At 39.8% G+C, this 1,153,433-nt stretch overlaps 1 protein-coding gene and 1 non-coding gene across 2 annotated transcripts; both read left to right on the top strand.

Annotated features, from left to right (window-relative positions):
- The first annotated feature begins 56,269 nt into the window (after positions 1-56,269).
- Positions 56,270-56,341, top strand: trnav-uac. Its single transcript has one exon. It is a non-coding gene; the product is annotated as a tRNA-Val (tRNA).
- Positions 56,342-182,837: 126,496 nt separating this feature from the next.
- csmd3b (CUB and Sushi multiple domains 3b) lies at positions 182,838-956,337 on the top strand. Its single transcript, XM_042331884.1, has 70 exons — positions 182,838-182,863; positions 268,076-268,298; positions 317,793-317,905; positions 473,662-473,856; positions 526,652-526,859; positions 615,751-615,863; positions 627,375-627,452; positions 660,818-660,905; positions 665,082-665,206; positions 688,004-688,125; positions 708,751-708,854; positions 711,931-712,043; positions 754,053-754,235; positions 761,054-761,380; positions 764,086-764,280; positions 765,572-765,710; positions 766,217-766,404; positions 766,936-767,124; positions 782,116-782,232; positions 787,446-787,661; positions 787,861-788,049; positions 791,888-792,057; positions 804,220-804,376; positions 807,408-807,599; positions 809,760-809,886; positions 810,673-810,875; positions 814,858-815,049; positions 817,512-817,650; positions 829,175-829,362; positions 830,711-830,905; positions 849,955-850,071; positions 858,968-859,081; positions 861,220-861,315; positions 862,115-862,318; positions 868,602-868,726; positions 869,440-869,536; positions 870,007-870,111; positions 870,607-870,725; positions 872,434-872,503; positions 873,355-873,471; positions 874,271-874,480; positions 880,014-880,202; positions 880,702-880,879; positions 887,356-887,501; positions 890,700-890,780; positions 894,494-894,607; positions 897,037-897,225; positions 902,128-902,274; positions 902,365-902,553; positions 903,536-903,721; positions 905,026-905,220; positions 906,364-906,537; positions 906,745-906,918; positions 912,173-912,346; positions 913,565-913,750; positions 913,990-914,163; positions 918,981-919,163; positions 928,747-928,923; positions 929,973-930,152; positions 930,851-931,024; positions 933,855-934,028; positions 934,941-935,014; positions 940,953-941,064; positions 942,891-943,070; positions 944,695-944,760; positions 946,937-947,095; positions 948,244-948,353; positions 950,551-950,638; positions 954,619-954,754; positions 956,021-956,337. The coding sequence occupies exons 1-70, from the start codon at positions 182,845-182,847 to the stop codon at positions 956,178-956,180; spliced, it is 10,650 nt and encodes a 3,549-aa protein (XP_042187818.1). The 5' UTR covers positions 182,838-182,844; the 3' UTR covers positions 956,181-956,337.
- The last annotated feature ends 197,096 nt before the right edge of the window (positions 956,338-1,153,433 follow it).

Genomic DNA, 1,153,433 nt, shown 5'->3' with positions numbered 1-1,153,433 from the left:
GTAAATCAGGGCATTGCTGATGACAGAACAGCCAGCCTGGCTCATTGGGAGGACCTGGAAGGGCAGACCATTCATTGGGAGCAGGTAATCATCCCACTCAGCTTCTGTTAACACTGCAAGCCAAAGCATTACAATTGTCAGCTTGGTTTGGATACTCTTAAGCATGGTGATGGGTTTCTGCATATGTCAGAAACCCAGCTATACTCCTAAGCTCTAACAGGTAGGTGGGCCTAACAGGGTATTCAAGGCTGACCAAACCAAAACAATTCTGATCATCGAGAATGGAGCTTCAATGCTGCTTCGCAGAATGCGTGGAGTTCTGTAGCTCAGTGATTAGAGCACTCGCCTCACAACCGAGACACTTGGGTTAGGTTCCCGGCAGGGCGAAATGTTGGGCAAGTTACCTTACTCCACATGCCTCTGTTTACCTAGCAGTAAGTAGAAATCTGTTTGTTAGTCAGTTGGCGGATCGCTTTTCCCGGTGTAATAATTCCAAATGCAAGGAATATCATTATAATACCAGCTCAACTCGATCATTTGTTGTGGCCTTCAAAGCGTAATGCACCATTAGTCAGAAAACATTTATTTCAAAGAGCAGTAACCTGGGTAAGTCTGAGTGTTGGACTTTTGCTGTTTGTTCCACAAGCCTCACTATTAGCATTGGGAATGTTTTTCTGAAATTGCATGATACACTGCAGGCAACAGATACCTCCAGCTTCACTCCATGCAATTTACAACACTGCTACCCACAATATGCATCATTGTTGCTGGAACCAACACAGAGGCTGAGGTGGAATTATGCAATAGGAATGATAGTGTAGGAGGTTTTTTGGCTCAACAGGCTTAAACTGATGCCAGCTCCTCCACCAGATTAGCCACTCAAATTCAAATTCCCTATTTTTTTCCCCTTGCCCTTTTATATCTTCAAATATGTATCAAAGTCGCTTGAAACTTTCTGGTCTTAGCTTCAGTGGCCACTTAGAGCAAAACGTTCTATGTTCCAAACACACTCTGAAGGTGGAAACAACATCAATTATCTTCAGATTTCTGAAATATGTCTGAGTCAGATGAAACACAATTAGAAACAGAGTAAACTTGCACTGTGTATTCTTGGTGTTGCCACAATGTGTTTCAAGCGAAAATCTGTGAAGTATCCCCACTGTAGCAGACAAGATTTTAACTTTCTCACAACAGCCAATATCATGGCGCATGCAAATACGCAGTCACTATATTTCACATGTATACAGATGACACCCGCCACTCTCTCTCTCTGCCTCAAGGATCACTGCTATTGTGACTGATTGCTTGTCAGATATGAAGTCCTTGATGAGAGCTAACTTTCTTAATTTGAATGTCAACAAGACAGTCAAGGTTTTCCTGCTTGGCTCCTCACTCAGGCACTGACAGCGTTAATCTACATGGATACACACTCCACCTCATGGAGCCAGTGAGGAACCTTGGTGTCCTGTTCAACTCTCAACTGTGATTTAAACTCCACATCTGTGAGTTTAGAAAAAGTATTTTCTTTCAAAACTGAGACCATGGGGTGTTATAATTGGTAACAATGTGGTAAAGTTCTGTAGCAAATGCAAGGATTAAGAAATATTAATATTGGTAGCACAAATAGATATTTCGTGAATCGATTCAGACTATGCTAAAATATCGACCAGTTAAATATTTGAGGTGGGAGGTAATGTATGTGGGCCCATTTCTGATGTTTTTAAAGATTTGGTGATTTGGTGATATTTTTCAGGCATACTTGAATAACATTACAACAACAACAACAACAACAACAAGATTCCATTTATAAAGCGCCTTTCACGTCAGGAGGACGTCCCAAGGTGCTGCACAGTTGGGTCATGACCCGAGCAGGGGGGAAATGGTCAGGGTGAGGGGAGGGAAGGGAGGGAGCGAGGAGGGGGGAAATGGTCAGGGTGAGGGGAGGGAAGGGAGGGAGCGAGGAGGGGGAAGAGAGTCGAGAGGGGAGCTGAAGGCTAACCTTAAAAGCTAACCAGCCGGTTCGATGAATGTAGGGCTCTCCCCAATCATATATAGAAGATACTCACTGCTCCAGATCACTTTAATGCTGGAACCGATTTTAAATCACTATCAGCGTGAATTGAACCCAAATCCCAGAGGTGAAATGATCATATGCAACACATGGTGCCAACCAACCACAGGTTTCCTGAACTGTAATGTATTTTCCTTGCACATTATAATGAATGCAGTGTTTTGAATTATGTTAGACATATAGACACAGACAGGCTAATTGATTTTAAATAATTAAAGAGACAAGAGGACATGCTACAACACGCTCTTGAAACAGACATGTAAAGCATTTCCCCTGAAAAATATCTGGGAGGATGGGGGTGGGGCTGAAATTACTTAGGCTTAAGATCATTGCCTTAAAATTTAAGATTATGTGGAATTTTGGAAAATAGTCTTATATTAGTTTTAATTTAGAAGCTGATTTTTCAGTGTGTTTACTGCACTGTGGTAAATCACCTACAAAGTAAGACCTGAATTTAAAAATGATTTACAAAATTTCCAAATTCCATATAATCTTTATATGTAGGATAATGTCTTTGGCCTAAACACATAAGACAAATATGGGAAATCACTGCTGACATTTTTAAAAAGAGGTGAAAAGTAGGAATTACTGACAGATTTATTTTTAATATCGTGAAATTGTATCACCCTAAGCAACGCAGTTTAAAATGTGCAAGCTCATGCCATCAGTCTTACAGAGGTGCAGCAATCTGAATGCATCCTGGACCTCCAAAACCATGAGATGGATCATAAATGTCAAGGTTAATGTCATTGTATTTGAGAATTGAATGCCATTTAACTCTGGTGTAATATTATCATCATTGCCTTGTGAGCAATAATCATTTAGAAGTTACCTCATTTGTGATTAATCGAGGCCAGAACACTTTTAGAAGTAAGGTATTCCGTATGCACTTCACCTTGAATTATATTAATCACAGATAATGTTAATCTTTACCAACTAGTATTGCCACCATGCAACACTTTACATCAGTTTTTACAAAGAAATGGCATCAACTTTATGACATGTAGTGATCCATTATTGTTGCTCAATCAAATTTCAGAAAATATCAGCTGGCATCACATAATATGTCACAGCTGTGTCTATCTCTGCCTGGTACACTTTGAGGCACTACCGACTCTTTTATCTGCCTGCTATTACATAATCTTGCATAGAATTTTCAGCATTCAGCCATTCGGCCAAACTAATCTTTGCCAGTATTTGTACTCCACATGTACTCCTTTTTCCACAAACTTCTTATTCCTTCCCATACCCTTCTATCCTCTCTCCCTCTGTGTATATCTATTAAGACTATGAATAATGAAAGAAATGCAATGATGAATCACAACACATATTTCTTTATTTGTTCAGTGTACACATAACATGCAAAGCCAGGTACACATTGATATGATATTAATACAGGTAATAATTATTTCATAGTGTCTACCCTTTGGGGAGTGGCAGAGGGTAAGCTGGGTTTCCTTGGAATCAAATCAACCCTCTGTAGCGGTCTTGGTATTCCAGTTTCTGATCCACGTGGGCACTCCACGGCACTGCCGCTGACAGACCAGCCAACCAAGATCATCAGCAAAATCTTGGAGAGGCAACAACAACAAGATTCCATTTATAGAGCGCCTTTCATGTCGGGAGGACGTCCCAAGGCGCTGTACAGTTGGGTCAGGACCCGAGCAGGGGGGAAATGGTGAGGGGAGGGAAGGGAGGGAGCGAGGAGGGGGTAGAGAGTCGAGAGGGGAGCTGAAGGCACGGTCAAAGAGAAAGGTCTTGAGATCGGCCTTGAAGGAGCAAAGGGAGGATGCAAGGCGAAGGCACTGGGGGATAAGCAGACTGATCACTGAGAACAGGAATACTTTCCACTCAGCTCCCATTAACCTGCAAGTCAAGCCCTAATGGTGGGAAAGCTTGCTCCAGGAACAGAATAAACATTCCATTCCAAAGAAAGGGAAATTTCCTGTAGCTGACAAACAAATGCGGAACTCTCAGTTTGGTTTGCATACTCTTTCGCTTAAACCTGGCTGGCACCCATCTGGCAAAAAATAATTAACGATCAAAAATGCAGGCAAAAGCAGTCAGTGATTATCACTAAAATCAGTAATACCTAATATTACATGCTCCTGTTTACCCCATATATTATAATTTTCTCCAGCTACCCACATGTGCATCTGTATCCAATCACACAAACACATACATATGTCTACTGGCCATTGGGACTGTTCTACTTCCTTGTTTATGATCCACAAATACTCCACTGTACAGCTGGATTAGTAGATCTACCACCATTATTACAGTCAATTGGCTCATTCAAGTAACTTAGTATTCTGACACCTTTATTGGTCAGCCGGGTGTTTGACACATGCGGAAACCATGCTTAAAAGTATCAAAACCTTACTGGGTTCCACATATGCCACTTACACATGAAATTCCTGCGGCTTGAAATGGAATGCACGCTCTCTGATTGGCTTCTGCTTTGTTGAGACCAGTGATTTTGAAAATCACACGGACGACACAAAGAACGACAACTTGCATTTATGTAGCGCCTTTCAAGCAGGTTAATGTCTTCAAGCACTGGAAGAGTCTGGAAGAGATTAAAAGTGAATCTGGCAGAGAATAAGATTCTCTTCCAGACTCAATTTATATTCAAAGACTCATTACTGACTCAGAGACAGGAGCACTACTAAATTAGCCAAGCTGGCTCTGTGGGGTCAGGTATGCCTGTGCCACCAGTGATGATGTTACAAGCAAGTGGGATTCTCTGGTTCTCTGGTGATCCAATGAAGCTAGAAAAAAAAATGTCACCAAGTGTCTTCAAACTCAGTACTTTTAATAATCAAAAAGCAATGCATAGGTGAGTTAGATTTAACATATATGCCACTTGAAGGCAAATAATGTCCAGTGAACCTTATCCATTGCACTACCATGGGCTCTGAAGGTGATATCTGTCCTTTAATTTTTCAGTCACTGAGAGCTTCCAAATACCACCTGGGAAGATCATGGGGAAGATTCACTGGGAATAAATCAGATTAGAAGGATTAATTAAGGCAAATAGAATGCACTCACTCCCCTGAGCCCCATTCAAAGCCCAGAAATGCTGAATGGAACACTTTTAAGGTTATTAATGAAGCAAGGAGTGCAATGTACTGAATGTTAAAACTGTATGTTTGTTTTCCAGCCTGACTGAAAGCAATGTGGAGTGAGCAGTGTAAGTAGTCCACATCACTACCCGAAACAAAGCTGCTTCATTCCTAGCAGTGTAACTGTACCATTAAATTGCATTATTCTGTCTTGAATCCAGGAAAATATGCTGAAGAAAAAATGCATTCGGGAATATTTATACGATGAAATTAATTCAAAAATTCTGTAGTTGCAAACACTGTGATAATGAACGCAGTAACCAGAAAAGGGATGGGCACCATAAAAAACACACTATAAATGTTAACGAAATACAAAATACTGCAGATGCTGGAAATCTGAAACCAAAGCAGAGAGAGCTGGGAAAACTCAGCAGGTTAGGCGGCATCTATGGAGAAAGGAAAGTGAGTCAATGTTTCGGGTCCACGACCCTTCGTCAGAATGCAAGGGTCGAAGAGTCGTGGACCCGAAACGTTGACCCACTTTCCTTTCTCCATAGATGGTAAATTTCCGCAGCTCTCTCTGTTTTTATTACACTGCAAATGTTCATGTGATCCAACGAGAATCTAAATAACTTTTACAATGGTCCTTATTGGGTGGACAGAAGAAACCTTGACAGAAATCAAATCGCAGATCCTTAAATCTTTGCTTGCATGACCGTGTTTAATTTGCAATGTCAGAATGAAACAGTAATTGCGTTATTTTGTCTCATTTAAATGTCAGTGCTCTGCATGAATAAGATTCCATATACCATTTTTGGAGAAGGAGGGGGTGGAAGGGATGTGTCTGTGAGAAAACTAGGATTATTTTTTATGGTTCATGGTAATGTGACCGTGAGCTGTCAGCACACATGATTCAAATAAAGAGGTAGTTTGACTTCATCTGACTCAGCAACAGTTATAACAGCCAATAAAACTGGATTCCCCGCTAGAAGTCTTTTTGTCTTGCACAACAAACCTAGCAACACCACAGGAAGCACAGGGACAAAGAAACAAAGAAAGAACTTTTTTTTTTAACTCAGGTAAATTATAGTCAGCAGTTGGGATTGTATTTAACTGTTCGAAACACGAAAGGCATTTGCAAATGCTGCAGTACATTTGCACCCTGCGCGTTTTGCACAGAGCAGCAAAAGGAATTCTGCATCTGAAAAGAAATCCTCTAGTCAGCAACCGCACCAAACACATGCAAGTTTTTTTTAAACTGCAGGCTCATTTTAGATATCTTGGAATTCAAATTGATGATGACATTTGTAATTGAATGAAATCAGCCTCTTTGTATTTCCTTTGTATATTTATGACAGTTTTTTTTAAGTCATTGAATTTTCTTGCAGTATCTCTGACAGTCTGGCTGCTTCTTCAGTCTGAATGCATCATTGGTACTGCCTAGTGGACAAGTGGGAAACCGATAGGGAGGTCAAGCTAACTTCACTATAATATTCATATTCCTTTTTTTATAAATTTATATTTATTTTATTCAGTTACTTTCAAGCAGCTAGCAAGAAGGGGATTTCTGGGCAACAATGACCAGATAAAAATGGTCAATCATTTCATGGCCATCTATGGAACATTGCTGTGTGTAAATTGACTACTGTGTTCAACTAGATGTACACAGTTATATACAAATTCACAGTCACTACATTTCACAGTAAATTTATGAAGTGCTTTGAGATCTACTCCAGATGCCGTATATAAATACAAAGATTATTTTGCTTTTGGGCCTTCTATAGCTGTCTTTCAGTCACCTCCCCACCTCACCCCCACTCCTCCTTAGCTCCCCCTCCACCCCCACCATCAAGTTCAAGTTCTTGGTCAGTCGTGTGAAGAGCTTTGAGATATTTTGATTTGAAAAGTGCTGTATAAATGTAAATTGTTGTACCCCATTCACAAGGTCTATTGTAATTATGTATCATGCCTGAGAATGATAAGGAATTCTACTGCCTCTGGGGACTGTGTCTGTCTCCATAAACTGTGACTGAATTGTGTACCTTGTTATAGGTTAACAGGGTAGCCATATTCCCTCCTTATAATTCCAGTGCCTAACATAATCACCATCACCTGAATGTTTAAATGATGGAGAGCTGTCAAGGAACCACAAGAACAGCTGTGTCCCAGATACTGGCCTTCATTGTTACCATATTATTACTAATAAGCAATTCATCATTTGTTCCATTGAACATTGACATTTATTTTATTTGATAAAACCTGACAACAACAACTAGAGTGACTTGGACAAGTACCTAGTTTCTGAGAGTACATTAAGCGATGTACTGCACCCATAAAGCCAAAAACATTATTGCTTTTTTTTATATCAGGAAAAGATTCCATTCCATCAATATGCAGATAATTGCTGCCTGTAATAAAACCTAATGCACATTATCCAAGTTCTTTATGTGACTCATTTAACCTATGGACATCTGAAATTTATGTACTGCGCAGTAAACACTACAGAACAATCTATCGGCTGACTCAAGGTTTGGAATCCTATAATGATGAAGTCTCCCGAATTCCTTCTCGATAGCCCCCACTATAAGTTTAAAATCCTGGCGTGAGCTTGAACTCACATATTTCTGACTCAGCGGCGATAGTGCAACCAACTGAGCCAGGCTGACGTCTTCCGTATCTCCTTAACCTTCTGATTCATTGACTCTCTTTCCCCATTCACTGTGCTGACTTGCCCCTGTGCTTTCACAAGCAAAACTACATTACCTAAATTGTTGTTGTGTTGGTACCTGAAAATGCAGTCACTTCAATTCATAAATTTGCCCATTCTCTATTTCTATTGTATTAAGACAAACATACTCATTATGGATTTCAGCTTCAGTAGGATGGTTATACAATTAGCGGAGAGTGATGCCTGCTTTCAACCTATTTACTCTTTGCAGATAGATCTGTTTAATGCAACGGGGTGCAAAATCATCTATGGTCTTTACTTGTTACGCAATTTCAAGATTTGGGCCAACTTAACACAAACCTTAAGCTCTAAGACAGGTGGCAGATGCTGTTCCATACTAAAAGATACATCATCAACAAGACAGCAAATTAAAAATACTGTTGTGTTCATTTTTAATGCTACGCTGGCGATATATTAAAAAACAAGGATAGACCCTTGTATTGAGTCAGAATTAGTTCAGTGTATTTTCATTGTTAATAAGAATATATGGAATTAATTTGTCAATTAAATCCATTTTTGAAATGTGATAATAGAGAAATTGATAGGACAACTAATGCCTAGAGACTAAAATATAATTTATTTCAATACAATTGTTCTCACCTCATTCTCTCACCTTATTCAATTCCATCTCTTTGACCACACTTTTAGTCATCTTTCCTCTGCCTTCCCTCAGCTTTCCTCCTCATCTAGGATGCACAGCCAGTTCTATTAAGCACTTTGGGAAGTCCTCTCAACTGTGAAAGGTGCTATATAAACGTCAATTTGTATTGTATTTTATAATACAGTATTGAACTCAACAGCCCTCCCTTGGTAATTGGTTCCATAAGTTATTGAACAAAAGAATTGTACCCACCAATTTCTCTGAGAAGAAATTTAAATCAGCTGTGGATGTGGGTAGAAATTCCTCACAAGTGTAGATTTACACTGTTTACATAGCATTTCAAAGGGTTTAGAAGTTGGCAAATTGTTTAGTTCAGTATCAACAGCATCTCAAACAATGTAGCCCATCCCCAGCAATGTATTGGAGTTTCAGCCTACCAGGGTGGTCCATTGCTTTAGCTGCTGAAAGTCGGATGCCCTATTTGGGAAACATTGCATAAGCAATATTTTTGTGTTTCCTTTTTAGAAACGTAACATAACATTTACGGGTAATGGAAGGAGTGGGTGTGCCAGATGAGATGGAGGTCGGGGAGGGGAGGGCGCCCACGAGCTGCCAATTGGACGATGTGAGTTCAAATTCCCAATGTACAACCTTATGACTCAGAGGGAAGAGCACTACCGGCTGAGCCAGGCTGACATTTATAATATAGAATCATAAAATATTTCAGCACAGGAGGTTATTCAGCCTAGTTGTTGAGTGGATGCTCGCTCCCCATTGAATCTATAATCCCTACTCTTTCCTCATCCCCTTAGATTTTTGTTCTTTAAGAGTTGATCTAATTTCCCTTTTAAATGTAATTTCCAAGCTTCAGCAGCCACTTGTGCTAGCAAGTTGGCCATCAGAATGAACCTCAGTACAAAAAATTCTTCAAAAAACTGCTCGGTTAAAGTTATCAATTCATCAATCAGTGAAAATGATCTGTCACTATTTATCCTCTGATACGCATGTCATAATTTTTTAAAATCTCTCTTAGATTTCCCCTCTTAATCTTGTCTCCTCCAGTGAATAAAGCCTTCATATTTAAGCCTTTCCTCATAATCATTATCCTCTCATTCCAGGTATCTTCCCAGGGAATCTATACTAGGCTCTGACATTCATCTTATGGAGCTCAAAAAGTGTTGACACTGCAAAACTGCTGGAAAAAAAACCTGCAGACAAATCTCTAAGATTCCACGAGCTCTTCGATAAAAGCATTTCAGTGCTATGTTGGGGCTCATGAACAAACCTGCATTGAAATGTGAGGATGTTCCCAGTACACACAAAAAAAAACCTTTAATTCCAAACAAGATACAAGGTCAATAAAACACAATGCAGATGGCAAACTGATTTGAATTTAATGAAGCTGTGCCTGCTCCACAATTTTTATCCTGAAAATATTCCAATATCAAAAGTAAGCCCTTGAGTTCCGTGATCAGTTTTGAAGCAGTGAATTCCTACAAAAATAATTATGGAGCGTTGCATTTGAAAAGAGCGTAAACACTTTAAACCTGAGGTTGATAAACAGTGCATATCTGCTTTCAATAAAACTGCAGCTACAAAGATTACAGATTTGGCATCAATATCTGAGGAACTTTGGGGGTGGGGAGGTGAATCCTCATTAGAAATACCCACCACTGAAGATGGAGCAGTACATCAGCCACCATGCCACCAGATGGTGCCCCAGTATTCCCTGAAGATAGCATACAGCTGACTATGGAAGTGTGACTGAGGATATTCCAGTGTGATAAGGAGGAACACTACTGAAGCCTCATAGGTTTGAGCTTAACATTGAAAAGAAATATAATATATGAACAAATGCAACAATTTACATTTACACAATAGTGCCTTTTACACAGGGAGGGAGTCTTGAATTAGCTGGATTTTGTGAATGGTGGGCTGTGGGGGGGAAGGAGGGAGAGACCAGTGAGGAGGGCATTGTAGAAATCAAGGCAAGAGCTGTTGAAAACATGGATGAGGTTTCAGCAGTACTAGGTGTGAGGTATGGTTGGGGGTGGTGGGGGTGGGGTGGTGAAGGAAGGGTGCTGTGACAGAGGTGGAGAAAAATAAGTGGTTAGGTATCCCATCTGGCGTAGGAAGGACAGCTGTGGATTAAACCGGAATGTTGTGCGCAAGTTTGGTGAGTCTGAGACTTAATAGGGCGATTAAGGAGGTTGGAGCAGCAGATGAGAAGACATCGACAGAAACCAAAGAGGATGGCTTCCATCTTGTCCAGGTTCAGGCACTCATCCAGACCTTGATATCTGCCAAGCAAGTGAACAGAATATCGACTAGTGGCGGAAACATAGATTTGGGTGTCATCTATCATTAAGAATGAGCATGTAAATGAGAGAGTGAAGTGGGCCGAGGATAAAGCCTTGGGGTACATCACAGGTGACCAGGCCAAGTGGGAGGAGAAACCTTTGGAGGAGATAAAATAATGGTGGTGGGCCAAGTAGGACTTGAACACGAGAGTGTGGTCCCATTGAGATGGATGAGGGAGGAAAGATAGTCAAGGAGTATGGCATGGTCAACTGTTCTAAAGGCAGTGGAGAGATCCAGAAGGACAGGGAGGCAGAGGGAGACCTGGCCACACAGAGAGAGATTGTCATATGTGGCGGATGAAGGCTGTCTCAGTGCTGTCAGAAGGGAAGAAACCAGACTGGAGGGACTCGATTAGGGAGTGGAGTGAAACATGTGAGTGAAGTTGGGTGACAGCAACGTGTTTCAGGCCTCTCAAGAGGAAGGGCAAGTTTGAGATGGGTGTTAGTTTGCCCTGCCACAGATAGTTGGCTGATAAACCTTTTCCATCACAATTCTGTAATTCACAAAAAAAAGAACTCGCAGAAAAACAATACATCTTGGAAATTCACAGCAAGTCAATTGGTCTCTGAAAGAGGAAAATATTTCAGCACTTTGGGGCTCCATAGCTTTAATACTCTAACATTAGACGAGCATCAAATCCATAAATTGTGGAGGCTCCCAACTAAATTTGACCTGAAAGTAAAACATGAAATAAGATTTTCAGAATTAATTGTAGCTCAGCACATTTTATTTGCTCAGCTTCTTGCCAAATCAGATCAAAGAGGGAATGCAGACAACCCCATCTTGATTGGTGCTCTTTGAAATAGCTTTCCCTGTACATTTATGAGTATATTGAACAGTGTGGTAAAGTGGAGAAGCAGACACTAGTTTGTTAGATTAAGACATCTTTCAGCATAAAAAAGCTTTCACAACTTTATGGTCTAACTCTTGTTGATGAAGTTGAAGTCAAACTCTTTTAATCTGACAAGCGGCATGACTTTATGGCTCATCTGTATTTTATTCATGGTTTTATCTGTCATTCCAGTTAGAGACGGAGAGGTTTGATTAAAATTCTTTTGTATATAGGCATAGTTAAATGTAAAGTAGTTAGGCCCTATACTGTATGGGACATCCTCCCTATGTGAAAGGTGCTATACAAATGTAATTTTGTTGTTGTTGTTGTATAGATGTATCTATATATGTCATTATTAAAATAAAATTCATTCTCCCCTTCTTCTAGTTTTCTTATCTTCTCTCCTGACACCTCTGTTATATCCTGGGTACAGCTCCAGGCTTCCCAGATCCTTGCCCAGGTGACTATAGTTCATAGCTGAGTTTTAACATTCATTAGAATGTTAGTAGAACTCTTTCGTTTTATTTCCAAATCATTTTCCAACATTGGAGGAGAAAAACCCAATAAAACTCCGAAAGTGTGGAAGCAGAAGGTCTAGGGACTATAATCTTGTAGTATCATCTGCTTATAGCTATTTATCTGTATGAAAATGTGTGCTATGTGATGTGAATGGGATGCTCCACTACAGGAGATGGTCCCAGTTGATAATAGCCCTGGGGCAACAGCCATTACCCTTGACTTTGTTAAAATTGTTGTGCCCAATAACTACTGAGTTTGCAAGCAGCCATTCTGCCTTCATTTGGATCCTTACATTTCAGTGGTAATGTGGGAAAACTGGATTAACTCAACTTCAAAACCTGGTACTATCTAGTCTGTACATTTTATTCTCACGTTGCTCAGCGCATTTCCTAACCAGTCGCTTTTAAAATTGCATCACTTCTCTGGTGTAGTTGGAATGACCTGTGGTATGAGAATTAATAGATATAAAGTGACATTGGGACTAAAAATGTGCTGAAAACAACAACCACAATCTGCACTTATCTTTCAAAATTCAGTCACAAAACTTCACAGAATATCCTGTGAAACTGTTTGAGATCTTTTGATAATGTAATGATAACATAGGGAGGATGTCCCAAAGTGCTTCACAGGATACACTGGAAAGAGTAAGGAATGTGTGTTTTGTGGGCAAATGCGGCAGTCAATTTGCACACAAATATCCCACAAACTGTTATGAAGTGAATGAGCAATTATATCTGGAATATTGTTGGCCAGGAAACTGGGGAAAAACTCCCTTCTCTTTTTAAATAGTGCCATAAGATGTTAACTATTCACCTGAACAGGCAAACAAGACTTTGGTTTATCATGTCATCTGAAGGACAGTACCTTTGTCAAAGCTGTCCTCTTTAGCACTGGAACAATAACCGTTTGGTTATTTATCTCATATTTATTTATCTGCAACCTCATAGTCCAAATGTGAGGCTAGAATCAGTTTGGGAAGTACCATTTTTTTATAAAGATCGCCATGCAGGTGACCTGCAATCCCTACAGTAAAGTAGTTAACACTTTAGTGATAAAGCATGTTTTAAATTATATACAGTAGTCACAATGAAGCTTGCTGTTACTTCAATATCTCTTATGGCTGAGTGGACGATTAATCTATTAGGAGCTGACCCTCCTAAAGTGTAGCTGATATCTTCAAAATCTTGATGTGCTTTCCAGGATTTGATGCCAAATAAATTTAGGCTGAATAAGCTTTATGCTAAGGAAGTATAAAACAATCCATTTAAAAACAACAAGAATAACAACAACTTACATTTATATAACAACCTTCACACAGGATAGCATCTCAGAGACCTGAGTGCACTGATTTAAAGCTATTGTTTATCAATAACTGATAAGAATAATCTGAAAATCAATCTAACAGTAGGAATCTAAGCGCTCTGAGATGCTACCCTCCGTGAAGGGTGCTATATAAATGCAAGTTGTTGTTGTTGAATCTGAAATCACACAGTAAGCAATAAAGTTTTGAAACTGCAAAAGCTATACAATGATCAAAAATGACAGGTTTGAAAATCAACAGTTTTAAATCATATCTTGCCTTTTGAAACAATGGCATCAATCGGTTAAATAATGCTATTTGGAATTGATTGAATTTTAGCACCGAGGGACATTTCTGAAAATATTCTCAAAAGTACCGCAGGCAAATAAGCTCCAGTAAGCTATAAATGCTATTATCTTATTGTTCTATGCATTCCCTTTTCATTAAAGAAACTCAGGACAATTGAAACATTTATGCTTCAAGACCTGTCATTTCCGTTGAGATTTTGTTGAAGTGAAACTAACTTGAGAACACGTAAGCAGACAGTGCCCTTGCAATGAATCAAATGTTGATTTTTGGCATCAGAACAAAATAGAAAACATAGCATGAAGTTGATGGAGCATGTTGAGATGGTTTTCACTTGTTCATGATATTACAAATTACTGCCAACCTGAGCATAAATTTCCTGTGTTTTCAATTGTATTTTTAATAGCAGAGTGAAAGATCTACATTTGTTCTGGAGAGTGTTCAATGAAGAGTCCATTACCATCAGATGGCTCTGTGCACTGAATGCATGAAAATGCAGATCATGCAATTTTACAACCCCTTGTCCTTCAGAGCATCAAGGAAAATTACATTTATTTTCCCAAAGAAATAATAGAATTCAATTTGCTTTGCCAATAAGAGGAACGCGTTTAAATATTTAAAATTTAATAAATTCTGTGGATGTTAGCACTTAAAGGAATGTGCATCAAATGCTCTCCTCAACTTTATGTCTTATGACTTCTGCACCAATCTATATGTATGAAACATTTAACATATTTCGGCAGTTTTATTATTCAACTTCTTTACCCACACCGAATTTCAAACAAGATTTCACTGAATCTGACCCTATTTACTTGTACAATGATGGCTAATTCGGGTCTATTGATCAAGCAAATTATCATAATTTGTTCCATTCAGCTCCTGATTTAAATCCAAATAATCCTTGCATTTGATATAGAGTTTCACACTGGGAGAATGTTTCAAAGTGCTTCACAGGATTTACTGTAAAGTGCAATGACTGTATACAGCAGCCAATTTGAACACAGCAGCCAAGTTAAACACAACAATGTCCCACAAACAGTCATGATATGAATGATCAATTTTATCTGGGGATTATTGGACAGGATGCAAGTACAAATTCTCCTCTTTTTGAACTGTGCCACGCAATTATGTTGATGAATACAGTACAATGATTTTGATAAGGATTTGTTGATTACTTTTATAGGCTACAACTTGCATTTCTATAGTGGCCTTCACATGGGGTAGCATCCCGTGGCACTTGCCAGTGGTGGAGTCTGAACCCGAGCCAGGGGGAGAGGGATGGGAGAGGTGACCATAAACATGATCAAAAAGGGAGGGCTTTAGACAGGATTTGAAAGTGGGGAGGGAGGGTGCAAGGCGGAGGGATTAAGGGAGAGAGTTCTAGAGTTTTGGGGCGTAGTGGCTAAAGGCACGGCCACCGATGGTGGAGCGAAGGGACGAACAGGAGGGACGAACAGGAGGTCAGAGCCAGCCGAGTGGAGGCAGCAGGTGGGGGAGTGGGGGGTAAGCAAATCAGATAAGTAGTGAGGTGCAAGAGCATGAAGGGATTTGAAAACGAATGAGACGATCTTGAAGTCGATCCATTCGGTAATTGGGAGACAGTGCAGCCTGGCAAGGACTGGTGAGATGGGGGTACAGATTTCTGTGCGGGTTAGTATCCGGGCAGAGGAGTCCTGAATTAGTTATGTTTTGTGAATTGTGGAGCTGGGAAGACCAGCGAAAAGGAATATATGTCAGGAAAGCTGATGACAATGAACAAAGATATTTGCTTCTCATCTGAATTATTTATTCAGAAATTTATCAGACGTTCAGTGATGGAGAGCCAGTGGAGCCTGGCCAGAACTGGTGAGATCGGGGTACGGAGTTTGGTCCGGGTAAGTATGTGGGCAGCAGAGTTCTGAATGAGCTGGATTTTTTGAATAGTGGAGCTGGGAAGACTGGCGAGGTCCTTATTAGTACAAGCTCAATGGTTAGAGCACTCGCCTTGCAAGCGAGAGACCTGGGTTTGATTATGGTCAGGATGAAACCTTGGGCAAGTTTCCTTACTCCACATGCCTGAAAATAATCCCTCAAGAAAAAAAATAATAATAAATTGGTCACTTCAATCCATGACTGTTTGTGGGACACTGCTGCGCGCAATTGGCTGCCGCGTTTCGCCCACAAATATACAGTCAATTACCTTTACAGTATATTCTGTGAAGTGGTTTGAGACGTCTAGAAGATGTGAAAAGCGCTATACCAAATGCAAGGATAATAATAATAATAATTTATTTATCTAAAAACAAAGCCAGCGATCCCAGTGGATAACTTAAACAAATCAAACTTTCATTAGGTTACACCACGCAGTAAGTATGGAAACAATAAATATTAAAGTGAAAATGAGGCAAAAATCAATAAAGAAAGCAATGGCACAATTTTATCTTAAGAAGCAGATTCTTGCTGTTTTATAGCTCTGCTGATAGTCTCATTTGAGTTGTATTTTCAAAAGGTGAGAGTGCTCAAAGGGATGTATGCATATTTGTAATGTGTGTCTGGCTTTGTAACAAACCGTACCTTGTGCTGGGGCTTTAAGTGGACTTTCAAACAAGAATAAAAATGATTTAATTGCTCTATATTCTTTCACACAATGCTAAAGGGATTTAAGGGAGAGGTTCTGAATTGACATTCAGGACAAAATTGAGATTCTGAATTAATTCCTTACTTTAATAAATTTGTTTGTGTTGAGAGTGGGTGTTCATGGGAAAGCGGGAGGTGATACTGTCTTGAATAGTAATTTCATGGTATCCATTTGGTGCTGCTGACTCCAACAATTCATAAACATCTCCTGGCTCCTACTAACACTAACACTACTTGCTAACATTACCTACAAGGGGGCATAACCTTCAAATGAGAGTTAGGCCATTTAGGAGTGAAATCAGGAATCAATTTTTCGAGCAAAGAGTAGTGGAAATCTAAAATTCTCTACCCCAAGGGTTGTGAATGCTGGACCCATTTTAAGACTGAGGTAGGTAGATAGATATTTGTCAGGTCAGGGTATCAAGAGATATGAGGCAAGGGTGGATAATTGGAGTTGATGCACAGATATTTTGCATATTTTGGAGGCGAAACATGTCCGCCAATTGTGCACAGCAGTGTCCCACAAACATGGATTGAGTGGATTGAGTGACCAATTTTTTTTAAAAGGAATTATTACCCCCAGAAAAGCAATCCACCAATCAACTAACAACTGGGTTCCTACTTACTGCTAGGTAAACAGAGATGTGTGGAGTAAGGAAACTTGCCCAACATTTGCTCTGCTGGGAATCTAACTCAGGTCTCTTGCTTGCGAGGTGAGTGCTCTGACCACTGAGTACAAGACTCTAGAATGGCAGAACGGGCTCAAGGGGCTGAAATGCCTTCTCTTGTTTCTATGTTTCAATCTCTCCTTGGCTGTCCAACTCATCCTCAGCTCATTTCTACTTAGAATCTAACATCTAATCACAGCTACATGAGTGGGCTGTCCAGGCGCTAGGGGCAGTGCAGAAGAGAGCAACGAGGAGAATCAGCTATGAGGAAACTAAAAGAGCTCTTCAATCTTGAGAGAAGGCATCTCAAAGTGAACTGTACAGAGGTGTTAAATGGATTGATAAAGTAAACCCAGAACAATGCTATAGAATGTACTAAGAGAGTGGAAAAAAAGGACATAGGTTTAGAGCTGTAAAGGGCAATTTCAGGACAGATGCCAGAAAGTTTTTCTTTACCCAAAGGTTCAGTAATGCTTAGAATTGTCAGTGTAGACAGATGCATAGAAGTTGCCAGGAAGATTAGCAGAGATCTGGACTCTGGACTCATTTAAAACTCAGTATGATGTGGGTATGTGGGTATTCCGGAAGGATTAGATCAGATGGGCCGAAGGATAATAATAATAATCCTTGCATTTAATATAGCGCTTTTCACGTCTTCTAGACATCCCAAAGCGCTTCACAGAATATATTGTAATGTGAATTGACTGTATATTTATGGGTGAACGCGGCAGCCAATTGCGCACAGCAATGTCCCACAAACAGTCGTAGATTGAAAATGACCAATTTATTATTGTTTTTTGTTTTGGAGGGATTATTATTAGGCGTGTGGAGTAAGGAAACTTGCCCAAGGTTTCGCCCTGCCTGGAATTGAACTCAGGTCTCTCACTTGCAAAGCGAGTGCTCTAACCACTGAGCTACAGGACTCCGTACAGGATCTTCTTCATCCAAATTAAGCTTGCAATCTTGTGCAGTTTTCCTCTCTACCCAGACATTAACACTGCTGAACTATTCAAAGCCTTTAAGACTCTCCAAAAGCTTGTCCCCATCCCTGGCGTTTCTAAGGTTCCTCTACCATCAGCTTTAAGATCATTGTATTCTCCAGCACAGTCCTATAGATGTAGTCCTGGTGGAGCCCTGTAGCTCAGTGGTTAGGAGCACTCACCTCTCAAGCGAGAGACCTGGGTTCAATTCCCGGCAAGGTGAAACCTTGGGCAAGTTTCCTTATTCCACATGCCTAATAATAATCCTTCAAGAAAAAAACACAATAATAAATTGGTCACTTCAATCCACGACTGTTTGTGGGACACTGCTGCGTGCAATTTGGCTGCCGCATTTCGCCCACAAATAAACAGTCAATTCACTTTACAGTATATTCTGTGAAGTGGATTGAGATTTCTAGAAGACGTGAAAAGCGCTATATCAAATGCAAGGATTATTATTATTATTTACTGTAAAGTGACTGCTTATTTGTGGGCGAATGGGCCTATAACATTACTTGCTTGTGAATATCAGAATCTATGTAATTCGCAAGAATTCTGAAACAGCAAATTCTGGATCCCAAAAGCCAGCAATTTGCTTTAGCTTTCTTTAATTTTCCAAATTATAATATTTCCTTCAATTTTCTCTCTGTAGCCTACACATTCTAGTATTTAACTTTTCCCTCCCTCCAGTCAGTATTGAGCAGTCTGGAACAATTTATTCAAGTGGAACTTGCTCCCAATATTTAATATTAAGGATATCCTTATTTAAGCCTTTATGTACTCCATTGTTTGCTTATGTATTGCTGTTAAGCTGAACTGTTTTTATGAATTAGTCTTCCCAAAACTTTTAAAGTTTCAGGCTTGTTATTCAGTTGTCTTTTTCTTCTGAAACTCAAAACACTCGAATAAATGTCATTGTCCATAAATGTTACAATATTGCCCAGATGATATTCCCTTTTGAAAAGGTTTTGAGTTTGTTTTTTTCAATGTCGATTCTATTTTGAAAATCATGCCCATTTTCCATTATTGGATAAAGAGGGCATCTGAACAGAAAAGTGCCAATGAGATAAAACAAACATGTAGGATAATGTTAGCCTTCAGAGAAATAAGTCTTAAGCTATTCTCATCACACAAACATTTTGTTCAAGGCAAAATGAATCGAAGAAGATGCAGGAGTAAAACTTGCAGAATTCCTTAAATCTATGACAGTGTTTAGCCCATTTACCATTGCTGTTCTCTAGAAACACTATGGGTGCTACAATCCAATTCAAATTTTTTTGACCAAGGATCAACCATCCAAAAACAAGAAGTTACAATAATATAACTATTTTCACATTGGGAGGATGTCTCAAAAAGCTTCACAAAAGTGAGGAGTGGGGGGAGGTGAGAATGTGAATGGGGTTGGGGGTGGGGTGGGGGGAGGGGGGTGGAAAAGTGGATGAAGCCGCAGTTCAAGACATATGTCTTAAGGTGGCGGAGTGTCTTTGGGATTGATTTCCTGAGGGTGGGACAGAATGACTGAAAGCTTACCCACGAAGAGCAATACAAACTTGTGGTTCAAATACTAAACATTAACACGGTAATAATCTTTACTCAAATTAGATCAACAACTTAATTTTGCTCCAAATTAATGAGCCTCTTTGTACATGAAATCTGAGGTAAGATTGTCAGAGGTGCCGTCGTTCAGATATAAGACCAATTTGATATTAGATGTTTGCCTATTTAGGTGGACACTAAAATTCCCATGGCACTATTCGAAAATAGAACAGAGTTTCTCCCAGTATCCTGGCCAACACTTTCCCAAATAAACATTGGTCATTCAGTTCATAGCTGTTTGTGGGACATTGCTGTGTCCAAATTGGCTGCTGCTTTCATCTTCAAATCCACAGTCACTACACTTTACAAAAAAAAACTGCTGTGTCAGTCTGGCTCAATTGGTAGCACTCTTGCCTCTGAGTCAGAGAGTGGGACATTGCTGTGCGCAAATTGGCTGCTGTGTTTGCTTCCAAAATACACTTTACAGTAAATCTTGTGAAGCGCTTTGATACATACTCCAGATGTGAAAGGCACTGTATCAAATGTAAGGATTAATATTATAAATAAACAGTTGCTTCGATCTACTTCATTCAAAATGGAAAGTTACATGAGAAACTTTATTGAAATGTAAAAAACATAGGAAGTATAAGAAATGGAAAGTGTGCATGACTTACATATACTGTATTATATTTCAGAGCCTTTCTCATTCAGTTTTTATAGCAAATCTAAAAGACAATGTTAAGATTTACGTTGATTGAATGGCTACAAGCAATACATTTTTGCACCGTGCATCCATTATAATCAAGCTTTGACTTTGTTGAAATAAAAAAGGGACAAATCAATGAAGAGAAAACCCAATGAAAAAAATCTTGTGCATTATCCAGAATGATTTTGCAATAAAGTCCTACTTTTGTATCACTGTGAAGTAATTCATTGATTTCTGTATGTCTTTTTGACAACCTTTACAGACACTCTGAATCCCTTCGCTGTAGCTCCTTTCTCATTTCATTTAACAATAATCCTTGCATTTGATATAGCGCCTTTCACATCAAGAGGATGTCTAAAACTGTTTCATAGGATTTACTGTAAAGTTTAGTGCCCGTGTATTTTGTAGGTGATTGTGGCAGCCAATTTGCAAACATCAATGTCCCTCAAACAGCCATGAAGTGAAATGACCAATTTTATCTGGAGCCTTGTTGGCCAAGACATGGAGAGAAACTACCTTCTGTTTATGGAATCTTTTAACATTCACCTGAACAGACAGACAGTATTTCAGTTGAATGTCTCATCAATAACATCTCACTACACTTAACAGATATATTTTGTAATAATTTTATCGAGGTTTGAGACAATTAACATTGAGACAATTAATTGTTCCTCAATTAACAGGTGAACTGATAGTCTAGGTTGACACTCCCATGATTTATCTGCTCAAAAGATAGTTATGTGGAAGTTCATTGCTAAAGAAAAACTTCACTGAGATATTTTAATTTTGGTGACAACAAGTTACATTTCACAATAAGCAGAGGTATTTGAAACCTGAAAAAATTATGTTGACAAATCAATGCTCTTTAACAAAAAATCTTGAATAGAGAATTAGCAGCTAGGCGAATGCACATAAAAGTACCAGATTTCAAATGTCAGCCAATTAACATTGGTGTTTTTTTCAATAGAAAATATGGTTTAAATTGCAAAAATCTCTGCAGTTACACACCTTTTCAGAGCAGAAGTTCCACAAATTGACTCACATGAGACCAGTTACCGGAAAGCAACCTCACTCTGACTCTTTAATTACATAATTACATTCGAGAGTCGAGATCACATTCACAGGTTAGATTCCAACATCTCCACCTTGGGACTTTGAGCTCACAGTCCAAACTGATACTCAAGCGCAGTATTGAAGGAAGCACTGAACTGGTGGGTAAGATGTTAAACTGAGGTCCCATCTGCTTGATCAGAGCGACGTTAAAGATTTCATTTCACTGTTTGAAAAGAAAAGGGAATTTCTTCTTGTGTTCTTGGTCAACACTTCCCCCAGATAACATTGGTCATTCACTTCACATTGTTTATGATGCAATGTGCAAAATGTATTTTTCATATCCTGTTACCACACCAGCCTTAATAGCAAAAACCTGTGAATCACTTTGATTCACTTCAATATTATAGGTGACATATTGAATGCGACAATTATTATTATGTTATTCTCTCCCCTTCTCAAGTTCCAGGCGAAATCATGTTCTTAAGGAATCCATTTTTTAAATGAGTTTATCATGTGAAGCAGCATAAATTGGTTTTGTTGAAGTCTGTTGCACACATGTGTAATAATGTGAGAAAAAAATCTAATTCCTAGTACCGCTTGAGGCTTTTTAATTTGAAACATATGTTCTTATGTTTTAAGTCAAATACCCTGCTAGCACTTGGAATAAAGCAATGTTCCTGCTAACCAGCAGTCAAAATCTATACTCTGAAAGATGGAAGACAAATGCTTGACCTAGCTTTAGGACGTTTGTTTTGAGACTCCCATCGGTTTGTATATACCACTACCAAATTCTAATAATTCAGACCTCAATTCTTAAGAAATCATAATTTATACCATAATGTCTCAGATGAGACATTAAACATGTGCCTGTCCAGGTGAACATTAACGATCCCATGACTCTCGAAAAGAGAAGTGAGTTTCTCCTTGGTATCCTAGCCAACAGTCTTCCAGAAAAAAATGATCATTCAATTCATGCCTGTGGGACATTCCTGGGCACTTTGAGAAGATTTGATATGATGCTTTTACAAATCCAAGGAATAATGATGATGGTGATTATTCTTATGTTATTGAGATTTAGATCACTCCAGAGGGGCAATTTCTAAGTGAATTTCAGTAATGGTTCAGTAGACCAATAACACTGCCACGTTACACTTGAATGGATGTAACTTTTCTTATTATATATGAACTTCCGAAAACTAGATTCTGCAGGAAGTGGATATTTTGTACACCAGGTATCCTGTCAAGCCATTTTTGAATTGTCTTATTAACCGTCCCAGTTGCACCAATGATTATAGGAACTATGCTGGTCTTGTACTGCCACATGGGTCTGCATTCAATTTGTTGGTTAACATACTTCCTCCTCATTATTATTAACAATTATTAATAATAACTGAATATCATCATTTTTATTATTTTGTCTGTGACCTTTGCAAAGACTTGGGTCATGTTCGTGTTCACTCAATCTTTCTAAAGCAAGCATGTGCACTGGGAACCTTTCCATATATCTTGGAGCTCTGCACTCCTCAGTCACATAGTTGCACATCCCTGAACCTACTTTTAATGCCTAGGATAAATTATAAGAATGGTTTCAAAAATGTTTAACCTTTCAATAAAACTGAGCTTGAGAGTTGCCATGGAAATAGAACAGCATTTGCAAGAAAGCACACCAGGCAGTTTTCAGCTAATTGAGAGAGTTTCCTGATAATAAAGGAGCTTGAATCAGAATGCCCCTGACATCTGCTTTACATCATGACTGAACACAAGTGTGTGCTATTTTCTTTGGACTATTCTTAGAATCGTTCTCAGTCTGGTTTGAATACTCTTCAGCATAGTGACGGGTTTCCGCATGTGTCAGACACCCAGCTAACTAAAAAAATTAGAATCATTGTGATGTTCAGAAATATTAACTTTGGGGTTGAATTTGCTGCATTTCTTAATAAGATTTATTATTAACAAAGAAAGCAAGTTCTGGAAGTATCATGCTGGCCTGATCTCTAACTCCTGAATAGATTTCTCATGGCTCAACAGGAATTCTCACTGTCAATTAAATACTACAGTTACCACCCCACCACCCGCAATTGATTTATTTTTATGATTTCGGCTGCATTGATCCCTTACATCAATTAATTTTGATTTAAATTATTTTTTGTAAATTTTAGCGAGTCCAATTATTGGTATTCTAATTCTCTCTCTCACTGGAATAAACCTCTCTGCTCCTGGTCTGGCTTCCTCTTGTTGGCGTAATGTTCAAAGGGTACTGTTTTCCCTCCAGTACCTTACCCGAGTGCCCATTGTTGACGTGTGAGTCTTGGCAATGAGTGTCAGCAGTCCACTCAACTGTAAAGGGCGTCACAGCCGATCCTGACTTCTCCCTATCCACCTGTCACACACATGCACTTACCAGAAAAGGGTGCTGTAGAGGGACCAGCAATTGGACCTCTGCTTGGTTTTCCACTCCCTAACCCTGAAAAAACTGGAAACAATTAGCCTCTATTCAGTCCTGATTGAGGCCAGCAAATATAGTTTGAACCGAGATCTGAACAAGTGAGCTCCTAGTCAATTATGCTGCTGCCCCCTTATTCCAATTAAAGTTACCAGGAATCTTCATAACAGTTTCTGTAATGATCAAGTGCAACGTGTGCTTCTAAAGTGTTGGTTTGAACAAACTAAAGACAAGATGCGATAACTATACAAACCTTGCGTTTTCCATTCTTATAGACATACCCTCCACCTTGACTTGGATACAGTTGTTTGATTAAAAACATTTCTCAAATTTTCAATGCAATCAATGATCCATTTAACAGGGCCTTGTTTTTATTTCTAACCAGAGCCAGTGTTTGAGAGCGACCTCCCAGGATATTGAAGAAATAATTCAGGGCCTGGCATGGAGGGCGCTATATAAATCCAAGTTGTTGTTGTTTATTTTTAGCTGCACTGAAATCACAATCTCTGTGATTGGGAGCAAGAGAATTGCAAAAATCTTCAGGCTCAACCATTGTGCAAAAGCCATGTGGGAAGGTGGGGGTGGTTGTAAGCCCAAAGTTACCTTCTCGTAGGCTCAAAGTCCAGCTGCTAAAACTGACCATTGCTTTTTTTTTACTGTAATTGTGGAGTTTGGCTACCATTGTTATCAATTGATGAGCACTATTTTCCAGTGCAGCTTTATGAGATGCTGGCTTAATTTTAGAGTCAGGGTGTTAGCCTAGCTCAGTTGGTAGCAATTTTGCTGCGAAGCATACTCACCCATACTAAATTCTGTACCTCCATGTACCTACGGTCACCCCAACTCTCCCCATGGCTTAGCGTCATGCTTCACCACTGTCAAGTGCTCTGGGACGCTAGCCTGTGTGAAGGGCACTATATAAGTGAAAGTTGTTGTTGTTTCTTTGAGTCATAAGGTTGTTGGTTCAAGTCCCACATCAGAATTTTTAACTCACTGTCCTGGCTGACAAAGTTTTGTTGGAGGTACCATCCTTCAGATGACATGTCAAACTGAGTTCCTGTCTCCCTGTTTGGTGGATATTAAAAATCTCACGGCACGATTTGAAAAGAGACACTCTGTAGTAAATCATGTGAAGCTCTTTGAGACATCCTTCCAATATGAAAGGCATTATATCAAATGCAAGATAATTGTCACATCAGAAGTAGCATTTCTCATTCTCCAGTATTTAAGTAATTGTGACAGGCCTTCATTTTAAAAATGGAACAATTTCTAGATTGTTCCAAAGAGAATTTCAGTAAAAACAAATACATGTTAAAATTATTTTTCCAAGTTTCAAAAAACTTTGCCTTGCGTCTGCTCTCTCTAATTTCAAACCTCTTTTTTAAAAAAAAATCCATTTGATTGTGCTTTGGTCAACATGCTTAAATCTCTGCTTAAGGGTTTATTATCTGTGAAGTACATCCAGATGTTCATCCTAAATGAAAGGCGCTATACAAGTGCAAATTGTTGATGGGAGAATTGATAGTTATTAAGGAGTAGGATTAACATACGCTCCAGATCCAGACATGAGAGAGGGATAACACTGCGACAAAGAATTGCTTAACATGAAAAGACTACTTAACCGTGAAAAAGCAAGAAAAAGGCACTTTGCTTGAGCTTGGCTGACAATGCCCAGACATTACTATCTAGGAATCAATGGAACACTCTGAGTGAGTATTACATTATTATGACAACCGAGTTCCTTTTTTACAGGATTATTTTACTTGGCCATATTAGGAATGAAGAAACATTCTGTGAATTCTGTAGGTTTCTGTGAATTTGCTTCGTAACATGCATCAGTAGAAATTTGCATAAGTAATGCCTGCATAAATGACACAAAGAAAGGGATGCATATTTAGGAAACTAAAAATGTCAGGACGGGCTGGATTCATTTCTTATTGGGATTTAATATTTATAACTGATTTATAACTTCGAAAATAATATGAAAACTTTTTCATTCTTGTTTTAATTGAAGAGTACCCTGAAATGACGAATACAGGATTCCACCCTTGGCCCTCTTCTTTTCCTTATCTATTTGCTCCCTCTGGACAATATCATCCGCAGACATGGGGTAAACTTCCACATATATGCGGATGACACACAAATCTACTTTGCCTCCTCCAGTACCAACGCCAGGTCTGCTGATGTTCTATCAGCTTGTCTGACAGACATCAGGGCTTGGATGAGTGCAAACTTCTTGCAGCTGAATGTGTACAAGATGGAAGTCATACTCCTTGGCTCCCGTCAACATCTTCACTCCTGCGGATCTGAACTCCTCAACCACCCTGGGCTCTCCCTCACACTCACCGAAACAGTGCACTATCTAGGCATCCTGTTCGACCCCCAGCTGTCCTTCTCCCCCACATCCAGTCGGATGGCCTTCTTCCACCTCTACTACATTGCCCGCCTCTGACCGTACCTTACCTCAAATGCAGCCGACACCCTCATGCATGCGTTTGTCACCTCCCACCTGGATTACTCAAACATACTCCTCGCTCCACTGGCTCCCCATTACCAAGCAGATAGACTTCAAGATCCTCATGCTCGTATTCAAATCCTTTCACTCTCTGGCATGTCCTTACCTCTCCGATCTCCTCACTCCCCAATCCACTACCCGGCACCTCCGTTCGACTGGCACCAGCATCCTGCTAGTCCCTTACACCCTTTGCCCCACCATCGGAGGTCGCGCTTTCAACCACTACCATGAAACTCTGGAACACTCTACCTCAATCCCTCCGCCTTGCCCCCTCTCTCCCCTTTTTCAATCCCCACCTGAAAACCTTCCTTTTCGACCGTGCTCACAGTCACCTCCCCACCCTGGCTTGGAGTCGGGCTCCACCACCGTTAAGCGCTCTGAGACGCTACCGTGGGTGGAGGTGCTATATAAATACAAGTTGTTTATTATTATTTATTATTATTATTATTAAGTTGTTGTTGTGTAGTGATTGGTATTTAAAAGTAAAGTTGACATCAGTGATCAGATAACATTTTGAGACACAACCCAGAGAACAAGAGGTTCGAAATCGCTGTGGGTCACAAGCTTTTTTCTATTATTAAGTCTGTTATGAAACATTAGATTTTGGAAGTTTGAAAGCTAAAGAGATTTTGTACCACTAATGCTGCGCATTGGCTGCTCTATAACTGCAACCCCTGTGCTGAGTGAGATTTGAAACTGCTTTCAAAGGGCCTAGTGGGAAAGACGCCTAGTGAACCGTATAGAACAGAAAGTCCCAGGTCCTAATCACGAGTTAATTGATCTCAGCTAGGGCAACATTTGGGGTGTTACAATTGGCTTCAGCACCACTGGGTTAGGAAAGGGAAATCAGCCCAGTGTTCTGATACCTATCCAGAGTCCCTGGCTGGCAGATGTACATGTATTGATATTAGGTAAAGACAAATCTGCTAGGCTCCATGTGGTTGATTAGTTGGCCAACACTCACTCAAAACTCACTCATTATCAAAGTTCATACTGTACCTCAGTAATGCAGGTCTCATTTAGTGGCACTCTTGTCTCTAAGTACATTGATACATTTACTTCATAGATTTGCTGGGACCTTGCTGTGTGCATATTAACTTCTGCATATGAGTACAAATACATAGACAGTACACCCGATACGCTTGGGCACATTAAGATATTTTGATGTTACAGGCACTCCAATAATCCAAAGATTATTCTAAGGATAAAGGAATCAGATGCCTTATGGAGAGAAGGAGAGGAGGGAAAAGCAACAAAAACAACAATTTGCATTGATAATTGTGCCTTTCACTTTGGGAGGACATCTCAAAGTACTTCACACAGTTGTCTGAGAGCCTGAGCTGGTGCAGGTTGGGGAAAGTTGAATTTCTAATGATCAAGAAGAATTGATAATTCCATCAATTTATTTTAAGACCAGAAATGGTTCCTAGCCCATATCGAGTGCTTCACACAAGGTTTTGAGCACTCTCCCCAGACCTCTTCTCTGATTGCTTGTGTCCAAGACTGAAATATGAGAGGAAAAAGAACGAGTAAGTAGTATTTCACTGGAATTTAGTTTCTAAGAAAAGGCAATACTGAAACAAATGAATAAGTGAGGAATCACAATCTGAACTGTTTCTGCACCATGGATGGGAAAGGTAAAATAGGATGTCACAGTTGAAAAAGATTGTTGGGTATCAGTCTGGCTTAACTGGTAGCACTCACGCCTCTGAGGCAGAAATACATGGATTCAAGGTCTGCTTGTTCATTGGATATCAAAGATCCCAAGGCACTATGTGGAGTCCTGCAGCTCAGTGGTTAGAGCACTCACCTTGCATGCAGACACCTGGGTTCGATTCCAGGCAGGGCGAAACCTTGGGCAAGTTTCCTTAGTCCACACGCATAATAATAATATTATTACGCCTCCAAAAAACAAAAATAATAATAAATTGATCATTTTCAATCCACGACTGTTTGTGGGACACTGCTGTGTGCAATTGGCTGCCGTGTTTCGCCCACAAATATATGGTCAATTACTTTACAGTCTATTCTGTGAAGCACTTTGATACATCGAGAAGACGTGAAAAGCACTATATCAAATGCAAGGATTATTATTATTACTATTAAGTGCTCTGGGATGCTACTCTGTGTGAGGGACACTATATTAAATGCAAGTTGTTGCTGCTATTCGAAAAGAACAGCGAGTTTCTCCTGGTGTCCTGGCCCTAGAACCCCAGATAAAATTGTTGATTCACTCTGCTGCTATTTGTGGGAAATTGCTGTGTGCAAATACATTGTCACTGCACTATACAATAAAACCTGTGAAGCACTTTTGAGACATCCCTTCGGATGCTGTATCAAATGGAAGCATTACTATTGAAAGAAAAACATTAAAATAAAGGAAATATGAGGAAAAGAGGAGCAGGAGAGAATTAGGGAAAAGGAGGAAGGCAGAATGAGAGGAAATAATATGTTTGACAATTCATTTGTTTGCTATTAGGTTTAGTTTTGTAAAGTTAAAATTTTAGTAATAAAGCTACATCTGACTTTCGAATAGCTTTGTTATTGGAATATTAATTTTGTTTCAATAACTCAGTGTGTAAGCTAAATTCTTTTGCTTTCTTTAAAAAAAAGAAATTGGTTTGCCCAGGGCATGGAATATGCCAGGACCTGCCAGCAAAGCAAGAGGATCTTTGTGGGATGAATAACTACAATTGCACAAATTCCATGGCTATTTTCAGCCTGTAACAATGAATTTTGATCATTAGATTGAACTCGACATATTTTACAGGAGCAGCACCATAAAATGGCTAAAAGGATCCAGTATAAAACTGGAAAATAGTGCAGTGAGACAGAATTGCTGGCAGGAAAACTGAGCCTTAAATAAAAGATCCATTCAATAGGTGTTGACAGATTGAAATCTGGTGCATTGCAATACCAGAGGGAGCTGGAAGTACTGATCCAGGATCCTTCATATCAATCTTCATTCCCCAGTGTTTGTATGTTCAGTTTAAATCACCACTAAAGCTGGAGAGAGCTAATGTTTCAAGTATCCGGTTTCTTTAAATAATGGCGATTTAGTTGTTGCAATTCCCTCCCCCCAAAGAAACACATTTCAAAATCAGTAAAAGAGAAAGACCCTAATAATGCTGGAACAATAAGGTATAATTTTACCTGGATTTCACGGAGAAATTGATTATCATGAGACATCGATTCAACCATCTGAAAACAAAATCCTTGAGGGGAGCTGGCATTACATTTGGCTAAATTTCAAAATTACTCACAAGAAAAATATTCATACACTGTGTTCACTGTTCCAAAAGAAGCTAGGCACTTTGTGAACCAACTGATACAAGAGCTTGAAAGAGGAAACTCTGATCAGACACCGTAAAGGATTAACAATTGCCTCAAGCTGCTCTGCTTTGTATTTATTTTAACCACTGGAACAGGCCTCTTACAGAATCCACCAGTTAAAACAAGGATAACAATAACGATGCTAAGAAATATCTGAACTCAGTACTGTGGGGAACATTCCACCTAGTTGGTTCCAATTGAATATCCCTGCCTGTGCTTACTGTAGGTAAACTTAACCCCACACTGGAACTGAATTATGCAAACATGACACAATTGGTTATGGTAATTTTCTATTATGTTAAAGATGATAAATGGGAACTATTATTCCTTACAATGCCAGTAGCTCCAGGATATTCTGTGCTTCCTGGGACAGACAGTTTTTTACGAGATTTCATCTCACGCACCGTGACACTGAAAAAGTCTTTAATATTACTGGAACAATAGGGTTTAATGTAACTAACGCTGAAAGCTAAAAATAGCCATCTTTTCCGCTAAATCTTTACAACAGGAAATTCTATTATAAAGACTATTTTACTATTATAAAGACTTTTTTTTTGCCATTGGACCCCTACCTGCTTTGTTTTTAGAAGTATATTTATTGATCTGGCATTAGTATTACATCACATTACTAAAAATTAAACACTTTGTGAAAATGTTGAGTAAAAACTGTGAAATCCTTTGCTTCTTTGCACCTCGTTTTTTCTCCTCCTTTTCTCTACCTTTTCTGTTTTGTAAACAAGAAATAATAGACTCTTTTAAAGTCTATTATTTTTTGTTTAGAATCAACAGTATTTACTTTGCTTTATTTCTAATTTGTCTTCAAGAAATCGTTCTTTATTTGCTTCCCCGTGATTCCATGGGTACAATTTCAATTCCTGCGCTGGGACCCACATCGGTAGAATTTGGGCTCAATAAGAAAATAATAATAAATAATAATAATCCTTGCATTTTATATACACGTCTCATTGTGTATATCATGCCTTATCTTGTTGAGATGTCTCAAAGAGCTTCATAGAATATACTGTAAAAAGTGAATTGACTGTATACTTTGTGGGTGAAACCCGGCAGCCAATTGCGCAGTGCAACATTATAGAGCGCTTTGCCAGCCAAGCAATTTAGGACCATGCTGGTAGAATGGCTTACAGGGATCTTCTGTTCAACAATCCCCTAGAGTAATGAACATTGCAACATCGTAGTTTGAATCAAGGTACAAAAATTACAAGACAAGGATGTTCTTATGTAACACGTTTCAAGATATTCACTGTCTTCTTATTTGATCAAATAGAATGGGAAATAACTTAGATTGCTTTCTCATGTAATGACAATATTCCAGATGTGTGCTAAATGCTACCCGAGGAAAAAAAAAAGATAATAAAAGATAAAATAAAGACAATCGTACCAGTTGCTCTGCGTCAGTTTATTCCTGAAGTGTGAACAATTAGTCAGATATAAATAAATTATTTATGAGGTCTTCTAATGAATGAAATAAGCCCAATATACCACAAAAGGAGTTTGATGCTGTGATTGGGGTGATAGGAGGGTGGATGTTCTGGAAGGATGAGATTGGATGGGTTGAATGAGTCTTCATCCAAACCAATCTTGTAAAATCGTTTTTACAGGGACTTCAGATTACTTTGCAGATAAATGTAACAAATAAAATAATTATGTTACATCCTCACATTTGGTATAGTGCCTTTCATGTCAGGAGGATGCCTCAAAATGCTTCACACGATATACTGTAAAGTGTATTGAATATACATTTTGTAGGAAAATTACAACAACAACAAATTCCATTTATATAGTGTCTTTTACATTGGTAGGATATCCCAAGGCACTGGACAGCTGAGGTTTGCACATGAGCTGGGGACCGGATTTGGGAAGGATGGGGGCCAAGAGAGGTGTGGATGGGAAAGGCATGATGAAAGATGAAGGTCTTGAGATGGATCTTGAAGGATGAGAGGGAAGGGCAAGGCGAAGGGACTCTGGGATGGAGTTCCAGAGAGTGGGGGCAGAAAGGCTGAAGTCCTTTCTGCTGATGGGGGGAGGGTCAGGCGCGGGACGTGAAGCAGGCTAGGGAGCAGGCAGGTTAGTAGGGTTTTAGAAGGTCACAGGGGTAAGAATACTGGCCCAAGCAGAGAAGTAGTGGCTGAGGCAGACAATGTCTTGGAGGTGGAGTAAAGCTCAACAGGTCAAGGGATATTGGGTTCAAAGCACAGTTGAGAATTGAGTAAGACAGCAAGGTTCCATACTGGCTCTGTGAGGTGGTGTGTGCATCCATGTAGATTGATGTTGTCAAGGCCTGACACAAGCTAATGTTGTAATACTAACTCGTGTAAACCAGGATTGTTCCTGATTAAATCACTGGTCTATGCTTGGTTACCTGATCTCATTTGGGACAGAAATGGAGGCACCATTGGCTGAATGGTCGGCCAGCTTTCGCTGACTAAGCTGACAGATGAACAATGCTCAATTGAATGAGGTACTAGCAAGGAGCCAGTGTATGCAGGGCTTTCCCACCAACATGAGTCACTGACCTCAGGAGAGGGAAAAATGTAGGGAGAGGAAACATATTTTATGGAATTGAACTTTGTGATTGTATAGGAAGAAATAACCAACAGATGTTGTTATTTGAGACAATATTGTTGTTATGTGAGGCAATCGTAGCTTCCGACTCTTCCCATCCAGTCATTGGAGGTTCATTCAAACACACACAGACACATATATGCACACATACGCACACACACCAGTTTATGCCAAGTATGTGATAGTGCCTTTATTTTCCCTGATGTGAAATATCAATGCGGGTGGGAAATCAGAGTAGGTATGAAACTCAGTGACATTGATATTTTGAAGTGAAGAGACCTCACTGGTGGTTATGGGGCTACTCATTTCTTTAAAAAGTTTAAACAATCTATAGCCTAGTAGTTATGATAGTCTTTCACATAAATGATAAACACCTGGAACTGGTAAGATCTACTTATTCCATGGGCATTGACTCCTGCCAGAACAGTATTAGTTTTGAACACCTCACTTGGTTGCCAACCATTAAGTGTTATTTCAAATGCATGAATTAATGATTTTGATTTTCACACATAGACTCGCCAATGATTTTGGCAGTCAAGTTACCAATTAAATTGCCAATCAGGGCCCCAGAATAAACACAGATTCCGACTGATAGAATGGAACACTTTCTCATCCATATAAAACCTTGGCAAAATGTTGGCTTAAGAAGACGGAAAATGTTCTGAATAACATTTTTAGTTCAGATGAGGTAGTTTTTTTAAAATTAAAAACAGATGACAACTCAAGGAAATTCTGTAAGCTTTTGATAGAGTGGAATGAAAGTACCTTCTTCCTAGGCTTCAATAATTTGGCTGTGATCCAGCACTCATCAGCTGGATTTTATTTTAACGTCTTCCACTTCTGTCCAAGCGTAATGTCCATTGAACGTTAAAATGTCTGGGCTTCAAAATTGGTGCTAAATTGTTTTCAGATTTATCAGTAGGATACTACTGTCTACAATGCTGAATCAAACTTTCTGTGTCCTAATTTATGAAACTGGAATCATAAGTAATAATAATAATAGTCCTGCATTTGATATAGCGCCTTATTACGTCTTTGAGATATCTCAAGGCGCTTCACAGAATGTATGGTAAAGTGAATTGACTGTATATTTTGTGGGTGAAATGCAGCAGCCAATTGCGCACAGCAATGTCCTACAAACAGTTTTGGATTGAGTGACCAATTGATTTTTTTTGTAATGATATGAAAAATATCTAAATTGAATAATACAAACCTTACATTTGTTGCAACGCCATCTAAGTCAGGAGGATGGCTGAAAGTGCAAGATGGTATTTCGCAAGATTTAGCGTAAATGATTTGTACATTTATAGGTGAATGTGGCAGCTAATTTGCACACTGCAACGTCCCACAATCATTCATGAAATGCATATTTTGCATTGATGAAAATCACAGACTTTAGCAGCGAAATAATAATAATACATTCGAGGTTTGGCTTCTCTTTACATCGGTGAACTGTTTTTCAGCCTTATCAATGTACAATGTGTGGCTTCTCATTCGTATCATCTGCTGTTTCTGAATGCAAATGGTAAACCGTCTTTTCTTACTTAAAATCACTTAAGTGAAACCACTGAGAGTGATATTAATGAACTTAACATTGATTCATTTTCTGATTACTTTTTAGTCTCCATAACTGCCTGCTTAGTTTCTTAGCTTTCATTTATTTTTCTCCAACGTTCTTCCTTCAGGTGTCAGCCTGGTTCAGTTGGTATCACCGCTGAGTCAGAAGCTGTGGGATTTTGGATTCACACAGTCTAGGTTGACACTCCAATATAATGCTGGGGAGGGCTACATTGTACTTCAGCTGAGACATTAAACTGAGGTCCTATCTGTCTATACAAGTGAACATAAGAGATCCTATGGCACATTTAAAAAATAGAATGGAGGATGTTCTGCTCAATAACCCCCCAAATAAAACTGGTCACTCACTTCATGGCTATTTGTAGGACAATGCTGTACATAGATTGCCTGCTGATGGAACTATCGCTCAATGGGAAGGGATTTGTGTTCGAGCTACAGACAGGAAGATGGTGGCAATGCTCTCAAGCATTTCATACTGAGCTATATGGCCCACCAGGAAGCTTGTAGAGAGTTCCTGTTATCTACCGTCCACCTAGTGAGGGCTGAAACCCACGCTTGTCGGATGTCAAATAACCAATGAGTGACTATCTTCCTGGGAGGAGGGAGGTAAATGGGTTCTCCTTGGAGCTGAACTGGCTCCAAGGTGACATGTTTGGCAACAGAGTGTCACAATTGAACCAGCCCTCTGCGGCAGACTTGGTCACCCAGTTCCTGAGCCAGGCTGGTCTGCAGTATTCCAGGGCACTGCTGGTGACAGCACAGCCAGTCTGGCTCATCAGCGGGACTTGGAAGGACAGACCATTCACTGGGGGCAGGGAATCCTCCACTCAGCTTCTGTTAACCCTACAAGCCAAAGCCCTAATGAGTAGGGTGGTCCTAGCTGTTGAATAATAATAATAATAATAATCCCTGGAATTTATATAGTGCTTTTCACGTCATCTAGACGTCTCAAAGAGCTTCACAGAGTATACTGTAAAGTGAATTGACTATATATTTATAGCAAAACTCTGCAGCCAATTGCACACATCAGTGCCCCACAAACAGTCGTGGATTGAAGCAACCAATTTTATTATTGTTCTTTTTTCCTTGAGGGTTTATTAATACTCAATTAATTGGACAATTGACAAGGAGACAGTGAAAGGAAGTATAAAAGGATACTGGGAGTGGGATAAAGGTGTACGATGTAGAGTGGTGCTTTATGGAGAGTTTGGAAATACAAAATAAAGAAGCTGCTAGCACACCTGTGACTTTGATTGAGTTATATTAAACTGTCAAGACAAACAGCGGGAAAGCTTGTCAGAGTGTGCTATCAATGCCAAGCTATGTGGTTTTAGCTAGATTCTAGCAGTACTCCAACCCACACTGTAGGGTCCCCAAGCCTTGGCTTTTGCCAACCTGCATCTAATACTTTCCAAAATTAGGTAAGCAGGATATGTCTTTCCAGTGAGAGAGTGCTCATTCCATTGCAACAATCTATCTATGCATTCTCAGTTTGGTTTGGATACGCGTAAGCATGGTGATGAGTTTCTGCCTGTGTCAGACTGACCCCAAAAAACAGATTGGCTGCTGCATTTATCCATAAACACCCAGTCATTGCAGTGTACAATAAATCATGTGAAGCACTTGGAGACACATCCTCCTGAAAGGCTCTATATCAATTGCAAGGTTTAGGATTATTATTATTGCTTCTCCTGAAGATAATTCATTCTTTTATTCCTTCTGCTGAATATATGATTCCAGAAATGCCAGTTACCTTCAGGAACATCACCAAACAGCTAATATTCATATATGAGCCTTGACAGTGAATGTTGACAGTCTATTTGATCGTGGAGGTATTGCTGCTGGGTTTAGCCCTTTCCTCAACCAACATCCACACAAACCACCAACAGGTGTCGCTGGATAAAAATCAGGCTGATTTTTCATTCCCAAACCTGAGTAGCTGAAGCCACTTGCTGCACCCCAACACCATCCTGTGATCGAGGAATTAAACTGGTTCGCTCCCAGACTGTACGTCTCAGCAATAGACCGTGTAAATTTATCGAATCATCAGGGGAGTTTCAATTTCATACTCATTGAACCTGGTGGTATTCGTCTGCACATTATCAGGATATAAATCAAATTAAAGCAAATGTCTAAAGCGATTTCTAATCAGTTTCACATGCATACTAGCTGTAGTAAAACTCTTCCACATTAAATGAGAAGCAGAAGCATTGGAAGATCTTGGATTATATTTGATAGACACAGACAGCACTAAAATACTTAGAGAAACCTTACGGCACAGCAATAATCAACACTTCCAGTGCCAACATAATAAACAATAAGACTAAAGAATAATTGTTATCATTGACGACGCATCATAATGTGAAACTTCCACAATATTAAACATTTGTGAAGTTTATATAAGCGAAGAACCTGCTGGATAAATTTTAGCATTAGACACAGCTACAAGCAGATACAAGTGACTAAGGCCTCCAAGTTGTTTAACTTGTAAAACACGTTCTGTTCACAATTTCTCAAATCAGAACTCCTCTGTCTGAACACTTTTCACAGAGACAGATGGTCTCCCCACCACACTGAGCTAAGAGGCTACTTACAATTTAATTGATCTTTTAAACAACTCCCCTGCAGCTTTGTGCAAAAATAATTAACTAAAATCAAACGCCAATCCATAATAATACACTTATCAAGAATAATAGCAACTCTTATTTTTTACATTTACCTTACATTCCCTTTTTTACATTTAACTTAAACATAGTCATAAAGGTACTCGAACAGAGACACACAGGGGCATTTATGAATGGAGGAGAGTAAACCTCCCCACCTTAACCATATCCTGTACAAACAAAATCACCGACACCAAAATCCTGCAAACATATGTTTGTTGGCTGGTTAATGAGAACCTTCAGACTTCACCTTCAGAATGTTCCACTTACTTCCCATCAGAAATGTTGATAGGCTTTCTGCCCATTCTGCCCATGCTTTTTGCAACTCCATCCTGGAGTCCTTCTGACTCGCTCCCTCCCTGCCTTCTTAGAAGGCACATCTCAAAAAGTATCTCTCTGACCATGTTTTTGGTCATTTTTCCCCTCTCCATCCCTCCACTCTGGGCTCTCATCCCCAGTTTGGTTGCCTATCCAGCATTATGAATGCACTTTGGAATATCCTCTCTACATGAAAGACACAGTGTAAATGTAAATTGTATAGTATTGTAAAGGTAGAGCTATAGAGCTATTGTAGAGCTCTATAATGTTATAAATCTATAAAATAATTTTACAATGCCATATGATAACTGGCTGCCTCAATCCCTCCACCTTTCCTTGTTTTTATCTATCTTTAAATCCCACTTTAAGATTTACTTCTACAACTGCTTATGCTTACCTCCCTCTCCCCCTTCTCCTTTGCTTAGCATCAACACTGTACGGCGCTGGAGACGCTATCCTGCATTCAAAGGTTGCAGGTTGGTTATGTTATTATAGTGCCATCTGTATTATAATGGTATAGTGCGTTACAGTAATGTTATAGTACCTTGTAATAAAGTTGTAGTATCATACAATAATGTTATCATCTCATGTAATAATGTTATACAGTTAAATAATAATATTATGGTGCCTTATAATAATGTTATAGTGTCACATAATAATGTTATATTGCCTTAGAATAATGTTATGGTTCTTTGTACTAGTAGTCTCTTCAATAGGTGCCTGCAGCAAATTTTGTTCTTATCCTTGGCTGCATCACTGGATAAAAGAGTCATATTATTGTGAGTTGATGTGGTGTTTCCTGTACAAAATTCACTTTACATCTTGAGGAATTTTCTGATTTACATTGACAATTTCCCAATCAATGTTTTTCCACACCCACTATTTTACATAAATCCTCCTGTACGTCCAAAATAGTAAAGAATAGTGATCTTTGCATCTGACATGACACATTATCACATTGTTGAAATGTCACAAAAGATTTTCATAAGCTATACTATAAATTGTAGTGATTGTATTTGTAGGCAAAATACAGTTTAATCATAAGAACTTTCTTATCAGGATTATATTTTGAAAGCAATCACATCTGCAGTTCATTGAATGCTACGGTCTGTAACTGCAGGATTCAATCAATGGAAGAGACATTCACTGCCTCATACACCTCTGATAAATGGAGGGTTTGCTTAGGCACACCTCTGTTCAACCAATGTCAGAACAGAAAGTCAACAGTCTCTTCAACACATGATGTTTACCTTAATAATTGTGCTGCAGTAGTCTGATTTTATTTTTGATTCCTCATCTGTCCTTGAACCACAGAACCATAGAAATTTACAGCACAGCTTATTGTTCACATTCAATTTATTGTGTCTGTGCTGGATCCTTTTTTTAAAAAGAGCAATCCTTTCAGTTCCTTTTACTTACCTTCTCTCCATACCCCAGTAGTTTATTTCTTTTTAGATAACTATTTGCTTCCCTATTGAAGGCTAATATGAATTCTGCCTCAACCATCCATCGCTCCTGGCAGGGCATTCCATATTCTAACTATTCTTTGTGTGAAAATAAATCTGCTTACCTCACTATTTGCTCATCATCTTAAATTGATGCCCTCTAGCCATTGACTCACTGACTAGTGGAAATAATGTGTCCCTATTGACTCTATCAAAACCCCTCAAAATTTGAAAGACTTCTATCAGATCACCCTTCTTTGTTCCCCTTATCCTTCTTTGTTCCAAAAGAAAAAGTTAATCCTTTCTAAGTATAGTGAGCAGTTGTTGCACAAAGATAATTCCACTCTAGATATATTCTATATCCTTCTGGCTTTGTGGCTTTCAAGATGGAGGTTTACAAAGATTTACAAAGAATATACAGCATAGAAATGGACTACTCGACCCAACCAGTCTGTGCCGGTGTTTATATTCCACACGAGTCAACACCTATTCCTTACTCTCTCCTATATTCTTTTATTCTCCTCTACCTCAATGTGTCAGAAAAGTTACCACGCAGATAAAACCAAGCGTTCATAGCAACATCACTGTTTGATCCTTCAATACATGCTTTTCCTATCATTATAAAGCAGGTTTCGATAAGCGTTAGATCTTTCACCCACTGATATGGAATGTGAGCTTGGTTTAGACTGCGAGACAGGTTAGTTTTACCCTACTGATGATGTGTTGTTGTAATAGCAATTTTATAATCTGCGGAATAAATACATTGAGGAACAGTTCATTATATAAATGAAAAATACCTATGCATTTAATTACTGTCTAAATAAACTGGCAAGTCTGATCAATATTGAATAACAATGTTACAGGATGAATATTCTAATACTTCATTACATTGTGACATATTCTGATATGACATTACATTGTGTTGGTTTGCAACTCATTACATTTCCTGTTAGTCTTAGGTTTTTTTTGTGTCCATCTCCTTCTTTGATCCCTGAGCTCTCATTTTGTTGTTCTACCAACTTTTCTGCCTGATATTTCACCACCAATGATATTTCACCACCAATTCATCCTCATTTAGCTGGGATTTAAAGGTCTACAGGTGAATTTCTCTCATATGATCAAAACAATGATGGAATTATTAGTCTATTAATTGGCATTAGCTCCAGTCATTGGGTAACTGAGGCAGGGCATATATACAACCTGTAAGATCTGTGCTTACTAGGAAGTATCATTTGTTAGCAATAAAATGTATAGAAAAAACCAAATCCAAATGCAGGAATTATTGCTTCCTTATTACCTTAGATGAGCTCTTGGTTCTGACATGTTAAATATCAGGCAATTTCTAATTAAAACCCCATAAACTCAGTATTCATTTTGGAGCTGGCTTAGTTTCTTTTAGGAATAACAGGAAATTGACTTCAAAGTTAAAATGATAAATTCTTGCATTTGATTTAGCGATTTTTAAGTGCTCCGAGTTGCTACTCCACCTGAAGGGCATTATATAAACGCAAGTTATTGTTGTATGTAATAATAATAATATATGTATTTGATATCGCGGCTTATCACATTTTGGAGACGTCTCAAAGCATTTCACAGAATGTACTGTAAAGTGAATTGAATGTATATTTTGTGGGCAAAACTCAGCAGCCAATTGCACACAGCAGTGTCCCACAAACAGTTGTGGATTGAGGGAACAATTTTTTTTTTGAAGGATTTATTACCCCCGGAAACGCAATCCGCCAATCGACTAACAACTGGGTTCCTACTTACTGCTAGGTAAACAGAGGCGTGTGGAATAAAGAAATTTGACCAACGCTTCGCCCTGCCGGGAATCGAACCCAGTGCTCATCATGTCATCTAGACATTAGTTCTTTACAGCAGTTATTATATAGTGACTATATTTTTGTAGGTGGTGTTGAGACTGATTTGAACAACTGGTGAAATTCTGGACACTGAAAATAGAGAATAGAGTAAATCTAGACCCAGGTTAAATTGATTCTCATGAGTGTTTAAAAATGTTACCTACCATTTTTACTGTGTGGTTTATTTACTCTCAGGCACCTTCAGCACATACTTCAACTATTTTCATCTACATCCAAGATTGTTCATTGTTTTGCTCGGGCAAAGTAGGAGTACACGGAAATTTAGTGTGTGAACACATTTGCACACAGACAACAAACTGTGCCTTATGTTTCAGATTTGAATAGATTTAAGATTTGAGAAATACCAGATGCAATGATTATTATTTGAGCCATTCAAAGTTGAATTGAATTACAGTATGTTACAGCACAGACATGGGACGTTCAGTCTATCTAATCTATTCTGGTGTTTATAGTCCTCAGGAGTCTTGACCCTTCCGAATCCCATCTCCGAAAGCCCTAATGTTCTCATGTGGAGGAAGGAATCAAATAAAATGTAAAAAATGTGTCCTCATCCATATGTATACAACATTCCATATTCATATCTGTGTGCAAAGGGAAGAAAAAGTTGTGTGCAGACATAATTGGATGGTTCTATAGGCTGTGTTTCCATTGCTGTATCCAGATAAGGTGGATTTTAATTGACTTTTTCCACTTTTTGGCAAGTCCAAAACAAGGGGTCATCAATATAAGATAATAATACTAATCCTTGCATTTGATATAGCACCTTATCACGTCTGTGAGATGTCTCAAAGTGCTTCACAGTATATGCTATAAAGTATACTGTAAAGTTTTTGGGTGAAACGTGTCAGACAGTCAGTAGCGTATCTAAAAGGGAGTTTAGGAGGAACGTCTTCAAACAGAAGATGGTAACACTGTCTGAAACTGTGGTTGAGGCCAAAAGCATGAACATATTTAAGAGGAAATATGATGTATACATGAGGGAATAGGAAAAAGAGAGGTTTAGAAGAGAGGATTAGGAGAAGCAGAGGCTTTGTTTGGATTATAAACTCTGGCACAGACTAGAGGAGTTAAATGGCCTGTTTCTATGCTATACCATTCTGATATAATTCTATGTAGTTCAAACTGTTGAAAATATCCCAGACAATGCCTTCAGTTATCTGCCTTGTTCAGTTTTTCTAGTCCCTAAGACTTTTTAAATTTTAAAAGGAGTGTCAAATCCTGTACTTAACTGGTTGTCATTTCCTTCGGATCTTTTCCGGGATTCTCTTTTGTAGCTTTGTATCTATAATTATATTATCTCTTAACTCACCAACTCCCAATTACTCTACATCAATGCAAAGCTGTGAGTTTAGTTACTTAATTATGATTTTGAGCTGTTAGGAGTACTGCATGGACTGAGCTTTTTTTTATCTCAAACCAACACGATAAGCAAACTCTCATAATGCTATCCAAAGGAACTTAATTTACAGGTACACGTTTATTACTACATATGAGTGTCTTATACAAAAATAACCTTTTCTTTCACATGTACATAAAGTTTCAGCTTGGCTCAATTGGAAATACTCCTCTCTAAGTCAGATGGTTGTGGGTTCAAGCCCCATGTCGGGACTTTAAAATCACTGAGCAGTTGACAGTCCAGTACAACCTTCAGATGAGATGTTAAACTGAGGTCCCGTCTGCCTATTCAGGTGGACGTTAAAGATTCTATGGCACTATTCAAAAAGTGAAGGGAGTTTCTTCTGGTGTCCTAACCAACAATCCTCCAAGTAAACTAGTCATTGTTTTATGGCTGTTTGAGGGAGATTGCTGTCTACAAATTGTATTATTGTGTTTGTCTACACAGACACAGTCACCATACTTTACGGTAAAATTAGGTGAAGCACTTTGAGATGTTCAATAATGGGTAAAAGTACTGTATCAACTGCAAGGATTATTATTATATTTTAACTCATATATTTTGTTCCATTAGTTTATTGCTGGTTTGCTCCTTTATTTCAGGAACAATTAACAAAATATTCTGAAGTAAAAATCAGTTTACTAATTTCACAGTGTGATAATGAGCATGTCTAAACTGGTTTGTTTTTCTTCTCTGTGTCAGAAACATTACCTTTCAGGCTGTGAATGCATCCTAACACTTCTCTATTTGATGAAGTTGCAATCATGAACAGCTACATAGCCAAATTCAGTATTTTGGGACTTGTAAGGCCTGTTGTTTGTGTATAGTTACCAGTTGGTCTTGTCATCTCTTTTGGTTTCAATGCTCTTAGAGTGGACACCTTCTGTGATGTGTTCAGGACATGTCGTGACATTGAATAACCATTGACATAAATGCTAAGTGAATGCTCAGTGCACTACACCACAAATGCCACGCTGGAGGTCATCTCCTCAGGTACTGTGTAAGCTTCAAACAGTGTCATTGGGTACCAAGACAGTCTCGTTAATTGTTTTGTGACATCCTCTTCCAGTGAAAGGCGCTATATAAAAGCCAATTTATATTCTTTTGTGAGGTTTCAGGATCAGCCGTGACCCCATCTTGAACCTTTGACTGAATCCCTCCATTGCTGTGGAGCAGTGGTCAAAGCTCCAATCAGATATTTGCTCCTTAGTCTTTAATAGCATACTGCAGCATGGATAACCAGTTGGAAATGGCACCACATATATAAAGGCTGGAATCCTCCACAACACCAAGATCACTTTTGTTTCAGGCCATCTTGCTTTTGACTCACAAATCTGACAAATGGCAGGAAATAAAATGTTGGGTGCAAAACATTCTGTTATAAAATCATACAAATTCAGTTTGAAAGCATTTAGTCCAACTGGATACCAATATTAATATTGTACCTGGCATTTTTCTTCAAGATGTGCAGTTTCTTGCAGATCTCCTGTACAGTCTGATGTTGCTGAGATGACATTCACATTGTCTGTCATTACTATACGGTCACGCTTGGTGATTCTTTGGCATTTTGGAGGCTGCCCTCCACTACCAAAAATAGTATTGGCAGTTCTATAAATGTGTACGTATTTAGGATCTCCTTAAGGACTAAATAAACAAATAAATAAATGGTTCTGAGCAAATATGCATCGAGCCATTGCCTATAAAAAATTCCATGGATCATTGTGTTAGATGCATTTGTTTTTTCCATCAGACCATTGAAATACTTTACCAGCAGAAAAACTCATTACTCCAGGTGTCTTTTTCTACAATTTTATTAGTGGAACTGCTTTTCCCACGCTTGGTATGCAGGAATGTCAGGTGCTCATGCAGTTTCTATTCTTAATGATTAGAGGAATGTCGGCCCCTGTCTTTGAAAAAGGAGTTTACTATTACGGTTGCGTATACCCTCAGGCTGGGAGACATACCAATGGTGTATCATGTCACCCTTACTTAAAAGGTATGAGTTACAATGGATGAGAATGACTTGGTTTTGAATAGCATAAATATTTGAATTCCAAAGTAAGGGAAAGATTGAAGAGTTACTTAAGTTTTTAAGTTTTCGCCTGGGATCCAAAATATGGATGGGAAAGGGGGAGAAATCAACCTGTGATAATTATCTCCTGTGATGTGACGGGGATGTGGGGTTGTGAATAGCTATTGTTAGGTTCGGACTTCTTTTAAATCAATGTGATAATTTTCACTGATGATAATTATCACATACCACATTTATTGCTCATCAGCAGAACCTAAAAGGGTACACAAGTCACTGGAGGCAGGGAATCCTTCCAACAACAACAACAACAACTTAGATTTATATAGCGCCCTCCACGCCAGACCATGTCTCAGAGTGCTTCACAATAATGGATCCCGGGGCCGAACCACGAGGAGGGCGAAGAAAGTGACCAAAGGCATAGTCGATAAAAAAGGTCTCAGCTGAGAAAGCAGCAGAGAAAGCTTGCTAAATCATAGCTTGCAATATCAATGGCAAGCTATGGAGTTTTAGTTGGTTAGACTCCACACTCTGGGGTCCAAAACCTTGGTTCTTGCTAACCTGCACCTAATACTTTCTGGAATTAGGTAAGAATGATGAGACCCTCTGGGGATGGACTGCACATTCATTCCAACAATCCATCTCTGTAATTTCAGTGTCAGACACCCGGCTCACCCCCAAAAAACAACAAAGATATGAATGAATGAAGAAAGATTAAGAGTGGAGACATCAAAGAAAATAACTGATCAAATGTCTAGCTCTTGATTATCCTCCTGGGGGGTGTGAAGGAGTTAGTGAGATCTCTTTGGAGCTGAGTGGGTTCAAGTTGATGAGCTCAGGTCAGCAATGTTCCAGGGTACTGGAGATGACAGCCCAGGGTATGACATTTTAGTGTCTTAGATAAAACAATGTAAATGAATGAAAATTAATAAATGAATAAACTCAATCTGACAGTTTCTACACCATAGATGGGAAAGGTAGAATAGGATGTTATAGTTAAAAAAAGATTGTTAGGTACCAGTTTGGCTCAACTGGTAGCACTCTCACTTCTGAGGCCAAAATCAAACCCTTCATCAGGTATCCTTGTTCAGGTTGATGTTATAGATCCCATAGTGCTATTCAAAAACAGAAGGAATTTTCTCCCTGGGGTCCTGGCCAAAGATCCCTAAATATAACTGGTCACTCACTCCATGGCTGTTTTGGGGATATTGCTCAATGCAACTTGCTGCCCACAAAATACACAGTCAATCCACTTTACAGTATATCCTTTTCAAGTCTCAACCCTTCATGGATCCTTTACACCTCACGGAGCCCATTTAGACCCTTGGCATCCTGTTCGACCCTCAACTCTTCTTCATTCCCCATATCCGTGCCATGACCCGCTCCGTCTTTCCTCACCTCCACAACATTGCCCGACTCCACCACTGTCTCTCACCATAGGTCACCAAGACTCTCATCCACCCATTCATCACATCCAGGCAAACTACGCAAATTCCCTGCTTGTCGGCCTCCCCAATTCCTCCCTCTGCAGGCTGCAAATCATCTAGAACTCTGCAGCCCTCTCCTGCACCAGGCTCCACAACCCTATCACCCCCATCCTCTCCCAGCTCCACTGGTTTCCCATCACTCAGAAGATACAGTTCAAGATCCTGCTCCTCACCTTCAAAGCTCTTCATGGCCTTGCTCCTGCCTACCTCTGTGATCTCCTAACCTCGCTCCCTCCGGTCAGTGGGCTCTAGCCTGCTTCATGTCCCCCGTCTTACCCGCCCCACCATTGGCAGGCAGGTCTTTAGCCTCTCTGCCGCTACCCTCTGGAACTCCATACTACAGCACCTCCATCTCGCCCCTTCCCTTGCCTCCTTCAAGACTCATCTCAAGAACCTCCTCTTTGACCATGCCTTTGGTCACCCTCCTATCCTACCCTCCCCGCCCTCCACCCCTCCTGATCCCAACCACCAGCTAGGGTGCAGTTCCCTAACTGTCCAGCACCTTGGGGCATACTCCTGTTGTGAAAGGCGCTATACAAATGTAATTTGTTTGTTTGTTTGCTGATAAGGTGCTATAATAAAGGCACAGATTATTATTAATATATTCAGGGATTCCATTCCTCTTTTGTTAACAGTACTGAATTATTTCTCTACTCTCTCGGACACATCCAGGCCAACTTGCAAAGTGTTTCAGTATGCTTGTCGTGCATGACTAACAGAGCTCATTGCCTATATCTGCTTGCCTGAGAAGCAGCAATGCAATCTGAGTAAAAAACATTATCTCTTTCAGAAATGGAATACTTTTTGTTAGTCTTTGAAGCGTCGCAATGAAGAAAACCAACAGATGGTTTAAAGCAGATCAAAGAATGTTTAACAATACAGGCAAGGATCAAAGAATGCAGCACAGATTCCCTGTTGTTACAACTTCCAGCTCAGATAGATGTATTCCATATCAAAGGGGATAATTGATAGTGAGCCATAAGAATAGTAAACAAGATTTTGGAGGTCAAACAACTTCAACATAAATGACCTTAACTGTACAATATTGTCCAAATGGGTTTCATTGTTGTCATTGGCCTTAAGGTCTAAAAAATATGCCTCTTACACATTCCGGCAGTTCAGCATTGACGAAGCTTCTTCCAAGGAAAAATGGCCAGTGGTCAGCTTGACATGTCATTTTGACTCAAAATGTCAAAAAGCCTTAAAGAGAACACTGAATGTGGGGTTGACAGAACAGTCACAATCTGACCACAGAAGTCAAAAGGGCATCCTAGGCACTATACTAAACAGCTAAAAGAACGGGTCACAGCAGTCAGATACACCTTGAAGGCACATGGAATAGTGGATGACACTACAATCACTTGACAAAACCAACACTGCGGTCCGTGCAACCGCTTGTCCTTATTGATCATACATAATAAGTCCCAAAGGTAATTATTAGAAACATAGTTTAGTTTTTATGTCAAACTGAAAATTATTTAAGATTTTAACAAATTCTCCTATGTGATATTTGACATTTAATTCATGTAGATAACAATCTGAAAAATTGATCCTTTTGTATGTCAAATTCACCCAAATCAAAACATGCTTTGACTATGTAAACTTCAACAAAAGATTCTATTTATAATAATGATAATCCTTGCATTTGGTATACCATCTTTCATGTCAGGTTGTTGTCCCAAAGTGATTCACAAGACGTGCCAGCCAGTTTTGCCCACAGCAATGTCCCGCAAACACACACAGCTGAATAGGAACATGAGTTGGGAGGAGGGAGGTGGTATTGGGGGGGTTGGTCGAGCTAAAGTGGCCAAAAGTGAAGTTGAAAAGATAGGTTTCAAGGCAGGAGTTAATGGTAAGGAGGAAAGTGGTGAGTCAGAGAAACTCTGGGGTAAAGTTCCACAGTGTGGAGGCAGAATGGCTGAAAGCTCGCCCCAGATGTTGGGGCTGTTCAGGCGGGAAACATGAGGCAACCCAATGTTAGCTGAGCAGAGGGAGTTTTACCCTAAGTTTTGAAATCAGAACAGTAGTGTTTGTCATTTCATTCGTGGCATTCTGCGTCTGTTCACTGGAACTCCATCCTGGAGTCCCTCTGACTTGCCACCTCTCTCCCCAAGTTCAAAGCCCATTTCAACTTACTTCTTGGCATCATTCCCCTCTCCCCCCTCTTCGGCTCCCACCCCCAAGCTCAGATGCCTAGCTATTTTTTTGGTCAGCCTACACATGGAAATCCCAGAGATAGGTTGTTGGAATGGAATGTGCAGTCCATCCCTCTCCCTCAGCAAATAGACGTACTTGCTGTGAAGCCGCCTCAGCCTCCAGGCTGCTCAGCAACAGGTCAGTGTAGGCAGGAGTCCTCCCACCCTATAGCCACTTCCATTATTGTTCTTGAGTTCGCTCTCCTTTGAATGGATTGCTCATATCTCTTCTTCTGCTACAGCTACTTTAGAGAAATTATTTTTTACTATATTTGTGGCACATATTTTCCTCCCAGCAAATTTTACTTTTCTATGAGGTTCATGACCTGGATAGTGTTTTTATATCTAGTAATATCTTGACGTGAAAGGTGCTATACAAATGTAATTTTGATGTTGTTCTCTTGCACTCCTAGATAAAGTACAAGAAAACAAATACATTTCAATGTAGAAAAGTGTGAGGTGGTACATTTTGGTAGAAGGAATAAAGAAGTCACATACATCCTGGAAAATAAAATCCTAAATGGGGTAGAGGGATCTAGGGGTACCAATTCATTAAAAGTAGCAATGCAATAAGGCCATAAAAAGTGCAAACCAGGCATTGGGGTTCATTTCTAGAGGGCTAGAAATGAAAAGCAGGGAAGTTATGGTAAACTTCTATAGAATCTTGGTTAGACCACACTTAGAACACTGTGTACGGTTCTGGTCTCCACATTATAGAAGGGATGTAGAGGCACTGGAGAGGGTGCAAACGAGATGCACATAGATTATCCCAGAACTAAGAGGTTATATCTACGCTTGGACTTGTTTCTCTTGAAGAGAGGAGGGTAAGGAGTGACCTGATAGAGGTCTTTAAAATGATGAAAGGTTTTGATAGGGTAGACATAGGGAAAATGTTCCCATTTGTGGGGGAGACCAAAACCAAAACCAGGGACCATCAATATAAAATAGTCACAAGTAGATCAAATAGGGAAGTTAGAAGAAATTTCTTCACACAGAGAATAGTAGGAATGTGGAACATGCTACCACAAGGAGTTGTTGAGGCAAATAGCATAGATGTATTTAAGGGAAAGCTAGATAGGTACATGAGGTAGAAAGGAATAGAAGGTTATGCTTGAAGGCTTAGTTGAGGAAGGCAGGTGGAGGCTCATGTGGAGCATAAACACAGCATAGACCAGTTGGGCCGAACAGCCTGTTTCTGTGCTGTATATTCTAATGTGTTCTAAAATGTTTGTAATCTGAGTGTGAACCTTTTGCCATCTCTTGCTCCATTGCACTCTATCTTGTTTTTCTCTAGTTTACCAACAAATGTTGGTGAATTTGTGATCATTGCTGCTGGAAAATACCCTATCTTGCTCCTCCCTACATATATGTTAAACATTCTTTCTCCTCCCTTTATTATCACCTCCAAAATACAGTAACTATATTTTACAGTAAATCCTGTGAAGCAGTTTGAGATATTCTCCTGACATGAAAGATGCTACATCAACTGAAATTAACACACACTTCAGTGCCTACAATATATATATCCAAGACAAGCCTAGATCCAGCACTGCAGGCTGGTCTCCTGAGAGAGATGTACTACTGAACCGTCCCAGGAGCTTACTCTACCAAACTAACAACAGTGACTTATAATGGTGGGAACAACTTGTTCAGATGGAAGAGAAAAAGTAGGGAATGGGGAGAGCAAGTTTTCTGGTAACAGTAAGTTTACTCAGCAAAGTAACCAATAGGCTGATATCAGCATGAACCAGCAGGCAAGTTTGCAACTGCAGCAGTCAGCAATCTTTGAGAATCTGCCAGATGGACCAGTAAGGAAGGGACATAAACATCGAATTGTTCCTACTGAGATTAAAAGAAAGCAAGAACTTGCAATTTTATAGCATTTTATCATGTTGAACCATCTTAAAGCACTTCAAAGGTAATTACCGTCAAGTGTATTGACTGTTTGTGTACGTAATTGCGACAGCCATTTTGCACACGCAAAGTCCCACAAAGAGCGATGAGTTGAACGAACAATTAATCTGGAGAGTTGTTGGACAGGGCTGTAGAATCTCTTCTTATTCCAGTTAGATGTTTAACATCCAAGAGATCACAAGATCTCATCTTTAATGTCTACTTGAAAAGGCAAACAAAGCCTCAATACCCATAGAAACGAAGCACTTGTAATAATTGCATTTGATATAGAGGCAATAACAACAACAACTTTTAAGTACATAAGAAATGCTAGATGAAAAAAGACCAAAGTTCATCTAGTTTGCCTTCCACCTTCCTGGCGGTCGCATGCACATATGTCCTGAACTACAGCATCACCATCCAAAGATGCACATTCCACCTTACTAAACCAGTCTGGAACCTTGGCATCTTGTTTGACCCACAACTCTCCTTCCTACCCCACATCTGTGCATGTCCCGCTCTGCCTTCCCCCACCTCCGCAACATCACCCGACTCCGCCATTGTCTCACACCGTAGACTGCCGAGACTCTCATACACGCATTCATAATATCCAGGCTCAACAACGCAAACTCCTGTTTGTTGTCCTCCCCAACTCCTCCCTCCATAGGCTACAGATCATCCAGAACTCAGCAGCCCACGTCCTCTCCTGCATCAGGCACCTAGACCCTATCAACCCCATCCTCACCTGACCCCTCTGACTTCCCATCATACATAGAATACAGTTCAAGATCTTGATCCTCACCTTTAAAGCCCTCCATGGCCTTGCTCCCCCTACCTCTGCAACCTTCTAATCCTCTATCAACCTGCTGCTCCCTCCACTCAGAGGGCTCCGGCCTGCTTCACATCCCCATCTTGCCTGCCCCACCAGTGGCCTTCTGCCACTCTATCCCCACTTTCTCGAACTCCATTCCATAGTTCCTCTGCCTCAACCCCTCTCTTGCCTCCTTCAAGACCCGTCTCAAGACCCTCCTCTTCGACAGTGACTTTGGTCAACTTCCTTCCCCCCCTGTCCTTTACCTTCCCCAATTCTGACCCCTAGCTCAGGCTTGAAACATTAATTGTCCAGCGCCTTGGGACGTCCTCCCGATGTGAAGGCGCTATACAAATGTAAATTTGTTGTTTTTCTTGTTTCTAAGCATATTAAAGTATTATTCTGGGTTTGATTTCCCAATACTATTTAAAATCGTATATACCTGTATGAAATCCCCTCTAGCATGTCTCCTTTCAAGACTGAGGAGCCCAATCTGATCTGATCAATATTGCCAATAGCAAATTTAAAGTGATCTTTAACTTTTTACTCAGTTCATAGTACTTTATAGATATATTAACTGGAATTATATCGTCTGTTATTGTCTACTCTAACAAATTAATATTGATCCTCCAACCCAATCACAGCAGAGCAGGTTTGCTCCTTAATCTCATACAGTCTCCTGTGGTAGGTATAGATCTTACCCAATTGATAGCATTAGTATAGTACCAGTACTAAGAAATTATATTTATGTGAGACTTGCCAAGTTAGAGTGGCTTTCTTTCGAGTAGAGAACTTTAAAGATGGATCTAGGTGTCAGTCTCGTTCAGTTGATAGCTCGCTCATCTCTGATTCAGAAAAGTTTTAGGTTCAAGCCACATGTAGGTCTTTGAAGATGCAGTTCAATTCAAAGAAGCTGACATCCCAATAATCATCCAGATAAACTATCAAATGTCAGGATTAATATTAATAGATGTTTTCAAAATTAGGAAGAGGGTTGATAGCATAAATGGAGAAAGACTATTTCCACTGATGAGCAAGACATTAACAAAAGTACATAAACTGTCACTAACATTAAAACAGATGGAAATTGGAAGAAATTATTTTTACATAGAGAGAAACAATAAATTTCTTCTGACTCAACCCTGGCTTAACATGTCACTACTGCTTAAGTCTTCATGCTGTCAATATCCCGGCTGCATTTATTCATGTATTTATATATACATATATGTATATATGTATATGCCTAACAAGCCATTCCGGGTAACTTGTCACTGAGCCCTTTTCCCTTGGAGTGATGAGTTATGAGGAGTTTACTGTATTAACAGGTATGAAGATAGAGCAGTGGAACAGCAAATAGAGTCATAATGGGCCAAATAACTTGCTTTGTGCCATAAATTTTCTGTGATTCTAATATATTGAACACCAAAGAGGTATCTTGCTCCCGTCCATGAGTGAAACAAATTTATTGCTACATATTTAGAAAAAATTGTAATTGAATTATAAAATTGCACGTATACATATTTTAATTGTACATATAGTACTGCGATACAGTTATGGGGAGCTAGCTCTGGCATTCACAATGGGCTGAGCCACCTACTTCTATGCTGTAAACTCTCTAAGATTCTATATAACAACATGCACAAGCCAAGCAGCCTGGCTTAGTTGATTGTACCCTAGTCTCCAAGTCAGAAGATTGTGAGTTCAAGAACCACTTTGAGACTTTGAGATAAAAGTCTAGGCTGACTCTGCAGTGCAGTGCTGCAGGTGTGCTGCAGTTTCAGAGGTGTTGTTGTTCAGAGGAGACATTTAACCAAACTTGTGTCTGCCTATCTAGTGCTAAAAATCCAATGGCACTATTTGAAAAGAGAGGGAAGTTTATACGTTTATCCAAGCCCAAATCCTCCAAATCTTCACTTCATAACTTTGTGGGACATTGCTGTGAAAATCAGCTGTGTTTGCCTACAAATTCAGTCTGAAATAAATATACCTTTATAGTAAATCCAGTGAAGTGCTGTGAGACTTTTCAATAATATGATAAGACACAATATCAAATGCAAGGAATATTATTAAACATTCACTCCTGCAAGCTTTCAATGCACATCTGCCATCTGCCATTGGTTGCATAAGAGTTCCCTTATTCAAGAGCAAATTAAAAAGCATCTTACCTTGGTAAAAAATGGAATATAATGTAATTAATTGCAACACATGACACAAACGTTTCTTCTCTTGGTGAAGAATCACTCAGTTCTATTCATATCGGGGCCAATCATTCAATCTTGGTGGGAATGGACCTATAGCTTATGCAGAGACTGAAATTGAGAATTGAATATCAGATAGATAATAAACACGTTGGAATGATTAACTCATTTTTCTGTTGCTGTAAATTGCTTGTCACGTTCGCCTACAAATACACAGTCACTACACTTCAAATATATCCTGTGAAACGCTTTAAGTTGTTTCAATAATGTAATAAACTGCAATATCAAATGCAACGTTTATTATTCTTATTATTGTTGAAACATGTATAATGCACAAAATACAGGCTGCAAATAAGCTTTCATTTTTCATGGAAACAGAAGAGTAGAAAATAAATACTTCACTACTGTATTTCGGTCTCTATTCTCGATATTGGCTGCTGTTCCAGTCACAACACAATAGTTTGATTGGCACTGGTGATTTTTGGTTCACTGAAAAACATTGCCCTGAATTGTCAAAATTGATTTTAGTATGCAAATGTTTTCTTTGGAAGAGAAATATTGACTCATAAGGTTCACTTCTACAGCATGATGCTAAGAATTCTGTTCTTATCAATGTGCAGTGTGGCCAGAATAGGCAGCCAACTCCCAGGTAAAACACCCAGAGCCATAAGTTATTTTACTTGGCGGGGGTTGCAAATTTGTTTCTATCATTACCTTTGTTATTTCAGTTCCCAATACAGCCATCATAATAAGTGGCAGATACATTCTGGCATCTAAGAAACTTTTCCGTTTGTAGTAGGCCTTCCTTAAGGCTGGGGAAACATCTCGTTGACCTTTTTAAGTAAGATAAATATATTTGCAGTCTAGTATCCCAAAACATTTATGACTTTCATATTATCATTTGTTTCCTTCAAGATCCTCCTCTTCGACCGGGCCTTCAGTCATCCTCCTTCCCCCCCTGCTCTCTACCCTTCCTGATCCCGACCCCCAGCTCGGGTCCGAAACATTGATTGTCCAACACCTTGGGACATCCTCCCAATGTGAAAGGCGCTGTACAAATGTAATTTTGTTGTTGTGTTTGTTGTTTATGTTCTAAAAATCTTACAGGAGTTGCAAATGACCACAGCCCTTAGAATAGCACAGAATTACACAGAATAATAGGACACAGAGTGAGGCCATTCTATGCTGGAGCTTATACTCTACACAAACCTCCCCTCCTAATCTCTGCTCTCTCATGTATGCATGAAGTATCCTGTAAATACATTGATGACTTGATCCACATCTTCCGGTGGTGAGTTTCCCGTTCTCACCGTACTCTGCATAAAGAAGTTCCTCTAAACTCTCTTTCATGTGTACTACTGGGTGTCTTATATTTATTTACTTATTTTGGACCAACCAACAAATGGAAACAACCTATTAAACCCCATCTTATCGAATTCTTTCATCATCTTAAACAGCTCCGCCACGTTTACTCTCAATTGTCTCATCTCTAGACAGAGACTTCTAATGCACAAAAACCATGTACTTGATAGAGTACTCTTTTTACTCCTACTCAGAAGAGTATTTAAATGCCACCCCTTCCTGTCAATCTTATTTGACAAGATGCTAAACGGCACTCTGCAGTCTCGGAAAACCCCAGACACTGAATTATGTGCAGAATTCTATCAAGCACTGCTCCCTGCTGTCATTCATATCTGCAAATCACACAATTAAGTCGATCTGTGACAATGTGGGGAGCGTAAAACAACTAATTTGGGCCATGTGAGAGGTTTGAAAATGAGATGGGTATATTTTTAAAGATCAGCAATCTCCTTGCCATCATACAGGTGTTTCATTGGAGGTACTAAAAGAGTGCAGTTAATTGGTGTGTTTTTGATGAGTGCCTTATAATCCACAAGGACCTAAAACTATAAGTGTTGTGTCTGATACAATAAAAATAACTCCTGAGGAATCCCAGCTGTTGGTATCAAAAGAGGCATTGACCTTGTGAATGAATGCTTGGCTTCTTGTTAGCCATTGGCACCTAAGCCCAGGTGCATTCCCTTTTATAAGATGTGGTAAGCCGTTCTGTGTGTGAGTGGGACCATTGATCCACAAAAATAACTGCAGCTGCACTGAGATTATTTCAGACTTTGCTGACAGCTTTGTGATGTTAACTGGGTCTGCCTCCCTCATTAAAGAATGTTTTACAGGTTGATTTTGTGGCCTGACAAGTGATTATGGATTATGTGCTGAATTCTAATGGTCTTGAGAGGTCTGGAAAATGAAAAGGCATGTGGGAAGATTCATGTAAAAATATGTGCTTTGCTGTCACATCTAATCAGGAGCTCCTTAAAGACAGCCCCAAATAAAGTTGGTCATTCACTTCATGGCTGTTTGTGAGTCGTTGCTTTGTGCAAATTGTCTGCCACATTCACCTACAAAATACACAGTGACAACACTTTACAGCAAATCCTGTGAACATAGGAACATAGGAACAGGAGGCGGTCTTTCAGCCCTTCGAGCCTGTTCCACCACTTAATTAGATCATGGCTGATCTGTACCTCAACTAATCCTTTCAATTCCAATTTCCCGCTTTCTCCCCATATCCCTTAATACCCTGACCGTCCAAAAATCCATCAACCTCACTCTTGAAGGTGTGGATGGATCCAGCATCATCCGCCTTTTGGGGGAGAGAATTCCAGATTTGTACCACCCTCTGAGTGAAATTCTTTTTCCTGATTTCACTCTTAAATGGCCTGGTTCTAATTTTAAGACTATGTCCCCTTGTTTTGGATTCCCCCACCAGAGGAAGTAGCTTCGCTGTATCTACCCTATCAAATCACTTTATCATCTTAAATATCTCAATCAAATCACCCCTCAACCTTCTAAACTCAAGGGAATACAAATCAAGTTTACGCAGCCTTTCCTTGTAACTTAACTCTTTTAGGCCTGGTAACATTTGGTGAACCTACGCTGCACCCCCTCCAGGCCAATATATCTTTCCTGAGGTGTGGTGCCCAAAACTGAACACAGGTCTGCAGATGGAGATCTGACTAATGCTCTATACAGCTGAAGCATCATTTCTTCCCCTTTTGTATTCCAGGCCCCTTGAGATAAGGGCCAACATTCCATTCGCCTTTTTGATTACTTTTTGCAACTGGGAACTAGTTTTTAGTGATTCGTGAATATAGACACCCAAATCTCTTTGCTCCTCCACAGTTTTTAATTTCTCCCCATTAAGAAAATATTAGGTCCATGGTGGATGATCTCACACTTCCCTGAAGAGCTTTAAGATGGCCTCCTTACATGAAATAATAATAATCCTTGCATTTGATGCAGCTGCTTATTACCTTGTTGAAACGTCTCAAAGCGCTTCACAGAATATAATGTAAAGTGAATTTTGTGGGTGAAATGTGGCAATTGTGCCCAGTAGTGCCCCACAAACAGTTTCAGATTGAGTGACCACATTATCAATATTATGTTTTGCAGATATATCACATGCAAGAATTATTAATAATTCAATACCTTTTTATCACTATGGACAGACATTAATTGATAGACTGATAACAAGCAGCTGCTGGTAGCTGATCAGCATGCCCTTGCTGTGTTGTCAGAGGTAATCATGTTTGCAGTTTCAGGCTGCTACATTTATAGAATCCGTACAATCCTTCAAAAGGTTATTAAAGAAATTCAAAAAAAATTCAGAGTACTGTTAAGAAATATAGGCATAATTTTCTCTGAAGAATGTCATTTCTAGATTTGATCATGATAAAATAGATGAAATAAATTTAGTTCCAAAATAAAATTGCCAAGTACATTAAGACTGAAATATAACCAATGCATGTACTTGCTGTTCACTGTGTTTATCTTGGCCAATCTGTTTGGTTTTAGAAAGCAGATGAAATTATTTCACCCAGTTAGTTATGTTGCATGAAATGAATTTCATGTTAAAATTATTTGCAGTCACTTTATGATTGTGAATAGTTCCTTAGTTACAAAAAAGTGAAACTTTAATATTTCTTACTTTATATAGTTGACACTGATTCCCAGGCAAGCAATCTTTTACAATGTTTGGAAAAGATAATTACAAGTAATTTTTGGTGGATTTGCTTTTAATGTTCTTTCATAATTGGTGACAAAATTTATATTTTCCTTCTTCTCGGAGATCTTTGTGGAGTCCTGTAGCTCAGTGGTTGGAGCACTCGTCTTACAAGCGAGAGACCTGGGTTTGATTCCCAGCAGGGCAAAACCTTGGACAAGTTTCCTTATTCCACACACCTGATAATAATCCCTCAAGAAAACAAAAAGCAATAATAAATTGGTCACTTCAATCCACGTTTGTTTGGGGGACACTGTTGTGCACAATTGGCTGCCACGTTTCACCCACAAATATAGAGTCAATTCACTTTACAGTATATTCTGTGAAGTGCTTTGAGCCATCTAGAAAACGTGAAAAGCATTATATCAAATGCAAGGATTATTATTATCTGTAGCTCATTAATGGAGCGGAGCTCCTGTTGAGAGATCCCACACAGTACAGTATACCAAGAGTGGCACAGGGGAATGTGACTGAATCTCCAGAATGAAATGTCAATGTTTGCTCTTGATCCTGTACAAAATTAGCAACTCAATAATCTAACAAAAACAATGATCATCCTTGCAATTAATATTCTGCCTTTCATCCTGGAAGGACATTTCAGAGTGCTTCACAAAACTTAGTGTAAAGTGTAGTGACTGTGCATTATGTCGTTGAAATTTAGGATATGATTGACTGCATATCTCTGCTTGATTTTGTCCAGGTGGATCTTACGAAATCCTTGTCAATATACGTAGAGAAAAGCAAGTTTTTTGCTGCACAATTCTAATAATAACAATAATCATTGCATTCAATATGGTACCTTATCATGTTTTGAGATGTCTCAATGAACTTTAGATGAATTACACAGGAATTGTAAAGTGCAGTGATTATGTATTTATAGGTGAACACAACAACATGAACACGCACAGCAATATCCCCCAAATAACTAGGAAGTGAAATGTCTAATTTCATCTGGAAGATTGTTGATCAGGACACTGGGAGAAATTCCCTTTTCTATTTTTGAATAGTACCACAGGATATTTAATGTCCATCTAAACAGACAGATGGGGCGTCAGTTTAATATCTCTTTTGAAGGATGGCACGTCCGACAGCACCCTGGGTAATGTATTGCAATATTAGCTGAGACTGTAATTGGAAAGTCCCACTGTTTGTTAAACCCTCTGACTCAGTTGCCCCATTTCCTATCAATCGTATGTCTATTAATAGGGCTACCAGTTCTTGCTCTTACAAGAAACCCTTCCAAATGAAAAGTAATACTCCATTTTCAGAAATGGGATTGTGTGGTGCTTTTTCACTATTCCATTCCACTGACAACAGGATGTGATATACAGTTAGCTTTGCAGAACCCCTGGAAAGAAATATTGGTTCCATGATGGATCATCGAAGAGTTTGTTCCAATGTGGATGCTCTTATAATAGGCCTGAGCGGACCTGTAAAATAACTAGTTACAAAAAGGGGAGAATTTGTCATCTTTAATCAATTGTATTCTATATTTGATGTGTACTGACAGCACATTTGCTGGAGAGATTGAATGTGGATGCAAAAACTACAAGCAGCCCTGGCCAGGATTTCCCAGCCCATCTATAACTGGTTCATTTGGGTGTCTGGAATGTTGTCAAACACACTTCAGGAAGTGGAAAGTTGGCTGATTAAGAAAAGGAATTGCGCTTTTGCTGCTCAGTTTCCCTTTCAATTGTGCTTTGAAGTTTTAAGCCAATATGTAGGGCTGGGAAGAAAGAGCCGCGTCCAACAGTTTTCACCAAGTTAAATCTTGATCAAGTTTGATGCAGCAACATTGTTAATAATAATCCTTACAATTTGATATAGGGCCTTTCACGTCAGGAGGATGTCCCAAGGCCCTTCAGAGGATATACTGTAAAGTGCAGTGACTGTAAGCAAATACAGCCGTCAATTTTGCACATAGGCAATGCCCCACAAACAACCATGACCAATTTTATTTGGAGGATTTGTTGACCGGGCAATAACGGGAGAAACTCCCTTCTTTTTCCAAATAGTACCAAGGGATCTTTAACATCCACCTGCAATGATCCATCAATGCAACCCCATCCCCCCACTCCACCCCCAAAAGCAGCCTTGCATTGGAGTGTCAGCTTGAACTGTATGAGTTCTAAGTCCCAATGCGGGGCTTGAACCCAAAACCTTCTTAGCTCAGAGGCAAGCTTGTTACCAGATGAACGAGGCTGACACACAAACAATGTCCCAGTTTAACATTGTGAGGAGGCTTTTAAATATTTTGCTTCACTCCACACAATAAACATAACAGCAAGCTCTAAATATCTACACAGATCCTGAAAATTCCTTCAACTGGCGATAACCATTTCTACATTTCCTGAAAATTTGGCTTCAGTGATCAATTTTCTGTGAGACTTACATTAATTGACAAATCCAAAGTGTCATTAGACCATGAGAGCAGTAGTCCACCCCTATTATTGTAGAGCTATTTCTTCATTGTTTTGTGTTTAGAAAGAAGGAACATACAATACAGTACAAAATTATATTTGTATAGTGCCTTTCATGTCGAAAGGATGTCTCAAGGTTCTGTACAGCCAGGTATTTGGACACGAGCAGCAGTTTTGGGATAAGCGAAGGTGGAGGGCAGGACGGGGAGGAGGGAGGCTGAAGGCAAGGTTGAAGAAGCTGGTCTTGAGCCTTGCCTTGAAGGAAGCAAAGGAGGAAGTGAGGCAAAAGGAATGTGGGATGGAGTTCCAAAGGGTGGGGCAAAGAGACTGAAGGCACACCCCCCGACGTGTCTCAACAGCTCCTCCTACATTTCACTCTAATGGTAGAATGCATAGAAGTTAAACCAAACCCAGTAATTCTAATTCTCATGTCAATAATCAAGTGCACTAGATATTGCTTTATATAAATAACTTCCAGTATATTAGCAAGCCACTGAACCCTCTCTTTGATCTGCTGAGAGTGATTGAAATGATCAGCATGTATTCGGGGTATATGATTAACTTGGATATGAAGTAAAGCAATCTGATACCTATCCATTCCAACTATTTATCCAAATGCATGCTGTGAGGGTGGAGGGGAATTCCTGTCTTTCATTTGATGGGCAAATGAGGATTTCCAAACATTAGATATTAATATTACCAACATCATAACAGGGGCTAACAGGGGCTCAACCTCTACTCTCTCCTCAAAAAAATGTGGATTTAATTAAAAATGATTCATCCTCATCTCTCCTGGGCTGATATTGTTAACTTACAAAATAAATATCCTTCCATAACTAGCCTGAATATTCAATTTTGTTTTGGTCAGTTGGGTGTCTGACACATGCGGAAACCCATCACCATGCTTAAGAGTATCCAAACCAAACTGAGAATTCCATGCATCCAACCTACACATGGAGGTTCCAGAGGTAAGTTATTGGAATGAATGTGCATTCTCTCCCAGGAGGAACGCATTCTACTTATCTATTCTGGAAGGTATTAGGCGTAGGTTGGCAAGAGCCAAGGCTTGGGGACCCCAGAGAATGCACTGAGGGATTGCTGGAGTCCAACCAGCTAAAGCTGCATAGCTTGCCATTGATAGCAGTGTCTGGCAAGCTTTCCTGCTGCTTGTCCAGCTCGGACAACACTACCCATTAGGGCTTTGGCTTGCAGGGTTAACAGAGCTGAGTGGGAGGATTCCTTGCCCCCAGTAACTGGTCTGCACTTCCAAGTCCTGCTGATGAGCAAGGTGGCTGTGCTGAATATTCCAGATGTTGACAGTTTCTGCTAAAGTATCTGAAAACCCAATACTATATTTAATACATTTTGTTTGGCAGGCTCTGTCTTTCCTTACTCCAGTTCCAAGTAATACAGGATGCCCAACCGTTCCAAGTCTGGAATTTTAGTTCATTGAAGTCTGGAGTTCAAATGAGTGGGACTTGAAGCATAGCAATGTTGTGTTATGTTTTTGTAGTGTTGGAGGCTGTTTAAAATTAAAATAACAATTATCCTTGTATTTGGTATAGGGCCTTATCATGCCATTGCTCTTCACAAGATGTACAATATCATAAAGTGGATTGACTTTGTCTTTTGTGGGCAAAATGCAGCAGCCAGTTTGCACACAGCAGTATCCCACCAACAACCGTGGAGTGAGTGACCAATTTTATTAGAGGGATTTGTTGGCCAGGACCCCAGGATAAACTCTATTCTCCATCCAAATAGTGCATTGGGATCTTTAACATCCACCTGAACAGGCAGATAGGACTTCAATTTAACTTCATCTCGGTCAATGCAACTCACCCCCAGCACTTTATTGTATTGTTATCTTAGACAATATGATTGCAAGTCCTGATGTGGGGCCTGAACCTTTTGCCTCAGAAGCGAGAATGCTACTCTTAGCCAGGTTGACACACAAAGCTCTTCACAGAATTTACTATAAATGACTGTTTTTTTTTAGGCTATCTGCCAATTTGGTATGACAATGTCCTAGAAACAGCGAAGTAAATTACCAATTTTGTTGGCCAGGACACTGGGAGGAACTCCCTTCTCCTTTTTGAGTGCTCCATGGAATTTCTAAATCTATCTGAGAAGGCAGATGGGATCTTGGTTGAACATTTCAATTGGAAGATGCACGTCCAGAATGAAATAGTGCTCTCCAAGCTTCACTACGGTTTCAGGTATTTGAGTTCAAAGTCCCAACGTGGGGTTTGAACCCACAACTTTCTGCCTCAAAGGCAATAGGGCTACAACAACAACAACAAAATTACATTTGTAAAGCGCCTTTCACGTCACTAGGACATCCCAAGGCGCTGGACAGACAGAGTTATGGCCTAAGCTGGGGTTCGGGATCAGGGAGGGTGGAGGGCAGGGGGGGAAGCAGGGAGATCAAAAGCACGGTCGAAGAGGAGGGTCTTGAGATGGGTCTTGAAGGTGGCAAGGGAAGGGGCAAGGTGGAGGATCTGCGGGATGCAGTTCCAGAGGGTGGGGTCAGAAGGCCCGCCCACCAATAGTGGAGTGAGCGAGGCGGGGACGTGAAGCAGGCCGGAGACCGCTACCAACTTTTGTCTCACAGATAAGATCTTTGAAATGCTTTGATACGTCCTCCTTGTATGAAAGGCACAATATCAAATGCAAGGATTATTATCATTACTGCCACACTCTTTAGCAATGATTAAAACAGTACGGTATCTTGAGGAGCAAAACAAATCCAAAAAAACTAATAAATGCTCATATTCCAGTGGATGAAACTGCTCACAAATATTAAACTTCAGAGATATTAGGAAAGCATGGTGAAAATATAATGATAATATGGAAATGCAAAAACAACAACAACAACAAGAACTTGCACTTTTATATCGCCCTTCACGCAAGGCAGCATCCCAGACCACTTGACTTCAGAAATAGTCAAAGGAACAACAGCACACAAGTGATTCCAAAGATCTAAGAGCAAAACACAAATGGTTTCAGACATCTTACAAATAACACACGCCAATAAACAAAATACTGCCTGCCAAATCCATTCAACCAACATTTTGGCACTGTTTTATTGCTGGGTAAGATCAATTAAAAAAAACTAACAAACTGAAGAAATAAGGGACTTGAATGTTTGGTGTCAGTTTGCTTCAGAGCATGTTACCTCATGCATTAAAACTATCAAAGCAAAAGATAAAAGAAAGAGGCTTTCCAAAGAAAAAATAAGCGAAAGGTTCAAAAGTACAAATCTTCATTTCACAAGGAATTACCTCCGCAAAGCAAACACAGCTGGGGAAAAGGCAGGTAGAGAACAAAATTGGTCAAATTGGAAAAAATTATACCTTAATCTGGTCATGCATAGAATATGATATTTCCTGGGTCCGAACTTTGTCCTGCTCAATACTCTGTCATAGACCAATTGCATCCGTGGATGGCTTTGGGCCAAACCGTTATGATAGAATTGGGTGGGGGAAGGGAAGTAGGCATCGACAAGGTGAAATATTCTATGATGTTATAATTGTAGTGATAATTAGCACATCACCAGGGAGAAACTCCATTTGGGTCTAGATTAAATTCTGTTCAGTATTTTGAAGATTCTTAAACATAGCCTTGGTTTTGAGATTGGCCTTCTGAAAGTTCTTTTAAGAAATAATAATCAAGGCTTTCCAAAAATATGGCTTTACATATATTATAAAATGGCTGACTTCTGGGTCATCAGATTGCTGCCAATGTCACTTCCTGTGTAGTGCGATGTGCAATAGTGCACAGAGTGCAGGAAGTTACATTGTCAGGGACCTGATAACCTGGAAGTCAGCTTAAAGTAGCTGTGATGCCAACTCTAGCTGCACCGCACAGGAAATGATGTCACAGCAATCATTTAGCTTTGTGCCCTGTTATAATACTGTTTAATGTTTGGGCTTATGGCCCAAAAGAATGTGTTGGAATGGGATTCTTCTGTATATCAGCAATTATTCAAAAGTAGCTCATATGTTTTTCATGATCACCACTCTGGGAACTCAACTGATTCAACATAGCATCTGGGTTTTTGTGTTGGGTGGGCAGCTGGAAGCTCAGAGCCAAAACTTGCATTAATTATGAGATTGGTACAAAACCAGTGACTGTATCATAAACAAGCCTCATATCACAATCCTAGCAGTTCATTCAGTAACTGAATTTAGTCAGTTATCAAGTAAAATTCCTTTGATATGCACATGCTCCTATTTTCCACTTAAATTTTACCTGCAGATGCTACATGGCACAATATGGTCTGACATAAGTAAAGCTGAAGAAAAATCAACAGCAGGTTGAATTTGCTACCAGATAATAAATCCTTTAATTTATTATAGGATCTTATCATGTCATGGAAACTCCTCAAAGCGATTCACGTGATGCACTGATATGGAATGTAGACGCCGTCCGGTGTGGAGGGTGCTATATAAATCCAAGTTGTTGTTGTTGTGTATTTGTAGACAAATGTAACAGCCACTTTTTGCACAGCAATGTCCCACGAGCAGGCATGAAGTGAATGATCGATTGTATCTGGGAGAAATGATTATCATGAGAAAATGCCTTCTATTTTTAGACAGTGCTATGAGATCTTTAACGTCCACCTGATCAAGCTGAACAGTTCATGGTGATTAATCCTCAGTCCGCCTTAACATTCCCTTTGAACAAGTACTCATTGTTGTCAGATAATTATCAGCATGTTTCTTTTTACCTTGTATTGCCTTGGTAATGATCCCTGAACATTTTACTGCCAATGCACCCAAAAATGAACAGCACCAATAATAATAATGCTTGCATTTGCTCTTGTTACCTTTCACATTGGGAGGATGTCTCAAAGCACTTCACAGAATTTACTGTAAAGTGTAGTGACTGTGCATTTTGTGACTGTTTGAATATTTGTACGAAGTGAGTAGTGTATCAGAAAGGCAAATTACTCTTAAACTGAGCCAGAATTTTGTAGTCAGATAAGTAATTTTGATTTAAATTTTGATTTTTTGATCATTTAAATTTACCTACTGTCTCTGTCACTCTCTTTGCCCCTGCTGTTCTTTTTCTCATCCCTTCACACAGTCTCTTGTCCCAGCTTGCTGATCAAATTCAAGCTGGAACAGTAATGCATTGCCTAACACAAAGATATTTCCACATTCTGACTCTGCGACAAAATCCAGGACTCAGTTAAGCTGGACACACATAAATAATTCCTTGAAAATGGCAACAATTCCTCTTATCTGAAAAGCAAGTATTACTTTCTCTGTGGTTTCAAGGAAAATGAGAGGATGAAAGCTCACAGAATGGGACTCTTTGCCACATCCCTACCAGCAAAGAATATAGACAGGAAGCAAATTCCTGTCATAAACAACATTTTTTTTGTCAGGTAAATGATAATTATCCTTGCATTTGATATAATAATAATAATAATAATCCTTGCATTTGATATAGCGCATTTCACTTCTTCTAGATGTCCCAAAGCGCTTCACAGAATATACTGTAAAGTGAATTGACTGTATATTTGTGGGTGAACGCGGCAGCCAATTGCGCACAGCAATGTCCCACAAACAGTCGTGGATTGAAAATGACCAATTTATTATTGTTTTGTTTTTTGGAGGGATTATTATTAGGCGTGTGGAGTAAGGAAACTTGCCCAAGGTTTCGCCCTGACCTGCCTGGAATTGAACTCAGGTCTCTCACTTGCAAAGCGAGTGCTCTAACCACTGAGCTACAGGACTACAGGATATAATTCCTTTTCATGTTGAAATGTCTCAATGCACTTCACACCAATTATTCTTACATGCAGCAACTCTGTTTTACGATAACAATTAGTCTTGCATTGATATAGCGCCTTATCATGTCATTGAAACATCTCAAAATGCTTTACAGGATTTGCAGTGAAGTAACTTCCCCCACCTCCATAACATTGTCCAGCTCCACCACTTCCTTGCCACTCAGGCTGCTGAAACCCTCATCCATGCATTTATTGTATCCAGGCTCGACTACTCCAAATCCCTGCTTGTTGGCCTTCCCAACTTTTCCTTACACAAGCTGCAGATCATCCTGAACTCACCCAGCTCCACTGGCTTCCCATCTCCCAGAGGATAGAGTTCAAAATCCTCATCCTCGCCTTCAAAGCCCTCCACAGCCTTGCTCCCTACCTTTGTGACCCATTCCACATCCCCCGCCCAGCCCGCCCCACCATTGGCGGTCGGGCCTTCAACCTTTTTGTCCCCACCCTTTGGAACTCCATCCCAGAGTTCCTTTGCCTTGCTCCTCCCTTGCCTCCTATCAAGGCATGTCTCAAGACCCTCTTCTTCGACCAATCTTTTCGCCACTCTCCTACCCCTACCCTCCCGGCCCTCCGCTCCTCCTGATCCCAAACCCCTGCTCGGGTCCAAATCCCTGACTGTCCAGCGCCTTGGGACGTCCTCCTGATGTGAAAGTCAGTATGCAAATATAATTTATTGTTGTTGTGTATTTTGTAGGTGAACACAACAAATAATTTACACACAGCAATGTCCCACAAACAGTCATGAAGTGAAAGCCATTTTTTCTAAATGTGGAATTGTTAGTCAGGGCACTGAGAGAAACCCCCTTTTCTTTCAAATTGTACCATGTGATCTTTAACATGGACCTGAATAGGCAGATGGGACCTCAGTTTAATATCTCAAGCAAATCTATAGGCAGATGTAAGGAATAGAAAAGGCACGCTGTCCATCAAGCCCATTTCTTCTGTACACCACACATATATTTATATATAAAAATACATTATATTATTGTATTTATATACTATAATAATCCTTGCATTTGGTCTTATCACGTCTTCACGACGTCTCAAAGCGCTTCCCAGAATATACTGTAAAGTGAATTAACTGTATATTTTTATCTATATTTATCATATATAATACATATTGTAGTTCATCTCCTCCCCCAGAAAATCAATTTATATTCAGTGGCTAAAAAGTGAATGTTTGTGTGTGTATTTGGAGGTAAACTGATTTCTTGTTGGGCAACAGCTGTAGTAACTATATTCTACCACTAGATGTTGATAGTGAGGTTTAGGAATACAAACATGAGGAAGACGTCTAGTGGTGATCCAGAAGTACTACACACAGACACATTGCACATTAATAATAATAATCCTTGCATTTGATATAGCGCTTTTCAAGTCTTTTAGACGTCCCAAAGCGCTTCACAGAATATACTGTAAAGTGAATTGACTGTATATTTGTGGGCGAACGCGGCAGCCAATTGCGCACAGCAATGACCCACAAACATTTTGTGGATTGAAATTGACCAATTTATTATTGTTTTGTTTATTTGGAGGGATTATTATTAGGCGTGTGGAGTAAGGAAACTTGCCCAAGGTTTCGCCCTGCCTGGAATTGAACTCAGGTCTCTCACTTGCAAAGCGAGTACTCTAACCACTGAGCTACAGGACTCTACTTAATTAATTGTGTTCACCAAAGTGTTGGACAGTTTTTTGTTTGCTGATGTTAAAGGTAATTTATGTGCAGAAAACCTAATGCTACATATCTCTTGAAGTGGCTTTTTGTATTCCCTACCTTGTTATGCTAGTATCAAAGTAGCCAGTAAATTGTGTGGAACAAGGGCATCAAATTAAGATAATAAATGAACAAACAAGCACATTTGTTTCACACACAGTGTAGTTAGGATACAGAATGCCCTGCCACTTCAACTCTCCCTCCCACTCGCACTCTGATCTCTCCATCCATGGTGTCCTACACTAGTGAGCCACAGCGCAAGCTCGAGGAACAGGACTTCATTTATCTGTTAGGGACCGTACAGTCCTCTGGCCTCAATATTGATTTCAACAGTTTCAGACCATAACAACTCATCTTCTCCCTCCCCCTCTTCTGTGACCATTACCACATAATCTGGGTCCCAGACACACCTTTTCTCTCTCTGGTCTGTTCCCTATTTTGATTGCAATTCCCTCTCCTCTCCCCCACTTTGTTCTGCAGTATTAACACCACTATTCCCCTATTTTGTTGCAATCCCTCCCCCTTTGTTTTGTACCATTAACACCTCTTTAACCGATCATTTCCTGTCTGGCCTGCTCCATTTCTCCCACCCGACCTGCTCTACCATCGGTGGCCGGGCTTTCAGCCTCTCTGCCCCCACACTCTGGAACTCCATCCCACAGTCCCTTCGCCTCGCTTCCTCCCTTGACTCCTTCAAGGCCTGACTCAAGACCCTCCTCTTCTATCGTGCTTTCAGTCGCCCTCCCACCTCCCTGCTTTCCCTCACCCCTACCCCATGCCTCCCCCGTGCTCGGATCCTGACCCCTGACTCTCCAGCGCCTTGGGATATCCTCTCGATGTGAAAGGCGCTCTATAAATGTAATTTTGTTGTTGTCCTCTACCCCATTTTCTCACTTGTCTTCCTTGCCCTGCCTCCCCATCTCTGATAGCCCTTAAAAGCCTCTCCCTTCCAAAATGCCCCATGTCCTATGGTCTTGGACCCGAAACGTTGACTCACTAAACAAGTATAAATTGGTTACGTCAATTAACGCTGATAAGAAGGAAGAATATAAGTCACCTGATCATTTAAAAAAATATATTTTTTAACTAAACCTTTATTTATTTGTTTGTTTATTTCAGTAAAGCTGCAAGGTTATCTTCAGTGTATATGTTTCATGCTGAGCAAATACAATGCCTACTTAATCCCCAGATTAGGTAATTATTAGCATTATCTTCACATATCACACATCGGTCAAGTGAGTTGACTTTTTAGTGTCAACCCAGACAATGAGCTCAATGTCCTGATCTGGGGCTTGAACCCACAACTTGTTGACTGAGAAGCAAGAGTGCTGCTAACTGAGGTAGAGTGACACCTAGTAATATTTTTCTATCGTTGAGTGATGTCCTACTTTTATTTACAATAATGAATAATAATTTGACTAAAAGTGGATTATTATTATGGAGATTAGAGTCACTAAATTTGGTAGATTTTGAAACAAGCAAATACTGTAATAAATGACTGGAAAATATATTATATGGATGTAACAAAATTATATAAATTTTCATAAAAACAATGTCTAAATAGGTTTTCATTCAAAATCCTTTCAAATCATTAAATACTTAAAAGTCTTTAATATTGATATCTAAATGCTGCAGTGCAGCCATTATATAGTATGAATGCACGGTGCAAAAAGAAATGAAAAGAAATGAGGAGGCTTAACATTAAATTAGCTAAAACATTACACAATTAATTAGCAAGTTAGTCTTAAAATATATTCTAGTTAGAATGAATACTGCCCAATAAAGGGATATAAATCCAGTGAAATACCAGAAGTATTTCAGGCTATCGATGAGAGTAAATGCAGCTTTTTCAATTTGTAACCTTAAAGATCAGAGTATATGTGTCCACTGGGAAATGCTGAGCTTGTACAAAATTTCCATTTCCATAAAATAATCTTCTCAACTATAAAAATTAGGCAATGAGGGCACTATCAAGGAAAATAAAGTAGTGTAAATTTGCAAGCCAAATTAAATCAAATTTATTGTGCTTCTCCTGCAGGTTTTAAGTCACCAGAAATACAATATTATACAAGCGGAGATACAATATGCAGGGAAGAAGAGAATTTATAATTGTAATTAAATTGCCTGGTCAATCCTGTAATTATGAGAAGTGATTATCCTTTTACATTCAATCCTAATATTAAGAATATGTTTTTAGTACATTCTATTCCGTGGGTGTGAGTATCAGTATATAAAAGCTAACTGGGAATAAAAATGTAGCCATGTAAAGAAGACAGATGGGAATAATGCGAAATCCATCATTTGAGAAACGAGTGTAAGGTATGTTTAAAATAATTAGTTCCCAATGCTGTAAAATTAACTGCATGAAAAAAATCTGGATCTCGGAAGTGGAAGCTTATGTGCCTGTTTTGTGAAGAAAAATGAGGTTGTCTTTATGGCCGTAGTTTCAAATTACTCTAAAATGAGGCAAGTGAGCATAGGTGAGGAATCATGTTTCTTTGTGACATTATTTGATGATGTCCAAGAAGGGCTACCAGCGTCTTTATAGCTTGTAAAATGTTTAAGTGTCAGCAGGCGAAGAAAAATGAGCATTTCAAAGAAACTGCAGGTTGAAATTCACAGCCGATTTGGCAGGCAGGTATTTAATTTTTTTTAGGGTTTAGGGAGGGCACAATTCTGGTAAATAGTCTATTGGCCACTAAGCATCAAGTTACAGTAGTTAATATCCCATGGTCGCAAAGGTCATGAATCAATGGCATTGGTGGATTCGTCTGTTTGAACAACAAAATTATTTTGCCTGCTGGACACTATTACAGTTCTACTTTGGATGTTCTTTCTGTTATAGGCTTAGATGGGAAGAGACAAAAAAGGACATTTCTTAGAGATGCAATTTCTATCTTACAAAGCTGTTTCTAATAACCTTCAGGAACCCAACATTCACACAATGTATTGAAAACCTCAACACATTCCTATTTATACACATTATATAATCCCAGGATTATAGTCATCCATCTTCTGGACCTACAGCCATGCCTACCAGACTTAAATGCTGACCAGATAGAAGCTGCAAAACTCTGGACAGTATCTCACATGTACACTCTGAGGAGAGAGAGAAAAGGAAGACACAATTGAATTTGAAACTGGATCCTAAATATATTCTTGCACTTCCCAAGAGGTTTTGACTTATGAGCAAAAGCCATGATCCATGTGTGCAATTTGCCAATAAAGCTTTGCATTGGGACCCAAGCCAATGGCTGCATTTTTCAAATCCCATCACATGACAACAGAATTGCATGGAGGCTCGCTTCAGAAATCAGACCAGCAACTTAGTTGCAGGCAGATTTAGCCTGAAACACTTTGCAATGACCTCTTGACAGTAAAATTGCTTGATAAATGTAAATTGTTGTTGCTGTTTTGCATTGAGGATCAGGGCACATGAAGTGTGGTGTTATACAGGAGATATTACCATATTCCAGCATTTACCGTTTTAACATTCTCCCTTGCTGGCACTTTTAGCAGATGTCATCGTGAGCATCTTGATGTCAGGCTGTAACTATGGCGCTGACATCAGACTTTCATGTGAAGCGTTGTTAGAAATTCATTTTTGCCATCTCTGGAAATACATCACAGTAATAGTGGCAGGAAAAAATGCTTGAATAGTAGGAGACTTTAATCTCAGATGCTTTTTGTGGTTACGCTGCTGTTATTATAGGTGACGGAGATTGTGAAAAATAATCTTTTAACAATGTTTTGTCCCTGTGCAAAAATTTAAGGCTTTGCAATATTTAAATGGGACATCAGCATGTGTGGTCACTCTACCACTGTGACTTTTAATTGCAGGAATGAATCTCCTACATCCCGAGGCAACCAGAGATATGAGTCTGAGTAAAGTTTATCGAAATTCTGACTCTAGGAAAACTGCTGTTTTACAATATGAGTTGCCTCAGGGGACAAACTCATAGAATTACATAGAACTTTATAGCATGCAAACAGGGTATTTGGCCCAACTAGATTGTGACAGTGTTTACACTCTAAATAAATCTCGACATCTCCTAATCACTTCTCCTATACTCCTCTATTCCTTTCTCTTTCATTTATTCATCAAGTTTTCTGTTAAATACATCAATATTTTTTGTTTGAACCAAAGCTTCCAAGAACAAGTTCTACATTTTCACCCTCTGTGTAAGGGTGATCCTCATAAACTCCATTTTTAATCGCTATTACTCTCTTATATTTATGACCCTTTGTCTTGGACTTGCTAACAAGTGGAAACATCTTATTAATATGCACTTCATAAAAATAATCTGATGTGAAGGGAATGCAGTTGTTGCGATTGTTGATTAGGTTTTCAGTAAAGATTATCAGGTCCTGATGCAATTTAAACATTCATATTGGATTTTCTAAGGAAAACAGAAGTTCAATATCTGCAGTGATGATACCTGGTGGTGACATGAATTATATCTACAAAGACGGGGGAAGTGTAAGGTTCAGTAAGTCTGAAGATGATCAAAGTTTGACTTTAAGAGTTGTGGAGAAGGTCAAATTTTAAGCATTGCGTTAGAAAATAAAATCAGCCAAATCTGTAAGGAAATAACGCTAATTCCTCTAACCAGATATCAGACTGTTTTATTATTATTCGTTCGTTATTCCCCAATATCCCGATGGGTCAGACCAAAGGCCGGTACAATCAATAGATCTTATAACAGAATAACACCACTATAGATATCTTGAGTTCAAGAGTTCAACACTGTGTCTTTACAGCACACAAGCTTGATTCTTCATGCTTTCAGTCTTCTTGCTTACAGCTTTCAATCTTCCATCTGATATCCTCAGTCTTAGTGTTTCCAGCTCTCAGCCTTCCATCTCCGTACCCTTGTCTCCGCAGCCCAGGATGGCCCCATCTCCTGTACCCTTGTCTCCGCAGCCCGGGATGGCCCCATCTCCCGTATCCTTGTCTCCGCGACCCGGGACGGCCCCGTACACAAAGTTATCGGAATTCTTATACCGACGTTCGTCCAATCATGGTGCGGACATTAGATCACCCGGTCGAAATCATGCTGGGTGTACGTGAGTGCCTCATGGGGTGTACGTGCCTCACACACATACACATTGTCCTTAATTGTCTAAGATAGAGGATTGATCAGTTTAGGGCTGTATCTGATGCTCATTATTTTGTGGTGTGTGATCATTAGTACATTCCTTTTAAGTGACTGGTTATTTCTTATCAGTATCCCGGGATGGTACCAGGGTCCTCTAGTTTAAGCAACTTGCTCATTAGTTGCTATTCTTGAGGGTTGCCTTCTGTCGCTTGGCAGGCCCTGTCAGAATCTAGCGACTTACTGCTCAGTCGAGATCCTGTGTTGACTGGTACCTTGGACCGTTACCTCTGTGGCTTGTTGTCATTTACTGATAAGAGGTGACCCCCTGCCCCTGTCCGTTATTCTTTCAAAAACAGAGAAAACCAGATGTGTCCTATCCCATGACTGTCAGTCCAGTTGTCCCCCACACTTAACTTAAAAGTTAACCCGTTCGCAACATCTATTGTGATTCTAACATTATGCAATAAGTGTAAATTCTAACAATAGGATATCTTTACCTTCAAATTATAGCTGTATGAATCCATTCAAGCTAATTGTAATTTCACTCCATGGCTGTTTGTGATGTGTCAAATTGGCTGTCGCGTTCACCAACAAAAAACAGAGTCACACCATTTTCCAGTACATCCTGTGAAGCACTTTGAGACGTGTTGAGGCAGTGATGTGAGATGCTATATCAAATGCAAGGAATATTATTGTGAAAATAAGCCTTAAAAAATATTTTTATGTCATTGAAAAGGACACACTGAGCACGTGACTTAAAATGAAATTACGTTTTATTTCACTCGTGGAAAATTGAATAAACTCAAAAATATAAATGTCAAAGAATCTAGTTATTAAGTGCAGCAGTTTTATTTAATATTAGTCTTATTATCTCCTCCAAGTTGCTTGATTTATACCAGATTTCTGAGATGATAGCTGGATGAATAAATCTCTTCATTCCAGGGCTAAAGTATAGTCCCTGTGTGGGGTTGCTGTCTGCTGAAACTGAGTACAGACTGATCCCACTGGAAAACACCAATGCACAATTATTATGCGTTGTTACCAAATGGATTCAAGTGACATGACTGTATTCCTCATGCCACACCATCAATTATTAAGATATTTGACCTATTTTTCTTTCCTCCCTAATTTTCTATCCCTTTCTCCTGGATTTTGTTTGACAAATGTTTTCTTCCCCCTGGAGGTAGTGATTTTACATTTGCCAGCCATGCTCTGGTACTTTGCTCAAGTGGCCATTATTCATATGTGAGCATTGACAGGGTATGTTAGCAATTGATTCTACCATGAGGAGTACTGCATCTCAGCCTGTTCCTGTCCTCACTCAATGTCCGCATGTTAGGGATAGGAACACTGGCTGACTTTCCTTTATCTTAACTGGAGCTGCAAATCCAATTGTATAGGCCCTACTACCATCATGCCTAAGACCAACTAACTCATCATAAGTCTTGGTTGAAGGGTAAAAACATGGATGGAATTGGAATACATGACAAGTTCTGGGAATAAAGGATTGATTATGAGGCTGTTTTCCCCAGATAAATTTATAGAGCCAACTATGCTGACCTATGGCCATCTCCCCATCTTCCTCCCCTGCTCAGCATCTGACCCAGTCTTTCTGAAGCTCTCCTGTAAAGCTCATTTTCCTATGCTCTCTTGTAAATCTCATTATCCTATGTGAAGACACTATAAAAATGAAAGTTATTGACAACAATAATAATCCTTACATCTGGTATAGCATTAGGAGGATGTCCCAAAGCACTTCAGAGGATATACAGTAAAGTGGAACGATTTCGTGGATGCACGCGGTAGCCAATTTGCTCACAGCAATGTCATGCAAACAGCCATGGAGTGAGTGACAAATTTTATTTTTACAATGTTTGCAATTATTGTTGTTGTTCAAGGGAAGTGTACATCTTGACACTTGATCCGTGAAAAGATTTGGACTTGACAGACCCAAAGGCTTTTGCTATCCATACTTGTCTTGTTTTGTTTTTATTGCCCAAAGAGTTCACTCTTTATCAGGGTGAGCAACATTTTCACTAAGTTGTTTTTTTTGGCTCCCGCCTATCTGGGCAATCTGTAATCACAGGACACGAAAGCTTCATGTTATAGTATATGAAAACCCAGCCATTTTATCTGTCAGGGACTTTGGCACAGCAGCCACACTATTAAAATGAAGGTGTAATTCTTAACATCCACTGGAAAGTTGTTAAAGAGATAGAGTGGTGGAGCTGGATTCCAACCTATTTTCAACCTGTTCGATTACGAGCGGATCAATTGCACACAGTAAGTCTTGAGCAGTAATGGATTATGGTTCAGCTCTCTTCCTATTGGAGAAGGGGCAGATTTCTTCAGGAATATAGGGTAATATTGTATAAACTTTAACTATTCAGCTGTTACCTCCATTTCGTATGGTTTTATAAGGGCAGCTGAAAAGAATTACCTCTGCTTTGATAACATATTCTCGAGGGTCTGTCCCACTGTGTGCAGGAAGCAGACTTGTGCAATGACTAATGAGTTTAAAAAATGTCCAAAAGAATGCAGAGTTTGGAGTAATCTCTGGCTTTGCAATCTTCAAGGCCTGAGCACATGATGTTTTTCCATTCAAAGTCATTATATAATCCATCAATAATGAAACCATTTTTGATTACATGCTATTAACTAACACACAGCATCCAATTACAGTGCAGTGTTTTTCAAAGGCCTTGGGAACTGATTGTCCACCTGTTATCTGGCAGACACCTAAAATAAAAGGGAAAAATAACTGTCAAGTTCAGGGAAAGTAAATCAGGTGAAAATATAAATCATTTCTTTATCATTTCTTTTCATAGGCTCTGCATGACAAGTGGCTTTAACTTACTCACTTTCATTAAGCAGGTTGTAAATCTGGGACTGCTGCTATAAAACACCTGAATGAGACACATTTACAAGACTCCCTCATGTTTTGTGAGAAAAAGAGAATCCACCTCAGCCAGCTATTATCTCATGTGGAATGAATTCTGTATTTCCTGCATAATGTAATAATGTACTCATAATCCTTGCAATTTATATAACAACTTTCACATCAGGAGGATGTCTCAAAGTGCCTTGCAGTATGTATAATGGAAAGTGTAAGACCGTAATGTAAGAGACCATGAATTTATTCCCTGCATTTATTGAACACAAATATTGTGTAAATGTCATTGAAATGTGTATGATCTTTAAAAACATTCCACCTTTCTTCTTGGTGGATTGTTCCAGTTGTCTGTTTCCCACAGAATGTACACTAAGCGGGGCTTCTAAGAACAAATTACATTCAGTCTCCTAGGACTTAAAATACTAGTATTTGTGCAACCACATGCTTAAACTGGTTGGTTAACACTGAATATGATTTATAAAGCCTACAATCATTGTAATTTTTAACTGCTTCCTTATTAATGTTTTTAGCAACAAATGAAACCACACAATTTAAAAAAAAGGCACGTAAGCAAAGATTCAGAAGTGGATTATTGCTGTCAGTGAGCAATTTTAATTGAAGATAATAATCCTTGCGTTTGATATAGTACCTAATTTCGCCCACAAAAATTCACTTTACAGTATATTCTGTGAAGCATTTTCAGACATCTCAATGACACGATAAAGCGCTATATCAAATGCAAGGATTATTATTATTGTCATCACATCATCAAGGTATCTCAAGGCGCTTCACAGGATTTTTGTGCTTTTAATTCTAGGATTTTACAGCTCGTATACAAAAAAGTATAATGACTGTTACGAGGATAGGCTGACCAATTTGGACCTATATTCTCTAGAATAAAGAAGAATTAGAGGGGATCTTATAGAAACCTATAAGATCATCAAAGGGCATGATAGAGTAGATAACGGGAGATTGTTTCTCCTGGTTGGAGAAACTAAAACCAGGGGTCACAATCTTAAAATCAGAGGCCAGCCCTTTCACACTGAGTTGAGGAAGAACTTCTTCACTCAAAGGGTGGTGAATGTATGGAACTCACTACCCCAAAGGGCTGTTGACGCTCAGTCCTTGAACATATTCAAGACTGAGATAGATAGATTTCTTACTGCAAAAGGGATTAAGGGATATGGGGATAAGGCAGGGTCAGGTTATTAGCTGGAGTTAGATTAGAAGATCAGCCATGATTAAATGGCGGGGCAGGCTCGAAGGGCCGAATGGCCTACTCCTGCTCCTACATGTTATGTTATGTTATGACTATGTTTCATAGGCAAACATGGCAGCCAATTTGCACACAGCAATGTCCTACAAAGAGCCATTACGTGAATGACCAATTGTATATGGGTGATTATTGGCCTGGACACTAGGAGAGACTGTCTCTCTTTTTCAATAGTGCAATGGGATCTTTACCGTTTACCTCAACAAGCAGATGAGATTTCAGTTCAATATCCCATTTGAAAGATGGCATCTCCAACAATGGAGCACACCCAAGCAATGCATTGGAATGTCAGGTTTGGACTGTGTGCTCAAAGTCCTGACATGAAACTAAATATACCTGAGAAAGTAATTAACTGAGCTAGGCTGACACCTGATCAAGAACAATTGCAGGACATCAATCTTCAGCATCAATAATGACTCATTTATTAGGTTGTCAGAGGTTATGTAACAAGTGATCTGCAAGGGTATATAAAGTATATAAACCTACTACATAATTCAACAGTATACATGTTAAGAAAATCCTACCAGTGCAATATTATTATGACAACTTTATTTGTATTGTACAACTTGGAGATTAAAAATATTCACAGGTACATTTTTTTAATCTATCCGATCAGTCTTTCGTATTTGCTTGATATGACAGTGCTCTCTCCTGAACATTTACCCAGAAGCCATCTTACCTGTGCAGTTCCTCAATCACTGTTAGCTTGACTTGCACAAAAACAGTCTGCCTCCCACTTGTAGTCATGGTTAGTCAGCCACAGGTCTGAGCCACTGACTCACCCATTCATCTCCACTACCCATTCATCCATCTTGTGTCTGCAGTGAACACAGGTTTTGAATCTTTATAGAATCAGTCTATAAACTGCATATATCTACATTTCAATAACAGGATTTTATTATATTTTCTAACAGTCTATGAAATGACCCTTAAACTCTGAAAGCAAAATTGGCAAAAAATAAATTATATATGAAATGTCAACATGTCATATATCCACATTTCACATTTTGTCCATTTGACCTGGTTTTCTGAGGTGTTCCTTTCAGCAGGCTAGTCTCAGTAAAAAGATCTCCAATCGCACTCTATGGGGTGTGTTTTTATTAATTTAGTGCTACTACTGATTAATATTAATATTGTAATTCAATTGCTGTGAATATAGAGGTATAATATAACACTATTGCATTTGATACAGCACTTAATCACTTTGAAACATCTCAAAGCTCTTCAAAGGATTTTACTGTAAATTGGAGGGATTGTATTTGTAGTTAAACATAGCAGCCAATTAGTGCACAGCAATGTCCCACAAAAGGCCATTAACTAACAAACCGATTTTATTTGGAGGATTATTGGCTGGCACGTGGGGAGAAATTCCGTCTCATTTGAATAGAGCTTTGCTTTGATCATTCATCATTGTAGTTTTCTAATATGATACCATACATGAAGGACATTATATAAATGCAAGTTGCTGTTGTTGATGATGCTACCATTCCTACAAAGGAGTCATGTAGAAATAGAAATTTTGAACAAAATTGTTCCAATGGATTTTACTTAAGAAAATTAAATTAAATTTTTGAGTATATACAATAAAGAGTGTTCTGTTTTTAGTATTTTCTTCCCCATATCAAATTGATTTTGGTGATGGTAATGAAAATTTGAGGCTGTCCAGCTTGTCCTATCTTGTAGTGGAACTGGATTGACTACAGAAATATTAGCTATCGGTTAATGTAAGACTTTCAACAACTAATCTGAGGATTAATTGTGGTCAAGCAGACAGAGAAAATGGATAATGTCTGTTTTTCCGGCATGAGGTTATGGTTGAGAGATTGATTGTTGGAGGTGTCGTTCTTTGGCTGACGCATTAAACCAAGGCTTTGTCTGCCTGTTCAGGTAGACGCTAAAACCCATGGCACTACTGAAAAAGAGAAGGGAGTTTCTCCTGGTGTCCTGGCCAACCATCTTGCGAATAAAAAAAATCATTTATTTCATGGCTGTTTGTGACTACACTGGACGGTACAAATTGTGTTTTGACGATGTGATATGGTGTGATATTCAATCTAAGGATAATAAAAGTCAGAGCACACCATTCTGGCTCTAGTGATGCTATTATCTGGCAGTACTTGGAAGGGGTCATCTCCTTAGAAAGTTAATGGCTGCTAAGTGCATTTGATAAACAGAAACCAGACCCCAAATATCATGGCAAGAATGTACAATGTCAAGCTATTATTAATGTAACAGGTAAATGAAAACATGACTTTTTGTGAAGCTGTTTGGAACAATCAAAATAACAATCTATTACACTGTAAAATATCTACGACAAAAGATTAATATTGGTAAGCAGTAAGTGAATATCGTTGAACAAATACTTTTAAAATTTTGTTTTGACACATACAGACGGGCAGGGAAAATGCAGAATGCAAATTACCACTAATAATTTCCATTTGTTGTAATAATTTGCAGTTGTTTTAAGGAAACTGGGGATAATGAGAGTATTCTATTTAATTGTAGGAGCATCTTATGAAAGGCAGAGAATATGAGATGCTAAGCACTGTATAACATACCTTTTATAGTCAGCATTATATTCAATTCATAATAATTGAATATAGTGTTTCTTCTTCCATGAAAATGACTCATTAGGAAGCCCTATGAAAAACTTTATAGGCGTAATATTTGAGCTGCAGTTGTGTCTTCAAAATGCAAGCTTTGATGTACAAGAAACTGTGTTACTATGGTTTGATTAAATGTTGCATTTAAACAAGTTAAAACTAGCTTTTAATCAAATGTGCAAAAAAGATAACAGCATTGCTAAATTTTACAGGGACATTTGATTCTTTCTCTTCAAAATATAATCAGTGATAATAAATGCCCTTGGTGAATTGAAGCAGTTTGATAAGATACATTTCTTCTTATTAGGAGAGTTCAGTTTTGTAGTGGCTTTAGTAATCTTAATCCCGTAAATGAAATTTCACAATTGCAATTGAATTTATCAATGACAATTCAATGCAGATGCTCATGCATAATAAATCATTTTATAAAATAAATTATTAAGCAACAACCATATTTGCTAAATATTATATTTAGGAAACTTGGCTTGATTACAAGTAGATGACTTGTATAAATCTTGTGTCAGTAAAATAATGATCATGCAATTTAAAAACGTTAACATTGAAACATTCTGTCTTCCCTAACGGGATCGTTTTGAGTTGTATAAAATATGACTGGGTATATACTTTTTAGGCAAATATGCCAACTATTTTGTGCGAGCAAGATCCCACTAACATTACGAGGTGAATTGACACAATTTTGAACTCACATACCCTAGACCTACACTGCGATGCAGTGCTGGGTGTGTGCTGTATTGTTGGGGGTGCTGTATTGTTGACTTTAAACTATCATCTTGTCGACCTGTTCAGGTGGATATTAAAGATCTCATGCCATTTTTCAAAAAGGGAAGGGAGTTTCTTACAGTGTCCTGACAAATAGCTCCTTAGATAAGATTGATCTTTCATTTCAAGCCTGTTTGTGGGACACTGGTGTGTACAAATTAGCTGCTGTGTTCATCTACAACTACACTAACTACTCTTTACATTAAATCCGCTGAAGTGCATTGAGATGTCCTCCTGACATGAAAGGCATTATATCAAATACAAAGATTATTATTATTGGAATTGTGAGGCAGGAATACTCACTTCTCTTTTTGTATAGTAACAAAGATGTGACCATAGGCATGGTCAAATTGAAAGGTCTTCAGATGCAAGATGTGTGGTAGGGATCAAAGCTGGGTATCGAACCTGATGCTTAGGTTGTGTGCAGGTTCAATGAGCCCAGGGCAATAGGTTGGGGAGTTTAAGGAGGTTGGAGCCGCGGGAGAGAAAATGTTGACAGGAGCCAAGAAACATAGTTTTTGTCTTGACAATATTCAGCTGCATAAAGTTGGCGCTCATCCAGAGCTTGATGTCTGACAAGCAAAAGGACAGAACATGGATGGAGGAAAAAAAGTATATTTCGATGTTGTCCATATACATCGGATGACATCGCCGAGAGGAAGCATGTAAATAAAGAAAAGGAGGGGCCAAAGTATAGAGCCTTTGAGTACACCATACTCAAATTCCAGCGGGTGATCTAGTGGGATCGGGAGGAGAAACCATTTGTGTTGATGAAAAATTATGGTGGTGGGTTAAGTAGGACTCTAAATAGGAGAGTGCGGTCCCATTCAGGTGGATGAGGGAGGAGAGGCAGGTGAAGAAGGCTAGCGTGGTTGACTGTGACAAAAGTAGCAGAGAGGTCTAGGAGGATGAGGAAGCAGAGGGAGCCTGGTCACACAATGACACAAGACAAGGAAGAAATCTTACCGTTGTGTAATAACACTGATTTTCTTTTGGACAGCCGAATGTCTGGCACACGTAGACACTCATCACCATGCCTACGATTATATTAGTCAAACTACTTACCATTTGTTTGGCTTGGAGTGTGCAATCTTTCCTCCATCTGATTCCCCTAAGGGTTGCACCTTGTTCACCTAATCCTTTTGGCCAAGGTTTGGGGATCTATGGACATGTATTGAGACACTGTTGCTGTAATTTCACCAGATAAAGTTGCATAGCTTGCCATTGAGGGCACTGTCTGGCAAGCTTCCTGCTACTTCCAGTTAAGACCATCCTGTCCATTAGAGCTTTGACTTGCAGGGTTAACAGGAGCTGAATGGGAAGAATGATTGATGATGGGAGAAATTCACTTGAAAGTTCACATCATCAAACTCAATGCACTTAGCACCAAGAGGCATTTCTCACCTAAATTCTCGGAGGAGCTACACCTTCTGAGTGGCTTTGAAGACCCTGGCACCAAAATGTTTATCCTCCCAAGCAGAAAGTTCAAGAGTGTAATGGTTTCAGAAAGCATGGAGGCAGCCCTAGATACTCGCTTTACAGGGGTCCTGCATGTTCATTGTTGTCTACAGAGTAGGTCATGTACAAATGGAGTGCTCTGTAACTTTTTCAGGTGGCTTTTGTTTTTCAGAAAATAACTTTACAACCTTATTTTCCTAGAATACAACAATTTCTGGAACAAACCCATTCGCATAAATAGATCTCAGACACCCCCAGTCAACAACAATTTCCACTTATTTACTTAAGACAATGTCACAAAGCACCTCTTGATTGCCTCACAAAGGCAATGAGCTTTTATTACTGGACTTTTTGGGGGCAGCCAGCTTGCACACAATAATTTCACCCCCAAAATATACAGTCAACTCATTTTACAGTATATTCTGTGAAGCACTTTGAGAAGTGATAAGGCGCTATATCAAATGTAAGAATTATTATTATTAGTAGTAGTAATGTCTCACATAAGGCGAATGAACATTTTTCTGGGGGATTGTTGACCAGGACACCAGGAGAATCTCTCTTTTCTTTTCAAATAGTGCCGTGGGATCTTTAACGTCCAACTGAATAGGCAGAGGGGACCACTGTTTAATTCCAGATCTGAAGGATGGCAGCTCTAAAAGTCTGCAATTATGATTATTATTCACCAGCGAATCTAAAAGAAATAACTTACAATCCTCTTGTGCGTTATCACATTGAAAAGTCTCAGAAGGTTGAACCGACAACCTTCTGACTCAGAAGCAAGAGGATGTCCTATTGAATGAGGCTGATAGAATGAAACCAGAGCAGGATTAGCTCCAATAGTGCAAGAGCAAACCAGAAGAAAGCTCCAGCAAAATATTATAAATCTTATTTTGAATAAACATAGCCAAACAGACTCATTTCATATGGACTCAACAGCATTCAAGAGTAATGGCTCTCCTCCTTTGCTACATATGTTTTTCTGTGAAAGGCATTATTTCATCTTGGTTAATGGTCACAGCTTTATAACTGGGTTACAAAGATGAAAATAATTTACGTTCCAGGAAATTGTGCAAAATCAGCATTGATTTATTTAAAATTGCAGATTTTACTATCGTTAAAAACAGTCACTAAACTTTATAGTAAATGTTTGTCAAACACTTATGAGACTTTCCAATGTGATAATGCACAATGGGATTGTAAGTTATTTCCTTTAGATTCACTGGTGAATAATAATCATAATAATCCTTGCATTTGGATGTAGTGCCTTATCCTATCATCAAGATATGTCAAAGTGCTTCAGGATTTTACTGTAAAGTGTATATTTATAGATGAATGTGTGTATTTATAGATGAATGCAGCAGCCAATTTATACACAGTAATGCAAATGACCAATGTTTTGGGTGGAAGATTTGGCCAGGATACCAGGATACATTCCCTTTGCATAAAAAATTTCTTTTTGAATAGTTCCATGGGATTCTTAACATCAGAACAGGCAGACAGAACTTCGATTTAATATCTCATTTGAACGAACAGCACCTCCAACAATGAAATACACTCCCCGCACTGCAAGAATTATTAGCCTGCTTGAACCCACTACTGACTCGGAGGTGAGAGAGCTAACAAATGAGCCAGGCTGACAATAGAATGCTTTTATTGTTGTGATTTTCTTTTTTTGCATGAACTTTTATGTGTGCCTTGAGTGATTGCTGAACTATGTGCTTCTCCAATTGAAAATGAAGCATGGCTGGACAGCTTCTTTGCTAGCTGAGAAGCTTTGAAATACAATCAATGTGTGCATCTGTCATTCTCTCAGATTGTCCTGCAGGCATGCTTGAAGTCCTCGTGTTATGTTCACTGGGGGTACAGAGGTGGTAAATACTGGGATGTATTTTATACCTGCTGTTATTGAATCTTTTGTTGAGCGTTAACAGATGTGTGTGTTAGGACGTTGGGAACTTGTTAGAGATTAGAGAAGCCATCAAATATTACACATCGGAACAATAGGTTTGTAGAACTGTATTAAAATAGACATTAGAACAACAACAATTCAACACTTTATGTTTATATAGTACTCTTCACATTGTGAAGAGATCTTCAAGTACTTAGACACCTGAAAGGAAGCCTGAGCTGGAGATGGAGGGTGGGGGTAGGGGTGGGCAAAGGTGACCAAAAGAACAGTAAAAAAATAGGTTTTGAAGGCGAGAAGTGCAGAGTAAAGTATAGGGATTCCAGAACGTTCTAGGCAGTGGAGACAGATGGCTGAAAATTTGCCCACCAAGGGTGAGAAACATTGGTGAGGTTGCTAAGAATTTTACTTTGGTTACTTTCATTTCATTGAGTTCTACATAATTTATGTTGGTAGACATGGGTACATTGACTATTGGTGTGATCTTGATATCATAGGTGCTGTATCACATGCAAGGATTATTGTTATGTACCCAGACTTGGAGTTGAGGTTCTTACAATAACAACAACAACAACAAAATTACGTTTATAGAGCGCTTTTCATGTCGGGAGGATGTCCCAATAAGGCAAGTGATTGAGGTAAACTGCAGTTGCTATGTTTGAAAAAGTGATGCTTATATTGTTTAGTCGAGAGCTTCCTCTACTACACTTAAATCTCTTGCAGTGGATGTTTCAATACTGGTATTTATCATTAAGTGGCGATGGTGGCAACAGTTGCTTAGCTGTGAGCAGCTCTTGTGATGCAGCAGAGACTCACTCCACTGTGTTCTCCTTGTTCTAAGAAGAGAGCACAAAGCCCATCATCCATGGAAACGAATACACATCCACTTGGATACTGCAAAGCATTGCTGTGATCCATGACACAAATGGAGTGATGCTATTGCAGGTGTGATAAAAAAATCTGCGTACAATCACATGTTGCAAGCAGATGATATAATAACACCTACTGTATTTCAAATCACGCATTGTCACGCTGATGAAATGTCTTACCACTCTGCCACAGCGACAATCTTCTCCCTGCCAAATATCTATAATTACCTCCTCAAGAGTGTCAGCATTTACAGCAATGTGTGTCCAACAATTTTTGCTCTCCATGCCTTTTGATTAAATGCCACTTTTGCCTTGGATCATAGGACTTCAGGAAAATTAATACTTTCCTGCAACAATGGCATTTTTAAGGCCCACTACGAGCATAATTATTACTATTCATAAAGCATTTTTAAAGTGATTGCCCAATTAAATGTACAAATACAATTTCCGACAGTATACATTATATATTACGTGTATGTCTGTATGCTCCGGACTTAATTTATGAATTTAATAAAACTGTAGCTAAGCATGTCTTTTGAATTTATTCAGTTTTTTCTGAACGTCCCAGAAGATCTGTCAAGACTCACAGACTCAAGAGGTCATGTCTTGCCACACCACATGCCTCCTCCACATTGTGATGTGCTTTCCCCACACCGAAAGAGGTGATCACCTTGCTCCAGTGCTTCCTCCACTGGACCTTGCTGCACCTGCTGTGAACAACACTCTTCACGACCTTGGTGCTCCTCCATTATGCAGCACGTTCCCACCCTCCACAGCTGGACTGCCATCCTTGAGAACATTTCAATGCTTAACTGGCTCATTAAATTAATTGATAAGTGTAAAAATCTAGTAACTGAAAGTGGCTCAGTGACAAATTACATTCACAAGCAATAATATCTTCACTTTAGACTTCTTCCACCAGCCAGAATTTTGGTCACTAATGCTGGATTGCATAGGTTTCTTTACACAGGGAGGTTTGAATATGGAATTCTCTGCACTAACCCTTAATTGAAGTAGAGTACCAAGCGTTCCTTTCAAGCAAGTATTGGAGAGTATTGGGAGGGAGCAGGAGAGTGAGGTTACATTAGTTCATGTGGACAATAACACTAGAGCACAAAACCTGATTCTGCCTTGTAATAAAAAAAGTAATAATCCTTGCTTCTGACATACAGTACTGCCTTTCACATTGGGAGGACATCTAATTGTGCTTCACCAAATTTACTGTAATGTGTAGTGATTGGGTATTTGTAAACAAATTTGGCAGACAATTAGTACACAGCAATATTCCACAATTTTATTGGGTGGGGGTGGGGGTGGGGGATGGAATTAACCAGGGCACCAGAAGAAACTCCCTTAACTTTTTGAGTAGTACCTTGGGATCATAAATGTATACCTGAACAGGTAGATGGGTCCTCAGTTCAACAACTCATCTGACGTATGGCACCTCCACAATGCAGCACACCCCCAGCACAGTCAACTTTAATCATGTTGGTTCAATGTCTCGATGAGGGGCTTCAAGCCACATCTTCTGATTCAAAGGTGAGAGTGCTACCAACTCTACCAACGAGCTACCAACGAGCCAGGCTTAAAACTCCATGACCTATGATACCATGATTCGCTACACATGAGCATATCAAATCCTTTGCACACATATTGGTACCACTCTGGGAATATAACCCCTCCCCCATGTTTGACCCAAAGCAGTTGGCAAGGAATCTAATTCAAGCACTGCATCCAGATTCAGACATCGAGGACATCTGTCGAAACACAGATCAGGTCTATTCCTCTGATTGATTTGATATCCTCTAGTTGAATGGTTGATATAAATTTGGCATTCTGAGATCAAACCTACACCTTTTATAAGGGAGGATAATAATAATCCTTGCATTTGATATAGCGCTTTTCAAGTCTTCTAGATGTCTCAAAGTGCTTCACAGAGCATACTGTAAAGTAAAACAAAAACAAAAGTTGCTCGGAACACTCTGAATGTTCCCAGCGACTTCTGTTTCTGCTTTCAGATATCCAGCATCTGCAGCATTTTGTGTTTTATTTTATACTGTAAAGTGTATTGACTGTATATTTATGGGTGAAAGCAGCAGCCAATTGCACACAGCAGTGAATTCCACGGTTGTAAACTGACAAAGGTCAACTGTAACAATGAAAGGTTTTTATGATAAATCAACCTCACCAAATCCTACTTGTTAGCATCTACTGGATACCTTCAAAACAATAAAGAGAGTCTGCAAGGGCATTGAGATAATCATGATTTAAGAAAAGGAGTTTCTCTCAGTCCTGGCCAATAAATCCCCCGAAATAAAATTGTTTACTCACACCATGGTTGTTTGTGGGACATAGGAGTGTCAGCCTGAACTATGCGAGTTCAATCATGAGGAGGCCATCATTTTTCTTCCAAGAATATGGGGGTTGTCAAAGGATTTGTTGATGATTTACTGGTCTAGGATTTACTGAAACCATTTTGCTTCTTTTCAGTGTTGTCGATGTGGCATTCTTGACGCATCTGTTTATCTTTTTTAGATTACCTTCCAGTAATTTCAAAGAAATATGTTTGGTGGTACACTGGCAAGATCAGATAAGATTCAAATAAAGAATTGCTTAACTATCTAATTAAGTATGAGATTGAAGGTTTCAGCGACAATTATAGCAATGAGAAAGTAAACTGCCAACAACAACAACAACAAGATTACATTTGTATAGCGCCTTTCACGTCGGGAGGACGTCCCAAGGTGCTGGACAGAGTACAGCATTTCAGACCCGAGCTGGGGTCATGGGGGAGGGGGGGGGGAAGGGAGGGGAAGGGGGATGGCCGATGGCATGGTTGAAGAGGAGGGTCTTGAGGCGGGACTTGAAGGAGGCGGGTTGGTAGGAGATTAGGAGGTCGCAGAGGTAGGGTGAGGCGAGGCCATGGATGGCTTTGTATGTGAGGACCAGGATCTTGAACTGGATCCTCTGAAGGATAGGGAGCCAGTGGTGTCAGGCAAGAGTGGGAGAAATGGGGTCACGGAGTTTGGTGCTGGAGAGGACACGGGCTGCAGAGTTCTGGATTATCTGCAGCCTGTGGAGGGAGGAGTTGGGAAGGCCGACAAGCAGGGCATTTGCATAGTCAAGCCTGGAGGTGAAGGCATGAACAAGAGTTTCAACGGCCTGAGGGGTGAGGTAGTGGCAGAGTCGAGCGATGTTACGGAGGTGAGGGAAGGCAGAGCGGGTCATGGCTTGAATGTCGGAGAGAAAAGACAGTTGAGAGTCGAACAAGACACCTGGGTTCCTGACTGGCTTGGTGATTTTGGATGCATACTTTGGATGCATTGAGATAGCAGAACAAGAGGACACAGGTTTAATGTAAGCAAAGGGCAATTTTAGAACAGATACCAGGAAGTATTTCTTTACCTGGATGTTAACTAATGACTAGAACAGTTTACCAGGAAGTGTGGTTGATGTCAAGACACTGGACTTGTTAAAAAAAAAGCTTTATGTTGTGATCTGTGTTGCCCATCATGAAGCTCGCAGGGAGTTTCTGGTACCTACCATCCACCTGGTGAGGGCTAAAACCCACGTTTGTTGGATGTCAAATAATCAACCAGTGACTATCCTCTTTGGGAGATGAGTAGTGTCTCCTTGGAGCTGAACTGGATCCAAAGTGACATGTTGGCAGCGGAGTGTTGGAGTTGAGCCAACCCTCTGTCTGGGTCGACCAGTTCCTGAGCCAGGCGGATCCGGAGTCCTTCAGGGCACTGCTGATGACAGCACAGTCGGGCTGGCTCATCATCAGGATTTGGAAAGCAGACCCATCACTTGCGGTAGGGAATCCTCCCATTCAGCTACTGATAATCCTACATGCCAAAGCCCTAACGGGTAAGGTGGTCCAAACCAGTCAAGCAGCGGGAAAGGTTGCCAGACAGTGTTATCACTCGTGCGGATTAATTCCTGCTTTTGCCTGAATAACATGTTTTGTTGTAAAAGTCAATCAGGGTGAAAATGCAATATCAGTGTTAATTATTACATCACCAGGTTGTATTTTCAGCCCAGTATTTAATTTTGAGTCTCACGGTAAAACATGTAAATCTGTGTAATTATCATGAAGTTGTAATGGATTATATTTTGAAGTAAAAAGTGAATGTCCCTCAGGTAATTAAAAAAATGGGTTGTCTATGATTGCCCAGACTACACATTGTTTGATGAATGAATTGGTATTGTGAGGAAAAAGTCATTTTCTTCTATTCCCGCTGAACCGTGTTTCTGATGGCCAAACATCATGAGATCCTTGAAGCCCATTGATAATACAGTATAAGAAAATCATCAAGAATTCTGTAATGTTGCCTCTTTCATTGCACAATTGAAGTATTGTATTTGCAAACTGGGGGCAACACATCTCCCAAATTGAAGTGTGTGTGTATGTCTACGGGGTGGGGGGGGGGGGAACGTGCAAAACCAAATCTGTTGGATTTCAGGTTTCCGGCTGACAAAGTATTTCTTGTTTGTTGTTAGGGGTAATGAATGAATGGATGGAATGTGTTTCGTAAGAGCTGCAATTTTGACCCTGAAGTATGATTTCATACACGGAGAATTGTGTAATAAATTCTGTGTCCCACTGCTTTGTCATGTAGCACATTGCAGTCCAAGTAGTTAATTCACTATTCTTCACATTTAAAGTAAGAAACTTTCAATTTTATAGTGCCTTTTCATGTCAACATATTTCAAGGTGCTTCATAGATAATTATTCTCATGTATAGTGACTATTTGTAGGTAAAAGAAACAGCTATTTGAGCCAGGTGATCCCACAATAGTCATAGGGTGGATGGCCAAGTAATTTAGAGGACCTTTGGACAGCACACTGTCTTTTTTTCATTTATTTCATTTAATTTAACATCTACCTGAACATCTTTGCAACTTAAATCTCAATCCAGATTCTGAAGGAGTGTGTCGTTTTGATTGGAAACTGAAACCTTAGATGTAGTTTGAAATGTGCCTTGATCAATAGAGACAGCAGGCAAGAGAGGATGTGATCCCCATACTAAACACGTTTCTTGCTCACCTGCCATGATTACATAAGCTTAACTACTATTTGTGCCAGAAGGAAAACTTTTGAAATTTTAAAATGTATACCAGTCATGACCTATCTAAAAATTTGCATCTCTGAAAGCTTCTTTGTTTTGCTTGTGATCAGACAAGTCAGATCCTGAGTTTACAAAACTGTCCTGTTGCAAAACTTTCATGTTCTTAATGCTAATGCTCATTTTGCCTCACTTGTTCAAGGGAATAAAAACACTGATGCTTGCAAAGTTGTTATAAAGATGTTAGGCGAGTACCAAAACAAATTGTGTTCAGTTTACGTTGTGGACTTCAGTACATGTAAAGGATAGCTCTCTAATTTGGGAAAAAGAAACTGTACAATGGAAATCACAGGGTGGAGAACATTCCCAGGGATTTTCCTTAGTCTGTGGTACAGACATTTACTGGTCACCTAGTAAACAATAGTGAGATAAAGAGATAAATGCCATGCCTTGTGCGTGGCTGGATTTTGTAATCTACATGTAAGTAATACATTTCCCCTCATTGATCAATTTTTCAAAATCTGGCATATTGTTCTGCATTGTAGGCTAGTTTTCTTCCATCTGGCAATGGTCACAGGGGTAGCGCACAGCAGATAGTGCTGAGAACAGTGTAGCTGACGGAGGCAGAGACTGTAACCAGGAAAAGTCAATGGTGGCCTCTGGTGGTAATAATCGGTGCAATAGAGTATAGAAAACAGATGACTAAGCATGAATTTATCGTTCCTTTGTTCGAGAAATTGAATTGTTGTTGACAAGAAAGCAAGCAACTCTAATTGTGTTTGGTGCCTGCCAACACATTGTCTGAAATGTCCATATGTTTCCAATATCATTTGTATTTAAAGATTTTAGACATTTTTGAGGGTATTTGGCTTTTAAGCATGTGTAATACATTGCTATTAGTTACCAGCAATGCAAAGCAATTTCCTATTACTTGTAAACATTTCAGATAGAATACTGAATGGAATTATGGAGTTTGTTTGCCTATTTTGGTACGGCCTAATAAATCATGACTGGCATTTCTTCCATATTAAACAATGGTAGTGTGGCCGTAACATTGTTAAGCAGTAAAAATGATTGATCTTTTGTTTGTGCAGTATTTGAGATAGACTATTAATTGCTTAAATATTGAGGTGATATAACTTGTTCTTAATTTGACAACTTTAATTGGTAGACACCAGTACCACGACTGTGAGATTAATCCTTGCATTTGTTATAGTGCCTTATTGCATCGTCCAAACACCTCAAATGCTTCATAGCATTTAATTGTTGAGGGTAGTGGCTGTGTATTTTTTAGAAAAAGTTGGCAGCCAATTTGCATACAGCAGTGTCACCCAAATAGCCACAGAGAAATAACTCATTTTATCTGGAGAATTGTTGGCCATGTCATCAGGAGAAACTCCCTTATCTTTTTGAATAGTGTCACAGGATCGTACAACTACCTAAACAGACAGGACCTTAATCTAATGTTGCATCATGAAGGATTGCAGCTTGGACAATGTAATGCACCCCCATAATAATAATATAATAATAATCCTTGCATTTGATATAGCGCTTTTCACATCGGGAGGACGTCCCAAAGCGCTTCACAGAATATACTGTAAAGTGAATTGACCGTATATTTGTGGGCGAACGCGGCCGCCAATTGCGCACAGCAATGTCCCACAAACAGTCGTCGATTGAAAATTACCAATTTATTATTGTTTTTGGTTTTGGTGGGATTATTATTAGGCGTGTGGAGTAAGGAAACTTGCCCAAGGTTTCGCCCTGCCTGGAATTGAAGTCAGGTCTCTCGCTTGCAAAGCGAGTGCTCTAACCACTGAGCTACAGGACTCCATATGTGTCATCTTAGGTAATGGGCCCAAAGTCCTGATGTACAACAATAACAACAACTTGGATTTATATAGTGCCCTCCACGCCAGACGGCGTCTCAGAGCGCTTCACAGTAACAGATCCCGGGGCCGAGCCAGGGGGAGGTGGAGGAAAGTGACCAAAGGCGCAGTCGAAAAGAAAGGTCTTCAGCAGAGACCTGAAAATAGGAAGAGAGGAAGCGAGGTGAAGGGAGTGAGGAAGGGAGTGCCAGAGCCTCGGGGCATAGTGGCTGAAGGCACGGCCGCCGAAGGTGGAGCGGAGGTCTCGGGGGACAAGGAGGAGGCCAGACCCGGAGGAATGAAGGCAACGGGCACTGTTTTGAGGAGAGAGGAGGTCAGAGAGGTAGGGGGGTGCAGAGGAGTGGAGGGATTTGAATACAAGGGTGAGGATCTTGAAGTCGATCCTCTCTGGGATAGGCAGCCAGTGCAGTCTGGCAAGGACTGGGGTAATCGGGGAATGTAGGGCTTGAACCTACATTCTATTAACTCAGGGGCAAGAGTGCTACCAACTGAGCCATTAATTCTGAAGAAAGAGCATATTGCAACTATCATTCACCACAGCAGACTTGGGAGAACGGTATTTTGTGGAACAGCATTACCGACCAAATTATTTGAAGATATTCCACTTCAGTCTTTTCCAGATTGAGGATAGGAACATAAATCAGAGGATGGAAATTGCCTTCTGTTCATCCAACCTGACTATTTATGTTAATGTGAAACGAGCATACAACATTTACATCTCCCTTCTGCCTCACAAATACTGTATTCTTCTACAGTCGAACAGGAAATCTGTCCAATTCTAATTAAATGTCTCAATTGAGGCATCAAGTGAAATTGATTGCTTTTACTCAGTGGCAGTCGGCTCTTTAAATTAACTTTCATTGTGAAAAAGTTATTCCTTAATGCGCAATTAATGCACAATTTTCCCCCAAATACCATTTTTTAAGTTGCTTAACTTTCCAGCTAGGATAGGGATGGAAGGGGTCATCAAGCAGGCTGGTGTTAGTTGGTTGTAAAAGGTTGAGGAGGAAGGGAGGGTCAATGGCGAGGAGGGATTTGAACATGAGAATGAGAGACTTGATCCACTGGGGGATAGGGAACCAGTACCTGGTGCGGGAGAGGACATGGGCTGCAGAGTCCCAGTCGCTATATTAAAAACAAATATGGTGACCAATTCTGCGTGAGCAGGAAAGAGAAACCAATAATTCTGAAAAGGGAGAGTGTTCAGTCACAAAACTGTCATTAAGGACAGATATTTAAGGACATTATTGCGCCTTGAACGTCCCCTCTATATTAAACACCAACAATAACCCTATGATTTAAGAAGCAGTAATGTTTCAGGTTGATAAGAAGGGATTATTCTGTTCTGTTTTCTTTAGGAAGCAAGTCTGTTGAATTTTCACAGTGCTATTCTGCTGCGTTTTCCATGCAATTACTTTGCTGTTGCATTTATAAGTATCTATAGAAATACATGCAACATGCAATTCTGCATATGAGAGGCCCCAAATTTCACCATAAGACCAATTTGGCTTAAAAAAACTTTAATCAGTCAGAATTTTGGAAAAGATCTTAAGCTCAGTCTCAATTTAGATGTTATTTTTCAGCAGTTCTTAAAAAGAGCTTCTAAATTAAGACTGAATTTAATTTTTAAAACAAAATTGTCTTACATACTAAAGCTAGGTAAGATGCCAATCCTTTATTTATACAGTTACTAAACTCTCACAAATCATATTCGCATAAAAATACACTATCCAGGAAATCCAGTGAATCGATTTGATTTGTTTAAATGATGTGACCAGGTGCTATATAAAATCCAAGGATTCTTATATAAAATACACAGTCACTATACTTTGCATTGAAACTTGTGAAGAGTTGAGACATCCTCCCTATATTAAATGAAAATATTCTTATCATTGTACTTGCTAAATTGAAATAAAATACACGTAGCCCACATAAACACACCTAATAATTATAAAATCATTCAATACAATACAAAATTACATTTGAATAGCACCTTTCGTGTTGGTAGGACGTCCCAAGGCGCTGGACAGTCAATGATTTGAACCCAAGCTGGGGGATGGGATCGGGGAGGGTGGAGGGCAGGGAGGGTAGGAGGCTGGCCAAAGGCTTGGTCGGAGAAGAGAGTTTTGAGACACACCGTGAAGGAGGCAAGGGAGGAATTGAGGCAAAGGGAATATGAGATGGAGTTCCATAAGGTAGGGGCAGAAAGGCTGAAGATCCGACCGCCAATATATAGTCCTTTCACTATATGTAAGATGTCTCAAAGTGCTTCACCGGATTTACAGTAATATGTATTTTGTACTCAATCTACCCTCAGTGTTGCTACCCCCAGTGTAATGCTTAGTTTAACTGAAGCAAAATTAATGTATCTTGATTCATGAAATACTTATGGAATTAGCATGCAAAGTAGACTTTAAAATAAATGTTAAGGTGTAATGACTGTTACAAGGGGGATGAACAATTAAATAAGTGGTAATGGATGCTATGGGCTCTACCCTGGGAAACTGTAGATAAGTAATTGGACAAGCAGGTCATGATGTGAGACTGTTAATCAATCTGCCTTATCTCAACTCTTTGGTATTCTATGTGCAGGAGTCCATGACTTCTATTCAATCAAACCTTAAACCAAAGTGAAGAAATTATAATTTTGCTTGTAGGTATCTTCCATTTCTTCATGTTATTGTTTGATTGTACTGCCACTGGCATGATAAAGACCTGATGCTATTCAGACCGATAGTTTTACTAACCTTAGCACTGTATTTTATAACCATGTTGAGGGAACAGACTAACAAATGAATTGGTTACTTCCACCAGAATACCCACTGCTTCTAAACCAGTATAACAAAAACATTAACAACTTAATGGAAAGTGACCAATTTTCTTTGTTAAGAACATTCTAACATTCTGCATTTGGAAAAACGCATCAACAAGATTAGTAACTCAAGTCAGAGCTTGTATTTGTGAGTTTATCAATAGCAATTCTAGCTAGAAGTGGATTACTACTGTCATAGCATATATGTGTAGCAGAGTTATTGGGTAAGTATATATCACAATACATCTATTTTTAATATTGCTAGGACTGGGTCACCTCATATTTAATTTTTTGACCATAATTTAGACAATTTAAATCAAGATTATTTCTGGTAACTAATTAATTCTCCTTTTCAGTTGCTTTCCAGTGAGTTCAATTATTTTTAAGTATTGCTCTTCATGGTTCCAATGTTGTTAAAATGCAAATTAGAGAACTCAAGGTGTGTAATTAAAGTTTTTATTACACACAAGGTGAGTTGCAACAATCTACCTTATTTTCCTTATTTAAATCCACCTTATTTTCAAGCTTAGTTTCAAGGCCCTAATCTTTGGAATTCCCTGCCTCAATCCCCCCACCTCATCCCCACTTTATCTATCTACAAATCTCTTGAAGCATGCCTATCTCCTCCCACTCCTCCTTCTCCGCTCCTCATCTTCCAACCCTGCCACTATACAGTGCTCTGAGATGTTATCCAATGTGAAGGAGCCTATATTAAGCTTAATAACCAGGTATTGAGAGATAGACTTCTTAGGCTGAGAGTTTGATGAGAACATAAGAATATAAGAATTTGCTAGGCGAAAGATGAGCAATGTCCATCTAGTTCGCCTTCTACCATCCTGACAGTTGCTTGACATGTTGTGTCCCAAACTATACACTGTATCCCAAGATATTATTTTCGAGCAAACATTTGTCTAATTTGTTCTTGAAACAAACAATATTTCCTGCTTCCACTGTTTCCCTAGGGAGCCTGTTCCATAAGTTTGCTACTTGCTCATTGAAGTAGTGTTTCTGCAGATTTGTTCTGAATTTATTCCCGTTTAATCACAGGCCGTGTCCCCTGGTTCTAATGTTCAGTGCAAGATGAAACAACTCATCATGGTCTACATTATCTATTCCCTTCAGAATCTTAAAGATTGTAATCATATCGCCCCTCAACCTTCTTTTCTCCAGTGTGAACATTCTCAGTTTATCTAGTTGCTCCTCGTAGTCCAGTCCCTCCACCCTCTCTATTATTTTGGTTGCTCTCCTCTGTATCCTCTCAATCGCTGCAATATCTTTTTTTTAATATTGCAGTGACCAAAACTGCACACAGTATTCCAAGTATGGTCGCACCAGTGATTCATAAAGTGGCATTATTCAGCTCAATATTGGCCTTCTGATATAGGCCAGCATCTGGTTTGCCTTACTCACTGCAACCAAACTCTGTTATGATAGCTTCAAAATATTATTGATCAGGATCCCCATTTTCCATACATATTATTGTCTTACCATTTAAATTATAGTCACTTCCTGGATTTTTGTCCTCACATGAAGCACTTTGCATTTCTCTATATTAAATTTCATCTGCCATTGATGTCCAACAATTCCCAAGAATGTTCAAGTCCTCCTGTAAACTATCCTGTTCATCTTTGCAATCTACCACCTTGATTAGCTTTGTATTATCTTCAAATGTAGCCAACGTGCTTGTGACTCCTAGCTCCAGATCGTTTATGAAGATGTTAAATAAAACAAACCCTTGTGGAACTCCACCAGTAATATTCCCCCAATCTGATGACATTCCCTGTACCATCACCTTCTGGGTTCTATCTATCAGCCAATTACGAATCTGTTGGACGATACTTCCTCTGATTCACGCTTTCTTTATTTTCAGTAACAACAACAACAACAAGATTCCATTTATAGAGCGCCTTTCACGTCGGGAGCACGTCCCAAGGCACTGAAAAACAGCCTTTCATAAGGATCTGTATCAAAGGCCTTACTGAAATCCAGATATACAACATCCACTGCCTTAGCCTTATCAACCAACCGCGATTTATTTACCTTAAGTTTGCACAGTTGTTCGACAACTATGCTGGCAGTGGTATGTATAGTGTCACACCTTGCCTCTGCAACACCACTAAGTTCTCTTTCCAGTCATTAATGTATAAATGCATTTTAATATAAAATCATGTGAAGCACTTGGATGTTTGAATGATTTGATAAAGCACAGATGCAACTGTTTTTTTTGTTAATAAACTACAATAGCATTTATACTTGAACCATTCCAATAATAAAAGTTTGGTTTCTTTTCTGTATGTAAGACACTTGATATTTGGATAAATTCACTGCTTAATATTAGCTCACCGCAATATGAATTAATGAAGACAAAATTTCCATCATCATTTTCTTATCTGAGCCATTTGATACCCCTGAGCGGCATCCAGCGGAAGACTAGCTACTGCTGGCAGAGAGACATTGGGTCTCATTGTTCAGTTGTCTCAGTGAACTTTGTAAGTTGCGGTCACCTACAAATTACATGGTCACTACGCTTTACAGTAGATCCAGTGAAGTGCTTCAAGACATCCATCTAACATGAAATATGCTATATCAAATGCAATTAGTATTTGTTTGTACTTTCCAATGAGTGCTTGAAATGCACATTAGGTCATTGAGCACCTAAAAGAGAAACATGGATTAAAATCTTGTGTGTGACTAATAGTGAAATATCCAATGCAAAATGTTAACCTATTTATCTCTTTCAGATTCTTATAGATTTCCAGCATTTTCTCTTTATTATTTTCAAAAATTTAATATTTACAGTTCACCATTTGACCAGTTTTTTTTTGCAACTGACCTTCACATGAGATAATCAAAATAATGTTTTGAGCTTCCATGTTTCTTCTTTGCCGAATATATCCCAGAATTATTAGATGTAGTAGTTGAAAGAATAGCACTGCAGTAGTGGCTGACTCCATAACCGTACCCTAAAGAGCAAGGATTACAAAAGGCCTATGTTAGCTTAGTACAGCTGCTAGCACTCTTGCCTTTGGTTTAGAAAGCTATAAATTTAAGACTCAACTATGGACTTACGGTTATAATCTAAGTTAATTCTCCAGGGAAGTATTTAGGGAACCCTACATTGTTGAAGGTGCCATCGTTTAGATGAGATGTTAAACCAGGATCCCATCTATCTATTCAGCTGGATGCTAAAGATCCCATGGCACCTTTCATCATCATTGCTTACCTGGGGGACACAAACTTTTTTTAGCACAGGGCTTCACCATCTGTCATACTGTTCACTCTCCACTGAGTACTTTTATCATGTGCTTTGTTGTTTCTCTCCCAGTTGTATGGTATTTTACACATCACCTGGAGAATCTTTAAGCCTTGCAGACTCTGTTGATAGTCACCTATTGCCAAGCTGTCATCTTCTCTGCAAGTTAAATTGACCATCCTGCCCAACCAGCACTGCTCTAGTACTAACTGCACCAGGACATCCACAGCCTCACGTGAAAATAATGACTTGCAACTTGCTCTCCTACAATTATCCACTCCATATTTTCTTTAATGGACTTTTCAGTTCAACCTAAAGGGGATAATTAAAGCACTTTGGCTGTGTGAGATATTCATCTTTGAAGGTGTCTCCACACTGACTGGCATGTTAAGGTTAACAGCATCTTATTTCTCACTTTCGGCATTTCACAATCTGCGAACACCATTAGCACAACAGTTCTAGTTTTATGTTGCACTTTGACATCCAAGATGTCACAGCAGATCAGTCCAGATGAAGGATTGTGCATAACTTTAAGCAGAGATACAATGAACAAGAATATCCACCAGAATGAAAAACAAAATCAAGGAATGGCAGATATCCAAATAGCACTTGTGAAAATCAAACCACAAGCTTTGTAAAAGAAGCCAGAAATATCAAACACAGCTTACCTGCCAACAGAATGGAACAAAACTCTTAATCTTTCTTTACCTACATAAGGGATTCAATAAAATCAGTAAACTGATGAAAACAAGGATATGGTGGAATGCAAACAAACAAAGAAAATCATGTAAGTACCTCACAAAAGCCTGAAACATGAATCGTTTGTCAGCCTGGTTCAGCTGATAGCACTCTTGCCTCTGAGTCAAAGGTTGTGGGTTCAAGGCCCCACGTTGGGTCTAAGCTGGGAGTGCTGGGAGAGTGCAGTGCTGGGAGAGTGGTGTATTGCTGAAGGTGCTGTTCTTTGGATGAGACATTAAACCAAGGTAACACCTGCCTGTTTGGTTGGATGTAAAGATCCTATGGTACTATTTGAAAAGAGAAGGAAGTTTCTCCCAGTTTCTTGACTAGCAATCCCCAGATAAAATTGGTCATTTACATCATGATTGTTTGTGGGAGATTGCTATGTATAGTTGGGCTCATCTTCTAGCCATGCTCGTCTTCAAAATATATGGTCACCAAACTTCTACACTTTACAGTGAAAATGAAAGGCACTATTTCAAAGCCGAGGATTATAATGTCCTTAAGAATGGGCAGAAATTTAGAAGCTAATTTTCCACAGTTCACATAGTTAATATCTATGGAATTCAGTCAAAGACTTACTTTAAGACATTTCCAAAATTCTGCATGATCCTACATTTTTGGCCTCTGAAAACTTTATGACAGTGAAATTCCTCCAAATCAGAATTATACCTATGACTGGATGCAAATATTTGCAGAGCATCAATGCACACAGCTAAATGAGTAAAGCAAGAAAATCAATGACAAACTTTCAAGGATGTAGAACATTATTATTATTAGACACTGCAAAATAGTACAAAGGACAAAAACAAGCATCGAACCAAACGAAAAGATAATTGTGTGGTAAATTGACAACTAGGAAGCACCTGTTCAGGATTGTCATTCGAGTTAAGGCAAATGTTTTTTTGGCATGCAGAGAATTTTTGGAACATTAAATGCATCTTAAAAGTGACAATAGAAGCTACAAATCTGGGAAGGAGTTCCAGAGAGAAGGAGCAGAATAGCTAATAACTCATCCACCAATGATGGTGCGGTGGATTGGGTGGAAGGCATGAATAAGTCATTGTTTACTGAGTGAAGAGGGCAGCTGGAACAATAAAGTTGCAGGAAGTCACAAAACATGGAGATCGCATGAAGGAATTGAGAGTGCGGACAAAGATCTTGAGCCAGTCAAGCCAAGCAAGGAAAAGGGCAATGGGTTTATGGAGAAGAGGAAATGGGCTGCGTAGTTCTGGATGATCTGCCGCTTGTTTAAGGAGGAGCTGGATATGCTGGCTAGCAAGGCATTTCTCTTAGCACCAGAAGAACATTGAAAGGGAATTGTAACACATTTTATTAATATTATTATAATTTTTTGAAGGAATTATTACCCCTGGAAAAGCGATCCATCAAGCAACTCACAACCGGGTTCCTATCTACTGCTAGGTAAGCAGAGGCATGTGGAGTAAGGAAACGTGCTCAACATTTCGCCTTGCCAGGAATAAAACCCAGGTCTCTCACTTGCGAACAAGTGCTTGAACCATTGATTTATTTGTGAAATGATCTTATAAATATCTAAATGTCTTCTAAATAGATAATGCACTTGGAACACACATGCTCAATAAAGACAATCATAATGTCTAAATCCTTCGTTATTGGATGATGATGAACATGTACCAAAACGAATTACTCAGGGCTCTCCGTACTGAAACACAAACAAACACACTCACTGAAAGGGAAGAATTGTTTTTAAAAAGTTCCCTGGCTTGACATTTCACCCTTCAGTGAACATACTGTTCTTTGAAATTACACAAATATATCCAACATAATGACAGCAATTTGCTTTGTCCCATTCCCTCAATAATGACACCAAATTATAATTATATAGCGCCTTTCATGTCTGGAAGATGTCCCAAAGCACTGGACAGTCAGGGATTTGGGCCCAAGCAGGGGATTGGGATCAGAGGGCGTGGAGGACAGGGAGTGTAGGGGTAGGAGGGTGGCTGAAGGCGCAGTCACAGAGGAAGATCTTGAGACTTGCCTTGAAGGAGGCAAAGGAGGGAGCAAGGCGAAGGGATTCTGGGATTGAGTTCCAAATGGTGAGGGAAGACAAGCTGAAGGCCCGACCACCGATGGTGGGGCAGGCAAAGAGGGGACGTGGAGCAGACCGGTGCCTGCTGAGCAGATGGAGTGGACAGGTTGATACGGAGTTAGCAGCTCATAGAGGTAGGAAGAGCAAGGCCTTGAAAGCAAGGAGAGGATTTTGAACTCACCTTCTTGGAGATGGGGAGCCAGTGGAGCCGAGTGAGGGTGGGGTTGATGGGGCACGGAGCCTGGTGCAGGAGAGGACACAAGCTGCAGAGTTTTGGATGATCTGCAGCTTGCGGAGTTGGTGTAGTCGAGCCTAGATGTAATAAATATGTGGATGAAGTTCTCGGCGGACTGAGGGTAGAAGCAGTGGCAGATCTGGGCGATGTTGCGGAGGTGCGGGAAGGCAGAGCAGGTCATGGCATGGATATGGGATAGAAAGGATATTGAGTGTCGAATAAAATGCCAAGGTGGAGTATACATCCATGGACAACCTCACCTATCAAAAACCACCCTGCAATCAATGTCAGGAACAAAGTGCAATGTTACCTGAGCTCACAAAATGTAGCACTTCAGGTCAAATTCTTATAACACCTCACTAACAATTACGTTCTCAAATGGTCATAAACTCAAACTGCAGCTCCTGTCTCAAAGTGTATAACTGGGAAAGTGAAGGCTGAACTCTTGATCGCTGTAGCACATGTGCCATTGCTGGTTTTCAGCTATGATATATGTAAAATAATATAACAAGTTGATATATTGATATGCTCTTTAGAAGCTGAAGTATTCTATAATTAAAGTGATAGCTTACATCCGCCTACAGTGGAATCCTTTAGGTAACAGTTAACTCACTCGCCTTGCAAGCAAGACAACCTGGGCAAGTTTCCTTGCTCCACACACACACAAGCCTCTGTTTACCTAGCAGTAAGTAGGAAACTGCTTGTTAGTCGATTGGTGGGTCGCTTTTCAGTAGGTATAATCCCACCGAAATAATAATAATAATGTGGTCACTCAATCCACTCAATTGTGGAACACTGCTGTGCACAATTGGCTGCCGTGTTTCACCCACAAAATACACCAGTCACTGTACTTTACAGTATTTCCTGTGAAACGCTTTGAGATGTCTCGAAGATGTGATAAAGCGCAATATCAAATGTAAGGATTATTATTAATATTATTATACCCTGAGGGCTTTGTCTTTTGCTGATTCTCCTCTATTAGTTGTGTTCTAATAAGAATAATTATAAATATAGCACAATAATAGCACATGATATATACAATGGGCACAAGCAATAGAAAAGAGAACATCTCAAAGCACTTCTAGGATTTACTGTGAAGTGCAGCCAATTTGGACGCAGTAACATCTCACAAACAGCCATGAAATGAATGATCAATTTTATCTGTGGGATTGTCGGCCAGGATACTGGGATAACCTACTTTCACATTTCAAGTTGTGCCGTGGGATCTTGAACGTCTGTCTGAACAGGCAGATGGGACCTCAATTTAACATCTCATCTGAAGGATAGCACCTCCCACAGTGGGGGAGCACAGAGCCAGCCAGCACGGCTGGGAGTGTCATCTTAAACTACGAGTTCAATGTCCTCAGTATTCTGCCTTAGAGGCAAGAATGCTACCAACTGAGTCAGGTATCAGTGATTATCAGATTCTCTCCTTCACCCTTTCAAATGCAATTATATGATTATTATTACTATTATTATTATGACTTGTTTATGATTATTATTTCCTACCCTCTCCCCATCTAAATTTTGTTCCCAAGAAACAAGATGATTAATTTTGGTCAAGGTATATACCAATTAATGTGAATATGAATGGAAAAGTTCAATTCAATAAGATCCTTCGACTCTGCTGGGAATTGTAACAATACAATACAAGTTTACTGATGTAATTATAATGTAATTAATAATAACTAGGTGACATTTTAATATTTGTAATTATAATTCAAAATAAATCAAGTTTGTATACAGGGTGATAATACAGGGTGCTTCAAAAGTTTTGATACCATTACAGTTTCTAATAAATCTTAAAGAAATGATAATTTTTAAAAAATAAATAATAGGGTAGTTGGAAAATAAGACGTGTTGGTCACCCTGTAGAATATAATGCCTCACAAACACTCATGAATGTCGCTCACTTCATGGTTGTTTGTGGGTGATTGCTGTGTACATATGGGCTGCCAAGTTCACCTACAAATACAGTGATTCCACTTTACAATACATTTTGTAAAGCACTTTAGAAACTCCTATGTCCTAATTGACCAACCATCATCATTTTGTCACCTCAAATGGTTTCTTCTCCTGCCCCTGTTGGGTCACCTGCAGTGTACCCCAAGACTCTATCATTAGCCCCCTCATCCTTTGCCCCCTTTATCATTGACATGTTCCTTCTCAGTGATATTATCCACAGACAGCTTCATATGTATGTCAGTGATACCAAAACTACATTTCCTCTTCTAACTGCAATCCTAGGTCCACTGATATTCTGTCTGCCTGCTTGCCAGATATTAAGGCCTAGATGAATACCAACTTTCTGCAGTTGAATAAGATGGAACCCGTCCTGCTTGGCTCTCTCAGAGTCCAGTAGCTCTCTGCACTGCACTGGGACTGCACTGGAGGGTCAGCCTAGACTCTGAGTTCAAATTCCCACATGGGTCTTGAACTAACAAACCTTCTGACTCAGCGGCAAGAATGCAACCAATGCAACCTGGCTGACACCTTGTTGATGTGTATTCCTTTGTATGCACTATTGTAAACAAGGACAACCCACTGCTCCCAATCCTTTCTTGTCATTAATTTTCTTGTGCGTGGTTAGCATGACTCCTAATGTATGAGGTCTTATTTTTATGGCTATTCTTATGAGTTTTTGATCTCTTATCCAATATCATGAATTGTTTTGCAAAATATGAAGTTCCAACTCCTTCAATTTGGCTCTTTCCTTATTGCTGTACATTCACCACTGGCAAAACTGAAATAAGATTCTATTTCCAAAGGTTGAGTTTCCCATTAATGTGATTAAATTCCAGGAATCCATCCAATTTTCAATTAGATGGTTTAACCTACCGCAAGCAGTTAAACATTCTCCAATAGTAATAAATCAAATGTTGTCCCTTTATTAGATTTGCAAATAATCATAACACCTTCACAGATGATGATTCCTTCCTATCTCTATAATAAGATTAATTCAGTTTCTTCAAAGTATTGAGCTTCAATGTAGCCAGTTCATCCAATAATGTTATAAATTCTCACTGCTTAGAGGAAATATAAATAAAACTAACCATGTCAAAATTGCGTGTGTTTTTTCTTCTTCAATGAGTCCTGTTCGTGCTATTTTTTCTTTATTTGTTTTACATAACATATTTTTCTTTTCTGAAAGTGTTTGAATCCTAACAACTGGAGCATCTTAGAAATTTACAGCACAGAAGAAAACCGATGGTATTGGCTCCTATTTCTTTTTAAAGGTGAACAGTTTCACAGACACTCTCTAATACACAGGTAATCATTATTTCTGTCAATGTTTTAAAGAGATTATTCAATCACAGAGGCATCACAACTTAACCCAATCCTATCCTTAGCCAGCTTCCACCATGACCTCACAAGATAGATTCAGATGAAAGGCCCTTGGACTCATTTGATGTCCCATTCTCCTTCCCTGCATCAAGTTGATTTTAAATGAGTCCATATCCTGGCCTCAGCCACCACTTCCTAATATATTGTTGTAATCATTGATTACCCTTAAGTTAAATAAATACTTCCTGTCGTATGTCCTGAAATTGCTGTTAAAAACTGTAAGTCTATAGCATCTTAGTCTGCTGTCTGAGTGCATCAAAAAAATTGTTTGGAGTTTCCTTTTTCAATCATATTTAAAATCCTGTGTATGTCTACAAGGTCTCTTCTGAGACATCTCCTGAGACAAGCCTTGTGTTTTTGCTCACAGCACATTCCTCTAACACTGGGGATCATTCTTGTTGCCCTCATCCTCATTGACTCCAGTGGCTCCACTGACCAGCCCCATCATTTTGCAGCAGTGAGAATATTATATAATTCTCTGCCTTGAGCAGAGCTTGAGTATGATTTCTGGGATCTGAACCTACTGATCTGACAATTTAACCCAGCAGCAGAAGGGTGGGGGTGGGGGGGGGGGGGGAGGATGGGGTAGGAGGGTGACCTAAGGCACTGTCAAAAGGGAGGGTCTTGAGACAGGTCTTGAAGGAGGGGGCGAGGTGGAGGGTCTGGGGGATGGAGTTCCAGAGGGTGGGGGCAGAGTGCCTGAAGGCCCACCTGCCAATGGTGTGGTACACAAGACATCGGACATGAAGCAGGCCGGACCCTGTTGAGCAGAGGGAGTGGACAGGTTTGTAGGGGTCAGGATGTCACTGAGGTAGGGAAGAGCAAAGCCATGGAGGGCTTTGAAGGTGAGGATCAGGATCTGGAACTGTATCCTCTGAGTAATTGGGAGCCAGTGGAGTTGGATGAGGATGGGGGTGATAGGGTAGCGTAGCCTGATGCGGGAGAGGATGCAGGCTGCAGAATTCTGGATGATCTGCAGCCTGTGGAGGGAGGAGTTGGGGAGGCCGAAAAGTAGGGAGTTTGTGTAGTTGATCCTCGATGTGATGATCGCGTGGATGAGGGTCTCGGTGGACATCTTGAAACTCTTCACAAGATACGCTGTACGTGGATTGACTGCATGTTTCATGGATGAAACGTGGTGGCGGTTTGTACACAGCAATGACCTACAAAAAGCCATGGAGTGACTGACCAATTTTATTTGGGGAATTTGCTGGCCAGGACATCAGGAGAAATTTGCTTCTCTTGTCAAATATTGCCATTGGATCTTTAATGTCCAACAGACAGAAGGGACCGCGGTTTAACATCTCATCTGAAGGAAGGCACCTCCGACAATGCAACAGACCCCCAACACTGAATCAAAGTGCCATCTTAGACTATGTAATCCAAATCCCAATGTAAGGCTTGAAACTACAAAATATTCAATCAGTATGAGTTTCTTTGACTCAACTTAATATCTTGGTTAATACCACTGCTTTAAACAATTATTGTTTCTCCTCAATCACATAGGTAATGGAATAAAAAAGTGCAGTTCAACAACAATTTATATAGCACCCTTCACATTGGGAGGACGTCTCAAAGCATGTTACACAACACACAACCGAATTGGAGATGGGAAGGGAAGCAATTCATCAAGTCACATCTGATCCATTGACATCTGAAACCGATTTTGACATTTTGGAGCAAGGATTCCATGACTACAAGATAATATTAGTGAAACCCATTGCCATCTGCCACTTATCACACTCGAGTAGGTCTGTTTTCTTACTGTAATAGTCTCCTTTATTAGATAAAAGACTCAAGCAGGTTTTAGTCCATCAATAACAGATGGCTAGAAAGTGACATACTGTTTAAAGTTTGAATTTTGAAAGAGGATATTGCAGTCCTTATTCTTATGTATATTTTTTCCCACCTGGAAAATTCAATATTTTATTTTAGAAGGAATAAATAAATAAGTGCACTAAACCAATTCCACGCTTGATAGAATTTTTCTTTAACTGTAATTGCTCCTGTTTCATAATCACTGGCTCCTTACTGTCACTAAAACAAATGATTCAATATTGACTGTGTAAATGCTAATAATAATCTATGCATTTGATATAGCGTCTTTCATATACTCAGGATGTCTCAGAGTGCTCTCCTGGATTCACTATAAGGTGAAATGACTGTATTTTGTTGGTGAACACAGCAGGCAATTTTTGCACAGTAATGTCCTACAAACAGCTATGAAGTGAATGATCAACCTTATCTGGGGGATTGTTGACCAGGATACTGAAAGAAACTCTCTTTCTGAATATTCTGAAAATCAGATGTTTAATATCCACCTGAACAGGCAGACGTGACCTCAGTTTAAGGTCTCATCCAAATATATAGCTGTGAGTGAAACTTATTATATATTAAAAAAACTTCTGAATCAATAATAATATTATAATAATCCTTGTATTTGATATAGCCCTTACCACATCTTCCAGACGCCACAAAGGGCTTCACAGAATATACTGTAAAGTCACTTGACTATATTTTGTGGGCGAAATGCAGCAGCCAATTGCACATAGCAGTGTCCCACAAACAGTTGTGGATTGAGTGACCAAATTATTATTGTTACTAACAACCGAGTTCCTAGTTACTGCTCGGTAAACAGAGGCATGTGGAGTAAGGAAACTTGCCCAACATTTCGGAGTTTGGTCCAGGTAAATACGTGGGTGGCAGAGTTCTGAATGAACTGGATCTTTTGAATGAAGTTATTGATTTTGCCAATATGTTCTTCCAATAAGGAAATGCCATCATTTCTTTATAAACCAAGCCTGTGCCAAGTCCTCAACTTGAAATTCTCCCTCAGCCTCACCCCACCATAACTTTGCGAGACCCACCACCGTCAGTTCAGGCTATCAGACAGCTGCGTGAACTCCTCCCAACATGAAAGCCATTAAAAATGAAAATATAAATTGTTATAAAGCTTGTAACTTTACCAAACCTCAGAATTCACCTGACAAACACACACTACCAACACATTGTGATCACTTATCCAAGGAAGAAAAGGAACAATTCAAGCAAAGATGATAATTAATTTAAACAAGAGAAAATAAAGTCTTCAGTAACTGATTAAAACCTTATTCTTATACACTTCATAAACTTCCTTTGATGGTACAATGCGTAAAGGACCTTCCAAAGCAACCACACAGATAATAAAAGCGGCAGGTTCAAACGCCTAACTTAGCTGATTTGTACTCGGCAGCAGCTGAGGTTGTAACTACCCCCTGGGTTAGTAAATGGAAACTCAGCCAAGCTTCCTATTCCTGATTATTATCCAGGGATACCTAATGCATTGTATTCACAATGACCTTAACTTTTAATGAAAAGTTATTGCCTACAGATACTCCAATAATATCTACAAACTTAAAGCATAATGGCAATATCACTTCAACAACAGCAACAAAATTACATTTATAGAGCGCCTTTCACGTCGGGAGGACGTCCCAAAGTGCTGAACAGTCAGATGTCAGGGCCCAAGGATCGGGGAGAGGTGGTGTAGGGGTGAGAGAAGGCAGAGAGGTGGAAGGGAGACCAAAGGCACGGTCGAAGAGAAGGGTCTTGAGACCGGCCTTGAATGATGCAAGGGAGGAAGCGAGGCAAAGGGACTGTGGGATGGAGTTCCAGAGTGTGGGGGCAGGGAGGCTGAAGGCCCGGCCACCTTTGAGCTGATCAATTGTTATCTCTCATAGATGGTTCTTATTATTTGACTGGAATAACAATCCACAAATTAGTTTTACCTGCTTTGTACAAAATCTGCTCTTATGATTCAATTGAGTACAGTGAACTTTTACTCAGTATTGCATTTACACTGATTCTGATTTATAAAATACTCTCTTAATACATAAGAGATGAAGGTTTAAACTAGTTTTGAGGGGGGGAAGGAAATGCAAAAAACAAAGGGCAAGAAAATGGAGAAATAAAGTGGGGCAGAAGTGCAGAACAGGTCAAGTCGGTCTTGGAGTGCATGTGCCTACAAGAGTGGTGAGCTGCAGGCTCAAGTGGTCATAGGGGGAATATGATGTAGTAGCAGTAACAGAGACTTGGCTCAAACAAGGACAGGAATGGGAATATTCCTGGCTATAATGTATTCAGCAAGGATAGGGAAGGAAAAAAAAAAGGAGGGGGTGTGGCAATTTTAATCAAGGATACGATTATAGCCGTGGAAAGGGTCAAGGTGCTGGAGGGCCCCCAAACAGAATCTATCTGGTTAGAGTTAAGGAACAAAAAGGAGCTGTTATGCTGGTAGGGGCATACTATAGACCACCAAATAGTGAGAAGAAAATATGCAGATCTCAGACAGATGCAAGGCTAATAGAGTTGTGATAATGGGGATATCCCAACATAGACTGGCAAAACAACAGCGTAAAGGGCAACAAGGGGGAAAGATTCCTAAAATGCATACAGGACAATTTTCTTGATTAGTACGTTTCCAGCCCAATGAGGAAGGAAGCAGTGCTGGATCTAGTTCTGGGGAATAAAGTAGGGCAAGTGGAGTAGGTTTCAGTGGGAGAGCATCTGGACAATAGTGATCACAACATCATTAGATTCAGAGTGCATATGGAAAGGGACAAGGAACCACCAAAGGTGAAGATACTCAACTGGAAAAGGGCTAATTTCAGTGAGTTAAGGGGGGACCTGGCCAAGGTTGACTGGAAAGAATGATCGGCAGGTTAAACAACTAAAGAGCAGTGGGAAGTCTTCAAGGATGAGACAGCTCGGGGACAGAACAAATGCATTCCCACAAAAGAGAAAAGTAGGACATCCAAACCTCCCTGGATGACAAAGGTAATTGTGACTAGAATGAAGCAGAAAAAGGAGGCGTATGACAAATGTCAAACCCAAGATACAGAAGACAACCAAATACAGCAACAACAACTTGGATTTATATAGCGCCCTCCACGCCAGACAGCATCTCAGAGCGCTTTACAGTTTAGGATCCCGGGACTGAGCCAGGGGGAAGGGAGGGAAGGTGACCAAAGGCGCGGTCGAAAAGAAAGGTATTCAGCAGAGACCTAAAAATGGAAAGGGAGGGAGCGAGGCGAAGAGAGTGAGGAAGGCAGTTCCAGAGCCTCGGGGCATAGTGGCTGAAGGCACGGCCACCGAGGGTGGAGTGGAGGACTCGAGGGACAAGGAGGAGGCCAGACCTGGAGGAATGAAGGCAACAGGTACTGTGCTGAGGAGAGAGGAGGTCAGAGAGGTAAGGGGGTGCAGAGGAGTGCAGGGACTTGAATATGAGGGTGAGGATCTTGAAATCGAATATAGGAGGTAGAAGCCTCCTCCTATATAGGAGAGAACTGGAAAAGGAAATAAGAGGGACAAAAAGATTATACGAAAAAAGGTTAGCAGGTAACATTAAAGGGAATCCTAAAATATTTTACAAACGTATCAAGAAAAAAAGTTAGTCAAAGGTAGGGTGGGGCCAATTAAGGACCAAGGTGGAAATCTTATTGTGGAGGCAGAGGGCATGGCTGATGTACTGAATGAGTACTTTGCATCTGTTTTCACAAAAGGAGTGGATGCACCAAAATGCTGCAGTATTGGAGGAGAGGGTAGAGGAAATGGATAAGATAAGTATAAACAGAGAGGAAGTACTGAAAAGGCTGACTGGACTCAAGGTAGATAAGTCACCCGGTCCAGACGGGATGCAGCCAAGGTTACTATGGGAGGCACGGGTACAAATAGCGGAGGCTTTGGCTACAATTTTTCAATCTTCGTTGGACACAGTGGTGATGCCAGAGGAGTGGAGTGTGGCTAATGTCACTCCCCTGTACAAAAAGGGACAGAAGAACAAACCTGGGAACTACAGGCTAGTCAGCCTAACATCAATAGTGGGGAAGCTCCTGGAGACTATAATCCGGGACAGAATAAATCTTCACTTAGAAGAATATGGGTTAATTAAGGACAGCCAGCACAGATTTGTTAAAGGCAGATCTTGTCTAACAAATCTAATGGAATTTTTTGATGAGGTAACGGAGAGGGTGGATGAAGATAGTGCAGTAGGTGTAGTTTATATGGACTTTCAAAAGGCATTTGACAAAGTGCCACATAAGAGACTTGTAAAAAAAATAGAAGACCATGGTATAAAAGGGATAGTGGCAGCATGGATCCAGAACTGGCTGGAAGACAGAAAGCAGGGAGTTGTGGTGAACAGCTGCTTTTCTGACTGGAGGGAAGTGTAAAGTGGCATCCCCCAGGGATCGGTATTAGGAACACTGCTCTTCTTAATATACACAAATGATCTGGACTTGGGTATAGCAAGTACCATTTCCAAGTTTGCAGACAACACAAAGTTAGGTAGGGTAGTAAACAATGAGAAGGATAGTAGTCAATTGCAGGAAGACATAGACAGAATGGTAAAATGGGAGACACATGCCAGATGAATTTCAATGTGGAGAAATGCAAGGAATGCATTTTGGAAGAAAGAATGAGGGGAGGCAATACAGGATAGATAATACAATCTTAAGGGGGGTGAAGGAACAGAGAGACCTGGGGGTGCAGGTAAATGAATCATTGAAGGTGGCAGGACAGGTAGACAAAGCTGTAAAAAGGGCATATGGGATACTAAGCTTTATAAATAGGGGCATAGAGTACAGGAATCAGAAGGTTATGATTAACCTATATAAAACACTGGTTAGGGCTCAGTTAGAATACTGCGCCCAGTTCTGGGCACCACACTACAGGAAGGATGTTAAAGCATTGGAAAGGGTGCAGAGGAGATTTACGAGGATGGTACCAGGAATGAGGACCTTGATTATGAGGAAAGGCTAGAGAGGCTGGGATTATTCTCATTGGAGCAGGGAAGGTTACAAGGAGACCTAATAGAGGTTTTCAAAATCATGAGGGGATTTGATAGGTTAGAAAGGAAAAAACTGTTTCCACTGGTGGGTGTGTCGGTGACTCGAGGTCACAGATTCAAAATAGTCTCTAAAAGAAGCAGAGGGAAGGTGAGAAGAAATGTTTTCATGCAGCGAGTTGTTTGAATCTGGAACGCATTGCCTGAAAGGGTGGTAGAGGCCAATTCGATAACAACTTTTAAAAACGCGGTCGTTGGGTATTTGAGGAGGACGGGTTTGCAGGGCTATGGGGAAAGGGCTGGAGAGTGGGATTGACATTACATTGCTCTTTTTAAAGAGTCGGCACAGACTTGATGGGCCAAATGGCCTCTTTTTGTGCTGTACGATTCTATGATTCACAACTTGCCCTTACATAGCATATTTCATGTAGAATAATGCTTCAAAGTGCTTTACAGGATGGAATGGCAGCCAAAGGCTTTTAGAAAGGCTATGAAGATAAGGAGGGAAGGTATAAATCTATGAGAGTGAGAGGAATAGTGACTGAAATTGTGGCCACTTTTGGTATAAACTGACTGTGATATTCGGTTATATATACATAGTATATTGGAATTTCAGTTGCAGCCATTCACCCACACACATTTCAGATTTCTCCCTTGAATTCTCAGACGCTCGACAAAATTATAGTAAAATATGATAATTTAGGCAACGACAAACTATCTTATAAGGACTTAGACCCATTGGAGAAAACAATGTCGCTGAAATTTCTACAGAAACCCACCCCCGAATAACTCCTGTCAATTAAAAAAACGAAACTTTGTGAAGTACTTTGAGATATTGTCAACATTATAGGTGCTGTATCAAATGCAGGGGTTAATTTTATTAAACTTGTCCTGTGATAGCCTCCTACCCAATAACAGCTAATTTACATTTGCACTCTAAAAATTAAACAGAGTAAACAGAAACTGAAATAGCCTCTGCTCTCCACAACCTATTTTCGACAATACAGTTAGTTCTCTCAGTTGTTTGGTTTAGACACTCTTAAGGTATGGGTTTCTGTGTGTGTCAGATACACCCACAAAGATATACAGCCAATTCACTTTACAATAAATTCTGTGAAGCGCTTTGAGACATCTCAAAGATGTGATAAGGTGCTATATCAAATGCAAGGATTATTATTATTGTTATTATTATACCAGGTTGACTAACCAAAATCCAGTATTTGTTGACGTCTGTGCAGTAGTGCAGGAAAACCTGGTTGTAGCATGTTTGGCTGCCTCCAATGTCTCAATGACCACTTTAGAAGTGAAGCAGGACAAGATGATTGGCTGATGTCACTTCCTCCAATCTCCTGGATCAAGGATGCCTGTGAGCAATGTGCAGGAACTGATGTCAGCAGTGAGCTGATGACCTGGATATTAGCCATCTTTTAGGACTGTAAACCAGCCAATCAACACTGAAATCTGAATGTACTCCTGGTTAGTGTGGGTTCACTGTACACCCAAGCGCTGAGCAGGTTGTCATATATTAAAATCTGCTACAATGGGATTCCACTATATCATCCAATTGCACCTTAACTATCAAAACCTCGCAAAATACTTCACAGTTGATTATAGTGACTGTGTATTTGCAGGCAATGCTTTATTAAGCATCTTTATTTGGAATTGCCTTTTTGTGTCTTATGTGTTTTCAGTACTACTATTGTAATAAACTGCCAAATGACATGTTTCATTGTGTCCTCTTGGCATTAGTTTATATAGCATTGAAATGAATGAAATGATTCCTGTGGTACATTGCTCAGTTTCCTCTCCAATCGATGACTGTGATGCATGATTTTCCATTTTGCACCTCAGCATTCCTTGTGACTTCCTGGAAGGAGATTATCATTTTAATGCCAAGATAATGCTGGATTAAGCGCTGCATTGGCCAGTATTTTGCACTGTAGATTCATACAGGCTGGGAACAGAATTGAGACTGATCTATCTTGCATCTCGTAGGAACCTGACAGCCGAAGCTAGGGGAAACTGTCATGCCATTCGCCAGGACTGTATTCAAATTGTACTCCTTTGTCTCTTTTGCACCTAAATTTTTACACAGAGGATTGTTGAAATGCAAAATTCTCTGCCATTGTTGAAGCAGAGTCTACAGTTTATTTGGTTAGAAGCTTGAAAAAAAAGCTTGAGCAAGCAGGAATGTGGGATTAAATGATTTGGTTAATGTGAAAATAATCATCATCATAGATTTGATGGGCCAAATGGCCTGTTTCATTACTGTAACTTTGAATGATTCTATGATTTGTAAAGGAATGTGAGTAGACATGTGTTTAACATACAAGCAACAGTTCAGCTGCAAGATTTTGTCCTTCATGTGTCTTTTTTTAAACCAGTTAAAGTTTTAATAATTGCATGCTGTGAATAGTGCAGAGTATAAAGCAAGCTTATTAACTCAGCAGCTTCAGCAGCAGCAAAAGCAACAACAGCTCTGTTCTTGTAGGAGAACATCTCAGAATGCTTCAAAGACAGAGGAGATATTGAGCTGGCTAGGAAACGTGTGGAGGAAAGTGCAGTCAAAGATATTTCAGATGGATTTTGAAAGCAGACTGGAGGGAGCCACAGAGGAATATTGGAAGAATTATTTTTTTTTATTTTTGAGGGATTATTGTCCCCAGAAAAGTGATCCACCAATCGTACTTACTGCTAGGTAAACAGAGGCATGTGGAGTAAGGAAACTTGCCCAATGTTTCGCCCTGCCGAGAATCAAACCCAGGTCTCTCACTTACGAGGTGAGTGCTCTAACCACTGAGCTACTGGATTCCTTTCAGTGGCTGTGCAGTCGGTCCAAACAGTGTTGGTCCTGGAGCTGAGGATGGAGTCTAGATCTAGAGTTGAAGAACATCAAATGTGGCAATTCTCATTCCAAAGTCATGAACTTCTGTGAACCAGATAATGACCAAAACAATAACGCTTATGGCACATGGCCATGGGTTCTTGAAACTTTTCAAAACAGCCAATGTTTTCTGTAGAACCTGGAGAAAACTATTTTGCCAACAATTGTAAAATTCAAATAGTAGTGTCCCACAAACAGTCATGGATTGAAGTAACCGATTTTATTATTTTTTTCTCAAAGGATTATTATCAGGCGAGTGGAGGAAGGAAACTTGCCCAAGGTTTTGCCCTGCCGGGAATCAAACCCAGGTTCTAAAGCTTAAATGTATCTTTTATATCACTCTACCCACTGAAATTTTCCAACCACCATTCCTTAGGATCACAGGACCATGACATTTACAGGATAAAGGAAGACCATTTTGTAACTTGTGCCTGTGCTGACTCTCTGAATGAGCTACGTATTCAGTCCACAGTCCAATTCTATCCTTTCCACCTTACCCTTTTCTATTCTCCTTTTCAAATATATATAGAATTTCCACTTAAAAGCCAATAGCAATTCTCCCTGAACTATCGTTCTAGGTAGAGCATTTCTTGAACCAACAATTGAATGACAAAAGAATGGCCTGTGGAGAACTGAACTCAGCAGATTTTGCAATAAAACCCAGCATCTTGTTTGTCTTGCTTATTTCTGTCTTACATTATTTTGACATGATCAGTGCTTCATCAACTGACACCCCTAGATCTCTTGCAACACCACCTAAGCAAGTTCTATTCCATCCACAAAGTATATATGTGCCATGTTTGCCTGTAAATACAGTCATTATACTTTACAGAAAAAAATCATATGAATTGCTATGAGGTGTGATGAGGCACTATATGAAATGCAAGGATTATTATCAGCTTCTTTAATTTATCAGCATAGGTAGTTTATAAAATTGTGCAAGCATCTTGAGCAATTATAGAGAAAGGAATGTAGAGCTAGGTTGTAATTAAGGATCACCAGCTTGATTAAAGACAAGACCACATAAGTGTATTCTCAGTTACCAGCTGAAGCATTCGTGCTTGTCTATTACTGCTTAATTATAAATCATGAACCCAAACTGAATAAGTAGAAAATAGCTGCTCTAAATATATGCAGAGGAAAAAGCAGTATGGAAAATGTTTGGAAGGAAAGATTAAGTTGATCCGTTCATTAAACAAGCTCTATTACACAGAGCACTTTGTCCAAAATGACATGAGAGGGTAAATCATCAGTGTTCATGGAAAGTACAAGAGAACAGAATAATCAGAATGTGCATACTTGAATTGAGTGATCTTTTAATGTAATAGGACTTAATCCAAAACGTAGACAAACGTGCTTGGATTAACCATGTGCAAACCCATATAAATGATCTTAATTATGCAATTAAAAAGCACTGTAATCACAACAGCAATGTAAAAGAATATCTTCAGATGCACTGAGACAGTAGAACAAGAAGGCACATGTTTAGATATGCAATGCTCAAAGGACAGACACCAAGATGTATTTCTTTACGTAAAGGGTGGTTAAGGAAAGATGGTTGACTCCTTCAAAATAAACAGTATACTGGACTCATTCAAAATAAATATTGATGCTGTGATGAGAAGACAGTAGAATGGGTATTCTGGAGGATGAGATCAGATGGCCCAAAGAAGGTTTTACATCTGAACCGAATTTGTGATTACAGAATTATTTGTAATTCTTTTCATTAGCAGTTAATTATACAATGAAGAGTATCTACCATTTCATGTTACCACAATTTACATTACAATTTATATTTACATAGTGTCTTTCACGTGGGAAGTGCCCATGTATTTGCATATGACTAGCAAAACCCAACTTTATTGTATATTGGTTCTTAACTAAATTTGGAAATTTTCACTCACAGTTAAATGAAGCGATTGTTCCCTATAAAGTACACTTTTATCATGTACCTTTCAACAATCCAGGAAGTCAAACATCCGAATACAAAGGTGCGTGGTCGCCCTGCATTTCATGAGTTACGATTTGATTAAAACATATGATTTGTGTTAAATCAGATGATTAGTTGAGATATTCTAATGTGATAAGATACTACAAAAATACAAGTGCTTCAAATCTTTATGTATAAAGAAGAAGAGGTAAATAAAATCCTTGAAGGTCAAGAAGAACTATTTAAAACACTGGTTGGAGCCAAGTTGTTGGACTGTGTGCAATTGTGAATGTGTGTGTCAGCCTGGCTCACTTGGGAGCACTCTTTCCTCTGAGTCAGAAAGATGTGGGGTCAAGCCCTATGTTGGGACTTTTGAATTTATGATATGAGTTGACACTTCAATGCATTGTTGGAGGTGTTGTCCTTTGAATGAGACATTAAACGGAGGTCCCACCTGTCTGTGCAGGTAGATGTTAAAGATCCCATGGCACTATTTGAAATTGGAAGGAAGTTTGTGCTGGTGTCCTGGCTTACAATATCCCAAATAAAATAGGTCATTCATTTCATGACTGTTTGTGGGATGCCCCTGGGCAAAAATAAAGTCAATACACTTTACAGTAAATCCTGTGAAGCACTTCAAGACAGCCTCACAACAAAAAAGACATTATCAAATGCAAAGCTTATTTTTTGCACTATTACACTCAATGGGTTTTCTTTGGCTATAAAATACTCAGCCTGTATTATTGACATTATATAACATGTACTGGGAGTTAATCGCATATACTTTTTAGTAACCTAAACTGTTCAAGTACAGGTAGTTCAAAAATCCTACCAATACTGTAATTAAACAACGAAGAGTAAACCATGTAAATGTTTTGACCTCATTTTATTTACTGATAAATTTAGAAGCCTAAATGTGTGCGGCCATGAAAGTGAAGCATTTAAGTGCTATTGAATGCAACATTCCTCTTTGGGGCAGTCAGTGTCAGTATTAAGCCCTCCAAGCTCAATACATTGCAGAGCCACTTTGAATTTATTTTACTTCCCACATCAACTATCCTTTTAGCCTCCCTGACTGAAATCACCATATTCGTGCTAATTCAAAGTTGGTATTTTTATGCTAGGTACTAAATTGTCAATCGCAATCAATGCAGGATCTTTGAATTCATGTCATCAGTCAGGACTGCATTCCAATTAAGTTCCCAAAGGGAACCACACAGTTTGTGTTATGTTATCCTACAATACCACCCAATCTTCTGAACAATGTACAATTAATGTCCGAGGAGAATTCCTCATTAGAAAATGGCAAACCCAAATCCACATTATGGAACTATAGGGATTCATTATGACCTCTACACTGTAAAAACATTTGGAGAAACTCTGTTCTCTTTTAACAGATACAATAGGATAATTATCACACTGAATTTATTTGTTACATTTTTCACCATACTATTTACTAAAACTATTGTGAGGAGGGTGGGGGAGGGGGCTAGATTTTAGATCGGGTCAATGTCTCGGTAAAGATGAGAAACAGTCATCTTGGAAACAATCATGGCCACTTTATGAGTTAAATTGCAAACTTGGTGCCAATTTGTGCTGAAAAACTCCAACGTAAATTTCACTTAATAATAATAATAATAATGCTTGCATTTGATATAGCGCTTTTCACGTCGGGAGGACGTCCTAAAGCGATTCATAGAACACACTGTAAATTGAATTGACTATATATGTGGGCGAGTGCGGCAGCCAATTGCGCACAGCAATGTCCCACAAACAGTCGTAGATTGAAAATGACCAATTTATTATTGTTTTGTTTTGGAGGGATTATTATTAGGTGTGTGGAGTAAGGAAACTTGCCTAAGGTTTCGCCCTGCCTGGAATTGAACTCAGGTCTTTCGCTTGCAAAGCGAGTGCCCTAACCACTGAGCTACAGGACTCCACTTCAAAGCCTACTTTATATTATTTTACCACTTTATTCCAAGCATGGCATACGTAAGATGAAACAAGCCGGAATAACAATATAACCTTTAAAATCATCAATTAAAATGTCGTTCGGAGAAAAGCAAGGAATGGAGTGAAAAATTCAGGTATATAATAATTATATCTTTTTACTGAATTCCATCACAGTGCCTCTTCACTTCTTAGTTCTGTCTTTAAGTTTGACACAATGAAAGTTTTCTTTCTCTGCTTGCTGTAAGAGTCAAATAGATTAAATACATTTGGGAAGGCCTCACACCATTAGGCAAGAGATTACAGTACAAAGTAATTCAACCAGAACTAGATTCAATTGGTTACATTATCACTTTTGAGTCAGAAGGCTATGGGTTCAAGTCTCTTGTCAGGAACTTGACACTCCAATGTTGTTCTGGGGAGTGTTGCATTGTTGGAAGTGCTGTCTTTCAGATGAGATGTTAAACTGTATTCAGTTTGCCTGCTCAAGTGGACGTTAAAGATCTCATGGCACTATTTGAAAATGAGAAGGGATTTTGTCCTGATCAACAACCCCCGATGAAATTGGTCATTCGCTTCATGACTGTTTACTGTGTGGAAATTAACTGCTGGTGTTTGCAGCCACAATTCAATTATTGCATTTTACCGTAAATTGTGTGAAATACTTTGAAATATTTTTATGATATTTGAAGATCTATATTATTAAATAGACACTAGTTAGCGTGGAATTAATACACTCATTAAAAGAGGTCACAGTGGTTTCCCCTCATGTCTTGGCAAGTAAATACATTGAGGTCATACTAAGTGAAATAAGCAAAGAAAGATTTTCATTTGAACCAGTATATATGCTGAATTAGGTGGTTTTGGACACGACATGGAAGTGAAAATAGATTTGAGGTCTGCTGCCTTGAGCTACAAAAAGATAGATAATAATAATAATCCTTACCTCAAAGTGCTTCACAGAATATACTGTAAAGTGAATTGACTATATATTTTGTGGGCGAAACAAGGCAGCCAATTGCGGACAGCAATGTCTCACAAACAGTTCTGGATTGAGTGACCAAATTCTTTATTTAAGGGATTATTAACCCCAGAAAAGTGATCTGCTAATCGACTAACAACCTGGTTCCTACTTACTGCTAGGTAAGCAGAGGTGTATGGAGTAAAGAAACTTGCCCAATGTTTTGTCCTGCCTGGGAATCGAATCCAGGTCCTCTTGCTTGCGAGGTGAGTGCTCTAACCACTAAGTTACAGGACTCCACGTTAAAACCTTTTGCATGTGGCATACCACTGTTTCAATTTATATGTTGACAGGCGTTGGAAGGCTTGATGTGGCTGGAAGTCAGATGGCCTTATGGCACTCATAATTTTTGGCTGCTGCTTTCTTGCCCCCGGTAGTAAAACTGCCCCACAGCGCAAAAATAAGAAATTATTTCTGTGGCTTACAGTACATAATGTTTTGTTCAAAATACAGATAATCACATCACTTTATACTATGATAAAGCACTATATCAAACACAAGCATGATTATTAGACACTGTATGTCTAATACATCAGCAAGGATTTGATCTGAAAGTTGTCATCCTTGGAGGGGAACTAAGCAGGGTGTCTTTGGATTAGGAGCTTGGTAATGGAATGTCAATATCAAATCAACCTACGACTGTTTTGGTTAGTCTGCTGTCTGACACATGCAGAAACCCATCACCATGCTTAAGTGTCCAAACCAAACTGAGAGTTCCATGCATCACACCTACACATGGAAATTCAAGAGATGTTTGTTGGAATGGAATGTGCATGCTCTCCCTGGAGAGACACATCCTGCTAACCTAATTCTGGAACGTATTAGGTGCAACTTGGCAAGAGCCAAGGCATAGGGACTGAACAACAACAACAGCAACAAGATTACAGTGGGTGCTGCTCGAACCTCACTAACTAAAACCACCAAACATGTCATTGAGAGCCTTGCCTGGGAAGCTTTCCCTCTGCTTGTCTGGCTAGCACTACCCTATCTTTTAAGGCTTTGGTTATCACGGGTTGACAGGAGCTGAGTGGGAAGAGTCCCTGTCCCAGTGTCTAGTTTGCCCTTCCAAGTCCTGCCGATTAGTCAACTGGCTGTGCTGTCATCAGCAGTGCCCTGAAATACTGTGGATCTGCCTGGCTCAGCAACAACAACAACAAAACTACATTTGTACAGCGCCTTTCACATTGGGAGGACATCCTAAGGTATTCAGGAACTGGACTACTGAGACTGACATAGAGAACATAAGAACATAAGAATTAGGAGCAGGAGTAGGCCATTCGGCCCCTTGAGCCTGCCCTGCCATTCGATAAGATCATGGCTGATCTTCAGACCTCACTCTAATTACCTGCCCTATCCTTATATCCCCTAATCCCTCTATTTTTAAAAAATCTATCAGTCTCAGCCTTGAAGATGTTCAAGGACTGAGCATCTACAGCCTTTTGAGGTAATGAATTCCATAAGAAGAAATGTTTCCTCAACTCTGTTCTAAAAGGCTGATCCTTAATTTTAAGACTGTGAACCCTGGTTATAGATTCTCCTACCAGGGGAAACAGTCCCTCAGTGTCTACTTTATCCAGCCCTTTAAAAATCTTATATGTTTCAATAAGATCTCCCCTAATTCTTCTGTATTCTAGAGAATATAGCCCTAGTTTATTCAGCCTATCCACATAGGTCAGTCCCTTCATCCCAGGAACTAACCTAGTGAATATACGCTGCCCCCCCTAGGGCAAGTATGTCCTTTTTTAAATAAGGAGACTAAAACTGCACACAATACTCCAGGTGTGGTCTCACCAAGATCCTATACAATTGCGGCAATTGACTGCAATTGCAGCAAGACTTCCCTACTCTTGTACTCTAAACCTTTTGCAATGAATGCTAATACGCCTTCTTAGTTGCTTGCTGCACCTGCAAACTAACTTTTTGAGACTGGTGTACAAGGACACCCAAATCCCTCTGAACACTAACACTATCTAATCTCTCCCCCTCTAGAAAATAATCTGTTTTTCTATTTTTACTACCTAGGTGAATAACTTCCCCTATTCGCTCCCCTCCCCTAGCCTTTCTGTATCCCGTTGCAATCTTTTTGCATCATCCTCAGAGCTTACTCTCCCAACTAGTTTAGTATTATCTGCGAATTTAGATACGTTACATTCAATGTCCTCATCTAGATCATTGATGTAAATTGTAAATAGCTGAGGCCCAAGCACTGATCCTTGTGGCACTCCACTGGTCACATCCTGCCAATTCGAGAATGACCCGATTATCCCTACTCTCTGTTTTCTACCTGTTAGCCACTCTTCAATCCATACTAATATGGTCTCATTAATCCCGTGGGCCTTAACCTTTTGCAATAGCCTTTTGTGTGGCACTTTGTCAAATGCCTTCTTAAAATCTAAATATACTACATCTACTGGTTCCCCCCTATCTAACCTGCTAGATACATCTTAAAAAAATCTCTAAAAGATTAGTTAAGCATGACTTCCCTTTTGTAAAGCCATGTTGACTCTGCCTAATCTTGTTATGGTCTTCCAGGAATCCCATAACGACATCTTTAGTTAAAGACTCAAAAATTTTCCCTACGACTGATGTCAGACTAACTGGTCTATAGTTCCTCATCTTTTCTCTCCCACCCTTCTTAAATAGTGGTGTTACGTTTGCAATCTTCCAATCAATGGGAACCGTTCCAGAATCCAGAGAATTTTGGAAGATCAAAAACAAGCCATCCACTATCTCAGTAGCCACCTCTTTCAAAACCCTAGGATATAGGCCATCAGGTCCAGGGGATTTATCAGTTTTAAGACCTGACAATTTACCTAAAACCATTTCTTTACTAATATTAATTTCCCCAAGTTGCTCGCTAACATTGTCTTCTTGGTTCCCCTCTATTCTTGGTAGCTTTTCAGTGTCTTCTAAGGTGTTGTTTAATGTTTAATGACTTGTTTAATGACTCTGCCATGTCTTTGTCCCCTACTATAATTTCCCCCGTCTCTGCCTGTAGCGGACCCACATTTACATACCACATAGAGAATGGGCTTGATTCCAACATTCCATTGCCAAACATGTCACCTTGAGGCAGTTCAGCTCCAAAGTGACCCCATTGACCTTCCCCCAAGGAGGATTGTTGCTAGTTGTGATGACAGTCATAATAGTCTGGTTCCTGAGCCATTTGGGTCCACAATACTCCAGGGCAATGCTGATGACAACCCAGCCAGCCTGGCTCATTGTGGGGACATGGAGGGGCAAAGTGGTCACTGAAAGCAGGGATATTTCCCAATTAGTTAATCCTGCAAGTGAAAGCCCTTGCAGATAATGCCCTGGTTGGACAAGCAGTGAGAAACTTGCCAGACAGTGCTCTCAACAGCAAGGTGTGGGGTTTTAACAAGTTAAATTCCAGCATTATCTGAACTATAAGAACAAATTTACATTTATATGGCATCTTTCATGTTGGAAAGATGTCCACAGGCGCTAGATAGTCCAGAGGATACACACACACTCTCAGATCCCCAAGCCTTGGCTCCCTCCAACCTACATCTCATACTCTCTGGAATTAGGTAACCAGGGACAGAGTGCAGATCCCATTCCAGATACAAGGAAATTTCCACTTGAAGGTGGTATATATATATATATATATATATATATATAGTGTGAAACTCCCAGTCTGGTTTGGATAGTCTTAAGGTTTAAGTATGGTGATTTGTCTCTGCATGTGTCAGACACTCAGCTGACTTAAAACAAAGATCTAAACGTTAGCCTCCAAATAAAGGATAAGTTTTGGTATACCTTAGTGCTAGCGTGGTGTTGATTGTTCATTAATTATAGTGTGATGCTGAAATGACTGTGCCATGTTTTGTTGTGGAGCCTAACTTTACTACAATGTATATTTTTGTCTCTGCTGGAATTAAAGTCAGCATGTGTCATGGAAAAGACTGTTCCAGCATATAACTATAAACACTATAAAGTGCAAAGGCAATTTAATTCTTATCACACACCCGTTCAGATTCATCAAGAATTGGCTCAGTTCGAAAAGCCCTGGAGTGCTCATTCTTCTTAAAGTAAGCGAAGTTTCCAGCAACATCCTTGTTGAAAGACAAAATATTGAACCTCTTTACATTTTTGATGGATAGGGCTGTACACCTTTAGTCTTGAACTTAGGGAGAAAATATATGAAAGATGACTTTATACGTACTGAGTCACAAAAGAAGACAGAACACTCCTCCAGCTGAGTCATCTTACTGTCAGGCAAGAAACACTTCATGTTGTTATTAGTTATGAAGAGGGAGCAGCATAAGTTCATGAGGATAATACCAGAAAGAATCATAATAATCCCTTCAAGTTCCTCATCACATTGCTAAAATGTCTCAAAGTGCTTCACAGGATTTACTGTAAAGTCTAATGGCTATGCATTTGTTGTAGGTGAGCAAGTCTGCCAATTTATGCATAAATCGCATGGGAGTACTTTCTCCCAAGCAGTCATAAACTGAATGACCATTCTTTTTCTTCTGGGTGATTGTTATCAGATATCAGGAGAAATTCCTTTCTCTTTTCAAATAGAGCAATGGAATCTTCAATGTTCACTCGAACAGACAATTGGGACCTTACTGCTTAGTCAAAAAGTTATGGATTCAAGCCCCATGTAGCGAGTTGAGTTCATAATCCAGACTGATACTTATGAACAGCTGGACATTATATTGAGATCCAATTTGTTCTGGTGGATATTAATGATCCCATGGCACTATTCAACAACAATAACAGCACTTGTATTTATACATCGCCCTTCATCCGGAGTAGTGGTGCGCTTATTCAAAAAGAGAAAGTTTCTCTCAGCTGAACATAAAAAATGGTCAATGGGATCCATTCCAACAAACATCTCCTAAATTTCCATAAAAAATGGTCATCTTTCCCCTCAACACTTTCCTCGATTCTCACAGCCAGCTTGGGTGCCTTGGGTGCAAAGACAATATCATTAAGCACCTTGGAATGTCCTACCAAAGTGAAGGCACTAATAAATGTAAATTTGTATTGCATTGTATTTGTGTTCATTCAGAACTCTGCCGCCTGCATACTGACCAAACTCTGTACCCACATTTCAGCAGTTCTGGCCAGGCTCCACTGGCTCCCCATCACAGAACGGATCGATTTCAAGATCCTCGCACTCGTGTTCAAATCCATTCACGCCCTGGCACCTCCCTACCTCTCTGATTTCCTCAGGCACAGGCCTCATGCTCGTCCTTCACACCCTCCACCCCACAATTGGAGAACACGCTTTTAGCCACTCCCTTAATCCCTCCGCCTTGCCCCCTTTCCCTTTTTCAAGCCCTGCCTGACAACTTTCTTCTTCGACCATGCTCATGGCCACCACCCCCCACCCAAACGCCACCCCAGCTTGGAGTCAGGTTCTACCACTGTCAAGAGTTCTGAGACGCTAGCCTGCATGGAGGGCACTATTTAAGTGCAAGTTGTTGTTTTTATTTCTGGGACAATGCTGTGTGCAAATTGGCTGCCGCATTCGCCTACGAAATACACAGTGACTACACTTCTTAGTAAAAATTCTGCAAAGTACTTTGAGATCTCAACAACAAGATAAGGTGCAATATCATTACCAGCAACAAATTATATTTGTATAGCGCCTTTCACTTTGGGAAGACATCCCAAGGTGCTGAAATACAATATCAAATATCAAATGCAAGGATTTTATATCATTGTATTTTTAGAGCTCAATCCAAAGCAAAAAGACGTTTCCTTGGCCTGCTGATACTCAGAAATGCAACAGGTTGAATGTACTGTAATCAGCATGTGGAGTGGAAAACTGGGTCAGAAAGCATCAATTTTTTTAATGTTTCACTTATAAAATTATGTTCATTTATTGTGTAAAACAGCACATTCATGGTTTATTCATTTTGGTTAAACAGATACAAAGAATTGGAGGCTCATTGTACTGAACAATAGATTACTACGTTTATAAGTAACGCTTCAGAAAGCCTCAGTGAAAATAACCTCCTCGCGGATCACAAATCATTTTTACGATTAATACCAGATACATGTAAAACAACACAAGGCATAGTCAGATTGCTATCGTGTGACTTAGAGTCTAGCTGCTAGCAGACAGCGGTAAACACATACTGAAGCACTTCTGCAATGATTGATGTAAGTAGTGATTCAAATAGGCTGTAAAATAATGCATTCTAACAACATTTGTGATACTTCAGACATTTACCATCAGGTGAAATAATGATTAATGCTATCAGGAAACTTTTTTTTAAGTGTTTTATCCCTTAATTATAAACATTAGTTTAAGGTAATGTTCTGAGAGAGATTGCTTTCTAAATGGGTGAAGAAAAGCAAAGTTCCTTAATACCACTGTGTCCTTCATAAATTTTAAAAAGAAGTCCAATAAATTTCCATAAACTTAATAACAGTTCTCAACCCTATATTGTGTATACTGTGCTGAGACATCAAATTGTCATTGACCCATGATGTAGTCTGAAGGAATCCTTGTCCTGAAACACTGGCCCCAATGCCAACAATTTGCTTTTGAGTGTAGTAGAATTGGATAGGCTGATGTTAGCCTGGCTTAGTGGGTAGCACTCTGAGTCAGAAGAAGCTTGTATGTTCAAGACCCAGGTTGGACTTTGAACTCACAGCCTAGGCTGACACTCCAAAACAATGCTAATGCAGTGCTTCATTATTGGATAGCAGCAAAGGTAGTAGAGGCCAATGACTTCATTTAAACAGCATCTTGATAAAATGATGGGAGGATGGTAGAGCGTGTGTTCTGGAAGGATGAGATTTGATGGGTCAAAAGGCCTTCTTTATCCAGACCAGTCTTGTGATCGTGCCGTCCTTCGGATCAGATGTTAAACCAAGGTCCTATCTGGCTGTCCAGGTGTACGTTAACGATCCCATGGCACTATTCAAAAAGTGAAACACAGACCCTGGTAGATTGCTCATGGTTAGAGGAGAACATATAGATGTAAATACTAATCATAATAATCCTTGCATTTGATATAGCACTTTATTACGTCTTCAAGACATCTGAAAGCGCTGCACAGAATATATCGTGAAGTGAATTGACTGTATATTTGGGGGCGAACATGGTAAATACAATTGAAAAAGTATACCTTGAACAATCCTTTAAGATGCATCAAGGCAAAAGTACAAGTGGACATACGTTTAGAGATGCAGAGGGCAATTTGAGGATAAACACCACAAGGTATTTCTTTGCCCCAATTATAAATAATGGCTGGAACAGGAAGGGTGGTTGAGATGGTGGACTCACTTTTAAAAAAATGCTGTGATAGGAAGATGGTAGGGCAGTTTATCTGGAAGGATGAGATCAAATAGACTGAAGGGTCTTCTTCATCTGGACCAATGTTGTGATCTTGTAATGCTCTATCAGGAAAATTATGTATATAGATTGGACTCTCCAGACTAATGGTTAAAGAAAGGAAGGGAACCAAGTTGAGAGTCAATTGAATTCATACCTCAGAGAGAATCATTTCTTTTCCAAGTGCATTATTGATCAGGAAGATAAAATATCGATTTTCTTGTGACCACATTGTCCAATTTAGTGCGAAAAAAATAATGATGCATTGTGCTACTTTATCAACATGTCATTACACCCAGGTTTAGTTTGTATGTTTTAATGTTGCACTTGTCAAGAAAGAAATGGTTTATTTTCGACAAACTGATCAATAATTTACAATCCATGGAGAGAAGACTATAAAAAGTAAACGATAAGAGACAAATTAGAGCTTTCTATACCTTATTCGCTTTTGTTTGAGGTAAATTAATTTTATTCTGCACAAAAATGTGACGAATGATTTTATGCTCTTATATATGAGCTTCTTTTACGTAACATAAGCAATTTGTTTTGATTCTTATGCGCAGTTAATTGCTGAAAGGAAAGCAATACAATTTCAAGCTGTAAAGTGATGAGAAGCATGGAGTCTGATTTATGTTTTCCCGTTGCTAATCACATCTTAATCATGGTCTGTGACTGACTCTTTAATAACATTAACAAATGGTCCACTGAAAGTTTGTTGTCTTTGCAAAAGGACCATTTCTCAATAATGTTCAAATCAATTTGCACTGCAGCAATTAGATTGCGGAACAGGGTGGCGGGCTGTGAGTATCTATTGACACAATGTAACTCCAAGTATTACTACTCTAACCAGCAGGAGAACAGTATGAAAAATGTAAAAACTTAGTGAACTAGATTCTGGATCAACCTAATGTGAGACAGAAAGATTCTGGATTCGATGTTCAGTCAATTGAGCTCAATAGGGGTCTGGATTTTCTTATTCAATGCTCATTGCTCCCCTCTGCAAAGACTTATATTTCTTATTCAATGCTCATTGCTCCCCTCTGCAAAGCCAATTGCACATAGTGGTGTCCCACAAACAGTCGTGGATTGAATGACCACATTATATCTGCAATCAGACCCAATTTATTTACTAATATAGCCGAAATCGTGTGTCTTGCTGCCTCACACTATTTTGACATAGTGAGCACTAAGTTAACTGCCACCCTTAGATCTCTTTCAGCTTCCCCTCGGCAAGTTGTATTCCATCCATTCAGTAGATGTGTTTCCTACTTTTACTTATATAAAGAACCTTGCATTTATCTGTATTAGACATCATTTGCCATTCATCAGCCCAAGTACATATCAGAACAAGATCGCCTATGATGACCCTTATAATCAATTACCATTCTTATTGTCTAGGCTCACATATGAAATAACTATTGCTATTTTATCAGAGAGCAACAGACATTTGTGAAATTGTACAGCATACAAAGTTGTATTTCTTATAAAAGATAATGGCTTCCTTAAATCTTCTGAGAGCTGCAGTATGCTCTCACATAACTTTATCGACTGCTCAAGCTTGACTTGGACAATTCATGATGCTCTTCAAATCAGTTATTGGCCCAAAACACACGCATAGCCAGTTATTCATATTCTTCCAGTCTTCTATTTCGTAGCAGAAATGTTATTACTGTCCTTGAATTGACTAATACCTATTCACAGCTGGTGTCTAATATTTACATGATCTGATTCATATCTAAATGAACAGCAATACACCACAGCGTCCTGCATTTCAAGAATTCCATTTGGATTTTGTAAGATGTTAAAAAGGCCGCACGCTCAATTTTTTTGTATATGCCAATGGCTATAGTCTATGAGCACATAGGTTCTGTTCTGCAATCAAGGCCCTCGAGGTAGTGAAATCACTCAGCTATGGAAGAAGGCTTTAATCAGCCTTGCCTCCTATTCCCCTACAGAACCTCTGCTTTGCTGTATAATGGCCATAGCATGTATACTATTCTGAATTGTGTTCATTAGTGATGGAGCAGTAAATTCTAATGAAAAAGAGCGTACATTTCAGTTATGCTTAATTTCTTTTGTCAGCATAAATTTACATGTTGGTGTGAACAAATTGCACTCAGTGCATCATTAGACTTTTCAGTACCTTTCTTTGGATGCTATTCATGTAATGTATCACAAAATAAATACCTGCCATGCCTTCAGCATTACTGTGCAACTGAAATCTGCCTGAGAAATTGCTTTCCTACTTAGCTGGAGTTTCACCGTATTTGCAACTAATTGCTTTATATTTTTATTGCTGCTTTTGTTTTGTGTCAGCTGGTCTCAATTGGTAGCACTCTTGCCTTTGAGTCAGAAGTTTATGGTTCAAGCCCCACATCAGGACTTTGAACTCACAATCTAGGCTGACACTCCAATAGAGTGCTGGGGTGTGATGCATTGTTGCAGGTACTGCATAATAATAATACTCCTTGCAATTGATCCAGATCTCAACCCAAGTCCCCTGTCTGCCTTTTCAAGTAGTCAGTAAAGATCCTATAACACTGTTGGAAAAGGGGACGGGATTTCTGCTGGTGTCTTGGTCAATAATCCCCCAAATAAAATTAGTTATTCACTTCAAAGGCTGTTTATGGGACATTGTTGTGTGCAAATTAGCTTCTGACAGCTTTAACCAACCCAAAGGACAATGAGGGCCACAACAAGAGTAAGGTCTACTGACCTTAGGGATGTTTTTCATGTTGTTAAATAAATAACCAAATAAACTAGTATCTGATGTAGGCATCTAGTACTCTTATACTGTGTATTCATTACATCTGTATGGATTAGCTGCTGCCCAGATCCCCTGCCGGCTTTTAATTTTATTCCCCAATCTTTATTTTTCTTCTTCCTTTATTTTAATGTAACTTGTTTGTGAGTGAGCTTCTGTGATGGCCTACAAAACAGCATTTCTATATTTTATCTGTTTTCAATATTTACTTCCAGATCTTTGCCTAGAATTATACTATGCAAATATACTATGTCTGGATTATACTAGTAATTTTATGTTCCGTCTGTCTTGTGATTCAATCAATGTAATGCACTGCCATGGTTATTTCAAAGTTATGTTAAGGAAGTCTCTCCTTGTGTTTCCTGGCTCATATTCTCCTCCAAATCCAAATTTACCTCCAAATATTTCATATTAATTAGCTTCTTATCTCTTGTGGTTTTCTGGGATGTTGTTGGCATAGATTGCTTGCGATGCTTGCCTATTTAATAATATTTGCTTTATTTATAATTGATTATATTTTGTAAGGTTTTTTGAAACTGTGATGTGAAAGTCACTACATAAGTATTTAAAGTTATTAATATTAATTGTGGTATGGTGGCAATGGTTATTTTCAGTGTTATAGTTTAGAAACTCCACATGTCTACACTATTGGTCACTCTACTGATAAGTAGAACAATACCTATCAGTCACAATATTCATGGGGTCACTGATCTCACTGTCTTTTGAATGAGACAGTTACTTGGATGAATTGTTACTGTGCATCTGACTATCCACTGCCTGAGTAATTGATTCCCTAGCACAACTTTGTGTGATGTTGTGCTATGACATTGGGGGAAATATTTTTTGTCTCAATTGTCGATATTTCAGTCAAGTCACGTTTCCATTTTCTACCTAGATGACTTTGCTTGGTCTATGTGCAACCATTTTTATGAACACAGAAAGAATGGAATGGGAAATAGGCTGTTGACCCTGTCAAACCTATTCCCTCAAAGAGCCTTCAAGATTTAGCACTTTGTATATTTTCCTGTTTTGTGCCAAGAAATATCCACCTGACTGAAGGCTGTAGAATAAAAACTGCACGATATCAATCTGTAGTTGTTCAACCCCTTGTCTTACTTCAGAAATCTTCTAACCTCTAGAGATTATTGTTAAGACACCTTCAATTGTAGTTTTCTCTGGAATTGATACCAGAGTTTCTGTGAACTACACAGAAATACAAAATATGGTTCAAGCATGGAATTCAAAAGTGCAAAAAACAATTTATTCCCTCCTATTGTTACAAATTCCTCAACCGAGCAGAACCATTAAAAACTAAACCCTGATCCAAGCAAAAATGTTGCCTCATTTCCATTCCTTTTTAACTGCTCAGCACAGACTATACAGTCAATTTCATTGTTAACATAAATTTGGAGACAAAGGCACAATTTAGCAATCTATCCACGTTGGTGTAAAGCAGACCGTTTTAATGCTTTGCTTCTTTTTAAAATTCAGAATGAGTGAACTATAGTTCAAATATGTACCTTTGTTTGTATTTATATATTATATATATATCTAGATGCAATATGTCATATATATATGTTGCATTGTATATAAAATCCCGATTCATACCCATGCATTACTTAGGATTCAAGTACCTAATTGTTTTCTACAAATAATGCCTTGGACCCTGCATATAACTGATAGTTACTAGCTTTGTTGAATCAGCCTAAAAGTATTATAGAGGAATGTATCTGTGAAATTCACGTTATATTTGGCAATTCTGGAAAGGCTGCAATTCAGCATTAAGCAGTTCCTGGGAGAATTCCCCTTGGCGAGAATCTAACCAATGAATGATAAATATTTAGTTAAAAGTTGGGAAATGTAAAACCACTTACACATGACCATCAGTATCTATTGCAGACCTGTTTGTTAAAACTGATAAATCACATTGAATTAATATGACTATCACTGAATAGGTGGTGGAAAGGATCAAACTGCTTACTGGAAAAATATATGAGGTGTTAGCCTGGCTCATTGGTAGCACTCTTGCCTCTGAAAAAGAAGGTTGTGTGTTCAAGCCCCACATCAGGACTTTGAACTTACAGTCTAGTCTAATACTTCAATATAATTCTGTGGGGTGTGCTGCATTGTTGCAGGTGCCATCCTTTGCATAAAACTAAACTGAGACCCTATCTGCCTGTTCAAGTGGACATTAAAGATCCTATGGCACTGACAAGACAGAAGCCATACTCCTTGGCTCTTGTCAATGTCTTCTCACCTGTGGCTCAGGACCTCCTTAACCTCCCCGCCTCTTAGATTTACCAAACATGTGCTTAACCTATGCATCAGGTTCAATCCCCAGCTGACCTTCCAACTCCACATTCAATCCCTGACCAGGACCTCTTTCCTCTACCTCTACCACACTGCCTACCTCTGACTGTACCCCAGTGCAGCTGACAATCTTATCCGTGCATTTGTCACCTCCTGGCTTGATTATTCCAAAGCTCTCCTCGTCAGTCTCTCCAGTTCCACCATTCATAAAATCCAATTAATTAAAAACTCCACAGCTCATATCCTCACCGACACCAAACCCTTACTCCCATTAATCCAGTTCTTGCCAGGCTCCACTGGCTCCATATGGCAGAACAGATCGATTTCAAGATCCTCATACTGGGGTACAAATCACTTCAAGCCATGGAACCTCCCAACCTCTCCGAACTTCTTACTCTGCACTCCACTATCCGTTGCCTTCACTTAGATGGCTCTGGCCTCCTGCTTGCCTCTCGTCCCCTCCACTCCACCATCAGCGGTCATGCTTTCAGCCACTACACCCCAAAACTATGGAACTCTCTGCCTCAATCCCTTTGCTTTGTCTCCTCCTTGCCCGTTTTCAGATCACATCTTCTTCTTCGCCCATACTTACAGCCACCTCTCCTGACTCGGTGTCAAGCTCTACCCCGTTAAGCATTCTGAGACACTGCCCCATGTGAAGGGCATTATATAAATGCAAGTTGTTATTCAGAAAGAAGAGTTTCTCCCTGTTCCTGGGCCAACAATGCCCCGGGTATAATTGATCAATCACTTTGTAGCAAATTATGGTCAAATTAGCTGCCGTTTTCATATATAAAGCACACAGTCAATATGCTTGTGAAGCATTTTGAGACACCTACCATATTTTCACATACCTCTCCAAGGACTTGGAATGAATCGTCATGTCTCAGCTTCGCTCTTTCCTCTTCCGCCATTCCCTCTCTGAACCCCTCCAATCAGGTTTCTGTGCTGCCCACAGCACGGAATCAGCCCTGGTCAAAGTTACTTGTGACATTTTAAACATCTGTGACCTGGGCTCTCTCTGCCTCCTTGTCCTCCTTGACCTCTCTGCTGCCTTTGACACTGTCGAACATTCTATCCTCCTCCACCGCCTCTCCTCTCAATCTTTGCAGACCTGCCCTTGCCTGGTTCAAATCCTATCTCTCCCACCATCTCCACTTTGTCGCCATGAATGGCTTCTTCTCCAGCCCCCGCACCATCACGCATGGTATCCTTCAGGGTTCTGTCCTTGGCCCTCTCTTTTTCAATATCTATATATTTCCCCTTGGTGACTTCATCCGCAGACATGGGGTCAACTTCCACATGTATGCAGATGACACCCAACTCTACCTCTCTGCCTCCACCCTCGATTCCAGGACGTTTGCTGTCCTCACAGACATCAAGCCCTGGATGAGAGCTAACCTTGTGCAGTTGAATGCCAATAAGAATCAAAAGCCCTCCTGTTTGGCTCCAGTCAGCGCCTCCATATCTCATAAGAAATAGGAGCAGGAGTGGGTCATTTGGCCCCTTGAGTCTGCCCCGCCATTTAATAAGATCATGGCTGATCTTCTAACTTAATTCCAGATTCTCTCTGCATGGACGTACTCTGTATCTCACGGAGCCAATCCGGAATCTCGGTGTCTTGTTTGAACCTCAATTATCCTTCATATCCCACATCTGTACCATTATCCGCTCTGCCTTTCCCCACCTCCGCAACATTGCCTCGCTCTGCCATTGTTTCACACTGCAGGCCGCCGAGACCCTTACACAAGCATTCATAACATCCAAGCTCGACTACGCAAACTCCCTGCTTGTCGGCTTCCCCAACTCCTCCCTTCATAGGCTGCAGATCATCCAGAACTCTGCAGCCCGTGTCCTCTTCAGCACCAGACTTTATCACCACCACCCTTGCCCGACTCTACTAGCTTCCCATCACTCAGAGGATACGGTTCAAGATCCTGGTCCTCACTTTCAAAGCCCTCCATGGCTTTGCTCCTCCTACCTCTGCGACCCCCTACCAATTTCCCTGCTCCCTCCACTCAGGGGGCTCCAGCCTGCTTCACATCCCCCACCCTACCCACTCCACCCTTGGCAGGCAGGCCTTCAGCCACTCTGCCCCCACCTTCCTGAACTCCATTCCGCAGTCCCTCTGCCTCGCCTCCTCCCTTGCCTCCTTCAAGACCAGTCTCAAGACTCGCATCTCCGACCGTACCTTCTATCACCCTCCTTCCCCGCCTGCCCCCCACCCTCCCTGATCCTGACCCCCAGCTCAGGTCCAAAACAGTGATTGTCCAGCACCTTGGGACATCTGCCCGACGTGAAAGGCACTATACAAATGTAATTTTGTTGTTGTTATTGACATCAAATGAAAGGATTATTATTTCAGTTACCTTGTAAGCAGAAGCAGATTTTCTTTCTGACAAGCATTGATAGCTAGTGATATAAAAAGAACAACATTGGGTTCCCCTTAGCAATCACATTTGTTTATGCAATATAATTTTACTGCATATGAGCACTTAGAATTGAAATGTTCCAGAGGCCACTTTATGCGGCTGGAAAGGACTTGGAAAGCATCCTCTTGTTATAAGCATTAACAACCTCATTGACCATACTGCTCAGTACTGGATATATGCTATGTGTACTTTCAAATCCCTCCAAGCTTTGCCTCAATCAACCGCTCTAATCACCTGTGACTCTACTCCCCCGGCTGCCCACTTTGCACATAAATACAACTTGCTTCCTGTCCCTTGCCTGAATCTTCATTATCTGCCCCCACTCTCTGGAACTCCATCCTGGATTCCTCTAGCCTTCAAAACCTGACTTATGATTCATCTTTCTGACCATGTCCCAACTGAGGCTTGCAGTGAGTTGTGTGAAGCACTTTGAGATGTCTTCCCAGAATGAAATGTACGATATATATGTACATTGTTGTATAAGTACTATCAAAGCTGTCATTATATCTTCCGTTACATGATTCGTAACACCCTTAAAAAGGGATTTTACCAATCTTGCAAGAAAATTCCCAGGTTAGAAAATAGAAGAGAGCACAATATCATTGGGTAACAAATAAAATATTACATCTGGATGAACATCTGCTGTATCATCTACAAGTACACTGTCACAACACTTTACAGTGAATCCTGTGAAGCGCCGTGAGATGTCGCCCCGACATGAAAGGCTCTGTATCACATGTAAGGATTATTCCAGTAAAACTTGCATAAATCTTATTTTATAAGTCTCACCATTGGCGGTCAGGCCGTCAGCCTCTCTGCCCCCATCCTTTGGAACTCTATCCCAGAGTCCCTTTGCTTTTCTCCCTCCCTTGCCTCCTTCAAGGCACGTCTCAAGACCTTCCTCTTCGACCGCAGCTTCGACCAACCTCCGAAACTCCCTGTCCTCCACCCCTCCTGATCCCAACCCCCAGCTCGGATCCAAATTCCTGATTGTTCAGCACCTTGGGACGTCCTCTCGATGTGAAAAGCACTGTAATTGTAAAACAATGTAATTTGTTGTTGTTATCTTTATAAATTGTATAATCACCTAAATCATACATTTACCAAGCCCATTCAGGTTCTATCAAAACCACTTAGATTTATTTGCACTACATCGTAGAAAACGTAGTCTTGATCCGTTAATGCACGCGCAGAAGAAATCATTTCCTGCAATTCAATGCAATTCGAATGCTTACCGGTACACGCACATGTGGCAATAGGTCAAGATGATTGAATGGAATGGAGTCTTGACCCATCATTGCATGTGCACTTACTGGCTGTAGTGACAAACTACCACATGCACACATAATAATAATAATCTTTGCATTTGATTTCAGGCCTTATCATGTCTTCCACGAAACATACCAGCTGCATTGAATTATCCATGCACAGTGTAGATTATTGAATAAATCATATTTTATATGATTTATACAATTTGTCTGCAACTTGGACTTTGCGTAAGGCATATTAAATGTTATGGGCTCGACCGAGATGACTTATGTAAGTTTTACTGTAAATACATGCAAGTTATTGATGGTGTAACATGGCAAATTTACCTGTCTACTGTTAAATTACATTGATAAACAACAATATACACTTATAATAAAATGTTCCCTTTGGGAGAACATCTCAAAGCACTTTACAAAGACTGAGCAGGGTCATTCTCATGGTGTCTTGCCATATGGAAACATTTCGAATTACAGTCACTGCACTTAACAGTATACGCTTTAACTAAAGGCAAAGTACTGCTGATGCTGGAAATCTGGTATAAACACAGAAATTGCTGGGACCACACAACAGGTCAGACAGCATCTAGGGAGAGAGGAAAACTAGTTAACATTTAAGGTCAATGAACTTTCGTCAGTATATCCTTTGAAATTCTTTGAGACATCTCAAGGATATGATAAGGCTCTACACCAAATGCAAGAATCATTATTATTATCAACACAGGTGGTGCTGTAATAGTATGGTTTGAATTGCTGAATGGCCCGATAAAAGCCCTCCAATTACATGATAATGTCTATCCCGCTCATTTGCATCACAAGTGAGTGGATACTTGAATGCTTGTGTGTATGAGTGGAATACAACTAAGAGCTCCTGAGATTTCTAATTTCTGATCCCGTCTTGTAACCCAAATTTTAGCCTTTATGCAATAATTGTCTTAAAAAATCACATTGTGTAGAATTTTGGCAGATTCGTAAATTCAATCTCAATTTTGACACTAGTTTTTGCACAGCTATTTATAAGAACCACAGAAAGCTGACTAACAAATTAAGATACAGGTGAAGAATCTGTCTGTTAAGACAATAGATTTTCAGACTAAAACCAGATGGAATTTTGAGCCCCAAAGCTAATGCACCATGGGGAGCTTATGATAATCTAGATGCCTAGATATTTAAGCATCATGCAATCATTGGGAACTTGCTAAAGTGTCTAAATTCTCTGTGTCTGAGCGAGCATCAGTGATATAATCAATTGTGAGACACCACAGTTAAGTTTGCTCTTATCACCCTTAATCACCACACACTTTCCAAGAGTCACTGGATAGTAATCAGGAGACTGAATCTCAATTCAATTTTTTTCCCTTATCTCAAAGCACTGAGTTCAACAATATGGGCCCTATTAATACATTTTCAATCATTGATAAAAAAAAGGTAGTGCTACATTTTTTAAAATTTAAACTAGATTATAAAAATTGTCTTTTTATCGAGTAGGTTTATGTGGTCTTTAGGGCTCATAGGAGTAGACAGACTGGACCTCGGTTCCACATTTCATCTAAAGAACAGCGACTCTATCAATACAGTACAGTACTCCAGCACTGTTCTTTGATTATGTCATTGGCGCTCAGGACTGGTGTGTTAACAGTCCTGATGTGGGACTAGAATCTACACACATCTCACTCAGAATCCAGAGTGCTAACAACTGAGGCAGGGATAAGCATGTAGAAAACAGAAACTTTGGATTATTAGGTTAGAAAATGATCTTCAAAGAAACTCAGTTCAGTTTTTCAATAACTTCAGAGAGTGATCAGATGAACAGAAAGGTCTTGATAGAACTGGAAATATGCATTTGACTGTATTTGGCCTTCTCTGTATGTGCAATTTACTGTATTTGTAAGGTGTATAAGATTACTGGGTGAACATTTAACAGCAAAAATGGTGAAATGTATTTAAAATCACAAGTGGTTTCTAGTCAAGTGGAAACTAAAATATCTTGTGCAGTGAGAGGTATTGAAATTATGAGCATCCATCGTCTTTTCCATGGTTACATGAAGACATTATACTGAATTTGATTACCGTGCAGGTCCATTGAAACAGCATAAAGAGAAGTTGGTAGACAGGTTTCAGACAATTATTCACTAGAAAATCTACCTGGAAAATGCATGCTGCAGAATCTTTCATAACCTCCACATAAAGTGTCATAATAAGGTTCATGTTTAGCAAGTCTCTGGCGTATTTTAAAGAGATAAGAAACAAACTCAATCCTCAAACAATTGAGCTGCTGATCTTAACTGCACTACCATGGGGAGCTAATAATAATAATAATAATCCTTGTATTTGATAAAACATATTTTGTAGGCAAATGTGGCAGCCAATTTGTATACAGTAATGTTGCACAAACAACTATGAATTAAATGACAATATTTTCAGATATGCCAAGTCACAGAACAAGAGGGCTCAGATTCAGTGTAGCAGAGGGCAGTGTCGGGTCAAATGCCAGGAAGTGTTTCTTTACCTAGAGAGTGATTAACAACTGGAACAGGATTACAGGAAATGTTATTGCCAGGACACTGGACTCCTTTAAGAAATAGTACAGTGCTGTGATCAGAGGACTGTGAGGTGGGAATTTTGGAAGGATGAGATCAGATGGTCTGAAAGAACGACTTCATGTGAACCAAACTTGTTAAATTATGAGCATGAGTCAGCTTTACAAACACAGAATTCTTTACAGAAAAAACAATGAACCACATTTTACCAGCTGTTGGTCTGAGAAGCACTTTTCCCTCATCATGAAATCAGATACACTTATGTCCTTATGTCCAGAAGTAGCTGTTGAGGGGAAATGTGTGTGGTTACTGAGTGTCAGCTTTTTAAATACCCATATTTTATATCTTTTGATGTGTTAATTTCACCCCTAAAAAGAAAATCATTCATTCTCACTCCGAAAGTAATTAACTGTAGCAAAATCTTTTCAGTTGAAACAAAAATAATCAAATCAACACCTTGTGAATTGCTATTTGATTCCAACAAAACTGAAATAAAAAACATATTCAGCATTTTATTAACAATTAAAAATATAAAAATAAGATATTATTTGTAATGTCTTTTGTTTCATAAATTGAACTTATTTGTAATTCAAGCAAATGCTAAATAAAGTCCAGCTACGAATTAATCACATCTTTTAGCTTACAAATGACAAAAGTATTGACATCAGAAAATAGCAGAATAAAGTATTTAATAATGTCAAAGCCATTATTAAAAGCAAGAATTCTCCTTAAGCATGTTTCAAGATGCATTCAAGAGAGTTTCAAAATGCAGATCACAAGATTACAAAATCCAAAGATTAGTTCAGATGAAGAAGTCCCTTGGGTCCATCTGATTTCATCCTTTCAGGAATCCACCCCACAAGCTGTTGTGTAAAAGACAGTAGATTAATTGAGCTGACTATTCGAATAGCAACATTGGTGGATAAATACAATGTAACATTACAATTACATAGCGCTTTTCATGCTGGGAGGACGACCCAAGGCAATAAAGATATCGTCTCAATTCATGTCATTTTTAGACAGCCCTGTGTCAGCTTATGCATGAAAGGCAACAGAGATCGGAAATTATAGGGTAGAATTCTCACCCAATTCTAAATCATTTTGGAACAATAACCTCTCCATTGCCAAAAATTGTGGATATAATTTTAAGCCACATCCCCCAACCAATAAAAAGGCATTTTGCTTGTTTGTCTTGTATCCCCAGAGGATCGATTTCAAGATCCTCATCCTCACCTACAAGGCCATTCACGGCCTTGCTCCCTCCTACCTCTCTGACCTACTATCCCCCTACCTACCTGCCTGTACCCTCCGCTCCTCTGGCTCCGGTCTGCTCCACATCCCCCGTCCCAACTGCCCTACCATCGATGGCTGGGCCTTCAGCCTCTCAGCCCCTAGGCTTTGGAACTCTATCCCCCAGTGCCTTCGCCGCCTCCTCCCTTTCCTCCTTCAAGGCCGGTCTCAAGACCTTTCTCTTTGACCGAGCCTTCGGCTCCCCTCTCGGCTCTCTACCCCCTCCTCGCTCCCTCCCTTCCCTCCCCTCACCCTGACCATTTCCCCCCTGCTCGGGTCCTGACCCAACTGTGCAGCGCCTTGGGACGTCCTCCTGACGTGAAATGCGCTCTATGAATGGAATCTTGTTGTTGTATGTTTTTCAAACGAAATCCAGCTTCTTATGGAAGTTGTGGAAATACAACATTACATTTGTATAGTGCCTTTCACGTCAGAAGGACATCCTAAGACAACATTAAGTTCAACATTAATCCATGGTGTTTTGTAGATTTTACAGGGATGGAGTTTGATGATCAGAATCATTGCGCTCACAGCTTTTACCTGGGAAAACCGACTACTCCATCATTGAAGTGCTGAACTATTTATCCACCAATGTTGCTATTCGAATAGTTCAACCTTGACCTCCAGTCAACTTCCAGCCACATTCAAGACTGAAGCACCAGATAATGCCGTGCTGGCCTCTGTTAAGTCTTGGGACCTTGGATCCAGAAGTTGATTCATTTCTGAATAAGATTCAGTGTCATTTTTTGGGAGTCAATATTTCTGCTCAATCCCAGCCTTGTTAGAGGAAATGGTCTTCAAAGTGCTTCCCTTCTCAAATTTTTATTCTTGTGGTCAGGGATATTTTTTCCACAAACCATTCAGCACTTCAAAATGATTCAACCAATCTTTGTATAGATTGTATAGACCAACCAGTCTATAGCAATTTTACAAAATTGATAGTGTGTTGTGGAGATGCACTTCTATTGTGCTTTGCAGTGGAGCCAGCCATAAACTTCATAGCATGTACAATTCTACATGACTCTGGCCTTAGCATGTCCCAACTCTCCACAACATTTTCTTTATGTTCAGTTAAAATAATCATCAATGGTGCCAAATTGCTTTTCTGCCATTTTGCAAATGTTGTCAACTGAATGCCATTCATTGAAAATTAATAATTTTTACCTTGATGTCAATTTACACAACTTAATTGCCTTGATGTGTCTGTAACTACAAAGATATACGAGGCTCGATACCATCAAATTATAGCCCATAAACATATTTTGTCTTAAGATTGTGCAAAATAATGGAAAATAGTGTAAAATTCATTAATCCAGTACTAAATTCACTCAGCAAGCATCAGTCTGTTTCATTTACCCCGTCTTATGTGCCCCACTCTCTGGAACTTTATCTCCCTCGCTCAACTGATTTAAAGACTGTCTCAAGAGCTACCTCTTTGACCACACGTCGGTTATCTTTTCCCCTTGGTTCCAACCCCAAGCTCCCACCCCAGCACAACCTTTAGGACAACTTCCTAACATGAAAGGTGCTATGTAAATGTAAATTTGTATTGCAGTGTATTGTAAATTGTACTGTAGTGTAGTGTAAATTGGGAACTGGTTTCAAATTAAATTTGTATTTCCTCATAATCTTAAAATTCACAACATATAACCAGGTGGAGTTTTGTGTCCATAGTGCAGGTATAAAATGATATGTATATGTATCAAAGAGGGGTTACATCTGTGACGGCATTAAAAGGTTTGTAAATAACAATTCCCAAAGGAGGAATTTCTCATGGGACTAGATTTACTCCATTTATATAGCATTTTAGAAAGTTTGGCAATTTCTTGAACACAACCTTAATTTTGAAATTGTTTTCTGTAAGTTTACTTAAGAGCCACAGAAACCCAATTTAAAGGCACAAATAAATTCAACTATTTACCAAATTTTGGATGCTCTAAAATTCTGCAAAAATAGAGTAAATCTAAACCCAGGTGGAATTTCTCATAACCCACAGGTATCTGGACGTACAGCATGATAACCCATTGGAATTCTGTTCAGATCCAAATCTCAGCTCTGACTTGTGATGCTCATCTATGGCCAAGAAAACTCGTGTAACCAGGCAGTAGGAGACCATTCCAAGAGCAATTCTAGCAGGTCAGACTCCAACACATGCAGATATCTACAGCTTCATTAATTGCAAAGTCTTTGGGAGAATTTTGCAAGCTAGACCCTCATAACAATTTCAGACAGGAGTCCAATGTCATCACTTAATGAGGTTTTTAATTAAGAGGAAATAATCTAGTTCCTTTTAGAAACCTTTTGGAGTTTTTTGTTTCATTCTGTGTGGTGCTTGTTTGCTCCACGTGCCCATCATCTTTTTACTAAAAGTTGGGCTCTGCATTTCTTATCCTGTTTGGTTGTACTTGCTTTGAAGTTCTGATCCTTGTTCTTAACTTTTGTTCACTGCGGAAAAAAAAGTATCTTTACCCAAACCTTCCAAATCCTTAAACAGTTTTAATTATTTCTAAATGCTCCATTAACGTTCTCCATCCCATTCAAAAACTTTTCCCCAAAGTTTTGTAAATAATCATGTATCCCTTTGCTGTTCTTCCTCCAGCAATTTTTTAAAAAAATAAGGATATTTCAGAACAGATTCTATAATGATTGAATGTGTTACTGGAGTTGTTATTAAATAATCCACTTTTCTAACCATTCCTGAAGAATGAAAGTGAAACGCTCCTAACTTTGGCACAATGGCACAGCTCAAAGATTTTTTAGCTGCCATTATTGTTTCCATCTGTCATTCATATAATTTCAGTGAAGTTTCTTGAGATAGCGGCTTAGTTAGCTACAAAGAATTACATAGAATTAAAGAAGTATGAAAACAGGACATTTGGCCCAAGTAGTCCATTTATACTGCACATCCTGTTCCAGTTTCCTGCACCTTTCTATTCTCTTCTCCTTCATGTACTCATCCAGTGTTCTCTTAAATACATTGATGCCTTTTCCTTCAACCACAGTTTCCGGCACTGAGTTCCACATTCTCACGAGCTTCTGCGTAAAGAAGTTTCAATTGAATTGGTGTCAGATTAATCAAAACCCTAAATGTGGGCTCAGGATTGGAAACAACAATTGGATTCCACTATCAGGAATCCAAGATGGCCTTCAAGAAATCTTGAAACTTGCTTTAGAACATTGTACCAAAATCAAGTTGTGTTCGTTGCAACGTCACATTTTGATCCTTTATTGTCGGCTCTTCCTGTGATTGTAAAGCAGAATTCACTAAGCGTTAGATCACTCACTCACTAATGGGGAACCTGAGCTACATTTAGACCATTGTTTTGCCTACAAAATATTGTCGAATCACTTTACTGTATATTCTGTGAAGTGCTTTGAGATGTCTTAAAGACGTGATAAGGCGCTATATCAAATGCAAGAATTATTATTATTATCATCGGAAGACAGGTTAGATTTCCCCTACTCGTGATGTGTTGTTGCAGTAGTAATCCCACAATAACAATGAGGTGAGAGTTATGCCTGTGGACAATCTATAGGAATAAGAGGAAATACTTAATAAATGTCTTTGGCATGATTCCAGCCTCCATGTTATTTGTACAAAATGTAAACACCATTAGGCCCCAAACCAAAGCAGTTGGCTATCTCTTGGCTGGATACTGCTTCATACCTTACTGCTAATGTCAGCCTATGATTAATCTCTGTCACCAAAGTCAGTAAATTTAGCTATCAGTGTAGGCAAGTGCTCGCTCATCATGGTTGGTAAGTTTATTGATGATCAAATAATAATAATAATAATCCTTACATTTGATATTTCGCTTTTCATGTCTTTTAGACATCTCAAAGCGCTTAACAGAATATACTGTAAAGTGAATTCACTGTATATTTGTGAGCGAAACGCCACAGCCAATTGCGCGCAGCAGTGTCCCACAAACAGAAGTGACCAATTTTATTAATGCCCAAGGTTTCATCCTGCCGGGAATCGAACTAGGTCTCTCGCTTGTGAGGCGAGTCCTCTAACCACTGAGTCTAAATCACCTTCCAGATTGACCTGATGAAAAATTAAATATTTAATTTTATACACAGGGGCAGCCTTACGTTTATTGCTTAAGTAATGATCTTTTTACTATTTCTTTATCAAGAGAAATAGACAAAAGAATGCTACTTTAACAACCTATGTTAAATCACATTGCTATAATTTTTATCATCCAAATTGGAACAAGCTGCTGATCAAAAATTCCATTCAAATCTATAAATTTAACAAAAGGAACTTACTTTTTTCCATGTCAATGACTGTGTGTCTGTTACTTAAATGATATGAGATTGAGAAAACTGGGAAAGGAATAACAACCTGCAGTTATATAGCACCCTTCACACAGATCGCACCTCAGAGTACTTTTAACAATGGTACCGAGCTGGAAAAAGAAGGGTGGTAACAGAAGGCATGGTCAAAGAAGAAAGTCTTCAGGTGTAGGAAGGTGCCAGAGCCCGAAGTGATTTGAAAGTGACAGTTGAATTTGAACCATTCTGCAACAGGGAGCCATTGAAGTCTGGCAAGAATTGGGGTGATGGGGCTGTGGGGCCTGGTATGGGAGAGGATATGGGTGACAGAGTTTTGCACCTTTGGGCCTCGCTTATAGTGGAGTTGGGGAGATCAGTGAGGATAGCTGGTACCTTATCAGATTCTGTCTATAGTACAGAGTGAAAAAGGTGCTAGTAACCTAACATTGTTTACAACAACAACAACAACAACAAGATTCCATTTATAGAGTGCCTTTCACGTCGGGAGGACGTCCCAAGGCACTGTACAGTTGGGTCAAGACCCGAGCAGGGGGGAAATGGTCAGGGTGAGGGGAGGGAAGGGAGGGAGCAAGGAGGGGGTAGAGAGTCGAGAGGGGAGCTGAAGGCACGGTCAAAGAGAAAGGTCTTGAGACCGGCCTTGAAGGAGGAAAGGGAGGAGGCGGCGAAGGCACTGGGGGATAGAGTTCCGGAACCTAGAGGCTGAGAGGCTGAAGGCCCGGCCACCGATGGTAAGGCGGTTGGGGCGGGGAATGTGGAGCAGACCGGAGACAGAGGAACGGAGGGTACGGGCAGGTAGATAGGGGGATAGTAGGTCAGAGAGGTAGGAGGGAGCAAGGCCGGGAATGGCCTTGTAGGTGAGGATGAGGATCTTGAAATCAATCCTCTGGGTGATGGGAAGCCAGTGGAGGCGAGCGAGGGTGGGAGTGATGTGGTCCTGGTGCGGGACAGTACACGAGCTGCAGAGTTCTGAATGACCTGCAGCTTGTGGAGGGAGGTGCCGGGAAGGCCGGCGAGGAGAGAGTTCCCATAGTCCAGTCTTGAGGTGATAAAGGCGTGGACCAGAGTTTCAGCAGCGTGAGGGGTGAGGTAGTGCCGTAGTCTGGCGATATTCCGGAGGTGATGGAAGGTGGTGCCAGTTGTGGCGCGGATATGAGGGAGAAAGGACAACTCAGGGTCGAACAGAACACCGAGATTCCTGACTGGCTTTGAGAGGTGGAGAGTGCAGCCTTGGATGCTGATGCTGTCAGTGCCTGAGGTGCGGAGGCGCTGACGTGAGCCAATCAGGAGGGCCTCAGTTTTATGCACGTTGAGCTGAAGAAAGTTGTCTCTCGTCCAGGACTCGATGTCGGACAGGCAGGCTGTCAGGACATCGGTGGTCGTGGAGTTGAGGGTAGAGGAGGAAAGGTAGAGTTGGGTGTCATCCGCATACATGTGGAAGTTAACCCCATGTCTGCAGATGATGTCACCAAGGGGGAGCATATAGAGGGTGAAGAGGAGGGGACCAAGGACAGAGCCCTGAGGGACACCGCACGAGACAGTGCGGGGGCTGGAGGAAAAGCCATTCGTGGAAACAAAGTGAAGACGGTGGAAGAGGTACGACCTAAACCACTCAAGGACAGGGCCTTGAAGGTTGAGGTGGGAGGACAAGCGGTGGAGAAGGATAGCATGGTCGACCGTTTCGAATGCTGCCGATAGGTCGAGGAGGACGAGGAGGCAGAGGGAGCCCTGGTCACAGATGGTCAGGATATCATTGGTGACCTTGACCAGGGCAGTTTCTGTGCTATGGGCAGCACGGAAACCCGACTGAAGGGGTTCGAATAATGAATGGGTGGAGAGGAAAGAGCGCAGCTGGGAGGCGACAACTCGTTCCAGGACCTTGGACAGGAAGGGGAGGTTGGAGATGGGCCGATAGTTTGATAGCTGCGACGCATCAAGGGAGGGTTTTTTCGAAGTGGGAGTGATGGTGGCAATTTTTAAGTGAATGGGAACAGACCCAGAGGAGAGGGACAGGTTGACGATGTCTGTGATATGTGGGGCAAGGAGGTGGAGATAAGGAGTGGAGTGGGGATGGGGTCAAGGGAGCAGCTGGTGGGGTTCAGGGACAGGATGAGTTTGGTGACAGAGGGTGGGGCAATACCATTGTATTTCTCAAGCAATCCTCGCTGCAGAACTTTGTGCAGTGTCGCATAGAGTAGACAGGTTCTACAAAGCAAATTATTTCAAAATAACTTACAAAGGTAATTAACAGGAATTCCTCTAATGATCTCATGGTTAAATGCATCATCTGATGTAGCATTACATTACATGATAGAGTGAACAGGGAGAAACTGTTTCTCAGTAACCAGAGGACACAGATGTAAGATGGTTGTTAAAAGAACCAAAGGAGATGAGGAGACATTTTTTCACACAGCGAGTTGTTCGGATCTGGAATGCAGTACCTGAAAAGGTGGTGGGAGTAGATTCAATAACAACTTTCAAGAGAGAAGTGAATAGAAATTTGGGGAAGACAAATTTGCAAGGGCATGGGGAGAAAGCGGGGGAGTGGGATTAATTTGGACAGCTCTTTCAAAGAGCCGGTACAGGCACGATGAGCCGAATGGTCTCCTTCTGTGCTGTATAATTCTATGATTCTATGATTAAACCATACAGTGTATGTAGATTACGTATGTATTCTCTGCTCTGTACAATAAGTTGTGACCTTGCTAAACCTGTGCTGGGGAGTTTTCTACTTTTCACTACTATCTAATGATATCTAGTGAAAGTACTGTTGCCAACCCTTCAAGGTTGAATAGACTGCAGAGAACAAGATAAACAGTTTGTCTATGAAATCATATCCTGAAAACTCAATGCATTTAAGAGAGGAACAGAGCAAAAACTGCTTTAAAATGTCATATACAATAACCAATATGCCAGACACAATACACAATAAAAGTCAGACTAATACAAGGAGGTCTGTGTACATTTTTCACCTCCTCCACCCACTGGAGAGCCATATGCATGATTCCTCAAACTTTCATGACACTCAGTGGCATTTTGAGGCTTGCTTTATGAAAGAAAGTAATTCACATTGATGAGGATCATAAACTTACATAAGTAAGCATTTACATAAAGGTTGTGAGCATTTGCACACATATGGATGAATTATGACTTCAAAGCCAAATGATTATGAGGATCTTTGTTTTCAAAAACAATGAATGCATGCATGACACTAAACCAGTAAAATGTGATGTACACCAGATAATAAAAATACAATGAGAACTATATATTTTGCATTGCAGAACCTGTCCACTCTACACTGCACACGTGTCTGCATTGAGGATTAGCTGCGAAATACAATGGTAAAAGAATAACCGGCCAGCAGCACCTTTTCGCAATGACCATAAACAGAATCTGATAAGATAATGCTAGCATTACTACCACCACTACTACTAAAATAATAATAATAATAACCATCACAAGGACTTGGGCATGCTCCAATGTCTCTCTGTCTCCCAACATATCAATTTCAAGGTTCTCAGCCACACCTATAGATCCCTTTCCTAGCATCTCCCTATCTTTGTGATGATGTTTTCCTCTTCTACTCTTCTCACCTCTCTCTGCTTAGATAATGTGGGTCTGCTGTAAGTCCCCCGTTCCCTCTATGTCACCATCAGTGACCGTGCCTTCAGCTTGTATATCCCCCAACCTCTGGAATTCCTTCCCATTACCCTTATGTTTCACCCCCTCTCTATCTGTCTTTAAATTCCACCTGATAACTTCTCTCTCTTCTCCCTTGCTCAGTCTTCAACACATTGTTGTGAAGTGCTCTGAGATGTTATTCTGCAAAAAGGACACTATAAATATATAAGTTGCTCTTGTTATAAATAATGATAATCTTGCATTTGATATAGGATCTTTGTTTTCAAAAACAATGAATGCATGCATGACACCAAACCAGTAAAACATGTGATGTACACCAGATAATAAAAGTATTTCAACATCAACAACAACAACAACGTGCATTTATATAGCATCTCTCATGCAGGATAGGTTCCCAGAGCACTTTCACATCAGGGGGGATTGAAAGCGATTCAGTATATTGTACACTAAAGTGAAGTGACTGTATTTTATATCAACACCAAATAAAAATTAGACTTTTTAAAACAATGTCAATTAAGAATAAGAAAGATAAAGATTGTTCATAAAATATACTAAACATAAACCTCATTATTAAATCTGCTGTTCTCTTGTCTCTCAATTCCCTTTACTTCTACATGATCAATGGATTAATATCTTTTCTAGTAATTTTCCTTACTTTTGTCTGTGCTTTTTTTCAAAAATTTTTTTTGAAATTCTTAAGTTGTTTTTTTTCCTATTTCTATTCCATCTAATTGGGCAATAATAAGGTACTAATTTCTCATGGGTCTGGATTTATTTTATTAATGTATCATTTCAGAAAATGTCAAATTTGGAAACACTGTCTCATACAGAGAAACTCTGATCACATTCTAACATTGATAGTCCTTGCATTTGATAAAATGCTTTTCACCTCTCATGGAGGAGGACACTCAATGCACTTCACCAGATTTACTGTTAAGTGAAACAACTGTGTATTTGTAGGCACGTTCTGAGGAATATTCCAATGCAGGCCTTTTGGAAAGAAAATTGTCCATAAATTATCCAAAATGCTTCAGGTTGCTCTTAGTCTTCTAGACCAATAAACATTTCAAATAACTGGTTTCAGCTTGTAATCAATAACGTGCATGTGTAAAGCGGGGTACGTCTCGGAGACTTAACAACTTGATGTCAATTTGGGGAGAGAGGAAATGTGACCATATAGGAAGGTCTTCAAGTGCAAACTAAAGATAGGCAAGAGGGGGACAAGCTGAAGCGATCAAGGCAGGTAGTTCAAGAATTTTGGAGAATGTGGATGAAGGCGTGGCTTACGTCGTTGGAGCAGAGGGGTTAAGGGATGTGCAGAACACCTGACATGAAGTAATTTGTACATGATTGTGAGGATCTTGAAATCGATTTGTTTTGCAATAGGGAGTCAGTGGAGCCTGGCAATGAACTGGGATGACAGGGGTATGGAGTTTAGCGTGATTGAGGATATGTTGTTATATACTATGGAATATGGAGATCGATCCATTCAAAACCCAGTCTTCCAGCCTATTTGGAAAGTTGATTTGAACTGGCGGTGAACTGATTAATAACAGAACCAAAACAGCATGTATCAAGGATAAGCACAATAATCATGACATTGCATTTGGTATAGCACCATATCACATTGTTAAGATGTCTCAAAGTACTTGAACGGATTTTACTGTGATGTGTTGTGACTATGTATTTGCAGGTGAATGCAACAGCCAATTTGTGCATAGCATTGTCCTACAAACAGCCATGAACTGAATGATCAATGTTATGTGAAGGGTTGTTATCCAGGTTACTGGGAGAAACTCCATTCATGTAATTAATACAACAGATGCTCAATGAAGCTAAGACCAACATTGTTAGTGGCCACACCAACATTGGCTACGATAAAATATTATATCGGGGGCAGCCCAATGGTGTGATAGACAGAAAATGAAAACAATCAGAGATCCTACAGTAATATAATAATAATAATAATAATAATCCTTGCATTTGATATAGCGCTTTTCACGTCTGGAGGACGTCCCAAAGCACTTCACAGAACACACTGTAAAGTGAATTGACTGTATATTTGTGGGCGAACGCGGCAGCCAATTGCGCACAGCAATGTCCCACAAACAGTCGTAGATTGAAAATGACCAATTTTTTATTATTGTTTTTGGTTTTGGAGGGATTATTATTAGGCGTGTGGAGTAAGGAAAGTTGCCCAAGGTTTCGCCCTGCCTGGAATTGAACTCAGGTCTCTCGCTTACAAAGTGAGTGCTCTAACCACTGAGCTACAGGACTCCACAAAATGCAGTCCAGGGTACAGGAGTACAGTAAATGATCCAGGGAAGGAAAAGCTTATTTTGCTTTCATATACGTTGACTTGAAAGTGTTACCACCTCAGTTGGTCATGCTTCTTGTTACTGTGCAGCAGTTGGAATCTCCTGTTCTATTCTGAAATTATTGTTGGCATTTTCACTCACAAAACGCTGTTGGGTCATTATGGCTCAATCAGTATCAATGTTCATTGATGAAATGAACACTTTTAAAATTTTCAAGAAATCAGGATTCTTCAGCTCTGAAAAGATTGAGAATAATAATAATCTTGGCATTTGATATAGCATTTTACACATCAGAAGGATGTCTCAAAGTGCTTCACAGAAATTACTGTAAAATGTAGTGATTGTATTTTGTAGGCAAATATAGCAAAGTCCCACAAACAACCATGAAATGAATGACCATTTTTTATCTAGGAATTGTTGGCCAGGACACCAGGAGAAATTTCCTTCTCTTTTGAAACAGTGCCTTCAAACAGCCTCACCTCCAGGATTGCAATGGAGTGTCAGCCATATGAATTCAGAGTCGTAGCATAGGCTTGAACCCACAACCTTCTGACTCAGAGGCAAGAACCAAGTGAGCCACGCTGACACTTTGTAGGCAGCATGAACTATATCTTATGAATCTTTTTGAATAACTGAAACAGTGTTCTAGGAAATGACAGCATTAGCATCAGACTGGAAAAGCACTTAGGCACATGTAAAGATATCCCCAGGAAGAAAATATATAGTAAAGATCATATAATCCATTTCAGCCCTAACTTTATTTGAAAAAACAACAGATGATGACCTAGAAAGCTCAGAAAGCTTCATAAATCTTTGAGAAAAGGACTTTGAAATGAAACGTATTTCAATGAATGAGGAGAAGGGATGCCTTAAAGGAAGCTTTTTAAAAAATTTGCATTTGTTTCAGAATTGTCTGTTCTCCTCGACACAGTGATATCAAACACATCATATAGTTGGAAAGCAATGCACAGAGATTGTTTAAAGTATTTATGCTGCTCAGATTTTAAAAAAAAGCAACATAAAAGAGAGCGGCATGCTTCTGTTAAACAAGTTAGTTTTTTTTAGGATTTTGAATTGCCTGTCCTGAAAGAGGAATCAACACACTGGACTTGTGCCAGACCAAACTGAGACTGGTATGTTACTTCAGAAGAATGCACTATTTTCAAAAGTTATGCACGCACAATGTATCTGCATCTGGCTTTTTATTCATCGTGATTTTTAAAGGACTAGTATTTCTGAATTGTTCACAAGAGTGGTTTAAATAACAAAAGGCCTTGTAACTATTTGATCTCATCCTTCTGGAATACTAAGCATGCCACATCTCGGTATGAGGCTGTTTCTTAAATGAAACATTGCAACAGCCTTCCTGGTACTGGTACATCTTTTCAGGATGACAATCCCTATCTAACTTAATCATTCCTCATAGCTTATTCTGTTAACACAGGGCATTAAGCCTTATTACTCTCTTCCACATTGGTCTGTAGAGCCTGACGCACTTCAGGTAGAGCCCTGATTGAGTACTCGGAGGGGTGCCTGTGCTCTCTGAACATGACTTCTGGGGATGTGAACTCAATTGATATGATAATATACCCCATAATCCAATTTACCATGTTTATTGCTGCCTCACACTATGATAATAATCCTTGCATTTAATATAGTGCCTTATCACATCTCTGAGATGCCTCAAAGTGCTTCACAGAATAGACATAAAGTGAATTGACTGTATATTTTGTGGGCAAAATGCGGTAGCCAATTGTACACAGCAGTGTCCCACAAACAGTCCCTGGATTGAGTGACCAAATTATTACTATTATGTTTTTATCATGGTGAGCGATAAGTCAACTGGATCTCCTTCAGCTTCCCACTTTGATTAGATATAGAACCATTCATATCATTAATTTATTGCCAATAATCAGATGGATTTAAGGAATGCCTTTTTTTTACACATTAAACTTGTGCTATCACAAAGTGAATCAATCTGTATTCTCCCCCCCTACCTCCTTCGGTGGGGTGCATTGGGTAGTCTGCTGTGAAACAATGATAGATGCAATAGACTCATTAAGTCTGCCGCTTCAGCAAATCTAGAGGGATGCAAACCAGCTGCATAGAATTCCATGTCAATAACTCCAGCCAAAAAATAAACCAATCCAAAATGCTCATTTTCAAAAAGGAACATACTTTGCTCCATTGCAATCATCCAGTATAATATTATATTGCACATTATGGCACAAGTTGAAGAAAAATACTCTTTTTTAATATTTCTGGTATTACTTGGCAACAGTTGCGGTTTCATGGGTGCAAGACACACATTGTAAAAGTGAGATCTTATAGGATTCATTAACAAGAGCAAGAGCAATGTTGACAAATATTAAGGGGGACACACTTCACCAGGGCAGACGTAAATAATGTAGGAATATTAAAGGAACAAACCTCTTGCTATTGTGGGGAATTTAAATTTGGACACGAATGGAAATCAATGCTGAAAACAACAAAGGAAAAAACTGCATAAACATGTAAATAAAATTAATAAAACAATGGCACAAAAAAGACAAGTTCAGCATGGTAAGATCATTCTCACAAGGAGTGCAGCATGATCTCTCTGAGATTTTTGCAAGATTCCTCCAGGCAGTTTTATAATTCACAGCAACCTTAAACACTATCCCACTACAAGCCTGTGTGAATTTGTGGTAAGCTGAAGTGCCTATCTTTATCCTTTGAGAAATTAGTCACTATAAATTGCAAACTATTATTCGGAATCTTCGCATACCTAAGTGTTCATTAAAAGTAAATCTTAAAGTATGAGGGCAGCAGAGCTAATCTGAACAATCTATGCTTCCTAATTCTGCCTTACAAAGCAGCAATTGAGCTGTAACACATGAACGAATACACTAAAAGAAATAAGTAATTACAAATACAATTAGAGGGACAATATTAATACAACGCTCTGATAAATAAACTGAAGCATAAACCTATAGCTCTTTACACTAAAATTAATTAGCATTGTAAGATGAAAAATTATTTCATGTAGCCTCATGATTATAGCTCCTAATAACATTATTGAGGGCCCTCCAGGCAATTTGAGATTTATTCACTCTATCATTCAGTCGCGCAGTACAGACACTCTAATTCACAGCAGCCCTTATATCCCAGACCCGGTTGATGGATGATGGAGGGATCTCTGCTTTCTGTTTATACAACAACTGCTCATTTCACAAGAAGTAGCAAGATCAAAATGTTTCCTGCAGCTCATTTTAGAGTTGCAAGCTGTGGAAGTCTCCTTTTTGAGATGGACAACCCATTTGAATGAATTTGATTGTGAATAGTTTGATGCTGTCCCATAAGATACATAGAAAATGACCAAGTTCCTCACGCATTTATAATAATTGATTTAAATTTTTATGCAAGATGTACAGTATTTCAATACAAAATTACAATTCAAAATTACGTTTGTTTAGCACCTTTCACGTCGGGAGGACATCCCAAGGCACTGAATGTATTAAAGACGTGTGCAGTGCATTAAAATCCATTGCACACCAATTGTATTCGTACTCTTTAACAGGTATAAGTTGTCTTCAATACACAGTTCTGTGTAATTTTCAAGTGATCTGTAAATGCTTCTCTGTGCTTAGAAGGTTTGAAAGTAAACATGAGATAGATTCAGGCTGGATTAGGGGGATGCCAATAGGGACATATATCTATGGCCATTGTGTATTAGAGGGTAGAATAAGGTTTAAAAAATATTATAATATTTGCATTTTGTGTAGCACCTTATCACGTGATCATTTCAAAATACTTCATACTTCACAGGATTTAAAGTTCCAAAATCACTGAAGGATCGGGAGGGTAGGGGGAGTGGGGTTGTTCAGCCTGTAACCTGCTGTTAAGGACATAAAAGAAAACTACCCCATGTTCTATCCTTGTGATAATTACCAGAAGTGATGTTGTGCTGTATATTTGCCCCTGTAGCATGATACTATCTGCTATTTATCTTCTCCCTTCTTAGAGGTCCTGCCATATACCATTTCCCAGAAGATCTGTTCACCAGCCCTCTGCCAATGAACCACTCTAAATAAACTGCAGGGAAGTTTAAAAAATCAGTGACTTGCCTTCTGATTTTTCCATAATTTCCTGGGGAAACTGTTTAATCTTCACTCAGCAGTATACCCAATGGCCACATTGAGATTGAAAGCTTGCCATCTCAACAGATGCAAATCAATGTCCTATTACAATAGAGTTCTGTTTCTTAGAAGTTATAGAACCCATGTGTTTTCCATTCCAGTTGTTTTAATGTTGAGCATTTATTTATATATGTTTCAAATCAGTGCATCAATGTATGGTGCCTTGCCCGCTAGCTTTCATGGCAATAACATTTTCTGTGTATGAACAGTCATGAATTAAATGATAGTGTAACTGCTACACGAGATTAAGGAGCTCAAAATTGCAGTATTTCTGTTCTAAAAGCAACCCTGGCTTTGGAACAATTTCTGCCTCCAGGCCTTTCACAATTGAAATGCGCCATCATTGTTTTGCTGTGCTGAGCGAGATAATATTTTAATTCATAGCTGCTGGAACTTTTACTTTTGACATTAGTTTTAGGTTCAGAACAACAACAAGTGAAGACGTATGAAATCCAGGCTCTCTGTGACCTGAATAAATACTTCAACACAACAACAATAATAATAATAATAATAATAGCACACGTCTCAAAACATAATTCTTTGACCATGCTTTCTATTGTCTTTTCTCTCCCTGCTCGAGAGACATGTAGAAGGCTGGAGCCAATCAAACGGAGGCAGCAGGTCGTGGGTTGTGGGGTAAGCAGGTCGGAGAGGTAGGGAGGTGCCAGGGCATAAAGGATTGTAAAAGAGTGTGAGGAGCTTGAAATCGATCCATTCGGCAATAGGGAGCCAGAGGAGCCTAGCAAGAACTAGTTTAATGGAGGTATGGAGTTTAGTACGGGTGAGCATGTTTGCGGCAGAGTTTGGGATTAGCTGGACCTTGTGCATGGTGGAGCTGGTAGATCGGAGAAGAGGATATTTGAAAAAAATTGTGTCGTATTGATTATTTTCAGTGCTGCAGTTGTAAAATCCCATGTATATATACTCAGAACAATTTTGCACTCTTGGGCACTGTGCTGATAGATACATTGTATGGGTCACTAAGCTCAATGCTGTTGATTGAGACCGTTATTTGGAAGAATTATGATTGTGTATCTTACTATTTGCTGCCAGAGTAATTGATTCCCCAACAAAGCTTTGTGTGATGTTGTGCTATGGCATAGATTGGGGAAAATATTTTTTTCTCAATTGTCAATTGTCAAAACTCGAAACTAACCACTTTTCCTTTTGCTATCTAGACAATAAAAATCGGTTTAACTACAACCAATATTTAAGAACATAAGAAAGAATGGAATGAAAAAGACTGGTTGACCTATTGGGCCAATTTGTTTCAACAAGTCTTTTCAGTTTTATGCTCCCAGTGACTTTTCCTCCATATTTATTCTCATGGAGAGGAAAAAAAACTGAAGTGAGGCTTGTATTGCAGAGAAAACTGAAATGTCTACTTGACTCTGAAAGTCGTAGAGTAAAACAGCAATATATCAATCTGTAATTGTTCAACTCCTTGGCTTGCTTCACTTTACAGTTGACAATCAGAACACGACTGAAGCTTGCTGTAATTTGAGTGTCTGTGCTAAACTCAATATGCTTCATTCCCATACCTACCCAGATAAGTGTTCAATTTTTATAAAGGAATTAGTGAAATAACATTAATTAGTGTTGAAAGTTTGCTCCATATATCTACTGCTCTGTGGGGAAAATAATTTCTAATCTCTAGGTTTGAGATTTGTCAGTTTTGTACTCCAGCAGCATAATTTCCTATTTATACTATGCTTCCCATTGAATCAAAGCCAAAACATAGTCTTAATTAGAGGTGAGCACCTTTAGGGCAAAGCGAATTGTGATGGAACCCACCTACAAAGCACTTTGAGGAAATGGTTTGCAAAGAATGCAATTTGGAGCATTGCTACTTGTATCTGCAAATGGCATTCTTCAATGTTCACTAAAAAAATTACTCTTAAAATTTATTTGATTACCACTATATTACTGTTTCTGAGCTATTTCATGTTATTCAAGAGCAAATTGTATTGCATGATAGTGCCATTAAGAAGAGCCTTCCTCAGCCTCCATTACAGCACTTCAAAAATGACTCGTTAAAATTTCCAACAGTCCAATGCAACACATAAACTGTTTTTTTTTGTCCTGCTCCGAAATGATTTATTGTTGGAAATTATTTCAAATCACTTGCAACAGTATAAACGAGAAGTCAGTCTCATTTGAAGCAGGTTCTATTTCTATTGAGAGACTGTCAATATGTGTCCTGACACTTTTTTTTAATGCTTGACAGAAATTCCAATATAAATAACCATCCTCATGCATTGTGAACCATTGTGAAGCTATAATAATGGTTTTGCTCAAGCACAACTGCTTGGTCCAGCAGATCACATGCAATGAAACCTTTTCACATCACATGATATAACTATATTGTTCTGAATGGACACAGTGGAAAATAATGTATACAATTTTATAGAGAGAAACAACAATATCCTTTCCAACTATCTTAACCCACCCCATCCTAGCAAAAGAGATTAATAACAGTAATACCTGCAAGGTAAAACAAAAGCACACCACATGTGATGGAAGATTCCAGAAACTGGAATAATAAAATTAATCCTTACATTGAGTACAGCACCTTATCATTTCATTGAGATGTCTCCAAGCACCTCACAAGATTTTACTATAAAGTGTAGAGAATGTGTAGGAGTACTTGGCAGCCAATTTGCACACTGCAGTGTCCCACAAACATTTATAAAGTAAACAAAAAAATTTACCTGGGGATTGTTAGCCAGGACACTAGGAGAAACTCCCTTCTTCTTTCAGATAGTGCCAGCGGATCTTTAACATCCACCTAAGCAGGTAGCCAGGGCCTTGGATTAATGTCTCATCTGAAAGACAGCATCTCCAACAATGTAGTGCACCCTCAATGCTGTATTGGTTTATCAGCCTAGACTGATCTCAGATCCCTGATGCTGAGCTTGAACTCGTAGCCTTCTGACTCAGAGGTGAGAGTGCTACCAACGGAACCAGGCTGACACCCACATGTATGTATCTTATTCATAGTGAATGATTCTAGCCATATTATGCTCTCCCTTTGATTAGCAAGACATTAATAAATGATATAAGCAGGCACATTACAAGTTTATTTTTCATGAGCCTTTTTCAACATGGTGATATTCCAAAAATGTGTTGGTTCTCTTTACCCAGCAGATTAAAGCGTTCAATTTATTTTCTTTGGCAAACTGTGCATATTCCTCCAGCACTTTGGGCTGAATCTGTCCCGAAGGACTGTTTTTAATGGGTGCTATTTGATTTGTGCATATACAACAAAAATTGGGGTGGGGAGAAGTGAGAAGAAGGTGGCTAAAAAGGCAAATCAAAATACAACTCAACAATTAAAAACAGTCTCTATTATCTGGTCTAAATGTAAATATCCCAATTTAAATACTGTCTTAAGAACATATATCAAAATCCAAAATGCAAGTGTTAAGTTTTACTTTACAAATTCTAGTAGATTTCACTAAACTGAAACGCTGCTGGGTGAGAGGACCAAAATGTATCCTCTTGAATAATGGAAGATAATGAGGCAAATGAGCTAACAGTTAACCACTTGTCTCTCGATTTGCTGCCCCATCATACCTATGGTTAGTGCAATGTAGGGAAATTCAACATCAGCGGTCAATAACTTATTGAGTCTGAGCTTATCAAGATTAAGATCACAAAGTAATGTCCTATCCACATACTATATGTGTGGGCATTCCAATTCATTATCCAAGTCCATTAAGTCTGATATCCTTTTTGGCCTCTCCCTTTTACGGGCTGAGGCATTGCTAATATTGCAAACTTTCAGCAAGGTTTTAACAGTCTCACAAATGGTCAAAAGGGTCAAAACATCTGAGAGTACTGAATCCTTTAAAGATTAAAAACATTTCCTTCACTGAACACTAATTCTGCAAAGCTCCATTTCTCTTCGGTAGTCAATGAAAAATCACTGTTTATCCATGTGAGTATATACTTTGTCTTTCACACAAGAATAGTATTGATTTGCAAAGGAAGTTGCAATTTTGTCCATTTGCATTTGTACTTAAGTATTTGTACTACTTTTATGTCTAATTGATTCATTAAGTTGTAGCAAAACCAGAAACTTAATTGAACTACCTTGTCCACCAGGTGCAATAGAGGCAAAGAATAATAAAATAAATTACAGTCTTCCAACTTACATTCAATTTAGGTATCAGCCTTGCTCATACTTAGCAAAAGGCAAAATCCTGCAAATGCTGGAAATCTGAAATGAAAACAGAAGTCACAGGGAGCTCTCTCTCTAGATGCTACCCGAGTTGCTGAGTGTTCCCAGTGACTTCTGTTTTTATTTCAGATTAGCTGTACTTGTTGCAGCTTCGATGGCAACCAAAGAAACCAATATGGAATGTAGATTGACTACCAATAGATACACAGACATACATTTCGTCTTTATCTATACTCAGCTGGGAGGATTCTTGTGGGAGGACTCCTTTAGGGAGGTCTCAGTGGGAGGACTCCTGTGGGAGGACTCCTATCAAAGCTATTCTAATCAAAGGGGTTTACGGTGTGATCCGGCAGGTACTTGAGCTATTGCAAGGCTTCTGTGTAGATGACATTTGCAGTTTTTCCTCCTTCGGCCATGATGTACAGGTTTTGAGTTGAACCCACACGTGAGCATCCAACATAGAATTGTCGAAAAGCAGGCTGTATTCAAGAAAAGACCAGCATCCTTTAAGCTCTGCCGCATGCCCTGTTGATTGACATGGCGAAGCACATTCGAACAGGGAATTAAAGTCTTTTGAACTTGGGAGCAGTGAGATGTGAGGAATAAATACATCTTCTTTGAACTGACCAGACAGAATAATTGCTTCTATAACATGAAGCATCAATTGCTTTACCACCAAACTTGTGCCATTGTATAGCTTTGGTGCATCTAGATTCCTCAGCAGCATGATTATGCATCCAACCTTTGCTATGAGTTTGTGCAGAGGCATACTGGGTGGTTCCAAAGAGTTTAAACGCTCAGTTGGGTAGTTGACAGCATTTTCGATGTCAGGAACAGTATCTATGGACTTGTACACAATTTCTTGGCCAGGGATGTCAATGACTGAATGACTGAAGGCCAGTGATTAATAATAATAATAATAATAATAATAATAATAAAGGCCAGTGATGTCAATGAGATTCTTGGCCAGGGATGTCATTGAATAACTGGGAATTGATCTCACTGGCAGACTATATTTTTGGAGCAAGGATTGCTCATTCACACAGCCATTTATGATTTGTGTTGTTATGGCTGAGCTACAGAAAACTTTGGTTTTGAGCTCTCTTATCTCTTGTACAATGGTTCCACAACCTTTGGGGATCTGAATTTGGCCATCCATTGGATCCATTGGGATTTTGCCATCCCCAATTTCAAGAAGGAGGTTGATCCACTGGAATTTTGCCATCCCTGATTTCCAGAAGGAGGTCGGCAAATGCCCCAGTTGTGGAACTGAATTCATTTGGCTTTGTTCTTGAATGCCTTTTTGCGTTAAAGTCCAGCCATGCAGTTCTTTGAGCAGGCAATTCATTTTGCCTTGCTCTTGCAGTCCTTTCAGCACTGAAGTCCAGCCATGGTGTTCTTTGTTCTTTAGTTTCATTTAATCAGCCTTTTCTCTTTTGTCTGGCATTTTTATTTGGCCTTGAACGGCTTGATCTTCGCTTCTTCGGCATCTTCCCTTAAGAAGAAGAAAATATGCTATTGAGAGAACTCCTGTGGGAGATCCCTGAAAAAAAATGCCCATGATACTCCCGCATTGAAGACTTTTCCGATGAGGCATAAATCATGTCTCTACGTCAATTGGTTATTGCATTATTGGCCAAAACACAGGCACGCACACAGATACTTTGTCTTTATTAGTATAGATGGTAGCACTCTCACCTTGGAGTTAGAAGGTTATTGGGTTCAAACTCCACTTTGAACTCATATAGTCTTGATGAATGCTGGCAAAACTCTAACACTAACCTCCACCACTCTGAACATTCGCACTAATTCAGTCTAGTTCGATTGGTTGTATGTTTCCAAGTTCTTCGTGATTGAATATTTCTAGATTTATTGCATAAATTAAGAAATATTCAATCAAAAACACATTGTTGGGCGACCAAAAAGATTGGCCACCACTGATCCTGTTTGACGCACCAAGGAGTGTTGGAGGTGCTGCCTTTCAGATGAGGCATTAAACCAAGGTCCTGTCTGCCTGTTCAGATGGATGATAAAGATCTTGTGGAACTATCCTATGGCCTCATCTCCTGGCAAACAATCCCCAAATAAAATTCACTTTGTGTCTGTTTGGGGAGGTTGTTTTGTTCAAATTTGCTACTGAGTTTGCCTACAAAATACACAGTACACTCTGAAGTGCTTTGAGACATCTTCCCTTTCATCCATAAAACACACAATCAATTCCCTTTACAGTATATTTTGTGAAGTGCTTTGAGATGTCTCGAAGATGTGATAAGGCGCTCTATCAAATGCAAGGATTATTATCCTTATTACTTGAAATGCACAATATCAAACCAATGATTATTATAATTCCATTACCATTGGTATCACCCTTATTCCTGACTACCAGAGATGTACATCACCTGCAGCATCCAGAACACATGCCATGTTTGTGGGTCGAACATCCACACAGGTCTGGGTAGCTGGTGAATCATAACTATGGAAAATACATTCAATCATCAGCTGCATTGGCTCTGTTGGAAAAAAGCCAAAGCTATTATTAAAATATGTAGATATAGATTTAGTACTTACAAATACTGTGGCATAAATAGGTTTATTACCTATTTTGTGTTGAGTCCTGAAGTTCAGTGGTTACAGCACTCCCCTCGCAAGCGAGAGACCTGGGTTCAATTCCTGGCAGGGCGATACCTTGGGCAAGTTTCCTTGCTCCACATGCCTGATAATAGCAGTGTGAAACTATTTACTTTGTTTGTTATTCTGGTAAATTTACAAATCACAATGGGACTTTGAGCGCACAGTCTAAGTTGACACTCCAATGCAGTGTTAGGCAAGTGCTGGATTGTTGAAGGTGCCATCCTTCAAGATAAAAAGTTAGACCAAAATCCTGTCTGTTGTTCAGGTTGATGTTCACAATCCCAAGATCCCAAGAAATTCAACATGAGAAGGGATTCAAAGCAAATGCTGTTATTATATGCTTTTCATTAATTTGCCATCATTAGAAATCTAATCTATTGATGAGAAATTCCCATTGGTGGTCAGGGCTTCAGCCTCTATGCGCCCACCCTTTGGAACTCCATCCCTCATTGCTTTTGCCTTGCACCCTCCCTAGCCTCCTTCAAGGCATGTATCAAGACCCTTCTCTGTGGAAGTGCCTTTGGTCACCCTCCTAGCCTCCCTGCCCTCCACTCTCCCTTAACCCGACACCCCAACCCTTGCTAGGGTCCAAATCCCTGACTGTCCAGTGCCTTGGGACATCCTCCCAACATAAAAGGAGCTTTACAAATGTAATTTTGTATTCTATTGTATTGCTGATCAAGCCACCAAGGTCAGTAAATTTCCAACCAGAGAAACACTTCAACACAAAATGTACTATGAGGTGAAAAACTATCTATGACACTTCAGAATAGAATTTATTAGCTGCTGTTAAGATGTGGTTAAGATTGGAAGTAGTCAAAGAGAACATTTCAACCAGCTGAGCTAAAGGAAATTAAAAATGAACGATCTGCTTCTGTATGTGTGATTGTGGCTATAGGCTAACTGCAGGAAGGCATTGAACAGTCAGTTGTGCCAATAGGAATATAAAATGTAAAACATGCAGCAAGAAACATTGTAGAAATTGATCATGCAAAGTGTAAATTTAATGCAGAGAAATGCGAATTGATGCATTTTAGGAGGAAGAATGAAGAGAGGCAATATCAGCTAGATGGTACAATCTTAAAGTGGGTGCAAGAACAGAGAGACTTGGGGGTTCATAAAAGCAAATCTTTGAAGGTGGCAGGACAGGTCGATAAAGCTGTTAAAAAATCATATGGGATATTCAGCTTTATAAATAGGGGCATAGAATACAAAAGTAAGGAGATTATGATGAACCGTTATGAAACATTGGTTAGACCTTAGCTAGAGTACTGTGTTCAGTTCTGGGCACCACACTTTGGGAAGGATGTCAAGCCTTGGAGAAGGTACAAAGGAGATTTACCAGGAATGAGAGACTTCAGTTATGAGAAGAGGCTAGAGAAGCTAGGATTATTCTTCTTAGAGCAGAGAAGGTTAGGGGGAGATTAAATAGAGGTGTTGAAAATTATGAGTAGATTCGATAGGATGAACAGAGAGAAACTGATTCCACTAGTGGGTGGGTTGGTAACCAGACGACACAGATTTAAAATAGTTGCCAACAGAACCAAAGGGGAGGTGAGGAGAATTTTTTTCACACAGCGAGTTGTTTGGATCTGGAATGCACTGCCTGAAAGGGTGGTGGAAGCTGATTCAATAACAACTTTCAAGAGAGAAGTAGTTAGATATTTGGGGAGGACAAATTTGCAGGGCTATGGGGAGAGAGTGGGGGAGTGAGATTAATTTGGATAGCTTTTTCAAAGAGCCAGCATGGACATGATGGGCCGAATGACTTCCTTCTGTGCTGTATAATTCTATGATTCATGATTCTGTGAATCTATGATTAAAATAACATTGATACCTAATACAATAAAATAGCTACACAATTGTCATAAGCAATTTTATTCCTGTAATGAGTTCCAAACAACAAAATTAACACTAGATGGTATTTTGAACTAAAAGTAATAGAAATGTAAACAAAAAAAATGTTCCTAATGCTGTGTTAATTTCTTTTCTTTCTATTTTCTCTTGTTTCTCAATAGGAACACAGGAACAAAGGAATTAAGAGCAGGAGTAGGCCATTCGGCCCCTCGAGCCTACCCCGCCCTTCAATTAGATCATGGCTGATCTTCTAACCTAACTCCATCTACCCGCCTTATCGCCATATTCCTTAATCCCTCTATCCTTTAGAAATCTATCAATCTCAGTCTTGAATATGTTCAAGGACTGAGCATCTACAGCCTTTTGGGATAGAGAATTCCATAAATTCACTACTCTCTGAGTGAAGAAGTGTTTCCTTCTAAAAATCTAAATGCACTACATCTACTGGTTCCCCCCATCTAACCTACTAGTTACATCCTCAAATCCTCAAAAAACTCTAAACGATTTGTTAAGCATGACTTCCCTTTTGTAAAGCTATGTTGACTCTGCCTGATCATGTTATGGTCTTCTAACCCACTACGACGTCCCTAATTAAGGATTCTAGAATTTTCCCTACCACCGATGTCAGACTGACTGGTCTATAGTTCCCATCTTCTCTGTCCCACCCTTCTTAAATAGTGGTGCTACATTTGCAATCTTCCAATCAATGAGAACCGTTCCAGAATCCATGGAATTTTGGAAGATCTAAAACAAGGCATCCACTATCTCAGCAGCCACCTCTTCCAAAACCCTAGGATGCAGGCCATCAGATCCAAGGGATTTGTTATTTTTCAATCCCAACAGTTTCCCTAGTACTAATTCAACAACAAGAACAACAACCAGATTTCATTTATAGAGCGCCTTTCATGTTGGGAAGACGTCCCAAAGTGCTGGATAGTTGGGTTGGGACCCGAGAAGGGGGGGAAATGGTCAAGATGAGGGGAGGGAAGGGAGAGAGCGAGGAGGGGGTAGAGAGTAGAGAGGGGAGCTGAAGGCATGGTTGAAGAGAAAGGTCTTGAGACTGGCCTTGAAGGAGGAAAGGGAGAAAGCAAGGCGATGGCACTGGGGGTTGGAGTTCCAGAGCCTAGGGGCTGAGAGGCTGAAGGCCCGGCCACTGATGGTAGGACGGTTAGGGCGGGGGATGTGGAGCAGACCAGAGCCAGAGAAACGGAGGGGGATAGTAGGTCGGAGAGGTAGGAGGGTGCAAAGCCGTGAATGGCCTTGTAGGTGAGGATAAGGATCTTGAATTCGATCCTCTGGGGGATGGGGAGCCAATGGAGGCGAGCGAGGGTGGGAGTGAAGTGGTCGCGAAGCCTGGTGTGGAACAGCACACGAGCTGCAGAGTTCTGAATGACCTGCAGCTTGTGGAGCGAGGTGCCAGGAAGGCCGGTGAGGAGAGTTCTTGTAGTCCAGCCTTGAGGTGATAAAGGCGTGGACCAGTGTTTCAGCAGCGTGAGGGGTGAGGTAGTGGCGTAGTTTGGCAATATTCTGGAGGTGGTGGAAGGCGGTGCCAGTTGTGGCGCGGATGTGGGGAAGAAAGGACAGCTCAGGGTCGAACAGAGCACCGAGGTTCCTGACTGGCTTTGAGAGGTGGAGAGTGCAGCCTTGGATGCTGATGCTGTCAGCGCCTGAGGTGCGGAGGCACTGACGTGAGTCAATCAGGAGGGCCTCAGTTTTGTGCACATTGAGCTGAAGAAAGTTGTCTCTCGTCCAGGACTCAATGTCAGACAGGCAGGTAGGAAATAATTCATTACTGATGTTAATTTCCCTAAGTTGCTCACTAGCATTAGCTTCTTGGTTCCCCTCTATTTTTGGTAAGTTTTCAGTGACTTCTAACGTGAAGACAGAAGAAAAGTATTTGTTTAATGACTATGCCATATCTTTATCCCCCATTATAATTCCTCCTGTCTCTGCCTGTAATGGACCCACAATCACTTTTGATAGTCTCTTCCTCTTTATGTATTTGTAAAAACTCTTGCAGTCTGTCTTTATGTTCCTAGCTAGTTTGCCCTCATAATCCATTTTCTCCCTCCTAATCAGTTTCTTAGTTTTCCTTTGTTGGTCTCTGAAGCCCTCCCAATCCTCGGGTGTATTGCTCTTTTTGGCAGTGTTATGGGTCTCTTCTTTTAATTTTATACTTTCCCTAACTGTTCTAGTTAGCCATGGTTGAACCACTTTTCCCGTGGTATTTTTATTCCTCAAGGGAATATGTGATCGCTGAGAATTATGTACTATATATTTAAAGGTTTGCCATTGCTGCTCTACTGTCATATCCTTTAATCTAATTCCCCAGTCTATCTTAGCTAAATCCTCTCTCATACCTGCAAAGTTGGCTCATTTAAATATAAGACCCTTGTTTCGGACTTAACTACATCACTCTCTAACTTAATGCTAAATTCCATCATGTTACACTCACTCTGCCCTAGAGGAGTTTAACTTCCAGATTGCTGATTAGCTCTCTTTCATTACTCAAAACAAGATCTAGGATAGCCTGTTCCCTGGTTGGTTCCTCAGCATACTGTTCTGGAAAACTATCTCTAATGCATTCTATAACCTCATCCTCTAATTTACCTTTGCCAATTTGTTTTTTCCAATCTATGTGAAGATTAAAATCACCCACTATTAATGTATTACCCTTGCTACATGCTCCTCTAATTTCATGGTTAATACTCTGCGCAATACTGTGACTGCTGTTTGGGGGTCTATAAACTACTCCCACTAGGGTTTTCTGTCCCTTGTTATTTCGGAATTCTACCCATATTGACACTACATCCTGATTTTCTGATTTAAATTCCTTCCTCTCTAGTGTTCTTATCCCATCCTTTATTAGCAGGGCTACCCCCCCATCTAGTTTTCTGTGGAGTCCTGTAGCTCAGTGGTTAGAGCTCTCGCTTTGCAAGCGAGAGACCTGAGTTCAATTCCAGGCAGGGCGAAACCTCGGGCAAGTTTCCTTACTCCACACACCTAATAATAATCCCTCCAAACAACCAAAAACAATAATTAAATTGGTCATTTTCAATCTATGACTGTTTGTGGGACATTGCTGTGTGCAATTGGCTGCCGCGTTCGCCCACAAATATACAGTCAATTCACTTTATAATGTGTTCTGTGAAGCGCTTTGGGACATCCTCCCGACGTGAAAAGCGCTATATCAAATGCAAGGATTATTATTATTATTGTTATATGCCGAATACCTGGAATATTTAGCTCCCATCCTTGAACTCCCTGTAACCACATCTTAGTAATGGCTATTAGATCATACCCATTTGTTTCTTTTTGTGTCATTAATTTGTCTACCTTATTACGAATGCTTCGTGCATTCAGATATAGCTCCTTTAATTTTGACTTCTTGCTATTTGCCCTACTCGCTAATGCCCTATTTTCTTTGCTGAGCTTCTTGCCCCTCCTTGACACACTCTGTTTATCTCCCTCGCTTATCTGCTCTAGCACCTTCATCGTTCTTAGTTTTGCTGGTCTACTTCTAACTGTAACTGTAACCTTCCCACCCTCCAATTTTTCTCCAATTTTTGTTTTAACTTTAATTTTTATTTTTTTCTAACTAATATAATCAATGCTACTCATGCTTTTTTTTGTCGTATTGAGTTGGTCACTGAGAACAGGAATACTTCCCACTCAGCTCTTCTAAACCCAGTGGGTAGAGTGGTTCTAGCTAGACAAACAGTGGAAAGCTTCCCAGATAGTATTCTCAATAGCAAACTACCGTATGCAGTTTTAGCTGGTTAAACACCAGCAGTACCCAACTCACATTCTGGGGAACCCTGATTGGGTTCTGTCAATTTGTGCCTAGATACACTCTGCAATTATGTAAGCATGGTTTGTCCCTCCAGGAAGACTATACATATTCCAGACACAGGAATTTCTATTAGGTAGCATGCATGGAACTCTATCTGGTTTAGACACTCTTAAGCATGCAGATGGGTTTCTTCTTGTGTCGAAGCACCCAACTGACCCGCCAAAAAAGTTCTATTGAATTTTAAAATCATTGATTTTATTCATCTACCAATCTAATTCCATTATATGTTTTGGAGGCAGGACAATTATAAAAAATGTAAGCGGCAAAAAAAAAAGCACCAAAGATTACATTTTCAGTTCATTAAATAGGAATGGTAACAAAACTGACCTAATTCAACCAGGTCAATTTTTCATACATTTCTTCTACATTTAAAACAAGATGGACTCTGACAGACGAGCATTAGTTTTTGCTGGTCTCCAAAAGAATAATGTCCTTGGATGAAGAAACATCAACAGTGTGCTGAAGATTAATGGAAGCTATCAGACTAAAGTCAATATGACTGACATCATTGCTTTTAAATACTTTTTAGAATTCTGACACATCTGGAGACAGCATGCAAATGGATTTTGCCCACATTGAATTCTGAGCGCACAATTGTACGTGGATGTAAACAAAATATTTCTCTCTTGCATTCAACATAAGTTTAAAGTATACCACATGTAAGAAAGAACAAAGGAACAGAACACGAAAATTGAATTTAGCCCATCAAACTGCTCCTTCCATTGAAAGCACAACTTATCATTAGCTTGATTCACCCATTCAACCTCTTGGGTATCTGTGTGGGAACTCGATAAGAAACTGACCATAACCCAAACCAGCCAACATTCTACAACATTTATCTATTCTTATGTCGCAAATACAGAACCCTAGAGTACCTCTCATCTCGGACAATACTCCCAAGAACCAAAGCACAGAAATAGTACATTCACCTCGGTCTGAATCTATGTTTATAACTTCCTCGCAATTATTTACCCAGTTCTGTTTGGGATTAATCAGCAGAATTGTATGTATTGAGAGTTTGTCCCGCACATCCACTACTCCTAAAAATATCTCATTTAATAAGTCTTATTTATAAATAGAGTCTTATTTATTAATTTACCAATTTATTATTTTTTTACCTTTTTCCTCCAGAGTTGACATCTTAGAGTGGATTAGATAGCCATGCTTACATCTACAATTTACTGCATTTAAACACATTTATTATTTTCTTCTCAATCTAGTCTCCTGAGTTAACGGTTCAGCTCTGCAAGCTTCTCATCACAAATGTTCACCCCATACACCAGAATAATCTTGTTGCTTTTCTTTAAATCCTCTTTGATGTGTCAAAGTGGGCAAATAATATAATATTCCAATGTTCTTTATTTAAGAAATAGGATCAACAATTAATTTCATACTTATTCGTAACAGGATTCCAGCACCAATATTTGTAAAATACTCATGTTTCTGTCAGTATGAGACTACTTGACCTGAAGTATTTTGTCAACTAATCAACAGTAAAATAAAACATACAAACGCATCGGTGGTTCAGCATGCAGTAATACAGCACAGGGCATACCACCTATACAGTGAAAGTCCTCATCCTTTAACAACAAGAAGATTACATTTATATAGTGCCATGTGTGATTACCCTTTGTTAACCATTTGTCGACAAAATGGACAGTCATTATACTTTACAGTAAATCCTATGAAGTGCTTTGAAATGTCCTCTCAAAAAGAAAGGTGCTAAATCAGATGCAAGGATTATTAATTATTATTATTTCATATGTACAATTGAACATTAAAACTACATACATGCATTTTTTCCAGCATTATATTTTTGTAAGTGAACACAACAGACAATTTGCACACTGCAATATCCTACAAATGGCCATAAAATTACCAATTGTATTTGAGAGACTGTTTGCCAGGACACTAGAGAAACTCCCTTCTCTTTTTGAATAGTGCCACAGAACTATAACATCCACCTGAACAGGCAGATGGAACCTTGGTTTAATGTCTCATCCAAAGAACATCACCTCAAACAATACAACACTCTCTCTCACTGTATTTGAATATCAAACTAGACTGCAAGTTCAAAGTCTGGACATGGGGTCTGAACCTTCACCAATTGAAAATCTGGTTAATGTTCACCAGTCTCTGGATTAACTTCAAACCACACTGCTGTTAAATGTTCCAAGGTACTACCTGCGTAGAGGGTGCTATATAAATGCAAGTTGTGTTGTTGTTGGATCATCATTGTAACTTGTTTGTTTGGACGGTCAATAACCCTGCAAGCTAAAATCCTAGCTGATAGGATGGTTTTAAATAAAAATAATAATAATGCTTGTATTTGGTCTTGCGCCATTCACATCAGGAGATGTCTCAAAGTGCTTCACGGGTTTTTACTGTAAATTGTAGTGACTATGTATATGGAGGCAAATGTGGCCCCCCGTTTGCACACAGCGATAGCTCATAAACATCTAAGAAGTGAATGACACATTTCATTTGGGGGCTTGTTGGCCAGGATAGCATAGAAATACTCTTCTGTATTCAGATTGTACTTTGGGATCTTTAAGTCCACCTGAACAGACAGAGAGGACCTTGGTTTGATGTGTCATCTGAGAGATAGAGCCTTCAACAATGCAATGCACCCCAGCATTCCTTTCAAGTGTCAGCCTACAGACTATTTAAGTTCAAAGGCTGATGTGAGGGGACTTTGTTCAAGCGTAACTTTTTTTAAGCCGATGTGGGGCTTCATCCCACGAACTTTCTGACTCAGAGGTGAGAGTGCTAGCAATCGAGCCAGGCTGACAACAAATGATGTGATGGTGCAACAGTTTGTTACAGACTTGCAGCAACTCAAGTCTTATCTATTCTGGAGCACAGAATTACTGTTGCGCAAATTATGTACAAGAATATATGACCTCCTCAACAATGCCCTGAAACTAATATATGAGAACAACTGAAGTAATGTTGAACTTCAAATAAAAATGATCTTAATCGACAGAATGGGATGTTTAATTAGACGCTACTAGGTTTGAGCAATCGTCTAATTCTGGTCACTGAGATTTTCATTCAAAGACAAATTTCTGGTGCAATCTTTCATTAGTTCCTTCATTGGAAATTAATGTAATTTTTTCAAATTGGTTAAAAATTTACAAGCTTTAAAGAAACATAATGGCAAAAAATGATCAAATCTGAGTAATTTACCAAGTATTAAAATACTATAAATGTGAGATATCTGAATATTACATATTTTACACTCGGTTCAACTAGTCCATGTTGTTGATGTTACTCCACAAAATCCTCCACCCCTCCCAAACTCTTTCTATTCCTTTCTCCTTCATATATTCAGCAAGTTTTCTCTTAATTACTGCAACACAGATTACTACTACTACTAATAATAATCATCCTTGCATTTGATACAGCACTTTTCACGTCGGGAGGACGTCCCAAAGCGCTTCACAGAACACACTGTTAAGTGAATTGACTGTATATTTGTGGGCGAACGCAGCAGCCAATTGCACACAGCAATGTCCCACAAACAGTCGTAGATTGAAAATGACCAATTTATTATTGTTTTTGGTTTTGGAGGGATTATTATTAGGCGTGTGGAGTAAGGAAACTTGCCCAAGGTTTCGTCCTGCCTGGAATTGAACTCAGGTCTCTCGCTTGCAAAGCGAGTGCTCTAACCACTGAGCTACACGACTCCAGATTACGGTCAGACAGAGCCTAATGTGCACACGTAGCCACAATTCCATCACAGAGTTTTATCAAAACATGAAGAAGGCCTCAGTGGCATAATTTGTCTCTTTCGTACACAAACTGACTAATAGTTTTTGATGTCTCTTGTCTTCTCCTCTAGTGTGGTTGTCCTGTATTATGCAGCTTGGCTCTTCGCTGAGGTTCCTCAATTTAAACAAACGAATGGAAATTTAACTGAATGGTAATCGAGATACAATTAAAGTTAGAACTGAGATCTTGTTATCAAAGTGGGTCTTTTCTGAGATCTCATAGTCAAAATCCATACACCATCGACAAAATATCTGGGAAAATATTTCTTGTTGAAAACAACCTAGGAACAAAGTATTACTGGAATAATAAGAATATTGATTTATTTCACGCATAATGGCAACCCATATTCTTATTCTCATGTTATAGGAAAGAAACATTTAAAAAGAGTTTTAAAACTTCAATGCGTTTTATGTTCTGAGTCTCTAAGGAGCTGAAGCAAATAAAATTTCTAAAATGTTTCAGAATCTAATTGTTGTGCAGCTACAGGATACTAAAGATCTACAACCAGATAAGTTACTTTGGTGAGTCAGCACGTCTGGCGGTAGATGTAGAACTCAAATATTCTTTACTCAGAGATTTACATCAAAGATTTAATCCAGAATTAATTGTATTTAGTCTAGCTAGACAGCAACAACAACTTGCACTGATGTAGCACCCCCTTCTCGCAGCATGATGTCTTGGAGCACGTTACAGGGTAGGACAACGAGCAAGGGAGAGGGGAGTGGCGAGTGGGGAAGGGTAGCGTGACCATAAGTGCGGTTGAAAACGTAAATTTTCTGATGGAACCTAAAGACAGATAGAGAGAGGACAAGAGGGTAGAGGGAAGAAGTTTCAAGATGCGAAGACAGTAGAGAGGGTATAGTGGAAGGATGGGATCAAATGGGCCAAGGGGTCTTCTTCATCCAAACCAATGTGGTTAACTGAGACATTGCTGATGTGGTGCTAAAGTTTTCCAGGTGATTTTCCAATTATAGTGCTAATTATTTTATGTTAAACTGCATAACATTTGGAAATCTCAATTGATTAGCAAAGTTATGTTTAAAATAAAAGCATTTTCACAGAGTTAAAAAGATGTTTATTTGATTCAGTGTTTTTNAAGTGTATCTGTAATAATAATCCTTGCATTTGATTTAGCACCTTAGTGTTTTGTTGAAAGCTGCTTCATAGGATTTTCTGTAAAATCAAGTAACTGTAGTTATAGGTGAACACATCAGCCAAATAGTCTACAGCAATGTCCCACAAACAGCCATGAAGCAAAAGACTAATTTTATCTGGAGAGAATGGGGAAAAATGAAATGTTTCATTAACAATTACCACATTGAATTGGTTAGGAAATATCAAATTTTCACCTCTGTGATGACAGACCTGCATATTGGAGTTTTATCTGGTCCAGAATTAATTGACAATTAAAAATGATCTTGTGTATAAACAGAATAATAATAATAATGATCCTTGCATTTGATATAGAGCTTTTCACGTCTTTTAGATGTCTCAAAGCACTTCACAGAATATACTGTAAAATGTAGTGACTGTATAATTTGTGGGTGAAACATGGCAGCTATTTGTGCAGCAGTGTCTTACAAATATCATGGATTGAATAAACATGATATTAATAATAATTCTTGTATTTGATATAGCGCTTTTCCAAGCTTCTAGACATTTCAAAGCACTCCAAAGAATATACTGTAAAGTGTAGCGACTGTATATTTTGTGGGTAAAACGCAGCAGCCAAGAATAATGACTAAACGGACACCAAAAGTTAATCCCTCTCTCTATAATTTGGGTGATATGAAGCTTATCATTTTAGAGCAACTCTGTATAGACCAAAGAAGAAAGGAGCTATTTTATTGTTTTAATATATTTAAGTTGTTAGAATGCCAATGGCAAGATGATGATAAATCTTATCTGGTCTTCCCATGGCATATTCCATCCTGAGTATTTTTGTCACGTTTACATTGGAAAAAAGTATACAACGTATTTAACCTGTCACTTTTCACTACAATCACACTAATTATTGCAAATCTAATTTGCCAACATTACTGTGCTGCAAGTTCAAATGATTCTGACCAGTAGATTGTAAAAGCCTTCTGAAGCTTTATCTCTGTCTGCAATTCATATAAGTGGATCAAGTCCCTTATGATCATGAACAGCTCCCTATTTCAGATGCCACATCTGCTAAAAGTAGGGAAGTTCTTATCCATATCTAATAATAAGGTTGATGCTGAATAAAATATATTAATAAAAAATGGGTTTGTTAAAACAATGTTTACTCATAAAAATAGAAAATGTTATTTCAATGACTCAGGCTATAGTCAATTGAAGAAAATCTAAATATATTCAACAGAAATAGCATGAAATATATCATTTAGAGGAACTAAGCAATACAATAACACTGCTTTTGTAATTAATTTAATATGGAATGCATATTTTAAAGGATTCTCGTATAAATCTAAATTGATTTATACCAAGAAAAAAGTTGTTGGGTGTAAAAGTGAATTTTTACATTGATCTTTGTTGACCAGGTTTTATCCCCAATAATGGAAATTATCATGTTGCTTCAGATGAGCTTAATCCTTGAGTTGGCAATTGCCAGCAGGCAATTGCCTTTCGTTCTTGAGAACACACAATTGTAGACTGATCTCGCTGTAATTTTGAACAGTTCATACTCAAGAGACAACTGCCAGAATACTCAAATCATTTGATAAGTGTGTTTGCATTAGGAAATAATTAATCACATTGAATCACATCACATAGTACTGCCTACAGGATATAACATATTTATCCTTATAAATCCCAAATTGTGAGAAATAATATTAGCCAATGCACATACAAATTTTAATTTGGTCACTAGTGTTTTGAATCAAATTAGTATTCATCTTAATGATCCTTGCCTTTGATACAGAGCCTTATCATGTCATCGAGATGTCTCAAAGCGCTTCACAGAATTTTACTATGAAGTGTAATGACGAAATATTCATAGGCAATTGATACACAACAAACATATATCAAATGTATGGATCTGCTGCAGGAATCTAATGATGTGGAGTGGGTCAGCAAGAATTAGTAGTTAAGGTCTTTGGAAGGAAGAAATGAATGCTGATGTTCTAAGTAAGTCAATTAAAAATCTAATCTATTTGGTGTTCTTGCCAGTAATGACTCAATGCCTTGTTATTTGTTGGCATATGCATCCATATAATATTTGGTTATTTGCTTCTTCATTTACAACTAGAATAAACTATACCAGCACTATTATTACTGTATTATCTCTTATATCAGTTTGTGTTAGAAAGGAAGAGCTTGCATTCTTAAATACAATTTAATTTCAAAATACTTCATAGTAATTTCTCTCAATTGTAACAATTGTGTTTGTAGGAAGATATAACAACCATTTTGGGCACAGTAATACCCCACAAACAGTCAGATGAATGATCTATTTATCTGGGGGCTTATTGACCAAGAAACCAGGATGAATTCCTTTCTCTTTTTGATTTGTAACATGGGATCTTTAACATCGACCCGAACAGGCAACTTAACATCTCATCCACAGGAAGGCACATCTAATAATGCAACTCGTTGCTATCTTTGCATTGGAGTGTCAGCCCAGATTATGAGCTGAAAGGCTAACGTGGGGCTTGAATCTACAATGTTTTGATTTGGTGCTACAGAATGAGGTAGGCTGACACTAGCCCAGAAAGTGTCAGCATTTACTATAATCTCAAATCTTGCTGAAGGACTTGAACCCATATCCTTCTGATCCAGAGGCTAGAATGCTATCAACTGAGGTGAAGCTGATACCTTGAAGTATTGTACATTGGTACATGTAACTATATTTGAGGATAGTTCAAATCACTTGCTTGTCTGGTACTGTGCAATACACAGACAGACAAAAAATAATCAGTCTATTGATTTTATTAGTGATACACAAAGATAAATTGTGTTACGTTTTTCAAACATCATCTGTTTTGTATCATCCTTGATATCGCACCTTTGATATAGATTTGGAACACAATAAATATCTAATTATAGTGCTCTCAATGTATGGCAAGGTATGGAGATTTAGCTGGTTAAATTGCAGCAGTACCCCAATGTTAACTCTGGGGGCCCAAATCCTTGGCTCTCGCAATTAATACTCTCTGGATTTAGGTAAGCAAAATGCATCCCTTCGGGTGGGGGGGAAGTGTGCATGCTATTCAAAAAGGAGGGAAATTTTCTTGTTTAGGTGGCATCGATCTCAGTGTAGCTTGGATACTCTTAAACAGTATAATGGGTTTCCATCAATTTGTGTCAGACAACCAGCTGTCCAAAATAAAGGGTTGTTTTTCTATCTTTTGGACATATTTTGTTTATCAATATGCTACCTAACTTCAGTATGACACTCAATAATGTAATTGGATACACTCAACTGTATGTCTTTCAGAGACAGCATTCAGCATGCATTTTCTTCCACACACCTTCTAACGAGTGTCTGCTTCACTTCACTGAACAAAGAGACAATGAAAAATACAAGAACAATTCAAGAGACTTTAGTTGCACTGTTTGCCAGACAGGCTAACAAAGCTGTGTTGTAGGAGCCAAAAAATCAGTTTTTTTTTAAGATTTGGAGCACTATGTTTTCCTTTTCACTTCTGGTCAGTGCAGGATCGCAAGGACACAACGTTCAGTCACCTACACATTTTTGTAAACATGATAAAGGTCTTAAACAATGGCAAAGCCTTAGCTACAGCTAATACCTGACTCTTACGCTGCATCTTACGCTGGTGAGTGGGTTGGTAACCCAAGGACACTGATTTAAAATAGTTGTTAAAAGAAACACAGGGGAGAGGAGGAGAAATTTTTTCACACAGCCAGTTGTTTGGATCTGGAATGCATTGCCTGAAAGGGTGGTGAAAGCCGATTCAATAACAACTTTTAAGAAAGAAGTAGATAATTATTTGAGGAGGACAAGTTTGCAGGGCTATGGGGAGAGTGCGGGGGAGTGGGATTGCATTGGATAACTCTTTTCAAAGAGCCAGCACAGACAAGATGGGCTGAATGACCTCCTTCTGTGCTGTATAATTCTATGATTCGATGATCTTGATATGGAACTAACCTCATAGCAGGCTGTTACTTCTCTTTGCCAAAACCACTTGTAATCAAAATTAAACAGTTGGTGTCAAGCCACATGGAATTTGGACCTCAAGAATATAAAAGCAACTGTCACACTGTAGGTCATCCTGCATAGTTCTCTCCACCACGCTGAGGTAAAGCGCATCAATCTGGCTCACTTAATAGAGCTCCTGCCTCTGAGTTAGATGTTGTAGGTTCCAGCCCCATGTTGGGACTTTGTGTGTGTGAGTAGTCCAATATAGATCTAGGGAGCATTGTGTTGTTGGGAGTTGCAGTCCTTCAAATGTCTGTCTGCCTTTCAGATGGATGTTTAAAGAGAAGGGAGTTTCTGCTGGTGTCCTGGCCAGAAATTCCCTAGGTAAAAATATTAATTGTTCACTTCATAGTTTTTGGGGAACACTGGTGTTCACAAATTGGCTGTCTGCAAATACACAATTTCTAACTTTATGGACACTTTAGAAAGTGTTTTTCAATTTTATAAAGGCTTTAATCCAATCCAAGCGTTATTATTAAGTTATGTTCATCAAAAGACTGACCTAGGAACTGTGAAACCTGAGACGAAAGCAAATGGAAGATTTGGTCTGGTATATTGGTTAGCAAACACAAACTCTGGGATTCTATGCCCTAATTGGTATGTAGTTTGATAATTCTGATGTTACAGATTAGGCTGACATCCCAATGCAGTGCTGGTGGATTCACCATTAAATGCATTACTGTATTTATCCTGGTTGTGATAAGAATGGTGGCAATACAATTGCATACTTTATGTGCTGCTCTGTGCCTCCCCATATTGCACAGAAAGAGTTACTCTTGCTATTGCTTTTATCCAGGAAAAGCTTGAATCCATGCTTATCAGGTGTTTAATAATGAATTATGATTATGTGGATATACGCAGATGACACACAAGTATACTTCTCCTTCAGCTGCGACTCCACGTCTGGCGATGTTCTTGCTGCTTGTCTGGCAGACATAAGATCCTGGATGAGCGAAAACTTCATACAGCTCAATGTTGACTAGTCAGAAGCCAGAACTCATTGGCTCCCATCAACGTTTTCTATCCCTCCGCCTTGCCCCTTCTTTCCCCATTTTCAGGTCGCGCCTGAAGACCTTCCTGCTCGACCGTGCCTACAGTCACCTGCCCCCGGCTCTGAGTCATGCTTCGTCACTGTCAAGCTCTCTGGAATACTACCCTGCATGAGTATAAAGCACCTGCATGAGAGGTGCTTTATAAGTGCAAGTTGTTGTGGTTATTATTATAGGTATCCCTGGAGGGTTGGTATGTGGACTTTCTCTGGGTTGTGCTAGCTCCAAGATAATATCCATGTCCAAGTGTGAGTGCACCTGAGTTACGTCTCTGTGGTGGATTCCGTCATCTGATCGTTGAGACAGGCAGGCCCTCCGTAGTTCATGCTACTGTTGAGGCGTGACCAGCCTGCCTGTCTTATCAACAAACCTTTGAGAGGTCAACATGACACTGATGGATGAGATCCTTCCCACTTAGATCATGATAACCCCAAAAGTCAGTAGTTGGTTGGTCAAACTGGATAATCAGTGGGAAGTTTACCAATGCCTAATTTGGTTGATAACATTAGAACATTGAAGCAGTACTCCAATATATATTCTGAGATCTAAAATGCTATGTTTTTGGCAATCTAATAACATGTTCTCTGCCCATGGTGAAAAGGGCGTGTCCCTGAAGTTTTTCACAAATGACAAAGCTGGAACTGAAGAAGGTAATCATGGCAACTGGCTTTAACATGTATCAGACACCCAGGTGACAAACAAAGCCTCAGAGTAGGGTTGAATGTATGTTTCCTACAAATTATAGGTAACTGATTCAATTATAGATTAAGCTTTTTTTTTATCTTGTGTACAAGATCATAAACTCTAACGTGTATTTAGTTAAAGAGGAACTTCCCTCAAGAAAAAGTGTGGCAAAATCTATTCCACAATGGGGTCTAATATGGGAAATTTGCAGAGGAATGTAAAAATAATGAATCCTGGACATGTCCTTGCTCACATTCAGAAGTCCCTTTGTTATGTTGAAACCCATTCTGATTTAACCTGCACAAATATGCCCACACACAAAACAGTGCACAGCTTGTTCAAATTGTTTCCCTCTCAAACAGTAAAAAAATGGCATTAGACTCAATCCCTTTATTGGTTAAAAGGCTGACGAGCAACAGCACAGTGGTAAGAGGTAATAAAAAAAAGCATCGTCTTAGCAGCATTAAAAGCATGGAAGGTTTGAGCATATTGAATTCTGTAGAGCTATTGATAGGAATTCTACTTTGGTTTCACTATACACTGACCTGCATGTTATTGTTGTTTATGTTTAATATGTATATTTTTTACAGAACGCTTACATCAATCATAACAGGTGATATCTAGTTTCCTTACTCCACACGCCTAATAATAATCCATCCAAAACAAAACAATAATAAATTGGTCACTTTCAATCTACGACTGTTTGTGGGACACTGCTGTGCGCAATTGGCTGCCGCCTTTCGCCCACAAATATACAGTCAATTCACTTTACAGTATATTCTGTGAAGCACTTTGAGACATCTAGGAGATGTGAAAAGTGCTATATCAAATGCAAGGATTATTATTATTATTATTACAGTGAAGTGACCTCGGCAAGATAGCTTTTCCTCAATCTAGCTGGATGTCTATCTTGATCTGACTGTAATCTTTTGTAGGGTGGAATGTGCCAGAACTGTCAGTCCTCTGTATCTTTCCAATCATATCTGTTTGTACCAATTATCAGCAAAATGTGAACCACCATGAACGTCTCTTCCATGCTTGCCCTTTAAAGCACCCACTATATTATTGGCTCAATACAGCCATGCGTTTATAAATTACAATGAAGGAGATGCCCTTCACTTTGTTCAGTGCAGTTGTCTAATTACTGTACAATACAAGGTGTCCTACCAACATGCTGATAATCTGTACACTTCCTGATCTTATTTAGTTTATTGAACATAGAATTATTTAACCCATAAACTGAAAACTAAATTTGCTAAATTTGGATTTTTCTGGTTTTATTGCACCACGTATAATGTTTTAATCCTCAAAGATTAAAACAAATGTTATCAGTTTTTCTGTGTCCTACTTTTACATTTGGTCTAAATCTTACCTCTTCGAATAAAGATGTAGTCGTAAGTAGAATAAGTAATGGTTTAATTAAACACGTAAATATATAAGAGTGGTGCTTGTCACATTGAGGTAACTATTGCTTTCTCTCTGTGTTATAGTTCAACAAACACATTTCAGTTACAAAAGGTATCCAGGTTTCCTTTAAGCACGCCACCACAGCAACCCTTTGGGTGTCTGACATCAATATGAATTAAATTGCTATTAAAACTCACTGCTTCCTGATTGTTCAATTTCAAGTGTATTGGAGGCGAGTTCCTTCCAAAAGGCAAAATGCTGATTGTTGCTGGTTTACAATCCGACATTTGGAAATAAACTCATTCCAAATGTAATGAATTGAAACACACCGCCATAAATCTCAGGAGAACTTTGCACCATCAATAGTACAATGCAGTGTGGAAGAGGTGTTCAAGTTTGCAATGTAAGTGCTGGAATGTGGTAATACTCAAGAAGCAAGAGAACAACTGACAAGACATCTGTTGGATATCTGATCCAGTTTCCAGCCATCCCCTTTACCTAGTGGGAACCACACTGCAAATGATAATACATATGAAATTACCGTCAGAAATTGACTTAAACAACCAATATCCTTAGCTGAGTGAAAATGGGTGGCAATCGTCTCATGAACACTAACCCTTGAAAAGTGGTCTGTCGCATCCAAACTTGAGGGTAGTATTTCCCCATCACATAACCACACGTCTCTATGATCGAACTGCAACGAGGCTCTCATGTTAGATGATGTGGGGAAATCAACGTTAAGATCTTGAACTGAATCATATATGTAATGTTATTGGCAGAGAGAGGGGTTGAGGCTGGTACTTGGGTTCAAGGCTCAAAATGATCGTAACTAGCGTTTTTCTTTTCTTTCAAAACCCCACAAATTGCGTTGCTTTATTAGCACATTAAGTGGCTGTTAGACACAGAATACCTGACACAATAGAATGAAAAGTAACCTTGATTATAACTGCAAAAGTGGTCCTTCAAATTGTGAGTATAATGGCAGTGTAGAATATTCTGCAGTGCTACTACTTTCACTTTGCCTAACTATTTGGTTACAAGGGAAATTAAGTTGCATGCATTGTGGACTTGCAATTAAAAACATGATAGTAAAAGTCTCAAACGTCTGAATTCACCGGTACCTAAATAAAGCAGTTGATCCCATACAACACATCAAGGGTATTCCATCACAGCAATAAAATAGGGATCAGGAACGTCTTTCATAAAGACTTTTTAAACTTGCATCATCTGCACTAAATGTTCATCAAAATGTTTTGAAACAATGCAACATAATAATACAACATTGATATCTTTATCGCTCCAATGCTATTGCCTTTTTGTTACACCTATACCTCATATTGACATTGAGCATAATCTCAGAGGCAGATAAACCTTGATCAAATCTCAACAAGCATGTCTGATCATATTCTCCAATGTTTCCTTATCCAATGTAATAATAATAATCCTTGAATTTGATATAGCACCTTAACATGTCTTTGAGACGTCTCAAAGAGACCCTTCGCAGAATATACTGTAAAATGAATTGACTGTATATTTTGTGGGCAAAACACAGCAGCCAATTCTGCACAACAGTGTCCCACAAACAGTCGTGGATTGAGAGACCAATTTTTTTTTAAAAGGGATGATTAGCCCCTGGAAAAGCAACAACAACAACAACAACAACAAAATTACACTTATAGAGCGCCTTTCACGTTGGGAGGGCAATCTGCCAATCAACTAACAATCGGATCCCTGCTTACTGTTAGGTAAAACAGAGGTGTTGGAGTAAGGAAACTTGCCCAACTTTTTCTCTCGCCTGGAAATCGAACTCGGGTCCTCTCGTTTGCGAGGCGAGTGCTCTAACTACTAAGATACAAGATTCCGGTGTAGACTTTGTATCACAATAGTGTGTCTTCCTATTCAACTTTTTCTCATTAAACCAAGGTCCTCCTTGCTTGTTCAGGGGGACATTAAAGAACTGATGACACTCTTGGAAAAGAGAAAAGAGAAGGACATCAAATGCTTTTTCAGGTCCTGGCCAACAATCCCCCAGATATGATTGGTTATTTTTAGAAGCTGTTTGTTGCACATTGCTGTGCACAAATTGGCTGCAGTGTTCCCCTACAAAGCACAATATATTTTACAGTCTTGCAGTCACTACACAATACAGTATATCATGAGAAACACTTTGAGATTACCTTCTGACCTGAAAAGCCCTATATCAAATTTAAGGATTATTTATTATTACCATTCACTTCATGGCTTTTTGTGGCACATTGCTGTGTGTGAATTGGTTCGCAGATTATGTAAGCACTGAACGTTTCAAAGATGTAATAGAGCACTATATAAAATGCAAGCATTATTATTATACTGAATAATATGGTATTTGGTATAGCATCTTTTACTTCAGGGGGCTGTCTCAAAATACTTCACATGATACACTGTAAAGTGCAGAACTGTGTGCTTTGTGGGTAAATGTGGCAGCCCATTTTTTGCACAGCAATAGCCCACAAACAGCCATGATGTGAATGACCAATTTCATTTGGGGGATTGTTGAATAGGGAGAATGGGAAAAAACATCTCTACTCTTTTCATGGGAGCCTGAACAGAAGGGACCTAGGTCTAACATCTCATCCTAAGGGCAGCACTAACTTGTTTGCAATCAACATGGTGATGTGGGAATAACAGTAATAATAATCCTTGCATTTGACATAGCGCTTTCCACATCTTCTAGACGTCTCAAAGCGCTTCACAGAATAGACTGTAAAGTGAATTGACTGTATATTTGTGGGTGAAATGCAACAGCCAATTGCGTACAGCAGTGTCCCACAAACTGTCGTGGATTGAAATGACCAATTTATTATTGCTTTTTTTCTTGAGGGATTATTATCAGATTGTGGAGTAAGAAAACTTACCCAGGTTTCACCCTGTGGGGTATTGAACCCAGATTTCTTGCTTGCAAAGCGAGTGTTTTAACCACTGAGCTACAGGACTCTGTATAGATTTTACACAGCTAATGTGTCCAAGTGCAGTGGCGGTGTACAAAGATAATACATTAGCTTTTGAAAATAAAAATATTTCATATATTTGCTATGAGATTTATATGATTTTCAAAAATACAAACCTACTGGAGACAGTACGGTTTTGGTGGTTCTCTAAGGAGACACTCTAGTTTGTGAGGAGCCACAGTAAGTTGTCATCCATCCTCAGGGCGTAAAAGAATAAAACAAAACTAATGTAAAATGACTGTTTGGTGTAAGGGGGAGCAATGTTCAGTAGTTGTGGTGGTGGTGGGGGTTGCGTGTTGCATAGACTTTGCAATAGGAATTTGTTACGTAAATTGCTCGTTGTTGTGTTCAGCAGCAGCATTTCCGATTAGTAATTGAACTGCTGCAGAACCACTGGGGAAAGCACTCACTCAACTGCTTACACATTGACCCACACCATTTTACACTAACATTGCAAACACAACCCATTTTTTTTGGAAAAAAAAGCAGTAACAACATTAAAAATATAAGAACAAGTAATTTACTCGGTGGCACTATTTATTTTGGGCAAATATCAGCATTTTTAAACCATTGCAACGTGACACCCTCGGGCTTATTTTCACTGTGGGCAATTTCACATCACCAGGAATGTTACGCTTCAATTACAACTGACTGCTTAAATCACAGCCCTTCAATTGCGAAAGCCCGACGTGGTTTTTTTCTGATAACTTTTCGGGTGCGTGTTCAGTTGGTGTGAACTGGACACTTTGCACAACGCTTTCTTCAGCCCGATCTGTTTTGGTAATGACAGGGGTTTCGAAACGTTTTCAAGTGATGTGTGTATATGTGGTGTGAGTGAGTGTGTGTGTGTGTGAGAGAGAGAGAGAGAGAGAGAGAGAGAGAGAGAGGGATGCACACAAGAGCGATGACAAGAGTATTAGGTTTTTTTTCCCTGTATGTGTTCGAGAAAGAGACACCCAGACAGATAAATTATATCACCACCCGCGATGTATTTGTGTTGAGATCAGTGGAAAACGTAGCTTAAGACAAGCATTTGATGTGCGTACAATACGCGACAGTGGGGAAATCATATTTTAACAGCAGTGAATTTTTATAAGAGTCTTTTTTTTTTGGCTGATTGCAAACCCAGTCAGTTTGTTTGCTCGATGCAAATTTTCGGGCAAAGCAGCTCACACGTTAACTGGAGAATCTTTTCTGTCAGAATGACGGTTCTTTACTCATCGTTTATTTGGCCCAAATATTTGACGCACATTCATTAACATGGGTGTGGGGCATGTGAGAAAGCTAATTTGTTTTAATATATGATCGGTATCGTGAACGAAGAGTGGAAGTATAGAGAAAATGATGAGTGCAATAAGATTTACTGTTACACACAACTTACCTTCATACCAATGTTCAGCTGGAAATCTTATGAATGCCCACTATTACATCCAGTGTAACCTGCTGACATGTGCCTTTGATGGGAAATCCTAGGGTTAAATTAGCGATTCACTTCGTGTCTCTTTGTGGGACATGATTTGTACGCAAATAGGCTGCTGTGTTCATCTACTAAATACACTGTCACTACACTTTACAGTGAAATCATTTGAAGTGCTTTGAGACATACTTCCAAAAGTGCAGGGCGCATGTAATAAAAAAAACATACTTTTTTTAAAAAATCTGTTACACTCTGACCCGCAAATGTGGGTACAATTTGGGTTTTCATATTTTCTTGTGACCAGTCTGTCATACTGCCCCCCCCCCCCCCCCCCCCCCGCTGCACACATCAGCCACGACCTGAGAGGATGGCAGAACAGGCTCGAGGGGCTGAATGGCCTATTCCCGTTTCCATGTTCCCTCTCAGACGCAGTCAGTGAGTTAAGGTTAAGACGCTATTTGTCAGTATCAGGGCACAGAGTTTTGTTAAAAAAAAGGAGAGAGAGAGAGAGAAAGAGAGGTCTGAAAGGAAAGTGAATCAGGTCTGGGACTGGAGGCAGCAGTTGAACACTCATCGCTGCTCAGCCAGTAGGTGGCACACGCGCTCTTTGACTGAACCCCTTTAACCCATTGCTGGAAATGCAAAATGTATTCGGAACCACAGCTCTGGCTCTTTTTATTGGGTTTTTATTCTCCAGCTGCAATATCCGCAGGGACTGAACACCGTGATGTTATTCTTGTTCACGCCAGCGCTGACTGTAGAGCTGAGCAGAAACAGCCAGCGTGACACCCGGACGTATTTTAACGCTATGTTGTTTTAATGCAGATTTCCTGCCAACACAGTGCAACTCAGGGACCATCTCCCAAGACAGTGGGAACGTATAAAACGCGGTGTAGTGTTTTGCGTGTGTGTGCATTTCGGGGCTGTTCGGATGAACGACATAATACATTTCACATTTCATTTGCAAGTCATTTCGTGACAGGAACTCCCCAGTAGCTTTGAGCGTGACATTGTTATTGCAAATTAAAGTGGTCTCTCGCCCCTTCACCTCCACCCACCCCCCATCCCCATAAATCTAAACCGTCCAGTTCTCGCCCTGATGGTGAAATCCTATCTGCGTATGATTTCTTGGGTTCGCTGTCACACGGTGTGTGGGCAATATCGATCTGCAGAGCATGAATTTAAACTGATAGCAATTTCTGACACTGTGGCTTTGAAGTTTAAACGCTTGATTACGCGCTACTGTTCCCTTCTCTTGGATTGCCTGAGCTGGGCTGGGCTGAGCTGGGTTGGGCTGAGCTGGGCTGGGTTGGCCTGAGCTGAGCTGGGCTGAGCTAGGCTGGGCTGAGCTGGGTTGGGGTGAGCTGGGTTGGGCTGAGCTGGGTTGGGCTGAGCTAGGCTGGGCTGAGCTGGGTTGGGCTGAGCTGAGCTAGGCTGGGCTGAGCTGGGTTGGGCTGAGCTGGGTTGGGCTGAGCTGGGCTGAGCTGGGCTGGGCTGGGTTGGGCTGGGTTGGGCTGAGCTAGGCTGGGCTGAGCTGGGTTGGGTTGGGCTGGGCTGGGCTGGGCTGAGCTGGGTTGGGTTGGGCTGAGCTGGGCTGGGCTGAGCTGGGTTGGGCTGAGCTGGGTTGGGCTGGCTGGGCTGAGCTGGGCTGAGCTGGGTTGGGCTGAGCTGGGCTGGGCTGAGCTGGGTTGGGCTGAGCTGGGCTGAGCTGGGTTGGGCTGAGCTGGGTTGGGCTGGGCTGAGCTGGGTTGGGCTGAGCTGGGTTGGGCTGAGCTGGGCTGAGCTGGGCTGGGCTGAGCTGGGCTGGGCTGAGCTGGGCTGGGCTGGGCTGGGCTGAGCTGGGCTGAGCTGGGCTGAGCTGGGCTGGGCTGAGCTGGGTTGGGCTGGGCTGAGCTGGGCTGGGCTGAGCTGGGTTGGGCTGAGCTGGGCTGGGTTGGGCTGAGCTGGGCTGGGCTGAGCTGGGTTGGGCTGAGCTGGGCTGGGCTGGGCTGGGCTGGGCTGGGCTGGGCTGGGTTGGGTTGGGCTGGGCTGAGCTGAGCTGGGTTGGGCTGAGCTGAGCTGCTGGCTGGCACCCAGCAAAAAAAAAAACGTGCAGCGGGGTTTTATTTTGCCTTCTTTCGTGCAGTTTAGGATTAGACAGGAAGGCGATGAGAGAAGCCGTCTGGAGTTTGTGCCCCCGTTGGTGAGATGGTTGAGTCCTGGTTCAAGGTTGCTGTGGTATCGCAGAAACACACTCACTCGCGGTAGTGTCGAGCGCCGCGGAGCCAACAAACCGAACCGATCGGCGGCACAGCACACACACGGCGCTGCAGCATGAAGCCAAACTGCAAAAAACACGGGATTTCCACCCAAGATTCGTCGACACCCATTTTCCGGACGGGATGCGTTAAATGCCGCGGGAGCGGGGATCCTCTCCCCGGGAAGGCGATGGGGACGAAAAGTGGAGTTATATTTTCATACCTTGTCTTTTTATTGATGGTCACATGTGTGAAAGGTAGGTTCTGGGGCTGCCCTGATCCCGCTGTCCCTCACGTACAAGGGGGAGGGAGGGGGGGGGGTTGGGGGTGGGGGGCTAAGAGAGCACCTGCACTGGCTGATATAAGGGGGAAAAGGGGAGACATTTTCACAGTAAAGGGCTGTTTGGGGAGGCTGGGAAATTGCATTGGAGATGCCTGGACTGGCGTTCAATGCAGTAATTCAGCTTCGGCTCAATAAATATTCTTGCAGAATGCTCAAACAGATACGTGAGTTGCCTCATACATCCCTTAACTATTTGAATTTCGCCCAGGCTGTGTTGTCACGTTAGTCCTGTTAACATGGGGTTTGGGGAGGGGTCTGGGGGGTGGTGGGTTCCTGGGTTTAAAAGATAATAGTTAACGATGGTTTGTTGTTAAGATGCTTAATTTACTCCCAGTTTAATTTCTGACGTGAATAGCATCCGATTCAAGAACTAGAGGGGGTGGTGTGTTTGGGTGAAGATTGCACAAAGCTTCACTTTCACGTCTGAAGATCCAGCATTAGGATGGACGAGGTGCTGTAGGACATATACACAGAGGCTCTATTATACCGGGGCTATCAGGATTCATACACATTTTTAATGAGACGTGTTTAGATCTTCTTTCAGTCTGTAGAACGGTATTGATACGGTACTATGTCACGTATTAATGGAACAGGATTAAGAATCACCGAATCCAGTCTTACAAAGTCTAGTCCTTAAACAGAGGCAGCGCTCAGGGAGTTGGAAACGCTGTGTACCTGTGCAGACTCTAGAAGATAACACCCCGAATCGTTTAATATCGCGGCGTGGATGGGTTATGTTTCATTCCCTGTCATGTTATCATGGCAGTATTAAACTGCAGCAGTCTTGCAAAAAAAAAATAAGCTATGTTATTTGTCTCAAAATGTATTTTTTTTAAAAAAAGATACCAGCGACCGCTTGGCAAGCTTTGCAAATCATACAGCGAATTTAATACATTTATTCAACCTGTTTATGTCATTTAAGAAAAAAAAACGACAGGAACAGTGGCAGAAATGATTAATGGATTGCTTGATATGGATTGAATTTCTTGCAGCAGTCCAGAACGGCTGGCGGGTATTAATTTTATCTGGAATATATTCTGTAATGCCCGTTACTTTCCATTGCCTTATCGCCTGGACTCATTGGGGGATCGCTTTCCTTTCAATTCTATGCACTTGGTTTTCTCTCTCTCTCTCTCTTTCTCGCTGTTGGCAACAAGGGGTGTCGTCTTGAACTGAATTCAAGTTGCTTCTGTATAAAGTGGGTTATTGTAGGGCTTGCAGCTGGTTCTCTCGATGAATAAAGCAACGTATTTGCCTTTCATTGCTGTCAGTCCGGGTTTCATGCATCCCGAGGGGAGGGGGAAAGAGAGTCTATCACATTGCTGGTAGATAGTCTGACACCATTTCTTGTTGATGACTGGTTCTGTGACACTGAACTTTCAAACTGAGAGGTTTTAGGGGATAGGCAAACACCCCTACGTCCCTTTGGGGCTATATTCCGTATTGTACATAGCTTGATGCTATTAACGAAAACCTTCTGATAATAAGTATTATGGCAAATACATCGTTTTGGAGGCCTGCCTGATGCACTTGGCCTCGGTGATTTATTGGCAGCAAAAAGAACGCTTCAAGCCGTGCAATGCAGTCACAAATTTCAAAGCTACAGTGGAAACCTGTTCAATTTCCAGATGCAGAGAGGGATTTCGGATTGTAAGGGTTAGCATTCTGGTTCCCTGCTTCTTTTACAAACTCAGACATATTAGTGGATCGCTTAGCTCGCTGATGGCGAGCAAAATACAGTGCATTTTTAAAATGTACTCCCTGAAGCGCTTTGAGACGTCTCCAGGACGTATAACAAGGCGTTATACCAAACGCCAGGATCGTTATTCATTACGGTTAAACTATCACAAGCGCCTGGAATGAATACCATACGTCTGTGAGCAACTGGAGAGCCGAAATCTGACCGACTTTCCCTCTTGTTCGCTTTGGGGAATGTGCAATTCTAGTTCTGGACCACTTGCCACTTGTATCCTTCATAAGTTTTCTTGTTCCAAATAACGGGCTGCAGGCTGTGTGGGGGAGGGAGAGAGGGGGGGAGGGAGAGAGGGGGGGAGGGAGGTGCTGGGTCAGAACTGTTCGCTTGGAGGCAGCATTCCGGTGAGTTGATGCAGAGCACTGGGCAAAGGGAGCCTTATCCAGGTGACTAACCTCATCTTTTGGTTAACACTCCCACTTACACCCGCTATCTACAGTAATTCGGCACAATTTTGAGTCAGTGCTTTGTCACATTTCACTTGAAATCAGCTTTCCACAGCAATTACGCCCCCCCCCCCCCCCCCCCCCACACACACACCCTCTATTACCCTCAAACAGCAACTCAAAGATCTGTAGGGATCGAAACCCGTGTATAACCGACGGATGGTGTAAAAAGTTGGCTGGGGGGTGGGGGGGGGGGGGGTGAGGGATAGAAAAAAAAAAGTTGGTGTGAAAATGAGCAGATGCCACGCACGCAGACGGGACGCGTTTCCGTGCGGTGGTGCTCTTTTGCAGAGTGCAAGCGGTTTGCAGGCGGCTGCTCGACACGTGAACACCCAGTGCGCGTTGGTCTGCGTGATGCATTCACTCAATGCATCAATGTCGCCGCCTCCCGCAGACAGGTCAGCCACGGGGATTGATCTGCTTTAAATCCCAACTCATTTCACGCCAAAAGTGATGGGGATTCGCGCCGCCGGGTCGAGCTTTCAGGACTTGGACAGCGACGTTTTTTGCCTCCACGTCCCCGAAGCTTGGACGGAAATATTCACACTCACACACACTCACACACGCACACACACATGCATCCCCCCCCCCCCCCCCCCCCACACACACACACAGACACACAGACCCCCTCACGCACATCACACCTTACACGCTCGTGTACACAAACCCACACACACACACACACACTGTGGATATGGATAAACACGTCTCTTGGATTGGGAGGGAGAAAGGGAATGGAAGGAGCAAATCAAAGCCCCCCCCCCAAAAAAAAAGGGCGGTGAATGAATAATACTGAAGTGGCACAGTCTTTTGTTAGGACCGGTGAAACAGGAGAGAGTGGGGTACAGGGTAAAGCCCTCGTTTGGTGTTGGCTGTACTGTCACCGACATTCACCCGCTTGTGGTTTTGCAGTCTGCCATCAAACATCAAATCGAGCCACTTGCGAGTTTATTCTGGATTGAAGTTGCCTGTGGGTTGTGCAGGGGGGGGGGGTGTGGTGTGTGTGTGTGTGGGGGGGGGGGGAACCTGTTTCCTGACCAGTGGGTGTGTTACAGCCTCAGGAAAAAAAATGCTCATTAATCCAACAGCATTAAAGCCAGTTCTGATTCATCAGCAAGTGACGCATTCACAGTTATTGGGGACTGTTTGATCTCTTTATGTTTAGCAGCGAGCGAGCGAGGGAGGGCGACAGTGCAATTTTGCAAAACAATTCATTTGCGGCTGGATCGAAGGCTTTTGCACAAGGCAACACTGTGGATATTGGTCATTTTCCTTTTTTTTGTATTCTGGATCTGACGATGGCTTTGGCACCCGCCTAGTTTGGAAGTAGCTTCCCCACCTGTATTGGGCACTTACGAAAAGCGCACAGTCAATATAGGAGAGGAGAGAACATAGCTTGAGAGCAGGGGAGAGGGAGAGAGAGAGAGAAGAGGAGAAAGAGGGGGTGTTTTGCTTCAAGTGAAAATCCTGGCAGAGACAGGGAAGAGGCGGAATCGAATCATTTCGCAACGCTTGAAACCTGTAATACTTTTTAGAAAAAATCCTGGGGCAGATGTGATCTCACTGAGACACACAGAGGTGCAGAGGCGACAAGGGAGGATTTGTCCCCACGTTGTGATGATGGCGGTGTGGTGTCTGTGTGTGTGTGGGGGGGGGGGGGGGGGGGTGGGGGGGGTGGGCACTGAACAAGCAAGTCAGTGGGCAATAATCCTCAGGCTCCTGGAAAGCGGGGTGTGGGTGGTGGTGGTGGTGGTGGGTGGTGGGGGGGGGTTTAATTCCGCTCGATGTGGCCAAGACAAAAATCGCCCAGTCCCCACTGCAGTCATTGGCAATGAGATGAGATTAATACGTTCAAAGGTCTATCGCCTGCTCCAGCCATCACGAACGTGGCGTGTTGTAAGGAAAAAAAAATCATGTCAATTACAAGCTGCTAACTGACTGCTCGGCTGTGCCTTTCATAATTCATCAGCAACGCACAAGCCCCAGACAGGGCTGCACAGCCTCTGCCAACAGACTTACAATTGCTGCAGGTTTTCTGTAGCTCAGCGAAGACTGGTCGCCCGGTGCTCCTCACACCAACTCCTGAAGGCGTAAATGCTGTCCATAGTTACCCAGAAAGAATAACGAACGGGTGGGGGGTGGCAGCACTCAAACAGCGGCCAGGACTTCATTGCATTTGTTGCAACGCGCACTTCAACTCGAGCAGTTTGGAAATTCAGCTCTGTCCTGCAAGTCCATGCTATCGCCATTGTGCAGGTTGTGAGCGCCGTGGACTTGTATTATTATTCATCTGGGAGTCCCGAGGAGAGGAAGGACTACAGTTAAGGGTTGGGGAGATCAAGGATTTTGTAGTGGAGGGAGACACACTGTCATACAAACAAATGTGTAAAACGTTCCACCCTTAACAAATGTGGTTGCTGATATGTACAGTGAAAGACGTTCAGGGCAATGGATTATCCAAATAACAGGGATCATGTGCTAAACGTATTAATTAGTGTTTATTTGAATTTTTTTTTTGAGGTCAAGTTGCAATTATCCATCTCCAGAGTAATTCATCCAACAGGTTTGTATTTTCCACTCCAAATTTTCACGCTGCCAACTTCTACTTCTGCTGGATTGTCAGGAGTAAATCATTAATATATGGTGGGGTGATCCTTTAAATAGAAAACTAGTCTAATTCAATCGGTTTCATATATATATATATAGGATATGGTTTTCATTTTCAAGACTGCTATCAATGCAACTGAAAATGCTTTAGGAATTAATTAACACATTCATATGTCTCTTGTAACCACTTTATTTCGGAATTTGTAAACTTTGTTTGTAGTCTTCCAATTAACAGCTGAAATGGGTCTTTGAAGCCAGAACACTGGATTCATTAAAGAAAGGCTATTCAGCTCTTGTAGCGAACGCTGATATTTTATTACTCAATTAAGGCACCATTTTCTTGCCTATTCTTCAAAACTCATAATAATAAATTTGCTTCCCAAGCCAATACAAATTCAATGTCTCAATAGTTTGACAATATGCAAATTTAGGCTTGCCTATAAAATACACTATCTCCACACCTATAATAAATCTTGTAAAGCATTTTTGTAGTGCTCCCAAAGTGAAAAGTGCTATATCAAATGCTAGGATTATTATCATTATTATATACAATAACTTTGATATAAAGCTACTTCATGGATAATTGCTATAAATTAAGAAAATGCAGTCACCATTGTGTACATGCAGCAGTTCTTACATCTAGGAAGAGAATGATCAATTTATCTGGAGGATGTTGGCCACAAGACCAGAAGCTTACATTTCTTTTTGAACAGTGTCATGGGATCTTTTGCATTTACTTAAACAACCAGACTTTGGTTTAAGCCCTCACACAGAGCAGGAGACCTCAGACAATTACCATATTCATTGTGCTGGAGTGTTTGACTGGATGAAGTGCTCAAATCTTGATATAATAACAACAACAATTATATTTGTATAGCGTCCTTCGCGTGGAGAAGCATCCTGGGCACTTAAGTGGTCTAAATTCACAATCTCCCAACAAGGGCCAACTGCGCCAGGCTTTTAAGGTGATTAAAATATATGAAGAAAATGCAGGAAATGGGATTAAAAAGATAAAGAGCCAAAATTGCAGAGCTGGCTCATGGGCTGAAACGCCCAATTTGGGTGCTGCAATGAAAAGGACAGCAGGGTTGGTTTTGTCGAAAATTGAAAGGAAATGAACCAACAGCATTCCACATCTGAATCCCTCTGAACCTTTGTTGTGAAAAAAAAACTAACTGTCTGTTGGAGACTATTTTCTCCAGTTACTCATAACTATTACTTTTTTGGAGAAATTCTACTATGAATCATAGTAGAAAGGGGCAAGCTCGAAGGGCCGAATGGCCTACTCCTGCTCCTACATATTATGTTCTGTTATGTTAATCATGGATGTTTCCTTATGATGGTGTGTCTTTTAGACTGAATCGGTCAGTACTCTTCTATGAATGATTGAAAGAACTGTACTTCTACTGTGAAGCAGGCAAATGCTGAAGCTATTTTCTACCCACAGCAGACCTTACAACCATGAAGAGAATGATCAATGTATTTGGAGGATGTTGGCTAGCACACTAGGAGTGGATTGGTTAGAATTTTTCCTTTCTCCCCTTTCTTCCCCAAAGGGATATCCCTGCTGTTGTACAATGTTGCAGTTAAAGTTATTTCTCGGAATTAGCACAATTTGACCTGTGAGAACAGATGAGTTATGATGTAAGTCAAGATTGGTATTCAGACTTATTGACCCTGTGAATTTGGAATTTAATTCCTCATTACCTAAGATATCAGGCTTCATGATTAACTGACTGCAAATCCAGTCACTATCAACTTACTCTTCTTGGCTTTTTGGGGGTCAACTTGAGTTAACATGGTGTTTCGTGAACATGCTCTGAAACACTAATGTGTGTGAAGCAACATGTTAGTAGGCATATGGGCTGACCGAATGGATGATTCAAGTGACTTTGGACCCAACACATTTTATGAAGGCAGGAGGGAAGGAGGAATGGGGAAATTGGAGACTCGGAAAACTGCAAGGTCAGAAAGCCTGACAATCTGTTAATTATAACTGGTGATAGCTATGGCAGTCAATGTTTCAATACTACAAATCTACTGGCTGTTAACCACAGGCTAGTTATGAATTTATATGGTGTTTGGTAAAATTACTATCAGTTTGCCTGCAGCATTCACTGAGTTACGATTTTCATGATGCAGAGAGCTCTGGAAATGTTTGCACAAAAGGTATTGTTTTGATGGTGTGCTGTGCTTATTGTCTGTCTTTTGGGATTATTTCTGTGTCGCTGTGGAAGGAGTGACAGGAAATATGTTAAGTGCCAGGCTATGTTCCCTGAGCTTGTGTGGATAGTTCAGAGATATGTCAACTCATTCTGATAGCATGACACTAGATGTATATAAATGTTCAGTGTAATACAGATGAAAATCCTTAGATAATTCATCCAATGTGTTTACTGTTTGAAATGTGACAAAAAAAGGATAGACTAATTACCTGCTGCAAATTATTCAAGGAGGTTAGATAACAAACATAACTGCTAGTGTTAAGATTAAACTCCATTTTCAATCCATTAGATTCCATCTTGAATTCCAATACCAAAGGAGTTTCATGTCCTGTCTAATGTAATTCACTTGCCTGTTTGAATAATAGAATACCTGGATCAATTTTAGTTTTCGTTGACAAACAAGAGTAACATTACTGTGCAAAGCAATTTGTATGATAATTACTGTTTTTCCCATAATTTACATAAATGTTTCCTTAAAATTGCAACAATAATACTTTAGAAACCCATGACCCTTGCTGCTCTGGTATTTATTGCAAGTTGCATACGATTAGTTTCATGACCATTGGTGTTTCAGCACCAGCAATTTTCTGCTTCTAATTTGTATTCATCCTCATTGTTTAAAAGTATGTTGATTCTGAAGAAATTTACCTATCTTCACAACTCAGTTTTGACATACTCCAATGGTAGCATTTTATGGATTTTTGTAGAGAATCTGGCAGATTGAAATGTTACAGTTCAACACTCAAGGAAGAATACTAAAGATGTTGATGCGTTATTATTGCAGAATTACTGACTTAAAAATAATCTGCAGCTGGATGCTGGAATGCTGTGTGTTCAGTATGTATTAGATTGAGAAAACAACACAATATTTATGGGCATTCAGTAATTTACAAGGGAGAAACGTCACACTGAGATAATTTAGTTTTTCCTCCTTAAAAAAGGGAAAATCAGTAGGTCAATAAAATGTTTGCAGTACTTGTCTATTGTTTAAATCACAGAGAGCTTAGTGTATTTTCATGTAAGTTATAGTTGGCAGGCATTTAAGTACAGCCAGGGGGAAACATATACATGTACAGAAGGACTTTCATACATATATAGACCTGTTAGCTATCCTGTAGGGTGCTTGAGGGACATTTAACATTATTCATGTCTTATAGCAAAAGGCTGTTAAGAAGGGATAAGCCTATCAGTTTGGTTATACTTTGTAAAACATTCTGATATTTCAGCAGTCTGCATCTTGAGCTATGTTTGGTGAGCTGCTCGTCTAGCTTGGACTGCCCTACCTCTCAGTGCTTTGGATTGTAGGGTTAACAAGAGCTGAATGGGAAAATTACATGTTCTCAGTTAACTGTCTTCAAGTCATGCCAATGAACCAGCCTAGCTGATCTGCCATCTGTGATCTGTGTAGACCTGCCACACTCATGAACTAGACTACCGAGACCGCCACAGAGGGCAGACTTGATTCTGACATTCCGTTGCCAAGCACATTACCTTGGAGTCAGCTCAACTCCAAGGAGACCTTCGTGAGCCTGGCGGGTTCCAAGAAGGATAGTGACAAGTTGGTCATTTGCCATCTGATAAATTATGAGGTATCATAAGGTACCTATGCATTTTTTGATGAGCAGCAAAGCTGAGCATGAAAAGCAAGAGAGCATTTTCACTATTCTCTAGCCCATAATTTGCACACACATTCCTACCCATTGAGTGATGATTCCACCTGTTGGAAGTGTGGAGTTTCAGCAGCAAATGCTTCCCTCTCTGTACCTCAATCAGGGTGGATTCCAAGCTCTGAATACATGAACATTATGGCACAAATAATAATAATAATAATAATCCTTGCATTTGATATAGCGCTTTTCACGTCGGGAGGATGTCCCAAAGCGCTTCACAGAACACATTGTAAAGTGAATTGACTGTATATTTGTGGGCGAACTCAGCAGCCAATTGCGCACAGCAATGTCCCACAAACAGTCGTAGATTGAAAATGAACAATTTTTTATTATTGTTTTTGGTTGTTTGGAGGGATTATTATTAGGCGTGTGGAGTAAGGAAACTTGCCAAGGTTTCGCCCTGCCTGGAATTGAACTCAGGTCTCTCGCTTGCAAAGCGAGTGCTCTAACCACTGAGCTACAGGACTCCACAATTTGTGAATAATCAATATGAGTGAATTGTGATTAGTTGCATTGTATCCAGTCATGTTAAATCCTGAAGTCCTAGAATTATATTATGAAGCTTCTCTTCATAATTGGACTTACTGTATTGTGTCAATCTATAGGTATGTACTTTGATAGAGATATGTGCTTCATACAAGAGGCCTTTTATTTGTTAGCGAATGTAAAACAACTGTAGTAATTTCTGTATTGGAAGTCCTGTACTTGATATTGATCTTGATTTTCAATTTTTTTTCACCCTTTAGGGTCTTAATGTGGTCACAATTAATCAATGCTGAATGGAAGTATTTAGGAAGTAGACCAAGAAACAAAAAACTTAATAAGTAACCACACTTTGTTTATTTAAATCCTTTGAAAGAGAGTATGTCATGCTGGGCAGTGATTTGACATTTTTATTGTTCCAGTGATAATGATAGTGGAACAGAGAGAAAATATACGTTCAGGGACTGGATTAAAATAGCTAAATGGTTTTCAGGATGCATTTGTATTGTTTGTATTTTCTATTGTACAATAAATTGCATGAAATTACATGCAACATTACGGCATGGAGCTGGGCTATTCGACCCAACTAGTCTGTGCCTGTGTTTCTACTTCACACACACCACCAGCCTTCATTATATACACAGTCAAACCGGTTTCCATTATATCCTGTGAAGCACTTTGAGACGTCTTGATGACATGGTAAAGTGCTATATCAAATTCAAGGATTATTATTACATCTCAAAAACTCCTCTATTTTTGCTCTCTGTCATGTATGCATCAAGTTTCCTCTTAAATGCATTGATACTTTCTTCTTCAGTCACAGCCTCCCCCAATGAGTTCCACATTCTCCCCCTTCTCCCTGCTTAAGAAGTTTTACAACTTGTCCAATCTTTCTTGAAAGCTGCATCTACTCATCCCTAATAACATATTTGTAAATCTACATTGACTTTCTCCATTGCTGCAGTATTCTTCCTACAGTATCGTGACCAGAACTGTGTACTGAATTCCCATTTTGGTCTAACCAATGTTTTATATAAATTAACATTACTTTTCTACTTTTGAACTCCTTATATTCCTCTAGACATAAAGCTAAGGACCTTATTTGCAGTCTTTATTTAAAATTAAATAATACATTCCAATCTCATTTAAAAAAATATACTCTTGCTCACCTTAGCAATTCCCCAATTAAATGTTGCCATTATTGATGAGCTGGGTCTCAACTATTCCCATTCTGAGTGGTGTCACTTTTATTTATTATAGCTGCATAAGTCTAGACCTATGTGAAATCTGGACTCCTTTCACTACAAATAGATATTGGATGTTTTCCCATATTTCCAGATTAACACCCTCATTCATTCAAGCTTGGATATGTACAGTAGAAACAATAAATCTGAGTTTTTAATAATGTTTGCTTTTAATGTAGAGACTCAACATTTTTTTCATGGTTATTTTTTCCCAAATATCTGTAAAACAACACTGTCTGATGCAGCTCGGAAGAAGAGACAATATTTCCACATTAAAAAAAATGAAATTTGAATAATTTTATTTATCTGCTCTGAATTTTAATGTTACTCAAAGAGCCCCCAAATACTCATCCTGTATTGTAATTGAGACAAAATATATTTTGCAACAAACAGAATCTAGATTGAGAGCTCAAATATTGCAGATTTAATGGTTCATATGCTGCTTTGATCTATGTCAGGGCAGAAGTATCTCAGGACCATAACTTTCCATGGCTAATTAAAGGACATATGAGGAGGAATGTTATTGATTTTATATCTATTTTATTATAATTGGACATGGTCTATGGAAGGAGAAGACTTAATGGACTGAATAGTCTTTTCTCACTCTATGCTTTCTAATGTTCTTCAGACCCAGTATGGGTCCTTTGGTAAGTAGTGCAAATAGCCTAAACTACACCATTTCATCTGGCCAATAAACATCTAGATAAAATTATTTGTTTTTGCTTTATGGCTGTTTGTGGGACCTCGCTGTGCAAACATTATCTGCCACATTTGCTTACAACAACAACATCTTGCACTTATATAGCGCTCTCCACCCAAGGAAGCGTTTCAGAGTGCTTAACAGTGGCAGAGCCTGACTCCGATCCGAGGGAAGGGGCGAGGTAGCCATAAGCATGGTCGAACAGGACTTAATTTTAAATTAAATACTTAATTTTACTTAATACTTACTTTAATGAACTGCTTAATTTTACAACTAAGTAGTCACTACACTTGACAACAATTTGCAGTGAAGCACTTTGAGACATTTTGACAATATAGTTGCTATGTCAAATGCAAGGATTATTACTTATCTGTTCACTTTCATTCTCAATTGGATAGGATAACATGAGACAAATTGAACTGCCAAATCAAATCTTAGTACTTAATATAAACAAAATAAGTTCACATTAATTCTGGGGGACACATCATTTCCAGACTCTAAAAGGAAAGTATTAATTGCCCTAGAGATGACAATAATAATAACAATCCTTGCATTTGATATAGCACCTTTTATATCATGAGGACGTACCCAGGGTGTTTCACAGGATATACCGTAAAGTGGAGTGACTGGGTATTTTGTGAGAAAGTTTGTACAGCAATGTCCCGCAAACAGCCAAGGATTGAGTGACGAATTTCATTTGGGGAATCATTGGCCAGGACACTGGGAGAGAAACTCCCTTCTCTTTTAAAATAGTGCCATGAAACCTTAACATCACCTTTGCAAGAGAGAAACCTGGGTTCGATTCCAGGCAGGATGAAACTTTGGGCAAGTTTCCTTACTCCACGCCTGATAATAATCCCTAAAAAAAACAATAATAAATTGGTCATTTCAATCCATGACTGTTTGTGGGGCACTGTTGTACACAATTGGCTGCCGCATTTCTCCCACAAAAAAAATACACAGTCAATTCACTTTACAGTCTATTCTGTGAAGCGCTTTGAGACATCTAGAAGATGTGAAAAGTGCTATATCAAATGCAAGGATTATTATTTATTATTAACATCCACCTGAACAGGCAGACAGGACCTCGGGTTAACATCCCATTTGAAGTACTAGCGGCATTATATTATTTCAGCTGGGCTACTGTCACATAAGCAGTCAATCCAGCCTCTCACATGATTGTGCTTGGATAGCTGTTAAATCTAATTCATGTTGTTTACCATTAAGGAACTTGACCAAGTTTTCATCACTATTACTTTAAAAAATTCAGATTTTGAACACTGAGCACTTGTGTGCAGAATATACTGTACATAGAAATAAATGGTAATGATTTTCAAGGCTATTCACATGACATGTGTTTGGCAAGCGCTGTTATACATGCATTTTATGCTGAATTATAGCATATTGCCAACATCAGCATTCTTCATGCAAATGATTGTACATGAGATTCTAAATGGGACTGAAAAGCTGGACCCAGAATACCATTTTTGCCTATGTCAAGCAGGAGAGCAAGAGAGCACAGGTCAAGGTTGCAAAAGGCAATTTTACAAATAGGAAGTTTTTTTTTTACCCTGAGGATAATGAATGACTGGAGCAAGTTGTCACATTTTATGATCGAGTCGATTGAGGAGAGGACATTGGATTCAGTCATAATACAGCATGATGCTGTGATGGGAGGATGCTAGATGGGTATTCTGGAAGGATAAAAATAATGATAATTGTAAGAAAAACTCTTGGATTTAGAATAGCACCTTTCATGTTGGGAAGATGTCTCAAAGTGCTGCACAAACGTCTGCTCTAAATTGTAGTGATTGTTTATTTGTAGGTGTAAACAGCAGCCCAGTTATGCACAGTAATGTCTCACAGACAGCCTAGATGTGAATAATCATCTTTTATTTGGGGATTGTTGGCAAGGATACTGGGAGAAATTCCTTTCTCTTTTCAATTAGTGCCATGAGACCTTTAGTAGGGATCTCAGTTTAACGTCTCATCTCATCTAACGCCACCTCCAACAATGCAACACTCCACCCCTCCCAGCACTGCATTTTGTCAGTTACATGAATTAAAAGTCTTAATATGAAACATGGGATCAAATAGGCCAAAGTGTCTTCTTCATCTGAATCTCGCTTGTGTATGTGATATCATTGAAACTGGCGTGACCCGACTGGCTTTCTTCTTGCCTCCCCAGACTTAAATTACTTTTGTGTTTCTTGCAAGAACACAGGCATCTGTCTCTTGTGAATATATTGCTAGAGATATCTTATAAGTGTTTTCTTTTTCATATACAATTCAATGGAATTAAAAATATGATTTTTCTTATTTGATATTGAAACTGTTGTCAATTCTTCATAAAACATAATACATTACCAGCAAATGTTTTCTAGAAGATTGGTCCAAAAACTGAGGTATAAACCCCCTGACTTGGCCAGGATGGTCAGGGCTCAAACACAACAGCAGCTTTTGATAAGTGTTTTAGCTGCTCTACCTTTCTCTCTGAATTCCTCCTGAGTACCCATTACTTTGCCTGTGTCTTTGTTCTCCTCTCATTCTTACATGCGATCCAGTTTTCCTCATTTATTAATAGCTTTGAAAAATGTTTTTGTACGAGGATCTACGTAAATGCAAGTTGTTTAAGCAATACAACTTGGCTTAAGAAAAGGAATGAGCGCTCTGAGATGCTACCCTGCTTGGAGGGAGCTATATAAGTGCAAGTTGTTGTGTTGAAGTCATTCATATCTCATATCCATATTTCTACAAGTTGTAATTTAACACAACTTTCAATTTAAAGTTTGGAGGTGATCTGTTGGATCACTTTCATTTTTAATGTTAGTGAAGAGCTGATAGTGTGGGATTTAAACACTCATCCCCCAATAGAGGGGGATAGGAATGCAAGATCTCCAAGAGCAGAAGAGGAGGAGAGGGGAGATAATAGTAGAACATTCGGTATGGAAAAGGAGCATTAGTTTTTAATGGCAATTTAACTATAAATGTAATAGAGACTAGAGAAATATGTTGGTTGAAATGATGAATTGTTTAATCTCAATAAGAAAGAAATAATTTGTAATCCATAATTTTGAAAAGAACAAATTGTATGAGAACTTGAGTAGATATTTATGGTGGGCTGTGAATGAAGACTTAAATATTTCAGAGAATAAAGGGAAATTTCTGCAGGTATCTTGCTTGATAAAGAGCAATGATGTCAAATCCACTTATGTGTAGTTTTAATGTATGGACATTTTTAAAGCCAAGACTTTATCTTATTCATTTCAATAATATTCTAGTCCATTTTAATTCACAACTAGAGAGTTTTGGGATTTTTATTGAAATAAAAAATGTTGAGCATATTAAGGTATTACAGATTAATTTTAGATGAATAAAATATTTCCATGAATTATGAGTCATATTGAATGTATATGTAGCAAAATCACAGTATCCATATTCTGACATTTTAATATCAACCTTTTATACCATTGCAGCTATGGTAATGCAGTTACATTACTTTATCTATCTAAATGCAAAGGTTATTCCTTTGAATAATATCCAGAAGCACATTTTGTTCCCATGGGTTGTAGTTATAGTTGCAAGCAAGCCAGTTGATGTTCTAACCAGCAATAAGTTCCAAATAGAAAAGCAAGCACAAAATAGCTCAAAAAATAACAACAAAATTACATTTATAGAGCGCCTTTCACGTCGCTCCGCTCACTGAAGAGCCAGGTGCGGGCCGCTGAACGCACCTGCCTCAAATCTGGCCTAACGGTCCACCGACAAATCTGGCTGGACCTCCTCAAAATCTACCGCTCCACTCTAGCCTCGGCCAAGTTGTCCTTCTACTCCAGGGTAATCCTGGAGGCGAAGAACAACCCCAGGCTTCTGTTCTCTACCACATCCCGACTCCTCTGTCCCCCCCGCAACCCCGCGCAGGTCATCTTCTCCAAACTTCACTGCAAGGAGATGCTGGATTTCCTTGAATCCAAAATCAAGGGAATCCGCTCTGCGGTCACTCCCCCTCCAACTTCCACCAACTGCCCACCCCTTCCCTCCCACACTCCGACTCCTACCCATCCTCCTCTACACAACTTCGATATGTTATATTGACTGCGTAGTTGTTAGCCACCACAGCAGCCAATATGTGCACAGCAATGTCCCACAGCCGGCCATGAAGTGAATGATATAATACAAAATTATATTGTAAAGCGCCTTTCACGTTGGGAGGATGTCCCTGGGCACTGAACAGTCAGGGATTGGGGATTAGGACCCAAGCGGGACTGGGGGAGGGGGTGGGTTTGGGATCAGGGAGGGTGGAGGGCAGAGAGGGTAAAAGGTTAGCTGAAAGCACGGTCGAAGAGGAGGGTCTTAAGGTATGCCTTGAAAGAGGCAAGGAATGGAGTGAGGCAAAGGGAATGTGGGATGGAGTTTCAGAGGGTGAGGATGGGGCAGGGAGGCTGAAGATCTAGGGCAGACCGGGCGGGGAAGATGGAGCAGGCCGGAGCCTGCTGAGCGGAGGGAGAGGCCAGTTTGATAAGGGGTTAGCAGGTCAAAGAGGTAGGAAGGGACAGTGCCATGGAGGGCCTTGAAAGCGAGAATGAGGATTTTGAACTCGATCCTCTGAGGGATGGGGAGCCAGTGGAGCTGGGCGAGGGTGGGTGTGATGGGGTCACGGAGCTTGGTGCGGGAGAGGACACGAGCTGCAGAGCTCTGGATGATCTGCAGCTTGTGAAGGAAAAAGTTGGGAAGGATGACAAGTAGGGCATTTGGCATATTCGAGCCAGCATGTAATGAAAGCACATATGAGGGTTTTAGCGGCCTGAGGGGTGAGGTACTGGTGTAATTGGGCAATGTTGCAGAGGTGGGGAAGGCAGAGCAAGTCATGGCACAAACAGTTGAGGGTCAAACAAGATGCCTATAATAATAATAATAATCCTTGCATTTGATATAGCGCTTTTCACATCGGGAGGATGTCCCAAAGCGCTTCACAGAACAGACTGTAAAGTGAATTGTCTGTATATTTGTGGGCGAACGCGGCAGCCAATTGCACACAGCAATGTCCCACAAACAGTCGTGGATTGAAAATGACCAATATTGTTTTGGTTTTGTAGGGATTATTATTAGGCGTGTGGAGTAAGGAAACTTGCCCAAGGTTTCGCCCTGCCTGGAATTGAACTCAGGTCTCTCGCTTGCAAAGCGAGTGCCCTAACCACTGAGCTACAGGACTCCACGGATGGATCTTTAACAGAGAAATGGGATCTTGTTTAATGTCACATCTGAAGGACAATTCATCCTTTCAGGATATCATGGAGTCTTGTAGTTTAGTGGTTAGGGCAATCGCATCGCAAGCGAGAGGACCTGGGTTCGATTCCTGGGCAGGGCGATATGTCAGGCATGTTTCCTTATTCCACACGCCTTTGTTTACCTAGCAGAAAGTAAGAACTCGGTTGTTAAGTCGATTGGTGAGTCGCTTTTCCAGTGGTAATAATCCTTTAAAATAACAGTAATAATAATATGGTCACTCAATTCAGGGCTGTTTGTGGGACATGGCTATGTGCAATTGGCTGCCACATTTCACCCACAAAATATAAGTCAATTCACTTTGCAGAATATTCTGTGTTGTGATTTGAGATGTCTCGAAGACGTGATAAGGCACTATATCAAAAGCAGTCCTGTAGCTCAGTGGTTAGAGCATTCGCTTTGCAAGCGAGAGACCTGAATTCAATTCCCGGTAGGGTACTGGGCAAGTTTCCTTACTCCACACGCCTAATAATAATCCCTCCAAAACAAAAAACAATAATAAATTGGTCATTTTCAATCTACGACTGTTTGTGGGACACTGCTGTGCGCAATTAGCTGCCGTGTTCGCCCAAAAATATACAGTCAATTCACTTTACAGTATATTCTGTGAAGAGCTTTGGGACGTCTAGAAGTCGTGAAAAGCGCTATATCAAATGCAAGGATTATTATTATTATCCCATAATTCAGCATTAGCCAGCACTGCATTGGAGTCTTTTACTCATGACTACAAGCTCAAGGGCATAGCACGAGGCATATGGCTTGAACTCACAACCTTCTGACTCAGAGGTGGGAGAGTTTTCCCCCCTGCTCGGGTCCTAACCCAACTGTCCAGAGCCTTGGGACGTCCTCCCGACGTGAAAGGCGCTCTATAAATGGAATCTTGTTGTTGTTGTTGTTGTTTTATCAACTGAGCCAGTTTAAGATGTTAAATTCCAGTTTTACCTGAAGGACCACAACTCCAGGAAAATTGTGTTATAGTGTCGTCCAAGACCTTGAGACTGTAATTCTAAAGTTATCACATGGAGCTTGAACCCACAACCTTCTGACTCAGAGGTGAGAATGCTAGCAACTGAGCCAGACTGACAGCGTAAGCTCTGATACAAGGCTTGAATCCATTATCTACAAACCCAGAGGTGGAACTCCTACTAACTGAGATAAGTTGACACTTTTGTATATGAAGTGTTGGGTATAATTCCATTTTCATATTTTATTTTCTCTTCCAATATCGCAATTACATAAAAGAATAACCATTTGGCAAAATTTATTGCCAAATACTCTATTTTGAACCAGGAGCTACAAAAGCTTTTAGCTCATATAACTGCCCGCATGTTATTTGCAAATTAATGTACCATTTATATTTAATATTTGTGTGAAAACAAGCCATCCAAGTTGATTTCAATACATTTATCATTCATAAAGATACTCTTGTCTATGATCCCAGATAAAATTGATCTGAACAGAACAATATACTGTAATATTTAACAATTTGCATGTAATAAGATGCTTTTTTGCAAGGGTCATTAAACATGAATGCATTTCTATTGTAAAAAAGAATACTTTTTGTTTAATAGAAATGGGAGATTACCAGCATGAAAATTCATTTATAAGAATAACAACAAAATTAACTGGAGCAAAATTAAACATTTCACCCCTGCCCTCCCCCCTTCCCAATCCCGACCCCCAGCTCGGGTCCGAAACATTGATTGTCCAGTGCCTTAGGATGTCCTCCCGAGGTGAAAAGCGCTATTGAAGTGGAATTTTGTTGTTGTTATTGGCACTTGCATTTTTATTTTTTCAGTCTAAAATATCAGTCAGTGAATAATTGGGGTTATTGGGGTTGTAGAGCTCAGATAACTTAAAAAATACATTTTTGTAAGCATAAATATCTGTAAATCTTGCCTAATAATATGGTGTTGTGTCTGACTGAACCATACAGACTGCCTCGTGCTGAGTTATCTGATTTCTGCTGGGCAGTAATAATAATAGGTGTTAGCCAGACTCAGTTGTTAGCAATCTTGCCTTTGAGTCAGAAGGTTGTGGGTTCAAGCCCCACATCTAGACTTTGAATTCACTGACTAGGCTGACACTCTGATACTGGGGTTACTGAAGGTACCACTGCATTATTTGAAGTGCTGTTCTTTGGATGAGATGTTAATCTGAAGTCTTGTCTGGTTGTTCAAGTGGATGTTAAAATCCCATGGCATTATTTGAAAAGAGAATAGAGTGTCTTCCAGTGTCAACGATCCCCAGATAGAATTTGTCATTCACTGCATAGCTGTTTGTGGGATATTTGTGCTCAAATTGACTGCTGCACTTGCACTAAGTCAATTGCAAGGATTATTATTTTGGGAGGAAAATAATCAGCCAGGTTTCTACTTCATATTGTTATCCAACCATTCCCTGCAGGAAGGTGTGGATGAAGACAGGATCAGTATCAGTTATAATGTTGCTATGACCGAAAGATCTTCCAGCACTCACCAACTTGCCCCAAATATGAAGAAAGCCAAACAGTTTTCCATGTGTAAGTGGGATACATGGAATTCTCAGTTTGGTTTGGATACTCTTAAGCATGGTGATGGGTTTTTGCATGTGTTAGTCATCAGCTGATTAAAGAGAGTCATCATGTATTTGTGAAGAGTAGGTCATGTTTGACTTGTCTAGTCTTTTTGGAAGAGGTTACTTGCATGGTGGATAAGGGAGTGTCTAGGGATGCTGTCTACATGGTCTCTCAGAAGATATTTGATAAAGTTCTGTAACTAGAGATCATAAGCAAAAATTAAAACACATGGAATTCAAGGTAACATCATGATAATTAGTTGGGAGGTAGGAAACAGAGAATAGGGATAAAAGGAACATTTTATGATTGGCAGGATGTAATAAGTGGTGTTCCCCAGGGATCTATACAAGAGCCTCAGCTTTACACCATATATATCAATGAGTTGGATGAAGAAATAGAGGCTGTATATCCAGGTTTACAGATGACACTGAGTCATAGTCAAGAGGCATGGCAAGTTGTGTCAATAGGAGCAGGAAGATACAAAGGGATAATAATAACAATAATCTTTGCATTTGATATAGCGCCTTATCATGTCATTGAGACGTCTCAAAGTGTATCAAAGAATATATTGTAAAGTGAATTGACTGTATATTTTGTGGACGAAACACGGCAGCCAATTGCGCACAGTTGGATATAGACAGATTAAGCGAGTGGGTAGAACTATGGCAAAATATAGCACATCCCCAGCATTGCATTGGAATGTCAAACTAGACTGTTATCACCTCCATGTCCCAGAATGGAGCTTGAACCCACACTCTTAGAGGCGAGAGTGTTACCAGCTGACCCAGGCTTCAATAGTTCTTAACCATGAGAATTTCCAACTGCAAACCAATATTCCTTTATTATTTGACTCAGGAAGTAATCCAATTCTCTTTTGAAAGGTTTAGTGGAATCGGGTGTTTACTGCACTAGGTGGCAGTCTACCATAAGTTGACAAACCAAAGTATACAGTGATTTCTCATTTTAAATTTAACTTGTGGTTCCCTCTGTTTTTTTTATATTTCTTTTACTTGTTTGTTCTGAAACTGTAATCTCTCCAATGCTGTTTGTAGCAATGGACTTTAAAGAAATATATTTACACTAACGAGGAGATTGCATAACAATCTTTCGGTATTTACTTTGCCTTCTGTGCCATGAAGTAAATATAACTATTCAAGGCAACAAAACAGGGGAAACATCAAAATCTCAATGTCTCAAAATCATCAACATTTAAAATTAAATCACCGAATGGCATTATGCTAATTGTTCTACAACTGCACACAATCACTACACTTTACAGTGAATTCCATGAAGTGCCTTGAAGCAGCCAATGATGTGATAAGTTGTGATATAAAAAAAGATTATAGAATTACTTAGTATTATTGTAAAACCACAGCAAATTATTGACTAGGATAATTGTTTTTCCAGATATAAATTGGGAAAGAAACAATTCCAGACAGCTCTACTTAAAGTGTTGCAATAAAATGTTTGATAATACGATGACTTGTAGTATTTCTAATGTGAGTATTTCTAATGTGATACTTACAAAAATTTGTTCGGGCAACATTTTTTTAATGGTGTAAAAGAGAAGATTTTCACCTAAATAAATAACTGCAACAGTTTGAATTGAATCATACTTTATTATAATAATATAATAATAATATTAAATTATACTTTAAATATTATACAACCACTACAAACTGTGGTGAATAATATCACTGGCCAGTAACAGGTCTACCATCCCCATTAAACCACAAGTGTTCCCACCTATACTGACCATTACCTATGTCCCTATCCCTATCTGACCATTCCCCAGTTGTCACCTCCCCTTCTGATGATTCCCAGGTGTCCCGCCCCCTCTGACCCCTCACCAGGTGTCCCGCCCCCTCTGACCCCTCACCAGGTGTCCCGCCCCCTCTGACCCCTCACCAGGTGTCCCGCCCCCTCTGACCCCTCACCAGGTGTCCCGCCCACTCTGACCTCCCACCAGGTGTCCCACCCCCTCTGACCTCACACTAGGTGTCTCCGCCTTCTTATGAATACCAGGGGACACCCCTCTTATCAGCACGATGTGTACCCCCACACTTCCCAAACCCTATCTAGTGCCAGATATAAGTTGTATTTGGCTCTTCTCTGCTCGCTGTGCTCCCGGAGGTATGGACCCTATAATATTTTGCTAATTTCTTTTCTTGTTTTTGTCATATTAAATACTACACATTGGAGTATTACAATCCAGCACAGGAGCAGAGATGGAGGGACAATGACAGGTTCCAAACAGTGAACCGCTTATAATTAAGCATTTAACAATCAGCTTGGGTGAAGGCAAACTGTGTGTGAATATATATATATATATATACTTTTTTTTATTAGGTTTGCAAAATGGTCTTGTGTAAAAAAAAGTTCTCTTCCTTTATTCCTTCATCTGACACCTCTGATTTTGAGTTTTCTTATTTTACGTCATCTTAGTTGGACTACAATTCTTGTAGGGATTTTGTTGCACTAAGAAAGGCTTGCACACTGTGGTAGGCGATGTTGAGACATTTTAATACCACTGAATAGTTCATTTTTCCAGGCCTTATTGACAGTCTGGCTTAGTTGCCAGCACTCTCACATCTGAGTCAGAAGGTTGTGGGTTCAAGCTCCTTGGCAACACTTTGAGCTGATAATCTAGTAGGGGTTGTCCAACTAGCGTCTGGCCTGGTGGGGGGTGATTTCATCTGGCCCACAAACACAGTCACACTGTGTGTTAGGAACCCAGGCTTGGTCTGACCTGGTGGGAAAAACAGCAGTGCAATTCACTGGTTAGTAGCAAAAACTGTCAATCACTTTCAAACCGGTAACAGAAGAGAGAAACACAGAGACAGAGCAAGAAATACACATAGATATTAGAGGCACACACACAAAGAAACACCAGGGATAGAGAGATACACGGAGAGAGAGACAGATACAGAGACACAAAGACAGAGAGAGAGACACAGACAGAAACGCACACAGTTGAAGAGAGAAATACAGAATCACGTACAGATGCAGAGAGAGAGAGATAGGGAGACACGCAAAGACACACAGACACCTTATCGCTGGCTGTACTATTGTTTTAAAAATTGTATGAAGTTTTACGTTGCCTATCTAAAGTTTGCATTGTAACTAAAATTTTGTGAAATTAAGTTATACAGTTATAGAATTTAAAACACAGGATTTTCAAATGATTCTTATGGTTTCTGTTTCTGGAAGGGAAACACAAAATTGGTTTGGATGAAGAAGGCCCCTCGACCCATTAAACCTCATCCTTCCAGAACGCCCACCTTATCGATCCCCCTTCACAGCAGCAAGCTGCTTTTTACATGAGTCTAGTGTGGTGACCTCAACCTCCCTTCCTGTCAACTGTGTGGAGTCCTGTAGCTCAGTGGTTAGAGCACTCGCTTTGCAAGTGAGAGATCTGAGTTCAATTCCAGGCAGGGCGAAACCTTGGGCAAGTTTCCTTACTCCACAATGTTTGTGGGACATTGCTGTGCGCAATTGGCTGCCGCGTTCGCCCACAAATATACAGTCAATTCACTTTGCAGTATGTTCTGTGAAACGCTTTGGGACGTCCTCCCGACGTGAAAAGCGCTATATCAAATGCAAGGATTATTATTATTATTATTATTATTATTATTATAACCTGCTCCAGTTGTTAATTACTTTCTGAGTTTGAAAAAAAGCACAAGAGCATTGCCACCATCTTCTTGCCCACAGCTCGGACACCTGTAGGGTAATATGTCAAAATACTTTACAGAGACAATGTGGATCAATTAGCAAGTTAGGAAAGGAGCATTTTGAAATATCGACTCTAGGCATCATCAAAGAAATAGTTATTGTACAGGAGGTCTTTGAAAGCAGAGAGAGACAATGCAAGGTGAAAGGATTTTTAAGAAAGTTGCGCAGAAGAAAGTGGCTGAAAGATGGGCCGCTGATGATGGAGAAGAGGGCCCAAGGAATGAAGAACAGAAGATGGAGGAAACTGGGTGAACTTGATTGCAGAGGTACAAAAACTGTGATTCAGCATACCTCTAATGTGAGGTATCAGTATCCTATTCTAAATGAAAATTTGGGGTATGGAAATTGTTATTGTCATTTTCACCAACACAATACAGTGACTATACTTTACAGTACAGTAAATCCTGGGAAACTCTTTGCGATGCCCTCCCAAGGTAAAAAGTGCTGTATCAGATTCAAGCATTATTAAATGCAAAACTGCACGGATATTATAAATCCCAAAGCCCCAAATTTTCAAGGCGATTCCGACCATGACCCTGACCAAAATGATTCTTGTTGAAAAATGCTTGACTGGATTTCAGATTCTCACGTTCAATGAGTTCTATCAACAACTCAGAGTGCTTGCCAAGAGCTCAGCTCATCCATTTTGCACTCAGTTATCTGTACACCTACTGCTGATACAACATCATAAACGTTGATGCTTTAGAAGCATCTGCCTCAGTTTCATACCTACAATGTGCATTAGTACCTATGCTTATTATTATTATTATTATATATGCTTGTTATATATGCTTGCCTGTGACTCCCCTGTACAAAAAGGACAGAAGGACAAACCTGGGAACTACAGGCCAGTGAGCCTAACATCAGTAGTGGGGAAACTTCTGGAGACTATAACATCCAGGACAGAATAAATCTTCACTTAGAAGAATATGGGTTAATTAGGGACAGCCAGCACGGATTTGTTAAAGGCAGATCTTGTCTAACCAATCTATTAGAATTTTTCGTTGAGGTAATGGAGAAGGTGGATAAAGTTGTGCAGTTGATGTAGTTTATATGGACTTTCAAAAGGCATTTGACAAAGTGCCACATGAAAGACTTGTAAGAAAGATAGAAGCCCATGGTATAAAAGGGACAGTGGCAGCATGGATCCAGGACTGGCTGGGAGACAGAAAGCAGAGAGTTGTGGTGAACGGCTGCTTTTTTGACTGGAGGGAAGTGTACAGTGGCGTCGCCCAGGGATCGGTATTAGGACCACTGCTCTTCTTAATATATATAAATGATCTGGACTTGGGTATAGCAAGTACCATTTCCAAGTTTGCGGACGACACAAAGTTAGGTAAGGTGGTGAACAGTGAGAAGGATAGTAGCCAACTGCAGGAAGACATAGACAGAATAGTAAAATGGGCAGACACATGGCAGATGAGTTTCAATGTGGAGAAATGTGAGGTAATGCAATTTGGTAGAAAGAATGAGGGGAGGCAATATAGGATAGATAATACAATCTTAAGGGGGTAAAAGAACAGAGAGACCTGGGGGTGCAGGTAAATGAATTCTTGAAGGTGGCAGGACAGATAGATAAAGCTGTTAAAAGGGCATATGGGATACTAAGCTTTATAAATAGGGGCATAGAGTACAAGAGTCAGGAGGTTATGATTAACCTTTATTAAAACACTGGTTAGGCCTCAGTTAGAATACTGCGCCCAGTTCTGGGCACCACACTCTAGGAAGGATGCAGAGGAGAGGGTGCAGAGGAGATTTACGAGGATGGTACCAGGAATGAGGGACCTTGATTATGAGGAAAGGCAAGAGAGCCTGGGATTATTCTCTTTGGAGCGGAGAAGGTTACGAGGCGACCTAATAGAGGTCTTCAAAATCATGAGGGGATTTGATAGGTTAGAAAGGGAAAAACTGTTTCCACTGGTGGGTGTGTCGTTGACTCAAGGTCACAAATTCAAAATAGTCTCTGAAAGAAGCAGAGGGGAGGTGAGAAGAATTTTTTTCATGCAGCGAGTTGTTTGAATCTGGAACGCTTTGCCTGAAAGGGTGGTGGAGGCCGATTCGATCACTACTTTTAAAAATGCGGTGGACGGGTATTTGAGGAGGACGGATTTGTACGGTTATGGGGAAAGGGCTGGGAAGTGGGACTGACATTAATTGGTCTATTCAAAGAGCCAGCACAAACTCGATGGGCCGAATGGCCTCTTTTTGTGCTGTACATGAAGGATGGAATGTCAAATGCAAGGATTATCATTACGTATTCTTAAATTAACGAGAACAATCATTGATGAATTAAATTGCCATAATACAGTTTGCTGCGTAACACGCATGTGGAAGTTTGTTATACGCTTTTGAAATAAATCGGGCAATGAGGTAAAAATGCAATTTAATAACAGATTGAATAATTCTCACCTGCATTATCAACATCGTATTTTCTCACAATATTACAGAAATATATATTTCTATTTATTTTTTTCAAATTATTGAAAATAAATGAAGATGAATAATAAATATGCTAAAAATTTGTAGCGTTGCTCAGTGAAGCTTACAAGGAATATCAATGCACACTTTACCCAAGGCACTGCAAGTGAGAAATTCATCTTTGGTTTATAAGCTTCAGTGAGCAGAATAACCATCATTTGATTAATTCCCTTCACTGTTGCTTACCTCTTTCCCATTGGTTTTCACATGTTAAACTCACAAAGGAGATGTCAGCTACATCACACATATTTTGTTTCTGTGTGTAAAATGTCATGACCAATATGGTAAGTAATTGTAAGATATTTTAATGTCATATCCAGATTTTGACATTGAGGAGACAAAGGGATTTATTACGGTTGTCAGAAGTTATGTAACCTTTGAAAGATTTTTAGCAAGCTTCTGTTGAGTTGAATATGCTTCATTATTAGTTTCTGCGTATCGTAGCTTATTGGCCGTATGAAATTACTCCCTCCAGTTGGACACCTGAAATTTCGTTTCAGGCTATAGTTTTAAAATTTAATTTGGAGCAGGATTTTGGAAAATTCCTAAATTCCTAGATTAAAGATTTATCACACAGAGGATACAGATCCTGGTCCTCACCTTCAAGGCCCTCCATGGCCTTGCTCCTCCCTACCTCTGCGACCTGCTAACTCCCTACCAATCTGCCCGCTCTCTCTGCTCAATGGGCTCAGGCCTGCCTCACCCTCCCCATCATTGATGGGCGGGCCTTCAGCCACTCTCTGGAACTCCATCCCACAGTCCCTCCACCTCGCCCCCTCCCTTACCTCCTTCAAGACCCATTTCAAAACCCTCCTCTTCGACTGTGCCTTTGATCACCCTCCTTCCCCGCCTGGCCTCCACCCTCCCTGATCCCAACTTCCAGCTCAGGTCTGAAACACTCATTGTCCAGTGCCTTGGGACGTCCTCCCGATGTGAAAGGCTCTATACATATGTAATTTTGTTGTTGTAAAGTGTTTATTTAGGAAAATGAACCACTCTGACCTTTGCAACCCTGTATCTTACTAGACTTTTGTAGTGGTAACTTAAACACGAAGGTTTTGCTTCTCTGAAATTGAACACTTCTCTCTATTAATATAAAACTAATAAGAAAGTCACAGGAGGTCAGTTGGGTTTAGCGATGACAAAACTATTCTCGTTAAAGTTGACTGCTATCAAAATTACACAACTTTATCTTCTGAAAATGGTTGGTAGCCTTAGCATAATACAAATAGAACAACAAGAATAGCCAAAGGCTAAGATTAATATCATATGGACCTAAGACAATGATTGTTCGGTTGTTTAGAGGGGTGAAAAGAATGATACCAAGTTCCCGTTAGAATCTGCTGTTAAAACTGATAAGTAGGAACAGCAATATTCTTGTATATTCTTAATATAGTACTTCATATATCAAATGCTTTCAAAATTGTTTCTAATATGGATGCCAACCTTCAGTAATAACATTACAGAAATTCTCAGCTTTACAAAATATCCTGTGAAGTGATTTGAGACAACCTCCAGACATGAATGTCACTATAACAATGTACGGATTATTAATAAATAATTTTGAAGTAATTTTATCCCCTCCCACCTCACTTGCTTGCTTGCTCGCTCACTCACTCACTCACTCACTCACTCACTCACTCACTCACTCACTCACTCACTCACTCACTCACTCACTCACTCACTCACTCACTCACTCACTCACTCACTCACTCACTACACTCACCACACACACACCTCTGCTTCCCTTGCAGTAAGTACGAATACGCTTGTCAGTCGATTTATGGATTTGTCAGTCAGTCGATTGGTCAGTCATTTTCCAAGTGTAATAATCCCTCCAAAATAATAATAATAATTGATCACTAAATCCACGACTGTTTGTGGGACAATGCTGTTGGCAATTGGCTGCTGTGTATAGCCTACAAAACACACAGTTACTGCACTTTACAGTCTATTCTGTGAAGCGCTTTGAGACTCTTCGAAGATGTGATAGGCGTTGTATCAAATGCAAGGATTATTATTATTGGAGACATGATATTGAGAGACACGGGTTGGCAGGTAGTCAAAATTAATTATTTGTGTCCTTATTGACAAAAGAAACTTCAGACAGCTTTCTGAAAGAAGAAATAGAATTTCCAAAATAGAAAGATGTTAACAATAGATATTGGGGATCAAGTTACAGTATTTATCAAGAGAATCTTTGATAAGTCACATATTTGGGACTCTTTCAGTAACTGAATCAATCTCAGGACACTCAATTGGTTCCTTTTTAATACTTTCATAATAATAATAATCCTTGCATTTGATATAATGCCTGATCATATCTTTGACATGTCTCATTGTATCATCGGAACATAATAGGTTAGACAGAGTCAACATGGCTTTACAAAAGAGAAGTCATGCTTAACAAATCTTTTAGATTTTTTTGAGGACATGTTAAGTAGATTAGATAGGGGGGATTCAGTGGATGTAGTGTATTTAGATTTCCAAAAGGCATTCGATAAGGTGCCGCATAAAAGGTTGATCCACAAGATTAGGGCCCACGGAATTAAGGGGAATATATTAGCATGGATTGAACAGTGGCTAACGGGAAGAAAACATAGTAGGGATAAAGGGGTCCTTCTCAGATGGCGGGATGTGACTCGTGGAGTGCCACAAGGATCAGTGCTTGGGCCTCAACTATTTACAATCTACATCAACGATCTAGATGAGGCCATCGAACTTAATATATCCAAATTCGCGGATGACACTAAACTAGGAGGGAGAGTAAACACCAAGGATGACATTAAAAAAATGCAACGAGATATAGATAGGCTCGGTGAGTGGGCAAATAGGTGGCAGATGAAGCATAATGTAGGGAAGTGTGAGGTCATCCACCTAGGTGGCAAAAACAGTAGAGCAGACTATTTTTTAGAAGGGGAAAGACTAGATCGTGTTAGCATTCAGAGGGACTTGGGTGTCCTTGTACAGGTTGCAGGTACAGCAAGCAATTAGAAAGGCTAACGGTATGTTGGCATTTGTTACAAAAGGGATAGACTATAAGAGTAGGGAAGTCTTGCTGCAAGTGTATAGGGCCCTGGTGAGACCGCACCTAGAGTATTGTGTGCAGTTTTGGTCTCCTTATTTAAGAAAGGATGTACTTGCCTTGGAGGGTGTACAACGTAGATTCACTAGGTTGGTACCAGGGATGAGGGGGTTGAGTTATGAGGATAGGTTGAGCAATTTAGGTCTATATTCTCTAGAACATAGAAGAATGAGAGGTGATCTTATAGAAAACTATAAGATTATTAAGGGGCACAACAGAATAGATAGTGGGAGACTTTTTCCCATGGTTGGAGAAACTATAACCAGTGGTCAGTCTTAAAATTTGGGGTAAGTCTTTTCGCACTGTGTTGAGGAATAACTTCTTCACCCAGAATTTACGGAATTCTCTACCTCAAATGGCTGTAGATGCTCAGTCCTTGAACATATTCAAGACTGAGATTGATAGATTTCTTGTGGATAAAAGGATTAAGGGATATGGGGATAAGGCGGGTAGGTGGAGTTAGAATAGATCAGCCATGATCTTATTGAATGGCGGGGCAGGCTCGAGGGGCCGAATGGCCTACTTCTGCTCCTAATTCTTATGTTCTAGGTAGTGGAAGGTCTTACTGATTATAGCTACTCCTGCCGAAGTGAATTATAACACCTCTTCAGTTTCCCCAGCAGTGATAAGTTAACCCAACAAGGCTAGCGGTGAAATCTGGACCATCTGTGTATGTACGGCTCATTTTAACATTACCTGTGTAGCTTTACCAATTGAACCACTGGGGAAAGCCCATTTATTAGAAAGCCATGCATCATTTCTGGTACTAATAGTGTTTCTTGTCATCTGCTGCACTGGGCTTGGCGGCTCCAACATGGTAAGCATACCTCAGTGGCTTGCTGTTTGCAAATGTTGGAAACCCTGTAATTCCATTTTCATGTTTCTGACAATGTTAATAAATCACTCAAGCTCCAGTCTTGTAGATTGTGATTTCATCTCAACTGCTTGGATGAACTACATCTAGATTAATGGGTAAATGATTGAAAGCCAATATCCTAATCGAGGGGTTCTGAGACAACTTAACCAATGTGGAACAATTTCTGGCTAAATTTAACAGTAGACTTGCTTTATTTAATAACTTTTCCACAACATCAGTCAGCATATTTTCTGTTAGTTGGATGTTTAAATAAACTTCACTTTATTTTTGGAACCTTACGATTTACCCATTGATGTAAATCTGTTTTATTTACTACCTTCGTTTTGATGGAAAAATGCAAGAACACAGTGGTGCCAAGATCTGGAAAAAAATATATAATTACATTAAATTGATGGTATCGTGAATAACCTACTCATTGCTGGATGTAATCTAAATGCCTCAAGATAATATTGGATAGAAATTCCACTCGATTTACTCCAATAAAATTCGTACTGTGCAGCAACTGACAAACTATTGAATTGATTTTTAACTTTAAAATTGTTTTTCTGCAGTGTTTAAAAGAAACTTACAGAAAAATTGATTCGGTATTAACATCAGCAACAATTTGCATTTATATAGCGCCCCCCCCCACAGAGGGTAGGGGCCCAGAGCATATGACATTGGTGGAGCACGACGCCAAGCCAGGTGGAGGGGTGGATGACTGTAGGCACAGTCGAATAGGAAGGTCTTCAGGCGCGATGTAAAGATGGGGAAGGAAGGGGCAAGGCGGAAGGATAGAGGAAAAGTGTTACAGAGTTTCGGGGCATAGTGGCTGAAAGCACGGCCACCAATGGTGGAACGGAGGGCACGAGGGACATGCAGAAGGCCGGAGCCTTCTCTGGCTGTGTTTAAGAATTTGACACTCCAGAATATTACATTAATAGAGTAAATCTAGACCAGGTGGAATTTTATCTGTAAGTCATTTTGCATCACAATTTGTTTCAGCACCAGCATTGCAGGAACAATGTTGCCTGTTTAGTTTTTGTGGAACTGTTGTTTTCACTGTGAATTTGAAGTACAGAGTTGGTCTCCAGGTACTGAAGAAAACATGAGAATAACTATGAGGATGAATGATTCAAATTATGAGCTAGCAAAATAGAAAGAAAATTCTTCTTCTAATTCATGGTTGCATTGCATACATTTTCTGTACATGATTTATTCTCAATATATTTAGACATAATAAAATTGTTGTGTGTGACATTGAGACAGGGATGGTCATTTTATAGACCTAATCACATTTGTCAACAAGTCACACATGACCGTAATAACCTGTGATGTACTTTGAAATGTTTCAGTGTTATAGGCTCTTTATCAAATGCAAGAATGATGTGTAGAATGTTGGATTATTCAATTATTGGGACATAAATGGTGCTTATCTGATATTGTTTTGAGTTGGTTTTGCTTTAACCCAGTCATTTTTGCTTTAATCAAGACACCACTTTAACCTCATTTTATCATCTAATACAAATATATCATGAATGAGATAATTATGAGATAATGGTCTCATTATAAATGGCAGCAATGTAAAAGACGTATTTGAAAGGATTTGCATGTGCAGTGCTAATTTAGAATTTGAACTGACAGCTCTGAATAATTGTAAAACTGATTTTGAAGCTTTCCCTAGGTCAATTTTTCATGGTGATATTACCTAAAAATAACAACAACAAAATTACATTTATAGAGCGTCTTTCACGTTAGGAGGACATCCCAAGGCGCTGGACAGTCAGGGGTCAGGACCCGAGTGTGGGGAGGGGTGGAGTAGGGGTGAGGGAAGGCAGAGAGGTAGGAGGGCAACTAAAGGTACGATTGAAGAGGAGGGACTTGAGACCGGCCTTGAAGGAGGCGAGGGAGGAAGTGAGGCGAAGGGACTGTGGGATAGAGTTCCAGAGTGTGGCTGCAGTGAGGCTGAAAGCCCAGCCACCGATGGTAGGGCAGGTCGGGCGGGAGTCATGGAGTAGGCCGGAGCCCGCTGAATGGAGGGCAGGTTGGTAGGAAGTCAGCAGGTCAGAGAGGTAGGAGGGGCAAGGCCATTGATGGCCTTGAAAGTGAGGACGAGGATCTTGAACTCGATCTTCTGAGGGATGGGGAGCCAGTGGAGTCGGGTGAGGGTGGGAGTGATGGGGTCGCAGAGCTCGGTGCGCAAGAGTACACGAGCTGCAGAGTTATGGATGAAGAGTTGGGAAGGCCGATGAGGTGGGAGTTTCCATAATCGAGTCTTGATGTGGCGAATGCGTGGGTGAGGGTTTCGGCAGCCTGAGGGGTGAGGCAGTAGCGGAGTCTGGCGTTGCTCGGAGATGGTGTTAGGCAGTGCCGGTCATAGTGCGGATGTGTGGGAGAAAGGACAGTTCAGGGTCAAACAAGACACCCAGATTCCTGACTGGCTTAGTGAGGTTGAGTGCAGCCACGGAGACTGATGCTGCCAGCGCCCGAGATGCAGAGTTGTTGGCGTGAGCCAATTAGGAGGGCCTCGATCTTGCTGACGTTCAGTTGGAGAAAGTTGTCCCTCGTTCAGGACTTGATGTCAAACAGGCAGTCGGTCAGGATGCCAGGAGTCCTGGAGTTGAGGGTGTAGGCTGAGAGATACCGTTGGGTGTCATTCGCATAGATGTGGAAATTTACCCCGTGTTTGCGGATAATGTCACCAAGGGGAGCATGTAGAGGGTGAAGAGGAGGGGACTGAGGACAGAGCATGAGACGGTGTGGGGGCTGGAGGAGAAGCCGTTTGCAGAGACAAAGTGGAGGCAGTGTGAGAGTAAGACCTGAACCAGTCAACGACCAAACCTTGAAGGCTGAGGTGGGAGGAGAGGCGGTGGAAGAGGATTGAGCGATCCACAGTATCAAAGGTGGCGGAGAGGACGAGGAGGCAGAGAGAGTCCTGGTCACACATGGTCAGGATATCATTTGTGATCTTGACCAGAGCAGTTTCTGTGCTGTGGGCAGCACGGAAACCCGATTGGAGGGTCTTATGGCGGGAGTGGGAGGAGAGGAAATAGCGAAGCTGGGAGGCGACAGCTCTCTCAAGGACCTTAGACAGTAAAGGGAGATGGGAGATGGGCCAGTAGCTGGATAGCTGTGATGGATCAAGGGAAGGTTTCTTCAAGGTGGCTGTTTTGAGGGGGGGTAGGAACAGTGCCAGATGACAGGGAGAGGTTGATGATGTTGGCGAGTAGTGGGGCAAAGAGGTGGAGCTGGGATTTAAGAAGAGGAGTGGGAATGGGGTCCAGGGAGCAGCTGGTGAGCTTCATGGAGGATATGGTGGTGATAACAGAGGAGGGGGTGACAGGTTCAAAGGTGTGGAAGGAGGGATGGGGAGTGGTCCGAGTTTGGTAGTGGGGATAAGGAAGGGGTGGAATTTGGGAGGGCAGTGGCAGCTGGGTGGATTCCCTCAATTTTGGACTCGAGAAAGCCCAGCATTTCCTCGCAATGGGAGTCGGAGGAAAGAATCTGCGAGGTGTGGCAGGGAGGGTGAAGGAGTAGGTTGGTAGTGGAGCATAGGAGTGTGGGGTTGCCCTTCGTCTCCAGGATTAACCTGGAGTAGAGGACGATTTGGCTGAGGTATGTTTTGATGTGGTCTAGCCAGATGTGTTGGTGGACCGTCAGACCAGATTTGAACCATGTGCATTCAGGAGCCAGCACCTGGCCCTTGAGCAAGCAGCGGTGGCTGGTGAACCAGGGTGAGAATCGGGAATAGGAGGCAGTTCGGGAGGTGAGGGGGGCAAGGGCGTCAATTGTGGTGGAGAGGGTGCTGTGGAGGAGAGTAAACGCAGAGGATGGGTTAGTGAGGGAGGTGGGCCAGAGGGGGAGGAGTTCAGAGGACTCCAGGGCAGCGGAGAGGGATCGCAGGGAAATCTTCGCCCACAAGTATACGGTCAATTCACTTTACACTCTATTCTGTGAAGCGCTTTGAAACGTCGAGAAGACGTGAAAAGCGCTATATCAAATCAAGGATTATTATTATTGTATTATTATATTCTTCCACTGGTGGTAGAAGATGGCGGTAGGTTTGAAGGCAGTGGGGAGAGGGATATAGGAGTTGAGGGAGATGAAATGCTGGTCAGAGGTGGCCTTGTCGGTGATGGTGTGCCCCGGGTGATCACCAGGTCGAGTGGGTGGCCGTGAATGTGGGTAGCAGAGTGGATGTGGAGGGAGAGGTTGAGAGAGGAGAAAGGAGAAGTCTGAGGACAAAAANACAAAGAATAAGAACAAAAAATAACAAATGGAGCCTGATCTTTCAGCCACAATATAGAGATTGAGAATGTTTTTCACTTATGATTCCAGGACTTGGTGTGAGTTTCTTTATTAAGAAACAGTGTAATTGATTTTAATAAGGAGAAGAGCTATCAGGCTTGGCTTCTTTTCTTTTAATTGCCTTTTACTATGCTTTGTTGCCTGGCAACCTTTGTATGGGCATAATAAAAATTTCAGTTTTCTGCTTTGTGGAAATACATCTTGTGAATTTTTAAATGAATGTCAGCCTGGCTCAATTCGCAGCACTCTTGCCTCTGAGGCCGAGGTTGAAGTTTCAAGCCCCGCATTCGGACTTTGAATTGATAGTCTAGGGCTCTCAGCTAACACTCCAGTGCATTGCTGGAGGTGTGCTTCATTGCTGGAAGTGTATCCTTTAGATGAGTATTAAATTGAGGTCCTGTCTTCTTGTTTGCATGGATATTAACACAATTCCATGGCACAATTCAAAAAGAAGAGGGATTTACTCCTGATGTCCTAGCAAACAATTCCCTTCATAAAATTAGTCATTCACTTTATGGCTGATTTTGAATATTACTGTGCGGAAAATTGGCTGCTGGGTTCACCTATAAAATTCACAGTCACTACACTTTGTAGTAAATCCTTCTATAATCCTATTATAGAAGGGAGTTACTCCTGGTGCCCAAGCATTCAATCCCAAATAAAAATATGTTTATTCACTTCATAACTGTTTGTAGGATATTGCTATGTGCAAATTGATTGTTGCATTGCTTACAAAATAGAGTTGCTATAATTTACATTATATTCTGTGAAGAGCCTTTAGATATCCTCCCAATATTATAGGTCCTATATCAAATTTAAGGGTCATTAATATATTATTAAATTTATTTTAAGAAATAGAAAAAACAATTTCAAAGTTAAGACTGAGTTCAATAATTTGCCAAATTTTGGCACAATCTGAAATGCTGCATAAATAGAGTAGATGTACACCTGGACAGAATTTAACCCCAGTAATCTTTTGAAGGCGAAAATTAACTGGATGCATCTCTCTCATTGAAACAAATTGGCTGTAATTTGAAGTGTGGTAACTGCAAATCATGTAGGCTAACCCCACAGCCAATTTGTGCATAGTAATGTCTCGCAAACATACATGAAGTAAATAATTAATTTTATTGAGGGGATTAACTAGCCAGGAGAAACTCCCTTCTCATTTTGAATAGTGTGACAAAATCTTTACCTTGCACCCGATCAGACAAACAGGACCGAGGTTTAAGGCCTCTGACTGAGTCAGATTAAACACTTGGCTGTAGCATGGGGAGAATGCTTGATGTAGTAATTATCACTGGTCTTTGATGAGGTAAGATTGAATAACTGATCTCACAGCTGGAAATAATTTCAGGACTCTATCCTGTCTTGCTAAAACTATTTTGGCATTGATCTTGAATCTGCATGATACAGATTTCCTGAAGTCATGGGGAGGGAAGGAGGGGGAATTCACAAACTTGTCATGAAGGACAGGTTTTAAAGACACATTTGAACTGTGTTTTTTCTCTGTGTGAAAATCACATAGAATGTTACATTTTTCCCACTCTGTCTTAAAATAAATAATTTACTGTAAACACAATATAGTGTCTGGTTCCTTGAAAAGCAAGTCTCTGTTTACTTGCATGAGTAAGCTAGGAAAAGGGAGAACTGGACATGAGTCACAAAACCTCAATTTAGGGCTTCAGCAACTTATAAAAACAATCACTTTTTGTCATTCTATTTTGATAGTTTACTTATTTCTGTTATTTCTGACAAATGTTACCATTTGTGTCTTCTGATGTGGCAACAAGATAAAGCCAATACAGTATTTACCTTTTTGACTTGTCTTTTGTCAGTGTACTGAAATAAAGGAACAACAAATTCCTACCCTAGTTTGTTCTGCTATCAAACATCAGAGCTGCTGGTGTGCACCTTGCTCATTTCCTAGTACAGATCCACTGGAATTGGCATTGAGCGTAGAGTACACATATTCTATATGGCAATTGGACATTAATAGGCTGTTTCCAATTATTGGTGAGTCCCAAACAAGGGGGCATAAATTTGACAGCCAGGAAAAGATCTAAAAGTAAGTTTGGGAGGAACTTATTTACACAGAGAATGTGGAACTAACAGTCAGAAGCTGTGGTTGAAACCCAAAAAAATCAGCTTATTTAAGAAGAATCTTGATGCATCAGGGGTTTGGAGAGAGGAATAGAGGGGTCAAGGAAAAGGGAATAGAAGGAATGGAAGCCATGGTTCTTGCAAACTTGTGCCTATCGTTTTCCAGAATTAGTTAGAGAGAGTGCATTCCATTCCAGATCCAGCGAAATTTCAATGTGTAAGGTGGCATAAATGCAACTCTGTCTGGTTTGGATAATCTTAAGTACGGTGATAGGTTTTCACATGTGTCAGACACTCAGCTGACAAAAAAAAGAGCTTCTATGTTCAGCTTATTTAATTGTTGTTATACACCCATGAAGATATATAACACAAGTTACATTTATATAGCACCATGTTTGAATAAGGGAGGGTGTCACAAAGTGCTTTACAGAGCCTTCTGCTACACATGTGATCACAGTTTATGCATTTTATCTACTTTGTGAATAAGCTCAGTTGTGTGTTGATTATCTGTCCACAGAATAATTGATTTTGTGCATACCATTGAGCCTCCCCTGTTATGGCATTACGTTTTTCTGGTGCCATGATTTTGTAAACGAGTATTCTGTGAATTGATTTGGAAGTTACACAACCGTACTGGTTGCAGATGCCACCTGCAAGTTGTCACAAATCATATGCTCTTCACGGTTCAATTCTATTGGGAAGACATGCTTTACACATTTCATTAATGTAATGTAATAAAAGTGTCGATATTCATAAAAATAAAAATCATTAAAGCAAGAGAGGCTGCTCACAAAAAGGGTGACAATTGATGGTGGTGTGTCTAATCAAGTGCATTGTTACTTTAATATAAAACCAGTTGCAGCAGTACTGTTGATGGAAATACAATGAACAATATTTCATTGGTAACCTTTTACAGATGAACGAACATATTTGTGTTTTAACTGCCTTCTATTGGTATTCTGGTGAGTCAGTGCAGACATCCTAGTTTCTATTTTGGAAGTTCATTACAAACAAAATTATGATTAAGAAAAAACAACTCGAACAAGACCTCACAGTTGTTTAAATGGTCAGGCATTTAGCACCCAGTCAGAAGGTTGTGAGATGAGTTCCTGGGCTGTCAATCATTGTAGCTTGCTTGTCTGAATTAATGAGACTCATTATTTGTATTTTATTTGTGCAGTTAGCCAGAATCTAGAAGGGAACAACAGTCTCCACTTCTGGGAGGAAAGAGGAAGAAATTACATTGATTGATTGACGTGACTTGGTTGAATCATGACTCCTGTTGACTTCAGTGATTAAGTGGCATTGACAGCAGATGTGGATAAAGTTGTTTTTTAATCTCCTGACAAAGGTCAATGTGTTACGATAAATAGCCTGCAATACGAAGGGGGAATGTCAAATGTTATTTAGGAGATGCAATTCAATTATATTATCTGTTCTTTTGAAAAAGTAGAACTGTTAATGATTTTTAAGATTAAGATAGGATTTGATAAAGTAGACATAAACTGGGTGTTTGCGCTTTTTGCTGAGATCAACACAAGGGGCATAATTGTTAAATAACCAGAAGCACATCTAAAAAGAGTGTAGGATGATTGTCTTTACTCAGAGGGTGGTGGGAATGTGGTACTCACTGCCAGAAGCAAATAGTATCAACATATTTAAGTTGAAATTTAATGCATAAATGAGGGAGAAGAGAATAGAGCGTGTTAGGATGGGTTACACCGCTTGTGCGGTGTATAAACATACCATGGACTAGTTGGGCCAAATGGCCTGTTTCTGTTGTATAATTCTCTGTAATCTTGCTGAACAAGCTTAAATTCTGTAGATTATCATAAAGTAAGAAACTGGATAGCTTATTCTGCCCGTTAATTTTTTTAAATTGAATTTGAATCCAATTGTAGGTTATTGAGATGAAATTCTATAGGTTCATACCTGGCTGATGCTAATGAAGTGAAACTTGACTCTGCGACATCCATAGGTCATCTGTGAAATTTTGTTTGGGGAATATTACCTATTTTCCTAGTGGGTTCACTACACAAGACTTGCATTATAGTACACTTATTCATTATAACATATTGACAAACAGCTGTGTAATCATTAAGGTGTACACACAGTTGTCTAGCCATTAATGTGTGCGCACACAGTTGTGTAGCTATTAATGGGTCTAGCACTAATAGCATTAATAGCATAGCTGTCTAGCTATTAATGTGTACTTGCACAACTATCTATCCATTAATCATTGCCCAGCCTTCCTCGGGCAATGCAGAGGAAAAATCACTCAGGATTTGTGCTCCTTGTTGTTTGCATTCCTTGTTGCTTGCCGGTGATATCTACTTGAGAATGTACATGTGGATATTTAAAGGATGTGGTGCCCTCAACGGACAACCCATTCTCCAGTGACATTCCTCACATATGAATACCATAAAGATGCAAAATTTAAAAGAAAAAGGTTACTTAAAAGCAGTCGTTCTAATCTTTCGGAAGTCAAAATCAGTAACTGACAGAATGATATTTAGTTCATATACTTTTTAAGCATAATATTCTTTTCAAAGTTGGTTAATGACAACCTGCCCTTGTACAGCACTTTTCATGCAGGCAAATTTCTTAAAAGTACTTTAAAGAGATAAAGGTGTGGGTCCGAGCAGGATAGGATATAATAATAATAATAATAATAATCCTTGCATTTGATATAGCGCTTTTCACGTCGGGAGGACGTCCCAAAGCGCTTCACAGAACACACTGTTAAGTGAATGGACTGTATATTTGTGGGCGAACGCGGCAGCCAATTGCGCACAGCAATGTCCCACAAACAGTCGTAGATTGAAAATGACCAATTTATTATTGTTTTGGGTTTTGGAGGGATTATTATTAGACGTGTGGAGTAAGGAAACTTGCCCAAGGTTTCGCCCTGCCTGGAATTGAACTCAGGTCTCTCACTTGCAAAGCGAGTGCTCTAACCACTGAGTTACAGGACTCCAGGATATAGTGGGGAGGGGGAATAGAGAGGTGGCTATCAAAGGAAGAGTTTTTCAGATGGGATTTGAAAACAGAGAGGGAGGTTCAGAGATGGAGGGATTTAAGGAGAGAATTCCAAAGAGAGGGGCTAAACAACAACAACAAAGTTACATTTGTATGATGCCTTTCATGTCGGGGGGAATGTGAATAAACGCTTGACCACTCACTACAACAACAACAACAACAAGATTCCATTTATTGAGCGCCTTTCACGTCGGGAGGACGTCCCAAGGCACTGTACAGTTGGGTCAGGACCCGAGCAAGGGGGAAATGGTTAGGGTGAGGGGAGGGAAGGGAGGGAGCGAGGAGGGGGTAGAGAGTCGAGAGGGGAGCTGAAGGCACGGTCAAAGAGAAAGGTCTTGAGACCGGCCTTGAAGGAGGAAAGGGAGGAGGCAAGGCGAAGGCACTGGGGGATGGAGTTCCAGAGCCTAATAATGGGGTGAATCTGATAGGGACATGAAATAACAACAATAACAACAACTTGCATTTATATAGCCCCCTCATGCAGGGTAGCACCCTAAAATGCTTGGGATGCTAAAACATGACGTTAAAAAAAGCCTGGTGACATCATCTGCAGACATGGGGTCAACTTCCACATGTATGTGGATGACAGCCAACTCTCTGCCTCCACCCTCAACTCCAGGACCACTGTTGTCCTGACAGACTGCCTATCGGACATCAAGTCCTGGATGAGAGCAAATTTCCTACAGCTGAATGTGAACAAGACTGAGGCCCTCCTGATTGGCTCGCGCCAGCGCCTCAGCACCTCAGGCTGTGGCAGCATCAACCTTCATGGTTGCACATTGTAACTCACCAGCCAGTCAGGAACCCAGGTTTCTTGTTCGACCCTCAACTGTCCTTTCTCCCCCACATCCAAGCCATGACCCGCTCTGCCTTCCCTCACCTCCGTAACATCGCCCGACTCCGCCATTACTTCACTGCTCAGGCGCTGAAACTCTTGCTCATGCCTTCATCATCTCCAGGCTTGACTATGCAAATGCCCTGCTTGTTGGCCTTCCCAACTCCTCCCTCCGCAGGCTGCAGATAATCCAGAACTCTGCAGCCCGTGTCCTCTGCCACACCAAACCCCGTGATCCCATCTCCCCCACTATTGCTTGACTCCATTGGCTCCCTATCCTTCAGAGGATCCAGTTCAAGATCCTGGTCCTCACATACAAAGCCCTCCATGGCCTTGCCCCACCCTACCTCTGCAACCTCCTATTTAAACTAGATTTGGAGAGGAAAAGGCGAATGTTGTGGTAGATGAAAAAGACTCAGAGACGTTCTCTTCCTGATGACCACCATTGGCGGGAGAGCCTTCAGCCATTCTGCCCCCAACCTCTGGAACTCCATCCCCCAGTCACTCCGCCTTGCCTCGTCCTTAGCCTCTTTCAAGACCCTCCTCTTCGACCATGCCATTGGCCACCCCCCTTCCGCTCCCTTCCCCCCCCAACCCCAGCTCGGGTCTGAAATGCTATACTCTGTCCAGTGTTTTGGGATGTCCTCCCGAGGTGAAAGGTGCTATACAAATGTAATCTTGTTGTTGTTGTAATAATAACAGACAAGATTAGATTGAAGGTTATGAAATAGTGTTGCTATTTGAAGCTTTATGGGATCCTTGTGTTCGTAGCAGCGTTCCAAAATGCTATCCTGAATGAAGGGCAGTAAATAAACGCATCTTATTGTTGTTCTAGATATTTCCCCTATTTGTTTTCTATTTCTTTTCAACCTTTCTCATCTCTTCCTGATGACCAGCAGGTCATCAGGAAGAGGACGTCCCTGAGTCTTTTTCATCTACCACAACATTCAGCTTTTCCTCTCCAAATCTAGTTTAAATGAAACTCAATTGTTTTATGTTTTTTATCAACAGAAACTCTCCATTTAGTTAAGTGACCTCTGTGCCCTGCTAACCCTTCTCTTCAAACCTGCCTCCGGACACCTTCCTAACCTTCCTGCCCTCCACCCTCCCTGCTCCTAACCCCCTACTCGGGTCCAAGTTCCTGACTCTCCATGGACGTGAAAGACGCTTAACAAATTTAATTTTGTAAGTGAAAGTAACCTTCCTATTGACATTTTGTCTAGTTATTACAAACTAAATTTTCTCCTCCAGATCCAATTTCTCTAACCAGTCCCTGAAGTTAATTATTTTTCTCTGAGAGATTGTTAGAAAGAAAATGGAGGAGATCAATTTCTAATTTTAAAACGAGAAAGATCACCGCAGAAATTAGTGCAATGGTTGTGAGAACACAAGAAGTTTGTTGGAGGATTAAAAAAATGTGTGTGATACAACAATTATCGCATCACTAAAAAATGTTCAAACCTGTCTATATTTTTGGGCTGGTCTGCTACTCAGCCATGATTGGGCCAGAAGGGGCTGCCATTGTTAGCACTGTCCATGAAGAGCAGTGATTCAATGTTCGTTCAAAAGATGTTGACTTATTCAAAACTCAACCACATCCTTTATTCTTTATTGGCAGTGATTATAATGGTATTTGCAGGAAGCTTCAGGCTGGCTTTGGGCCCAAGCATTTTGTGAAAGTTGAGGGTGGAAAGCATTTTATCCGGCTTCCCTTCAAAGTTCTACATAATGAAAGATTTCACCAAAATTTTCGGTGATATAATTCATGAAACATAATAATCATCATATTACACGTATTTTTATTTTGACCGCATGAGTATGAAAGAGATTGATTAGGTCTGGGAAATGGGAGAGTAGGAGAAGGAGATGGATAAGACGAGGAATGTAAAAATAGAGGTAGGCATTATGATTTTCTTTTCACTGCTCACTGTCTCTATTCCAGTTTTCAAATCGTTCTTGGATGCACATGAAAAAGAGTTTGCTTGTTGTTTAAAAGTAAAATGTTATCTTCGGAATAACAGATTGTTGAGACTTACCAGTCATACCATAATTTTCTCTTAGGTATCTGCAATGCGTATTTAATATTATTTTTTTTCACAACTAGAACCCAAACCACCTGGCTATGAAAGTGAAAGCTGAGTCTTCTTTTAAATTCAATATCTACGGCTGTACGGTAAAGATGTAATTCTAAGCCTTGGAATGTACAATACTGATAATGCAGAACAACATTTGTGAATTGTATAACCATCAGCAAAACAGCACGTCTTAAACAAATACTGTAACTAAAGTCTTTGTATCAACAAATAGAATTTGAACAGTTGAACAATAGGATGAAAAATAGGATATTTCAAACAGTTATGAAACCATAGAAATTTACACAAGAAGAAAGCCATGTGGAGTCCTGTAGCTCAGTGGTTAGAGCACTCGCTTTGCAAGTGAGAGACCTGAGTTCAATTCCAGGCAGGGCGAAACCTTGGGCAAGTTTCCTTACTCCACACGCCTAATAATAATCCCTTCAAAAACCAAAAACAATAATTAATTGGTCATTTTCAATCTATGACTGTTTGTGGGACATTGCTGTGCGCAATTGGCTGCCGCGTTCGCCCACAAATATACAGTCAATTCACTTTGCAGTATGTTCTGTGAAGCGCTTTGGGACGTCCTCCCGACGTGAAAAGCGCTATATCAAATGCAAGGATTATTATTATTATTATTATTATTCTACCCATCGTGCCGGTGCTGGCCCTTTGAAAGAGCAATCCATTCAATCCCATTTGCCTACCTTTATCCCTCATCCTGCAAATTACTCCTTTTCAGATATCTATTGAGTTCCCTCTTGGAAACTAATACAGATTCTGAAGGTTTCAACACCACCTTTGCTGTTTCCAATCATCAATTGGAATATACCATCTTAACTCAAATTGAATTATACCAGTATCACATAGAGTTGCCAAAGGTGCCAAAGTTGGGAGAGCAAAGGTTCATGTCAGAGGCCTGTTTTTAGGAATAAAATTGTGATATTTCATTATATAACCCATGAAATCTGTCACAAAACATTACATTGTTTACCCTGATATTAAATAATGTTTGCAGGTTGGAAATGTTTCATGATCGCTAGTTTAATTGATTATCTTGGATACTTGGACTTCATTTTGGTATAATGTTTATAAAATTAGATTGAAACATATTTATGCTGATATTACTTACAGAGTACTGTACTAGACAAAATGATCTCCTGATTACATTCATTCTGGTGTAAATCTATGTTAGAAATAGCTTTTATCTTTTTGTGAAGATTCCTGTAAATGCTATCGGGGGAATATTTGTAAATCTGTTTAAGTTAACTTTATGGTAATGCTTCACTGATTCTACCTAGAAGGATTGAAAATATATACTAAATGACTGATTTTCAGCTTTATTTTCGTCCTGGTGAAATACCACCCGAGTCTAGATTTACTCAGTAAGACTGGTACTCCAGTGCAATGATGGTGAATGCTGCATTGTCTGAGGTGCCGAAAATCAGATGAGGTGTAGCATTCAGTGGATTCCAGGTGGACCTTAAAGATTTCTGAGCACAATTCAAAATGAGAAAGGAGTTTCTCCTGGAGTCATGGCTAACAATCCTCTGGATAAAATGGGTCATTCATTTATTGACTTTACAGTGTCAACACTTTGAGACGTCTTCCCAATATAAGAGCTTCTATATCAAATAGAATGATTATTATTTTATTAAACACTGTAGAGACCTACTTGTAAGTTAAGATTGAATTCAACAATTTGCTGAATTCTGGACATTGTAAAATGCTTAGAATACAGAGTAAATATAGACCAGATGGAATGTCTCCCTGTTCTATATAGTCTATTAGCTTCATTATACATTGCATGCAATATCCATGTTTTATCTTGAGAATTGCTGTTAATTTAAACTGCTGGTTACTGATTTTATCTTATACATAATTGAATGATCAGTGTACTACTACTATGTTTAAATGTGCAAATTTCACATCCTAAAAATTAGATTATTACAGGCTCTGGTGGCATCATATTTCTTGAACACAAATTCTAATAAATCTGTTTTCCTTGTTGACAGAATTGCATTTCGGTTAAGTCGACTCCTGTGAGTAAAATGATACTAAGTACTAAATACCCTGTACTAAAAATTACATGTTTTATTCCACATACTGATCACCATATCAACTTGTCACTGGTGAATTATTTTTAAAAAATACACAGTGCTACATTTTACAGTAAATCTTGTGAAGCACTTTGAGATATCTCGACAATGAGATAAAGCGCAAGGATTAAATACTAGGATTTTTATTATTTTTATATGCTTACTAACATTGTGTTTTTGAGGGATTGGAAAGGCAAAACAAATAAGATAAGACCATTTATTTCAATTACTTTATCATTGTTGCTTTACTAACCAGGACCAAATGTCTAGAATTCTACCCTTTAAGGATTGTTATATTGTCCTGAAAACATTCTAAGGTCTGGCTGTAAAGCAAAATGATGCCACATGAAATTTAAATTTGGGCTTTTATTGGTAAGAATTACTGATCCTGTGCCAATGTTAACATGTTGTTGTGGTACTCTCAATTTATGGAAAGAGTTGTCTCACATACTGAAGAAATCTAGCTAGTTTACAGTTTAAACTTGAGGAGAGCAGTTTGACAAAGAAACAAACTGAACCATTTTGCATTCAGTGACTTCTGCTGAAACCATATCTAAAATCATAATTTGCATTTGATATAGTACCTTTCATGCTGGGAGGATATCTCAAGGCAGTTTGCAGGATTAATGTAAAGTGTAGTGACTAAATTTGCAGGTACACCCAACATACATTTTGCACATAGCAGTGTCTCACAAACGACCATGAATTGAATGACTAATTTTATCTGCAGGATTGATGGCCAGGATATGTTTGTGTTTGTAAGCGGCTGTCAATGGATGGATGGATCATGTTCAAATATGATGCTCTCTATGGTTAAATAGCTTCTTCGCACTTACTATTGATACACATACTTAAATATCTGCAATATGAACAGGGTACTGGTGAGGATTTGGTTCCTGCAAAGCTGTAATGGAAATGTGATTGGAATGAGAAAAAGCATAGAAAAGGGTGGTTGGTGGGGTGGTGGGAGGAAGGAAATGGAGGAAACAAATGGTAGAAAAAATGTTAAGAGTAATCTGACAGTGGGCTATAATTACTGTATACTGTCTCAGTTTAAATATATTTGTAATATCTTAAATAAGAATTGGGAAGTTTTCCAGTAAATATAAATCAATAATTGAAGCTCCCAATCCTCTGCAAAGGTTTTATTAATTAAACAAAAATAAAAAAAGGATTTATTTTCTAGAAACCAACAGCACGGATAAAATAGATTATTGTTCCATTTTGATGAGCATGAAAATCACTTTGGAAGTCTTTTGAGCCTAACAGAGTATGAATGATGGTCAGAACTGGAACTTAATCCACATAAAATATTGTTTAATAACATAGGAAAAAAGCTGTGCTTCATCTAACCATTGCCATATATTTCACTAATATCACTGCATCATGATCTATAAAGCCCAGCAATTGCCCATTTTATTGAGTTGAATTGTAAGTCATTGATGTGTATGTTGTAAATTTGAGGAATGGACAAAAGCAACAAAGTAGAAAAAATGACACCATACATGGTCTCTTTGCCAGTAGTATATTGAAAACCCAGTCAGTGAAACATGACCAACTAATATAGCATAAACAACAACAAAATTACATTTATATAGCGCTTTTCACATTCATAAATGGGGGCGTACCACAACCCCCATTCCATATCCCTCAACCCCCTACCTTCAGTTCCTACCACAGCCCCCATTCTACATTAATTTGCTTCCATCTCTCCTTCCTCCCTCTCATCCACCATCACCACAATGAAACCCACCACCTGCTATCTCAAGGCCCTCCCCACCCAACTACTCAGCTCCCCCTCCTCTGCCCACTGCAGGCAGACACTATTAACCAGTCCCTCACCTCAGGATCAGTCCCACTCCCCCTCAAAACCGCAGTCATCACCCTCCTCCTTAAAAAAAACTACCCTTGATCCCTCCAACCTCGGCCACTACCGCCCTATCTCAAACCTGCCCTTCCTTGCCAAAGCTCTGGAAAGCATTGTTGCCAACCAACTTCGCGCACACCTCTCCCTCCACACCTTACTCGAACCCCCCCCAGTCCGGTTGCCGCCGTGCCCACAGTACAGAGACAGTGCTTGTGAAGGTCACAAACGATATCCTCTCTATCTGTGACCAGGGCTCCCTCTGCCTCCTCGTCAGCCTGGACTTCTCCCCCAAAGTTTGACACTGTCGATCACATCTCTTCCTCCACTGCCTGTCCTCCATTATCCACCTCAGTGGGATCGCACTCGCTTAGCTTGAGTCCTACCTTACAAACCGCCAGCATTACATTTCTGCCAATGGCTTTTCTTCTCTACCCGGTCACCTGCGGGGTACCCCAAGGATCCATCTTTGGCCCCCTTCAGTTCCTCATCTATAAGCTCTCTCTCAGTGATGTCATTCACAGACACAGGGTTAACTTCCACATGCATGTGGATGGCACTCAACTCTACTTTTCCATCTCCAGTTGCGACCCCCAGTCCCCTGATGTCCTGTCAGCTTGTCTGTTGGACATCAAGAGCTGGATGAGTGCTAATTTCCTGCAGTTAAATGGCAACAATATGGAAGCCATACACTTTGGCTCCAGTTAACGTCTTCTGTCCCACGATTGCGATCTCCTCAACCTTCCCGACCTGTCATTAAAACTATTCAAACCCGTGCACAACTTAAGCATTAGGTTCGATCCCCAGTTATCCTTCCTCCCCCACATCCGGTTCCTGACCAGCACCATTTTCTTCCACCTCCGCCATATTGCCCGGCTCCGACAATACCTCACCCCAAAAGCTGCCGAAATCCTTGTCCATGCTTTGTCACCTCTCGGCTGGACTATAGCGCCCTCCTCACCAGTCTCCCCTCCTCCACTGTTCACAAAATTCAGCTGATTCAAAACTCTGCTGCCCACATTCTCACCCGCACCAAACTCCGTACACAGATTACTCCAGTCCTTGCCAAACTCCACGGACTCCCTGTCACAGAGCGGATCGACTTCAAGATCTTCACTCTAGTGTTTAAATCCCTCCATTCCTTGGCTCCCCCCTATCTCTCTAACCTCCTCACTCCCCACAGCAGTACCTGCTGCCTCCGCTCTACTGGGTCCGACCTCCTCCGTGTCCCCCTAATCCTCTGCTCCACCATCAACGGCCCTGTCTTCAGCTACTACGCCCGAAACTTTGGAACTCCCTCCCTCAACCCCTTCGCCTCATCCTCTCCTGCCCCATCTTCAGGTCGTACCTGAAGATCTTGCTCTTCAACTGCACCTATGGTCACCTTCCCCCTCCCCCTGGCTTGGCCTCGGGCTCCACCATTGATAAGTGCTCTGAGATGCCGCCCGGCCTAGAGGGCGCTATATAAATGCATGTTGTTCTTGTTGACCAACAAGTATACAAAAAAAAGAACAAAATTACATTTATATAGCGCCTTTCATGACAGGAGGATGTCCCATATGCTGTTATTAGATCATAGCTCAGTCTAAATGAGGATCCTTATCGTCTGATAACTTGACTAATGCAGAGATTCAGATTGAATTAAAATTATTATCTCAATTCTGCGGGTTGAAAATCAGATAGATTTGTCAGAAATAAGCAAAATAAAAGAATTAAAAATAAACAGCTGAAGAAAACATGCTATACCCAATTAGAAAATAAATCGAGCAAATGATCAGCAGCTTTACAAGTTCACATTTATTTTGGAATGTGCTCTTGTTATTAAAACTTGATGATAAACAAATCTCACAAGTTATGACAACAATATGATGCAATTTACATTTGTGTGGATTTTAAAAAAAAAGCCACTCTCTGTCTGAAAATTGCCTACAATGCATTAAATGCTAAATAATAATCCTTGCAATTGGTATAGAGAAGTATACGTCAAAGCAATTGACAGGATTTTACTGTAAAGTGGAGTGACTGTGTATTTATAGGTGTATGATCCAGTCCATTTGAAGTTGCAAAGTGAATGACCAACTTTATTTGGGGAATTGTTGTCCGGATACTGGGAGAAACTCCCTTCACGTTTTGAGTTGTGCCATGGGATCTTTTGATGTCCACCTGAACAAGTAGGCTGAACTTAGGTTTGATTCAAAGATTGCACCTCCAACAATGCCATCCCCAGTTTTGTGTTGGATTGTTGGTCAAGACCATGTGAGTTCAAGTCCTAATGTGGAGCTTGAATCTTGAACCTTGAGATTCAGAGGTGAGAGTGCTACGAACTGAGCCAGCCTGACACCATGAACATATCCATCCATCTGTGGAGTCCTGTAGCTCAGTGGTTAGAGCACTCGCTTTGCAAGCGAGAGACCTGAGTTCATTTCCAGGCAGGGCGAAACCTTGGGCAAGTTTCCTTACTCCACACGCCTAATAATAATCCCTCCAAAACCAAAAACAATAATAAATTGGTCATTTTCAATCTACGACTGTTTGTGGGACATTGCTGTGCGCAATTGGCTGCCGCGTTCGCCCACAAAAAATACAGTCAATTCACTTTACAGTGTGTTCTGTGAAGCGCTTTGGGACGTCCTCCCGACGTAAAAAGCGCTATATCAAATGCAAGGATTATTATTATTATTATTATTATTATCTTGAATTAGCAGTGTTGCTTTAACACGTACCTCAGTAGAATTTTTTGCAGATTCTCATTGGGGTGCTTAGGTAGCTTAACCATATCTTCTGCACGTTTTAGTGGCCAGATGTCTCAAAGCACTTCACTTCATATACTGTAAAGCAGATTGACTGTTTTTTGTGGGTGAATGCCAAACTTATTTGTCCATTTTAAAAAAAACATATCTGGACTTGGAATTTCTAACCATCACTGAGGAAGAAGGATACATTTATCTTTCAGATGTGTTTGTGCTTCTATTCTTTGCTACATAAAGCAGGACAATAGTGCATAAATCCAAACTAATGAAAGCATTTATCAAAGAAATAAATGTCCAGCAAAACTTAACTGGAAAGGGGCTATTTTACACTGATTATTTTTTCCTTTGTCTTTATTATGGGATCTTTGCTTTCAAAATGGAGCAAAATGTTTGATTTTAGTGATCAGCGAAAGATAGACCTCACAGAGTGATCCATGTTTAATAATCCATCAAGGTAATAGAGGCAAAAACATTGGGGTTATTGAAAATATAGACAGTAGATGAATCTTCCCATCACATTGCCTGGCTGTAAATTTCCAATGTTACAATCTAGGGCATTTTTCATCTATGTCTATTTTTGCTTCATCATGTTTTCTGTAAGTGAACTTTCCTGTTTACTACACACAGTGAGCAATTGATCAACATCTTGGCGAATTCTGCTGTGAGATTATTTCTGTGCAGAGTCCCAGGCACTGCAATTTATCACAATATTAGAAAATGATGAATGGAAATTGTGACTTATTTGGGGTTTTCACAGCATCATTTGTTGATGGAAGCTGAAAACCAGTACAAAAGATGAGGTTTAATATATGGGCAACATTAAACAGTTAGGATATTATGATAAGGTTATACTGAAAATACTTGTGATTGGGATGTCTGCAGAGTAATCACTCCTTGCTAACAACATCAGAAGATCACTGGCATATTTTATGATACCGCATTTTATATTTAAGGTCACGCTGTGAAAAAAAATAATTTCCCAAATGTTTGGATGTCGTTTGTGGTTTGAACTTTGCATCCCTTATAAAACACTGGAGGGATGCAAAGTTTCATAATACATTTTTCTGTAATAATTATCATATCAAATCTGTTACAATATAAGAACAAAAACAACTGACATTTATATAGTGCCCTTCGTGCTGGGTAGAGTGGCTAACAGGCACGATGTGAGCTGGGGAGAAAGGAGAAATGCCCAGAGGCATGGTTGAAGGGGAATAATCTTCAAATGTGATCAGAAGACAAGCAAAGAAACATCACCTTTTGCTTTTGCTGTTATATCATCTGATTCCATTGTAATGTAAGGCAACAATGAGCATCAGATATATTCAATAAGCCCATTCACTACTTATGCCAAATCCTTTTTTGTGTCTTCCTGGTACAATAAGGATCGATTTGCCTTAAATGTTGTATTGGTTTTAAGCCGGTGAAAGCATGGAATAAATGCCAGGGAATTAGGATTAGGAGTTTATTTGGTCAGTTGGATGTCTGATACATGCAGGAACCCCATCATTATGCTTGAGAGTATCCAAACCAGAATGAGTTCCATGTATGCATGGAAAACTCCCTTTCCATGGAGGGAATGTGGACTGGAATGTGAACTCTCTATCCCTGGAAGGACACACTCTGCTTACCAAATTCCAGCAAATTTTACACACAGGTTGGCATGAGCTAAGGCTTGGAGAACCCAGAGTATGTGTTGGAATACTGATGTAGTTTAAGAGTTTAAACTGTTAAATTCACGTAGCATGTCATATGAGCTCAGTCTGAGTCTCAGCTTCTTGCTGCTTGTCTGGCTAAAACCACCCTATCCATTGGTCTTTGGCTTGCAAGGCTAATAGGAGCAGAAAGGGAAGAATTTGTGCCCCATTCCCCCCCCCCCTTTAGAAGTCTTACCTTCCAAGTCCTGCCAATGAATTAGGTTGGCTGGTCACATGCACTGGTACAAGAAGTGAACCACTTAGACTGCTACAGACTAACACAATTCATTTCTGATAATCCATTGTGAAGTATGCTAGCTCAGCCCCAAATAGGGTCGTCGTAGGGATTAGGTCAGATGGATTCATTGGAGGGGCAGACATACACATTAATACAGAATGTTCGCCTGTTCACCTATTGTGTCACAGATTTCCATGGTTCCATGTTTGTAGTGTATACATTGCAATGATTCTGACAGCAAACCCAATTGGAAATAAACGTTCAGTCTGAGTTGAAGCATTCCAAATATCTGTACATTCATATATACTTGACAGCAAATGCTGGAAGTTTTACATTTGTAATGATATTCCAGATATATCAGTTTATGGTGTGATATTCAACATTTGAAAGTCTCAATCAAAGCAAACTGCTGATTGGGATCCATATTGTTTTGAAATTGTGGACATTCTCCTACTCACAAGATTGGTTTGAATGAAAATGGTCTTTTGGCCCATCTGATTTCATCCCTCAAAAATACCCACCCTGCCATCCCCACAACATAACATCGAGTTGCTTTTTAAATATGTACAGTGTTCTGACTTCAACTTCCCTTCCTGGCTACCTGTTCCAGTCAATGATAACCCTCTGTTTTTTTTTAATTCCTAGTATCTCTATCATGAAATTGCCCTTTGCAACTCTAAACCTATGTCTCTTCACCTACTTTCTTGGTGCAACCTAAAACGTTGTTCTGGGTTTACTTTTTAAATCCCATTTCAAATGTTATTCATCTATGATATGTCCTCTAACTTGTCTTCTCTCAAGATTGAAGAGCCCTAGCTTGTGTAATTGTTCATAGCTCATTCCCTTTACACTGTGGAATGATTGCTGATCCTCTGCACTCCCTCTAGGGCTTGTGCTGCCTCCTTGTGTCCCTGTGATCATAGCTGTATTGTAGTACTTGTGGTGTAGTCTGACGAGAGCCTGAGTATTACATTTTGGATTGAAACTCAATTTATTCACAATCTTCACAAAAATCAGGAGAATTTGGCTATTTCATTCTTCTGGGAGTGTGGGACTATTTAAATAGAGAGATCGAGTTATCCATTGTGCAATTTTAATACCTAGATTGAATTAAGGAAATTATATTTTCTTTTGCATTTAAAGTCCCCAGTTCTCATGAATGTCTCGTCTTCATTTACTTTGCAATGATGTATGACTGGCACAAAGAGTACTGGCAGCATCTGACAGTCTTGTCCAAAGTTCAGTCCAGCATGAAGGAAGGATTACTTGCAGCCAACAAACAGAAGGAAGGAAACAGATGCTAAGTGCCACATAAAGTTACTGTTAAAAAACGATTTTTTTTATATTAATAGATATGGCAGTCAGCTGAACACTTTATGTAGAGAAAGGCACTCACTGGGAACAGTGAAGTTATCTGCAATTTTTGTTAATACTTGCTACAGTGGTAGGTTGGTTGCAACAAAGATTAGGATGTAACATCAATGCAATTTTAATTATTGTACATTATGCCATCCCATGGGCTAGCATGCAAGGAGTGTAGGAAGCTAAGGATTTTTATTATTCAGAACTGTGACTGGCGATGCATCTGTTAGGAACGTTTTGCCTGGAGAAGTGTTGACAACTGGATTTGAAAAATAGTGGCAAGAAACACAATGCTGCATTCTGCTGTGAATCAGGGAGGGCTCCTGTGGGATAAAGGACATGAGTTAGCATCTGACCCTAATATTGAATAATAATAACAATGAATACACAGACCGTAGTGGAAAGAAAATACAATGAGGCAAACTTTGCAATAATGAACATCAATGAGCTCACATTTGGTATTTTAAAGTTGAGATCAGATAATGATTTGTAAGGAGCACTCTTACATGACCCAAGAATCAAGGATTTTAAAAGTTTTTAAATTTGCACAAGATCAATCAATCCATGCCTGTTTGTGGGACACTGCTGTGCTTAATTGGCTGCCACGATTTGCCCACAAAATACAATCTACTCTACAATATATTCTGTGAAGCGCTTTGAGATGACTCAACTACTTGATAAAGCGCTGAATCAAAAGCAAGGATTATTATTATATTTGACGTTCATATAGATGGGGATTTCAGCACTGAAACACATTAAAGAAGCAGTGTCATCTCACAATGGTTAGTCTAATTGATTACATTTTATTTTCAGTAATATATCTGTCCTCATCGTTTTCATGCTAATCTTGTGTTGCCATGGCAATTTTAACTTGGATAACTGCAACATGCGGACTAAATTGTGTATTTCCTCCAAACAATCTGTAATTAGAGAATAACTAATGTCATGGTCCATCTTCTGAAGCTTTGATAACCGTTCTCAGTTACAACTTTAATGACTTTAATGAGCTTGGCATCTATGCCGAGTGTCAGAAAATCTGGGTCTGGATTCTCTGGCCATGAAACATTTTGTAATTCATGATTACTAAAATCTACCTCCAAGATCTACAGAATGCAACATACAGTGTTTGCTCAGGGTCCTGCATTAAACTGATAGCTCCAGTTTCCTGTCTGCTACTTCAGAATATCCATAGCAACTATTCAAAAACTAATTCAGTGAGCACACGGTTCCACTCTTCAAATATACAACAAAAAGCACATACACATAGACATAAAATCATTTGTAATACTAAATAAAGACTTGTGTGTTCTTAATGTGTGTGTCATCCCTCCTCTCCAGCTATCGCCCGATCTCTAACCTCCCATTCCTCTCCAAAGTCCTGGAACGAGACGTCGCGTCCCAGCTCCGCTCATTTCTCTCCCGCCATTCCTTCTTTGAAACCCTCCAATCTGGCTTCCACGCTGCCCATAGCACGGAAACAGCCCTGGTCAAAGTCACTAATGACATTCTGAACATCTGTGATCAGGGCTCCCTCTGCCTTCTTGTCCTCCTCGACCTCTCTGCTGCCTTCGACACTGTCGACCACTCCATCCTTATACACCGTCTCCACTTTGTTGCCTCTCACAGTTTCACCTCCAGCCCCCACACTTTCACGTCTGGCGTCCCCCAGGGCTCCGTCCTTGGCACTCTCCTCTTTAATATCTACATGCTCCCCCTTGGTGACATTATCCGCAGACAAAGGTTCAGCTTCCCTATGTATGCGGATGATACCCAACTCTACCTTTCTGCCTCCACCCTCAATTCCAGGATCACTGCTATCCTGACAGACTGCCTATTCAAGATCCTGGATGAGGGTAAATTTCCTACAGTTGAATGTGAACCAGATTGAGGCCCTCCTGATTGGCTCGCGCCAGTGCCTCTGCACTTCAGGCTCTGGCAGCATCAACCTCCATGATTGCACACTGCAACTCACCAGTCAGTCAGGAACCCAGGTTTCTTGTTCGACCCTCAACTGTCTTTTCTTCTCCACATCCAAGCCATGACCCGCTCTGCCTTACATCACCTCTGTAACATCGCCAGATTCTGCCACTACTTCACCCCTCAGGCCACTGAAACTTTTGTTCATGCCTTCATCACCTCTAGGCTCGGCTATGCAAATGCCCTGCTTGTCGGCCTTCTCAACTCCTCCCTCCACAGGCTGCAGATAATCCAAAACTCTGCAGCCCGTGTCCTCTCCTGCACCAAACTCCATGACCCCATCTCCTCCATTCTTGCCTGACTCCACTGGTTCCCTATCCTTTAGAGGATTCAGTTCAAGATCCTGGTCCTCACCTACAAAGCCCTCCATGGCCTCGCCCCACCTTACTTCTGCAACCTCCTAATCCCCTACCAACCCGTCCACTCCCTCCGCTCAGCCGGCTTTGACCTGCTCCACGTCCCCCGACCCACCCGCCCACCATTGGCGGGAGAGCCTTCAGCCACTCTGCCCCCAACCTCTGGAATTCCATCCGCCAATCACTCCGCCTCGTCCCCTGCTTAGCCTCCTTCAAGTCCCACCTCAAAACTCTCCTCTTCGACCATGCCATCGGTCACCCCTCTTCCCATCCCCTCACTTCTCCCTCCCTGACCCCAACTCGGATCTGTAATACTGCATATTGTCCAGCGCCTTGGGACGTCCTCCTGACGTGAAATGCACTATACAATTGTAATCTTGTTGTTGGTGGTGTGCCCATTGAAACCTGCTGATTTCTCTCCCTGTGCATGACTTTATCATTACTTTGTGTACCACTATCTGACAGTGTTTTCTTTAACAGGAGAGATTCACTTGACTCAGTCTGTTGGAAAAAAAATATAAGGGGCAGCTCCATGTGGATGCATCCACTCCCTTTTTGCTCCGATATTCTCCTACCCTATTCTCCCACTTATTTCCTCTTCTCAGCTAACTCAGGCTTGCGGTATGCCCCTTCTCCCTCCCCCCACCACAATCGACAGCTAAACGTTCAGTTCCTACACCCCTAACCTCTGTTTTTTTTGTTCGACCCTGAGCTGTCCTTTCTCCCTCACATCCGCACCACAACTGGCACCGCCTTCCATCACCTCCGGAACATCGCCAGACTACGCCATTACCTCACCCCTCACGCTGCTGAAACCCTGGTTCACGCCTTTGTCACCTCAAGGCTGGACTATGGGAACTCTCTCCTCGCCGGCCTTCCCGCACCTCCCTCCACAAGCTGCAGGTCATTCAGAACTCTGCAGCTCGTGTACTGTCCCGCACCAGGCTTCGCGACCACATCACTCCCACCCTCGCTCGCCTCCACTGGCTCCCCATCCCCCAGAGGATTGATTTCAAGATCCTCATCCTCACCTACAAGGCCATTCACGGCCTTGCTCCCTCCTACCTCTCCAACCTACTATCCCCCTACCTACCTGGCCGTACCCTCCGTTCCTCTGGCTCCGGTCTGCTCCACGTCCCCCGCCCCAACCGCCCTACCATCGGTGGTCGGGCCTTCAGCCTCTCAGCCCCGAGGCTCTGGAACTCTATCCCCCAGTGCCTTCGCCTTGCTTCCTCCCTTTCCTCCTTCAAGGCCGGTCTCAAAACCTTTCTCTTTAACCGTGCCTTCAGCTCCCCTCTCGACTCTCTACCCCCTCCTCGCTCAGTCCCATCCCTCCCCTCACCCTGACATTTTCCCCCCTCCTCGCTCCCTCCCTTCCCTCCCCTCACCCTGACCATTTCCCCCCTGCTCGGGTCATGACCCAACTGTGCAGCGCCTTGGGACGTCCTCCTGACGTGAAAGGCGCTTTATAAATGGAATCTTGTTGTTGTTGTTGTTGTTGTGGCACCCTCCTTCTACTATTGTGTCTCCCTCCTACTATTGTGTCTCGTCTCTCTTTATAGCTTTAAGCCCTACCTCAAATCCTACCTCTTTTAATACACTCCCTCATCTCCCTCTCTTTTACTCGGTCTAAACCCATCCCTGTGAAGTGCTCTGAGACATTGCTCTACATGAAGAACACCATATCAATGTAAATTGCTGTTGTTGTTGATGCTGTAAAAAAAGCATGTGAAAATTTTACAATTTATGGGATAGATACATATAGTAATAATAATCATAATAATAATAGTCCTTGCATTTGATATAATGCTTTATCACGTCTTTGAAATTTCTCAAAGCACTTCACAGAACATACATACCATAAACTGAATTGACTGTATATTTTGTGGGTGAAATGCAGAAGCCAATTGCACACAGTAGTGTCCCACAAAGAATTGTGGATTGAGTGCCAAATTATTATTTATTATTTTTTNGAAGGGAAAAGCAACCAAGTCTATGCTTCAATAGCTATGTTGTGACTTGTCATTTGCTACTTGTGTTTACCCTCAGCTGTTGGAGATGGGGAACGCATTGTACTGGAAATGAGCTCATGTGCAGGTGGTAAGTCAATGTGCAGGAAGAGAAGGCATTCTCTGTTGTTTCCTGGAAATGAGGGGCTGGGTCTAGTGCGTGAAGCTGGTACTACTGTAAGTAGTGCTATTCCCCACATGCTTCTTTAATTTTAAAAGAAAAAAAGAAACAACAACAAAATTACATTTATAGAGCGCCTTTCACATCGGGAGGACGTCCCAAAGCACTGAACAGTTAGCTGTTGGGGCCCGAACATGGGGGAGGGGTGGTGTAGGGGTGAGGGAAGGCAGAGAGGTGGGAGCGAGACCAAAGGCACAGTCGAATAGAAGGGTCTTGAGATTGGCCTTGAAGGATGCAAGGAAGGAAGCGAGGTGAAGGGATCGTGGATGGAGTTCTAGAGTGTGGGGGCAGAGAGGCTGAAAGCCCGGCCACCGATGGTAGGGCGGGTCGGGCGGGTTACATGGCGCAGGCCGGAGCCCGGTGAGCAGAGGGAGCGGGCAGGTTGGTAGGGAGTCAGTAGGTCAGAGAAGTAGGAGGGGGCGAGGCCATGGATGGCCTTAAAGGTGAGGACGAGGATCTTGAACTCGATCCTTTGGGGGATGGGGAGCCAGTGGAGTTGGGCGAGAGTGGAAGTGATATTAGCCACAAACGACTTTCATTTATATTTATACACTAATAATAATATTTCAATAATAATAATAAGTTGTTCACTCAATCCACAGCTGTTTGTGGGACACTGCTGTGTACAATTGGCTGCGACGTTTCACCCACAAAACACACAGTCAATTCACTTTACAGTATATTCTGTGAAGCGCTTTGAGGCATTTATTATTGACACCTTTATTATTCTGTGTCTTTTCCACATTCAATATTGTGCTTCAAAATGAATTTTAAAAATCCTATCCGCCTACACTTTGATTTGACAGTAAAAGCACGAGCAGTGACATTGAGGCCTGAAAGCACTCCATGTTTGTGTGTATGTGTGTGTGTGTCTAACATCCTAAAGTAGAAATAACATCAGGCACAGATTTTATGATTATTATTAAGCATGACACTGCATCAGCATTATAAGTATCAGTAAAAAAAAATCCACTTTAGTTAATACATTTGCAGTGCTTTAGTCAGACATTAAAACAAATTCTGCAGGTAAAGGGTGTACACACAAACTACAGTGTACTCACAGTGAGATTCATCATGTTGCTATTATATCCGCAGCAAAGGAGACACACATTCTAACAATGCAGATTTTGCCCATTATTGCAGAGTAGGAATTTAAACAAAATGTTTGATATGGTACCTTAAATGAACAAATAGTTGAAATCATTTCAATTGTGAGGTGAGTTATGAAATGGTTTTATGATATTTGTCTTTTTTTTAGCAATTCATAACAGAGATAATTTTATAGTATTCTTAAACATTTTTTTCTCTGATTATTGCCAAGGATAATAAAAAAAACATGTTGAACTAGAAACTATCTTTAAGGAAGGTTTGGGATTGAGCACCCCTGACTTTGGGAGAATGGTTTCTGCCTTAGGCTTCTCACAGTTAATTTGGTGATTCGTTATTTGCATCTAGGAACCCGGTTGTTAGTCAATTGGTGGATAGCTTTTACAGGGGTAATAATTCCTTCAAAAAAAATAATAACTTGGTCACTTCAATCCACGACTGTTTGTGAGACATTGCTGTGAGAAATTGGCTGCCACATTTTGCCCACAAAGTATACAGTTAATTCACTTGACAGTATATTCTGTGAAGCGCTTTGAGATGTCTCAAAGACGTAGTAAAGCGCTATATCAAATGCAAGGATTATTATTATTAATATCTGACTGCAGAGAATCCAAATACACTGATCCTTTTAAGAGATTTACATTATTGATTCTGCTTTAGTTGCCAAGCTGCTTCCTCATTGCATTATAACTAATCAAAACTTGGTGTGTTGAGCATAGAGTAGGGTAACCATTGTAGACTGGACAATTGCTGCCTCTACCTCCTCAAGGTTTCTTTACAGTAGGAGGTTTGTTAAATTAAGAGCAAATACAGGAAGAATATCCCAAGAGCAATCTTATTTTATCTCAATCAGAATTTACAGTTTATAACTTCCTGCAACAAGTGGTCGACTGATTTAGTCTCTGCAGTGCGGTGTTGACATTTACTATTGTGCAATGCTGTTAGTACTATAAATAAGCTCCAAGGAATTCTCTGGCCTAAAAAAATACAATTTATACATACTTCAATATCTAACAAACTGTTCTAGTCGTAATGCAGATACACCAATATTTTTAACTTCACTCAAGACAAAGATGCAGGGTCCAATATTAATATTGACACAAACCTAATAATACACAGCATAGCCTATTCTATCTGTTTTTTCTAATCTGCTTTATGCATGATGAGGAAACTACTGTGCTCCCTCATTTTGTTCTCCCACATTTACATGCACACCAGGCTTTCATGTCATACAAGATCAAGTGGCAGTCTTATTAAACACATTGATACATCTACATCTACAATTATTAATTGCCTAAATGGAGCCTACTTTCTCTTTGCATGCCCGGCTTTGCCCTAGGCATGCTGATTCAATTATGGTATGGACACACTCCTCCATATGGTCAGCTGTCTTCTCTGTATAGATGTTCTTTAGCACCATGCCTGCAGGAATATTATATGCAGATTAGATGCATTTTCTTTGGCTCTACAGTCTTCATAGCAGATGACTCAGAGGGAACTTTATAAAACTATTATAAAAAAAGATTGAAAATTTAAACCTAGAACCATATTTCAGAATGCAGCAAGACAGTAGAATACGGTTAGAGTTGCAAAGGACTACTTCAGGGTATTTACTTATCCAGAGGATAAGCAACGACTGGAGCATGTTTCCAAGAAGGATGGTTGAGACCAAGACACTTGACTCATTAATAAAACAGAGATTGATGGGAAGTTAGTAGGGTGGATTTTCTGAAAGTATGAGATCAAGCTGAAGGGCCTTCTTCATCCTGATCAATCTTCTGAAAACCTTCCTTTTCGACTGTGCTGACGACCACCTCCCCCGGCCTCCAGCTCGGAGTAAGACGATGCCACTGTTAAGCACTCTGAGAGGCTACACTGTGTGGAGGGCACTATATAAGTGCAAGTTGTTGTTTTTGTTGTTGATTCTGATCTTTGCTCTTCCAAATAGCATACAAGACTGCAGCCATATGGCTGCCATCTTTCAACTTTCATCTTTCATCCCTTGCTCAAAGATGAGAAACTATCAGGTGGTGCCCATATATATATATATATGCCTCTTAACTTACCTTCTCAGAGTTACTCCATCCATGCTACAATCTTCCCTACATGAGGTGGAGCATAATCCGCATACCAGTGGATTTGGGGGGAAATAATTTTTTTAACTGCATCATGTTTAACATATTTTATTTTTGGAAGGTTAAAAAAAAGTTTGATTTGGGTAAATTCTGCCCATTTTAAATCAGTATTTGACTCTCAAATTGAGAGTCATTGGTTAATTCTTACTTTGTTGCAAGCGTGGCTAATGACAGCCTTGTTGAAACCATAAATTTTCAATCCATTAATGTTTGGGCAACAAATCTCTATGTATTGGTCTTTTGCTTCCTAACCATAGGCACCATAGTAGCAGTTGTGGAGTCCTGTAGCTCAGTGGTTAGAGCACTCGCTTTGCAAGTGAGAGACTTGAGTTCAATTCCAGGCAGGTCAGGGCGAAACCTTGGGCAAGTTTCCTTACTCCACACGCCTAATAATAATCCCTCCAAAAACCAAAAACAATAATTAAAAAATTGGTCATTTTCAATCTACGACTGTTTGTGGGACATTGCTGTGCGCAATTGGCTGCTGCGTTCGCCCACAAATATACAGTCAATTCACTTTACAGTGTCTTCTGTGAAGCGCTTTGGGACGTCCTCCCGACGTGAAAAGCGCTATATCAAATGCAAGGATTATTATTATTATTATGTTATTTCAGCATTTGCTGCCAAGAGCACATGGCTTTAGGTGTCAGCCTGTTTCAGTTGGTAGGACTCTCACCTCTGTAGGCACTTTGCTACGTTTACTTATAAAATACTCATTCGCTACACTTTACAGGAAATCAACTGAAGCGCTTTTAGAAGTCCTGCCACGATGAAAGGCGATATATCAATTGCAAGGATGATTAGTATTATGGCTTTCATCAGTTGTAGTGTTAATTCAATATGCAAAACCCAATTGCATGGTGTACCAATTAGCACACACCCACTCATGGTGCTGCTCAAACATATCGAGTAAGTTGGGTAAGCTCTCTACAGCCTGCCTGTCTATTTTCCTGAGGTGGTGCAACCGTAGGTGGCTAATCGGATGCCGGTGTGAACACACTAATTTAGCACCTGACTAACCGAGACATCAGGCAATAATTGTCTGTAATTTCAGCTAAGTTCCAGCTGTGCGGAAGCTGTGCAGAAGCCTCCAGGAAAATCTCACTCTGCCAGCAAATTGTTTTCTTGGTAGCTGGTTGCTGAGGGTTTCTCTTGAGAACTTGGAGGAACTGCCCTGGGTGAGCTAGATTCCCAGAGGTCTCCTTAATGCTGAGTGCAGCTCGGAATTACCTGCAGGTCTACCCGTCACTATAAGTATGTATTCGGTGTGAGGCACATCGCAGTTAACAGAGCTTCCACAAACCATGGAAAGTAATGTTTATCTTACATTACAATAAAGCAGCTGGCTTAGTTAGTAGCACTCTTGCCCAGGCTGTGAATTCAATGTTACAATAGAGTGCTTGGGGAATTATTGCAGGTTAGTACCTACTACAGTGTTATGGCACACAATAAGTACAATTATAACATTAATGTGACAGCAGTCTGAAACCACTGGAGTACAATAATTGCATAATGAAAATTCTGCGCTGACCCTTCAAGCTGAAGAGGACACTTTGCATCTCTTACCTGAAGTTTCTTCAAGGGTTGTAGGTTAGGAAATGGATCAAGGTAAGGGTTTATAGTGCATCCCCTTTAACCAAGCAAGAATCTTCAATGAAGCTGGGACCCCAGTTAAGACTGATAGCAGATGTCACAAAGAATAAAGATGGGGAGAAAGGTTCTAGCACAATAGCAATAACATTACCTATTTATTTTGCTGGGACACAATATCTGGACATTGAGCGAATTGAAATCCTTGATAATCAAAATGTTAGTACAGGGAGCTCTTACACCAATATATATCAATGGGGGTTAATGATGATATAGGTGATGTTCTCTATGTTCCAAATGTATGGGCTTGCCAGCTGCTATGTCTACTTATTTCGAATGTATATTTGATGGGAGGATGAATGGAACTGATTATATGCTGTAATACATATGGTCAAGAATGGCTGATTCATTCTGCAGATATCTGCAGATGGTGCCTCGAAGAGCACAGGAAATTCAGTGCAGTTGGCATCCCAGCCCCACTGGGACAACAGTGAACATGGAATTGCTGAAGAATGCACTGGAACCACCACGTGACAACTGTGTCAAAAGACGTTCTTAATCTTTGACCTCATTTTTCTCCAATAATGTCTAGGAAAGATAGTCTTAGTCTAGACATTCATGCCCTCTGCATTTGATTGGCTCATCTTTAATACTCATATCTAAGCCTGACCCTATTTGACAAGATATAAATCAAAGTTGCCAGATGCTTTCAGTAAACTGCTCTACACGCCATTATTTGTCAGTTATTATTTTTATTGTGAAACGTGATAGCCATTCACGTGCAGCAAGATCCCACAAAAAGCCATGAGCTAAATGATTAATTAATCTAGTAGATTGTTTGCCAGGCTACTGGCTGAAACTCTTTACCCTTTTCAACTAGTGGCTAGAAGAGACACCCCTAGCATTTCACCTCCATGGTCTCCTGCAAGGGTCTGTGACATTTTAGTTTTCTTAGTCTACGCCAAAGCTCCATCTTTCAGCCCATGGCAATCAAGCACCTCTCAAGGAATATTAACAAAATCCAAATCATGTGGTGATTGTCAAACCTTGCTTTATTCAAACTTCTCAAAGGTTGAAGAATAGTACCCCAAATCTCCTTGCTAAGGGGTCCCTGTTGTTTTAGTTTTGCCTGAAACCATGTCAGTGTCCACAGGATGCTTCAAACTCATCCTACATTGCCTTTTTATAGGTGACATATGATATAGCGAGTCTAACCAAAACCAATAATAAATTGGTCATTTTCAATCTACGACTGTTTGTGGAACATTGTTGTGCGCAATTGGCTGCCGCGTTCGCCCACAAATATACAGTCAATTCACTTTACAGTGTGTTCTGTGAAGGCCTTTGGGACGTCCTCCCGACGTGAAAAGCGCTATATCAAATGCAAGGATTATTATTATTATCCATCACAGCTGCCAGTGCGCAACATGCTGCTTTCAGAATGGGGTCAGGTTACAACTATGTAGAAACAGGCCACTTCTGTGTTTAGAGTTCACACACTGGACGGGAGCACTCCTGGTAGAGTTGGAAGAATGAAGAGAGATTCAGATGAAAAAGATGTTTAGATTAATTTGATCTCATTCTTCCAGAATACCAACTTTCCCCTTACAGCGTTATTGCTTGTTAGTGTGTCTAGCGTGCTTGTCTCAATCACCCTTACTGGCAATCTGTTATATCCCCGGATTACCCTGTGCGTAAAGAATACTTCCTGGTTTCTGTTAAAGGGTTACTCTTGACAACCCTGTGTACTCTTGTTCTCCCACTCTGGCATATCTGAATCATTGTCCTGGGTTGTTGACTTTAGTGGTATCCTCATAACCAGGATCCCATTGCAATCTGTGTATCAAATTGCGTAAACTGTGGGCTGCCTTTTTGACTGGGTTGGCTGTATTCTTCAATGATGCAATTTTTAATAGCAGTGTTAACGCATCACAGGTAACAATTTTCACCCCATTAATACTGCAGATATTTGAATCTCAAATTCTGGTATGTACAATCTATGCCATTGCTTTAATATTAATACTTTCCATTGAGCTAATTAGAAACTCGTGTTTGATGACTTTTGCAATCAAATAAGTTACTACAGTAGTACGTTTAAAGTAAAATATTTTTTACTTTTAATAACTGATTTTGATAGCGGCTTTAATATCACATAGCCACATTAATTTGTGCTACTTTGCATCTCCATGTTGTTTCTGAATACAAATGACATTCCTGTCTTACCTGCCTGAAAATGTTATTTTACAGCACAGGACAGTATCATTATATTCTTATCAAGAAATGAAAGAATGTCATTATAGGTTGATAAACAGCAGCTCTATAATTTCATTTACAATTTGCTTAATGAACAAAAGGAAAGTCACAATGATACTTTGTTTCTGAGGGAAACAATGTGAAGTGAAATATTAATCCTGAAATATATTGCAATAAAACATATTCATTTTTGACATTGATATGAATATCTATTCACCTGCAAAATATAATTGCCACTCTTTAGAGAGAATCCTGAGGAGCGCTTTGAGCCGTCCTCACAACATAAAAGCCACTGTATCAAATGCAAGGATTATTATTACATATTTATGACAGTCACTTGGCAATACATAAAGATTCAATTGTAAAAAGAATGGGTCTGGTTTCAAAATATGCTTTGCCTTTGTTGTGCAGTCAAGACAACTACTTTCAGCATCTGTTGCAAATTTTCAAAGAGCCACAGAATGTACAACACAGACATGAAAACAAAGGGAACACGACACGAACATCACATGAGCAACATTTATGCCACTCTCTCTGCCATCAGGACACAATTAATGTGCGAGCTGCAGACAGACACAACTACTTGAAAAACATTGGAACATTTTTTCTTTTAACTCATTTTTGGGGCCATTCTTCACTCCTGAGACTTGACGATGAGTGCCGGCAGGCTATTTGATTGTGGGGAAAATCACAGCCAAGCTTCAATGCTGCTCTCAGCCATCTCCTGCAAGTTGTACCTTCACCAGGGTCCTGGATATCAATCCGGATCTAAAACAATAATATTTTTTCTTGTTTAATTATATAAATTGTTCCCCTCCCTACAGCCTTTCGAACAATGTTTGCTCCCACCCAAGGATTTCTTCGCTCTGTTACTGCTCCTGATTACGGAGATCAGCATTTCAAATGCAGTTAAAATCAAGTCAATATCCTACGAATGAACATTCAATTTATGTTTCCAGGATTTAATAACAAACTTAAACCAAATTACCAATTTTCATGATGGTATTTTTTTTCAAAGGAGGAAAAGGAATGAATAGAAAAAATGTAATATGTGTGGGAAGCGATGGGAAGGATTGCAGTTTCTCAGCCTGTCTTTGAAATATCAAGAAATATGTAGCTTTTCATAACAGTTTTGATTTGGTAATTAAAACAGGGAATCTGTGATGAAATGTGACATTTTAGGGAGTAGCTCAGTAGCTCAGTGGTTAGAGCACTCGCCTCGCAAGCAAGAGACCTGGGTTCGATTCCCAGCAGGGTGAAATCTTGTGCAAGTTTCCTTACTCCACATGCCTTACAACAATCCTTAAAAAAAATAACAATGATAAAATTGGTCACTTCAATCCATGACTGTTTGTGGGACACTGCTATGCGCAATTGGCTGCCATATTTTGCCCACAAATATACAGTCAATTCACTTTACAGCCTATTCACTTTACAGAGTTTTGTCGTGAAAAGCACTATATCAAATGCAAGGATTATTATTATTATTACTTTACACCACATTATTGATTCCTGTGGATTTATTCACTCGTTTGTTTGGTGGCACTTTTTTGCATTTGCTTGTCTTTGTCTCTCTGTGACACAATTCTTCACATCTTGACATTTGTATTCCTCCATCATGGTAGTTGCTTTTCATTGCAGGAGAACTGGAGCCACAGCGGCATAGCTACTTGTAGGACATTACTGTGTACAAATTAACTGCCACATTCACCTACAAAAACACAGTTGTTACACTTTCAGTGAATCCTGTGAGACACTGCTGTGCACAATTGGCTGCTGTGTTTCACCAATTCTCTTTACAGTATATTTTGTGAAGTGCTTTGAGACATCTCAAAGATGTGATAAGGAGTTATATCAAATACAAGGATTATTATTAAGTGCTTTGAGAAGTTTCAATGACACGACAAGGCATTATATTAATGCAAGGATTATTATTATAAGGATTACATTTAGCCGCTTGAAAAGCATTTCTATAAACTTCTATAGAACTCGATTTACTCTATTTTGTATAGCATTTCAGATTGTCCAGAATTTAACAAATTCTTAAACAAAGCCTTCATTTTGAAGACAACTTTCCCCAAGCTCTTTTGCGGACAATAGAAACTAATGTAAAAAAGCTAAACCTGAATTAAACAATGCTGGATGCTCTGAAATGTTACATAAAAAGAAAAAAAATCTAGACCCGTTTGTCATTTTTCCCCATGGTTTTGTTTGGGCTTCAGGGAGAATGCCATTCCTCAATTTCCATTGAGTTGATTTTCTGGACTTGTGATTTGGTTTTCACCTGATAAATGTTATTAACTTGTTTATTTCTCAGCCAACACAGCCTTGCTTCATGTTCCTTAACTGATCTGCCTTACTGTCATTGCATGAGCTTTTAGCTCTCTCTATCCTGGAGTTACTGTACCTCACCCTTCTTTAATAATTCTTTAAGACATATCTTTTCAACCACAGTTTCCATTTCTTCCCCCAGTCCCCACCCTGCACCAACTCATGTCCAGTCAGTTGTGAAAAGTACTTTGAGATGTTCTCTTGGAAGGGAGATAGGTACTATGTTAATGTGAATTGTTGTTTGTTAGTTCGTTGAAGACTGAAGAAAACGTTAAGTGAAATTGTGGAGCTGGTGTATTTGTAAACATTACCTTTGATGAGTGTGCTCTAATCTGCTGGCTGCCTGGTTATGGTTGTGCATCCAATTACTGGAATTCTTACGTTGGGTTGTGCATATACTTCCACCATGGAGATTATTTATTTTGATCCTATTGATTATGAATTCTACATCCAAAAACTTACATAAGCTGACGATATTTTTAACCTTTTGATATCAAGCTCAGTCTATGTTATTACCAGCAGATAAATGCTTTCTATTTGCTGGGGAACTTTCCTCTGACTCCTACTCTCGTTTTCATCTCTTTTTATAATGATTTCTGAGCTTGGGGAGCTGAATTATTCATAGTTATTTCTCAGTAAACCCATAACTTCAAATTATAACTTCAAATCTCATGAATAAAGAGACATGCAAATCAGTACTTTCGTCCAGAACTGTGCTTGATTTAAAAAAAAGACTATCATGGACCAGTTAACAAATTCATCCAAATCCCTATCTCCTTACCAGTGAACAAGGATGGAAACAATGTTTGTTCCAGACTATCTATTGCTTATATTAAATACTGTTCGCTTCACCTTTGATTCTATGCATATTTCTCCAGTCGTTTGAAAACCCTGGGTGAGAAATTTATTTTGGTGCACAAAATACACTGTACAGTAAAATAAGTAAAGCATTTCATGACATGAAAGTCGCTATATCATTTGCATGGCTAATTTTTTTTAAAAAATCCATCATTTTACTGTGAAGTCCAATATTTTGACATCATGCACTACGATGCTCCAACACAATCTGCTTTAGAGCAATGCTCAGCATGACATACTTTCTGTTACCAGAATCAGTCACTATTTATAATAACAGTCCTTGTTAATCCCCTTTGAAATTGCCCAATGTCTGTATATATTAGGGAGAAAACTGCAATGTTACTTTTTGTTTAGCAGGGCCCTTGGTTTTTAAACTAGTTAATAAATTTGATAAAAATCCCTTTCTCTTTGCAAAATTCTATCTCAGGAACGAACACTGACACAGATCACTTGGCCCAGACTCTACCTCAGGTTCCACCACACTGATAGATATTCATTGCTATAGTTGCAAGCTGCAATATGGAAACAAAGGAACAGGGCAAGGAGTTTCTGGTGGCATAGGCATGATGTTAATGTGTATCCATTGTTATTTTCACTCACGGATAGCATAAAGTGTGCACTTCTGCTTTCATCAAGGGTGTACAAGATCACAAGATTAGTTTGGATGAAGAAGTCCTTTGGCCCATTTGATTTCATCTTTCGAGAATATCCACCCTCCTGTCTTCCCATTGCAGCATCAAGCCGTTTTCAAATGAGTTCAGCATCTTTGGACTTAATCACCCATCCTGGCAACCTATTCCAGTCATTACCTGTATCCATGTTTCGCCAGATTACAAAACTGGGAATTTTTGGGTGTGAAGTCTGCATAATTACCACTAAACTAGGGAAGCTTCACTAGTTCATAAACACCCTACGTAGAGTCATAAAACATGCTTGTAGAATGAGAAGTGATGTGACATGCATACTTCCAATTATCCTCGCATCCCTGTTCTCCCCTCCTCTGTTGCTTACTGTCCAGCTCCATCATTGTGCAGATCTCTGAAATGTTATCCTATGTGACGGGATCAATTTAAATGAAAATTAATATTGTTTGTTGTATTGTCCCTTAAAACTAAACAAATCATTTGTTTCTTTTAAAATAATACTTGTAACTGCACCCATTGTAAGCAGCATATTCAATTGTTAGACATTTTTATTGTGTTATTGTAGTTATCCTATGTATGACTACTGAGCTCACCATTTCTTTCATGTTTGGAAGAATTCTGCACTCTAACTAAACAATGAGACTAATAAACAATAAATGCTGCATGCATTTAACCTTGGCATGTATGTTTGTATTAAAGATTTTGAACTTCTAATGTGCATTATATATGCAATAAATACAGTCATTACATATTATTGTAAAGTACTTTGAGTCATTCTCCTGAGATGCTTTGGTAAATGCAAGGATTATTTTTATAATAATTTTTATAGGAGAGTGACTGAAGGCATAGTTGAAGAGGAGGGTCTTGAGATGGGACTGGAAGGAGGCAAGGGAAAGGGCGGGGCAGAGGGACTGTGGGATGGAGTTCCAGAGTGTGAGAGCAGAGAGGCTGAAGGTCCGACTGCCAATGGTGGGGCGGGCAAGACAGGCAACGTGAAGCAGGCCGGAGTCCGCTGAGCGGAAGGAGCGGACCAGTTGCTAGGGGGTTCGGAGGTCACAGAGGTAGGGAGGAGCAAGGGCATGGAGGGGCTTGAAGGTGAGGACTAGGATCTTGAACTGTATCCTCTGGGTGATGGGAAACCAGAGGAGCCAGACGAGAATGATGCGATAGGGTCATGGAGCCTGGTGCGGGAGAGGACATGGGTTGCGAGTTCTGTGTTAAAGCCCCTTATTTGCTTTAATCAGATATTGATCTGATCCAGCCACTTGGGATGTCCTCCCGACATGAAAGGCGCTATACAAATGTAATCTTGTTGTTGTTGTTGATCCTGCAATTCTTAATTCTAGATCATTTATATATAAAGTAAGTAAGACCAATTAGAATACCTATTCTTGTGGAACACTAAATCTTTTCATTCCGAGAAACCCTTTCACTTTTCCCCTTTGCTTTCTGACCCCAAAACATCTCTCTTTTCATCCAACTTATTTTTCAAATAGTTCCTTTGAACAAATATATATTGCCTTGTGGCTGGCTATATACAAAAGATGAAAGAAAAATCTGCAGTGGTCTCTGCTGTACTATGACAAAAGCTGAACAGCATTTCACAGCACAGAATTTTAGCAACTCATTTGTTCATTGTGATAAAATCTGTGTTTTCTGAGGAAGTTTGTGGCAGTTTATGCATTGCAAATAAGTAAGGTTCAGGTGGGTGCATGTGTAAGCTGCTTTAATCAGGTGAACAAGTGCATTTGGATGTACGATTGTATTATTCATGATTCAATGTCCACAGCAATCTTCAGTGCCCATAGACTTCAAGACTGATTCTTCCTTTGGTTTGTTTACTGTACTCAAACCTTGGAATGAAATCCTTGAGGGAGTATGAACAAATTTTATTCCTCAATTATTGTTGGTGATAATTAAGGTATGATACCAAAATTGCAGTTGAAAACATGCTTTTTATACATATCCTTAATGAACAATTAGGAACTGGTCTGTCCACTGATTTTGGGAGAAGTGTTTCTCTCTTTGGACCTTTCAGAATTGAAATGTAGGTTGTTTTTGCTTTGATCGTGAGAATGAGGAAAATCTGCACACATTGCGCAGCTCTTCACCAGATGGTAGCCTAAAAGTGTCTTACATATTTTGAATATTAGACATTTTAAGGAAAAAAGTCAGTTCCAGGGGTGGCATATCAAAATGTTATTTGCTATTTTAAAAACAAAATTGACTTATTACTTTGATTCATATAATCTTAATTTATTTGACTATTTCTTGACACTTGTATCACCTGCACATTGGGTTAATTAAGTAACTCAACTGGAGAACGTTAATTCATCTGTTTTACTAGGTAATAGCGATAACAAGAAAGTCTTGCTCATGCAAGACTCTGCAATTACAGCTTACGTTTCACTATGGTAATATTTTCCTATTGAGTCTCTCAAAGAAAATCTAATAAGTTTTCAGCAGTGTATTATCATGTGCAGACATCACAGTCAATGCTTGGATCAGAATTACAAGTTTTAATTAATAATTGATTTCATCTGCACTTTCGGAGTTTATTTTCGGATCGTAACTTGTTATGTAATACTGAAGTGAAATGTGATATTCTAATTATGAAACAACCTGATCTTTCAGCATGCTTTGCACTTTGTTGCTACAAGTGAAATTAATAGGAAATTAATAATAAACTGATATGAACATGCTTTTCAAAAGAGTAAAATTGATTAAATTGTTAGGTATTCTGTACTTTATATGTAAGAACAAGTTAATGTGAAGATCTAGAGATACCTTACTTAAATATTATATAAAATATTTCTAAAGCTATATTTTTTAGTTCCCCAAGACATTTCTCACAATTGAAATTGGTTCAAACAGCTAAATGTTCAAACAACTATCAGATAAATAATAATCCTAATAATTCTTGCATTCGATATAGCACTTTCACGCCAGGAAGCAGTCTGAAAGTGCTTCACAAGATTTACTGTGAAGTCTAGTAGTGTATTTTGTGTGCGAATGCTGCAGCCAATTTTGTGCACAGGAATGTCCCACTACCAACCTTGAAGTGAATGATAGGCTTACCTGGGGAGTGTTCACCGGGAGAAATTCATTTCCGTTTTCAAATAGTACCAGGGCATCTTTAAAGTCGACCTGAACAAGAAGTCGGGACTTTTGTTTAACATCACCTCCAAAAGTTCGTACCTCCAACAATGGAGTTGGTAACGTGCACTCTGGTATTGCAGTATTGGGACAGTATTGCTGAGGATTTAATGAACAAGAGACTTGACACGCTATAAGGTGTAGCACAGAATTTGAAGCCCAGAGATGATTGGTGATATTGATTCTGAGTCATCACACTGCCTAGCATATGCAACTAGAAATAGCAACCTCACAAATTTCAGAGCAGAAGAAAAATAAAGCTGCCTTTCAGGGAAGTAAACATGACGACCTAAACAACAACAACAACAACAAGATTCCATTTATAGAGCGCCTTTTACGTCGGGAGGATGTCCCAAGGCGCTGTACAGTTGGGTAAGGACCCGAGCAGGGGGTAAATGGTCAGGGTGAGGGGAGGGAAGGGAGGGAGCGAGGAGGGGGGAAATGGTCAGGGTGAGGGGAGGGAAGGGAGAGAGCAAGGAGGGGGGAAATGGTCAGGGTGAGGGGAGGGAAGGGAGGGAGCGAGGAGGGGGAAGAGAGTCGAGAGGGGAGCTGAAGGCACGGTCAAAGACAAAGGTTTTGAGACCGGCCTTGAAGGAGGAAAGGGAGGAAGCAAGGCGAAGGCACTGGGGGATGGAGTTCCAGAGCCTTGGGGCTGAGAGGCTGAAGGCCCGGCCATTGATGGTAGGGCAGTTGGGGTGGGGGATGTGGAGCAGACCGGAGCCAGAGAAACGGAGGGTACGGGCAGGTAGGTAGGGGGATAGTAGGTCAGAGAGGTAGGAGGGAGCAAGGCCGTGAATGGCCTTGCAGGTGAGGATGAGGATCTTGAATTCGATCCTCTGGGGGATGGGGAGCCAGTGGAGGCGAGCGAGGGTGGGAGTGATGTGGTCCGAAGCCTGGTGCGGGACAGTACACGAGCTGCAGAGTTCTGAATGACCTGCAGCTTGTGGAGGGAGGTGGCGGGAAGGCCGACGAGGAGAGAGTTCCCATAGTCCAGCCTTGAGGTAATAAAGGCGTGGACCAGAGTTTCAACAGCGTGAGGGGTGAGGTAGTGCCGTAGTCTGGCGACATTCCGGAGGTGATGGAAGGCGGTGCCAGTTGTGGCGCGGATATGAGGGAGAAAGGACAGCTCAGGGTCGAACAGAACACCGAGGTTCCTGACTGGCTTTGAGAGGTGGAGAGTGCAGCCTTGGATGCTGATGCTGTCAGCGCCTGAGGTGCGGAGGCGCTGACGTGAGCCAATCAGGAGGGCCTCGGTTTTGTGCACGTTGAGCTGAAGAAAGTTGTCTCTCATCCAGGACTCAATGTCGGACAGGCAGGCTGTCAGGACATCGGTGGTCATGGAGTTGAGGGTAGAGGAGGAAAGGTAGAGTTGGGTGTCATCCGCATACATGTGGAAGTTAACCCCATGTCTGCGGATGATGTCACCAAGGGGGAGCATATAGAGGGTGAAGAGGAGGGGACCGAGGACAGAGCCTTGAGGGACACCGCACGAGACAGTGAGGGGGCCGGAGGAAAAAACATTCGTGGAAACAAAGTGAAGACGGTGGGAGAGATATCACCTAAACCACTCAAGGACAGGGCCTTGAAGGTTTAGGTGGGAGGACAAGCGGTGGAGGAGGATAGCATGGTTGACCGTATTGAATGCTGCCGATAGGTCGAGGAGGACGAGGAGGCAGAGGGAGCCCTGGTCACAGATGGTCAGGATGTCATTGGTGACCTTGACCAGGGCAGTTTCTGTGCTTTGAGCAGCACGGAAACCCGACTGAAGGGGTTCGAATAATGAATGGGTGGAGAGGAAAGAGCGCAGCTGGGAGGCGACAACTCGTTCCAAGACCTTGGATAGCAAGGGAAGGTTGGAGATGGGCCGGTAGCTTGATAGCTGCGACGCATCAAGGGAGGGTTTTTTCAAGGTGGGAGTGATGGTGGCAGTTTTTAAGTGAATGGGAACAGACCCAGAGGAGGGGGACAGGTTGACGATGTTTGTGATATGTGGGGCAAGGAGGTGGAGCTGGGAGATAAGGAGTGGAGTGGGGATGGGGTCAAGGGAGCAGGTGGTGGGTTTCAGGGATAGGATGAGTTTGGTGACAGAGGGTGGGGAAACGGGTACGAAAGTGCATAGGGGAGGATGGGTAGGCGTTGGAGTGTGGGAGGGAGGGGGTGGGGGGTGGGTGGATGTTGGAGGGGAAGTGACCTCGGAGCGAATTCCCTTGATTTTGGATTCAAGGAAATCCAGCATCTTCTCGCAGTGAAGGTTGGAGGAGATGACCTGCGCGGGGTGGCGGGGGGGGGAACGGAGGAGTCGGGATGTGCTCTCAACACCTGCCATTTTTAAACAATTGGACAGAAAGAATTAATCTTGGAATTTTATACTTGCTGGAGGGTGTTTAGGGATCAGATATGATCAGTTTCTTACAGAAGTAATTGCCCTTTATCTTAGATATACATTTGAGCCTTGCAGTTGTAGAAATAGTAAGATCCCATCATGTAGTTTAGCAGATGCTTGCACCTGGTGGCTGTACCTAGTGGTTGTCCTAGACTCATCGTTCTTAGATAATTGTATTTGACAATAAGGCATATTTCTATTTATATTACAGTTGGGAATGTTCTTTATTATGGAAATAGTAGTTTTAATTTTTGTGGGAAGAGAATCAAGTCTATTTCCACAGTATACTGATTGAAAGATGCTCACCTGAATTACAATCATTTGTATTAAATTTTTCTGTGGTAGAAAATTATGGTGGTAATTTTAAACTCCCAGATTTAATCTTGAAGGGCACACTAGCAATCTTCATAGATCAAAGAAAAAGATCAGATAAGTTTCAGTCAACCAAATGATATACAGTCTACCCATCCACAAAGCTACTGACACACTGAAATTACTTTTGAACCAATTGGTGAAAGCCAGGATACTGTTGGACTAATGTGAAGCATGCATGTCATGGATTTTTCAGGCAAGTAGAATTCTCCTGAAACATCCATCAGGCTCCATCAGAAACGTCTGAATCACCTGAAATTAATATTACAGTTAATGGAGTAACATTTGCTGTATTCCTTAAGTGTTATCGGTTGCTCACCAGATGGCAGCAGGCTCTCTTGTTTATTGACTTCTTTTCCAGCTCTCAACACCTGCCATTTTTAAAAAAATCTGAGACAGTGATTTTTATTTTATATATTTTAGATTCTATAGAGACCCCTATTGTTTTATTTGCTGAATGTATATTTTGCAGCTTGATCTGCTGAGTAGGGGCAAAAGCCTACAGCAAACAATAACTTTTACCGATTGCTTGGTTAACCTCTCAGTAAGATTTAACTTCTGTTTTAAAGTAACAGTTTACAACATCAGAAATTTTACCCAACAGTTTTATCGAAAAATAACTCAGCTCTCTTGTAGTGTGGTGACATATCACCAGCATTTTGAAGAGATTGTGGAAACTCAAATCATTATTATGCTAAAAATCTCTAATCACATCGAAGCTAGTTCCAACAACAATAATAACTTGCACTTATTTAAATCTGCAACAATCTAATAAACTAGTCTAAACAGGCTTGGTGGGCTGAATGGCCTCTCTCTTGTTTTTGTTTTCCTATGTTCCTAAGAGTTAGGATGTCTGGTCTAGTTAGTATCTCTTTTTGAAAACCACTATTTTTGATGAAGGAGAATGATGTGTTTTCTATACTGAGTTAATTTAGATTTAGAAAATAGGTGTTCCTGCCAAATTCAGATATTTTACTGTTCTTTACATATCAGCTACCAATGGCTGATATGTATATTCTTTTGTATTCTGATTTCCAAAGAATATTTCAACACTAGGAAAGTGTAAAATGACACCAGTGTTCATAAGTTCTTCCATAAGTAACCTTTTGTTCTGTTTTTCTGCTGGAATCCAAATATCATCTCATTAAAACTTGCTTATATGAAAGTTTCTGCAGGTTTTCGGTAAATTCCCAGGAAATGACAAGTTTCATGTTAGCTCCCAGCATTAAGTAACACAGCGTTTGATAGTAAGTTGGTAGTTATTTGGCTATCTGGGTCACAAAGATTTGCTGTTACAGAACATCTAAAAAAATTGCTGATGCATCAAAGGGTGTTCTCTGTGGATGATGTTAAGGCAGGTTTTTGGAGCAGTGGAGAACACTTTATTCAACATGCAACTATAATTAAGACTGCAATGAATTTGTGTGATTTTTTGACCAAATGTTGCGGCCACAATTTGTTAAATTTGTAGATTTTGTGCAATCAGTTCAATTTCAATACAGTGAGTACGCATTCCTATTGGACCATCCGCCCATGACCATCCAACAGTTGGATGATACAATGAGAGTGCAGGATGGGTTGATGGACAGGTGGATTGTGCAATGGAGTATGCGGCAGGTGCTGCACACACAGATGGTCCAAAGGGTTCTCACTGCAGTCATTAAAAGTTGCAGCAAGTATAAAAACCTGAGGTGTGTGTTTAAAGTTTCGGTTTCCGCAACAAAATCACATCCTACAATTTTCTTCTAGGCTGAATTGTAATATACTTGGCATGTGCGTATTTAATAGTAGCGTCCAAAACAAAAAGAGCATTGTCTCCTCAGTATTGATATCATCAACGTTTGAAATATGAAATCACCAGAATGGTGATGAATTCCCTTTAACACATTTAATTTAACAATCTATTTCATTTTGCAGTTATTCTGAGCAAAACGCGTGGTCTAAATTATATTATTTCTGAACAGTGCATTGGAGATTCTGCCAATCCTTGAAACTTTGTTCTGGAAGTAGAATTTGATGGAATGGACTTACCATGAGTTGATGCAATGCAGTAGAATCCTGTTAAGATACACCATAAGTTTGACTCCTTTATATGAATGAATTAATTCCAGTACAATCTTTCTATATCTAACATAGATCTTCTGAAATTTGCCTGTGAATTGAAATATATAAGATCACATTGAAATGCCCTCTTCTTGTCGCAAGATTTGTTACCATCCATGCTTTGTTGAGCTAATGGCATCCATCCTTGCTGTCAGATGATGAAATGAGTCCAGGTATCTTCAAACACTGCTCAGTAATGTTTGCCATCAAAGAGATTTTCAATCATTTGATAAGCAATGAAACTGTGACTGAAACACGGTGTTCTCTGCATCCCTAGAGTATGCACAGCCTTGCAACATGCTCCAACTTATGTTTCATTCGATAGGTGGCATTTCAAGGAATTTATATAAATGACTGATATTTCATATGTCAGAATTGGAGATAATACAGGATGAAATTGGCTGGAATGTAGAAAAGGGGGGGAATGTTTCCTAGCTTTTTTTGGAGGGTGCGGGGGATTTTCAGTGTATTCAGGATTTTGAAATTGGATTACAGAGTTACATAGAACATTACAGCACAGAAAATGACATTCAGCCCAACTAATCCATTGTGGTCTTTATACTTAACCGTGAGCCCCCCACCCCTCCTAATCCCCTCTTCTATATCACTGCATTCCCTCTCCCTCCTGTATGCATTGTTTCCTCTTAAATACATTGATGCTGTTTTCTTCAGTTTACAGTGAGTTGCACATTCTCACCATGCTTGTACACTTGTCTTGCATTCACCAATATGTGAAAACAGTCTGTTAACATCCACCTTATTGAATCCTTTTATAATCTTAAACATATCTTATCAGGTACCATTTTAATTGTCTCAACTGCAGAGGGAAAAAGCTCCAACCTATCTTGTCTTTCTTGAAAGCTGTATCCACTCATCTCTAATTCTCAAACCACAACCTTCCGAGAGAGAGACTGGGGTCATACCAACTGTGCCACAGAACCACCTATATTATCATTTCCTCTTTAGCTACTGAACAGAATTCATGCTTCCCTGCAGTTTCTTTCCAATTTTCATTTGTTTTGAGTTTAAATTGTTTGAAATGTCCAAGTTATCTGAAAGAACCTGACTTCATAAATATTTTGTAGCATGATTTTCACAACTTTTATGCAGAATTATCACAAGGTATGTTGGAGCAAAATGAATAAAACATTATTTTGAAAATACTCAGCTACCTGAAATTGTTTTATCCTCAAATATTGAAAATGCAAATTATGCAGTCAATTGCACAAGAACACAATGTGTGATCTCTCGTATGTCCCTCAGGAGTGTAAAATGGAAAATGCATTAGGTACTCACCTTCTAGATTTTGTTTCCTTCCTATCTAGCTTTCCTTTTGAGATACAGACAATACAGAAACTTGACTAGGCAAGAAGCAGTTTGTTTAGTACATAAACCCTTACAACAACTTTCATTTATATAGCACCCTTTATGCAGGATAGCATCTTGGAACGATGCACAATGGTGAGGTTGAACACTGACCATCGGAAATGGGGAATGTCAGATTTGTGGGAGGACAAAAGGAGAGGGGGAGAATCCTGTAAAAAAAAAATTCAGTTCATTAACTTTTTTTCTTCCCATAAGCATCTGATTTAATTAAATATGTTGAGTTGTAGCACTCAATTGCTATGTCTGTGATCTCAAATTAGAGCTGTATTGAGTGTCCACCAACAACAAAATTACATTTATAGAGTATCTTTCACGTCACGAAGACATCCCAAAGACCTGAACATTCAGGTGTTGGGGCAGAAATCAGAAACCAAAGAAATGTGTAGCACTAAAAGGCCAATTCAACTCATGGGAATTGGGGGTGAAGATGTTTTACTGACAAGAAAGTAACAGGAATATACTGTTTCGTGATAATTATCCTTGCATTTGAACACTGGGTCAATAACAACAACTTGGATTTATATAGCGCCCTCCACGCCAGACGGCATCTCAGAGCGCTTCACAATAATGGATCCCAGGGCTGAGCCAGGGGGAGGAGGAAGAAGATGACCAAAGGTGTGGTCGAAAAGAAAGGTCTTTAGCCGAGACCTGAAAGTAGGAAGAGAGGGGACGAGGCGAAGGGAGTGAGGAAGGTCACGCAAACACAACATTAGTTTGGATGAAGAAAGCACTTTGGCCCTTCTGATCTCATCCCTTCACAATACCCGTCCTATCATCCTCACATCATAGTATCAAGCTGCTTTTTAAATGAGTCTAGTGTCCCGGCCTCAACCACCCTTCCGTGCAACCTGTTAGAATTGTTAATTATCATCTGGGTAAAAAAAGAAAACTTCCTTGTGCCTGTCCTGCGATAGACATGTGAAATTCTAAACCTCTGTCCTCTTGTTCTGCTGTCCTGGTGTATAACAAAATATTGGGTTTACTTCCTCAATCCTATTTAATACTTTACACAGCTCTATAAGGACCCCTTAAGGATATCTTCTCTGAAGACTGAAACCCTAGCTTGTCTTATTGTTCATAACTCATTCTTCTAATACTAGAGATCATCCTCTGCACAGTTAGACCTAGGCAGCCCCTCTAATGTTGTGGTGAACAGAACTGTGTGTAAAACTCTAGATGTGGACTGAATAGAGCATGAGACAACTTGAGTATGACATTTGGGGATCAAAACTCAACTGATTTAGTAATCTAGCCCACCACTATGTTTACTTTGTTAACTGTTGCCCCACACAAGTCAGCAGAATGTCTCAAAGCACTTCACAGGATTTATTGTAAAATATAGTGATGATATGTTGTAGGTGAATCTGACAGCCTATTTGCATAGTTACGTCTCACAAACAGAAATGAAGTGAATGACTACTTTTATCTACAGAAGATTATTGGACAGTATTTTTGAATAGAGCCATGGGATCTTTAATGTCCATCTGAAGAGACAACTGGGTCCTTGGTTTAACATTTCATTTAAAGCGCAGCACCTCCAACAATGCAGCACTGCCCCAGCACTACATTGGAGTGTCAGCTTGCACTCTGAGCTCAAAATCCTAACATGGGACTTGAACCAACAGCCTTCTGATTCAGAGGTGAGAGTGTGTGTACCAACTGAGATAGGCTTACACATGATGCATTCAATATTATTATATTATCACATTGAACGCACGCTGTGCTTGAAGTCAGAAAATAATGTTGGAAATCCACAGGAGGCCAGACTCAGTAACTGAACATTAAAGGTTGATTCCATTATAGTCTGAAGCTCATTGATTGCTACAGGATTACTCTTTATCTGACCTCATGATTTTTCAAACTCAATTCTTGCTCACAGTAGGACAATGAATCTGATTCCACCTTTCTCAGTAGCTGTCTTTTCTTTGCTGACAATTTTCTCCCTTCCCTTCCTGAAGTGATCAGTGTTCACAGGTGAGCTTAAATAAGAATGGTGAGCAATGTAATTGAAGTCTGATCCCGCTTCACCAAATGCCACAAATGTTATCCACTTCATTCCCCTCCCACCTTCTTTTGCTGAAGACTGTTCATACCTTCATATAAGGTATGATAGGGTTCTATATCAAATGCAAGGATTATTATTATGATAAGCTGATATAATAATACACATTTGATATAGTGCCTTATCACATCATTGAGACGTCTCAAAGCGCTTCTGAGAATATACTGAAAAGTGAATTGACTGTCCATTTTGCGGATGAAAATCGTGGCTCTATTGCTATATGAGGTGTGATATAATAACTAGGAGACTATAATAACTAACACACAGACTAGGAGTTAAACACAGAATCGCCCTGTGCAGGGCTCAGTTCTGCTTTGCTAATAGCAGGATCATTGAGCCTAAGACCTTCATCCTTGCTCAGCTCCATTGGCTCCCCATCACCCGGTGGATCAAATTCATGTTCATATCTCATCCACAGCCTCTGCTACCTCAGGCAATCCTGCTGATCGTTGCTCCCTCCACTCAAAAATTTACCAGGACATGTTCATGCTGTTAACACATTAACCATGTGAACCATGTTACCAAGATACCGTTCCTTGCTTTGGTGAGAAAGCAAAACTTTGGATCTGATTTTTCAGTCACGTCTAAGTCATTTTTGTTCATGTGGGTTCCAACTTCAAAAGGGATAGTTGTTTCAGGTAGTAAGAAATCAGATAAAAAGTGTTTAAAATGGCTTTCTAATGAAAAACTATTATGGAATATTTAGAATAAAGCAAATTAGATAGAAATAAGCAAAAGTGCCTTTAAAACTCATGTTTCAAGGACAAGTTATTTTTAATAATATATAAATGCAATTTGTTGTCGATCTTTAAGGTTATTATGAAAGTTATGAAAGAGTTTTGAACATTCATGTAGGTTTATTACTAGAATATGAGTGGTGGTCTCAGCATAACAGTATGTGAATTTAATACTGGAAAAAAAATTGCAGTCCTAAGGAGTAACTCTCTGGTCTTGTGAGTGCTTTAAGGAATGGGAAATAGGTTGATGCATTCGATTACGCAGCAGCCCTGATAATGTCACTTTAAAACGTATTTCTTTTCCCCGGTCCTGTCTTCTCAATGGTGATGATGCCCTCTCTATAAAAAACAAAATACTTTATGAAATTGCCCATGTCACCTGCGGTGTAAAATCGTATAATGTCTGCTCACAAGCAAAAATTAAATTGGCGCCTTTCATCGCACTGTTCGTTGACAACTTGAACTTAAATCTTGCCAATGCAACCTTCTGATGAAAAATGTTTATACATCTGCATCCTCTCTTGTAGCTGACAGAGATAAATGTACAACGATTACTCACACGACCCAAACTACTCTGTGATTGCTTGTCAAGTTCATCTGGAGCGAAGATTGCAATTGATATCTTAACAGTCTTGGGTTGAGAATTAATAGGATGGAACTACAAGGTCATATTGGCTCAATATTTATTTGTTGTTTTAGCTAAACATTCATCAGGAGGATTCAACAATTAGATTTAACATTTAATTCTTTGAACTGTTGTATTGTTTTAGCTGAATATTCATCAGGAGTAAAATTATGGCTTATCTGTTTTCTACCTAAACAAATTTGTTGGAAAATTCCAGTTTCCACCATCAACATATTTAAGAGGAAAGTTGATGTACACATGAGGGAGAAGGAAATAGAGGAGTCTAATAGATAGGATTGGGAAGGGTGAAGGCTTGTGTGGGGTATAAACACTGGCATAAACAAGTTGGGCCAAATGGACTGTTTCTGTGCAGTTATGATCCATGAAAATCTATGTAAATCATTTTTGATGAATTTGGAAGTGATCAGAAGGCATCTATGTAGTCACATGAGATGTATGAGAAGTCTTTAGAATGAAAATGAAAGCATTTTTTCTTTGCAATTGTTCTGGAACCAGAAACGGAAACAATGCACATTGGAACAAGATTGATGGATTATGTCGCTTTTGTATTGAAAAAAGATTACTTTAGTAAATAAGCCTGACATCAGTAAAAATACTGCATTAACATTTTTCACTACTTCTATTGAGATCTTTGTTTTTTTTTGCTTTATTCAGTCAGTGTTACATTTGTTGGCACACAATCTGCGTAAATCAGCAAATCTTTCACGTACAATGAGTTTAAAAAAAAATTGTGTTAACTTTAGCGCCTAGCCTAGTTGACTTCTTCACATCAGAACAGATGTAGAATTCTGCCCAAGAGTGGCATTGCAGTGCTTCAGTGTGTCAGAGCACCAACTGTGCAATGCTTGCAAAGTGGAAGATGCTAAATTCTACTGAACCTTAGTGGAGAATGCTGAACGGAGGCCAATCATTTTCCCATGGGGGCAGAGGGAGGAATATGAACAGATGGGAACTCGTAATCAAGTCCATCTTCTGCACCTACTGGCAGATCGCTAAGAGGAATATTGGCACGGAGAGGTTCTGGCTGAGGGCAACAACCAGAGAAAAAAAAAATCGTGTGATCTTGTTTGCTCACTCTCTTGTGGCTAACAGACTTCATCAGAGTGAATATATCATGCATAATGGGAGGCAACATCATTTTGTGAATAATGTTTTGGGAGTCAGCTGGGTATCTGATGCATGCGGAAACCTATCACCTTGCTCCATACATCCTTCCCAAACATGAAAATTCCAGGGATATTTATTGGAAGGGAATGCACACTCTTTCCTTGGAGGATGCATCCTACTTAATTAATTCTGGAGTATTAGGCACAAGTTGGCAAGAGCCATGACTTAAGCACCGCAGAATGTGAGTTTGGATTTATTTGCTAGAGTCCATTCACTATCTGTTAGGTTTTCCTGTTGCTTGTCCAGTTAGGACTACCCTACATATTAAATCTTTGGTTTGCAAGGTTAACAGGAGCTGAGTGAGAAGAGTGCACCCATTGATTGGTCTGCTTTTCCAAGTCTCCTGCCCGACCTGCCCTCCGATCAGTGGCCGGGCTTTCACCCTCTCTGCCCCCACACTCTGGAACTCCATCCCACGGTTCCTTCGCTTCGCTTCCTCCCTTGCCTTCATCAAGGCGGTCTCAAGATCCTTCTCTTCGACCATGCCTTTGGTCTCCTTCCCACCTCTCTGCCTTCCTTCACCCCTACACCACCCCTCCCCCATGCTCGAGCCCCGACACCTGACTGTTCAGCGCTTTGGGACGTCCTCCCGATGTGAAAGGCGCTCTATAAATTGTAATTTTGTTGTTGTTGTTGTTCTGCTGATGAGCCGGGATGGCTGGCTTTTCAACAGCAATGCTCTGGAGTTTTGTGGTCATGCCTGGCTCAGAAATGGTCTACCGAGACCACCACATGCAGTTGGCTTGATACTGACATTCTGTGGCTAACCATCTCACCTTGGAACCAGTTCAGCTCCAAGGGGAGCCCATTTACCTCCCCACAAGGGGCATAATTACTAGTTGGTCATTTGACATCCAAATGCATGTGTTGAGCCCTCACTAGATGGATGGTAGGTAACAGGAATTGTTTGCACCCCATTTTTATTATTAATAATTTTATTATTAATAATTGTGGAGTCCTGCAGCTCAGTGGTTAAAGCACTCTCTTCGCAAGTGAGAGACCTGGGTTTGATTCCCAGCAGGGCAAAATGTTGGGCATGTCTCCTTACTCCACACGCCTCTGCTTACCTAGCAGTAAGTAGGAACCTGGTTGTTAGTCATTTGGCAGATCGCTTTTCCGGGGATAATAACTTGTTCAAAAAAATGAGTCGATCACTTCAATCCATGACTGTTTGTGGGACACTGCTGTGAGTAATTGGCTACCATGTTTCACCCACAAAATATAGTCAATTCATTTTACAATATATTCTGTGAAGGACTTTGAGATGTCTCGAAGACATGATAAGGTGCTATGTTAAATGTAAGTATTATTAATATTATTAATAATCTTTTCATTTGATATAGCCTCTTATCAAGATGTCAAAACAACTCCAATGCTTCACAGGATTTTCTGTAAAGTGTATTGTCGGTGAATGATATCGAGGATGCTTCAGTCTATAAATTTAAACAACAGATACAGTGGTCAGTTCTGGTCCTCCAGTGGGGAGGATGCATTAGTAAACTACAGTTTTCTTAAAAAAAACAATTTGGAACCATTTAAATCAATAGATTACTTTCTCTCTAATGATATCCTTTTCTCTAGCTTTCAGTACAAGTGCAAAATAAACTCCATGTTGTGAGTTTCTTGATAAAATGGTGTAAAAGTGATTGGCAGCGACAAATAGAGCTGCAGTTAAATAAAGAAGTAATTAGCTACAGTACTAAGTTTGTTTTATTTTCCATGTATCCATTTTGACACTGTAATCTATAAAGATCATAACTGCAGGGAACAGAAAGGGTCAGTTCATGTAATTATTAATAAGGCTTGCATTTGGTATTGCACCTTTCATGTTGATATCATGTCGAATACACAAATACCCTCCTTACTGATCTCCTCTGGTTCACTATTCACAAGATTCAACTAAATGAAAACTCCGTCGCCCATGTTTTCATCCGCACTAAACTCTGTACCTCCATTATCCCGATCCTTGTCAAACTCTATTGGCTCCCTGTCACAGAGCAGATCGATTTCAAGATCCTCACTCTTGTATTTAAATCCCTTCACGCCCTGGCACCATCCCACTATCTCTGCAACCTGCTCTCTCCCTACACTATTGCCCAGTGTCTCCGCTCGACTGGCTGTGGCCTCCTCCTTGTGCCCTGGAGCCCCTGCCCTACCATCAGCGCCATGCTTTCAGCCACTCCGCCCCAAAGCTGTGGAATTCTCTCCCTTTTTCTTCCTCTTTGACTGTGCCTACGGTCATGTTCCCCCTCCCCCTGGCCAGACTCTGCTACTGTTAAGCACTCCAAGACTCCATTCAGCATGAGGGTTGCGATATAAATGCAAATTGTTGTTGTCTCAAAGTGCTACGCGGGATTTTACTGTAAAATTTTGAGACTGTGAATTTTGTAGTGAATATGGCAGTCTCACAAACAGCCATGAAGTGAATGACTAATTTTATCTGGTGGACTGGGAAACCAGGAGAAATGTTCTTCTATTTCCAAATAATGCTATGGGATCATTCACCCACAAATACACAGTCACTCAACATCACAGTAAATCCTGTGAAGCGCTTTGAAAAGTCCTCCCGGCATGAAAGGCACAATACCAAATGCAAGGATTATTATTATTATTATTATTATTATTATTATTATTATATTATTATTATTATACCTTCATATCAAAGCAAATAAGCAATATAACAATATTGTTTAATGTGAAGTAATTTGAAAGATAACCATCCAAGAATCAACATTAATTAAACACAATTCAGCAACAAGTATTACTAAAAGTTTACCCACACAGCCAATGTAACCTTTCTGGAAGGAAGAAAAGAACAGGGTTATCACAAATCCCTTAAAACACTGTTTGTCAAGGGAACATTGGGAATCAAATCCAACTTATCTGCATTTTTGAAAGAACTTCAAATGAAAATCTCAGCAGTTTAAAATTAAATCTATAAATCTGCTGCTGCTCATCATAGTGTCATTCCTTTCATGCTGCTCTGTTGTTCATAGAGCTAGAGTATCATTAAAAATGTTGATAATAATATGATTTGGGTATGATTCAGAGGAATGCTGGTGAAGGTTTCAATTATGCATTGTCAGTGATTTATTACTCCCTTAATAAGTATGATTTGTCATTTCCTGACTCAGGAGAGTAACCGCACTGTGATGTGATAATGAACAATAAAGTTCAGGATGGTAGTGGGAATGATACAATGTGCCACAGGTTCTCAGATGAAGGAGAAGAATAATTAGCCAGGGATCCTCTACTCATCAACGTTTAGCATGTGTGTGGATACCAGTGAAGACAGAATTGGGTTGTGATATTTTGCCTAGCCAAACAGCCTTTTGACAATCAGTGTTTAGTTCAAACTTGATAATAGACTTATACTTTGCACGTTGTGCTAAGGATTTCTAAGTGCTTATAATAAAGTAATCCTCCTGATTCTATAATCGTTTTCATTGATTATAATCATTGATGGAACATCTTTCACATCAGGAGAACATCTCATAGTGCTTCACAGGATTTTATTGTGAAGTGTAGTGAGTGTATATTTTGGAGACAAATTTGCACACAACTATGTTTTACAAACAGCCATGAAATGAAATGATCAATTTTGATCTGGGGGATTGTTTGTCAGGAGTCTGGGAGAAACTCCCTTCTATTTTTGAGTAGTGCCTGGGATCTTTAACATCCACCTTAACAGGTTTAAAATCTTCAATTTAACATCTCATCCGAAGTGCCCTACCTCCAATAATGCAACATGCCCTAGCACTGCAATGGAGTGCTGGCGGCAATGATGCTGTGTTACCGCACTAAGAGTAAACAGCTTAATTGTGTTTTTAGTAAAAAGAAACCCTGCAATGATTGTATATGGAATATGTTACACAGACATGTCTTTATGATATTCAAGATGCATATCAAATAATATGCAAATGGGGTGCTTGAACAATATCCCATTTATGATCTTATGATGATTTAACCTTCATTTGCGTATATGAACATGAGCTAATTTGAAATTGGAACTTGTAGTTATCTGCATCTATTTGCCCATTACAGGGAATATTTATCACTGGCATTTTAAAACATAAGAATGGTTTGCTCTTATGATGGACGTTTAACTTTCAATATTATAAATTAAGATCTGTTATACATTATGGATATATATTTTTTTCTCTTTGTTTTCATTGCAGGGTTTATTTATACCTGTGGAGGAACATTACAAGGACTAAATGGCACCATAGAAAGTCCTGGTTTCCCCTACGGATATCCAAATGGTGCGAACTGTACATGGATCATTGTAGCAGAAGAACCAAACAGAATACAGATTGTATTCCAGTCATTTGCTTTAGAGGAAGAGTATGATTATTTGTCATTGTATGATGGGCAGCCTCATCCTGCAAACTTTAGGACTAGGTAAGTAATGTTTTACCTATCTACTTCGTAATATTTTCATGAGAGTGAAATTTGTAAAATTTTGTAAAATTGAATAATCAACCACAACTATGAAATGCAGCATATTTCTCCAGATTCAACCCGACTTAGACCCTATTTAAGAGTATAATTTGCTTTGGTTTCTTGCTATGTGAGTACAGTTTCTGTGTGAGAAAGAGCTTCATTAGAATTTTTGCAACACAATGGGCTGGTTGCACAATAATAATAATCCTTGCATTTGATATAGCGCTTTTCACGTCGGGAGGATGTCGCAAAGCGCTTCACAGAACACACTGTAAAGTGAATTGACTGTACATTTGTGGGCGAACGCGGCAGCCAATTGCACACAGCAATGTCCCACAAACAGTCGTAGATTGAAAATGACCAATTTATTATTGTTTTTTTTGATTTTGGAGGGATTATTATTAGGCGTGTGGAGTAAGGAAACTTGCCCAAGGTTTCGCCCTGACCTGCCTGGGATTGAACTCAGGTCTCTCGCTTGCAAAGCGAGTGCTCTAACCACTGAGCTACAGGACTCCACATAATTGCATCTTTCAATGTTAACAGTTCACATACTAAAATACTATATATTCTTTATGCAACAACAGCTTGCATTTAAAAAGTGCCCCTCATGCAGGGTAGCATCCCAGAGTGCTTGACAATGGTAGAGGACAGCGCTGAACTGGGGGGAGGGAGAGTTGACTGTAGGCACAGTCAAATAGGAAGGTCTTCAGGCGTGATCTGAAGAAGGGGGAGGAAGGGACAAGGTGGAGGGATAGAGGAAGATATTCCAGAGTTTCAGGACATAGTGGCTGAAAGTGAACTACGCTTCAGCTGAAGGCTGAAATGCCTTTGGATTGCGTAGGTATAAAGTCAGAGAAAGAGATACACATCAACATAGGGACAGAAAAATCATAGTGATAGAATATCAGAGAGACTTAAAGAAAAATGCTCAACAACAACTTGCATTTATATAGCACCCCTCATGCAGAGAAGCATCTTAGAGTCCTTGAGAGAAAGAACGAATGACAACTGTGGTTGATACATTAGACAGGATTACATTTTTTAGCTTATCCGCATATTTAAATCAGAAACAACCATTGGCACTTCAGATGCAAATATTTTGGAGGAGAAAATTGCATTTGATCTGTAACATATTTTCAAGCTCTCTGAAGCACTACCCATGTGAAGGGTGCTCTATGATTGCAAGTTGTTGTTGCATTTTCATTTCAGCAACATTTGCTTACACCATAGATGGTTCATGTAGTTTGTGAATGTTTTCTAAAAATGAAACTGAACAGTTTAAAGTGATTGAAGTACAATTACAGTCCTATTATAATGTGTCTCTTTATATTGTATATACAGTTTAATGTGGTTATAGTATGGACCTATCCACACAGCCAGTCGCCACACTTTCATGCCAAAATGGCTGATTTCTTGGTCATGAGGTCAATAACACCTCTTTCTACGCTCTGTACACATGCAGCGAACAGGAAGGGATGCCAGCAGTAAACTTATGACCTGAAATTTTGTCCATTTGCGTGAGAGTGAAAACGGTCACCTTGCAAGGAATGGGTTAGCCAGCTGCCCATACATGCAGCGAAACTGGCTACTGTGTCTTGTTATAGCATGTGTTGTGATTTTATAGATCCGAACCACTGTTCTCCACTATATTCCTTGGTTTTCATCTTGAAATCACAGGCATTGTGAAACATCAGGCAAATTTATGTATAACCTGTTTTTGCAGTGATACCGGGAATGGGTCACATGAATAGCTTTAATTCACAATTACCACTATACAGAGTAATGCAACTTGCGGTTCTCATCAAGGTTTTTTTTCCTGTTCAATGTGGTTGCAGAGTTAGTCTTGCATATTGGAACTGACAGTCTATATAAAATTTTTATATCTCCACACTCTTTAAACAGGTGCATTGGCTAAATGTATTTAATTTTATATGACAGACTCAATGTACGCCTGAGACATCGGAATTGGTGGTGTAATTAAACCTCCAGCAATCATAAGACCATAAAAACCATAAGACGTGGGAGCAGGAGTAGGCCATTCGGCCCCTCGAGCCTGCCCCTCCATTTAATTAGATCATGGCTGATCTTCTAACCTAATTCCATTAACCCGCCCTATCCCCATATCCTCTAATCCCTCTATCCTTTAGAAATCTATCAACCTCAGTCTTGAATATGTTCAATAACTGAGCATCCATAGGCTTCTGGGGTAGACAATTCCACAAATTCACTACCCTCTGAGTGAAGAAATGTTTCCTCAACTCATTTTGAAAGGCTGACCCTTAATCTTGAGACTATGACCCCGAGTTTTAGATTCTTCAACCAGGGGAATCTTATAGGTTTCTATAAGATCACCTCTAATTCTTCTACATTCTAGAGAATATAGGCCTAGTTTATTCAACCTATCCTCATAGGTCAACCCTCTCATCCCAGGAACCAACCTAGTGAATCTACGCTGAACCTTCTCTAAGGCGAATATGTCCTTTCTTAAATAAAGAGACCAAAACTGCACACAATATTCTAGTTGCGGTCTCACCAAGGCCTTATGCAACTGCAGCAAGACTCCCCTACTCTTGTACTCTAACCCTTTTGCAACAAATGCCAACACGGCATTAGCCTTCTTAGTTACTTGCTGTACCTGCATACTAACCTTTTGTGACTGGTGTACAAGGACACCCAAATCCCTCTGAATACTAACACTACCCAGTCTCTCCCCCTCTAGAAAATAATCCGCTTTTCTATTTTTACTACCTAGGTGAATAACTTCACGCTTCCCCACGTTATACACTATCTGCCACTTCTTGCCCATTCACCTAGCCTGTCTATTTCCCATTGCATCCTTTGTGTGTCATCCTCACAGCTTACTCTCCCACCTATCTTTATATTGTTCACGAATTTAAATACATTAAGTTCTATTTTCTCATCTAAATCATTGATATATACTATAAATAATTGAGGTCCAAGCACTGATCCTTCTGGCACTCCACTAGTCACATCCTGCCAATCTGAGAAGGACCCGTTTATCTCTACTCTCTGTTTTCTTCCTGTTAGCCACTCTCCAATCCATGCTAATATATTGCCTTTAATTCCATCGGCTTAATCTTATGCAGCAGCCTTTTATGTGGCACCTTGTCGAATGCCTTCCGGAAATCTAATACACCACATCTGCTGGTTCCCCCCTAACTAACCTACATCCTCAAAGAACTCTAAAATTTTGTTAAACATGATTTCCTTTTCATAAAGCCATGTTGACTCTGCCTAAACATGTTATGATTTTCTAAATAATTCCCGACGACATCCCTAATTAAGGACTCCAGAATTTTCTCTACCACCGATGTCAGACTAACTGGTCTATAGCTCCACATTTTTTTTTCTCACCCTTCTTAAATATATTTTGCGATCTTCCAATCACTGGGAACCATTCCAGAATCCAGGGAATTTTGGAAGATCAAAAACAAAGCATCCACTATCTCTGCAGCCACCTCTTTTAAAACTCTAAGATGCAGGCCATCAGGTCCAGGGGATTTATCGGTTTTAATCCTATCAATTTCTCTAGTACTCTAGTACAATTGCTGATGTTCATTCCTTTAAGTTCCTCACCAACATTAGCTTCCAGTTCCCCTCTATTTTCGGTAAGTTTTCATTGTCCTCTTACGTGAAGACAGAAGCAAAATAATTATTTAATGATTCTGCTATTTCTTTATTTCCTATTATAATTTCTCCTTTCTCTGCCTGCAATGGACCCACATTCACTTTTGATAGTCTCTTCTTCTTTATGTACTTGTAAAAACTTACAATCTGTCTTTATGTTCCTAGCTAGTTTACCCTCATATTCCATTTTCTCCCTCTTAATCAGTGTCTTGGTTTTCCTTTGCTGATCTCTAAAGTCCTCTCAATCCTCAGGTTTACTGCTATTTTAGGCAGTATTATAGGCCTCTTCTTTTAATGTTATACTTTTTCTAACTTCTCTAGTTAGCCAAGGTTGAACCACTTTACCTATGGTATTTTTATTTTTCAAGGGAATATGTGATCGCTGGGAATTATGTACTATATCTTTAAACGTTTGCCATTGATGGTCTACCATGATATTTTTAAATCTGATTTCCCAGTCTATTTTAGCCAAATCTTCTCTCATACCTGCAAAGTTGGCTTTATTTATATATGAAGATTGAAATCATCCACTATTAGTGTATTCCTCTTGCTACATGCTCCTCTAATTTCCTGATTAATACCTTGCCCAATACTGTAACTGCTGTTTGGGGGTTTATAACCTACTCCCATTGGTGTTTTCTGCCCCTTGTTGTTTCTTACCTCCACCCATACTGACTCTCCATCCTGATTTTCTGATTTAAAATCCTTCCACTCTACTGTTTTTATCTCATCCTTTATTAGCAGGGCTACCCCTCCAACCTCATTTTCCACATTGCCTATTTTTCCGACATGTCGAATACCCCGGAATGTTTAGCTCCCACCCTTGGTCTCCCTGTAATAACGTCTCAGTAATAGCCACTGAATCGTACCCATTTATGTATATTTGTGCACTCAACAAGAACAACAAGATTACATTTGTATAGCGCCTTTCACTTCAGGAGGACGTCTCAAGGCGCTGGACAGAGTACAGCATTTCAGACTCGAGCTGGGTTTGGGGGAGTAAGGGAGCGGAGGGGAAGCGGGATGGCCGATGGCATGGTTGAAGAGGAGGATCTTGAGGTGGGACTTGAAGGAGGCTAAGGAGGGGGCGAATAATTTGTCTATCTTGTTACGAATGCTTCGTGCATTCAGATATAGCACCTTTAATTTTGACCTCTTACTATTTCTCCTACTCGTTAATGAACTATTTCCTTTGTTGAGCTTTTTGTCCCTACTTGACACACTCTGTTCTTTATCTCCCAAGTCGCTACTCTGCTCTACAGCCATGACTGTTCCTTGCAATGCCGGGTTACGTTTAACTGTAGCTTTGAGCCTCCCTCCCCCCACCTCTTAATAGTTTGAAGCTCTGCCTATCTCCCTATTTAATCATTTTGCCAGGACATTGGTCCCAGCCCAGTTAAGGTAGAGTCCATCTCGATGGAACAGCTCCCTTTTCCCCCAATACTGGTGCCAGTGGCCCATAAAACAAAACCTCTGTCTCCCGCACCACTCTTTCAGCCACGAGTTTAACTCTTTCATTTGTTTGTCCCTGTACCAATTTGCGCGTGGCTTAGGCAGTAATCCGGAGATTATCACCTTAGAAGTTCTTCCTTTTAATTTCATTCCCAGTTCATTGAACTCACTCCTCAAGTCGTCACTGCTACTCTTACCTATACTGTTGGTTCCTATGTGGATCACCACAATTGGATCATCCTCTTCCTGATTCAAATTCTTCTCCAGTCCAAAAGAGACGACCTTAACCCTGGCCCCAGGAAGGTAACAGAGCCTTTGTGACTCCTGGTTGCAGCTGCAGAGAAGAGTGTCTGTCTGCCTGACTGTCTCGTCCCTTATCACAACTACATTCTGTTTAACTCCCCCCACTTGTGTGGCCTCCTGTATAGAGGTGATGGGGTCAGTTTGCCCATCCTCCTCCTTACAGACTTCCTTGTCCACACAGGTTGCAAGTACCTCGTACCTGTTGGACAAGGTTAAGACCTGAGGCTTCTCCACCACTCTCTCTGGGGTCCCCTTACCTGCCTGACTGTCAGTCACACTGTCCTGTCCCTGACTAGTAGCAGGATCTATACATTTGCTGAGCCTCAGGGGAGTGATTGTCTCCTGGATGAAACTATTCAGGAAGCGCACACCTTCCTTAATGCTGTGGAATGTCTGCACCTCGGATTCCAGCTCAGCTACTCTAAGCTGGAGCTTCCTCAGTTGTAGACACTTGCTACAGATGTAGTCTCCCAGGCTCAGGCTGCCCTCCATTAACTCCCACATACTGCAGTGATCGCACAACACCAGCCATGCCATTCTCGCCTTTCTCTCTCACTCTGGATTATGGTTTTTATTTAAGTTTTTTTTTTAGTTTTAGGGGCAGTGTGTTCCAAATACTCTCTTTGGGAAGAAGGCATCCTATCATAGTTCTAACTTTTACGGCATTCTGTTTCCAACGTGTGTGTCATTCATATCACACACTTTTCATTAAAGATAATTGTGAAGTAGGAACAGGATATAAATGCGTTTCTTTCCTTTTTTTCTATGACATCTCATTATGAGGCATGTACACCAAAAGCAATCTGAAAAACAAGCTGCACTTGGCACTGAACTGGAGCTGCCAGGAAAAAAATCATCCTTGCATTTGTTATATAACACCTTTCACATCACCAAGATATATCAACATATCTTACAGTATATCCTGTAGAGTATAGTGAATTTGTATTTTTGTAGATTAGCACAAACTGCTACTAAAGTGAATGACCAATTTTATTGTGGGTGGACTGTTGGAAGGACAGGGAAAAACACCTTTCTCTTTTCGAATAGTGCAATGGAAACTTTAACATAACATAAAATGTAGAAGCAGGAGTAGGCCATTCGGCCCTTCGAGCCTGCCCCACCATTGAATCATGGCTGATTTTCTAATCTAACTCCAGCTAATAACCTAACCCTGCCTTATCCCCATATCCCTTAATCCCTTTTGCAATAAGAAATTTATCTATACCCCTAAACGGACAGATGTTTCCTCAATTTAACATTTCATCCAGAGCACAGCACCTCAAACAATGCAGCACACCTGCAACACTGCATTGGAGAGTTAGACTGGGAGTTCAAAGTCCCAAAATTGGGCTTGAATCCATAATCTTATGATCCAGAAATGATAGTGCTATCAGCTGAGCCAGGCTGATTTAAGGTGGAAAGGTAAAAGGTGATTCATGTTGAAAACAAATATTACCTTCCAGTGATTACATGAATGTACCAAAAAAACTCAACGAGGGAATCAGTGAGGTATAAATTGAGAAAATTAATTTTAAGTAGTTTGGTAAATGAGCCTTGAGATGAGATTATTTTAATTGCAATTGCTCATGTAGCCCTGCACAATTATTAAATATTTTGTAGTGAGGTGAACCATGTAACACTCATCTCTGTGATCTTCTACCCCATATTTCTGTGTGCTCTCTCTTCTTGTTTACCTCAAGCTTGCTGACCATCCTTGTAGCCCAATGAGCTATTATTGGTGGCTCAGACTTCATTTTCTATACCCCTAAACTTTGGAACTTCCTTTCTCTAATTCCATCTCTACCTCTCTTGAAGTCCTTTTCTCTTTAAGTTTATTTGACCATATCAAGCACTCTGAGACACTACCCTGCGTGGAGGGTGCTATATAAGTGCAAGTTGCTGTTGTTATGATAACCTTCCCCTTCCCCCTTGCTCAGTGTCTGACCCCACCTTTGTAAAGCTCTCTGAGAGTGAACAATAATATTAATAATAATCCTTGCATTTGATATAGTGCTTTTCACGTCTTCTAGACGTCTCAAAGCGCTTCACAGAATATGCTGTAAAGTGAATTGACTGTATATTTGTGGGCGAACGCGGCAGCCAATTGTGCACAGCAATGTCCCACAAACAGTCGTGGATTGAAAATGACCAATTTATTGTGAAGGATGTTGTATAAATGCAAGTTGTTGTTGGTATTGATTTTGGCACAATGGCTTAGTCCCAAGTCCAAAGATGTCATTGCTTGATAGAAAAAAGATCCCTCCTCTCATCAAACTCGATCCTTATTCACACCAGGTACAAGTTCCATTCATCATTATACTCTGCTAAAACCATACAGCTTGCCCACTTCATAGCATGCTTCAAAAGCCATTCCTATGCCTTGCATTACAATTTATTTCAATGTGCTATTGAAATGTATTTTTTTTATATGAAGGCAGAAAATTTCTTTACTATTCACTGGAGCTCCATTTATTGTCAACACAATTTACCCTCCTAGCTATATGGTTTAGTTGGTTAGACTCCAGCCGTGACCCAATGCACACTTTAAAGTCCCCAACCTTGTCTCTTACCTGTCTGTACCTATTCTCTGGAATGAGGTAACCAGGATTATCCCTCCAGAGATAGCGTGCATATTCCATTCTAATTCATGTAAATATCCATGTATTGTTTTTGAAATGAAGCAACAAAGTTCCGTTATTTTAAAAAAAATATGCATCAGAAGATTTAACAATGAATTCGGAATTCACAGTTTGGGTTTGGACTCCTTGGTGCGAGATTGATTCTGTTATTGCAGACTGCATGTAAAACAGCAGAGTATCTTGAAGTAGAATCCAAGAACCAGCACAACATTTTGAATTTCATGCGTTTCATTTTTTATATTTCATCCCCTCCTTCTGCTTCAGCCAGAATGCCAAAATCATCTGCGACTGAGAATTCTACAGTTCACTACCGTGTGTCACATCTAAACATAAAGCATACAATTACAGGAAGTAGCAACTTCAAACTGCACTTCTGTATTTAACCTTTAAGAGGTGTATTCAGAGAATACTCCAAGAACATAGCTAGTACTGAAAGCAGAAAAACAGTGTTAAATAGTAAGTAGATTATTTGAGGTTTTTATTAAGGTGTAGAGCAGATATCACTGAGTAATTGATATAAAATAATAATAAAGTCATGAAATCACAGGAAAGGATAAGGAGGAAAAGACAGAAAGGGGAAATAGAAAAAGGGGAAATTATATAGTCATAAAAGTGTTTCACTTTTTTGTATGTCTATAGTACATGAATAATAATAATAATAATAATAATAATAAAGCTGCTCATGAAATCTAATAACAACAACTTGCATTTATATAGAGTTGCTCACCCAGGTTAGCATTGCACAGCACTTGACAGCAGCGGAGGGGGACGGGGGAGTTGACTATAGGCACGGTCAAAGAGGAAGGTCTTCAGGCGTAATAATAAGGTTTAACTCATGGTCTGTTTCAATATTGTGGCCTGAAATCTGGACTGGACTACTGGTATTTTAAGAGTTAAAACAGCTTGAAAAACTGGTCTTATATGAACATCTTAATAGACTGAAACTGCTTCACTGATTTCTCTGAGAAGTGGAGGAGAGTGCAGTGAAGACTGAGGCTATTATTTCCAAAGCTAGACACTGAACACTCCAGCCTTGGAAATAACAACACCTGTCTGCTGGAAGGGTAGCTAGCATTCACCAATGGGAAAAAAATTGCATTTTCACTTCAATTGTTTCAATAAATAACAGATTTGAAAGCAACAATCCAAAACGCATAGTTATCATTTGGACTCTGAGCGGGAAGTTTAGAGTTTTCACCGTCATTGGTGATTGCTGCGGGAACAAACTGAGCTGAGTAAACCTGCGGAGGAGGAAAGCAATCTGAACACAAATCACAATTAGAAATGATAGAATATCTCAACACAGAAGGAGGCTATTTTGCCCATAATAAAACAGCTTTTTTTTAAGTCTCACTCCTTTGCCTTTTCCCCATGCCCTTTTCTATTCTCCCTAATCACATATACATGGTTTGATTCTCAGCATAAAACATTCTCTTCAGTCTTTCTCAAAGGAACAGGCATGGGGCAATATCTGTATTGATATAAAATATGTGTTCTGCTCCATACTACTTTGAATCTGATTCACTGTTGCATGTATTCAGACATTAGACAAGGGCTGATGGGCCTGTTCTGTGGTTCTACAGGTTCTGTATGTAGCCTCTTTATTCTCTCTGTAATCATGAAGGGTTTTAAATACAAGAGTGAGGATCTTGAAATCGATCCACTCTATGGCAGGAAGAAAATGGAGTTTGACAAGAGGCCATATATATGTTACAGTAAATTTCACGAAATCCCTGAAATTATTTTAATTGGCGAATTTCGTGAACGTATACACCCCATGGAATAGATGGGGAGAATGACCTGTTTCCGTATTGTAATGCCAGAGACAAAACTTTATGTAATCGGTGGAATTTCTCTCAAATATTCAAATCTATTTCTGATTAATTTGGTGGAGGGAAGAATATTATAATAGCTGGAATGTTTTATTGTTCAGTTCATGAAAAATGAATCTGGACTTCCCCATAGTGTTTACAAAAGATTTTTGTTATATTTTTGTGTTAAAAAATGATTGTAATAATAATAATAATCTATGCATCTTATCACGTCTTCTAGATGTATCAGAATACACTGTAAAGCAAATTCACTGTACATTTTATGGTCGAAACGCAGCAGCCAATTGCGCACTGCAGTGTCCAGGAAACACTCATGGATTGAATAACCAAATTATTCTTTTTTACAGGATTATTATCCTGGAAAAGCGATTCATACTCACTGCTGGTAAACAGAGGCTTGTGGAGTAAGGAAAGTTGCCCATCGTTTCGCCATGCCTGGGAATCAAACCCAGATCCTCTCGTTTGTGAGGCGAATGCTCTAACCACAAATCTATTGCCCAGGACATTGGGAGAATTCCTTACAATTTTTCTTATGAGATCTTTAACATCCTCCTGAACCATCAGAACAGGCCAGGGCTAGAACACAAAGCTTCATTATAATTTTGAATAACGTGAATACCATAGGGCACAGGGCAGACTTCTGCAGAATCCCACTGGTCACTCTCCCCAGCAGGAACATTGGTATTCATCATTTTCTTGAAACTCACTTGAATCTCACTTGAAGAACGCCATCTTTGTTTTTCATCTCTGGCCTAAATGCTCTGCATGGGTTATCATTTCAAATGTGTCACTTTGAATCTTTTGGAAGTTTGCATTGAGCTATTGATAAATAAGTGTGCGCATTTAGCAACCGAGGAGAATAAGGTCCACATTCTAAATTCAGTAATCTGGCAGGGTGTCTATTCATCCTCCAGTCTCCGAGCCAACCTCTTCCATAATTTTACAGCTTGAAAACTGTCTGGCCTGAGCTGAATGAGCTGGTCTCAGCTGGAGTAGCATTTGGGGTACTACAATCAGCTTGGTTTAAGGAGAGAAAGAACAGTCAGGATTACTAATCACTGTACTCAGACCCCTGCTGAATGATTCATGTGTGTTGACATTAGCTGAGCTCACACACTGTGACATTGAAATGAAAAAAAACTAACAAAGGGTCTCAAATGTCAAAAATAGTTTTAATAATGGAATATGATCTCTAGAGAAAAGGCTTTTAACAGAATTCTACATTTTACTGGTAGAGTGATACAAACCAAAAAATGTCATCATTTTAAAAATGAGTGCATGGATGGTTAACATTGAGATCAGGAAATGTTTCTTCACACAGAGAGTTGTGAAAATGTAGAATCATTTAGCCTTAAAAAGGCACAGAGACAGAACTGGGATGCTTAAAGGAAATAAAGATACTTGGGAGGTGAGAGTATAAATGAGTATGGAGAAAAGATAGGAATTGGGTTAACGTATTTCTCATAATCTAATAAACAATCTTGACTGACACTTCAACAACAACAAATTATATTTGTATAGCGCCTTTCATATCAGGAGGACGTCCCAAGGTACTGGACAGTCAGGGATCTGCACCCAAGCTGGTGGTTGGGGTCAGGAGGGGTGGAGGGCCTGGAGGGTAGGGATAGGAGGATGACCGAAAGCATGGTCAAAGAGGTGCAGTGCTGGGGGAGTGCTGGACTGTTGGAGTTGCCATTCTTCAATGGCAACTTTTTGCCAATGCCAGACTTTTCTGTTGGCCCAACTGGTGACCAATTATCCACACTGTCTGCTCATCCACAATTGGGCTGGTTGCAATTAGTGAACATAATCAATTCTCTGTCATAGTTTCCTTTGGTTCTGATACATTTTGACTTGTGGTTTGAGAATATTGTTGTCATCACCAAATATTTAGAATTTTAAAAAAAATAAAACCCCAGGGAGTAAATTGGAGACATTTCGTAACTGATTTAATGTCATAGCATTGAATTTGTTATGAAATGTTAAAAAATTTACTTCACAGTTCTGACCCAGAGAAGATTTAATTATAGTCCATGTAGAAATAAAAGTGCAATATGAAAATAATTAAACATTATTAGAACGTAAATTCTATAACAAGTATATTTTGGGATAATTAGATGCATCTCCCTCAGTACTTATCAAAGCTCCAAGGTTATTGATGCCATTACATTATGTGAAGTTAATTATTTCTTGGTGATTGCTTTCATGGCCTCAGCATTGTACATATATATCATTTCATTAGTAAAATAAATGACAGTTTAGTAATTCTTTTATATAATCATCTCCCAATCATTTTGTGATTACCACCTTGCCAGTTCTCATTTTAATTCTGCCAGCTGTGTCCCTACTGTGCAAATAAAATAATTTCCTACTGTTATCACTAGAGTATAATCCACATAACAGCCTAGTTGCTATTTAAATGTATCTATATACTTTGGTTATCATATTCTTTCTATAAAAGAATTAGGACAGCTTCACAGACATGTAAGTGTTTCAAGCTATGTTCAAGAGAAATTCTTGAAGACAGCGAAGTAGCTAACATCACTTCATAATTTTTTCCCTAAAAAGAAAAGGTTAAGAGTCGTAATTGAAAATTATACACCATTACCAATAAATCTAAAATGTGCAGCAGAAGAAATAATGCTTGCATTTGATAATAATAATAATAACAATAATAATAATCCTTACATTTGATATAATGTTTTTTCATGTTATTGAGGTGTCTCAAGGCACTTCAAAGAATATACTGTAAAGTGAATTGACTGTATGTTTTGTGCGCAAAACAGGACAGCCAAATGCGCACAGCAGTGTCCTACTCAGTCGTGGGTTGATTGACTTATTTATTTTTTTGAAGGGATTATTACCCCCAGAAAGCGATCTGCCAAATGACTAACAACTGGGTTCCTACTAACTGCTAGGTAAATAGAGGTGTGTAGAGTAAGGAAACTTGCCTAAGATTTCACCTTGCCCAGAAATTGAACCCCAGTCATCTCACTTGTGAGGCGAGTGCTCTAACCAATATGCTCCAGGACTCCATGCGCTTTTCCCTTTGGGATATTTTCAGGGGCAATAAAGAACTTGTTACAGGACAAAATTGTAAAGGGTGAGGTAATGCTTAACCCTACTATTTTTGTAGATGTTGGGATCAAAAAAGTGTCAGTTAGATCACAAAGGACTGGATATTCAGAGCTTCACAATTGAATTCACTACTGGCTACTCAGATCCACAAATGGAGAATCCCAAGGAATGGGGAAATAGTGATTAGATTGTTTACAAGCCATGATAATATGCCTGAATCTATATAATCGCACAACTACTTGATCGCTGTCTCAGTTTCCTGTTCCCAAGTGGCACTTTACATCTGAGAGTGAGCTCCTGTCATCTTTGCTCATTCATCAACAGGATTCTGTGACAAAGGTGTCATCTGCACAAACCTTTTGTTTGACATCAGTGTCCCATGTGATCTGCACAACAAGCCACATTTCCTTCAAGCTTCCTCTCTTTTCTCACCTCTATATCAGAGGTACAGTCTCATTTGCATTTACGTAAATTATCATAGATCAAATCTGAGCAATTACAAAAGTTACTTTCATCTGTACAGAGCTAACCCACATCTGCTGAAGATTGGTCTGTCAGCGGTTTGACAGTTTGATGTGCTTTACTTTATACTTCACCTATGTCATCCAGAAGTGTCATCAAAATTTGATTTGATAAAGGCAGGCTACCTTCATAGTCTTTCTCTCAGAATCCCTTCTGTCACTTTATACATTATACTACTAACATTTTTCATGTTTCTTGACCGATTTTACAGCTATTCAAGTTTGGATCCGACCCAGTTTCTTACTTATAAATTTTGTGGCGTTAGCCATCCCCATTAATCAAAAGCTTTTGCTTTAGGCAGCAGTCTTGCTCGCTTGGTATAGCACTCTTACCCCTGAATCAGAAAGCTGTGGATTAGAGCCCGAGTCACAATTTCAAACTCTGATCAAGCTGACACTGCAATGCAGTGCTTAGACAATGCAATTCCCAGTCCTAATGTGGGGGGTAAACCCACTTCTGCCCCGGAGGTGAAAGTACTACCACTGAGCCAGGCTGACACACACTATTTCAGTGGAGTCCTGTAGCTCAGTGGTTAGAGCACTCGCTTTGCAAGCGAGAGACCTGAGTTCAATTCCAGGCAGGGTGAAACCTTGGGCAAGTTTTCTTACTCCACACCCCTAATAATATTCCTCCAAAACCAAAAACAATAATAAATTGGTCATTTTCAATCTACGACTGTTTGTGGGACATTGCTGTGCGCAATTGGCTGCCGCGTTCGCCCACAAATATACAGTCAATTCACTTTACAGTGTGTTCTGTCAAGCGCTTTGGGACGTCCTCCCGACGTGAAAAGCGCTATATCAAATGCAAGGATTATTATTATTATATTATTATTATACTGGAGTGTCACAATCAATCTATACTGTGTGAATTCAAAGACTAGATGTTGCGCTATAACCCTTCTGACTCAGAGGTGAGACTGCAACCAATTGAACCAGGCTGACATACAAAATGGACTGTGGTGGATAAATCTGAGTGACCCATTTCTGTGCATTTACAGTTTGTATCAGGGTATACTTGAACAGTAGTGTCCCTCCGCAGTTAATTTAAATATTCAACTTTCAATCCAATTAACCTGCAATCTAACCAAAATAAACCATGCAATAGTCAATAAATATATTTTAATATCTTATCTAATTAAACTATAGACATGGACAGAATGCTTATCAGTATAAAACATAATTTACATTTAAAATCACACTTGAATTTACCTCACATGCAGAAATCACTTAATTTAATGTGTGAGTCAATCTACAGGGTCAGAAAACTATGAAGCTTCGAATAAAAGAGCCAGTAAGACAATGTTTACAGGACACTAAATGCTGCATTAAGGAGTTGGAAGAGATACGTTCCATGATTACCTGAGATTTTTATCAACCTGGCTTAGTTGTTAGCATTTTGACCACTGAGTCGAAAGGTTGTGGGTTCAAACCACAGTGGAGTGCTGGGGATGTGCTGCATTGATGAAGATAGGTATCGTATTTGGAATGGAACATCAAACTGAGGTTCCATTTACCTTTACTTGTTAAAGATGCCATGGCATGATTCAAAAAGATAAGGGAATTTCTCCCGATGTCCTGGCCATCAATCCCCCAGACAAAATTACTCACTTACTTCATCAATGGTTCTAGGACATTGTTATTTCCAAATTGTTAATAATAATAAAACACAAGAATTATTATTTTAAATCCTGAAGCCAATTAATCGATTCCAGTTTGTCAGGATGTAATCTTGGGATTTTCCATCATTTAAAAAATTGCAAGGACTTGTTTAATTGTTTCTGGCATTAATTCAAAGCTTTACCCAATTTACCAGAGTGTTTTGTTTTATTTCTAAGATTTATTTTGTAAAAATTCTCGGACGTTCAAATTCGATTCAGTTTTCACGCATAGAGGTTTGACCTAGAAGAAAGTGACTATTTGATCGTTTCCTTGGTGGCTCATTAAATGATTTGTGTGCACTTGAGTTGAATAGTTTGAATAGTGTCATGGGATCTTTAATGTCCACCTAAGTATGCAGGCGGAGCCTTGGTTTAATGTCTCATCTGAAAGATGGTAACTTCAACAATGCAACATAACCCCAACACTGCATTGGAGTGTCATCTTAGACTATGCAATTCCAAGTCCCGATGTGGAGCATGAACCCACTTTTGACCCAGAGGTGGGAGTGCTACCACTGTGCCATCCCCCATGATTTCCTTTTCTACATTCCAAGTTCCGAGGCAATCTAATTCATTTTTCCTTATCCCGGTCTTGAACATTTATTTATTTTATACATTCGTCTATTTTATAAAACCGCTGCAGATTTTATTTATCAAGTCAGAATTTTGAAAGCTGTTGCTTACAATGTTCTTCACTGTGAGTTACATCACTATTTTGTATGATCAGGAAACTTAGAAACTGTGACCATTCTAGCACAATTCAGGTCATCGGTATATATAGAGAAAAACAGTGATCCTAATATGGATCTAAAGCTTGTTCCTGAACTTTTACAAGCAAGGAGCAATTACTGCAGAGCTAGGAGGATGATGTATCTGTTGTGCCAACTGTGGAATTCTGTTTCTGATGACCAGGTAATAGATAAAACATATCAGTCCACGTTTATAGGTCCTGAACATGCAATCTTGGCAATGTGAAGGAAGCATTTTAATTAACCTCTCCATCCACTCTGTCAACTCCCAAACAAAGGGCTCCCATCCTGTACATATTTTCTGCTCATGTCAACACTGCCAAATATGATCATCATCAACATATTCCATATGGAGACAGGCATATATGTTCTAGCCCTGCACTTGTTAGAACATAAACTTACAGCTATTTTAAGGACGATGCTCATTAATACTTTTCTAATTTGCTTTATTTGAGTGCTCATTAAAACCTGCAACTAAACTGCTTCAGTGGAAAGAGCTCTCTATGAATATTTTACTTTGGAGATTGGTTTCACCTGATTGGAAAACAGACTTAGAATGTTGGTAACATAAAGAATCAATGCAGTTTCCAGCTGCAAATTCTTGAGTTTAATGATATAATTTTTATCCAATCTGAGGTGGAAAAGTTAACATCAAGCAGATGTTAGAAAATTTCTTTGGAATTACAGAAGAAAACAAAAAAAATGTTGTATCTAATCTCACATTTGTGAATTGGGAATAATTTGTTGTTTTATCAAATTTAACTCTGAGCCTTGATTTTATTTTTTAAATTATTTAAATTTTTGATGCATTGTCGTGATCATCACAATCATTAAAGTTATAATGTAAAACTCCTCTTCCCCTCTCATTCATGTTTAATGAGACCGTCAAGAACAGGATAGGCAAAGTAAAGATTAAAGCTGTGTCTAAACTCTGAAAAGGATGCTTCACTGCACCAATTAAATATATTATTCTGGTTCCCACATAAACCATATTTGTGCCCTCTTTCATTGAGACAAGAAATGTGTATCAGTTGATGGGCAGTTTTGTGATATGGATTTGTGCTCATTCAGAAAAAGATTAAGGGTCAAAACCCATTTCATTTAGGGCCTTTAAACAACAACAACAGCAACAAGATTACATTTGTATAGCGCCTTTCACATCAGGAGGACGTTCCAAGACACTGGGTAAACATAGCCCGTAAATGTAGATATTCATCCCATAAATTTGGAACAGATTGAAACTCAGTTCCCACAAATGAAAGGGGTTGTGTTTTAACTCACTCTCCTGCCAAGAGCCCATCTTCCATCTGTCTTGTTCTATAAAGCTTCTGATATATTTTTTTCCCCCACAGTTAGATCCATCGCTTCCAATAGCTGGCTGATTCATCTAACATTGATTGCAAAAAGTAGCAATCTTTCAATATGTCTTCATAGTGCAAAATTCATTTTTAAAATATAGCAAGAAGATTTTTTTTTAATATTTAGCATTTAGCATAATTCAATGTTGTTTTCCATCAACCATTTGTTGTAGTACAAATTTGGAAATGTTTTACTGGTCTTTCTAATGCAGGTTTAATTATTTTCTATTTTGCTTGCATGTATGTCTTTGCTAGTATGTCCTCCTCCTTAGCTATTGATGAACAGTCTTAGGTACTTTGGCAAAACATCATTTTACCAGGAGCAAAAATGTTCTTTTCCCACCCATTCACTTTTGTCATTGTCATTTAGTCTAATTTTCATAGACAGCAATAGAAGAATGCGCATTTTTAAAGCAGTCATAACATTAAAATACCTCAAAGCGCTTGACACTCAGTAATGTAATGATTGTTTTGATATATAATAGCGGCAACTAGCAAAGTCCAACAAAAAGCAATGTGTGAAGAAACAATTAATCTGGAGGATTGTTGGTCGAGTAATACCTTCAAAGAATCTATTTGTTAAAGAATCTGTCTCAAAAATGTGATAAGGACTACATCAAATGTAAGGCTTATTATATTATTATCTGCAGTATCTCCCTTTTAAACATCTCAAATGAATCTACATTGATGACCCTCTGGATTAATGTATTTACAATACAATACAAAGTTACATTTGTATAGCGCCTTTCATGTCGGGATAGCGCCTTTCATGTCGGGAGGACGTCCCAAGGCTCTGCACAGTCAGGGATTTGGACCCGAGCTGGGGATTGGGGAGGGTGGAGGGCAGGGAGGATAGGAGAGTTGCCGAAGGCTCAGTCGAAGGGGAGGGTTTTGAGATGCAAAGAAGGCAAGGGAGGCAGCGAGGCAAAGGGAATGTGGGATGAAATTCCATAGGGTGGGGGCAGAAAGGCTGAAGGCCTGACCGCCTGCTGAACGGAGGGAGCGGACAAGTTTCATTCTTTCGACCCTTAGTGAGGTCTCACAAAGAGAGTTTAATAGCAAATGCACATTTGATACAAACTTGCAACATTCAGCTTGAACATGACCAAATGCCATTTTTTGTTGAACTGGATTCACCTCTGAACAACACCTCTATATTCATACTCTAGATGTTATTCAAATTACTTTAGGTTGAAGTATGTATTTTATAACAAATCCTGCACTAAATGCATTCTGAGTGGATATTTGTAACTTCTAAACAACAAACATAGTTGAGCCAACACTAATTTCACTACAAGAGGACAAATGGAGAGCATATAATTTACTTGTTTCAAAAAAAGTGAGAGATCTCATATGCTATAAGATTTTATCTACAGTATTTTTGTAATGATCCCACATTTCATAACACAAAATGGAGAGTGTCCTAATAGCCAGATAATTTGGGCAAACATTATATGGCCACCACTGTATTTAATATTTGATATTACTACATAGGCTTTTCAGTCAACTGTACCATCTGCTACAAGTAGCAAATAACGACAGCTCTTGTAACCAATACTATGAGAGTGGTACTAAGATTCATCAACCTTTAAACATTTAACATTGTCACAATTTGCACATTTCTCCAAACAATTTTATGAATTTTCATCTTTGTGGTCTTTTTACTGGCAACAGGAATATTGTGCAAACAAATGTCGCCACCTAAAACAAATGAATAAAACAATCCAACTACAAATGCAACTTCAATCACTGCAACATGTAGGATGACATTCAGGCTGTGTTGGCAGTACCTCTGATTCAAAAGTTATGGGTTCAAGCTTCCCGGTGTCCTGAGCAACAAACCTCCAGATAAAATTGGTCATTCATTTCATTGCTGTCTCTGGGACATTGCTGCATGCAAATTAGTTGCGTTGGATTTGTTTACAAATACAAGCAATCACTTGACAGTAAATATTGTGAAGTATTTTGAGGCGTTTCGATGACGTGATATAGAATTATAATGTAACACAGCAGTGGCCAACCTGTGACCTGCGGACCAGAATTAGCTCACGAGGCAGTCAGGAAGCGGTTCTGGAACATTCGCACAAGTCTAGTTATATCCGTCTTTGATCAGTAGTGTGTTTTCAGTTTTCTCTTGATTGAATATTTCTTGATTCATGGCATAATGAAAATTCAGAAATTCAGAAACAGGAATTGGGCATTTAACCCATTTTGCCTCCTCCACCATTCTACTGGTTAATGGCAACTCTTTACTATTTTATTCCTATTTCCTCATTTTTGCCAGTATCCTTAATACCTTCCAATAATCTAACTACAGTATCTCCCTTTCAAATATCTCAAATGAATCTGCATCTATGGTCCTCTAAGGTAATGTATTTCACCTTTTTCCAATCCTTTGTGACATCTTACAAAGAAAGCTTGATAGGATATGCATATAGGCTGGTCATTGCAAGTTAAATGTACAACAGATAAATGGAAGGCAAAATGGTATTCTGGGCAGCTGAGATCAAATGTGCTGAAGAGCCTTCATCTTCTGGACTCTTGTGAACTGTAAAACATTGCTGAGAAATTCTTAAAAAGAAATTTGCAAAGGGAGTTGCCTATTTCACAACTTAATTGCTGCTTTGCAATGCAAAGTACGACAGTCCAGCACAATCCATCCTTTGCACTGACTGTCTGTCTTGGTTAAACCTGGGGCCAGTCATTAGGAATATTTGGAAAAATGTGTCGACTTTCAGAATAGATTTGACAATATAATCGAAACCTTTTATGAACCATTTTATTTTTCACCATATCAAGTGCTATATCAAGTGGCTTCTGCTCCCCTCTCGACTCTCTACCCCATTCTCGCTCCCTCCCTTCCCTCCCCTCACCATTTCCCCCCTGCTCGGGTCCCGATTCAACTGTCCAGCGCCTTGGGACGTGAAAGGCGCTCTATAAATGCAATCTTGTTGTTGTTGTTGTTATATATGTGTTGTGATTCATTAGTTTAGTTCTTGTATGGAATTCTAACCTTATATGCACGCCTATCGTCACCATGCTGTCCTTCTGTTATGCAATTATGGCATAAATGTGGGGATGGTTCTTTAATAGAGCAGAAATTTTCTCACATATGTAAGGAATCAAATTATTTACCACACAAGCGTTTGCATTGTTTTCAGGCCTCAGCACTATGATTACCACTTATGATCGTGATGAGTAGAGGGCATGTCAGGGTCACTAAAGTGATTTGATAAATATCTCAACAATGAGGTTGACTGGATGACATGAATGGATTGTGGTCAGCTCCACACAAGCCCTAAAATGTATCATCTCATATTACTGGCTCTGACATATTCTCATTTTCAAAATTTATAATTAATTAGCAATAAAAAACACATGAATTTTATTATGTATTTTTCAAACTCCAAAAAACTGCTTGGCTTGTGACTTGGCCATTGGAATGTCAAACCAGCAAGAATATGAATTTTTATTTCTGTTTTGTCGAGCATGACAGCAGCACAACCCAAGAGAGAGGCGTTCAAACAGTTTGTAAATGTCATCAGAGACCTGCAAATGAATTGCTGTTTTAAACTCACTGCTAGCTATGCAATTTACCTTTTGATGCATCAATGTGTTTGACTTGTTATTTTACTAATCATTAAGTTAATAGAGTATGTTTGTGGTGTCAGGATGCAGATGAAAAGATCTATAACAAATAAGATACAGAATCTAAAAAGATTGTGACAGAACACTACAACTATTATAAAATCAAAATGGTCAGTAGGGGGCAGGTAACCAGGGTCCCCTTCCAGCTGAGCTGGCTCCAAACTGAAGTGTTTGCACAGAATGTTGAAATTGAGTTCATCCTCAATTTCAGTAGTTCAGTTCCTGAGTGAGGTGGGCCTGCAGTACCCTGAAGCAGTGTTGATCGGGTGCTGACCAAAGACGGATACCAGATGTCTCAAGGCACTTCTGATCAAAGATGGATCAGGAAGAACTTGGAGTGGTAGACTGGTTACTGGAAGGGGGCAGGTGGGGGTGGGGGGGGTGGGGTGTGGGCGTGATAAGGATTGTCCCACGAGGCCCCATTTTATTCATGCAAGCGAAACAAAAGCTTGCCTGATAGTACACTTAATGGCAGGCTAGATGGTTTCATCTGGTTAACCTCCAGCAGTACCCCAACATATACTCTAGGGTTCTCAAACCTTGGCTTTCCCTAGTCTGTGCCTAATACTGTCCAGAATTAGATAAGCAGACAGCATTCCTCCAGGGAGACAGTGTTCATTCCAGTCCAGACACCGAGAAATTTCTATGTAAAGTTAGCAGACATTTATCAAAGTCTGGTATAAATACTCTTCAGCATGTTGATGTTTCCGCATGTGGCAGACTGGCTGACTAAAATAACATAATTCTAGCTGATATCTATTAGTTTTATACACCATCTTCCATGATTCCATATTTCTAGACTTTCCCATTCATACATTGAAGTGAAATTGTGTGTCAACCTGGCTTTGTGGTAGCACTCTCATCTCTGAATGTTGAAGGTTTTGCATTCAAGCCCCAAATTGGAAATTAGAATCATGTTGTCTAAACTGGCATTTCAATGCAGTGCTGGGGGTGTATTGCATTGTTGCTGGTGCTGTCCTTTGGATGAAACGTTAAACCGAGGTCTGCCTGTCAGGTGGGTAATAAAAGGTCACATGGCCCTTTTCAAAAGAGAAAGGAGTTTCTCCTGGCGTCCTGACCAATAAATCCCCAACTAAAATTGGTCACTCATTCTATGGCTGTTTGTGGCCACTGCCGTAAGCGAACTGGCTGCCAAATTTTAATCACAATATAATAATATTAATCCTTGCATTTGATATAGTGCCTTATCACATCTTCGAGATGTCTCAAAGCGCTTCACAGAATATACTGTAAAGTGAATTGACTGTATATTTTGTGGGCAAAATGAAATACGCAGTCAGTCCACTTTACAGTATATCCTGTGAAGCACTTTGAGACATCTCAATGAGGTGATAAGGCGCCCAATCAGATGCAAGGATTTTATTATTATTATTGTTAAATTTGCATTTTCTGTGAACACCATATCTGTTTTCCTGCCACGAAGTGGATCTTGACTAGATTATCATTGCTCTAGAATGTATTGTCTATTTATCGAATAAGAGTTGCCTAGCAAGTTAACAAGACAAATAACTTGCCCAAGGAGTTTAAATGATGTCATAAACTATGAGAGAAAGGTTTCAGCACTTTATCAGAAATCTTTCTCAGATTTGGTTACAGAATGGACAGAACCCACAAATTAATCATTGTATCCTGGCCAACCGTCCCCAGATAACCTCTTGGCTGTATGTGGGACATAGTTGTGTGCAAATTGGTTGCAGCATTTGCCTACAAATATAGTCACTACATTCCAAACTAAAATCCTGTAAAGTAGATTGGACACCGTAACGACATGATAAAGCAATATATCAAATTCATAGATTATATTATTGATAATACTGCTCTCACAGATAAGTATCACTATCTTTGAAGAAATCAATTGGCACAACACCAATTGCTTTTGTTGGCCGTCTGTTCTACACATTCACTCACTAGTGACTGGTTCTGCTTGACGTTTTTTAAAATTTAATTTTAAACCTGAACCCTCACGTACTCTTCCCATGGTAAAACTCAGATACCCTGGTAATGCTTTCATTCTTTGTGCCTCGACATTTTAAAAACCTTCAGCGCATTTCCAACCTCTCAAGCTTTCACTACTCCAATTAACGTTTTCTCGTAAGTTAGAGATCCTATATTAGTCATCTTCTCATCTTGTATTCTTGGTATTGTATATATATTGCTAGTCATTATCTCATCTGCAGAACTTTATTTACCTTTTATCGTCAATGTTAATTGTTAAGACAGGTTTTAATTTCAAATGCCTAAATTACATTAATCTCATAAGTTTTAATGGAACCTATTTAAATGTTACAGATGCCAAACAGTATTAAATGTTTTCTGAAAATCCAGGTGCATTATTTCCGTTGGAAATTCTCTGGTTTAGTAATCCCCTCATTCTCTAGCAATCTCCTCAAAGAATTATATTAGATTCATGAGACATGACATATTGCTTCTAAATTCTCATTGGTGACTCTTTTGAGCACCTGTGCTCCTCATCTGAGCATTGATGGCATCCTGCATAATACTTTAAAGAACATTCCTCTCTCTAGATGTGAAGTCAATCATTTTGGGCTCGTACCTCACTCCTGTTTTGAATAATAGGCTAATATTTGCTATCCTTCCACATTGATGAAGCCACTAAATGACACTCCTCCATCAAATCCCAGTCATTGTCTCTGGCATTTTCTCCATTAATTTAATTTAATTTTAGTGTTCAGGCTGAGTACTCTTTTTAGGCTGGCCAGTAATTGTGGTTGGGCACAATCACAAATTCTGTAAAAGCTATAGGGGCATAGAGGTAATTTGCGTGTAGTCCTTTCGTGAGGAAATTTACTGTAGGCCCGTGAAATGTAATTATTTTTCTGTATAGTAACTGTCCTTGTGGCTTTCCATTTATTAGAAGTGGGGATTATTGTGGTAACAATATGACAGCTCAAGAGAGGCTGAAGCAGAAAATTATGGCCGGGTCACTGGGAACAACCAACTGGTTGCAGTTAACAAAGTCCTTCTGAGGGATGAGTTACACAATTATAAATTCAATAATAAATTCAGTCTATGAAGCGTGGGTTAGGGCTTTTATTGTGATGGATAATGTGGAGGCAGCATAGAGACACTTTAAACAGACATTCAATACCTCACGTTGCATGAAAATATGAGATGAGAATTTTTTATTTCTGCCTTGGATATTGTAAGTAATAACAATAGTACTAACTCCCATATCTAACATTTCACCTTTCATGTTGGATGTCTCAAAGCCCTGCCAAGGATATTCTACAGAATACAACAACACCAACTTGCAATTATATAGCGTCCTTCACACGGGGCAGGCCCCTGGAGAGCTTGAAAGGATAAAGAATAACAACAACAAAATAGATGTTTATAGCATCTTTCATGTCGGGAAGACTTTCGAAGGCGCTGGACAGTCAGGGATTTGGACCAGAGCAGGGGGAGGGGATCAGGAGGGGTGGAGGGCAGGGAGGGAAGGGGTAGGAGGGTGACCAATTGAAGAGTAGAGTCTTGAGTCATGCCTTGAAGGAGAGAAGGGAGGGAGAAATGCAAAGGGACTGTGGGATGGAGTTCGAAAGAGTGGGGGCAGAGAGTCTGAAGGCCTGACCTCTGATGGTGAAGTGGACTAGGAGGGGGACTTTGAGCAGGTCGGAGCCTGCTGAGCGGAGGGAGCAGACAGATCATATGGTGTTAGCAGGTCACAGAGGCAGGAAGTAGCAAGGCCACAGAGGACTTTGAAGGTCAGGATGAGGATTTTCAATTCTATCCTCTGGAGGATGGGGAGCCATTGGAGCTGGGTGAGGGTGGGGGTGATAGGGTTACGGATCCTAGTGAGGGAGACGACATAATGTGCAGAGTTTTGGATGCTCTGCATTTTGTGGAGGGAAGAGTTAGGAAGGTCGACAAGCAGGGTCCCACAAACAGCCAATTTGTTTTAATCTGGGGAAATTGTTGGACAGGACACCATGAACAAATCACTTCTCTTTTCAAATAGTGCCATGAGATCTTTAACATCCATCTGAACAGGTAGATGAGTCCTCAGTTTCACATTTCACAAAAGGACGGAATTTCTAATTATAATAATAATAAAAATCCTTGCATTTGATTTCATTGCTGAGATATTATGTTTAGAAAATAATGAAGCATTGCCCAACACAACATTTGGATATCAATTGAGTCTATGTGAATCAAAGTCAGAACTTGAGGCTTGAACCCACATCATTCTGCATCATTTAAGTGCAATTAAATGAGTCAACACACACATTAATACCAATAGCTTTGTTGACATGGATTGTGGATGGTCCTCTAGGTGCTTATTAAAGAAGACATTGTAGTCCAGAAGAAAATATGGTAAAAATTGACAGTTATGCAGATCTGAAACAAAGCTAATTCTTATATTATTATTATTAAGTTCTGCATTGGCCTTCTGCAGCAGTGAATTTATTTGAGTTGTTAACAGATGAGCACTGGTAAAAACATCAGAATGTTTGAAATTGAATATTGATTAGTCTGTTTAGATTTTCAGTCCTTATCATGTTTAAAAATATCTTCCTACATGAGCGAATTGGGGGAGAGAGGTGAATGAAACTGTTGAACTGTTTCTATTGGAAATAATGTGTAAATATGGAAAATCTTGTTTTGCATTTTGCCCAAAAAACATACAATTAATTCACTTTACATTATATTCTGTGAAGCACTTTGAGATGTTGAAGAAGTGATAAGGTGCTATATCAAATGCAAGGATTATTATTATTATTCTACTTGATTTTAATAATCGTTCAATCACATTCCACAATTTTTACCTGACTATTTTCATGTCTTATTCCAGAAGGATCAGAAGTGAATTAAGCTAATAATGAGGTATTGGAGGAAGGAAAATACTTTATTTTAATATGTTCCAATATTCTACTTGTGTGGGACAATAGACTGCAATGTGTGAGATCTCGAACCAGCTAATTAGCTACAGTACTTCTCAACTTTTACTTATGTATTGGGAGTGAAAGGGAAATTCATGAGCAAATAACCTTTACTTGCCACTGTGAATATTATTGTTTGATCTCATCCCTCCTGGCATTCAATTCATGCCCTCAGTAGCTGAATTAATTGATTTAGTACTTGTATGTTTTTCTTCACACAGTGCTACCACACTGTTTTGCCTGTGTGCACTTATGAAAGTACCCATTACCAAAGTGAAACAAGGAGGTTAGTCATGTCTAAGTGAGAAAAATAGATTGAGAAGGAACTTGCCAAGTGATGTGTATGGCTATTGAAGGTGCACTGTCTTTATGAAGAAAAGTGTATTAAAAACTGTGGAATCATTGATTTCAAAATAATTTTGTGCATAATTGTGATTGCAACATGATAATTTTCATCTTCCGGCACCGCCAGTGTTAAGCTACCCCGCATGAAGGGCACTATATAAATGCAAGTTATTGTTGCTGTGCTACTCTTGTTGTAAATATTATATTGATAAATGCAGTGGAGACTAGTGAATCCTCCCAACTTAATCACAATGGTTGGGTACAGAGCTGGCCTGCAGCATTGTGGTTCTTGTGATTCTGCTAATTGTACCAATTGAATGCAGGCCTCCAGGACACTGGCTTAACTTAATAAAGAAAGTCAGTTTTGCTGTGAACCAGCAATTCAGTGCCATGATCCACTGCTGCTAACTGATATAACAATAGAGTGTATGTGATGCCAACCTGCATCAACTCCAGTCTGGCAGGATCCATTTCCAGAGTGGAGTTCCCATAGGTTGGCGTGACATGTTTCTGGTTACTATGAGTTCCCAATTATTACTGAGAGTTGTTATTAAGGGATCCCATTGGAAATTCCTGCAATTTAGACCTCAGTGCAAGCTTCAGTTTTAAACCATCACCACACATCGCAGACGTCTCTATATTGAAAAGTTAAGTGAAACAATTTAGGATTTTAGAAGCCGAAAAAATTGTTGGTTTGATTTTTGTGGAAGAGCAATTAATTTTTTAATTAATCACCATTGACAGCATAATTATCGAAAAAGTTTATTTGGGAAAGTAATGTGAATCTGGGTGCTTTCATTGTGAAACTATACATAAAAATGGCATTTGTATAATTAACGTACATTTGTACACTGATTACCACGTACTGTAAGAATATAATTTCAGTGCATTTGAAAATGGGTTCTCTCGTGCAACTGTGATATATAAGTGCCATTATACATCAATGGGATATGAACAAGGATGTGATCTTGAAATAAAGACCTAAACTAGTTAAAAGTGATTCCAAAAAACATTTCCTCACAACATAAAAGGTTGTAAAAATATTAAATGCACTCCTGCAGAAGGCCATAAATGCAGAATTGGTTGACGTGTTCTAAGTGAGATATATAGATACTTCACAAATAATTATATTGTGGGATATGGAGAAAAGTTCAGGAAATGGGATTTTAAAAAGATAAAGAGCTGCCATAACCTAACAAAATGATAGAGCAGGTTCAATGAGCTAAATAGCTTACTTCTGTTCCCGTGAACACTCCAAACTATTTCAGTTGTTCTGAAAAGTTACTCATTCTATACAGCTGGTCTAAACTAGCCAGTACACAACCTTGACAGTTTGCTTGACTCTCAGCTTTACTTCAAACCCTTGTATTGAGGCTTTGAACAAAGGCACCTTCTTTCAGCGTGGAAAATATTATTCTCCCTTAAATCGCTATCCTACCTCAACATGTAAAAACCACCATCCAAAACCAAGATGTCTCCAAATCCTAGTCTCCACTTCTGTAAACTCCAAATAATCCAGAATTAAATATTTTCTTGCCTTATTTATTGTTTATTTACTTCCTGGCTGTTTGTGACACGTGTATTTTATAGAAACTTCTCTGAAGCATTTTGAGATGCCCTCCAAATATAAAGGTGCGGTATCAAATGCAATACCACATTCTGTGTATTCATAACTCCATAGATGACATGCATGGAACTCTGTTTGGTTTTGAATGCTCTGAAACTTGATGATAGTTTTCTACGTGTATCACCCAGCTGAACAAAAAAAAGTGTACTTCCCAAATCCAACAACAAAAACAAAAACGCAATTACTTCTGTATAGCGCCTTTCACATCGGGAGGACGTCCCAAGGCACTGGACAGACAGAGTTATAGACCCGAGCTGGAGGTCGGGGTGGGGGAGGGTGGAGTGCAGGGGGGGAAGCAGAGAGATCGAAAGCACGGTCGAACAGGAGGGTCTTGAGATGGGTCTTGAAGGTGGCGAGGGAGCAGGCGAGACGGAGGGACTGCGGGATGGAGTTCCAGAGGGTGGGGGCAGAGTGGCGGAAGACCCGCCCACCAATAGTGGGGCGAGCAAGGCGGGGGATGTGAAGCAGGCCAGAGCCCGCTGAGTGGAGGGAACAAACAGAATGGTAGGGGGTTAGGAGGTCAGAGAGGTGGGGGGGGGGGGGGGGGGCAAGACCGTGGAGGGCTTTGAAGGTGAAGACCAGGATCTTGAAATATATCCTCTGTGTGATGGTTAGCCAATGGACTTGGGCGAGGATGGGGTAATAGGGTCACGGAGCCTAGTGCGGGAAAGGACACGGGCTGCAGAGTTCTGGATGATCTGCAGCCTGTGGAGGGAGGAGTTGGGGAGACCGACACGCAATGAGTTTGCATAGTCAAGCTTCGATGTAATGAAAGCATGTGTGAGGGTTTCGGCAGCCTGCGGTGTTAGACAGTGTCGGAGCTTGGCGACAATGCGGCGGTGGGGGAAGGCAAAGCGATTAATGGCGCAGATGTGGGGTAGAAAGGATAGTTGAGGGTCAAACAAGACCCCATGGTTCCGGACTGGCTTAGCAAGGTGGAGAGTGCCACCAATGGATGGTGATGCTGTCAGCTTCTGAGGTGAGGAGGCGCTGACGGGAGCCAATCAGGAGAGTCTCGGTCTTATTGACGTTCAACTACAGAAAGTTAGGTCTCATCCAGGAATTCATGTCTGACAGACATTCTGTCAGGACAGCAGTGGTCCTGGAGTCAAGGGTGGAGGCAGAGAGCTAGAGTTGGGTGTCATCCGCATACATGTGGAAGTTGACCCCCATGTCTGCGCCATGATGTCACCAAGAGGAAGCATATAGATATTGAAGAGGAGGGGACCAAGGACAGAGCCCTGAGGAATGCTGCACCAGACGTTCCGAGGACTAAAGGCGAAGTCCAATGGCACATCTTTTCCTTTCTCCATCGTAAGTCTTTGTTTGACCCTCTCTTGCCTTCTTGTGGAAAAGGCCTTGGAACATTTTTACATTGTTTTTATGGCAAGTGACGTGAATTCTCAGAAACTATCAGTTAAGAGCAGCATATGTGATGATCAACCAGTGAATATTATATTATTATGATAAAGAAATGATAGGCAAATAATCAAAAATCACAATGAAAATAATGTAAGCATTAACATGAAGCAAATATATATGGTTCACATAATTACATCTTATTCAAGCCCTGAAATCACAACTAACCAATAGCATGTAGGAGCTTTTATCTTACAATTAAGATAATAATAATAATAATAATAATAATAATAATCCTTGTATTTGATATAGCGCCTTATCATGTCTTCGCGACGTCTCAAAGCGCTTCACAGAATATAGTGAATCGACTGTATATTTTGTGGACGAAACGCGGCAGCCAATTGTACACAGCAATGTCCCGCAAACAGTCGTGGATTGAAGTGACCAATTTTTTTTAAAATAAATTATTACCACTGGAAAAGCGATCTGCTGATTGACTAACAGCTGGGTTCCTACTTACTGCTTGGTAAACAGAAGCGTGTGGAGTAAGGAAGCTTTCCCAAAGTTTCCCACTGCCGGGGATCACTTGCGAGGCGAGTGCTCTAACCACTGAGCTGCAGAACTCCATTGGGGAGCTCCAGGACTCGAAATGTTAAATTAGAAAATTTGGAATCTTACAACTGGAGATAAGGAAACCATGGTCCAATTGTTGATACGTTTGGATCACATAGAATTGTGGAAAATTCTTTAATTTCTATTAATTTTTTGGGAAGCTGTTTGTCTGCAGTTTTTAAAAATAACAGGCCTTGAAATTAAGAGTGAATTTAAGAATTTTGTACAAAATAATCTGCTCTATTTAGGCAAAATAATCTTCCAGGTTATTACTAGGTAATGTTGGAATTTCAGGCCTCCAGGTTGTAAAATGAAGCATGTTTTATTAAAATACTGATAACTCCTGAATTAAGAATAGGAAAGGCTGTGTTGTTCAAACTGAGCAAATTTAGTATTTTTTTATAAACATGTGGCCATTTGTCAAAATCAGAGGCTTTATTTTTACTGTGAAAGTCAAGCTGACACATGCTGCAGGGAATACAGAACCTAAGTAACATTCTGTACTAACACCACAATAACTTGCATTTATATAGCACCTATCTTGCAGTGAGTGTCTTGGATTACTAGATGGAGCGCTGAACAATAACAGAGTTTGATGCAGAGACGGTACCTTGTATAATTGCACTGCTCAGTTTTTGTAGCATCCAGGAATCCTTTAACATCAGCATATGGGAAAGGACAGAGAATCAATCATGGAAAAAATTATTGTTTACATAACGCTAAATCATATTAACACTGCACACTGCTAATCAAATTTGGCGCTCACATTTTGTTACCTGTTAGAAATAAAAGACAGTGATAAGTAAATACATAGCTCTATGAGTTATCTTTGTGCAAACTGGCAACAAGGTGTCAGAAATTGCACTAAGTTGGAGTCTGTTGGTGTCAAAAGTATGAAGATTTACAAGGGTTTCAGATGTTAAAATATATTATAATCTTTCAGCCTTCTCATGTTAAACCATCTAATTGTCACTTTGTTTTAGTTCTGATGTAACAGCCACTGTGAAAAGAGCCAAGAAGTGCCACAAAAGGGCTGTTTTCACAACTTTTGTGTGTATGTTGAAGCTTTTACAGATTTTTGGAAGGCTGAGCTAAGTGTCTCAACCTCATTGCATTTCCACTTGTCTCCTTTACATAAAAATGTGACATTTTGCTTGAACAAAATAAACTCTTAAGTTCTAATAAAAAATAAAGCTATTCTGTCAAACAACTTCCAAAACAAGTTGCTTTCAAAATCTTGGAATTGCCAAAAGTAGTAATGTGGGGCAAAATATATTGCACTTTCCTTAAAATAGTGGAAAATATAACGTTGCCAAACATAGCATAGAAGGCCATTCGGTCCACTGTGTCTGTACCACAGAAACCTGTAAGTTTTAAAACTTCCTATTTAACGAGACCGGCTGCCGTGTGATAGCAAATCCGCCCGCCACCTTTGAGTTTCTCAGCCTGGACTCACTGGGAATAAAAGATTGTCCCCCTCTCTCCATTATGATCCACGCCAGTGAGCTAACCATGCCTCACTAAACCCCCAACCCCAAGTTTGCTCTAAGTCTCGGCGTGCACATTTTGACTGCTGCCACAGACCCGAGCTGCTTCCCTACTCGCCGCTCAGTCCTCCTGTCCCACCGCCCTCCCCGACTCCTATCCCTGCTCGACCGTCCCATAGCCTCCCTCTGCTCCAGCCTGCGAATCCTCCATCGGATCCACCTTGGCAGACGCCGCTGGCTGTCCATCAGCAGCCATTCTGACTGCAATATCTCCCATTCTCGCCGCAAGGCCCATCGGTCCCTGACCACGGGAGCCAACCTCTCCTCCCTCATCCACATTCCCACCCTCCCTGTCAATCCTCTCCACACCACCCAGCCCGTCCCCCACATTCTGCCACCAACTGTCCCCTCCGCATCGGCCTACAAAATGTCCGTTCCCTCACATAGACATTCTCGCCCTCACTGAAACCTGGATCACTCCAGGCAACACCTTCCCCCTGACAGAGGCCACACCACCTGGCTACACCTTCCATCCTACCACACAACCTAACCACCATGGCGGTGGTGTGGCTCTCATCTCCCGGTCCCCGCTCGGCCTATCCCCTTACTCCTCTGGAACCTTCCCCTTCTTTGAGTACCGTACCCTTTATCAACCCTCCATTCTTTCCCTCAAAATTCTCCTTATCCATCGCCCCTCCAAGCCCTCCCTCACCTTCCTCCCTGATATCTCCGCCCTCCTATCTTCCCTCTCCCTCTGCTCCGAACGCCTCCTCATCCTAGGCGACTTCAACCTTCACTTCACACCCTCCTGCTCTACTTCTGCTGACTTCTCCTCCCTTATCTCCTCCCTCAACCTCTCCCTCCATATTCCACTCCACCACTGAGGTCGCAGTCCCCCCCTTAACCTGGTGATCATTTGGCACCTCACCATCTCGGACCTCACCATCATCGACAAAGCGATCTCGGACATCACTTCATCTCTCTTAGCTCCTGAATCCCTTTCCCCACCCACCCAATGTATCTCCATCTCCTACCGTTCCTGGATAAAAATCTCCAGGCTCCTCTTCTCCATCACCAACTTGACTGCGCCACCCACCCTCTCACGCCTCGCCCATCCTCACCTCCAATGCCAAATGCGAGGTGATGCTGGACCTCCTCGAATCCAAAGTCAAGGGGATCTGCTCAGCTGCTTCTGCCCTTCTGTCTACTACCACCTCCCCATTTCCCCCTCACACCCTGGCCCCTACCCATCACTTCCTCCACACCTTCAAACTTGTCTCCCACTCCTCTCTCATCACCACTATTACCTGCATCAAAACCCCCCCACCTGCTCCCTCGACCCCATCCCTAGTCCTTTCCTTACCTCCCAGCTCCACCTCCTTACCTCTCTACTCACAGACATCATAAACCTCTCCCTGTCCACTGACACCGTACCCACACCTTTAAAAATGGCCGTCATCACTCCTATCCTGAAAAAAAACCCTCCCTCGACCCGTTACTTCTCTCAAACTACCACCCTATCTCCAACCACCCTTTTCTCTCCAAGGTCCTGAACGAGTCGTTGCTTCCCACTTCACTCCCTCCTCTCCCGCCACTCCCTTCACGAACCCCTCCACTCGGGTTTCCTTGCCACCCAAAGCACAGATACAGACCTGATCAAAGTAACAAATGACATTCTGTCCATCTGCGACCAGGGCTCCCTCTGTCTCCTCGTCCTCCTTTATTTCTCTGCTGCCTTCAACACCATTGACCACTGTATACTCATCCATGGCCTCTCCTCTCACGTCAGCCTTCACAATTCTGTCCTTGACTCATTCAGATCATACCTCTCACACTGCCTCCACTTCATCTCCACAAACGATTTCTCCTCTATCCCCCACAAGGTCTCGTGCGGCGTTCCTCAGAGCTCTATCCTTGGTCCCCTCCTCTTCAATATCTATATGCTCCCTCTTGGTGACATCATCCGCAGACATGGGGTCAACTTCCATATATTTGCAGATGACACCCAACTGTATCTCTCTGCCTCCACCCTTGACTCCAGGACTACTGTTTTCCTGACAGAATGTCTGTCAGACATCAAGTCTTGGATGAGAGCAAACTTTCTTCAGTTGAACACCGGATTGTGGAAAAGTGACTGGGAAGATGGTGGAAGAGAGTGAAGTGTAAGGTTTAATTAAATGAACTAATGAATCTAAGCTTTGTTTTGGATTTAAAAACATTATAAAATCTATTATATTCAGGAAAATACTGATTCTTGCCAATGAAATTTTGCTTTCATTTTTAAATCAAATATCATTGCTGTAACATAGCAAAAGGTAATCATTATCAAAACAAAAAAAATCTCCAGTTAATGGCAGATACAGGAAAATGAATGATGGAGTTTACAGAAAATATACATTTTGCTTCCATCTATGAATGAGAAAGCCCATAAATATGAAAATATGGAAACTTGCATGATAATAAGTTTGCAGCAAGTATGATTTTATTTTGGTCAACCAGATATGGTTGTGGAGTCTTGTAGCTCAGTGGTTAGAGCACTCGTTTTGCAAGCGAGAGACCTGAGTTCAATTCCAAGCAGGGCGAAACCTTGGGCAAGTTCCTTACTCCACACACCTAATAATAATATTCCCTCCAAAACCATAAACAATAATAAATTGGTCATTTTCAATCTACGACTGTTTGTGGGACATTGCTGTGTGCAATTGGCTGCCGCGTTTGCCCACAAATACACAGTCAATTCACTTTACAGTGTGTGTTCTGTGAAGCGCTTTGGGACGTCCTCCCGATGTGAAAAGCGCTATATCAAATGCAAGGATTATTATTTGTAGGAGTCCTGTAGCTCAGTGGTTAGAGCACTCGCTTTGCAACTGAGAGACCTGAGTTCAATTCCAGGCAGAGGGTGAAACCTTGGGCAAGTTTCCTTACTCCACACAGAGCCTAATAATAATATTCCCTCCAAAACCATAAACAATAATAAATTGGTCATTTTCAATCTACGACTGTTTGTGGGACATTGCTGTGCGCAATTGGCTGCCGCGTTCGCCCACAAATATACAGTCAATTCACTTTACAGTGTGTTCTGTGAAGCGCTTTGGGACGTCCTCCCGACATGAAAAGCGCTATATCAAATGCAAGGATTATTATTATTATTATTATTATTATTATTATTATTATTATTATTATTATTATATCTGACACATGTGGAAACCCATCAACGTTTGTTCTTAAGCATATCCAAACCAGGCTGATTGTTCCACAAAAGTATACCACCAACACATGGAAATTTTCCTGTTTCCATAATGGAATGCATGTTCTCTCTATGGTCATGTGCTTTGCAACAGAATGTCAGAATCAAGCCAGATCTTGGTGGCGGTCCCGGTAGTACAGATCCTGAGCTAGGCAGGTCCACAGTATTCCAGGGCACAGCAGATGACAGACCAGCCTGCCTGCCTTATCACAGTACTTGGAGTAGCCAACTGATTACTGGGGCAGGGATTCTTCACACTCAGCTTCTGTTATCCCGGCAAGCCCAAGCTCCAATGGGTAGGTAGTCCTAGTCAGACAAGCAACGGGAAGTTTGCCAGATCAGCAATACTCTGAAGACTGTAATTGATGAATTTCAAAGGCTTCTGACAATGCTAAGGATGAAAAACAACATAAATCAGTTTTTTTATTGATTGAAATTGGATCAGGCACATTAATGGATGAAAATAGTTATAATTGCCGAAATATTTTTCAATCTCGCTATAAGATACTTGGGGGCAAATTTCCTTCTTTCAGATAAGACCACAGGAGAATTTGAATAGGCTTGTGTTAGTTTGTGTTCAAAGGGATATATGAAATAAATAGAGAAAATTAGATGAGGTTGTGCCATTGATTTTCCCCCTTATGTAGTTCTGTCTCCCACGTCCCTGTCCCTGGATCCCCTTCCCCACAATTTTCCTGCTCTCCCTGACTGCTGGCTTCTGTAAAATTATTCTAATCATTAAGTGGAGCTTGTCTGTAATACTACCTCCATGGTATGAACAAATTAGCTGGGTTTCATACTGAAGCTGCATCAAATGTGAAAATCAGGCATTGATCCCATAACCTCTCACTCCCATGTCATTCATTCCCGAGTGCATAATTACCCCCCTTCCAGCCAAACCACTGTTTTTTCTGAATAAAACTATAATTTTAGCATATATTCTTTCTGTTGTATGTGTTACTTTCAGCAGGAAATGGATTGAGACTGACCAGTCATATTTTTCTTGAGACCCTGGGAGTATTTGGCGAGAGGAGACTTTCATTCCATTAGTTTAAGTTAGATTTGAATCCAAACCTAGAGGTGATAGAATTTGTTCAAATGCACTACATCACCAAGTTTCCTTTCTCTTGTACTTTTATTTAAAAGGATGTCTTTCTAGTCCACTAGTAATCCAATAACTTGCCTTGTGTCACATTGAGCACTTGCTGTAACGATTGGAAATGGAAGCATATCACCTTGAGCCAGTTCAGCTCTGCTCCTAGGAGTCCCTGCTCGGGAAAAACTCTAATTATGCTTTTGTCAGCTCCTGCCTTGATTTTTCAAATGTACTGTTTCTAGCTCCACTATATACAAGGTCTAAATTATTACAACTCTCTGTTGTCCATCTTCTCACCTGTACCAGGCTCCCCACCCCCATCACTCCAGTTCTTGCCAAACTCCACTGGCTCCCTGTTGTAGATTGGATCGATTTCACGATCCTCACTCCCACTTTCAAATCACTTGACATCCAGGCACCTTCCTATCTCCCTGGTCTGCTCACACCCCACTCCACTACCTACCGCCTTCGCTCAGCTGGCCCAGTTCCTTGTCCCCTCCACTCCACCATTAACAGCTGTGCTTTCAGGAGCTACACCCTGAAACTTTGAAACTCCCTGCCTCAATCTCTCCATCTTGCTTGATCTTTGCCACTCTTCAAATCACCCCTAAACACGTTACTATTCGACCATGCATAACCTCCCCTGTCTTTCCAGCTCGGTATCAAACCATGCTGTTGTTAAGCACTCCAAGACGTTACTTATGTGAAGGGTGCTATATAATGGAAGTTGTTGTTGTCGCTGTTGCTTCTTACCTCATCTTTCCCCCCACCTCCTCTCGAAGGAAGATGTTGACTATTGACTAGTTGGTGAAGAAAAGAAACCCATAGTTAAAGAAGCAGAAGGAATAAAACAATGCTTACAAGATACTATTGCTGTGGATGAAGTTATTGTGAAATGAGAAATCTCGATGAATGACCAAGATTCCTAGCAAAAGGAACCACCAAGATTGGAAGAAGTTGGAGAAATGATTAGACAAATCGTGTGGTGTTACTTGAAAGCAACTGGCATGCACGAAAAAGGGAAGACTGAGCAAATTAAGGATTTTAATCATTTTGAGGACCAGGCATGCTGGGAGCCATAAAGATAGAATCATCTATCTGATAATTCGAATATTCTTTCGTATGCCGGTGCTGAAGTCCAGTTAATGAAGACAAATCCCTACTCAAACCCAATACAAGTGTCTGTGTCATCATTTGGAGAAGACATAGAAATAATTATGTCTGAAAGCTTTGCTTTTATTCAGCTTTTTTTTTAGGCAGCAAAAGATCAGCTGTAATCCAGGTCAACAGGATATACAAGATATGAATATAAGGGTATAGTGAGCAGTGGCAAAGCTATAGATATGGAAATTTGCTGTCTAGTTTTTAATCTTACAAGGTATCCATTCATCATTAAATGGCCATAAGAGTCAGGATAAACTTTAGCTTCATATTAAATTATACCCTCATAATATTGCTAAAAATTACTGGGCTTCAGCATTCTCACACATACTGGAATGAAAAATGCAGTGCTTTGTAACAGATTCAATGCAACAATTATCACATCTATTAACAAACAGCTCCAGCTCTAATTTTCACAATGAAGTTATAATATGTTAGTGTGTGTATTTGTCGCACCTCTTTCCTTACCACTGCTTCCATTTTCTTCCAGTGGAGTGTTTCTTGAACAATTTATAATAAAGATGATGATATTTATAGCACCTTTCATATCAGGAATGTGTCTCAAAGTGCTACACAGAATTTACTGTAAAGTGTAGATCGAATTTTACCAACTGAGCGAATAGAACTTGTGTGGACTGCTGGGTGGAGGAGGGTGAAGTACAATAGATTTCCAACAAAAAAATAACAGACATTCTTTTAGACACTCTGGGGAAGTCCAGATGAATTTTTCATGAATCAAACAATAAAACATTCCAACTTATTTATCATGTATGAGTAATTGAGAGGTTTGATTGCATTTAACATGGTTAAATGATTATTGTGCGTGAAATAGCAGCAGTTACAATGATTGTACTCACAATGGTAGTTTTGTTGAGTTAAATCTCAGCAACTTAATTTCTCTGGAGAGTCATGTTATCATTTTACCTGTTACCAATGAAAAGGACTTGAGCCAGTTAATAACAATTATGAAAGATTATCATGTTTCAAAATTCGGTGCTTGGTAATAGAACAACAACAACTTGCACTTATATAGCACCCTCCATGCAGGACAGCTTCTCAGAGAGCTTAACAATGGCAGAGCCTGACTTCGAGGCAATTGGGAGGGGGTGGGGAGGTGACCGTAAGTACGGTTGAAAAGGAAGGTTTTAAGGCGGACTTGATAAAGGGGAGAGAGGGTTTGAGGGAGAGTTTTCCAAAGTTTTGGGGGGTAGTGGCTGAAAGCACGACCTCCAATGGTGGAGCAGAGTGTGCGAGGGACGAGCAGGAGGCCAGTGCCAGTCGAGTGGAGGCAGAGGTGGTGGATTGGGGAATGAGGAGGTCGGAGAGGTAGGGAGGTGCCAGAAAGCGAAGCGATTTGAACACGGGTGTGAAGATCTTGAAGTCGATCCGTTCAGTGATGCAGAGCCAGTGGAGCCGGGCCAGAACTGGTTAGATGGGAGTATGGAGTTTGGTTTGGATCACGATGCGGGTGGCAGAGTTCTGAATGAGCTGGATTTTTTGAACAGTGGAGCTGGGGAGACTGGTGATGATGTGTGTTTGAGTAATCCAGGCAGAAGGTTGACAAAAGCATGTATGAAGGTTTCGGCTGCGTTTGGGATAAGGTACAGTAGGAAGCATGAGGTGGAGGAAGGCAGTCCTGGTCATGGACCGGATGTAGGGGAGGAAGGGTAGCTTGGGGTCGAACTGGATGCCTAGATTGCGCATTGGTTCGGTGAGTCTAAGGGAGAGCCCAGGGAGGTTGAGGAGTTTAGATCTGCAGCAGTGAAAACATTGACGGAGCCAAAGAGTATGGCTTCCATCTTGTCCACATTCATCTACAGAATAGAATGGAAATAAATATAAGGCCAGAAATTTCACCTCGCTTCAGCCTGTAAGACTATTTTGTCTTAAATTTTAAGATCAGTCTTAACTTAAAAGCCAGTTCTGTAAGGAGCTGCAAAAAAAAAGCTTCTAAATTAAGAATGAAAACCTTTTGCTACAATTTTGCACAATCTTAATGCCTAAATTTTAATTTTAAGCGTAAACTGTACAAATCATGATCATACAATGACTTCCAGTGAAGGACAAACAAGAACTTTTAACCTTAAATTAATGTGTCGTGGTGCAGGAGGGGGATAATTTGCATTTTATGATATGATTTTACAAATTGCCCCACTCCATATCTTCGAAGGTACATATACCAGATGAGACAATTCCATAGTATTGTGTACATGCTTCCAAGCATTTACTGACCACACATAAAATCAGTCACTTGTTCGATTCAAAGAGAAATCAAGATTCTCATCAGCATTATAAGGTACTACTGCAGTTTAAAATTTGCATCGCACTGAGTGTAACTGGGTTGGTGGCAATTTATGAATGAATGAGGCAAGGTTTGTGATGTTCCTTCAGTAATGCCCATTTTAACTCTTCCCCACCAGATGGAAGCACACTCCTCCAAGCAAGTGGTTTATTTTTTGCTTCCAGTGCCTGCCATTTTACTTTGAATCTGAGGCAGGCAAATTCTGTTTTGTAAATTTTAGGCCTTACAAATTACCACTCAACTTTTTTTTTTCCTGAACATTTATTTTCTAGTATCGATCTTCTGAGGAGGGAGGAAATCTGCTGTGTCAGCCAAAAACAATTTCTTACAAATCAAATAAAAAAATGCCTGGATGTCTCTCTTCAACAACAAATTACATTTGTATAGCGTCGTTCACGTCAGGAGGATTTCCCAAGTCACTCTCTAGAGTCTAAAACTTACCAAAAAAACACTGATCTCAGATTTTTTTAAAATAAATGACAAGTACTGGGAGCTGAAAATGTGGAAAACATTTACCCAGGAGGGTTGTGTAGCCACCTCGTGGGGGATAGTTTCTGCTTGCGTTATCCTAAACATTAATTCAGTGCAATCAATCTATAGAAGAAGAGATATAATGATTTTGCCAATGTCGTTCATGCTGAACCTATTGGGACTTTGATCTCATCGTCCAGGCGGATACTCCAATGCAGCGCTGGCAGTGAACTGTTTTGCTTGACGTGCCAAACTGTCAGATGAGATGTTAAATCAAGGTCCAATCTATTAAGGTAGATGTTAGAGAACCCACGATCCTATTTGAAAAGAGAAGGGAGTTTCTCCCAGCGTGCGTTTGGGTCAATGGGAATTCTATCGGGATTCCTTATTAAAAATTGAATGTGACCTGATTATGGAATCCCAGATAAAATTGGTCATTCATATCATGAGTGTCATACTTTAGGACTGGATAGAAAAACTGTGATGTTTTATAACAGTTTTGATAACATGATCAATAATTATTGAATCTGTTATGAAACACTACAGTTTTCATCCCTTGTTTTCTCCTCCTGCATGATGTGTATCTGTGTTAAATGTCACTGAGTCCTGCTTTTGCTCTGACAAAGTGAGAAATTTAAAGAATACTTCTGGGGCATGCTATCACAGCCTTCCTTTTGCTATCAAATCAGCTTATTATTATAGGTCCTAAAGGCAGAAGTTGGGGAATAGTGACAGTGTAAGATATTAGCTTTTTTTTCTCATTTTAATTTTCTTATACTATTGAATTTCATAGGAATATTTCATGGTGATTTGACACTGTCACAGGCAACCTATTCACATTAAACTAAATTATGCTTTATTTGATTAACTATTGGATTTAGTTCAGCAGAATTATTTATCATGGAGTTTTGCCTAGTTTGAACTCTGTGGAATGGCAGGTTTGAGGTTAGCACAATTGTCTCACTTTAAAGAGGAACTGTCACCATTTGTGCTCCCTTTTTTAAATCAAAGTTTAAAGAATTATGATGTATTTGTCTGTCGCCAAGGTTAAGCTTTAGATTGTTACACCTCTGTGCAAAATTACTCATAATATTACTATATAAACCTCATGGTCAACATGTGTGGCAGCATCAGAGAGTAGAAATTCCACCTGGGTGTAGATTTTCTTAGTAATGTTAGAATTTAGCAAATTCTTAAATAACATCTTTTCAGATATGGATGTGGGTTAGCATGAAATAATTGCACATGGAATTGTTCCTGGGATGCTGATGTTCTGCTTCCCACTAAGGCCTTTATGATGTGCACTTATAATGGGATTATAAAAGCACATCGTCAAAGTCTCCACACGTAGCAGCAAGAGAAGTCCCTTGCCCTAGAAGTTTAAAGAAGGACAAAAAATACAATGAATAAAACATTACCATTTCTTTCATAAAGCTCTGAAGATGCAGTGCAAAATTCACTTAATAATGTCTCAGTTAAAAACACTAGCTTATTTGTTCGTTGATGGAGTATTGCATTTGATAATTCTTTTCTTGTTAGTGTAGTTAGTCATAATTCATTCAATATAATTCAAACAATTTGTTATCAGTAGGCAAACATGTACACAGTATTTCCATTAGTTATATATTCTTTTTGAAAAGTAGGTAACTCGGCAAATATATTTCAATTGAAATCGAACAAAACAAACATAATTGTTTCATTATTTCATAATCTCAACTCTTTTGTATTCCAATAGCAGGTTATATTATGCCCTTCACACGGGATAATGTCTTGGAGCTTGCACAGTGGCGGGGTTGGATGCTGAGCAACGGAGAAGCAGAGAGGGAGGTGACTATAGGCAAGGTCAACCAACATGTAAATAATATTGAGATGGCAGAACAGACTTGGTTGGCCTACTCCTGATCCTATGTATCTACATGTGGATTACTTCATCTTTCTTTTGTCTAGTTCTAAGTGTGTTCCTTCATGGCAGTATGTTCTATTATAAAAAAATCCCATATTTATTTTCTCAGTATTCTTTGGGCTAAGTAAATCTCCACTACTACACATTTGTAGTATTGGACGTAACCGATTAATAGGATTTACAGTCATTGAGTGTATTTCTGAGTGGTGCTTAACTTTCCCATTAGAGACAAATGGATTACATTGTACTGATTGGTTAGAGCAAGGATAAGCTTCTACTGTATACAGTATAACAGACAGTCAATCATTTGAGCTCACAACTCGAGCTGTATTTACACATTTACACCTCTCAAAGCCAGTCAGGAACCTCGGCGTTTTGTTCGACCCTGAGCTGTCCTTTCTCCCTCACATCCGCACCACAACTGGCACCGCCTTCCATCACCTCCGGAACATCACCAGACTACGGCACTACCTCACCCCTCACGCTGCTAAAACACTGGTCCACGCCTTTGTCACCTCAAGGCTGGACTATGGGAACTCTCTCCTCGCCGGCCTTCCTGGCACCTCCCTCCACAAGCTGCAGGTCATTCAGAACTCTGCAGCTCGTGTACTGTCCCGCACCAGGCTTCGGGACCACATCACACCCACCCTCGCTCGCCTCCACTGGCTCCCCATCCCCCAGAGGATTGATTTTAAGATCCTCATCCTCACCTATAAGGCCATCCACGGCCTTGCTCCCTCCTACCTCTCCGACCTACTATCCCCCTACCTACCTGCCCGTACCCTCCGTTCCTCTGGCTCTGGTCTGCTCCACGTCCCCCGCCCCAATCGCCCTACCATCGGTGGTCGGGCCTTCAGCCTCTCAGCCCCCAGGCTCTGGAACTCCATCCCCCAGTGCCTTCGCTGCCTCCTCCCTTTCCTCCTTCAAGGCCGGTCTCAAAACCTTTCTCTTTGACCGAGCCTTCAGCTCCCCTCTAGACTCTCTTCCCCCTCCTCGCTCCCTCCCTTCCCTCCCCTCACCCTGACCATTTCCCCCCTCCTCGCTCCCTCCCTTCCCTCCCCTCACCCTGACCATTTCCCCCCTGCTCGGGTCCTGACCCAACTGTGCAGCGCCTTGGGACGTCCTCCTGACGTGAAAGGCGCTTTATAAATGGAATCTTGTTGTTGTTGTTATTTGGGATTTTTAAAGAAGATTAAATATCATAGAACTAATTGCAAATTAGCAATTTGGCTGATTTAGTAACGGCAAACATAATAATGATGATAAATGAAAATCTTCATCTGGGGGCTGGTAGTAAGCAGAGTAACACTGGGGTTTGGTCTGCGTACTGTGTTGTTCACACCATATATACATAACTTAGAGGACAGCACTTATTGCAGGTTGACACATTTGCTGATTATGGTAAGTTATTTGGCTGGGTGACTGGTATACAGATGAAAACCAGCAAACACAAGAAAATCTGGACCAGTTCAACAGATAAGGCAAGGGAGATGGATTTTAATGTACGATGAATAATAATCCTGCCATTTGTTACAACGACATCCTGCCGCCAAGGCATCATTCATCAGATTTACTGCAAAATATAGGGCACATGATTATTGTAGGCAAATGTGGCAGCTAATTGGACACAATAATATTTCACAAACAGCCATGAAATGAATGACCAAATTTATCTGGGGGATAATGAGTTAGGTTATTGTGGCTTTTCTTAGGAAATAGCTGCCCACACTGAGATCCTTGCCCTCTGCAGCACATTGTCCAAGATCAATCATAAAATCAATCTTTGATGTTGTCTCCTATGACTGCACGGGAGATGTACCGTCCTGATTTAAAACTATTTAGCATCAAAGATAGGCATTTTGTTGTTAAAGAAGAGAAAAATGATTCAATTGAGTCAATATCTCGAACTTCTATAGTGACGGAAAGCCTGAAGGATGACAGATTTGAGGCGGGTAGGAGATAGAAGTGTTAAAGGTAGGACTGGGATAGAGTGGTGATGGTCGCAAATGCAAAGGGTGAGACTGATAGTAGCCTTTTGTTAATTAAGAAATATGACAAGTTTACAGTGTTTGGTTGCATCAGAAATACATTATGAAGCATCACAAACTACCCCAAAGTATGAGAGTTTGGGAAATCTACCTTCAAAGCACAGTGATAATGATAATGATAATAATGATAATAATGATAATAATAATAATAATAATAATAATAATAATAATAATAATAATAATAATAATAATAATAATGCTTACATTTGATATAATAATCCTTGCATTTGATATATTTGATATAGTGCCTCATCACGTCTTTGAGACGTCTCAAAGCGCTTCAAAGTGAATTGATTGTATATTTTGTGGGTGAAACATGGAAGCCAATTGCGCACAGCAGTATCCCACAAACAGTTGTGGATTGAGTGACCAATTTATTACTATTATTATTATTTTTTGAAGGAATTATTACCCCCAGAAAAGCGATCCGCCAATTGACTAACAATCAGGTTCTTACATACTGCTAGGTAAACAGAGGCGTGTGGAATAAGGAATATAATATGATATGTCTGACACTTCAATCTCTGGTGCATATTTCATGGTAAATCCATCTCAAGCTATGATAAATCAGTGCCAAACACATTGTGGGTTCATGTCCCACATTGGCACTTTGAGCACCTCGTCTATACTAAAACTCCACTGCGGTTTTACTCCAGTATAATTTGCTGTATTGTCAGAAGTGCCGTCCTTCAGACTAATTGTTAAACTGAGATCCCATCTCTATTTATTCAGGAGAATGTTAAAGATCCCATAGTAATATTGCAAAAGAAGAAGGAGTTTCTCCCAGTGTTCTGGCCAACGATTCCCAAGATAAAATTGTCCTTTCACTTCATGTTTGTAGAACATTGCTGTGTGAAAACTGGCTGCTGCATTAACCGACAAGTAAGCAGTCACTACACTTTGTAGTAAAGCATGTGAAGTGATTTCAAACATTTAAATAATGTGATAAGGCACTATATCAATTGCAAGGATTATTATTATTATTATAAAATACAGTCTGCTGCTGAAAAATATTTGAGAAAAAGATATAACGATTTATCATAGAAAATGCATCACAAATTGTAATGTTTACTTTTTAATATGCAATAATGATGAATCAGGCAAACATTAACACCGTAAATGCTAACTTAGAACTTAGAACTAAGTTATGTATTACCATTGCTATCAGTATTTGCAAACAAAGTGAATTGAAAAGATAAATACTGTACTTACAAATAGTAATTTCTTATCAAACGTTTTATATTTAGGACCGGGTAATAACCTGATTACATACTGTGTTTATGAATTTATTAAGTTAAGTAATTTGTGGGATATATTTGAAAGGTTAATTCTAGCCACGAAAGAAGATTTCTTACCATTACCTAGATCTCTAAGTAATGGTTACCATTTATTTTGGATTTTTTAAAATTTAACTTTGGACCATCAAACTGACAATAAAGAGAATGAATTTACTGTAAAGCATGCAACACAACTTTAACAATACACAAAACTACAAAAACAACAATTTCTATACTGCCTTTCAAGTACTACCAACTGAAAAGGTGGACAGAGCTAATATTTGGGAACTTCTACTGGTAACCTGAGATAGTCGAGGAGAGGCACTAGGGTCTATTTGGGGCTGAGATGGCTATACAGTGACATGCTTGGCAGCAGGACTTAGAGGGGCAGACTAGTCATTGGGGGAAGACTTTCTTCCCACATGCCTCAGGTTGATCCTAGCTGAACAAGCAATGGAAAGTGGGAAGAGAATGTACATTGCATTCCAGACACTGGGAAAAGTCCATGCTTAAGTGGCACGCAAATGTGGATACTCTTAATTATAGTGATAATTTTTCCCATATGTCAGACACATAATGGACCTCTGGAAGTGCCTTATTCATTTAAATGTACATGCAGTGTTCCATCTTTTAGGGTTAGGCATCAGCCACTCATTCAGAATACTTAATTATACTTAATAATAATGTAAGGATTATTATTATTATCTAAAAAGGAAGAGGCCATTAAAGATCCAATGACACTCTTCCAAAAAAGAACATTTCTCACAGTATCCAGGCCAACAATCTTCTGGATAAAATTTATGATTCACTTCATGTTTGCTTGTGGGACACTTCACAAATTGACTGACATGTTTGCCTACAAATACAGTCACTATACTGAATTACAAAGAATGTAGATTCTTGCATAGAACATTATAGAATGGAAGCATGCTGTTCAATTTGTGTCCTTGGCTTTACGCCTAGAAGAATAAAATACATAATGAGGAAAATGTTAAACTTTAAAATGTATCTTGGTTAGATCATATTTGAAGTAATATTTGTCGTGCTACAAGAAGGATTTTGTAGGAGTGTAGATTTATAAGGATGTTCCAAGGGTTGAGTGGATACAGCTAACAGAAACAATTAGAGCTTTTGTTTCTAGAAGTGAAACAATTGAGATATTTAAGAAGATGAAAGGATTTGATAAGATGGATGTTAATAGGTTGTTTGCCCTTAATGGTCAGTCCAAAACAAGAGGGAATAAATATAACAGTAGTAGAAGTAAAAGAGAGTTTAGGAGGAACTTCTTCACACAGATTGAGGTGAGACTGTGGAACATGTGCCGGAAGGTATGGTTGAAGCCAAAAGCATCAGTGTATTTTAGAGGAAACAATGCATATGTAAGGGAGAAGGATATAGAGAAGATTAGGAAAGCAGATGAGGAGGCTGGAGGGTTATATTGAGTATGGACGCAGACATTTTTTCTTGAACAAACCTTTAGAACTCTGGGGATTATCTGACTTTCCAAAGCCATAATGTCACAAAATGTTGATTCTCCTCCATTTAAAAACATTTTTTCTTCCTTTGTACAATGTTTCTACCAATCACTGTCCCAGAATACAGAAACAAATATTGAATTTCACATTACTTTTCCCCTTTCTCCCCAATATACATCCATAAATACCATTATGTGGATGACACCTTGTACCTATTTGTTTCTAGTGGCATCCACAAGAATTATTTAGTGGCATCACTGTGCACGATAAAGGTGCAAATGTAAACTGGGTGGGGCTGTTAATAATAATAATTAATAATAATGCTCCTGGCTTTTGATATAGCATATTTCGTGTTAGGAGGCCATCTCACAGCACTTCACAAAATTTACTGTAAAATGTAGTGACTGTATTTTGTAAGTAAATGTGCCAGCCAGTTTGCACAGTGCCCCACAATCATGAAGTGAATGACAATTTATGTAAAACATTAATGTGATGCGAACCATGTACTACACAGTGCTTAAATTTATCAATTTCTAACAGTGCTGTGTTTCTAAATTAAAAAAAAAATAGAAACAATACATTAGCTTGTGAATGAAGTCTGTGATTTTGGACAATGATTTTAAATATTCAATCCTTCAGACGAAAGGGTGAGAATGGAGAGAGGAGCGAAGAATCGTATGCTTCCTGCAACATATGAGGTCTTTTGGGCATTCTGCCATAATTCCTGCTGTGCTGGTGTGAATGCATTGCACAAATACAATTAAATGAGGGCTTTAGTATTCATCCCACAGCGCTACCCTACTCTTCGTGCCATTGAATAAAATGGATTCACGGAGTTAGAAATTGGCCTTTGTCTCAGTATCAGTTCAGATGCAAACTGTGATAATGCAGGTTGGTCCTTTGTCTGACATTTATTCTGCAGCTACCAGGAGACACAAGGAAAAAAGTACTTTTCTTATAAAATCAGTGGAAATGTAGGCAACATGCAAAGGCAAATTGTGAGATAATTGATTTTGATATTTGGTAATTTTAAAATACCACCACTTAATAGAACATATGTCTTTCAGATTCTCCATGTCCCAGGTCTGTGAAGCAATTACATTCCTGCGCAGATTTGAATTGCACAAAACGATATTCCTACTTTTTAAATTATTCTTGAATTAAGAAACTTAAACCGTTTAAGTACGAATATATGGTGCTCACTTGAAAGTATGTTTATAGACATCAAATCAATAATCAAAAAGCCATAAAATGAATAATTTTATTTAAGGGATTGTTGGCCAAAACACCAAGACAAACTTTCTCTGCTGTTCTAATAGTGTCATGGGATCTTTAACATCCATCTGAACAAACAGGCTGATTTAACTTCTCATCTGCAGGATGGCACTTCCGACAAAACAGCTGCACCCTGCACTATATTGGAACATCAGCCGTAATGTCTCACCCAAAGGATGGATCTTCCAACAGTGTAGCATTGCACTGCGAGTGTCAGCCTAGATTGAGTCAAATTCCCAATGTAGGGGTTGAACCCACAGAACTGGTGCTACCAATTAAGCTAGGCAAATGTTTGTGCTTCTTTGTGGATTTGTGCATGGTACCCAAACTGCCCATGATTTGAGGGGGAAAAAAGAAATTACATTTGCAATTTCACCTAGAGACTATGAGATGGAAAATGTACAAGCTTCAGTAGTGCAACAAACTGTGACTTCCTCTACTGTTCCTGCAGCTGCCGAGACCTCTGCAAACCCTCCACCTACCCCCAGTTTAGCACTTGCCTCTGAGAGGAAACCATGTAGAGTCATTTCTTCATTCCTCCATTATCCCAGTTTTGAGGACACAATGCAATATGTGGGTGTGTTTGAAGCTATGCCTTAAACCTTATGTTCCATTAATCTTATCAAAACAATGTCCTTATGCTCAGTAAATACTGTCGTTAAGCAGGGTATCTTGGAACCATTGGCAAAACTGGCTCAGTGCATCACCTTTATCCAATCCCCTACGTGAAGGGCGTTATATAAATGCAAGTTGATGTTTATATGCAGTGAGTACAGCCAGGCCGCAAATATCACCTTATTTTATTTGTTGAATCAGGTTTCATAGTTTTTTTCTGTAAATGGCTTCTAATTACCTATGATCCCAGCTAGTGACTAACACTAAAAAAAAATTCAGTTTGGCGCAAAATAAATCTCTATGACTACGGTCCAGACCTCTATACTTCAGTACCATGTGGCTCGGAATTTGTTTTAACCCCAATAAGTTTTTCACACGTTGCTTTCATTAACTAGAACTTAAGAAAATCTTAAGGAAACTGATGGGAATGAAAGCCTTTCTTTTCTTCTATCTGTAATAATAATAATCCTTGCATTTGATATAGCACTTTTCAAGTCTGCTAGACGTCTCAAAGTACTTCATAGAATATACTGTAAAGTGAATTGAGATCTGGTGTTAATCACTTTTAAGCTATTACAAGCCATTTCCAAATGTGTGTGTTCAAAAGTGTTCATTAAGAAGAACATAAGAACATAATGTTCTTATGTTCAATAATTTGCCACTTTAGGCTTGCAATTGCTCAGAGAACAAGTATGCATGGTTTATGAAGGAAATAGAAATATAATGCATTATGCAACGCTTCACAACTTTACTTTAGTATCTTAAGGTAGAGTGCTGGTAAATCACTATGATTTTGGCTGTGAATTCCTAGCAAATGTACAATATAAATGGACACACATACACCCAATGTGAATCCTCCCTTAAAGAGGTACTTTCAGATTGCAATTTTCACCCATGCAACATAACCATACCAGGTAACAATTGCATTTAGCTTGTTCCTCTATACTTAGTTGAAAGCTAGCCTGGGAAGTTTGAATAGATTATTCTCAAATGTTGATGAAGAGTTGATCACAGTTTTACACAGGCATCTCATTTTATTCTGGGTGCCCCACAATGTGCCTTCACAGAATACATCAGCTTAGGTGACACAGTCAGCTGTCTGAAAAGCTTTGAAATGTCCTCTCGACATGAAAAAATGCTGTGTAAATGTAACTTGCTGTATTCTGGAAGTGTGAAATGAAATCAGCCCAGTTAATAATCCAAACCTGTTTTGTGATGTCCGGTATATGTGAAGAGCTGTTATTTAATGTCCATACTAGTAGTGTAAAGCATGTTCCTACTGTTAATGGAAAATGTCCATTATGTGACACATATTTTAATGGTTTGTGGTTTGTTTTGCTGCAGGTTAACTGGCTTCCAGATGCCAGCACCTGTAATGAGCACGGGATCAGTACTTGCATTGCGCCTCACAAGTGACTTTGCTGTCAGCGCACATGGATTTAAACTATTCTACCAAGGTAAGCAGATTCAGCACAAAAATGTACATAGCCATTAATCAGATCATTCTTTCACTGTGACTAGAAAGTACATTGGCCAGAAATGAACTTGCATACCTACTTTAATGAACGTTATGGAAGCCGGAGTCAATAGACTATTAATATTAAGTTTAATAGCTTTAATAGTGATTGTTTTTTTTGTCATTTGCTTTTTTATATTATGCTGGAGTTGGTGTATGATTTTATGTTCAATATGATCTCCAGATATCAGTATAATTTTTCCACTGAAATGAATGCAGCATCAACTTTGGCATAAGAGTGAAGCTTGAAGAATGTACAGTAGTGATTAAGGTGAAGATTTTGTAACTTGTGAATCACTTGTGTTGAAGAACTTGCTCAAAAGGAGAATACACAGTTTCTTGTTGTAAAATCTGCTCAGAGTAACTCTGTTAACATAATGTGCGTAAACATTGAGTTTTATGACTGGTCACAGTGTTGCTGCATTTTGCTGTTCAGTGTAATCCTCTGGAACCTTTGAGAGCATAGTTGGCCAGATTTAATTATATTCAGTGAACTACATTGGTTTCTTCTCAAACTTAAAATATCCCAAATTATTTGTTGGAAAATGTGCACTATTGTGTGTCAAGTCCTGTTTTTTTAGGCAAATCAACATGACTCCATTCATTTTTATTGAAATTGTGTTTGAAATATATAACTCTGATCTCTCTATTCTCAAACCTATAAAGAGGGATGGATAGTTATGATTTAAATACTAGGGACAACACTTGGTATTAAACTTTGGTTGGTTATTTTAAAACATAAACCATAAATCAATATACAGGTATTTGTTTTGCTGTGGGTTTCTGATTTGATTTTTTTGAGTAGCTATGCTTGGAGATTAATTTACAGACCTTATATTTAATTTTATTTTTAATCATAGATGTGCAATATGATATATATCATGATGAATCTTAGTATTTTTTTCTGACAGAGTGAAGTTCCTAAAATTCTGCGTGACCTGTGCCATATACTGCTAGCTATCAGAAAAGAAAGGAATCCTAATTGATTCCTTAACCAAGAAATCTTGTTTTGAATTTTATTTAGCCCCTAAAGGAATGAATATTAACAAGTGCATTATGTTCATATGCGGCACCATATGTTATTTGAGAACGCTGCATTAACATTGCTTGGTTCGAGGTATCCAATGGTGCATTATGGTGTACAACATGGGAAAAACATTTTTACACCTGGATGCCCTCACACAGTGAGTTACCACCTCAGCTGTACTCCTTTGGGTGGTGTCAGAAATAGGGCACATGCTCCTCTTCAAAAAGCGGAAATTATTTCAAAGCACCTCCCAGGAACAGCCTTTAGAGTAGAATAGACAAATAATAATCTTAGCATTAATTATGGTACATTATGAAGTAGTCAGAAAATCTCAAAGTGCTTCACAGGATTTACTGTATATTTGTAGGTGAACAAAGCAGCTAAGTTGTGCACAGCAGTGTCCCACAAACTTTACTTTTTCAATCCCCCATTTGAAATCACTCAATAAGATCTCCTCTGAGACATCACTTTTAACAACAAATAGGGCCAGGAATCTTTAACATACATTTCAACAGACAGATTGGATGTGGTTTCATTCAAAGGATGAACTCCAACAATCCAGCACTCCTCTAGTACTATATTGGCACAGCCTAAACAGTTAGTTTAAAGTCCCAATGTGGAGCTTTAACCCCCAATGTACGAGTCAGTTGTAAGAGCACCAGAGCTAAACTTCTCACAGGAAAGAACAGATTCATAAAATATACTTGATTCATGCAGCTTTCAGAAAATCTTTTTTTTTTCCAGATTAAACTAATTTTCCAAAAATATATACCTGGCAGTGGTTATGGCAAATTATAAAAAGTCCTATTTTGGTCAAGTTGTGACAGCTGCTGAATATGTCTGGGAAAGTGAGATTTGCCTTCCCTTGACTTTAATGTGCTCTGATGAGCCCATGCAAAATGCAGTAGAAAGGCATTAGTTGAATGAATCCTAATAGTATGTACCAGTAATGGTAGACTGTAATTCTTTTAACTGACATAAAACTGCCATTTCTCAAGAAACAAAATGTTTTTCCAAAAGCTGCAGACATCGTCTTGTAGGCTGCAAGCCTTGTGGTCTTGTCAAATGCACAGCTTTATTGGTAGAGGTGATATGCTATCACACGTAGAAGCTAGCAAATTACCTAATGAACAACTGTACTGATTGGGTCTGTAAAGAACACCACTCTAACCTGTTGAAATGAATTTGCTTTCTTGTGGAAATCTTGACTTTTTTTCTTAACTCGGTTTTCCTGTGATAATCACAGCAGAGAATTTTGCACCGTATGTCACACACAGCTGTCATGATGGCTAAGCAAGGAAGATGACAGTTTGTAGCTCACTGCAGGGTCATCAACAGAGAACTACACTTACAGCTGAAAGAGATGTGCTTGCTGTTAGCTGAATTTTCCATATTCCAGCAGGGAATAGCAGCAATTGAATTAATGAATATTGCATTTGTAGTTTTTTCCCCGATGCATTGAAAAGCAATTATACACAATTTAAAAACAAATGCAAATGTGCGTCCAGCTTCTCCTTTCTTATGCGTTTTTTATTTAAATTTATAAAAAAGGCTTGAAACATTGTGGGATAACCATTATAGTCGAGATGTGATCACATGGTGAGACATTCCATTTCTTTTTACACCTTTATACTGCTCGTAAAACATCCAGTAGTCAAATATGATTGCAAAATGTGGTCTGCGATGGTATAATTATCACTTGCTAATTTTTAATATGACAGGATAAGCGCAATCCAAACTAGCTTTTGTCATCAAATGGTTAGAGATCGAACGCACCCTGTCTTTGGCTATTTGTTAAAGCTGCAAAAGGGTAAGAAAAGACGGGCGAGCAAAATAATTAGTGTATAACTAACAGCATGTCATCCTGATCCAATGGAACTCCACTGTAACACAATTTACTTTGGGAGCAGATTTTTCAAGTACCTTGTGCTGATTTGCACGTCGTTTTTGTGGGTCATTATGCCCGGTTTCTGCTTTTAGAAGCAACATCTATAATTGCTACACGTCTTGCTCTGAAATCACTTTATATCATTCTCGGGCCATCACTTTATCTCCCTTAACTCCTCAATCCCTCTCCCCACTGCCACCTAACCCACCTCCATCTTCTACCGCCCCTGGAAAAAAATCTCACCCCCCTCCCTCCAGGCTGCTTTGGACTCCTTCCCCACTGGGCTTCCTCCCACAATGACTTATCCTCTTCGGTCACACTTTTCCAAAGCTCCCTCTCTTCCACTTTCGAATCCCTTGCTCCCCTCTCTTCCTGAACTGTCTGCTATTCACGTAAGTCACCATGGTACACCAGCCACCTCTGATCCCTTAAGCACAGTTGCATGCCGCTGAACGAATCTGGTTTAAATCAAAATTAACAGTACATCGGCAGATCTGGCTGGACCTTAACAAATCTTACCGCCCTCTCCTCCGCTATATCCTCCTTTGGAGTCCTGTAGCTCAGTGGTTAGAGCACTCGCTTTGCAAGTGAGAAACCTGAGTTCAATTCCAGGCAGGGCGAAACCTTGGGCAAGTTTCCTTACTCCACACGCCAAATAATAATCCCTCCAAAAAAACAAAACAATAATAAATTGGTCATTTTCAATCCGTGACCGTTTGTGGGACATTGCTGTGCGCAATTGGTTGCCGCGTTCGCCCACAATTATACAGTCAATTCACTTTACAGTATATTCTGTATACTTGAAAAGCGCTATATCAAATGCAAGGATTATTATTATTATTAAATTGTTGTTCTACTCCAAGACAATCTTGGAGGCAAGGACACCCCCAGGCTCCTCTTCTCCATTACCAACTGGTTCTTCCGCCCACCCTCTCATGCCTCGCCCATCCTCATCTCCATTGCCAACTGCGAGGCGATGCTGGACTTCCTTGAATCCAAAGTTGAGGGGATCTGCTCAGCTGCCTCTGCCCTTCCATCTACTACAACTTCCCGATCTCACCCCGGCCCCTACTCCATCCCTCCCTCACACCTTCGAACCTGTTTCCCACTCCTCTCTCACCACCACTATTACCTGCATGAAACCGACCACCTGGTCCCTCGACCACATCATTACCCCTCTCCTTACCTCCAAGCTTCACCTCCTTGCCCCTCTACTCACAGACATCATAAACCTCTCCCTGTCCACTGGTACTGGTACTTTTCCCATCCCATTAAAAACGGCTGTCATTACTCCTATCCTTAAAAAATCCTCCCTGGACCCATCTTCAACCTCCCTTTCCTCTCCAAGGTCTTGGAATGAGTCGTTGCTTCCCAGCTTCACTCCTTCCTCTCCCACCACTCCCTTCAAGAACGCCTCCAATCGGGTTTCCGTGTTGCCAACAGTACAGAAACAGCCCTGGTCAAAGTGACAAATGACATTCTTTCCATCTGCAACCAGGGCTTCCTCTGCCTCCTCTTCCTCCTTGAACTCTCTGCTGCCTTCAACACCATTGACCAATCTATCTTCATCCACCGCTTCTCCTCTCACCTCAACCTTCTCGGTTCTGTCCTTGAATGGTTCAGAACGTACCTCTCCCACCCCCTCCATTTCATCTCCACTAACGGTTTCTCCTCTAGCCCGCACACTGTTTTGTGTGGTATTCCTCAGGGCTTGTCCCCTCCTCTTCAATATGTATATGCTCCCTTTTGGTGACTTCATCCGCAGACATGGGGTCAACTTCCGGATGGAATGCAGATGATACCGAACTGTACCTCTTTGCCTCCAACCTTGACTCCAGGATCACTGCTGTCCTGAGAGAATGTATGTCAGATATCAACAACAACAACAACAACAACAAGATTCCATTTATAAAGTGCCTTTCACGTCAGGAGGACGTCCCAAGGCGCTGCACAGTTGGGTCATGACCCGAGCAGGGGGGAAATGGTCAGGGTGAGGGGAGGGAAGGGAGGGAGCGAGGAGGGGGGAAATGGTCAGGGTGAGGGGAGGGAAGGGAGGGAGCGAGGAGGGGGAAGAGAGTCGAGAGGGGAGCTGAAGGCACGGTCAAAGAGAAGTCCTGGATGAGAGCTAATTTTCTTCAGTTGAACGTCAACAAGACCGAGGCTCTCCTGATTATCTGCCGTTAGTGCCTCCATACCTCAGGAGCTGACAGCATCACCATCCATAGTTGCACTTTCAACCTTGCTAAGAGGATACAGTATATCACACAATACATCACCCAGAGTATACAGTTCAAGATCCTGGTCCTCACCTTCAAAGCCCTCCTTGGTTTTGCTCCACCCTACCTCTGCGACCTCCTAATCCCCTACCATCCTGCTCGCTCCCTCCTCTCAGCAGGCTGCAGCGTGCTTCATGTCCTCCTGCCTCACTCGCCTTACTAATGGTGGGTGGGCCTTCAGCCACTCTGTCCCCACCCTCTGGAACTCCATCCCGCAGTCCCTCCGCCTCGTGCCCTCCAATGCCTCCTTCAAGATCCGTCTCAAGACCCTCCTCTTTGACCATGTTTTCGATCACCCTGCTTCCCCCCCTGCTTCCCCCCCTGCTTCCCCCCCACCCCTCCAATCTCCCCGATCCTGACCCCCAGCTCGGGTCCGAAACTCTGACTGGCCAGCGCCTTGGGACGTCGTCCCAACGTGTAATGTCATTTTGTTGTTATTTTTGTTGCTGTTGTTATGGGGGCTGAAGCCATCTCTGTGCATGTGTTAACGCTGAACTAGTTTGTACCAAATACAGCTTCATTTTGATATTTGTTTGCTCGCTCTTAAATAACAAAAAAATCATCCCTAAAAATTCCAGGCTGTACCAGCATTTTTGAGTATATACTGAATCGAACATTCTGCATGAATGCAAATTCTTTTTTCTAGCTTAACCACCTCTTTATTGTTGTCTGAACAGTTGCCTTCCATTGTGAATGGTTTTGCGATCATGTGCCATGAATCTGATTGATGCCACATTCTTCACATTGATCCAGCCTGAAAATTGAGCTAAATTGATATAAAAAGGATATAAATTGAGGCAATATACTGAAGGTTGAAACACGCTCAATTATTGTGTCATCTCTTTTCAAAGAGGCAAACAGGAAAATAAAACAAAAATATCTCTATTAGAGCACTGCCAGACACAGCTGATGATTTACAGTTAATATGCATTTATCTGCAAGGACACAGGATTGGAAACCTAATAATGTTAGCCTTTCGAAAAGAGAAAGCTAAACTTCCCTTTGACCCATTTCAACTTTTGACTCTTTCAACTATTGAAAGCTTGCACAAATTGTTCTGAATGTATGCACTCTTCAATTTTAAAGACACCTAAAAAACAAAAGTTTATTTAATCAAGTGTGTAATACCCAAGCATTTAACATCATTTGTTTACTCATTTGTAAAGCATACTGTTATGCATTTCCTGTTTAGCCAAAGACACACATTTTTTGATAAACGGCGAGAAACATTTTTTTTCATAGATTCATAGAATGTTACGGCACAGAAGGAGGCCATTCGGCCCATCGAGTCTGTGCCGGCTCTTTGACAGAGCAAGTCACTTTTACTAACCCCAATCACCAGCTTTCTCCCCACAACCCTGCAAACCCGTCTTCCCCAGATTTCAATGGAAGAGATTTGTTGAATCTTCCAAACATCCAGAAGCTTCAAGCCCATAATTATGAGATTGATGCTAACCACTTCCTTTTAAGAAATAGTCATGTCAAAAATGACCAAGACTGTAGAGGTATTGCTGAATGAGTGCCCTTTGTGCAATATTCCTGCAATATTGTGACCTATCTCTCAGTGGGACATGCTGACAATCATATAGCTGTCTTGTATTACAAATGTTTCAAGTAATGTGTTTTACAACAATTTACGAACACCTTCTTAGAAGCAGCAGAAGAAATTATCAGCAATGGCTATCAAATTGCGGCAATAAAAATACATTACTTGCATCAAAAAGGTATTCCTGCAGATCTCCAAGGTGTATTTGTCACCAGTGTGGAGCTGGGTACTAGGAGAGACGGTGATCTATGCTCTCTATCTGTTAGCTTGTCACTGGGAGGAAGGTCCAGGCTATACTTATCAATGAAGTGGTGAACTTTTTCTTGCTTCTTAATGATGAAATATCCCATTATAAAGGTGTAACCATTTTTAGCAATTGACCTATAATAAAGTGTCACTGTCCCTGATTAAGATTGAGTGTGTTGTATTCACTTGTCTCTGTATTCCGCTTGACTGGCTCCATGACACATGCTACTGCTGATGCAGAACTACTCCCTTTCCATGCATTACATTATTATTTTGAAGCTATGCAATGATTACTTAAAAATTCACGATGTGCACTCTGCCACTGATTGCTGGCACAGCTGGTTAACTTTGTTATAAATGTTGGGTGTAATAATCCATCTCCTACCCACAAAGCTCAACTTTGTTTCACTATTAGCATTTCAGTGATTTGGAATCGATTCTGAACTTGATACAGATCTCTTCCTGCAGGGTTTGTGTTGTTGCCACAAGTTTGCTAATCCCATACCTTGTGCATATTATTTGCCCAGCACATATCCTTCCCATCTATTTGAGCTTGTTGCACTGATACTATTGATGCTTTCGGAATAATTTTGTAATTTAACCTTGAAAGCTTGATAGAGAGACAAACTTTTCTTTGCCTTGTCAAAAATAAGTTTAAATGTACTACTTTCCAATGATGAGGCAATTTAATCAAATAAAGTAGTTGTGGAAGGCATAAAAACAATTGAAATGAGGGTAAAACATCTGAGAGGCTAGCACTTGGAGTATGAAATCTCGTGAATTAGAGATAACGACTGGGATACGCATGTATCAACCCCACTCGGTGGTAGCACTCTCGACTTTGAGTCAGAAGATTGTGGGTTCAAGCTCCACGTCGGTACTTGAACTCCCGTAGTCTAAGATGGCACTACAGTGCAGTGCTGGGGGTGTGTTGCATTATCAGAGGTTTCGTCCTTTAGATGAAATGTTAAATTGAGATTGCATCCATCTATTCAGGTGGACAGTACAGGCACTATTTGAAAAGAGAAGGGAGTTTCTCATGGTGTCCTGGCCAGCAATCCCCCCCAAAAAAATGGTCATTTGTTTCATGGCTGTGGGACATTGCTGTGCACGATTGGTCTGCCTGGTTCAGTCATAATACAGTAAATACTGTGCACCGCTTTGGCATGCTCTCCTGATGTGGAATGTGCTATACGAAATGCAAGGATTATTATTTTACATCATTTTTTTTTTGGGTGGGGGCATTTTTTTTCCCCCCCATAGATAGTGATGTCAAACAGATCTCAGCAAATAGTATACAAGAGTACAAATGTTGATTTAAACGAATATTTGAATGTTGATAAAACTGACAAACCGAACACGTTTTTGCATTTGTTTACAACCATTTCTATTATTGATGCAAATAACGATTATGAGGCTCAACCTTTTGTATATTCTTGGGAGGAGTTGAATCAGGTTTATAAAGAAAGATGATCTATTTACCAATTCTGACAAAAATCTAACAGGAAAATCATGCAGTTATGCAATGTGTTTGTAACAAATAATTTCCATCAAAGTTGTAGATGGTATATCAATTCTTACGTGGAAAAAACGCTAGTCAGGTATTGTAAAATGTTTTGTCTCTGTGTGTTAATTTGAGATGTCCTCCTGATGTGAAAGGCCTCTATAAATGTAACTGTAATGCATTGCTACAATGAGTCCCAAGATATGGTAAGTCTCTTCAACCATGATAAGAGGACCTTATGGAGGCTTACAAGATGTTAAATGGGATCAAAATGGTAAATACAGAAATACGTGCTAAGGAGGCACCATAGTACTCCAGGGCACTGCTGTTGGCAGACCTGCCATCCTGGCTGATTGGCAGAACTTGGAGGGGCAGGCTGCTTAATAGGAGCAGGGATTCTTCTCTTGTTTTTCTTTAAACATTACTGGCTTGATATGGTCAGATTCCTGGATTAGTGTTGGTTGCGGCTGTGCTTTCAGCCACAATGCCCTGAAACTCTGAAATTCCCTGCTTCCTCCATCTTGCCACCTCTTTGCTTGTCCTCAAATCACATCTGAAGACTTTCCTCTTTGACCAGACCTTCAGTCCCTTCTCCTGTCTTTCTTACTTGGCGTCAAACTATACCGCTGTTAAGTGCTACAAGGTGCTACTTGTGTGTAGGGCACTATATAAATGCAAGTTGTTGTGTGTTGTAGGATGAGAACATTGCTGCAATTCCATATTAGGAGTTTAACCTTTGCCTATAAAGTACACAGTCACTACACTTTACAGTAAATAATGTGAAGCACTGTGAATCATTTCAACAGATAAACACAATATCAAATACAAGGATTATTTAACCTAGAGCAATAGGAGGCTTGGTGTAGTGAGGGTAATACTTATTAAGGAACAATATATTTACAGTATTCTTTGTGCTAATTAAGAAAAATAATGTATTAAGTAATACCAGAAATTCTACCCAATTATTTCATATTCCTATTTTAAGAGTGCACTTAAGCTGTGCGAATTTCATTAAAAAGTAGTGTACAAGTACAGTTTCATTGTACAAGTATTATTGCTTCATACTTGTACAATGAAATAGTGCTTGAAAGCACAGGTACAGTTGCCACTGATTTATGTTTTGTGTATTCTGTTTATCCATAGCATCATACATTAAAGCATTGAAAGGAAAGACATTGTGTAAATTAAGAGGTCAAGGTTAGACTTCAAGAAAATTAGAGCAAATACATAAAGAGATATGTTTCAGAGCTAAAGTCGGGATACAGTAAAAGCCTTTAAAGGAGCATTTGCATTTATAGTTTAGACAAATTATTTAATGGGAAATATAAATATAAAAAGGGGAATTTAGACTGAGGGAATAATTAAATGTCAAATTCATACAGAAAGTAGCTATAGGTAACTTACACTGCAATGTAGAAGTATAATCATTGCATTTGATATTTGCTTCACAGGGTTTTACTATAAAGTCTAGTGACTGGGTATTTTCAATAATAATAATCTGTGCCTAATCACGTCTTCGAGATGTCTCAAAGCACTTCACAGAATATATTGTAAAGTGAACAGAATATACTGTAAAGTGAATTGACTGTATATTTTGTGGGTGAAATGCGGCAGCCAATTGCGTACAACAGTGTCCCACAAAAAGTCATGGATTAAGTGACCAAATTATTATTATCATTTTTTTTTAAAGCGACTATTAACCCGGAAAAGTGATCCGCCAATCGACTAACAACGGGTTCCTACTTACTGCTTGGTAAACAGAGGCGTGTAGAGTAACGAAACATGTCCCAAGTTTTGCCCTGCCTTTGTCCATTGTGTTACTCTACCTTTCCGTTCATGTATATTTAATACAATTCTTTTACACTTTCCTGATAGAAATAGTTGAAATCTTTCTCACTTTCATCCAAACCCATTATTTTATATTAGCCACGCTTTTCTTCCATCCTACTGTCCTTGACTGTTGTGATTCCAGCCTATAATTTGTAGCCTTATTCTGTCACCTCAGATCTGCTCCGATCAAAAACTAATGTTCAAGATATGTAATGGTTCACTCAACAGAAGTGAAATGGCTCCTGTCACTCTGCAGAATGCTTGAAGTCATTACAATATGGCCAGTCTAATGGCATCTTTATCGCACACAATTAATTTCCCTTTGTGACTGCCTTTGCCAACAAGGTCATGTCAGGTCCACCAGCACAAAGAATGCTGATATTGAAGCTGAGCTTAATTCAACAATGCTTGGGCATTACAAAGTTATTAATCACCACTTAGCAGATTTAACAAGCAAAAATATTATACATCTATTCAATTTCTGCAACATTATTTATTAGGATTTGACTAGCTCTTTTGCCCTATATCATTGTTGTAATGTGAACCACTTCATTCCTTGTTGGATTATAATAACAAAATTGAGCCAATTGTATAGGGGACTTTGATGCAAAGACAAAGAGTGGCTTGCTGGCTTTACAATTCAGCTGCCATAACCCTATTTGTGGCAGGAATGGATCTATCAGAGGAAGATGTGGTGCCCCATAGAAGAGGAAGAGAGTTACCATCTCACCCAAAGAAAAGGATGTGCAGACTTCAAAAACATTACCTGTATATGTCAGAAGGGAAATGTGTCTGAGGAAATTTAAGCTCAACAGGGACATCATGACTGAACCCTGGCAATGATTAACACTTAATTTGGAGGTTCTTCAATGACTCCAGCTGTTCTCAGCATCCAAGGCTGCACTCTCCACCTCTCAAAGCCAGTCAGGAACCTCGGCGTTTTGTTCGACCCTGAGCTGTCCTTTCTCCCTCACATCCGCACCACAACTGGCACCGCCTTCCATCACCTCCGGAACATCGCCAGACTACGGCATTACCTCACCCCTCACGCTGCTGAAACCCTGGTTCACGCCTTTGTCACCTCAAGGCTGGACTACGGGAACTCTCTCCTCGCCGGCCTTCCCGCCACCTCCCTCCACAAGCTGCAGGTCATTCAGAACTCTGCAGCTCGTGTACTGTCCCGCACCAGGCTTCGGGACCACATCACTCCCACCCTCGCTCGCCTCCACTGGCTCCCCATCCCCCAGAGGATTGATTTCAAGATCCTCATCCTCACCTACAAGGCCATTCACGGTCTTGCTCCCTCCTACCTCTCCAACCTACTATCCCCCTACCTACCTGCCCGTACCCTCCATTCCTCTGGCTCCGGTCTGCTCCACGTCCCCCGCCTCAACCGCCCTACCATCGGTGGTCGGGCCTTCAGCCTCTCAGACCCCAGGCTCTGGAACTCCATCCCCCAGTGCCTTCGCCTTGCTTCCTCCCTTTCCTCCTTCAAGGCCGGTCTCTTTCTCTTTGACCGTGCCTTCAGCTCCCCTCTCGACTCTCTACCCCCTCCTCGCTCCCTCCCTTCCCTCCCCTCACCCTGACCATTTCCCCCCTCCTCGCTCTCTCCCTTCCCTCCCCTCACCCTGACCATTTCCCCCCTGCTCGGGTCATGACCCAACTGTGCATCGCCTTGGGACGTCCTCCTGACGTGAAAGGCGCTTTATAAATGGAATCTTGTTGTTGTTGTTGTTGTTCTGCTTGTGGCTATTAAATTGACAACCACCATGAATTTATTTGCTGTGGGGTTGTTCCAGATACCAGGGGATGATTTTACTGGCAATGGGCAGAGTACCTTGCAATCAGCACTCAGCAGGTGACTGATGAACTGATCTGGAATGCTGGCAGGTTCATTCATTTTACCATGAATGCTGAGAGACAGTTGTCCAGACGGCAATGGTTTTACATTGTTACCTGCTTTTCCAGAGTTTTGAACGTTATGCTCCATCCATGCGGTTACACAGGCACCATCAATCTATCTGATGGAGTATTTCAATCATCAGGAATTTGATTCCCTCAACATGCAGGTGGTCTGTGATGCCGAGCCATGTCTCCTCCTAGTAAATGCCAGATTATTGGGTTAGAACATAGTTCATCCATCCTGATTCCTCTTAAGCTCCCTGGTTAGTTCAGTGGAACAACTCTGCTTTTTGTAGGGCCACAAACATGTGTTCAATCACCAGCATATAACTGCACACACAAATCAACCTTCTGGTTTACTTTGTAAAATGTTTGGTGCCTAAATTGTTTTTAGATGCCAATTTGCTTTTGGTGTATTGAATGCTACACATCATAGCCATAGATTTCAGATTGGGTTGAATTGTGTCATGTTACAACTGATTCAGATCACCAGAAAGAATGGTTGGGGTCAGAACGCTGGACTCATTTTTTTAAATAAAATATACAGTGTGATGCTGTATTCAAAAGGTGGGGGGTGAGTATTCTGAAAGGATGAGATCAAAAGGGCTGAAGGGCCTTATTCATCCAAACTAATCTTGGCATCTGTGTAAACTGTCTAAATGCATGTGTTTTGCACACCCTGTGTATTGGATTCCGATGTTCACTTAGTTCAAAAATGTATTTGTCCACATGTAGAGGATGAAGAGAAATTTCAACTTCCTGATTCATTTTTTCTTGAGGGAGAAAGACTGCAACAACTTCCAGTTGAAATGCTCTCCTGATGTGAAGATCACTATATAAATTGTTGTAATTGATTGAAGAACAACAACAACTTGCACTTATATAGTTGCCTCCATGCTGAGTAGCGTCTCAGAGTGCTTAACAGTGGCGGAGTCTGACTCCAAGCCCAGGGAGGGGGGTCGAAGAGGAAAGTTTTCAGGCTGGGAAAGAGGGAAGAGAGGGGGCAAGGCAGAAGGATTGAGGGAGAGTGTTCCAGAATTTGGGGATGTAGTGGCTGAAAGCGCGACATCTGATGGTGGGGCAGAGTGTGCGAGCGACGAGCAGGAGGCTGGTGCCAGTCAAGCGGTGGCACCAGGTGGTGGATTGGGGAATGAGGAGGTCGGAGAGTTAGGGAGGTGCCAGGGAGTAAATGGATTGAAGAACATTAAGTAAATCAATTGTGACAATATAACCTGCATTTTATATTTGAGATGTTGGGACACACCAGGCCAACTGCAATACTGTTTGAATTTCAGGCTACTGAATAACTTTGAGTTGCCTCCAGGAAGGTCTCGAAGTCTGCAAGGGGACTCCATTTTAAGATAGTCAAGCCATTAGTTTAGTGTCAAATTCCTGCCTGCCATGCTGCTATCTCTGTAATAGAATCATTTTTTGGAGATTGAATGTTGTTATTAACATGATGAAAACAGACTCATGACATTCCTCACTTATGTCAATCCTTCCTTACTAATGACTGCAGTTTGTCTCCAATTTCTGCCAACCAAGCTTTGAGTTGCTTGGAGCCAAACAAAATCAGAACACTTTGTAATATAGCCTCTTTGCCCCTGTATCTATGTATCATTGAAAATTTCAATCTAGGCGTCATACCGGTTCTTAATCACTGCACTGTAGACTTCAGTCCAACCATCCTATTGTTCGACAAACTCTCTGCACCTCAGAAATTGAATCTTTGTTCAAAGATATTTGGATAGTGTAACATTGCTGAGTTGCTATTTCAATAATTATTTCCTGATATGCCTTCTACCTATGTGGTTTATGTCTTTAAAAAGTGACGGTTCTCTCCAATGATTCCTATTTTACTTGGAAAGGCTGTTCCCTCTGTGTTATCTGAAGTTCTGTATAGTGGTGATGTTTACAAAACCCTTGGTACATGTACTGTCCTTGGCAATGGGGTTAATTGATGTTGTGTGTTCTTCTGATTATTAGTAATAATAATTAATATTATATAATAATAATTAATGATGATATTTGCATTTGATGTCACAAATCTGCATGAGAAGGACATCTTAAACTTCTTCACAGAGTTTACTAGAAAATTGGCAACAGTATTTGTAGGTGAATGTGGTGAGATGTAATATCAGAGAGTTATTATATTTACACAAACAATTACCAGCTATAAGTATTTTATGCATGGTCTAACGAGAGGAAATATTATTTGCGAAAATTGTACCAGAGTCTGCGAGGAGGGTCAACAATTGTTCAGTCGACAATCTTATTTTTTCATGGCTAAATGATTCATCCATGAAAGCAGGAATTTGGCCTTAATTTTAATTTGTTTTATTTCAAAACTAAGGTTGTGCAGAATTGGGTGTCAGCCTCACTCACTTGTTAGTGTTCTTGCCCCTGCCAGAATATTGTGAGTTCAAACCCCATATCGGCACTTTGAACTCACACCAGTCTTAATCATAATAATCTTTGCATTTGAAATAGCATCTTTGTGGAGTCCTGTAGCTAAGTGGTTAGAGAACTCGCCTTGCAAGCGAGAGACCTGGGTTCAATTCCAGGCAGGGCGAAACATTGGGCAAGGTTCCTTACTCCACACGCCTAATATTAATCCCTCCAAAAACAATAATAAATTGGTCATTTTCAATCCACGACTGTTTTTGTGGGACACTGCTGTGCGCAATTGGCTGCCGCGTTTCGTCCACAGATATACAGATATATAAATTCACTTTTACGGCATATTCTGTGAAGCGCTTTGAGACGTCTAGAAGATGTGAAAAGCGCTATATCAAATGCAAGGATTATTATTATAAAATCCACCTCAGTTATTATATTATCATGTCTCCCATACGTCTCAAAGTGCTTCACAGAATGTACTGAAAAGTGAATTGACTGTATATCTTGTGGGCGAAATGTGACAGCCAATTGTGCACAGCAGTATCCCACAAAGAGTTGTGGATTGAGTAACCAAATTATTATTTTTTTTTGAAGAGATTATTACCCCAGGAAAAGCGATCTACCAATCCACTGGTTTCCTACTTTCTGCTAGGCAAACAGAGGGGTGTAGAGTAAGGAGACTTGCCCAATGTTTTGCCTTGCCGAGAATCAAACCCAGGTACTCTCCCTTGCGAGGAGAGTGCTCCAATAACTAAGCTATAAGACTCCATTGCAATCCTGGGAGGCCCCTGCATTGTTGGAGGTCCTTTGGATGAGATATTAAACCAAGTTCCTGCCTGCCTTTCAGGCGGAAGTTAAAGATCCCACAGTGTAATTGAAATTGGAAAGGGACTTTGTTGGTTTCCTGGCCAATAATTCCCCAGATATAATTAGTCATTTGTTTCATGGCTGTTTATGGGTTGTTCACTGGAACTGTGGTCAATCTTCTAAATCAAGATGAAGTGTATGGTCTTTTCCTCCAAAATTAAAAGCATATGCATTTTTTTTAAAACCTCTATCAGGTCCTCTCAATATCTCCTTTCCGGAGAGAAAAGTTCTAAACAGTCCAATCTGTCTTGATAGCTGTATGTTGTTGATCTTTGTAAAATTTTTAATGGATCAAATGGTCTCCTAAGATATAATTTCTCTTATTCGAAATCTGAGCAGTTTTTCAAGGTTTTTATCTGGTGACAAAGCTGTGAATCAGATCCCATATTCAGGGATACTAGATAGCTATAACAAACAGGAGAGTAATCTGTTTCTACAACAGGTGTAGTATTTAAATGGCTTACAATTAATAATAAAATATATAAATGTACGTTGCAGGCATTAAAATGAAAAATAAAAACTATTAAAATGAAAAAGTTATCCAAACAGTTTAATAAGATTGAGGCCCAAATTATTGTGAGATCCTATTGATGGTTAATGGTGATGGAAAATCCGAAAGCTTCTTTACTGTGGAGACTGTGAAACATTAGCAATATTCTCCTGCATTATGCCCAAAGTATCTTTCAAATGAATTGACACATATGCTGTGGCAGTGAACACCATTAGGAATGTTAATTGTCTGATGCTCCCTAATGAATATATAATTGTAAGGATTCACTTCATAACCCTGAGTGCACATGCCACATATGCCAAATTGATCTAGTTTTGTAAGGTTATGCAACTAAAAATATTGTAACATGAATACCCAAGCCAGGCAGAGACCATAACAACACAACCTTAATCTCTCAGGAGGCAAACTTGTAACAACAACCACAACAGAACAATGTAACCGGAGAAGTGTAAGCACCTGGAATTTGTGGCCAGTGCCTGCGATCACTCTTATAAACCCACAATCTCCCATCCCCCCCCCCCACCTCTAAATCTTAACCAACCGTAAACCAGCCATGTAATCCAGGCATTATGCTCCCTGGCCTTGAACAATGATAGGGTCTCCACCCTCAGTCCAGCTCCTACAAGAGTGATACAAGCGCGGACACCTCCTTAAGAAAGCACAGACTTTGTCCCTCGAGCCTTCTCTCCCCTGGGGTCCTACTGCATTATATTGTCAGAGGACATTTCCATGTTTTTGTTGGTATTAGGCTAAACATTTGCCTAAAATTATTAACAACATTTTCAATTTATAAAATTCCGAATGCTAACAAAACTGGTACTTACATGACTGAAAATAGATGAGGAGGCATATTTACTCAATCAAAGGGATAGAACTTGCCAAGGGAAAAGTTAAGAGAAACCTAAGTATGCTAGCTGACTCATGGCTGTAACCAGTGTGAAGTGATTTAAAAAAAAGTACAGGATGACCAAAGAGTCATGATAAGTACCCTATTATCTAAAAAAAATCATTTCTTTAAGACTTATTAGACATTGTAATGGTATCATGGCTTTTTGGTACTATGATCTTAGTAAATTATTGGACATGTAACTCTTGTAGTGAATGTAGAAACTCACAACATATTTCCAGTTTGTAGTAACATTATGAGCATAGGTGGGGTGTGTGATAGCAATTTGTGGTAACAATTTATAAAATCAAAGATGTTGGTGTATTTTACAGCACCAATTTATATACTGTTGCAATATATACTGTTGCACTTATGCTTTCAGGTATTGGCCTGGCTCAGTTGATAGCACTCTTGTCAACGTAAAAAGGTTGTGAGTTTAAACCCTGTGTCAGGACTTTGAACTCAAAATCATGTTGTTTCAGGCTAAAATTCCAGTGCAGAGCTGGGGAAGCACGATATTGTCAGAGGTGCCATCTTTCGGATGAGATGTTAAACTGACGTCCCGTCTGCTTTTTCAGGTGGATACTAACAATTGCTTGACAGCATTTAAAAGACAAAGGAGTTTCTCCTGCTCGACAATCCCCTGCATAATATTGACCACTCACTTCACAGCTGTTTGAACGATGTAGCAGTGTAGAAATTGGCTACCTTGATTGTCTATAAAATGCATTCAATTCACCTAGTAAATCCTGTGAAGTGATTTTTTTAGATGTTTCAACAATGTAATACGATGTCATATCAAATGCTTGGATTATTTATTACCTTGCACTAGTGAAGTACTTTAAATGCTTGACAGCTACACTTGCTTCAAGAATGGGTAGAACACTGCCCACTCCAATGCAGTGTGATACAGTGAAAATACATGACATTAATCAGTATGTTATATAACTGAACATGTACAATTGGAATTTGAGTTTCAGAGGAAACTGCTTCACTGAATACGTGTGAGTTGTATGTAATCTGATTGCTCACATTATTATCGACCTACTAGAATGTGTCTCCTGGCTTAATCTGGCAGAAGTAGCTGCAGGGTGATTTCAGAGTCTCGGATGGTGAGCATTTGGTTCGCTTCAGTTGTTATAATAGAGCTCATCCACCATTGACCCATCACCTTCGCTAAGTCTCAGTGGACCATTGCATTTGAATTAGAGTGTAATTCAGCACCTCTATACTGTGAATTTGATGGCGATCTTGTACCACAAAGGACGTAAATGTGGTGTGGAAAACTCATGGATGATACACAAGGAGAAGGCCAGTTGGTTTTTTGATGCGCCAATGAAAGCAGCACATGGATTTGGGATTTTCTTAAAGTATAGTTAGCAGTGGATTTTATTTAAGTTTGTTGTTGGGATCAACACTCAACAGCTCTATTAGAGGACCTGAGGTGCTATGGAACACCAGATAACATAGTTTGTGTCGAACAACAGAAATTTCACTATGATATGATTTTCTTTAATACTGGAGTTTCCACAGGGTTGAGTGGAATTCGGAGGAATTCCATTGAGAAATACTGCAAACTAGATCTGTAATATCAGAGAAACACTGAAGACAAGAGATCTACAATTTGGGAAAATGGTAGGTACAGTTCTTGCTGTTCAGACATCATTTCAGTGACAAACACTAGGCATATGGCAAGTGAAAGTAGGAAGCTATTTATGATACTCTGTCAGTGGTCCAAACCAGCAATGGACCAACTAAAAGGTATACATTGATATCTAAACATTTAAAATTTAACTCATGCTTTAGTATCTAACCCACTACCACCAAGTGCCCAATGCTCATGAAAGAACGACAACAACAAAATTACATTTGTATAGCACCTTTCACATCGGGAGTATGTCCCAATGCTCTGGACAATCAGTGTTTCGGACCTGAGCTGGTGGTTCAGGATCGGCCAGACTAGATAGTATAGGAGAAAGGAGGGTGATGGAAGGCACGGTCAAAGAGGAGGGTCTTGAGATGGGTGTTGAAGGTGTCAAGGGAGGGGGCGAGGCAGAGGGACTGTGGGTTGGAGTTCCAGAGCTGGGGACAGAGTGGCTGAAGGCCTGCCTGCCAAATGGAACAGCTTCATGTGAGCTTAAAACATATATTTAAACCTTTAAGTCCCTGTGTGTGACCTTCATGTAATATAGAACTCTAGTGAATACAAATAATGTTGGTTTAAGCAAAAGTGCAGCACTCATGTCCATATAAAGACTACACTTCATGATCTATGAGCTTTGCAGAAGCCCAGATACATGTCCTTTGCAATCATGACAATTAACGTTACTATTTTTCCTCAAGTCCCATTGCTATATTTTTTTTGAGATAATTGTAGCTACATAGAGAAGAACTTTGTAACGGGAATGAGATCTGTGTTAATTTACAATACAACGTTGGCAATAAAATGTATTCTTGAACCATTAGAATGAAGCAGAAAAAGGAGGCATATGGCCAATGTGACTCCCCTGTACAAAAAGGGACAGAAGGACAAACCTGGGAACTACAGGCCAGTCAGCCTAACATCAGTAGTGGGGAAACTCCTGGAGACTATAATCCGGGACAGAATAAATCTTCACTTAGAAGAATATGGGTTAATTAGGGACAGCCAGCACGGATTTGTTAAAGGCAGATCTTGTCTAACCAATCTATTAGAATTTTTCGATGAGGTAACGGAGAAGGTGGATAAAGTTGTGCAGTTGATGTAGTTTATATGGACTTTCAAAAGGCATTTGACAAAGTGCCACATGAAAGACTTGTAAGAAAGATAGAAGCCCATGGTATAAAAGGGACAGTGGCAGCATGGATCCAGAACTGGCTGGGAGACAGAAAGCAGAGAGTTGTGAACGGCTGCTTTTCTGACTTCAATATTAGGACCACTGCTCTTCTTAATATACATAAATGATCTGGACTTGGGTATAGCAAGCACAATTTCCAAGTTTGCAGATGACACAAAGTTAGGTGGGTGGTGAACAGTGAGAAGGATAGTAGCCAACTGCAGGAAGACATAGACAGAATGGTAAAATGGGCAGACACATGGCAGATGAGTTTCAATGTGGAGAAATGCGAGGTAATGCATTTTGGTAGAAAGAATGAGGGGAGGCAATATAGGCTAAGTAATACAATCTTAAGGGGGGTAAAAGAACAGAGAGACCTGGGGATGCAGATAAATGCATCCTTGAAGGTGGCAGGACAGGTAGATAAAGCTGTAAAAAGGGCATATGGGATACTAGGCTTTATAAATAGGGGCATAGAGTACAAGAGTCAGGAGTATAAAACACTGGTTAGGCCTCAGTTAGATTACTGCGCCCAGTTCTGGGCACCACACTATAGGAAGGATGTTAAGGCATTGGAAAGGGTGCAGAGATTTACAAGGATGGTACCAGGAATGAGGGACCTTGATTATGAGGAAAGGCTAGAGAGGCTGGGATTATTCTCAATGGAGCAGAGAAGTTTATGAGGAGACCTAATAGAGTTCTTCAAAATCATGAGGGGATTTGATAGGTTAGAAAGGGAAAAACTGTTTCCACTGGTGGGTGTGTCGGTGACTCGAGGTCACAGATTCAAAATAGTCTCTAAAAGAAGCAGAGGGGAGGTGAGAAGAAATTTTTTCACGCAGCGAGTTGTTCGAATCTGGAACGCATTGCCTGAAAGGATGGTCAAGGCCAATTCGATAACAACTTTTAATAATGCGGTGGATGGGTATTTGAGGAGGACGGGTTTGCAGGGTTATGGGGAAAGGGCTGGGTAGTGGGATTGACATTACATTGCTCTTTTCAAAGAGCCGGCACAAACTCGATGGGCCGAATGGCCTCTTTTTATGTTGTACGATTCTGTGATTCTATGATTAATTGTGTTTCAGCTATTTAGACCCCAATAATTCTTTTTTACAGAAAACATCGTGGGATGATAAATGCAGCAGTCAGTGTGATAAGGCGATACTGTAAAATTGTCTGCTGTCTTTTCAGGATGTCCTGTTGATGTCCTAGTTGACTCTTTCCCCCCTCCTCCCACCGAATTTTGTGAAAATGTTTGGGTGCAATGCCAACCCAGTTTAAGTTATGCCTGTAAATACAATTACTACAACAACTTTGCAGTAAAGCCTGTAAAGCCCTTTGAGACATTTCAATGTCTCTAAGGTGCAGCCATTACATTAAATGTAAAGATTATTAATATTATTATAACTCACCAGAATATCTTGAGTTGAACTGGTATCCTGGAAATCAGAATCCAAATGTTACATTCCTCAACCAGCAAATAAAATAGCAGTTCTTTTTCTCTTGGCGGCTGTTCTAAGTTAGCTCCAGAATAGTTGCACCGTACATTACTTACACTGTAATATATTACATGATTTCCAAGGGAATAATTTGATTTCTAGGTTTGAATAATGCCATTCATTTACTTTTATACTTAATAATTCGTTTGGTTCTAATTCGTGTAATCAAATTTGTGAGCAATATTTTGAACAGTGAAACTGACAGCATGCCCTTGCCACTCGATAACGTTTTTTTAAAAAAAAACTCTTAATACATTGCAACTTCAATCTAATTAATTTATTGATTCCAATATTGATAACCAGGATTTAACATCAGCACATATGGTGAATATTTTTATCACAGTAAACCACAAGTGAAAGTTGATTGGAATCTAACGCAGTAAAACACAAAAGCCTTATAGCAGAATCAATTTGCACCATAAAAATGATGTGAATTTTAAAATTTGGAACTAATTGAGTACAGGTTGTCCTGTTACAACATGCCTTACATGTAGCACAGTTGTATTGTGAACTTGTGATATACCGGAAGTGCGGCACACTTCTAGCTTCCAGCGCTGATTGGATAGTTTCATGCAGGATGTGACAACAATAATGTGCACCAACAACCAGTGGTACTTTCTGTGCATAATAATAATAATAATAATAATCCTTGCATTTGATATAGCGCTTTTCACGTCGGGAGGACGTCCCAAAGCGCTTCACAGAACATACTGCAAAGTGAATTGACTGTATATTTGTGGGCGAACGCGGCAGCCAATTGCGCACAGCAATGTCCCACAAACAGTCGTAGATTGAAAATGACCAATTAATTATTGTTTTTGGTTTTTGAAGGGATTATTATTAGGCGTGTGGAGTAAGGAAACTTGCCCAAGGTTTCGCCCTGCCTGGGATTGAACTCAGGTCTCTCGCTTGCAAAGCGAGTGCTCTAACCACTGAGCTACAGGACTCCACATAGGAAGTGAAGTCAGCAGGGAACGGATAATCAAGAAATGCTGACGGCTATTAAAAGGCGCTGGAGTTTATGAACCCAATTACTATGTATGAATTAGGTTTCCTCTATAAAGCGATTTTAAAATCTGTATTTGGTCTGTACTATAATTTTATAATTATTAATACATTTCACAACGTTTCTTTGAAGTGTAGTTACTGTGTATTTTGACTATCAGCCTAGCCTCCGACACATTGGGACTTGGAACTTGACAGTTTAAACTGACACTCTATTGCAGTATTAACCTGTTGGAGGTGCTGTTCTTCTAAATCAAGTCTCTGTCTGCCTGTTCAGGTGAAACATCCCATGGCACTATAAAGGAATCCTGTTAGAATTTACTGTGGTGGACCTCAGTGAATGTATGGATAAATTTGTCCTAAGAGCTTTAAAGTGTAATTGTATTCACATGTAGTTTCCCATGTTTCCATATTTTGTTTTGAGAGCTAGGATTGGAGGCGCACATTTCTTTATTCTAAGAATCTCGCTGTCGAACCCAAACAGCAATCATGCCAACATATTTCTCTGTGTCGTTCATCTTCTGTCAGACGATGATTTATTTTTTTCAGGTCACGCAGCAAATCTGGTCCCCAGCAGATTGTGAACATTGAAATTGATGAACTGATGACTTTAGCAATGCTTCAGGTTCTGCTTCTGTCTTGTACCATTACATTGAGTGGGAGGCTGACCATAAAATGTGTGATATACCTGTGAAGTGTTCCTATTCTATCATAATCAGTGTTGGTACTTCACTAATAAGGTTTAGAATCCAATCTTCAGATGGGAGTTTCCCATAATCAGAGAATATTTACAGCACAGAAGAATGCACTTTGGCCCATCATGCCTATGCTGATGGGCTAGCTCCAACATTTGAGCTATCTGTTCTAATCCCATTCCCTCACTCTTTTCCCCTTACCTTTCATCGTTCCTCAAGTACATAGAATTACATACATAGAATATACAGCACAGAAACGGGCCATTCAGCCCAAATTGTCTATGCCAGCGTTTATGCTCCACATGAGCCTCCTCCTGCCCTTCCTCAACTAAGCCTATCAGCATAACTTTCTACTCCTTTAGCCCTCATGATGCCACCTCACAGTTTTATGATCAATCTCCCTCATACTAATGGAATTGTATGTGACAGTACTTGAAGCTTTGCTGAGCTGCTTTGAGCATCTGAAGGATCTCAGTGGGATTTAATTAATGCAGTTCCTAACATGATTTATTTCATGAAGAGAATTGAATCTTTATGCAATGGAACATATCAAAAAGTACAGAATACAGTTATCCTCATTGAGGAATCCTGTCTTAAAGATCTAGATGCAGTGTTAAACTGCTAAATTAAGCAAGTATTGTCTGGATTTGAAGCAAATAAATGGCAATGTTAATCCCGAACAACATAGAACATCACACACATTCGATGGACAGTAGACTTGTTCTGCAGTTATAGCTAACGTAGTATTATATAGTTTGAGTCGTCTAGAAGATGTGTAAAGCGCTATATCAAATGCAAGGATTATTATTATTATAATATTAACGTCAGCTCATTTCAGTATTATCATGTGTCAACCTAGTTCAGTTGGTAGCACTCTGGTCTCTTAATCAGAAGGTTGTGGGTTCAAGGCCCATGTTGGAACTTTGAGTTCAGTTGAACTTAGTCTAACTTTAATGCAGCACTGAGGGTGTCCTCCATCTCTAGAGATGCTGTCCTTTAGATCAGCCAAGATTCTAACATTCTGCTTGGTTGACATTAGAGATCCTGTGGCACACCTTACAAAGAGTGTGTTTCTCTCTGAGTCAAGCCATGTAAATGGGCTGTCATATTCCCCTCAAAATTCACTATATATAACAGTATCTCCTGTGAAGCGCTCTGGTACGTTCTCCCGATTTAAAATATATCAAATGCAAGAATTATTTCTATTTCAGGGATGCTTGTCATGTACAATAGTTACATCTATAATTCATTGGCCAATTCTGTTTGTCAATGCATCAACTTCATTAACTGAACAGATGGCAAGATTAAGGAAGCAGGATTTGAATTGAATGCAGATAAGAGGCCAATATTTAATTTTTGTTTTATTTAAAATAATTGCCAACTACAACAGTGCCTAAATGTACAGAGCCAAGATTCTATTTGTTTTCTTATGTGAAAAGAAGCCAAACTAAGTTTTGCTATCTTTTCAAATACTTGATTTTCAATGTAGCAATTGATTCAACCCCGCTAAACTGTGTTTCAATATATAAATAATGTGTGACAGATTCTGTACCTTCATTTTTGTTTTAAATGGGAATTATGTTCCTAATGTGTGAGATTAAACGGTGAGCAGGGAAAGCAGGTAATTTACAATGACAGTTTCCGTAAAGGTGTGAAGTGAAACCTTTAAACCACAACTTCTGGTCAGGTTGACTGACCTTTTCAGAATTATATGTGAAGGTTTGAGGTTAATGGGGTTCACAATTTCAGCTCTTACTAGTTTGAATAATATTTCACTGGAGTTTCTTTAATTCTTTGATCTAGTCCAAAGGATTATTAGCATTCCAAAATGACATCAAAGCATTATTTAAAGACATGAAGCTTCTACAGCAAAAGATTAACTCGAAAGATTTTTTCTTGTAAAAGCCATTTCATCTCCAGAGTGCAGTAAATACCCAGTTGTTGGGATATACCCTACTCGGTTAGAAAAAAACACAGTTGCAGGATAATGGTTGAGAGAATCATATTTCACTTCACAGGGACTATATTTAGCCTGGATATTCTGAATGTATGGCTATTTTCCATAGCTCATGTGGTAAACAGATACGAGGTCCACAATTCCACCTTGTCTTAATCCATAGGATCATTTAGTCTTTAAAATTGAAGATTGCACTGAATTGTGCAAATGTTTCTTTTCACTCATAATTTGAAAGCTGTTTTTTCTAAACAAAGAAGTAGCATGGTACCATTATCTTTTCCCATGTTTTGTGTGAGGCTATTCCTAACACTCTTACAGCAATTTTTTAAATTGACGGGTAGAGTGACAACAGGAGAACATTCATTGTCAGGATTTGTTGTAGAACTTTAAAACTAACCAAATGGGTTTATAGTGTTTTTATTGTTTTTCTTCATTGTTCAAATAAACCACAAAGTATCCCAAGTAGTTAACTGCTCACCCATCCACTTCTGGTAACTTTACAGAGGTGACAAAAGATTTCAAATGAGTTTGTAAACGTAAACCCCAAATAATAATTACAAATGCATCAAGCAAATAGAAGAGGTCATAAATGTAGAGTTGCAAAGGATTATATCAGGACAAGCACCAGGAAGTATTTCTTCACCCAGAGTTAATTAACAACTGGAACAGATTGCTAGGAAGAGTGGTTGAGGCCAAGATACTGGACTCATTTAATAAACAGCACAGTGCAGAGCTGGAAGGAAGACATTAAATGGACCGAAGGGCTTTCTTCATTTGAACTTTTCCACTCTTTTGTAAACACAGAAATGTATGTACAATCATTTCTGATTCATTGATTTACCAGCCATGTTTACCATCCAGTGAATCTGGCTAGTTTTTTTTTAAAAAACTTGCTCAAATTTGCTTTTTTCGAGTTCGGTGGGCTTAACCCTAATTTTTCAAATCATCTCTTCTTATATGAATACAATGTTATGGTCATTATTTCTTAAATATTCTCTTACATTTCGATCACCTACTTGATCTCAGGTTCATTATCCAGAAACATGTCAAACATTGGATTTTCCCTGGTCAAGACAATCTACTTGGGTCACAGATCTGCACTCAAAATCTACTTGTTATTTCAGATGAGACATTAAATTGAAGTTCTTCAAATGAAATATTATACAGGATATTAAAGTCTCAGCTTTCTATTCAAGTGGACATTAAAACTCCCGTGGCACTATTTGGAAAGAGAAGGGAGTTTCATCTGTTGTTCTGGACAATGATGTGAAATATTGCTCTGCACAAATTGGCTGCTGTTTGCCTACAAAATACAAGTACTACAATTTACAATATATCCCGTAAAGCACATTGAGATATCTTTGATGAAGTGTTAAGAGCTGTGTCAAATGCAAAAATAATTAGTACTTTGTACAAATGGGTCAATTATAAGATTATGAGGGGAAAAGAGTGAAATAGCCTCAAAATTGTATGAATAACTCAAACATTGGAATTCCTATCTGTAAATTGTGCAAGTTATGATTCTAATGTGGATAACTTTAATGAATTATGCTGGCAAATGCAAATTTTACATATGCACATTAGATTAATTAGAAACCAGACTTTGCTTCTCTCAATGGTTTAAATCCTAGCTTTAATAAACCTGAGGACATATTTAATATGCTATTTGGTATAACATTAATTTCAATAAAGCAATTTATCACATTTCTATATGTAAATTCCCTAGTAGCTTCATATGCAAAGGTATGATTTTCCCATGAGTAAATCCCACAGTGCAAATGTGCCTCAATTTGGTATTTTTGTTGTTCGCCTTGGCAGAAACTTATAATTTAGATGCTGCATTGATGGACCCTCTATTTTGTTTGTCCTGGTCTGGCTGACAGACCACATGACTGCAATGACTGCTGCACTGTTGGTTTGTAGATTATAGATGTTATAGAGCATATCCTGAGAAATTACCATCATAGCTATATGACAGTCTCTGCTGTACGTAAACCAAGCAACAATAAAATAATATCTCAGCACGTCATCAAAGGCTTTTCAATGCGCTTCACAAATTTTTACTGTGAAGTGTAATATTTGTGTATTTGTAGGTGAATGTGGCAGCCAATTTGGGCGCAAACTGCAATGAAGTGAAAGACCAATGGTAGGTGGGTGATTGTTGACCCGGATACTGGGAGAATCTCCCTTCTTTCTGAATAGTGCTATGGATATTTAAAGTATAATTTGTAAATCGATTGCCAGTATGGAATGCAAATACAAAATCCTACATCCCCCCTGGTCTATGTTGTGTTAGTTGATCTCAATTGGGATAGCAATAAGGCCAAATTCCCCAGATTAATAAGTTTATTTACCTCATGCTTCTGTGGGAACTTGCTGTGTGCAGCAAGGCTACTGTACTTGCCTACAAATACAATACAATTTACTTTTATATAGCTCCTTTCATTTTGGGAGGATGTCTTGAAGCATTTTATATTGTTAGTTGGGCACCTGAGCTGGGGGTGGGAGTCGAGGGTGGTTGAGAGAGAAAAGATGACTGAAAGCACGATCAAAGAGGAATGTTTTGAGATGTGCCTTGAAAGGAGGGAGAGCGAACAAGTTCAATGGACTTTGGGATGGAGTTTCAGTGAACGGAGCAGAACAAAAACAGTCAGCACTTAACAAAAATTACCTGTGAAGAGCTTTGAGACATTTTGAAATTAAATGGAGAAACATTAGGCAGGACACCTGGAGAAAGTCCCTTCTCTTTTTGAATATTATCATGGGATCTACCTGAAAAGGTAGACAAGTCACAATTTCATCTGAAGGAGTTTTCTGACAAAACTCCACTCTCCAATATCATGCTGGAGTGTCAGCCTAGGCTACAAACTCAAGTCCTGAAGAGGGGAATGTTGAGTTTGACACCATTTGATAGATACATAGTATGGATGTGATATATGAGTGCACCTTCTGAATAAATAGGTGTCAAAATTGATTAAAAATACACCCAGGGCACTGCTGTGCAATGTCACTATTCCTTTTGTCAGGATTTTTGTCTGGATCTGAATACACTTTCGATTGCCATGTTCCTTGAGTCTATTTTGTTACTTGGAGAAAGGCATTTTCAGTTACTGGATTGATACCTGCTCAGTTGACACCTTCAATTACACACCCAGAGTTCCTTCTCTTCACAGCAAATCCTGTGAAGAGCTTTGAGACATTTCGACATGTTAAGGTGCTGTGTCAAGATGTAAGTATTATTGTAATGCTAATGGTATATTTACCAGTTCTTCAGCATCATTTCCATCTTAATCAGAACAGGTTTATCAACCCCAATGGGTGCGTTCACATTGATAATCTGATTTAATAACAAATCATCACAAACATGTTTTATCGTACTTCACATTTCACATGGACTGAGGAAACCAATCAGTTACAGCTTCACGGTAATCTAGTATATCTGATATCTTATCAGAATTCGATTCTGGGGGCATTTTAATGTGATTCAGCTTTTAGAATTATCACTGCAGCTAATCTTAGAACATTTTCCTATATTACTGAGTATGACTCAATAACATAGGAAATCTGGAGATTTAATTAAAATCTGCAGCCCTAAATAGTGGTATTTTGAACAGTTGCACCATGGTCTGAATACTGAGTTGTTGTAGATGCTAGAAATTACATCTCTTTTCGGTGTTATTATCTGGAATAGATTGACTGAAATTGAAACTTCCCTGGTTGTCTGGTCTGTAAAGCCAATGTAGCAACTAAGCTATTACAGGCCAGAAGATTGCTGGGTGGACTTGCAATCTGTTTGGCATTCACTGATCTCAGATAAGTGAAGAGCTGTGGTTCTACAATGGGCTGACATAGTCATGGGCTGCATAGAATTTTATAAAATTACAGCACGGAAATAGACCATTGGGCCCAACTAGTCCATGCCAGTGTTTATACTCCAACCAACCTCTTACTATACTAATCCCCTCTCCCATACTCTTCTATTCCCTTCTCCATTTTGTTAAGGTGAGGCAAATTCTTCTGTGATCCTGCTCTTGTCTATTATTCCATGGGTCCTGGAGAAAAATGTAATTTTATGTGTGTAAACATTGAGTACGAATAGGATCTGGCATGATTTTTGAAGCTCTCCATGATGATAATAATCCTTGGATTTAATACAGTGCTTTTCACATCTTCTAGATGTCTCAAAGCGCTTCTCAGAATCTACTGTAAAGTGAATTGATTGTATATTTGTGGGAGAAACACGGTAACCAATTGCGCACAGCAATGTTCCACAAACAGTCATGGATTGAAGTGACCAATTTTATTATTGTTTTTTTCTTGAGTGATTATCAGGCTTGTGGTGTAAGGAAACTTGCCCAAGGTTTTGCCCTGCCGGGAAACAAACCCACGTTTCTAGCTTGCAAAGCAAATGCTCTAACCACTGACCTACAGGGCTCCCGGTAAACAGAAGATCACGTTTGTTGCTCACAGTTGAAGAATAGGCACCTATCCTATCCCAGTATGCCTTACCACGTAGGCTGAGGAAAGAGGGAGATGTGTGGAAAATGATGGCAAGAAAGGAACCTTGTAGAATCCAGTTGAAAATATTTGATAAAAGCTTCATTCTTTCAGTGAAGTAAAGTCACTGAAGATAATTGTTCCACCTAGTACTTGCATTAAGGGCCAATCCTGGCATTTCCTAAATATTTGAGGTTCAATCCAAGTCACACTGGTCTTAAATACTAACTGTAACATTGGCTTAAACTTTAGCTGTAAATATGCCTTTGATTTGTTTTGGGCTGTTTGTAATCGTTGGTTATCCCTCAATCTGTCAAGAGGAAAACTGAAAAGAAACAATTTTAGGTGTGTTGTAGAGATCATTCAGCTTAAACCCTTCGATGGATTTGTTGCCCTTCACTCAACCCTCTTTAGTGTTTTTATATCAGGCTATCAACTCTTGCCTCAAACAAGGACTAAGAATCTTATACCTTGCCGAAGGCTTTTGAAACCATTGATCGCTCTGTCTTTAACAAGGTTGTTTTCCAAAAAAGTCTTACTTGTAGACAAGTGAGTTAGAACACTCTTCTTTTAACTCTAATGCCTGGATTTACACCCAGTCCAGATGGACTGAATGACGCTGTACGACTAATGCAGTTGCTAGCTTTGACAAACATGCAGCATAAAGCTTCTCACAATTCATCATCTTTAGCAGTAAAGTGGCAAATATATTTAGAGCGAAAACCAAAGTAGAGGAAATGGACATATCATGATATAGTAGAAGAGCTGGCTGGTTCAGGTGGTAGCACTCTTGCCTCTGAGTCAGATGGTTGTGAGTTCAAGCCCCATGTCATAGTCTGGGATTGTGCTGCATTGTTGGAGGTCCTTCCTTCGGAGGTCCATCCTTCGGATGAGACATTAAACCAAGTTCCCGTTTCTCCTGGTATCCTGGCCTAAAATTGTTGACCATGGCAGTTTGTGAGACATTTCTATGCACAAATTGGCTGCCGAGTTCACCCACAAAGCAATTTACAGTATATCTTATGAAGCTCTTTAGGGCATCCTCCCAATGTGAAAGCATACCAAAATGTAACAATTAAGGATATTGATATTTTGAATGTGGTGTTAAGGCACATTGCTGAAACAAAGTAGAGTGAGCTTTGTTTTGTGATAAGTACAGTAAATGTAGAAAATGCTCAATTCACCAGCATTGATGCAACTCCCCAGAACAACCTGGAATCATTGAATCCCCCAAAATAGTTTAGGAGGTGGCCATTTGGCCCATCAAACTCAAACTAGGATTAGCTCATCTATGGTCTAATTACATACTATTGTTCCTCTTCTTATTTGTGTCTGAGACACTTTAAACACAAAAAACATTTGCCTTTTTTTTGTATTATTGTCAATAATGTTAATCATTGTGGAGAAGGCACAGGATAAGTGTCATTCAGAGCATTAAAACAAATAATTTGAAATCTTTTATTGAGAATTTAGTCTGATGTATATGGAGAATGCTACACTGTTTCTCAAGCACCACAATAGATGACTGTTAGCTATTTTGTTTTCTTCATTTCCGTTGAAGTACTAATCTCCTCCTGTCCTTTGTAAATTCCTTCAACAGTTCATTAATAAAACTTCAAATAAATCTTCATTTCGGGATTTCGATTTCTCACGCATATTTGCTGCCTAATGTTGTGCAAAACCCTGTAATCATTAATGGAAAGTTGGGAATTTTCTGCTTCTTTCATGTAAACACTGTAGCCAGGTCACTTTGTTTGTGGCCAACATATCAGAGCCTTTAAAATGGTGCTTGATATTTTTGGTCGGTAAGGTTTAACTAATTGAATGTTACACGTTTCCCCCCAAAAAGACTAGAAGAATTACATGAATAAGGAAGGAACATTTAAATGCATAGGATTTCACAGGACATCTTATTATAATTTAAAGTGAATGCAAAAAGCAGTCATGATGTTACAACACATTGTGTGTGAGCAACATCACTTTTCTAATTCAGCTAATTACCCTCAACCTTAATTAGGAAGGAATACCACAAAATTTACCCCATAGTCTCTGAAGAAAGGAACAGAGTATGTGAGGGAGGTGAGTGAAAATTCAAACAGCCACAACAGCTCAAAGCATTCACAAGAAGTAATATTATTTCAGTTTTGTTGGGGGAGGAGGAAATTATCACCAAATCTATGCAATAATATCTATAATGTACTTTGTAGGTTTTAAAGGTTTTGCACAAGCTTCTTTTCTTTTTTCTGCAAGTTACTGATGATTTCAGCAAAAGGACATAACATGCCTTTCAAGCTTCGGCTGTGAATTAATGTTATTTTAAGCAGATGTGTACTTAAAAAGAGAAAAATGCTGTCCTTTTTGTATCAATGCAATAATAATAATGATAATAATCCTTGCATTTGATATAGTGCTTTTTCATGTCTTCTAGACGTCTCAAAGTGCTTCACAGAATAGACTAAAGTGAATTAACTGTATATTTATGGGCGAAGCAGGGGTGAGAGAGTGGGAAGAAAGAGGGAAAGAGTGGGGAGAGAGCGGAAGAGGGGGTGGACAGAAGGAAAGATGGGGGAGAGAGAGGGGAACGGGGATGGGGGAGAGAGAGGGGAACAGGGGGATGGGGGAGAGAGAGGGGAACAGGGGGAAGAGAGAGGGGAGGAGGGGGAAGAGAGAGGGAATGAGGGGGGAGAGAGAGTAGAAGAAGGGAAAAGGGAGGAGAGAGAGGGGGAGAGAATGGGGAGCAGTGGGGAGAGAGAGGGCAAGAGAGGGGCGAGAAAGGGGCAAGAGTGGGGAGAGAGAGGGGAAGACTGGGGGAGAGAGAGAGAAGAGCAGGGAGAGAAAGGGGAAGATGAGAAGAAAAAGAATGAGGAGAGAGAGGGAAGGGGGGGGAGAAGGAGGAGAGAGGGAAAGAGGGAGAGAGAGGGAAAGAGGGGGGCGAGAGAGGGAAAGAGGGGGGAGAGAGAGGGAAAGAGAGAGGGAAAGAGGTGAGAGAGAGAGGGGAAGAGGGGGAGAGAGAGAGAGGAAGAGGGGGAGAGAGAGAGGGGAAGAGGGGGTTAGGGTAGAAATACTCAAGAACAATAGCTTGCATTTATATATCGCCCCTCACGCAAGGTTGGGTCCCAGAGTTCTTGTATCTAATCAACAGCACTGCTGATGCCAGATCACCCAGCCTATACACGCAGGTGCATAGTGCATAGGGGGGGCAGAGATTTTTCACCTTCAGATCCTGTTAATTTTGCTAACCAAAGCCCAAACATTAGCAGGGTAGAAGCAGGACGAACAGCAGAAAGCTTGCCAAGTCGTGCTTTTGATGGCAAAATGTACGGTTTTAGCTGGGTAAGCTCTAGCAGTACCCCATTGCATTATTTGAGGTCTCCAAGCCTTAGCTCTTAGCAAACTGCACCTTATTCTCTCTGAAATTAGGTAAGCAAGATAAGTCCCTCTTGGGAGAGAGTGCACATTCTATTCAAAACACATGGATTTCTATGTGTAGGTGGGATGCATGGAACTCTGTCTGGATTGAATACTGGTCTGGCATGGTGATGGGCTTCTGCATGCGTCAATAAAAACCTTTGAGGATATTTCTTAGCTTTCAGTTTGGAGGTAAGACTTGTTGCTGTATATATCAGATGAGCTTCCAGTATGTATTCAAAGCCTTTTGAAGATGTCTCCCTAGTTTCTACTTACGAGAACTTCAGCTTGTATTGTAGGAAATGTAAACATTTAATTTGGACCCTTCGTCAAGTTAACAGAAGCAAGTTCTTTAATTCAACAGCCTGGAGGCAGCCCTTTTATCCAAGTTATTCTTTGGCACCCTGGTTGTATTCATGTGTAAAGGAGACTGCGCAATTTACAACTGACAACCCTGAGTTGCAGGTGTCCTTCATCTTATTCAACAATTTGCAATGAGCCATTCTGTCTGTGTAATGCACATGCTTTAGTTTCAAGTCACGTAGGTTAAAAATTGGAAAAAAAACAAAATCCTGATTTTTAAGTTCTGGAGTGTGGTAGTTTCTCTCACTTTCTTGTGGAGTGCGATTGAGTAACACCACGATTGCCATGGTAACAAGATATCTGTGGGTGCTGAGAGCATACTTCATAGCTGTCAGCTTTTGTAGTGGAAGCTTGCTTTGTGGCACCTACAGCAACAGTCACCCAGTGAAGAGTCTCGATAATTGCAGCTGCTTTTCAGTATAACTGCAACTGCATACTTTTCCCATTTTTTTTACTCCTTATGGAGTGTATAACAATGCAATGATTCTCTAAAATGGTGTCAACCAGCTTTGGGCTTATCATTGTGCAGAAGTTGAAGTGGCTTTGCCCAAAATCAAATCAGAGAATGTTTGATGTTGTGCTAATTATCTCCGGTGATAATTGCTAATGGAATGTCGCCAGTGATGAGCAGCACAACACATAATACTGGTGTCAAATTGCACCTAGATTTAGCTTGTAAGACTATTTTACCTTAAAATCTAAGATTAGCCCAAACTATAGAAAATATTTAAATGCCTTCTACTTTAGAAGCTGGTTTCTTTTTAAGTACTGCAAAAAAAATGAATTCTTGAGTAAAACGTGATTGAAGATTAAGCCAAGAAGAAGATGAAATAAGCCAGTGTCTCTGCTCCTCACTGTGCACGAATCCCTACTTAATAACCTATGTGAATAGATGTTAGTGATGAAAGAGTTGGGTTAGTGTTACTGAAAACCTATTGCTATAGCTACTGAGCTGGCTGGTGGTGCTTTTGAACCTGCCCTTGCAGGGATCCTAGGCATTTCAATTCCCATTCACCGACCACCAGTTTACCTCAGCTTTCGTGAACTCAAGTTGAATTAAGGTGATACAGGAAGGTGCTCTCAACTCCCTGTTTTTTTTTGGGGGGGGTCAGACAATTGTCTGACTCATACCGAAACCATCACCATGTTTAACCATATATGGGACAGAGAGTTCCACATATAATCATCATCCTTGCATTTGATGTAGCACCTTATTGCTTCTTTGAGACGACTCACAGCACTGCACAGATTATACTGTAAAGTGAATTGACTGGATATTTTGTGGGCGAATGCACATATATATGTCACCTGCAAATGGAAATTCTCCTATGTCTGGAAAACATACTCTCTTCCTAGAGGAATACAGCTTTCCTACCTAATAACATAGTATTTGGCAAAGACTGACAAGAGCCTAGGCTTGTGGAACCACTGAGACCGTCTTCTGTTACCACTGGAATTTTACCAGATAGAAACATGTTGCTTCCCATTGAGAGCTTGACTGGCAAACTTCCTGCTGCTCATCCTGCTAGGATCACCCTACCCGTTGGGGTTTGGGCTTGCAGTGTTAACAGGAGATAAAGAGGGAAGAATCCTTGCTCCAAATCACTAGTTTTCCTTCCAGGTTCTGCTGCTGAACCAGGCTTGGCTAATCTTTCCCCAGGAGTAACCTGAAGCATTGCAGAGCTGTTTGATTCCCAAACATCAACAACAACTTGCATTTACATCACACCCTTCAGACAGGCCAGCGTCTCGGAGCACTTAAAACTGCGTTACCAGCACCTTGATTGAGGGTTGATTCTCCTGTTTTGTTGCCAAGCATGTCAGCTCAGTGATCCTACCCCCAAACCCCCCACACGTACAAGCACACACTCACACATACATACCAATTATAACATGATAGTTGGAGGGGGTCTAAGTGGGCTGTATTATATAGTGGCTACTCATTCCAAGATTGTTTGTTACATTTCTGGGTCTTACTGTTCCTAATCACCCTGCAGAGGAAGCCAGAAAGATAGTCCAACATAGTACTTCATGTTAGCATTATATCCGAGCCCACAATATACTGAAGCATGTTATGAGGATGTTCCAATGAATTTCCCCAACATTTGATGGTTATTGACAATTAATAATTTGATGCTGATAATTATCAATAATTAGCCATCTGGGACTGATAATTGATAACATTGTCAATTATCAATAGGAAGCCAGACAGCCAGATATATACACCAACATAGTACTTCAAGTTAACATGATACCTGAGCCAACAGTATATTGAACATGTTATGAAGAGATTCCATGAATTTTCCCAAAAGCCGCTGATAATTATCAATCATCAATCTGGCTCTGACAATCAAGTATTTTTCGTAAAAGATTTGGTTGTATTTTAAATCACTTTGTCTCCATACTGTCAGCACATGTATTGCAAAGGTCTTTTGTATTGCAAGCAAAATCCAGTTTAACGTTTTGATACATAGAGTTTGAGACAGTTTGGGACAATCTTGTGCGCTTTAACGACTGGCCTGCAGGTAAGTGCTGTTGTTATACTGCAGGATTTGAAGAGCTGCTGATGATATGATTTTCTATGGTTATATCCTCAAAGTAACTACAAAAGAAATCCAATTGATTTCAAAGCCCATACCTGTTCCAACTCAATGTTTTTGATTACGAAAATAAATAACACAGCAGCGTAAAAATATACCAGAGAGCAACAGATATACTTGAATCAGTATTCTGTAGTGTTGGAGTGAACAAAATGGTTTTATGCAATGCTGTTGTGTGCTTTGAGCCAGTACCAATCCTAGTGAGCCTCTTCACAAAAAAAATGGGAAAAATGGGTATTTCCTAAAGAATATGTCATCAATAACCATCCCACTTGTAAAAGTAAGTGGGACCAGTTGGAGAATGTTTTCAATTTACAGTATTGATCATTCACTTAATCCCATTTGTTGACAACGAAGCATTTCTTTGCAACAATAACCTGCTGTACATAATGTGTGCAGAAATAAAGGTTAAAGACATTTTTAAATTAAGTCAAAAAATAAAAATACAGTGGATACCTTAGTTTACAAATATTTCTTGATATCTCCTCCCGAAGCAATGATGTACACTTTTCCTGTGATTTTATTAGGAACCACTGAATAGAAGAATTAAAGATCAATTAAATCTATGATAGTGCAATAGGTCTCAGAGCAAAACATTAAGTAATTTGTTCAGGAGTGTTTCTTAACACAATATTTTTTTGACATTTTTCGCATTAAATTACATCATTATAATTCAGCACTGTACACATTGTGATGTTGTAGCATGTTACCTGAGATTGTTTTCCTGCTTTAATCCCAAACCATTTTATTCAAGTATTTATCTAATTCCCTTTTAAATTACATAATGTACTTGGCATCAAAAGCCATTTGTAGTAATGTGTTTCACATACAAATGATGCATCTAATCTATTCCATTCATATTTCCAGTCATAATCTGGAAGTATGCTTTTTTCAGACAACAAACCAGTAAAAGTAATTTTTCAACCTTCTCTTCACAAACTCTTTCATCATTGTGAATGCTTCTTTTAGATCTCCTTGCAGTATTCCCTGCTCTGTTGTTTACAGCCTTTTTTTTTAATAACTTTGTTCATCACTTAAGCCTCTCATGGCCGGGTATTGTCTCAATGAATCTAGTCTGCACCCTCTCTCCATGGCTTTGATGGCCTCCTTGGATTAAGTTGTACAAAACTACTCACAATATTCCAGCTGCAGTCTAATTTACATCTTGTGGAGTCTATCGAGAAAATAAATGTATTTGTTTGGTCACAAAGATTTTTGTTTTTTTCAGTTTCCCTACCAAATATTTAACTACTAAAATCTTAAATATTTTACAGTCATGATTTAGGGACATTTGCATTGATAGAATTAACTTATTAAACACAAGAAACTGAATAATAGTTGTTGCAATATAGCATTCAATATAGTTTATTTGCATCGGAGGATGTCTCAAAGCACTCACAAGATTTATTGTAAAAAGTGGTGACTGTGTATTGAAGGCGAACACAGCAGCCTGTTTTTTTGCACAGCAATATCCCACAAAACGCTATGAAATGGGTTTTATCGGGGGGAATTGTTATCTTTTTTCATGAAGTGCAATGGGATCTTTGAAGTCTTTGAAATTATTGCAGATTCTAATATAATTCAAATTATATTAGAATAGGTAGATGGACCTAAGATATTAGTGTCTCATCCGAAGATATGTACCTCCAACACTGCAGCACATTCCTAAGACTATTGGAGTGCTAACCTAGACTATGAGCTCAATCACGTGAAGCTTGAACTCGCAACCTTCTGACTCAGAGGTGTGAGTGCTGTCGATGGAGCCTGGCTGACACCTAAATATAGTTACTGCCAACTTGGTGACGGAGCCATTTTTATGAGAGGAATTATTGCAGATTCTAATATAATTCAAATTAAAAATCTGTTCACAAGTATATTCGGGCTATATGAAATGACATATTAGTAGCTGTTGCAGACAATTTTATTTTTGTTTTAGAGTGTTTTTTCACAGTTATGACAATATTTGTGATCTTTATGTAAAGAATGAGCATTGCTCTGATGCTGATCAGTGCTTTGATGATTTTTTTTTAGATATTTCTTTTTGATCTAAAGTTTTTAAGAGACTAAATTAGTTCTTTGTTGTAGCAGTAGTTTTAATATCTGTGCAAATGGCATTATTTTAGTTTTTTTAATCCAAAATTAACTGATCAACACAACACACTTGTTCAAAAAAATGAAATTCAAAGTCATGAGGGTCTGCTTAAAATTCTGAGAAGTTTTATTAAGCCTTTACAGACTTCTATTGAATTTTCAGTAGGCTGAAGAATAATAAATACAGACAGTGCTGAATGTCAATGCGATACTTTACGTAACACCATCTAGAAATCTGGCTCCAAAATCTGACTAGAAAACAATTCTTCATATTTTGTTTAAAGATTGCTTTGACAGGTTTATGAAAATTAATTACCATCCACAGAAGCTTGAGATTTTGGAGAGATGATCTCACTGCAGATGAGTAGACGTTTGAGAAGAGACCTGATAGACGTGTTTAATATTCTGAAAGGATTTGGTACAGCGGGCATTAATAGACTGGGTCAATTTGTTAGCAAGACTATAACGTGAAAAAAGGAAGATAGCTATAGCAGATTTTAAAGGGAGTTTTGGAGTAATTTCTTTGAGGAGAAAGAGTGGTGATAATGTGGAACTCACTTCCAGAAGCAAAAAGCATGAACATTTTCACGAGGTAACTTAACAAATAAATGAGGAAGAAGTATGTTTGATGGGATTAGGAGGGTGGAAGCTCATGTGTTTAAATGCTGGCATGGACTAGTTATAAAAAGTGGCATGTTTTTGTACTGTAACATTTTATGTAAATCTATATAATTCTTCAGAAAGACATGTCTAATCTGCATAGAATTGATACTGAAATGTTCAGTGTTCAAATAATCCTTACAATTGGTACAGCGCTTTTTAAAAAACTTATCTAACTTCACAAAATATACAGGATTTGGGGTGATTGTGATCCGAAAGAAGGTGATCAATTGTCAGCCCAAACTGAAGATTGAATTGGGGATGTTAAATCTGACGTTTTGAGGTGTAATTAAAGCATATTGGAGTCCTGTAGCTTAGTGGTTAGAACACTCACCTCGCAAGCAAGAGACGTGGGTTCAATTCCTGGCAGGGCGAAATGTGGGGTAAGTTTCCTTACTCCACACGTCTTTGTTTACCCAGCAGTAAGTAGGAACCCAGTTGTTAGTCAATTTTCCGGGATAATAACCCCTCAAAAAAATATATAATTTGTTCACTCAATCCACGATTGTTTGTGGGACATTGGCTGCCGCATTTTGCCCACAAATATACAGCGAATTCACATTACAGCATATTCTGTGAAGCGCTTTGAGATGTCTAGAATACGTGATAAGGCACTATATGAAATGCAAGGATTATTATTAGTATTATTTAAGGCATGAGCTTCTCTCCCCACCTTGTCCATCCTGCTGTGACAAACCAATCAACGACTGGAACAGATTGCCTGGAAAGGAGATAAAGGCAAAGATACTGGACTCATTTAAGAAGCAGGTTGGTTTAACAGCTTAGTGCTGTAATGGGATGGGGGGTGTCGGTGGGGTGGAATGGTGGAGTGGGTATTCTGGAAGGAAGGATCTTCTTCATCCATACCATAGTGATCTTGTGAAGTGGTTCAAGCCATTTGCTGCTATATTTCATCTGTACAATCCCTCCAACTTGCCTATCTTTAAAACCCACCTAAAGATGTACCTCTTCGACTGTACTTCTGGTCCCTTCCGCATTCTCCCTTACCCTGTATCCAACACCGCCACTTTCCAGTGATCCAAGATGTTATTATATATGAAGGACGCTATTTAAATGTACATTATTATTCAGGTAGATACAAATAAAAAGTTTAAAAGAGAATGTAAAATATTCCACTAACCTCTTCCCTCTCGACCACGAAAGAAGAATATTTCCTATAAGGATAACGTTGATAGTGTTACTAAATATCAATAGCAAGGGTTATTATTTGCAAATATTTGGATCACCTTATTTCACAATTAGATTTTTGATTTAAGATACAATAAAATATTACGCAAAAGGATACCCAGAATTATAAAATAACACTCGGACTCCACTTTACGGGAGTCAGAACCGAGAGAACAAAACAGAGTGGTTGGCGTGGGACATTTATTACAACTTGCTTAACAATTCTCCTCTGTCCGAGGCCATTGCGTTTCCAAACATCTTAGCTTAAAAGGTTCAAGACCTCTATCCCTCACTTGCACGTAGGCAGCTTTTCCATTCATTTCCCCAGTTGTATTGTGTTGTGTTATGTTGTGCTGTGTTGTGCCCACATCGAGCTATGTTCGGGTCTAGACTGTGGCTGCAGTGCGATTGTGGAGTTCACTTTGTTTATCATTCAGTCTTCAAATCACTAACATCTCTATAAATCTGCTGATATGAGTGAAGCTAACTGTGAACCTAGAATGATTGTCCCATGAGAGGAGTTAGAGGAAGTGAGAGTTGATTCAATCTTGTCTTAACAGTTCTGGCCTGCCCCTAATAATGGTTTGAAGCTCTCTGGCCCTCACATACACAGTCTCCCAGCATGTTGTCTCGGTGCTGAACTGTGCCCTGAAATACCAGCCTTTTACATCTTGTGTGTTTAACATTGTGGAGTCCTGTAGCTCAGTGTTTAGAACAAGCAAGAGACCTGGGTTTGATTCCCAGCAGGCCAAAATGTTGGCCAAGTTTCCTTACTTCACACATCTCTGTTTATCTAGCAATAAATAAGAACCCGGTTGTCAGTCGGTTGGCGAATCGCTTTACCGGGGGTAGTAATTCCATGAAAAAAATAATAATAATAAATTGGTCAGTGAATCCATGACTGTTTGCAATTGGCTGCCACATTTTGCCACAAAATACAATCAATTCACTTTACAGTATATTCTGTGAAGCACCTTGAGACATCTTGAAGACTTGATAAGGCACTATATCAAATGGAAGTATTATTATATTATTATTACATTGCGAAGAGTTGTCTCATCAAATAGAGCAAAACCATTATCTCACAAGTGTTCAGATTTTCAAAGTAGAGCAAAAATAATTTATTACTAGATAATACTGACATGCTGCATTAAAATATGAAAAAATCAAAATATGTGTTTGATCAATATAGGATCAAACAAACCTAACTGTATATGAAAAAAAGGTTTTCTTCAAATTTGTCTTCGAGGCAGTCATATAGACTATGGGGTCATGTTTTCAATGCTGCATGTTCAATTAAATATTTCCATAATAGTTAGAACATTCATCCACTGAATCTCCAGAGTTTCATATCACTTTCATCATCAAATGCTTATTGTTCATCCCTCTGCAGAGGTTTAGTCATAACAAACAGAAATTAAGTATCAGATCAGGCTGGAATAGATTCTGCAAAAGCAGGGACTGATGATTTACTGTTCCAAGCCTCAGAAGTTGTTTTTCTGAGAGCTATACAATGATTCTGCCTCTTACATAGGATCAACAAATATCTCTATAGTGTAAGGCGTTATTTTTGTTGTGTTTCAGTCAATAACACATGCTCCAACCTTCGAAGTACAACAAACGGCTAGACGTTTATATTGTTTTTGAATTCTAGGTGCTGCTAGGTTCTGCTGGAAACTGCACTTACCAGTTCAATTCTGGATCATGTTCCTCAATTGAAAGTATAAAAACAACCATGTACAAGGTGCACAAATGTAAAACAAAACTTCAGAAGTTAGACAGTTTATCATTGGATCATAGTAGTTATCTTGAGCTTAGAAACGTAGCCTAATCTTAGCCTGTGAGCCCATTTGTTTTAAATGTTTGAAAATATAAATAATGGGGTCACTTTTTCAAGGATGCATTTTTAATGAGATGATTCATTTGGAAAGAGGTTTTCCACAGCTCTTAAAAAGATTTCAAAATTAAGGCTAATTCTACAATTTTGCATGACCTTAAAATATTAAGAGGAATTTGAGGCTACAAATGGTCAGTGAATAAATGAACCAATTGTGTAATTACCAAATGAGCAAATAAAGTCCAAAATTCAATCCTTAGTTTGGCAAAAGGGAGCAGCATTGTTGCAGATGGACTAGTCAGTTCGAGCGAGGAAAAGCAAAAACAAAATCAGACAGGTTTTCAACTTCTGGTTCGTAGCAATTGACCCCTCTGTGTGACCATCAGATAAGGACAGGATCCAGATCAGCTGTCACATCCCCAACAGTAAAGCAACTTAGCCATATGAAGTATGTCCAATTGGATGGGATTTTTGAATTTGATTGGAGAACCAAACCCAAAACAGTTTGAGGGACATTGCAGTGCATACATTGGCTGCAATCGCTAGAGTCTGCAGTAGCGCCTATGAAGTGTTTTGAGACTATTTGACGATGTGATGAGGTGATCAATCAATTGCATACTTTAATTACACCTCAGGTCGAAGATGTTTCAATTACACCTCTAACCTCAAAACCTTGGGTACAAATGAGAGAAAACAATTCTTGGGCCAGGAAGAATGTAGGTTTGATTTCTCATCAGCAAATGAACACTGAAAAATAAATAACCTCCAAATAAATTAGAGGAGAAGACCGTCTTAAGTGCTGAAATGTTTGATAAAACGCACCTCGGCACAAGGGAATATCAAAGATTGTGCCAATATATAAATATACGCATGATTGCAACTTTCACTTGGTGAATGTCAGGCAAATCAGAATCGCAACATTTCTATACATGTGGTGTTCCTGCAATCGAAGTAACTCTGGTTTTCCTTCATAAAGAGTTATTCTGCCATGTTAGCTGTCAGTGACTGTTAATCAGCTATAATAACTATTGTGGTACTTCAGTCAAGTTTGATCCTGATATAGACCAATTTCCCTGCCAAATAGTCACTACATTTTACAGTATATCTTGTGAAGTATTTGGAGACGTTCTCCTGACATGAAAGGCACGATATCAAATTCAAGGATTATTATTATTACTTTTAAATGCATATTTTTTAACAGGGGTTATTGTATTTATTGGCCTACAAATAAACAGTCAGTAATTTCACAATACCAATCCTGTAGAGTACTTTGAGATATAATAGTTATGTGTTAAGGCATCATATAAAATGCAAAGATTATTATTATGATTAGTATTGTACAGTGATCAGATCAATGTCTTCCTGTCTGGCTCAATGATATTGAGATCAATTGCAGAATCCAGGCCATCACTTCAGGTGAGATCTTTCAATTCAGTGCAAACCAGGGATCGAAACTGGAACCTACCTAATCTGTTTGATTGAGTTAAGCACTAGACATTGGATCAACAGAGTCATCAAAACCAGTTTGAACTCTTTTGTTCTCCTTCCCTAATACATCAGGTGTCAACCTGCCTCAGTGGTAGCATTTTCGCCTCTGAGTCAGAAAGTTGTGGGTTTAAGACCACATCCGGACTTAAACTCACATAGTCTCTGAACTGACACTTCAATGCAATCCTGGGGATGAGTAGAAATGTTACAGGTGCCATCCTTCAGATCATGGCTAACAATTCCCCAGATAAAACTGGCCATTCGTTTCTTCACTGTTTGTGGGACACTATTGTGCATTTAGGCTGCCTCATTTGCCTACAAATACACAGTAATTCCACTTTACAGTAAATCCTGTGAAGCACTTTAGGATGTTCTTGTGACGTGAAAGATGCAATACCAAATTCATCATCATCATCATCAATTGCAACAATTCTATTTTCTATCCAATGTCTCTGTTTAGCATCAATAAATGTTTGTAACCTTCACTAGAGGATTGAAAAGGACAACCGATTGCATAGAGCAAATATTTTGCAGGTACCAACATAGCAGATTTTTGGATGGCAGACCACTCTTGTGCAGAGGTCCCTAGATTTCCTTGTATAAATCCTGCAATACTAACAGCAGAGATACTTTTGCTCTTTTTAGTATGCTTGAAATTGTAAAATACAGCACAATTCTAGATTGCAATAGTAGTATAACTGCACCATTGTAACTAATGGAATTATATAAAATAATTATGGGTTATTGTTCATTTGATTCCATTAATCGTATAAAATTGCATATTTAATATGGTCACAATGGGCCCTTATTGAAAGGAATATAATGTAAAAGTGCATCAATAGAGTGTACAGTTGACTGCTGGGATCTGAATATTGTTTAATCCTGAATTTTTCCACAACATCTGACAAACTAACATCCTATGAGGGAAAATTAAGTTCTGTGGCAGGGGACATTTATTATGTATTGCAATTGTAAAAGCCTAAAAAGAATATCTTAAAAGAGAAATGTATTCAAAAAGGAGCCATATAATTATGATTACAATCAAATCTCTCATTTTACATTATTGGATTTTTATTTCCTCACTGGAAACACTTCAATGAGGGCTAATAAAAAATGAAGGAAACATTTGTATGTATCTTATTTTTTTCATTAAGCTCACTTAGCCTTAAGGCATTTAATGGAATCAATGGAATAGTATCTTGCAAGACTGAAACTGAACTGCTGTAATTTGTGCTATCAGCAATGCCAACCAGGAAGGTCTAACCAATAAATGTAATATTTGTAGAATGAACTTTGCTTCTGGGGATGAGACCAGGAGATTGTGTCAGTAATATCTGTTGTATCTCATCACATTCTTTGGGTAGATTTTTTTTCAATCATTTCAAAGATGCATTGTATCTTTAAGTTCGTCATAATGTAATTATCATAAAGAACCGATGGCTGCTGACTCCTTGGACACCTTGAAGAGTCTCTATGCAATTTAAACCTTTGCTGTTTAAATGTGCATGCTAAATGGCTAAAATGTTCATGAAAAAGGAGAATACCTAATTAATATAATTTCTTGGTTTCTGTCTTGCGTCTGAATTTTTCCATGAGCAGCAGCATTCTTTGATCTCTACTCTTGTAAATTTACAACAAAGTTTAGATCTTTGCAATTCGATGTTTGAGGTTGAATCAATTGGCTCAGGACAAATCAATGAACTTCAGATGCAGCGGTATAGAGGTAAGAAATGTCAGAGGAATGAGCTATGAGCAATGATTAGACACACTCGGGCTCTTCAGGAGATGTGTGAAAGAGGATCTTATGGAGAGAGATGTAAAACTTTAAATGGGATTAAAAAGTAAACGCAGAATAAAACTTTAGGATGCTCGTATATAGTGCTTTTTACATCAGGAAGATGTCCTGCGGTGCTGAAGGTAAATTTAAAGTTGCAAAGGGCAATTTCAGAACAGACTCCAGCAAGTAGTTCTTTATGCAGAGAATGTTTAATGACTGGACACGTTGCAAGGAAGGGTGGTGTCGTATGCAAAAGGAAGAGGTAAGAGTTTAGAGCTGAGAGTTCAGGAATGTTGTGTGCAAAACTAGGTGAGAGCTTTGGCAAATAGATGTGATCGCTGTGAAGTTGACTCTACCTCCATGATGGTCAGCGACAGGTCATTGTAGACAGGAGCCTTGCCTCCCTGCAGTCGCATCTCATGTTTGCCACAAATCCATGAGGATTTGATTGATCCCTACCTACCTGCCCGTACCCTCCGTTCCTCTGGCTCCGGTCTGCTCCACCTCCCCCGCCCCAACCGCCCTACTATCGGTGGTCGGGCCTTCAGCCTCTCAGCCCCGAGGCTCTGGAACTCCATCCCCCAGTGCCTTCGCCTTGCTTCCTCCCTTTCCTCCTTCAAGGCCGGTCTCAAAACCTTTCTCTTTGACCGTGCCTTCAGCTCCCCTCTCGACTCTCTTCCTCCTCCTCGCTCCCTCCCTTCCCTCCCCTCACCCTGACCATTTCCCCCCCCCTCTCTCCCTCCCTTCCCTCCCCTCACCCTGACCATTTCCCCCCTGCTCGGGTCATGACCCAACTGTGCAGCGCCTTGGGACGTCCTCCTGACGTGAAAGGCGCTCTATAAATGGAATCTTGTTGTTGTTGTTGTTGTTGATCTTGGACTTTGCAAATTGGCCAGAAGAAGCTTCTCCGCTGCACTCCCAAGTGCTCAGATAAATAACTGTTTGCAAACAGGTCTTGTATGCTTGACCTGCATTGGGACCTTGCTATCCTTGAAGAGATGAATACAACCAAAATGCCGTTCGTCCCTCCATAGTCCTTCTGGACAGTGTCCAAGTAAACGTTTGTGTCCACCACCACACCCAGGTACCAATAAGAATCAGCAATTGGGACTGATGTCCCTTGTATTGTCCAATGAGTATCTTTGAAATCTTCTCTTGAGCTATGCAGAACATTAATCTGCATGGGGGCATCCACTAGTTGCCTGTGTTCAAATGGCGAGTTTAGTGCAAAAAGTTCCCAGATATGTCCGACAGTAACAAAATATTGTCCTCAAACAGAAGCAGAAAAGCCTGGAACAAATGCATCAAGTCATCCTTGTTTGTCATCCTTTTGGTGGAGTCCAGTAGCTCAGTGGTTAGAGCACTCGCTTTGCAAGCGAGAGACCTGAGTTCAATTCCAGGCAGGGCGAAGCCTTGGGTAAGTTTCCTTACTCCACACGCCTAATAATAATCCCTCCAAAACCAAAAACAATAATAAATTGGTCATTTTTAATCTACGACTGTTTGTGGGACATTGCTGTGCGCAATTGGCTGCCGCGTTCGCCCACAAATATACAGTCAATTCACTTTACAGTGTGTTCTGTGAAGCGCTTTGGGACGTCCTCCCGACGTGAAAAGCGCTATATCAAATGCAAGGATTATTATTATTATTATTATTATTATATAATGTAGGTTTGTTTTCCCATTATCCTTTCAATGTCCTCTGATCTTACATAAAACCACTACTTGTCCTAGACATTCCTCACCAGACAGAAGCTGGCTTGTTCCACTTGATCAAACCCTGAGCCTCCATGTGTTCAATACATGTGCAGTGACTATCTGAAGCACCACTTTAAGAGCCACTGAAATCAGTGAGATCTCTTTGTACTTCTTGACTTCATGAGGGTCATCCTTCTTGTGGATAGAAATCAAAATTGCACTCTGGAACACTCACTGAGTGCATGCCTCAGAGAAAATCCTGCTGACCAGTGCTTAGACTTCAAGTGAATTGGAAATTTGAACATTCTTGGCTTGAATCTGTAAGACACTTGCCATTCTCCATTCCTCTCTCCCCTCCTACCCAGAGCAGCTTTTAGGAATTCAGGATTAATGCTGCATGCACTGCAGTGAGGAGCTCACCTCCTCTCAACAGATTGGGTCGTTTGCTCAAAGAAAGCAATCTACCTTCACTTAATGAATTCACTTCTGTCATTTCATTGCAACTATATATTGTATTTGGGATAATAATAATTATCCTTGCATTTGATATAGCGCTTTTCACGTCGGGAGGACGTCCCAAAGCGCTTCACAGAACACATTGTAAAGTGAATTGACTGTATATTTGTGGGCGAACGCGGTAGCCAATTGCGCACAGCAATGTCCCACAAACAGTCGTAGATTGAAAATAGCCAATTTATTATTGTTTTTGGTTTTGGAGGGATATTGAATAGGTAAAATATACTGAATATTCTCAATGCCTGATATGACAAGTGAATAAATAGGCCAAGTGACCAGCTATTTACAGAAACAAACAACATTGGAATGGAAGTAAAAATATTCTTGAAAGACAACTTGAGGTCCTGGGCCATCCAAACAAGGATCTGCGAATGGAGCTCCATGCTACTCTTGGTAATAATGCATATAACAAGAGGAGCCAGCTGCAACATATCCTTGGTTAGGTCCCAACAGTGACCCATTACTGTTCCCTCTGTGTCACACTCAAGTCGAAAACTTTGCTTGCACAAATGTGTTTTAAGATGCATGCTGCAGATTTGTGTGGGAACAGATTGGGTATTGTTTGACATTGTGGTTCATCAACTGCTCACCAACCTCTAGAACTCACTCCCTTTACCCCTCCATCTTGCCCTCTCGCTTCGTCTCTTCCAAATCCAGCCTAAGAACCTACCTCTTCGACTGCATCAACTGTCATCTCCAGCTCCAGCTCCCTCTCCTTCCTTACTCGATGTCTGACCCCATCATTTGTGAAGCAACCTAAGACATTAGCCTACATGAAAGGCACTGTATTATTTCACGATGTTGATGTTGCTGAAGTGTGGCTATTCTGAACAGAGATCATGAACAGAATGGAAGTGTCATGTTTGATGCTAATCTGCTGCATTATTACATCAAATTTCTTTTCATCACTATCTTTACTGCATTTTACCTGGGTTTGATTCCCGGCCAGGTAGGGCAAAACTTTAGGCATGTTACCTCACTCCGCACATGCCTCTGTTTACCTAGCAGTAAGTAGGAACCCGATTGTTAGTCGATTGGTGGATCTCGCTTTTGTGGGGATAATAATTCCTTCAAAAAAAATTATAATAATAGGTTGGTCACTCAATCCAAGACTGTTTGTGGGACATTGCTGTGTGCAATTGGCTGCCCACAAAATATACAATCACTACACTTTACAGTATATCCTGTGAAGCGCTTTGAAACGTCTCGAAGATGTGATAAGGCGCTATATCAAATGCAAGGATTATTATTTATTATTATTGTTTTAACTGCACAAAGCCACTTAATTATTATTCCATGATGACATGCAGATTTAAAGTTCAATGCTTTAGTAGACAATTATTGCAACATTGACATTTCTGTAGTTTGATCATTACTGTATCAACTTTTAAATTTGATGGTTGCCTTCTACCTGTTCCTTGTGGACTGTTTTAAAAATAAAAATTGTACCTATGGGGTTGCATCAAGGCGTATAACTGTCAAGCATGGTACCCACCCGCAGGACAAAACCAAATCAATAAACTTTTGTGCAGTGATGTGAAGCATGCAATGAATTTGAAGTTTGATAACTTTGTTGACTTAATAAATAATTTGAACACAAAATGCACACAATCGCATAACTGCAGTATATCCTGTGAAGCATTTTGAAACATCTCAACAATGTGATAAGGCTTAAATCAAATGCAAGTATTACTATTATTATTTGATTTATTATTATTAATTCTAGTAGAAATTCGACTGAGAATGAGAATGAGATTCTGGTAGGTTGTATTAAGTTTACTTGGACTTCTGACGGGACGACAAACTAATTGGGTATTTCATAGTTGGCTCACAGTTAACCAATAAACATTTATGAACTGCGTATTTCAATGGTCCGAATTGCTTGCAGCTGACATGACGAGGGAGATCAAAGTGGGGAGAGCATCTTTTCCTTTTTCTCTTGTTGCTGTTTTGTTTGTCATCCTTTTGGTGGAGTCCAGTAGCTCAGTGGTTAGAGCACTCGCTTTGCAAGCGAGAGACCTGAGTTCAATTCCAGGCAGGGCGAAGCCTTGGGTAAGTTTCCTTACTCCACAAGCCTAATAATAATCCCTCCAAAACCAAAAACAATAATAAATTGGGTCATTTTCAATCTATGACTGTTTGTGGGACATTGCTCTGCGCAATTGGCTGCCGCGTTCGCCCACATATATACAGTCAATTCACTTTATGGTGTGTTCTGTGAAGCGCTTTGGGACGTCCTCCCGACGTGAAAAGCGCTATATCAAATGCAAGGATTATTATTATTATAATTATTATTATTATAAGTTCTTGCAAAACTGACTAGAAAAGAAAGAGGGAGGAAGATTGAATGAATTCGGCCACTTGCTAAAAATAATCAAAACATTGTTGCATAGATATAATTTGAAAATATGGAAGAAAAAAAGTTCTTTGCTACTATTACTTATTTATTAGTATATGGATTAATTGATTGGTAGTGGACCATCTAATAATAATCATAATCATAATACTAATAAAATATAGCTGGTTGACTTATGGGGACCTGAAAGAGCCAAAACAGAAGCTCTCATAATTTCAGCATCAGCACAATTTATTGCACCAATTTCTCTCTGGCACCAGTACACTGTATGTACTGCATCAACATTTATGTGACTTGGATGCACAGTGTTATATGAATCACAATGACACTGGGATTCGGTTCTTGAAGTCTTTTATACATGTGATTGTGCAAAATCCTGCTAGCACAAAGCCAAAATAATTGTGGTATGTTAATGTCCTGAAATAAATCAAAAAATCCTACATTTTTGGTAAAAAAAAAAGTGGGTAGAATATAATTCCACTTTCTAACGGAAATGCATATTATATAATTTAAAACAACTCACAGTTGTTTCACTATTTTTTTAAAGAAAGCTGTACAGAAACTAACTTGCACTTAGGCTACTTTGGTGGCTCAGCTAGTAAGAGACATGAGGGTCAGAATTCCAGTACACAAATGTGTTGAAAGAGTTATTAGTAATAATCCTTGCATTTGATATAATGCCTTACCACGTCTTCGAGACATTTCTAAGAGCTTCACAGAATATACTGTAAAGTGAATTGAATGTATGTTTTGCGGGCAAAACATCTGTTTGGGAGGGAGGCGGTTTGCACCTGTTTGTTTGCACTCAGATATTTTGAGTACATCTTCTCTAGCGCTATCCAGCCATCACAGCCTGCCACATCGAGGGGCCCTCTGATAGGTCGGTAGGGAGAAGACCACGTCACTTAGCAACCATGTAACTGGAAAAAGTTTCCCAAGGCTGGAGCACAAAGTCAACCACCCTACCAGGAACATGCATTTTTCTAGCTCATGTGTATGCACTGCTCCATTCTGAATTTATACTCCCAAGCCACATCTCCTTATGTTGCATCTTATGTCAACAAACAGAGGAGCAGGAGGCCATTCAACCCATCAAGCCTGATCACCCAGTTTATTAGTTCGTGGCTGATCTTTTAATTCCAATGACCTCCTATTACAATGTACCTTAATAGATCTCAATTATCCATTTATCTTCCTTTGTTTGGGGGAAATACTCATGGTCGGTGAGTTGGTGACTGGACAACATCAATTTACAATAGTTAATAAATTGGCAAATGGAATTCGGTGCCGGGAACTGTGGTTGAGGCAGAATTATTATTAGCTTTCAAAAAGAAACAAGATAAATATCTAAAAAAGGAATAAATTACAGGAGTATGGGGAAGGAGCAGGTAAATGGGACTGAAAGGATTGCTTTTAAAAGAACCAGCACACTATGGATTGAATATATTCTGTACATTTCTACGGTTTTATTTTGAAATGTGGCTCCTTTGTGTTGAGGTATTCTTTCTTTTATTTGAGGTGATAGCTACAGTCAGGAATGATTCCCTTGTGCCACACTAGGGTTACTCGTTCTTCTATTTATTCAAAGTTTTATTGAAGTACAGTGAAGCTCTCGGGCTCCCTTATTCAGGGTGCAAATGTCCACAGTGAGGCATGACTACTTCGACCTCTTTGTTGCGAATATGTGCAATGAAGCAACGCTGCTTTGGGTCTTCTCTGTCAAAATAATGTGTACAGAAAGCATGACCATTTTAGGCTGTACTGGGATACTTTCCTCTAGTCAAGGTGACACACTCGTAAATTGAAGAATAGCTTTGGCCTCTTCTATTGAAGAAACTGTTCATCAGCAGTGAAATGTAATATGCTGAAAAACATTTCAATCACATTCAATGTATTACCACATCAAATCCATTATGAAACATTGGGATAGAATTTACAGGATCCCTCCCCACCCCCCCACTGCATCCCTAAAGATGTCCAATAACGGTGTCCAAGTCCTGCCATTTCGTTTGACATTGAGGTCAGCAATCCTATTTTGTAGTACTTTTTGGGTTTGGTTCACTTGTGCTTTCTCAGGATTGATCTGCTCAGAAGAGACGAAATCCCTGCTCTTCGAGGCCCCAAAACGTATTTAGCTTTCGGATGCTCAGGAGAGTGTGAATTCCAGCACTCCTCTGCAGAAAACCCAGGAAAAGCTAAATTGAAGGAAATTAATGTTCTTTGCTCTGCCAGAATTTCTATCAATCGCGAGTATTATAACTTGAATGCAGGTTCTTCTGTTGTAAAATTTCTCAAGAGGCTTTGATTAGCATGGTTGTAGGTATCTTTCCCTCCAAGCTGGCAAACAATGAATGAAGGCCAGGAGGTACCAGTTGAGTGGAAAATTAGCCATCAAATGACCTAGTGGAGTGAGTTCCACTGCTCTGTTCAATAGGTCACGTAAAGGGAGAGGAGGCTTTTATCACCACCTTTTCTCTGCTCAAAGCAGTGCTCGCATTCCACGTGATATGGTTTCCAGGCTCCGCAGAGGCCTGACAAAACTCAGCACAACTGTGATGTCAAGTATCAGGCAATGGAGCAATCATAGACCTTGGGAGGTTTGCATTGATTGCCTAAATGATGCTGGTGTTCAGTGACTTGGGTAATTGAGGAATTAAACATCTATTACAGTAGACAGCTGTGATACGGATACAAAAGGATCAAAAGTGCATCAATTTCTAACAGGATATTTTAATAAGGAAGTACATCACCTGGTGATTCAGGGAAATCCCCTTGAATGCAATCCATGTTCGGAACAGAGTTTTGAGATGTGTAAATTATTCTTGATCCTAGAAATGGTCCTCACTCACATTCCTTAAGGAATCCATTAGAAATCACACTATTTCATGTTAAACTTCCAGAAGTTGGATAATTAACTACTTCTGTAAAAATATGGAATATACAATTGGTACGATGAGTATTTTACATAGGAAGAACAACAGAGCAACTCAGCTCCTTTTTGGGCGAGGGGAACAAGAGAAAATAACAGATTAATAACCACTAGGTACAAATTCTATCCTCAGTGATTGATGTGCAAGAGGGATATAGGTGGAATAAATTAGGTAATACCTCCAATCTAAAATTTGCAACCCCTTAAAGTTAAGACCATCATATACAACTCTAATTGTGTCTTGGATCTTGTGCTTTCTAGCCTTCATTACATCGAGGCTCGACTATGCAAACTTATTGCTTGTCGGCTTCCCCAACTCCTCCCTCCACAGGCTGCAGATCATCCAGAACTCTGCAGCCCATGTTCTCTCCCACAGTAGGCTCCGCGACCCTATCACCCCCATCCTTGCCCATATCCACTGGCTTCCCATCACACAGAGGATACAGTTCAAGATCCTGATCCTCACCTTCAAACCCCACCATGGTCTTGCTCCCCCCCCACCTCTCCAACCTCCTAATTCTCTACCACCCTGTTCACTCACTCCACTCAGCGGGCTCCGGCCTGCTTCATATCCCCCGCCTTGCTGGCCCCACTATCGGTGAACGGGCCTTCCGCTGCTCTGCACCCACCCTCTGGAAGTCCATCCTGCATTCCCTCCGTTCTTGCCCCTCCCTCACCACCTTCAAGACCCATCTTAAATCCCTCCTCTTTGACCGTGCTTTCGATCTCCCTACTTGCTCCCCTACCCTCCCCCCTTCCACATCCCGACCCTCAGCTCGGTTCCGTAACTCTGTCTGACCAGCGCCTTGGGATATCCTCCCGACAAATGTATACAAATGTAATTTTGTTGTTGTTGTTTGTTAAATAATAATAATCCTTGCATTTGATATGCCTTTTCACACCATCAAAATGTCTCCAAGTGCTTCACAGGATTTACTGTAGTGTAGTGACTGTATTTTGAAGGTGAATGTAAGAGCCGATTTGTGCACAGCAATGTCCCACGAACAGCCATGACGTGAATGCTCAATTTTAGAGATTGTTGGCCAAGACACTGGGAAAAACGCTCTTACATGATATAAAAGGGGAAATCACTTGCTTGAGTCCGTCAGCAACAGTTTTGCAGTTTCATTTTACAATCAAGTTCCATAGGGACAGATTGAAAAACACAATTCTGCAGACATGTTAGTTAGTGGACATTCTCCATGGGAATTCTTTCATCATTGGAGCATGCCTGCAGTAAAGTCTTGGGTTAAAGTGGTAGATGCACTCTTTTCTCCAACTGTCAGTTTGACCTCCCATAGGGAGTGTTAATGGAATGTCCTTGTGAATGTAAAACAGAAGTTAACTGTACAGAGATTGGACATATTTCTTCTCATTCCTTAACAATGTTTCAAAGACATAAGACATACCTTGTAATATTTAATATTTTAAGTTTGGTCTGCTAATGTCTTCCCTCCCATCAGAATCCAGGTAAATATTTCATTTTTCAATCCAACTGTACCTTTGTACTTATGTTTCTGTATTCGATTGACTCGTCTCATCACCTCAGAATTTCTCTTTCCAAACCTAAGCAACCTTTGCCTCCAATTCAAACATTTCCACTTTCCCCACCAGCACCACCACCACTCAACTCCAAGTGTGGTGAATTATAAGCATCAATCTGCATAGTAATGCTTTACTCCATAAGCAAACTCTGCATTAACACATTGGGCTGCAACTGTTTAGCAAGTTTCCTGCTGCTTGTCCAGCTAGAACTGCCCTACCTGTTAACTGCAGGGTTTATGTGAGCTGAGTGGGAAGAATTCTTGTCCCCAATGATCAGTCTACTCCTCCGAGTCCTGTCAATGAGTCAACCTGGCTTGACTGTCATCAGCAGTGCCTCTGAAGTACTACAGACCTGCTTGCTTCATGAACCAGTTGATTGAGACCGTCACAGAGGGTTGACTCGATTCTTACGTTCTGTTGCCAAGCACATCAGCCTGGTGTGACGCATGTGGAAACCTATCACCATGCTTAAGAATATCCAAACCAGAATTCCGCTCATGTGTGTGTCCTACAAATGAAAAATTCCCAGGGCCTGGAATGGAAGGTGCGGTCTCCCTGGAGGTACGCATCCTGTTTATCTATTTATGGAGTATTGGGTGCAGGATGGCAATAACCCTAAGGCTTCGGGATCTGACTGTCTGTCTAACTGGTTCCAAGAGTGGAGTCTAATGGTGTCCCTGTGATCCTACTGTTTTAATCTCCATTTCGCTCTTCAAATTTGGAGTACATTTCATGTATAACACAGATTATCTGGTTGGAGTGGTGGGGGTGAAGGAAAGGGGACATCATATTAGACTTTCGATAAATAACCGTTCCTTTGAACTTGACACAAAGTGTTTTTTTAATCTAAAAATGAAATATGTGGATGTGCAAAACATATCTTATTGGACATCCCATTTTGCAGTAAAGTACGTGTCTCCTAATACATCACTTAAAGTGATGCCTGTTATAATGTCACCTTGAACTATTGTGGAACATAAAGCCTTATAATTCATTGGAGACTCCAGTTATTAATATTTTTGTTGAAAAGACCTAAAATCTCTTGTTAAATTTGGATGATTATTCTGTAATCATAGGCACTGGTGGAACATTTTATTATTCCTATGATACTGCATTTGAAAATTATCTTTCTTGTAAACCGTATATGCTTATGCAGCCTGATCTAGTGACATGAAGATCACATTAATCATTTTAAGGCAGTCTGATCACAGTAAATGTGATATGTAATAGTATCCTCGGCTGTAAGGTGGTTGCCGATTGTGCTGTCAAGTGACAGATTTATTGAAAAATCTGTGGCAAGCATAGCTTCTCTGACATATCAAAATGCGTCTGATAAGACAAAATAAATAGTTCATGATTTACTGTACTACAATTCTAATACTATTGGAAATGGGAGCAGAGTTTTAAAAGTCACCAATGAATTGATTCACATTGATACAACAACGTCTTGCTTCAGTGAAGAATATACAATAGAGTCCTCATTTGGTTCCCTCTATTTAACCTGGTTCATTGCATTGCTCTTAAAGTAACACCCTTTACTTTGTTTGTCCTCTGGAAAAAAACATCCCGAATCTTCTGTCTTCTCAGAACTATTTGATTTTTAATCAACATCCAGCCCTTGATGGGTTGGATTTTTGCTATACGAGTTGCTCAGTGACTGACGGTCCTCTTTGATGTCAGTGGAGAAGCTCCCAGCTGTGAATAGAGATTCCAAACAGAAAGGTCTCTGAGGGAACGAAAGGCAGATTGAAAATATAAATCTCTCAATTTGGGTATGAATTCTGTGAATTTTGAGGCCACAAAAATCTTCTCTAAAAACTGTAGCTGGGGACCCAGGAATCTATGCACAAACCAAGCTGTGTGTGTTTTTTTAAGGATGGAATACTTAAAATAATTTTCAGATTCACAACTGTGTGTCCATAGAAAAGTGTTCGGGTTTATACTTTTTCCATCCCTAATACCACAGTTTGTGGCTTGTGGAACTATTTAAGTATGCAGAGTGTGTACTTTTATTTTCACTGCATTGCCACACCACTGATTCCTGTTCATAATTTCAATTGAGGGAAAACTGATCGTCTGCAAGTCTAGGAGCTATTCCCCTTGGTATTCCATATTTAAAAATAAAAGCAGCTGCCTACATTCTATGGAAGATTGTTACAGGGCAAACTAAAACAGGGCAAGCTGAACCAGACAGTGATGAAGTGGCTGAAGAGTTCTGATATTGCGAGGGAGTTCTTGACCATTTTGTTTAACCCTTTTGTTCACACCTAGTGCTTTGAGATGTTACTTTACATGAAAATCACTATTTAAATGGAAGACAGGGTAGTTACTGTTGTAATTTGTGCTGTATGAGGTAAAGAAACACATAGCTGCTTTCTTTGCTTTTGAATTTTTGAATAATGTTATATGAATTATGAAGCATTACTGAGATATTACTGTCTGCAGATAAACACCAACAAACCATAAAAAAAACTCTGCATTCCTTCTTACTGCTGAGTTTAAACATCAGTAGATGTCATTCAGACAGAATAAGCTATGCTTCCTTGCTTATGGGATTTCACTGGAGGGAATGTAGCCTGGTCCATCGCCTATCACAGTGATCGTTCTTTAATAAGTATTACTGCAGGATTGACTACTTACTGAAATTCACTTTGGTTCAATGTGACTTCTTACATGAAAATAAAGCGCATTATTAGAGCTCTGCTGTTCAGAGAGCTTTTTTGGGCTCAAAAAAATTATCACTGAGTTGTGTTTTAACCTCTTTCTCATTTATTCCTTCACACGGAGTCCACAGATTAGTGACTCAATGCTATACCTTCTCAGATTCACGAGGGTAGATCTAAACCTGCAGTAATGGATGCAGAGAGGAAATGCTATATTCCAAGTAGAAGATTTGCCTTGTACTCTAATTGTCCAGGCACCTTGAGTTTGACAATGAAAGAGGAAGTGGTGTGACTGAATAATAATGCTTGCATTTAATATAGCGACTTATCAAGTCTTTGAGATGTCTCAAAGTGTTTCACAGAATATACTGTAAAGTGAATTGACTATTTTTTTAGGCGAAACACGGCAGCCAATTGCAGACAGCAGTATCCCACAAACAGTTGTTGATTGAGGTCCTCTTGTTGTGAGGCGAGTACTCTAATTGTTAAATGGCAGGGCTTCAAAAATAATTATTTCATGATGATGCACTCGCTCACTTGAAATTGATATTCAGTATGAACTAAGATCACAGAATCCTGTTCATGATTGTTTATTCATTTTGTTTCTTCATTTCAATCTAAATAGCAACTGCATCATGAACAAAGAGTTGGTATGATCATGAAATACTCCAATGACTCAAATGCCAATTCAGAGGAGCAGTTTCATTTTGGTAGAGTTTCTGATGATATACACAGATACGTGTGTTCATAAATTAAGTGTTTGGCAAGTCCAGTCACAAAAAACTGAGTCCAAATGTTTCATCCCACTAGTATGCTTGTGATCAGCTTCCATTTCAGGCTGATTATATTTGATTTACTTTGGCAACCAGAACTGCACAAAGTACTCCACTTATGGTCAAACAAATGCTTGATATAAATTTAGCATTACTTCTTCTTCTGGATATAAAACCAATGATTGTATTTGCATTCTTTATAACCATTGTACTGCTAATTTCAGAGTTTTGTAAATCTGGTTAGAGTAATCAAATCACTAATTCATAGGTTATTACATCACTTTAATAATAATAATCATCTTTGCTTTTGGCATAGGCCTTATCATGTCATCAAAAGGTCACAACAACAACAACAAAATTACATTTGTATAGTCCTTTCACGTCGGGAGGAGGTCCCAAGTGGCTGGACAGACAGAATCATGGACCTAAGCTAAAGGGTGGGGTGGGGGAGGGGGGGGGGGGCATGGGGGGAAGCAGGGAGATCGAAAGCACGGTTGAAGAGGAGGGTCTTGAGGTGGGTCTTGAAGGTGGCAAGGGAGGGGGGCGAGACGGAGGGATTGCAGGATGGAGTTCTAGAGGGTTGGTACAGAGTGGCGGAAGGCCTGCCTGCTGATAGTGGGGTGAGCGAGGTGCAGGACGTGAAGCAGGCTGGATCCCGTTGAGCAGAGGTAGCGAACAGAAGGCAGAGCGGGTCATGGCACAGTTGTGGTGTAGAAAGGATAGTTGAGGGTGATGAGAGAGGAGGGGGAGACAGGTTCAAAGTTGTGGATGGAGGTGTGGGTAGGGTCTGGGGTGGGAGGAGAAGATGGGGGAGGGGTTAGCAGTTGCAGTGGCAGAGGCAGCTGAGTGGATTCCCTCGACTTTGGATTCGAGGAAGTTCAGCATCGCCTCGCAGTTGACATTTGAGGTAAGGATGGGTGAGGCATGACAGGGTAGGCGGAGGAGTCGGTTTGTTATGGAGAAGAGGAGCCTGGGGTTGTCCTTAGCCTCCAAGATTGTCTTGGAGTAGAACAACGATTTAGCGGAGGCGAGGGCGGAGCGGTAGAACTTGACATGGTCCAGCCAAATCTGCCAGTGGACAGTTAGGTTCGATTTAAGCCAAGTGCGCTCAGCAGAATGAGCCTGGGCTTTAAGGGAGCGGAGATGGCTGGTGTATCAAGGAGAGTTGCGTGAGTAGGAGATGATTCAGGAAGAGAGGGGAGCAAGGGAATTGAGAGTGGAGGAGAGGGAGCTTGGAGAAGGGTGACTGAGGAGGATAGGTCATTGCGGGAGGACTCCCACTGGGGAAGGAGTTCAGATGACTCTAAGGCAGCCGAGTGGGAGGGTGGGGGGGGTTTTGAGGGAAGTGTTGGAGGGGTGATAGAGGGTAAGGTGTTCAAAGGAGGGGAAGGTTCCAGAGGAGTATGGGGATAAGCCGAGTGGGTGACTGGGAGATAAGAGCCACATCTTCATCACGGCGGTTAAGTCGAGGGATGTGATGGAAAATGTAGATGGGTGGTGTGGCCTCAGTCTAGAGGAAGGTGTCACCTGGGGTGATCCAAGTTTCAGTGAGGGCAAGGATGTCGATGTGTTCATCGACGATGAGGTCTTGGATGGTGTGCGTTTTATTGGAGAGGGAATGGACGTTTTGTAGACCGATGCAGAGGGGACAGTTGGTGGTGGAAGTGGAGGGTGAGGCAGGGGAGGGAGAGTACTGATAGAGAGGGTAGGGATGTGGATCAGGGAGGATAGATTGGCCCCTGTGTTTGGGGACCAGTGAGCCTTTCGGCAAGAGCAGGGGATAGGGCAGTCAGAGTGGCTGCTGTTTGACAGCCAGTGGCGACTCCCATGGTGGGCCTGACAGGCTGGAGCAGAGGGAGGCAGTGGGACCGTCGAGCAGGGATAGGAATCGGGGAGGGCGGTGGGAGAGGAAGACTGAGTGGGAGTAAGTGTGGATAGAGGACAGAGGTGGGGCATTGTGGGGAAGCAGCTTGGGTCGGTGGTGGCAGCCATAACGCGCACCCCGAGATTAAAAGCAAGTGGTGGGGGTTGGGGGTCAGTGAGGTGTGTTTAGCCCAGAGCGTGTTTTCTTGAAGGCCATGAATTGACGGATAAATTACATCTTCAGGATTGCTGGCCAGAACACTGGGGGATAGTGCCTTTGCTATTTGATTAGTGCTATGAGAAATGTAATATTCACATGAACTTCAATTAACACTGATCTAAAGGACAATAAATCTGACAATCCGCCCCTAGCACTTGCCCTAGAGTGTCAGCTTAGTCTTTGAGCCCAAAGTTCTTTTGTTGGGCTTCTGACTCAGAGATAAGAGAGTTACCAACTGAGCCAGTATTACACCAGTCCTGAATTATGCAATCTTAAAAGAATTCTGTGAGACTTTGCCTATTTCTTCATCATGTTTGGATAACCAACTATTTATGGTTATTATTGTGAATTGAATAGATTCTAGAAATAGTGCACTCAGGCTGCAAAAGTATCGACCTACTTCCATTTTATTTGAATGAAAATAATCATCTAGGATGGTGTGTTATGCTCTTTAATGGGTTTGCTAACAATAGTTGCTGGCCTCTTGTGCAGATAATATGGAAAATGTAATAATCTTTTAAAAGCTGATAGAGGGAGATTGATTTATTCATTTTATTTGACATAGCTGTCAAAAAAGTCATAGAAATCCAATATCCTGGGAAAATAAGTTTTTGATATTTTTCATAGCTGCCAACTTTAATAACTTTGGAGAGAGAATGAAATTAGGTAAATGCCGTGTGCATAGAAGATGATATCTGCGAATTATCCTTCAGAGTTAATGTTGCCATTTGTAAATTATAGCAAAGATAATCTGTTCTGAATAATTTACAGGAACAAATCTTTGTAACATATTATCTATTTCAACAGTGTTCGGTGAATGGCATAATACGATCTTTCTTGCTGAATTACCCAAATATTAAACAATGGGGGGAAATATGACTTTATAAGTGCTAATTATCACAAGAGCAGAAAGTGTGGTTCAAATCTGTTCCTAAATTTTTTAAGCTGGTATCTGGAAAAACAAAGTTTAGACTTTGCTCCTGCAACTCTTGATCTTTTGCAGGTGCTCCAGAGCAAGTCCTCTGAGAAGTGATCCTGCATGAAGAGCACCGCATAAACCAAAATTGTTGCTAACTTAAAGATCAATAGGGCTGATAGTGAATCTTCAGCGGACTGGGTAAAACTATTCTCCTGATGTCTGGAGAATGTCTAATTTCTATTAGCGATAAATAGCACATTGCAAGTCACATTCATTTCCCCCCGCATAACTCAATTGTTGACATTCATTCAAATGGTATAAATTAATATGGTTGCATGATTTCTGTTTTTGTCCATGTTTAATACTACATTTCTTTTATGTTGTACAACTGTACTTATGGCTTACATTGTGAAGAAAAACAAATGTAACATCTCAGATGCAAAGTCCTACAATACTTACAAGACAATTTACATTTTCATAGTGCCTTTCCTGTAGGAGGTTGTCTCAAAGAATGTTTCAAGCCAACTGAGCTGTGGTTGGGGTTCGGACATTACAACTGCAATTCCTTCCCTCTACCCCTCCATCTTGTCACTATTCCAGGGTATTGCTGAAGACAAACCAGCCAGCATAGCTCAAGGCTGACTAGGCGTTATGAACAAGGATTCTTCCCACACAGCTCTTGTTCACCTTGCAAGCCTTTAAGGGTAGGGCTGTTCCTAGCGAGATGAGCAGCAGGAAGCTTGCCAGACAGTACTACACAACTGGTTTGGTTCCTGGGTTTTTATATAATTCAGAAGCCACAGGATCTGATGAAGCTCTGCTGAGATTTCATATTGAGATGTCTTGTCTTGACCTTCAAATTTCTTTCCAGGGTTGAACTTTGAAAATAAAATCTGTTAAATATTGTATCCACATATATAGAATAAACATATGTCACACACACACACATAACTGTATGTACCCAGAAATGTGGAAAGAAGTGGATGGAAATGTATCAACCCTCCTTTATATCCCAATTTTGGCCTTTTTTCAAAAGGCAGTAGAAAGTGAATAGTTCAATGAAAGTAAGTCATTGCAAAATAATATGGACCGGATTGGATTGGTAACCTAGTTTACATCAGGAAATAAGTACCCTTGTATCACTTCCAGTCACTTCTAGTTTTTTGGGGCTAATACCAAGAATTAGTGGCATATCATTAATGCACAAACTTTTTTTGAGTCAAAAACTTCTTGAGCAAATGTTGGAAAACAAGCCCAAAAGCTGAAAGTAACATTACTGCTTAATAAATTCCTTATTACTGCTGCTTTTGTTTATTTCTTTATACGTTCTTGATGTATATACAGTATATGTAATATGCACGCATTTTGGGTGTACATATTGAAAGCAGTAGACTTACTTCACTGATTTCACTTAGTCCAGCATGCCATGGTTGCAGTCATGCATTAGCTAGTGAAGCGGGTTTGAATTTAGAGAGTGCAAGTGTACTATCAGTCTTTTTTTCTACTTCACTTAATTTGCTGAGATATTTAATTATGTGCTCATATATCTTTATAGAATGTTGAATATTAATAACCCTACAAAGGTGGGAGAAAAAATAAAATTGGGATAGATAGGTACAGCAGGCACTGGTTTGGGATTTAAAGGTACGTGTAGAAGAGAGCTTCGAACCATTTGATGTTCATTTCTGAGTCAAAACGTTGTAAGTTCAAGCAAATTTCACTTTCTCACATACAGTCCCTGAGCGGAAGCAAATGTTATGTTTTCTAGGCAACATTTTGTTTCAAAGCATTTATGTGATGGGTGATTCACTGGTGCAGAAACGTCATCATTGCTTCATGTCGGTGTTTTGCTTGTGGGATGTTTCTTAGCTCAGAAAAGGCAAGAAAAGCTCAATGCAATTGTGGAGGAAAATTTCAGCACTCTCAAAACTATTTTAATAATAAACATTCTTTGCATTTAACATCGCATGTTGTAGCATCATCGAAATGTCTCATCGGGCTTCATAGAATTTATGGTAAAATGTAATGACTGTATTTGCATGCAAACTATATATAGCATGAATACTTCAGACATATACTTCAAACAATCATCAGTCTTAACTTAGAATTTTTTTTAACAACTTTAGAAATCTGGCTTGCAAAATAAGACCCAGTCTTAATTATGAGGAAAATGGTCTTATAAGGAGTTATATGCAATAAACACATGTGTAATGTTATTCCTTAAATAGCCTAGATGATCAAGGTGGTGGTGCTGATGATAAATTTGGTGTGATGCCTTTCATATCAGGAGTATGTCCTAAAATGTTTCACAGGATATATTGTAAAATGTAGTGGCTGTGTCCTTATAGGTGAATGTGGTCACCAATTGTGCACCGCAATGTCCCATGAAGGGAATGATCTGTTTATTTGAAGGATTGTTTTTCAGGACATCAGGAGAAACTCCCTTTTTATTTTGAATAGTGCCTTGGGATCTTTAATGTCCACCTGAACAGGAAGACAGAACCTCAGTTTAACATCTCATCTGAAGGCCAGCAGGTCCCACAATGTAACACACGCCCGTCACTGTATTGGAGTATCACCTTGAACTATAGACTGAGATGATTTTAATGGGAACATTTCCTGATTTATCTGGGCTGTTAAAGATAAATAATTGCATTAATAATGCAATAATTCTCCAAAGATAAAAATTAGTCATGGCTGTTTGTGGGAGATTACTGTGTGCAAATTGTCTACTGCATTTGCCACACCATACACAGTCACACTACTTTGTAATAAATTCTGTGAATCACTTTGAGATATCTCCATAACACAATGAGGTGTTGGATCAAATGCAGGGTTTATTATTATCAATATTATTAATTTAATTTACAATTAGAATAATGGGTGCAGACCTGTCTCCAAGATTTGCATTGAAGTATTTTACTTTCAGTTGTTACAAAAAAATCTATGCTGTGGAAACAGTTTGGCCACTACGAAATCGGAATTCTTCCCAGCCTCATCCTGTAACATCATGTTTTCTTAAAATTTAAATTGCATGAAATTATGGAATATTCCTAAATCCACTCTTAATTTGAAACCCACAATTTTTTCCCGTTTTGCCTACAAAATATACAGCCAATTCACTTTACAGTATATTCTATGAAACACTTTTAGACGTCTCAAAGACGTGATAAGGATTATTATTATGAAACACTATTCTTTGTAACAACTTTAGAAATCTGACTTCCAAATTAAGACTGAATTTATTATTGTTATTATTATTAAGACTGAATTTGAGAATTTTCAACAATTAAACGCAATCCTAATTTTGAGACAAAATGGTCTTGCCAGTTAAAACTAGGTGCAATTTGTATTTGGCCTCAGATCCCCTGGTTTAGGAATGGGAACAAATCAGCGAAGGTGTCTGCTCCTAACTGAGATTTAAACTACTTGCTATAAGGTGCATGTGTGTGGAAGTGAGGTAAGGAGAGTCACGGTAGGACTCGGTAAGGACTCGGTCTAGGTAGCCCAATTGAATAGCTTCTGAACACAACACTCCCATGGGAAGAAACTCCACCTTGGTCTGGATTTACTCTACCTAAGTAGCATTTTTGCAATCTTAAAATAACTTACAAAAAGGCTTCACAATTAAGGCTGCCTCGAAGAATTTAACAAATTCTGAATGCACTGGACTTCTAGAATACAGGGAAATTAGTGGCTGAAAGCTGACCTAAAATGGTGGCTTATACGCAATAAACACGAATCAGAAAAGCAAAGAGTACAAGTCGAAATGTAAGGCTGCAGAAGTTTGCACAGGGATGACACCATGGAGGGATTTCAAGAACAGAAGAATTTTGAAATTGTTTGAGATGCAAGGATGCAAGGAGCCAATAGAATATGACAAGTAGAGGATAACTAGTTACTATAATAATTCTTTCATTTAATATGGAGCCTAACATTTCATTGAGACATGTCAAAGAGATTCACAGTATTCACTGAAAAGTGATGTGACTGTGTATTTTGTGAGTAAGCTGTTCACTCACAGACCTCTTGTGCTACATGCAAGCGATAACTCAAACAGATTTCTGGATCTGTTGAAGTTTTTGGAAAATGGCACTGAGGAGGTCAGCAAGGAAGAACTTTGCAAAGGTTTATGTTCAAGATGACAGCATTGATTACATTTTCAAAAGCAGTGGAGTGAGGCAAAGGCACAGTGGTCAATGTTATGGAGGTGGAGGGAGACATTGTTGGTGACAAATCAGAACTGTGGTTTGAAACTCAACATAAGGTCAAACAAAATTCCAAGATACCTTCAAATATGAATATTGTTCTACCAGGTACCAACCGAAGATGTCTGCAAAAATAGTTTGGGAACAACTTACTCTTAAATGTGTCACAAAATACTGACCTATCTATCCTGATCTATCTACAGTCTCTTTCATTACTAACATTCAAAGTGGTCACCCAGACAGAATTGATGAAAAACTACAATCTCAGAAGGATTAAGTGACCACTCAATTGTGGCTGTTGTAAGGTTAATGAAGATCGAAACTGGTCCAAATATAAACATAAAATACAAAGCAGTATAAAAAACATGCATTCTATATGGATGTATTAAAGCTGTCATTTAAGAAATAAACAGTTGCACTCAAATATATTTATAGATATAAAAATCGGACATGCCTCATTTCAATATTGGGCTCCACCGCTAATTTTTAAATGGAGGATATTGTGTGAACCAACTAAAGAAGCTCTTCAAGTTAATTTGCAATGTAGATGAATAGATAATTAAGACTTCTCTCGTCCAAACCTCCCGCCCACCTAGCTCCAGTTTTGCTTCCTAGTAATGATCCAACTAAAGCTTGTGTACAATTCTGGAGGCGTATTCCCCAAATGAACATGAAAGTGTATTAACAATAGTTTTAATAAATTGTTTGCTGCAGTAGTACTTGAACTCACAATAGTAACTCAGCTCATCCAGGTCACAATCCTATTTGCAAACTAATTGTTATTTTTAAACATAATGAGACTGAAACCACCAATAACATATATATAATATAATAATAATTTAATTCATAAATGAAATAATTTGAAAGCTGTGGACTATGTGGGCCTTGATGTAATTTTGTAAAAGAAAAAATATCAATAAAAAAATGCAGGCAAATGGGTTATTACTCTGCTCTCAATCTATAATTCCAACAAGGCATTTTACCGACTCAGCAAAAATTTTCATAATTTGTAGGATTAAAATAGCACAAGATCAAGATTGTTTAATAGGAAAGCTGTCCTTTGATCTTAAACAGACTTTAATTAGTTAATCATATAAATTTGTTGCCATTTTATGTAATTGCTATTTTGTGCGATAAAAGGGGAAATGTACTGTATTTGACGTGATAAATATCCTGGGTCTACCGATTACAAAAATCTACAAATTATGCCCGGTGGGGGGAGGATTTTATGCTTGTGCACTGGATAGTGGACTTAAAATAATTAAAAAAATAAAATAAATGAAATTCAAAATCTATTTTTGAAGATAATACTCAAATACTAGTTTCTATGTAAAATTCCAGTGAGGTGCCAAAAATTTCTGAATAGTCTCAGGAGAAACCATTGTCCATTCTCCCAAATCTGCTGTTCAGGCTAGGACAAAAATTGTATTGTCTGTAAATTTGATAGTTATCATATCACATACTGTGACCCCACCACCACCCCCCTACCCCATATTATGTTCCTATCTTTTGCCAGCAAATGGTCACCACCCTTGATAGTAGTAATACTGAAAAATAGTCATGCTGCATGGGATATACTGTAAAGTGCTGTGAATTGTGTATTTTGTAGCCAAATGCAACACAGCAATGTCCCACAAACAGCCAGGAAGTGAATGATTTTTATTATTTGGTGGATTGTTGACCAGGACATTGGGCGAAATTTCTCTTCTCTTTTTGAATAGCGCCCTGGGATCTTTAACACCACTTGAATAGGCAGACAGAAATTTGGTTTAAGGTTTCGTGCAAAGGACGACACCTCCAACAAGACAACACATCCCCAGCACTGTATTGGAGCACCAGCGGAGACTGTATTTTAAGTCCAAATGTGGGTTTGAGTCCACAGCATGGTTCGACTCAAATCAAGAATTCTACCAACTGAGCCAGGCCTATAGTAATTAACTGCAAAGTGCTTTGAGACACTTTCATGTGATAAAACACCATAAAAATGTAAGTTTCAATTCCTCTTTTTTCTGGCAAAGTTGTAAAAAAAATTCTGCACTTAATTGAACTTGAAAAAGATTGTTAAACATTGAAGATATCTTGCCCAGATGAAAAAAATCAAAAGATCAGACTGGCCTCGGGGATCTTAACTGTAGCTGTTTTTGCTGAAAATTAATCATTTGCATTAGTGATTTCAGTGGCACTGGTGCGTAATATTATATAACAACAAATATGACTCAAATCCCTGGTGACAAACTTCCCCGAGTCTCAGCAGCTAAGTGGAAGTGACTTAACTCTTCAAAAAGCATATTTATTGTCAGTTAAAAACTGTCAATCATATTTAATACAGTGATGGTAACTCAAAGTTTAGTATCATAGACATTTCAGCAAAGAAATGTTAGGCACATTTGATCATTGTCACAACTAAAACCCTTGATGTTGAAACAAAATGATGTCTTGGGATCCATCTGGTGAAAACAGTCAAGAATTAGTGAGTGTTTAGTAAGGTTTACAAAGCTGTTTTAAACTTACTTTGTACTGAGACACATTTGCCAAATGACTTTCTTTGGATGATGTGAAGTTAGATTTCGGTCCAAAACGTAATGTTATTTAAGCTACAGATCACATCAGTAACAAAGTTTATGGGGAAGATTCATTACAACTAGACAAGTTGATCTGTCAATATCTTCTATGCATCATCTGCTCATGATTCTTAATGTTTAATATTTTCTCTTTGCAAATATTAAATTGGAAAGTTATATTAAGTAGTTTTGAGATGCTCTCCTGACACGAAACGCATTGTAAACATGTAAATTGTATTGTTACGAATTCCTAGTAGCAGATATCTGTCCCTCCAATTATTTTCCTCACTTTCCTTGGTGAAGATCTGTCTTAAGATATAGCTTTTTGACTGCAATTTGCTTATGTTTCCCTTCTATATTCCCCTCAGTTTCCATCCTGAACTCGTGTGCCCAGCCAGTGGTGGTAGGCATTTTGGCAAGTTCTCCTGATGTAAAAGGTGCTCCATAAATTAAAATTTGTATTGTATCCCAATAAAAGTAGTTGATGAGAAACCAACAGCAAAACTACCACTACAAGCAGTGAAACATCAGCAAGTTTGTTCGAGTAAGTGCTGCAACAGGCCATTATTATGTTCCAATGGATATACTTTCAGGCACAGAACATGTATTTGACATCCCGTTTAGATACTGTTGTCTACCACTTATCTCCTGTTCCATTTACTTTTGTAGCATCTTGACATTTTGCTTCAGGCATAAGTAAATATAAACAACTACATCGTGCACCATATGTTGGAACAAAAATCAGTTTGTTGAGGTGGGCAGTTTATCTGGTAATATGCTCAGTGATGTCTGCTGCTCAATTTTCTCCTTGGTGGACATGCAGTTGTCCTATTTAGCAATTTTGTAGTGTTATCACCAACTGTGACATGCAGGTTTTACAGAAGGCATGTTGCCTGTCTCTTCAACAATCCCTGATAGGCCCTCTGGGCTCTATACATTCTGCACAGGGCTGCTTGAAAGCACAGATCTGCAGCTACTATCTGCAGCTACCCAGCTGTACCTGTGCTATTTCAACCATATTGTTGATGGACACCGTCTTATTCTTAAACTTACCGACAGTTGTTAATTGGCTCAGTTGGCAGCACTCTCACCTCTGAATCAGTCGGTTGTAGGTTCAAACCCCACTTGGGATTTCCACTCGCAATCTAGGCTGACACACCAGTCAGTGCTTGCTCCTGAGGAGCACGTTGTTATTGGGGGAGTCAATCTTCCAATAGGACAAAGTCCCATCTGTGTCTGTTCAGGTGGACTTTAAAGATCCCGTGGCATTATTCAAAAGAGAAACCAATTTCTCCTGGTCAATAAGCCCCACATAAAATTGATCATTCACTTCATGGCTGTTTTTGGAACATTACTGTGCGCAAATTCGCTCCCATGTTCACCAACAAAATGCATGTGTTACACTTTTCATTATATCATGTGAAGTGCTTTGAGATGTCCTTCTGACGTGAAAGGTGCTTTATCAAATCTAAGCCTTATTATTATTTGTAGTTGTTGCATTTTCTGGTGTTCCCCACATATAACACTTTCTACCAGTGGCCTCTCCACCTCACTGCTATCTCTTCTGTATAAGTACCTCACACATATCCATTTCAGTGGTGCATTTCATTGCTACACCTGCCCTTATGTAGTACCCTGTAGATTTTCCCTCCTCTTCATGCTGGAGAAATAACTTTACAAACATTAAAAATATGCTGGTGGTAGTTCAGAAACGGAGTGTATTAGCATTCACAGTGCCTGATCACACAAATGCACTTCCAGGCTGTGTTGTTGTGTCATTCGGGATCAAAAGTTCATGTTCCACAGCTGTATTAGGCATTTTTATGTGGATATATTGCCTTGTTAAGGTGCATAGGAGCTGTTAAATTCTTGTTATTAAACAGGTGTTCAGATTGACTTCTGGTTGAAATTAACATTGCATCAAGAACAAATACAATAGGAGAGTTAGGCTAAAGTATGTCTGGAAATATCATTTCACATTTGATTTTTAATGAATTTTTCAAGCTAAATCTCATAACTACAGAGGTGATGGTGCATGAAATTTATTAAAGCAAACGTGGCCAAAATTGTAATTTTACCAATTCTGCCAACACAAACACCATATTCTGACCCTATTCTGCTCCTACTCTTCTTCTATCATACTAATAATACTAATAATAATAATACTATATAATATATATAATATAATATATAATATATATAATATATATATAATACTAATAATAATGTGTGTCAGTATATCCGACAATCACACAATAACCGATTGATGTAGAGATATGATTTATACCTCATTAGAAAGGTCTTGCAACTGGCAGTGTCATGGCCATATTTTTTGGGGGGCATCTCCTATCATTGATGAGCTATGTCAAAAAATGCCTTAATTAAGCCCCAAAATATGAAGTATGTATCGTATTCTGCAACTATGTAGCGACAGAGGAAAGCCACACCATTCAGAGAGATACATCTATATTCTGCAACAAATTTATGGCACTTTTTTCTGGTTGTCAAGAGAGCTCGAGTCATCCCATGTGGGACAGACAAAGAGAGACTGAGAGAGAGGCATAGAGTGAAACTGGGAGAAAGAGAGACTGAGAGAGAGACTGGGAGAGAGAATATAATATAAAGTGCAGTGACTGTGTGTTTTGTGGGAGACAGTGAAAGACTGAGAGAGAGACAGACTGAGCGAGAGAGTCAGAGAGACTGAGAGACAGACACTGAGAGAGACTGTGGGAGAAAATATATTAAAGGGGTGTACCCACTGAGACCTCCCACAGGAGTCCTTCCAGCTGAATATAGATAAAGAGGAAATGTTTGTCTCTCTATCTGTGTGTATCTATCTGTGAGTCAATCTACATTCCATATAGGATTCTTTGGTTGCAAGCGAAGCTGCAACAGGTACAGCTAGTCCTTGATATGCAGGAAAGAAATTAATCCATAATTTAATGAATTCCTCCCCTTTTAGCACATATTATAGATATGAGCAGTTAATTATAAAGCATCTTGCTGCGTATATTATTGATAAATCTGTCTTATTTGATTTTCTTTCTCCTCTTGCATCATCCCACAACACCCCCCCACCCCCAAATACCAAGGGCGAAAAGGAAAACAATAATAACATTAACAATCCTTGCATTTGATATACTACCTTATCAAGTCGTCAAGTCATCATAAAGCGCTTCACATGACATAGTGTGTATCTTGTGGACAAAAAGCAGCATTAATTTTGTGCAAATGACTTACAAACAGCCATGGAATGAGTGATCAATTTTATTTGGTGGATTGTTGGTCAAGACTCTCCCTTCTATTTTTGAATAGTGACATGGGATCTTTAACATCCATCTCAAAAGTCAGATGGAACCTTGGTTTTACGTCTCATCTAAAGGACGACACCTCTGACTATTCAACACCCTGCCCAGCATGGCACTGGAGTGTTACCTTATACAATGTGATTCCAAGTCCTGATGTGGGGCTCAAACCCACCAATCTTCCTGCTCAGAGGCATGCTACCACTGAGCCAGGCTTACACTAGAAGATGATTTCCAGATAGGCCTTTGTCAGGTGTGCTCTGGAACTGGTATCATGTGTCAACCTGGGTCAGTTGGTAGCACTATCACTTCTGAGTCAGATGTATTGTTGATTCAACACTCAAATGTGGCTTGTGAACTCAGTCTAGACTAAGAATCCAGTATATTTCTGGGGAAACGCTGGATTGTTAGAAATGCTGTTCTCTGGATGAAATGCAAAACTGAGGCTCTGTCTAGATGTTAAAGATACTTTTGCATGATTAGAAAAGAAAGGGGAGCTATTCTCGGTGTACTAGCCAACAACAGGTGTACCACATTATTATTATTATTATTAAAATACATAGATCCACAATCCTGCCAAGCACTTTACAATGTCCTCCTTGCATGAAAGGTGCTAAAAAATGCAAAGATGTAGAAATTATGAAGTACTCAATTTAATATGAAATTAGGCATTGTTGTTGGATGGATCACCATTCATTCCACAATGTCATGGTTACCATATTCTTGCAGTTCGTAGTAATGTGTAAATAATTTATATATATAACTGTATAATATTATTTAAAGGAAATAGGGAGGCCTGCTCCTTTAATGGATTTAGTTGCAGAAGCTGTTTGCAAAAGACTTAGCATTTCAGAGAGTAGCTGTAGACATTGGAGTTCTGGTATTGTGAGCAGACTCTGATTAGACATTCCAGTTACTGGAAATTGGAGTTAACTGGGAATACCAGTCCGAGGGACTCGCGCTGACAGAGTTAGGAGAGAACAGAGGCCACTTAGTACGAAACCATTATTAAAATTTGCACGTACATCAAGGAGTGTGAACTGTCACAACAAGGAGAAACAGGAGAAAGAACAATCCAGTTTTGGACAGGATCATTTGGATGCGAGAGAACCACCTGATTATTTCACTGGTGAAAGGCCGCTGGCAGTAATGTTGCAATGCTCATGTTTGTTACGGTCAAAAAAGGCCATTATGATAATGGAAGCATTTGTCTCCTTGTTATGTTTGAGGATAAATGGAAGCCACAGCAGCGTTCAGCACTCTGTGCAGTCAGGCTAGTAACAATCGTTTGATTTTTAAAAGACTATACCAGGGTAATAATTCTGCTGATTACTCTGCTCGTGGCTGCCAGCCAGGCAACAGAGCATGACATGACCAGATATCAAGACAGTTGACGACAAGAATGCAGTTATACATCAGATTTACCAGAGTCCTGCAGATACTTCCCTTATTAGAATTATACCAGTTGTGTCAAATCTGCAGGTTCTTCTGTGATCTTCAAACATCTCTTTCCAGTGTCACTGCACAGATTTATTTTAAAAAGAAAGTATTGCCGTATTGCCATCAAAAATGTTTGCAGAAAAGATTTCTCACATTGATGGAAGGTTTGATACTTTAAGAAAAATCTTTTTCTTTATCAAAACACAAAATACTGCAGATGCTGGAAATCTGAAACAAGAACAGAGAGAGCTGGGAAAGCTCAGCAGGTCAAGCAGCATCTATGGAGAAAGGAAAGTGAGTCAACGTTTCGGGTCCATGAACCTTTGTCAGAACTTCGCCAGTTGCTCACTTTCCTTTCTCCATAGATGCTGCCTGACCTGCTGAGTTTTCCCAGCTCTTTATCGTTTTCTTTATATTTGTTTACATTGTAAAACATATGTTTCTTTACATTGTAAAGAAACAGAACACAGGATAATTAGCTGATTAGTGTTCGAGTATCAGAAAATAATATCTATATGAAATTTACAAGCTTTGCAAGTCTGAGCAAAATTTAGCATCAGGGTTTATGTATTTTTCATGGAACATATATGAAAGACTAAATATAATGGATGGGAACAAGTATGTTACAGACAATATCATGCGAGTGATGTGAAGTTAAGCAACTAAAGTCTACAACAGGTTGGCATCATTACATTGTGGATTCAGTATTCAACACTTGCATTGTTATGCAAACCTGTCAGATTAACGTGGTCTGTATTCCTAATGACAATTGTGTTTCGCCACATGACCGTGCCTGTTTAAATATTTCCTGAATAGGGACTGAATTAGTAGCAGTGCTCAGTATTATATAGTGGATTGCATTAATTTCTAGCCATCTTGACCAGAACAGAATGTTATTTCAAAGATCTTGAAAGTAAATGGGCCTGAACACATTTCGAAAAAATGAATTGAGATGTTTGGTAGAAATGGATGGTTAAAAGCAGCAGGGATACAGCAAAATTATCAATCAAACTGTTCTATAAGCTGGAACCCTGACATCTGCGGCATGATCCATTTGCTGGATGTCATGATTCAATCCAGTAAGTATTTGTGTTTTGAAGTTACTCATGCATAGTGCTATCTAGTAATTTTTGTAATCGCAACTTTTTTGCGAAATCTGAACAGGATTTTTTGAGCTCAGATATACTATCATCAGGCTCCATAACACAATCAAATCAGACTGAAATACCACCCACACATTGAAATTTCCCTGTGTCTGCAATGGAAATAACACTCTCTCCCTGGAGGGATGCACTCTGTTTAGGTAATTCCAGAAAGTATTAGGCGTAGGTTAGCAAAGAACATGGTTTGGGGCGCTGCAGGTGTTCAACAAGCTAAAAGTGCACAGCTTTCCAATGAATGCACGGTTTGGGAAGCATCCTGCTGTTTCTTCAGCCAGGGCCATCCAATCTATGAGAGTTGTGGCTTGCAGGATTAACAGGAGCAGTGTAGGTAGGATCCCTGTGCCCAGTGACTGGTCCACCGAGTCAGTCTGTCTGATCTGTCATCAGCAGTACCCTAGAGTACTACAAACCTGCCTTGTTTGGGAACCGGATGATTGAGCTCGCTACAGAGGCTTGACTCGAATCCGACAGTTGGATGTCAGACATGTCACCTTGGAGCTGGTTTAGCTCAAAAAGACCTCACTTATAGCTCATTCCACCTAAAGGTTTCCCAATCTAATGTCTGAATCAGTCATAGTTGTACGTTCGTCCACAAATATACGGTCAATTCACTTTACAGTCTATTCTGTGAAGCGCTATGAGACATCAAGAACAACAACAACAGCAAGATTGCATTTATAGAGCGCCTTTCACGTCGGGAGGACGTCCCAAGGCGCTGGACAGTTGGGTCAGGACCCGAGCAGGGGGGAAATGGTCAGGGTGAGGGGAGGGAAGGGAGGGAGCGAGGAGGGGGTAGAGAGTCAAGAGCAGAGCTGAAGGCATGGTTGAAGAGAAAGGTCTTGAGACTGGCCATGAAGGAGGAAAGGGAGGAAGCAAGGCGAAGGCACTGGGGATGGAGTTCCAGAGCCTAGGGTCTGAGAGGCTGAAGGCCCGGCCACTGATGGTAGGGCGGTTGGGGCGAGGGATGTGGAGCAGACCGGAGCCAGAGGAATGGAGGGTACGGGCAGGTAAGTAGGGGGATAGTAGGTCGGAGAGGTAGGAGGGTGCAAGGCCGTGAATGGCCTTGTAGGTGAGGATGAAGATATTGAATTCGATCCTCTGGGGGATGGGGAGCCAGTGGAGGCGAGCGAGGGTGGGAGTGATGTGGTCGCGAAGTCTGGTGCGGGACAGTACACGAGCTGCAGAGTTCTGAATGACCTGCAGCTTGTGGAGGGAGGTGCCGGGAAGGACGGCGAGGAGAGAGTTCCCATAGTCCAGCCTTGAGGTGATAAATGCGTGGACCAGTGTTTCAGCAGCGTGAGGGGTGAGGTAGTGCGGTAGTCTGGCGATGTTCCCGAGGTGGTGGAAGGCGGTGCCAGTTGTGGCGTGGATGTGGGAAAGAAAGGACAACTCAGGGTCGAACAGAACACCGAGGTTCCTGACTGGCTTTGAGAGGTGGAGAGTGTAGCCTTGGATGCTGTCAGTGCCTGAGGTGCGGAGACGCTGATGCGAGCCAATCAGGTGGGCCTCAGTTTTGTGCACGTTGAGCTGAAGAAAGTTATCTCTCGTCCAGGACTCGATGTCAGACAGGCAGGCTATCAGGACATCGGTGGTCGTGGAGTTGAGGGTAGAAGAGGAAAGGTAGAGTTGGGTGTCATCTGCATACATGTGGAATTTAACCCCATGTCTGCAGATGATGTCACCAAGGGGGAGCATATAGAGGGTGAAGAGGAGGGGACCGAGGACAGAGCCCTGAGGGACAATGCACGAAACAGTGCGGGGGCTGGAGGAAAAACCGTTTGCAGAGACAAAATGAAGACGGTGGGAGAGGTAGGACCTAAACCACTCAAGGACAGGGCCTTGAAGGTTGAGGTGGGAGGACAAGCGGTGGAGGAGGATAGAGTGGTCGACCGTATCAAATGCAGCCGATAGGTCGAGGAGGACGAGGAGGCAGAGGGAGCCCTGGGAGCAGATGGTCAGGATATCATTGGTGACCTTGACCAGGGCGGTTTCTGTGCTATGGGCAGCACAGAAACCCGACTGGCGGGGTTCGAAAAGTAAGTGGGTGGAGAGGAAAGAGCGTAGCTTGGAGGTGACGACTCTTTTGAGAACCTTGGACAGGAAGGGGAGGTTGGAGATGGGCCGGTAGCTTGATAGCTGCGACGCATCAAGGGAGGGTTTTTTCAGTATGGGAGTGATGGTGTCAATTTTGAGGGGAATGGGAACAGAGCCAGAGGAGAGGGACAGGTTAATGGTTTCTGTGAGAATTGGGGCAAGGAGGTGGAGCTGGGAGATAAGGAGTGGAGTGGGGATGGGGTCCAGGGAGCAGGTGGTGGATTTCAAGGACAGGATGAGTTTGGTGACAGAGGGTGGGTAAACGGGTTCGAAGGTGTGTAGGGGAGGATGGGTAGGAGTCGGAGTGTTGGAGGGAAGGGGTGAGGGGTGGGTGGAAGTTGGAAGGGTAGTGATCGCGGATTCCCTTGATTTTGGATTCAAGGAAATCCAGCATCTCCTCGCAGTGAAGGTTGGAGGAGATGACCTGCACGGGGTGGCGGGGGGGATGGAGGAGTCGGGATGTGGTAGAGAATGGAAGCCTGGGGTTGTTCTTCGCCTCCAGGATTATTCTGGAGTAGAAGGATGACTTGGCCGAGGCTGGAGTGGAGCGATAGACTTTGAGGAGGTCCAGCCAGATTTGCCAGTCGACCGTTCAGCCAGATTTGAGGCAGGTGCGTTCAGCGGCCCGCACCTGGCTCTTCAGTGAGCGGAGGTGGGTGGTGAACCAGGGGGAAGAGCGAGAGTAAGAGATAGTATGGGAGGTGATGGGGCAAGAGTGTCGAGTGTGGAGGAGAGGGTGTTGTGGAGGAGGGTGAGAGCAGAAGAGGGGTCAGTGAGGGATGAAGGCCAGAGGGAGAGGAGTTCAGAGGACTCCACGGCAGCGGTTAGGGATTGTGGAGGTAACTTCTTCCAGGGGCGGTAGAAGTTGGTGGTGGATCTGGTGGAAGTAGGGAGGGGGGTGGACATGGTGAAGGAGATGAAGTGATGATCAGAGATGGCCTTATCGGTAATAGTGACATCCAAGACACTGAGGCCCCGGGTGATCACCAAATCGAGTGGGTGGCTGTGAATGCGAGTGGCGGAGTTGATGTGGAGGGAGAGGTTGAGCGAGGAGAGGAGGGAGGAAAAGTCCGAGGAGATGGAGCAGGAGGGGGTGAAGTGCAGGTTGAAGTACCCAGGATGATGAGGCGATCAGAGCTGAGGCAGAGAGATGTTAGGAGGGTAGAAATATCGGAGATGAAGGTGGGAGAGGTATTAAGGGGCCGGTAGAGGAGGAGGATGTGGAGTGAGAGATGGGAGAAGTGGGAGAGGGTGAGGTGCTCAAAAGAGCCAGAGGAGTAGGGTGATAGGGCAAGTGGTGCCCTTGAGATGATGTGAAAAGCGCTATATCAAATGCAAGGGTTATTATTATTATAATACCTATTGCTTTATAAATCATCAGACCTTTGAGGCTTAACGGGTTTTGGTAAAGTAAAATACAGCAAGTTGTGCTGCTAATTAACACCCTGACTGATTATAGGTGAGCTGCAGGTAGACCTCCCAAAAGCTGGTGAAGGAGTGGTTTGGATTTCCGTCTGGCAGCTCAAGGCATGAGACTCTGGGTTACAATCAGTTAAATGTCAGCCTGAGACAGTGATAGCACGCTCACGTCTGAGTTAGAAAGTTGTGGGATCAGACCCACATCAGGATTTGGAATCACATAGTCTGAGTTAACTCTCCAATGCATCGCTGGGGGAGGTGTTGCAATGTTGGAGGTGCCGTCCTTTCGATCAGATGTTAAACTGAGGTTCCCATCTGCCTATTCTGGTGGACGTCAAACATCCCATGGCACTATTCAAAAAGAGAAAGGAATTTCTCCCAGTGTCATGGCCAACAAATTCCCTCCCAAAAATTGATGCCTCATTCCATGGCTGTTTGTGAGATTTTTCTATGCAAACTGGCTGCTGTGTTTCACCACAAGATGCACTTTACCCTGCATACGCTGTGAAGTGCTTTGAGACTTTTCGATGACGTAAATATCAAATGCAAGGATTATTATTATTTTCATACAAACTTAGATTTAAATAGCACCTTTCACGTTGGGAAGATGTCCCAAGTTAGAGGTATGACTTCTTAATCAAATGAGTAACAAATCTGAGAATAAACTGGTTTGGATTTCAATGTGCAGGTGGTATTTAAGTCTGATTTGGATGTGTTATGGAGCCTGAAGCTACTATACCTGAGCTCACAAAATCCTGTTTAGATTTTGCAATTTTCATCCCAATGTTGTAGCATGAAGCAACATATGTCAAGAGTCTGGGTTGATGCAGGGCATAGTCATCGTCTTTCTTACAAATAATAATAATAATAATAATCCTTGCATTTGATATAGCGCTTTTCACGTCTTCTAGACGTCCCAAAGTGCTTCACAGAATATACTGTAAAGTGAATTGACTGTATATTTGTGGGCGAACGCGGCAGCCAATTACGCACAGCAGTGTCCCACAAACAGTCGTGGATTGAAAATGTCCAATTTATTATTGGTTTTGGTTTTGGAGGGATTATTATTAGGCGTGTGGAGTAAGGAAACTTGCCCAAGGTTTCGCTCTGCCTGGAATTGAACTCAGGTCTCTCGCTTGCAAAGCGAGTGCTCTAACCACTGAGCTACAGGACTCAAATAAACAAAAGCCGTCTAATATTGCATATTCTTTGCTTTAAGCAAGATAGCCGTAATATACTGAATGTAATAGTTCTTCCCTGAATTCCTGTGTGTGATCAATAGGAAGTACTATTCGACCATTGATATTTAATACTAATCACCTCAGTATGTGGCACTGTTTTAAAGAGGTGATTCAGGAAGTATAAAATGGGAGCGTGATAATTGAATGAATCAAATCAATGCTCGTGTTAAGTAAAACACTCAGAAATTTTCTGAACAGCATGGCACATAAATATTGCCACTGGACAGTAGAATTATTCTAGTTCAATATTGGAGCAATGTGCAAATACTATCTCCTTCTTAACCTGATGCAATTTGTTATCTCCATTTCAAAGCACAAAATAATCATAATAATACTTGCATTTGATATAGCGCCTTACCACGTCTTTGAGACGTCTCAAAGCGCTTCATGAATAACAGATGAATACAATCAAAAATATAAAAATAATGTGTTTCTTTTTTTAAAGTATTCAAAATATGCAATTTTCTTTTCACTCGTCTGTCAGCCTGTCCCAGTTGGTAGCACTCTCACACTCTGTGAATCAGAAAGTATTACAGTACGGAACCTTGGAATCTTCTTTGACCCTCAACTGTCTTTTCTATCACATATTCGTGTCATGACCCACTCCGCTTTCTCCCACCTCCGCAATTAGTCTTATTAACAATTCAGTAAATCATGTGATAATGCAACTGAAGATTATAAAGTTCACAATAATCTTTGTCGTCTTGTTAATAATTCATGTGACCAGGCAACTGAAGAACGAACTGTCAAATATAAATTGGGCATTCCTCTACAAAATTAAAATATGTGCTTTTTTATTATTCAGTTCACGCAAAATTAATTTTAATACTAATATCTTGTCAATGAATATCTAACCTGAGTGAAAATTACTGTCCCTCTAGCTATTAGAAAATGAATAATTAACAAAGGAACATCTGTTCAGCAAGTTAGCATATGAGTGGTTTCATAATACAATTTTGAGGCCGTCATAAAATTGGTAGTTTGAGAGTTGATTCAGTCCAATATCATAGAGAATTAAAATTTGTTCAATGTGTGTGTGGAATGGACCTTAAAGGTTACCTAGTCCATTAAAACGGAAGTAAAATAAAATGTTCCTTTGTAATGTGGAAAATGTAAACCAACTGAAACAATTATTCGATTGGAAAAGTCAAATGTGACAGAATGACACAAATATTTGCCTACAAAATAGTCACAACACTTTATAGTAAGTCTTGTGAATTGCCTTGACACGTTTCGATGACATGGTAAGGCGCTATACCAGATCTAAGTATTATTATTTATTAATGCAGAATGTACAGTGCTTTTGTCTTTTTTCCACAAAATTATTATTTTTAAGTTTTACAAAATAACAATAATAATTCTTGCATTTGATATAGAGCTTGTCATAGGACCTGGGTTTGATTCCCAGCTAAGCAAGTTTCCTTACTCCACATGCCTCTGTTAATCCAACAGTAAGTATAATAATATAATAATAATGCTTGCATTTGATATAGCGCTTTTCACGTCTTCCAGACATCTCAAAGCACTTCACAGAATATACTGTCAAGTTAATTGACTGTATATTTTGTGGGCAAAAATGTAAATAAACCAAGCAATGAAAATTGAAACAGAATGCGTACGATAGAATTATAGATATTTTGAAATTATAATTTGAAATGTTTGAATTTTTGTTGATGTATTCATTTACAGTTATATATATAAAAAAACTTACATTTGATCATATGCTGACAGTTTTGAAATGTGTCAAAGAGCTTCACACAGCATTGTTATCAAATATGCATTGATAGGAAAACGTAGCAGCTAATTTTCACACACTATGGTCCAACAAGCAGCAATGAAGCACATAACACATTTTAAGCGCTTCGAGGCACATCTGGTGTGAAGCGCTATATAAATGCAAGTTTTTGTTGACTAATTTGCCTAGAATTGTGGTGGCCAACTTTATGGCATAAATCAAGAAATATTCAATGAAGAACCACCACTGACCTAGAGGATCCTTGACCAGGACATTGAAAGTTTAAAACAAAATCATATCACAGCATCTTCACTGTGCCCCTTAGCAGACAGAATAGACTTTGGTTTAATGTTTCATCCAAAGAATGGCACCACCAACAATGAATGTCAGTTATGCCCTTATGTCGCAAAATTGGGTTGGAACCCAAATCCTTGCTTACAGCAAAATGGGAGTGGTGGGCACATAGTCTGCTTCCAAACTGCTACCAATGACCTCTTCCCACCATTTTATTCAGATGAAATATTCAAAGCTCTTGATTGATTGAAGGCAAAATTTGAGACGTATGTTGGCTGGAGGATTGTGCAGACAGACAGACAGACAATAACAAAAACAACAACAAAATTACATTTATAGAGAGCCTAACACAGATAGACAACAGACAGAGAGGTAACGATGCAAAGTGGTTTTGATGCAGAGTTCCAGAGGATGTGGGCATTGCGTTTGAAGGGCAAATGAAGGGAGTGGAGAGAAAGCCATAGACCAGAGTCTAAAGATCAGAAGATGCCTTCTGGAGATGCTTACAGAGCAGGTCAAGACTATGGAGGGATTTTAAGACTGAAATATGGATGTTAAAATGATTTGGTTAGGTACTGGAAATTGAGATAACTTTGCAAGGATGGAGATAAAGGACATGCAGTGTTTTAGTGCAGGGCAGAACCCAGGCTACAAAGTTCTGGATTAGTTGAAGCCTCTGGAGAATGGAGATATAGCATGTAAGAGGATTCAATGGTAAAACCTGATGGAGTACAGTCTCAGTAGACTCAAGATAAGGGTAGAAGAAATAAATCTAGCCTTAATGCAAACCATCTTGGTTGAATTTAAGGGAAAACACAATGTTTTGATATTTTTCACTGTAAACATGTTTCAGACAGCTCGGTCCTCTATGAAGAAACTCAAGTATAATACCTTTAGGTGATAAAGGTATCATCTCCTCAATCTATTCCGGTTTATAAATACACCATTTAGGCAGATGGATAAAGGTAGATTTATTTTGTGATAACCTTGATCTATTTGGCAGTTTTTAGTGGCTTTCCTCAATAAAAAATCCTTATTTCTTTAATTATCCCTGTAATGCAACAACAACTTATATTTATATATCACCCTTCATCTCAGAGCACTTTACAGTAATGGGTTTGGACACTGGGCAAAGGGGAGGAGAGGAAGAGGTGTCTACACATTCAAAGAGGTAGGATTTGAACTTAAAACCAGACAGAGAAAGATAATGCATAGATAATGCAAGTATTATTAGTTGATGAATGGATGTTCTAACAGAAGTAGATAATAGATATAACAGTAAAATGGTTACCTGTACCATGATAAGATTGTACAGTAAATGACAATTTTCATAAGTTTATTTTCTGCATATTAGAGAAGTAAACCTAGATACAGTAGGTTACGCTGAAAAAAAATCCTAAACAATATTCCTTATTTGGTAAAGCACCTTTCACTTCAGGACGTCTCAAACCGCTTCACAGTAAAATAGCGTGACTGTGTGTATTTTGTAGCCAAATGAAGTAGCCAACTTGCTCACGTTAATGTCCCATAAACATGTAGTGAATGACCAATTTAATTTGGGGGTTGTTGGCCAGAATGCCAGGAAGAATTCTATTCTCTTTTTGCCAAATAGTATCATGGGATCTTTAAAATCCACCTGAACAGGCAGACAGGACCTTAGTTTACCATCTCATCTGAAACAAGATCTTACTACTTATTGCTGGCTCTCTGAATGACAGAGGTCAAAAGTCTCAATCAGTTTTTCTGCAATATATGCTAAAATAATAATCCTTGCACTTTATATAGTGACTTACCAGGTTGTCAAAATGTCTCAAAGCACTTCATAGATTTACTGTTGTGACTGTGTATTAAGTAGGTGAATGCGACAGCCACATTTGCATACAGCAATGTCCCACAAACAGCCATGATGTGAATAGTAAATTTTATCAGGAGGACTGTTTGTTGGAATACTGGGAGAAATTCTCATCTTTTTCCAAGAGGAAAACTACACAATAAAAAGTAGTTCCAAGAAGATTTTTTTGTTGACATTAGTGTAAGAGCACATCCCATTTCAACCAAATAATTACCAAATAGATTTATAAGCTTATTTATTTCTTATTGAAATTAAATCACATCTAAATTTGAAATCTGTGCATAAGTATTAAACAAAGCAATGTAATTAAGATGTTAATTCTTGTTTTGACATTTGCATTTTGAGTTAGATATGTTTACCAAGTGATTATGAACTTCTGCCCAACCCACTTTAATGACATGGTTGTGCAAACAGTATGACTTTGAGTGATGATTTAAATAATGACTCAAAAGAAATAAAATAGACAAGTTCAGGTATCTATTGTGATGTTCACACTGCACTGGTTCATTGAAGCTTTCAATAGTTGAGAGTTTAATAATGGATGTGGAGCAGAGTGGGAATCTGTTGTTGAATCATTATTGTGATATAGATAATTTGGACTTTTCTATTGTGAAGATAATTTAGTTAAATCCAAATAATAAGCTTCAAAAAAGGAGCCAGCCTGGTAGCACTCCTACCTCCGCTTGAAAAGGTTTGGGGTTCAAGTCTCATGCAGGGACTTTAAACTCACCGTCTCATCTGACATTCCAACACAGTAATGTTTGCAAATCTAATTTCGATTCACTAGTTCCTTTATTTAAACCTTACACTTCCACTCTCTTCCACAATCTGCCAGTCACTTTCCCAGAATCTATTTATACTTGCTTCTTCTCATTGTCAATGTCCAATTGCCAATTAAGTCACTGAAGTAACATGCAACACACATGAGTGCAAGGTGCAACCTGATGATAAGACCATCTTGAGGGGCTAGCTCCACTGATACATCTATTTGTCGTTACTTCATCAGTATAATTACAAGGGGAGAAATTCCACCTGCATCTAGATTTACTCTTGTTGTCTTCGTATTTCAGAGCACCCATTATTTGGTGCAGGATTTCTATAGATAGATCTTCAAAGAAACTTACAGAACCATAATGCTGGATGACTAGAATGAATCTAGACCCAAGTGGAATTTCTCCCCTGCAGCGGCTACAAATTGATTTGGCCATCATTCAAAAATGATGCTTGAACATTCTTGGGTAGTTCATTCAACCTTGTTATGGAAAACATTGAAATGCTGTAAAAATGAGTTGCATAACCTGCTTTTTTATAACATTAAGAACCAATCAATGCTCAATACAACTTAATGGAACTTCATACATGTGTTTGTCAGTCCCTTGCCAATGTAATTTTTGGAGCAGGGCTTTATATAATAAATAATAATAATCCTTGCATTTGATATAGCGCTTTTCACATATTCTAGACATCTCAAAGCGCTTCACAGAATATACTGTAAAGTAAATTGACTGTATATTTGTGGGTGAAACGTGGCAGTCAATTACAGTGTTCCACAAACAGTCATGAATTGAGTGACCAAATTATTATTGTTTTTTTTTTGAAGGATTATTATTCCCAGGAAAGCGATCCACCAATTGACCTAACAACCGGGTTCCTATTTACTGCTAGGTAAACAGAGGCGTGTGGAGTAAGGAAACTTGTCCAACATTTCGCTCTGCCAGGAATCAAACTCAGGTCTCTTGCTTGCGAGGTGAGTGCTCTAACCACTGAGCTACAGGACTCCACGAGCTGGAAGTTAACCCAGCTAATTTCAGGTTAATTGAGCACAGACCAGGGTCTAAACCTGGTCCTTCACGGATCCATATGGATCAGTGCCAATTAGAGTAGAAATTCTTGACTGTGAAAATCAATGGCTTTCCACAATATATTATTGGTTCCATTTCTGGAAGGCAAAAGATTGCATTTTTAAAGCCCATTGTCGAATGGAAATGTCTTAAAGCACTTCATAGATAATTGCTGTCGGCAAACACAAGCATTTGCTCTGAGAAGCTCTATCAAATAGCCAGGGGATGCATAACCAGCTAATCTAAGGAATTGTTGGCCATGGTACGGGGAGAAACTCAATCATATGGGAGCAGGTCCAATAAAGCGTTCCTCCTGCCAGCCCAGCTAATTTCAGGTAATTGTGTACAGACCAGGGGCTAAACCTGGTCCTTTATGGATCCATATGGATCAGTGCCAAACAGAGCAGTACAGTTACCAATTACCATAGAGATTCTCGACTATAAAAATCAATGGCTTTGTGACTTTATTATGAGCTATTTATCAAACAGTTTAATCTCATGTAGGAAACTATTTCATTAAATATAATTGGAGTAGCACAAGACTACAAACATAAAGGTTCAAGGTCATTTGTATGGATTAAATGATACAAATATTAAAGTTGTTAAGCATGGATGTAAGGTGGACAAGATTATGGACACTTTCTAAGAGGAAATGCCTCATGTGGGAAATTGAATTGATTGGGATATAATTTATGCTCTCATGGGATTTACTCCATCGTTGAGCTAGTATCCTATGCAAAACCACGTGAATTCCAATTAGATTCCTTTTTTTTGCAGAATTCATTGATGCACAGAGTCATTATACTTAACTCATTGTAAGAAAAAAATGCTTGTTGCAACAACAACAGCAACAACTTGCATTTATATAGCGGCCTTCACGCCGGATGGCAACTCAGAGCGCTTAGAAGCGAGCACCCCCTGTAATATAGAGTCCAGCCTGAGAGAGAGAAAGAGTGTGAGAGAGAATGTTGCAATAAACTGCTGACAGAGATTACAATAAAGTGTACTCATTCTAATGTTGTTGTTATCCCTTTCATTTGCCTCATATGATCTTGCAAACTTCTACAACTTTAAAATCACAGTAGTGATGTTGCTTGCATAAGCTGTCTCCGATGAAAATGGGAAATTAATTTGCATAGTTTGTCTTTTAGACTTCCCTGTCTGCAGGTGATGATCAAAGTGTTTAAATGAGTGTGGTTGAGGAACATGACAGGAACACTGACAACAAAGATCCTTACGTCTACATGTCTGTAAGTCAAATTCTGGGGGTGTCAGATTTAGAATGAACTGAGTACTTTATAAATTCATTAATTATACAGGCAGTAATCAATTAATTAATTAATTACAGATGGAGATGAACTCTCATTAAAAATGACAAAAGCAATAACCAAAGACAAAACCTAATGCACTATATTTCAACAACAACAACAATTGGCTGCTGCAATTCACCTACAAATACATGTTACAGGAAATCCTGTAGATTGTTCCAAGGTGCTTCAATGAATTATAAGGCAATGTAACAAATGCAAGGATTAGGATAACCCAAAACAACAACAACAACAAAATTACATTTGTATAGCACCTTTCACATCGGAAGGATGTTCCAAGGCCTTGGACAGACAAAGTTACGGACCCGAGCTGGGGGTTGACATCCGGGATGGTGGAGGACAGGGGGAAAGCAGGGAGATTGAAATTGAAGAGGAGAGTCTTGAGATGGGTCTTGAAGGTGGCAAGGGAGGAGGTGAGGTGGAGGGATTGTGGGATGGATTTCCAGAGGGTGGGGCAGAGTGGTGGAAGGCCCGCCCGCCAATAGTAGGGCGAGCGAGGCGGGGAACGTGAAGCAGGCTGGAGCCCGCTGAGCTGAGGGAACGAGCAAGATGGTAGGGGGTTAGGAGTTTGCAGAGGTAGGGGGGAGCAAGACCGTGGGGGGCTTTGAAGGGGAAAATAAACAATGGTGGGGTGTATGATTTTAGGAATGCAAATTTTGGATCCACCCAAAAGTTTGAAAATTGAAAATTTGAAAATTCCACCCAACTTTCCTTCTTACATCAAAAGACCTTATTTGCAATGTTTGCTAAAACCACTTTCTAATTTTGAAACTTTCTGCAGCCCTAGAAAATAGGTGTTCTGACACTGCCATTAGAACAAAAATAAATACATAATTCTCGCATTTGATAAAAAAATCTTATCACGTCATCATAACATCTCTAAGCATGTAGTGGATGTCTCAGAGTGCAGTGATTGTATTTTTGTAGGCAAATGTGGCAGCCCAATTGTGCACAACATTGCCCCACAAACATGCATGAGGTAAATGATTTTATCTGGGGATTGTTGGTTAGGATGCCAGTAGAAATTCCCTTCTCTTTTTAAGTAGTGCGATGGGATCTGCGTGGAGTCCTGTAGCTCAGTGGTTAGAGCACTCGCTTTGCAAGCGAGAGAGACCTGAGTTCAATTCCAGGCAGGGCGAAACCTTGGGCAAGTTTCCTTACTCCACACGTCTAATAATAATCCCTCCAAAAGAACAAAAACAATAATAAATTGGTCATTTTCAATCTACCGACTGTTTGTGGGACATTGATGTGCGCAATTGGCTGCCGCGTTCGCCCACAAACATACAGTCAATTCACTTTACAGTTCTGTGAAGCGCTTTGGGACGTCCTCCTGACATGAAAAGCGCTATATCAAATGCAAGGATTATTATTATTATTATCTTTAATGATAACCAGAACAGATGGGATCTCAGTTTAACAACCGAAACAATTTGCATTTATTTAGCGCCCCTCGCGCAAGGCAGCATCTCAGAGTGTTTTAGCATCTTATCTGAAGGACAACATCTCTGACAATGAAACACACCCCTGGCATTGCATAGGAATGTCAGACAGACTATGTGAGATCGAAGGTAAGCATGGGGCTCGAACCCAGAAGTGAAAGTGCTTTGAACTGAGCTAGGCTAGTACCTGAATTAAGGATGCAGGAGGAATACTGTTGAAAGGTAATGCATAGTTTTTATAGAATTTGTATGAACGTCGTGATCAGACATATTGGTATTCCAACTATGAGGAGATGCTGGACCTCCTCGAATCTAAAATCGAGGGGATACATTCAGCCACCTCAGCCCCATCCACAGCCACCCCCACATCACCTCTCCCTCATGACCCAGCCCCACCCACGCCTATACTCCTTTTACCCTGTCTCTCTCTCCTCCCTCGCCACGACTGCTTGCAAACTCAAATCCACCACCTGCTCCCTCGATCCCATCCCCACCTCTCTCCTCGTCTCCCAGCTCCATCTATTGGCCCCTCTCCTGTCCAATGTCATCAACCTCTCCTTGTCCACCAGTTCAGTTCCCACCCCCCTAAAAACAGTCGTCATCACCTCCATCCTGAAGAAACGTTCCCTGGATCCATCCCTACTCTCCAGCTACCGCCCCATCTCTAAACCCCCATTCCTCTCCAAGGTCCTGGAATGAATCGTTGTGTCCCAGCTCCGCTCCTTTCTCTCTCACCATTCCCTCTTTGAACCCCTCCAATCCAGCTTCCGCGCTGCCCACAGCACGGAAACAGCTCTGGTCAAAGTCACTAATGACATTCTGAACATCTGTGATCAGGGCTCCCTCAGCCTCCTTGTCCTCCTCGACCTCTCTGCTGCCTTCCACATTGTCGACCACTCCATCCTCATACACCGCCTCTCCGCTTTATTCAGTCTTCACCGATCTGCCCTTGCCTGGTTCGATTCCTATCCCTCTCACCATCTCCACTTTGTTGCGTCTAACGGTTTCTCCTCCAGCCCCTGCATTGTCACATCTGGCGTCCCCCAGGGCTCTGTCCTTGGCCCTCTCCTCTTTAATATCTACGTGCTCCCCCTTCGTGACATCATCCACAGACATGGGGTCAACTTTCACATGTATGCGGATGACACCCAACTCTATCTTTCTGCCTCCACCCTCAACTCCAGGACCACTGCTGACCTGACAGACTGCCTGTCAAACATCAAATCCTGGATGAGGGCAAATTTCTTACAGCTGAATGTGAACAACACTGAGGCCTTCCTGATTGGCTCGTGCCACCACCTCAGTACCTCAGGCTCTGGCAACATCAACTTCCATGGTTGCACACTACAACTCACCAAGTCAGTCAGGAACCTAGGTGTCTTGTTCGACCCTCAACCATTTTTTCTTCTCCACATTCAAGCCATGACCCACTCTGCCTTCCCTCACCTCCATAACATCGCCCGACTCCGCCACTACCTCACCCCTCAGGCCGCTGAAACTCTTGTTCTTGCCTCCATCACCTCCAGGATCAACTAAGAAAACGCCCTGCTTGTCGGCCTTCCCAACTCCTCCCTCCACAGGCTGCAGATAATCCAGAAATCTGCAGCCCATGTCCTCTCCCGCACCAAACTCCGTGACCCCATCTCTCCCACTCTCGCCCGACTCTATTGGCTTGAGAGGATCCAGTTATAGAGCCTGGTCCTCACATACAAAGCCCTCCATGGCCACGCCCCACCCTACCTCTGCGACTTCCTAACCGCCTACCATCCCGCCCGCTCCCTTCGCTCATCTGACTCTGGCCTGCTCCACGTCCCCCGACCCACCCGCCCCACCATTGGCGCGAGAGCCTTTAGCCACTCTGCCTCCAACTTCTGGAATTCCATCTCCCAGTCACTCTGTCTCACCCCCTCCTTAGCCTCCTTCAAGTTCCACCTCAAGACCCTCCTCTTCGACCATGCCATCGGCCACACCCCTTCCGCTCCCCTCCCTTCTCCCCCCCTAACTCCAGTTTGGGTCTCAAATGCTGTACGCTGTCCAGCGCCTTGGGATGTCCTCCCGACGTGAAAGGCACTATACAAGTGTAATCTTGTTGTTGTTGTATTGTTCATTGAAAACTGCTTAGGATTCACTCTATCCTCATCTGTCTCACTTTAGTCCTCAGATTTCATCCCAGAAATATTTATAAAGTTATGCAAGGTGCAATGCACAACACACAACCCTTCAACAACAACAGCAACAAGATTACATTTGTATAGCGCTTTTCACGTCGGGAGGGCGTCAACTCATGCTATGATAAAATCCCCTTTCCTTTCTGGAGCCCTCCCTTCCAAAATGCAGCATATGGTTAACACTGTTTTATTAAAAGTTGTTTTTTCCGAGCGATATGGTGCTGCTTGTGGTGCAAAATAAACATTGCTGAGTACACAAGGACTCGTAGCTTTGTTTCATCAGATCAGATAGCAATATTTCTATTTTTACTTGTCATGAAGGGGAATGCCCAACTGAGGACAGGTGTTGCCCCACAAAGAGAGAGAAAATTGGAAGCAAGTTATCCCAGAACACTCTGTTTCAATCTGGTTTTGAAGTGACAATGGCAGATTCCTTCCAATAAATCATGCATTTGCAGGATTAATATGTTAAATAGTATATCAAATTATATTTGGGATGTTTACATTTTGGAGACTGATAATCAATCTCCAAAGATATGGTGGGAGCTGGTTGTGACTAGCTTCGCAGAAGATCCTTTCTCAACGGAGATCAATAAAAGACTGTTTATAAACAACAAACTGTTTTCATTCCTTATCCAGTCAAGTTTTCATGGAAAAATGGTCTGTAGCTGTTTTAACATTGGAGAGAGCTATGTTGCATTTTTTTTCACAAAGGATACCATTGCAAAATACAGTAGGTGGAAGGAGCCTTAAAAAAATTGGGAAATAATTTCTGAAAAGTAGAAATAACTATTGTTTCCTTATTAACTTTTCACCGATGCCATGTTCTTCAATGGAGATCATATTTATTACCCATTAACTTCCTAACATCCGGAAGAAATTCCATTTACACTGAACCACTGATAAGTTGGTGCTCCAAGGGAAAAAAAGCTCAATGACGACTTACCTGGAATAGCAAGTTAGGCATATGTATAAATGTATAAATAAATGACACGTGGCTGAGATGATAGCATGATGACTTAAGCGGTAGTGACAAGTTAACCCAGAGTTGAGATATCAGGAGTTTGCTGTATAGCACCCTTCACATTACAGGGAGCTGCACAATGTTGGGTTGGATACCAAGCAAGGGAGGAGGGTGACTCCCTGGTTTAATTCCACCACTTCTATATCGATCTTTAAATCCCACATTAAGACTGACCTCTTTGATCTATGGTCACCTTTCCTTTCTACCTTTTTACACTCCTCCAATGTGCAGCATTCTGTTTGGCTACTGTGCATATTGTAAAAGCTAGAATCTAAGTACAAGTATTTGTTGTTGTATCATTGTGGAAAGAAGTGAGGGAAAGCTTTATTACCAATCATGCGATGCGTAGATTTTCTGTCTCATTGGTGCTATGTCTATAAAAAGTCTGCCAAAGTATAGGCAGCTTGGCTAAGTTGGTAGCACTCTCACTTCTGAGTCAGAAGATTGTGCGTTCAAGCTCCAGGAAATATTTTCTTAACTTTTCCAACTTTTCTCAAAGGAGGAAAGTATTGGATGATCTATGCATACCAGCATTGTGTTGTAACCTCCTTTTCCATTTGGAGATTCACCTTTTAAATTGTGCTTTAAAAGATGATTGTTCTTCCAAAAGAATAAGAGCAATCTAAAGTCAGCTTTCCTTCAGATGACAGCCTGCTTGTAGAGAGGAATGGGTTGAGTGCCTAAGGATTATGATAACATTTCATTGATACTGACGTGGCCTCCAGGAAACCTGTCACATACAAGATCTATTGCAGCAAGAGGCAGAAATATCCTTTTTTGAAGTAGACCGTGGAATCTGAGCTCCAGGATCTCATGTCTATAAAATGTTGGTGAAAAATGCATGGGATAAAATTCTAACAGGTCTCGATTTACTCGATTTATGTAGCATTTTAGAACATCTAGAGTTTGGCAAGTTGTTGAATTTAGTCTCGGTTTTGATTAAAGCAAACTTACAGAAACCGACTTCAAAATTGAAGCTGTATTTAAGAATTTAGCAAAAATCTGCTTGCTCTGAAATACTACATTGCTATATATAATATATCAAGACACAATAGGAATTTTTACCCCGTGATGTTTCAAAACCGATTTGATGAGGGATTTATCACATTGACTCTCTTAAGAAATAGTGGAATTTCAATGTAATTATCTACTATTTTTGTTTCTCCCCCCCACCACAAACTTATGTAGAGTGGTTGGGTCTGAAGTACACTTTGCATAGCTTCTGTTCCTCATCCCTGAAGCCAGCATTTTACTTCTGCTTCACAGAAACATGATTGAATTAAGTCAGTGCTCCATAAGAACGATGAAATGCTACTCTCCATCATCGAGAGCAGGAATGGGAGCATTGAAACCTTCAGGGTTATTTATTGCACCAAAGCTTGGATTAAAGTTGTTCATATCTAAAAGCTGCCAACTATCATCCAATAACTGATTGCAATATTTATTAACAGACTGCATGCGACCATAATTTGTTAAGAAACTTTGTAGTTTTCTTTCTATATTCTGTTGAAAAATGTTTGAGATTTTTATAGGGTACATTATTTAATGATGTTGGTAGCAATTAACAATTAATAGCAATAATTTTTAGAATTCTTGCATTGGATATAGTATTTTTTTTATGTTGAGATAACATCTCAAAGTCCACCAAAGTATAGTGTAAAGTGAATGACTGTGCATTTTGTACGTGAACATATCAATCTTGTGAATTGTGAATATGAGTTCTATCTCCCAGCGTCGAGCCTGAACCCATAACTTTTTGACTTGGGGTTAAAGTGCTACCAAATGAGCAAGATCGATACCATTAATCTGTGTAAGGAACAAAGATCAGCATTGTTACTAAATCTCTTCTCTAACAGCTTGTCTTTTCAGCTCCGTATTTCCACTGGGCCACTTCTATATGTATCCTGATGACACCCAAACAACTCTACCTCTCTGTTTCCACCTTTGGTACCAGAAGTATTATTATTATTATGAATAATATCTTTAATGGGGCAGAGGTCTGCAGGATCTCACTTCAGGGATGGCGAAACAAAGGAGATCCAGTTAAAGACCATGTGAGGAATTGCTAAGTGGGATGCTTCAGGGGTCTGTACTGCGAACGCTTTGTGTATATTAATCTGGATTTGGAGACCCAGTTTAAGAGAGATAAATTGGTGATTTCAGGGTAAATGTGGAATCAGAGAAGGCATCAAAGGCATCAAAAAACCGCAGTGAGTTTGATTGGGTATGTGCTGAAAACTCACAAGAGAAGTTTAATACTGATAAATGCAAGATAATGCATAAAGGATCGAAGAATGGGAAATACAAGTACCCCCATGAATTCCAAGGGTGAAGCTGAAAGAGCCTTGGAGTTTTAGTTAACTCAGCACTCACTATAGCAAAAGATGTGAGGCAGCAATAAACAAGGTAAACAGGATCCTGGGCTATATTGCTAAATCAGTTGAGTTAACATCCCCAGACATCATTTTCAGCCTGTACAGTGTTCTGGTCAGACCACACCTTGAATACTACATACAGTCCTGACAGAAGAGCAATGAGTGATGAGCAATGAATAGACAAACTTTTGTACGGGAGATACCTTACCCAGGATACAAGAATAGACTTCTGAGGGGCTGCTTTTATTTTTATCCATTCAGTGATGGTTTATTTTGAATCTGCACTGTTTTAAATTCTTAAAAGTGATTCCATTGGTTGTTTCTGATCACGAGCACCACAATCTCTCACAGTGTTTGTCAGGAATGAAGTCTTAAACCTCCTTCTGTGGAATGTCAAAAAAATGTTCTTGCTTATGCCCTTTGATAACCCGAGTTGTATCTTCCTTTCATATTCTTTGCTCTGACAACTTGTTCCTCACTCCCTCTGCCCCACCATCTATGGCTGATGATTGTGCTGGTTTTTAATGACTTTCTGGAACTCTCTTTCAAAATATTATTATGATTAATACTTCCATTTTGTCTTTCCCTGCCTTCAAAACAGTGTAAAACATGAACCTTTTTGGTCAACATCCTCAAACTTCCCCTACAGACTCCCCTTTCTTCCTGCATTGATTCACATAGTCCTGGTAAAACACCTAGAATTATCCACAACAACAACATGCATTTATGTAGTGCCCTTCATGTGAGGTAATGTCCTGTAGTGCTTAACAGTGGTGGAGTCTGACCCCGAGCCAAGGAGCGAGGCAGTGGGGAGGTGACTGTAAGCACGATCAAAAAGGGAAGTTCTTTAGGTGGAATTTGAAAGTGGGGAGGGAGGGGGGCAAGCCGGAGGGATTGAGGGAGGGAGTACCAGAGCATTGTGGTGTCGTGGCTGAAAACACTCCCTACTGTGTCCAGTTGTATGGAAGAGATATGAAGATTTTTGGGGAATCCACAACCAATGGCATTTCTTAAATTGATGTTCACACATTTTCAGTTGTAGTTTGTATTAACATGAAGCTCCGTTCGGAAGATCCAGAAAACATCATTATCATCAATTTTTATATTGGAAGAGAAATGTTGTTGTCTCTGTGTCATCTCTTGAACTCAATCTATCTGAGGGTAGCAATGCAATACGAGGAGATTGTTCCATGGTCCTTCAGGAGAGATGGTAAACCCAAGTCCCATTTGGCTGTTCTTCAGGTCCCCTGGCCAATAATCCTCCAGAGAATTGGTTATACAAACTTGTGTTTTTGTTTGGCTTTACTGCGCAAAATGACTGCCATATCTGTCCATATAAGATGGTCAGTTCCTTGATAATAATTACTATGAGGTGCTTTGGAATGTTCCTATATGATAAGGCACTTTATCAAGTTCCACAAAATAAAGAACAGTACAACAACATCAACTTGCAATCATATTGCACCTTCAGGTAATAATAACATCTCAGGGTGCTTCGCAAGGATAGTGTCTCACTCCAAGCAATGGAGGTGTGGGAGGTGACTCTAGGCATGGCCAAAACGACAGCTTTCCAAGCACAGTTGTTTACAACATCCAAAGTGCAGCCAGAGGCTAAGTTTCATCTTGTGCAGAAAATCATGGCAACATTATTTTGCTACCCACAAGTATAACTGGAACTTTAGATCAGCTATGTGATATCAAAAGTGATTTGCTATCAGACAGAGTATTGGCTAGTGAACTTTTGCTTTGTTTTCGATTCAAAGGGAGACATGTGATGAGATCAATAGCCACTTCCACTGGAAACTACATTAGCTGAACTATTCATTACCTGGACCATTGCAATCTCACAGTTGTACATGCCATTAAATGGCATCTACAAAGCTGCCAAATGCAATAATCCTCAACCTTTTACCAAGCTTTGTTCTTATTTGACTCTCAAGAATGATGGGCTGTTCAGTAGGTCTATAATCACGTCTGCATTGGTTCCTCAGCAGCCGATTTCTCCTTTTATTTTGGAGGTACTTATGGCATGTGAAATATAACAGATGGAAAACTGCAAATAACTTTGGTAGAGTGGACGTTGTAGCTGTCAGCCTGGATCAGTTGGGATCAGTCTCACCTCTGACTCAGAATGTTCGATTTTGTACAACTATGAACTTTGAATTTGATGTAAATGACCAATAAATGACACTCTTCCTGGGGAGGGGAGATTTCTGGATCTCCTCGGAGTTGGACTGGCTCCAAGGCGCTGCTTTGAATGTCAACATTCTGGCAATAGAATGTCAGAATTGAGTCAACTCGGATCAATAGTCCTGAGCCGTGCTGGTCCGCAGTACTCCAGGGCAGGGGTGAAACATTATGAAAGACATTATATCAAAATCAAGAATTATTATCACTTGTTTGCTGAATGCAGTTATTCTTTATATCCTGATTTTTAACGCAGATGTATATAATGCAGATGGGGATTTAAACCATTATTGGATATTATGTGTGAATTATTTAAACATAGTGCTTTCCACTCCCATTCCGTATTTATAATGAGACTTCTGTAGCACAAACAAATACTGAAAAGGTTATTTTAAGAATGGGAACATCATAAACCAAGTGTTTGGTCATAAATGAAGAAAAGTTGATAAAGAAGACAAATACGTAGGTTTGTGAGAAAAGGGCTAGTGTAAAACAGGCCTGAAAAACGAGGGATTTAATTTTGTTATTAATAACTGGATAATAACCATATTTGAAGATTGTACACTAGTATTGCACATGTGATTTTCTCTTCTTTGCTTAGCCTAAGAAAAGCCTGGTATTTTTTCACATTAAAACCAACGGTCCATTAGAGTTCCGTAGCTTAATGTTTAGAGCACTCACCTCGCAAGCAAGATGACAACAACAACAAGAACAACAAAATTACATTTGTAAAGCACCTTTCACATCGGGAGGTTGTCCCAAGGCGCTGACTGGGATTGATTCCCAGCAGGGCGAAACATTGAACAAGTTTCCTTACTCTACACGCCTCCTTTTACCTAACATTAAGTAGGAACTCAGTTGTTAGTCGATTAGCGGATCGCTTTTCCAGTGGTAATAATCCCTTTAAAAAAATAATAATTTAGTAATTGAGTAAATCCACGACTGTTTGTGGGACACTGCTGTGTGCCATTGGCTGCTGCATTTTGCCCACAAAATATGCAGTCAGTTCACTTTACAGTATATTCTGTGAAGCGCTTTCGGGCGGCCCACAGACATGATGAGGCACTATATCAAATGCAAGGATTATTATTGTTGACAGCAAAGGATTGATTTGGGCAGGCTATGTGTGAAACTTATATAACTCACATAATCATTCTCTCAATATTTCTGTCAGTGCTACGTCTCCTGTGTTAATAAAGAGTCAAATTTTAGCATCTCATTTGAAGGTAATGCATATTAGAACATAAAAATGCAAACTTTGTTTAATAGTAATCTTTGCATGTGACATAACCCCCTTTGAGGATATCTCAAAACACTTAACAGGAAATAACTGCAAAGTGTAGTCACAGTCTATTTTGTAGGCAAAAAACAAAGGCTTCTCTATTTTTGGAGGTGGAAAAGAAGTTTAATGATTTTAGATTATTCAATTAAGGTTTTCAGTCAGTGTGAAGCTGCTTTCAACAAAGCTAATCAATATTGCATTGTTTATTGAGTCAATTGACTCCTTGTTGAAATAAATTATTGTAACTTGTATAAATCGCTGGCGAGGCAACATTTGGCGTACCATGTGTGTGTTTAGGGTAATCTACTTTCAAAAGGATGGTGAAGAATTGGAGAGTATTCAACGAGGAATGATGAGGCTGATAACGAGTCTTATAAGTTATGAAAATATGCTCTGAGTTGAACTTGTTCTCGATAGAAAGAAAAAACAATAAGGGAGGATTGATGAGAGACAAAGATAAGGAAGATGCAAGCAAGCTCTTTGACTTGGACTGTGAGAATAGAACTGTGGGGGGAAAATAATAATAATGATCCTTGCCTTTGATATAACGCCTTATTTTGTCTTTGAGACGTCTCAAAGTACTTCACAGAAGATACTATAAAGAATTGATTGTATATTTTGTTGGTGAAAAAACTGCAACACCAGGCGAGAAGAGAGATTGAATATCTTTTTTTCACAGAAGAGTGGATATTTGGAACTATCTTCTGCATTTACATCTTCAGAAAAGAACTGGAGAGATACCTGCTGCTTTCAAACAATACTGGAGGGTATGTATAGATGTGGGTGCAGTGAGATGAAGAAATGCTCATGGAGGGAAAAAGGTTAGGTTTGAACAGAGGTGATGGATGAACATACTGGTGCTTTTGCTTAATGGGTTCAGAGCGTGTCAGCAGAGAACTTCCCTCAGGAGAAAGAGTGTGTGGGATGATATTTACTCTAGGGTAGGTTTTGTGTGGCTTCTCGAAATTGTAGCCTTGTTGGGCAAATAGCATTTTCTTGTTCCTGAATTTGTTCATAGAATTACATTTCAGCGCCTTGTGACGTCCTCCCGATGTGAAAGGCGCTTTACAAATTATTGTTGTTGTTGTAGACTTTGCAGCACTGAAACAGATCATTCCACCGAACTGTCCTTATTGGTGCGTAGCACTCCAGCACACTGTTGGTAAAAGACCAGCCAGCCTAGTATATCAGCATGGGGTAAGGAGCAAAATGGTCACAGCGAACCGGGGCATTTCCGTTCAGCTCCTGTTAACCCTGCACGTCAAAGAACAACAACAAATATAGCACATTTCACATTGGAAGGGGGGGCACCCCAATGAGTAGGTTGGTCTTAATAGGACAAGCAGTGGGAAGCTTGAAAGCCAGTGTTCTCAATAACAAGATACAGTGGTCAGATGATTAAATACCTGCAGTAGCCCAATGCACATTGTAGAGTCCCTAAGCCTTGGCCCTCGCCAACTTTCATCTAACCCTCTCTGGAATTAAGTAATCAGAGTCTGTCTGGGGCAGAGAGTGCGCATCCCATTCCAAACACAGGGAAATTTAAATGTATAAGTGACAAATGTATGCAGAACTCTGTCTGGTTTGGATAATCAAAAGCATGGTGTTGGGTTTCCACATGTGTCAGACATGACCAAAATAGAAGTCCTAATCCCTTCGCATACCTCTTCATTCCATTTTCTCTTGTGTATGCAATACATCATTTAAGATGTTTTTGAGATGCCATGACTCATGAAAGTATAAACACCGACATGGACTGGTTGGGCTGAGGGGATGGAGATGTTTTTTCTTGTGTTCCATGCTGTGCAAAGAGGTCCATTTGATGTTATTCTTCCAGAAAATACATCTAACCTTCTTCCAATTACCACATCAATCTGGTTTTTAAATAAATCAAGTTGTTTTTTCAAGAAGGGACCAAAATACAAATCGGTTTCTCCATCATGCACAGTTATGCTAAACGTATATTGAACCTTGGTTGGACCACACTTGGAGTTCTGTGTACAGTTCTGGCCCCCATATTATAGATAGGATATAGAGGAACCGGAGAAGGTACAAAGGAATTTACAAGGATTATACCAGAACTGTGAGGTTATACTTATCAGGAAAAGCTGAACAAGCTTGAACTGTTTTCTCTTGAAAAGAGAAGGGTGAGGGGTTACCTAATAGAAGTCTTTAACATTATGAAAGGAGATTTTAATAGGGTAGACATAGAGAAGATGTTTCCACTTATGGGGGAGACCAAAACCAGGGGCCATTAGTATAAAATAGTCACCAATAAATCAAATAGGGAAGTCAGAAGAAACTTCTTGATCCAGAGAGTAGTGTTAATGAGGAACTTGCTCCCATAAGGAGTAGTTGAGGCAAATAGCATAGATGCATTTAAGGGGAGGCTAGATAAGTACATGCGGGAGAAAGGAATAGAAGGTTATGCTGATAGGCTTAGTTGAGGAAGAGCAGGAAGAAGTTCATGTGGAGCATAAATGCCAGCAGACCAGTTGGGCCAAATTGCCTGTTTCTATGCTGTATATTCTATGCAATTCTTGTAGTTGTTCAAACGTGGTCAATATTAAACCAAAATATGATATTGTTCAATCATTACAGTCGTTTCTGATTTTGACTTCAGACTTTCTGTTCACCTCTAGAATTAATCTGTGATAACATTTCAGATTTTTTTTTGATTCTATGCCCAATAATCAACTTTTATTCTTATATTCTGAGTTTATTAATAATATGGTTTATTAACACATTGCTGAAGTTCACTTGAGCAATCAATGCATGAGTTTGTGTGGAGTTGTATCGCACTGTCACACTATACAGTTCTGAGGGCTAGCTTCGGTTAAATGTTAAATAGCACATCACTGAGGCATATGTCAGCCTGCAAGATTTGACATGAGGGCTCATGAAAAAAAAATGCATAGTGGCTACATCTGTCAGTTAAAATTAAGCTTGTATCAAATCCTAACAGGTCGCTTGTGGGAAGCCCTCATCCTGCATTTTTTTAATCAATTTATTCTGATTTCCCGATTCAAATTCAAAAGTCTGAGGCAAAATAAATAAACTTTTAGGTGAACCTTTGGCAGTGAATTTAGAAAACTCCAGAGTCCTGCTTCAGAAGAATTAAAAACAAAACAAAATATTAACTTCTTGGTCTCTGAGGTTTGAGTTCAGTTGAATCGCTTCTATGAACAAACAAAATTTATTGCCTGCAACATTTTCTCCCAAATATGTCCCACTTGATGCTGTCCAAACAACATGAAATCAAATAGTAGGAATAGTATCACAGTTGTAGTGAACATCCAAATAATATCCTATTTTCTCTCTAGAGAATACAGTTACTGCATTTTATAATAAATCCTGTGAAGTGCTTTGAAACATTCTCCCTTCGTGAAATGCACTGTATCAAATGTAAGGGTTATTGTTCTGAAATATATTCCCATTTTGTTCAAAACATAGGCCAAAAATTTCATCTAGGCTCAGTCTAAGACCACTTTGCTTTTAAAATATGCAGTTAATTCACTTTACAGTATATTCTGTGAAGCACTTTGTGACTTCTAGAAGATGTGAAAAGTGCTATATTAAATGCAAGGATTATTATTATATTATTTATTATTAAAATGAAGGCATGCAGAATTGTGCATATTTTTTCTATTCAGTTTTATTTTGAAAAACAGTTCCTTTTATGAACCCGCAGAAAACCCAATTCCAAATCTTGAGGAATCCCTGTGAGGGTCAGAGATATGTTTTACAACAAAAAACATACAAAAAATCCCCACAAAAATGGTTTTGATTCAGTAAAAAGGACAACTGTGAAGATTCGGATGATCACTCAAGCTTTAACTGCAGAGTGCCCTCTTTGCCATTTTGCCCCAGGGGGTTGCAGATTGTAGCAGACTTGCCCATTTGCAGTGGTTCTGCTGAAATGACAGTCTGATGATGAATCCAGTCACTGATCTTGACTACTGAGCCTTGCAGAGTTCTTTGTGACTGATGAGCTGGCTTGGTCAACCTGACAGCTGTCCAGGCTCCTAGATCCATTCTGCTGGAACTCTGTGCCTTACCTTGTCAGATGGCTAACAGAGGCTTGATATATATAGTGCTTTCTGAAGTATAGTTTTAAGAATATTAAGCTTCCATTGGTAATTGCTGTTTATTTTTCGGAGATGTTTTTCTATGATTTCAAATATTTTGAGGTATTGCAATGCTGATCTTGTCCCCCAAAGTGTGTGGTCCTACTTTTTAGTGCCATATGCACAACAAATTGCGCAGTATAAGTTTGTAGATGGAAATTCATGCACTGCAAATTTCTGTTGATCTTCATCGTCGTTCTAAATTTTCAAACATCTGTTTAAAAAGTGAATTTATCATCCCTTCATGACACTATTATGAATGTGTCTTTGATATGTACATGAAGCAGGCATAATTGAGAATGTAATAATAATCCAATTTGTTATAGTGCCTATTCACGATGTTGAGATATATTTAAAGCGCTTCACAGGATTTATTGTGAAATGTAGTGACTGTCTAGTTTTGGGCAAATGAATCAGCCATGAATGAAATTAGTCATGTTACATGAATATGCAGGTACAGACTCAACTAGCGCAATTTGCTGTGTATAAGGAACTGAAAATTGGAACCGCAAACTTTGTTGGATAATACCAATATTGCAAAACCTCAAACAAAAACAGAAGTCGCTGCAAAGTTCAGCAAGTCAGGCAGCATCTTATGGAGAAAGGAAAGCGAGCCAACATTTCGGGTCCACGACCCTTCATCAGAACTTGGGCATGTTAGGAAGGAGAGGCTTTTAAAGGCTAACAAAGAGGGGAAAGGCAGGACAAGGAAGACAAAGGAGAAAATGGAGTAGAGGACAGGAGATGATGGTTTAAAGAGGTGTTAATGATGCAAAGCAAAAGTGGGGGATGAGTGGGAGGGAGAGTTGAAGTGGCGAAAAACTGGAAGCTCAGGGTTGTGCTTGCGTTCGGCAAATCAGTCACCCAAATTGTGTTTGGTCTCCCCAATGTAGGGGAGACCACATTGTGAGCAGCGAATGCACTAAATTTTTATTGCAATCCCCCCTTTGTTTTGCATTATTCACACCTCTTTAACCCATCATCTCCTATCCTCTACCCCATTTTCTCTTTGTCTTCTTTGCCCTGCCTCCGCCCTCTGTTAGCCCTTAAAAGCATCCCCATCTCAACATGCCCAAGTTCTGATGAAGGGTTGTGGACCTGAAATGTTGACACACTTTCCTTTCTTCATAGATGCTGCCTGACCTGCTGAATGTTCCCAGCGACTTCTGTTTTTGTTTCAGGTTTCCAGCATCTGCAGTATTTTTGTTTTGCAATACCTCAAATTATTTGAAATCATACAAAACAAATCCCTGAAAAATCTCTCGAACTCCTTGCCTTAATTTCCAGAACTCCTTGTCTCAATCCCTCTGTGTTCCCCCTCTCTGCCTTCAAATTACACTTGTAGACTTTCATCTTTAATTACGCCTTCGGTTCACCTCCCCTTTCCCTTTCCGGCTCTGCATCCATCTACATCGCTTTTAAGTGCTCAGTGACCCGACCCGTGTGATGGGCGCTGTATAATTGGACTATTTAAATGCCTTCCTCACCGGCCTCCCCTCCACTACCATCCACACCTCTCCCCAAAAGCCGCTGAAACACTGGTCCATGCCTTTGTCACCACTCGGCTGGACTATTCAAATGCCCTCTTCACCGGTCTACCCTCCACTACCATTCATAAAATCCAGGTCATACAAAACTCTGCCACCCGCATTCTTACCCGCACCAAACTCCGCTCCCTGATTACCCCAGTCCCTGCCAGACTGCACTGGCTGCCTGTCCCAGAGAGGATCAACTTCAAGATCCTTACCCATGTATTCAAATCCCTTCACTCCTCTGCACACCCCCTACCTCTCTGCCCTCCTCTCTCCTCAAAACAGTGCCCGTTGCCTTCGTTCCACCGGGTCTGGCCTCCTGCTTGACCCCCGAGTCCTCCGCTCCACCCTTGGTGGCCGTGCTTTAAGCCACTATGCCCCGATGCTCTGGAACTCCCTTCCTCACTCCCTTCGCCTCGCCCCCTCTCTTCTTATTTTCAGTTCTCAGTTGAAGACATTTCTTTTCGACCGTGCCTTTGGTCATCTTCCTCCCCCTCCCCCTGGCTCGGTCCTGAGATCCGTTACTGTGAAGCGATCTGAGACACCATCTGGCGTGGAGGGCGCTATATAAATCCAAGTTGTTGTTGTAGTAATTGCAATTTGTTGTTTTTGCTGCAGACAATTGCATACTGCGATGTCCCACGAATAACCACGCAGTAAACTATTGATTTTATCTGGGGTATTCTTGGCCAGAATACTTGGATAAATGCCCTTCTCTTTTTGGAAATTGACTCGTGATCTTTAATGTCTTTCTAAGCAGGCAGATGGGGTTTCGGTTTAATGTCTCATCCAAAAGATAGCATCTCCTTCAGCATTGCATTTAGCCTTTATCACTTCAAGGCTGGACTATGGAAATTCTCTCCTCGCCGGCCTTCCCGGCACCTCCCTCCACAAGCTGCAGGTCATTCAGAACTCTGCAGCTTGTGTACTGTCCCGCACCAGGCTTCGGGACCACATCACTCCCACCCTCGCTCGCCTCCACTGGCTCCCCATCCCCCAGAGGATCGAATTCAAGATCCTCATCCTCACCTACAAGGCCATTCACGGCCTTGCTCCCTCCTACCTCTCCGACCTACTATCCCCCTACCTACCTGCCCATACCCTCCGCTCCTCTGGCTCCGGTCTGCACCACATCCCCCGCCCCAACCGCCCTACTATCGGTGGTCGGGCCTTCAGCCTCTCAGCCCCGAGGCTCTGGAACTCCATCCCCCAGTGCCTTCGCCTTGCCACCTCCCTTTCCTCCTTCAAGGCCGGTCTCAAGACCTTTCTCTTTGACGGAGCCTTCAGCTCCCCTCTCGACTCTCTACCCCCTCCTCGCTCCCTCCCTTCCCTTCCCTCCCCTCACCCTGACCATTCCCCCCTTGCTCGGGTCCTGACCCAACTGTACAGCGCCTTGGGACGTCCTCCCGACGTGAAAGGCGCTCAATAAATGGAATCTTGTTGTTGTTGTTGTTGCATTGTCAGCCGAGATGGGGTGAGTTCAGAATCTTGATGTGGAACTTGAAACTGACAGCCTTCTAATTCAGAGGCTCGAGTGCTCCCGATGGAGCCAGGCTGACATCTAAAAGCTTACAGGTTAATATGCAGAATATAAATTGTAACATGACTGATATCAGCCTGTGAGATCAAGGTGTTGTCTCTGTCAGTATGTATGCAATGAATATAGATTCATACAGAATGTTCCAAATTATAGATGAAGTTGTATCTTCGAAGATAACAGTATTATTTTGGTAGTTTAATAAGTTTGATATGCAGCTTAAACTTTTCAGTGGAATGGTCAAAATTAGAAATAATTGTTTGCTTCTTGGACGTTTCTAATTCTGATTAATATTCAGCATTAAAATGTACAAAAGCCTGTTTTGCATATGATAGAAATGTGCATATTCAATAATTAAGGATTTTAATTTTCAAAACGTATCCAGCCTGTGTTACTTTGATAGCCTTGAAACTGCATGCAAAATATGATATGTGGGATATCGCACTGCATATCAATTTTTTCCACCCGGTGTAGAACACTTTGACATTACATATAGTCAGATACTCCAGAGAGCATTTAGAGCAGTATAACAACAATTTACATATGTAACACCTTTCATATTCACATCTTAAAGCACTTCACACAGCTGAAGGTGAGTCCAAGCTTGGGTGTGGGTGGAGGGAAGGCACCAAAAGTTTGGTGGAAAAGATGAGTCTAATAATAATAATAATTCTGGCATGTGGTAGGTAATAAACAGCAGTCATTCAAAACATCATTGTTCACCAGGATATGTTAACTTAATATAATATAGTAACATATGAAAGTAACATAAGTCGTAACAGTCTAGTCATAATATTTAATATGATTTATGCGAACTCCGAGTTTCAGGTAAACTTGTATAAATTGTATAAAACCTGATTTAATCAATATCTAGACTGTGCATGCGTAATTCAGTGCAACAGATAACTTCGCAAGCGGTACTTTGTCACTGCAGCCAGTACGTGCATGCTGTAGTTCGTCAGTTCCACCGATAGGTGCGTATGAGATGATGAATCAAGACTGTTTCCCGCAATTCAATGCGTCTTGACACATCGTCATATGCAGGCTTACCAGCAAGCATTGGAATCACATTGCAATTAAACTCTTCTGCGGTCTGACAACAGATCAAGACAATGTTTCCCACAGTTCAATGCAGCTGACTTCTGAGTGCGCAGGACGTCATTTCCCGCAATTCAGTGCAGCTGTTAAATTGGGGAGTAATGGAGGAAAGGGGAGCGGCATTACAAGTTAGAACTTGATTAAAACAAAATCTAAGTGTTTTTGATAGGAAACTGAATTGGATTCGGTTGTAAGTATGGCTTAATGGCTTAAGCGATCACACGATTTATAAAGACAAGACTTATGCGAATCACCCTGCTCACTTGACTTCGCATTTCTTCCCTCCACTAGCCATCCAAAATGTTGCAGCTAATTTCCCCACCCCTGGAGGATTGAGTTCAAGATCCTCAGCCTCACTTTTAAAGCCCTCCATGGAACTCTGCGACTTTCGTAAACCCTATCAATCTATCAACAGTTGCTTCCTCGACTCAGGGGGCATTGGACTTCTTCACTTCCCCGCCCTGTACACTTCACTTGCTCCACCATCAGTGGTCGAGGTTTCAGCCTTCCTTCCCCAACTCTCTGGAACTCCATTTTGGAGTCCCTTAGCCTTACCCCATTCCTTGTGTCATTCAAAGTTTGTCTCCAGACCTTCCTCTTTGTTCAAGCCTCAGAACCGTCGCCCTTTATCCCCATACCAAATTAAAGCACAAAATAACTGCTGGAAGTTTTTATAGATTCTCCAAATTAAACCTGAAGCAGAGGTAAGTCCTTAATCAGAAGTCAATTTTTCAGTTTCATTAATTCTCTTTGTTGCTGCACAATCTTTTTGCAGATGCTATTTTCTTCATTTTATTTACACATTGTACAAATGTACACCCTTTTTGCAGTTTTGGGAAGATCTAATTTTTTCTATTATAGAACACAATACAATACAAATGAACATTTATGTAGTGTGATGCTGAAGGATGTCCCAAAGCGCTTAATAGTACTGGCTGGGCACACAGACTGAAGTGGGAGACGAGGGTAGTGGAAAGATAACTGTGTAAAGTCTTATCTAAACTTAGACTTTGATACCAGTAGTTTTGAGCACTCGACACCAATGAAAAGTGTGTGTGTTCTTCAAAAAAGACTCTAGAGCAGCAGAGAGATGGCAGGATGGTGCACTTTTAACCAGAGAACATTATGTTATTCTGGCAATTCTCCATCAGTGTTTCTTTCCTTTAAAAAGCAGTTCTGGGGTTACTGTCCTAAGCTCTCTCTTGTTGCTCGAGATAACATTTGAATATTTAACTTAATTTAATTGCTTGTTTTTAAACTCCTTTATTCAGTGAATAATTTAGTGGGAAAACAGAATTAAGATTTCCAGATAAATGATTCATAGATCAGCGATTCGTAAAAATGTTAACTGCAATTGAAATACTTACCATCTTGTTTGAAAATTAGCTTTGCTTGAATTGCTCTCATGTGCCGTATCAACATAGTCAAAGTGTAACTGTTCTAGAGTGTGGGAGCCATTCACACAGCAGGCTGTTACATTCTTGAATTAAAGGCTAATGTTTTCTCGTTGCCATAGAGCTTTGGTAATGTTCAAATTGACTGAACCTGCAATGATGTGGGCAGCGATCTTCTTAGGGCTGCTTCTAAAATCTGATTCTTTTGAAGGTTGAGCTACTAACATCCGTGTCTTGTGCAGCATGTAGCTAAAGTTCAATAGGACTGAATACTATCTTTGCTGACATTACCGGTATTCAAGAATGTATAGATGCTCTCTGCTGTCCCATGTTCTGTATTATTTCCACCATGGACAATTTTCTGTGCCTTGTCAGCTGATGTTGTGCTTCTGGTTGTTGTCGTGTTGTACAATTATGCACTCAAGCTGCTTTTCTCTTGCTCTTTATTCATGCTCCTTTGGTGTGCATCAAAGCACCTTTTCATTTCCTAATGAGGCCTTTGGGGGGTAATTTCCATATTCAGTTGTGTCCGTGGTTTCCTTCATTTACGGAGTTTCTTTCGGTGTAGATACAGGATGATTTAAGATTGGAACATTCCACAATGTGTATTTTTGAAAGACAAGAGGCAGCTAACTTTACTGAAAGCTTTATTATCCAAGAATGTATAGGAGAAGCCTTTAAACTAGTTCATTATGAATAAGATTAAGCTAAAGGTTTAGGGGATTTGTGTATATATTTGGTGACTTTCATTCACCAATTCGGGAAATTTGTTCTTGGTCTAAGATGTTATCAAAGATTCATGTTTTGCATTTTATTCTCATGCTCTTTCAAGGGAACCATAGAAATTTATGGCACAGACAAAGGCCATTTGTTCCACTGTGACTGTGCCAGCTCTGATGATTGTGTCTCTCAAATAGTAAAGGCTAATAACGAAGACAAAACATTTAACATTTTCTTCTGTGTGCTAAAGAGAAAATAAATGACAGAGAAAAAAGGATGGGTTCATGTCACAATTTAGATGAACAGTTACCAAAAGGTTTAATAGTTAAAACTCTGAAAGTCAAAATATCTCTCTTAAAAAAAATTGCACATCATTATTGTGATAATTGAGATATTGTAAAATAATTTAATCAAATCAAAGCACTGAATATTATACAATAAGCCGTTTTCAAATGTGGAGTATTCCAGGGAAAAGTTCTAAAATGGGAACCTTGTTAGATTTTTGGTATGTTGGTAATCGAAGGGTTAAATTCAAAATTCACGACAGATAGAAACATCGATGATAATAATAGTCTTATTTTTATTTCATTTCCTTATTTCTTCACTTGGTGGTGCATGAAACACGTATGTAGGGATTGCTTTGCCTGCAGATTTGTTTGAGTGTAACACATGAGTGGGCCGTGTTGACATTAAACAGATTTGTCCATTGTGTGCAGCTGCTTTGTTATACTCTTGAGGAAATTCTTACAGTTTGGCCTGTACTGTCAATATAGTACTGTTCTGCAGTTGATAAACCTGACAATAAAATAAATCTCATCAAACTGTTTTAAAGTGAGAGAATGGAACCAATGCTACAATTAACTCTTATACTTTTTTGTTAATTCCAAATTGACAGGGAAAAGCATATTGTATTATACACCAAGACTTCCGAAAATTGTTAAAAATACTGCATAAGAGACTGTCACTGTTGAGGAAAATATCGACATCCTCGCCCTCACTGAAACCTAGGTCACCCAAGGCAACACCTTCCCACTAGTTGAGACCACACCTCCAGGTTACACCTTCCACAAAACCCCACGGCCTCATCGCTGTGGCAGGAGTGTGGCTTTCATCTCCCCGTCCCCCCTTGGCCTTTTCCCTTACTCCACTGGAACCTTCCCCTCCTTTGAACACTTTACCCTCTAACGCCCCTCCAGGCTTTGCTTCAAAATCCTCCTTGTTTACCATCCTCCAAAGCCTTCCCCCACCTTCCACTCAGCCATCTCCACCCTCCTATTTTCCCTCTCACTCTGCTCTGAACGCCTCCTTATCTTAGGCGACTTCAACCTCTACTTCACCCCCTCTTGCTCTTCCTCTACCGACTTCTCCTCCCTCCTCTCTTCCATCAACCACTCCCTCCTCATCCATTCCCTCACCCATGTCTGTGGCCACCCCCTTGATCTGGTGATTACCTGGGGCCTCAGAGTCTCGGACATCACCATCGTCGAAAAAGCCATCTCGGACCACCACTTCCTCTCCCTCAACACCTCAGTACCCCTTCCCCTTTCCCAATCCTCCACCATTACATACCATCCATGGAAAAAAAATTCCTCCCCTCCCTCTCCACTGCCCTGGAGTCATCTGAACTCCTACACCTCTGGGCCTCACTGACCGAACTCACCTCCTCACTCTCCTTTCTCCAAAATTCCCTCTCCTCCATTCTGGACTCCCTTGCCCTCCTCATCTCCCGTACTGCCTCCTACATCAGTAAATACCCCTTGTACACCAGCCAGCTCCGTTCCCTCAAGGCACAAGTGCGAGCTGCCGAACGCGCCTGGTCCATCGGCAGATTTGACTTCACAACACCAAGATCTACCGCTGCGCTCTTGCCTCTGCCATATTCTCCTTCTACTCCAAGATTATCTTGGAGGCAAAGGACAACCCCCGGTTTCTCTTCTCCACCACTAACCGTCTCCTCCATTCACCTTCCCATACGTCGCCCATCCTCTCCTCAAACTCCAACTTCGAGGAGATGCTGGACTTCCTCGAAGCTAAAATCGAGAGTTACGTTCAGCCACCTCAGCCCCATCCACAGCCACCCCCACATCATCTCTCCCTCATGACCCCACCCATGCCCCCCTATCAACCCTATCTCTCCCTCCTCCCTCAACACGACTGTCCGCAAACTCAAACCCACCACCTGCTCTCTCGATCCCATCCCCATCTCTCTCCTCGTCTCCCAGCTCCACCTTCTGGCCCCTCTCCTGTCCGATGTCATCAACCTCTCCCTGTCCATTGGTTCAGTTCCCACCCCACTAAAAACAGTTGTCATCACCCCCATCCTCAAAAAACCTTCCCTGGATCCATCTCTCCTCTCCAGCTACCGCCCCATCTCTAAATTCCCATTCCTCTTCAAGGTCCTGGAATGAGTCGTTGCGTCCAGGCTCCGCTTCTTTCTCTCCCACCATTTCCTCTTTGAATCCCTCCAATCCGGCTTCCGCACTGTCCACAGCATGGAAACAGCCTTGGTCAGTCACCAATGACATTCTGAACATCTGTGATCAGGGCTCCCTCAGCCTCCTTGTCCTCCTTGACCACTCCATCCTCATACACCGCCTCTCCGCCTTACTCAATCTTCACCGATCTGCCCTTGCCTGGTTCGATTCCTATCTCTCTCACTGTCTCCACTTCGTTGCCTCTAACGGTTTCTCTTCCAGCCCCCGCACTGTCACATCTGGCGTCCCCCAGGGCTCTGTCCTTGTCCCTCTCCTCTTTAACATCTACGTGCTCCCCCTTGGTGACATCATCTGCAGACATGGGGTCAACTTCCACAAGTATGCGGATGACACCCAACTCTATCTTTCTGCCTCCACCCTCAACTCCAGGACCACTGCTGTCCTGACAGACTTCCTATCGGACATCAAATCCTGGATGAGGGCAAATTTCCTACAGCTGAATGTGAACAACACTGAGGCCCTCCTGATTGGCTCGTGCTACTACCTCAGAACCTCAGGCTCTTGCAACATCAACCTCCATGGTTGCACACTGCAACTCACCAAGCCAGTCAGGAACCCAGGTGTCTTGTTCGACCCTCAACTGTTTTTTCTCCCCCACATTCAAGTCATGACCCGTTCTGCCTCCCCTCACCTCTGTAACGTCGCCCGACTCTTCCACTAGCTCACCCCTCAGGCCGCTGAAACTCTTGTTCTTGCCTCCATCACCTCCAGGATCGACTAAGAAAACGCCCTGCTTGTCGGCCTTCCCAACTCCTCCCTCCACAGGCTGCAGATAATCCAGAACTCTGCAGCCCATGTCCTCTCCCGCATCAAACTCCGTGACCCCATCTCCCCCATTCTCACCCGACTCCACTGGCTCCCTATCCTTCAGAGGATCCAGTTCAAGATCCTGGTGCTCACATACAAAGCCTTCCATGGCCTCGCCCCACCCTACCTCTGCAACCTCCTAACCCCCTACCAACCCGCCCGTTCCCTCCGCTCAGCCGGCTCTGGCCTGCTCCATGTCCCCTGACCCACCCGCCCCACCATTGGTGAGAGAGCTTTCAGCCACTCTGTCCCCAACCTCTGGAATTCCATCCCCCAGTCACTCTGCCTCGCCCCCTCCTTAGCTTCCTTCAAGTCCTGCCTCAAGACCCTCCTTTTCGACCATGCCATCGGCCACCCCCTTCCCCTCCCCTCCCTTCTCCCCCACTGACCCCAGCTCGGGTCTGAAATGCTATACCCCGGCCAGGGCCTTGGGACGTCCTCCCGACAAACATAATCTTGTTGTTGTTTAGAAACTAGGGTAACTTTAGCTGTCAGCCTGGCTTAGCTGCTGGCTTCTGTGTCAGGAAGTTATGGCTTCAAACCCCAAATTAGGACTTTGAGCTCATAGTCCAGGCTGACCCTCCAATGAGCAGAAAATGAGCATTGACAGAGGTTCCATCCTTTTGATGTTGTAGCAAAGTTCTGTTTGCTTGTTCAGGTAGATGTTATAGGTATCATGGAAAGATTTGGCTAACAGTCATCCAGATAACAAAACAAATATCATTCACTGATGGTGGGACATTGCTGTACGCACATTAACTGCTATTCCCTCGTGCTCCTAGGGTAAAAATGATCTGGATTCTTGCTTAGTGCAAGGTAGGAAATTTTGCACATGACAGCAAGCTAAGTGTTGAATCAAAGAAGGCAGGCAATATTTACTAAAATAACTCACCCGAAGTGCACTTGGGCTGAACATTGACTTTTGATGTTCAATACAATAAATGCAAGATACTACACATAGGAAGTACAACTAGGAGGCACATGTACATTAGTTTGGTGCAATTATATTCTGCTTGAACAAACGTGAGAATGTGTGACATTAGTTGTAAATCATACTTAGAACTTTTAAGGTAGATGTTGAAAGGCTCGGAGCCTCAATTGACTTGTTATTGCTGTCTTCTTGACAGTGTGAGGCCATGAAAAATGAATAGAAAGCAATACTTCTACTAAACGTTTGTCAGAGAATTGTGAGATTGTAGAATTAAAAGAACAATGTTCCCTGAGAAGATGGTTAATGCAAAAATAGTGGGAGTATCTGAGAGGGAAGTAAATACATAGCTAGTCAATATATCAGGGAGGAAGGCGAAAAGGCAGGCAGATGGTATTCAGTTATCGATCAGTCATATTCTAAGAAAAAGGTGGAACACACTCAGTGGAGCAACTTCTTTTCCTATGGTTCTCATATTCTTAAATCAGTTTCACATAAACCACATTCCGTACATTTCTGCAGTCATGCTGTATCTGCAGTATTGAGTACTGTTGTGGTTGCTATGACATAGGTGGGCCACCCAAGCCCCAAAGAGAGTGCAGAGGAAAACATTGAGGCTGATCTCCAGTGTTAGAGGAATGAGCGGTGAGGAATATCTAGAAAAACTAATTCCTTTTAAGACTTGGAAAGTTGCATCTGTCGTATCAGTCAGGACCATAACATTTATTAAAAAGAACAGAAGTCGCTGGAAACACTCAGCAGGTCAGGCAGCATCTATGGAGAAAGGAAAGTGAGTCAACGTTTTGGGTCCATGACCCTTCGCCATAATATTTATTGACTTGCATGAAGTATGAGTTACAACAAAATTGCATAAGTCGTATAATATAATCAATAATCTACACTGAGTATCCATACTTCAGTGCAGCTGATATTTGCTATGCCTGCAGTGACAGGTCAAGACTTCATTTCCCGTGTAAGTTTGTTAATGGTATTATGAGTTGGGAGATGATTTGCATAGTGTTTACGATGTATTTGGGACCAAGACGTATTGCAATTTTGCCGTTTATTCAATTTATAATATCGACCTTGGAATTGGTCATCGGATTTATAAAATACGTTGAGTGCAAAAAAACTTAAGTGTTTTTGGGTAGGAAACTGAATGGGACTCGGCTGCATGTCTGACTTAGTCGATTATACGATTTAAAAAGATAAGAATTATGCAAATTTACCTGTATATTGCGTTTCATGGAATAATAATTGATGGTACTACAATCCTTTGAGATAGATACTCCAGTACATCACAATCAGAGGACACTAGATCAAGTGTGTGAAGGGTAATTTCAGGATAAACAGCAGGAAGTGTTTCATTTACTGAGGGTAATCAACAACTGGAATGGTTTACCAGGATGGATGGTTGAGGACTGTTCATCAATCACAATCAAGAACCAGTTTGGTGCTATGATGGGAAGAATATAGGAGATTCTGGAAGGAGGCGATCAAATAGACCAAATAAATGTCTTGCTCCATCCATACCTTTGTTGTGATCTTGTTGGGACATCCTCCCGATGTGAAAGGCACTCTATAAATGTAATTTTGTTGTTGTTATTGTTAAAAAGAGAATGAGAAAGTAGCAATCAGGGTTGCTAAACTACAAATGCTATCCTGTGCGCTTATTGTAACTGATATGAAATATTATAGTTATTGTCAGTTCAGTCGATAGTTACAAACGGATAGATTATAGCCATCAATATAATTCTGTAAGTGTGTGGCATGGGGATTTATACAGTATATATAAAAATGCTGGAATCTTTTTAGTATTTAATAGAGTAAAAGTCTGAGTATCCAACATAGGTTTCTTATTTAGTTGTAATTTACTTTTGAGTAACAGACTTCAATTAATGGGAGCACAACAGTTTTATTTTACTACACGTCACATTAACATTTCAGTTATGTTGATTTTTCAGGATTGGCACAGCTAATAATTTAATTGAAAAACAGTTTTGTGCATTGATTGACTGTGACTACTGATGAGCAGAGGCAGGAGTGGGGCACTTAACCCATCCAGGGGAACCCTGCTATAATTGGTTGTTGGAATCAAGTACATTTCAACCTGTGATATCTGAGTGTGCAAAGCTTGTCAAGTCCCATTCATTGCCCACAATTAACAAGATGTATTCCTGCAAGATGTACTTGGGCATCACTGGTACTTGGAAGCATTGCACTTCAGTAAGAGGCTGAAAAATAACGACTTGTTCCCCAACAAATAAATAACAATAAATCCTTGCATTTTGTAAAGTTCTTCATTGCATCTCAAAGAGTTTCACAAGATTTACTGTAAGCGTGTGGTGCCTCTGCATTTGTAGGCGAACTCAGCAGCCAATTTACAAACATCAATGTTGCACAAACATCCACAAAGTGAATGACTCATTTTATCTGAGGGATTGTTGGCCAGGAAACCATAAGAAATTTCTTTCTCTTTTCGTGCCATTGGATCTTTAAATGGATTTTTCAGAGTTCCTTGGCAATGTGCTTCCAACAGTTGACCTTTAGGAGCACAATCAACATTCTCTCTCACCCCTTCTCTTACATTGTACTCTTTTGGCTTTGCAGTTCAATTTGGGTGTTTTCATTGGAGAATATAGTTTGACAGTAACTTTTACAAGCATTGGAAATCTAGCTTAGTGCATGTAGAAGGAAGAGTGATGTTACATCTATTTTGGCTGCTTAACTGCTGTAGACTTCCAAATCAATCTTAACGTCTTCCTCAGTGGTACTCACAGCAGTTTCGTCAAAGTATATAGGGCAAAACATCATGTCAGATGTCTTTACAAATTGCTTTGAGTGCTTGGTGGTATCCAGCATCCAAATTTGATACCATTTATTCCCAGCTATCTGTTATTCTGAGAAAACACCAGGTTTTGTTTAACTGCTGCCAAATGCAAGCTTTCTAATTGTCAAGCTTTTCCCAGAAGCTTGGTTAATTCTTTACAATGGATTCACAAATTTCACTCAGTAGTAATGTCTTCTTCACACGCTTCCACCAATTGTTTTTTGTCTGGTTTCTCATGGCTTAGGACCTTACAGGCATCAAGCAAAGTAATTGTACATGTAATTAGAAAAACTGATACAGATACAGTGCTGAAGTGAGACTGTAAAGCCATGTGCCTTTGAGAACTCTGAGAATTGATTTTAACGTCCACCCGAACGGGCGGACAGAACCGTGATTTTAACATCTCATCCGAAGGATGGCACCTCGCTCAAAGCAGCACTCCCAAACACTGCATAGGAGTTTCAGTTTAGATGATGTGAGTTCAAGTCCTGAGGTGTGGCTTGAACGTAACACCTTGTTACTCAGAGATAAGATTCCTGCTACACTGAGACAGGCTGACACATTAGGTTAAGAGAGAGGGAGGTGATCATAAATGCAGTCAAAGAGGTAAATTAAGGGAGGTTTAAAGATGGATAAAGAAGGGGCGAGGCAGAGGGAATGAGGCAAAGAGATGAAGAAAGAGTCTCTCAGAAATTCAAATCATGATTAAATTTGTGAATGAAGATAAAAAGAATTCCCTGGAGCACTTGGCAAGCCTCATGATGGAGCAGAATATTTGTTTTATCTCAGTTCACTGAGGACTTAATGATTCTTAAAACAGAAGACCAGAATGCTTTATAAAGCCCCAGACTCAACAGTGAAAATATTTATTTATTGATGAGCATAACAGATGTTTCTGGAGATCACAAATGGCTTAATGTTTCTTTGGAAATGGAATGGGAGTAATTAATTTAGGTTGAGTCATTAACTTGGCAACAGTCTGGCTCAGTTGGTAGTACGCTCGTCTGAGTCAGACGGTTATGCTTCAAAGCCTGCGTTGGGACTTTGAATTCACAGGCTCGGCTGATACTCAATTTTGGTGCTGGGGGAGTGATGCATTGCTGGTAGTGTGAGATATTAAACTGAGATACTGTCTGTCTGTTTAGGTGAACGTTAAAGATTCCATGGCACTTTTTCAAAAATAAAGGGGAAAGGAAGTTTCTCCCAATGTCGAGGCCAATAAGCCTCAGGATAAAATTAATTATTCACTTCATGGTTGTTTGTGGGACATTGCTGGGCACAAATTGGCTCCTGCCTTCATTTACTAAATACAGTTACTACGATTTGCAGTAAAATCCTGTGAAGCAATTTGAGATCTCCTCCTGACAAGGAAGCTGCAATATCATTAAATGGGATTGAAAAAGTATACCCAGATCAGTAATCTAGGATGCACTAAGATAATAAGAGGACAACATTTTTATTTTTAAGAAACTATTTTAGGGCAGGTAACAGGAAGTTTATCTTTACTCAGAGAGTAACTAATGAATAGAATAGGTAGCCAGGAACGGTTGTTGAGGCCAGGAGTTTGGATGCATTTAAAAAGCTGTTTCATACTGTTATGGTGGATATTCTGGTAGGATGAGATTGAATGGGCCAATCCAAACCAATTTTGTGAAATGTAAGGACTATTATGTTTATCTTTTGAAAGCAAATAGGATGGAGTCAAGACATCCTGTAGCGTAATGGTTAGAACACACTCACCTCGCACGTGAGAACACCTGGGGTCGATTCCTGGGCAGGGCGATACCTTAGGAAATTTTCCTTACTCCACACGCCTCTGTTTACCCAGCACTAAGCAGGATCTTGGTTGTTAGTCGATTGGAGGATCACTTTTCCGGGGATAATAATCCGTTAAAAATAAATAAATAAAAACAATAATAAATTGGTCACTCAATTCACAACTGTTTGTGGAACACTGCTGTGCACAATTGGCTGCCGCGTTTCACCCACAAAATATACAGTCAACTTCCACATGTATGCAGCTGACACTCAAATCTACTTTGCCTCCTCCAGCATTGACTCCAGGTCCGTTGATGTTCTATCAGCTTGTCTGGCAACATCAAGGCCTGGATGAGTGCAAACTTCCTGCAGCTGAATGTGGACAAGACGGAAGCCATGCTCTTTGGCTCCCATCAACGTCTTCCCTCCTGCGGATCTAAACTGCTTAACCTCCCTTGGCTCGCCCTCACATTCACCAAACCTGTGCACAAGCTAGTTGTCTGGTTTGATCCCCAGCTGTCCTTCCTCCCCACACATCCGGTCTCTGACCAGGATCTCCTTCCTCCACCTTTGCTATATTGCCTTCCTCCGATCATACCTCACTCTAAATGCAGGCGAAACCTTCGTACATGCATTTGTCACCTCCCACCTAGATTACTCAAAAGCACTTCTCACTGGTCTCCTCAGCTCCACCATTCAAAAAATCCAGCTCATTCAGAGCTCATCCAGCCCACATACTGACCTGGACCAAACTTTGTACCCCCATCCTACCAGTTCTGGCCAGGCTCCACTGGCTCCCCATCACCGAACGGATTGACTTCAAGATCCTCACACACATATTCAAATCCTTTCACTCCCTGGCACCTCACTACCTCTCCGACCTCCTCATTCCCCAATCCACCACCTGGGGCCTCCAACTTGTCTCTTGCAACCTCCACTCCACCATTGGAGGTCATGCTTTCAGCCACTATGCCCCCAAACTGTGGAACACTCTCCGTTAATCCCTCCATCTTGCCCCCTCTCTCCCCTTTTTCAAGTTCTACCTAAGTGCAAATTATTGTGGTTATTATTATCAATTCACTTTCAGTATATTCTGTTATAATATAGTGGGGTATTCTTCATTAAATAATATGAGATTCAACCCCGAATGTATGTTTTGAGTAACTATGCTGTTCTATATGGGTATCACTCTCAGGAAAACCAAATATAAAAAATTAGTGATTGAAGTACACGGGCCAAAATATGACATTTGATGTAATTGACTGTGTATTTTGTGAGCAAAACTTATGGATATGTAACATTGTACTCTTATTTTAGCTCTCAAAAGGGAACCAGATAGATATCTCTGGTATGGGGAAAAGGCAGGACTGAAAGGATTGCTCTTTAAAAGAGAGACACAGACACAATCGTCACCTCTTGAGCTGCAAATTTCCCTGAAACTATGGTAATACTTCTGATTAGCACTATCAGGAGCGGAAAAGCAGAAAGTCCAAACGATTTACTAAATTTATCATAAATGCATTGTTGTAATATACCTTGTGTGGTATATACCTATAACAATTTGCCACAGGTTAAGCAATCTCAAGCCTGAAGGATGTGGTTTGTGACAATTTACATAATTTCTCCTCCTGTCATCGATCCAGTTTCCAAGTCCCTGGTGTGCAATTTTGCCAGAAAATTGCATTTTAAGTTATTTTTCAGGGGTTATTTTGTGTGTTAAAATGACTGTGAAAAGCAAATGTAGCACATGTCATTACATGCATCATTATAGGAATGGTGAGCTTCCTCACTAACATAGAAGTAGAGCCATTCACATAAGTGTTTTCAAAAACCATTCAGAAACTAACAACATTTATAATAAGACTTATTGTCTGCTTTGAAATTCAAATTAGTTTCAGGTAAAAGTTATTCTTTTTGCACACTGTTCCTCCAGAAAAGTGATGGATAAATTCCCTGGTTGGGAACATTATTGAGGTTTTTCATAGATATTCAAGACTGATGCTGTTTTTATATTCAGTGGTTGTCTTCAGAGTTAAGTCCATCTCTGGAGACTACTTGTAGTTGAATTCAGAACTCCTATTAGTGCTGCATGATCGATAAGCAGCTGCTGGTGAGGCTCTACACCACCAACTGGTAGAACCTCTTCTGAATAGGTAAGAGATCTCTAGGCACTGGTCAGAAGAATGGTGGCAGTGTACTCGTAAATGTTATGCTGATATGCGCTGCTATCCATGTGGCTCCTTGATAGTACCTGCTATTTCGCTGGAGTGGTCTCACACCTTCACTTGTCAGGTGTCTAATGTCTCAATTAACTTGAGGAGGAATTAAGTGAAGGCTTACTTTGGATCACTGTTGGCTCCAAGGTGATATGCCTGTCCAATGGATTATTGGAATCGAGTCAGTGGTAGTCTTGGTAGTCTGGTTGCTGAGACAGGCGGATTTGCAGTACTCCATGTCCCTGTTGATGATGGACCAGCCAGCCTGAGTCAATAGCAGAGGCACTGGGCCTAGGAATTTTCCCAATATGCTTCTGTTGACCCTTCAAGACAAAGCTCTAACAGGAGAGGGGTCTCAGCTCAGAAAATTGCAGGAGGCTTGCTGGGGTTTGCATGGTTTCAATTGGTTAAACTGCAGCTGTATAGACCAATGCACACTCTGAGGTTTCCAAATCTTTGACTCTTGCTAACCTGTGCCTAAACTCTGCTCATTAGATAAGCAGAGTATGTCCCTCTGGGGAGAGTGTTTGTGCTCCATACTAGTCATACAGAAACCATATATGTGGACCCTGTCATTTGATTTGAAGACTCTTCAGCATGGAAATGTGTTTTCACATATGTTAGACATTTGGCTGACCCAAAAATATAACTGGTGGAAAACAGACAAATGAAAGGGATTGTGCCAGAGAGACCATACTCGATAATATTAGATGTCCGAACACACACAAATGCTCATTAAAAATGTATTTTTGTGTTTTCTCTTACCTAAATAATGGTATTGTAAGTAGAAACACACTAGAAGAAAAGTTACCTGATATGTGAGCACTTCTCCCAGTCTCTGATATACAGTTATTTACATAGCACAGATTGTGGAAACTTAATTTCTATTCATATTTTGTACTAGGCACAAAGCTTTGTTTTGTTCCAATGGCCTTCCTGGAGTATAGAGATGGTCAAAATGCATGTGTGGCTCTAATTTGTTCCTGTACTTCAAGTGCCTGGAACCACAATATAAAAGTTGCATGAGAGAGATGAAGCATTTTACAGGACGCAACTGTTTCTGAGCTGATGGGTTCAGTAAATTGGGGGGGGTTGGCATACAGCAACAACAATTTATATTTATGTACTGCCTTTCACATCAGGAGGATATCTCAAACCACTTCACACAATCAACTAATACCTGAGGTGGGGTACAATACTTTTTGAAGGGAATGAGCCTTGGGTTGAACGGTGGCGATGTATGAAGTTACAAAAATAATCTTCAAGTTTTGCTCGATTCCATTCAGATATCAGAGTGTCTCTAAGGAGAACTTTCAGCACAGGAGGTGGAGCAATGAGTTCACGTAAGTGAAGATTTTGCTTGGATTCGAGAAGGAATTGTCTGGAGGAGCCAATGACTAATTCCTGTTCTATATGCCTTTCTTATGTTTCAGTTATTTTCCTGCAGTCTTTTGCAATCGTGAATATAACTTTCAGATAGCTGATCACATCTCTTTTTTNATAAGCAAGACTGAAGCGATTGAATTTTGATCTTTTTGGCTCCGTAATAATTGCAGCATTTCAATAATTATTGCTTTTGTGATAAGTTGCTGCAGAAAGATCCCTATAAATTGGGTTGAAACTGAATAATATCAACACCTGGGTTCTGAGACCACCTTGAAAGAATGGTTTTGGCAGCACTTTGATTCACATTGCTGCAGTATAAATGCCGGCAGTGCAAATTGATTCAAGCTCTGCTCAGAAACGGTTCTTAAATTTCTCAGTCGGACTACCCAAGAACTTTTAAGAAATGCTATTTTTATATAATTAAGAGAGGTGGCAGGTCATGTGGAGTATAAACACCGGCAAGGTCTAGCTGGCTGAATCACTTGTTTTTGTGCAATAACATTCTTGGAGTCATGTAGCTCAGTGCACTCGCCTTGCAAGCGAGAGACCTGGGTTCGATTCCCAGCAAGGCAAAACCTTGGGCAAGTTTCCTTACTCCACATGCTTAATGATAATCCCTCAAGACAAAGAAGCAATAAAATTGGTCACTTCAATCTGTTTGTGGAATACTGCTGTAAGCAATTGGCTGCCATGTTTCGCCAACAAATATACAGTCAACTCACTTTACAGTATACTCTGTGAAGTGTTTTGAGACATCTAGAAGATGTGTAAAAGCATCATATCAAATGTAAGGATTATTCTCCTTATTATTATTATATGCAATTCTGTAATAAAATATAATTCTTGCATTTGATATTGTGCTCATCATGTTGGGAGGACACCACAAAGTACTTTACAAGATTTACTATAAAGTGTAGTGACTGCATATTTATATTTGTTGTGACTATATTAGTTAAATTGCAATGCAGCATTACAATAATAATAATAATCCTTGCATTTGATATAACAGCATATCACGTGTTCGAGATGTCTCAAAACACTTCACAGAATTTACTGTAAAGTGAATTGACTCTATTTTGTGGGAAAAATGTGGCAGCCAATTGTGTACAGCAGTGTCCCACAAACAGTTGTGGATTTTTAAAAGATTATCACCCCTTAAATCTGCCTATCCCCTAATAACCGGGTTCCTATTTACTAAACAGAAGCAACTAAGGAAACTTGCCAATGTTTCGCCCGACCCAGGCTACAGGACTCCACAAATAGCCATCAGGTGAAGACAAATTTGTCTGGAGAATTATTGGCCAGGACACCCTTCCCTTTTCAAATTATACCTTTTATTTTTTAACAACCACCTCAATAGGCAGATGGAACCTCAGTCTCAACTGCTGGGTGGCAGCTCTGATAAGGCAGCACTTCCCCAGCTCAGAATTGGAATGTCACCCTCAAATGTGAGTCCAAAAGCCCGATGTGGGGCTTTAACCCACTACCTTCGGTCCCAAAGTGAGAGTGCTATCAACTGAGCTACAACAACAACAACTTGCATTTATATAGTGACCTTCATGAGGGGTAGCGTCCCAGAGCACTTGACAGTGGCGCAGTCTGACCCCGAGCCAGGGGGAGAGGGAGGTGACTCTAAGCACGATCAAAAGGGAAGGTATTTCGGTGGGATTTGAAAGTGGGGAGGGAGGTGGCAAGGCGGAGGGATTGGTGAGGGAGCAGGTGGAGAAGTGGAAGGTAAGCAGTTCGGATAGGTAGGGAGGTGCGAGGGCATGAAGGGATTTGAAAACGAGTGAAAGGATCTTGAAATTGATCAGTTCAGTAATTTGGTGCCAGTGGAGCCTGGCAAGGACTGGTGTGATGGGGGTACGCAGTTGTGTTCGGGTGAGAATCCGGGCGGCGGAGTTCTGAATTAGTTGAATTTTGTGAATGGTGGAGGGGGCATTGGAAGAGTCGAGCCAGGAAGTGAAGAAGGCGTGGACAAGCTAGCTTATATCTGACTCTGCCTGGTGAAAGAAACTCCTATAGAGATATATTGCCACATAATTTTTTTATAATTCAAAATATGTATATTTATTTTTAAAAAATCTAACATTGCCTGAGCCCAAATGAGTTTGAGATCTGAAAGGCTTCAGTGCTATTTTCACTTTCACTTATAATTTCCCATGGTATTTGAAGTATTTCATCCATGGCGCGCACACGGAGTGTGGATGCACAATTTGCAAAATTCTCTTTGAGTATCGCCACGGCATCCTTAATATTCACCTGAACAGGCAAATGGGTTCTTAGTTTCACATCTTATCTGATGGACTGCAGCTCTGACAATTTGACCCTCCCCCAGTGCTGCATTGATCTATCAGCCTTGACCTCATTTTTTAATGGTCCTGGCACTTTGATTCCTCTGCAATCTGATTTATTTTTGCAATATTTCTAAGTCCTTACAGTGCAGGCATAAAAGTAATGGTCTGAGCTTTATGTCCAACCTTTACACATAAATATTTAATCACATTAGAAGTTTGGCCATATCCCATCAAGCATTCCAATTGAAGCAGTTATGTTTATGAAGAAGAAAAATGAATATAATAAAAGAGGACACTCCACCTAAAATAACTCAGCTTAATCAATTCATCATTATGGATCTTTTTGAGTGCCCTATTTAATGTCCTTGAATATTGAATATTAAATTTTCTGAACAATATACTCTCCTGTTTTGTTTGAATTTTATAAATACATAGATTTATATCAAATGCAAGGATTATTATTGTTATTATTATTTAAAAAAACAGGACCAGTTTGTGTTGATGCAATCCACTTCAGTGCTAAACAACAATGCTAAAGGCAATATTATAGCACCATGGCACTGCCAAGTCCGTTTTGATTCAATGAGCTGAAACAGAGGATAGTGCCTGCCAAGTGTCTATTCAGATCTTCTTTAAATATATTTCAAGCATATTTTTATCCTTTTGGCACCACCGTTTCATTGGAGTGCTAAGAAGGACTTGCTGAAAGTTAGATTAAATGTCTTTGAGTGCTATAACACATCTTATTGCCTGTTGGGAAAAATTGCCTCATTCTGGCTGGTATGGCATATACATTTATATTTAAGGACAAAGCCTTAATGGATAGGATGTTTCTAGCTGCAGAATCAGTGGGAAGCTTGTCAGGCAATGCTCTCAATCGCATGTTGTATGGCTTTAGCTGGTTAGAATCCAGCAATAACAGAACACACACACAGGTTCCGCAAGCATCAGCTCTTGCCAACCGTTCCCAATACTTGCCAAACTGTGCCTAATACTCTACAGCATTAGGTATGCAGGATGCACTCTCCAGAAACAAGTGCATTTCTCTGTGTAGGTGGCATACATATGTGGAATTCTTAGTATGGTTTGGATGCTCTTAAACATGGTGATTCAGCATGAGTCACAATCCCAGTTGAATTAATAATAATAATCTTTGCATTTGATATAGTGCTTTTCACCTCTTCTAGATGTTTCAAAGCACTTCACAGAATATACTGTAAAGTGAATTGACTGTATATTTTGTAGGCATCATTTGCAGACATTGAGTCAACAACAACAAAATTACATTTATAGAGCGCCTTTCATGTCGGGAGGACATCCCAAAGCGCTGGACAGTCAGGTGTCGGGGCCCGAGCATGGGGGAGGGGGTGGTGTAGGGGTGAGGAAAGGCAGAGAGGTGGAAGGGAGACCAAAGGCACTGTCGAAGAGAAACGTCTTGAGACCGACCTTGAAGGAGGCAAGGGAGGAAGCAAGGCGAAGGGACCATGGGATGGAGTTCCAGAGTACGAGAGCAGAGAGGCTGAAAGCCCGGCTACCGATAGTAGGGAGGGTCGGGCGGGAGACATGGAGCAGGCCGGAGCCCGATGAACGGAGGGAGCGGGCAGGTTGGTAGGGAGTCAGCAGGTCAGAGAGGTAGGAGGGGGCAAGGCCATGGATGGCCTTAAAGGTGAGGATGAGGATCTTGAACTCGATCCTCTGGGGGATGGGGAGCCAGTGGAGTCGGGCAAGAGTGGGAGTGATGGGGTCACGGAGCCTGGTGTGCGAGCTGCAGAATTTTGGAGTCAACTTTCACATGACACCCAACTCAACCTCTCTGCCCCCACCCTTGACTCCAGGACCACTGCTATCCTGACTGAATGTCTGTCAGACATCAAGTCCTGGATGAGAGCTAACTTTCTTCAGTTAAACGTCAACAAGACCGAGGCTCTCCTGTTTGGCTCCCGTCAGCGTTTCCTCACCACAGGCGCTGACAGCATCACCATCCATGGTTGCTCACTCCACCTTGCTAAGCCAGTCCGGAACCTTGGGGTTTGTTTGACCCACAACTATTCTTTCTATCCCACATCTGCGACATGACCCGCTCTGCCTTCACCCGCCTCCTCAACATCGCCCAGCTCCGCCATTGTCTCACACCGCAGGCCGCCAATACCTTCATATATGTTTTCATTGTATCAAGGCTTGACTATGCAAACTCATTGCTTGTCGGCCTTCCCAACTCCTCCCTCCATAGGCTGCAGATCATCCAGAACTCTGCGGCCTGTGTCCTCTCCCGCACTAGGCTCTGTGACCATATCATCCCCATCCTCGACTCCACTGGCTTCCCATTACACAGAGGATACAGTTCAAAATCCTGGTCCTCACCTTCAAAGCCCTCCATGGTCTTGCTCCTTTCTACCTCTGTGACCTCCTAATCCACTACCATCCTGCTCGCTCCCTCTGCTCAGCGGGCTCCGGCCTGCTTCAAATCCCCTGCTTCGCTCGCCCCACTATTGGCGAGCAGGCCTTCTGCAACTCTGCCCCCACCCTCTGCAACTCCATCCCGCTGTCCTTCCGCCTCGCCCCCTCCCTTATCACCTTCAAAACCCATCTCAAGACCCTCCTCTTCAAGTTTGCTTTCAATCTCCCTGCTTCTCCCTTGCCCTCCACCCTCCCTGATCCTGATCCCCTGCTCGGGTCTGAAGCTTTGTCTGTCCAGCACCTTGGGACATGCTCCCGACGTGAAAGGCGCTATACAAATGTAATTTTGTTGTTGTTATTGTTATTGTACTTTCCATAACTTTTGGTGAGACATTAATTCGACTGGGATGTAGTGATTTCTCTTGGGACACCAGAATGATACCATCTAGCTGCACTATTGCAAACTATCTTACAGTAGCAAGTGCTTGACTGCCATAATAATAATAATAATAATAATAATAATAATATAATAACAATCACTCCTTGCATTTGATATTGCTACTTATCAGGTTGTCAAAATGTCTCCACAACTAACATTGAAAACCGGGCCGAGAATGGACCAGGGTTTCTAACTTTTAATTAACTAACCCTTTTCCCCTTTCACATCTTTTATGGTTTCTTGTTCCTTTCAGGTTACGTGGAACAGATAGAGGTTGAGTGTGGGTTCTGTCTGAGGCAGGGATGTATGTGTATGTTTATGTGTGTGGGTGGTGGGTGCGTGGCTGTATGCAGTGCAAATCGACTGACAGTGCGGTTTCACGTATGTATTGTGGTGGGTTCCGTCCTACTTGCTTTATCAGTGTAGATAGGGAGGGGTTATCCTGTGCTGTCTGCGTCTCAAAGCACTTCAAGGGATGTTTTGCAAACTGTGGTAACTGCCTGCAGGCAAATCCAGCAGTCAATTTGTGCCTAGCAATGTCAAACAAATAGCCGTGAATGAATGACAACAACAATAATTCACATTTTACAAGACTTTGCATGTTGAAAGGATGTGTCGAACTATTTACATTGCTGAATGAGGACCAATATTATCTGCGAGTGTTGGCCAAGATACCAGGACTTTCTCTTTTCGAACAATGCCATGGGATCTTTAGTGGAGTCCTGTAGCTCAGTGGTTAGAGCACTCGCTTTGCAAGTGAGAGACCTGAGTTCAATTCCAGGCAGGGCGAAACCTTGGGCAAGTTTCCTTACTCCACACGCCTAATAATAATCCCTCCAAAAACCAAAAACAATAATTAAATTGGTCATTTTCAATCTATGACTGTTTGTGGGACATTGCTGTGCGCAATTGGCTGCCGCGTTCGCCCACAAATATACAGTCAATTCACTTTACAGTGTGTTCTGTGAAGCGCTTTGGGACGTCCTCCCGACGTGAAAAGCGCTATATCAAATGCAAGGATTATTATTATTATTATAGTGTCATCTGAACAGGCTGAGGGGATTTTGATTTAATGTCTCATCTGAAGGATGGCAGTTCCATCAATCCAACACTGCACTGACATGTTAGCCTAGACTGCGAAGTGGTTGGTTCAAGCCCCATATTGGAACTCAACCACGTTTTGCCCACCAAACAAACAATCAATCCACTTTACAATATATTCTGTGAAGCACTTTGAGACAACTCAAGGACGTAATAAGGCGCTATATCAAATGCAAGGATTATTATTATTGTGTTTTGTATTAAAGGATACAGGAGGTGTGATTCGATTAGCTCTTGTGGAGGAAAATACAACAGCAACGAACAACAAATTGTATTTATATAGTGCCTTTATGTTGGGAGGACACTGGACAGTGAACGAACAGTTTGCACCCGAGCTTCGAGCTGGAGTCAAGAGGGGTGGAGGGCAAGGGGTGATGGTGGGAAGATGACCGAAGGCATGATCTAAGAGAAAGGTCTTGAGACAGGCCTTGACGGAGGCAATGGAGGGGGAAGGTGGAGGGGCTATGGGATGGAGTTTCAGAGGATGGGTGCAGAAAGGCTGAAGGTCCGACCACCAATGGGGGAGCGGGCAGGGTGGGGGATGTGGAGCAGCCAGAGTGGAGGGGGCAGACATGTTGGTAGATTTTAAGAGGTCACAGAGGTAGCACGGAACAAGACCACGGAGGGCTTTAAAGGTGAGGACACAGATTTTAAACTCGATCCTCTGGGGGATGGGAAGCCAGTGAAGCCAGCGGATGATGAGAGCTTTCCAGTACAGATTTAAATGCAGGCCAAACTGCCTTGTTGTATTTGAGCCTATGTGATATCAGTCATTCTTACCAACGGTTTTCATAAAGTCAAGTTTTGCTCACTCTGCCGCATTGCTTTTTTATAGCACTGTTTACATCACTGAACACAATTGAATTGTGTATCAGTTAATCCTGAGTGCAGAAATATCACAAGTGTCAGAAAGGCAGACTGTTCAGCAAAGTAACAAAGTAAGGTTCCAGTCTGCCTCAGCGCCACGTCGGGACTTGAACTTGCATTCTATGCTGGCATTCCAGTCCAATGCTGGAGGAGTGCTATATTGTACATGATGCAATCTTTCAACAGAGATGTTGAAGCTTGACTGCTTGCTTAGATGTTAAAGATCCAATGACACTATTCAAAAAGTGAAGGGAGTTTCTCCCATATCCTTACTATACGTCCCCCAGGTTAAAACAAGAAGACAAGATCTTTTAATTCCTTTCTGTTTGTGCTAAATTGCTGTGAAAAATTGGCTGCAATATTCCTCCAACAAAATGCAGTCACTACACTTTGCAATAAATCATGTGAAGCACTTTGACACATCCTCTTGATGCGAAAGACACTATATCAAGTGCAAGGTTACGATCATTAAAGATTGTGACTGTTTAAATATTCACACAACACCAATTAAAGGTTTACTGTGAAAAAAGTACAGTGAAATATTTCATAAATTGCTGGATATAAAATATCATGGATGTTAGGCAGATGGAAAATTTAAAAGACTTGGACAAGTTAAAAAATATATAAATTTTGATAAACCACAGACATTTAATGATGTTTATACAATTATGTTATGATCAGATCAAGCCAAGTTGACTAAACAAGCAGGACTTTAATATCGGTCTTCATGTTACTGATGATAAAACTTGGTCAAAACAAATGAGAATGATATCTAACATTGTAATATTAATGGGCGATTCAGCCTATCAGTATTGGCCCAAGTTTCTGTAATGTATCATTTAGGTATAAATGTTTAATTTTTTTTGTTGATTTGTACTATTTGCTGCTAATTGCAAAGTTTGTTACACATGAGCAATTTAACGTGCCACTCACGCATGCAATCCAGGACTAGAAACAAGAACTCTATGATTTTGTTCCCTAGTAATGGCCAATTTAGTTTCCCTGTGGAGTCTCGACCAGCAAACTCAACACAGGCCAGGATTTGAACAATGAGTTCCTGATATGTAAGATAGCTGTAGCTCTATCCACTACACAATTTCATGCCCCAACCCCCGTCTCCATTTCATCTGTTTCATTTGCTCCCTCCATAACCAGTAAATGTTATGTTTCTGGAAAGGAAATGCAAAAATGTTGCTTATGTGGCTCACGGACATTTCTCAAATAGGGCATCCAGCCCTCAGCAGCCAAATAGTTGGACCACCATTCACTACATTTCTATAATAATAGTAATAATAATAATCCTTATATTTGATATAGTGCCTTATCACGTCTTGGTGACGTCTCAAAGTGCTTCACAGAATATACTGTAAAGTTGTATATTTTGTGGACAGAACGCAGCAGACAATTGCACACAGATATGTCCCACAAACAGTTGTGGATTGAGAGGCCAAATTATTATTTATTTTTTTGAAGGGATTATGACCCTCAAGAAAGCGATCCACCAATCGACTAACAACCAGGCTCCTATTTACTGCTAGGTAAACGGAAGCGTGTGGAGTAAGGAAGCTTCCCCAATGTGTTGCCCTGCCTGGCATTCAAACCAGGTCCTCTTGCTTGCGAGGCAAGTGCTCACACCACTAAGCTACAGGACTCTATTGGGGCTGGCTCATGAGCACATTGAAATTTCAGGTGTGGACATTATTCTCTCTGCCCCTCTCCACACTGTTGCTTCTGCCCATGGATAACTACTTCAGTATTGTATTATACTGAAATTTTGATGTTTTAACAGTCAAAGAGATTCTGAGTCAGAAGGTTGTGGGTTTAATCTCTATGTCGGGACTTTGAACTCACAGTCCAATACAGTGCTGGAGGTGCGTGGCACTGTTGGAGGTGCTGTCCTTCAGTTGGGACGTTAAACCAAGGTCCTGTTTGTCTGTTTGTGTGGGTGTTAAAGATCACACTGCTGTTATTCGAGAAGAAAAGGGAGTCTCTCTCGGTATCATGGCCAACAATCCCGCAAATAAAATTGGTCATTTATTTAATGTTTGTTTGAGGGACAATGTTGTCTGTGAATTGTCTGTCATATTTGCCTACAAATACACAGTCATTATACTTTATAGTAAATCTTGTTAAGTGCATTGAGACATTTCAATGACAAGATAAGGGACTATATCAAAAGCAAGGATTATTATTATTAGTGCAGTCATTTCTGTAATAAATTTCTTCCAGTTAATCTGTTTGAATTATTGCCAGTTCCCTTTTGGACAAGTATCCAGTGACATGATATAGGGTGATATGAATCGACTGGAGATCCAAAGAGTGAAGTACTCTGATTAACATTTTCATTGTATCTTCCTGAAAAATGGTATCATTCTGATGTGCTTGCAATTTCCAATCCACATTTGACCATGGAATAAATAAGATAAAATGCAGTCCTTGCACTTAGTCCATTTGGTGGAAGATTTATGCCACTTATAAATGATCTACTTGCCCCTGCAGATAGGTCAAATATGTCATTTCAAATACAGTCCAGAAAGATCGGAAATGATCAATCGGTTTCAATGAAAATAGTGATAAAACCTGTTATTTTATGGAATTTGAAGACAGTTCTACACATATTTGTGGTCATAAGATTTCTTATAGTTTTTTAATACATTTATAATATTAATCCATGAACTCTATAAGTAACAGTTAACCAGATAAAATTAATCATTCACTTCATGGCTGTTTGTGGAACATAGCTGTACACAAAATCCGCGGCATGGAAACCCGATTGCAGGGATTCATGAAGGGAGTGGCGGGAGAGGAAGGAACAAAGCTGGGGAGCAACTGCATTACATTTTACTGAAACTTTGTGAAGCCGTTTGGGATGTTTTGGACGTTCCAGATGCTGTCTCAAATATAAGGATCATTACTATTAAACACAAGGTTACTGAATGTCTCTATGGTCAGTCTGGTCAGTCTATTGTAATTAAACAACATTATCTGTGTAAAGTGAACATTATGTTCATCTTCCCTCTCGTGAGTTTAAACAGCCTTAGTGCTGGAGAATTAGTGCCTATTTGGGTTCAATTTATCCATATCTATTTGTAAGAAAACTTCTCCCCGCAGTCAATTTTTTGTGTAACTATTCCAAATGTATGTAGTTTCAACTTCTAGTTAAATTTTATTTTATTTATGTAGCTTTAAATTTCTAGTTGAGATACATTGCAAATGCATGTGAAATAGACAAAATCTAGTAATCTGTGCAGTTTGCTTATAATAATGACATTGTGTCAAATACTGTATAAAAGAAGTGGCACTCTCCAATTACCTGATTTCACAAAGGATTGAATGGAATGTACAGTATTTGCTGCTAAATACATTTGGAGTAAAACCTCTGAAAGTTCTGTTTATATTAAATTGGTGATGGGAGGGGGGAGAATACAATTTAAAGAGAATTTAGAATAAGATATGCAAAAATCCAGCCCTAAAAGCTCCTATATGAAACGTTTTTAACCTGTAGGCACTGAACTAACATTTCATTTTTTTACAACGCATATTATTGCCAATATTATGATTTTGTGCAAACCTCTCAAGGACTAGGTTTGAGCAAAGCAAACTGAATTTTGAATGGTGTTGAAAACTTGCAAAATCGAGTTTTATCCCCTTGAGTGTTTAAAGCCCTCTGCAGTTTTTCAGTTACCCAAATATGTGAATTTTAATTTCTTTTGCAAATTTTCAATGATGAACATTGTGTGGTGTATTTAGAAACCCATATTATTATATGGTCCAATTAATTTATATGTTGTTTGAATAAATGAAATAAAAACAATTTTGGTTACTTATGTTATGTCACTTTTTNAGTTTTCTCGCTCCTCAGGGGTTGAAAGAATACTTTAATGTTATCATGAGGTCCAGCAGACCTTGATTATTACAGAAATATTCTGGGCAAAAATAAGTGCGAATTTTGCTACTTTTATAAAGATCTAACCCGGAAAATAACATTAAAACACAAAATATATGTGCAGCAACCTCTAAGGGAGAGGAAAAAAGTTCTCACTTGCCATCTCATGAATGGAAATAAAGAGCAGAGATTTGAGTTTGAAACTCAGAGCAATGGGGGAACCCATTGTGTTGCTATTCAATATGTTAGGTTAGGTTTAATGTGAAATGAGGGCTGTTCACACTGAACACTGTAAACTGAATTGATATTTAACAGAAGTAAAATCATCAAATACTGCAAATGTTATCCCCAATGCAGCTAGACCATGTAAAGCTAGACCTTGTTAAGCACTCTGGGACACCTCCCAGCGTGGAGAGCACTGCATAAATGCAAATTGTTGTTGTAATGCTTATTTTTAATTAATATTATAAATATGTGTAATTGTAGGTGAACATGACAACTCCTCCAATGTATACCACTGAAAGAAAAAAACGTGTCCAATGCCTTCCAAGAAGGAAGAAAATTGGAGGAGAAAATATAGCAGAAAGACAAATAAAATAAAATAACTCTGACTGTGTTGCTCAAATAATGGAGTTAATTATTGGAAGATTACATAATTAGTTATTTAGGGGCTAACATTTGACATTAGGCTGGTAAAAAAGAAATATGGCAGTTAATGGATCTGATTACTGAACTTTATTTATGCAAATAGAAATGTTTTGCTTGGCATGTCTGTGGCTCATTTAAGTAACCAATCAGGAAAAGACACTGCGAAGCATTAAATGGCCTCATAAAATAACAATCAACAAGCCTAGTTGGTCTATATAATAAGTACAAATGCTTCCAGGATTGGCAAAATTCTTTTGGAAAAACTCAAACAGAAGGAAAATACAATAGTATGGAAAATGCAACTGTAAACTGTTTTTTCGTAAGCTGAATGTTATTATTCACTATTTTCATTCTTTATTCCTTTCTAAAGCTTTCTGTGTATTTGTATTTGAGTTTTTTATGTGAAAAATTTGATGTACCAATTGACGGAGTCATTAGACCTATCAATAACAATGAACTCACATGTCATCCTAAATCCTTGCTGAAGTGGTCAAGATGCATTTGCTTGGATTGGTTTCAATTGAAAACCAAGTCTTGCTGTGCAGTCCAGTGGTCAGACAAAGGTTCTGTCTCACAATCCCCCCCACCCCCGTGAGTTCTTCAATTAGGCGTGTCAGCGGTTGTTCTTCTATTTGGAGGATATGGGACATTTTGAACTTCTCCTCATGTGTGATAATTAGCTTTAGCATAGAGCTGAGAGCGGGTTTGTAGGGAGAAATTCTACTCTATTTATGTTGTATTTCTGAGCTGCAAAAGTTGGCAAATTCTTAAATTCAGCCTTGATCATTGTTCATTTTGAACCTGGTGTTCCAGACTCTGAACCCCAGACTATTTTCTATTCTCACAAGTTACTGACTCTTGAGGCAGCATTGCAGCCAACTGTGCAAATTAATATCTGAAGAAAATAGCAAGTATCATACTTTTGGTTTTGTTGAATGAGTATTCACATTTACCTTTAAATTAAATAATCTGCCTTGCAAATCTGTTGATGCTGCATAATATTTGAAAAAGTAGTTCATTAAACATTATCACAATGATTGATGGAAGCCTGATAAGAGATATGAATGCCACACTGCATATTTAGGACATGCACCATACATCACTGTTCACTAGTTGCTGATACATTTTGTATTGTTATTACACATGATTTGTTATTACACATTTGAAATGTTTTGAAAGCATTTTTAAAATATATTTTTCCAGTTAACAATGTAAATAATATTTTTTGTACTTGATATGGCACCTTTCACATCAGGAGGCTGTCTAGTGTGAAGTGTAGTAACTGTGTGTTTTGTAGGCAAACCAATCTTTTGACAGGAGGGTGGATTTAATTAAGCTTCGATAATGAAGCTTTTTAACAGTCCTCTTTTGGAGTGAAGCTTCATTTGCTGTCTGACTGCTCGGGATTTCAAATGTTTGTGAAAACAATGGGAATAGACTTGTGGGGTGTGTTCAGACAGTCGCATTCTGAGTCATTCTGTAACATGCAATATGGTTATCAGCAAATAGGACGAGTAAGAATTAAAGCCCTTTTCATGCATCAATGCACATGATCCAATTGTTACCTTGCAGAGCAGGAAATAAAAGGGTAAAGTGAAATGATCATTGAGTAGTGGGCTACATATGTCAAAACGATTGATGGTTCAGTGGATGAATCACTAACTGAGAATCTGAACAAGGGAAATTCTTCCTTATAACTCCAGCAGCTTCGCAGATTACAAGGGGGAAACCATTGCTGCAACAATAACTACAACAACAACAACAAGATTCCATTTATTGAGCGCCTTTCACGTCGGGAGGACGTCCCAAGGCGCTGAGTATTTGCATAGCACCTTTCACATGGGATAATGTCTTGGAGCACTTGACAAAGATAAGATCAGGTTACGAGCAAGGGAGAAGGGGACGGAGATGATCTTAGGTGCACCAAAGAGGTTTATATTTAGGTGGTACAGTGCAGTGCAATGTAGAGGGATAGCTTTCCACAACACTGTTGGGCAAAAAGTACAAGAAACCTTATTTGGAGTGTCAATGAGGAGAAAGCAGCCCATCATACTTCATTATCCTGTAGCTTAGTGGTTTGAGCACTCGTCTCGCAAGTGAGAGACTTGGGTTCGATTCCTGGCAGGGCAAAATGCTGAACAAGTTTCTTTACTGCACATGCCTCTGTTTACCTAGCAGTAAGTAGGAACCCGGTTGTTCGTCGACTGGTGGATCACTTTTATGGGCATAATAAATCCTTCAAAAAAATTATAATAAATAAATAAATTAGTCAATTATTCCACGACTGTTTGTGGTACACTGCTGTGCTTAATTTAGTGCCATGTTTCACCCACAAAATATACAGTCAATTCACTTTACAGTATATTCTGTGAGGCGCTTTAAGACAACAACAACAACAAGATTCCATTTATTGAGCGCCTTTCACGTCGGGAGGACGTCCCAAGGTGCTGTACAGTTGGGTCGGGACCCGAGTAAGGGGGGAATGGTCAGGGTGAGGGGAGAGAAGGGAGGGAGCGAGGAGGGGGAAGAGAGTCGAGAGGGGAGCTGAAGGCACGGTCAAAGAGAAAGGTCTTGAGACCGGCCTTGAAGGAGGAAAGGGAGGAGGCAAGGCGAAGGCACTGGGGAATAGAGTTCCAGAGCCTCGGGGCTGAGAGGCTGAAGGCCCGGCCACCGATGGTAGGGCGGTTGGGGCGGGGGATGTGGAGCAGACCGGAGCCAGAGGAACGGAGGGTACGGGCAGGCAGGTAGGGGGATAGTAGGTCGGAGAGGTAGGAGGGAGCAAGGCCGTGAATGGCCTTGTAGGTGAGAGTGAGGATCTTGAGTTCGATCCTCTGGGGGATGGGGAGCCAGTGGAGGCGAGCGAGGGTGGGTCTAGAAGATGTGATAAGGCCCTATATCAAATGCAAGGATAATTATTATTCTACTTTACCTCAATTGGGGAGAAATTTGCAGCATGCATTGCTGATAATTATCAAAGGAACAATGTGCAATCCATTGTGACCAATGCTGACCAAAGATGAGTTTGAACTGGACACCCTTCTGAAATTAGAGCTCCTGTTCCTGCTCGCTCTTCACATGTCATTAACACCACTTTGCTTTTTAAAAGCCGGGGTATTTGATTTTGAATTCTTGTCACTAGAACAGCTTTTCAACTTATACTTTTTAGTTCTGGAACTATTTTTGGAACTGTACACAGATGGGCCACCAATGAAAGCCTAGGAAAGAGCACTGCTTCTTTGCCAGGTATTTGCTGCAAACCAGTGGATTAGTTGTTGGGAGATACATTTCTTCAGAAAGCCAGAGTTGTTCAGCTGCACAAAGTGGTTAAATATGAAATGCACAGAATTACAAATTCTGTCCTTGTGCTAATTATAATGACACACATTAAATTTACCTCCAATATTTCACATACGCTTTATGGGTGATCAATACAGTTACAGTAACTAATGTTGAGTGACAGTCAATGGTCTTCAGATGCAACAAATCATTTGCTTAGCTCTGTGGATAACAGCTCACATTGACTGAAATTCCTCAGTGACAGATCGATAATCACTTCCAAGTCCAACTCATTCTTTAGCTCTGGTAGCGGACACCCCTTCATCACTACATTGCTGTTTGTAGGACATTGTTCTGCACAAATTGACTGCTGTGTTTACTTATGAATGCACAGTCACTGTAATGGACAGTAAATGAGATATGTTGATGATATGATTAGGCACTGTGTCAAATGCAAGGATTAATATTTAAAAATATTACCAGAAATGTTCTTTGAGTTATAATGAATGTTGTGAGCAGATAGTAAAATGCAGGATTGAAAATGAAAGATTGAAAACAGTAGGACACTCATAATATCCCACCAGTCACTGGCCAAACACAAGGTTGTCCATTTATCATCATCTCCTGCTTCTCATCATGCTGAGTGACTTGCAGGCCAGTTTAATATCAGCGACAAAGTGTGTTCCTTAATAGCAGCAGTACACAACTCAGTATATGCTGTGATGGGTCACCTCTCTCGAATCCAGCCCCCACCTCAGGTACAAATCCTCGACTATCCAGCACCCTTGAAATCTTCTTAGTTGCACGGTGGAGCAATCTGAAATCAGGGTCTATATATTTCTCGACTGTGGATGAAACCAATCCATTTTGGAGTGTTACATTGTTGTTGCCAAGAGATGGTATTTTTCATGAAGGAGTGAGTTTACGATGGGATTACAGGCTGATGCGCCAATTTATTCTGAATTTCATATAATGTTTCAAAACGTATTGGCATCACATTGCAATTTAAAACTCTTCACAGCCTGCCCTGCGCTTTAGGTGCTTGATGCGTGCTGAAATGGATTGCTTTCAAGAAAGAAAAATCCATTGTCTTGAAAGCAGAGTATTTGGAGATCTTTAGAGTAGTTTAATTTTTAATTACAGCCCTGGTGATTTCTAATGATCCAGTACAATAAGATTATTATGTTGTTTTTAGTTTAAATATCTATGCCAATTATACAGAAAAATTTTGAAATAAATAATTTCGAATTTTATTCTACAATGTGCCTTGGCTTACTTCCACATTCTTGGGTTCATTTTTGAGAACTGCTAAACTTTCCTTTTGTTATACCTCCTTTGAGCTTATTGTTCTATCGACTTGTAACATGAGATGAAGAGTTTATCTTTTTCATCCTTTTCAATTCAATAAGCTGAGAGAGAGACCGATGTGTTACACATTATTTGATGTAACATTTATCTGTGTGAAAGCAGAAAATATATCAACACACTTTCTGTTCTATAGAGGAATCTATCCGCTGTGAGGTGTTAATCTTCTCCAGTTATCATTATCTTAAATAACCACCTGTTCCAACTTCACAAAAATATTCTTCTTGTTTTCAATCTTTATATGGAGAAAGTTTTTTAAAAATATTTCATTTTACTGTATCCTTCTAAAAAGCTCATTACACTTGTTTCAGTGCAGACAAGGGACTGATTGGTGGTTCAAAGCTCTTATGGCCAATGCTATTTCTATTTGCTATTTGCCGATTTGATAACAACTTTTAAGGGAGAAGTAAATAATTATTTGGGGAGGACAAGTTTTCAGGGCTATGTGGCGAGAGTGGGAGAGTTGGATTGATTTGGGTATCTCTTTTCAAAGAGCCGGCACAGACACAATGGGCCGAATGGCCTCCTTCTGTGCTGTATAATTCTATGATTCTATGGTTCTTTTGTCATACTCTCTTATTTGGAGTGACTTCAGAAGTTAATTGTCTTCAATAAAATTGAGTAAGTCAAGGGGGTGACATGATAGAAGATTATGAACGGTTGTGGTAGCAACAGATTAGCAATTGGCAACAGATTGTCAACAAATAGCAACCGATTAATTCGCCTGATCTGCAAATCTGTAATGAGAGGGCACACATTTAAGATAATAAAATTAATAAAAAGGGATCTTAAAAAAAGGTCCTTGGTAGAAAGGGTGACTCAAATATGGAATACACTGCCACAGAGCAATGTTCAAGGAGAGCCTGTAACTTTAAAAGGGAATTATCTTGAAGCTTTTAAACAAGAGAGTGGATTATATTAGGTGATTTATGTGCAGAAAATAATTAATGGGGTGAATGGCTTGTTTCTGTGCTATAACATTCAGTGATGCCAGCCAGCTACCATTTTGTAGAGTCCTGTAGATCAGTGGTTGGAGCACCTGCCTTGCAAGCGAGACACCTGGGTTCAATTCCAGGCAGGGCGAAACCTTGGGCAGGTTTCCTTACTCCACACGCCTAATAATAATCCCTCTAAAAAAAAACAATAATAAATTGGTCATTTTCAATCCACGACTGTATGTGGGACACTGCTGTACGCAATTGGCTGCCATGTTTCGCCCACAAATATACGGTCAATTCACTTTACAGCATATTCTGGGAAGTGCTTTGAGATGTCCAAAAAGATGTGAAAACTGCTATATCAAATTCAAGGATTATTATTATCTATTATTATTTTCATCTGTGCTATATTTTGGATGGTTAGGGGTATTATTTTGTAACAATTTTAAGTTTACTGTATACGATGGATTGTTGGTGGTGTAGAAACTTTGCAGAACAAGAGTTAGAAAAAGACTTAACCACGATGACTGGAGTTGTATATGAAGATCTTAACTGGTTGCAGTTTTAGTTGTTTTTTAAGGGAGTAAATTGTATAATTATTAAACTTCTCTCAAAAAATCCATGCTTCTGGTCAGTGTAATTTCCAGGGCTATTGTCTTAAAATTTCCTTGTAAGAAAGGTTCTACATAATAACTTCTCAAATAGAGGTTTCAGTTTTGCCTATTCGGTTGCAATCTTGCCTGTGATTCAGAAGGTTATATAATAATAATAATAATAATCCTTGCATTTGATATAGCGCTTTTCACGTCGGGAGGACGTCCCAAAGCGCTTCACAGAACACACTGTAAAGTGAATTGACTGTACATTTGTGGGCGAACGCGGCAGCCAATTGCGCACAGCAATGTCCCACAAACAGTCGTAGATTGAAAATGACCAATTTTATTATTGTTTTTGGTTTTTGGAGGGATTATTATTAGGCGTGTGGAGTAAGGAAACTTGCCCAAGGTTTCGCCCTGCCTGGAATTGAACTCAGGTCTCTCACTTGCAAAGCGAGTGCTCTAACCACTGAGCTACAGGACTCCAGGTTATGGTTAAACCCCATGGCGAGACTTTAAACACAGTCTCTGCTGACACCATTGCACAGTGCTGGGGGAGCGCTGCCTTGTTGTAGATGCCGTCCTTTGGTTGAGACATTAAACAAGTGTCTTGTCAATCTGTCCATGTGGACTTTAAAGATCTCTCGGTATTTTCTTGAAAACAGCAAGGTGTCTGTCCTGTTATGCTGGCCACAAATTCCCCATATTAAATTTATCATTAATTCATAGATGTTTCTGTGGCATTGCTATGCACAAATTGGGTGCTACATACACTGCAAAACATACAGTCATTAGATTTTACAGTAAATCCTATGATGTGCTTTGAGAAGTCCTCCTGACATGAAAGGCAATATATCAAATGCAAGGATTGTGATATTATTATTGTAAGTCCATAACAGAAGCATTTTACTTCACATTAGCATATTTCCTCTTTCTTCAATGCTCCTTTACAAATAATCAGTTTGAAGTACATTGAAATTGTGAATGTGGAATTTACAAACTAGAATTGGCTCAGCTAAAAGCAACTTCTGTTTTAGGACTGGAATTGTGAAATTCACTGATGGCCTAAAATGGTTATCACAAACCGAAAGTACCCATTAAAGCAGTTTTCAAATACCACATTGCAATCCCTATTTATTCTCAGTTGCCTTTATTGCAGTTTACTGTCTGACCATTGCACAAAATCATACCTTGTTTAAGAGAATTCAATGCAGACTGAGTTCCACATATGCATGCCACCTACGCATGGAAATTTCTCTATGTTTGGAATAAAAACTCACCATCGAGAGATGCAACATGCTTAAGTTATGTGGACTGTTTTGGATTGTGTTTAGATGGTATGCAAATGGAAGCGTTCCATTCTATCATTGGTATATTTCACTCTATCACCACAAATCTTTGGAAGAGAAAGTATGTGTTAGATTATTATTTGATTAATTTTATATCTTATGAAAGAGTGTGCCGTGACATTTAGGATGTCTATATTACACCAACAAGCCGGTTGACAACTATCTTACTTTGTATTGTGTGAATGTTGTGTAGTATCCTCTTCCCTTTGGAAATGTGGAAATGGATTGGCAAATTTATCAAGTGGATCAGTTTGCAAAATAAAACAGAAGAAAATCTTGTGAACTGTTGCAGAGCTACCATGGAAACTGTTGTTCTCAAAATTGAATCCTGTTATCCAATGGCAGTAACCTACATTATTCTGTAATCGTATGTGCAAAGCACATCTTCTGTCCGTTGATTAAACATCTTGACCCCTGCCTTGAAGCCTTCACATCTAATCAGCACATGTCCCTGCACTGATTTTCTAACATGCAATAGGGTCAGGTTACACTTAAATACAACAACAAGATTCCATTTATAGAGCGCCTTTCACGTCGGGAGGATGTCCCAAGGCGCTGTACAGTTGGGTCAGGAACCGGGCAGGGGGGAAATGGTCAGGGTGAGGGGAGGGAAGGAAGGGAGCGAGGAGGGGGTAGAGAGTCGAGAGGGAGCTGAAGGCACGGTCAAAGAGAAAGGTCTTGAGACCGGCCTTGAAGGAGGAAAGGGAGGAAGCAAGGCGAAGGCACTGGGGAATGGAGTTCCAGAGCCTAGGGGCTGAGAGGCTGAAGGCCCGGCCACCGATGGTAGGGCGGTTGGGGCGGGGGACGTGGAGCAGACCGGAGCCAGAGGAATGGAGGGTATGGGCAGGAAGGTAGGGGGATAGTAGGTCAGAGAGGTAGGAGGGAGCAAGGCCGGGAATGGCCTTGTAGGTGAGGATGAGGATCTTGAATTCGATCCTCTGGGGAATGGGGAGCCAGTGGAGGCGAGCAAGGGTGGGAGTGATGTGGTCGCGAAGCATATCTCTGTAATGTTGAGCAAGAAAGGGAAGCGTTTAATGAACTACAAGCTCACCTGTGTGATTAAGTATTTGGTGCAGATGTCCATGTGCTTCAGTCAATAGCAAGCTTACTCCTGCTGGTTCAGTTAAAAGTGATATCCCCTCTGGAATAGACCATTTTAGTTTCATCATGCACAATCTAACATTGCAGCACAGTATACACCAGTCTCACATTGGGGTGAGAATCCTCTCCAGCCTCACATTGGTTTGAGAATCCTCCCCAGTTTCACATTGCAGTGCAGTTTTCCCAGTCTCATGTCGCAGTGGATAATAATAATAATAATCATAATAATAATAATCCTTGCATTTGATATAGCGCTTTTCACATCTTTTAGACGTCTCAAAGCGCTTCACAGAATATGCTGTAAAGTAGAATTGACCATATGCTTGTGGGCAAAACACGGCAGCCAATTGTGCACAGCAGTCCCACAAACAGTCGTGGATTGAAAATGACCAATTTATTATTGTTTTTTTTGGAGGGATTATTATTAGGAGTGTGGAGTAAGTAAACTTGCCCAAGGAGCTGCCTGTTCTTCAGATGGATGGTAAGGATCCTTGGAATGTTTATTGTTCAAAAAGTGGCATTGACTCTAAGACTTTGAGATCTAACTTGTGAGTTAAACTTATAAATGGACCTACTTTGATATACCAGGAACAAACCCTTGAAAGAATTCTCAGTGTTGATGCCTGTCAAGCTTTTCATCTTGTGTGTTCATCTTCCTGCTCACAAATTGTGCTGTATGATTCTGGTCAGCAGGGTTAATGCTGATTTTGACTAACAAAAATGTTTGGGAATTGAATGCCATGGTCTGCAAAGCTGGAAGAGTGATGTGGGACCCAGTTTCACAGATGTCAGCATTGAGAATTCATCTTTGATGCAAAGAATTTGTCAATTTAATTGGCAATAGAATGCGAGAGAAACCTTAAAAGGGAATTGACCAAATCATTTACATAGTGTTACAGCACGGAAACAGGCCAATCGGCCTAACTAGTTTGTGCTGATTTTTATATACAACAACTCAAATTTATACAGCCTCCTTCACACTTCTTGTAGTGCTTAAATAATTGCATTTATACCAGCCTGTAGCCTTCCTAATCCTCTCTCCTATACTCCTGTATTCCATTCTCCCTCATGTATGCATCACATTTCCTGCTAAATATGTTGATGCTTTCTCTTTTAACCTGAGCTTTCTGAAGTGGGTTGCACATACTCACTGCCCTCTATGTAAAGAAGCTCCTCCTAAACTTCTTTTTCAAGAGGAGCAATAGGCTTCAATTTTCAATATTCACAAAGGGAATGGGAAGCACCAATTTCAGTCTTCTTGAAGGCCTGTGGCAACGATCGTAATATGTGGTCAGCCTGGGGCAACTATTTTTGAAAGGCACTTTGGCGTCTTTCAGAAATAGCTGGAGATCAGACTGGAGATAGTGGTTCACTTTTTAGCCATTTTTGTTGACCTTCGAAAATCACAAAATAAGCTTTCCATTTCTTGTGTGAATATAGTAAACAATCTCTGCAATTGGCATTTTGGTGAATCATCATTGAAACGTCAAAGTGCTTCAGAAGGTTGGCTGTAAAGTGCAGTTACTGTGTATTTGTAGGAGAATATCAATTGAATTATAATATGATATTGTAGGCAAAAATACTGCGTATTTGTATCCAGTGAAAAATTGTACACAAGAAGAGCTAAAATGATGACACAGCTATCAAAGTGTTAAGTTATAATTGTTTACATTGTGGAATGTCAGAATGAGATATCCCAAGAATACAAATTCACAGTTGTCCTTTCATATGGTAACCGTCAGAAGTATCTCCCATTCCATTCAGTCTGCATCTAAACAATCCTCATGTTTAAGAGTTAAAACATGTATCACTGAGATTGGAACACAATTTTGTTTGATAATCAATGGTATTCCAGCTGGTTTTAGAAATGGCTTCAATTTGTGGCAATTTTACAAGCGTATGAAATGTGATGCATTAAAAAATTCATTTGCACTTTGCTGCCTGCTGAATCCACAGTTATTTGCACAAGGGCAGAATTGAATCAACCAATCACTTGGTATATGGATCCTTGATGTTTTTTTTAAAAAAAGTCTAAAGATTTAGATTTTTTTAGAGGATATTTCCTATACATTCTCCTTATCTGATTTTTCCCTCGTATCCCCAGTCATGAAGCTGTGAGAGCAGATGGCCCAGTGGACCTTTCAATACCCCTCTGCTTTATTAAGTGTGGTGAATGTGGCCATTCACCACATTTAATAAGAAATGTCAGAAACTGCACAGGAGTTATATGAACGCAGCTCACTTGCCAATTTCCCATCACTTCAGCGATCATACACCTTGGCTCTTTCTTACTCACTGACGCAGCTGGGATTAAGACCTGACCTACATATTCTGTGCTATTATTCTGATAGCATTGTATTATGTTCTCCTTCTGAGACAAATCACATGTGAAGAAGCCAAATTTTTCACTGAATGTGACTTCCTCCCTCTAGGGTGTAATTGTCTTGAATGATACTCTTTTATTATGTTCAATATCCTTTCAGATAGAAAACTGAAAGTGCCAGATGATCACACTGCAATGACTAAGCACAAAATAAAATTGGTCTATCACTTCATGGCTGTCTTTAGGTCATTGGTGTGTGCAAATTAGCTGTCTCTTTCGTCTGCAAAGTACAGTCACTACATATTACAGTAAATCCTGTGACATGCTTTGAGACGTCTTCATGAAAGGTACTCTATCAAATGCAAGGATTATTATAAGCACTTAAAAAAATTAGAAATATAATTTTAGTTGTGATATTCAAATAATAATCTTTATTTGTATTATTACAAATGACAGATATTCTATATAAGTAGCCTTGAGCTTTACCTGATTACTGTAAAAAAACAGAGTTTCTCTGCATATTCTGACCAACAACCCTTCCAGATTAATTGGCCATTCACCACGTTTAATAAGGGATGCAGCAAAAGATGATTTTAAGGGCCACTTTGTTCATAAAGTGGCACTATTTGAAAAGTGAAGGGTGTTTTTCCTGATGTTCTGGCCAACAACAATAAAAATGATTATAATAATGCTCAAATTTGCCTTTTCATGTCAGCAGGATGTGTCACAGGATATATTATAAAGTGGAGTCTGTGTGTTTGGTGGCCAAATGCGATAGCCAATGTGTGCATGTCAATATCCCACAACCAGCCATGAAGTAAATAACCTATTTTATTGGGGGATTATTGGTTAGGTTACCAGGAAAACCCCTCTTCTTTTTTTGAATAGCTCTATCGGATATTTAATCTCCACCTGAATAAGCAGATAGGACCTTGGTTTAAAATGATCTGTATCTGTAGGCTGGTGCCTCCAACAATGTAACATCCCCAGCACGGCATTAGAGGGTCAGTCTAGAGTCCCAACGTGGGGTTTGAACCCACAACCTCTGAGTCAGTTGCCAGAGGGTTACCAACTCAGACAGGTAGTCACACAATCCTCCAGATTAAAACAAATTATTCATGACTGTTTCTGAGACATTGTTGTGTACAAAATGCCTGCGTCATCCTATCTCTCATGAAATGCTGTCAAAATGCTTAACCGTGTATTTGTTGCTTCCTAACATGATTTTGTTTCAAATGGACTTGTTGCTGGTTTCCCTAGTTCCACCATTACTAAGCTCCACCTTCCCGAAACTCAAACATTCTCATCTGCAACAAACTTTGCATGCCCGTCACTTCAGTGCTTGCTGGGCTCCCTTTTTCCCAATGGATTGACATCAAGGGCCCCAGCCTCACTTATAAATCCCTTCACATTTAACACTTTCCTATTTATCTGATCTCCTGCCCATTCTGCTTGGCTACATAGGGCTTGCTGTGCACCTTCTATTCACCACCATCAGGTTCTAACCCATCAGTTACTGCCCCCCGGACCTCTGGAACTCGCACCCTCTACCACTCAATCTTCCCCTTTCTATCTGTCTTTAAATTCCACTAGGAAACCTAACTCTTCGGTCTATGTTGACTTCTTCCTCTGCCTCTCTGTTGGTCAGCAGCCAACCCTATCATTGTTAAGCACTCTGAGATATTATCCTATATCAAGGGTGCTGTATAAATGTGCTGTTGTTGTAATGACTGTGGGATCAGTTTAGGAACCACTTTTGCTAATCCTGTTCCTTCATTGAGAATATATATGCTCCTGTCTTTCCCTTGATCCTAGAGTCCAGTATATCTGTTTTGTCTAGACTCAACATAGCCATGCACTTGTGTTGTTTTGTCTATGTTTTACCTGTTATCTCATAAGCATAACAATAGAAACAAAATATGGAAGCAATGTCACATTTTGCTGAATAGAAAAGTACTGTAATTAAACTTGACTAGAACTACTGTGTCCTCGTTCAGTCTTGTGCTATTTCTAAAAGAAGTCTATCCATTATAAATTGATAGTTTAGGTAATACTTAGCTACATGAATTAAAAATAGCCTGCCTGTTTTGATTCATGTCCCCTGGAATGTGCTAGCCTACAGTCAGTACAATCTCTAAGTGGGTTAGAAAACATCATTAACCACACCTTCTTGGTACCCCTCTCATAAAGCTACAGATAGCAGATCTCCTGTTGCTCTTGGTGGATTGCCACACTTGTAAAACTTGCTGTAAAATATGATCATATTGACACATTAATTGTACTCATCTTGTTAAAAATGTTCCCTTTCAGTAGGAGTTTACCTAGTTTAACCGTATATTTTCGCCCACAAATATACGGTCAATTCACTTTCCAGTCTATTCTGTGAAGCACTTTGAGACATTGAGAAGACGTGAAAAGCGCTATATCAAATGCAAGGATTATTATTATTATTACCTGTTGGCAGGCAGTATTATTGAACAAGGTTATTCCTATTTTAATCTATATAACTCATCATTCTATTGAAAGGTGGTACACTGTTTGGATAATTGATGGACGGCTTTGTTACAAGTCACCAGATTAGCCAAACAATTCTGATGATGTCAAGTGGTTCAACGTCAACTGCCAAGCCTGAAATTAAAGTCAACTTTTGCCCCTGGTGTCAGTGTCTTGTGATTCCTTACAGTATAAAGTGCATAGTTTTAAAATAAACGACAGTAAATACCTCGTAAGCCTATGAAACACTTCAGGAGTTGGGAGAACTTTATAAACAGCTACAAGCTTAGCCTATTAAACCGAACAATTATGTTACATTCCCAAAGATCATTTACCTATTTTAAATAATAATTTGTAAATGCTTCATAACTGTGCTAATTATACTAATAATTTCCACAGTCAGCTAATCACAGTCATGAGTTATTAACATTCAACAACTATAAAACCAGTAATTAAAGGAAGGATTTGCCTACAACAGCACACTTGCCAGTATGCACATTAAATACCAGTAGAATGCTTCTCACCAAGTGGTTAAGGCAATTCAGGTCATAGCCTGGCTCAATTTGTAGCACGTTTAAGTCTGAGTCAGAATGTTGTGGGTTCAAGCTCCACGTTGGAACCATGAGCTCATAACTAAGGCTGACACCAAGTGTAGGCTGGGTTAAGTTGCATTGTTGGAGATGCCATGTGGCATCCTATGGCACCTGCATCGCATCGAAAGTCTGTCTGATCTGGTGGACATTAAAGAATTTGTGGCATTTTCTTTGAAAAGAGAAAGGAGCTTCTCCTCATGTCCTTTACAGTAAATCCTGTAAAGCATTTTGAGATGTCATCATGACAAAATATCAACTGCAAAATTTATGATCATAAACAGAAATGTGTCACATGAGTGAAGTATTTCACTCGGCTTTTATCTTGTATAAACAAAGAGAGAGAAGCAGAGAAAGGAATAGGAACCAAAGGAATTATTTTTGACAGAGTTACCAGCAGGTAACCAACAATTTAATATGTCACACTCAGGAAATGGCTAGACTTTTCCTTGCCATTTTTATCATACTTTGCCAACTTGGTATTTTGATTGGTGAATTTCTCAATCAAATTTCTGCAATCCGGAAGTGGAAATGAATGTCATAAATCTAGAATGCCTAGCAGGGGTGTCAGTGCTATTTGCTTTGAGCTGTGTTTGGTGATGTACATCATAAATTACATATAAGCACACTGGTGACAAAACCAACTACAGAATGTGCATGAAACAAAATCTGTGTATTTAAGAGGAAGTTTGATGATTACATGAGGGAGAAGGGAATATGCGAAATAGGAGAGGGGGTTGCTTAGCTTTGCCATAAAATAGGAGGTTTATAGAACAGCCATAGAAAAGACTGAATCCTTTAAAATCTATGCCCCTTAGGACATCTTCCTGACATGAAAGGCGCTATACAAATGTAATATTGTTGTTGTATGCCAATGCCAGCTTCAAGGCACCAGGAAGTACAAGAATCAGGAGGTTATGATTAACCTATATAAAACACTAGTTAGGCCTCAGTTAGAATACTGCACCCAGTTCTGGGCACCACACTATAGGAAGGATGTTAAGGCATTGGAAAGGGTGCAGAGTAGATTTACGAGGATGGTACCAGGAATGAGGGACCTTGATTATGAGGAAAGGCTAGAGAGGCTGGGATTATTCTCATTGGAGCAGAGAAGGTTACGAGGAGACCTAATAGTGGTCTTCAAAATCATGAGGGGATTTGATAGGTTAAAAAGGGAAAAACTGTTTCCACTGGTGGGTGTGTCGGTGACTCGAGGTCACAGATTCAAAATAGTCTCTAAATGAAGCAGAGGGGAGGTGAGAAGAATTTTTTTCACACAGCGAGTTGTTCGAATCTGGAACGAATTGCCTGAAAGGGTGGTGGAGGCCGATTCGATCACTACTTTTAAAAACGCGGTGGACAGGTATTTGAAGAGGACAGGTTTGCAGGGTTATGGGGAAAGGGCTGGGGAGTGGGATTGACATTAATTGCTGTATTCAAAGAGCTGGCACAAACTCGATGGGCAGAATGACCTCTTTTTGTGCTGTACGATTCTGATTCTATGATTCTACGTGATTGATCAGCCATCAGGCAGTTACCCATTCAATTACATTCAGAGGATCACGAATGAGAGCTTCACAGTACATCCGGATTCCAAAAGATGGGAAACAGTAGCACTTAGCCAAATGGTTAGTGTCTTAGCTTCCAAGGGATCGGGATGCAATTAACTGCAAACAAAAGAGTTATGTGCATCTATGCAATATGTATGAGAAATAACACACTCATTACATGGTATTATGTTGCTCAGCCAGGTTGAGTCCATGATCAGATCATTTGGCACCCACCTGCTCTGACCAGAATCATCGAAAGAGATGTGTATGATTTCTGGAGGACTGTGGATCTGCATCAAGTCACAGTTGATGATGCCATTATACAATCCATAAATTTTATTAGAACATTAAGTCTCGTAAAAAAAGCCATTGGCACATTCAGCTCACACAGTCGTTGCAGGTAAAGAACCTGTTTCTCCTATTTCTCTTTTCCCCACCTCAACCTATATAAATTAGCATTTTTCTGAATCATGATTTGATCCAATTCCCTCTTGAGTGATTCGACTGAGGTTGTGTTTAGCTTACTATAAACTGACAACTCGATGTGTGAGTTTGTTATTCCTGAAGCTCAGTTTTGTTAGTGTTTTTTTTCATTATAATTGTCTTCTAATTTTCTTGACCTATGAGGTCCCCTCTGAATTGTATTCACTTAAAATTGAAGAACATGAGCTTGACTAATTGTTGCTCAAAACTCCTTCCTATAACACTGGAAATCATCCTCATTGTTCTCCTCTATACTGTCTCTGCACAGTTCTGATTTTACTGTCTACTCTATCAAATGGAAGTGGAAGATTACTTATATAAAAATAATTTAATAAATAATGGCCAGCATGGGTTCAGAAACAACAACAACAACAACAACAACAAGATTCCATTTATAAAGCGCCTTTCACGTCAGGAGGACGTCCCAAGAAAGGATTGTTTCACCAACCTCATAGACTTTTGAGGAGTTAACCGCCCAAATTGCCTGTGGGAAGTCATATTTTGTACTCTATTTCGACTTCCAAATACCCTTTATAAAGAGACCTAGGAGTGTTACTTGACTTGTCGCTCGTTGTCAAAACAGTGCGTGGCAGCAATTAATGAGGCAAATATCTCAGCACTTTACTCAGCTTCAGCCTAAACTATGAGTTCATGGTCCCAACATGGAGCTTGGATCCATCAGAAGTAAGAGTGCTACAAATGGAGCCATGCTAACACCTGAATTCCCTTAGCCACTTGGTGAACGATGTTGCTAAACAGTTGAGTTTAGATTATGTTAGTAAATCATCCAGTCATAATAAGGCTGTACAGTGTCCCATTCAGACCACACCTTGAATATTGCTTACAGTTCTGCACATAAAGGACCTGCCCAGACACTACTGGCAGTATAGAGAAGAACGTTGAGGTTGATCCCCAGTGTTATTGGAATGAGATATGAGATATACTCGGGCTCTTAGGTCTTAAGAAAAGATGATTCAGAGGGCAGCTCACATTTCACTTGTCTGCACCAAAAGTATTCTTGAGAACACAGTTTAAATCATCTGAGACGCCATCCGGCGTAATGGGCGCTATATAAATGCAAGTTGTTGTTCTTAAACCAATCATTGACTGAAGAAGGTTCTTCAATTCATTTGATCTCATTGTTCCTGAATAGCTATCCTTTCTCAAGCTCATCCTCATGATGTAAAAGATACTATATAACTGTAAATTGTATTGTATTATTTTCTCATAACAGCATCAAACTGTTTCTTTGATATGGGAATGAGATATACACAAAAACTAAACAAGCTCAGGCTCTTCAATATTGAGATTAGACGACAAAACAAGAGTCCGGTTTCTTGGCTTTAACCATCTTTCCTGGTAACCCATTCCAGCTATTCATTACCTTTTCATTTACTAAATACTTCCTAAAATTGGCTCAAAAATCCTGGAGTTTCTCCTAGTGTGCTGGACAACAATGCAATGGATAAAACTGATCATTCACTTCATCTCTGTTTGTGGGATAATGATGTGTGCAAATTGACTATTGCGTTGACTTACAATGTACACAATCACTACATTTCACAGTAAATCCTTTGAAGTGGTTTGAAACATTTCAACAATATGATGAGCTGCTATATCAAATACGACATTACTATTATTTATAATCCTAGTTATTCTACCTCTGCACTGGCTGTAAAACATGCCCAGAGCATTGTACATAACTTGAATAGGATTCCATAGTTTCACCCAAAGTTCTCCACTTTGACCTTCTTCATCCATAACTATCTTGTTACAATTATTGTGTCAAATCTGTTACAAAGTGTCATAAGTTTTTCCAATCTGATTCTTTATAAAGGAAGTTATTTTTCAGTAAAAAAAATTCAGTTATTACATTGAAGTAACACACCGGTGACAATACCAACTAGAGAATGTGCATGAAACAAAATCTTGAGTATTTAAGAGGACGTTTGATGATGACTTGAGAGAGAAGGGAATAGTGGTGAATAGGAGAGGGGGTTAGGAAGGGTAGAAAATTGTGTGAAATATGAATACCGGCGCAGTCTAGTTACTTCTATGGAATTCTATTCTGTGAAATATCGTGACTTTGAGTAGACAAATGTAGGAGACATTTGCACTTCCTAATTCCCACAAAACAGCCAATGCAGTCAATAACAATATCTAATTGATATTGTCTTGGAAGCAATCTCTTTTTTCCACATAAATCGAGAATTTTGTCTTGGGCTTGTAAGCAGAAATTAATTTATTATGTGCAATGAAGCTCAGCCAGCCAATAATATACCTTGAAACGTACAGGATGCAAGATAGAAATTGGCTATAAGGCTGGATAATCAGGTAATTTCTTTTGCTTCTGGCGTATGTTATGTTGTGTCACCCCTTGAAATGGGAGAATGAAACCATTCACTATATTTGCAGTCGTTTGCAGCATATTTTTGCAATAATATTTCATTTTTATTTCAATGTTAATTATTTCAGTTGAATTCAGGACTTGCTTGTTCAAACCTTGAGGCATCTTAATTACAAAGTCTAGATTGCAGAAATTTCCTCAATAATATCTGAAATGTAATTAGTGAAACTTAAATAGATGAAATTAAAAGTTGGCATGAAATTTACCTATTTAGCAATAGCCTTGACTGCACAGCTGTTGAATACAACTTACGATGACATAAAAGACTCAAAAACTTTTCTTTCAGATTCACCTTAAGTGTAACTATTATAGTAATAATCCATGTATGTGATACATTGCCTTTCACGTCAGGACGACGTCTGAAGTCTGCACATGATTTACTGTAAATTGTAATGACTGCATTTTGAAGGCTAAAAGAATGGGTTCTGGGCTTGCTAACATTCAGGCCTACTAATGTTTTAATAGAAGTTGTAGCAGTAAAGTTTCCTACCAAGTCACATTGTTGATAGACTTTTACATTGCTGATAGCTTGTTACCTATACTTCTACATGTACCTGTTAAGCGCTCTGAGATGCTACCTGTGTAAAGTGCACTATATATATGCAAGTTGTTGTTGTGAACCCCAATATTTTCAAGTGAACTTTGTACTATCTACTACTTCAACTTAATATTTTTTAAAAAATCATGGGAGAGAAAAGTGCAGTACGTGATTATCACACAGATAGAAAATGCAGTTAAATTATGTCAATTCTTCTCTTCCAAATTAAATGTGCCCATGATTAAACCTCCTCTTACTCACTCACTGAACCTTTAATTGTATTATTGCAATCTAACATCCTCTGCAAGGACGCTGGATTGCAACAACACAATTAAAGGTTCAGTTAGTGAGGGAGCAGAGACACATTTTGATGATCCACTAGCCAAGTTTTGCAATGTTGAGTGTTCACTATGTTGGCTCCAGAGATTTAATGCCAGCTAATGGCAGTGATTATCAACTCAGCATGAATCGTGTTGATTCTCCAATGTTAACCAGTCAATTTTGCTTTGTGCTTTGTCAGTGAATTTCTTGCTGTTGCTTTGTTTGGAGGCTACTTTCAAACTACATTATTGATTCTCGCTGATGCTCTGAATTAATCTATTTGGACTTTTTCCCAGTGGATACACAAAGTAGTCATTGAATTACAGAGAATGATACAGCACAGAAGCAGGCCAATCGGCCTAACTATTTAAACTCCACATGATTCCCTCCTCTCCTATCCCCCTCTTCCATATCCCTCTATTCCATTCTGCTTCATGAATGTGTGAAGTTTCCTTTTACATATATTGAAGCTTTTTATTTCAAACAGTTTCTGGTCGTGAGTTTCCCTGCCTTTTGCATAAAGAAGCAGAGTAGTACCAATTAGATCTAGTACTAGCTATCATGTCATTATAGACACTTTTGTGAATTGTTTTTTTCATTGGTTTGAAGTCCTTGTCAAACCTTAGGAAACCGCACACCAAACATAATATGGTTTCAAAACCACTCTGGACTGATGAAATGGAAATTTCTAACAGTTACAGTCCTAGGTGAATGAGATTGGAATTCTAAACCCATGTCTTGGTGGTTACAACCCATGAATCTACCTGCAAGATTGGTCTTAAATTGGTATTGTGACTCATATTGGCGCTTAAGTATAAGCTTGAAGCAAATTGAATGGTGCATAATTATGCATACAACCCACACTGTACCAGATTTAGACTTATTTTACCCTCATACTTATTGTTGAAGTGATTCCAAACGTTGACAATTGCACACTGTAATACTGTTCACCATCTTTATAAAAGAAGCACATTTTCTGAAATTATACAATACAAAAATTAAAATTTAGCAGCTTTTTCAAGAAGCACAGAAATTACCTGGTCTCTTGGAAGAAAAAATATTCAAATATTTTGTTAATTTACTCAACTGTAGTTTTAATTGGACTTTAATTATGTTTCTGTGTCAGAAATATAATCAAACCCGCCTTGACCCAGGAACAATTCATTTTAACAATGTTATTTTAGGTAGAACAGCTAAGATTAAATCCAAGGAAGAATAATAAAGCAGTAATAAATTTATTTTATACCACAGCTATGCTAAACACCCAATTAGCGTAATTAGCTCACATGGATTATTAAGGTTTGTAATCCATTGCCACAAAGGTTACTAAACTACATCAATGGAATAATAAAAAAATTCTGCTAGTAAAAGCATGAGAGGGAAATAATCGTATAAAAATACTGAATAAATTACAGCCAACATGAGTTCAAAAGTGTTGGACCAACTTCATAGATTTTTTTGAGGAGGTGGCAGTCCAAATTGACTGTGGGTGGTTATATGACATAATAATAATATATAATAATAATAATCCTTGCATTTGATATAGCACCTTACTACTCCTTCGAAACGTCTCAAAGCGCTTAACTGAATATACTATAAAGTTAATTGACTGTATATTTTGTGGGCAATTGTGCACAGCGGTGTCCCACAAACAGTCGTGGATTGAAGTGACCAAACTATTACTTTTTTAAGAAATTATTACTCCCGGAAAAGCGATTTGCCATCCTATGATATAGTGTATCTTGACTTCCAAAATACATTTGACATTTGAAGTGTCACTTCAAAGACTCCTTCATAAACTGATGTCAATAGATATCAAGAGATTGACATGGACATGGATTCAAAATTGGCTGATGGAAAGTAGTAGGAGGTTATTGCTTGGGGTGCTCAGTCAAAATGAAGGGGAGAGGGGATTTTTCGTAGGTGCCTTAGTAATCTGTATTGGGACCCTCTTGTTCATTGTATATAGTAATGGCCTGAATTCATAAACCTAGTGGAAAATGATTACATTTGCAGATAAAGGGAACTGTAGAAGATCCTACAAAGATCCTACAAAGACTAGCAATTAAAGTTCATTACAAACATATGCAAGAACTGCATATAGGACATTAGAATGCACTTAGTTTAATCTATTCCCTCCCTGGTACCTCCCTACCTTTCTGACACTCCCCAAACCACCACCAGGCTCCTCCGCTCAACTGGCACCGGCCTCCTGCTCGTCCCTCGAACCTTCCGCCCCACCATCGGAGGTCACGTTTTCAGCCACTACTCCTCAAAACTCTGGAACACTTGCCCTCAATCCCTCTACCTTGCCCGCTCTCTCCCCTCTTTTAGACCCTCCTGAGGACTTTCCTGTTCAATTGTGTTTACAGCCACCACCCCCCCACCCCCAGCTCGGAATCAGGCTCCGCCACTGTTAAGTGCTCTGAGATGCTACCCTCTGTGGAGGGTGTTATATAAGTGCAAATTGTTGTTCTTGTTAATGGATGGGATAGAACTTGCTAAAGGGGAAGGTGAAAGAGGTTTAGAATGTTAGTTGACTGCTCACTACGTCAAACAACAACAACAACAAGATTGTATTTATAGAGCACCTTTCACGTCGGGAGGACATCTCAAAGCGCTGGACAGTTGGGTCGGCACCTGAGCAGGGGTCAGGGTGAGGGGAGGGAAGGGAGGGAGTGAGGAGTGGGTAGAGAGTCGAGAGGGGAGGTGAAGGCACGGTTGAAGGAACAGTGTGAGACAGCAATAAACGAGCAAACGGAAGGCTGGGCTATATTGTTAGAACAGTTGAGCTTAGATACTTGAAAGTGATATTCAAAAGATTTGGTCAGGCTGCACCTACAATACTGAGTACATAACCTTAACATAAGGGGCTGTCTGCATCCCAGAGCAGTGCAGAGAAAACCAAAGAGAATGATCCCTAGTGTTAAAAGGAATGAGTATGTTTCCTAGTTTTCAAAATTCTTGTCTTCACCTTCAAGGCCCTTCATGGCCTTGCCCCCTCCTATCTCTCCGACATGCTAACCCCTTATCAACCTGTCCACTCCCTCTGCTCAGCAGGCTCCAGTCTGCTCCATGTCCCCTGCCCAGCCAGCCCCACCATTGACAATCGGGCCTTCAGCCTCTGCGCGCACCCTCTAGAACTCTATCCCACATTCTTTTCACCTTGCTCCTTCCCTTTTCTCCTTCAAGACATGCCTCAAGACCCTCCTCTTCGACCATGCCTTCAGCCACCCTCCTAACCTCTCCACCCTCCACCCTCCCTGATGCCAACCCCCCCCCCCCCCCACTCACTTGAGTCCTGATCACTGTCTGTTCAGGCCTTGGGATGTCCTCCCGACATAAAAGGTGATTTACAAATGTAATTTTGTATTCTAATGAGCTATGAGCAACATGTAGATAATCCAGGTTGCTTCGGTCATCAAAATAGATGATTCAAAGGGGATATAGCAGAGTATAACGTTTGTGGAGTCCTGTACGTCAGTAGTTAGAGCATTCGCTCTCAAGCGAGAGACCTGGGTTTGATTCCCGGCAGGGCAAAACCTTGGGCAAGTTTCCTTACTCCACATGCCTAATAATAATCCTTCAAGAAAAAAGAATTGTTCACTTCAATCTATGACTGTTTATGGGACACTGCTGTACGCAATTTGGCTGCCGCATTTCGACCACAAATATACAGTCAATTCACTTTACGGTATATTCTGTGAAGCGTATTGAAACATTTAGAAGACGTGAAAAGCGCTATATCAAATGCAAGGATTATTATTATCATTATTATTATTTAAATGGGATTCAGAATATAAACTCAGAACAATACCTGTTCGTAAAAACCCACAGACTGAGGCTTGCTACAAAGTAGTGGATTCAGCAGTTGCAACAATGCCATCATAAACTATGAGAATGAAGCTTCAATGAGTTAGCAATGTAATTTCAGTCCTAGGATGTACAACTTTTGAAAAACGCCTTCTAGCACATATCATTCCATGAATTATATAGGAGTAGAATTTCTGTGGGTGTTTTTTTTTATTTTGCTTTTTTAGCCACTAGCGAGTTTCATTGTGGACAATGATAGATGACTGGTGTGAAAGTCAGCTCATATACATGAACTGCATTGCCACTGTACTGTAGATTGTACAGCGGGCTCTGTCCTGCTTCACGACCCCACTCGCCCGCCCCACAATTGGCAGGCGAGCCTTCCGCCACTCTGTCCCCACACTCTGGAACTCCATCCCACAGTCCCTCTTCTTCGCCCCCTCTCTTATCTCCTTTAAGACCTGCCTCAAGACCCTCTTCTTCGAACATGCCTTCGATCAGCCTCCTTTCCCCACTGTCCTCCATCCTCCCCAGTCCCAATCCCCAGCTCGAGTCCGAAACAGTGATTGTCCAGTGCCTTAGGACGTCCTCCCAACGTGAAAGGCACTTTACAAATGTAATTTTGTTGCTGTTTGTTGTTGTTATTATACTACGTAATTTGAGCTGATACAATACTGGTTTTATTTCACTGTATATCAAATAAGGACTGCATATACTTATATGCCCAGCGCCTTGGGACGTCCTCCCAACGTGAAAAACACTGATGTAATTTTGTATTGTATGCAAATTATTAATCTGGCAACATTTTGATTTCTGTACTGCCATTGTAATTAATTCTGTTTTATCCAAGTCTTGTGATGTTTCACATTAGGCCATACCAATCCACTGTATATACTTTACATTCACTTTGGGGAGATCTAATTTGCAATATTTCTAAATGGGATTTCTTAATGAGGAATTTTGTTGGATTTTCAATCGACAAACAGGAATCTTGTTTGGGAATAGATTGTGCAGGAGCAGAGTTCTCACCCATCAGTGGGACTTGCTTCTGGTTACAGGAAAAAGACCCCATTTATGTGATTGAAATCTTTATTAAGGAACTCCATTAGGAAATACTGCAAAATAAGTTACACTGAATCTGATTACTGTATGCGCTTGAAAAAGCACACAAAAAGCTTCTATTGCCCTTTCAAGTTGCCTGCACAGGCACAATGGCTGAATGTGCCTTCTTCTGCACTGTAATTGTCTCAGTTACATTTGTTCTCACTGTGACTGCAATCCTGCTAGATCTGCTTAGGAACAAAATGTTTTATTTTGCCTGTCTCCTAAACCGAGACACCTGAGATGATACATTTTGAAGGTTCCAAGGCCTCCAATAGTATGAATCTATATCCAAATCTTCAGCCTGCTCAACATTTCTGGACTGTGTGAGCACAAAATCCCGAGATGGGTCTTGAATCCAAACCTTATGACTTAGATGTGAGAGTACTACCAACTGAGCCAGGTGATGCCTAAATTGTTAACCTTAATAGTAGTTGCATTGTAACCTTCAATTTCTTTGGTTCGTTAGACAAATCATACAATACTACTTATGATCAACTGCAAATTATTTTCTGTTTATCAACATACAGTATATCAGTGTCACAAGGAATGAACTTGGTATTCTCCTCCAGAAGCGCACTGAAAAATAACAGACTCCATTTTGCATGTAATTCTCATAGATTTTATCAATACAAAAAGATGGGTCCCATTGTGTGATTTGAACAATTGGAATCTAATCTCACAATCAGTAGAAGATTGTGAACCCTTTGAGTTTTACTCCTATGGCTTAATAAAATAATAATTACTGATAATAATCAGCTTTGCATAACGCCTTCGCATTTCAAAAAGCTTTAAAGTGGCTGAAGTGTAGCCACTGTGTATTTTGTGGACGAACACGGCAGACAATTTTGCACAAGGCAGCGTCCTACAAACAGCCAGTCTCTGACACTATCTGGATATTTTGAGCAGATGACTACCCTGTAATTATTCTCAAGAATCTGCTAATCTTTACTCAACAAGTAAATTGAAAAACGTGATGAGTCAGGAAACAATGATACTTCGTCTCATAATCCCCAGGTAGTTCAGGCTAAAAATACTCACATGCTTCTCCTTCATGGTTGTTTTGGGGATATTGCATTGCACTAATTGTCAAATTTGCTACAAATACTTATTCCTGAGTCCTGACAATAATTGCCTGTGATGTGGTTTAAGGTATTTCAACAAGACCGAGGCTCTTCTGATTGGCTCCGGTCAGTGCCTCCTCACCTCAGGCACTGACAGCATCACCGTCCACTCCACCTTGCTAAGCCAGTCCGGAACCTTGGTGTCTTGATTGACCCTCAACTGTCCTTTCTACCCCATATCTGTGCCATGACCCACTCTGCCTTCACCCCTGCAACATCGCCCGACTCCACCACTGTCTCACACCGCAGACCGCTGAAATCCTCATACATGCTTTCAATATATCGAGGCTCGACTATGCAAACTCCTTGCTTGTCAGCCTCCCCAACTCCTCCCTCCATAGGCTGCAGATCATCCAGAACTCTGCAGCCCACATCCGCTCCCGCACCAGGCTCCGTAATGCTTTTACCCCCCCCTCCATCCTCGCCCGACTTCACTTGACTGTGCTTTCAATTTCCCTGCTTCCCCCCTGCCCTCTACCCTCCCCGACTCCCAGCTCTAGTCTGAAACTCGCCTTGGGATGTCCTCCCGATGTGAAAGACGCTACACACATGTAATTTTGTCGTTGTTGTTGTTTCAATGTTATAGGAGCTGTATCTACTGTAAAGTTTTTCTTTTCTATAACTGGTAGAGTCATTCTTTATTTGTTTTTTTTCCCTGCAGAGTTGCAAAGCAGTTCCTGTGGCAACCCCACTGTACCACCCAGAGGTATTCTTCATGGCACTAGCTTTGATGTTGGTGATATGGTCACCTACTCCTGCGTGAATGGATACATCCTGGATGGATATCCTCGGCTTACATGTATAGCTAACTCGGGGAATAGTGCAACGTGGGATTTTCCCATCCCCATTTGCAAAGGTGAGTCAAGTGATGATTTAATTTAGTTTATTAAATGACAAATCTATAGCAATTACTCTTTTCCTCTATCCCTCTGTCTCATCCCCTCTCTATCTGCCTTTAAATCCATCCTCTTCAAAGCTTGGGTAAGGTTACACCTTCTCCTTCCTCCCTTGCTTAGCATCTGATTCTGTCATTGTAAAGTACTTCAAAATGTTATTCCATATGGAGGATAATATATCAATGTGAGTTGTTGTTGGTTTTGTTTGTTGATACCTATTAATTTTGTGATTTTTGTGATGCCATTATGTTATGTTAATTAACCCAATCAAGCAGTGGTATATATTTCATATGGCTGTATTAGGAATTATTTCACTTTGTCATAAGATTTTATCAGAGAACATAAGGCCTGTTAAGAATCCAATCTTTAAAAGTTCAAAATCATGAATCTTAACCTTACATTATATTGCCATTATTAGTTTTCTGCTCTCTTTTTTACATGAACTGTGATGCTTTATATATTTATGAACTGAACAGATAATGTGAGAAGAGTGGCTGAGAATAAACCCATAACCTCATCAGTGTAACAAGCCATTAAGATGCAAGCAGTTGAAATATACTGAAAAAATGGATAGTGAAGCCTTTATGTATTATGATTTCAGTAAGAAAGTCATTACTTGACTAAATCTATTCTTCATTGAATTGGAGGCTTAAGAGATATTTATTGTTGATAGTTTTTTTAAGATTAGTCCACTCATTCTCATTCTATAATTAGATTGAACGTAGTACTGCTTTGCAGTATTTTTCAAAGAATTTTGCATTTTGTATTGCCAAGAGGAAGACTGACTTACATTTTGCAATATGCTATAAACATAGTATTCAGTTCAGAATAATTTTAATCTGAGTCCCATGATGAAAATATGGGCAGCAACAATTCCTCAAGAGAGCACATATTTGGTCATCAGGAGCCACAAGTCATTGGAGGGAGAAGTTTTGTAATTTGTTCTGTATGGATCCATTTGATTTGGAGAAAAAACATTATTTGTAGAGGAAATGCTCAGATGAATCATTTTTGAAATGTAATACCCTGAATGTTCCAGTATGCTTTGGTACAAGGATAGTAGAAACTAAGATGGGAAAAGCATAAGGCATGATATACCATTGAAATCATCAGTAACATGGAAGAATTCAAGTGCAACTCAGTTGCATCAGTTTAAGAATGTTTTATTGTGAACCTCCTTTGACCTGCTAACTTCATCCAGGTAATAAGGGCTTTTCTCTGTATTGACGGAGGTCCTGTAATTCAGATGATATGATGTTAAATCAAGGCTGTCTGTCTGTTCAGGTGGACATTTAAGATCCAAAGGCAATGTGCAAAAAGAGAAGAAAGTTTATGTCAGTATATGTGTCCTCACCATTCAACCCTACTAATAAAATTGGTCATTCTTTTCATGACTGTTTGTGGGACATTCCTGTATGCAAATTGGCTGCCTCAATCACCTATAAAAATGCATAGTCAGTATACTTGCACAGTGAATCTTTTGAAACACTTTGAAGTCTCCTTGCAACATGAAAGGCGTTAAATATAAGGATTTTGTAAATGAATGGCATCTCTCAAAGTCAATCCAATTTATCCTTGCCCATAATCTAACTACGAGCATGGAATAGTGATTTTGAAACCTTTATTTTAACATGTAGAGTTTGAATGAATTGGTAAAAAGGAAAAAGTATTTTACATGAAATAGACAAAATAATAGAGCACCCCTTTGGTAATTACAGTGTTTGCATGGATTTTTAAAGCTTAGTTCAAAAGAGAACTGATATTGAACTGTTTGTCATCAACAATCTCATTGAACCAATGTCACAGAAGTAACCCTCACTGGTTTATAAAGCTAATCATTGAATGATAGACTTATAAACAATAAGATTCTAAGGGAGATACCCTTACTGCCAGATATTCTGCATTTACAACAACAACTTGCACTTATATAGCACCTTCCTTTCAGGGTAGCATCTCAGAGCACTTAACGGTGGCGGAACCTGACTCCGAGCCGGGGGGAGGGGGAGAGGTGGTCTTAAGCACGGTCGATGAGGAAAGTTTTCAGGCAGGACTTAAAAGTGTGACCTTGGACAGAGGGGCAGAAGGTGTGAGAGAAATTCAGGAGGCTAGTGCCAGTCGAGCGGAGGTGCAGGGTGATGGATTGGGGAGTGAGGAGGTCAGAGTGGTAGGGAAGTGCCTTTTTCATCTGAACCAACCTTGCGATCTACATCTGAAGTGATGCTCTACAATTCAGCATGATATACTTCCGTAAAATGAAAGGAATCTCTATTTGCAACTGCTGTTAGGATTTGCCACCTAGTGCTGAACAATATAATGAGCAGGACCAACAGATCTCAGCTTGTGGATTCAACTTGAACAGGAATTCTAAGTAATGTTTATGGCAAGCCTTCCTGCTGCATTTCTGCTGATAGTCCATGTGTTGTTTGTATTTCTGCTATTAGTCCATGTGTTGACTACATTTGTGGTGAAGACCACAGATAAGTCTGCTTGTCTGAAAATATTACATTCAAAAAGATCATAGGTGACATGCCAGCATCTTGTCGTCATTTCCCATGTCACTATTAACAACCTGTAGCATGTCTGGTAGAAGATCATTTTGAGCATGTTATTTTAGAGAGATTTGATAAGTGTGCTTTTAAAATGAGTTTTTATTTTTTACTATGAAATTCAGTGACCTGCTACATTTTAACTTTAGTTTTGGTGGTGGTGATGATAATGTTCATAATAATAATAATTAATAATAATAATCCTTACATTTGGAAAGAGCACCTTACACATTACATCCCAAAGTGTTTTACGGGATATACTGTAAAATGGAGTGACTGTTTTTTGAGCAAAGGCAGCAGCCAACTTGCACATAATAGTGTCCCACGAAAACCCATTAAGTGAATGGTCGTTCTTTTTATTTGAAAAAGTTGGCCAGGACACCAGGAGAAACTCCCTTCTCTTTTGAACATCACACTGGGATCTTCAATGTCCACCTGGACATGCGGATGGGACATCAATTTAACATCTCATCTGTAGGACGATACCTCCAACAATGCAGCACACCTCCAGGACTACCCTGGAGTGTCAGCCTAACTACATGGACACCATTTCTGATATTGGGCTTGAACCCAGAACCTTCTGACTCAAAGGCAAGAGTGCTACAGCCATGCTGACGCACAATACCGCAACAAATTAATACGAGGATTAATTGTGGTTGGGAACATCAATTCATATTATGCATAAGACATGGCTAATTTAAATAGGATATTTCTCTGTAAAGGTTCCTGAGATATGACTAACATTAATAATGTGTGACAATAGCTTTGTTTTATTATTGTTTTATCTGTATACCTGCAGAGCATCAAATTAACCTGATTGACAATAATAAAATTGGTCATTTTCAATCTACGACTGTTTGTGGGACATTGCTGTGCGCAATTGGCTGCTGCGTTTGCCCACAAATATACAGTCAATTCACTTTACAGTGTGTTCTGTGAAGCGCTTTGGGACGTCCTCCCGACGTGAAAAGCGCTATATCAAATGCAAAGATTATTATTATTATTATTATTGAATAAATGACTTCTAAAGGGTACTCACAGTTGGGATTAAAAATTATTTGATTTATTTAACTTCAGAGACGTGTTTCAAAACATTTCAAGTCAAAATTCTTTCAGACAGGCATTTTGTTTATCCAATGAGGCTACATGAAATAGCATCAGAAGAGCCTTTTTTGTTTCAAAAGTATTGATTCAAGTAATACTGCATTGCACTGTAGTACAAGGATATCACATTACACAGACATATTTTGAAGTCACCAAAATGTTGTAGAAACTAGTTGCCGCAAAGTAGAATTATTTGATATAAGCAATGGTTGGATATTTTGCTTTCGACTGATCAAAATGTAAAAAAATACACTGCTTTTATATAGCACCATTCATGTGATATAATATCTCAGAGCACTTTACAGTGTGGAGTTTGAGCCTCTTTGGATGCCGAGCTAAGAGGAAGGGGAGGGAGGAAGGTGACCATAGGCACGATTGATGAGATAGGTTTTAAGATGTGATCTGAAGATGTCTCAAAGTGCTTCCAGGATTTCACTGACAATTGTAGTGACTGTATATTTTGTGGATGAATGGGGTGGCTATTTTGCACACAACAATGACCCATAAAGGTGGGAAATGGAATTACAAGTATAGTCACAAGATATTGCAGGTTAAATCCTGTGAAGTGCTTTGAGACATATTGACAAAGTGGTAAGGCACAATAGCAAATGCAAGGATTATTTTCTGTAGTACTGAAAGATTTGTTGTAGACTTATTGATAGAGCAAGCATGATGGGCCTAGTGGCCCACTTCTGTTTCTATGTTCCAATGATTGACTGATTCTGACAGAATACTCTCACTTTATCTAAATCCATTGTTCACAAAGATTGAATATGATGCACTATGAAAAGTACTTACTATTCATATTCTCCCCAGAATTGAGTATCTTTCATGATGTGCCTGGTATGAATTAGCTAAAGGCTTTCCAGAGGAAAAAAAGATCAATTAATGAATCATTTCCTCTAGGCTGATACATAATGGGACATGATCATTTCTTGGATACATTTCTGTGAAATCAACAACAGCAACCTTCAAGATGGATAGAATATTAAACTTTGTTTAGTATGGGTTCTCACTTTGTTTTGAATTTTATATGTTCTTGGAAAACGTTTGGCACGATAACCTGGAATTACCAGTTTCTTGGTCACAGTCCAGGTTTATTTTAGTCTGTTAGTCGCAGAGGCCAGGAAGATCAACTCAATATCAGATGACTTTTTCTTCTAGCCTGTTTTTTCTCTTTCCACTACCATTATTTAAGTAGCAGCAACAACGAATGAAAAATTCCCATTATTCCACGTGTGAATACCTGACACAGTTGACTGTTTAACCCCCGGCTAGAGCTAGAGGGTGAAATGTTTGTCTCTGGCCTGATTCATTATGCAATCCACGATGATATGATTAGCTACTATATCAAATGCAAAGAATTATTAATAGATCAGATACTACCCTGCATGGAGGGTGCTCTATAAGTGTAAGTTGAGTAGTGATTGTACTACATTGGTGGAGTACAATCAATTATAATACTCCAGTGAAAATAAAATGTAACTCTGTTAACTACTGGTCTATGCGAAAACTTTTCTTGCTAGACTTGACCGCCAATGTAAATTCTAATGCAAAGAATTATTAATATAGAATTAAATGGCTTCCACTTGCAATAACTGTTACCAGGCTGTTACAAGAGCTATTGGCACATAAAAAATGGAAAGTGTATGGATGGGTCTCTAATATGTTCATCAGGAATGCTAGACTTCAATGGCAAAATCAATTCCAAATGGTACACACTTGTCTCCTAATTGACTGAAGACGTCTATTCTTGTTAATGTGTCAGTGGACTGAAGGGATCTCCTCTATCACTAATGGAATTAATTAGCTCTGGAATTTGGTGTTAAGTTATTTACATGTGATTATGTAGTTACTTATTCATTACACAGTGAGTGTTGGATAGTGCATTATAAACTAAATTATTATTAACCTTCAAAAGCATTGCTCAAAATACACAGTGCATCGTGTGAAGCTCTTTGAGACATTTCACCCCGACGTGAAAGGCGCTATAATATCAGATGCAAGGATTATTATTATCTTATATGTGAAAAAGGCTTGTCATTAATTAAGTGTATAAAATCCCAGGGATCATCCTTGAACAATTATCTTAAAAGATAAGACCAAAGAATAGCTGGCTCAGTAGGATTTGTACCCATTGTGAAGATACAATACAATTTACATAAATACAAGTGACACCTTGTATAACACCTTTGACATTGAGAGGATGTGTCAAAGCAATTCATCATGCTGGATGGGCTCAAATCCCTTACTTGGCTATGGTAAAATACCATCCCTTATTTCTATTATAGGCGAAGGTGGCAGCCAATTTGTGCACAGCGGTGAATGAGAGTTGTATCTGAAGGATAGTTGGTCAGGACAATGGAAAAAAAACTGTCCTCTCTTTTTGAACAGTGCGATGGGAATCTAACACACACCTGAACAAGCAGACAGGATATTGGTTTAAAGTATTAAGTAACCAAACTAAAGTTTGTTTGGCAATAGTTGAACCTCGTCCATACGTATGTGATTGATACCTCATTTAAACACAAAGATGTATTTTGTCCTGTGGCTTTGTTTGTTTCCTATGACTGAAGCTCAGACTGCACATATAAAACAAAAGAAAACGTAATTTATTACAACAATTTTTTTTTAAGTACACAACAAATAAATGATTGGAAAGATTGAATAGTTAAATGATTCTCATTATGTGGAATAGTGAGGGTGCCTTTGGCACTTCCATCTTCCCTCAACCCACAATGTTTGGATTCCCAGTTAGTTGTCTGAAGTACTTTGAGATGTCCTCCCAACATGAAAGATAATAATAATAATAATCCTTTCATTTGATATAGTGCTTTTCACGTCTTCTAGACATCTCGGGCAAGTTTCCTTACTCCGCACGCCTAATAATAATCCCTCCAAAACAAAACAATAATAAATTGGTCATTTTCCAATCCACGACTGTTTGTGGGACACTGCTGTATGCAATTGGCTGCCGCGTTTCGCCCATAAATATACAGTCAATTCACTTTACAGCATATTCTGTGAAGTGCTTTGAAACGTTGAGAAGATGTGAAAACCGCTATATTAAATGCAAGGATTATCATTATTATTATCATTATTATTATTATTATTATCTCAAAGCGCTTCAAGAATATACTGTAAAGTGAATTGACTGTATACTTGTGGGCAAAAGATGCTTCCGCCCACAAATATATAGTCTTATATTATTGTTGTTGAAAGATGCTATATTAATGCAAATTATTGTTGTTCAAAATAAGACTGCTGTTATACAGTTTCTACCTTGTATTAAGAACTGAGCTTGATCATTACTGTAAGTATCACTGATGGCTTTTTCCAGTAATTGCCAAAGAGTTGCAATTACAACAGAATACATCAAATAATAAAGGGCAGATTAGAAATGCAAATTGTCTGAAAATGCTATGGAATTATCAGTGAGTCTGTACAGATTTTTAATCAGATGAATAGTATTTTTAATTGGAAGAAGTGATGAAAAGTTTACATAATGCAATCTTCTTTGAATGTTTGCATTAATACAGGGTTTTTCAACCAGGGATACCTTAATAATAATAATAATAATCCTTGCATTTGATATAGTGCTTTTCACGTTTTCTAGACATCTCAAAGTGCTTCACAGAATATAATGTAAAGTGAATTGATTGCATATGTGTGGGCAAAATGCGGTAGCCAATTGCGCACAGCAGTGTCTCACCCCCGGAGGGTACTTTTAAGGGGCATAGGTTGAAAATGAAGGATTATATTTTTTGTCTGAGCTGTATGTGAGCTGCAGAGAACTGATTGTCTCTGTGTATTTCACCTGACTTATGTGTGAAAGTGTCCAAGGGATGAGACAGTTCATATTCCTTTAACACAAGAGCACGGAAAAGCACTGGAATGAGAAAATATTATTAAAATATGAGAATATTTATCCAAAAACCCACTCCCACAAAAGCCTATTTGAATGTGGAATGTGGACTCCATGCACTTATTCTATCTCTATTAACAGACGTTTTCTTACACAGTAACTAAACTAAAACCAGGATTTTGGAAAGCTTTGCAAGCTTTACTTTGGAAAGAAAAGATTTTAAATTTTAAGATGAAATTGAACTAGTATGCAATGTTTTTATACAATATGTAGCAAATTATTACAACAACATCTTGCATTTATATAGTGCCCTTCATGCAAAACAACATCTCAGAGCACTTAACAGTGATGGAGCTTGATGCTGAGCCAGGGGGAGTGGGGAGGAGACCATAGGCACAGTCGAAGAGGAAGGTTTTCATTCACAGTCTGAAATGAGGAAGGAGAGGGCAATGTGGAGGGATTGAGGTGGAGAGTTTGGGGACATAGTGGCTAATGGCTGCCGATGGTAGAGTGGAGGGGATGAGGAACAAGTAGCCAGAGCCGGCCAAGGAGAGGTGACAGGTGGTAGAATGGAGAGTACAGAGTTTGGGATTACAGAGTTCCCAGGATGTGAAGAGATTTGTAGGCGAGCGTGAGGATCTTGAACTCAATTCATTCTGTGATGTGGAGTCTAGCAAGGATGGGTTGTTGGGATACGGAGTTTAGTGCGGGTGAGTGTACAAGTGGTGGAGTTTTGAATTAGTTGCATTTAATGGATAGTAGAGTCAGAGAGACGGTCGAGGAGTACATTGGAAAATTATTAAATATGTAATTTTTTGTATTCATAATAACAATAACAAAATTACATTTGTTTAGCACCTCTCACGTCAGGAGGATATCCCAAGGTGCTGGACAGTCAGGGATCCGCACCCGATCTGGTGGTTGAGATCAGGAGGGATGGAGGGCAGGGGGTTGTGGGGGTAGGAGGGTGACCAAAGGCATGGTCGACGAAGAGGATCTTGAGACGGGTCTTGAGAGAGGCAAGGGGGTGGGCAAAGTACAGAAACTGTGGGATGGAGTTCCAGAGGGTGGGGGCAAAGAGGCTGAAGGCCCACCCGCAAATGGTGGGATAGGCAAGGCCAGGGATGTGAAGGAGGCCGGAGCTCGCTGAGCGGAGGGAATGGACAGGTTGGTAGAGGGTTAAGAGTTCACAGAGGTAGGGAATAGAAGGCTACAGAAGGCTTTGAAGTGAGGATCAAAAACTTGAATTGTATCCTCTGAGTAATGGGGAGCCAGTGTAGCCAGACGAGGATAGGGTGATAGGGTCGCAGAGCCTGGTGCGGGAGAAGGCTGCAAAGTTCTGGATGATCTGCAGCCTGTGGAGGGAGGAGTTGGGAAGGCCGATAAGCATGGAGTTTGCGTAGTTGAGCCTGGATGTGATGAATACGTGGATGAAGGTTTTGGGGTGAGAGACAGTGGCGGAGCTGGACAATGTTGCAGAGATTGGGAAAGGTGGAGCAGGTCATGGGAAGGATGTGAGGGATGAAGGACAGTTGAATGTTGAACAAGATACTGAGGTTCCATATTGGCCCCGCGAGGTGTAGAGTGCATCCATGAAGGATGATGCTGCTAGCGCCCAAGGAATGGAGGCGCTGACAGGAGCCAAGCAGGAGGGCTTCGGTCTTGTTGACATGGAGGATGTTTGCTCTCATCCAGGATTTGATGTCTGACAGATACTCTGAGGACAGCCGTGGATTTGATGTCTGACAGATACTCTGAGGACAGCCGTGGTCTGGAGTTGAGGGTGGAGGCGGAGAGGTGGAGTTGGTTGTCATCTGCATACATGTGGAATTTGACCCCATGTCTACGGCTCATGCCACCAAGAGGGAGCTTGTAAATGTTGAAAAAGAGGGGGCCAAGGACAGAACACTGAGGGACGCCACACGTGACCGTGTGGGGGTTGAAGGAGAAGACGTTAGTGGAGATATAATACATCAAATATACAACAGCAACAACTTGCATTTATATAGTGTCCTTCACTATAGCCCTGGAGCATTTAACAGTCAGACCCCAAGCCAGGCGGAGAGGGAGGGGGAATCATATAATACATGTAATATAAAACATATTCAAGCCTTGTGAAAAACAAAAAGGTGTGATGGATGATCAAAGCTTTGCATTGTGTGAACAGTAACACCTTTGTGATTTAACATTTATCAACAACTAACACTGGTGTTTACCGTGACAAGGAACAAACTGTGATCATCAATCAGCCTTTAAATACAAACCAAGAATATAGACTAGAATCATAGATGCTGAAGAAAGAAGTCCATTAGGCTCAAGGAACTAAAAACTAAACTGGTGCCAGTTTTTCCACTGAAGCTAATAACTATAAATTTCTATCATGGTCTTTCCATAAGTGTCCATAAACCAGTTAATCCAAAACTCCACAAGCCCATCACCCCAGTCCCTGCCAGGCTCCACTGACTGCCTGTCACCCAACAAATTCACTTTATTGTCCTCGAACTTAGTTCATGCCCCAGCACCTCTCTATCTGTGTGATCCTCTCCTAACTCATTCCTCTGCTTGGCTGCTCTGCTCAGCTGTTGAGGCCTGCTGCATCTGCCCCCCACCACCCCACACCACCATCAATGGCTGAGCCTTCAGCTGCTATGGCCCTAACCTCTGGATCGCCCTCCCTCTACTCCTTTGTCTTGCCCCCTCTCTCTGTGTGTTTAAATACCACCTTAAAACTTACTTCTTCAGAACCCGTGGTCATCTCTCCCCTTCCTCCTCTCTGTTCTCCCCTGCTCGGTGTCTGAGCCCCTCATTGTTCAGCACTCTGACACCTTATCCTATGTGAGCGGTGTTATAAAAATGCAAGCTGTTTTAATGGTACCCTTTTGTATTCATCCTCTTCAAATGCTCAAGTATTTCCCTTTCAAATGAATGGTCTCAGGTTCAATAGTCGAGCATGATCAAGAATTCCATATTTTGATAACTCTCTGAATGAACCCTCACTTTGTCTCTTACAATGACAATTTTGATCTCATAATCACTTTCCCAAGCAAAGGGAATAATTTTCACTCTTAAAGCCTTTCAGAATTTTGAAGATTCCCCCCACATTAGATCCCCTTTAAACCTCTTCTTGGCAGAGTTAAATATCTTCCTGCATATAATATAATTAATATAGTTTCAGGTTATACAGTGCATAAGGGTTTAGTAAATCATACTCTTGTTTGTACTTTTTGTATTTTGTCTATTTTTATAGCTTGAGATGCAAGCATTGTGATGTTCTTGTAATGAACAATCGAATAAACCCCTGAGCCTGTTCATAAGGTTATGATCTTAGCAATAATAAGAATAAGAAGCCTTGCATTTGATATAGTGTCTTTCATGTCAGGAGGACATCTCAAAGCACTTCAAAAGAAAGAACAGTGTATTTTGCAGGCACACTCAGCAGCCATTTGTCACACAACAGTGTCTCATGAAGTATATGATCAAATTTGAGGATACCTAGAGAAACTCCCTCCTTATTTCAAATAGTGTCATGGAATCTTTAGCATCTACCTGGACAGGCTGATGGGACCACCAATTAACATCTCATCTGAAGTCTGGCTCTGAGGCTCTCTGGGATGCTATCTTGTGTGAGGGGTGTGATATAAATGGTTGTTGTTATGGTGCCTCCAGCAATACAGTGCACTGCCAACATTGTGTTTGGAGTGTCAGCCTGGACTGTGTGTGTACAATGATAAACCACTGTGCAGTGTAAAGGTCTCAGAAAAGAGAACAAAAGCTCTCCCATATTCTTTACATTGCTGTCTAATGACAGCATTTGCAATCTGTAAGTTAGAAGAATAGAACTATAGAAATTTACAGCACAGAAGAAAGACATGCAGCCAATCGTGTTTTTGGTAACTTTTTGAAACAATGATGTATTCAGCTCAAATTTGCTTGTTCATTGCATTTTCCTGTTTATCAACGTGGCTCACATGTTACATTTGGGATTTTTCTCAGTCAAAAAAATGCTCAAGGTTATCCAACAGAAGGTCACAAATCAAAATGTTATTTCTTAATTATTATTTCTTGATAATTAACATTATATTTTGGCAAATGTCTTGTTAAAGAATTCTACAATTTCTGCTGCTGTCTCAAAATCATAATTAAGCAGGGACAATTAAGCAGTGGTTTGCAAATCTCACATTTAATTCCTTTTTGTGAAAATAAAAATGAAGAGGCAGGTTTTAAGAGCAGGGTCGGTCATGCAGCTTACACGCTTTACTTATAATGATTTGAACTCTGATGCAATACACACTATGTCCCTTATATATAACCCTTATCCTGGGTTATTGAATGGAATTGTATTCCACTTCTCTTCATGGTCTAAGGCCATTTGAATTGTAATTAACTTTAATGCAGCTAATACCATGGCTTAATGCTGAGCCCTGCATCATGTCAGCAATTACAGTATTCATTGCCTAATATCAGAAGAGTGTGGAAAAGTCTTCAGGGGATGGTGGACAAGCTTCAGGCCAGCTAGCACTATTCATCGCCGGTACGGTGAAATAAAACGTATTAAAGTGTATTAAGCTGAAAATTGTGTATAACTCAGATGTAATTAGCTTTGCAAGTGAGGAGAGGAATAGTTATATAGCATTGTGCTGGTGGAAATACAATTTGTATTTCTGCAGCAGGGAGAAAAATTGAGCCAAATTTGGTTTGAACACCAGAGGGAAGAAAAACCTCTCTCAGGTTAATAACACATGTGCTGCTCACAAAACCAAATTGCAGCCTTTTAGTAATGAAGCCTCATTACATTTTGACAAATAATGGAAACCATCATTCAGAGATTTTCACCAAAATGGTTTGGATGAAGAAGCCCTTCAAAGCGCTTCACAGGATATATTGTAAAATATAGTAATTTGTGAGCGAACCCATTAGACAGTTAGCTCAAGGCAATGTCCTTTACTCCAAGTTTCCAAGCAATACCAGTTGCCCTCTGATACCTCATTATAATGATTGCCCTTTAATAGTGTAAATAAAGAGGGGGTAATAATTTCTTCACAACTGAATAAAAAAATGTGATCACTAAATCCACGACTGTTTGTGGGACAATGCTGTACGCAATTGATTGCCACGTTTTGCGCAGAAAATGTAGTCAATTCACTTTATACTTTATTCTGTGAAGCACTTTGAGATGTCCCGAAGACCCGATGAGATGCTATATCAAATGCAAGGATTATTATTCTTATTATTAGTTAGCATATGAGTAAATGGGGAAGTCGGGAGAATCTTTTTCACGAACCAAGTGGTTAGGATATGAAATACTCTGTGAGGAGTGATGTTTGAGGCAGAATCCATATTTGCTTTCAAAGGGAAACTAGATAGATATCCAAAAAAGAGTAAATTACAATGGTATCGGGTAAAGGCTGGATTTCTCTTTGCAAGATCCAACACAGACACCAATGGACTTCTTCTGTGCTATAAATATCTATGATTCTAGTGTTTGAGCTTTGCCCATGGATGTCAGGGATGTTATGTTTTCAACGCTCTATGTGTAGAAAACTATTTTATTCTCAGCTCAAACGTTACAATTCAAACAATCCAACCAAAACCCCTTGAGTCAGTTCTCCCTGCTTCCTCCCTCCTGATCCCCTTTCATCAGTTCTAGTTAATTGGTCCTTATTTTCTTAAAGGTTATCCAACAAGGGAAAGAACCCTCCTCCCCCGTACTATAGCAAAATAGTGAGGCCCCAAACTGGTCAGATGCTTTCACTATTATGGTTACTGAAGTTGCTATTGGTTGTCATCGTTGTTGCTGGACATCATTGATTGGCTTGACCGGTGATAATTATCGCATCAGATGTGGAATTTTTGACAGGCAAGTTTTATTCTTTGTGAGAAATAAAGCTGTGTGCACAGATACTCAAATTCAGGCATGAAACTCTACTCCTGCCGTTACCTGCTGATAAGATTTCCAGTGATTGAGAAAGAGCTAGCAGGCTTATTTTTGTCGTTCAATATGATAAGGTGATGGAGCAGGCCACCTGCATTTATTTTTAAGCGTTTAATGTCTGACTGTTCAGAGAAAAACATTAGATAACGACTACAGTATAAAGGCATTGGATGCTGATCACTATCAGCATAGGACTACCTCTACAAAAAGGTTGCTTGCTATATTAAACTCCCTTGAGTAAAATCACTTTCAGGACAGTATTATATCCAGAGTCCACCTGGGGCTCTGTAAATTCATTATATATGTACCCTATGTAGTGCTTTGTTCTCCTGAAGATGCTAACTCTTGCTTCAAAGTACTAAACATTCTTTATATCATGTAAAAGCATTACGCTATGCATGTGCAGGAAGGATGCATTCCTGGATTGGAGCCTCCATAGTCAAGAATCTGATGCCAGATTTGAAGTGGCTGTGTGTGCTGGGTAAAGCTTAAAATAAATATGTGTGCAAGAATGCAAAGTACGTACGGATTGATTTAGGTTTCAACCTGGCTCATTCGGTGGCACTTTCACCTCCTATTTAGAAGGTTATGGATTCAAGTTCTATGTCAGATCTTTGAGCTCACTAGACTGACACTCCAATACTGGGGTAATCGCTGCATGGTTGGATGTACCCCCCTTAGGATGACATACTAAACTCAGGTCCCATCTGTCTGTTCATGTGAACATTAAAGGTCCCATGTTACTATTCAAGAGGAGAAGGGAGTTTATCCTGATGTCTTGGACAGCAATCCCCCAGATACACAAAATTGTTCATTCATTTTGTGGCTGTTTGTGGAACATTACTGCATGGAAATTGGCTGCCTTATTTGCCGATTAAAATGCAGTGACGACACTTCATAGTAAATTCCTGCAAAGCTTTTGAGATGTTGTCCCGGTGTGAAATCACTGTTATTCTAGAGGCAGTATGACAAATCACTGAAGGGCCCAGTTCTTCTAAAATGGCATTTGCTTAGCCAAGCTGGAAAGTAAGGATGTGAGATCATGCTAATGTTTCCTAAGGATGTCTGTGTTATGTGTGTGATCAGCTGTATTTGACTGCTCATGCTAGGTATAGGCAATATGACATCAGGCAAATTCATTTTGACATTGTCTTCAATCACTAATGATCTTTCAGCACTTCTATGAACATCTTTGTTTGGATATTGTACGTCATGTACTCATAGAGTCATAAGAGTAATGCTGTGCTTTTTGCTTTCTGTATTATTTGGACCCTAGAAAATATGTTATTTCCGAATAAGAAATCTCTTATTCAATAGATTCCAATTGTCTCTCTCTTTTTCAAAACAATAGATTACTAGCAATTTCAGGTTTAATACTATCCTTCCTTGGGGGTGTGGGGGTACTGTTAAGCAGGGTTTCTTTGCAGCTGAACTGTCTACAAAAGATGATGCGTTTAGCAACTTTATATCAGAATCGAGTCAATTCTCAGTGGTGATTTTAGTAGACTGGATCTTGAACCAAGCGGGTCTGCAGTGCTCCAAGGCACTGGTGATGATACACCAGCCAGCCTTTGCTTATCAGCAGGACTTGGAAGCACAGACCAGTCACTGATGGCAGGAACTCTTCCCTCTCTTGTTAAGCCAAAGCCCGAATGGATAAGGTGGTTTAAATTAGTTCAAAGTTCTGATGCGGGACTTGAACGCACAAACTGTTAACTGGGAGACGAGGGTGATGACAACAACAACAACAACAACAACAAGATTCCATTTATAAAGCGCGTTTCATGTCAGGAGGACGTCCCAAGGCGCTGCACAGTTGGGTCATGACCCGAGCAGGGGGGAAATGGTCAGGGTGAGGGGAGGGAAGGGAGGGAGCGAGGAGGGGGAAGAGAGTCGAGAGGGGAGCTGAAGGCTCGGTCAAAGAGAAAGGTTTTGAGACCGGCCTTGAAGGAGGAGAGGGAGGAAGCAAGGCGAAGGCATTGGGGGATAGAGTTCCAGAGCCTCGGGGCTGAGAGGCTGAAGGCCCGACCACCGATGGTAGGGCGATTGGGGCGGGGGACGTGGAGCAGACCGGAGCCGGAGGAACGGAGGGTACGGGCAGGTAGGTAGGGGGATAGTAGGTTGGAGAGGTAGGAGGGAGCAAGGCCGTGAATGGCCTTGTAGGTGAGGATGAGGATCTTGAAATCAATCCTCTGGGGGATGGGGAGCCAGTGGAGGCGAGCGAGGGTGGGAGTGATGTGGTCCCAAAGCCTGGTGCGGGACAGTACACGAGCTGCAGAGTTCTGAATGACCTGCAGCTTGTGGAGGGAGGTGGCGGGAAGGCCGGCGAGGAGAGAGTTCCCATAGTCCAGCCTTGAGGTGACAAAGGCGTGAACCAGGGTTTCAGGAGCGTGAGGGGTGAGGTAATGCCGTAGTCTGGCGATGTTCCAGAGGTGATGACAACTGAGCCAGGCTAATGCCTGACATTATTTAATATATATTGCAGCTAAGGTGCAGTTTACATAAGAGATCTGAATCAAGCAATGTATTCTGTGCAACTAGAAACCTTGAGCAATGCTTTCAGAATAACACATTTAAGAATAGGTGGAGTCACAGATTGAAGTGGTTAGCGTGCTTGCCTTGCGAGTGGAGGATCTTGGTTCAATTCCCAGGCAGGGCAAAATCTTAGGCAAGTTTCCTTACTTTACACGACTCTGTTCACTTAGCAGTTACTTGGAACCTGGTTGTTGGCAGATCGTTTTCTGGAGGTAATAATCCCTCCAAAAATAATAATAAATTATGGTCATTCAGTGAAGTTATGATAAACTTTTATAAAACACTGGTTAAGCCTCAGCTAGAGTACTGTATTCAGTTCTGGGCATCACACTTTAGGAGGGATGTCAAGGCATTGGAGAGGGTGCAAAGGAGATTTACCAGGATGATACCAGAAATGAGGGTCCGATTTCAAATATTTGTTGAACGAAACACAGGGGAGGTGAGGAGAAATTTTTTCACACAGCGAGTTATTCGGATCTGGAATGCATTGCCTGAAAGGGTGGTTAAAGCTGATTCGATAACAACTTTTAAGAGAGAAGTAAATAATTATTTTGGGAGGACAAGTTTGTATGGCTATGGGGAGAAAGTGAGGGAGTGGGATTGAATTGGATAGCTCTTTTCAAAGAGCCGGTACAGACACAATGGGCCGAAAGGCCTTCTTCTGTGCTGTATGCTTCAATGACTCCATGACTTTTTGTGCGCAATTGCCTCTGCGTTTCAATCCATTTTACAATATATTCTGTGAAACACTTTGAGAAGTCTCAATGACGCCATAAGTCACAATATCAAATGCAAGGATTATTATTATTATTTTGGGTGCTGCCTTGTGGTCATCTTTAAAAATTGGATAATGGATTGATGTTGGAAAACCAGCAGGACCCATTGAAAGGAAAGTTTCTCTTATAGTCCTAAACAAAATGAGTTTGGCATCTAGCCTCAGATCAACTCATCCCAGTAGCAGAAAATTCCATTCAGATTCAACTTCCATAAGGCCTTTGCTGTTCTACTACATCTTGTTTTCTAAAAACAAAATGATCAATGCTAGAATTTGTGTGCAAATTTATTTCATAGAAAGATCAGAATCCCTATAAAGCCCAAAGCTTTGGAATACTTGCTGTCACGATAGAAGAGATATTTTCTAAAGAATGCTTTCAGATTTTTGGACCTTAAATATCATATGCATATGATTGCTGGAAACCATTTTTGCAATGTTATTATAATAATCATTCAATTTGATGTGGGGCGGTATAACATTATCAAGAATTCTCAAAATGCTTCACAGGAATTAAGGTAAAGTTTAATGATTTGTGTACAGCAATGCACCACAAACAGCCATGAAGTGACTAACCAATTTTATCTGTGGGATTGTTGGCCAGGATTCCATGAAATCTCTGTCATCTGCCATTCTTTCAAATGCTCCTTCCTACGAGAAGCTTCTATATATATATATATATATATATGTATATTCACAGGCAGGACGAAACGTTAGGCAAGTTTCCTTACTCTGTTTACCTAGCAGTAAATAGGAACCCAGTTGTTAGTCGATTGATAAAAATACTAATAATTTGGTCACGCAATGCACGACTGTTTGTGGGTCACTGCTGTGCGCAATTGGCAGCTGTGTTTTGCCCATAAAATATACAGTCAATTCACACTCCATATTTAATAATAATAATAATAATCCTTGCATTTGATATAGCGCTTTACACATCTTCTCACCATCTCAAAGCGCTTCACAAAATAGACTGTAAAGTGAATTGAACATATGTTTGTGGGCGAAATGCGGCAGCCAATTGCGCACAGCAGTGTCCCACAAACAGTCGTGGATTGAAAAATGACCAATTTATTATTGTTTTATATATTTGTATAGTATAATAATAATAATAATCCTTGCATTTGATATATCGCTTTTCACATCTTCTAATCGTCTCAAAACGCTTCACAGAATAGACTGTAAATAATAATAATAATAATCCTTGCATTTGATATAGCGCTTTTCACGTCGGGAGGACGTCCCAAAGCGCTTCACAGAACACACTGTAAGATGAATTGACTGTATATTTGTGGGCAAAACAACAACAAACCTTGCATTTGTATAGCGCCCTTCACACGAGGTAGCGTCCCGAAGCACATATTCTGTGAAGCGCTTTGAGACGTCTCGAAGATGTTATTAGGTGCTATATCAAATGCAATTTATTATTTATTCTATTTATTATTATTATAGTCTTAGAAAAGCATTTCACCCAGAACCAGCTAGTACATTACTTAAGAGAAATGAATCGCACAGTAAGTTATATCCGACATCTCAGTGTGTTAATGTTGGATTGATGCTCAAATTATAGATTCAAATTTGAAGTCAGGTGAATTTTTAATTTTTCTGATGGTTTTTTCAATCTAAGATTCAAACTTGTCCAAATATTTATCCGAAATAAGAGCATTTGTTATATAAATATTCACTGAAGAAAAAATGATCACACCTTACTGCTGCTATCAAGAAACTAAACATGTCAATGAATGAATATTGGTGTGACCACATTATCTTTCAGTCTTATTTCGAATTAACATGCATGCCATCTTATTTGGCTGAACCCTAAGACTGGGCTAGTTGGTACATAGCTGATTATGTAAATTTGAAACGTGTCAAGTGAGACTTACCAATAATATTTTGCAGTCATTTTTTCTTAAAGCACTAATTACTTTAAGTGTTGTTCTGTAAATCTTATTAGACTACTTGGCAGAATTCAGAAGAAGTGAAACTGAATCTCAAGCTCTAGTTTTGGCTTCTTTAAGTAGCTGAAAACTGTTACAGCCTGTCTTTTTCAGCCCTCAAAATGTTTACTGCAATAAAATCCCTTTAAAAATGGGTGCTTTATAAGGCAGGTTCACTTGTAAAGTGGGTTCCTTATGGACCCATAATTGTTTTTTGGTGTGTGTTCGCTTTCATACATGCAGAAAATGATTGCTTTTGGGTTGCCAGGTCATCAGATTGCCTTATGCATACACAATATTTTGTCTAGGTTTTAGAGTTAACTTTTAACACTGAAACCCCTTAGGCTTTTAGAGTTGTTTGAGGAAGCAATGGTGAGAAGAAAATCCATCTTAGAGCATATCTTGTTATCTAACTCAAAGACGCATTACAACACAAGATGTCTATCACCAGATATTGATTTAATTGTAAACACTTTTAAATCAAGTAAAAACAAACGCACAGACATTGTGTTTTTCAACATCTAATCTTGTATTGCTACAATTCCAAAAAGAAAGGTATCTGTCACTTGCTGTCTCCTGATATTTGCCTTGCATTCTAGCTATTTATGCTATTTATGGATTCCCGTTATTTATGATGCGTGCTGTTGTACAGAAGTTCTAATAATAATTCTTATATTTGATGTGGCACTTTAGGTTAGAGTGATTCACAGAGATTTCTGAAAAATTCAGTGTTTATTTATAAGTAAACACAGCTGCTAATTTGAATCAGCAAAACCATAGTACCTTGATGAACTGACTTTTTAAAATATATATCTGGAGGTTATTGGCTAGGAAACCAGCATTATATTGAGTTTTGAATAATACCATGAGATCTTCCATCTGAATAGACAGATGGAATCTTGTTTTAACATCTCATCCTGTGAAGAGCTTTGAGACCTCGAAGGTGTGATCAAGCGCTATCTCAAATACAAGGTATGAGTGAGGTGATGTTGTGCTTTTAAGTAATAGTAACAATGTTGATGGCAATACTAAATGAAAACATTGCTGCTTCATTAAACAATTGAAGTTGTGACTTGAGTGGATTTTCCAATCACATTCTAAAAGTTGGAACTCGGGCAATAGCCTGGAAGAAGATGGACACAAATGCATTTTTTCTATGTTTGTTTTATCTCTTTCCAGAGATGTTTAGCAAGAGGTAAAATCAGGAGGAGTTCCAGAGAGCAGGGCAAGAATGGTTGAAAATTTGAGCACATTGGGTGGAAGATAAAAAGCTGGCCTCTGCTGGCTGAACACAGGGAGGGTCTGAGTCAATATGGTTGCAGAGGGTCACAGAAGTAGGATTTCTGTGACCCTCTGCAGCTGAGGCCAGGCCATGGAGGGATTTTATCATTCGCAAATTCGCCTGAACAGAGTCACTGGGGGAAGGGAGTCATCTCACTCAGCTCCTGTTAACCCTGCAAGCCAAAGCCCTAATGGGTAGGGTTGTCCCAGCTGGACAAGCAGTGAAAAAGCTTGCTGGACAGCAATATCATTGGCAAGCTATACAATTTTAGTGGTTAGGCTCCAGCAGTACCCAAACGCACACTCTGGGGTCCTCAAGCCTTGGCTCTTGCCAACCTGTGCCTAATACTTTACAGAAAATGGGTAAGTAGAATGCATTCCTCCAGGGAGAGAGTGCGCATTCCATTCCAATAATCTCTGTCATTTCCATCTGTAGGTGGGATGCATGGAAATCTCAGCTTGGTTTGGATGCACTTAAACATGGTGATGAGTTTCCGCATGTGTTAGACACCCGGTTGACCAAAAAAAGAGGCTGTAACCATTATTAAAGAGCCAATCAAGCATTAAAATCTTCAGAAAGATGTCGGGGTTTACAGACTGTGGATAAATATTATCCTAGTGCCTGCGTTCAGTGTCATCAGAAGCACAGCTGCAGAATGAGTGTTCCATCTGTCTAAAACAGATTTCTACCCTCACTAAAAAAGGGTGATTAATGCAGAAATCAGAACGCAACATATATCACAGTCGTGCTGCTGTGTAAAACCATAAATTGAAATATTTGCAAGTGCAAACAAGGTGTGAGGCTTGTGAACTGTTTAAATAAGGGAACTATATTAGAATTATGTAACAACTAGATATGTTGTGAAGTGACTGTTTTGTAAAATATGCTGCCAGGTTGTTTTCTGATACATTTCACACATTGAAATTACTTTCTTTACCCAAATGTATGTGTTTTTCCTTGCTAGGTCTTTACTCTTACTCTTTATCGTTGAATGTCGAATTGATTCTTTAATTGTCGCTTCTCCTGTTTTACTATAACCGATTCCCATGATCTTTTAAATATTTTTTTAAAAAAGTTTTAAGTTTTTGGAAGTTAATTAATTATGAGAGTCAACTGAGCTTCCAATTCTTTAATAACTTTAAATTAACCATTGTTTATTGCAGTTTTGTATAGCTATGCACTACACTTAATTAAGCATGCTGTCTTAAGGCCCAGATGAGAAATTCAAAATAGTTAAAATAAATCTGGTTTCCTGCTTTGATTTGTTGAATTACTGGAAGCAATTTCTTCGCGTTTCTTCCATTGTCAAAAAACAACAAAATTTGCAGAATTGAAACTGATTTTCAGTGTTTAATACCAACTTGTGTGCTGTTCTTAAGGCATGACTCCAGGGGATCTAAACTCAACGTTTTTTGGCAATATAGCTCAGCTTCATGTTGCCTTGTTTATTGTTGGCTTGCACTGCTTTGATACCTTAATGGACAAGTCAAATAACACTCCAGGTCTCTTTCAACTTCCCCTTGGTAAATTCTATCACTTCCATGGAAAACTGGGGGATGAATTGGAGACAAGTGTATCTGTGTGTGTGTGTGTGGGGGGGGGGGGGGTGGGGGGTGGGGGGGGGGGTAGTGAGAGGGAGTATTGTTTCAGATTAAGGGAGAGACAGCTTTATCAGAGCCCATGTGTATTGAAGTCTAAATTTAGTCACATAGATTTTATTTAGACAGTGAAATGCTAACATGTGGTTCGCAGGTAAATGGTGCGCATTGAAATGACAGCATTCATTTACTTTATTGAACACACCCCTCAAAGGGCCTGCAACCTTCTTCTGAATGCCTTAAGGAAATGAGAGACAAGATATTTGTGACAGCTGCTACATGCAAAGAATCTTACAATTAAATTACAGGCCCAAATCTTGGAGGTTTTGACTATTTCTGAATCGTATGTTGCTGTGAGCTGCATGAGTTCACACAACCACATGAGCAGAAAAGGACAGAGTGACAATTTTTGCCTTAAAGCAATGCTATGTTTAGATTGTTCACCTCCAGTCTCGCTCTGGGTCACGACGTGATCCAGATTGACTTGTCTCTAAACTGCATTGACTGCTGGGTGGAGTCTGTTGCTAAGTGATCTAGTGGTAGTGAGCTCTGCAGTTTGGAACCGTATGCTAACTGGCATGGGAGAACTATATACTGCACAAGAAGCCTGACATTCCACGCCATCTTAGGCAGTCAGAATATTTTGTTTCATCACATAAGGTTGTGTGACATTCATAAACTAAGTTTTAATTTGGAAACTGTTTCTTTTTAACATCTGCGAACAACTGGTTTCCGGATATGAACACATTTAAGAATTTCCCTCAATTCTACAGATTTTATGATTTGCCATTTCAAATACACTTTCGGACATCTTCCCCTCTCCCAGGTTTGCTTATGGGGGTAAAAAATAACCCACTATGAACACAAATCTGTGTCAAAATAATAGCACCAAAATTGCTCCTACTAGATGAAAAACATGGGAATACGCAATATTATGAAAAGTTCAGTCAAGATGTTTATAGAGATTTAAATACATGGATTGACCAGCACAGAAACAGGCCATTCAGCTCAATTATTTCACGTGTTTAAACTCCGTACAAGTCTCCAATAATTGGTTTATGATCTACCAAAATTCGAGTTTACTTTCTGTTAAAAATTCTATTTATTTTGGGCATTACATTATTCAACCTTTGGAGGCTATTAACAAGTTGACTCATCCAGGCAATGTTTGGCAGGGTGGATGGGGCAATACTTAATACACTGATTTGCAGGCACCATTTCCTGCTTTCAATGCAAATAATTATCAGATTAACTGAATCCCCTCTGAATGCAGCCCTATCAATCCTCAATGTTTATGTTTTTCAAAGTGTGTATCGTCACAATCAACTCCGTTAATTCTACAAATCAAAGCCCTAATGGGTATTGGAAAACAAAAACAGAAGTCGCTGGGAACACTCAGCAGGTCAGGCAGCATCTATGGAGAAAAGAACTTGAGTCAATGTTTCGGTTCCACGAGCCTTCATTGTGGACCAAAAAAGTTTACTCGCTTTCCTTTCTCCATAGATGCTGCCTGACCTGCTGAGTGTTCCCAGCGACTTCTGTTTTTGCTTTCAGATTTCCAGCATCTGCAGTGTTTTGTGTTTTTTTTCATAATGGATATTGTAGTCCTAGCTGGACAAACAGCAAGAGGCTCACTGGACAACGATCTCAATGGCGAGCTATCCAGTTTTAGCAGGTCAACCATACCACAATGCAAACTCTGAGGTTTCCATTTCCAAGCTGCTCCTAATACTCTCTCAAATTAGGTACCAGGGTGCATTCCTCCAGGGGGAGAGTGCACATTCCATTCCTAACTCAGGGAAATTTCCATGTGTAGGTGAGGTACTTATGTGGAACTCTCAGTCTGGAGGGTCTTGTTGACTCCTTTTGTTGACAAAGTGGTATACGTGGAGATCAGAGAGATAGGGATGTGCTAGGGCATGAAGAGATTTGTATGTGAGAGTGAGAACCTAAAAAATCATCCATTTGGAGATAGTGAGCCAGTGGATCCTAGCTGGAGCTCAGAGATGATTGTGCATTTGCTCTATAAAGGAAAACCCATCTCTAATTCTCCTCACTATATTTGCAGGCAAGGTCAATGTGTTGTCATCTGTTCTTTGGATTGAAGGTCTGCAGCTCTGAAATGCTTGCAGACTGCTAAACCTTTGGCCTCATCAGCATTGATTGAGTCATTATAGGTGCAAATGTTTGTGGGTGTTGTGGCAGGAAATATATAAATACTTATTAAAAGCCATTATCTTCAGGTCAAAACTTACCTCCCTCAGTGTCATTAATAGAATAAGTCTTAACCAGCACTTTAAATGTGAAATACTTGATTTCTAAAGTGACCATAGCTCACTTACTGCTGTGTTACCCACAGACTAAGCTCTTGTGGCTAACCATGAGCACAAGCTCATGACACTATTCAAAATGTGAAGGGTATTTCTCCCACTGTTCTGGCCAACAAACCCCCAGATAAAATTGATCATTCACTTTGTAAATATTTGTGGGACTTGGCTGTGCACAAATTGTCTGCTTGGAAAATATATACAGTCACCACAATTTATAGTAAATCCTGTGAAGCTCTTTAAGATGTTCTCCTGATGTGAAAGGTGCTTTATCAAAATACAAGGATTACTATTATATAGTGCTTCTACCCTCTAACATTTCTGATTGAAGGTTGATGAATTTCAATGTATTGGAATATAACAGTTTCTTTCAATATGGCACCCAGTGCTTTCACTAACTTTGTCTATATCTCATGTTTAAGTCGTTTTTTTATAACACTAAAGATGGGCAAGAGAACATTATGAGTACTGGTTTCAGCCAGAGTTCTGATTCCCTCCGTGGGTGAAGTACAATTTACTTTAATCAGTAATTTAGTACTGAGAATAGTATGAAGAATTTATTTTACCTTTCTTTCCTGTGCCCACAATTCAATCTATTGTACTTTTTGTTGAACCCAAATTGTTTCTATGTCATGTTTCATTTGGTGCTGATGACAAATTCAATCAAATTCACCATTAGTACCTTATTCTCAACTAGACATCAGCTATGTCATCCTACACTAAACCTTAATGTCTCTAGATATGCACTTAATTGATTTTTTATTACTACATCAAAACGTTTCTTCAGCTTTCAAAGATTATATGCAAGCAAAAACTTCAGACTTTCAAAATTATATATGGAGCACATTTGTAAATGTAGTCAAGAGAGCAAAACATAACCCTTTGTATCTGGGGCTTGGATTTCATATCAAATACAATAGCTTGCTTTTATATAGTGCTCTTTACAGAGGGGGTGTTTTGGAGAGCTTTAAGGGATTGGGGTTGGACCTAAGTTAGGGAAAAGGGAGGGCAGAGGGCGGGGGCCATTGGCACATTCAAAGAGGTAGGATTTGAGGACATAAAGACAGAGGAGGGGGCAGCTCAGTGTGGTAGAGGGAGGTGGTTCCATAGGTTAGGAACATAGGAATTGAAGGAATATCAGCTGGTAACGTTTCATATTTGCCAATCGACATTCTGGCTGTGAGACACATTTTGCTGATGAGGATCATAACCTAATGTTGCACCATCTCCACATTCAGGTTTTATTAATATTATCTTTATCATTTGTCTATCATGACTCTGGTGCAATTTCCTAATGGAAACTGTTCACTGGTGACTGCTGCAGCCATCGACCAACTTTAGCATCTATAAAAAATAATTAAGATTACACCTCAAATGCAATACACCTATTAATCTTGTGGATTTACTACAGTCTAAATAAAATAATCCTAATAATCCTTGCATTTGATATAGCGCTTTTCACGTCGGGAGGGCGTCCCAAAGCGCTTCACAGAACACACTGTAAAGTGAACTGCCTGTATATTTGTGGGCGAACGCGGCAGCCAATTGCGCACAGCAATGTCCCACAAACAGTCGTGGATTGAAAATGACCAATTTATTATTGTTTTTGGTTTTGGAGGGATTATTATTAGGCTCTGTGTGGAGTAAGGAAACTTGCCCAAGGTTTCGCCCTGACCTGCCTGGAATTGAACTCAGGTCTCTCGCTTGCAAAGCGAGTGCTCTAACCACTGAGCTACAGGACTCCAAATGCTCCACCAGTCAACCTATCAGCATCATGGAGCCCTATAGCTTAGTTGTTAGAGCACTCGCCTTGGAAGAGAGATGACCTGGATTCGATTCCCTGCAGGTTTGGGCAAGTTTCCTTCCTCTACTTGCCTCTGTTTACCTAGCAGTAATTAGAAACCCAGCTGTTAGTTGTTTGGCGGATCGCTTTTCCGGGGGTAATAATTCCTTCTCATCTGGTATTTCAGTTTTTTCGCCCATGTAATGTACAGTCAATTCGCTTTACACTATACTCTGTGAAGGGCTTTGAGATGTCTAGAAGACGTAATAAGGTGCTATATCAAATGCAAGGATTATTATTATTATCATTGTTTAACAGTGACTGTATGTTTGTCTACAGCAGGTTCCAGCAAGATTAACAATATTCTCTTCACACTTCTATTCTTCATGAAGTAATTAAAAGTTCCTTTGGCAGATTATGTTATGGTGGCAAACAAGGTAATGATCTAATAAATATGTGGAAGGACTGCAGAGATAAAAAGACAGTGGTCTGATTGATTTTACAGAATGTACTTATTCTTTGAGATGTCTTCAGTTGTTGTAAGGTGATAAAGTCACAATTTACCTATTAATTATAACACACATCTAGCATCAGAATGTGGATTCTGAATCCTGTTTTGCTGATTCAACAGATAGTCTACATTAATCTGTGCAACATATATGCTCTATATATCTTTGTCAAGTTTGGTATTACCAAAGTTAACTGTTGATTACTATCATCAGTTAAAATGTCCAAAGGCATATTAAATAATCTGAATCTACTAATATCAACTGACAACACTTGAGCATTATTTAATATGGCTGAAACACTGGACTGATATTTTAGCTAATATTGCTATGAACTTAATTCACAAAATCTTACCTACACTGAAGAATTTAATCTTTGGGTTATAGTTGCAAAACGTTTTTAACATTGTTGGCTCAGCAATTTGTTTTAGTATATCCTGTGGTACTTTATAAACAGGATTCAACATATTTCTTAACCAATTAAAAGGGCAAAATACCCCCTGGGTTTAGATTTACTCTACAAATGTAACATTTCAAGGAGTACAACATTTGGCAAATTGTTAAATATAGTCTTAATTTAGAAACCATTTTTCTGTCAAAACTTTTTAAGAATTAATAATAATAATCCTTGCATTTGATATAGCACTTTTCATGTCTTCTCGACGTCTCAAAGCGCTTCACAGAATATGCTGTAAAGTGAATTGACCGTATATTTGTGGGCGAAATGTGGCAGCCAATTGCGCACAGCAGTGTCCCACAAAGAGTCATGGATTGAAAATGACCAATTTATTATTGTTTTGTTTTGGAGGGATTATTATTAGGAGTGTGGAGTAAAGAAACTTGCCCAAGGTTTCGCCCTGCCTGGAATTGAACCCAGCTGTCTCGCTTGCAAGGCGAGTGCTCTAACCACTGAGCTACAGGACTTATTATCTATTATTATCTATTATCTAGGTATATCTAAACCTGGGTGAATTTTAAGTTCTTAAACATGTTATTTTTTTACTACTATATAAAGTACCCACTGAAAATAAATTACCAAGTAACAAAAATTGAGAATCATACTAACTCTCTGAATTGATATTCATTAAATTTGACAAATAAATCTGAAAGAGAGCAATGAATGTGTTTAGTTTTTATTTTGGGATTGGACAGAGAGTAATCCTTGTATTTAGTCTTGTGATATAATGTCTAAACATCTCAAAGCACTTTACATGTAATTGGAGGTGAACAAGGCACAAATAGCTATAATAATAACAATGTTATGAGGATGTCTCAAACGGTTTCACAGGATTCACTGTAAAGTGTGGTGACTGTATTTTGTAAGTGGACGCAGCAGTCAATTTCCACACAGCAATGTAGCCACAAACAGCCATGAAGTAAATCATCAATTTTATCTGAGAGATTGTTGGCCAGGAAAAACTTCCTCCTCTTTTCACATAGTGCTTTGGGATCTTTAACGTTCACCTTACTAGGCAGAGAGGACCGCGGTTTAATATCTCATCTGAAGGATCGCACGTCTAATTACATTATACCCCTGCAATGTATTGAAGTGTCAGCCTAGACTGTGAGTTCAAAAGTTCAAAACCTAATGTGGGGCTTGAACCCGCAACTTTCAGACTCAGAGGTGAGAATGCTACCAACTGAACCAGACTGGCCTCTGTGAAGGCGAGGTACTGGAGAGGTTCTAGTACTTGCATAGCATAGATGAACGTTCAGTTGGAGGTGGAGGAAAGAGATTGGAGTGGAAAGAAACCTCAGTAGTTTTCAAAATCAAAACTGGGGAAAAAAGAAACTAAGTATTTAATTGCAGTACAATTTATTTTTTAACCAGCTCCATAATTTGTAAAGTTTTTATGAAACTATCAATACTTCACAATTCATTACTACTTACATTAGTAATTCAGTCAATAAACTATTAGTTGCATTTTAGTCCACAAAGGTCACATCATTGCTGGTCCAAATGACACTTGCATGATGAGATGTTGGGTTTGCTGTTAATTACCACTGGCCTTCATCTCCCACATAACAAGACATGAGTCATGCTTTAAATAGAGTTAGAGTTTCAATATTGATCCAGAGCTCCTACTTTCTACTTAATAATCATAGGCTAGGGAGATTATGGATTGCAGATCTTGAAGTTTAATTACATTAGAGTTCCAGTACTGAATGCTTCCAAGGATGTTAAAGGATATCATATTATCTTTTCTTGTGGTGCATTTGATTAAAAAGTACATTGCATACTTATACATTATGTACCTGTTTATGATGTACTGACATGAATGTGCTTTATTGAGCTAAACCCTGGGTTCTAGGTCTGGTTTACAATGTTTACTGTTTCATTTATTGCTGCCATTGTTGTCTCACGTAATCCTCTTCCTAATCTATATGCTCCCTCTTGGGGATGTCATCCGCAGACATGGGGTACACTTCCACATGTATGTGGACGACACCCAACTCTATTTTTCCACCTCACTTTGGGACCTCAAGTCCCCTGATGTTCTATCAGCCTGCCTGTCAGACATTAGGAGCTGGACAAGCGCGAATTTCCTTCAGCTAAATGTTGACAGGATAGAAGCCATACTCCTTGGCTCTCGTCAACGTCTTAATTTGCATGGTTCTCACCTCCTCCATCTACCCAACCTGCCCCTAAAACTCTCCGAACCCATACGCAACCTAGGCGTCAGGTTCGACCCCCAATTATCCTTCCTCCCCCACATCCGGTCCCTCACCAAAACCGCTTTCTTCCACCTCTGACGCATTGACCGTCTCCGCCAATACCTCTCCCCAAAAGCCACTGAAACTCTGGTCCATGCCTTTGTCACCTCTTGGCTGGACTATTCAAATGCCCTCTTCACCGGTCTACCCTCCACTACCATTCATAAAATCCAGGTCAACCAGAATTCTGCCGCCCGCATTCTTACCCGCACCAAACTCCGCTCCCAATCCTTGCCAGACTGCACTGACTGCCTGTCCCAGAGAGAATCAATTTCAAGATCCTCACTCTCGTTTTCAATTCCCTCCACTCCTCTGCACCCCCCTATCTCTCTGACCTCTCTCCTCACAACAGTGCCCATTGCCTTCGCTCCACCATGTCTGGCCTCCTTCTTGTCCCCTGAATCCTCCACTCCACCCTCAGCAGCCGTGCTTCAGCCACTATGGCCCGAGGCTCTGGAACTCCCTTCCTCACTCCCTTTGCCTCGCCCCTCTCTTCCTACTTTCAGGTCTCGGCTAAAGACTTTTCTTTTAGCTGCGCCTTTGGTCACCTTCTTCCCCCTCCCCCTGGCTCGGCCATTATTGTGAAGCGCTCTGAGACACCGTTCGGCATGGAGGGCACTATATAAATCCAAGTTGTTGTTGTTGTAATCATGACCTACAAGTTATGTTGGTACAGTGAATGGGGATAAGTTTGAGGTTTGGCTGTGATGACTTTCCTAGTTGAAAGGCCCTCTGACCTGCACCACATGGGCTCACACATAAAGAATCATCACTTGAATGAGCTACTGGAAGTGATCCGCTGGCCCAGATTCTATAGTCTCGCATGAGTCAGTAATTTCAGGAGGGGAGAGCGGGAAATACAAGTCTCCTTTGTTACTATAGTGGCAATGTTATTTTGATAAATCTTCATTTTCTTTAGATGTAGCTCAGGTTTTTTTTTCTCCGTGAGGGAGAACATCAGCAAAGTGCTTATATTGATAATCATGATGGAGCTCATTGGATTATTTTTGTTGAGCCTACACTTCACGACAGACTGAGTTCAGCCTCACTGATTGGTGTTCAATGAGCACATTTCGAGTATCTCTTTTTTTTAAAATGTTGAATATAGCTGACAAAACAAAATCTTACGGTGACACCAAAGTTGACAGTGTCTTCATGTATTACTAAGTGCTACTTTCAGTAAAATAAATGCATCTTATTTACTGCACCATAATAATTCACTGTCCTTTTCCTTAGTAGGATATAGATTGAGCTTACTTTGCTGTGTTTATTTTGCTGGGAGCAAAGTTATAAATCATCTTTTCATTTGATAAAGCACATTTCACAATGGGAGGCTGTCTCAAAACACTTCACAGGTTATGATGTAATGGCTGTAATTTGTTGGCAAACAGAGCAGCCAATTTGCACACAGAAATGTGCCACAAACAACTATGAATGGAATGGCCAGTTTTATCTGGCAGGTTGTTGGCCACGACACCCAGAGAAACTTTCTTTTCAAGTAGTGCCAGGGATCTTTAATGTCCACTTGAACAGCAAGATGGTTCCTCATCTGAAGGATGACACCTCTAACAATGGAGTGCTCCTCCAGTACTGCATTGGAATGCAACCTATGTGAGTTCAAAGTCCTGATGTGGACTTGAACCCACAACTTTCTGATTCAGAGGTGAAAGTGTTACCAACTAAGCCAGAATGACATACACAAAGCTTCACTCCCAAAAGGATTGTGATTTGTAACAGGAATTCTAGTTTATCTTGTCACCACTTCACCACATTGAATTGTGGCTGAAAAAAACAAATGCCTGATTTTGATGTTCTCAGCACGCAGTTTTGTATATATGTTAAACACCAGAATCGGATATTTCTTCTTAATAATGATAATAAATAATAGTTGCATTTGATACAGTGCCTTTTACAACGGGAGGACATCTCAAAGTACTTCACAAGATTCACTGTAACGTATCGTGATTATGTATATTTTTAAGTAAATTCCTACAAAATGATTTAATATTATTTTAGAAACAGTTGCATAATCAGCTCTTTAATAACTTTTAAATATGGTGTGGTGATGGTTCTTTGCTTAATGTTTTTTTCTACTGTGCTGCGTTGGAACAGCAGCACAGATATTTGTATCTATTAATATTCCCTTAAGAATTTATTTTTCAACAGGGTGTTAAACATTCTTTCTGCAATGAAATAATTTGCAACTAGCTTAGTAAATGTCAGCCAATTTGCTGAGTAAAAACAGCTTCATCCATTGGGAAAATTCCTGCAACAAAAATTAATAGCTCAAGAAATACTCAAGGTTAATTGGAAGTTCCCAACTCGGAGAAAGCTCTAAGGTTATATCTATTATTGAACTCCCCAAATAATAGACACAAGTAATTAATAGTATAGAGAAATTTGAAGTTTAACAGTTTTGAAAGATGAATGCAACTCATTATTATGTGGAACAAAATATATAGCTGGCAATTTTAAGACTGAATTCTAATCTCCTTTGAAAGTAGAAAGTGACAGGAATGCATTTTAAGTAAAAAAAAGTATTGTATAATCCACAGGATTTTTTTGTCTGACACATATGGAAACTCAACTTAATGCTTATATATTTTTTGGGGTATTGCTGGAGTTTAACCAGCTAAAAACTGCACATCTTGCTATTGAGTACAGTCTATCCAGCTTTCTGCTGTTTGTCCAGCGAGGACCACCCTTTCTATTAGGTATGTAGATGCAGATACTCCACAGAACTCATATCCATAGTTCTGTGGGCATGACATTATCAACCACAGGAGAAGAGGCATTACTTACTTAGCAGTTTGAGTTCCAATAGGAATTTCTACCCAACAGTTTCTTGACTGAGTTTTGGTTTATTATATCAAAATTCCTCCTGCACTCTCTAATTCTTTTTTTAATAAAACAATTGCTTTAACATCAAATAACTTTGAGTGCAGACTATTTTAATCTGTATTCTTAGCCACTGAATTAGCCCTGCAACATAGACATCATTGGTGCAACTTCTGTAAAACTGGAGATCAGAAATGCTCTATCATTGACAGCAATGGGCAGAGGCTGTGATCTGAATATGAATATTTTCGCTCAGTTACAGTATTGATTTTAGACTCTGCCAATCCACATGTTTTAACCTTGGCTCAGAGTACTTGACCCTCAGACCTCCAAAATTCTGTGAAATGATAAGCAGCCATGCATCATCAATAAATACTTTGAACTCCACTGACACTGAGGTGGAGTTACACTTCACTTCAATGGTTTTCATTTATTGGGCCATTCAGATCCACTCTCTGCAGGAATGGAGCTGAAAAGGGATAGACTTTTGAACAAATGAGGCCAGAGTAGAAGTGTTGCCATCTGCCACCTCTCTCTCACCTCCCTTTTGGTCTCATTGGACACTTTGCATTGCTAAACTTCTGAAATGAAGAAACTTCACTTCCAGCAGCGTAAATGCAGCTCCATGAAGTTCAACTCACATTTGTTATGGGGGGAGGGGGGGGGGGGGGGGGGGGGGAACTGTTAGGATTGTGAATCCACTACGAATTCATTGCTGATCAGGTGATGAAAAATACATTTTTCACCTCTTCCAACTCTTTCTCAATTTGTGCACCAAAATCACCATGTAGTTCCATCTTGAGATTTCTTCTATTGCAGTGACCATTTTATTTAATTATTTTTCGAAATGGTGTGACAAGAGCATGACATACCTGCCACATTTGCTCAGATGGGGATTTGTTCAGTCTCATGGAACCACTGCAGTGTTTTAAAGTTAGGGACCTATATTGCTGCCTTCAGAAGCATTACTTTCTTGTTGAGTACCAGTACTTAAGTGAGAATATGTAGCCTTTGGCAATGCCTTAGAAGTTAATTTGTTTTATAATAATAGATAATAATCCTTGCATATTTGACATAGCATCTTATCACATAGTTGAGATGTCTCAAAAGGTTTCACAAAATATATTGAAAAGTGGATTGACTTTGTATTTTGTGGGCGAAACGTGACAGCCAATTGCACACAGTAGTGTCCCGCAAACAGTTGTGGATTGAGTGAACTAATTTTTTGGAGCAATTATTATCCCCGGAAAGTGATCCCATAAGAGAAGAAACATTTCTCTTTGTATTATTCTAGTTTTGTTTTAATGAGTAAGGTGAGATCCAACTCCCTTAAAAGACGTAGGAACTGACTTTAATGTTGTTATATCAGGTGAGTAGTAGGGAACTTTCTGTTTGACTCCCCTCATTTTTGTTCCATGTAATTGCCCAGAAGAGTTGAATGTATTCATTCTGATTATTGTACCAAGAACATTCTACTTGATTGAAATGTAATGGCATTATATCCTGAGGAATACAGTGTAAAAGTAGGGAGGTATTGTCAAAATTATAGGACATTTTTATACAGTTCTGGTGCCACATTATGGCAAGGATTTTGTAGCACTGGAGAGTGCAGAGTAGATTTATTTGGATGTTATCAAGAATGAGTGGATACAGCTATTACAAGTGTTTAAGATTGTAAAAGGATTTCATGGGGTGGATATTGATAGGCTGTTTCCACTTGTTAGCGAATCCAGGCTGAATGGTCTATTGCTATGATGTATCATTCTATGTAGTTCTCTGTAAATGTGTCAGTTTTTGAGGAATGCTGTGAAGCTGTACAGAAGTCTTTTGTCCTTTGAACCTGTTATATTGTCACACAATAAAGGGTATGGAGAGAACATCCATAGCATGTTCTAGTGGAAGTTGACCAGTTCTAGCTAAGCTCCACTGGCTCACTATCATTGAACGGGTCAATTTTACGATCCTCACACTTGTTTTCAAATTCCTTCATGCCCTGGCACCTCCCTACCTTTCTGACCTGCTTACCCCCCAACCACAACCCGCTGCCTCCGCTTGACTGGCTTCAGCCTTCTGCATGTCTCCGTGCCCTCCGTTTCACCATTGGTGGCCGCGCTTTCAGCTAGTATGCCCTGAAACTCTGGAACACTCTTCCTCTATCTCTCTGTCTTGCCCATTCTTTTCCCATTTTCAGGTCATGCTTGAAGACCTTCCTATTGGGACATCCACCCAACGTGAAAGGAGCTATACAAGTATAATTTTGTTGTTGTTGTATTCGATCGTGCCTACGGTCACCTCCCCATCCTCCCAGCTCAGAGTAGTGCTCCGCCGTTGTCAAGCGCTCTGGGGCAGTGTGGCCTCGGTAGTCCAGGTATTTTTACTCAAAGAGTAATCAACATCTGGAACATTTTGGCATGAAAGGTGGTAAGGTCAGGCCATTGTACACATTGAAAAAGCAAGTTGATGTCACGAAAGGGAAATGTGGGTATTCTGGAAGGAACAGGTAGATGGGTCAAAAGGCTTTCTTCGTTCAAAACAATTGTGATTATAAAAAAGGTAAGCCAGGCTCTCATGAGCTGTGCTGCCATCCACATTATCCTAGAATATTGCAGACCCACCTGGCTCAGGAACCGGACTACCAAGACCGCCACAGAGAGCTGGCTCGATTCCGACATTCCATTGCCAGTTCAGCTCCAAGGAGACCCTGCTTACCTCCCCCTCACCCACCCCCTCACCCATCCCCCACTAAGGAGGATAGTCACAATTATGATCAAGGCCACTACTGATGACAGACCAGCAATCCTGGCTCATTGGCAGCACTTGATGGGGAAGAATAGTCACAAAGATGAGAGCTTCTTCCCATTCAGCTCCTGATAATGCTGTAAGCCAAAGCCCTAATGTTAAGAAACATTTCTTTTTAAAAAAAGTTTCTTGATACGATATGTGTTATCATTAGTAATTTACAATATGTGTAAAAAAATATAGAAAGCTAAGTATGCCAGGGCCAGCTGTGCAGTGTGATTAATAGCTCGGTGTTGAAGTTGATGATAAGGTCCTTGTAATATTATCACTGGTGAGATGTTCAGTCAACTTCACTTACAGTGCTATTTATCATAACTCATGCCTACCACAGGACATCTTAGAAGTGTCACACATACAGAATTGAATACAACAAGCAAACAAATGGCAGCCAGGTAGTTATACTCATTTGTTGAATTTTCAACATCATGACTTGGCGCTAAATGCCAACTTGTACATTACAATGGTTCATTATAATTATAACTATACTATAATACTAAATAATGTATATTATAATTTGTTGTACTGTATTATAACTACTATAATAATGAATAATGTATATTATAATGTGTTGTACTGTACTAGTTTTCTCAGAAATCTGCATGATCCAGAGAGAATTGTGATTCATTGATTTTTAAAAAAATCTGTCAGTTCAATGATCCATCCATATGACAAGAAGATTGACAATTTAATAGCTTGATGACCTTAAGTAACAGGCAATTGCAACCTATAACTTAATTGTTTAGTCAGATCTCCAGGCTCAGTCTGTTGCAAATGTCATACTGACTTTCCTATCTTCCTTCATTTGTCATGATACAAAATCTGTTGTGAGAGCGACCTGTGGAGAAGGTTGAGAGCAAACTGGAGGAGGCCGTTGATAGCCTGACCAGTCCATGGAGGGAAGGTGGTGATTGGCTAATTAGATGGTGCAGTGAGAGGAATAACTGAAGAGATTGGCTGATTAAATCATGGATTGAGTTGTTTTGGTGAATTGGATCATAGAGGGAGTTGATTGGATGGTGACTAAGGAGGGGATTCAATAATGTTAACTGGTTAAACTTCAACAGGTACAATGTAGGGGCCCCAAGGTTTGCCTTTTACCAACTGAGCCTATTGCTCTTGAGGATCAGGTAAACAGGGCGAGAATGCATATTCTTCATTACGGTGATGGGTTTCAGACAACCAACTGCAAAAACTGTTAATTGTGTTTGTATGAATTTAGCCTGATGCCATGTTTATATTCCAAGTGTTTGCAGAACAATTTAAATAGAATTTCAATAGAATCTGTTACAATACATTTAGTTTTTGAGCTCATATGCTCTAGATTGCTTACAAATATACAGTTACTATACTTTATTGTAAATGTTGTGAAGTATGTTGAGACATCTTAATTATGTGATACATTACAATACCAAATGCTAGGATTATTGTTTATCACTTAGTCTTATCTTTGGCTCTGTCCGTTGACCCCAGGGGGTTAATTTGGCTAAACTGCCAGAGCAGGTTGCTACAGAATTGCTCATGCAGATTAGCAGTGTGAAAACTGCAGGAATTGCTCAGCCCAGCTGCCAATAAGCATTGCTAGATGGACCTTTTAACTCCCTCTTTAGAAATACAGAGAAATAACATTTTGATGTAGATATCTGTGCCTCCAGAGGCAGAGAGAACACCACAAAATAAATACAGCTCAAGACTGGGGATGCCACATTAACCCAGAAGACCCTTGCTCTGAGTCAAGATTGAGTGAGAACCAGTGTTGATAGTGTTTGCTGGAGGAGAGAGACTTTACATCCACAGTGCTTGGTCCACTTTTGGGCACAAATTATACTGTTCCCTTTCTGACGAGAACTTGTTCAATCCTTAATGTATGTCATTAGTTCTAGTCATATCTTAGTTCACAGAGAGAAGAAATTACAACAACAATTAGATTTACATATCACTTTTGAAGTTCAGACAATGTCTCAAAGCACTTCACATAACTGACTAGGAGCCCATATTTTCTTGGGTTTGGGGCGAGATAGAGGGACTCTGCAATGAAATTCCAGAAAGTGGAGTGGAATGGCTGAAAATTCACGGGGACACTTTCGATCTGTAGCTCGATGCATTATCCAATGCACCACTTGCAGTGCTGGGTCAATCTGTCATCTAACAGATGAAGATCACAGTGCTAAAGTTTATAATCGTTCAGACAGGGAAAGAATTAAATATCTTCTTCAGAGTTGATCTAGCAATAATAAAGTGATGTATGAGATCCTTAACTTGTTTAGCAGTGATAGATAATTAAGAACATAAAGGGGTCCACTTGTTGAACAGAAACATGTGCAGTGATCTGATATAGCGTCTCACAAGTCGGGAGGATGACTCAAAGCATTGCACAGGATATGACTGTATATTTGTAGACAAAATGCTACTTGTGGGACACTGTTGTGTGCTACTGGCTGCCGTGTTTCGCACACAAAATCAATTCACTTTACAGAATATTCTATGAAGCGCTTTGAGAATACATGATAAGGCGCAATATCAAATGAAAGGATTATTATTATTATGATCAAAGTAACATTAATTCAATCAAATAGTTCAGAGATGATTATTCAGAGGTAGACCTGTCTACTACAAAGAGAATGCTTTATTTTAACATTAAAACATTAACAAGTTCTGCCTTGGGTTTCAAATCTACCTTTCTTTTGATGCTTAAACATTTGTCTCAAGCACAAAAGAAAAAAACACCTCTCCCATGCAGGAGATTTCTGACACCAAGCTCTGTTGGTGTTGAGATGACTGAAAAAAACAGTTGAGTGAGAAATTCTGTTTGAGCAGATGATTGACCCTATAATGGTATCCAGAAAGCCAACTACTGAAAATTGGAATCAAATTAAATCAATTGTTTCCTCTGGTGATATCGAAAGGATAATATCCTATGTTAAATAAATCACAATAATCCTGCTGTACTTCAAGAATCTGCTGAACAATAACTTAAAAAAAGATCTTCCTTGGAGTGGCAGCATCTACTTTTCATTCCAGGTTAGTGATTCTGCAGGGAGACTGATTGTAATGATATCAACCTTGATGTTTTGTGCCTATAATGTGGAATCCCCAAGAGCACATTGGCAAGATCAGTAAATTTACAGAACATCAGAATTTCACCCCACCCTCTGATTCCACGATACAAAGAAGGGGGTTGATAAACAAAATGTGTATTTACCTCTTGCCTTCTTCTATTGAAACTACTACTTACCAGTGCTGCAGTAAAACATTTTCAGTGTTTCACAGAAATTAGGCTCACTTGGACGCTGATGTGTACAAGATGCAATGAAATGTTACTCTAAATTTTCGATTGTCCTGTGTCTGAAGGCCATTTCCTTTAACAAACATTCTGACTAGGTATTGAAAAGTGAATTTCTTTTCAATGTTTAAATATCTTCTGTCTTCACGTTGTCAATGTTGTAGTCTCCAATTTATAAAGATTCAAATTATTACATTCTGCTCCTTGTGTAGCTGAAGTGAAAAAAACGTACAACAATGATGTAATTCAAAGACCCCTTGCTAATGTGTGGACAGAACAAACAGAGTTAAATCACTCAAACAGTCCTCACAAAACAGGAAATACCTTTCATTAGTCAATGCACTGCATTGTTCACTGCAGTCACATGGCAGGAAGAGACTTCTGCATTATGTTCAACAAGATGTACTTGTTTGCCTACAGAAAAAGTGTCATCACACATTACAGTCTATCCTGTAAAGTGCTTTGATATGTCCTTCCGATGTGAAAGGAGCCATATCAATTGGAGGAATTATTTATTATATACTTGTTTGGCATTTGTAGCACAGCTACATGAAACAATGCCCAGAGCGTCACTAAATAGCACCTCTGACAATTCAGTACTGAAGTGGAATGCCAGGCAAGCTTAAAGTCCCACTGTGGGCTTGAACACATAACCTTTTGACCCAGAGATGAGACTGCTAGCAACTGAGCCAGGCTAAGATCTAAATCTCCAAATGTTGAATCCTGGTTTCACACCTCCATAAACCTAGCATATGAACTATTATGTCCCATGGAAAAAAAAATTCTCCAAGAATTTTTTTTCCTTCAGCTTTTCTCCTAAAGTCATTGGACTCTTTTTCTCATACAATATTTTATCATGGACGTTGGCTGCCTTCCAGCATGAAATGTCTGCTATTGATGAGTAAGGTCTGGCATTGAATGCTGGTGGGATCAAAGGGGACATTGCAGCTGAGCTGAATTGTGTCCTTATCTTGCAGTTCAACATTCGTGTCATCGGTAGAGGTTGTTAGATGCTGATTCTGTGAAACGCTTATGGTTGGGCACTTATAATTTTATATCAATGCACTCTGACTAAGATAGCTGTTAACAGCAGCAGTCACCATCTCACATAAGGGATTTAATAATAATTCTTACATTTTATATAGCTCCTTGCACAATGGGAGGATGTCGCAAAGCACTTCACAGGATATACATTAAAATGTACTATGTATATGTAGGCACACTTAGTAGCCAATTTGCACACAGCAATGTATCACAAAGAACCATAAAGTGAAATTTATGTTTTTCTCTGGGAGGTAGTTCATCTCAACATTGGAGAAACTCCCTTCTCTCTCAAATAATGCCATGGGATCTTTAACATCCATCTGAACATACTGATGGGTCCTCAGTTTAACGTCTGATCTGAATGGCCTTTGACAATGAGGTGCATCCTTCAGTGTCATTTTAAACTATTTGTAGTCAAAATCCTGACGGGGGCTTGAACCTACATCCTTCTGATTCAGGCGAGAGTGTTCCCAACTGAGCCAGGCTAAAGTACAAAATATTTGAGCTTGTGCTTAGCCTCGTGTGCTCAGTTCCACTGGAATGCTTTACAGTTGGCATCAATAATGACAGCACTTGAACATTCATACCTTCCTCAAGATGGTAGAAGTTATACCTTTCCAGTCTTGCAAATTGGGATGACACATTCAGTCTGTTAAACAATACCATTTTTACCCCCTAAAGTCTGGGCTGTAAAAGATGAGCACATTTAGACTTTATTGCTGAGTAAAAATGGTTTATTAACCTAGACTTTGGCCAAAAGGTTGATCTTACTGATGATGTCCTTTGTATGGAATCAACCCTACAGTATATGTTTTTTCTTCATTACAACGTTTAACACAGGCAAACTGTGACTGTTGTTTAATGTGCAGTTCATGCAGTAGGCATTTTATACCTCATTTCTACTGAAAACGCCAACTAAATGTAATTCTTATAAAGATACATATTATGACTTGGACAGAATACTTACAGACATCCTCCTGGGTAACATGCGACAGCCTAGCCAAGAAAACTTGTGGAATGTTTTTGCCTCCCATCTCTGACAACTGATACAAAATACCCATTTTAGCAAACATAAACGTGAATCCCATAGAGCATTGCAAGGACAGTCAATTGCCAACACGGTTAGGAACAAACTCAAATCGCTTATGTGAGATGGCGACGGCTATTGTTAACAGCTGTCTTAGTCAGAGCGCATCAATATAAACAAATTAGTGAACAATGATGGATTTAGCTGTGTGCTATTATAGAGCTATATTTCTGACAATTTTTAAAAATGAATTTGATGACAATACTGTCAACCAGTAGCTGACTTAGAATTTGTAACAAGTATTGAACTTATAAATGAAAATGAAAACTGTTATTCATATTGTTTTTGACAATATGTGCACGAGAAATTTATAGAATCGTATCCAGAGAGTGGATATACTTAATGAGGACCATCAAATACAAGTCAGGAATGAAGTGCATCTCATATCGTATGCCTGTTGAATTGAATATAGGTTGGATTTTTCCAGGGGAGGAGAATGAACATAGGTAATGGAATAATGGTAACTGTCAGAAAAAAATATTGAACAGTTTTTCTATGTGATGTGCTGGAGCAAGATGGAGGGAGACTAAAAGACTGATGGATATGAACATTGTCATTTTGACATCTGCACTTATGCTTGTCTAAGCATGGACATCTGAAATGGTGCTTTGTACTTACTTTTAACAGTTAATTAATAGTATGAAACATCAGCAGATATAGTGAACAGATTGCTAGTTTCATAATCTTGTCAAAAAGTGTTATAAAATCGGCCATTGGTTTATTTTTCCTGAATGTTTGTGGGATATTGGTGTGTGCAATTCTCTTAAATTCTCTTACATAGCTTTGCCCCCCACCTTTGGATGTCCTGCTGACTTGAACGACTTGAAGTGCTCTGAGATGGTACCCTGCGTGGAGGGCAATAAGTGCAAGTTATTGTTGAAAGGTGTTGCGTGTAAATATAAATTTGGATAAGTTTCACTCTGAAGAGTTTCTTTTCCAGTCAGAAAAACCCTTGTTGGTCTAGACATTCCTCATACCTTATCTGTCAACCATTTGGAATGAACCTTGATGCTCTGCTTCACTGGACAAACATCCTATGTTACGGAAACTGGAATTATACATAGTAGCTAAATCGGAGCACTGTTACATTTGACCTAACCTCAACTACGCCAATTTGCTTTTGTTTATTGGTGCCTTACACTGTTGGACAAGGTGAACATTGTAGAACTGATACCATTTGGTCTCTTTCAAAATCCCGCTTGAAAAATGATACCCAATAGTAACAAATAAGTTATACATTATATTTAAGATAACTTATACTAAAGTAACTTAAATGTGCCTTGTATTTTGTATTGTAGAAGTCCTGTAGTTTAGTAGTTAGAGCACTCCCCTTGCTAGTGAGAGACCTGGCTTCGATTCCCAGCAGGGCGAAACCTTGGGCAAGTTTCCTTACTGCCTAAGAATAATCCTTTTTTTTAAAAGAAATTTGGTCAATTCAATCCACGACTGTTTGGGGGATAGAGTTCCAGATTTCTACCACCCTTTGAGTGAAAAAATGCTTCCTAATTTCACTCTTAAATGGTCTTGTTCTAATTTTAAGTCTATGCCCCCTTGTTTTGCATTCCCCCAACATAGGAAATAGCTTTTCTGCATCTACCCTATCAAATTCCTTTATCATCCTAAAAATCTCCATCAAATCACCCCTCAATCTTCTAAACTCGATGGAATACAATCCAAGTTTATGCAGCCTTTCCTCGTAACTTAATCCCTTTTGGCCTGGTAACATTCTGGTGAACCTGTGCTGCACCTCCTCCAAGGCCAATATATCTTTCCTGTGGTGTGGTGCCCAAAACTGAATGCAGGTGGAGTCTGACTAACGCTCTATACAGCTGAAGCATCATTTCTTCCCCTTTGTATTCTAGGCCTCTCGAGATAAAGGCCAACATACTATTTGCCTTTTTGATTATGTTTTGCACCTATGAACTAGTTTTCAGTGTTTTGTGGATATAGACACGCAAATCTTTTTGTTCTTCCACAGCTCTTAATTTCTCCCCATTAAGAAAATATTCTACCCTATCTTTTTTCAGTCCATAGTGGATGACCTCGCACTTCCTTACATTGAATTCCATCTGCCACAGCTTTACCCACTCGCTTAATCTGTCTAAGTCCCTTTGTAACTTCCTACTTCCATTTCCAGGCAGGGCGAAACCTTGGGCAAGTTTCCTTACTCCACACGCCTAATAATAATCCCTCCAAAAAAACAAAAAAATAATAAATTGGTCATTTTCAATCCATGACTGTTTGTGGGACATTGCTGTGCGCAATTGGCTGCCACGTTCGCCCACAAATATACAGTCAATTCACTTTACAGTATATTCTGTGAAGCGCTTTGGGACGTCCTCCTGACGTGAAAAGCGCTATATCAAATGCAAGGATTATTATTATTATTGTTATTATCTTCACTGTTGCTGAGCCTCCTATCTTCGTGTCATCCGCAACTTGGATATAAAACTTTCTATTTCTTTATCCAGGTCATTTATGTATGTGGCAAAAAGCTGAGGTCCCAGTACAGACTCCTGCGGGACACAACTTGTCACGTCCCCCCAATCAGAGAACGTTCCCTTAATCCCTCCCTTCTGTTTTCTGCCTTCCAACGAATTGCGAAGCTACGTCACAAGGTTACCTCAGATTCCGGGCATTTCAATTTAGGACTTTGCAGGATTTGATGATCCTTTTACAGTTTGTTGTCCTAATCTACCAAAGAAATTATGCTTTTTATGCCGATTCTTCTTCAGATGGATGTTAAATATCCACTGGTACTAGTCAAAAAGAGAAGGGAGCTTCTCCTGATATCCTGTCCAACAATCCCCCAAATAAAATTGGTTATTCACTCCATGGTTGTTTGTGGGACATTGCTGTGCACAACTGGCTACTGTGTTTCGCCCACGAAATACATAGTCAGTTCACTTTACAGTATATCATTTGCAGTGCTTTGAGATGTTTCAACAATGTGATAATGTGATCAATGTGATCAATCAAATGCAATAATTCAAATTATTTCTGAACAAAGTGTCAACAAAGTGTGCCATCCATTAAACCAAGGATGGTTGTCCGTGCCAAGGTAATAATGACATGGCACTTTACCGTACCGAATATGCTTTGCCTGAGCCCAGATGAAAGATGCAAATTTTGACAGCCAGATAGGAAGACAGTGATTGACAATGTTCTCCTGAGACTATCCCAGTTCACCTTTGTGCCTGGTGTTCCTTTTAAGATGTCAACAAAAAAACCTTTCATGCAACCTAAGTGGTAGTCGTTAAGACAGCTGGGGCTTTCTTGAATACTTTCAGGCAATCAAGAGAGTCTGTCTTAGCTGGATCTAAAGTAGACATTACTTTTAGTGGCAGAGCACACTGCATATGTTAGTCCTCAAGACTTTGAAGGTACTTGCATAACGTTAGCAATCCATGCTCGGAATATAAACCAGTGGCATCGCTATCAACATTATGGTCCCAACAATGTAAATCATAGGCAATAAGGTTAATATTTGTAGACTGATTGGTCTTTTAAGAATGATTCACAGATAATCTGTCAGAACTTCAGATGATAAAATGTGAGAGGGATGATAGGCTGACCAAAAATACAGCACCATTCATATAACATGAATCATGTGCAGAAATAATGTTTCAGTTCAATTAGTATGAGTAGCAATTTTTTAACTGGTAAAATTATCCTTACATTGACAGCAGTTGGAATGTGGATTCTCAGCCACAAACCATTGCTCAAACAGAGTCCATTGTTTTTTTTAAAAGGGAATTGGATACTTGCTAAAAGAGGATGAATATTAAAGTGTTTCGCATGAGAGTGGGATTAAATTGTTCGGTAGATTGTGTGGCGGAAAAGTGCTCAAATGCTACTTCGAAACATTCTGACATGAAAGGCGCAGTATAAATTGTATTACTATATTGTAAAACACCAGAATCGGTAAGGAGGCCTGAAATTCCAAGTTGTCAAAGCAAAGCAAGATCATTTGATTAAAGGCACCAAATCACGGAAAATTCTAAAATCCAATCTATTTTAGGAACCAATTCTTTTTGAGAATTACAGAAATCTGCTTCTGAATTAAGACTGAATTAATTTAATAATTGGTCAGATCGCATTCCCAATGCTTACTCTCTGGATTTGTGCATGATGGATGGACATTTGTTCTGCTGACACTTGCGGGTTCACAACAAAACAAGGAGAAGGAAGGGAGAACCTGGGGGAGCGGAGGGGATGATGACCAGTAGGAATCCTTTGGAATAAATCCAAAATCTCTGCTTATCAACAAGTGAAGTAGCTTACTGCAAAATTATACTGACTTGACCATGATGGCAAAGAATATAGTGTTGAACGACAATATTCAGCAGAAGCTAAAATGAAGCCCAACAGGTTGAACTAATGATTGATAAACATGGATAAATGCAAATGAGTACATGCAGGTGTGTTGACTTTGATTCTGAGATGAATATTCAAACCTTACTGAAGTTAACAAAAGCAGATTTAAAACTTGTTACAGACCTGTCATCAGAAATGTCTTCGCAGTGTGTGATCACAATGATTAAGGCAAATTCATTATTAGGTTATACTAAAGGCTACACTTCAGAAACATAAGAATCCAACGCAAAAGATGTCATTAGCTGTATATTATAAGCTAATGTGATCACCTGTTGAATGTGGCATTTACTTTTGTTCACTGTACCCACAGTGGACATTTTCAGTAAGTTTGCTGCACATCCTTTCCACCTCACCACAATGGATTAACTGTCAGTAATTGTACCTGCAATCTCTGGATTTCAGTACCTGAGTCCATCCATCTCGTCCCCTCCCTCCACATCTTCAAAACTGCGACAGAATCTGCCATTTCAACTGCACCTTTGGCCATTACCTCACCCCTCAGGCCGCTGAAACTCTTGTTCATGCCTTCATCACCCAGGCTCGACTATGCAAATGCCCTGCTTGTCGGCCTTCCCAACACCTCTCTCCACAGGCTGCAGATAATCAGATAATCCAGAACTCTGCAGCTTGTGTCCTCTCCCGCACCAAACTCCGTGACCCCATCTCCCCCACTCTTGTCCGACTCCATTGGCTCCCTATCCTTCAGAGGATCCAGTTCAAGATCCTGGTCCTCACATACAAAGCCCTCCATGGCCTCGCCCCACCCTACCTCTGCAACCTCCTAACCGCCTACCAACCCGCCCGTTCCCTCCGCTCAGCCGGCTCTGGCCTGTTCCACGTCCCCCGACCCACCCGCCCCACCATTGGCGGGAGAGCCTTCAACCACTCTGCCCCCAACCTCTGGAATTCCATCCCCCAGTCACTCCGCCTCGTTCCCTCCTTAGCCTACTTCAAGTCCCGCCTCAAGACCCTCCTCTTCAACCATGCCATCAGCCACCCGCCTTCCCCTCCCCTCTCCCCCCCTGACCCCAGCTCGGGTCTGAAATACTGTACTCTGTCCAGCGCCGTGTGACGTCTTCCCGACGATACTCTTCGATACTCTTGCCCCCATCACTTCCCGCACTGTCTCCTACTCCCGCTCCTCCCCCTGGTACACCACCCACCTCCGCTCACTGAAAAGCCAGGTGCGGGCTGCTGAACGCACCTGTGTCAAATCTGGCCTAACGGTCCACCGACAAATCTGGCTGGACCTCCTCAAAATTTACCGCTCCACTCTAGCCTCGGCCAAGTCGTCCTTCTACTCCAGGATAATCCTGGAGGCAAAGAACAACCCCAGGCTACTGTTTTCCACCACAACCCGACTCCTTCGTCCCCCCCGCCACCCCGCGCAGGTCATCTCCGCCAACCTTCACTGCGAGGAGATGCTGGATTTCCTTGAATCCAAGATCAAGGGAATCCGCTGCGCGGTCACTTCCCCTCCAACTTCCACCCACCACCCACCCCTTCCCTCCCACACTCTGACTCCTACCCATCCTCCCCTACACACCTACGTACCCGTTTCCCCACCCTCTGTCACTGAACTCATCCAATCCCTAAAACCAACCACCTGCTCCCTTGACCCCATCCCCACTCCACTCCTTATCTCCCAGCTCCACTTTCTTGCCCCACATATCACTGACATCATCAACCTGTCCCTCTCCTCTGGCTCTGTCCCCATTCCATTAAAAACTGCCATCATCACGCCCACCCTGAAAAAGCCCTCCCTTGATGCGTCGCAGCTATCAAGTTACCGGCCCATCTCCAACCTTCCCTTTCTCTCCAAGGTCTTGGAAAGAGTTGTCGCCTCCCAACTGCGCTCTTTCCTTTCCACCCATTCTCTTTTCGAACCCCTTCAGTCAGGTTTCCGTGCTGCTCATAGCACAGAAACTGCCCTGGTCAAGGTCACCAATGATATCCTGACCATCTGTGACCAGGGCTCCCTCTGTCTCCTCGTCCTCCTCGACCTATCGGCAGCATTCGATACGGTCGACCACGCTATCCTACTCCACCGCTTGTCCTCCCACCTCAACCTTCAAGGCACTGTCCTTGAATGGTTTAGGTCGTACCTTTCTCACCGTCTTCATTTTGTCTCGACGAATGGCTTCTCCTCCACCCCCCGCACTGTCTCATGTGGTGTCCCTCAGGGCTCTGTCCTTGGTCCCCTCCTCTTCACCCTCTATCTTCGCCTTGCTTCCTCCCTTTCCTCCTTCAAGGCCGGTCTCAAAACCTTTCTCTTTGACCGTGCCTTCAGCTCCCCTCTCGACACTCTTCCTCCTCCTCGCTCCCTCCCTTCCCTCCCCTCACCCTGACCATTTCCCCCCTCCTCTCTCCCTCCCTTCCCTCCCCTCACCCTGACCATTTCCCCCCTGCTCGGGTCATGACCCAACTGTGCAGCGCCTTGGGACGTCCTCCTGACGTGAAAGGCGCTCTATAAATGGAATCTTGTTGTTGTTGTTGTTGTTGTATATGCTCCCCCTTGGTGACATCATCCGCAGACATGGGGTTAACTTCCACATGTATGCGGATGACACCCAACTCTACCTTTCCTCCTCTACTCTCAACTCCACGACCACCGATGTCCTGACAGCCTGCCTGTCCGACATCGAGTCCTGGACGAGAGACAACTTTCTTCAGCTCAACGTGCGAAAAACCGAGGCCCTCCTGATTGGCTCACGTCAGCGCCTCCGCACCTCAGGCGCTGACACCATCAGCATCCAAGGCTGCACTCTCCACCTCGCAAAGCCAGTCAGGAACCTCGGCGTTTTGTTCAACCCTGAGCTGTCCTTTCTCCCTCACATCCGCACCACAACTGGCACCGCCTTCCATCACCTCCGGAACATCGCCAGACTACGGCACTACCTCACCCCTCACGCTGCTGAAACCCTGGTTCACGCCTTTGTCACCTCAAGGCTGGACTATGGGAACTCTCTCCTCGCCGGCCTTCCCGCCACCTCCCTCCACAAGCTGCAGGTCATTCAGAACTCTGCAGCTCGTGTACTGTCCCGCACCAGGCTTCGGGACCACATCACTCCCACCCTCGCTCGCCTCCACTGGCTCCCCATCCCCCAGAGGATTGATTTCAAGATCCTCATCCTCACCTACAAGGCCATTCACGGCCTTGCTCCCTCCTACCTCTCCAACCTACTATCCCCCTACCTACCTGCCCGTACCCTCCGTTCCTCTGGCTCCGGTCTGCTCCACGTCCCCCGCCCCAACCGCCCTACCATCGGTGGTCGGGCCTTCAGCCTCTCAGCCCCCAGGCTCTGGAACTCCATCCCCCAGTGCCTTCGCCTTGCTTCCTCCCTTTCCTCCTTCAAGGCCGGTCTCAAAACCTTTCTCTTTGACCGAGCCTTCAGCTCCCCTCTCGACTCTCTTCCCCCTCCTCGCTCCCTCCCTTCCCTCCCCTCACCCTGACCATTTCCCCCCTCCTCGCTCCCTCCCTTCTCTCCCCTCGCCCTGACCATTTCCCCCCTGCTCGGGTCATGACCCAACTGTGCAGCGCCTTGGGACGTCCTCCTGACGTGAAAGGCGCTTTATAAATGGAATCTTGTTGTTGTTGTTGTTGTTGTTGACGTGAAAGGCACTATACAAATGTAATCTTGTTGTTGTTGTTGGCTACCTTCTCTCTCTCTCCTCCTATTCTCCCCCTCCCAACCCCCATTACCCATGCTCAGGCTCCCAGTCAGCTGGGTGAAGTCCTTTGAGGTGCCCTCCCAATAGGAAAGCTGTTTTACAAATCTAAAATGTTGTTGATGTATTATGATGCAAAAGAGAGAATCTACATTGATTATGAAGATCTAGACTTCTAAATTCTTTTTATTAAGAAATACCATAAATTCGACTCCATTGAATCTGCAAAATGCCACTTGATATACAGAATATGAAACAGAATCCAATAATTATACAACACGACTAGCTCAAAGGGTACAAATTGCAAGCAGCAACTGATTGCATCAAGACTTCCTCAGCAGATTGATGGTGTGTAGAACTCTTGCCAAATATAAATGTGCGGTCCAAAACGTACAGTAGTGCTGAGAAACACTTTGGTCTCTGTTGACAGTGTGGAATCAGAGACTTAATTCCCAAGGTTGAATTGATCAATAGCCTTTCTCCTGCCATACATTCTATTAAAATCCTATCCCAGATAACCTCAGACCCCTCTGTTAGAAAAGCTTATTGAAGAACAGATATGGAATTTCCAATAATTTCTGAACCATAACTCCAGGAATTTCTTTGATATTTCAAATATCATTCTCAATCGGAAGACTATTAAGACAATGTTGTTCTTGCCAAATAAGATGAGGGTTTATTTCCCACACATTTTACAAAAAAATATAATCTTCATCAAATAAATCAAAGTGGAATAAGCAGAAAAAATGTTTGAAAAGGTCATGCTGTCTGAATCTATTCTACTTGTCAAGCCAAACTGAACCCACTGAAAATTAAATGCTTTGGTTAAAATTAAAGACTAATTCAATAAGTTAGAAAAAAATTCATTTCAGCAAGTAGTATTTCTCCATAAAATAACTCACTTTGGAAACAAATTTACAAGGTCGATAGAACCAATATTTTAAATATCTTTCTGAATCTAAGACCAGTGAGTGTGAATGCTACAACGCACAATTAATGAAAATACTTATCAAATTGTGTTACTGACTTTACACTAGCATGACTTTAATATGACACCAAATGTTTGGAACTGAGGAACTGTTCATGAAGAACAGGTATGCTTTACACCCACATGTTATAATCCGTTTAACATTTTAGTAATAAAGGTTAATTGAAAACAAAATCCCTGAATTTGATATAGTGCCTTCAATGTCAGAGAAAATATCAAAAGGGCTTCACAGGATTTCACTGTGAAGTCCAGTGACATGTGTATTTTATAGGCAATGCAGCAACCAATTTGCACACAGCAATATCTCAGATAATGACATGAAGGATCATTGCCCAGGACTGTGGGAGAAACTTCCTTCTCTTTTTGAAGAGTGCCACGGCATCTTTAATGTTCACTTAAATGGGAAGACGGGACCTCAGTTTAATGTCTCATCCAAAGGATGGTACCTCCAACAACACGCAGCATGTCCCCAGCACTCCCCTGTCAAGCATAAATATACACTTATAAATATAATACAATTTGTACATAACAATGTTTAATAAAATATCCAACCACCAGCTTTAGTGCAAACCCTTCACTGTTCAACACTTTGGTATGTCCTCCTAATGTGAATGGCGCTATTTAGATGCAATTTCTTGTTATTGTTAAGCATCTAAGCATCAGCTTAGACTGATCAAAGTGAACTCAAAGTTCATGACGAGGGGCTTGAACCCACCATCTAGTCTTGATTCCACTTGTGAATTAGAATTTTATCTCTCATGATTTCCATACTTCTAGGAATGATTTGTCAGTAGATCATTTTCTTCTCCTGAAGGTCAGATTATTGTGCTGTGGAGAAATGGAATTTGTACAGGATAAGCCCTGCTACTGATGTATTGCTTTTATGTCATTTAGGATAACTTGATACCTTAGTCTCGTATGTTGTGTTAGTTTGATTAATATGTGCACTTTATTTTGTCAGTAATAATATGATAATTCATTCTTTTGGCTTTGTAATAATCTGCATCACATAAAGGATTTTGATTTCAAACATAATTTATTATTAATTAAAGGAACTCCTCAGGTTCATATCTATTGAGTTGATGAATTGACATTAATTATAAAATACAGATAAAGAGAATGAAACATCATTACATGAATCGTGTTGCTTAATTAGAGAATGATGTATGGGAAGTAAAAGATAATGGTGAAACAATGGCACTGTAACTTTGAAAATGCTACAGGAACTTTCTGAATGTTATTTGTTAAATAGAATAAAACTGTGGCCGTTTGAAATCTGTATCAATAACCTTTTATTTACGTTGAGGACATTTCAAATCACGTCACTGGATATTCTGTAGTTGAACACAGTAGCTAATTTGCACAAAGCCATGTCCCCACGAACAGCCATGAAGTGAATGATCAATTTTATTTTGACTTAGGATTTATCTTAACATTTTGCAAATGTATGCTACAATTGTAACTGGGATAATAGTAAAGAAACATGAGAAAGGTGTTTAGGTATTTTGGGACATATATGCATGCGACAGCCAGGAAGGTGGAAGGCGAGATGGACCTTGGGCTTTTTCTCGTCTAGTATTTTCTTAAGTAAATAAATGGTTTTAGGTAAATTGTCAGATCTTAAAGCTGATAAATCCCCTGGATCTGATGGCCTACATCCTAGGGTTTTAAAAGAGGTGGTTACTGAGATAGTGGATGGCTTGTCTTTGATCTTCCCAAATTCTCTGGATTCTGGAACGGTTCCCATTGATTCGAAGATTGCAATCGTAACACCATTATTTAAGAAGGGTGGGAGAGAAAAGATGGGGATCTATAGACCAGTTAGTCTAACATCAGTGGTAGGGAAAATTCTTGAGTCCTTAATTAAAGATGTCGTTATGGGATTCCTGGAAGACCATAACAAGATTAGGCAGAGTCAACATGGCTTTACAAAAGGGAAGTCATGCTTAACTAATCTTTTAGAGTTTTTTGAAAATGTATCTAGCAGGTTAGATAGGGGGGAACCAGTAGATGTAGTATATTTAGATTTTAAAAAGGCATTTGACAAAGTGCCACACAAAAGGCTATTGCACAAGGTTAAGGCCCATGGGATTAATGGGAACATATTAGCATGGATTGAAGAGTGGCTAACGGGTAGAAAACAGAGAGTAGGGATAAACGGGTCATTCTCGAATTGGCAGGATGTGACTAGTGGAGTGCCACAAGGATCAGTGCTTGGGCCTCAGCTATTTACAATTTACATCAATGATCTAGATGAGGACATTGAATGTAACATATCTAAATTTGCAGATGACACTAAACTATTTGGGAGAGTAAGCTCTGAAAATGATGCAAAAAGATTGCAACGGGATACAGATAGGCTAGGGGAGTGGGCGAGTAGAGTGGCAGATGAAATTTAATGTGGGGAAGTGTGAAGTTATTCACCTAGGTAGTAAAAATAGAAAAACAGATTATTTTCTATAGGGGGAGAGATTAGATAGTGTTAGTGTTCAGAGGGATTTGGGTGTCCTTGTACACCAGTCTCAAAAAGTTAGTTTGCAGGTGCAGCAAGCAACTAAGAAGGTGAACGGCATGTTAGCGTTCATTGCAAAAGGTTTAGAGTACAAGAGTTGGGAAGTCTTGCTGCAACTGTATAGGGCCTTGGTGAGACAGCACCTAGAGTATTGTGTGCAGTTTTGGTCACCTTATTTAAAAAAGAACATACTTGCCCTAGAGGGGGTGCAGCGTAGATTCACTCGGTTAGTTCCTGGGATGAGGGGACTGACCTATGAGGATAGGTTAAATAAACTAGGGCTATATTCTCTAGAGTACAGAAGAATTAGGAGAGATCTTATTGAAACATATAAGATTCTTAAAGGGCTGGATAAAGTAGACACTGAGGGACTGTTTCCCCTGGTAGGAGAATCTATAACTAGGGTTCACAGTCTTAAAATTAAGGGTCAACCTTTTAGAACAGAGTTGAGGAAACATTTCTTCACTCAGAGGCAGAAGGCTATAGATGCTCAGTCCTTGAACATCTTCAAGGCTGAGACTGATAGATTTTTAAAAAATAGAGGGATTAGGGGATATGGGGATAGCGCAGGTAATTAGTGTTAGGTCAGAAGATCGGCCGTGATCTTATCGAATGGTGGGGCAGGCTCGAGGGGCCGAATGGCCTACTCCTGCTCCTAATTCTTATGTTCTTATATGTTCTTAAGGAGCATTAGGGACATATATAGAGATTAGACTACTTGACAGACGTCAGCCTTGGATCAAATGGCTTCTTTTTGCACTATACTTCTATAAAAATTAGATTTCATAAAAAGTTTCATACTGTATTACAGATTCAATGTAACTCATCAGTCAGTGTAGCAGAATATAAAACGTGCTGTCATCAGACATGGAGCTGCAGCTCTTCCAGTAATGGTAAAACATGGAGAATGTAAAAATGCATTGAAAGGACAACATATTGCAGTTATAAAGCAACTGTGTTCTTCCCTCACTCTGATTTCCACTCCTGTGAATAATGAGCCATTAACAACACCAATATTAATGACAATTATTTTAACCAACAAATGCTAGATGAACCGATTGAGAATCCATTAGCCAGATTGCCACAACAGCACCTAATATCATACTAATATCATCATGTTCTGGGACCAGAAAATACGACATCAGAATTTGAGCTAAAATAGAATCCTGTTGCACTTAATCTTTTATACCTAAAATGCTACCTCTTTGACTATGCCTTTGGTTACCAAATTAATAATAAATTGCTTTATTTTCCTGCAGCTGAAGATGGGTGTGGTGGAACTGTACAAGGATCCAGTGGCATTGTTTCCAGCCCAAACTTTCCCGGCGAGTACAGCAATAATGCAGACTGCACTTGGACTATTGCTGCAGAGCCTGGAGATACCATCTCCCTCATTTTTACCGATTTTCAGCTTGAAGAAAAGTATGATTACTTAGAAATTGAAGGGTCAGAGCCCCCATTAATATGGTAAGTAAATTGTTTTTCTATTTCTAAAGGATATTTTTTCCTTAATTTCAGAAGATTATTGTATATCAGTGAATATTGTTCAAATAAAAGTGAATAAGTGAATATGGAAACTATTTAGTGACTTGGCATCTCTAATTATCATGCTTGATGCTCTCTGGAATTATGGATTTACAACATCTCAGTGTGCAGAACATAGTATTTTTACTAAACTGTTGATACATCAGTTCATCAGTAAGTTGATGGACTGTAAAGTATTAATTAATCAGTAATAATTGAACCAAATACCTTGATCGAAATATTAAATCATGGATATTGCACTGGAAACTAGATTTTAATTAGCTTGTCATTCTACCAGGTCAGCATCTGATTAGCTGATCTGTATCAGCAAAACTATAATGTAAATACATTTATGTTATGCACATTTGTTCATCAGTGTTGAGTAAGAAGTGTTTTTTGTCTGTTATGCCCAGCTGCTATAGTTCATTCATAATTCTCACACATACCCTGTGTTTACTTTCTATTGGGGTCTATTTTGAAATCATACCTAATGGGATAGTTTGATAAGGAATCTAAATGAGGGAAGTACTTCATGCTGACTCGCGGGAAATTTGCTGTTCAGATAAATTGTGTAGGTGCAGAGCTCCTGCAGCTTATCATGATGCATTTCCTGTATACTTATTTTGCTGTCCCATTGGAGATTGCTAGCTATTAATCCCCAATATCTGAAATATAACTAATCCAATGTTGTTTTGTATTAAGTGATTTTTGCCATGATTATTTGTGATGTTTGAGTTTGGCACAATCTAGATCTTCCATATTTAGGCTATTGGTAACTCTAGGAAACTTCAGCTTCCATTATCTTTCCTACCACCGATGCTAAGCTGACAGGTCTATAGTTCCCTGAGCTTGTTCTATCTTCCATTTTAAATATAGGTATAATATTAGCTATCTTCCAGTCCTCTGGCACTACTGCCTTTTGTAATGAATTATATATATATATATGTGTAATAGTGGCTCTTCTATCTCTTCCTTAGATTGATTTAATATATGCGGATAGAATCCATCCGGACCAGGGGTTTAGTCCTTCCTGAGTTTGGTTAGCTTATTGATTATCTCCCCCCTTTTTATCTTAAATGTATTTATATCACTCTGATCTCTTCTTCTGCTGTCATGTCCACCTGATCCATCTCCCTGGTACAGTTTGACAAGCTGTGCACTCCTTTTGCCAATTTAGCGTTAACAAATATTTTTTATCTGACAAAGTATAGAATGTGTGCTTGCTTCATAAACAATTGAAATTTGTCATTTGGAGTTTTTTCATTTGCACAATTGTGTATTCTGTTAGAGTATAACTAAAACACGTGTTTAAACTGAGAACTGGTCATCAAATCATGGCCTGTAGTTCACTCAGCTACACACAGAGCAGCCCTGCTTAACTCCCTTCTCTACAGTACAAGTTTGCACATAATGCAGTTGCACTGTTCTCTACTGTTGCACATTAGTCCTACATGCTTCCTGTGCACTGGCTGGCTTTTTGAGCTAAATGCCTGAGTTCTGGATTATTGGTTACTTGTGAATTCCAGCTTCGTTGTGCATTCACAAAGCAGTAAGTTGTGTTGGAAGGCTCCAAACAACCAAGACGTTGGCTAATTTGGCTTCCTGCTCCGAAACTAACTAGCTGATTTCCGGTTCATAGTGTTGTCATATCCTGCTTTGCAATGCAGGAAATGAGAGTGATATCAGTGGTGTTCTGATGACCCAGAATTGGCCTTATTTTAGAGCAAGAAGCACAATAGATGCCGTCAGTCCACAATGCAACCATATCATCAGTGAATTTATGCTCTAAAGTGCGCTATAATGGGGCTGCACTTTACTTCTTGAGCACAGGAATTTTAACGCTTTTGTTATGCTGGAATCTTGCTAAGAAATACCACAAATTTGTACATCCTTATAGAATTTCATGCACACTCCATTTAACTATCAGGGCCCCTGTTACCTATTTCCTGTTTGCTGGTGAACTGATGTGAATAAATATTATTAGTAAGTATAAATACCCTGAATTATCATGTTAATTTTATATTATGATGAACAATTAACAAGCAAAAGAAGAAAAGTCATTTTTTATTTTCATTGAAAAAATGTTGGTTTTGAACTTCTCTTCCCTTTGGTTCTGCCTGATTTTAATTCCCAGCTCCTCCAGAGAAGTTATTACTCTTTACCTAGAGAGTTCATCTGATCATTAACTTCTGCCAAAAATGTGTCGGATGACCATTATTGGCAGAGGTTTACAAGAATGTTTTTGGTTAATGCAAGTTTGCTGCCTTGTCTTGAAAGAAACGTGTCCCTTCCTTGACTAACTTTGCTAAATATCCTACTGGGATCAGAGATTCATTAGGCCAGGAAATGTTTAATCAAGGAGATATCCTACTACTCTGCAGAGAAATGGCTCAATGTACCAAAATTCTCTCTAACTTAGTGACCTCTGGTGGAAAGTGTGCAAATATGTGGCTTGGGGTGAAATATAATACTTTCCTGTTAAGAACTCTTGCTGCCCAGGGACATACCTGAAGAAAGGTCACTCAGGCACTGCACTGGCGAGCTGCTGCTGCTTGTGGAACTACACTTTTGTATGAATCATACTGTTCTCAGGAAATGAGATTTAAGGGGAGATTTTTCCCCCAAAAAAACACAGCAACATTTTTTTTAAAAAACCGAGGCAGATTAAGACTAAAATGGGCTGAGTTGAAATTGGGTTCTCTTGGATCCATTGCTCATCCCTATAAGAAACATGCACATCAGCTCTGAGTATGTATTGGATTGGTTTATTATAGGTTTTAAATAGTCATCCATGTCAAACTTCATTGGCAAGGAAGAAGCTGCAAGACATCCAAGAACATGTTACATGTATGCATATTGTGATCTGAATACTGATTGGATCAAATATTTGCACATGCTAATTGCACATGAGTGAGGAAGCAATCCCAAGTAAGTTGTGTTGTTTAACATATCTCAAACCTGGAAGAGTCCTTACTCTGTCTTCGATTTAAATGTTAGCAATACAATAGAACTGTCTTTCTTTATGTGGATATATCACATTTTTTTNCACAAATGTTTCTTGATGGATTTTACAACCACTCTAAGTTTTACATGGTTTGGTGCATGGGAAATCAGGCAAAGAAACTGCAAAGAAGCATGTTTTATTCAAAGGAACATTTTAAATACTGACATTTCATTGTTGGAAATGGATTTGAAAATGTCAAATCAATATTTTGCTGCACATTAGGGCACTGTGTGTTTTCTTTTCCTTGTCACAGCTAATTCTCATGGGAGTCTCTTGGAAATAACGAGAGTTGCTTCATGACAGTTAGTTTTGTGAAGCACTTTGAGGCGTTCATCCTATGTGAAGGGCAATGTATTACTGAGTGTGGATGTTGTTGACTGTCCACAGAAAATTTCTTCTACCTCTGCAAAACAACCAATAATAACCAACACCAGAGGTTAAAATTAGCTTTTTTTTGAAGCTATGATATAGTGAATTTGTGATGTATAAATAGCTACCAGTTTACACAATTTTATAACAAAATTATATCTGGAAGCTATATAACTATTTAATCTTGAATGCCATCATGTTATGTTCTAAATTATTCATTCTAGTGCAGATTTTGACTAAGAGTGCTTAATGTGTGTGCAAAGTACCTGTTGTGGTTTGCCCATAACATACACAGTCCATCCACTTACACTATATCCTGTGAAGCACTTTGAGACATCTCAATGACTTGATTAGGCACCATATCAAATACAAAGATTATTTTATTATAAAGCATAGCAGGATTAGATCTTGAACTCTAATCTGCCATTTACTGAACAACTGTGCTAAGCAGAACTTAGTAAATGGGTCTTTGTTCCACTTGTCAGAAAACAACTGCACATTGATGCTAACATATATCCTTTAGTAAATACTCAGACTTGGGTTCTGCACATAAGGGAGAATACATTGCTGCTGAAGTTCTGAATGAATTTGTACCTAATGATAACAATAACTTCCAGGAATATCAATGTCTTACACTGACAACTGCTCAAGTGTTAGCACTTGCTGTTGGTCTCGCTCAGAGGAACTATTGAACTAGTTCAGTGGTTCCTTCTGAACTACTTCAGGAGGAGTAGTTGCTCCTGAACTAGAATGACAAACCTCAAATGAATTACCATGACAAGCCAGAAAAGGGATTGAAAACAATTTCACTTACCAGGACAGATTTGCTTTATCTCCATTGGCGTTAGCTGTAAAAATAAGTCGAGCAGTGAGATTTGACCAGCCATGTGAACATTTACATGCTGAAAGCATCCAGGTATCAGAGGGCAAAATATTCAAAATTGCAACCAAGAAAATTTATCTGTCACTCAGAGCAAAATATAAGGCATATCTGCTACAGTTGTATTACATGAACAATTCCAGCTTTTATTTTTCATTTTCTTGCTGAGATCTATATTTATTATTTTGAACCAAATGTGTGTGTTAAATGTCAATATAGTTCACCAACACTTAACAGAGAAAAATTAAGTGAATCCTGCAAAGCCCTTTGAGGATTATTATTCCTAATAATTATTATAAATATTTATTAATAATCATAACAGGCATGTGTCTCTACTTACCAGAAATTGATGGTGATATCTTTGCAGAAATTTACCAAAGCAACAACAAAACCACCCCTGCAAACAATAGTAATAAATCTGTGTTATACATTAAATCAAAGTGCAATCCATATTTACAGATAACCAGATGACTTCAGAATGACAGTGAGTTGAAGAAATATCACCAAGGAGAGTAACACACTAAATCTACAAGCACTAAAACAAATCCAGTGAGATGTCCTGTATAGCAAAAGGAAAGACAGAAGCTCTCAATATTTCACTGCTGTAAAATCTTTGCCATAAGGAATTCATAGAATTATACAGCACAGAAAGAGGCCATTCAGTCCATCGTTTCTGCATCGGCTCCTAAAAGAACAATCCAACTCAATCCCACTGGCCTGCTTTCTCTCCATAGCTCTGCAATCCTGTCCTCCCCAAATACCCATCTACTTCTCTCTTAAAAGTTGTTGTTGAATCAGCTTCCACTACCCTTTCAGGTAATGCATTCCAGATCCAAACAACTCATTGGGTGAAAACATTTTTCCTAACCTCCCCTCTGTTTCCTTTTAGCAACTATCTTAAATTGGTGTCCTCAGGTTACTGGCCCACATGCCAGTTTTTCCTGGTTCAACCTATCAAATCCTCTCATGATCTTGAAAACCTCTATTAAATCCCCTCTTAATCTTCTCTGCTCTAGGGAGAATAATCCTAGTTTCACTAATCTCTTCTCATAACTAAGGTCCTTCATTCCTGGTACCATCCTGGTAAACCTCCTTTGCACCCTCTCCAATGCTCTAACATTTTTCCTAAAGTGCGGTTCCCAGAACTGAACGCAGTACTCCAACTGAGGCCTAACCAGCATTTTATAAATATTCAACATAATCTCCTGACTTTTGAATTCTATGCCCCTATTTATAAAACCTAGTATCCCGTATGCTTTTTTAGCAGCATAATCTACCTGTCCTGCCACCTTCAGAGATTTGCTTACGTGGACCCCCAGGTCCCTCTGTTCATTTGCCCCCTTTAAGATTGTACCATCAGCTTATACTGCCTCTCCTCATTCTTCCTACCAAAATGCAACACTTCGCATTTCTCCATATTAAATCTCATCTGCCATGTTTCTGCCCATTTTACCAATCTGTCGAAGTCCTCTTGGAGTCTAGTGCTATCCTCTTCACCATTAACTACTTTTCCTAGCTTAGTATTGTCTATAAATTTGGAAATTGTGCTCCCTATATCCAGGTCCAGATCATTAATATAGATCAGAAAGAGCAGTGGTCCCAATACCAACCGCTGAGGGACACCACTACACACCTCCTTCCAGTCAGAAAAGCAACTGTTTACTACCACTCTCTGCTTTCTGTCTCCTAGTCAGTTCTGGATCCATGTTGCCACAGTCTCTTTAATACCATGGGCTTCTATTTTGTTTCTAAGTCTCTTATGTGGTACTTTGACAAATTGTTGGTTATCTATATTCACATTTAGTTTTGCAGTTCAATTATTATCTTTATATAATAATAATAATCCTTGCATTTGATATAGCGCTTTTCACGTCGGGAGGACGTCCCAAAGCGCTTCACAGAATATACTGTAAAGTGAGTTGACTGTATATTTGTGGGCGAACGAGGCAGCCAATTGCGCACAGCAATGTCCCACAAACAGTCATAGATTGAAAATGACCAATTTATTATTGTTTTTGGTTTTGGAGGGATTATTATTAGGCGTGTGGAGTAAGGAAACTTGCCCAAGGTTTCGCCCTGACCTGCCTGGAATTGAACTCAGGTCTCTCGCTTGCAAAGCGAGTGCTCTAACCACTGAGCTACAGGACTCCAATGGTGTATCTTTACACCTGTTATTCATTCAAAACTCAATCTTTAATAAAGAATTACATGGAACATTACAGAGTAGAAACAGGGCATTTGTCCCAACTAATCAACACTATGCACCACGCTAGTCTCTGCCCATCCAAAATCACCCTCCAATCTTCCCTTATCACCTTCTCCCTCATGTATGCATACTTGTGTAGGTACTGATAGGAAAAAATTTCACTTGGTTCTAAATTTCCTCTATTAACACTTTAGAGGATATAGAATTTGTCAAATTGTTAAATTCAGTCATAATTTTGAAGCCTGTTTTCTGTAGTTCTTAAAAGAAACTTACAGAAAAACAGTTTCAAAATTAAAAACTGTATTTAAGTTTTCTGACAAATTTTGAATGCTCTGAAATGTTACATTCTCAGAATAAATCTAGATTCAGGTGGACTTTCCACCCAACTGTCTTTGAAGTGATGCCTTTGTTCAGCTGTTACAAATTCCATATCAGTTTGCAACTTGTGATTGGATTCAACTTGGTTTATGTAAATACCTACATTAAAGTGGCCTTGGTAATTACAAATTGTTTCTGACATTGCTTAAAGAATACATTGTTCTGGTTTATTTTGTAATGGCCATGTTTTCAAAACCAAGTTGCGAGCGTTATTGTGCCATTGGTTTTAATAAAGCAGGGTTTCACATTACTTACACTCAGTTCTTCCACATAAAGTCACATTTATCCAGAGGCATTATAATAATAATAAAATAAATTACATTTGAATTAATATAGAGCCTGTCAGATGGGAGGAAACCACTTTGTAAGCTATACTATGAAGTAGAGTGATTGTTTTGTGGATGAATGATTATTATATTATGGTGTAAGAACAGTGTAAATGCTGGTTATTAGGTTCAACTGAAATAACTGGGGCTATTATATACCATGTATAAACTATGTTTAAATGCATGAGGGAAGTACACATGCTTTTGTAACATGTGCACATAAATGCATGAGGGAAGTACACTAGAATGCATTGCCCAAAAGGATGGTGGAAGCTGATTCCATAACAATTTTTAAGAGAGAAGTAGATAATTATTTGGGGAGGACAAGTTTGCAGGGCTATGGGGAGAGTGCGGGAAGTGGGATTGATTTGGATAGCTCTTTTCAAAGAGCTGGTACAGACATGATGAGCCGAATGGACTCCTGTGCTATATAATTCTATGATTTAGTTATATAATGAATAACAAATGAAAAGTATGGTTTATTGGTTATTATGAATAAATCATGTTAGTTTCTTGTTTATTTCATGAATGAGAGGTCCTGTAATTCCTTCTGTATAGATTTTGTTTGCAATCAGTGTTTGCACATGATTTACACATGGTGCATAACCGGAGTCCTGTAGCTTAGTGGTTACAGTACTCGCCTAGCAAGTGAGAGGAGCTGGGTTCAGTTCCCGGCAGGGCAAAACATTGGGCAAGTTTCCTTACCACACACACCTCTGTTTACGTAGCAGTAAGTAGGAACCCGGTTATTAGTTGTTTGGTGGATTGCTTTTCCAGGGCTAATAATGCCTTCAAAATAAATACAAATAATTTAGTCACTCAATCCATGACTGTTTGTGGGTCAATGTTGTGTGCAACTGGCTAATGCGTTTCGCCCACTAAATATACAGTCAATTCACTTTACACTATATTCTGTGAAGTGCTTTAGGATGGCTTGAAGATGTGATAAGGCGCTATATATATATATATATATATATATATATCGCTCCCTCCCCTCCCCCTGACCATTTCCCCCCTGCTCGGGTCATGACCCAACTGTGCAGCGCCTTGGGACGTCCTCCTGACGTGAAAGGCGCTTTATAAATGGAATCTTGTTGTTGTTGTTGTTGTTATATCAAATGCAAGGATTGTTACTATTATCATAGCAGGCTCCACTGTTAGACCCCAAAGAATCAAATGAAATGGATTTCACAAAACAATTACAACAACTCAAGATTGCACTCTGCTGTGTTTAGCATTGTGTGAAAAGAGATAGGTGGACATACAACAAAGTGTGTTACTCTACTGCAAAACACTGCTATGAAGATGAGTGAGCATTCATGTCACGTTAGCTTGTTGTCAGTATAAAACCACTACCATAAATATTTAAACAGCATGATATTAGATTAACTGGTGAACTTATAAGTAAATAATCCCATGCCTTGTGAAACAACTGGTTACCACTTTAACCATAAAAGTTTTGGAGAGAGTCTATACATAAAACATTGTAACTAAATGTTTTGGAGACAAAAGCCGTATTGGAAATCATAAATTGCCAGCCAGTATTTTTAGTTGTATTTGTACTTCTTGGATCCTCTTCTTGTGCTGCTCCTCAACCATACATTGACTCCACATTTACCAAGGTCAGCAAGTGATCTGCTCCCAGTCCACTTACAATAGTCCTGCATTTGATACAACACCTTTCACCTCAGGACCATGTTTCAAACTCCTTCACAGTATTTATTACAAAGTAAATTGGGCTGCAAACACAGTCACTAAACATTATGGTAAATCCTGTGCTATGAGACATCCCCCTGATGTGAAAGGAGCTACACCAAATCCAAGGATAATTTTTAATATTTATTATTTGTGTATGTTTGCTGTAGATTGATAAACATCTAATTTATGCACAGCAATGTCTGTGCTCAAATGGCCTTTTTTTCTGATACAATCTTGGGCAACAAGGTGGATTGAAAGTTGAAAGCATACTTTAAAAGATAATTTATTAGATGTGTACTGTAGACAAACTGGAATGGAGAGTTTTAATGCCCGATTTATGTTGCAGAAAGTGAACTGATACCATTTTGAATACTACAACAATGAAAAATAAATAGCCTGAATTCTACCTGAACAGGCAGATGGGTCCTTGGTTTAAGGACAGCACCTTCAGTAATGCAGTACACATCCACAGCACTAAATTAATAATAATAATCCTTGCATTTGATATAGCGCCTTATCACGTCTTCTAGATTCTCAATGCGCTTCACAGAATATACTGTAAAGTGAATTGAATGTATATTTGTGGGCGAAACGCGGCAGCCAATTGCGCACAGCAGTGTCCCACAAACAGTCATGGATTGAAGTGACTAATTTATTATTGTTTTTTTTCTTGAGGGATTATTATCAGCGTGTGGAGTAAGGAAACTTGCCCAAGGTTTCATCCTGCTGGGAATCGAATCCAGGTCTCTCGCTTGCAAAGTGAGTGCTCTAACCACTGAGCTACAGGACTCCACAAGGAATGTTAGCTTAGACTATATGAGTCCTGGGGTGTGGCTTGAACCCCACAACCTTCTGACTCAGAGGCAAGATTGCTACCACTGAGCCAGCCTGATGTCAACCAGTACAATGAAAAGGGCAAATAATATTTCAGTAAAAAGGTGCCCTCATGAAATCCCACTATTCTCCCCAAGTCTTATACTCATCAATGAGATGTACAGATGCTGGTTTGTCCCCAACCCTCTAAGATGAAGCCACAGTGAGTAGGGCCAGTACCATGTCACACAGATTGATTTTTACCCATCATCGCTCTCTGTCTTGCTGTTTCATTGCCAAAATTGGGCCAGGTTTCTGCTGTCAGCCCATACTGACCAGTACCAGGAGTCAGAACATCCATAAATATTTTGTGTAAGAATGTTGTGGCCAGCAGAGAGTTGAGACATTCAAACATCAGTGTGGCCTGGTTCAAATCACCTTATGTTCAGCTGCGGATGGATATCTCCCAATGCTCCTCTGAGGAAATAAAGACTGGTAATAATAATAATAATATGCTTGCATTTGATATGGGGCCTTGTCATGTCTTCTAGATATCTCAAAGTGCTTCACAGAATATACTGTAAAGTGAATTGACTGTATCATGTGGGATAAACTTGGCAACCAATTGCACACAGCAGTGTCTCACAAACAGTCATGGATTAAGTGACCAAATTCTTATTAGTTTTTTGAAGGCATTATTACCCCCGGAGAAGCAATCCACCAATCGACTAACACCCGGGTTCCTAATTACTGCTAGGTAAACAGAGGCGTGTGGAGTAAGGAAACTTGCCCAAAGTTTCGCCCTGCCTGGGAATTGATCCTAGGTCCTCTCGCTTGTGAGGTGAGTGGTCTTAACCACAAAACTACAGGACTCCACAAACTGGTAGATAATTATGAAGAAGCTCATCATTGCTCTGTAAACACCCAATATCCTAGTGATGGAGAATAATGCCATTGGCACGGAAGACCCATTTAAGGTGATGGTTGGGAGATGCCCTGTGACATGCTAAACAAATAAGAAATGATACCATGCAGTCCTGTCATGACCTGTTTCTTTACAACTTGATCTTGGATGCGGTATGGATTCCATTTTGTGCACCTGCATGTAGCTGGCCCACCTGCCTGCCAGATTTTGCCCTAAAGTATTCTGGCTCATTACGCCATCACTGACTTTACTTCCTGTTCGCTGAGCATGTGCAAAGCATGAAGTAATGACCCTGACGACCTGTTTACCAAGAAGTTGCCGTTTGTAGCATCTCCACTAAATAAAACAGCAGCAAATTTGGGACCATTGGGTGTCACTGACCACATTGCCAACTTTGTGCATCAAACAGGAAGTAACACAGCTGGAAATGAGGTGGACAGCTATGTACCTGCAAGTTGTTGTTGTTGTACCTCTGAAATTGGCTCTCATACCCTGCTATTGTACTATAGGATCTTGATTTTATGTATTCCAACCCTTGTGGTATAAAAACTTCCACTGTAGTTTTGCAGTATCATAGTAACGTTTCAAGCAGCAGTGCATCATTTGGTCAATCTGGCCTGCTCATCTAACTATAGCACCTTTCTCAGTTCAATTTGATGGAGCCTTCAGCCAGTCAATCTGAATTGCTATGATTGAATTACGAATACTAAATCACATTGTAAATTAAGTTAACTGATTTTTGACTCCATGGTACATATAACCTTCCAGCACAATCAAATATTGTCATTAAATTCTGATGCCACAACAACTTATCCCTTGTCAGTGTTATACATTCAATGCCAAATAGTTCTAATTTTAAGCAAAATCTCTATTATAAAAGTAGAGAACATTATCTTCTGCTCCAGATTCCTTTATCATTCTCGTTTATACCTGCATTACTGGTGATGTTCCCCGATTGCAGTAAATTCTTAAATTTACTGTTAATTTGGAAGCTCTTTCTTTTTGGGAACTGCAGGCTTAAAAATGAAAGCTGAATTGAAGAACTTTTCCATTTTGACATAAACGGTCTTACAAGTTAAGACAAGATGGAATTTTAGGACTCAGCTATCCACAAATTTATTGAAAAGAAGTGACTTCCAAATTATGACCATGCAAACTTATTTTTTTAAAAAAACTAAAATGGTGTTGCAGGCTAAGACTAGGTGGGATTTGGAATTTTATTTATCTATAAGCAGGAGTTGTGGGATGAATTTCATCTATATAAGGTTCTAGGCAGAAACATTCTTATTTTGACTTATGGGGAGGTGCTTCACAGACTGAAGCCTAAAGGGCTTCGAGGAGGTCAGTGTGATGGTCATACCATTTTTAATTACCTGAAAAAGATGACTTAAACCATTTACTAACCCACATCTATGTCTAACTGAAATTGATTTGCAAAGGATTGTTTTGTGTAGTTCAGTGCAGTTCGGTTATGACACTAGCGTGAATTTGGTTGCAGTTGCACCGCAGACCACATTCATAGCATGTGCGCACAGCCAGCCGAACTGGCTTTCTTACTAAAACTGCCACCTTCCAGGTCATCTGCGTATGCATTAGAGAATATATAGGCATGTGCATCGCATGAGGAGATTGCATGGACATCCTTGAGCTATGATACCTCCTGTGGTTCAATATCCTGCTGACAATCACAATTTGGTTCTTTACACGAAAGAATGAGCATGTAGGTAAAGTGTAGTCAGCATCGTTTGCATCGTACCCCTCACCTCTCATAACAAAACTTTAAAATAAAAATTCCATTTAAAGCAATCAAATATGTTAGGATTATCTACCCAACTTAAGCACTTCTCTCCTGCAACTTTGGCTCTGTTTTATGACTGATTTCCATTCGTCTATTGCGTATAACAGAGCCATTAATAATAGAAGATTGTGGAGATTTTGAATATTATGTAAGGTATTCCAGACATCATGTACATCTGATACCCCATGAGTAATGAAGCCATGAGTGAATTATTAAGAGCTTGCTCAGGAATGAAATGAAGGATGTCTTCAGATCTCCTACAAACTGTTTATACCATAGAACTGTCTCCCTGTAGTGAACTATGTCATAAATAAGAAGGCGTTTCAGGACTCTGTGGTGAATGATGCTCAATGCCTCTCAGCTCTCTCCATCAGTAAATGGATACCATCTTAACAACAGTGGTCTCTGATCAGGCTGGACCTCTCACGAGCCAGTGTAACATGCATGGAATTCCTTGCAGGATGTGTATTTTATGATAAAATTGGTCATTCACTTCACGCGACATTGCTGTATGTAAATTGGCTGATGCACTGCCTTACACAGTCATTACTTTTAAATGCCCGAAAAAGATTACTTACAACAACAACAACAACAATATTGCATGTATAGAGCGCTTTTCACATCGGGAGGACGTCTCAAGGCCCTGGACAGTTGGGTCGGGACCCGAGCAGGGGGGAAATGGTCAGGGTGAGGGGAGGGAAAGGAGGGAGCGAGGAGGGGGTAGAGAGTCGAGAGGGGAGCTGAAGGCACGGTTGAAGAGTTACTTAAACCAGTTACTAACCTGTTAATCATTTTAAGATATTCTCCTGATATGAAAGGTACTATATTAAATGTAAGGATTATTATTGAATTTTTCAGCATTGAGTCTCTGATCCTACTGCCTTTTTCAATACCGATCAGTTGCTTTGCACAAACTGTATAAGCTTGTTCTCAGTTGCACACTGTAAGTTGAATTTTGTGATATTTCATGAGAGACTCAACGTTACTTAAACTGTTGGACAATGATTTTAAACTTCTCACTCAGGCTTTATATTTTGATAAGACCTAATGTTATTTGAACAGTGATTTTTACTCTTCAAGTCCAGAAGTAAACTGAATTTTGTCTCCTTCTAAAAGTAATTTAATTTCTATGCACTTTAATTCAGTCTAATTCAAGCCACATAGTTTGTTCCCTTGCTCAGAGATCCCTTAATCTATTCAGAGTTCAAGGGGCTTTAATTATGTTATCCTGGAAATCACAAACAATTCCCCGTTGTCAACTTCATAGCCTTCCTCTCACAGATCCATGTCTTTTAAGGCTGTAACATATATTCCTCTGAGGAAACATCTGCCCTTTTGTGCACTTTATAGATCTTTATAAACAATGGAACTCCTCCTCACTTATCCTATCTCTTCTTAAGATTCTACAACTGCTGTCTGAAATTTGTGCCTATTCTCTTATATCTCTGTTAAGCCTATCACTGTTAGTTGATGTACAAAGCTTTAAATTGGCAGATATGCCAGTCTCGTGGCATATCTGCTTCTTGACCGCCAGACAAAAGTGTTTGAGACATAAAAGCAGCTTTTCTGAAGGAGTACTTTACAGATTTCCATGTCATAATTTGGTCATTCACTTTATGGCTGTTTGCAGGTCATTGCTGTACACAAATTGGCTGCTGCATTTGCCTACAAAATGCACTGCACTTCACAGTAAGTCATGTGAAGTGCTTTGAGAGGTTTCGATAATGTGATAAAGCGTTATATCAAATGCAGGGAATATTTAGAACTAATACCCTACAAACATGTCAGTTTGCAACTTTACCAAGCACTAATTTGTGTGCCGGGGATAGGGAGAGAGAAACGGAAAAGGCAAAGTTAGCCTTGATGGAGTATTCCCCCTGGGATATTTCTTTTATTTGGAAAACTGTAAAAATATTCCAGTTTCAAGAATCCTAGCTAATCTCATTACATAGCTTTTGATACATTTCTTGTACTGTTTGGCTGCACAATCATTTATACCTGACCGATTTTGAGCAGGAAATGTTTAGCGGGAATAGGACAATGACTGAGAGCAGTTGGCAGTGATGAAAGAATTTAATCTTTTCTCCAGTACAGCATTTGGATGATTGCTCTGTAAAAACAGACACAAGAGAACACAGAGCAAAGAAGAATTAATCTCCAGGGAGAGGGAGGGCAAGGATAATGGAAGACGTCAAGTAACAAACAAAAAAGTTCACTTAAAAGACTCCTGCCTGTAAATGGATTTTTGAAAACATTTTGCAGCTACCTGGAGAAATGTCAGTGTGAATCTCATGCCAATGGTTGGGGAGAAAATAAAACTATTTATAAAATAATGATAATAATCCTTACATTTGATATAGCCCTTTGTCAAGTCTTCGAGACACCTCAAAGCACATCACAGAATATACTGTAAAGTGAATTGACTGTATATTTTGAGGGCAAAATGTGTAATGTTTAATAAAAATAGATTAAATGAAAGGTACTGCTCATGTAAAATAAAAATAGGAAATACAAGCTGGGGCTGTTCATTCCTGAAATGATATGTCTCACAGAAGACATTCAGAAGCATACAATATTTTAAATTGGATTGAGAAAATAAACCTTGAATAATTATTTTGGATGTATCAAGATAGCAGAACAAAAAAGGCACATGCTTCAGATTAATTAGTGACTGGAACACTTTACAAGAAAATAAATTTTGTATTGAAAATACAAAATGATAATGATTTCTCTTTAATTTTTCCTCCACCTGCTTCTGGGCACAATTAGCCACATATGTTTACCTCAGTCCTTCTTCTAATTTCCAACCCATTCTCCATCCTGTCCACCCCATTCTCTGTGCCCAGTGGTTCACACTACATGCTGTACAGTTGCTGTTGTGAACACTATTCTCTCTTCGTATACAGCGAAAATATAAGCAAATATGAAGAGAAGATAATAATAATCCTTGCATCCTTTAATAGAACGTTTCTCATTGGGAGGGCATCAAAGTGCTTCACAGAGTTTACTTTAAATTTAGTGACTGTATTTTGTCGGTGAACATAGCAGCCAATTTGGGCGCAACAATATTCCTCATCCAGTCATGAGGTGAATGGCCAATTTATCTCAGGGATTGTTGGTTAGGACACTGGAAAAAACACCCTTCTCTTTCAAATGGTGCCATGGGATCTTTAATTTCCACCGGAACAGCACAGAGGACATTAGTTTAATGAAGTACAGCACCTCCGGCAATAAGGCATACCCCAGAACAGCACTGGAGTATCTTCTTAGCTTATGTGTTCACACATTATTGGGTGTGTACCCAAAAATTTCTGACTCGTAATCAAGAGGACTGCACATTGAGCCAGGGTGACACCTAATTCTTAATTGTATTGACTTTATTGTTTTGTCACCCACAAAATACACATGGTCACAACACTTTACAGTCAATCCTGTAAAGTGCCTTGAGATGTCTCAACAACCTGATAAAATACATTTTCAATTGTGTTTGATTACAAACCAACTTGAAGCAGATCTGTTTGTGATCACACAGAGAGAAAAATTTACAAGCATTTTATAATTAACTTTCCTCATATTTCCTCATTAATTTGTCCAACTATAGAATTTAATATTGTGTCTTTATTCCTTCAAATATAAATGTTGCTGTTTTCAAAAGCTCCAACACAAGTGAGCTGCCCTTGAGGTCTGGTGTGTTGTGGTATCTATTAATCAATCATTCAGTGCAGTACCTTTACAAAAGCCTTTGAAAATCTCAATAGCCTATTCATAAAGCTCCAGGAAATGCTGATGTTTATATCTGAACATGAGGGAGGCCATCTTATTCAACTCTTCCAACATCTTATTGCTCTGATTTTTTTCCAGCTTCCTGGTCTCTTGCTCCAACTCACTGAACCAGTGTGCAATCTTGACATTTGGTTCAACTTCAAAAATCTTTATTCCCTCATTATTGATTCCTGATTAAGACTGCCTTTCTGCATTTTCACCACATCACCTGTCATAGTCCCTATCTGAAGCCCAATGCAGTTGATGGCCTCATTCATATTTTATACTCATTCACCTCTGGATTTTGAGTTTCAAATGCCTCCTCTCAGGCATCCTTCCAGGTCTCTCTCAATCCCGCCTTCCATAACCTCCAGCTCATACAAAATACCACCACCCACATCTTTAACCACATGAAACTCTGCATGCCCATCGTCACCGGGCTAACCTGTCTTCCAGCAGATGGATTTGAGCATCCTCACCAACCCCTACAAATCACTTTATGCATTCACTCTCATCTCTTCCTAGCTCTGAGATTTTTTTCAGCCTTAATCCTGTTTGCACCCTGTCTTTGGCAAACTCGAGCCTGCTACATGTTAGCTGCCCACTCTGCCCTACCATCGGCAGGCAAGTCTTCAGAGATTATGGCCCCTCCCTCTGAAACTCCATTCCTTACCCCTCCATCTCCATTTCTGTACCTGTTTTATCTTCAAAAATCTAACTCTTGGACTTGTCTATAGTCACTACCATTGGGCACTGACTGTAAAGTGATTTAAGGTTTACTCTATGTAGAGTGTACTGCATAAATAGAAATTATTGTTGATGAACCATTCTTTCAGCATGCTTAATTGCAATGAGAGTTTCCTAATATGATGTCTCTTGGCTAATTATCTTTTTCGTGATTAATGTGTTGTAATTTGTAAATGAATTTTTTCAAACGTACCTGATTAATGTTAAGGATTGAGACTGATGTTCCAGTCTGTGGAACACTTTGGGTCGGATTAGATTTACAAAGGGCAATTTGAGGACAGATACCAGGAAATATTTATTTTACCCATAGGGTAATTAACAACTGGAGCTAGTTATAAGGAAGGATGATTAAGAACATTGGACTCATTTGAAAAACAGCTCAATACTGTATTGGTAGATTAGATATTATATAATATTATATATTAGAGATAAAATGGGCTAAAGGGCCTTCTTTGTCCAAACCAATTTTGTGATACATTGTTCCATCAACAACTCAGTACATTCGCTGAGAAGCTCATAATTACAGCTCAGCACAGCCTGTCTACATGTTCTCAATGATAAACAGAATGCATTCAACCCTTCCACTAACTGAAGCTGAAATCTGCCAAACTGTAGTACGATGTATTCTGTTTGCTACATCTAACATTTTTGGAATACATATTATCCATTATTTTAATTAATGGAAAGTGAAACAAACATAAACGTTTCATTAAAGAACAATGGACTGTTCCCCAATAGAACAATCCTGGAGAAAATACATGTAAATTAAAGTTCTATGCATAATATTTGAATTAACACTCAACAGACCGAATTTGTACAATAAAAGTGTTTTGCCCTTGATGTGGACAGTTCTTTATTTAGACACTTGGAATTCATATTAGTCAAGTTTCCTTACTCAACAGGCCTCTGTTTACTAGCACTAAATAAGAGCCTGGTTGTTAGTTGATTGCCAGATCGCTTTTCGGGAGTAGTAATCATTTAAAAAATTTTTTTTAAATGATCACTCAATCCCCCACTGTCTGTGGGACACTGCTATGCGCAATACAGTCAATTCACTTACATTATATTCTGTGAAGTGCTTTGAGATGTCTAGAAGATGTGATAAGGTGCTATATCAAATGCAAGGGTTATTATTATTATATAAACTTGTAACAAGTTTTGTTCTTAAAGTAATTGCCATTGTTCAAAGCATGTGCTACATTTCCATACAAATGCCTGTGTCTGAATTGTTCATGGAAAAATAAAATAATTTTCATTAGGTCTTTTTTCTCTCCATTTCACCAAGGCATATATTTTAAACCATCTAACTTGTATGTGTAATGAATAAATATGACAAGATTGTAGAAAGATAATTTTCATAGTAAGTTGTTGATATTCCTTTTGAAATTACTGGCATATTACATGATAGATAGAGACATATTATTCTATTTCAATTACATATGTGAATTTGAATACTAACTTTTCTCTTTGAGAAATGAATAACAACCACACCAACAAGAAGATTACATTGGTATGGCTCCTTTCACGTCGGGAGGACGTCCCAAGGCGCTGGACAGAATACAGCATTTCAGACCCGAGCTGGGTTTGGGGGGGTAAGGGAGGGGAGGGGAAGGGGGTGGCCGATGGCATGGTCGAAGAGGAGGGTCTTTAGGCGGAACTTGAAGGAGGCTAAGGAGGGGGCGAGGTGGAGTGACTGGGGGATGGAATTCCAGAGGTTGGGGGCAGAGTGGCTGAAAGCTCTCCCGCCAATGGTGGATCAGGGGACGTGGAGCAGGCCAGAGCCGGCTGAGCGGAGGGAACGGGCGGGTTGGTAGGGGGTTAGGAGGTCGCAGAGGTAGGGTGGGGCGAGGCCATGGAGGGCTTTGTATGTGAGGACCAGGATCTTGAACTGGATCCTCTGAAGGACAGGGAGCCAGTGGAGTTGACCGAGAGTGGGGGAAATGTGGTAAAGTAACAAAAAGAATACCTGGACCACTGTGTTCAGTTTGGAGCACCTATTCTCGGGAAGGATGCACTAGCTAAAAGGACTGAGCTATGATAAGAGGCTGGCTAGACTGGGGTTACATTCCTTAGAGCAGGGAATGTTATGGGTTGATTTGATTGAGGTATTTAAAAATAATGAAAGGTATTGACAAATTAGATAGTGCCTTGGTAGAGAGATTCATTATGAGGGCAGTGCCTTAAACTTAGAACAGGGAACAAAGGTCAGAAAACATTTCTTTACACAGAGACATTGTGAATACTTCAGCCTCAGCGAGCTGTAGAAGTGGAATCAATTGGGATGTTTAAAAAGGAGATAGACAGATAGACAGGGTAGTAGATGTATTAAGTGGTATAGTGAAAGGACAGGCTATTGGGATGAAAATATCTGCCAAGATCAAATTAACTGTTGGAACAAGCTTGGTGAGCTGAATGGCCTCCAGTTTCTGCTTTCTGTTTTCCTATGTTTCCTAAAATATAGAGATTTTTTTTAAAAAAGAAGGTATTTTAATAATTTATTTTTAACATTGATGAAACGAACATCAGTAGTACTGGGATCAAAATTGAACCGTCTGTTTCCAATTTAGGGAAAGAGGTGAAAATATCTTTAGAACGAGCATCTAAGTCCTGAACAACGATAGCACCCAAACCTGTCTGAAAAGTCCAGTCACTGCAGTCTTGAATTTCAGTTTATTGAGAATCATTTTTGAGTGCTACTAATTACTTTTCTGATCGTATTCATGGATCTTAAGCCTATCTCAAGGATCCTAAGTGAATCAATTCTGAGCTCTGCTTATGGCCCAGGAATATTCCTGTAAATGTGTTTTTCCATGCTCACAAATGGTAAGGAATGCCTCTCTGAGTCTTCAGGTCCAAATATTTGTATGCCATTAAGGTACATTAGATTTGTCAGTCATTAAATTGCCTTTTCAAACTTAAATATTGTCCTGGGAACCATGATGAATGAAGGGTTTCAACTACACACCACTTGTCACTAATGATTAAATTCCATATAGCACTACATAGCTACTGTAAAGAGCCTGGGGAGAATTATGACATTATTTGGATAGAGATTCAAAAAATGGTTTTAATTGTGTTGTAATAAATGTTAACCAATACACATGGTGTACACAAATATATCATAATCCTGTTTTTTTAATGATTATTTAGCCAAGTTGTGTCAATATCAGGGAAAGATGTGTTTTTTCACCCTTTTATTCTCCCCACTCACTGCTGGTGTCAAATCAGATTTTCACCAGGCTAGATGCAGTGTAAAGATCTTTCAACTCTATCCAATAACATGCCCTAATCCACAGCCTACTAAAACCATCTTTATGTGTACTACTGTGACATATGCCCTCTCCTACACCAGGCATTTTAGGTGCCTTGCTGTATGATGGGCACATTAATGGGAATCTTTTTATAATCGGAATTAAGACTGTCTAAATTAATTTCATTCAAGAAGTTTACAACCGGGAAAAGAGGAGCAGAGCATTTCATTTCAGTACTATATTCTCAGATGGATTCTAAACCCCAGTGGTGAAGCAATCCTGATGATACACCACACTGTCTACTCATTCTACTGTGGAAGGAAGATGTGGTTTTGATCCAATAGTGTTTGCATAAAGCACTGGATGCAAACGTACTTTCAAAAGTATTCACTAGCATCTGCCTGTTCTGGTGGATATTAAAAATCCCATGGCATTATTTGAAAAGCGTTTGTCCCAATGGTCCCTTAGATTTATTAGAAAAAAATTAGTCATTCAATTCACGACTGTTTGTTGGACAAGCTGTGGGCAAACTGGCTTCTATATAATATACAAAGTAACTCAAGTGCTTTCAGATATTTTGAATACTCTCTGCTGAAGACCTTTCTTTTCGACCGTGTCTTTGGTCACCTGCCCCTCCCTCTCCCCGGCTCGGTCCCGGGATCCGAAACTGTAAAGCGCTCTGAGACGCCGTCCGGCGTGGAGGGCGCTATATAAATCCAAGTTCCTGTTGTTGTTATCTTAAGAGCTGTATCACTGATTTACAGTATTCCTTAACAGGATGCATCCTCTAGAAACCCAGAAAAACAACATCCCACCAATCCCCAAGAACTTGGTTCCAACTTCCAGAGCAGAATTCCCATCTGTCGACAGGATTTCTAATAGATTCAGTTAAGAAATACCACAAATTATGCCAATATATTTCAAAACTTAAGAATGTTTTAGAATGGTTTATCATTAATGATATTAATCTTGGCATTTGATATAGCTCTGTTAACTTCATGAGGATGTCTCAAATCACAGTATTTTACTATAAAGTGGGGTGATTGTATTTTCAGGCGAACATACACCCAATTATCATCCTTAACTTTCTGTAGTCTTGACTAATTTTATCAGTGGAGCAATCAGTAAATCTGTTCACCCCAGTAAATAAGTCTAATTAATTGCTATCTTGTCACTGTAGAATCCACTGATAGCATTTAATTTCAATGCAAGTTTTGTTATCATGTTAGGCTTGCATTCTTTCTTTGATTCACAAGGATAGGAAATTTTATTCTTTTGACAAGCCTTTCTTAATCTTTGGTGCCATAGATTAATTCAAAATCTTATTATCTTCAATCAATTCACTGAAGTGCTTTAAAGTATCTTAACACACTTTTGTATCTTGGAGACATTAGGCCAATATATAGAATTGAATCTTATAAATCAGCTCTATGCTGCGATATGTCTGCTGCCTCAACATCACATCTTAAAAATTTCACCCTAATATTATCCTCTCTAACCTTTGGTGGTGAGTGTCTCTCTCTCCCCGGCTTGGCATTGTGCTCAGCCACTATGAAGCACTCAGACATTACCCACATAAAGGGTGTTGTATAATGCAAGTTGTAGTTGTTTTTAATAATTTGTTTTGTCATAAGCATTCACCTGTAGGTTTGCTGGATAGACAAAGTGTAGGTAGCTTACATAAATGGAACTCTGTTTGGATACTCTTACGTATGGCGATGGGGTTCTACACATTTTAAATATCTGTCCGACTAGTTCCCATTACCACAGGATGATAACTTTACTCTAAGGGGAGAATAATCCCTTTGCCACTATTAAGCATTCTGAAATGCCGTCCGGCGTGGAGGTCGTTATATAAATCCAAGTTGTTGTTGTTGGTGTAGAACACATTGTATAAGATACAAATGGAGACTGATGCAATGGAGTTGTTCTCAATTTTAATGGAATCTTATAATCCTTCCATTTAATATTGTGCCTTTCACCTTGGGAGGACATTTTAAGGTGCTTCATCAGATTTAATGTAAAGTGTGGTGGCTTTTGCACAAAGGCTTGGTGTGAAGCTTTTGGTAGCTATTGATTTCAGAGTAGCTCCGCATGTGTAACCACTTTCACTCACTTATAAGCTCTCAATTGTGGCTATATATCTCTACCCCCTCCTCGCTCCCTCCCTTCCCTCCCCTCACCCTGACCATTTCCCCCCTGCTTGGGTCCTGACCCAACTGTACAGCGCCTTGGGACATCCTCCCGACGTGAAAGGCACTCTATAAATGAAATCTTGTTGTTGTTGTTGTTATATATGAGTTCCTTCCCAAAATGCCCAAAGGTGATTTTACCTTACCACTACATTTACCTCACTATTTCTCCTATTCTTTTCAACTTCAACTTTTGTTACAGCATCTTGCACTATAGGGTGTGGCTTTTCACTTGGGTTTATTAAAAAAAAATCTCTCACATACACCTCATCTATCCCTCCAATCCCACACCCCATCCCATACACATACACACAACACACCTCCACCAGGTGTTTCTGCCATATCAAACAATTTTAATAAGAAATTATGGCACAGTGAGTTCTGATGGAAGGAATTTCAAGTTGGCTTCACGTCCAATATTTGAAGTTAAGTTATGGGAGGAAGCTTGACTTCAGTTTTCAGTTGTTGTCTGTCTCAACAAACCACAATTTCCACCTTGATGTTACCAGCTTTGACTCTGAAAACTGTTTGTATGTGTTCAAGCTAATTGCAAAACTATACATTGTACTATAAACAGGAGACATTACATTTACTTGTAATCCAAAGAGGAGGGAGAAAAGAAGCAAGAATGTTTAAGGATTATAATGTGCACAAATTGGTATGGAGAATCTGTGTCCTTCATTAATCTCTCACATCAATTTAGACCATTATTTTAATCATGTTTAACTTAGTTCCTCTCACAACTGTTAATTTGGATGACTTCGCAGTTCACAAATTAAAACCTTGAGCATGGGTAGATTAGAAAGTATGAAGAGAAGTTTATCACTGCTATCATTTTTCAAAGTGATTTCAAATCATTAAGCATTAATTAAAAAGGTCAACAGAACTCACCATGCCATAATTTCTTATTAAAATGGATTGATATAGCAGAAACATCATGGTTGGGGAATTTGAGAAGAAACTCAATTATTTCAAGAGCACATGCCCTGCACATTTTACACTTGTTCTCTACAAAAGAGTGGTATAAATATCACAAAGATTGATCCCCAGTATCAGTAGAATGAGCTTGAGCAATGAATAGCAAGCTAGAGCTCTTATGCTTGAAACAATATGTCTCAAAGGGGACATTTTTAACATATCTAAAATTTAAATGGGATTTTAAAAGTAAACTCCGAATAATACTTCCAGATTCACCAAGACAGCAGCACAAGAGGACACAGCTTTGGAGTTGCAAAGGGCAATTTCAGGACTAAAACGAAGAAGTATTTCTTTACCGAGAGGTAAACTAATGACTGGAACAGATTACCAGAAAGGGTAGTTGAGGTAAGGATGCTCATCTCAGAACCAAGTAAACAAAAGTTTGAAAGCTTTGAACTGTCCTAATAATAACAAAAATCCTAGTTTTCATACAATGCCTAATATCGTCAAAAATCTCAAAGCGATTTGATTTGACTGATAAGGATCTGTAGGAATTGCTGTATTAAATATAGATATAGTAACCATGTATTATTTATAACCGATAGGATATGTGATTTACTTTGCGTCAGCCTGGCTTTCTTGCTGAGACAGCAGGCTGTGGTTTCAATCCCCAAATCTGGATTTTGAACTCTTATTCTAGGCTGACACTTCAGTGCAGCGCTTGGGGTGCACTGCATTGTTGGAGGTGCAATCATTTGGATGAAACGAAAACTATTTGAAAAGACAAGGGAGGTTTTCTCAGTTCCAACTAGACGCCAGATACAATCGGTCACTCACTTCATGGCTGTTTTGTACAAAAAAAACAGTCATTAAATTTTTACTGAAAATCCTACAAAGCGTCCTTCTGACGATGAAAACCCAATATCAAAGGCAAGGATTATTCCAGGATTATTTATTGCTGAAGTTAAGTTGAACCACCAACTAGCTCTATCCTGAAGAGATAAAAGTAGCAGATGTTAGATGTCTAACATAAAAGGAGAAAAATCTAAAGATCTCTAGCAGGTCTAATGAAGTTATGTTGGAAACCGTGAATCTAATTTTCTCTTCCAAATTAACCTCTTTTGCAATTCACACATGTTGTTTTATTTCATTTTTTCATTTTAAGCACATCTGGGTGGCTAATAAAGGGGATTGGATTTTTCCCCTGATCCTACTATAGATGGCTGGGCACTAAATCCCAAAAATGATTTCAAATGTACCACAGATGATCTGGCAGATGGAATGGGAGAATAAAGTTCTCCCTAGATACACACACTCTTATTCAGCACGGTTTAAGATGCAATGCTATTTCTTTGGCTCCCAAATTTATGGTGCATCTTCCACTGTTTATTAGCATAAAAGGTCTGCAAAAGTTTGCATCATTCATTCATTCATCTAACATCATGAAAAGGATGTTTCAAAACAAAACAACAGCACCTTAGCCAGTTTTATTTGTGGTTATCCAGTGAAAGGGATTAAACCAAAGAGAATGCACACATTGCTTAGTCTGCTACAGTGTTAAGTGAAGTCTTTTATTAATCAATTGCAATGAAACAATTTGAATGAATCAATAATTTAGCTACATTGCATTGACAGACCATTTTTATACCTTATTAATTATACCCTTCCTGGTGCCTGCTCTGTATTCTATTGATCAATTTCAAAGAAGGAATACAACTACAATTGCTGATACATTTCACATCCCTTCTTATACCCCTTTTAGATGACCATCCAGTGGGAAGGGGCGAAGGAGGGGGGAAAGGTACGAGACAGCTCATTCAGGCTGAGCTGGCTCCAAGATGACAATGAATATCAAAATTGAGTTAAGACAATGATCTTGATGAGCTCAGTGGTCCGATTCCAGAGCCAGGCTTGTCCGCAGTGCTCTAGGCTACTGCTGATGACAGACCAGCCAGCCAGGTTTATCAGCCGGAACTGGAAGCAGGGATTCTTCTCATTCAATTCTTGTTGATCATTTGGGTTAAATTCCTAACAAGTAGGGTTCTTGGTGGACAAGCAGTCCGAAGCTAGCCAGATCTCAATTGGAAGCTATGTGCAGGACTCAGGCAGAATTCCAAAGCAGGCTCTGGGATATCAAAATGTTGGCTTTTGCTTATCTACTCCTAATACTCTCTGGAATTAAGTAAACAGAATGTCTCTATCCAGGGAGAGAGCGTGTATTCCAAACACATTTCATTTGCATGGATATGTGGAACTCTCTGGTTTGGATATTCTGAAGCATGGTGATAGGTCATTGCATGTGTCACACACCCAGCTGACCAAAAGATATGGAAAAGCATTCAAAGATTGAAAGTGTTCCTCTGTGCTTCAACCCACTGAACAGCAACAACAACTGCAGTCCTTGTCCCAAGCAATTGCAGTTCTGCTAAGAGAATGGAATGGATGAGATAAATGTTATTTTTACATCTAACAAAATAAATGTCCCTTTTTCTCATATGCAATGACTTGGATAAAACCATTGAAACTTTTAATGTATCATTCAACTTATGCTGTTACAGAGTACACAGTTAAATGTATTATCATGATGATTAATAACATAAATTGTGAAACAATTATGTTAACACGATCTGTGATCAGTGAAAGTTATTCCACTTGATATTCATAGGATAGATGTGTTCTAAATCTATAAGAACATCTTGTCTTTTAGAGTCAACTGAATGCAACTTGGAACAATAAGTCAATCAGACATCCATGTGCATACATAGTCATGGATTTCACAAAAAAACTTCCCCACTGAGACAACATTAGCAATTTACCTAACCATAAAATAAAATGCAAATATATTAAAAGCATTTTATGGTGCATAGTTTAACAATCAGACAGCTGTCCTAAACATTAAAGACTGAACATCACATTTGTTGTGTATTGCTCATGTCTACCAATTTTCTATCCCAACTTCATGAAGATGAGTTCTTTTCACATGTTCTGTATTCCTGAAGGCAGCGGAGTTACAAGCAGATGGTGTTCTGCTTGGTGAAGATTGTGAAAACTTTGAGCTCAGTTTTTAACTTGACACACTTTGCAAGCACCATCTCATTATTCATTTTGGTCTCTGTTGCAAGGGAGTTTTGCCAACAAATGGAGCCAGATTGTCTTCTCTTTGGTGCTCTGATGTTCAGGAGATTGCGGTTCTGCTAATGGAGTGAAATGGGTAATGGGTTTTTCTGCGTCTCAGAAAGTAAATGTCCCTTTTCCTCTTGTGTGTGTGTGTATACATATATATATGCAATGTCTTGGATAAAACCAATGAAACATTTTGTCTCTGCTTCAAAACTTGGTGTGAACTTTCATCTTTGGCAAGGATGGAGGCCAGGAAATGCACAGATTTAAAACTGGGACTACTCCATATTCTTGAGGCTTGAAGCATTTCATGGGATTGTTACACAATGCCCCCCCCCCCCCCCCCCCCCACCCAGCCAAGCAGTTAAGCAAACTGTCTTTGCATTGCTGGCAAGCATTGTTATTAATAATCATTTTTAAATGCCTCTTGGCTTCCAAGGATAAAAATAAAGTTTTTTGCTCCACATGCAAATGTTCAGGATTTCTGACATGACAATTTGGACAAGCAAGAATGTATGTATTTAGCTTTGTGCACACCAATTCGTGATTTGGTCAGTTTCTGCTCAGGAAATAACTAGAAGCACGTGAGCCAGATGTTCTGCTTGCAGAATCCCAGAAGTTAATGTCTTACCAAGCACAGGAGAGGCAAATTAGAGACTATTGGTCATCATTATAATAAATTACTTATTTTTTTACAGGAAGATAGAGATATTCAAACTGTTATTTGATAGGGGCTTTTTTCTAGGAAAATGAACATTTATTTCAAGATTTTATCCTATGTGAAGGGCACTATATAAAGGCACACTGTTATTCATTTGCTAACATTCAACTCAGTTTGTGCTGATGAATCTCATCAGACAACATATATCAGAAACAATCAAAGCCAGGCACCGCCCAATCTTTCAGCATCAAGTGAAAAAACGCAAACAAAAAACAACTACAGTGGTAAAAGCAAGATACATGTACTGTAAAAAAGTTCAGTGTTAGTTGGCTTGCATTATAAAATATTAAAATATCAGGAGATTTCTTACCAACCTTTTTTAAAATCCATGACTTTTGTGGAACAGATTATTCCATCATGTGACAAAGATCATTTCTTGTTTTTGCTTAATATTAAATGTGAGCCTGGTTCAGTTGGTAGCATGCTCACCTCTGAGTCAGATGATTGTGAGTTCAAGCCCCACTTTAGGAATTTGAACTCGCTGTCCAGGCTGACAATGCAATACAGTGCTGGTGTGTGCTGCATTGTTGGAGTTGCTGTCCTTTGGATGAGACCTTAAACCAATATCCTGTCTGCCTGTTAAGGTAAACATTAAACATTCTATTGCACCATTTAAAAAAGAGAGAATTTCTCCAGGTGTCCTGGCCAACAATCTCACAGCTTTTGTTTCAAAAAGTTCACAATATCTGTGGGATATTGCTGCGTAAATTGCTATGTTCACTTAAAAAATACACAGTCTCTATACTTCACAGTAACTCCTAAGGTTTTGAGACATTTCATTGCAGTTCAAGTATTCAGATATCAGTTGGTCTCAAAAATTTTGGTCTGAAACATGTTTATGCTGTCTTTTGTGTCGGGTCAAAATAGCACTATTCCCAATGCATTTTATTCCTTTATTATCATGGGCAATAAGAAACACTTTTGAAATTGCAATGAAAAAGGTATCCTGAAGTGTTTATTTTTCCCCATGATAATAAAAGAATAAAATGCATTGAGAATAGTGCTATTTTGATCAGTTGGTGTATAGTTTTCATTTCCCCACATTTTTATATTTTTATCTACAACTATCACACCTTCCCTACCTTGCAAATTGTTTTTAAGTAAAGGGCTAGATGTTATTCTGCTTTCACTTTAAATTGAAATGAGAAAGTGGAGGCACACTGGAAAAGATCTTACAAACATTCTTCAGAAGCACATCTTTCCTTCAATCTCAAATGATTAGACTAAATGTGTCTTGCAGCAAATGTAAACCAATATAGCTTCTAAACATATTCTAGCAGCTGGTAACTGAAATAAAACAGCTCCATTGTGTATTGATAGTACACACAGAGCGATTAAATTATTCATATTGAAGTGGAAAAACAAAGAAAAACACACAAGCTTGGTTCAGGTAACAGCATTACATGACAATGGTTTGAATCTTGGAGTGAGACAGGCTGCCAGTAAACTTTATTTCCATTTCATTACACTTTTAAAAAAGTATGTAAATGGCAAAAAGGGGACAGATTCTGTAAAGTTCCTGAGATCAACAAAAATTCAGTTAAACTTCCGAAGCAGATGCTTGAATTGGCAGGCAAGAAATAACCCTAAGAACACAATGAAATTCATGAATTTAGTTACTAAAATGTGCAAATGTATACATAAAATTACAATTTACATTCATATAGCACCTTCCACATTGGGAGGACATCTCAGTGTCTGACAAAGCTAGTGGCTTGGTATCTAAGCTGGGGGGTTGGAGCTGAAGAGAATGCAGAGAGAAAAGATGGCCAAAATTTGCCAATGAAAACAAACATTGATTTAAAACAGACTCCTCTACATTAGTGCAAATGTTCGGTGAGACTTCTTGATGGCCCTCGGGCCACTTCCGACCTGCAGGCCATGGTTCGTGAGCCTATCACCCCTATCTTGCCCAGCTCCATTGGCTCCCCATCCCCCAGAGGATAGAATTCAAAATCCTTGTCATTGCCTTCAACATCCTCCACAACCTTGCTCCTCCCTACCTCTGCGACCTGCTAACTCCACACCATTCTGTCCGCTCCCTTTGATCAGCCAACACTGGGCTGCTCCACGTCTCTGACCCTGCCCGCCCCACCATCAATGGTCAGTCCAACAGTCTTTCTGCCCTCCTCTTTTGGAACTCCATCCCACAGTCCCATCGTCTCAGCTCCTCCCTTTCCTCCTTCAAGGCCTGTTTCAAGACCTTCCTCTTAAACCGCATCTTCAGTCACCTTCCTACCCTTACCCTCTCAGCCCTCCACCCCTTCTGATCACAGCCCCCAGCTCAGGGTCCAAATCCTTGACTGTCCAGCACCTTGGGACATCCTTCCAATGTGAAAGGCATTCCAGAAATGTCATTTGTTGTTGTTTGTTGTTATTGGCCACCGCTGTTCTGGTCTGCTGACTATTTATAGGCCAATGCGGCAGCTAATTTGTGCACAGAAATGTCCTATAAGTAACCATGAAGTGACTGACCATATTTAACTAGGGGATTGTCAGCCAGTTCACCAGGATAGACTCCCTTTTCTTTTTGAAAAATGTTGTGGAATATTTAGCATCCACCTGAAGAAACAGTCAGGATCTTGATTAAAAGTCTCATCTGAAAGACAGCATCGCCAACAATACAGCACTCCCCAGCACTATACTGGTATCAGCATACACTTTGAGTTCAAAGTCCTGATGTGGGGCTTCAATCCACAACCTAAGATATGCTGACACCTATAATTATTACCAATGATAATTATCACATCACATAACACAAATTCCTCCCAATCTTGCCCCCAAATATATTGAATGTGATTACCAATTCATACGTTTAACATGCCTCCAAGATGTAAAGACCTTCACTAGGGCTGGAATCTGCAGGATTCTCTTTAATAATGAATTGCAGTAAAACCAGACATGAAAAAACAGAGCACTTAGTGCAAAGATGATTATAAATGTAAAACTAGCTACTGCACCTGTGTGACAGGCAGTAGCAACATACATTTCTTACAATGAGGCATTATTTGAAGCAATGATGACTGTGATTCCAGTTCAAGGCACCATGTTATATAAGTATTAGAAATATTGGTATTGGACAGAACATGTTAAATATTTCTGTCATCAAAAGTTTTGATGGTTTAAAACACAACCCTGATGATGGTTGAATTTAATACTTCATTGGAAAACTCATTCAAGAATTTATACAATGTACATTGCCTTACGATTTCACTTTGAAGCATTGTAGTTATTTTTGGCAGATAAAGACGTTTAATTTTTCTGAGTATTACAGGTAACAATATTAAGAGGTTTGAGTTTGCACTATTTAGATTAGAAAAATCTCAAAATGTTGAGGTCAGTAATCAAACTAGACATATCAGGCTGAAATCTTTCACCTCTTTTTAATGTGACTGCTGTTCTTCCCCAGTGACTAAATTACAAGCAATTACTGTAATGTAAGGCTAATTAAGCTATTTTGTTTTTTTTGTCGGAATCAGTCAACTGTCACTTGTAAATGTTTTAGCACCTTGTTTAGTGAGAAACTGGGAGAATTGGAGGAGATTTAAATGTAGTGCTTCTTTAAGAAACATATTAGTCACAGTGAAGAATTAATTGTACTACAACATACATAGTCGCTACACCTTACAGTATATCTTGTGAAGCACTTTGCAGTGTCCTGCTGACACGAAAGGTATTCTATCAAATGTAAGGATTACATTGCATTACATGGGAGAAGAGGCAATAGAGGTGTACAGCGGGAACATCATTGCTGGTGTCGAGGGTTTTGGATGGAGGTTCATGTGGAATACAAACACTGGAATTGTCAGGACGAATGGCTGCTTTTGGTGTTGTGCAGCCTTCGTAATTCGATGCAACACTTTGTCAAACAGTTCTTCTAACTCTCCTCTGTTATATAAAATATTAGTAGAAACAAACATTACTAAAAGGTCTCACTCATTTTGTACTTTTCAATTTATATTGCAGCCTTGCTCAGAATGCTTTGGTTCTCAACAGATCATTTCACCCTGCCCATCACGATGACATTGAAATGTTGAATTGCAACTGAAAAAGTAATTGGGTGACTAATGAACCAATTTGGCTCTTGACGACAGAAGTTAACCTCTGTCCTGGCACCAGTTCTGTAAGTGACAGAGGTAGAATGGCAGTAGGTCACAAAACTGATCGAATGGTTGTGTAAACCAGAGCAACTTTGGGAAAGTTAAGACAGTTTTATGATATCAATATGCATCTTGATGAGTTCAAGAGTGAGGACCTTCCTAATGTATAACAGATTTTCTGGCTGATGAGTTCCAAAAGAGAAGAGTTTGGATCCCAAGTCATTTAATTCCATTTCTCTCATTCACTTGTGGCAATGTGTTGGATTTCGACAAGTCAGTGAAAGGATATCAGAGTAACTATTGTTAAAGGATGATATTGATGCAGAGAGAATGTTTTTAGAAGGCTGGGAATTCAAGTCCCATACCAAGTCATAAACTAGGTTAACACTCTAGTGAAATACTTGGAGAGGTGACCAGATTTGCAGGAGATGCTAAAATAAGAGCAGTTTAATATAGAGCAAGACAAAAGGCAATATGGAATATGTAGTGAATTTTAAAGTCCTTAAAGTATCAGAATAGGAATGAGATGTCAGGGTTTTAATGGAATACCATTGATGTATTCTTCTCAGATCATTAAAAAAAAGGGAAAAATGTTGGAAAATATTGCTAAGAAGGTTACAAATTACTATTTAAAATTTTTCATTCTTACCTATTCCAACATCTCCATTTTATATTTGCAAATGGCTTCTCCTCCTGTCCCTGTACCATCATGTGCCACACTCCTCAGGGCTCTATTTTCAGTTCTCTCTTCTTAATATCTACATGGTCCCGCTCGGCGATGTCATCCGCATCTATAGGGTTACCTTTCACATGTATGCATATATAATAATAATCTAATCTTTGCATTTGATATAGTGCCTTATCATGTCTTTGAGACGTCTTAAAGAGCTTCACAGTATATAATTTAAAGTGAATTGACTGTATATTTTGTGGGCAAAACGCAGCAGCCAAATGCGCACAGCCATGTCCCACGAACAGTTGTGGATTGAAGTGATTAAATTACTATTATTTTTTTGAAGGAATAATTACTCCTGGAAAAGTGATCTGATAACCAACTAACACCTGGGTTCCTACTTACTGCTGGATAAACAGGCGTGTGGAGTAAGGAAACCTGCCCAACATTTCGCCCTGCCGGGAATTGAACCCAGGTCTCTTGCTTGCGAAGCGAGTGCCCTAACCAATGAGTTACAGGATGATATCTCTCTGCCTCCACTCTTGATTCCAAAACAACTGCTATTCTGACTGATTGCCTGTCAGTCTTCAAGTTACGAATGAAAGCTGATTTCTCTGCTCTCCTACTTGGCTCCTGTTAGCGCCTTCTCACCTCAGGCACTGACAGCATCAATCTGTATGGATGCACACTGACATGGAGCCAGTGTGAAACTGCAGTGTGTTAGAATTTACACTTTTTGTATAATGTTAGAATCATAATAGATGTTGCGAACAAGTTAACTTTTAAGTTAAGTGTGTTGTGGGCAGCTGGACTGAAACTCCCTACACGTACACGAGATAACGGACTGTCTCAAGGACAGTATGTTTGTGTGTGTGAGGCATGTACACCCCATGAGGTGTTCACGTGAACCCAGCATAATTTCGACCAGGTGATCTAATGTCCGCACCATGATTGGATGAATATTGGTATAAGAGTTCCGATAACTTTGTGTACCGGGCCGTCCCGGGTCGCGGAGACAAGGATACGGGAGATGAAGCCGTCCCGGGTCGCGGAGACAAGAATACGGGAGATGGAGCCATCCCGGGCTGCGAAGACAAGGGTACGGAGATGGAAGACTGAGAGCTGGAAACACTAAGACTGAGGATATCAGATGGAAGATTGGAAGCTGTAAGCAAGAAGACTGAAAGCATGAAGAATCAAGCTTGTGTGCTGTAAAGACACAGTGTTGAACTCTTGAACTCGAGATATCTATAGTAGTGTTATTCTGTTATAAGATCTGTTGATTGTACTGGCCTTTGGTCTGACCCATCGGGATATTGGGGAATAACGAACGAATTATAATAAAACAGTCTGATATCTGGTTAGAGGAATTAGCGTTATTTCCTTGCAGATTTGGCTGATTTTATTTTCTAACAAGTGCTTTGTTTGACTCTCCACTGTCCTTCAAAGCCCTATCCGTACTCTGACCTGCTCAGTTTTCCCCCACCTCCACAACATTCCCTGCCTCTGCCACTATTCTCCCCTCAGGACATGAGATCCTTATCCATGCATTTATTACATTTAGGCAAGAGTATGCCAACTCTCTGTTCACCAGATGTCCCAACAATTCCCTTCACAAGCTGCAGAACATCCATAACTGTGCAGCTTGTCTCTTCTCCTGCACTAGGCTCTGTGAGCCAATCACCCCCATCTTTGCCCGGTTTCACTAGCTTGCCATCCTCCAGAAAGTCGAGTTCAGGATCCTCATTCTCATTTTTAAATACCTCCAAGGGTCCCATTTAACCTCTGCAACCTTCTAAAACCATTCCAGCCCGCCTGCTCCCTTTGCTTGCCAGGCAATGGCCAGCTTTACGTTCCCCAGCTTGTTCGTCCCATCATCAGCTGTCATGCTTTCAGCCTATCTGATCCCACTTTGTGGAACGCCATACTCTTATCCTCTCCCCTTCCCTCACTTCTTCGCTTCATCCCCCATTGCAGCCCTTAGCCCCCATCCATTCTGAAACCAACCCTGAGCTCAGGTGCAAACTCTTCGCTGTCCAGCACCTTGGGACATCCTCCCCATGTGAAAGGGACTATTTAAATGCATTTTTTTTGTTGCTGTTATTGTAGCTGTGGCAAAACCACAACCGAAGTACAGCGTACAGATGTGGTCTCCCACTTTCATACTCAGCTGTTAATGGGAGGGTAGTGGAAAGTTAGCAGATTTGTTTTACAACATAATGGATGGCATTTTTAGGAATTGTTAACTACCACTGCTGTAGCGAAAATTACCATGACAAAATATGTACACCATACCTCTATCTTCGACATTTAGATCTAACTGCTAAGTGAGTATGTCATCTCCAGTAGCTTTGCGGGTCACAAACACCTGTAGAAAAGGTGTAAATTAAACATCTACATGTTTAAAGTACATCATTGATCTTGGCAAGATCTGTACAGTTATTTCACACCCTGAGTCTTCAAACACTTTGATCATGATTGTGTTAATCAACATTGAGTGAACTCTGAACAGTGAGTACAGTTGATCTATGTGGCCACTACATAAAGGGATGGAAGAAAAATATTCTCAGCTAAATCAGAATCAACCACAAATTAAATCTTCAACATTCTGGTCTGCATGATATAGTGATAGACCAACAAGCCTATGGTTCAAACTCTTCTAATGAATATTGTATTCGTCACCGAAACCCTCATACACGCTTTCATTACATCAATGCTTGACTATGCAAATTCACTGCTTGTCGGCCTCCCCAACTCCTCCCTCCATAGGCTGCAGATCATCCAGAACTCTGCAGCCTATGTCCTTTCCCGTCCCAGGCTCCACGACCCTATCACCCCCATCCTTGCCCAACTCCACTGGCTTCCCATCTCACAGAGGATACAATTCAAGATCCTGGTCCTCACCTTCAAAGCCCTCCATAGTCTTGCTACCCCCTAACTCTGTGACCTATCCCCCTATCATTTTGCTTGCTCCCTCCGCTCAGTGGGTTCCAGCCTGCTTCACGTACCCCCCTCTCTCGCCCCACTATTGGCGGATGGGCCTTCTGCCACTCTTCCCCAACCCTCTGGAACTCCATCCTGCAATCCCTCCAACTTTCCCCCTTCCTTGCCTCCTTCTAGACCAATCTCAAGACACTCCTCCTCGACCGTGCTTTCAATCACCCCAGTTCCCCACCTGCCCTTCACCCTCCCCAATCCCGACCTCCAGCTCGGGGCCGAAACTCTCACTGTCCAGTACCTTGGAACTTCCTACCAACGTTAAAGGCACTATACAAATGTAATTTGGTTGTTGTTGTATTTGTGAAACATAAAGAATTCAAAAAGGGTTTTAATCCATCCAAGTCTCACTTCATTCGTTAAGTAAGTAATTTGTATATGCTTATACTTGTTACTGTACACTAGTTTTTCACTTAAACAGTGTCTCAATTACAATGTCTGATACAAAGCCCAATGTTTGCAGTCTACTTACTCACACAAATGGCTGTTACAATTGAGTTAATGATAGTGTTTAGAAGGAATTGTATAAAATCTTGGGGAAAAATAATCATCAAAAAGTTTGGGAAATGAACAGAGGAAAAGGATTAGAATATATCTCGATAGCTCTTGTTGGGGAGCATGCATCTGCACAGTTGATTGTTACTCTTTTATGAATCATGCATAAAGCTTAACACAAGCTAGGAATACTAGGTCTAATAGAGTAAAATTCCTGCTTGGTCTAGATTTACTTTATTACCGTAGCATTACAGAGCATCGGGAATTTGTGAAAATCTTAGTCTTTAATTTTGAAGCTGGTGTTCTTTGAATTTCTTTTCAGGACTGTAACAAATGGCTTCAAAGTTAAAAACAGAATTCAACAATTTTGCCAAATTCATCATATTCTGAAACACGTTTAATTCCCAAATGGAATTTTATGCAAAAGTGTAGCAAAAAGTTTAGAATATACTCCTAGTGCTACTCATGCTAAATGATAAATTGAACACTTGGCTGTTTTACAACCTATGTCTTCATTTGTAGTTTGAATGAAAATCGACTGTCACAATTTGTTTTATGTCCAACTGCAAATGGCTGGGTTAACACTGTGGAGTGTGGAATTGTGTACTGGCTGTGCTTTAGAACGAAAGGTTATGGAGTAACCTTTCCTTCTAAACCTTCTGGGGAAAAAAAAATGTTCTGGTATTTGTCCTGAGATTAATGTTTGCAACTCTAAACCTTTTATTCCACTTGTTCAACTGCTTTGGTGCAGCTGAAATTATTATTCTGCGATTCCTCACAAACAATATTTCAGTAGCGCAATTGGGATGGTGCTGAGTAGATGGAAGGCAATTTCCTGACCGAGAGGGATAGAAGGTTGAACAACAATTAATCTCAGTCTGCTCTTGGGAGTCTCCAGCAACTGGCTGATGAAGAACATTGATGGAGTAGGTCAATTGGGGATTAATGTGTGACAAGTGCATTCTAAAGGGGAGAAGAAGGTTTCCTTTAACTTACCCTCTTCCACACACATCCATTCTAAAAAGAAGCATAAACCTACAGCTGATCCAATATTTAAATGCTTTTCTTTCCAGTAAATTATCCTCAGACATCTGTATAAGGATAACCAAATCCGTATAGGAATTCTACACAATTGCTAGTAAAACATATTGTGTGTTCTGCTCTGTTCTGCCTCCCTCAAGAAATCGCTGCTTGCAGTTATTTCTTCACGGTGCAGCAAAACTCATCTTTATTAATTACCGTCACTTAGCAGAAAGGCAGACAAATCAGTAGCACAGCAGTATACATTTAAAATGTGTGTTAAATGTTGCATTATCACCTGTAGGGCCTAGAACACTAAATGTACCACAAGTAACATGTTGCACATGTTGGCTTGTCAGTCTCACTCAATTGGTAGCTCTCACCTCTGAGTCAGTTAGTTCAAGCTCCAGGCCAGGACTTTGAATTGGGGCTTGAGCTCACAACCTTCTGTCTCAGAGCCAAGTGCCACCAACTGAGCCAGGCTGACATTACTGGTTTTGTACCTTGAAAACGTGGAACAAATTCAGTGAAAACTATGAAAGATAAGAATAATAATCATTGCATTTGACAGAGCACCTTATCATGTCATTGAGACTTCTCAAAGGCATACAGAATACACCGTAAATTGTGATGTTACTGTGTGTCTTTTGTGGGTGAAGATAATATACTGTATTACATACCCTGCTTCTACTGTATTTCCACATTGACATTCCCTTTTGAGGGAATATTTTTACTATTGGTGCTCAAAACGTGTTCTGGGTGTTTTATCCTTTCTCCCACGCTCTTCTCCATTTCAATGCCTACAGGCAAAATGGCTTATGAGATTTTCTGTTATTCATTCTTATTAACATTATAATTGTATCATAAATACGTCAGCATATTCTAAGGTCATCAATTGCTGGGAACACTCAACAGGTCAGGTAGCAGCTGTGGAGAGAGGAAATGGGTTAACGTTTCAGGTCAATGACCTTTCGTGAGAACTAGGGGATGTTGGAAGAAAACAATTTATAAGGACAAACAGTGAAGGGGGTGGGTAAAGAAAAAGGAATAAAATAGGTAGATGATGAGATGAGAGGTGTTGAAGATGCAAGACAAAAGAAAGCAATCGGAGGAGATTTTAGAAAGGAAAGATATGTCTGAGACCTAGAGTGTGTGTTAATGGTTATAGAAGATGGGAAGACAAGGCTGAGAAAAAATGGGAGCCTGTGTTTAAGATCTGAAGTGGTTAAAATCAATGTTGAGGCCCAGAGTGCTGTAAGGTGGCTAGGAGGTAGATGAGCTACTGTTCCTCGAGCTTGTGTTCTTTGTTGGAACAGTGTAGGAGGCCATGGACAGAGAGATCAGAGTGTGAAGAAGAATTAAATTGACAAACAACTGGAAGCTCAGGGTTGCACTTACTGACGGAACAGAGATGTTCAGCAAAGTGCTCACCCAATCTGCATTTGGTCTGCATTTGGTAAGCGGGGTCTCCTTGGAGTTGAATGGGCTCCGAGGTGACATGCTTGACAACAGAGTGTCAGAATCAAACCAGCCGTTTGTGGCAGTCTCATCTTGATGAGAGTAAGAAATGTACTGATAAAAAATTTTCTCTGGATCAGCTGTGTTTTCTTTCAATTTTGGATACTATATTAAGTATCTGTTTCCTGAGCTTGTCAGCTTCCTATTCAGTTCCCGTTAACCCTGCAAGGCAAAGCCCTGAAGCGTAGGGTGGTCCAAGCTGGACAAGCAATGGCAAACTGTAGTTTTAGCTAGTTAGACTCCAGCAGTATCCCAATGCACACTCTAGAGTCCCTAAGCCTTGCCAACCTGTGCTTAATACTTTCTGAGATTAGGTAAGCAGGTTGCATTCCTCCAGGGAGAGAGAGTGCATTCCTACCCAAAAAATAACTCTGGAATTTCCATTTATAGGTGGAATGCATGGAACTCTGTTTGGTTTAGATACTCTTAAGCATAGTGATGCGTTTCCCCATGTGTCAGACACATGGCTGATTCCCAAACAAACTATATGATTTTCTCTGTGTCTGTCTATTCTGTCTTCTCTGACTCCAAACTGACACCATACAAAAATAACATTTTTGTGCTATTGATAACAAAATTCCATTTAGTTGCTCATACGCTAAGGTTAAGGAAATGATGACCCATCGCAAGCAAATATATGTATAAAATATACAGTATTTATTTTCTGTTGTTGCCTATGTTAGGTAGTGAAAATATTTCTGATGGTGAGCGTAAGAAATGTACTGATAAAAATTCTTCTCTGGGTCAGCAGTGTTTTTTTTCTGTTTTCGGATACAGTATTAAGGGGGAAATGCTCTGCCAAGGGCAAAGTAAACAGTCAATGTTGACATATTCACAATAGAATGAGTTGAAGAGAATTACATCCAGTGTCCATTCATGTTCAAATGGCACAAGCGCATTGGGAACTTATTTACCAGAAGGTATGATTTTCTATGTGTTCTGTTCTGATATACCAGTCACTGGGTGTAAGGATTTTTTTCGATTCTGCTGCTGTTAACCCTTCAATTCAAAGCTCTGATGGGTAAGGTGATCCAAACTGAGCAAATTTCTCCCCAATGATGCTGTCATGGGAAGATAGTAAGGTTAGTATTCTGAAAGGATGAGATCACATAGGCTGAGGGCTTTCTTTATTCAAATCTCTCTTGTGATAACTGGTGATCTTGTGAAACTCTTCCAACTTTGAACCAAGGTTTAGGCGAACAAGGTCTGGTGATGTAAAGTACTCAGTGGGCTCCAGAGAAAATCAAAAAGATTGCAGCAGTTTGAATCGGGACATATGTACATCCAATACAGTACAATTTACATTCAAATAGTTCCTTGATAGTCTCAAAGGACTTTACACTCATGATAGCCACCAGACCCGGGGGTGGGAAGTATGTTAAAAACATACATTTTGAGATGTGCTTTGAATGAGGAGAAGGTGGAAGTTGAGGGAATTGGCATAGAGTTCCAGAAAGTGGGAACATAATGGCTGGAAGCCTAGCCGCTGATGGTGGGCAGGACGGGGCAGGAAACAGTTTAACCAACCAGTGATCCCTGAGCAAAGGGAGCATCATCAACGAGGTTAGTGTGGCAAGGAGATACTGACAATGAGAGACGGATAGAGCTGAAACTGTACTCTCAGCAAGTTGCAAGGAACTTGTGGCATTGAATTATACAGGATTCTTCGGATGGACTGGATGATTTGTCATGGTTTTCTTGTGTAACTGATGTTATAGGAAGCTACAGCTTCCTACCTTCAGGTCGTCACGGACTGAACATCTAGTTTTGCTTTTGCTAAATAATATTAGTCACACAGCCAATACGTAGCAGTTCTGAGGTCAATCCAACAGTGCTGGTGGGTCAAGGCTTGACGACTGCTTTGGGCATTGTGATGGTTGAGACTACTCTAGTTGTCATTAATGCAAGGCTTTTGCTGCCACAGAGCTGCTAATATTCTGAGTGCACTATATTTGTCACCGTGCCAAGACACTGATACCACTGCTAGATCTCTTCTGTTAATGATATTCACAACACTGAATCTCCTTACAATGGACATCTGAAACCATTTTTCAATCAAGTCAAAGGCGGCCCTTACTAACTCTTTGATAAGATTTCCCATTGCAACTAAAGCAGATTATAGAAGTTCATGGACTGCTTCGCAACCTGGCCTATGGACTGTGAATGCAGAAGATTTTCTCTGCCATATGCCTTCAAACATTGCATGTGATATCATGCCCAGGAGGTGAACTAATGCATTCTCCCCAGCCTGCAAAATGACTGCTGGAGATGATATTTCTAGGGAGCCAACATCTTATGCAAAGCAATGCTACTGAAGTCTACGTCTTCTCCTGCTCAGTGCTAAAAGCTGTCCATTACAACTTGTCCCTTAACAAGTGACTTTCCTCTGAGCTCACCTGTGCTCAATGCTTTACCCACAAAGGAAGCTCCTCTCTCTTGGCATTCCCCATTTTGTGATGCTGCATTAAATTCTTTGTGGTAGACAAGAGGAGAATGCTACTTATGCTTGTGCTGATTTCACAAGATCACCAAGAATTGTGTGAATGAAGAAGGCCTTTTGACCCATTTGATCTCATCTTTCTAGAATATCTACCCTACCGTTTTCCAGACACAGGATCAAACAGTTTTAAAAAAAATATTTCTGACATTCTAGCCCCCAACCAAAATTTGGGTAACCTGACTGATTACCTGCTGGGTAAAGAAACTGGTGTCTGTCCTGAAAATATCTTTTGCAACCCTAAACTTGTGTCTTCATGTTATATATTGTTTCTATGCATCTGAACACAAGTTATGCTCCTAAGCCTTCCAACGGGATCCTTAGCATATCTATCACATGGAGGTACAAAGTATATCATTCAACTTCAGACTTCCCTCATTTGACATAACAAACAATGCTACTTTCCCATGTGCACGAAAATGGCAATTATGTTTTAAAATTTTAAAAATGTTTTTTATATAGCAAAAATAAGATTTCGGATTTGGCCTTTGTAATTTTACTTGATCCTTTATTTGGCACCTTTCACATTGAGACAGTGTTTCAAAGAGCATCAACAGCTGACTCATCTCCAGCGCTAGAAGATAGTAAATAACTATGTTATTTATTTAGAACTGATCATTCCAAAAATCTATTACAATTCTATAAGAATGGGATACATTTGGCTAAGTCAATTAAGCTCGACTTTATTTCGAGTAAAAAAAATAGTTTTTAGCTTGCAAATTAAATAATAATTACTGTGTTATTAGCATTTTCCCATTAATGTGTGACATTTAGTAGACAACAAAACAACCTTTGAAATGCAAAAATTGGTACTCAATTAGAATCTGAATTCATTTGCAGGGAGTTTACCCAAATGTGTCTTGCAATAGTTTACAGTTAAGATTACCATTCACTGTAATCTAAGTGAATATTTCATTTTAACCCCTCAAGATCACACCATAAAATGCTCTCTATGAGCAAATGTCTCCCTGTAGAAAGCAAATATTTTATCAGAGAATCAATGCAGCATTGCTTTGTCTTCGCATATCTCTTTACTTGTGTGCAATAGATTCAGGATGTATGAATATAATAATGATAATACATACATTAGATATGACGCCTTTCATGTTGGGAGGATGTCTTAAAGTGCTTCACAGGATTTACTGTAAAATGTGAATTTTGTAGTTCAACACAGTAACCAATTCACACACAATGTCCCACAAATTGCCAGAAGTGACAAATTTTACCTGGGGGATTGTTGTCCAGGATACTGGGGAAAATCCCTTCTCTTTTCAAATAATATTGTGGCATCTGAACAGACAGACATGGCCTAAGTTTTAAATATTAATTGAAGGTCACTCACTCCATGGCTGTTTGTGGGCTTTTGCAGTGCACAAATTGGCCACAAAATACATGGTCAAAAAGTACACTTTGCAGTATATCTCAACAACGTTCTAAGGTGCTATATCAAATGCAAGGATTATTATTATGCAGGCAGCTCTGGCAATGTAGCTCTTCCCCAACACTGTACTGAATGTAAGCCTAGGCAGAGTTCAAAGTCCTGACACAGGGCTTTTAACCTACAATATTTTGACTCAGAGGTGAGAGGGCTACCAATTGAGTCAGACTGAAAATACTTACTGTCTTTACCATACCTGTTTCCCTAAAAAAAATGATTGTGTGGAATTTTTTTAGAAAAAAGTTAAACTAAATTTTAATTTGAAAGTCTGGCTTTCTTCAGAACCCAAACACTACAGGAAATAAGCACTAAATAAATAATAATTTAATAATATTAAGACTGAATTAAAGGTTTAATTCTCATGATTCTGCATGTTCTTACATTTTAAAACAATGGTCTTAACCCTAAGGACATAAGACATCAGAAACTTGAAGATATGATGACTGCTTGAAATTGTACTGCAGTTTTTATTTTGATGGTATGTTACTGTACTATTAATAAGCTCATTAACATAAATGCATTTGGCAAGTTTTTTGTAACACAAATCAACATCTAAGAAGGTCAGAGAGTTAGGGAGGTGCCAGGGCATGAAGGGATTTGAAAACTAGTGTGAGGATCATGAAATTGATCCGCTTGATGATAGGGAGCAATTGGAACCTGGTTAGTGCTGATATGATGGGCATATGGGTTTAGTATGGATGAGTATGCGGGTGGCGGAGTTTTGGATGAGAAAATAAATTATAGTAATAATTCTTCCATTTGATATGAACCCTTATCTCACCACAAAGTCTCAAGCACTTCATAGGATTTTTATTGTGATGGGGAATTGATTGTATTGTATATCGGCAAACATAGCAGCCAATTTATTCACAGCAATATTGGATACGATTCCTTAATTTACTTTACTGTTTGGGATATTTTGACAACGTGATTAGGTGAATGTCCACAAAATTAAATTATAGGACAGATTTCATGGTTTGAACAAATGGATTCTTCCCAATTTCCAAATCCAAATGCTGAAATTGTTACTGAAAATTAAAATTATGGTTCACCAAAATCACTGATAGGGGAACAATGTTCCAATTCAAATAGTGATTTCCCAACCTTTGTAGTTTTCATGCATTCTCAGAGTATTCTGTGTCAAGCATTATTCCCGAAAGTTTGAATTCAATTTCCAACATGACTTTAAATACATCACAGGCAACACTTAAAATACTTTGATTTAAAATAATCTGTAGTAAAAGACTGCAGAGAAGAAATTCCATCAGGATCTAAATTTACTCTTAGTGGCTTGGCATTTCAGGACATCTAGAATTTTGGCAAATTATTGAATCCAATCCTAACATTGTAAGATTATTTTCCGTAGTTGTTAAAATAATCACCTTCAAAATTAAGAAGTTGCCAAATTCTGGGCATTCTAAAATGCTGCATAAATAAATGTAAGTGTATTAGAGGGTTGTAACCTATTATTGCTGCTGAAGTTGTGTAAATTTACTGAGAAGTGGAGAATAATAGTCATTAATTTTGGTGATCAGTCCTTTAATTTTGAAGAATGAGTTTAGAAATTGAGGCCAATATTGGGCAGTGATTTTTACCCCCCATCATTTCTAATTTATCGACCTAGTTTAGTCGGTAATAAATCTTAAACACATGGGGTGACATTGCAACTTGTAATGTGTGACCGTCATCACATCATTGATATATCCAGTCAACAAGGCAGTTAATAAGACTAGTTCATGATCCCACCACCCAAAACTGTAATAGATATAATAATAGTAAATAATAATCATCCTTGCATTTGGTATGACTCTTTCACGTTAGTAGGACTTCTTAGTATTTCATAGCATTTACTATAAAGTGTATATTTTGTGGACGAATACGACAGCTAATTTGTGTACAGCAATATCTAATAAACAGCCATGAAGTGAATGATCAATTTTATCTGGGTGATTGTTGGCCAAGGCAACGGGAGAAACTCCATAATATTTTCAAGTTACAATGTTGGCAGTTATTGGACTCACTGAGTGAGTCTGTGGATTGCAGCATTTAAATTTAAATTTGCACAATAATGGGTTAACAATTTTGCTGTGTTGAATCAAGATGATATTCCACAAACAAGCACTCATATAAATGTCCCACAACATCAGTTCCAACAATTCACAAGATCACAAGATTGATCTGGATGAAGAAGGCTCTTCGCCCTATCTGAACCCATCCCTCCAGAATACCCACCCTACCATCCCCTCATTACTGCATTAAGCTGCTTTTAAATACAACAGCAACAACTTGCACTTATATAGTGTCCTCCACGCGTCTCGGAGCGCTTAAATGATTCTAGTGGCCTGGCCTCCACCACCCTTCTTGGAATTTATTCCAGTCATTGATCACCTACGTAAAGAAAAACCTGATCATGTCTGCCTTGAAATTGCCATTTACAATGCAAAATCTATGTCCTCTTATTCTACAACAACAAAATTACATTTGTATAACACCTTTCACGATGAGAGGATATCCCAAGACGCGCATTCTAGTGTTTTTATGCATCTTAAAGTATTGATCTGGGTTTATGTTTTTCAATCCCATTTATAATTTTGTACAACTCGATGAGAACCCCTCTGAGTCATCTTTTCACAGATGATGGATTTGGTTGGATTTCACAAGCAATTGGGCAAGCGTCTGTGATTTGCTGCTCTAAAAATTGACAGTTTGACTGCACCACTTATTGACAGACTCTACTAGCCTCTAAATGTTAGATTATATCTTCTGATGAAATAACTAACAAGGGTTAGTGGCACATTTCAATTTCTTGGTTGAATTATCACCTCCTGCCACAGAGATTGTACAAACATTCCCTTTGGTGTGTGGTGTAATATTATTTATGCAGTAGGGAAATATAAATGAATAGCAATGTATTGTGAGCTTGTATAAATCATGCAGATATTATGTTAAAAAAACTATTGTTTCTTTAATGTAATGAAAGCTATTATTTCTTTAATAAGCCAGTATAATAGATGAACAACAGAGAGGAACACAAAGTATTTATTTGATGTAGCTCTGTGCGATTTACCAGAGCTGGAATTTGTGCAGAAAGATAACCAGGCATTACGATTGATTTATAAATTACATGACAGTATTGCCAAGGTGTTCCATATGTTTCAGCACCTCATAGCACAGACAGATTACCAATGAGACAGAGCCATCTACGACCTTTCTGAGGGAACCTTTTCTAAAAGATGGCCAGATGACTTGGGTTATTTCAATATTTAATCATGTGTCAAGCTGTTCAAGAACATGTACAACATGTTGACTTGCCTTCCATGGACAAAGAATCTTCAGGAGATAAAAATGCACAGAACCACTAATGTGATTCCTTTGGAGTATATGTGTTCCAAGAGGTAAACATCAAAAGGGAGTAAAGCTCGAGGATGAATTGGGAAAACTGAAAAATTTAATGAATACCTAGCTGGAGGAAAGTGATCCATCCCACTTGATCCATCTGTTTTTATTGGAGCTGTGGTCCATTATTCAAAATGCGCTTGCTTATATGCGTGTGATTTAGTACACGTGACAGAGTGTGTTTCGACTCAGTTCTTGTGAGCAGTTGTTTTGAATTCATGGGGATTATTTAACATTGCAAGGGTCTTTCTTTAATGCATTCACATACATTTGGATTGGCACAGGAGGAGAAAAATATGTGTGAATGCATTAAATAAGTATAGGAGAAAAATGTGGCAGGGATACATTGGCAACTGAAGTGGTTTGATTCATTATTGGGGTCAAGAGTCTCATTTCCCTCTCGTTAAAGTGCTAAAGTATAATAATCACAACTCTGCTTTGACTGGTTCACTAAACACCATGCTCACCAGGTGTAATGGGCATCCTCAGAGAAAACCACAGTGTTCCTACATGATCATTAATTGTTCATGTTTATTTTACCAAAAATAAATCAAATGGCAGACATCTGCAAAATGGATCTATGCTGGCATAAAGGTGGTTCTTGAAATGAAAATTATATATTTTATTGAATTCAACAGGATCTTATTTCAAGACCTTTCATGTCAGGAGGCTGTCTGTTTATGTTTGGTGCAGGCATCCTTTGTCACAGTCTAGGCTGACACTCCAATGCTGGAAGAGAACTAAGTTGCCGCAGTTGCTGTCCTTCAAATTAGATTTTAAATCAAAGTCCAGTCTGCCTATTTCACATCTGCCTGGATGTAAAAAGATGCAGTGGCACTATTCAGAAAGAGAAAATAGTTTTTCCTAATGTCCTGGCCAATAAATTTCCCAGATAAAATTGGTCATTCACTTCATGGCTGATTGTAGGATATTGCTGCATACAAATTGGCTGTCGCTTTCTCCCACAAAATGCAAAGTCACAGTTATTTGAGTGAAGCGTTTTGAGAAGTTTCAGCAACGTGAAAGGCATGAAGTCATATGTAAGGATTATGAAATTATTTACCATAATTTGCACATTTTAGATTGTTCCTCTCATTCAGCTGCAGCTTTGGGCCTGGGACGAAAGAATTTCTCCCAATTTTTCAGAGAAGCATGTTTTGATAAGTACATTTTTTATATTAATGTCCCATCACTTCTTACATTCCATATAGGTAAAATATAATGCCTTTAGAGAGCATGTCTTTTGATTGAATCCAAAATAATATTTTCTTACAACGAATGATTGCTTACTGGCATATCAATCCAACATTGAAATGCTGAATAAGTCAATTGAAAACTGCTGACTTGCTGGAATATAGCCCAGTAGTGCCCATTTAGCCATATATTAATTATAATGTGAACAGAGTAATGGATATAATCACTGGTAGATAGATCCTAAACACTGACCATGACATATGAGTTAGATGACAATGTTAAAAGCATAGATTCATTAAATCTTCTTTAACTCTGTACAGCCTCGATTGAGATCTGGCATCCGTTCAAGAAATCAGGGGTTGGTAATTAATTTTGAACGTTCTGCAGTTCACATTCCTCTCTGAATAATGCTCCATGATTGAATGATAAAGGCTCACCTTTTTAACATTTAACTATGTGGGACATTGCTTTACACAAATTAATTGTTGTATCTGCTACAAATACATAGTCATTGCACTTTACAAAAAAAATCCTGTGAAGCACTTTCAGATGCTTTGATGACATAAGGTGATTTAAAAAGGCAAGGATTATTAATCTTTTATTATCTTTAGCAAATAATAAGCCTTGTTTTAGTTGAAGAATACGTTTATCACCTTTAAGCACTACTACGTTGTCACCGAAGACGCACAACGGCTTAAGTAAGAGCGAATAATTCTAAGATATTTCTGTGATGTTTTTTTTAACATCGTTCATTGATGTGATTTTGTTTATATCAAAATGATCCTAGTGTTGTAGATTCACAATACAAATCTGCAGCACCTTTTGCCCTCATCCTTAAGTCCAATATAGGCCATGATGTGAACGTTAAGGCAAATATTGAAACTGTCCTTCACCAGATCCTGCCATAGATCCTGCATCAGACCCCTTGGGTAGGAAGATCAATAGAAATAGCCTGTACTTTTCTAGCACATGATCATCATCAAAACATCTCAAAGGATTTCACAGAAGTCATTGTACAGGGTAGTAATAAGTAATAGTAGTGTAATGTAAAATAATGTAGTAATATTATGCACAGTAAGTTCCCACAAAAAGTCATCAGTTTAAAAGGCAATTTATCCTGAAGGTTATTGGGAGAAACTCCCTTGCCTTTTCAAATAGTGCCATTGGCAGATGGGACGTCAGGTCAATGTATCACCAAAAGGATGGCCTCACTGCCAATGCAGTACTCCCCTTGCACTCCACTTGAGTATCAGTCTAGACTAGGAGTTCAGGTCCCAATCTGGCTTGGTTTTAAACATACAACCTTCTGACCCAGAAGTGAGAGTGTCAAGCTGACACAGATGGATAGAAATTCAGTGTATCCCAACTTAAAGCAACAGTAGACAAAAATATAGATGTCACAAACCTCTCAGTGGCATTTAAAATTTCAGTGGAAATTTGCATTCAGGTTGAAGTTCGTATACTGCTGTTTCTAACAATAATACAGTAATAATTATCCTTGAATTTAATAATAATCCTTGCCTTTGATATAGCACCTTATCGTGTCTTCGAGATGTATCAAAGCACTTCACAGAATATACTGTAAAGTGAATTGACTGTATATTTTGTGAGTGAAACGCGATAGCCAATTGTGCACAGCAGTGTCCCATAAACAGTTGTGGAATGAGTGACTAAATTATTATTATATTTTTAAGGGATTATTATCCCTGGAAAAGAGATCTGCCAATTGACTAACAACTGGACTCCTACTTACTGTTAGGTAAACAGACGTGTGGCGTAAGGAAACTTGCCTAACATTTTGCCCTGTGGAAGATATTGATAACCCTCCTAGATCATTTGATACCTACCCAAACAATGTAAATAGAACAGGAAGATTACTTTGTCCCACATAAATAGAACAGCAAGATTACTTTGTCCAATGCATTTAGTTTAATGATAGACAAAGCAGATTGTATATATGTAAGATTCTGTACATCAAGATAAAACTACAAAAACAAAAATGTTGCTTCAGCGCAATTATCAGAATACAATTGGAGCTGAAATACTCTCTTACTGCAGCAATGAGGCTCCCACCAGTTCTACCCATTTCCATAATTAGTTCCACCTCGGTGGTTAATTCTGCAACCAGATTATCCAGCAGTATATGACTACAACCTGAATGCATTAAACAAATTGCTTCAGTAAATACCGTATGATAGAATCTGAATAATGCAAGCGGCATTGCCTTTGTTAATTTTTAATGCTCAGCTTACCTCAGCTCCATCGGGAATATCATGAAATTAGCACTCAGGGCAAGTAAAGAAAAGAATGACAAGGTCACTGTTCAAATATCCCAATTAAAAAAAATGGTGAAATTGTGGATTTGTGCAGTAATTGATTGGGACAGTCAGGCCTCTGGGTAAGGAGACAGAGCTGCCTTGTCTGACAATGAGTGTGCAACAAATGGGCTGAAAAATACAATGTTTTATAGTTATTTTTGTAATTATCAAATGGGATATCGAATGAAAGTTTTACAGATGCAAAGAATCACATTTCCATTGATTCTAAAAGATTGGCCCCAGGTCTAAAGCCCCCCGCTACCATTTCCCGGCTTAATAATATGCAATGAATATTTCTGAATTGTCTTTCTTGTTTGCATTCGTCCAACATGCTATTATCAAATCTACTAAGAAGCATCTCATTTTTTATCCCTCTATGTATTGATGATCCTGTGGAGCCAGCTTTTCAATGTTCTTTGGTGATTTTTGTATTATTTTTTACATTGTTTTTATTTACTGCAACTGTATCACACTGTATTTGCAGCACACAGCTGAGGAGAAATTCTGTCTGGGCCTAGATTCACTCTGTTAACATAACATTTCAGAGCGTCCAGGATTTGGCAGATTGTTCGATTCGGGTTTTCATGTCTTAGCTGTGTTTACATGTGCTTATACTTCCAGTTAAACAAGTTCAACAATAAAACTGAATTAACTAATTTGCCAAATTCTGGACTCTCTGTAATGCTAAGAAAATAGAAAAAATCTAGTCCCAGGTTCCTACTTAATGTACTCCCCATTATTTGTAAATGAGATAAGTAATGGAAGTGGATGCGGAGTATTTTGTAGCTTATTGGTTAGAGCACTCGTCTCGAAAGCGAGAGGATCTGAGTTTGATTCCTGGGCAGAGCAAAATTTTAGGCAAGTTACCTTACTCCACAGATCTTTGTTTACCTAGCAGAAAGGAGGAATTTGGTTGTTAGTTGATTGGTACATCGCTTTTCCAGGGTTAATAATCCCTTCAAAACAATAATTAAATTTTTTTAAATAACTATAATTTGGTCACTCAATCCATGACTGTTTGTGGGACACTGCTAGCAGTGTGTAATTGTCTGCTGCATTTCGCCCACAAACTACACAGTCAATTCACTTTACAGTATATTCTGTGAAGCGCTTTGATATGTCTCAAAGTGATAAGGCGCTGTATCAAATGCAGGTTTATTATTATTATCCTTAAAAAAAAATCCCTGGACCCATCCCCATCCCATCTCCAACCTCCCTTTCCTTTCCAATGTCCTAGAACAAGTCATTGCTAACCAGCTTCGCCCCTTCCTTTCCCGCCACTCCCTTCACAAACCCCTCCAATTGGGTTTCCGTGCCGCCCACAGCACAGAAACAGCTTGGGTCAAAGTGACAAATGACATTTTTTCCATCTGCAACCAGGGCTCCCTTTGCCGCCTCATCCTCCTTGACCTCTCTGCTGCCTTCTATACCGTTGACCACTCTATCCTCCTCCACTGCCTTTCCTCTCACCTCAAATTCATGGTTCTGACCTTGACTGGTTCAGATCTTACCTCTCACATTGTCTCCACTTCATCTTTATAAATGGCTTTTCTTCTAGCCCCAGCAACGTCTTGCGCGGAGTTCCTCAGGACTCTGTCCTTGGTCCTCTCCTATACAATATCTATATGTTTCCTCTTGGTGACATCATCTGCAGACATGGGGTCAATTTCCACATTATGTAGGACCACTACTGTCTTGACAGGATGTCTGTCAGACATCATCCTGGATGAGAACTAACTTTCTACAGACTCTCCTGATTGGTTCCTGTTAGTGCCTCCACACCTCAGGCACTGACAGCATCACCAACCAAGGATGCACACTCCACCTTACTAAGCCAGTCCGGAACCTTGACATCTTGTTTGACCCTCAACTATCCTTTCTACCCCACATCCATGCCATAACCAGCTCTGCCTTACCCTACTTCCACGACATCGCCCAGCTCCACCACTGTCTCACACATCAGGCTGCTGAGACCATCATACATACATTCATAACATCCAGGTTCGACTACACAAACTCCCAGCACTTCACCCTGCCCGATCCCGACCCTCGGTGCGGGTCAGAAACACTGATTGTTCAGCGCCTTCAGGCATCCTCCCACCCATTCTCTTCGCTCAGCCGGCTCTGGCCTGCTCCACGTCCCCCGAACCACCTGCCCCACCATTGATGGGAGAGCCTTCAGCCACTCTGCCCCCAACCTCTGGAATTCCATCCCACAGTCACTCCGCCTCACCCCCTCCTTAGCCTCCTTCACGTCCTGCCTCAAGATCCTCCTCTTCAATCATGCCATCGGCCACCCCCCTTCCCCTCCCCTCCCTTCCCCCCGCGCCCCAACCCCAGCTCAGGTCTGAAATGCTGTACTCTGTCCAGCACCTTGGGACGTCCTCCCGATGTGAAAGGCGCTATACAAATGTAATCTTGTTGTTGTTGTTGAAAGGAGTTGTACAAATGTAATTTTGTTGTTGTTATTATCTTTCCTGAAATTGCCCTTTGCAACACTAAAACTGCCCTCTCGTTCCATTGTCTTGGAGCATCCTAAAGTGTTAGTGTGGGTTTACTTTTTCAATTCACTTTCAAATGTTATAAACCTCTATAAGATCCTCTGTGAGCTGTCTCCTTTCAAGACTGAAAAGCCTCAGCTTGTCTAATCGCTGCTCATGACTTATTCCCCTAAGAGAATCATTGCCTTAGGTGAAGCCCTTTGAGAAATCACTGGATGTTTGCATGTCAATCCTTTGACTGAATTTTTTTATTCAGCGAAGAATTCACTGTGTAACCATTAACCATTTTTATCTCCCTAGGATGCAATCCTTCCACACGTGCTACCACACATTTCAATGGCCATAATGCATTCCATCACTCAAGATAAAGGGAACACAATCCTTCCAGAGCACAAAATGAGCTGTTATTTTTTAACACACAAATCTTCAGACATCCCACCACATGGACTTAAATGACGATAATAATATAATAATCCTTGCATTAGATATAGTGCCTTATCACGTCATTGAGACGTCTCAAAGCACTTCACAGAATATACACAATGTAAAGTGCAGTGACTGTATTTTGTTGGTGAATCGCGGCAGCTAATTGTGCACAGCAGTGTTCCAAATTGTAATCTTTTTTAAAAAAAAATTTGGAGGGATTATTATCCCCAGAAGCAATCCGCCATGTGTGGAGTAAGGAAACTTGCATAAGGTTTTGCCCTCTCTGTCTCATTCTACCTCTAGTAATCTCTCCCTCTGTCTCTCTAAGATTTTCTCTCTCTCAGTCTCTCCCAATCTCTTTCTCTCTTTCTCAGTCGCTGTCTCTCTCAGTCACTCTCTCTCTGTCTCTCTCTCCTCTCTCTCTCTCTCAGTCTTTTTTTTCTCTCACAGACCCAGGCATGATAAACCTTGCTTTTGATTTTGTGCCTTCATGTTGAATGGATATCTTAAAACACATTTGACAGGATTCATCAAAATACCGTGACTGTGTATCTTTGCAATTGAACACAATCTTTAAAGAGCAAAGATGTTCACAATTACAAATATGCAACAATGCTTTGCAAACCCCAGAGGTGAAGATCTCAATGGATCTCTGTGCAGTTTCAGATGATTCAACTCCAGCAATATTCCCAAGCCACTGGGATCCCCAAGCCAACTATTACCAACCTGCGCCTAATACTTGGAATAAGGTAGCTGAGTGCATCCCTCTGGGGAGCGAGTGTGTATTCCATTCCAGACATAGACATTTTCATGTGCAAATTGTACACATGTGGTATTCTGTTTTGAATACTCTTTAGCATAATCATTGGCTTCCATGTGTGTCAGACATCCAGCTGATTAAAAANGGGTCTTGAGTATGGTTTGTTTAGTCCATCAATATGTTAAGCTATTAAACGGTCGCAAATTAAAGTTGTCAACATATTGGGAGTGCCGATGTTTTGAAACATCCTTTGGCCCAAAAACTTAATTTAAAGGAACTCTACTTCTTCAATTGCATTATCCTGCTATGTGTCAAAGACATAACTAATCAAGTTTATGCATACTTTATTTTAAATATCACACCAATTACACTTTGCAAGTTAACAATAATTGAAACATTCTAGGTAGCTACTAATAATGCCATTTAACTGCTCTCTATTACATCCTTTAATTAGTAAGCAAATTTGACAGTATTTCAACTATTGGTGGTCGGGCCTTCAGCCTCTCAGCCCCGAGGCTCTGGAACTCTATCCCCCAGTGCCTTCGCCTTGCTTCCTCCCTCTCCTCCTTCAAGGGCGGTCTCAAAACCTTTCTCTTTGACCGAGCCTTCAGCTCCCCTCTCGACTCTCTTCCCCCTTCTCGCTCCCTCCCATCCCTCCCCTCACCCTGACCATATCCCCCTCCTCGCTCCCTCCCCTCACCCTGACCATTTCCCCCCTGCTCGGGTCATGACCCAACTGTGCAGCGCCTTGGGACGTCCTCCTGACGTGAAAGGCGCTTTATAAATGGAATCTTGTTGTTGTTGTTATTCAACTAACACAATTCTTGAGAAGGAAAGAAATTTGGACTGGGAAAGGTGGGGAAAGTACATTTTAGAGCAAGATGGTGTCCAAACAATAGCTGAACCAGTATTTATTGAAATGTTCAAATATGCGTCAGCCTTGACAACTCAATTGCTGAAGAGAGAGTTCAGATATTCCTTAAAATGATTGGAATCATTTGGCTGGAAATTGACATTTTATTATTCCTGTGCTAACTCCATACCTCGTGATATGTTGGGTTTGTGGAGTGAGCTTGAATATACCCCAAAATTGAAGCATAGAAATTTATAGCCCAGAATAAGATGATTTGCCCATTGTGTTTATGCTGACTCGTTTAAAGACATTGATTGCCTAATCAAAATACTGCCACTAGAAATGGCACCTATACCCCAGAAGCCATATTATTTTTGCCATCTGTTCAAGCTTGACAATCCTTGGGCCAGTGATGGTTGGAACAGCTTATTCTCCTCTAATAACCCACTATCCTGTCATCACCTACTTCCACCAGAAGGCTCAACATTTCTTTGTGAACAGAGGAAGTTGCAGCGTTTCCTTTACAAGTGCCAGTCAGAATGTGCAACCTTTGGACAAGTGAAAATGGAGTAGCCCAAATCGGAAGATTGTTGGTTGGTACAAGCCACAAGTGTGAGGGAGTGTTACATTGTTAAAGGTGCTATCCTTTGGATGAGACATTAAACCAAAGTCCCACCTGCCTGTTCAGGTGGACCATAGAGATCCCATGGTACTATTCGTAAACGGAAGGGAGTTTCTCCTTGTGTGCTTGATGACAAGCCCCCCAAATACAATTGGTCCTTGACTTCACAACTGTTTATGGGATATGCGCAAATTGGCTACCATATTTCTTTCATTTTGTTCATTTTGATATCTCTTCCCGCCCTCACCCCCCTATTTGTGGATCCACAGTTTCTCTCTAAGGCATGTAAGGATTAGTTGATGTGGCATCAAATGAGCAAGTAAGGTGTCACGCATTAGCATAGAGGTGCGGCAGATATTTGCTTTTGCAGCCGATGACTCAGATATCAGTAAGAACTAAAGTGTTGTGAATTGTATCACCAGTTTGCAGTCAGATATATTTGGAACAGCAGGTGGCTAACTACCATGCCAGTGTGAGATTGTCTCCGAACAGTTTGATGTGTCTGGGTTAGAGTTTCATTTTCAAAGGCAACCAACTGTGTCCATTGTAAAACCCTACATGTGTAAAATTCTTGTTTTCATCATTAAAGAAATGATTTGGTGACATGATCAATTGGCACTATTAAGAAAAGTTATTGTGGGTAGGGCACTGCACTTTTGAAGCTTTCTAGACCCAGCACTGCATTGATTTATGGAATATCCTTAGGATGAATTGCACAATATTTGGATTTTTTAAATTGTTTTTCTCAACACATTGCAAACTGCTGTATTGTGGAGTCCTGTAGCTCAGTGGTTAGAACACTCGCCTTGCAAGCGAGATACCTGGATTCAATTCAAGGCAGGGCGAAACCCTGGGCAAGTTTCCTTACTCCACACGCCTAATAATAATCTCTCCAAAAACAAAACAATAATAAGTTGGTCATTTTCAATCCACGACTGTTTGTGGGGCACTGCTGTGCGCAATTGGCTGCCGTGTTTCACCCACAAATATACGGTCAATTCACTTTACAGTATGTTCTGTAAAGCGCTTTGAGACGTCTAGAAGATGTGAAAAGGGCTATATCAAATGCAAAGATGATTATATTATTTGCAATAGTCCATATGTTAATGTGTTTATTCTGCGTTCAATGTGAGTAGCACTGGTTTTCATTTGGAAACTTGTTACAATGAGTGATGCTCTCAGTAAACAATATTGGGTAATTTTTGAAGTGCAAGGCACAAATATGTTTATTTTAGGAAAAATGACTAAAAGCACAATCCTCATAACTTCTAGCCATAAAATAAATAAAACTAAAATGAATCACGTGAATCGGGTGAGCAGGTAATATGAACTATAAATATTGGAATACACCAGATTTCTGCAAGCAGCCGGCTTAATTGGTAGCATTTTATTTACAATTATTTACAATTACTTGAAGCATGCAGTGATATTACAAATAATTAGAATTTTTGGGAGTGTCCCATTTGTCTTCCTAATTTTCTACCCATGTCTACTCCTTACCTGGCTTCCCCCTTTATTTTTTGTTATGCCCCCAACACCTTGACACAAAGAGTGTTCAACATAAATCAAACATACTGCTTCTCGTTGCTCTACTCCCAGGAGACACATTGATTTTTAACAATGTGATCTCACAATAAGATTTTCCCATTTCCATCTCAGGACTTGGAACTCATATAGTCTAGGCTGACATTCCAATGCAATGATGCGGCTGTGCTGTATTGTTGGAGCTTCCATCTTTTGTATGAGGCATTAATCTGCCCCATCTGCCTCTTCAGGTGAATGTTAAAGATCCCATTGCACTATTTGAAAAGAGAAGGGAGTTTCTCCTGGCATACATGTCATCAATCCTCCAAATAAAATTGGTCATACACTTCAGCTCTACAAAATGCACTGTCATTACACTTAACAGTACATCTTTTGAAGCACTTTGAGATATCTTCCCAACGTGAAAGATAAGTACACACATTAATAACATCCAGGCTTGACTATGCAAGCTCACTGCTTGTCGGCCTCCCCACCTCCTCCCTCCATTGGCTGCAGATCATCCAGAACTCTGCAGCCCATGTCATCTTCCTCACCAGGCTCCATGACCCTATCATCCCCATCCTCACCTGACTCCAGTGGCTTCCCATCACACAACAACAAAATTACATTTGTACGGAGGATACAGTTCAAGATTCTGGCCTTTATCTTCAAAGCCCTCCATGACCTTGCTCCCCACTACCTCTACGACGTACTAAACCCTACCAACCTGCCCGCTCCCTCCGCTCAGCGGGCTCTGGCCTGCTCCATGTCTCCCACATTGCCTGCACCACCATTGGCGAGTGAACGTTCTGCCACTTTGCCCCCACCTCCTGGAGCTCCATCCAACAGTCTCTCTGCCTCACCCCCTCCCTTTCCTCCTTCAAGACTCATTTCAAGACCCTCCTCTTCGACCGTGCCTTCGATCACCTTCCTTGCCCCCCCCACTGTCCTCCACCATCCCTGATCCTGACCCCCAGCTCGGGTCCAAAACACTGACTGCCCAGCACCTTGGGACGTTCTCCCGGTGTGAAAGGTGCTACAGAAATGTAATTTTGTTGTAAATGTAAGGATTATTTATTATTTATCTGAACCACAAAGTTTGACAGATTTTACAGTTATCAAGAAAATCATAGAGGAGCCACACTAAAAGGCAAAATAGCCTTTTCTCATTTAGATCGGTTTTTTTTTGTTTCATATTTTCATTGGGAAACTTATCACATTGCAGCCAACCCCCCTCTCCAATACACTCTAAGTACTTCTACATTGGTTATTCAAACAAATAATTTTAACTTTGCTTTAGTGCATGTTTATTGGAGAGAATGAGAAAATGCATGAACATTGTTGGCATCCTATTTACAAATAAACAACAACTCAAGTGTTAAATGCATATGACTGCTGTGCTGTACTATGTCAAATGCTTTCCTGTAAGTGGCTTGTCAGGATCACACATGGAGGCAAATTGCAGCAAATATGTATGTGGACAAAAATGTCCTTGAAAGCATGAGTCATTTCCACATGTACAATAAAAAATAGTTTTTTCTTTCCCTTTCTTTTGGTTGTTGGTTTTGCAGGACAATAGATTAACTTTCAAAGAAGTGCTTTATGCTAAAACTCATCTGGTATTTATGAGTTTTATTTTGTTACACATTGCTATGGAACTAAGGCACTCAACTGTAAAATTCAGATCTAAGATAAAATAAACCTTTTTTTGTTTAGATTTATTGATGAAGATGTATGTTAGATAAGACAAGACGAGAAGAGGAGTGAGCGAGGCGGGAGGGTTGTGAAGCAGGCCAGAGCCCTCTGAGAGGAGGGAGTGAGCCGGATGGTAGGGGTTTAGGAGGTCGCAGAGGTAGGTGGGGAGCAAGACCATGAAGGTGAGGATCAGTATCTTGAACTATATCCTCTGTGTGATGGGAAACCAGTGGAGTTGGGCAAGGATGGGGGTGATAGGGTCGCAGAGCCTAGTGCGGGAGAGGACATGGGCTGCAGAGTTCTGGATGATCTGCAGCCTGTGGAGGGAGGAGTTGGGGAGGCCGACAAGCAATAAGTTTGCATAGTCGAGCCTCATTTTAATGAAAGCATGTATGAGGGTTTCGGCGGCCTGCGGTGTGAGACAGTGGCGGAGCCAGGCAATGTTGCCGCGGTGGGGGAAGGCAGAGACATGTGGCATAAGGAAACTTGTTCAAAGTTTTGCCCTGCCCGGGAATTCAACCTGGGTCCTCTTGCTTGCAAGGAGGATGCTCTAACCAGTGGAGGAAGAAGGTGACCAAAGGCGTGGTCGAAACAAAAGTTCTTCAGCCGAGACTTGAAAATAGGAAGAGAAGGGGTGAGGTGAAGGGAGTGCGGAAGGGAGTTCCAGAGCCTCGGGGAGTAATGGCTGAAGGCACTGGAGCCGATGGTGGAGCGGAGGATTCGGGGGACAAGGCCCAATGGAGCAAAGGCAACGGGCTATTTGGTGAGGAGAGAGGAGATCAGAGAGGTAGGGGTGTGCAGAGGAGTGGAGGGAGACCTTGAAGTCGATCCTCTCTGGCACAGGCATCCAGTGCAGTGTGGCAAGGACTGGGGTAAATGAGGAGCGGCATTTGGTGCGGGTAAGAATGCGGGCGGCAGAGTTCTGGATGAACTAGATTTCATGAACGGTAGTGGAGGGGAGACCGGCGAGGAGGGCATTTGAATAGTCCAGCCGAGAGATGACAAAGGCATCGACCAGGGTTTCGGCGGCTTTTGGGTTGAGGTATTGGCGGAGACTGTCGATGCGTCAGAGGTGGAAGAAAACGGTGCTGGTGAGGGACCGAGTGTGGGGGAGGAAGGATAATTTGGGGTCGAACCTGATGCCTAGGTTGCGTATGAGTTCGGAGAGTTTTAGGGTGTGGTCGGGTAGGTGGAGGAGATGAGAACCATGCGATTTAAGATGTTGACGAGAGTCAAAGAGTATCCCCATGTTGGGACTCTCAAGTAGATTTTCTATAAAGTGCAGTAATTGTTTACTTTGAAAGCGCAGCATATTTGCACATATCAATGTCCCACACCAATGACAATTTGTTCCTGGGAAATTGCTGGCCAGGATCTTTCAAATTGGATTCTTTAATGGCCACAGAACTGACAGATGGGATCTCAGTTTAAGATCTCAGCTCAAAGATGGCATCTCCAACAATGCAGAGCTCCCCACCGCCCCCCCACCAATTCCGCTTTGGAGGGTCAGCCAAGACTGACTGTGAATTAGCCTGAAATATCGCACCAGTAGGATTAAAATGCAATCGAATATGATAATTTTCATGTTGCCTGCCACTGTTGCCATGACAGTTTTTGCCTGCAACATCGAAGCATTTGGAACAGCTTAATCGATCAATCTGTGTCAGGACAGTATCCCATGATAAAGCACTCAAATGCTATGTATTCGTTCCTTGGCTGTGCAGTCTTTTCTCACCAGCCTCAGGTGTAACCATTGTTATAAAGTCAGGAAGAGGTACACAGCGAGCAGTTGATAATTATTGATAGTTTTGATTTTTTGGGGGGCATAATGTATTCATTCTTACTGGTGTTAACTGTCACATTATCAGTGATAATCGTCACTTCACGTGTGTGTCTTTGCCTTTTGTTGTTGCTCTTGAATTTATATTTATAGCCTGGTTGTCTCTGACAGAAAGGTTAACACGAAAAAATTGTCTTGCCTTGTGTACACAATTTTACAAAAATCTTTGTAAATGATGGTTGACTTCTTCCGTTTTTAATCATCGCTTTACATGCACTCTGTAATTATTCCCTCTTCATTGCAATTGCAAATTCAATGTGAGACACCTGTCGTGCAAACAATGTTTTCTTTTCTTCCAATGCAAGAATGCAGGTATTTCATATTCTTGACAGTCAGGCTACACATTGCTGTGGGCCATTCAATTATACAATAGTTGGCATCACACATTCCCCAGGCTTTCCTATGCAGCTAGACTGCCATGCATAAGGTCAACATGTCATTCAGTATCATATATGGTTGGTGACATGGTATATATGGTGACATTTAGCGTAAGCCACAGCCCTGACTTTGATAGCAGTGCTGTAATGCAAACGGGATAGCACTCTTGCCTCCGTGGAGAGTAACCTGCCATCATTTACTTTATGTGGATGCTCACATGTACAAGCCGCTACTCTTATTACTGGGCTGTTCAGTTCAGCTCCAGACAGCGCGAGTGCCTATGCCCAAAATACGATGCTTATCATTTGTGATAACTCTGCTCGAGAGAAGTTGTGTGACTGGAGTGGCTTGACTCTTGTCGCTGATGGATCTGTCTCATAGCACAGTGCACAGATCTTGAATTCCACAATAAAGGGGGAGTAAGCACCAACACAAACTCAATGTGCCAACTACCCTATTCTGTGGTAATCTCTTTGTAATTCTATTATAATAATACATAGTTATAACAGTTACATGATAATCAAATAATCCTTGCATTTTATGTATTCCTTTCATGTTAGGGGAATGTCTCAAAGCACTTCACAGAATTTACCGAAAAGATATTCTCTTGATGTGAAAGGCGCTATGTAAATTTGTTGCTTATGTATTTTGTATTTTATAGGTAAAATTTAAAGACATTTTGACGTCATAAAGCATTGTATCAAATGCAATTATATATATATATATGCACAGTAATATCACATTTCAGTCTTTTTATGAAATTAAATAGTGGCAGCATATCTGACTAGAATCCCTTTAATAAAAGAGTATAAATAGAAGTTATTTATTAATTTCCGCTTGAGACAAACCTAAATTAAGCTATTTCATAACTTTCTTTCAGGAAGCTTCATTAATGGCTCATATGAGAGATTACAGTATTTCGCATAACAATGTACAGTTGAATTAACCCTTGTTTTATTACACACCAAGAGTCCTTCACAAGGTTCTTAGAGTCTATAATTGGTAAGGCATAGGTTAGTTTAGAAACATTCCATATTCCTTAGAATTTGTATGCGGATGACACCCAATTCTATCTCTCTGCTTTCACCATACATTCCAGGACTACTGCTGTTCTGACTGATTGCCTGTCAGAAATCAAGTACTGAATGAGAGTTAACTTTCACCAGTTGAATGTTGACAAGACGGAGGCCTTCCTGCTTGGCTCCCGTCTCACCTTCTCACCTCAGGCACTGACAACATCAATCTCGAAGTTTGCACACCACACCTCATGGGGCTAGTGTGGAACCTCAGTGTCTTGTTTAACACTTAACTGTCCTTTGAACCCTATGTCCTCAAACACGGGATCAACTTTCACATGTATGCAGATGACACCAAACTCTACCTCTGTGCCCCCACCCTTGACTCCAGGACCACTGCTGTCCTGATTGAATGTCTGTCAGACATCAAGTTCTGGATTACACCTAATTCATTTGAACGTCAACAAGAACAAGGCTCTCCTGATTGGCTCCCGTCAGCGTCTTCTCATTGTAGGCGCTGACAGCATCACTATCCATGGTTGCACACGCCACCTTCCTAAGCCAGTCCGGAACCTTGGGATCTTGTTTTAACTATCCTTTCTACCCCACATCTGTGCCATGACCTGCTCTGCCTTCCCCCACCTCAGTAACGTTGCCCGGCTCCGACATTGTCTCACACCGCAGGCCGCCGAAACCCTCATACATGCTTTCATTACATTGAGGCTCAACAATGCAAGCTCCCTGCTTGTTGTCTTCCCCAACTCCTCCCACCATAGGCTGCAGATCATCCAGAACTCTCCTGCACTAGGCTCTGCAACCCTATCACCCCCATCCTTGCCCGACTCCACTGGCTTCCCATCACACAGAGGATACAGTTCAAGATCTTGATCCTCACCTTTAAAACCCTCCACGGTCTTACTGCCCCCTAGCTCTGAGACCTCCTAACCCCCTACCATCCTGCTCACTTCTCCGCTCAGCGGGCTCTGGCCTGCTTCATGTCCCCCACCTCGCTCGCCCCACTATTGGCGGGCGAGCCTTCTGCCACATTGCCCCAACCTTCTGGAACTCCATCCCACAGTCCTTACGCCTTGCCCCTCCTCCATCACCTTCAAGATCCATCTCAAGACCTTCCTCTTCGACCATGCTTTCGTTCTTCCCTGCCTCCCTCCCTGCCCTCCACTCTCCCCGACCCTGACCCCCAGCTCAGGTCTGTTTCTGTCTGTCCAGCACCTTGAGACATCCTCCCGACGTAAAAGGCGCATTGTAAATGTAATTTTGTTGTTATTGTAGTACGTCTGTGCTCTGACCCATTCAACTTTCCCCTACCTCTGCAATATTGCCCCCCCTCCACCATTAGCGTTCCTCTCGGGTCCCCTCAATTCTTATGCTTTCATCACATCCAGACTAGACTGCACCAACTCTCTGCTCACCACACTTCCCACCTCATCCCTCCACAAGCTGCAGACCATCCAGAACTCCGCAGCTTGTGTACTCTCCCACGTAGGCTCTTCGAGCCAATCATCCCCAACATCAGCAGGCTCAACTGGCTCCCAGTCTCCCAGAGGATAGAGTTCCATATCCTCGTCCTCGCTTTTCAATTCCTCCAAGGTCTTGCCCCACCTTCTGTGACTTTCTTAAACCCTACCAACTCGACCGCTCCCTCCACTCGGGAGAACTGGCTTGCTTCACATGATCGGCAGTTGGGCTTTCAACCTATTTGTTTGTCCCGTTCTCCAGAATTCAATCCCGGAGTGCCTTCACCTCGCCCCAACCCTCACCTCCATCAAATCTGTCTCAAAACCTTCCTCTTTGATCATGCCTTCGGTCATTTCCCCCACTCCCCCCATCTCCACCTGATTGGTCCCCCCCATCTTGAATCTGACCCCCAGCTCAGGTCAAACTCTCGACTGTCCAGTGCCTTATGATATGAAAGGCTATAAAAATGGAATTTGTTGTTGTTGTAACAATACACTTCTTATGGTGTTAAAATTCATATTCCATACAGACAAGCCCTGTCATAGAGATCAATCCTGAATTTTTGGCAAATGCAAATTTCTGTTATGGGAGCTCCACTGGGTCTGATTTTGTGTTTCCAACTAAATGAATTTCACATTCCATTGAAAATGACACCATCCATTTTGTCCATTGGGCTATGGGCAAAAAGGAAGGAAATGGGGTTCAAGTGAATAGCTGCAGAGGGGGAGAATATATGGTATAGTGAATTGACTGTGTATTTTGTGAAGAGAATGCGGCAGCCAATTGCGTACAGCAAAGTCCCACAAACAGTTATGGATTGAATGACCAAAGTATTATTATTTTTTTAAATAATGTAAATACACAATCACTGCACTTTACAGAATTTTTTACTCAAACACTTTGAGATGTATTTACATGATAAGGTGCTATAGCAAATGCAACTATTTTTATGTATGTTATTCTACATTTCAACAACAACGAATTACATATATATAGCGCCTTTCACTTCAGTTCAGTCTCTTTCTTATTATTTTCATTCAATTTCAGTGATCATTTGTTGCAATTGGTGAAATATGACGTGGGGATAAACTTGTTGTCTCGAGTTACTGCAGAGAGCTCAGCAGCAGGAGGATTATAGACCAGCTCCACAGAATTTCACATGAACAAAAGGGGAAAAAAATCACTCCTCAGAGCTGAAGGGATGTTGCATAGGTCAGTTACCAGCAGTGTTTTATTTATGTGATAGATCCACTGCACTTCATTGCTTGTGAGTTATTGTTCTTTCTTATTCAGAAAATAATCCCCATTTAAACAGCCAAAACCAGTTTCAGGGAACTACTTAATGTTCACACATGGGCGCTCCCTTTGATTATTTCAACAATTGAGAATTGGCAAAAGACGATTCTGCTTTAATATAAATCTTTCATGGCGAGTACAGTTTGAACATGGACCAGAGCTCCACTGGTATTAGGAAACATGTTGAGAAATTTGATGATTAAAGATATTTCAATGAAGTCAAAGGAACTGTTGTACATATTAAAGAGGTGCACTCCTGAATTTAATAGTTTTCGTTGCTATCCTTGCAGCATTTTTACCATAAGCTTACAAAAACATAAATTAAATCAGTGCAGACTTTACATTATTTATTTTAGTGGGAAACCATCCGTGTTGCTTGGAATACAAATGAGACGGAAACTATTGAACTGATTCACCTCTGCATGGCTTACCAGTGCAAGCATGATTATGTGAAAATATAATTTTATTGCAGCTTGTCACACACATTATTTGGGTTTGTTTAAAATTCCTGCATAGGTATAATCTCCTAAGAATGCAAGGAAGGTGCAAAAAGCTTCTTTTAATCTGCATTTTCCCAGGTGTTCTGGTGTAATGCAATCCATCACAGCAGGATTTGTCAGCACAGCAGCCGCATGGTATGGCTGTGAACACAGATGCACAGCTCAGTGGGATCTCTTTCAGTGAAACTGCGGCCCATTGCACTTGGTGCATTTGAGACAGTGAGTTGAATTAGATCAGGACACCCTTAGCATGAAAATAAACTGACTGAAGGAAAATGTAGCCTTACTCACTCACTCACTCACTCACTCATAGGCAAAGAAAATTGCATATATCTTCCAACAGCTACCATTTGTTTTCTTTATTAAATATCCTTCCATTTCCTCCCTTCGTTTTAGAGTCCTCCCTTACCCTTATCCCTAGCCTTGTTCCTGGCACCATGCACCTCTATTTGGAAAGCTCCAGTCAGCTGTTATCCAGTGCCAGGTTTAGTTGGTGGGTGAGCCAGCAGCAGTGTGCTGATCTTTCACAAAGTTAAGGCGTTTCAGATTTTTTCCCCCAGGGTGGCAATGTCCCTACTAGATTTCATAAATCTACAGCGTTTGGCTATAATTTATGAAATGCATCATGCGGATGTCAGTCAGCCAGGAGATTTCCGGGGTTTGAAACTGTAGCTCCAGGGCTGTGACCGTTAGGATGCAAATTTTGTTCTTCTACTCCATTCACTGCCACATGTTCCTCTGGCATAAGTAACTGCATGCACAGAATTTAATAAAGTAGATTTACCACATTAGACATTGATCCTTGTGTGTGCTCACAATGCTTATATTTTTGTGACTCAACAAAATGAGTTGATAAGGATGAGATTGTAGAAGTTAAAGGGAAAGGTTCTAAAATCATTTTTCTGTAAGTGTTATGTGATCTTTAACATCCATTTGAACAGGGAGATGGCACCTCGGTTTAATGTCTCCACCAAAGATGGCCCCTCCAACAATGCTGCACTCCCCAGCACTATATTGCATTGTCAAATTAGACTGTTTGAATTCAAAGTCCCAACATCGGGCTTGAGTGCTGCGAATCGGGCCAGGCTGACATCCAAAAATATTCTACAAAGGATTGACCTGAGGATCTGGGTAAAGGGATGTACTGGAACTACTATTTCTGCAATGGGATCTTGTTTTATGTTATGATCTGGCTGATGGGTTGAAAACATTTCTGTACTGGTTGTAAAGATCTCATGTGATCTGAGTTTGACTAGAATAAATAATCCAGTTTCTAGTGAGCATGAGTACAAATCTATAATAATTTGGCATATAATATAATAACTTGCTATAGGAAATTAAAAAAAAATAATGTTGGTTCAGTTTTCTGGATGGAACTAAGAGGCACTATTGGAGCTTTACACTGCACCCAACTCGTGCTATGGCTGACCTGAGAGTGATCAACATTGACACTAGGTGCCAAAAGTATTCAGTTCCTTAACACTGACAACCCCATTTTGATAAGCACAAAAGTTCACAGAACAATTTATATATATTTTTTAAAAAATGACTGGCCTAAGGCTGATCTTTATTTCAGAAAGAGATTTTTTTTGTGTTGATCTTCTGCTTAGTGCAGACAGTGTGCATTGAGGTGTGGCATCTCAGCACTGACCCAGTAAGACTCATTCTGCTCAACTCAACTGAGCCAGCTCAGCTTGCTATATGTTGTAATCAATGGAGCATGTCCCAGTCACTAACTGTTTCGATTCCAAACACAATATTTACGGAATCCTCAATATAACAGTTCTCTCTATATGTATTTCTATGGCAAATACATTATCCTCTATACTCTGGCCATTCACAGTTGCATAAATACCTTCTGTTCCACCCAATAAGTTTTGAATATCGAGCAGGGAAGATAATATTTTTATTGCAAAACTGTACAGAGTAAATCCTTGGCTGGGTGTGCCATAAGTTGCACTTGAAATTTGATTTCAAAAAGGAGGTAGCATTGCAGAATGGGTAAGCTTTTCAATACCACTTAAGGGAAGATGTAATGATCCTTGTCTTTGATTTTTTGTATATGTTTTGGTCAGCTGGGTGTCTGATACATGCGGTAACCCATCACCATGCTTCAGTATCCAAACCAAGCAGAGATTTTCATGCATCCCACCTACACATGGAAATCCCAGGACAGATTGTTGGATCACACTCTCTTCCTGGAGGGATGCATCCAGCTTACCTAATTCCGGAAACTATTAGGCGCAGGTTGGCAAGAGCGAAGGCTTGGGGACCCCAGAGTGTGCGTTGGGGTATTCCGGAGTCTAACTAGCTAAATCCACAAAGTTTACTATTGATATTGCTGCCTTCCCAGCTCGGACAACCCTACACTTTTGGGCTTTGGCTGACAGAGTTAAAAGGAGCTGAGTAGGATGACTCGCAGCTCCTCATGACTGGTCTGCCCTTCTAGGTCCTGCTGCTGAGCCAGGTTGGCTGTGCCCAGGAATATTGTGGACCCGCCTGGCTTATGAACTGGACTACCGAGACCACCACAAAAGGTTGGCTAGATCCAGACATTCCATTGCTAGGCATCTCACCTTGGAGCCTTTTCAGACCCTGCTTACCTCCCTACTGACCTTCCCCCCCTTCCCCCGCCACAGGAGGATTTGACTTTGATGAAGCACATTTCACGACAGTTAAACTTCTGAAAACAGTTCAAAAGGATCTTTAATGTGCGTCTGAACAGATGGGTCCTTGATTTAACATCTCATCCAATGGACAACATCTCTGTGCCCAGCATAATTCAAAGCAAAAGTTAGAAATCACTCTATTAATCAGATTACCTGAAAGCTTAGATGCATCAAAGAAAGAAAACTTAAAATTTATAGCACCTTATTTCAAACTCTGAAGGTACTTAAGTGATAAATGCTATCAAATATAGTGAGACTTTTTATAGGTAAATACATCGGTCATTTTATGCTCAGCAAGATTCCACTAACAGCCGAATGCACAATTTCCCTGGAGGATTGTTAGGGCAGGCCATACACTCACTCGCTTCTATTTTTGAATACTATCATGGGTTCTTTGATGTCCACCTGAAGATCAGGCAGTGTGACTTTCGTTTAATGTCTGCTGGATGATACTTCTGTCATTTCAGCACTCGCTGGACTGTAAGCTTAGACTTACATGTGCTCATGACTGAATGTGAGGCTTGAACCCAGAGCCTTTTGTTAAAGGCATGAGAGTGCTACCAACTCAAACAACAGTTGTTTACAATGTTGTGAAAATAGTATTGGTACCTGAGAAAACATTATCTCGCAGGAATGTTACAATTAAACACACTCTAATAAATAGGCTCCAATCTAGGTTTTTTATGAGGTCTAATTTGTGGTATTTCTTTACAAAGTGTTCGTGATTCATGTGATGTGATGTAGGTGGTCAGCCTAGCTCACTTGGTAGCAGTCATTCGTACGAGTCAGACGATTGCGGGATCGAGCCGGACGTCAGAAGTTCTGTATTGTTGGAGGTGCCATCTTTTGGATGAGATGTTAACCCAAGATCCCGTCTACCTGTTCAATTGAAAAAGAAAAACAATCTCCCCAGCTAAATTGATCATTCACTTAATGTGTGATTGTAGAATGCTGTTTTGCACAAATTGGCTGCCACATTTGCCTACAATTTGCACAGTCACCACACTTTAAGTACATCCTTTGAAGAACTCTGAGATGTTTTGACGATGTAGTCATATCAAAAGTAAATGATTGATATTATTTATTATGTGCACTATCCAGTGTGTATTGTCTTGCTCAATGCTGGTGGGAAGTGACTTTGCTCCCAGCAGTATAAACACAGCATGAGGGACCGTTTGTGCTTAATATTCTTAGAGTGACAACTGGACAGCTCCTGGGAGCAGGCATTTTACTGTGAGATCATCCAGTTCAGCTGGAGTGACATGGTGAATGAGCAATGCTGCTCAAAATCCTCTGTCCCTGTAGGAATTCTTGCTGCAACTGCAATATTACCCTGTCCAGTGTCTACGTTTAGAAGTGCTGTCAGATTTTGTTTCATGAAAAGCCTGGAAGATGAATTTTACATTCATCCTGGGCGTGAATGAAATACAGAATGTACTGTATTTTGCTGCTTTGGGAGAATTCCCCATTACAATTTAATACATACACCCTCAGAGAAATATTACGGTTTTACCATCCTCTGTTTTACACACAGATTAAGCAGCCCAGAATCTTGATGGCCTAATAATGTGTGATTTTAATGATGTACCTACCAGCAATAGCTCACAGGAAGAGACAGCCTCCAGGCAAGATTTGAGAATCAAGCCTACTTTATTATATTGTACCCGATCAGAGAGTAGTAACTGTCATGCGCATTAAACCTTTAACCGTTTACATTAGCTTCTGATCCTAACGTTAGTGCTTCTTTACAAGTGAGGTCCTTTTTGCAGCCTACTCTTTTTCGAAGCTCAACGGCTTATCTGCAGAGAGGAACTGGAGCCTTTTTTCAAATTTTAATTTTAATAGTTTATTCATGAACAAAATCCCCTGTCGGGCATTTCAGGAACATGTGCTTCTGTGAGGTGGAGAAACCAGCTTATGACTTTGACTCTTTTCACTGTCAGGAGGATGCTATTATATCTCCTTCATGAAATGCCCTCTGGGAATGATGACATTGCTAGGGTCATTTAATACTGTGCTGCTCCACAACAATACTTTCGAGAATTTCAGCTCATAAAAAAAATCATAGCCCTCAATTTTTTTTAAGTGCCAAAATTCGCTGCGAAATTTTATTCCACAGAGACTGAACATAAACTGCTCATGATTATATCATGCTCATAATATATGGTGTTAAGGAGCATTGCAGTCCTCCCATTGTGGTCGAAAGCGTCTGCAGTGTCTAAAATGTGGGAGAAATTTCTTCTCTGGAAGTAAATGGTTTGGCAAAATGGTTCCTGTTTTCCCAAACAATTTACACAAGAAGGAGTCCCCATTTCCATCACTAAAACTGCAATCATACTCTTCCATCATACTATTAAAGCATCAAGCTGAATCAACTGTAACAAGAAGTTTCTCCCGGTGGCCTTGCCAACAAATTCCAGTTAAAATTGGTCATCCATTTTGTGGCTGTTTGGGGACATTGCTGTATGCAATTTGGCTGCTGCGTTCATCTACAATTACACAGTCACTACACTTTACATTAAAATCCTGTGAAGACTTTGAGACTTTTGACAACATGATGATGTGCTATGTATATCAAGGCAAGGATTACTACAATATTATTATTTAAAGTTTATCAATAAATTGACTGAACGTATAAGAGTGCAGACCAGCAATTTCAGTATTTTTTCTGATGGGGCGAAAATTACCTCCGCAGTTTCCCATTAAAAAATGTTTGCTAAAAATATTAATTTGAAAGATTTCTGGAATTCTCACTCACACCTCCTGTCCTCTGGTTACTTAGTCAGTTCAAGAAATTTTTCACATTATCTCTCTTTGAAGCAACTTTGATAGCATTCAAAATAAATCAATCTTGCAAATATGTCTCATGGACCATATCCAAAATTTATCTGCATTTTATTGTTTTACCCTCACAAATTTTAGGTTGTGCTCAACAAATCTGAACTTGGCACTATGTTTTTGCTGCCATCTAGAGAAGAATGCCTTTATTTACTGCTGTGGTTGTAAATCTGTGCTACCTGATCTTCATTTAAATCCTGTCACAGCAGAGCTATTACATGAATTCAAGATGTAACAGATGGAGGTTGCAGTGTATAAAACTGTGTATGAGGGTCACAATATATCATCCTTCATGTCAATGAGCACAAAATTCACCTACAAAAAAGGGGGTGGAAGGCTGGTGTTATGCAGTTAGAAAATCCTGGATTGTCCAACACACAGAGAGGTGTTCTGTATTTGTTGCTGGAGTATCTGCACCATGCCCTTCACCCAAAATAAAACTATATCCAATTGCAAGGCTTTATATCTCAAATGTATTAGCCAAGGGAGAATGAGCAATAAGTTACAAGCACTGCACTCAGTGACTTACAGCAGAGTATTGTGTTTCCATCAAAGGTGTTGTCTAACCTGATCAAGTTGTTTTCTCTTGTCTGTGCATCAGCATGCTGCATGTTTGGTGCAAGCTGTTGTGGTTTGGATTCCAATTCACAGGCCAGAGTGTCGCATAAACAGGGAACTAACTTTACACTGTGAGCACAGTGTACACAGCACACAGTCCCAATGTGAATGCATAACACCCTGACCTACAGGAGTTAAGTGAGAATAGGGCAATGGATAATTGAAGTGCCAATTGGAGTGCTTTGTTTGTATGTATGTGTGAATGGATATGCTCTTCAAATAAAAGCTGGAGTCTTTCCTCAGTGGGCAGGATTTCAACCAGGAGCAAGATTTACTTATTCTTTTTCTTCAATTGTTATATCTACTTTCCAACATAATTCCTAATTTTATTTGAATCATCAACACCATCTGGCAGATTTTAGTAACTAATTTAACAGTAGGCATGCTGACTCGTAAATAGCTAAGGTCTCATTTTGTCGGTCTCATTTTGATTTGTATTGCATCAGAACACAATGACATGTTATCGGTTTGTTGCCTCTTTTATATTAAGGTGGCTAGCAAGTCACATGCTATCCTGTAAAGGGCCTCCCACCATGCTGAAGGTTAATGTCCATGAGATAGCTGATGAAGAAACTCTGAGGCTTGAGGCAACAGCTGCCAGAAGGCGTTACCTGGAGTCTGAGTTTGTGAACACACGTTCATACATCAGTGCCTGGAATCTACTTTGATTAGCTTGTAGAGCGGCTGTGGCTTGACCACCATGCCTCCAACTGATGGAACTATCTCTCAATGGGAAGGGACAGACGCGTGCCCGAGCTGTGGACAGGAAGATGGTGAAAATGCTCTTGTGCATTTTATGCTGAGGTGTATTGCCCACTCACAGGGAGTTCCTGGTAACTACTATCCATCTAGTGAGGACTCAAATCCGCGCTTGTCAGATGTCAAATGACCAACAAGTAACACTCCTTTTTGAGGGGGAGGTAAGCAGAGCCTTCTTAGAGCTGAACTGGCTGCAAAGCCAGCCCTCAATGGTGGGCTCAATAGTCTAGTTCCTGAGCCAGGGGGGTCTGCAGCATTCCAGGGCACTGCTGATGACAACATATCCAGCCTGCTTCATTGGCAGGACTTGGAAGGGTAGACGAGTCACTGAGGGCAGGGATTCATTCCCTTTAACCTCTGTTAACCCTGCAAACCTAAGCTCTAATGGGTCGGGTGGTCCTTGCTGGACAAGCAGCAGGAAAGCTTACTAGACAGCACTACCAATGACAAGCTTTGCGGTTTTAGCTAGTTAGACTCCAAGCCTTGGCTCTTGCCAACCTGCACATAATACTTTCTGGAATTACGAAAGCAGGATGTGTCCGTCCAGGGAGCAAGTGCGCATTCCACTTCAGCAATCTATCCCTGGGATTTTCATGTGTAGGTGGGAAGAATGGAATTCTCAGTTTGATTTATGCATGGTGATAGACTTTTGCATGTGTCAAATAGCCATAATATTGAGGATTCAACCCAGCTCAGTTGATAGCATTCTCGTCTGTGAGTTAGAAGGTTGTGAGTTCAAATCCCACATCAGGACTTGAACTCACAGTCTAGGCTGACACTCCAGTGTGTTACATTATTGGAGGTGCTGTTTTTCGGATGCAACATTTACCAAGGCCTCAGCTACCTCTACATGTGGAAGTTAAAGATCCCTTGGTGTTAGTCAAGAGCTTCGCCCAGAGCCCTGGACAAAAAACAAAATAAAGTTGGTCACTCACTGCATGGGACCATTGTGAGACATTGTTGTGTGGAAATATCAAATATCAAATGCAAGGATTATAAATTGGCTGCCTCATTCACCTACAAATGAAAAGTCACTACATTTAAAGTACATTTTTCAAGTGTATGGTGGAGGGAATTGAAAGTTTATCTGAACTGGCAACATGTCCAATTAAAATAAAAGACTTCAGAACATCAATCTTATTCATTTACCTCTGGATTTTGTTCCCTTCATGCTGTGAAACATGCTGCTCTAATCACCCGATTCTACAGTTGCAGTAAGATGTCTTTCAGGTTCAGCAAAGATTTGCCATTGCTATATCAGAAGATTAAGCAAATGAATATCAAAATACTACATCAGAATACGAGTGACAGAGGTTAAACTTGATAGGAAAGAATGAACAATGTCGATAAGTTCACTGTGTTAAGAGTGACTACTCGCGGGCTCTGTTAAGAATGAACTTCTTCCTGAAAGGTCCATTATAAGACTGCATAGGTCTGAACTTTCTCATGGTTTTGTCTTTGAGACCATTGTCTTAAATGTTCTATGTTCAAATTTATGTAGTACACTGGTTTTATGCAGCTTTTTAAAAGAACAATGAAATACTGACTCCCAAAATTACTCATTGTCAAAAATTCTGTACAATCTTACACTTTGAAGCTTTGTTCTGAGGCTAAGATGATGTTTTGGGCCTCAGAGGATTGATTCCTCGAGCGTTCCGGGACACCACCCCGTGTGAAGGGCGCTACATAAATGCAGGTTGTTGTTGTTGGTGCAAGTCAAACTGCACTTTTGGACATTGAGCCCATGTTATTTATTCCCACAAGGTCATTAATTCTCATGCACGTGTTAATTAGCATCATTGGTTAATTAGCCATCTTGTGACTCTGCCACTGAACCAGGACATTTTGATATCAAAAAATGTATTTTTCAATTGTCTTGTTCCATCAATTGAGATGAAGCATCCGTCACTCCACCAGCTGTATTTGCAACATAGCTATACGTTTATTTTATTTGGATAAATTGCCTTGTTAAGCTGCTTAGAGATATTAAATTCTAGTTCCTAGACAGGTGTTCAATTTGGCTGCCTTACAAAAATGACATTGGATTGTATCTAGTTGTGGTGGAGGAATTTACTGACTGATATTATTATGTCTGAAAATCATAATTAAAAAAGTTTTAATGCATATACGTACTGATATAAGGAATTTCTTCCTCATAGTATTGCAATTGAAGGAAACCCTAAACGAAGCAGATCATATAAAGTTATTGGAAGACTAGAGGTTAGACATCCTACCATTGCATTGGGGATGCTTCAGCACACAAAAATACTGCAGCATTTGGCTCGCAAACAAATATGGCATTCTCATCACCTCAAGTAGCTTGGAGGAATACCTTCCTCTGCTTAGTTCCATATAATAAAATCTGTTGTTAAATGTTCAATAGTTGTAATTCATTGGTGTCAAATTCATCTCTTGGCAGTCTTAAAAACTGTGAAGGAGATGTACTCTGACCAGCAGGGTATGCACAATGTCAGTGCTGCTTTTGTTTATCCTTCTGGCACTAAAATCCTGCAAGCATCAAGGTCCTCCATGATTCATTCAACAGTGAGTTTACTTGTAAGGAAGAATTTAGGAGGTTTTCCTGCCAGCCTATTTGTTGCAGCAAAAAAAAAGTTTTTGTACACTTTCATTTGCAAATCTCCTCCATGTTAGGACTTAGACTCGAATTGAAGGGAGTTTCTCCTGATGTACTTGGTCAATAATCCCCCATACAATTGGTCACTCGCTGTTTGTGAGACACTGTTGTGCACAATTGACTGCTGCGTTTCTCCCACAAAATATTCAGTCATTTTGCAGTATATTCTGTGAAGCGCTTTGAGACGTCTCAACAATGTGATAAGGTGCTATATCAAATGCAAGAATTATTATATTATTATGTTTTATCCGCAAAATACACATTATATCCTGTGAAGCACTTCGAGACATCTCAATGATGTAATAAGGCGCTATATCAATTGCAAGGATTATTATTATTTAACATCTGCAGTACTTCACCAGCAGTGTCATTGTAGACTATGTGAGCGGTGTTGAACCTGCAGCCTTCTGATTCCGAGGCGAGAATGATCCTGGCAGGATGCCACCTGGCTTAATTAGTGGCTGGTTTCAGCTTTAACTCTAACCCCACTTCAGTGCAGTCCAGGTCAGTTACACCACTTATGTATTAGTCAAGGGGCTGACTGAGAAAAAAAGGTCCACTTAAAACATAGTAACACCATGAACGACAGTATAACAGAAGTGCATATGATTTGTGTCCTAGGAATCACTGGAAATTTTGGGAGAGCTGTTGTCTCGGGGTGCATTGAAGTGATGTCAGTAGCACTGTGCAAATGAGCAGCAACAACAACAACTTGCATTTATGTAGTGCCCCTCATGCAGGATAGCATCTCAGAGTACTTGACAGTGGCAGAGCCCAACGCCGAGCACAGGAACCGAGGTCAGCAGTAACCCGACGAGCTGAAACCTCTATCAGCGATCATTTTTATAACACCCACTCTAACCCAGATGTGAGTTACTAGATCTAAACCACCTGCTAATGTGTTAGAATTCATTATCACTGATATTTGGCTGATATAGCGCTTTAGAACTGGGTTAGGAAATTTGCATTCCAAGACACCTTTTCCAGTGGTTTTGTATCCTGATGAGAGCCTTTTAATCGTATCATCAGCGGGTACCCATATTCGGGTGACAGTTGCAACAAGGCACCAGCAACAGAATAAGAAAGCCTGTATTATTTCAGTTTACTGGCCTCTATTTATAATCACGGGCATCATTTTGTATTGGCTTATTATGGTAAAATTGGCAAAATACATACTGTGCAGGTTTTGGTTACTAAACAACCAATACATTTTTAATGGTTGGTAATTCATGGTTCCCATAGCAGCAAGAAGAGCTTGTACATACAAGTCAGTTGTTTCTTGACTAAAATCTCACGCTCCACCAATGTCGTTGTTTTTATGTGCATGTCTTTATTCATCAAATAGTTAATTCTATTCATGAGCCACTGAAAGGGAAATGAGGTATGAAACAAGGTTTATTTGAAGATTTATAGGAGATAGATTTTATCAGTTGCATCCATTATTTATTCGCAGATGAATGCCTTCAACTAAATATTTAAATGAACTGTTGTACATTTTGGCAAACAGTACAAAAGTAGCTTTGAAGCTTGCGACTGGTCCCTGATATCAGGTGTCAGCCTGATTCAGTTGATAGCGCTCTCATCCCTGAGACAGAAGGTTGTGGATGAAAAGCCCCATATCAGAACTTTGCACTTAGGCTCAGCTCCTACTCCCAACAATAAAAATAATATTCCTTGTATTTGGTATAGTACCTTATTATGTCATTAAGACATCTCAAAACGGTTCACAAGATTTTACTGGAAGCGTAGTGGCTGTGTATCTTCTAGTTGAATGTGAGTTAAAAATTGCAAGGCATTATTTGGAAAGAGGAGAGTGTTTCTCTTGGTGTCCTGGCCAACAAATCGGTGATAAAATTGGTGAGTTGCTTCATGCATGTTTGTGGGATACTGCTGTGCACAAATTGGCTGTTGCATTCACCTACAAAGCCACTATAGTTCACAATAATTTTTGTGGCATGCTTTGAGACAACTTGACCATGTGAAATGTGATATACCAAATTGAAGGATTATTATTATAAGAAATATTATTATCAGAGAGCCATCATGACTATTTGAACTCTCCTGCTCTCATTGAGTGGACTTGGTCAATTTGCGCTGAGCTTCTGGCTGTGGTTCTGGAAACCTCACTCTTGAGTCAAGGAGAAGAATGAATAATTATTTGAGCAGCATCCATCACTTAATCATTGTGACACATTTACTTCCGACATCAATATTTATGATCTCTCAATGGCTTTGCCAATCTAGTGACATTTGTTTTTGCTGTATGCCTTCAGTTTGGAACCAGATGAAACCTGACTAAAGTTGCTTCATTCAGTAGAATTATTGTTTCTAGAGAATAGAGATCTCACCCACCAGTCTGAACTTAATCAGAAACCAGGCGCCATGAACAAAAGGAAACGACAAAGCCCATTGCAGCGTCCCGCAGAATTCTTATTTCAATGTGAAGATTGCTCTGGTGGTTTAACTATTGAAATCCATAAAAGCAATTATGTTTCAGAGTTAGGTGGGTGCACAACATGTTTCATTATTGCATTTGTTTAAATTCTGTATCTCTGACTTTAGTACAGTTCCATTCATGCTATTGCATTTTGTAAAATTACTTTTGAAGCAAACTCTATGTAAATTTTCCAATAAAATATATTGGGAAACAATTTATTACATTCAATACATCTCCTATTTTGAACAGGTGAAAATTCCTCGACTTACTGTGTATTTCATACTGTGCTATGTTGCTCTCAAGCGAGTTCCTGGCACCAGCCACCTACCTTGTGAAGGCTCGAACCTGTGCTTGTTGGATGTCAAATGACTAACTAAGTGTCTAGCCTCCTGGGGAGGAGGTAAACAAGGTCTCTTTGAAGTTGAACTGGCTCCAAAGTGACATGTTTGCCATATCAGAATCAATTCAACCCTCTGTGTAGTCTTGGTAGTCCAGTTCCTGAGCTAGGGGACTTCACAGTATTCCAGGGCAATGCACAGTCAGCCTGGCTCATCAACAGGACTTGGAAGGGCAGACCAGTCACTTGGGGCAGGGACACTTCTTATTCATTTCCTGTTCAACTTTCAAGTAAAAGCCTTCATGGGTAGGATAATCCAAGCTGGATGAGCAGCAAGAAAGCTTGCCAGATAGTGCTTTCAATGGCAAACAATCCAGTTTTATCTGGTTACATTCCACCAGTATTTCAGTGTGCATTGCATTCCAAGAAATATTTCTGGAATTTCTAGATGCATGGAATTGTTTGGTTTGGATATTCGTAAGCATGGTGATGGAAAGGTTTCCACATGTGTCAGACACCCGACTGACCCCCACAAATTATGAATTTGTACTAATATTACACTTGTATTTGAACGTAGACTTCACGGGTATCATTGAGACCTTAATGAACCCAGATCTTGGACTTGATTTCTGTTTTTTCTACCCCATATCTGTGCCATGACTTACCCCACTTACTCCGTGACAATGCTTGTCTCCGCCATTGCTTTGCCCCTCAGGCCGCCAAAACCCTCATCGACAAATTTATTACATCTAGGCCTGGCTATGCCAATTCTCTATGTGTCAGCCTTCCCAACTCTTCCACCCACAAGCTGCAGATCATCCAGAACTCTGCAATCCATGTCCTCTCCTGCACCAAGGTGATATATCACCTCCACCTTCGACCAGCTCTATTGGCTCCCCAATCCCTCAGCGGAGGATCTGAAGGATGGTGATGGAGTTCTGTGGTATAGTGTGGGGGTGGATGCCAGATTGGAGGGATTCATAAAAAAACAAGTGGTGAAAGAGGAAGAAGCAGAATAATCCATTCCAGCATCTTGGAAAGAAAGGACAGGTTGGATATAGGGCAATACCTAAAGTTGGAAGAATCTTGTATAAATTTTGAGAAACAAGTAAAAAGAAGACATATGAAATCTATGTTTTTGCTCAGAGTTGTTTCTGATTTATGTGGACACCCATTTAAATATTTGTACCTTGTGGGAAAGTCTTTTAAGGAAGATCCTGCTTTTCATTCCTATTTAATAGGCTCATTTGTTTCAAGCATAATTTCAAGTTCTTGACAAGTGCACAGAATGAAATAATTTTGAAATCTAAAAATTGCAGGTTTTCAATGTGCCTTGAAATGTGTGTGGGGAAACTCAACTCTGTCTGGATTTACTCTATTAACATAACATTTCAGAGCATTGTTTGATAAGGTGCCACATAATAGATTAGTTAGCAAAACTGAACCCTACGGGATGAAAGGGATAGTGGCAGCATGGATACAAAATTGGCTGGGAGACAGAGGGCAGTGGTGAATTGTTGTTTTTCAGATTGGAGGGAAGTATACAATGTTGTCCCCCAGAGATTGATTGTAGGTCCACTGCTCTTTTTGATATATAAGTGACTTAAACTTGGGTATAGAAAGTAACATTTTTAAGTTTGCAGATGACACAAAACTTGGGAACGTAGTAAACCATGAGGATGATGGTAGCAGACTGCAGAAGAACATAGACAAACTGGTGAAATGGGTAGACACATGACAGATTATGTTTAATGCAGAGAAATGTGAGGTTATGCATTTTGGGAGGAAGAACAAGGAGAAGAAATATACTCTAAATTGTACAGTTTTAAAGGGGATACAGGAACAAAGAGAACCGGGGGTTCACATACACAGATCTTTGAAACGGCAAGACAGGTTGATGGATGGAGCTATTAAAAAAGGGATCATTGGCTTTATAAATAGAGGCATAGGGTACAAAAGCAAGGAAGTTCTGATCAACCTTTTTAAGTCACTCTTTAGGCTTTAGCTGGAATACTGTGTCCAATTCTGAGCACCACACTTCAGGAAGGATATTAAGTCCTTGGAGAGGGTGTAGAGGAGATTTACCAGGATGGCACTAGGGTTGAAGGACCGTAGTTATGTGGAGAGATGAGAGAAGGCTTGATAGTTCTCCCTAGAGCAAAGAAAGTTAAGGGGAGATTTAATAGAGGTGTTCAAAATTATGAGGAGTTTTGATAGACTAGATAGGGAGAATCTGTTGTCAGTTGCAGAAATTGTCAAGGTGGGAGGTGACATAAGTGTAGATGAGGGATTCAACTCCATAGATATAGCGGACCTGGAGTCACAGATGAAGGAGAATAACTAGATTTGTGTGTCATCCGCATACATGTGGGAGTTGACCCCATGCCTGTGGGATGACATTGCTGAGAGAGAGCATGCAAATAAGGCAAAGAAGAAGTACAAGGATGGAGCAAGTGATTGGTGGAAGTGGGAGGAAAAAACATTTGCAGAGTTCAGTCAGCAGAGACTGAATCTGGTCTTTGAAGGAAATTTTATTGATTGCATTATTTTCACTTTCTTAAAGATACAGAGCTCAATCATTTATTTATTTTGATGTTTAAGACAGCAGCCAGAAAATCTCACCTTGGAAAAAAACTTATTTTCTAAACCTCCTGCACGATTGAGACTATTTCCAAAATAGAGATCCATTGCTGGAATTATGGTCTGTGTACATCACTGCTCATCTTTGCGTATTCTTCACTGCTTATCTCCTCTGTCACCCTGAATTGAGAGGGTCAAGGGAGCAAAGCTCAAAGGTCTGAAGTGTGAACTCAAAGGTTCTGCTCCTGAAATTAACTGCTGCTTTAGGAAGGATATTAATGAAAATATGAACACAATCATAATGGCTGATGTTAGGATAGATTTTTTTTAAAAAATGATAGCTTCTTGAACTCACAGATATATGTCACATAGATAGTTGCAACATTCGTAAAACATTGCAGTTGTGTTGTCAATTGGATGTTTTAAAGTAGGCTGATTATATCCAGCCAGTCATCTGGTTTGAATCCCATGTAAAATCTGAAGTTGAGTGAAAGGGACTTGCCAAGCAGTCCTCTATGCTGCAGTCACCTCTCATCTTTAAAGTTGCTTCTGGGGAATAATCGTTAAAACCAACTTGATGATGCTTTTGATTTCAGTGAAGGTGGCTGTCATTTATGGTTTGGCTCCAGCATATACTTCATTAAAATTATGTTAATGAGGACTCAAAGCGACCATGCTTGATATCTGTCAATAGATGATTGGACTTATAAGACAATTAGTCAGTTCGTCAGCTATATCTGTTTCGACAGAGTGTATCAGAAATGGCACACTGTGCCTTCGTGAAATTGCTTGGCTGGCTTTTCTCATTCTGACTTGTTTTCTTTTTCTTTTTGAAACTTTGACTGCAGATGTGATTTATCTCCAGGATTCAAAAAATACTTATGAAGAAGTGACAGGAAAATCTCATATCGATCGCGCCCAATCCCTTCATAATCACAACATAAAGCATCCATGTGACCCAAATATTGTCAGGCTTTCAGGCTTAAGTTTTAAAATGTAAGGTTTGGGGAATTTTGGAAAATAGTCTTAAATCTTGACAGCAGTAAGTAAGGCAAAAGAGATGCTGGGTTGTATTAAAAGGGCAATATTGAGCCGAAATAGTGAGGTAATCCTGCCACGAGGAATAATTTGTGCAATTCTGGTTGGCGCAGTAGAAAAAGGATATTGCAGCAATTCAGAAAATACAGAAGAGGGCAACCAGAATGATTGAGGTGATGAAGGAACTGGACTAGGAGCGATTAAGTAAATTGGGCATATTCACACTGGAAAACAGAAGGTTGAGAGGCGATATGATAGCAGTTTTTTAAGATTTTAAAGGGACTGGATAATGTAGACCAAGATAAACTGTTTTATCTTGTCCAGAACAGTAGAACCAGAGAAGCAATTGAAGGGGGCAAATTCAAAACAAATCTGCGGAGAACACTACTTCAGCAGGAAATGTATGGAACAGACTCCCTAGGGAGATAGTGGAAGCAGAAAATGTTGATTATTTCAAAAGCAAATGACACAAATTTCTCTTTCTTAGAAAATAATATCATGGGATATGGATTTCAGATTGGGACATGACATGTGCATGCAACAGCCAGAATGGTGAAAGGCAAATTGAATAGACCCTGGTCTTCTTTTGTCCAGCAATTCTTATGATCTTATATTCTTAAATTCTAGCTTAATTTAAAAGTTGATTTTCCAAGATATTTTTTTTAAAAAAATTGGAAACAGATCTCCAAATGAAGACTGAATTTAAGACTGTTGAATTGAAATTCCACCCAAATATAAATTTCAACGCAGTCAACTTCAGACCAAGAACTTGATTATGTACCTTAGCTGTTGCAAATGATTGCACAGTAAGTCTCATGTGGAAAATAGGTCATTTCAACCCAAGAAGCCTCTTCCTGCCACAAAACATACTTTACCATAGATACATAGACAGGAAAGAGTGGAAAATGGCTAAAGTGCATCAAATCCACAAGTCTCTATGGAATAATGTTCCCATTTCACTTCCCACCCAACGATCCTACATTTTGAGAAGTGACAACCTTCCTTTGGGGAGATACACAGAGTCCCCTTGGGGCTGAATGGGAATGCAATTTTGGCAATGATTGACAATGGAATTTTAGAATCAAATCAGCCCTCTTTGATAGTCTTGGTTGCCTAGTGTCTGAACCAGATAGATACACAGTATGCCAGAGCAGTGCTGGTACCAGACCAGGTAGCCTGGTTTATAGGTAGAACTTGGAGGAGTAAACCATTCACTGGGCAATTCTTCCCACTTGGCTCTTATTAACCCTAACCCAAAGCCCAAGAGGGTAGTTCTAACTGGACAAGCAGAGGGTGCTTCCCAGGCAGTGTGATAGCCCAAAACACATTCTGGGGTCCAAAGCTTTAATTCTGGCCAATCTGCACCTAACACTGTCTGGAATTAGGTAAGCAGGATGTGTCACTCCAGGGTGATGGTGCACATTCCATCCCAGACACAGGGACATTTTCCTTGTGCAGGTGGTATATATATATGTATATATACAGTTGAAACCCAGTTTGTGGTCACCTCGGTAATCCAGCCGTCTCGCAAATGTGGGCACGTTTCCACAGTCTCTTTCAATGTCAATGTTCAAAGATGGTCTGTCTGCTTCAGTAAATCGGGCACCTCACTGTTCAGGTCATTGATTGCGGCCCCTACAGCGCCCTCCTCCACTTCAAACGCGGTACAAACACCCACCTCCGCTACTAACCTGTACAGTACACAGTGTGTTAGGCCTTAGGCTTCTTGCACTGTTTCCTCGACACTGCTAATGTGGGCAGAATGGGTTCCGGTAGCGCATGTGCGGCGCGTGGAGTGTTGGGATCGCGGAAGCGGAAAATGACTTTGCCCGGTACCTGCGGCCTAACCTGAGCTCCTGCCGCCAATTCTTGGTAAGTGCTATATTCAGAGCACATGGTTTGTGTGTAAATTGTTTATTTTGATTTACTGACTGTTGACAAGTGCTGTAAACATGCCACCACGGAAGGAGTTGTCCTTACGTGAGAGAGTGGACTTAATCAAAAACAGTGAGGGCAAAATTCATAGACAGTTATCTGTGATCTATTGCATTGGCAGAACACAAGTTGGATGCATTCTCAAAAGGAAGGCTGAATACATGACAGTTTTTGTTTTAAATGTGACAATGCCTTTATTTTAATGAGATTGCAAAGTATAGTTGTTGAATGTTGTTGAAGCAAACTCTCATCGTAGAATCATAGAATTATACAGCACAGAAGGAGGCCATTCGATCCATTGTGTCTGTGCCGGCTCTTTGAAAAGAGCTATCCAACTCAATCCCTCTCTCCCCCGCTTACTCCCCATAGCCCTGCAAACTTGTCCTCCCCAAATAATTATCTACTCTCTTAAAAGCTGTTATCGAATCGGCTTCCACCACCCTTTCAGGCAATGCATTCCAGATCCAAACAACTCGATGTGTGAAAAATATTTTCCTCACTTTCACTCTGTTTCTTTTAACAACTATTTTAAATCGGTGTCCTCAGGTTACTAACCCACCCGTCAGTGGAAATTACTTCTCCATTGTTAATTCTATACGTTGGTTGACAGTAAAATGCAATCTTTTTTGGAGGTAAAGTTTTTCATTCTCATCTTTAACTGCAAACTGAGAATCCAGTTATGACAGTTATGTAAGTCCTCACCATATTAACGTTGGAATTCAATCAAGAAGCTCATTGTGAATTGTGGGTACGTGTGGACCAAAATTTTCCTGGGGGATGTGATCTTTATTTGAAAAGTGTAAGAGAGAGCTGGAAGGTGGCATTAACAGTATTATTGGTGCCAGAGAGTTTGTTTTCCGTTTCCTGTGGCTAAATGCTTGGGGGAGACATTCTATCTTGAACCACACTTGCTCTATTTTCTTTGGATTTCAAAATGAGCAAAATTTAGATGATTCTTAAATTTAGTCTTCATTTTGAGACCTTAAAAGAACCGACAGAAAACTATTGTTCAGTTTCAGATCCATCATTGTTTTTAAGCATGCTGCCGCATGGCCTAATGAGCAGAATAGCCTTCTTCAGTGCTGTAAATTTCTGTTCTTGGAGCAGAATTCCTTGATGGTCTGAAATTCCACCTAGTATTAACTTTATTTGACTTAAATTATTTTAGACCACACAGAATTAAATTCAGTCTTAATTTATATAATATAGCAACTTTTACGTCAGAAAGACATCTCAAAACACTTCACAGGATTTAGTGTAAGTTTTATTGTAAGACTATGTATTTTCAGGTATGCACAACAGCCAAGTTGCACACAGCAATATCCCTCAAATAGCCGCAAAGTGAATGACCAATTTTATTTGAAGGATTGTTGGCCAGTACACCAGAAGAGATAGCCTTCTCATATTGATCTCTACCAATGGGATCTTTAATGTCCACTTGAACAGGCAGATTTGACCTCCATTTAACCTCTCATTCAAAGATTCTCATTTCTGAAAACACAGGGCATCCCCAGCAGTATATTGAACTATCTAAGGGCCGTTTTCATCCAAACCGATCTTGTGAACTTGTGAGCTGTAATGCTTAGCTGACATTTTAGGGTTAGATGGCTCCAGGCCAGGCATCATGATAATAATAGCTAAAAACATACTTACATTTAGTATAACATGTTTCATATCGGAAAGATGACTGAAAACGCTTCACAGGATTTACTGAAAAGTGGAGTGACTATGTGTTTTGTAGGAAATGCAGCAAAATGATGGGCTGAATGTCTTCCTCCTGTCCTGTAAACATTCTGTGATTCATTCTATCATTCTAAACCAGCCATAGAAATTTGGGCCATCTCATGTTTAATTTTAAACTCATTAATATAATAAACCCCTGACACAATCACAGAGAAATTCTGTTTAGTTTTGAAGATGAGAGATTTTGACTTAATTTAACTTAAGTTGAATTATTTGAACACACCTATGCTGGCTGAGCATGAGAAGCTCAATTTGCATTGGGTAAAGAGAGATGATTGAGATGAGGAAATGCTTTTGTGCTAAAGGTGACCTTTCATACAAAATCGCTATCTTCATCACACCATCATTTCCTGAGTCTCATAGAGTCTTGGAGTCAGGCTACGGTTTCTTGCACTTCAATCCACAACTATTTGTGGGACACTGCTGTGTGTAATTGGCTGCTGCGTTTCACCCACAAAATGTACAGTCACTTAACTTTATAGTATATTCTGTGAAGTGCTTTGAGATGTCTCAAAGACGTAATAAGGCTCTATATCAAATACAAGGATTATTATTATTATTCAAGTAAGAACATGACCAATCAATCTACTCTGTTTGTGTGTCAGTTTGGCTCGTTGATAGCAGTCTTGCCTCTGAGTCAGAAGGTTGTAGGTTCACATCTCACATTGGGACTTGAACTTACATTGTCTAAGCTCACACTCCAATGCAGCGCTTGAAGGGGTGTTGCCTAGTTCATTCCTTCAGATGAGATGTTAAACCAAGATCCCACCTGCCTGTTCAGGAAGACGTTTGAGACCCCATGGCACAACTTTAAAAGAGAAGTGATTTCTCCGGGTGACCTGGCCAACAATTCCCCGAATAAAATTGGTCACTCATTTCAAGACTGTTTGTGGGACATTGCTGTGCATAATTTTGCTTCCGCATTTGCCTGCAAATACACAGTCACTTTATTTCACAGTAAATCCTGTGGAAGAACTCTGAGATGTCCTTTCGACATGATAAGGCTTTGTACCAAATGTAGGAATTATCATTATATGACCAGGGTTGAGTGGATACATCTACCAAGAAAGATTGGACAGGTTGGAGTTTTCTCTGTAGCAATGTAAGCACCTGTTAGAGTTTTAAAGTTATGAAAGGATTTGATATGGTGGACGTTGATGGGTTGTTTACACTCATTGATGAGTCCTAAATAAATATAAGACAGCCAGAAGCAGATCTTAGCGAGTATGTAGAAGGATTTTTTTTTCAGAGGGTAGTGAGAATGTGCAACTGATTGCCAGAAGCTGTATTTGAAGCATATAGCAACAACATATTTAAGAGGAAATTTGATGCATACATGAGGAAGAAGGGAATGGAGTAGTATAGGAGAGAGGAATAGGAGAGGAGGGGGCTTCTGTGGAATACAAACACTGGCATGGTCAAGTTGCTTCATGTGGCCTGTTTCCATTCTGTAAGTGTTAACAGTAGGAGGCTACAATTGATGTAATGGAGTCCAAATTCCATCTTAGTTTCCTCTGTTTATTGAGCATTTGGAATATTCTGGGTTTGGTAAATTCTTAAATACAGCTCTCATTTTGAAGCAGATTTTCTCTAAGTTCCAACAAGGGAACCAATTCCTCCAAATATGTGAACAGATGTTGGCACAATGGCAGTGTTATAGTGCAGTGTGGGACGCCTGTGTAATTACATGTGCTTGGTGGGTGTATCATAAACAGGTAATAAGCTAATGTGGTTTTCTCCAGTAGGAGACCACAACCACAAGGGTCCAGATCTAGATGTTGCTGAATAGTCTGTGGTTAAGTGGTGTAGTTACGTGGAACCTTTTCAGTGAAAATACTCCATTTATTGTACCCGCGGTTGCAGGAAATATTTATCAAAATTTCTTTGTTGGTTTTATTTTCCCTAAACATCCTAGACTATCTGAAAAGTGTGAGCAACCATGAACATCTTACCTTTCTTGATCAAAGCCACTCTGTGGATGGGTGCTGAGGTGATTTGCCTAGTTTTAAGAACATAAGAATTAGGAGCAAGAGTAGGCCATTCGGCCCCTCGAGCCTGCCCCGCCATTCGATAAGATCATGGCTGATCTTCTGATCTAACTCTAATTACCTGCCCTATCCCCATATCCCCTAATCCCTCTATTTTTAAAAAATCTATCAGTCTCAGCCTTGAAGATGTTCAAGGACTGAGCATCTATAGCCTTCTGGGGTAGTGAATTCCATAAATTCACTACCCTCTGAGTGAAGAAATGTTTCCTCAACTCTGTTCCAAAAGGCTGACCATTAATTTTAAGACTGTGAACACTGGTTATAGATTCTCCTACCAGGGGAAACAATCACTCAATGTCATTCAGAACTCTGCAGCTCGTGTACTGTCCCGCACCAGGCTTCGGGACCACATCACTCCCACCCTCGCTCGCCTCCACTGGCTCCCCATCCCCCAGAGGATTGATTTCAAGATCCTCATCCTCACCTACAAGGCCATTCACGGCCTTGCTCCCTCCTACCTCTCCAACCTACTATCCCCCTACCTACCTGTCCGTACCCTCCGTTCCTCTGGCTCCGGTCTGCTCCACGTCCCCCGCCCCAACCGCCCTACCATCGGTGGTCGGGCCTTCAGCCTCTCAGCCCCGAGGCTCTGGAACTCCATCCCCCAGTGCCTTCGCCTTGCTTCCTCCCTTTCCTCCTTCAAGGCCGGTCTCAAAACCTTTCTCTTTGACCGTGCCTTCAGCTCCCCCCTCGACTCTCTTCCCCCTCCTCGCTCCCTCCCTTCCCTCCCCTCACCCTGACCATTTCCCCCCTCCTCGCTCCCTCCCTTCCCTCACCCTGACCATTCCCCCCTGCTCGGGTCATGACCCAACTGTGCAGCGCCTTGGGACGTCCTCCTGACGTGAAAGGCGCTTTATAAATGGAATCTTGTTGTTGTTGTTGTTGTTTATCCAGCCTTTTAAAAATCATATATGTTTCAATAAGATCTCCCCTAATTCTTCTGTATTCTAGAGAATATAGCCCTAGTTTATTCAGCCTATCCTCATAGGTCAGTCTCCTCATCCCAGGAACTAACCTAGTGAATTGCCCACTCCCCTAGCCTATCTATATCCCGTTGCAATCATTTTGCATCATCCTCAGAGCTTACTCTCCCACCTAGTTTAGTGTCCTCCGCAAATCTAGATGTGTTACATTCAATGTCCTCGTCTAGATCATTGATGTAAATTGTAAATAACTGAGGCCCAAGCACTGATCCTTATGGCACTCCACTGGTCACATCCTGCCAATTCGAGAATGACCTGTTTATCCCTACTCTCTGTTTCTACCCGTTAACCACTCTTCAATCCATGCTAATATGTTCCCATTAATCCCTTGGGCCTTAACCTTGTGCAATAACCTTTCGTGTGGCACTTTGTCAAATGCCTTTTTAAAATCTAAATATACTACATCTACTGGTTCCCCCCTATTTAACCTGCTTGATACATTTTCAAAAAACTCTAAAAGATTAGTTAAGCATGACTTCCCTTTTGTAAAGCCATGTTGATTCTGCCTAATCTTGTTATGGTCTTCCAGAAATCCCATAACAACATCTTTAATTAAGGACTCAAAAATTTTCCCTACCACTGATGTCAGACTAAATGGTCTATAGTTCCCCATCTTTTCTCTCCCATGCTTCTTAAATAATGGTGTTACGATTGCAATCTTCGAATCAATGGGAACCGTTCCAGAATCCAGAGAATTTGGGAAGATCAAAGACAAGCCATCCACTATCTCAGTAGACACCTCTTTTAAAACCCTAGGATGTAGGCCATCAGATCCAGGAGATTTATCAGTTTTAAGACCTGACAATTTACCTAAAACCATTTCTTTACTAATATTAATTCCCCCAAGTTGCTCGCTAACATCGTCTTCTTGGTTCCCCTCTATTCTTGGTAGGTTTTCAGTCTGTTGACAAAATGCACCAAACTTTCAGATAAGCCAAGATACCAGAAACCTGAGGTTCTGGGTTGTAAAGGATATTTCAGGACAGATATTAGGCATTATTTATTCATCCAGAGGATAATTAACAAATGGAATAGGTTTCTAGGAAGGTTAAGAGTCGAGGCAAGGATAATAAGTACAGAATACAGGCTTCAAAGTTAAGAATGATACAACAATTTGCCAAATTCTAGCCACTGAATAGTTAAACAAATAGAGTAAATCTGGACCAAAGTGGAATTTGTTTCTCACTTGGTTCCAGATTAACTGGTGCTCCTCATTGCAGTTGGTGTCTGTGTGTGTGTGTGTGTGTGTGATTTGATAGGTTTGAAGGGAATTGCCTCCTTCAAGGCCGGTCTCAAGACCCTTCTCTTCAACCGTGCCTTTGGTCTCCCTCCGCTTCTCTGCCTTCCCTCACCCCTACACCACACCTCCCCCATGCCTCGGGCCCCGACACTTGACTGTTCAGCACTTTGGGATGTCCTCCTGACGAGAAAGGCGCTCTATAAATGTATTTTTGTTGTTGTTGTGTACATAAATTGTATTGTGTATAATATAGATGCCTTTAATATAGATTTTTGTGGGCTTCATTTGCTTGCCCTCTCTGGTCAAGTAGCCTACTGATTCTTATCGCTAAGATTCACATATGAATTATGGTGCAGTCCCATGCGTGGGAGGGTGGGGGTAGGTCTGTGGCCACCAGTTGTGGAACTTTGGTCCCAATAGATTGACAAAACAAAACAAATCGGGACAGGAAATTGGTGAGCAGGGAACAACAGATAAAAAGAACCAACAGTATAAACAAAGGTACAAACAGACATATATTTACTTTTTAAAAAGTCTGATGCTTTTGGTTCATAGATCATTAAATATTGGCTGAGGCGGGGCACCATAGAACCATAGAAATTTACAGTCACAGAAGCCCATCAGCCCACTAAGGACAACATGCAGACTAACACTAGATGGAATTGCAGGCCAGTGATGTCCATTTTAAATTATGCAGTACTAGGAGGTTTTCACAGATGTACACAATTAAACATCTTGCAGGAACTGTAAGCATACAAGGTTAAAGCCTAGATTAGCATTTACTTATTGTTGGTGGTATTGACCATTGGTTTACTCCATGGGTACTCTTGTGAAACCCTGCCCAAGAAGTCAATAATTAATTCTTAAGAGTGAATTCAAAACAACAGGAATTAATGGCAATGAGTAATTTCGATCTAAGGTGCTTGTTCTTTCATTCACTTGGGTTAAACTTATGACATACAATGGATTCAATGCAAAAAAAAAATTACCACGCTCAATTGCATGCCTCAGTGCATGGGTATATAAAACACTACATTGACTGTGTTAAGCTTTCAAAGGAAACATAAATTGCCATAGATCCTTCTATTATAATGATTGAAAAAGCTGCTAAAAGCCATAAGTTAGCAGTTATTGGTGTGCTTAATGCATTTATTTTTAACAGCTGACCTCGTGCAATGATTAAGATCCCTAAGTTCCTTCCAGCTTCCCCTGGAGTCATTTTGTATCTGGTTTGATCGCCACTGATTAATTTGGATGATAAACATTAATGTAGGAAATTGAATTGATGAAATTGGTAACAAACATATTTCTATGTATTTTTTTTCTGTTGCAGGTTGTCTGGGATGAATCTGCCTCCACCTATTATCAGCAGCAAGAACTGGCTTAGGCTGCACTTTATATCAGACAACAATCACAGGCACAGGGGATACAGTGCTCAGTACCAAGGTAACTTTAAAATTCAGAAGAATATTCATCTTCAGAGAAAACCTTTGTGAGGTCACAAAATAATTGTCGATCAATAATTTCCAATTTGCTGACTCGTCTAGGAAATAATTACTGAATACTATTTCAAAGTTTAATGCCTTTGTTTAAAATGAGAGGTATGCATTTGGATTTTCCTAAATATCAGGTGTAAATCTGCATGCCACTCAGTATAAAGCACAAACACATTTCTTCCATTGTAGTTGGTGTAGAATTTGTTGCTGATATCTGAATAGAGCAGCACCTTTCTTACATCTGCCGATGTCATTGCACAAACAGAGCAGACTCATTCATGTTTTCTCTGGTGAACATATAAGTCTTCCAGCATTTAGTAATGATTCTCTGATTCTGATCACTTTTAGTGCAGTTGTGATTTCTGGTGTTACCCTGGACATCTGCGTCACATTACTGGACTATATCTACTGATGTTCCTTGGTGGGTTTAATGCCCTTTGGTTTATAAATTGCAATAGGAAATTTCCAATGCATACAAAGTTCTTATTACTTATTACTATCAATGACTCAGCCCTTTCCAAATTTTGGGCACAGAGTGCCTTACACAGTTCCATTGGTATTACACCTGACTTTTAGCATAAAGAGTGAACTGGGCATCTGTTGGTTCCTTCGGACATTCATAATTATGTTCACAAGATCACAGGAGAGGTTTATCATCCATTGTTCTTTAATGCATTGTCACCGATTGCTTTTTTTTGCAGTTACATCCAAGCAAACAATACTTCTTAAACCAATGACACTTTTACAATGATAAACTTCCATTTGAAATATTGAATGTCGTCTAATTTGAGATGTTCACAAAGTGGTTAATTAATGATTTTTGAGAGCCGACAAAGTGCAAAAAAGAACGAAGAGCAAAACATCTCTGGTTTCTTTTGTTTTCAGGCCATTTATTTTTCCTCTTAGCTGTTATTCAGCTATTTTGCAAATATCACAAATTGAACTCCTTTACACCAGCCTTCATACAACTGATCAATCATTGCTTTTCGAAACTACAAAAACTACAAGGTTCTCATTTTCATTCTCACGTGCAGTTAGGCAATCTTCGCTGTGCATCTCACCCATATAAACCTACTGGATCATTTAGAAGCTATTAAAATCAAGGACCAGAGAAAGCCAATTGGGGTTGAATGCACACAGTTTGAATATTTTGGAAAGAGAACGACAACTTTTTCCATGACTTTGCTGAAATGCCTCCTTTTAAAATATTCAGAACTATACCTCTAAGAGAATCTTTTTCAGTTCAACCTGGTTAATGCAGTTGAGGATTAAAGAAGGCCCAGTTTTCAGCTTTTATGCTTTCTGTAAGATTAGTAAAAGCTGTTTAAATGTTTATTCCTGGAAACGCTTTGACTTTTACAACAGAATTACTTTAAAAAATCTCCAGGATAAATACCAGCTGTGACATCTAAAGAGAGACTGTTGATGTCAATTGCAAAGACAGCGTTTGCAATGTATCAAAATTGCCATGCTCAAACAAATATTTGCTGAGATGCGTGTGTCAAATAACCTTGGAGGTGATCGTGAGAATCAGCTGGTAGGACATTGAAAGTAGAGCTACAGAGAGAGAGATGGGGGGGGGGGCAGTTACTACAGTTCCACTTCTTTTTTTGGTGCTGAAAAACGGTTGAACTGGATTGGAAAATGAAGGAAGCCAGGATAGAAAATCCAAGTATGGGAATCTTCAAACTATCTCGGTCCTATTTTTCACCATCTTTTTGTGATAGATTGCTCTAACCCACGATTGATAGAAAACAAAGAAAACCCATCTGTTGAGTTTGTGTTCCATGGTGTCTAAAGGAATGGAATCCAATTGACTTGGATAGGGCTTGCCTCCTCCTTTGCAGAACCCATTGTCTCCAACATAAGAGAGCTTCAACCAGGTTGTTAACTCACTGCAAGACTGCATCTGGAGAGCCAAATGGTTGACGTGGATAAGGTTATATTTATGCCAGGATGCTATAAGATCAATTCAAAAAATTCAGGATACCAGTGATCAAACTTTGCACATCATTCCTTCTGTTTGTGGGAGTTTCAGAGACAAGTCTGTTTCAGACTAGTTGTCACCTGTCTACAAGGAAAATTAAAGTGGAATTAACAAGGATTTCAGAAGTGAAAGGTCATAGATTTGATTTTGGGATAGCTGTGGCTCGATGTTTGTCCACCTCGCTGTGAGCACCCAGCCACCACTACCACGAATAACATTTATAAGCTATCTGCTATTACATTTCCTTCAAACTGAGCTTTTACTGTAAAAAGAAGCAATTCAATCAACATATAAAGATAATGACTACATCAAAGTATTAGTAGAATACTAGCAATGGAGTATAATTTCATCCATTATGTTGGAGAATGGTAGGACCATGGAATCTAAGTGAGGTGACCACATTTCTAAATGTGTTTTTCCATGTGACCTTGCATGAGACTGAGATATATAATATAGTATTATACTAATTTAGTGGTAAATATAAATAGATCTATATTTTGTGCTTTGTAGAGATTCAGAAAGAAAGTAGATATGTGACATAAAAAAATTTTAATTTCCTTTCCCTCTGCTCGACTGGCTTCCACTGCTATGATAGGATCATCTTCCAAGCACCAGTCAATGCAATGAGTGAAGGTCCTTCATGTGAACACCAGGAAGTATGGACCCCATCCTTTTCCTTACAGGAAGCGTTTGAAATTCAACTTGTTGAAAAAACCTAAATGGAAATTTCAGTCTGAAATCTTTGAAATCCCATTTGTGAAATGAACAATAATAGTTATTAAACTGGTACTTGATTATGTGTGTATTATATGGTGAACAGGATGATGAGCAGGTTACAATGAGTTGGAACAATGGGCCGAAACTTTGGGTTAAAAAGCGTTCATCAGAAAAACAAAGGTGTAAATGACATCTCACACTAAGATCCAAACTTGACTCTCACCCGAGATATCCACAGAGCCGAGATCTCGTTGGAGCCTATGAACCATAAAAGGGATCCTATAGGGAGAAGCGTCCTGAAGCGTCACTCTTTAAGGTGCCATTTACACTGGCTTTTTCTGAAGTGCCCTGCAGATGAGTTTTTTTTTTGCTGTGTTCATTGGCAATCCTACTATACTTGAATCTCCAGTAAATGTGCTCTCATTCAAGGTTGAAGTGTGGAACCATGCCTCAGTGATGATAGAACATTGGTAACATTGAAACTGTAATTGCCCACTGTAACTCCTCCATGTTCCTCAACAAAATTAAGTAAATACTCCATGTGATTTATCAGGAAGAGTCCTATGGGGACTCCATATGGGACAATGACGGACTATAGTTTAGACATGTACTACACAGATTCACTTCAAGAAAGAAACAACTGTGATTTTCTAAGTATTGCAGCTAATTTGAAGTTCTGTTTTCATCATAGAAAGAAAATAGTTTAATCGCAGAATTAGTAGAATTTTAAATTAATTTTAAAAATGACCATTTCAAATTAATAAATATATTAGTTGCACACAGATGCACCAGGACAGTAGAACAAGATGATACATATTTAGGGATGCAAAGGTCAATTTCAGGATAGACACCAGGAAGGTTTTCTTTACCCAGTGGGTAATTACTGACTGGAACAAGTTACCAGAAACGGTGGCTGAGGCCAGGACTCTGGATGCATTCTAAGAAAAGCAGCTTGATCCAGTGATGGGAAGACAGATGGGTGGTGAATATTCTGGAAGGATGAGTTCAGGTGAGCTGAAGGGCATTCTTCACCTGACCCAATCTTTTGACTTGTGTTTTGAGAGTAACCGAAGGCCAGTGGGCTAAAGCTATCACAAGAAAAGTTGCATTCCACCTGCTGCTTGTGTTGTTGCTTAGGGGAAGGACGATTTGTTTACTTTAAAAAAANCACTGTTTGTTTCTCTTTAGGTGCCCCTGTGCCACATAGCATTACTTCACCAAGACAGCAGCCAGGTAACTTTCTCCCGATGACACTCTGTAACTGGCTCCCGGAAGGAACAATGGAACAGGAGAGGCATCTGGGTTCATTTAGTTTCTGAATTGCCCCTTGTCTCCCATGCCCCTCCCCAAATGGTGGGCGAATGCCTCAACTCCGCTCAATATCCTCACTGAATGTCTTCCCCAGATTAGAAACTGGTGGCATGGCATGTTGGCAAGCCTACGCTTTGTATCACCTTCTGTCACTTGAACTTTGGTACCCTGTCATTGGCACATTGCAATTTTTAATTCTAATCTCCCCAATGCTTCCACTCTTTCTCATTCTCCCTCACCCAACAATATACTAAAAAGTGAATAGGTTTTCGTATGTTCAAGAACACATGCAGCCCTCACCATTTCCTTTAATTTTATACAATGGTAATTATATTGGTTGCCATGTTTCGCCCACAAAATATACAGTCAATTCACTTTACGGTATATTCTGTGAAGCTCTTCAAGATGTCTCAAAGACATGATAAAATATATCAAACTCAAGGATTATTATTATTACTATTATGACCTAAATTACTTTATTTATTTTACCAAAACCTATAGCTCCTTTATTTGAACCTATAAACTGCATCACATTGAACTTTCCATAGAACAGATCCATTTTCTTAACCCAGTTATGAATCCTGATTATATTTCCCCTCTGCTCCCCAAATTGCATAGATTCATCCAGAAAAGCATCGTATAAATCATATTTGAAGTGAGTGTAAATCGTGCTGGAGCCCTGCTCCTGAAATGATAAATAAAAGGTTCTGTAAGAATGCTCCAATGGATGGACAGCCCACAAATTTTCAGGATATCCTTTATAGTGTTAAGAGTTGGTTGCTTGACTGGTTCTTAAATAAATATTAGCCAATGTTTTCAGAATTATGCTTTTGATGCAATCCACTGCAGAGCATAACACATTAATAAGCCTTCTTGCTCCACGTAACTTTGCTGCTAAAAGTAAAGTTGCTCGGCTTCCAGCTGTACAAAGGTGCATTAATCGGATTAACCGCATGGTGGGATGGATCATTTCCTCTATCAGGTGGTTCCTATTAAACAAACAATGTTAAATGGATATGTAATCATTCTGATGAGTGAATCTGCAAAAACTGTTTGACAAAACAAAACAAAATACATGGAGTGAAGTTTGCAGACCCAGCCAGATTTAGATTTTATATTGTTGACACAGCATTTGAGCGCTGCTTCACAGGATACTAATTGAAGTAGGTTTGTGGCCCTTCTCCCATAGCTTTGGCACAGTGGCTACATCCAAGGACTTTATTCCACTCTGATACAACCCTCAATGCAGCAGGCAATTGTGCACTGCTAAAAACTGACTTAAAATCAGTTTGTATCCTGTAAAGTCAAATGTTGCCTCCAGAATTTAAAATCAAAGTCTGTCTTGGTTTCTGAAAAACTTGTTTAAGTTTAAAAAGACAACAAAGAACAACCAAATAAGTGGAAGATAAGCAATACAGCCTTTTAAGAATGATTTGAATTTTTTGCCTTCTTGACAAGGCATTCAATATGATAATTATAGGATTGAATTGAACATTCTTATTCCACCATTGATAATTTAGAACTAGTTACTCACTTTAATTTTTTTATATACTGTTGCTATTTCAAAGCAATAATGTGGAATTCTGGCACATATGGATGAAAATTCCACCTGGGTCTTTATTTACTTGTTTATGTTGGCTTTTTGATCATACATAATTTGCTTTTTTTATATACAGCTTTAATTTTGTAGTCATCTTTCTTTGATTTCTTTCAAGAACTACAAGAAACCAAATAGAGAGTTACAACTGCAAACTTTGAAATTCTACATACACTAAACCTACACCAAGGTGCAATCTCCACATAGAGTGCAAAATTTGACTCAAAGAAGTCCTGAAGTTTGAGTAAATTAGGACCCACTATGAAAATATGCAATTCTAGAAACATAGGATAATGTTTTTTTTAAATGGTTCACTTCTATCAACTAAGAAGGTTGAAACTTTCAAAGTGTCTCATGCATAATTCCTGACAAGTTCACTGACCTATTTTACAAGTAAACACAGCAACCATTTCCACACAGGAAGATCCAATAAAAAGCTATGAGGTGATGAATTAATTTGGTGAATTGTTGGCTAGGACTGAGAGAAACTCCCTTCTATTCTCAAAGTTTTACGGAATGTTTAATGTCAATTTGAATACGTAATGGACCTCGGTTTAATTTATCATGCAAAAGATGCCATCTCCAAAAAACAGTAGCTTCCCAAGTATTATACTGGTGTCAGTTTATATTGACATTCCAGTGGGGTACACTAGTCTTAATAAAGAATACTTTTTGAGTTTTATAAGAAACTCACTAGATTTGCATTGCTTTCAAATTGTGTCTTTCTTTCCACGTTGAAGCTAATGACCACTTTAATTAATATTAAAATTCTTGAAATTATTGTATGTTTTCTCCTATGAAATTATTTCTGACAGCTTGAATTCCAGTAAATCCTCCCTTAAGCTATTTACTTCATTTAATGTGCAGCATCACTGGGGTTTTCTTTTATTAGAAAATACCCTTGTCAAAATTAACTAATTTCAGAATTGGTGAGCTGATTTTATTTTCATTTAAAACATTCTCCTCAAAAATATTTGATTACCATGCTATTTGATGTACCCATAAATTTGCCTAAATATTTTTCAGAAATAATCTGGTATTATTAAATCAGGTGCATATAATATAAAAATACTTCTAACCTGTGTATATTCTGTATTTCTAAATACTTTATCCAAATGACTTGTGTCAATAATTGTGATAAATATCTTCTGTGTCTTAAAATTAATTTTGCATGGAACTCTAATAATAATAATCCTTGAATTTGATATAGCACTTTTCATGACTTCTTGACATCTCAAAGCGCTTCACAGAATATACTATAAAGTGAATTGATTGAATATTTGTGAGCGAAATGTGGCAGCCAATTGTGCAGAGCAGTGTCCCACAAACAGTGGTGGATTGAGTGACCAAATTATTATTGTGTTTTTTTTTATTTGTGTGATTATTATCAGGCGTGTGGAGTTAGGAAATTTGGCCAAGATTTTGCCCTGCTGGGAATCAAACTGAGGTGTCTTGCTTGCGAGGCGAGTGCTCTAATCACTGAACTACAGGACTCCGGTGTACAGGATTTGAACTCTGCACTTGATGTTAAACCAAGAGCTGCAGACTTGTTACATAGATGGTTAACATTGTGGCAACCACAAATTATATTTATATAGCCCTTTTCACGTCTGGGCACCATACTTTAGGAAGGGTATCAAGGCCTTGGATGGGGTGCCGAGGAGATTTAACAAAATGGTACCAGAGATGAGGGATTTTAGTTATGTGGAGAGACTAGAGAAGCTGGGATTGTTCTCCTTAGAGCAGAGAAGGTTAAGGAGAGATTTAATAGTGATGTTTAACATTATGAGGGGTTTTGATAGAGTTGATAGGGAGAAACTGTTTCCACTGGCCAGTGGGTCAGTAACCAAGGTTCATAGATTTAAGTTAATTGTCAAAAGAACTAGAGGGGCATGAGAATATTTTTTTTTACGCAGAGAGTTGTTACGGTCTGGAATGCACTGCCTGAAAGTGTGGTAGAAACAAATTCCCTAACAGCTTTCAAGAGGGATTGAGATAGGTACTTAAAAAGGAACAATTTGCAGTGGTATGGAGAAAGAGCTGGGGAGTGGGACTGATTGGGTTGCTCTTCCAAAGCAACTATGGGCTGAATGGTCTAACGTCTGTGCTGTAATATTCTATGACTCTATAATGTCTCAGAACACTGCACAAGGCAGCCAAAAGCCTGAGCTGGAAGGAGGTAACCAAAAGTGTGGTTGAAAAGATAAGACAAGTTGGCAACCAATGTGCTGACTTGCTGCTAATATATCCACACATTGTGCTACTTATTTAATTTGAGTAAAGGGGAGTTTATCGCCTACTATTAAATTCTTTACACCAGATTACTTAATCACAACTTCTGTTGCATTGGGGTCAGAATCTGGGCACGCAAAAAGGTTACCAATAAACAGCTCTTTAGTAAATTGCAATTGGAATTAGTTGGAATTATTTAAATCGACCATCTTGACAAGTCCTGTTATGTTGAGTACCATCCTCAGCAGCTTCCCATTGTGAGTGGTAAGGCATGTTATCTCTTTGTCATCTAAGCTGCTGGTTTTAGAGGCAATAATGGTAAAGACACACCCAGAGTTCAAAAGGAGACAGCTCTATCCATATTCATAGAACCTGAAATGTATCATCAGACATAAAGACTTTTCCCAGACACAATCGACACCATCAACTGCAAGGATTATTTATTTATTGCTACCTGCTCCAGGACATGTGCTGGCAAAAAAGTTCGCAAAAAACATTAAGAATGAACTTTGGTCAAAAGTTCATAAATTCTCAGAAGAGGCTGCAAAGAAAAGCATCTATGTAGTCAGAGGAATTAACAGCAAAACTCTTCAAGTTAAAGAAGAATGAATCCTGAAGCCCTATCAGTTTGGTAAGTGCAACAAATATATATTGGCTTTAATATGATGCCCCCCCCCACCCACAGTAAAAGTGGTTGAAAGTTATACCTGAAACATATTGGCAATGTTAGTTAGTAAAAGTTTAATGTACGTTGGGATGCAAAATGTGAAGTGTGAAATAATTGTGTGATAAATGTCACAAGTGTGAGTATTGTCAAATCACACATTACATTTTTAACCCCATGGTAGTAAGCCTTTTGAAAAAAATTTCATTTGCACTGTACCTGCATGAATTGTGTTTTGCCATTACGGGTCTACAATAATCATTCTCTATTTGCACTGCATCTTAAGTAACATAGTGCATTTTTGTTTCTGCAGAATTGTCTAAATCCAGCTTCACTGCATCCATCCAACTGCATTGTAATCATCTCTGAGAAGTGATGAAGCAAAGGATCAAAGAATCTATTGACAAAAACAGTCTTCTACAGCCACTGAGTAGCTACTGCTCTTTCAAAATCCAAATCATTGGAGGGGGTTATGTTCTTGAACAAGTAGACAATTGCTCAATGTGTGCCCCAAGTTGCAGTCTGTTATTGCCCAAATCAACAGTGACATGATAAGACTGTGATATTACACAATAGGTTGGACATTGTTGGTGGAGAGCATTGCTTTCCAATAATTGCAGCAACAATAACTTGGATCTATATAGCGCCCTCCACGCCAGACGGCGTCTCAGAGCATTTCACAGTAACGGACCCCGGGGCCAGGAATTATGTTCACTACACCATCTATCTTCCTTCAGGTTGCTTTCAAAACTCCCTCTACTTGTGCCTTCAATTTCCCACGTCAGATACTTCAGCAGTTTTAAACTCACATAATTTTCAAATGACATTATTCACTTTCATATTTTAAATATATTCTATCCTTTTGCAAAAGTTGATTTGATGGAAACATTTTGAAACAAAAGACATAAGATGAAACAAAACAAAGACCCAAAAAAGTGTTCTGTGAATGGCAATATGCATGGTATTAGCTGTTTAAACTCCACCAGTATAATACAATTCAAAATTATATTTGTATAGTGCCTTTCAGGTCGGTAGGATGTCCCATGGTGCTGATCACACTCCAGCATTACCCCTTTACAGATGGTGAGGTTCCCAAGCTTTGGCTCTTGCCAACCACAGTTTAATATTTTCAGCAATGAAGTAAGCGTGAAATAATTCATTAGTGGTTTTCAGTGTGGGTCAGATATCCATCTTAACAAAACAAATGCTAAATTTAACACAGTCATTTATATATTTATACACACCTCAGTTTACCCAGCAGTAAGTAGGAACCCAGTTGTTAGTCGATTGGTGGATCGCTTTTCCGGGGGTAATAATTCCTTCAAAAAAAAATTGGCTGCTTCAATCCATGACTGTTGGTGGGACACTGCTGTATGCAATTGGCTGCCGTGTTTCGCCCACAAAATATACAGTCAATTCACTTCACATTATATATTGTGAAGCACTTTGAGACATCTCGAAGACGTGATAAGGCGCTATATCAAATGCAAGGAATATTGTAGTATATTATTAAAAGTTATTCATTTCAAAACATTACTTAACTTTGTGTTGTCTTGGTCTTGTGAAGTTGTAACTGAACACAGTGCAAAAATATGCAAGGATTATTATTATTAAGTTTCCATAAGGAGGTACATCATACATCTTTATCTTCTAATAAAGGAAAACTTTATCTTATAATATTAGCTTTTTTTATTTTAAATATATTTTTCCTGCTTTCCTTTGATCATCCACAAAGACTCACAAAGTAGATAATGTTGTGACATGGAGTATGAACAGATGATTTCACCTGGAGCCTCTGATTAATGTTTCCCTTAGTTTGACATCTAGGTAGATATTTGGAGTATGTTGGGTAGAATCCACCACTGATCGTTCTTATTTATTGTAGGAAATGTTCTAGCTTTGATCTGGTTTCTCTCGTTTGTTGCATGGAAAGATTTGTAGCTTATTTGTAAACGTTGTGTGGGGATGGTAAAGGAGGAGGATTACAACTGTGAATCTGTTACCTACCATTCCAGGGTATTGAACATTATATTACTGGCAATCTAAAATTTTGATAGAATAATTCATGGTGACAGCACATCCAAAACTAATCCAGTGTATTATTAATATGATGAAAGCTCTCTGGTGGATAAATAAGGTAACTGTAACACAAAGAAAATTGCCAGCATCAGATAGCTAGAAATATTTCAGCATCACCACAGGAATCTTACATTTTAAAGTATCAACATGAATCAAATTAATACTGTTGAATCCATTTGAAATTGAAACATGCAGTAAATTTATTGATTTTGTTACTGCCTGATTATCATAATAAAACATTTTACTCTGTGCATGATGGTGTTCATTTTTTAAACTAGAATGTAAAAGATTTTTCCCAATACATTGTTCAATCAATTTCTATCTCTGGTTTTTAGATTATCAGACCAACTCCCAAAGGCCTTGGCAGCTTATATTCAAGAACACTTGCAAACATTATGTTATTACAATTCTAAGGCAGATGTACCCAAGGAAAACATACTACTTCACACAAAATAAACTTGATGCTCACATTGTCTATTTTATTTTGTGCATATTTAAACACTCCTTTTCAGAACTAATTGGGTCAAGTTGTAACCTCTCCTCACAAGACTAACAATTGCAAAGAGAGTTCCACACTGTAAATATTCCAGAGAATTAACAGTCTTGTTCCTGGTGTTTGCCATGCACACCACAGAGAAACAGAAGGGAAACCAAGCAACATTTTGTTTCAGTGATATTTTTACTATGGCGATCACTTGCTTAATAATCTTTATGTCAGCTGTCAATAGCATTGTGTCACTGGTTTCTCTCAATGAACTCTGAATCAAGTCAACACTGCAGCCTTTTAAATAATTTCATAAATTTTTATAAAGTACATTTGTTTTGCTTTAAGTTGTTTCTTCTGATGTGTATTTTTGTTTGTTTTTCTAACTAGTGAAAAAGGCCATAGATTTTAAATCTAGAGGAGTTAAGTTGTTCCCAGGCAAAGACAACAGCAACAAGTTTTCTATCTGTGAGTCTACCTTTTCGTTACCTTTACTAGAGGAATAGTGAAATGAGTCTGTGCCGTTTTGTGATGTGTTCTCTGTATGTGTTCATTGTGCTGTATCCTATTTGAATGTTTTCTTTCTAGTTATTGTGATGAATACAACTTTATGACAGTGTGCATGGATAACCTTACTGTTCTCGTCATTGCAACTGAAAGTCACTTAATTTGTTTGGAGCCATAGTGGTGAAAGCAGCTATTAAAAATATTCGTCAAATCCGTAACAAAATCGGGACTGACATCTTGAAACATTTTTGCATGATTATTTTGCATGTGGCTCTGGAATTAATGTGTTTTGATCAATGATTAATGCATTTGCACAGAACCCTCTTTCAGAGGCGAGAGTAAAAAACAAAGCATCACCATGAAATCTTGGAAACTCATTCTTGTGAAATCTTTTGAATTTAAAATTGTCTGAAAAGCAATTAAGATACAGACTTAAGATATCTTGATGTACTATTCCCTCTATCTTACAATCTAAACCCTCACTGATCTAAATTGTGTCGCTTTGACCCGTAATTGCAGTAATCTTTGATGGTTAAGGTGCATTTGTTTTCTCAAGTGGATTTAGAAAAAAAATGTAATGCAGCATTGAGTTTGTTGCATTTTGTGTGAGTTAAACTGCCTGACGATAAATTAATGCAGAAGAACCCTGCTGTTTTTTTTGGCAAGACATGCAGGTAGTGAATACTATAATAGGAAGAAAATGATTTGGATGATGTCTTTCTTAGTGAATGAGGAACTTATTGCAGTAAATTGTTGGTTACAAAATTTGGAGAGCCCAAATCAACAGGTATGTGTTGTTCATAATTGTCCCCCTGACCACTGTAATATTAGTGATTCAGAATTTCAGGCTTGTTTCAAGCAGAGAGATTTAACACCTGGGGAAAAATTCCACGTTGGTCCAGATTTACTAAAATCTGAGCTGTGTTTCAGTGTGTCCAGAACTTGGCAAATTTTTAAAAAAGTAGCCTTAATTTTGAAACCTTGTAAGTTCCTTTCAACAAACTACACAAATTAATATCAAACTTAAGACTAAATCCAACAGTTTGCCATATTCTGGATGGTCCAAAAAATGCTACGTAAATAGAATAAATCTAGACACAGTGAAATTTCTCCCCATTGATTGGGAAGTGGGCACTGAATTAATGCAATCTCACAACCTGAGACGTTGCTTAGATTTTTCCACAGCTAGACTGCCACTGAAACATGGATGAATTGTGACTTCACATGTTCAACAGAAAAGTAGTCGGTAGTGCTTGACAGGCAAGATAACATTCCTGTGAATTCGCACTCAAGCTTGTATCCAGTCCATAGCACCATTGGAGAACTCCTCACAGGAGGCAGACAGATAATGTCTATAAAAGTAATGCCTGATTTAGTCTGACTATCCTAAAGAGAGAGAAGAGCAATTTGGTTGCAGAGAACAAGCACTTTGATAAACCACTGTTAACAGTAAGGATAAAGAATTCCATGGCCACAGTCAAACAATGGTGAGGGCTCTGTGTGGAGTGAAACATCTTGGTAGGACTTTCAATTTGCCCACTTTGAAAGTTAAACTTCCTGTAAGTTAAATTTAAAAATCACACCAACCATTAAGACCTAATGTCAGACTTAGGCCCTATAATTAAAGCAAAGAATAATTCTTGCATTTTATATTGTGTCTTTCACGTTGGGAAGGTTTCTCAAAGCACTTCAAGGGATTTACTGCAAATTGTAGTGACTGTGCATTTCATAGCTTTTGCACGGGAGTGGCTCACAAACAGCTATCAAATTAATTATCAAATTGATTTGGAAGATTGTTGGTCAGAACACTAGGAGAAATTCACATCTCTTTTTCAGTGAAGTGAGTGCCATGGCGCCATGGGATTTTTAATATCCACCCCTCATCTCTCATCTGTTGTTATGAGTAGTTAGTAGAGTGAGTTTTACCCTTACCGAAAGGTGGTTGTACTAGTGTTGGAGCATGTTGATGCTCTTTAAGATAGCTTTCTCTGTCGATAGAGTTGTCAGCTAAATACAGGTATCTTATTATGGGCCTCTAGCCTTTTCTTTACCCCATTCTTTAAAAAAATCTATACAATACAATTTACACTTCTATATCAACTTTCACTTCAGAAGGACATCCCAAAATGGCTAGCTGTACCCCTCTCTAGTATCTACACACTGGCCCTCCTCACTATCGTGTTGGAACAAGTTGCAACATCCCGGTTCCTTTCCTTCCACTCCCACCGTTCTCTGCTAAAACCCCACCAATCTGACTTCTGCCCAGCTCACAACAGCGATGGCACAGGGCAAAGTCACAAATGGTATTCTTATGTCTGACTCCATGACTCCCTCTACCATCTCGTCTTACTTGGTCTCTCTTCCTCCTTTGACACTGTTAACCATTCCATCCTTCTCCACTGTTTCTACTCCCTGATTCATTTCCAAGAATCCACACATTCCTGATTTCACTCCCACCTCCAGGTGTCTTTACTCTGCCTTATCTGATTGTCCTATACCCATTCTAGCATATGTGGTGTTTCTCATGACTCAAAATTCAATCCTCTGCTTTTTCTAATCTACATGTTCTCCCTTGGTGACATCATCTGCATGCATGGGTTCCATTTCCCAACTTTACCTTTCTGCTTCCACCCTCAACTGCAGGATCAATGTTGTTCTGTCAGGTTGCATGTTATACATCAAGTCCTGCCTGAGCTACAACTTTCTCCAACTCCATGTCGACAAAATTCCTGCTCTGTTCTCATCAGCATCTCCTCATCTCAGGAGCTGACTGGGTCGACCTTCTTAGTTGTTCACTCCAACTCATGGAGTCTGTGCAGAACTTCAGTATTTTGTTTGACCCTCAGCTCAACTACAAGCTTAAGCTCTGACCAAATCCACATTTTTACATCTCCCCATCTTTGCTTGCCTCTGCCACTACCTCACCCCTAACATAGCCAGAAACCTCATTCTCATTCAGAAACATTTAGTTTCTAATGTCTTGCTCGCCAGCCTTCCTAGCTTCTCCCTTAAACAAACTCCAAACCCTGTAGAGCTCTGCGATCTGGATCCTCTCGCCCTTCTGGCCAATCTTTCCAACCCGCACCTGGCTCCACTGAGGTCCTGTAGCTCAGTGGTTAGAGCACTCACCTCGCAAGGGAGAGATCTGGGTTCAATTCCTGGCAGGGCGAAACCTTGAGCAGGTTTCCTTATTCCACATGCCTGATAATAATCCCACAAGAAAAACAAATAAATTGGTCACTTCAATCCACGACTGTTTGGGGGTCACTGCTGGGCGCAACTGGCTGCCGTGTTTTGCCCACAAATATAGTCAATTCACTTTACAGTATATTATTCTGTGAAGCGCTTTGAGACATCTAGAAGATGTGAAAAGCGCTATATCAAATGCAAGCATTATTATTATTATCATTATTATTATTAGCTCCATATCCCCCAGCAGATTAAAATTAAGAGCTGTGTCTCCACATACAAATGCTTCTTTGGCCCTGCACTTCCTTATTTCTGCAACCTCCTCCTTAATCCTCCATCTGCTCCACCAACTTTGGCCACCATTGGCAGACTAGCCTTCAGGCTTTTTGCTTTCTCCCTCTGGAACTCTCTGCAAATCCTTTCACAAGATCTCAAGATTGATTTGGACAAAATATGCCCTTTGGTCTATCTTATCTTGTCCTTCCAGAAAACACATCCTATCTTCCTCCCGTACAGCATCAAGCTAATTTTTAAATGTCGTGGCCTCAACCACCCCTCCTAGCAATCTGTTCCAATCAATTACTCTGATTGCCTCAGCTTTCAAATGCCAGCTGACTTGACCTATTTGACTGCACTTTCCACTACCCAAGCTCTCTCAGAGTTCAGGCTTTCATTCAGTCTTTGTAAAGCACTTTGAAATATTTTCCCAAAGGGAAAGGCACTAGAAAAATGGAAATTGTTCATGTTCTTCTCGAGAAGCACTTTCCCCAGTGGTCTCATATACATACATATGAGAAATAGATTATATTATTAGATTCAGACTAGATTACCTTATGGTGTAATGGCAATATCATCCCAATATGACCCTTTTTGCACATTGTAAGTTACCATTGAATTGCATAACTCTCAGGAGTATCCTACTTGTGTGCGAGGTCTACTTTAATTGTGTTATGTCAAAGAATAAGGTGAGCCATAAATGAATTGAAATGAACTGAAATATATATTAATCTCATGTTAATTCACTTAATACCCAAAATTTGTCTCATTCTGACACCTTAGCGATATTAATGATGTTAATGTATATAAGGGAGAGGGAATACCAATCCCAAGTGCAACACATTACCCCTGTGCACAGACATGGCATCATTGCTTATCCCTTTGTTGTCTCTCTTATCATGCTTTGATTTCTATCTGTGGTTGGGCCCACAGTACATGAGGTAGGTGCTGCTTATCTTATTACATTTTAAAATACAAGTCTTATCCATAACAGTCTATTATAAACCAAAGGGATTACAACGTCTTGTGGTGATTATGTGTCCCTCTGAATATGGGGGAAGACAGTCATTGTTGTTTGTGTCTTCCTGTTTGATACATTGGGGGAAGAGTAGCCAAACACTACTCTTAATGGTAAACTTTGTAATTTTGTTGATAAAACACATACCCTGGGGTTCCCAAGTCTTGGCTCTCACCAACCTCACCAGTCCTGTAACTCAGTGGTTAGAGCACTTGCCTTGCACACGAGAGATCTGGGTTTTATTCCCTTCAGGGCGAAACCTTGGACAAGTTTCCTTACTCCACACGCCTGATAATAATCCCTCAAGCAAAAAAATATAAATAGAATTGGTCATTTCAATCCACGACCGTTTGTGGGACACTGCTGTGCGCAATTGGCTGCCGCCCACAAATATACAGTCAATTCACTTTACAGTATATTCTGTTAAGCACTTGATACGTGTAGAAGATGTGAAAAATGCTACATCAAGTGCATAGATTATTATTATTTATTATAACCTGTATTTCAATCTCTCAAGAATTAGGTTAGCAATGTACATCCTTCCAGCGAGAGAGTTCCATTTCCGACAATTAGCGCACAGCATCATCCCACAAATAGCCATAAAGTATTGAATTTGATAAGGAAGGTATTGAAAGGTACCACATACTCCACTGCCCACTCTCCAATAATAATGTATTTTAAAACTAGGGGTGAAAAATGAGATGTAAAAACATAGATTAGCCTGACACTTTAAAATAGTTCTGGAGGCAGTGCTTAGTTTTTGGAGGTGCAGTCCTTCAGATGAGATTTTAACTGTATCTTGTTTGCTTTTTCAGAAGATGGATATTAGTGATCCCATGGCACTGGGGGGAAAAAAAAAGGAGTTTATTTTTGTGCCCTGGTCAACAATCCCTAGATAAATAAAGTCAGGTGTTCACTTCGTAACTGTTTGTGCGTAAATTGGCTACACATTCACCTACAAATATACTGTCGCTCCACTATATTGAAAAGCTCTGTGAAGCACTTTTAGATGTTTTGACATGATAAGATGTATCTCAAATACAAACAATATTTTTAATATCACTTGCGATGATTGAGCTGAAGTCAACATCATATAAAACAACACAGAAATGCTATGTTCTGTCATCAGCAACAATGGCAGCCCAGTCAGTCATCTGTGGGAAAGTTCCAAGATAATAATATGATAAAGCTTGCATTTGATATTGTGCCAAGCATGTCCCTATCTGTCTGACATGCTCATACCCCATTCATCTTCCCATCCCTTATGCTCAACTAATACAGGCATTTTGTATGTCCCCCGTCCCCATCTGACCAGGGCCGCTTTCCTCCACTTCCGCCACATTCCCTTTCTCTGAGCATACGTTACCCCAAATGCTGCCGAATCACTCATCCATGTGTTTGTCACCTCTCGCCTTGTCTATTCAAATATCCTACTCGCTGGTATCCCCAGCTCCACTATCCACAATCCACTATCACACCAGTTCTAGCCAGGCTTTACTGGTTCCCTATCATCGAATGCATCAATTTCACACAAAGGATCTTCACACTCGAATTCAAATCCCTTCATGACTTGGCATCTCCCTACCTCTCCGACCTGCTTATCCCGTAACCCACAAACCGTTACCTCTGCTCTACTGGCTATAACCTCCTGCTTGTCCCTCATGTCCTCCATTCCACTATCGGTGGACCGCTTTCGGGCACTACTCCCCGAAACTCTGAACATTTCCTGTATCCTTCCACCTCACCCCCTCCTACCCCATTTTTAGATCGCACCTGAAGACCTTCCTCTTCGACTGTGACTACAGTCAACTCCCATCTCCCCTCGGCTCGGTGTCATGCTCTGCCATTGTGAAGCATTCCAGGACGCTACCCTGTGAGAAGCACTATATAAATTGTTGGTGTCCCCTCCACACCACCATCAGTGGTTGAGCTTTCAGATGAAACTCTGATTCATTGCTAACCTCTGGTACTCTGCATTTCTATCCTCCCACTTGCATACATTTTCTCTATCTTTAAATCACATCTTAAAACCTACCTCTTGGACAGTGCCTATGTTCACTCCCTCTTCTCACTTGCTTGTCATCCAATACTTCCACTATCAAGTGCTTCAAAACGTTATCCTAAATGGGCACAATATAAATGCATTGTTGCCTTTAACATAATATATCAAAGCGCTTCACATGATTTATTGCAAAGTGTGATGACTGTATGTAGAGGTGAATATGGCAGCTAATTTGTGCACAATAGTATCCCACAAATAGCCTGAAGTGAATGACCAAATTTAACTGTGGGATTGTTCCCAGAATACCAGAAGAAATTCCCTTTTCTTTTTGAGTTGTGCCATGGGATCTTTAAGATCCATCTGAACAGGCAGACAGAATCTTGGTTTAGCATCTATTTCGGGGGAAGGCAGTTCCAACAATACTGCACTGTATTTCATCATCAGCATTGTCTGTAAGTTCAAGGTCCCGATGTGGAGCTTGAACCCACAACCTTATGGCTGACACCTAAATGTCCTTCAGGTAAGTCTTCAAACTGAGGTTTGGGTGGACATTAAAGGTCTCATGGCAGCATTTGGAAAGAAAAGAGGATTCTCTCCTTGTATCTTGGCCAACAGTCATCTGAATAAAATTGATCATTCATTTCATGGCTGTTATGGGACAATGCTGGGCCCACACATTTGCCTACAAATATACAGTTACTGTACTTCATAGTAAATCCCATGAAATGCTTTGAGACATATTGATTATATGATAATGTATCATTTCATTTGCAAAGATTATTATTATCATATCAAAGTCACAATTGTAATAACTTAAACACGGGTAGTTAACAGACGTGACTTATAGTAACTTCACTTTTAAGAAATCTACAAATCACTTGTGAATTTCAAATCAGTCAAATAGATTGCCACAATCTATTATTCATTATTTATTATTTATTCAGTGGGCATTAGCAATAATCAAAGTTCCCTTGTTGACAATAATCCCCCAAATAAAACTTCTTGTTTCCACTTAGTGGCTGTTTGTGCGACATTAGTGTGCGCAAACTGGCTGCTGTCTTCCTACAAAACACACCCTACTTTTTCATTCTAAATCTATTTATATCCCTGCTTAACTGTATTAGCCTTGTTATCTCTTCATTTTAACAATAATATGACCGACTACAATGTCTTCCTCAACTCCTGAAATCCACAAAAATCTCAAGATGCCATGTTCAACCTTAATGCTATCACTGATAGAGCAGCACTCCAACTTGTGATTGTCTTGATACTGCAGTCTGAGGTTTCTGTCTTACCGTTTCTTTTAGGTGAGGTGCTACACAGTGGCTAATCAGTTCTCTTTGCATATTTCGTGCTTGACCACTTGCACATTAACTGATTTGGGTGTCAGTGAGATGCACAGTTGGACTAGAACTCACTTAAATGCTGGCGGAAAGCAAAAACAGTCTTGAATAGATTTGAATGGCAAGCCAATGGCAAATTGGCACTAAGTAGAATTGTAACTCCCTGCTTGTTGGCCTTCCCAAATCTTTCCTCCACAAGCTGCAGTTCATCCAGAACTCTGAAGCTCGTGTCCTCTCCTGCACCAGGCTCTGTAACCTTATCACCCTCATCCTTGCCTGACTGCACTGGCTGCCCATCCCCCAAAGAATAGAGTTCTTTGGGGGATGGGCATAGAGTTCAAAATCCTCGTCCCTGCCTTCAAGGCCTTCCGTGGCCTTGCTCCTTCCTATCTTGGTGACCTGCTAGCCCCATATCAACCTGTCCACACCCTCCACTCAGCAGGCTCTGGTCTGCTCCACATCCCCTGTCTGGCCTGCCCCAACATTGGCAATCAGGCCTTCAGGCTCTCTGCCCCCATCCTTTGGATCTCCCATCCCATAGTTTCTCACTTTGCACTCCCTCCCTGCACTCCACCCTCCCTGATCCTACCCTTTCCCCTTCATTTCCTCTTTAATTGTATTAATAGATTTTTCACGGTAATGCACATGAGTGCAAAAACTGCCACGATCACTCCCACCTTGAAAAAACCCTCTCTTGATGCGTCACAGCTATCAAGCTACCAACCCATCTCCAACCTCCCCTTCCTGTCCAAGGTCCTTGAAAGAGTTGTCGCCTTCCAGCTGCGCTATTTCCTCTCCACCCATTCATTATTCGAACCCCTTCAGTCGGGTTTCCGTGCTGCCCATAGCACAGAAACTGCCCTGGTCAAGGTCACCAATGACATCCTGACCATCTGTGACCAGGACTCCCTCTGCCTCCTCGTCCTCCTCGACCTATCGGCAGCATTCGATACGGTCGACCACGCTATCCTCCTCCACCGCTTGTCGTCCCACCTCAACCTTCAAGGCCCTGTCCTTGAGTGGCTTAGGTCGTACCTCTCCCACTGTCTTCACTTTGTTTCCATGAATGGCTTTTCCTCCACCCCCCGCACTGTCTCATGTGGTGTCCCTCAGGGCTCTGTCCTCGGTCCCCTCCTCTTCACCCTCTACATGCTCCCCCTTGGTGACATCATCCGCAGACATGGGGTTAATTTCCACATGTATGCGGATGACACCCAACTCTACCTTTCCTCCTGTACCTTCAACTCCACGACCACTGATGTCCTGACAGCCTGCCTGTCTGACATTGAGTCCTGGACGAGAGACAACTTTCGTCAGCTCAACGTGCGTAAAACTGAGGCCCTCCTGATTGGCTCGCATCAGCGCCTCCGCACCTCAGGCACTGACAGAATCAGCATCCAAGGCTGTACTCTCCACCTCTCAAAGCGAGTCAGGAACCTTGGTGTTCTGTTTGATCCTGAGCTGTCCTTTCTTCCTCATATCTGCGCCACAACTGGCACCGCCTTCCATCACCTCCGGAACATCGCCAGACTGCGGCACTACCTCACCCCTCACGTTGCTGAAACTCTGGTCCACGCCTTTATCACCTCAAGGCTGGACTATGGGAACTCTCTCCTCGCCGGCCTTCCCGGCACCTCCCTCCACAAGCTGCAGGTCATTCAGAACTCTGCAGCTCATGTACTGTCCTGCACCAGGCTTCGGGACCACACCACTCCCACCCTCGCTCACCTCCACTGGCTCCCCATCCCCCAGAGGATCAAATTCAGGATCCTCATCCTCACCTACAAGGCCATTCACGGCCTTGCTCCCTCCTACCTCTCTGACCTACTATCCCCCTACTTACCTGCCCGTACCCTCCGTTCCTCTGGCTCCAGTCTGCTCCACATCCCCCGCCCCAACCGCCCTACCATTGGTGGCCGGGCCTTCAGCCTCTCAGCCCCTAGGCTCTCGAACTCTATCCCCCAGTGCCTTAGCCTTGCTTCCTCCCTTTCCTCCTTCAAGGCCAGGTTCAAGACCCTTCTCTTTGATCGTGCCTTCAGCTCCCCTCTCGACTCTCTACCCCCGCCTCGCTCCCTCCCTTCTCTCCCCTCACCCTGACTATTTCACCCCTGCTCGAGTCCTGACCCAACTGTACAGCGCCTTGGGACGTCCTCCTGACGTGAAACGCGCTCTATAAATGGAATCTTGTTGTTATTGAGTATTTCCAGACATGTTTTGACCAAAGGATCAGCAATTCCAAATGATGAGGACTTGTATCCCAATGTAAATACAACCAATACAATGTAAAATTACATTTGTATAGCACCTTTCACGTCAAGAGGACATCCCAAGACACTGGTCAGTCATGGATTTGGACCCGAGCAGGTGGTTGGGAGTAGGAGGGGGGGGCGGGCAGGGAGGATAGGGTTAGAAGGATGACCAAAGGCACGGTCAAAGAAGAGGGTCTTGAGACGAAGGAGGCAAGGAAGGGTGCAAGACAAATGGACTGTTGGATGGAGTTCCAGAGGGTGGTGGCAGAGAGGCTGAAGGCCCAACTGCTGATGGTGGGGCTGACCTGGCGGGGCATGTGGAGCAGGCTGAGCAGAGGGAGCAAACAGGTCGATATGCTGTTAGCAGGTCAGAGGTAGGAAGGAGCAAGGCCGTAGAAGTCTTTGAAGGCAAAGATGAGGATTTTGAACTTTATCCTCTGCAAAAAGTGACACAAGATTCTTGAACTCAATTCTCTGGGGGATGGGGAGCCAGTGGAGATTGGGCTAGGATGGGGGTGATAGGATTATCGAGCCTTGTGCTAGAAAGGACATGAGCTGCAGAGTTCTGAATGCTTTGAATTAGTGTCATCTAGCCTGGAAGTGATGAATTGATATTGGCCTTGGCAGCCCTAGGGAAAGGTAGGTGCAGGCAATGTTGCATGGGTAGGGAAAAACTGGATGTGGGGATGAAAGGACAGATGATAATTGATCATGACACTGAAGTTTCGTATTAGCTCCATGAGGTGGAGTGAGCGAAATGAGGTGCAATCAAAGAAGTGTGTTTTTTAGAAAAAAAAATTGAAAATGGAAAGGGTGGGAGCAGAGGAGGGATTTATGGAAAGTGTTGCAGAGAGCAGAGACAAGGTGACTGAACACTTGCCCACTGATATTGGAACTGGAGAGTGAAGTGGAGCAGAGTTGGTGGAGCGGAATAAAGCTGTGATCCACCAAATGGGTAAAAGAAAATGTGAATATTATTTCTGAATTGAAAACTTAAATTGCTATGGTTGGTGGGACAGAGCTTCTTGCTTACAATTCCCCATATGCCAAGCTCCTGATGACAAATGGGTTGTCAGTGAGAGACACTCAAAGGAGTCTGGTCTTTTATTCCAGTATATAATTCAAAATCAAAGGTTCTCAGACATCTCTGAGCATTGAATGGCTTTGCCAGAATCTAGTGACCTGGTTTCTTGCACACTTTCTGGGTCACAAATTATACCAGAAGGAAAGCTCTATAAATGTACAGGGATATCACAGGAATATTAATTTTCAAACATTTTCTTTTTAGTTTCTTTAAAATGTTTGCCTCCATTATCATGCAATGTTTTTTCCTACAATAGAATTATAGGACATTGCAGCAATGAAAGGATCAGATTGAACCGTAGATATTTACAGCACAAAAGAAGACCTTTCAGCCCATTGCATCTGTGTCAGTTCCCTCAAGAGCAATTTCCTCAGTCCCATTTACTTGCCCTTTCCCCATATTCATGTACCTGACACTTTTTAAGGTGTTTTTTGTCAAATTCCTTCTTAAAGCCCAATATGGATTCTGCCTCAACCTCTCTCCTGATAGGATATTCCATATCCTAATGACTCTGCATGATAAATATTTTACTAACATTTTCTTGTTTGATAACTATCTTAAATTGATGTTACTCTAGTTACTAACTTACTGACCAGTGGAAATAATTTCTCCTTACTGACTCTATCAAAACCACTCGTAATTTTAATGACCTCTATCAGTTCACCCCTTAACCTTCTTTGTTCCAGCAGAAAAAAATCAGTTCCTCCAGTCTCTGCTTATAGGCCAAAATCAGATCCTAGTAAATCTCCTCTGCACACCTCTCCTCTGCACATCTCTGCACACCAATCATGTCTTTTCTGAAGTAGGGTGACTAATACTTGATACAATATTATAATTGTTGTCTAACTAACAATTAATATAAGTTGAACATTACCTTTTAGCTTTTATATTATGTACCCCTATTTATAAAATTCCATTAGCTTTTCAGAACTTTGTCCACCTGCTTTCTCACCTTTAAGGATTTGTATACATTGACCGCTAAGCTATTTGCTCTTCCACCATTTTAATATGTTATCACCCACTGAACATATATTCTTCCTCCTACCTCATCTTTCAATGAGCTGATCAGATCTTTTGCTGCTTTTACTGAAGGATCATAAAAATAGGATTGGAAACTGTGTAATTTCATGACAAATTCAATGTAATATTTTCTGCAACTAATTTTTGGTATTATGGAGAAAATTAAGACCCCATGAAAGACTATTTTCCAAAATTCCGCCCAATCTTAAATTTTAAGTTAATGGTCGTAAAGCTAATGGTCTTAAGTCCAAGACCATGTGAAATTTGGTCCTCTGCTTGTTAACCAGTGAAGTCTCCCAGAAAAAAAAGCATCTGTTTAGATATCTCATGAGGTGAATGTCAGATGTGAATGGTGTAATAAAAACATAATAATAATACTCATAGTGATAATCCTTGTCTTTGATATTACACCTTTTATGTCAGGAGAATATCTCAAAGCAATTCACAGGATGTATGGTAATGAAAGTAATAAGCCTTGCATTTTGGTATAGCCTATATTATAATGAGAGGACAGTATACCAAGTTGCAGAATTTATTGTAAAATGCAGTGATTGTGTATTTTGTATGCAAACATGGCAGTCAATTGGCACAGAGCAATGTCCTACAAATTAATGACCGTTTTTGAGGGGCGTAAATTTTTGGCCAAGTCATTTGGAGAAACTCTGTTCTCTTTTCAATGGATCCACAAAATCTTTCATGTCCATCTCAACAGGCAGACATGATCTTGGTTTAATATCTCATCTGAGAAAATGACAGTTCCAATTATGCAGTACTCTCTTGAAACTGGATTGGTGGGAGCCTAGGCTATATGTGTTCAAAGTCCCAACACACAACCTTCTGACTCAGGTGATATACCTGAGCCAGGCTGACACCCAGTATACTGTTGTCTAGACATATGAGTAATGGTTATTTTGAAGATGTACTGGAGGGCTGCTGGAGCCTGTGGAACTTATCACTAATGAGATCTCTTTAATTGATGAGGATAGAAAAGAATCACATCCAATTAATTTTCATAGTTATGTAAGAATGCAGCTATCAAAGTTAACAAGGTAATATGGAAACCAAAAGATTTGCCTGAAGACCAGTAGACAAAAATCATATTAAATGCAGTATAAATTTTGAAGTTATGTTACATATTAAGAAAATTAGTTCATTTCCAACCAGGAGACAAAAAGAATCAAAATGATTTTCTCTGAAGTCTGAACAATTCGATTATTCACTTTATGGACGTTTGTGGGACTTTGCTGTGTACAAATTATCTACTGCAATCACCTATACATGCACAGTCACTTTACAGTAAATCTTTTGAAGTGTTCTGACTACATGATCAGGTGTTACGTCAAATGCAAGGATAATAATAATACTAATAATAATAATCCTTGCATTTGATATAGCGCTTTTCACGTCGGGAGGACGTCCCAAAGCGCTTCACAGAACACACTGTAAAGTGAATTGACTGTATATCTGTGGGCGAACGCGGCAGCCAATTGCGCACAGCAATGTCCCACAAACAGTCGTAGATTGAAAATGACCAATTTATTATTGTTTTGGGTTTTGGAGGGATTATTATTAGGCGTGTGGAGTAAGGAAACTTGCCCAAGGTTTCGCCCTGTCTGGAATTGAACTCAGGTCTCTCACTTGCAAAGCGAGTGCTCTAACCACTTCCATAATAAATGGAAGTTACAGATTTTAAAGAGCTGCCGTGTGCACAGACTTTATTCCTAGTGTATATATGAAAATCTGACTCAGGCTCCAACAATTTCTTTGGTGTTTTTCACATACCTTCTTTGGTGGGCATAGTTACGTCCTCCTAATGTGAAAGGTGCTATACAAATGTAATCTTGTTGTTGTTGTTGTTGTTGTTGTTGTGAGGTTAGCGGCGTCTCCTTGGACCTGAACTGGCTCCAAGGTGACATGTTTGACAATAGGATGTCAGAATTAAGTCAATTCTCTGCTGTTCTCAGTTGGTCATTTCCTGAATTAGATGGGCTCAAGGTACTTCAGGGACTGTGAAGGTCAGACGAGCCATTGTAGCTCATGGGAGGGGCAGACTGGGGGAAAGGGATTCTTCCCAATCAACTCCTGTTAATCCTGCAAGTTAATGCCCCAATTGTTAGGTTAGATCTAGCTGGCCAAGTAGTGGGAAGCTTACCAGACAGTTTTCGAAGGCAAGCTATGTGGTTTTAGCTCGTCAAAACTTACCAGTACCCCAGTGCACAAGCCTTGGCTCTTGTCAACCTGTTCTCTGGAAAGGTTACAAATATTCTCTGGAAATAGGTAAGAATGTTGGAACCCTTCAGGGAGATGGTGCACATTCCATTTCAGAAACTGAGACATTTCTGTGTCTGAAGTGTATCATACATACACGTGATATGTGGAACTCTATCTGGTTGGGTACTCAAGCATAGTATAGGTTTCCGGACGTATCGGACACCCAGTTGACCAAAAAAATCTTCCAGTCATGATCATGTTGGGGACTGCTATCCTGGTCACATCGCTCTGATATTCTACAACAACAACAACAAGATTCCATTTATTGAGCACCTTTCACGTCGGGAGGACGTCCCAAGGCGCTGTACAGTTGGGTCAAGACCCAAGCAGGGGGGAAGTGGTCAGGGTGAGGGGAGGGAAGGGAGGGAGCGAGGAGGGGGGAAATGGTCAGGGTGAGGGGAGGGAAGGGAGGGAGCGAGGAGGGGGTAGAGAGTTGAGAGGGGAGCTGAAGGCACGGTCAAAGAGAATAGTGCAGAGATAGTCAACTTATGGTCTGTGGCCTTCATTAAGCATTGTGAAATTAGTCATGCAGGCTGCAAATTGGCCATCCCTGTTCTAGAGGATGGAATTTGGTATAAAATAGGCCACCCTAATGAGGTCCAATGGTATTTGTGGCTTGGGAACATCCTAACAGAAAGTGATTTTTGCTTTGCATTCTGCCAATCAACTGTGCAATCTCTCACACTGGGCAGATTAAAGGTTGCCATGGTAACAAGTCGACAAGCTTTCTTGAGGATTCTTCCTCCTCTAGCCATTCCCGTTGCTATTTATTCATTCCATTATAGCTCAGAGGTGATTCCCAATCCAAGGACCTAAATATATGTAATTGAAGAGAGTTTGCGATACTTGACTGCTAGTTATATTTACTATTCTAGTGATGGCAACATTTTGGTAAATTTTTCACTGTGTCAATATGATATGAATATGATCGGCATTGGTTGTTTCAGCTCAGAAAACTTCAAACCGCAGTGTCATGTAACAGTCTGCAGTTGACTGCCACTGATTTTGATTTCCTCTTGTAGATTGGAATGAAGTTGCCTCCTTCAGTTTAGATATTACAAATATGCTTATTGGGAAGAGCTGAAATAAATAAGCAAAGGGGAGAAGCTAGTTCTTCAATAAGCTTTGAAAATGTGATCTTATTTTATCCTGTGAACCAGCTTTTCCACGTCTGAGTTTTTTTAAATAGACTTTAACTTGCTTGTGCCTGATCTTTGATTTGTTTGATTGGGTTCCATCACCATGATGGATTGTTGTTGCACTTTGAATTTCATATGTCTTTGAAGACTAGATCCTTTAACTAGGTTGATATCCTATACATACCTGATGAGGAAGGGAATATAGGGATATAAGAGGGGAGTAGGAGGAGGCAGTTTTTCCAGTCATAGCTCATAGCTCATTCCTTTAACACAGGGGATGATCCTTGTTACTCTCCTCTACACTGCCTCTAGGGCCACTACCCTGCCTCATCATTAAGGGGATGAAATTCTGAGGCCTAACATTTTTTGTGCAGTGCGCCTTTAGTTCAAGATTATCTTGACGTTCAAGATTTTGCAGAAATTTGGAAAATTCTTGAATTATGCCTGAATTTTCAAGGCATTCACTCACCGTTGTTCAAAAAATAACTGAAAAAACAGTTTCCTAGCTGAAAAAGGATTTATAATTTTTCCAAAGTTCTGTGCCATATTGAATTTTTAAGATAGTTGTTTTAGAGTGAAGACCACACAGCATTTCAAACCTCTAGTTATATGAGGCCTATTGCCTCTTTTAGTCCAAAAGATGTTGAATGCGTTTAATACAAAGATGTGTATGGTAGAGGTTACCAATCATTTTTGTAACAGTGGTGCTAATAACAAATTCTCTGTAAAACACAGTTCCAGTCTTGCTGAGACCATGGAAATGTCATCTCTGGAATAAAACTGGTTAGGTGTAAAAAAAAATATGACTTGTAAAGTTAGATTGCTATCCAGAACTTCTTCTCAATTACTTTTCGAGATTGGTGAGTTTTATTGGAGAATTTACCTCAGGAGATTAAATACATTGGAGCAAATCCATGATAGTGCAAATTTTTGCAAGTTCCATTCCAAACAACAGGCAGAATGGGCTGGATGTCCTTTGTTTATTTCGTACTCCCTTATGTTAATTTCATTATAATCTGAACCACAGTCTCGGTGTAAGCAATCATAGCCAGAGATGGAGGTAGCCTTGTTTCCTACACAATGGATTTACAGTATGTCAGACTGTTCAAGAGCTGTAAAACCAGCAAGAAGTAGATTTGCAGTCAACAGTAAATGCTTGGATTTTTCTAGCCTTGACTGGTTAGACTCCCCAGACTGAAAGAGGTGGAAAGTTTCAAGCGTAGAAGAGAGGTGTACAGATCCAATATGAAATGAAGGAGACAATTGGAATTCCTTTTTGTGAGCCTTGACAGTGAAGATAGGCTATTCTGGGACAGGTGTTATGTTCATTCATGCGTACCTTCCACTATGATTCTTTGGATAATGATCTCTGGCTCATGATCACCTTCTTAACTCAGGGGCACTGAGGATTTCTGCCCTGGCTGAGATCAATCAACTCAGTACAGTGATCTGAATAGTGGGTTTGATGTCTCTGAGAGACTACCTTCACACAGCTAATCTCTCGGAGTGCTTAAATATAATGAAGGTGAATAAGCGTTTAACTTTGGGTCTAAGATCAACCCAGCAAATCTCAATTTAACCCGTTCCGAAGGTGCAAAATAATCCATTCATTCTTTCATCCATTCCTAGAGTGTCACATTTGAGTCATTAGGAAAAGAAGGATCACTTCAGTAACCCTCTACTCCTTATTAGTTTTGCACTGGCCTGCCCCAGCCCAAATTCTGTATTGATCTTCCATTTACCATATTCACATCAGACAGGAATGATTTTTTCTTTCTGTCCCATGAAAGAATTCTGTCCCATTTTTCAAAACTGCTTATTTAAACCTTTCAAAAGTCTGTATGTCGTTTTTTAGCAATCATTAATTTGAAAAGATGTAATTACAAGGATCTCTTCTAGTCTATTCTATTGATCCTCAAAACTGTCCGTCATATCTACCTTCAGAGTCTTTCTGCATCTTGTATCTTGTGGCTCTGGCCTACTCCATGGCTCCCGCCCCACATCGGCGGTCGGACCGTCAACCTCTCTGTGCTCAACTTTTGGAACTCCATCCCAAAGTCTCTTCACTTTGCCTTTTTTTTTCACTTCTCCCTTGCCTCCATCAAGGCATGTTTCAAGACCCTCCTCTTCAAACGTGGTTTCAGCCACACTCCTACTCTCCCTGCCCTCCATCTCTACTGATCCCAACCCCCTGCTCGGGTCCAAATCCCTGACTGTCAAGCATCTTGGGACATCCTCCCAATGTGAAAGGCGCCATACAAATGAAAACAACAACAACAAAATTACATTTGTAAAGCGCCTTTTATGTCTAGAGGGCGTCCCAAGGCCCTGAACAGTCGGGGAATCAGGACCCAAGCAGGGTTGGGTCAAAACAGTTGAGAAAGGATGAGCTCTGCCAACAGTGTTAGGCTTATCTTCAGCATCAGCAATAGAAATTTACAGCTCAAATGTGTTTGGAAAATTCGCTCTTATCTGGATATTGTTGATTACCATTAGAAGTTCTGTATTTACAAAAAATACTACTGAGGAATAAAATATTGCTACTGCACTCTTCAACATTGTAAGACAACCTCTTGATCTTAATCTCCTAATATTTAAACATTATTTCTCATTTAGTTTTTAAAAATATATATTTTTGAGTGGACAATGCATTATAACAGGATCTTAGATGGCCAAAGAATTCAAGCAGAAATTGCATTAGTGATAAAGAACTTACAAGTCTATAGCATTTTAGCACATTGAAACACTATGTTATAACGGGCTTTAGTGCAGCTAATTTAAAATAAACATTGAAACTTAAAGTACATTGAGGGCGATTATGTTTAAACTGATTTCTTCGGAGAGAAATGCATTTCTTAATTAAGAAATCCAAGTGATAATATTAAGTACATCACACGCATCATTACAACTCATGGGATATCTGTTCCATTACGCAATAATAATCTTTGCGTTTGATATATTGCCTTATCATGTTGTTGAATGTCTCAAAGCTCTTCACATTGTAAAGTGGATTGACTGTGTATTTCGTGCTTTGAGATATTTTGATGGCATGAAAGATGCTTTATCAAATGCAAGCATTATTATTAATGTATTAGTGACAGATACATTCTCAGAGCTTAAAAATAACTTTTAAAAAGCTGCTGTGTACTACCAGCTCATAAACTGTATACATGTTCGTACACACAGAAAATGACTTTAGTCTCAGGTGAGAGCCATTAAATGCAGCAGTATAACAGCAACTTCCCTGTTGCAAATTGCAAATGAAGCAATGTCACATTCCTAGTGTTGTATAAAAGGCCATTACATGGACAAGCAATCTCTGTAATATGGAAATAAGACATTACTGCAGGTTCCATTCGTATGGTATTCATGTCCCCTTTGAGATTCTCCATGATAGGAACTGAAGCATTGCAGTTGTGGGTAAAATGTCTCTTCCAATTATTGAATTTAGATAACCCTGCTCAGCCTCAGAAAGTCAAAAGAATAAAATGAAATCAAAACACACTGGTGTGCAAATGTGTCGCCCTGGGGCACATTGGAATTAGGGTTTACATCTTGAATCCTTCAGGTGATGAATTGAAGTGAAAGTGCAAAACAGAGGCTGGGTCATATTTCCAACAGTGCTTGGTTTTGCATCATCCTTGTGCACTCTCTTGCAGCTAATGACAGAGCCACAATGGCAGATGTCTCCAGGCAAGCTTTCTTTCAACGGTGTAGGCCCTTGATGTATTCTGGAGCCTCGCCAAGGAATCTCTCAGTTGTTCTCAACCAACAGATTTCTGAGGTCACTGGCCATGGGTCCTATGGTTAAAGCAGGTGCCTCTGTCCAATAACATGTTAACTAAGGAGTTTCCATTTCTATCCCTCAGGGTCTACCATTTGATAATTGGCTCTAGGGCTCCATCTCGTGGCTAGAATTCCAACTACACCCATCACATTCTGGCATCTCCATTGGTGACATACATACATTCTTAATATATATGTGTCCGTGCTGTGGGCAGGAGGATGGTGGCATTGCTCTTCCACACTTCATGTTGAGCTGTGCTGCCCACCAGGAAGTTTGCAGGGGTTCCTGGTATCAGCCATCCACATGGTGATGGCTCGACAAAACATTAGTAAATTAATTTCAATAGAGATAAGTGTCAGGTGGTACATTTTGGTAGGAGGAATAAGGAGGTCACATACTGCCTGGAAAATAAGAATCTAAATAGAGTAGAGGAACAAAGGGATCTAGGGGTACAGATACACAAATCACTAAAAGTCGCGACGCAGATTAAGAAGGCCATAAATAATGCAAACCAGCCGTTGGGGTTTATTTCTGGAGCCATAGAAATGAAAAGCAGGGAAGTTATGTTAAACATATATCAAACTTTGGTTAGACCACACAGTTCTGTATACAGTACTGTATACAGTTCTGGTCCCCATATTATAGAGAGGATATGGAGGCCCTGGAGAAAGTGCAAAGGAGATTTACAAGGATGACACTGGAATTGCGAGGTTATACCTATCAGGAAAGGCTGAACAAGCTTGGACTATTTTCTCTTGGAAAGAGAAGGGTGAGGGGTGACCGAATAGAGGTCTTTAACTCTATGAAATGATTTGATAGAGTAGACATAGAGAACATGTTTCCACTTGTGGGGGAGACCAAAACCAGGTGCCATAATTATAAAATAGTCACCAATAAATCAAATAGGGAAGTAGGAGAAACTTCTTTACCCAGAGAATGGTGGAAATTTGGAACTTGCTCCCACAAGAAGTAATTGAGGTGAATATATGGGGAAGCTAGATAAGTACATGAGGGAGAAACAAATGGAAGATTATGATGATAGGTTTAGTTGAGGAAGGACAGGAGGAGGCTCATGTGGAGCATAAACCCTGGCATAGACTAGTTGGGCCGAATGGCCTGTTTCTGTGTTGTATATTCTGTGTAATTCCATGTAATTCAAAACTACGCTTGTCGAATGTCAAATGAGCAACTTGACTTGGGGGGAGGTAAGTAGAGTCTCCTTGGAGCTGAGCTATGATTTTGTATCCTCAGTTTATGCTTGTTTAGGGATAGTTCCTATTGGAGTCCTGTAGCTCAGTGGTTAGAGCACTCGCTTTGCAAGCGAGAGACCTGAGTTCAATTCCAGGCAGGGCGAAACCTTGGGCAAGTTTCCTTACTCCACATGCCTAATAATAATCCCTCCAAAAAAAACAAAAAACAATAATAAATTGGTCATTTTCAATCTACGACTGTTTGTGGGACATTGCTGTGGGCAATTGGCTGCCGCGTTCGCCCACAATATACAGTCAATTCACTTTACAGTGTGTTCTGTGAAGCGCTTTGGGACGTCCTCCCGACGTGAAAAGCGCTATATCAAATGCAAGGATTATTATTATTATTATTATTATTGAGGATTCCCCATTATCAAATCATCAGGAACTCTTCTCCAGCAGGATTGTTTGGAGCTAGTATCTGAAAGTCAGTTCAAGTCACCATCTTTTTCTGTTCCTTCCTTTGTGACATAAACATTAATAGTAATATTAATCCTTGTATTTGAAAATGAGCCATATCATGTTATCCACATGTCTCAAAATTCTTGACAAGATTTACTGTAAAGTTTAGTGACAAGGCAAACCCAGCACGCAATTTGTACACAGCACTGTCCCACCATGATTGTTGGTCAAGTAGTGCCATGGAATCTTTAATGTCCACCTGAACAGGTAGACAGGACCTTGGTTTAATCTCTCATCCAAAAGTTGGCACCTCCAACAATGCTGCACCAGCTTGAACAACCTTCTGACTCAGAGGTTGAAAGTGTTACCAAGTGGAGCTACAAAAATTGAGGCTTGCCCAGGCCTTGATGTCTGACAGGTAAACAGAACTGGAATCAAGAATAGAAGTGGAAAACTAGACTTGTCATCTGCATGCATGTGGAAATTCAGATAATCTCTTCAAGAGAGAAGGTAGATGAGGAAAAGGACGGTGCTGAAGATAGAGTCGAAGGAGCAGCGCTCTAAAGGTGACTGTGCAAGGATGAGAGGAGAAATTGTAGAGGAAATAAAGTGGAGGCTTTGGGTCAGGTAGGATTGGAACTACAAGAATTCGATCCCACAAAGATAGATGAGGAAGGAGAGGTGATCAAAATCAAATGTAGCAGAGACCTCAACGAGGCATAGGGAGTTCTGGCAGTGTTGTTAGTGACTTTGACAAATGATATTAATGCTGTGGGCAGGATGGAAACTGGATTGGGGATATTTCATCTGAAGAACAGCACTTCTGGCATTGAGAGCTGCCCCTACCCCCCACCGCTAGATTGGTGAACTAGCCTCGACTCTTATCAGCTTAAAGCTGAGTCAGCTGCATTGTGTAGTGCACAAAAATGATTTATATTACCGTAAGGTTTTTTAATCGGTACGTATTAGGTTGTTGATAAAACAATTTATCATTTTTTTTCTTTAACATGGCACAAAATCATTTTCTTCTACAATTCTACTGATTCTGTTGCAGTTTTTATGAAGCAGTGCAAGTGGGCATGACAGATTTGGTTTACAGTTAGAAGCAACATAAGGTTAGAAAGCATAGTTGAGATTTTCGAAGCTATTTATGTAACTCGCCACAGCATGTATTGTTGCACTGACAACTCATCAATCACATCACCTTGTCACACATAGGGTTATACAATTACTTCACTGTTTTTTTTAAATTTGAACTATTCTGATGAATCCACAACTTTCAAGATGAAATAAGAAATTGCCACAAGGTTTTGATCTGTTGCAGCTGAATCCAGAATACTGACTTCATCGCATAGGATATTGCTTTCCTCAAAAGTGGTTCCTTTCAAGAAATATTAGGATCAATTTTACACTTATACTTTAACTGGATTTCTTAAGTCTGAAAATCTGACACTGCCTCCTGAGAACACAGCTCATATTTGATGTAGTTTCAAGTGGGATTTCTTTCGAGTCGTAACACATGTGATATGGTTTTAATTATTGGAAGTTGTACTATTTCCAGATTAAGCATCATCACAGAATTAGATCATTACCTTTAAAAGTTGGGTGAAATAGCTGTACTTTGTATAAATAAGGTAATTTTTTGTAGGGGCTTGAGTCTAACTTTGTAATATATTTGATAATTGGGATATCCTGTTGTGAATATCAAAAGATGTCTAATTTGTGAATTGATTAATAGGAATTTCTGAAAGGCTGTCATAATAGGACAAAGAGGAAACAATCTAAATTTGTAAAATTAAAAGGCCTTTTAATATTAACAATTGCAAAGCAATTTGCCATATCATATCATCAAATATCTCAAAGCGTTTCACAGAATTTACTGTAAAATGTAGTTATTGTTTATTTGTAAGTCAACACTCTAACCAATTTGCACACATCATTGTCTCACAACCAACCATGAAGTGAATGATCAATTTTATCTCGTGAATTATCAGCCAGGACATCAGGAGAAACTCCCCTCTCCTTTTTAATAATGCCATGGAATTGTTCATGTCCACCTCAACAAACTGACAAAACATCAGTTTAACGTCTCATCCAAAGGATGTTTGCAAATAATACTATGTATTATGTGTTGAACATGAATCCCCTAGAAATCAGCAATAAATACTTTCACGGTAAATTTGGTGTGATATGTTGCAATAATGAATCCATTATACATGAATGATAAGAAGTGTACCAATCTGTTCTGACAGCCAGTACTGCCATATAAACTGATCCACAACTTAATAAACCCATTCCATAAAGTGAACAGCAAATATTATTAAAACATAAACACCCCAAGTGATTTGGAATAGCACTCTCCTGACATTTAGATGACCACTGTAAATCAGTGCTGTTTTTTACATGTAGTATACTATGTCAACTGAACCTTTCAGGTAGATTAATAGCTTCTGATCACTCTGATATCTATTGTCTAAGTAGAAAAAAGCGAATCCTAAACAAAACAAACTATTTTACCTTCTGATGCATGTTCTTATGACATCCTCTTTCCCTTCACAAAAACTTAAATCCCTCCTGAGCCCACTGGCCCCTGTCCCTTGCTACTCATCTACCATTCTCTGATAGGTGACCATTCCTATTTACAAAGAAACAAGGGTATAGAGATAGGGTATGCTAGGGTGACAACTTGGAGGGATTTCAACACGAGGAAGAAGAGTGAGTGAACTCACTCTCCTCAGGGATGGACAGCCACTGGAGCTGAGCGAGAATGGGGTTGATAGTCTTGCTAAGGGAGAGGACGTGGGCTGCAGACTGGAGACTTTTTGTTCTGCATAGTCCGTAGCTTGTGTAGGGAAGAGCTGGAAGTGCAACACGCAGAGCATTGCCGTAGTGAAGCCTGAATGTGCCTAACCTGTGGATGAGGGTCTCAACTGCCCAAGGGGAGAGGTAGACAATGTTTTGGAGATGAGAGAAAGCTGAGCAAGTAAAAGCACAGAAGTGGATTTTGAAGAACAGTGGGGAGTAAAACAAAAGAATTGAAGTTCCACACCAAGGTGAAATATGAAATATGAAACACGAAACATATTATAAAAATATGAAACATGAGGTAGAATACGTAAATTATGTATAATACGCCTCAGGTAATATTTGAACGTGATGTTTTTCAAATAAGATCATATTAGTCTGTGTCAAATTGAATGTAGCACTTAACTTAGTTTTTTTTTAAATTATAAAAGGAAGTGTTGTGTTGGAATAATTACCTTTTTGAATTCTATTTTTGTTCTGTCATATAATTTGCTCACTATTAGTTTTGAAGAACAGTAAATTATTACGTGTGCTGTGCTTGAACCTTGATCTTTCAGCTAATCTAGCCTACAATATTCAGAATAGAGACAGTGTGTATGTGCGTGTGTGACTGTGTGTGGGAGCTGGGGGGAAATTTTGCTTCTCAGTACAGTACAACAGAGAGACATTAATTTGCCCAACTGGTCCCAAATGAACACCTGCCAGATTTTGATGCTAGAATTTGTTCAAATGAAAGTGCAATTTTTTTTATAATTTATGAACCGTGGACCAGAATCAAACCTACAGTCAAGAAGAACATTTTTGCTTTCAGTCATTATGCCCCTGCTCTCTCGACACTAAGGTTACATCATGCTGTGGTCAGATTTCACCTAGCGTACTGCATACCGTTTTGGTGTCACCATAACATAAGAGGACTGCCCTGGTCTTAGAGGCAGTGCAGAGGAGAGCAACAAGTCGGATCCCTAGTAGATGAATTAGCTATGAGCTGGGCCGTAGAGGAATTAGCTATGAGCTGGGCCGTAGAGGAGTTAGCTATGAGCTGGGCCAATAAAAACGTGTGGAAATATTTGCCCAAAATTGCGGGGAGATTCAAAAATCCTGCGGGACATTGCGGAGGGACTTTTGGGAAATTTTGGAGAAAATAGCTGGGAATTGATTGGTGTTATTGACGTACATTTTACTGCCATCTTATATTGTTTCAATTTTTTTACAAAAACTAAACATGAGGAAATAACAAGTATTAGATTGTTGCAAAAAAAATTGCTTCTTTAACAAAAACTGGCTGGGCTTTTTTTTTGGGTGTGGTGGGCGGTCTCCAGCGAGGCTACAAGAGTTCTTAGGGCCAAATACCGCACACAGACCCAGAGAGAAAGACACACCCACACCTACCCACAGAGACACACACACACACTCAGAGGCACAGAGAGAGATATATACTCTTACGAACGCATATAGAGAGCCTTACACACAGACAATCAAATATACACACACAGACAATCACAACAGCGGGTCCTCCAAGTGAAGCCCATTTGCCATTTGCGCCACACTGCACATGCGTGTCTGGAGCCTCCCAACCCACAGTTACATCAGTGAAACAGCCAGGAGACCCAACGGCAAGAAATGACACTTATAGCAGGTTTGTAGCGGCTTTTGGTGTTTGTGGCAGATTCCGCAGAAAAAGTGTGGCAGCACTTTTCTATTGGCCCAGGCTATGAGCAATCATTCAACAAGCTAGTCTTGTCTTGAGAGGAGATCACTCAAAGGGGATCTCATAGAAGTGTATAAAGTTTTAAAAGGGTTTAAAGTTTGAAAAAAATAAACCCAAATCAATACTTTAGAATGCACCAAGACAATAGAATAATAAGAGGACATAGGTTTAGAGTTGTATCAGGCAATTTCATAAGAGGTACCAGGAATTTTATTGTTGCTCAGAGAGTAATTAATAACTGGACAGGTTGTCAGGAAAAGTGGAGAGGCCAGAAGCAGGTCTCATTTAAGCAGATTAGAGTGCGATGCAGTGCCGTTACGCTGGGTATTTAGGAAGAATGAGATTGGATGGGCCAAAGAGCCTTTTTCATAAGAACCGATCTTGTGAACTGCATCCCAGAGTCCCACAGGATTGCACCCTCTCTCCCTGCCTTTAAAAACCTGCCTTAAGGCCTACTTTTTTTACTGTGCCTTTGTCCAACCTCTGGAATTCCATCCCCCAATCACTCCGCCTCGCCCCCTCCTTAGCCTCCTTCAAGTCCCGCCTCAAAACCTTCCTCTTCGACCAAGCCATCGGTTACCCCCCTTTCCCTCTCCTCCATTCTCCTTCCTTGACCCCAGCTCAGGTCTGAAATGCTGTACACTGTCCAGCGCCTTGGGATGTCCTCCCAACGTGAAAGGTGCTATACAAATGTAATCTTGTTGTTATCTACTTTTTTTCCTCCCTGTACTCAGCTCAACTTTCTCTCCCTCCCCCACCCACCCATCTATCTAATTCAGGCTCCGAGTAAAGCTGCTTGAAGTGGATGAGACATCTTCCTGACAGCATTGTATAAATGTAAATTGTAATTGTTGTAAGATTGAACATATCCTTCAAGAATTGCTGATAATGCTGGAAACAAAAAAATAACTTAGTACTTTCAAGCTTTTCTTGTAGTGCTTGCTTTTTTTTAATAGAGATATTTTGGCTTGAGGACAGAGCAACTTAATTTCTGTAGCTGTATTAGATCTGAGATAGTTTAAAAATTCCTTTTTATACCTTGACACATGCAACAGTTGGCCCATCAGCAAATTATTCTGGCATCTGATCTGAGCAAATATATCCATGATAAAATTAGCATTTAACTCCCCAAATAGTGATATTGGGGTGAAAATTGTTATGTAATGTAACGACTTCAAGGGATAATCCACTCTTAGAGATATTCCGGTTAATGACTGCTGTGGGGAACCCTTTCCCTTCTCCATTGTTGACATTCCACTTGTGAAGTGTCCCAGAAAGTATTTTTGTAGGCAAACATGAACGCCAATTTGTGCAAGGCAATTTCCCACAAATAGTCTCAAAGCGAATGATCAATTTTATCTGGGGGATTGTTGGCCAGGACACTGAGAGGATCTCCCTTCTCTTTTTGAGTACTGCTATAGGATTGTTAATGTCCACCTGAACAGGCAGACTGAGCTGTGGTTTAACATCTCCTTTGAAGGACTGTATCCCCAAATATTTAGCACACCCCCAGCACTGCACTAAAGTGTCAGCCTAGATTATGAATTCAAAGTCCCAATGTAGTGCTTCATCACTCTTAATCCACTCTCTCAGACCTCCTCTATTGCCTTCTCCCTGTTTTATTATTGAAAGGCTCATGGTGACAGCAAAATCCAAAGAAGATTGAGGACACGCAGAAGTGGGACTAAGCATCAAGTTGTAATTTAGGATCCATTTACCTAAATATAACCAAGGGGAATGGTTCCAGATGCTTTTTGTGACCTATGAGTCTGTCCCCATGTTGTATCATCTCTTATTCGTGGACAGGGTCCAATATGAGCAATGTCCTGCTTGATGGTTTGAAGCTAACTTCAACTTTAGAAAGTTTTTTGCTATTGGAAATTTCCAGGCATTATCTAGAGGCATTGATGTATAAGTACAAAGCGGGTAGCAGCAGCTTCTTGGTGAGGAGGTCAAAGTCATTTTAATCAAAACGCCCACAAGCAAGTGCTAAGTTAACAGGTTTTGTTTGAAAATGGAGGCATCCCTGAGGCACCAGGAATCAATATCAATGACTGCAGGTCTTGTGACCAGCAAGGCTTCAATTAACAAATATGTAACTTTCAGCAACTGTAAAGGATTTCATTTATTAACATGCAGATAGTGTATGGTCACTAACAAATCTTAAAGTATGTCAATGTTATGCCCAAGTGGAATGCATGAGTACTTCTTCAGTAAACTTATTCCATTGACTCAGCATTTTGGAGTGATAGTTATTTGCTCTTATAGGTTATGGGCTGTTTCTGTGGCTTATGATGTTGCTTATTCATCATTGTTCCCAAAGGACATGGCATTTATCCAGGAACTTACAGCAACAACACTTTATAAAGAAAAACGTTTACACCTATTAAATCAGCATTTCTGGTGCCCGGGTGTGCAATATGCCCAACATACCATTGCCATTAAGAGAGAGCTGGCAATGCCATGAGCTGGTGCTGCCTGCAGGCATTATTGGTGAGGCTCAGGTACCCAGGATGGTGTAGAAGCTGAAAAGTAAATATGGCAACAAATTATGAAGGAAATCTTCCATTGAGAAAAATCGCCTTTTATAAACTAATGTATTGATTTTTAGGTTGGCAGAAGTATACGCTTCTTTTTTTTTGCATCTGATTTAATTTGGGTTTTGTTCAATATGGTTTTGCTTCCGGTAAAGAAATAGATAAAACCTTATTGCGTATCAGTGGTGATAGCAGTAGATTTGAAATGGTATGCCATACAATCTGTCAGTTTGTATTTACATATCATGTAAACTATGCTTTTGTGTGCTTTTATTTATGCTGTGGTGTGCACATTTGTAGCAGCTACTGGTCTTACCTCAAGCTCTTTCAGTAGGATATCACTGGAAAAAGGACATTTGAGGGGCTTTGGAAGCTGCAAGGCCAAGTCTTTCCCCAGTGAAGATCTTAGAAAAACACGCCACTGTTTACCTTTACCTCTGTTTAGTTGATTGACAGATCACTTTTCCGAGGATAATAATCCCTTTTTAAACAATAAATAAATTAGTTCAATTCCCAACTGTTTGTTGGACACTGCTGTGTGCAATTGGCTGCCACGTTTCACCCCAAAATACACTTTACATATATTCTGTGAAGCGCTTTGAGACATCTCGAAGATGTGATCAGGCACTTTATCAAATGCAAGGATTATTATTTTTACTAGAGAGACAGATTTCTGTTGCTTCTTGTGCTGTCTCTGCAGTTGTTGTAGGCTCAGTGTTCACAAATGGTACACCATCTGCAAATTGCAGCTATCTGCCAACCACTGCAAGCTGTGCATTCTGCAGAACCTGTGCCAATGCCTTTTGGGCCTAGTTACTGAATTACTTCTGCAGCTTCCCACAGAATTGAGCGTGAGCAGCTCCGTGTCTTTACTGTGATTGTGACTTTTGTTGGACACGGCTGCCGGCAAATGCTGACCTAAAGATGAGCCAAAGGTCTTCACCATGTGATCCATGGATTAGGGCTTGGTTGATTCCATTTGGAGAAACACCAGAAATCATATTGATCGCCACGTTGAGATTCAAGGGCTCTTTGCCCTTGCAGTCATCTCCCAAAGTGAAAAGTAATGTATAAATGTAAAATTGTATTTTATCACATTGATCTTGTGATTTAGGAGTGAAAGCAGAAATGTAAAAATAGACAGATAATGAACCTTTGTCTATCGTGTGTTTTGAGAATGCAGGACACAAAAAAATTGCTGGTTGAAATTAATTCTTAGTAGCCAATGAGATTAACAAGAACAATCTTGAAAAGCTAATGATAAAGTTACACAGCTATTAGTTTATACATGGGGTAAATATAGATGTTTTGGTTCATCTTATAAGGTGGGTGGAGTGGGAGTGCAATGTTAATTTTCAATAGTATGCGTTAATTCATCAGCTATTGTGATTTTCTCTGTATCTACTTTAATACATCCAAACAAGTGACATTATGAGAAAAAGTAATGAACAGGATAGCTACCTGTGCTGCCAAGACTGTTACTAACATCATTGGCAAGCAAAAACTGATTGCAAACTTACTGGCAAGGCGAGAGAGATAAATGATTATGTTGTTTCATTTTCCATAGTAATAAAGGACAATTAGTTTAAAATGAACAAACAGCAGTAAACATAGACCCGAAATTCTGAAGTGTGCATTCCTTTTCACTTATTAATTCCTTGACATGGTATAAGGTTAGCATTATGCTGGAGTGTTGCATATGTTTTCCAACCAATATTCAGCAATGATTTAGAGGTAGAGAACTTATAATGTTCAATGCAATACACTTGGTACTTTTTAAGGTGAATGTTGTCACTTTTCACAACATATTTGATGTGATAATCTGTCATCAAATGGTGCAAATATTAAACAATAAAGTAAAACAAAACAATGCAGGAAAGAAAGAACCACTAGATCAATACACAAAAAAGGACAGTGATACTATTATCAGCTGAAGTGATTATGTTTCCAATTTTGTTGATGTATAGATACTTGGTTATTAAAAATATAAGAGATGAGACACGGAGTTGGGATTAGCAAAGGTGTGAAATACTTACCCACGGTATGATCTGTGGTGGGCCATTCCATAGACCTAATGGCATTCAGTTCAAATTTTGCTGTGTTACTATGAATCAATCCAGAAGAGTTAACACTCCAATCATAAAAAGGATATCATACAGGGATGTAGCATAAATATTATCATGTGTGCTGAATCAATGATATTTCTTATGATCTTAGTATCATCAAACTATGATTGTTTTTGCTTTAGCTGCATGTTTGCATGCTGCAATTCCATTGATGTTTGAACAAGTATTTAGATCCTCTCTTTGTGGCTGGGTGAAGCCCTTTTTGCAGTGCCCATAGTCATTCTGGTTGTCAATTTGCCATTAGGGTGAGAGACCAGGCAAAGTTTGCTTCATTAATGGCTCATTCATTCCACTAACTTCCAATAGCTATGACAACAAAGTACATTGATCTGCGTGTTTTGGCTGTACATTATTCCTTGTAAATTCTCCTCTCATCTATTGAAGGTTCTGGCTTCTACAGTTGTAACCCGCGCTCTAGTGCTTCATCTAAGTAGCCTTCTGTCCATTAACCCGCTCTTCCTTGACAAAAAAAATGCTGAGTGTAATTTTTGCACTCCACTGCCACCCTCCTAGAATCAGTTAAATGCACAAACTGGCGATTTTCAACAGGGACAGTCAGTTGCCAAGTGCAGCTTTCGGAAATACCTTTTGTTTCTTACTGAAAATTACATTGAATTGAGCTAAGTCCACAATAATAATAGAGAATTTATGGGGAGAAATTCCACGGTTGTCTAGACATGCTCAATGTAGCATTTCAGAGCCTCCAGAATGCAACAAATTCTTAAGTACAGTCCTTAATTTTAAAAGTGTTTTTCTAAAGATTTCTGTGAACAAAATTTCCACTCCATGGTTATTTTGATTTGGTACCTACCCTAAGCAAGTCATTGATTTGGACTTGCGGACTGGTGCGGGGTTTAATGGGCCACTTCTTGATGCCCCAAAAGTGTTCTGCGAGCCATAAATGAAGAAAAATTCAAGAAAGAAAAAATATTTGGGGCCGACCAAGAAGGTTGACCTCTACTGCTCTAAAATGATGAATAAATAGAATGAATCCAGACTCATGTTGAATTTCTCCCCTAATTAGAATGCTTTAGCTAATTAGGATAATAAAGAATCCTTTAACCAGTTTCTGCATTTTACATAAATCCAATGTGAACAATCGTTTGCAGAAGTAACACTTCTCAGAATATTCCTTTAGTCTTTAATAATATAATAATCTTTCCATTTGATGTAACACCTTATCATGGCTTAGATGCATCTCCTAGCACTTCACAGGATTTACTGTAAAGCATAGTGATTGTGCATTTTGTGGCAGTTTATATGTGCACAACAATTTTCCACAAACAACCATGAAGTGAACAACCATTTTTTTTCTGGGGAACCAGAAATATGAAACTGCACTCCCTCCATAATTTAATCTAACATCGTTTTTCTCCCTACGTTTCTTTTAATTGACTGAACACATTTTTCTTCAAGATTGCCCAAGGTAATGACTCCATAGGAGTCTAACACTGAAATCACAATTTCATTGTACCCGCCAGCAACAATTCAATATTTGGATGTATCTCACATGTATTGAAAGTTAAAAGGGTTGCTTAACAATGCTCTTACAATCAATCAATCCACCAGATTTTAGAATGAAACTGTAACTCTAGCAGCATGTTATTTAGCAAAATGGACAATTTTGCATTCAGCCTGAGCTCTCAAAGTGAGCTTGCAACAGTAAGGGAGCAGCTTGAAGTATTAGAAGTCTACTGACCTCTAGTGGATCGAATTACTCAGCTGTTGTCCTCTGCCCCAGAAAGGGAGCTGCTCCAGTATACCTATCTAGTAAGTCTAACAAAGGGAAAAGTTAGGGGATGAGTGGGGTAAAGAAAAGACTGCATGAACCTCAATAACAACTTGCATTCATAATGACCCCTTGTGTAGGATAATGTCTAAGAGCATTTCATGATGACAGGGTCGAACGCCGAGCAAGGGTGTGTGTGGAGGTGAAGTGGTAGGTTTTAAGATGGGATTTAAAAACAGATACAAACAGATTGAGATGAAGGGGTAGAGGGAGAGAGTTCAAGATGTTAGGAACATAGTGGCTGATGGCTCGATCGAGTGGCTGGGGGATATGCTCCTAGCCCAAGTTAGCCAAGTGGAGGGAGTGAGCAGGAATGGGGTAGACGATCAGGGTGTGAAGACACTTATATGTGATGGTAAGCACCTTGAAGTCAATATGTTGGGAAACGGAGCTAGTGGAGACTGGTGACCACTGATGTAATATCCGCGTGGTGTTTGGTACATGTGAGCATTTGGACAGCGGAGATTTGGATAAATTGGAGCTTCTGGATGGTGAAACTAGGGAGATGGTGAGAAGTGTGTTTGATATGCCTAGACAGGAGGTAACAAAGGCATGAATAAGGGATTCAGTGGCATTTGGTGTGAGATAGGGGCGGAAGAGAGCAATGTGGCTGAGATGAAGAAAATCTGTCTTGGTCAGAGAACTAATATAGGAGAGCTGAGGGTTGTACAAGATGCTGAGATTGCACATTTGTTTGGTGAATTTGAGAGAATCAGAGTTAGAAGAGAGGAAACAGCCATAACAGGTGACATAAATTCACTGCATGGATCAATGGAACTGAAGAACGAGACAAGTCCCACATAATGCATGGGTGATTATGATGAATACATTAACTTTTATTTGTGTTCTTCAGGACAAACCAGTAACAACATATTTAGCAACTTACATACATATATTTTGATTTACTGTGTAAATCACAATCTTTGATGTTCCTCACTTTTGAAGAGAACTTTGGGAAGTTTTAATGAGCAGTTTAGAAAGCCCTGTCACGTCCCAGTACATTGTAACTCACCACAGTATAGTAAGTTTGAAGGTGATAATTATGAAGAAATCAACATATTTTGGAAGGTTTATTAGCACAATTGAAAATTGCATTGGAACAGAGCTGTAGCCTATAAATGTTTTTATGTTTGTGTTAATGCTTTGTTAAGTGCCGGATACAGTTTTGTATTGACAGATATAATGGTTACATTAAGCATTTACTTACATACCTGGCAAATTGACTCATGACTATGCATAATTTAGAATTGAAAGGTAAAATAAATGGTATTCAAGACATTTGAATTTCCGTTAAATGCAATGCCATTGTTTGTCTCTGTTTTTACTTGCAGTGAATGAGGGTGGAATAAAGCAAGCATCCAACTCCTGCCCAGATCCTGGAGAGCCAGAACATGGAGAAAGAATTGGATTGGATTTCAGGTATGTAAATGTTTCACTTGTGTAGGTTGCTTTAGCCACAGCAGTTTAAATCACAATAATACTTCAAAAATCAAAACTCCAATTAACAGCTTGTTAATTCCTACATGCCCTTCTTTAATACTTGTGTGCTTTAAACGATATGTGGATAAGGGAGGGATTGAGATTGAATTGAGCTCCTTGCTCTGTGAGCCAGTGTGGGCTCAATGGGCTGAATGTCCTCCAGAGCTTTATGTTCCTATATTTCCTATGGAATAAAATAATTGATCAGCTAAGGTCTATGGGGGGAGGGAGGCATATGAGGTTGGAACAGTTAGGTGAGTGTAGAAACAAGCACTATATTGAAATGTCTCCTTCGGTGATTATACTTCTCTTTTTCTTAATCTTTTTATTTAAAAAGCAATGAGCAAACTAAATCATTGGTAACTATATATATATATAACAACTAAAACTAGACTGTGCATTGGGATTTTGGAGAAGAGAAGGCTCTGGCACAGAAGCCCCTCTCTCCCTCTTTCCAAGTCCCGCCTGAAAACCTTCCTCTTCGACAGTGCTTACGGCCACCTCCCTCCCCCCACCCTCCCACTCTCCACCCACCACGGATCAGAGTCAGGCTCCACCATTGTTAAGCGCTCTGAGACACTATCCTGCTTGGAGGGCGCTATATAAGTGCAAGTTGTTGTTGAAAAGAAAAGGAAATTTCTCTCTGTGTCCTGAGAGACAATCCCCTCAGATGAAAATGCATTGTTCATTTCATGGCTGTTTGTGGAAGATAGCAAGTTGTCTAGTGTTCACCTACTGAATATAAACACTATATTTTACAGTAAATTCTGTGAAAAGATTTGAGCCAGAATCTGGATAGGGATGTCCACAAACAGCCATGAATTGAATAACACATTTTATCTGGGGGATTGTTGTCCAGGATACTGGTAGAAACTTCTTACTTTTCTCCAATAATGCCAGAGATCCTTAAATCTACCTGACAGGCAGACAGGACCTTGGTTTAATGACTCATCTGAATGACAGAACTTCTGACAATGTGTGTTATAATGGAATGGCAGGCTGTGAGTTCAAAATCAAAGTCAGAATGTGGGACTTGAATGCATAACCTTTGAAGGGGAGAGTGCTACCAACTGAGCCACACTAATATCTAATACTTGCCCCATGTGCTGCTAAATTAAATATACAAAGGAAATGAACAAACATATTGTTTATACCTCATTTTGGATGATTATACTTTTAACATATAGAAAGCTTAATCAAAGTCAAATTTCTGCAGTGTCCCAGCTGCGTGTACACATAAAGCTGTTTAATTTCACTATCTGTTAAATATCTCTGAGGAAAGAACAGCTTTGATTGCTTTAGTAAAGTGGAGTTAAAAAATGTAACTTATTGTTTTCTGCATTTTAAATAAAATCATTCATCTTGGAAGATAGTTAGTTTCTTTAATATTAAGACAATATAGGATTTTGTTAAGCACAAAGATAGTTTATCAAATAGAATCTATTCAACAGTAAAAATTAAGATTGGAAAACAAAAGCGTCCTTATAACATGGTTTCATAATGTAGATGCTGGTTTCTCAGTGTAATGATAACACAATGCTTAAAGCCCTTGGTCAAATGTTATGTGGGTCAGTCAACCTGATCTCAACCTTTTCTACACCCCTAAACTCTGCATTTTTCTTTTTTTACCATCCAGTCTCATCGCCCCATCTATCTGTCTTTAAGTCTCTCCTCAGAGTCCATCTGTCTGAATACACCTATGGTCACCAAACCCCTCCCTCTCCTTCTCACTTGGTGTCCAACACTATCCCCGTGGAGTGTCCCAAGACCCTACATGAAGGGCCCTATATAAAATGCAAGTTGTTGCTGTTTTGCACCATGACTCTTGCAAGCTATTCTGAAGTTTACATAAGAAAATGGCTGAGTTACACTTTATGACTAATAAAAGGTAAAGGGCGAGACATTAATTTTGTCACTAATTAATTAGCCTTTGCGTATCTGAACAAAATTAACTTATTAAATTCAATCTTAACACAATTATGCTGAGGACAGTATATTCCAGTTCAAATGTCTACTGAAAGATTTATCTCTGTTATGGAGAATTTGGTGGTGATATTGTTTCATTGTTTGTCTCAGCCATGGGGGAATAGGAATGGGTACGGGAGGGACACACTCAATTTACTAGGCATTTGATAATTCTCGTTTTCATGTATTGTGTTTGAAGAAACTAGATAAAATGTCACCAGTGGTTCTGTTGTGTTTCTGAATGGAGTCTTGAAAGATACTGCACATAAGAATATTCAAATATTATAAAGTGGAAATAAGAAAATGCATAATGCAACTTTTGTGCATGTCCATGTTGAATCTGAATACTGTACAAGTTGGTGTAGGCCTTGGCTCAGTTGAAAGTACTCTCTCCTCTGAGTTAGATGATTGTGGATTCAAGCCCCATGTTGGGATTTTAAATTTACATAGTTTAAGTTGACATTCCATGGCATTTCTAATTGAGAGGCCATGCTTCAGATGAGATGTCAAACCATGGTCTGTCTGTTCAGGAGAATGTTAAACATCCTATGACACAATTCAAAAAGAGAAGGCAGTTTCTTGTGGTTTCCTGGACGACTATACACCAGATAAAATTGGTCATTCACTTATTTGGCTTTTGTGGCTCATTTCTGTGCACAAATTGGCTGCTATGATCATCTACAAGTACACACACATTACAGTAAATCATGTGAACTGCTTTGATACATTCTCTCGACATGAAAGGTGCTATATTAAATGTGAAGAAAATTATTTTTTTGTTTTATAACTGATAAGCAGCTCAAACAGCTTTCATGCCAACACCAAGGGTAAGCATTTACAATAAAATGTACATCTATAGAGTACCTTTCATGTCTGGTGTACCTTTCCAAAATATTTAACACTACTGACTGAGCACCTGAGCTGTGGGTAGGGAAAGATGACCAAAAGTCTGGTCAATTTCCTATCCCAAATATTTAAAAATCTTGAAGCTTTCTTATCAATAAAATACTGCATTTTAATAGTTAATACTAAGTTATTAACTTAGTATCAGTGAATTAATTAATAACGATGAAAGCACTTTGAAGAGCTTTAACATATCCTCCCGATATGTGAAGGATGTTGCATAAATTGCATTGCACTGAAAATCAGAATAATTTTCTTGTCTCATGTATTACATTTTAAACCTGCAATATTTACTATTTAAAATGTTGTGCATCCTTTTTCAGCCAGGGTTCTAGTGACTAACTTGCCCTGAGTGTGATCACAATTATGAATTTGCAAAATAACATCAGAATTTGACAAGAAATTATTATTTGCACGTCAAAGTCACACAACTGTCATAAACATAATGGAGTGAAAATTGCAATTTCTGATGTAAATTATCACAAATGATAGTTATCGCAAAGTTGAAAAATGTATCCTTTGAGGCACTTGACAACAGGATGTCTGTGACTGTGAGTCTGCTACCCATCGCCCCCGCCCCCATTTCAGTTATAATGGTCGAGTCCAAAGCTGCTTGCTACAGTATTTGTGTTTTTAGTTCACATAACAGCAATTAACAAGATATTGTTGAGGAGCATAAATGATGTTAGTAATAAAATAATGATTTTTACATCTGATAAAGTGCCTTTCACGTAGGGAGGACATATCTCAAAAGAGTTTCACAGAGTATGTTATAAAATGTAGTGAATGTGTATTTTGTAGGCGAACGCAATAGTCAATTTGCGCAAAAGAATGTTGTACCAACAGCAATGAAGTGAATGACTACATTTATTTGGGCAATTGTTGGCCAGGATACCAGGAGAAACTTCCTTCTATTTTTGAATTGTGCCATGGGATCGTTACTGTGGGCAAGTTCCCATATGCAGACGGGATCTCAATTTAATGTCCAATCTGAAGGACAACTCTAAATCGGGTGAAAGGAGAAGCTGTTCTCCAGGAGCTGGAGGGATATTTACAATTATGTAATAATTCTTGCAATTTATCATGTTGTCGAGATCTCACATCTGCCATGTTGCATTCCCCCACACTCACATTTTGATTATGAACACTTCACCAGCTGTTTACTGTTTTTGTTTCATTAAATTATGCATTTTCCTAGTGTACTGAAAGAAGCAAAGTAACATTTACCTTCCTAATTTCTCTCAATAGTCTTGGAGCTACAATTCAGTTCACATGTGATGAAGATTTTGTGCTACAGGGATCCAAAAATATTACCTGCCAAAGGATTGCTGACGTGTTTGCAGCCTGGAGTGACCACAGACCAGTCTGTAAAGGTATAGTTAATTCACACCATATTCTGTATTTTGTTAACAATTTATACGATAGTTGAAATCTCTGGTGGATAAATATATTGCCGCAATAGGTGAAGCCATGTTTTCAAGAAACTACCTTTGTCCGTTGGGAGATTTATCTCACAATGTTCATTTTATCGAAACAAGGAAACAAATTTTGGAAAAAAGCTAAATACTTATAGCTTTTAAGAACACATTTCCAAAACTGTTCCATACGTCATCTATTTAAATTCTTATCTAAAAGTAAATACTCAAGCCTGGACCTGAAAACACATGCATAGAAGGGGAAACAAAGTGATCTACTTGCAGTATGCACCAACAAGGAGCCAGAAGCCTGTTTTGTGGGAACTTCCTCCGACCCAATCTATTTTAAGAGTAATATTTGGTGTAACATACATGATGTACTTAAATACCATTAAATATATGTGAATGTTGTGCAGGGTGGTGAGTAAAGGCAGTGCGTAAAGGTCAATCTTCACATTGGGACTTTGAGCTCAGAGCCCAGGCTGACACTCCAGTGCATTACTTGGGGAGCACTCTGTTGTCAAAGGTGCCAGCCATTGAATGAAACAACCCAGGTCCCTTCAGCCTGGTCAGGTGCACATTAAAGATCTCATGATACTATTTTAAAAACAAAGATAGTTTCTCCAGGAGACCTGACCAACAATCAATCCCCCAGATAAAATTTGTTAGTCACTTCAAGGCTATTGGGGGACATTGTTACATGCAATTTGGCTGTTGCTCTTGCTTACAAAAAATACGCAATCACTACACTCTGCAAAAAATCCTGTGAAGTACTTTGAGAAAGTTTGACGATGTGACAAAGTGTTATTCAAATGTGAGTATTATTATTTTAATATCTGTTTTAGTACCAGATCATACGATTGAAATTTACAGATTGGAAGCCACAGGATGCTTCAGTGCTCCCTGGGCTGCAAGGAGGCAATTTTGCTTTCTCATACTGGAAATTGTACTTGGCGGTCATCTGAAGCTCAAAGTTTTACCATGTTATCCCTTAGAGTGACGTCTTAAAATTCAAGATTATGCTGAATTTTGCAAAATCTGAAACCAGGTTCGAAATTAAGACTGAATTTACAAATTTGCACAGTCTTACATTTTAAGATGAAACTCTACATTGAGGTGAAGATAGGATCAGGCTCAACTGATGCAAACTACAACACCCTCTCCATTTGCCAGAAGACAAATTACTTGCCAGAATTCATTGTCAATGCTTGAACGGAGGAATACCTGCTCAGAATGCCACCAGTGGACACATAGTACCCGCAGTCGTAGAGCCAGCAAAGAATTGTTGCCTTCAAAAGAGAGAAATGTAACCTTATAAGAAATACCAAAACATTCACAATGGACCTGACCTCACTAAATCTGAGTTGGAATCAAAGAATTCTGTTTTGCAGTATTGATTTTAATTTTGTTTGCCAGCAAATTTTCTAGTTGAATGCTAGTTAACCATTCCGTAAATGTGAGACAGCAATGCAAAGTTTAAATAACTTGTATAGTTTACCAGATAGAATTAATTTGCAACTTCATTGTTTGCAAGTGGTTTGGGAGCATTACTTGTTTAAATGTAGCATCAGAGCATGAAAGCCGTTCTTGGTCTCTATCACTTTCTTACACTGTCAAATGCGGACATGATGTCAAATGCAGTAATAAAGACCCATTGGTGTCAATTTACATTCCAGTTAATATATAAGACATCAGTTGGATCTGAATATACCAATTCCCTGCCCCGGCAATTCTTAATTATAAAATCCTTGAACTATGCACACAGCACTGAACTTGTGAAACATAGCCTTCAATTGCTGTCCAGTGATAACACCAGGATTTCGGTGAATCTAAACTTTAAAAGGTCAGTACCCTACTAACAGTTAGGGATCCTATCACAGGCCGGTGGTGCAATGAATTTGACCTGGCTTTGCTGAGTCACTACTGAAAATCACATTGGGTCTTGGAAGGGGTAGAGACAGCCCATGGGTGTACTTGGTCTGTGGTGGGGACATCTGGGTGCAGTTAGTGAGCTACGTATCAAAAGTACTGTTAAATTAACCCCAGTGACAAAATGCAAATCTAACACCTATTGTTGTTGTTACTGTAGCATAGATACATAAAAGTAAATAGTGCAGAAGGATAGCATTTGGCACACCCAAGTCTGCACCGGCTCAAAGAACAAGGATATCTCTTCAATCCCATTGCTCCTCCTTATAATAAAAACATAAGAACATAAGAATTAAGAACAGGAGTAGGCCATTCGTCCCCTCGAGCCTGCCCCGCCGTTCAATAAGATCATGGCTGATCTATTCTTACTCCACCTACCCACCTTATCCCCATATCCCTTAATCCCTTTATCCACAAGAAATCTATCAATCTCAGTCTTGAATATGTTCAAGGACTGAGCATCTACAGCCCTTTGGGGTAGAGATTTCCATAATAAATAATAAAAATAATTCTTGCATTTCATATAGGGCCTTAGCGTGTCTTCGAGATGTCTCAAAGCACTTCACAAAATGTACTGTAAAGTGAATTGACTATATATTTTTGCGTGTGAAAATCCCAATAACCCTTCAAGTCCCTCTCTTTCATATGCCTTTCCTTTTGCTATTCTTGTGACTATCCATTGATAGCCACTGTGTCCCCTAGTCAATGACTTCCCTATCAATGGAAATAACTTCTCCCTATTTACCATAACAAAACATCTCATAGTCTTGTATACCTCAATCAGGTCTCCCTCAACTTTCTCTGCTCCAATGAAGACAGACCCAGCCTCTCCAATCTCTCCACAACGGTAGCCATTCACCCTTAGAATCATTCTAGTAAATCTCCTCTGAATCCTGTCTGAAGCCTTAACATCTTTTGAAATGAGGGGTTAGAACTAGGCACTTGTAGCTTAATGGTTAGAGAACCCGCCTCGCAAGTAAGAGGACCTGGGTTTGATTTCCAGCAGGACAAAACGTTGGGCAAGTTTCCTTACTCCATACGTCTCCATTTATCTAGCAGTAAGTTGGAACCTAGTTGTTAATCGATTGGCGGATCGCTTTTCCAGGGGTAATAATTCCTTCAACAAAAATAAAAAGAGTTTGTCACTCAATCCACGACTATTTGTGGGACACTGCTGTGCACAATTAGCTGCCACTTTTTGCCCACAAAATATTATAGTTAATTCACTTTACAGTATATTCTGTGAAGAGCTTTGAGATGTCTCAAAGACGTGATAAGATGCTATATCAAATGCAAGGATTATGATTATTATTAATACTTCAATTGCGGACTAACCAATGATTTATACACACAGCATTAATGTTTACTTTCATACTCTTTGACCGAGCATGATATCAGTTTTCTTTACATCCTTTGTCACGTGTGATGACACTTTCAATGACTTATGTACCTGCATTTTCCAAATCCATTTGCTCTTCAGCTTTTTGCAAGACACTGCAATTATATACTCTCCTCGTTTTTTCTACCAAAATGAATCACCTCACATTTCCTTTCATTGAGCTTCATTTGCCACTGATCAGTCCATTGCACTAATCTGTTTAAATCCTTTTTCAGTCTCTCTTGCCCTCCTCCATCACTATTCACTATATTTCCTAACTTGCTATAATCCACAATTTTTTATACATAGATATAGGCGATATCAAGTTTTGATACTGCCAATATCCAAGTCAAGGTCAAAATATATGTGGAAGAAAGCAGATTCAAGCTAATCAGTCAAAGAAGGGGATAAAAGGCCTGTAACTTTCCACATCATTAATCCATTTTTGCTTCACTTTTACTCTGAAATAAACATTGGTTTTGTCGATTTTAATAATAGTTTGTGTAGCTTTGCTTTTTGGCATTGATAGTGCCATTGTGTTGTATGTATTATTTGATTTGTCTTTTAAAATATCTAATTTGAGAGGTTGATCTTTTACCTCCTCTGAGCCTGTTAGGACTCCAATTAATTCTCCAATTATTAAATGATTTGGATCATATAAAGCAGATAATTATCTATGATTCAATGGAGTGTTCAGGAGAAGAGAGCTGTTTTCTGATACCTCTCCTAAACCAATGTGCTACTACAGCTTTTCTGAATAGTTTGGACATGGTATACTACAGTTCACAAAAGAGTTGGAAGGGACTGGGTTCAAATTCCATATTAGGTGTTTGAACTAACCCAGTCTAGGATAACACTAATACAATGCTGGGAGAGCACTGTATTGTCAGGTGCTGCCCTTAGAATTAATTTTGAAACCACATCCTGTCTGTTTGTTTGTGTGGAAGTTAAAGATCCAATGGCACTCTTCAAAAATAAAACAGTGTTTCTCTATTTTCCTTGCGTCCAGAAAAAAACTAGTTATTCAATTTTTATCTGTTTGTAGGACATTGTTGCATGCAAATCAGCTGCTGGGTTCACCTACAAATACTGCCCTTCACAATGAATCCTATGAAGTGCTTTGAGACGTTCTCCTAACATGAAAAGTGCTATATCAATTGTAATGATTATTATTATATAATCAGAACACTACACAACACAAATCTATTTTTGTATCACGTTTGCACATTGTTCCATGTACAGAACAAACACGGTAATACAATCATTGGGAGGGCTGTCAGGAATCTAAATTTAAAGTGTATTAAGCTTTACATAAGGCATGTGATAACATTAAGTATTATAATATGCATAAAATATCCATTTCAAAGTCATTTTTCTTTTTGTTGCCAGTAAAATTGATTTTTTTTCACAAGAAAATCTAGTCATGCTGCATATTTATCATGAACAAGCTAATGAAGGTGAAGCACATTTGAAAGACCATCTTATTCAATGGCTGCTTTCATAACAATCTTCGCTCCAGTAGTTCATGCTAATCTGCTCTGTGATAAGAATGAATGAATAATAGATTAGTTTAAAAAAAAGTCTTAGAAGTTAATCTCTACATCAAATATTGGTTACCCATCAACATCCTCCTTTAGGCGAAGCAATAATGCAATTTTGTTACTTCAATACTCTGAGCTAAATTTACCACTGGGTATGGTGATATCCTTGAAAATCGATACTGGAAATTTACAAGAATAATACTTGGGATTAGGGACTATAGATATGCAGAGGGATTGGAGAATCTGTTTTGTTTTCATTGGAGCAGAGATGGGGACCTGTTTGTTGTGTACAGAATTATGAGGGGTTTTAACAGGATACATAGGGAGGAATTATTTCCACTGGGAGGTGTCAGTGACTGGAGATATAGATATGATAGCCACAATAAGAGCAAAAGGAGATTTTAGGAAATTATTTTTTAAACAGAGTTTCAATAACCCTTGCATTTGATATAGAGCTTTTCACGTCTTCTAGACTCTCAAAGCGCTTCACAGAATATATTGTAAAGTGAATTGACTGTATATTTGTGGGCAAAACGCGGCAGCCAATTGCGCACATCAGTGTCCCACAAACAGCCGTGGATTGAAGTGACCAATTTATTATTGTTATTTTTTTCTTGAGGGATTATTGTCAGCCGTGTGGAGTAAGGAAACGTGCACAAGGTTCGCCCTGCCTGGAGTCACACCCAGGTTTCTTGCTTGCGAGGCAAGTGCTCTAACCACTAACCATATTTATTCTTTCCCAATTACATAGAATGATGTAGTTGTGCAGATATCAGATGAATTTGGAAGATATCCTTGAAACAATACTTAAACACCGTCTCTGATGTTTGAGGGAACAAAATACATTGAATGTCAACCAGGCTTGGTTGGTCGCACTCTTGCCTCTGAGTTAGAGATTGTGGGTTCAAGCCCCACACAGGGCCATTGAGCTCTAGTTTAACGTTCCAATACAGAGTATCAGGAGTGCTGCATTTTAGAACATAGAGTCCTTCAGATCAGATGTTAAACTAAACTTGTGTCTGCCTGTTCAGGTGGATGTTAAAGATCCCATGACACTATTTGAAAATACAGGAGAGTTTGTAATGGATATTTGTGGGACATTGGTATGCATAAATTGGCTGCTGCATTTGCGTATACAGTCACTACACTTTCCTGCAAATCTTATGAATCATTTTGAGACATGTTGATGATGGGAGAGTGTGCTATGTGGAATGTAAAGATTATTATTTTTTGATGCTTCTGTATCTTTTTATGGATCTCAGTGTTAGTTTGTTTTAGATGCTAAATTTAGTTTTTGGATGGTGAGAGGTGAATTCCTCTTATATATTTATTGATTGTGTCTATTGATTTCTTACCATTATTTGCTAAACTTTATGATGCCTTTATGTGTGTATTTGTTTGTATTTGGCTGTTCCTGGTACTAAATTAACCCATGAACCCAAATACAAGTGAAAGCTTGTATTTGTAAACTGGTTCATGTCTGGATTCTCATGTCCAAATGCAAGGCTTTGGTTCAAAGCAGATAAGGCTGTTAATAGTTTGTTTTATCTATCATATTAAGCATCTAATATCTCTATAAAATCCCCTCTGAGGTGACTTTTTTGAGACTAAAAAAAGAGCTTATCTAGTCAATCTATGGTCATGATCTCACTAAGACTGAAATCAGTCTTGTTTTCCTTTAGTGCCTGAGCAGCCCCTTTATGTTGCAGTGGCCAGACATGTATGCATGTAAGCTCTCGGACACCTTTTCACACCCAGCTGAGTTTACTGTGATGCCCAATGTATACTGCAAATCAGTGTCTCTTCTATTCCCTGAGTAGAGTTCCAAACGTGACTGGCTCTTTCATAACATTATCTGTCTCAAATCACAGAGATATTTCTCATAATTTGGCTCCTCTCCATCAGCTATGCTAGCCTTTGGTGGCTCTGCCTCCGGCTCTCTGGAGCTACATCGTGGAGTCTCTCAGCCTTGTCTTCTGCTCCACTATGAAAACCCGCCTTAAAACATCTCTCCTTGACTTTGCTTTTGATTACCTTCCCTCCCCTTTCAACTCCAGACTCCCAGTCAGCTGAAAGAAGTTCTTTGAATGCATCATAGTCAAGCTGAAAACACCATCAATCCAAGTCCATCACAATCACCCCAAATCGTGCCTCACCCAATGCTAATGAACCATACTGTGCAGCACAAGTCAACAGGTAGAGAGATAGACACAAAGTACATTGTTTTTTTCCCCCTCTCATCTAGGAACCCTAAACCCAATTGTAATGTTCCAACTTCTGGTTGTGATCAGTTAACAGGAATCAAACTTATAAATATTCTTGGTCTGTATGTCTTAATGCTCTATTTGCAGTGCGTCTGCAACAAAACAGCACTGATAATAGTATAATAAAATAATAATCTCTATATTTGATACAGCACTTTTCACGTTGAGTGCTTTTACAGGATGTACTCTATTGTGCTGCGACTGTGCATTTTACAGGCAAATGCAGCAGCCTATTTGGTGCATAGTATGGTCCCACAATCAGCCAGGAAGTGAATGGCCAATTTGCAATTTTTATGTTTTATCTGGGAGAATTGTTGACCAGGACACTGGATATAATATTCCCTTTTGTAATAGTGCCATGGGATCTTTATAATACATCTAGACAGGCAAAAGGACCTCATGTTAAAGTCTTGTCTGGAGTAAGGTACCTCCAATAATGCAGTACTCCTCCACCACTCCCATGAAAGGCAGCCTAGACTATGAGCTCAAATTCCCAATGCAGGGCTTGAACCCACGACCTTCCGATTAGTAGGCATGATTCCTACCAATTATCAACTGAGCCAGTCTGATACCAGAGACACAATCTCTGTGACAGGCAATGAAAGAACATTTCTAGAGCAGACCCATTATACTGAGGCTGGGGGTGGAGGGGGAAAGAGGGGAGTAGCTAATTGTGTTTTGAAATGTTGTAAATTTCACCTCAATGGGTGGTTTTGTACAATTTCTCCAATTGATTCCGACACATCACACTCAGGTCAGCAGTTGCTTGTTTCGGTTCAGCAACAGGCAGTTAACATTGGTTAATTTTCATGTTCAAATACCAGACTCAGTAAGTTGTAATTCATTTCATGGTTGCTTAATTTCCTTGTTCACTGTTGTTTTGTGCTGTCTCTGGTAGTTATTGATTTCTTAGACTGTATTTAGACTGCTCAACCAAGTCTGATTGTTTCAAACCTAATTCCAATTCAGTGTTTTGTGTTTGGTTGTTGTGCATTTTTTTTCAGTCAAAAGAAGAGTCACAGGAAGAGCAAAAGGAGAGCTTAGGTCATTTTTTTCAGGGTAATAGAGGCAATGTCCATTGTTGGTTTTAGGAGGAAAGTAGTCAGGTATATGAGGGATAGAGGCTTGAAGGATTGTGGGGTAAGGCAGAGCATTAGGATTTAATGAACACTTTTCTTTGAGAGTTAATGCAGACTCAATGGGCCAAATGGCTGCTTCCTATGCCGTAAATGTCTTTAATTCTATGAGCATTGATGGTGGGATTCCAGCCCTTTGGATCAGTTACACATTGTTGTAACCTTGGAGCTGAAACTGCTCTGTTCATTAAAAATGGGCAAAAGTTCAAAGGGATTTTCATGAGTAAGACCAATGTAGATGCATGAATCACTATCACTCCTCAGGGAAAATTGGGAGAAGTGAAATTATTAATAATAATAATAATTGCAGCTGATAAGCAAGAAATCAGAATTGTATTAACTTTATCAAAATTGTAGCAGCCACCATCAAAAATGTCAATCTTTTTAAGCATCTAAATAAGTCAATTGCCTTTGGCAACAAAACTTGTCTGGAGAGTGTGAAGCAATCACACAGATTGGTTCAGATGAAGTAGGCCCTCCAGCCCACTTGATCTCATGTTTCCACAATATCCAATCTACCACCATCATAATCAGCCGTTTCTTTTTTTTAAAAAAAAGAGTCCAAATGTCCTTTCAGGAAACCTGCTCCAGTTGTTAATTATGGTCTGGAAAAAGAAATACTTCCTGGTATCTGTCCTGAGATTGCCCTGTACAATTCCATAAATGTGCCTTGTGATCTGCTGTCCTAGGTTTAGTTCATCATCCCATTTAAAATTTGGATACTTCTCTAAGATACTTCGAGACTTTCCCTTTCAAGGCTGAAGGAACCCTAGCTTGTCTAATCTTTGCTCATACAAGTCATACAAAATGACCAGGGAGAAAAACAAATAAGGAAGTTCCAGTTACATAAGCAAAAGACAATATTGATGTTGAGCAAGAAGTTTGATTCAATCGCTATCACTTCAGAATAAAAACTTTATCTTCAGCTGATATTAGCAAAAGAGATATGTTGTCAACCTCCTTCAGCTGGAAACTAAACTTAATCTTTATCCCGCAATTATATCTGACTGTAAAGTTTAATGACTGTATGTTTGTAGGCAAACACAGTAACCAATTTGTGCACAGTGACTTTGTATTGAGTTTACCCTTATCCAACAGGCTGCCTGAAATTCTAATAGCAGCACACAAATAAAATAGAAAGCTTCATACACTGAGCTTCTTTTTTCACCATTTTTTTCCCGCCTGCTTTTTATTCTAAACTTGAAATCCTTGAAATACATCACAAAGATGTCAGTCTTGGGAGACTAGAATAAGTAGCCTTTCAGCAAGCTGAGAGTCTCTGCTTCATAGTCCTGCAACTGTCAATAGCGGTTCTGTCTACACAAGTGGTTCTCTGCTCAGCAATTTCTCTGCAGCAGTCACTTAACTTCAGTTAACTTCCATGTTCAAAGACTAAGGGAGTTGTTCATTTCATGGTTCTTTAGTTTTCATGTTCACTTTTTTTTGCCCCTGGAGCTATCTCTCAGTTATTGATTTTCAAGCCTGTACTGAGCGTCCCTGTCCGGATCGACATACAGAGAGGAAAGAGCACTTTATAATATCAAAAGTTTGGTTGTTAATTTTGTGCAAGTGTAGCAAGTTATCACTAACTCCCAATGTTATTCGACTCCCAATGTTGGAAATAGCAAAATGGTTGTAAATGGGAGTGGTGTTGGGGGGAGGGGAGAGTAAGAGATTAGAACTAGGTAGATTATATACGTATTGTTGTACGCCAATTGCTCTTTGTGTTCTCATACAAATAGTCACTATACAGTGAGGGGTTTTCATTGGTATCTGTGACTTTATTTCCGTGAGAGAGGGTCGAATATATGAAGATTGTCAACAGGTGGGGTAACATTCCATCAGGATCTTTTAATAGAGCATGTTAGAGTGCCCAGAATTTGGCAATTTGTTGAATTCACCCTTAACTTTGAAGCTGCTTTTTCTGTAATTCTTAAAAGAACTTACAATCGGTAGCACTCTGTGTGCTGCGTTAGAAGGTTGTGGGTTCAAGTCTCGCTTTGTGACCTTGGATTCATTGTTTTGGCTGACATTCCTATGCAGTGCTGGGCAGCCAGCCCTGCATTGTCAATAGTGTTCACTTTCGAAGTAAATGTTCAAACAACACATTACATTTGTAAAGCGCCTTTCACATCGGAAGGACATCCCAAGGTGATGGACAGTTGGGATTTGGACTTGATATCTTGTCTGCCTATTCAGATGAATGTTAAAGATCCTTTGGCAATATTGGAAACATGAGGAGTATCTCCTGGTGCCCTGGCCAATAATCCCCAAGATAAAATTGATCATTCACTCCATGGTTGTTTGTGGGACATTGCAGGACGCAAATTTGGTTTTGCATTCACATAAAATTGCAGTCACTACACTTAACTTCAAATCCCATGAAGATTGTAAGACACACTCCAAAAATGAAAGGCACTATATTAAATGCAAGGATTATTATTAACTTTATAAGTCTCAGTTAAGTGTTTGTAACTGTGGAAAAAGCAGCAAATCATTTGTCTCACTGCCTGTGTTCAATAACTATTGCATTGTCAAAACCGTTACCCAAATCTCAGCCACCAGTCTCCAGTATTCTTACCTTGGGTTGGTTTCTTAACATCACTTGTTAGCCTTACTCAGTTGGTAGTGTTCTTGCAACTGAGTCAGAAGGTTAAGGGAAATACAGTGCAGCCCAATTATAACATGTTTCATTAAACAATTGATTGAATCATTTATTATGTGAATGGGGTGTGGATGCCCTTCACTGCATGCATGCAGTAGGCCATCTCGCTTCCTGTATTAAAAGTGCCCTTGACATCAATTTACTGCTGCTGTTGCTTCCTGCATTGTGCATGTGCAACACCACTAAGTTATGACAGAAGGTGATGTGATAACCTAGAAGTCAAGTTTTTCTTTGCGAAGTAGCTGTCTGGGTCCTGTAAATGGGCAAATGTTCCATGAAATCAGCTATTGTGGCCTTGTTATAAAGAGGGTTGGGATCCTATTGACTCCAACCACCACCTTATGATCAGACTCTACTGCAGTGCATAGTGTAACATCTCTTTGAGATCTATGGATTGCATCTCCTTCAGTAAAACAATTGTCTTGTGAAAAAAAAGGGATTTTCCAGTGCTGTTAAAAAAAATCCAGCTTTAAATGGAATTCAATGTTACTTATCAGAAACAAAGTCTGGAGGGGATGGTGGAGTGGGAGGGGTGGTCCTTGCAATAAGACCAATTCCTTTCAGTGGAGATAAAAGACGATTGTTGGTCAGGAAAATAAATTGTTTTTGGCATCTCAAGGGGGAAAAAAAAATTTTATTTAAAGAAAAATGCTTTTCAGTAAAATCACCCATTTGCTTGCCATAAGGAAGTAACTTATCTCATGTACACTTGTATCAAGGTCAGCTCAGCATTATTCAGGTGTTTTTTTTGCCTGTAAATTATAGTATGTTAAGTATTGTCCTCCAACTTAAGATTCTGCTATTTAACATATCCTAGTGTGACACTGTATGCATTTATGATAAACAAACCCTTTACTGTTCCTGTGAGATGACTTACTTTATCAAGTGCTAGCAAATCTCTTGAACTATTCTCAGTGCTGAGAAGTTGCATAACAAGATCTTCTCAACCAAAAAGGCTATTATTATGCCTGTCAATCAGAAATTTAGGCCTTCACAGAAGCGTACAAATACCTTCTTGCAGAATCAGAAGTAGAGGTTTGGAGACAACTAATTATATTTAGAACAATCCTTGCATTTGATACAGCACCTTTCACATCAGTATGTCTCAAAATACTTCAGAATTTCTGTAATTTGCTTTGATCGTGTATTTGTGTAGTTAAATGTGGCAGTCAATCTGATAAACACCAGTGTCTCACAATCAGCCATGATGTGAATGATCAATATTATCTAGAGGATTGTTGGCGAAACTCCATCTTAAGTGCCATACAATCTTGAATATTTACCTGAACAAGCAGACTTTTGGTTGGTTTAACATCTCAATTGAAGGGCGGCATATCTAATATTGACGTGATAAGGCGGTATATACATAAGATGCCTCATTTTTCTTTACAATAAGGATCCCCACTTGCAGTGCCACATGGAGCTGAACAAGTTCTTTAAAATACCAAGACCACAGAAGGTTTGTAGGTCTGTTTTTAATGTAATATGAAAGGTTATTTGTAACTAATCCAAGTTGCATCCATTTGGATACAAGTACTGTAAGCAATAAGAGCAGTTAGAAATTTCATTCTAATGTTTAATTTATCAATCAACCTTAGGTTATAAAAGAGAAGGGAGTTTCTCCCAGTGTACTGGCCAACAGTTCCTGAGATAAAATTGATCATTCATAGATGTTTGTGGGACATTACTGTGTATAAATTGGCTGCAACATTTGCATACCAATTACAAATCACTAGACTTTAGAGTTCGTTTTGAGACATCTTCTTGACGCGAAGAACTTTGGCACTATGGATTATAATTATTATTTCTTATTACTGGAGTTGATCTGCCAGGCCACTAAGCCCCCAAGCTCTGGCGCTCGTGCCTCAATTTCTCCACCTTGCCCCTTCAGATCACACTTGAAGACTTTTGACTTTAACCGTAGTCATTGTTATCTCCCCTTCTCACCCTGGCTCAGCATCAGACTCTGCCACTGTTAATCTCACTGACGCGCTACCCCACATGAAGGGCGCTACATCAATGCAACATAGTTGTGTGATGACTCAGTTACACCTTAGGGTAAAACTGCCCACATCATTCTTTCTACTTGCTGTCCATTGAGTCCCCTCTCAGAATACCGGATTAATGTTTGTTTTTATTGTGGTATGCCACTAGCTGACATTCAATGTGTGTAGGTCAGCAAGTGAAATGCCACGATTCCTATGCCATTAAATCCAGTTTCTTTTAAAAAAATTGGTCACTTAATCTAAGACTGTTTGTGGGACACAGCTGAGCACAATTGGTGCTGTGTTTCGCCCACAAAATATACAGTAAATTTACTTTACAATATACTCTATGAAGCGCTTTGAGAAGTCTTGAAGACATGATAAGGAGTTATATCAAACCCAAGGATTATTATTATTATATTATAACGAAGCTGCTTGAATGTGAAACTCCTTCCCAGCCATTATGGAAGAGTAGGCAGAGGGGGCAGTCATGACTCATTTTAGTCATTAATTAAAGCAGAGATTTTCTATGATGTGATAATATCACCACTGATCATGCAATTACTCTAAAGATTCTGGATGAATCTACAATGAACATACTCCGCAACCCTAAAACTGATTAGTTATTCTCCACACATAAAGGACATTTTGAGGGCACGTTTATTGTTAAAAGCAAATAGTTATTATTGGGATCATAATTATTCCTTGCAGAATAAACACATGACAGAACTTAACCTATTGTATACTAATACATAAAAACATTAGTAGAACATGAGAGGTGTCAGTGATGAGCAAAGACCATTCAGACCTGCAAAGCTCATCCGTTTCACTAATGTTCAGAGCTCTTTTGTGGATCAGATTGATATACTCCTTTGTGCCTGTTACATACTTCCTGTTAAGACTTTGCTGTAAAGACTTTTCCATTTATGTTTTTTCCGATCAGCAGTTCATTCAAATGAGATCTTTTGGTCAGGGTGATGTTTTAGTTTATATACCTTACGAGGAGTAAAACTGCTAATTGCTAAAAGGTGATCATTTTGCTATTTATAATGGGAAATTCTATTATGGAGATGCAGAGGACATTAGAACAAAAGAAATGCTAGACAAAAAAAGACCAAGGTTCATCTAGTTCGACTTCCACCTTCCTGGCGGTTCCATGCACACATGTCCCAAACTACCTATGTACTATATCCCATAAGGTTATTTCCTAAAAGAAAACTATCTAATCTGTGTTTGAAAGAATCAACACTTCTTGCTTCAAGCGTCTCCCTAGGGAGCCTATTCCACAGGTTCACTATTCGCTCACTAAAATAGTGTTTGTGTAAATTTGTTCTGAATTTTCCCCCCTTCAATCGCAGGCCGTGTGCTCTGGTTTTACTATTCTGGACAAGTTGAATCAGCCTGTCATGATCTATATTGTCATGCCCCTTTAGAATCTTAAAGACAGCAATCATGTCGCCTCTCAATATTTTTTCTGGCATGAACATGCCCAATTTACTTAGTTGCTTCTCATAGTTCAGTCCTTCCATTTCCTCAATTATTTTGTTTTCCCTTCTCTGTATCTTCTTGATTTCTCCAATATCCTTTTTGTACTGCGGCGACCAGAACTGTACACAGTACTCTAAGTATGGTCTCACCATTGATTTATACCGTGGCAGGATTACCCCACTATTTTGTCTTGCTATTGATCTTTTGATATATCCAACTGTGAGATGAGGTGCTATTTACCCTTCTGTCGTACTGATGGGTGGTTTTGAACCTCTATTTCCACCATAATGAAATTTCTAAAGTTAGAATTCCATAGAAAGTTGCACCATGGAAACAGGCCATTCAGCTCAACTTGTCCATGCTGGTGTTTATACACCACGTGAGCCTCCAGCCATCCTATTCCCCTCTATTAACTTCTCCATCATGTAAGCATCAAGTTTCCTCTCAAATACATTCCTATTTTTTGCTTCAACCACAATTTCCAGCAATGAGTTCCACACTCTCTGTGAAAAGAAATACTTTCTACATCTGCTACTGGCTATCTTGTATTTATATCCCCTTGTTTTGCACTCACTGATAAGTGGAAGGAGCCGGTTAATGCCCACCTTATCAAATTCTTTCTTAATTTCAAACACAATATTACTTTTAGACAGTGTTATTTCTGTCTTCAGCATATGAGGCATGAATACATAATAATTACAATAATAATATCAAAATTGTTACATTATAGCACCTTTCACATCGGGAGAACATCTCAAAGCACTTTACTGGATATAAAGTGGAGTGACTGTGCATTTTGTAGGTAATAGCAGTATCTAATTTGTGCACATGAATAGCCATGGGATGAGTTATCTATTTGTGAGGTCAAAATGGCAAAATTGGAGTCCCGATATTGTAACCTGGTATTTACAACTAATACTTTACAAGAAATAAATGTGGGAAGTCTGTGTGGGGTATGAGGTCATTTTGTTTTTTTGTTTAGCAGGTGCCTCTTTAAAAACAATAGTTAAAGCTATACATTGGAGTCCTGTGCTTAGTGTTTAGAGCACTCGCCTCGCAAGCAGGAAACCTGGGTTTGATTCCTAGACAGAGCGAGATGTTGGCCAAGTTTCCTTACTCCACACGCCTCTGTTTACCTAGCAGCATATAGGAACCTGGTTGTTAGTCAATTGGCGGTTTGCTTTTCTGGGGGTAATAATCCCTTTAAAAAATCCACTCATTCCATGATTGTTTGTGGCACACTACCATGTGCAATTGGCTGCCACGTTTCGCCAAAAAGATAAACAGTCAATTCACTTTACAGTATATTCTATGAAGCGCTTTGAGACTCTAGAAGATGTGATAAGGTGCTATATCAAATGCTAGGATTATTATTATAGATATAGGAATATTTCACAGTACATGATGAAAATTTAACATTTCCAGATTTCAAATGCACAGATTTTTTTTTCTGAAAATGGTTAGGAGCTACATTTTCAAAGGTTAATTTAACTGATATTTGTTTCATTTCAAAGAGTGCGTTGGAATATAATAAAAAAGAGGCTTGATTGTAATCAACTCTGATGTCAATTTTGAATTCAGTTTTGGTCTACAAGATTCAAGTCTATTAACATCTGGATTCAACCAGCCAAAGTCAGTGTGATGCAGACTCTTAAAGGAAGAATCTCAGGACCAGAATTTGTTCAACTATTTTTTTCCTTCAAACCTTTTGGGATTAAAACATTTCAATATTGACACGTCATGCAACTATCTTATTATATTACTGTAAATCAGCACATTGTCACAATTTTTTAAATTTTAAATCAGGTGCCTCCCATAGCCTTTTCCAAACCATGTTTTTGAAGTCTCTATTCATAATATATGTACAAAGATTTATATTATATTAGAAAATGAAGTAAACAGGCAAAAGGATTTAGGAATTAATCATATTTCATTGCAATCCACCAGAAAGAGTAGACCACTTTGCAACATGCTTTTGCGGTGGTCATTCAGATCTCTTGCTCCACTTCTCTTATCTGAATGTCGAAAACAGCAATTGCATTTATGTAACATCTCAACGTACTTCACACAAATGACTGGGAGCCTGAGCTAATTGTAGTTAAGGGGGAGGGTGTAGGCTGGGCAAAAAGTGTCCAAATGCACAGTAAAAAGAAGGCTTGGAGGCGGGTTCTGAAGGCAAGGAGTAAAGGGGCGTGGATGTGCTCATGCTTCTTTTTTTGAATGTATCTTTAATACCCCTTGGGTTACATAATGAGTTGTAAAACATGGTGATTTCAAATAAAGCAATCCAGTAGGAAGGACATGTCTGCCACTTTGACTTGAAAGAAAACCGGTTTGAAAATGAATTATGTTGGAGGGACTTATATTTCCAGATTTCTGTGATATATTTCCAGATTCCTTAATTCTAGAATCTACGGTGAGAAATTATAGTAAATAATACTTGCAGTAAGATCCTGTGAAGCATTTGAGACGTGATAAGGTGGATTATCACGTCCCAAATGCTTCACATGATTTTACTGTCAAATGAAGTGACTGTATTTGAATGCAAAATTCGACCTGAGAATTATGGGTCAAAATTTGCTATACAGGGTATATTTAACATTTCAGAGCATATACAGTTTGGCAAATTGTTGATTCAATCATAACTTTGAACTTGCTTTTGTTTATTTCTTGAAAGAACTTGAAAGACATCATCATTAAAGCTGAGTTTAAGCATTTACTACACAAAGCCAAATGACTACACAGAGGTGGAATTTCCTTCTTTTGGACCTCAATGTTGCAATCTAATTTGAGTTGGTTTCCTACCGTTTCCATTTTAAGTAGTCCATGAAGGTTCTTATTGTTTCAAAAAGCAGAAGTGTCCACCTTCAAGTTGCTTTTTTTCTCTCTGTGAGATAACATTGACTGATATCAATCCTAATTGGAAGAGACCAAGAGCATCAGATTGGAGCTAACTGTGAGCTGAGATAGAGGTGACCAACCAGGCAGCAGAGACTGCTGGATAATCTCTCACCTTATTTTTGAAGTCTTTTACAGCAACAGTTTTTGTTTCGATTTGATATTGATGGTAAGCTTTAGCAGCGATTCCCTGAGTGACACTTTCCCCACATTCCTCTCTGACCTCAGTCAGTGGCAACAGCAGACCATTATAATATCAAACATAAAATATCTCAACAGCCTTAAGGAATCTGTTGAGAACCAGCTCTGTAATTTTTCCAAACTCAAACCTGCATGATATGAATAGGTCAGTAACACAAAGCATTGAATTGTTGGCATCAATTTTGTCGGTCAGCTTGCTCGTCCCATAGTGGAGATGGTCATGAAGAATCAAACAATTCCAAACTACTGGGGAAAATTCCCCCTTTGGGTAGCAATTTTCAATCTGGAATTTGACATATGCTTCAATGGAGCCTTAATTTTGAGGATCTGGTATAATGGTATAATGAGTTGCCAGGACTGGGATGAAGGGAGCATAAGGAGAAAGAACAATAATATTTATAGTCCTTGCTTTTGAGATAATGTCTTATCATGTCTGAATGTCTCAAAGGGCTTCAATGCCTTCTTTTTTCTGTGAAGGAAGTTTATGCTTTAGAGGTGGTGATGCATAAATTGCAAAGGGAATACCAATGGAGGATTTGGGCAGCTATATGTTCAACGATAAAGTAGTAATCCACATCTTTTCACATAATAACAATAATCCTTGGATTTTGTTTAGCAACTTTCATGTCAGAAGGATTTTGCAAGGCGCTTGACAAGATTTCATGTAAAGTGTAGTGACTGTATTTGTGGGCGATCATGACAGGCAATTTGCTCGCAGAAATGTCCTTCAAACAGCCATGAAATGAATGTCCAATTTTATCTGGGGGTCTGGTGCCCTGGACATGGAGAGAATCTCACTTTCGCATTGAATAGTGCCATGGGATTTTTAATGTTCATCTGAACGGACAGATGGGGTCTCATCACCCTCAACTTTGAGTAATATTCCCAATGTGGAGCTCAACCTCACACCTTCTGACTCAGAGGCAAGCATATTGTTGCATATAATGAGCTAACACAGTTGTAACCTCCTTCTGTGCTGTATCTCGTATAATATGTTGAAGGATCCTGTTCTTTCTGCTTCTATAGTTCACTGAACAAAATACAGAATTGTGGAAAATTCTTAAATGCAGTTTTAAATTGAAAGCTGATTATTAAAAAAAATAGAGACTGAAGCTGAAGAATTTTCCACATTTCTGTGCAGTCTTAAATTTAAGGCAAAAAGTTCTGAACAGGTTCAGACTGTGTGGAATTTTTGACCAGCAATATCTTGACTGCATTTGCTGATGGTGTGTGTGAGCACACTTTTCAGTGAAGTTTGTGTGGTAGTACAAATAACATTAATATGCTCACTAATCTGCTCAGTGGTAGAAACATAATGATAAATCATGAAAACATTGGTTTTGAGATTGCACTTTATTTTCGCCCACAAAATATACAGTTGATTCACTTTACAGTATCTTCTGTGAAACGCTTTGAGACTTCTCAATGACATGATAAGGCAAATGCAAGGATTATTATTATTATTTATTAGTACATAATAAACCCAGGTTTCAAAAGCAGCACTTTGTTGCCGTGAGAGGGGGAAAAATACATCATACGAACAACTACAAATTTAAATTTATAGGAAATGGCAAGCTTACTTTTAGAGAAAAGTTTGAAAGAATAATTAATCCAGGTACTTTATAGGTGAGCACAGGTGAAATAAAACCTAGACTGGGTAAGAGATTTCTTATCTGGCATCTTCGATTAGGTACATTTAGGATATTCGTTTGAAACTAACATTGTCCATGTCACCAATTACGCTGTAGTTGGGTGGTGGGAAAGAGAAATAAAACTATAAATAACAATCCATGCATTTGATACAGTATCTTTCATGACTGCAGGACGTCACAGGATATTGCAGTGACTGTGTAATTTGTAGGCACATGGCTCTCAATGGTGTAACAATGTAAGGGGTAAAATTCCACCCGGATCTCAATTTACTCTATTGACTTAGCATGAAAAAGTGAGCAGAATTTGGTAAACTCTTTGAATACAGTCTCAATCTTGAAACTATTTTTCTGCAAATTTCTTTTAAGAACTACAGAAAAGTGGACTCAAAGTTGAGATTTATTTCAATCATTTGCACAATCTGAAAGGCTACATCAATAGTGGGAGATGGAATATCTCCCATCGTGTGACACTGTGCACAGAAGGTTGCCCCTGAATGCCAGTGGGAGGAAGGATTGACCTATATTGTGCATGTTAGGATTTAGACTGACACTGGCACTTTGAACATAGCTTTGTTGTTTAAATTTTGGTTAGATAACGTTTTAGACCAAACAGTAAAAAATATAGAAAGTTTGTGTGCTCACGAGGTGAGAGTTTTGTTTTATTTGTGAAGTTGTCTGAAAAGCAGAAATATATGACCATCACGCTAAAATGCACACATTGATTTCCCATGGGATGAACAACAAAATCCACAGTGCTTGTTGAGCATAAATGTGGTCAAATGTTCTATTGTAATATTGGCAAATCAAAAATCATCAAAGTTGAACCATCTATAGATAGACTCTTTGCTGGTCTGACTCATTCCTGTCTCCCAAAATCCTGCATGCTTTTCGCCTTAAACCAACTGTTGTATAATTTAATCCTTTGGATGAAACATGAAGAGCATAAGAATTTGCTCAGTAAAAGAAGACCAAGTTCGAGCTACTTCACTTTCCACCATCCTGGCAATCGCTTGACATGTCATGTCCCAAACTATATACTGTATCCTGAGATATTATCTTCAAGCAGAAGTCTATCTAATTTGTTCTTAAAACAAACAACACTTTCTGCTTCCATCATCTCCCTGGGGAGTCTGTTCCATAAATTTACTACTCACTCACTGAAGTAGTGTTTCCACAGATTAGTTGTGAATTTACCCCTCTTCAATCGCAGGCATATCCTCTGGTTGGACTGTTCAGTAGAAGATAAAATAGCTTATCATGGTCTACATTATCTAGTCCCTTCAGAATCTTAAAGACCATAATCATATCGCCCATCAACCTTCTCTTCTCCAGCGTTAACATGCCCAGTTTATCTAATCACTCCTCATAGTCCATAGTCCATCACCAACTGGCTCCTCCGCCCACCCTCTCATGTCTCATCCTCACCTCCAAAGTCAACTGCGAGGCGATGCTGAACTTCCTCAAAACCGAAGTCAAAGGGATCTGCTCAGCTGCCTCTGCCCTTCCATCCGCCACCCCCTCCCATCTCCTAGTCATACCCCGGCCCCTAACCATCCCTTCCTCCACATCTTTGAATCTGTCTCCCACTCCTCCCTGACCACCACTGTAACCTGCAAGAAACCGACTACCTGCTCTTTCAAACCCATCTCTACGCCTCTCCTTGCCTCCCAGCTCCACCTCCTTGCCCCTCTACTCACAGACATCATAAACCTCTCCCTGCCCACTGGTACCATTCCCACCCCTTTAAAAATGTCCCTTATCACTCCTATCCTTAAACCCCCCCCCCCCCCCCCCGGACCCATTCCTGCTCTCAAACTACCACTCCATCTCCAACCTCCCTTTCCTCTCCAAGATCCTGGAACGAGTCATTGCTTCCCAGCTTCCTTCCTCTCCCGCCACTCCCTTCACAAACCCCTCGAATTAGGTTTCTCTGCCACCCACTGCGCAGAAACAGCCATTTGTCAAAGTGACAAATGACGTTCTGTCCATATGCGACCAGGACTCCCTCTACCTCCTCCTTGACCTTTCTGCTGCCTTCAAAACTGTTGACCACTCTACCCTCATCCACTGCCTCTCCTCTCACCTCAACCTTCACGGTTCTGTCCTTGAATGATTCAGATCATAACTCTCACACCGTCTCCATTTCACCACCACAAATGGTTTCGCCTCTAGCCCCCACATCATCTCGTGCAGCATTCCTCAGGGCTCTGTCCTTGGTCCCCTCCTCTTCAGTATCCATATGCTCCCTCTTGGTGGCATCATCCGCAGACATGGGATCAACTCCAAATGTATGCGGATGACATCCAACTGTACCTGTCTGCTTCCACCCTTGACTGCAGAACCTCTGCTGTCCTGACAGATTGTCTGTCAGTTATCAAGTCCTGGATGAGAGCTAACAATCTTCAGTTGAACATCATCAAAACTCTTGATTGGCTCCCATCAGCGCCTCCGCACCTCAGGCGCTGATAGCATCATCATTCATGGATGCAATTCTATCTTACCAAGCCAGTCCGAAACCTTGGCATCTTGTTTCAAGCTCAACTGTCCTGTCTACCCCACATGCATGCCAGACCCGCTCTGTCTTCCCCCACCTCTGCAAAATCGCCCTGCTCCGCCACTGTCTCACACCACAGGCCACCAAAACCACCTTCATTAGTTTTGTGTTATCAGTAAATTCAGCCACTGTGCTTGTGACTCCTTGCTCCAAATCATTTATGAAATTATTAAGTAAAAGACGTCCAAAAACAGATCCCTGTGGAATTCCACTGGTAACATTCTCCCAGCCTGATGACATTCCCTGTACCACCACCTTCTGGATTCTATCAGTCAGCCAATTATGTATCCATTGCAAGATACTTCCATTAAACCGAGGTGCTGCCTTTCTGATCAGGTGTCTGTTAATGATCCCACCATACAACTCAAAAAGAGAAGGGAGTTTTCCCAGTGTCTTAACCAACAATCCATCAGGTAAAAAATATGTATCATTTCATGGGTATTTGTCGGACTTTTGTGAGCTGCTGCGTTCACCTGTAAAATACTCAGTTACTATACTTTACATTAAATTCTGTGAAGCACTTTGAGACATCCTCGTGATGTGAAAAACTGCATATCAAATTCAAGAATTATGATTATTATTAATGATCAGAATTTGTTTTCAAAAATTCTGAAATTTAGTCTTGATTCGGAAGAGTTCTTAAAAAACCCTGGGAAGAACTAGTTTCCAAATATAAGAATTCTACAAAATTCTGCACAATCTTTTAAAATCTTGAATAATTTGGGGCCTTTGATTTCAGTTTGATTGCTGTGACTTGCATTTTTTTTAATGAATCAACTGAAGACATAGTAATAATAATTCTTGCATTTGATATAACTCCTTATCATGTCTTCGAGACATCCCAAAGTATTCGGTGTTATGGTGTCATGATGGTAAAAGAACAATCTACGTACTGAACTCACAGGTGGAAATTGAGGTCATGTTACGTTTCTGTTAACTCTGCAAAATCTGACACAAATAAATAAAAATCAAACTTCTCTTGATAGAAATTACTATTTTTATTGGTGGTTATTGTTCCTTCTGCTGTCAGTGCCGTACTTAAGGTTGTTGTTTTTCTCTTACAGTAAAAACCTGTGGGATTAATCTCCAAGGTCCAACTGGTAGCTTTGTGTCTCCCAACTTCCCCTTTCAATACGACAGCAATGCTCAATGCGTTTGGATAATTACAGCAACAAGCCGTAATAAGGTAAGTAAAATTCCAAAACGACATCTGTGGCTTTGCACGTCAATAAAATGAGTAATGTCAAATGCTTTCATTTTTGTAATCCAAGCATTACTCAACATCAATGTACTCTGTCAAATGACTCTGCCTAATCTGTACATGTGATACACATCGCAATGTGGATACACATATTTTGAATTATAAATGTTACAAACCACAGACATGCATTCAAGCCTGGATGCCTTCCAGGTGGTCACTGTCATCTTTTAAGATGTTATTTTACTAATTTAGCTGTGTTGTGATATGCAGAAAGTAAACTTTATCCAGGCATTGTGAGTTTATTAGATTATCTTGGAGTCCTGGAGTTCAATGGTTAGAATACTCGCCTCACAAGTGAGAAGACCTGGGTTTGATTTCAGGCAGGGAGAAACATTGGGCAATATTCCATATTCCACTCGCCTCTGTTTACCTTGCATTGAGTAGGAACCTGGGTGTTAGTTGATTGGCAGATCGTTTTTTTTGAGGTTAGTAATTCCTTCAAAATAAACAAAAAATTATCTGGTCACTCAATCCACGACTGTTTGTGGAACACTGCTATGCTCAATTGACTGCCACGTTTTGCCCACAAAATATTCACTTTATTTTCACTTTACAGTATACACTGTGATGCGCTTTGAGATGTCTCAAAGACATGATAATGTGCTGTATCAAATGCAAGGATAATTATTATTATTATTTATCAAGGAAAGCGGTAACATTCCCAAGACTATTTTAACTCTTAAACACAGTTACTGAGGAAGCTCCGGATAATTTGTCTGATCCTGTCAATTCATTTCTCTTGTAACCTTTGGATGATATAGTGAGCCTTCATGATATTTATTGTATCCAATCTTTGAAAAGGTAGTGCAAATTTTCAAACCTCATGTTGCCATCCAGAGTGCATGATTACTCAGAGACAAAGAGGTTGAAATGATGCTTTGAATGACATAACGGCTGGAAAACAGTGTCAGCCTGGCTCAGTGGTAGCACTTTCGTCACTGATTCAGAAGGTTGTGAGTTGAAGCTCCATCTCAGAACTTGGAATCACACACCAGTGCAGTCCTGGGGATGCATTGCATTGATGGATGTGTCAACCTTTGAATCAGACATTAAACCTTGGTCCTATCTGACTGATCAGGTGGGTGTTAAAGAAGGCATTGCACTAATTAAAAAGAGAAAGGAGGTTATCTGTGTGTCCTGGCCAACAAATTTCCAAAATAAAATAGGTCACTCAGTGTTTGTAGGACAATGCCATGTGCCAACTATGTGCCAATATGTGCCATATTTTGCCAAAAAATACAGTCAATCCACTTTACAGAATACCCTGTGAAGCGCATTGAGGTAAGTTGACGATGAAATAAGGCTCCATATCAACTGTAAGGATTATTATTGTAATAGAAAGCTGTTGTGATGGAAAATGTTTTGACTGAAGGAAAATCTGTGTACAAAACCAGTCAGTACTTCTGCATTCATTTATTTTGTGTTGTGAGCAATGTTGTGTTCAAATCCAAATGACCTGGACCCGATTCCAACTTACAACCCTCTGAGCAAATCCAGTGACTGGATCTCCTCTCCGTCCTGACTGGATGTCGCATTTCCAGTTTCTCTGCTTTTCTTTGAAAGGGCATATCGGTCTCTGATCTACTGATCCCAGCCAACAGAAGGCCGAAACATAGTTATCCTGACAGTGGCACCCCCGGCACGAATGAATCATGGGAAGGTATCCCTACACATCCAGTCCTCAAAGGGAGGGTAATGGCAGGCACACAGCCCAAAGTGTAACTTATAACAACAGATACTACACTTGATCTGAACCTAAAGGTTGGATGCTTCTGCATTCACATTGCGTGTCTGCAGAAAAGCAGCCTGCTTCCTGCAATAAAACTTGCTGACGTCTGGGTGATGAAGTTGCTGCCAATGTCACTTCCTGGCCCCTGTGAGTACCCAGCAGGTATGAGATGAGGTGACAGCTGCAGTTTTTTTTAGGGTATAAAAAGCTTGCTGGTTTTTGATTAGCCAATCGATGTTCCATACATCTTAGATTTTTCGGTTTGGTTAGGTAAGTGTCAGGGTTCACCCCTTAATCATGATAAAATGATTAATGAACCCATATTTGTAAAGAAGCATGCTATAATTGGGTTCCACTGTGTGTATTTGATTTGCCTATACCTATGTTACGTATGTGAATTGGGAACTGGCTTGTTACTTATACCAACCATTGATGAGACTAGAGTTTCCCACACTGACATTTGTTCAGTCAAATGAAACAAACAGAGGTACACTGCAGTCAATCCCACATGAAGTAAATGGATAACATTGCTAAAACAGGATGTGTAAGATTTGCTGAAGCAGCTGGAGCTCAAATGTTTCTCCCAGGAAGAATGGAACGCTATAATTTGTCAGCATTAAGAGGTTCTGTTGTAATCCATGTTCTCCTGATCATAACCATGAAGAAAAATTGGGAGTTTTACCCTTGAAGAATTTCACACATAGGCAGGGTAATTTTCACTGTAGCACTGTTTCTTGATGCTTGACAAAAGGCTGATTGCATAGTGTTTGTCTTTTGAGGGTATATATAATAATACTGAAGTGTTTTCACTGAGTTTCAGAATACTTTGGAGGAGTCTAGTTCCATTTGGTACAATTCTGTGAAATTGAAAGAAGAACTTTAGGATCATTTTAAAACTTTTCATAGCAGTTCATAAATATTTATCATCCAGTGCAGTGGTTGTGTTTGTTGGGAAGCATGTAGCTATTTTGCACACATCAAAGTACCCAAAACAGTCATAAGGTGAATAATCCATTTATCTGGAGAACTGTTGACTAGGACACTGGGAGAAACTCTCTTCAGTTTCAGAATAAACAACAGCAACAAATTGTATTTGGATAGGAGCTTTCACATTGGGAAGACTTCCCAAGACACTGGACAGTCAACGGTTTGCACATGAGCTTGTGGTTGGATGATCTTATAATAAAACATTTAAAGTGCACCCATTTATTGAGCAGTTTCTACTGTCAAATTGTAAAGTCTTTTACAGCAGTCTCAACACCAAAAGATAATGCAAGAAGTAAGTTTTCAACAACAACAATAACAACATGCATTTATATTGCGCCCCTCACGTAGGGTAGGCATCCTAGAGTGCTTTCCATGATAGTTAGCCAGAATAACATTTGTAGTTCACAGGAATATGTAAATTTCCAGAAATTAGAGAAATTGCCGTGTTTCCCTTAAAATAAATCAAATTAGCCTATGTGCAACATTGCATGGGGATTTCAAATTCAAGTTAGATATTCATTTCAAACCTTTCAGATTAAGAGTAGTGTACAGAAAGCACATGGAACCATGTTAATTTCCTTTGAATCATGTGGCAGTAAAATGTGGCCTCACATTTCCAGTCTAATCTAGGATTTTCCTATCAGAAAGGAGCTGTCCACAGAGGACACTTTCCTGTCAAATGTAATCAGTGAGTGGCAATGGATTGATCCTTAAATTACTCTTGTGACACATGCTTAGGGAATTAAGGATGATAAAAAAAAACTTTGGGATGCTAGGAGATAGACTGATTGTGACAGAAAAACACAATCAAGGGAAAAGGGTGGGAAGGCCATTTTCTTTGCATTAAAATGTCAATTGCTGGTTTAGGAATTGAGTTAATTCAGATATGATTTTAATTTATTTATCAATAATTTTTGCATTTTATGGAGTGCCTTTCATGTCAGGAGAATGTCTTACAGTGCTTCCCAAGATATACTGTAAAGTCTAGTGTCTGGATTTTGTATCCATCTGCACACTCCTGAATCCTACCACCAGCCATGAAGTAAGTAATTGCAATTTAATGAATTTAATGTAATTCATTAATTCACCTAGAAATTACATTGTCACTACACTTTAAAGACAGAGAAAGAGGGGTCAAGGCGGACAGATTCAGGTAGAGAGTTTTAGAGGTTAGGGGATTAGTGGCAGAAGGCACAGCCAACGATGGTGATGCAGAGGGGTTGGGAAACAGCAGCAGGGGTATCTCAACTGAGCAAAGGGGAAAGGCAGAGGAATGCGTTACAAGCAGATCAGACAGGTAGGGAGATGCTAGATCATGTTAAAACAATCCCCCTGGCCAATAATCCCCATCCCCCCCAAAAAAAATATTGGGCATTTATTTCATGGCTATTTGTGGGACATTTGCTGACTTCAAATTACCTGCTGCAATTGCCTACATATAAACACGCACTACACGTAAAAAAAAATATTAGTGATTGGTGCGGATGGCAAGGTATTTTTTTATTAGCCCAATTGATGCAACGTAGAGTGGAAAGTGAATTGTGCTAAGTGCTGTGTGGAGTTCTGTAGCTCAGTTCTGTGCGAGCACTCGCCTCGCAAGCAAGCGACCTGGGTTCGATTCCCAGCAGGGCGAAACGTTGGACAAGTTTCCTTACTCCACATGCCTCTGTTTGCCTAGCAGTAAGTAGGAACCCGGTTGTTAGTCAATTCTCGGATCGCTTTTCCGGGGGTAATAATTCCTTCAAAAAAGTGGTCAATCAATCCATGACTGCTTGTGGGACACTGCTGTGCGTAATTGTCTGTTGCATTTTGCTCACAAAATAAATAGTCAATTCACTTTACAGTATATTCTGTGAAGCGCTTTGACATCTTTGACTTGATAACGCACTCTATCAAATGCTTGGATTATTATCACTATTAGATCAGTAAAAAGGAGTGAGTTGGCTTCGATTCCTGTACTGTAAACTCTGCAATATTAGTGAGACAGGGTCTTTACACAGAGGGCTGTGAAAATGTGCACTGGAGGCCAAAACAAACTGGGTTGTTTAAAAGGCAAACAGACCAGACATACAGACTTGGGAAATTAAGATATTTAGGGGTATAGAGAAAAGTCAAAGTAGAAAGATCTGCTGCGATGTAATACAATGCAATTTACACTTAACCTTTGGAGCAGATTCAATGGCTGAATGGCCTTCCCCTGTTCTCTCAGTGGTTTGCATGGCATGAACTAACTCTCAAGCAGGCTCAGGAATGCAAAATACCGAACAGATTGCTCCTGTATTTCATGAAACACAAGTTTTGCATTTTTATCTGTGGTATAACCTAACCAGTTCTGTGGTGGGATTTTATTTTTAAAAAAAGGACTGGGGAGATAGGATTTTGTCTTGTTGGTTTGTGACTGTGTTTGGTGGGAGACTGAATAACCTCCAGATGTTTTTTCCCTTTATACACTGGAGTGTTGTATCCAAGGAGAAGCAAAAATTGTAATGTTATTATGTTTTCTTTGGAAATGATGCGAAGATCCTATAAAGTGTTTTTTTTAATAAAAGCTACATTGTAAATAATCCTTTGATGTTCTTTAGTGGCCCTCTGACCAGGAGAGGTTGCTGTCTCTTTTTAAGTGATTTCTTTCCGACTTAATTATTTTTCTACAATCAACCATTATTCTCCAGAAAAAGGATGTATAAATAGAAACTATATTATATGTAAATATATGAATAATTTAAGAATCTGGTCATTTTCACTTTTTTTTAAAAGAATTACAGAAAGATTTGGAGAACTGGGTTTTCATCCACTGTCTTTTGTCATAGGCAAAAGTGTTACTAACTTAGCCAGGATGATGCCTTATGGAACTGAATTATTTGGGTGAAGCTTGTAAGATGTGATAATTATCACTGATAATATTACGGTCCTTCAGCCTCTCAGCCCCGAGGCTCTGGAACTCCATCCCCCAGTGCCTTCGCCTTGCTTCCTCCCTTTCCTCCTTCAAGGCCGGTCTCAAGACCTTTCTCTTTGACCGTGCCTTCAGCTCCCCTCTCGACTCTCTACCCCTCCTCGCTCCCTCCCTTCCCTCCCCTCACCCTGACCATTTCCCCTCTGCTCGGGTCCTGACCCAACTGTACAGCGCCTTGGGACGTCCTCCCGACGTGAAAGGCGCTCAATAAATGGAATCTTGTTGTTGTTGTTGTTAATGCTCAGTCAAAGGTGTGCTTCTCCTACCACCTCCCCCATCCCCACCCCGCTCATACAAACACACACATATGGACACGTACTTCATCTGAACAGACTTCTCAACTCATCTCTCCCAAGCTGTAGACCACCCAGAACTCTGCAGCTCATGTCCTCTCCTGCACTATGCTCCGCAAGCCTTTCACCCCATATTTGCTCAGCATCATTGGCTCCCAATCCCCCAGCAAATGGAGTTCAGGATCCTCGTCCTCACTTTTAAAGCCCTCCATGGCCCTGCACCACTACCTCTGCGAACTTCTTAAACTCTACTCATCTGCCTGCTCCATTTGTTGTGGTTCTTGTATGAATTGAAATCATGGACTTTTAAATATATTTTAAAAATTAATCTTTGCATTTGATATAATGCTTTTACACGTCTTCTAGACGTCTCAAAGTGCTGCACAGCATAGACTGTAAAGTGGATTGACTGTATATTTGTGGGTGAAACATGGCAGCCGATTGCGCACAGCAGTGTCCCACAAACAGTGGTGGATTGAAGTGAACAATTTTATTATTGTTTTTATTTGAAGGATTATAATCAGGCGTGTGGATACAGGAAACTTGCCCAAGGTTTCGCCCTGCCAGGAAGCAAAGCCAGGTCTCTCACTTGCAAGGCGAGTGCTCTAACCACTGAGCTACAGGACTCCTAAACTTATCCCAAATATACAGAGAATACTTGTATTCAAGCTGGTTCCATCTGTCAAAATGGGTTGTTTGACTACATTTCCAAAAGAGCAGTATGAGAGTTAAAAGTGCCACAACACTGTGGTGTAAATGAATGAAAATGTACATTCTTTATATAGTATAAATGCCTTTGATTTATTATACATGTCACTAAAAAGATAAACTAATGATTTATTGGACATTTCAAGAAATAATGCAGAGTAGCAGGTTTGACAACTTTTCTGATCAACCCCTTGCCTCTTTCTTTTTCCAATTACCTCCCATTCTTCTCTGCTGAAACTGAAGTTTTTTTCTGGGTTTATGGTTTCATTGATGCCAGTTGTGAATATGTGAGCTCATTCAATCACTGCCAATGAACAATAATAATCCTTGCATTTAATATAGACCCTTTCATATCGGGAGAATGTGTCAAAATGGTTCACAGGATTTACTGCAAGGTGTAGTTTTCAGTAGCTGCACATACTCCACACAGAGTAGTGCTCCAAGATTCTATCCCGCATGAAGGGTGCTATATAAATGTAAATGTTTTTGTTGTTGTAGTGACTGAGTATTGTGTAGGTGAATACGTAGCTAATTTTGTGCCCAGCAATGAACTACAAACAGCCAGGAAATGAAAGACCAATTTTACCAAGAGGATTATTGGCCAGGATACTGGGAGGAAATTTCCTTCTCTTTTCTACTAATGTCATGAATCTTTATCGTTCACCTGAGCAGGGAGACATGACCTTGTCACCTCCAACAAAGCAGTTCTTCGGCAGCACTGTATTGGAGTGTCAACCTAGAATGTGAGTTCAAGTTAAGGCATTGGGCATGGAATTCACAGGCTTCTGACTTAGAGATGAGCGTGCAATCAACTGAGTCAGGTTGACACCCTCTGAATGACTGTGGAGGCATGCATCACAGCCAAGCCTAATATTTTTCTCACACAATGTCCACACACAGGCACTTTCTAAAAAATGTGTTGGTGGATAGTGATCAGGTGTATCAGAACTTCCATTTATATAGTGCCTTTCACATAGGATAACATCTTGGAGTATTTTCCCAAGCTACAAGTAAGATCCTGAGCCCATTTATATAGTGCCTTTCACATAGGATAACATCTTGGAGCATTTTCCCAAGCTACAAGTAAGATCCTGAGCCCTTCCCCTTATACTAGGGCATTAAATCCAACTGCAGTACACTTAACCACTGTTCTGATTGAGATCACTTAACCCGGCCGAGGTTAGAATTCCTTATGTTCCTTATGGTTTAGTGTGGGCTTATTGTTTAAGCAGTGCCTCCACTCTATATGCTGTCAGAATAACAGAATTTACTTTACTGTTATTATCTCAATTTAACCAGACTACATTTTTAATTGGAAACAGAAATGACACAGTAGGAAAATTACCAAATCATACCTAATTTAGATAGAATCTTTAATCATTTATTATAAAATATGCTAACATCAATTTATTTAAAATGACGCCTGCTTCAAAATCTGCTTACAAACACAAATGGGATTTGTAACCTCTTCTGTCAGCCGTGTTCATTGCCTGATGTCATGCAGCATAGAGAATAAGATGGCCTGACTGACAGTAAATGATTTTCAGCTGTATGATTGCAGTGAAACATCAGCATTTGATTTTAATGTCTATTATCATTGAAAGCCTTCGGGGGAGGCGGGGTGGGTGGGAAGGAGAGGGAAAATGGAACATGATACTTTACTTCATTAAAAGCAAATCTGGCCTTTTACCTCTGGGATCTGAATTTGAATCCAGCCCAAACTAATAGAATTGTAGCCTCTTCGCGCTACCCCGCTCTCTAATAATAATAATAATAATCTTCGCACATGATATGGTGCCTTATCACATTGTTGAGACATCTCAAAGCACTTTGCAGAATATTCACTGTAAAATGAATTGACATTTTGTGGGCAAACTAGTTTTACTATCAGTGAAAGTAGATGAAGCTGAGCAAACTGAAGTAATTCTTTGCTAAATGGAGACTGACAGAGAGATGAATTATTATATTTTTTATTTAGGGAATTCTTGGCCAGGACATTGGGAGAAACTCTCTTGTTTCCCCCCTTCCCCATGTGGAGCTTTGGAGTATCAGTTGAGAAACTGAGTTTGCTGATGCCCAAAGCGAGTATGAACCAACAATCTTCTGATTCAGAGGTCTGAGTGCCACCGACTCACACTTACATTTTAGAAAATGTATTCGAAAGGAAGCCCTCCTGCCACATGGACTTTCATGTCATTCTCAAGAAGCTGCTTCACAGATTGATTGCGGCACAGTTTTGTTTTAATGGAGAATTTAGTTGCATTCTCCATGAGACATCCTCCAGACATGAAAAGTGTTATATATTTGTAAATTGTATCTATTGGATCTTAGTTATAATGATAATAATGTTTGCCTTTGATGTAGCACGTTTCACATCCCAGAGCCTTTCATAGAAATTACTGTAAAGTGGACTAACTGTTTTTATAGGCATTCGCTGTAGCCCAATTTACAATAGCAGTGTTCCACAAACAGTTATGAAATGAATAACCAATTTAATTTGGCGGATTGTTTGCCAGGAATACCAGCAGAAACTCCTTTCTCTTTTTGAGTAGTGCCATGGGATCTTTAACATTAACCTGAACAGGCAGTCAGGACCTCGATTTAACACCTAATCCAAAGGATGGCACCTCTAATAATGCAACCAACTCCCCCCATACCACATTGGAGTGTTAGCTGCCTTCGTTCCTCCAGGTTTGGCCTCCTCCTCGTCCCCTGAGTCCTCCGCTCCACGCTCGGCGGTCGTGCCTTCAGCCACTATGCCCTGAAGTTCTGGAACTCCCTTCCTCACTCCCTTCGTCTCGGTCCCTCCCTTCCAATTTTCAGGTCTCTGCTGAAGACTTTTCTTTTCGACCGGGCCTTTGGTCACCTTCCTCCCCCTCCCCCGGCTCGGTCCCGGGATCCGTTACTGTAAAGCGCTCTGAGACGCCGTCCAGGGTGGAGGGTGCTATATAAATCCAAGTTGTTGTTGCTGTAGCTTAGACTCAGTGAGTTTGAAACCTAACAAGCATCTTGAATCCAGAAGATTCTGACTCAGAGGTGAGAGCGCTACCAACTAGGCCACGACTGATTGTTCCCCTCCAAATGTTCATCTCTCAGTGGAGGACCACCTCTATTTCTGACACCAATCATAGTATAAGTGCCGATTGACAATTTTCACTGGGTACACACTCACTTAAGCCAGAGTTAATACAAAGACGTTTGTTGAACATTCTCATTGCTCAGGAAAATGGAAAGAATCTGCAAAAGTTACATCTTAAGAGGTGCAATTTGAATAATGGCAAGATGTGCAATTACTGCAATCTAAAAACCTGGTTCGACATTCCTATGAATCTCCTGTTTTATTGCCTGTGTAACCCGTAACTAATTTATGTGCTGAAAGATGAATCTGTCAGAAATTATGCTCTAAGTGTTCAGACTCCTCAACTGTTTGACAAGTACCATACATGCTTGGAAAGATGATTGGACATTTTTATAATGTCAATCTGGAAATTAAGGGGGTTATTTTCCACTTGTGGTAAAAGCAGAGGATTCTAAACTCAGTAAATTTCTCAGGAATCTTCTATTAACCAAAAGATGATGCGTTGCTTTAGTTCAGAAAAAAGAATGTGGAGAAAAAAATACAGCTAACATATTATGGACAAACAATGAACTGGCTGGATAACAAGGGCATTCTTCATGCCTTACAGGACTAAGCAGTCTGGTAAATTCAGAGCTCAAATCACATTTGTCATTGACCCAGCAGTTGGCCTTTTTTTAAGTATACATGAATTTGGCAATGTATCCACAAGGCACCTGTGCCATAAATGAACCCGTGTTACAACAGAGTTCTATGACAGAGTTCTATTGCCTATACAAATCCTCCCCGGAATACATCAATATATCAGAGTGCATATATACATAACTACTTGAAAGAAAAAGAAAGATTTCCTGAGATAGTACAGACTGCAGGCCCCAACATCGGAAACTAAAATCCCACATTAACAGGTTTCTTAATGCAGCAAAAGGGAGCTGGAACTAAAGCTCTCAATGTACCTAGACTGAGAGTGGGAAGGTAATTGTGAGATGTGTGGGGAAGAGCCTATTCTAAGGCTAAGCTGAAGGCAAGGAACAGCCTTGCAGCAGTGCCTTACATAAATAATCTCAATAGAAGTTAAATGGAGATAATCTGTTCCTCGGGACTTTATGCTACTAGGATTAGATGAAGTCACTGTGCGTAGAGAAATTTCATATAATCTAAGGAACTCAATATCTAAATCCCCCTTGGTGACATCATCCCCAGGCATGTATGCAGATGACACCCAACTCCATCACTCTTGACACTATCCTCGATTCCAGGATCACTGCTTTTCTGACTGATTGTCTGTCAAACAAGTTCTGAATGAGTTCTAACTTTCTATATACCCATGTCCTGTTGATATTGAGATGTAGAAAGATGACATTAAGATGCTTGATATCCTCACTGGCCTTAATCTACCCTACCTTTGTGACTTCCTGCAACCCTCCTGCCTGCACCCTCTCTCTGCTCAGCAAACAACTTCATATCCCTGTATGACCTGTAAAAACCCTCAAAACCTGCTTAAAGACCTTTTCCACCATTCTTTAGTCATCTTCTCTCCTCCCTTCCCCCACCCCCACTCAGGCTCCCAGTCAGATGAAAAGCACTATCTTTCTTCTACCTATACTACTAAAGACATCATTTCTGTGTGTCTGTCTGTGTGTCCCCTAAGAACTTAAGAACTGATTGATGTAGAGACATGATTTATACCTCACCAGAAAGGTCTTGCAGGGTAGAGTAGCATTTTTTTTTCCCCCTGGGAATCTCCTATCATTGATGAGCTATATTAAAAAAAAGCTCATCACACATGTATGGAAGTTACATTCACGCTGCAGTTACATCTGGTGGCCGCACCGACTCCCAGTGACGCTGTGGCATCATGGGTCACAGAGCACGCATGCAGCTCGCACTCAAGCAAAGCCAAGTGGCGGGAACAAGATGGTGATGGTGAGGTGGATGTTACCTCGAGGGGCGGCGATGCCAGCCGTTCAGCTGCTTTTCCTGCTGATCCTGGGCAGCACCATGTCGGAGTTGGGCCGGTGGCGGGTGATGGTTGGCTCCGTAAGGCCGTAGGGTTTTTAGGTTCCTCCGTCCCGCGGCCTAACAGCGACTTGCCAGGGAGGGTGAAGCCTGAGGCTCGCATTGAGGCCTCACCCTGGGCTGGGGTTTAGCCCCTCCCTCTCTGGGGTTGAGCCCCTCCCTCTTTGGGGTTGAGCCCCTCCCTCTCTGGGGTTGAGTCCCTCCCTCTCTGGGGTTGAGTCCCTCCCTCTCTGGGGTTGAGTCCCTCCCTCTCTGGGGTTGAGTCCCTCCCCCTCTCCCTAATCCATACTAATGAAGATGTAATGTCTCCTGTGTGTCTGTCTGTGTGTCATCCTACATTCCATATTGGATCCTTTGGTTGCAAGCGAAGCTGCAACGGGTGGGTACAGCTCGTGTAAATATAAATTGTAACTTGGTACTTGACAATTGGTACAGCGCCTGATTACATCATCGGTGGCATCTCAAAGTGCTTCATGGGATTTTACTTGAAATGTAGTGACTATGTGTCGGCCAACACAGCAGTCAATTTGTGTGCAACAATGTGTGTCATAAACAGTCATGAAGTGAACAACCAATTTTATTTGAGGAATTTTTGGCCAGAACACCAGGAGAAACTCCTTTGTTTTTTTGAATAGTGTAAAGGGATTTCTAACGTTCACCTAAGGACAGAAGAGAGGTTAATGCTTAATGTGGAGGATAGCAATAAAGTGTGGAACTAGATGGATAACTTTCTTCAAATAGAAAACAGATGGAACTTCTCAAGTTTGAAAAGAAAGATTACAACTCAACAATGAACCACAAGAGTCAGTCTTGGAACCTTTTTATTTTCTTATGTTAATGACTTGAAGAGGAGGTCCAAATAATGGTGAACAATGGAGTAAAATATAGATCTTATAGATAATGAGGGCAAAGGTGCCCTTAAATATGACAAGCATGTGAAAAACAATTAGTTGGAAACAAATCTCAAAAGAGGAAGTCATGTAACATATTGATAGCAAAGAGATCACATAGTTCCTGTGGATAAATCTTTGAAACACAGTGGTTTAAATGCAGTAAAAAAACAAAAATAAAATATTGGATAAGACTTATACCATTTGGAGAATAGTATATACCATCAGGAGAACCAGATGTGGCTCTAGTCATTTAATTGTAGGAATAATGCTATTACCTTTGGGAAGGCACAGAAGATGGTTCCAGGTATCAGAAATGTAAGCAACAAGAAAAGGTTAAGAAGCTGGTCTTGTTTTCCTTGAAAAAGACAAGAATAATAAGTTAACACTGTACATTTGTGGGTAAATCACATTGATTTTGGGGAATATGCAATAGTGATGGAAGGTGTGGCAAGGCATTCACACTCCTGGCTTTGTCCGACTATATCCAACTGTACCTGACTTTACCTTTAAGAGTGTCTGTAAGCCACAAATCAGTCTGGACTCTCTCCCCCACAGTTTACTCAGTTTTCAGCTTCCCTTCTGTTGTCTAACCCACAATGTTTCATTGTCATTCAGTTTTAAATCAAGCTGCTCAATCCAGATTTATACTGCACCTCAAGATGCGACTCTGACAAGAAGAATGATGGTGTCCATAATGATTAGTCGCAATCATTTTGTTTTGTTGTACTTAGTGTTGGGTGGAATGATCAGTTAGTAGTGTTAGCTACTCATTTAAGTTGTTGTGAATAATAAAGGAAGGCTATATCACATGATTTGATCTGTGGGGATATCGATTAGACACAGGACATTAATTACTCAAATCTATTATTATGAATGCCTCTGTATGAGTTAGTTTTGTGAGTTGAATTAACATATCTCTGAAGAGTATAGGCAATTTGACAGCTTTCTTCATCTCATTCAGATACAATTTTTCTTCTATCAGCAGAATAAAAATTGGCATCTTGAGTAATGACAACTTGGGAGATCCCATCCTACCTTGTACCAGTAGAAGGCAAGCATCATAGTAGGATAGGGCATAATTGGGAAAACCTGATCCCTAATTTCGGAGTTCTGCACTTCAGGTTTCAAATGTAAAATTATGTGCAAATAAAAATGTTCAACGTTACATCAGCATTAGAATATGGAGTGAAACACATAAGTCAGACTGCTCAGAGCAATGATGCTTAGTGTTCTTACAAGTAAACATGTCCTTAAGTATCATTTGAGGCTTTTTAAAAAAAGATATCTCACTGTGTTTGCATTTAGTTTATCCAAGGACTATGTTCTGCTAAGTTCCAGAAGGAAATGGTTACAAATTAACCAGGTGCCATATATAGTATAATTAGATTTCATGCTTATTTGAATAATTTGAAGCAATTTTTAGATTGTTTTGCCCTGGAGAACAGTATGCACATGATTATTTCCAAATTCAGCTGGGAACAGAATTCCATCTGGATAGATACAAATTAAAAGGAAAAAAAAAACTTAATTTTACGATGTTCCTTATCATTTCAAGTCAGCCTAATACAGTGGCATGATTTGTGTTTTATGTTCTTACTACTTACTCTCTGTTCATCTGACATTTGAATGTGATGAAAACATTTGCATGCTCTATAGTGTGAGAATACCTAACCAAAAGGGCAGCAGGAAAGGAAGCGTGAAAGCAAAATCAAGCTGCTATAAAATATAGTTGCTATCCTCTGGGGGAAGAAGGAACCTGTATTGAGTGAAATATAACAATAATAATTCTATCTTGCATTTCATAAAGGACCTTATCACGCAGTCAAAATATCTCAAAGCACTTCAATGGAATTACTGTAGGCAAATGTGGCAAATAATATTGTGCACAGACTGTTTTGTGCACAGCAACGTTCCAAAACAGCCATGGAGTGAATAATAACAACCAACAACTTGCATTTATATAGCACCCCTCACTCAGGGTAGCGTCCCAGAAGCATTTGATAATATAACCATCAGATAATGATTGCATTGAAGAAAATCATGGTCCAAGACACGTGACGTCACCCCCACCCCATTCAACTACAGCACAGTTGTTTGGTCTGAAGCCAGACATACTGATCTATCTCTGTCAGCTTGACTATGAATTCCCTGGATTCAAATGCAGTGAAATGTCAATGCCACGCTTAAACAAAGTATAACTATTTCAGAAATATTTGTCTTTATTAGAGATTCTGAGAATGTGACTAAAATGAATGGCTGTATGAATGAAACATCTGAAGTCAAAGATGAGAAATATTTCCATAGAAACCATAGAAAGAATGAAGAAAGCTATTTCACTCATTGTGCAATGCGCAATTGGCTACCACGCTTTGCCCACAAAATATAGTCAATTCACTTTGCGGTTTATTCTGTGAAGCGCTTTGAGATGTCTCAAAAACGTGATAAGGCACTATATCAAATGCAAGGATTATTATTATTATTGTGTCTCTGCTGGCTGTTTGAAAGAATTCTATTTACTTGCGTTTCCCAACAACCCCTTCAGATTATTCCTCTTTAGATAACTATCTAGTTCGCTCTTGAAAGCTAGGATGAATCCTGCCTGGATCATTGGGGCACGTATCCTAATCTCCTTTACTACCTTGCTAACTATTTTAAATTGATGCCCTTAAATCACCGACTCACGTACGAGTAGAAATAATTTATCCATATGAACATTATTAAACTACTGATAATTTTCACGACCTCTGTCAGGTCTCCCCTCCACCTTCTCTTTCCTAATGAAGACATTCCTGTGCTGCACACGAAGATATCTTTCCTAATGAGTTCTTTCTCCACTTTCTGCTCATTAGTCAAGTCACTCAACCCTAATATGATCCCAGTAAATCTCCTCTGCACCATCTCTGGCCGTAACATCCTGTCTGAAGTGAGGTGACCAAACCTGGACAAAGTTTCTAAATAAGCTTTGACCAACAATCTATAGATTTATTTCAGTTGCTGTTAAAATTTGTGTGAGAAGCCAATACCATTCCCTAATGAGAATCAGAATATAACATTGATCACCTCAGACGATATGAGCCATACACAGTCACGACATTTCACAGTAAAAATCCCTGCAAACTTTTGAGATATTTTGATGATGTGTTAAGACGTTATATCAAATTTAAGAATTATTATTATTCCATGAAATCTCATCTAAATTAAATGATGTTTTAAGTATTGATAGTGAATTAAACAGGTGCCCTGCAGGAAAACTCTCACCAGTTGGAAAACAATGCATATTTAAGTTAAATTCTGATATATAATATGCAATTGAGTGTCTGAACAACGAAAGAATTATCAAGATTTGTAAAGGCTTGAAGTGAAGCATGGTGCTGAATCTACTGAGTCACCAGTGAGATTTTTCTCAGCTCAACTTTGTTTATACTGCAGTGCCTGGAATTCCTTTCTATACTGGGAGTTATGCTAAAGACACTAACTATTTCTTATATCTTGGCTCAGTGACTGCTATCCAATCAACATAAATCTTGTGCAGTACAGATTTATAGGATGACTACAGGTGGATTACAAAGTAGTCTGAATTATGCTTGTTCTCTGTTATAACTAAAAAGTAACAAAACAGACAACAGAACAGAGGACGTCCTGCCGAGGCAACTGATATAAATGAATATTTAATTCTGTTTAAGACAGTGACAAAGTGGTAAGTAAGCTGCCTGCCAGATATCAAGTCCTGGATCAGCCCTAATTTGCTTCAGTTGAATGTTAATGCTCCTTGTCCTTATCAGCTCCTTGTCACTTTTTGCGGTGACCGTATTGACCTGTACAGATGCTCACTCCACCTCATAGAACTTGTGCAAAATCTCAGTGTCTTGCTTAGCCCTAACTATTTTCTGACCCCACAACTTACTGCTTAGTTGCTCAACTTTTCTCACTTCTGCAGGTGCACCCAGCCCTCTGCTCCTAGGTGTCTTGTTCGACCCTCAACTGTCTTTTCTTCCCCACATCCAAGCCATGACTCGCTCTGCCTTCCCTCACCTCCGTAACATCGCTTGACTCCGCCACTACCTCACCCCTCAGGCCGCTGACATTCTTGTTCATGCCTTCGTCACCTCCAGGCTCGACTATGCAAACACCCTGCTTGTCAGACTTCCCAACTCCTCCCTCCACAGGCTGCAGATAATCCAGAACTCTGCAGCCCATGTCCTCTCGCGCACCAAACTCCGTGACCCTATCTCCCTCAATCTTGCCCATCTCCACTGGCTCCCTATCCTTCAGAGGATCCAGTTCAAGATCCTGGTCCTCACCTACAAAGCCTTCCACGGCCTCGCCCCACCCTACCTCTGCAACCTTCTAACCCCCTACGAACCCACCCGTTCCCTCCGCTCAGCCGGCTCTGGCCTGTGCCACGTCCCCCGACCCACCCGCCCCACCAATGGCGGGAGAGCCTTCAGTCACTCTGCCCCAACCTCTGGAACTCCATCCCTGAGTCACTCCGCCTCGCTCCCTCCTTAGCCTCCTTCAAGTCCCGCCACAAGACCCACCTTTTCGACCATGCCATCGGCCACCCCCCTTCCCCTCCCCTCCCTTCTCCCCCCCTGACCCCAGCTCAGGTCTCAAATGCTGTACTCTGTCCAGCACCTTGGGACGTCCTCCCGACGTGAAAGGTGCTATACAATTGTAATCTTGTTGTTGTTGTTGCAGCTTGTGTCCTCTCCTGCACAGCCTCTATCAACCCCTATCCTTGCTAAAACTCCACTGGCATCCCATTCCCTCGTGATTTGAATTCAAGATCGTCATTCACACTTACAAATCTCTCCGTGGACTTTCTCCACCGTAGTTCTGCAAACTCATGCTACCCCACCCATCCGACCACTTCACTTTACTCAGCTAACAGCGTCTTCTTTCATGTCTCCCACCCAATTGCCTCACCATCGGTTGTTGAGCTTACTACCTTTCTGCGCTACTCTCTAGAACTCCCATCACCTTGGTCTCTCTCTCTCCCCCTTTTAAAGTGTGCCTAAAGAACCATTTTGAAATTGTAAGCTGGTACAGGAGACAGCAGCAAATCTTGTTCAGTCTCCTGTATTAGCTTGTGATTTCAAAATCTTAAAGGGGTGCGTGTTTCTCTCTGAGAAAAATGACTCTCATCCAGCATACAGAGTATGCAATTTCCCTTCTGTTTGACATTAAATATTATGAATTTTGTTTTAAAAATTGAGTCACATGGAGTTAAATGCCCACAAAATACACAGTGTAACACCACTTTACAAGATAATGTGAAGTGCTTTGAGACATCTCAATGATGTGTTAAGAAGCTATATGAAATGCAATGTGTGGGTGACACAACTGTTTAAGAGACTGGGCTAGATTGACTGAATCCTTCCTCAGATGTAATTTGCCACCGAGGGTGGGAATTATAAAACATGTACAATGAATAGAATTACAGAGGATGGTCTCTGTAAAACTCCAAAACTAAAAACAATAATTAAATTGGTCATTTTCAATCTACGACTGTTTGTGGGACATTGCTGTGCGCAATTGGCTGCCGCGTTCGCCCACAAATATACAGTCAATTCACTTTACAGTGTGTTCTGTGAAGCGCTTTGGGACGTCCTCCCGACGTGAAAAGCGCTATATCAAATGCAAGGATTATTATTATTATTATTATTATTCCCAATGCAGTTCAGGTATTTGTCCATGACTAAATAGAGATTTTGGGTGAGCTGGATTGAATCAATTGATACTGAAATTGAGCTGAATTGATTCAGGGCAGCCTTTCCTTTACCAATAGGATTTACTTAAAGCATACCGAAATAAAGCTATGAGTCTAAGTCACTGAACTGCATCTGGGCACATGTTTGCTGGTATCATTTAATGACATTGTGGCAATATTGAAACTAATTTAAAAATGTACATATCATAGAGCCCTTGAATGTTGCAACACTGAAACAACAACAACAAAATTGAACAGCCATTAGGCCCATTTGGGGGTTAAAAATTCAATATTCCATAACAGGTCCACTGTTTATAGATTATTATTGCTAAATATGATGTGAAAGGTTGCATTTTCCTTCAACTTCTAACCCCCCGCACCATCCACCCAGCATGATTTCAGTATAATGGAGTAAAGATTTCTGCACCCACAGGATGGATCTGTGGTGTAACATCACATGTTCACCCCCCATTCCTGCTGTGTATTAAAGTCATAGTTCACTTTGGCCACTTGGGTAAAGATACAAAATCCGTCAGATATATATAAAAGAAATACGAGACTCAGAGTTTGAACTTGCCCCAATCCCTGACCTTTGTTTTTAATGAAAATAAAAAAGATTCTCAATTCAAAAAAAAACAACCCTAAACTTGACAAAACCTGGAGAGGAGCCAGGTTTTGTGCTGCTCTACTGCTCTAGGCTCAGTAACTTCATTGCTTCAGATCCATGTCCGATTTCATTGGTTTGCAGTAAATCAGTCCATTCAAAGAGATTCATGTAAATATTACACCTGAAAGGTCAGAATCCTTTAGTATTCACTTAAAGTTGTGATTCATTCCATAACCTCAGGCTGCAGAGCTGTGTTCTCAATAGCTGAAGCAGGAGTAGCAACAGTCTTTGATAATCACAAGGTTTGTCCAGGCCGGAGTTCATTAGATTGAATGACCGGACAGGACTCATTTAATCATAATCCACCACATTTGAAGGAACTGAGTCAACTCTGGTATGTGTTAGCTTTGTTCAGTTGGTAGTACTCTCAAGTTTAACCCTACTTAGGCATGCACTATCACTATCTTTATTTTGTCAGCCGAGTGTCTGACACGAGAGGAAACACATTACAATGCTGTGTATCCAAACCAGATCTAGAAATTTCCTCATCTGGAATGGAGAATGCACTCTCTCTCCAGAGGGATGCAGCACAGTGCTTACCTAATTCCAGAGAGTATTAGGCTACCTTTCACGGATCAAGTAATGTGTGTAATTTAAATGGCATGGGCTTAGGAAAGCTGTGTGGCATTTCATCTTCAGAATCATCCTCCCAAATAACCTTACACTTCAACATGTTTTTCAATGACATTCAATTGGGAGAGAGTTATATTCTCTCAGTGTGATGTTCTATGCAAATGGCATTTCTGACTTCCTGCTATCAGAGGTGTTAGAGCATGAACAAAGTCAGCACACCATCTTATTGTTGCAACTTCAGTGAGGCAGTATCCTTTCAATACTCATCACTTACACCTGCCAAACGCAAGTGCATGCACGCAAAGTGACAGTGGAGAAACGTTAGGGCAAGAGCAAAACTAACTGTGTTGCAGTCAAATTGTGTTTACGAAACCAGAAATTCGTAGAGTTTCAAAATCTTAGCAGTTTTACTTTCGATAAACTTTCAAATCAAACGATCCTGCTTCATGTTTGTAACCATAACAGCATTTGAAACCTTGAGCAAGTTTGGGCCTCACATTTTGTTTCCACATGGATATGTCTTTCAATAAAGAAGATCAACCCTTTAATTATTGGTGATTAGGGAAACTCATTGCCATTCCTTAACATCATCCAAACCAAACAACCGGAAGTTCTATATATGCATATGCATGGAAATTTGCATTAGTTTGGAATGGAAGTCACACTCGCTTCCCAGATGGACGTACTCTACTTACCTAATCCTTCGAAGTAATCAGTTGGCCGAAGGCAAGCTTGTGGGCATACAGTGTGCATTGGGTGAACTGCTGGAGTTTGACTAGGCAAAGCCATGTAACTAGTCATTGTGAACACTGTCTGGCATAAATATAATCAGTACAAGATATTTTGAGTTTCAACAAGTTATATGATAATTTGTTATCATTGAGTGTCAGTAAGTTATATGATGTTAACCACTCCTTTAATTCTTCTCTGTTTTAACACCAGGTAATTCAGATTGATTTTGAAGAATTTGACTTAGAGATCGGTTATGACACTCTCACAATCGGTGATGGCGGTGAAGTTGGTGACCCCACAACAGTACTGCATGTGTAAGTGTTTTAGTTTGTCCCTCAACCTTTTTGTCTGACTTCTCTCTATCTGTCTTCAAGACCCACCTCATAATTCTACCATATTTACAGTCACTTCCTACTCCTTCTCCCCTAGTGGATGTGCACTCTGCTATTGTAAAGACTCTGAGATGTTATTCTATGTTAAGGACGCTATATAATGCAACTTGTTGTTAAATAGATATATTTCAGATACTGTTACTTGCAATTTCTGGTTGTTTTTTGAATTTTGAATTTTAATATAATAATTTGATTAATTCTAACATTGTCTGGGAGTTTAGGCATAAGGCATCTGATTTACAGTAAAACCAATTGGGGAAATAGATTTCATTGTCACTCTCATGCTTACTTTGATCAAGGGAAAACAATAACAAGATTGAGATGGTAGAACAGAGGCTAATCACAGATTGGACGCATTCCGCCGGATAATACCAAAAGTGCACAATCTGACATACTTCCTAAAAGGCAGGTGATCTTAATAAAGTGAGCATTCAAATGCCTCCAAAAAATTAATACCTCAATATTGGCTCAAAGCACTACACAAAGTGGCACACATCCATAGCGGGAAATTATGACATTTAAAGAAGCTGACAAATCTATAGATCTATATTTTAGAATATTTTTAGACTTGGCTTGGCTACCTATATTAGGAACTTGTAAGAAGCTAAATTTCATTGAGTGAAAGGGATGAGCACAGAACATGAGGAATTCTGTAATTTTGAAACCTCTGCATCCCTATTTAGTGATTGTGTTATAAAATGCCATGTAAAAAGGCTGAGGAGAAACTTGGCTGTCAGGATGTGATGCAGAGAAGACATGCGGCTAATTAAATGTGATTGATTATCAATTAGTTTATTTCCATTGACATTTTAAGTTCAGAACCTGAAGCCTAATATACAATTTAGTCTCAATCTATAAAACTGTTTTGTTTTAAAATTTAAGATTATGGAAAATTCTTACATTTTGCCTTAACTTGGAAGCTGTATCTTTTCAAGACAGATTTTAAGAATTTCTCAATACTCTGTGATCTTAAATGTTAAGATAGAATAAGCTTACAAACTAAATCCAGTGGTATTTTGGGCACATCTATCATAGGAACATAAGAAAATAGGAGGATGAGGTCATTCAGCCCATTGAGCCTGTTCCACCAGTTTATTTGATCTTGTCAAAAATTTTAATTGCAATACCCTTTCACCATGCCCTTAAATCCCTCTACTACTCAAATCTTTGTCTTCCTCTCTCCCTCTATTACTCAAATATTTGTCTTCCTCTCTTCCTCGACCACTTTCGATACCATCGACCACTCTATTCTCCACCGTCTATCCTCTCACCTCCAACTCAACGGTTCTGTCCTTGCCTAGTTCCAATCATACCTTTCCAATCGTCTGCACTTGTAACCGCCAATAACTTCTCCTCTAGTTCCCACACTATCACGTGTGGCAGCCCTCAGGGCTTTGTCCTCGGTCCACTCTTCAATCTATATTCGTTCCTGCTCGGTGATGTCCTCCACAGGCATTGGGGTCAATTTCCACCTGTAAGCAGTTGACACCCAACTTGATATCTCCCCCTCCACCCTTGACTCCAGGACAGGTGATGATCTGGCAAATTATCTGTCTGACATCAAGTCGTGGACGAGAGCCAACTTCCTCCAACTCATTGTTGACAGAGGCCCTCCTGCTTGACTCCCAGCGGCGCCTCTTCATCTCAGCCACTGACATTATCGCTATTTATGACTGCATTCTTCACCTCACTGAGCCAATATGAAACCTCGGTGTCCTTTTCGACCCCCAGCTATCCTCCATACAGCATCTCTGCCCCCACACTCTGGAACTCTATCCCGCAATCCTCCGCCTCAAACCCTTTCTTGCCTCCTTCAAGTCCCATCTAAAGAACTTCCCCTCTGACTGTGCCTTTGGCCACCCTTCCACTCCTGCTCCCCCTGTACTTCACCCCTCCTGACCCCCAACTCCCAGCTCGGGACTAAAAATCCCTGACTGTCCAGCATCCTGCGACATCTTTCCAACATGAAGGGCATATATGAGTGTAATTTGTTGGCAGTGTTGTTAAACATCCCTGTGGATTCCTTTCTGGAACAGCAGTCCACAACATCGCAAACTTCTGTGTGAAGAAATGCTTCCTGGCCTCAGTCATAATTGTCTTAGAAGAAATAAAAAGAATGTACAGACTGAATGTACAGAAAGTCGATTTAAGACTATTTACATATTTGCCAAATTCTAGATGGTAGAATATTGGGCCCTATAAATGGCCTTTGATGACTGGGTAACAAATGGGTAGCCAGGAGTTTTTCTTGAAAAATGCCTGATTGTATCAGGTACTGAAAAGCTGCTGGTGGTGGAACAATAACCAACTTGAGTTACACTCTTAGTGAGGAAAGAGATTGGAAGACAAAATAGATGGGGAGCACATAACCTGAATAATAAATAATACAGCATGGGGTTTGAGACTTTCATCGAATCGTGGATGTTCATGTTTTTTGATAAACAAATTGTTTTTCACTTTATTGATATTATCTGAAAGTTTTGAATAGAGTTTAGGATCACTCTTTCCTTTCTGTTACATAACCAGATTCACAACTTGAGTGGAGATCAAGGCTTTTTACCATATTGCCAAAATTGAGTTGCATAGAATTACATAGAGTAACACAGCACAGAAACATACAATTTGGACCAACTAGTATTACACCACATAACTCACTAACCCCTCCTGTTCTCACCTATTTCCTTCTCTCAAATGTATGAATCAAGTTCTCTCTTAAATATATCAATACTATTTGCTTCAAACACAGCTTCTGGCAGTGAATTCCATATTACTTTCTGCATAACCAAAAGTTATTGTATCATGTCAGTGCTGTTCATCATTATTTATTCTGGTTTGGCAACAATTAGTTTCAAATACATTAAAACACTGAACTCTTGCAGCAAGGTTTTTTAAAAAATCCTTATTTTAGAGAAAAAAAACTTTAGTCATTGACTGTTTCTAATCTGACGTTCAGCCGAATTAGTTATTTATTTTTCTGTCTGTTTCTTATTGTCTGCAGCCTGACAGGCAGCTTTGTCCCAGATCTCATTGTAAGCAAGAACAGCCAGATGTGGTTACATCTGCAAACAGATGAAAGCATTGGATCAGTTGGTTTCAAGATAAACTTCAAAGGTAAAATGATGAAAAACATGATGCACAACAACAAGTGTGAATAATGCTGTTCAGATTTCATGTTTCAATGATATTCTGTATTGTGTGCACCAAAGGAGACTCCTGCTGCTTCCACCTGAACTGTGAGTACACACATTATTTGGCAAACCCGTGAATGCTTTGATATATGCTAATACATGGCCCTTGGTCTTTCTGAGGAAATCTAGGGAATCGGACGCCCTGAAAATAACAAAAGGAATCAGTACGAGCACACACATTGTAAATAACATTTGCTCAGGAGAGTGTACGATTGTGAGACAATGCTATAAATAGATGCTCACATTTTTCAAAACTGTGATAAATATGGAAAATACTAATTGTCACATTGCCATAACACATTTACATAGGTACTATACATATATGTGTATATATATACATAACTTGTATTTCTCACTCCCAAATAACATGCAAAATTCTTAGTATGCTTCAGATATTTAATTCAGCTTCCAAACTAAACAATGAATCAGCACTCCCCTCCATTCATAATGGATGAAGGCAGAAGTCATGTGGGCAAGGGGAAGTAATAACCTGGACTGCAGTAAGTTTACCAGTTTTGGTGATTGGTGCTTGGAATAGTGAAGTTCCAGCACACCCCCAAGGTTGGTAACTTTGTCCACCATCATTTTTTTAAATCCAAATATACAAGAAGTGACTTTCTCTCATCAATTGAATTACATTAAGGTTGCTGAATACTTTAGTGTATCAGTTGTCTACAATGTAACCTTGACAGTAACACCTATTGTGGCTCCTTTTTCCCCAAACCCTCCAAAATTATGTGAAGTTCAAAAAAGGGAATCATATTTCTTTCTGTAAGTCTTCATCAAATCAACAATGAATACAAAATAAATCAAACTTTATAGCATATCTATAGCAGGTGGGCTAAGTATTCTATTCCATATTCGCTCATAAAGTATTCCAGTGGAGTAAATTGTCTTTTAAGAGGAAATGTGTTGGGTCCTGATGTACCTTGCCTCCCAATGCCTTGAGGCGCTGCTTTTGTTATGTAAAGCAGTGGTATGAATCAACACTAATAAACTCATGAATATTGATTTACAACATACGGTTTGTAAGCATGCCAGAATCCGGAATTTACAAGATGTAGCAGACTGTGGTTATTTCTTACTCAGGATAAAAGTGTAAACAGATATTTTTCTAAAAAATAGATCTATTTAAATTCCTAACTGGAGTGTTAAATGAGGAATATGTACGTATATCAACAGCTGTATTGATAATGAGCACCTCACTCCAATACTTATTCCTTAAGCTTAATATATTGATTGTCCCTGAATATGGCTACATTGTATAATTTTTTTTATTTGTGGATGAATTGATTAAAAAGTTTTAGTCAAAGTTTTTTTTTAGAAAATATTTGAATGTGCTGACTGGACAGGTCATAAGACTATTTCATGCTTTGGCACCTATATGTCAAAAGTAGACTTTGTTCTTAGCCAGTTCCCTCGGGGTTATGTATTGATTTAATTCTTTAAACGTTGTCACTTTGAACATCAATAATATGAGTAAACCACTTATTGATGTCCACAAAGACAGTCTGTCAGCTAAAACAATGAAAGGTTGAAAATTGCGCAAAACTGTTCCCAAGACATTGACTATAGGAACAATATAGTGGATACCTTGGAGTGAGCTCAAGGCATTAACCTCATCTCAGGGCTCCAAATGTGATTTGGAACTTCTCAGATGATTCTCCATTGGACTATGATTTCTCCTGGACTCTTCCATGAAATGATTGCTTTTTAACAAAGCCAATCCAGACCTTGGCATCTTGTTTGACCCTCAACTATCTTTTCTACCCCACATCCATGCCACGTCCACTCTGCCTTCCCCTACCTCCGCAACATCGTTTGGCTCTGTCACTGTCCGCTTACACGCATTCATAACATCCAGGCTCGACAACGCAAACTACCAACCTGCTCACTGTCTCTGCTCAACGGGCTCCGGCCTGCTTCACGTAGTCCCCCTCGACTGCCCCACCACTGGTGGGCAGAACTCGTTCCACTCTCCTGCTCTTACCGTGCAAATTCTTCCTTTTTAAGCACCTAGTTCCCTTTTTGAAAGCTATTATTGAATCTGCTTCCACCACCCTTTCAGGTATTGCATTCCAGACCGTAATACTCTCTGGGTAAAAGTAATTCTCCTTGTTTCCTCTCTGGTTCTTTTGTCAATTATCTTAAACCTGTGTTCTCTGGCTACTGATCCACCCGATAGAGGAAATAATTTCTTCCTATCTACTCTATCAAAACCCTTCATAATTTTGAACACCTCTATTAAATCTCAACCTTCTCTGGTCTAAGGAGAATAATCCCAGCCTCTCTAGTCTCTCCACATAATTGTAGTCCCTCATCTCTGGTATCATTCTTGCAAATTTTCTCTGTACCCTCTCTAAGGCCCTGACATCCTTCCTAAAGTGTGGTGCCCGAAATGGGAAAAATACTGCAACTGAGGCTTCACCAGCGATTTGTAAAGGATCAATATAACTTCCTTGCTCTTATACTCTATGCCTCTATTTATAAAGCCAAGGAGCCTATATGCTTTTTTTTACCGCTTTGTCAACTTGCCCTACCACCTTCAAAGATTTGTGTATGTGAAAACCCAGGTCTCCCTGTTCCTGCACCCCCTTTAACATTGTAACATTAATCTTATATTGCCTCTCCTCATTTCTCCTTCCAAAATGCATCACTTCACACATCACTGCATTAAATTCCATCTGCCATGTGTCTGCCCATTTCACCAGCTATCTGTGTCCTCCTGCAGTCTGCTGCTATCCTCACTGTTTACTACATTTCCAGATTTTGTGTCACCTGTGAACTTTAACATTTTGTTCTCAATACCAGTCCAGATGATTAAGATCTATTAAAAAGAGCAGTTGTGCTTATACCGGGAATTCTGCTTCAATGCAGTGTTTCAGGCTCAGTTATGAACATAGAAAGAGGATGAGATGAAAGTCATCTCCAAATACTGCTCATTTTATCAAACCAGTAATTGAGAAAATCCCAAGTGTTTCATTATTTTCCTCAGGCCCATCACTTGTTTTGGTTTTATTTGCTGTGTGACTCAGTCCTGAGTGACGCAAAGTAAGCAAAGTCTTTTTTGTATTTACTCAGCATAATTTAGATGCAGCTATTTTTCTAGCATTCATTGAAATGAACCAGACCATCTCATTTGATGTTCAGGTCCAATAACAAGCCAGGTAGTTTACAGTGCTAACTAACTACATGTTTTTGTTGGACATACCTTTTGACACTGCTGCCACAAAAGAATTTGTTTAACTATCCCATGCCTGTAAAGATCGTACAATATAATTAAATTTGAGAGTAGGTTACACTTCAGGATGCTGTGTTCTTGGAAGTGCTTTGGAATTGAATATAAAAAAACTAGTTAATCACTGTCTGATTTCACCATTGAAGCTTTTAGTGTATCCTCTATAATGATTAAATGTTGGATTTCAGATCACACATGGTCATAATTAATCTAACATGATACAAAGCAATTTGACAATATACTTACATTTATAAAATGTAAATGTAAAATATTATGTCTGATGACATCGTTGAATCATCTCAAAGCACTTCACAAGATTTTATTGTAAAGTGCAGTGGCTACATTTGTAAGTGAGATGTGTCTGCCAATTTCACACAATGTCCCACAAACAGCTATGAAATGAGTAACCAATTTTATCTGGGGGATAAAGTCTGGCCCAGACAAAAACAGGAGAAATTCCCTTCTCTTTTTGAATAGAGCCATGGGTTCTTTAATGGTAGATGGAGCCTCAATTTAACCTCTCATCCGGAGGACATCACCTCCGACAATGCAACACTTTTCCCAACACTGTGTTAGAATGTCAGCCTGACATAGGCTTTAACCCATAACTTTCTAACCCAGAATAGGAAAATAAAAATAAATACAAATGGAAAGGTTGCTTGCAGAATCAAAATAGGTATAGGATTTGAAATACTTCATTTCAATTTAAATAACTATTATTGAATTTATTTAATCGTTTAGAGTTATTGTTGTCGCAGTGAGTTTATCCTGATTGATGAGTCACTCCGTCTCACCCCTTGCTCCCCACCGTTAAAGCCTTACTTTTCAACTCTGCTTTTAGTCACACCTCCCCCCCAGTTCCCTCCACCCCAACTTGGACTCTCGGCTCCCTGTCAGCTCCTGGAAGACCTTTGATATGGCCACCCAATGAGAAAGGCAGTCCATAAATCTAATTGTTGTTGGTTTTGAGTTCCTTTATGTTGTAATATTAATATGAGCTGAAAATGTACAGACAGTTGGCAAACAGTATGGCACTGCAACACATGGATAACCGTCCTTCATCTGTTTGCATGGCATTTTGTTCTCCACTGAACCTGAAGCACTCTGAGATGCTACCCTGCGTCCAGGGCACTATATACGTGCAAGTTGTTGTTGTTGTCGTTTGTTGTTGATGGCATTCCGTTTAATTCCTGCACAGCCTCCATTAACTTCTGCCTCCTCCTTCAAGCCAAACACTTACTTTCTGCTCAATAACCTTTAATTCTGTCGAAAACCCAAATCTTCCAAGTCCACCCAATACCTGAACTCTGCTCCAAAATTAGGGGAAGGACCTTTACTATCTCATAATAATCTTTAACAAAGTGCCACATGAAAGACTTGTAAGAAAGATAGAAGCCCATGGTATAAAAGGGACAGTGGCAGCATGGATCCAGAACTGGCTGGAAGACAGAAAGCAGAGAGTTGTGGTGAACAGCTGCTTTTCTGACTGGAGGGAAGTGTACAGTGGTGTCCCCCAGGTATTAGGACCACTGCTCTTCTTAATATACATAAATGATCTGGACTTGGGTATAGCAAGCACCATTTCCAAGTTTGCGGATGACACAAAGTTAGGTAGGGTAGTAAACAGTGTTAAGGATAATAGCCAACTGCAGGAAGACATAGGCAGAATGGTAGAATGGGCAGACACATGGCAGATGAGTTTCAATGTGGAGAAATGCGAGGTAATGCACTTTGGTAGAAAGAATGAGGGAAGGCAATATAGGCTATGTAAATACAATCTTAAGGGGGGTAAAAGAACAGAGAGGCCTGGGGATGCATGTAAATGAATCATTGAAGGTGGCAGGACAGGTAGATAAAGCTGTAAAAAGGGCATGTGGGATACTAGGCTTTATAAATAGGGGCATAGAGTACAAGAGTCAGGAGGTTATGATTAACCTATATAAAACACTGGTTAGGACTCAGTTAGAATCTCGCCCACTTCTGGGCACCACAATATAGGAAGGACGTTAAGGCATTGGAAAGAGTGCAGAGGAGATTTACGAGGATGGTACCAGGAATGAGGGACCTTGATTATGAGGAAAGGCTAGAGAGGCTGGGATTATTCTCATTGGAGCAGAGAAGGTTACGAGGAGACCTAATAGAGGTCTTCAAAATCATGAGGGGATTTGATAGGTTAGAAAGGGAAAAACTGTTTCCACTGGTGGGTATGTCGGTGACTCGAGGTCACAGATTCAAAATAGTCTCTAAAAGAAGCAGAGGGGAGGTGAGAAGAATTTTTTTCACAAAACGAGTTGTTTGAATCTGGAACGCATTGCCTGAAGGGGTGGTGGAGGCCGATTCGATAACAATTTTTAAAAACGCGGTGGACGGGAATTTGAGGAGGACGGGTTTATTTCTGGTAGACAAAATAATGTCATAATTGTTTCATAAACCATTTTGACCATACATGTGGAAATTATATATGCCATTGTGTGTGGGATTGACATTACATTGCTCTATTCAAAGAGCCGGCACAAACTCGATGGGCTGAATGGCTTCTTTTTATGCTGTACGATTCTGTGATTTTATGATTCTATAAAGCACCTGATCATGTCAAATCATCTCCAAAGTGCTTCAGAGTAATAAATGGTAAATGTAGTGACTGTGTAGTCAATCGCACCAGACAATTTGTACACAACAATATCCTGCCACACCCAGGACGTTAACAACAACAACTTGCAATTATATTGCGCCTTCCACACCAGGCAGCATCTCAGAGCGCTTAGCAATGGTGGAGCCCAAGGCCAAGATAGTGGGAGGGGGAAGGTGACTGTCAGTGAGGTCGAAAAGGAAGGTCTTCAGGCATGACCTGAAGATGGGGAAGGAGGGCGCGAGGTGAAGGGGTTGAGTGAGGGAGTTCCAAAGTTTTGGGGCGTAGTAGCTGAAGGCACGGCCGCCAATAGTGGAGTGGAGGATTTGGGGACGCGGAGGAGGTCGGACCCAGTAGAACAGAGGCAGCGGGTACTGCTGTGGGGAGAGAGGAGGTTAGAGAATATTATGGTCCAAGGAATGGAGGGATTTAAACACTGGAGTGAGGATCTTGAAATCAATCCACTCTGTGACAGTGGAGTTTGGCAAGGACTGGAGTAATCGGGATACAAAGTTTGGTGCGGGTGAGAATGTGGGCGGCGGAGGTTTGAATGAGCTGAATTTTGTGAATAGTGGAGGAGGCGAAACCTGTGAGGAGGGCGTTAGATTAGTCCAGCCGAGAGGTGACAAAGCATAGACAAGAGATTTGGCTGCTTTTGGAGTGAGGTATTGTCAGAGACGGGCAATGTAGTGGAGGTGCAAGAAAGCGATGCTGGTCAGGGACCGGATGTGGGGGAGAAAAGATAACTGGGGATCGAACCTGATGCCTAAGTTGCGCACGGGTTCAGAGAGTTTTAAGGGTAGGTCGAGATGGTCAGAACCGTGGGACAGAAGACGTGGGCGGGAGCCAAAGTTTAAGGAGTTCCATTTGGTTGACATTTAACTGCAGAAAATTTGCGCTCATCTAGCTGACAGGACATTAAGGGACTGGGGGTCGCAGCTGGAGGTGGAAAAGTAGAGTTGAGTGTCATCCGCATGCATGTGGAAGTTAACCCTGTGTCTGCAGATGAAATCACCGTGAGGCAGCTTATAGATGAGGAAGATGACGAGCATTTTTAACTGAAGGATTGATGTCTAAAATCCTGGAAGAAATTCTCTTCTTTTTTTGAATGTTCACAAGTTCTTTAAAGTCCACCTGAGTAGGCAGACAGTACCTAATTTAACATTTCATCCAAAAGGGTGGCATTTCAGGCTCTGCAGCACTGCCCTGGAGTAACAGTATGGTACAGAAGCTCAAACTCCCCGTTATATAACTTGAATCTACAACCTTCTGACCTGGAGGCGAGAGTGCTAGCAACTGAACTAGGCTGACACATTATCGCTTCCACTTTTCACAGTGTACCAGAAAATGCTTGTAATCTGACAGATCATTTTTCTCTCACCTCTGGTTTCCAAACACTCTCTCATTTTTCTTGCTTTGATATTATTTATCTTGTCATGGTCAGAGGTACTTTTCATTGTTTTTCTTTACAACTGATAATCACCTCACTGGAAATGCTTATCCTCAATGTAATTACATCCACAATTGTTTTACCGTCTCCTATTCATTCTTCCTTCACTTATTATGGGACCAGTTTCTCCAGTTCTTAAGCCAGATGGCAATATTTCACTGCTGGTTCAAGTAACATTTTTTAAAGGAGCAGAATGTTCCATCACCAGTAATAATTAGCACACAACTGGGTAGAAATTTCAACTGGGTCTAGATTTACTTTATTAACGTAATATTTCAATGTCCAGAATTTGTCAGATTCTAAAGAAACGGGCTTACTATTGAACCCAGTCTCTTCATGTATTTATTTTAAGAATTACAGGAAATATGCACTTTTTTATAGAAGATCCTTAAGAAATGGGATCACGTAACGTGAACAATGTGTCAACATATGATAAGTTATTCATATGGTATGCACACTGCAGGAGATGTCTGCCAATTTTTAGAGCTTAATAGACATTGTGAAGATGTCACTGGCTGTTATGCACCAACCTGGATGGCAAAAGTATTGTTTATTGCTGAAATCGTACAATGCTGAAGGATAGTCTCTGTTTGCCGAGAGCTTCGGTGTGATGTTCCCACTGACATGGAATTAAAACACTTTAATATCACAGTTAGCCAAGTAAAAATATGTTTGGCATATAGTGCTGGTAGTTTGCAAACTGGTAGTTTTTAAACTGGAGAGTGACTAGTGCAATCCAAGGAATGAATGGTCAAATAATTTGTTTTTATTTGGTGTATTTCAATCAGGTGGAATATTGACTAAAACAACACAATGTTTCAGTCATTTCTTCAAAGTAGTTTCTTAGAATCTCTAACAGCCACCTGATTTATTGAAGCATAAGACAAGAGCTTGTTCAAAGCTTCACCTACATGAGTGCAATACTGCAACAGAAGGCTCAGCTTGGGATCTGAGCTCAATTTTTGTGGTAAGCAAATCCGTAGCCTTCTGACCAGAGAGCTACCAACTAAGCTAATTAGAAATTTGTAATGGCATATATAATTTCCACAGGTATGGTCAAAATGGTTTATGAAACAATTATAACATTATTTTGTCTACCAGAAATAAATCAACAATGTGAACTCTTTTGTCTTCAGATTCATTCAGTGAGTTGGAGCTCTGTAGTTCATCTTGCTAAGTTTAACTCTATTCTGATGCATTTGCCTTTTTTCGGAAAAAGATAAATTAGGTGCCAGCCTGGCTCATTTGCTAGACCTCTTATCTCTGAATTAGAAGCTTATGGATTCAAGACCCTCTGTCGGGACTTTGTATTCATAGCTTAGGCTGACCCTCAGTCCAGTGCTGTGGTAGTGATATATATTTGTGGAGTCCTGTAGCTCAGTGGTTAGAGCACTCGCTTTGCAAGTGAGAGACCCGAGTTCAATTCCAGGCAGGTCAGGGCGAAACCTTGGGCAAGTTTCCTTACTCCACACGCCTAATAATAATCCCTCCAAAACCCAAAACAATAATAAATTGGTCATTTTCATTCTACGACTGTTTGTGGGACACTGCTGTGCGCAATTGGCTGCCGCGTTCGCCCACAAATACACAGTCAATTCACTTTACAGTGTGTTCTGTGAAGCGCTTTGGGACGTCCTCCCGACGTGAAAAGCGCTATATCAAATGCAAGGATTATTATTATTATTATTATTATTATTATTGGAGACAATAATAATAATAATCCTTGCATTTGATATAGCGCGTTATCACGTCTTCGAGAAATCTCAAAGCGTTTCACAGAATACACTGTAAAATGAATTGACCTGTGTATTTTATGGGTAAACACAACAGCCAATTCCGCATAGCAGTGTCCCACTAACAGTCGTGGATTGACTGAAACAAATTATTATTTTTTTTGAAGGCATTATTATTTGCGGAAAAACGATCCGCCAATAGACTTAACAACAGGGTTCCTACTTACAGCTAGGTAAACAGAAGCATGTGGAGTAAAGAAACTTGGCCAATATTTCACCCTGCCAGGAACAGAACCTAAGTCCTCTTGCTTGCAAGGTGAGTGCTCTCACCACTAAACTACAATACAGCATTGCTGCCTTTGGAAGAAACGTTAATCTGATGTCCTGTAGGTGTCTGTTCAGGTGAACATTGAAGATCTCATGGCACCATTCACCTACAAAATACACAGACACTGTCCTTTATTGTAAAAGCACTTTGAGGCATCCCTCCAATATGAAAAGTGCTATATCAAATGAAGGAGTATTATTTATATTCAGAGATTTAGGAATGCATTTGTTTGTAAATGTTTCCTATGTGTGGGTGTCAGTCTAAACTTGCAATGTCTGCCACTATGTTGACACTATTCTGTTGAAATACAGCAGGGGACAAACAATACCTTGTTCTCACCTTGGTCAGTTATGAATAAACCATAGACATCTTAGCTTGTATGCCAGAATTATCAGTAGCTGGAATAATAGCAAACGATGACAGATGTGCCTGAAGGCCACAAACATTTGCATAATGTAATGTAAATTCATGATCCGTGCACATAAACAGCTTTCACTAGGTTACAGACTTACAGACCTAGCCTCCCATATCTGAGTTCAGATCTTAAACTAGACAGTAAAATGGATTTGAGACACAAACCTGTCTGACACTATTTTTTGTGATCTTTGGTATATGAAATTTCAGACAGCGTGCACTCCACTCCTTATCTCCAATCTGAAAAGGATTCTTCCATAGTTGACTTGAGCTGTTGGGCTTTAGGCTGCCGAAGCACTCAGAGTAGGGATTCCCTCATAGTACTTCAATGATTGCCTAATACCTGCTGTCTGACTGTGATGGTGGATCCTGGGTTATGCTCCTGTTACCTCAGAAGAACCCACTTGAGCATCGGTTTCATCAATCGAGGTGCAATACACTGGATCTCTTTCGGTGTGTTTCTGCCTGAGCGGATCTGAAAAATCATAAAACAACTCAAAGGATCACACATGCTGTCCTTGTGATAGTAATCGCTGGTAAGTGATGATTATCGTTATCATGAACTGCAGTCCTTCCCTCTCCAACGCTATTAATGCTCATTTTACAACGCTTGTCTCTTGAGCCAGAAGGTTGCAGGTACAATCCCCAAGTAGGATTGGAACTCATGTAGTCTCGATTGATACTCCAATGAAGTGCTCTTTGTTGGAGGTGCCATCCTTCAGATGAGATATTAATCCGAGGCCACATCTGCTTATTCAAGTTGTCACAGTATCTTATCTCTTCTTTACATGTGGATTACAGGCTCCTTTCAGGTGCACGCTGAAAGTCACGATCCTTTACTTCTCAATTTTGTCGAAGATATAAGTGCAGTCAGAGCTATCTCACACAACACTTTATTTCTCTTGAATTATTCTCATTTATTCCGACAAGAACCAGTAAACAATAACTTTCCCGAATGCGGCACAGCCACACAAAAACAATACATATAGCACATTGGCAATACTTTAACTATGCTTTAACAATACTTTATGAACAGCATTGAGCATAAGTCAGGAAATCTCATACTTTAATACCTACTAAATCTACTGAGCCTCCATAATAATAATAATAATAATCCTTGCATTTGATATAGCACTTTTCACGTCAGGAGGACGTCCCAAAACGCTTCACAGAACACACTGTAAAGTGAAGCGTTTTGGGACGTGAAAAGCGCTATATCAAATGCAAGGATTATTATTATTATTAATTAATCAAGGTTTATTAATTCAGATTAATAATGGTTATAAGTAATTAAAAAAAATACATTGAATGCTTACGTATCCACGTATACTGTAGTTCACAACGATTTAAGTTGACCAAACCAAATGCTGCGGGAGAGATAGACAAGCAATGTCCAGTTTAATGTCCCATTTGAATCCAAATATAAGTCCTCAAAAGGTATCCAAGTATTGTTGTATGGTTCCCGGTTCGATATCACCCAAACTTATCCAGGTATTATTGTACGTTTAGTGTTGTTTAAATTGTTGTCTTGATCTTCCTTCTTTAGAAGCTGGAATATGGTTCACGACTCCAGATTCCAATTTCTTCCTACTCTCTTTCTCTTATAAATCGATCTCCATTTATACTGTTGATTAGGTGACCTTTCACCTATTGTCGTTTGCAAGATGGTTCCTTTATAAAAACAAATACAACATAGCTCTCTCCAGTTGCAGACAATGTTTCCATGAGAAAATGACTGATAAAGAATGAAAACAGTTTGTTGTTTATAAACAGTCTTTTGTTTCTCCTCCTTGAGCAAGAATCTTCTTTGAAGCTAGTCACAATCAACTCCCCTCACATGAGATTGATCATATGTCCCAAATATATAAACATTGCAACTATAATTTGAGATATTATTTAACATATTAATTACAGAAATCCTACAGAAAGAAATTTCTCCCATTGTCATTCTCAAGAAACCACCAGATAAGATTGGCCAAAATGGCTGTTTGTGGGACATAGCTGTGCATAATTTGGCTGCTATAGTAAATTCCATGGACCTTAAGATGCCCTTGCAAAATGAAATGTGCTATAATCAAACACAAGAATTATTATTACATTATTATTATTTGGATATATACAATGATGCTATGACTCCAGTCTTTAAGATAAACCAGTTCAGATGTGATTAGTTCTAAAGTGTTAAAAAAATGCTTTGCCCTATAATGTCAGTAAATTGCTTGAAGTAATATTTTATGATCAGCTATTGTGCGGGTTTAATGCAATGCTAGAAGTGCTGTTCCTGTTCAGTCAATATTTTGAATTGACACAGAAAATTACGTTGAATTGTGGAAAAAATTGCTTAGATTTTGAAAAAACAACTTTTCACATAATCGTGCACTGAAAGTAAATGATACAAATAGCAATGTTACCAAGAGCCACTCAATTTGTTCCTGATTACTCATTGCTTATCACTGAGAGATGATGAAACAAAATTTGCTTTCATAATACAGAACATAAGATTATGGTAAATCAGGTATTCAACTGTTTTTATTCATTTTCTATTAAAATAATGAATTATTATTCATAAATAATAAAAATACTTGCATTTGAGACAGCACCTATGACACAATACACATTTTTGGCCAGGATACCAGGAGAAACTGCCCTTTTTTTTGGAATGCAGCTATGGAATCTTTAAAGTCTACCTGAACAAGCAGATGGACATTGCTTTAAGGGCTCATCAACAACAACAAGATTCCATTTATAAAGCGCCTTTCACGTCAGGAGGACGTCCCAAGGCGCTGCACAGTTGGGTCATGACCCGAGCAGGGGGGAAATGGTCAGGGTGAGGGGAGGGGAGGGAGCGAGGAGGGGGGAAATGGTCAGGGTGAGGGGAGGGATGGGAGGGAGCGAGAAGGGGGAAGAGAGTCGAGAGGGGAGCTGAAGGCTCGGTCAAAGAGAAAAACCGAGCGTGAAGGATGGCACCTCTGACAATCCATTTGGACTGTCAGCCTAGATCATGAACTTGAAGCCGTATGTGGGGCTTGAACCCATAATCTCATGACTCAAAGGCAAGAGAGCTAGTAACTGAGCAACTCTGACACCTGTCTTAATGCAATAAAGGTTTTAAAGCCCTCAAAGCAAGATGGGATATTCAAAATATTCAAAGGATGAATTTATGCATTCGCAAAATGTTGTGGCATTTTGAATTTGCTTGACGATTACAAACTCTGAGTCACCCACATAAATTTAACCAGACAATAAAATAGAAATGTTATTTGACTAAACTAATGCTGAATCAATATTTTTCTTCAGTTTCCAACACCTACAGAGGGTTGTTATTTTACTGCAACTCAATATCACATTGAGCTACACGAGTATATTGTTAAGCATCAGTTCTCCAAGCCAAAGAATTTGCAGCATTTACTGTACAGCACATGTTGTGCAGCAATTTACTTTGCTTAACAGGTCCTGATGCTGTATCTATTTCAGACATGAATGTATTGATAGCAATCTGTATGAAGCCAGATTTTTGTTTGATCAGCAGGATAGTACCTGTCACCATGCTTAACATTATGATAATTCTTGCAGTTGATATAGCGCCTTTCATATTGACAAGATAAGCTATTGTCTATCTAATCATCACTCAAACAATATCCTTCAAACCGGAGGCAAATTGACACTCATTGGTAGAGTTAAATGAAAATTATTGGCAATTGGGCGAATTATTGGAAAGTAGGTTCTCCTTGTGGAATCATATTGCAACAAGACTGACACCTTTAGGAGAGAGAAAGGGGATTTAAAAGCAAAATCAAAGTAAATAAAAAAGCCGGTGATGAAAAGAGACCAATGTTACACATCTTGCTGAATAAATACTCTGCAAGGTTGCACATTGGGAAGAAATTTCACCAACAAAATATACAATCAATTCACTTTACAATATATTCTGTGAAGAGCTTTGAGGCATCTTGAAGAAGTGAAAAAGTGCTATATCAAATGTAAGGATTATTATTATAAATTGTTTGAAAATAGCAAATTGAAAGCAATAAAAATAATTTTATTTAAAAGCAAAAGCACACTTTGTTGTATAAACCCATTGTGCTGTTTTATAAAGCAAAAGATAAAGAGAGAAGCTGAAATGAAGAAGAAAGGAAGGTGTGATACAAAGATCCAGAAACAACCAGAAACACAAAGAAAAAAATTAAATAGGCCAGATACGCAAAAGTAATTGCGAGTTTCCTCTGAAAGAACAGTGAAACAGTGATGATGCATGATGACTATGAAGGAAAGAGAAGTGTTTCTGTTTAAAATATATAAAGTGTTGATCGTAATTATTGATTGGAATTGCTGTAAATTGTTGAAATTGAATTAGAAAATATAATCTTTAACAGCGGCGGTTTTTAAACCTTTACTTGTGTTCACCAGAAATAATATGAATTAATTGTCAAAGATTCTTTGAGACTGTCATTCTTTACAGCTTAGAAGGTGTATTTTTTGAAGGAACTTTAACCTTGCTTGTCTTGAATATATCAGACTGGTTTCCTCCACCATTATTGATTCAAAATGGGCCATTTTACAAATCTAGAATCCGAACCTTTAGAATGCAGATTACATGTTTCCTTATAATACTCTGTGCATTTGATATGGTTTAGTGCATCTCAATGCACTTCACAAGATACTGTACTGTAAAATGGTGTGACTGTGTGTATTTTGTTACCTTATATATCTGTAATAATAATAAGAATCTTTGCATTTGATATAGCGCTTTCCATGTCTTCTAGACATCTCAAAGCGCTTCACAGAATAGACTGTAAGTGAATTGACCATATATTTGTGGGCGAAACGCGGCAGCTAATTGCGCACAGCAGTGTCCCACAAACAGTTGTGGATTGAAAATGATCAATTTATTATTGTTTTGTTTTGGAGGGATTATCATTAGGCGTGTGGCGTAAGGAAACTTGCCCAAGGTTTCACTCTGCCTGCAATTGAACCCAGGTGTCTCGCTTGCAAGGCGAGTGCTTTAACCACTGAGCTACAGGACTCCACAATTAGATTATATTTTATCTGTAGCAGGTAAATAAAATAAATCCTAAAGCTAAAAGATTTGGATTATAACGCTCTTCAGCAGCTGGGATTCAGGATATTGTTTTTTTTCAATGAGAGGATGCAATCTAATTTTGTGCCAGGCTGGTGGAGAGTCTCTTACCTCTTCAGATGTGGGTTTGTTGAGCCCATCAAAGTAGTCAAGCAACACAGCACAAAAATAATCTCAAATGTTTCCCTCGCTTCACATTCAGCACATTTATCTCTGTTGTTGGTTTGTGAACACAGATGAACAGTTTGGCAAAACAAATTGTTCATGCTCCTCTATAATAAGGGACAAATAAACTGTCTGAATTTTAAAATCTATAGTGTTGGGCTGGAGACTAAATTTTATTTTGTGAATAAGAAGCAACTCGATACGCCTGTAACAGCAAACACTGGTGTTAGTGCTTGGAAGCAATTCCAGATTGATACAATTTTAAAAACCTTTCTGAGAAACTATACTGTGCAATGCTGACATTTGTGAACGGAGGATATTTAGAAGCAATAAGCAACATTGGGTTTACGCATACGCTGGAGGTATTCTATAATTAAACATGTTTTATATCCATTAATCTGATAAGTAATTTAATATAGAGCAAAATAATATGACATTTAATCTGGGTGTATTTTTTGAGGCAGCTTTAACCTTGCTTGTCTTGAATATATCAGACTGAGAGGAGTAATCCCCTGGCTAAAATTGTTTATTCACTTCATGGCTGCTTGTGGAACAATGCTGTGTTCAAAATTGGCTGTTGCGTTCACCCACAAATGCAATTCCTATCCTTTTTAGTAAATTCTGTGAAACATATGTTCTTTCCGCATGAAAGAGGCTTTATCAAATATAAGGACTATTATTATTATTCTTTGGAATAGCTGGTAGAGTATTGCAAAACATTTTACATCGGAAATAGAATCATTATTCTATTATGTGTTGCTAGTAGCAACAATCCTTAATGAAAGGAGATGAACTATTTCAGATAGCTTCACTGAACAGCAGCAGGTTAAGGAGGCAACCCAAAATGTCCATTTCAATGTTTTGAACAAAGGCAGCTTGAATTTTGTGTTATTAACTATATAAAATTACAAGGTCACAAGATATATTTGGATGAAAAAGACCCTTTGGCTCAATTAATCTCATCCTTGCAGAATACCCACACTTCCCCCTACCCACAATCACAGTGTCAAGATATTTTTAAATAAATCCAGTGATGCCAGGTTGCCCCTCCTGGCAACCGATTCCAGGTCAATGATGATTACCCTCTAAATGCTGAAATCACAATTTGGAAATCTAAACCTCTACTTCTGTCATGATATAACTGAAAATTTGGTTCAGGGTTTACTTTTCAATCTCATTTGAAATTGTATCTACCAAGAACCATAGAAATTTATAACACAGAAGAATGCCATTCAGCCCATTGTGTTTTGTAAAAATCAATCCTTTCTGTCCAATTTACCTGACTTTCCCCCATTGGCTTTATAAAATCTCCTCTGTGACGACTTCTTTCAAGACTGAATTGAAATGTTATGGTTGTGTTTCTTGTACCCCCACCAAAAAAAAAGTTTAAATATTCCATCTGATAGTAGCATTTGAGTCGAAATTCTGTATGCAGGTATGTGGCAATTGGTAGCACTCTTGTCTCTGAGTCAGAAGGTTGTGGGTCCAAGCCCTAATTACAGACTTGGACTAATATAGACTAAGGTGACACTCCAATGATAACAATAACTTGCATTTATATAGCCCCCCTCATGCAGTGTAGCATCCCAGAGTGCGTTATGCAGTGCTGGAAGTGTGCTGTGTTGTTGAAGATGCTGTCCTTCTGATGAGCAACAACAACAACAACAAGATTACATTTGTATAGCGCCTTTCACGTCGGGAGGATGTCCCAAGGCGCTGGACAGCGTACAGCATTTCATGAAACAATAAGCTGAGGCCTTGTCTGCCTGTTCAGGTAGACATTAAGATCTCATGGCACTATTCAAAAAAAGACGGGAATTTCCCCTGGTATCCTGACCAACAAACCCCCAAATAAAATCGGTTATTCATTTTATGGCTGCTTGTGGGACATGGCAGTGTGGAAATTGATGTCATGTTTGCCAGCAAAACATAGTCACTGCACTTTACAATGTATCCTGTGAAAGACTTTGGGATGCCCTCCCGATGTGAAAGATGCTATACCAAATATAAAGTTTATTATTAATAGGGACCTTGGCCAATGCTCAAATAAATGTAGACAGTATATATTATATCGTCAAAACTCTATTTAAGCTTGTCACTGGTAAATTCTGCACTGTGTCAGTAAATGACCATTTAACAGATGCAGTTGAAATGCCGTCAATTGATTCCTCTGTGCTGCTTTGGTGAAAAGCAATAGGAAAGTATATGCACATCACTGGGCTGCTTTCTGCTACATAACTTGATCAAGGTGAACCTATGTGTGTTGACAACTCCAGACATAAACCATGCATGACCAACCTTTAAGGCATTATTATAGCAGTCAGTGAGTGAATTAAACATTGAGCGAACTTAGTGCACATGTTTTAATAAGTACTAAGACGTGTCGTTATAAATTTTTAACATAGGCCCAGAGTATTGCTTTGAGCTGTAACTTTGTGCCAGTGAAAATAAACCATTCTAAATGGAACTCATGATAATTACTTCATGTCTGGTAAAATAATCATCGAAAAATTTGTATGCTAGAATATTATAAAATAAAATTAGGCAAACGTGCAGAATCACTTAAAATGGGTATGATTGGAATAATTATGGAATAATATTTTGCTCAAAATGTTGACCAGGAAATAAGATCACATAAACAAATGTAAGATCAAGAATAAGCCGTTTGGTGAGCAATGTCATTTCATTACAGACATAAGGAAGATATTCCACCTTGGTCAAGCCTTAGACACTTTTTATTAGCATGCAATTTTTAGCCAACAATAATAATCCTTACATTTCGTATAGTGCCTTATCATGTCTTTGAGACGTCTCAAAACGCTTCACATAATTTACTGTAAAGTATTTTGTGGGGGAAATGCAATCTATAATTTCAATCTGAAATTCAAAGCCATTTTTCTGTAATTCCTAAAATTTAAGATTTGGCTGAAATTTGCACAGTCTAAGTTGTTAATTCTTAATTATGGACCTTGGTGAAATTTTTATCGTCTGATCCTTATTCCCTTTGGCCATTACAGTTCTTAAAATATTGTTGTTGTTATAAATATGGTTACTACAAAATGGTCAATTTATAACATTATTAGAGCAATAATCCTTGATTTGATATAGGACCTTTCATGTTGGGAAGACATCTCAAAGAGCTTCACATGATTTACTGTAAAGTTCCACACTCAAAAATATACAGTCAATCCACTCTCCAGTATAACCTGTGAAGGGCTTTGAGACATCTCGATGAAGTAATAAAGCGTTTATATCAAATGCAGGAAATATTATTATTAAAGTGTAGGTGATTTTGTGTTGTTTAAAGTCGGCTAATGAGAACTAAGTTTATAAAATAACAGGAAATGGATTGTTTTTCAAGAATTAATGAAGTGTAATAGAAGCTAAAATGATTTCTAGGGATTTTTGTGGAAAGTTTGCTGTTCGCTGTAATGAGAACAAATGACAGTAATTTATTTTGGCCTGCTGAGTGTATTTGACATATATGCCAACCCATCCCTATGCTTAAAGGTTTCACAACAACGTGCATTCATATTGCGCCCCTCATACAGGGTAGGGTCACAGAGTGTTCAGCTAGGATTCATTCTAACTATACATGTCTCATTGTGCTGAGTAGATACATTACACTGGGATGTCATAGAAAGGATTCAAGCTATCCATACTAGGCAGCTCATTCATGTGACAAAGCTTGCTGCAGTATTGGCATTTTGCCACAAGATATCACCAGCACTTTAAGTATAACATATTTCACTCTATAGAATGATCTGGGGAATTAGATAGGAATTTCTGGAGCCCAATTATTCGCATGTTGCTGGATTTAAGACTATTGTTTTAAAATCCAAGTTGTGCTTTATTACATTTTTTTTAAAAAATCACTTCAAATTGCCAATTTCTGACAACTCTTCGATAGAACTGCAGAAAGTGAACTTCCATTTCAAGACTCAATTAAAAAATTTCCCACAATCTTAAATTTCTAAGAAAATGGTTTTAAGCTTAAACCCAATGGAATTTCATGCCTGTGATCCTAACTTACATTGAATTTTATAGAATGTTACAACACCAAAACAGATCATTTAGTCTATCGACTCTGTTGTTTTTTATACTGCACACAAGCCCTCAGCCCTCATATTCACATCTCCTATAGCCTTCTATTCCCTTCTCTCTCATATGTGCATCAAGTTTCCTTTTAATGCATTATTAGTTCATAGACTGTATCATGATATTGCAGGATTTAGTTCACAGGCATGATTCCAATATTTTCTAAAAAACTGACTTCGAAATTAAGACTAAATTTAAGAATTTTCCACAATTCTGCACATTATGAAACTTACTGACACAATGGTCTTCCAGTCTAAGGCTAGGTAGATTTTGAGCTCAGGCCTGAGAATCCTTACATAATCCCACTGCAGTATGCAAACAGCTATATCATACACAATAGTAAAGACATCTCTGCAGGATATATCAAACAAGACAGACCCAATAAGCTGTGCTTCATCCTAACCACCCATAACTAACACAGTAAAAAAGGTGGCAAATATATTAATAAGTTACACTAAACATGGAGTAATGCAGACAGCGGTACAAACTCGGGATCTGAGCACTTTAAGCTACTTCAATTTCACTCATGAGGAGTTATTCTGCTCCATTAACTAAATGTAGCAAATTTGTCTATAGTTGTGCCCGTTTTCCTATTTGCTAAATGTTTAGTTGTAAATAGTTGCAATTAAATGTTGTAGTTAGAATTCAATTGTATTTATCATTTAGAATGTCACATTGGTTAATAATAAGTCCACCGTAATAATTTTGCTAAAGTTAGCAAAAGGAGCAAAATTTGTCACATGACAAATACAATGAGTATCAAGGGGCAAAGGTTGACGTTTCTCCGATTTAGAATTACAGGAGAGGTTAGAAGAAATCTTTCTTCAACAGCAGGTTATTAGAACATTAGCTACCTGTCGCTGCTGAAACTGAGACCACTGATGCATTAAGAACATTTAATTTTTTTTTGTTAGTCGGATGTCTGACAAATGAGAAAACCCATCACCATGCTTACGAGTATCAAAACCAGACAGAGTTCCACATATCCAATGCACCTAAATGTGGAAATTTCCCTCTGGAATGGAATCCCGAGAGGGATGTACTCTGCATACCTAATTCCAGAGAGTATCAGGTATAGATTGGAACATAGGAATAGGAGTAGGCCATTCAGCCCTTCGAGCCTGTTCCGCCATTTAATTAGATCATGGCTGATCTGTACCTCAACTAATCCTTTCAATTCCAATTTCCTGCTTTCTCCCCATATTCCTTAATAATTCCTTAATACCCTGACCTACCAAACATCTATCAATCTCACTCTTGAAAGTGTGGATGGATCCAGCATCCACGACCTTTTGGGGGAGAGAATTCCAGATTTCTACCACAATTTGAGAGAAAAATGCTTCCTGATTTCACTCTTAAAAGGCTAGTTCTAACTTTAAGACTATAACCCCTTGTTTTGGATTCCTCCACCAGAGGACATATCTATATCTACTCTGTCTGCCATATCAAATCTCTTTATTATCTTAAATACCTCAATCAAATCACCCCTCAACTTTCTAAGGGAATATAATTTAAGTTTACGCAGCCTTTCCTCATAACTTAATCCTTTTAGGCCTGCTAACATTCTGGTGAACCTGCGCTGCATCCTCTCCAGGGCCAATATATCTTTCCTGAGGTGTGGTGCCCCAAACTGAATGCAGTACTGCAGATGGGGTCTGACTAATGGTCTATACAGCTGAAGCATCATTTCTTCCTCTTTGTATTCTTGTCACCTTGGAGCCAGGTCAACCCCAAGGAAATGCCCTGCTGGAAATTTTTTCTTGCAAAATAGGAGTTACATTTGGTTAAAATTGGTAATTTAGTTTCATCCTCCTGACCGACCTGAAAGGAACTGTACCAAAAATAATGCAAGGAGTAATCTGTGTATTGTTAAAAAGGTCGATTTAATAGAATATACCAAAGAAAAATAGCTTAAATAAATTCCTCCCCCCCCACCACCCTCACACACACACAAACCGGATTCACCATAAGGTTTAATTACATTTTGGCAGTGCTTTACTGTTTTGTTGCAGTTCATACAATAAAAGGTAAAACAAAATTGTACCTGAATATAGGTGTTTAAGATTATGAAAAAATTCAATGAGGTAGTTCTTAATAGGCTGTTTCCACTTGTTAGTTGCTCCATCAAATTAGGGTGAGTTTAGGAGGAACTATTTCATGCAGAGGGTGGTGAGAATGTGAAAATAATTTCTGGAAGATTTAATTGAAGCAGAAAGGGTCATTGTATTGATGCATGAATGAGGGAAAAGGAAATAGAGGTGTGCAGAAGGAAGGCATAGGAGAAGTGAGGGCTCGTGTGACGTTTCTGTGCTTTATCATCCTATGTAACTATGTAATACTATGTTTTAAATAATGCTAAAATACTTGAAAGGATCTGCATAATTTCTGTATTAAAATCCTAGCTGTCTGCAATACAGTAACAAACATCTTCCTAACTAACTCATTAGGATAAATATAGCCATGTGTTGGGCAATAGAACAACATGTCTTATTGCTCAATTTCGGAAACATTCTAATTAATTGAAATGTTCTGCGTGCTTCTTATTTTTGTGATGTAGTGGACAGAGCTTAATGTGGGTTGACAGCTAATATAACCTGTCACCAGTCTTCAAATGTTAAGTGGATAGCGTGTGAGTGAAAGGAAACCATCTATTGTAATAAAATGAAAAAATGTGCTGCTCACAATTAATTCAATTCCATCACCAGATGGACTTTTAGTCAAACTGATATTATTTTAAAAATGCGTAAACAAATCTGCACTCCGTGCTGTTTCTTGTGACAATCAAATTGTTCAAAAAATTATTTTTTGTGTGTGTGTGTCATCAATCAGAAAGCAGAATCATATCAATGTAAAAGTCCTTAAAATGAGTAAACCAGTCCAAAGATGATTTTTTGGAAATTTGTTTGAAATGATTGCAAAATTATAATAATAATTGTACTTAAAATAGCGCCTTTCATATCAGAAGTTCTTCATAGGATTCACTGTAAAGGGAAGGGTGTTTCTCCCACACGCGACAGCACATTCATGCACAGCCCAGCAATGTCCCACAGCCATGGAGTGAATGACCAATATTATAATAACAATAATAATAATTCTTGCATTTGATATAGCCGCTTATCACATCTTCAAGATGTCTCAAAGCGCTTATGAGTGACACGTTATTTGAGGGATTAGTGGCCAGGATACCAGGAGAAACTCCATTCACTTTTCATATAATGCTACAGGATCTTGAACATCCATTTGAACAGGAAGACAAGACCTCAATTCATTTCGCATCCAAAGTAGATCACCTCTCCCTTGGTGATCTCCTTTGGATGACCTCTATGACCACTACAGTATATTGCAACTTCACACTGGCAAGGGCAGTAAATGGACCAAGATGTGTGTGCTATGGTGATGAAATCCCGCTATGTGAAGTAAACCTCAGAAGACAAAGAAAATTATAGCTTTCCCAGCTCAATTGGCATATTAAGTGCCTTAATTGATGTTTTCCACAGTGGTTCCACTAACAACTGTGAACCACTTGGGCCGACAGCAATCTTGCTGCTTCCAATTTTAAATATACAACATTTCTTAATCACTGCAACTCTGCTTGTTGCTCTCTGTCATTATTCATGTGCTACTTTTACTGATGGCAGAAAAAGCAACCCTCTTGGACTAATTTTGTCGTAAATATTTGGGGGAAATTTTGACCTTAATTACATCACCTTCTTAAGAGAATTGAGCTAGTTTGTGACAGGCTGTATTGTATCAAACACAAGAATGACTTATTATTGGTTATCATTTTAATTATTTTAACACATTTAATTTCCACCTATTGTAAATTGTGACTATCATAGAATCGTAAAATTATAGCAATTTACAGTGCAGAGAGAGGCTATTCAGCCTATTAAGTCTACATCAGCTTTCAGAGCAAGTTGTTCATTCAGTCCCACTGCTTTTCCTTATCCCTATACAATTTCAGTCTCTATCTTTCACATAGATGTCTACTTCCCTCTTGATCCCCACACTAGACTGTCGACTGCCTCTATTACCTTACTTGTCAGGGCATTCCACATCCCAACAACTCATTGAGTGAAAAAAAATTCTCCCTAGCTCTCCATTTGTTCTTCTTGTGATTATCTTATACTTATGTTCCCTAGTCACTGATTCCACTACTAGTGGAAGTATACCTTCTCCATATTCACCTTGTCAAAACCCTCATTATTTTGTACACGTGAATTACTTGAGAATGATACACGACGTTACCTCAGTCTCATAAGTAAAAGCCTGTTGCAAGCTGATTCAAGTAGCATCAAGCCTTGAGAAGTATTAAACTTGGTGGTAGTGGTGGTGGGGTGTTGCACAATTGAGTACAGACATTGAATTTAGTGACACACATTTTTTCGTTTTCTTTCAATGTTATAAAAGAGAGTGCTGGCCCTTCAGTAACAATAGAAATCAACTAATGACATCAACACAATTCAGATGAAGTTAAAATGGGCATCAATTGAAAACAATTATTGTTGTGCACTTTTTCTGTGGAAAGAATGTGAAGCAAAAGAAAGATTTGTTTGCAAATTAGCTCTAACCGAGACTTAAAAGTTAATCAGACTATATTGATCCCTGTATTTTTTGTGTGTACTATTGATCTGTAGAACAGCAAAATTTAACATTGATTGTGCATTTTTCAAACATACTGTGCATTTTAGTAAATCTGACTATTTTCTCTGATTGTGGAATTGCTGTTAACGTGTCTCTGTTAACATTAATGATTCTTCATCAATAATCTTGTGTATTAATATCAATTTTGTTCCCACACTTGTACCAAGATTATTTAAAATTTACAGTTTGTAACTTTAAAAAATGCATGTATTGTTTCCCATTAAATACATTTATGATTTTTGCTTCAATCACATCTCCTTGCGACAAATTCTACATTCTCACCACCCTCGACATGAAGTTCCATCTAAACTCCCTTTAGGTGTGCAACTGACTATCTTATACTTATGCCCCTTCGTTTTGGAATTCAGACTTACAGTTGTGACTTTCAAATCTTATTTTCTACGCTTATATTTTACATCTATCAATTCCACTTTAAATTGCCCATCACTTGGAGCAAGGGATTGTTTATCTTCTCAATTTAAAAGAGCCTGAGGTGATGGTCCTCTAACTACCAGCAGTTAGCATGCAGCAATAGAAAATACTGTTTGTATCAAGAACTACATATCATATGCTTCAGTTTATTATTGCATTCAGCAAAATTACCTGGATAGAAAATTAAAATAAGCAACTCCAAGCCAACAACTGTTTCAATGTGCTTTCTGTTTTATGCTTTTGACCTCCCCTTTATCCGATCATCTGAAAGAATAATATATCTGGGGATCATTATCCCTGACGGAATTGTTATATTGTCAACCTTTGTGAATGTTTTTCTTTTGAAAAAGATTTTTTTGTGGCACTGTTGCTATGGGGATACCTTATATTAATTATATCCCAAATTAATATTTCCATTTAAAAAGTGTGCATTTGTATTAGCTTCTTGAGAGAGTCTCGGCTGATATAAATAAGAAAGATAAATCTCTCAAATTTGTTGCTTAACCTTTAAGGTCATCGATGGCCATGCCCCCTCTTACCTTTCTGACCTGCTGACTCCCTACCAACCTGCCCACTCGCTCCACTCATCAGGCTCTGGCCTGCTCCATGTCTCCCGCCCGATCTACCCTACCATTGGTTGCCGGGCTTTCAGCCTCTCTGCCCCCACACTCTGTAACTCCATCCCACGGTCCCTTCGCCTCGCTTCCTACCTTGCCTCCTTCAAGGCCGGTCTCAAGACCCTTCTCTTCGACTGTGCCTTTGGTCTCCCTCCCACCTCTCTGCCTTCCCTCACTCCTACACCATCCCTTCCCCATGATCGGGCCCCGACATCTGACTGTTCAGCGTTTTGGGACATCCTCCCAACATGAAAGGTGCTCTATAAATGTAATTTTGTTGTTGTTGTTAACCCTTCAATGAATTATGGTGTCTACCAATCTTGGTATTATAATCCTTGCATTTGGTACATCACCTTTTACATCAAGAGGACATCTCAAAGCGCTTGACAAGATGTAATAATAATAATCCTTTCATTTGCATCCCTGCATGTAGTGTACAGAGTAGTACTATGTATTTGTGGCAAATGTGATACATGTTCCACAAACATCCATGAAGTGAATGACTAATTTTATTTGGAGGGTGGTGGGGGGAGGTTGTTGCCCAAGACACCGGGAGAAATTCCCTTTTATTTTCAAATAGTGGGATGGGATCTTTTAATGTCCATTTGGGCAGGTGGTACTTTGATTAAATGTCTCCTCTGAAGGATGACACATCTGACAATGCAACACATCCCCAGGACTGCACTGGAGTGTCACCTTGGACTTGGTGAGTTCAAAGTTCTGGGGCTTGAACCTTTACATTCTAAATTAGAGGTGAGAATGTAACCAACGAGGTCAAGCTGACAGAGGTCTATTTGGTGCATTTTCGAATTTCCCGAGGCAATACTTGATGATACAGAAAAGTGCAAAAACTCGCCCGTATTACTGAGGTTCTATACTAAATTTAGAACAAACCTCAATCCATTGCATAACCAGTTCCTAGAATGGATAGATGGACATTTCTGAAATAGAATTATCTCAACATTCCTGTTATAGCCTTAAGTGGTTTTATCATCAGAAATCACTCATGTCAAGGTATGTGGAATCAGATTGCAAGATAGCACATCTGTATTTTTTTATAGCTGAAAGGCTACTTCTTTGAGCATATCTCAGATATGAATTGGACATTTATCAATGCTTAATGAATTTGAAGCCTTTTACATGTAAAATGTTCAGATCTGTGTCTCCCTTCGCAGTCTAGTTGTCAACATGTAGCATTTTTTTGGATTTAAAAACTTGGTACTCGTGGTTTTTGTTTATATTTATTGATTATTCACTACATTTTGTTGTGGGATTTTGCTGTGTGCATGTTGGCTGCCATATTTTGCCTACAAAAACACACAGTCAGTACAGTTTATACTGAATTCTGTGAAGTGCTTTTGAGGTCCTCCCATTGTGAAACACAGTATATCAAATACAAGAATTATTCATAGAATCATAGAATCTTGCAGCACAGAAGGAGGCCATTCTGCCCATTGTACTGGAAGAGCTACCCAATCAGGCCCCCTACCCTACTCTTTCCCCATATCCTTGCAAATTTTTCCTCTTCAAGTACCTAGCCAATTCGCTTTTGAAAGTTGTATTGAATCTGTTTTCCACCACCCTTTCAGGCAATGCATTCCAGACCATAACAACTCGTTGTGGAAAAATTTTCTACTCATCTCCCCACTGCTTTTTTTGTCAACTATCCTGAATCGATGTCTCCTGGCTACCGACCCACCTGCCAGTGGAAACAGTTTCTCCCTATATGGTCTTTCAAAACCTTTCATCATTTTGAACACCTTTATTAAATCTCCCATTAACCTTCTCTGCTCTAACGAGAATAATCCCAGCTTCTCTAGTTTCTCCATATAACTAACGTTCCTCATCATCCCTGGTACCATTCTGGTAAATCTCCTCTGCACCATCTCCAAGTCTTTGATATCCTTCCTAACGTGTGGTGCCCAGAATTGGACACAATTCTCAGCTGAGGCCTAATTATTGACTTATAAAAGTTTAGCAGAATGTCCTTGCTTTTGTATTCTATGTCTCTATTTATAAATCTAAGGATCCCATATGTTTTTTTAATAGCTCTATCAACCTGTCCTGCTACCTTCAAATACCTGTGTATGTGAACTCCCAGGACCCTGCTCCTGTACCCCCTTTAAAACTGTACCATTTATTGTATATTGCCTCTCCTCATTCTTCCTCCCAAAATGCATCACGTCACACTTCTCTGCATTAAACTTCATCTGCCATGTGTCTGCCCATTTCACTAGTTTGTCTGTGTCCTCCTGCAGTCTGCTACCATCCACCTCACTGCTTACCAAATTCTCAAGTTTTGTGTCATCTGCAAACTTTAAAATGTTGTTTTCTATACCCAAGTCCAAGTCATTTAGACATCAAAAAGAGCAGTTGACCTAATACTGACCCCTGGGGTACAGCACTGTATACTTCCCTCCAGTCTGAAAAATAAACATTCACAACTACCCTCTGTTTTCTGTTTTCCAGCCAATTTAATATCCATGCTGCCTTTATCCCTTTTAACCCTTAGGCTTCAATTTTGCCAACTAGTCTTTTATGTGGTATCGTATCAAACACATTCTGAAAGTCCATATACACTACATCAACTCCATTACCATCATCAGTCCTCTACGTTATATCATCAAATAACTCAATTAAGTTTGTCAGACACAATTTGCCTTCAACAAATCTGCATTCACTGTCATTAATTAACTTATGTTTTTCTAAGTGAAATTAAATTTTGTTCTGGATTATGGCCTCTAGAAATTTCCTCACCACCGATATTAGGTAGATTGGCCTGCAGTTACCGGATGTATCCCTCTCCCCTTTTTTGAACAGGGGTGGAACATTTGCAACCCTCTAGTCTTCAGGCACTACTCCCATATCCAAGGAGGATTGAAAGATTGTGACCAGAGCCTCTGCTATTTCCACCCTAACTTCCGTCAGCAATCTAGGATCCATCCCATCTGGACTGGGTGACTTTTCTACTATGAGCGCTGCTAACCATTTAAGTACCTCCTCTAAATATTTTTATACTATCCAATTTCTCTACCCCCTCCTACTTTACTGTGAGATTGGCAACATCCTGTTTGTGAAAAGAGATGCAAATTGCTCATTCAGTACCTCAGTCATGTCCTCTGCCTCCACAAGAAATTTTCCTTTTTGGTCCCGAATAGCCCTACCTTTTGACCATCCTTTTATTCTTTATATGTTTATTATTATTAATACTATTAATGTGCCCAGGGTATTATAATCAATTGGGTGTATGGTTTTAGCATTCAAAAACAGGCAAATTATTTTCTGTAAAATTTTAAACAATCATCAAGATTTAATATGACAAAAGCATATTTGTTTCACGAGCAAATCTACAAGTGCACAACACCACACACAGTTATGCTTATTTTTACAGGACTTAATTCCTCTCTTGTGACCATGACAACACTGCATAGTTTAAGATATGTGTAGTGTTCATTATTACTTGGCAGCATGGATCCAGAACTGGCTGGGAGACAGAAAACAGAGAGTTGTGGTGAACGGTTGCTTTTCTGACTGGAGGGAAGTGTACAGTGGCATCCCCCAGGGATTGGTATTGGGACCATTGCTCTTCTCCTTAATATATATATAGTTAGAATACTGTGCCCAGTTCTGGGCACCACACTGTCGGAAGGATGTTAAGGCATTGGAAAGGTTGCAGAGGAGATTTATGAGGATGGTACCAGGAATGAGGGATCTTGATTATGAGGAAAGGCTAGAGAGGCTGGGATTATTCTCATTGGAGCAGAGAAAGTTAAGAGGAGACCTAATAGAGGTTTTCAAAATCATGAGGGGATTTGATAGGTTAGAAAGGGAAAAACTGTTTCCACTGGTGGGTGTGTCGGTGACTCAAGGTCACAGATTTAAAATAGTTTCTAAAAGAAGCAGAGGGGAGATGAGAAGAAAATTTTTCACGCAGCGAGTTGTTCGAATCTGGAATGCATTGCCCGAAAGGGTGGTGGACGCCAATTCAATAACAACTTTTAAAAACGCGGTGGACGGCTATTTGAAGAGGACGGATTTGCAGGGTTATAGGGAAAAGGCTGGGGAGTAGGATTGATATTACATTGCTCTTTCCAAAGAGCCGGCACAGACTCGGTGGGCCGAATGACCTCTTTTTGTGATGTACGATTCTATGATTGTATGTCTTTGAGACTTCTCAAAACACTTCACAGAAGCACTTTAATTACATGATCTTGAATTAAAGGATGGGGGTTGCATATTGGGTTTCGTTCCAACACATTAAGAGTACAATATTTCTCTTTCTGAGTATTCGTCTCTGGCAGAGTCAAAATCAGATGATCAGAGTTCAGTCACTCAGAAGCTGTTCTTTTTCAGAACAAGGCTCTGACCTGAGGTGAGCAAACAAAACAAGGTGAGAATTGCCATCGAGAAACATCTGCCCTATGTAAATGGTCATTTCAAGGGGAAATAGGAGCATGAACATGGCTGGCTGAGGAGTCAAACGAGAAGCAGATTCTCCAAAAAGGAAAAGTTGTGGAGACCTGTAGCTTAGTTGTTAGAGTACTTGCCTCACAAGCGAGAGAACCCGGGATCGATTCCCAGGCAAGGCGAAACCTTGGGCAAATTTCCTAACTCCTCATGCCTCTGTTTATTAGTAAGTTGGAACCTGGTTGGTAGTAAATTGGCAGATCGTTTTCTTAGGGGTAATAATTCTCTCAAAAAAAATATTAATTTGGTTACTCATCCCCAACTGTTTGTGGGACACTGCTATGCACAAATGGCTGCCACATTTCGCCCACAAAATGTTCAGTCAATCCACTTTACAGTATATTTTGTGAAGTGCTTTGAGACATCTCAAGAACCTTCTCCAATACTCTTTTTGAGATAGAGGAAGCTGTTGAGTTGACTCTTGTCAGCTACTTATCACCTTCTGTACCCTCAGGAAGCGAGCTATTTATTAACAACAACTTGCACTTATATAGCACCCTCCACGCAGGGTAAAGTCTCAGAGAGCTTAACAGTGGTGGAGTCTGACTCCGAGCCTGCGGGCGGTGGGTGGGGTGGGGGTGGGGGGGGGTGCGTTGTGGTGGAGGTGACCGTGAGGACAGTCAAAAAGGAAGGCAGGATTTGCAAAAGAGGAGAGGGGACAAGGTGGAGGGATTGATGGAGAGTTTTCCAGAGTTATCACCATCCCTCAGTAAGTGAGCTATCATCCCCTGTACCCTCAGGAAGTGAATAATGGCTGAAGCCAAACTGCTTGTGATGTTACTCTTTACTGCTAGTTCCATACCAGATGCTTTGAACCATTGTTTATCAGCAGCAAAGGTGACTGAGTTGATATCAATATGCAGACCCACTAAACAGCTGAGGAGCTGGTCCTAGAATTTCCACATGTCAAGATTTATTATTAATAGTAGTATAATATTTGATATAGAAATGTTCAAGGCAGAAGGATGTTTCAAAGCACTTCACAGGATTCACTATGCAGTGTAGTGACTATGTATTCTGCAGGCAAAATGACAATCAATGTGTAGAGAGACAACTGTGACAGGGGCTTGTCACATCCACAGACCAGCTAATAATTAAAACGCTGGCCACATTCTTAACCCATATTTATTGGTTATCCAGTATTGACCAATATTAATTAACATGTAAAAGTTCATATTTTCACCACTATATTTTGTAACAGTAACCAGCCAGTCTGCACACCGTATTTTGAATGTGTAATTCAAGGACATGGATTCAAAGAAGCTGATTTATTTACTGTGAAACATTTAGAGTGAAATATTTTGCTTACAGCTAAATTAGCAATCCTATTCTAAGTCCATGTTAGCGAAGCAAACACAGAAATTTCTTCATATAGTTACAATAAGTTGCGCATCTTTACTATGTTGAGGGTGATTTTCGCATATATGAAACATGCTGTGCTGAAGAGAATCCGAACCAGACCAAGTGTTTCACATATGTCTGCCACCTATATGTGGAGGTTTCTCCATATCTGCAATGGAATGAGCACTCTCTCCCAGAAGAAGAATGAATGGAATGAGCATAGTCTCATACTTAATCCAAGCCCTTCCATTTCATTGAACAAGTAGAAACATTCTGAAAATCTTTCATCTTGTAGGCACTTTAATTGGGGTATTGGTGTATGTTCAACAATAAATACTAAAACTGCAAAATTTATGTCCTCGATGCAGAGCAAATGAGCTTAACTAATTTCTGCAAAGGAGCAATATTGGTGAAGCTATTATTTACTCAATAGTATTTATACTATTAGATGCTTTTGTCTAAACCTATAACAACTATTTATTTTATAAAACTTCACATTCTCACATGTCACATTCTCTGATATAGAGACCATGTTTTAGTCCAATCACCCCATGCTTGAAATTACTTTTCCCTTACTACATGTTCATTTATTTTATGTTTTTTTAAAGAGTTTTAATGCTAAAGTCTTCTATTTATGCCATCTGTGGATCCATGCATAACTAACCTAACCAATGGAAATCTTATCTCTGTCATTTGTTTCCACAGTGTAAGTATCATTTTATGTGTTAGTGACTGGTTTGGTATCACGGACATTTTCTTGGAAAACTCAGAGATTGAAATGCTAAAAGATTTAAATTAGGAATTAACATTACGCACACTTGCAGCATCAATAGAATCTCTTGAAGCTAAATGTGAAATAGCTGTTAATGGCTCACAGGACAGAGTAATTTGAACATAGTCACAATTATTACCGTATCTATGAATTATTTATGCATGTTTCGTATAACTAATTTTCTGCTTAACTGACAATTAAAAATAGTATTTTATTTAGTTATTTACTTTCAATCTCTTAATTCATTAGTTTTCAAGTTCTTTCATGTTTATTACGTTCAATGGATTTATTTTGGTCAGCCAGGTATCTGACATATGTTGGAACCCATTACCATGTTTAACAGTACCCAAACCAGAGTTCAATGTATGTCCCACTTATATAAGGAAATTGCTCTGTGTCTGAAGGGATGCACCAAGCTTACCCAGTTCTGGAAAATGTTAAGGTGAGAATAAAGGTTTTGGGACCACAGGATGTGTGTTGGGGTTCTGTGAAGTTTAATAAGCTCAAACTTCATAGCTTACCACTGTGAGCAATATCTGATAAGATTCCTGTTAATTATCCAGTTAGGATCACCTGAGGACTTTATCTTAGAAGGTTAGGAGCTGAGTGGGAAGATTCTCTGTCCCCAATCAAGAGCAGCAAATAGCTGTCACTGAGCAGAAGGCAGTAATTTAATACACTTTTTTCTGCTATTTATTGTAAACTGCTCGAGCTTCAGCTTTACACTTATAAAATCCTCAGAATAATCAAATCTCATAACTTTCTGGTAACCTCCAATCATCCTACATAATTTTGATGTTGTTTTGACACCATCTACAATTCAACTTTTAGGTTTTCTTACTGTTTCTGAACCTTTATAGTATTGTGGTTAGAGTATACACATAAAATATAACACAGCCAGATAGGCAACAACAACAACAACAACTTGGATTTTTATAGCGCCCTCCACACTGGACGGCGTCTCAAAGCGCTTCACAGTAATGGATCCCGGGGCCGAGCCAGGGGGAGGGGGAAGAAGGTGACCAAAGGTGCGGTCGAAAAGAAAGATCTTCAGCAGAGACCTGAAAATAGGAAGAGAGGGAGCGAGACGAAGGGAGTGAGGAAGGGAGTTCCAGATGGCTTTAGCACAGAATTGCAGAAGCAGATTAAAAAAACAGGTAAAACCCTGTTGTTACCTTCAGTCTATGATTTTTTTACATGGAAAGGCAGTGGACTATTGTATTTTATATCCTAATACTTTGAGGGTCGTGATGATTTTCACCGACAGCTTCACTGGTTGAAGGAAATTAAAGCAATTTCTTTTTACTGTTCCTTTAGTTCAGTATTGATAGCTGAATATTTCTTTCTGGCAAATGTGAAACAATTTCTTCCCAAGACGGAGATACACATGAGCCTATCAATAACTTGAATTAGTATTGCAGCACATACCTTGGCTGCAAAACATCGGAGGTGGTTGCCATTTACACTAGGTGTGTTGTCTATGATAATAAACAACATTCAAAACCAGAAGAAAACCATAAGCATTTTCACATCTGCTTGCCATTGAAATGTTGGGGTCAAAATTGTGAAATTCCTAAATGCATTCAGTTTCTTAATTATCAACAACAATAACTAAGGAATATTTTGCAGGCTAAGAAATGTCCTCAGTAAAAATTAGGACATGGCATTGGTAACAATCCCAGTTATGAAGGGTACATAACGTTCCTGTGTGTGTGCTCGTTTTCATGCAGCTTTCAAAACTACAATATTTGTGTTCATTCGGGTTCACTGTGGAACTTTCTTTAGTATTCATTTTGCTCAGCAAACACTGGAGCAGACAAATTACTATGGCTTCAGGCGAGGTGTTCTCCTTGGATTGTAAATGCCACATCAGTAGTTAATGAGCAGTTGTGAGCCATCTTTGATTCCTTCTCTGCTGAGTATTTGTAACTGAAATGTAACACTGGCAACAGAACAATGCTGAATAGTTATGAATCAGGTATACCCAGGGAAGCTCTGCAGAGTATTTGTTGAAGCTTGTAAGCACCACAAGTCTGTGCTGTTGCAATGTAGATGTTTGCAATATGTATATCATACTTTTTTACTTTTCTCCCTTGTCTACTCTCTACATCCCTTCGTACCCTGTTTATCAAGTATTTATCTATTTACCTTTCTAAATTTTTCAATTGACTGCCTGAGTAAATTCAACACTCTCACCACCCACTGCATGAAAGAAATATTTCCTTGAAGCAAGTAACATTGTGCAAAGCAGTGGATATGCACACTGTAGTTTCAACTTTGAGACCTAGGTTGGAATTCAGCCTGTGCTGGACTGATGGACTTAACGATTACTATTTTTCTTAGCTGTTAAGATACAGGTAAAATGACTTTGGACAGATTTAATTCAGTTTCAGTTGAGTTCCCAGCAGACATGAGTCCCTGACACAACTATCCTTAATTCAACTTGGCAAATTGGCAAAAACTGGGAAATTTCACTCAAAGATTTTCATTGAAATGCCATGCAAGGGTTTCTCTGCAGATATTCGGTTTAGGCATACTACATTATTTTTGCTTTTGGTCGGTCAGGTGTCTGACACCTGTAGAACTTGTAGAAACCCATCACCATGTTTAAGAGTATCCAAACCAGAGTAATAGCGCCACATGTGGTTGCCTCCTACACATGAAAATGTCCTTGTATCTGCAATTGAATATGTACTCTTTCCCTGCAAGGACACACTCTGTTTACTTAGTTCCAAATTGTCAAATTCAAGTTGACAAGAGTATCCCAGATTGTATGTTCAGGTTCTGCTGGAGGTCAACCATTTCTCAACAACAAATGCAGATTGAATATGTAAGGCTATGTAACAGTTGCTACTATGTCCATGGGTTTCTGCACGTGTTCCAGCAGTGGACTCATGACCTGGGTTTTTTGCTTTTTTACTATTCTGCCCCAGCAACATTGTATTCCCAAGAAATTAACACTTAATCCACACCACATATTCTGCATATGTTGTCTCAAGCTACATTCAAAGTCTCTTTGAATAGTGCAAACACAAGACAAACCAAATGTTTCCAGTCAAGGCAAAGCTAAGTTTATTTATAAAAACAGAAAGGCAAAACATAACCCAACAATACTATAAGGCAAAACTCAATTAGGCTTCCCTTAAAAATACACCGTGTTAAACATCTTTGGTCTTAGCATACAAAATGACATTTTCAACTATAGTTATGATGAGATGAGATCATATTTGTTCAGATAACTGGAAAAACAAATCTCCCTGCTCAATTTTGGTACAGTTTTATCCTGGAAGCTGAAATAAACATGCCTTTCACCTATCTCAGAAAAGGTCTTGTGTTCAGTTCAGTTACTTGTCAGTGGAACTCATGCCACTGTGGTTGTGGGTTCAAGACCCAATTTGGCTCTTTGAGCTCAAAGTAGGCTGTCATTCAATATAATATGGAGACCACTGTATTGTTGGAGGTGCTATCCTTTGGATGAGATGTTAAACCGAGGTCCGTCTCCCTGTTCAGCTAGTCGAAAAGAGAATAGTTGAGTTTTTTTTGATGCCCTGATCAACAATCCTCCAAATAAAATTGATCATTCACTTTATGGCTGTTTGTAGGACATTGCTGTGTGCAAGTTGACTGTAAAACTTATTTCAGATATATCCATTACATTTACAGTAAAATCCTGTGAAGCACTTTGAGACATTTTGACAATGTGCTAAAGTTCTATGTCGAAAGTAAGGGTTATTATTAGAAAAGTTAAAATTGTAAATATTTTAAAAACTGCAAAATCCACTACAGATGTGGAGCAAATTATAAAAGTTTCCAAAATAAAACAGCCAAGATATATTTGATGCTGTGGTTAACTTATGGACTGCAAGAATTATACCTCTGGCTAGAGTTTGGGAACTGCAGGTGAAAAGTTGTTGGCAAATACATTGCATTCCTTCTTTCATTCACTGAACTTTAGTTTGTTTTTCTTTCCCTCTGTCTTTGCGTTTTTGTCTCTATTATTTTCTTTCTGGTGGTAAGTACAATTTTTAAAGCTGTTAATATGTTTTCCTTCAACTCGCCCACCTCTCTTCCCACATATCCTTTTGTTTTCTCCAGTCAAGAGGATAACCTGCTCCCAAGATATGCCATTGCCACTCTGACTGGGCTGCAAGAGGTTCACAGGACAAACACAGTGTGACAATCTGTCTAGGAGAGACAAAGGGCATTTGGCACCCCCCTTCCCCCGACCTCAGCTCCGCCCCTGGGTGACACAATGACAACAACAAAAATGTGTGCCTTTTACATTGTACCTTTTAAGTAGGATTATATTTCAGAGCATTCCACGAGACAGGGTTGGATCATGAGCAAGGTAGGGGAAGGCGAGGTGACTGATAGCCGCAGCTGAAGAGGTAGTGTTTTGGGGTCGATTTAAGAGCTAGATACAAAGGGGTTGAGATAGAGAAGCAAAGGGAAGGTATTCCAGAGGTTAGGGAACAGTGGCTGAAGGCTTGACGACTGATGGAGTTAAAGGATAGGGAAAAGGCCAAGTTAGCCAAATGTAGGGTGTGAACAAAGGAGTGGGGTAGGAAAAGGTCACACAGATTATTATTATTACTATTTGAAGTTAGAATTAAATTCCAGATAAAAATAAGGATGTGGATGAAACAAGTTTTTAAAAAAAGTTTTATTTCACTGTGAAAGCTGGGATTCTTTGGTGAATCATGAAGGGGAGTAATAATAATAATCCTTGCATTTGATATAGCTATCACGTCTTTGAGACATCTCAAAGGGCTTCACAGAATAAACTGTAAAGTGAATTGACTATTTTTGGGGCAAAACATGGCAGCCAATTGTGCACAGCAGTGATCCGCAAACAGTCTTGGATTGAATTGACCAATTTACTATCTTTAAAATTTTGTTAAGAAATTATTACCCCCAGAAAAGCAATCCGCCAATCAACTAACAACCAGGTTCCTACTTATTGCTAGGTAAACAGAGGGGTGTGGAATAAGGAAACTTTCCCAACATTACGTCTTGCCGGGAATCAAATCCAGGTCTCTCTCTTGCGAGGCAAGTGCTCTAACCACTGAGCTACAGGACGATAGCAGGAGTAGAGCTTATGTTTTTCTTGTTCTTTCAACCCTGAGGCTGCAAAAATATTACTTTGAATATCTAAACACCATGTATTGCTTCGTAAATATTTTATTTCAATAAAAATATTCAAGAATTTAAGCACATGTGAGCCCGTCGAGGTAAGGAAGGGGCTGACTGAAATATGAAATCTTTAAGTCTTGCATATTCTTTCAGTGAATCCCTGAATTGTTGAGCTCCCCCCAAAGATGTCACTTACGTCTTCACCTGCACATTTCAGGTGTCATTCTGGTTCAGTTGGTTGCACTCTCGCCTGAGTCAGTAGGTTATGGGTTCAAGTCCCATGTTGGGACTTGGAACACACATAGTCCAGACTAGGAGTTCTCAAACTTTGTCACAGTGAGCTTCCCTAAGCTAAGGAATAAAACACAATTGCGCTTTCCCATAGTTTACAAAGACAACACAAATTACTAAAAATCCTATACTTTGCCAGAATGCGAGTAATAAAGCAAAAGGGCTTTGATCAATCTAGTTATATTAAGAGTATGAGTGTCAAAAATACTCATTTTATTTCATAATGCACCTTCTGTGTTATCTCACAGTTAACCAAATACAAAAAGAATACAAATTGCAGCAGCTAAAATAAAACTGAATAACATTTTAGGAAATTATAACACCAAACAATTATAGATTACGTCAGTATAATATCCATCAGTTCTACCTATTCAGTAGGAGGAGTGAGCTTGTTTGGAGTTTGGTTGTTATGGAAAGCATTATCTCCAGGTTTGGGAAGCATTGTCACAGGATATGGTTGTCGCGGGAAGCAATGTCATAGGTTTTGGCTGTCGGGGGTATGGCTTTGGTGAGGTACAGGACCAGTCTCGCAAACCTGGAACTGTTGGGATGTATGCAACTGGCGCCTCCCCTGGCAAATGTCCACGTCTCCCCAGATTGGTGCGCCCCATAGTTTGAGGATCTCTGATCTAGACTGACACTCCGATACAATGCTGGGCACACCAGCATTACACTGCAGCATGAGCCTAGGCTGTGAGCTCGAAGTCTTGATGTGGAGCTTGAATCCACAATGTTCTGATTCAGAAGTGAGAATACTACCATCTGAACCTTGTATTACTGCCATTTTTTGGAAACAGTTAGCTCAATATCATAATAATATTCCTTGCATTTGATATAGTGCCTTATCACGTCTTTGAGACATCTCAAAGCACTTCATAGAATATACTGTAAAGTAAATTTACTGCATATTTTGTGGGTGAAACAAAGTAGTTAGATTTATTCAATAGGTAAGTAAGTGGGTAGGATCGTAGACTACTAAGTGATTGTACTGTCATATATTAAACACGTTTATTTTGTCTTGGGATTTATTAATCTATCAATTTACCAACAATTTACTTTCATATACTGGGTTCATATTAAAAAAGTAGAAAATAAGAATATTTGAAATGAAGTGAATGTTGCTACATAGGCAAAATACTATTTTAAAAATAATAAAATCCTGTATAATAGTTTTTGCTAAGGAGCTTAGAGACCTCTGCAAAATATAATCATGGATTTTTAAACTGTTTCCTTTGTGTTTGTTTTTTTGGAAATAGAAACTTTGAAATGTTATAATGGGTATATTTTCTTACACAAAAAGTAGATTTTCAATAGGAACAAAACAGAAACAAAAACAACAAAATAAAACAGCAATTCTGGCATCTAACTGTGTATTTGTAATTACTGAGAACATATGCTGATCGCCAGAGGATTCTGCTAGATCAATAAATTACTTTTGCGCAGATGGAAAAGAAGTCTGTTTAATCAGCCTAAAGACTTAAACAAGATTTTTTTTTAGTAGTGCCATGTCAGTTGTAGCCAAGTTAATTTGAGATGCTTTTGTGGAAATTAAATTTCATTCACAAATTAAAAAAACACCCAAACACTTATATGTTACACATGGTGGGAAAATAAAAGCTGTTTCAAACAAAATCGACAATTATTGTATTCAATCTGTAGAACATTGGATTTTTCCATCTATTTCTAAAGGTGAGTCATACATATGAATCTAACAAGTCTTCCCTCCTCAAGACTTCCTTCCTCACCTCATTCCCTCGCCCCCTCCCTCACCTCACGTTGCTCCCTTCCTCACATAATTCCCTTGCTCCCTGCCTCACCTTATTCGTTCCCTCCTCACCTTGTACTCTCCCTCCCTCACCTTGGTCCCTCCCTCACCTTGTTCCCTCCTTCCTTCACCTTGTTCCATCCCTCACCTCATTTCCTCTCTCCTTCCTTCACCTCGTTCAACGACGATCATGGAGTCCTATAGCTCAGTGGTTAGAGCACTCGCGTTGCAAGTGAAAGACCTGGGTTCGATTCCCGGCAGGGCGAAACCTTGGGCAAGTTTCCTTACTCCACACGCCTGATAATAATCCCTTAAGAAAGAAAAATAAATTGACCATTTCAATTCATGACTGTTTGTGGGACACTGCTGTGCGCAATTGGCTGCTACGTTTCACCCACAAATATACAGTCAACTCACTTTACAGTATATTCTGTGAAGCGCTTTGAGTCGTCTAGAAGATGTGAAAAGCACTATATCAAATGCAAGGATTATTATTATTATTATCTCCTTGCCAAAGCTCTGAGTCATCTTTCCCCACCCTTCAGCTCCCACCCCCAGCTTGAGTCCCCAGCCAGTATTATTTTGCACATCCTCCCGATGTGAAAGGTGCTATATAAATGTAATTTTTTGTTGTTTACTAGATGGATCCAAAGCCAGTTCTAAGATTTCTGTGTCGCCAATTTGATTTTCCATTAACAGCTCCAATCATTGTTCCTATTCCAGAGCTGCTGTTCCTGTTCCTGCACAGTTTTATGGGATACTCAATGAGTTAAGTCAGAATTCCAAGAAACTATACGGAACCAGCAATTGAAATCCATGGTTGTGCAGAAATCTTTAGGCCCAACTAGCAGTCAAAAGTTGGATGAATATCAGGGTCTAGGAATAGAGGCGAAAAACGTGTGATGATTCAAAATATATTTGATAACGCATAGAATTACAAAGAATTATATAGCACAGAAACTATTAGTGTTTACTCTCAACATGAGCCCCCACTCCTCCTAATTCACTCTCCTAAAGCCCTCTATTCCCTTCTCCCTCATGAATACATCAGGTTTCCTCTTAAATACATTAATACAAAATGCTTTAACCATAGCTTTTGTTAGTGAATTCCACATTTCTGGTCAATAAATCCCCAAATAAAATTGGTCACTCACTCTATGGCTATTTGTGGGATAATGCTGTGGACAAACTGTCTGCTCCATCTTGCCCACAAAATATAGTCAATCCACTTTACAGTATATCTTGTGAAGCACTTTGAGACATCTTGGTGACTTGATAAGGCGCTTTAAGAATTATTAATATTATATTCTTTCACCACCCTCTATGTAAGAATTTCCTCATAAATCTGTTTTATATCTGCTCCTGTCCATCTTGTTTTATGCCCCCTTGTTTTGGACTCGCAAACAATAGCTTGCAAATATATTTAGCATCCTTCGCATGGGCAATGTCTCGGAGCTTTTAACAGTAGTGTGGCTGGATGCCGAGCTGGAAAGAGAAGGCACACTCAAAGAGGAAAGTTTTCTCACGTATTTTGAGCTTGCTGCACCAGCAAATAACATCCCAGCTGTGTCAGCCTGCCTCAGTTGCCCCACACTCTTGCCTCTGAGTTAAAAGATTGTAAGTTCAAGCCTCATGTCAGGATTTTGAACTCATATCATCTAGGCCAGGGGTCTCCAACCAGTTAATCGCCACTGGGTGACCTCTCGCAGATACTCAATAACAATAATCATAATAATAATAATCCTTGCATCTGATATAGCGCTTTTCATGTCTTCTAGACGTCTCAAAGTGTTTCACAGAATATACTGTAAAGTGAATTGACTGTATATTTGTGGACCAAATGTGGCAGTCAATTGCACACAGCAGTGTCCCACAAACAGTCATGGATTCAAGTGATCAATTTTTTATTGTTTTTTTCTTGAGGGATTACTATTAGTCGTGTGGAGTAAGGAAACTTGCCCAAGGTTTCGCCCTGCCGGGAATCCAACACAGGTCTGTCGCTTGCGAGGCGAGTGCTCTAACCACTGAGCTACGGACTCCACAAGTCCAGAAAATATCACTCCACAATAAAGAGGAGTGATATTTTCTGGTATTTAAACAATCAAGATTATATTTTTATTTTGAAACAAATGAAATCCTTTGTGCATCTGGCTTTGTTTACAATTAGCTCACACTCCAGTGGAGGTAGTGCTGCATTTTTGGAGGTGTTGTCCTTCAACAAATTGTGATCCTTTGGAAGTTCTCCTAGTTTCCTGGTCAACAATTCTCCAAATAATAATATTAATCTTCGCATTTGACATAGCATCTTACCACTTCATTGACATGTCTCAAAGCACTTCACAGAATATACTATAAAGTGAATTTGCTATATATTTTGTGGGCGAAATGCGGCAGACAATTGTGCACAGCAGTGTCCCACATAGAGTCATGGATTGAGTGACCAAATTATTATTCATTTATTTATTCGGGGGGGGGGCGGATTACCCCCAGAAAGCAATCCGTCAATCGACTAACCGGTTTCTTACTTACTGCTAGGTAAACAGAGGCATGTAGAGTAAGGAAACTTGCCAAGCATTTTGCCCCTCCCGGGAATTGAACCCAGGTCTCTTGCTTGCGAGGCACATGCTCTAATTAATACACTACGGGACCCCACAAATAAAATTGATCACTCACTTCATGACTGTTTGTGGGACATTGCTTTCACTACAATGTAAGGTAAATCCTCTGAAACACTTCTGTCTTTCTGAAAGGCGCTATATCAAAGGCAAGGATTATTATTATTACAGCCCAATAATAATAATTGACAACAATGCAGATCATTTCTAACTGCAGCTAACAAGTGTAAAATGTTTTGAAATCTATTGTTTTGGGAATGATATGAACTATTCCCAGATTAATTAACGGCTAGAGCACAGATTTTATCCTTTCATGTTGATGTCATCAAAGATGAATATAATTGTGGATGAGGAAGTCTCTGGAAGTAGCTCCAGGGCACAATATGAAACATGGGTCTCTGTTTTGTTGTTTATATTTATACTTCCTTCCTGCTTTTTGTTCCATTCCGTTGATCTTCTTTTCTGATTTTTCTTTTACTTCTGCGCTTATAAGTTTGTTTTTAGATCTATCTTTCCAACCCATTTTTGGTCTTTGTCTCCTTCTACCCCTCAGCTCCTCATATCCTGCAGAGAAGATGCGGCAGAGTTCTATAATTGTTTAAATTGATATATTTTTAAGAACTGTTTTTGTTATTTGGTTTCCGACTTGGGGTTTATGAGTGTTTTTCAATGCAGAAGAAATATGTTTGTTGACCTTCTCGGTTTCTTACTTCGTTCTCGCAGAGATTGATGAAGAGAGTTGCGGTGATCCAGGGATTCCACTTTATGGCATGCGTGACACAGATGGCTTCTTGAATGGGAATATTTTGAAGTTTCGGTGTTTGTCTGGATTTGAACTGATCGGAGAAAAGTCCTTACTTTGCCAAGACAACAACCAATGGTCTGCAAATATACCAATTTGCATCTGTGAGTATTAGAGTTTAACTTTTCTTTATGCTATATACAATTAACTTTCATCGAAACTGGTGAGACGATAAATAAGAATGATTACCACTCTACAACACAAAGAGGTAGCATTTGAAGTGATCATTAAAGGATTCCAAGCTGACTTCTGAACGTAGTAACTGTCCACAATTCTGCCCTATTCATTCCAAATGTTCTTGGCATTGACTTAGACAAGATGGAATTTCAAGCCATCTTTATCTTAATTAGCAGAAGGAACATATGAAGGAATGCTGCAATTTTTAACTTCATAGTTTTGGATAAACCATGAACTACCACAATGATACTAATTCAAATGGGTATCTTCATGATAGGACCATGAGTGCCTCACCACTGATTTTACTGATTTTACTGTTGAAGAGAATATTTTTTGAAGTTACTTTTCTGTCTTTTCTTCTCCACATCCAAGCCATGGTTCGCTCTGCCTTCCCTCACCTCTGTAACATCGCCCGACTCTGCCACTACCTCACCCCTCAGGCCGCTGAAACTCTTGTTCATGCCTTCATCACCTCCAGGCTGGACTATGCAAATGCCCTGCTTGTCAGCCTTCCCAACTCCTCCCTCCACAGGCTGCAGATAATCCAGAACTCTGCAGCCTGTGTCCTCTCCCGCACCAAACTCCGTGACCCCATCTCCCCCATTCTCGCTCGACTCCATTTGCTCCCTATCCTTCAGAGGATCCAGTTCAAGATCCTGGTCCTCATCTACAAAGCCCTCCATGGCCTCACCCCACCCTACCTCTGCAACCTTCTAACCACCTACCAACCCGCTTACTCCCTCCGCTCAGCCAGCTCCAGTCTGCTCCACATCCCCGACCCACCCATCCCACCATTGGCGGGAGAGCCTTCAGCCACTCTGCCCCCAACCTCGGGAATTCCATCCCCCAGTCACGCCGCCACATCCCCTCCTTAGCCTCCTCCAACCTCCCCTTCCTGTTCAAGGTCCTTGAAAGAGTCGTCGCCTCCCAGCTGCGCACTTTCCTCTCCATCCATTCATTATTCGAACCCCTTCAGTTGGGTTTCCGTGCTGCCCATAGCACGGAAACCACCCTGGTCATGGTCACTAATGACATCTTGACCATCTGCGACCAGGGCTCCCTCTGCCTCCTCATCCTCCTCGACCTATCGGCCGCATTCAATACGGTCGACCATGCTATCCTCCTCCACCACTTGTCCTCCCACCTCAACCTTCAAGGCCTTGTCCTTGAGTGGTTTAGGTCGTACCTCTCCCACCGTCTTCATTTTGTTTCCACAAACGGTTTTTCCTCCAGCCCCCGCACTGTCTCATGCGGTGTCCCTCAGGGCTCTGTCCTCGGTCCCCTCCTCTTCATCCTCTATATGCTCCTGCTTGGTGATATCATCCGCAGACATGGGGTTAACTTCCACATGTATGCGGATGACACCCAACTCTACCTTTCCTCTTCTACCCTCAACTCCACGACCACCGATGTCCTGACAGCCTGTCGTCTGACATCGAGTCCTGGACAAGAGACAACTTTCTTCAGTTCAACGTGCACAAAACTGAGGCCCTCCTGATTGGCTCACGTCAGCGCCTCCGCACCTCAGGCGCTGACAGCATCAGCATCCAAGGCTGCACTCTCCACCTCTCAAAGCCAGTCAGGAACCTCGGCGTTCTGTTCGACCCTGAGCTGTCCTTTGTTCCTCATATCCGCGCCACAACTGGAACTGCCTTCCATCACCTCCGGAACATCGCCAGACTACGGCACTACCTCACCCCTCACGTTGCTGAAACCCTGATCCACGCCTTTATCACCTCAAGGCTGGACTATGGGAACTCTCTCCTCGCCGGCCTTCCCGGCACCTCCCTCCACAAGCTGCAGGTCATTCAGAACTCTGCAGCTCGTGTACTGTCCCGCACCAGGCTTCGGGACCACATCACTCCCACCCTCGCTCGCCTCCACTGGCTCCCCATCCCCCAGAGGATCGAATTCAAGATCCTCATCCTCACCTACAAGGCCATTCACGGCCTTGCTCCCTCCTACCTCTCTGACCTACTATCCCCCTACTTACCTGCCCGTACCCTCCGTTCCTCTGGCTCCGGTCTGCTCCACATCCCCCGCCCCAACCGCCCTACCATCGGTGGCCGGGCCTTCAGCCTCTCAGCCTCTAGGCTCTGGAACTCCATCCCCCAGTGCCTTCGCCGCCTCCTCCCTTTCCTCCTTCAAGGCCGGTCTCAAGACCTTTCTCTTCGACCATGCCTTCAGCTCCCCTCTCGACTCTCTACCCCTTTCTCGCTCCCTCCTTTCCCTCCCCTCACCCTGACCATTTCCCCCCTGCTCGGGTCCCAACCCAACTGTCCAGGGCCTTGGGACGTCCTCCCGACATGAAAGGCGCTCTATAAATTAAATCTTGTTGTTGTTCAAGTCCCGCCTCAAAACCCTCCTCTTCGACCATGCAATCGGTCACCCCCCCTTTCCCTCCTCTCCCTTCTCCTTCCCTGACCCCAGCTCGAGTCTGAAGGCTGTACACTACCCAGTGCCTTGAAACGTCCTCCCGACGTGAAAGGCACTATGCAAATGTAATCTTGTTGCTGTTATTGTTACCGTATTTCAATGTTTTAAAAAAGAAAGATCTGTTCAGATGCTATACTTTCCTGGTTCAACACTAGTTAAATGGAATGGACTACTAGTTGTAGATTTGTAATTTTGATAGTTAATAGTAATGTTGACAATGCTTTCTATGGCAAGCTATGTAGTTTTAGCTGGTTAAACTCCAACAATACCCTAACACACACTCTGTGGTCCTCAAGTCTTAGTTCTCGCTACTCTGTGCCTAATACACTGTGGAATTAGGTAAGCAGAAATGCATTCCTCCAGGGAGAGAGTGAGAATTCCATTCCAGACACAGAAAAATTTCCATGTGCGACTCTCAGTCTGCTTTATATACTGATAGTAATGGGTTTCCTCTTGTATCAAGCGTTCGGCTGATCAAAAAAGTGATAATTTCAGTCGGGGCTTTAGTGCTGTTCATTTATGTTAAATGACTAAAATGTTGCTTGGTGGATGGTCATAGAGTAGCATTGGCAGAGGCATCAAAGCAGATCACGAGTCTCTCCTTTTGGACGTGATGTGCTGTGTAACACAGAAGAAGAAAAGCAAGATAAAAATGTACAATGGTGAAATTTCAAACATTCTTAGAAGCATGTCCCTGTTCTTTTATTTGTTGCTTTCTCCTGCCTTTTCTTACATGAAAGTGATGTTTCATACTGGATCTGCACGGTCTCTGGCATTCCTAGCTTAACTTAGCAAATGTGATCCTTTTTCATGAGTGAGTCCAGATAATAACTGCTAGCACACTATTCAAGCATGGATGCCTTCTCAGCTGAGCCTGTTCCTAACCTCACCTGACATTCACCCATGTACTTTCCCAGCAAAAGACCATTCAGTATCAATCAGATGCAGTGACCTCTTTGTCCTTTACCTTCCCTAGTCTGAGAACATCAAACACATTATAAGCACACTACTATTGTTCCCAGTAATAAACTAGTTTAGAGCAAATAAGGAATCATACATTATATAGAATGTTATTAACTGTACAGCACCAAAATAGGTCATTCAGCCCAACTAGTGCTTACGTTAATGCTTTACATGAACTTCCACCCCATCCTAATCACTTCTCCTATAGCCCTCTATTCCCTTCTCTATCATGTTTCCATCATGAAAATATTGAATTTCTTATTAAATATGTTAATGTTTTCCGCTTCAACCATAGATTCTGGGAATGAGTTGAATACATTTCATCACCCTTTTTCTAAAGAAGTTTCTCCTAAATTCCACTCCACTAACTATCGTAGGAGATCCTTTATGTCCCCTTATTCAAACTCACAAACAAGTGGAATCTGCCTATTAACATCCACCTTATCAAACCTTTTCAAAACTGTAAACACATCTATCTGGTCCTCTCCTAAACATGTCATCTCCAGGGAGAAAAGTTCCCATCTGTCCATTCATTCTTGGTAGTTGGTAGTTTTTCCTAGTGTCCTGACCAACAATTGCCCAAGTAAAATTGGTCATTTATTTCATGGCACTTTGTGGGACATTACTGTGAACAAATTAGTTGTTACATTTCATCCACAAAATACACACTTATGCATTTTACAGTATATCCTGTGATGTGCTTTGAGACATTTTGCTGGCTAGATCATATATAAGGCTTATATGTTTTTGTTTTGGTCAGCCAGGTGTCTTGACACATGTGAAAAACCATCACCACACTTAAGAGTATCCAAACCTGTATTATATGCATACTACCAACATAACAACATTTTTGTGTATTGGAATGAAATACACATACCCTCCCTACTCATGTAATTCTAAAGAATATTAGCCCCAGGCTGGTAAGAGCCAAGGCTTCTCGACCACCTGGGAGCTAGTTGGCTAGGATACTGGGAGAAGCTCCCTTCTCTCTCTGAATAGTGGTGTAGGATCTTCAACATCCACCTGAACAGATGGGGTTTGAGTGGGATACTGGCTTAAATCAAATGATAAATTGACAAATATCACCGGTGTAGGATTGGAAGCAGGAAACCTGGCCCCTAAGCGAAAATCTAAAATAGCAGCGCAAGATTCTGAAACCAGTTCAAAACCCAGCCGTTCTGTTGAATTCAGAGAGAGAAATGTTCACATTTAAATCCTGTGTATAATTATCACCTAAAGCTATCACGTTCTTAACAGATTCAATGAAGCCCAGCATTTTTTATTCCCGTGACCTCATGAAGTGGTTATAAATTTGCTGAGATAAATCACACTCAGTACCATTTTGTCTTGCATGCCTCATATAATAGTTAAATTCTAACTTGAAACTTCAAAGTTTAGACCCTTTGAAGTCAAAGACTGAACATTGATGTGGAAATCTCCTCTCCAAACCCCCTGGGGCTAGCTTTTATACAGACATTGCTATAAATGGGATGGATTTTCTATCAATCTTTAATTGTGAAGGCCATTTTGTATTGCAGAGTCATGCCCACTCGTAATTGGAGAAAGCCTTCCCAACTAATTTAACTTAAAACCTTTAAAAGGAGAGATGAAATGTTCTTGCCATATGTCTGGGCTGGATGCAATCCTTGGTCCCAGTGGTGAAAGGGCATTTTTCCAATTTGCTAGTACTCTTGAGATTACCAATAGCTCATGAATGAAGGAAAAAAAACAATTATTTGTCAGGACCTTACATTTACTGCTATTGTAGAACTTATTCAGAAATTTTTAAAATTTCTAATCTATGTTTCATGCTGTCTAATGTCCCTGTTATTGCATTCATATGGGGGAGCTGCAAAGCTTGTTTAGTGCATTCTATTGCGGCCAAAGGCCCTATTGTTCCTCTGTATTGTGGGGTGCTGTATTTATTGCTAAACTACAGGCAGTTATTGGTTGCCTGAATCCATTACAATGAGGAATTTAATTAAAATTGGTACAACAATTGACAGGCTGGGACAAAAATATAATATGTGGTAAAACCTTTAAGCATATTTGTTGCTTGGCACTTCCAATATATCTTTTATTGTTGTCTCCACTAAGGAACAGCTGAGTTATTCTGTATTTTTTATAGTAGATAACAAATCAGGGCATCGATAGTAGGTAACAAATTGGTGTGTAAACCTCTGAACTCATCACAATTAGTTAGGTCTGAATCTTGACTGCATAGAACTTGCTAACCATAGGACACTGTGAATAATAGAATTACAGTGTCGGCTTGTAGGGTATTGCTTTAACCCCCACCCCCAAATAAAACTGAATTAAGCCAGCATCAATTCTGCAGTCCAGTACTGTGGACGTGCCTGGCTCAGGAACTTAGTGATTGAGACCGCCACAGAGGGTGGGCTTGATTCTGATATCCCATTGGCAAACAAATCACTTTGCAGGCAGGTCAGCTTTAAGGGGTTTCCACTTACCTCCCGCTCACCGCCCCCCAGAATTACGAGTTGATCATTTGATATCCAAAAGTGGGGTTTGAGCCCTGACAAGGTAGAAATTGTATTAGTTGGTGAGACCAAATGCTGGATGAGCCTCTTCTGATCTAGTGACTGCTGTAGAGTTGGATGGTAGCCAAACCCACGGAAAGTCTTTAGTTAATTGCCGGCCCCGTCAGCCCCATTTATGAACAATGTTAATCAATTAGGAAAAATGTCAAGGGCATATATTGGCTACAAAAGAGATTCATGAGGATGGTACCAGGAATTAGAGGATTTACTTGTGAGGGGAACTGGGACTATTTTTGCTTGAACAGAGAAAGCTTAGAGTAAACTGGATTAGGGATGTTCAAAATCATGAGGGGGCTTTGATAATGTAAAAACGGGGAAGCAGTTTTCTCTGGTTGATGAGTCGGAAACTGGAGGCCTTAAATTTAATATAGGGAGAGGTTAGCAGATTTATTTTTACATATTTTTGCATTCGGAATCTATGTAAAAAATAGCTTTATCTTACAGAAATGTTTTTTTACGAATGTCAGTATAGCAGGGGTAACTAGATGATAATTAAAGGTCAGTGTGTCACGGTCATTAAACCATTTGACTCAGCTGTCTGCATGGTTTACCAGAATGACTCACCACCGACACAGTGGTGCCACGACAGAAAATTATTTTTAAGTGAGTGTTTATACAATGAAAATAATAATTGCATTTAATATAGTGCTTTATCACATCGTCGAGAAGCACTTCCAGAATTTACTGTAAAGTGCTGTGACTGTGCATTTTGTAGGATGGTGACATTGGACCTAAAATTGCTACTTTTAATGTTAACTGTTTTAAATGCATTTTTATTTTTACAGTTCCTTGTTTGTCCAACTTTACTGACCCGATTGGAACAGTGCTATCGCCCGACTACCCCGAAGGCTACAGCAACAATATGAACTGTGTCTGGCTGATCATTGCAGACTGGGGCAGTCGAATCCATCTCTCCTTCAATGATTTTGACCTGGAATCTCAGTTTGACTTCCTTGCCATAAAGGATGGAGAATCAGTTGATTCACCCGTGTTAGGAACCTTCAGTGGATCCGAGGTTCCTTCTCATCTCACTAGCAACAATCATATACTACGGCTGGAATTTCAGGCTGACCACTCCATGTCGGGCCGCGGGTTTAACATCACCTATAGTGGTACGTTTATCTTTTCCTTCTCCTTTAAATGCGTGTTTAATGGTCGCTTATGACTGCAGCATTTATTAAGCCTACGGAAATGGCAGCTTGTTTTGCAAACCATATTCTGGATATTCAAAACAAAACAAAAAGCTGGAAAGTAATGTAACTTGCGGTAGTCTTTTGTGTTGAGACAAGATTAGAAAAATTTGGGTGAATTAATCTAAACGTAAAGGTGACACCCATTGAGGAAGCTCTATGAAAGACAGGATACAGATGAGTTTCTCTACACCAACTGACATAACTTTGAGGGATGAGCAAGTAATTCATGACAACACCAATGTGCTAGTGCAACACATTGTTTACATTCTACCTGTCCTTCCTCAGGGTCTTTTATATGTTGTAAGGTTCGCTGATTGTCAAATGTACAGGGAGTGTCTGGATAGCCAGGAGGAGATTAGCACAGAATTGGTTTCTGTCATTCTTTAGCAAATAGCTAGTCATGGGGTGGGGGGGGGGTAGGAAGTGGGTCTAAATGGGTCTAAAATGTGAGAATTAGAATGGATTCAGAAAGGATTCACAGTTATCAAATTGTGTGGTTAACCAGATGTGAATCAAAAAGACACACAAGAACTCCAGCCCAATCGCCTTCCGGCTGCTCAGAGAGCAGCTGCTGCGGATCAGTCTGATTCTCAGACTGTCAGAATATTTACAAATGTTTTGTGAATCCTGCATTTTAGACCCTACACTTGAGCCATCCAGCTTTCTATACATTGTAAAATGAGGGCAGCAGTAAGTGGCTCTTCAGTGTGGTACCTGGCACGGGTAAGACATATGTAACAAATGAAGCTGAAAGTGTCATTTTAGGCCAACAGTTGTGACCAATACTATCCCTAAAAGGTTGTCAATGGTATTATTACATTCATTCAAATTGTATTAAATCTGACACTTGTCAACTTGTCTTGTATTTATTACCAACATGATTGCCAGAAGCTTGGCCTTCTTAACATGTCTCCAATTTTGTTCTGTTTTGCTTTGATTGAAGTAAATGTGAGGTGGCTTCTCTTGTCATGCATGCTGTCAGGAGAAATGGTGCTCTGATCACTTCGTTGAAATAGGGTTCATAAAGGCAAGATTCTGTGGTGTAAAAACAAATTGGTTATAGTGCTAATTAGTTTCATACAAAATATCTATTACTCCATCATCGCATCAGGAAATTTTTCCAATTCTAACATTAAGACTGGTTGGATTCATGATAGCTGCAAAAAGAGGATGTGTCAGTAATTCTGTGTCATAGGGCTTTATGTGCGTCAAAGGTATCAAAATGCTGAATAGCACAAGTTGAATTGAAATGAATGCTCTAAGTACCACACTACCATAGTGATCTGCTGTTTTAAAATAGAAAACCAAAAAGGTTATAGAATTTAAATAAAAAATGGTTCAGTGTTTCTTTGTACTAGGAAACTGATGCAAATGGACTTGTAGAAGATTGACAATATGGAACATCCAGTTAACAATTATTCTCTTTGTGTTACTGAATTGCTGTGCAGCAACAATGCTCAATGGCTATTTTTGCATTGGAGGACAGGAATGTTAAGATAACTCCAGACTTAACATAGAATTGCACAATGTCCACAATGTGTTACAAAGCAGTGTTACATTGAATGGTTGAGGCGTCATCATTAAACGATGAGAGCAAAGCTTGAGCAGTTGATGTACAACTATTCAGGCTCTTGCTGTGTTACTGCCTTAAAACACAGTAATGTTGTCCCTTATTCTGGATAACATCCAGAAGTATGTATACACACACACATATATATATATTAGTTATATATGTCTGTGAAGGCTGATTATAATAATAATAATAATAATAATCCTTGCATTTGATATAGCGCTTTTCACGTCGGGAGGACGTCCCAAAGCGCTTCACAGAACACACTGTAAAGTGAATTGACTGTATATTTGTGGGTGAACACAGCAGCCAATTGTGCACAGCAATGTCCCACAAACAGTCGTAGATTGAAAATGACCAATTTTATTATTGTTTTTGGTTTTGGAGAGATTATTATTAGGCGTGTGGAGTAAGGAAACTTGCCCAAGGTTTCGCCCTGCCTGGAATTGAACTCGGGTCTCTCGCTTGCAAAGCGAGTGCTCTAACCACTGAGCTACAGGACTTCACAAACCATTCCCATTTCCCATTTTGCTGGCAGGGTGTTATAACAGATACCAAATGACAGCAGACACCAGAAATTTAATTTTGTGATTGAACTGGTAGTGTTATTGGCACTTATTGCTGATGTAAGTTGATGTGTTCTGTACTTTTTTTATCTTGGACAATGGGGGTTGGAAAATCTATTGTGAGTAGAAAAACCACAACGTAAATGGCATGAACAATAGAAAAAGGGCCTCAGGACAACGTGTATCTCACTCTGACCAGAAAAAACTCTGCTCTGAGGTGCTCTTGAGTCTCAACATTGTTCCTGTGATTCAGTGTAACCTACTTGGGAATACTTGCCTGAGATGTGCTTTACATCCTGATGTGTTTTCCTGGAGTTTGTGCTGTTTACTCTGTGGATTTCCTGTTCAGACTTTTTTTTAACCCAAATTTCGAACGTATTTACATGATTTGTGCACTATTTCTTCAAAATGAGACCAGAATAATATTCTGATTGACAAGGATAGTTGTCAATTTCAAAGCATTGTAAATATTTTCCTTTATTTTCTAGCATTTGGACACAATGAGTGCCCTGATCCTGGCATTCCCATAAATGGCCGACGCTTTGGTGACAACTTTCAGTTGGGAAACTCTGTGTCTGTCCTATGTGAAGAAGGATTCATCAAAACCCAAGGGACAGAAACCATAACTTGTGCATTACAGGAAGGAAAGGTCATGTGGAGTGGTCCCATTCCCAAATGTGAAGGTATTGGAAGGGAGTTTGGTAAATTGCACCAGCCCATCAATCATTTATTGCAATCTCTTTAATTCCTATGACAGTAACACTGTTCTTACACCCAGATGCCATGCACCCAGAATGATTGAGCAATCCTCTGTATCTGCATGGCATTGATTTATAACTTTAATGACAATTTATTCAAGAAAAGTTTCAAATGTGCACAGAGATGCTTTGCTCGTCTGTTGGAAAATCCAGCCTGTTGATTTGTGTTCATCAGAAGAGGGAGAAAAAATTATAGCCAAGTCACCTAAACGACTTGGCTGCAAACCCAGAGAAGCTACCTGGGCCTTGTGCTTAGTGATTTTTATGGTTACTCACTGGATTTTCTGCTTCACTTGATGACACTCTGTTTAAACTGAAAGTGTTTGTCGTCAAACAATGCACCGTTTTAACATTTCTACTTTTTTCAATTATTTAATTAATTTGTTTATTAGCGCCATGTTGTAGGTAGGTATAATGACAATTACTTTGAATTGTAGCTGAGACAGAAGTGGGAAAGAAGATTATGGTGGATAGATTAGAAGTCACCTGTTAAATGATGATAATATCTGCGTAGAATACACTGAGTGTAGTCATTTCGACTCCACAAAGGTGTTTTTGTTAGTGTCAAACACTTTGATTTCTGAATATTGCATTAAATGAGAATTGGAACACTCAATTTGCTTTTATTGATTTTGGTTCCTGTTTGATGTTACAAATGCGCTGTTGCAGTCAAGAGACCACAAAGAAAGTGCTGTGCATATTTACATTGTAGGCAATCTATTGGCAAATCCTGAATGGTTCCATGTTTCTCAGCTCTTTTTGCACATTTACAACTAATCAAGGTTCTAAAGTATCTCAAAGCCACACAGTAACAAACATCACAAAGCTTTACAGCTTGGATTTCATGCTTCACATAATAGGTTGTTTCATGTGGGTCACTGAAGTTTAATTAGAAATCTTTTAACTTATTAACTGTTTAAGGCTTAGAAAGCTTACAGTAAATTGTATAAGAGGGGAGTTGTCTCTCCAGAAAGAGATTGGTGTACGCTTATCAGTACAACCTGGTGCTGACACAGCATCCATGCTGTGAAGTCGCCATAGTGATGTGAAAGCATTGTTGCAATGAAAAGAGCAGGTTCTTCCAGACTATTTTATTGTTGATGTTCATAATCAATTGTTTTCCCATATTTCAAGCCTGTGCCTTTTGTTGAATGCCTTGCCCTGTATTTACAGGGATACATTTGAATTAAGGTACAAATCTCTGCCCTTCTTTTAGCTCCATGTGGTGGCCACTTTTCTTCTCCCAATGGCATAATCCTGTCACCAGGCTGGCCTGGATATTATAAAGACTCTCAGAATTGTGAGTGGGTGATTGAAGCTGAACCAGGACATTCCATCAAAATAACATTTGAAAGGTCTTCTCACAAACTTTTGTTACTTTGCGTTTCTCGTACGACTGTGTTAACCATGTAAAACAATTCTCTGTGCTTTTGCCAGTGATTCAATTTGTATAAAGTTGTCCTCAAGAGAGGAAAATAAGTTTAGTGTTGATGTCTTAAATAAATCAATTGCTAATTATAGCCATTTTGTCTATTTGAAAAAGTAGCATTTTACCATTACTATTTTGCTAGATACATAGTTTCAATTATGTGTTATGCCCATGAAATTATAACTATATAACACTTTGAAGAGTTAGCATTTTGCTTCCCAATGCAGGAGAATCTTGCATTTTCTCTTTACCTTATGAATTAATCTGCTGCATTGCTTCCCTTTGGAAGAAGCATGATCATTAATTAATTTGTGTTAAGTCTGTTTGGATAAGGTTGTTATGAGGTTAGCCCGTAGCTCTAGAGTACTTAAACTTATTTGAACTGTAGAATAATGACTTATTTAAGATGAACTTAAATCTTTCTCCCCATAGGTTCCAGACTGAAGTTAATTATGATGTTCTAGAGATTCACGATGGATCAAATCTTCTTTCCCCTCTTCTTGGCTCTTTTAATGGCACACAAGTTCCTCAGTTTCTATTTAGCAGCACCAACTATCTTTACCTTCTCTTTTCAACGGACAACAGTCGTTCTAACATCGGTTTCAAGATTCATTATGAGAGTAAGCATTGCTTTTAAATCTCTTCCCTGATATGATTCAATTGATCTGTTCTTCGTTGGCTTTTCTTTCTTCTCTTACTTTTATTATTAAAAATGGACACTTCCTTTGATCAGCGAACATTGACCTGCTTCATGTTTCCTGTTCTATCCTCCCTCCCTGCACCAAATAAGCTTTTAAGCATTGCACTTTTTGGTACTGTACCCCTGCTCTCTGGTACCATGAAGTCCCTCCAACTCACCCCCTCCTTCTCCTCTTTCAAAGCCCACCCCTTTTGGTCAACGTTCGCCATCACACCCTATTCAGCTCCCAATCCTTGGCTTCAGTGTCCCACCAACTGTATAAAGCTCCTTGAGACATCCTCCCAATGTAAAAGGCGCCATATAAATGTATATTGTATTGCTCTGAACATGGATGTCTTGTGGAGCGGGTAGCAGTGGCAAATAGCAGCTTTTGTGAAATAATGAAAAAATACTTAACTTTAAGGTTCATAGTTTATTCGCTTTGCTTCATGTTTTCCCTTTTCCCTTGCAGGTGTTGCAGTTGATACATATTCCTGCATGGATCCAGGTATACCTGTTAATGGGCATCGATATGGCCAAGAGTTTTCAATAGGCTCAAAAGTGACATTCAACTGTGAACCTGGCTATACACTAGGACATGAAGAGCCTCTGATATGTGAAAAAAACCATTGGTGGAATCATCCATTACCAAGTTGTGATGGTAAGGAACTACTGTAAAACTACACTTTAACCTTGTGTCTTTAAATGGAATTCAGTTTTTTTTTGTTCAAAATTAGATTGCCATGAGGATTATTGTAATAATTATTGTCAGAATAATATTATGATTTCAGCTTTGAAGGGATTTGTAGATCAGTGAGAGGATCTTGATAGGCACAGCTGCAACCACAGCTTCCAACATTGAGTTCCACATTCTCATAACATTGAGCACTCTGAGCATATACATGTGAAGGGCACTATGTAAATGCAAGTTGTTGTTGATAGCTGTGTCCACTCATCCCAGGTAACATCCTTATAAGTCTATGCTGTGCTCTCTTCAATGCTACAATATCTTGCTACTGTATACTGTTGCTAGAAAAAGCTAAATATAGTTTAACACTCAGGAAGATACTCTTAACTTGGGATGTCCTCCCATTGTGAAAGGTGCTGCATAAATGTAATTTGTTGTTCTGCAAGGAAGACCATAACAACTGTTTATCAATAATGGAATTTTTTGAATAAAGCAAACTAATCATTGATAATGACATCTTTCTACAATAGTGCCCATTTTCCACCCAATAATACTATACAACTGCACAACCCTTAATTGAGTGTAATGAATTCAGTTGCAATGTTTTTACGAAGTGCATTTCAGTGTTGTTTGAGAATAATTCAATTCATTGCAATTTGGACTCAAATTATTAGAAGGAAGTTATCATTTTAATCACCTTCTTGCTTTTGGTTAACTTTGAATACAAGTCTCCAGAGATGACAGCACAATCCAAATTGAAAGACTGCTGAGCTTTGCAATATGTGCATTATACTGAAAGCTATTCAGGCACACCATTTCAGTGATTATTCACTTTGTTTCACTGAGCCTGCATAATATTTAATGGTCCATTTGTGATAGTTTATACCGATGGTGAAAGAAGTACTGATGGAATATCCTTTTATATCGAACACTGAGTGCTGAACTCTCATCTGGAAGATTGATCCCAGCTTAAATTGCTGGAAGTGATAAAATATCACACAGTTTGAGATCGATATGAATGTACAGACTGGATTTATACGTTCTGTCCTCAGTTCATGACGCTGAATAATTTGGGGGGGTTCCTAGAGGGGGTATCAGTCATGGTCCATAGTATGGAAATAGGAGCACGTCCCGTGAAATAATAATAATAATGATAAATAATCCCTGCATTTGGAGTAGCATCTTATATAGTCTAAATATCTTCAAGTGTTTCACAGCAGCTTATTGTAAAGTGCAGTGACTATATTTGTAAGCTAATGTGTCAATCAGTTTTTGCACGGCAATGTCCTACATCAGTCTCGAAGTGAATGACCAATTTTATTTTATGTATGTATATATGCGTGTGTGTGTATGTATGTGTGGATGTATGGGATTATTGGCCAATGGAGCCAATATCTTGCTAGTTAGTTTAATTTATTGGGATTTTCCTGGTGGCAATGTGATTTATGTTATGAGGTTATACTCCAACAGTAATGCACATTCTGGAGTCACCTAAACCTTGGCTCTTGTCAATTTGTGCCTAGTACTCTCCAGTATTAGGTAATCAGAGCACACCCCTCCAGGGACATAGGATATGGTCCATTTCAGACACATGTAAATTCATGTGTCACCCTGGCTTAGTTGATAGAATTCTCACCCTTGCATCAGACAGTTGTGGTTCAATCCCAACATCAGGACTTGGAACTCATATAATCTTGGCTGAGTTTCCAGTGTAGTGCTGGGAGATGTGCAGTATTATTGGAGGTGAGGTCCTTAGATTGAGACACAGAAGCACCGTCTACCTGTTTAGATGGACTTCAAGATCCTATTGCACTTTTTGAAAAGTTTCTCCTGGTATTCTGACCAACAATACGCAGGATAAAATTGCTCATTCACATCATGGATGTTTGTGGGACATTGTTGTATGCAAATTGGCTGCCATGTTTGCTCACAAATATACAGTCATCCCACTTTACAATAAATCCTGCAAAGCACTTTGAGATATCCTCCCGACATGAAAAATGCTATATCAATATAAAGATGATTATCTTAATAAATTTCCTTTATAGGTGGCATACATATATGGAAGTTTGGTTTGGATACTCATGTTATGCAATACTAGGATCACAATGTGCTGGATCATTAAGTTATTTAATAGAAAAAGAATATCAATTGACATCCATGAGTATCATGTATTTTTTCGCCCAAAGACAGTTACATCCAACTTCCCATCATCACATTCTTCAAGAATAAACAGCATCACTGATTCTCAACTAGTTTTCCACAAATAGTACAGTTCTGAAAACAGTCCTATAATACTGTTTACTCAGCCTGAACTACCATACTAAAGGTTTTAATTGTTTCCCAGTACCTCCTGATCATATGGTGACCTTCATGCAACATTCTCCCAAGCAATCTATGCTGATATCTCTGCTGCCTGCCTTTTGTAAGGAATTTGTATTGCTTCATCAGTTCTCCTGCCATAGGCAAATTGGCTTTTGTGGTGTGATAAAGCTTATGCTGTCTGGCCAACCATCTCTGCAATAAGCCAATTTGTTCACGTACTTTATTTTCTTCTAGGCAAACACAATTATTTCTGACGAGCTTTGATACTTATTAAACTAAATATCATCCTCTTAGTGTGGTTTGTTTTTCTTCCTTTTTAGCTGTACAGTGGACTAGGGATCTCTACAGTACGTCAGTGGAATCATTGTCAAACTTACGTTAATAGTTTCTGCTGGAAATTACAACCTGCATTGTTTTTTAATTTGTTTCAGTTAAGATAACTAGCTCCTCAATGTCGCTCTCCACTGAACGGTTGTCTGATGCACATTGTGATTGGGGTCAATGACTGTAAGTGTGTAACATCATCATGTAGGCTCGGCGTGACATTATTACGTGGGCGGGAACAGCACACGGGCCAATTAGTGTGAAAGCAGTTTATTGTTGGACATGTGCTACAGAGGTTGGTTGGCAGTCAGCACTGTGTATGTTGGCTGTACAATTATTTTAATGTGTCCTACCTTTTGGTGCTGGCCCTTTTACTGATGACGCTAAACTTAAGCCAAATGTACCCAGACATTACAAGCTCATGTTTTGAGCAACATTTAAGCTATATTTTGTGGAGATAATGAACACGTTCCTGATTTTTTTCAGCTAGAATTATAATATTAATAATAATCTTTGTATAGCGTCTTATCACGTTGGAAGGACGTCTCAAAGCACTTTACCGAATTTACTGGAAAGTGGAATGACTAAATTTTGTAGGCAAATTGGCAGCACAATTGTGCACAGCAAGGTCCCACAAACAGCCATGAAATGAGTGATCAATTGTATTTGGAGGACTGATGGCCAGGAACTCTGGAGAAATTCCCTTCTCTTTTTAAATTGTGCCATGAGATTTTTAACATCCACCTGAACAGGTAGCTGGGACCACAATTTAACATCTCATCTGAAGGATAGAACCTTTAACAATGCAACACATTTCAGCGCTGCACTGGAGTGTCAGCTTATACTGTGAGTTCAAGTCCCGACTTTGGATTTGAGCCCACAACCTTCTCATTCAGAGGAGAGAATGCTACTACTGCTACCATTGAGGTAACATCTGCTTTCAGCCCCAATAAAAGTCACATACTAGATGCCTAATATATATTTTCTATTTTTTTTAAAAAAAGTTTCTATTTAGGATTAAAAAAACTCTAATATGATGTTATAAATATCCTGGATTCTGTGCCTCTTCTGTCTGTATTCGTATACAATTCAATATTGTTTCAGTAACATTCTTGAGAAATCATCACACTTAATTCAAATGATGCAAGATAAATGTTTACTTTCCCTCTCACCAATTTCATCTTCTCCCAATCTCTGGGTTTGAAGGAGCTTGGCTGTTTTTACCGTCCCCTGGAGCTATGGTTCCAGCTGTTACCTAAATCAATTGGCCATTATCTATGGGTGTTGACAGTGGCAGCAATAGGAGTTTGTTAGACTAGTGGGGGTGGGGGCGGAAGGGACAGGGGGTGAGGTGAACCCTTAACATGTCCTCATCTAACATCAATACATGAGTGTAAGAAGATTAATTGCTCTTACCTTCTTCATATGGTTCTATCTGGTATTTAACCCAATGGCCATAATCTGTGGATGAGCATTGATAGTGAGTAAGGATAGTATGATAGACTGAGGTGGGGAAGTTTGTGTGTGTTGTGGTGGGGGGAGAAGCAGAGGTTGAGTTTAATCCTGTTCTCATCTGATATTAGAACAGAATCACCAGGGTCATAGAATCATAGAATTACACACCACAGAAGAAGGCCATTCAGCCCATCGTGTCTGTGTTAGCTCTATGAAAAGAGCTATCCAATTAAATCGGAGTCCCAGGTGCTCTCCCATAGGCCTGCAAACCGTAAATGGGAATCCTGGCTGATTTTCGCCTCTCTAAAGCTTGACATTAAGAGCATTGCCTTGGCACCCTATTGCTGCAATAGCAGAAAACAACTAACTCAGCATATACTGAAGATTGAATCTGGGACCTTCTGGTTTTATAATTCCATCAAATAAATTCCTTGAGCCATTAAGAAATTCAATATTCATCAGTTCTAACAATTTTCTTCTACGCTTGGTATGTACAAGAGTGTAAAATTATATATTTTAATTTATAAGATGAAGCCTTGTCATAAGCAAATAAAACCTCACCAATATCTACTTGCACTGTCATTAAGCAGTGATGATTAATTGCGGTCATAAAAAGATTTTTCACTTTTCCCTAACAATTTATCATCCATAACAAAATCCTCCGTAATTCTGATTATATTCCTTACATTCTAGAAATGTTCTAAATAAATTTTATGATCCCTTTGCTATTTACAAAACATACCAACCGCTGAGCTATCTGAATCACAAATTCACCTTGGAGCAGAAATCCGTCACTGATTGTTCACAGAGGCCTCATTGCTAAGCATTTTTCAAAACCATTTCCTATTCAGTTTAGATATTTATTTGGTCTCTGCCATCCAGAGGATGATCAATGTCACTAAGATGTTTGAGTCAGCATTTGGGGCCAGGCTGGAGTAAAATAATTCCCTGTTCTCAGTAACAATCAAATGATCATACTTCATATCCATAATTAACCTGTAGGAAAGGGAAGAATACAAAAGGAAGGCTTATGTTGCTTATTCTTTAATTAATATTGGGAATTGTAACATATAATTTGCCCAAACCATGAACATAAAATATTTTTTTCTATGTCAAGATTTTAGTTCAGTGCAACAACAACTTACATTTATATAGTGCCCTTCATGCAGGGTAGCATCTTGGAGCGCTTCACAGTGGCTTGTAGTTGTAAAATTATTATTGTTAATAATAACATGCTTCACAGAATATATTGTAAAATGGAGTTACTGTGTATGCTGAAGATGAATGCAGCAACCAATTTGCACACAGCAATAACACACAAATAGCCATGGAGTGAATGACCAATTTTACCTGAAGGATTATTGGTGAGGACACTGAGAAACTCGCTTCTCCCCAGACTGTACGAGTTCAAAGTCCTGACAAGGGGTTTAACATTGAAATCTACAGCGCAGAACAAAGTAAGTTGAGACATTGAGTCGGCACCAGCTCACAGCAGATTGCTCGAATCCCACTGCCCTGCCTTATCCCCATACCTCTTCAAGAGCATCTCTTTCATATGCTTGTTTACTTTTCTCTTGAAAGCTATAACGGACTCTGCTTCCACTATTCTACTTTGCAGGGTGTTCCACATCCTAACAATGCTCTGGGTGAAAAATTCTTCCTAAATTCTTCTTTTGCTCTTCTTGTGGCTATTTTATAACTGTGTTCCCTAGTTACTGACTCCTAAATTAATGGAAATAACTTCTCTATTTAACCTAACAACAACAAAATTACATTTGTAAAGCACCTTTCACACAAAACTCCTCATGATTTTGTAAACCTCAATCAAGTCCCCCTCTTAACCTTCTGTGCTGCAATGAAACAGACCCAGCTTCCCCAATCTCCTCAGAACTGTAACCCCTCATCCTCAGAATCATTCTAGTGAACCTTCTCTGCACCCCTTCCAAGGCCCTAACATCTTTGCTGAAGTAAGATGCCCAGAACTCGACACAATGCTGCAGTTGCAGCCTACAATGATTGATACACATTTAGTTTTAGATAGAATCCACAATCTCTACAACAAGTTAATTGTTAGTGATATAATTGATAATATAAATAAATATCTGTTGTAACAATATAATAACAATACATTTGCTATAGCCTTTTATTATGCTGGAACATTAAGACTTTATGATCTCAAAGTCAAAATACAGCCTTCTAACCTAGAGGTGATTCATCATTGAGTATTAATTATTGAACAGTATGAAATAGCAACATTTTATAATAATAATAATAATCCTTGCATTTGATATAGCGCTTTTCACGTCTTCTCGACGTCCCAAAGCACTTCACAGAATAGATTGTAAAGTAAATTGACCGGATATTTGTGGGCGAAACATTTTATAACGTGTTCCTTATAATAGTTATCACAAGAAATGTATTGTGAAATATCACAGATTCCATCCACTAATCTTTAATTCCTTACCACTTTCATTGTAAAATAAAAGTCCTTTTCTGTTTTACCTGGAGGTACAATATATTTCTGTTCCCAAAAGGAATGGCTTGATCCAGAATTCGTGGAGCCAATTTATACCAACCTACCCATTCCCTCTGCTCAGCCGGCTCTGGCCTGCTCCACGTCCCCTGACCCACTCGCCCCACCAACCTCTGGAATTCCATCCCCCATTCACTCCGCCTCGCCCCCTCCTTAGCCTCCTTCAAATTCCGCCTCAAGACCCTCCTTTTCGACCATGCCATCAGTCACCCCCCTTCCCCTTCTCCACCCCCTGAACCCAGCTCGAGTCTGAAATACTGTACTCTGTCCAGAGCCTTGGGACATCCTCCCATGTGAAAGGCACTATACAAATGTAATCTTGTTGTTGTTGTTGTTTGAATACTCTTAATTATGATGATTGATTTTTGTATGTTTCAAGCAGCCAGCTGACCAAAAACAACCCAAACAATCAAGTTTAGCTTATATTTCAGTAACTGGAGCTCAGTTGGGCTGAAGGTGCAGTGTTTCATTGAGGATACTTCAACTCCAATCATTTCCAGCCACGTGTTGTAGTCACACATTGTTGAGTTCCCTATACCTTTATACATGATTGTTTATGATGCATAAAATAAGATGGAAGATAATTGGTGGAGGGCAATGAAATTAAGAATTTATTTCATGTAAACAACACATTTTGCTCACAAATACTCTGTCAATTCACTTTAGAGTATATCCTGTTAAGACATCTCAATAGCATGGTAAAGCACTATATAAAATGCAAGGATCGTAATTATGATGATAAGAAGTAGCATAACCATTAATCAGCATTTAAAATATTATTTAAATATTCTGTTGATTTTAAGTAATACTTTAAGTGCTGATTTATGGTTATGCTACTTATCATTATCATAATGATGAACTTTGTATTTTATATGGTGTCTTATCATGCTGTTGATACGTCTCAAAGCACTTCACAGGATACACTGTAAAGTGCATTGACATTCTGTATTCTTTAGCTCTTCACTCAATGTTCTGTTTCTAACATAAAACAAGTGAAATAATTTAAATCTTAATTGGAGCTCTATGACACAGTGTTCTGTTTTAAGTTTTAAAATTGGGGTCAGACTCCGCCACTGTCAAGCGCTCTGAGACGCTACCCCATGTGAAGGGCGTTAAATAATGCAAGTTGTTGTTGAAATGCACTCGTGAATCCTATTATTCTTGCTAGCTTGGGGATTTAAATCTTGTCTGCCAAACAGCTGCCACTAAGAGTGAAAGGATACATTATCTTTGTATAAAATTGATAGAACAACGTAAATTTTATTTTAATGAGTTTGAACTAGAAATGAAAATACCAAATATAGCTAAAGTCTTTCTCAGGGAAATGTATTATTCCAAATACAATACTTTGGATAATCGTTGTATTTAGCTTGGCTGTTGCTTTGCTACATGATTTCAAATCTGTTTGTGCAGTTTGTTGACAGTCTTGGGCAATGGAGAAGTTGCTCTCCATGCTATCAATGGCCAATCTGGATAATGAAAGATGGTGGCAAACACCGAATACAATAACTGTGACTGAACAAATCTCCATACTTAATGCTGTGCATTTAATAATTGGGAAGTTTTGGTGCTCAAGATACAGAAAATAGATGTGTGGAACTGAATATTTTCCCACTCTTTAGATTTTAAGTTCTCCTCTGAGTTTCTCCAACTACAAATGCAGCACAGATCACATATGCAGTAACACTCCCTTTTTATAGCCCCAAAGTAGCACGTCCCGTTTTAATTTCCTCAAGAACAGATTTCCTTATTGCCTGTTACTATTGAGTGATGGTTACTGTTGTAATTTGGATTTAAAACAGCCATCATCACGCCTATCCTTAAAAAAAAAACCATCCCTGCTCTCAAATTACTGCACCATCTCTAACCTCCCTTTCCTTTCCAAGGTCCTGAAACAAGTCGTTGCTTCCCAGCTTCACTCCTTCCTCTCCTACCACTCCCTTCATGAACCCCTCCAATCAGGTTTCAGTGCTGCCCACAGCACAGACACAGCTTTGGTCAAAGTGACAACTGACATTTTGTCCATCAGTGACCAGGGCTCCCTGTGCCTCCTTGTCATCCTCGTCTTCCTTGACCTCTCTGCTGCCTTTGATACCATTGACCACTCTATCCTCCTCCACCACCTCAACTCTCACCTCAACCTTCATGGTTCTGCCCTTGAATGGTTCAGATCCTACTCTTACACCATCTCCACTTTGTCTCAACAATCGTTTTCTCCTCTAGCCCCTGCACTGTCTTGTGCTGCATTCCTCAGCGCTCTGTACTTGGTCCCCTCCTCTTCAATATCTATATGTTCCCTCTTGGTAACAGCATCCGCAGACATGGGGTCAACTTCCACATGCGGATAACACCCAACTCTATCTCTCTGCCTCCATGCCCCAACTCCACGACCACTGCTGTCCTGATAGAAAGTCCTGGATGAGAGCTAACTTTCTATGGTTGAATGTCAACAAGACGCTGGCTCTCCTAATTGGCTCCCATCAGTGCCTCCACTCCTTAGGCGCTAACAGCGTCACCATCCAAGGATGCACACTCCATCTTATTAAGCCAGTCCGGAATCTTGGTGTCTTGCTTGGCCCTCAACTATCCTTTCTATCCCACATCCATGCCATGATCCGCTCTGCTTTCCCCCCTCCGCAACATAGCCCGGATCCGCCACTGTCTCACATCACAGGCTGCCGAGATACCTCATGCACGTATTCATAACATGGCTATGCAAACTCCCTCTTGTCGACCTCCCCAACTCTTCCCTAAATAGGCTGTAAATCATCCAGAACTCTGCAGCCTGTGTCCTCTCCTGCACCAGGCTCTGTGACCCTATCACTCCCATCCTCACCCAACTCCACTAGCTTCCCATCACCGAGAGGATATAATTCAAGATCCTGGTCCACACCTTCAAAGCCCATCATGGCCTGGCTCCCCCCTACCTCTGCAACCTCCTAACCCCTTAGCAACCTGCACGCACCCTCCGCTCAGCGGGCTCCGACCTGCTTCACATCCCCCGCCTCGCCCGCCCCACCATTGGCAGGCGAGGCGGGCGATGTGAAGCAGGTTGGAGCACACTGAACGGAGGGTGCGTGCAGATTGCTAAGGGGTTAGGAGGTTGCAGACATAGGGGGGAGCAAGGCCATGATGGGCTTTGAAGGTGTGGACCAGGATCTTGAATGAATCTCTGCCCCCACCCTTTTGAACTCCATCCCACAGTCCCTCCACCTCGTTTCCTCCCTTGCCTCCTTCAAGACTAGTCTCAAGACCTTTCTCTTTGACTGTGCCTTCGATCACCCTCCTTCCCACCTGCTCTCCATCCTCTCCGATCCCAAACACTAGCTTGGGTCCGAAAAACTGATTGTCCAGCACCTTGAGACATCCTCCTGCCATGAAAGGCAATCTACAAATGTAATTTTGTTGTTGTTGTTATGTCCAGTATTAAATGGTTAACTTAATTTCAGTACATGGATTGTTCCAGGTTGCAGGTGAAGCCTGATTGCTTCCACCAGTATAGCTGGATTCAACCCCAAGTCCCAGAGCTGAAAGGACAGCATGTTAAACCACTCAAGTTGTTTCTTCTTAAGTGTGTTGGCTTCATTTAAGGAATAAACACTGGCCTATTAAGTCTGAACCTCTTAAAATGATGTTCCTTTCCATTGTACATTTATTTATTTATTTCATAATTTAATGGGCAAAAGTGAAGGTTTCTATGTATACATACTCGTACGCAAAACGTGCAATGTTGTGGTTAGTGTTAGTTCAGCAATCGCAAGCCTTGTGAATTTAGTATTCATCAATTAAGGGATTTATGACGCTATTAAAAAATAAAATTTGAATGTATTTTCTGAAATAAAATAAATTGCACCCTTTCTGATATGCCTTTATAATAATGTGATTTTCCATCATAAAGACTTAATGAAAAGATGGCTAGATTTAACAAACAATAAAGTTTCATCATTGGTCAGCCAGCCCAGGCTGTTTTTGTCTTCCTCCCAGCAGTTAACACACGATCAGCAGGTACCAAAGGTCACCTATCTGGCATGTTATTCTTGCCCCAATCAAGATACTAGTCCAGGTAAAAGTAAGAATCAAACGTGAGTAATGAATGGAAATGAGGAGGCATTGGGGTTGGATTAGTGATAGAAATGAATATAATCATTGAGTGCATTAATTTTTTTGTTGAACTGCATGGTCCTTACTCTTCATAAGTTAAACATTGTTTAGTATAACTTAAATTTTGCAAATTTCCATTCATCTTACTAACAGGATAACATCATCTGCATTCATTAAGATGTCAATGTCATAATTAGTGATGTAAATTTCTTCACCAGACACATCAGATAATGGGACCACATTGTTCTTATAGATGTCATCAAATAATAATAATAATCCTTGCATTTGATATAGCACTTTTCACGTCTTATAGACGTCCCAAAGCGCTTCACAGAATATACTGTAAAGTGAATTGACTGTATATTTGTGGGCGAACGCAGCAGCCAATTGCGCACAGCAATGTCCCACAAACAGTCGTAGATTGAAAATGACCAATTTATTATTGGTTCTTTTTTGGAGGGATTATTATTAGGCGTGTGGAGTAAGGAAACTTGCCCAAGGTTTCGCCCTGCCTGGAATTGAACTCAGGTCTCTCACTTGCAAAGCAAGTGCTCTAACCACTGAGCTACAAGACTCCACAATAGTGGAGTGAGGAAATAGTGAGGAAAGGACATTTTCTTTTAGCTTATATTTTATATATAACCATTAAATATGCCAGGATAAAATGGGGCTGTGTTAAGCTGGGTCTCAGGGTTCTGTTCCTCCTGTTCCTTTCATACATCAATAACCTGGACTCATCAATCCAGGTAAGATAGTTACATTTGCAGAAGACACCAACCTGAAGGGAAGTGTGAAATTAGAAGAGGCAGCAAAGGTCCTACAAAAAGAGCTTGATAGAGTATGCCGGGGTGATAATTGGACAAATGTTGTCTAATACAGATAAATGCAAGGTTCTTCATACAGGAAGTAAGAATAGCTAATGGATGTACTTTATGGGTGGGATAGAACTTGCCAAACAGGAAGCAGAAAGAGATCTAGGGGTATTTGTTGACTCATTACTCACCATATCAAAACAGTGTGAACCAGGAATAAACAAGACAAACACGATGCTGGACTCTATTGACAAATCAGTTGAGTTCAGATCCCCAGAAAACATACTCAAGATACAGTCGGACCAGAGCACTTTTACATAGGATACAGTTGTGGGCCGAGGACATAAGGCCCAGACCCTAGAGGCAGTGCAACAGAGATCCATAAGGATGATCCCCAGTTAAAAGGAATGAGTTATGAACACGTTTAATCACGTTGGGCTCTTCAGTCTTGAGAGAAAATGTTGCAAATGGAACTTTATAGAGGTGTATTTTAATGTTAAATAGTTTAAAAAGGTAAACTCAAAACAATATCTTAGGATGCATCAAGAGAGTAGACAAAGGAGAAGCTACAACTACAGTTTTAGGATTTTTATTCAAGTTATATTACTCCCATGTGATACGGCAACGTGATCTCAAAAAGCCTCACCTATTGTGTTATGTTGAATAATCACTGTTGTGCAGATAAATAAAGTTCATCAGCAACAAGATGAGTGGGACTTTATATGTTTCTTTTGGTGAATTGGGAATATCGACTATGATAATTAATAAATTATTTCGTAATAATATTTATAATTATTAATAATAATAATATATTAATAATAATCCTTGCATTTGATATAGAACCTGTCATGTCAGCCAGATATTTCAAAGTACTTCACTGGATGTACTGTAAAGTCTAGTGATTGTGTAATTTACAGAGAAACATAGTAGCTAATTTGTGCACTTCAGCCATGAAGTGAATGACCAATTTTATTTGGGGGATTGTTGGCTAGGCTACCATGAGCAACTCCCTTCTCTTTTCCCACTGCAATGGAATCTTTGAATAGACAGAAGGGATTTCAGTTTACCATTATCTTTTTCTTTGTACAAATAGTACACATTTGCTTGTATGAGGAAATTTGGCTGGTAGCTCATTAAGAAAGGGAATGGGACTATAGTCATCATTTCCTTCTGTGTCCCTGAAGGATAAACACTGATAATCATTAATGTTATTATCACTACCTTGCTGTAATCCATAGTTTTAGTTATGCATTATATCAGTCAATTCAAATGCCATTTCTCTGTTCTTCCAATAGTCAATTCTAACCTCTTTATTCCTTCAGTTATGCATAGTCTCCAAACGAGACAGAGTTTGGAGTCTCTCAATCATGGCATTGGGTTTCCCCTTGTGTCAAATATCCAAGCAGGTGAATAAAAAACGGTCACAAAATAACTCCATAAAATATCCATGTTTGGAAACTTAATCTAAAAGTTTAATTGAAAATGTAAATGTACAAGAGTGAGAAAGTAATAAAGTGGGTTGTTTAGGGCAGGAAACTAATTAAAGACTCTGTCTTTTCTGCATAACATGAAGTCGTAATTTGCCTTCTGTCTTCTTCCAGTCATGTTAGTACATATTACACTGTATCTACTAAGTTGTTTGAGGGCATCAATAAAAGGAATTACCTCCAGTTCATTCATTAATTACAGTTCTGAGTATCTTCTTGCTACTTGAGGCAGAGCAATATTGAATAAATTATTAGATTTTCTCAACCCATTCTGCATTTTTTCTGTTGCGATTTGGGCTCGCCATCTGTAGTCCATTTTGCAATTAATATAATTTTAAGATATTATTTTGTGTCTGCCATTTAGAATGTTAAAGCAAGGTGTGCCAATATTTCTCAACAGAATTTGCAGGGCACATGATTGCAATCAAAGAGAGCAAGCTGCTAAACCAACTGGACGCTTTATTGATGTTAATCTGAATTGTTGCCACCTGCCAAACTTACCAATTTCAAACCTTCACTGAAGAAGAATGGTCTTTCACCTCACTTATAGATTACCTTTTTATTAGTTGAGATTATTGTCTTCCAGTTTTCAGCCATTTTATCTCAAAACCTATGTTCGTTTGACTAATTCCTACTATTGTGCCTTGTAAGGTAGTGGAATATGGTGCAGGACATTATTATTATTATATTTGATACAGCACCATATCTGTTGGCAAACCATCTTAAAGCACTTCACAGCATTTATTGTAAAGTGTACTGATTGCGCACTTTTTGTAGGCCATCGAGGCAGCCAATTTGCACACAGCAGTGTCCCCCGAATAGCCATGAAGTGAATGATCATTTATATAATAATAATTCTTGCATTTGATATAGCTTCACCAAATACACTGTAAAGTGAATTGACTGTGCATTTAGTGGGTGAAATGCGGCAATAGATTCTGCACAGCAATGTCCCACAAACAGAAATTTAATGGAATTGTGGACAATACACTGGGACAGCTCCCTTCTTTTATCAAATTATGCCATTGAATTTTTAACACTCTGCATGCTCACTCAAGTCTATAAATTCCTTCACACCCTAGCACTTCCCTATCTGTATGATCTTCTACGACACCTCTCTGGTCGTCCCCTGGCACCTGAGGGATTTAACCACTTTCCAGCATTTCTCTCCATTTACAACTAAATTGTCAGGGTGGTTGAAGCCAGGACACTGACAAAAAATCTTTTAAAAAAAACAGCTTGTTGCTTTTACATAAAAATGGTAGGGTAGGTATGATGGAAGATCAAATGGGCTGAAAAGCCTTCTTCATCCAAATCCTGATCTTGTGTATGGTGCGATGTAAAGGTATACAATCCTGCCTTGTACTTTCCCTTTTTGTCTCAGACGTTGGGATTAGCACAGTGATGCTTTCTGATGGATAATCCAATTCACTTTTGATGCCACCTAGGAAGCTGTGTAGTAGGGCTAGAGCAGCACAATTTGCAGTAATTGCCAGAACAATTTACTGGGAGTGATTCCGATGCATAATCAGGGATTATAGAGGCTTGAGACGTTTGCGCGAGCTGCCAGGTACTGGCATACTGATCGTAATACTGATCGTATTACATCTGTTACCCAAGAAAGAAAACACAGGGGAGTTCAAAATATAATCATATTTGAGTCACTGAAGCAAATTACTTCCAGAGAAAACCATCCCTACACTGATCTGTAAATACAGGGACCGAGCCATCTGCAGTAATGATAGGTGATGGTAAAATGCTGGTTACAATTGAAATCCACTTTAAATTTAAATAACCCCCGACTTAGATCCTTATGTAGATTATAATCAGCCATCACTTATGTGCTAATGCAAATGCAAAAGGTAACAAAAGTACAACGTGCTACAATTTTCTATTTACATTTTTACTTTTCTTTTTTCATATCTAGCACTATGTGGTGGAGATATTCAAGGACCGACTGGGACCATTTTATCCCCAGGTTACCCAGACTTTTACCCAAATTCATTAAACTGCACGTGGACTGTGGAAGTTTCCCATGGAAAAGGTAATGAAACTACGTGTACAAGGATTTTGATTGAGTTCCTGCCTTTAACCTGTGCGTTTGCATTCTGGTCATGTAGTTAATTTTGAGTTGTAAAGGAATGTGTTTTGTAATAATGAGTTGGAAGATTTACTGAAAATGACAGTTATTTGAGATGAAACAGGTCAGCTGTATTCCATAAGTACAACATTAATTTAATCGCCAGAACCTTGGATTCAGCAGGGAGAATAACGAAAAATTATATTAATTGTAAATATGTGAACAATATGCTAGGCCAAGCAGAATTCTTGGTTGACCTGGCATCAAGGTTATACATGCTTAAATTGGTTTGGGATCCTGATGGGGTGAGAGATGTATTAGATTGTGGTCCCAGTAGGTCATGGAGAGATCACAGGTGTCAACAAATCTGCATTATCCTGATTCCTAATCTTGCACAGCTAATTGAATCATTGAACGATTGAAAGTTAAAGTCTTTTCAAAAGATGATGTCTGCACTGGTGTTTTTTCCTACATAAATTGCTTAGTTGAATCCCACTTTTCTGTTCATCCAACTTTAATGTTCCTCCTCTTCAAAGATCTATATCAGTGGTGGCCAACCTTTAGAAATTTCTGTGACCAACAAAATATATTTTCTTGATTGAATATTTCTTGATTTATACCATAAATTAATACATATTTAATCAAGAAAAAAACTGAAAGCAAGCTCCTGATCAAACACGGACTTACCTAGACTTGTGTGAATGTTCTGGGGGCCGCTTCTTGACAGCCCCATGGGCCACTTCTGGCTAGCAAGCCATAGGTTCACCACCACTCGCCTATCTGATTCCCTTTTAGAGGTGTGCACTGACTCTGCTTCAAAAGTCTCTGAGTCAGAAGGTTGTGGGTTTAAGCCCTACATTGGTTTATTGAGCTCATAATCTATGTTGATATTCCAATACAGTGTTCAGGAATGGATGCACTCTACACCTCACGGAGCCAATACAGAACCTCGGGGTCCTGTTCGACCTCAACTGTCCTTCATCCGCCACCTCCACAACATTGCCCGGCTCCTCCACTATCTCTCACCGCAGGCCGCCGAGAGCCTCATCCATTGCATTCATCAAACCCATGCTTGACTACGAAAATCCCTTGCTTGTTGGCCTCCCCAACTCCTCCCTCCAAAGGCTGCAGATCATGCAGAACTCTGCAGCACGTGTGCACTCCTGCACCAGGCTCCACAATCCCATCACCCCATCCTCACCCGACCCCACTGGCTCCACCCCATCACACAGAGGATACAGTTCAAGATCCTGATTCTCACCATCAAAAGGCCTCCACAGCCTTGCTCCTCCCTTCCTCTGTGACCATCTCACCCCTGGCAACCTGTCTGCTCCCTCCGCTCAGCGGGCTCTGACCTGCTCCAAGTCCCCCGACTTGCCAGCCCTACCATTGCTTTCACCCTCCAGAACTCCATTCCACAGTCCCTCCGTCTGGCCCCCTCACCCCCCACTCCCCTTGCCTACTTCAAGCCCTGTATCAAGTCCTTCCTCCTCGACCCTGCCTTCAGTCACCCTCTTAACTCTACCCAACCCGCCCTCCACCCCTCCTGATCCCAACCACCAGCTCAGGTGTGGATTCCTGACTGTCCAGCACCTTGGGACGACCTCCTGAAATGAAAGGCGCTATACAAATGTAATTTGTTGTTGGAGATGCTGCCTTTTGAGGGAAATGTAAATTGAGGTCCTGTCTTCTGTTCAGGTGGATTTTAAAGATTCCTCAACACTATTCAAAAAGATAAGGGGGGGTTTTCCAGTGTTGTAAAGAATAATTTCCTGGAAAATAATTGTCATCACTTCATGGCTGTTTTATGATGCACTGCTTTGTGCAAATTGGTTGTTTTGTTCGCCTATAAATACAATCACAACACTTTATTGTAAAATCCTGAGATGCATCTGTGAAGTCCTCCTGATATGAAAGGCAGAATATCAAATCAAGGATTATCATTATTATTAGATCTCTTTCTGCCTCATTTCAAGAAGGAATAATAAGTTAATTTAATAGATATCTAAGACTTGGTGAGAATAGCCCAAAACAGAATGAACATTCAATGGGGATGAACCATTGTATGGTATTCTGTATTTCTAAATGCAGCTTCTTATTTTGTTATTGCTTTTAAAGACACACTCTTTTGAAGTTTTAAGTAAATAGAAAGACTGAACAAAAAGAAGAGTATTCAGTTTGCAACAACAACAATTTTACATTTATAAAACGTAAAAACTTAGAGAAACGATGGGCAACTTTAATGCAAAAAGTATCTTGTTATAGTTTTTTTTTGCAGTGTGTGCAGAAATACTCTTTCTCATAAAAGCTTTCCATGAAATTCAGCTAGGTTAGTGTGAGTATCTTGGGAGGTAAAAGGATTGAATGATCTGTACTAATTGCCCAATCTTAGTCATCAATATCAGCCACTGATCTCAGCCAATTAAATATGCCCCTGATCCAGGTAGACTTAATCAGACAAAATGTGTCTCAGACAATGTATAGAGCTTTTATCTATTTATGTTTATCCATCAGTGATGTACAGAGGGTGACATTTCAAAGGCACCAGTTCCACTTGAGGTCGGAGACCTTTTGTCCCCGTTGTTGAGCGATGTTTATTTGATACACCCTCTGTTGCCTTACATTTAATCAGTTAAAATACCAAGCTACATACAGAGAACAGACCAGGTGTCTCAAATAGGTATCATAGAATTTACAACACAGACTAAGGCCGTTCGGCCCATGCTGGCTGTGCTGGTACTGACTGACCCACTGGAGTTTCACCCACAAAAAACAGAGTAAATCCAATTTACAGTATGTCCTGTGAAGTGCTTTGAGATGTCTCGATGACATGATAAGGCACTATATCATATGCAAGTATTATTATTATGGAGTTATCTATTTGAATCCTATTCCCCTGGTCTTTCCACCAAACTTTTCATGCGATTATTGTACTACACTGCAGTTTTACACCTTTGGAATGATCATTTGTCTGCAGTTTCCCCATCTTTATTCCACTCCGTCCTCATTTAAACTGATAAACAAGACTGGCGAGAGCAGTGGTGGCCAACCTGTGGCCCGCAGGTTGAAATCGGTCCACTGGGCTGTCAAAAAGTGCCCCCTTCCCTTGAACATTTGCATGAGTCTAGGTAAGTCTGTGTACGATCGGTAGTGTGATTTCATTTTTTTCTTGATATGGCATAAATCAAGAAAAATTCAATACAGAAAATGTATTTTGTTGGCCATCACTAGGCTAGAGAAAATCCCAATTGGGGACATCAAGCAGGTAAGAGATTCTATAAAATGTCACTATATATAAGATGACATTTGCTCTATCTGGTTGCTGGAGTGAATTCCATCCAACAGGAGATTAAAATATTCGGTTGCTTGTCTGGTTATAAAGTGAATTGCAGAAAATGTAAACCAATCCAACTGTTTAAACCTGCTTTCCAGCTGCATTATTAGCATCTCCATTTCTATTGGATCAACAGGAGAATTAAGAACCTAGCAAGTAAATTAGATCCAGACCTTGACAAGGACATGTCCCTTTACCTGAGACCAATATTAATAGCAATGTGAGAGATGTGACAAGGTGAAACTCAGTAATTATATTTATGTATGTCTTGAAAAATTAAAAAATGAACATACTGCTTTTTCTAAATTGAATGATCTCTATTTCTTCTTAATTTTTCAATAACAACCCTTCAGTGAAGTGAGAAGAAATCCACAATTTGGGTATCTTGTATGAATGTCATAAAATTATTGGAGTCTCACACTCCTGCGTTAAGTGATGTATCAAATCATTAATGGTTCTTTCATAAACGGATGGGAGGGTCTTCCAGTTAGTTGTGTGGTGAAGGTAGAGTTTAGTGAGCACTGCCGAGAATCACTGTGGCATGCATTTATTGCTGGTTCCAAACGATCAGTCACTGCATTTTTCAGCCTTGTTTGCAAAATCATGACAATACCAGAAAGAACATTGCACCTTTCCAGCAAAGAATGTAGGAGGCATTCAACCCTTTTTCCAATAAGGAGGGAAATTTGTCAAATTGGTTAATTTTGAAGGATGATACATTTTATAAAGTAGCAACATGCGAAGAAAGAAGCTTGTGCTTTCGGAAAAAGGAACATCATGTTAATAATGTGTCTTCACTGTACTGGGGTCTAATTAGCATGAATTTATAACAAGTTGCTTAATAAGAAATGTCATTTCTAAGGCTTTGAAGATCTGTCGGAACAATCCATCCAAATAGGACAATTTTGCTTCATAATAATAATAATAATAATAATCCTTGCATTTGATATAGCGCTTTTCACGTCGGGAGGATGTCCCAAAGCGCTTCACAGAACACACTGTAAAGTGAATTGACTGTATATTTGTGGGCGAACGCGGCAGCCAATTGCGCACAGCAATGTCCCACAAACAGTCGTAGATTGAAAATGACCAATTTATTATTGTTTTTTGTTTTGGAGGGATTATTATTAGGCTCTGTGTGGAGTAAGGAAACTTGCCCAAGGTTTCGCCCTTTGCCTGGAATTGAATTCAGGTCTCTCACTTGCAAAGCGAGTGCTCTAATCACTGAGCTACAGGACTTCATATTCTTCCTTGCAAATTTTGAAAGGTTAATTCATACATATTGATGCTTTTGTTATTTAAACAGAGTGAAAGTAGGTGTTTGTGTTCCATAATACAAATAATATTGGTCAGTAACACAATTTGTTCAAATATAATTTTGCTTGTCTTTCACCATAGACTGCACCGTAGACAGTATAATAATAAGACTATTAGGTTTTGGCTGCGTTTTAACTGAGTAGCAATTCTTATAAGGAACTACAGTACATAGCATGTAATAATTTTTCTGTTGTATATAGCATCTTATCACATGATGGAATATGACTTTGCATTTCTAGAACACGATAGACATTGGGAGAAACTCCGTTCTCTTTTGAAATAGTGGAACGGGATCTTTAACATCCATCTTAAATAGGGCTGACGGGACCTTTGGGGTTTTACATCTCAATTGAGATGTGGCACATTTGACAATTCAGCCCTCCTCCCAGGACTGCACTGGAGTGTTGGCCTAGACTGCGAATTCAGACCTTTATGATTCAAGAGGCGAGGGTACTAACCGCTGAGCCAGACGGACACCAGTGTCCCCACAAGTCATTAATGATTTTATCTCATATCTTTTCTGTAGGCGTGGAGTTCACCTTTCACACCTTCCATTTGGAGGATCTTCACGACTACTTTCTCATCACAGAAAACGGCAGCTTTACTCATGCTCTAGCACGGTTGACTGGCTCAGAAATTATCTCACCAATTAACGCCGGTCTCTATGGAAATTTCAAGGCTCAGTTGCGTTTCATCTCAGACTTTTCAATATCGTACGAAGGATTCAATATTACTTTTTCCGGTAAGCAAAGTGCCTCGTGAGGTACAAATCATTAACACAAGGAAATTGCTGAATATGAAAGTAATTGCTCTTAATTTTAAACATAACTATTTTTAAGAGTCGTATATTGGGTTGTTCATACTCTTGCTTAAAGATATATTTTTATGAGGCATGTGTTTAAAATGTATTTCTGAATATTTTTCCTGGTTTATTTTGATAGAATACAACCTAGAACCCTGCGAAGACCCGGGCATCCCATCCTATGGCAACCGTATAGGAGCAACCTTTGGTATTGGTGATTCCTTGATGTTCTCCTGTACCTCAGGTTACCGTCTAGAAGGTGCATCCCAGATCTCATGTCTCGGAGGTGGCCGTCGTGTATGGAGTGCACCTCTGCCAAGGTGTGTGGGTACGTGGTCAGCTGCTTTCGTTTGCTTGTACATGTAGTCATTGTTTATGGAATTGCTTGGTTAATGGCATGTTAATGGTAAGCTAAAGAAGTTTAGTCACCTGAATATTCAACACAGAATTTTGTGCATTAGACAACAATACTGAAAATTATAATAATGCAATAATAATAATCCTTGCATTTTATTTAGTGTCTTATTACATCATTGAGTCTTTCACATGATTTTACTGTAAAGTGTAGTGATTGTGTATTGTGCACAGCATGGTCCCACAAACAGCCATGAATTCAGTTGAAATGAATAACAGATTTTTTGTTTGTGGGGGATTGTTGGCCAGGACACCAGCAGAACACCCCTTCTCTTTTCAAATAGTGGCATGCGATTTTTAATATCCACCTGAGCAGGCAAATGGGACCTTTGTTTAAAGTTTCATCTGAAGGACTGATATCTTTCATGGTTGAATTGGGTTCAAAAATTATTGACTGAAATTTAGCAATCTGTGTCCTGTAAGTGGTTGTGGATTAAATAGCAATTGATTTACCACTTTCAAAGCCAGGCAGCTGTAGGTAGACAAATGAGAGACTGTAATTAAAGACTTAGTTCAGAGAAAATGTCTCTGCTGATGGTGGAGGTGGGGGGAAGCAAATAGCTTCATTGACTTTAACATTGAAAATAGTCATTTAACAGTCATACCAAAACAGATTAGATTAAAACGCTAATTTATTATTTTGGGAGCATGACCAAATGGATTGTGCCTTCTATCATGTTAAGAAATTTACGAACAACTGATACTCCAGGAGGCAAAGCAATATTCCTTTGAGCAACAAAGTGATTATGAACAGGAAGACTGAGTTATGTTTCCTGCTCCTTTGGTTGGGGCTATGCAGATTTCTGCATGTGCATAACTGAGTGTATGCACAGAACTTCGATAACCAGTATAATATTTTAATATTAGATAAGAGGCAGCCACATAAATCTTCCCTTTAATGTTTTTGAGTAGGTCCTTTGAAATATTAAGGGACCAATCTGAGCAGAGCCTCAATTGTTATGCATTGCTGAGTTTATAATGAAGTGCTGAGATTCTATGTAGTGCTGAAGCCAACTCCTTAACGAGGCCTTGTTTCCAAGTTCCTGCACAAATTACGTTCAATTTGTGACACTCAATTTTTACTATATCTTTCCCAATAAATGGAATCAAAAGCTAATTGTAAGAAAATAACCATCCAATCCTCATTGATCAAAATTGTAAAAGTACATGTCTCTGGGTTCAAAATTGTGGTATTGCTAAACTTATCCCATTCCTTAATTAAGGAACTAAGGAATTAACTGTTTTGAACCTCCATCCCTTTCTTCACTGGCGGCATGGATTCTTTCTACTCAGTTTCTGATAAACTTGCGAGCAGAGCTCTATTTGGTTAAGATGGACAAAAAGCAGGAAGCTTGTCAGATAGTGTTGTCAATAACAATAATAATAATAAATTACATTTGTATAGACTCTTTCACGATGAGACGAGCTGCAGAGTTCTGAGTACTCTACGCCTTGTGGAGGGGGCAGAGTAGGGAAAGCCGACAAGCAGGGAGATAGCATAATCGAGTCTGAATGTGATGGTTGTATGGATGAGGGTCTCAGCAGCTTGTGGGAAGAGTCATTGGCGGAAGTGGAGTCTTGTAGCTCAATGGTTAGGGCACTCGCTTCACAAGCGAGAGACCTGGGTTCGATTCCCAGCTGGGCGAAATGTTAGGCAAGTTTCCTTACTCCACACGCATCCATTTACCTAGCAGTAATAATAATAATAATAATAATAATCCTTGCATTTGATATAGCGCTTTTCACGTCGGGAGGACGTCCCAAAGCGCTTCACAGAACATACTGCAAAGTGAATTGACTGTATATTTGTGGGCGAACGCGGCAGCCAATTGCGCACAGCAATGTCCCACAAACAGTCGTAGATTGAAAATGACCAATTTATTATTGTTTTTGGTTTTGAAGGGATTATTATTAAGTAAGTAGGAACCTGGCTGTTAATCGATTGGGGAGTTAGTTCTGGGGATAATAATGCCTTCCAAAAAAAAATAATAATAAATTGGTCATTCAATCCACAACTGTTTGTGGGAAACTGCTGTGCGTAATTGGCTGCTGCGTTTCGCCCACAAAATATACAGTCAATACACTTTACAGTATATTCTGTGAAGCGTTTTGTGACATCTCAAAGATGTGATAAGGCGCTATATCAATTGAAAGAATTATTATTATAATTGGGCGATGCTGCGGAGGTGGGGGATGGCAGAGAGGGGCATGTCCTGGATGTGGGGTTTGAAGGAAGTTGAGGATCAAACAAAACTCAAAATGCCATACTGGCTCAATGAAGTGTAGAGTTCATCAACGAATGGTGATGCTGTCAGTGTGCGAGGTGTGGAGGCGTTGATGGGAACCAATCAGGAGGAGAAAGTTAGCTCTCATCCAGGACTTGATGTCTGACAGACATTCTGTGAGAACAGCAGTGGTCCTGGAGTCGAAGGTGGAGGCAGTGAGAGATAGTTCGGTGTCATCTGCATACATATGGAAACTAATCCCATGTCACTGTATGATGTCACCAAGTGGAAGCATTAAATATTGAAGAGGAGAAGACTGAGGACAGTACCCTGAGGAACGGCATACGTGATGGTGAAGGGGCTGGAGTGGAATCTAATCATGAACCTAAAGTGGAGACTATGGATGGGACAAGCTATGTGGTTTAAGAAGGTTAAACTCCAGCACAACACCAATGCACAGTTTGCAATCCCCGAATATTAGCTCTCACTAACCTTCACCTAGTAGTTTCTGGAATTAGGTAAGGAGGGTGTGTCTTTCCAGGGAGAGAATACACATTCTATTCTAGAAGCAGGAAATATCCATGAGTTGGTGTCATGCATGGAATTCTCTATAGCTTGGTGAAGGATTTTTGCAAGTGTCAGACAAGTGGATAATCAAAAAAANCTCCAACCAATTGATGGTTGGGCTCAAATCTGTGTAATTTTTAGCCAATATCCTGATTTAATGCTCAGCAGGGTCTGATGTTTTCTAAGGTGATAGAGCGTTTCTATTCAGTTGCCTCTTAACAAGACAATTTATTTAATGATTATCCAGCAAAGTGGCATTGAAAGGTTGCAATGTGGAATTCAAAACATCACATCGGTTCACCAAAAATCTTGCAAGTCCCATGCTTGTATATTTATAGGCTATCTGAGTTCCTGTCATTTGGCCGGCCTTGCTGCATGTAATTCTGGTCAACGGCATGCTTCGAGGAGAAAGAACCCTCCACATCACTAATCATGATGGTTATGCGTAGAAGCTTGCTGAGTCAATTTGCTGCCGTGCTTCGCCTACAAAATATTCAGTCAACAGTATATTCTGTGAAGCGCTTTGAGACGTCTCAAAGACGTGATGAGTCGATATATCAAATGTAGGGATTATTATTGTGATATTTCTGTAAACCAGAGCCACACAACATCCCACCTGGTTCACAGTAACAACAAATTGCATTTATATGGCACCTGTCACGTTGGTAGGACATCCTAAGGCAATCCGCTGGATTAAATATCTGTTCTGTAAATATCAAATAATTATATGATAATAACTTTAGTTTGGATAGCTAGTCCTTGACACTCACTAGTTCCCTCACCTTTCCTTTCAGTTCACACATGAGCTGCTAGCTGTGTCAGAAATTAAATTTTACTCACTCAAATGTGATGTGATTTTTTTCTTCCTTGTCCACTATATATCTTAATGCTATGCGTGAGAGATCATTGGACATTGAAGCCACTATATTGGATTTAAAAAATGTCTTTCTTTCTCTGCAGCTGAATGTGGGACATCTTTAAGAAGCAACGAGGGAATCCTGCTATCTCCTAATTATCCTATGAACTACGAAATCAACCATGAATGTGTGTACAGTATACAGGTTCAAACAGGCAAAGGGATCAATATTTCGGCCAGGACGTTTCAGTTGGCAAATGGAGACTCTCTTAAGGTAGGACTCTCAAAACATTCAAATATTCACAAATCGTTTAAATATGTCCAGTTTCAATTCAGTTCTCACATGAGCTACTCGTTGCCTTAGAAAAGAGGCATGTTTTGTAATTATTAAAGCGGCAAATGCAACAATTTGCGATTATTTGGATTTAGTGTTGCGATGCCAATGGGTATGAATGGATGCTACTTCATCAAGACCGATCAATAACTTTGATCACATTTCGGAGAGGGAAATCCATGTCTCCAGGGTGGAAATGTCCAAACACGCATTCAACAAGAGTGTCCCTCTGTTGAGTCCCTCTGTAACTTCCTCTGATTGACATCTGATAGAATTTTTTCTTTAAATAATATATTGGTCGCTCAATCCATGGCCATCTGTGAGACACTGTTGTGCGCAATTGGCTGCTTCGTTTCACCCACAAAATATACAGTCAATTCACTTTACAGTATACTCTTTGAAGCGCTTTGAGATGTTGCGAAGACGTAATAAGGCACTATATCAAAAAAATGCAAGGATTATCATGTGTTTAACCAGTTTGAGGCCTTGTGTCTGGTTGATAATAAAAAATGGATTCTTGGTTAGGGAGAGTGGAAAAAAAAATGTACGACGACAACTTGCACTTATATAGCTCCCCATACACAGGGTAGCATCTCAGAGAGCTTAACAGTGGCAGAGCCTGATTCAGAGGCGGGGACTGGGAGGTGGCTGTCATCATGCACAAGGGGTTTGGCTGCCTTTGGGGTAAGGTACAGTTGGAGGAGGGCAATTTGTCAGAGGTGGAAGAAGGTGGTCTTGCTCAGATACGGAATATGGGGGAGGAAGGACAGCTGGAGGTCCAACCAGATGCCTAGATTGCGCACTGGTTTGAGGAGTCTGAGGGAGAGCCAAGGGGGGTTGAGGAGCTTAGATCCCAGGAGTGAAAACGTAAAGGGAGTAAAATATAAACATATTTTAGTTAAAACGATCTTAGAAAAGAGAACAAGGGTTGGAGTAATATATAAACAAATATTTTACTCCAACACCATGTTTTTCGTTTTTAAGATCTTTTTCCTCTGCGACATGCAAAATTTCTCTTTCCCGCCCATCCATTCCCCGCCTCACCCATATATATATAATTATCTACACTTGCATGGTGGATTTAAACCAGACATTTTCAGAGGTACATGTGAAAGAAATGGACAGATGGCATGTCCAATAGTTACAGCACATTTTACACCATTTACCTTTGTTCACTGTCAATTTCACGTTTCTGTTCATTCGAATGGGACAGGTTCCAGCTGCTTTTACAGACCTTACAGCATGTTTGAAACACTTGAGTTCACAGATTCAAATTATCCTGGGTTTCAGTCAATTTCATGAACAAACTTATGATCTGGGAAATATTGTAAGTGCAATTAATTAGTTTGTGTTGCATGGCGACAATGATAGATCAGCTCCATACTTTGTACTGGTTAGGTTACATGTAGTATAAAGTGAATCACTTGCATCTGCTGCAAATGAAAAGAAAATGATAAATGAAATAAATTTTCAGCAGTGAAGTGGTTAAAATGCTCAGTAGGGAGAAATAACCCTCCAATATTCCACATTGAATTTAAGCAGTTAGTCATTGGGCATAAACGCATGTGGAAACTCATCACCATACTTAAGAGTATCGATACCAGACTAAGATTTCCATATATAGGTGTTTTTAATGAGTTGGGTGGTCCGAGCTGGATAAGCAGTGGGAAGTTTGCCAGACAGTGTTATCAATGACATTCGGTGTGGTATTAGTTGATTAAAATCTAGGTGTACTTCATCACAATTTCTTAGATCCACAAGCCTTGACAACCTGTGTCTCATGTGTGGAGTTCTATAGCTCAGCGGTTAGAGCGCTCGCCTCGCAAGTGAGAAACCTGAGTTTGATTGCTGTCAGGGCAAAAAGTTGGGCAAGTTTCCTTACTCCACACACCTCTGTTTACCCAGCAGTAAGTAGGAACCCGGTTATTAGTCGATTGTGGATGGCTTTCATGGGGGTAATAATTCCTTCAAAAATAATAATAATAATTTGGTCAATCCACAACTATTTGTGGGACGCTGCTGTGCGCAATTGGCTGCCACATTTCGCCTACAAAATATACAGTCAATTCACTTGACAGTATATTCTGTGAAGCACTTTGAGACGTCTCAAAGAAGTGACAAAGCGCTATATCAAATGCAAGGATTATTATTATATTGTTTCATCTCATAATCCTGTGCATTTATGTGTTTCCTTGTCATGTATACTTTTTTCTTTAAAAGTCATGCTTATAGCATCTTCTTCTAGTTAATGTTCCTGCATTTGAAATAATTGGGCTGAACTGCTGTATATGATGTGCTAATTCTCAGTCTGCTGCAATATGAGGCTTATAATTCAAACCAGTAATAATTAAAGGCTGGTTCCTTTGGCTATCCCTCCCCTCCGCACACCACCCCCCACACACATACACACTCTCGTTTTCTCTCTCTTTCTCTCTGTTGGATACACTTGAATATGGGTGGGTGTCATATACCTAGCTGACCAAAACAAGATTACAGGATCACAAATTTGGTTAGGACAAAGAAGGTCCTTTGACCCATCCGATCTCATCCATGACTGTTTATGGGACACTGCTGTGCACAATTGACTACCGCATTTCGTCCACAAAATATACATTCAATTCACTTTACAATATATTCTGTGAAATGCATTGAGACATCTCAAAGACGTGATAAGCCGCAATATCAAATGCAAGGATTATTATTATATTATTATTGCAAATTAGGTAAGCATGATACATCCCTCTTGGGAGAGAAATTATGTTCCTTTCCAGCACAGGAAATTTTTATTGTATGGGTGGCAAACATTTGTGGAACTCTGGTTTAGATACTCTTTAAGAACAACAACAAATTTACGTTTATCTAGCTTTTTTCAAGTCAGGAAGACATCCCAAGGCATTTCAGAAAGGTAGATGGGTTTCTGCATGTTTCAGTCACCCAAAGAAGAATGTAAGTTTTGCTTCAGTATTGCTGATTTTATTTATTAACAATTTATTTTTGCTACTGCCACACAGCATATTCTGAACAAGCTGCTTGCTACCTGACACTGGATTATTATATTGGGCAAATCCTGGTACCTTTTGAGATGTCTGTCACTAAGTTTGGATGTCTTTATAATGGTCAGAGTATAACATCAAGGAAAACACTAACTATTCCATACCTCCTGACTCCTGACAAAATAGTTACAGATGATATGCCTCCCAATTATGTGCTGCCAGTTTAATGAAAGAAAAATTATAGTCTCGACTTAATGAAATGTGGTGAGTGCTCAGTAGTCAATAAACATGTCCTTGCTATTTGTGTATGAATTACCCATCAATGTTATCATGCTCCACTTATTAAAATTAACTACCATGCCATTAAGCACACCATGAAAATGTAACAGCAGGGTAGAGTGTTTGGTAGATATATTTTCTGACAGATCACATTTTGCAATGTGAATTTCCAGGTCAGTTAACTTAAAGTAGCATTGCCTTATCCCAGCGTCATTTTAGTTTCTAATTGAAGTGGTATTGCATGGGTAATGGCTCACACCAACTCATTCTGTTTTTATTCTTCAGTAAAGCAACTTCAGAAGCCAGAGTGCTGCTCGAGAAATCGGTGTTAGCTTGGCTCAGTTGGTTAGCACTCTCTAACACAGTACTGTATTGTTGCAGATGCCATCTGTCAGTCAAGACATTAAACTGAGGTTCTGTCTGCCTGTTCAGGGTGGACGATTAAACAATTTCAGCATTTATAATTAATAATCCTTGGATTTGATATACAACAGCAAGATTACATTTGTTTAGCGCCTTTCACATCTGGAGGACATCCCAAGGCGCTGAACAGAGTACAGCATTTCAGACCCGAACTGGAATTGGGGGGTAAGGGAGGGGAGGGGAAAGGGGCTGGCCGATGGCATGGTCGAAGAGGAGGGTCTTGAAGCGGGACTTGAAGAAGGCTAAAGAGGGGGCGAGACAGAGTGACTGGGGGATGGAATTCCAGAGGTTGGGGGCAGAGTGGCTGAAGGCTCTCCCGCCAATGGTGAGGCGGGTGGGTTGGGGGACATGGAGCAGGCCAGAGCCAGCTAAGTGGAGGGAACGGGCGGGTTAGTAGGAGGTTAGGAGGTGACAGATGTAGGGTGGTGCAAGGCCATGGAGGGCTTTGTATGTGAGGACCAGGATCTTGAACTGGATCCTCTGAAGGATAGGGAGCCAGTGGAGTCGGGCAAGAGTGGGGGAGATGGGGGTCACGGAGTTTGGTGCAGGAGAGGACACGGGCGAGGAGTTGGGAAGGCTGACAAGCAGGGCGTTTGCATAATCGAGCCTGGAGGTGATAAAGGCATGAACAAGAGTTTCAGCGGCTTGAGGGGTGAGATGGAGTCAAGGGATGTTACGGAGGTGAGGGAAGCCAGAGCGAGTCATGGCTTGAATGCGGGGAAGAAAAGATGGTTGAGGGTCAAACAAGACACCTAGGTTCCTGACTGGCTTGGTGAGTTATAGTGTGCAACCATGGAGGTTGATGTTGCCAGAGCCTGAGGTGCAGAGGCGCTGGCGCGAGCCAATCAGGCAGTCTGTCAGGACAGCAGTGGTCCTGGAGTTGAGGGTGGAGGCAGAAAGATAGAGTTGGGTGTCATCCGCATACATGTGGAAGTTGACCCCATGTCTGCGGATGATGTCACCAAGAGGGAACATGTAGATATTAAAGAGGAGAGGGCCAAGGACAGAGCCCTGGGGGACGCCAGATGTGACAGTGCGGGGGCTGGAGGAGAAACCGTTAGAGGCAACGAAGTGGAGACGGTGAGAGAGATAGGAATTGAACCAGGCAAGGGCAGGTCCGCGAAGAGTGAGTAAAGTGGAGAGGCGGTGTATGAGGATGGAGTACTTGACAGTGTCAAAGGCAGCAGAGAGGTCGAGGTTAGGACAAGGCGGCAGAGGGAGCCCTGATCACAGGTGTTCAGAATGTCATTAGTGACTTTGACCAGAGCTGTTTCCGTGCTGTGGGCAACGCGGAAGCCAGATTGGAGGGGTTCAAAGAGGGAATGGCGGGAGAGAAAGGAGAGGAGCTGCAACACAGTGACTCATTCCAGGACCTTGGAGAGGAATGGGAGGTTAGAGATGAGGCGGTAGCTGGCGAGGAGGATGAATCCAGGGAAGGTTTTTTCAGGATGGGCGTGATGACGGCTGTTATTAGGGGGGGTGGGAACTGTACTGGTGGACAGGGAGAGTTTGATGACATCGGACAGAAGAGGGGCCAGAAGGTGGAGCTGGGAGATGAGGAGAGAGGTGGGAATGGGATCAAGGGAGCAGGTGGTGGGTTTGAGTTTGCGGACAGTCATGGTGAGAGAGGAGGGACAGATAGGGCTGAAGGAGTATGGGAGGGATGGGTGGAGGGGTTGGAGAGAGGTGATGTGGGGTGGCTGTGGACCAGGCTGAGGTGGCTGAACGTATCTCCTCGATTTTAATATAGCACCTTTTATTGTTGGGAGAACATCTCAAAGCACTTCAAAAGCTTTGTTTTTCCCATTTCACTAATATAGTCTAATGTATAGTCCTTATTAAAACAAATTGAAAAATTCAAATTTAATCTTAAGTTATCTAATTATAAGAACACGTTGAACATTTCAAATTGAATAAACTATAAAGAGCAGTGAAATATGATTTTTATCTTCAGTCGTGAAATGCACACTACCTAGTGGGAAAATTAAAATTTTATTTTACTCCTTGCAATGCATCCTGTATCTGAATCAAGACATAATGAATTGCTAGCTTTTAACTTATTCTGAGAAAAAAGGGCAACAAGCAAATAATGTCAGTTTATGATTTTTGGGAAATTGTGAAGTTTCAGAAATGAAGCCATAATTCTGTCTGGCAAGCTCCTCTCTGTTTGTCCAACCAGGACTATCCTATTTATTATGGCCTTGGCTTTATGGTGGAAATGCTTCCAGCGACCACGCTTCACATCCAAATCCTGACATTGAACTACCATTGAATTAAACTGGCTGGAATGCCCTGGAATCCTGCAGAATTGCATGGCTCAGGAACCAGACAACTGAAAGCCACAGGGTTGTATCAATTCCCACATTGCATTGCCAAGCAGATCATCTTGGAGTCAGATCAGGTCCAAGGAGATCATTATCAGCATCCTGCTCTCCCAGGAAGGTTTAACACTGAATGGAAAGTAGAGTTGAAATCGTAAACATGCATTAAAACTACATTATTATCCAATTTGTTTTCAAAAGAAGGATAAAGTATGTATATTAATATCCTTAATACGAAGCTTATTGTGTTTCATTGATGTGATTGATGTCTGGTTCCCCCACCCCTTTTTATCAAGATTGCTCAATAACCTACTTGAAATAAACCACTTATCAGCGAAATAATGTATTGCCTGCTGGTGAGATTTTAGAGCGATACCAGTCAAACTACTCATATCTTTTTTTTCTACAGGCACTGACAAAATCGCATTACAAAGCAGCTTAAATTGTTTCTTAGGTTGCAGACTAAATCCTACAAGAAAATTAGTCATACCTTGTTCTGGTGAAAGCCCGGTACACAAATCCGATATGTTGCAGGCATCCATGCATTTTGATATATATTTACATTCAGGAAAAGATCACAATTCCAGCTTCGACTTTTTGACTATTGAGTTATTTGATCAACCCTCGAGATGTTTGGTCAAATCAATCGTATCTTGAGCCATTAGAAGATTTTTAAATATATTTAAGTTAAAGAAGAAAATCGTTGTGACGCTAATTCTTGTTAAGTATTTTGAGTTTGCCTCATGATACGAAAGATGTTATTGCACCTTTCACATCATTTTCCTTTGAATATAAAATAACTAAATAGAGAGATGAATTCATGGATTATTTTGTCTGTGGAAGGAATAATTTGCAAAGCAGTAAGCTGCTGATCAGATTTATATAAATATCCTCAATGTCCATCTAATCCACCATCCATAAACTCCAGATAATCCCAAAACTCTGCTGTCGGCGTCTAACTCTGCACACTCATCTTCTCAGTCCTCACCATTCTCCGCTGTCTCCTTGTCTCCATACGGATCACCCTCAACCAAGTTCACCTTGGCCCTCTTCTCATCCCAGCCACTACCTATTTCTGTGAGCTTCTCCCACCTCCTTCTTCTGATCGCCCATCGGATTTGCTGTATGTTCTCTACTCTATCTGCGCCACCATCAGTGGCCAAACCTTCAGCTTCTTTGCCCCCAAATCTCTGGAACTCCATCTACCTCTTTCTTTCATTTACTGTGTCTTTTTGTCATATTTTAAAACCTACCTCTTGGTCTTCTCCCCTTCTCCCTCCCTCTCCACCCTTCTCCCTTGCTTGGTGTCTTGACTCTGTCACTTTGCACACAGCAATGTCCCACAAACAGTTACAAAGTGAATTGCCAATTTTATTCAGGGGATTGCTAGCTAGGACACCAGAAGAAACTCTCTAGTATAAACAAAATTAGATACCAATAGCTGCAACCCATTGTAGATACAACCTGCTGGAGATACAAATTAAAGATCCTTCTTCTCACCTACAAATGCCTCCACAGCCTCATCACAAAAGTTAATTCATGTACAACAACAACAACAACAACAAGATTCCATTTATAAAGCGCCTTTCACGTCAGGAGGACGTCCCAAGGCGCTGCACAGTTGGGTCATGACCCGAGCAGGGGGGAAATGGTCAGGGTGAGGGGAGGGAAGGGAGGGAGCGAGGAGGGGGGAAATGGTCAGGGTGAGGGGAGGGAAGGGAAGGAGCGAGGAGGGGGGAAATGGTCAGGGTGATGGGAGGGAAGGGAGGGAGCGAGGAGGGGGAAGAGAGTCGAGAGGGGAGCTGAAGGCTCGGTCAAAGAGAAAGGTTTTGAGACCGGCCTTGAAGGAGGAGAGGGAGGAAGCAAGGCGAAGGCACTGGGGGATAGAGTTCCAGAGCCTAGGGGCTGAGAGGCTGAAGGCCCGACCACCGATGGTAGGGCGATTGGGGCAGGGGACGTGGAGCAGACCGGAGCCGGAGGAACGGAGGGTACGGGCAGGTAGGTAGGGGGATAGTAGGTCGGAGAGGCAGGAGGGAGCAAGGCCGTGAATGGCCTTGTAGGTGAGGATGAGGATCTTGAAATCAAGATGTAAGATCAAGCCTAGAAGTTTGGCACATGGGCTAAGAAACCTGAGTCTTGCCACATACTTATAAAGGAATCCAGTTAAGAAATACTACTAATTTAACCTCCAATGTTATAAAAATAATATTTATTTGAAGAACAAATGCTTATTTTAATACTGATTGTGGTATGGGACAAAAGGGGCCTCTGGTACTGTGTAAAGTGATGATTCCTCTCTCCAGGGAAATCATACATTTTGAAAAAAAAGAATAGTTCTGAATCTTCACATTCCCCTCGATTTAATTTCCCATTTAATGGTAACATTTAAATCACTTTACTCCCTCCCCACCCCCCGAAATATATTTTAAAAGTGGAATGTTTGTGTCTCATTTTATTTTTGTTAGGGAAAAAGCTTCTCTCTTATCCCTTACTCTGGTGACAGAAGTCACAGAACAAAATCTAGAATTTGTGACCTTGGCCCCAAAACAAGAAAGTTAATGCATTGAGGTTGGATCTGTCTCCCCAATGGAAACCATAATCTAGTCAGCATGACATTTTGGATTTTCAGCAGCATATATAAAAAGAGAGAAAACAAATTGCTTGGAATTCAGTTTCCCAAAGGGGCTATTTTACATTCTGAGAACATAATAGAATTAAAGAATGCTTTTTTGTTTGGTGAATATCGTTGATTTCAACATATGTGCCTTCTGAGTTTCTGTAACTTTGAAAATGAAGAGATAAAAAACAGAACTTGTTTCACATATTACAATACAATACAAAATTACAATATAAAATCATATTAGTATAGCGCCTTTCAAATCGGGAAGATGTCCCAAGGCGCTGGATCGTCAGGGATTTGGACCTGAGCAGGGGGTTTAGGATCAGGGAGGTTGGAGGATAGGAGGGTGGCCGAAGGCACAGTCGAAGGGTAGTGTCTTGAAACATGTCTTGAAGGAGGTAATGGAAGGAGTGAGGCAAAGGGAATGTGGGATTGAGTTCCAAAGGGAGGCTGAAGGCCTGACCACCGATCGTGCAGTGGCCAGGGCAGGGTCGTGGAGCAGGCTGCAGCCTGCTAAGCAGAGGGAGAGGATAGGTTGATATGGGATCTTGCCACAGAGCTTCAATACATAATAATATAATACAACAACAACTTGAATTTATATACTGCCCTTAATGGAGGATAGCATCTCAGAGTCCTTAACAGTCACGGAGCTTGCTGGAACCAAAGAGAAAGGCGAGGTGACCATAGGCAACGTCTGAAAGGAAAGTCTTGAGGTGTGATCTGAAAACAGTCAAGGAGGAGGAATTGAGGCAGAGAATTCCATTTGATAAAGAAGCAGCTTTGCATTTGGTGCACTGCCTTTATCACGTTGTCGAAAACGTCTCAGTGAAATCACTTCACCAGGTTTTTATTATAAATTGTAGTGTCCCTTTATTTGTAGGTGAAATATATTGATATATCCATTTTCCTATCCCTGCCTGATATATTGATCTGTGATTATCTGTTCTGATGTTGCAGAGATGAAAAAGTACACAAATGTTGAAACTAGGGAAATGCTGATTTGAGTGACCGGCAAGCAACAACTTGGAAACAGTGACAAAAGAGAATGTTTATGTTTTTCTTTTGTGGCAAAGGTTTAATAGAATGTTTCTCCTTGAGGATTTATTTTAATGCAGAATGGATAAGTTAGATTTACCTATAGTTTCTGCAAACCGTCTCAAATTAAGTTTATTTTATGATTGTTTTTGTTCTGAAAGTGAATTCTTATTTTTTGCATATTTCTTGGGATATAGTTGGATTAACTACATGTGTCTAAGAGATGCGGATACCTCCAGTCAGTCCCATGTCATGGATGAACTGTAAAACAACAACAACAACAAGATTACATTTGTATAATGCCTTTCACGTCGGGAGGACGTCCCAAGGCGCTGGACATTGTACAGCATTTCAGATCTGAGCTGGGGTCAAGGAGGGAGAAGGGAGGGGAGGGGAAGTGGCGTGGCCGATGGCATGGTCGAAAAGGAAGGTCTTGAGGCAGGACCTGAAGGAGGCTAAGGAGGGGGCGAGGCAGAGTGACTAAAAGTTTCTATTCAATGTATACTTGTTCAGTATCTTCCAAATGAATACAGGAAACATGAATTAAATTCTTATTCCTGCATCCTAAATCAGTTATATCTGATGATATCATTGTAAGACTCTTCTATAGTGTAAAAATCTGGCATATGATCCTTTGCACATTCAAAGGATGCCAGCAAAGGATAGGTACAATCTTTCACTCAAACAATAAACCCCTTTGTAGAGCATTCAGTGCCTTCAAGCAGTGATCCTGGTATATTCAAGGCTTGGCCCACCCAAAGTGAATGTGGACTGCTGAGTAAATTTGCCATTGAGATGGCATTATTTTGAATTACTATACATGGTAAACCAAATCATGCCAGTGAAAAATCAGCTTGCATTTATATAGTGACTTATATATACGTTGGATAATGTCTCACAGCACTTCACAGCGTTGACTAATGCCAAGGCTGTAAAAAACAGTCTTCACACAGGAAACACATTTCACTGAAATGATTGCTGAATATAATAAAATTAAAGCACAGTCGAAGAGGAGGGTCTTGAGATAGGAGGGGGCAAGGCGGAGGGAGGCAAGGGAGGTGGGCAAAGGAGGGGGCAGGGCAGAGGGACTGCAGGATGGGGTCCAAGAGGGTGGGGACAGAGTGGCAGAAAGCCCGCCCGCCAATAGTGGGGCGAGTAAGGCGCGGATGTGAAGCAGACCGGAGCCCGCTGAGTGGAGGGAGCAAGCAGGTTGGTAGGGTGTTTAGGAGTTCACAGAGGTAGGGGGGAGCAAGACCATGGATGTCTTTGAAGTTGAGGACCAGGAACTTCAACTGTATCCTCTGTATGATGGGAAGCCAGTGGAGTCGGGAGAAGATGGGAGTGACAGGTCACGGAGCCTAGTGCGGGAGAGGACATGAGCTGCAGAGTTCTGGATGATCTGAAGCCTATGTTAGAGGAGTTAGGGAGGCCAAAAAGCAAAGAATTTGCAGAGTCAAGCCTTGATGTAATGAAAGCGTGTATGAGAGTTTCGGCAGCTTGTGGAGTGAAACAGTGGTGGAGCCAGGCGATCTTGCGGAGGTGGAGTAAGGCAGAGCGGGTCATGGCATAGATGTGGGATAGGAAGGATAGTTGAGGATCAAACAAGGCCCCAAAGTTCCGGACTGGTTTAGCAAGGTGGAGTGTGCAACCATGGAGTGTGCAACGTGTAGAGGCGCTGACGGGAGCCAATAAGGAGAGCCTCAGTCTTGTTGATGTTCAATTGAAGAAAGTTAGCTCTCATCCAGGACCTAATGTCTGACAGACAGTCTGTCAGGACAGCAGTGGTCCTAGAGACAAGGGTGGAGGCAAAGAGGTACAGTTAGTTGAGACATGCGCAGGTAATTATTGTCAAGCTCAGTGACTGTTTTGAGTAAAGAAATGTGGCAGCCATTTGTTCTAGGAAAGTTCACCTGCAAAATATGCAATTACCACACTTCATTGCATATCCTGGAAGCATTTTGAGATATCCTCGCAAAATGAAAAGAACTATATCAAATGCAAGGATTATTTTATTATTTCTGAGGGTCCCACAGACAACCCTAAACCAATGATCAACCATGTGCCTGAAGGTTTGTTGACCAATAGCAACCACCTCACCACTTCAGTGATAAGAGAGTTGAAAGACAAGATGCAGCCGTGAGAAACGCTGTGAGGAGGAATTGGCCCTGTGGAGTTGTAAACCTTTTGAAATTGGGCTTTTTTTATCTGCAAACCTTTGTAGGAAGAATTTGAATTTGCCCCAAGGATTCAATTTTGTTTCCTTGAGGGGCTAATTATCTGCTGTGCCTCATGGAGCTGTCATACTGCAGTATAACAATAATACGGCAAATGTAACAATGTTGTATTTACTTGTCTTTAGCTCCATTGCATTTCCGCAGCTGTTCTGCATTTTGCAGAAGTAAAACTATAATTTATTTCCTTTTAATAGGTCTACGATGGGAAAGATAGCACCACTCACCTTCTGGGTGCTTACACCGGCACTGGGATGATGGGATTGACTTTGACAAGCACGTCTAATCACCTGTGGCTGGAGTTCAACACGGACTCCAAAGAAACTGATGAAGGCTTTCAGCTTGTTTACACTGGTGAGTGCTTCAGCAAAACAGCTTGGTACCATTATGGTCAAGGGAACTCATTACTTTTCTGTACAACAACCAGATTTTGTGAACATCAACATGCTGGGTTGCAGTTGGAATTTTACAGTTATCATAGAGCTACAATGGATTACATACAATTTTTCTTTAAGTCTGAACCATTGAACATTTGAAGCAGGTTTACAGAAAATGTTGTCTGCATTTTCTCAGAAAAGAAAAAAAACTGTGAAATAGAGCATTAACTCTAGGCAACGAAACAAAGAGGGCCTGAGTTCAGGGTTGAGAAGAGGAATTTCAGGATAGATACAGAGTATTTATTTGTGTAATTAGTGACTCAAAATGGTTACAAGAAGAGTGGCCATGGCAAAGCTGTTTGACTAATTTAAGCAACAATCATGTTGTAACGGGACAGTAGTTTGGGCATTCAGGAAAGTTAGACAAGCAGCAGGACATTTGGCAGACGCCTCAGTAGCAAGTTATGCAGTTTTAGTTGGAAAAATTCCTGCAGTATACCAATGCACATCCCATTACAGACACAAATAAATCTCCATTTATAGGTGGATTATAAACTCTCAGGCAGGTTTGAATATTCAGGCATGGTGATGAGTTTCTGCATATCCCAGACACCTGGCTGATCAAAAGAAAACATGTTCTTGTTTTGTAAACTAAAACTATGAGAGAATTTTGGCTGCTATGGGTGTTCGATTTCATCTTGTTTTGTGGCAGGAATGGATAACATTCAGGGCTCCGGAATCTGCCCTTTGACATTCCTACCCATCTAGCACAATGTCTGTGAATGGCAGTGGGATAAAAATCAGCTCATGGGAATGTGAAGATGTGTTCAAGGATTTTTGTAGGGACAAGGTTAGCATAATTGATTTGTGAATGAATAACTTGGATTTGGAAGATTAATTTATGAGCCACTGAATGTGGGTGACCTCATTGAGGAATCAAAGACTCCCAGAGTAATCAACAATTACGTTTCAGAGAATTGTTAAAACAGAATAAGATTCCAAACTCTGTACCCAAGGCCATTTTATGAACACTTGCAATTTAAGCAAATTAGCATTTTATGTTTAGAGGTCAAGCAGAATGAAGATAGATTCCAGAACAGCAAACATGAGCTCTGCCTGAATTTGTTTGTATGTTTGTGTTGGAGCTAAGGCCATAATACAGTTGAGAGGTTTGAGTACAAGAGTATAATTGATTTGTTATTTAATGTCAAACTTAATTGATTTTTGTGTTGGTGATGTAAACATGAAACAATGCATTACAGGATTTGATTTAAAAAACAATCACTCAAAGCTATTGTTGGTTTAAGCATAACAATTGACCAACTAGTGTCTGACCTCCTTGGGGTGGAGGTAAGCAGTTTTTTTTGGAGCTGAGCTGGTTCCAGAGTAATGGAAAAACAAGTCATAATCAGGTCAACCCTCTGCAGGAATCTCGGTATTCCCGTTCCAGAGCTAGGGAGGACCATAATACTCCAGGGCATTACTGAAAACAGAACAGCCAGCCTGGCTCATCAGAGGATTTTGAGGGAGAGACCAGTTACAAGGAGAATGGATTCTTCCTACTCACTCTTTTTAAACATGCAAGCCAAAAAATGAGCTGATAGTCTGGTTGTAGTTGGACAAACAATGAGAAGTTTGTCAGACAAGGGTTTCAATGGCAAGTTATGCGTTTTTAGCTGGTTAAACTCAGGTCCCCAAATATTGGCTCTTGGCCATCTGTTCCTGATCCTCTCTAGAATTAGAAGTGCTTTATTAACAGAGTAAATATGGACCCAAGTGAAAGTTCTTAGGGGGGCCTTTATCTACATTCTAAAATAAGGCAATACTGGCATTACTTTTGTAAATGGTGGCATGTCCTCATAGTAATCCGAAAAGTACTGACAAAAGTCTGATGAGTTCTTGACTGGTTAGGCAAGTCAGGATTTTGAAATTCAAAACCGCAAACATTTTCAAAGGTAAAAAGAAAAAGCTGCACATGTTTGACAAAACATTCAGACCGAAGGCCTTTGCCAATGTTCAGGATTCAAATGTTGCTGTATTTTTTTTTACAAACTCACAATCAGCAAAATTAGAAGTTGCAATTAACATTCCACATCCAGCTTGTGAATATTGTGGGATGTGGACTCCTGTAGCTCAGTGGGTAGACCACACGCCTCGCAAGCGAGAGGACCTGTGTTTGATTCCTGGGTAGGGTGAAACGTTAGGAAAATTTCCTAACCCCATATGCCTCTGTTTACCTAGCAGTAAGTTAGAACCCAAATTTGTCAATTGGCAGATCGCTTTTCCTGGGGTAATAATTCCTTCAAAAAAATGTTTTAATAATAATTATTTGGTCACTCAATCCACGACTGTTTGTGGGACACTGCTGTGTGCAATTGGCTGTAGCGTTTCGCCCACAAAATATACAGTCAATTCACTTTACAGTATATTCTGTGAAGCACTATATCAAATGCAAGGATTATTGTTATTATTATATCAATTAGTCATTCACGTCATGGCTGTCAGCTGTGCCCAAATTGGTTGTCACATTCAGTTACTACTAGACACGCCCTACAATTTGGAGTAATTCTTACTGAAAGCTTTAGGATGTTTTAACAGCATGATCAGGCACTATGTCGAATATAATCATTATTATTATTAATGTAATTGGTTTTATGAAAATAAAGGGTTAAAGGAGCAGTGGAGAATAACAGTATAAATTATTCAAAAGCAGAATACTTGAGGAGACATTAAAAGAGATTGTTCCCTTGAGCCATACTGTTTTGTACAAGAGAATGTAGAATTAAATATCTTACCTAATAAATAATTTGGTGCTGCAATACTTAAGACTTTTTTTTAGTGTGAAAATTCATTCTGATATTACTTTGCTTTTTGTCAAAAAGGTAAATCTCTTAGTTTCTCAAGTGGTTTGTCTCCAAGTTCTGAAGCTATGCATGCTGACAGTTCTGATCATGTTGCCAGGATTATATCTGTTCTGCCTCAGTAACTGTTCTGCTCTCCCATCACAGGGTTTGAGCTCTCTCACTGTGAAGATCCTGGTGTGCCTCAGTTCGGATACAAAATCAGTGACCAGGGCCACTTTGCTGGCAGCACTATTTCTTATGGTTGTAATCCAGGGTACACTCTACATGGAAGCAGCCTTCTCAAGTGTATGACTGGAGAAAGAAGAGCTTGGGATTATCCTCTTCCATCGTGCATTGGTATGGAACTTGTCTTCTTTTCAATAAGTATAACTGAAGGGAAATGTTTGATGCCGATCAATGCAAGGACTACAACGCATCAGTTGAGATGTATTCTATATCTTGTGTGGGAGATAACATTTCTTTTTCCAAAGCTTTACTATGATTACCTGGGGTTATGAAATGGAAAACTATAATATGGCCTGGAGTTTGCAACATACGGGCTGGCGTGATATATATATAGTTATTGGAATGAATGTTTGCACTAAATGATTCCTTATTAAGAAATCTTGTTACGAAATACCATAAGAACATAACAATTTGCTAGGTGAAAGAAGACGAAGGTCCATCCTAGTATTCACTTGACATGTCGTGTCCGAAACTATGTCCTGTATCCCGAGATATTATTTTCTAGCAGAAATCTATCTAATTTGTTCTTGAAACAAACAACATTTTCTGCTTGCACCATCTCCATAGGGAGCCTGTTCCATAAGTTTAGTACTCACTCATTGAAGTAGTGTTTCCGCAGATTTGTTCTGAATTTGCCCCCCTTCAATCGCAGGCCATGTCCTCTGGTTCTACTGTTCAGTACAAGATAAAACAGCTTATCATGGTCTACATTATCTATTCCCTTTAAAATCTTAAAAGACAATAATCCTTTCAACCCTCAATCTTCTCTTCTCCAGCGTGAACATGCCCAGTTTACTTAATCGCTCTTCGTCCAGTCCCTCCATCCCCTCAATCATTTTGGTTGCCCTCCTCTGTCTCCTTAAGTATTAAAGATTAGAGACAGTAACTGGGGTCCCATCTGCCTGTTCAGGTTGACAATAAAGATTCCATGGTACTATTCAAAATGTGCAGAGTTTCTCCCAGTGTCTTGGCCAACCAATCCCACAAATACAATTGACCACTCACTCCATGCTTATTTTTGGGACATTGCTGTATGCAAACTGGCTGCTGTGTTATAGTTCACTGCAGTATTTGATTTAAAAACCAATCACTCAAAGCTATTGTTTCTTCCGTTGAACATCCACAAGACCGAGGCCCTCCTGATTGGCTCCCGTCAGCGCCTACACACCTCAGGCGCTGACAGCATCACCATCCATGGATGCAAACTCCACCTTACTAAGCCAGTCTGGAATCTTAGCAACTTGTTTGACCCTCAACTGACCCGCTCTGCCATCACCCCCTCCGCAACATCTGCCACTGTCTCACACTGCAGGAGTCGAAATTCTCATGTACACATTCATTACATCGAGGCTTGACTATGCAAACTCCTTGCTGCCGGCCCCCGCAAAACCTCCCTCCATAGGCTGCAGATCATCCAGAACTCTGCAGCCCGTGTCCTCTGCCCCAACTCCACTGGCTTCTCATCACACAGAGGATACAGTTCAAGATCCTGGTCCTCACTTTCAAAGCTCTCCATGTTTCTTGCTCCCCCTACCTCTGCAACCTCCTAACCCCTACCATCCAGCCCGCTCCCTCCGCTCAGCAGGCTCCGGCCTACTTCACGTCCCCTGCCTCTCCTGCCCTACCTTTGGTGGGTTGGCCTTCTGCTACTCTGCCCCCACCCTCTGGAATTCCATCCCGCAGTCCCTCCACCTTGTGTCCCCCCTTGCCTCCTTCAAGACCCATCTCAAGACCCTCCTCTTCGACCGTGCTTTCGATCACCCTGCTTCCTCACCCGCCCTCCACTCTCCCCAATCCCGACCCCCAACTCGGATCCAAAACACTGACTGTCCAATGCCTTGGGACGTCTTCCTGATGCAAAAGGCTCTATACAATATAATTTTGTTGTTGTTGTTGTGTTAATCCACTTTAAATATATCCTGTGAAGCACTTTGAGATGTCTCAACAAAGTAATAAGGCGCTATATCAAATGCAAGGGTTATTATTAAAATAGGGGATAAATTCTAACTGGGTCTAAATGTACTTTATTTGTGTAGCAGTTTAGCCTGTTCAATATTTGGCAAATTGTTGAATTAATTCTTATCCTTGAAGATGGTTTTGTGTCGTTTCCTAAAAAGGAGCAGAACAAACAGCTTCAAGATTAAGGCTGTGTTGAAGAATTTTGCCAGATTCTCGATGTTCTAAAATGCTACATAACTAATCTATACGTAGGTGCAATTTCTCCCCATGCATTGTGTCATCATACCTGATATAGTGTTGTTTTTGTGTCAGCTGAGTGTGGAGGCCAGTTCAAAGGCGAATCGTCAGGAAGAATCCTATCCCCTGGCTACCCTTTCCCATATGACAACAATCTTCGTTGCATCTGGACGATAGAAATGGATCCAGGAAATATTATCAGGTACCATAGCTTTTTCAGTGAAAATATAAAATGAGAATAAATCCATCTGAAGTGTCCGTTGATGCCTTATTAATGAATGGATTAACAGGTAGTGCATCACAGTTCATTGCAATGCTTATGTAAATCACTTACAAACTCTCAAAGCACTGGTGAGCAATTACTACTATATTTATGCTGGTCAATTTAATATGCTTTCTGAATCAAGTTGACACTAAATATGCAGCATAAATCCAGCTTCAGAGTAGAATCAATGCAGGACAGACAATTAGTGGATTCACAATATCTACCCTGATTCTGCATTTTTGAGATGTTGTGCGAAGGTCCCATCTATCTGTTGGGGTAGATGATAAAATCTATCGAACTATTTGAGAAGAAAAAGGAGATTCTCCCAGCGTCTTGGCCAATACCCTTATAAAATTAGCCATTCACATTTTTGTTTGGAGGACATTGCTGTGTGCAAATTGGCTGCTGCCTTCCTCTACAAAATACAGAGCCACAACACTTTATCATAAAGGATGTGAAGTACTTTAAGACATTTTGATGATGTGCTACGGCACAACATCAAGTGGAAGGATTACTTATTAGTAATCATGTTTCTGGGCCTCAAATGGTTAACTGAAATAAAATGTATGTTGCAAACGATTAGTGTTTGGAATTCCATTTGAGAACGTCATATATTAGACCCCAGTGTAAGACAGTAATTTTGCTTTGCTATTGGAATCACAATCCTCTTGTGAAATATGAACAATGCTCTCTGTTTTGATTAATTTTTACATCTGTTTGTAGTCTCCAACTTCTTGCCTTTGATACGGAGGCATCTCATGATATCTTGCGAGTCTGGGATGGTCCTCCTGAGAATGAGATGCTTCTGAAAGAATTGAGTGGATCACTCATCCCTGATGGCATCCACAGCACTCTCAACATTGTCACGATACAGTTTGATACAGACTTCTTCATAAGCAAATCTGGATTTGCTGTGCAGTTCTCAAGTAAGTGCCTATTTGTCTTCAAAATTAATTAACTAGTATCTGATACAATCCTTGAAATGGTCAGGAGTCAGCAGCAATAGTCGGCTACTCAATGACTGCTAACAGCAAAGAATCCAGCGTTGCTGGACTCAACCATTGTGTCCAACTGTTTGGAACTTCACTGCATGTCAGTCAGTAGCTTTTGCACAAAAGGTGGAAAAATGTCTTTACCCAATTCGTTACCCAATTACGTTAATTGAGTGAATCTATATCCAGGGGGAATTTCTTCCCACGGTATCTGAGTTGATTGAACTCTTTCATCTCTTCACTATTCAGTGCACTCTTTTCTGTTACATTATAAATCCAAGATGCAAATTATTTCTAACCCGCCTTCCAAATTGTCCATTAAAGTGAACCTTCCAGGAACTTTGAAGGAGTAATTCAAAAATTCCTCAAGTATTAATGTGCCGACTTTAAATTGTTGACAGAATTTCAACCTGAACCATGTGTTCGGAAAGAATTTGCAAGGCAGTTAAAATAGTGACGTAAGATTTACCACTTGAGATTTCACCAATTCAGAGAAAACATGGTACATGCATAAGGAGGTAGGCAATAGAGGAGAGTAGAAAAGGGCAATAGAATCGATGGGGGTTTGTGTGGATTATAAACACCGTCACAGACTAATAATCCTTACATTCAGGATAGCATCTTTCACATCTCGAAGTGCTTCACATGATATATTGCAAGTTCTAGTAACTATATTTTGTGGACTAGCTGGGCCAAATAGCCTGTTTCCATGCTGCATTGCGCTATGTAGTTAGCAGGTAAATGGTATCCTTGTAAATCGTGAACATTTACCACTGTGATTCACACTGTGAGAAAGAGTCCCTCTGTTAGCATCACCCAAATAAGCATTAATGACAGGTCCAGTAGTTTTAAATTGACACTAAATAAATTATTGTCTGTCAGAAAATAGCCCCCAAGAGCCCTTGACCACAGCAATTAGTCTCATTCAACTGGAGAAACCTTATTTCATTTTTGCTGCTGATTAGTTTGTATTCTTCTCAAAAAAACACATCAGCAATAAATGTTTATTTATAATGGCCATTACCATACACGTGTTCTGTTCCAGATTTGAAAATGCAAGCAAAACCGATGCTGTGCGTTTTATGTTCATATTAACTTAATGATAGACCAGATGCACATAGACATTGTAGATGTAGGTCATTGTAGGTGATTCATGCTTTGATGTGCTTTGTTCTGTCATGGAGTTTATAAAAATCTTATTTTCTTTCTTATTCTTCCTTCCTTTACCCAACTGTGCAGCGCCTTGGGACGTCCTCCTGACGTGAAAGGCGCTTTATAAATGGAATCTTGTTGTTGTTGTTGTTGTTCCTTATTCTACAGTTCAATAGAACTCAGAATTGCACACCAACATAAAGAGCTGAACATTACTTTTTTTTAATTGTATATTGTTTACAATCTAACCATTCTGAATTAATCAATGTGTTCAAACACTATCAGTTGAAGGGATTATTGTCAGTACCACCTCTAAGCTTTCCCTTTGACATTCTCTCTAAACTGTCTACCATGGTTGGTTGCTCTCTTACTATTATGAGTTGTGTTGTAGTTAATCTGTCGAATTTCTTCCCATTCCATTGAAAACTTTGCAGTTTCCTGTTATTCTTTCTGCAGCGCAACACAATGCATCCCCTCAAGCATGCTGTGAAATTGTGCATAATGTATCCCTGGATTTGAAACTTTTCTATAATCCTTTTTCAAAAATTAACTGTTATATGGCAGAGCGTTAATGCAAACTTTTTTGTTAGAAAGTGCAAGTGAAAATCTCAGTTCTAGCTGAAGTTTGCCTCTTATTTAATATGTATAGCATTGCAGAATATGCTTTAATCGTATATTGTAAACTGCAAATCGATTTCCTACAATACAGCTTACAATTGTGTTGCGTCTTCCATGTCAGGAGGACATCTCAAAGAGCTTGACAGTGCTGGCTGAGCACCCAAGCTAGGGGTGGGAGCAGTGGGGTGGGGAAGGGAAAGCTGATCGAAAGATCTGTCCAAGAGGTAACTTTTGAGATGGGCCTTGAATGATGGGAGGTAAGAACTGAGGCGGTGGGACTCTGGAGTCCTAGTTCCTGAACCAGATGGGTCTACGGTACACAAGGGCACTGCTGATGACAGCACAGTCAGCCTGGCTCATCAGCAGGACTTAGAAGGGCAGACCAGTCACTAGAGGCAGGGACTCTTTGCACTCAGCTCCTGTTAACCCTGCAAACCAAAGCCCTGATGGGTAAGTTGATTCGAGCCGGACAAGCAGCTCAAAGGTGGTAACATTGTGTTATACATGGAAATGGTCAACCAAGCATAGCTCTCGAGCAAAGCCTGCAATGTTGTAAAATGCCACAATGTGGTTAACTCTGTGTTTCTTGTAACTTGGAGAGATGAATGAACCTGTCAGGCTTGTGAAACAGTGCATCAGTCACCTCGTGAACAAAGGTAGACATGGTAGTTTGATCAGTTATACTGTAATCTCTTTCTGATGCCTGACCCATGAGACAAAAAAAGCAAACAAATTGATGACTGCGGTAAGTTAGCCATAGGCAGAGCAATTGGAATTGCAAAGCACAACTCCAAATCTGTAGTGAACATTTGACATGTCTCGATAATAACCTTTCTGGAAAACTACAACAAGTGAATGCACTACTGCTCAAATAAGGGCAAGTATATGTTGCCTTTCACAACAGTATATCTTTCTTCTCAGTGTCCTCTTGTGTCTACATATCTTTTCATTCTCCCCTATTCCTCTTGAAATTTAAATTGTAGCATTGGAGAAAGTCCATGGTAGATTTGCTAGGATGTTATCATGGTTGAGTGGATACAGCTATCAAGATTGGACAGATTACATCTTTCTATCTGCAGATTGTCTGATTCAAAGGGGATCTGATTGAGGTGGTTGATTATGAAAGGATTTGATAAGGTGGACATGAACTGTTTCCACTTGGTGATGAATCCAAAATTAATGGGCATAAATTTAAGATAACTAGAAACACATCAAAAAAGGGAGGTAGGAGGACACAATTTACACAGAGAATGATGAGAATGTGGCATCCACTTGCATTATCTGTACTTTACTTCTTTCTGCTATTAAAGATACGTGTTACATTTTTTATAATGGAACTTCCTATTGTGGGACAGGGTGGTGGTGTGTGTGGGGGGGAGAAGATAGGTTATTTTTGCAGTCAATGTGAGATAGAGTAAATTATCCTGGTATCCTGGCCAACAATCCCCCCGATAAAATTAATCGTTCATGCCACAGTTGTTTGTGAGACATTGCTGTGTGCTACCAAGATCTCCAAAAAAACTTTACATTTAAGCCCGTGAAGTGCTTTGAGTCATTCTCCTCATGAGAAATGTGTTATTTCAAACAACAGGAATTGCATGTTCTTTTGTTAGGCGTGAGTAGCTAAATATTGGAGGTGAAACTTGCATATGTAGAATGTCATCCTAAATATTAAAACTCACCAGTAGCCTGTGTAACACTGACCTCCAGGAAATTGCTTCGAGATCACATGTCAGAGAGGAGTCCCCTTAGGTCAGCTCAATGCATATTAGGTTACCCGCAGGATTCAGTATCTGGGAATCCTTTTCAAATCCAGGTTGTAACTTTACAATTTAGACCTCTTCATGTCACTCACATCCAATTTGAACTGCTGAAAGCAGTTTGCTTTATGTTTTTACTATGAAATTGTATTGACGAGGGGTGAAGACACCGCAGTTTTGAAAATTCCTACAGAGCCAGTCCTTCAAGTTATGCTGAAGGGACTTTCATTTTTGAGAAGAAATAGAGTGAATTTGTACCATGTTGGTGATTAATATAAGCATCAATTACTGGTGCATTGTCCTCCAAATATACAGTATATTAAATTATTAATTTTACAACGCAAATAAATTATGGTATCAATAATTTATCCACTTTTAACACTTAGGCTCGGTGGCCACAGCCTGCCGTGACCCTGGTGTCCCCATGAATGGGAGTAGGAATGGAGATGGGAGAGAACCTGGAGATACTGTCATCTTCCAGTGTGACGCTGGCTATGAGCTTCAGGGAGAGGAGAAAATTACCTGCATTCAGGTGGACAATAGATACTTCTGGCAGCCCAGCCCACCGTTCTGCATAGGTAAGTGATTCTATATCTAAATTCTTCTCAGTGTTAAAAGTTAGACATTACTCTTGTTCTGATAGCTAAGCCGTTATTCTGTGGTATATTTATTAAACTACAAAGCAATTTTACATTTAAATATGATATATGCAGTCACAGTTACTTTACTGAAGAGATATTTGCTGATTGGGGATGACTAGCTCAGTTATGTTCAGTGTATGGGTGCAAATAAACAAGTTAAAGAGATTTAATTTAAATTCCCTTAAAAAATCCATTTTATTATTTCCATTTGGTTATGACTCCATTCCTCTGGCTCCGGTCTGCTCCACATCCCCCGCCCCAACCGTCCTACCATCGGTGGCCGGGCCTTCAACTTCTCAGCCCCCAGGTTCTGGAACTCCATCCCCCAGTGCCTTCGCCTTGCTTCCTCCCTTTCCTCCTTCAAGGTCGGTCTCAAGATCTTTCTCTTTGACCGTGCTTTCAGCTCCCCCCTCAACTCTCTACCCCCTCCTCGCTCCCTCCCTTCCCTCCCCTCACCCTAACCATTTCCCCCCTTCTCGGGTCCTCCATAACTGTCCAGCGCCTTGGGACGTCCTCCCGATGTGAAAGGCGCTCTATAAATGGAATCTTGTTGTTGTTGTTGACTACAGATCAGCGTATAATAATCAACCTACATTATTTATGTTTTAAGACTAGAAAATAAGACATTTGGGACATTAATGTTTTACATATTATACAATGATTATTTTTTGGGGTAAGTTGTCATTGATTACTGTGAAACATTACTCCAGGAAAGAACCAATGTGATATCACATCATGGGCCATTCTGCTCCTGGAAATTCCCATGACGTAGAGAATATTAGTTAAAATATGTCCTCCAAAAGATGCTTCTATTTCCCAGCAATGGAGTGTTAGGTCAAAAAATGCTAAATATATTCAACTCTGATGTCCTATGGTGTGAAAATGATCAATGATGATAATTATTATATCACATATATCATTTTTCGCCTGAAGGCAAACAAGCGAGTGAGAGAAAATAGACAGAGAAAAATAGTTGTTTTAGAAAACAACGGTGAGCATTTCTTCATAATATTTAGTAGAATGATGAAGAAGCTTGTGTGGTTTTTTTGCTACTATTTCAGACGCCAGCCTGGCTCAGTTGGTAGCACACCTGCTTCTGAGTGAAAAGATTGTGGGTTTAAGCCCCATGTTTTTGGATTTTGAACTCACAGTCCAGGATGACCCTCCAACAAGGTGTTTGGGGAGTGTTAAATTGTTGGAGGTGCCATTCTCTGGATGAGAAATTAAGTCAAGATCCCATCTACCTGTTCAGGTGGTTGTTAAAGATCCCATGGCACTATTCAAAAAGAGAATGAAATTTCTCCTGGCCTGCTCAACAATTCCCCCAGATGAAATTGGTCATTCACTTCATGGCTGCTTGTGAAACTCCTTTGCACAAAGTGACTACCACACTCACCTACAAATACATAGTCACTACACTAAACAGTATATCCTGTGAAGCACTTAGAGATGATCCGATGACATGATAAGGTGTTAAATAAAATGCAGGAATCATTATTAATATATGTAAAAAAAATTTTGCTTAATTAATGAGTGAGACATCATCAGAAATCAATTTGAAGAATATATTGAGTTTAATCACTTTTGAGAACTGAATTAACCTCAGTTCTCAGGGTGCTTTATTAATCATATAATTTTGACTGCTTTAACTGTTAATTCTGTTTGCTCAGAGTGTCAAACTCAATAACTCTTGCAAGCCAGTTCCCCAGATGATGTAATAAGCGGCCACTGTGAATAAAAACTTTCATTTTAATTGGAACTAGCCCCTGTGGTTTAATTTCCAAAAGTATATTCATGGCTACATTTGTTTTTCACATTGCTTTGAATCATCACATAGTTCTTCTGTGTATTAATACATAAAGGTGACAGTGACTTCAGTTATCTCTTGGATCACTGACTCATACCACCTTTAAAATGTTATAAAATAAAAAATTAGCTGAGTGGGAAATGAATTGCAATATGCAGACAGAATGACATGAGCACTGAAGCGACCTGTGATAATGATTGTATCTCTGCCAATATTAATTCACCTCCCTCTTAATGTTGGATTCAAAACCAGTTTACTCCTCCCCCTTAGACATCACAGGAATTCAGGGTATGAACAGATAGATTGAACAATACGCTGGGAGTGAGGAAAACCTAATTCTTCACTGATTTGGTCTTTGGTGACATTAACAACTTGATGGTGCTATATTATTGGCTGGACAATTTCATCCAATTGCCATTCTGGCAATGCAGCAATGTCCGTCTAGACTATGCCCCGACATGGGGCTTGAACCTACAAGTGAATAGAGGAGAATGGGAAAGGGATTTGGAGGCTTGGAGGTTTGTTCACATATTCATACATAGTTGAATTTCTAACAGAGTTTGTGCAAATTAAAAAATCTTTAATTTTTCAGCACCATGTGGAGGAAATCTGACAAGTTCTTCAGGATTCATTCTGTCCCCGAACTACCCACATCCATATCCTCACGGCAAAGACTGTGACTGGACCATCTCCGTTAGCAGTGACTACATCATATCCCTGATGTTCATTAGGTAATTGTGCTTGTCTCTTTGTTTTTTAAAACAACTCACTGCTGATGTTTTGTTGCAATTAAATCAGCATTGTCATTACGCTAGGCAGTATTGTGCATGTAGACTAAGTTGATCAAGTCACCTGGAGTTGTGTGCGTAATAAAAGATGGCATACTTGCCAACAAATTCAGTCAACTCACAATAAAAATTCTGTGAAGCACTTTGAGATGTTTTAGTTATGTGATATAGCACTATATCAAATGCATGGATTATTATTATTATTATTTAGTCTTACAGTGATTTCTGAGAGTCTTTAATCTATCACCCTGAGGAATAAACACAAATACACTATAGTAGGAGCTGTTAAGCCAGCCATAAACTTACTAACATGTGGTGGTAAACAGTTATATTACCCCATTTTATGATTGTACTACCAAATATCAACACATTTGCTAACGGGCAAATAATAGCCTATGACAAATGGATTGATTAGCATGTCTAACATTAAGTCATTTAAGATTAAGTCTATTTGCTCTACTGATGGGAAAGGCAGGTCCTCCACACAACCTATTCCTGTGATTTTTCTCAAATAACACGATGGTTTAATTAATTTAGTCATGTCCATTTGATACTACCCATTATCATACAACTTTTAGAATGTAAGACTCTGGAAAAGTCACTGAGGACATTACAGACAAGTGAGTCCTCTCATGTAACTCTGATCTGTCTCATTTCATTGCTATTTCATTTTGTTAAGTAACCCCGAGTAGTAATGATGTCTACTACTGACATAATCACTGGATGCTTTCTTTGTGCAGGCTGACACCTGTCAACCTTGCTCAGTTGCAAGCACTCTCTCGCCTCTGAGTAAAAGGTTGTGAGTTCAAGCCCATGTAAGGACTTGGAACTCACAGTCGATGCTGGTACTCCAATACAGTATTGGGGTTATATCGTTTTGTTGAAAGTGCTGTCCTTTCAGTGGAGACATTCAACTTAGAACCCATCTGACATTTTGTAAGATGGACTTAAGGATCTTATGGTGCTAATCGAAAAAAACAGGGAATTTCTCCCAGGGTCCCAGTCCCCAAATAAAAAGTTGTTCATCGCCTATGAGATTGTTTGTGAGATATGGTTGTGTGCAAATTGGTTCCTATGTTTATCTGCAAAACACAATTATTGCATTTTACCGTAAATCCCTTGAAGAGTTTTGAGACATCCTCCTGCTATGAAAGATATTACATCACATGCAAGGAAATATTAATATTCATCTAAATTATGAAAAAAATGTTCTGTGCATCTTATACAGTTATATATATATATATTACAATAGATATAAAATACAGTGCAAGATATAAATGATTTCAAAATCAGAAAAAGAATTTAACAATAACAACAAAATTACATTTGTATAGCGGCCTTAAATAGCTCATTTCAATCTGTTTTGCTGAACTGCAGAATTAAATTAATTGTGAAACTAAATAAATTGTGACTTGTCACATTTATATACTGTAATGTGCAAATGTGGGAAATCGCATGGCTTAGTTGGATGAAGGACTGATAAATTCCTTGTTACTTATACGGTTAAGGACTTCCTCTGGTTTTTGGCTGATTTGTTTGAAGACATGGCTGCACCACCAAGTCTCATTAATTGGCGAGACAGCTTGTCCAACCATTGAACTCACAAATTTGCTGATCTCGTCCTGATTCCCAGGGAGACTTTACATTACATCCTGCCAGAAAGTCACTTTTTAGACATGGTTCTCATTTCATGGATCAAACAAGGTCATCAATCTGCTTTTCATTCCAATTGGCTTTCAGAACCTGCTTGTGTATCTGCCCAGCAATGTCAAGTCCTCCCAGCATGTTAGATGCTTTATAAAGGTAAAGTGTATTGTTAAGGGCTAAATGTACTATTGTCTGCAGATACACAGTCGCAACGCTTCACAGAAAAATCCTGTGAAGCACTTTTGAGAATGTAATCAGGTACTATATCAAATGCAAATATTCCTATCAAGATTTAAACCGAGAACTTCCCTGTCCAACAGCTGTTGAAATATGTAGTTGCTTAAGGATATGTTTTTAATGGTCAGTTGGATATCATACGAAAAAAAATCCCCATGCTTAAGAGTATCCAAACCAGATTAAGAGTTCCACACATCTATAGCAGGTACAAGGAGCTACTTACAATTCTCATAGTGAACAATGTAATTGAGCATAAAATGTCTGAGTACTGCCATCATTCTCCTGCTCAAAGGTTAGACACACATCCCATTGTTACGTATACAACAAATTCTTAACCAGTCAGTCTATGTGCTTGCATCAGTTAGAAATTTGTAGCTAACCTTTCTGCTTGCCAATGAAGGTATAATACCAAGCCAAAATATTTTAGATTACTTGATATGCTTCAGTTCCAGAAAAATAACTGAAGGCAATGCAAAACTAAAGGATGTCAGAGTTTGTATCCACCTTATGCACAGAATTGATCTCATCAGTTGCCAATATAAGATCTTGCCTAAGAGCTTACCTTGACCGTCCACATCAGGCACTTATTTTTATTTGTATGCAACTTGACATTTGCAGTGCTGCTTCCGAAATAGGAACTAGTAGACTTTGAACTGGTTTGACAAACTTTGCAGGTTATGCTCCCTTTATAATAACAATAATCCTTGCATTTCATATACTGGCTTATCACATCTTCGAGACATCTTAAAGGTCTTCACAGAATATACTTAAGTGAATTGACTGTACAGTTTGTGGGCAAAATTTGGCAGCCAATTGTGCACAACAGTGTCCCACAAACAGTCATGGATTGAGTGACCAATTTTTAAATTATTTTTTTGAAGGACTTATTAGCCCTGAAAGCGATCCACCAATCGACTAACAACCAGGTTCCTACTTACTGCTAGGTAAATAGAGGCACGTGGAGTAAGAAAACTTACCCAACATTTTGTCCTGCTGGGGATCAAACCTAGGTCTCTCGCTTGTAAGGGGTGTGCTGTAACCACTGAGCTACAATACAACTGAATACTATAAGGTAATAAGTTTCCTCAATTGTACAATTATGTACAGTTGAGAAACTTTATTCCCCACTGCTATCTCACATACACTGACCGGTTAAGAATTTGTTGCGCAAGTAACAATGGGCATAAAATGTAGGCAGTATTGATTCATGTAATTATACCTGCAGACTACCCAACAATGTAGCCACTGGAGATTTCTTTAGGTTATTTCGTTCAAACAAATCCAGCAATTTACTCCATGAAATTTAAAATTGTTGGGTCATTGTATTGTATAAGGTTTCAAAGTATAATTACTGTACATTCCAAAAGTAGTGTTTGCTTGGCACTCCGGATCCTCTATTGTTTGTGGTACTCTCCAGAATTAGGCAAATAAGGATGGGTCCTTTCAGGGAGAGCACATTCAATTTCAATACATAGGAATTTCCACGTGTAGGAGGAATGCACGGAATTCTCAGTTTGGTTTGGATACTCTTGGATACTCCCTGCCAACCTGCCCGCTCCCTCCGTTCAGCGGGCTCCGGCCTACTCCATGTCTCCCGCCCTACCATCGGTTGCCAGGCTTTCAGCCTCTCTGCCCCCACACTATGGAATTCCATCCCACAGTCCTTTCACCTCGCTTCCTCCCTTGCCTCCTTCAAGGCCAGTCTCAAGACCCTCCTCTTCGATCGTGCCTTTGGTCACCCTCCCATCGTTCTGCCTTCCCTCACCCCTACCCCACCCTCCCTCATGCTCGGGTCCTGACCCCTGACTGTTCAGCGCTTTGGGACATCCTCCCGACGTGGAAGGCGCTCTATAAATGTAATTTTGTTTTTTGCTGTTGTTCCAATTAAAGCTGTTTCTTAAATGTGTTCTGATCTCTACCAGAGGTATAGGTCAGGACTCATTTGTGCAAAGAGCAAAATACTGCAAATTCTGGAAATCTAATTAGTGCAAATCTGTTTCAGATGTTGGTTACTTCTTCATGAATAAATATCTGATATGTGGTCTAAAATCACAACTTTAACCTTTTGTCCAATTGCTGAGCTATCTGAACATATTTTTCTGGGTTTATTTTCTCTATCAAACACCTTTAATAATGCCCTACATTAGTCTCTATCAAACTTAGTATCTTATACAGTTCTATAAGCTTCCAACATTTACCTTGTTCCTCATAGAACATACTTCCTACATCTCTATACATGTCAAATATCTTCCTGGTTTTTGCGTACCCTACCTCTGTTATCTCCTGCAACGTACTGTTCCTATTCCGTTCTCTTCCTGCTCGTTGCCCCACATCGGTGTAATATATCAATCAATCACCATAATTTGTGTATTTTGCTTGTCTTCTCTCTATTCCTCCTTTGTTCAAGTGATTTTATAATTATTATTTTTAATAATAATATTTATTATTATTATTTTATAATTGCATATTTATTTTACAGCAGGAAAAGGAGATTTTGTTGATGAGTTGAAGCTATACTGAGGATTGTCTGGGTAAAACCACTCATTATGTCACAGGCGCTTTTGCTGGCAGCCATACAACAGTGATGCTGGAACTCTTTTTAGATGCTGATGCCTTTGGTTCTTTGCTGAGTTGCTGGCAACATCGTTGTCAATAGGAGGTTGTGTTAGAGGACGAGGGGCAGCAACTGGAAGCCAGAGAATTCCCACAGTGGTGAATCAGCCATTAACCCTCAGATGCCATTGCTATCACACCTTGCCATAACCTGCTATCGTGCTTCACTGTAATGCGAGTTAGAGTTTCATGGATCTAACCCAAACTATAATATAGTTCTAAAATCGAAACAGGTTGTGGCATTAGAGAAGAGAAAGTTCTGCCAGTATCTCCTCAGACATAAAACAGTATTTAATAGACTGATAAGTTCCTATTCCCAGATATGGGTTTAATTTGAAATGTTTCTACTTACAAGTTCCTGGGCCATGTTGTGGTTTATTATTCACACAGAAGACTGAATCGTTGTATTCACAACTTGCTTTTAAGCTTCTTTTCACAAGTACTTCACTTGTTTGACATGTTTTAAAAATTCTCCCAGGAGGAAGCTTGGCAGTGCAACGAGTAGGAAAATTATCCTTGTATTCCTGGATTCCAGCCAGGCTGATGGGATGAAAGACTTTTCACTCTGTTGGTTGTAAGAGTGCTACTCAAAATATATTTTTACATTTGCATTTTATTTCATAGTTGGGCATAAAATCCACAGCTCAAAAATGCATGCACTGTGAAGGAAATTGGAACGGAGTCGGCAATCTCAGTCAGTGTTAATAATACTAATAATCTTGCATTTGACATAATAATAATAATTATAATCCTTGCATTTGATATAGCGCTTTTCACGTATTCTGAACGTCTCAAAGCGCTTCACAGAATATTCTGTAACGTGAATTGACTGTATTTTGTGGGCGAAACACGGAAGCCAGTTGCGCTCAGCAGTGTCTCAGAAACAGTCGTAGATTCAGTGACAAAATTATTATTGTTTTTCTTGAAGGATTATTATCCCCAGAAAAGCAAACCGCCAATCAACTAACAACCAGGTTCCTACTTACTGCTAGGTAAACAGAGGTGTGTGGAGTAAGGAAATTTGCACAACATTTTGCCCTGCCGAGAATAGAACCCAGGTCTCTCGCTTGCAAGGCGAGAGCTCTAACTACTAGGCTATAGGACTCCACATAGCTCCTTATCACACTGTTGTGTTGTCTCAAAGTGCTTCACTGAATATACTGTAAAGTGAATTGATTGCTAAACAGGGAGAGACTTAGGCTAGAGTGACAGGATTATATACTGTATAATATAATGATCTCCTAATCCCATATCAGCCTGTTTGCTCCCTCCTCTTGGTGAACACTGGCCTCTGTTTCAGGTCCCCCGCACTTCCCCCTCCACCATTGGCAGTCCGGCATTCAACATTTCTGTCCCCACTCTTAGAACTTTATCCTGCAATCCCTCTGCCTCAACACCTCTCTTGCCTCCTTCAAGTCCCATCTGAAGACCTTCCTCTTCGATCGTACCTTTATAATAATAATAATAACAATAATAATCCTTGCATTTCACATAGCGCTTTTCATGTCTTCTAGACGTCTCAAAGCGCTTCACACAATATACTGTAAAGTGAATTAACTGTATATTTGTGTGCGAAACGCAACAGCCAATTGCGCACAGCAGTGTCCCACAAACAGTCGTGGATTGAAAATGACCAATTTATTATTGTTTTTGTTTTTTTGGAGGGATTATTATTAGGCGTGTGGAGTAAGGAAACATTCCCAAGGTTTTGCCCTGCCTGGAATTGAACCCAGGTGTCTCGCTTGCAAGGCGAGTGCTCTAACCACTGAGCTACTTTGGTCACCCTCCCACCCTGAATCTCCCTGCGCTCCAACTCTCCTGACCCCAACTCCCAGTTCAGATCTTTCCGACGTGTAGGACCTATACAAGTGTAATTTGTTGTTGTATGTGGGAACAGAGAAACCCAGACAGAAAACATACATGCAGGAGAAAACTTTGAGGGGGTGGAGGGAGCAATCAGACCTGTAATCCCATCACCAAAGAGAGAATTGATCAGGTTGGGGGGGTGGTGGGGGGAAGGGAGAGATGCTGAGACTGGACTTCAATGTTACAGTGATATAATTAAAGGGGGTAATAATTCCGCCAAAATAATAATAATGATAAATTGGTCACTTTAATCCACAATTGTTTGTGGGATACTACTGTCCGCAATTTGCTGCCGCGTTTCGCCGACAAAATATACAGTCAATTGACTTTACAATATATTCTGTGAAGCGATATGAGACGTATCGAAGATGTGATCATCCGCTATGTCAAATGCAAGAATTATTATTATCATTTATTATATTGTGGGCGAAACAAGGCAGCCAATTACGCACAGCATCGTCCCACAAACCGTTGTGGATTCAGTAACTCCATTTTATTTGGAGTGTTAGCTGGTGAGTTTCGGAAATGCAGACTAAAGAAGCACTTGGAGGTCTGAAATTCCAGCCAGTCTTAACAAGTAATACCATTTTATCTTAAAATTAAAGTCCATGCAGCATTGTGAAAAATTTATAAAGTAGCAAACTGGTTACTTTTAAGAATCTTCAGATTCTCCTCAATTCTGTATGAGCTTACATTTCGAGGCAAAATGGTTTACGCAATGTTTAACTGAAATTTCAGCCTTCAGAGTATGTACCTTAGAGGTACCTTTACTCTCTATTCTCTATAAACAAATGTGTGTGAAGTAAGGAAACTTGCACAATGTTTCACACTGCTCAGGAGTTGAACCCAGGTCCTCTCGAGGCGAGGCGAGTGCTCCAAACACTAAGCTACAGGACTCCACTAATAATATTGTTTAATAATTTATGTACTTACAGCTCCTTGAAAGGAAGATGTCTATAAAACACTTCACAGGATTTACTGGAAAGTGTAGTGACTGGGTATTTTGTAGACAAACACATCAGCCAATTTGCACACAAGAACAGCAAAATTACATTTGTATAGCACCTTTCATGTCGGGAGGATGTCTCAAGGTGCTGGACAGTCAGTGTTTCGCACCCAAGCTGGGAGTCGGGATCGGGGAGGGTGGAGGGCAGGTGGGGAAGGAGGGTGATCAAAGGCACGGTCGAAGAGGAGGGTCTTGAGATGAGTCTTGAAGGAGGCAAGGGAGGGGCAAGGCAGAGGGACTGCGGCATGAAGTTCCAGAGGGTGGGGACAGAGTAGCAGAGGAGCAAGGCCATGGAGGGCTTTGAAGGTGAGGACCAGGATCTTCATCTGTATCTTCTGTGTGATGGGAAGGCAGTGTATTCGTGCAAGGATGGGGGTGATAGGTTCATTGAGCCTGGTGCGGGAGAGAACACGGGCTGCAGAGTTCTGGATGATCTGCAGCCTATGGAGGGAGGAGTTGGGGAGTCTGACAAGCAGAGAGTTTGCATAGTCAAGCCTGGATGTTACGAATGTGTGTATGAGGGTTTTGGCGGCCTGCAGTGTGAGTCAGTAGCTATGAATGACCAGTTTCCTCTAGGAACTTGTTGGCCAGGACATCGAGAGAAACTCCCTTCTCTTTTCAAATAGTGCAAATGGGATCTTAAATGATCATCTAAACAGGCAGACTCGATCTCAGTTTAATATCTTATCCAAAGGACAGCACTTCCAAAAATGCAGCTCTCACCCCCAGCACTCTATTGGAGTGTCAATATAGAGTATGAGTTCAAAGTCCCAAAGTAGGGCTTCAACTCGCAACCTCCGAACTCAGAATTGAGAGTACTAGCAACTGAGCCAGTCTGACACCTCACATCTATTTACCATCTGATGTGGTATTCTAACAATAATCTGCCTTTTAATCATTTTGTTAAAAACAAAAGACCCTGTCGTGTTTTAATGACACTTATATTATTTATAATGAGTAACAATTGAAGAATAAATTGCCTTTGTGTGGTTATTTTACATTTCGTCTTTCAGCCATGAATGTGTAATTTTATCTGGGGAATTGTTAGCCTGAACACAGAGAGAAACTCACTTTTCAAATATTACCAATAGGATCTTCAATGATAACCTAAACAGTTTAATATCTCATCCATAGGAGTGCACCTCCAACAATGTAGTGCTCCTCCAGCACTGTATTGGAATGTCAACTTAGACTATGAGCTCATATTTCCAAAGTAGGGCTCAAATCTTGGCCACACTTTAGCAAGAATCAACTTCACCAAGAAGTATAATTGGGTCACTGGTCTATCACCTTTTGCAGCCAAGCTACAAACAAACTCTGTTATATAGCTTTTTGAAGTGTGATGGAACACTTTAGGTTAGCACATGTTTGCATTCGACTTAAAGTGTGGCAGTCTAATGCGAACGTGCGCTAACCTGAAGTGTGATGAATTTGTTTTCTGATACTTCCTGTGTTAAGAAGATGGCTTCCAGGTTCCCATTGATGCCACTTCCTGTGTTCTGCACATGCACAGGAAACACCATTGACATCAACAGCACTTTGTGACAAAAGTGGAAACAGCAGCAACCTGATGTCCTAGAACAGGAATGTCCAACTTGCAGTTTGTGGGCTATATGACTACATGAGTAGTCCCCGCATGAGGAAAGGGGTCTTGTGTTGGTTAACTGGTGGGGGGGAAGATAATATCCATGAGAGCAATAAGGAACATCTCCAGTATAAGAGGAACAAACTGTAAGCAATTCCTGGAGAAGTTATGGTTCTTCAGTTGTTTGAAAGCAGATGTTGTTAGAATATACACTTTTTGTATACTGCTAGAATCATAATAGATGTTGTGAATGGGTTAACTTTTAAGTTAAGTGTGGAGGACAACTGGACTGACAGTCATGGGATAGGACACATCTGGTTTTCTCTGTTTTTGAAAGAATAACGGACAGGGGCAGGGGGTCACCTCTTATCAGTAAATGACAACAAGCCACAGAGGTAACGGTCCAAGGTACCGGTCGACGCAGGATCTTGACTTAGCAATAAGTCACTAGATTCTGACAGGGCCTGCCAAGCAACAGAAGGCAACCCTCAAGAATAGCAACTAATGAGCATGTTGCTTAAACTAGAGGACCCTGGTACCATCCCGGGATACTGATAAAAAATAACCAGTCACTTAAAAGGAATGTACTAATGATCCCACACCACAAAATAATGAGCACCAGGTACAGTCCTAAACTGATCAATCCTCTATCTTAGACAATTAGATAAAATAACAGGGGTCTTAAGGACAATTTGTATGTGTGTGAGGCACGTACACCCCATGAGGCACTCACGTACACCCAGCGTGATTTCGACCGGGTGATCTAATGTCCGCACCATGATTGGATGAACATTAGTATAAGAGTTCCAATAACTTTGTGTACGGGGCCGTCCCGGGTCATGGAAACAAGGATACGGGAGATGGGGCCGTCCCGGGTCGCGGAGACAAGGATATGGGAGATGGGGCCATCCTGGGCTGCGGAGACAAGGGTACGGAAATGGAAGACTGAGAGCTGGAAACACTAAGACTGAGGATATCAGATGGAAGATTGAAAGCTGTAAGCAAGAAGACTGAAAGCATGAAGAATCAAGCTTGTGTGCTGTAAAGACACAGTGTTGAACTCTTGAACTCGAGATATCTATAGTGGTGTTATTCTGTTATAAGATCTGTTGATTGTACTGGCCTTTGGTCTGACCTATCAAGATATTGGGGAATAACGAACGAATAATAATAAAACAGTCTGATATCTGGTTTAAGGAATTAACGTTATTTCCTTACAGATTTGGCTGATTTTATTTTCTAACAATGTCTCAAAGTGGATCTTATAGGGATATATAGGATTTTAGTGGAATTGCGAGTCATCTCAGAATAATACTTTCAGAAACACTCAGACAGCAGAACAAGAGGGCACAATTTTAGAGTTGTAAAGGGCAATTTCAGGACAGACATCAGGAAGCATTTTTTCCAAGAGAGCAAAACCACCATTTTCAGGAAGGTGAGGCCAGGAAGCTGGACCCATTTATTTTTAAAAAATCACTTGATGAGAGGATGGCTATTCTGGAAGGTTGAGATAAAATGAGTTGAAGGACTTCTTCATCTGAACTGATTTTGTGATATTATATGCTCTGGTGATTTGGATTTTAACCAACGACTTTAGTAACATTCAATGTCTAGGGCGATAAGGTTTTAGTGAATGAAAAAAACAAATATTTGAATCAATTATTTTCAGTCTCATTGGATCTGATGCTATGTCTAACAACAATCTAACTCTTATCTACAACTACTGAATAATCCTACATAGCTCAAAATATTAATTCCTTTAATACTGGGATCAAGAGAGAGGGAGATAAGAAGGGAGGGTGAGAGAGAGAGAAGAGTGGAAGTGAAAGGGTGGGAGAGTGTTTGGAGAGCAAGCAAGGGAGGGAGAGAGTGCAAAAGGCAGGAAAGAAGGGTTAGAGGAAGAAGGAAAGGGACAGAAAAGAGTGGAAGACTTGAATGCATAGAACACATTTATGATTTGATGTAAGGTGTGTACTGAACAAGCCCAGAGTAAGTTCATGCAGGGAATGACGTTAAATTAATGCATTCATCATGGATAACAGCAGGAAATTCCAGGTGGGCATTTATTCCAGCTCAAAGAATCTTCCTGTACTATATCTCAAACATTCTTGAGGGCAGGAGCCGAGAGTACTTATCCTCAGTTCCAAGTAGTGCTGTATTAATTTATTTTTTCACCTAATGGAATGGAGTTGGAGATTCACAACAAATTGCTAATTTGCAATTCAGATACAACTAAACTCATCATCATGATCGGTGGAAGCATTTTACTAGTTTAGATTACTGTGTGCAAGAGGGTTCAAGTAATAAGTATTTGTTTTCTTTCAACGAATGGCCAAAGAAAACCACAACAAGCGAGTTGAAAACACAAGGAGGCATTAAGCCTGTGGACACTGTTCAAATGCTTTGTTTGGAATGTATTCGGTAACAGATAGTTTATGGTGCTAAACCCCAGGGAGTTGCGAATATTGGAAAAGAATATCTCCTTGAGTTTGTGAACTTTCTCCTTTTTATAGTTTCAGCATGGAACCCAATTATGACTTCCTGTACCTGTACGATGGAGCAGACAGCAACAGCCCTCTGATTGGAAGCTTTCAGGACAATAAACTGCCTGATCGGATTGAGAGCGGTTTGAACACCATGCACTTGGCCTTTCGGAGCGATGGCTCTGTTAGCTTTTCAGGCTTCCACATAGAATATACAGGTGACTGCAATCGCTTTGACATTTTCCTTTGTTTTATTTTCAATTGTTAGCCCATTAAGATAATTAACAGCAATTTACATTTTTAGCACAATTCACGTGAAGTAATGTCTAGTAACCTAAAAAATGTTGTGCCATTGAAGTGTTGAAGCCAGCTGAAGTGAGGAAGATAAAATTAGACATTTTAAGATGAAGAATGAAAAATCCGGGAATTAGTTTGTATGCAATGATAATAATATTAGTCTAATCAATTAAACAGTAAGAGTCTATATTGTGGCAATGCAAAAATTGAGAATTGATCTGATGATGGTTCAGAGGAGGCATTGTGTGGCATCCAACTGAGTCATAGACACCAGGAAGGGGCCAGGTTACATCTCTGCACTAATTTTCAGTTAACTCCTCTGCCAATTCTTCCAAGTCTGTTTCCTCCTTACCTACCTGTCTACTGGCCTTTTGAGACTCTGCTGTATCTAAGGGCAGAAAAAGTTAAAGTCATGGAGAAAAATGTGTCTCGACTACATTGCCCTCCCTCATGACTTTTCAGTTCCATAATCTATCAATTCATAGAATCATAGAATTATACAGCACAGGAGGTCATTCGGCCCATTGGGCATGTGCCAGCTCTTTGAAAAGAGCTATCCAAATCAATCCCACTCTCCCGCTCTCTCCCCATAGCCCTGCAAACTTGTCCTCCCTAGGAATTGTGTTCCTTATATTGTGGATCAATTTTCTTCCCCTATTTTCTGCTTATTTTTATCTTTCAACCACTCTCTTGGGCTTTTTCTCTGCAATGGTTATGATAGTGTACATCTGCTCCTCCAGATTATCAGTTTGATGAATTGTCCACAGTTATGTGTTGAATAAATGAATTTTATTTCCTCAGTAAGTCCAGTGAAAGCTTCACCAAGTGGATCTGTTGCCAAGGAGGTATTCACCAAGGATCTAGTTTTCCCCTGTTTTGAAGTTCTATCAATATTTTTCTGGCGGAAGAAGAGAAAGGGGAACGTTTGATTCATATCAACACTTTTGCATTCAAATTGAAAGCTTGAAATGATCAATTTGCTCAAAACTTTCAATTCAAAGTGAAATGACCTGTTTTTCTCCAAGTGACGCATGCAATGCAGACTGTGTCAAAATAACTGGAAAAATATGTAATCCTGGTTCGGGCGATTTGCATCAGATTGCATTAAAAGGAAACAAAATTGTTTGTTATTTAAAGATGCCAATTGTTGATGCATGATACTCATTGAAGCTTGAATATTTTAATACAAAGCAAAGTTTGGAGTTCTAAGTAAATGCACAATAAATACAACACAAATATTAATTACTCTGATTGTTTTTGCCTGTTTAGCAAAATTACGAGAGTCATGTTTTGATCCTGGGAATATTATGAATGGCACCAGATTGGGAACTGATTTCAAGCTAGGATCAACAGTTACATATTACTGTGATGCGGGCTATGTTCTGCAAGGATATTCCACCCTTACGTGCATAATGGGAGATGATGGAAGACCTGGATGGAACAGAGCTTTGCCAAGTTGCCATGGTAAGATTCATTTGATTCTTAATGCTTTTGGTCTGGGTTTTAATGAAAAATGTTGAGACAACAGAAAACTGTAAAAAGCAGCCTGAACATCAAGGTATTCATCTTCATGTTCAAATTCCTCCACATCCTCGCCCCACCTGTGCGACCTCTTGCAATCATACTATCCAGTCAGTTGTTTTAAGTGCTTTGAGACATCCTCCCAACATGAAAGGCATTGTAATGGTAAATTGTTATTGTGTAATCCATATTATGTTTAAAAATCTTATTTTGCACAAATTTTATCACATATAAATCACATCAACACTGGTATAAACAATGGTGCAAATGATAATAATGAAAGTTGACATCAACTATTGTTAAAGCAAATGGGTTTTGGCAAATAAATGTTCTGCATTGTGCGAGTTGAAAATCAGCGACCACCTGTTTCCAGATTAAAAATGAGTTATAATTCAAAATGAAAAGAAATTACAATTAAAAAACAATACAAAATTCCACATTAGCACATTAGATTTGCTTAAGTGTCCAAGCTGAGAAAGCTTCATATATTATGAATGTCCTCACGAGTAAGACTGTGCTGGGATGTCCTGCCGACGTGAAAGGCGCTCTATAAGTGGAATCTTGTTGTTGTTGTTGTTGTTGCTGTATTGAGAAGGGAATTTCAATATAAAGAAGTAGTCCTTGAATTTGATGTCAAGGTGTTTTCTCAACGTCCGTTACAGGATTTACTGTGAAGTGTAGTCACTGTGTATCTGTAGATGAGCAGGGCATTAGTTAACTGTTAAGCAAGTCATGTTATACATCTTAAGGACATTTGACCATAAGTTAAAATAATAATAATTGTATTTGAATTTAAATGCCTTATTACATTGTTGAAACATTTCAAAGCATATCACAGGATTTAATGTAAAATGTGGTGATTGTATTTTGTAAGTGAACGCAGCAGCCAATTTGAAAAGAGTTGACCCTGTTTGGGGATCGTGCAAGGAACTTGCTACTGCCTCACACTATCTCCAAATCAGGTCAAGTCTTTATAATTCTTTATCTTTATCATTTACCTTTTGCCCTTGAAACCAGCTTTGGACTCTGCCTCTACCATATACTCGATAGGGCATTTCACATCCCTATAACAATGAGGGCAAATGATTGGCTTTTTTTTACAGGGTTTTCAATGCAGGGAAAAGGAACAAGACAAGGAGATTTGTGGAATACAAGAGATATACTTAAATACTGGAGGATAATGGATGTGATCTCAATTATCAAAGCAAGAGTAAAATGTGAACCAAATAAATGTACATCAATTAGGGGTTGGGAAAATGCTAAGAGCATTATACAAGATGCTACCAGTGCTCACCTAAACATTGCATAAGCCAGAAGTGGAGTTCCACATGATATTAGAAGCAATTCTTTGAGGGTTATAACTAAATTGAATGGACTCAGGCTGCCAATGGGATATAATTTTCTTGGAATTTCACCAAGAATTTCTATTATGTTTTGTATATAATGTCTTCAAGGTTAATTTAATTGATGACAAATTAATTTTGTGGATTGTAAATTGTCCTAGCAAGACGTAGGTGACAAATAGAAAATCTTCTGTGCCTAATAAAAGTTCAAGACTGTTTCCTGTTGTTTGGTGTGCTATTTATAAACAATATGGAACAGAGTACTTATATTATTGCAAAAAATGCTGACCGCTTGAAGCTGTGGGGTCAAAGAATGAATATAAGAGAGATTGATTACTTGAAAAATTCAAAAAGCAATATAGAATGGCAGGATGTTTTCATGAATAAGTGTTGGATTTTGATGTATTTTAGTGTCCTCCATGGTAAAAAAAAATTCCAGGAAGTAGCTGTTGTGAAGTCCTGTAGCTCAGTGATTAGAGCACTCACCTCATAAGTGAGATATCTGGGTTCAATTCCTGGCAGAGGGAAATGTTGGGCAAGTTTCCTTACTCCACATGCCTCTGTTTACCTAGCAGTAAGTAGGAACCTGGTTATTAGTTGATTGGCGGATTGCTTTTCTGGGGATAATAATCCTTAAAAAAATAATAATTTGGTCACTTAATCCATGACTGTTTGTGGGACACGGCTGTATGCAATTGGCTGCCGCATTTCGCCCACAAATACACAGTCAATTAATTTTATAGTATATTCTATGAAGCACTTTGAGACATATAGAAGACATGAAAAGCACTATATCAAATGCAAGGATTATTATTATTTATTTAACATGTTCATTATCTCCTGCTCATCTTCTTTTCCACCCATTTGAATCTCTTAGACCCCCATCCTGAAAAAACCTTCCACTGGACCCATCCCTCCTCTCCAACTACCGCCCCATCTCTAACCTCCCATTCCTCTCCAAGGTTTTGGAATGAGTCATCGCTTCCCAGCTCCGCTCCTTTCTCTCTCACTGTTTCCTCTTTGAACCCCTCCAATCCAGCTTCCGCGCTGCCCACAGCACGGAAACAGCCCTGAGCCCTGGTCAAAGTCACTAATGACATTCTGAACATCTGTGATCAGGGCTCCCTCTGCCTCCTTGTCCTCCTCGACCTCTCTGCCGCCTTCGACACTCTCGACCACTCCATTCTCATACACCGGCTCTCCTCCTTACTTGATGTTCACGGCCCTGCCCTTGCCTGGTTCCATTCCTATCTCTCTCACCTTCTCCACTTTATTGCCTCTAACGGTTTCTCCTCCAGTACCCGCACTGTCACGTCTGGCATCCTCCAGGGCTCTGTCCTTGGCCCTCTCCTCTTTAATATCTATATGCTCCTCCTTGGTGACATCATCCACAGACATGGGGTCAACTTCCATATGTATGCGGATGACACCCTATCTTTCTGCCTCCACCCTCAACTTCAGGATCACTGCTGTCCTGACAAACTGCCTGTCGTACATCAAGTCCTGAATGAGGGTAAACTTCCTACAGCTGAATATGAACAAGACTGAGGCCCTCTTGATTGGCTAGTGCCAGCGCCACAGCACCTCAGGCTCTGGCAGCCTCAACCTCCATGGTTGCACACTACAACTCACCAAGCCAGTTAGGAACCTAGGTGTCTTGTTCGACCCTCAACTGTCTTTTCTTCCCCGCATTCAAGCCATGACCCGCTCTGCCTTCCCTCACCTCCGTAACATTGCCTGACTCCGCCAGATGTCAAGAGTGTCATGAACAAGAGTTCATGCCTTCATCACTCCAGGCTCGACTATGCAAAAACTCTGCTTGTTGGCCTTCCCAACTCCTCCCTCCACAGGCTGCAGATAATCCAGAACTCTGCAGTCCGTGTCCTCTCCCGAACCAAACTCAGTGACCCCATCTCCCACACTCTCGTCCAACTCCATTGGCTCCCTATCCTTCAGAGGATCTAGTTCAAAATCCTGGTCCTCACCTACAAAGCCCTCAATGGTCTCTCCCCACCCTATCTCTGCAACTTTCTAAACCCTTACCAACCTGCTCACTCCCTCCGCTCAGCCGGCTCCAGTCTGCTCCACGTCCCCCAACCCACCCGCCCCACCATTGGCGGGAGAGCCTTCAGCCACTCTACCCCAGCCTCTGGAACTCCATCCCCCAATCACTCCGCCTCGTACCCTCCTTAGCCTCCTTCAAGTCCCGCCGCAAGACCCTCCTCTTCGACCATGCCATTGGTCACCCCCCTTCCCTTCCCCTCCCTTCTCCCCCCTGACCCCAACTCGGGTCTGAAATGCTGTACTCTGTCCAGCACTTTGGGACATTTTCCCGACGTGAAAGGCGCTATACAAATGTAATCTTGTTGTTGTTGTTAGACATTTTAAAGTCTTTCCTGACTATCCTCATACTGCTGTACTATTGAAAGATTCTTTTAAATTTAGCATACCATTCACCTCAATGTCTATTTCCAGTTCTTTCTTGGCTTCCCTAATCTCCTTTTTTGTTTGTTTATTTCTTCATGAACAAACAATCTAAAAGTTCAAGATTTCTAATTGTAAACATGGGAATAAGAGAGTGATCATGGTCCAAGTCTTTAAAATGCTGGCTTGGATAATGTAGATAATACGTAAGCAGGGAACTCTTTAACAGGAAAGTGAATGCAGCATGATAGGTTACAAGTTAAAAAAAGTCACAAGCCTCAATCAAGATGAGAGTTTAGCTTCATTTCTATAGTTCAATGGATTTGTGGAAAAATTCCCAGCGAGGCAATTAATGACATGCCGATTAATTCCTTGAAATAAACTAGATAAATTGCAAAACTCAGTTCGGGTGAAGAAGACCCCTCAGTCCATTTGATCTCATTCTTCCGTTGCCTTTGGTAAGGATAGAATTAAAATTTATAGTGATCACAAGCTAAGTTAAATACGACAGTTAAAAGTGAGTCAGAAATATATTTGAAGAATGGAAATGTAAAAGGACATAAGAGAATTTTTATTGTTTTGGTCAGATTCATATCTGATACATATTGAATGCTAGCATCCTGGAGTATCTAACCAGACAAAGATTCACATATGTATAATACGTACACATGTACATTTTCCTATGTCTAGAATGGAGTGTGCACTAGAGGAATGTACCCTGCCTTACCATATAACTTGCCATTGAAAGCACCATCTGTCAAGCTTCCTGCTGCTTGTTCAGCTAAGATCACTCTACCCATTTGGCTTTGCCTTGCAGGTTAATAGGATCTGAGTTGAAAGAATGCCTGCTCCTATTAGTATAGAGGAAAGAGAAAAATAACTAGAGTAGATGACTCCAAAGGACGAGCTAAAATGACACAGAATTACCGCCCATCTGAAATTCCTCCAAATCCGACACTTCATGGAAGATAATATTTATTGTACTGCTGGTGTCTTGGTAACATCATCTGTGCAAAGCTTGAATAATGGATATACTGTACTTATTTTCCTTAGGGAAAATTCTGAAAAAATCCAAAATATTCATCCATGTGGAGAAAGAGCAGAGAGTTTCGCAGAAATTTCTCTCAGATAAACTGATTGAGACATTGTGTGTGGTATGTGGGAAGGAAGATCTAATGACTATTTCCTGTCCAGGATATTGCGGGATATGTTGAAAATATTTAAGTTTATATTGCAGAATTATTATTTTTTACGTTTCTTGTGTTTGATTACCTATATGAAACAGTGGGGTTAATATTGCAATGCTTGATATCATAACTATTGCTGGTGATAATTATCACATGGATGTCGTAAATTTCCCTCAACAGTTTTTGTGTTGTAACTGTCCGATTTCAACACCTAAAAGCTCTAAAAGCAACAATTTGATAAATAGAAACTAGATACCAATTTATATGATTTCTTCATAATCTTTTAAATATTCCTTAGTTATTCCATCTAGCAAAGGATAAATCAGGAATTGATTATGCCCAGATATGTGCTTCCATGTTGGCCCATTGCCTACCTGCTTTCTTCTCCTCCCCTTTGATTACCTTCATGCTTGTCTTAAAGGGCATCTGCTAAACAGGTGTTTGTAAAACATGAAGGAGGGAATCCACCTGCTAGCTAAATTGTGCCAGAGCTCTACGGGTAGTCGATGAAGATGTTAGCAGTTTAAATGCTGCTTTGTCTGCACTGTTATAGATGTCAACAAACCATGCTGTCATCTTCTCAGGAGAGTGAGTTATGTCCAGGATATGGGTTTTAGATTCTATTTTTATTAGTATTAAATTATTCTGTACAGTTCTCCACAGAAAGAACACTGTTGTTGTAAACATACATATGTGTGAAATCTTGCATAAAACTTTGAAACAGATAACCGTTCCACTTTCCCAGTATGCGCACTGTAATTCAATGAAGACAAATGGTTCATGAGTCAATCATAAATCGTATACAGCAAGTAGCAAACTATCCATTGAACCCACCCCCTTGTATTTTGTATACGCATATTCATGCTCACATTGACTAACAATCCTCCAGATAAAATTAGTCATTCACTTGATGGCTATTTGTGGGACATTGCTGTGTGCCAATTGGCTGTCACATTCACTCTCAAAACACACAGGTACTACAATGTAAAATAGTTTGAAACATTCTTCTGGTGTGAAAGGTACTATATCAAATATAAAAAAATTACAGTAATATAATTCACAGAGTATTATACTGAAATATTACTCTGCATTCTGTGACAGAGATACCGATGATATTCAGCAAAGAATTTTGAACAATTCTGGTTGTATGATTTAATTCTAGCAAAAGTTGAGGATCAACATAAAACGTAGCTTAAGTTGCATGTGTGTGTTTTAACTCGGTCTTACTCGTATACCATTACATGTCAATCATGACACTTGACAGCAATTACTCATGAAGCGCATTGTGATCTACGATATAGGCACTGTATCAAATACAAAAATTATTTTAGACATAGAGGTTTATTATGTGCGCTGTGTAAATTTCTCTGCACCTCCTCTAACCCAGATAGATAAATCAAATCAGAATAATGGATACGTCAGTATAATAATAATAATAATAATAATAACCCTTGCATCTGATATAGTGCTTTTCACATCTTCTAGACGTCTCAAAGCGCTTCATAGAATATACTATAAAGTCAATTGACTGTAGATTTGTAGGCGAAATGGGGCAGCCAATTGTGCACAGCAGTGTCCAACAAACTGTTGTGGATTAAAGAGACCAATTTTATTATTTTTTTCTTGAGGAATCCAAGGACATGGCAAAGGCCTTACAAAGAGAGTTTCCTGGGATATGCAGGCAGTGCAAACTAATTTTGTCTCTAGTCCCTGAAGAAAGCCTAGAAATCCGAGAACATTTAAACAAACATTATTTGTGTTATTATAAAGCCAATCACATAACTAGCTCTTTGATAACGGTAAAAAAAATTATACCAGTTAGTAGAGTACTGTACTCAAGTTAAGCTTTACATGCAAAGAGTTCTTCTTAGATATCAGTAAGATAGATTGAGGGTCTTGGAGCACTGACAATGGAAGAATTTGACGCTCAGCTGGGAGAAACAGGAGGTGACCACAGGCACAATTGAAGATGAAAGTCTTGAGGTACGAGGTACAAAGATGAGTAAAGAGGGGGCAAGGTGGAGGGATTGAGCCAGAGAGTTGCAAGGTTTGAGCATAGTAGCTAAAGCACGAATGTGGAGCATAGGGGTCGGGGGGAGTGCAGGATCCTGAGCCAGCCGATCAAAGAATGTAGTTAGACAGGTGGGATGTAAATTATTTCTTTGTTTCGTATGCGGGTAGGTAATAAGTGTGGTGCCTCTGGGGTCTATACTGCGACACCTCCTCTTCCTCTATACATTAATGACTTGGATTTGCAGACTTTTCTAGCTCACAGTTAATTTTAGAAGATATAAGATGGTTAATTTTGGAAATGACACAGAGTTGGGGGAATTGTAGAATCAGAGGAGGCAGCTAAGGTCTTACAAAGAGTGCTTGCTGGAATATGCACATGGGTTGATACAGATAAATATACCAATTTCGCTGGGAAAAGGACTGTATGGATCACAGAAAATTTTCCAAGGGGAAGCTGAAAGAGATCTAGGGATGTTAGTTTACTTATCACTCACCATGTGAAAATAATGCAAGGCTGCAATATCCAAGAGGTAAACAGATGCTGTTCAGTTGAGTTCAGATCCCCAGACATTAAACTCAGAGGAACCTTATAGAGGTGTGTAAAATTTAAAATGGGATTCGAAAAAAATGCTGAACAATACTTTAGATTGTAACAAGACAATAGGACAAGATGAAAAGGTTTAGTGTGCAATATCAGGACAGACATCAGGAAATGTTTCTAATTAAGGGTAATTAATGACAGGAATAGGTTCCCAGGACCCTGGCCTCACTTAAAAAATGAGTTTGATGATTTGATGGGATGGAAGGGTGGTTGTTCTGGAGGATTAGATCAAATGGACGGAAATGTCTTCTTCTGAACCAATCTTGTGATTGATATGTGGCCCTTAAATAGCATCAATGATCACAGACTTATCATCCATACAAAAACAACAGAAAATTACATTAAATAGCACCCTTCATATAGGATGACATCTAGGATAACTTCACAAATACAGGGTTAGAAAACAAGCAGTAGAGAAGTGGGAGATGACCATCAATTCAGTTGAAGAGATAGATTTTTAGGTGTGATTTAAAGAGAGATTGTGAGGTGTACGACAAAGGGGTAGAGGGATGCAATTTCAGAGGTAAGGATTGGAGCAACTGTATATACAGAAGTATAGGATGACTGCAGGTTTATTTGGCAGCTCTGAACTTCATCTTTACCTACATCAACAGGAAAAAAAAGATGTCAATAGGATGTCAGAAGATAATCAAACAGAATATAGAAAGTACAGAGGAGAACTGAAAAAGGAAATAAATAAAATAAAATTTAACTTAGAAAAATATGGATTAATAAAGGACAGTCAATATGGATCTATTAAATGCAAATCATGTCTAACAAACCTGATAGAGTTTATTGATGAAATAAAGGAGAGGGTGGATGAAGATAGTGCAGTTGATGTAGTGTATATGGATTTTCAAAAGATTTTTGATAAAATGCCACATAAGAGACTTGTAAGCAAAATAGAAGCCCACGGTATGAAAGGGACAGTGGCAGCATGGATACAGAACTGGCTGGGGGACAGAAAGCAGAGATTATGGTGAACAGTTATTTTTCTGACTGGGGGAAGTGTGCAGTGTGGTTCCATGGGGTCAGTATTGGGACCACAGCTGTTTTTGATCTATATAAATGATCTGGACTTGGGTATAGGGAGTACAATTTCCAAGTTTGCAAAGCATACTAAGCTGGGAAAAGTAGTAAACAGTGAGGAGGATAGTAGCAGACTGCAAATGGACATAGACACACTGGTAAAATGGGCAGACAATTGGCAGATAAAGTTTAATGTGGAGAAATGCAAGTGATGCACTTTGGGAGGAAGAATGAGGAGCAGTATCAGCTAGATGGTACAATCTTAAAGGGGGTGAAGGAACAGAGAGACCTGGGGGTTCATATAAGTAAATATTTGAAGGTGGCAGGACAGGTAGAAAAACCTGTTAAAAAAGCATACTTGATACTAGGCTTTATAAATAGGGGCATAGAATACAAAAGTCAGGAAGTTATGATGAACCTTTATAAAACACTGATTAAGCCTCATCTAGAGTGCTTGGTTCAGTTCGGGGCACCACAATTTAGGAAGAATGTCAAGGCATTGGAGGGTGCAAAGGAGATTTACCAGGGTGGTACCAGAAATGAGGGACTTCAGTTATCAGGCAAGGCGAGAGAAGGTAGGATTATTCTCCTTGGAGCAGAGAAGGTTAAGAGGAACCTTAATAGACATTTTCAAAGTTATGAGGGGATTCGATAGGGTGAACAAGAAGAAACTATTTCCACTGGCGGGGGGGCGTCGGTAACCCGAGGACACCAAATTAAAATAGTTGTTAAAAGAAACAGGGGAGTGAGGAGAAATGTTTTCACAGAGTGAGTTGTTCGGATCTGGAATGCATTGCCTGAAAAGATGGTGGAAGCTGATTCAATGACAACTTTTAAGAGAAAAGTAGATAGATATTTGGGGAGGACAAGTTTGCAAGGCTATGGGAAGAGAGTGGCAGAGTAGGATTGAATTGGATAGCTCTTTACAAAGAGCTGGCACAGACACGATGGGCTGAATGTCCTCCTTCTGTGCTGTATAATTCTATGATTCTATGATGTGTCTTTATTATGCATAATAAGGCTGTGTCTTTATTATGTATTAGAACCTTCAGTTGCTTCATCAATCAAATGACAAGCATTATTTTATGTTTGGAATTGTGAAATAGTATGGATTAAAAATAGATTCTGTGCTTTCAACATTGGAAAGAGCTCTCATATGCCTTTTGGGAAAAGTGACTCTGAACAACTTCTGGCAAATCGTTTTATTTAGCATGTTACAATAGTCTTTTGAATTTAATTTTGGAAATTGTGTCAGTTTTAAAGTGCAAATTTCAATCTGCATTTGCACGATAGACTCGCTTTTATTGATTTGGAAGAAAATAAATTGCGGGAAAAATGCAGCTTATACATTATTTGTGAATATACAGCCAAATATTAATTAGATTGTGGATTTGAAAGAATCATGAATTAATCAGGTAAAGATTTAGAAATAAAGGTCATAATTATCAAAGGCAAATTAAAATAATGAGTTCCTATGACTGAAAACTCTGAATTGAATTTAAGTGTTGATTCTTTCAAACACAGATGAGATCGTTTTCTTTTCGGAAATAACATTATGGGATATAGTACATAGGTAGTTTGGGACATATGTGCATGCGACAGCCAGGATGATGGAACGCGAACTAGATGGACCTTTGTCTTTTTTCGTCTAGCGTTTCTTATGCTCTTATGATACTTTAATCTTAGTATTTGCTTTTAATATTGATAACTAAATGTATTCCTAATACCTTACCAAAAAGTACATATATACAGTAATGCCAACCCTTCAAAACGAATCTCACATTTTCCCCTGCTCGAAACAAGGTTTATTTTTGCATGATGGAGGTCTATAATACTGGATTTTTAAAAGAATTTTGAAATCAGGAATCCGCATTGTGTTAATGGGACATTTCTTCACTGAAAGTTTCCCCTCTAACCCTCAGGAATTACACTGACACAATTGATTACTGAAGCGGGCGACCCATGGATTGATGCAAATTATAATACTATTCCTTTTCAAAAATGTACATTTTGAAAGTACAATGGAATCTTTAATGTCCACTTGAACAGATAGATGGGATCTTGGTTTAATCCAAAGGCTGCCACCTCCAGCAATATAGCCCAGCCCCAACACTGCACTGGGGTATCAGCCTGGACTGTGAGCTAGAAAAGTACTTTTACATTTGGCTTAACGAAGTTCTAAGGTACAATTTCCAAGTACTTAATGTTGATTTTCTGCAAGTTTTCCGAAGGATATTCCATGTGTCTTGTCTGCTACAGACTTTTTAAAATGGATAAAAGCTGTCACTGTGCATCAAAATGTGTGTTAGTCTGCCATAACCCTAGCGGGAAACAACACACATACTTTTACATAGACAAGGTTTACATTTATTACAAATGTCAAGTAGTGGATATCTTTTGGGATATTTTGACCAGACATTGTTTTTGGGGAATTTGTCATTGACTTTCTTTATGGTGTCTGCCCATCGGGGATTATACACTGTACTATATTATCATTTTTGCCCTTCCATTCATTGCCAAATAAGTCATTGCAATGTCACTATCCTTGCAATTTGCCCCTGGAGAGCACACGTTGAAAAACATCTGAAATGTGCTTACACTCAGTAGAATGCCACAAGTTGTCCAAAAGTTACCAAAGAGGATTGCTTAAAAATAGGTTAAGAGTTAATAGTTCATACTCCACTGCAATAAGCAACATACTCACTCTACAATGTATACTGTGTGTCTCTATAGGTCAATGTATATACTGTTTACACAAGTTCAATGTGTGTATTGTATACACATGATCAACAACAACAACAAATTTATATAGCGCCTTTCATGGGGTGGGTAGAGTCTTGGAGCGTTTGACAGTGTCAAAGTTTGACCCCGCGCCAGGGGGAGAGGGAGGAGCGGGGTGACCGTAAGCACAATCAAAAAGGAAGGTCTTAAGGCATGTACTGTGTACACATGATGCATGTGTGTATGATCTTGCCTAGTGTGCACAGCATTCGTCTCACAAGAGACCTGGGTTTGATTCCCGACAGGGTGAAACGTTGGGCAAGTGTCCTTATTCCACACGCCTCTATTTACCTAAGTGTAAGTAGGAACACAATTATTAATCAATTGGCAGATCGCTTTCCTGGGTTTAATAATTCCTTCAAAAAAAATAATAAATGGGTCACTTAATACACGACTGTTTGTGGGACACTGCTGTGTGCAATTGGCTAATGTGTTTCGCCCACAAAATATACAGTCAATTCACTTTACAGTATATTCTGAGAAGTTCTTTGAGATGTCTCAAAGATGTGATAATGCGCTATATCAAATGCAAGGATTGTTATTATTATGTATGTACTGTACACACATGATCAATGTGCGTACTGTGTACACATGAGGGCAATGCATTTTTTGTAAGCCCAAGGGCAGTGTATGTATGCCTGAGGTTAACCTGGAAATCATTACTATTCATCTTAAAAAAAAACATCTTCACCATCAATTTATGCAACACAGCAATGGATAAAGATCACAAGAGCAGTCTGAATGAAGAGGGCCCTACAAGCGGTTAATCTCATCCTCCAGAATGCCACCCAGCTGTCCTCCCACTACAACATTAATCAGTTTCTGATTTGCCAGGATCCTTTCGTACAGATAGTTTACATTTACATTTTCCTTCTAATAATTAATTCCATTCCTTTTCATTCTATTCCAATCAAGTTAATGGGTCTGTAGTCCCCAGATATCTCACTTTCTTGAATTCAGGAACCACATTTGCAAGATATAGTTCATCTGACCCGGGGGCTTTGTTTACTTTAATTAAATGTCAAAGTCTAAAAGCTGACACAATATGTGGTACATGTTGGGTGCAAATTTTTTTTAGTGTACATCCTGATTTAAAAAAAATGCCTCCAGGAGATTTAAATAATAAAGATCCTTACATTTAATAAAGCACCTTATCACAGCACTAACACATCTCAACGAGCTTCATAGGATTTTACTGTAAAGGTGTAATGATTACATGTGTACAACAATGACAATATACCTTCATACGGTGCCTATCACATCAGGAGGATGTCTCAAAAGGGCTTGACACACCTGCCTGAGCTGAGGGGGCAGGAGTTCCAGAGGTGGGGGGAAGCAGAGGGAAAGGTAACCGAAAGAATAGTCTAAGTCAAACAAAAGAAAAAGAACAACAAATTACACTTGTATAGCACCCTTCACATTGGAAAGACATTTCAGGGCGGTGGACATTGAAGGGTTTTTGAACCCAAGCTGGGAGTTGGGGTCAAAGGGGAGGAGGGCAGGATGAAGTGGGAGGCTGGCCGAAGGCACAGTCAAAGAGGAAAGTCTTCAGATGGCACTTGAAGGAGGCAAGAGAGGAGGTGAGGCAGAGGGATTGCAGGATAGAGTTCCAGAATGTGGGGGCAGAGATGCTGAATGCCCGACCGCCGACGGTGGGCAGGAAGTACAGGGGACCTGAGGCAGAGGGAGTGGGCAGACTGATATGGGGTTATGAGATCGGAGAGGTATGGGGGAGCAAGACCGTGAAGGGCCTTGAAGGTAAGAATGAGAGTTTTGTACTTGATTCTCTGAAGGATGGGGAGCCAGCAAAGCCGAGCAAGAACGGGGGTGATAGGTTCCTGGACCCTGGTGCAGGAGTGGACACAAGCTGCAGAGTTCTGTATCATCTGCAAAAGGGGAAAGGTTTTCACATGCACGGCCAGTTTGTAGAAATAGAAGAAAAATGCTTATTTAGTCACATATTTAGTTACTTTTTGTTCAAACTTTTGCTTTTTTCAACTTCAAAATGTACAGAACCAGTCAGTCCAGAGACATCAAAATATTTATGTCCTTTCTGGCAATCGATGGATCAGCCTTATTGAAGTCTCACTTAGGGGACTTGGTTAAGTACTTTCTGAAAAAAATCAAATAGTTTGTTACTACTGGAGAACTATCATCCATTGTTTTAGTTACCATCTCAAAGAATTTGATCAATTTGACCATTGCTTCTAAATCTAGGCTGACAACTCCTATAGCAAGCATACTCTTTGAAGAATTCATTTGAATTGTAAGATTTGTGAACGAAATGGGACACAGTCAGAAATTTGATCTGAAACTGACTTTGTCTTCCATTAACTCACCAGGATACATATTATTCAGCCATGGGAGGAAAAAAGGAAAAGCGATTAATCTTGAGTCAGTATTGAGCAACACTGCCAGAAAGACAAAATTATCTTACTGCTAAAGGTTGATGTTTCATAGTTATTTGCATTCCATAACAGTGGATAGACTTTCAGATCAAAATCATAATGATCTTTGCATTTGATATTGCGCGTTCTATGTTGGGAGGACAAAGTGTCAAACTGTTTCACAGGATTTATTGAGAAGTGCCCTGCTTGTATTTTGTATGATAATGAGGCAGCCATTTTGCACATAGCAATGTCCCACAAACAGCCACAAAGTTAATGACTAATTTTATCTTGGAGATTTTGAAAAGTGCCATAGCATCTTTAATATCTACCTGAACAGGCAGACACGATCTTGCTTTACTATCTGATATAAAGAATGGCACCTCTGGCAATACAGATTTCCTTCAGCATTACACTGCAGTATTCGACTTTAAGAGCTCAAAGTCCCGATGTGGGGCTTGATCCTGCAATCTTCTGCTTCAGAGGAGAGAGTCCTACCAACTGAACCAGGCTGACACCTCTAGATGAAAAGCACGGGCTAATACATTATTTAAACCTTTCTTCATCCAATCAGTTTACTAAGGATGTTCAGATAATCATTTTTTTTGGAAAAGGTGATGTATTATCAACTGACTGAAATGATGTGCCAATATTATACATTAGTAATGAGTTACAGCACAGGAATTACTTTCAAGAAATTGTGACATCTTGTGGCAAATATTAGCTTCTGCACCAGCTAATTACTGTTTTCTCAGTAAATAAAATATAGGGACTCTGTCAAGATATTGCTTTAACCTGAAAGTGAGTGTGTACTTTTAAAGTAAAGATTAAGATTTAAATAATATCCTCATCCTTGCGTTTAAACCCCAACATGTCACCAACCCACCTATGCGACCTGTTACACCCTTACCAAGCTTGCAAGTCTGTCTGTTTAGTGAACACCGGCCCTTCGCAAGCTGGCACTTCCTTATCTCTCCACCTTGCCCTCTCCCTACATCACTACCCTTGCCCAATCTACTCCACTATCAATGGGTGAGCTTTCAGCCATTTTGCCCCTACTATCTAGGACTCCACCAGCGTCCCTCCACCTCATCCCATCCCTCCTCACTCTTAAAACGTACCTTAAGACGTTTCTTTTCAACCATGATGTTGATCACATTTCCCCCTACCTTCCTCAGCTATGTCCTCCCTCCCCCCCGAAACCCCAGTGCTGTGTTGCAATTGGCCCTGTTCAGCACTTTGAGAGTCCTCCTGATGTGAAAGGTGTTATGTAACTGCTATTGAAAAGCAATTCCTTCATCGCTTCAAATGAACACAACATTAAAAATCCACATCTAATCAGAGATATTTAATATTCTGCATTTTACTCCATTGTGTGCACCTGTCTATCTCTGAGACGATGGCTCCCTCTTCTTATATTCCTGGACCTCTCCACTGCATTCGACCCAGTCGACCATACCATCCTCTTCTACTGCCTCTACTCCTTCATCCATCCTAGTGGGACCGCACTCGCATGGTTCGATTCCTACTTAACCAATAGCCAGCACTTCATCTCAGCAAATATTTTTTCTTCTGTGTGGATCCCTTAGGCTCCATTCTTGCCACCCTCCTCCCTCTTATCTATATGCTCCCTCTTGGCGATGTCATCCGCAGACATGAGGTAAACTTCCGTATGTATGCAGACGATACACACATCTACTTCGCTTCCTCCAGCTGTGACTCCTAGTCCACCGATATTCTGTCAGCTTGTCTAACAGACATCCACGCCTTCGTCACCTCCTGCCTCGACTATTCAAACGCCCTGCTCACCAGTCTCCCCTACTCCTCTATTCACAAAATTCAACTCATTCAAAACTCCGCTGCCTGAATTCTCACACGCACTAAACTCCATTATCCCAGTCCTTCTCAAACTTCATTGGCTCCCTGTCACAAAATGGATCGATTTCAAGATCCTCATTCTTGTATTTAAATCCCTTCACAAGCTGGCACTCCCCTATCTCTCCACCTTGCCCTCTCCCTACATCACTACCCGTTGCCTCTGCTCAACTGGCTCCGGCCTCCTCCTTGTCCCTCGGATGCTCCACCTCAGCATCGTTGGCCAAGCTTTCCGCTACTATGCCCTGAAGCTGTGGAACTCTCTCTCTCTCAATCCCTTCACCTTGTCCCCTCTCTCCCCATTTTCAGGATGCGCTTGATGACCTTCCTCTTCGACCGTGCCTACAGTCACCTTCCCCCGGCTCGGCATCAGGCTCTGCCACTGTTAAGCGCTCCAAGATGTTGTCCGGTGTGAAGGGCACTATATAAATGCAAGCTGTTTTTGTTGTAAAGTCATAGGTGATATGGATTATCGGCTTTCAAATCACGACTGAATTTAGGGCTGTACTCAAAATTCTACACAATCTTAAAATTTAAAACAATGTCTGAACCAAGTGAACATGAGAAATGCTGTTCTCCTGACAGGAGATATCATCCTCTTGCTGTTTCTGTAACTGGTGTTAAAATCTGGTGTCTTGTTGCCCTGCATTGGCTCCAGTTCCTCTCGTTGAAAGCGTCATCCCCTGTGCATCATCCTCAGAAACAAAATAAGTTTAGAAACTGTGATGGGATGAGCATAAACCTAATGTTCAATTTTTTTAATACATATATATGTATATAAACATACAACTACTTTATTTGTTGTTACAATGATTTATTGTTTCTAACTTATAGATGTCAGTCTTAGCTCATATGGTAGCACTCCCATTTACAGGTCAGTACATTGTAGGTTCAAGCCACACATGAAACTCAAAGTCTAGGCTGATGTTCCAATGTAGGCCTGGGAGAAGCACTTAATTTCAGTTGAGATAAACCAAGATCCTATTTGCTTATTCAGTTGGTCCTTGGAGATAGTGAAACTCTACTTTAAAAAAAGTGAGGTTTTAATGGTGTATGACAAATAATTACAAGAATAACTGGTCATTCACCTCATGCAATTGTCTATTAACTGGTCATTCACCTGCTTCTGAGGAAAAAAATGACAATTCAATCAGTAGCTCTTAGCATCATAAAATATCTGGAACTATCTGGGGACCTAGCAAGTCTGGTCCATGTGCATTAAGTCATTATCTTTGACCCATTTCAGCATGAGAAGTCATCCTAAAACCCAAGTTCCTTACTCATTTATTTACTCAACGTTAAGAACAAAGTATTTCCTTGATTGAAAATAAAAGAGTGGAATGCAACAGATGCCTCAATCTGGCCTACCACAAAAACTCCTGCCAAAATTGTTTTGTTTTACCCAGGAATCTTTTTAAAGAAATCTGTATATCATATTAACTGATGAGTTGAACCAGTTCCCAATATTGGCAAAATGAACATTGAATTACCAGCTCTTAGCATCATTGAAGATCTGAACTTACCTTGGGGGAATTTGAGGGACCCTGCAATTAGTTTTCAATCTGATAAAACGAGCCCCAGATGTAGACCAAGGATTTTACTGACAATGATGCCTCTCAATGCCATTACACAGTCCTTTGTAATTGGGACAATAGAAAACTGTCCCAAAGGAAGGCACATAGATCATCAATAATCAAGTGTTCAGCTTTTGAAATAGAAAAGGGTTAAATAAAACTATAATCATAGCAATCAAGATTTGTATTGCAGGAAGGACAGTACAGGCTTCTTCTTGATTTAGTAGCTGGTAAATGTGGGTTGAGTGTGATGTTCTAAAATATATCATCTTGGGTCTTCCAGATCAGTGAAACAGTAACTCATGAGCTGATGAGTAAGTAGGTTATTTGTGCAGAATGGTTTCAAGTTTAATATTCATTTTTAGTACTGCTATATTCTATCGCATTGGAAGAAATGTGTTAGCATTAGTTTTAACAAATGTTCTCCTCATATTAAGTTCGGCCTTGTAATTCTACAATGTGCTGTTAGAAACTAATGTGTTTCAAATGCTCCTCGCAGTGAGGAATCGCCTCCACTGCTGCAGAACTCACTCCAATACAATTATCCTGACCCATTGCATTGTGATGTTAGATTCAATTACTTTCCCATTTAGAATACAGCTACCTGGGGCAACCTGATATTGCAGTGTGTGCTCAATAGAGAGTGGAGCATGACAACTACTGGCGGTCTACGCAGCATAGACCAACCCAAATAAATCACTGCCTTTTTGTGCAGCACAGGCCAAAGCAGGTAATTCACTGCTTGTGTGTGTACCATAGACATACGAAAGTTTTTGTGACCCATTGTGTCTTTGTCTCTTTTTCGAAGTAGTTCCTTAATTTTTAAAAAAATACGCAGTCACTGCTTTGCAGTATATCCTGCGAAGCACTTTGAAAGATCCTCCAACCTGAAAAAAGTTATATCAAATGCAAGGATTTTTATTATCATTATTTCCAGCTCTTTTCCCTTACACCTTAATATTTCTACTGGATGCTGGAGGAGCATAGTAGGATAGATATGCTCCTCCAGGTTAGAATAGAATTGAAGGTATTAGCGGAAGACTAACGAGAATGGAAACGAGACATTTGGTATAACGGAACCAAGTAAATCTCTGCATACCTGTACAAACAGGACAGATCATGTCAGCCAGTGCATCTTGAAGAACAGCTGAAATGATACATTGCTGCACAGCTATTTTTGAGTATCAACATCTTTAATTCAGTAGAGATTTCAGAGTCGTGTTTTTTCTTAAGTTTGGATTTTTGAATGACTAGTTGAAGTAACCTCCGACTTGTATTACTTGGCTTGGCCCTATTTGAGGGCACTATACCCAGGTTGTTTTTCAAGTGTGTGTTTGTACTATTGGATAGCAAAACTGTTTCAGTACCAAGAGTGGCGTGATGTAGATCTGTAAACCTGGTATATGGAGTCCTGCAGCTCAGTGGTTAGAGCACTCGTCTTGCAAGCGAGACACTTGGGTTTAATTCCAGGCAGGGCAAAACCTTGGGCGAGTTTCCTTACTCCACACGCCTAATAATAATCCCTCCAAAACAAAAAAACAATAATAAATTGGTCATTTTCAGTCCATGACTGTTTGTGGGACACTGCTGTGCGCAATTGTCTGCCATGATTCACCCACAAATATACAGCAATTCACTTCAAAGGATATTCTGTGAAGCGCTTTGAGGCATGTAGAAGATGTGAATTTAACACATCATTTAGCCATCAAATTGTTCATATTTGGAGTAACATTTTTCAGTTATGATTAATATTTGCAAAACACAAATGTCTTTTTCAGCTCCATGTGGAAGCCGATCTACAGGTTCTGATGGTACCGTGTTGTCACCAAATTACCCCAGAAACTACAGCATTGGGCACAATTGCATTTACTCTATCTCTGTCCCGAGAGAGTTTGGTAAGTTTCACTACGTTTTACTATTTGCTGAATTGCATATAATGCATGTTCTGGTTAGATGCCAACACATTGCGGTTTAGGTTGAACACAAAAAAAATCATTTTATTACAAATAATAATGATCCTTTTTATACAGCGTCTTTTACATCTCCAGTAAATCAAAACATAATGACCCATTAAACATTTCGACTGCTACTGAATGAAATAAAACACATTGGTTTGAAAAGTAATAATATGCTTAATGTGATTAAAAAGATATAGAGGAATTTTTCAAACACAGATTAGATAGTTTTCTTTTAGGAAATAACATTATGGGAAATAGTGCATAGGTCGTGCAGGACATATATGCCTGCAACCACTAGGAAGGTGGCAGGCGAACTAGATGGACCTTGGTATTTTTTGGTCTAGCATTTCTTATGTTCTTATGTTATGTAGAAGAAGGGATACAGATAATAATAATAATAATAATAATAATAATAATCCTTCCATTTGATAAAGCGCTTTTCACGTCTTCTAGACGTCCCAAAGCGCTTCACAGAACATACTGTAAAGTGAATTTACTGTATATTTGTGGGCAAACGCGGCAGCCAATTGCACACAGCAATGTCCGACAAACAGTCGTAGATTGAAAATGACCAATTTGTTATTGTTTTTTGTTTTGGAGGGATTATTATTAGGCGTGTGGAGTAAGGAAACTTGCCCAAGGTTTCACCCTGCCTGGAATTGAACTCAGGTCTCTCGCTTGCAAAGCGAGTGCGCTGAACACTGAGCTACAGGACTCTAGATACGGGCTTAAGAATAAGGAAACTGAATAGAGAATTCAGATTCAGTTAGGTTACAGAGAATGGCGAATATGCAGAATAGACTTCCCAGGCTGGTGATGCTAGAGGCAATTTGTCTCAGCAAATTCAAGAGGGAATTGGATAACTCTTTGGTGAAGATACTGATTGAGGGATCTAAGAGATACATTGGATAGGTTAGTTTATTAATTTTTACTGTAATGGGTTTTGTGCGTTCCTGTAGTTAACTATAGTCCTGAAGGACTTGGGAAACTACTCAATTTAGTGTGTATTAACTCACTGAAGGAACCAAACCTGAACAACCTCAAACAATTCACCATTCACTTGTAAGAAACAGCCTATCTTACGCCACTTTAACACTACTATCCACCAAACTATTACCGGGCGATCTGTTAGCTGTTCTGTTCCTGCTCTTGAAACTTGGTCCCTGAGTCCCTCTGACTCACTGCCATCATCCCCTCATTTAAGGACCATCTCAGAATGTATCTCTTTGACCTTTGGCTCTTGGTCATCGTTCTCCTCCCCATCCTCTGCAGATCCCACTCCCAGTGCGGGTATCCAGCTAGCACTGAGAGATAACCTGCCAACATGAAAGTTGCTATATAAGCATAAATTGTGTTGTATTGTGTTGATTGTTTTTATTTTTCAAGGGATAACTATTATTGTGAAATGTTGGTTTTATCAGCTCTATGTTGGACATCCTCTTGTGTACTGGACATAGGATAATTTGGGGGATCATAGCTGCACAGCTAAAAGTAATGGAGTCCCCCAAAAATCTGGAAATGATTTTTTCTGCTAAAAATATTTGCATAGAGGGGCAAACCTTAAAAATCCAATAGATATATACAAAAGTCTTGGTGGTATCGTGACACTTATCGCAATGATGAAAAGATGTTCAAAGGTATGCAGAACATTTGCCATATCCTGCTCATTATATCTCTCCATCCCTTCTCTCTCTCCCAAAACATAGAATTGTTTCAGCGTCCTCCCAACAGTCAATTGTCCATCTTGTTCCTTGATATTGACATGCTAATTAATTTGGCTTTAAAGGCTTAAAACAGAGTACAACAACAACAACAACAACAAGATTGCATTTATAGAGCGCCTTTCACGTCAGGAGGATGTCACAAGGCGCTGGACAGTTGGGTCAGGACCCGAGCAGGGGGAAATGGTCAGGGTGAGGGGAGGGAAGGGAGGGAGCGAGGATGGGGTAGAGAGTCGAGAGGGGAGCTGAAGGCAGATAATGAAACCCTTTTATTAGACTGAACTGACATTCATTCCTGATCTATCGCTGATAGTTGGAAGCAAGCTTGCTTCTTCCTGCCACCCCTTCCTGCAATATAGCAGGAGAAATTTGATGGATGCACCACATTTCTACTTCACTGAGGTCACCTCACATTTATGTGAATGTGACTCGTGCTTTAAAATCCCATTTTATTTTTTGGGGACGAAAATGCGAAAGCTGTGAAGTGAGGTTATTTCTCTCTTCCGCTTAAATTATTTGTTAAAAATGTGCTGTTCTTTGCCTTTTTTTTAATGTTTCATTACTCTGCTCTATAGAATAATGGCAATACTATTTCACAAAATGACAACTTCAGCACCAAAGATAAATGATTCACATGAGCCTGGTAGCTGCCCGAGGCAGCAGTCTTTTGTAAACACATGCTTAACTCATAATTTCTTGTAACCTTGCGCTGACATTTAAATGACTGATAACTGTTAAGGATTAGAGAGTGGAATTATTAGCATATGATTAGCATATACGTTGATATGTTCCTCATTTTTAAGTTCTCTAAATGAATGATTTTTAAACATGTGACTACTAACGAGAAAGTAAATTATCAATTGCAGGCAGGAATATAGATGTGTATATATTATCACCCATGTTTGAAATACACGTACTCAGGGGGAGTCATTTTCATCAAAGCTTGGGCATTAGATTTCTGGGAGAGGACACGGTGAAACTGCAGGCCTCCTTTAAGAGCTTGGTGAGTCTGTAATCAATATAAGATAGTGACTACGGGATTTAAAAGGGAATTTAGGAGTAACTTCATTGCATGGAGTATAGTGAGAATGTGAAACTCGCTGCCCGAAGCGGTGGATGAAACAGATAGTATAGATGCATTTAAGAGAAAGCTACATATACAGATGAGGGAGAAGCATATGGGAGGCAGCAGAGTGGGGAATGTAAACACCAGTACAAGCTAGGTAGACCAAATGGCCTGTTTCAGTGCTGCATGGTTTGTCAATCTACATAAATTACCAATATACTGTAGTTAGAACATTGTTGAAATAACATAAAATTCCATCGTGCCTCATTACGGGGTGTTGTACCAGCTCAGGGTTTTCACAATGTGAAGTCACCAAATGACAGGTATGTCACTGTGTATTCCCCCAGAAAGCCGATAGCTTCCACCGCTACATAATGGCCGATATCTCCATAGCACACTGGAAATGATGCCTGGACTATTTTATAGCACTCGGGATGCTGGTTACAACAACAACAACCTGCACTTATACAGCACCCTCCATGCCGGGCCGCATCTCAGAGTGGTTAATAAGGATGGAACCCAAGGCAGAGCCGAGGGAAGGGGAGGGGGAAGTTGACAGTAGGCGCAGTTGAAAAGTAAGGTCTTCAGGTGTGACTTGAAGATGGGGAAGGAGGGGGCAAGGCGAAGGAGTTGAGGGAGGGAGTTCCAAACTTTCAGGGTTGGTGGCTGAAGGCACGGCCGTCGATGGTGGAGCGGAGAATTCAGGGATGCGGAGGAGGCCGGACCCAGTAGAGCGGAGGCAGCGGGTACTGCTGTGGGGAGTGAGGAGGTTAGAGAGATAAGGGGGTGCCAAGGAATGGAGGGATTTAAACACTAGAGTGAGGATCTTGAAGTCGATCTGCTCTGTGACAGGGAGTCAGTGGAGTTTGGCAAGGACTGGAGTAATCAGGGTACGGAGTTTGGTGCGGATGCGAATGTGGGCAGCAGAGTTTTGAATGCGCTGAATTGTGTGAATAGTGGAGGAGACAAGACCGGTGAGGAGAGCATTAGAGTAGCCCAGCCGAGAGGTGAAAAAGGCATGGACAAGGGTTTCAGCAGCTTTGGGGTGAGATATTGTCGGAGACGGGCAATGTGGTGGAGGTAGAAGTCAGGGACCGGATCTGGGGGAAGAAAGATAACTGGGGATCGAACCTGATGCCTAAGTTGCGCATGGGTTCAGAGAGTTTTAAGGACAGGTCGGGTAGGTTGAGGAGTTCAGAACCATGGGACAGAAGACATTGACGGGAGCGAAAGAGTATGGCTTCCGTCTTTTGATGTTTAACTGCAGGAAATTTGCACTCATCCAGCTCTTGATGTCTGACAGACAAGCTGACAGGACATCAGGGGACTGGGCGTCGCAGCTAGAGGTGGAAAGTAGAGTGGAATGTCATCCACGTACATGTGGAAGTTAACTCTGTGCCTGTGGATGACATCACCGAGAGGGAGCATATAGATGAAGAAGTGAAGGGGGCCAAGGATGGATCCTTGGGGTACCCCGCAGGTGACCGGAAGCGCGAAGAAAAGCCATTTGCAGAAATGTAGCTCTGATGATTTCTAAGTTAGGACTCAAACCAAGTGAGTGCAGTCCCACTGAGGTGGATGATGGATGACAAGTGGTGTAGGAGGATGGCATGATCGACTGTGTCGAATGAGGTGGAGAGGTCCAGGCTGACGAGGAGGCAGAGGGAGCCCTGGTCACAGATAGAGAGGATATCGTTAGTGACCTTCACGAGCGCTGTCTCTGTACTGTGGGCAGGGCGGCAACCAGACTGGAGGGGTTCGAGTAAGGTGTGGAGGGAGATGCATGCGCGAAGTTGGTTGGCAACAATGTGTTCCAGAGCTTTGGCAAGGAAGGGCAGGTTTGAGATAGGGCGGTAGTGGCCGAGGTTGGAGGGATCAAGGGTAGGTTTTTTAAACAGTGGGGTGATGGCCGCGGTTTTGAGGGCGAGTGGGACTGATCCTGAGGAGAGAGACTTGATAATAGTGTCTGCCGCTAGTGGACAGAGGAGGGAGAGCTGGGTGATCAGCAGTTGGCTGGGGAGGGGGTGTGAGGCAGCAGGTGGTGGGTTTCATTGTAGTGATGGTAGATGAGTGGGAGGAAGGAGAGATGGGGGCAAATGAATGTAAAATGGGGGCCGTGGTAGAAGCTAAGTATGGGGTGGGTATGGGAGATGGAATGGGGGTGATGGTAGGCAACATGGGGCAGAGGTTAGATGTGATGATTGAGGGTGCTTGAGGGGGTGCATGGAGGAAGTGGTGGCCAGTGGAGAATAGGATTTTGGAATTATTGTTGGCTTCCAGTAAGATGGTTGAGTAGTGCGCAGTTTTTGCTTGCGACAGGTAGCGGCGGTAGGTGTGCAGCTGCTCGAGCCACAACTGGTGGTGAACCATGAGGCTGGTCTTCTGCCATCAGGGCATGAGCAACCAGGTTTGGGATTTTAGGGAGCGGAGATCGCTGTTGTACCGGGGGAATGGGTGGGTGTGGACACAGTCCTGGATTTCAAGGGGACGAGGGAGTTGAAGGTGGAGGTGGTGGGTGGTGGAGAATAGAATTTTGGAGTAATTGACGGCTGCGTCATGGTCACTGAAGGTGGCAGGCCAGAGTGATAGGAGGTCTGAGGATGAGAGGGCCTTTATGAGGGTCTCGGGGGGGAAGCCTTTTCAATGGGCGGTCTTGATGGACGTGAGAGAGATGCGAGAGGAGAAGTAGATGAGGAAATTATCTGAAATGGTCTTGTCCGTGATGCACTGGCTGGAAATGTTGAGGGCATGTGTGATGATGAGGTTGAGGGGTGGCCACGGTTGTGGGTCGGCGAGTTGATGTGGAGGGTGAGGTTTAGGGAGGAGGGAAGGGCAGTGAAATCTGAGGATGTGGTGCAAGGGGAGTTTAGGTGAGGTTGAAGTGGCCCATTATGAGCAGGCATTCTGAGCAGAAGGACAGTGAGGAGAGGAAAGCGGAGCACACAGGTGCACACATGCCTGTCTTATAAATAAAGCATCAATATAGCAGGACTTCTACTGTATTAGGGTATAGGTTTAAGTTAGTGTTTCTGCATTCCTGACTGGCTCTGATAATGGTTTATCTTTTGTTAAGGAGCACTGTGCAGGTTGTCTGGTTGTCATGGCTTTAATACCCACCAGTCCATCATTCTTCGTTGAGTGCTTGCACGTACAAGATTAATATCTCTTTGCTTATTATCCCCGAAGGCCAAGCCTTACAAATGTGTCATTTGCAGGAATTCATCAATCCTTCTCATCTGAGATTGCACCACTCTTCGTGAACAATAAAAACTGTTGTAAATTTGCAAAGCGAAGAGGAGTTAACTCTTGTTCTTCCTTTTGTGTTAATGTGGAACAATTTGCTGTCAGTCTTTAAATAACTGGAACATTTTTTTCAACAAATATCTTGACATACCAAGGCAGGCCGTGCAAATCCAGGAAGAACCGTGAAATATTAGAGAATAATTGATTAATACAGAAGCCACTGAACAAGGAGAACGTGTCACTGAAGTATTAATTGAATTCTTTGATCTACTCAACTGTCCGTAAAGCCACTGCTTACTGTGAAAATGATGTATGTGTAACGCAAGGTCTGAGAGGAATCCATAGTCCATGTTGAAAAGACTGATCTAAATTGGGGCAACAGTAGGGGCACTGCAATTACACTTGGGATCTGCGATTGGAGGTGTGTTGGTCAGAAATAGGTCACGGGAGACAGGAGCTGATAACCATCTAGTATTTCACTGAAGCAATCATTATCCACGTGTGTGCTTGGCAGTGAGTACTGGCAAGCTGTTTGATCTGAAGGCCATCATATCAAAGCCCCATTGTGCCTTTGCTGACTGATGTTACACCTTCCATCAGAAAATGATCATGATTAGGAACTCTGGGCAATTTGCCTCATCTCTATCCCAAGGTTTCGAGAGCAGTTACAGCACCAAACCATTTTTTTAAAACATTGGTTCTAAAAGTGAGGGTTCCTTGCAATTGTCTTTCTCCTGTATGTTTGACTGTTTCTCCCATACATTTGAGTTTTAAACTGTTGAAATTTTTAACTTGGGTTTTATGTGCATTGTTTTCTCATCATTGGTGTGCCAATAGTTCCTGTGAGCAGATTTCCTCATACTCTGATTGCCTACAGTAGTCTTATCCTGCTCTGTTGTCTGGGCTCAAGAGTTACTTACCAATTACTTGCTTGTAACGGTGTGTTACTGGCTCAGAATGCCTTACGTGAGCTTACAGTCTGTTGAAAAGATACAGCAAACACAAACCAGCAGGTTTTCAGATTTAACCAACTATTCATTTTATTTTCAAAAGACCAAATACAAAGCAAGAGAAAAAGAACAACCAGAGGCTAAAATACCAGAGTTTTCACACTTGACAAGAAAAACAACAAACAGTTTGTGATGGATAACTTTACCCTTTTGTAAATCAGGCGCATGCTTTTGATCTCTGAGTTCAATTAAGTAAAAACCCTTTCTTGTAAATTGCTGGATTTTCTCTTCTCTTGGGCTTGATGAAATTATGATTTTTTNGCTGTCAAGTACAGTGTAATAAGACAATGTGGAATCTTAAACATATTCCTCACACATCATCTTATGAAACAAGCTACCAACTTGTAGGACGGTACCAGCTATGTACTCTAATATAGCAAATTGAGCTCTTCCAGTGTGTCTTTGAAGTTTAGATATTGGAACATCAAAGTGCAGGAAATTATTCTCCACTAAAGTGAGATTGCTGGCTTTCCTCAAATAATGGAAAAAAAAACATTGCATATTCCAAATGTGACATTCCAGTCAGGCTTGACATCAAATAAATAACAACGTTCCTTGCAGTTGATTTAACATGTATAATGTTGTCAAAATGTCCCACAGGGCTTCACAGGATTGCACTTTTAAGTTTGGTCACTATTTGTCAACACGGTGGTTTGTTCAAGAGGCAGCCTTGACAACCTTATGCAATGATGCTCCACTTCAGTCGTTGGCTAATTTGGGAAAGCAGGTGGCACAGAAAAATATTATTTTAACCTCTGATAGCCCTTCAAGCAGCCAGTTGTCCAATTGACCCTCATGCAAAGTTTGTATTGTGAAAAGGATTCAAAGAAGGTTCAAACTGTCAGGCAACACCTGCCACTTCCAATGCAATTGGATTAGATTAAGCTTCCTGTCATAATGAAATCTCAGCAATTCCTGACCTATTTTTAAAGTGAATTCTTAAAGTGACAGTTGCCCTCAATTTGTCTGACTTTCAGCCTGCTGTACATTTTAATCCTTCTGAGCCTTCCAACTTGTGACAGGTAACATTATTTTTTTTGGCACAAACATGGGACGATTAAATCATAGCCTGGGTTACCTGAAGTTTTCCTGCAGATAAAAGAAGTGTGGAAAAGTTGAAGTTCAGCTTTCAACCTGACAACTTTCCAAGTGTCAATTTAACCTGGAAACCAGTGCCAGGGAATGGAGCAGAATCACAGTACACCAATATAGATGCATATGTCGGATCTCAGATTGTATGACCCTCTTTTGTACGAGTCCACACCACCCCGTGCAGACTCCCTTCACTCCTTTTCTAATATACAAATGTATAGTTGTCCCTTTTCCAGCCCCAGTCACTGCACGTCAGTTACGTGTGGCTGCACACTTGTAATAATATAATAATTCTTATGTTTTCAAGTGCCTTATCATGTCTTCGAGACATCATACAGCATTATGTGATACCAATGGGTCCAATTTGCAGTATATTTTTAAAACAGAAATGTCTAGCTTCCCAATTTGCATGATTTGGATTACTTATTAAGAAATCCCATTTGGAATTGTTGTTAATTGTTATATATAAATTAGACCTCATTGTTCCTGTTAAGTGGTACTATATTTATGGAATTCTGTTTTATGACTAACTGTTTTATGAAGCAGTTAGCTTTGCTTGGCAATAGCAGTCCTTTTCAGGAGAGCAACATGAGGGGGATTTAAGTTGTACATACCTGTTAACATTTAAATTGAATCTCTGACTGTACTATTTCTAACTCTCTCTTTCTCCTCTCCTCTGATACCTGCTGGCTTTGTCAAAGTGGTGTTTGGCCAGTTTGTCTTTTTCCAGACGTCCCTCCATGATGTAGTTGACATATATGATGGACCCACCCAGCAGGCACCTCTCTTGACCTCACTTTCAGGGTCACATTCAGGTGGGGACCGTTGCCATGCTTAATGTTTTGAAATGTTTTTCTTCTTCAATAGAAATGCCAATCTCTTCCAGTTTATCGGGCTTACATTACAGCTGTTTATTCGCCTTACATTACAGCTGTGATTCCAGCTTAGGATCCATTGGCATCATTTTTAATTTGAATCCCCTAATCTCTGCTCTGAGCTACTCCAACAGATTTACATTAAAGACCTTGAAGAAATAATCATAATAATAATCCTTGCATTTGACATAAGCATCCTTTTAGGTCAGAAGAACGTCTCAAAATACTTCATGGGATATACTGTCAAACCTGTTCAAGCAGCCACCTCCATTCAGCAACCACTCTCTGTTATCAACCACCCTCTAACAGCCCAAACAGTCTGAACCCTTACTCAGAGGCCATATACAAAGGCCACTTTGGCCCAATCCCCGGAATGATTGTTGAAGACAGGTTTAAATACTATAAAGTGTAATGACTGTGTATTTAGTAGGTAGATGCAGCAGTCATAAAGTGAATAATTAATTTATCTGGGGGATTGTTGTCCAGGACACCAGAATAAACTTCCTTTTCAATTTAATTCAGTGGGTTTCCTTATCTGTGGCATTGAAATAATTCTACTCAGCACAGAAACAGAATTATAGAGCAGCGGTTGCCCCAGATGGAAGCAGCAGTGCAACAGAGGGACTGTAAAAAAGGAATCATAATGCTGGGGTCTATTATATTTTGTATGTAAATTCTGTGTATTGTGAGCCACTAGCAACCATGTATAAACACGCGAATAGAGGGAATTAATGGTGCCGTTAATTGTATAACTCACAACCAATAAAAAATGAGAAAATATTTTTCATTGGTTATTAACTACATATTTAAGGAAGGGCACTGATGGTACAAGCCTTCAGTACACATAATCCTTGCCTGGTTTATATGGAACACATATTATATATACTGTTTATACGCAATGAACAATACACCCCACTATGTAGGAAGGTTTTGGCTCTGCTTGTGTTCCAAAATCTCTGGCTCAAATTCACTTTGCGAGGAGAAAACAAAAACACATTTTGGAAATCTCAAACATTCACACTGTTTAAAAAAAGCAGAGCCTTGAAAATCATTATTTTAGAAGTCTGACCTTTGAGGGGTGTGCTGAGGTAATTCTGGAACATAGAATCAATGATCAGTTATTTAACGCTAGACTAAACCTTTTTGTACAGTTTAGGATTGGAATTCAGTATATGATGGTGGAGAAATGGAAAGTAGGTTTACAGACAAAATAACCCAATTCTCTGACTTTGTCTAAAGCCTCACTGACAATAAAAATAAGATTGTCTGTCTAGTTTGGAACTCCCTCCTTGAACATCTCCACCATTCCCCCTCCTTTGGCCATCTTCAGATTGCACTAAATGCTTTCCTCTTTGACCGTGCCTAGGATCACTGCCACTTTCTCCCCTACACAGTGTTAACTTTTTAATATCTCATCTGAAGAATGGCACTTCCAACAATACAGCACACCGCCAGCACTGCACTGTCCTGACATGGGGCTTGAGGTGAGAGTGTTACCAACTGAACAAGGTTAACACAAATTTCATTTATCAGTCCTCATCACTGATCAATTGTCAGCTTGGCTCAGCTCACCTCTGAGTCAGAATGTTGTGTGTTCAAGCCCAACTTCAAAACTTTGAACTCACGTAATCTAGACTGCCACTCCAGTTCTGGGAAAGCATTGCGTTGTTAGATAAACTGTCCTTTGTTTGAGACAGTCAATTGAGGCCCCATCTGCCTATTCAAGTGGAAAATAAAGATTCTATGACACTATTTGATGAAAAAGAGTTCCTCTCAGCTAAAATTGTGGAATGAACCATGGCCCGTCTGCTTGTCCACGTGGATATTAAAATCTCGTAAAATCTTGTGTGCAATTTGGCTGCCGTGTTTGTCTGCAAAATAAGGCAACATAGTCACTCATTACATTTTTCAGTAAATCCTGTAAAGTACTTTGAGATGTTTTTGCATATGTAAAATGCTTTATCAAATCTCAGCATTATAATGATTATGAAAGAACTCAGATTAATAAAATGTATACGTGTTAAGGAACGATAAAAATACATAGAAAGAAGTAATATTTCTATATTCTACTTTTCTAGGAGAGTCTCTCCCTTTAAGTTCCAGTAACCAGATCACTATCAAGTTTATCTCAGTTGGTCCAGAAACAGCCAAAGGGTTTCATTTTGTTTATCAAGGTAAGTGACATTTCGGAAGGTTGGCACTGTTTAAGTATATATGAGAAAGGAAGTAAGGCAACATTAGAGCTGACGGAAAGGATGATTTACTCTACAAACTGTGTCATCGGAATGCAATGTTTAATGTGATAAGTGAACATAATGAAGTTATTATTTGAAATGCTGCCGCTGTTGATGTCTCAATTGAAGATTGATTATGAGTTTTGCTGTGCTTAGTTAAATGAATGCCAGAGAACACTAAATCAGAATGAAGCAAGGATTGGATCTGGGATCTTGTTGGATTGTGTGTCTCACAATTTGATTTGAAACTACTAACGCCCATTTTAGGTAGACAACAACAACAACAACAAGATTTAATTTATAGAGCGCCTTTCACGTCGGGAGGACGTCCCAAGGCGCTGGACAGTTGGGTCGGGACCCGAGCAGGGGGGAAATGGTCAGTATGAGGGGAGGGAAGGGAGGGAGCGAGGAGGGGTAGAGAGTCGAGAGGGAAGCTGAAGGCCGGTCAAAGAGAAAGGTCTTGAGACCGGCCTTGAAGGAGGAAAGGGAGGAAGCAAGGCGAAGGCACTGGGGGATGGAGTTCCAGAGCCAATTAGAGCCAAAAGACAATTAGAGCCAAAAGACAATTAGAGCCAACATATACCTCATCCAATGAGTCCAGACATGATTCCCATTTCTGTCCCATAGGTGAAAGTCATTGTTTATTGTTTACTGGTAAATTCTTTCAGAGTTTAAAATGTCAACTTAATGTTTCTTCACTATCTATTGACGTGTAACCATTCTGTTGGAATGTATTCAGCTGTTCCAAGGACCAGTGCAACCCAGTGCAGCTCCGTACCTGAACCAAGGTTTGGGAAAAGAATTGGAAACAGTTTTGCAGTTGGTTCAATGATTTTATTTGAATGCAATCCTGGTTACGTTCTGCATGGTTCACCAGGAATTAGATGCGAATCCGTCCCAAATGCCTTAGCTCAATGGAACGACTCTCTGCCCAACTGTATTGGTGAGTATGGGCACACTCTTTCAACAGAATGAGCAGATTACAAAGAAAAGGCAGTTTAGTAAAACTGGGTGAATTTGTCAATATTTTGTCAATATATGCATCTGTTATAAAGAGATAAATATAATTAAAGATTTATGTGCTAGTTTCATATTCACGTAAATTTTTTTTAAGATTGAGATTGGATTCAACAATTTCTTGGACACTTTAAAATTCTATATAAATGGAGTAAATCTACATCCAGTAGGATTTCTATTCAAAAGAATTAAGCTTCAGGAAAGGGGAAAAGAGAAGAGATAAAATTGAAGCAAACCATTGACAGAGTAAGAAATAACTGCATTTTCTTGAGTAATTTGCGGTTCGCAATTTTTGTTTTGTGTGGTGTATTTTGTTAAAAAGTGCAAATCTATTTTTATTAAGGAATATCACATGCAAGATACACACTACACCTTATAGTAAATTATTTGAGATGTCCTCCTGACATGAAAGGTGCTGTTTCAAATGCTTAGATTAGTATTATTATTTAACGTGGTATCAATTTGGCAGCATTTATGATGAAACTTACAGGAAGTAATTTACTAACATAGATAAAATACAAAACAAATGGAATATACACTCCAAAATAATGTGACTCTCAGGATAATAATTGTGCACAGCCAACATTCTGCTCTTATTTCATTTCCTACACTTTAAGGAGACAATACCCGACGAGAGTTGTTTTGCTCAGTTCAGTAGTTCTATCAAAAGATTAATTAATGTTTTCAAGAGTGAGATTTTTTTTTCTGATTCATTGTACTGAAGTTTATAATACACCAACTGAAAACTGGGTTATGTGTGGATGTGGTCGAAATTCCAGTAGTTGAGGGTAAAGGACAAGGGTGTGTTAGCCTTTTTATGTAGCCTGACTTAGACTGAGATTGTGGGTTAAAGCCCCATTTCAGGATATTGAACTCATTTAGTTCAATATCTGTGGCAGAGGAAAGCAGTCCTGATTACTGAATGTCCATTGAATGGCTGACACTCCATTGCAGTTTCGAGTGTGCAGTTTCGAGTGTCTAATAAAAGTTTCTCCCTTCTCTTATTAGACTTCAGGATCACTATTTTTGTTTTTAATGGTGGTACTTTTTTAGATATGAAATTATGGCATAAAATGACACTTCCAGCAGCTTTGTTGTTATCAATCTCAAAGTAAACAACATTGCAGGTCTCAGTCTCCAGACTACTTTCACTGTAGCACCTGATTTCATCATTATTGATTTCAAGAGGCCTTTAACTGTGTTGTCAACACCATCTGTTTATATGAGAACTCACTCTGCTTCCCAAGTTACCTAATAAAATAGAGATTAAATGGATATTCCACAATTATAAGTAGAGTGGGAACTGGTGTAAAAGGTAAATTAGCGCAAATGTCACAAGCCAATCACACCCACAGTACTCAGAGTCAGTCCATACACTACAACATTTGTTTTCATCCATTACTGCTGTCAGATGACACAGCCTATGTGTTATGACAAAGTGCATGTCCCAGACTATTAGAAGCCTTAGCAATGTCATATTATTGCACTGGCTTCACTCTTGAGCATGTTACTTGTTTCCAATTGTCAAAATGCTTTTTTCTTTACCTCACTTTAAAAGTCACCAACAATATGACCCATATCAGAGCCTAAATACAACTAGATGGCATATTCACTTTATTTTACACTACAGCTGGTGCTTGATCAGAATTGTAAATCAAAGCAACAAACTAGAATAGAATAATAAAATAATTGCCTAAGGCAATAAGTGCCTAAGGCAATTATTATTCATGGCTTTCCAGACATGGAATCCTATTCCCAATAAGAGAAAATAATTAGAGTTCTGGTTTAAGTAATGCACTTAAGCATTTATTGAAGAATTTGATTTCCTTTGAACAAAATGTAAAATGGAAATGAATAATCCAATGACTTATTTGCCATTCCTGTTTTAGGAACATTCACAAATATGGTCAGCAATAGATATTAACTATTTAGGGCAACCTTGGCATCAGATTTAATCCCCAGCTGTTCTTTCTACTCCACATCCAGTTGCTAATCAGGACCGCTTTCCTCTGCCACATTGCTCACTTTGGACCATTCCTGACACCCAACCAACTGAAACCTTTATCCATACATTCATCAACTTCCACCTCAATTATTCCAATACCCTCCTCACCAGTATCCCCAGCTCCACTATTCATAAAATCTAATGAATTAAAAATTCCACCGCATGTATCCTCACCCACACCAAACTCTGTACCCCGATAACCCCAATCCATGCTAGGCTCCATTGGCTCCCTATTGCACAATGGATCAATTTCAAGATGCTCACACTCGTTGCCCAAATCACATCATGCCCAAACACATCTCTACATCTTCACCCTGCTTACACCCCACTCAACTACCCACAGCCTTCACTCAGCTGGATCTGAGTGTGGAGATCAAATTGTGCCAAATGAACTTTAATATCCACCTGAACATCTGAAGAACAACACCTCCAAAAATGCAGCACCCCCCAGTATTGCATTTGAGTGTCAGCTCAGACTTTACGAGTTCCAAGCCGTGAGGAGGAGCTCGAACCCACAACCCTCTGCCATATATTTTACCATTTAGAGCAAGCAACAGCAACAAAGAGAGGAACTTCTCTACCCACTAGTCCATCTACTCAGTTATAGGCAAACATCATTAAATATGGAAGAGCAGAAACATTTCTGTTCAGTTTCTCTGAAACCATTGACACATTCTTGGAACATTGATTGCACTTAGTATTTCCTATAGCCAATGGTCTGATACTCATGGGGACATAGTTCAGATTCTTCCAAAGCAATTATGAAAGTAACACAATACAATATTAATTTGGAAATCAACCAGAAATAATTTTGGTTTGCCAGATAGGATCCAGCTTGGATTACTCAAACGCACTCCTCGCCAATCTCCCCAGCTCCACTATTCAAAAGATCCAGCTCATTCAGAACTCTGCCACCCGCAAACTTACCCGGACTCCATACCAGTTCTCACCAGTTCTGGCCAGGCTCCACTGCCTCCCCATCACCAAACGGATCAACTTTAAGATCCTCACACTTGTGTTCAAATCATTCTCTGGTATATCCCTACCTCTCCGACCACCTCACTCCCCAATCCACCACCCGGCGCCTCCACTTGACTGGCATCGGCCTCCTACTCGTCCCTCACACCCTGCACCCTACCATCGGAGGTCATGCTTTCAGCCACTACACCCCAAAACTCTGCAACACTCTCCCTCAATCCCTCTGGTTTGCCCCGGAGGAATCTATCTATTATATGCATGCAATATACAGATGCTAGATGCTAATATATAGATGCTATACAGGTTTAAATAGTTGTTTGTTGCTGTTAGGCATAAAAGATTGTCATGGCGGGGGGGAAGCGGGAATCCCACCATAGTTACCTCCATTAGTTAGTGTGACACAGATATGCGTTTGCCCACAAAATACACAGTCACTAAACTTCATACCAATTGGGGGTCTTCTACATCAAAAACAAAATGTTTACAGATTTTCCAGTGGATATATTTAGCTACATTATTATATCGATTCAGGTACGCCATTGGTGCTAGGGTTGGACATGATGACAATATGTGATGTACTATTTCTTGTGCTTGATAGCATATTTGATGGCTCCCTGTTTTTATGCTTTCGATCTGTTCCAGTGATATTTCCAGTTATATTATTTTTGACTGTAAGTGTTATCATCAGTTTCTGTGGGTACTTCCTCTTTATTTTGGGTACTATTCTTGATATTTATTATTATTATTATTATTATTATTATTATTATTTATATCTACCTATCATGATCTAAGCCCTTTTCTACTAAATCCCTTCAGGTGAGATGTTAAACCATGGTCCTGTCTACCTGTTCAGGTGGATGTTAACGATCCCATGGCATGATTCAAAAAGAGAAGGGAGTTTTTTTCCATGTCTTGGCCAACGATTCCTCAAATTAAAAATTGATTATTCACTCCATGGCTCTTTATGGTTTATTGCTGTGCACAAACTGGCCACAGTATTTCCTCCACAAAATACACAGACAATCCACTTTACAGTATATCCTGTGAAGCGCTTTGGGAAGTCTGAATGACATGATAAGGCACTACATCAAATGCAAGGATTATTATTATTAAAGAAATCACTTACTTTTAGAGGAGGATATAACTAATGCCTGGAACTAAATTCGACTTCCTCTCGGAACAATTGAACAATTGAGTTCAGGTTTAGGTTTATATTCAATGTGGATGTCCCCAAGAAGATATCATCTCGCATCTCAAAAATAGGGTTTCCGGGAGCAGAGAAAAGTATTACTGTATATATTAAATACCTTTTTTCCTATTTCACAACATTACTGTACATCAATTTCTCATAATCTGCCCTAATTATCTGCTGTCTATGATTGAAATGAAAGCTGTAAAAGCAGCTTAAAAATACATCTGAAAATAACTGCTACAATGCTGAAGGCTGGCAGATTACTAACAGTCAGAGTGAAACATAGTGTTATTATCTGTTCACTCTGAACCTCTTGTTCAGTCCGTGTGAAATGAATTCTAAACGTTGTCCCAGCTCGTGTAGAGGTATTCATATTATGTATATAATATTTTTTATATATATAATTGCAGAAAGTTGGATTGATTTTCTGCCGGTAATAATCCCTTCAAAAATAAATAAATAATAATAATAATTTGGTCATTCAGTCCACGACTGTTTATGGGCCACTGCTGTTTGCATTGAGCCAGCGAGCGGCAGAGACATTCGCGAGCTAGCGAGGCGTAGGATCTCGGAAACCCAAGTCACTGAACAGGGAAATTCCTCATCCATACCTTTGTCACTTACAGCACACTTATCCAGTGTCCTGACCAACAACCTCCCCAAAATAAAATGATTCACTCATTCCATGACTGTTTGTGGGACATTGTTGCATGCAAACTGGTTGCCACATTTTACCCATAAAATACAACAACTGCAACTTGCATTTATATAACAACCCTCATGCTGGGTAGTATCCCAGAGCATTTAAATACACAGTCAATCCACCTACAATATATCCTATGAAGCGCTTTGAGACGTCTTAATGAGGCAGTGTATCAAATGCAAGGATTTTTGTTATTAACAACAATGTGATAATTCAAGTCACAATTTTTACTCCATTATCCTCATGGTGATAGAATTTGCCAGTGATCCCTGGTCGACGAGGGTGGATTGAATCCAGAACAAAAGGCTTGCTTCTTTCTTTCACTTAAACAATTTATAGCAAAAACTCCCAAACGTATCTTTTTAGCAACCAACAGTAATTGTTTCTGTTGATGTGTGATGCACATCCAATATTAATTTACCAGAAGGATAACATTGAGGTTGACATTACATGTAGTGACTGACAACTGAGGATTATTAATGCTCTGAGAGAGGCCAATATCATCTATGTTGCTACACATAACGCTGACCAGAATTTAAACTCTGCAATTTAAAAGAAAACAAGACTTTTTATTAAAACAAAGACATTTAAAGTGGGAAAAAATATTGCTGCACTTCATGGACATATTTGGTACCCAGCTGATCCTACATTTCTAGGTCTGCAGGGTGTAAGGTTTCAAATTAGCTGCTACTTTCCAATAGGGGATAGACCTAAAATTTTACTGGTGATGTATAACTTACCTGGAACATTTTGCACATTTTATTAAATAGTGCACAAAACACATCAATAACTTTGTATTTCCCTGAAGCAAAAACTGTAGAGATTAATTTGGAATTTTCCATGAGAATTTTAGTTCATTTGTAACACAGATGCATTACTTTGATTTAGCCAAAATGTTTGTGTCTTTATATTCTCATTAGCAGGAATTGTTAAAGGTACTAAAGGTTGTGCTGGTCTGATCTAAATATAATAGTCTATCTTACTGCATCAACATGTAGACATAGTTATGGTTGATATCTAAACTGAAGATTGTATCCAACATTACTGTGTTTTAAAATATATTTTCCACCTGGCTGATTTCTAACAGAATAAGCAAACTGATAATGCCATTCCTCTATCCGTCTGAATGTTCAGAGTGAGTAAAGAGCAAAGGAAGGTTTTGAATGTCTTTCACGTCTCTCGGATTTAGAAATTGCACTGTAATTTATTGTATTTTTACTAAATCTTTAGCCAGTTTAAAAATTACACCAACCATAATTGTGCCTCCTGCTCAAATGCACACCAATATTATGTCAGGAATTCTTAGTTTCTCCATTTGTGTTGCCTTCCAGTGCCCTGTGGTGGAATTTTAACTAGGCGCAGAGGATCCATCCTGTCTCCAGGTTATCCTGAACCGTATAACAACAATTTGAATTGTGTCTGGAAAATCATAGTACCAGAAGGTGCAGGCATACAAGTAAGAAGGCTATTTTTGTGTTCCTTATTCTGATCAATTTCATCTAAGTTCTTTTAATCCAGAATCTGCTTTACACCAATGCCATCACATTATTTCAGTGCAGATTTGTAGATATTATTCTGTGTAATTTTACGGAGTCAATCTGAAGAGTTTAAGAAAAAATTAAACAACTCTTTTGTTTGGTCTGATACTGTCTCCCTTTGTACTTTAGAGTAGGGTTACAATGTAGAGTTGAGGCCGTAAACTGTAAATGATGATCTACTGTAACATTTAGCTTAACACTGGTCATAATTGACTATACATAGGTTGCTGTTTTTGGCTAATCATGATGGAACAACTCCCACAAGGGAGTTTCTTTCTATTTTCCTGGCTAACAATTCCCCAGAACAATTAATCATTTACTTCAAGCCATTGCTGTGTGTCTATTGACTGCCACATTCTCCTTCAAAATACACAGTCACTACACTTTGCAGTAAATCCTATGAAGTGCCTTGAAACATTTTGACAACAGAAGGTACTTTATCAAATGCAAGGTTTTTTTAAAATTATTTTTCCCTTGCCACGGGGTATTTTTTTNCATTAACTCTTTAGAAGAGAAGGTCCAATTATTTGCAATAAAACTTTCTGATAAGTGTATACCAGTCTGATTGAAGCACATACTTTCAAAGTGGCAATCATTGTTTATTTAAAAATCATGCATGTATGTTTTTCAGATTCATGTAATAAGCTTTGCAACTGAGCACAATTGGGATTCTTTAGACCTCCATGATGGGGTTGATACTAATGCTCCAAGACTTGGAAGCTATTCAGGTAAGAAGAACAAAGTACCATCCTGGATAAAGTAAATGCATTAAAAAAAATGCTGTAATTTTAACTCCATAGGTCCAGGGAGAAGATTCTCCTTTCTGGTTAGTTTTTCACTTTACAAGACACCATTGTTACTTTAATGAAAAAATTAAAAAAGTTATTTGAACTGTACCTTCTTTTTTGTCTGGCTAAGCTTTTAATTTTAATATGTTCCTTTTGTTTTGTTTTTAATTCAAAGTAATTTACTTTCCAGCTTTTTTCATTCATCCATTTTAAAGATGGGAACAACTTTTACATAGGGCACTTGACTGGCTTATAAGATTGTAAAGATGTGTAAAATAATATGTTTAGAGTGAGGAGAAAAATGTTGATCGGGGGCAAGGGAGAGGGGAGGGGGTAACCTAGCAACATTTGGTAAGCAAAATTAAGAATCTGGAAGCTCTAGTTTTCTTTTCTTCCCATCTTCTCCTTAGGCACTACAATACCAGCACTGATAAACAGCACGTCTAATAATCTCTACCTGAACTTTCAGTCGGACATCAGTGTATCTGCTGCTGGCTTTCACCTCGAGTACACAGGTATTGTAATGTTATGTAACTGAATATACAGACATTTATGTAGCGCCTTTCATGTCAGGATGATGCCCTGATATGTACTAAGGCATGAAAGGCACTATATCAAATTATTATTGTAGATATCAAATCAGATTATTGTTGGTATTCACTTACAGATCAGTCAGGATTAAAAAAAATGGTAAAGCAGACTCAACTGGCCAAATAGCCAATGTTTGTTTCTAGAACAAGTGTAATAATTCATACTCCTTAGTTATTACATATCTTTTCAATTTTGGTTTATTTACCAGCATTGAAGTATTTGTTGCCTGTTGTCATTAATTCCAATTAGGTATGCTCCAATTTAAAAATTGACAAAGTCTTCTATCATATCAGACAAAAAAATAGGCTGAGAAAGATATGTTTCAGACAGTAATTCTTGTCAATAGTCAAGTGTCTAAACTGCAGTACAACACAAATCATTATCCATGTCAGTGGTTAATGGGAATTAATGTTTTGCAGCCATTGGATTGGATTCCTGTCCAGAACCACTTACTCCCAGCTATGGAATCAAAACTGGAGACAGATACTTAGTAGGAGATGTGGTATCATTTCAGTGTGACCAGGGATACTCTCTTCAGGTAAGCAATTTAGTGCCGTATTAAACAGCCCATAAATGTACACAAGCCTCTCTGTTAAGAGTCAACTATATTACACATTGTTTATGTGCATTCCCCAAACTGGTCAAAGATTTGATATTCAAAGTGAATGCCCAATTTTCAGGGATTGATGCTTCCTTGTGAATCATATGCAATGTTGCTGAACATTTTCCAAACATTGTTATAGAAGTCCCAATGTCTCAGAAACAAAATCATACAGCAGTCTGTTGCTGCCAGAAGCTATCCTTAGTGTAACAGACAGTGAGAACTGGCAGTATGGAAGTCTTTAAGATGGATTCTTGTAGTATTTCTGACAGGAGGGCAGTGCCTGTGTGACTAAACGCTATGAAAGGATTTTCTGCCCAATCTCTGTATTTTGGACTGAAAAAAGGAGTCCCTAGACTGAAAGAAGCCTGAATCCTTGTCGTTTGGCCAGGCCGTAAAGGTCAGGTGCCTTCACCCCTGTTAGAGGTAACGGACCAATTCTGTTTCCCTGTGCCTAGCTAAAGCTGCACACATTATGTGGAGTCCTGTAGTTCAATGGTTTCGAGCACTCGCCTCGCAAGTGAGAGACCTGGGATCGATTCCCGGCAGGACGAAATGTTGGGCAAGTAGGAACCTGGTAGTTAGATGATTGGTGGATCACTTTCCTGGGGTAATAATTCCTTAAAAAAATAATAAATGGGTCACTCAATCCACGACTGATTGTGGCACACTTCTGTGCGCAATTGGCTGCCACATTTCGCCCACAAAATGTACAGTCAATTCACTTTACAGTATATTCTGTGAAGCGCTTTGAGACGTCTCGAAGATATGATAAGGCGTTATATCAAGTGCACGGATTATTATTGTATTGTTTTATCCCATAATACTGTGCATTTTTGTGTTTCCTTGTCATGTATACTTTTTCCTTTAAAAGTCATGCTTATAGGATCTTTTCCAGTTAATGTTTCTACATTTAAAATAATTGGGCTAAGATTGCTCTATGTGATGTGCTAATTCTCAGTCTGCTGCAATATGAGGCTTATAATTCAAATCAGTCATAATTTAAGGCTGGTTCCTTTGGCACCCTCTTCCCCCCCACACACACCATATGTACACATGCTTTCATTTTCTCTCTCTGTTGGATACACTTAAGCATGGTGATGGTTTGTTGTGTGTGTCATACACTTAGTTGAGCAAAACAAGATTACAGGATCACAAATTTGGTTAGGACAAAGAAGATCCTGTAACCCATCCAATCTCATCCATGTAACCTAGACTCCCATCCTCCCATCACAACATCAAGCAATTTTTTAAATGAATCCAATGTCCTGCCCTAAACTACCCTTCCAGGAAACCTGTTCTAGTTGTCACTTACCCTCTAAGTAAAGAAAAACCTCTTGGTATTTTCCCTGAAATTGCTCTCTGTACTTTAAGCCTATGTCCTATGTTCTCTTATTTTACTATGTTGGTGCTTCCTAAGGTATTGTTCTGGGTTTACTCTTTCAATCCCGTTTAAAATTTTATACAACAAGAATTTGTTGTTGTTATACACCTCTATAAGATTCCATCTGTTAAAGCTGCAATTAACAGCTATGTGAGAGCTAATTATCTGAAGTGTTAATAAACATACAACAGATCACAATTTTTACGTGAATGATTTATGGATTTTGAGGAGACTTTGGAATAAAATGTTTTGTTTCCTCAGGGGCATTCTCATATAACATGTATGCCAGGACCAGTGAGGAGGTGGAATTATCCTATTCCCATGTGTATAGGTAAGTGTGTCTGTAGCTTGCAAAAGTGGATCATTTCATTTCTGGTTTATATTATTTATGTAAATGACAGTACTTGAGATAATAATTTTCATGTGAGGCATAACACTGAATGGGGAAATTTACTCTTCATTTAAATAAATAACCCTTGTCAGTCCATATGAGCACTCTCAGCTCTGCATCAGAAGATTCGAAGTTCAAGCAGTTTGAGGTATTTCAATGACATGACAAGGCACTGCATCAAATGCAAGGATTATTATTTTATAACAAGCAAAATTTGTGACATGATACACAATGCCAGCAATGCCTATCATTAGATGGCAGTACCCCTCTCCAGTTTGTGGTCTCACACTCCCAATTCCCTCGACTAACACTAACAGGATTTTTTAGAAATGTAAATTCTAACCATTAGGGTAGTTTCTAATTTTAGTTTTGTTTGTGGGCTTGATCTGCAAAGAGCTGCAGGTCATCCACTCCCTTTCCATGTCACTATTGTTGACTGAATCTTCAATTCCTACATCTCTAAACTCTGGAACTCCCTCTCTCTAACCCTCTGCCTTGCCCCTCTCCCACTATATCTTGAGCTCCCACCTTAAAACCTACTGTTTTGAATATTCCTATGGCTATCTACCCCCTAACCCTTTCTTTCCCTATCCTTGCTTGGCGTGTGAACCCTGATCTGGTAAAACGCTGCAAAACATTATCCTAAAATGATGGAAGCTATTGTTTTTGATGTTGAGGGATGAAAATTGTGCTCTCCCCACTTCAAAATTCTTATTTACCCATCATTGAATACACTTTGTTATGCTGAATTGCAGAAAGGTCTTTTCCAATACACATCTGTTGTTTTGCAGCCCAGTGCGGTGGTGCTCTGACTGATTTCAGCGGAGTTGTTCTTAGCCCTGGTTTTCCTGGAAACTACCCAAGCAGTTTAGACTGCACTTGGACCGTAAAGCTTCCTATTGGATTTGGTAAGTCTCGGGACAATCATTGGTTGGCACGTCATTATTACCCCACACAGCAGTTGCCCGAATGGTGAGTTGTCTACATGACCAAGAGGTTCACACATTGATGTTTAATTGCCATTGCTTTTTTTGGTCAAACTATGAAGTTCATAAACAGATTATGCACATTTGCTTGACAATTCTCTATATCTTGTAATAACATTTATTAGAGTATTGGTAGAGTCCAGGGAACAACCCCTTTGTAGTGGTTGAGTCCTGGGGGCTATTTAAGGTTTTTACACATGCTCAATAGAGAGTATCTGACCAGAAGCAATGTGTGAGCCCCACATGCTTTTTTCTGTCTGAGGTAAAATAAGCATTTTATAATTTTACTTACATAAATAGGGTCATTCACGAGAACCCTTCTCTAACTTGGGAGAAACGGTATTTTGGCACCCTGGATTAAAAAAGCCACATGTGAGGAAAAAAAGTGAGCTGCGATTTGTTTATTATTTTCTCTCTATCCCTCCTGGACTATTTAGCAATGAGAAATCATTAGTCTACATCCAGCGAAGCCAGGAAATATCCATAGGCAGAAACATAGTTCATAAGAATGTCATCCTTATTTTGCCGACAAATACACAGTCACAAACACTTTACAGTAAATTCTGTGAAGCACGTTGAGAGGTGATAAGGCACAATATAAAATGCAAGGGATTATTATATTGTTTATTCAGTATGCCATAAATAATGTATTGTTTCCGTTCACATACTGCAAAGAAGGTACTTCATTTCTTCTTTCCTTTGCTCTCGTTGCAATTCTTAGGTGTGCATTTGCACTTTGTCAACTTTTCCACGGAAATGATCCACGATTACATGGAAGTCCGGAGTGGATCTGCAACCACTGGGACAGTGATCGGTAGATTTAGTGGTCCCCAGCTGCCAGCACCGCTGTTCAGCACGACTCACGAAACCACCCTGTATTTTTGTAGTGACTATTCGCAGAACAAGCAGGGCTTCCGCGTCATCTATCAAGGTAAGGAATTAAAAGGAGAAATAAAGAGGAATCATCTTCCTCTTTCCCTTGCCCCTCCTTCCTCAATTATGCCCAATGATTGCTCCTACCCACACTGTGCTCTACAAAAATACACAGTCATTATATTTTCTAGGGAATCCTGTGAAGTGCTTTGAGACATGTTCCCTATGTGCAGCGCATTATATAAAGGATTATTTATTATTTTTATTATCACAGAGGTTGGTGGTTGAGTGAGGCTAATGTGGGATATTGGCTCACTCCACCTGGTATGCTGTTTAGCTGCACTCACACTCTGACTCCAGGATTTAGAAACAGGACACACCAATCTCTTGATATCCAAGACGGCACCAATTATTTTTAAAATTGGCAACAGGAGCAAACCAAAGTGAAGCTGTTGGGGTGAATGTTTAGTTTCACAGCCTTTGAATATGAATATAAGAATGAATGGAAATAAACAGTGTTTCTGATAGGATGTGATATCACATTGAATCTGTTATGACTTGCCACAGATTTTACCCCAAAACCCTATTAAATATTTCCATATTCTATCAGATATCTGGTAGTTTATACTGAATGCTTGTTGTATTTCATCAATGAGTTTGTGAAATAATCACAAGAGAATTTCAGTGACTGTAAGTGATGCTGCACTTATATAGAACATGCAATTATGCCCGTTCAGAAAGGAAACACAAGTTAGAGATGAGCAAGGAATGGATCAACCACTTTCATCATAAAGTCAATGGGTTATATGGTGATTTGCATAAGATAATGGCAGGGTTTGAATTGTGGTATTTACAAACTGGACTTGTTGCATTAACTGCAATTTCCAATTTGTGACTTTTACTTCCTGAAATGTGTGGCAGGCATATCACACATTCCACATCAGCAATATCAAAACAAGTAAAACATTTGATGGTACCATTTTACTTGCTGAATTGGGAATTGTGAGCTGTGTCTGCCTAAAAATACACAGTTACTACACGTTATACAAAAAACTGTGAACTTTTACACATTTCAACAACATAATGACATGTGACATGTGAGCACTATTAATAGTATTTTCAGTAAGCTTGTTTACCTTTTACCTCTGCCAGTTTTTCTCCTCCTATTTCCTTCCTTCATCATAAGGGGAACTAAAGTTTTCAATCAACATCATTGTAGCTCCTAACTGACTTAACACATTAGAGCATAAGAAATGCTAGATGAAGAAAAGTCCAAGGTCCATCTAGTTCGCCTTCCACCTTCCTGCAGTCACATGCACATATGTCCCAAACTACCTATGTATTCCCTCTGACGCATTATGAGGTGCATGTGTCAGACACCCGGCTGACCAAAACAAACCTTAATTTGGAAGCCTTAAAACGAAGACTGAGAATTTTCAGAATGCCAAGGAGCTTGCTGAGCTAGTGAAGGGAGATGAATTAAAATGCATGGTTAAAATGACACAACTACTGAACATTGTCATGATTTAATTCCCTCACACAATTGAGACTGGTAATTCCTCCAAAGCAATTCCACTGATATGTCATCAGTACTCATTTTGCAAATCAAGGGATGCCAAGGGGGAAAGAAAACCATCAGAATCAGTGATAATTTGTGACTGTTTTAGGGGGAAGAGCTGATTGTGGCACTTTGAATGTATAGGTTGTTAATGAATTGTTTGCTAATCTACATTCTGAAATAAGACAGATTTTGGCTGGTTCAGTTGGTGACATTCAACTTTGAGTAAGAAGGTCATAGATTTAAGTACATCAGGACTGTTTAAGTGTGCATTGTCAAGGGTATCATTCAGCAGATGAGACATTAAACTGAGTTCCCATCAGTTCAGGTGGATGTTCAAGATTCAAGATGTTCAAGATTCCACAACATTATTCAAAGAGAAATAAGTCTACAGATGTCCTGACCAAGATTCCCCCAGATAAAATTGGTCATTCACCTCATGGCTGTTTGTGGGACATTATTGTGCACAAATTGGCTGTTGTGATAGCCTACAAATACACAGCCATTACACTTCACACAAAAGCTATATCTGAATTGAATCTATAAAACATGGGAGATAACATGACATCATGCGACACAGGATGAGCCCAACTCCACCAAGTGAGATTCAGGCAAAATTAACAAGATATGTTTGTATACATTTCTTTAACTACCATCTGTGGGGTTCTATTAAATTAATTCACTGCATATCCCTGCAGTGAGAGGATTGCTCTATTTGTGTATATGCTCCTCATTAAGCAAACATTAATGAATATACATGGAGTGAATAAGTGACTGAGCAGATGTTTCCTTGAACAAATATTCTCACTTTCAGATTCTGAAAGTACAGTGCAGAAGTGTGGAAATGTCTCCCATTTGAATAGTATATAGCAAGGTCAACCTGACTCAGTTGAATGGTACATATAGAAGGTCAACCTGACTCACCTCCGAGTCAGACGTTTGTGGGTTCAAGCCCGATTTGATCACAATCTAGCTGACACTCCAGGTACCATCCTTCCAATACGATGTTAAAATGAAGTCCTGTATGTCTGTTCAGATGGCCACTAAAGATCCCATGGAACTATTCGAAAAGAGAAAGGAGTTTCTCCTGGTGTTCTGGCTAGCAATCTCCAAAATAAATTGATCATTCACTTGTGGCTGTCTGTGAACATTACTGTCTACATATTTGCTTGTTCAACTACAAAATACACTTTACATTATATTCCATGGAGTGTTTTGAGACATCTTCCTGGTGTGAGAGATACTGTACTAAATGTAAGGAATATTACTATTATTTTTATTATTATTATTGTTTGCTGATCTGAATGCTAGTCATATGAAGAGCCAGCCTCCTTCCAGAGCAAATGCAGACACATCTGAAAAGTTGCTGAGACACTTTTTTTATGAATGGTCTGAGCCCTGGTTGTGACTGAGAATAATGAATTCCTCTGAGACAAAATGCAGTCAGAATGTAATATGTTGACTGACAAGCAATGCTTCAGGGAACAAAAAGCTGTCAAGCAAGAAAGTAAGAGTTGAATTAAAATCAATCTTTATCTTGCATTACTTTAAAATTAATTTATTTCCCCTCCACCTCACAGCTCAGAAAAGAACAGACTAACTGTTGAACAGAATGAGGAATTCCCCTCTTTTTGATGCTGAATGAGTCAAATGATGAGCTAGAGTTGGCTAAGCATAGGAAGTTCCCTTGCTCCAGACCAAGCTTCTTGCTGAGTGTGTGAAAAAGAAGACAGAACTGGCCATGAGAGATTCATTGAATGGGATACAATTTAAGAGCCAATGACATGGAACTCAAGAGGTTTCTATATCTGGTCAGAACTAAAAGAATATGGCTGTAGTCAGTGATGAGACTTACTATTAAACTGGCCTACATATTACAGAATTGCGCTTTAAAGTATTGTAGGCCTGTATATTACAGTATTGCAGGTCGACATATTATAGTATTTAGCTTAACTGCAATATGGAAGGTCTGACAATCAGTTTTCACAAGATATGGCATCTTCCAAGTTTCAGAGCTTTCAGCCATACAGTACACATTGCCATCTCAACACAGTCATCTCAGTGGACATACACTCTTTTATATTGTACATTCTTGGCAGTGGAATGTCTGAATCAAGCCAGCCCTCTATAATGTTCACAGTTGTCCGATTCCTGAGCCAGGTGGGCTTGTGGTACTCCAGGGCACTCCTGATGACAGACCAGAATATCCATGTGTAGGTGGGATGCCTGGAACTCTTCGTCTGGTTTGGATGTTTTAAGTGGGGTGATGGGTTTCCGCACATGTTAGACATCTGGATGACCAAACATATGTTTCAGAATCAGTCTCTGAGCTCCCAGCTGATGACTAATGTTCTTTTTCTTTCACAAAAGCACAAAATCCTATCAGTCCACAGCAGGTCAACCAGCACCTTCTAGAGAGTGATATGTTAATGCCTGAAAATTGCAATTGAGTAACATTTGCAGTATTCCTTATTTAACTCTGGTGTAAACATTCAATGGCAGCACATACTTATTCAGGTATTTTTCTTCATTTCTAGGGCCAAATGTCAATATCAGGTATCCAAAATATCAGGGTCCAAAATTTGCACAACTGTAAATCACACACCAATAATGTCTGAAACATTCACCGGTGAGCAAAAAATTCCATCAATTGCACATTGGAAATTTTCTACATTTTTGCATTTTGCTGGTTCATGATACAAATTTCGCAAGTAGCATCGAGAATTTATTGTGTCTTTCGCCCACCACCCCCACAAGGAGGATCAAGTAATCAGACCGAGTTAACGAGGAACAGCACATTGTGAATAGCTGCAAGGGAGTTGGTAATGAATGCTATGAATCTATTAATTGAAGTGCAAATTTTTAAATTAGGTTTGTGTTGGGTACAGTTTTGATGTGCACAAATTAATGGAGTTAGAAAGCACTTTGGCAAATAAAGTTAATAGAGCCAAAGGAAATGGAGGAAATTATATCAAAACTTCTATCTGATCTTATTAACTATGTGTATTCTTCAGGAAAAATCAGGAAGCAAATGGAAATTTAGCTTTTTTTTCTTTATCTAACACATGGGGAAACCCATCATCATGCTTAAGAGGTTTGGGTACTCTTGAGCATGGTGATGGGTTTCCGCATGTGTCTGATTCTCGTCTGATCAAAATAATAATAACAATAATAATCCTTGCATTTGATTCAGTGCCTTATCATGTCTTCAAGACATTTCAAAGCACTTCACAAAATGTACTGTAAAGTGAATTGACTGTACATTTTGTGGGCGAAACTCGGCAGCCAATTTCACACAGCAGTGTCCCAGAAACAGTCGTGGATTGAGTGACCAAATTATTATTTTTTTTAACATTTTTTTTGAAGATATTATTACTCCTGGAAAAGTGATTTGCCAATCGCATAACAATAGGGTTCCTACTTACTGCTAGGTAAACAGAGATGCATGGAGTAAGGAAACTTGCCCAATGTTTTGTCCTACCTATGAATCAAATCCAGACCCTCTCATTTGTGAGGTGAGTGCTCTAACCACTAAGCCACAGGACTGTAGCAGTTTACACATAGCCTCTGCAAAGAGTCATGAAATGAATGACCAATTTATCTGGATGATTGTTGACAAGGACACCGGGAGAAACTCTTTTCCCTTTCAAATTGTGCAATAAGGAGACTGTATTTGTTGTAGGTGCTGTCCTTCAGATGAGACAGTACCAGTATCCTGGCTTCCAATGGATTCATTGAGAAAGGAATACAAAATTGTGCAAATAACCCTCTGAAATAGCATTTAAAAAGGCCAAATGGAAACACTTCACTTCACTTCTACTCAAATGGAATCACATTTTGAGGACTTATCCTTCTTGGTAGACTGTGACATAGTCCATATGAACAACAACAAAACATTCTTATGTAGGTTATTTATTGTGTAGCTGAAGTGATCAGCTTTGCAAATATTACTTTGCCAGCTATGTATCATGTGAAACCCAAATTATTTGGTGTGCCCATCCAAATAACGCGATTTCTGTGTTTTGTGTTGCAGCGTACCAACTTCAGAGCTGCCCTGACCCTCGTCCATTTCGAAATGGTTTTGTGATTGGGTATGACTTGTCTGTGGGGCGCACCATCTCGTTTGAGTGCTTGCCCGGTTACACTTTAAACGGAGAGGCAGCACTCACTTGCCTTCACGGTGTCAGTCGCAACTGGAACCATCCGGTGCCGAGATGCGAGGGTAAGAAATGAAACAAGAATTGCTAACCTTCCCTGCATGCATGTTTGAAGTCTGTCCATGTGGTCACTAGTCCACTGATGTCATCCACTAATTTCTGAAGGATTTAAAGCACCTCTTCTGTGAGTGCAGTATCTAGGATGCTTTCTGCACTGCATGGTTAACTATCTATCTTTTACATTTTTTTCTTGAAGAACTGCAGAAAGCCAGCTTCCAAATTCATGATGAATTTAAACAATGTTTGCAAAATGTTACATTTTAATTATATTAAGTTAAGAGATAAGAAGTTTAGTGCCCTGGATTGGTAATAGTTGCGTGTTATTTTTATTTATTGAAGAATACAAATGTGAAGAGGAAGGTTAAAAATTGTTCATGAAAAATGAATCTTCCAGAAATGTTTGCAAGTGTCATCCTTTTTTATGTCTTTTACCTTGTTGACTTGAATGCATACCCGCTGAAATCGGAATGTAGTGAATGTAATTGATGTTATGTTTTCTTGCAGCACTCTGTGGAGGCAATATTACTGCACTAAACGGCACTATTTACTCCCCTGGGTATCCCGACGAGTACCCACACTTCCAAGATTGCTTTTGGATTGTCAAAGTCCCCCCTGGCAATGGAATCTACATCAACTTTACTGTCTTGCAAACAGAACCTATATATGACTTCATTACAGTATGGTAGGCCAATAAGTATTCTCTATGGATTCAATGTTAACTGTGGTGAAATGAAACACAGTACTGATATAATGTTATTGTGCCATTACTTTCCCAGTACAAATCTTGATGAGTAGCTACATCCCGAAGCGAGTAAGCAGTGAACAAAAATAAATGCAGAATTTACAGCAGCTGGCTGTTTGTCAGAAAACAATGCCATCTATAATAATAATAATAATAATAATAATAATAATCCTTGCATTTGTTATAGCGCTTTTCACGTCAGGAGGACGTCCCAAAGCGCTTCACAGAACACACTGTAAAGTGAATTGACTGTATATTTGTGGGTGAACACTATGTTCTTTTCTCATTCATAGCATCAATTATTGTATCACACAACAAGAAATGAACTAGCGGGGTAATATTAGTTAAGCAGGATCAAATAGTAAAATAATTTACTGGACACCCAGCCTGACCTACAATTACTGGAAATAGACAGATTGGAAGCTTTTGTAGTCAGGCCTATAGCAGTCAATAACAATTTAGCTTTAAATAGTGCCTTTTACATAGGGAGGACGTTTCAAAGCCCTTCAACTAGTTTCCAGGGAGCTTGATTGGTGCAGCGGGGGGAAGCTAAGGAGGGAGGGAAAGGTTACCAAAAACATGGCTGAAGAGAGAGATGTTTTGAAGGTTAGCAGGGTGGTGACAGGGCAGAAGGATACCAGTAGGAAGATTGAGAGAGTGGGCAGAAGAGTTGAAGGTTTACCGAGAGATGATGGCGTGGAGAAAGTAGGGGTGTGAAGGATGGCAGTGTTTGCTGAGCGAAGCGAATGGCCCCAGGCAGTAGAGTTGAATGAGGCCGTGGAACCCTTAGATCAATCAACTTAAATTTATTCTGTTTATTTTAATGTCTTATCTGTGCAAACTATCATACTACACAAATGTTGAATTTCTGGTCATTCCTATTGTTGGTTAAATAAGGTTTTTTGGCAGCTTGAGGTATTAAATATAACCCTGATCTAATTTAAACCTGAAAGGTGTAAATAAAAAGAGAGAATCTTTATAGCCCACAGTACTTTTTTCTATTACCTTTTATTATACATGCAAAATACAATGTAGTTTTAACTTTTTTGCATTTTACTTGTGTTTCATTTTATGTTTTCGCTGTGTTTTAATTCCGTTTTCTGACCCAGACGTTCAGGCTGCTGTAACTTCTCTCAGTACAGCTCTTGACGGGAGCTTATCCTCTGTTTTCTTGGAAGGCCTGAGTAACCCACTTGGAATTTATTTTGGTCATCCAGGTGACTGACTCACTTGGATTAGAACTCTGTCCACATGTTAAAGGAACAACAACAACTTGCAATAGCGCCCTTCATGCGGGGTAGCGGCCTAGAGTGCTTGACAATGGTGAAGTCGAATGCTGAGCCATGGGGCAGGGGAGGGGGAAGTGAGCATAAGCATGATCAAAAAGGAAGAATCTTTAGGCTAGATTTGAAGGTGGGGAGAGAGGGGGCAAGGCAGAGGGACTGAGGGAGACAGTTTCAGAGTTTTAAGCTGTAGTGGCTGAAGGCACGGCCACCGATGGTAGAGCGGAAGAGGGACAAACAGGAGGCCAGAGCCAGCCAAGCGAAGGCAGTGGGTGGTGGAGCAGGGCGTAAGCAGATTGGATAGGTAGAGTGGTGCCAGGTCATGAAGGGATTTGAAAACAAGTGAGAGGATCTTGAAATTGATCCATTCGGTAACTGGGAGCCAGTGGAGCCTGGTAAGGACTGGTGTGATGGGGGTACAGAATTGTATGCGGCTGAGTATCCGGGTGGCGGAGTTTGGGATTAATTGAATTTTGTGTATGGTGGAGCTGGGGAACCAGGGAGGAGGGTATTGGAATATACCAGCTGGGAAGTGACAATGGCATGGACTATGGTTTTGGCTGCTTTGATTGTGATGTACGGATGGAGGTGGAAAAAAACGGTCCTGGTCAGGAAATCTCCAAGGAAACAGACTAGAAAAGAAATGCCCTTGATAAAATCGTTCATTCACTTCATGGGCAGGCTCCCAAAGTGAAAGGGGCTATATCAAATACAAGGGTTGGCATTAGAATACAGATGGGAGAACCTTTTTTTTGGGAGTATCAGCCAAGACTATGTGAGTTCAAAGTCCTGACATGGAGGCTTGAACCCACAAACATCGGATACATAAAAAGGGAATGAGCATTGAGAAAGCTCTGTTGTGTTGTGTTTCTGCAGATATTTTGGAAACAAATAGCTCAAAGATGGGAAAAACCCAGCTGCTCAGATTGAATCCCAGATACTCACCTGCAAAAATCTCTGTATCCCCATCACATCAGTCCTTGCCAGGTTCCACTGGCTCCCATTTACTTGTCAATTCATTCAATATTTATTCAATAATCATTGGAATGAAATATAGCAATTATTGTACAAATATTGAATGCATTGAACAATCCTTTGTTTTGTCATGTAAGCAAGCTAATTCTGAATATGTACTTTAAGAGTCTGCTGAGGAACAAGCAGAGTTCACACAGATTCTGCCCACTTTGCAAAAAGTTCTTAGTCAGAAAGCTGAAACAAATGATGGTCTGTAGCTACTTTAAGAATTATAAAAATAATCATCCTTACATTTGATATTGTGCCTTTTACGTCGGGAGGAGATCTCAAAGCTGTTTGCAGGATTTACTATAAATTGTGGGGACTTTATTTTGTAGGTAAACAAAACACTAATCAAAAAGAGAGAAGGGGCATAACAGTAGGTTGGTGTGTTTATCAATTACATGAATTCTATGACTTACACATGAAAGTGGAGTCTAAGATTGGCTTCTGGCAACAGTTGCTAAGAAAGGGAAGAGAACCACCAAATCTGAATGTAGTTGGGAAATGAAGTGACATGAAGATATTTAGCAAGAGTAGATATTTACCACAGAGAAAATTGATCAAGTGAACAAAATATATATTTACTTAGGATCAAATAAGAATGAGGATGGTAAATGGACTCCACAGATAAAGGAGATAATAGACTTAATAAATACTAAGACAGCCAAGCTGAATGTTACTTAGAAATATGTGCACGTTAGTAATGCCACTAAAATAAAACTGATGAGGGTGTTAGCTCAGTATGTTGGTACGAATGTAAGAACAAAGGTTTTAGAAGAAAGCAGATACTGTATGAATAGTTCTTTGTCATTTGAAATATGGATTACACTGGAACTGAACTAAGCACAAGTGTTAGAAAGTTGTACATCAAAAGATGACAGGCTGAAAGAATGTGCAGGGCACAGCGAGAAGATTACTATCTAGAGAGAGGAAACACTGATGTATATACTGGGGAGAAATTGGTGGTGTACAACACCTACACAGCAGAAGTCAAAGAAAGACATGCAAAAAGGTAAGGTAGAGGAAGGGTGAGTACAAGGTGAGTCACAAAGCACTGCAGGAATGAGCAGGGCAGAGGAAAGGAAGTGTTATCAGAAGAGAAAGGACATGAAGGTCCCCAAAGTGTACTGCAGGGGCTAAGGAGAGAAACTTGTATTGTCCGAGTATTTAAACGCATATTAAATGTTTAGATGAATGCCGTAGCATTATAAAGCTGCTTCTGAAGTTGAGCGGACAGATGGATGAGTCCTGTAACCACACCCTTGTTTCTATCCTTCAGAAAGCTCAGAGGTAAAGTGGATGAGCACACAAATGGAGTTTGCATTGTGCTAAAACATAACTGGTGCTATTCAAGCCTACTAGGTAGCATTCACACAAGCCATAGATAGCACCAAACCAGCCCATTTCTATCACTTACGTGAATATCATCAAGATGTTCAATCCTGATGAAAGTCCACAAATCAAAAGGCTATGAACTCGTGGCCTGGCAGATCATGACAGAGGAGAGAGATTTGGGTGTCATTTTAGCTTTAAATGTTTGTCTAATACTTTCTCTAATACACTTTTTGGAAGTGAACCATGAGACGATGCTTGTGGAGGCCTCACAAGAGACCAAAGCCATTCGTGCTTTGTCACAACCAGACTAAGAGAGTGTGAGTTGGCCAGGTCCTCGCATCCTTGCTTTGGAGTCCCATCTAATAATAATCCCTCCAAAACAAAAAACAATAATAAATTGGTCATTTTCAATCCACGACTGTTTGTGGGACACTGCTGTGCGCAATTGGCTGCCACGTTTCGCCCACAAATATATGGTCAATTCACTTTACAGTCTATTCTGTGAAGCGCTTTGAGACGTTGAGAAAACATGAAAAGCGCTCTATCAAATACAAGGATTATTTATCATTTATTTATTTATCTTCCATCTAAGGTTGCCAACCTTAGCTTGGATGATTTTGATTCAGACTGAGATGGCACTAAGGGAAAATGCTCATGAACCATGCCCACGGCCACATTCACAACCATTCACAAAAGCCTACTGCACATACATGGCCCTGGAAGGTGTTGAGATGCCAAGATGCCAGTAGGCAAGGCTATTCTTCAAAATCCATTCCCATCCCTTCCAACTACCATACCCTTGGGTAACCACAATAATGAACAATGTTAATCTCACTTTACCGTGGCCAGTAGTGCACAGTGCTTCTATGGACATTACTATCAATTGGTGAATGTGTTGTTGATCAGTCCTGTTAGACAATTCTGTCCATCTAATATATAATATCATTTATATTTACTCCAGCATCTTTCACATCGGGAGGATGTCTCAAAAGTGCTTTAAATGGATAGCTAAGCATCCCAAGTTCATCTCGCTGTGTATGATCAACACCTTAATTCACCTCAACAACAATAACAACTTGCATTTAACAACAACTTGCATTTATATAGGACCCTTATTAGGGAAGCATATTATTCGTACATAATTAGTGTTTAATATGTAATTTGAAGTTCCATGTGTTTTTAGCTCAAATTCTGTTTTCGATAAGTTGATGATGAGGGTGTGAATAATTTTCAGTTATAGGTGAGTTTACAGTTTTATACTTGGAATTGCTGGATGAGGAATTGGGAATTCAGAATCTCCCATTGAAGAATTACTACTTTCAGGCTTTGAGTCAGTTTCAGAAGAGCAGCCCATTTTTCATCTTAGTCTATCTTTCAGCTAAGAAATCGCTGATTTTTTTGTTTCTTGCAAATGTGACTTATTTTGCCAAATACGTCACTTTGGGCAAATAATGCAATTCATTGAAAAATGTCATTCAAGTCGAGTTCAGCCTGAAAATCGAGAAGCCAATAAATAAAAGTCTGATACTTTTACATCTTATTTAACACAAGCTGTATACGTTGCAGCTACGTTTGCAACCAAAGGATCCAGTATGGAATGTAGATTTCAGTGATACCACTAACAAACAGTTCAACGTGCCATAACCACTCTGCGTACACCTTAAGCAAAACTGCCATATGTGTGCGATGAGATTGTTTGAGTCATAGCTCGTGAAAGAAGTAAGATCCTGTCAAAGGGTCACAGATCATGAACAATAGAAGATCTTATCAAAGCTATGTCTAACCAAAGAGGTTTACTGTGTAATCAGGCAGGTCCTCGAATTATTGCAATGGAGCCTTGCTGTTCTTTTTTCTTCAGTTTCTTTTGATCGGCCTTCTTTCTTTTGTGTGGCATCTTTATTTGTACTTGAAAGGCTTGATGTTCGTTTAGGCATCTTTATCTTATTCGCGCCACTTGGCTTCGTTGAGTGTGTGCTGCGTGCATGGCGTGTGACGCACGATGCAGCAGCGTCACTGCGAGTTGGCACGGCCACCAGGTATAACTGTAGCACAAAACGCAAGACTGCCATACATGTTTGACGAGCTTGTTTAGGTCATAACTCATCAACAATAGGAGAACCCCAAAAATATTTCCATGACAATCCCAAATGCAAGGCCTTTCCAATGAGATATAAATCATGTCTCTACGTCAATCGGTTAATGAGATCTTGGCTGACACACAGGCAGATATGTCGTTATAGTGGTGTATAGAAAGAGGAGGAGGAGGAGCAGAAGAAGGAGGAGCAGAAGAAGAAGAAGAAGGACCACCTTATTATCCATGATAATTGGGATTTTTATCTATGAGTGTATGTCTAGTCCTCCACTTACCCAGATTGGAGCTCTGCACTTCCTGTTCCCTAAAATTACCTTTCCCATTATGACTTGCATCATAGCCTTAGGTGGATTGTGGCCCACACAGATGCATGGTATCCTATAAAACAATGTTGTTAACAGTATTCATTTTATGCAAATGCCTGCAAACCATGAACACATTGCCCAAGCGATGTTAGAGAAATAAAATATAAGAATTATGAAAAGTCTGTAGTGTAATTGGAGTGTAATGCAATACATCACTACAATTATTGTGAGTAATATATTGCATTGCACCGCAACTACTGTCAATTTTTGCAGCAGTACAAACATTGTAATAAATGATGCTTCTATTTCCCCAAGGTGGAGTTGTACCAATTGATGAGTTCAAAACTTGCAAAAATCATGATAATGACTATTTCTTTCATTCAGGGATGGACCAGATCAGACTGCGCCACAGATTGGACAATTTAGCGGAAATACAGCTCTGGAATCTGTCTACAGTACATCTAACCAGATCCTGATCAAATTCCACAGTGACTTTACAACAAGTGGTTTTTTTGTTCTCAGTTACCATGGTTAGTTTCTATTGCAGTGAATTCATGCATCTCTTTCACATAAATTGAACCAAGTCCTGATTAATGCTTTACCTTACAGTTGAATGAGCTGTTAGTTCCTACAATTTTCTGTAGCTTTATTCCAACCCATTATGTAATTACAGGGTAAAATATGCAGTATATGATGTGATAATTATCCAGTGACTGAATATGCAGTTGTTTTTGTTCTGCTCTAAGTAATTGTGGCCTGACACCTCTTCCTCCTCAAATTCTGGAGAATGGTTTCTTTCTCAGCTTTTTCACAACTGAATTCATGCCATGTTGTATTTTAACCAGGTGTCAAGCTATGAAAACACGTTTTTAAACTTTTTTTATTGTTAAAATTGTATTTAGGCGACTATCTCCCTGGCAAAGGTGCACAAGATCTGTGTTCACCGCTGCAGGAAATTAAAGATTTTTGCAATCGGTCTATTATTCATTTTAGCATTTCAATTAGGGACGGTCAATGAACATTTCTTCTCCTACCCCTCAACAACAAAAAAGTACCTTCTGATTTATCCAAGTTTCCATAAGGCTATAAAATCAACTGAAGGAAATTGTGGATGGATCCAGATGTGGCAATAGATTGAGATGGAAAAATGCTGTGTGTGATTTGATAATTTTCACATTGCAGCACATTCTGTTCATGGAGTTGCCCCAGGCATTGGCTGCCACTTTGTTCAATTATCTGCAGCTATTGAGCTTGGCTGTATTGACCTAACTTGCTGAAATCAGCATTACAGTGTTAGATCAGGGAATACCAGCCCCAGTCAACTTTTAAACTTGCTGTGAAGGGAGAAGTTGGTAGAACATGATGTTTACCATATGGATGTTATTTGTAGCAACCACACTTTTAGATGCCAATTATTACAGTATCGAAGTATGATCAGTTTCAGCATGCTTCTCGATTTCTGGAAAATATTTTCACTTTTCTTTGTTTGCTTACCCTGGTTAAGCAGCCTTGGAGTCATGTGAATTCCTCCACTCCCTGGGCTTCCTCCCGTAATGACCTGTCCTCCTCCACCACTCTCGATGTTTTTGCTCCCCTCAATTCCTGAATCGCCTCCTACTCACAGAAGTTACGCTGGTAAATAGCCACCTCTGCTCCCTCAAGAGACAGGTGCCTGCTGCTGAACACACCTGGCTCAAATCTAATTTAATGGTCCATCGGCAGATATGGCCAACGATGCCGTTGACCACTTTATCTTCCTCCACCGCCTCTCCTCTCACCTCACGCTTCACAGTTGTGTCATTGAATGGTTCAGATTCCACCTCTCACACCGTCTCCACTTCATCTTCACAAATGGTTTCAGCTCTAGCCAACGCACCGTCTCGTGCGGCATTCCTCAGGGCTCTGTCCTTGGTCCCCTCCTTTTCAATATCTGTATGCTCCCTCTTGCTAACATCATCCCCAAACATGGGATCAATTTCCATGTGTATGCAGTTGATACCTAACTGTATCTCTCTTCCTCCACACTCGACTCCAGGACCATTGCTGTCCTGACAGAATGTCTGTCAGACATCAAGTCCTGAATGAGAGCTAACTTTCTATAGTTCAATGTCAACAAGATCGAGGCTCTCCTGATTGGCTCCCGTCACAGCCTGCACACCTTAAGCGCTGACAGTATCACCAACCAAGGATGCACACTCCATCTCACTGAGCCGGTCTAGAATCTTGGCATCTTGTTTGACTCTCAACTATCCTTTCTACCCCATATCTGTGCCATGACCCGCTCTGCCTTTCCCCACCTCTGCAACATCGCTCGGCTCCGCCACTGTCTCACACTGCAGGCTGCCGAGACCCTCATACATAACATCCAGGCTCGGCTATGAAAACACCCATTGATAGGTGGGCCTTTAGCCACTCTGCCCCCACCCTCTGGAACTCCATCCCGCTGTCCCTTTGCCTCACCACCTCCCTTATCTCCTTCAATTCCCTTTTCAAGACCCACCTCTTCGACTGTGCCTTTGATCACCCTGCATCCCCCCCTGCCTTCCACCCTCCCGATACTGAGCCCCAGTTCAAGTCCAAAACACTGATTTTCCAGCACCTTGTGATGTCCTCCCAACGTGAAAGGTGCTATACTAATGTAATTTGGTTGCTGTTGTTGTTAATCTGTGTGCAATTGGCTCCCGCATTTCACCCACAAAATATAGAGTCAATTCACTTTACAGTATATTCTGTGAAGTGCTTTGAGACATCTCAAAGACGTGATAAGGTGCTTTATCAAATTGAAGGATTTTTATTATCATTAAGCTGGTGGGTTGTGAAGCAACAGCCAAATGCCACATATTTCGCCGTTAACACTGACAGTCACTTCCACTGGAGTCTGGCCAAACTATTATGCTGAAGTCAGGAGGTGATCCCCCTGGAACCATTCAATAATTAGACTGATTTTAGACTGCAGTTTTCAGTAGTGGGATAATTACCACTGATGCTAATTGTCACCATTGATCACACATTGGTTTTCACACCCTATAATTTCTAATTGTGGGGGATTGTGTTATTGCTTACATTTTGTTTTCTGTTTGTCCAGCATGAGAGCACATTTGCACTGGAAATGAGACCCAGAGGTCTCTTAATTAAGCTATCCTGCAGTTCCTCTGGTTCAATTAATGGTGACATGGGGTACACTTATAGCGCACAAGAAAGAGTGGGCATCTTCATTTTTGTTCACAAGTCCTTCAATAGAACAGGGCTTCCTGAGAATCTGAAATGCATGGTTATAGTATGCAAAGGATAATTTTGTTTAAAAAATGAGGGTTATTACATCTAAAAGTCAGTAATTTACCTTCCTATATGGCTCAGAGGGATTGATATAGAGCTTCCACAGCATGCCTAATTGTTTACTCAACTGGTAAACAGTTTTAGTTATTTTCAAAATAAAGCATTGAGAATATCTGCGACTGATGGAACATTGAAAATGAAGCATTTGAATTAAAGGATGCTCTGCCAAACAAGCATTCATTGTAAATTGTTTTGTTTGAAAACCCAGTACTAAACGTTTCCAAACTGTTTTAAATTTCAAGGAAATTCCTTCTCAAGTAGTGAAAATCTGTAACCCGTGATCTGTTAATAAAACACTGGTGATAATTAACATTAACTATCAGTTAGTGTCAGTATAGATGGGTAACTTTTATGACATTGATCTTTGAATTTTGTTCCTTAAATTCTCACAGCGTATCAGCTACGTGTCTGCCAACCTCCAACAGAGGTGATCAATGTTCAGAGTCTGACTGAAGATGAGGAATTTGAAATAGGTACGTTTCCATTCTTGTTGTCCTTTGTCTATGTGTTCCCTGTTTTTATCACCATCCCCGATTTATAATTGGAAGAAATGTTTCCAAATTTATGTATCGCAAAAAGCGAATGAATTTAAAATATCTCTGTTTTAATATTTTATAAACATTGTAAGTTTTTTTAAAAAAGCAGACAGGTAGAAATTGATGCTCTATTAGGAATAATTAGCAATCAAAATAGGAAGGAGTTTCTCCTAAGCCAAAATGTCACCATATAAAATTAATTAACTTCATTGCTGTTTGTGGGACATGCCTACGTGGAAATTGGCTGCCGCATTCACCTACAAAAATACATTGCAGCACAACAGATTGCATTGAATCCTGTGAAGCACTTTGAGATGTCCTCCAAGGATGAAAGGCACCATCTCAAATGCAAGGATTACATTTGTTGTTCAGTTATTCAACACATAGGTAATGTATTTATTGTCAAACTCTTAGGCAATTCATCAGGAATCTGTCATCATCATTAGCCTCCCTGTAGTTGATGTTTTTAAACCAGACAATGAATGTGATAACTGAAAAAACATTGCAACAATTGGAACTCCTATGAGATAGTGGCACTGTTCAAGTTTACCTTCAAGCTAGTTTGCTTCATATTCCAAAATACAAATCACTGCCAGTGAAACATATTACCACTGACAGGTCCAAATTATGCAAGGAACCATTTGGAAGTTGTTTTCAACGTGAATAATATTTTTTAAACATGGCTTCTGTGAACCTTGAAGCAATTAACTTTGTAATATTTAGAATTTTTAAAACTAGTTATTCAAATTACCATAACTATTTGCCTATATTAGAAGCACAGCGACATTTGAAAACAGGAAAATATGATGCCCGAAGCTTATTACTTTTGAAGTAGTCTCTGTAACTCCTCCAGCAGGTCTGATTTTATGGGAATTCTGCAGCACTGATTGATGTTGGTTGCCAGAGGTGTGGTGTCTATTGTAGAACATGTATAAATCATATGTACTTTTAAAGTAGTTAGATTCAAATTTTAAATGTCATTATGATGGCAGCATACCTTCACCATGTGGCAGATCGGGAATAAGATTTGTTTAAAGCCTGTTGAAAAAGGAAATATTTAAAAATGTATTGAAATTGGAACCATTACCATGGAAGAGAAATTGAATCTACAAAATCATTTCCTTTCAAGTTCAGGCTTTGTCTCTGACAGTGTAAAATTATGGGAGCCAAATGCTGAAAGTTATTATTAGTTTATGAGATGGGGGGGTGCTGCTTCAGAAATTGGCGGATCGATAATACAATTTTTTATTTGAGGTGCTGTTGCTGAGTTCGAGACAGATAGACATAGGAATGGGAATGAAACATGAGAATGTTCAGGATAGGAAAAGACCACTCCTTTCTATCAAATCAGTCCCAGTTTTAACAAACTATTCTCTCCATCACCAATCCTCCATCATCAACAATAGATTAGATTCTGTCTTGAAGCTGAACATATTGTCCAGTGATTTCTCCCCCTTGCTCCATAGCCATGCCCAATTCTTAACCCTACTCCAATGCTGCTGTCCATGTTGGAGATCAACAACAACAACTTGCATTTATATAGAGCCCCTCATGCAGTGTAATGTACCAGCTTAAATCTGATCAGCATTTGACTGAGGCTAAAACTAGGATATTGATTTAATTCAGTCAGTGCCTCCAGGATTTAAAAAAACACATGTGATCAGGAGTCCTAAATTCCAAAACTGTGGTGATTTTAAAAGAAATAGATTAAGAAAAGGAGCAAGGAATCTTAACACACAGAAGTCGGGGTGTTGGTATTACCACAACAAAACTTGTACTGCCAAATCTCAGATTATCGCTTCTTTCATAGAATTACCTTTCAGTTGTGAATGATGATCCATTTTATATTTAATACGTTCAGAAGTATCGACTTGATGCAGTCATTTCCGGACACACAATCTTTTTTTTCAGTTAAAGATACAAGTCTAATCTATCATAATCTGTATCTTCAATTACAATTTAGCAATAATAATAATAATAATCCATGCTTTTGATGTAGCATCACCATGTCGTCAATGTCTCAAAGCGCATCACAAAATCTACTGCAAGTGTGCAATTCCAGACTCACAGTTATGAGGGTGCAAAGAAGCAGTATAGTTCTGCTTTGGATACATGCAAGTTTCCAAAGCAGTGTTCAAGCTAAATTACTCATCATTTTGTTTGAAGATAGATGTTCAGGGTAGAATCAGTATTGGCCTTGTTCCTTATCCATATAATTATCACAGCTTGCCTTTCTTGAGAACAAAGCAATTGAAATGCTTTTACCTATGGTTTTTGTTGTTTTACTTTCTCCTTGCACACAGCAGTACCACACTTCACAAACCAGAATTCATCAGTGACAAGGATGTCCTGCAGGCACATCCACTTGTCTGATTTCATATGGTTGTTCTGCAGCCTCGTCAACCTCTATGTCAGAAACAAATTCATAATTGCTTCCTGCAGAGAAAATAGTGGATTGAAAAGGTGCTCTTCAGGAAAGCAATAACGCAGGCACCTTTATTGCTGGATAAAATGTCTTGCAACATAAACTGTCTTATGTAGGAACTCTATGTACTCCAACCCCAACTAATGAGACCACCTATCTCAAACCTGCCACTGTACAACACTGTGTGACACTATCCTGCGTGAAGGGCGCTATATAAATACAAGTTTTTCCTTTTGTTGAGATCAGCTCAAAGCCAAGATGTCATGAGTCCATGTGATCTATCTGAATTGCCCATTTGTCACAGTTTACACTTCTCCCAGCAGATGTTTTCCAGTAATCCTACAGATTCCTGGAGAAGCACATTTTCAACCTCAGTGAATATATGTCTATTCTCTTGCCGCTAAGTCCAGCAAATTTGACGACCTGCATTTATAGCTATAACTTGTCATTCATTCTACTTAAGAGTCGAAAAAGTAATTGAAATCCTGCCAAGCTTTTTATGTCTGATGATATTAGGACTGAGAAGCAGGAATCTGAACAGGATAATGAATGATGATTTTCTATTCAATTTATCTGAAAAACTACTTGTAGGATTTTGTTTATTTGGGGACGATTTATTGTTGGTGAGATTTCAACAAATTGTGTGCTACAAAAACGTTTATTGAGCAACGTTTGAAACATGAGAATAAAATCGTCAAATCCTTTTGAAAAGTTCCGAGCACACTCCCATTACAGTTTATAGAATTTGTCAGGCTTCTTGTGGGAGGGATATTTAGTGTGAGGCACAACATTACAGGGTAAAATTAAATTAAAATTAATGTAGATTCAGTTACTTTTAAGTAGAATGACCCATTTGCTAAATAAATGAGATGACTAGCTTTGTATGATTCTTAGAGATAAACAATGTTACGTGCATAACAGCTGAATCTAACAATTTGGTACAATAGAGGGTCCTGGCAAAATATGTGTTCTGGATTCACACTGATTTCGACTCTTGTAAGCTCTATGAAGCTCCAGCTCCATTTTATGCCACTGCAATTTCAGACTCATATTAGTAGTGTATTTAGATCCAAGGCACATAAGGAAAAATATTGCAGCAAAATTTATTTTCCTCCATTGTTTGCATTTATATTCAGATCAATGGCTAGAACTTATGGTTATGTGCAGTTAAATATCAAGTGCAGGTGAAACATTGAAATGTCACAAATGTTTTATTGTTTCACAGGAGACATCATAAGATACCAATGTCTGCCAGGATTCACACTGATCGGTAGTGAAATTGTCACTTGCCGGCTTGGAGAACGTTTGCAAATGGATGGAGCTCCTCCGTCTTGTCAAGGTCTGTGCATCAAGTTAATGAACGAAAATAAGCAGTTACATTTTGATGCATTTCTAAATTGATCGTCTACAAGTATAAATGTTGAGTGATTTCCGTCCATTTCATTGGGAGCTGACCATTTTGCTGCCATCAAAGTATCATCTATCAGATTATTTTTGCACTTTGTAGAATGGAGGGGGCAAAGAGGGAGTTATCTGTTTCAAACAGCATGATAGCTGTATCGTTTTAATTCTGTTGAATTACAATGTTGAAAATGTCAGTGAAAAATACAAAGTAAGTGTGTGAAGTCTTTTCCAGGAAACTAAAGCTTATCTGAAATTGAATATTGAACTTTTTTTTTAAATGATGAAGAAAATAATCAATGTATTCATTCATAAAGATTCGTATTGCTCTGTTTAAGCAGTTTAATGTTTTTAAACATCTTTCTGTTCTCCTGCTGTGTTCCTTATTAATTCAATGAAACACATGCTTTCTTTTGTATAACATGAAGAATAAGGACTGTGATGCTTTAAAGAGACAGTTCCATCACCACTTTCTCAAAGCTACTAAGGATGGGCACTGAGTACTAGCTCTGCCAGTAAAGCACACACAACCTGAGATGTGTTAAAAACGACTAATAAAGAGAAGCCCACACATTAAACATTATTTTACTGAGCTGATACAAACTAGAAATGGAACTGATTTCAGAAAATAAGACACTGAGCGTATTACTCAGAACTGCTAAATTAAGATGAATTCCCAGATTGAATTTAATTGGTATCCTATGAATTGCTGTTGAAATGCCATACTCCATGCCAACACAAGTGGCGCTGAAATCTTCACGGCACGGTCGAAAAGAAAGGTCTTCAGGGTTGATCTAAAAACAAAGGAGGGGACAAGGTGGAGGGGTTGAGGGAGCATTCAAAATTCCAAAATTTTGGGACATGGTGGCTGAAAGCAAGACCACCGATGGTGGAGTGGAGGGGATAAGGGACAAACAGGAGGCCACAGCAAGACGAGTGGAAGCGGGGGTTAGTGGAGTGAGGTATTAGCTGCTCACAGAGGTAGGGAAGTGCCATGGCATGAAGTGATTTGTAGACGAGCGTGAGGATCTTGAAGTTGATCCATTCTGTGAGAGGAAGCGAGTGGATATTACCAAGGGCTGATGTAATAGAGGTACAGAATTTAGTGTGGATGAGTAAACGGGTGGCAGAGATTTGAATGAATTGGATTTATGGATAATGGAGCTGGAGAGACTGGTGAAGAGGGCATTAGAATAATCAAAGAGGGAGGTGTTGAAAGCATGGATGGATTTGGCTGCATTGGTTGTGAGGTACAGTCCGAGGCAGGCAATGTGAAGAAGTGGAGATAAGCGGTCCTTGTTAGGGACCGGATGTGGGGGAGGAAACACATCTGGAGATGAATCTGATACCTAAGTTATGCACAGGTTTATTAAGTCTGAGGGATAGGCAGAGGAGTTTGAAGAGTCAGACACCCAGGAGATTTGCATGTCGTCCACATATATGTTGAAGCTAACCCCATGTCTGTGGTTAACATCGCTGAGAGGGAATGTGCAAATAAGGAAAAGAATGGGGCCAAGGATGGAGACTGGGGTATGCCACAGGTGACTGGATGGGGGTGGGAGGAAAAATAATGTGGGAGAGATCCAAAAACTGAGAAATTAGGCTGCAAAAACACACAAAGAAAAGTATGTGCAGATAGTGTGAGCAATTGATGATGCCCAATTTTGTTTTGCAGCACAAATTGTTCCTCCTGTGAAAATATTGGGTGAGATCCGTTACATCATTAAAACGGCACAGGCACCCATCAGAGCAGCTCCAGGCACAAAACTCATGAAAGTGAAGGAGAATGTTAGACAGCCCTGACTCATTGTTTTATGTTTTATTGGTAAACCACTGGAGACTGGTCCTGTATCTCCTTTATGACATGTATTAGGTTGTTGAGATGAATTTTGAGAGCATTTTTAAAGGCACTTCGGGAATGAAATTGCTCCAGCCGCTGCATGCAGCTGCTTTGACTATGTGCCCTTGGAGTCAGGAATTTTCCATTATAACATACGCTGCAGCATGAAGAATTTGTGTTTGCTCCATTTCCTCTATCATGTACTTACGAGAACCCAAAGAAGGGTCTCACAGACTCTCATGTTTTGTAAAACATCAAACAAAACAGCACAGGAACAAAAATAGACAACTGCTCTCCTGTACGTACGTGCCGGTTGAATATGTAAAATAAATCGGGGCATGATAATTCTGTTTGATATTTGTGAAAATAGCTGCTAGATACAACCTAAGTTATAAATGTTAATAAGAACCAATTCTTGGGGACCTCAGAGTGTGAGTAATGGAAATACTGAGTTGGCTGAGCCACCATAATAAGTAGATTGAAATGGTCTTAAAAATGCTCATGAAATATTTTGTGTTCATTTTCAGTGCTGTGTCCAGCCAATGAAGTCCGAACTGACTCAACAGGTGTCATCCTGAGCCCTGGCTATCCAGAGAGCTACCCTAACTTCCAGACCTGTGCTTGGAGCATCATTGTAGAAAAGGGTTACAGCATTACCTTATTGTTTGAGTTCTTCCAGACAGAAAAAGAGTATGATGAACTGGAGGTTTTTGATGGTAACTTAAATCTGGCACAAAACAACATTCAACTTACAAACTAGATCGTGTTCTTTTAGATTTACCTCTACATATCTCTGTGTCATCATCCCATTTGAATTGTTCATTCAATAACCAAATAGTCACGTGAAATTCCTTAACTCAACGTTAGGGGGCAGAATAAGAGGTCAGATTCAAGGTTGCAAAGAGCAATTTCAGTACAAACACAAAATAAGTATTTATTTATTAAGAAGGTAATTAGTGAGTGGAAGTGGTTACCAGGAAAGATTGTTGAGCATAGGACATTTAAGAATGTGTTGTATTCTGATCACTCAGAAATGCTAAGAATAAAAGGAAATCCAGGCACAAGTGCAATTTCTTCTGCATAGTCTGTCACACCAAGACAGCATATTTTTGAACTGCGGTAAACTTAGAATATGAGTATTGAAGAATGAAAACTTAAATTTCACCTCGAACAAACCAAATCTAATGCTAGTAAGTAAAAATTTTGCCCAGAGTTATTGTGGGGAGAGAAACAGTAATATAAAGAAATCAACATACCACTAGGTTATAGAGAAGTACCACCAAGGAATGTATCCACCTCAACAACTCTCAAGGTGAATTGGTTTTCTGGGGCTTCTATTATTGTAATCTTTGATCTTTAGCAAATATTAAATTCTCCACTGAATGATTACACCCACAATTTTCCCAAAACATGAACTGTTGAAACTTGCAACTGAGAAACCTGTTTCCTGAGATACTCTTCACAGATAGCTTAAACCCTCTTCATTGATAAAGAAAGCTTACTGCAATTGGTGTAACTGCCAGCTAAAGCTCATGAAAGCATTGTTTGGGATTTAAAGGTTCTGCAGCTCGTCCAACATCACATTGGCTCAATCATTTAATTCCAAAAGTACTACTTATCCCATCATTGAGGAAAGCAATCGGTCAACAAATAACATGTTAACTGACCTCAGATGTGCTTGAGATGAACCCTCATCACATTTCACAGTGTTTGCCCATTCAACTCTGGTGAACCATCCACCAAACAAATTAGATCAAGAGCATGTTCAAAGGCAACACAGAGCAGCTCCATTGCAACAATAAGTGACTTTGTCTTAATCATTGATCAAAATGTGGGAGGTGAAATTAAACAATAGTCTGTTATCAATTGATACATCACCAGGAAGAAAATGTCCAATGATGTGATAATTATCATCAGTGATAATTACCACCATTGATTGTTATAATGTAACTTCAGCAAATCAGGTTGCTGAATATTTTGGATGCCTTGGTGTAATATATGAAAGATGGAATTCTGGCTAGTCATAGCTTGTAAGCAGTAAAATGTAATATTGCACACACACATGGATTTTTTAATGACCAGCTGATTAAAACTGTATTTAAGAATATTATTCAATTCTGCACAATCTTGCACTTTAAGAAAAAAGGTCTTGCAGCCAAGGCTGGGTGGAATATTGAGCCTTTGGACTATCTTGTTTAGAGCAAGGGGTGAAAAGTATGATGGTCAAATGACTACTTCAGTTCATTCATTCACAACTTGGCACATGCCCAAAATGTAAAAATGAGTACTTAAAAATTATATAATAAAAGATTATGACAGAGGTTTCCTTCACATGAAAGGAAACAATGACAAATCGACTCTCATGCAGTAATAACAGGTAACAAGATAAAATGCTTACATTAGCTGGAATTTGACTTTCAGTGCATCCTGATATAGACATAACAAATATGTCTCTTCTGGCACTAATGCCATTACTCAGCTTTGCTCAAAGTTCTGTTTCTTGATTTACCACATCCTCACAATATGCATTAGAATATACAGCACCAAAATAGGCCATTCAGCCCAACTGGTCTGTGCCGGTGTTTATACTCCACATGAGCCTCCTCCTGCCCTTCCTCAACTAAGTCTTCTAGCATAACCTTCTATTTCTTTCTCCCTCATGTACCTATCTAGCTTTCCCTTAAATACATCTCTGCTATTTGCCTCAAAAACCTCTTGTGTTAGCATGTTCCACATTCCCATTACTCTCTGCATGAAGAAATTTCTTCTAACTTCCCTATTTGATCTATTTGTGACTATTTTATATTGATGGCCCTGGTTTTGGTCTCCCCCACAAGTGAAAGCATATTCCCTATGTCTACCCTATCAAAACGTTTCATCATTTTAAAGACCTCTATCAGGTCACCTCTAATCCTCCTATTTTCAAGAGAAAAGAGTCCAAGCATGTTCAGCCTTTCCTAATAGGCATAACTCTCAGTTCTGGGATCATCCTTGTGAATCTCCTTTGCACCCTCCAGTGCCTCTATAGCATCCCTTCTATAATGTGGAGACCAGAACTGCGTACAATATTCAGCTGCATGTCAAAATTCCAGACTGTAACTGGAGGGAATCAACTTTTCACAGAACAGCACAAAGACTGAGACCATTTGCTCTCCAGACTCTAAATGGATCTTTGACCATGGATCATTCAAGCTTATCTTCAGAGGATCCAAGTTTTTGACCATTCGTATCCAAATTATGAATCTTATGAATATGCTTGAACATTAATCTAACTGATGCCATTTACTTAGATGAATGCAACTGTAACCTCACTTTAGTTATTTGAGCACACACTGACACTCACAGTTGGTACTTGGGTATTAGAGTAGAGACTTAACATGTAGTTGTATATCAAAGAAGGCTGTCTTATTTATCCCTTGGGTTAAATCTTCAAATTATAATTTGCTTTAAGATCTGAGGGAACAATGGATCTGGCTGTTGCTGTTGTTTTTGTTTGTGTTAAATGTGTATCGCCTAGCATTGTCATTGTTTGAAATCTATTTTCTTTGTTTTCCCTTTTGTAATTACATGTGAATCATGTATCATAAACTAGATGATTGCTGAATTATTTAAAACAGGCCTTTTTGGGTATTTAATTTAGGGGCAGGATAAACTTAGACTTTTTAAAAAACATCCAGATTTCATCGAGGGAAATGTTTTGCATCAAAGTTGTTTGAATATAAATAAAGGAGATGCTTCAAGCAAAATAAATGCAATTTAAATGCTGATTGCAAACATGCCTCTGCACTGGCAGGGCCATTTTGTTTATGGAATACATAACCAAAAAGGCAGACTCAGTGGATAGATTCATAATTTTGATCCTGGTAAGAAACAAAATCCTATTGTATATTAATTTTTCAGACACACATTAAGCATGGGTTGGTTCTGACTTGTTGCACTATACTGGAAATTTTCAGTTTGTATGAGTTTCCATCCACATTCAGAGCTTTACAAAGTTTGCGTAGCGATGGGTTGCCATTGGTGTTGGACGCTTGACTGATCAAAACAAAATGATGCAAGTTGTAGTAACATAGAACCAACTTCTTATATGATACAGAAATCATACTCCAGTTGCACAGCGTTCCGCCCAGACCACACCTGGAGTACTGTGTACATTTCTGTTTATAAGGGAGTGGCTCATTTCCTGGAGGCAGTTCAGAATAGCAACAAGGATAAATCATAGTATTAGAGGAATGAGCTCTGTGCAATGGATAAGACAAGCTAATCAGGTTTCAAAGAAGACATCTCAGAAGAGATCTTATGGAATATATGTCATTTTAAATGGGATTGAACAAATGAATCCAGAACAATACTTTCGGATGCGCAAAGGCAGCAGAACAAGAGGACATGTTTAAAGTTGCTCAGGGAAAATTCAGAGCAGACACTTGGAAATATTTATTTACCTAGGGGATAATTAATGATAAATAAATTACCAGAAAGAATGGTTTTGGCCATGACTGGCCTCATTCACAAAATAGCTCAGGGGTGTGATAGGAGGAGGAGGTATTCTAGAAACTATCGGTTGATTAGAACCATATTTCAACATTGATAATGAACGTCACACTTTTCATTCTCATACCCTAAAATGAATTTACAGGAGGAAAAACCTAGTGAGAGGTGCAACAGTAGGAATTATAAGAAGTTGTAGGTAACGATAATGTAGAAATCTATTGACAAAGTGGTGGTGGGGGAGTGGGTGAGATACAGCAGGTTATTCTTCCAGTTACCAAAAGGAGTCTTTGCTTAAGACTCAGAATTATTATTGCTGCCTTGGGTTATAAACTGCTGCCTTTTAAATGCCATTAGATAAGACAATGCATCATTGTCTTACTGACCATTATGTAATTATGTAATTTCTCTCATTTACCACATTTTTTTTACACGTAGTCCAAGGGAAATGGACACTTTAACATTTGTAATATAATTTCCACCAATATCAGGATATGGATTTTTTTAAAAAAACTTGATTCACGCTTTGTGCTCCACATTGCTTAGCACTGGAACAAAATAGCATGTTATCTCAGAGCACAACACAGCACATGTACAGAACTACGAATGTTGTTAAAAAGCTAGTCAGGTGATTATGAACTAAATTATCCCACAATGACAACTGACATTTCTCAGTTAAAAAGACTGGGGGATATGATTTACATACCTTATACTATTTTTATAGCATATCATTTATTTTTGGGGCAAAATGTAGCACTAAGACTATTAGTAAAATTTTACAAGAAAAAATCTTGTTTGAAGCAATAATTTGTCATAACAGGTCCTGAGCATAGTAAAATAGGGTAATAAATAATAGCACAATTCTTCAACTTTCAATTGTTGACTTGCTTGAAGCTGTGTGATTCATAGTAAATGCTTGAAATGCAACAATATTAGTCTCAGATTGTAATTTACTTGCCTCTAGTTTTATTAGTGTTGAAAGCGTTTTTTCCCTTTGATTGCAGATTACATTGTGTACCTCATTTATTCATCATTATAATGCACTGTTTTTTTTTCTCATTTTAATTAAGGGCACAGTCTATTACAGCTCTATTTTGGTTCTCTAAACTAATCAATCTGTTTCTATCAAGGTCCAAACAGCCATAGCTCCCTGATGAGCTCCCTTAGTGGTGACTACCCTTTCCCCTTCAACATAACCAGTAACAGCCATCAACTTTTTCTCCGATGGTCAGCTGATCATGGCACCAACAAGAAAGGCTTCCGTATCAGATATGTTGGTAAGTTGTCAACTTTGTCTGCTCTCTCGTAACTTAGCCTAACTGAATTTGGAAAGATGCTTTGCTGAATATGAAATATTTTGCTCCCAGCTCTTTACTGCAGCACTCCAGAGTCCCCTCCCCATGGCTTAATTCTCAGCCAGACAGGTGGACATCTGAACAGCGCAGTTCGCTGGGCTTGTGAACGCGGTTACCGACTTATCGGGAAGAGCACCGCAACATGCAGGAAAACACAATATGGATTTTACACGTGGGATGAGCCTGTGCCAGCGTGTCAAGGTAAATATAGCTCAATGTGTGAAATTGAATGGCAAAACCAATGAGATCTTTAGCTAAACAATAAATTACATTTGTATAGTGCCTTTCACATCAGGAGGATGTCCCAAGGTGCTGTATCCGCTTACGCTATAAAAGTGAATTTGCTAGTGGTTATGGTATCCTATGCATGTTTTACAACGAGAGTTGATGATGAAATATATCGAGCAGGTATCACAGTTCTTTAATGATAATAATTATAATAATAATCATAATATTGATAATCCTTGCACTCGCTATAGCTTCTTATCACATTGGAAGGTCATCTCAAATCATTTTACAGGAATTACTGTGAATACCTAGTTCGAGAGTGTTAGACACAGGTTAGTAAGAGCCAAGTCTTGGAGACCTCAGAGTGTGCGTAATGGAAATGCTGAGTTCAACCATGGAAAACTGCATAGTTTGCCATTAAAAACACTCTACCAAGCTACCCACTGCTTTCATCTAGAACCATCATATTCGCTAGGACTTTGGCTAGGAGAGTAAACAGTAGCTGAAGGGAAGAATCCCTTTTCTTAATGAATGGTCTGCCCCTACAAATCTTGCCTATGAGCTAGGCTAGCAGATCTGTTATCAGCAGTGCCTTGTAGTACTACACCTCCATCTTGCTCAGGAACTGGACTACAGAGACCACCACAAGGATTAACTTGATACCGACATTCCTTTATCAAGCACATCACTTTGAAGCTAAGTGCAGCTGTGCTGTCAACTCCTGGCGATGGTTTAGGCTGTTGTTCAATAAGGATTACCACAAAATGTGCTCCTTTATTTACTAATGAAATTATTAGAAGGAAAAAGACATATGACTGTTCTACATTTCCCTCTCTTTCCAAACAATAACAGATTTCCCAAACATTTTCTTTTCTTGAGTGCACTGCCTCTTTAATAAAACAATTAAAGATTATAGATATGTATCAGTCATAATGTAAGTTCTTTTTCTTTCCAGCAATATCGTGCGGTGCTCCTAAAGCACCAATGAATGGAGGAGTGTTTGCAACAGATTATTCAGTAAACACACGTGTCAACTACTTTTGCAACGATGGCTATAGACTTTTATCAAAAGAGCATGGCAGTGCTGTGTGCCAACAGGATGGTATATGGAGCAATCATAACAGACCACCACGATGTGTGGGTAAGTTGCTTTGGCTATTCATGGTGAGTTTGCCTGTATACTACATTTGGATAAATGGAGATTTGTATTAAAAATAACCCTCATAAATATAGTAATCATCTTCTACCTGACAAGTTTAAAGTTGTGAAATTATAACAAATTAGAAGCTATTTCTACATACACTATCACTAGAGTTGATGCCAATCTACAAGTGACCTTCTGCATGCAGATTTCCTGCGGGAAGCAGGGAGATTGAAAGAAAGGTCGAAGAGGAGGGTCTTGAGGTGGGTCTTGAAGGTGGCAAGGAAGGGGACGAGATGGAGGGTCAGCGGGATGGAGTTCCAGAGGGTGGGTGCAGAGCGGGTGAAACCCCACCCGTCAATAGTGGGGCGAGCTAGGCGGGAGACGTGAAGCAGGCCGGAGTCCACTGAACGGAGGGAGTGAACAGGATGGTAAAGGGTTAGGAGGTCGGAGAGGTTGCGGAGAGCAAGACCAATAAGGGGCTTTGAAGGTGAGGTCCAGGATCTTGAACAGTATCCTCTGTGTGATGGGAAGCCAGTGGAGTTGGGCAAGGATGGGTGTGATAGGGTCGCAGAGCCTAGTACGGGGGGGACATAGGCTGCAGAGTTCTGGATGATCTGCAGCCTGTGGAGGGAGGAGTTGTGGAGTCTGATAAGCAGTGGAAGTTCCACTATGCATGTCTTTCTGATGTGTTTTATGTGCAGTAATTCTAAGAACAATTGCCCTTTAACCGCATCCATTCACGTAAGTACAAATGGTAGAAGTTTCTCTTTTAATCTGCAATAAGATACAAATTGGCAGAGGTCTGTTCATGTATAAATGTTTTTCTTCCAATAAAAAAAATCTTCCCTTCCCCCTTTTAAAAATTAAACCATTACAAAAGATTATGAATAATTCTCTTAATAATATTTGGACCGTAAATCAAGTTAAGGTTATTGAAGATATTGGCCAGGGAGATTTACTGAGGCAGATTGGTGCCACTGTCTTCAATTACTCATCTGAAACTGTTTGCAAATTCCCTTGTAATCCAGTTCCCTTGTAATCTAGTTGAGTAACTGAACCACTGCAGTTACTCCCATCTTCCTCTTCTGAAGACACTGAGATGAGCTGGAACCTATTTTTACAGCACCCCCTCAAATAGCCATTCATAATATATTATCCTACAGAGTAAGCATTAGGAGTGTTTCGATGATAAATGTCATCAAGGATATTGCATTGCCATCTGGTACAGCGACTTCAGTTTAATGTGAATTTTAGTTTTCCTAAGTAGTCAATTAAAATGATTGTTTTTTCTCTGTTAAAAGTGATAACATGCCGCAGCATTAGCTCTTTCACAATGGAGCATGGGAGCTGGCGAGTTGTGAATGGTTCACATTACGAATTTGGAACAAAGGTTATCTTCAGTTGTGATCCCGGATACTTTCGAGTTGGACCAACCACTATTAAATGTTTGGCTAATGGAACCTGGAGCTGGGAGAATGAGAGGCCACACTGTCAGAGTAAATATTGTTCCACAGTTCTTTTATATACCCAGTCTACAGTGAAGCACTTTGAGTCATTTCGACAAAACAACAAAGGACAATATTAAATGCAAGAATTATTATTCATTTTTATTATTATCACCTCTCTCCTATTCATTTTATATCTTGGTGTTCCTGGAACTGAAACCCTTGGCCCTTCACCCAGATTTCTCAATTAATACTGGTTACTGATATTTTAATAAAGCTTGCAAAACATTAACAACAACAAATCGCTTTTATATATCATCTTTCACATCGGGAGGACATCCCATTAATCCCTCTCCGAGCTGCTCACACCCAACTCCTCTAATCTGTATCCCAACCCTCTTCTCCAAAATTGACGACCGTGCTTTGAGCCTTGATGCCTCAAATCTCTGAAACGCCTTACCTCAATCTTTCCATCTTGCCCCCTCTTTGCCCATCTTCAAATCACATCCCAAGAATTTCCTCTTTGACTGTGCTTTTGTTCACATCCCTTCCCTTTCCAACTTGGAATCATGCCACACCACTGTTAAGCGCTCTGAGACGCAACCATCTTGAAGAGAGCTGTATAAATGCACATTGTTGCTGTTGTTAATTGGCATTCAACTAATATAGAAACATAATAATAATCCCTGCATTTGATGTAGCCTCGTATCACATCGCTGAGATGTCTTAATAGGATATACTATATGTATGCTTCATAGTATATACTGTAAAGTGTTTTGACTATGTGTTTTGTGGGCTAAAACAATATGCGTTTATACAGCATCCTTCACGTGGGTAGCACCCCAGAGAGCTTAACAGTGGTGTTTGTGTGGCTTGCTGCTGAGCCGAAAAGGGAGAGGCAATGATCGAAGACAACAACAACAACTTGCATTTAAATAGCACCTTTCACATGGGTTTAGCATCCCAGAGCACTTGACGGCGGTGGAGTCTGACCCCAAGACTGGGGAAGTGGGAGGGGGGAGGTGACTGTAAGCACGATTGAAAAGGAAGGCCTTCAGGTGGGATTTTAAACTGGGGAGGGAGGGGACAAGGATATAATCAAAGAGCAAAGTTTTCATATGTGATTTGAAGATGGACAAAAAGATGATGAGTTATTGATTGAGAGATGTACATTTTCTTCTTTTCCTTCTCTAGTCATTTCTTGTGGTGAACTGGGTCATCCTCCCAATGGAAGAAAGATTGGAACTCAAATAACGTATGGAGCAACAGCTATCTTGACCTGCGACTTGGGATACATACTGGTTGGTTCGACTGTCAGAGAATGCTTGGCATCTGGGCTCTGGAGTGGAAGTGAAACTAGATGTTTAGGTATGAGGGTACCTCTTCATATTGATGAAGAGAATAATATATTTACTATTTGTGACAAAATCAAACTTTACCTGTTAATATTGCCATATTAGTATGGTGTAAATTGTAAAGTGTTGAAAAAAGTAAAATGTTCAGTTAAAAATGTTGGAGGCATTTCTGGTCTTGAGACTCAAAATTGTTGCTTTGTCTTTTGTTTGTACTTTGAAGCTGGGCACTGTGGAGTTCCAGAGCCAATAGTCAATGGTCAGGTAGTGGGAGAGAATTATGGCTACCGAGACACAGTTGTTTACCAGTGCAATCCTGGATTCCGACTGATTGGTTCATCCGTACGGATATGCCAGCAAGACCATAACTGGTCTGGACAACTTCCAACCTGTGTGCGTAAGTATGCATGCTGAGCTACTACTAATTTCCTGAGGAACCATACAAAGAAAACATCTAAATAATATCCATTTTAGTCAGCAGTTGTCAAAATTTGACTGCAAAATATCAGTGGGAAGGGAGTTATAAAAAGACCTTGCTTTATTTTCTGACTGGTTTAATATTATTTTATGAGAGCTGTAGTCTTTGCCTACGCCACTGTGCACAAGATATTTCACTTCAACAAACTTTGGAGGAAAAAAAATTCAAAACATTAAACAGAAATAATTCTATGTTTAAATTCACTGCTTTGGACGTTTGACAGGTGATTGATGTCACAGGAGGTTACAAGCAGAGCTACACGTTTTCTGAACAGAGAGCCTGGAGATTTCATATTATTAATTGACATTGCTGATTGTTTATTGGTATTAATTATCAACAACAACAATTTGCATTTATCTAGTGCCCCTCATGCAGGGTGGGTTCCAGAGCATTTGACAGTGGTTGAGCATGACACCGGGGATGGGGGCGTTGACCATAGGCACAGGCGCAACCGGAAGATGAAGAAGAAAGGGGCAAGTTGAAGGGATATAGGAAGAGTGTTCCAGAGTCTCGGGGTGTAATGGCTGAAAGGGTAGCCACCAATAGTGAAATGGAGAACACGAGAGATATGCAGAAGGCCAAGGCCAGTCGAGCATAAGCAGCTGGTAGAGGGGTGGGTGGTAAGCAGGTCGAAGAGGTAGGGAGGTACTAGGGCATGAAGGTATTTGAAAATGAGTGTCAGGATCTTGAAATTGATCCGATCGACAATAGGGAGCCAGTGCAGCCTGGCTAGAAGTGGTGTGATGGGGGTTTTAAGTGCGGGTGAGTATGCGGCTGATGGAGTTTTAATTCATTTGTATTATTAGGGTTCATGTAATCAAGGTATTTGACAGGAGCATAAAAAATCCAGGTCATAAGATGAAGGACCCGCCTCCCCCCCCCCCACATGTACACACACCTGTAGACAATCAAGATTTCTCTGAACTAGCACCGTGTTGGAGAGACAGGTGCAACATTGCTACACAAAATGATTAATAGGTGAAGCTATCTCTAAGCCTTGATTTTTGGCAACCTGCATCTAAATATCCTGTGAAGCACTTTGGTATGTCTCAATGACATGATAAAGTGCTATATCATATGCAAGGATTATTATTATTTCATAATTATACTTCCCAAAATAACTACTTCTGTAGGAGGTGGACATTTTGTGCACCGGGTATCTTGTCAAGTCATTTCTGAATTGTCTTGTTAACCGTTCCAGTTGCACCAATGATTATATTATGACGCATGTGGCAGTACAAGACAAACATAGTTTGTCTTGTACTGCCACATGCGTCCACATTCAATTGTTCCTGATTTTCTCTAGTTCTGTATTTTGTATGTTGTTTTCACTTGGAATGGCCACATCAATGATACTGATGCATGTACAATCTAGATGTTTTTTAATGATGATATTTGATTTATTACGGATTAATGTTCTATCTGTATGCATTAGTGAGTCCCAGATTATTCCGATGTTACTTTTGCTGGTTGATGTTCATATCAGTTGGTTACTTCAATATCAGTGTTTACAGACCGGATATATTTGGATATATATTGATTCAGTTACTCAGCTAGGCCTGGACATGATGACAAAATGTGGTCTACTGTTCCTGGTGCTTGATGACATATTCAGCATTTCAGATCAATGTTTTTCATAATAATGGGTAGTAATAGCTTGATCTTATGCAGATATTATGAGAGCTTCTGTTTCGCCTCTAATCCCTATTAGTCAACCATATGCAGCTTTGATTATTAATAGGTTATTTTATTATTATTATATGTTCACTGACAGTTGATGAGTAACCAAAACATTGTGGACATATTATCAGTCCTGTGCAAAGTCCATGTTTACCTTGTGATTCTTGAACCAAGAACCAGAATGAGAAAAAACAGTTTATAAAAGGAAAGCAAATTGCATAGTTCTGGTTAAGAAAAGATTTGCAGCACAGGAAGGAGTTACATGATAGATAATATTTTACAAGGAATTACACTCTGTGAAGATTTCACCGTGTTCTGCTAATGTCATGTGCAGGAATAAATATGTGCCCCTGGGTCTACACTGAGCCATTTTCATTAAGAAGGAACACTTTTTTTGTGGGAAGTAAATAAGGCAAAAAGAAAAATGGTATGAGATTAGTACTTGAACATTAGCATTGACATTTATAGTCTACTGTGTTTATCCAGCTGTCTAAAAAATACCCTTCCTTATAAATCAATGCACAACTGGAGCCCATCAGGTCACATAATTAATGATGCTGAAAAAATCGTCTAATGTTGTGTGGCATCAGCTGTTTTCCACCTCTGTAAACAGTGAGTGTTGGCTGCAAAGAAAAGTTACTTACTGCAGGTCTCTGTGGAGGTCTCTGTGAATCAAATGTTAGCAAATTAACATAGAGCCATGATCTCGCTAAATTATTTCTAAAATAATTTATGAAATCCTTTTTCCTGACAGTAAGTGTTAAGATATTCAGGATACTGGTAACTGCTTCTCTCTCACTCATGGCCTTCTTACACCATTGTTTTTCATTGTGAGAATCTCACCGAAAATTCCATGTATCAATTGCTATAATCGCAAACCATTTGCAAAACAGATGGCAAGCCATTTGCTGTTTAACTGTGCAAAGTTTACAAAATATTGCAATTTCTGAAACTGGCCAAAGAGCTAAAAGGCTGAAGGCAATTCCTCCCCTCCTCCACTGTAAATTGGATATCAGTATTGTATGATCTAGAAATGATTAGCACTGAAGCTCACCCAATAAAGGACAATGATTCAGCAGGATATTGATTCAAGTCACTGTACATTAAATCAATTCTGCTTTGCTTGGAAACAGACTCTTAAAGCATTTAATGCAATGGACCACTCAATAACTTTCGGACCACTTTTAATCTTGTTAAAGAGATAATTAGGGCAGCTCCAATTGTGAATGGAAGTGGAGCTCACTGGTTGAATCCAGGTTTGTGGTCGCAGCTGGGGTGGCATGAAAGGACTAAATTAACCGTAGCCTTCCCAGGATTAAGGAGGGGGAAAAATAAACAGGCTGGGCAAAGGAGCTGTGGAAGGATTTAAAGGTCTTCTATTCATATACTGTGCACAAGTTGTTTTTTTGGTCCCATATGACCATCTTACATTTATATATATATAGCACCTTCAATGCAAAGAAAAAGTCACAGTGCTTTCCAGATTGAGATTCATGAGACATCCAGTGTATGTTAAATTGGTAAATGTGGCAGCTCATTTGCTTTCGCAGCGAGATGGAAGAGCCGATCAGGTGGAATCTAGGATGAGTTTGAATGAGGAGAGAACATAAGACAAGTTAAAACAGAAGGAAGAACTCCTTGTTTGTCTGAAATAGTGGCATGTGGCTGTCCTTTAACATCTGTCTGAATCACAATACAGGCAAGAGTATAAATTAATGACTTGTTCAAAAAACTTGAAATGAACGTATTTAATATAGAAAGCTTTACACAAACACATCAGTAGCATCCTGCTAGCAAAATGAGGTGAGATGAGCAGTCAATCGAATCAGAATTTTGGAGGAGATGAATTTGGATTGAGGGAGAGATATTGACGAAAATTCCAGCTTTGCAGTGACACTGCTATGAAGTGATGTGGTCCAACACATTTTGTCAGCAGCCCTCTGAGTCCAGAGCCCAGAGGGTAAAGCTCAGTAGAGCATTGGGAAAATGGGAATTTATTGACCGTGAAATTTGGATGTGGTGGAAGCAGTATGGTAAATGTGTCACAAACACTTATTTTCCCTTTATGTCATCCTCTCCATAGTCCAGCAGATGCTCCTTTCCACTTGCCAGTTCTGTGCATCTTCATATATCACAAAAAAAAATGGTACTTGCTCCTGGGAAACATCAGAGATCAGGCACCAGACACTTTTATAACGGAAGGTTACTTAAAAGGAAGGAAATTATAAATATATTATCCAGAAGTCACCTCTATTATTCCCCAGGAGACTAAGCAAGACAGCATTCTAATATATTCATAAACACTGTCTTCATCACTACTTTCTGCTGAGCTGCCAAACGTTATCACATGTGGGCTGATGGATTCAGTCTCTTGCCGCACTGGAATTTTTTTAGATGCAAGTGTCATAATAAAGAGCGCATCTAGACACAGGACTACCGGCCAGTTTGAAGGCCTGTCATCATAATAGCAGTTATGCATGAACACACATCACAGCTGACTACCTCACTTCTCACAACTGCTCTTAAATATTTTGCTATTCTGTATCAGCAGTGCCCAGCAAGCACAGGTTTCTACATTCTGTGATTGATTATGATGGAAACTTTCTATTAAGGACAGTTATTAGACTAGCATACTTTCCCTTTTTTGATCAGCTGAGTGTCTGACACATGCAGAAATCTATCACATGTTTAAGACTATCCAACCCAGAAAATCCATGTGTGTTATGCTACGTACACATAGAAATTTCCCTGTGTCTGGAATAGAATACATTCTTTCCCTAGAGGGATGCACCTAATTCTGGAGAGTAATTGCTGAATGCCAAGGCTTGGGAATCTCAGAGTTTAGGTTGGAGATTGCTGTAGTTTAACCAATTAAAACTACATAGCTTGCAATTGAGTGTACTGCCTGGTAAGCTTCCCATTGCTTGTCGAGGGCCATGCTACCCATCAGCGTTTTGGCTTGTAGAGTTAACAGGAGTCAAATGGAAGGATCCCTGCTCCAAGTGACAGTACTGCCTGTTCAAGCTTGTTGATAAGTCAGGCTGGCTGATCAGTCATCAGTAGTACCCTGGAGTAGTACAGATTCACTTGGTTCAAACTACCAAAACAAGATTGACTTGATTCTGATATTCCATTACCAAAGATGTCATCTTAGAGTCAGCTGAACTCCAAAGAGACCCTGCTCACCTCTCCCCCACCTCCACACACCCTCCAGAGGACAATCCTCATTAATGGTTAATTATCTTAGTATTTTACAAATTTCCAATCCCCAACAGATCAAATTCAAAGTGCTCATCCTAATGTTCAAATCTCTCATGACTTCAGCTCACCCTACCTCTGCGACCTCCTGCTATCCGAATGACCCAGCTTCACAGCAAAACTGGCCTGCTCATGTCCTTCACCTGATCAGTCCTACCATTGGTTGGTAAGCTTTTGATATGTCCTCTCCTGTACTATATCGTATTTCAGGTATCTTTGTCATATTTTTTCCTAGCGATCAGCTGTGGTCACCCGGGCAATCCAATCTATGGAAAAACCTCAGGAAATGGCTTCAATCTCAATGACATTGTATCGTTTTCTTGTAACACTGGATACGTAATGGAGGGAACATCCAGGGCTCAATGCCAGACAAACAGACAGTGGAGTAATTCTGCACCAATGTGCAGAGGTGAGTTCAGAGAACCATTGACTTTAATAATAATAATAATAATAATCCTTGCATTTGATATAGCGCTTTTCACGTCGGGAGGACGTCCCAAAGCGCTTCACAGAATAGACTGTAAAGTGAATTGACTGTATATTTGTGGGCGACGCGGCAGCCAATTGCGCACAGCAATGTCCCACAAACAATCGTAGATTGAAAATGACCAATTTATTATTGTTTTTGGTTTTGGAGGGATTATTATTAGGTGTGTGGAGTAAGGAAACTTGCCCAAGGTTTCGCCCTGCCTGGAATTGAACTCGGGTCTCTCGCTTGCAAAGCGAGTGCTCTAACCACTGAGCTACAGGACTCCACAGTCCTAGTACTAGTGACATTGAGGAATGTGGTGTTGTATGACCATAAGACAAAATGATAGATGATGGGGACAAGTACCTTATTGGATTCCACAATAGGTCAGACAAAAAGCATATGAGCAAACCCTTACGAAGTCCCACAGTATCTCCACCCTTTGTGAATTGATTATAAACAGTGGCTGTTGGGGCATGTGGAATTAATCTTTGTATCAAAAGATTGGTTTAGATAAAGAAAGCCCTTTGGCCCATTTGTTCTCATCCTTCAACAATATTCACCCTACCATCTTCCCATCAAAGCATCAAGTTGTATTTGAAATGAGTCCAGCATCCTGGTCTGAACTGACCTTCTTGACAACTTGTTCCAGTCGCCAATTATCCTCTGGGTAAAGAAATAGTTCTTGTTGTCTGTCATGAAATTGTCTGAAATTTCCAAAGTCTAAATTATGTCCTCTTGTTCTAATGTCGACGCATGCTTCTTGCACAGCCCCACTGTGTTCAGGAGAGAATAGAATAGAGAATAGAGAGAAAGTTGTATCCTGGACCTGTAAGAGTGTTGGTATTCCTTGGCCCATCTCCTATCACTTGAACTGTACTTGCCCCTGATTGACCAGTAATCTAACCTATCCTCACTCTTATTTGTCCTTGACTTGGATTAATGGGAGTGAAAATGCAATGTTTTAAAACAGATTTGATAATTATTGAATGTGCTGTCAAATCGGGTTAAAAAAATCACATTTGTCATCTCTGGCTATAGGATATGAATTATTTTCTTTGATTTTGCATTTTTGAAAAAAAAGAATGTAAATGTGGACCTTGTCAATCATTTTTAAAATATCCACTGAAGTGACTTCACTTTGAATTTGTTGACTAGTGGTGAACTGTTCGGATCCTGGAATTCCTGGAAATTCTATTCGGGAGAGTAAGATAGAGCACGGAAACTTCACCTACAACTCAATGGTGTTCTATGACTGCAACCCTGGGTATTTTCTGTTTGGATCTTCTGTGCTAACTTGCCAGTCCAATGGATACTGGGATAAACCGTTACCTGAGTGTACACGTAAGTGTGCGTTACTTATAATAAAACTCACTAAGATATTATGGTTAAATAAAAATGAACACTCATTATTTGACAAATATAGCGTAATATATGTAGTGTTTCTGTATTTATTTTATGAATAGGATTTGCATTTCAGTGTGTTAACCTGTTGTAACTACGAATAGTCATTGGTACTTTGGATATAAACATTGTTTGGGGCTCACAGTTTGAATTCTTTGTCTTTTTCTTCCTTTCAACAGTGGTTGACTGCAGCCACCCTGGCATTCCTCCAAATGTAATTTTATCTGGTGATAAATTCACATTTGGTGCAACTATTCATTACTCCTGTGTTGGCAAAAGATTGCTTATGGGCCCATCAATGCGTAGCTGCCAGATGAATGGACACTGGAGTGGTTCGATCCCTCACTGTTCTGGTAAGACAGCTGTATGTACTTACATAGAAGATGAATTACTGGGGTATTTTTGCTTGTATAAATACATATGTAATACAAGGGAATATTGTTGCCCTTAATTATGTGAATAACCACCAATGAAACATTAACATATGGTTTTAACAACTTGCAAAATGGACACCATGTTATCCCAACCTATTTTGCTATAAGTAATGAATTATTTAGAACTCAGGTTGCTCAATGAAGCTGACTACTCAAGCTTGTATATTTAATCACCATTCGTTATAAAGCCTATGGAAAGTGTCACTGAGTTTTCAGGGTCGGGTGATTAAATGTAGTGTAATAGTGGGCAACTCGTGTCCTGCGAGCCAAAACTGTCCCACCAAACATTCCCTCTAGTCTAGGTAAGTCTGTGTCAAATCAATATTTTGTTGCCAGTAGCTACTGAGTAGCGATATTTATGGTGTGGCCATAAATCAAGAAATATTCAATCAAGAATATTTGGTTGGCCGACCAAAAAAGTTGACCAACACTGTAGTGCCTCGAGAATTACAATTGCAATTTTTATTGCGCCTTTGATGTTGGAACAACATCTCAAAGTGCTTCATGAAGTCTTAGGACTACAGTTACTACAGTTGCCCACAAATTAACTACTTAAATCAGAAAGTGTTATGTCAGAAAAATATCTGCCGCTCTTTTCTGTAGTTCCTGTGAAGCGTCTTGAGAAGTTCTCCTGAAATGAAAGGTGCTATGTCAAATGCTTTTCCTTTTTATCAACTATCAGATTCTTTTTTTAAGGTAAACATTGAAGATAGTTTTGAAAAGCAAATTGGATATTTTTTTGACAGTGAAAGGGATTGAGGAAATATGTGACGGGGAGAGATAATATTTGGAAACGTGACAGGTCAGGTGGATTGCATTGGTCTTTGCTGGTCCTGCATATTCCTGTGTTGAATCACATATTCACTATCTGAGGGAGGAAAAAATATTGCAATCCACTTTGAACCTTGATACTTTCGATCTATTTCGTCTGGTTGGATACTCACATATTGAGTCAAATATTCTCTTTACATCAATATCAAATTCTCATTATGTAAAGATCCGCATCTTTTCTTCAAGGAAAGCAAGTCTCTGCTATGCTCTCCACAAGATTCCATGACTGGGTATAGATTACCAAAGAAAGGAATATTGCAATATTTCTTAACAGAATTGTAGGTTGAAACTCCACCTGAGTCTCATCTCACTCTTTCAATGTAGTATTTCAGAGCATCCAGAATTTGACAAATTTTAAAATTCAGTCCTTGCTTCAAAATTACAACAACTACTTGCACATATTAGTCATTTCAATCCACGACTATTTGTGGGACACTACTGTGCTCAATTAGTTGCCATGTTTCACCCACAAAATATAGTCAGTTCACTTCACAGTATATCTGTGAAGCTTTTTGAGATGTCTTGAAGATGTGATAAGGTTCTATATCAAACTCAAGAATTATTATTATTATTATATATGCTTCACCCAGGATAGTGTCTCAGAGCAATGAACGCTGAGGGGTTGGACGTTGAGCAAGAGAGAAGGGGGAATGGACGGGGAGGACCATAGGCTAGGGGTCTCTAACCCATCGATCGACTCCTGGGTGGCAGCTCACACATGCTCAATAAAAACAACAGGCAGGAGCGATATTTATTGCATTTTTAACAATAAAATGTATATGTTTATTTCCAGGTGCATGAAATACTTGATGCACCTGGCTTCATTTTCAACGTGACTCAATAACGACGCAATTCTGTTGCTTCGTCCGCTTGTCTTTTTGATCAAGTGCAACAGCATCACCTAGTGGTGATCAGCCAGTTGGCGACCCCTGCTGCCGCCAAGTTAAAGATAGAGAGGGGGTGGGGTGGAAAGATTGACGGAGGGAATTCCAGAGGTTAGGGTCATTTAAGAATTTGTCAAATTCTGAACATTGAAAAGCGACATGAATAGAGTAAACCAAGACCCAGTTTGGAATTTCTACCCCTTAATGTGTTAATTAACATATCAAATCTATTCAGAAAAATTAGGGTTTATAGTCATGTGAGGACCCCCCACCATTCTCAGTATGATCATTGGACCTAATGTCAGTCAGATTTCAGTACTGACTCTTAGCAGCATTTCATTCCCACCTCACAGGGTACTCACACTGTGGTTTTATTCACAAATAGATCTATCCATAATGTCATTTTTACTTTCCTGATTCTTCACATTGAATAAGTGCTGTAGCATATGATATATTAATCACTTCCCTTAATAGCAACACCTCAGGTCTGTGTTTCATTAATGACCTGCTTGGCAATGTGATTCATGCTGCATTTCATGCTATCTCTGAATCCATGTTTTGTAATAGTTTAGTCCATCGCTCTCGAGTTTGTTTAACATAACTGTAAGGAAGCATTTTAGGCATTTCACGTGAATCACGCTGTATTATTGAAATAGCTGTGTTGCTGCCGCCTGCGTGTTAATCTTTGCATTTGATATGGCATCTTTTCATGTCTTCAAGATGTTTAAAAGCACTTCTAAAACAGCCAATTGCGTCCAGCAGTGATTCATAAAGTTGTGGATTGAGTGACCAAATCTTTATTTTATTGTACTTTTTTTAAGGGTTTATTACCCTTGGAAAAGCAATCAACTGACAACCAGGTTCCTACTTACTGTTAGGTAAACAGAGGTGTGTGGAGTAAGGAAAGTTGCCTAACATTTTGCCCTGCCTGGGAATCGAACACAGGTCCTCTCGCTTGCAAGGCGAGTGCTCTAACCACTAAGCTACATTACTCCACGTCCTGTAGTGTATTTATTAGTGTTGCCTTGACATAAATTGATATCTTTGTTCTATTATCCTGTGACACAAGGGACGTTGTTATTTGAAAACCCCTGATTTCACATACCTTTCCAATATATTTGATATAGCTAGCATGTAAATTTCATCCAAATATCCATGCTTGCCTTTATTTCATTGCTTAACTGATCAGTCAGTATGATGAGGCACAGTAAGAGGCATAACATGTTTCAGATTTCATCAACAACTTGTCAAAAATAGACTGCTGGAGGTCTAATGAGTTCCTTTGAAATTGCTGTCAGATATTTTTGAAGGTGTAATCTATTGTATGTTATTCTAGGTTCAAGTTCAACATATGAGGAAATTGCTGATGTGTTCAGTGACCTTTTTTCAGACTATCACCAGTTTGGGGATTTTTTAAATTATGAGAATAAATTACTGTGTTCACAAGCTTGAAAGCATAATTAAAATAAATACAATCTGTGACTATTGACAAATTAACAAAGAAAACAGATGAAAATTGAATAAATGTGTTATCTGCTTTCTGGCCTGTGTTGTAACAAAATAGGTTGACTCAATACCTAGTTACTATATATAAAAGGTGACCTGCAAGATGCTGTATAAATGTAATTTGTTGTTGTTGTATAGTCACATGTAGTTTCCAGCCCCAGAACTGCATTCAATTTAAATTGCATTATTTAGCACAGTGATGTAACATAATAAAAACAGAATTGCAGCAATGGAGTTTGTTCATGAAGTACAGTGAAATTGCTTTGAAAAGTTACCAACCATGTTCACATTCTTAAATGCAACCTCCCAGTGAGCAAATTCAGATTAATATACCTCTCGACAAACCAGCAGCCCCAATAATTCAATGGCTAGTCCTGTGACACACAATGTCACAGTGTTTTAATGACCGGATACAGTCATTGTCTGCACTGAAGTAAGCTCCGTCTAAACAGAAAAAAAATCACAAACTGACCAAGCCCAGTGTTCAAACCTCTTCATATAAATGGAACCAATTTCCTGGTGGTAATTGAGTCCGAGACTTCAGATGATGGTTATAATTTGTTTCATTCTCACAGTTCATGATGTGTGAGTCCTTTGATTAGATTAGAGCTTGTAATGCTCCCAGGTGTTTCCATTCTCTCTGACATAATTGAGGTGATATTTCCAGTAAACAGTAAAATCAGATGATTAGACCTTTTCAGAAATCACACAATTGTAAATGTGCATGTCGTCCAGCCTGCTGATTACATCATCCCATGTTACTTTCACCTGTGGGTTAGTTAAACATCTGTTCAACTAAAAACAGTTAAAGGAATAATTTAAACATTGCATTTAAAACCATGTTTGCATACTTTATATCAATATGAAAGCATTAGGGAGTTGAACTGAGTAATCTAATTTGTAGGCTGAGTAGAAAATTCATGAGCTCCACCCTCGTGTGTCTGGTTTGACCAGAACTTCTTGCTATGTCATGACTCCAAACAAAGTATCTAGAACTCTATATATTTTTTTCTTGGTAAGTCAAAGACTTCTAATCGTACTACAAATTATTATTATTTGAATGTTATTCCTCCTATTGACAGGGAAGCCTTCAGGTACTTTATTCCCTTCCTCCCAAAATCCCACCACCTGCCTGAAGACCTACTTCTTTCACTGGGGTTTTGGCCAGCTCCCTCACAGTTTGGCTCAGTCTTAACTTGACTCTAACCCCCTCTGGGCCCAGCTCTGAAACTAAAATTGGTACTGCTGCCACCAGCTGTACCAATTTTTGAACACAATTTTAGTCAATGTGATAACTCATCATAATAAACTTGTATTTGATTCAGCACCTTATCACGTCGTTGAAATGTCTCAAAGCATTTCACAGGCTTCACTGTAAGGTACAGTGACTGTATATTTGTAGGTGAACACCAGCCATCTTATTCACATCACATTGCTTTGTGCTTTGTAATCCTGTGTGCAGGATACTGTTTCTTTATTTGGACCTGATGATGAACTCTTGTTTCTGTGTTGCAGGAGATGCAGCGGGGATGTGTGGGGACCCGGGACCACCTGCCCATGGTTTCAGGAATGAGAGTGATTTCAGGATTAAGAGTGCTGTGCACTTTACATGCCCAACTGGCTATATCTTGCACGGCTCTGTCAAAAGAACTTGCCTCCCAAATAGTACCTGGTCGGGAAGGCAACCAGAATGTAAGGGTAAGTGGTGCTACAACATGCTCATTTTGATGCTCTGTTAAATTTGTTGATATGATATTTTACTACTTTCTACCTATTTTGAGTACTTCAGGGTAAGAGTAATGCAAACCAATTGCCAAGCGTCAAACTATGAGAATGACATAATATAAACCTGTGCTAAGATAATCTAAAATTATCTGATGAATCAACTGCAAAATTTAAATCATTTGCAGTAAAATAGAGTAAAATTTGCAGTAAATTGAAACCATTCCTTTGGATAAACAAGAAGTAGTATTAACACTTGCATTTCATATAAAGTTTTTTAGAGTGAAAAGATTTGTGAAAATGCTTCATAAGATCTATTGCATAATGACTTTATATATTGTAGGTAAATGCAGCAGCCAATTCTGTACAAAGCAATATCCCACAATCAGCTATAAAATGAATGACCAATTTTATCTGTGATATTGTTAGCCAGTACAGTAGGAGAAACTCCATTCCCTTTTCGAGTAATACCATGGGATGGTTAACATTCAGCTAAACAGGCAGACAGGAACTTGGTTTAATGTCTCATTTGAAGCATTTCTGGCATTGCAGTGCTCCATCTGCACTGTACTGGGATGTATTTTAAGGAGTCGAGCCTTCAATCTCACCAACTTGATTACAAAAACGTGTTTTGACCAAGGAGAGCGCAGACTTTTGACCCTCCATGGCAGATTCCTCCATTTCACCTACAAAAAACACAAGTCACTACACTTTATAGTAAATCCTGTGAAGCGCTTTGAGCTGTCCTCCTGATGTGAAACGCGCTTTAGTGAATGCAAGGTTGATTATTATTGTCAAAATTAGGAGAACAATGTGTAGGACCTAACATTTAAAACCTAAATTTAAGATCTAAAACTAGCAGCCGGTGCTAGGATCTGAAGATGAACAAACCCCTTAGATGGAGAGGGTGCACTGCTTGTTGATAACTATCAAACAATACATATTTAACACATTAAGTTTTAAATCAATTGTAAAATTTTACTTCAATAGCTTGCTTACACATTGAGATATAATCATCAAATTTTGAAACAATGTAAGAAACCCTCTCACACAACCATATAATGTTACAACACAGAAAAAAAGGCTTTTATCCTATCACAAGTCCACTCTGGTAGCTTTTAACCCCCACTGAAAACAATTTGCCTTATCCCATTTTCCAGCTCCCTTCCCATACCATTGAATATTCATCTCTTTGCTATCTTCTTTGTAAAACACTGTCGACTCTTGTTCAACAGGAGTTTGTGGTGGTGAGAATGTAGACTCATTACCAGAAGCCAATATTGATGTGGGAAGCATCAATGCATTTAAGAGGAAAATTGATTCCTACCTGAGGGAGAAGGGACATAGAGGGGTATGCGTGAGTGGAAATGGAGGCTTTTGTGGAGTGTAATCACCAGCACAACTGACTGGATCGCATACTCACCCGCACTAAACTCCCTAATCCCATCACATTAGTTCTAACCAGGCTCTACTGGCTCCTTATCACTGAACCAATTAATTTCAATATCCTCACACTGATTTTCAAATCCCTTCATGCCCTGGCACCTCCTTACATCTCCGACCTGCTTAGCCCCCAACCTGCAGTGTCTGCTCGATTGGATCTGGCCTTCTGCATGTCCCTTGTGGCCTCCGTTCCACCATTGGTGGCCCTGCTTTCAGCCACTACATCCTGAAACACTCTTCCTCTATCCCTCCATCTTGCCGCTTGTCGTCTTCGACCGTGCCTACATTCACCTCCTCCTGCTCGCAGCTCGACTTCGTGCTCAGCCACTGTCAAGCTCTGGGATGCTACCCTGCGTGAGGGGCGCTATATGTTGTATGTTGTTGGTCTGATTGACCTGTTTCCATGCTGCAGTGTTCTCTAATTCTACATAACACAATGATTCCAACTCAAATTTGAACTGCAGTAGGTAGAGTTGATTGTGTTGACTGTTTGTCAACAATATGATTCCTAAGTTTCTATTGCGACCTATACTTTCACTTTAACTAATGTGAAGCATTTAATACACTTCACCCTTCCACCACTGAAGAAGTAAGATTGATATCCTGCAAAATCAAGGAATAACACACCAAAAGTAACCGCATGTTTCAAACTATGGCCATAAACTATTGCTCCAAGGCCTAGAGAAATGACCTTTCAATATGCCATATTTTAACGCAGACTTGGTTACTTCAGTAACCCAAGAGGACAGGAGTTTACCAATTATATATGAAAACTGCTGTCAGTATTTTGTTATTGCACCTTTGGTATCCATAATTTATAATATGTGAATGTTTTCACCAACGTTGAGCTCCAGAAAGTGTGTGATTTGTGACGTTAGTCCGTGATTGATTCTCTTTATCCTACTGACAATATTCAGTGGTGTCTGTTATGAATTGACAATTAGCAAGCAACAATAGAAATGGAGTGTTCATGGTGATGCTGATCTGACATTCCCAGTTACTCTTTCCTTTCAATAACCTTGCTATTCCCCTGCTGTGTGTGAAGTTAGTTTGTGCTAGGACTACTCTGTCACATGACGAGCCCCACTGAAGTGTCTACCTCACTGTGCCATTAGCACAAGTAGTGTACCATGAAAAGTAGGATTCAATTAAATCTACTATAAATAGACTGAATGCAAATTGTGATAACTTCATGGATGTTTGTGAGATATTGCTGTGTGCAAATTAGCTGCCACATTTGCCCACACAACAGACAGTCACTGCATAACCTGTCAAGTATTTTGGGATGGCCTCTCGTCATGTAAGGCCCGATATCAAATATAAGAATTTTTATTATAACTTACTCGGTATTTCTTCCTTGTTTTATTTTAGTTTATGCTTGTATTTCTGACAGGAATCATTGTTTATTATAGTCTATTTTTGCTTCAATATTAGTTTAATTGTTTTAGTTGCGATTAGATTACAGAATAGTTTATCAACAACAGACACTGAGGGAACCACTTAATAGAATAAATTACAGTATAATCCTTAGAATTTAGTGATGAAGGATCAAAGCAGGCTCCAAGCAGCCTGTGCCACTCACAGGGTTAAGGATGCTAACTGAAATGACTTTTGATATTCCTCTTATCTTTATAACTCAATAAAATTGGACCATTCTCAACACACAATAAAAACTATAACTGAGATAAACAAAAATGTCAGAAATAAATTTGAGCTTTCAAACTAATGATCGGTTCATGATAGATAGTGGGAAATAACTATAACGACGTGGTGTATAAGGTGCACAAAACTAAAATTAAATGATTTTTCTTGTTGTGGGAACATGATAGAAGGAAGAACAGACAATGTTCATTCTTGGACTTTTCTCTCAGAAGATATCAAATACACCTTTAGCTGTAGAATTGAAATGTTAAAGGAATAAATGTAATAGATTGATATCTGATAAATTATGTGAAATATTCTCAGCATAAATGCTGCATCTGTTAGGTTTTAACCACTTCCAAGGTGTCAGCCTGGCCCAGGAAGTAGCACTCTTGCCTCTGAGTCAAAACACTGTGATTCAAGTTCCATGATGCTGACACTCTAATACAATGTTGGGCAACGGCTTCATTGTCAAAGGTGCAGTCTGTCAGATGAGTCATTAAACTGAGGTCTCATTTGTCTGTTCAAATCAGTCTTTAAAGATTGTTTTGCACTGTTCAAAAAGAGAATACAGCTCCTTCTGGTGCCCTATCCAATTATCCCCGAATTGGTCATTCGCTTCTTGGCTGTTATGAAAGTCTGACATGTTCTTGAGTTGAGAGATTATCTGCTAAATCACTGTGAGGTACTCTACTTTGTGCAAATTGGCTGCTACTTTTGCTGACAAAATACAGACACTACACTTTGTAGTAAATCCCTTGAAATGCTTTGTGATGCCTTCCTGATGTGAAAAATGGAAGAATTTTAGTTTTTTTTAGTGTAAACATTATCCATCACAAATCTGTATTGTTGGGCATTGTCATTTAATAGTTCACCTGCAAGTAAGTAGTGTTCACTTTACAGTAAATCCTGTGAAGTGCTTTGAGATGTTTTGATGGCGTAAATGAGTCCAATATCAAATACAAGGATTATTAATGGGGGGAAAATTGTACTATGTGATGATTATCACCAGTGATGATTATCATAGGATATTTGGATGAGTTCTTCAGTCATGAGGTTGTCTCCTGAGTCAGCATAATGCAGGAGATACCGTTTGCCCCCAAATGTGTTTTGATCAGTGACAAGATGCTAGTACTGCTATCACTTTCATAAGGTGTGTGAATGACAGGTTGGGACTCAGCTATTTTGATAAGGTCAAGGGAGTTGATCGCACCTTTGACCAACAGTGTAGAATTTTCTGTGAACACTGTGGTTTTGAGGCACACATTAAATTATTGCTTACCCTGGTAGCGCTGTTTAACTCATTATATTATGTAGTCAGACTAAAACATACCTCTCGTCACATTGCTGAGTCAAGCTTATACAAGTAAAAAAAGCCTTGTCTGTGATTTTTATGTTACACTCAAAATAATTTTCTCTTCAATTGTGCTGTTGACACTCTTGTTTACCAAGACAAAGGCCTCAGCAGTAGTGTTTTCTCTTATCATTTAATTTGTCATGCCCTCACAAGCAGTATTTAATTGAGTAATACACTCTCTGAAGAATGTCAGAAAATCAATTTTGCTGTTTTAGTGGAAAAGAGATTTCTCCATGTTAGTTAAAAAATGAAAGGTTATTTTTCTTTTGTTATCAGATTGTTTCCTTTATTCCTCTCTCAGTAAATTGAACTTCACTAACCACTAATACTTGAACAAATTTCCAGTGAATCTGCAGGTAATATAATTCAAATCAACTTAGACCCAAATTATATACCTTGTGCAGAATAGTTTAATAACAACGTTCTTTGAGATTTGTTCACTATATTGCTATAAATGTGATATATATATATGTTACAGTGAAGTTGTGAAACCAGGGATTTTGCAAAATCCCTGAACTGTACAGTAAAATTATGAACCATGAAATCACTGAAATTAGGAATCAGAGGTACTGTGAAAAATATATTCCAGCAGTGAACAAGGAAGAGGGATTCCCAGGAACATCCTTGGTGTCATCATTAATAGAGATTTATTCACTGATCAGTATAGGTTAGCAGTGAAGGCCAGCATCCTGAGAGGGTTACTATTCCAGGAACCAATTTGACTTTTGCCCACGATTGTCAACAGAGAAATGCTTCAACCAGGAGAAGTCAGTGTCACTCCATGAAGCTGTCATTGCACAGTCTGTTTGAAATGCTGTACACTGGCCAGCGCCTTGGGACATCCTCCCGATGTGAAAGGTGCAATATAAGTGTAATCTTGTTGTTGTTTGTGGTGGACAAGGCTTTACGAAGTATAACTGTGGTCAGAGGAAATATTAGCATGGAACTCTCACTTGTGTTAACAAATGAATGTTTGACTCATCAGAGAATGAAATATCATATGAAGTTTATGGTGAATAAAATATTAATTTTCATAATGTTTTATTTATTTGTTAATAACACAAGGCAAGGTTATCAATATGATGTAATGATCACTTTTTCATGAAAACCCTGACCCCTAATTTCAGTGATTTCATGATTGCACAATTTTACTGAAAATTTCAGGGATTTCACGAAATTCCTGATTTCACAACTTTACTGCAACTTATATATAACTATGTCAAATTACAGTATTCATTTTACTCGGGTTGATCCTTGACTGAGAAGTCTGATTTTATTCCAGGAAATTTATCACCATCTCTTTCAGTCCATTTTATTTTTCAATATGATATTTTTAATTGCTTATTTTCTTCCTCTAGACTTATATTTGTCATGTTGGTTTGATGCATTCTGTAAGTCAGAACCAAGTATTAACTAACTAAGCATGAAAGGTGTGCGTGCATATTTGCTGCAGGGAAATTGAGACATGGATGGATAACTGATAAATTATGCCAAAGATTAAATTCATCAATCTTGCAATCTAGCCTTAGATCTATCTTGCAAGATAACATGTATGTGTGTGTGTGTGCATCCATGGACTTTGTTTATATTTCATTTCTAGATTAAAATGGTAAACCATCATAGGAAGACAAATTTTCAATTTCATTTTCAATCTACGACTGTTTGTGGGACATTGCTGTGAGCAATTGGCTGCCGCGTTTGCCCACAAATATACAGTCAATTCACTTTACAGTATGTCCTGTGAAGCGCTTTGGGACGTCCTCCTGACGTGAAAAGCGCTATATCAAATGCAAGGATTATTATTATTATTATTATAAATTTCACCTTGGAGTAGATTCACTTTATTTATGGAGCATTTTTAGAGATTTCAGAATTTAGCATATTATTGAATTTGGTCTTACCGTCGAAGTTGGTTTTCTGTAGATCTTAAAAATATATTACAGAAGAGTGGCTTCAAAATTAAGACTATGTATGAGAATTTGCCAAATTCTGCACAATTTAGAATGCCGTATTAATAAAGTAAATTAGGTGGTAATTGTGCCATTAAACATACTTTCTTCCTTGCTTGGTGATCCTGCATCATTTTAGTGGAGCATTTTGAGATGTCAATCCCACATGACTGCCCTCTAGAAGGGCAAGTTGTTATTCCGTTCAGACCTTTTCACACAATGTAAGGTAACCTCTGTTATTAAGATGACCCCATTGAGGAAATCTTCCAGCCGATTAGATTTCATCGGTCGCGTAATTCGTGATTACAAATTAGTGTTAATTAATCCAAACTGAGGACAATTAGGTTCTTGGAAAAAGCTTTTAATCCCCAATTTGTACAGTGCAGATCATTGCTAAGGCTGAAGTATAAATCAGGTTTAAAACTCATCAATTCCACTCCTCCAACATCAGCAGGAGGTACTATCTGAATGAAATCAATGCCATCAATTGAGGTATAAAGGAGTTGCAGTGCAGCCGACTCCAGAAATACTTTTAATCTCACAGAACTAATGTTCAATGTTTATGTTACTTACCTATAGAGCTCACTATAGCTCCAGAATGCTCAATATTGGGAACCATATATCCTGCTTATCTTCTGCATCACTGTTCTTGAAAGGGCTCACAAATTGCCTAAACAGAAATTGGGCATTAACCAACATTTTTAAAGGAACTGATATAAAAATATGAATTGTATCCAAGTTTTTTGATTTTTAAAAACATTACATATTGACATTCTTGCTTCTCTCAATTTTAGCAGATGAAATGAGTGACCATGATTCTGGAATAGTGTAAAAGTGGGGAGATGGTTTCTCCAGAATATCTGGAGGATAGTTAGTGTTTAACTGCAGTAAATCTGATGAGTGAAGAAGACCATATAACTCTGAAATGACAAAATCACAAGCAATGAAATGTGGATCCTGTAGCTCAGTGGTTAGAGCACACGCTTTGCAAGCGAGAGACCTGAGTTCAATTCCCAGCAGGGTGAAACCTTGGGCAAGTTTCCTTACTCCACTCGCCTGATAATAATCCCTCAAAAACACAATAATAAATTGGTCATTTCAATTCACAACTGTTTGTGGGACACTGCTGTGCACAATTGGCTGCCACGTTTCGCCCACAAAATATGCAGTAAATTCACTTTACAGTCTATTCTGTGAAGCCCTTTGAGACGTCTAGAAGACGTGAAAAGCGCTATACCAAATGCAAGGATTATTATTTAACATGTTAAAGAGTTTGAAAGAATTATTCACTAAACTTTATTGATGGATTTCTCAACTCTTCCCTCCACAAACTGCAGACCACCCAGAATTCTTCGGCTCATGTCCTCTTCTGCACTGGGCTCCACAAGCTTACTAACCCATCCTTTCCTGGCTTCACTGGCTCCCTCTCCCCCACAGAATTGAGTTCATTCAAGATCCTCATCCTCACTTTTAAATCCCTCCACTGTCTTGCCCCATGCTACTAATGTGACCTTCTTAAACCCCAAAACCCGCCACTCCCTCCACTCAACAGATACTGGCTTCATGTCTCCCACACTGCCCACCCCACCATCAGCAATTGTGCTTTTAGCTTATCCGACCCCACTCTCTGGAACTCCATCACAGAGTCCTTTCACCTTGCCCCTCTCCTCGGCTCCTTCAAGGTCTGTCTCAAAACCTTCCTCTTTCACCACACCTTTGATCATATTTCCCTTCACCCACCGCCATCCCCCTTGATCACACCTCTCTCAAATCCAACTCTCATCTTGGATTTGCTTCATGTCATCTTGAGTACAGACCTTTGACTATCCAGCACCTTGGGACTTCCACCCTACATGAAAGGTGCTATATAAATTCTGCTGTTGTAGGTGATTTGAGGACAAGAGGACATGAATTTGAGATTGTGACTAGAGGAGTGAAAGAATGGTTCAGATGAACTTCTTTTCCCTGAGGGTTGTCAGGGTATGAACGAACGATTTGCCAGGGGTGGCTGTTAGAGCAGAATTGACTGGGATGTTTAAAAGAGACAAATGCATGCAGACCAAAGGTATTAGAGGGTATGGACAAAGAGTAGAAAATTGGGATTAGGATGCCGTGGCTTCTCAGAGGAGGAAATACTCAGGTGAAAAAATTGGCCGAATGGTCTCCTACCTTGTCACACTTTTCTAAAGTCTTCTTCATAATAGGAAGATAAACAGTGGTATTCCATCATTGCCCAATAGGTATTCTATTTATGCTATGAATTCAAAGTAAAGCTGAATGTGGCTTGGACATTGAAAAACTATTTCTTTCCACTTGTCGGTGAATTCAGAACAAGGTGGCATAAATGTAATATAGCTAGTAATAGATATAGATCCAATTGGAAGTTTAGGAGGAACTTCTTCATGCAGAGGGTGGTGAGTATGTGAAACTCACTGCTGAAAACTGTGGTTAAGTAAGTATGTCTGGCAATCTGTTCCGCTGCTTGTCCAGCTTGGACAACCCAAGCCATTAGGGTTTTGGTTTGCAGGGTTAACAGGAGCCAAGTGGGAGGATTCCCTGCCCTCAGTGACTGGTCTGAGTCCTGCTGATGAGCCAGGCTGACTGTGCTGTCATCAGCATTGCCCTGGAATACTACCTTTCCCAAGCAGTGCATTGGAGTGCCACCTTAGACTATGTGAGTGTAAGTTTCAATGTAGGGCTTGAACACACAACCTCTGACTTGAAGGCATGATATTGTTGCTTCAAATTATCCAGAATTTGGCAAAATTTTAAATACAGCTTTTAATTTTGTATCAGGTTTTCTATAAGTTTCTTTAAGAAAAATAACTTAAAAGTTGAGACTGAATTCAACCATTTGCCAAATTATGAATGCTTTTAAATAGAATGAATATAAACCCAGGTAGAATGTCTCTCCATAGATTGTTTACCCTAAATATGAGAGGGGAGGGATTAAAGACTGATTATAAAACTGTGTGATGCTTTCTGTAACACAAAATGCAATGTATTCAACACTTATTGATTGTAATGGGGGTTGAGTTTTGAGATTGGACAGTGGATTCTGCAGGTTTATATAGTATATTTGAATTGTGACTGACATTCTCTGCATACTTTGAATCAATGTTTCTATTGCTTCAATTAATGTCCTTGTGCAACTATTAAATGTTTTTAGCTGTGAATTGTGGCAACCCAGGGACAGCAGCTAATGGGAGAGTGTTTCGCATTGATGGAACAACATACTCCAACTCTGTAACATATTCATGTCTGGAAGGATACTTGCTGACTGGCTCAGCTACACGGCAATGTACAGTCAATGGAACATGGTCTGGCAATCTACCTAACTGCACAAGTAAGTCAACAAATGTTAAAGTTTCCTGGCAAGTAGAAAAAAACATAATTCTACTGTAAATCAGTTAGCTTATATGTTGAGTTTGCAATTACTAAGGGAATTGTCTAATTTCTGAGTCACAATATGCACGGTGTCTCTCAGAGCTTCCACAGTTTCACTTGTACTGTGTAATAATGTAATTACTTGGGCACCGCATTGCCAATTCACTATATGGCATAAAAGAGTGAAAAGTTGCAGTGAGGTCCAATCATTGCTACATAGAGTTTGATAATTGTGGAGTAAATTGGCAGCTTTTCAAATCACGGTTCAATGTAATAATTAACACATTGAACGCATACTCCAGGACACTTCCGATGACAACTAGCCAGCTTTGCTTATCGGCAGGACTTAGACATCAGCCACTGAGAGCAGGGAGCAGATTCTTCCCACTCAGCTCCTGTTAACTGTGCAAGCTAAAGCCCTAATTAGAAGGATGGTCCTTGTTGCACAAACAGCAGAAAGCTTGCCAGACAGTGGCAATGGCAAGCTATGTGATCTGTATCCCAACACACACTCTATCCCAACACATATTCTAGGTTCCCCAAGCCTTGGCTCTCGCCAATCTGCAATTAATACTCTCAGGAATTAGGTAAGCAGGGCGCAGTCTGTATCAGATAGAGGGAAATTTCTAAGTGTAGGTGGCATACATAGGTGGCACTATATCTGTGATGATACTCTTAAGATTGGAGATGGGTTTCCACATGCTGACCAAAAAAGCGTTTTATGAAATGCCAGTATTTTCACTCCCTTATCATAAGAGAACAATCAACTTTCACCTGATAGCTCTTCACAACCGATCCTCAAGTTTATATAAATGTCTTAACCATGTGCAAATTTAAAGGGAGTTTGTCCAAATACATCATCACTGCCTTGGTGATTGTTCTATTACGTAATAAGCACTTTATTTTAATTGATGATTTCATTATGAATAAAACAAACCTTTTTTTAGTTGCTTAACTTCTGTTTTGATTCCACATGCAAATTATAATAGAAAATCTTATTTTGTTTAGTAATCAGCTGCGGAGATCCTGGTGTGCCAGCGAGTGGGATGAGGCTGGGGGATAAATTTACAGTGGGACAAAATGTCACTTATTTGTGCCAGCCAGGATACACAATGGACTCCAAGGGTTCCAAGATCCGCACTTGCACTGGCAATGGCACCTGGACTGGATCAATGCCATTTTGTAAAGGTAACAGTAGTATATGTTAGCAGTAACGTGCTGGGGGTGGGGTTTTCATTAACAAAGATTTCATCATTTAGATGAGATATTAAACCAAGATCCCATCTATCTGTTCAGATGGGTGTTAAAGATCCCATGGCACTATTCGAAAAGAGAAGGGAGTTTCTCCCGTTGTCCTGACCCACAATCCCTCTTCCAAAATTGGTCACTCACTCTATGGCTGTTTGTGGGACACAGTCCGCTTTACAATATATGCTGTGAAGCACTTCCAGACATCTCAACAATGTGACAAGATGCTATATTAGATGCAAGGATTATTGCTATTATTATAACGTCATCAAACCAAATTAGCTTTGTGGCAACTAAGTTTTCATAGCAACATTCCTTTTTGATCCCTCAATGTCGGCTTTTCCTTTCATTGTGAAGAAGAATTTACCAACTAATTCACCCACTAATAAGGATTGTGAACTGGGTTTAGACTGTCGTAAGACAGGTTAGTTTTATCCTATTGATGATGATAATATAATAATAATTCTTGCATTATTTTAGGCATGGTGTCAGCTGTTCATACCAAGACAATTAATGGAGTACCTATGAGACATGTTTACAAATCAAAGGAAATTCAGCTGTATTAGCGGACCAGGTGTGCTGCGTTTGTAATAAACTGATACTATTAACAAATTGACACATGGCTAATCTTATTGCAGGAGTTATATGCTCATCTCCACCTCAGATTTCAAATGGAAAAATGGAAGGAACAAACTTTGACTGGGGTTCAAGCATCAGCTACAGCTGTTCTCCAGGATATGAGCTGTCGTTCCCCGCTATCCTCACCTGTGTGGGGAATGGAACTTGGAAAGGAGAAGTACCACAGTGCTTGCGTGAGTAAATGTTGAGATTTTCAGCATGATGACAGGGCCAATAGATATGAAATAGTCTGTCGTGTGAGAATGTTTTAGTTTCAAAATCATATTCAAGTAATTATGCTACAAAAGTTTAAAAGGGAAAAATTAGCAGCTTTCCTACCAGGCAGGGTGAAACGTTGGGCAAGTTTCCTTTCTCCACACACCTCTGTTTACCTAGCAGTAAGTAGGAACTCAGTTATTAGTTGATTGGCAGATCGATTTTCTGGGGGTTATAATCCTTCAAAAAAAATAATAATTTGGTCACTCAATCCACGACTAGTTGTGGGACACTGCTGTACGCACTTGGCTACCGCATTTCACCGACAAAATATACAGTCAATTCACTTTCCAGTATATTCTGTGAATCACTTTGAGACGTCTCAAAGACGTGATCAGGCGTTATTTCAAATGCAAGGATTATTATTGTTATGTTTTATTTAAAACTGATGATCTTTTAAGATTTTGCTTAATAAATTTTGATGAAAAGTGCTATCTGTGATGGAATAAGGATAATAATCTTTCCATTTATTTATTGCCGTGGAATCTTTAAAATCCACAAGGAGGCAGATGGGAGCTCAGATTAACATCTTATCCAAAGGATGTCACTTATGACAATGCAGTGCTCCCTCAGCAACAATATTGATGTATAATTATAATAAACTCTATAAATTAACATATTGTTGAAATTCTGCCCTGATGACAGTTAAGCATCAATCAGTGTGTGGATGAGAGCTCCCTACTCCCAAACTCTGTCACAACGGATGAGCCCAAAGCCAACTTGTAGCACACACTTGAGAATCTTCAATGATGTGATAATTAAGACTGTTTAATGCAGCTCTTCATCCGAGGAAAGAAACATGGTATTCAGATATATGTTAAAGGATTAATGCTTCAGTATTAATCCTTACATGTGATATTTCATATTTTACATAATCATTTTTGTCCAGTGTTCAGAATGTGACCTACATTAGTTGATAAATGACAGCGCCTAAAATGTTAACATCATTCTCTTTCAAATGCTGATTGACCTGCAGTTTATTTACAACAAAAGACAGGAAAAAGATATCAGCTTGTCTCAGATGGCTGGCTCACTCTTGAAGTTTATGAATTCAAGCCCCATGTCAGGACTTTGAAGTAATTATCTTGGCTGACAGCCCATTGGAGGTGCTGCCCTTTACATGGGACGTTAAACAGAGGTTGCATATGCCTGTTCAGATGGACATTAGAAATCCCATAGCACTTTTTAAAAAGAGAAGTGGCTTTCTCCCAGTCTCATGACAAACAACCCCCCAGATAAAATTGATCATTCACTTCATGGCTAGTTGTGGGATATTGTATGTGCGTAAATTGGCTCCCACATTTGCCTACCCAATACACAGTCACTACACTTTACAGCAAAATCCTGTGAAGTACTTTGAAAGATTTCAATGTTGTGATTAAGTGCTATATCAAATGTAAGGATTTTATTATAATAACATATATTACAATCAACTTAAACTAGTGTGACCATTCAACCACTTAATACCATCATTCCCAAGAATTTAGACCAGCCTTGGAGATTTAATCAGCACATCAAGCTCCAAAAGAAGTCACTAGTAAGAGAGTGATGATTCGATTTTTTAAGGGACTGTCGCTAAATAAAACCAACCAGCCATCAGTCTGATTTAATCGGTAGCTCTCTTACTTCTGAAAAAGCACTTTGTAGGCTTGAGCCTCAGGTCATTCTAGGCAAACTTTAGGCTGGGAATCTGTTTCAGTGTTGAGAGACTGCTGCATTGTTGGATGGGCTGTACCTCAGATGAGGTTTTAAAATTAAAGTCTTACCTGCTTCTTCTGACAAGTCAGAATACCCATTTCAACACTTCAAAGAGCAGAGCTCTCAAATATTCCTCCCTCAACTACATTCATTAAAACATGTTGTTCATTACTGTTTGTGGAATCATAGTGGCGCAGACAGCTGGCAATTGTAACTGCGTAACAACAGTTTTGTAAAGTAATCTTTGTTGTCTGTAGGGAATCCCCTGTACATCATATAAAACAATAGAGGACAAATGAACATTAATAAATACCATTTGGATGTGCTGTTTTACTGAGGTGCTGTTGGCTTGTCTTCACGTGGATGTTACCCACCCCCACAACATAATTTGAAAAGAAAATATTTTTTCCTGATATCCCGGCTGACAATCTTCCAGATGAATCAGTCATTAACCTAATAGCTACTTGTGAGATATTGCTTTGTATAAAATGACTGCTATTTTTGCCTACAAAACAATGTCACATCACAAGACAATAACTGTTGTAAACAGACATTTTGACAAATGTTTTGACATTTTGACATATACGATGCTTTAAAAATGGCAAATTTTTCTATTATTTTAAATATGGATGTATGCTGGTAACACTCTCACCACTGAGTCAGAAGGTTGAAGGTTTTGGATCATTGAGATTTTGAACTCAATCTAGGCTGACACCCCAGGGCAGTGCTGGGGGTGTGCTGTATTGTGGGAGAATAAAACATTAAGCCAAAGTACCGGCTGCCTGTTCAGGTGGACGTTGAAGTTCCCATGGCACTATTTGAAAAGAAAAGGGAATTTCTCTTCCAAATAAAATTTTTCAAGACTGTTTGTGGAATATTACTGTGCACAAAATTGACTGTTATGTTCGCTACAAAATACAATTTACCATAAATCCTGTGCAGCACTTTGAGATTTCCCAATGTGAAAGACACTAAATAAAATGCAAGGTTTATTTTAATTGCATTCAATGTAAGTTCTTTTTCTAACCTGCCTTTCCTTATATTGTACAGCAAAATTCTGTGGGGATCCTGGGGTACCAGCACAAGGAAGAAGAGAAGGAAAGAGCTTCATCTACCAATCAGAGGTCTCATTTAGGTGCAACTCTCCCTTTGTTCTGGTGGGTTCAAGTACCAGGATTTGCCAGGCAGATGGAACCTGGAGTGGCTCACAACCACGTTGCATAGGTACATAAATATGTCAAATTCCAGGAATTAGTTATTTCGTTCTTTCTGTAGCCCAGGTCTTTTAGAATTTGCAGACCTTTATAAAATGCTCAATTGGATTGAGAAAGTAAACTGAGAACAGTTCTTTCAGATAACTTAAAGCAGCAGGATAAGAGGACATGGGTTGTAAAGGGGAATTTTAGGAGAGATACCAAGAAAAAAGGTAATTAATGGTTGGACAGATGAGCAGCAACAGTGGTTGAGGCTAGAATATTGGACTCTTTTAAGAAACGGCTTGATGCTGTATTCTGGAAGGATTCGATCCTTTCAATGTTTGGAGTTGGATTTGATCCAATTAACTGAAGGGCCTTCTCTATCTCTATCTCTCTTTTGTAATCTTCTGATTAGAATTGAGCTTGGGCACCTCCTATAGCTCAGTTGGTAAAACCACTACTTGTGAAATGGAAACAAACAAGAACAGGTTCAGTGTCTAAGACTGAGGGGGCTGGGGTGGGGGAGCAAATCAGCTCAGATTCCTGCTCCTGTTTGTTGTGCAGTCACTCCTGCTGGTAGATATGAATGATGATTGAGGACAGGGTCAGGCTCAGCTGTTGAAACTCTTGTCAGGATTCACTGGCTTGGCTCAGCCATGAACAATGACCATTTGATATCAAAGGGTTGCAAGGCTTATAGAACCACACAATTTCTTTAGTCAGCACCTCTGGGATCAGAAGAGAAAAAAGGGGATAAAACATAAAGATATAAAAATTTCCTTCAGGAGAGAGGAAGATTGGTGCATTACTTTCTGGAAAGTTACAAAGCAATAATTTGTTGATTTGAAAAGAATTACCAGATTTCAATTAAAATTAGAATTTTGTACTTAAACCAGAAAAAAATGAACCAACTAATATTTCTTCTTTTCCCCTCTTTTAGAACCTACACACACAACGTGTGTAAATCCAGGAATGCCGCGACATGGGACACAGAATAATACATTTGGCTACCAAGTGAGTAAACAACATGTGATTTTACATGAACATTTGGTGTCTGTTACCTACATCTATATGCACTATGTTTCACATTAAAAGTCTCAGAAGTTCCAGACAAAATGTAATGATGCATCCACTGAACCACAAAATAAGAGATAAAAAGATGTTAACTAAAGGCACAGTTGAAGATGAATGTTTTGAGGAGGTTTTTGAAGGTAGAGCAGTAGCTAGGCAGAGTAGTTTGGGAGGAGTGTTGAAAGGACAAAAGCAAAAACAGAAGTTGTTGGGAACACTCAGCAGGTCAGGCAGCATCTACGGAAACTTGTTTTCAGATCCCTTTATGCCCTGACGCCTCCCTAGCTCTCCCACCTGCTTACCCCCCGAGCCTCTGCTCGACTGGCTCCAGACATCTGCATGTCCCTCATGCCCTCCGTTCCACGATTGGTGACCGGGCTTTCAGTCACGAGACCCCGAAACTCTGGAACACTATTCCTCTATGCCTCTGCCTTTCTCCTTCCTTCCCCATCTTCAGGTTGCACCTGAAGACCTTCCTATTCGATCATGCCTAAGGTCACCTCCCCTTCCCCTGGCTCAGTGTCGTGCTCCGCACCGTCAAGCGCTCTGGGATGCTACCCTGCATGAGGGGCACTATATAATAATAATAATAATCCTTGCATTTGATATAGCGCTTTTCACGTCGGGAGGACGTCCCAAAGCGCTTCACAGAACACACTGTAAAGTGAATTGACTGTATATTTGTGGGCGAACGCGGCAGCCAATTGCGCACAGCAATGTCCCACAAACAGTCGTGGATTGAAAATGACCAATTTATTATTGTTTTTGGTTTTGGAGGGATTATTATTAGGCTCTGTGTGGAGTAAGGAAACTTGCCCAAGGTTTCGCCCTCTGCCTGGAACTGAACTCAGGTCTCTCGCTCGCAAAGCGAGTGCTCTAACCACTGAGCTACAGGACTCCACATATAAATGCAAGTTGTTGTTATATAGTGGCTTTTACATGGAATAAAGTACTTTTCAGGAACAGTGTGGAAACCCAAAATGAGCAAAGTTAGAAGTAAAGACATAGAAAGGAGGTTGGAGGGTTAATGTTGCCAGTGGAACTGTAGGAGAGTAGGGAGCAATCATAGTAGTTCATGTAGGGTCTGGACATCAAATAATGAAAACACTGATGATGTTATAATACTACAACACTTTGCATTTATATAGCATTGAAAGTGGTAGTATATACTTATGCATTATATCATGTACCAGAACTCCATGTAAATATAATTATGTATCAGGTGCAATTCTATTTATTTTTTCTATTTAAGAGGTCTCACTTTTCAAGTCACTGGTTTCTGGCAAAAAAAAATGTTGCCATTATGTATTTGCACTTATTAGGTCAGATAACTCCAGTCATTACTTGGAGTTTGGAAAGTGAATGTAGAGGTACTAATGCAATGCTTAAAGTATAATGGAGCACATCTAGGTTAGGCTGAGATCATCTCAGTGCTGGCTGAACCTCAAGCATTTGGAAGAAAAATGTCAGCAAAATATCACCAATTTAAAGATTTATTCTGTCAGAAGGAATCGCTTTAACCATATTGGATACAGCAAAGATCAGAGCATTGCAGGAAAGCAAAGCCCCGAAAGGTGTGAATTCCTATTTTGCAGAGTCCTTTGAAAAAGCCTTGAAATAGTGTTTTATATTCAAACCTCGTGCTTAAAAGGGACAATAATCTTTCTAATTGGAATGAATTAGAAGTCACAACCAGTTCTACATTTTCTAATTTAGTTGAGACAGCAGTCTGAGGACATAACACTGTCATTCAAAGCTTGGCCTACAACTAAGCTACATGTAAAATTCTCCATATATTATTTCAATTCAGCAATTTCATTATAGCTTTGGATTTAGAAACTGTTCAGAGATTTTGCCGAAGTGCTTAAGGAATAATTTGTCCCTGGTTCTTTAGACTACTTTCACTCCAGGATGAGTGTGAAGGGGTCCTTGTGGATTACAGTCATTAGAAAATTTCACGTATATCAGCAAATTTTAAGATTCATTTTGTAGAAAGGATTAAAGCATTATCTGGAAAATCAAGGAATTACATGAAAGGGCACCAGTCTCAGATGAATTTTGCCTCAGTCCAATCATTCTCCTTTCAGAATCGGAGAAATCAGCAGTTGTTGCTTATGATTAAGGGCTAAAGTACAGCTAATCCATTCTGCAGGTCTTCATGTTCTTGAATTTAAACATTGTGCATCCCCAAAAATGTCACTGATTTTTTTTTTCTCTCTCCTTTTATCCCTGCCTCTGAAAGTTGTTACATATAATGTGCATTGAAAAATAATTCTCCGGCTTAGCTGTCTTCACTGGGGCTCTCGCCAGAGAGATGGGAAATTAGAAAGTTGTAGGTTCAAGCCCCATAGCAGGACTTCACAAGATCACAAGAGGAAGAAGGCTCTTCAGCACAATTGAACTCGTCCTTCCAGATACCCTGGCCAACTGTCCTCCCATCACAGCATCAAACTTTTTTTCAATGAGTCCGATGTCCTGGTGTCAACCACCCTTCCTGGCAACCTGTCCCAGTCATTAATTATCCTTCTGTCTGTTATAAGATTACTCTTTACAATTTTAATATATTGAGCTGCTAATTTAGATTGACATTCAAGTTCAATATTAAGGTAACATTAGATATCCGATGGCCTATTATCATCAAGCTACTGAATGAAATTTGTATGTGTGGCATGGAGTCCATCTATGAAACCCCATTGAAAACCACCATGCTTTGGACCTCTGTATATGGAGACCTTCATTTGAAGTTCCGGGACTCACACACATGGGGAGACAAGTATACCTTGTTCTTCCGAGCAAGATTCACAAGTCTTGGCATTCAGTTTTTCCGGAAAGCACTAAATAGTATTGCTAATATGCTCTTTCAGTTTCTATTGTTTTCTTCATGACAGAGAAGCCAATATCTTGTATCAGATGTTTTCGGGAGAAGAAAGGATTTATCAAGGGTCATTGCTTTGATGTCTCAAACTTAGAATAGCACATGAGATGGAATATTAAAATGTACCCAATAACATTTCGTTAATGAGATGTAACAGCAATTTAAAATCAACATTTAGAAAGCGTAGGTCGTGACTGTCTATTTCCCAATCACATTGTAATGGAAGTAGTCATTTGTTCTGTGCAACATAATTTGGTCAGTAGCTTTTATTTTGATTTGCTTATTTGTTTGTCAAATACAATTACATCAAAAGCAAAACTGGAAACAATTAAGAGGTCCCTACACCTCTCAGTGACCAGTAAACCAGACAATCTAATACTTGGTGATGTTTGCACTCCAGCCAGTAACCGACACCTTACTGTATTCTCATTATATTTCCATTCATGGAAATGGCAGCGCAGGATTTGGTGAAGCCTTAAATTCTACCTAGTTTCAATCCGTAAAACAATTAAAAGTTAAGATGGTCCAGGATTGTAGAACATTCTTAAATTCAGTCTTAGTTTGGAAGTTTTTTTAAAAAAAAAACAGCTTCCAAGTTGAGAATGATTTTTCTTTCAAAATTTCATACGATCTTAAATTTTAAGACAAAATGTTCTTAGACTATGTAAGTTTTCAGACCTCTAGAAAGATAAGGTTTTTCTCACTCAATATACCATTGACAACTAAGAAAAGATCTTCAGCCCTTAATGAAAGGAGAAAGCTGAGATTTAAAAAAAGAACGGCATAGGTCTGCCAGGAATATGTCGAGATAAAAACTAAAACGGTTTTGGCAACATGTGGTTTTCAAAACATAGCCTTGAATTGGGATCATTATCTTCCTGCTGAGTGTGAGGCTGAGGTCTGGAAATGGAATGTTACATTGGAGAGCCTCGCCTGTTAAAATCAAGGCTGAAATAAAACACGAATTGCAAGTGATATTGCTGAGATCTTGCTACCGGATCAAGAGCCTTGGAACATAAGCTGTGTTTCCTGCACAGATCTCCCGCGCCCCCCCACCATGTACATCACCTTGATTCATGTGACCTCAGCTTCGAGTTGATCTCATGTTGGAGTTAAGGTGTCTCTCAATTCATTCCAAACTGTTTTGTGATGAACCTCAAACTGTGCAGGGACCTGAGATTGAGAAAAGTAACCTCCTACATCCGTATCTAAACCTCACAAGTGATGACCACATTTTCATTTGGGTTAACCATTACTGCTTTATAATTTTTGTCCTTTTTAAAAAAAACTGAAATGGTACGTCTCTACGGGCTAATTTTTTCAACTTTCCTCCATTCTGTGTAGCATTACAGGTTACATTTGTAAACCATCCCTTTGGCTCTGTATCTCGCTCTCTCTCTCTCCTCTTTCCCAGGATTTGGATCACTTGATAGGAATCACACAGAAATCTGCCCCACTGCATGTTCTAATAATTGTATACTTTCGGTGTCCGAATGACTTGTTTTCCTCGAGCTGTTTACATTCACAGAAGTTGGCTCCTAATTAGGACAAGGAGTTGCTGGTTGCTCTCCTTGTAATCGATAAATAGGGAATCAGGGGCCTTAGAGAGTACAATTAATTCATCCAGCTGGCAGCTTCGGAGTTTGGAGTTGATAAGTGGAGAGATAAGAATTTAGAATTCCCTCAGCCATAAGTGTAAATGGTTGTGGATGATCATTAATTGTTTCATCCTCAGTCATGGATTAAACCTAATCCTTTTTACACTGGCCAGAAAGAGCCAGTCTCTCTCACTGAAAAGACGTCCAAAAGATTCGGACTCTTGTCGAAGCATAAGTACAGGAAGGCAGAATATTTTGGAGAACACAAGTGACATTTCTGATGTCCTTGTGCACACTTTATGTCCAAGCGTGATCTGGGATTGAGCTTTGAAGGGGCAAAATTATATTTGATCTTTTATCATCTCTCTTCAACCAAAGTGGGGTACCAATTCAAGTTAGATTTACACACATATTGTCTTCAAACAAGTTTCCTTCATAGACTGATATTCCTAGAAATATAATGTAATGTTTTCCTGGGGCTTCCCTCCATGTGTGAGATTCAGGACTGAGCTACCAACTGGATTTGCTGCGATGAGAAAGAAACAAAAAGTGCCTCTAGGGTTTCTTTCTCCTTTAATTTGTGCTTAAATCGAAAATAAATTGTGCAGCACGCAGTCAATCATGAATTATTGGCAAAAAGGAACAGAGCTGGACCAAATTGAAAAGATGAGCCATACATTGATGACTTTATTTGTGGAGTCCTATGGCTCAGTGGTTAGAGCACTCGCCTTGAAAAGAGAGACCTGGGTTCGATTGCTGGCAGGGTGAAACCTTGGGCACGTTTCCTCACTCCACATGCTTGATAATAATCCCTCAAGAAAAAAAAATCCATGACTGTTTGTGGGACACTGTTGTGCACAATTAGCTGCAATGTTTTGCCCACAAATATACAGTCAATTCACTTTGCAGTATAATCTGTGAAGCGCTTTGAGATGTCTAGAAGATGTGAAAAGCACTATATCAAATGCAAGAAATAGTATTATTATTATATAATAATAATAATCCTGCATTTGATAAAGTGCCTATTCACGTCGTTGAGATGTCCTAAAGCATTTCATAGAAGAGATTGTAAAGTGGATTCACTGTATTTTGTGGGTGAAAATGCCACTGCCAATTGCACACAGCAGTCTCCCACAAACGATTGTGGATTGAGTGAATCAAATTTATTTATTTTTTTGGAGGGATTATTACCCACAGAAACCAGTCCGCCAATCGACTAACACCAGAGTTCCTACTTATTGCTTGGTAAATAGAGGCATGTGGAGTAAGGAAACTTGCCAAAGGTTTTGTCCCACTTGGGAATTGAACTCGAACCCGGGTTCTCTCGCTTGTGAGGCGAGCTCGCTAACCACGAAGCTACGGGACTCCGGGACTTCATTTTCAATGTATTGATCTGTATATTTTATAGGTAGGAAGTGTGGTCCAATTTCACTGTAAGAAGGGACATTTGCTACAAGGATCTACCACTCGGATTTGCCTTCCTGATCTCACCTGGAGCGGCATTCAGCCAGACTGTATACGTAAGTAAATCAATTCAGAAGAATTCAGCGATAATAATAATAATCCATGTCTCAAAATGCTTCACACGATTATCTATAAAGTGGAGTAACTGTATTTTATAGGTGAACATTGTATCAAATGCAAGGACTATTTATTGTACATTTGCATTTACAATTGGTCATCAAAGGTTTTATACAGGTTAATGAGAAGATGGTAGTATCTTTCACATCAGGAATATGTTTTTAAAGTGCTTTGTACAGCTGTCTGGAGCTGAAACTGGGAGTAGATGGCCGGTAAAAGAAAGATGACTGAAATCACAGTCCAAAAGATAGGTCTTATGGTGGACTTTCAAGGTAGGAAGTTACAATGAACCAAAGATGTCTTAGTTAAAATGAGAGTTGTAAAAATAGTATTTTCAAACAGGAAGCTGCTACCATTGTAGAGACTGAATGAAATGGGTTTGAAAGCTTTTCTTGTGGAAGAAGAGAGAAACAGGCAGCCTTCATTCCTGGCAGCGAGAGAAAATTATTAATTGTCAAGCATGTAATATTTATTTTCAGAGAAGGGGGTAAGCAAGCAGCCCACAGTTTTTGAAGTTTTCTTTTTTTAATTAAAATTTTAATCTGGTTTTAATGAAACGAGTTTGCAGTGCTACCCCTCCAGTCCTGTCTAAATACTCTCAAAGTCATGGGTGGAGGGGTGAGGTGGGGGCCTCACTCCCTAAACTGTCATTGGGGCAGGTGTTTTATGGACTTGTATAAACTGGGTTTGGGGGCATATAATATTACTGGTGATAATTATCACATCACATACCGCATTCTCCCCACTTTTTTCCATCAGTAATGTTAAGCTGCAGGCATTCTTTCTCACACATGCCAAAGCTTGCTCCCCACGTGCTGTTCCTGAACAATAGCTCTCTCGCTTGGGCAGAGGGACTGTCGAAACTCACTGTCACCAAAGAGATGTATGTTTTGGTTTTGAATTTTTTTTAAAACGCTTTTGTAAAGGTCAGCCTGCTGAGACTTATGCACAGTCGTGAATTAAACAAAAAGCCATTACTGTCAGTGATGATTTTAATCTTATCTTATCTCTTTTGGGTATTCTCCATGTTCTTTACCTTGCTTCTTCCTGAGATGAGTACAGTTACCTCACCGAGAAGCAAGATAACAGCCAGTTGCTTGGCCTTTACCCATGCTGTCTTCAGCTAACTGCTCAAAGGAGCAGAGGAATAGTCAAAGGCAACTCTCATGATGTTACGCCAACCCCTTTGAAGTTTTGTTTAGTTCCTTCCTCATTGGTAGAACTGGGAACAGGCCCATTATTTTGTGTTGCCCAGACTTTCCTCACATTTTGTCATTTTACAGAAATCCCATTGGCTCTTTTGCAAATGTCACACATTCAACTTCATTGGCATCCATTTATTGTTCAGAAATTTATAATTCAATGAAGAGATCAATCTTATAATAATAATCCTTTTGATACATGGCTTCTAATGTTGAAATGTTTCAAAGTGCTTTCCAGTAATTACTCTGAAGTGTCGTGACTGTGTACTTGTAGGCGAGCATGCCAGACAATCTGTACAGGGCAATGTCCCACTTTTAACAGCCACAAAAACAAATGACTAATTTTATTTGGGAAATGTTGGCCAGGAGACCTCAGGAGAAACAGGAATCTACACAATAATTAATCATTTTCTTCTGTACGCATGTTGAAATACTTTAAACTCCAGGGTATGGCAGATTTGGTGAGGAAATGAGACCAACTGAAAAGAAAATGTACTGCTTTTATTTTCTGCAAGTTGTTATTTATTTATTTTCACTAACTGGTACAAATGTTATCACTACAGCTCACAGCTGCAAACAGCCAGAGACACCTGTCCATGCTGATGTGGTTGGCATGGACCTACCTTCATTGGGCTACATCCTCCTGTACACCTGCCAACCTGACTTCTTCTTGGCAGGAGGATCAGAACATAGAGTGTGCAGGTCTGATGGGACATGGACAGGGAAGGCACCAGTCTGTCATGGTAAGAATTAACCCAGTTCACAAAAGACGCAGATTATAGGTAATCTCTGCATTGGTCAAAAGCAAGGAATCAGACCTCTTTCCACATACATCCTAATTGCACTAACTGCAAATAATTGTAGCTTTCTGTTATGCATGTATCATTCTCCATTCCCAAAACTGCCATAAAAGATAAATGGAAGCTTTGCAGAATTAGCTTGCTGAGCACTAAATAACTCGTAACATGTACAGCAACAGTGAAAATATGGTCAGTGTACGAAGTATGTGAAATATTAGCTAATATTTGTATTATTATTGTTTTCTAGTATAATTCTGAAAAGCCTATGAAATTGTTTAATATGTACAGCTACTTTATTGCCCTAATATTAACCTCTATAAATCTAAAGTGACTTTTATGTTTGCTATGTTATCAGCCACTCACTGAGTTGAATTCAACCTTATTTTGTGCCGTAAAGGAATGTACGCCCATGGAGTAGAACGACAACAACTTGCATTTATATAGCTCCCTTCGCACAGGGTAGCTTTTCGGAGCGCTTAACAGTGACGGAGCTTGACGCCAAGCCGGCAGAGGTGACCATTGTCACAGCTGAAGGGGAAAGTCTTAAGGCAGTATCTGAAAATGGGGAATGAGGGGCAAGGCAGAGGAATTGAGGGAGAGAATTCTGGGGTGTAGTGGTTGAAAGTATGGCCGCCATCAGAGAGGTCTAGGGACATGCAGGAGGCCAGAGCCAGTAGTCCAGTGGTGTGAAAGGTGGAAGATGAACTAGATGGACCTTGGTCCTTTTTCATCCAGCATTTCTTATGTTCTTATGTTCTTATGGTTAAAATGTCTTTAAAGACAGGTTTGGAACTGAACTCTCTCCCTCTCTTGCCCCAAACTTCTAAGGAATGGTTTCTCCTCTCAATTTCAAAATTTTAAATGCTGACGTTTTTCAAAGATTGAGAGAGTCATGAAGGATTTTAACGTTATCAAATGTTGCACTTCAACATTTAATTTTAGATTTCAATTGTAATTGTTAGAAGTGGAAATGATTTGCTGCTCCCATGATTATGAATATTTCCAGCCTCCCAATCTTCCGTAACTTTATAAAAATGGCATTGATTATGGGGGGGAGGTGGTTATCGCAATCACCTACAAATGCACAGTCAATCTTGGGAAGCATTTTGAGAGTTTTCAATGATGTGAGTAAATGATGCATCAAATGCAAGGAGTTTGTTATTATTATTAGAAGCCTGCAGTTATTCCTGGCCTGGATACAGTAATTCAAACTCTGTCTGAAAATTAAGATTAAAAGATAAAATTAAGACACTGTCCTGTAATAAGTCCTTTGTGATCCTCACTGACAAAATGAAATTGACATTTTGGAGTTTGAAAATGTTTGAGGATGGAAATGTGGAACAATTTAACTTTTTTTGGTTATTATCGAATGCCTAATTTTTCCACTAAGAAATTGATTTCTATTGACACTTCTCTGTACCATGTTTGTGAATGAGTTTTAAAATGAATGGTGACTGTCATATAAAGTAGCTGATGGTTAGCTCAGTGAACACCATTATTGAACCATGCCTGTACAGGAATATTGTATCGAAATTGGAGCTGAAAAATGTCTTTTTTATTTTAATAGCTGGTTCAAAGAGATCAGAGAAAAGCAGCAGACCTTCAATTGGAACACCAAGCCCAAAACTGAATGGTGAGTGTATTTCATCAACATAAGAACATACATAAGAACATAAGAAAAAAGACCAAGGTCCATCTAGTTCGCCTTCCACCTTCCTGGCACATATGTCCCATGCACATATGTCCCAAACTACCTATGTACAATATCCCATAATGTTATTTTCTAAAAGAAAATTATCTAATATGTGTTTGAAAGAATCAACACTTCCTGCTTCAACCGTCTCCCTTGGGAGCTGTTCCACTGATTCACCATTCCCTCACTGAAGTAGTGTTTGCATAGATTCATTCTGAATTTACCCCTCTTCAATTGTATGCCGTGTCCTCTGGTTCTACTATTTTGGATAAGTTGAAACAGCCTGTCATGATCTATATTGTCTTGTTCCTTTAAAATCTTAAAGACAGCAATTATGTCACCTCTCACTCTTCTCTTTTCCAGCATAAACATGCCCAATTTACTTACTCGCTCTGCATAGTCCAGTCCTTCCATTCGCTCAATCATTTTGGTTGCCCACCTCTGTATCTTCTCGATTTCTCTAATATCTTTTTTGTACTACAGCGACCAGAACTGTTGAGCTTCAATTTATTGTCAATCAGGACTTCCAGGTCCTTTTCAATTTCCATACATATTATTTTCCTTCTGTTTAAATAATAGTCCCTTCCTGGATTTTTTGTCCCCATGTGAAGTACTTTACATTTCTCCTCATTGAATTTCATCTGCCACTGCCCAATTCCCAAGAATATTCAAAATCTCCATAGATTTCTTCTCGTCATTGTCTGGATACTGATGTTACCATTTGTGTATTTATCAGTACATTTACACTTGTTTTGTGTTAACACAAAAGCCAATCAGGAACCTCGGCGATCTGTTCAACCCTGAGCTGTCCTTTCTTCCTCATATCCACGCCACAACTGGCACCGCCTTCCATCACCCCGAAACATCGCCAGACTACGGCACTACCTCACCCCTCACGCTGCTGAAACACTGGTCCAAGCCTTTATCACCTCAAGGCTGGACTATGGGAACTCTCTCTTCGCCGGCCTTCCCGGCACCTCCCTCCACAAGCTGCAGGTCATTCAGAACTCTGCAGCTCGTGTACTGTCCCGCACCAGGCTTCGGGACCACACCACTCCCACCCTCGCTCGCCTCCACTGGCTCCCCATCCCCCAGAGGATCGAATACAAGATCCTCATCCTCATCTACAAGGCCATTCACAGCCTTGCTCCCTCCTACCTCTCCGACCTACTATCCCCCTACTTACATGCCCGTACCCTCCGTTCCTCTGGCTCCGGTCTGCTCCACATCCCCCGCCCCAACCGCCCTACCCTCGGTGGTCGGGCCTTCAGACTCTCAGACTCTAGGCTCTGGAACTCTATCCCCCAGTGCCTTCGCCTTGCCTCCTCCCTTTCCTCCTTCAAAGCCGGTCTCAAGAGCTTTCTTTTTGACCGTGCCTTCAGCTCCCCTCTCAACTCTCTACCCACTCCTTGCTCCCTCCCTTCCCTCCCCTCACCCTGACCATTTACCCCCCTGCTTGGGTCCTGACCCAACTGTCCAGCGCCTTGGGACGTCCTCCCGATGTGAAAGGCGCCCTATAAATGAAATCTTGTTGTTGTTGTTGTTTTTGATTTTTGAGACAGAATAGTAAAATATTAACTGCAAACACATAAAAGAGCACAGGAAGGCATAACAAATAAATATTGTGGCAATATTTCAATGAGTCATTCAGCTCATCATTTCCAGTTTTATCTGAGGGATAATTGACAGACAGCTATGTAAATGTTGGGGACTGAAGTTTCTCTTCTCAGTATTTTTGAAGATCAAGCCATTGGACCCTGGCTTAACTCAGTCATCAAACATTGACTCTGAGTTGGTAAAAATGTACTTGTGTGCCATATTTTTTGTGCCAGTATTAAAGATAGCATCCAAATAATTTTCAAAAACGCTCCTGCAGAGGAAACCATCGTGCTAAAGTTACGGGGTGTGGAGAATGAGTCAGACTTCAAATGAGTCAATAATGGTACGACGACACAATTTGCTATCATGTTGCAAATTCCTCCTCCTTGTGTTTAAAATCCTCTGTTGTAATGCTTCTTTGGTAAGTCAAAATATCTTAATGTTGCACTAATATTTCATGGAGTTGCACTTTAGTTCTTTATAGTTCATTGCTAACACTTCTGCTCGTTCTGTACAGTTCCAGATGATGTCTTTGCCCCACTTTACATTTGGAAAGGATCTTACAATTACAAAGGACAGAAGCAGCCGATGACATTGAAAGTCACCAGCTACAACATATCGACAGGCAGAGTAAATGCAACACTGACAAACAGCAACATGGAACTTCAGCTTTCAGGTACATTTCTGTCAAATGATATCTCTGAATGAATCTCCTCAGAGCAATAAATATGTAGATCCCATTCTGATTCAAATAAAATGGATAGGGTTTAAAACAAATAATCCCCAAGATAACACTGATTTTCACTTCATGGCAACACAACAAATTGCATTTAGTTTAACTGCATTGCATGGCAGTTTTTGAAACTGATTGAATTGACTGCCGTGATCACTTACAAAAGTATATAGTTCCTACACTAAACAGTAAATCCTGTTAAGCGCTTTTAGATATCTTCTCGATGTAACCACAGTACAATTAGATTTATATAGCTTTGTACACATCGGACAGATGTCTAAAAGTGCTTGACACTGCTATGTGAGCATCCGGGTCGTTTTGGGAGCCAAAGATGGTGAGGCGGGAAAGATGAATGAAAGCGCACTCAAACAGAAGCTGACCTTGAACAAGATGAGGGAAAGAGAGAGTTCCAGAGAATGGGAGCATAATGGCTGAAAGCCTGTCCACTGATGGTGGTTGTGGGGAATATGAAGCAAGTCTGTGCTCACTAATTGAAGAATTATTAGATTTGTGGCCCATTGCTGTGTTCAAATTCACTACCACGTTCAACTCCATACACTTGAATACACAGTCACTACACTTTATAGTAAATCCTATGAAGTGAAGTGCATTAAATGCAATGATTAGTAGGTATTTGAACATAGAAAGCTTGCTAAGCATTTTCCTGAAGGGCAAATAGGGGAGCATGAGAGACATAATAACAATTATTGAGTTTGATGTGGTGAACAGTTTGTGAGAACATTCAGTTACCATACGTAAAGACAGTAAGACGTTAGCAAATATATGCCATGGAGGAGGATGCAAATGTCACTATTTTGGATCCATAGCAAAAAGCCTAAAGCAAGAATTTGAAAATCCTGGGAATAAAAAATATATTTCAGAAATGATTCATTATTTATCAGATGTTATAAAGTACATTTTTCATCAATTTTTAATATCTGTCTGTGGGTGGGAACACCCCTCTCACATTAATTCCTGACTTCAGAACAATGATTCTTAAAAATACAAAGCTGCACAGGTTGAACAAACTGCTCTGGTGTATTTGGACATCAATACATTTGTAAACAATATTTGTTTCTCTCACATATTAGGTATCTACAAAAGTCAGGAAGCGCGACTTATGCTTTTGATGTATAAAGTGAAAACCGCAGGTCAAGCTTCTGCAAGCAAGATTAAAGACAAGTGGGCTATGGATGGTTATGTAAGTGTCCTGCCACAAACTCCTCAGTTGGCTTAGGTAGCTGACTAATTTCTTACTGAATGTCTATCTCATTTCTCAGCAATACCTACAAGCTAGTCAAGTATAAAATGCTAAAGATGTCACCATCACAAACAAGACCATCCCCAATATACAATAATAGAACTATTGTTTCATTCAACCTTAATGGATTGAATAGTTCTCAATAATAATTCTTGCATATTTGATATTCAATGCCAGGAAAGCATCTCTAGACACGAAGAACTTCTCCCAGAAGTAACCTCATGGACTGATCAATAGGAGCTCATCTCAGAGCTGAGGTTGCCTTGGAGCTTAGTTCTGGAGGGTTTGATAATACCTAGGGTTCTCTGGAGGAGATGTACTTCAGGAGTATCAATGGACTATTCAACTGTGGAGTTCATTTCAGCTGAATCAAAGATCACAAGATTCTAAAATTGGTTTAGATAAGGGAGGCACTTCATCTCATCAGATCTCATCCTTCCAGAATACCAATCCTGCTATTTTCCCATCACTGTAGCAAGCTGTGTTTTTTTAAATGAGCTCAGCATCCTGACTTCAACCACCCATCCTGGTAACTTGTTTCAGTCCATAATTATATTCTGGGTAAAGAGATACTTGCTGGAGTCTGTTCTACAGTTGCTCTTTGAAATCCTAAAGCTGTGGGCCTGTTTTTCTACTGTCTTGAGTTTTCAATCCCATCAAGTTGAGCACAGTAAGTCTTCAAAGGAGACATCTCAATTCCATTTAAAATATCATATGCCTCCATAAGGTCCCTTCTGAGATGTCTCATTTCAAGATAGAATGTGCTCAACCTGACAAGTGTTCACACGCATCAATAATGATTGGTTGTGATCAGAAACAGGCTATTTTTGTTTCCTCTTCCCCCATTGCTTGCCCGGGGTCTGTGAGATCAATTGTAGAGTCCCTAGATGTGCTCCAACTGAGACAAGTTACATCAGTATAGATCGGGGGAAACAAACCTGAACCTTCTGTGTCTATATGGCTTAATATCACATTGGGTGATGGCTTTAGTAACTCAGCCATCAGGGGAGCTGGATGTATTTCTAATCAGAGTTGCATCAGCTCACCAGCTGCTATCTATTGATGTGCGTATGTTCTTAAATAGCAAGAAGGCAAAACCATTCATGAGCTGCTGTAAATAATTTAAATCCATGTTAAATCACTGCACACATCTCTGAATAACAGCAACAACAAAAAGGAGGAAAAGAGGAAAGAAGCCAGAGGCTGTATGTCTCTTACCTGCCCATAATCCTCTATGTACATCCTATAGGACTCTCCTGCAAATCAGTTTCAGGTATCGCTCAACACTAAAATGCACAGTACCAAGAATATAAAGCCCAGTGGGTCTATTTTCAGTGACTTTTGCTTCCAACTGTCATGCTGTAACAGTGCAGATCTTGTCTCCTGTGTGGTGCAGCAAACTAACATGGATTTACATTATTAATACCAGCAGCTGATAAAAGGCTTTCCATTATTTCTGTTTAGGATGAGAATGTCATTTGCCAGGTATTTCAATGCATAGCAGCTGGTGGCCTAACTTCAAGCTGTCATTACAAAAGATTTTGCAATTGGTTCCGTTGCAGTTGACAGCAGCTTTGTGGTGTGGGGGATATTTTAACTGCAAAATTAATTTCATGTTTGCTCCTAACAGAGTTGGGCATTAAGCTAGATGGCCAGCTAGTGAGTTGACTGATTGTTATTCTCTACAGTAGACAGAAGCTGTTTCATGTGGGCCATTTCCATTAATGTCAAGATCACGAAAATGTTAAATTCAGTTCTTGAGATCTAATTTGTATAATTATCAGATTTCTAAAACATTGAAAATGCTGATGAATGCATCCTAAAATATCAAATGTACATTTTTCAGCACACTCGTGGGTAGAATTTTCACTTTTACTCAAATAAAATAACATTTTGAAGTCAGATTTTTGTAGGTTTCTTTTAAGAAGCTACAGAAAACTGAATTCCACAATTTGACCAATTCTGCACACTCTGAAATATCATGTTAGTGGAGTCATTCTGAATCCACGTGGAATTCCTACCCATTCATCAAATGTTTCAGTAATTCAATAATTACGCATTTCATATTACGACAACTGTTAAGAAATAGTGCAGATTAATTCCACTATGAATACTAACATTAATTTATTTCCACTAGGTTTCTGCTGAACCTGACGGGGCCACATATGTTTTTCAAGGATTTATACAGGGTGAAGATTATGGGCAGTTTGGATTGCAGAGATTAGGTAAATCCTGCTCTTTGAATATACCAAATTCATAGTTATGCACATTTTTAATTAAGCAATGATGTTACAGGTAATACGAGCTGTACAGTTGTTCAGTGATTATTATTATTAAGAATAATACAGTACCTTTCACATCAGGAGGATGCCTCAAAGCAGTTCAAAGGATTCATTGTAAAGTGTAGTGGCTTTATATTTTCGAAGGTAAAACACGGCAGCCAAGTTATGCACAGCAATGTTCCCACAAACAATCATGGTCAGTAAAAGACCAATATCATCTGGGAAATTGTTGGCCAGGACATTGGGAGAAACTCCCTTCACTTTTTGAATATGTAAATGCAGCATCGAATTTGCATACAGTAATTCATGTTCTACAAACAGCCATGAAGTGAATGACCAATTTTATATTGCTGTATAGTTTGTGTGGTGGTGATTACACCAAGGTGGCATTAGTATGCTTTTCAAACAGGACTTGTCTCCAGCTAAATGCCCGAGCTATGAGCAAGAAACACTTGCTATCAGTCTGTGCCTTAGGATACTATTGCATAAATGTATGTATGGTGGTACTGAACTGGTCTTCTAACTGTTTTGTTTTTCAAATATAAAATAATTTTTGAGAAAATGAATTGAATTGCATTTTTAAAAACTGTCAGCATCAGAATCATTACCAGTCTCACAGGCCTCCCTTGTGGAGAGCTTTTTGTTCTTCCTCTCATTTGCCACACGCTGTCTCTTGGTGAGTGAGTGGACAGGTGACCTACTCTTTGGTGATCAGTTTGGTGATCTGTTGCTTGACCTATAAATTCACCTACAAATACACAATCACTGTACTTTACTGTAAAATACTGTGAAGCTATTTGAGAGGTGATAAGGCACTATATCAAATGCAAGGATTACTGATATTATTGACCTTCACTGAATGACATTGTGGAACTTGAGCTCATCCTCTGGGCAAGCATGAATCTCACAACCCAACACTTTGTGGGATCACATACCTGCTCCATTAACTGCCCCATTCCAGGACAACTAATTTGAAGAAAGTATGTGTTTGTATCATGAATTAAGACATGATTTTCCTATAGATACTAGTGATCCAACTCTATTTTACGTCCAGACATTTATGGTATCATAGAATACATGCATTGGCGGCATTGGATAATGCTGTAACTCTTTTCTACTGTAACAGAATAGTAAATCTCAGGCCAAGCTTCCATCATATTACTCTCACATTATAAAGCATGAAATCCAAAGAATTTCTCTTGCAGGAGAATTTACAATCATTTTAAAATGGCTTATCGAGTTTTGTCCAAGGAAAAAAAAGTATTAATTATGATTAAGATGGCATTCTAATTAGTGTATTTGCATAGCCATCATTCCTTTTCAGTAACTGATTAATCATTCACATTAAAGACTTGGGTCCTGTCCAATTCCTGTCCAAGATACTGCTGTAACATGTAGTTCACAAGATTTCAGGAACTAATTGTGGTTGAAGTGCTCATATAATGCATTTCTCAACTCTGTAGTGGACAGTAAATGCAGAGCACCCAGCACTCACGCTTATTTAACCTGAAGGTACAAGCACATTCATTCAGCGACTTGAGTTCAAAACAAGTGACAAGGATGAGCAGGAATTCTAAAGCCTAGATTCCTCTCACCAGAGCAGTTGTCGGTCAAACATTGGAGTGCAGCAGATGAAACCTTTTTGAGTCTGTTAAGAGTTTGCAATAAGATCTATCGATACAAAACAATACAATATCAAAAACTGCAAATGCTGAATTGATTCATTTGCTATTTCTGAGTCTGGCAAACAACCAAAAAAAGGTTCTAATTGATGTTAGCCTCTCGATTGCATGAAGAAAGCGAGGTAGAAACAACTTTGTCTGCTCAGGTCACTTTTTGTACTTTCTGGTTGCCTCAAATTTTAATTCAGTCCTTCTTGCATTTGAATTGCTCAAGTTGTTTTCAAGGAAACTCTACATGTTAACAGTGGAAAATGTGCAAAAGTTCATCTTAGATTTGATGTGACATTACATTAAAAATGTGATGAACTGTTTCAGTTTTTAACCCAAGTGGTGGTAAAATCGTGGAGTCCTGTAGCTCAGTGGTTAGAGCTCTCGATTTGCAAGTAAGAGACCTGAGTTCAATTCCAGGCAGGGCGAAACCTTGGGCAAGTTTCCTTACTCCACACGCCTAATAATAATCCCTCCAAAAACCAAAAACAATAATTAAATGGGTCATTTTCGATCTACATGCTTAGAAACATATAAATTTAAAGCACAGGAGGCCTTTTTTTTGGCCAGCCGGGTGTCAGTTACATGCATGGTGATGGGTTTCTGCATGTGTCAGACACCCGGCCAACCATAAAACCATCTATCCAAACTAGATTGAGAGTTCTAGTGGCCAGAAGGAGGCTATTTGGCCCATCAGGTTGGAATTGGTCAGGCGAAACCAAGGGAAACTCACTTCTTTTTCCTAATGCAATCACTTACCTCAACGATCAATCAAATTGTGAGTTATGGGATACTGACCATTTTGCGCACAAGGTTGCACAAGCACTTATGAGTTTAAAGATCAACCTATTTGGAGGATTGCTGGTCAAGACACCAGGTGAACCTCCATTGAGTTCACACTGGCTCACAGAGTAAGGAGATCACTTCAATCCCACCAACCATACTCAACAACAACAACAACAACAACAAGATTCCATTTATAGAGCGCCTTTCACGTCAGGAGGACGTCCCAAGGCGCTGCACAGTTGGGTCATGACCCGAGCAGGGGGGAAATGGTCAGGGTGAGGGGAGGGAAGGGAGGGAGAGGGGGGGGAATGGTCACGGTGAGGGGAGGGAAGGGAGGGAGCGAGGAGGAGGAAGAGAGTCGAGAGGGGAGCTGAAGGCACGGTCAAAGAGAAAGGATACTCCTTCAAGCCCCTCTCTTTCATATGGCATTCCTTTTGATGCGGTAGGTATGATTATCAAAAGCAAAGTAATATTATTAATTACAGTTTAAAGTGATGTCAACCGTGACAATAATAATAAAGTTGCCTAATAGAACAAGTCATTGTTGTATTTCTCTGTATCGTGGTGAGTGCTATCTGTAGCAGATTATTTGTTCCAATAATAGAAAAAAGAATAGATCAAAACATTAGTTACGGTTAACTGCTTTTATTACCTTGATATGCCTTATTCCAGAAAGAAGTTGTTGGAGATGTGATTAATAGATACACAGTAATTAAATTTCATGCTCATGTTAGCTCTTATTTTACGATGGATGATTTTCAATGATTATCTACTTAAAATTGTGGAAAATAAAGTATGAATATTGACAAGCCAATGTATATATATATATGGTTCACCAAACCCATCCCCTTAGCTATATATGTAATATAAGCAACATTATTTTTAATATTGTTTCTGGTATCAAAATGTAAAGGCAAAAGGGTGGCGTCTACTACATTGTGTACTTCAAGCCCCATGATGGGATATTGAGCTCATAGTTTTCACTGGTAATTCATTGCTGTGAGACTGCTGCATTGTCAGAGTTGCTGTCCGTTGGATGAGATGGTAAAAGAGGATTCTGTCTACCTGTTTTGGTGGATATTAAAGATCCCATAGCACTATTCAAAAAAAAAAGGGAGTTGTCCTGGTATCTGTTATCTCAGATACAATTGGTCATTCACTTCACGGCTGTATTTGGGGCATTGCTGTGTGCAAATTCGCTGCTGTGATTACCTGCAAATATAGTGACGACATTGTACAATAATTTCTAAAAATATGGTCACTACACTTTACAGTAAAATCCTATGATGTGTGATGCGCTTTGAGATGTTTCGACAATGTGATGAGAAGGCTAATGCTGCTGATTATTATTATGTAGGTAATACATTTTTAGTAATGTAGATATGTTGCCTAATGCATTTTGCAACATGTTTGTAACAGATAGCTGTTTTGCTGTATCTCACACTTGTATTATTCTTTCCACTGCAGGTTTGAACTCATCTCACAATTCAAATTCTCCCAACCAACCACACGGTACAAATAGCAGTTCTGTGGCCATCGCCATCCTTGTGCCTTTTTTTGCTCTTATCTTTGCAGGATTCGGGTTTTATCTTTACAAACAAAGGTTGGTGCCTTCCAGTATTCCAGCAAGTAATATGACAGTACAGTCAATTCACTTTACAGTATATTCTGTGAAGGGCTTTGAGACGTCTCAAAGACTTGATAAGGCGCTATATCAAAAGCAAGGATTATTATTAAAACTGCTCAGGTGTCAGGGAATATTTAAAACACGGCAAGATCCAAAGATTTTAAACCTTCAATTCTATTTGATCTATTAACCCTTCCTCTCTCATCTCTCTTGCTCCCATTGTTTTTTTCCTATTATTTTAATTTCTGTCATATATTACTCTATCCAATTCAATGATGTAAAAAAATAGCCATGTGCACACATCTTAATGCTCTGTAGAATATCAATCCCAATATGATTTCTTTATTTACTTGTTTTACCTACTTGAATTGATTATCAAATCCCAAAATTATTGTATTATCATTATTTAGATGTTGTCCTGGCTCAATTGATATCATTTAGTAGGACTTTTGTGAGTCCAAGGCCCATAGGACCTTAGACTCAATTGAAGATGATGCTGCAGTGTATTGCAACTGCAATATACTGTTTCAAAGTATCTAAACCAGAATTGTGCTTAGCTATGATATTGTAGTATGCAATATCCACTGGTTGTAATACCATAACAAAGCAGAACTTTAGTGTTGATTCTTTTACTCAGTTTCATTTTGAGCAGTAGATTAATCAACTAAGCCATCAGCTGAGCTGCGCTTTGTTTGGTTATTTTAAAAATGAGAATTTAAATCATTGAATACAAGGAAAAGCTCAAACAGCACAATATAGGAACTATGGAATCACACAGAAAATAAATGCTTAATTAAGATCATTAAGTTCTGTGTTTTAGAGCATAGGCTAACTTCATTTTAGCATTTAATAATAACATCTAGGCTGATTTAGGCTTAGTCATGAAGAATATTTAATTACCTCAGTCACACCTCAATTAACAAAAATTCTAAGTGCACTGCATAAAATCTACAGATTTGTTAAATGAGACTAATTCACAAGCTTTTTTGTGTTTGTCTTGGAGTTGCAAAAAGCAAGACGAAGGTGCATAAAACAGAATTGATCGATTTTTGTTATAAATTTCAGTGACTGACAAGAGGCATCAATTGTAGGTCATTTTACAGAATCGTGATGGTGGACAGGAGGTATCTTTTTATGGTGCAATCAGGTTTTAAAACACACAGTGACATTTCTGCAAATATTCTATGTTAACGTGCTCTGCACTTAGATTTGATGCAATAAATTTTCCCATTTTCTTTACAGGACTGCTCCCAAGACACAATACACAGGCTGTTCTGTACACGAGAACAACAATGGTCAAGCAGCTTTTGAAAATCCAATGTATGACACAAATGCAAAGTCTGCAGAAGGCAAAGCGGTTCGGTTTGACCCCAACCTTAACACAGTCTGTACAATGGTATAAGGCAGGAATATTGTTTGACTCCATAGCCTGATACACATCTAGCGCTTTGCATCCTCGGAACATCCAGAATTTGACTAAAACCCACTTATGTACAATGCACATTTGGTCCACTGCTACTTAAAGCACACTTTTCAGGAATTCAATGTGTCAGATTAATCTGAAGAATCGGAAAAGAACAGATTTTCGTGGCTCATCCAGTTTGGAACAGATTTGCTCTTCGTGCTTGTGCTGGAGACCTTTCCAGCAACCTTAGCTGCACTCCAAGAGTGCTTAGCCAGAATTTTTTCAAAAAAGATAAATCCTAATAACTTCTCAGAAGAGTACCGCAGATACTGAAAGAGCGTTCGACCTCTGTTTCCAACATCACAATACAACTGGAGCTAGGAATTTGGCATGAAAGTTGGAACACTGAAAATGTAACAAAGACCATGAAGTACTGTATATTCACAATTGTCACAGGTTTTGCTTTCTCGTGTGTAAAAAAAAATAATCTTTATAAGGAACAACTGCAAAACTAATTTTAAATACCTGAACTGTAATGCAGCCAACAATGTACTCACTCAGCAGATTTCCAGAGAACATGAATGACCAGTCCTTTTTGATTGCCCAGGAAACCTCTTCATCTGTTTAATTTTTTTCATGTTTTTGATTTGAATTTGTATTCTTTGTACAAAATGTTGAAGTAGTGCCACAGAATAAAATGAGAAATATTTATACTATATATTCATATTTTCAAGTAACACATATGCATGATATGTCGCATGTTTCTTTATTATTTGATTGCTCAATTGTGTTTTTTTTACACACATGCAGCAAATCATTTTATTTATTGTCCAATAATGTATGTTTACTACCGTTGGGTCAGGATGCTTTCAACATAATGTGACCTATGATGTGCATGTCATGCGTTTTGCACTATCGAGGCCCATGATATTACAGGTGTGCCCATTATATCAAGCACATTGAGTTTTATTTGAAACTGATTGAGGTTTGTCAGGTGGAAAATTATATGTGCAGACTGCGACTGCAGAGGGTATCACCAGAGCTGGCAGCTTTTTGTGCCCAATTCTCTCATTTTCAAACACACATACTTTTTCCCATTGCATATCTATGCTTTGAACATTTTGTGCGTAGCAAGTGTGTCTGCTGGTATGAGCTGCATTTCTTGTATGAAGTGAGTGATTGTGATTTGTCTGAGAGCTCAGATGTTTAATTTGCTGTGCTACCTGCAGTCTTGCTCCACACAATTACTGCAATTTCTATCGGTCACCTTTTTAACATTTGCCTTAAAGAGTAGAGGCGGGACGCACTAAACATTGCAGTAGCAACAAGTCTCTACCTTCTGTCTCTACTCGACATTGTTCACGTTCATAACTCATCTGAATGCACACAAAAAAGGGTGTTTTGTCTCTGTCAGAGAAAGATTGGCATAAAAGCATTAAAACGGAGAAACAATCAAAATAAAGTAGTCTGTTTCATTTTATGAAAAAATCATAGATGGAGATAGTATTATTGTTGTAACTGTAATGTGTGCCTACCAAAAATGAACTGAATTTAAGGTTGTTACTGCTAGATTATAAATCCTATGGGTGTTATTCCTTTTTTTCAGGCAAAAACTTAGTACTGGGCTTTAAGAACCCCATCCTCCCTTCACCTTGAATCCACAAAAGTCAAATACATTCAAATTAAGAATTTCGCAATGCATCTGAATCTGCATCAAAATTAATGGCAATTGTTTTTTCTTAAATTGTCTTATGTACTTTCCTGCTTGCCCAGGTTTGTATTCTTTAAATGATTGCAATAAACAAAGTATGTCCACTGAAATTAGAACAAACCTTAAATTGTACCTGAAACAAATTTCACGTACATCTCTTTACTCCTCTGTATCATGTTTATTATAATTAGATGCATAAAAATTTCTTTTGTAAAGAAATATATTTTTATGAAAAAAATTTGTAAAATGTATGGATCTATGATGTAAATTTTCAATACATTGTAAAAAAAATAAATGGCTAAATGCTTTGGTATATTTTGTTTATTTAGAGTACTCTCTACAGGGTCCTTTCCAGTACCAGGCTACATGAGTCCGTCACCCTTATCCTTGCTTGGGCACCAGTGGATCAAATTCAAAGTCCTCGTTCCTACGAGTCCACTCCTTCAACTCAGCAAATACCAGCTTGCTTCATGTCACTCCCTCCCTCCCACCCCCCATCTGAGCTTTCAGCTATTCTGACCCCACTCTCTGGAATTCCATCCTGCAGTCCATCAGCTTCATCCTTTCCTGCTTTAAAATAAACTCACCTTTAAATCTATATTTTAGACCATGCCTTTGGCCACCTTTACCCTCTGCTCCGCCTCCCCAAAGCTTGGGTTCCCAGTGTGAAATGTTTTGAGGCATCTTCTCAACATGAAAAGCGCTGTATAAATATAAATTGTATTGTGTATTCTGCTTATCCTGGAAACTTGTATACTGTTGATCTGGTCTTTTTATTTAAAGTTTTTTTTCTCTTGATATGTTACAGATAGAATGAAGTGGGTCGATTAATAGATCAGAGCATTTGCTTTTTCTTTGTAATGAGAAAGATAAAAACTACAGCTTTACCCTAATGATTCTGTAATCACCAGGATGAACATTGAAACCTGCAATTGTTAATTAGCAGTGGTGACAATTATCACACTGTTAATAAATGCAGCCTTTCAAGCCACTCAATGAAAGACACTCAATAACAAAAGACTACTGTTCCCGCACTCCCCTTGCATCATAATTTACTTGATTAGGATTGATTTGGTCAGCTGAGTGTCTGACACATGCGGAAACCCATCACCATGCTTAAGAGTATTAAACATTCCAAATTTATTCAAAATAAATAAAAATAATTTGGCACTCAATCCATGACTGTTTGTGGGCCACTGCTGTGCGCAATTGGCTGTCACATTTCGCCCACAAAATATACAGTCAATTCACTTTACAGTATCTTCCGTGAAGCACTTTGAGACGTCTCAAAAATGTGATAAGGTGCTATATCAAATGCAAGGATTATAAGAGTATCCAAACCAGAGTTGCATGGAAATTTCCCTGTGTCTTTAATGGAATGTGCACACTTTATCTGAACATAAAATTACATAGGACAGTGGTCAGCCAACAAAATCAATTTTCTTGATTAAATATTTATTTATGCCATAAACATAATGATACAGCATGGAAATTGGCCATTTGGCCTGCTTATAATATTATTTCGTCATACGCATCTAACCTGTTAAAGACTTGACCTCTTTGACTGTGTTTTCTGTCATTTTTCCCATCCTCACCTCCCTCGACTCCCACCCATATCTTGGGTGCCCATCCAGCACCATGAATGTACTATGGGATATCCTCCCTATATAAAGGCAGGGCAGTAACCCCCTGGTTTGCTGGACTTCTGGCATCTGGAATTCATACCTAGCCAAACCGAGCCCCAAATGGAAATTTGAAAAAAATCTGTCTCACACACATGTAGACTCCCATCACCCACTCCCCTACCTTGCCAGATGGGACCTCCCACCCCACCCCCCAAATATGTCTAGGTAGCCAATGTTTCACTGTGGATCAATGCTAATTGTATAGTTGTGTGGTATTGGATGTGTATTGACTGTGTATTTTGTAGACAAATAAGTCAGCCAATTTGCAATTCCTTACATACCTGTAATCTCACCCTCCAGCCACCAATCTAGACACTCTCAAACTTTGGACCCAGGCCCCATGGCTCCCTGGTTCCCAAGGCTAAGGACCTCTATCCTGCAGCCCAGAGATATAGAGAGAAACATTTAGGCCATGCTCAGACCTTTAAGGCAACATGGGCTTCGCCCCTCAAACCTTCACCCCTGAGATCCTCGCAATATAATAATAATCCTTGTATTTGATACAGTGTCTTTCACATTGGTTTCGCATTCCAAGCGCTTCACAGGATTTTAGATGGGTATAGGTGAGGTTATAGGAGGGTTTGGGTTTGTGTAGAGCAGGGGTCTGATGATATCTTGCATGTGCTCAATAAAAACAAGATGCAGAAGCAATATTTACTACAGTTTAAAGTTTATACTTTTTGCATCTGGATCCATTTTCAATTGGACTCAATAATGTGCAGTTCTATCGTTCCTTCCCCTTTTTGAACATTCACGAGACTGCCACCTAGCAATGATCAACCTAGTGCAGAGTATAATCACCAGCATGGACTAGAAGGGCTGAATGGCATGTTTCCATGTGGTATTACTCTATATAATTATGTGTAGTGATTGTGTATTTATTTGTAGACAAACACTGAATGCTGAAAACAATGCATTGTAACCACACAAAGGCACAACATTTTCATTTATTGCAAGATTATGCAGTTTTTAAACATCTGACCGTGAGTACTGCTGTGAACCTCAACAAAACACTTCAGAGAAGATGCAACATGATAACTTTTTAAAAAGCTTGTGAAATAATGTATTAAGGCATGTTCAGGAGTTTTTGACACATTAGCTGCTCCTATTTGTACAATAATGGAATCCTGTAGCTCAGTGGTTAGAGCACTCGCTTTGCAAGTGAGAGACCTGAGTTTAATTCCAGGCAGGGCGAAACCTTGGGCAAGTTTCCTTACTCCACACGCCTAATAATAATTCCTCCAAAACCAAAAACAATGATAAATTGGTCATTTTCAATCTACGACTGTTTGTGGGACATTGCTGTGTGCAATTGGCTGCCACGTTCGCCCACAAATATACAGTCAATTCACTTTACAGTGTGTTCTGTGAAGCGCTTTGGGACATCTTCCCGACGTGAAAAGCACTATATCAAATGCAAGGATTATTATTATTATTATTAATAATTTCCTGTGGAAAGATATCATTTCATTGCAGTAGTAAATGCAGGCTATTTGTCCCACAAAAGATATATGTGACTGCAGGACATTATTGACACCTTTGGGATCAATCAGGAAACTGTGATGAAACCATTTAGAATCTGTCACAGAAATGAATATCTTTTTTTCTGCAATGAATGCTATCAATGGGGCAAAGTGGATAAATAATTGTATTTTAGTCTTTGAAACAACAAAACAAAATCAATGCCATTTCATAACATAGTCTATGTGATAATTTCCATAAACAGCTACAAATTTCATCCCACATATGTTTTGTGGCAAAACTGTGGTGTTTCTTTTCAGTCTACCTCCAACCACATCACTCGTTTTATTTAATTATGGGCATACCAGTCCTGTGGCCATGGGTATCAATTGTGTCTGATGTGTGGCCATTTATAATAGAAATGTTGTAATAAAGATTCCAAGTGGGGACCTGGCATGATGTATGTCCACTCAAATGGGACAGAATATTGTGAGACTGAGCTAATAAAAGGATTATCAGTTTTTAATTCTCAGCACCTCTCTGCCCCACTAACCACCCCCCCCCCCCCACACACACACACACACATCCCGCCCCAGGGTATCATTGGTTTCAAATAATGTGTGATTTGTCAGATTTTAGTGTCATTCTCAGCATTGCTGCCATTAACAGCAATTTTCCCCAAGATGTGACCTTTTCTAGAAACTGGAAGCATGTCACCCTGGCCCATACAGTTAGTGGGAGAAGTCACTCAAATGACATCTCCTGGGCTTGAGTCACCACAAGTAAAACCCAAGTGAGAGAGTTTGAAATGGGAGAGAGTGAAAATTGCAACCCTGTTGAAAATTCCACCCTGTTGATAGCTGAAGGTATTCATTGGTCTCTAGTACTGAATTTCAATCTTCAGCAGCAAGAGTGAATCAAGATCACAACAGATGTTTGGATGAAGAAAGTCCTTCAGTCCTTTTGATCTGATCCAAACACCCACCCTACCATCTTCCAATTGCAGCATCAAAACTATTTTTGGTCTCACCGTCCTGTTCTCAACCATCCTTTTAGTCATTAATTTCTCTCTGGATAAAGAACACTCCACGATGTCTGTCCTGAATTGCAACTCTAAATCTGTGTCTTCTTGTTCTTGTCTTGATGTTTCTGTAAGTATTGTTCTGTTGAAGCATTTCTGAAAAGTGGGAATGGAGGCTTGACACCAGTATTCTTCTCTTGTGTTATTTAAGACAATGCTATGACATTGGTTAAAGGGTGTGAGAGGAAAATGTTGAACTGCAAAAAATCCAGGGACTGAATCATATTTTGATTGCTTTCTGGCATAACTGATGCATGGAGCAGGTGTCAGTAATTGACCTGCTGCCAGGAATCACACAGGAAATAGCAAAGATCATTGTTACAATTTGGAAAGACAGACTGTAACAAGAACATGTTGGCTTATGTGTGAAAGGAAAGTGGCCAAGCAGATGTTTGACATCGCAAATCAATGGTTGACATGTGCAAGGTTAGAAAACAAAACTGTACTGTTGGTGCAAAGATGATTGTTTACCTTGTGTCTGGCATTGGAAGTGTATAGCACTGCCTTATAAAAGTTCTGCTGACCAATGACTACTTAATGCTCAGTGTTTACCCCCAGATGCTATTAATTTAGTACCAGCAAATGAATCATCATTGCATCTCATCATTCGCTTTGCACAGAGCTAAAAAAGCCAAGTATATTATTTGGAATTAGAGGGCAGATGGAGAAGACAAATTTATGCAAGAACAATAATGGAATAAAAGCACACAGGCCGTTTTATAACATTGTTATGGCAATGAAAACAGTTGTTTATTTGCAGATTTTTTTATGACCCTTGTCTCCTTACGAACATAAGCACCACTAAAGATCTTCCATTTAGATTTCAATGAATACTGTCCTGCAGATTTAAGACAAAGTTTATGAATTGTGCTGTGTGATTGGACACATTTTTAAAGTAGGCATGTATATGTAATAGGAAACCCAGTAGGATTTGGACCAGTGGTCATTTGGTTGGGATTAAAGTGTTTAATTTTAATCACTCCACTTAATTAATTAAATTAATTAAATTTAATCAATCACTCCGCCTCACCCTCTCCTTAAGCTCCTTCAAGTCCCGGCTCAAGACCCTCATCTTCGACCATACCATCGGCCACCCCCCTTCCCATTCCCCTCCCTTCTCCACCCCTGACCCCAGCTCGGGTCTGAAATGCTGTACAATGTCCAGCAGCTTGGGACGTCATCCCAACGTGAAAGACGCTATACAAATGTAATCTTGTTGTTGTTGTTGTTAACAATTTGAAATGTTTACCTGATTTGATTGAAGAATCATTAGAAAAAAAATGTAAGTTCTCTTTTTTCATGAAAGCATTTTTCAACTAGATTAGAACATTGATCCCACCAACAAGGTGGGGAAAACAACTGACTATTTAGAGCCCTGCAAAGATGCACAAGCTTGTTAAACAAACCTGGAGTGACTTATCAATCATTCATTCAATGACAGCTGAGGGAGGAAAATTTCCAGTCCAAACTTATATTCTGCCTTTATTTGGCACAGTACATTGACATATCTCAGAGCTAATTTTCTGTTTGTTTTGTCAGGAATGGTGATATGTGAAATGGAAAGTAGACCTTTGAAAAGAGAACGGGGATAGAAAAGAAAATGTCATTTTGGTGTAAATACAACTTTGTATGATTGCAAGCACAAAATTAAGTAATATTTGGGAACCAACTGTGGTTTAAAAAATATGTTTTTAGCAGTCATTTTATTCCACAAATATATCCTGGCTGTTTCGCTTTGATTTTAACCCACAAAAGCACAATACTTACATAGTATTAGAACATAAGAACATAAGAATTAGGAGCAGCAGTAGGCCAGTCGGCCCGTCTAGCCTGCCCCGTCATTCAATAAAATTATGGCTGATCTGTTCTAACTCCACCTACTCGCCTTATCCCCATATCCCTTAATCCCTTTATCCACAAGAATTAGATTTCATTTTTAATAATTAGATTATTAGATTTCAGTGTTAGATTTCATTTTTAATAATCTTAACAAAATAACATGAAAAATGAATTGGGTCATGTTACTAACAATAATTCTTGTATTTGATACAGCACATTTCATATCAGAAGGATGTTTCAAAGTGCTCTGCAGCATGTAGTGATTTATTGAATGTGTTTTTGAAGGCAAACAACAGCAAATTTGTGCACAGCAATGTCCCAGAAACAGCAATGGTCAGTGAATGACCAAGTTTATCTGATTGATCGGGACACTGGGAGAAACTCCTTTCTCTTTTCAAACAGGACGATAGTATCATTCTTTTTTTAAAAAAACTGCTGAAATTAGGCCATTAAATGTCAAACAAAGGACAATGGGAATGGTGATGATCACTGCATAATGCATGTGATATTGCTGCTAGTCCATATTTCAGTGTGCAAATTAATGGGAGCATTTCCGCTCCTGTATTTTCACACAGTATTAAACACATTCTAATACCAGGCCTTATCAGAGGTACTGCCCTTCAGATGAGATGTTAAACCAAGATTCCATTGCTGTGTTAAGGTGGACGTTAAAGATTCTGTGGTACTATTTGAAATGAGAATGAAGTTTCTCCCCATGTCCTGGGCGAAAGGAAAATAAAATTGATCATTCACTTCATGGCTGCTTATAGGGCATTGCTATGCACACATTTGTAGCTGTGTTTGCCTGCAAATAAAGTTGCTGTACTGTACAGTAATTCCTGTGAAACGCTTTAGGACATCCTCCTGATCTGAAAGGTGCAACTCATTATATTGGAGCTATGGAAACCATATCATAAAGTATTCTCTCTCATACTTTGAATTCTTCAAACAACCTAATTCCTGGGTCAACTGAAAAGGCAGCCTCTTTAAAGTCCAATGTTATTGCTATTACTTAGCTGGCCATCAGAAACCACATTAAACAGATGAGATAACACAAATAGTCTGTGGAGAATCACCTTTACTCTGCACCTACTCACCTCCTCAGTGACCATCCAGTAGAAATCAGGAATTCACCAGGTGCAAGTTTTATCGAGCCACTCCATTGAACACAGATACTCCACATCACTTTGTCTTGGCATTGGAAAGTGTACAGTGAAGGGCAGCAAGATTGATAGCAGGATTTAAGTGCGTGATTTATAAGGAGAGGCTAGATAGGAGGGAATTTTCAAACTAAAATGAGATTTTTTCAATGATTCATTATCCAAAAGACTTAAGGAGATCCCTAAAAATGGGATCTAAAACATGGTGATTTCAAACAGGATTCCTTAATTCAGGAATCTAGGTCAGAACTTTTTCCGTTGATTGGGAATACATCATCCACATCATGCTGCTGCATGGAAATTTGGCTCCTTGAGTCAATAGATTTTGGCGAGAGCTTAGGAGACAGCATAGTGTGCATACTAATTCTTTAATTTAGAAAATCAGTTTGAAATGGTTGCATTTTAGATTCCAAAATTCCACTGAGATTCACTTTATTTTCTTGTCATGTCAGAGTATCCAGCATTTTAAATTACGATTGTGTTTAGATTTTGCTAAATTTTGGATACTCTGAAAAGTTATGAAAAAGTGTAAGTCAAGACCCAAGTGGAATTTTCCTTCAATGCAGTCAAGTGGTCAAGAACAGGCGGACACAGACTGCCTTTCAAAGAGAGAAGATGACAGACAAGTTAGATTAAATCACTTCACTAGAAATGTGAATATGTGGAATAGACTATCTAGGATGGCGATGGAGGCAGATTGTTTTAGCAAATTTAAGAAGAGATTATTTAATAATTCTCTAATGAAGACATTTATTCAGTGTTGTAGTAGTGCTGGATTCTTGATTTTCTTGGAACAAAAATATTGGGGCTAAAAGTCCAATATTTCCAAAACAGATTGCATAAAATTTATCATGAAATGTCACATTTTTCTATTCATTTTTACTTTTGGGATTGCCAAATGGACCACAGGTCTATTTTCAGGTCCTACATGGCTATTTGTGGGACATTGCAATGCGCCAATTGTCATCTACAAAACACACAGTTACTCCACTTTAAGTACATCCTGTGAAGTGTTTTGGGATGTCCTCCTGACTTGGAAAGTGCAATAACAAATGCAAAGATTTTAATTGATACTACATTGTCATTGGTTTCTACCATCTTACCATCATATGAAATTTCTCAAGAATGCACATCAAGAAAGCTTTCACACTAAAATGAATCATTTTCAAAATTTCCTTCACTTCAGAGGAGAAAATATTACAACATCAAATAGATAATTATTTGGGGTGGACAAGTTTGCAGGGCTATAGGGAGAGCGCAGGGGAATGGGATTGAATTGGATAGCTCTTTTCAAAGAGCCAGCACAGACACAATGGGCCGAATGGCCTTCTTCTGTGCTGTACAATTCTATGATTCTATAATCACTGTCTGGTGTTGCTAAAATGATGGTCCTTAATTTCCACCACTGGCAGTAAGCATCAGCAATATTATTGACAGCAGTGGGGAAAAGTGCAATGAGCTAAAGTAAATGTTGACGTGTTAATTATGGAGATGGTTACAAGCTTATTAATAATATTAATGTTTACATTTTTTGTTTACATACATCTTTCATGTTGGGAGGATATCTCAAAATGCTTTGCAGATTATACTATAAAGTGTAGTGACTGTGTGTTTTATAGTTATACACAGCTATCAATATGTGCACAACAATGTCCCACAAACAGCCATGAAGTAAATGGCTGTACTGGGGATCGTTCGTTAGGAGACTGGAAGAAACACCCTTCACTTTTCATCTGGAGCAGTTCTTCAAGAGGCTCCTTATCTTATTGACAAATATATCCCCCTTAATTTCAAAATTGCTTCCTTAGTTTTCTATTTGTGTTGGATAAGTTTTCTATACTAAATAAATACTCTCTGTGCTTCAACTTGTTTTGACTTTTAGAGTCTTTGGAATCACCTGTCTCCTATTGAACCTGCAAATCAAACCTCTAATTGATAGAGTGGTCCTAGTTGGAGAAGCAATTGGAAATTTGCCATACAGTACTCTCAATGACAAGCAATGCAGCATTGGCAGGTTAAACTCCAACAGCGCTGCAAGACATTATCTGGGATTCTCAAACCTTGAATATCACCAACCAGTGCCTAACACTCTCTGGAATTAGGTAAGTGCATTCAATTCCCTACACAGTAAAACGTCTATGCACAAGCAACACATACACGTGGAAATCTCAGTGTGGTTTTAACTCTCTTAAGCATGGTCATGAGTTTCTGTATCAGTCAGCTGGCTAACTACAAAAAAAGTATACAGAAAGATATTTACCTCCAGCAAAAAAAAACACTCATGAACTTGGTCAAAGCTGTGATGGAAAAAGTTTGTCTTTTTGCACTGAAACTGATAATTCATTGGTGGAGATGACCTTCATTCTCCAACTCTCACGCCTCATAAGTCTTTATATATTCTCCACAAGACAATTGTATCTTGAAACTTGAAGCTAAGTGCTGCTTTGTCAAATTCAGGTGCACATTTATCACACAAAAAATGTTCAGCATGACTAACTCTCTCCCTAATGGATCTCTGGGTCAGAAGTAATGACTATGTGGATTGTTGGTCTAGAACCTGCAAAGACATTTGCTTAGAATGTCACCAGTAGAATGGCATATCTCTACCTGAAGATGAAGGTGACTTGTCACCAGGATTGTAAAACTGCAAGTGATCACAAGTACAAAACTTCTCATTTAGTTGGTGGACATTTTATTTTTATTAAGCAATTACAAGCATCTTATGCTGCATTAACCACTTCAATAGGAAGTTATGTTTGCTACCGACTTTGACAATTCAATTTCCATTTAGTATTTGACAATAACACGCAGTTGAGTCATGTGAGGCCTGCAAAAGCATCAGGGTCTTAACTTTAAGACACTTTTGTCTTAAAATGTAAGATTATGCAACATTTTGGATATCTCAATTTTGCCTTCATTTGGATGCAAAACTTCAGAAAAGTGCTCCAAATAAGACAGAATTTAAAATCCCCAAAATGTTGCATTGTCATGTTTTGAAGAGAATGGTATTCATTCTAACCCATGAGAATGTTTGGGCTTCAGAATATTAAATTCTATGATTTAAACACCAATTACTCTCTCATTCACAGAGCAAGCGAGGAGCGAGTGTGAGACTGGCATTAGACTGGCTCATGTGAAGAAAAACACCAGTGTACCCTGAATGCAGTCGTGGCAAATCCATGCTCTGTGGCCCAGAACAACAACAACAACAAGATTCCATTTATAGAGCGCCTTTCACGTCAGGAGGACGTCCCAAGGCACTGCACAGTTGGGTCATGACCCGAGCAGGGGGGAAATGGTCAGGGTGAGGGGAGGGAAGGGAGGGAGCGAGGAGGGGGAAGAGAATCGAGAGGGGAGCTGAATGCACGGTCAAAGAGAAAGGTCTTGAGACCGGCCTTGAAGGAGGAGAGGGAGGAGGCAAGGCGAAGGCACTGGGGGATAGAGTTCCAGAGCCTGGGGGCTGAGAGGCTGAAGGCCCGACCACCGATGGTAGGGCGATTGGGGCGGGGGACGTGGAGCAGACCGGAGCCGGAGGAACGGAGGGTACGGGCAGGTAGGTAGGGGGATAGTAGGTTGGAGAGGTAGGAGGGAGCAAGGCCGTGAATGGCCTTGTAGGTAAGGATGAGGATCTTGAAATCAATCCTCTGGGGGATGGGGAGCCAGTGGAGGCGAGCGAGGGTGGGAGTGATGTGGTCCCGAAGCCTGGTGCGGGACAGTACACGAGCTGCAGAGTTCTGAATGACCTGAATGACCAGAAGTGGCCCATGTGGCCGCTGAGCATTCGCACGAGTCTTGGTGAGTCTGTTTTCAATCAAAGTTTGGTTTCCAAGTTTTCTTGACTGACACAAGTAAATTTATTTTCTTGGCTAACCAAAAAGGTTGGGCACCACTGCTTAATAGGTCAACTGGTCTGTTTTTATACAGCAATATTCAATGATTGTATGAAGCCACCTTTTCCCAGCTACTAAATTGATACACTGGTATGAGGCTATGGAGGGACTTGAATGAGAGGACAAGTTCTTGAATTCAATATGCTGAGGGAAATAATAATGATCCTTGCACTTGATATAGAGTCATATCACATCTTCAAGACGTCTCAAAACGTTCACTGTCAAGTTGAGTGACGATAAGTGTGGTGGGTTCACAGAACCTGCTGTGACAGAGAGAGAGCACATATGGGCTCTCCTTAAATATCCTAACCATAGGAGGGAGCAAGACTGGAAGGGATGTACAGGCTTGAAAAAAAACTGGGGAAGAAATTCCATCTGGATCTAAACTTGGATCTTTTTCTTAATGTTTCAGTGCAGGCAAATGTTGAACAATTATTAACTTCAGTCTTGGAAGTTGTTTCTAAGAAGAGCCAAATTAATGCATAGATTTTGAGAGTTGACCAAAGGACTCTGAAGATTATAAACTGCAGCTGAGAGCTGATCATGGAATGTAGGAACAAGTGAAGAGATGGCCGCTATGTTTTTAATCTATCTTCAGTCGTTTGGAGACAGCAGCTATATTAATACAGAATTCAAAAGCAGATTTGCTATTCATTTCAATGGTAAATGGGCTTCAGACAGGTAAAGGAAGAGTTAATATCCACATGTATTTGGTAAGGGCACTGAAATTAATCAGGAAGGTGTAATCTTTTAAATAGCATGTTTTACTGGACACAGCAATCCATACAAAAGAAGATATTGGAGCCTGGTTATTCTAAATGTTCTCAAAGGGTTTCCTATTAAGTGTACTATTGATATATCAAGACAGCAACCCCATTTGCATGGAGGATAATGACTGTACAGACATTTCTAATAATGGTGTGGGAGAGTGATGGTTTTATTGTTTAGTAAAACTCTGCAAACAAAATGCAATTTGTCTGTGATTCTCTTGTCTATAGCTACCCGTGAGAGCTGACTTAAAATACTAGCTTATATTAATAACTCCTTTTACACTCACTATGCGTTATGGAGTCTAATTTGCATGATTTCTTAACAAATTTGTAAATGTCTTTACTTATTTGTATCGATGTCACACATCCACATTTTGTCACAAATCATCTTTCTTGTACTTAAATATATCGATTTCTAAACAGCAAATCTGCTTATCTTTAGCATATTTGTTTTTTTTTAAATAAATAGAAATTTATGGCACAGAAGAAGGCCTTTTGGCCCATCGTGTGTGCCAACATCCCTCGAACAATCCTTTTAGTCAAATTTACCTATCCTTTCCCCTGTAGCTAATTCATTTTCAGTTATTTGTCTAGTTCTAGTTGAAGGTCAGTATGAATTCTACCTCAAGTACTGCTCCCAGCAAGGTATTCCATATCCTAACTACACTGTGCCTGGAAAAAAAAACTCTCCCAATCTCCTCATTTGCTCGTTTACCATCATCTTAACTTGATGTCCTTTAATTCCTGACTTACCGAAAAGTGGAAATGATTTTCTGTATTGAATCTATCAAAACTCATAATTTTAAAGACCTCTATCATGTTGCACCTTAACCCTTTTTGTTCCAGCAGAAGAAGTTCCAGTTTCTCCAGCCTTTGTTCATAGGCCAAACCACTCATCCTGGTAAATAATAATAATAATCCTTGCATTTAGTTGTGTCCAATCATATGTCTCCTCTGCACATTCTCTTTTACCTTAACATATTTTCTAAAGTGGGATGACCATACTGGACTAAATATTCTAAATGTGGTTACACGTTTAGCCATGAATTTTTAAAAAATAATTGTAAGGAATATGACAAAATAGACTCCAAATGGTACTTTCCCATGTTTAGCACATGATTAAGCATAACCAGATGAAACAGAAACTCATGTTTTTTGGTGTGAAATTTTCATGGATATTGAAGGGAGTCCTGGCCAACAGTTTTCCCAGCTAAAATCAATCATTCACTTCATAACTGTTTGTGGGACATTGCTATGTGAAATCGGCTGCCACATTCACCAACAAAATAAACAACAACAACAAGATTCCATTTACAGAGCGCCTTTCACGTCGGGAGGACATCCCAAGGCGTTGGACAGTTGGAATTTTTGTAGTATACACACAGTTTACTACAATGCATTCTGGTTCGAGATATCCTCCGATATGAAAGACATTATATTAATGCAAGAATTATTAATATTAGGAAATCTATCTGGATATATTACAGTGAACCTCTTTAACCATGTACAAACTTTCGGAGACTAAAAGCAGTGAAATGAGACCTTTTTAATGAGAAACAAACATGGGCAGCAATGATGTGTGGTGGATCATTGGTTAATGTCCTTTTCCTATTATAGCTCAATTAGTCTAATCTAATTAAAAAAAAGACTTGATTGGTTAATTATGCCTCAGTTTGTGAAGAATGAATATAATGTTTCTGCTGAACCCAAGCAAACTCTGTAATACAGCTATTGTTTGACAAATTCCTTATGTCCAATTAAGGCCTTTTGGAGTCTCAAACCAATTTAGTTTCATTCCCATCTCAATCTATAATTTCAGAAGAAGGCCAACACCATTTTCTAGATTTCTCCATTGGGTGAAGAAATCTTCACACACTGACTATTATCTGCAGTTTTGACTTGCTGCACCAGTCTCAAAATTAATCTGAGCTGCAATGTTGGGACTTTTTCCTTTGACATGTGAGATGTCCCAGATTGTGTGTGTGTGTGTGTGTGTGTGTAAATATATATATATATATATTGTAAGGGAAATCTTTCATGAGAATCGTACTCTGATAGTGTTGATGAGTTTATTGTACTGTGGAGACAGATGCTTTCTCAAGAAACAATTTAATGCTTGGCTGAAATTATACCACTTGAATTACCACAGTAATAATTAAAAATTTAGAGATGTTTAGATATACAATTCAAACTGTCAATATTGAACAGATTTTTTTTACCCTAATGTTTCCAATTTTGATGTGTTTTAAAGGAACACTGTTGTGCAAAATAATACGTAACAAGGTTTACCTGGTTTGTACACAGTGCTGTGCCCTGGAAGGAGACTTTGTTCTCATGTCAGTGATTCTCAACTGCATGTCAGGACATTGAAATCACAGTTTAAGACGACAATTCAATGCAGTGCTGGGGGAGAGGGCTGCGTTGTCAGAGGTGCCGTCCTTCAAATGGTCTTCAGATGGAAACCGAAGTCCAATCTCTCTGTTTACATGAACATTAAAGATATAATGGCACTATTTGAAAAGATAACAGAGTTTCTCTTGGTGTCCTGGCCAATAATCCACCAGATTAAATTGGTCATTCACTTCTTGGCTGTTTGTGGGACATTTCTGTAACCAGTTTGGCTCCAATGTTTGTCTATAAATACACAGTAATACACTTTATAGTAAATCTTGTGAAGAGCTTTGATACTTCTCTGACATGAGAAAGTGCTATATGAAATTCAAGAATTATTATAATTATTACTGGCATATTTAAAGCAGGATATTGTCATTAATATTATCTGTGCAATATAAACCTGTTCAAGTATTTTAACTTCTAATAAAAATTGCAAAAATGTTTATTTAAAAATAGTCATTAAAAACAGCCAACAGAAATTGTGCATAAAGCCTCTCAAATAAAATGAAGACACTTTCCACTCCCAGTTTGAAAAGGTTTCAACTTGCCTCCAATATCCTCTTACTATCAGTCCTCTCTGGACTTTTAACCTGCAATGTGTCCTCCCACTAGATCTACTCAGACACATGTGTTAGATCTGATTACCCTAATATGAGTTGACCATTTTATATCTGACCAGCTGTACCCATTGCAGTTATGCTTGCAACCAAAGGATCCAATATGGAATGTAGATTGACACACAGACAGACATTTCATCTTTATCTATACTCCTGTGGGAGGACTCAGTGCTTTAAAGTTGTAATTTTGTTGTTGTTGCCACGGCTTAGCTTAATCGGTGTCCTTTATTTTGTTTCTGCCGCTTGGCTACATGCGTGCTCTATGACGCAAGATGCTACAGCGCCATGGTCAGCAGGTATCGCTACCAGGTGTAACTATAGTGAAAAACACAACACTGAAAATAACTTGTGAACGATAGGAGATACCCAAAAACAAATATGTTCTTGTCATTCTCAGGTGCAAGAAATTTCTGATGAGGTGTAAGTCTCTACCTCAATTGGTTATTGAGATCCTTCTTGAAGCGCAGACATTGTCATTTTATTAGTTTATAATGTATAAATATATAACATAATATATGATTGATAGATAGAAGAAGATATTTGTGATACTCTATTTGCAAAGGGAGTGGGAAATTTTATAGTGCCTTACTCATGTTCTAAACATCTCAAAGCCCTTTGTAAAAAAAATTACTGTCAAGTGTAGTTACTTGACAGCTATTTGCTGCAGCAAGAAATCAGAAACAGAATCTGAGGTGGATGATCAATCAATACAATGGATTTTTGACCTGGACACTGAGAGAAGCTTCCTTCTCCTTTCAAATAATGACATGCGATCTAACAAAGAAAATTCCAGAGAGTATGTACTTGGGCTAAATGTTGGCAAATGAACTTCGTATCAGGTGTCAACCTAGCTCAGTTACAGGTGCTTTCACCTCTGAACTGGAAGAGTAGCCAAAAATAAAAGATCCATGACTACTAATTCCCCTTCCACAGTAACAGTCTGAATGGTTTGAATTACTAATTGACTGAATAGAATGGATTAATAAAGTTGACGATGCAACCCAACTCCAGGCAGGGCGAAACATTGGGCAAGTTTCCTTACTCCACACACCCTAATAATAATCCCTCCAAAACCCAAAACATTAATAAATTGGTCATTTTCAATCTATGACTCTGTGTGGGACATTGCTGTGCGCAACTGGCTGCCGCGTTCGCCCACAAATATAGTCAATTCACTTTACAGTATATTCTGTGAAGCGCTTTGGAACATCTAGAAGACGTGAAAAGCGCTATATCAAATGCAAGGATTATTATTATTATGCTTCAATTATCACAATTTGAAATATTTTTGCTTTGATTACTACTTTATCTGCATTTGAAAAAAAATCCTTTGACATTAACAATGGCCTTGCATCAGTGACTTCAGTAACATTCTCACAGCAACATCTTGACTCAATTATGTGTGGTCTTTGCCACTTTCACACTAAGGATAAGGTTGCAAAAGCTACATGTACACGTGAGGCATCATGTAAAACTCTTTAGTGCACATAGCACAGTCGAATCAAAATGCTTGGACCTTTCTCTCATCCTTTCTCACTCTCCGGACGTGAATTAAATCTCCCCTAGGATAGTCTTATTCCGGTTTCTCTCTCTCTAGTTTATGATCCAGCTTTCAGTCTCATTTTCAATCATTCCTCCAGACCTGTCCTTCAGTCTGGTGAAAAGATGATAATCAAAATTAAGGATGGTTGAGGCCTTTCACTGGATCACATGAGACGGTTCACAGGATTCTGCTCAATCTTCACAGCTTCACAACCCATTGCAAAGTTTGGGTGCACCTGGACTTGAAAGAAAATCAGTTCTGTGTAGTACTCTGAAGGGATTCAGAAACAACATCTGTGGAAAGATTGAAAAAGCCATTAATTTTGAACGATCCATGAACTCATAGAATCATACAGCACAAAAAAAGGTCATTCGGCCCATCCAGTCTGTGCCGGATCTTTGAAAAGAGCAACGTAATGTCAATCCCACACCCGAGCCCTTTCCCCATAACCCTGCAGACCGGTCCTCCTCAAATACCTGTTCACCGTGTTTTTAAAAGCTGTTATCGAATCGGCCTCAACCACCCTTTCAGGCAATGCGTTCCAGATTCGAACAACACGCTGTGTGAAAAACATTCTTCTCACCTCCCCTCTGCTTCTTTTAGAGACTATTTTGAATCTGTGACCTCGAGTCACCGACATACCTACCAGTGGAAACAGTTTTTCCCTTTCTAAACTATCAAATCCCCTCATGATTTTGAAAACCTCTATTGGGTCTCCTCGTAACCTTCTCTGCTCCAATGAGAATAATCCCAGCCTCTCTAGCCTTTCCTCATAATCAAGGTCCCTGATTCCTGGTACCATTCTTGTAAATCTCCTCTGCACCCTTTCCAATGCCTTAACATCCTTCCTATAGTGTGGTGCCCAGAACTGGGCACAGTATTCTAACTGAGCCCTAACCAGTGTTTTATATAGGTTAATCATAACTTCCTGACTCTTGTACTCTATGTCCCTATTTATAAAGCTTAGTATCCCATATGCCCTTTTTACAGCTTTATCTACCTGTCCTGCCACTTTCAAGGATTCATTTACCTGAACCCCCAGGTCTCTATGTTCTTTCACCCCCTTAAGATTGTATTACATAGCCTATATTGCCTCCCCTCATTCTTTCTACCAAAACACATTACCTTACATTTCTCCACATTGAAACTCATCTGCCATGTGTCTGCCCATTTTACCATTCTCTCTATGTCTTCCTGCTGTTGGATACTATCCTTCTCAATGTTCATCACTCTATCTAACTTTGTGTCATCCGCAAACTTGGAAATGGTACTTGCTATACCCAAGTCCAAATCATGTATCTATATTAAGAAGAGCAGTGGTCCTAATACTGATCCCTGGGGGACGCTACTGTACACTTCCCTCCAGTCAGAAAAGCAGCCGTTCACCACAACTCTCTGCTTTCTGTCTCCCAGCCAGTTCTGGATCCATGCTGCCACTATCCCTTTTATACCATGGGCTTCTATTTTTCTTACAAGTCTTTCATGTGGCACTTTGTCAAATGCCTTTTGAAAGTCCATATGAACGACATAAACTGCACTACCTTTATCCACCCTCTCGTTACCTTATCAAAAAATTCTATTAGATTTGTTAGACAAGATTTGCCTTTAACAAATCCATGCTGGCTGTCCCTAATTAACCCATATTTCTTTAAGTGAAGATTTATTCTGTTCCGGATTATAGTCTTTCTGTCCCGGATTATAGTCTCAACTGTAAATATGCTCGCAACATAGCAAACTGGAGGAGAAAATAATTAAGAACAGGCAGCATGCATTTACAAAAGGAAGGCCATGCTTGGCAAACCTTATTGAATTCTTTGAAGATGTAACTGTTAAAGGAGACAAGAAAAATACAGTGGATGTAGTGTATTTAGATTTCCAGAAACACTTTGATAAAGTGCCACAAGAGAGGCCCATGACTAAACTAGGTGCTTGTGGGAGAGGTAGTAGAATGGATTGAAAAAGTTTAGGAAACCAAAATCAAAGGGAAAGAGTTTAGACTATTTAGACAGGCTGAAAAGAATTAGGAAGTGACGTTCCTCAGGAATGTGTGTCAGGACTGCTACTATTCACCAAATGCATAAATGATTTGCATTCAGGAAGTGTGATATCAAAACTTGCACATGGTAGCAAACTGAGGGAGTGGGAGGGGTGTGGGGCGGGTGGCTGGTAAACAGTGAAGAAGACTGCAGAAGAATACAGGAAGACATAAACAGGCTAGCAAAATAGACAGATGGATAGAAAATTAAATTAGTAAAATGTAAAGTAATTCACTCCAACAGATAAAAATAAAGAAGCCATCTATAGTCTAGAATTCAGTGTGGTCCAACCTTTTAGCTGCTGAGGGCTGGATGCCATGTTTGAGAAACATTCACGGGTCACATAAGTAATATTTTAGTATTTCCCTTCCAGAAACATAACATTTCTGGACATGAAGGGAGCTGGTGGGTCAGATGAAATGGATTGGGGTGGGGGGAGGGACATCACCCTGGTAAGATGGTAAGAACCTAAGAGGGGTGCAGGAGGAAAAAAGATTTGGGGATTCTGATCCACAAATCTCTAAAAATAGGTGCAGTAGTAAATAAGACTATTTTTAAGAAAAAAGGCCAATAGGATCTTGGGCTTTATATCCAGAGGAACAGAATATAAAAGTGAGGAAATGTGTTGAATTTATATAAAACCTTGTTTAAACTATACTTGGAGCATTGTATCCAATTCTATTCTCAACATTATTGGAAGGATATAGCAGCAATGGAAATAGTACAGAATAGATTTATGAAGATGATTAAACACTTCTATTAGGTATTGCAGGATAGACTGTAGCTGGAGTCCTGGAGCTCAGTGGTTAGAGCACTCGCCTCAGAAGCAAAAGACCTGGGTTTGATTCCTGGCAGGACAAAACCTTGAACAAGTTTCCTTACTCCACACGCTTAATAATAATAATCCCTCAAGAAGAAAAAAATTAGTCACTCAATCCACGACTGTTTATGTGACACTGCTGTGCGCAATTGGCTGCCCCATTTCACCCACAAAATATACAGTCAGTTCACTTTATAGCATATTTTGTGAAGTGCTTTGAGACATCTAGAACACATGAATAGCACTATATCAAAAGCAAGGATTATATTTATTTTATATTTATTTTATAGACTGGACAGGTTGGGACTTTATTCGCTAGTGAAGATGTTTAAGAGGGGATCTAATAGAAGTGTTTAAAATGATAACAGGGTCTGATAAGTTAACAAAAATATATTGTTTCCACTGGTTGGGATGTCCATAACCAGGGGACACAAATATAAGATAGCGACTAGGGGATCAAAAGAGAATTTAGGTGGAACTACTTCACACAGAGGTTAGTGAGATTGAAAAAGGTATCAGGGCTCACTCTCAATATACCCAGGAGCAGGTCCGTGTGAGAATTATCATTTATTTTTCATCCCAAATGTTGAAAAGCGCTATTGGTAAACATCACACCTAGTAATTTTCACTTTACATAGGGTTACCAAAACATCTACACTATTATCTAAAAAAAATCATCTATTAGACATTGTAATGGTATCACAACTTTTTGGTCACCCTGTATAATAAATAAGTAAACATATACCTTGAGAGTGTTATTACAATTAGCAAATTCACTGTTGCTTGACTCTTTAACCTTCTCCACATGGAAGAGATGAGAAGTTTTCATTTTTTGAGAACACATTCTTACTGCCAGGTGTACCTCCATCGCATCCCACCTTTCATCTTTTTAATGTAGTAGCTCTTGCATTAGACGCTCCTAATAAAGTCCCTGGTAAGACTTTCCATTTTGAAGGACTGTACTTTGAAGCTTCGTGGTTTGAATTGGTTAAACTCCAGCAGTATCACGAGGCACACTCTGGGATCCCCAAGCCTTGGCAATTGCTAACCTGAACCTAATAATTGTGGAATTAAGTAGGCAGTGTGTGTCCCTCTAGTGAGTGATGCACATTCCATTCCAGATACAGGAAAATTGACACTTGTGGAACTCTGTCTGGTTTAGATACTATTAAGCATGGTGATGCGTTTCTACATGTATCAGATACCCAGCTTTTTTTTGCGAAAGCAACTTACAGTACAGCTGCTCCATAAGTTCTTTGAATCAGAAATTGCACTTCAGTCTTTTAATCTTTTGAAGTCAGGAAGGTCCAGTTTTGACTCTGTGGAGTTGCAGTGTTTGGAATGTCCTCACCAGTTTGATATCTTACTGCTGAGGGAAGCAACCATGTGCTCCCAGTGAGAGTTCAAGTATCTCACTTCCCGGATTTGAGCTGATTTATTAGTGCAATTTCGATTTACATTCTGTTGAGTAGTTTAGCACAACCGGCAGAATCACTATTGCTTTAGATCTTCAGTTGTAAATCAGGGATTTTCTGCCAAAAGTCATTAGTGCCCACCAAAAGGAAAATCTAGTCTATGCACTTTTAATTATTAGACTATTAAGTCATCCAGATAATAGGATTTCCAATTTATGTTGTTTCCTGAATCAAAGCTCTGCTTCAAGTGGTGCAGTAGTACATACATTTTCATGGGGCTGCTATAACAATACATTCTTTTCAATTTGAGGCTCCCTATCAAATTCGTTTTGATATTTTTGTCTGATATGCCTTTTGTTTGTACGCTGATTTCAAACTCAATTCATGTATGAGGTGGTGAGACCTGCTCTCAGGTTTCTCCACATTGGCCTGACTCAGCTGGCAGCATTTTTCAAGTCAAAAGGTTGTGGGTTCAAACCCCACATCAGGACTTTGAACTTCCTGTTCTGTCAGGTTATTAATCTATAAATAAACATACATAAATCAATATTCACAAACAAAACGAGAAAAGAAAAAATGTGAATCCTGAAAATCTGAGATGAGCAGAAAAAATAGAAAATATTTTAATAGCAAATAATCCTTGCATTTGGTACAGTGCCTTACTACATCACCAAAATGTCTCAAAGTGCTTCACAGGATTTGCTGTAAATTGTAGTGATTCTGTATCGGTGCCAGTTTAGATTATGTGGAAGTCCAGACATGCGGCTTGAATCTACAACTTTCTGGCTCTGAGGTGAGAGTGCCACCATCAAGCCAGGATAACACACAGGAGAAAGTAAATTTTTGGCAGTATGTGGTTATGGTTGAAAAAGCAGATTATCAAGACGGTTAATAAGGCTCAATTTAACACTGGAAATAAGTTTGTGCCCAGTTGTTGATATTGAATACTGCAAAACATTAATGTCTACAAAAAGTGTTGGAAATGCCCATCAGGACAATCAGCCTCGGAAAGACAAGGAAAGTCTGACATTTTATGAGAGACGTTTTGTCAGAAGTGGAAAGGCTGAGCTGCAGATGTTCATTTATAGGTTGGGAGGATTCCTTGTTGGAAGAACTCCATGTTGGAGTCCATACAGGTGTGATGAGCTTGCTTAGGTCATGATAGGAGATCCCCGAAAAAAATATACTCATGACACTCCCCCTTGCAAGACCTTTCTGATATTATGTCTCAATGCTAATCGTGATTGTGTTATTGCTGCACAGGAGAATAGATAGACAGTAGGCTCCCTCAGGAGACAGTGGAAGCAAAAAAACTAATTTGTTTGAAGAACAAATTAGATAGATTTCTGCTAGAAAAAAAATCTCAGGATGCGGTATGTAGTTTGAGACATGACATTGTCAAGCAACTGCCAGGATGGTAGAAGATGAACTAAAAGTACCTTGGTCTATTTTTGCCTAGCAAATTCTAATGCTCTTATGATAGGAAACAGAAGAAAATAGATAGCAAATGGAATAGAAAGTAAATATACAATTGCAATAATATTATGTAACTTGATGAAAATAGTAACGTTTTGTCAAGTTTGTGGTATTTCCAATGTATAGGTGGAGCCGACAGTTTGCTATTTGCAATAATAATAATAATCAGAGTAACGTAAACCCAAAATGCCAAATCATGAGAAAGTGAGTCTGAAATTTGTCATGTTCTTATGCTTTAAATCAATTCAAAGAACCACTTTGAATGTTTCCTGAATCTCATGGATTCTGCAGATTTCAACTTTCCTCCAAGAAGACTATTTTACTTCAGCTGATCCTGTAACCCCCAACTTGTTTGCAAGACCTTTGATGCTTGGAAGTGTTGACTTCCCTTTCAGTTATTCCTGTGGCATCATCTGGTGCTCAAACAATGGCAATTTTCCCAACTATCAGGAGCAGATGGCTGCTTTCAACAATGACACTTAAAATGGGTAACCTTCTGTCAAAGTGACAGGGAAGCAGCAGGCTGCAGGTGGAATGACTCCAAGCAGTATTGAGGAAGCAATGGAATATATTGCACCAATTTTAACACAGGCTAGAAGAAACCAAAAGTCTGAATAATCTATTAGCTGCGAAGTTTACCATGATTATAAACTACTAAATTGACCCTTTTACTCCTGAATACCATTCCTCTATTTAGGGTATAATCACCTTCACAGTTCAATAACTTCAGATTTCAGGAAAACGTGATGGGTCTTGCAGAAAATTTGCCCTTCATACAAAATCTTATGTCAGCTTTTTGTAGAAAAAAAGTCACCTTTAAAGATCTGCTGCAGTTCATTTCCTTTAAGTAGATCACAGCGATTGCTGTAAGTCTTAAAATATGTGTGGTATCTATATCACTGTATGTTTGGAGTATGTTTATATCGCTGAGTATTTGTTTACCATCTCTTAGTCCTTTATGCTTTCTCCAATGAGGTCCCATTATAAGGCAATTCTTTAAAGCAGAAATTTAGTTTTAGCTCTGTTGCACTGTGCAACCCATTTATTGTGCAGCTGTATCACTTGCCGGGGAGCTTTCACTCTAATAACTTGCTTAATTTTAAGGTCATTAGGTCACTGCTGACATCAGTTTCTGGTTTGCTGAACTTTAAAGCTTTCTGTTCCTTTTTCCTTTTACCTCAGCTGGAACATGTACGTCTGTGGACATCAGGTGAGATGAGTAATGGGATGTGATCTAGGAGCAGACCAAGGATATAGCTGAAATGAAGGATAAGGATCTTGAGAACAATACACTGAGTAACGAGGAGTTATTGGAGCTTGACAAGGACAGGAATGAGGAGGTGGATGGGGCAGAGTTCATGTGGGTTGCCGTATGTAAAAGGGAGGAGAAATTTCTACCAGAAGTAAGAAAGGCATAGGCACTACTTTCAAATAGCAGTGCCGGTGAGATAACAGAATTAAGTGGGCAATGTTTTGGAGGGGAAGAGGATTGGACTACCTCTGAATAATAATATAATAATTCTTGCATTTTATATAGCGCCTTATCACATGCTTGAGACAGGATATACTGTGAAGTGAATTGACTGTATATTTTGTGGGCGAAACAAGGCAGCCAATTGCTCAAAGCAGTGTCCCACAAACAGTCGTGGATTGAATGATCACATCTGCGCCATGACCAGCACTGCCTACTACCACCTCTGCAATATTGCCAGACTCCGCCACTGCCTCACCCCTCAGGCTGCCGAAACCTTCACCCATGGATTCGTCGCATCAAGGCTCGATTATGGGAACTCCCTCCTCATCAGCCTTCCCAACTCTTCCCTTCACAAGCTGCAGATCATCCAAAACTCTGTAGCTCGTGTACTCTCCCCCACCAGGCTCTGTGACTCCCTCCCACCTCTCTGCCTTCCCTCACCCCTACACCACACCTCCCCCATGCTCGGACGCCAACACCTGACTGTTCAGCGCTTTGGGACGTCCTCCCGACGTGAAAGGCGCTCTGCAAATGTAATTTTGTTGTTGTTTTGACGACCAACCTATTATTATTATTTATTTATTTGAAGGGATTGTTACCCCCGGAAAAGCGATCCACCAATTGACTAACAACCGGGTTTCTACTTACTGCTAGGTAAACAGAGTTAAGTGGAGTGAGGAAACTTGCCCAATGTATCACCCTGTTTGGGAATCGAACCCAAGTCAGGTCCTCTCGCTTGCAAGGCGAGTGCTCTAACCACTCATCATCCTAGGCCATTTCAACCTCCACTTCAACCCCTCTTGCCCCACCTCCTCAGACTTCTCTCTCCTCTCTCAACCTTGCCCTCCACATCCACTCTGCTACCCACGCTCATAGCCACCCACTCGACCTGGTGATCACCCAAGGCCTCAGCGTCTTGGATGTCACAATCACCGACAAGGCCATCTCTGACCATCATTTCATCTCCCTCAACTCCTATATCCTTTTCCCCACTGCCTCCAAACCTACCATCATCTTCTACCGCACGTGGAAGAAGATTTCATCGCAATACCTCTCTGCTTCCCTGGAGTCCTCTGAACTCCTCCCCCTCTGGCCCACCTCCCGCACCAACCCATCTTCTGCATTTACTCTCCTCCACAGCGCCCTCTCCACCACACTCAATGCCCTTAACCCCTCACCTCCCGAACTGCTTCCTATTCCCAATCCTCACCCTAGTTCACCAGCCACCTCCACTCGCTCAAGGACCAGGTGCTGGCTGCTGAATGCACATGGTTCAAATCTGGCCTAATGATCCACCAACACATCTGGCTGGACCACATCAAAACATACCACTCTGCTCTCGCCTCGGCCAAATTGTCCTTCTACTCCAGGTTAATCCTGGAGATGAAGGGCAACCCCAGGCTTGTGTTCTCCACCAACAACCTACTCCTCCACCCTCCCCATCACACCTCGCTGATTCTTTCCTCCGATTCCCACGGCGAGGAAATACTGGACTTTCTGAGTCCAAAATCGAGGGAATCCGCCCAGCTGCCTCTGCCCTCCCAACTTCCACACCCTCCCTAACAACCCCACACTACTACCCAACCCTCCTTCCACACCTTTGATCCTGTCACCCCCCTCCTCTGTCATCACCACCATATCCTCCATGAAGTTCACCACCTGCTCAATGGACCTCATCCCCACCCCTCTCCTTAAATCTCAGCTTCACCTCCTTGCCCTACTCCTCGCCGACATCATCAACCTCTCCCTGTCATCTACCACTTTTCCTAAACCCCTCAAAACAGCCACTATCAACCCCACCTTGAAGAAACCTTCACTTAACCCATCACAGCCACTGGCCCATCTCCCACCTCCCTTTTCTGTCTCAAGTCCTTGAGAGAGCTGTCGCCTCCCAGCTTCACTCTTTCCTCTCCCCTCCCACTCCCTCCATGAGCCCCTCCAATCAGTCAAGGACAAGGTCACAAATGACATCCTAATCATGTGTGACCAGGGCTCTCTCTGCCTCCTTGTCCTCCTCAACCTCTCCACTGTCTTTGATACTGTGGACCACTCAATCCTCCTCCGATTCTCCTCCCACCTTAACCTTCAAGGTTCTGTCCTTGACTAGTTCAGGTCCTACCTTTCACACCACCTCCACTTCGTCTCTGCAAATGGCTTTTCTTCCAGCCCCCGCACCATCTCGTCCGGTGTTCCTCAGGGCTCTGTCCTCGGTCTGCTCCTCTTCACCCTCTATATGCTCCCCCTTGGCGACATCATCCACAGACATGTGGTAAATTTCCACATGTATACGGATGACATAAAACTCCATCTGTCTGCCTCTGTGATTAAAGAACATAAGAATTAGGAGCAGGAGTAGTCCATTCGGTCCCTCGAGCCTGCCCCGCCATTCAATAAGATCATGGCTGACCTATTCTAACTCCGCCTTATCCCCATATCCCTTAATCCCTTTATCCACAAGAAATCTGTCAATCTCAGTCTTGAATATGTTCAAGGACTAGGCATCTACAGCCCTCTATCTCCTTGCCCCCAACCTCTTGAACTCCATCCCGCATTCTCTTTGCCTCGCTCCCTCCCTAGCCTACTTCAAAGCACACGTCAATACTTTCCTCTATAACCGTACCTTCGACAACCCTCTCTGCCACCCACCCTCCCTCATCCCAACCTCCCACGCGCTCAGGTCAAAATCCCTGACTGTTTGACTGTTCAGTGCCTTGGGACATCCTCCCGACCTGAAAGGCGCTTTACAAATGTAATTTTGTATTATACACAGTAACTATACTTCACAGTAAAATCCTGTGAAGTGTTTTGAGATACTTTGATAACCGAATAAGGTGCTATATCAAATGCAATGGTTATTAATTTATTTTTATGTGTGGTAAAAAAAAGCAAAGAACTAAGACAAAAACAAAATATTAATATTACTATGTTGAAAATATGGTTGTTCCAAATTTTAAAACCAAACAACATTCAATTGTGAATCTAACTATAACGTTTTTTTTTAAAAGGATAAAATAAATAATTCATACAGTTTATAAACTGACTGAAATGGAAAGAATTTGCAGGTGCTTCCTGCTAATCTGCCTCAGATATTTTTTAACTTAATTGTTCATAAGCTCCTTGAATAAAGCTCATTAACCAAACCATTAGGGCTTTTACCAATATGTCACTGTCGGAAGCAAACTTGGGGCACAGAAGTAGATTTGTACTGAAATAGTTAGGGTTTTCAGAAACCTGCTGTTTCTAAATTAAAATGATAGACATTTGACACTATTGCAGAAAATATAAAATTAATATCATCCTGAATTTGAGATTTACAAATCCTCACAGCATAAAATTATTAAATATGGTACTCCGGCCTTTCTGATGAACAAAAGAACCAGGCTTCTGTGGAGTCCTGTAGCTCAGTGGTTAGAGCTGCGCCTCGCAAACGGGAGGAGCTGGGTTCGATTCCTGGCAGGGCGAAACGTTGGGCAAGTTTCCTTACTTCACAGGCCTCTGCTCATCTAGCAGCAAGTAGGAACCAAGTTGTTAGTCGATTGACAGATCGCTTTTCTGGAATTAAAAAAAAAGCTGATGCATGTATTGTATTTGGACATTTGATGAGCCACGTGTCAGCCTGGCTCTGCTGGTAACATTCTTGCCCCTGAGTCAGAATATTAGGGTTTCAAGTCCCACGTGAGTGTAAAGCGCTCTGAGACAATATCATACATGAAGAGGGCTATATAAATGCAAGTTGTTATTGGTATGTAAGATACATTCGCCGGTATGGATTGAATCTGTTCTATGGGACTTTCAGTGTTTTCTGCTGTCTTCCAGTTTCATTTCATGTCATCAGAAATTGAATATTAACCACCAAGTAGTGCCAAAACTATGCGACAAAGTATCTCATAAAGGAAATACAATGAAAGGGTTTGTATGTTTATTCATGAGAATAGAGGCAAAGCTTTGTGAACATTTACATTCAACTTTGCTGAAAGAATCTGTTTACAAAATAACGCACCTGCGTTTTTTGTAGCAATATTTACATCATGATTGTTTTTCTTAAATCTGCTTCTTTCCTTTCCCTGTGAGATTTAGTCTATAATTTAGTTTGACATCTTATCCCCGAGAGTTGCCAGCTGTATTTTGCCTAATTGAACACCTTTGTCATGAACCATAGAATCCAGCCTGATCTATTTTAAACCACAAGAGACACTGGAACAGGCTTGTTATTATAATAAAAACAATCCTTCAATATGATATTGCGCTTTATCACATCTTCGAGGCGTCTTAAAGCGCTTCAAAGAATATACTGTAAAGTGAATTGACTATATTTTGTGAGTGAAATACAGCAGACAATTGCGCACAGCAGTTTTGGATTGAATGACCAAATTATTTGTATTTATTTTAAAGGATTTATTAACCCCTTGGGACATCTTCCTGATGTGAAAGGTGCTCTATAAATATAATATTGTTGTTGTAATCGATTAACAAACGGGTTCCTATTTACTACTAGGTAAACAGAGCTGTGCGGAATAAGAAAACTTGCCCAATGTTTCGCCCTGCTGGGAATCGAACCTAGGTCCTCTCGCTTGTGAGGCGAGTACTCTAACCACTAAGCTATAGGACTGTTATTTTTCCTTCCCTACCTTAAAAGTGTTGTGTTTGTTTCAAGGTGCTAGTGTTTTAACTCCAGTTTTTAATAAGAATAATACTTGCATTTGATATCAGGAAATCAGATCTCGCCATCAAAATCAAAGCATTTCATATTGAAATTAATATGCTTCAGAAGAAAACAGAATTTGTGACGTGTGAAAGAGAACATTGAATGATTTGGAAAGTCTTTTTTCCGGTACAATAAACCTTTGGTCGAAAAACCATTGTTCTCATAATAGTTGACTGATTTTGAAAGGATGATGTCATTTGAAAAATTGGACACTTGCCATCAGCAGTAATAGAAAAATGTATATTGGCACATCAGGATAAGGTAGGCAGGCGAACTCTCATTTCAGATATCAATATTAAATGCTGCATTCCATTTCAAGTCTCGAAAAATAGGATGGAATTTTAAAATTAAAATCCTGTCAAAACTTTTCAGTGTATTTTGCAGATAAAATGCAACAGCCAATTTGAACACATTGGTGTACCACAAGAGCCATGAAGTGAATGACAAATTGTATCTGGGTTTGGCTAGGATACTGGGAGAAATCCCCTTCTCTTTGCAAGTAGTGCCATCACATCTTTCACCTCCACATGAATAGGGAAATGGGATTTTGATTTAAAATGTCATCGAAAAATGCACCTTCAACAATACAGTGGTCCACTGCACTGTATTGCATTACCAACAACAAATTACAGTTGTATTGCGTCTTTCATGTCAGGAAAACGTCCCAAGGTGCTGAACAGTCAGGGATCCACACCCGGCCTAGAGTACGAGTCCAAAGTCCTATTGTAGGGCATGAATCCTCAACCTACTGAATCAGAGATGAGATTGCTATCAGCTGAGCTAAGTAGATAGTGTGGAACAATCAGCAAAGAAAGCAACTGATGCTGTGTCAATTGATTCCTTTAAAATAGAACTAGATGATTATCTGCTTAGAAACGGAATTCACAAGAAAGGTTCAGATAAAGAAAGAATCTTGGTAATTCATTCCAATTGTCAAATTACTCTCTGTAGCCTGTCCTGAAATTTCCCCTTTAAATGTATTTCCACAGAATGTTCAAAATTTCATCACTGATCAAATGCTCATGTTGCTCCCATCCCCCTGCCTTTGATACAAGTGTACTTAATTCTACAAAAAATGATCATTCACTTAAGGGCTGTTTGTAGGTCATTGCTGTGCACAAATTGGGCTACCATGTTCATCTCCAAAGTACACAATTATACACTTTACAGTCAAATTTCTGTGAAGTTTTTTGAGACACTGAAGATGTGCTAAGGCACTACATCAAAATACAAAGAATATTATTAATAACATAATTTTCTTTCATCACTCTATAAATTTGGTAACTGACTGATCCTTCAAGAGGTACAGAATTGTTTGGATGTTTCCAATTATCCAAATAAGCACAAGACAATTTACGTAAAGCCAAAAACTGGTAACCGATCTTCCAGTGTACCCTCTCCTGGAATACAAAGCTGGAGTGTAATGCATAATAATATTAATAATTCTTGCATTTGATATAGTACCTTTTCTGAACATGACTAACAGTGGGCATCTTCATCATCAATTCACCTTTGTTCTCCATGCCCTCCCTATCCCCATCCTAATTTGGCAATTACTGAATACTCTGAAATGTTACGTAAATGAAGTAAAGCTTGAATCAGGTGGAATTTCTCCCCAGTGGTCTTATACAACAACAACAACAACAAGATTCCATTTATAGAGCGCTTTTCACGTCGGGAGGACGTCCCAAGGCACTTATAGGGTTACAGTAGGTGGAATTTTGAGCCTCAGGATACTGAAGTGTGACACGGGTGGTTGATTTTGATAGAAATCACTTGCTTCTTCTATGTGTAATTGAAGACTAGTCATCCCTAGCATAGGTGTAACAGCTCACAATGTAGAGGTGAAGTCCACTCGTGCAGTTGTTTTGTACATTTACAGAAGGACATTTAAAGGTTATCATTTATTATGGAGCATTGGACAAGATAACCTTATTGAGAGAGCCGATATGCTTCAATCTATGCATTTCACTTATAACTTCTGAGAGGACACGTTGAATGGCAGACATACCTTCTCTCAAACTCTACCAATTGAAATGTCCACACATTTTTCTCAGTTAAATTATCCACCCTCTAATTCCAAAATAACATGTAGTGTATCTGAACTTGAGGATGTACAAGACTCCCTGGAATAATGCAGGCAGTGCTCTTATGTTCCCACCAGCTGATGTAGCAGCGGTGGAAACTTCCTGCAATCTTAGGTAATAATGTGTTACTAATTGTCCCATCCTTAGCTCTATCCCTTGAAGAAAGCTTGTTCAAACATCTTGTAAGATTTCAACTTCCCTTGGCATTCTAGTTACCAAGTTAATGAATTGATCAGCCACTGTAGTAAAGTAAGAAGCATTAAGTAAAATGCCTTCACCACATCTAATCACATTGAGGCACCCAATTTTAAAACATAGCAGCCAAAAGAAAGGGGTCTTCCCACTGATAGGTGACAAAAGAGGAAAGGTTAATTACTAAAGATGGTAAGTAGTTAGTGGCATGATTTTAGTGGTATCTTCAATGGAGAGATGATAAGAAAGCAAATGAAATATATGGTTGGCTCATGTCTATCTCCAAAGCATTTAAATAGACTGGCTTTGCCAATGGTTGAGCGAGGACATATTGTAAGGGATTAACACTAGACTGGTTCCAGCAATTCATTCAGCAAATAATTTCATATAAAAGCAAACCATTGAAAAAATATTTTTGGTTTACGGTTAGATAAGTAAATTAAAATACAACATATGCTTCTGTAGTTCTTTAGGTTACATATATATATATATAGATATATATTTCTCCTTTGAAATTAATGATTTGCAATAATCTTTCATGTTGGAAAGGCTTCAAACAGTGGAAAGCAAACAAGTAATATAATTTTGCATAATTTATTCAACATTTAATTCTTAATTTATTTCACAATTCTGTTGTATAAAACCTTATTTCACTTACAAGCAAGACCTTTTAACTCATGAGTGATTTTGTCATTCTTCTCATTATAATATATTATATATATGCAATATATAATCTCCGGGCCATTCATTTCAGAGCGAGCCCCTTGTCTGGATCAAATTGTGAACAAAGAAACTGAGTTGATACAAGAAATGGCATTACAACAAAGAGACAAAATTGAGGTTCCAAATGTTTACCTCAAGAGTAGCACTCGAAACCAGGCTGCAATTCCCTTGCCCCTTTCAGAAGATGGTTAAGGCAACTAAGAAGATAATGATAATAATTCTTGCATTTGATATAGCACGTTTGTATCTGAATGACTTGAAACACTTCACAGGATTTACTGTAATGTGTAGTGACTGTGTTGTGTAGGCAGATGAGGCAGACAATCTGTGCACAGTCACATCTCACAAACGACTACAAAGTAAATGAACAATATTATCTAAGGCCAGGACACAGAAGAAACTCTTCTCTTTTTGAATAGTGCCGTGGGATCCTTGACGTCCACATGAACATACACACAAGGCCTTGGTTTAATGCCTTATCTGAAGGATAGCACTTCTGATAATTCAGCCCCAGCCCAGCACCACACTGGTGCGTTAGCCTAGAATGTGAGTTCAATGCCCGCTGCTGAAGGATCTCTTGGAGCAAAATAGCAAACTTGAGCTTTTAGTCTAAATCAACTCCTTTCAGTCATCAGCCAGAAAGCAGAAGCCATCAAAAGGCAAAAGCAAGGGCAAAACTACTGCTACTTTACATTAGTTCGGTAACTGTAATCTTATTAACACCAGGGCAGACCTGATTTTACTGAGAAATACCATTAACAACAACAAGACTACATTTGTATAGCGCCTTTCATGTTGGGTGGACATCCCAAGGCGCTGGACAGAGTACAGCATTTCAGACCTGAGCTGGGAGAAGGGAGGGGTAGGGAAGGGAGGTGACTGCTGGCATCGTCGAGGAGGAGGGTTTTGAGGTGGGACTTGAAGGAGGCTAAGGAAGGGGGGAGGCGGAGTGATTGGGGGATGGAATTCCAGAGGTTGGGGGCAGTGTGGCTGAAGGCTCTCCGGCAAATGGTGGGGCAGGTGGGTCGGGGGATGTGGTGCAGGCCGGAGCCGGCTGAGCGGAGGGAGCGGGCGTGTTGGTAGGGGGTTAGGAGGTCGCAAAGGCAGGGTGGGGCGAGGCCATGGAGGGTTTTGTAGGTGAGGACCAGGATCTTGAACAGGATCCTCTGAAGGATAGGGAGCCAATGGAGTCGGGTGAGAATGGGGGAGATAGGGTCGCGGAGTTTGGTGCGGGAGAGGACACGGGCTGCAGAGTTCTGGATTATCTGCAGCCTGTGTGTCAATGACATATTTGGGATAGTGAATATCAGGCATGTGTCTCCTTTTTATCAAAGGACTTCAATAAAAATGCAAATCAGTAAATTGATCAGATTTTGCTTCATGTTATTTTTGGGGTGAAAAATGTCTTGTTTCATAATTGCTATATCATACATGGTGTGATCTTTAAGCCAAATTTGCAAGAAGCCAAACATGAGGTGGAAATAAACAATCCACTGTTATTGTCATCCCTGAAGTTCCTCCCTTATTATATTCCATAATACGGCTATTACCATTTGTCAATTGAGTATTTTCATCCTTTACGTTAATATTCAGTTCAATATTTTCTCCCAAGTCAAGAAAAAATATTTGACTTCTGTTCACCACAGTACCAATGTGGGTATAGTAGAGCAAAATAAATAGTATGATGTGAGGTGACTGTGTGAATGCGCTCTACTTAAACATGTTTGCAGTTAGTGGTATAAAACAACCTGTTGTTAAAGATGGATTTAATGTATATCGTTCAATTAACAAGTCACAGAAACAGCATTTTCGATATGAGACCTCTGTAAACCCCTGAGATCCTACTCTCATGAACATTCCGTCCACTAGCTATGACCTGCTGCACCCCCATAACCCACTCTGGGGATAAACCTTCAGCTACTTTCCCTCATCCTCTGCAACTCTCTCCCAAAGTCCCTCCACCTTAGATAAATCCAACATAAAGGCCTATAACTTTGACTATGCCTTTGGCCTCCCTCAACTTCCCGAAGTAAAAGGCACTATAACAAACTTAAGGATTGTTAATACTGGAGTGGTTACTCAGACCTCAGGCTCCTGCACTACAATACTATTAATATAATAATTTTACCCATATAAACAGCCAATGATCTACTACAATGTGAATTATTTTACTGTGTGTTCCTTATTCAAAAAGTGTCTGGGAATTGTTATCTGGAATGATTGTTAAATTGACTTACAAGTTGTCTTTCATAAACGTGCACTATTTATTACCCCTGTACTGATTTAAATGTGGAGAAATGCAAGGTAATGCATTTTGGTAGAAAGCATGAGGGGACGCAATATAGGATAGGTAATACAATCTTAAAGTGGGTAAAAGAACAGAGAGACCAGGGGGTACAGGTAAATGAATCCTTGAAGGTGGCAGGGATACCATGGGATACAACCCCATGGGATACTAGGCTTTATAAATAGGGGCATAGAGTACAGAGTCAGGATGTTATGATTAACCTATATAAAACACTGGTTAGGACTCAGTTAGAATACTGCGCCCAGTTCTGGGCACCACACTATAGGAAGGATGTTAAGGCATTGGAAAGGGTGAAGAGGAGATTTACGAGGATGGTACCAGGAATGAGGGACCTTGATTATGAGGAAAGGCTAGAGAGGCTGGGATTATTCTCATTGGAGCAGAGAAGGTTACGAGAAGACCTAATAGAGTTCTTCAAAATCTTGAAGGGATTTGATAGGTTAGAAAGGGAAAAAATGTTTCCACTGGTGGGTGTGTTGGTGACTCGAGGTCACAGATTCAAAATAGTCTCTAAAAGAAGCAGAGGAGAGGTGAGAAGAAATTTTTTCACGCAGCAAGTTGTTCGAATCTGGAACGCATTGCCTGAAAGGGTGATCGAGGCCAATTCGATAACAACTTTTAAAAACGCAGTGGACGGGTATTTGAGGAGGACGGGTTTGCAGGATTATGGGGAAAGAGCTGGGAAGTGGGACTGACATTACATTGCTCTATTCAAAGAGCCGGCACAAACTCGATTGGTCAAATGGCCTCTTTTTGTGCTGTATAACTCTATGATTCTATGATACCCTACCTAACTTTGTGTTGTCCGCAAACTTGTAAATGTTACTTGCTATACCCAAGTCCAGATCATTTATATATATATATATATATAAGAAGAGCAGTGGTCCCAACACTGATCCCTGGGGGATGCCACTGTACACTTCCCTCCAGTCAGAAAAGCAGCCGTTCACCACAACTCTTTGCTTTCTGTCTCCCAGCCAGTTCTGGATCCATGCTGCCACTGTTCCTTTTATACCATGGGTTTCTATTTTTCTTACAAGTCTTTTATGTGGCACTTTGTCAAATGCCTTTTGAAAGTCCATATAAACTGCATCAACTGCACTACCTTCTTCCACCCTCTCCTTTACCTCATCGAAAAATTCTATTAGATTTGTTAGACAAGATTTGCCTTTAACAAATCCGTGCTGGCTGTCCCTAATTAACCCATATTCTTCTAAGTGAAGATTTATTCTGTCCCAGATTATAGTCTCCAGGAGTTCCCCACTACTGATGTTAGGCTGACTGACCTGTAGTTCCCAGGTTTGTCCTTCTGCCCCTTTTTGTACAGGGGAGGAACATTAGCCACTCTCCACTCCTCTGGCACCACCCCTGTGTCCAACGAAGATTGAAAAGTTGTAGCCAAAACCTCCGCTATTTGTACCCGTGCCTCCCATAGTAACCTTGGCTGCACTGGACCGGGTGACTTATCTACCTTGAGTCCAGTCAGCCTTTTCAGTACTTCCTCTCTGTTTATTCATTTCCTCTACCCTCTCCTCCGATACTGCGGCATTTAGTGCATCCACTTCTTTTGTGAAGACAGATGCAAAGTACTCATTCAATACATCAGCCATGCTCTCTGCCTCCACAATAGGATTTCCACGTTGGTCCTTAATTGGCCCCACCCTACCTTTGATAACCTTTTTTTCTTGATATGTTTGTAAAATATTTTAGGAATCCCTTTAATGTAACCCCTCTAACCTTTTTTCGTATAATCTTTTTGTCCCTCTTATTTCCTTTTTCAGTTCCCTTCTGTACTTCCTATATTCTATTTGGTTGTCTTCTGTATCTTGAGTTTGACATTTGTCATACGCCTCCTTTTTCTGCTTCATTCTAGATACAATTACCTTCGTCATCCAGGGAGGTTTGGACGCCCTACTTTTCCCTTTTGTGGGAACGTATTTGCTCTGTCCCCGAGCTATCTTATCCTTGAAGACTTAACACTGCTCTTTAGTTGTTTTACCTGCCAATCTTTCTTTCCAGTCTGCCTTGCCTAAGTCCCTTTTTAACTCACTGAAATTAGCCCTCTTCCAGTCAAGTATCTTCACCTTTGATTGTTCCTTAACCCTTTCCATATGCACGCTGAATCTAATGATGTTGTGATCAATTAGATTTTCCTGAAGAAAGCTCAATCAAGTGGTAACGTACACTGTCATGTTGCTTACACATTCCAAAACCAATTATTCTCTCAGATAATGTAGAAATAAATTTGTGCCATCAATTGACTGTGAAATATTGCTAACAAAAGGTAAATAAAAAAACACACAATTATAAATTGGGGGTAACTTCAATATCCATGACTTTGTATTACTGCAGACCTGTCTGCAGATACCTGGATAAAATGTTGTGCATTGAAATTCCTAATGTTATAGGTGTGCTGGTCACATTTTGTTGTAATAATTCATAACAATATTTTTGAATCCATTCACAATCCATGGTTCAGTCTATCAAAACAGCCTGTGGGTTATTTTGTACATCACTTGGAAATTCATTTCTGAATACATCATATTAAAGCAGCATCAGTTCCTGTTTTGTGAATGAGATGCTAACCTTCTTATAACGCTGAGCTGACTTCACAGTGAAGCCTTTGGGACTTGGAATATTATTTTCCCTCTATTTATTGGTATCTGGTAAATGGTAACAATCAGTTGATTAGACTGTTTAGATTGTTAGACATCTCTACCAGTACCTCAATTCATACTCTAGCGTCCCCAAACCTCAACTGTCACCAACCTGTACCTAATAATTGTGGAGTTCTCTAGTGTATTGGTTAGTTCGCTCGCCTCTCAAGCGAGAGGACCTGGGTTCAATTCCCATGCAAGGTGAAACCTTAAGCACGTTACCTCACTCCACATGCCTGCTTACCTACTAGTAAGTAGGAATCTGGCTGTTAGTTGGTTGGTGGATTGCTTTTTTAATCCTTTAAAAAAAATTAATAAAAAAGAAAAGAAAATTTGGGCACTCAATCCACAACTGTTTGTCGATTGAGTGACAATCCACAATTGCTGTGCGCAATTGCCTGCCACTTTTCGCCCACAAAATATACAGTCAATTCTGTTTACAGTGTATTCTGTGAAGCTCTTTGAGATGTCTCAAAGACTTGATAAAATGCTATATCAAATGCAAGAATTATTATTATTATAATACTAATATTCGAGATAAGGTGAGCAGAGTGCGTCCCTCCAGGTTAAAAGTGTTCATTCTACTCCAGACACGGAGAAATTTCTATGTGTAGGCAGCATACATATTCTGTTGTTTGGTTTGGATGTTGTTAAGAATGGTGATATATTTGCATTTGTGTCACATATTAAGATCAGCACAAAACAATTAGACTATTCAGGATTAATGAGCCAATGACAAATATATGTGGCCATTTTTTGCTTGGACATTATATCATGATGGACCACTCAAAGAAGAAGCGAAGGTCACTCTGGTCGTGCTTGTCTCTCTTCAAGGACATCAAGGTCTAAATGCAGGCCAAGGTTTGTGCATATAAGACCTGTGTGCAAAACAGTTCTTTATGGATATGAACTACTGAAGATGCATTGGGATTAAAGGTCATGTAAAGGTTGTCCCACATGCTGAGGGCTCTACACTGGATCTAGGGTGGATTTCCATGGATGCACACTCCACCTTACTAAGCACAGTCCGGAACCTTGGGGTCTTGTTTGACCATCAACTATCCTTTCTACCCCACATCTGTACCATGACCTGTTCTGCCTTCTCCCACCTCTGCAACATCGCCCAGCTCCACCACTGCCTCACACCACAGGCCACCGAAACCCTAATACGCGCTTTCAATACTTCGAGGCTTAACTATGCAAACTCCTTGCTTGTCAGCCTCCCTAACTCCTCCCTCCACATGATGCCGATCATCCAGAACTCTGCAGCCCGTGTCCTCTCCCACACCATGCTCCATGACCCTACCACCTCCATCCTTGCCTGACTGCATTGGCTTCGCATCACACAGAGGATACAGTTCAAGATCCTGGTCCTCACCTTCAAAGACCTCCATGGTTTTTCTACCAACTACCTCTGCAATCTCCTAATCCCGTATCATCCTGCCCGCTCCCTCTGCTCAGCAGACTCCAGCCTACTCATGTCCCCCGCTTCACCCGGCCCACCATTGGCAGACGGGCCTCTGTCACTCTGCCCCCATCCTCTGGAACTCCATCCAGCAACCTCTCCACCTTGCCCTCCTCCTTGCCTCCTTCAAGACCCAGCTCAAAATCCTCCTCTTTGACTGTGCTTTCGATCACCCTCCTTCCCCCCTGCCCTCCACCCTCCCTGATCCCAACCCCTAGCGCAGGTCTGAAATTCTTGACTGTCCAGCACCCTGGGACGTCCTCCCAACATGAAAGGTGTTATACAAATGTAATTTTGTTGTTTTTGTTATTATTTAGTTTAATTTTGCTTCTCCTGGATTTATTTACTTAGCTTGAAAATAACTTGAGATAATAAGAAATCAAGTTGTGTTTTAAAATGAGCCCAGTCTCCAGCTTCAACCTTCTTTCCTGGTAACCTTTCCAGTTGTTAATTGCGCTCTGGGTAAAGATATGCTTTTGAGTGCGTGTCATGGAAGTCACTACCCCAGAAGGCTTTAGATGCGTAGTCCTTGAACATCTTCAAGGCTGAGACTGATAGATTTTTTAAAAATAGAGGGATTAGGGGATATGGGGATAGGGCAGGTAATTAGAGTTAGGTCAGAAGATCAGCCATGATCTTATCGAATGGCGGGGCAGGCTCGAGGGGCCGAATGGCCTACTCCTGCTCCTCATTCTTATGTTCTTAAATTGTCCTCTTGTTCAGCTTTACTTTCATTATCTCATTTAAAATCTTATGTATCTCACAAAGTTCTCCTCTGAGACATCTCTTTTTAAGACTGAAGAGCCTTAACTTCTCTCATTGCTGTTCATATTTCATTCATCTGAGATTGAGGATCATCCTTTTGCTTTCCTTTGCAGTAATTTTAGGGATCCCGTCTGCCTGTTCAAGTGGTTGCTAAGGTCCCATGGCACCATTCAAAAGAGAAGGAAGTATCTCCTCGTGTCTTAGGCAACAATCACCCAAATAAAATTGGTCATTCACCTCATGGCTATTTGTGGGGCATTGCTGTATGTAAAATGGCTGCTGCATTTCATGACAAATACACAATCACTACACTTTAGAGAACAGAAAATCTCTGTGAAGCGCTTTAAAGCAATTTGACATGAAAATGACCTTTAGCAAATGCAAGGATTATTATTGTGCTATTTTACTAATTTACTGGGTTATGGTTAAACCACCCAGTAAATTAATGAAATAGCATAATAATAATCACAACAGTAGAACTGTTGTATCTTGTCCTGTATTATTACAATATTCTTGTGTCCTCCAGCACCTGAAATGTCTAAAATTGGTCAGACTACAGAGACAGGAATCCATGTGTATCTATCGGCAGTGTAAAGATTAAGAAAGTAATGTTGAGAGTGTAAGTCAAGCATGGACCCAAGAAAAATAAGTTTAAGCTAAATAACTATTTCTCCCAAATGGATGAAAATATCAATTAAAATTGGAATAAATAAGATAAACAGATTATAGAAACGCTGCTGAAAAAAAGTAGGAAGAGAACTCCAGTAAGTGAACAGGGATTTGCTAATGTAAGTTAAAATGGTATTAGATAATGATGTTCTATGCCCACACAATTAGGGCACTAGGGTGATGTGGGTGGATTATGACATTTCCCATTTTAAATGCACATTGTTAATCCTCAACTCTATCGAGACACAAAGAATACCCAAGACATGAGTGGAGTTGATGCTAAAAATCTCTTCCACAATAAAAAGATCAGGGAGAGAGGGAATACTTTGTATGGTAAATTAAACAATCTTAGCAGCGAGAGCATGTTAATTTCCATTTATCAATAAATAAATCTGGAGTCCTGTAGTGTAGTGGTTAGAGCATTTATCTTGCAAGCAAGAGAACCTGAGTTCAATTCCTGATAAGGCAAAACATTGGCAAGTTTCCTTACTCCAAACCCATCTGTTTACGTAACAGCAAGTAGGAAACTGGTTGTTAGTCGATTGACGGATCCCTTTTCCAGGGGTAATAATCCCTCCAAAAAAGAAATAATAATAATAATAATTAGGTCATTCAATCCACGAATGTTTGTGGGATATTGCGGTGTGCAATTGGCTGCCACATTTTTCCCACAAAGCATACAGTCAATTCACTTTACAGTATATTCTGTGATGCACCTTGAGACATTTAGAAGACATGAAAGGCACTATATCAAATGCAAGGATTAATATAAATAATCCTAGCATTTAGTATGGTGCCTTTCACATCAGGTGGAGGAGGTCGCAAAGTGCTTCACAAGATATACTGCAAAGTGGAGAGACTGTGTGTTTTGTGGGCAAACATACATTTTTTATGGTCAAATATATGACATGTGCCATTGGTATCAAAGGTGCAGCAATTGTAGAGGTTCTTGGAAGAGTTTTCCCTTTGGCTGAGTTTGGATCGGGGCTGTTGGCTTTCGAACAAAAAATTTTAAAGTTACTTCGAACAAGTTTTCTTCGAGGAATTCTCCACGTTCTCCAATAGCAAGTAACCTTTGCAATCTTTTATTAAATGTAGCACCATGACCAAGAATGTCAGTGATTAAAAATCTGAGCTCCTCCTCCCCCACATTTTGTCTTCCTACCAGTTAGCAGCAGAGATCTTTTGTGTGTGTTCCAGTCTTCCAGCATAAGATCACGTGGAGTGATCAGGAACAATTATGTCACAGTTCCACCACACTTAAGCACAGTTTTTTTGACGTTTTCGAATTTAACTGGGATTATAGTTACTGTAGATTAATGAAGCTTTAATACGCCCATTCTTTGAAGAGTGAACAGGAGGCTCTTGATCCTGAATAATGAAAGAAATAACATACCCACAACCCCATTTCCAATTAATATGACAGAGTTGCTGAAGGCAGTGAGCCAGGGTGCTCTGATCAGCATAAGACACAAGCGTTTACCTTTCAGCAATATAATAAGTGAGAACACCATGCTGTACAATGTGTAGCTTATTAAAGTCAAGCTACAGTAATTATCAGTGAAGCGTGCAGTGTATATCATATGAAAAGCTGGATATTTCCATTTTTAGTTGTGGCTAATTAGGTTCTATTGCCCATTACTTTCAAAGTTGATTTTTGCTGCACTTGCTCACCCTTGTGCTGACTGCCATAAATAAAATAATTATTGTCAAATTATCTTGTTTCCTTTATTGTAATAACAGGCTGAGGTTGAAAGGACTTGTGTGAAAAACCTATATTGCAATAGCTTTTCAAGTGTCTTTAAAGATGCATTTTGATACAGAATCCATGATCACTGCTCTTAATCTCCCTATTAACAAGGATCATTCCGTTCATTACAGCCCAGACAACAATCGAGCCGAAAACAGTGATTCATTGATTTGTTTTGATTAATACTATAATAAAGTATGAGATATTTTGGATCAAATTCATCTCCCACACTTACACTGTGTTAACACTGCTGGAAGCAAATCCATTTTGCTCCCAGCATTATAGCAAAGCAGAGTGCAAAGCCTGAGTTATACCCTCAAATCCACATCTAATTGCAATGATGCCAATGGGAGAATTAACAGCCTATTTTTGAGTTCTTTGTGTAGGCACAGCTTGTCCCAAGTGCAGAACACTGATATTGAGTGTTATTTATTAATGATATTAAAGAGCCAGGCAAATGATCAACACTTTAATAACATTAAACAATGGTACTTTGAAATCTCCAGAGTAGTTCAATGGTTCACTAAGATCCTCCATTTGTTGTTAGGAGCAGGGAACTTGCATGCATCATGCTGGAACTACCATGGTAGATACTGCATATTTGGCTGTGAATTGCAACAAATTACAATGATTTGCTACTATATATACAGCAAAAAAGGTAGGTAGTAGCTGTACTAATTGTCACTAACTCTCAGTTTGAAGAGATCTACTGTTTCAGTCCTCTGTGGATCCTAGATTTATTTGAAAACAAATCTCTTCATTTACGCTCTAAAAATGAGTCAAGCAATTACAAATTATTTTGTTATAGGCTGAACCTTTTTTCAAATATAACATTTTAAAACTTAAACAATAAATAGTTAAGGTTCTGTGGGCATAGATGTGTGTAATAGAAAGCTAGAGCACAAAAACTTTGCATCACTTATTACTTCTGACTAATGTGTCTCCTTGAAACGTATAGAAGTCATAGTATGTATGTGTTTACATACATACACAAGCAGGGCTGATGCTTACCCACAGTAAAAGAATTACCTGACATGTTTTTTATCTATTGAGATAGGCAACCACAAGACTCATTAGTAGAAAGCTAACAACAAGAGTTTACATTTATAAAGTACCATTCACATAGAATAATGTCTGAGCAAGCAAGAAGGTTGAGGGGAAGAATCAGCTCACTCTCATACACACATCAGGGAACCTGACTTTAGCTGTTGACAACCAATTAGTGGCAATATAGAATGCATTATACACTTAATTTCAAGGTAGTCCATGAACTATACCTTAATTTATAAATCTCTGTATCCAACAACAACAACATTACATTTGTATAGTGCCTTTCACGTCAGGAGGATGTCCCAAGCTGCTGGACAATCAATGTTTCGGACCCAAGCTGGGGGTCGGGATCGGGGAGGGTGGAGGGTAGGGGGAAAGGAGGGTGATCAAAGGCACGGTCGAAGAAGAGGGTTTTGAGCCTGGTTTTGAATGAGGCAAGGGAGGGGATGAGGCGGAGGGCCTGCGGGATGGAGTTCCAGAGGATGTTATGAATGTGTGTATGAAGGTCTCGGCAGCTTGTGGTGTGAGACAGTGGCGAAGTTGGGTGCTGTTGCAGTGGTGGAGGAAGGCAGAGCGGATCGTGGCACGGATGTGGGGTAGAAAGGATAGTTGAGGGTCAAACAAAACGTCAAGATTCCGGACTGGCTCAGTGAGGTGGAGTGTACATCCTTGGATGGTGATGCTGTCAACGCCTGAGGTATGGAGGGGCTGATGGGAGCCAATCAGGAGAGCCTCGATCTTGTTGACGATTAACTGAAGAAAGTTAAGTCAATCGAAAATCGTGAATGTGTATTGTAGATGTGACCAATTCGTTCAACCTTATTGAAACAGGAAAAGGTAAACAAGTACACTTAGCATCAGCCTCGAGTGGAAATGGATTGCCAGGACAAGTAAACTTATCTGTAGTGTGATAAGGTTGAATTCTGAAAATGAGCAGAACTATAATCTTAACTTTACTGTTAATATTTGTCTGGTCTAAATATATTAAATTCCATACATTTAAAAGAGAAGTATTTGGTATATTTGGGTCTTTAAAATTTAAATATGATAGAATTGTATTCTTCATTAACTTCAACACAATGTTGTGAATAGTAGCTCATACATTGCAAGTTGTCAGAAATCTTCACTGAAAAGGAATGTGCACAGAGATAATCTAAAATGCAACATTCTAAAATGCAACATATCCCTTGGGTCTAATTGTGTTTTATAGACCCTGATCTCCTAAAAAAAATTGCATAGTCAATAACTAGAGTTCTTCAATTTAATATAGTTAGCAAGGGAAAAGGAGAATATTACAAGGATTTGTATTTACACAGAGGACATGGATGCTCTGCCTGGTGAAATGGTCAAGTTCTGCCCGAAAACCTTCCTCTTCGACCTTAAGCACGGTCAAAGAGGAAAGTTTTCAGGCGTGACTAGAGAAAGGGGCAAGGTGAAGGGATTGAGGGAGAGTTCTTCAGATTTTTAGGGCGTAGTGGCTGAAAGTGCGACATCTGTTGGTGGGGAGGAGGTTGTGAGGGACGAGCATGAGGCCGATGCCAGTCGAGCGAAATGCCGGATTGTGGAATGGAGAGTGAGGAGGTTGGAGAGGTAGGTAAATGCCAGAGAGTGAAGGGATTTAACTATGAGTTTGAGGAACTTGAAGTCGATCCGTTGGGTGATGGGGAGCCAGTGGAGCCTGGTCAGAACTGGTGAGAAGTGGGTACAGAGTTTAATCTGGGTAAGCTCATAGGTGGCAGAGTTCTGAATGAGCTGGGTTTTTTGAATAGTGAAGCTGGGGAGACCGGCGAGGAGTGTGTTTGAGTAATCGAGGCAGGAAGTAACAAACACAGGCATGAGGGTTTGGGCTGCATTTGGTTTAAGGTACGGTCGGAGGCAGGCAATGTGGCGGAGGTGGAAGAAGGTAGCCCGGGTCAGGGACTGGTTGTTGGGGAGGAAGAACAGCTGAGGGTCGAACCGGACATCCAGATTGTGCACTGGTTCAGTGAGTCTGAGGGAGAGCCCAGGGAGGTTGAAGAGTTCAGATCCACAGGAGTGATTCAGTTGAATGTCAACACGACTGAGGCCCTCCTAATTGGCTCCCGTCAGTGCCTCCATACCTCAGGCGCTGATAGCATCACCATCCAAGGACACACACTCCACCTTACTAAGCCTGAGTCCTGTAGCTCAGTGGTTAGAGCACTCGCTTTGCAAGCGAGAGACCTGAGTTCAATTCCAGGCAGGTCAGGGCGAAACCTTGGGCAAGTTTCCTTACTCCACACGCCTAATAATAATCCCTCCAAAACCAAAAACAATAATAAATTGGTCATTTTCGATCTACAACTGTTTGTGGGACATTGCTGTGCGCAATTGGCTGCCGCGTTTGCCCACAAATATACAGTCAATTCACTTTACAGTGTGTTCTGTGAAGCGCTTTGGGACGTCCTCCCGACGTGAAAAGCGCTATATCAAATGCAAGGATTATTATTATTATTATTATTATTATTATAAGCCAGTCCAGAACTTTGGTGTATTGTTTGACTCTCAAAATATCCTTTCTACTTCACATCCGTGTCATGACCTGCTATCTCTTCCCCCACCCCCACAACATTCCCCTGCTCTGCCACTTTCTCACACCGCAGGCCACCGAAACCCTCATGCAAGCATTCATAGTATCCAGGCTTGACTATGCAAACTTGACTTATCTCAAGGACACCACTTGCCCTATCCCCCTACTCCTCTGGCTCGTTCCCCTCTTTCGAGCACCTCACCCTCTCCCACGCCTCCTTCCTCTCACTCAAAATCCTCCTCCTCTACCGGTCCCCTAAAACCTCTCCCACCTTCATCTCCGATATTTCGACACTTCTTACATCTCTCTGCCTCTGCTCTGATCGCCTCATCATCTTGAGTGACTTCAACCTACACTTCACCCCCTCCTGCTATATCTCCTCAGACTTCTCTTCCCTGCTCTCCTCGCACAACCTCTCCCTCCGCATCAACTCCCCACTCACAGTCACGGCCACCCACTCGACTTGGTGATCAGTGTCTCGGATGTCACTATCACCGACAAGGCCGTCTCCGACCAACACTTCATCTCCTTCACCACCTCCACCCCCCTCCCCACCTCCACCAGAACCACCACCATCTTCTACCACCCCTGGAAGAAGTTACCCCCACAATCCCTAACCGCTGCCTTGGAGTCCTCTGAACTTCTCTACCTCTGGCCTTCAATCCTCACTGACCCCACTTCTCCTCTTACCTTCCTCCACAACACCCTCTCCTCCACACTCGATACTCTTGCCCCCATCACCTCCCGTACTGTCTCCTACTCTCGCTCCTCCCCCTGGTTCACCACCCATCTCCACTCACTGAAGAGCCAGATGCGGGCCGCTGAACGCACCTGCGTCAAATCTGGCCTAACGGTCCACCGTCAAATCTTGCTGGACCTCCTCAAAATCTACCACTCCACTCTAGCCTCGGCCAAGTCGTCCTTCTACTCCAGGATAATCCTGGTGGTGAAGAACAACCCCAGACTACTGTTTTCTACCACATCCCGACTCCTCCATCCCCCCCGCTACCCCGCGTAGGTCATCTCCTCCAACCTTCACTGCGAGGAGATGCTGAATTTCCTTTAATCCAAAATCAAGGGAATTCGCTCCGAGGTGACTTCCCCTCCAACTTCCACTCACCCCCCACCCTCTTCCTCCCACACTCCGACTCCCCACCCTCTGTCACCAAACTGATCCTATCCCTGAAACCCACCACCTGCTCCCTTGACCCCATCCCCACTCCACTCCTTATCTTCCAGCTCCACCTCCTTGCCCCACATATCACAGATATCGTCAACCTGTCCCTCTCCTCTGGCTCTGTTCCCATTCCCTTAAAAACTGCCACCATCACTCCCACCTTGAAAAAACCCTCCCTTGATGCGTTGCAGCTACCAAGCTACCGGCCCATCTCCAACCTCCCCTTCCTGTCCAAGGTCCTGGAATGAGTTGTCGCCTCCCAGCTGTGCTCTTTCCTCTCAACCCATTCATTATTCGAACCCCTTCAGTCGGGTTTCCGTGCTGCCCATAGCACAGAAATTGCCTTGGTCAAGGTCACCAATGACATCCTGACCACCTGTGACCAGGGCTCCCTCTGCCTCCTCGTCCTCCTCGACCTATCGGCAGCATTCAATACGGTCGACCACGCTATCCTCCTCCACCGCTTGTCCTCCCACCTCAACCTTCGAGGCCCTGTCCTTGAGTGGTTTAGGTCGTACCTCTCCCACCATCTTCACTTTGTTTCCACGTATGTTTTTTCCTTCGGCCCCCGCACTGTCTCGTGCGGTGTCCCTCAGGGCTCTGTCCTCGGTCCCCTCCTCTTCACCCTCTATATGCTCCCCCTTGGTGACATCATCCGCAGCCATGGGGTTAACTTCCACATGTATGCGGATGACACCCAACTCTACCTTTCCTCCTCTACCCTCAACTCCACGACCACCGATGTCCTGACAGCCTGCCTGTCCGACATCGAGTCCTGGACGAGAGACAACTTTCTTCAGCTCAACGTGCGTAAAACTGAGGCCCTCCTAACTGGATCGCGTCAGCGCCTCCGCACCTCAGGTGCTGACAGCATCAGCATCCAAGGCTGCACTCTCCACCTCTCAAAGCCATCAGGAACCTCGGCGTTTTGTTCGACCCTGAGCTGTCCTTTCTCCCACATATCCGCGCCACAACTGGCACCGCCTTCCATCACCTCCGGAATATCGCCAGACTACGGCACTACCTCACCCCTCACGCTGCTGAAACACTGGTCCACGCCTTTATCACCTCAAGGCTGGACGATGGGAACTCTCTCCTCGCCGGCCTTCCCGACACCTCCTTCCACAAGCTGCAGATCATTCAGAACTGTGCAGCTTGTGTACTGTCCTCTCCGACATACACCTCTCCGACCTACTATCCCCCTACTTACCTGCCCATACCCTCCGTTCCTCTGGCTCCGGTCTGCTCCACATCCCCCGCCCCAACCGCCCTACCATCGGTGGCCGGGCCTTCAGCCTCTTAGCCCCTAGGCTCTGGAACTCTATCCCCCAGTACCTTCGCCTTGCCTCCTCCCTTTCCTCCTTCAAGGCCGGTCTCAAGATCTTTCTCTTTGAATGTGCCTTCAGCTCCCCTCTCGACTCTCTACCCCCTCCTCGCTGCCTCCCTTCCCTCCCCTCACCCTGACCATTTACCCCCCTGCTCGGGTCCTGACCCAACTATACAGCGCCTTGGGACGTCCTCCCGACGTGAACGGCGCTCTATAAATGGAATCTTGTTGTTGTTGTTGTTGACTATGCCCTCCACCCTCCCCAATCCTGATCCCCAGTACGGGTCCGAAACACTTACTGTCCAGCACCTTGGGATGTCCTCCTGACGTGAAAGGCGCTATACAAATGTAATTTTGTTGTTTTTAAGTGAAGTTTTTGACAGGAGCTAAGGAGTATGGATTCCATCTGTCCACATTCAGCTGCAGGAAGTTTGCACTCATCCAGTCCCCGATGTTTGCCACACGAGCTGATAGAACATTGTCTCCTCCAGTAGCATCTGTAGTACTGGAGTTAGTACAGGAGGAGACAAAGTAGATTTGTGTGTTATCTGCATACATGTGGAAGTTTACCCAGTGTCTGCAGAGGGAGTGTATAGATAGGGAAAAGAAGAGGGTCAAGGATGGAGCCCTGGGGTACCCAGCAGGTGATCAGACGGGGGTAGGAGGAGAAACCATTTGCTGAGATGAAGTGGTTTCCCCTCCTTCCCCCGGTTGGTTAAGTAGAACTCGATCCATGCCAGTGCAGTCCCACTAAGGTGGATGAAGGAGGAGAGGCCGTAGAGGAGAATGGCGTGGTCGACTGTGTCAAACGCGGCAGAGAGATCCAGGAGCAAGGAACTATCCTGGCTCAATTGCTGGAACTCCCATCTCTGAGTCAGAACGTTGAGAGTTCAAACCGCATGTTGGGATTTGGAACACAGTCCAGTCTGATGCTCCAATGCACTGCTGGGGGGAGAGCTGTATTGTTGGAGGTGTGTGTGATATGAGATTTTAAACCACTGCAAGTGGACATTAATGATCCTATGGCACTATTTGAGAAAAGAAACATGTTCCTTCTGATGTCCTGGCCAACAATACACAAGATGAAATTTGGTCAATCACTTCACAGATGTTTGTGGGGCATCTGGATGTTGGAGTCACCTAGAAAATGCACAGTCAATTCAGTTTACATTAAGTTCTTTGAAATGCTTTGAGATGTCCTCCTGCTGTATTACATGCAAGGATTATTACATCAGAAAATAACATCCCTCTATCTTCTAAAAATATTTTACCTTTAATTACAAAATCCTTTTACTTCATCTCTCAATAAAATTAAATTAGAGAGGAAGAGATTTCTCAGCGTGCATCTTGACTCTCAGGTCTCTTCACCTTACAGCTGAAGACATTTTACTCGACAGCTAATCACTTTGATGTCACCACTGGACTTTTATTGAGAAATAATTTGCTCCTGATTACCTGGGAATTCTGCAGCCAGGATATAAACAAAACAGATTAATGGCTTTGCTTCGTGAGCACTTACACAACATGCTGCCAATCAGGGTCAGCAATGGTGTTCACTGAAAGGAAATAATTGGTTGTAGGGAACATTTTTGCTTTATTCACTGAGCTGCCGTTAAAGGACTCCTTCCACACGTTTTGAGTTTGATTGGCGTGAGCAATTTCCTTAGCCAGTTGCAGAGAAATCAGACCATTAATCTGTATGTTTTATGTTTATGTTGTAATTTTCAAGTGGAGATCCACAGACAGGAGAGCATACATCTCAATATTACTTTGTTGACTTAATTAAATCAGTATCTAAATAGGCCGCGAAAACAACTCATTGTATGTTTATTCCTTCCGCCTCCACCTGATCACTTATGTAGGCTATCCCAAGTCTCCATCCTTAGCCACATTCTTTTCCTTACCTACATATTCCTTCTTGGTGATATCATCCGCAGACTTAGGGTGAAGTTCCTTTCTACCTTTCTACCCCAGAACCGTTCCCTGACCAGGACCGTTTTTTTTCACCTCCATCGCGTTGCCCGCTTCTGTCCATACCTCAGAACCAAAGCAGCCAAAATATTCCCACGCCTTTGTCACTTCTCAGTTGAATAATAATAATAATAATCCTTGCATAAATGGAATCTTGTTGTTGTTGTAGTGCTTTTCACGTCTTCTAGACGTCTCAAAGCGCTTCACAGAATATACTGTGAAGTGTATTACCTGTATATTTGTGGGTTGTGGGTTGAAATATTCCAATGCCCTGCTTGCTGGTCTCCCCAGCTTCACCATACACAAAATCCAATTATTTCAAAATTCCTCTGTTCAGATACTCACCTGCACGAAACACTGCCAGGCTCCATTGGGTCCCAATTGTGGAGTCCTGTAGCTCAGTAGTTAGAGCACTCACCTCTTAAGTGAGAGACCAGAGTTTGATTCCCGGCAGGGCGAAATGTTGGGCAAGTATCCTTACTCCACACTCCTCTATTTATCCATCAGTAAGTAGGAAACCGGTCGTTAGTCGATTGGTGGATCACTTTTCCAGGGGTAATAATTCCTTCCAAAAAAATTAATAATAATAAATTGGTCACTAAATTCACGACTGTTTCTGGGACACTGCTGTGGACAATTGGCTGCCGCGTTTGCCCACAAAATATAGTGTCAATTCATTTTATAATTGGTCATTCACATATGGCTGTTTGTGGAACAATGCTTTGTGCAAATTAACTGTTGCATTTGACTACAAAATATGCAGTTAGTGCATTTTTCAGTAAAATCCTATGAAGTCCTTTGAGACCTTCTTTCAATATGAAAAGTGTTACATCAAATACAAGGATTATTATTATTATTATTATCAAAATATCAAAGTTTCACCCACAAAATATATAGTCAATTCACTTTACAGTATATTCTGTGAAGCACTTTGAGACGTCTCAAAGACGCGATAAGGAGCTATATCAAATGCAAGGATTATTATTATCAATAATTAAATTAATAGACATTAATATTCAATTATTGATTTTGCTAAAATTCAGCAGGAGTTCAATTCAACAATGCAATCTCGCTGTCAATGTTTGAATACAGTGCGAAAGTCCAGATCGATCATATAATAGCTCTTTCTAAGTCTCTGATGCTGACTGTAAACACATTTAAATGTATATCATATCGCACTTCTGGAATGCATCTGGCCCAATTTCAAGGAATATTTTCTTTACAGATAAGCGTTTTCCACCATCCCTATTAAGGGCTCTGAGATGTAAAGGGTGCAATATAAGGGCAAGTTGTTTTTGACAACTCTTTGTACTTCCCCAAAACCACATAATTGACACCATGCTTTTCAGAGTGGGTTGCAAATTAATCTTAGAATGATTCTAACTATCCATGTTATGCATGTTAAGGCAGCTTCTCTGTTTCCCTGCTAACACAGCTGCCACAGTTCTAAAGCTAGTGATTTATGTACAAATCTGGATAGTTTCGCACCAATTGGTGCAAGACTGCATCTTTCTGAAGTGAAGGCATGGCTGATGTGTCCTTGGGAGAATTAAGACTTGAGTTAGGTTGAAAAAAGTATATCAACTCTCATGCATCTCCAGTAAGGGTGTAATATACTGGAAGACTGAAGATAGTGGGTAGTGCACCTGAATTGAAATGCTTCTCGGTGACTGTAGTTCCTCTGCTTTCTAATTTGTGCATTGGGCGGACTTCCTTTGGTGATCTTTTTTGATTTCACTCAGTGTTTTCGACCATCCCTATCAAGGGCTCTGAGATGCAAAGGGTGCAATATAAATGCAAGTTGTTTTTCACAACTCTTTGAACTTCCCCAAAACCACATAATTGACACCCTTGTATCATTTTGAGGCTCATTAAACCTCTGTTTCTTTGATCCTTTGGTTAATTATCCTGTTTTATAATTATTTATTTTGGGTATTTTAGGTATTTTCAGTTTCAAGTGCACAGAAGATGCAGCCTTATTCCCACTGTCTGCCTTCGTTTATGCCAGACGTTTGGTATTGAATAGCTGTCAAATCATGACAATTTGGTGCCAGAGATGCATGATAAACACATCATCAGAAATTCAACACTTGTTAAACAGTTAGAAAAAGATTGGCAAAGCATAGATGTGTACATTGAAATAATTCTTTGTTTCTTATTTGAAAAGTTTATTCATATGAAGAACTTCTGGCATGTTGACTGACCTACATGCTGAGACTTTGAAGAAAACTCCCGGTAATAGTAGTAACTAAAATAATTCCTTAAGATATAGTGATAAGTACCTTCACTGAGGCTTATCTTTTAACAATAGTAACAAAAAAGTTATTTTCTTTAGAATTGTTTGTCGTTTCCTTACTGGGCTTTTCTCCTTAATCATTACACTACTGTAATGACAACCCATCTCCTGCACTCAAAGCACTCAGCTGACAAACACTTCTTGTAACATAATAGGTAAAAAACACAATGACTCTGGTGGCTACTCTCACCTCCAACCATTATGATGGTTAAAATGAATACATTTTTCCTGCTTTAAGTACAAGTAATAATATAGTACTGGGGCACAGGGGTGGTGTGGTGAATGTTATATCTTGGCACATTTTCATTATGGTGTAATTGGCCTTTCGTGAAGATATTAAATGTAATCCTGGAATAGTGCTGGGAAAAGCAATTTAACCAGGGAGTCTTCAAATTCTGTAATGTTCATCCATTGCAGTTATTATAAAATGCCATTGTACTTTCATCATTAAGGTTATGTTTCACTAAAATGCAAAGGCAATTTTAGCAGCTTGTTTTTTGTTTGTAAATTAAAATGAATATTGCGTATGTTGCTAGTTCTGGGTGAAATTGCAACATACATTCTGTGTCCTAAATTAAGACTGATGATAATCAACACATCATCAGACACTCTGCTCCTGGTGCTGTCCTGGTTAATAATTAGTGAAGCCACCCCAACCCCTCCCAACGTTGTCAAAATAATTGGGTCCAAAGCTGCTTGAGGTAGTCACCAAGCTGGCCTATATCTACTTTGAATCTGCTGTCCACGGACCTATGAAATGCTTTGATACATCTCAATGACACGGTAAGGTGCAATATTAAGTGCAAATATTATTATTTTGAAATATTATTATTGATTATTATTATCATCATACCATTTCAAAACTGGTTCAGTATCTTAACTGAACTGTTTGCTTGGCACAGATTAGGGATGAGAATTTCAAATTTCATCTTAAAGCATTAATGAATGGACTGATGCTGTTTCTGGACTTGACTCCTATTTGACTCCACAGACGCTTATTTGTGGGCATTTCGCCCACAAATATACTATCAATTCACTTCACAGTATATTCTGCGAAATGCTTTGAGATGCCTAGAAGACGTGAAAAGCGCTATATCAAATGCAAGGATTATTCTTGACTCGATATTATTATTGACTCGATGGGATACTTGGTCTTACCGTTGTGATGGCTGCCTGGTTGCAGTGACGCATGGAGGCATTGGACAATCAGCTTGTATGTAACCCACACACAGGTTATTGCTATTTTCAAACATCTGGTTGTGTACTAGACTGACTGTGATAAAATAACATTTGGGAAAATATGCTTCCTTTTTTTTATTGTGATACCATAAGGACTATTTAGCAACTTGAATCTGCTATTTGGCATGGAGCTCTACAATTGCTGGTTGTGAAAAGAAAGCAGATGGGACTTTTACCACGGCAGGAATTTAGGATTTATGCCATACATATGGTTGGAGATTAAATATTTTATTTCCAGTAGTTATTTTTAATTCACAATTAACGTTGATGCAATCATTCCCATCACCAGCATTCCTGCATACAATAGTATTATTTTATTTTTTGATGCTTGTGTGTAAATATTAGCAGAAACTAATGTGATACAATATTTAAAAAGGTAGAACATTCACTGAGAAAGTAATTCCAGAAAACAATAGTTTCACTTACTTTTAGATAATAATAATATTATAATTCTTCCATTTGATATTATCATGTCTTCGAGATGTCTCAAAGCGCTTCACAGAATATACTGTAAAGTGAATGACTGTATGTTTTGTGGGACGAAGACAGTACAACAAGAGGTCATAGGTTTAGAGTTGCAAAGACATCCAGGACAGACATCAGAACATATTTCTTTACCCAGAAGGTAATTAATGACTAGAACAGGTTTTCAGGAAGGGTGATTGAGGCCAGAACATTGAACTCATTTTTAAAAATAAGCTTGATGATGCTCTGGGAAGTCTTCTGGAAGGATGAGATCATCCAAACCAATCTTGCAAACTCATTTGCATTGCATTTGCATTACATTTGTTTCAGAGTTGTGAAGGGCAATTCCAGGCCAGATTCCAGAAAGTATTTTATTAACAACTGGAGCAGGTTACCAAACAAGGCGGTCAAAGCCACTGGACTAGAGTAGAAATAATTGGATGTTGGATTTAATGTTAGAAAGAAGTAGGGTGGTTATTATTTAAAGCTGACATTACATGGGATAAAGCATTTCATCTTTACTGCTCTTGCTACCTTATGATTTTCATGTTATTTATGGAAATAATTTACAATAGTAGATGTGTGAACATTTTCCAGTAAATGTTCTCCACCTGTTTTTCAGTAAAGTGTGAAGGTGGGCGTATCACGCTTTAGTCTTGTCCCCACTTGATCTGTGAAAAACATCGAGCAGAACAATTATACATTTATTCCTTCCAATTATGCCTGTGGGGAGCATTCAAAGTGTTCTCTTGCTAATTATATTAGATATATCATCCTGGTACTAGTACATTAAATACTGTGACTGTCACTACTTAGGCAGCTATGAGCCAGCAGATTTTTACAAGATACACTCTGTTTTATAGACTCCTAAGCATGGTAATGGGGTTCTGACACCCAGCTGACAAAAATACACTAAACTAGTGTACACTACAGAAAATACAAAAAGGTCATTTTATTGTTTTGTTGGCAATATTAAGGCAGTTCTGTTCACAACTTGAACAACGTGTGGCAGGTTAATGAATAATAAACAGTTACTATCTAACTAATGTAACATTGCTTTCATTCCCTCAAATCTATGAGGAAGAAGAGAGTATAGGGTAACAGAAGGGAAATAATGATTTTTGTATTTAATTTTGCACCTTATCACATCTTTGAGACCTCTCAAAGCACTTTACAGAATATACTGTAAGTGAATTGACTATATTTTGTGGGCAAAACACAGCAGCCAATTTTGCACAGCAGTGTTCCACAAACAGTCGTAGATTTGAAGTGACAAATTTATTATTATTTTTTTGAAGGAATTACTAACCCTGGAAAAGTGATCCACCATTCGACTAACAACTGGGTTCCTACTTACTACTAGATAAACAGAGGCGTACGGAGTAAGGAAACTTCCCCAGGAATCGAACCCAGGTTTCTCACTTGCGAGGTGAGTGCTCTAATCACTGAACCACAAGAACTCCATGAATAGGGGTGGAGACTCACTTGGAGCATGAACACTGGCTCAGACCATTTGGGCTAAATGGCCTGTTTCTGTGCTGTAACATTGTATATAATTCTATGTCACTTAATTTTGGTATTTAAGTTAGATGCTTGTTTTCTTGTGCTCCTAATTCAATGTGATGTAGAGCAGTAAGAATAAATTGGATATCTCGCTCCATCTGACTGCACTGTAACATCACCTGTGACAATATAAATGTACAATGGCATATTATCAGCTGCTTTTTTGTGGAACTGGTCCACATATCTTGCATTTCCACAACTGTTGGAAAAAAAATCTTCCAACTCCTGTCCTGTCATAGGCTTCTTCATTTTCATAGACACCGATGGGCAGCCTCGATGATGGAGCGAGCAGAGCTACAGCTCACAGACCGGGCATTTGCTGGTTCAAATATTGCTTTGTGCTGAATATTTTGGTCTGTTAATCTTCATGTTAGTGCATGGGGAGATTAAATTGACCACAGCCTTCTTTGGGATTGAGGGGAAAACCAGCCAGATTCCTCCTCATTTTCCCTGTACACCACCCTCTATTGGTTGTGCGCTTCTGTAGCAACCAGGTGGGAAGAGGTCAGACCTGGCTGTGACACAAAGGAGACCAGACCAGGAGCACAGAGACATACGCCAGTGGAGAGAAAAGAATAATAATTGAGACATACTGAAAAAAATCAGAAAACAGCATGTGCTTCCTGGAAAGAAATGCTGCAAGTATATACCTTAGTCTTTTGTGATAGAATCACTGACTTATATGTATAATTCAGATGTATCTATGAGTCAGATCCTTCCCAGGTGAGTTCTGCTCTATGAGACCTTAAAGTCTCAACAGTGGGCTTTAAACCCACAACCTTCTGACTCAGAGGCAAGAGTGCTCCCAACTGAGCTCGGCTGACACCAAGCTTATTCCATGAACATAACAAAACTTGCTAAGGGGGAAGTTGAAAGAGACTTTTAGGAGTTATAATAATAATTTATTAATAAGTAAATATATAATAATAATAGTGTATTTTGTCCAGCCATTTTTGAATAGTCGTATTATTAGTCCCAGTTGTATCAATGATTATAGGAACTATGTTTGTTTTATATTGCCACATAAGTCCATAGGAACATAGGAACAGGAGTAGGCCATTCAGCCCTTTGAGCCTGTTCCACCATTTAATTAGATCATGGCTGATTTGTACCTCAACTCATCCATTCAATTACAATTTCCTGCTTTCTCCCCATATCCCTTATTACCCTGACCTACAAACATCTATCAACCTCACTCTTGAAAGTGTGGATGGATCCAGCACCCATGGCCTTTCAGGGCGAGAGAATTCCAGATTTGTACCACCCTTTGAGTGAAAAAATGCTTCCTGATTTCACTCTTAAATGGCCTGGTTCTAATTTTAAGACTATGGATTCTCCCACCAGAGGAAGCAGCTTCTCTGTATCTACCCTATTGAATCCCTAAATCATCTTAAATACCTCAATCAAATCACCCTCAACTTTCTAAACTCAAGGGAATACAATGCAAGTTTATGCAGCCTTTCCTCGTAACTTAACCCTTTTAGGCCTGGTAACATTCTGGTGAACCTATGCTGCACCCCCTCCAAGGCCAATATATCTTTGTATTCCAGGCCTCTTGAGTTAAAGGCAAACATTCCATTTGCCTTCTTGATTACTTTTTGCACCTGGAACTAGTTTTTAGTGATTTGTGGATATAGACAAATCTCTTTGCTCCTCGACAGTTCTTAATTTCTCCCCATTAAGAACATATTCTGCTTTATTTTTTTTCGATTCATAATGGATGACCTCATACTTCCCTACATTGAACTTCATCTGACAAGGCTTTGCCCATTCATTTAATCTGTCTAAGTCCCTTTGTAACGTTCTACTCCCATCTACACAACTTACTGAGTCTCCTATAATAATAATATAATAATAATAATCCTTGCATTTGATATAGTGCTTTTCACGTCGGGAGGACGTCCCAAAGTGCTTCACAGAACACACTGTAAAGTGAATTGACTGTATATTTGTGGGCGAACGCGGCAGCCAATTGCGCACATCAATGTCCCACAAACAGTCGTAGATTGAAAATGACCAATTTATTATTGTTTTTGGTTTTGGAGGGATTATTATTAGGCGTGTCCTAACTTAGTGTTGTCTGCAAACTTGGATATAAAACTTTCTATTACTTCATCCAAGTCATTTATATATATATGGCGAATAGCTGAGGTCCCAGTACAGAATCCTGGAGGACACCAGTTGTTACTTCCCGCCAATCAGGGAATGTTCCCTTTATCCCTACTCTCTGTTTCCTGCCTCCCAACCAATTACCAAGCCATGTCACAAGGTAACCGCCGACTCCATGCACTTTCATTTTCGCTACTAATTTTTGTGTGGAATCTTATCAAATGCCTTCTGAAAGTCCATATAAACAACATCCATAGATACTCTCTTATCCATCATTTTAGTGACCTCCTCAAAAAATTCAACTAGATAGTCAAATACGACCTACCCTTCACAAACCCATGCTGACTCTCTTTGACTAGTTCATACTTGTTCAAGTGTTCAGTTACTCTGTCCCTGATGATGGATTATCCCTACAACTGACGTTAAGCTAAGAGGTCTGTAGTTTCCTAGTTGCTCCCTCTCCCTCCCTCCCTTCTTAAAAAAAGAGGTGACATTCGCAATTTTCCAATCAAAGGGCACAATTCCTGAATCTAGTGCGCTTTAGAAAAGTATGACTAATGCATCTGCAATTTCATCTCCTTTAACACCCTGGGGTAGAAACTATCAGATACTGGAGATTTGCTTATCTTGAGTCTGATTATTTTCTTCATGAACTTTTTTTATTTATATTAATTTTATTAAGCATTTCTCTTTGACTTATTTTTAGGTTCCCTGTACGGCTGGTATTTTGTCCTCATCCTCTACTGTAAAAATGGTAGCAAAGTATTTATTTAACAAGTAAGCAATTTCCTTATTTTCCGTCTAGCGCCTTGGGGTATGCTCCCGACCTGAAAGGCGCTCTATAAATGTAATTTTGTTGTTTTTGTTGTTATTGTTATAGTCTCACCTACATTTGTCTTGAACTGACCCACATTCCCCTTGACCATTCTCTTTTAACATATTTACAAAAGCTTTTACTATTGCTTTTAATGTCCCTTGAAAGTTTTTTTCTTACTCCTTTTTGCTCCTCTTATTACTTTCTTTGTATCCCGTTGTTGCCATTTGCAGTCCCCCAGTCCTCTGCATTCCCACTTTTTCTTGCATTTGAGTAATCCTTTTCTTTTAGCTTGATACGGTCTCTAATCTCTTTTGTCCACCATGGTTGCATTTTAGGGCTATGTACTTGTTCTGTATTGTATCAAATACTTTTTTGAATACTTCCCATTCTTCATCTGCAGGTTTACCCACTAACAATCCAGCCCAGTTTATTGTGGTCAATATATTTCTCATCGAATCAAAGTTTGTCTTATTTAAATTTAAAACCTTGGTCTGTGACTCTCCCTTCTCCCTCTCAAATCTAATGTCAAATTCAATCATATTATGATCACTATTTGCAAGATGTTCCCTTAATGTCAGATTGTTAATTAGTTCTGACTCATTACTCATCACCAAATCCAGTATGGTTTGTTCCCTTGTTGGTTCTAAAACATATTGTTCCAAAAAACTGTCCTGAATATATTCTAAACAAGAACAGAACATGGGACTACATTGTCAATTCAGTTGAATTCTGATCCCCAGAAATCATGCTCAAGTTGAAGATTGCTCTGGTCAGGTTGTTCCTGCAGCAAGAGGAAAGTTTTGATCACCACAAGCTATGATCCATTTTGTTACCTAATCTTATAAGATTATATTTGTGGTGCTTACTGTTTTTAAGATTTTCTACTGGTATACGTTTAAAATATAACAAAATACTAAACAGATTAGTTATTAGGGCATAGACAGATTTAGCTACAAGGGCGTCGACAAAGTTATGTGATTTAAATGACTAACTTATAGCTCTTGAGAGGGTACATATGGCAATTAGCAAAGGTAAAGGTATATTGGCTTAACCCTGGTGAGGTCAGGTACTGATACCTTTCCGTCACTTGGTGCCTGGGTCCTATGTCAACCTCCTATCTAGGAATTGAGTAATCGTATCCTCGAGCACAGATGTGAAAACAAGGGGGCTCAGAGAGAGCAGCACACGCCTGGATATCTGATTAGCTCAAGACTAAGAAACAAGAATCCTCTCAATTAGCTGTCCATATCTCTTTCTCCTTATCAGTTATTTTCCCATTCAAAAAGAGCCTGCTCAAAGATCGGAAGCAGCCTGCGAAGGGTGGGGTCTATCTCTGTGACAAGGAGAGTTTTGAGTTAGAAACACATAAAACAAAGATGTAATTTGAGTATAGAAAGAATTTGTCGTGGAGGGTCAATACTTCTTCCAAGTGGAATCGGGTAATATCATTTTTACTGTATCTAATGTCTCAGTTAGAGCTTGTGTGACTTACTTAATAAACTTTGCATTATTACACAACCGTATTGGTCATCTCCATTCGAATCTCTTACAATCTAATTCATCTCTTCTGCTCACTCCTCATTCACTTCAATATTTCCCTTTGTCAAGCAGTTTATCAAAAGACAGGGCATTAAACTATTTCACAATGCAGAGCAAACATTGTTGCACCAGTAGCAGACTGTTGATAGTCTGCTGTCCAAGCTTCTGGCCTTGGAAAAGAAGGAATTAAGCTATCAGTTTCTCAGCCCTTTGAACAGTGCTTTGTAGGGCACCTGCAGGCTAATCTGCAGCTTCCTGAGCCAGAAAAATATCATTTCTGGTTACTTAGCCAGTAGTGTGTCTTGTGGACTCTAGTTATTCTAAGCCTCCATCTCTCATTGAAATCAATAGAACTAATTTGGGAGGCATGTGGCCATTCTCGTAACCTTTTTCACAAGAGTAGACTGGGAGAGAGAGGCAGAGGCACAAAATGTCAGAGCTCCACAAACAGGAAAAGCAATAAAAGTACAAGGTGAAGATGTGATTTTTATATATATATATGTACATATATAATATACACATTAGATAGTTTTCTTTTAGTTTTATTTTGGGAAGTAACATTATGGGATATAGTACTTAGGTAGTTTGGGACACACGTGCATGCGACTGCCAGGAAGGTGGAAGGTGAACTCGATAGACCTTGGTCTTTTTTCGTCTAGCATTGCTTATATTATGTTCTTATTTTTTTAATATATATACACACACACAGAGGAAAATAAGGTTGTACTTGTGCATTAAGTACACATATAAATAATAATAATCCTTGCATTTGATATAGTGCCTTATCGCTCTGTTGAGACCTCTCGAAGAGCTTTGCATAATATACTGTAAAGTGAATTGACATGTTATAGATTGGAAAATGGTGTGTACTTGCCTAAACATTGAACATGTACATAGAATTACAAAGAATGGTACCGGATGGAAAGGGGGCAATTGGCACAACTAGTCTGTCTTGGTATTTACAAAAATAACAAATTTACACCAAATTACAATTAAATTCATACAAATCATCTCTTTATAAATTATATAATTGCCAAAGTCATACATGCACCCAAATACCATTCAGTTTCCTACCAAAAAACACTTTGCACTAGTCGTATTTTCTAATCCGCTAAATCATAACAGTTTCTTGGTCCCAATTAACCCTAAATCCTACGTAAATTATATCATAATTGTAACACCGTTACCATACTTACTGGCTGCATTGAAGAACACATGCACAGTGTTCCGTTGAAAAAAGTAGGGAAACAAAGTCTTGACCTGTCACCGCATGCACACCTTGTGGCTGCAGTGATGAAGCACTCCATGCACGGTTGAATATATTCCGTTGAAATAAGTGCACAAAATGAGGTCTTGACCTATCATCATGGCAGAAGGCAATACAGATAAAACTAAACACAAATTAGTGACCAGGAGCTTGTATTTGTTTATTGTATTTGACATGTGTTAGTCGTATCGAATTTGACGTATACATAACTTTGCATATGTCATGTATGATACAACTTATGCAAGTTAGCCTGTTCCTCATATTTTGCGTAAGTCTTATTAAATGCTATGGTCCCGACTGATACGACTTATATGAGTTTACCTGTGGCGCCTTTCACATCAAGAGGATGTCCCAAGATCTGGACAATTGAGGGCTTACATTTCATGTGAACGTCCAACCACTCCAATTCCTCTCTCTCATACCCCTTTATACTCCTTCCTGCATTCATCAAACTTCCACTTAAATTTGTTGATGCTTTTTACCTGAATCACATATTCAGGAATCTGACCACTATGTGTATAAAGTAATTCCTCCTAAACTCCGTTTTAGATCAAATACTGGCTATTTTATATTTATGCTCCTCATTTTGGACTCACCAACAAGCAGAAACAGCCAATTAATGTCCATCTGATTGAATTCTTTCATAATTTTATGCACCTCTCCCAGATCCCCTCTATCAATTGTCTCACCTTGAGAGAGAAAAACAACAATTTGTCCAAATCTGTGCACCTTATCCTGCAAACACTTTTATGCTACAGTCGTTCTTGAGCAACAACATATTCTCAAACATTCATACTCTCGTATTTCTCATTTTAAGTCAGGCAAACCCTGAAGCACAATGGTTACCAGAGAAACAAGTGCACCAGGATTGTTTACAAACCACATACAATCTCTATCTGTACAACCTCAAATACCTCTTTGAGGGAGCCACAGAATGAATTAGTCAACCATTATCAGGGAACTTCGATCAATAATGACAAACTCTTCTGACAGTGTTTTAGCAATGGGTGACTTCAGTAGAGAGAGAAAAAACAGTGAAACCAGTCATTTGTACAAATCATTTATAGGAGATCAAAAAACAATAAGACGTGTTTGATAATAATGAAAGATGATGGTCTAAGAAGTGCCATGGGTTTCCTAAAATGCAAATCTACATGATCTAAATTAATATATATAAGAAATGCACAAAACAAAAGCTATGTGACTAATGGTTAATGTTATGTACAGTATTATATTTTACATCCATAGAATCAGAGAAATGTGCGGCGCAAAAGAAGGCTATTCAGTCCATAACATCTCCTGGCTCTTTGAAAGAGCAATCCATTCAGTCCTATTTTTTTGCCTTTTCATCATGATCCTGCAAATTACTCCTTTTTAGTTATCCTGACTTGACTACTGCACATCGTGGGATCTATTACACACATTTGTGCTAATAGCAGGCCATTCCACACTCTAACACTTAGGTTTTGTTTTCAATAGTTTTCAATAGACCTAAGGAAATTACAAACCTTTGATAGGTGGCTGATCTGCAGCCTCATAGGAAATGAAATTTAATAGAGAAGGAAAATTCTGCTCTTTCTCATACTTAGGTGTCTAATTGTATCTTTGGAATGAAGCTATAATTGCTAGTATGATTCCTTTCAGGAACTGATGGACACATGCACTCACTGCACATTACACAAAAGTCCAATTCAGGTTATCAATGCTGTGTCTGGATACAGGAAACAGTGTGGGATCTATTACACACATTTGTGCCAATGGCAGTTCATAGTCATTCATTGCAGTTTTTTGCTCATTATCATTATTAAAATATTCCCAAATTGGCTTTCTGAAAGTTTCTTCTTGTGACTATTTGATATTTATATACCCTAATGTCATGTCGTAAACTGATCCTCCATACTTAACTGGTTGAGGTTAGTGAATATCTTTGAAACAAACACAGTGGCTTTCAAAGTTAGGTGCTTGGGCTGTTTGTTTTGCCCACTAACCATTTTTCAAACATCTTCACACCATACATTTATTTTCAATTCACAGATCATATACCCAGATCAATGATGTATGATTTGAATTAGACCCATTAGCCTCTTGCTTTGCTATCTGTGACTAATAGCATGCTGCGTTACTTCCAGTAAAACGTTCTTTGTCATTTCTGAATCCATCAAATGACTAATTCATCACTTCACTTCTCATTTGCAGTCAATATTTGTATCTTTCTTCCTTTTACGCTAAGGGCTCAATTGAAACTCAAGTCTGCACTACAAGTCTTTAAAAGCAGATGAAACAGCCAGTAAGTAGGCAGCAGCCAGCCCATCCATAGTACTCTCTGGGGGATTCAGTCTTTTTGTTGAGTTTTCAGGAATTGGTCAAACATAGATGGAAGAACTACACTACAGACACTGGGATTCTCCTCTTGCAATTCTAATTGGGGCCTCTTCTTTTTAAAGTAACCATATCATGAATAAAAAAATTTCAATCATCCTTCACCCCTTGCCAAACAGCACTTAAGTATTTTCAAATTCTAAGCACTGACTTTATTGTATTGTTTCACTGTCCTTGCCAGAAGCATCCAAATACCAGCATGATTGTACAAGTTTGTTGTTACAGATGTATTACTTTAATTGCTTTACCTGAGTCTTCACTGAGTGTAAGGCTATGGTTTAAATAATAATAATAATCCTTACATGTGATCTAGTGCCTTAGCACGTCTTTGAAACGTTTCAAAGTGCTTCACAGAATATACTGTAAAGGGATTTGACTGTATATTTTGTGGGTGAAACGCAACAGCCAATTGCACATAGCAATCGCACACAAACAGTCATAGATGGAGTAACCAAATTATTATTATTTTTATTTATTCGCATTACTCTGAGAAGTACTGGTGACCAGAAAATGTTTGGATATCTTTAGCCTGTGGCAATTATTTTTTTTGAAAGTATTTGTCCTCAACAGCTATTGCATTTGGTGGCCATGTTGAAGACCTGCTAAAAAAGAAATCTATTTTGGTCTCTCAATACTTTCTCCCTCCCCAGATTTTGTTTCCACAGGGATTGACAAAAAGTATTCTAAAAGTTCTATGAGACAAATTCAAAATGACTTCAGTTTCTCTAAGTGTTCATTTTATTTGTTGAAAAAAATCTTCTGATGGCATACTTTTATTAGTCTCCTATAACCCTCTATTGTAAATAAATATTATTAAATGAATTATTTCTCTTGCAAGTATATTTAAGTTGTTAACATTAGTCAACGTTGCAGTCTCTTTTCGTAGCTCTCGTCAAATACTATCATTACTGGTATCGTTTTCCACACTCAATTTCCAACTAACTGCTTTCCCTTGAGATGTTATTCACTCAGAAGCATTTGCTTGGTTTAAACCTTTAATTGCCACATACATGCTGTGATGCAATTTAACAGTGATAAGCATTTAATACACTGGTTGCAATCAAGTGTTTTCTGTGCATGTATAAAAATAAACACGAGTTTAATTAATTATAACATCCTTTAACTGCAGTAAATACCCAACCCATTTTCCCGGCACAGCTATTAATATTTCCTCAACAAAGTAAAATGATTAACTATATTCTCACTGTATGACATATTGATATAATTTCTTCCCTTGGCCAAGGACTTGTTTCCAACCTTAGCTTGATCATCTAGGAAAGAGAAGGAAAGTTGACAAGTTTGGGGCTCTTTCATGGAATGTATCCATTTCCTCAGTGGCCAAGTCTGCCTCAGGGTAGGCAGACTAGCCAATAGCCTTGTTATCACTTATGGATGTATTCATATCCAGTTCATAACAAAATTTCCCTTTTTTTCACTCCCAGCCCAGCTTAGGTGCCCGCAGTCTAGCACGTTGATGCCCTTCTGATTTGAATGGCACAGTATAAATGTATATTGTATGGTATGGCAAGAATAGTCTGACCGTTTAACTCAAAGGAGAGAATTACATAATAACAACTTCTAATAAAATATAATAATCCTTACATTTGCAATAGTACCATTCACAGGATACACTGTCAACTGCAGTGGCTGTGTGTTTGGGGGAGATCACTGTAAAATGCTTAATTGATGCTTATTAACGCATTCTATGTGTTCTTTCATTTTAGACTTCATTAAGACCAATGCAAATTTACAATGGTTAAGTCTTGGCACAAGCATACTACAGGCTCCTGCAGAATGGCCGAATATGATGGATTGAACAATAGGTTCAGTAGGGAACAGGTTCTTTGCATTTAAGCATTCTTTCTTTTCACCTCATTTGGCATGAAGGGCACCATCTCCTGCACTTGCTTTCTTGGTCTTGAGAAGGGATAAAACTGGATGAGGTAGACCTAACAGGCCTGGCTACGACCGATAAGAATGTTTCTGGACACAATAAATTATAATTTATTTCATGACAGAATAATAGTTCAGATTTGCTACACCTTGACAATCATGGGGAATGTTGTTCTTTCTTCAGCTTTGCAGCTTCCATTTGAAGCCACTCCTAAGCAAAGTTGCTTCAAACAAAATCAACACTTTGAAATGTCTAAAGAATACTTTCAGAATCATATTTCTGACTGCTGTGGTCTTATTGTTAGATACATTACAGAGGATGATAGATCTCATGAGCAGGTTGAGAGTTCTTTCTTAGAGAATTCTTGGAGAATGAATGGGGTCATTTGGCAGCCATTGGCTATGTCATGGTTTTCATAGCAGCTCCCTAACTTGCTACTCTTTATGCTTGTGGAGCGACTTTGAACAGACCCCAGCATTCTGCTTCTGCGGGTGTCAGCTTTTCCCCACTTAACATTTGTGCACACTAAACCTCCAGCACATCTGCGAAACGTGTGTTACTTGGAATTGTTGTCTTCCCTTCAATTACTGCTGTGGCATCACTTGCTGCTCAAACCAACAACATTTTCCCAACTACTAGGGGCAGATGGCTACTTTCATCAATGGCACACAAAATGGGCAGCCTTCCATGGCAGTCTTCCATGACAGTGTCAGGGGAGCAGCAGACTGTAAGTGGAATTGCTCCAGGCAGCATTGAAGAAGCCATGGAATATATTAGAGCCAGTGTGACTGAGGCAAGGAAGAACTAACTTTCTGAGGCTACAATTTTGACTGAAGCAAAGAGGAATCAACTTTCAGAACCTGAAAGCCTACCAAGGATATAAACACCCTTAAATGTGTCACCTCCCCTGCCACCTATTTGTGGCTAGAGACGCATCTTTTTGAGTTCAATCCCCTTCACAGTGAAATGACTTGATACATCGGAGAGGCTTAGACATTAGCTTTATGATCTAGCGGAAAAAGGTACTTTGCCTACATTTGTTAAAGAAAAAGAACACTGACCTAGAAAGAAGTGCTTCAATTTAACAGTCTTGATTTGGAATAACAGTCACATGACTTGTTGTATGTTTACCTTTATTTCTACTGTTAAAATGTTTGCAGATATTTAAGGGGCCATATTTACAGTTGCATCTATTTGTTTAACATCTTAATTTAGTATGCTTTTGAATGGTGAAGAGATGTGAGATGTCAGAATGCACTTATTGCCATTATTTACCTTTAGTGTGCCAATTTTTCTTTATCTCTGTAATAACTTTCAATTTTGAATGCCCTTCTTAAGAGGAAGAGACTGATATATAAGTGAAATTATATTTATGCATACAAATACTATCAATTTCTCTAATGTTTTTCCTTTCTGTTATTTTCACTAATGGAAATAGCCATTACATTTTGTCATTAAGACATTATGTGGTCTGGCCTGGCATGTGATAAAGCTTTATTGACTCTGAAGTCCTGATGTGGTACTTGGAAAACCAACTACCTTCTGCTTCAGAAATGAGAAAGCTACCAATTGAGCCAGGCTGACAATCATGTGATGATACCCTGACTTGAGAAGAGTTTCCACTACAACACCTATGTTGCATTTCCAATTCTATATATTGTATTGCAAGAGAGGTGCAGATCGAGATTGTTTGGTTCAATTGATCTCATTCTTTCAGAATACCAACACAAATATCTTCCCCCAGCTTGGATGCATCTTGAAATAATTATTGAATTTGGCACAAAGTATTGCCAGAATCAAAGAAGAATGTTATGTACTTTGCTGATATCCACCAAGGAGTGAATAGGCATTGGCAATTAGGACTGTGATATAACAGAAATGGCAGACAGTTATCTTTGTGATCTGAGAAACCCTTGAAATAATCAGTTAAAAGTGGAATCAAAAAGATGCAATGTCCTTCACAGGACTATCGATTTTAAAATGTAAAACATTGTGTGAAATAGACACAAAACAAACAGATTAATTAAGCATTTAATCTTGCACACAGACTGGCAGGCACCAATTAATTGGAACAATACTTTAAAGGGAACATTTGATTCAGATCAGATTAATTCCTCATACACCCTAAAGTCTTTGCTTTAAGAATAGTTTAAACAAATGAACGTGTGGAACCAGATAAATGGAGTGTCATTGCATTCACCACCCACTTACTGCAAGGCAGAATATGCCATTGTAGGTGTCAGAGCAGTTCAAGTTATGCTAATACCACTTTTTACTGGACCAGAGTAAATCTAACAGTGGAGTGAATTCAGGTAAATAAAGATCCCCGTTCCAGTGGATTACAAAAATGTGATAAAATGTATGGAGCAGATCTAATTAACTGAATAAATGGTAACTGAGTAACACATGTGATGGTTATCGTGATAATTATTACCCATGATAAATATCACATCATGTACTGCAATTGTTTTACCCTCTACATTCCAGTACAATAGTTCAAGTGAAATAAGTGTCCTAAGATGAGAGTTGGACTTGGTTTAAGAAATACCGGTACTGAAGGTAGTCTTGAACGAGTTACAGAAAGTTGTTTCCTACAGTCACTGCAGGAGAAGCAGAAAGAATGACTCATGCAGATATATAAGGGAAGGGTAGGCCTTACTTATGGGATTGTCTAGACAGGACTCTAATAAACTACAAAACCTGGCTTTAACAAAGGAGCAAAGTGGAGACTTAGGCTCACAAGGGAGATAATTACTTAGGTTTAGAAACACCTTCAGTGACTAGAAATGCTCTGCCGATGGCTATCGAAGGCCCAGTGGTCAATATGTTTTAGCTATCGTGTTTTTCCAGGTTCTCTCAACCACGAGAACTTCCAGATGTTCAAGATGAGGTAATTCACTGATGTCCAGAACAGTAATTACTTCGGAAATTTCTGAGATGGGGTGTGAGTGCGTGTGTGTGTGGGGGGGTGCGGGGGGGTGGGATATGGGATATCTATGCAGAAGTTTCCTCCTGGAGATCTTGTAGATGTGGAGGATTCCACAATGGAGTCCTTTTTTTGTGGCATTTGTGGAACATATGGACGTGATGGCAAGAATTGCCTTTGCATATACATTGCTTTCTTACTTTGCCAGTAGCTTCTTTCACCTATCAACTGGAATGGAGCCGTTACCTAGTTCAACATGTCATAACTCAGTGAGTAGTCTTCCATACATGACAACATTCAATCCACCAACTGTTTTATGCAAAACAGACAACACTATTAACAAATTGCTGCTTCTGTTACAACACTCCTATCTTAAAGACATACCATTAATTTCTGCCAGCACCTCATCTATCACAAACTCCACCAGTAACCAATTAATTTGTACCTCTGTTCTGTTCTGACGAAAGGTCATTGACCCGAAACGATAACTAATTTTCCTCTCTCCATAGATGCTGCCTGATCTGCTGCGTGTTCCCAGTGACAGTGACAGAAAACATTTTCAGCTTCTGCAGCACTTCGCCTTTTCTTCAGGATGCTGCATCCTTACACCTTGCCCCATCCTTCCCCACCTTTAAAATCTGCCTTTCAATTATCTTTTCAACTGCCAGTATCCTCCCCTCAACACCACCCTGTACCTGCTTGGATGTCCAGTAATCTGGGTAAGGCAATCCAAAACATCCTTCTGACATTCAAGGTGCTACATTATTATATAAATATTAATTATTTTGTTCTTGTCTTTCCTATGTGAAACCAGCATTGAGGAGATTCACACATGGTAGCTTCTGGTCTTCATTACTTTGTGGTATACCATCATTGCTATGTTTTTTTTCACAGTAGATCATTAAGAGTGCCTGCACACAAAGCATTCTCACCTGAAAAGATGCCACGCAGCCTTCAAGATTTAAACACACTGCATTAGAAAACAGTGCCAGTGACATGTGAGCTATAAATCCCACAAATCCATGTTTAGGAGTCTCAAATGTGATAATTGTAACAGGAATTTTAAAGTCGTGACTTCTGCCAATGTTTATAATACGACCCAGGGACTGAGTTCTGCATATCTTGTTACTAGCAGGAAGCTCTATTTCAAATATCACACTTTAGACGTCACTGAGCACCGAAATCCACGCAGACTTACTAGTTTGACTTAAGATGTCCGATTCTTCAATTCAGTTTCAATTTGGAAGCTATACTTTTTACAGTTCTTTTAAAAAACAATCTCCAAATTAATGCTTGATTCAGGAATTTTTCACAATTTCACTTAACTTGAAATAAAATAATCTCACGGGTTAGGACTGTGTGGAATGTTGAGCCTTTAGGTCCAAGTTTCCAGCATTTCAAAAATAGTCATGGTGGCCGGGAGTGTTTTTTCCCCCATGAACACTTTTAAAGGAAAAGAAGCATTACACAAAATGTGGTGTGTGGATCCATCTAGAGGCTTGTACAGTAATTGAGTTGGATTTCAGCTGTATGTTTCAATGCTATCTTCAAGCAAAAGTACAGAGAGTAAGTGCACCTAGAGCTAAATTCACTGAATTTATGTAGCTTTTTAAATCATCCAGGATTTGTCAAATCCCTAATTAAGGCATTAATTTTGAAGCTGGTTTTCTTTAAATTCTTTTAAGAAACTACAGAAAACTGAGTTCCAAACAAGGAATTAATTCAACAATTTGCCAAATTCTGGTTGTTGTGAAATGGTACATAAATACAGTAAATCTACAACTAAGGGATTTGTTTCCCCCCATAGACTGGAAATGGCTGTTGGCTGCAGGCACTACTGGAGGAAATGTTAAGATAGAAAGTTCGTGCAATTTTTAAAAGTTTCAGCTTATATAATTTATGATTAACCTATATAAAACATTAGTTAGGCCTCAGTTAGAATACTGTGCACAGTTCTGGGCACCACACTATAGGAAGGATGTTAAGGCATTGGAAAGGGTGCAGAGGAGATTTACGAGGATGGTACCAGGAATGAGGGACCTTGATTATAAGGAAAGGTTAGAGAGGCTGGGATTATTCTCATTGGAGCAGAGAAGGTTACAAGGAGACCTAATAGAGGTCTTCAAAATCATGAGGGGATTTGATAGGTTAGAAAGGGAAAAACTGTTTCCACTGGTGGGTATGTCGGTGACTCGAGGTCACAGATTCAAAATAGTATCTAAAAGAAGCAGAGGGAAGGTGAGAAGAAATGCAGCAAGTTGTTCGAATCTGGAACGCATTGCCTGAAAGGATGCTCGAGGTCGATTCGATAACTACTTTTAAGAACGCGGTGGACAGGTATTTGAGGAGGACGGGTTTGCAGGGTTATGGGGAAAGGGCTGGGGAGTGGGATTGACATTACATTGCTTTTTATCGAAGATCCGGCACAGACTCGATGGGGCGAATAGCCTCTTTTTGTGATGCACTATTCTATGATTCTATGAATTTTTAAGGATTTTCAATACTGTATGAAATTTTTTCACATTGCATCGATATGACACGAGAACCGTATCAAATTATAGAAACATATGAATCTACAGGACTACAAAAGTCCATTGCAACAAATCTGGCCACTCTCAGAGTTAAACATTTTTTATTTGTTCATTTCCCTGTGAAAGCTCCTTTCATCTTATACCTTTATAAATACAGCCATGAATCCACTATATATTGTTTCATACCAATTAAAGAGCGAGTCTGATCTTTAGCCTTAAGAAAGATATCTGTCAAGATAATATATTGATGCCCCAGAGTGTTGGAAGCTTTGTGCTTAAAATAGCTTGGACTCCAGTGACAAATATAAACGAAATAAGTTTAAATGAAAAGTCATCAAGGCTAAAAAATATAGGTATCTGCTGAGTCAAAGAATAGCACTCAAAACTGTAATTACAGCTACTGAGAAATAGCCCTATAATGCCAGTTTGCAGCTCACTGCTTGATGAGAGGGAAAAAACACTTTAACGAAAGGCTACAGAGATAACAACAACAACAAAAACTTGGATTTATATAGCGCCCTCCACGCCGGTCCGCTTCACATTATCGGATCCCGGGGCCGAACCAGAGGAACGGGGAGGAAGGTGACCAAAGGCGCAATCGAAAAGAAAGGTCTTTAGCCGAGACCTGAAAATAGGAAGAGAAGGGGCGAAGTGAAGGAAGTGAGGAAGGGAGTTCTGGAGCCTCGGGGCATAGTGGCTGAAGGCACGGCAGCCAAGGGTGGAGCAGAGGATTCGGGAGATAAGGAGGTGTCCAGACCCATGGAGCAAAGGCAACAGGCACTGTTGTGAGGAGAGAGGAGGTCAGAGAGGTAGGGGGATGCAGAGGAGTGGAGGGATTTGAATACATGGGTAAGGATCTTGAAAGTCAATCCTCTCTAGGACAAGCAGCCAGTGCAGTCTGGCAAGAACTGGGGTTATCATGGGAGCGGAGTTTGCTGCGGGTAAGAATGCGGGCAGCAGAGTTTTGGATGACCTGGATTTTGTGAAGGGTAGTGGAAAGAGACCAGTGAGGAGGGCATTTGAAGCATGGACCAGGGTTTCAGTGGCTTTTGGAGTGAGGTATTGGTGGGGCCGGGCGATGCGTCGGAAGTGGAAGAAAGCGGTGCTGGTGAGGGACTAGATGTGGGGGAGGAAGGATAATTGGGGGTCGAGCCTGACGCCTAGGTTGAGTACCAGTTTGGAGAGTTTTAGGGGGAGGTCGGGTAAGTGGAGGAGGTGAGAACCATGTGATTTTAGACGTTGACGGGAGCCAAAGAGTATGGCTTCCGGCTTGTCAACATTCAGCTGAAGGAAATTCACGCTAATCCAGCTCCTGATGTCTGACAGGCAGTCTAACAGAACATCAAGGGACTGGGGGTTGCAATGTGAGGTGGAAAAATAGAGTTGGGTGTCGTCCGCATACATGTGGAAGTGTACCCCATGTCATTGATATTAGATTAGACAGGTCCAAAATCACTGGATTTATTATGCACCATGTGTAAGACCATGAGTAAGCTAAAGAGTAGAACTTCAAAGGTATTAATATCGGGATTATTTACCTGAGCCAGGGGAAAATTGGTACAGGCAAAAAAAACTAAAGATTTGGCTAAAAGGGTGGTGAAGAAGAAAGGACAGCTCAGGGTCGAACAGAACGCCAAGGTTCCTTACTGGCTTTGAGAGGTGGAGAGTGGAGCCTTGGATGCTGATGCTGTCAGCGCCTGAGGTGCGGAGGCACTGACGTGAGCCAATCAGGAGGGCCTCAGTTTTGCGCACGTTGAGCTGAAGGAAGTTGTCTCTCGTCCAGGACTCGATGTCAGACAGGCAGGCTGTCAGGACATCGGTGGTCGTGGAGTTGAGGGTAGAGGAGGAAAGGTAGAGTTGGGTGTCATCCGCATACATGTGGAAGTTAACCCCATGTCTGCGGATGATGTCACCAATGGGGACCATATAGACAGCGAAGAGGAAGGGACTGAGGACAGAGCCCTGAGGGGACACCGCACGAGACTGGAGGAAAAGCCGTTTGTGGAAACAAAATGAAGACGGTGGGAGAGGGAGGACCTAAACCACTCAAGGACAGGGCCTTGAAGGTTGAGGTGGGAGGACAAGCAGTGGAGTAGGATAGCGTGGTCGACCGTATCGAATGCGGCCGATAGGTCGAGGAGGACGAGGAGGCAGAGGGAGCCCTGGTCGCAGATGGTCAAGATGTCATTGGTGACCTTGACCAGGGCGGTTTCTGTGCTATGGGCAGCTCGGAAACCGGTCTGCAGGTGTTCGAATAATGAATAGGTGGAGAGGAAAGAGCGCAGCTGGGAGGCAACAACTCTTTCAAAGACCTTGGACAGGAAGGGGAGGTTGGAGATGGGCCGGTAGCTTGATAGCTGCGACCCAAGGGAGGGTTTTTTTAAAGTGGGAGTGATGGTGGCAGTTTTTAGGGGAATGGGAACAGAGTCAGAGGAGAGGGACAGGTTGATGATGTCTGTTAGAAGTGGGGCAAGGAGGTGGAGCTGGGAAGTAACGAGTGGAGTGGGGATAGGGTCAAGGGAGCAGGTGGTGGGTTTTAGGGATAGGATGAGGTTGGTGACAGAGGGTGGGAAAACGGGTTCGAAGGTGTGTAGGGGAGGATGGTTAGAAGTCGGAATGTGGGAGGGAAGGGGTGGGTGATGGGTGGAAGTTGGAGGGGGAGTGACAGCAGAGCGGATTCCCTTGATTTTGGATTCAAGGAAATCCAGCATCTCCTCGCAGTGCTAATAAAGGATGGGATAAAAACAGTAGAGAGGAAAGATTTTAAATCAGAAAAGCAGGAAGTGGAGTCAGTATTGGTAGAAGTACATAACAACAAGGGGCAGAAAACTCTAGTGGGAGTAGTTTATAGACCCCAGAACAGCAGTCACACTATCTCTCAAGCTATAAATCAGGAAATTAGCGGAGCATGTAGCAAAGGAAAAACATTAATTGTGGGTGATTTTAATCTGCATATAGATTGGGACAACCAAATTGGGAAAAGTAAGATAGAGGAAGAGTTTATAGAATGTATTACGGATAATTATCTGGATCAGTATGCCGAGGAGCCAACCAGGGAACAGACCATATTAGACCTTGTTTTGTGTAATGAAGCAGGGCTGATCAGCAAACTGGAACTTAAGGCTCCTTTGGGACAAAGTGATCATAATATGATGGAATTTAGCATTAAGTTAGAGAGAGAAGTAGTTAAGTCCAAAGCAAAGGTCTTAAGTAGAGCCAACTTTGCTGGTATGAGAGAGGATTTAGCTAAAATAAACTGGGAAATTAGACCTAAGGATTTGACAGTAGACCAGCAATGGCAGACGTTTAAGGAGAGAGTGCAAAATTCCCAGCGAGCACGTATTCCTTTGAGGAATAAGAATGCCACGGGAAAGGTGGCCCAACCGTGGCTAACTAGAGCAGTTAGGGAAAGTATAAAGTTAAAGGAAGAAGCCTATAAAACAGCTAAGATGAGTAGTAAACCCGAGGATTGGGAGAACTTTAGGGATCAACAAAGGAGAACCAAAAAAGTGATTAAGAGGGAGAAAATGGAATATGAGGGGAAACTAGTGAAGAACATAAAGACAGACTGCAAGAGTTTTTACAAATATATGAAGAGGAAGAGGCTGTCAAAGGTAAATGTGCGTCCGTTAGAAGCAGAGATGGGAGGAATTATAGTAGGGGACAAAGACATGGCAGAGTCATTAAACAAGTACTTTGCTACTGTCTTCACCTTAGAAGACACTGAAAACCTACCAAGAATAGAGGGGAACCAAGAAGACAATGTTAGCGAGCAACTTGGGGAAATTAATATTAGTAAAGAAATAGTTTTAGGTAAATTGTCAGGTTTTAAAACTGATAAATCCCCTGGACCTACATCCTAGAGTTTTAAAAGAGGTGGCTACTGAGATAGTGAATGGCTTGCCTTTGATCTTCCAAAATTCTCTGGATTCTGGAACGGTTCCCATTGATTGGAAGATTGCAAACGTAACACCACTATTTAAGAAGGGTGGGAGAGAAAAGATGGGGAACTATAGACCAGTTAGTCTGACATCAGTGGTAGGGAAAATTCTTGAGTCCTTAATTAAGGATGTCGTTATGGGATTCCTGGAAGACCATAACAAGATTAGGCAGAGTCAACATGGCTTTACAAAAGGGAAGTCATGCTTAACTAATCTTTTAGAGTTTTTTTAAGATGTATCTAGCAGGTTAGATAGGGGGGAACCAGTAGATGTAGTATATTTAGATTTTAAAAAGGCATTTGACAAAGTGCCACACAAAAGGCTATTGCACAAGGTTAAGGCCCACGGGATTAATGGGAACATATTAGCATGGATTGAAGAGTGGCTAATGGGTAGAAAACAGAGAGTAGGGATAAACGGGTCATTCTCGAATTGGCAGGATGTGACTAGTGGAGTGCCACAAGGATCAGTGCTTGGGCCTCAGCTATTTACAATTTACATCAATGATCTAGACGAGGACATTGAATGTAACGTATCTAAATTCGCGGATGACACTAAACTAGGTGGGAGAGTAAGCTCTGAGGATGATGCAAAAAGATTGCAATGGGATATAGATAGGCTAGGGGAGTGGGCGAGTAGGTGGCAGATGGAATTTAATGTGGGGAAGTGTGAAGTTATTCACCTAGGTAGCAAAAATAGAAAAACAGATTATTTTCTAGAGGGGAGAGATTAGATAGTGTTAGTGTTCAGAGGGATTTGGGTGTCCTTGTACACCAGTCTCAAAAAGTTAGTTTGCAGGTGCAGCAAGCAACTAAGAAGGCGAACGGCATGTTAGCGTTCATTGCAAAAGGTTTAGAGTACAAGAGTAGGGAAGTCTTGCTGCAACTGTATAGGGCCTTGGTGAGACCGCACCTAGAGTATTGTGTGCAGTTTTGGTCTCCTTATTTAAAAAAGGACATACTTGCCCTAGAGGGGGTGCAGCGTAGATTCACTCGGTTAGTTCCTGGGATGAGGGGACTGACCTATGAGGATAGGCTGAATAAACTAGGGCTATATTCTCTAGAGTACAGAAGAATTAGGGGAGATCTTATTGAAACATATAAGATTCTTAAAGGGCTGGATAAAGTAGACACTGAGGGTCTGTTTCCCCTGGTAGGAGAATCTATAACCAGGGGTCACAGTCTTAAAATTAAGGGTCAGCCTTTTAGAACAGAGTTGAGGAAACATTTCTTCACTCAGAGGGTAGTGAATTTATGGAATTCACTACCCCAGAAGGCTGTAGATGCTCAATCCTTGAACATTTTCAAAGCTGAGACTGATAGATTTTTTTTAAAGTAGAGGGATTAGGGGATATGGGGATAGGGCAGATAATTAGAGTTAGGTCAGAGGATCAGCCATGATCTTATCGAATGGCGGGGCAGGCTCGAGGGGCCGAATGGCCTACTCCTGCTCCTAATTCTTATGTTCTTATGATAAAATAAAGGTCATTGATCTAGCGCCTTATCTCATTGAAATATCTTAAGACTCGGCATAGATTTTTTCAAGTTAATTGTAGTGACTATATATTTGCAGGCGAATCCCCTAGCTAATTTGTGCACAACAATATCACTCAAACAGCCATGAAGTGAATAACTAATTTTGTTTGGGGGATTGTTGGCTAGCAAACCAGAAAAACTCCCTTTTCTTTTCAAATATTGCCATGGGATCTTTAACATCCGGGTGAATGGGACCATCTCTCATTTGAAGCTCTGTATTTTGCCCACATTTGTAAATGGAGAATTAAAGGTGTTCTTAATTAGGTAATTAGCATCCAATGAAATAATTCATTAATGTTATAATTATTTATCATTGGTTATTAATCACATAATTATCAAAACCTGTAATTCTCAATTTAGTTACGGTGCATAATACAGCTGTGTTTATACATGGTTTACACATTGTGCATAATATGTCTACAGTAAATTAAAATAAATTTGGAACAGATTTACCAAAGCAATGATGCTGTACTGATTATGTCCTTAAGGAATGAATTGGATAAATGCAGTACCTAATTTGGAGCAATATTAGAAGTTGCAGGGATAGGCACAGACTGAGATACATAGCTTTCCAGGGCACCCACTGGTTTCAATGCTGCTGAGGATGGACTGCGATAAGCAAATTATGGCTGAATACTGAAGATGTATGGATGGATACATTTCTGTACTTTATATAAGGTAGGTTTGTAGTGTCTGTGGTACAATTGAGCTTGATGGCTTTCTGCGGTTTTGTGCATATGTTCATTTATAAGAGAAGCGGTGGTCTTTGACAAGGATTAAGTAATGTTGTAGAACACTTGTTCACCTGTTAACCTTTTGCTGTATTTCCCTACAAAATGCAGTCACTACACTTTACAGTAAATCCTATGCTTTCAAAGACATTAATATATCTGTACAGTAGTTTAGGGTTCGTCTGAGGATATTGTTTAATCTTTTGAAAAAAATTCTCACAAATATATGAAGAATGGATTATCTAACAACAGATGTGATACATTGTGTGAGTGATACTGATCTATTTGAGAGATTTTGTTTTCATTTTGAAATTTGTCAAGTGCATTAAAAAGAAATTATGGCATTGGGAATATGAAGATCTGTGGATGTTTTCCAAAGAAAAATGTTAACTTAAACATTACAGCTGAATGCAATCTGTGTTCGTATCATTGTTGTTTGGCTTGAGTTCAATTGTTCCAACCTATTTCCAATTATTATTGTGTTATTCGATGTTCTGTGCATCTACAAAAGACTGTAGGAAATGAAGTGTCACACTTCATTGTCCCAGGGTGAATTGTGCATCTGTTCTCCCAGAGACTATGGTAATGACCATGAGATAAACGAAAAGGGCTGATGGTGACAAATGAAAATTAGAAAATGAGTTCACTTCATTCAGGCAGATTGTTCAAACTGCAAGCTCTTTTGAAACTGCTTGCTCTCTTTTTTTGGCCAGAGTCTTATTTAGGGGAAAACACAGGGGAGATTAAAAAAAATGTTTCTCCCTTCTCCATAAAAATTGGATACAAGTGGTTGTGCTGTGAAACTGATGAAGAAAGTTAATGGAATTAATGCAAAATTAGTTAATTATAATAATCCTTGCATTTGATGTAGTGCCTTATCATGTCTTCAGGTCATCTCAAAGTACTTCATAGGACATACTGTAAAGTGTAGTGACTGTTTGTTTTGTGGGCAAAACGCGGCAGCCAATTGTGCACAGCAGTCTCCCACAAACAGTCGTGCATTGAGTGACCAATTTATCATTATTATTATTATTTTTGGAAGGAATTAATTGAATTGGAAACTGGTTTTGTAATAGTTTTATTTGTTTATTTATTTGTAATAGGAAGCACAAGGTAATGATTAACGGGGAACTTTCTACCTTGTGGGTAATAACTAGAAGAATTCTGTAAAAGGACTGTTCTATGTCTGTTACTGTTTGCAAATGATGTAGAAGAAAATACATTTTGTAATATTTTAAAATTTGCAAACAACAGTAAGCTATTTAGGCAATACAATACAAAATTACATTTGCATATCGCCTTTCACATCGGGAGGACATTGCAAGGCGTTGGAAAGTCAGGGAGCTGGGTGTCGGGATAAGGGAGAGTGAAGCTACAGGGAGGCTAGGAGGGTGGCCGAAGGTTCGGACGAAGAAGAGGGTTTTGAGATGCACCTTTAAGGAGGCAAGGGAGGGAACGAGGTGAAGGGAATGTGGAATGGAGTTCGATAGGGTGGGGGCAGAAAGGCTGAAGGCTTGACCGCCAATGGTAGAACGGGCTAGGTGGGAGTCATGGAGCAGGCCAGAGCCTGCTGAGTGGAGGGATCAGACAAGTTGATACGGGGACAGTGGGTTGCAGAGGTAGGGAGGGACAAGGCCGTGGAGGGCCGCGAAGACGAAGATTTTGAACTCTCTTCTAGGGATGAATATAATATGGATTTATAACATTCAAAAGGATCTCAACCAATTCAACAGATGGGAAATGAATGGCAGCTGAATGTTAATGTGGATACATGTATGGTTATTTGAATTTGAATAAGAAACAGCAATTATGTTGACGAATGTGCAAAAGGAAAAACGATTTATATATGATTATTGATGGAACACATCCAGTCAGAGTGAAGCTATTAACAATGAGGACAAGGTAGGGAATGAGGCCAGAAATTTCTCATGGTCTTAGGTTTAACATCATTCTCTTAAAATTTATGTTGTCAGAATATTTTTGGGGAAAATTGTAAGCCTTTTGCATATACTGGGCCATCTGCTTTGAATGTAAGTTCTCCAGCTCTTCCTTACACTGATTGCCGACAATCCAGAATTTTCCAACTAATGTCATTTCCCAGGCTCCGCTAGCCTATTGGCTCCTCCACTGGCTCCCTATCCCTCAGGAGATGGAGTTTGTGATTCTCATTCTCACGTTCAAATCCATCCACAGTCTCACCCCACCCTACCCTACCTCCAAGACCTCCTTCAACCATACCAATGTGGCCACCTCTTTCCCTCAGTGAACTCAGCCATGCTTCATGTTCCCTACCCCATTTGAGAATCATTTTAGCTGTACCATGATCAATGTTGCGAGATATAGCCTGTGACAGGAAGATGAGAGATATATAGCCCATGTCCCTGTGTTTTGAGCCTCTTAAAGGGTGTGGAGGTGTCATAGGCTGCTCTCATTGGATACGCCATTGGAATAAGTGGGCTAATTGGAATAAGTGTAGTAACCTAACATAGCACAGATAGGAGTGTAATGCACTGAACGACGTGACCTCGAAGAGACAAGAATTTATGGACGCAGTGAAAAATTTTTTTTACACTTAAACAACCATACTCCCAATTTCACATTCTTTCCAAACCAACATGTTGGGTCCTCATGAGATTTTGAGATAATTAGTGCCAAACATGAGAGCCATAACAACAACAACAAGATTCCATTTATAGAGCACCTTTCACGTCGGGATGACGTCCCAAGGCGCTGGACAGTTGGGTCAGGACCCGAGCAGGGGGGAAATTGGTCAGGGTGAGGGGAAGGAAGGGAGGGAGCAAGGAGGGGGGAAATGGTCAGGGTGAGGGGAGGGAAGGGAGGGGGCAGGAGGGGCCAGAGAGTTGAGAAGGGAGCTGAAGGCACGGTCAAAGAGAAAGGTCTTGAGACCGGCCTTGAAGGAGGAAAGGGAGGAAGCAAGGCGAAGGCACTGGGAGGGTACGGGCAGGTAGTTAGGGGGATAGTAGGTCGGAGAGGTAGGTGGGAGCAAGGCCATGAATGGCCTTGTAGCTGAGGATCTTGAATTCGATCCTCTGGGGGATGGGAAGCCAGTGGAGGCGAGCATGGGTGGGAGTGATGTGGTCGTGAAGCCTGGTGCGGGACAGTACACGAGTTGCAGAGTTCTGAATGACCTGCGGCTTGTGGAGGGAGGTGCTGGGAAGGCCGGCGAGGAGAGAGTTCCCATAGTCCAGCCTTGAGGTGATAAAGGCGTGGTCCAGAGTTTCAGCAGCGTGAGGGGTGAGTTAGTGCTGTAGTCTGGCGAAGAAGTCGTGGAGCCTAGTGCAGGAGAGGACATGGGCTGCAGAGTTCCAGATGATCTGCAGCCTATGGAGGGAGGAGATAGGGAGGCCGACAAGCATTGAGTTTGCGTAGTCACGCCTCAATGTAATGAAAGCGTGTATGAGGGTTCCGGCGGCCTGCAGTGTGAGACAGTGTCGGAGCCAGGCGACGTTGCAGAGATGGGGGAAGGCAAAGCGGGTCAGGGCGCAGATGTGGGGTAGAAAGGATAGTTTAGGGTCAAACAAGACCCCAAGGTTCTGGACTGGCTTAGCAAGGTCAATTGTGCAACCATAGATGGTGATGCTGTCAGCGCCTGAGGTGAGGAGGCGCTGATGGGAGCCAATCAGGAGAGCCTCCGTCTTGTTGACGTTCAACTGAAGAAAGTTAGTTCTCATCCAGGACTTGATGTCTGACAGATATTCTGTCAGCACATCAATGGTCCTGGAGTCAAGGGTGGAGGCAGAGAGGTAGAGTTGGTTTTTATCCGCATACATGTGGAAATTGACCCCATGTCTGCGGATGATGTCACCAAGAGGGAGAATATAGATATTGAAGAGGAGGGGACTAAGGACAGAGTCCTGAAGAACGCCGCACAAGATGGTCTAGGGGATAGAGGAGAAGCCGTTTGAGGAGATGAAGTGCAGGTGGTGTGAGAGGTACGATGTGAACTTGTCACGGACAACGCCGTGGAGGTTGAGGTGAGAGGAGAGGCAGTGGATGAGGTTAGAGTGGTCGACGGTGTCGAAAGCAGCAGAGAAGTCAAAGAGGATGAGGATGCAGAGGGAGCCCTGGTCGCAGATGGACAGAATGTCATTTTTCACTTTAGACCAGTGCTGTTTCTGTGCTGTGGGTGGAACAGAAACCCAATTGGAGGGGCTCGAGAATGGAGTGGCAGGAGAGGAAGGAGCAAAGATGTGAAGCAACAACTCGTTCCAGAACCTTGGAGAGGAAGGGAGTTTGGAGATGGGGTGGTAGTTCGGGAGGAGAGAAGGGTCCAGGGAGAGATTTTTTTTAAGGGTAACAGTGATGACAGCAGTTTTTAATGAGGTGGAAACAGTACCTGAGGACAGGGAGAGGTTTACAATGTCAGTGAGTAGAGGGGCAAGGAGGTGGAGCTGGGGGGTAAGGAGAGAGGTAGGGATGGGGTCGAGGGAGCAGGTGGTAGGTTTCATACGGGTTACGGTGGTTATGAGAGATGAGGGGGAGACAGGTTCAAAGGTGTGGAGGGAGGAATGGGTAAGGGCCGGGGTAGGAGGAGGAGATAGGAAGGGGGTAGCAGATGCAGAGGCAGTTTAGCGGATTCCCTCGACTTTGGATTTGAGGATGTCCAGCATCACTTCGCAGTTGGCATTTGAGGTGAGAATGGGTGATTCCTGAGAGGGTGGGCAGGGGATCCAGTTCGTGATGGAGAAGAGGAGTCTGTGGTTGTCGTTAACCTCCAAGATTGTCTTGGAGTAGAATGACGATTTAGCGGAGGTGAGGGCAGAGTGGTAGGATTTGACATGGTCCAACCAGATCTTCCAATGGACAGTTAGATTTGATTTAAGCCAGGTGTGCTCATTGGTATGAGCCTGGGCTTTAAGGGAGTGGAAGTGACTAAGGTTCTAATGGCACTTTGGTATATTTTGCCCCGAGAAATATATATATATATATATATATATATATAGATTTATGTTGGGCTTTGCCATCCATCCCCATGTCATTTTGGAACCTCAGTTTTTAAAATGTGTGTAAAATGTCCATTATGTGAAACAATGCAATAGATAGTGCCACTGCCGGCAACCCTAAATCAATTTACAAGTATACACAATGCATACTCTAGTACTAGTATTGCCACTGAAAGCCATCCTGCTACTCAGGGCAAATCAATCTGAGTTGAGCATTGCCATCCGATCACCATTATTAAAACTGATCCTTGGCGCAAGCTGGCTAGTGATAAGGAGTTATATCAAATGTAAGGATTATTTTATAATAACCTCTTGGTGCATTCCTTCCAGGAAACCATCCAAATTGGTAGAATAGACAGTCAGATTAATGTTATCCAGGTCTTGAGCAATTTCTGTGCATGATGGGAAATGTTTTGAATTGCTATTGCTTGACATTGATTTAAAAAGCTTCAATTTATTAAGAGACCCATCAAGATGTCCATTGCAGTCATAGACACTTTGTTATCTGCTTTGTAACTTCAAGTTTAGGTCATTGAGGTGCTGTGTAACGTTTGATAGAAATGGCAAAAAGCACACAACGTTTGAATTTGATAAATTCTCTTACAATGGCTGATGTATCAGTCTTCATGTGTTCATTGAGAAACTGACGTACTTCAGTCTTCAAAGCAAAAAATCTTTTTCAGCAATTTTCTGGACTTAGCCATCACACTTTCGAATGCAGCTGCAAATCTCCAGCGTCCCGATCTTCAAGTAAGGATACAAACTGTGGATGAGTTAATGCTTGATTGCCTCCTTTTTTAAGATTTACACACTTTGTTACTGTTTTCATTTTGTTATCAAATTAGAGTGACTTCCCACTGAATGACTCCTGGTGTATAATACAATATAACTCCGGGAAGTCAATTCCTTTACTTAGGAGCCATCCGACAAATCATAGAATATTACAGCACAAAATGAGGTCATTTGACCCATCGTGTGTCTTCCAAAGAGCTACCCAATCAGTCCCACTGCCCCACTCTTTGTTGCAAATTTTTCCTCTTCAAGTATCTATCCAGTTCCCTTTTGAAAGCTTTTATTGAATCCGTTTCCACCAACTTTTCAGGTAGTGCATTCCAGACCATATCAACTCTCTGTGTTTATATATTAAAAAAGTCTCCTCTGGTTCTTGAGCCAATTATCTTGGCTCTATGGCCCCTGGTTATTGACCCATTGGCCAGTTGAAACAGTTTCTCCCTATCTGCTCCATCAAAACCAATCATAATTTTGAACACTTCTATTAATTCTTCCCTTAACTTTCTCTACTCTAAAGAGAACAATCCCAGCTTCTCTCGTCTCTCCAACTAATGTCCCTTATCCCTGGTACTATTCTGGTAAATCTCTTCTGCACCCTCTCCAAGGTCTTGATATCCTTCCTAAAGTGTGGTGCCCAGAATTGGACACAATATTCCAGCTGAAGCCTAACCAGTGACTTACAAAGGTTTAGCAGAACTTTCTTGCTTTTGTACTCTATGACTCTATCAATAAAGCCAAGGATCCAATATTCTTTTTTTAACAGCTCTATCAATCTGGCCTGATACCTACAACAACAACAACAACAAGATTACATTTGTATAGCGTCTTTCACGTCGAGAGGATGTCCCAAGACGCTGGACAGAGTACAGCATTTCAGACCCGAGCTGGGGTCAGGGGAGGACAAGGGAGGGGAGGGGAGGGGAAGGGGGGTGGCCGATGGCATAGTCGAAGAGGTGGGTCTTGAAGAGGGACTTGAAGGAGGCTAAGGAGGGGGTAAGGCGGAGTGACTGGGGAATGGAATTCCAGAGGTTGGGGGCAGAGTGGCTGAAGTCTCTATGTATGTGAACCCCCCAGGTCTTTCTGCCGCTGTACCCCCTTTAAAACTGTACTATTTAGTATATATTGCCTCTCCTCATTCTTCCTCACAAAATACATTGCCTCAGACTTCTCTGCATTAAACTTCATCTGCCATGCTTCTGCCCATGTCACCAGTCTGTCTATGTCCTCCTGCAGTCTGCTACCATCATCCTCATGGTTTACTAGTTTCCCAAGTTTTGTGTCATCTGCAAACTTTAAAATTTGGCTATCTATACCCAAGTCCAATTCATTTATATATCAAAAAGAGCAGTGGACCTAATACCGATCCCTGGGGGACACCACTGTATACTTCCATCCAGTCTGAAAAACAACCTTTCACCACTACCCTCTGCTTTCTGTCTCCCAGCCAATTTTGTATCCATGTTGCCACTATCTCTTTTATCCCATGGGTTTCAATTTTGCCAACTTGTCTATTATGTGGCATCTGATCAAATGATCCGTTCACACTTCCACACATAGCTGTGCCCATCTGTTATTACTGCTGAAATTTTATCAACACCCCATTTTCCTTGATTTTTTTTACAGCTTCATAAATATCTGAACCCTTAATAGTACTGTGCAATGAAGCTAATGCCAACAGTTCTTCATGAACGACCAATTAACTTCACTATGTTCTAACCAAAATTACCAGCCGAGCTTTGTCAGTTATGTTAGTACTTCATCTAACAGCAATGAAAAGTAAAACACTTAGAAATAATGTTTTTCAAACTGGCCAGAGACCTGTGAACTGATTTCTTTAACTGTGCTTTTAATGTTTTTTTCCATAAAGCAAAAGATTCAACATTTTTGCAATTTTGCCCTCACTAAAAACCTTAGCCACCTGTACACGGCGTTTCTTTACAAATTCACTATCACTGAGTGATTTTATTTCCCTTTTGAAATTTGATGACTCACAACATAGCTGGCAATGCAATTGATTTGAAACGTTGTTATTTGATGACTTTCCTCTTCAAATCTGTACATGCATCACCAGTATAACTATCCCTCTCTCACCAACACTATAACCCGCATGAAATCCACCACCTGCTCCCTAGACCCCATCCCCACCCACCTCCTTACCTCCCAGTTCCACCTCCTCACCCCTTTACTCTCTGAACTCATCAACCTCTCTCTGTCACCAGCACCAGTCCCACCCCCTAAAGGCAACTTTCATCACCCCTATCTTAAAAAACCTTCCCTGGACCCATCTCTGCTCATTAACTACACCCTATCTCCAACCTCCCTTTCCTTTTCAAGGTCCCTGAAAGAGTTGTTCCTTCCCAGCTTCACTCCTTCCTCTCCTGCCACTCCAAACAGTTTTGTCTGCTGCCCGTAGCACAGAAACAGCCCTGGTCAAGGTGACAAATTACATTCTGCCCATCTGTGACCAGGGCTCCTTCTGTCTCCTCGTGCTCCTCAACCTCTCTGCTACCTTTAACACCGTGGAACACTCTACTCTCCTCCACCACCTCTCCTCTCACCTTAACCTTCAAGGTTCTGTCTTTGAATGCTTCAGATCCTATCTTTTACACCGGCTCCACTTTGTCTCCACAAATGACTTCCCCTCCAGCCCCCGCACCATCTCGTGCGTTGTTCCTCAGGGTTCTGTCCTCAGTCCCCTCCTTTTCAAACTGTACATGCTCCCTCTTGGTGACATCATCCGCAGACATGAGGTCATCTTCCACATGAACACGGAAGACATGCACTCTATCTGTCTGCCTCCTCCCTCGATCCCATGACCACTGATGCCCTGACAGTCTGCCTGTCCTGGATGAAAGCCAAGTTGAGCTTCTACTGATTGGCTCGCGCCAGCGCCTCTGCACCGCAGGCCCTGGAAGCATCAGCATCCATGGACGCACACTCCACCTCACCAAGACAGTCAGGAACGTGGCATCTTGTTCGACCCTCAACTATCCTTTCTCCCCCACATCCGTGGCATGACCCATTCTGCCTTTCCCCACCTGGAGTCCTGTAGCTCAGTGGTTAGAGCACTCACTTTACAAGCGAGAGACCTGAGTTCAATTCCAGGCAGAGCGAAACCTTGGGCAAGTTTCCTTACTCCACACGCCTAATAATAATCCCTCCAAAACCAAAAACAATAATAAATTGGTCATATTCAATCTACGACTGTTTGTGGGACATTGCTGTGCACAATTGGCTGCCGCGTTCGCCCACAAATATACAGTCAATTTCACTTTACAGTGTGTTCTGTGAAGCGCTTTGGGACGTCCTCCTGACGTGAAAAGCGCTATATCAAATGCAAGGATTATTATTATTACCTCCACAACATTGCCTGACTCCACCACTGCCTTACCCCTCAGGCTGCTGTAACCCTCAAACATGCCTTCATTACAACCAGGTTCGTCTGTGTCAACACCCTGCATGTCGGCCTTCCCAACTCTTCCCTCCACAAACTGCAGATCATCCAGAACTTTGCAGCTCATGTCCTCTCCTGTACCAGGATCTGTGACCCCATCACACCCACCTTCATCCGGTCCCACTGGCTCCCCATCCCTCAGAGGATTGAGTTCAAAATTCTCGTCCTCACCTTGAAGGCCCTCTATTGCCTTGCCTCCTCCTACCTCTCCGATCTGCTAACCCTTTATCAACCTGGCTGCTCCCTTCACTCAGCAGGGTCTCACCTGCTCTATATTCTGTCGGGCCTTCAGACTTTCTGCCCCCACCCTCTGGAACGCCATCCCATATTCCCTTCACCTTGCTCCCTTCCTTGCCTCCTTCAAGGCACGTCTCAAGACCTTCTTCTTCGATTGTGCCTTTGACCAACCTCTCTGCCCTCCACCCTCCCTGATCCCAACTCACCCCCGCTCGGATCCTACTCTCTGACTTTTCAGTGCCTTGGTTTGTCCTCCCGACGTGAAAGGCGCTTTACAAATGTAATTTTGTATTGTATTGTTGTTCTGTGGGACTGAGAAAGGAGGCCAACTATTCAGATCCGGGAAGGAAAAAGTGATATGAGAATTCTTTGTCCCCCTCCTCCCTGCTGATCTTCTCTATCAATTTTACATGCAGACTCTGCCTTTGATACCCTCAGGGCTTATGTCATGGTGCATAGAAGCTTATGCAAGTATTTCATTGGTGGCATTTCCTAGAGGCAGTCCCCAGAGCGTGCTGTGTGATGGATATCCAAACAATCCCAGGCACCATCACTGGAATGTGAATAGAAATTGTGAAGGTCTAGTCTGTGGTTGTGTTCATCCTACAAGCCTTGCATTTGATACATTGTAAAGTGCAGTGAATGTGTATTTGGTTGGCAAACCTGTGCCTTAAAGTTTGCACAGCTCCTACGTGTAGCTGCTTCCTGGAATCACACCATCATCAATGGATTTTTGTCGAGATGATCAGTGTGCAGCTGAGTTTCATACATTTATGGGTCTGAATTTGGGTTGAAAAGGCTCCTTGAAAAAATGGAAGGGGTTCATTCAGAACAGAAACATAAAAGGATGTGCTTTGTCTGTTTGTTTCACAAATTCAGTCCCCTGGGTATGGACGAGTTCTACCGACTGTAGAATTTCAGGTAGAATGTGACTTAAAGTCTTTCTTCTGATTCTCTTCTGAATCGATCTCCATTAATACAGTTTGTTAGGTGACCTTTCACCTATTGTCTTTTGCAAGATGGTTCCTTTGTAAAACATACAACACAGCTCTCTCTTCAGCTGCAGACCATTTTTCCATGAGTAAATGACTGATAGGACTGAAAACAGTTTGTTGTTTATAAACAGTCTTTTGTTTCTTTTGTGAAGCTAGTCACAACCAGCTCCCATCATATGAGACTGATCATATGTCTCAAATATATAAACATCGCAAATATAATTTGAGATATTATTTAAAACATTAATTACAGAATCTAACATAACTGCTCTCAGTTAAACACAAAATTATTTTTTCTACACTCTTCAACGAAGAGAAACACAAGAAGCTAGGCAGCTTTGAAGAGGAAACTTCTATTCCGAGGTGAATGTCCAAACTTGAAGGACACATCTGCTTGAGGACATTGAATCAGAACTATAGACTCATTCTGCTAGGAAACCCAAGCTATCTGCTGTCTATAGTAAAGATTACACTTTCAAATAGACTGAAATAAATACTTAAGAGAAAGAATTGCTTAATGTGCATTTACTATGTCTGCATGTGGCTTGGCTCAGGGTTGAATTGCAGTCAAGTTAAACTTAGTGAGGGTTGTCGGAATCAAATTTGTCTCAGAAAACTCCATACCATACTGGTTACAGCTAAATATTACTGATTTTAATGGAAAACTTTTTTTTCCCAAATGGTGAAAAAAATACATAATTTCTTTAAATTTATAAGACATTAATTAAAATGGGAAAGAGAATTCAAAACACTAATAATAATAATATCCTTGCATTTGATATAGCGCCTTATCACATCTTTGAGATGTGTCAAAGCGCTTCACAGAAGCTACTGTAAATTGAATTAACTGTATATTTTGTGGGCAAAACACAGCACCCAATTACGCACAGCAGTGTCCCAAGCAGTCGTGGATTGAGTGACCAAATTATTATTATTATTATTTTTGAATGGATTATTATACCCAGAAAAGTGATCTGCCGATCATCTGGGTTCCTACTTACTGTTAGGTAAACAGATGCACGTGAATCATTGCGAGAGAGAAAATCATGCAAACTCCATACTGCAAGACTCATAATGCCCCCTTGGAATTGATTCTTTCCTACTTCATTACCCTGTAGTGAATTAGACTTTTAATGCTTATGACCCTTCGTGACAGTTTATTTGCACTTCTGGTGTCAAAGAAAAGCCAAGTGTACGGTAATTTGTAAGGGTCACTGTACTGCTGAATTCATGCAATGGTTGGGATACAATTAATGGTAACTTGAATTAATTTGATGCCTCTCAGTAAGGCAGTAATATGGAAAAATGCTTAGTACCAATATCTCTGTTATTGCTGTTTCTCGGATTGTTGGCACAATGTATATTTCACAATTTAACTTTATGTATTAAGATTTATACAAGACTAAAATTGTATCCTAGTAAAATAGTACTACATTAATTCACATAAATACACACCATATCTATGTTGACGTTCATTCATGGTTTTGTCATCTCCTGCTTTGATTTTTCCAACGCATCCTCACCATTCTCCCCAGTTCCACAAGTTCCAAATGATACAAAACTTTGCCACCCATGTGGAGTCCTATAGCTCAGTGGTCAGAGATCTTACCTCGCAAGCGAGATAATTGGGTTTGATTCCTGGCAGGGCACAACGTTGGGCAAGTTTCCTTACTCCACATGCCTCTGTTTACCCAGCAGTAAGTAGGAACCCGGTTGTTAGTCAATTGGCGGATTGCTTTTCCAGGGGTAATAATAAATTGGTCACTCAAACTATGACTTTTTGTGGAACACTGTACTTGTCAGGCTCCACTTGCTCCCTGTTGCAAAACAAATTGATTTCAAGATTCTCACTTTCAAATCACTTTACGCTCTGGCACCTCCCTACCTTTCCGATCTGCTCACACTCTGTTCTGCCACTACTGCCTTCTCTCAGCTGGCTTGATTCTTTTGCATGTCTCTCCACATTTGGCGGCCATGCTTTCAGGCTCTATGCCCCAAAACTCTAGAACTTCTTGTTTCAATGCCTCCATCTTGATCTCTCTTTGCCCGTTTTCAAATCACACCTGAAAACTTTCCTCTTTGACCGTGCATTCAGTCACTTCCCCTCTCTTTCCAGCTCTGCTTCACACCACACTGCTGTTAAACATTCTGTATGCTGACTGCATGCATGTTGTTGTAGTTGTTGTTCATGTGGTTATACACTTGGGATACACTTGATTTATATTGCATCCATTTGAGATGCTAGCCAACAAACATCAATATCCACACAGTATGTCATGCTCACAAATATAATTTTCTGGTGAGTGGAAAAACATACTGAATTTATAATGTTTCTGCATCCTGTTAACACCAAGACATATGTGAGCAATGTTACACCAGATGTGAACAATTTGTTTTTACCTGCTGTGTACAAGATTAAGTTGAAGAAGCCAAACTAACAATTAAAAATGTTCTCCATGCATAGCATACTGTAAATGTGAAAGAGAACTATATGTTGCACAAAAGTTCAGATAAGATATCCATGTTCATCCGGTCCAGATTCAGGTCCCACAGAGATACAATATGTCAGATTTACCATCTTAAAATGCCCTTCTCACATGACATTTCCAATAGATCCCATCTAACTCTGACTGCTACTGAACCGAATGGAAATCTGCATCTTTACCTTTGCTGGAATATGATCCCAACTTTTGTTCACGTTTATGTAATCTGTGTATATCACAGAATAAGATTGGAAGGAATGAATAAGGTTGAGTGCTGCTGAAATTTGCAGTAATCAACAACAGAATTACTGAGGTTATTTGATAAGAAATAAACCTGGAACCTGGAACTCCCTGCACCAATTCATAGAACCTGTGACAGGATAAAATGTCCCATATTATAACAAAGCGTAAAAAAATTAACAGGTGAGATATCTAATGCAAGGATTATTATTATTATTGTTATCCAGATCACCTTGAGTAGTTTGTGATCTCAGTCAGGTATGTGAACTAGGCAGATACAGCTTACTTTTAGACTGTCACTATTCAAGAAACAGATTAGGCTTCAGCAGGACCTGACAATAGTTGTAGGCTGATATCTCTCTCGTCCTTACCTCCCCTTGACAGTAATGCAATCTACATGCAGGAGGTATAGACAGTTTTGCTGTGTGGTTCAGGAGATGGTTATGGGTACTGAAAATGTAATGTCCATAACCTGGAAATCCCTCACAAATAGTAATTTCAGTCTTGCAAATTAAATTGCATAATTTGCCTGAAGATTTTCTTCTTCAACTTTTTTTTCTGTTTTAATCGGCTGCAAAAACAATCTAAAAATAAGAGCCAGCTCACCGGTTGTTTTCTGAAAACCTTGTAGTTTTAGTGTTTTTAAAAATTAATTTGCCTTTTCAACCTCATTGTTGCTCATTATGATGTTGGTGTCAGTTTGCCTTCCAATTGTGCTTCCAGTTATATGTTTGCCTGTAGGTAAACCTTTCTCTGTTATTCAGCAAATTGACTCTCTAGTGTACGATATGTGGAGAATCTAATTTCCAGGCCATACCTGGTGTTATCCTTAATTGCCCTTTCAATGTTGTCCCTGGTCATTGCTTGGGTCCTGCTGTGAGTTGTGCAATTTGAATCTTTAACCAAACGTTCACGCATCTCCTGCATTAGCCTGCATTCTGGTGTACTGAAATGACTCCTACTCATGAAGATCACCCTGTTATAACAGCCACCTCTGCTCCCTAAAGGTAAAGGTGCCTGCCGCTGAATAACGGCACATCTGGCTGGACCTTACCAAATCTTACCACTTCACCCTCGCCTTCACTAAATTGTCGTTCTACTACAAGACAATCTGGGAGGCCAAGGATAACTCCAGGCTCCTCTTCTCCATCAACAACCAGCTCTTCCGCCCACCCTCTCATGACTTACCCATCCTCACCTCCAATGCCAACTGCGAGGTGATGCCCGACTTCCTCAAAACCAATGTTGAGGGAATCCACTCAGCTGCCTCTGCCCCTCTGTCTACTACCCCTTCCCCATCTCCCCCTCACACTAGGCCCCTACCCAAACCTCTCTTTACACCTTCAAACCTGACCTGTCTCCCACTCCTCTCTCACCACACTATAATCCGCATGAAACCAACCACCTGCTCCCGAGACCCCATCTATACCCTTCTCCTTACCTCCCAGCTCCACCTCCTTGCACCTCTACTCACAGATGTCATAAACCTCTCCCTGTCCACTATCACCATTCTAAACCTTTTAAAAACGGCTGTCATCACTCCTATCCTTAAAAAACCCTCCCTGAACCCATCCCTGCTTTCAAACTACTGCCCCATTTCCAACCTCCCTTTCCTTTCCAAGGTTCTGGAATGAGTCGTTGCTTCCCAGCTTCACTCCTTCCTCTCCCACCACTCCCTTAACGAACTCCACCATTCAGATTTCCTTACTACCCACAGCACAGAAACAGCTCTGCTGGTAATAGTGACATTCTGTTCAACTGCGACCAGGGTTCCCTCTGCCTCCTCGTCCTCCTTGAATTCTCTGTTAATTTCGACACAGTTGACCAATCTATCCTCATCCACTGCCTCTTCTCTCACCTTAACCTTCATGGTTCTGTCCTTGAATGGTTCAGATCGTACCTCTCACACCATCTCCACTTCATCTCCACAAACGGTTTCTTCTCTAGACCCTGCACCGTCTCGTTCGGCATTCCTCAGGGTTCTGTCCTTGGTTCTCTTCTCTTCAATATCTATGTGCTCCTCTCTTAGTGACATCATCTGCAGACATGGTATCAACTTCCACATGTATGCGGATGACACACAACTGTATCTCTCTACCTCCAACCTTAACTCCAGACCACTGCTGTCCTGACAGAATGTCTAACAGACAAGTTCTGGATGAGAGATAACTTTCTTCAGCTAAACATCAACAAGACTGAGGCCCTCCTGATTGGCTCCCATCAGTGCCTCCACACCTCAGGCACCATCCATGGTTACACACTCCATCTTACTAAGCCAGTTCAGAATCTTGGTGTCTTGTTTGACCCACATCAGTCCTTTCTTCCCCACATCTGTGCCATGACCTGCTCTGCCTTCCCCCACCTCTGAAACATTGCCTGGCTCCGCCATTGTCTCAAACCACAGGCCACCAAAACCCTCATACAACCTTCAGAAAATTTAGGCTTGACCATGCAAACTCCCTGCTTGTCGGCCTCCCCAACTCCTCCCTCCATAGGCTGCAGAACTCCCTAGCCCATGCCCTCTCCCTTATCAGGCTCCATGACCCTATCACCCCATTCTCGCCTGACTCCACTGACTTCCCATCGCACAGAGGATACAGTTCAAGATCCTGTTCCTCACCTTCAAAGCCCTCCATGGCCTTGCTCCCCCCTATTTCCGTGACCTCCTAACCCCCTAGCAACCTGCCCGCTTCCTCCACTCAGCGGGCTCCTGCCTGCTTCACATCCCCTGTCTCACTCAGCCATCCATCAGCAGTTGGGCCTTCAGCCATTCTGACCCCACCCTCTGGAACTCATCCCACAGTCCCTTCACCATGCCCCCCCTCCCTTGCCTCCTTCAAGACCCATCTCAAAATCCTCCTCTTCGACTTTGCTTTCGTTCACCCTCCTTCCCCCACTGGCCTCCACCCTCCCCAATCCCGACCACCAGCTCGGGTCTAAAACATTGACTGTCCAGCATCTTGGGATGTCGTCCTTATGTGAAAGGTGCTATACAAATTTAGTTTTAATGTTGTACATGTTTGGCAAAAATATCTTTAAGTGTCTCAATCATATTTCTAAACTCCTGACTTCCAGTCATTTGTTGTTTGCCATCTCAGCACCTTTCCTGCTTTATTCCCTCGTATTTGAGTCCTGAATAAGGAAGATTCAACATTACCTATAACCAAGTATTCTTGGTTACCTATAACCAAGAATCTGGCTATAATTCATGTCTCTACTCTGACAGCAGAGCAAGGTGGATGCTGTTCTGTGTGATTTTTTTTGTTAGAGAAAACATCTAATTGAATTTCCCCCCTTCCTGAGCTATTATATTTTCTATAACTACAATTAGAGATCAACCTATTCATGGCCATAGCTTTAAAAGCCTCCCACACATTCTCCTAAAATCCAGTTAAACCATAATCATCTCTAAAAATATAATTGCGTCTCCTTGCACAGGAATGCTCTGAATTTTGGATCATCAAGAGGGCTGTATTCAATCTACATTGTCTTTTTCTGAGTACTTCTATATGAAATGTAAATGTACAGAAAGAGTATGGATATAGGGCAGGGCATTGGGACTAAAAGATCTGCCAAGATCTAATAAACTGCCAAGATCAATGAGCTGAATGGCCTCTTCCTGTTGTTGCTTTCTTGTTTCCCTATGTAAGGGAACCTTTCCCCATGGTCAAAAATAACATCTGGCTACCTGGTCACCACAAAGCACTTTACGTTGACTTGAAGAACTCTGGCTATAATTTAATTCTGAATCTTTTTCTGTGAGTTGGGAAACCTATTGCTACGCTTAAGAATACGCAAACCAGACCGAGTTCCATCCATCCCATCTATACATGGAAATTACAGAATTGTTTATTGGAGTGGAATGTGCACTCTTTCCCTGGAGGAATGTGTCCTGGTTACCTAATTCTGGAGAGCATTAGGTGCAAGTTGCAAAGAATCAAAACTTGGTGATGCTTCAGTTGTGCAGAGACGTGTTCAGACCCTATCTGGAGTACTGTGTTCAGTTTTGGGCACCACACCTCAGGAAGGTAAATGGAGTTCAGGTACATATCAGCCATGATCTAATAGAATGGTGGAACAGACCTGAGGGTCTAAATAGACTACTCCTGGTCCTATGTTCTTAATATCAAAGATTTTAACGTGGGACTAGTTGGATAGCTCTTTCAAAGAGCCGGCACAGTGGGCTTAAATGATCTCCTTCTGTGCTGTAAGATTCTATGATTCTAAGATAAAATATTCTTTCAGGCTAAGAGTAGGTGGATTCCAGTATATATGTATTATATATATTAAATAATCCCTTAAAGTAGTTCTTTGTTGACTACCTGAAAGGACCCAAGGTAGATTGAAACAGTGATATTCAAGTACCATTAACTCATATCGCTGCCTTCATTCTATCCCATAATTGAAAATTTGATAAAGATCACATCAAATATAGTTTTTATTTCCTTAACCTTATTAGACTTTAATGAAGATTCTCCATTTCACTGTTACTATTAATTTCCATTCTACTCCGCCAAGCATTTTAACTAGAATACTTGAAACATTCCTGAACAATACATGAAGAGAGATGGACAAAACAGGTGTACGGTTTGACACACAATCACAACACAATCATAAACATTCAAGTGAAATCCACTCAGCTGAATATAAAGCATGAAGCTTACCTGATGCCAGGAAAGTTGTGCAGTGATGAATAAGGCCAATTGTTTTAGAGCTTTGACAGCAAACAATACTTATGCATTAGGATGAAAAAGCAATGACATCAAAAATTAATTGTGAGAAGTGATCATTTAATCATTTGTACAGGTGTTTCAAGGAGGCTTTGGGAGATACATCAGCACCGACCAGTTGGGCCGAATGGCTTGTTTCCATGATTTGTGACATTGTGTGCAATTCTACATCAGCTATACCAGGCTGGGCCAGCCTGGCTCAGTTGGTAGCACTCTTTGAACTCATATAGTCTAAGATGACACACCAATGCGGTGCTGGGAGTGTGCTACATTGTTGAAGGTGTTGTCCTATTGATAAGACATTCAATTGAGGCTTTGTTTACCTGTTTAGGTGGATGTTAAATGTGCTGTGATGCCATTCAAAAAGAGAAGTTAGTTTCTCCCAGTGATCTGCCCAACAATTTTCACAAAAGAAAATTGCCCATTCACTTAATGGCTGCTAGTGGGACGTTGCTGCGTGCAAGTTGCCACGTTTGTCTAGAAAAAATAAGAAATCACTAGAATTTACAGTAAATCAAATGAAGCATTTTGAGACATTGTGATGACATGATAAGGCACCATATCAAATGCAAGGATTATTATTATTATTACTGTTTTATTACTATTATTATGGCAATGAGATAATTATCACAGCTTAAGAACTATCACTTCACGTATCACAGAAATATGACTCCAGTATGATTTAAGCTGTTCCAGGCCCTGTTTTGTCTCTTGGTTCCTGCTGAATCCCTGCCAGAAGACGCAGAGATCCAGCTGAAAAACATGCAGAACAAACACAGCATTAATTCACAAGTAAAGTAGGTTAAGAGCAGCCTGAAAACATTAAATGGTGATCACAATGCTCAAGGGAAGAGTGGAAGAATGATTGAGGGCATTTGCTTAAGTTTCTGTTTGCTGTAGATGAAAGATGAGAAATGTGAGCATTATGCTGTAATTTGCAAAGTTGACAGTTGTGGACATTTAATACAAATAAATACAAATCTAATCAAAACATCACTCAAAGATTAAGCATTCAATCCTATATTAAATTGTGCCTTATTATACATTATATATGTTAAATACTCTCTTCCACAACTACAGCTTTGCAGTATATCTTTCTCTTGTTTTCATCTCTGTCCAGCGCCTTGGGATGTCCTCCCAACACGAAAGGAGCTATGCAAATGTAATTTTGTTGTTGTTCATATTAATTTATGTGTACGCTTAATTTCTGTTCACGTTTTTCTACCGTTAACATCCGAGTTGATTTCCTCTGGTTTTGATATATATTCAATCTCTGCCCCTATGATGCTGCCAATAGCCACAACCCAGTATTCCCTGTGTGAAACACCCTTTTGTTTCTCTTCGCATAACTTTCCTCTGATCTTTGTAAATTATAATAATAATAATAATAATTCTTGCATTTGATATAGCGCTTTTCACGACTTCTAGACGTCCCAAAGCGCTTCACAGAATATACTGTAAAGTGAATTGACTGTATATTTGTGGGCGAACGCAGCAGCTAATTGCGCACAGCAATGTCCCACAAACAGTCGTAGATTGAAAATGAACAATTTTATTATTGTTTTTTGTTTTGGAGGGATTATCATTAGGCGTGTGGAGTAAGGAAACTTGCCTAAGGTTTCGCCCTGCCTGGAATTGAACTCCGGTCTCTCGCTTGCAAAGCAAGTGCTCTAACCACTGAGCTACAGGACTCCACTATTATTATATATCGGTATTGAATTTTTGTCATCCACTAGAACCTCTCAAAGTCCTGGTTGATGTGTCTTTAGTTATTGGAAGAAAGCTTCATGAATAAAATTATTAATAAGGAGTGCATTAACTAGTGATTATCCTCCTTGCAGTGGGGGTAGGTTGGGGGGTTTGAGGGTGGGAAGGTAAGCAGGGTTTCCTTGTAATCATTCTTGATAATGGAATGCCAGAATTGAGTCAACCCACTGTGATCTTCTCAGTAGTCCAGTTCATGAGCCAGGCAGATCTGCAATGCTCAAGGAACTGCTGATGATACACCAGCCAGCCTGGCTTGTCAGCAGGACTTTGCGTGTAACACTGAGGACTGGGATTCCTCCCACTCAACTCCTGTTTACCCTGAAAATCAAAGTAGATTGGACCATCTGGAGAAGCAGTGGGAAGCTTGCCAGACAGTGCTTTCCATGGCAATCTATGTGGCTTTAGCTGGTTAAATTCCAGCACACTCAAGTGTTGTCTCTCATCAACCTGTGACCAATACTCTATGGAGTTAAATGTGGGAGTGTGTAGCCCTTTAAGGAGAGAGTGCATATTCCATCGCAGACACAGAGAAATGCCCCTGTGAAGGTGGCATACATATATGGAACTGTCAGTCTAATTTGGATACTCTTAGGCATGGTGATAGATTACCATATGGGTCATATACTATTAAGAAAATTTCCAGCTGAGATTCCAGTATCTCCAGCTATAAGTTTAAAGAATAGTTCTAAACCACACACAATTTTCAACCTTTCAGAATTTAACTATTCATAGAAGGAGAAAGACCATGCAGTCCACTGCCAAACTAATGTACCCTCAACCAAATCTGGTCAAGCAAAGCTCCCGAAAATGCAACTAACTTACAAGATACATGCTTCATTCCCGATTGCTTGCTTACCATGACGTGAAATTTCATGTTCCCAACAGCTCACAGATTGATAACAGAATGCTGTGCATCTCAGCGTTTATAAAATTGTGCTGAATGAAAAGGTATTACCACACCTCAACCATAACAACCTTCTATTTTATTAATCATGTGTCATGAGCTGACCGTTATGTACCATTAAGTTTTTGGTAATGAAAGCTCACTCTCGCTCATATGGGTTCAGATTTTCTGTTGGTTCTCGCCTAAAAATTGTAGAAAACAGGTGCAGAGAATATTTCAAAATTATCATTAAGCTTCTTGATTGCTGTTTTAGTAACAATCATAACTACTTAACAGAATGTGTCCATTTCAGTTAATAATATAAAGCTGCATTAATTCAACACCTCTGGTTATGGTGTAGAATTAAATGCAGTCCTGTATTGCATTGGTTAAAGCATTCACCTCGCAAGTGAGAGGACCCAGGTTTGATTCCCAGGCAGGGCAAAGCCAAATGCAAGTTTCCTTAGTCCACACAACCGTTTACCTAGCAGTTAGTAGGAACTCGGTTGTTAGTCGATTGGTGGATCGCTTTTCTGGGGGCAATAATCCCTTCAAAATTAAAAAAAAATCATTTGATCACTCAATTCACGACTGTTTGTGGGACACTGCTGTGTGCAATTGGCTGCTGCGTTTCACCCACAAAATAGACAGTAGGTTTACGTTACAATATATTCTGTAAAGCATTTTGAAGCATCTCAATGATGTGATAAGGCACTATATCAAATACAAGGAATATCATTGAATGGTTTTTCAAAAGGTACAAGTGTACTGAGTGTCTGAGTGGTATCCATCATGACTAGTAACTGAGCAGCCTTCAGAACATAGGAGGCAACCAGGCAAATTAAATGGTATTAAAGGCCTTCACAAAGTAGCTAATGAACACTATAATTTCTCCTTGTTACTGGAAGCAGTCCAGTGTTAATGAAAAGTAAGCAACAGAAAACCATAGCGGAAGCCCTGACACTTGCATCCTGGCATTCTTTTCAGTTCTGACATCTTCTCACTGTATCACCCCAAAAAGTGGTTGACACTTTTTTTCTTTTTTTAAAAAAAGCAATGTCCCACAAACAGCTATGAAGTGAATGACCAATTTTATTTGGGAGATTTTTTTTAAAGAAAAGCTTGATTTTCTCTGTAGCTATAAAGATGGACAACAGATTAATCAACAATTTGAGTGAGTAGCCAAGTTGTACCTTATTGTTTGTTAATGTCTGATGGCCATTGTAACTCTTTTTGGAGCTTTGCGTGAAGCACTTGCTGCGGTAAACAAAATATATTGGAGGATAGAGTGATTGAGAACAACAAGATGAGACACACACAGAATCCGTTTCACTGAGCCCTCTATTTAGTATTGTCAAGAATGTTGTGGTTTTATCTGCAACACAGGCAGAAAGCACTTGAGGTTTTATTGATGCTCCAAGATGCATCATGTTTTTTAAATTGTTTTTTACCAAATTTACCTGTGGAATTTTTTTATGTGAAACTATTTCCAGCTGCTCATTCCTCACTCCACCACCCCCATTAGACACAAAACAAAACCCCCAAATATGCCAGGATTTTTACATATTTGTTTTATCAATTAAAAGTGGATTTTACTGGTCCCTAAAAAAAGACAAACTATAATACGATAAACTTGCCTGTGTACTAATAGGTTTTCAAGGGTTTTCAGCCACAAACATTTAGTCATCTGCCTGAGAAGTACATTGGAGGCTAAGGTTATACTCGGGGCATAATGGTTTAGCACTACTGGATTGCAGAGTATATTTTATATTTTTATATTTTTTGATAGAGGGACGTAGGTAGTATTGAACAGTAATGATGTTGGACGAGATGAATATTCTGCAGATTTTATTGGATTTTCTTTGGAGATCAGTTTCTACTATGTAAAAGTGTCCCCAAGAAGCAAGTCTAAACTCATGACATTCCACTTGTTGGACCCTTTTGTTTTAATACTAAGTGTGTCAGCCTAGCTCAATTGGTAGTGCTGTTGCTTCTGAGTCAGAAGGTTGTGGGTTCAAGCCCCACAACTGGACTTGGAACTCATTGTCCAGGTTGGCACTAAAATGTTGGGCATGTACTGCAATGATGGATGTGCCGTTGTTCAAATGAAATATTAAACTGGAGTCCAGTTTATTATTTCAGATGCACCTTTAAGATCCCTCTCTGCTATTCACTAAGAGAAATTATTTTCTCCCTGGGTTTTAGCCAATAATCTCCAAAATATAATTGGTAATTTGCTGCATAGCTGTTTGTGGGATACTGTTCTGTGCACATTAGCATTCTCCACCCATGAAAGGGTCTACAGCAAATATAAGGATTATTATAATCATTCCCTCTGATTATTATGATTATTATCCCTTTGCTTCGCCCCCTCCCTTGCCACCTTCAAGACCCATCTGAAGACCCTCCTGTTCGACCGTGCTTTCGATCTCCTTGCTTTCCCCTCTGTTCTCCACCCTCCCCGACACCGACCCAAAGCTCTGGCTCTAACTCTGTCTGTCCAGCACCTTGGGATGTCCTCCCGACATGAAAGGTGCTTTATAAGTGGAATTTTGTTGTATTATTACTATTATAAAGGTTGGACAGAAAAATGGAAAATCCTTCAATCTAGTCTTAATTTGGAAACTATTAATGTGTTTTGTGTGTTGACTGAGTATCCGCAGTGATTTCTGGTTCAGTACAATGACTGCAAATAATAGGCTCTCTACTGTAGCTACTAAATTTAGCTTTGGTCTCTGCCTCACTTGCGAAATAAAAATATAATAATAATAATCCTTGCATTTGTTATAGTGCTTTTTACGTCTTCTAGATGTCTCACAGAATATATTGTAAAGTGAACTGACTGCTTATTATGTGGACGAAACGTGGCAGCAGTGTCCCACAAACAGTTGTGGATTGAAGTGACCAATTTATTATTGTTTTTTTGTGGGATTATTATTAGGTGTGTGGAGTAAGGAAACTTGCCTAAGGTTTCTCCCTGCTGGGAATCTAACCCAGGTCTCTCGCTTGCAAAACAAGTGCTCAAACCACTCAGCTACAGGACTCCAATTGAAGTCTGCATTTACAAGCAGCCAATGCTGCAAATGGGATTTTGTCATTTGAAACCCACATTGTCCAAGTTGGCATGGCAGCGGCTAGAATTGTTGCCCCCTGTTTGACTTTCCATTTTCAATGGCAGATCCACATTTATTTATGTTTCTGTTTAATTACCTGGAAACTAGTTATTTGTACCAAGAGATGGGTTGCTGAAGTCTGATTTGATCCCATTATCTATGACCATTCAGTTATTTATATCATGCTGTTGGGCTGACTCAGAAAGCAAAAGATGCAGAAGGAGATAAGTCATCAATGGTCGAAGGATTCTCTGAAACCTTACATTGTTAGCATGGTTGGGAAGGAGGTTAAATTTCCCTTAGTCCAAAGGCTGGGATGTTTAAAGTATTAAGGTAATGTAATACCTTAAGTTGAAATTTTGGCGTATTAATAATTGACAGGTCGCAGCAAGGAATGCTGTTATAAATGGCCTTGGAATTTTTAAAACTTTACTGTTCAGATTTCAGAAGCCAACACTGTAAAAGTTAATCTAACATGCTTAGAAGATGGGTAGTAACAGAGAAGAGGAATTTAGCAGTCAGAATGAAAAGACTTGAAGGAGCTAGACTTTATAATTTACCCTACAGTGAATGATGATCTAACTATCTCAAGAAATAATTCAGCATCTGATCCTATGTCTTCTTTTGCTGTTCACATTATCTTAACAATCTAATGGGCATATGTAATGCTTGTAATTGTAGTTATCTGTATTGGCAAATAAAGTAGTTTAAAAGAATCAAAAAAGGAATTGCATTGGTAGCTATTATGAGAATGGTGAATGGTAGTAAAAATAATCCTTGCATTTGATATAGAGCTTTATCACATTGATGAAACACAGGGTGTTTATTGTGAAATTTAGTGATTATACACAGTGTAATAATAATAATAATAATAATAATAATAATCCTTGCATTTGATATAGCGCTTTTTACGTCTGGAGGACGTCCCAAAGCGCTTCACAGAACACACTGTAAAGTGAATTGACTGCATATTTGTGGGCGAACGCGGCAGCCAATTGCGCACAGCAATGTCCCACAAACAGTCGTAGATTGAAAATGACCAATTTAATTATTGTTTTTAGTTTTGGAGGGATTATTATTAGGCTCTGTGTGGAGTAAGGAAACTTGCCCAAGGTTTCGCCCTCTGCCTGGAATTGAACTCAGGTCTCTCGCTTGCAAAGCAAGTGCTCTAACCACTGAGCTACAGGACTCCACTAATGTAAATGTAATGTAAAGATGTAGTGTAGTGACCATGTAGTTTGCATCATGCATTGACTATTCAATGGTAGTGCATGGTTTGTAATGGCTAACAAATCATTTGTGCAATACAATTGAATGATTTGATGAATATTTAAGGAAAAAACATTTATTTTGTTTATTGCTAATTTAATAGTTGTTGAAGGACGATGCCCCAGATTATGCTGTGTGAAGCAAAAGTCAGATGGACCTGGAATTTGACCAGTTATTGATAATTCAATGTAAGTGTGGCAAAAATCTTTTTCAGTAACCATGTTGTATCCTTCAATTTTATCATGTTTGTCATTGTTCTTATATTGTATAATTTCAGGAAGAAAAATCTAGCATTCAATATTGCCATTTTCTTCAAAGTACTAGAAATTAAAGATTATTTTCTAGCCACAAACAGTGCTACAAATTAGATAAAGCTACATTTGCCTAAAATATACACACTGACTGCACTTTACAGAAATATCCTGTGAAGGAAGTGCTTTAAGATTCCCTCCAATTTGAAAGGGAATATATCAAGTGCAAGGATTACTATTTATCAACATTTTCTGTGTGCCTGACATCTGCCAAAAATCGCTAACATAGTCATAATTATTGAAAAAGCACAGCATAATAATATGTTTTGTATGGCTTTGGAAATTCATTGTGAAAATTGCAATTTGTAATGAGAGCATCTCTGAAAAAATACCTGCCTGTTTTGAAAGAAACCAAGTTCTAATATGGCAAGGAAATTTATGATGAGATGTTGTAGAACGATCTAAGCTATGTCTTGCAACCATATTGGCATTCTTAAAAGTTCAAGACAGCAAAGAAAAGGTTATACTTGAGATATCAGTCTAAAAACATTTCACAGCATTGTCAGATGGAAACAAAATGGTTGGAAGCCAATATTGTACTTTAATTAATTCCGACAGGAGCAGAGGTATGGAATATTTGGAAGGCAAGCATCGTAATCATAAGATGATTTGATTGTTGAATCTGAAGAACAAGGGATTGTCTATCACTGACTATTGGTTTCTTACCCAACCTTAAATGATATCAGATTCAAGGTCCAGGCAAAAGAGTGTCTCAAGCACAAATTTAAAGAAAAAGAGCAAAAATCGAAAGATTGGTGCACAAGAACAACGAAGGACAAATTCCTGCTTCCATTAGGTAGATGTATGGGTAAAAAAGAACAGTTATGAATTATGGATGGAATATGTAATGACAAAGAATGCTAGAAATTACAGCACTGAAAGGCCATTCAGCCCATTGAGCTGATAATGGTGATAGCTCCTCCCATGGAACTATCTACTGTAATTTCACTTGGCCGCTCCCTAGAATGTTAGAAAATGATAACTATTCCTACAGGAAAGCACATTATGAAGAAGCTCAATGCTATGAAAGGTGCTTCCTGCTGAATCCACATTTGGCACTGGGAGCACAGACATTGGACATGCTTGCACTCTTGACACCAGTATTATAAGCAAAGATCGTTCAATAACTGCTACACAGTCGTACACATCATACAATAGTTTTATTTCTTGCACCTCTTTTATCTCTTGTTTATTTTCAGCTCAGCAGAGGATGTCCCTTCTGTCTATTTTGATGCTTATTGTTGACTTACTGTTATTTCTACATCATGCCTACACATAATAGCTACAAATTCAAGAAATCAGTATGGTGTCTGACTGTTGCATTTCATACAATAGTTGGACGGCTGTTGTACTCCAAGGCACTGTTGATGCCAACTTAGCTTGTCAACAGAAATTCGAGGAGAAAACCAGTTACTAGGGGTTGGAATTCTTCGCACCTGTCTCCTGTTAATCCTAACTGGAGAAGCAGCAGGAATCTTGCCGGACAGTGCCCTCAATGCCACGCTGCTAAAAGTTTTAGCTGATTAACCTCTAGCAGCGTTAGAATTCTACACACTAGGTTCCTTAAGTTTTGTATCTTGCTAACTCACACCTAAAATACTTTATGGGATTAAAAAAGCAAGGTGCTTTCCTTTGGAGATACAGAGTATGCACTCGATTCCATTCAAATGGAAATTTTCATAAATATTTCTTAATCATCATGGTGGATTACCTCATGTGTCAGACACTTGGCTGACCAAAGAAAATGAACTGAGTTTCAACAATCTGGAATGCTTCCTGGAATTTACAGCTTAATCATCTATAAAAGGATTGGACAGCTGCAAATGGACAATTTAATAATTCCAAATTTGAAAATTATTACTTTTAATTCAAGGAAAATGATCAGGAAACAATTCCTGCTTTAATGTGGAGTCCTAGAGCTCAGTGGTTAGAGTACTCACCTCACAAATGAGAGACCTGGGTTCAATTCCCAACAGGGCGAAACATTGGGCAGTTTCCTTACTCCACATGCCTCTGTTTACCTAACAGTAAGTAGGAACCTGGTTGTTAATCAATTGCAGATCGCTTTTTTGGGGGTAAGAATTCCTTAAAAAAACTATATATATTGCTCACTCAATCCGTGACTGTTTGTGGGACACTGCTGTGCACAATTGGCTGCCGCAATTCGCTCACAAAATATATAGTCAATTCACTTTACAGTATATTCTGTGCAGCACGTTGAGGTGTCTCGAAGAAATGATAAGGCGCTATATTAAATGCAAAGATTATTATTATTATAATACATGTATACATTACAGTGCAGGTTGCATTGTAATCTCATATTGAGTATTTTTAAAAATACATGGATACATGTTATGCCTGCTAAGAATTTCATGTTGTAAAATGTTTATTTAGCACTATATAATATATAGAAAATATAAAAAGTATAAAAAATGCACTATATAGAAAATATAAAAAAAACATTATCTTCAGGGCCCATTTTCTTTGCTTCCTGCATGCATTAATGTAATTACGAAGTGCTGTTCCTTGCAATGTTAACATCATATTCAGCAGAATGGATTTTATAATGTACCTCAACAACTAAAATTCCTTGTAATGTAGATTCTTCTGGAAACACAAAACGAGTACTCGGAATGAAAGAATCATTATTGTTATTTGCCAGTGTGCACAGAGTGATTTCTCGAGTATCTATTCGGTAAATGGGGACTATAATCTTGCGGCTGGATTTCATGTGTCTGTATTGAATTATACCAAACATTACAGAACTCTATGTTGTCATCCCACATTAAAATCTTCTGAGCACCATCTACAGCAAGGACATTTTAACTTAACTGGAATTGATACTGAGCGACACTAGAGCAATGCCAGCCACAAAGGATGTATTCAATGCTCCAAAATTTGTGTGAAAAATGGAGGACAACCCTTGATCCCAATCCCCCATCCCAGCACATCCATATTCACATATCCCTTCTCAGTTGCCCTGAAATATGGTTTAACACAGCAAATTCACATAGAAATGGTTCTACGAAAACATCCTGTTAATATTCCTTTCTCCATCTGAAGAATAATAATCCTGGCACTTGATACAGCACCTCATCATGCCACCTTGATGTCTCAAAGTGTTTCACAAGATTTTACTGTAAAGGGTAATGACTGTGTATTTGTAGGTGAATGTGGCCACCAATTTGTGCACAGCAATGTCCCCTGAACAGCTATGAATTGATTGACCAATTTTAACTGAAGGATTGTTAGCCAGGACCCCAGGAGAAACTTCCTTCTCTTTTTGAATAGTGCCACAGGATCTTTAATTTACACACTGAACAAACAGACAGGGCCTAGGTTTAACATCTCATTTAAAGCACATCACCTCTGGCAATAGAGTACTCCTTCAGCATTACACTGGATTGTCACCCTAGACTATGAGCATAAATACTCCACATGAGGCTTGAACTCACAACCTTCGGACTCAGAGGTGAGAATCCTTCCAACTAAGCCAGGCTCATTGATAACTCTAAAGAAACAAAGAAAGTTTTCAGAGGTTGGATACACAATATGACAATAAAAATAAATAAAAATCATTACATTTGTTATACTACCTTTACAGCAGGGAGATGTCTCATTGCTTCACAGGATTTTACTGTAAAGTGTCATGACAGTGGTTGTAGGCAATGGTGACCTTATCATGTCATTGAGACATTACAAAGCATTTCACAGGATTACTTGTAAGTGTAGTTATTGTATTTAGAGAAAACTCTGTTCTGTCGGTTGAAGAATGCAGGATTTTTATTGATTGAAGAACTGCCAATAATTGTAGATAGGTTGAGCACAAAATTTCATGATTTATTTTTGAAAGAATAGTCTCCAAAGATTAACCACGCTGAACAAGAATGCCTTGAATTAATTGTTCAGGGGACAGTGAGCAAAGTCTGTAATGGGTGTATAATCTGGATGATGTCAAGAAATAGAAATACAATTGGGAAAATTAATTAATAATGCGGTCTAAGCATTGCATATTTCATTACTATTTATCCATAATAGAATAATGGATATTACCTCTAAGATCATAAATATAAGAGTAACTATTTTCGACAATCTTCTTTTTAGTCAGCTTCCTAAGTTTTGCTCTGTTGGACAACAAAGCAATAGGAAGGAAAAAATAGCATCACTGATATTTGCAGGGTTGAATGAGCGAGATGAGGTTTAATTCTTCGGTTAAGTCAAATTTGGACCAACTTACACTTAATGTGTTCTATGCTGGTATGCATTCAATTTTTGCTGAGCGTCAATTCAAATAAAAAACAGATAAAATATTTATCTACATATATATAAAAGATCCAAAAAGTGTATTGCTATAGAACAGTCCAATGTACTGAAAAATATTTGAATCGACTTTAAAGGTTGTAACATTCCTTGCACTTGATATGCTAACCACCATTCGAATACTGTTTTTTTGTTCCTGGAGAGGCCTATTTGTATCTCATCCTGATAAAAAGCAGGGCTGATCTGACCACCATTTCATAACTTCAATAATCTTAAGGAAGGAATGTAACATTTTAATTTTAACATTTATTTAAAGTTATCTGTCAGTTTGGCTCATTTGATAGCAACCTCACCTCTGCGTTACATGTTGAGGGTCCAAGCTCCCTATTAGATTTTGAGTTCACAGTCTAAGCTGATGCTCCAATGCAATGCTGGGGGAGTGCTACATTGTTGAGGTTGTGTAGCTTGACAACAAGCTTTCAAAATATACTATTCTCTAAGTAATTTATAGCCAAAACATTTCATGGGAAAACAACAACAGCGAAATTACATTTGTATAGCAGCTTTCAAGTCAGGAGGCTGTCCCAAGGCGCTGGACAGGCAGCGTTACGGACCCAAGCTGAGGTTCGGGGTGGGGGAGAGGGGAGGGCAGGGGGGAAAGGAGGGAGATCGAAAGCATGGTCGAAGAGGAGGATCTTGAAATGAATGTTAAAGGAGTCAAGGGAGGGGGCGAGGCGGAGAGACTACGGGATGGAGTTCCAGAGGGTGGGGGCAAAGTGGCAGAAGAGCCGCTCGCGAAGAGTAGGGCGAGCAAGGCGAGGTATGTGAAGCAGCTGGATACCGCTGAGAAGAGGGAGCGAGCAGGATGATAGAGGGTTAGGAGTTCGCAGAGTTAGGTGGAGGGCTTTGAAGGTGAGACCAGGATCTTGAACTGTATCCTCTGTGGGATGGGAAGCCAGTGGAGTCGGGCGAGGATGGGGTTGATAGGGTCCCGGAGCCTGGTGTGGGAGAGGACGCGGGCTATAGAGTTCTGGATGGCCTGCAGCCTATGGAGGGAGGAGTTGCGGAGGTCGACAACCAATGAGTTTGCATAGTCAAGTTTCGATGTAATGAAAGCGTCTATGAGGGTTTTGGAGGCCTGCGGTGTGAGACAGTGAAAAACCCGGGCGACGTTGCGGCGGTGGAGGAAAACAGAGCGGGTCATTGCGCAGATGTGGGGTAGAAAGGATAGTTAATGGTCAAACAAGACACCGAGATGCTGGACTGGCTTAGCAAGGTGGAGTGTGCAACCGTGGATGGTGATGCTGTCAGCCCTTAGGTGAGGAGGCGCTGACAGGAGCCAATTAGGAGAGCCTCTGTCTTGTTGACATTCAACAAAAGAAAATTAGTTCTCATCCAGGACTTGATGTCTGACATATATTCTGTCAGGGTAGCAGTGGTCCTTAAGTCAACGGTAGAGGCAGAGAGATATAGCTAGGTGTCATCCGCATATATGTGAAAGTTGACCCCACGTCTGCAGATGATGTCACCAAGAGGGAGCATATAGATAGTGAAGAGGAGGAAGTTGAACTCTTCAAAAAGTGTTTTGAAGAGTTCAACTACAACTTTGCAATTAAGCTTCTACATTTTGATTGCCATAATAACAAATGTTCTGATGTTGTAAATTCAAGTGACTGGGAAACTGATCTTGTTAAATATGTGATCAGAGTTCAGTTTGCTTCAACTCAGTGTAGCAAAGCTATTAGTAGAGTATAAACAATTCTTCTCTCTGACCTTTGATTCATCATTCTGATAATGCATAAACAGTTGACTGTTAGCTGTATTATAAGTAATTGCATCTACCATCTGCCCTTCAAATGATAATGCAAGACAAAGATATTCCTGAATGATTATGCTGCAGCCTTCAAACTATTATCAAGAACTAATACATTCCAGACACATACAATGCAACACTTTGTATAACCTGTTCCAAAAAAACATGCTTTAATCCCATGCTAAAAGTCCCCCTCTCATTCATTTTACATCAAACCCCAATTGGCAGCAGAAGAAGGATTGTTTTATTCTATTAAATATATTCTATTAAATTATGTGTGATGAGATATGCTCTAAAAATGCCTGCTCTCTCTCGTTGGACTGGATTTCATCTGAACCCAAGTGCCAGGGATGAAAGGAAAGGAGTTTATCCTTTCTTTTTGGTTTGTTGTTTTATCTCCCTTTCTTCCCCCACCCCCACCATGAAGGTCAAGATCACAAGCTGAGATCTTTTTGTTATTAGCTGCAGGAGAATTCTTGTGGACTATCCATTCTTTTCATTGCTTGTTAATTAAATAATAATCCTTATATTTGATATAGATCCTTTCAAATCGGTAGGACATCTCAAAGTTTTTCACAGGATATTGTGACTGTTTTGTGGGCGAACTCAGCGGCCAATTTGTGCAAAGCAATGTCCCACAAACAACAATGAATGGCCAATTTTATTTAAGGGATTGACTTTCAATACCAATGTGAAAGGACAGGCCTGGCTCATAATTCTCATTGACTCAATAATTATGGCAGTGAAACATGCACTTTTTCACCCAAGTCTGTTTAGATACACACTTTTCCAAACTGTTTCTCTCTATATTAATCATTTAAAAGTCTCATATTATCCTCACTCATTTTGGTACATTTGGAAAATACATCAGTAATAACTCAGATCACAATTTTCTCTCATCAGATTTTTCCTCTGTATTCTATTTCCATATTGATCGTACATTGTGAATAGTGCACTTGTCCTGAACAAGAAGAGCATGTCTCCAGTGAGCTCTGAAAGCATGCAGTTGACTAAATTAGAGAAATCACACTTATAAAATGAGATTTGTGTTTTCAAGTCAAGCTATTCAGCAGGAAATTTAATCACATATATATTTTACTAACAATTTATGCAATCATTTGGTTTGCCATGTGTACACTTTGTGCTACGATTTGTTGTATTCATTTGGAGAAATAACTATCATAAATTATATGAAATCACATTAGACATTCTTTCCAATGAAAATATTTAACAAATCGGCTCTTACATTTACCAGAGTTTTTTGAATTGTAAATAGCAATACCATTACATTAGATCAAAATATTTAAATGTATTGCCTTGTAGACTTCAGTTTATGTTGGTGTGCCAGCTTGACTCAAGTGGTATCACTCTTGCCTCTAAGCCAGAAGTTTGTTAGTTCAAGTCCCACTTCAGTACTCTGATAGTCTACATAGATACTGCAATGTTGTGCTGGTGGGAGTGGAGGTGTCGGGGCGGGGTAGGTGGGGGCAGAGGGGGGAGCTGCATTATTGGAAGTGCTGTCCTTCCATGAGTAAACCCAGGACCTATATGCATATTCAGCTGGCTGTTGAACATTCTATGGCACTATTCAAAAATAGAAGAGAGCTTCTTCCAATGACTTGGCCTATCAACCCACAAAATAAATACTGATCATTCACTTCATAGCTATTTTTTCCTATCGCTATCTGTGCATCACTGTGGTGTGTAAATGGGCTACCATGTTTGCCAACAAAATACACAATCACTATATTGCTTTGAAGTCTTCTCCCACACATGGAAGTTGCTATATTAAATGCAAGTATTGTTTTTATTATTAGAAAGGAGTTAAAGAGAAACTACCCAGTAATGCAGGAACAAAGTCTACCCTTGACATAATTTTTCATGAAATTGGTGGCTGTATCTCTCATACTTCTATATTCAGAATCAATATTGGTGTGCAACAGTGAGCTCTATATGTCTCTAAGTTGCTCATACGGTCAAACACGAACTGGCCATTCAGTAACATAAAAATTTCAGTGTGAACTACTGTTTATAATATCATCTGCTCCCTTGTTAAGGTGATACAGAAAACATTCCATTTCAAATCAACGTTTATTGAAAGCTCAGAGATCTGGAATTGACAACAGAAGTAACTGGCAGGTCGTTTTAATCAAGTTATTTAATAACAAGTGTTAGATTCCCAAAAGGGGTGGTGGTATGAGATATATATTGATTATCTCATTTAATACATTCTGATCATTGTTGGAAAATAATGGTCTTATAATATTAACCAAGATAAACCCCTCTTATCTCCATGTATTTGCCAGAGTCATGGAGGTGAACAAGTGATATTTCATAATAGATTGAATGTGATAGCTATCATATTGACATTTGTATGAACATTTCAGCCCAATATATATTTATGCTGCGTTGAAGGATAGAGGATAAACTATGAAAAGTCCAATTTGAATTGAGCTAATTTGGCTTTTGGCGTAAAAGCAAACATTTATTGAGTTTGAATTGCAGTGTCATTCCATATCAAAAATAGCCCAGTTTATAATTATGATATCACCGACATCATCCAATATTTACAAGATCTGATTGTGAAGCTATATTGGCAACTCATGCTTCAAGACAGTCAATTCAGACATTTGCAGAACATTTAATGGCAAACTGCACCAAATTGATAGACTTCACAGTACTGTAAAGATTCAGCAAATAAATTGAGTTGGGATCAGTTAACTGCTGTAAAATAACCTCTATACATGACCACTTTATATCAAGAGTAGGGAAAAATTCATGGTGGATCACTCAAAAAAAATCCTTATCACAGTTGGAAGATATTGTATACAGGTGTAAAAAATGGATAAATAATAGATTTTGTATATACATTACACACACACTCACTTTTAATAAAACCCCTGTCACATTCACAGAGCTTCAGTTGTAACATCCAGTAATGCATTACAAGAGGCAAAGGTGCAAATTGCAAATAACAACAAAAGTTTGCTTTCATTTGTTTTCTTGACAAAATCCTACATGGGGTTTTCTGCTCATTATTCATTTGTATGAAGTATTCTTAATATACGATATAATGCAGTTTACATTTATATAGCATCTTTAATAGTGGGAGGAAATCTCAAAGTGATTAACACTGCTGGCTGGCCACGTGAACAAAGGGTGGAAGTCAAGTTGGGTGGTGAGGGGTATGGTTTGAGATGGACTTTGAATGAGGTGAGGGATGAAACAAGGCGGGGGGGATCTCTGGGATGGAGTTCCAGAGAGCAGGGGCAGAATAATAATAATAATAATATCTGAATATCTGAAATATCAGTATCCATTGATATAATAGTCTTCATCTTTGAAAAAACAGCATATTTTTTTCCCCCTGCCCAGCTGTATGCTCATTTACATAAAATGTTACAGCATGGAAATGGACCATTCGGCCCAACTAATCTGTGCTGGTATTCATATAACCCCCTCCCCGCCTAATGTCTTCTCTATTTCTTTTGTCACCATGAAAGCATTTAAGTTTCCTCTTTAAATTCTGGGTAGTCAGGTAAAGAGAGGATATTGAGATATCACTGACAGGAAGTAAGTTACTATTTTGACAACAGAATCAGATAATATTTTAAAAAACACTAAAATGGCAGAAGTTATAAGTGTTGCTCTTAACCAGAGGTGAAGCTGCTCCCCAAACATAAAACCAGAGAAAAAAATCGATTAAATCACTGCCTTTGTCCATTTCTTCATACTCCTCTTTAGAAAGGATCCCACTAGTACAAATAATCCATGTTCTGTACTATTTATATGTTCTGCTTTCATCTCAAATCCATTTATGTGATTTAGAAGATTAGCAATATTAATCCTTCAAAAAAGATGGATTATATTTAGTCTTAACATCTACGAAAAGAGAAATTCAGCTAGATTTCCCACATTTGAGACCTGAAACCTGCATTCGATGCATTAATATCTGGTCGATGCATTAATATCATTGTCTTTCAATATAAGATTGTGTAGAATTTCTGGAACAAAACCTTAAGTTCAGTCGGAATTTGAAAGCCAATTTTTTGCAGTTCTTTAAGAAGAAATGTGTCCTCTAGATAAATTGGTTACTCAAGGATTATTATTATTCACATCACATTTGTTTGTGGGACCGGCTTAGTGCAAATTTGCTGCCCTGTTGCAAATTCACTGCATTTCATAGCAATTACCTGTGAAGTGCTTTGAGATGTTTCAACATTATGAGTATGATATTAAATGCAATGATTATTTTTATTGATATGTGAGCCTGAACTGTGAGTGTTAGCAGACCATTTGACGAGGTTGCATCACAGCCATGGTTTACATTCCATTTAAAATCAAATTTTAATTTAATTTAAAAATGACAATGATGAAAGCAGTGGCAGATTCAGTAGCAAGTTATGTGGCTTTAGCTGGTTAAGCTCCAGCAATACCAAGCTGATGAAAAAATGATAATTCTTATCTTTGGTATAGGGCCTTTCATGTCAGGAGGATGTCTTAAAGCACTTCACAAAATATACTGTAGCATATAGTGACTGTATCTGTAGATGAACATGGCAGCTAATTTACACACATCAATGTCCCACAAACAACCATTAAGTGAATGACTGACTTTACTTGGGGGATTCTTTGCCATGACATCTGATTAACTGCATGATGCACTAGTCACAGAAAATTTGGGAATATGACAGATTATGTACAGTATTACCAGCATAATTAATTACACATCCATTACAATGGGGTGTCAGTGTGAATGAATAATGATCTTGTATAGTAGCACGTCCCAGATTCTACAGAAGTGATTGTAGGATAATGTAGTTCTCAGACCAAACGAGAAATACGAATTCAAGGTTTTGAAGTAATGAACCGGTGGTCATTGTAATTTGTTCTGTACTTATTTTTTGGGGGGTGAAGGGTTTTTCCTCTGAATGAGTAAAAGTCAAGAATCTCTGAGCTCAGTAAAACCCAATAAAGGAGAGAAGCTATAGAAACACATGGCCAAATCTTGGATCTTATTCGGAATTTGTATTCCATCTCCAAGATTCATGTAAAAGTCAGTGAACTCACTGAGCCTAACCCTCTTGAAAGGGAGTCAGGCAAGGCCATTGTCACCCATCCTATTTGACGTATTCAGCAATAACATGTTGGATGGCATCGAGGGGGACAGACATGGTACATCTATTCCAGATCTTTCTGACAGGATTGTGGCACCTCTGTTTGCGGATGATATCGTGGTTCTGAATGACTCGCCTGGGGACAGGCAAACAGGAAAGCTTGCCAGACAGTGCTCTCAGTGGAAATCTATGCGGTTTTAGCTGATTAGACTCCAACAGTACCACAATGCACACTCTGGGGTCGCCAAGCCTTGGGTCTTGCCAACCTGTGCCAAATACTTATAGGAATTAGGTAAGCAGGATGCATCCCTCCAGGGAGACAGTGTACATTGCATTCCAATAAACATCTGTGGAATTTCCATGTATAAACGGGATGCATGGAACTCAATTTAATTTGGATCCTCTTAAGCAAGGTGATGGGTTTCCGCATGTATCAGACACCTGGCTGACAAAACAAAAAGGAGAGAAGCAGTTTGCTTTCGAGTTCAATATAAACAGAATAAAAAGATGTTCCCAATATGAAATCATCCATCGCACATAACGAAAAGTCACTCTTTTTGTTCCAAATTTTTGTACACACAGCCACAAAAAGCTCTTTGCTCATTTCTCATTTTTAAAAAAAATGGTTTAATAGAGTTTCTGAATGGCTAAGAGGATAAAATCACCATCCAGTACGAGGCCATACAAGGCAGAAGATTTTCCTCATGACGCAAGACATCATCAATCTTTCCTTGTAAGATATAACTGGATTGATATCTTTCTGTGACTTATTCATTCAATGGAGTAAAAACAAACAATATATTTTCCAGACGGTATTTGAAATGACAACATCTGGTTAATACTATTACAATAATAATGATGCTTACATTTGATATATCGCCCATTCACACAGTTGAGACATCTCAAAACTGTTCACAGGATATACTGTAAATAGATTGATTGTATTTTGTGGCGAAACACAGCAATGAGTTGCTTACAGCCATGTCTCACAAATAGCCATGGAGTGAATGACAAATTGTATTTAGGGGATAGTTGACCAGGACATCGGGAGAAACTCCCTTCTCTTTTCGAATAGTGCCATGAGATCTTTTACATCCACCTGAAAAGGCAGATCAGACCTTGGTTTAACATCTCTTCCAAAGTACAGCAGCTCCAACAATGCAGCACAGACCCCCAGCACTATAATGGAGTGTCAGCTTAGACAATGTCATTCCAAGTCCCAAAATGTGGTTTGAGCACACAACCTTCTGACTCGGAGGCAAGAGTGCTGACACCAGATGTGCCTCTTTTTGCATTATTTTGCAATTTCATTAGTGTGGTAACAAACTCTATTATCTTGTGAACTGCTTCTTGCAAAAGCCTATGCTGTATTACCAGTTTGAAAACTGCTCCAACCTTAATTTCTCTGGATCCCTTATAATGTTACATTATGCCAAACTCAAATCTTTTTGAGTATCGTATATGAATTTCACACCAAGTATTATTATAAAGTGTCAGCCACATGAAGGTGGAAGATCTACCTATATGATATGGATTGTTGGTGCTAACCAGGATCTAGTATACAGCAGCATACTGTATTCTCCGAGTCAGGCAGTTAGGCTTTCATATCAGTAATGAAGTTAAATGAAATTCCACTTAGTTTCAGCCTTCAAAACTATTTAATCATATAAAATCAAAATTTTAGCTTTGGCAGAACATGGGGTTATACTCATCGTATCTTACAATCCTGTGCATGAGTGTGTGTGGGACGAGGGAAAGTGACTCATAGCGTGCTGAGAGAGTGGAAAAAATAATTGCATAGAACATTATTTCATGGAAACAGGCCATTCAGCCCAATCGGCCAGTGTTTATAGTCCACCCTTCAAATCCCCTCTATTCTATTCTCACTCATGTATGCTTAGGATTGCCAAAAAAACGGCTGCCACCTCCGAGATGAAACAAAAATTGCAACTGGCCACCCCCCCCACCATCAAAGCATCACAGTTGGAGGAGCTGGTAAGGGATTAGGGAGGTTGCGGTTGGGGGAGCTTGTGTAAGTAGTTAACGTCAACAAGACGGAGGCTCTCCTGATTGGTTCCCATCAGCGCCTCCTCACCTCAGGCCTGACAGCATCACCATCCATGGTTGCACACTCCACCTTGGTAAGCCAGTCCGCAACCTTGGTGTCTTGTTTGACCCTCAACTATGCTTTCTACCCCACATTTGCGCCATGACCTGCTCTGCCTTCACCCACCTCCGCAACATTGCCCGGCTCCAACACTGTCTCACACCTCAGGCCATCGAAACCCTCATATATGCTTTCATTACATCGACGATCAACTATGCAAACTCATTGCTTGTCGGCCTCCCCAATTCCTCCCTCCACAGGATGCAGATCATCCAGAACTCTGCAGCCCGTATCCTCTCTCCCGCACCAGGCTCCGTGATCCTATGAACCCCATCCTCGCCCAAGTCCACTGGCTTCCCATCACATAGAGGATACAGTTCAAGATCCTGGTCCTCACCTTGAAAGCCCTCCATGTCTTGCTCCACCCTACTTCTGCGACCTCCTAACCCCTTACCATCCTGTTCGCTCCCTCCATTCAGCAGGCTCCGGCCTGCTTCACTTCCACCGCCTCGCTTGCCGCACTATTGTTGGGCAGGCCTTCTGCCACTCTGCCCCCACCCTCTGGAATTTCATCCTGCAGTCCCTCCACACTCCCCCACCTCGACCCCCAGCTCAGGTCTGAAACTCTGTCTGTCCAACGCCTTGGGACGTACTCCTGACGTGAAAGACATTATATAAATTTAATTCTGTTGGTTTTAACGAGTTAATGATCCCCCAGTTGCCCTGGTCTTATATTGAGTTTCTAATCCAGCAAACTTATAGGAGATAAAAAGAAACAATTTAAATGTCCTTACACTAAGATCATACTCTGTTGTCTCACTATCTTTTATTCAGGTTCTTTTACTTAGGCATAGATTACAGTATTTGCCTATTAATTGTGTTATCAATTTTTAACAGAATATTGTTTTTTCAATTGAGGATTTAAACTCGCCACTATGGGTCTTGTCACTGCTGCAAGTGAACCACCAAATTAGTAAATGGACTTTGATTGGAAGTGATGGTTTCTCCTGCTTGGAATATAATGAAGGAAGTGCAGCAATTTAGTGATGGGTTTAGATTAGGAATAGAAGCAGGTGCAATATAACTAATGGGGTGGAGCAGGAGGCTGCACATAGCCTGCCACTCTTGTAAGTAAATTCTTAACTGCCTTTGATCCTATATTAGATAAATAATGTGGTGCATTTCAGGGTATGTGATAGGAAGGAGGGTTTATGCAATTGATCGAGATGGGTGGTTGATTGTGGTCGGTTGTTTTTTCAACAGGGTGAAGTTTTGCTATACCAATGGTATCAGTATTTGAACACCTACAAAGCACTTTCCTGTGAATCAGAATCTTCTGCATGCTGTATTGTATTTTTAATCCTCTTCATTACAGCAGTCAATAAAGAGAACACTGTGTTAATCAAATGTAAATTCAGCAATCAAATTCATATTCACTGTAGACCATAACTTTCACGTATTGTGTCTTGTGCTTTTTTCCATGTATAATATTAGCATCTAATTTGCAATATTTCTTAATGGGATTCCTTAATAAAGAATCCCGTAAGAATTCCCTTTGGACACCAGACAGGAAGTAGAATTCCCATGGGAGATTTGGTGTATCTCTTGCTGCAAGAAAGAAGATCTTTTGCGCAAATTGGATTCCTTATTTAGGAACACTGTTAAGAAATACTACAAATTAGAACTTTATATTTAAAAGTTAAGGGCAAAATTAACATTCCAATGAAAAGGTTGCCATAGTGCCATTGACTGAGAAATGTGTTTCAATATCTACCAGCTCAGCAGTGTCACCAACAGGCACATTGCTGCACAGCAACTGTTAGGAATGAACCAAATGTGACTTATTGTGAGTGAACTCTACAAAACATGGAATTCATGGAGCAGCTAAGATAATCATAGAGTCATTATTTTAAAGTTGCAGGAAGACAAACCTTTAGGAACGTGCCAATGCCAGTAGCAGTCAATAAAATATTGACTACAATAAAATATTGGTTGCAACACCCACTAATTTGTCACTGCATCTGTTCAGGGAAGTGTTGAGTTGGTCTGACTGTTATGGCAGGTCAATCCTAACCTTGCATTAGAAGGTTCTCTCGTGATTAGTATATCATCTTGCTGTGTCCACTGAGTCAATCAATATAGATACATTTTTGAGAAATCTGTGTCCCCAGTCAAATAAATGTCTCAACTTTTCCATCATGTACTCTTTCTCTCTCTCTCTCTGTCTGCCTTTACATCTTGCCTAGAAGAGTGACTATCTCCTTAGAGCTGAGCTGACTCCAAGGTATTGTGCTTGGCAACACAATGTCGGATTTGAATAAACTCTGTTGTGGGTCTCGGTGGTCCGGTTCCAGTGTGAGGCAAGTCTGCAGTACTCCAGAGCACTGCTGATGACAGTCCAACTCACCTGACTCATCAGTAGGTGTACTGTACTGATCGAACATGGACTTATCTGGACGTGTGCGAATGTTGGGATTGGGGGGCTCCCTTCTGGACATTCCCAGGGGCCACTTAAAACCCGCAGGCCACAGTTGACCACCACTGCCTGAACATTTAGGGTGGTCCTAGCTGGAAATGCAGTGGAAACGTTTGTTAGACAGTTGCCTATCCCTATGTCTTTGGAGGTAGGGATAGGCAACTGCCTGACAAATATTTCCTCTGTGTACGCCTAGCCACCTCTTCCTTCTCCCTTGTTTGCTGTTCAACCATATGTTCAACCATATGTTTGTGAAGTGCCATGACACATTTTCCTATATAATATAGGTGGATGTTTTAGCTGTTTAAATGTAAACAAATCTCTTTGAATATTGTACACCTTACTTTTGCAAACAACTCTTTCTGGCTTACTTTGGCATGTGCACAACCCTAGCAAATTTTTCTCCCTTAGTTTAGGGAGTTCTGTAAACAAGAAATAAGAGATTTATTTCAATGATTTCCTTCCCATTTCAATATTGTTAACCTTTTTGATTGAAGGAGTGGGTTGATGGGTCACTCACATTTGTGTTCAAATCCATTTACTCCCTGGCACCTCCCTACCTCTCTGACCTCCTCACTCCCCAATCCACCACCTCTGCCTCTGCTTGACTAGCACCCTCTCTCCCCTTTTTCAAGTCTCGCCTGAAAACCTTCCTTTACGACCGTGCTTACGGCCACACCCACCAACCCCGGCTCAGAGTCAAGCTCCGCCACTGTTAAGCCTACTGAGATGCTACCCTGCATGGTATATAAGTGCAAGTTGTTGTTGTTGTATGGGACTCCTTTTCAATTCAGTGTCTATGCATATACAAAACCAGAAGGGAATTTCTCCCAGTGTCCTGGCCAACAATCCTCCAGATAAAATGAGTCCTGTAGCTCAGTAGTTAGAGCACACGCCTTGCAAGCGAGACACCTGGGTTAAATTCCAGGCAGGGCTAAATCTTGGGCAAGTTTCCTTACTCCACACGCCTAATAATAATCCCTCCAAAACAAAAATCAATAATAAATTAGTCATTTTCAATCCATGACTGTTTGTGGGACACTGCTGTGTGCAATTGGCTGTCGCGTTTCGCCCACAAATATATGGTCAATTCACTTTACAGTATATTCTGTGAAGACGCTTTGAGACATCGAGAAGACGTGAAAAGTGGTATATCAAATGCAAGGATATTGTTATAACATTGATCCTTTACTTCATGACTTTTGTGGGACATTGCTGTGTGCAGCTTAGCTGCTGCGTTCACCTACAAATACACAGTCACTACACTTTACTGTAAATTCCTAAGAAGCTCTCCGAGACCATAAGACCATAAGATGTAGGAGCAAAAGTAAGCCTTTCGGCCCCTCAAGCCTGCCCTGCCATTTAATAAGATCATGGCCAGTCTTCTAACCTAATTCCATTTACCCGCCCTATCCCCATATCCCTTAATCCCTCTATCCTTTAGAAATCTATCAACCCCTCAGTCTTGAATATGTTCAAGGACTGAGCATTTGGTTATTGTGATATCTCAAAAGCAAAGATTATTATTTTATTTACCTTGTTTAACTCAAAAAAGACAGATTTTGATAATGCAACTCATACCACATTTTTAATGCATGAATTATTTCTAAGAACAATGAAGGGCATAAAGAGTCATGTGAAATACGCTGTAGATAATTCAGGGCTGTTCTCTTCCATCTTAAGCATTTGAGACATAACCAAGCATATTGTGCCTAATGATCTGGAAGCACCCAGGATTGCAAGGGGAAATGCAAGTGTTATTCATTAAATGTGTCAAACAAGACAAAAATCTTTTTTTCCAGCTTTTTGCCTTCCTTTTACTGTCTGCTTTCTCCCCTTTACTCCTCTCTTGAAGGCACTGATTGTTACCAAAGTGCTGTTCCATAGCCACTGGTTTCTCTCCAGTGCCATGTGATACAGGACACTTTATATGAATGGTTGGCCATTTTACAAATGTAAGCCTGGGCTGGTGAGTGCTGGTAGGCTATCTGATGATGATAATAATAATAATATCGATAATCCACCCCACCATAAGCATTCGGGTCTTCAGCCTCTCTGCCCCTACCCTTTGGAACTCCATCCCACAGTCCCCGCTTTGCTTCCTCCCTTGCCATTCTTCAAGGCATGTCTCAAGACCCTCCTTTTCGACCATGCCTTTGGCCACCCTCCTACTCTCCCCACCCTCCACCACTCCTGATCCAACCACCTGCTTGGGTCCAATTCTGACTGTTCAGCATCTTAGGACGTCCTCCTGACGTGAAAGGCTCTATACAAATGTAATTTGTTGTTGTAATAATAAACCTTGCATTTGGTATAGATCCCAAAGAATACACTGTAAAGTGGAGTGACTATGTATTTTGTTGGCTTACATTTAAATCCAATGAATAGACAGAGCCTCAGATTAATGTCTCAGCCAAAGGATGGTACCTTTGACAAAGCAGCACACCCCTAGCACTGTATTGGATTATCATCTTAAATTATATAAATTCTAAATCCTGATTTAGAAGAAAATTGGAGATTAGGGAATTGCCCCCCAAAAAACAAATTGATAGTGTTGCAAATCAAAAAAATTGTTCTGACTTGCCTGCATTGATAACTTATTTAGGGCCAAGCTATACTGGGCCACAGAATTGGACACTCATTTTTAACAAGATCACTTTTGAAAACTGCTGCCAGATGCTGATTTCTGTTTAAAAAGAAATTGAATATTGCTCTGCTGCAATACCCAGTGCAAATGTACAAGTTGCTGGGCTCACAGACTTGAATGGAATACAAAGATAGCATCGTCACATTTCAGGGATTTTTCAGCAATTGCCAATCTCCTACACACACCTTTTCCTTGTATATTTGCCATGTTTATACTGCTGTGAGCAAAACCATTTCGCTCCTAGTTTTACTGTACAGCCTCAGACTAAGATTTGTATGTACAAAGCTTTGTAATCAAATGTTAATTGTTTTAATATTATAAATATCTTGAATGAAATTGCAAAGCCAGTTGATCAAACTCGCCTCTAATGTCCATTGCATTGCCTGAATGTTTTCAATGGATCACAGGGGAACAAGCAAAATCCAATTCACACTTGTCCGCATTTATGCTGCAAAGAAATTGAACTTTTCACATTGTCAGGAGCAGGTCTCTATCATTATTTATACTGTGTGTTTAGCAATGTATTTGCTCACAAATGTGTAGCATAAAGGTAGCATTAGTCACGTTTACACTGACCGGTTTCTCAGTACATCCAAACTAGTTGCTATTGTAATATTTGGCAACATTTTGAGTTTGATCTATACCATATAAGAAAGAAAACAGTGCAAAAAATCTTGGAAATGGGTTTGGATCCAACCATTCATATAAAGTCATTGTCCTGTATCACACTATCAGATTGTAGGGTGACCAATCTTACTCTGACAATCCTAATCTTGTATCAATAGTTAGATAAATGTTTATATTGTGCTTTATGAATAAAACCATAATTTAACTGACAAATGCCTTAAGGATGTCTTTAAGCTCTCTGAGACGCTACCCTGTGTGGAGGGCACAATATAAGTGCAATCTGTTGTTCTTGTTTTGGGGAACATATGCAGGTGGATATTAAGTCTGTTTATATCCACTTTGAAATAACAGGCGGATTGCAGTATTTTTTAAACATTGAAACATACAATGCTTCTGATAGGCTGTTAATTGTGTTTGGAAGATGACATGGAAGATGACCCGGAGATAACATGAATGATGTGGTTTTAAGAGTTTGATGTACATTTAGGCACTCGATCATGTACAGACATGTGTTTGATGACGCTACTAAATGCCAAATAGGTTCCAGGAAGTGTGTAAAAGGCCATTCAGCCTTCCATGATGTACATTTAAAAGATATGCGGGAGAAGGTGGGGTTGTTCTGCACTGTGCACAGTGTATTATGTGGACAAGTACTATTCTGTTTTATTTGGTAAATTTCACATATTTGTCCCTGTGGGCTTATAAAATATACTAAAATTATTTTAATGTTAGTTTACGGGTAACATTTAATGTAAATGAAAAGTTGCAATGCAGTTTTTTTAAAAAACACACAGGATTAAATTTATAAATTCTACCAAATGGAGCGGAATAGTATGTAAAGCACAGCAATGGATTTGCTACATGGAGTGCAGAGATCATCAGAACCCCACAAGCTGCAATTAGTAAGTAGTAGTGAAGAGAGGGGAATTTTTAGATCATAAGAATAATGCAACTACATAATAACATAAGGTACTCATCAAACATGTTTTTCCCAAAATTAATTTTACTTGCTGCTGTACAGAATTATTTTTGTTGAATATTCCAATAAAATACTCTTCCAACTTTAGTCTACAAAGGACAAGTTTAATTTTAATTATTGATTGTTCTTGATATTTGTCGTCATCCTTTGTATTTTTACTGCTTCCAAGGAGTGCTAAAATTAACAAATATAATAATAAGCCGGCACTTCATAAGCTGAACAAATTCAGAAAAAAATAAAACCAACATTTAATTATTTTAAAATTGTTTTGAACGGTTTGTGTTGTAGTTAAGTGGAGACATTGTATAAAAAGGTAATGTTCTCCACTGTATCTCCCAAGGAATTAGCTTCAAGGTCCTCACCTATAATTTTCTTCACACCTTAGCACTTCCCTATCTCTTAACTCACTCCTCTGATTGCTTCCTCCGCTCAGCTAATTTGAGCTTGCTGCATACCCCTTCCAAGCCACTATCAGTGACTAGCCTTCAGCCGCTATGACCGTAACCTGGAACTCCTCTTTACTCTTTCGTATCACCCCCCTCCTCTAACTGTTGCTAAATCACATCTAAAAACCTACCTCTTTAACCGTGCTTATGCTACATTCCCGTTACTTCCCCTCCCTCTCCTTTGCTGATCCTGGCCTTGTGAAGCACTCCAAGACATTATGCAATGTAAAGGGTAATATATAAATGCAAGTTGTCGTGGAGAGGTAAAAGAAGTACTAGGAGTCCTGTAGCTCAATGGTTAGAGCACTCATCTTGTAAGTGAGAAACCTAGGTTCGATTCCCGGCAGGGCAAAAGGTTGGACAAGTTTCCTTACTCTACAAATCTCTGTTTACCCAGCAATAAGTATGAACCCAGTTTTAAGTCAATTGGCAGATCACTTTTCCAGGGGTAATAATTCCATCAAAAAAATAATAATATTTGGCCACTTAATCCATGACTGTTTGTGGGACACTGCTGTGCGCAATTGGCTGCCATGTTTCTCCCACAAAATATACAGTCAATTCACTTTACAGAATAAACAAAATGCAAAATACTGCAGATGTTGGAAATCTGAAACAAAAACAGAAGTCGCTAGGAACACACACTCAGCAGGACAAGCAGCATCTATGGAGAAATGAAAGTGAGTCAAAGTTTCAGGTCCACGACCCTGAGTTCTGACGAAGGATCGTGGACCCGAAACATTGACCCACTTTCCCTTCACCATAGATGCTGCCTGACCTGCTGAATGTACCTAGCGACTTCTGTTTTTGCTTCACTTTACAGTATATTCTGTGAAGTGCTTTGAGACGTCTCAAAAATATGATAAGGATTATTATTATCAAGACCCTCCTCTTCGACTGTGCCTTTGGCGACCCTTGTAACCTCTATGCCCTCCACCCTCCCTGATCCCAATCCCTCAACCTAGCTCGGGTCCTAATCCTTAATCCCTGTCCAGCACTTTGGGGTGTCCTCCAGATGTAAAAGTCGCTTTACGAATGTAATTTTGTATTGTATTATTAAGGTACGGCTGAGCAATTTGTTTAACAAATGTCTGACACATGCGGAAACCCATTGCCCATGCTTAAGAGTATGCAAAGCAGACTGAGAGTTCAATTATGTATATCACCTGCATGTGGAAATTTCCTAAATCTAGAATGGAATGTACATTCTCTCCCTGGAGGGAAGCACTGCGTTTACCTAATTCCAGAGAGTATTAGGCACAGATTTGCAAGAGCAAGTTGCAATGATTCTATTTGCAGATGATATTGTGTGCAATATTAATGTTAAAGCAATAATAAGTATATCAACAGTGTAAAACAATAGCTTCCAGGCTGCATACCAGATTGATCCTCATATTTGAGTGTGTAATGTAATAAAGCTTAAAATCTGCCACCCACACACTTTCACTTTAATTTTACTCTGAATCTAAAAAAATATTTCCTAATATTGTGATGGTATAACTCAGAAGATTTCACCATTTCTACGGAAACGTTTGAAAAATCTTTTTTTTATTTTCTTAAAATTATTAAGGTCACAACCGAAATGGCTGAAATGGCCAAATATTTGGCCAAATATTTGGTAAAAAGCATGCAATCCCAAATGAATGAATTGGGTGAGCTAGCACAAGAACCTCTGTCAAATAGCTTTTGAATAGAACCCAGACTGATGGATCAAAGCCTCACTGCAGATTGCAACAGTCCCACATAAAGTAAATATATGTGGACTCATTCCAATCAACTGGTTGGCACTGATTGCCTCTACTACACGAAAAACCTACCAGGATATCTGTGCCCGAAAACTTCATTGGACCAGCAGAGGATTGAACGGTTAATTGTCAACATAAGACATTCTGTCAAATTTCTTTTTGCCTTAGAAAAATATTAATGATGCCATTTTAATTTATTTATATACAATATGGATGCTATACTTGTGTTGACTCAAAATCATCACTGTATTTAGTTGTGTTTAATTTAAATCAAATTGTTGACTTGGAAATTTGCATGTCTTTGTGTGGTTCAGGATTCCACGGCAATGAAGCTCACACAAATAGGTAAAAATTAACTTTTACAACTTTTATATAGCAGTGTGCATGATACAGGAAGGTAGAATTACTGATACGGAGAGCAGAATGTACAGTTGCACAAGCTTTCTTCTTCTTTGTCTTTTCTAGTTTCTTGATAGTTTCTTCTTCCTTTCAGTGAGTACCTTTTTTCTTACTTAGTCTGTTCTGAAGAGCAGCAGCTAGTAGTAGTAGTAGTAGTAGACCTGTGCCAATGGAGTATCCCACAATCAGTCTAGCATTTAAGACTTCCATCCAATTTGTACATAACAATATTCCACAAACAACCATGAAATGAACCCATTGATTTTATTTGGAGAATTGTTGGCCAGGACACTGGGAGAAACTCAGTTTTCTTTTTAATAGTGACACAGGAGTTTTAACATCCACTTGAACAGGCAAACCAGAATTTGGTATACTGTTTCATCCGAAAGATTGCACCTCAACGATTCAACACTCCTGCAGCACCAGATTAGAGTTTCAGCCTAAACTTAAAGTCCTGACGTGGGACTTGAACTCACAGCCTTCTGACTCAGAGGCAAGAGTGCTACCAACCAAGCCACGCTGACACCTAACATGGGACAGGATCAAAACAATTAAACTCAGCCAATTAAAAGTGAAAGTATTTCTTCACAAAACCGTACGTGTAGAATCAATTATGGTGCTAGATGGGCAGACAGATGGACAGACAAAGATAAAGAGCTGCCATGATATAATAAAGTGGTGTTGTGTGCTTAGGGTCTTGACCACGCCTACTTCCACGCCTATGTTTCCATGCAACAAGTGTGGCAAAATTCCACCTGGGTCTAGATTTACTTCATTGATGTAGGATTTCAGGGCGTCCAGAATTTGGCAAATTTTTTAATTCAATCTTTAATTTTAAAGCTATTTTTGTGTAAGTTATCTTGAAAACGGCGAAAATAAACCTGAATTTAACAATTTGCCAGTTTCTGGACACTCTGAAACATTTCATCAATGAATAAATCTAGACCCAGTTGGAATTTTTGCCCTATGAGTATGATATCAATTTTATAATGTTTTTCTATTCTTAACACTTACACTGGATTTTGTTTCCATGCTTATTATGTATTAAATATTTATGCAGCTATGTACTTTTTTCCCTTTACAAAGGAAGTTTACAGTGGGTAAACTGGCTTAAGGGCATCAATATACCTTTGTTTGAAACTTTGAAGAGGATTGTAACAGTTATTGCCCAAGTGTCTCTCCTGAATTTTCTGCTTGAATTATAATTCTGCTTTAAACAACTTTAGCCTAAGTTTGTTATACCTGATGTATACACTCTGAAGGTATCACTTTGAAGGTAAGCTGAACCTCACTGTACTTCCAACTGAATGCAAATCTTAAAGAAAGAATTCCCTCGGTTCTTTGCAGTCAGTCTTGAAAGGAGATGTCTCAAAGGGGACCTAACAGAGACATACAAGATTTTAAATGCAATTGAGAAAGAAAACGCAGAACAATATTGTGGATGCTCCAAAACAGTAAACAATGTTTACAATTGCAATGGGTAATTTCAGAACAGATGCAAGGAAATATTCCTATACCCAGAGGGTAATTAATGATGGAACTGGTCACCTTGAAGAGTGGTTGAGTGGTACAGTGATCCCATTTGAAACGCAGCTTGATGTTGTATTAGAAAGATGGCAGTGTAAGTATTCTGGAAGGATGAGGTCAAATGGGCCCTATGGCCTTTTTTGTCTGAACTGATCCTTTGATCTTTCATTTTCTGTTCAATAATTACTGTCTCATTGGGGGTCTCTTTAGAGCTCATCTGGCTCCAAGGTGACATACTTGGGGAAAGGGAGGGACAACACATAAGCAATTGGGTTTAATAATAGATGGAATAATGCAATGTTTCAGAACAGATCTCCTAAAACATTTGATAATTACTGAATGCTACTCCCACCCACCCCCTTCAAGACTCCCTCAGGCTTGGGTGCCCTGCCAGCTGTGTTAAGCACTTTAAGACATCCTCCCAACATAGAAGATGATATATGAATGTAAATTGTATTGCATTGAATCTGTTATGAAATATCAGATTTATCATCTTTATCATTGATTACAAGTGAAACTTGATTGAATGTCTTAAGTTACTGCCCGTGGTAAGATACTCTGGTGAAGCAAATTTTACTTGTCTCTAAGTGCAGTAACTCTGGAACACTCCTCTATTCCTCTGCCTTGCCCCTTCCTTCCCATTTTCCTCTTCTACGGTGCCTACTATCAGCTCCGGATCTCTCCCCGGGCTCGGTGTTGTGCTCCACTACTGTCAAGCACTCTGGGAGGCTAGCGTAAGTGAGAGGCGGATTATAAATGCAATTTGTTGTTGTTGATGTTTGCTACAGTAATTTCAATGAGCACCTAACAACAGACAAAAACAATTGACTCTCTCCACGTTTTGGAACATCAAGCATTTTTAGCTGAGCAGTATATCTGCGCTTTTATAGCTGCATTACTGTTTCCAAAGTGATAGCCGGGTATCTGATGCTAAATATTTATCATTCATGTGTGTAGATATTTAATTCCTACTGAAGACGGTAGATAAGGCAGGGAGTAAAATGAATTCAGAAGATAGCAGGGATAAATGTGAAATCCTCTTGAGGTAATGAGAAATTGATGCCTAGTGAAGACACAGGGGAACAGAAACATCAGAACAGTGTATTGAAGCCTCTAAGGAAGCTACAGCCAGATTAACACATAAATGAAACAAAGTTTGCTCAGCTTTTGGCGGAAAAAACAACTGAAATGATCCAATGATTGAAAACCAGAACCATGCCATTTATTGTGGGAAATGTAACTGTGCTTTCCACCACAGCAGCAGTCATACATCTGAACAGAACTGTCAAAGCAGTGATATCGGTGTATGCAGGCTTGGAGGGAATTGCAACATAAATGAAATAAATGCAACTCAATTTATTCTAATAAACTGTTGTTATGGAGTCCTGTAGCCTATTGGTTAGAGCGCTCGCCTCGCAGGCGAGAGGACCTGAGTTCAATTCCCGGGCAGAGTGAAATGTTAGGCAAGTTTGCTTATTCCACACACCTCTGTTTACCACGGCAGGAAGTAGGAACACGGTTGTTAGTCGATCGGCGGATCGTTTTTCCTAGTGTAATAAACCCCCAAAAATAATAAAAGTTTAAAAAAATTACTTTTTTTATGACTGTTGTGCGCAATTGGCTGCTGCGATTCACCCACAAAATATACAGTCAATGAATTCACTTTATAGCATATTCTGTGAACTGTTTTGAGACGTGTTATCAAATGTAAGAATTATAATCATTAAAAGAAGTAGTTTGTGAATATGTAAATATGTAAATATGTAAACATATGTAAATATGTAAAGTTCATCAATATGTGAGCTGTCAGCCTGGCTCAGTCTGTAGCATTCTTGCCTCTGATTCAGAAGATTGTGGGATCAAGTTCCACATCAGGAACTTTTAGCTTATAGTCTAGGCTCTCACTCCAGGGTGTTGGATTGTTGCCGGTGTCGTCCTACAGAAGAGATGTTAAATTGTGGTCCCATCTGTCTGTTCAAGAGGATGTTAAAGTTCCCGTGGTATTATGTGAAAAGAGAAGGAAGCTTTTCTGGGTGTTGTGGCTCACAATCCCCCAAATAATATCAGTCATGCACCTCTTAGATGTTTGGAGACCTTTGTGTGCAAATTGGCTGCTACATTGACCAACAAAATACAGGGTCACTAAACTTTACATTAAATCTGTGAAGGACCTCGAGATGTCCTCCGAACATAAAAGGAGCTAAATTAAATCCAAAGATGATCGCTGTCCATTCAGGGAGGCCTAAAAGAAGTCCTGATGTCAGGATGGATTCCAAAGTGGAGATGAAATTTGCAGTCCGTGTGATATTTAACACAGGGAAAGGGCTGGAAATTGACTTTATCCCCCTCCCCCTTCCACCCCCACCCCCTAAAAAAAGCATCGGTGAAGCCCAGATCACCTCAATGGACTGGTCAATCATGGGTTTTGATTTCTAGATTGTAGGATACCAGGCTAAAAAAAAACTTTATCTAAAACAGCTTCTCTGGGCTTATTCACAGGATACTGCCCTAACTCATAGATTGAATAAGGAACATAATATGTTTCATTCTCTCTCATGCTTATTATTATGATTATGCTGAATACAATCTTTATTTGGAGAATTTTACCAATCCTAAGGGAAGTAGGATAATTGTCTATCATTATATTCAAAATAAAATGCCAGTGTGAACTTATTCTACATTGCATTTAGATAGCAATCATTGCACCCAACACAGAGTTCCTTCCAATCAACATTTAATACTCCAAAGATTAGATAAGTTTGTTTTAATACTTCATAAATCTAAACTGCTGCTCAGTTTTTAGCTTTAATGTGCTTTTTTTGAATCCAAATCTCAGTACAGGCTACATTCTGAGAGTCTCTTATGTTTACTTTGACCTTCAGACTGGGGAAGAGGGTAGGATATAAATCAAGGATTCAATTTAGCTTTTACTAGATATTGATTTGTATGGCTCCTTGAGCGACGATATGATCTTCTCTCAAGGAACCATACAAATAATAATAATTTGGTCACTCAATCCACGACTGTTTGTGCAACACTGCCGTGCTCAATTGACTGCTGCATTTCGTCCAAAAAAATTCAATCCGTGTGAAGCGCTTTGAGACGTCTCAATGATGTGATAAGGAGCTATATCAAATGGAAGGATTATTATTATTATGATCTGTGTCAGAAGTTTAATGAAGAGTCATTGAACTCACAGTCCAATCTGATACTCCAATATGGTGCTGAGGAGAGGTGCATTGACAGTTGTGCTATCCTTGAGACGTTAAACTGATGTCTACCCAGCGCCTTGGGACGTCCTCCCGACGTGAAAGGCGCTCTATAAATGGAATCTTGTTGTTGTTGTACTGTTCTGGTGGTTCATACTTGAAAAGAGGAGGGAATTATTTCAGGTTTCCTGGTAACCAATCTCCCAGCAATTTGTGGGGTATTGATTTCTGAATTGGCTGCTGTTACACCTTATAGGAAATCCTGTGAACCACATTGAAATGTTTCAACAATATAATAAGTTGCTGTATGAAATACAAAGATTATTATCATTGAATTAATGCGTATATTTGTGGTGGAATCAGCAATTTATAATGAAATAAGCACAATAGGTTAACTTAATGATATTCAAACCCTAGAGGAAAAATATATTGAATGAAGACTAGACAGAATTCATCCAACTTTCAACATTCTAAAGTTAATTTAAATGTAAATGTAAAAATCAGTGCAGAATCATAATGTTCGCCACCAAGGTCAGTATATTACCCATAGACTGAAGCATCTTCCGGCCACTTTCCACCCCAATTCTCTAACTGCTATTTGTTTTTAGATGTTGAGCTGTAGAATACCCAAGGTTCAGTCTTCACGGTGTGTGATTTGAGATATTCATTTTTTGATGGATCACTGCCCTCTATAAAGCAGTTTTCGGCATGGATATTACTTTAGCATGCATAATAAACTGTTTGCTCCCACTTTATATCCTGGCTTTAGAATTGCTTGCAGAATGTGTGTGTAATAATGAGTGAATAAAATAAAAGTACTTACATTGTACTATTTGCATTTTTTTTGCATACCTGGCAGAATTGACAGAATGAGACCCAATTCAGACCACTTTGAACTCAATACATTAGTAGGAATAAGGCTATGTCATTAAAGACACGTATGTTAACCTTATCTATTTTAGTACTTTGTTACATGATGTATTGATCATAATAATAATATCCTTAGATTTAATGGAGGCGGAGGCCAGTTATAAATTTCAATTAATCCCCAGTTTTCCCTGACCAATATTTCTTATTCAAATGCAGAATGACTGTACTGTAAATAAGTAGAAACAAATAGTTGTCCATTATTATCAGTCCATGTCATCCTCTATGTTCTCCCTGCTTTGCTCAATCTCCAATTACTCTATTTTACTCTCCACTCCCTTTTCAGCTCATTGTTATTTTCACATTTCTCTTTCATGGCCTTTCTCCACCCATCTTTTCTTACCCCACACAGCACAGAAGAGGAAAAGATTTGACAAGATTATATATCTTGTAACATATTTCATCTATATATCTGAGAAGCCACTCCTGCTTGCTCTTAATACTACAGAACCTATCTCAGTGCCAAGTCTGAGATTTCAAACCTGGTTGGTGTTTAAAGGACATCAATTTAAAATAATTACCAAAGGAGCAAAAGAGAAGATAAGGTGGATTTTTATTATGCAGAAGATTGTTTTATTAGTGTGCAAAATACTCTGCTGGAACAAATGGTTGAGGCAGAATCAATATTAGCTTTCAAGTTAAATAGCAAAAGAGGAGTAAGCTGTAGGGGTTTGGGGAAAATGCAAATAAATGAAACTGAAAAGATTGCTTTTTCAAAGAGCCAACACCTACATGATAGGCTGGTCTAACTCTATAATCTGACTACAACCATCAGCATGAAAACAACTATTATCCCAATGTACCAGGTTCTTTTCATATGAAGTTACTCATGATGTGGAGTCCTGTAGCTTAGCGGTTAGAACATTCGACTCGCAAGCGAGAGGACTTTTTTGACTTCAAGATCCTCACACTCGTGTACAAATCCCTTCACTCTCTGGCACATCCCTACCTCTCCCATCTCCTCACTCCCCAATCTACAATCTGGTATCTCCACTCGACTGGCACCGGCCTCCTGCTCATTCCTTGAACCCTCCGCCCCACCATTAGAGGTCGCGCTTTCAGCCAACATGCCCCCAAACTCTGGAACACTCTCCCTCAATCTCTCTGCTTTGCCCACACTCTCCCCATTGTCAAGTCCTGTCTGAAGACCTTCCTCTTTGATCATGCTTACGGCCACCTTCACCCTCCCCCTACTCCCCAGCTCAGAGTCAGGCTATAATAATAATAATAATAAGGCTCTGCAAATGTTAAGCGCTCTGTGACACTACCTTGCATGGAGGGTTCGATATAAGTGCAAGTTGTTGTTGCTGTTGAACTAGGTTTGATTCCTGGCAGGGAGAAACATTGAGCAAGTTTCCTTACTCCACATGCCTCTGTTTAACTATCAGTAAGCAGGAACACAGTTGTTTGTCGATTGGTGATCTCTTTTCCGGGGATTATAATGTCTTTTCTGGGGGTTATAATAATAATAATTTAGTCACTCCGTCCAGGACCATTTGTGAGTCACTGCTGTGCGCAATTGGCTGCCACGTTTCACCCACAAAATCTAGTCACAGTATATGCTGTGAAGAGCTTTGAGATGTCTTGAAGAAGTGATTAGGCACTATATCAAGTGTAACAATTATTATAACCAAGAACAGGTCCCAATGGACTATTTTATTATTCAATTACGACAAGTGAACACATTCGAGGAAGTATACAGAGGGCTAAACATTACAGATAGGGGCATGGAGTTTGAGCAAAGTAGCTTATCTTAAGGGAAAACAAGTACAGTTGTGTGACTATTTCTCATAATTTAGAGGCAGCTACAATCTAGAAGGTAAGAAATTAACCTATTGACTCATATCATAGGGCAACATTGCAGTAATTCTGATTGTATTCCATTTCTGATTCAAGGAACAAGGATACAACAACCACTTGCATACATACAGCATCACATCACGATAGGATAACGTCTCAGAGCACTTCAGAAAGATGAGGTTGGCTGAGTAAGGAAAAGGTGGGAGGGAGCAGTGAAAGATGGAGCTGACCACAGATGAGGTCAAAGAGACAAGGTGTAAGGCAAGACTAAAGACAAACAGAGAGGTGACAAGGTGGAGAAGTAGAGAAAGGGAGTTGCAGTACAGATAAATCAAGACAAATCTGAGTGCTTGCCAATTTTTAAATCTTTCATTATAGATCCTTGACTCATTTTTTTTACAGAGGCTTATCATGTTTTTGAAACATCTCAAAACACTTCACAGAATCTGCTGTAGAGTAGATTGTATTTCTAGCAATTTGAGCACAAAATGTCCCATAAACAGCCATGACGGAAATAACCAATTGTATCTGGAGAATTATTGGTCAAGATACTGGAAAATGGTGTTCTCTTTTCCAGTCATGCCATGGGATCTTTATAGTCCACTTGAACAGGCACAGATGGGATCTCGGCTAAATATCTCACCGGAAGGATAAAATGAGGCTCCTCCAGCATCCTAACCCTAACTCGAATTGGTGTCAGGAAATTCTTCATTTCGATATCTCCAAAAGTAGTCTGAGAAAATGTCAAAGTTCTGATGCTTTCTACATTTGCATAGATTTTATTATACTTTTTGGTACTGAATGACTTGCTCAGCAGAACCAATAGTTATTGTTCTGGATAGGCACCTTCTCTTTCTTTGAGATGACAATGGCTTCTTCTTTTAATCCAGGATATATTGGTGTGGAAGAATCATCTGCGGAGATCCATAAAGACTAGAGTTTTACTGAGCTCTTGCGGCTTTATGCATAATCAATGGGACTACTTCACAAGAATATTCAACTTTGAAGTTCATTGTTGAAGTATTGCAAAATTGACTGTGCACCAATAATACATACATAGGCTTGAACAAAAACCTGTGCATGCATAAATCAGAATGCATTTCAATTTAACACTCATCTGTATTCCAAGAAGTTATCAGATCATTTTTTACAAAGTGGAGGAATCAGCTTACTCTCTGTCCTGCTCAAGTTATAATTTTCTGCATTGTTGCAATGTAATATGTTGCATTGTTAACTTTTGTTAAAAGTTCTTTTGAAAATGTTGTAATGGACATTGAACGGAGACAGTGCAGAAGCCTGTTAAGGTGGGGCCCGTGACTGTAAAGACTGAGAATTAACTTTGTGAAAGGCAATTCAAATGGCTCTTTGGATTGTATCAGAGGGGTGCGACCTTTGCCACATAAATGGATATCCGATGTCCCAGGAAGTTCTCTGCTCTGAACTGCAGCTTGGGGAGGCCCTGCTGCAAAAGTTGTTCAGGACAAAAAGCAAGGGAAGGTGTTCTCCTACCTCCTGCTCCCCCCCACCCCTCACTGACTCCTTGTGTTGTCCCCCCATCCCAACATGTACTAGAATGATGCATTCTATGGGGTTCCAAGTCCAATTTAGATCCGACCATTATAAAAAGATTTGAGTGTGTGTGTGTTGGGGGGTTGCAGCAACGGATGGGGAAAAGGTAATTGACAAACACTTAGCAACAATAATAATAATCCTTGCATTTGATATAGTGCTTTATCACATCTTCTAGACGTCTCAAAGCGCTTCACAGAATATACTATAAAGTGAATTGACAATGTGATAATAATCACATGATAATTAACACATCACAATTTTTGTTGCTGTTTTTCTGTTTTTTTGGATCATCATTTGACAAGGTTACCAATAATTTGTTCATCCTTGTAGCTCATCAGACTTAGATCCTTTTAAACCTATCAGTCTATTAGCAATGCACCTTGTCCAATATATCCCTTCACTGTCAACAATGTCAATATGGTCACCAGCTGAGTACAGTTTTAATACCAGCAGTGTATGCCTTATGCTGTTTTTATTGGTATGAAAGTGTTTAAGATGAGCCTTCAACCTTTTCATTGATATTTGAAACTTGTATTTTATTTTCACATCTCTCTTTATCCTGAACAATATTTGCTTTCATCATTTTGGGCACAGCGAAAAACATTTGTTCATTTGTATTTACTGCAATATTACCTTGTCTACTCCTTTTCTAAATCTGTTTAGATGAATCCCAGTCAGTCTTTAGGTTATGTGCCAACAGCTTATCTTGCCATCTGGTTGTGTGTACATCATCATTCCTGTATGATTATCATCTTTTGCCAAAAACTTCAACAGTTACCTTCTAATGCTAATTTTATTTTCTGTTTCTTTCATTTTTAAAGCAAACTATTGAAATCAATTACATAGATAATTACATAGAATCTTCAGCACCCAAACAGACCATTCAGCCCAACTAGTCTGTATTGATGTGTAGACTCCACGTGACCCTCCCCCTCTCCTATACCTCTCTGTGACAATTTGGAAAAATCAGGAAAAATTGGCATGCCACTGTGAGTGTGTATGTAAAGATAGGGTTACCCAGCATTCAATATGGGGGCTTTCATTATGTCTCGGAAAAGTATGGAAAACATTTTTTTTCAAAATCTCACACTCTTCTGTTAATCTGCTAAAAGCTCAAGATGATTTATGGTCATTGTACCAGCGACAATGGCATAGCTCGTTCACAACTTGATTTGAATTAGCCTATTGATGATACTTAAATCAAGAAGATTTGCTCAGTGTAAGAAGAGGGTAAAATGTTCAATGCGGAGAATCTTTTGGGAGGAGAACAAATCCATCAGGAAGAACATCAAGAAAAAGTGAGACCTGTCTGATTGTCTAATGTCTTGTTTTAATAATCCCTCCAAAAAACAATAATAAATGAGTCATTTTCAATCTATGACTGTTTGTGGGACATTGCTGTGCGCAATTGGCTGCCACATTCGCCCACAAATATACAGTCAATTCACTTTACAGTATATTCTGTGAAGCACTTTGGGACGTCTAGAAGACGTGAAAAGCACTATATCAAATGCAAGGATTATTATTATTATTATTTTTGTGTTTCTGTTTGTGAAGAAAAGTGCCCAAATTAAATTGTCTGTAAAACTTTCTATTTTCCTACTTTTAATTATTTTATTTGCCTCTTTTAATGTCTGTCTATAAATATTCACGTGCCTAAATCTATTCAACGCACACAACTTGCAATTATATAGCACCCTTTACATGAGGTAGCATCTCGGAGCGCTTAATTTGACCCCAAGTGCAATAAGATTTATATAGCATTTGTAATTAAAAAATAATTTTAATAAAAATGCATTGATACTTTTTGTCAATGAATTCCAAGTTCCTCCTAAACTCTTTTTGTAGCTTTTTTATACTTATTGATGACTCACCAACAACTAGTATTCTGATCATTCTTTTCATGACGCAGTGGCATTGGAAGCAACTTAAACTGACCTATTCTCCCTTTGATTTTAGGTATTTACTTTGATCCTATCCGCACTTAACTAATGTGAAACAGAGTCATTATGATTGATACCCCTTGATATCTGGCCAAGTGTATTTCAGACTTGATTTAACAGGAAGAGTGTGGGAGGAACTGTCACCATTTACTCGGTTAGTTGACAGTGCAAATTGAATTCATTTTGAAAGGCATTCTCATTCACGTCTATTGTTCAGTTATTTGTGTTGCCTGTAAACCAGAAGAAATGTCAGTTTGAAACAATTGCATGTTGCTCCGGGGCCTGGTTAAAATAGAAATGAAATACTCTGATCAAAAAATGTGTGTTCTGATAATTATGAGAGTGACCAAAATTGTGGTCAGGCTAACGTTTTGACTGGTCCAGGTCTGCAATGAAAATATGTCCATTCCAAATGTATTTGTGTAAGAAATAAATTAAATGTAAGAAATAAATTGATCAGCTTGCTCTGCTATTAACTGAATTAACTGAAAATTCATTGCTGTAATCTGTCAGGCAATTATTGAATATTATCTAAATAGGACAGTTGAGTACACACAAAGGGATGAGAAATACAACCTTCAATGGGCTAATTATCACAGGTAATAACAGTAAAGCCCTGTTATAACACGCTTCAGTATAGCACAAGGATAGTTGCACTGCGGACTCCATTAATTTCACATGTACTCAACCCCCTTGCTGATCACATTTGGATCATTTGGATAAAGGATCATATATTATGTCATTATAAACTTCCAATTTCAGTGAGTTGTTCAACCTTTCATGGCAGATTCGCCTGCGAACACAGTCTCACACACACACACACACACACACAGTATAGTAAATCCTGGGAAGCACCTTCGACGCATTCTCCCAAGATAAAAGGCAATATTTCAAATACAAGAATTACTATTTTAAGATATCGCACCTACACTGACCTACATTGAAAACCAAGTGAAGGAAGTTGGCAAATTAATCTGTTGACTGTAGAAATAAAATAAGTTACTCTTGCAGAAATTGTACACACTGACAGGTGTGATTTTTTTACATTCTTTGATTTTGTAGAGTATTCTGTACCTTTGTTAATTTTAATTAGTGATTTGACTTTTTTTAGTCAGCCAGGTATCTGACACATGTAGAAACCCATCACCATGCTTAATGGTTTCTAAGCCAAACTGAGAGTTCCACGTGTAAATGACAACTACAAATGGGAATTATCCTGTGTCTGGAATGGAAACGTGTATTGTCTCCCTGGAGGGACACATGTTGCTTACCTAATTCTGGTGAGTATTTGACAGCTGGAAGACTGAGAGGAGGAGCAGCTCCTCCTTATCTGTGGAGGTAATTTGCTGTCGGCTGAATGGCCCACCTATGGTCGACCTGCACTTTAGCTTCTCTAAGCTCGTGGTCATCCATGGTTCCACCAGCCTCCACTGACAGCCACTCAGCTCCAATTGTGTGTTGCCTGCCGTCTAGGAGCCATCATTCCTGGTCAACTCTACCCCAGGATCTCAGATCAATCAACCTGCACTAAACGTGGGTCTTGCAAGCACCCTGACCACAAGGAATATTGCAGTGTGTTTTCAAATCATCTAGAACAATTTAACCTGGTGGTAAATCAAAACAATATTTTGAACTTCTATTATTCATTTCTTAGCTCATGTCACATCAATCTGTTCATGGCTAGGAGGCAATTTCTTCATCTGGCAAAAAGCAAACATGCACTGAAGTGGAACTTCCCTCTCACAGACATGTAACATTTGTTGACACTCCTACAGAGATCATTGTCCATTGGAGCAACTTGCTGCCAATGCAGCAGAGCGGATGTTATTTGCTCACATGTTCAAAAGGTTCTGGTTTGGCAGCTATGCAAGAATTAGAGCCAAACCTGCTCTCTGCTCTCTCCTAATGAGGAGGCTAGTACTTGGTCTTGAGACAGAAAACAGTCTGGTACATATGGGGCCTGTTGGCATTTCTAGTGACCTACCTTTGAATGTTCACTTTGTGCTGGCAGTGTAAAGCATAATAAGCCCAGCACATCATTAGAATTCTTTCTGTCTTCATTATCCTCCTTTGCTCGAAAAACTCTGTCCTGCTACCATTCCCCACCCCCTCCAGGCAATGATCAATCAGCAACAGTGCTTCTAATCCTGTCCTATATTCCCCTGTCTCACACACTCTCTCTGTCTTTAAATCACGTCTAAACACTGACTTTTTCAACTTTGCCTGTGGTCACCTCCCATTCCTCCCTTTGCGTGGCACTGTCTGTTATGTGCTCTGAGTCCTTATCCTCCATGGTGTTATATAATTGCAAGTTGTTATTCTAGACTAAGTCTTATAATGGAACAGGGGAGAGTAATATAAAGCACCTTCAGTCTAAATTGCAACCTCCTCTGGAGAAAAAATTGATTTTTAAACTCGTAGCTCCCTTAAGAATTTGTTTTAAGAGACTCCTGACTACTGATCACTTCTGGGTATCAGTCCAGTGTCAACACAGGTTATGAAATCAAGAAAAAGAGGATCTTAGAAAAAGATTAAGATGAGTGCATGTCAGCTGGTTCATAGCGAATTTGGCCACTGTAAAATCAGTAACTTCAGAAAGCGAGATTCTTAATTTATTATTCATTTTACCAACTATGTGCTCAGGACTTTAAACTCATAGTTTAGGTTGACAATACAATGACAATGCTGGGGTAGTACTGTTTGGGTCTTTTTAATTAGACTTTAAACCAAGGTCCCATCTAATCTACCTGTTCAGGTGAATGTTAAAGGTTCCATGTCACTATTCATAAAGAGAAGATAGGTTCTCCCAATGTTCTGGCCAGCAATCCTCCAGATACTGTAGGTGATGATGATAATAATAATAACAATAATAATAATTATTATTGCATTTGATATAATGCCTTTTCATGTCAAGAGGATGTCTCAAAGTGCTTCACAGGATTTTACAGCAAATGCAATAACTGTATTTTGTAGGTGAACAATGACACACCAGCCAGCCTGGCTTGTCAAAGTACCTTCTAGAATCCCTAAGCCAACAACAACAACTTGGATTTATATAGCACCCTCCACGCTGGACGGCGTCTCAGAGCGTTTCACAGTAATGGATCCCAGGCCCAAGCCAGAGGGAGGGGGAGGAAGGCGCGGCTAAAGGCGCGGTCGAAAATAAAGGTCTTCAGCAGGGACCTGAAAATAGGAAGAGAGGGGGCGAAGCGAAGGGAGTGAGGAAGGGAGTTCCAGAGCCGTGGGGTGTAGTGGCTGAAGGTAGCCGATGGTGGAGCGGAGGATTCAGGGGATAAGGAGGAGGCAACGGGCACTGTTGTGAGGAAAGAGGAGGTCAGAGAGGTAGGGGGGTGCAGAGGAGTGAAGGAATTTGAAGACAAGAGTGAAGATCTTGAAGTCGATTCTCTCTGGTACAGGCAGCCAGAGCAGTCTGGCAAGGACTAGAGTTATGAGGGAGTGGAGTTTGGTGCTGGGAAGAATGCGGGCGGCAGAGTTTTGGATGTCCTGGATTTTGTGAATGGTAGTGGAGGGGAGACCGGTGAGGAGGGCATTTGAATAGTCCAGCCGAGAGGTGACAAAGGCATGGACCAGGGTTTCAGTGGCTTTTGGAGTAAGGTATTGGCGGAGACAGGCGACATGCGTCGGAGGTGGAAGAAAACCATCATCAATCTATCATCAATTTTTGCCAAATATTGAATACTCTCCAGAATTAGATAAGCAAAGTGCATTCCGGGGTGAATGGTGGGGGTGGTGGCCGGTGGGGAGTGTGCAATCCATTCCAAATGCAGGGAAATGTCCATGGTTAGGTGGTATACGTACGTGGAACTCTCAGAACTCTCAGGTTTAGATACTCTCAAGCATAGTGATGGGTTTCCGAACGTATCAGATACCCAATGGATCCCCCAAAAAACTTGTGATCAATAGAAATTGAGGTTTCTCATTAAGAGGTACAAGTTGCAAACAGCAGTTTCCAAGACATGGTTGAAAGGAACACCTATTTGATGTTGGAAGCAAATTAATTTAGGAAATTTCATTTTCCTCTGAGGTTTATCAAATGTCTCGACATTCAATATTGTTCTGAGTAGACCCCACTACATGCCATAGCTGTAGACTGCTTCAGCTAAGGCAGAGTATATTCAATAGTCTGTATTACCGTCCGAAAATATGAATACAAATATGTAAAGTGAACACAAGTGGAAATACCCCACTCAAGAAAATATTATAATAATCCTTGCATTTGATTTGAATTTGATTTCGCATTTTCTCAGGAGAGTGTCTTCAAATTTGGATTGTTCTATTTGATCATCACTGAAGAGCAGACTGAGAATCCCTTATAAGGCAATGACAAACATAGACAAGGATTCTTATCAATAATATATTCTATACCTCCTCGATAATGTTCATTATCATTGTGGCTATAAAGGTTATATCTCAACATCCTGACAGTTCTTCTGAAGATTTTTATTTAATCTGGGGAATTGATGGGCAGAAACCAAAGATCCAAGTCAACATTTATAATTAATACAATACATATCCTTGAATATGATATAATAACAATGATAATAATAATAATAAATAATTCCTGCATTTGTTATAGTGCCCTGTCACATTGTTGAATGTGTCAAACTGCTTCACAGGGTTTACTATGTATTACTAGGTGTACAAAAAGTCATGAAGTGAATGACCAACTTCATCTGGGGATTATTGACCAGGACACAGAGAGAACGAGAAATTCCCTTCTTTTTTGGAATAGTACCATGGATCTTTAACATCTAAAGGAATAAGCAGGACCTTGTTTAACATCTCATTGGTACATCCAACAATGCAGTACTCCCCCAGTACAAATGTTTAACTATTCTGCAGTACTTTAAATTTTAAGACCTTATACAGGCTGATTAGATGGAATTTAAGCATTCCTTCAAGACCCGTCTCAAGACCCTCCTGGTCGACCATGCCTTCGATCACCCTCCTTCCCCCCCGGCCTCCACTCTCCCCAATCCCGACCCCCAGCTTGGGTCTGTAGCACTGATCGTGTCTCTTTACTATTTTACAGAGTGTATTCTGCTTTACGCTGCCCACACGTGACATACTTATCTGGCTCCTAGAGTTCAGGATCTTTGACGTGAAACCACTACAGTCTACAGTCACTGTACTTTATAGTAAATTCCGTAAAGCACTTTAACATATTGTCCCGATATGAAAGGCGTTATTTCAAACACTGTGACTATTATTAGTAGTATTATTATAACCTTGCTAGTATATATATAGTATATATATGTGTATATAGTATAACTGAAATATCTTGCAGATTTATAATAAAATATTCCCATTGGAATTAATCCCACGGCCTTTTCAACAGCATTTTTATTAATGAAAAGAGTTTTCCATTGCGTTCAAAACTCTTCAAAGTTTGTCATTTGAATAGCAAGGAGCAAAGGTAAATGAATGAATGAATCGAACTAGATCAATGTGTCACATATTGAAAGATATGTGGAGACATATTGTGGAGTCCTGTAGCTCAGTGGTTAGAGCACTCGCCTTGCAAGCAAGACACCTGGGTTCAATTCCAGACAGGGCGAAACCTTGGGCAAGTTTCCTTACTCCACACGCCTAATAATAATCCTTCCAAAAAACAAAACAATAATAAATTGGTCATTTTCAATCCACGACTGTTTGTGGGACACTGCTGTGTGCAATTGGCTGCTGCGTTTCCCCCACAAATATACGGTCAATTCACTTTACAGCTTATTCTGTGAAGCGCTTTGAGACATCTAGATTATTATTATTATTATTTATTATTATTATTTGATGGAATATTAGCATACAGAAAGAAATAACTTGTTCCATTGTTGCCATCCACAGGTTCTGGTCACAACGAGATCTTTGCATGTACATTTATATCTAAATTCAATCCATTGCTCAGCATCCTACATTTGCATAATTTTATTTCAATTCAGTAGAACAGTAATGTTTAATATGCAGAAATCTACAAGTTCATTAGTGCAAGGAACATAATATAATAATGGTTCATTTAGAGCAGTGAACTTTTGTACCTGTGATGTGCTTATTATCATTAATGACAATTAACACAATTCCTGTCCCCTTTGTGCTACCATCGGTGACTGAGCCTTCAGCTATTACACCTTCACCACTGGAACTCTTTCCCTCTATCTTTCTTTTTTATCTTGCCCCATCTCTATTTCTTTAAATCCTGGCTAAAAACTTGCATCCTCGACTTTACTTATGGTCATCTCCCCTCTCCTTCTCCTTGCTCCTGTCACTGTAAAGTATTTAGAGATGTTATCCTACAGAAAACTCCTGATAACTCGACCCTGGCTTAACTTGCCATTACCAATTAAGTCATCATGCTATCATTTATTTATGTATTTATATATATGGCTACCTCGCCACTTTGGATAACTTGTCAGTGAGCTCTTTTCCTTTTGAGCGACAAGTTATCAGGAATTTGCTGTATTTTGATATGTACAAGTTGTTGATTTTGGTCAGTCAGATCTTTAAATCCATTCGTAAATATCTGTCACTACTCTTAAGAGTATCCAAGCCAAATTCAACACTTGTATACCACTTATACATGGAAATTTCCCTGTGGCTGGAATGGAATGTGCATGGCAAAGTCAAGGCTTGGGGAGCTCAGAGTGTGCGTTGGGGTACTGCTGGAGTATAATGAGCTAAAACCGCATAACCTGCTATTGGGAGCACTATCTGACAAGCTTCCTGCTGCTTGTCCACCTAAAACAACTCTACCTGTTCGGGCTTTGACTTGCAGGGATAATGGGAGGCAAGGGAAAACATCTCTTCCAAAATCTGCTCCTCTATGCTCCACTGAAGAACCAGGCTGGCTGGTCTGTCATTGATCGTGCCCTGGTGTACTATGGACCCACCTGTCTCAGCAATTACTGAGACCTCCACAGAGGATTGACTTCATTCTAACATTCCATTGCCAAACACAATGAGCTCAGCTCCAAGCAGACCCCGCTTACATCTCCTTTCCTCCCCCTCCCCGCAAACCAAGGTCTGAGTATTGGAGATGAAGGGTATGGATTGGATCTTAGGACCTTGGTTACCTTTGATAGTCTAGAGCATACTCATACAGATCTTTAGCCCCAGGGCAGTGTATGTGGAGCAACTTATACAAGGGTATCATTTACATGGTTAAATATTCTGTGTGTATACTTAGCTTTCAGAATATTATTTTTTAAAGCTTATTTCATACCATCCAGGCAGTTAATTTGCTTTTTACTCAAAAGAGAAAAGGCATACCAATTAGTTACATATATTGTGCAATTGTGCATTGCACACAAGATACATACAAGATCCTTACATGGAATTATATATACTGATCATTTTGTGTATTATTACTTGCAATATAGATGTATAAGGAAAAAATTCAGAGTGAAATAATTGAGCAGAGATTTTCCAGGAATGTACTGTAAAAACAGAATGGAAACTGAATAAACGTGAGCAAAAATGGAATGATAACTGTATCCCAACATTCGTCCACAAAATACATGGTCACTCCATTTTACAGTATATCCTGTGAAACCCCTTGAGACTTCCTTCTGACATGAAAGGTGTTACATCAAATGCAAGGATTATTATTAACATTATTATTATTGTTATCAATAGGGATGTATTTGAGCTCTGTGATTTAAACTGTTGTTGCACATATGAATTAATTATCTTTCCATTATGTGGATGCCTCTGCGATTCTGTGTACCTTAAGTGAAAATCATCTTTTGAAGCAGATCTGTACAGATTGCAGAAGACCTATCTGATCCGTGCCTAAATGACATAATTAGTAAAATCACGGCCTGTAAATTTGCAACACAGATTTAAATGACATAAGTAATGTGTAAGCGACGCTTCCCATTTCACATCTTTATCTAACCATGAGTGATTGTCAAGTGATGATAATCAGCAATTAAATCCACAGTTGGATCGCCAACAACTGTTGCAAGCGAACAGGAAGAGCAGTTATGCCAGAAACAATAAGGAATGAAAATTTGCGGCTTGTGATGTGCTAGTTATTACGATGTTCATGAAATCAGTGACAAAAAGACCACTCTATGAGTGTGACACAACTCTCCCGCTACCACTGCCCCCAACTCCAACTCTGTAAATATTAATCAGCCCAGTATCGCATTCTGCACTTGGGAGCATGGCAATTTGAATGCTGCATTACGACCTATTTTAACTTAACGAAAACATTCGGCAAAGGTGGGTTCTCATTTAAGGAAAGCACATCAGTGAGAGTTTGAATAAGATAACCAACCTTGGGATGATAATAATAAATAATAATCCTTTCACTTGATATGTCTTCAAGATGTCGCAAAGTGCTTCACAGAATATACTGTAAAGTGAATTGATTGTATATTTTGTTGGTAAAAAGTGGCAGCCAATTACACACAGCAGTGTCCCACAAACAGTCGTGGATTCATTGACCAAATTATTGTTTTCTTGAAGGGATGATGTTTAGTCTTTTGGATGAGATGTTAAACAGAGGTCACATCTGCCTGTTCAAGTGGATGTTAAAGATCCTATGGCACTGTTCAAAAAGAGAAAGGAATTTCTTTCGGTGTCCTGGCCAACAATCCTGCAGATAAAATTGATCATTCAATTCATGGCTGATTGTGGGACATTGTGCAAATTGGCTGCAACATTCGCCTAAAATACACAGTCACTATATTCTGCAGTAATTTCTTTGAAAGACTCTGAGATATTCTCCTGACATAAAAGACAAGATCAAATGCTGGGAATACTATTAAAAATAATCACATGGGCTAGCCATATATGACAATGACAGAAGCCTTATTATGTGTAAATCATCACTCGGCCATGCAATCCACAATCTGAGTTAAAAAAAGCACATTGTTTCAGCTCAAAATTTTTTATTTAGCTTTTCACTGACTGTAGGCAGGTCTATTAATAGCAATGCCGTGCGAGATTATACAATGAAGCACTTGGCAACATCCACAAAATTATGGGGTGAGAAATAATTGAAATTCTCTGGGAAGAATAAGAAAACATTAAATACATTTGTCAGCTAAGAGAAAAGTTGAATCACCTCTCATCTGACACTCAAAATTAGAAGGACATTTATAGGGAGAAAATTCCACCAGGATATAGGTTTACTTTCTTTATGTAACATTTCACAGCATTCAGAATTTAGCAAATGGCTGAATTCAATTTTAACTTTGAAGGCAGTTTTTTGAACGCCTTAAATAACTTACAGAAAACTGTTTTCAAAATGAAGGCTTTACTTAAGGATGAGCCAAACTGTGGAAAATCTGAATTGGTATATAAAGAGAGTAACTCTGAATCCAGGTGGAATTTCTTCCCAACCTGATCTAGGAATAATTACAGACATTTACGAACAGTCAGGGCTGTATATATCACAAAATATTTAATTACTTAAACAGAAAGTGTGAAGTTATACAGTAATTAGACATCACATTATACCTTTCAGAATTCAAAGAAAATTATTTAAGATCTGGAATTGGAGGCTGATCCACTATCTGTCTTTATAATATATAATATAATAATAATAATCCTTGCATTTGATATAGCGCCTTATTACATATTCGAGACATCCCAAAACGTTTCACAGAATATACATTAAAGAGAACTGACTGTGTATTTTGTGAGTGAAATTACCTTTGGGGTACACAACACACTTTTCACCAAGAGCTGCAATTATTTTTATGTTAATCAGATTGATCATAAGTTTTTCCTGATCATTGATTACTGTTCTTTGCCCTGATCTGCCTTTGCCTCTCACCTCAACCTTCATGGTTCTGTCCTTGAATGGTTCAGATCGTACTTCTTACACTGTCTCCACTTCATCTCCACAAACGGCTTCTCCTCTAGCCCTCACACCGTCTCATGCAGGTTCCTCAGGGCTCTGTCCTTGGTCCCCTCCTCTTCAATATCTATATGTTCCCTCTTGGTGACATCATCTGCAGACTGGGGTCAAATTCCACATGTATGCGGATGGCACCCAACTGTACCTCTCTGCCTCCACCCTTGATTCCAGGACCACTGCAGCCCTGAATGAATGTCTGTCAGCCATCAAGTCCTGGATGAGAGCCAACTTTCTTTGGTTGAAGGTCAACTAGACCGAGGCCCTCCATTGCCTCAGGCGCTGACAGCATCACCATCCATGGATGCACAATCCACCTTACTAAGCCAATCTAGAATGTTGGCATCTTGTTTGACCCTCTACTATCCTTTCTATCCCACTTCTGTGCCATGACCTGCTTTGCCTTCCTCCACTTCTGCAATGTTGCCCGGCTCCGCCATTATCTTTGCAGGCCGCCTCATACATGCATTCATAACATTCATAACATTGACGCTTGACTATGCAAACCCGTTGCTTGTCAGCCTCGCCAACTACTCCTTCCATGGGCTGCAGATCATTCAGAACTCTATCACCCCCATCCTTGCCCAACTCCACTGGCTTCCCAGCACACAGAGCATTACAGTTGAAGATCCTGGTCCTCAACTTCAAAGCCCTCCATTGCCTTGCTCCCCCTTTCCTCTGTGATCTCCTGACCCCCCTACCATCCTGACCACTCGCTCTGCTCAGTGGGCTCTGGCCTGCTTCACGTACCCCGACTCATCCGCCCCACCATTGGTGGGTGGGCCTTCTGCCACTCTGCCCCTACCCTCTGGAACTCCATTCCACAGTCCCTCCGCCTCGCCCCCTCCCTTGCCTTCTTCAAGACCCATCTCAAGACCCTCCCTTTCGACCTGCTTTCGATCATCCTGCTTCCCCCCCACTGCCCTCCACCCTCCCTAATCCCAACCCCCAGCTCGGGTCTGAAACACTGACTGTCCAGTGCCTTGGGACATCCTCCCAAAGTGAAAGACGTTTTACAAGTGTAATTTTGTTGCTGTTGTTTGTTGATAATTACAATGTACATCTTGAGAAAGTCAAAAACGATTGCAGCAATTACAACAACAACAACAACAAGATTCCATTTATAGAGCGCCTTTCACATCGGAAGGACGTCCCAAGATGCTGTACAGTTGGGTCAGGACCCGAGCAGGGAGGAAATGGTCAGGGTGAGGGAAGGGAAGGGAGGGAGCGAGGAAGGGGTAGAGAGTTGAGAGGGGAGCTGAAGGCACGGTCAAAGAGAAAGGTCTTGAGACCGGCCTTGAAGGAGGAAAGGGAGGAGGCAAGGCGAAGGCACTGGGGGATAGAGTTCTAGAGCCTAGGGGCTGAGAGGCTGAAGGCCCGGCCACCGATGGTAGGGCGGTTGGGGCGGGGGATGTGGAGCAGACCGGAGCCAGAGGAACAGAGGGTATGGGCAGGTAGGTAAGGGAATAGTAGGTCGGAGAGGTAGGAGGAAGCAAGGCTGTGAATGGCATTGTAGGTGAGGATGAGGATCTTGAAAAATCGAGAATTATGTTTGAAAACAAACAAATCAAAGCAAAATTCTTACAAATGAATCTTGCAAATAAATCCATTACCATATAATACCAGCAGACATCACAAATATGTACTGTGATGCATTCTTAAATATAAAACTAGAAAACCATGCAGTATCCTGCAATACCAAAGTAATAAGCCATCTGTTATGGCATTTATTTTCCCTAACATCTGCAGTTACATCATACGTGTGCTGGCACTATATATCTTTGAACCTCATACCATCTGGCTGCTTAGTCTCTTGTTTTTTTTTATATTCAGAATGAGGTGTTATTCTGTTATGAAGAGTTATTGATCATCTGCTATGTCACTGTTTAAATAAGGATGAATATTGGTGAGTCTGAAATGCAAAACTGAATTAATCACACCAGAAAAATTTGATTCTGGAACACTGTGAAGAAAACCCCTGTTTTCTTTACAGATTTCAGGATGTTTATTAAACATTCCTGCCAAGGTTGGATTGATGATCCATGTGTAGCAGATGGTGTAGTATATTCCAGCTGGTGTCACCTGTAGGGAGTGGAACTCAGTGAAGCTGCTTTAAAGTACCAACCGTTCCAAGTCACAATTATTAGCTAATGGAAATCAACTCAAGGAAAAATCAGATTTCATTGTAAACAAGACAGTCAAATAAGCATGTTTTGTAGGATACAGTATCATTATCACAGTTTGGCTGAAGATTTTATGTTAAGAAAACAGTGCTGTAGTCAAAGAGATAAGTAAGCCGGGATGAGAAGAAGAGTGGGGTAGAAGAAGATCAGAGCTAGAGTGGCACTTGGGGGTGAAAAGATTTATAGGTGATGCATGCACACTATCTTTCACACCACTCAATTGATATCTTCACCAATGGTAACTTAATTCCCCTTTAACTTTCAAACAGTCTGGCTTCACCTCCCTCTTAACTAATCTACTCCATATATGCAGCACCATGTGTATGTAAAATAATTAAATCACAGTTCATCTGTTCCTTCTTCTGTGCTTGAGTCCATGTCCCCGTGTTGTAATTTTTTTTGCCCAGTGTTCACACATTAAAACTGTAATATAACCCTGAGATGAGTTGAGTACTGATAAAGAGCTTTGCAGGTTAAAGCAGGTAACCCTTACCAGTCACGGACAGCCTCAAATAATGCATCTTCTTAACAAGATGGTCTAAAACTACTCAAAACAAATTGGTAGTAAATTCCTGCAAAGCAGGTGAGGGCAGAAAGAGCGAGGTACCAGATTATGACAAGAACAGAAGAATGTACTTTGACTACCCTGATGATCCAATACAAAGCAACTAGATTTTCCTGAAAGTCTTCATCCAGGGATTTGCCCATATGGAGTCAGGCGCCTTAGAGAGCTCAGGCAATGATCTGGTTCAGGCTGGACATACAGATAGAGAGAGATCCTGGACCCGAATGACAACTGTTGTACAATACCCTCAATCAGTACCACCTTAAGTAGCCTCACCTTTTATTACCCAGTGACCCTCTGACCTGGGAAACACACCAAATGGCCAATGAGATGACCTGGCTTCATCTTTGATTCCCACACACCACCCTTGGATGGCCTCAAGCACAGGTACAATTCTTTTGCCATCCTTCCCTTAATCCCTGAAGCACATGATCTTGCAAAGCCTGCTGGTTCAGCAGTCAGTTTAGGCACATGGAATTCTCCTTCAGGAATGTTACAGAACCATGATCGGTATTTTTGGGCTGAATGTAGGGAAGATATTTTTGGTGAAACAACAGCAACTTGCATTTATATAGAGTGGGGCAGTTTGAAGGGTACATAATAGCACAGATTACATTGCAGAGAAACATGGCCAGCGGAAACCATTCTAATCTCTGAAAATCACAAACTGCATATGAATCACAAACACACCAACAGTTCTTAACTTATTGATAAATTATTCCCTAATGCAGAAATTGTAGAATTGGTTTAAGAATTAATAAATTTTAACAGGAAGTAGAGGGATAAATGATGCCAACAAAGGGAAGAAAACATGTACTTTGTCGTCAAATAAATTTAGTTCCAGTAGACTGGAAGAAAATGAATCTGAATATTCAGCACTGAGATCAACCTTATGTTAGTATGGCTAATAATGGTATTGGGGGGTACAGAGAAAAGGCAGGCAAATGGTATTGAGTTGTAGATCAGACACCATCTAAGAAAATAGCAGAGCAGGTTTTTCAGACTAAATGCCCTATTCCAGTTTCTATATTTTTGTTCAGTTTGCCATATGTGGAAATCCATCAACATGTTTAAAAGTATCCAAACCAGAAATAGTTTCACACATGGAAAAATTTCCTGTGTCTGGAATGGAATGAACATTGTCTCTCTGCTTAGTTCCATAGGCACAAATTTGCAAAAGCCAAGACGTGGGGACCGCACAATGCTTTGGGATATTGCTGGAGCTTAACCAGCTTTTTACCTCTGCTAATCCAGCTCTCGTCTGCTGTCCACTCCTGATTCTAATCTATTACTCAGCTTCCCACTCCTTCTGCTCCATCAATGGTGGCCAACACTTCAACCACTGTGATTCTCTTCCTGTGGGAACTCTATTAACATAACATTTTGGCATGTCAGAATTTGGTCAATTCTTAAATTCAGCTTTCATTTTGAAGATATTTTTTCTGTGAGTCTTGTTTTAATAAACTACAATAAAACATCTTAAAAATTAAGATTGAATTTATCAATTTGCAAATAGTGGACAAACTGAAATGCTACATTCACAGAATAAATTTAGACCAAGGTAGAATTTTAATTCAGCAATTCCTACGAATATAAGGAAGCTGAGTTTTCTCAAAGCAAATGGAACAAAATTTAGAGCATGTAGAATGAACGTTGAGAAGAGAAAAACATGGGAAATGAGTTAGTTATAAATTGTGTATTAAGATTTTTCAGGAAACTGACATAAACTTTGGTATTCATCTTTCAATCATAAATAATTTCATCACTGTCAAATCTATTTTTTTTCAAATTGAGCTATAAATTATTTAAAACATTTTCTTTTTTTTGTTTATCTGTCACAAAGTTTATTAATTAAAATAACTCCTATCCAGAGAGGCTTCTTTATCTTAAGCAGAATGCTTAAGAAAGTAGAGCTGTTTGCAGCTGGAAATACACAAGATGCATTTAAAATATTAATATGCTTCATGGAAGTGGGGTTCAGGGTCATACATAAATAATTGTTGTAAACAAGACAAGCTGATTGAGGAGCTGCAAACTTTTTACCCTTAGATTGCTCGGTCAGTTAACCATGGCATGTTTCCATATTGTGATGATCAATATTACACAATGAAACTACTCAAATATTACAATAAATTTATTCTTGTAATATGAACTCCCCAAATCACCCAGATATTTATATTCCGTACTCTTTACAATGCTGGGGGAGCGCTGCATTACTGAAGGTGCCGTCTTTCTAATGAGATGTTTAACAACAACATCAACAACAAAATTACATTTGTATAGCGCCTTTCATGTCGGGAGGATGTCCCAAGGCACTGGACAGAAAGAGTTTCGGACCCGAGCTAGGGGTCGGGGTCGGGGAGGTCAGGGGGGGAAGCAGGGAGATCGAAGACACGGTCGAAGAGGAGGATCTTGAGATGGGTCTTGAAAGTGGCAAGGGAGGGGACGAGGTGAAGGGACTGTGGGATGGAGTTTCAGAGGCTGGGGCAGAGTGGCAGAAGGCCCATCCACCAATAGTTCGAGGCGGGGGACGTGAAGCAGGTCAGAGTCCGCTGAGCGGAGAAAGCGAGCAAGATGGTAGGGGATTAGGAGGTCACAGAGGTGGGGGGAGCAAGACCATGGAGGGCTTTGAAGTTGATAAGGTCCCATCTGTGACCGTTCAGGTGAACTTTAAAATTCCATGACATTATTTGAAAAGAGTCTAGTGTCTTGGCCAGCAATTCTCCTTGCTGTCCTACATAAAGGGCACTTTGTAAATGCACATTTTTTTGTTGTTGTTTGGTAAGGACATAATGCACAACCATGGGGACTTAAAAGCTTATCAAGATGTATGTGGGATAAACTCTTCAGCATCTGCAACAAAAACAAATTCTGAAATATTCTGTAAGTAATTAATTGTCTTGGTAAACATTTGACTAAAATTTCTTTGTCCGTGACTTTGTTGATCAGTTAGTGATATTGTCACCAGACGTGTCCCAGGGAGAGTGGCTGCCTTTCAGCTTCACTTACAATAAATTATGATTAAAAAATGGTTGTTCAGGGGCAAACTCCAAGAAATTACCTGTACAATAGGATTCAAAATGTTGGTGTACTCAAATGGAAACTTTCTGTACTAATAGTGAGGGAACATCAGATGGGGGGATGGGGTGACTTTAATTATACATTGAATCATTTGAGGAACACAAAAATTGCAACCGCCTCCTCCTAAAAGTGATGCATTTAATTTGACAGTGAAAGATTTTGATGGCTGGCAGCAATATATATTTATTGGATCCATAAGGAATACAAAATGATAAATAATTGTAATCCTCTATAAAGCATTACACGTGTCTTATACTGGGTGATATACCAGTAGGCAGATATAACATGTTTGCATGTGCTTACCAAGCAGTGCAAACATGTTGTCTGCCAGGTCATGTATCATCTACTGAAGTAGCCTCCATGGTTGCACACTACAACAACAATGGGTTTATAGTAGGAATTTTGCTACATATGTATATATGTATGATATCTTAAAAATCAATTGGCAAAGTGTGTACCATATAAGGTAGCCACAGAGGAGCAAGTATCAGCCATATGTAGTTTAGGGCTGTCTTGGATTTCGGACTCTAGTGGTGCAGAGCAGTGACAGAACGTACCAGCTTACATGTTCTGAACCTATTAATGAAACTTCTCTTTCTCAGTATTTTGAAATTTGAAATGAATTTTCCCTGTGCAGCAGTTAATGGGAAGTGCATTCATCCAAGAAAAAACATGGTTAGGACCCAGTCTTGAATCCCTGATTCAATTTAGTGTCTCTTACCTCCAAATAATGAAATACCACAAAAGTTTCACTGTGTGAAGTAATCAGCAGATTTCAGGAGTAGAATGATAGTGGAGTCCTTTAAAAGCAACTTTTCTTTGGGAGAGTAAATAATTAATTTTTGATTCGACTCAATATCAAAAGAATATTTCAGGATTACGTGGTGACATGGCCTGATCGTCAATACCATAATTCTTGCCATAAAGATTCAAACAAAATGCAATAAGGGAATAACTGGTTCCATTGGATATCAATGAAGAAAAATCGATACGTGGAGAAAATTGGCTATGTATCAGAACTTGCTTCCATCAGTATTGATGTTAAATTGAGCAGACTGTATAACAATTAAGAGATTACGGTTTTTAGTGGTCGGGAAACAAATATAACAGCAAGCTGAGTAAGAATACAAGAATGCTGAATTGTCAGTTCGGAATTTAAACAAGGTCAGTTCTCAATCTTAGCTGGGCTTCAGGGGGAAGGGAGGTGGAAGCACATCTCCTCAAAGCAAGAGGGTGCATTGAAGGGCATGTCAACCTTCAGTCACTTGAAAATAGAGAAGCACCAGTAGAAACTAAGGTATGTGTCATTCCCCTACTGTCTCAATCAAATCAAAGAACGTTGTCTGGATACAGACTTAGAAATGGTGGGGATGATGGTAAAGCAACATAATGACCTTGATGACAACTGCCAACGCGATGAGTTTGATTTGAATACAGCCAAGATGCTTGGGAGACTGTACGCAATAATATATTTGAAATTTGAGAAGAAAAAAAGAAGAAAATCAGAGAAGTAAAGATCAACAACAATAAATTACATCTGCATAGCATCTTATAGAATTGATTAAAAAACTGAGACAGGTACAACTTCAATGGAGGAAAGGTATTAAGGATAGAGATACCAGATGACAAGCTTTTAAATGGAATTATATAAACATCAGTACAATGCTTTGCCTGCCATTAAGCCTATGTTTCTGGAACTATATTTGTGTATTTCTTTCCCACGAAATACAGTCATGCCACTTTAGAGTTCTCATTCAGAATTCTGCGGCCCACATACTTACCCAAACCGACCTCTGTACCCCCATCTCACCAGTTCTGGCCAGGATCCGCTGGCTCCCCATCACCGAGCAGTTCAACTTCAAGATATTCACACTCGTGTTCAAATCCCTTCACTCCCTGGCATCTCCCTACCTCTCTGACCTCCTCACTCCCCAATCCACCACCCAGCACCTCCACTCGACTGGTACCGGCCTCCTGCTTGTCCCTCGCGCCCTCCACTCCACCATTCGAGGTCGTGCATCCAGCTACTATGCCCAAATCTCTGGAACACTCTCCCTCAATCTCTCTGGCTTGCCCCCTCTCTCCCCTTTTCAAGTCCCACTTGGAAACCTTCCTTTTCAACCATGCTTGCAGTCACCTCCCCTCCTACCCCCGGCTCTGAGTCAGGCTCCGCCACTGTTAAGCGCTCTGAGAAGCTACCTTGCATGGAAAGCACTATATAAATGCAACTTGGTGCTGTTGTATTATGATCTTAGTCTCAATTGCCAGTTGTGGAAAATAATATTAAAAAAATTCTAATCTTGTTCTAAAAGTTTCTTTCATGTGAGGAGCATGTCTGAAAGTGATTCAAGGGATCTACAGTAAAGCGCAGTGACTGTGAATTTGTCGGCTATTGTAAGCATTGCATATTCTAACAACTTTCTTCTTAAAAAATATATCAACCTGTCTTGAAACCTTAAACTTATTTTCTCTTATTTCTGCATTATTTGTATCATTCAGAATTCAGGATCACTAAAATGCATTTATGCTTTAGCATATTTTTAAAGCAACCTTTGTTGAGTTTGTACAAATTAGCGATTAAATTGCTCATATGTCAGATAAATGTTAAATTATTGCACTTTAAAATTCGGGCAGACTTTGGAATCACATTAATAAATAAAGTAGAGTGTCCTTAAAAGTCTCAACACAAAAGTCTGCCTAGAGTTTTTAAAACATTAATTGCCTGTCAAACTGCCCTCCTTTCTGAGTCAATTCTTGAGAATGTGTAACCTGCCCTGAAAGACTCAGTATCAGCAGCTGTCCTTGCAGTTGTCAAAGTTGTCAATCAAATAATAAGCTCCACTGGTTTCTTTTAACAATAACCAGAATGGAATTTAGCTCATATTTGAAATATTCATTGACAGATATATGATCAATTGTTTTTATCAATGCAATTGGTTTATTATCTAAAACACAGATAAGCTGACTGAGATAATAATGCATTGCAAGTTGGTTCCATTTCACTTGTGAACTCTTAAATAATCTAACATTGCTACTTTTACTAATCCTAGTACTACTGCTACAAGATACAAATTAGGAATATAAATTATTTTGACGTTACCTGTCAATCTTTAGTACACCAAGATAATTCAGAAACATACAGTTTCTGTCAATGGAATTCTGTAGATCTCTGAAGTCTGTTTCAACTCAATAATCTGGTTTTAAAACACAAAGCCAACATCGAAAGCAAATCAAAATTAACCCACAAAAAACACTTTGCACTTAAACCTAGGCTGGTTTCATTGGCAAACCAACTGTCTAATATGAAGTTGAGTCTTACTCATAAGGTCTTAGTTTTGATCCCAGGTCTGCGCTGAGTGAGCTGATCTCATTGCAGGGTAGCTATGGTGGTGCTACAATTCAACTCACGAACCTGTGGGCTAGGTAGGTAAAACTAACCATGGTTCTCACTTATTGCTATTCAGTGACAGCTGTTTGAAAGCAAGCATGTGTAGTGTTCTTGTAGAGACAGTATCACGCTTGGTTCTTAACATTTCAGAACATGCAAATTTTGACAAATTATTTTCTTTAGTCTTGAATTAGATTACCGGATTTTCTGTTGTTCTCAAAAGGAAACTGGTTTCAACATAAAGACTGTATTTAAGAATTTTCCAGCCAAATCTTATTTTTTTATGTTTAACAACAAATATAAGGATACCAAGGAAGGTGAACTAGATAGACTTGTTCTTTTTCTAGATTCTTATGTTCTGATTGATTTTGTTTCAAACTTCGAGTTGGACAGTCATGCATTTCTGTTCTGTAGCTCAGTGGTAGAGACTCGCTTTGCAAGCGAGAGACCTGAGTCAATCAACAGGCGAACTAGCTTATCACACGCTAATAATAAAACAAACATGATAAGGTCATTTCAATCTACGGTGGGACATGCTGTGCGCATTGCCGCGTTCGCCAAGTATCCACTCCCATTCTCCAATAAGATATAAGATTATAACCACAGTGGCTCCACATTTAGATATTGGACAGGGTGATTGTATGCATTCATAATGATGATAATAATAGTAATAGTAATAATAATAATAATAACAATAAGTGCACATTTCATGTCTCAAAGCAATTTACAGGACTTAGTGTAAATTGTAATGACTATACTTTCTAGTTGAATGTGACAGCCCCAAAAATCTCTGTACATATCAGAACCTGTCTTGGTGTTTTGGTGACACTGGCTGATAAGGTTGGACAGAGGCTCCAATGGATATAGAGTAGCCCAAAGATTTTCTTTATTTTTTTAAAAAACTGCTGAGATATAAATGTAATTTTGTTGTTGTTGTTGTTGTTGAGATGCCGACATGGGAATACCGGCATTATTGACAGTGGGAAATTCAAATATATATAAGATATATTTAAATATAGATGTTGATCAAGTTGACATATAATTTTATTAGAAAAAAAGTGTAGGCTGTTTTTCTCTTCATTGGGAATCTGTTGTGACTATGTTCAATATACTTTTTGTATATGTGTTTACACTTTTAAAACATTTTTAAACTTGAAATATAGTTAATTTAGCATTTCACTCTCGGTTTTTAACAATTTTTATATTCCTTAATCTTTTTTTTAAAAGAATTCAATCTTTCGCTTTGGTAATAAATGTCGCAGATCAGACCTCCCCCACCAGGGAAAGTCATGGATTTGCCCCTGAGTCCATCTAGAATTTTGCCTCAGTGAGAAACTGCATTCTGCATTCATTCTGTGTCACTTAAAGTAACTTTTGGTGTATTGCAAAAGTACAGCAATACTTAATATTTTAATGGTATACGTGGTATAGCATGTATGACTGAAGGCTCTGGCATTTTGGTGCAGAGACAGAATGACTTGATATGACATGGACCTAAGTGAAACTAATTGCAGTCTCTAGACAGTTTGAATTTCTAACTTGCAGCAGCTTTTACATGACTGCATTAGCTGTCTGCCTGGAGAAAATTTAAACGACATCTTCATGAAGGTCACAATTTGACCAAGATTTTCTTTGTTAATCATGTCTCTCAGGACTAAATATTTCAATATTCCTACATATTGCTACCATGTCATTAATTGGAGACTGTTGCCAGCTGTACTATTCAATTTACATGCAAAATGTAAAAATATTGGGGGAGGGAAATGCAATATGTGAAGTGTAATTATCACATCCCATGTCGCATTCCTGTACCCCATTATATTAATAGGAAACAATTAAGAAAGGAAATTTCAGATCCATCTAAGTTTTTTTTAAGTTAAATATAAAACAAACATGAACTATAGACTTTCAGTGGTACCAGTTAGTAAGACAACAGAGGATCAATGCTAATCTAAAGTTTGAATATCAAGGCTTGAGAGAGTGAAGGGTTTGAGTGAAGGTTGTTCTTGAGCTCATAGACTAGGCTGACACTCTAGTCCAGTATTTGGATAGCACTGCATTGTCTGAGGTGTCAATTTTCCAATGAAACATTCAACTAAGGTGTTCCGTGTGTTCTTCCAATGGATGATTAACAGCTCATTCTACCATTTGAAAACAAAGTGAAGTTTCTATTACAGTACAACAAAAGAAAGACTTTTTCATGCAGCATGCGGGAAAGACATTCATTTTATTACATAACCAAGTGATAACCACATATCTGAGAAATAACGGAAGTAGGCTTTGATCTGTAGTGTTTGGACTACTGAAAGCTTCTTGTTTAAAAGAAAGAACATCTGCATAGAACATTTCTGCCAAACCTGAGCATAATTTCCACATTGATTATTTTAATTATTGTATTTCATTACTTAATCATTCCATTTCTCCTGAGAACATGAGAAAGTGCAGCAGGCTTGAGTGCTGTGGTGTCTGTACTGTTTACGTTAAGTTTTGCTGTGTTCCTGAATGTAAGAGTGACACGACTAATTCACTGCCTAGTGATTTTTGAGGTTCACTGGAGTGAACTGCAATTAGTTTGCTCGCTCCAGATCAGCCCTGTCTTAATTGTGTAGAAATAAGCACTGATAAGGAACACGGGAGGTCATTGTAGGTATTGGCATTGTTATGTAAACCAAGTTGTTCTATAAAGTTCAAGTTTGTTTTAAATTGCTTTCCCAATAGCTGATGTTCCAAAAGGCTGTAGCTGTGATGTGTAACCTTAATCAATGATGATTTCTGAGGAACTGTTAATGGCAAACCTTAGTAATGAGAAATTGATTTTCTGGCACCACTGAGGTTGTATTACAATTGCCTCAGTAACTTTCTGGACTGAGCAGTCAGACTTTGAGAGTCCAGGGGTAAACCATGTGGCGATAAATACAAAACCAAATATATTTTGCCGTCCTCCCCATCCCTTCTATTTTACATATCGATCTCCTTCAGTAGTACATTTTTGTCTCAATTGTATGGTCAAATCAGGTTTGAGTTAGTGACCTTTAGCATAACTCAATTAACAGTGCAATGGTATCAACTCTCTCTTCTCCACTCCCCGGCTTGGCATCCGACTTTACCGGCACCTTGGGACATCCTCCTGATGTGAAAAGCGCTATACAAATGTAATTTGCTGTTGTTATCGTTGTGCAGCACTCCGAGGCGTTATCTTGTGTAGAGGATGCTCTATGAATGCAAGTTGTAACAAGGTATCAAGGTAAGTTAGTGCCTTTAGAGGGACTCAACACTGCAATGGTATCAGTGGATCCTATCTACCTTTCCCTCAAACAAGAATTAACACCCAATATCTATTGCTCATTTGACAATTTGTATTAAAATGGCACTCTCTACCTGGACAAAGTCTTTACTACTTGTAATGTGCAATTACAGTAAGTTGCCATTTGAAGCAAGCAAGCTAAATATTAGTATCCATCAAACTTGACTAGGCAAAGACTTCTCTGGTCTTCGTTTTCTATGTAAAGTCCTAAAAAATCATAAATGGTTCTGTACGCAGCTGTATGTAGTCGAATACTGTTTTCTGAGGATTTCCCAGAGCCTTGGGACATCCTCCTGATGTGAAATGTACTATATAAATGTAAATTTGTATTGTTGTATTGTATGGATTAATTCCCTGGTATCATGGTATCCAAAGATTCACGACTAAGAAGAACTGTTTATGGTATTTGGGAACTAGATCAGTGATAGCAATCTGAAGTATTCTGTCTTTCCAATATTTTATTTATTCCAAACCCAAAATGTGAACAAGCCATGAAAAAGGGATATGTGGAATGTGAATATACTCATTAGAGAAGGGTTAATGATCTGAATTACTAGATCCTGTTGAAGAGAACTTGGATACGTATCCTTTCTGCTCCTGCATGTTGAGTTCAGTACTGAAAAACACATAAAATTACAGACTGGGAGAATAGCCCAACCACTACCAAGTCATTGTATATCTCAACTGCAGCAGTGGGAGAAATGCTCAGCCTTGCCGGAGAGTTTACACTTGACCTTGTACATTGCTACAAGCTGTTTCTAAAAGTTGTATCGAGTCAAATTACTCTTTTCAAAGCGGAGACATAAAGTGAATCGTTTAACAAGTAGTATGGGACAATATTTTATACGGATTAGTCCATGACCCCTCCATGATATTGATATTACAATTCAATACAATTTACATGTATATAGCTTCTTTCACATGAAGATATCTTGAAGAGATTAACTCTGCTGCTTTGGTGGAAGTTGAAGGGGTGGAGATGGGAATGATGAACCAAAGTGCGGTCAAAGAAGTTGAGACAGATCTTGAACGAGATGAGTGAGCTAACGTGTTGGAGTTCCAGAGAGCGAGGCCAGAATGACTGCCAATGGTGGGATGGATAGGACAGGGAACATGAAGCAGGCTTTCATTTGTTGACATTCATCTTTCGGTTGATGTGTGAGTGTATCTTTCATTGAACAGTCCTTTGCAATTTAACTCCTAAATAAAACTGATACTATTATAGTGTCAATCAAGCCTGCAGTTGTGTCATTATTAAAAGGACGTAAATATGATTGTAACTTGACATGCCTTGTGTCGACTGACCCAAGAGAAGTAACTGCCCCTGAACAAGGGATTATGCCTTGCAATGTGAGCTGTTCATTTCTAAGACTTCTATCATGATCATCACACAATGAGAATTGGCACCAAGGAGTCTTTGATAAAGCACAAAAAAATCTGAAATATCATGGGACTCTGACAGTTTTGCTTTGACGGCCAAAATTTAGCTTCATTCTGAGAACATTTTCCTTTTAAATTATGTTTCTTCAGCGAGGAACTAATAATATTCCTCGAATTTGATGTTGTGCCTTTCACATCTGGAGGATGTCTCAAAGCTCCTCATAGGATTTATTGTAAATTATTGTAGTGACTGTGTATTTTGAGGAGAAAGGAGAAGCTAATTTAAACAGAGTAATGTCCTACAAACCATCATGAAGTGAATGACCAATGTTTTTCTGGAGGAATGTTGACCAGGAGAAATTCCCTTTTCTATTCAAAGAGTACCATGGAATTTTTAACGTCCACCTGAACAGGCAAATAGGACCTCAATTTTATGTCTCATCTGAAGGACGTCAACCTCAGCATACCCTCAGCACTGCCCTGTCAGCCTAGACTATGAGCTCAATGTCTAATGGGGCTTTCGACCCACAAAAGTTGTTATTAGGGTGGAAAGAGGGACTCTTTCAGAAGGAGTGTAACTGGAAATATATTACACCAAAGCACAGGAAATTTACTACACCATTAAACAGTCTGCTTCCAGAACAGAGTAGACAGGACAGTTTGTCAAGTTTATTAGACAGTTTATTAGACAGTAATTTTAACTGGGTCCCATATTATGGAATTACAGATAAGAGCAGAAATAAATGATCAGGAATTACAAAGTGATGCAATGGAAATCGTGAATTACTTGCAATTTTGCGGACTTCTCCTGGAATTAAGCAAATGTACATCTCGCCAGATTCACGGAGAGCAAACGATTCAAGAGTACTACTCAAATACAGTTAATGTAATAAATAAGGTAGAAATAAATATATCCAATTGCATCAGTAATGTATCTTAGGGTTTTGTTTTAATTGATTCTACTTTCTCTGGACCTCTCGGTCAGATTTCTGAGTGAGTTGCTCAGAAAATTGACTTTCCTGGTCATTCTCTCCCACGCATAATTCCTACTTTATAATGCCTAATTGACTCCTTCCTAGTGTTAGGTTTATTCAAATCAAGCATCAATTATTCGGCTTAGTGAGATCCGGTGTTAATCACCTGATGGATTGAACTCACAGAGTATAAAAGCATGAATATAGATGGAGGTCGGGTGAAGGTGTTGGGAGACAAAACCAACATGTGCACGTTAGATTGAGACCGTCATTAAACAATTTGAAAAAACATCTACTGTGTGGCATCTTATTTCTTGTGGAATTGTAAGTTAGCATGTACCACACCACCACCACCACCGCTCTCCCTTCCATCCCCACTACCAATGAAGAATAACATACATTAGTGCTCTCTGTACGTCCATAGGGAATCGTGCCTTTCTAATTCTGGCTTCAGCAATTTGATCAATGCAAAAATCCAGATTTATCAGAGTACTATAAAATTATTTGCTCGTCCAGATTGACACCATATTGTGATTCTAGGAGCAAACAATCTCGGTGTTGTTTGCTTATTTATCTATGACTGTATTTTAATAAACTTACCCTTTCTCTCAGCGGAACAATCTAGAGTAAAGCATGAAGGGTTATGTCCTGAGAAGGAAGAATTTGCACTGTAATCAAATGCGTGTTATCATAGCTGCACGCTGTGTAAGCATAGCATCTGGGAGTTTATTCTCCTTTTAACTTACAAAAGAGGGAGAGATTGGCACTCTGTTGGTGAATTAATCATTGGACTCCACAGGCTTAAGCGTAAATACAGTTAGTTGATACTCTGGTAACCCAATATCCTGAGCAAGCCACTGATTGTTTCTTAGCACCCCACAGAGTTTTGTTTGAAAACTTACTTTCCTTAAATTAATAGAATAACTCATTATTTATCTAATGGCATGAAGTGTTTTGTGAACATAAGGTAATTATGACACCTTACCATCTTTCATCTGAATGTACGAAGAATGCCTTGAAGCAATGAAAAGTATCCCTGCTAGTCCTACCTGCTTAAATTCTCAGGAGTTATTTAGCCAGCCAAGGGAGAGAAAATAACTAGATCATTCCTAACCAAGCTAGTTCAAACAATAATTCGCTGAGTGGAATTCTCAGTCTTGTTTGGATACTCTTGAGCATGGAATTCTGTGTGTGTCAGACACGTGGCTGGCCAAAACAAAAATGTTTAAGCATCCTGAAGTGTCAAGACCATTGTCTTAACATTTAAGATGATACAGAATTTTGGAAAGCAAGTCTTATATTCAGTATTGATTCGGACCCTGCTTTTCTCAGGACTGTAGCCAATTACACACAGCAGTGTCCCTCAAACAGCCGTGGATTGAGTGACCAATTATTATTTTTTTAAGGAATTAATACCCCTGGAAAAGCGATCTGCCAATCGACTAACAATCAGGTTCCTACTTACTATTAGATAAACAGAGGGGTGTGGAGTAAGGAAGCTTGCCCAACTTTTCGCCCTCCTGGGAATCAAACCCAGGTCTCTCGCTTGCGAGGCGAGCACTCTAACCACTGAGCTACGGAACTCCATCTGTATAACTCTATTGCTCATATGTGAATGCAATATTAATTTATGGTGCTTTGTTAAACCATATCTCAAATAAATGGGACAAAATTCCTTTAATACCAAATTGCACCCAGATCCAGCCACAATACATGTAATGCTTGTTTATTTTCTGAAGTGATATACATTGAACAATATCAATTGTAACTAACTCCTGGTGCTGTTCTTAATATTTAGTTCTGCTGGAACTTTTATAGTTGCCAAAAGATAAAAACATTTAATATTTGGGGAATATTGAATTCAGCTTTAATTTAAAACAGTGCTGTATGAATGAAAGTAAACTGTCACTTTCCCTCAATTTCAATTCTGACACTTTCCCTTAGCTTTATTTCTGCAATAAAACAACTGTGGCCTGAAGAGATTAGGCTGAAATTATATAACAATTACTTGAATTTATATGGAGCATTCATGTAAAATAAATATTGCAAAGCAATGTAGAAAATATGTGGGGTACGATTCCACCTGGGTATGCATTACTCTATTAATATAGCATTTCAGAGCATTCAGAATTTGGCAAATTGTAAAATTTAGTCAACTTTCAAGGCAGTTTTCTGTAAGTTTGTTTAAGAACTACAGAAATCCGGCAGCATTTAAGAATTTATAAAATCTTATATGCTGTGAAATAATCCTGGGAAAATCTACAGTAATAGAGTAAATTTAGACCCAGGTAGAATTTTACTCCTAAAATTGACTTGAAATGAAAGAATATGTTATGTGTGAAAAATATATAACAAATTAGCATCTATACAAAACATATATATGGTCCAATCTTTTGGCTAAATGAATTAAAGGGGTAAAATTTGTGGGGTTTCAAAACAATTGCTGATGTTAGGTTTCCCTATTAAGGTGTTAATATTAAAGTGAGGACTTTTTGTCTGTAAATTTCACTCCTAATTTTAAGATTCTGCCCCCCTTGTTCTGGATTCCCCTACCAGAGGAACTAGTCTGTCTGTATCTACCCTATTGAATCGCTTTATTATTTTAAAAACCTCAATAGAGACCAAGTTTCTGCAACCTGTCCTCATAATTTAACCCTTTTAGCCCTGGTATCATTCTGGTGAATCCGCGTTGCACTCCCTCCAGAGCTAGTATATTCTTCCTGAGGTGCGGTGCCCAAAACTGAAAGCAGTACTCCAGATGGAGTCTGTCCAAGGCTCTATATAGTTGAGGCATCATTTCCTCTCCTGTATAGTCCACCCCCTTGAGATAAAAGCCAACATCCCATTAGCCTTATTAATAACTTTTTGTACCTGTGAGTTCTTTTTAGTGATTTGTGTACGTGGACAACCACAGTTCTTAGTTTCTCACAATTTAAAAAATATTCTGTTTGGTATTTTTGGATCCATAGTGGATGAACTTACACTTCCCCACATTGATTTCCATCTGTCATGTATCAACAAATCAATGGACTTCAGAGTACATTGGTTCTAATCATTTCCTATTGATTATTTGAAACAAATCATTAAGAGTCATTTTCATTCTATTGAGTTTCCAGGCCATTCTAATAGTATGTGAATCACAACAGAATTATGTAAACATAATTATTAAAATTGTTATTGCACAGAAACACTCCAGTCGCAAAGGATAATACTACAATAATAATAATCTTGCATTTGATATAGCGCTTTTCACGTCTTCTAGACGTCCCAAAGCGCTTCACAGAATATACTGTAAAGTGAATTGACTGTATATTTGTGTGCGAACGCGGCAACATTCAGGATGAACATAAACAGATATAAATAACGTTTATGCCAGTGTTTATACTCTACTTGAACCTCCATCCCTTCTAATCCCCTACTGTACCTCTCAATTTTCTTCTCTCTCATGTATGCATCAAGATTCCTCTTGTTGATACTGGTGGCTTCAACTACAGCTTCTGACAGTGATTTTCACATTATAACCACCCTCTGCATAAAGAAGTTCCTCCCAAACTCTCTTTGAGATCTATTACTCGGCAAAACAATTTATGGATTTATTTCTGTTCCCTTCAATATGTTTAGCAAATTTATCATCCTATGCTAATAAATAACAATAATTCAATTTTAGGTAACATTAGATCTGTGTATATACAACAGGACGATTAATATTTACAAGCTAACAGCAACAAATATGTTATATTAACAAATGAAATTCAAGATGAATTCAATTTGAGAAAAGAATAGCAAAACACATGATCTGTATTCATCTATCAGGTATATTTTGTAGTTAAAGACTGAAAAAAAATCCTAGGGCACTTAGAGATGATAAATGGGGGAAGTGGTTGGTGGGTCAGCCACAATAGCAAAACTCTGAAATCTCTACAAACATCCATTACATTAAATATGAATTGAAGAATAAAATTAGGATACATGAACTGCAGAGCTGAACTGATTAAAACTCAAAGCAGTTCCTTGCTGATTAGTATGAGAGCAACTGACCAGCTTCTTCAGAATTCTAGATCTGTGCATTGCGTTGTTACGTATAGTACTTAATCCTTAACCTCCTGAACTCCCTTCTGTTTCACCCCTCGCTATCTATATACCGCACTATATAATAATAACAATAATATTCCTTACGGTTTATATAGTGGCTTGCATGTCGGGAGGATATTTCAAAGTACTTCACAGGATATATTGCAAAGTGTAGTGACATGTAGGTGAATGCTGCAGCCAGTTTGCAGCAATGTCTCACAAACAGCCATTAAAATTAATGAACAATATCATCTAGGATTGTTGCCAGGACGGCGGGAGAACCTCCCTTCTGTTTTGAAATAGGACTATGGGATCTTTAACGTCCACCTGAAAAGGCAGACAGGACATTGGTTTAATGTCGGGACGGCATCTCCAATATGGCAGCTAGCTCCAAGAGCTGTATTAGAGCATCTGCTAAAAGAGTTAAAAGTCCTCGAATCCACAATCTTCTGACTTACAGGAGAGAGTGCTACAACTGAGCCAGGTAAACTCCTTTATAAAAGTTATTGTTGTACTTTATCACTGTTTGAATCTTGTTTCCACACAAAAAACTTTAAATGCACATTTATTTGGAAGTTCATCAACAAATGCCTTGTTGCCAAATTGTGTTTTGATTCAATCGTTTTGTTTAATTCCTTGGGAATGTTTATATCTGTCAATGGGTTATGAATTGTTATTTCTCCATAGAAATAGTCTGATTTCAGAAGAACATAACACATTGACATTGCTTGTCAGACAGCCCCATTGGAAGTTTAGAAACTTTATGAAAAGGCAGATTTGGTAATGTTTAGAGGGGCGTTCTGCCCCTCCTCATTGAAACTTCATCCCAAATTCCCTCTGCTTCACACCCTCCTTCCCCACGTTTAAAGCTTGCATTAACACCTATCTTTTCAACATCACTTTAAGTTAGCTTCATCCCCTCCCCATAAATTAGCTGTGTCAAGTGCTTTGAGATGTCTTCCTGATGTGAAACATGCTACACAAATGTAAATTGTTGTTGTAAACTGTCAGACTAAAAAAAAATGAGTCCGACTAATAATTTAGGGGGTGGTATTAAATTAAATTTAGGCAAACTTTGAATTCATCGAATAATTAGTGATGCTTATTATGAATCATTAAATTTTTTTTTAATTTTAAAAATAAAATGTGTTTCTTTTAATGGGGTGTGGCCAGGAATCGAGGTCTATTTTTCATGTTTGAAAAGGAAGAAAGTAATTTTGAAAAAATTGACGCTAAAATATATGGATAAATTCAGTGAAATTCGATCAAAAAATCTACCACTGATTTGAAATTTTTTGTTCACGTTAAAGGTAAGCAATTTTGGCATCAAGTAATGTAAATGGCACAAAGAGTGTGTTATGTAAGAGAAATGCAAAATAGTATTTCAACACCAAGAACAAGCTTACAGCTAAATGAAATAACTTGTGGTTGCAAAAATACACTTGGGCAGAAATTCCACCTGGGTCCAAATGAACAACAACAACCAATTATATTTGTAGCACCTTTAACATTGGGAGGATGTCTCAAAGCACTGTACACTTAGTTTTTTGGACCAGAGCTGGGGGTTGGGATCAGAGAGGGTGCAGGGCAGTGGTGAAGGAGGGTGATCGAAGGCGCGGTCGAGGAGGAAGGTCTTGAGACTGGTCTTGAAGGAGGCAAGGGAAGGGGCGAGGCAGAAGGACTGTGGGATGGAGTTCCAGAGGCTGGGGCAGAGTGGCTGAAGGCCCATCCACCAATGTTCTGGATGAGCTGCAGCTTATGGAGGGAGGTGTTGGGGAGGCCGCCAAGCAGGGAGTTTGCATAGTCCAGCCTGAATGTTATGAATGCTTGTAGGAGGGTTTCAGAGGTGGGAGATAGCAGAGTGTGTCATGACATGGATGTAGAGTCGAAAGGATAGTTGAGGGTCAAACAAAATGCCAAAGTTCCGGACTGGCTCAGTAGCTGAAGTGTCACTGAACTCTATCTTTGGAATGCGCAGACTTTGGCAAATTGTTGAATTTAGTCTTAATTTTGGAGTTGATTCTCCATAGTTCTTAAAAGAAACTGACAGAAAACCTGATTTAAATTAAGACTGGATCTAACAATTTTCCTTAATTCTATGCGAAGTTACATTTTAAGACAAAAGGCTCTTCAGGGCTCAGAAAAGATGAAACTTCAGGCCTCATATATATGTCACCTGGTGGGTCAAAAAGAGGTGCCTCCCAAGCACCAATGATGCAAAGTGGAATGACTCCGCCACTGTCAAGTGCTCCAGGATGCTACCTAGCATGAAGAGTGCTGTATAAGTACAAGTTGTTGTTGAATACAGAAAGTGGAATTCTGTTCAGATGGAGAATAAAGAAGTCTCCTGAGACACATTAAAACTGAGGTGAAGTTGCCAAGACAATTGTCACAAAACTAAATAAATCAAGGGACAGTTAATTCAGTTACTTTAGTGATCATTTGCAGACAGAAGGTCATCTACTGATAAGAGTGAACACAGTTTTCAATTAGGTAACTTTATTAAGTGATGCTCATGTTACTTTTAATTAAATACAGCAATCTGTTTTTCCTAGTGTGTAAATTTAATTTAGTAAAATAATCTGGTTAGGTTCAGCATATCCTTTAAAACGACAGAAATCTAATTCTCTATGGTGCATTGCAGACTATGACTTTCTAAAATGTGGTCACTTCCGATTCTTTGCTGTGTGACTGGATCCATGTAACACGTCAAATAGATTTTATTCGGTCACTCAAAGATCTGTTCAGTTTAATATTTCTGCAAAGAACAGCATCTCCTAGTACACGGAACAGAATCAGTAGAGTTGACAATCTTAAATCCCATTGTAGAGCTTCAACCAGCAACCTTCTGACTCAGAGGCAAGAATACTAAAAACATTTTTTGATTAAATAATATTATTTTGAAAAATTGGTCACTCAATTAACGACTGTTTGTGGGACACTGCTGTGTGCATTTGTGCTACGCGTTTTGTCCACAAAACAGTCAATTTCACTTTGCAGTATAATTTGTGAAATGCTTTGAGACGTCTCGAAGACATGATAAGGCACTATATCAAATGCAATGATTATTATTATTATTACTATACTATCTACTGAATGCGTGTCTCATCTGATATTTAAATAACTGTAGATATCTCCACCACAATCAAAAATAACAACTTATAATGGTTATATAATTTACATAGATTGACATTTATGGACGGAAACAACCAGTTCATGCCAGTATTTATATTCCTCATGAGTCTCCACCCACTGTGTACTCCCTCCCATATTCTTCTATTCCCTTCTCTATCATGTGCACATCTAGCTTCCTCATACATACATGAAATGCATTATATGAGTACAAATGAGATTTCTAGTGGTGAGTCTAGGAATAGACTTTTATGTCATATGGAAACCACTGTGAAATGGAACATATCAAGATCGGAACCTATGATATATCATTTTATGTCATTGTTTCTTATGCAAGAAAATTGGGACAGCTATTGATGTTTTAAATCAGATTTGCTAATTCATATATAATGTGTCAAAACATGAACACAACAGAATTGTCACTGATACAAATGAGCTAAACACAATGCACCCAGATGTGCTTTCAGGTTGACCTTGTTTTTTTCACAGAGTATCCATGGCAACCAACGTAATTACGCCAGGGTTAAACATATGATATGTTTCAAATCTTACTGAAATGCTCTTGTCAGGTGCATGAAGCTGAAGACATTTTTTGTTTTGTAAAACGTGATACAATGTTACATTTTTACTTAATATACTGTCTTGAATAATAGAGACTTCGACAGACAGGAACAACAAACAGTTTCCCTCTAGGGTGCTTACAGTCAAGATCAAACAAGTCAGGTGCCAGCACAAGTCATTGGCAAGCTTTGATGTAAATTAATCATAAGTGAAGACAGACAGAAACTATTCCTTTTAACAAGCTATTTGGTTAGATCAAAAGTATAGAAAGCCAAATTTATCTCAACAACAAAATATTTGCAGAACATAATTCATATAATTCTTGTGCCACCTCAATCATTTTCTGTTCGATGTGTGAGCTAACAGTGTGAACCCAGAGATGAGAAAGTTCTCAGAACTAAATTATGGATTGATGAAGCCTTCAAGCACACAAAGAATTAATAATAATATATAATAATCATCATTGCATTTTGTATTGTGCCTTATCATGTCATCAAGGAACCTCAAAGTGCTTCACAGAACATACTATAACGAGGAGTGAGTGGAGTGGGTGAATATGGCAGCCAACTTGCACACGGCCATGTTCCACAATGGAGTAAGTCAACTAATTTTATTTGGTGGATTGCTATCCAGGACTCTGGGAGAAACTCTCTTCTCTTTTTGAATAGTGTCATGGGATCCTCACCATCCACCTGGAAAGGCAGATGGGATCTTGGTTTAATGTCTCATCTGAAGCATGGCATCTCTGACAATGCAGGACCCCAAACACAGCATTCTGTGGAAAATACAACAGCTGCAGCGATTTACAGAGAAGCCCTTCTCCACATGATAATTTATCATGGCAACCAGGATCAAGCAATAAATGTAATACCTGCCAATAGTCACCATATCCTGAGATGAATACACAAAAATCTTAAGTGTCAGCCTGACTCAATTGGGAGCACTCTCACATCTGAGACAGAAGGTTCAAGCTGCATATCGGGACATTGAGCTCACAGTCTAAGATGACGAACCTGTGCAAGGCTGGGGGAATACTCCATAGTTAGAGATGCCGTCCTTTGGAACAAGACTTTAAACTGAGACCCATCTGCCTTTTCAGGTGGATGGCGCTAGTCAAAAACAGAAGGGATTTTCTTCTGTGGCTGTGGCCAACAATTCCACCAAATAAAATTGGTCATTCATATGATGGCTATTTGTGGGACATTATTGTGTACAGATTGGTTGCTACATTAGTCAATAAATCTACAGAGATTACATTTTACAGTATATCTGAAAAGTTTGAGATGTTGCGCTCAATGTGTTTAAAAGTTATATTAGATGCAAGGATCATGTATTAATAGGTGAAACTTGATGTGGAAGATTATGTGGTGTTGCTGTGAATGTACCAAGCAATCTTTTAATTTATATGAATCTCACCAATGAGCGTGAGTGGTCTATTCAATCACTGGTGGCTTCACAGTACAATTTGTTGTAATTCTGTGTGCACTACCAGGAGCAGTCACTGGACTGCAATCGATATCATGAAACCAAATAGATTATAGCTTTCCTTTTTTTCTCAGTCAGCTCGGGGGCAAGCAGACCAATTCAGGTTTCCCACTTTTGCCTCTGCTCCCCCATTTTGGATCAAGTAATTCAACACAGTCCAAGAGTTCAACTAAGATTTCCCGACCTTCTTCAGCTCTTCCCCTTCTACACACCACCACACACACACCCCCCCTCCCCCACCACCCAACAACTACTGCCTCTTGTGGCCAACTTCACTCAACAGACTCATACAGCAAAACTCTCATAAGTCGTATTAGTCGGGACCATAACATTTAATATGACTTATGCAAAATCTGAGTTGCAAACAAATTATAAATCATATAAAATCTGATTTAATCAATAATCTACACTGCGCATGCATAATTGAATGGAGCCGGTAAGTGCACATGCGGTACTTCATCACTGCAACCGGAAAGTGCACAGGTCAAGACTACATTTCCTGCGATTGAAATGTGCTCTTGACCCGGCGCCACATATGCACTTACCGACAAACATTTGAATTACATTGAATCGCGGGAAATTAACTTTTTCTGTGCATGTGTCAACTGATCAAGACTACGTTTACCATGATTCAATGTAATCGGTAAGTGCAGAAGTAATGGAGGATAGAGGAGCAGTGTAACAAGTTAGGAAGTGATTAATATGAGTAGTGCAAAGAAATCTAAGCGGTTTTGAAAGGGAACTGCATGGGACCTCCTGTTCATGTATGACTTAGGCAATTAATCGATTCATAAAGATTAGACTTAAGTGAGTTTTACTGTATTTACACTGTAAAGAAATCTGCCATTTGTAAGATACTGCCTCTTTACTCTTCCCACATGGTTGACAGCCATTTTAGCAAGATTATATCACCTATAAAACATACAGGCATTACGGTTTACAGTAAATCATGTAAACTGTTTTGAGATTGCTCCTGAAATGAAAAGAGATATTATAACAAATGTAAGGATTATTATCATCATCAACCTCTGTCCTAGTAGCCTCGTCAATCTTCCTGTAAAGCAACAAAATTGGATGTGCACAATAATATTTTCAAGAAATAACTTTATTGCTATTTTATTTGCTTTGTGGTGTTTTCACAGCTGTTCAGTTTGAACAATGGCCAAATGCTTATTTTTCTGATGACAATGCTTATTGCATGAGTCAAACCAGTGAGAAATACAATTTACTCTAAAGGCAGATGCAGATAAGTTGGTCTCACGATTCCTTCACCTTTGGTCAATACTTCATCAGCTGCCCGATATAACAAACAAACCTCATTGCATATGTAGCAGATGTTGGGCTCTGCTGTGATCAAGCCCACACATCAGTGCTGAGGTTAAAAGTGCACTCTTTGCTGCTTCATCACCCAATTCTCAGGCATAATATTGTCTCTGAAGGGAATCGCTCGACTGCCTTCTTCTGTAAGCAAATCATTCAAATTAAGTTTCTTATGAATTCATTGACAAGCACTGGGCTGTAGCATTGTTCAACCCATAATTCAACGTAAATTGAATAGATTAAAGTAAACTGCTTGCTATTAGGAAAACTGCAAAAAATAAAATCTGTAAGTATCATTCGTCACATCTTGCTTGACAATGGAGGTATTGATTTTTTTTCCTTCCAAGGTTGTGGTGTATAGCAAATAAAGAACTGACAAATAGTTGAATAGTATTACACAAGCTAAAGGCAGACTTGCAAACAATTATTCTGTTGCGTCCTCTAATAGGAACGTTGCTTTGTTAACATAAGCTGTGTACATTATGGATCAAATCTTGGTCATGGCTCGCAGCACACCTGGGAAGGTTAAAGATAGGTAAGCAGAATGGTCAACGCGTTACATTTTCAATTGCCATAGACACCATTTTCAGTTGCCAATAACATTGACATTGCCATTTTCAGTATCAAAGACACTCTAAGACCGGGTTCCCTGTCCATCCTGGATTTTTGTCCTGCCTTTGGCACTGTCAACCATTAGAACATAAGAACATAAGAATTAGGAGCAGGAGTAGGCCATTTGGCCCCTCTAGCCTGCCCTGCCATTCAATAAGATCATGGCTGACCTATTCTAACTCCACCTCCCCACCTTATCCCCATATCCCTTAATCCCTTTATCCACAAGAATTTTTACTTTAAATTTTGGAGGAGGTTTTACACATGCTTGTGTTTCCCAGGTGCTCCCCGTGCTGGAGTTTTGTCCAATTTGGCTCGGGCTCATGAATGTTTTGTCTTACTTTAATTGTGGGCTGGGTTAGGTTTAGATTCCTTACTATGATTTTTTAGGAGTAGGGTTAGGGATTGGGTTGGGTTTAGGGGTTAGGTTTAGGAGTGGGTTAGGTTTAGGGTTAAGGTCAGGTTTAGGTTTATGGGTTAGGGGTGGGTTAGGTTTAGATCCCTTACTATCATTTATTAGGTCCATTCCATTCCATTCTCCTTCACTGTCTCTGCTTTGCTATGCACAGCAGTGATATTACACTCCCTTGGTTCCAATGGCTTCTCTCCCGACCTTTGCACATTCATCTGTAGTGGCACTATTTTTTTCCCCTTGCTAAGCAATCTCATTGTCTTTATGAATCTCCTGAAGAAGTTTGTCCAATGTAGAAGGTACAAGATTAATGCAAGTTTTCCAAAAGAAATTGTTAGCAAATCCAGGTAATGATCCTCAATCTCACTCTCAATCCTATTGACTTTTTTATTGATTTGTATTGGACCTTTGACTTCCATGTTATTTGCTTTGACTCAGGGTTTCTGGATAAAACACAACCCTGTGTTAGCTCGTCATAGATTTATCATTTCAGCCTACAGTTAATTTTCTCTATCTGTTTGTTCCTTTACAGCATTATTTGAACCTTGAAGATACACAATTGCTTGTAAGGGGAATTTTTGGTTTATTCAAAACATTTCCATACAATCCTCCTATATTTTCTTCTACAATGAAGGTTAGTATTAGTATTGAGTATTGTGTTCTTATAGGTGCACTCACTGTATTAGCACAATTGTCATACAATCAATAGCATTTATTGTGACATATTTATGTGTCCGCGTACTTTCACGTATCCCGTAATGGAGAAATGTATTACATGTCTCTATTTATCAACTATGTCTTGAAATCTCCTTTTACACACTATCTGAAACTCACAGGTGCATGGCTGCTTATCTGTGACAATAGAAAGCCGTGTCCCTCTGCTACAATAATTAGAGAAAACTAATGTGGAGCATATTCATTCAGAAGAAAAAATCCTTGAATTTGTGTTTTCAAATTCTGTTTTAAAAACTCCCCTAGAAGCCTAATTCCATTGTTCTCAATCTGGAACCAATCCAGCTGCTCTGTACAGAGCTGTTATGGCATTTCATAGTAGTACACATTTCAATTTCTGGATACAAAGCACATACTGCGTCTGGACAAAAGAACAGCAAATTGCAAGACAATCTTACTAAATTACTAAATCATACTTTTAACAACTAGTTTGTATAGTCTCAACAAGATAAGATTATACATATTGAAAACTTCCGTTCTGTCTACTAAGGTCTGTTGCTGAGATGAATATATCTTAAATGCATAGTTGGGGCTGGCGAGTTGGTGTAACTGGGTTTGTCTCTTTTGTCAGAACTTATATTCTAGAGTTTAATGTTGAAGTTATTTTAAGAAAGTATACAAACTGCAAACTGAAACTTTAATTCAAAGCATTTAGATTTGCTTGAATGCTATAAGTGACTAGTGTAGGTCTGGGTCATTTTAATTTGGAATTTAATTTGGAATTTTAATTTTTAATGGAAGGCAAGCATACAGTTCTGATTTAATTACTTCATGCAGAGTGGTGAATCTGTAGAACAGACACTCTGGAGGTGCTACCAGCAGATTTTGCCAGTCTATTCACAAAGACATTATTTATTTTTGTCGAAGATAATTATTGAGTTTTATGAGAGATAGAGTAAAGTATTTATTTTTATGATGTTTCTTTTATTTTTGTTTATTTTGGGACTGGCCAAATGCACTGCAATTGTCTTTTCCAGTTTTGTATGTTTCTATGGCCTTTTGATGTATGCTTCAATATAGCTTTGTCTAAAATATACAGGGGTAGAAATCTTCAAAATCTTATATTCAAGAGTTTAATGTTGAAGTTGTTTTAAGAAAGTATACAAATTGGGTTTCTAGGTTAAAACTGACTTCAAGAATTTGCACACTCTAAAAATATTATATTAATAGAGTAAATCTAGACACAGGTGGTATTTTATCCCACCAGACTTTGAAGGTTTCAGTTAAATGGTGTGCACTTTAAGTTATTGGGCAGATGTTTGCTTTTACCTTAGTTAGCCAGCAATGCTGTTCTGTTTTCTGCCATGCAATATAATTTCAGAAAGATGTTAGCTGATTGTGGGAAAAAAGTTTTGTAAGAATTAGTGTAATTAATCATTTTATCGGTGTGAAATTCGATAAAGGGTCCTCAATTAGAATTTGTCTGTTAGCTGTGTAAAATGTGACAGCTACAATAAGTTTATTATTATTACTTTTCCTGATACTAAGCCAGGAAAAGTAGCAAACAGTGAGGAGGATAGTAGCAGACTGCAAGAAGACATAGACAGACTGGTAAAATGGGCAGAGACATGGCAGATGAAGTTTAATGTGGAGAAATCCGAAGTGATACATTTTCGGAGTAAAAATGAGGAGAGGCAATATAAGCTGATGGCACAATCTTAAAGGTGATAAAGGAACAGAGAGACCTGGGGGGTTCATATAAGTAAATCTTTGAAAGTGGCAGGATAGGTAGATAAAGCTGTTAAAAAAAAGCATACGAGATACTAGGCTTCATAAGTAGGGGCAAAGAACACAAAAGTCAGGAAGTTATGACAAATCTTTATAAAACACTGGTTAGACCTCAGCTAGAATATTGTATTCAGTTCTGGGGACCACACTTTAGGAAGGATGTCAAGGCATTGGAGAGGATGAAAATGAGATTTACCGCGATGATACCAGGAATGAGGGACTTCAGTTATCAGGAGAAGCTAGAGAAGCTAGGATGGAGCAGAAAAGGTTAAGAGGAGACTTAATAGAAGTTTTAAAAATTATGAGGGGATTCAATAGGGTGAACAAGGAAAAACTATTTCCACTGGCAGGTGGATAGGTAACAGTTGTTTAAAATAGTTGTTGAAAGAAACAGAGGGTAGGTGAGGAAACATTTTTTCACACAGTGATTTGTTCGGATCTGGAATGCATTGCCAGAAAGGATGTTGGAAGCCGAGTCAATAACAACTTTTAAGAGAGAAGTCGATAAATATTTGGGGAGACCAAGTTTGCAGGGTTATGGGGTTAGAGCGGGGATGTGGGATTGATTTGGACAGCTCTTTCAAAAGAGACGGCACAGGCATGATGGGCCAAATGGCCTCCTTCTGTGCTGTATAATTCTATGATTCTATGGTTATTATATTTGGTGCCAGGAATGGTCGTTGAAGCAAGGACAACGGACACATTTTAAAAAAAAATCTTGATGCTGCAATGAGAGGACAGTAGGGTGGGTATTCTGGAGGACAAAATGAAATGGGCTGAAGGACCTTCATCATCCAAATAACTGTTGTTTTCTTGTAGTAGAGGTGGATTGACTTAAATTTTACAGGAAACTAGTGATAAGATTCTTGACGTTTAGAAATACTGTACATTCTTTCACCACATTTTATATGTACATCACAAATGTACCAGTAATCAACCTCTCTTGTACATAATAATACTGTAATAATCCTTACATTTGGTAGGACATCTCAAAGCACTTCACAGCATATACTGTAAAGTTGAGTGTTTTATTGACAATTGCAATGTGGATCAATGCATTTGAGGGCTCTGTGGAGAGTGCAGGGGGGTGGGATTGATTTGGATAGTTCTTTTAAAAGAGCTGGCACAGACACAATGGTTTGAATGACCTCCTTCTGTGCTGTATAATACTATGATTCTATTAACAGCCCAATAACATTTGAGCAGAACATCAATGATTGGTAAAGCCAAGTAATGTATCTATCATGAAACTACACTATGTATTTTGTAATTAAATGTTAGAGTTTGCATTGTTCCGTGCTACACCTTCCTGTTTTTTTTATTAACCATAATCAATTAATTTCAAGGGCAGCTAGCCAGAAAACAGAGAAAATTTCATTTCTTTTCTTTTCTAATAGTGTCCTGTGGCAAACATCATGCCATTTCTGAAAGGAACTAACAATTTATTTTAATAGTAACCTCAGTGGACTGCATGACTTCTTTCCATTCCTGCCACATAACCTGACTTTACTACAGTTTGGAAGGTGTAAATTGTTCAGATATTTATATGACCAAAGTTCCTGGTACAAGATTGGCTTCAGCAAAAACGTGTTTTAGTTTTTGAAACATTTTTTAAAAGAGTGGCTTCTCAATATCTTGCTGAAGCTATTTATCTTTTAGAAGTGTTTTCATGCCATAGGGCATATTAAAAAAAAGGTAAATGCCATCAAATAAAAAGTATGGCTAGGCTTGTGGTGCTGAGGGAGTCAGAATGTAATGAACAAACTGATTCACAGATCACAGATTCCTATAATTGTATTATTTTTGCTTAGCAAAAGATTTCTTATAGTAACTTTTTCTTATCAGTGGGGCATATATTCTTCCCACGCAGCTCTTGTTAAACCTGCAGGCCGGAGCCCAATGGTTAGGATGGTCTTAGTTGGACATGGCTCTCAGTGGCAATTTAGAAAGTTTTAGTTGATTAAACTCCAGTTGTACTCTAACACACAAATACAGATGGGTGAAATTGAGCGGTAGAGGAATGGAGTTCTAGAATTCTATGAATGTAGGATCTGAAAGCTTGGCCAATGATGGGTGGTTGATAGGAAGATAGGGATCAAGTGATAGAGAGGTTGGTGGGGTGTGAAGAGATTTACAGATGAGGTTAATCCTTTCTGATATGATTCAAATCCTGGTTTGATATTCTGGGTAGCAATTAGTAGTGGTGACTGAGAATCCTTAAGCTGCTTTCAAGCATGTCCATGTTCCACCATCCATAAGCAATAGCTCAAACAAATCTCTGCCACCTGCATTATTACTTACATCAAACTCTTATCACCCCAGTTCTCGCCAGGCTCCACTGGCTTCTTGGCTTCCATCGGATCAATTTCATGGTCTTCAACCTCACCTAAATATACTTTGTTGCCCTAGTTCCTCACTCTCTCTGTGACTTTCTCTTACCCCAATCTTTTGTGTCTCCAACTGCTCAGTTGCAATATATTGACCAGGAACTCGCTGGTTTAAATCCCATCATTGAGTTTCTTGATCTCAGTTGGGATGGTTAAATTGGCCCCAGCCTTTGCAGAACAAGGAAGGCGAAAAGCTAAGGTTCTTGTACTGGGTTGCTCTTCAATACCCTCTACTGTTTGTTGGTGAATTTATTTGGATAGATGTCAGGCTCAGCTGTGATGCTCTTTACAGTTGAATGACAATCACAGTCAAGGCTCACACATGAACAATGGGAAACTCATGTCCATGGAACTACACTCCAGCAAGAGAAAGCCAGATCAGGATCAGAGAGATGTATGCATTGGGAAGTAAATTAGAAAAATGATTGAACATGTAAAATCTATCTCAGAAGGTTGTAAGTTCAAGTCCCATGCTTGGACTTTAAACTAATGTCATCAAGGTTGACTCCCAAATACATTACTGGGAGGTGTTGCATTGATGAAGGGCCATTCTATGGATGAGACATTAAACCGAGGTCCCATCTGTCTGTTCAGGTAGAAGTTAAAGATCCCATTGTGCTACATGAAAAGAGAAGGCAATTTCAGCCTGTGTTCCAGCCAAACATTTCCCAAATAAACTTGATCATTCACTTCATGGTTGATTCCATGTTGTTCACAAGCTAGTACAGCTTGTGTACAACATTACTTATAATATGAAAAAAAATGCAGATAAAATACATTCACTGCACATTACGATAAATCGACTGAAGCACTTGAAATATTTTCCCAATGTAAAAGACTCTATATCATAATGCAAGGGTGATTATTTCTTACTTCATGAGAAGGCCAAATAAAGGACTCTAAAATGCAATTTGGGCTAATAACCCATCAGCTACCTATGTTACATCAATGAAATTAATGGCTGATACTGTAATCATTTTGATTAGCTGGTTATATCATTAAGGGGACTTCTATGCAATTTGGTGACACGGTAATACAGGAAGAGGAGGCCATTCAGCCCATTCAGCCTGTTCCATCAGTTTATTATATCTTTGCAGATCTTTTACCACACATTATAGACTTATTACTGCATTAGGTTTTTGTAAAAGATGGTGTCATTTTACTTTTATTCAATTTCTGGAATATTAAGTACAACTCTACAGATAACATTTGGAAAAAAGCTCCCCTGCTTAGCACAGTAACAGTGCTGAATTTTCAACAACACTTTTGCTCTTAGTTACCTTCTTGGAGCTTTGCCAGATCAGACAAGATTAATGAGGTATCGAGGGGATGATTCTCTGAATGTTGATGCCGATAGTGGACAGAATGCACTTCTGAATCTCTACTGCCTAGTATTTTTTTAACCAGTGTAGATTGACTTTAAGGCTTCATAAGCTATTCTATCATGTTCTTGCTTTTTTCACAGGAGTTACTTTTTTCAGTGTTCTCTTTCTGCTTGACACAATTTATGCGGGTTAATAACTTTAATCACATCTTCTGTATCCCTGCCGTATATTCAATGGAAGTCATGCTTGTCATATCGAGGACCTTCCAAGGCCACAATTCATCTTCTTTGTATTGCCTGCCACCAGTGAAAGGCTAGGGTTGATGCAATTCATGATTGCATTTATCCTTTGTGGGTCTGTTCTTGATCTGGCATTTGACCAAGTAGTGTGTTACAACAAGAAGTACCTAGTAAATACTTACATTCTATATCATGGCAACTCAGAGATACTTGTTGTAGTCAAGATAAGTTTGAGTGACTGGAGTACATAAAGGTCAGCATCTTCTTGTGTCACATCTATCTCAAGATGAAGCTTACAGTCTGTGTCGGTGATAGCACGCCTCTTTAATCTGCAGACAAATTGCCTTCTGTGCATCTTTGACATGTTTGTAAACTAAGAATCTGCAGAAAACAATGTCCCCAGTGACTGGAAGCTTATCAAGGTCTTATAGAAGCTTATGCGTTCAGCGGGGGTGAGGAACTCTTATTTGGGCAAAGATTGGTGGAGAAGAAGGCACTGCACAAAATCAGACACTGAAAAGAATATTCCACCAGGGATTTTTTCTTGAATTTCAAAATCTGTAAAATTGCTCATCTCTGTTCTGTTTTTTGTAAAGTCCAAACCTCAGTTGCTCTATTTACAAATCCAAGCATTACTACAAGAATCACTGACTAGTACACTGGGGTCTTATTAGAATCAACCAATCTTGAACCAGATGGCTACTGGAATATGAAAGGATATCAAATGCACCTTCAATAAATCATGTATTTTCTATAGTATAATAATCGGTCCAAATGAAAATAAGTTGAAATCATGGACGAGACGTGTTAAAGAAAAGTTGTAGTTGCCTTTGTTGCTAAAATTGGCATTCACTTATTGTAGCGTTCTTGATGTACCCTGTAACGCATTAGTTAATTAGTCAAATGAGAGGACCTGGGTTCGATTCCTGGCAGGGCGAAATGTTAGGCAAGTTTCCTTCCTCCACATGCCTCTGTTTACCTAGCAGTAAGTAAGAATCTGGTTTGTTAGTCAATTGATGGATAGTTTTTCCGAGTGTAGTAATCCCTTCAAAAACAAAAATAAAAATTGGTCACTCAATCCACGACTGTTTGTGGGACACTGCTGTGTTTCGCCCACAAAATATGCAGTCAATTCACTTTCAGTGTATTCTGTGAAGCTCTTTGAGACGTCTCGAAGATGTGATAAGGCGCTATATCAAATGCAAGGATTATTATTATTACCCTGTTATCATGCTACTATATGATAATATAATAGTTTTCAGAACTTTCAAAGAAACTACAGAATGAAGATTCCTTCACATATTTTCAACTGGAAATTGTATTTGAGATTCACTGAAAGGTAAAGCTTGTACCAATGAGTTAACATTCACCGTTTACTTCTATTGCAGACTAACACAAGACAGACTCATGTATATAGGTCAAACCATAGTAACCATAGAAACCATGGAAATTTGCAGCACAGAAGAAGGCCATTCAGCCTATTGTGTCTGTGCCATCTCCTTCAAGTGCAATCCTTTCAGTCCCACTCATTCTCCTTTCCCCACATCCCTGCAGCTGATACTTTTAAAAGTATTTGTCTAGTTCCCTCTTGAAGGCCAATATCGATTTTGCCTCAACAACCGCTTCCAGCAGGGCATTCCATATCCTAATTACTCTTTGTGTGAAATAATTTCTCCTAACCTCCCCATTTGCTCGTTTACCAACTATCTTAAATAGATGCCCTCTAATTAGTGATGCAACGACACACATAGTTTTAATGTTGTCTGTTTGCTTATTCAGTTGTACACTTACCTGTGGGGCAGAACCTTGTGGTTCAAGCTGCACATTGCGACTTGAGAACTTAAAGGTGTTTGTATTCCCAAAGGTGTCATGCTTTTTGATAATGTAAAGCTGATGGTGACCCAATTAACTAGAAATTAGATTTTTTTTAAGTGGGGATGCTAAAAATGGCTGACTTTGGGGTCATTAGGTCATTTTCAACAGCATTTCCTGCTTACGTATGCAGCATGGCAGGAAGTGATGTCTGAATCGACCTACTACGCCATCCATTTAGCATGAAAAGCCTATTGGCTGCACGCAGGCAAAATTGAATCGAGGCCCCAGAGCAACCATGTTATAAGCAAGCTTGTGCTACAGTGAAGTGTATTATAAAGTGGCTGCAGTGTACATGTGAAGCACTTTGAGATACCTTGCCATTATCAGAGCATTATTAAATACAGGGATTATTTATTAATGCAATGTAGAGTAATTAAGGACAGTAACATTTCACAATGTATATAGAGGAATGAGAATTAATGCACTGCAGACGGTGAATAAGCCTGTCAAAGAGAGTTGTGGCAACGTTTGCTAAAAGGGATATTTGATTCATGGTGCCCATTTCAATGTTACATTTTCATAACACAAATTCCACCTGCTTTTTCACTATCAAAATTAACCTCTCATCTGATCTGAGTGCTTTATACTTCCAGATGCATTTACATAATTCAGAATTTGTAGCATGGTTACAACTATTTGGATTCCTTCAGCACAATTATTGGTTTAATTGATGTCTATGGTTTACAAGTGTAAGATCGCTACTATCTTGCTCGAGCGATGCTGGAAAGGTAATGCAACATGGTTGTTATAGTAACAAAGCCAAAGGGATTCATAATTTGTTTCATTGGAAGAGGGAGGCAGAATTACAGAGGTTATGCAGATATTGCCAACAACAATAACTAATTTTTGCATCTCAAACATCTTAAAGAACCTGAAATATCTCAAAGTCAATGTTGATCACTGAGTAATGTGGGAACGGTGGAAGTGTGAGGTGGGGGGAGCATTGTCAGAAGTACAGGCAGAGAGATAGTTTTATAGGATGGTATTTAAGGCAGGGAGAGAAAATGGAAGGCAAAGGTGGTTTGCCATCTTATCCTTCGAGAACACTAGCCTTTCTTTCCCCCCATCAAGCTTTTTAATTTAGACCAGAGTCCTGAGCTCTACCATCTTTCCTGGCAACCTGTTCAAGTCGTTGATTACTCTCTGAGTAAATGCTGAGCACTAATTGTGTGACAGAGGAAACAAGGGATGAGCAGACCCAAGTCTAAGGACTGCAAGTGATGAATTTGGCTGAATGGGATTGCAGAAGTAACCCACTTCCTTTGGCCCAAAAAATATTAAATAGTGATTGAGCAGGCAAAATCTGAGGTCTGCAGGCTAATTGATAAAACATGTGATGTTTTCTTGACTGAGGAGTGCATGGATTTTGTCTCTCCTCAGTAGATCAATGCAGGGAATGAAATATCCCCCCAAAATAGCTCATCTCCAACTCAGTAGTGGAAAGGAAGAAATTACTTAACTTGGAGGGATGTACTGCCACCTGATGGTTACATTCAGCTGATGTTAAATAAAGAATGCTACAAGATTACTTGTGTGGCTCATCAAGATTAGCCTGGAGTATCAGCTCCTTGGTAGCCAAGAGCTAAGAAGACGTGTTCTTCCCTGGAGGAGCCTTCTCTGTATTATTTGGTGTTTCACTCAATTGATAGCACTCGCACCTCTGAGTCAGAACGTTATGCGTTAAATTTCCATGTCAGCTCATAGTCCAGTCCAATATAATGCCGGGGAGTGCTGCATTTTCAGAGGTAATGTTCTTTGGATGAAATGTTTAAGGTCTGCCTCTTCCGTGGACTTGAAAGATCCCATGGCATTATTTTCAAAATAAAAGTTTCTTCCGGGGTCCCGGCAAACAACCCCCCAGATAAAATTGTTTGTGGGACATTTGCTTTATACTGATTGTCTGAGAAATTTGCCTACAATATATAGGAAACACCTGATAACTCATCTTTCTAAGGTAAAGGGCTCAGTGATGAGTTATCCAGAGTGGCTAGTTGGGCATATACGTACGTACGCACGCACGCACGCACGCATGCATGCAGCCGGGATATTGACAGCATGATGTCTTAAGTGATAGTGACAAGTTAAGAGTTCTGGGACACTACCATGTGTTTGCGGCTCTTCTATGCTTGTCGGCCTTACCAACTCGTCGCTCCACAAACTGCAGATGATCCAGAACTCTGCAGCTCGTGTCCTCTGCTGGATCAGGCTCCGTGACCGCAAACACCCATCCTTGCCCGGCTTCACTGCTCCCCATCCCTCCGAGGATGAAATTCAAAATCCTCATCCTCACCTTCATGGCCCTCCACAGCCTTGTCCCCTAATACCTTAATGACCTTATCAACTTATCAACCTGTCTGCTCCCTCCGTTCAGCAGGCGTCTGCTCCATGTCCCTGCCATCGGTGGTAGGGCCTTCATCGTCTCTGCCCCCAGCCTCTGGAACTCCATTCCACATTCCCTCCGCCCCATTCCCTGCCTTGCCTCCTTCATCGCATGCCTCAAGACTCCTCGTTGATTGGACTGTGCCTTTAGGCACCCTCATACCCTCTTTACCCTCTACTCTTCCTGATTCCAACCCCACCTCCCCTCGCTCGGGTCCTAATCCCTAAACCATGAATGTTCAGCACCTTGGCACGTCCATGAAAGATGCTTTACAAATGTATTTTTGTATTGTATACAAAAGCAAGTTGTCATTGTTGTTAAGCCAGGGTTGAGTTATCAGTTTACTGTACACTGTTTCTACACTTTTACAATATGTCCTGTGAAGTGTTTTGTGACATTTAGATAATGGGATAAGGCACTATATCAAGTGCTAGAATTATTATTGCTATTACTTTCATATGGCTAAAAAATAATCTCAAAACTATCTAGATGCTCGTTCCTATACCTGAGTCCTCCCTGGATTTAGCATTAAGCCTAGAGATATAAATGTAGATTTTGTCATTGTTAACATTCAACACTATTAACCTTGTTAGTATCCCTATTATTCTTCAACCATCTATGGCTTAATTTTTCTTTCAGTTCACTTTTTTATATATCATAGATATATATAAATATAAGAAGTTTATCATAAGTTTGATTTGCAGTCCCTTTGATCTCCTTTTTCAGATTAATAGCAGAAGACTGTTGCGGGAGACACAGCAAACCTGAATTAGAGAAGTAAATGGGGCAAGCAGATGAGTGTGATGGTGGTGGGAGTGGGGGGGAGGGGGGGGGGTAGAGGCGGGGATAGAAGATTACAGAGATAAGGAGGTTCTAGTGTACAAAGCAATTTATAAGTGAGGATGAGAATTTTAAATTCCGCTGTTGGGAGACAGGTAGTAAGTAGACCCTGGTGAGAACTTGATGCCTGGGTGTGCAGAGTTTGCTGTAGGTATGGATGTGGTCAATGGAGGTTTGGTTAGCTAGAGTTTATGGATAGTTTTGGTAGGCAGAAGTGAATTTCAGAAGTTTAGGCACAAGGTAAAAAAGGAGGAAGCTAGAAGGTCCAGAACGATTGTTATTTTTAATATCCCATCTCAGATTTGCAGAGATGTTTTTCCTTACTTCTGTGATATGATGCAAAACACACTAAAAGGAAGATAACCTGAATTTTGTGGAAGTTATTATTGGGTGATTTGCATTCATTGTTAAAAGTGACACATGGGGATATGGTAAAGTGTGAAATGCATAATTCAGATTATTTCCAGATACATTCTTACAAGTGCACTCAAATAGATATGCATGTATATTTGTATTGATAATGTACCATTTGGTCTCTTCATAGAATAACGAACTGCCAGTTGAGTTAATAAGAAAAATTACCTCAGATCAACATTTAACTATCTGTATATATAGTCTACAAGCTACATGATGCCTGGACCTAAAATAAAAATGACCTATCTCCTCTTATTTGTCAAGACAGGCAAAAAAACGGTAGGGCCGAAATTCCATCTCATAATTTCCCTGTTAAACTTAAGAATTTTCCACAATTCTACACAATCTTAAGTTTTAAGGCAAAGAAGTCTTACAGGCTAAGAGGCGATGTAGATTTTGAGCCTACAATTAGTAAACTCACGCCCGAATATCGAAATGAATCACACAACAGCAACTTGCACTTATGTAGGATAGTGTCTTGGAGCACTGCATAAAGAGCTGAAAGGGTTCAGGGTTAATAATTTATGCTGACCTCAACCAGGAAAGAGAGTCAGAGACCTAACGTTTTGCCTGTAATATGTCTGGGTTAAGGAGATGAAAAAGCAGCCAGGAAACTGATTGATATCATTTGGTTGCTGCTGTACTGTATGTGTGGATGGACAACAGTGAGGGTAGCATTTTATTTGGCTGTGATTTGTTCCATGGTTCAATAGCTGATCAATGTTCACTCATCTAGTGTCACACATTCTCTGAAGAATGGTCAGAGAAAATTCAGAGAGAAAATTGGAGGTAGGATTTTAACACAATGAAATAGAAATAATTTTCCAGTGGATTAAACCTTCACAGTACTTTTGTGTGACATACAAGCATTGCAATGTTCTTAACACTCAACAACGTAAAATTTCTTTTTTCACTTCACAAAAAATTTCAATTGCATTTTCATGCATCAATTATTCCAACTGGATGTTTTTGCTGAAAGAAATTGCACCTTGTGAATCAACTTTATTTATTTAGATTTTTTTTCTTGTAGGATATCGATTTTAAAAAATAGCACATTCGTCAAACATGGTGTTCAGTTCAAAAGATGTGGCCACCAATTAATAACTCATTTCATAACTCCTTCAATTACTGAAGCTAAAAGATGTATAATTTTGCATTAATTTAATAAACAGGGTTAGGCAGGGTTACAATAGGCAACATTATGCTTGTATGCTTACGTACAGTACATCACTTTGGAGACAACATCAAAGTTCATAGGCAGCAGACACAATTCTCTTCATTTGAAAACACTGATGAAAGCAAACATTGAATTTCCTGCAACTGTGTTCTTGTATCGTTGACGTTGGGCACGTTTCCTTAGTGTAGCTCAGTTATACTTCTTCATATCATAGTTCCCGACTTCAAGCTGATCAGTGCATGTCAGTACTTTTTCATCTGCCTGACTATTTTAGTCAGGTTATCTGACTCCGATTAAGCTATGGGTCTGTACACTAGCAATTAACTTACAGACACAACAAACTACAGATGCAATAACAAATTCACTTTTTCTTTCTTAGCCAACTAAACTCTTCATGATACAATATACTGAATATTGATACCTTATATCATTTTGTCTCGTGTTATACCAGCTACCTATTGTCAAGCTCTCTGAGACTGTCCTGCATTGAGGGTGCTATATAAATGCAAGTTGTTGTTGAAGCTGTTGTTACCTCAGGACATTTGTTACACTTAGATGGAACTTCTGCAATTCAGTTACATTTAATTAAAATAACATTTATAATCGACTGTAGTTCTGCAAGTCATTGTGACATCCGTTAGCAAGTGCAAGCATTCTTTATTCAATTGAAACAACATTTTATAATCAAGATTATAATTCTTCAGTTTGACACTAGTTTACAGGCAAAAACATACCAAACTTAACCAACACAACATTTTTAAAAATTCATTTCTGACCTGATCACATTTTAATAATTCAGCTGTCATTACTTTGACAACTCACCTAATGGACCCAAATTCTCACTATCTACTTTGCCATTGCAATATAAAATTGTACTGGCAAATATTTCCAATTTTCTTCAAACACATGGATAGTGGAATTTCACATTGCTGCATTTTAGTTTTTCGGGCAACATTCCATCTCTGAATTTTGATATCTTAAGAAGTAATTGGCATTTTTTTCAGCTATGTGTTCATCATTGCTGTGTGAAAGTTTTACTGTAAAATATATTCACACAATACATAGTGAGTATACTTTACAGTAAAACCTGTGAAACACTTTGAGATATTTTGATGAAATGATTCGGTGGTATATCAAATGCAAGAAGTATTATTATTGTTTTGCAGGAGGAAGATGCAAATTACTCCAAGACAGGGAAACAATTGCATTTACAAATACAAAAAATGACCAGAATTATAAAGGTTGAACATAAAGTGATGAACTGTACACTCCTTTTGTACACACACTAAAAGACTATTGCAGCAGGCTACCAAAAATAATTACCAACCGAACTGCTCAAGATAGAGCAAATGAATATATGGAACATCCTATTTTACTAACTGTTGCCATGTATATTATATGGATGATTTTTGGACATTGTAGGCATCCTATAACAATATAATATGATAATCATTGCATTTGTGGAGTCCTGTAGCTCAGTGGTTAGAGCACTCGCTTTGCAAGCGAGAGACCTGAGTTCAATTCCAGGCAGGGCGAAACCTTGGGCAAGTTTCCTTACTCCACACGCCTAATAATAATCCCTCCAAAAACAAAAACAATAATTAAATTGGTCATTTTCAATCTACGACCGTCTGTGGGACATTGCTGTGCGCAATTGGCTGCCGGGTTCGCCCACAAATATACAGTCAATTCACTTTACAGTGTGTTCTGTGAAGCGCTTTGGGACGTCCTCTCGACGTGAAAAGCGCTATATCAAATGCAAGGATTATTATTATATTATTGATATAATGCCTTATCACGCCCTCTCGCTTGTGAAGCGAGTGCTCTAACCACTAAGCTACAGGACTCCACAAAATAGAGTAATAATAATAATCCTTGCAGTTGATATAGTCCATTACCAAGTCGTTGAGACATCTCAAAGCGCCTCACAGAATATACCGTAAAGTGAATTGGCAGTGAGTAGAGCAGATTACATCAGGTGTCAGTCTCTGTAGGAACTTTAAATTTGCAGTGATGTTATTACCTTCCATCTGGAACAGTTGGCTGTCATCTTGCCAGGCCATGAGAGCCTTCCTGCTTGAGGATTCACAATCCCTATTGTGCTATACTTAGCTGCTGGAAACCTTTGCAGGTCATTAATTTATTTTCAATTTCTTCTCCACAATTCTGGCCACTTTCCATATTTGTTAACTTGCTTGATAAAGAAAGCACATGCATGTGATCAGTTGTCAGCACTGGCTCAGTTGGCAGCACTCTTGTCTCTGAGTCAAAAGGTTGTGAGTTTAAGCCCCATGTAAAATGTTTGAACTCACCAGCTAAGTTGACACTACCATACTGTGCTGAGAGAGCACTGCATTGTCAGAGGGATCATCCTTCAGATGAGATGTCAAATCAAGATCCCGTCTGTCTGTTCAGTTGGAAGATCCCATGGCACTATTCAAAACGAGAAGGGAGCTTCTACTGGTATCCTGGCCAATAATTCCCCAAATAAAATTGGTCATTGACTTCAGGACTGAAATGTCATTCATGTCAAGTGGATCTCTCAAAACACTTTCCTTGATTTATTATAAATTGGTAGTACATGTATACTCTGTAGGCGAATCTGGAGGCCAATTTGAGCACACATACACTAGCAATTAATGTCCCACGAACAGTCATGGGGTGAATGACAAATGTTATTGGTGCTGTAATCTCACATAATGTGCAAAAAATTAACCTTTTGGTTAAATATGTTGCACACTGACTACCGAGGATTATATTGTGTCTTGAAAGCCACTTTTTTGTAATGCTAACAGATTACAATAAAACAAAAAACTTTACATTATGTCTGATCTATGTGGACAAGCTATGATACTTGATTCTGTGAAATGGAATTCGGAGTATATATTGTAATTGAAACCATCCCTCACAAAAGAAGAACCCATGGCTTGTTTGCTTGCTATCCACTCAGCTTTCCGAAGAAATCAATAACACACCGAAAACAAAGAGAACTTGATTTGATCATATTCAGTGCAGAACCATTTGTTTTCAAAGTCATCATAACAGAAACTGAATATTCCTCAGACACCTGACCTTGAATTGTGAGAAAATGAATAAATTCTCACGGAATCCCAGGCTATTTGTTTAAAACCAATAACATTTTCCTGGACAGATTTTTTTGTTCTGGCTGAATCTTTTTTTTATTTCCATGGTTCATTTTATTGCTGGGAAGAAAATAAAGGCTGAAAAGCATGACAAGATTTAATTGTAGCTGCCCTTCTCCTTAGCAGGTAGTCTGGATTGATTTACTAGTTAAACGACTTCCACGGCTAAAACTTCCATGCAAATTCATTGTCAATTAAATAATTAAAAAGTAGCAGAATTGGGGCAGGAAATGTAAGACATGTTTTGCTCAAACAGATATGAAATTCTGCAGGCCCTTTTGTGGTGTAAACATTGCCACATTATTCAAATAGTATTCTTAATCGGTCCTCATTAACGACGGGAGGGCATGTTTAGAGCAATGTTGTTTTTCTATTGAAATTCAGTCTTTTCGGAGGATTTCAAGATCAGTGCTAATAAACGATCAGGTGGACTGGGTATTAACAAGCCACAAGCTATTGTTCAAAGAAAAATCTCGGGGGCAGCAGGTTGAATTAAGAACCTATCACTTTAAGTGAAACATTCTTTCATTTCAGCTATTGCTGCTTTCAGACATATAAATCTGTCTCTTGGAACCTGTGTGGCTAGAAGAAGCTCTCCTTATCAGAGATTTACACTGAATCACAGCATTTAAAAACCTTTGCAATGTTAGGAGTACCATCTCTGAACCAAGTCACCGTTCCACTGCGCAAAGTTGTGTGGCATATACAAAATATCAATTTACTAGGCATTTGACAAGCCACATACACAGAGAGCCACTCCACTTAACATAAATTACAATGAAGCACTTTGAGATGTTTAAATGTGTTAAGGCACGATATTAAATGCAAGGATTATTATCATTAAAACTGCTGCAAAAATGTGTTTTTTTGTGAAAAGTTATGTTATGAGATTATGAACATTTTCCAAAGCACATCAACTACATGTTTATATTACTGTTTGTAAATATGTATATTTAAAATATATTACTACCAACCTAATTTTATTATGTAAATATGTGTATATTCTAACAAATGTCAGGATTAGATGAATACTGTATCTACACAATCAATAGTCATAAGTAGAGTGATCCCTCCAGGGAGAATTTGCATTGCATTCCAGACACAGGGACATTTCCACGTGTAGGTGGCGTTTATATGTGGAATTCTCAATCTGGTTTGGATACTCTTAAGCATGTTGATGAGTTTCCACGTGTCAGACACCCAGCTGACTTAAAAAAAAATACAAACAATCACAAAGTTAATAGTTCATCACTACTTCAATGTTAACCTGCAAAGGAAAATTTGAATCCATGGGATTTCATGTTATTCAGTAGTTCAGAAAATGTTAGCATGAAAATGTATTAAACCTACAGCAGAAGATAAATAGGGTGAATGAGACTTAAATATTCATTCTGGCTTCTGGCTAAAGAAAACTGATATCTTTCGCAATATTTTCTGTAAATAAGATCTTATTGGAGAGCAATTGCATTTATATTGAGCCTACTGCTACACGGCAATGTAAAATTATTGTGCGACTGAGGTATCTTTATTTTTCTCCCCATTAAATTTCTTCCTACAAGCTTTGAGTTGATCCATTGCCAGCAAAAGATTTGGCAAAGCAGAGCTATTTTCTAGTCTCTGTTACTAGTCAATTGTTGCTTCAGGTATTTAAAAAATGTCAGATATTTTATTGAATTATAGTTGCCTCCTCACTAGCTACTTCAATTAACACTAACTAATGAAATTGTATTTCTTATGTTGACATATAAAAAAGCTCATGAGATTTTATTTAGCAGTGCTTCGAGAAGTTTGTTAAAAGAATTTGTTAAAACAGTTCAGAAATTACATAGAATTAAAATAGTAATCTTTTTATTTGATATAGTACCTTTCACATTGGGAGGATGTCTCAAAGCACTTCACAGTAATTATGGTAAGCTGCAGTGACTGTACATCCGCACTGACAGCATCAGCATCCATCGTTGCACACTCTACCTCACCAAGCCAGTTAGGAACCTGGGCATCTTGTTCAACCCTTAGCTGTCCCTTCTCCCCCATGTCCATGCCATGATCTGCTCTGCCTATCCCCACTTCCGCAACATTGCCCGACTCTGCCACTGCCTCACCCCTCACTGCCTCATCCCTCAGGACGCCGAAACCCTCATACAGACGCTCGTCACATCAAGACTCGATTATGGAAACTCCCTCCTTGTCGGCCTCCCCAACTCCTCTGTCCACAAGCTGCAGATCATCCAGAACTCTGCAGCTCGTGCTCTCTCCCGCACCAGGCTCCGTGACCCTATCAACCCACCCGACTCCACTGGGTCTCAATCCCTCAGAGGATAGAATTAAAAATCCTTGTCCTCATTTTCAAGGTCATCCACAGCCTTGCCCCCTCCTATATGCTGACACTCTATCAACCTGTCCACTCCCTCCGCTCAGCAGCCTGCTCCAGGTCTCCCGTCCGACATGCCCTACCATCGGCGGCCGGGCTTTCAGCCTCTTTACCCCCACTCTTTGGAACTCCATCCCACAATCCGTTGGCCTTGCTCCCTCTCTTGGCTCCTTCAAGGCATGACTCAAGACCCTCCTTTTTGACCGTGCCTTTGGCCGCCCTCCTATCCCCTCTGCCCTCCCTTTTCCCAACCCTGCCCCCCACCCTCGGGTCCTGACCCCTGACTGTCCACACTTTGGGACGTCCTCCCAATATGAAAGGCGCTTTACAAATGTCATTTTGTTGTTTTTGTTGTACCTTTTCGATGAATGCAGCAGCCAATTTGTGCACAACTTTGGCCTACAAATAGGCATGAAAGAAATTACCAATTGTATTTGGGGTCAGCGGGGAGGGGTATTGTTCACCAGGACACCAGGAAAATCTCTGTTCTGATTTAAGCTAATGCCATGGGATCTTTAATGTCCACCTGAACAGGCAGACAGGACCTTAGTTTAACTTCTAATCGAGGCGAGATCATCTATAAAAGTGCAGCACAACCTCAGTACTGCATTAGAGTGTCAGCCTAGACAATATAAGTTCAAAGTCTCGACATGAGAGTTTGACTCGGAGGAGAGATTGCTACCAATCAAGCCAGTGTCAAGCACAAGTTTACATAGATTGATACAAGTTTGTGCCAGTGTTCATAGGCCACACAAGCCTCTTCCCCTTCTAATCCCCTCTCTTATGCCTCTTTATACCTTTCGTCCTCACATATGCATCAAGTTTCCTCTTAAAAATGTTGATGCTTTTTGCTTCAACCACAGGTTCAGGCAGTGAGTTCCAAATTCTCATCACTTTTGCGGAATTCCCTATTGGATCTGTTACGGACCATCTTATATTAATGCCTCTTGTTTTGGAATCACCAATACATAGAAACAGCCTAGTAACATCTAGTTTACTGAATCATTTCATAATCTTATTCTGAATTAGTTCCTGATGGAAATATAGCAATCTAATCATAGTTAGTCGCTAGGATCGAATGATCTTGGTAAAGGATATTTGTTTCTCATGTTGTCTACATATTCTCCCTCACATTCTGCTCTGCCCTCACTTTAGTTCATTTCTTTTTATATTTGTTCAATGCCATTTTACAATCTTCACAGATGTCTTTCATTTTAATCCCTTGATAGTGGGTGACATTTTTACAGCCCGCCACGAGATTTCATAATTGCTTTTTTATTTAACCTGCGGTATCTCTGGTTTGCTCTTTGACATTATTGAAATGACCATGACCTTAACATGTGTGGGAAGGGAGAAGGATATTGGATGAGACTGGTGCCTTTTGAGCTTTTAGTAATCCTCCTTTATTCAAATATAATAAAACAAATACTCAGCTGCCTTGTAGGAGACCCTGTCATTTTTCCCCATTATGATGACTGCTTGAATAACTGAAGCAGAACCAGGGAGCATCCCATAGAAACAGGGACCGTAGAAAACAGGGAAAACGATGTTCAGATCACAACAAATTACATTTATATAGAGCACTTCAAGGATAATCTTTCAGAGCACTTATTAAAACTTCACAAAGACGCCAAGCAAGGAAGAAGTGGTGAGAGCGAAGTAAGTACAGGCACGGTCGAAAAGGTAGGCTTTCAGGTGTGAGTTAAAGACAGTCAGAGCACGGGGAAAGATGAAGGGGTAAAGAAAGGAAGTTATGTAGGTTCGTGGCCTTGTTTCTGATGAACTAGTCTGAATCTAAAAGTACCATCTGGAAGATGGTAAATTTGAATACAATGCCTGTTGGTTATTGCTCTAAACTTGTGGCTCAGGACTTTAGTCCTGTAGCTCAGTGGTTAGAGCACTCGCTTTGCAAGTGAGAGATCTGAGTTCAATTCCAGGCAGGGCGAAACCTTGGGCAAGTTTCCTTACTCCACACGCCTAATAATAATCCCTCCAAAAAACCCAAAACAATAATTAAATTGGTCATTTTCAATCTACGACGGTTTGTGGGACATTGCTGTGCGCAATTGGCTGCCGCGTTCGCCCACAAATATACAGTCAATTCACTTTACAGTGTGTTCTGTGAAGCGCTTTGGGACGTCCTCCTGACGTGAAAAGCGCTATATCAAATGTAAGGATTATTATTATTATTATTATTATTTACACATTGGCATCCTGATCAGAATAAGTAATAATAATCATTCTTGATTTTGATATAGCAACTTATCATATCATCAAACTGTCTCAACGTGCTTCACTGGATTTTAGTATGAAGTGTACTGATTGTGTATTTGAAGGCAAACACCACAGCCAATTTGTGCACAGCAATGTCCCGTAAAACAGCCATCAAATGAATAATCAATTTTATTTGAAGGATTGATGGCAAGAACATCAAGAGAAGCACTCTCCCCTTTTTAAATAGTGTAACTTAATGTACACCTGAATAGGCAGACAGAACCTTGGTTTAACATATCATCTGACAATGCTGCACACCCCCATCTCCATTGGAGCACCAGCCTAGACTATGAGTTTCAAGTCCTTAGTACAACTTCAGCCCACAACCTTCTGATTCTGGGACAAGGGCTCTGGGATGCTACCCTGTGTGAGGGGTGCTGTACAAATGCAAGTTGTTGTTGTTGTACTCTCTCGAACTCCATTCCTCATTCCTTTCGCCTCGTTCCCTCGCGACGTGAAAGGTGCTTTACAAATGTAATTTGGTATTTTGTACTGTACTCGGCCCGGAGTTGTTGTTGACTCAGGGATGAGTACTGTCAACTGAGAACCCATTAAAGCCTCATTAGGATTTAGCCCCACACTTTAGCCTCTGATTTCCCTGCAGGTATTCTCACAGTCAGTTGTCCACTTGTCAGTTTAAAAGAAACAGGAAACTGACTTATATGATCAGCTTCTCTGTGTAGGATGGGAAAGTGGCTGTAACTTAATTTAGTAACTATTGTAATTATATTGAGGATTATTGCAAATTTTGCCTATTGTCTTCTCCTAGCTAAGTACTAATTACTTTTAATTATATAAATGGCATTTTAATTTATAATATTTCTTAACCAATTTCCTTATAACAGTAGAGTATAAATTTACATTTATGTAATGCCGTTCATGTCGGAAGGACATCCTAAGGCGCTTATAATGTTTATAAGGAATCTGAATCACGGAAATGAGCCCTCCTTATGGACATATCTCTATACCAACCAATGGGAACTTTGCTCTCTTTAATCTACTTCTGGATCAGAGTTCTTACAGGTCAAAAGGAATTCTAACGGGATTGAATTACAGATTGTTGTGCTCCTTTTCTGCTGTTGCAGGTATACAAATTGCACAGGTTGCAGCACCACTCCACAATGGTCAACACACATCTCTGAGCGGTGCAGCAAGGAATCCAGTTAAGAAATGTTGCAAATTAGACTCTAAGAAAGAAAATGATTAAACTTGATTATCTTTTTATCTGACAGAGCATGTTAACATTGAATCAAACAGCTCTAAGGAGCAAGGCAAACAATCTGATTCCATGAATCTGACTGAGAGATTAATCTACTCTGTTTGCTAACCAGACGCCCATCAATTGCTCTCTATCAATTATATATGTGTAGGCTTTAAGTGTACCCTGCTCAAAAGCTGAAGCTGCAGGCGCTTCCTCTCCGTATCATGTGGGAGTTAACTATTGTTCGTAAGGAGCTGGGTATGATTTCTGTATCATCCAAACAGCTCCTGTGACTGCTTGAAATACCAGGACAATGAATACTGGCTGCTATTCTTCAGAATCACATATTATTCTGCTCCTGAGTCACATCTCTTCTGCTATAGTGGGTACACAAGCTACACAGATTACAGCTTCGCTCTGCAAGGATTGACACAACCATGAATTATGCACCACTGGATATGAATTGACTGTCAGGTGATAACTACATGAATTTTACCTGTCTCATCTCCCTAACCTAAGGATGAACAATTTGCTGAGATGATGGTGTTGTAAAATTCAGCTCTGCCTCAACCTCCTGGATTAGTCATGTTTAATAGTAATAATAATCCTTGAATTTGATATAGTTTTGTACTATGTTATCAGAAAGTCTCAAAGTACTTCACAGGATTTCATTGTAAAGTATAGTGGCCATGTATTTGTTGACATATGAGACAATTGGGCAGTGTCCCACAAATAGCCATGAAGTAAATGAACAAAAGCTATGTCTTAAACCAGCATGATGTTAAATATGCAAACAATTTTCAATAAGACTGCAGAACATCAACAACAACAACAAGATTACATTTGTATAGCGCTTTTATGTCGGGAGGACGTCCCAAGGCCCTGGAAATTATTTCCAGAAGAGAATTATGTGAAGAATAAGTTATTACCTTTTATAATAATTATCCTTGTATTTGATATCGTGCTTTTTCATGTCTTCTCGACATGTCAAAGCGCTTCACAGAATAGACTGTAAAGTGAATTGACTGTATATTTGTGGGTGAAATGCAGCAGCCAATTGTGCACAGCAGTGTCCCACAAACAGTCGTGGATTGAAATGACCGAGTTATTATTGTTTTTTTTGAGGGATTATTATTAGGCTTGTGGACTAAGGAAACTTGCCCAAGGCTTCACCCTGCTGGGAATTGAACTCAGGTCTCTCACTTGCAAAGCAAGTGCTCTAACCACTGAGCTACAGGACTCCACTTTTTGTCATGAGAGGAAGAAATTCAATGTTCTGCAGTGTTGAATTGAGTATAAATCTGTGCATTGTTCACGAATCAGTAATGATAGTAATATAATAATAAGATAACTTTAATGAAAACTATTGTGAGCAAGGGGGATGTTTTAACATTAATCGGTCAGTCGTGAACCAGCTCTCATCTCTCTCCAAAGGTGAATCTATCAGTTTGAAAATCCTAGCGGAATAAAAAATGATACTTAAGTCTTATCTCTGCTCAAAATAGAATACCCCTTTATTGAGGGTAAGCTCCTCTCTTATCTACCCAACAATGTATTGTGAATGATTGAAAAGTTGGGTGACAGAGCTGCTCCTGGGCTCCATAGGCATGAAACAACAGAGCAGGAATAACTCTCCATCCATCCTTTCTTCTGCTTATCACCTCTCCACAGCAGTGTGGCGGAGACTGGCAACATTGCATAGGGGAGGTAGGACTGTGTCCCATTACTTTGGCACCATGCAAATAGAAAATGTTTCAACACAGAGTCACAGAGCTTTCGACAACGGTTTCAGCTCTGTGATTCCATATAACGAATATTTAAAAAAAAGACTTGGAAAACTGCAATTCATAGAGAGTTAGTCTCTGCTTGTCAGTCCATTCCTGGCCTTTGCTGATATATATTTATAATAGGATTTCTGCATTATAAGCGTGCACTACCAAAGGTTGGTGAATGTATTGACAAGGGGTGAATAACCCTGATAGGCAC

Source organism: Callorhinchus milii, unplaced genomic scaffold (assembly GCF_018977255.1).
Source record: "Callorhinchus milii isolate IMCB2004 unplaced genomic scaffold, IMCB_Cmil_1.0 Scaffold2, whole genome shotgun sequence".
NCBI classification, from domain to species: Eukaryota; Metazoa; Chordata; class Chondrichthyes; order Chimaeriformes; family Callorhinchidae; genus Callorhinchus; species Callorhinchus milii.
This window is presented reverse-complemented; position numbering and strand designations above follow the sequence as displayed.

Excerpts from the sequence above, each read along its gene's own strand:
- csmd3b (XM_042331884.1), top strand. Across the intron at positions 765,711-766,216 it reads ATCAAAATAACATTTGAAAG|GTTCCAGACTGAAGTTAATT; the intron begins GTCTTCTCACAA and ends TTCTCCCCATAG. Across the intron at positions 810,876-814,857 it reads ATTTGCTGTGCAGTTCTCAA|GCTCGGTGGCCACAGCCTGC; the intron begins GTAAGTGCCTAT and ends TTTAACACTTAG.